General features: G+C 37.4%; 5 protein-coding genes, 1 non-coding gene and 3 pseudogenes across 11 annotated transcripts; 3 read left to right on the top strand and 6 right to left on the bottom strand.

Moving 5' to 3' along the window:
• Nucleotides 1–12,566: 12,566 nt before the first annotated feature.
• LOC121482603 (nucleosome assembly protein 1-like 1) lies at nucleotides 12,567–14,412 on the bottom strand. Its single transcript, XM_041740457.1, has 4 exons — nucleotides 14,182–14,412; nucleotides 13,855–14,130; nucleotides 13,304–13,436; nucleotides 12,567–13,186 (listed from the first exon to the last, which is right to left on the bottom strand). The coding sequence occupies exons 1-4, from the start codon at nucleotides 14,410–14,412 to the stop codon at nucleotides 12,567–12,569; spliced, it is 1,260 nt and encodes a 419-aa protein (XP_041596391.1).
• A 27,102-nt stretch (nucleotides 14,413–41,514) lies between these two features.
• On the bottom strand, nucleotides 41,515–41,622 carry LOC121483668. The gene has a single exon (XR_005985793.1). It is a non-coding gene; the product is annotated as a U6 spliceosomal RNA (small nuclear RNA).
• Nucleotides 41,623–48,056: 6,434 nt separating this feature from the next.
• Nucleotides 48,057–53,533, top strand: SERPINA7 (serpin family A member 7). Of its 2 annotated transcripts, XM_041740349.1 has the most exons (6): nucleotides 48,057–48,111; nucleotides 49,701–49,747; nucleotides 49,868–50,503; nucleotides 51,559–51,832; nucleotides 52,572–52,719; nucleotides 53,251–53,533. In XM_041740349.1, exons 3-6 carry the CDS (start codon nucleotides 49,885–49,887, stop codon nucleotides 53,452–53,454), a joined length of 1,245 nt encoding a protein of 414 aa, XP_041596283.1. In that variant the 5' UTR covers nucleotides 48,057–48,111; nucleotides 49,701–49,747; nucleotides 49,868–49,884; the 3' UTR covers nucleotides 53,455–53,533. The 2 variants fall into 2 exon arrangements, with proteins under 2 accessions (XP_041596283.1, XP_041596282.1); XM_041740348.1 differs by lacking the exon at nucleotides 49,701–49,747 and having other exon boundaries at nucleotides 48,084–48,111.
• An 8,018-nt stretch (nucleotides 53,534–61,551) lies between these two features.
• LOC121483673 lies at nucleotides 61,552–61,648 on the top strand (annotated as a pseudogene).
• Nucleotides 61,649–140,550: 78,902 nt separating this feature from the next.
• NRK (Nik related kinase) lies at nucleotides 140,551–277,282 on the bottom strand. Of its 5 annotated transcripts, XM_041740079.1 has the most exons (29): nucleotides 276,920–276,933; nucleotides 274,619–274,757; nucleotides 268,822–268,887; nucleotides 218,496–218,552; nucleotides 217,099–217,170; nucleotides 209,718–209,843; nucleotides 206,240–206,350; nucleotides 204,681–204,771; nucleotides 201,499–201,629; nucleotides 199,772–199,826; nucleotides 193,998–194,076; nucleotides 192,811–192,986; nucleotides 191,174–191,237; nucleotides 189,587–190,754; nucleotides 186,961–187,062; nucleotides 184,150–184,226; nucleotides 182,006–182,100; nucleotides 171,139–171,236; nucleotides 169,768–170,135; nucleotides 167,648–167,975; nucleotides 164,870–165,056; nucleotides 164,257–164,412; nucleotides 161,308–161,451; nucleotides 159,238–159,396; nucleotides 154,007–154,107; nucleotides 151,819–151,968; nucleotides 148,850–149,009; nucleotides 145,062–145,201; nucleotides 140,551–143,710 (listed from the first exon to the last, which is right to left on the bottom strand). In XM_041740079.1, exons 2-29 carry the CDS (start codon nucleotides 274,646–274,648, stop codon nucleotides 143,615–143,617), a joined length of 4,587 nt encoding a protein of 1,528 aa, XP_041596013.1. In that variant the 5' UTR covers nucleotides 274,649–274,757; nucleotides 276,920–276,933; the 3' UTR covers nucleotides 140,551–143,614. The 5 variants fall into 5 exon arrangements, with proteins under 5 accessions (XP_041596013.1, XP_041596010.1, XP_041596012.1 ...); XM_041740076.1 differs by lacking the exon at nucleotides 274,619–274,757 and having other exon boundaries at nucleotides 276,920–277,282; XM_041740078.1 differs by lacking the exon at nucleotides 274,619–274,757 and having other exon boundaries at nucleotides 148,850–148,985; nucleotides 276,920–277,282.
• Nucleotides 277,283–307,200: 29,918 nt separating this feature from the next.
• Nucleotides 307,201–308,641, bottom strand: LOC121483621 (annotated as a pseudogene).
• A 22,005-nt stretch (nucleotides 308,642–330,646) lies between these two features.
• On the bottom strand, nucleotides 330,647–977,367 carry IL1RAPL2 (interleukin 1 receptor accessory protein like 2). The gene is made up of 11 exons (XM_041740456.1): nucleotides 977,320–977,367; nucleotides 960,100–960,136; nucleotides 957,580–957,853; nucleotides 917,259–917,445; nucleotides 899,611–899,764; nucleotides 671,908–671,982; nucleotides 385,633–385,762; nucleotides 361,517–361,662; nucleotides 350,188–350,331; nucleotides 344,121–344,291; nucleotides 330,647–331,344 (listed from the first exon to the last, which is right to left on the bottom strand). Exons 1-11 carry the CDS (start codon nucleotides 977,365–977,367, stop codon nucleotides 330,647–330,649), a joined length of 2,064 nt encoding a protein of 687 aa, XP_041596390.1.
• LOC121483043 lies at nucleotides 633,530–635,364 on the bottom strand (annotated as a pseudogene).
• Nucleotides 935,309–936,368, top strand: LOC121483035 (testis-expressed protein 13B-like). Its single transcript, XM_041741248.1, has 3 exons — nucleotides 935,309–935,767; nucleotides 935,863–936,127; nucleotides 936,235–936,368. The coding sequence occupies exons 1-3, from the start codon at nucleotides 935,309–935,311 to the stop codon at nucleotides 936,366–936,368; spliced, it is 858 nt and encodes a 285-aa protein (XP_041597182.1).
• Nucleotides 977,368–1,153,433: the final 176,066 nt, after the last annotated feature.

Raw genomic sequence — 1,153,433 nt, 5'->3', positions numbered from 1 at the left:
TTGAAGATTCCTGATGTCCGAGGCATACCTTCATCCATTAAATCTGTGTGCTGTTGGAAGATATTACCATTTGGGACATATGCCACCACAATGGTTTACATTTTATGAGTATTAGTCATTTATATATTCTTATCTACTCGATGTCTTCATTTCTGAAAAGATTTCAACTACAGTGAAATATTTAGAAAACAAAGTGTAAATGCACATCTTTCTAAGTGAAACTTAGATGGACTGAAATTAGAGAGAATTTTAAAACAAATACACAATATGCAGGCAGAACAAGTAGGCAAATGGCATTCAAGTGTATTGTAAAAAGCAAAACTGACCGTTTAAAAAAAGCTATGAAGTGCTTCAGCTAAAATACATAATGAAATTCTGACACAGGTCAATAAATGTAAAAAGAGTTATAAACCCTAACAGGAAAAATAAAACAACTTTTACTGGCAATTTCTATTAAGATGATAATCTTAAAGTAACAGAAAAATGGCTTTGAATCCACTGAGAACACCAAATGGTGAGAGAAATACAAGTCCATTTTCATCTTTTTTTATTATAAAATCTTTTATGACTACAGGTCAAAAGTACTTGTGGCAGAAGCATAATTCTATGTAAACTACATATGTTCTGTATGTAAAAAATTTCAGAGTTGCATGAATTCCAAGGACATTTTGCCTCAGCCTCTCTATGTATTGAATCTGAGATAAAGTCTTTCTGTAACCATTGATTATCACTGAACACCACAATTAAGAAACGCAAGATTTGCTAAAAATGAAAAATTTCAATAGTAATATTGAACAAATCTTAAGATGATTTGTTCCAACTCTCTGAAATAGTAATAACAATGTTTTGCCTTCATCCAATATGGCCCTGTATTCTCTCTCCCTTAAGCGATTTGACAAGTCTTTGTATTTAATCTGAAGACAGCAAATCATGCAAGCAAAATTTTCCTCTGATGTGAGGTTGAAAATCTCCATTCAAGACTACAAGCTTCTACAAAAAAGGAATCACTTTTAGGAGTATATTGTAGTATATTAACTACAAGCCTGCTTTTAGTAACAATTCCATTGAAAAGCTGATATGTAAAGGCTTGTGGTAGTTTGTCAACAATTACAATTTTGAAAGATGTCTTCTGAGGGTAAGTACTTTGTATATGTTCCTTGTAAATTAAAATAATGTTCACAGAAAGGTTAGTGCCTGAGCCTTTTAGGGCCTAACACTTTTAGGTGGTATTGCTAATGCTGTCTGAGGAATAATAAAAAGAACAACCTCATACTTTTGAGATAAACTGATTTTCAGGATTCCTGGAAGCATAGTCTTAAACTAACCAAAATCTGATCAAGGATATCTTGGAAATGACTGGAAAGTAAGGTCAATATCTCCAAGGTCATTTAGACTACAGTGCATGTAGTGTTTTATACAGGTCTAAAATTAGGCAGAATTCTGGTGTGCTCCTTTCATTCAGGAGAAAAGCAGATTTCCTATTTAGTTGTTCTTCTGTTAGTAGCAGAGCATATTGCATGACATAATAAAGGTCAAATACTTTCTAGTCTGACTCATAGGTGGCCTCTGCATGACCTGATGAATAACTGCTATCTAGAATTACTGGTGCTTAAAGGGTGAGATATCCCAAAGAACTGTTTCTTCCTCTTCTTCTAAACCATTATCAGTTGCCTCACTTGAACTGCTTGATTTGAATTAACTGCTCCATTAGTTGATTCAGCATTACCAGAAGCAGTCTCACCCATTTGTGCCATATCAAGTGGTTTTACCGTCTCCTCAGTTTTACAGCTTGTCCTGGAGAATCTAGGTCTGATGTGTCAGTTATTCAATGTTAAAAAAAAGTGGAAGACATGAGAAAATACAGACCCAATAACATAGTCCACCAGAGATTGCCAGAGGGAAGATTATGTTCTATTTTCCATTTTGCTTTACATACTGATTTGTCATTTCATAACCACCAGCTTTCTAGATACTTGTTAGGCTTTCTTCTGCTCTTGGTATTGATGTGATCAAAGTAATATCTATATCAAGTCCAATTCTACTTTGTTTCATGGATTTCTCTTTTGTGTTTATGCTTCCTATAATTTGATAAATTGATGTCAACAATCCAGTTTCATTCTTTGGTGTATTTACTCCTCCTGAATGCAGGCTTTCATAAAATCTGAATATTTCCTTTTTGCTCTGATAAGACATTGTGCTTGGATTTGGTTTGATTGCTAAGAAGCTTTCCTTCTCTTGGCCTCACCTTTTTTTTTTTAAAGATTTTTATTTATCTATTCACGAGAGACACAGAGAGAAAGGTAGAGACATAGGCACAGGGAGAAGCAGGATCCCTGCGGGGAACTCAATGTGGGACTCAATCCCAGGACCCCAGGATCAGAACCTGAGCTAAAGGCAGACACCCAACCACTGAGCCACCCAGGGACCCCCCGGCCTCCTCTTTTATGAGTGCTTCATGTACAACTGTGATGCTAGAAATATACCCTCAGGCTCCTATGACAGTCCTGACTGCACAATCTTTGTTGTCTTTCCTGCTTAGCCTGCAGCAGCCACTTCAACAATTCACAATTTCTCACTTACTGATCTGCAGTCCTGCATAAGCAGGGATCCACAGGGAAAGCCAGGCAGTCCCTTTTGATGATTTTTTCCCCACTGTTTAGGTCTATATTGGAAGGCTTAAAAATCCATGTGCTACTTTGACATGTGGACTCAAAAGCCTAGCTGTGTGTCCTTCTGCTATTGCCCAATATTGCCCCCCAGCCAGTGGGAAGACCTGTCTAGACAGACAGGTCCCCTAAGAGCCAGATCGCTATACTCCACCCAATCCTCAGCCTAATATTTTTCACTTCCTTGTCAGATTGCAAAACTATTCAAACCAATCACATCCTCCCATAAAATTAAGGGTCACATTAACCTCTTGTTTCTACAAAGCCTGCCCTCCTCAGCCCCTGCTTATTCACTCTGTTTCCAAGTACAACTCTCAAGTGGCCTTGGGTAGACTGCCATGATTTCCTTTGGAACTGTACAACTGATTAATAAACTTCTGTTTTATTTCATCCGTCTTGTGTTTGGCCATCCCATCCCATTTAGGGTGGAGCATCTCTTTCTTACCAGTGAGGTGGAAAGCAGTAAATTAAAACTGGAGTCAGACTTCCCTGTTTCTTTGTAGATCTCTTAATTTTTTGTGGAAAACTGTGCACTTGAGATGATAATTGTAGCTATTCTGCTACTGGTTCCCCCTCTGGTGCTTGTTATTGTTCTTTCCTTTTTTATTTGTTTAATGACTGGTTGGATTACTTGGGCAAAGCCTATTACCCCTCCTCTAAAGCGTGAAACCTCTGATTTTCCACCCCAGAGAACAAAGCATAGGATTTTATATGCCTGCAATCACCCTAGGTTGACTGTTTTTGCAAGGACCACACTCAGCTGGTAAACTTCACCATTTACTGGATAAGGCACAAATTGCTCAGTAGAATGAGCCAGTTGAATTTGGGTTTCTTTGATGGGACAGTTTTGGGGTCAGTGTTTGAGATTTGTTCTCACCCCATAGGGCTCTTCTTAGCTGTCTCTTTCCCTGGTTCTCTCTGGTAAGCTACCTTTCCTACAGTTTAAATTTTAATTTGAATAATTCTACCAATTTCCTTGTATTTGCACTTAACCACAAACTCCATTATTTTTGAGGGAGCCTCAGGCTTCAACTTCTTCATAGTCTGTTGCAAATTGATTCATTTCCATTGAGAGATGCAGCACCCCTTGTTTAATGGCCTGCTTCTTCAAAGTGGGAAAAAATCTCTGAGCTACACTTGTGAAGCTGGGAATGCTGAACTTTTCAATGAATGACACTCCTGCTTTAGAACCCTGGTATTCATTGGAGGGGTGCAGTAGTTTCAGGTCTTCTTGGCTTGCCCCCGCCCCAGTGTGGAATCTCTTACTAAATTGGGGCCCCAATATTCTCAGCAGTGCTACAACCAAGGCAATCTTATATGTGGAGACTGAATGGAATATAGGAGTCCCCTACTTCTGGACTATTTTCACCTAGACTTAGTCCCAGGCAATAGGTAGTTTGGAGCAATATGAGAAAAGCTGATGCTCTGCCTTTTTGGACAGATCACTCTGGGTGTTGCGAGGAGAAGGGACCTTGCATTTTGGCTGCACCAATCTGGAGTGGGGTTTCTGTCTTGTTGACTGGGCAGGGGAAGGGAAGGTATAGGCCTTGGCTAGAATGCCATAGATTCTCACTGTGGTTTCCAAATTTTAGTGAATATTCCTGAATAAATGTTTCTTTCCATGCTGTATGCTTTCAGGACCATTTCTACATAATTTAGTTTGATTTATTTACAATTAATTTTTACTAGTTTCATTGGGGAGGAGATTCATAGAACTCCTTAAGTTATGATGCCACAAGTGGAACTTCTTGCAATATTTGTCACCTATTTATTGTTTTTGCATATTATTTATTGGAGTTCAATTTGCCAACATACAGTATAACACCCAGTGTTCCTCCTATTACATGCCCCCTACGCCCCTCACCCAGTCGCCCCATCTCCCAGTCCACCTCCCTTTCCACCACCCCTTGTTCATTTCCAAGAGTTAGGAGTGTCTCATTTTCTGTCACTGTCTCTGATTTTTCCCATGCATTTTCTCTTCATTCCCTTATAATCCATTTCAATATTTTTTATATTCCCCATATGAGTGAAACCATATGAGGATTGTCCTTCTCCAATTGACTTACTTCACTCAGCATAATACCCTACAATTCCATCCATGTCGAAGCAAATGGTGGGTATTGTCATTTCTAGTGGGTGAGTAATATTCCATTGAATACATATACCACATCTTCTTTATCCATTCATCTTTCGATGGACACTGAGGCTCCTTCCACAGTTTGGCTATTGTGGACATTGCTGCTATAAACATTGGGGTGCAGGTGTCTCAGCATTTTACTGCATCTCTATCTTTGGAGTAAATCGCCAGTAGCACAATTGCTGGGTCATAGGGTACCTCTATTTTAACTCTGAGGAACCTCCACACAGTTTTCAAGAGTGGCTGTACCAGTTCACATTCCCACCAACAGTGCCAGAGGGTTCCCTTTTCTTCATATCCTCTCCGACATTTGTTGCTTCTTATTTTGTTAATTTTCACCATTCTCACTGGTGTGAGAGGTATCTCATTCTGGTTTTGATTTGTAGTTCCCTGATGGCAAGTGATGTGGAGCATTTTATCATGTGCTTGTTGGCCATGTGTATGTCTTCTTTGGTGAAATTTCTGTTCATGTCTTTGGCCCATTTCATTATTGGATTGTTTGTTTCTTGGGTATTAAGTCTAATAAGTTCATTATAGATCTTGGATTCTGGCCCTTATCTGATATGTCATTTGCTAATATCTTCTCCCACTCTGTAGGTTGTCTTTTAGTTTTGTTGACTGTTTCTTTTGCTGTGCAGAAGCTATTTACCTTGATGAACTCCCATAACTCATTTTTGCTTTTGTTTCTCTTGCCTTCATGGATGTATCTTGCAAGAAGTTGCTGTAGCCAAGTTTAAAAAAGGTGTTGCCTGTGTTCTCCTCTAGGATTTTGATGGATTTTTGTCTCACACTTAGATCTTTCATCCTGCACTTGGCTGTCCAATTTTCCCAGCACCATTTAGTGAAGAGACTGTCCTTTTCCCAGTGGATAGTCTTTCCTGCCTTTGTCGAATATTGGTTGACCATAGAGTTGAGGGCCCATTTCTGGGTTCTCTGTTCTGTTACATTGATCTATGTGTCTGTTTTTGTGCTAGTACCACACTGTCTTGATGACCATAGCTTTGTAGTACAACCTGAAATCCAGCATTGTGATGCCCCTGGCTCTGGTTTTCTTTTTTTTTTTTTTTAATTTTTATTTATGATAGTCACACACACAGAGAGAGAGACAGAGACACAGGCAGAGGGAGAAGCAGGCTCCATGCACCGGGAACCCGACGTGGGATTCGATCCCGGATCTCCAGGATCACGCCCTGGGCCAAAGGCAGGCGCCAAACTGCTGCGCCACCCAGGGATCCCTCTGGTTTTCTTTTTCAATATTCCCCTGGATATTTGGGGTCATTTCTGATTCCACACAAATCTTAAGATGATTTGTTCCAACTCTCTGAAAAAAGTCCATGGTACTTTGATAGGGATTGCATTAAATGTGTACATTGCCCTGGGTAGCATTGACATTTTCACAGTATTAATTCTTCCAATCCATGAGCAGGGAATATTTTTCCATCTCTTTGTGTCTTCCTCAATTTCTTTCAGAAGTGTTCTATAGTTTTTAGGGTATAGATCATTTACCTCCTTAGTTAGGTTTATTCCTAGGTATCTAAATGATCCCATCAAAAATGCAGGGTTTTCACTGGATAATAAAGCAAGACCCATCTATTTGCTGTCTACAAGAGACTCATCTTAAACCTAAGGATACCTATAGCCTGAAAATGAAAGGTTGGAGAACCATTTACCAATCCAGTGGTCCTCCAAAGAAAGCTGGGGTAGCAATCCTCATAGCAGATAAATTAAAGTCTATAATGAAAACTGTAGGAAGAGATGAAAAGGGAAATTATATCATACATAAAGGGTTTATCCAACAAGAAGACCTAACAATCGTGAATATTTATGTCCCTAATGTGGGAGCTGCCAAGTATTCAATCAATTAACAACCAAAGTAAAGACATACTTAGATAATAATACGCTATTAGTAGGAGTCTTCACCACGGCACTTTCTGCAAGTGACAGATATTCTAAGCACAACATCACCAAAGAAAAAGAGCTTTAAATGATACACTGGACCAGATGGATTTCACAGATATTTACAGAACTTTGCATCCAAACACAACTGAATACATATTCTTCCCAAGTCCACATGGAACTTTCTCCAGAATAGAACACATACTGGGGCACAAATCAGGTCTCAACTGATTCCAAAAGATTGGGATTGTCCCTTGCATATTTTCAGAGGAAAATATTTGAAACTAGAACACAATCACAAGTAGAAATTTGGAAGAAACTCAAACACATGGAGTTTAAAGAGCTTCCAACTAAAAAATAAATGGGTGAACCAGGAAATTGGAGAAGAATTAAAATGATTCATGGAAACTAATGAAAATGAAGATACAACCGTTCAAAATCTTTGGGATACAGCAAAAGCAGTCCTAGGAGGGAAATACATCACAAAGCAAGCATCCCTCAGAAAGTTGGAAAAAACTGAAATATACAAGCTAACCTCACACATGAAGGAATTGGAGAAAGAACAGCAAGTAAAACCTACACCAAGCAGAAGAAGAGAGATGATAAAGATTCTAGCAGAACTCAATGAAAATAGAGACCACAAGAACTGTAGAACAGATCAACAAAACCAGGAGTTGATTCTTTGAAAGAATTAATAAGATAGATAAACCATTAGCCAGCCTTATTAAAAACAAAAGGGAAAAGACTCAAATTAATAAAATCACAAATGAAAGAGTAAAGATTACAACCAATACCAAGGAAATACAAACTATTTTAAAAAGATATTATGAGCAGCTATACGCCAATAAATACAGCCATCTAGAAGAAATGGATGCATTTCTGGAAACACAGAAATTACCAACACTGGAACAGGAAGAAATAGAAAACCTGAACTGGCCAATTACCAGTGAGTAAATTGAAGGAGTCATCAAAAACTTCCTAAGACACAAAATTCCAGGGCCAGATGGCTTCCCATAGGAATTCTATGAAACATTTATAGAAGAAATATAATACCTATTCTACTAAAGCTGTTCCGAAGGATAGAAATGGACGGAACACTTCCAAACTCATTTTGAGGCCAGCATTACTTTGATTCCAAAATAAAACAAAGAACCCACCAAAATTTGAATATAGAAGAATATAGCTGATGAACATGGATGTAAAAATTCTCAGTAAGATACTAGCCAATAGGATCCAATAGTACATTAAGACGATTATTCACCATGACCAAGTGGGATTTATGCCCGGGATGCAAGGTTGGTTCAACACTCGTAAAAAAATCATGTGATAGATCACATAAACAAGAGAAAAAACAAGAACCATATAATGCTCTCAGTAGATGCAGAGAAAGCATTTGACAAAATACAGCATCCGTTCTTGATCAAAACTCTTCTGAGTGGGGAGATAGAGGGAACATTCCTTAGAATCTTAAAACCCATCTAAAAAAGCCTACAGTGAATACCATTCTCAATGAGGAAAAACTGATAGCCTTTTACCTAAGATCAGGAACATGACAGGGATGTCCACTCTCACCTCACAACTATTCAACATAGTACTAGAAATCCTAGCCTCAGCAACCAGACAATAAAAAGAAATAAAAGGCATTCAAATGGGAAAAAATTCAAACTCTCGCTCTTCATAGATGACATGATACTGTACCTAGAAAACCCAAAAGACTCCACCCAAGATTGCTAGAACTCATGTAGCAATTCAGCAATGTGGCAGGATACCATATCCATGCACAGAAATCAGTGGCCTTTCTGTACACTAATAATAATACTGAAGAAAGAGAAATTAAGAAATCAATCCCACTTACTTCTGCATCCCAAAGCATAAGATACTTAGGAATAGCCCTAACTAAAGATTAAAGTATCTGTACCCTAAACAGTACAGAACACTTCTAAAAATTATTTGAGGAAGTCAGAAAGAGTTGTAAAAACATCCCAAAGTCATGGATTGGAAGAATAAATATTTTGAAAATGTCTATGCTACCCAGGACAATTTACAAGTTCAATGGAATCCCTATCAAAATACCATGGAGTTTCTTCAGAGAGTTGGAACAAATCATTTAAGATGTATATGGAATCAGAAAAGACCTGAGTAGCCAGAGAAATGTTGAAAAAAGAAAACCAATGATGGTGGGATCTCAATGCTGGGTTCCAAGCTGTATTACAAAGCTGTGATCATCAAAACAATATGGTACAGGCACAAAAACAGACACATAGCTCAATGGAACAGAATAGAGAAGCCAAAAATAGACACTAAATTCTATGGTCAACTAATCTTTGACAAAGCAAGAAAGAATAGCCAATGGAAAATGGACAGTGTTTTCAATAAATGGTGTTTGGAAAATTGGACAGCCACATGCAGAATAATGAAACTGGACAATTCTCTTACACCAAACACAAATATAAACTCAAAATGGTTGGAAGATCTATTTTTTTATTTTTAAAATGTTTATTTTTATTTATGATAGTCACAGAGAGAGAGAGAGAGAGAGAGAGAGAGAGGCAGAGACATAGGCAGAGGGAAAAGCAGGCTCCATGCACCGGGAGCCCAACGTGGGATTCGATCCCGGGTCTCCAGGATCGTGCCCTGGGCCAAAGGCAGGTGCTAAACCACTGCGCCACCCAGGTATCCCTGGTTGGAAGATCTAAATGTGAGGCAAGAAGCAGTCAAAATCCTAGAGGAGAACACAGGCAGCAGCCTCTCTGAGGACCCTGGCCACAGCAACTTCTTGCTAGACACATCTCCAAAGCCTAGGGAAACAAAAGTAAAAATGAACTATTGGGACTTCATCAAGATAAAGTCTTCTCCACAGCAAAGGAAACAGTCAACAAAGTAAAAGACAACCTATGGAATGGGAGAAGATATATGCAAATGAAATATCAGATAAAGGGCTAGTATCCAAGATCTATAAAGAACTTCTCAAACTCCATGCCCGAGAAATAAACAATCCAGTCATGAAATGGCCAGAAGACATGGACAGACATTTCTCCAAATAAGACAAGCAAATGGCCAACAGACACATGAAGAAATGCTCCATATCACTTGCTATCAGGGAAATACAAATCCAAACCACAATGAGATTCCACATCACACTGGTGTGAATGGCTAAAGTTAACAAGACAGGAAACAACAAATGTTGGAGAAGGTGTGGAGAAAGGGGAACCCTCTTGCACTGTTGGTGGGAATGTGAACTGGTACAGCCACTCTGGAAAACAGTGTGGAGGCTCCTCAAGAAGTTAAAAATAGAGCTACCCTACGACCCAGCAATTTTACTGCTGGGTGTTTACCCCAAAGATACTGATGCAGTGAAACCCTATGACACCTATATCTCGATGTTCACAGCAGCAATGTCCACAACAGCCAAACTGTGGAAGGTGCCTTGATGTCCTTTGACAGAGGAATGGATAAAGAAGATGTGGTATATATAGACAGTGGAATATTGCTCAGCCATCAGAGAGGACAAATACCCACCATTTGCTTCGACATGGATGGAACTGGAGGGTGAGCCTAACCTCAAAGACTAATATGACTGTAAGATAAAAGAGAGGGAAAATTAAGTCACAGACACACAGGGAAGGTCATATGAAAACGGAGGCAGATATTGGAGTTATGCTGCCACAAGCCAAGGAATTCCAGGAGTCACCAGAATCTGGAAGAGGCAAGGAATATTCTCTCCTTGACCTTCAAAGGAAATGTGGCTGTGTCCTCAACCTGATTTTACCTGAAAACAGAATTCCAGAACCAGAGAACTGCCAGTGTCAGCCCCCAGAGTGTGAGGGTATAAATTTCTGTTTTATGCCAACTATTTTATGGAATTTATTATGGCAGAAGTAGAAAACTAAGATATCCCATCCCCAATTTAATTATCCTCTAGCCATCTACACAAGACATAACCAGTATCCTAAAAAATATCTTTATTGTTCCACTACATGCCTTTCTGCATGCTACATATTTGTGCATTGCTCCATCACTTTTTACTACATATATATGTATCCATAATCTATATGTTTATTTTGTATGTTTTGAAAGTTCATATACATGGTGTCATAGTGTTTGTGCATTTCTGCAATGAACTTGTTCCCTTATTCATTATTTTGCACTGCCATAACCTAATGTTTGTCTTTCTAAAATGTCATTCTCTGTGTCCCAGGCCTTTGAGAATTCCATTCTCATTCCCAGCTCAGACCTTACAGTCTACCTGAACCAGCCTCACATCACTGAATTAATGCTGCTCCTACCATAGATGCATTCATTGCTTGAAATGAGTGGTTCACAATCATTGAAATTCAGAATCACTTGGGAGGCTTCTAAAACTATGACTGTGGCCCAGCATCAGAATTACCAATTCAGTAGGTTTCAAGTGAGGCCTGAGAATTTGCATTTCTGACAAGTTCCAAGGTGATGCTGCTGCCACTGGTCCACATCAGTGCAGTACAACCCAGCACCACTGGTCTCCAGGTAAGGTAGGTCATCCATCAGATAACTTTAAAAGAATGCAGTAGGGACAACTTCATCCTTTATATATGTTCTTTATAAGTTTTTAATTAATTGTAGGATATATAAAAGAACCTAAAACAACCAAATTGTTGAAAGTAGTTCCTTTCAGTAATAGTCAGGTGGGCCCAAACAAAAAGATACAAAGATAGATTTGAGTTGGTGTTATACATCTAAAAAATCTGAGGATTATTCATTTTAAACAAACATTTATTTTTAATGTGAACAACTGCTGTCATAATTCTGGAATATCTGAAGACATTGGAATAAAATGAATGGTGATAAAATTTCATGGACAAGTGAAAATTGGAAAATCTTGATTCCATGAAGAACAAACGCATTGTTGCTTTCTTCATTCATGTCTTCTTTGCCTCTGAACCGTAGATGAAATAAGATACAATTAAAAATTGAAATTGACTAACATGCAACAGTGACTTTCTTAGTCTAAGAATAGGCAATCCTATGTACTTCTGAGCTAACAGGAGAAATCATGTTTTCCTCTTGTAACCCAGAACCCTGGGTATCAGGGCGCTCTTGCATAATCTAATGTCTTCAATTCTGTGACATGTCAACCTCATCTGTTATTTGCCAAACACCAAAAAGGCTTATTCATTTTGTTTTGAGTACACTTTCTGTATTTAGCCATTTCTTTGATTTTAAAAGCCTGTACTCTATCCATAAAGTATACTTGTTTACCTCCCAGAATCCAAGTTCCAACATCTGGGAAAGGAGAAAGTTAAAGGAAAGGACAAAATATGTTGGACATAGATCAACTTGTGTACCAATCCAGTGATAAACAGTAATCTTTCCAGGACTATTTTCTTTCTTTTCACTGTCCCCTGAAATATAAAAATTATAACTGAACAAATGGCTAGGCATCACTCATTAAATGTGGTCCTACACACAATTCTTATGATACCTGTGTAAGTAGTCACATTCTCAAAGGAATTATCTCCTACTTCATACAGGAGGTCACATTACTATGACTAAATGATGAAGGCGCAGCTAGTGTTCATATAGGCTGCTTTAGCCACCTGTTCTGGTAACCATGTTCTAAAGAAACATTGGTCTCTGCTACCAGGGCAGACACATTTCCCACCTGTAGAAGACTTACAGCTGTAACTGGAAGGACTTGTAGCTGTGAATGAAGTACATTTCAGAATATGCTGCATTCTATACAAATATACATCATTAACATTACACTGGCTCATCGAACTACATTTTGACATAGATCTTGTGGTTTACTGAGAACGTTAAGAAGCACAACTGATGTATGTCAGGCATGGCTGGGTGATAGACAAAACTACACACACATACCTGGGTTCTTAGCAACTGCTCTCTTCTGGGTCCAGATCTTTTCCAGCCCTTTTGTCAGGTTTTTCATTTCTGATCACTTCTTTCTTTTCCTCACTTCCAGCTTCTCGGGCATCATCGTCAGCACTTTCATAGTTATAATCTCTGGCTTCATTAGTGAAGAATAACACAGACTTCGGGACCAGAACTTCACGGAAAAAATAGCCCAATTTATAATCGGTGGCAACATCCATCTCTCTGCCCTCAGGAGAATCAGGAGGATAGAAGTAGAAGAAAGAATAGCCAGGCATCTTCCTGGTGGTGGATGCAAAACTTCTGTGGACCTCACCTCTCTGCAGCTTGCTAGTTTGCACGGTGACATCTTTCTCCCCTTTCCAGTAGATCTTACACCCTGTGCTACTGATAATTTCTGGCCCTTTGGAGAAGAAGGGATCAGAATCACCTGGGTCTGATCGCAGTTGGTAGGTTTTCATCAGGACTTTGTTGAAAAAGTATTCATTTGACTTGAAGATGAATTCTATGGTGAAGCTCATTGGTTCCTCAAATCCTGAAATTTTAATTTTTACATCTTCCAGGTGCTCTAGTACAAGCTCATCACTTTTTTGGATCATCCTGCTGAGGATCTTCACATCTTAAAAAGCCATCAACCAAAAGTGAGATATACCATTTGTGTGCCCTTCTCCCACAGGCTCTCTTTCCATATCTCCACATGTGCCTTCCTGAACACCTACTTGCCACTGACATTCACCTTCTGTGGGCTCATGGATTGCATTGATGATCTCAGATCTCTTATCAAACAGAGGTTGGTAGAAGGCAGCATACTTTTTCTCTAGATCGTGAAAATCTCTGTAGAATTGAGCTTCTACTTGGGCATACTGGGCCTGAAGGTTTTTGAGAGCTTTCACCCACTGCTTAATGGCTAAAAGCAAGTGCTGAGCACCGCCTGCCTTTAAGCTGGGTGCCCCAGTGGGGGCTTCAAGGTCCTGAGGACTTGATGGCCACTCACCATGTTGGAACTTGAAGAATACACAGTCCCCATCTTCCTAGGACTCAGAGGCATCTCCCAGGGCCTCTGCTGCAGGTTCCTCTGCCTTTTGGGATGCAAGGCCCTCTGTTGGTGCCTGTCGCCCTCAGGGTGGGGTGCCCTCTACCTGGTATTCGCCCACCCAGACTTCTGCTTCCTCTCTCGGGTGCTCCTGATCCAGGACTCTTCCTGGCTCTTCCACATCTGGAGGCAACGGTCCCTCTCCACGGTCCTGGGCCTCCCGGGAGTGGCAGATGATCACGCAGGCAGCATGCGTGGGGCCGGATCAGGACATGGTCCTTATCATGGATACGGTGTAGCAGAGAATGAATCAAAACTCTGAAGAGGGACCAAAATCGAGTCATGGGGGCCTCAGGAGGCCCCGCAGCAATTTCTGCATGCTCTTGGCCTTGGCTGTTGCCTTCCTCTGGCTCAATCACTTCCTCTTCCTCCTCATTCTCTTCCTCGTTGGCCTCGCCCTCTTCTGAGTCAGACTCCTCCTCATTCCCAAACTCATACTCGAAATTTGGCGACTGGTACTCATCGACTTCCTGGTCCCCGAACTCAAAATCAAACTCCTCTTCTTCCTCTTCCTCCTCCACTTCCCCCTCATCCTCCTCTTCTAGCATCTCTACATCCCAGATCTTTTCTGCCGCTTGGGCAGCCTCCTGCCTACCCTCTTTTTCAAGAAGGGCTCTGGAAAGCCCTTCAGAAGCTAGGAAGGCTGCACTCTCCCTGACTCCATCCACCCCTTCTGAAGGTGACAGTGGGACCCTGAGGAGCCTGGGGTCCTGGCCACCTGGCATCAGACTTGGATCCTCGGTGGCAGACATGGCAGGAGGGGCCCGCGGGTCTGTGCCTCAACTGGAGCTGTGATCAGGCCGCAGCGACAACTGCGGCGAAGATGGCGCCTGTTGAAGTGACTGCCCCCAAGGGGAGGTTGTTGGCAGAAGCACATGTCAGGAGGCGGTGGAGGCGGCAGACAGGATGGCTTCAGAGGGCCCAACAGTCCATGAAGGTGCCTGTGGAAGCCCTGTCACAGCAGGCACAGAGGGGCACCCCAAGGAGCCCTCTAAGAAGATCGCGCTGAGGTGGTTGTGGACAAGGCAAGAAGGATTCCGTTGGCCTGGTGACGAGAGGTGGAACTTGGAGGAGTCAACAAAAGGCCACTTCCTCCACCATGAGCTCTAAGCTGATTTGCTGAGAAAGAATGATTGACATGGCTGGGGTCCAATGGTGAGCGAGGCCTTAGGTTACCTCTAGACCCGAGGGTACTACTATTTGAATTCTTCTTTAATCCCACAGTAGTCCCCACCCTTATATTCTACCTTTGAGACAAATCAGTGTCCAGATATGAGAGCCCTTTTTGCATGCAAATTGATTTGTTTCCCGGTTACCTCCTGGGGTTCTTTCACGCCAATAGAGACCACTCATTATTATTATTTTTAATGGATATATCAAACAGCAGCAATGGTAGAAACCTCACATAAGAGAGGGAGAGGGAATTTGGACATTTTCTCACCATTAAAACTACTTGGGAGAGAGGAGGGAAGATGGTGGAAGAGTAAGGGACCCTCGTTTCATGCGATCACTTAAAGTCAGATAGATAGCTTTCAAATCATTTTGAACAATTGTGAACTCAAGCTGTTATCTAAGAAAAGAGTTACTGCAATTCTACAAATAGAAAAGTGACCACTTTTTGCAAAGTAGTGAATCTGAGGGGATATATTGGAAGATAAACTGAGGGGGGGGGAGGGATCCTCCATATTCCAGCTACCAGTAAGTGATACAGCAGTGGAGTGCAAAATCAGAACTTTCAGAAGCTGCTCTGATGAGGGATGTTCCCACCTGAAAGGTGCTTAACTGGCACAGTGGGGCAAAATCCTATGTGGGACAGTGTGGTCTCAGGATTCCAGGGGTCACAGAAAGAACAGGGTGCCTGAGTGTTGCAGAGTCCCCAAGCATTGGAGCAGGGAAGCTGGTTGCAATCAGGGAGCATAGGCATGGGCTTTCAGCTTGGTGTTGCCATAAACAGCGAACTACCAGCAAGGTCAGGAGATCAAATTAATAAGACTGATAAACCCCTGGCCAGACTTACCAAAAAGAGAAGGGAAATGTCCCAAATTAATAAAATCATGAATGAGGGAGGGGCAAGATGGCGGAAGAGTAGGGTCCCCAAGTCACCTGTCCCCACCAAATTACCTAGATAATCTTCAAATCATCCTGAAAATCTATGAATTCAGCCTGAGATTTAAAGAGAGAACAGCTGGAATGCTACAGTGAGAAAAGTTCATGCTTCTATCAAGGTAGGAATACGGGGAAAAAAGAAATGAAACAAAAGGCATCCAAGGGGGAGTGGCCCCGCAAGGAGCCAGGCTGAGGAGCCCTGCTAAGGCCCAGGCCAGTGCCCCCAGACAGGAAAGCACCGTCCTGGAGAAGCAGGAGCTTCACCAATCTTCCTGGGCAGAAAGGCGCTCGCAGGGAGTTAGAGCAGGATCCCAGGAGGGAGGAGATGCCCTCAGGCTCCGTGGGACACTAACAGACACCTGCGCCCTGGGGAGAATGCCACACCCCGCGGCCGAGCTCCCTAAAGGGCTGTAGCGCGGACACGGTTGGACCCGGGAGCAGCTCGGAGGGGCTCGGGCAGCGGCTCCGCGGAGAGGGGTTGTGTGGCCCCGGGAGCAGCTCAGAGGCGGCTCCAGCAGAGGAAGAGGCTCCCCGCAGAGGGGGCTGCCCGACCAGGAATGGAATCCAACAGCACAGGCCCGGGAGCACAGGGCGCCGGGGACACAGCCCAGGATCAGACCTCCCCCTGGGACAGGCGGAGGCCAGAAGGGCCCAGGACAGCAAGGACGCTCCTGCCCCAACAGATCAACGGCCTCGCCCCCGGAGCATCCAGGCCACTGCAGACTGAGAGCTCCACAGTTACTGCAGGAGCTGAATCCAGGGCTCTATGGCTGGCCGCTGCCACTGTTCTTCCTCCTGGGACCTCACGGGGTAAATGATCCCCACTGAGCCTTGCACCAGACAGGGGGCAGAACAGCTCCCCCAAGTGCTAACACCTGAAAATCAGCACAACAGGCCCCTCCCCCCAGAAGACCAGCTATACGGACAAGTTCCAGGGGAAATCAAGTGACTTAAAGTATACAGAATCAGAAGATACTCCCCCGTGTTTTTTTTTTTTTTTTTGATTTCTGTTTGCTTCCCCAACCCTTTTTCTCTTTCTCTTTTTCTTCTCTTTTTTTTCTTCCTTTTTTCTTTTTTATTTTTCTCTTTTCTTTCCTTCTTTCTCTCCTCTCTTTTTCTCCTTTTCCCAATACAACTTGTTTTTGGCCACTCTGCACTGAGCAAAATGACTAGAAAGAAAACCTCACCTCAAAAGAAAGAATCAGAAACAATCCTCTCTCCCACAGAGTTACAAAATCTGGATTACAATTCAATGTCAGAAAGCCAATTCAGAAGCACTATTATAAAGCTACTGGTGGCCGAAGAAAAAATCATAAAGGACTCAAGAGACTTCATGACTGCAGAATTTAGATCCAATCAGGCAGAAATTAAAAATCAATTGAATGAGATGCAATCGAAGCTAAAAGTCCTAACGACGAGGGTTAACGAGGTGGAAGAACGAGTGAGTGACATAGAAGACAAGTTGATGGCAAAGAGGGAAACTGAGAAAAAAGAGACAAACAATTAAAAGACCAGGAGGGGGATCCCTGGGTGGTGCAGCGATTTGGCGCTCCTTTGGCACAGGGTGCGATCCTGGACACCCGGAATCGAATACCCCGTGGGGCTCCCAGTGAATGGAGCCTGCTTCTACCTCTGCCTGTGTCTCTGCCTCTCTCTCTCTCTCTCTCTCTCTCTCTCTGTGACTATAATAAATAAAAAAGTTTAAAATACCATGAGGATAGATTAAGGGAAATAAATGACAGCCTGAGGAAGAAAACCATACGTTTAATTTGGGTTCCCGAGGGCGCCAAAAGGGATAGAGGTCCAGAATATGGATTTGAACAAATCCGGGCTGAAAACTTTCCTAATCTGGGAAGGGAAACAGGCATTCAGGTCCAGGAAATAGAGAGATCACCCCCCCTAAAATCAATAAAAACCGTTAAACATATCAACATTTAATAGTGAAGCTTCCAAATTCCAAAGATAAAGGGAAGATGCTTAAAGCAGCAAGAGACAAGAAATCCATGAAATTTTATGGGGAGGAGTATTAGGGTAACAGCAGACCTCCCCACAGAGACCTGGCAGGCCAGAAAGGGCTGGCAGGATATATTCAGGGACCTAAATGAGAAGAACATGCAACCAAGAATACTTTATCCAGCAAGGCTCTCATTCAGAATGGAAGGAGAGATAAAGAGCTTCCAAGACAGGCAGGAACTGAAAGAATATGTCTCCTCCAAACCAGCTCTGCAAGAAATTTTAAGGGGGACTCTCAAAATTCCCCTTTAAGAGGAAGTCCAGAGGAACAATCCAAAAAACAAGGACTGAATAGATATCATGATGACCCTAAACTCATATCTTTCAATAGTAACTCTGAACGTGAACGGGCTGAATGACCCCATCAAAGGCGCAGGGTTTCAGACTGGATAAAAAAGCAGGACCCATCTATTTTCTGTCTACAAGAGACTCATTTAGACAGAAGGACACCTACAGCCTGAAAATAAAAGGTTGGAGAACCATTTACCATTCAAATGGTCCTCAAAAGAAAGCAGGGGTAGCCATCCTTATATCAGATAAACTAACATTTACCCCGAAGACTGTAGTGAGAGATGAAGAGGGACACTATATCATACTCAAAGGATCTATCCAACAAGAGGACTTAACAATCCTCAATATATATGCCCCGAATGTGGGAGCTGCCAAATATATCAGTCAATTAATAACCAAAGTTAAGACATACTTAGATAATAATACACTTATACTTGGTGACTTCAATCTAGTGCTTTCTACACTCGATAGGTTTTCTAAACACAACATCTCCAAAGAAACGAGAGCTTTAAATGATACACTGGACCAGATGGATTTCACAGATATCTACAGAACTTTACATCCAAACTCTACTGAATACACATTCTTCTCAAGTGCACATGGAACTTTCTCCAGAATAGACCACATACTGGGTCACAAATCGGGTCTGAACCGATACCAAAAATTGGGATCGTCCCCTGCATATTCTCAGACCATAATGCCTTGAAATTAGAACTAAATCACAACAAGAAGTTTGCAAGGACCTCAAACACGTGGAGGTTAAGGACCATCCTGCTAAAAGATGAAAGGGTCAACCAGGAAATTAAGGAAGAATTAAGAAGATTCATGGAAACTAATGAGAATGAAGATACAACTGTTCAATATCTTTGGGATGCAGCAGAAGCAGTCCTGAGGGGGAAATACATCGCAATACAAGCAACCATTCAAAAACTGGAAAGAACTCAAACAGAAAAGCTAACCTTACACCTAAAGAAGCTAGAGAAAAAAACAGCAAATGAACCCAATAACCAGCAGAAGAAGAGAGTTAAAAAAGATTTGAGCAGAACTCAATGATCGAGACCAGAAGAACTGTGGAACAGATAAACAAAACCAGGAGTTGGTTCTTTGAAAGAATTAATAAGGTAGATAAACCATTAGCCAGCCTTATTAAAAACAAAAGAGAGAAGACTCTAATAAAATCATGAATGAGAAAGGAGAGATCACTTCCAACACCAAGGAAATACAAACAATTTTAAAAACATATTATGAACAGCTATACGCCAATAAATTAGGCAATTGAGCAGAAATAGATGCATTTCTGGGAAACCACAAACTACCAAAACTGGAACAGGAAGGAATAGAAAACCAGAACAGGCCAATAACAAGGAAGGAAATTGAAGCAGTCATCAAAAATCTCCCAAGACACAAGAGTCCAGGGCCAGATGGCTTCCCAGGGGAATTCTGTCAAACGTTTAAAGAAGAAATCATACTTATTCTACTAAAGCTGTTTGGAAAGATAGAAAGAGATGGAGTACTTCCAAATTGGTTCTATGAGGCCAGCATCACCTTAATTCCACCCAGACAAAGACCCCACCAAAAAGGAGAATTATAGACCAATATCCCTGATGAACATGGATGCAAAAATTCTCAACAAGATACTAGCCAATAGGATCCAACAGTACTTTAAGAAAATTATTCACCATGACAAAGTGAGATTTATTCCTGGGACACAAGGCTGGTTCAACACTCGTAAAACCATCAATGTGATTCATCATGTCAGCAAGAGAAAAACCAAGAACCATATGATCCTCTCATTAGATGCAGAGAAAGCATTTGACAAAATACAGCATCCATTCCTGATCAAAACTCCTCAGAGTGTAGGGATAGAGGGAACATTCCTCAACATCTTAAAAGCCATCTACGCAAAGCTCACAGCAAATATCATTCTCAATGGGGAAGCACTGGGATCCTTTCCCCTAAGATCAGGAACAAGACAGGGATGTCCACTCTCACCACTGATATTCAACATAGTACTGGAAGTCCTAGCCTCAGCAATCATACAACAAAAAGACATTAAAGGCATTCAAATTGTCAAACTCTCCCTCTTCATCAATGACATGGTACTCTACATAGAAAACCCAAAGCCTCCACCCCAAGATTGCTAGAACTCAAACAGCAATTTGGCAGCATGGCAGGATACAAAATCAATGCCCAGAAGTCAGTGGCATTTCAATTCACTAACAATGAGACTGAAGAAAGAGAAATTAAGGAGTCAATCCCATTGACAATTGCACCCAAAAGCATAAGATACCTAGGAATAAACCTAACCAAAGAAGTCAAGGATCTATACCCTAAAAACTATAGAACACTTCTGAAAGAAATTGAGGAAGACACAGAGATGCAAAAATATTCCATGCTCATGGATTGGCAGAATTAATAGTGTGAAAATGTCAATGTTACCCAGGGCTATTTACACATTTAATGCAATCCCTATCAAAATACCATGGACTTTCTTCAGAGAGTTAGAATAAATTATTTTAAGATTTGTGTGCAATCAGAGAAGACCCCAAATAGACAGGGGAATTAAAAAAAAAACCATATCTGGGGGCATCACAATGCCAGATTTCAGGTTGTACTACAAAGCTCTGGTCATCAAGACAGTGTGGTACTGGCACAAAAACAGACATATAGATCAATGGAACAGAATAGAGAACCCAGAAGTGGACCCTCAACTTTATGGTCAACTAATATTCCATAAAGTAGGAAAGACTATCCACTGGAAGAAAGCCAGTCTCTTCAATAAATGGTGCTGGGAAAATTGGACATCCACATGCAGAAGAATGAAACTGGACCACTCTCTTTCACCATACACAAAGATAAACTCAAAATCCATGAAAGACCTAAATGTGAGACAAGATTCCATCAAAATCCTAGAGGAGAACACAGACCCTTTTTGAACTCAGCCACAGTAACTTCTTGCAAGATACATCCACAAAGGCAAAAGAAACAAAAGCAAAAATGAACTATTGGGACTTCATCAAGATAAGAAGCTTTTGCACAGTGAAGGATACAGTCAACAAAACTAAAAGACAACCTACAGAATGGGAGAAGATATTTGCAAATGACCTATCAGATAAAGGGCTAGTTTCCAAGATCTGTAAAGAACTTATTAAAGTCAACAACAAAGAAACAAAGAATACGATCATAAAACGGGCAAAAGACCTGAACAGAAATGTCACAGAGGAAGACATAGACATGGACAACATGCACATGGGAAAATGGTCTGCATCACTTGCCATCAGGGAAATACAAATCAAAACCACAGTGAGATACCACCTCACAGCAGTGAGACTGGGGAAAATTAACAAGGCAGGAAACCACAAATTTTGGAGAGGATGCGGAGAAAAGGGAACACTCTTACACTGCGGGTGGGAATGTGAAATGATCCAGCCACTCTGGAAAACTGTGTGGAGGTTGCTCAAAGAGTTAAAAATAGACCTGCCCTACAACCCAGCAATTGCACTGTTGGGGATTTACCCCAAAGATAGAGATGCAATGAAACGCCGGGACACCTTCACCCCGTAGTTTATAGCAGCAATGTCCACAATAGCCAAACTGTGGGAGGAGCCTTGGTTCCATTGAAAGATGAATGGATAAAGAAGATGTGGTTTATGTTTACAATGGAATATTACTCAGCCATTAGAAACGACAAATACCTACCATTTGCTTCAACGTGGATGGAACTGGAGGGTATTATGCTGAGTGAAGTAAGTCAATCGGAGAAGGACAAACATTATATGTTCTCATTCATTTGGGGAATATAAATAATAGTGAAAGGGAATATAAAGGAAGGGAGTAGAAATGTGTGGGAAATATTAGAAAGGGAGACAGAACATAAAGACTCCTAACTCTGGGAAATGAACTAGGGGTGGTGGAAGTGGAGGAAGGCAGGGGGTGGGGGTGAATGGGTGACGGGCACTGAGGGGGGCACTTGACGGGATGAGCACTGGGTGTTATTCTGTATGTTGGTAAATTGAGCACCAATAAAAATAAGTTTATTATATAAAAAAATGGACCGCAGCAAAAGGAGACTTACAGACCAATAACCCTGATGAATATGAATGCTCAAATTTTCACCAAGATACTAGCCAATTGGATCCAGCAGTACATTGAAAGGTGGGGGTTGGCGTAACTGGGTGATGTGCATTAAGGAGGGAATGTGAAGTGATGAGGATTGAGTGTCAGACTATATATTGGCAAATTGAATTTAAAATAAAAAATAATTAAAACAGAACAAAACAAAAAAGGGGACAACTGGTATCTTTGGGGATGATGAAAATGTCTTTCATATTGATTATGGGAATGTTTTCAAGAATATGTACAAGATACCTAGGAATAAACCTAACCAGGATCTGTACTCTAGAAACTACAGAACACTTATGAAAGAAATTGAGGAAGATACAAAGAAATGGAAAGACACTGCATGTTCATGGATTATAAGAACAAGTATTGTTAAAATGTCCATACTACCCAGAGCAATCTACACATTTAATGCAATTCCTGTCAAAATCTCATCAGCATTTTTCAGAAAGCTGGAACAAATAGTCCCAAAACTTGAATGAAATGAGAAAAGACCCCATATAGCCAGAGGAGTATTGAAAAAGAAAACCAATGCTGGTGGGATCTCAATGTTGGGTTCCAAGCTGTATTACAAAGCTGTGATCATCAAAACAATATGGTACAGGCACAAAAACAGACACATAGCTCAATGGAACTGAATAGAGAAGCCAAAAATAGACACTAAACTCTATGGTCGGGCAGCCCAGGTAGCTCGGTGGTTTGGCACTGCCTTCAGCCCAGGGCCTGATCCTGGAGACCCAGGATCGAGTCCCATGTCAGGCTCCCTGCATGGAGCCTGCTTCTCCCTCCACCTGTGTCTCTGTCCCTCTGTTTCTCATGAGTAAATAAATAAAATCTTAAAAAAACAAAACAAAGGAAAATAAACTCTATGGTCAACTAATCTTTCACAAAGCAAGAAAGAAAAGCCAATGGAAAATGGACAGTGTTTTCAATAAATGGTGTTGGGCAAATTGGACAGCCACATGCAGAATAATGAAACTGGACAATTCTCTTACACCATACACAAAGATAAACTGAAAATGGTTGAAAGATCTAAATGTGAGGCAAGAAGCCGTCAAAATCCTAGAGGAGAACACAGGCAGCAGCCTCTCTGAGGACCCTGGCCACAGCAACTTCTTGCTAGACACGTCTCCAAAGCCTAGGGAAACAAAAGTAAAAATGAACTATTGGGACTTCATCAAGATAAAGTCTTCTGCACAGCAAAGGAAACAATCAATAAAGTAAAAGACAACCTATGGAATGGGAGAGGATATTTGCAAATTAAATATCAGATAAAGGGCTAGTATCCAAGATCTATAAAGAACTTCTCAAACTCCATGCCCAAGAAATAAACAATCCAGTCATGAAATGGCCAGAAGACATGGACAGACATTTCTCCAAATAAGACAAGCAAATGGCCAACAGACACATGAAAAAATGCTCCACATCACTTGCTATCAGGGAAATACAAATTCAAACCACAATGAGATACCGCCTCACACCAGTCAGAAAGGCTAAAGTTAACAAGACAGGAAACAACAAACTTTTATGAGGCTTTGGAGAAAGGGGAACCCTCTTGCACTGTTGGTAGGGATGCAAGCTTGTACAGCTACTCTGAAAAACAGTGGTGGGGGTTCCTCAAAGAGTTAAATATAGAGCTACCCTATGACCCAGCAACTGCTGTACTTAATAGTATTTACCCCAAAGATACACACGTAGTGATCCGAATGGGCATCAGTGCCCCAATGTTTATAGAGTAATGTCCACAATAGCAGACTATGAAAAGAGCTCAGATGTCCATCTACAGATGAATGGATAAAGAAGATGATATCAGCTCCCAAAGCCAAAACTCAAGTATAAATAATTCTTAAAATTATGGAGAAACAGGGATCCCTGGGTGGCGCAGCGGTTTGGCGCCTGCCTTTGGCCCGGGGCGCGATCCTGGAGACCCGGGATCGAATCCCACGTCGGGCTCCCGGTGCATGGAGCCTGTTTCTCTCTCTGCCTGTCTCTGCCTCTCTCTCTCTCTCTCTGTGACTATCATGAATAAATAAATAAAATCTTAAAAAAAATAAAATAAAACAATCTAAAAAAAAATTATGGAGAAACAAAACACTGTTTCATTCTTATTTTGGAAAGTAAGTTGTTTTTTAACTGAAAATATTTTTTCGTAAAAAAAGAACAATAAATTATTTTTAGATACCATATTTAGAAAATAATTATTGATACAGTCCCTTAATCACTCCAAACAAATATCAATGATTTGTTAAAAATATTTTCTTTTTTTTATACGTATATTTTTTATTGGAGTTCGATTTGACAACATATAGTATAACACCCAGTGCTCATCCCATCAAGTGCCCCCCTCAGTGCCCGTCACCCAGTCACCCCATCTCCCCACCCACCTCCGCTTCCACTACCCCTTGTTCATTTCCCAGAGTTAGGAGTCTCTCAAGTTTTGTCACCCTCTAATTTTCCCACTCATTTTCTCTTCATTCCTATAATCCCTTTCACTATTTTTAAAAAGACATAAACAGAAATTTCACCAAAGAAGACATACACATGGCCAACAAGCACATGAGAAAATGCTCTGCATCACTTGCTATCAAGGAATATAAATCAAAACCACAATGAGATATCACCTCATACCAATGAGAATGGTGAAAATTAGCAAGATAGGAAACAACAAATGTTGGAGAAAATGTGGAGAAAGGGGAACCCTCTTACACTGTTGGTGGGAATGTGAACTGGTACAGCCACTCTGGAAAACTGTGAGGAGGTTCCCCAAAGAGTTAAAAATAGAGTTACCCTGCGACCCAGCAATTGCACTACTGGGATTTACCCCAAAGATACAGATGCAGTGAAAAGCTGAGACACCTGCATCCCAATGTTTATAGCAGCAATGTCCACAATAGCAAAACCGTGGAAGGAACCTTGGTGTCCATTGAAAGATGAATGGATAAAGAAGATGTGGTATATATTACTCAGCCATAAGAAATGATGAATACCCACCATTTGCTTCAACATGGATGCAACTGGAGGGTATTATGCTTACTGAGGTTAGTCAATAAGAGAAGGACAATCATTACATGGTTTCACTCCTACCGGGAATATCAATGATTTTAACTTTTCTCTGGTTTAAAAAGGAAGGAGCATAGTATTGTCATAAATCATTGGTTTCAATCTGGAATGAAATGTAGAAATCTTCTAATCCACCTCCTTCATAAAGACAATAAAAGTGAGTCACAATCCCAATCTGAGGTCTCAAGTTGGTTTAATAAATGTCTCCATGATGGGACCTTGTTGTGTGTCTTTCCATTTCTAGGCCTTGATTTTATCATCTATCAATTTAGAGAAATGTTACCCTAGTTACATCACAAGGGCTTTCTGAGGATCAGATAAAGTAATGGACACTTTTCAGGGTTTCCTGTGTTATACCTGTATACATTATATCAATAACATCTTTGTCCCATTCTTGAATCATTTCAGAGAAAGTTTTGATTACTGTCTTGGGTTTTCAGAATAAACCTTCTAATTGGTTTTGGGGGAATCCATTTTTTTTTCAGATATATGGGGTTTAACCACTAATTCTCTTTATGGTTGTGTTAAAAATTATGTTTGGCTTTTATTTTAAGTAGTTTAGATGCTTATATACATATATCTCAAAGATATATTTGCACTCCCATGTTCATTGTAACATTTTTCAAAATAGTCCATATATGGAAACAACCTAGGTGTCCATCGATAGGTGGATAAAGAAAATGTGGTGCACATATGTATATGTTCCATGATGGGGAGATATATGCAAAATGACCTACAAAGGCCAAAAGAACTGTATGAAGGAAGAAAAAAGCTAGTAATTGCACCTTCACAAAAATGGCTTATTAAAGTGACTTATGGACAGAAGTTTGTCTTGGGTGGCTGCAAAATGAGTTCATCTCTGTAAACTCCACCTCCTCTAAGATCTGGTTTTATAGCCTGAGTGGTTGGGAAGTAGTGCTGGAGACCACTAGGGAGGAAATGTTTGAGAAATAATTGTATACCATAGTTATATGTCAAAGCAGATCAAGGATGTTATGCCCTAAAGATATACTTAAGGGGTATTATGTGCGTTTATTTATTTTTTAAAAGATTTTTATTTATTTATTAATGAGAGTCACACAGCGATTGAGAGAGAGAGAGAGAGAGACAGAGACAGAGAGAGACAGAGACACAGGCAGAGGGAGAAGCAGGCTCCATGCGGGAAGCCCAACGTGGGACTCGATCCAAGGTCTCCAGGATCACACCCTGGGCTGAAGGCAACGCTAAACCGCTTAGCCACCAGGGCTGCCCTATTGTGTGCGTTTAGATAAAAAGAACGAATGGGGAGGGAGGGCTATGCTCAAAAAAGCCTTAAAGTCACAGAGTGTTATTCATGGTGGATTTATCCAAGATGGCATTAGTCTCATTCATACATTATATAATGGAATATTATTCAGCCATAAAAAGAAGGAAATCCTACCATTTGTGGCAACATGGTCAACCTTGGAGGGCATTATATATTTTTTATTTTAATTCCAATATAGTTAATACACAATATTATGTTAGTTTCAGGTGTGTAATATAGTAATATAGTCACTCACCAATTCTATGTATTCCTCAGTGCTCATCAAGATAAGTGTATTCTTAATCCCCTTCGCCTATTGCACCCATACTCTCATTCACCTCCCCTCTGGTAACCATCATTTGATTCTCTATAGTTAAGGGTCTATTTTTTGTTTGGTTTGTCTCTTTTATTTCCTTTGTTCATTTGTTTCATTTCTTATATATCTGTTTCTATATAAGAAAATCATATAGCATCTGTTTTTCTCTGACTGGCTTATTTCACTTAGCATTTTATTCTTTAGTTCCATCCAGGTTGTTGCAAATGGCAAGAATTCATTGTTTCTTATGGCTGAATACTTTTCAGTTGTATACATATACCACATCTTCTTTATCCATTCATTGATCAATGGACACTTGAGCTGTTCTCTATCTTGACTATTGTAAATAATGCTGTAATAAACATGAGTGTGCACGTATCCCTTTGAATTAGTGTTTTCATATTTTGGGGGAAATATCCAGTAGTGCAATTACTGGATTATAGCATAGTTCTATTTTTAATTGTTTTTAAACGTCTTTATTGAAGTTCTAGTTAGTTAACATACAGGGAAATATTAATTTCAGGTGTACAATATAGTGACTCAACACTTAACATGCGATGCCTGGTGCCCATCACATGTGCACTCCTTAATCCCCATCACCTATTTAACCCATTCCTCTACCCATATTCCTTCCGGTAACCATTAGTTTGTTCTTTATAGTTAAGAGTCTGTTTCTTGTTTTCTCTCCCTCACTTTTTCCCTTTGTTCCTTTGTTTTGCTTTTGAAATTCCACACACGAGTGAAATTACATGGTATTTGTCTTTTTCTGATTTATTTCAATTAGCATAATAATTTCTATCCATGTTGATGCAAATGGCAAGATTTCATTCTTTTTTATGGCCATGTAATATTAAATATATATATATATGCCATTTCTTCTTTATCCATCAGTCAGTAGATAATTAGGCTGTTTCCATAATGTGGCTATCATAATGCTGATATAAACATCGGTACATGTATCCCTTTGAATTAGTATTTTTTGTACTCTTTGGGCAAATATGCAGTAGTGCAATTACTGGATAATAGGGTTAGGGTTACACCATTTGCTTCAACGTGGATTGAACTGGAGGGTATTATGCTGAGTGAAATAAGTCAATCGGAGAAGGACAAACATTATATGTTCTCATTCATTTGGGGAACATAAATAATAGTGAAAGGGAATAGAAGGGAAGGGAGAAGAAATGGGTAGGAAATATCAGAAAGGGAGACAGAACGTAAAGACTCCTAACTCTGGGAAACGAACTAGTGGTGGTGGAAGGAGAGGAGGGCGGGGGGTGGGGGTGAATGGGTGACGGGCACTGAGGGGGGCACTTGACGGGATGAGCACTGGGTGTTATTCTGTATGTTGGCAAATTGAACACCAATTAAAAATAAATTTATTATAAAAATAATTTAAAAAATAAAAATTGTAAAAAAATAGGGTTAGGGTTAGGCTTTATTTTATTTTATTTTATTATTTTATTTTATTTTTTTAGGGTTAGGCTTTTGAGGAACTTCCATACTGTTTTCCATAGTGGCTGTACCAGTTTGAATTCCCAACAACAGTGCAAGAGGTTTCCTTTTCCTGCACATCCTCATCAACACCTGTTGTTTCTTGTGTTTTTCATTTTAGCTATTCTGACAGGTGTGAGATGATAATTCATTGTACTTTTGATTTGCAGTTCCCTAATGGTAAGTGATTATGAGCATCTTTTCATGGGTGTATCTGTTTACCACTGAATTTCTTCTTTGGAGAAATGTCTGTTTATGTCTTCTGCCTATTTTTAAATTTTAAATTAGATTATTTGTGGGATTTTTTGGTGCTGAGCTGTGTAAATTTTTTAATATGTTTTGGATACTAACCCTTTATCAGATATGTCATCTGTAAAATTGCTCCCACTCCTTAGGTTGCCTTTCAGTTTTGTTGATTGTCCCCTGAGTTGTGCAGAAGGCTTTATTTTGATGTAGTCCCAGTAGTTTATTTTTGCTTTTGTTTTCCTTGCCTCAGGAGACAGATCTAGGAAGAATTGGCCACAGCTGATGTCAAAGAGGTAACTGTTATGTATTCTCCTCTAGGATTTTTATGGTTCTATGTCTCACACATAGGTCTTCCATCCATTTTGGATTTATTTTTGTGTATGGCGTAAGAAAATGATCCAGTTTCATTGTTTTGCATGTAAATGTCTAGTTTTTCCAACACCATTTATTGAAGAGACTGTCTTTTCCCCATCGGATATTCTTTCCTTCTTTATCAAAGATTAATTGACCATATAGTTGTGGGTTAATTTCTGGGGTTTCTATTCTATTCTATTGATCTATGTGTCTATTTTGTGCCAGTACCATACTGTTTTGATCGCTACAGCTTTGGAATATAACTTGAAGTCGGGAGTTGTGATGCCTCCAGCTCTGACTTTCTTTTCCAAGATTGCTTTGGGTATTTGGGGGTCTTTCCTGGTCCATAAAAATGTTAGAATCTTTTGTTCTAGATCTATGATAGATATTGTTGGTATTTTGATAAGTATTGCATTAAGTGTGCATATTGCTTTGGGTAATCTAGGCGTTTTAATAATATTTCTTCTTTCAATCCATTATCATGGAATGTTTTTCTATTTCTTTGTGTCATCTTCAATTTTCTTCATTAGTGTTTTATATTTTTTAGAACACAGATCTTTCACATCATTGGTTATATTTATTCCTAGTTATTTTATTGTTTCTGGTGTGATTGTAAATGGGACTGATTCCTAAATTTTTCTTTCTGTTGTTTAATTATTGTATAGTAGTGCAACAGATTTCTATACATTGATTTTGTGTCCTGTGACTTTACTGAATTCAGGTATCAGTTCTAGCAGTTTTTTGGTGGAGTATTTGTGTTTTCTAAAGAGACTACCATGTCATTTGCAAATAGTGAAATTTTACTTCTTCCTTGACAGTGTGGATGCCTTGTATTTCTTTTTTGTCTTAGCAGGGGCTAAGACTTCCAGTGCTATGTTGAAGAAAAGTGGTGAAAGTAGACATCCCTGTCTTAATCCTGATTGTAAAGGAAAAGCTTTCAGTTTTTCATCGAGTTATGATGTTAGCTGTGGGTTTTTCATATATGACCTTTATTATGCTGAGGTGTTTCCTCTAAACCTACTTTGTTGTAAAATGAATGGGTGTTTTACTTTGTTAAATGCTTTTTTGTGTTTATTGAAATGATCATATCTCTTTTATACTTTATTTTAGTAATGTGATGCATCATGTTGATTGGTTTGCAAAAACAAGTCACCTTGCTTGCAACCTGGGAGTAACTGTCACTTGACTCTGGTGAATGATTTTTTTTTTTTTTGATGTATTGTTGGATTCAGTTTGCTAGTATTTTATTGAGAATTTTTGTATGCATGTTCACAAGGGATATTGGCCTGTAGTTCTCATTTTTCAGTGGAGTCTGTATCTGGTTTTGGTGTCAGAGTAATGCTAGTTTCAGGAAATGAGTTTGGAAGTTTTCCTTCTAATAGGTTTTGGAATAATTTGAAAAGAGTAAGTATTAACTCTTCTTTAAATGCTTGGTAGAATTAATCTGTAAAGCCATCTGGTCCTGGACTTTTGTTTGTTGGGAATTGTTTGACTACTGATTCAATTTCTGTGCTGGTCATAGGTCTAGTTTTCTTTTCTTCCTGTTTCAGTTTTGCTAGGTTATATGTTTCTAGAAATTTATTGATTTCTTCTAGGTTCTCCAAATTGTTGGCATATAGGTTTTTTAAAATAATATTTTCTTATATTTGTTTGCATTTCTCTGGTGTGGGTTATTTCTCCTCTCTTATTTGTAATTTTATTTCTTTGAGTCCTTTTTGATAAGTCTGGCTAGTGGTTTATCAATTTTATTAATTTCTTCAAAGAACCCACTCCTGGTATCTTTGCTCTATTCTACTGTTCATTTTTCACTTTCTATGTCATTTATTTCTGCTCTAATCTTTATTATTTCCTTCCTTCTGCTGGATTTAGGCTTTATTTGTTGTTTCTCTGGCTTCTTTAGGTGTAAGGTTAGGATGTTTATTTGAGGATTTTCTTCCTCCTTGAAATAAGCCTGAATTGTTATATATTTTGCTTTAGGACCATTTTGCTGCATCCCAAAGGTCTTGGAACATTGTGTTTTCATTTTCTTTTTGTGTGTGTGTTTTTTTTCATTTTCATTTGTTTCCATGCCTTTTAAAAATTTATTTTGTGATTTCCTTGTTGATCTATTCATTATTTAGTAGCACGTTGTTAAATTTACATGAATTTGTTGTTTTTCCAAAGTTTTTCTTGTTGATTTCTAGTTTCACGGTGTGGTAGTCAGAAAAGGTGCATGGTATGATTTTAATCTTTCTGTATTTTTGAGACCGGATTTCTGACCTAATATGTGATCTATTCTGGAGAATGTTTCATGTGTACTTGAAAAGAATGTGTATTCTGATGTTTCTGAATGGAATATTCTGAATATATCTGTTAAGTCCCTCTGATCTAGTGTGTCATTCAAAGCCATTGTTTCATTGTTTATTTTCTGTTTAGATGATCCATCCATTGATGTATGTAAGTGGAGTGGTAAAGTTCCCGACTATTAATTATTCTTATCAATTACTTCTTTTATGATGCTTATTAATTCTTTTATATATTTGGGTGATTCTATGTTGAGTGCATCAATATTTACAATTGTTATGTATTCTTGCTGGATTGTACCCTTTATTGTGATATAGTGTCTTTCTTTGTCTCTTATTACAGTCTTGGTTTTATTTTTTATTTTCTTTTTTCTCCTTTTTTTATTATTTATTTATTTATTTTTCTTCTTTTTAAAAATAAATTTATTTTTTATTGGTGTTCCAGGGGAGGTCAAGGGACTGACAGTATACAGAATCAGAGGATTTTATTTTATTTTTTTTGGAGTTCAGTTTGCCAACATATAGCATAACATCCAGTGTCCATCCATCAAGTGCCCTCCTCAGTGCCAATCTCACAGTCACCCCAACCACCCACCCACCTCCCTTTCCACCACCCCTTGTTCATTTCCCAGAGTTAGGTGTCTCTCAGGTTCTGTCACCCTTACTGATATTTCTCACTCATTTTCTCTCCTTTCCCTTTATTCCCTTTCACTAATTTTTATATTCCCTAAAGGAATGAGACCATATAATGTTTGTCCTTCTCTGACTGACTTACTTCACTCAGCATAATACCCTCCAGTTCCATCCACTTCGAAGCAAATGGTGGGTATTTGTCATTTCTAATGGCTGAGTAATATTGCACTGTCTATATATACCACATCTTCTTTATCCATTCCTCTGTCGAAGGACATCTAGGCTCCTTCCACAGTTTGGCTATTGTGGACATTGCTGCTGTGAACACTGAGGTACAGGTGTCCTGGGGTTTCAGTGCATCAGTATCTTTGGGGTAAACACCCAGCAGTACAATTGCTGGGTTGTAGGGCAGTTCTCTTTTTAACTCTGAGGAAGCTATCACACAGTTGTCCAGAGTGGCTGTACCAGTTCACATTGCAAGAGGGTTCCCCTTTCTCCACATCCTCTCCAACATATGGGTTTCTTATCTTGTTAATTTCCCCCATTCTCACTGGTGTGAGGTGGTATCTCATTGTGGTTTTGATTTGTATTTCCCTGATGGCAAGTGATGCGGAGCATTTTCTCATTTGCTTGTTGGCCATGTCTATGTCTTCGTCTGTGAAACTCAACAGCAAAGAAACAAACAATCCAATCATGAAATGGGCAAAAGACATGTGCAGTCTTGGTTTTAAAGTTTAGTTTGTTTGATATAACTATTGCTCTACTGGCTTTCTTTTGCATGAATGATGTTTCTCCATCCCCTCACTTTCCATCTGCAGGTGTCTTTAGGTCTAAAATGAGTCTCTTTTAGGCAGCATATTGATGGGTATTGTTTTTTAAATGTATTCTGAAATCCTATGTATTTTTTGTTTTTTTAAAAAGGTTTTATTTGTTCATAAGAGACACAGAGAGAGAGAGAGGCAGAGACATAGGCAGAGGGAGAAGCAGGCTCCATGCAGGGAGCCCAATATGGGACTCGATCCTAGGACTCCAGGATCATGCTCTGAGCCAAAGTCAGATGCTCAACCACTGAGCAACCCAGGCATCCGTATCCTATGTCTTTTGATTGGAGCATTTAGTCTATTTACATTCAAATTATTTATTGATAGTTATAGTATTTCCTTCCATGTTATTACTTGTTTTGTCATTATTACTGGAGATTTCTCTGATCCTTTCTTGTCCTTGTCACTTTTGGTCTCCCCTTTGTACTCAAAGAGTCTCCTTTAATATTTCATGCAGGGCTGGTTGAGTGGCGATATCCTCCTTTAGTTTTTGTTTGTCTGGGAAACTCTTATCTCTCCTTCTATTCTGAATGATAGTCTTGCTGGATAGAGTATTCTTGGCAGCAGATTTTCCCCATTCGGCTCTTTTGATATATCATGCCACTCCCTTCTGGCTTGCCAAGGTTCTGTTGAGAAATCTCCATCTAGCCTCATAGGTCTTCCCTTTTAAGTTAAGGAGTTCTTTTGTCTTGCTACTTTCAAGGTTTTTTTCTTTAGCACTATATTATTGCAAATTTAATTCCAATATGTCTGGGTGTTGGCCTGTTTTTTTTTTTTTTTTTTTTTTTTTTTTTTTTTTTTTTTTATGGGAGTTCTCTGTGCCTTCCGGATCCGATGTCTGTTTCCTTCCCCAGATTAGGGAGGTTTTCAGCTATTATTCCCTCAAATAAATTTTCTGCCCCCCCCCTTTTTCTCCCTCTTCTTCTTCTGGGACTCTTAAAATATGAATGTTATGTTTGATGGAGTACCTGAACTCCCTAAGATTATTCTCATGTTGCATAATTCTTCTTTGTCTACTTTGTTCAGCTTTCTTATTTTCCATTATTTTGTCTTCTAGGTCACTAATTCATTCCTCTGCTTGTTCCAACCCATTGTTCATTGCATCAAGCTGTTTCCAATCTCATTTATTGCATTCTTTGTTTCTGATTGATTCTTTTTTTTTAAATATATATTTTTTTTAATTTATGATAGTCACAGAGAGTTAGAGAGAGGCATAGACACAGGCAGAGGGAGAAACAGGCTCCATGCACCGGGAGCCTGACGTGGGATTCGATCCCGGGTCTCCAGGATCGCGCCCTGGGCCAAAGGCAGGTGCCAAACCGCTGCGCCACCCAGGGATCCCTGATTGATTCTTTTTTAAGCTCTTTTATCTCTGTGGTAAAGGTCCCACTGATGTTTTCTTTTCTCAAGCCCAGTGAGTATCCTTATGATTGTTCCTTTAAATTCTCCCTTAGTCATGTTACTCATATGTGTTTTGCCTAGACTTCTGGATGTGGCCTTATCTTATTCTTTCATTTAGGATAAATTCCTCCATCTTCACATTCTGTCCAAGTCTCTACCTTCTTCTTTGTGTTAGAAAGGCCACTTATGTGCCCTGTTCCTGAAAGTAATGGTCTTTTGAAAAAGAAATCTTGTAGTGCCCAGGGCCTGGAACCTCAGTGTGTGTCTCTAGTATGTGCTATGTGCTCTCTGCTGTTTTGTTGTGTCTTCTCTATCCTTCAGGCCAGGCATCTGCAGAGGCTATCCTTGCCAGGTATGGGCAATGTTTGGTCCCTGGTCTGAATGTGTTGAGTTTTAAGTAGTTGTGGTCTGATGTACTTGTAAGGTGGGAACTGAGGCCTTGCAGAGCTCTCTGGTTGGGTGATGTGGTAGGGGTAGGGGTTTTTCCCAGTTTTCTGGGAGAGGTACCCACCACACTGGGACTGAGGCAGACTTGCTTGAGAAGGACAGTCCCACCAGAGTGCATAGGGGTGATGAGTGGTGTAGGCAAGTTAGGTGGTCAATATCAGCTCTGTCTTGTTTCTTAAAAGTGGCTCTGTGTTTATAGCCAGGAGAGAAATGTTGATAGTCAGTTCCTTTGTCCCACAGAGTAGTCTCCATGAACACTGCTTCTCAGGGGTGTGCTCAGAGAAAAGCCAATAATCTCCCCACTGTGTGAAGAAGGCATCCTTCAAATTTCTGTTTCTACACAGTATGCCCCCATGTTATTTGTGTATATTCTCTCCAGGAGCAGTGAAGACTCTATCCCAGTCAAGCCTGCTGACCTTTAAAACTCCAGGCTTTAATTCCCAGTAATTACAGGAACTCAGAAATTCATCCCTTCTCATTTTCCAATCCAGCAACTCTGCAGAAATGTTCTTCTGTGTTTCCCTGTGTGCTTCTCTCTTTCTTGCCATTCTCTGCAATCACAGCCCCCTCCCCTCTGAAGCACTCAGGATCTGTTTTTCTCCTAAACTATGTCTCCACACTTCCTACTGTCTTTGATGAGGAGTCTTCTTTCCTTTATTTATGGAGTTTGTCCTGTCAGTCTTCAGGTTGAAATCAGATATATATAAGATGATATAATAGTTATCTAGTTGTGTTTGTGGGTTAATAATCTTGTTGTGTTTGTGGGACAAGATGAGCCTAGGGTCCTCCTACTCTTCTGCCATCTTCCTCTTCTCTGTAATATTTTTAATTTTTTGAATATGCTCCACACTATTTACCTCAGTGGTTGTGCTGGTTTGCATTCCCACCAACAGTGCAAGAATGCTGTTTTCTCCACATATTTTCAATGCTTGTTTTTTCTTTTTTTTAAAATAATTTTTATTGGTGTTCAATTTACCAACATACAGAATAACACCCAGTGCTCATCCCGACAAGTGTCCCCCTCAGTGCCCGTCACCCATTCACCCCCGCCCCCCGCCCTCCTCCCCTTCCACCACCCCTAGTTCATTTCCCAGAGTTAGGAGTCTTTATGTTCTGTCTTCCTTCCTGATATTTCCCACACATTTCTTCTCCCTTCCTTTATATTCCCTTTCACTATTATTTATATTCCACAAATGAATGAGAACATACACTGTTTGTCCTCTGATTGACTTACTTCACTCAGCATAATACCCTCCTGTTCCATCCAAGTTGAAGCAAATGGTGGGTATTTGTCATTTCTAATGGCTGAGTAATATTCCATTGTATACATAAACCACATCTTCTTTAGCCATTCATCTTTCGATGGACACCGAGGCTCCTTCCACAGTTTGGCTATTGTGGACATTGCTGCTAGAAACATCGGGGTGCAGGTGTCCCGGCGTTTCATTGCATCTGAATGTTTGGGGAAAATCCCCAACAGTGCAATTGCTGGGTCGTAGGGAAGGTCTATTTTACAGGTTTAATGCAATCCCTATCAAAATACCATGGACTTTCTTCAGAGAGTTAGAACAAATTATTTTAAGATTTGTGTGGAATCAGAAAAGACCGCGAATAGCCAGGAGAATTTTAAAAAAGAAAACCATAGCTGGGGGCATCACAATGCCAGATTTCAGGTTGTACTACAAAGCTGTGGTCATCAAGACAGTGTGGTACTGGCACAAAAACAGACACATAGATCAATGGAACAGAATAGACAACCCAGAAGTGGACCCTGAACTTTACGGTCAACTAATATTCGATAAAGGAGGAAAGACTATCCATTGGAAGAAAGACAGTCTCTTCAATAAATGGTGTTGGGAAATTTGGACATCCACATGCAGAAGAATGAAACTAGACCAGTCTCTTTCACCATACACAAAGATAAACTCAAGGTGGATGAGAGATCTAAATGTGAGACAAGATTCCATCAAAATCCTAGAGGAGAACACAGGCAACACCCTTTTTGAACATGGCCACAGTAACTTCTTGCAGGATACATCCACGAAGGCAAGAGAAATAAATGCTTCTTTTTTCTTGAAATTTTTATTTTAGCCATCTGAGAGGTGTGAGGTAATATCTCATTGTGGTTTTCATTTGCATTTCCCTGATGACGAATGACTTAGAGCATCTTTTACTCTATTGGCCATTTGGATGTCTTCTTTGGAGAAATATCTGTTCATGTCTTCTGCCCATTTTTTAAAATTTTATTTTATTTTAATGTTTTTATAATAAATTTATTTTTTAATGGTGTTCAATTTCCAACTTACAGAATAACACCCAGTGCTCATCCCGTCAAGTGCCCCCCTCAGTGCCCGTCACCCATTCACCCCCACCCCCAGCCCTCTTCCCCTTCCACCACCCTTAGTTCGTTTCCCATTGTAGGACTCTTTATGTTCTGTCTCGCTTTCTGATATTTCCCACACATTTCTTCTCCCTTCCCTTATATTCCCTTTCACTATTATTTATATTCCCCAAATGAATGAGAAGATATAATGTTTGTCCTTCTCCGATTGACTTACTTCACTCAGCATAATACCTTCCAGTTCCATCCACGTTGAAGCAAATGGTGGGTATTTGTCGTTTCTAATGGCTGAGTAATATTCCATTGTATACATAAAACACATCTTCTTTATCCATTCATCTTTCGATGGACACCGAGGCTCCTTCCACAGTTTGGCTACTGTGGACATTGCTGCTAGAAACATCGGGATGCAGGTGTCCCGGCGTTTCAACACATCTGTATCTTTGGGGTAAAACCCCAGCAGTGCAATTGCTGGGCATAGGGCAGGTCTGTGTTTAACTCCTTGAGGAACCTCCACACAGTTTTCGAGAGTGGCTGCACCAGTTCACATTCCCAGCAACAGTGTAAGAGGGTTCCCTTTTCTCTGCATCCTCTCCAACATTTGTGGTTTCCTGCCTTGTTAATTTTCCCCATTCTCACTGGTGTGAGGTGGTATCTCATTGTGGTTTTGATTTGTATTTCCCTGATGGCAAATGATGCAGAGTATTTTCTCGTGTGCATGTTGGCCATGTCCATGTCTTCCTCTGTGAGATTTCTGTTCATTTCTTTTGCCCATTTCATGATTGGATTCTTTGTTTCTTTGGTGTTGAGTTTAATAAGTTCTTTACAGAACTTGGAAACTAGCCCTTTATCTGATATGTCATTTGCAAATATCTTCTCCCATTCTGTAGGTTGTCTTTTAGTTTTGTTGACTGTATCCTTTGCTGTGCAAAAGCTTCTTATCTTGATGAAGTCCCAATAGTTCATTTTTGCTTTTGTTTCTTTTGCCTTCATGGATGTATCTTGCAAGAAGTTACTGTGGCTGAGTTCAAAAACAGTGTTGCCTGTGTTCTCCTCAAGGATTTTGATGGAATCTTGTCTCACATTTAGATCTTTCATCCATTTTGAGTTTATCTTTGTGTATGGTGAAAGAGAGTGGTCCAGTTTCATTCTTCTGCATGTGGATGTCCAATTTTCCCAGGACCATCTATTGAAGAGACTGTCTTTCTTCAAGTGGATAGTCTTTCCTCTTTTATCGAATACTAGTTGACCATAAAGTTCAGGGTCCACTTCTGGGTTCTCTATTCTGTTCCATTGATCTATGTGTCTGTTTTTGTGCCAGTACCACACTGTCTTGATGACCACAGCTTTGTAGTACAACCTGAAATCTGGCATTGTGATGCCCCCAGCTATGGTTTTCTTTTTTAAAATTCCCCTGGCTATTCGCGGTCTTTTCTGATTCCACACAAATCTTAAAATAATTTGTTCTAAGGCTCTGAAGAAAGTCCATGGTATTTTGATAGGGATTGCATTAAATGTGTAAATAGCCCTGGGTAACATTGAGATTTTCACAATATTAATTCTTCCAATCCATGAGCATGGAATATTTTTCCATCTCTTTGTGTCTTCCTCAATTTCTTTCAGAAGTGTTCTATAGTTTTTAGGGTATAGATCCTTGACCTCTTTGGTTAGGTTTATTCCTAGGTATCTTATGCTTTTGGGTGCAATTGTAAATGGGATTGACTCCTTAATTTCTCTTTCTTCAGTCTCATTGTTAGTGTTTAGAAATGCCATTGATTTCTGGGCATTGATTTTGTATCCTTCCACACTACCAAATTGCTGTATGATTTCTAGCAATCTTGGGGTGGAGGCTTTTGGGTTTTCTACGTAGAGATATCTTGTATGTTAACCCCTGATTGGACGTGTCATTTACTGATATTCTCCCACTTAGTATGTTTTCCTTTAGTGCTGTTGATTGTTTTCTTTGTTGTGTGGAAGCATTTTATTTTGATGTCGTCTCAATGGTTTATTTTTGCTTTTGATTCCCTTGCTTCAGGAGACATATTTAGATAACTGTTGCTATGACCAATGTCAGAAAAATTACTGCCAGTGTTTTCTTTTATAATTTTTATTGTTTCAGGTCCCACACTTAAATTCTTAATCCATTTTGCATTTATTTTGTGTATGGATTAAGAAAGTGGTCCATTGGGATGCCTGGGTGGCTCAGCAGTTGAGTGTCTGCCTTTGACTGGGCATGATCCCAGGTCAGGGGATGGAGTCCCTCATCCGGCTCCCTGTGGGGAGCCTGTTTCTTCCTTTGCCGGTTTCTCTGCCTCTCTCTTTGTGTCTGTCATGAATAAATGAATAAAATCTAAGAAGAAAGAAAGAAAGAAAGAAAGAAAGAAAGAAAGAAAGAAAGAAAGAAAGAAAGAAAGAAAACGAAAGAGGTCCATTTTCATTCTTTTGCATATAGATGTCAGTTTATCGCAACACCATTTATTGAACAGACTAGTTTTTTTTTTTTGCATTGATAATTCATACCTCCTTTGTTGAAGACTAATTCACCATATAACTATGTATTTATTTCTGGTTTCTCTATTCTGTTCTATTGATCAATTTTTGTGCCAGTATTATACTGTTTTGATTACTAAAACTTTGTAGCATAACTTGAAATCTGGAATCGTGATACCTTCAGCTTCATTTTTCTTTCTCCTGATTGCTTTGGATTTTCTGGGTCTTTGTGGTTCCATTCAAATTCTAGGACTGTTTGTTCTAGTCCTGTGAAAAATGCTGTTGACAGGAATTGCATTAAATCTTTAGATTGTTCTGGATAGTATGTTTTAACAATATTGGTACTTTTGATACATAAGCATGGAATATCTTTCCATTTGTTTATATCATCTTCAATTCTTTCATCAATGTTTTGTAATTTTCAGAGTACAGATCTTTCAACTCCTTGGTTAAATTTATTTCTAGGGATTTTATTATTTTTTATGGAAATGGAATTGTTTTCTTAATTTCTCCTGTTGCTTCATTATTAGTGTATAGAAATTCAACAGACCACTTTTTAAAAAAATATTTTATTTATTTATTTATAAGGACACACAGAGAGAGGCAGAGACATAGGCAGAGGGAGAAGTAGGCCCCCTGCGGGAGCCCAATGTGAGACTTGATCCCTTGACCTGGGATCATGCCCTGAGCCAAAGACAGATGCTCAACCACTGAGCCCCCCAGGGGTCCCAAATTCAACAGATTTCTGTACACTGTTTTATCCTATGACCATACTGAATTCATTTATCAGTTCTAGTAGTATAGTCATGGTGTTTTCAGGATTTGCTCTATATAGTCTTGTCATCTGTTAAGAGTGAAAGTTTTACTTCCTTTCCAATTTGGATGCCTTTTATTTCTTGTTGTCTAATTTCTGTGTCTAAGATTCCCAAGACTATGTGAAGAACTGTGATAATAATGGGCATCCTTGAGTCCTTATGGGAAGCTCACAGTTCTTCACCATTGAGTATGATGTTAACTGTGAGTTTTTCATATATTGTCTTTATTATGTTGGGGTATGTTCACTCTAAACCTACTTTATTGAGGGTTTTGTTTTTTATCGTGAATGGCTGTTGTACCTTGTCAAAAGAATTTTGCAAATCTATTGAAAATTTCTTATGATTTTTATTATTTCTCTTGTTTATGTGATGTGTTATTTTGATTGATATGCAAATATTTAACCATTCTTCCATCCTGGGAATATATCCCACTTGATTGTGGTGAATGATTTTTTAAACATATGATTGGATTCAGTTTGCCAATATTTTATTGAGGATTTTTGCATCTATGTTTATTAGAGATGTTGGCCTATAGATCTCTTTTTTGTAGTGTCTTTATCTGGTTTGGATACCAGGGTAATGTTGGCCTCACAGAATTATTTAGAAGCTTTTCTTCTTTTTTCTTATTTTTAGAATACTTTGAGAAGAATAGGTATTAAATCTTTTTAAATGTTTTGTAGAAATAATTTGTGCAACCATCTGGTCCTGGACTTTCTTGGGGGGGAGTTATGTGATTACTGATTCAATTTCTGAATATATCCGTTAAGTTAATCCAGTCCAGTGTGTCATTCAAAGACATTGTTTCATTGTTTATGTTCTGTTTAGATGATCTGTCCACTGATATAAGTGGGATATTCAAAGCTCATTCACATGTTCTATTTCTTCCTGCTTCAGTTCTGGTGGGTTACATGGTTCTAGGAATTTATCTATTTCTTCTAGGTTGCCCAATTTGTATATATTTTTTCATAATAATATTTTCAATTTTTTGCACTTCTGTGGTGTTAGTTGCTATTTCTCTTTTTTCATTAGTAATTTTATTTATTTTGATCCTGTCTCTTTTTTTTTAATGAGTCTTACTAGATGTTTACCAATTTTGTTGATCTTTCAAAGAATCAGCTCCTGGTTTCATTGATCTGTTCTATTGTTTTTCAGTTTCTATATCATTTATTTTCACTCTAATCTTTATTATTTACTGCCTTTTCCTGGGTTTTCACTTTGTGTGTTCTTTTTCTATCTCCTTCAGGTGTAAGGTTAGGTTATTTATTTGAGATTTTTCTTGCTTCTTGAGGCAGGCCTATGTTACTATATAAAATTCTCTCTTAGAACCACTTTTGCTGCATCCCAAAGATTTTGGACCATTGTGCTTTCACTTTCATGTCATCCTTGCACAGGTGCCATGCTAATCTTCTCTGTATCATTCCAATTGTTGTGTATGTGATACTAAACAGAACTATATTCATTTTCATTTATTTCCATGTACTTTTGATTTCTTGGTTGACCTATTTATTGTTGGGAGCATGTTATTTAACCTCCATGTATTTGTGCTCTTTCCAGATTTTTTCTTGGTTGATTTCTAGTTTCATAGTGTTATCATCAGAAAAGATGCATGATATGACTTTGATATTTGGGGATTTGTTAAGACATGATTTGTGGTGTAATATGTGATATATTCTGAAGAATATTCCATGTGTGCTTGAAAAGAATGTGTATTATGCTGTTTTAGGATGGAATGTTCTGAATATGTCTGTAAAATCCTTCTGGTCCAATGTGTCATTCAAATCCGATGTTTCCTTGTTGATTTTCTGTTTAGATAAACTATCTGTAGGTGTAAGTATGGTGTTAAAGTCCCCTACTATTATTGTATTATTGATTAGTTCCCTAAGTGTGTTATTAACGGTTTTATGCATTTGGGTGCTCCCATGTTTGCTGCATCAATATTTACATTGTTATATCTTCTTATTGGAATGTTTATTTTGATTGATTATATGGTGTTTTTCTTGATCTCTTGTTAGTCTTTGCTGTAGCATCTGTTTTGTCCAATGTGAAGTATTGCTACCTGAGCTTTCTTTTCCCAACCATTTGCATGATAAATCCTTTTCCATCCCCTCACTTTCAATCTGCATGTATCTTTAGGTCTAAAATGAGTCTCTTATAGGCAACATATGGATGGTTCTTGATTTTTCCATCCATTCTGTCACCTTATGTATTTTGGTTGAAACATTTAGTCAATTTACATCCAAAGAAATTGATAGGTGTGTACTTATTTCCATTTAATTACTTGTTATATGGTTTTTTTTATAGGTCTCCTATGTTCCTTTATTCTCCTGTTCTCATCTCTCACGGTTAGATTGCTTTACTTGTGATATACTTTGATTCCTTTCTCTTTATTTTTTCCATATCTAATGTTCGTTTTTTTAAAGGTTTTATTTATTTATCCATGAGAGACAGAGGGAGAGAGAGAGAGAGACAGAGAGAGAGGCAGAGACACAGGCAGAGGGAGAAGCAGGCTCCATGCAGGGAGCCTGATGTGGCACTCGATCCCAGGTCCTGAGGATCACTCCATGGACTGAAGGCAGCGCCAAACCACTGAGCCACCAGGTTGCCCTCATGCTGGTTTTTGACAACTGGTTATCATTCTGTTTATATATAATATCTTCTGCATATAGCAGTCTATATTAAGTTGGTGGTTGCCTAAGTTTGAACTCATTCTTTACTCCACCTTCCCAACACTTTAGGTATATGGTGTTATATCTTATATCCTTTTATTTTGGGAGTCCTTTTATTTCTTTAGATATGCTTTTGTGATTCCTACTTTTCCTACTCCTACTTATGGTCTTTCTTTTCCACTCAAAGAGTCTTTAACATTCTTTACAGGACTGGGGTAGTGGTCATAAATTCCTTTAACTTTTGTTAGTCTCGGAAACCCTATTTCTCCTATTCTGAGTGGTTCCCTTTCTGGATAGTGTTCTTGGCATCAGATTTTTCCCTTTCAGTGCTTTGAATATATCATGCCACATTCTTCTGACCTGCAAAGTTTCTGCTGGAAAATCTGCTGATAGACTTTTGGAGGTTCCCTTGTATGTAACCATTTTCAGTTTTCCTACTACTTTTAAAATTCACTATCACTACTTTTTGTCATTCTAATTACTATGTGTTTGGTGTGAACCTCCTTTTGTTGACTTTGTTGGGGGTCCCCCCCCCCTTGATCTGGATATCTCTTTCCTTCTCCCAGATTTGGAACATTTTCTTCTATTATTTCCTCAAATAACTTTTCTGCCCTCTTTTCTCTCTCTTCTCCTTCTAGGATCCCTATAATGCAAATGTGATTACACTTGATATTGGCCTTGAGTTCCCTAAGTCTATTTTTATTTTGTGTGATTATATTTTCTCTTACCTGCTCAGATTACTTGCTTTCCAGTATTGTGTTCTCCATGTGGCTGTTTCATTCATCTGCTTTCTCTAGCCTACTATTTATTTAATGTAATATATTTCTAATTTCACTTATTTTGTTCTTAATATCTGATTGGTTCTCTTTGATCTCATTGTTAAGGGTCTCACTGATGTCCTCCTCTTTTCTCAAATCCACTATCTTTATGATCAATGCTTTAATTTTTCTATCAGGCATATTACTTATCTCTGTTTCACTTAGGTCTCTTGCTGTGGTTTTGTACTGTTCTTTCATTTGTGAATACTCCTCTTTCTCCTCACTTTGTCTAGCTCTCCGTGTTTGTTTCTAAGTATTAGGAAAATCAGCCACATCCTCTGAACTTGAAAGTAATTGCGTTATGAGTAACAGGTCCTGTGGTTCCTTGTAGCACAATGTTCTCTGTTCATCAGAACATTATGTTTAAGGTGTGTCTTCTCTGTGTGTTGTGTACACCCTACTATTGTGTCTGAGCTGCATTTGATTTTAGTCCAGCCAACTCCAATGTCCCTCTTTGCCTGTTGTGGGCACAATGGGAAGAGTTTGGTTTCTGTGCTATTAAGGGGCCAGTCTGGAGTTGCTGTGGGGTTATAGTTGGTCAGTGCCAGGAATTAGATCACATGCCTGTCCTTAGCCCATCTGCCAGGACTGCAGATGCATCAAACTTCAGATCTTTCCCCCTGTGCTGTACATGAGAGTTTTTTGTTGGTCAGTCGGATGGCACTCAGATCAGATTCCTGCCCCCCAGATCATCTACTGGAGCTGCAGTTGGACTGATCAGAGGGCACTCTGTCTGCACTGACAGTTATAAGGTTTGGCTGCAGGCACTGGAATTGCACTGGTATATACAGTTATCTTGCCCTATCTTCAGGGCAGGAGTGGTGGCAGTCTGTGCTGATGCTGATTGAAAGGTGTGTTATGGCAAGAGCTGCTTTGGAGGCATGCCTGCCAGGTAGGGCTGTATGATGGGGCAGGTCTGCAAAAGAATGTGGGGGTAGGGTGTGCAGTGTTAGGAAAATAGGTGGAGAGTGTTTAGGTTGGTTCCTATAAGTGTCTGGCTATCAAAGCATGGGAGGAGTGTGAGAAATGGCATAGGTCAGCTGTTTTTTTCTTGGAGAAGTCTCCTAAAGGTCCCTTCCCCTCAACTCAAGTTCTGAGATAAATAATTTAATCTCCTCATATACTCGAGGCACTTTTTAAACTGCTGCTTCTGTGCTGTATCCTTGTGGTTTATTTGCTGTGCTGGCTCTTTAAGAGCAGGGGCTTGTTTTCCTATTGCCCCTTGTTCTTCTGGAGCTAAGGTGACTGATTTTTAAAGTACTTGGAGTTAATCCCTGTTGATTGTAAAAACTCACAAAGTTAAGGCCCATATTTTGGTTTTCAAAGTCAAATATCATGGAGATTCATTTTACCAGTGCAAGTCCCCCATGCCTGGGGTGCCTGGTGTGGGGACTGATCTCACTTCTCTTTGCTTGTGGTGTCCTTCCCATTTGTGGTTGGTCTCACCTGAGGGCTTGTTGCTAACCATGTCTCTGCCCCTCCTACTCTTTTCAATGTGGTCTCTTCTTTAGGATTAACTGTGGAAAGTCTTTGTGTTGTTTTCTGACTTGCACTGATGTGTCTGTTATCTTTGTGTATCCATAGGATGAGGTGAATTTAGGATTCTCGTACTCTGCCAACCTAGAATTTCTTACCTAATGGAGCTAGAATGCTAAATTAGCACTTGATCTTGTGAATTATTAAATTAAGAATAATATTTAGTTCCCAGCATTGACACGTCATATTTGTCAGTTAGTCACTGAAATAAAAATAATAAGAACTTAAGAATAGGTAAATTGAGATAACTAAAAAATACCTCAGGCTCAAAATACCCATTCAGCTCCCCTTGACTACAGAAACATTCCTTCTCTTTGTTCAATGTGGCTCCCTTTTGTGTAAATACACAGTACTTTCTTCATAAAATTTCAATTATGAGAAGGAGCCCATTTTTCTACTGCCACCACCCCACACTCATTAATGTCTCCAGACTTACAACTAGACTAAGACACCATCATTTACCCCAAAACTAGGATATAGTATCAAATATCAACTCAAAAGTAGGAGAAAAATGTTTATGCATTAAAAGATTTGTGAAACTAGAGGCACCTGGGTGGCTCAGTAGGCTGAGTATCTGACTCTTGATTTCAACTTAAGTCATGATCTCACAGTTGTCGGATCAAGCCTCACCTTGGGCTCTGCACTGGACATGGAGCCTCCTTGGGATTCTCTTTCTCCCTATCCCTCTGCCACTCTCCTCCACCTTGCATGTGTACACATTCTCTCTTAAAAAACAACTCTGAAACTGTAGAATTTTGAATTGTGAAATTTCCAAAGTAAAATTCTGTGCAAGTTGTGTGAAAATGGATTGTTATGGTGTTCATCCAAAGAGGGAGAAACTTAATTTTAGAACTGATTGAATTTATTGATATGGTTACACTTCCTAGAGATTCTATATTCAATGTGCTAGCCTCAGCAGCTTTACACAAGATTAAATTATTGTTTTAAATATAAGTTTCAAAAAAGATCTTATACATTCATAGTCAATCACTTCATCTTAGTGAGAATGTATTTCCAGAAAGTAGAACGAAACAGCAGTTAGGAATGGAGGAAGTGGAATACAGGGCCTGTGGAGACTTTAGGTAGGGGGAGAGAATCAAGACCAGTAGATGAAAGAGAAGAGAATTAATAGCTGCTGAATCCTGGTTATATGCCAGGCACTATATAGAAGCTTTCGGACAGCACCTCTACATTTCACTTGATACTACTGATATCTATATGATAACCACATGATGTGGGGATTATCATTTCACTATAGAAGTGAAGAAACTAGGTTCTAGGACTTTAAGAAACTTGCCACAAATTACATTACTACATAGGAAGGACATGATAGGATAGAACTCCAGAGCACAAAATGGGTGAGTCTGCAAGGAGAGGGCTGCCCTTCTTATGTGCCAGAAACAGATCCTGCAGTTACTACCTGCCAGCAAAGCTTAGCTGAATCAGATGCATCAGATAAAAAGCTGTATCATTGTTTGACTATGCCACCAGAGGGCACAGGTTTAGAAGTTTTCTTTCTGGATAGTCTTTTGCCTGTTTCTTCTGTAGTGACTGGCTATAGTTGAGAGAGGATATATGTGTTTATACCAGAAGTGATCATGGACTGACCACAGTCTCTGGAGATTTGATGTTTCCACTGCCTTGGAGTGGAACACATGAAACTGTGACCATCCCCTATGTGAGGTAGGCCCTTTCCTTTTAAGATGGGTGATTAGAAAGATCCTTTGGATTCAGGGCTGATATTTAGCATTTACCTCTGAAATCCGACTTTTCAGTGGGGAGTTTTTTAGTGTGGTACTTTTCACAGGAACTCTGTATGTTTGAGAAGAAACAATGTTACAGCAAAATCATCCTCTATCTAGTCATTGCCTTGCCAAAATCCCCCAGTGGTTTTTTCTTAACGACCTCAATGTGAACTGTTTTACCTGGTTTCTACGTCCCCTCATAGACTGTAATCTAGACTTCTCTCAAATTAGCCTCTATTTTCCTAATGCCCAACCTTCACTTAGCGTATGCATATCCTTAATGTCTTGAAACAGTGTCTGGAATAAGATGCTTCACATCATGCCCTGCGTATGGTAAATACTCAATAAACAAGAGTTGTTACTACTACTACTACTACTACTACTACTACTGCTGCTGCTGCTGCTGCTACCACCAGACCTAGAAACTGGCAGAGACAGGATGGAAATTAGGTCTCCTGACTGAGTCTAGTGTTTTTTGCTCCCACTGCTACTTTGTATCACACAGCTCAGTACACAGCTAAGACTGGACAGTGAAATCTTTCATTCTACTCTCCTTGTCTCCTTCTGCATCCTCTTTTATTCTTGTGACCCAGGAGATGGCACAGGGGGTTTTAGAGACCAGAGGATAGGACTGGTTTCCCCTGAGCAGACATATGTGTGCAGCATCAGAAGTCTAGAGTTGGAAGCTACTTTGACATCATCTCCTCCGTGCCAATGCACAAATAATTTGTATAGCACCTGTTAGAGAGGCCTATCCAGCCTCTGCCTTTATGCAACTTTCCCTCAAAAGATTGCCAGTCCCAACACTATTTAGTCCTGATGCATAAAACAGTCTTTATCCTTCTGCATTTTCCCATGGTCCTCATCCTGCCTGCTGAAAAGACACATTTCCTAGCATGAATCTGGGCCTTCCACCTCTGATAATTATCTTTCTCTTTTGTTATAGATGAAGGATTTGGCAGCTAAAGCAATCATTCAGAGTTCTATCCTTATCATTTTTCACTTTGTTCTTATTGGCCTTGGTTTTGTGCATAAGCTTTGAAAATATCATCCCAGGGTTAATGCTGGGGTTAATGAGTAACTAAGAGTGCTCTACTTTTGCAATACAGGGCATGTTATAAAGATGGAAAGATTTTACTTTCTGAGAGATACAAGTAACTTCTTGGACATGTGCTGTAAGTAATCTTTTTCTCTCTTTGGGAATTTTGGACATCTCTATCAGCAAGTCAAAATCCCAGATAACTGTGTGCCCCAAATTCCTAGCTCCAGAGGCCAAGGTCTAAGTGTGGTCATCTGATAATTGACCTCTTACCAGCTTCTGCAATTTTTACACAGGGAGGATTCTAATGACATGTAGAGATTGGATAAAGGTGTAAATGCAGGGGGTTGGGGTGGAAGAAATTGGAGATAGTGTGACTTGCTAGGAGCTAGTGAAGTAGTGCAGGCCATGAGCTTAGGCTGTGGCAGGAGAAAGGAGATGTTTTCAGAGACATTTAGTATGTATTACTCAGAACGCATCATGACTCAATAGATGTAGGGAATGAGAATGAAGGAAGCCCCTAGGATGGCACCCAGGCTTCTGGCGTGGGAGTCTCAGTTGATAGTGATATAGAATGAAGATGTAGGAGCAGGACTGAGAGCTAAGGAGATGTTATATTTACTTTTGGAAACTTTAAAACATCCAAATCGAAACTGAGGTATGTGTGGAACATTCTGGTGGCTATACCAGTAGACAGTTGGAAAAATGTCTGGTAATATAGGATAGTCATCTGTATTAGAGAATGTAGTTTTGTGTGGTGGCAGATGAGTTCCTAGGAATGGATGAGACTACTCAGAGGAAGGTTGGAGGACTGAGTGAGAACTCCTGTCCTGACTCCATGGATCTTTTTCTTTTGATCACTTATGTCCGTGGTCACTGGATTCCACAACCAAATTCCTTATTCCAATGCCTTTACCTTTCCAGGCTCAGAGAATACTACACTATATTTTTTGGCTTCTGTTCTAATATAATTTAAAAAAAGAACCTGAGTGTAAGAATAATAGTGTTAAGATGTCATGTAACTTAGAAATGACTCTTTAGATAATGCTGCTGCTGAAGGACATCTAAACTGCAAAAAGTTGGGGCACCTGGGTAGCTCAGTGGTTAAGTATCTGCCTTTGGCTCAGGTTGTGATCCTGGAGTCCTGGAATCAAGTCCTGCATGGGGGTCCCCTCAGGGAGCCTGCTTCTCCCTCTGCCTATGTCTTGGCCTCTCTCTGGTCTCATGAATAATAAATAAAATATTAAAAAGTAAACTGCAAAAAGTTATACTTTCATCTTTCTGTTGTTTGGAGATACTTCTGTGGCTTCTATGTGTTGCATGAATGTTTTAATTTCAGCTCATGATCTTGTACCTGGCTCCATAAACCTTCCACCTCAAGCAAACATATCTTGTGAAAATTATTCTCCTTTGTATGTTATCCAAAGGAATGTAAAGATAATTTTCTCATCTCATCTCTTGAAGATTTTCTCTTAAGAAAAATGCTAAATTAAAAAAACCCAAGATTCTAATCTACAAAAATTAACATAAGCAGAGGGAGTGATAGTTTTATCAAAGGATACCTTGCTCTCTGAAAAGCTGCTTCTTATTGAAATAAAAAGTAATTTAATTTTCATAAATGTAATTTCCTCACAAAGTTTTCATATGTTGTTATTACATTTGAAAGACTGTCCATGCCATTGATGGCCCCCACAAGCTACCTTTCCTACTCTCTGTCCCTATTAGATGTATCTTCAGTTGTTCAGAGGAGAGAAGCCTCCACACAGACTCTGGTGAGCACACCATTAAATATTTTCTATTGTTTTACTAGTCATGATGGACAATTATTATGTTTCTAAGATTTTTCATCCAGCTAAGATCCCCCAATGGTTCTCTCATCTCATTTCTTATAGATCACTTTCCTTCCAAAATGCCACTATTCCTCTATCTGGCTCTCTTGGTACTTGAGCTTCATTGTGCATCATCTATCAGATCTGAAGGCAAAGTAATCACCTGCAATTCCCCCCCAAAAAATGCCACTTTCTATAAGATGTCATCCATCAATGCTGACTTTGCATTTAACCTGTACCGGAGATTCACTGTGGAGACCCCAGATCGGAACATCTTCTTTTCCCCTGTGAGCATTTCTGCAGCTTTGGCCATGCTCTCCTTTGGGGCCTGCTACAGCACCCAAATTCAAATCCTGGAAAGCTTGGGGTTTAACCTCACAGACACCCCAATGGCAGAGATCCAGCAGGGCTTCCAGCACCTGATATGTTCACTGAATATTCCAAAGAAGGAGTTAGAATTACAAATGGGAAATACCCTCTTCATTGGGAAGCAGCTGAAGCCACTGGCACAGTTCTTGGATGATGTCAAGAGCCTCTATGCAACTGAGGTATTTTCTACCGACTTCTCCAATGTTTCTGCAGCCCAGCAGTTAATCAACAGTCATGTGGAGAAGCAAACCAAAGGGGAAGTTGTAGGCCTCATCCAAGACCTCAAACCAAACACCATCATGGTCCTGGTGAACTATATTCACTTTAAAGGTAAGGCCCTAAGATATGCATTCCTAGATCAGTGTTCCCATAATTTGATGGGATTCTCTGGGGAGCTCATAGTCTCTTCACATTGGCATGAGGTGTCCCTCATACCACAGTGACTTGATCTACTGTACATAGCTGTGTATAGTTTTGAATCTTCCAGGAGGGATACATAGCTCCGTGGATGAATCCAGAGAATTTCCAGGGAGAGGGCACTTTCAATGAGTGACAATGGTATGAACATCTTGCTCACATCTAGCTAGAGAATCATGGTTTCTAAAAGATTTTGTGAGGTTGGACGAGCTTGTGCTTGGAAGGTAAATAGACTTGGGTTTAACCTCTACTCTGACCCTCACTTGCTGTGCATTCTTGGGCATGTTACATAAATATTTCTATCATGTACAATGCACCCACTATGTGTTTAGCACCATGCTACATGTGTGGTTTGCATACATTGTCTCATCTACTCCTTACAAGGGCTCATGTTCACAGCTAATAAGTTTCAGAGCTGGCATTCCCACCCAGGTTTGTCTGATTCTAAAGCTCGTGCTTGTAACAACAAGAAACATGTGACTCTTTTCTGAAGGTGCTGTGCCCAAATGATTTCTCCTGGTTCTACAGCACATGTCAGCCATGTTTGGTGGAGGAGTGAACAATTCTTGGCCACAAACCACACACTTGTAGACGGATAAAACGGCAGAACAGATCTGTTGTCTCATTTCACCCTGTGTGTTGGATGTGCTTATACCTTTATACGGAAGAAGAAACTGTGGCTCTGATGGGTTTAGTGTAAGTATAGTGGTTTTGAACATAGATGGAACAGCAGTTGAGCATGGAGTCCAACAGTCCTGGGTGTGACTCCTGGCTCTGCCATGGGCTAGCTGGAAGAGCATGTAAAGTCACTTTCTCTCCCTGGTTCTCACTCACTTGTGAAACTGGTTAACAGCAGATACCTACCTCTGTGGTGGTCTTAATTACCAGATAAGATGACTGATGGAAAAATTTATACTGGCATTAATACTGGTTTTAAAAAAGGAACTCTTTTCTCTCTGTACTTTAAGCCCAGTGGGCAAATCCTTTTGATCCATCCAAGACAGAAGAGGGTTTCAGCTTCTCAGTGGACAAGACCACAACAGTGAAAGTGCCCATGATGCACCAGATGGAGCAATACTATCACCTGGTGGATACGGAGTTGAACTGCACAGTGCTTCAAATGGACTACAGCAAGAATGCTCTGGCACTCTTTGTCCTTCCCAAAGAGGGTCAGATTGAGTGGGTGGAAGGGGCCATGTCATCTAAAACACTGAAGAAGTGGAACCGCTTACTGCAAAAGGGGTAAACACTTTAGATGATGTGAGAAGTAGAGGGTGGGCATAATGTTACAGGCGAAACAGAGTTCAGCAGAAACCCAGAGGCAGGAGAATTACCCTGAACCACTTAACAGTTGTGTGATGACTACTAAAGTATACCTAGGTGATACTTTGTGTCAGTCCCTTTACCAGGTGCTTTACATACTTCATCATTTCATTTCATTCAAAGCACATCAACAAACCTACAAAGGATATAGTATCATAGGGATTTTTCAAGTGAAGAGTTAGGGCTAGAAAGAGAAAATGAAGTCTTCAAAGCCAGTCAGTGAGCAAATTGATGTCTTCCCAGAAGCCAACTAGAATTTAGGGGGTGGGTAGGATTTTGACATTAAGAGGTAGATAAATAGCCATATTGTCTGGGAGTGCTAAATGGAAAACCATGAAAATTTCCAAGTGCTACCAATTGTCATTCATGTTGCTGACTCCCCAACCTTGGCTAACACCCCAGAGGTGTTTCTTTTTTACTATAAATGAGACACAGCTCCCTGCTTTCAGTGCTGTCACCCACATTGGCCAAACCATAGTTCATTTATTTCAGGATAACTCCTGAGGTTCAGAAACCTTGTATTGATCTAAATATCAATGGTTGACAATACTTAGGGGAGGAGCAGAGCCCAATATAATACAATGGTGACCGACAGAGGAGGAGAATCATGAGCTTGGTGTGCTGATAGCCATGGGTTACCTCTCCTTTTCCCCTACAGGTGGATTGACTTATTTGTTCCAAAGTTTTCCATTTCTGCCACATATGACCTTGGAGCCACCATTCTGAAGATGGGCATTCAGTATGCTTTTGCTGATAATGCCAATTTTCGTGGACTCATGGGGAACAATGGTCTTAAATTTTCCAAGGTAAGTTGGTTGATTAGAGTTCCTTGAATGTATGAGTTGGAATAGCCGTTAAGGTCAATTAATTCAATTCTCTCATTTTATTAATGAGGATTCTGAAACCCAGAGAGGCAGAATGACTCCTCTTATGCCAGATTCGCTCTAGAGTCATTCTCATTACCCCCCAAAAAGTAACTGTGACAGTTAATTCAATCCTCAACTTTCATGTCCTAAAACAATTCTGATAGATAAACTTAGTATTACAATCAACTCTGGTGAGATAGAGCTCTGGAGGAGGTGGCAGGGTAAGGAAAAAGCATAAAAATGTGATTTCTGGAGGCAGAAAGCCATGGAGTAAGTGGTTCCCTGACAGCTAACTCTAAAATCACCAGAGATTCAATAACTACACTTAGCCAAATAGCCTCCATATTAAAGCACCATCAACAGTGCAATAAAGAGATAGCCCTGTCCTTTCTTTTCTTTCCCTACTTCCAAACTGTTCCAAAGACTTTTCCTGTTTGTGATCAGTACTATTTGTTCCTTCCCTCTCCGCAGGCTGCTCACAAGGCTGTGCTGCACATTGGTGAAAAGGGAACTGAAGCTCTACTTGTCCCTGAAGTCAGGTTCCTGGATCAGCCTGAAATAACTCTTCTTCACCCTATCATCCAATTTGATAGATCCTTTCTGTTGTTGATTTTGGAGAAAAGCACCAGGAGCATTCTCTTTCTAGGGAAAGTTGTGAACCCAACGGAAGTATAATTGGGAAATAGGCTGTTGGCTAATTGTATGTGCTTGTTGCAATAAGAAATAAATAAATAGTATGGCTTTATGTGATCGACATGGGCTTAGACATGCTTTCCTTTATGCAGGGATGAAGACTGGACCCTATCTAAAACTGCATTGGGTGCGAATGAGGTCTCCTATAACCAAATATTCAGATAGTCAATGAATGACTCATTACTCAAAGCACAAAAAATACCATGTCAGTGCATTCCTTTTGGTCAAAATGCCAGTCCCCCATAACACCACAAGTTAGTTAGCTCCAAGGAATTTTACTGAGTTGGCAAGTGCATCCTCTTCTGCCCTCTGGAGAATAGTTAAAATTCAGGTTAAATATTCATACTCCATTATTCTAACAGGATTCTAATAATGATTCTTGCTGGAACTGCCATTGTTCAGTTATAGAAAGGTGCTTCCAATCCAGAGCTGAGTAACTGACAACTACTGCTAGGGATCTGACATTTGTGACCTAACAAGTATGGGACAAAAGAGAAAAAGAGACAGAGATAAATTTCTCTCTCCAAACCCACCTCCCCCACACACACCAAATGTTTCCTTGTTGCTAATTTACAAACTTGGACTGGGGAAGGAAAGTCATTCATTCATGCCATATATCATAGCCCTTCATCTTCTGTATCCTAGTAAGACTCCTTTCCAAATATTGCATCGCTGTCTTACTTGCTCAAATACAAATCTCTTGGTTAGTCTGTATTTTTGTCTTGGTTCTTACTGAAATTTGATATTTCCCTATCTCCAGATTTTTCCCCTTACCTGTGTAGTCCATCCTACCCCTATTCAGCAAACTAGATTTCATCTTAGACAATATGTACTCAAAGCCCCAGTAGAATTCAGTACACATTAATGGCATGGTGAGGGCTAATGATGTAGCATCTGAAATTCTTGCCCTAAGGTGAAACTATTCAGGAGCAGGGAAATAATAACAAATGCATAAGTGCTTTCACAGATATTATGCTTCCAGGCCGAAATAAATATTTCTGTTTAGAAAAGTATGTAGCCCACATTCTGGTGTTTTCTTATTAGACCCATTTGCATGGAGATTTGCTTACTCTTGGTATAGTTTACAAATTGATTTTGTGTATAAACAATTGAAAGCTCAGAGAGGGAAAGTGACTTGTGGTACAGAAAATTTATTTCTAACATGGAGTTTAGTTTCACTGAATTCACACAGCAACTGGCTCTGATACTTATACTCTTTTGTAATCTTGGACAGGATACTTAAACCTACACCTTATTTTCCTCATTTGTAAAATTGAAACACATAATACCCGTGTCATCAGGATTTTGTGAACATTCCATGCTACAACATATGTAATGTGCTCATTACAGAGCCAGGTGCCTGATAAAAATTCTTGTAAATATTATTTGTTATTCCTATTGGTCAACATGAGACAGTGAGCTGGATCAGAACCAAAGTTGTGGTGTGGGTTTCTTGGTTTGCAGATTCATGTTACCTAGCTCTGGCCCTACTTCCAGAGGATAGAGTAAATGCCATACCAACCCCTTCCTAAACCTCCCAAGATGTGTTTAACCAGAGGTTGCTCATTTTTTTCTAGAGGGAAGTCAGGAATTACCAAGACACCATATCTCAAGTAATTTATGTATCTCATTAGAGACTAAACCTCATTCAAGTCATTCATTCTTGTGGCCCAATAATAAAAGCTACCACTATTTACCTTGTAAATCTCAGCTCTTTATAGCAAACTAGGAATAGAAGATAACTTCTTTAACATCATAAGGGTTACCCATAAAATACCTATAGGAAATATCTCAATTAATAGTGAAAGTTTTTAGCAGAATTTCTGCTAAATTGGGATCAAGACAAGAATTATCTATAGTACTGCTTCTATTTATCATTTTTCTGGAGATCTTAGACAATGAAGCAAGACAAGAAAAAGAAAGATTATAAAGGATGAGATAGAAAGGAGGAAACAAATATCTTCTCCCATTCTGTAGGTTGTCTTTTAGTTTTGTTGACTGTATCCTTTGCTGTGCAAAAGCTTCTTATCTTGATGAAGTCTCAATAGTTCATTTTTGCTTTTGTTTCTTTTGCCTTTGTAGATGTATCTTGCAAGAAGTTACTGTGGCTGAGTTCAAAAACAGTGTTGCCTGTGTTCTCCTCTAGGATTTTGATGGAATCTTGTCTCACATTTAGATCTCTCATCCATTTTGAGTTTATCTTTGTGTATGGTGAAAGAGAGTGGTCCAGTTTCATTCTTCTGCATGTGGATGTCCAATTTTCCCAACACCATCTATTGAAGAGACTGTCTTTCTTCCAATGGATAGTCTTTCCTCCTTTATCGAATATTAGTTGACCATAAAGTTCAGGGTCCACTTCTGGGTTCTCTATTCTGTTCCATTGATCTATGTGTCTGTTTTTGTGCCAGTACCACACTGTCTTGATGACCACAGCTTTGTAGTACAACCTGAAATCTGGCATTGTGATGCCCCCAGCTATGGTTTTCTTTTTTAAAATTCCCCTGGCTATTCGCGGTCTTTTCTGATTCCACACAAATCTTAAAATAATTTGTTCTAACGCTCTGAAGAAAGTCCATGGTATTTTGATAGGGATTGCATTAAACGTGTAAATTGCCCTGGGTAACATTGAGATTTTCACAATATTAATTCTGCCAATCCATGAGCATGGAATATTTTTCCATCTCCTTGTGTCTTCCTCAATTTCTTTCAGAAGTGTTCTATAGTTTTTAGGGTATAGATCCTTGACCTCTTTGGTTAGGTTTATTCCTAGGTATCTTATGCTTTTGGGTGCAATTGTAAATGGGATTGACTCCTTAATTTCTCTTTCTTCAGTCTCATTGTTAGTATATAGAAATGCCATTGATTTCTGGGCATTGATTTTGCATCCTGCCACGCTACCAAATTGCTGTATGAGTTCTAGCAATCTTGGGGTGGAGGCTTTTGGGTTTTCTATGTAGAGTATCATGTCATCAGCGAAGAGGGAGAGTTTGACTTTTTGTTTGCCAATTTGAATGCCTTTAATGTCTTTTTGTTGTCTGATTGCTGAGGCGAGGACTTCCAGTACTATGTTGAATAGCAGTGGTGAGAGTGGACATCCCTGTCTTGTTCCTGATCTTAGGGGAAAGGCTCCCAGTGCTTCCCCATTGAGAATGATATTTGCTGTGGGCTTTTCATAGATGGCTTTTAAGATGTCAGATAAAGCGCTAGTTTCCAAAATCTATAAAGAACTTATTCAACTCAACACCAAAGAAACAAACAATCCAATCATGAAATGGGCAAAAGACATGAAGAGAAATCTCACAGAGGAAGACATGGACATGGCCAACATGCACATGAGAAAATGCTCTGCATCACTTGCCATCAGGGAAATACAAATCAAAACCACAATGAGATACCACCTCACACCCGTGAGAATGGGGAAAATTAACAAGGCAGGAAACAACAAATGTTGGAGAGGATGCGGAGAAAAGGGAACCCTCTTACACTGTTGGTGGGAATGTGAACTGGTGCAGCCACTCTGGAAAACTGTGTGGAGGTTCCTCAAGGAGTTCAAAATAGACCTGCCCTATGACCCAGCAATTGCACTGTTGGGGATTTACCCCAAAGATTCAGATGCAATGAAACACCGGGACACCTGCACCCTGATGTTTCTAGCAGCAATGTCCACAATAGCCAAACTGTGGAAGGAGCCTCGGTGTCCATCGAAAGATGAATGGATAAAGAAGATGTGGTTTATGTATACAATGGAATATTACTCAGCCATTAGAAACGACAAATACCCACCATTTGCTTCAAGGTGGATGGAACTGGAGGGTATTATGCTGAGTGCAGTAAGTCAATTGGAGAAGGACAAACAGTGTATGTCCTCATTCATTTGGGGAATATAAATTATAGTGAAAGGGAATATAAAGAAGGGAGAAGAAATGTGTGGGAAATATCAGGAAGGGAGACAGAACATAAAGACTCCTAACTCTGGGAAACGAACTAGGGGTGGTGGAAGGGGAGGAGGGCGGGGGGTGGGTGTGAATGGGTGACAGGCACTGAGGGGGACACTTGACGGGAGGAGCACTGGGTGTTATTCTGTATGTTGGTAAATTGAACACCAAAAAAAATTAATTTATTAAAAAAAAGAAAGGAGGAAACAAATCTATCTACACAGACAAACAGAATCTATGGATAAAATTTTAAAACAAAAGGGTGAAAATTTATTCAAGAATGAAGTACAGGAAGATGATGTTATGGATCACATGGAATTCACTAACTTTATTTACCATTCTCTATTGTGATAGAATCACATGACTTTCCTGATATACTGTATTTCCTAGCCACCTTTGCAGTTACGTGTAGCCATAAAGCTAAGTCCTAATTGATGGAACATGAGTGTAAGTGACGTGTGACATATCCTGACCAAGACATTACCCAACTGGGTACCTCCTTTCTTTCCATGTCCTTTGATCTGGATTGCGGACTTACTTATGATCCAAGCAGACGAAGAGCTCTATGGCAGTATGGTGTAATATATGTGCTTCTTTTTAGGATAATATTTTAAATGCCAAAATAATTTAGGATTACAAAGGCCATGGCCATCAGTAATATTAAAATGTAATTATAAAAATAATCCAATTAATATTACTGATATGTGTTTTTAAAACATATTAACTAATAAGATTTTGTGACCGTTTTAGTAAATACATTACTTCCAAAGTAGTATTTCAAGATATCTGCAACACTAATAATATACTTTGAAATTATATGAATTTTACATGTGACAAGATTACAGGTATAGCTGCCACTACTTTGGTTTGTGGCCCACATTCATAAATAAATAAAATATTAGATTACAGTTGGAAGTGGAAAAAATTAAAGAGGAAGTTTTTCATAAACAAACTTGTAAATCCCCTAAGGATTTATAGATCCTTAGACTTCCTTGAAAGTTCTATGGACTCTAGGTTAAAATCTCTGCCTTGACAGAAAAATGAGATGGAAGAGACCTTGATATCTAAATACCATCATGAAGGAGAGCTGCCCATTGACCTAAGATGCTTATTCCGGATGATTAGGTGAAGAGAAGTAAACTTCTATCTTCTTCAAGAATATAATTTATTGCTGAGTCTATTTATTAAATGAGCCTGGCTATTAGTCTAATCAGGCTGCCATAACAAAATGCCACAAGCTGATTGGCTTAAACAAGAGAAATTTATTTTCTCAACAGTCTCAGTCTAGAAGTCTATGATTGAGGCACTGGAAAATTTCATTTCTAGTGAGATTTCTCTTCCTGGTTGCAGCCTCCATGCTATGTCCTCATATAGCCTTTCCTCCCGTGTGTGTGTGTGTGTGTGTGTGTGTGCACGTGTGTGTGTGTGTAGAGAGAAAGAGAGAGTGAGCTCTCAGGTGTCTCTTTTTGCAAAGATGTGTATCTTATCAGATTTGAGCCTCACTCTTATGACCTTGTCTAACCTTGATTATTTCCTCATTCCAAATATAGCCACACTGGCTTTAAGGGCTTCAACATATCAATTGGGAGGGGGCACAAGCATTCAGAACATAACACTAGCCTTATTCCATGTAATACAGAAATTGATATCACTAGTGGGGATTTTTCAGGTTATACTCTCCAGGAAGCACTTTGAAACAGATTTTATTGTACAGAATGTTTATTGGAAAGTATCTTTTGGATACATGTAACGGTTGGGCCTTTACATACCCATCTCAATTAGTCATTGGATATGGGTCAGATGTCTCTCTGCAACTAAGACTGTCTTGAAGGGGCTAAAAGATGAGGACTTTCTACTAATAAGAACCCTAGATTCTGGAACAAGTCCTTTCTTTGTTTTAAGCTTTTATTTATTTATTCATGAGATATACCATGTCAATAATGTCCACTCTTTATGCTGCTAAAATCTGCTTCTTCATTTAAGTCCAGAAAGAAGATCCTCCAGGGTTCTCCACTATCCATTCTAGATTCCTTTTCCTCTCACCTGGTCTGTGTGGACTGCAACTGTCAGAGCCCTGATAAGGGCTGGTTGCCATGCTCTTCTCTGGCCAAAGTTATTGCACGTGTCCATTTCCCACCAAAATTGGGCAGAAGAGTACCAAGAGGTACCCATGTGGATTGCTTGGGAGCCAAGCATATTCAACTTGCTCCCATGATCTAACAACATTTCTTCCTCCTGATGACCAAAGTTAATTACCCCATGCAAATGGCATAATAGAGTCTGACACCATTTTTTGATATTTGACTGCTGACATCTTCTAAATATCACCTCCATTTTTTCCCCTTGTACTCCACATCTGGGAAAGCTTATAAGAAAGTCAAGGTGCTCCTTTCTTTGGTGCCAATGGGAGGTTCAAACCATGCAAGCCTCTACCTGCACAAAGGAATTCTCATCCCCTAATCACCATAAAAACTCCAAGCCAGTTTCCTTTCCCTGATTTCTGAAGCCATTTTTGGACTAGCTCAGGTAGCTTGTCCTGCTTTCTTGAAAAAGCCTCATTATATAAGTATGAACACTCTTGGTGTGTCTGTGTGGCATCACCATTTGACTTCTGAACCCAATTTGGGGCAGGGATCCATCCTGTGTCTATAGGACGGTGACAATAGATGGTGATTCTGGCTATCCCCTGAACAAAAGAATCCTGCATGTCTAGGAAGAATTTATAACTTACAGTTCAATATGATTTTTGCTGAGTTTTGTGGCAGAAGTGTTTGCCCTTTGGTGATTATGAACTGCAATTCTACAGAGATCAGAATTGTGGGGACAGGAAGAATAAACTGCCCTCAAACTGCCTCTGAACATGAGACTACAATATCAACTCTTTGGCTTTCCATTCTGCCAGCCTTCCTTATAGATTTCAGACTTGTCAATTTCTAAAATCATGTGAGCCAATACCCAAAAATCAATCAATAAATAAATCTCATATTATTATATTTATAATATTTATATAAATAGGGGTTCTCTTTCTCTTGAGAACCCTGATAGAGGATATTCCCTGAAGTAGCTTATAGAAGTTAAAAATGTTGCTTTATTTTCTGATAAGGTTACTGAACTTTGCACTTGACCACTCTGTTTTTATATAGCACAGAAATGTATCTGGTCACAATAGGGCAAGTTCAGTCATGTATAAACTTTTCCTCTCTCTCTCTCTCTCTCTCTCTCTCTTTTGGTGAACACATAGCTAAACCCACGGCTTTCTACCACCTTTTCTCTCCTTCCCAACGCCCACAATTACTTAACTAACATAGAAGAAGGGGGGCTTAGTCATGTATTTCCTTGAATAACAGGGGAGAGACTTCTTGTATGAAGTGGTTAGTGTCTGTCCATATTAGCTTCTGCTGATGTTCTCCTTACACACTGGCTCCTGTCTATCCCTATAGACATCTGTTGAGTTGTTTCCTGTCCTGCCATGACCTTCGGTTTACAGGGATTCCTTTACGCATTGTCTTGTTGTCAATTTCAAATTCTCTTTTGACCTCTTGCTCCTCCTTCAACCTTTTAGGTGTACCCCCTCCCCCAGAGACATGAAAGCCATTCTCTTCACAATATACAAGGCTACCAGGGTTTTTATGAGGTTGTCCTCACGCATGTGCATCATAACATTTCTCAGCCATTATTGTTCTCCTGCAACAGAATCATGATGTTTGGCTTATCCACCCAGCTCTCAGATTTCCATGATGAGAATTGAGACAAAGTCCCTATAATTTTTATGGAGTTTCTTTTATCCTTTCTACCTGGGGCTCAGTCAAAACAGGTAGAAAAAGAAGGGTAAGAGTAGGGTGTGGGTTCCTTTTCAAAGGCTGGTGTATCTGCTAAGCTCTGTTACCCAGAGAGGACAGTACAGAAAAATAATTTATATACTCAGTCTGGTATCTCCTGGAATATGGGGGAAATAGTCTGTTCTGGAGAACCAAGCTTAAGGGAGTCTCTGATGTACCTTAGTGGAAGCCATGCCTGAGATTTATGGATGAAAGGACAGGGTACTTAGACAAAAATGAAGGACTTTCCAGAATAATAGACCTGACCCGAGGATGCTTGCATTATAGGTCACAGTCAATACTAATGTGTACATATGCCATAGAGAAACTGAGTTATTAGAACAGCCACTAATGATACAGAGAAGATTAGCATGGCCTCTGTGCAAGACTGACACGCAAATTCAAGAAGTGCTCCATATTTTTTTTTTTTAAAAGGACAACCACCAAGAGGGTATTTGTGTGAAGAATGCATGGCCTTCTGGGACAATAGAGTGAAAGCAACTTTGGAGTTGATGATTAGGACTTGGATCATGAAGACCAAGGCCTCCAAAGAAAGGACACAAAGGCTTTTCTGGCCTTTGGGGCAAAGGTCCTTGGTGTGAAAAAATATCCTAAGTTTAAGAATTGAGTAAGTAACCCCTTATTTAGGGGAGCCAATTTAACTTGGCTTTTTGTGGTACTCTTACAATGTTTGGAATCTGGTCTTTAGAAAATAGTTCCAAATTCCTCAACAAGCAGGGTTATTTAAGTAGTCTGAGAAAGTACTATACCATTCTAATGCAGTACTACCCGATTTGGGTGAAACATGAGTTTTTGAAAATATTTCCCAAGATTAATCTTGACTTCAAAGAGTCAAGAACAAATCAGTAAAGGAGAGAGTGGGTAAGTGGTAGTGAAAGAGGAGTAGTATAAATGAACAACAGGAGTGAACAGCATAATAAATGATACACTTTATCAAGGGTTTACTATATGCAAGGGTTGATTATTTACATATATTATTACACAGGCATTTTTTATATATTAGCTAAATTAATTTTTGTGATAACCCTATGCAAGAGTGTGACTGAGTCAGCTAGCTCTCCTGTTTTCACTTCCACAGTGAAGGGTTATTTTAGGCAAGTGACAACCCAGTGAGGGGCTACATATTTCACCCAATCTTTTGCAGCTAAATGGAGAAATGTGATTAGTTTCTGTGGTAGACTGAATAATGGCCCTGAAATTTATCTACATCCTAATCTATAGAACCTATAAATATTAATTTTGCATGGCAAAAGGGACTTTGCTGATGTGAAAAAGTTAAGAAGCTTATGATGGGGAGTTTATCCTGGATTATCCAAATGGGCTCTAAATGTAATCACAAGTGTCCCTTTAAGAGACACAGAGGGAGATTTGACCACAAGAGAAGGTGATGTGATAATGGAAGCAAGGAGAAATTTGAAGATAATATGTTGCTGGCTTTGAAGATGGAGGAAGGGGCTATGAGCCAAAGAATGCAGGGAATAACAGTCCTAAAAACTGGAAAAGGCAAGAAAATAGATTCTCTCCTACATCCTGTGGATAAAGCACAGCCCTGCTGATGCTTTTTTTTCCCCAGGAAAATTGATTTTATTTTATTTTTTTAATAATAAATATATTTTTTATTGGTGTTCAATTTACCAACATACAGAATAACACCCAGTGCTCATCCCATCAAGTGCCCCCCTCAGTTCCCGTCACCCATTCACCCCTACCCCCCACCCTCCCTCCCTTCCACCACCCCTAGTTCGGTTCCCAGAGTGAGGAGTCTTTATGTTCTGTCTCCCTTTCTGATATTTCCTACCCATTTCTTCTCCCTTCCCTTCTATTCCCTTTCACTATTATTTATATTCCCCAAATGAATGAGAACATATAATGTTCGTCCTTTTCTGATTGACTTATTTCACTTAGCATAATACCCTCCAGTTCCATCGACCTTGAAGCAAATGGTGGGTATTTGTCGTTTCTAATGACTGAGTAATATTCCATTGTATACATAAACCACATCTTCTTTAGCCATTCATCTTTCGACGGCACCGAGGCTCCTTCCACAGTTTGGCTATTGTGGACATTGCTGCTATAAACATTGGGGTGCAGGTGTCCCGACGTTTCATTGCATCTGTATCTTTGGGGTAAATCCCCAACAGTGAAATTGCTGGGTGGGAGGGCAGGTCTATTTTGAACTCTTTGAGGAACCTCCACACAGTTTTCCAGAGTGGCTTCACCAGTTCACATTCCCACCAACAGTGTAAGAGGGTTCCCTTTTCTCCGCATCCTCTCCAACATTTGTTGTTTCCTGCCTTGTTAATTTTCCCCATTCTCACGGGTGTGAGGTGGTATCTCAGTGTGGTTTTGATTTATATTTCCCTGATGACAAGTGATGCAGAGCATTTTCTCATGTGCATGTTGGCCATGTCCATGTCTTCCTCTGTGACATTTCTGTTCATATCTTTTGCCAATTTCATGATTGGATTCTTTGTTTCTTTGGTGTTGAGTTTAATAAGTTCTTTACAGAACTTGGAAACTAGCCCTTTATCTGATATGTCATTTGCAAATATCCTCTCCCATTCTGTAGGTTGTCTTTTAGTTTTGTTGACTGTATCCTTTGCTGTGCAAAAGCTTCTTATCTTGATGAAGTCTCAATAGTTCATTTTTGCTTTTGTTTCTTTTGCCTTTGTGGATGTATCTTGTAAGAAGTTACTGTGGCCAAGTTCAAAAACGGTGTTGCCTCTGTTCTCCTCTAGGATTTTGATGGAATCTTTTTTTTTTTTTATTTTGAAGGAATCTTGTCTCACATTTAGATCTTTCACCCATTTTGAGTTTATCTTTGTGTATGGTGAACTCATACAGCAATTTGGTAGCTTGGCAGGATACAAAATCAATGCCCAGAACTTAGTGGCATTTCTATACACTAACAATGAGACTGAAGAAAGAGAAATTAAGGAGTCAATCCCATTTAAAATTGCACCCAAAAGCATAAATTACCTAGGAATAAACCTAACCAAAGAGGTCAAGGATCTATACCCTAAAAACTATAGAACACTTCTGAAAGAAATTGAAGACACAAAGAGATGGAAAAATATTCCATGCTCATGGATTGGCAGAATTAATATTGTGAAAATGTCAATGTTACCCAGGGCAATTTACACGTTTAATGCAATCCCTATCAAAATACCATGGACTTTCTTCAGAGAGTTAGAACAGATTATTTTAAGATTTGTGTGGAATCAGAAAAGACCCCGAATAGCCAGGGGAATTTTAAAAAAGAAAACCATAGCTGGGGGCATCACAATGCCAGATTTCAGGTTGTACTACAAAGCTGTGGTCATGGGATCCCTGGGTGGCGCAGCGGTTTAGCGCCTGCCTTTGGCCCAGGGCGCGATCCTGGAGACCCGGGATCGAATCCCACGTCGGGCTCCCGGTGCATGGAGCCTGCTTCTCCCTCTGCCTGTGTCTCTGCCTCTCTCTCTATCTCTCTGTGACTATCATAAATAAATAAAAATTTAAAAAAAAAAAAAACAAAGCTGTGGTCATCAAGACAGTGTGGTACTGGCACAAAAACAGACACATAGATCGATGGAACAGAATAGAGAACCCAGAAGTTGACCCTGAACTTTATGGTCAACTAATATTCGATAAAGGAGGAAAGACTATCCACTGGAGAAAGCCAGTCTCTTCAATAAATGGTTCTGGGAAAATTGGACATCCACATGCAGAAGAATGAAACTAAACCACTCTCTGACACTTGGTTTTGAATCAGTAAAATTATTTTGGTTTTCTGGCCTCCAGAGCTGTAAGCAAATTAATTTCTGTTGTTTTAAGCCACTAAATTTGTGGCAATTTTTTGCAGCAGCCATAGGAAACTAATACAATTTTCACCAATGAAATATGAATAAAACGTCACCAGGACCACGTTGTATTTTGTAAAGGCCCTTGTTGCTTTAAATGTCCTGGGCCATTTACTCCATAAAAAATATATATTTTATGAATGCATTGGTATATGTATAAATATAATCCAGGTTTAATTCATTTTTGCATGCTAATTATTATTATATTTATTTTATCTTCTGATTTTAAAAGAAATTAAGTGCTTTTTTAATGAGCCCCCTAAAAGTATCATGAACCCTAGGCCCTGACAAATAGGTCAGTGATGTGTGTCACTTCTGAACCATGGAGGTTATAGAGCCAGTATTCCTTCTCTACTTTCTCTCTCTCTCTCTCTCAACAAAGGAGATAGAAGTTTATTATTATCACAAGGGAACAGCAGGCTGGACAGAAAGGGAGAGACTGTCTGCCACAAGGCAGTGGTGGAGGGCTGTAGTTAAGGAGAAAGGAAAGGACGTATGGGGACATATGGAATTTTCCTCTTTTGGTATTTATGTCTGGATGTAAGTAATCCATTGATCAGCTAAGGTTTATGGATACTTTGAGGTAGGCCACCTAATGGGTTGGTATATATTCAGCCAGGGGGTAAGGGGTCACTGTGGGCCCTTCTAGCTTACTCAGGTTTCTGTTGTTCAAGTTGGTTGCCTAAAAGCAGCATCTACATTCTGCCCTGACAGATTGACAATGACAAATTTTTGCCATTTGGACAGAGGTCTCATCTTCAGTACCTGCTTCATGCTGATAGGGGTGTAGAGATGTCCCTACCTATGGGTCAACATTGTACAGTTGGGAATTTAATAGCTGTTACAGAAAGCCAACACAGCTGTGTCTATAGTTGATAACATATGGGAGTCTCCTTGAGCAGAGAGGATCCTCTGTTGGCTTGAAGTTATGGCAGTGAAGGAGTCTCTGCATTAGTTGGGGAGGCATGGGGAAAAAACAGCAAAACATGATTAGAATAACAAGAAGGAAAAAAAGGCCAAATAAGAGTCCTTTGATAGTTGACAAAATTCCTCCTCCTGTCCAGGGGTTTGACCAGTCAGTAAAAGAAAGGAGGGGTCTTTTAGAGCACCAATTTGAGTGGGTTTCATGTCAGCTAGAAACCCAGAAATATTTTTCTGGTAATCTGGATTGCATGCACAGCATTCTGTCTTTATTATAGCACAAGTTCCACCTGTGCAGCAGTTAAAATATCTAATGCCGTTCTATTTTGTAAGACTGCCTTATGCATTTGAGTTATTTCAGTGTTAAATAATGGAATGACATTTTGAGAGTCATTTAAGGACTTAATTATGTAGCAGGCGGTGTTATCCATCATACGCTTTGAGTTGTTTAGTAAGCAATCAGGTAATTAATAAGAGGCATCTTTATGGAAACAAAAGAAAAAATATAAGTTAATGGAGCAAACTACAAACTCAGTGTCTGAGTCTTGAGTGCTGTCAGTGAGATTTTTAGAGGTCAGGCTTGAAGCATCCTCAGATGGAGTGGGGACAGGCAGTGGGAATCAGATGGGTATTTCTGGTTTATAATTCTAATGTCCCTCATGATCCTTTTCAATGGCCATTAGAACAACAGGCACGAAGATTGTCCATATGAGTTTTGTAGCAAATTCTCCGAAGTTTACCTCATGTTGTCTCTCAGATGCAGGAGTGTGTTTAGCCACAGAACAAGGTGCTGGCTGGATCTGTGGGGACAAAGGAATAAAGGGAAGGGAGCTGAGAGAAGTAAGGCAGCTATGAGTTAGCCAGTGTCAGATAAGGGTTCCAACGGAGTCCATAATGTGTGTGGATTTACCCTGAATGAGTTGCTGCTGCCTGCTGTGCCACATGTTGGGAATGGAGGCCTCATGGGAATACCATGAGAGAACAAAGGAAAAAGAGTCCTTCACCTTCACAGGTACAGACAGTTTAACCTGTTCACTCTCAGACCTTCAGACCACACCGGGGAGCTGCCCTGGCCAGATATCTTCAATTGTCTGAGAAATACTAGGGTTAGGTTGTTGAAGGGCCAAAAGGAGAAAGAAAGGTGAGAGAAGGATCCCTCCAAAGGCAAGAGGGAGAGACTGTCTACCTACTTTACTTTTTTAAAGAGAGCTCTCTCAGATCCCAGCAGCTTGCACTAAGAAAAAATACTCTGTTTTCTTTGAGTCACCATGTGAAGGAAAGTTGCCTTCTGCCAATTTCACTCTTACATTGGTGAAAAATAAACTTTTATTGTTTAAAGTCACAGAAATGTTGGGATAATTTGTAACAGTCGCTAACATTATACTGGAGTATATAGAGATTGGAATTTGGAACTGGGATTAACCCATAATAAAAATATATATGTGACTCTGGTTTAGCAGTCAAATTGTATGTAGCAAGGAAATTGAAACTGGCAACTGGAGATTTGGAAACCCAAGAATAGTGGCAAACATTGTGTGAATGTATCAGCCATGATCACTTGGAAGTCAGGACAAAGACCTACTAAGCCTGAAGCTCTAGAAGGAGAGATTGGATAATAGAATGTTGATAATGTGCATTGGTTGTTATTTGCTGTGCTTAACAAGATGTGTCAAGAAAGGATATTATTACAAGAATTATCTGGTTTGAGATTAAAGACAAAGCAATAGAAAGTCTTAGTCTTCTCAGGTGCCATAACCATATAAAGTCTCAGATCAACATGCAGCAAGGTTGGTGTCTGTTGAGTATTCTCTCTTTGACTACTTTTCTTTTTTATTTATTTATTTATTTATTTATTTATTTATTTATTGGCGAGAAAGAGGGAGACAGAGGAGAAGCAGGAGAAGGAGTAGAGGGAGAGGGACATGTAGACTGTGCTGAGCACAGAGCCTGATGTGGGGCTCGATCACATAACCCTGAAATCATGACCCAAGCCAAAATTAAGAGTTGGGTGCTCAACTGACTGAGTCACCCAGGCACCCCTTTTTGACTTCTTTTCTTGACAGATGCCTTCATACTGTGTTCTAGCATGGTCTTCCTTTGATGCATGCACATAAATTTTTCTCTCTTCTTTTTCTTCCTCCTCCTCCTCCTTCCATCTGTTCTATTAGACTAAGACTCCAGCCCTATTACTTCATTTTACCTTAGCTACTTTCTAAGAACCCTCTCTCCAAATATAATTTTGTTGGATATTAAGCCTTAAATATATGAATTTTGAAAGGAACATGATTTAATCCATAGAATTCCACCCCGTCTACCTAAAATTTATGTCTTCATGCACGCAAAATTCATTCATTCTGTCTCAACAGTTCCCAAAGTCTTAATTCATTCTAGCATCAATTCTAAAGTCTAAAGCCCCAAATCTCTCCTAAATATTATTTAAATCAGATATAAATGAGATCCAAGGTGTAATTCATCCTGAAGCAAAACTCTTCAGCTGTGACTGTGAAACCAGAAAATTTCTGTGCTTCCAAAATACAGCAGTAGGACAGGCATAGAATAGACATTTTCATTCCAAAAAGGACAAATTAGAAGGGGTTTCAAAGGGATGATGGGTCCCATGCAAGTCCAAAACCTAGTAAAACAAATGTTATTAGGTTTTTTTTTATAATAAATTTATTTTTTATTGGTGTTCACTTTGCCAACATACAGAATAACACCCAGTGCTCATCCCCTCAAGTGCCCCCTCAGTGCCCGTCACCCATTCACCCCACCCCCCACCCTCCTCCCCTTCCACCACCCCTAGTTCGTTTCCCAGAGTTAGGAGTCTCTATGTTCTGTCTCCCTTTCTGATATTTCCTAACCATTTCTTCTCCCTTCCTTTCTATTCCCTTTCACTATTATTCATATTCCCCAAATGAATGAGAACATATAATGTTTGTCCTTCTCCGACTGACTTACTTCACTCAGCATAATACCCTCCAGTTCCATCCACGTTGAAGCAAATGGTGGGTATTTGTCGTTTCTAATGGCTGAGTAATATTCCATTGTATACATAAACCACATCTTCTTTATCCATTCATCTTTCGACGGACACCGAGGCTCCTTCCACAGTTTGGCTATTGTGAACATTACTGCTATAAACATCGGGGTGCAGTAGAACAATCCACAAAAACAAGGACTGAATAGATATCATGATGACACTAAACTCATACCTGTCAGTAGTAACTCTGAATGTGAACGGGCTTAATGACCCCATCAAAAGGCGCAGGGTTTCAGACTGGATAGAAAAGCAGGACCCATCTATTTGCTGTCTACAAGAGACTCATTTTAGACAGAAGGACACCTACAGCCTGAAAATAAAAGGTTGGAGAACCATTCACCATTCAAATGGTCCTCAAAAGAAAGCAGGGGTAGCCATCCTTATATCAGATAAACTAAAATTTACCCCGAAGACTATAGTGAGAGATGAAGAGGGACACTATATCATACTTAAAGAATCTATCCAACAAGAGGACTTAACAATCCTCAATATATATGCCCCGAATGTGGGAGCTGCCATATATTTAAATCAATTAATAGCCAAAATGAAGAAATACTTAGATAATAATACACTTATACTTGGTGACTTCAATGTAGCTCTTTCTATACTTGATAGGTCTTCTAAGCACAACATCTCCAAAGAAACGAGAGCTTTAAATGATACACTGGACCAGATGGATTTCACAGATATCTACAGAACTTTACATCCAAACTCAACTGAATACACATTCTTGTCATTAGGTTTTAAGGCTCAGAAACAATCCTCTCAGGGCAGCCTGAGTGGCTCAGTGGTTTAGCGCCACCTTTGGCCCAGGGTTTGATCCTGGAGACCCGGGATTGAGTCGCGCGTTGGGCTCCCTGCATGGAGCCTGCTTCTTCCTCTGCCTGTGTCTCTGCCTCTGTGTATGTGTGTCTCTCATGAATAAATAAGCAAAATCTTAAAAAAATAAAAATCATCCTCTCAGTTCAATACTCTGTCCTCCAAGTCCACTGGGGTGGCAGCATCACCTTTGTAGTTCTAGGTGGAGGGTTGTGCTCCCACAACTCTGCTAAGTCAGGTGCCTATCCACAAGGTTCCACATAATCCTACTCCCAAGGCTTTGGGGAGAAGCCATTTTGCATGTTGAAACTGAGGCAATGGCTCTGATGATTTCTGAATCACTCTCAGGGTCATTTTTCTCTCTTCTTGAAGAATATAGCACATATTCACAACCAGATAGCTCTATTGTCCTATTCCATCAAATCCAATAAGAAGCTTTCCTTCATTTTTGTCTCATATCTATTCTAACCCCTTCAGTTTAAACTTACAATGTTTCTATTAATATAACCTCATAAACTTTTTATCTCGTGATAGTCTAGCCAAATAACCTCTTTTTTTGAAATATAGATAAGCTTAGAATTTTCCAAATCTTTAAGTTCTGGCTCCTTTTGCTTAACAATTCCTTCTTTAATTTATCTCTTCTTTTGTATCTTATGATAAGCAATCATGAAGAACCAAACCACTTTTTAAAAACTTTAATTAGAAACCTCCTCAGAAAAATATTCAGCTTAATCACTTGTAAGTTATACTTTCCACAAAACTAGAACACAATTAAGCCAAGGTCTCTCTACTTTATACCAAGGATCTCCTTTCCTCCAGTTTCCAATAATACGGTTCTCGTTTCCAGCTGAGGCTTCACTAGAATCACCCTATTGTCCATTTGTTTAAATTACACACTAAAACTCTCCTAGCTCCTACCCATTATTCAGTTCCAAAACCACTTCCACATTTTTAAGGTATTTGCTAGAGCGGTGCCCTACTTCTCAGTAAGAAAACATGTTTTAATCTGCTTGTGTTCCCATAACAAAATAACATAGATTGGGTGGTTTAACTGATAGAAATGCATTTTCTCAGTTATGTAAGTTACAGGTTCCAGATCAAGATGCAGCAGGATTGGTTTCTAATGAGTTCTCTACGCTTGGCTTATGAACAATCACTTTCTCACTCTATCTTGACATGGCCTTTCTTCAGTGCACACGTAGAGAGAGAGAGAGGGGGGAAGATAGAAGGATATCAAGTGTTAAATCTTCTTGTAAAGCCACCAATCTTATCATATTAGGACTCCATCCTATGGCCTCATTTTACCGTAAATATATCCTAAAAGCCCTATCTCCAAACACAGTCACATTGAGTGCTAGCGTTTCAACATATACATTTTGGATGGGCACACTCAATCCATAAGAATGGCCTTGCAGAATTTAAAATATTGGATTATAATGAGAAAGACTTCAGGCTGAAAAACTCTTTAAGCAAAAAGGCTCCTTAAGTTTCCTCAGAGAGCATGTCAGAATAGAAAGCTCTAAAAACCCATTCCTCCACAAAATAACTAATAAATTGTCGAAACTGGTTAGAATAAGGTTTTCCTAACTTTGGAAACTAACCAAAAGCTTATGGAAACCAGAGAAATGCTTAATCAAGAAAAACATAGCTGAGGAAGTGTTAAGATGGTGGAGGACTAGGAGGACCCTAAGCTTGACCTGTCCCTCAAACACATATAGATAATTATCATACCACTCTGAATACCCAAGAAAGTAATCTGAGGTCTGAGAGAATGAAACTACAAGTCCACAAGTAGAAAAGCAATCACCTCCTAGAAGGTAGGAGGTGCAGAGTCGATCTGCAGGAGCTATAACTATGGATACCACAGACTAGAGGGAACCATGTTTATGGAGGCTGCCACAAAGTAGTGGAGTGCAAAATCTGAAATTTTAGAAGTCTGCCACCACCAGGGTCATGCCTGGCTTAAAGGTATACGGTAGAGAAGTAGGGCAGAGAACCAGGAGTGAACAGTGTGGTCTGAGGATCCCCTGAGTTGCAGGAAGAACAGGTGGTACCAACATGTTGCACTATTCCCAGGCATAGGAGTGGGGGATCAAGCTGAAGTCAGTGAGCCTGGGTGCTGGCTCTCTGCTCCACCTTGCCATAAACTCTGAACCACTGAACAGTTGTGTGACCACTATCCTGAAACAGGACAGCAAATGGCAAAAGCATGGCCAGACCCTCCCCCAGAGGATCAACATGGGTCCAGGCCACGGGAGTCCCAAAATTTGGAGTTTTGAAACCCAATTATGTGTCCCAGACAAAAACAGCTCAGACAGGGGCAGGATGAAGGCAAGGATCTGACAGAAGCTGGGGACACAAGAGGAGTGACCAATTGCTCTTCTGTGAGGGCTTCCTGAAGAGTGGGGGGGTGCAAACTCTCAGCTCCCAGTCTAAAGAGAAGTGTGCTCCATTTTTATCCCACTTACCAGAGTTGAAAGATTTCAAGGAGCAAAACAGCACCACCTAGTGGAAGGCACAATCACTTACATGAAGACCTGCCCTCCCTGCACCCTGAAGGCACATCTCCACTAGGGCAAGTCCACCTGAAAAATCAATGCAACAAGCCCTTCCCCCAGAAGACCAGCACAAACACCTCACATACACCAAGTCTATTGATCACAGAGTGTTGCAAAGTTTAAGCTCTAGGCGAAATAGGATCTAGCTTCTTTTTCACTTTTTTTTTACTTTTTATTTTACTATTTTTCTTATTTTAAACTGTTTTTTTATTTTTTATCATTATTTTCTTAACTTTTATTTATATATATTTATATATTATTTTTATAAAAAATTTTTTGTTTTATTTATTTTTGGATCTAGCTCCTTTTAACAAGCAGACCAAAACATACCTAGGAACTAGTTCTTTTCTACTCTTTTTTTTTTTTTCCTTTTCTCTTCTGGGCAAAATAATAAGATGGAGAAACTTGCCTCAAAAGATAGAACAGGAAGCAGAATTCATGGTATTTAATCAGTAGAGATATAAGATGTCTGAAACAGATATTAAAACAGCAATTATAATTACCTTCCCCTGTGTTCATCTATCTTGTTTCTTAAATTCTACATATAAGTGAAATCTTATGGTATTTGTCTTTTTCTGACTGACTTATTTCGCTTAGCATAATGCATTTTAACTCCATCCACTTGTTGCAAATGGCAAAATTTCATTATTTTTGGTGACCAAGTAATCATTTTTTTTAATCCATTCATCAGACAGTGGACATCCGGGCTCTAAAAGAAGATATGATATAAACAGGGAGTCAAACAACAAGAGAATTTTAACCCTAGGGAACAAACTGAGGGAGAGTTTTTCAGAGAGTAGGTGGGTCAGGGGATGGGGTAATTTGGTGATACGTATTAAGGGGGGCACTTGATGTAATGGGCACTGGGTGTTATATGTAATGTAGAATAACTAAATTCTAACTCTAAAACTAATAATACACTATATATTAACTAAATTTAATTTAAATAAATTAAAAACCACTCACACAAAATAAAACAGCAATTGTATGGATACTAGCTGGGTTTGATAAAAGCATAGAAGACAATAAAGAATCTCTTACTGCAGAGATAAAAGAAATAAAAACTAGTCAGGACAAAATTAAAAATGCAATAAGTGAGACGTAAACGCAACTAGATTCTATGGCAATGAGGATGGATGAAGCAGAGGAGTGAATCAGTGATATAGAAGATAAAATAATGGAAAATAACAAAGCTGAAAAACAAAAGGAGAGAGAGGTAATGGATCAGGAAGGTAAACTTAGGGAACGCAGTGACTTATTAAAATGTAATAACATTCGTATCATAGGAGTCCCAGAAGATGAGGTGAGGGGAAAAGGGGTAGAAGATTTATTTAGGCAAATTATAGCTGAAAACTTTCTTACTCTGGGGAATGTCACAGACATCAAAATTCAAGAAGTGCAGAGAACTCCCATTAAATTCAACAAAAGCCGACCATCACCAAGGCGTATCATGGTCAAATTCACAAAATAAACAGAAAAGGAAAGAATTCTGAAAGCGTCAAGGGAAAAAAGTCCTTAAACTACAAGGGAAGATAGATTAGGTTCTCAGCAGATCTGTCCACACTTAACAGGCTAGAAGTGAGTGGCAAGATATATTAACGTGCTGAATGGGAAAAACATGCAGCTAAGAATACTTTATCCAGGAAGGCTATCATTCAGAATAGAAGGAGAAATAAACAGTTTCCAAGACAACAAAAACTAAAGGAGTTCATGACCGCTAAACCAGTACTGAAAGAAATTTTAAGGAGGACATTTTGAATGGAGGGCAAAAGACCCAAAGCAAGAAAGATTAGAAAGGACCAGAGAATATCACCAGAAACGCCAACTTAACATGTAACACAATGGCACTAAACTCATATCTTTCAATAATCACTCTGATGTAAATGCACTAAATGCTCAAATCAGAGGACATAGGGTATCAAAATGGATTAAAAAAAAAACAAGATCCATCTATATTATGCCAATAAGAGACTCATTTTAGACCTAAAGACATCTGCAGATTGAAGGTGAGGGGATGGAGAACTATTATGCTAATTAATGTCAAAAGAAAGCTGGAGTAGCCATACTTATATATATCATACAAACTAGATTTTAAAACAAAGACTGTAACAATGGATGAAGAAGTGCATTATGTCATAATTAAGGGGTCTATCCATCAAGCAACCCTAAAAATTGTAATTTATGCCCCTAACTTTGAAGTACCCAAATATGTAAACCAACAAGTAATAAACATAAAGGAGCTCATTGATAACAAGAAAATAATAGTAGGAGAAACTATTAGAACTAATAAGTTCAGCAATGTTTAGCATACAAAATCAACACACAAAAATTCAATGAACAATATGAAAGTAAACAATTTCATTTACAATAGAATCATAAAGATCAAAATATGTAGAAGTAAATTTAACCATAGAAATACAAGACCTGTATTCTGAAACTACAAAATATTGTTGAAGATAATTAAAGAAGACATAAATAAGTGGAAAGTCATCTTAGGTTCATGGAATAGAAGAATTGATATTAAGATGACATTACTCCTCATATTGATCTACAGATTCAATCAAATCTTTATCAAAATTCTAATGAACATTCTTTGCAGAAACAGAAAAGCTAATCCTAAAATTCATAAAGAAGTGCAAGGAGCCCTGAATAGCCCAAATAGTCTTAAAAAGAACAAAGTTTAGGACTTATACTTCTCAATTTCTAAACCTATGTCAAGCTACAGTAATCAAAGCAGTGCACTACGGGCATTTGTTAGATCAATGGAGTAGAATTGTGAGTCTATAAATAAAGTCATACATCTATGGTGAATTGATTTTTGACAGTGGTCTTAATGATCCCAAGACCATTCAATCAAAAATTATGATCTGTTTAAAACATGGTGCTATGGCAACTGAATATCAGCAGGCAAAAGAATAAAGTTGTACCCTTACCTGACACCACATACAAAAATTAACCCAAATAGAAAAAAATTCTAATTAACTCAAGTAGAAAAAGTCTTTGAACAAAACATTCTTATTAAGAGTCCTCATTTAAACAGCTGTATTCATTCATTTTCGCCCAATGCAACAGATTCAGGTGGCCTAAATTAAGAAAAGAGAGCAGTAAAAGGTGAGAAAGTCGAGAAATAAAGCACACTTAACTGTATATGGGGGAAAATTGAATTTGGTTGCTTTCACATGGGATTGACTGAAAGCAAATAGACAGAAAGCTTATTGAATTTTGAGGCAATTGCATTGCCAAAGAAACCACAATCTTGGTCTAAAAAAAACTTGTGACTATTTAACCTGATTCCTAAACCTGTACTATTAGGAAGAGGGCTATGGAAAATTATGTATCTACTAAGGAGGGAAATCTCCCCCAAAGCCACTTGAGATTTGTCAATGGAGAGCAATGGACTAAGGACTTCCCCACAGAAAGAAGAATCAATATCTACTCAGGGAACCTTCCCCACTATCAGGGCAGAATGTTTTCAGAGTACCTGATCAGTAAAATTTCATCATTGCTATGGGCCAGGGATTATAGCATATCTTGCATTCTTTCGTTTTCTTATTGGGAGTTTTTATTTGGCTTATTCTGTCCCTATTCCATTATTGTATATTGGCAATGTGGAGGAGGCAGATAATTTAAATTTCAGTTCAAAAGGATCTACATATGGACCTGATGAGGAGGTATGCACATCGTGTGGAGATCCTGGATTTTGAGCTGAATGTAGTAACTGGTTAGGACATTGGCCTATCTCCCTTGAGAAGGGAATGAGTGTATCATAGGAGTGAAAAGGAAGATACATACAAATTTGGGAGGCCAGAGGAGCAAACATACTTAGGTAAGTTGTCCTCCAAAAACATCTTTCCTGCCTTCCATTAGATAAATTTATTGTTGAGAAACAATTTCCAAGCCATAGACTATAGAAGTGCAGAGAACTCCCATTAAATTCAACAAAAGCCGACCATAACTAGGTGAGTTATGGTAATTTCTTTTTGCCAATACAATACGAGTGGAAGTGATCTGTATTACTACTCAATCAAGAAAATCAAGAGGCATATATAGCCTTTATATCATCTCTTTCCTCATGTTGCTAGCTCTAGCCATCTAGAGTGTGGAGGACTCATAAGACAGGAGGAGCCTGGATCACTGAATCACCATGTGGAGTAAACTACCCATATATCATGAACAACTACTTTGGTTTATTAGATGAGAGTGAAATAAACCTCTATTTGAAGGCATGGAAATATTAGGTTTTATCTGATAAATAGCATTGCCCTTATTTGGAAATGTACAATATTATCCCCAACTGTTATATATTGTTAGGGAAGCATTGCAGATGAGTTAATAAAGTCTCAGGGATTTAAGGAAATTTCCCAAAGTCCCATGGCTTTGTAGTGTTGAAACCGGGATTCTAACCCAGGCCATCTCACTCTGGAGCCTATATTCTTGGGTAGCACCTTACTTGTCTCCTGGGAAAAGATAGGAATAAGGGTAGTGCCAGCAAGATTGGTCTTTCCAAAGTTACTTTCTGGCACAGCAGAAGGCCACCCATAAGGTAAATAGAAAGCAGTAAACAAAAGCAGTTAGAAAGCTTCATCAGTTTTTGAGAAGGAGCCATGAGTTTTCAAGAAAACACTTGCAAAGTAGAGACTTGGTATCAGAGCCCCAATATCTCCATCAGAAGAGGAAAATCACAAATCATCTTGATGCATTCATTCTCTCATTTATTTAACAGACATTATTGGAGGGCCTACCATGTGCCAGCATCTGTTCCAACAAAACAAAAAATCTTCATGGAGCTTACATTCCAAGTTGGGAGAGACAGTAAACTAAATAAGTAAAATATCAAGTCTTCCATTGTGATGAGTACTAGGGAGAATAATAAAGCAGGGAACAAAGAAAGAACAACAATCCATATATGATGGTTCCTTTCTGTAGGCTGGAGAAACAAGGGTTACTCTTTCTGTTTGTATACCACACTTCCCAGAACCTGAGATGAAATGCCCCCACAAAGTCTAAGTTGATTTTTTCTCCACCTATCACTTATTTGTTTTATTTCCTTGCAAATTATTAACTTTGCAAGAGATGATTTTGCAAGGGCTTGTCTCAGTCTGTACCCCCTTTCCCTCATCCTACTGTGCCAACTATCTTATTTTCCATTTCCCTACTGCCCATTCAACAGGTCTGCTCTTTGCTGATTGTGGGCCTATGACAAGAACAACTGCCTCTGATGTTGCTCCACTTATTTCTTACCTCTTATCTCAGTATTTTTTTTTTTTTTGAGGAGCCAGACTAACACCATAAGTGTGAGTTTTGGAGGTAGAAGAACCTGAGTTTAAACCTTGATTTTACCACTCACTGGCTGTGAGAACTTTGGCAAATCACTTATTGCCTGAATATCATGAAATGGGTATAATGTTAGGGAAACAATCTCTATTGAGAATTTGGTATCAGAATGTAATTCAGTGCAATTCTTCTCAGGCAGGACATCTGAGGGCTCAGATAAACCAAGAATTAAAGTTTGAGTATACCATTAAACAATGAAGCCCAACTGCTAAGGTGTTGGTAGAAAGAAAAGGGAATATTTAATGGACAGTGGAGGAAGGAAGCCATAAATACTAAAAACTACCTCAAGAGCAGTTACAAAACTTTGTTCTTTGTTCTTAAAAATAGGTTCTTTCTTCCTAGTCATGGACTTATATCTATATATTTCAATTAATATTCATTCTCTACATCCTCAAATTGTATATAAACTATGATTATACTGGCTAAAATTAGTCTACAGGCTGAATAATATTGAATCATAGTCACAATGAATCTAGGGGAGGTATGATTATTGTTCATAGATCCTGGAGCTGGAGTTCAATGAAGTGACTGAAGAGATGTTGGAAAGTGACAGAATTTGTTTTGGGTTATACCGGAAATAATTGTATCTTGTTAGGGAGTAACATTTTTGGAAGAAAATATATGGAAAGAAGGATATGTAGATACTGGACAGCCATAAGCATAGATTCTAATAGATATATATTGCTTTTTCGGCAACCAGCATCAAATTTATCCTTCCTTATTTTCCTCCAATCTCTTTTTATTTTTTTCTCCAATTTCTTTTTAAACAACCTTTGCCCTTTATATTAAGTCTACTTAAATCAATGGCACCGCTCAGCTATACACAAAAAAGCAGGCACATTCTGACCTAAACTAGAATAATCTAATGCTCTATGGCTAGATTTTGGACCTTAATTATAGGTACAAAAACACTGAAGTCTGAAGCCTAGACAAACTGGTGTTGGTACTCAAATCAAACCAGTTATGGTACATCATTTTTGGTCACTTCTAGCCCAGTTGTCTAGCTTCTTGTTGGTTGCCTTAGCTCTTAATATCATTATAACAAACTCGATTTTGCTTAATTTTGCCTGAGTTATTTTCTACTTTTTTAAACCTTTCATAAAATTTTAGTAGAGAGGCCATATATAATAAACCAATGATGTACATGGGTACGAACACCAGAGCATGGGTTTCAATTCTGATCCCTCCACTTACTTAAACTCTTTGGGCTTCACTATTTGTGGATAGAAGATGATAAAAATGGCACGTATAAAGTTATTGTGTGGTTAAGTTCCCAAAGTTATTGTGTGGTAAGTTAGCTTTTACTATTATAAAACTGACTAAATTTTTTAAAGCAAGTATTCCTATTCTTTCAGCTTTCACTACCATATTATAAGGAGAAATCCTCTGTTGCAGGCAGCTCCTAGATGTGTGATCTCATTGTGCTGATTGGAATAACGAGTAGAGCTGCAGAACTGAAGGAGCCATAAAAGTTAGCTCAGTTTACATCAAAAAGGGGCAGAAGCTACTTCTAGGAAAAGGTAAATATTTCAAATTGATTTTCAGTTATGTTTGGCAATTGGCCTGGAGTCTTGAATATAACCTTGTGATATCACTGACCAGAGATAACAAGCTATACTGTGTATTAATTAAAATAAATCAGGTATGTAGTGATGTGAAGGGGGGGGGCTGTTCCCTTGATCTATTACTGAGAGCTTCAGCTAAAGCATTCTGTCTTGCCCCTGTTGCTCAATAACTTCTAGGCAATGTTGATCAATACTTTATCTGTGCTCCTTTCTCTATTTTTTATAATCTGGTCTTCATCACCAACACACATATAGTTAAACTTTGACCTGAATATTTCCTATAGTTCATAACATTCCCATTGGCCTGCCTCAGAGTTCGAAAGCAGTTTGTCAGTACTATTTAACTAGTGTTTACTTTGAAAACACCAAGGACCTTTAAACTCTCTCCTTTAAAGAATTATTTTGTACCATCTGGCAGCAACAAGTCTCACTCCAGACAGGGTTCAAATGCCTCTTTTCCTGGTGCTAGAGCAAGACTACTGAAAAAAAAATCTTTGTTTTAAATATAATAATTTAACTTCAAGATACATTTTTCCCTATTGCTTGTCCAATTTAAGTTCCCAGAATTTGCTAATTCTGTGGGAGCCTGGATTTACACAGCCACAAATCTCTTTCTAGGAACACAGCTCTTTTACTTCTCAAAAATGCTGTATCTGTAGGGAGAGGACTTGAAAATAAACTACATTTTGGTGTGCAGGCATACATACAAAGCACTTTATAGTAGTTGGCCCTGAGTGATGGAGGGTGGAGGTGTGAATATTGGGTATTTTAGTTTTTATTTTATACATTTAATTTTTAAAAACAAGGTATATGTGGCACTGTTACAATTATATATTTTTAAAAACTATAGATCCATCCTCCTAAAATCACTTTTTAAAGAAGTCTATAATAATAATAATAAGTCTATAATAATAATAGTCTTTATATCTAGGTATTTTATCCAGCTCAAATCCATTGGTCAATCATGATATTCATTTTCTTGCATATGTCCTTGGCTCTCTTGCCCTTCTTTCAGTTTGACACGCTTGTATTTGGGAAACTGCAACCTTGATTAAATCCAACTTTCTTCCATGCTTACACCTGAGACTCTGACCATGACTGAAGAAAAAGATGCATAATAATAAATTAATGACCAAATACTTAAAGTAACATTTTAAAAATTTCTTATTTAAATTCCAGTTAGTTAACATACAGTGTAATATTAGTTTCAAATGTACAATATAGTATTTCAACACTTCCATATATAACCCAGTGTTCTTCACATGTGCACTCCTTGATCCCCATCACCTATTTCACACATCCCCCTACCCACCTCCCCTCTGCTAACCATCAGCTTGTTCTCTACAGTTAAGAGTCTATCTTGGTTTGCCTCCCTCTTCTTTTTTCCCTTTGCTTGTTTGTTTTGTTTCTTAAATTCCACATATGAGTAAAATCATATGTTATTTCTCTTTCTCTGACTGATTTCACTTATCATAAAGTACATTTTAATGCTCTCAAATATCTTATTTGTTTCAAATTTATTAAATCTCTCATATGCCCAGTTAACTATTTGATAGCTTCATACTCAAACCTCTAATACCATCTCCCCCATCTTCTTTCTCAGCTGATGACTTTGCTTCCTATTCTGCAAAGAAATTGAAAGAATTAAAGAAGGGAATTTTTCACATACTCTTATCACTAATTCTACTCACTTAGCAGCATCTACAGCCATATACTCTAACTTTTTACTTACTACTCACATTTCTGTTAACTAACACCACATTCTTTTACTCACTTGCAAAGCAAAACTTAAAAATTAAGATTTGAAGTCTCCAATTCCAGTGCTTCCCTATTGAGAATGATATTTGCTATGGGCTTTGCCTAGATGGCTTTTAAGATGTTGAGGAATGTTCCCTCTATCCCTACACTCTGAAGAGTTTTGATCAGGAATGGATGCTGTATTTTGTCAAATGCTTTCTCTGCATCTATTGAGAGGATCATATGGTTCTTGTTTTTTCTCTTGCTGATAAGATGAATCACATTGATTGTTTTATGAGTGTTGAACCAGCCTTGTGTCACGGGAATAAATCCTACTTGGTCATGGTGAATAATCTTCTTAATGTGGCACTGGCACAAAAACAGACACATAGATCAATGGAACAGAATAGAGAATCCAGAAGTGGACCCTCAACTTTATGGTCAACTAATATTCAATAAAGCAGGAAAGACTATCCACTGGAAAAAAAGACAGTCTCTTCAACAAATTGAGCTGGGAAAATTGGACATCCACATGCAGAAGAATTAAACTAATGCACTCTCTTTCACCATACACAAAGATAAACTCAAAATCCATGAAAGACCTAAATGTGAGACAAGATTCCATCAAAATCCTAGAGGAGGACACAGGCAACACCCTTTTTTGAACTTGGCCACAGTATCTTCTTGCAAGATACATCCATGAAGGCAAGAGAAACAAAAGGAAAAATGAACTATTGGAACTTCATCAAGATAAGAAGCTTTTGCACAGCAAAAGATACAGTCAACAAAACTAAAAGACAACCTACAGAATGGGAGAAAATATTTGCAAATGACGTGTCAGATAAAGGGCTAGTTTCTGAGATGTATAAAGAACTTATTAAACTCAACAACAAAGAAACAAACAGTGCAATCATCAAATGGGAAAAAGACATGAACAGAAATTTCACCAAAGAAGACATACACGTGGCCAACAAGCACATGAGAAAATGCTCCACATCACTTGCTGTCAGGGAAATACAAATCAAAACCACAGTGAGATACCACCTCACACCAGTGAAAATGGGGGAAATTAACAAGGCAGGAAACAACAAATGTTGGATAGGATGTGGAGAAAGGGGAACCCTCTTGCACCGTTGGTGGGAATGTGAACTGGTGCAGCCTCTTTGGAAAACTATGGGAGGTTCCTCAAAGAGTTAAAAATAGATCTGCCCTACGACCCAGCAATTGCACTGCTGGGGATTTACCCAAAGATACAGATGCAGTGAAATGCTGGGACACCTGCACCCTGATGTTCATAGCAGCAATGTCCACAATAGCCAAACTGTGCAAGGAGCCTCGGTTTCCATTGAAAGATGAATAGATAAAGAAGATGTGGTTTATGTATACAATGGAATATTACTCAGCCATTAGAAATGACAAATACCCACCATTTGCTTCGACATGGATGGAACTGGAGGGTATTATGCTGAGTGAAATAAGTCAATCGGAGAAGGACAAACATTATATGGTCTCATTCATTTGGGAAATATAAAAAATAGTGAAAGGGAATAAAGGGGAAAGGAGAAAAAATGAATGGTAAATATCTGAAAGGGAGACAGAAAATGAGAGACTCCTAACTCTGGGAAACGAACTAGGTGTGGTGGAAGGGGAGGTGGGCGGGGGGTGGGGGTGACTGGATGATGTGCACTGAAGAGGGCACTTGATGGGATGAGCACTGGGTGTTATTCTATATGTTGGCAAATTGAACATCAACAAAAAATATATTTATAAAAAAAGGAAGTGCTGAATTTAATTATTTAATCCCCTGATACTATTCAGCAAAAACTTTTGTCTATGGAAATCATAGACACCATTATTTTCCTAGTAGGATAGACATTTAGAGTTTTTAATAGTATTTCCATACACAACACTATGGAAATATCTGTATTGAAAATAAACTATGCATGAATGATTTCTAAGTTTCATTACTTGTAAAGGCATTCAATATAATAATATAATATTGTATTTTAACCTTTACATAAGGCTTTTAAGGTAATCTATTTTATCCTGAGTGAAATTTTTAATAGGTTTCAGAATCTCTAATAAAGCTGCCTCTCTCATTCCTGTTATAGGTAATTTTTGTCTTCTCTCTTTCATTCCTGATCAATCTGATTAAAGCTAACTCAAAGAGCAAGCTTTTGTTTTCATTTACTCCTTTCTGCTGTTTCTTGGTTTTCTATTTCATTTTTTCTACTCTGAATTTTCTTTCTTTCTTCTTAATTTCACTTTAACTTTCTCTTACTGTTCTAGTTTCTTAAGGTAGAAGTGGAAGTCATTGATATGAGATCATATGGTTCATGAAGGGCAAGACGGTAAAAATTTTAGGATTTGTAGGCTATATATTCTCTGTTACAACTTCTCAGCTCTGCCACTGTAGTGAAAATATGGCCATAGACAATACATAAGTGAATGGATGCAGCTATATTTCAATAAAATTTTCATTTATGGAAACAGAAAGCTGGATTTTCCTATGGGCTGTAGTTTGCTTACTGCTAGTCTACAGGTTCTGTTGAGAAGATGATCATTTACATTCCTCTTAAAATAGAGTTGATGATAGGCAACTAGATTGGGTTCAACTTCCAAATCTTTGCACCCCTTCTACCACTTTGATTTTGGAAATATTTGATTTGTGAGTTTAGGCTATAGTTTCCTATATTTTGGGCTTACATTTGGATAAATCTTGCACAACCCAAAATCAGGCATTGTAGAAATATTAGTACTTCTGTGTTCTCTTTCTTCTAGTAGCTTTTCCAGTAACATCATTTGGGCAAATACTTGGGATGTGTTTATAAAATGAATTATTGGACCACACAGTTTCTTTTTGTTTCTGAGACTCATCCAGTTTGCAACATGCACTGCCAGGTCACACTGTTGTCTGAGAAATGAGTCATTTCTCCTTGTTTTGGCAAAACTTTTCTCTCCATCTATAGGAACTGTTCCTTCATTATCCTGTCACTATATCAGATACCTGCCCTCATATGTGAAATTGTCATACCTCTTTGTTCCTCCAAGAAAGGCTCATTGCTCTCTGTAATTTAGTAGATCTAGTCTTCCTATCAGTTCATTTGCTAGTTCCATGAGAAGAAATATATTTTCCATTTTTCTATTACCCTAATAAGAAACAGAATCTCCATTCTCCCACACCAACCCTTTTCTTTTACAGTTTACCAAAACTGCTCTCATAAAGGTCACTAATTACTTCTATGTTGCTAAATCTTGTTAAATGCTTAATCTTCATATTAATTGCCCTAGCAACAGCATTTGAGACAATTGATTACACATCTTTGTTAAACATATTTCCCTTCATTTCCAGGAAATGGGATTCTCATGATTGTCCTTCAGCATATTGTTAGCACTGTTCTTTCTAGTTTCTCCTGTTTTCCCTAACCTCTTAGCATTGACATTCCCCAAGGCTCAGTCTTTATTCTTCTTCTCTATCTATAGTCATTCCATTGGTTATATTCAGTCTTGTTGCTTTAAATATTATCCATATGCCGAAGACAATTAAATGTATATCTTAACCACATGTCTCACCCAAACTCCAGGTTTGTATATTCAACCACCTCTTTGATATCTCTTCTTGAATGTCTTTTATATATATCTCAACTCAACTTAACCCTCTTAATCTTCTACCTGATTCCAGGTTCCCTCAGAGACTTCCCCATCTTAGTTAATAGAAACTCCATCTTTTCCAGTCTCTTCAATAAATTGTACTGGGAAAACTGGTCAACTACACACAAAAGAATGAAACTGGATCGCTTTCTTAATCAAATACAAAAATAAACTCAAAAGGAGTTAAAGACACAAATATGAGACCTGAAACCATAAAAATCCTAGAAGAGAGCACAGGCAGTATGTCTCTGACATAAGTCATAGCAATATTTTTCTAGATATATCTTCTGAGGCAAGAGAAACAAATGCAAAATAAACAATTGGGACTACACCAAAATAAGAAGCTTCTGCACAATGAAAGAAACAGTCAAAAAAACTAAAAGGCAATCTACTGAATGGAAGAAGATATTTACAAATGACATATCCAGTAAGGAGTTAGCCTCCAAAATATATAAAGAACTTATACAGCTCAACACTCAAAAAACAAATAATCTACTTTAAAAAAGGGCAGAAAAAATGAATAGACACTTCTGCAAAGAAGACATTTAGATGATCAACAGACATATGAAAATATGCTCAGCATCAGCATCACTCATCATCAAGGAAATGCAAATCAAAACTATAATGCTATATCACCTCACACCTTTCAGAATGGCTAAAATAAAAAAACACAATAAACAACAAGTTTTGGCAAAGATGTGGAGAAAAAGGATCCCCTTTGCACTATTGATAAGAATGCGAACTGGTGCAGCCACTGTAAAGGTTCCTCAAAACATTAAATGTATAACTACACTACAATTCAGTAATCACACTACTGTTCATTTACCCAAAGAATATAAAAACACTGATTCAGAGGGATGCATGTACCTCTATGTTTATTGCAGCATTATTTATAATAACCAAATTATGGAAGCAGCCTAAGCATCCATGAGTAGATGAATGGATTAAGAAGAGGTGATTATATATATATGTGTATATATATATATATATATATATATATATATATATACATATACATATACATACATTTATATATAATATACACAATGGAATATTATTCAGCCATAAAAATAATGAAATCTTGCAATTTGCATCAAAATGGATGGATCTGGAAAGTATAACGTTAAGAGAACTAAGTGAATCAGAGAAAGACAAATGTCATATGATTTCACTCATATGTGGGATTTAAGAAACAAAACAAATGAGTAGAGGGAAAAAAAGGGAGAGGTAGACAAACTAAGAAACAGACTCTTTTTTCTAAGGTTTATTTATTTATTTATTTATTTAATTTATGATAGAGAGAAAGAGAGAGAGAGAGAAAGAGGCAGAGACACAGGAAGAGGGAGAAGCAGGCTCCATGTCGGGAGCCCGACGTGGGACTCGATCCTAGGGCTCCAGGGTCGCACCCTGGGCCAAAGGCAGGCGCTAAACCACTGAGCCACCCAGGGATCACCCCAACAGACTCTTAATGATAGAGAGCAATCTTAAGGTTACCAGAATGGAGAGGGGTTGGAGGACAGGTGAAATAGGAGGTGATGGGGATTAAGGAGTGCACTTGTCATGATGAGCACTGGGTGATATGTGGAATTGTTGAATCATTATATTGTATACCTGAAACTAATATAGCACTGTATATTAAATATACTGGAATTAAAATATAAAAATAGAAACTCCAATTGTTCAGTTGCTACAAGACAAAACCATGAAGCTCATCTTGGATCTCTTGTTTTTCATAGCCCATATCCAATCCACCAGTGAATTTTGTAGCTCTAACCTCAAAATATACCCAGAATTTAACCACTTCTCACCACCTACACAGGTCCAAAACAATTTTGTCTTCCTGTGTTACTGCATTAGCCTGCTAACTAATTCTCCTCTTTCTTCCTTTATCCATCTATCCTTCACCACACATACAAATTGTTTTCAACACAGTTTGCAGAATGTCCTTTTATCAAATAAATTAGGTCATGTAGCTATTCTGTCCAAACCTGAGAATCAGCACAGCAGGCTCCTCCCCAAGAAGACCACCTAGAAAGACAGGGGAAAAACTAGTTCTTGACCAAGCAGCGCTGGAAAGCTCCAAGGGAAGTCGAGGGATTTACAGTATATAGAACCAGAGGTTACCCCAGCTTTTCTTTCCTTTTTTTTCTTCCTTTTCCCAGGACAACTCATTTTGAGCCACTCTGCACTGAGCAAAATGACTAGAAAGAAGAACTCATCACAAAAGAAAGAATCAGAAACAGTATCTCTGCCACAGAGTTACAGAATTTGGATTACAATTCAATGTCAGAAAGCCAAATAAGAAGCACAAATATAAAGATACTGGTGGCTCAGGAAAGAAGCATAAAGGATTGATGAGACTTCATGACTGCAGAATTTAGATCTAATCAGGCCAAAACTAAAAATCAAATTAATGAGATGCAATAGAAACTGGAGGTCCTAATGATGAGGGTTAATGAGGTAGAAGTAAGAGTCAGCGACATAGAAGACAAGGTGATGGCAAGGAAAACAGCTGAGGAAAAAAGAGAAAAACAATGAAAAGATCATGAAGAAAGGTTAAGGGAAATAAATGACAGCCTCAGAAGGAAAAAAATCTACATATAATTGGGACTCAAGAGGGCGCCAAGAGTGACAGAGGACCAGAAAGCATATTTGAACAAATCATAGCTGAGAACTTCCCTAACATGGGGAGGGAAACAGGCATTCAGATCCAGGAGAGAGAGAGATTCCCCCCCTGAAATCAGTAAAAACTGTTTACCCACTCAACATTTAATAGTGAAACTTGTAAATTCCAAAGATAAAGAGAAAATCCTGAAAGCAGCAAAAGACAAGAAATCCCTGATTAAATGGGGAGAGAGAATAACAGTAGACCTCTCCGCAGAGACCTGGCAGGCCAGAAAGTGCTGGCAGGATATATCCAGGGTCCTAAATGAGAAAAAAACATGCAGCCAAGAATACTGTATCCAGCAAGTCTCTTATTCAGAATACAAGGGGTCATAAAGAGCTTCCAGGAGAGGCAGAAACTGAAAGAATATGTAACCACCAAACCAGCTCTGCAAGGAATATTAAGGGGGTCTCTGTAAAAGAAAGAGGAAGTCAAAAGGAATAATCCACAAAAACATGGACTGAATAGGTATCATGATGATACTAAATTCATATCTTTCAATAGTAACTCTGAATATGAATGGCCTAAATGATCCCATCAAAAGGCACAGGGTTTCAGACTGGATAAACAAGCAAAACCCATCTATTTGCTGTCCACAAGAGACTAATTTTAGACCTAAGGACACGTACAGCCTGAAAATGAAAGTGTGGAGAACCTTTTACCATTCCAATGGTCCTCAAAAGAAAGGAGGGGTAGCAATCCTCATATCAGATAAAGTGAAGTTAATTGCAAGGACTGTAGTAAGAAATGAAGAGGAACAGTATATCATACTTAAAGGATCTATCCAAAAGGAGGACCTAATAATCATGAATATTTATGCCCCTAATGTGGGGCCTGCCAAGTATGTCAATCCATTAATGACCAAAGTAAAGACATACTCAGATATTAACACACTAATACTGGGAGACTTCAACACTGAACTTTCTACAAATGACAGATCCTCTAAGCACAACATCTCCAAAGAAACAAGAGCTTTAAATGGTACACTGGACCAGATGGATTTCACAGATATTTACAGAACTTTACATCCAAATGCAACTGAATACACATTCTTCTCAAGTGCACATGGAACTGTCTCCAGAAGAGACCACATATTGGGTCACAAATCAAGTCTAAACTTATACCAAAAGACTGGGATTGTCCCCTGCATATTTTTCAGACCATAATTCTTTGAAACTTGAACACAATCACAAGGAGAAATTTGGAAGAAACTCAAACACGTGGAGGTTAAAGAGCATCCTGCTAAAAGATGAAAAGATCAACCAGGAAATTTCAGAAGAATTAAAAAGATTCATGGAAACTAATGAAAATGAAGATACAACCGTTCAAAATATTTGGGATACAGCAAAAGCAGTCCTGAGAGGAAAATACATCACAATACAAGGATGCCTCAAAAAATTGGAAAAAAACTCAAATATACAAGCTAACCTTCGACCTAAAGGAACTGGAGAAATAACAACAAATAAAACCTACACCAAGCCAAAGAAGAGAGTTAATAAAGATTCAAGCAGAACTCAATGAAATAGAGACCAGAAGAACTGTATAACAGAGCAACAAAACCAGGAGTTGATTCTTTGAAAGAATTAATAAGATAGATAAACCTTTAGCCAGCCTTATTAAAAACAAAAGAGAAAAGACTCAAATTAATAAAATCACAAATTTGGATCCTTGGGTTGCTCAGTGGTTTAGCACCTGCCTTCGGCCAAGGGAATAATCCTGGAGTCCCAGGATCGAGTCCCACGTCAGGCACATTGCATGAAGCCTGCCTCTCCCCCTGCCTATGTCTCTGCCTCTCTTGCTCGCTCTTTGTGTCACTCAGGAATAAATAAATAAAATATATTAAAAGAATAAAATAAAGCATAATCACAAGTGGAAAATAAAAGACTTAGATCAACCAATACCAAGGAGACACAAATGATTAAAAAACATATTATGAGCAGCTATACACCAATAAATTAGGAATGCTAAAAGAAATGGACGCATTTCTGGAAAACCACAAACTAACAAAACTGCAACAGGAAAAAATAGAAAACCTGAACAGGCCAATAAATGAGGAAGAAATTGAAGCAGTCATCAAAAACCTCCAAAGCTACAAAGTCCATGGTTCCTGGAGAGAATATATACAAATAACCTGGGGGCAGACTGTGTAGAAACAGAAATTTGAAGGATGCCTGCTTCACACAGTGGGGAGATTATTGGCTCTTCTCTGAGCATACCCCTGAGAGGCAGTGTTCATGGAGACTACTCTGTGGGAACAAAGGAACTGACTATCAACATTTCTCTCCTGGCTATAAACACAGAGCCACTTGCAAGAAACAACACAGAGCTGTTATTGACCGTCTTACTTGCCTACACCAAGCATCACCCCTATGCACTCTGGTGGGACTGTCCTTCTCAAGCAAGTCTGCCTCAGTCCCAGTGTGGTGGGTACCTCCCCCAGAAAACTGGGAAAAACCCCTACCCCTATCACATCACCCAACCAGAGAGCTCTGCAAGGCCTCAGTTCCCACTTTACAAGTACATCAGACCACAACTACTTAAAACTCAACACATTCAGACCAGGGACCAAACATTGCTCATACCTGCAGATGACTGGCCTGAAGGATAGAGAAGACACAACAAAACAGCAGAGAGCACATAGCACATACTAGAGACACACACTGAGGTTCCAGGCCCTGGGCACTACAAGATTTCTTTTTCAAAAGACCATTACTTTCAGGAACAGGGCACATAAGTGGCCTTTCTAACACAAAGAAGAAGGTAGAGACTTGGACAGAATGTGAAGATGGAGGAATTTATCCTAAATGAAAGAATAAGATAAGGCCACATCCAGAAGTCTAGGCAAAATACATATGAGTAACATGACTAAGGGAGAATTTAAAGGAACAATCATAAGGATACTCACTGGGCTTGAGAAAAGAAAACATCAGTGGGACCTTTACCACAGAGATAAAAGAGTTTAAAAAAGAATCAATCAGAAACAAAGAATGCAATAAATGAGATTGGAAGCAGCTTGATGCAATGAACAATGGGTTGGAACAAGCAGAGGAATGAATTAGTGACCTAGAAGACAAAATAATGGAAAATAAGAAAGCTGAACAAAATAGACAAAGAAGAATTATGCAACATGAGAATAATCTTAGGGAGTTCAGGTACTCCATCAAACATAACATTCATATTTTAAGAGTCCCAGAAGAAGAAGAGGGAGAAAAAGGGGGGGGCAGAAAATTTATTTGAGGGAATAATAGCTGAAAACCTCCCTAATCTGGGGAAGGAAACAGACATCGGATCCGGAAGGCACAGAGAACTCCCATCAAAAAAAAAAAAAAAAAAAAAAAAAAAAAAAACAGGCCAACACCCAGACATATTGGAATTAAATTTGCAATAATATAGTGCTAAAGAAAAAAACCTTGAAAGTAGCAAGACAAAAGAAGTCCTTAACTTAAAAGGGAAGACCTATGAGGCTAGCTGGAGATTTCTCAACAGAACCTTGGCAAGCCAGAAGGGAATGGCATGATATATCAAAAGAGCCGAATGGGGAAAATCTGCTGCCAAGAATACTCTATCCAGCAAGACTATCATTCAGAATAGAAGGAGAGATAAGAGTTTCCCAGACAAACAAAAACTAAAGGAGGATATCGCCACTCAACCAGCCCTGCATGAAATATTAAAGGAGACTCTTTGAGTACAAAGGGGAGACCAAAAGTGACAAGGACAAGAAAGGATCAGAGAAATCTCCAGAAATAATGAAAAAACAAGTAATAACATGGAAGGAAATATTATAACTATCAATAAATAATTTGAATGTAAATAGACTAAATGCTCCAATCAAAAGACATAGGATAGGGACGCCTGGGTTGCTCAGTGGTTGAGCATCTGACTTTGGCTCAGAGCATGATCCTGGAGTCCTAGGATCGAGTCCCATATTGGGCTCCCTGCATGGAGCCTGCTTCTCCCTCTGCCTATGTCTCTGCCTCTCTCTCTCTCTCTCTGTGTCTCTTATGAACAATTAAAATCTTTTTGAAAAAAACAAAAAATACATAGGATTTCAGAATACATTTAAAAAACAATACCCATCAATATGCTGCCTAAAAGAGACTCATTTTAGACCTAAAGATACCTGCTGATGGAAAGTGAGGGGATGGAGAAACATCATTCATGCAAAAGAAAGCCAGTAGAGCAATAGTTATATCAGACAAACTAAACTTTAAAACCAAGACTGCACATGTCTTTTGCCCATTTCATGATTGGATTGTTTGTTTCTTTGCTGTTGAGTTTCACAGACGAAGACATAGACATGGCCAACAAGCAAATGAGAAAATGCTCCGCATCACTTGCCATCAGGGAAATACAAATCAAAACCACAATGAGATACCACCTCACACCAGTGAGAATGGGGGAAATTAACAAGATAAGAAACCCATATGTTGGAGAGGATGTAGAGAAAGGGGAACCCTCTTGCAATGTGAACTGGTACAGCCACTCTGGACAACTGTGTGGTAGCTTCCTCAGAGTTAAAAAGAGAACTGCCCTACAACCCAGCAATTGTACTGCTGGGTGTTTTCCCCAAAGATACTGATGCACTGAAACCCCAGGACACCTGTACCTCAGTGTTCACAGCAGCAATGTCCACAATAGCCAAACTGTGGAAGGAGCCTAGATGTCCTTCGACAGAGGAATGGATAAAGAAGATGTGGTATATATAGACAGTGCAATATTACTCAGCCATTAGAAATGACAAATACCCACCATTTGCTTCGAAAATCCTTGATGAATGGAACGTGAATGGATGGAACTGGAGGGTATTATGCTGAGTGAAGTAAGTCAGTCAGAGAAGGACAAACATTATATGGTCTCATTCATTTGGGGAATATAAATAATAGTGAAAGGGAATAGAAGGGAAAGTAGAAGAAATGGGTAGGAAATATCAGAAAGGGAGACAGAACATATAGACTCCTAACTCTGGGAAACGAACTAGGGGTGGTGGAAGGGCAGGAGGGTGGGGGGTGGGGGTGAATGGTGACAGGCACTGAAGGGGGCACTTGATGGGATGAGCACTGGGTGTTATTCTGTATGTTGGCAAATTGAACACCAATAAAAAAAAAATTTATTAAAAAAATAAAAATAGGGCAGCCCCGGTGGCACAGCAGTTTAGCGCCGTCTGAAGCCCGGAGTGTGATCCTGGAGACCCAGAATCGAGTCCCATGCCCGGCTCCCTTCATGGAGCCTGCTTCTCCCTCTGTCTGTGTCTCTGCTTCTCTCCCTCTTTCTGTGTCTCTCATAAATAAAAATAAAAAATCTTTAAAGAAAGTAAAAATAAATAAAATAAAATATAAAATAAAATAAAATAAAATAAAATAAAATAAAATAAAATTCCCCTGGCTATTCGGGGTCTTTTCTGATTCCACACAAATCTTAAAATAATTTGTTCTAACTCTTTGAAGACAGTCCACGGTATTTTGATATGGATTGCATTAAATGTGTAAATAGCCCTGGGTAACATTGAGATTTTCTCAATATGAATTCTGCCAATCCATGAGCATGGAATATTGTTCCATCTCTTTGTGTCTTCCTCAATTTCTTTCAGAAGGGTTCTGTAGTTTTTAGGGTATAGATCCTTTATCTCTTTGGTTAGGTTTATTCCGAGGTATCTTATGCTTTTGGGTGCGCTTGTAAATGGGAGTGAATCCTTAATTTCTCTTCCTTCAGTCTCATTGTTAGTGTATAGAAATGCCACTGACTTCTGGGCATTGATTTTATATCCTGCCACATTGCCAAATTGCTGGATGAATTCTAGCAATCTTAGGGGGGAGTCTTTTTGGTTTTCTATGTACAGTATCATGTCTTCTGCAAAGAGGCAGAGTTTGACTTCCTCTTTGCTAATTTGCATGCCTTTAGTGTCTTTTTGTTGTATGATTGTTGAGGCTAGGACTTCCAGTACTATGTCGAATAGCAGTGGTGAGAGTGGACATCCTTGTCTTGTTCCTGATCTTAGGGGAAAGGCTCCCAGGGCTTCCCCGTTGAGAATGATATTTGCTGTAGGCTTTTCCTAGATGGCTTTTACGTGCTTGGGAATGTTCCCTCTATCCATACACTCTGAAGAGTTTTGATCAGGAATGGATGCTGTATTTTGTCAATTTTTTTTCTCTGCATCTAATGAGAGGATCATATGGTTCTTGTTTTTTCTCTTGCTGATAAGATGAATCACATTGATTGTTTTATGAGTGTTGAACCAGCCTTGTGTCCCGGGGATAAATCCTACTTGGTCATGCTGAATAATTTTCTTAATGTACTGTTGGATCCTATTGGCTAGTATCTTGTTGAGCATTTTTGCATCCATGTTCATCAGGGATATTGGTCTATAATTCTCCTTTTTGCTGGGGTCTTTGTCTGGTTTTGGAATTAAGGTGATGCTGGCCTCATAGAACGAATTTGGAAGTACCCTATCTCTGTCTATCTTTCCAAAGAGCTTTAGTAGAATAGGTATGGTTTCTTCTTTAAACGTTTGACAGAATTCCCTAGGGAAGCCATCTGGCCTTGGACTTTTGTGTCTTGGGAGGTTTTTGATGACTGCTTCAATTTCCTCTTTGGTTATTGGCCTGTTCAGTTTTTCTATTTCTTCCAGTTCCAATTTTGGTAGTTTGTGGTTTTCTAGAAATGTGTCCATTTCTTCTAGACTGCCTAATTTATTGACGTATAGCTGTTCATAATATGTTTTTAAAGTTGTTTGTATTTCCTTGGTGTTGGTAGTGATCTCTCCTTTCTCATTCATGGTTTTATTAATTTGAGTCTTCTCTCTCTTCTTTTTAATAAGGCTAGCTAATGGTTTATCTATCTTATTAATTCTTTCAAAGAACCAACTCCTGGTTTTGTTGATCTGTTCCACAGTTCTTCTGGTCTCGATTTCATTGAGTTCTGCTCGAATCTTTATTAACTCTCTTCTTCTGCTGGCTATAGGATCTATTTGCTGTTTTTTCTCTAGCTCCTCTTGGTGTAATTTTAGCTTTTGTATTTGAGTTCTTTCCAGAATGAAGGAAAAGAAAAGGACTACTAAAGTGAAAAATAAAGTTTAAAGCAAAATAGTAAAACATAAAAGGCCAGGAATCCAATGGAAGAAGGGAAAAAAAAGAAAAAAAAAAAGAAGGAGGAAAAAAGGCGGGGTACTGGGTGATGGTGGTCGTGAGAAGTTGTAGTGGAGGGGGAATGTAGTCTACCTGAGGGCTTCTAAAGGGTGATCCTCTTTTTTCTGGGTATATTAAGTTCTGTATATTAGATGATACACTGTCCCAAATTTATACAAACAAGAAATCCTTGTAGAGGGCCCCAACATTGACCACCAAAACATAAATGAGATTATAGAGTGGGGCAATATGGGAATGAAGAATCTCACAGAATGAATCAGCATGGTATACCACTTGGTTCTGGGTACATACTGGTCATGTTTTAGAAGGTATTAACTTCCACCATTGTAGAACAAAATGAGGCTGAGAAAACAAACAAACAAAACAGTACAAAGAAGACATATTTGTATATCTCCCAAAATTAAGTTGAGTATGTTGAAGGGAATATAGAAGTGGATAATATATCTATCTGGAACCTGTAAATGTAGAAATATGAAAGTCAAAAAGGAAGAATCTTACAAATGAAGAGGTGGTAAAATATTGTAGTTAAGGTGAGAATAGAGAAAGAAAATTGGAAATCTATAATTTATATAAAAACGAGTTGTACTTTTTAGAAGCAAGAACTCTTCTCTTTGTAACATTCCAGCTGTTCTCTCTTTAAATCTCAGGTCGAATTCATAAGTTTTCAGGATGATTTGAAAGTTATCTAGGTTAGTTGTTGGGGACAGTGACTTGGGGACCCTACTCCTCCTCCATCTTGCCCCGCTCCCGAGATTGAAGTAGTTAATAGCCTTCCAAAAAAGTAAGCACCAAGCCTAAATGGTTTCTCTGGTGGATCCTCCTAAACCTTGAAGGAGAAATCATACCAATTCTTCATAATCTCTTGCAGAAAATAGAGGCAGATTTAAATTAAATTTATATGATTTCATTGATTAAATTTAAGATTAATTTTAAATTATTTTATAATAATTTTTAAATAAATCTAATCATTTTAAAATAAATTTAAAATAATTTAATCATTTTAAAATAAGATTAAATTTTCTAATTTATTCCATGAACTCAGTTTAGCCCTAATATCAAAATGAAATAAAGACATTATGTGAGAGGAAGCTACAGATCAAGATCTATCACAAATATGATTCAAACATCCTTAAAAAAATCAACAAATTCATCCCAACAATATGGAGAAAGACCTATATGTCATTACCGAGTGGCATTTATTACAGGATGCAAGTCTGATTCAACAGTAATCTATCAGTATCAGTATACTCCACACCAATAGGCTTAAGAAGAGAAATCACAACTATACAATTGATGCAGAAAAAGCTTGTGACAAAATCTAATATCTATTCAAGAAAAAATTCTCAGCAAAATAAGAATAAAGAAGAAATTCCTTAACTTCATAAGTAGCATCTACTAAAAATCTATAGATAACATCATACTTAACACTGAGAAACAGGACCCTTTTACCCTAGTATTAGGAGCAAGAAAATGAAGTTCTTCCCCACCACTCCTATTCAACATCATACTAGAAGTCCTAGGAGGTAGAATAAGATAAGAAAAAGCAGTGAGAAGTACATAGACTGGGAAGGAAAAAATAAAACACTCTTAAAAATATATTGCCTATGAAGAAAATCCCATGTAATAGACAAAAAATAATGGAAGTAATGTTAGTATAGCAAGGTTACAAAAGGTTAATATCCAAAAAAAGTCAATTCCTTTCCTAAATACATGCAATGAGCAATTGGAATTAGACATTTTAAAAATATCATTTACAATAGTACAAAAGTAAAATAAAATAAATACTTAGCTGTAAGTCTGAAAAAATGTGAGGGATCTATATGTGGAAAAATATTGTTAAGATAAACTTTAAAAATGTAAGTAAATGGAGAAATAATCTGTGTTCAAGGATTAGAAGATTCAATATTACTAAGATGTCAATTCAGCATGATCCATAGATTCAATTAAATTCTCATCAAAATCTGAAGAAGTTATTTTGCAATTATTGGCAAAGTGATTCAAAAGTTTATATGGAAATAAAAAAGACATAGAAAGCCAATATAATACTGAAGAATCATAGCAACGTTGGAGAACATGAACTACCCAATTTCAAAACATACTATAAAACTACAGGCAAGACAGCACAGTATTGGCAAAAGAATAGACATGTAGATCAATGGAACTGAATAGAGAGAATAAATGAAATGAAAAATATGCTTGATGGAATGAATAGCAGGCTGGAAGAGGCAGAAGAATCAATTAATGACCTAGAAGACAAAGTTATGGTAAGAATTATGTTGAACAAAAGAGAGAAAAGAATTATGAAAATGAGAATGGACTTAGGGAACTCAGAGACTCCGTCAAACATAAAACATTCATATTTTAGGAGTCTCAGATGAAGAAGAGAGAGAAAAGGGGGAAGAAAATTCACTTGAAGAAATAATAGCTGAACAATTCTAATATGGGGAAGGAAAGACATATCCAGATCCAGGAGGCACAAAGAACCTCCATCAAAATAAACAAAAGCAGATCCACACCAAGATATGTTGTAATTAAAATGACAGAATACATGATAATGAATATTAAAAACAGAAATACAAAAGAAGACAGTTAACAGTCAAAGAAAACCCCATATGGCTATCAGTGGAATTTCACCAGAAACTTTCCAAGCCTGAAAGGAGTTGCATGATATATTCAAGGTGCTGAATGGGAAAAACCTGCCACAAAGAATAGTCTATCCAGACATTTTATAATTCAGAATAGAAAGAGAGATACGGAGTTTCCTAGACAAACAAAAACTAAAGGAGTTCATGGCCAGTAATCTAGCCCTGCAAGAAATATTAAAGGGACCACTTTGTTTGGAAAGGAGAGACCAAAATTGACAGCATGAAGGTAGAAAACAAAAAAAATCAGTAGAACTCACACAATAAAAGGATGTAAGATATGAAACCATATACCTAAAATGTGGGGAAGAGAGGAGTTTGGCTCAAACTTAAGTCACCATCAACTTAAAACAGACTGCTATATGTAGAATATGTTATATACAAATCTAATAACGACAAATCACAAACCACTAATAAATATACAAAGATAAAGAAATCCAGCAAGCCATGAAAGAAAGACATGAAAAGATCAGAGAAAATCTTCAGAAACAAATACAAAACAATAAAATAACAATAAATACATAACTATCAGGGATCCCTGGGTGGCTCAGTGGTTTAGTACCTGCCTTCAGCCCTGGGCGTGATCCTAGAGTCCCAGAATCAAGTCCTACATTGGGCCCCCTGAAAGGAGCCTACTACTCTCTCTGCCTGTGTTTTTGCACCCCACCCCTCTCTCTGTCTTTCATGAATAAATAAAATCTTTATAAAAGAAATACATAACTATCAAAAATTTCTTTAAATGTATATGGACTAAACACTCCAACCAAAAGACATAGGGTGGCAGAATGGATTAAAAAACCTAGATGTGGGCAGCCCTGGTGGCTCAGTGGTTTACCGCCGCCTTCAGCCCAGGGCCTGATCCTGGAGACCCAGGATCGAGTCCCATGTCCGGCTCCCTGCATGGAGCCTGCTTCTCCCTCTGCCTGTGCCTCTGCCTCTCTCTCTCTCTCCCTCTCTGTGTCTCTCATGAATAAATAAATAAAAATCTTAAAAAAACTCAAGACATATCTATATTCTGTCTATAAGAAACTCATTTTAGACTTAATGATATCTAAAGATTGAAAATGATATTCATTATATAAATGGGTCTCAAAAGAAAGCTGTAGTAGCAATACTTATATCAGAAAAAATAGACTATAAAACAAAGACTGTAACAAGAGATAAAGACGGACACTATATCATAATAAAGGGTCCAATCCAACAAGAGGATATAACAAATGTAAAGATGCACCCAACATGGGAGCACCCAAACATACAAAAGAATTAATAATGAACATAAAAGAATTAACTGTCATGAATTATAATGACATAATAATAGTAAGGAACTTTAATACCCCACTTGCAACAGTGGACAAATCATCTAAACAAAAAATCAAGAAGGAAAACAATGGTTTTGAATGACACATCAGACCAGATGAACTTAACATATATTCATAACATTCCATTCCATTCCTTTCCATTCCATTCCATTCCATTCCATTCCATTCCATTCCATTCCATTCCATTCCATTCCAAAAGAACACACATTCTTTTCAAGTGCATATGAAACATTCTCCAGGGACGCCTGGGTGGCTCAGTGATTGAGCGTTTGCCTTCTGCCCAGGGAGTGATCCTGGGGTCCTGGGATCTAGTCCCACATTGGGCTGCCTGCAGGGAGCCTGCTTCTTCCTCTGCCTATGTCTCTGCCTCTCTCTCTGTGTCTCTCATGATAAATAAATAAAATCTTAAAAAAAGAAACATTCTCCAGAATAGATCACATATCAGGCCACAAAACAAGCATGAGCAAATTAAAAAAGATCAAAGTCATATCTTTTCTGACCACAATGCTATGAAACTAGAAATCACAATGAGAAAAAAAATCTGTGAAGACCACAAATACATGGAGGATAAATACCATGCTACTAAACAATAAATAAGTAAACAGGAAATAAAAAAGGAATAAAAAAAAGTACATGGAAACAGATGAAAATGAAAACACATTTTTCAAATCCTTAGGGACGCAATAGCAAGGGAATTTTATAGCAATATAGGCCTACCTCAAGAAGCAAGAAACTTGTCAAATAAATACCCTTCCACCTAAAAGAGCTGGAGAAACAACATAAAAATGAATAAATCCAGCAGAAGGAAATAATAAAGATTAGAGCATAAATAAATGATATAGAAAATTTATAAAGAAAAAAAATAGAACAGAGTGATGAAACCAGGAGCTGATTCTTTGAAAAAGATCGATAAAATTGATAAACCTCTAATGAGATTTATCAAGAAAAAAATGGAATGGACTCAAATAAATAAAATCAGAAATGAGCTGTCAAGCCAAAAAATATGATTGAATTTTAAATGCATATTTCTCTGTGAAAGAAGCCAGTCTTACTAGGCTATGTAGCATGTGATTGCAGTATATGACATTCTGGAAAAGATAAAACTATAGAAAGAGTAAATATATCAATGTTATCAAGGGGAAGGGGAATTAAATAGATATAGGGTATTTTAAGGCAGTAAAACTATTTTGTATGGTAATGTAATGTTGGATATATGACATTCTGCATTTTTCAAAATTCATAGCACAAAATTTACAGCTCAGAAAGTGAGTCTTAATTTATACATATTTTAAAAATGATTTGGGAGGTCAGAGGACTCCACGAAGGAATATAGGCTATAGAAAGAGAATCTGTATTACAAATATGTGAAACAACTTTGCTTTAGAGGGCTAAGTGAGAAGGTGTTTACCTAAACAACTTTGGAAAAGACTGGAGTCTGTATGATGTAAGGCAAAGTAGACTTCATATTAGCATTGTAGTCTAGATGAGAAAATATTTTACCCATGTGGTTATGATTTAACAACCCTAAAACTACTATGCATGTGGTACTGGAATAGAACAAATAAGTAAATGATTAGAGGATGGTAGGAAATATGTTTCTCACTATTGGACTTAGAAGTTAGAGATAAGGAGAGGAAGCTAGGGATCCAAGTGGTAAAGGACTAGAGTTGGAGACATCAGTATAAACTCATATTTAGTTCAATATTGATACAGATGGTTGCATAAAATAATCTTTGTAAATATGTGCACATATACTAGTATACTCATACATATATTCTTGCTCTGTGAGTTGAGAGGGCCTAGACCAATGACACTGCAGTAGTAATGAGCATATCTCATGCCCAGAATGTAGTTTCTATTACTATTCTCAAAAAAAAAAAAAATCCAAAACTTCTTGGATCAATGGATAATTGTAGGAATGGGATGGGAAATATACGAAATGTGTCTTGAGCCTCCTAAAATGCCAGAAAGTTAAGAAGTGCTCAAAACAAGGATGTCAAGGTATGTCAAAGATATATAGGAGCCTATTGGGAGGGGGTGGGGCAAGATGGCAGAGGAATAGGGTCCCCAAGTCACCTGTCCCCACCAACTTACCTAGATAACTTTCAAATCATCCTGAAAACCTACAAATTCAGCCTGAGATTTAAAGAGAAAACAGCTGGAATGCTACAGAGAAAAGAGTTCACACTTCTAACAAGGTAGGAAGAAGGCAAAAAAATAAATAAAAAAGAATCCAGTGGGGGAGGGTCCCCCGTGAGGAGCCAGGCTAAGGCCAGGCAGTGAGAGCCTCCAGAACACAAAAGCCCAGCCCTGGAGAAGCAGGAACTTTACCAATCTTCCTGGATGGAAAGGTGATTGCAGGGAACTCGGGCAGGATTCCAGGAGGGGCCGGGGAGCCTCCAGGTTCCCGTAGTCATTAGTGGAGGAAGTGCAACCTGGGGAAGAGTGCGCCACACACTGCAGGCTGAGTGGTAAAGGGCTGAAGTGCACGCCCAGCCAGGCCTTGGGAGCAGTCCAGGCGGCGGCTCTGGGCGGAGGGCGCTGCCAGGCCCCAGGAGCGAGATTCTAGTCGCGCAGACCCCTGATCCCAGGGCGCTGGGGGCCACAGCCCAGGACCCTGCCCTCGTCTTGGGACAGGCAGAGGATGGGAGGGCACAGGACAGCGAGGACGCTCCTGCCACCGGGTGCCCCCAAGCTGTGCAGATCAGTGCTTCCCGCCCTCGGAGTATCCAGGGCAGTGTGGACTGGGAGACTGTGGTAGTTACTGCGGGAGCTGACTCCAGGGCTGGAGCTGGCCGCTGCCAGTGTTGTTGTTCCTCCTGGTGTCATCCTGTGCCTAGGATGGAGCGGGGCCACCAGGGAGCAGGGGCCTCACAGGATAAACAGCTCCCACTGAGCCATGCACCTGGCAGGGGGAGGGGCAGCGCCCCCAGGTGCACACGCCTGAGAATCAGCACAGTAGGACCCTCCCCCAGAAGACCAGCTGGAAGGATGGGAAAGAGCAAGTTCTCTAACAAGTAGTGCTGGAAAGCTCCAGGGAAGTCGAGGGATTTACAGTATATAGAACCAGAGGATACCCCTCCTTGTTTTTGTTTTTGTTTTGTGTTCTTTGGGTTTTGTTTGTTTTTTGTTTTTCCCCGTTTTTTTTCTCTTTTTTTCCTTCACTTTTCCAGTACAACTTGTTTTTAGCCATTCTGCACTGAACAAAATGACTAGAAAGAATAACTCACCACAAAAGAAAGAATCAGAAATAGTACTCTCTTCCACAGAGTTACAGAATTTGGATTACAATTTGGTGTCAGAAAGCCAATTCAGAAGTACAATTATAAAGCTACTGGAGGCTCTGGGAAAAGCATAAAGAAACCAAGAGACTTCATGACTGCAGAATTTAGATACAATCAGGCCAAAATTAAAAATCAATTAAATAAGATGCAATCCAAACTGGAGGTCCTAATGATGAGGGTTAATGAGGTAGACGAATGATTGAGTGACATAGAAGACAAGTTGATGACAAGGAAGGAAGCTGAGGAAAAAAGAGAAAAACAATTAAAAGATCATGAGGAAAGGTTAAAGGAAATAAAAGACAGCCTCAGAAGGAAAAAAAAAAAACTACGTTTAATTGGGGTTCCAGACGGCGCCAAGAGTGACAGAGGACCAGAAAGCATATTTGAACAAATCATAGCTGAGAACTTCCCTAATTTGGGGAGGGAAACAGGCATTCAGTTCCAGGAGAGAGAGAGATCCCCCACTAAAATCAATAAAAACCATTCAACACCCTGACATTTAATAGTGAAACTTGTAAATTCCAAAGATAAAGAAGATCCTTAAAGCAGCAAGAGACAAGAGATCCCTAATTTATATAGGGAGAAGTATTAGATTAACAGTAGACCACTCCACAGAGACCTGGCAGGCCAGAAAGGGCTGGCAGGATATATCCAGGGTCCTAAATGAGAAGAGCATGCAGCCAAGAATACTCTGTCCAGCAAGGCTCTCATTCAGAATAGGAGATAAAGAGCTTCCACAATAGGCAGAAACTGAAAGAATATGTGACCACCAAACCAGCTCTGCAAGAAATATTAAGGGGGATTCTGTGAATTAAAGAGGAAGTCCAAAGAAACAATCCACAAAAACAGGGACTGAATAGGTATTATGATGACACTAAATTCATATCTTTCAATAGTAACTCTGAACATGAATGAGCTTAATGATCCCATCAAAAGACACAGGGTTTCAGACTGGATAAAAAAATCAAGACCCATCTATTTGCTGTCTAAAAGAGACTCAATTTAGACCTAAGGACACCTCCATCCTGAAAATCAAAGGTTGGAGAACCATTTACCATTCAAATGATCCTCAAAAGAAAGCAGAGGTAGCAATCCTCATATCAGATAAATTTTATCCCAAAGACTGTAGTAAGAGATGAAGAGGGACACTATATCATACTTAAAGGATCTATCTAACAAGAGGACCTAACAATCATGAATATTTATGCCCCTAATGTGGGAGCTGCCAAATATATCAATCAATTAATAACCAAAGTTAAGACATACTTAGATAATAATACACATATACTGGGAGAATTCAACATGGCGCTTTCTGTAAATGACAGATATTCTAAGCACAACATCTCCGAAGAAACAAGAGCTTTAAATGGTACACTGGAACAGATGGATTTCACAGGTATTTACAGAACTTTACATCTAAACGCAACTGAATACACATTCGTCTCAAGTGCACATGGAACTTTCTCCAGAATAGACCACATACTGTGTCACAAATCAGGTCTTAATCAATACTGAAAGATTGGGATTTTCCCCTGCATAGTTTCAACCATAATGCTTTGAAACTAGAACTAAATAACAAGAAGAAATTTGGAAGAAAGTCAAACACATGGAAGTTAAAGACCATCCTGCTAAAAGATGAAAGAAGTCTATTGAAAGATCTTTCACTGACCAATGTTGAGACAATTTGAGCAAAAAAAAAAAAAACCCATAAGCAAGTTGTACTGGATTGTAACTCAAAATATAAAATTAATATCCATAATTCCAATCTGATATATGTAATGATTTAATAAATAAATACATAAGGGGAGAATAGACTGCCTATAAAGTAGAATTCCAAATATTCTATGTTGATATTCTGTCCTCAAGAAAGTGGAGCTTAATCCTTGTTCTTAACTGTGAGCTTTACAGAGTGACTTCCTTCCAGAGAGTACTGGATGGAAAGAAAAAAAGTAGTAAATTTACAACGGAGAAACCTGATGAATGCTACTTTATCCAGGTAATCAAGGGCAAAATCAACAGTGGTAAGTCAGGTTGATTGTATGAACCTTTGATATGCTGTGATAAAAGTGGCACTTTACCACTGTTGTCTTTCTTTTTTTTTTTTAAAGATTTTATTTCTCCATGTGAGACACACTAAGAGAGAGGCAGGGACATAGGAAGAGGGAGAAGGCTTCCTGTGGGGACCCCAATGAGAGACTTGATCCTGGACCCTGGGATCATGACCTCAGCCAAAAGCAGATGCTCAACCACTGAGCCACCTAGGCACCCATCTACTATCTTAAAATAAACTCATAATCCCAGTCTAATAATAAGAATATTATAAGAAAATTTTCAATTGAGAGACAATCTAGAAAATACCTGATCAATATTCATGAAAACCAAGTCATCAGAAACAAGGACATCTGAGAAACTGGCATAGCTAAGAGGAGCCCAAAGAGACATGGCAAATAAATGCAATGTGATATCCTGGATGGGATTCAGGAGCAGAAGCAAGTATTTAAGAAATAGCTAAGGAACTATGAATAAATTTTGAACTTTTCTGATAATAAGGTATCAGTATTGTTCCATTAAATATAAAGAGACTTTTGCTTATTATCTTTTCATATAGCTTGAATGGATCCAATTTACTATATATAAATGATAACTCAATAAAATTAATTTTTAAAAATAAACTTTTTCTAATAGCTTTAAGTCTACAGAGAAATGGGTACGATATGAACAAAAGGGAAGAGAGAAAGAGGCAAACCAAGAAACAGACTCTTAACTATACAGAACCAACTGATGGTAACTACAGGGGAGGGAGATGGGGGGAATGGGTGAAACAGGTGAAGGGGATTAAGGAGGGCCCTTGTGATGAGCACCAGGTATTGTATGGAAGTGTTGAATCACTATAATATACACCTGAAACTAACTTTATACCATAGGTTAACTAACTGGAATTTCAATAAAAATTTTTTAAAATAAGATATATGAAGAGACTTTTTAAATATCATTTTAGATTATAGATTCACATGCAGTTGTAATAATACAGAGAAATACTTTGTATTCTTTACCTAGTTTCCTATAGTGGCTAATATCTTGTAAAACTACAGCACAACATCACAACCAGAATATTAACAATATAGTCAAGATACAGAACAGTTCCATCACCACAAGGATAACTAGGTGAGGGAAGCGAAGGGATAGAGAACAGTGTAACTATAACAGTGTGGCTTTGTGTTGACGAAACTGCTTTGTATCTTGACTGTATCAATCTTAGTATTCTCACTGTGATATTGTAAGATACCAGAAAGTGTCACCACTGGAGGAATTTTTTTAAGATTTTATTTATTCATGATAGACACACAGAGAGAGGCAGAGACATAGGCAGAGGGAGAAGCAGGCTTCCTGTGGCGACCCAAATGAGGGACTTGATTCTGGGCCCCGGGATCACGTCCTGAACCAAAGGCAGATGTTCAACCACTGAGCCACAAAGGCACCCCCCTCCTTTTTTTTTTAACTATTGGAGGAATCTACCTTAATCCTTTTCTGTGACTTCTTTTTTCCATAGAACTTTATCAAAAATTACCATTCTATATAATTTACATATTTATTATATTTATTGTTTATTTTCTTTCCCACTAGGATGTAGTCTTAATGAGAACATGAATATTTTTCTCTTTTGTCCCTGATATTTTCCAAGTATCTATAACAGTGCCAGGTCATGTTATGAGTTCAAAAATATTCATTGAATAAGGCAAGGTAAAACTTATTTTAAAAGTATCACTTATTTATTGATAGTATATCCATCCCACCTTGAAGGGTATTTTCCTTCAAGAATTCAAATCTGAGGGACACCTGGGTGGCTCAGCGGTTGAACATTTGTCTTTGGCTCAGGGCGTGATCTCCAGGTCCAGCATCGAGTCCCACGTTGGACTCCCTGGAGGGACCATGCTTCTCCCTCTGCCCCTCTTTCTCAGTGTCACTCACTCATAAATAAATAAATAAATAAATAAATAAATAAATAAATAAATAAAATCTTTTTTAAAAGAAGAGTTCTGATCTGAACTGCATGGTGTCTCTCATATTCCTCTTGTCCTGTTGTCAATGAATTAGCACTTTAAATACTAACATAGTTCAGAGTGGGTGTCTCTATAGGCTGCTGTTCCTAGAGTCCCTCCTCTTATGGTATCTCCTTGTAAATTCCTAAGGGTGTTCTCACACATGGTCTGCACTTTGATCTAAACTTTTGCCCTTAGCTGCCAAGCACTCTGCCTTTCACAAACATTATTTGCTATCTATTTAAGAAGAAAATATGGGCATCTTTAAACCCATTACTCCCAACATTTTCAACAAGCCTCAAAATGATACATTTTCCTTCTCCCTCAAAATGTATACATTTTTCTCTTTCACATTTCCAAGGAAGCTATATTCTTGCTCAGCTCAACTTCTAGAAGCAACTTCCTCAAATTACATGGTTATGGATGTGGCAGTTTCAGGAGCAAGGTCATCCTTCCATTTTGATTCTGTCCATATCCCAATATGCAAACCCTGCAATAGCTGTACTCATATTCAGATCCTAAGTGTTCAAGAGAGTTGCCCATATTTATTGTTTCCAATTCCTTTTTTCCCATTCTCTCTTGAATCAACTCCAATCAGATTTTTGTCACCAAAATTTAACTGAAAACACTATTGTCAATGTTGTTGTGGACCTCTATATTATTAAATTCAGTGGTTTATTCCCAGTCCTTATCTTACTTGATTTATTTGTATTTGACATAATTACTTACTTCCTTCTCCTGGAGGTATTTTTTTCACCTAAATTTCAGGACATCACACATTCCTGGTTCTTTATATACCTCATGGTCATTCCTTTTTAGTCTTATTTTTGTTTCTTTTACTCATTTGAAGCTCTAAAGATTGGTGAACCCTAGGGTTCAATTCTTAGGCCATTTCTCTTTTCACTCTACACTCACCCACTATGTGACTTCACATCTTCTGGCTATATTACCATCTATAAACCTCTTCAACTGCCTACTTGAATCTTCTCATGGATATGTAAAGAAATTTCAAATTTAACACATTTGAAACCAATTTACCAATCCACCCCAAAACAAACAAGCAAGCCGATAGGTAAACACAATATAGCACATCAACAAAAACCTTACTGCACCTTTATTTTTCCTCATCTCAATTCATTTAAGTTCCTTTGACTGGCATAGAACAATAGTCATGGAATTATCTTTGACTTCTCTCTATGTTGTACTTTTAAAATCTGATTGGTCAGGAAATCTTGTTGGCTCTACCTACATACAATATCTACAACCAACTATTTCTCACTCCCTCTAATGCTACTACCCTGGGACAAGCCACCATCATCTCTCAATTTATTTTAGTAGCTTTTTACCTGTTTTTACTCTTGCTCTCCTGTAGCCTATTCTTAAAAAGTCAAAATAATCTTTTTAATACTTAAGTCAGGTCTTATATTTCTTCTGTATTAAGCCCTCTAATGACATACTCTCAGAAGGAAATTTGAAGTCCTTCAAATGGTCTACAAGATCTTAACTTTATGACTTCCTTTTATACTATTCATTGTCTCAATCAACTATGGAAATTCTTACCTTTTTGTTCCTTGAACATACTAGGCATGTTCCCACCTCAGGCCCTTTGTACAAGTTGTTTTTTCCTGTTGAAATAGATACATAGCTCAAATATTAACCAATGAGATTTACCCTGACCATCTTATTTAAAAATCCAACCAACTCTTTTTAGCATGCACAACTCCTTCTTAGCATGCTTTATTTTTTCCATAGTGTTTAATATTTATGCACAACTCCTTCTTAGCATGCTTTATTTTTTCCATAGTGTTTAATATTTTAAAATGTACTCAATTTATTTTGCTTATTTGGTGTTTGATTGTGCCAGAAAAAAAAGTCCAATGAGAACAAAGAGTTTTGTCTGTTTTGTTTACTGCTATATCACCAGCACCTGGAAGGGAGACTTGCAAATATGAGTTACTCAGGAAAAGTTGGGGAATTTTGAATCATGCTCCACTTGGACTATTTTCAAGGCTGTTCTTACCTGAACATGTGTCACACCCTGAATTCACTCATTTCTACCAGTATTATCTTGCTGCCACTGTGCAGACTCAGGTGATTGCTATTGCTGACTGACACTTTCCATCTATGAGTGCTAGTTGTTACTGTAACCATTTGAGGTAAACTTGTCCAATGTCCAATTTCATGGATTTCCTATCTATTCAGTACTCTAGACCATAATTTAGAGTTTGTCTGAGTCATTATGCACACGATCGCAGTCCACTTTAGGTATAATCATTTGTTATAATGATCTCTTGGGCTTAAACTTCTTGGAACCACAAGGAAATGAGTTTTTAATCACATCTTTGTACTGGTTTAGAAAGGTCTAGTAGTAAATATGCAAGGAACTCTTGTGCTATATACATTCAGTTTTATGCTCACAACTATTTCTTCTCCTAAGACACAAAGATGCTTCTTGGGAGTGGAGTCAAGTTGGCTTTAATCATCTTGAACTGAGTATACCTTAATGTTGTCAGAATGCCAGATTGTACCAAAACTCACTGTCCTCTAACTTCAGTCTCTGTTATATATTTGACTCATGTTGATAGACTCTATATATTCTGCCATATTGGATTCACTTTCAGGATCCTGCAAGCTCTTCTATCATATCCCCACACCGTTTGTCATACATGCCTCTGTGCAGAGCATATAAATCTTTAGTGTACAAAATCAAGTTTTTCCCTAGAAGATGAATTGCATCTAATAAGGGCCTTCATCAAAATTGGCTAGCTATGATCTAGTCAACACAGACTCAGTCTCTTTCACCTATCTGTCACGTGTGTCTAGTAAGGTGTTTATATGACAAGTGAAAATAGATTTCGTTTCATAGAGTCAGGATACATTTATTTTAGGAAGATTGTGTCCCAGGGGTATCAAAGGAAGAAGAATCTCTGAATATCTCTTCAGCTGTATCTAGGAAAATATTGTTGGGGAAAAGACACCGTAGACTTGAAGACTGGGTGGCCTTGTCTGGAAAAGCAATGTTCTGGTATAACCAGTCAGGTCTGAAGTTTGGCTGCATTCTTGGCCTTTAGTTGTCCATTTGAAAAATACTCTTATAATTAGGATTAGGATCTGCTGCCAGTGACTAACAAATTCAGTATTGCAGTGGCTTAAAAAATTTAGAAATTTATTTCATACAAAAGTCTAGAATTTCACATTTCAGGGGTTACATGGCAGCTCTAATCAGTAAAAACCTTGAGAATTGAAGCTCCTCCAGTTTACTTTCCTTTTTTTATTTCTTTATTTTACTTTTTTATTTATGATAGTCACAGAGAGAGAGAGAGAGAGAGAGAGAGAGAGGCAGAGACATAGGCAGAGGGAGAAGCAGGCTCCATGCACCGGGAGCCCGACGTGGGATTCAATCCCGGGTCTCTGGGATCGCGCCCTGGGCCAAAGGCAGGCGCCAAACCGCTGCACCACCCAGGGATCCCTCCAGTTTACTTTCCATCTTGTTGAATGAAGCCTTAATCCTTAGGTATGGAGCATCAATTGCATTCCAGGAAACAGGGCAGAGGAAAGAAAGAAAAAGGCACAAAGTGCAAACTTCAGCACTTTTATAAAGATGGTAGTTGGAAACTATCACATCACATTATACTTCCTTCTTGTTTGTCAGAACTTAATCACATTCATGAGTAGGAAGTCTCAGAAATTTATTCTTTATGCTGAGTAGCTACATTTCCAGTTAAAAATACTATTACTTGCCTGATTGAGTCTAAGGACCTGAATCAGGCTTGAGAAGAATGGATATTAGGAGCAGTCTCCACTACAATCCTTCTCAATTAAGCTACCTTTCTTTTTATTAATATTTTATTTATTTATTCATAAGAGGCAGAGACATAGACAGAAGGAGAAACAAAGGTCCCTGCAGGGAGTCTGATGGGGGACTTGATCCCAGGACCTCCGGATCATGGCCTGAGCCAAAGGCAGACGCTCAACCACTAAGCCACCCAGGTACTCTCAATTAAGCTACCTTTCTGTTCCATATATGGATAGTACAATGAGCATCTATAGGTATATGTGTGCATATGTGTGTGTGTATGTAGTAGTAGTGGCCTTTATGGGAGAGATGGTTAAAGATGAGATGGTTGTCTTGGGTTTGATTCTGCCAATTTTGCTTGAACTTAAAACTGCTCTAAAAAAATAAAGTATATTCAAAACAGAAAACAAATCCATCAACTTGAGCCAGTAGGCCTCAGATTTAAACCCTAATTCTTCCACTTACAAGCTTTATGCCCTCGGACAAATTATTTCACCTCCCTGAAGTTCAATTTCCTATTGATAAAGCAGAAATAACACAAAATATTGAGTTTACTATAATTTGAATAACAATAATACATATAAATTGCTTGAGCAAAGTATCTGACACATGTAGTAAGTTCAATAAATAGATGATTTTATTACTTTCTTTATATATATGCATGATTACTTACATAAAAACTTCCCGTATAACCATATGGAGGCTTTTCAAACAATAGCTTCAAAGTTGTTATAGTACTGTGTGTTAATTTTCAAAGAGATAATGTGGCTTTTATGAAAGGGCCCTAAAGTCAGAACTGCTGAGTTTTAACTCAAATGGACTTGGACAATTCACTTACTTTTTTTTCTTTTTTTTCTTCCTTCCTTCATTCTTTTATTCCTCCCTCCCTCTTTCTCTCTTGCCCTTTCTTCCTTCCTTCATTTTCCTTCATTTTCTTTTCTCTTTCCTTTCCTTTTTCTTTCTTTCTTTCTTTCTTTCTTTCTTTCTTTCTTTCTTCTCTTTCTTTCTTTCTTTCTTTCTTTCTTTCTTTCTTTCTTCTCTTTCTCTCTCTCTTTCTCTCTTTCTTTCTTTCTTTCTTTTTCTTTCTTTTTTTCCTTTCTCTTTCATTTTTATCTTGTAGCATCAAGAATCATAAGAGGTAATAGGAATGCATCAGGGAAAACAACATCCTGAACATCCCTGCTTTCTATGCACTGCATGATAGTAGCACCCACCTCACTTTTTTGTGACAATGAAAGTTGTATCCAGACATTGCCAAATGTCCCCTGGTGGGGGAAGATGGAAAGTTAACCTCAGTTGAAAATCACTACTTTAGGCAATAAAACAGCATTCTATAATACTAAAATTGCTGAACATTTTGTAATACTGCAATTGTTTTAAAATAATCTAATATGAAGTGAAATAATGAAACTGAATGTCACCTATATATCTCAGCCATAGGCTTTCTAATTGAGCTCACCCAGCTATTCAACATCCTGGCTTTTGAATAGTCATTTTGAACAAAGGAAGGAATAGTCCTCTATTTTTGTTATTATTTTTTGGGGAACTCAAAGGACATCATTATATTTTCATAAAATAATTGAACTAGTGGCTCACATTTCTTATACTTGAGCCTATAGCTCCACTTAGTGGCTAGTATGGTTCACAGGAAAAGCAAGAGCAGTTTCTTCCTAACTCTAGCAGGAATATAGATGCTATTTCTAAGTTCTGATTTTGTGAAAACAATCATAGTTCAGCATAACTATAATCTAAATATCAAACAGCTGTAGTTTAATCTAATACAAAGAAAAATCGTAATCCCCCTTGATAGATAATGCATTAGAGGCCTAAGCTCAAATATCCAGGTGAAGGGACTCCTTTTTCTGACATGGCCTGATTCTGCTCCAAAAACATTCGACCAAAGTAGAAGCGTCAAAGGAAAGGGAACAGCTAGTAATAGGATAAAAGAGCTTTAGAGTGAAGAGGATAATGACAGCCAGAAATGATACCCAGAGTTTATAAAAATATTTTTTGAGAAAGAGGAGTTTATTACTATTTTATTATTAAAGTAATGCATGCACAATAGAAATAATTCAGAAAATTATGGAGAATAAAAAAGATAATATATGATCTTACCTCTATAGTAATTCCTTTTAATTTTTTGGTGTGTATGTGGTTTTTATTCTATGCACAAGGTCCACGGGGCAATAATTTTTCTCTAGGAAACCAATTGATAAAATTAAACTGAAGACTACTTTTAATTATAATTGAGGAACATAGCATTCATTATTTAGTGAATTTTTTATAATTGAGAAAGTAATGTAAGGGCGTGACTAAAAATTCTAAGAGTAAAAAGAGATAGAAAATGAAAAATAGATATTTCACCCACTCGGACATTATTTTTCCTTTCACAGAAGAAATATGCGTTAAAGTTAAAAGTTTTTATAAAATAAATATAATATAAAATATAAATAATATATAGCATAAAATAATAAAAATTATGTATAATATGAATATACAAACTATTACTTTGTCATATAATATAAATATAGAAATTATATATTACTATAGTATATTATAAAATCTTTGATTATATGGAGTACATTTTTACACCTTGCATGTTCCCATTAATGTATCTGATAAACTTTATCATCTTGGCCCACATTGATAAGCTCTATTTTTGTTAATGGCATCTTTTCCGCTCTAAATTTTTTTATTCTGCTATTATACTGCTATTCAAGTATAGTTAATGTACAGTGTTCTATTAATTTCAGGTTTACAGCATAGTGATTCAACAATTCCATACATCACTCAGTGCTCATCATGACAAATGCACTCCTTATTCCCCATCACCTATTTCACACATCTACCTCCCTTCTCATAACCATCAGTTTGTTCTTTATAACTGAGAGTCTGTTTCTTGGTATCTCTCTCTTTCTCTCTCTCATTTTTTATTCTTTGTTTCTTTGTCTTGTCTCTTAAATTCCACATATCAGTGAAATCATATGATATCTGTCTTTCTCTGGCTTATTTTCCTTAGTGTTACACTCTCTAGCTGCATTCATGGAATTGAAAATGGCAAGATTTTATTCCTTTTATGGCTGAATAATATTCCATTGTAGATACATACCACTTCTTTATACATTCATTAAACAATGTACACTTGGGGTACTTACATATATTGGCTATCATAAATAATGATACCATAAACATAGGGGTCTGTTTATCCCTTTGAATTAGTGTTTTTGTATTCTTCAGGCATATATCCAGTAGTGCAATTCCTGGATCATAAAGTAGTTCTATTTTTAACTTTCTGAGGAAACTCCAAACTGTTTTCCACAGTGGCTGCACCAATTTGCACTCTCACCAATAGCGCATGAAGATAATTTTTTCTCTACAGCCTCACCAACACCTACCGATTTTTTGGGGGTTTATGATTTTGGCCATTCTGACAGATGTAAGGTGATATCTCATTGTAGTTTTGATTTGCATATCCCTGATGATGAGTGATGTTGAGCATCTTTTCATGTGTCTGTTTGCCATCTGGGTTTCTTCTTTGGAGAAATGTCTGCTCATTTATTCTGCCCATTTTTTAATTGGATTATTTGGGTTTTGGGTGTTGAGTTGTATAAGTGCTTTATATATTTTGGATACTAACCCTTTATTAGCTATATCATTCACAAATATTTTCTCCCAACCAGTTGGTTACCTTTGACGTCTGTTGATTGTTTTCTTCACTATGTGAAACTTTTTTTGATAAGTCCTGATAATTTATTTTGCTTTTATTTCCCTTGCCTCAGGAGACATATCTAGAAATATGATGCTATAGCTTATGTCAGAGATACTATTGCCTGAGTTATCTTGTAGGATTTTTGTGGTTTCAGGTCTCACAGTTAGGTCTTTAATCCATTTTTTATAATAAATTTGTTTTTTATTGGTGTTCAATTTACCAACATACAGAATAACACCCAGTGATCATCCCATCAAGTGCCCCCCTTAGTGCCCGTCACCCATTCACCCTCCCTTGCCCTCCTCCCCTTCCACCACCCCTAGTTTGTTTCCCAGAGTTAGGAGTCTTTATGTTCTGTCTCCCTTTCTGATATTTCCCACACATTTCTTCTCCCTTCCCTTATATTCCCTTTCACTATTATTTATATTCCCCAAATGAATGAGAACATATAATGTTTGTCCTTATCCGATTGACTTACTTCACTCAGCATAATACCCTCCAGTTCCATCCACGTTGAAGCATTTTGAATTTGTTTTTGTGTATAGTTTAAGAAAGTGGTCCATTTTCATTCTTTTGCATGCAGCTTACCAGTTTTCCCAACACCAGTTGCTGAAGAGACTTTTTTCCATTAGATATTCTTTCCTGCTTTGTCAAAGATTTGTTGATCATATAATTATGGATTTATTACTGTGTTTTCTATTCTGTACTATTGATCTATGTGTCTATTTTTGTGCCAGTACCATGCTATTCTGATTACCACAGCTTTGTAATATAACTTAAAGTCCAGAATTGTGATGCCTCCAGCTTTGCTTTTCTTTCTCAATATTGCTTTGGCTATTCAAGGTCTTTTATGTTTCCATACAAATTTTAGAATTGTTCATTATAGTTCTATAGTTCTATGAAAAATGCTGTAGGCATTTTGATAGGGATTGCATTAAGTGTGTAGGTTGCTTTGGGTAATATAGACATTTTAACAATATTTGTTCTTCCAATCCATGAGCATGGAATGTCTTTCCATTTCTTTGTGCTGTCTTCAATTTCTTACATCAATGTTTTATATTTTCCAGAGTATAGATCTTTCTCCTCTTTGGTTAGGTTTGCTCCTAGATATCTTCCTATTTTTGGTACAATTGTAAATGAGATTGTTTTCTTAATTTTTCCTGCTGCTGCTTCATTATTAGAGTATAGAAATGCAACAGATTTCTATACATTTATTTTGTATCCTGTGACTTTACTAAATTCATTTATCAGTACTAGTAGTTTTTTGGCGGAGTCTTTAGTGCTTTTTCCATACAGTATCATGTCATCTGCAAATAGTAAAAGTTTGACTTCTTCCTTGTGAATTTGGATTCCTTTTATTTCTTTTTGTTTTCTGATTTCTGTGGTTAGTACTATATTGAATCAGAGTGGTGAGAGTGGATATCCTTGTCTTGTTCCTCCCCTTTAGGGGAAAAGCTCTCAGTATTTCCCCATTTAGGATGATATTAGCCATGGGATTTCATGTATGGCTTTTACTATGTTGAGGTATGTCCCCTCTAAACCTACTTTGTTGAGGGCTTTTATCATGAATGGATGTTATACTTTGTCAAATGCTTTTTCTATGTATTGAAATAGTGACATGATTTTATCCTGTCTCTTATTGATGTGATGTGGTTGATTTGCCAATATTTAACCACCCTTGCAACCCAGGAACAAACCCCACTCGATTGTAGTAAATGATTTTTTAAAAGTATGTATGTATGTATGTATGTATGATTTTATTTGTTTACTCATAAGAGACACACACACAGAGAGGCAGAGACATAAGCAGAGGGATAAGCAGGCCCCATGCAGGAAGCCCAATGCGGGACTCCATCCTGGGACTCCAGGATCATGCTGTGACCCAAAGGCAGTTGTTCAACCACTGAGCCACCTGGGCATCCCTAAATTTTTTTATTTAAATTTAATTTTGTTAACATACAGTGTTTCATTAGTTTCAGGGCTAGAATTTGTGATTCATCAGTTGCATGTAACTCCCAGTTGTCATTACATCAAGTGCTCTCCTTAATGCACATTACCGAATTACCCTATCCTTCCACCCATCTCCTTTCCAGCAACCCTCAGTTTGTTTCCTATAGTTAAGAGTCTATTATGTGCCTCTCTCTCTCTATCTTGTTATTTTTCCTTCCCTTACCCTATGTTCATCTATTTTATTTCTTAAATGCCACATATAAGTGAAATCGTATGATATATGTCTTTCTCTGACTGACTTATTTCACTTAGCATAATACCCTCTAGTTCCATCCACATCATTGCAAATGGAAAGATTTCATTATTTTTGATGGCTGAATAATATTATGATGTTTATAGTAGTGATGTCTGAAATAGCAAAATATGGAAAGGGCCTAGATGTCCATAAGTAGATGAATGTATAAAGAAGATGTGATGTAATATACACAATGGTTAGTGATTTTTTAATGTATCATTGGATTAAGTTTGCTACTATTTTGTTGAGGATTTTTACATCCATGTTCATTAAAGATACTGGCCTATAGTCTCTTTTTTTGGTCATCTATTTATCTGGTTTTGGTATCAGGGTGATACTGGTTTCTTAGAATGAACTTGGAAATTTTTCTTCTATTTATTGGAATAGTTTGAGAAGAATAGATAATGAACTCATCTTTAAATATTTGGTAGAATTTGCCTATAAAGTCATCTGTTCCTGGACTTTTGTTTGTTGGGAGTGTTTAGACTACTGATTCAGTCTCCTTGCTGGTAATCAGTCTGTTAAACTTTTCTATTTCTAACTGCTTCAGTTTTGGGAGATTATATGTTTCTAGGAACTTATCCAGTATTCTAGGCTAATTTGTTGGCATATAATTTTTCATAATATTTTCTTGTAATCCTTTGTATATCTGTGGTTGTTATTGTTTTTTATCTCCTCTTTCATTTGTGATTTTATTTATTGGGGTCTTCTCTCTATATATATCTCTCTCTCTCTCTGGATGAGTCTGTCTAGAGTTTATCAATTTTGTTGATCTTTTCATAGATCCCAACTCACGGTTTCATTGATAAATTTTTAAAAAAATTTATTTATTTAATTGAGAGAGAGAGAATAAGCAGGCAGAGGGGCAGAGGGAGAGAGAGAAGCAGGGGAGACCAACTAACTGGGGAGACCAACACAGGTTTTCATTTTCATGTAATTTTTCATTTCTTGTTTCATGCATTTATTGTTTAGTAGCACATTATTTTACCTGCATGTATTTATGGTCTTTCCAGATTTTTTTGTGATTGATTTCTATTCATAGTGTTGTGGTCAGAAAAGAGGCATGGTATGACTTCAATTTTTTTTTTAAATTTGTTCAGGCTTATTTTGTGGCCTAATATGTGACCTATTCTGGAGAATGTTCCATGTGCACTTGATAACAATATGTATTCTGCTGTTTTAGGGTGGAATGTTTTGAATATATCTGTTAAATCCATCTTGTCCACGGTGTCATTCAAAGCCACTATTTCTTCATTGATTTTCATTTGGATTATCTGTTCATCATGTAAGTAGGGTATTAAGTTCCCTACTATTATTGTTTTACTATTGATTAGTTCCTTTATGTTTGTTATTTTTTTTAATTTTTTTATTTATTTGTGATAGTCAGAGAGAGAGAGAGAGAGAGAGAGAGAGAGAGAGAGGCAGAAACATAGGCAGAGGGAGAAGCAGGCTCCATGCACCGGGAGCCCGATGTGGGATTCAATCCCGGGTCTCCAGGATCGCGCCCTGGGCCAAAGGCAGGCGCCAAACCGCTGCGCCATCCAGGGATCCCTATGTTTGTTATTAATTGTTTTGTATATTTAGGTGTTCCTATGTTGCACAGACCTTTACAATTGTTATACCTGCATATTGGTTTATCTCCATTATTTTATATTGTCTTTCTTTATCTCTTTCGTTTAGGTGCACCTGGATGGCTCAGTCAGTTAAGTGGCTACATTTGGCTCAGGTCATGACCCTGGGGTCCTAGGATCCAGCCCTACATCAGGCTTCCTGCTCAGTGGGGAGTCTGCTTCTCCCTCTCCCTCTTTAGATTCCCCTTCTTGTGCTCTCTCTCTGTCTCTCACTCTCTCTCTTTCTCAAATAAATAAATAAATGAGGTCTTTAAAAAATAAAACTGGGAGGCGGGGCAAGATGGTGTAAGAGTAGGGTCCCCAAGTCACCTGTCCCCACCAAATTACCTAGATAACTTTCAAACCATCCTGAAAATCTACAAATTCGGCCTGAGATTTAAAGAGAGAACAGCTGGAATGCTACAGTGAGAAGAGTTCACGCTTCTATCAAGGTTGGAAGACGGGGGAAAAAAAGAAATAAAGAAATAAAAGACATCCAAGTGGGAGGGGCCCCGCGAGGAGCTGGGCTAAGGCCGGGCGAGTGCCCCCAGGACAGGAAAGCCCAGCCTGGAGAAGCAGGAGTTTCACCAATCTTCCCGGACAGAAAGGCACTCCAGGGAGTTAGAGGAGGATCCCAGGAGGGCAGGAATGTGCTCAGATTCCCTGGGACACTAACAGAGCATCTGCCCCCGGGGAAAGCCCCATACCCCGTGGCCTAGCTCCCTCCCTAAACGGCTGCAGCGCCCGCCGGGGAGCAGCTCAGAGACGGCTCCGGCAGAGGCAGAGGCTCCACGGGGAGGGGCCTGCGTGGCCGGGAGCGTGAATCCAACAGCACAGGCCCGGGAGCACTTTGCACCGAGGACACAGCCCAGGTTCCTGCGCTCCCCCGGGGACAGGCAGAGGCCAGGAGGGCACAGGACAGCAAGGACACTCCTGCTCTAAGCTGAGCAGATCAGCGGCCCCGCCCCCGGAGCATCCAGGCCCCTGCAGACTGAGAGCTCTGTAGTTACTGCGGGAGCTGACTCCAGGGCTCCAGAGCTGGCCGCCGCCACTGTGGTTGTTCCTCCTTGGGCCTCACAGGTTAAACAACCCCCAGGGAGCCTCACAGTGGCCTCACTGAATAAACAGCTTAAACATCTTTCACTGAGCCCTGCACCAGGCAGGAGGCTGAGCAGCTCCCCCAAGTGCTAACACCTGAAAATCAGCACAGCAGGCCCCTCCCACAGAAGACCAGCTAAACAGACAGGGGAAAAACAAATTATTGAACAAGCAGCACTGGAAAGTTCCAGGGGAAGTCAAGAGACTTACAGTATACAGAACCAGAGGACACTCCCCCTTGTTTTTTGTTTTTTTTTATTTCAGTTTGTTTCCTTCCCCCCTTTTTTCTTTTTTCTTCTCTTTTGTTTTCTTTTTTTCTTCCTTTTTTCCTTTTTTCTCTTTCTTTCCTTCTTTCTCTTCTCTCTTTTTCTCCTTTTCCCAAAACAACTTGTTTTTGGCCACTCTGCACTGAGCAAAACGACTAGAAGGAACTACTCACCTCAAAAGAAAGAATCAGAAACAGTCCTCTTTCCCACAGAGTTACAAAATTTAGATTAAAATTCAATGTCAGAAAGCCAATTCAGAAGCACTATTACAAAGCTACTGGTGGCTATGGAAAAAGCATAAAGGACTCAAGAGACTTCATGACTGCAGAATTAGATCTAATCAGGCAGAAATTAAAAATCAATTGAATGAGATGCAATCCAAACTAGAGGTCCTAACAACGAGGGTTAGCGAGGTGGAAGAGGTGGAAGAACGAGTGAATGACATAGAAGACAAGTTGATGACAAAGAGGGAAACTGAGGAAAAGAGAGACAATTAAAAGACCATGAGGATGGATTAAGGGAAATAAATGACAGCCTGAGGCAGAAAAACCTACCGTTAATTGGGGTTCCTGAGGTGCCGAAAGGGACAGAGGTCCAGAATATGTATTTGAACAAATCCTAGCTGAAAACTGTCCTAATCTGGGAAGGGAAAAAGGCATTCAGATCCAGGAAATAGAGAGATTCCCTCCTAAAATCAATAAAAACCGTTCAACACCTCGACATTTAATAATTAAGCTTGCAAACTCCAAAGATAAAGAGAAGATCTTAAAGTAGCAAGAGACAAGAAATCCCTAACTTATATGGGGAGAAGTATTAGGTTAACAGCAGACCTCTCCACAGAGACCTGGCAGGCAAGAAAGGGCTGGCAGCATACATTCAGGGTCCTAAATGAGAAAAACATGCAACCAAGAAAACTTTATTCAGCAAGGCTGTCATTCAGAATAGAAGGAGAGATAAAGAGCTTCCAATACAGGCAGGAACTGAAAGAATATGTGACCTCCAAACCAGCTCTGCAAGAAATTTTAAGGGGGACTCTCAAAATTCCCCTTTAAGAAGAAGTCCAATGGAACAATCCACAAAAACAGGGACTGAATAGATATCATGATGACCCTAAACTCATATCTTTCAATAGTAACTCTGAATGTGAACGGGCTTAATGACCGCATCAAAAGACGTAGGGTGTCAGACTGGATAAAAAAGCAGGAGTCATCTATTTGCTGTCTACAAGAGACTCATTTTAAACAGAAGGACACTGACAGCCTGAAAATAAAAGGTTGGAAAATCATTTACCATTCAAATGGTCCTCAAAAGAAAGCAGGAGTAGCCATCCTTATATCAGATAAACTAACATTTATCCTGAAGACTGTAGTGAGAGATGAAGAGGGCAACTATATCATACTTAAAGGATCTATCCAACAAGAGGACTTAACAATCATCAGTATTTATGCCCCGAATGTGGGAGCTGTCAAATATATAAATTAATAACCAAAGTTAAGACATACTTAGATAATAATACATTTATACTTGGTGACTTCAATGTAGCACTTTCTACAATCGATAGGTCTTCTAAGCACAACTCAAAAGAAACAGGAGCTTTGAATGATACACTGGACCAGATGGATGTCACAGATATCTACAGAACTTTATGTCCAAATAAAACTGAATACACATTCTTCTCGAGTGCACATGGAACTTTCTCCAGAATAGACCACATACTGGGTCACAGATCAGGTCTTAACCAATAACAAAAGATTGGGATCGTCCCCTGCATATTCTCAAACCATAATGCCTTGAAATTAGAACTAAATCACAAGAAGTTTGGAAAGACTTCAAACACGTAGAGGTTAAGGACCATCTTGCTAAAAGATGAAAGGGTCAACCAGGAAATTCAGGAAGAATTAAAAAGAATCATGGAAACTAATGAGAATGAAGATACAACCGTTCAAAATCTTTGGGATGCAGCAAAAGCAGTCCTCAGGGGGAAATACGTCGCAATACAAGCATCCATCCAAAAACTGGAAAGAACTCAAACACAAAAGCTAACTTTACACCTAAAGTAGCTAGAGAAAAAACAGCAAATAGATCCTACACCCAGCAGAAGAAGAGAGTTAATAAAGATTCGAGCAGAACTCAACGAAATCGAGACCAGAAGAACTGTGGAACAGATCAACAAAACCAGGAGTTGGTTCTTTGAAAGAATTAATAAGATAGATAAAACATTAGCCAGCCTTATTAAAAAGAAGAGAGATGAGACTCAAATTAATAAAATCATGAATAAGAAAGGAGAGATCACTACCAACACCAGGAAATACAAACGATTTAAAAACATATTATGAACAGCTCTACGCCAATAAATTAGGAAATCTAGAAGAAATGGACACATTTCTGGAAAGCCAGAAACTACAAAATTGGAACAGGAAGAAATAGAAAACCTGAACAGGTCAATAACCAAAGAGGAAATTGAAGCAGTCATCAAAAACCTCCCAAGACACAAAAGTCCAAGGCCAGATGGCTTCCCAGGGGAATTCTATCAAACGTTTAAAGAAGAAACCATACCTATTCTACTAAAACTGTTTGGAAATATAGAAACAGGTGGAGTACTTCCAAATTCATTCTATGAGGCCAGCATCACCTGAATTCCAAAACCAGACAAAGACCCCAGCAAAAAGAATTATAGACCAATATCCCTGATGAACATGGATGCAAAAATTCTCAACAAGATACTAGCCAATAGGATCCAACAGTACATTAAGATTATTCACCATAACCAGGTAGGTTTTATTCCCAGGATACAAGGGTGGTTCAACACTCATAAAACAATGAATGTGATATATCATATCAGTAAGAGAAAAAATAAGAAATATATGATCCTCTCAATAGATGCAGGGAAAGCATTTGACAAAATACAACATCCATTCCTGATCAAAACTCTTCAGAGTGTAGGGATAGAGGGAACATTCCTCACCATCTTAAAACCCATCTACGAAAAGTCCACAGCAAATATCATTCTCAATGGGGAAGCACTGGGAGCCTTTCCCCTAAGATCAGGAACAAGACAGGGATGTCCACTCTCACCACTGCTATTCAACATAGTACTGGAAGTCCTCGCCTCAGCAATCAGACAACAAAAAGACATTAAAGGCATACAAATTGGCAAACAAAAAGTCAAACTCTCCCTCTTTGCAGATGACATGATACTCTACATAGAAAACCCAAAAGCCTCCACCCCAAGATTGCTAGAACTCATACAGCAATTTGGTAGTGTGGCAGGATACAAAATCAATGCCCAGAAATCAATGGCATTTCTATACACTAACAATGAGACTGAAGAAAGAGAAATGAAGGAGTCAATCCCATTTAAAATTGCACCCAAAAGCATAAGATACCTAGGAATAAACCTAACCAAAGAGGTCAAGGATCTATACCCTAAAAACTATAGAACACTTCTGAAAGAAATTGAGGAAGACACAAAGAGATGGAAAAATATTCTATGCTCATGGATTGGCAGAATTAATATTGTGAAAAAGTCAATGTTTCCCAGGGCAATTTACACGTTTAATGCAATCCCTATCAAAATACCATGGACTTTCTTCAGAGAGTTAGAACAAATTATTTTAAGATTTGTGTGGAATCAGAAAAGACCCTGAATAGCCAGGGGAATTTTAAAAAGGAAAACCATATCTGGGGGCATCACAATGCCAGATTTCAGGTTGTACTACAAAGCTGTGTCATCAAGACAGTGTGGTACTGGCACAAAAACAGACACATAGATCAATGGAACAGAATAGAGAATCCAGAAGTGGACCCTCAACTTTATGGTCAACTAATATTCAATAAAGGAGGAAAGACTATCCACAGGAGAAAGACAGTCTCTTCACTATATAGTGCTGGGAAAATTGGATATCCACATGTAGAAGAATGAAACTAGACCACTTTCTTGCACCATACACAAAGATAAACTCAAAATGGGTGAAAGATCTAAATGTGAGACAAGATTCCACCAAAATACTAGAGGAGAACACAGGCAACACCCTTTTTGAACTCGGCCACAGTAACTTCTTGCAAGATACATCCACGAAGTTAAAAGAAACAAAAGCAAAAATGAACTATTGGGACTTCATCAAGAAGCTTTTGCACAGTGAAGGATACAGTCAACAAAACTAAAAGACAACCTACAGAATGGGAGAAGATATTTGCAAATGACATATCAGATAAAGGGCTAGTTTCCAAGATCTGTAAATAACTTATTAAACTCAACAGCAACGAAGCAAACAATCCAATCATGAAATGGGCAAAAGACATGAACGGAAATCTCACAGAGGAAGACATAGACATAGCCAACACACACATGAGAAAATGCTCTGCATCATTTGCCATCAGGGAAATACAAATCAAAAGCACAATGAGATACCACCTCACACCAGTGAGAATGGGGAAAATTAACAAGGCAGGAAACCACAAATATTGGAGATGATGTGGATAAAGGGGAACCTTCTTGCACTGTGGGTGGGAATGTGAACTGGTGCAGCCACTCTGGAAAACTGTGGAGGTTCCTCAAAAGTTAAAAAAAAAATAAATCTGCCCTATAACCCAGCAATTGCACTGCTGGGGATTTACCCCAAAGATACAGATGCGGTGAAACGCCGGGACACCTGCATCCTGATGTTTATAGCAACAATGTCCACAATAGCCAAATTGTGGATGGAGCCTCGGTGTCCATTGAAAGATGAATGGATAAAGAAGATGTGGTTTATGTATACAATGGAATATTACTCAGCCATTAGAAACAACAAATACTCACCATTTGCTTCGAGGTGGATCAACTGGAGGGTTTTTTTATTTATTTTTATATTTATTTATTTATTTATTTATTTATTTATTTATTTTTCAACTGGAGGGTTTTATGCTGAGTGAAATAAGTCAATAGGAGAAGGACAAAAATTTTATGGTCTCATTCATTTGGGGAATATAAATAATAGTGAAAGGGAATAAAGTGAAAGGAAAAAAATAAGTGGGAAATATCAGAAAGGGGGATCCCTGGGTGGCGCAGCGGTTCGGCGCCTGCCTTTGGCCCAGGGTGTGATCCTGGAGATCCGGGATCGAATCCCACATCGGGCTCCCGGTGCATGGAGCCTGCTTCTCCCTCTGCCTGTGTCTCTGCCTCTCTCTCTCTCTCTCTCTTTGACTATCATAAATAAATAATAAAAAAAAAATTAAAGAATAAAATGCTTTAAAAAAAAAAGAAATATCAGAAAGGGAGACAGAACATGGAAGACTCCTACCTCTGGGAAACTAATTAGGGGTGGTGGTAGGGGAGGGTGGTAGGGGAGGAGGGTGGGGTGTGGGGGTGACTGAGTGGCAGGCACTGAGGTGGGCACTTGACGGGATGAGCACTGGGTGTTATTTTGTATGTTGGCAAATTGAACACCAATAAAAATAAATTTATTATTAAAAATGAAACTAAAATCAAAATAGATTCTTAAAAAATCTCTTTTGTCTGATATACATATTGCCATTCTAGCTTTCTTTTGACACTGATTTGCATAATAAGTATTTCTCCATCTCCTTTCTTTCAATCTTCAGGTGACTTTGGATCTGAAATGCGTCTCTTGTAGGCAGCATATAGATGGATCTTGTATTTTTATCCATTCTGTCACCCTATGCCTTTTAATTGGAGCATTTAGTCCATTTACATAGAAAGTATTGATCAATATGTATTATACCATTTTGTTACTTGTTCTGTGGCTGTTTTTATAGTTTTTCTCTGATGCTTTCTTCTCTTTCTCTATTTCATAGTTTCCTCATTTTCTTTTGTGATTTACTTGGAGTCCTTCCTCTTTAATTTTTGCATATCTAATACTATTTTTTAATTTGTGATTATCATTAGGTTTGTATATAACATGTTCTACATATAGCAGTCTCTATTAAGTTAATGGTCACTAAAGTCACTAAATGTTGAACTCATATTTACTCATCTCCCCTCCATGTTTCAGATATTTGGTTTCATATTTTACATCCTTTCATTTTATGAATCTCTTTAGTGATTTTTACAGAATTACTTTTTACTTCTTGTGTGTGTGTGTGTTTTTTAAACTTGTGTATTCTCACTTAAGGTCTTTCCTTTCCATTCAAAGAATTCCTTTGAAATATGTCTTGTAGAACTGGTTTAGAGGTCATAAACTCCTTTCATTTAATTTTTTTTTCTGTTCGAGAACATTTTTATCTCTCCTATTCTGAGTGATGGACTTTTGGGATAGAGTATTCTTGGCTACAGATTTCTCCTTTCAGTACTTTGGATATAGTTCTCTATTTTCTTCTAGCCTGCAAAGTTTCTGCTGAAAAATCAGTTGATAATCTTACAGGGTTTCTTTTGTATGCAACTGTCTTCTTGTCTCTTGTAACCTTTAAAATTCTTTCTTTATCACTATTTTTTTGCCGTTTTAATTACTATGTGTCTTTGTGTGGACCTCCTTGGGTTAAATTTGTTGGGGGATCTCTGTACCTCCTGAATTTGGATCTCTGTTTCCCTCCCCAGATTCAGGAAGTTTTCAGCTATTAGTTCTTCAAATACATTTTATGCCCCTTCCCTTCATCCCTATAATGTGCATGTTATTATGCTTGGAGTCACTTTGTTCTCTAAGTCTATTCTTATTTTGCAGTATTTGTCTGTCACATGTTCAACTTGATTGCTTTCCAATACTTTATGTCCTCCAGGTCTCTGATATGTTCCTCTGCTTCCCCTATCCTACTGTTTATTCCAACTATTGTATTTTGAATTTCATTTATTGAGTTCTTCATCTCTGATATGTTATTTTCTATATCCTTGTTAAGGATCTCACTGATGTTTTCTACCCTTTCTCATGTCTAGTGAATAGAATATCTTTATGATTATTACTTCAAATTCTCTTTCAGGGATATTATTATTTTCTGTTTTGCTTAGATCTGATCTGCTGTGATTTTTTGGATATTTTATTCATTTATTCATGAGATACACAGAGAGAGAGAGTCAGAGATATAGGCAGAGGGAGAAGCAGGCTCCATGCAGTGAGCCCAATGTAGGACTCGGTCCTGGGACTCCAGAATCATACCCTGGGCCAAAGGCAGACACCAAACTGCTGAGCCACCCAGGCATCCCCTGATCTGCTATGAATTTGTTGTGTTCTTTTATTTGGGACAAATTCTTGTCTCCTCATTTTGTTTGCTTCTCTGTGTCTGTTTCTCTGTATTAGGAAAGTTAGCTAAAACTTTTGCTCTTGACAGTAGTGATTTCATGAAGAAAAGATCCTATAGTGCCCTGTAGTGCAGTGTCCCCTGTTCACCAGAACCTGGCACTTCAGGGGATTCTCCTATATGTGTTCTACATCCTGCTATTGTGTCCGAGTTGCTTACCCTTTCAGTCCAGACATCTGTACCGACTCTGCCTATTGTGAGCTGTGCTTATTCTTTTTGGTGTTAGTGAAACCCATGTAGGCTGGCTCTGAGGACACATGACCATAGAAGGGCTCAGGAATAGGGCTGTGGTGTTAGTAAAATTTGCACTGAGTCACTAGTTCTTGACCAGATCCCCTGAAGTTTGGTGGTGGCCCGGTGCATGGTGTGCATTAGTGGCAGTGACCAGGGGCAAGGATCTCTGCTGGGCATGGTACATGACATCTGTGTTTGCAGAGGCGGGCATGAAGCACCATGGTGGCTGGAGGTATGTGGTGGCTGAGTAGTGTGTTTGGGGCCTTAAGGAAATTTGCCCTGAGCCACTAGTCCTAAGCAGGATTCTCTGAAGTGTGGTAGCCATGGGGGCATGGCATGTGGAGGCAGTGGTTGGGTGGGATGTGCATGGCCTTAACAAAATTTGCACTAAGCCCAGGGCAAAAGCCAGCAGGCCTGGGGTGTGTGAGTCCTCAGGAGAACTTGTGGGTGGGGTGCACTACTAGCAGATTAGATAGCGAGTGTCTGTGCCCTACTGCCTCACACAGGTGGCCTTGTGTTTATGCTGGGGCAGGGGGCAGGGGAGGAAAATGGCACCTGTCAGTTCCTTTGTTCCCAGAGAAATCCCCAACATGTTCTGAAATCAGTATAAACAGTTCTCCCTCCTGTTGTGCAAACTGTCTATGTTGTCTCTCTGCAGGTTGTTGTCTCTTTAAGGCTGGAGACCTGGCTATCACTCACCCTTCTATCTCTCTCAGTGCTGAGTCAGCTGACCTTTAGAGCTCCAGCCTCCAAGTCCTGTTGATTATACAAACTCAGGGTACTCAGTCCCTTTGGTTTTCAAGTCCAGATGTTATTGAGATTTTAGTTACCTTGTATGGGTCCCTGGTGCTTTCCCTCCTCTGTGAATGCAGCCTCCCTCCCTCCAGCAAGCAGCTCCCAACCACATTTTCTGTTCTTCCAACCTCTTCTATCTGGCTTTTTCTCTACATTTAGTTGTGGAGTTTGTTCTGCCAGTCTTTGTATCACTCTCTAGTTATTTTACTGGGATATGAGTGATATATATTTGTGAATGTGGGACAAGGTGAGCTTAGGGTCCTCCTACTCTACTGTCTTCCCAAGGCTCTCTGAAATTAATTTTATCAACATATTTTATTAAACTTAATTATCCAAAATATAATCAGTACAAAACATTTGCTAATATGATATCTTCTATTCTTTCTTTCATACTACATCTTTGAAACCCAGAACGCATTCTAGAGATACAGTTCATTTCAAATCGGATGCTAAATTTTCATTGGCAATAATGATTTATATTTAGTTAGATTTCTTAAAACTGAACCCCAAATGTTGGAATGATTTGACAAAGATTTCAAAGCAGTCATGAAATACTTCAAAAATCAATTATAAATTTTCTTGAAATAAGTGAAAGATTAGAAAATCTCAGCAAAGAGATGTTATAAAAAATAACCAAAGTATAGAGCTATAAAATAGAATAATAGAATTCAAAAAAACAACAACATTCTAAATGGGTTCAAGAATGGAGTGGAGATGACAGGAATAGAATCAGTAAGTTTGAGCTCAGGTCAATAGAATTTCTCCAATCTGAACAATAGAAAGACAATAGACTAAAAAAGTAAAAATAAACAGAGTCTCAAGGACTTGTGGGAAAATAACAAGAACTAACATTTGTAGTATCAGGGTTGTAGAAGGACAAGAGAGATAAAGAGAGGAATATAAAAGAATACAAAGAAATATGACTGAAACATTTCAAATATGGTGAAAAACATAAGCCTAAAAATTCAAGAATCTGACAAAATTCAAAAATGGTAAGTCAAAGACAACTACCTAAAAACATAACATAATCAATTTTCTGAAAACAAAAGGCAAAGCAAAAATCATGAAAACATCCAGAGATAAAGAATGAATTACCTGTAGAGTTGCATCAACTACAATAAGAGAAGATTTTTCATCTAACACCATGGAGGCCAAATGGAAGTGGCACATACATTTCAAGTGCTGAAAGAAAAAACTGTCCACTTTGGATTCTATATCTTGTGAAAATATTCTTCAGAAATGAAGGTATAAATAAATCGTTCTTGGACTAAGGAAAACTAAAGAATTGATCTCTAGAAGACCTCTACCTCTAAGGTCAGTAAAAGAAGTTCTTCCAACAGAAAGTAAATGATACAAGAAAGAATATGGAGACAGAGGAAAAAAGAAAAAAAAAGAAAGAGCTGAAAGATAATAAAGTATTTCTTCCATCATGAGCTGTATAAATTGTAGTGATATTTAGATACCACTATGTAAAATGATAAGTAATTTGCATATAATCATATATAAATGATAATTGAAAGTATTATAACAGCATTTGTTAAGTTAATGATATTTTCAAATGAGGAAGGTAAAGCAACCTAAGTGGAAGTAAGATTTCCACATTTTACCTCATGTGGCCAAGGGGCTATGAAAAGTCACATAAGTATACTTAAATCTCAGCATAATCACTACAGAAATTATACAAAGAAATACACTAAAAGTTATTACAAATAAGTCAAGATGGAATCCTAAGAATATTCAAGTAACACACAGGAAAGGAAGAAGAAACAGAAAAAAGAGAATCAGATGAAACAGAAAATATAATAAAATTGCAGAATTAAGCTCTAACATATTTATAGCACTAGATGCTTACATTAGAAATAAGGGAAGGTCTCAAATCAATAACATAAGTTCCTACATCAAGGAAATAGAAAAAGAAGAGTAAAATAAATCCACAGCAAGCAGATGAAGGAGATACTAAAGATAAGAGCAAGAAAAAAAAAGCAATAAGCAATGAAATTGCAAAATGGAAAACTATAAGAAAAAATCAACAAAACAAAGACATGCTCTTCCAAAAAGAAATAAAATTGATAAACTTCTGGTAAAACAGACAAAGATAGATAGAAGACATAAATCATCACTACCAAAATTGAGGCAGGGAATATTACTAAGGACTTAGTCACTAAACTGACAAGGAAATACTATGAGCACCTTAGAAGAATTGGGCCATTCCTCAAAAACAATAAACTAATAAAAACTACTACTTAACCAAGATGAATTAAACAAACTGAATAGTCCTATAACCATTAAAGAAATTTAGTTTCTAATTTCAATACTTCCTCCCTCCTGAAAAGAAATCTTTAGGCCCAGATGGCTTGCTGCATAATTCTACCAAACACTGAATAAATTCACACTTTTGCCAATTTGCTTCCAGAAAATAGATAGGAGGCAAACGTTCCTCAAATACTTTCATGAAGTCAGTGTTATTCTCATACCAAAGCTAGATAAACATAACCGCCAAGTGAAAACTATTGACTATTTCTCATGAAATCAAATTAAAAAATATTCAGGAAAATATTTGCTAACTGAATCCAATAGTATATAAAAAGAGTCATACACTATCACAAATGGAATTTATTCCCAGTATCCAAAGTTACTTTCAGATTATTTGAAAATCAATTAATGTATTCTACCATATCAACAAATTAAGGAAAATCTTCATATAATCATATCAATTGATGCAAAGAAAAGGCATTCGACAAAATCTTATACCCTTCCATGATATAAACAATCAACAAACTAGATTAGAAGAAAATACCCTAATCGGCAACTATGAAAAAAACAAAAGCTAGCATCACACTTGTTGCTTAAGATCAAGAACAAGATAACGGTGTTCATTTTCACTGCTTCTGTGCATTATTGGATTGGAAAGTATGGCCAAAGCAATCAGGCAAGAAAAGGAAGTAAAAGGCATTCATATTGTACAGGAAGAAGTAAAACCATATCTATTCACAGAGAGCATGATCTTATACATAGAAAATCATAAAGATTCTGCAGAAACTATTACAGCAAATAAATGAATCCATCAAAGTTGCAGGACACTAGGTATACACATGAGAACAATAAATTATATAAAAGGGAAAGTTTTAAATATAACTGTCTTTATTAGGAAATAATCGTGTACATAATAAATCTAAAGGAATCTACAAATAGCTCCTAAAACTGAGTTAATTTAGCAAGGTGATAAGATACAACAAAGTCAATAAACAAAATTTAAATATATTTCCATATACTAGCAATAAACATTAGAAAACAGAATTTCAAACAACTTCACTTATAAAAATGTCAAAGAATTAAATATAGTAGTTGAGTTTGTATTATAAAAGATAAATTTTCTTGGTTGCCTTTTGTTAGATATGCTTAGCTATCTTCTGGTGAATCTTTTACTTCTCCATACATTAAAATATATTTATTTTTCTCTTTGGACTTTTTTTTGAAATATTTAGGATGAACTAAATTTCCTGTTTTTGAAATGTTAGCAGTTAGCTATTTACAATCTTAGTGCAAACATGAAAATAATTTTTTAAAATTTTTATTGGTGTTCAATTTGCCAACATATAGAATAACACCCAGTGCTCATTCCATCAAGTGCCCCCCTCAGTGCCCATCACCCAGTCACCCTCACCCCCTGACCACCTCCCTTTCTACCACCCCTTGTTCATTTCCCAGAGTTAGGAGTCTCTCAAGTTCTGTCTCCCTTTCTGATATTTCCCACTCATTTTTTCTCCTTTCCCCTTTATTACCTTTCACTATTTTTTATATTCCCCAAATGAATGAAACCGTATAATGTTTGTCCTTCTCCGATTGACTTATTTCACTTAGCATAATACCCTCCAGTTCCATCCATGTCAAAGCAAATGGTGGGTATTTGCCGTTTCTAATGGCTGAGTAATATTCCATTGTATACATATACCACATCTTCTTTATCCATTCATCTTTCGATGGACACTGAGGCTCCTTCCGCAGTTTGGCTACTGTGGACATTGCTGCTATAAACATCGGGATGCAGGTGTCCCGGAGTTTCACCACATCTGTATCTTTGGGGTAAAACCACAGCAGTGCAATTGCTGGGTTATAGGGCAGGTCTGTGTTTAACTCTTTGAGGATTCTCCACACAGTTTTCCCGAGTGGCTGCACCAGTTCACATTACCACCCACAGTGCAAGAGGGTTCCCCTTTCTCCACATCCTTTCCAACATTTGTGGTTTCCTGCCTTGTTAATTTTCCCCATTCTCACTGGTGTGAGGTGGTATCTCATTGTGGTTTTGATTTGTATTTCCCTGATGGCAAGTGATGCGGAGCATTTTCTAATGTGCTTCTTGGCCATGTCTATGTCAGAAGAATGAAACTAGACCACTCTCTTGCACCATACAAAAAGATAAACTCAAAATGGATGAAAGATCTTAATGTGAGACAAGATTCCATCAATATCCTAGAGGAGAACACAAGCAACACCCTTTTTGAACTCAGCCACAGTAACTTCTTGCAAGATACATCCAGGAAGGCAAAAGAAACAAAAGCAAACATGAACTATTGGGACTTCATCAAGATAAGAAACTTTTGCACAGCAAAGGATACAGTCCACAAAACTAAAAGACAACCTACAGAATGGTAGAAGATATTTGCAAATGACATATCAGATAAAGGGCTAGTTTCCAAGATCTGTAAATAACTTATTAAACTCAACAGCAAAGAAGCAAACAATCCAATCATATGGGCAAAAGACATGAACTGACAATAATTTTTAAATGTCTTTTGGCCTATATTCCTCTCCCCCCTTCTCTCTCTGTGTTATGGAATGAGAAATACTTATCTTTATTGTTTATATTAAGCGCCTGGCACAAGTGGGTTTTTAGCCAATTGTTATTAAATGGTTATGCAATCAATATTATGCTCGGTGGCCAATAAAGCTCAGGTGTAAAGCTTTGGAATTTGCTCATTGAGAAATTAAAAACCTAGGGACGCCTGGGTGGCTCAGCAGTTGAGCATCTGCTTTCAGCTCAGGGCGTGATACTGGAGTCCTGGGATCAAGTTCCACATTGGGCTCCCTGCATGGAGTCTGCTTCTGTCTCTGCTTATATCTCTGCCTTTGTGTGTGTGTGTGTCTCTCATGAATAAATACATAAAATTAAAAAAATTAAAACCTAGAATTTCAGGTAACATAGATATAAAAAAGGAAGTTAAGAAAAGAATTCCATTTACAATGGCATCAGAAGTAATGAAATTCTTAGGGATATATTTAACAAAATATGTGCAAGATTTATACACATAAATCTATAATATATCACTGAAAGAAATTAAAGACTGAAATTAAAAAAAAGACTGAAATAAGTAAAAAGGCAATCTGTGTTATGGAATGACGGACTTAACATTGTTAAGAGTGATACCCTCCACATTGATCTACATATTCAACACAATCTCTATGAAACAATTAGCTTCCATTTTTTTTCAGAAATTGACAATCTAATCTCAAAATGTATCCTGAACTGCAAGGGATCCAAAATAATCTTGAAAAAGAAGAGCAATGTTGGAAGAATCACACTCCTAATTTCAAGACTTAGTACAAATATGCAGTAATTAAAACAGCTTGATATTGGCATAAAGATAGATCAATAGCATGAAATTGAGAGTTCATACAAAAAACCTATATATTTATGGTCCATTGATTTTTAACATGGGAAATAAGACGATTCAGTTGAGAAAAGTGTGTTCAACATGTTTCTAGGACAACTGGATATTCAGATACAAAAAAATTAAATGAGTTAGACCTCAATCTCACACCATACACAAAAATTAACTCAAAATGGATCAAAGACCTAAATGTAAGAACTAAAACTATAGGAGCACCTGAGTGGCTCAGTGGTTGAACATCTCTTTGGTTCAGGTTGTGATCCTGGCGTCCTGGGATCAAGTCCCACATTGGGGTCCCCAGAGGGAGCCTGCTCCCTCTGCCTGTGTCTCTGCCTCTCTGTGTGTGTCTCTCATGAATAAATAAAATCTTAAAAAAGGAACTAAAACTATCAAATTCTTAAAAGAAATAATCGGGAAAAGCTTAATAGCACTAGATTTGCAATGATTTCTTGGATATGACACCAAAAGCGTAAGAAAAAAATGGTAAATTGGATTTCATCAAACTTGAAAACTTCTGTAGTACATGTGACACCAGTAATAAAATGAAAAGATTACCCATCGAATTGTAGAAAATATTTGCTAATCACATTATCTGTTAAATGACTTGAAACCAGAATATATAAAGGATTTTTCCACTTTGGGATATTATGAATAATGTTGAACATTTGTGCACACATCTTTGTGTGTATATGTTTTGACTGCTCTTGGGTATGTACTTAAGAGTGGAATTACTGGTGCATGTGGTGACTCTATGCTTAACATTTTAGGATTTTTCAAACTGTTTTCTAAAGGAGCTGCACCAATTTACATTCCCACCAAGAATGTATGAGGGTTTCAATTTCTCCACGTTATGGAAAACACTTATTGGGCTTTTTAAAAATAACAGTCATCCTAGTTTGTGTGTAAAGTAGTATTTCATTAGAGTTTTGATTTACATTTCCCTAATGTCTAATCACCACATGTCATGCTACAAAATAGATTAACCTGAAAAACATTTTGCTAATTGAAAAGATCCAATCACAAAAGACCACATATTGTATAATTCCTTTTATATATACTGTCCAGAATAGGCAAGTGTATGGAGACAGATAGCATATTAATGGTTGCCTAAGGTTGTGAAAGGGTGGACGGGTAATGGCGAGTGACTATTAAAGGGTGTGAGGTTTCCTTGGGGGGGGGGTGATAAAATGTTCTGTAATTTGTTTATGGTGATATTTGCACAATATGTAAATATAGTAAGAGCCACTGAATTGTACACTTTGAAGCAGTAAACTTTATGGTATGCAAAGTAGTAGATGATATGAGTCTGGAACTCAAAATAGTGGTTTAGAGTAGAAATAATTATTTGGGTGTTGTCAGTGGATAGATAGATGACATAAAAACGTATGAGAATAGGTGCTATCACTTAAGGAGAAATTGTAGATAAAGAGGTATAGGATACTAGAACTGAGCCCTGAGATACTACAACATTTAGAGATCAGAGATATGAGAAGAAACCAGAAGAGGAGGCAGGAAGAAATGAGACCAGTTAGCAGAACTGTATATACCACACATTAGAAGAGAATGGTATCCCAGAAGCCAAGAGAAGAAACTGCTTCAAGGAGAGAGTGATCAATTTTGCTAAACATTACTGATACATTAAATAAAAGAGGACTGGGAAGAATTGGCATTGTATTTAACCTTGTAGAGAACATTGATGACCTTGAGAAGAGCTTTTTAGCTCTCTGCATACAGTGGTGGGGATGAAAATTTGATTGGAATTAATACAAAACTGATCTGAGTAAGAGTAACTCTTACTCAATAAAATCAATTTGATATGTGGGTGGATAGAAGGGTAGTTGTTTTTATTTTCTCAGTGAACTGTGACTAGAGGTCATTAGGTGAGAATGAGAATGAGAGAGGCGATTTTGGAGAATTAAGGACAGAAGAAAAAGTATGAATTTTTAATCTTCCTAGATGTGAGTGGGCTAAGGGAATGCAGCATGTTATTGGGTGGTGTTGCCAGCCCACTGTTGGCTTTCATGCATTAAAAATGAAATCAGGGGCAGCCCGGGTGGGTTCGGCGGTTTAGCGCTACCTTCAGCCCAGAGCCTGATCCCGGGGACCCAGGATCGAGCCCAAAATCAGGCACGCTGCATGGAGTCTCCTTCTCCCACTGTCTATGTCTCTGCCTCTCTCTCTCTTTCTCTCTCTCTGTGTGTGTGTGTCTCATGAATAAATGAATAAAATCCTTAAAAAATGAGATCAGTTAGCACACTTGTGTATTTTCTATAGCCACAATTATCTGGGCTGTAGGTGTGGAAGGGATGAAGAGTTCAATTCAAAGATATTTGTGATTTTTGCCAAGCTAAAAATAGCTATAGAATTAAAGGTCCATACAAACGATTTATTATGCTGACACACCATGAAATCTTAGCTGAGTAAGAGAATGAGGACTTCTTTGGATAAGGGTGAAAGGGAGTTAAAAGATGTGGACTGTGGCCCATATAAAGTCAAACAATTTTTAGAGTCCAGTGATAGAGGGAGTCAGCTGGAAAAATTAAGTAGTGGTATGAGAATGAGACAATTGAAATTAAGATTATAAAAGAAGTATAATTATTGGTAATTATATGGTCCTATGTATATTACTGTGGAAGTAGGTGGCTGAGATACTGTGGTCAAGTTTATTTGGATAGGAAGTCATGGATTACAGTAGGAAGGACAGGATCAGCTAAGTAGGTATTAATTTTATCAAAAATTAGTAGTGTTGGAATAAATCACAGGCAAGTGCTAATTTTTTTAAGGAATGAGGAGAATGATGTGAGAGTCTATACATGACTGCGACGAGGAAGGGGTAATGGATAATATTATCTGATAGCAAGAGATTCAAAGTTATCAAGAGAAAGGAGGGAAAATGATCTAGAAGGACAATGGTTTGGAAGCTGCAACAGGGCATAAAGGAAAGTATCAGAGTATGAGGAAGGGGATTGTAGAGATCGTAGTGAGAGATGATTAGATATTTTTGGACTTCCTCATCCTAGCAACAATAGTGTCTCCTTTTTCAAAATTTTCATTTCTTTGATTGCATTAAGTTGAATTCTTTTTCATATGTAGGTAACAGGATCAACTAATTATGGTCTTAATTTGTTCTGAGTTTCTCTCCCCAAGATTAAGGAGAGTTTTTCCTTGAGCAGGTACAGAGGTTATATAGTGGGGCTTAAAGCAAAAATTTTCTCAAAATCTCTTGCTGGATTTTTTTTAAGCCTAAGGTCTTTAACATAATTATGTTAGGATACCTGGGTGGCTCGGCAGCTCAGCACCTGCCTTTGGCTCAGGACGTGATCCTGGAGTCCCGGGATGGAGTTCCACGTCAGGCTCCTGGCATGGCGCCTGCTTCTCCCTTTGCCGGTGTCTCTGCCCCCCGCCCCATGTCTATCATGAATAAATAAATAAAATATTAAAAAAACATAATTATGTTAGGTAATTCTCATGAAGGAAAGGGAAAGAAGTAATTACATTTTATTTTTATATTTTTAAAGATTTTATTAATATATTCATGAGAACCACACAGAGAGAGGCAGAGACACAGGGCAGAGCGCGAAGCAGGCTTCCTTTGGTGAGCCTGATTTGGGACTCGATCCCAGGATCCCAGAATCACGACCTTAGGCAAAGGCAGATGCTCAACCACCGAACCATCCAGGTGCCCAGTAATTACATTTTATAAGGGATGAGGAGGGAACAAAAGCACAAGAGTTTAGGGGGAAATAAAGAGATTCACCAGGAATAGGAAAGGACATAAGGAACTTAGGTTATTAAAACATCAGGGACTCATGCTTACTCAGCACCCAAGGAAGTAGTATGACCACAGTAGATATGACCCAAGGTATCTGGACTCCCTGCTTTGCCAAATATTTCAATGGCCAGACATAACACATAAGTATCAGAGTCACTGAAAGAGGATAAACGAACAACATCAAAGTTGACTAGTGTAGACAATAAACCAATGGGAGTGAAATAAGTCAATCGGAGAAGGACAAGCAGTGTATGTTCTCATTCATTTGGGGAATATAAATAATAGTGAAAGGGAATATAAAGGAAGGGAGAAGAAATGTGTGGGAAATATCAGGAAGGGAGACAGAACATAAAGACTCCTAACTCGGGGAAACGAACTAGGGGTGGTGGAAGGGGGGAGGAGGGCGGGTGTTGGAGGGGAATGGGTGACGGGCACTGAGGTGGACACTTGACGGGATGAGCACTGGGTGTTTTTCTGTATGTTGGTAAATTGAACACCAATAAAAATTAATTAAAAAAAATAATAAACCAATGGGGGTACCCCTCAATTTTCTGATCACGCAGACATTTGTATAACCTTAATGGATGAATGAAGAAAGCCCAAATAATGATTAAGATTGAATTTCCTGGTGGGATAAGAGTTGGAGTTCAAATAACCATTTTTTGTTTTCTTGTTTGTTGGTTTTGGTTTTTGCACATTCAAGTTTGTGAAGTAAAATTCACAAATACATTTTACGTTTTCAGATATAAGTGTTTTTAAGTTTTTAATTTTAATGCCAGTATAGTTAAGTGTTATATTAATTTACAGCGTACAATATAGTGATCCAACAATTGTCTACATTATTCAGTGCTCTTCATGATAAGTGTACTTTTTAATTCCCATCACCTATTTCACCCATCCCTCCCACCTACCTCCCTTCTGATAACCATCAGTTTGTTCTCTATAGTTAAGAGTTTATTTCTTGGTTTGTTTCTCTTATTTTTTCCCTCTTTTCATTTGTTTTGTTTCTTAAATTCCACATATGAGTGAAATCATATGGTAATTTTCTCTGACTTATTTCGCTCAGCATTTTACTCTGTAGCTCCATCCATGTTGTTGCAAATGGCAAGATTTCATTCTTTTCTGTGGTTGAATAATATTCCTCTCTCTCTCTCTCTCTCTCTCTCTCTCTCTGTGTGTGTGTGTGTGTGTGTGTGTATGTAACATCTTCTTTAACCTTGGTTCCATATCTTGGCTATTGTACATAATGCTGCTATAAACAGGGGTGTATGTATTCCTTTGAATTAGTGGTTTTTTGTTTATTTCTGGGGTAAAACCCAGTAGTGCAATCACTAGATTGTTGGATAGTTCTATTTTTAATGTTTTGAGGAAACTCCATACCATTTTCCACAGTGGCTGCACCAGTTTGCATTTCCACCAATAGTATAAGACAGTTCCTTTTTCTCTATATTATCACCAACACTTGTTTCTTGTGCTTTTGATTTTAGCCATTCTCACAGGTGTGAGGTAGAATCTTCATTGTAATTTTGATTTGCATTTCCTTGATGATGAATGATGTTGAACATCTTTTCATGTATCTGTTGGCCATCTGAAAGTCTTTGGAGAAATGTCTATTCATGTCTTGTCCATTTTTTTTCAAATAAAACACTTATTTTTCCAGTCTGACATATAGTATTAATTTCACTTATAGAATGAAGATTTTCCTCACTAATATAACTTGAAGTCCAGAATTGTGATGCCTCCAGCTTTGTTTTCCTTTTCAAGATTGCTATGGCTATTTGGAGTCTTTTGTGGTTCCATACAAATTTTAGGATTGTTTGTTCTAGCTCTGTGAGTGGTTTAATTCACTTTGAATTTTTTTGTATTCATTTCTGACTCTTGACTGAGATTCAGCTTTATAGTGTTGCATGCTTCCCTTTAGACTTTTGAAAAGATGGTCCCATTTGGCATATATTTTAATGGCTACCTATCCACTTGCAAGTCAGATATACTCCATCTGGTCAAAACATACCTTCAAGGAATGCCTGGAATTTGATATATCGATTTACAGGAATAGAACTTAAAATATTGGGGTCAGAAAGTATATTGACAAGCTTTGGTGATCTTTAAATATGTCTCAAGATGATATATAGTCAATCTTGTGACAAAGAATTACCTTCAAAATAAATATTTGTATAAAACAGCCAGTTGAATGGCTTGTTCTTGTTCTATTTTATGTTATTAAACAATCTTTGTCATTACTCATGATCCTTGGGTAATTACTAAGGGTAATAGTGGTCCCTAATGTGTTGCTTTTAAAGGTAATGCTATAGATGAAATAAATAAGAGGATTAAGAATACACTTACTATGATGAGCACTGAGTAATGTACAGAATTATTGAATCACTATATTGTACACCTGAAACTAATATAACACTATCTGAATTGTACTTCAATAAAAAATAAACATAAAAAATAAAAATCCAAAAAATAAACAAAACTTGAGAGGACACTTTTAATTTTAATTTCATTTTGACCTATTCTTTGTTTCATTTCAAAAATTTTTTTTTTAATTTTTATTTATTTATGATAGTCACAGAGAGATAGAGAGAGGCAGAGACACAGGCAGAGGGAGAAGCAGGCTCCATGCACCGGGAGCCCGACGTGGGATTCGATCCCGGGTCTCCAGGATCGCACCCTGGGCCAAAGGCAGGCGCCAAACCGCTGCGCCACCCAGGGATCCCTCATTTCAGATTTGTAGGGTAAAATCATTTGAAATTATCCAGTAAAGGTAATTACTCTTTGGTCACCAGACACAGATAGTACTTTGAAGAAACAAATGGATTTGTGAATTTTAAACTGTTGTAAATAAAATAGCTAAGGATAATCAAAGTAAAAAAAAAGTCCATTTCTCCTTTTCAACTCATTACTTTATGTCTTTGCTGTATGCTAAGCACCAAACAAGTCACTTTGACATATAGGGTGGCAAAGCTATTAGAGAAAGTTATTCCCCAATCTGATTTTATACTCATCTATAAAGCAGATTCTGGGCTAGCTTCTAAAAATATAAATCCATATAGAATAAATTTTCCTCCTTTGGGAACTATTTTTTAATCAGTTGAAATGGTTGTAAGCAACATGAAACATGACATATGACAATGTTTTCTGAAACATGTTTGGACTTTAATCCATTAGCTACTTTCTACTCAATTTTTGGAATTAAAGAGTAGCTATACTCAAAGGCTTTATTATCCTCAGGAACCTGAGTATCCTTATGTGAGGGCCAAAGGCCCTGTAAATAAAAAGAAGCTATTATATTGGAAATCATAATGTTGGAAAAGGTTCAGTTAACGGATTTGCAGTATTGGAGTCTATAAACCCACTGCTTCTTTAGAGAATGATAAAGTTACTAATAGCAGCTTCTACTCATGACCTACCCTGTCCCTGTGTTTTGATAAAGCATTCTTAGGAAAATGCCCTCTCTCAGCCTTGGGCTATCCACCCTGCCCATTCTAATTCCAATCTGTGATGAAATTTTTATTACTTGGATCACTGCCCCTTAAAATAGTTGAAGTCTGTGGGCTCTATATATCAAGCTGAATGAGTCAATTTGATCATAGAAGCACTTTGAATTTAGACTCTAAAAGTCTGGATGAGCTTGTCATGTCCAGGTAACCCAACTCATGAATGCCTTGCCACACATGACAAATTAGGACCATGGTCAGCTGGCCGTAATGGGAAAACTTGATAAACTTCTCTCCAGAATGTTCCTAGACAACAGAATATTCATGGGGCCATGCCTCTAATGCTTCTGTGACCTGCTGAGAAAAGTGTTATTCCTCTTCTGTTCCCAACTGAAGGACTCAACTTTCTTGACAATTTGCCATAATTATTCTGTCTTTCATTTTCAACCATCAGCCTGCACTAAACCCTTTCTTGAATGTTAAGAAACTATAAATCTATTACTCCTCTATTTGGAAAAGGTTTCTCCTCTTATTTTCCACTGGACTTCAGGACACTGGGGTGGGATGGGAAGGGATTTGACATTAAAATTTCCTTGGGTTTTACCCATGCTGTGGTGATGCTGTGTGTCTGTGCAAAGTCCCATACATTTTGAGGAAATTCTACCATTGTACCTAGAAAAATTTTAATCATATCAATGTAAACCTCCTTAGCCAGAATTCCTAATGTAATAACAATAAAAACCCCTAAAAACTTCCAATTCATACCTTATTACATGCTTTAAAGAACTGAATATTCCCCAAATGAATCCTAATTCTGAGGCATTAGACAAGCATATTTCAAATAAAGATATCATTCAATATTTTTAAAAATGTTTATTTTTAGAGGTTGAACAATAGTTCATTACAGATTTTCTGATGAAACAATTAGCAGTCTCAAAGATTATTTCAATAAATTTTAAAGCACAGATCGAATATAAATTGATTTAAATAGGTATATTTTAAAAAATAATTGGAGTATTTAAAAGATCCCATTGAATGTATGTGGCATTATTCCTAGTTTTATGAATACTATTTCAATTAAATGAGTTCTGGCAGAAAACATCTACTGATTATTTTCTCTAGAAACTGGTAGCACTAAAATATTAAAAATATTAAAAATTATGCATTCTACTGGTTTGTATGTATGTGTACATGCATGTATATGCACATGTATGATTTCTGCTTTGCCTATTTTACTATATAAATGATTACCCTTTCTTACTATTTCCTCTGAGGCTCTGAGCTCACTTCAACAGACCTGATCACTCAGAGCTTTTCTTGTCAGCCCTTTTCATACATCATTTTCTAGTTTTCAAATATTTCCAACACTGCCTTTTATTTTGGACAAAGGCTTTAGTGAAAAAACTAAAGTACACTAAAATAAAACTGTATTTTGTCCCAGTGCTACTCACAAGCTGCTAGAACTTTCATGATTTCAATCACAGGGCTAGGGGAATTGGCTGGTCAGGATTCCCCCTCCATTGCTTCAGGTGCTTGATCTACAAAGCAAGGTGTAGATATACCTTCTATTACTGTGCACTGACTATGAAATTATTGTCTCTTCACTTCGTTTCAGCTGGCAAAGGATATAAAAATTACAGATGGAATAACCTCAAAATTGGAAATATTCATTACCTATGAATCACTTTAAATATTTTCAGTCCTTTCTATTTGGCTACTCAACATTTCAATCTCCTTTCGTGATATGTACTCAGCTTCCTTTCTTTATTAACACCTCATCCTTTAAAGCTCAGTTACACATCTGTAATTTTTCCTGTTTACTTTGGGGCATCTCTGTAGATTCAGTTCACTATGGTCTCTGTTTACTAGAATAACAGCCACAAAGCACAATGGGAGTTGACTTCCTAAAATAGTTTACTGTCTTAATGCCTTAAAATAAGATTTTAAGATAAAACTTATTTTTGAATCTTAACTTTGAGTAAATATTATAAAGAAAAAAATGAATTCTTAAAAGACTTGATTCTACACACTACTTAAATGAGAAAATTTTCTGAAATTCAAACATAGCAAGCTCCATTTGCTCAGCAATGAGGTACTTGCACAAAGTACCCCATGGCTTTTTGGTGTACAAATTTATAATAATGAAGACTACTTCTAAGGAAATAATTTGACATAAATGTTTGTTTTCTCTTTAAACTACTGCATTAAAAAGTCATTCGAGTTGTAAACGCACAAGAATAAGCCAGTTTTAGGATCACATTATTGTGTCACAGTAACAGAAATGTGAATCACATTTATTTCTTTAATTCATGGATTCAAGTTCTCCTAAATTCTCATTTTGAGCTACTACACTCTTGATAGAAGTTGTTAGGAAAATCCAAATCATCATTCTTGGCACCAGAGTGTCAAGAAACAATGTGCTATCATGAAATCACACATAGTCAGCTGCTTTTGTATTTTGGTTAACCAGGTAGTTTGTAAATTAGTATCCTGCTAGTGCTTGCTTCATACTTTTGAAGCAGAACTAGAGGAATTACATTGAGGTATACTTTGCGGTAGTTCTGTTGCTTCTCTGTTGCCCCAGAACTAACCATGGTATTGAGGAAATTATGAAATTATGTTTTTCACCAGGTAGCAGGTACTATAGGTGACCAAACACCACCTATCTATGGCATCTATAATATATTGGGTGATAGCATGATTTTCACTACTCTAAATTTGATGAAAGCTGTATTTTTTCAAAATATTCTTTCTTTTTCTTTTTCTTTCTTTCTTTCTTTCTTCTTTCTTTCTTTCTTTCTTTCTTTCTTTCTTTCTTTCTTTCTTTCTTTCTTTCTTTCTTTCTTCTTTCTTTCTTTCTCCTAAACATTAAATCCCAACATGTGGACTTATCACTTTTAGATTAATTTCTGATTTTACAGTAATAGAAATAGGAAAACATAAGCATTAGCAGCCAAAGTTTTTGTTGTTACATTTTGTTCTTTTTGTTTAACAACTGACCCGGGGTGGGGGGGGGTAGAATTTTTATATAGTTTAATCTGGGATTTGGAAAATATTCAATGTTGTCTGATGGTCTCACTGTTGGCCAGATAAGAGTTTTGATAAATCAACCAATCTGTTTTGGGGGGTTAAAATTTGATGCCTACTTTAATGTATTTAAAAAAACCTCATTCTACAGTACATGTGTATAGGAGTTCAGTCCTGTATTCAGTCTTGCAAGTGTATTATTTGGTGGTTTTATTTTAAACAGCTATTGCACATTTTCAGGGGTTCTGAGGAAAATCAAGCATCTAAGACTTTCTTCCTCCTTATCAGGAGAAAACCAGCTTACTGTGGTATGAAAAAAACACAACTGGTCTCTGACTAGGGGCTTGACTGTCAAGGAACTATAAGTAAATGGGTAGCCTTTTCCCCTTTATCACTGTAGTTTTCTCCAGGCATGTAGGTTGTTCAGGCTTAGTCTGGTTTATAGCGTAGTCATTATTTTCACTTAATAATCTAAACTTTGGTTCTTTATATGACTTTGCAAATGTACATATAGTTTGTTGCTATTTTTTTTCTGAAAAACTTCACTCAGGGTCTATTATTTTGAAAGGATTTGTGATCTAACTTATTACAGGTTTCTTTACACCATGTAGTAAAATCTGAATATAGATACTGTCCAAACTGTCCAAAGAGTAATATTTGAATTCACAGTAACAAAAGTTACGAAGTTTGTGCAAAAGACATTGTACACCACTGGAGTACATAGAGCTTGCTATAGTTAATTTTATATATAAAGCTGCATTTCTCATTAGAACTATTTTGTGCTACATTAAAAGTAAAGTATCTGATTTAATTTTTCCCTAACAATAAAACTGAATGCTCATTTAATATCAGAAATATTAAGATGCAAGTTGCATATTTATGATGTTTGTAAATGTAATAAATCATTGGAACTTTTTAAACACCATAATTGTTTTGGAGCTCTTCAAGGTTTCCAAGGGTCATGAAGTAAACCCGGCTGTGGCGATTGCGCAGGGTGGAGGTAAAGAATAGCTTTAAAAAGAGAGAAAGAGATATCATCAGTAAATATTTACTACATTGTAATCTGATATTTGACAGATACAACTATAATTTCAATTATTCTACATCAACTAATTAAAATATTAAGCCATACTTTTCTTTTGGACCAGGATTTAAATGGAAGAAAAAGACTTTAAATTGGTATGGAGTCTAAATTATATATTAAAAATAATCTTCTATCATATTCTATATAATTGTACTTCACATAGTTAAAATAAAATTAGGTTTTCATTGTGGCACTCATCTGGTGACATTCTTGATTGACTTTGGCTAAGGATTATTCCTTTTGCTTTAAAAAAATCTACTAAAAAAATCTACTCAAGTTGGCTCTACTTTTTCTTTTAATATAAGGAAATGATTAAGATATTTGATGTTGTTCACCATTGTTGCTGCTGTTTAAATGGCTGCTGAAATTTTCTACTTGGTGGGATTTTTTATTTCAGTGGAATGTACTGACATCAATAGATTGACTAACCAGTTTAGAGAGGAACATGTCTTATGAGTATGGTCTGTGCCATAAAGAAAATTAAAACAGAACATGAAAATAAATAGCAGAGGCCTCCTTGTTAGGGCTAAGGCTTTCCACATCCACAATGAGTATACTTAGAAGGGTTTTGACATTGATGATGATGATAACACTAACTACCCTTGACTTAATGCATCTCATGTCTCAGGCAATCTGTGAGATGCTTACTATATACACATTATCATTAATTTTCAAAATTGTTATCAAAAGTTATTAATATTTTCATTTGGAGATGAAGGAACTAAGAATCAGGAAGATTCATCAGTCTTCCAGATTCTTACACCTCATTAGGTGGCAGAACTAGGACTGCATGCTAAATCTATCTGACCTCAAACACTGGTTCTTCCCATTATATCCCTTCATATTGCAAACCAGTACTTTTTCCTTCATGCATAATGTTTACCCTGCTTGTTCTGAAATTAATTTGAATCCTCTGCAATCTATTTAAAATGTGGATGTTTCCTAGTTTTGTCAGGATTATTTTTTCATGCTATTATTTCTCATAGTATGTAGAGACTGTAATGGTTTTATGTAATGTGTATTTTCCATTTAAACTATCTGAATTTGTTGTTAAAATCGATCACATTACATAAATAATTGACAAATTTCGATTTTATTTTTCTTTCCTGTCAAATGGGATATTACTACTGCAAAATGAAAAATTGTTTTTATCAATCAATAGTTTGCCAATTTGGGAATTATATCATAAATATATTTATGGCCAGAGGAAAAGGATTTTCTTACTTAATTTTCATTGCCTGCTTTATTTTTGCTGTAACTGTGGGATATAAACAATACCTTGTCACCTCGGGTACACAGAAATCTCAGCTTCTTAATTGACCTGCGCTTAAGTTCACTTTCCAGGACCCTTGATTGCAAAGAGCGGACTTCGATGGCCTTTTGGCCCCATCCTGTGGTTCGCTGTGTACACTCATAAGCTATAATATAAATTTAAAAATCAGAAATTTTTTTTCTATCAGTAATAGCAAATTATAACCATAGTCAACATTTGATTATTAATAAGCTCATTAATAAGCTGAGTTTAGGTAAGCATATTTTGTTTTTCCTCCTTCTATAGTTAGTCATTTGGCCATGTGCTGCTCAGCAGTGGTATTCAAGCAAGCTATTCACTGTTATAATTGTGATTATTCAAATGTTGAATAACTAGATTTTTAAAAAAGATTTTTATTTATTTATTCATGAGAGACACACGCACACACACACAGAGGCAGAGACACAGGCAGAGGGAGAAGCAGGCTCCATGCAGGGAGCCTGATGTGGGACTCCATCCTGGGACTCCAGGATCATGCCCTGAGCCAAAGGCAGACACTTAACCGCTAAGCCACCCAGGTGTCCTTGAATAATTAGATCTTAGTCTTTGTATTCCTATTCTCTAATACCACAGAAAAAGCTAAATGTTAATTCTACCCTGTTTATAGAAAGTAAAATCTACCGACAGTCATTTGTTTTACAGTCTAGTTGAGGTATAGCATTCCATAAGGGTTTGTATTTGGGCTCCAGTGACATACATTAAAAATCTGATTAACTTCAAAATTAAGACTGTTAAAAAATTATTTGCTCAGATAATAACTTTAGCAACTCTAGTGCAAGTCAATGAATGACCACATTATAAACGGAACTAAATCTAATTTGATACTGTGTCTTACTCAGGGAATTTTATTAAGATTTTAACTTTTGCACCCTGTGTCACCTACTACTTGGTAACAATAAAGATTATGACAACTGGATGTTGACAGATAGTGACTACACTTATTATGGTAAGCATTGAGTAATGTATAAAATTATAAAATCACCATGCTGTATACCTGAAACTTTACCTTTTTTTAAATAAAAACTAATATAACATTATATACCAACTATATTTCAATTTAAAAATAATGACAATTGCCTTAAAGCAGAAAACCTAATTATGCAGTCATATAGTCAGCTGGTGCTGAAAAGTATTTTCCGACACAGGGAGAAGTATTGTTGTTGAATGTTTAACTTTTAAGTAGATTTTTTATGTACTTCATTGGAAAGTAAATTTTAATAAATAAATTCAATCCTGTACTTAAAATAATATCAAGATTTTGAGTCAAACTGAAATAGTCTAGAGAACCCCAAAACAAGGCACCTTCATTCCCATGTTACATGACTAAAATCAGAATTCAGTTCTTAGACCTTCCATTTTCTTCTATTATAGAAACAATAAACTGAGTTATTATAGTTCAAAAATTTTCTTTATAATTCTCAAAAGTTCTAGAATGCTTTTGTTTAAACCAAATTTTGCCTGGCCTATTTATGTATACATTAAATATACATAAAAGGACTCATGAAAAAATTCTTAAACTTTGACAAAAGTGACTTTTTACAAGCATACTGTAGGGCATTTTGAATTCCTCAACTAAAACTTAAATAAGCATTTATGGTCTCTTGTTTCCTTTTCATTACAGTTCAAAATATTTCCGTGTATGAAATTGATCACAAAATTGTAATTATATTAAAATTTCATTTTTTTACCATTATATTTCACAATGGTATTTTTATTCAGACAAATGGCTCTCCTGGACAATGACTTTATAAATATAGTTTCAGACTGGAATTAAATACAAAGAAAGTGAGAAGAATCCATGACCTGAGTGCTGGAAATAAGTAGTAGATTTAGTCTATCTGGATTTGAATTTTTGTCACCAATGTGAATACTTCATTGAAATTGGTAGTTTGTCAACAACCACACAGAGCAAAAAATTCTAAATTTGATACTTGCTGAGTCCAAGCTCACAGTTCATATGGCATGACAAAATTCACACCTTAATTCTGAAAAACATTAATTTGCTACTTAACCTGGCAACTGAGCTAGCTTGCTTATGAAATAGGATCCAATGATTTGGAGTGGTAATGCTAAGTGATACCTGTTGTAATTGCTAAGCTTCTATATATTTGTTTGAAATTTCTAAGCAATGATATTATTATTGAAAACATTTATTATATCTCAAGGAAATGTAAATTTTATATTGGGGAAATCTGGATCTAGGTTAGTTGTAAGTAGCAAAGCAATAGTTTTTAGACAGAAAGAGAAACTGATTTCCTTAATATAAATGTTATACTATAGTCTATAGTATATTATCAAAATATCCTTAATACACAAACTAAAATATCACATTCCTATAGTGCTATAACTTATTTTATGTGGAGAGAGATGCTTTTCAAATTCTTGCAACTTAAAATAGCTTGTTTTAGGTCAGAAGTTGTCTTAAGGACAAGACCTTGCCAGATGACAGTTTTTAAAGACCGCTTTGATTCCTATGATTGTCTAGTGGCATAAATATAGAGGTTTGCTCAGTTTCCCATTTGAACTGAGTTTCCTTATTTTAATTTTTAATTAATATATTGATCACAAAAGTACCACTGTAAAGGTTAGAACAAGATTCATTATTTTCAGTTTATTTTGCCCCAGATCTGTCAATTATAAGCATTTACTTCTGTCACTTAAAATGGTTTTAAACCCTTGGGAGTTCTTCATTGCTTGAAGAAATTCAAAGAGGTTTTCAGGACAATTGTTAACACTATATGTGCAAAAGGAAAGGATTCTACAGGTGCAATGCAAAGTGCCATCATCCTGTAATGTAACAATGTCCATTAAGAAGCAGTTCTTTCAAATTGGTCTTTAAAGCTACATGGGGATCACATTTAACCATTTCATATAAAGATTTTGTTAGCTTCTGCCTCCTTAATAAACTACCTTTCTCCCTCTATCTCTCCTTCCCTCCCCTTACTTCTCCTTTCCTTTTCTCTTTTATTTACTTCATTAACCCTTTCTTCCTTTCAGGAACATTTATCCTCCATCAAGTCATTCTACTCTTCCTAATATTTGTACTGTTCATATGCATTCTGTTCCCTGTCTAGAATCACCTTTGTAGTCACCAAGCCTCAGAGATATATACAAGAGTCTCAAGTTATTCATATTTTCCAAATCAGCAATGCTGCATTCGTTAAGAAGAAAAAAATGTCCTGGCCTGATGAAGATGAAAGGCAGTTTTCTTTATGGTGCAATCTATTAGTACCTAATAGGCATTCCAGAGAGTCATATTTATCTCCTTCATAAATGAAGGACGATGAAATCTTAGTGACCCAATATGTCACATATTTAGTTTGTATTTGATTCTTCACAGGATTATCACTCTCTAAATAGAACACTATTTGCTATATGAAATAGAAATATTCTGCTCTTCTTTTATGATTATTTGGCAATCTCCTAAGATAAGGGTAAACCCCCAAAATCACTGTGAGGGAATAAAGTATTTCCAACATCTGCATAAAATCTGCAAGGAAAGGGAGTTAAAATAAAATTATAGATTATTGTGGAAAGGAATTCCTTTCCTATTTTAGTTATATTATTATTGCACATGAACAACTTGGTCAAAATTAGTCTCTTTGTGGTAGCCTTGGGAATTTATTAAGTATATGGTAAACACACACCTTATTAAGTATCCTAAATTAACCCTATATGCCTTGAGAAAATGTGATATTTCAGAAAATAGAAGTTTCTCTGAGGTCATAAAAAAGAGAAAAAATTTTGTACATACCTACTGAAGATGGTATGTCTTTCCACACTTCAAGGATCTTCTTGAAGAGCTGTTCATTTGCTTCTAGAGAAAGGGCTTCAGCATTGAAGGTGAGCATCATGCCAATTCCCAAGGAATCAGGTAAAATGATGATATTCTGTGGTATAATGATTTCCAGGGGCTGGAATTATGTTTCATAAAGATTTATATGTCCAACATTTTATTACTACTACTTTAACTGAAGCGGCTTGGCTGAGCAATAAAGACAAAAAGGGCTTCAAAGTGCAGAGAGGAAGAGAAACTTCTATTTTAATATTAAACAGCATGCTACCAACACCTGAAAACAACCTTTCCTATGTTATAAAGGCATCACTGCTCAAATAGTGTCCTTTATATTTAGGAGAAAACTTTGTTTGAAAAAAACATTTCCAACACAGATAAAATTGTTGAAATTTAACGTAATGACAGAAGAAACATTACTTCTTACAAAGTGGGACTTCAGATTCATTTCAGCACATTTAGTGAATAGTTTAGTGATGAATATGTGAATCAACTAACAAATACACAATCACTGGTTATCTATCCAATTCATTTAAATCAGAAATAGAAAAATTAACTTAAAAATAGCTTGAGCTTAAAATATTTAGAAGGGGTAACTATAATATTCATTACTACTTGAAATATAACAGTCATTCTCCCTTCACAAAAAATGTAGGATTTCTTATCCAATTTATAAGTCATAAAATATCTTCAACATACAAATTCAGAGATGTCTTAGGTGACATAACATGAAATACTAAGAAATATCTAAGAATTTTTAAAATTTTATAATGCATGAAACAATGTGACAAAATTTACTTAAACTACAGAAATTGCCACATTAATAGTATTTCTCTGAAAAAATGAGCAATTACATTCCTTTATTATTTCTCTAAATTAGCAAGTTACAAGAAGAAAAGGTCAGAAACTATACTTGCCAAACCCAGCGTACTCAGGCCAAGTGCTTCAGGCCATGTCTCAGCAACAACAATCCTTAAAACTAAAATGGGGATCCAGAGGCGAAAAGCAATTTTAATGCGTTCCCTGGGCACTTGCATGAGCAATTGAATCAGAGAAGAGATGAAAGAAGAGAGAAAAAGAAATTGCAAGAAAGAAGGCTGTCTCTCAAAAATCTGTTTAGAATAAAGCTGGACTGCTGTAAATTCAGAAAGCCCCAGAGGTAATTCTTTGCTTCTCAGATGGTTCCTGCAGTAATCAGATATTCTTTAGCACACATGGCTCCCTTGTAGCATTACAGGTTTTGTAATCTGGCACTCTTGGAAAAATATAATCTTTAATATATTCTGTTTCAGAAGACACTCCTCTCCCTTATATTAGATTCCTTTCTCTTTTAATGGGTCAGGACATTAGGGCAGTTAGCTAAAAATACTATTTTTGAATATACTTAAGGTATCCTAATTAGGTCAGAAAATAATTTTTTTAAAAAAATTGATCTCCCATTCTTGCCTCCACAATAATGAACTGATTGCTTCAAAAGGAAATAATTCTCCTTGCTTGGTAATCAAGTGGAACAGAGAGTGCAATCTTCTTGAATGATATTTCAAATCAGTATAAACTTGGACCAATACTGCAATTTTTAATACGGCACTAGCTTCAAAACAAAGGCTATCTGCTATTACATAGAAAATACGATGCAGGAAGCTATGGAACACTCAAACTGAAAGGTACTGTAAAACATATTAGTATTAATCTTAATTCATATCTCTGTGGCTTTGGCTGGGCTCAGCTCAATATTTTCTACTTTATAAACAGGGTGACTTCTATATACTCATAGGTGACAACTGATGAGTTAATTAGATTTTTAATATGACCAAAATGCTTTTTTTAGTGTTTCCACTGATAATTTGACAATTGCTCTATGTAATTTGTCAGAGATGTATGAGATAATTCTGAAAGCTATGTAAAATATCACATTACTACAGTGATTTAAAGTACATAGAAGTTTTCTCCTGGACTTTTATATAATGCTAAGCTGCTAAAATTTTAGTTGTCAACAAACTGGGGAATTAAAAAATGATGAGTCAGAGATTTGTTGCTTCAACCCTTTTTTAAAATATAATTTTCTATAAAACAAATATCACTGCTACCATAAAATTTGAGACACACTAGAATTATATTTTGTATGGTGCATGTGTATAGGGGGTATTATGTTCGAACTCTATATAAATGATGTGTATAGTATATTTACAATTATCCATATTTTAGATATTTTGCCACAGAATCATCATGTATAAGTATTTGAGAATAAAGAGTTGAGGTACATTAGCTTTTAAAGTGCTGAATCCTTTGATCAGAAAGTCTAGCTATAATTGATACTATAAGAGAACACTTTATGATAATTTGCTATATATCACAGTTAAAGTATTATCATTTGAATAAAGAAGGGGATAATGATGCTGCAATACTGGTGTAGTTTTAAAGATTCTGTTTATGTATTATGGGGTGAAGAAGGACTAAAAGCAAAGATTGTAAACTCATACATCCATTAGGACTGGTTATTATAAATACATAAAAGTGGATGGATAGGCAATGTATAGTATATATTCCATCTAAAAGGGAACAAAGATAAAAAAAAATAATAAAAGGAAGCAGGCATGAATCATTTCCAGTTGATAATGGCCAAATATTAATAAGGGCCAGATGTTATCAGATCTTTTGGTTTATCAATAGAAGTTCAGATTTTTCAGTGTAAACTATTCATTTAAAAACAAACAAAAAACACCATGCCAGACAAACAAAATCTATCTGAAGAAGAGACTCAGCTGTCTGGACTAAGAAGCCATCAATAATTTCTGCTTATCCATTACTACTTCCTGGCACTCTATATTTACCTTTTAGGTTTCAGTTCCAGTATAGATATTGATAATCATATTTTTAAATCATTAAGAGTTTTGACAGATTGTGGTGTACAATATTTCTAGGGATCTTACGTTATTTGGCAGAGTCACATCAGACATAACCTCAGATTCGGCATCAATGATGTGATATCCATCTGTTGAGCTGAAGAAAATCTTTAGTCTTTTTTCAGAACCAATAGCCAGGTCAACTGTCACTGGCTTATGACCAACTGTTGGAAACACCTGTAGATAGAAAACCAAATATGGCCAAAAGGCCAAAAATGACACTCTGACTAAAGCAAAAAATTCCCCTGCCCTTTTGTTTAATGAGTTTATAAAACCCTGGTTGATTTTTTAAGTTACATAATGTATTTAGACTATGTATTATGACTTTTGTTAGGTCTGTTACTACAATAAGAACATAATTATATTCAGGCTCTAAGTTTTGAGTTTCTCTGTGGAGGCCAAATATCCAATGATCATAAGAACATTTTATGGCCCTGCACTCTGCTTGCTGTCTTTATATTCCTTGCCTTGAGCTTCAGCAAATGAAGGAGCTCATCTGGTCTCTTAAACCGGTTCGCTGGATCAGCTGCCTGTATTTTTGCCAGTATTCGTATATAGGCTTCATAGGACATGTAGTCTCCTTCGGAGTCTGCTGATTGATCAATGCATACTTGGTAGGGAATGAAAAAGGCCAGACATGTTAACCTACCATAGACTGGATGTACTCTAGGCTCCTATGGTTCCTAGTCCAAGGAAACAAAAAGTCAAACAGGATTCATTGCCAAGTTCAGGTCACAGTAGAGGACTGGGCATCACAGGATTCACTATACTGCAGTCATGAGGTGAGATTCAACAACTGGAGGAGGACTTGGACCAGGAACTGTATATCAGGCTAGACAGACTGTTGGTACTTATCTTCTTTGTTTTCCAGCTCCATATCAGGCAGCTCTGACCAATCAGCAGACAGCCAAGAACACACCCATATCCAAATACAGACAGCTGACCCAAGGCCCAATTTAGGGAGATCAGATCAGACATGTAATTTGTGTCAGGACAGATACAGGCTGTCTATATGATAGTCTGTGCTATTTACAAAAGAACATATTTATTGTGAAAATAGACATTGAGAGGCAGGCATAATTAGTTCATCTTTATTGCACACACGTGATGCTTTGGCTGCAAAATATACCATGTAAACATATCTTGACCTAAGATACAAAAATATCACATAAATACCTTGCTGGAGTCTATCGTGATGTGTCCTTATCAGTGCTTTGTTAAAACTTGTCCATGGACCAACTAGTTCAAAGTCACATTTGCTAAAAATATAGATTCCCAGGCCCCACCCCAGACCTACTAATTTAGCCTGAGGTTGGGTCTGAGATCTAAACTTTCAACAAATGTTCCAAATGATTCTGATGTACACTCCAGATTAGGAATCACTGGACTCTATATAATGCTCCCAGTTCATTAACCTTACTGCTATGGAATAAACACAAAATAATCCTATTTACATAGAATTCTGGAGTATCATTAAAAATAATAAAGATAAAAAGTCCCCAGTTTATGAGATGAGATTAAAAAATCATTAGCAACTTAACTGTTTGGGACACCAACTGGTTACCTTAAGAGGCTGATCCATAGAAGTTCAGCTAAACCATAATAAAGGTGGAAATATTACTGGTAATCCAAATAAGCCTAACCACCATTCCTTGCAATAGTTCTGGAGAGAAATGTGTTTAGAGTTCCAGCTCGGAAGAAATATAGACCCTTCTGCCCTTTCCTCCCCAACCCCATCTATTGTAGCCCTGGTAATTAGAGCAAAGACTTGATCTCTTATTCCTCTTCCAGTAGGGCTTCCCCCTCTACCACTGTCACACCTTTCTTTACCTTCCCTCTGCTCTCCACCCCCCACTAAGAGAGAACAGAGACTTTCTCAGCTTCAAGTCATTGGGGGTGGTAGCACCCAAAACCTGCATTTGGGGCTCTAGAAGAGAAGGTCTTCATGTTGACTACAGAATTGGGACTGAGGAGCTGGTAGGGAGGTCCTCTAAAGGGAGGGGTCAAGGATTTCCCTCACACTCTCCCTTGCTGTAGTGCCTGTGAATTATCTAAAAAAGGGTTAAATGATAATTATTGACATGGTGTAGCCAAATTACATTAACTGTAGAAGAATGGTATTTATTTTTGCTACTATATTTAAAAATATTGCTGTGTTTACAGTTTCCCAAAAGAAAAACTATATGATCCAAGTTTGAAAAAGGAAACCACTTACTTTGATAGCAGTGCTTTCATCAAAGGATTTTGGTGCCCAAGCGTAAAGGTGAATTGATGATTTCAAAGCAATTGCAATATATGTTGTTTCTTCATGTTGGACTACAACGATAAAATACAAAGAAGTAACAATGCTACAGAGTTCACAAGAACACTCAAGTATTTTTATTGGTCCTTAAAAATATTATAACTATAATATAAGAGCACAGATCATATATTTTTAGTACAGCCATTTAGTTACAATTTGATGCCCCCTAAAAGGTGACAAAACTAACTATATGGTTTTATTGAGTATATGCATTAGCCTTCAAGAGCACTCTAAATTGTACACTGAAAACTACAGAACATTGTTGAAAGAAATTAAAGACCTAAATAAATGGAAAGACTTCCTTTGTTAATGGATAGGTAGACTTAGCATTGTTAAGAGGGCAAAACATGGATGGACCTAGAAGGTATTCTGCTAAGTGAAATCAACCAGACTGTGAAAGACAAATACTGTATGACTTCACTCATGTGGAATCTAAAAGACAAAACAAATGAATAAACAAACAAGACACATAATCAGACCTATAAATACAGAGATCAAACTGATAACAGCCAGAGGGAAGGCTGGTAGGGGATGGGCAAAATGGGTGAAGGGTAATTGGATGTATAGGCCTCTGGTTAGGGAATGAATAAGTCATGGAAATAAAAGCTACAACATTGGGAATATAGTTAATGCTATAGTAACTTTGTATGGTGACAGATGTTAGCTACACTTATGGTGAACACAGCATAACATACAGAGAATTTGCAGCACTATGTTCTATACCTGAAACTAATGGAATACTATGTGTCAACTATATAAAAAAAAATACAGCTGAGCCCTAGTCAGCTCGTACACTTAGGAGAAATAACAAATCACTGTTTTTTAAGCCACTAAATAAATAAATAATAAAAATGAAAATATTTTAAAAAGAGGATAGCATTATCAAAGTGATCTATGGATTCAATGCAATTGCTATTAAAATCCTCTTATGCAGAAATAGAAATGCTCATCCTAAAATTCACATGGAATTGGAAAAGGCCCCAAAAAGCTAAAAGAATCTTGAAAAAGAAAAACAAAGTTGAATGACTCATACTTCCCAAATTCAAAACTTACTACAAACTACAGTAATCAAAACAGTGTAGTACTGAGATTAGGAAAGGCATATAGGTCAACAGAGTAGAATCGGGAGTCTACAAATAAACCCATATATCAATGGTCAATGATGTCCTGACCATTCAATTGGGAAAGAATACTCTCTTCAACAAATGGCACTGGGACAACTGAATTTCCATATACAAAATAATAAGTTGAACCCCTCACCTCACACCATATACAAAATCTAACTCAGAAGGGATCAAAGACCTAAATGTAAGAGCTAAAACCATAAAACTCTGAGAAATAAATATAGAAATAAGTCTTCATGGCAATGGAGTTTTTTTATATTGTTTTATATTTGACACCAAAAGCATATGCAACAAAAGAAAAAAACAGATAAATAGGTTTCATCCAAATTAAAATTTTGGGCTATCAAAAAAACACTGTCAAGAAAGTGAAAAGACAATCTATTAAATGGGAGAAAATATTTAAAAGTCATGTATCTGATAAGGTCCTAGGATCCAGAATATATAGAATGCTTAGAACTCAACAACAAAAAGATAGATAAATAAGTAAATAAATAAATAAATAAATGCACAACATTATTAGCTGTCAGGGAAATACAAATCAAAACTACAATAACATGTCACTTCACATGCACTTGAATGCCTGGAATCAAAAGATAGACATCTATAAGTGTTGGCAAGATGAAAAATAAAGCTTCCATACTCATGGCAATGTAAAACAGTACAGCCACTTTGAGAAGCAGTCCAGCAGTACTATCCAAGAGAAAAGAAAACATGCATTCCCATGTACAGACACATATATGAAATGTTAGTAGCAGGCAAAAAGTGGAAAGAATACAAATGTAAACAATGGATGTATAAAAACTGTGTAAACAATAGGTTTATCTATACAGTGCAATACTATTCAGCAATAAAAAGTAAGTACTGATATATGTTATAAGGTTTCATTATGCATGAACCTTAAAAACGTTATACTAAATTACAGAAGACCATTACAAAGACTATAAAATATATGATTCCATTCAAACAAATTATCCAGAAGAGAAAAATATTTTAGGAAAGCAAAATATAGGGATCCCTGGGTGGCGCAGCGGTTTGGCGCCTGCCTTTGGCCCAGGGCGCGATCCTGGAGACCCAGGATCGAATCCCATATCAGGCTCCCGGTGCATGGAGCCTGCTTCTCCCTCCGCCTGTGTCTCTGCCTCTCTCTCTCTCTGTGACTATCATAAATAAATAAAAATTAAAAAAAATTATATAAAAAAAAAAAGGAAAGCAAAATATATCAGTGGTTATTTAAGACTGTGAGGAGAAAAAGATGAAGGTAAGAGGGATGGAATATGGAGTGATTGCTAATGGCAATTGGGGTTCTTTTTGGGGTAATGAAAATTAGATTATGATAATGGTTATACAAGTCTATAAACATACTAAAAACCATTGATTATATACTTCTAAATGGGTAAATTTTATGGTATATAAATTATTTCAATATAGCTGCTTTTAAAAAAAGAAAATAAGAATAAAAAGGATATGCTTTCTCTCAGACTGTCTGATTCTTATGGAGTATGTTGGCCTACTTGCTAGATTTACATTTTGTGCTAAAACCCTTCTTCCTCAGTAGGAATATTGCTTCCGTCCTTTCTAGTCAGACTTTATCATAGGCCAAATATAAGGCTTCTCTTTCTACCATTCCCCCACTTTCTTACTCATATTCTCTCTCTCTCTCTCTCTCTGGTTCTAGTTTTTTATCTTTCTCTTTTACACTGTTCCCAAGTAGGTCAAAGAAACATGATCAATAAACCCCCAACAAGCAAAGAAATTCTCTGTTAAGCAAACACTTCCTTTTAATTTTAATATATGGCAGTAATTGATGTCAGTTAATTATTTTATGTATCTTGAAAGGCTATGAAAATGTCATGCAAGTATGAGTACATGAGTGTTCCACTGTATTGAAGATGTTTTACATGTCAGTAGACAAAGGTTTCTAGTTGTTATGAGAGTTGGAGAGGGGTGGAATGGGGTCAACCAGGAAAACTCATCTTAACTAGTTCATCTACTTACCAAGAACACAGATGCGCAAGATATTATTGTAATCTCTCTCTTATTGAATTAAAAATTTACAAGTTAATAGGAGGCAGGTAGTTCTGCTATATAAACTCCTTGTTTAACATCTGGGGATCTGTTTCACCTTTGGCTACCAAATACATATAATATTATTTGGAAGAGAAGTAGTGATACATAAAACTGGAAGAAAGTAGTGCATTTATTTAATTCCTGGTTTGTCTGGGTACTCACTTCTCCCTTTAATGGTGTATGTGTATTATATACATACATATGAAAACCTATTCAGGAAGGCCCCTATATGCAGAACAGAAATGGTCAGTCAGAATAACAATATCATGCTAAAACTCATATCATGTGATTCCAGCTATCTCTTATCTATGCCACTAGTTCTGTCTGAGGGGTAATTAGTGAAAGAGAAGGAAGAAAACAAAGGCTGAGATTAGAGGATATTTGCTTCAGAAATAGAACAGAATGGGATAACATCACTTCTAGTTGTTGACAGATGAAAGCAGGATCCTGAAACCCTGGAGCTGTTACTTCATCTTGCAATGGATGGTTGTAAACAGATAGGGCATATGAAAAAATTCTACTTAGACAGAAAATATTTAGCAATTATACTCATGAATATTGACAGTGGGAGCAAGAGCCAGCAGACCACAGAAGAATTTTCTTTTGGACTCATTGCAAAGTTTCCTGGTCAGTATTAAGAAAAAAATTCTGATTTAAGAAAGTGAAAGTATTCTGTGATTCTATTTTACTGCTGTTCCAAGGAAAGATATTATAATATGAATCTCCTTGCAGGTTATTTAAGATACATCAAGAACATTTATATAGTTGGAGTTATGTAGAGGCAAGAAAAGAAGTATCAGGGACGCCTGGGTGGCTCAGCGGTTGGGTGCCTGCCTTCGGCTCAGGTGTGATCCCAGGATCTGGAATTGAGTCCTGCATCAGGCTCCCTGCAAGGAGCCTGCTTCTCCCTCTGCCTGTGTCTCTGACTCTCTCTCTCAGTCTGTGTCTCTCATGAATAAATAAATAAATCTTTTTAAAAAAGTATCAGTTCATCTGGACTAATTAGAGTGACTGAAAGGAGAAAGGTGAGAAAGTAAACCAAACTTAACTTCAAAGCTATTTAAGTCAATCAATACTTTCTCAACAACCAGGATTGTGTCATAGAAGACCTGGAAATTGTCTCAGTGAAATTCACTCATTTTTGTATAGGAAGTTACAAATAGGGACACAAAACCAAATCCAAAGGGTAAGGTGTTCTTTTTAAAGATTGGTTTTGTGTCCTTATCATATTGCAAGCTTTCCACTTCACTTCCTGTTGCATCATCTTTTGTTGGAGGCGAAAGGTTTTGAGGTGGAACAGGGGACATGCTTGGTGACTTTGGCCCAGTGAGTATCTTCTCTTTTATAGGAGTTAAAACTTGCTTCTTTGAATACTGTAGTTCATGTTCATTCTGGGTCTTTAATTCAATTAAAGACTAAAAACAATTTTTAAATAAAGTATAATTTGCAAAGCACTTTCCTTCATAAGCAAAAGCACTTTCCTTCATAAGCAAAAAACGAGATGTTTTTTAAAAAAATATAAGCTTCCTTTCCCAGTTTGGAAATTCCTAGTCTATTTTTCTTCATAATTTGCAAATTTTCTTATAGCATCTAGGACCAGAAAAAGGAAGATGAACAGGAAGGAAATATGATATCGAGAGCTGAGTACCAAAATGTGTCCTAACTGTAAGAAGCGCTATTTGATAAAACAAGTCAGGCCAGGTGTCCAGGGAATGGTTATTATTACCAAAGCAATAAATACAATGGAGGCCTGCTACTAAAACAAAAATAAAAACATATCTAATACGATTTTCTTCCTTTCCTTTGTTCAACCTTCTTCTAAAAATATATGCATATATATAATACAAATACAAATACTTTTCTTTATCTACTTTGCCTCTCACAACAATATACTTTACTAAACGAAGGAAAGCAAACTTTATATAGCTATAGTAAACATAAAATGAGACTTACGGACACTGAAGTGTTCACAGCCTGTCAACTTATCAATAGCTTTGCAGGCTTCCTCTGTCTTTAGCATTTCCTCTTGTCTCCTTTTACTTTCTGGATCATCATTCAAAATCTTGTTCCTCAGCCAGGTCAAATGATAAACCCTAAGTCTGTTCTTATGGCCTAATAGGTAAGACACAGTATTCTAATTCAGTCTTTTTTTCATATATTAGAAAAACACAACAAAGTGTTTTTGCCTTTTAAACAAATTTTATTAAAATAAAAAGTTCTTTTAGAAAAACTACACTACTAGATTCTTCCCTTCAGTGTTTATAAATATGATGGCAAAGTCCTTCTTAGTCTCTCACTTCCAAGAGATAGTCAAAATGTCTACCAGCTACCTATGTGCCTGTCTGAAGAGAAGTAAAATATTTATTTGGGACAGATTAAGATTGCCATGGCACATCAACAGAACTACCATCCATTCACTTATACTTTGGTTTTTATCTAAGTCATGATCTTTCTGGGATTCAGAGACCCAGAAGCTGCCCTTGGTTGTATGTATGAGAGGGATGTCTGACGTATTGACTGTTAGGCATTCAGGACTACTGGGAAGGGTGTCTTTGTGCTTTTTCATTCCAGCATACAAACAAAGTAACTAAAGTTTTATTTTTTTCTCAATCTAGTTTACCCTCACTGCTAATTTTTTAATTGTAAATCCCAGAAAATTCATACAATTCCTTCAGGAAAAACAGACCAATAAAGTACACATTTGTTTTCATGTGCAGTGACTTCATATTCATTTTTTACAGTTTTGTTATATGATTTATAGTCTCAACAACAGAATTCTTATGTGATTAATCTTAAATATGTCTTTACATGACAGTTTTTGAAGGAGTATTAGAATTCAGACATCTATGTCTATTTCCATTCTATTATTAAGTGGTAGAATTGCTCTAAACTATTAGGTATCTTTCTACACTGATGTTCTCAGTGTTATTTGATGCAAAAATAATCCATTTTAAGAAAAACTTAAGGATTAAAAAGGGCACATTTGAGTTAGAGAAATCTGGATAAACAGTAAATAAATCTGTTATTCAGAAGCACAGTCTCTAAGCCACCCAGATGTTTTCAAAATCTAAATTTTGTATCTGTGCACCTCTAGCAATTATAAATGAATGAAAATGAAACATGACCAAAAACATCATGAAGCTTTAGTATATCTATAGAGGGCTTTCTCCTCTAACCAAAACTTAGAGCAAAGTTAATAATTTCTAGGAAAATACATAGTCATTAATTAATGTGCCATATAGCTATGTTGAGTAATGACAATTATCATTAACATCCATTTATTTGCTCTCTTATATTCGGATATTCAGGTTCTGACCAAAACTAAGAAATTCAATTACTACACGGGAAGAAGGGAAAGATCTTAGGGTATCCATTCTTGTTAGTAATCCTATCTGTAGACCCTCATTTTTACCCAGTTATTGTCCACTTTGTTCTTTGTTGCTTCTAGCTTATTATAAGAAAGTATGTGATGGATGTGATCATCCGCACATGGGTGGGTGAAATTGTGAGTTGTAAAATTGTAGGTGGTTACTCAGAAAAGACTTGACAGATGTAAATGGTATGTTTTTTTCTTAACAAATGACCTAGAGGGCAGCCCTGGTGGCACAGCGGTTTAGCGCCGCCTGCAGCCTAGGGCCTGATCCTGGAGACCCTGGATCAGGTCCCACTTCGGGCTCTCTGCATGGTGCCTGCTTCTCTCTCTGCCTGTGTCTCTGCCTCTCTGTGTGTGTGTGTGTGTGTGTGTGTGTGTGTGTGTGTCTCTATGAATGAATAAATAAATAATTAAAAAAAACAAATGACCTAGATAAGGTGCATTACAATCAAATATCCAGACACCAAAGGAGAGTCAGAAGTTAAACTGTAAATAGATAAGAAAACACAAGTAGGAAAGTTTGATACCCCAATTTAAGGTTAAATTTAACACGCTTTCCTATGAACACTTTAACCTGAAAAGTCTTTATCCTAGTTTGGAACCTAATTAACCTACATAATTACTTAGCTAATTTTAGTTCTTAAACAAACCGGAGATAGTAATCAGCAAATTGAGTGGCTCTACAACTTGAATCTGACGAAATGGTCTTCGCTTTATCAGTTTAGTGATGTCTGCCTTTCCACTTCTGTCCATCAGATACAAATTAGATCGGGTTCCCAACAGCAAATTCACTCCTGTTTGCATATAAAAAGAAAGATGCTATATTAGCTTACATTACATTTTTATAATTGAACTTGTATTGGTACTTTTGGAATTCCAGGTACTGATCTGTGCAAAGATGACATATAATTTTAGGCTAATATTAACCTCGTATTGTATAATAATGAACCCTCTACCAACAGAACAAATTTCTCTGAAATATATTTAGATGTAGAATATAATACCTTATGGCAATATTTCTACAGTCTGGTGTCTGGTGTGGCATCTCAAAAGGAGAACTGTATAAATATCTCAACACCCCTGAACAGTGTCCCAAACTATAAAAATCAATCAACCCTTTTGAAAATAATTATTAAACATTAAGGATATCTAGTGTATATGAACAATTTAATTCAGTTGATTCCTCGTTCCTAATTATAACAAGGGGTTTTAATGCTATTAAAATAATTTTATGTAAATTGTTTTTAAATTGAATGAACCTATGTTCACACTTATATTAAAGAACTTACATTGCAAAATACCTATGAAAGTAGTTCCTACTTTTATGTATCTAAATTCATACACTCTATTATTTGTCTGCTGCTCTATTTATTCAAATATAAACACTGTTAAAAGACTAAATGAGAGGACTGAAATAGAAGATAAGGCTAAATTATAATACACTTCAAACCACTGTGGGAGTTTTCTCCCATAACCTGAGACACAGACAAAACTCAGCCAAGTAATATTAATGAAGAGCACTTCAGTGTTTTCCTTCTATTGGAGACTATTTGTGTTTCAAAGATATAAGGAGAAAAGACAAGTGTTTCTGCTTTCATTTTCCTACTATGTCCTTTACCATTTCTCTAAGTAATGGCTTGTGGCAGATTTAGGAACTGTATTTCTTCCCACAGGGGAATCAGAGAGGGAGGGGGAGGGAGGGGGAAAGTATGGTTAGTTTTCACTGTAATCTTTTATTTTTCAAAATATAGAACCACAAATTATAAAAATGAATTATTAGACATTAATTAGATCTCTGGGTAGTTGCCTGACTGAAATGATAATGAAGTAAACTTTGCTTTCTTGTTATCTGACACAATATATTAGTTTTTAGGGTAATGTGTTTTTTCTAAGTTATTCAATCCATGTAACTATAATGTTTGCTATACTGTTCCATTTTTAATTTAAAATTCTCTCCCCTGTTCAAACATACATTAAGCAAAATCTATGAAATTGCAAGGCAGAGGTTGGCATTTACTTTGAATTTCTTCCCTCCTTTCACTTATTTATTGTTTCATTTATGGTTCACATTGGCTTGAGGTAAAATATCGTCTGAACCCTACCAATGTGGTTATAATTCTTCTAGAACAAAGGATTGAAAAAAGTCTATCAAAGTTAAGACATTATCAAAGGTCATACAGATGGCTAACAGACACATGGAAAGATACTCAACATCACTCATCATCAGGGAAACGCAAATCAAAACTATGCGATACTACTTCACACCTGCCAGAATGGCTACAATTAACAACATAGGAAACAATAGATATTGGTGAGGATGCAGAGAAAGGGGAACCCTCTTGCAGTGTTGGTGGGAATGCAAATTGGTGCAGCCACTCTAGAAAACAGTGTGAAGGCTCTTCAAAAAGTTAAAAATACAACCAACCTAGGACCCAGCAATTACACTACTGGTGTAATTACCAAAAGGATACAAAAATACTGATTTAAAGGGACACATGCATGTTGATGTTTCTAGCAGCATTATCAACAACAAATTATGGAAGGAGTCCACATGTCCATCGACTGATGAATGAATAAAGAAGATGTATAATATATATTACTCACCCATCAAAAAGAATGAAGTCTTGCCATTTGCAATGTAGATGGAGCTATAGTATATTATACTAAGTGATATAAGTCAGTCAGAGAAAGACAAAAGCCATATGATTTCACTCATGTGAAATTTAAGAAACAAAACAGATGAGCATAAGGAGAAGGAAAAAAGAGAGGGAGGCAAACCATAAGAAATTTTTAAATTTTTATTTATTTATTCATGAGAGACACACACACACAGAGAGAGAGAGAGAGAGAGAGAGAGGCAGAGACATAGGCAGAGGGATAAGCAGGCCCCATATAGGGAGCCTGATGTAGGACTCCATCCCAGGACTCCAGGATCATGCCCTGAGCCAAAGGCAGGCGCTTAACCACTGAGCCACCCAGGCATCCCAAGAGATTCTCAACTATAGAAAACAAACTGAGGGTTGCCAGAGGGGTGGTCGAGGGGTGGGCTAAATGGGTGATGGGAATTAAGGAGGGCACTTATTGTGATGAGCACTGGGTGTTATATGTAAGTGATGAATCATTGCATTCTTTTCCTGAAACCAATACTACACTATATGTTAACAAACTAGAATTTAAATAAAAACTTGAAACATTAAAAAGAGACATTATACAAAAATCTTTCTCTTCGAATCCACAAGACTATTTAAAAACAAGAACATACAGAAATCTGTCTTGTAATATCTCATTGGGTATCAAATGCTACACACTACCCTAAAGTAAAAGTACTAAGCTCAAATTTTTAAGTAATTATAACCTACTTTAATTTTATGTTCTAGTCAAGTTAATTCAAATTAAAAAGAAAAACAATAAAAAGAGGAAGGAGTGCCAATCCCAACATCATACTGCACTGAGTGAAAATAAAATATATATTTTTTATTTGCTTGGTAATGGTTTGGCAATAACAAGTGTTTTACATCTATGATTTTTCACAAGTTTGCTTCATTGATAAAAATATATTCTTTAAAAAAAACAACTCCATGTTAAGAAACCAAACTTACCCCACAAAGAACCACAGCAGATCTCAGAAGTGAATTCCTTTTCATACATGTGAATTAGTGGTTTCTTACATGCAGGAGACACATATAGTGGGTTAACATTGACTTCAGAGGGTCGCTTAGGTGATTTCTCAGGTGCTTCCACTAATCCAGCATACACTGTGAAGAAGTAAGGGGAAGATGTTCAGAGAAATTACTAGTGTACACACCATAGGTGCCTGAATGTTTCCACAAATAAGACACAGCCTTAGAAAAGAGTCTTTTCCTTTATTGTATCTTATTTTTCCTGGAGGTATCATTTCTATAACTCCTAAACCATCAGATAACACAAATCATGATGGTTAAAACACATTTCTGAATATGAATGTATTTCAAATTACCATGATTAGATTGCAAAAGAAAATCCAGCTGAGGGACTCAATTACTCAATTGTAGTTTAAATTTAGGTGCCATAAGGACTCAGTGAGGAGTATATTTTTTAAAGCATGTATCCATCTGAATTTATGTTAACTGAATATCAGAATGATTCCAGTCTTTTCATAGGATGAACCAGGGGTCAAACCCTGTAATGTGTGAACAGACTTAAGCATTTGGAGATTATATTAAACATACTTACAGATGGCACTGGCAAAGTCAGCATTTGCAGCCCTCCAAAAACCATTGGAAGGAGATGAGTAGTTGGCAGAAAAACCTGATTGTGTTGATGCTTCTGATATGTCCATGCTGTCATTCTCATCATCAGGTGCTGCTGCTGCAGCGCCAGAGGCAATGGCATTTGAGGCCTCGTTTCTACCACCTGGTTCCTAAAAGAAGATTGAAAATCAATTTTAACCTTATTCAGAGATTAACTGTGAGAGAAATATAACATGCTTAGAGTACATTTGAAAAAGAGAATGCAAAGTTTGCAGCATCTGTAATTTTGCACCCTTTTAAAATCCACATTTATCAGAAGAATTCAACAATGTTATCAGAAGAGAGAGAAGTAACCTATATGAGACAATTGATGTCAGAGGAGAAATTTAAGGAGCTTAAAATCCCTAGCTGTGCAATTTGGGACCTAATATTAGTGGAATTTTTTATTATACACTAGGTACACTGCCAGTTATTTTATTTACGTATTATTGCAAATCCTTACAATAACTCAAAAAGTAAGTTTAGTTATCTCCATTTTACTTAGAAGGAAACAAAAGCTTAGCAAAGTTAAATAATTTATTCAAATCAGAGATAAGTTAGGGGAACCAGAGTTTGAAGCCAAAGTCTGATTCTAAAGCTTACGTTCGGCTATGCTGTGCTGAATAGCCACTTGAAAAAATTAAAAAGCACGAGTTGGGGGTATCAATTTTACTTTGTCACATGAAAAAGCTAATGATGGAAAACCAACCAACACAAATTCAAGGGTGTGACCATGCCTCACTGAAAATCGATTTGGCTTCCATTAAGTTACATAGAAAAAACTCAAGGTAAAAAGCTACAGAATGTGACAGATTTTATGTGGGATGCCATACCCTGTGGAAAAAAAACATACCAACTGCTTTGGTAAGCCTGTCTGTTGATAAGCATTTCTTTGTGTCTAAACAGTGACTCGGTATTGAGAGAGCTGTGCTGCCCTATCAAAGAATGTTTTTATGACCTTTCCAATCACAAAGTGTTTTATGGCAACATGTCCTTTTCAAATTAAAATAAAAGGAATATATACTATCTTTGTAGATATCAAAAACATTCCTTGCAATAACTGGAGATACTTGGGGGTGTTATGGAAACTATGATGGGAATTCTGTTTTAATGTCTTTAATTAAAATATGTAAGTAGGGAGTGAACAAGGGAGAGGAAAAGAGAGACTTTCCCACTCATACTGCTTTCCTATTGGAAATTCTTCTATAATTATTGTGTCTATCATAAACTAAGTCCTACGTTGGGCCCTGGGATTGGGTGAGTGGGTAGAGAAAAGTAATCAAGAATAGGTTACAGATAGTTGTTGCCTTTTAAGAGTTCACGATCTAGTATGACAGAAAAGCAAGTCGATGACCAAATACAATTTCACAACTACTAAAATGAAACTATAGGCAAAGTGCTTGCAAACACAGAGGGAGGAGTATAAAATTCCTTCTTGAAAAGTCAAAGATAGTACTATGAGTTGGGTCATGAGAATGACTAAGCAGGGAAGACCTGAGGGGGAAGCCTTATAGACAGAGGGAATGGCTTGCACAGGGACATGAATTCATGATAATAGCATGACATTTTGTAAGCCTTTTTGTGTGATTGGACAATGGGCTGGGAAAGTAAATGGGATGGCATGATTTTCCATCTGACTGTCGTCTCATCTCTGTTTTCAGATATCCAAATATCCCTATTTGTCAAGAATTAGTCCAAATACCACATGGTCCAGGGAATCTTCTCTGTGATCATTCCTATTGATCTAGCTTCTATGAAACTATTGGAGTATTTTTAAACCTGTTTATAGTCAGTAATGTTTTGTGAATGATAAATTCATTGCCTAACACAATACATTACTTCTATTTAAATTGTATGTGTTAATAGTTCCTCAAAAAGTTCAAATAGAATCTAACAATTCTATTCCAGCAATTCTACATCTAGGAATTCCACTCCTGGGTAGATAGCCCAAATAACTGAAAACAGGCACTCCAGGAACAGATGGTTATATACCAATGTTCACAGGAGCATTATTCATGATAGACAAAAGGTGAAAACAACCCAAGTGTCCATCAGATGAATGGATAAACAAAATGTGATATATTCATACAATGGAATATTATTCAAAATTAAAAAGGAAGGAAATTCTGATACATGCTACAACATGGATGAACCTTGAAAATATTATGCTAAGTGAAATAAGCCAGACACAAAAGGAGAAATATTGCATGATCTGCTTATATAAGGTACCTAGGCAGAAAAAAGAATAGAGATTAATTGGGACTGGTAGGAGAGATAATAGGGAGTTAATTATTTAATTGTTTGGGATGATGAAAATGCTCTAGAAATGAATAGTAATAATGGTTGTACAACATTGTGAATGAACTTAATGCCACTGAATTGTACACTTAAAATAGTCAGGATGGAAAATTCTATGTTATGTATATTTTACCACAATGACAACTTCCCAGAAAAAAAATTGTATGTGTTAAAAGCCTCTATTCCAAATGTGTGATATGAGTAATAAAGGCAAACAAAAAAATGTATTTTTGTCCCTAGGAGCAAATAGGAACCATCCAAATGAGAAGAAGTCAACATCAATAGCTATAAATTAAAATGTTTAAGGCTTGGGGATAGAAGTTAAAAACCTATTTGGAATGACTGGAAATGTGACAATATCACATGAAAAAACAAATTTACAAGGAGAAGAAGAGTTCATTCTCCTTTTCAAATGGTGCATTACCTTCTGTTGATGTTCAAAGTCCTGGGATATGGGTCTCTCCAATCCTTGACCATCTGTCTCTGAGTGATTTTCTCCTCCACTGAGTTCAAGGGCTCCACTTTCTTCATTGGCTTCACTGACTCCCTTACCTTCATTAACCTCCTTAATTCTTCTTCCATTGCCTATATTGGCTCCAAGTTCTTCAACATCTACAATGGCTGCACTGCCCCCACTGGCTACATTTCCTTCATGACTTCTATGGACTCTCTGGTTTCCAAAGCTGCTGCAGGTCTCTTCTCCACCATCACTTCCATCTTGCTTGCAGCTTCCATCTCTGCCATAGCTTCGTCTGATAACAAGATCCAATTAATTATAGAAAGCCACTGAACAAAAATACATTTGAAAGTCAGCAAATAAAACATAATTAGGATGTATCTGATACATATGTACAATCCCTAAGAATGTTTTTTCTCGATGCAAACACTACTGGTATGGTATGGACAAGAAAATTACCCTGTATCTTGCCAATCTTAAATACTGAATTAACGCCATGACCACCATCAATTCCCTGACCATACACGGATGGCAGATGGAAGGGAACTTGCTTCCTTTATTAGGAACATGTGTTACGTTAGCAGCAAAAATATGTTTTGTTTTGTTTTGTTTTTTTGCTTAAATAATAGACTACATGCATTAGCAACTTCACAGCCACATAAATGATCAAGCCCATATTTTTGGCACAACCACAACATAATTAAATAACTGTTTTTTGCAATATAATTTCTGTTAATTTTAACATGTCTTGATTTTCTGATGTGTATTGACTACTTTACTAAAGAATCCCATTGATTTTTCTATTACTACCACAAGGAAATTCAGTAATCTAGATCTCATTAAGCTAAGATAGTCATTAATTTAGTTGCGGAGAACATCAACCATACCAAATGTCACTGATTTTTTGCATACGAGACAACATATCCAGGTACCTATGATAATTCTAAAAGCCAATTTGGGGCAGCCTGGGTGGCTCAGCAGTTTAGCGCCTGGCTTTGGCCCAGGGCATGATCCTGGAGACCCGGGATCGAGTCCCACGTCGGGCTCCCTGCATGGAGCCTGCTTCTCCCTCTGCCTGTATCTCTGCCTCTCTCTCTGTCTCTCATGAATAAATAAATACAATCTTTAAAAAATAAAAAATAATAAAAGCCAGCTTGATGGTGGAGTTCCTGGTAGATTTCTTAGTTGGCAAAAAATAAAAAATGATGAATGATCTGTAGTCTGTTCTGCCATGAATATCCACCCAATAACATTTGAAAATTAACAAAAACAATATAGTTATTTCAATATGAAAAAGCAAACAATTCTCCCACTGTTAATCATTTTTCTAAAAATGTAAACATTTACTATGTTAAGTAATCTTCTTTGAAAGCAGTTCGAATGCAAACCATGAGCATATGTAAATAAGAATACACTGGCCTGTTTAGAGCAGGAGAAAGGAACTACTATATATATGTGTATGTATATATATATATATATATATATATATATATATATATATATCTCAAACAACTGGTGGCATGTCAAAAATATCACTTCACTAAATATTGCCATTTTTGGCAGCTGCTGTGTAACAAGATAAAATTGAATGGGTACTGAATTTAGTTATAGCAGTTTGCATAATTCCAAGAATAATGCTATGTTAGTAAGTTTCAGCCTAAAATTATCAAGTAAAAATCAAGGTTGCAATTCATTTTTCTCAGTAAATTTGGAGATTTTGTTTGTAAATGTCAGGGCTCCATCTTAGAGTTATTAAGTAGCACACTGTTTGTCACCTCATCTCATATACTCACTGTGGTTTTAGAGGTTAAGATGATTAAGTAGCATTAATTTTAACAGAAACTTCAACAATTGCAGTTATAAAGAACTTAATACTTGAATACTAATAAAATACAGTATACAAAAATGCAAAATTAAGTGTTTTGCATTAAAATAATTTAAAATCTATCATTAAAAATCAACCATTTACTAATATGCAAGTGAAATTTATTCACCCTCTTGGTAATTAAATTTGAAAGTAAGACAGAGGTTCAAATAGTTGTGAAATTCTAAAATATTGGTAGTATAAGTAATCCAGAAAAACCAACCTTGGCCAACAAAAAGCATCATCATGATTATTTTCTTTGTCATCAATAGCTTCACCATTGTCATTATCACCATGGTCTTCACCAACATCATTAGCCTGATCAACCTTGTTATCCAAGTCATCATTGCTATTGTCATGGTCATAGGTATCCTCATAAGCATCATTAGAATCGTCATCATCACCATCAGTATCAGCACCAGTATCATAGAGTTCAACATAATCACCATCCTCTTCAGGTGGCTGAATGACAGGTGCAGGAGGAGTCAACCAATCATTTCGGAAGATTTCAGAGAGTGCATTATAGCCTACCCATTCATTTGTCAGGTAAACGGGGGGGGATATTTTTCCTACTTTAAATCCATCTGGAACCTGTGTGCACAAGAAAGGTTAATGTAGTCTCCAGTAGCCTTTTGTTTTCTTCTAGATTGGAAAGTTTCCAAGCTGACAATATTTTAAAATATATTTTCATTTGAACTGAAGATGTTTACTCACTAAATAAAGCAACATTTTTGTGAGGATGAGATGCCAAAACCCAAACTTCAGGCTATGATCATTAATGGCCTTTCTGGATCACCCAGGGCAAAATTTACTCCCTTTTTATTACCTCTACTTTTCTGCTGAGGTGTAGACATTTGGTTTTGGTGATAAAAAGTAGAACAGATTATTCGATGCTCTACAGAAGATATAGAAATTTTTTATGTTTCATTTTATTCTCTGATATTAGGATTGACACACAGCTCTTAAAATTGATATGTTAACTTCCCAGTTCTAGTTTTGTGCATAGGTTGTCTTAAAGTAAATCAAACACTACTGAGAAACAAATGAATAGAAATCCACCTTTAAGCATGGTAAGTGTTACATAAGCAACCTTTAGGCAATCTGAAAGACATGTGTATGTGGAAAGGTAGGAATGATTACAAAAATAAAATGGAATGACCTGAAAGCACACTGCAAAAACAACTGGAAGAATGTTTATGCTATCCATATGTTTTATTTCTCTTCAAATGTTTTATTTTTATACATTGCCTTATCATCCAAGAAACTATATTGTACAAAAAGTGAACATCTAGCTTCTACTCTTTGATTTGAGATTAGTTTCTACAAAGACCTTTTTATCATTCTTCTCTGAATATATTCTGATAAAAGAATGTAATAGAAAATATTTTATGATCAATTAAATTTTCTCCACTTCAAACTTAATTTCTAGATTTCATATTCTGCATACTTACATAGCAATGGAAATCTATTTTGAAAGATTAACTAAAAAAACTAAACATTTTGACCTTGCCCTCAAGTGAAGATGAAAATATGTAAGTCTAAAAACATTTTTTAAAAACAGATAAACGTGTTAAGAGTTAAGTTGGAAACCTACATGGACATCAACCAGCAACTTCTGATCAATAGTGGAATAAGGTGGTGATGACTGGGACCTCCTCCAGGTCACAGGACTCTCTTCCTCAGAAGATGATTCTGTGGAATGACAAAAAGACATTAGTAACAGTGATTATTGCAGCCATTGCCTTCATTTTTATCACCAGTTCAATACCTTGGTATTTTTCTTGTAGCTTCTTTTCATTCGGGAAATCTCACCTAATAAATTCTCATGGGGCCAGGATCCTAGAGTCTGTTTGCAGGGGTATTGACAAGCTCAAGGTTTGTCCTGTCTGTAGATCTACACAGTTCTTCTGTTTTCAATATTAAGTGCACACTTGCTAAATATTTCTGTGTGAGACGATACTCAGTGAGATTGATAGGCAGTTTCACTTAAAAAATAATATATATCAAGAATAGGACAAGCTAGGTGGTATCACTGGCCTCTCATAGTAACCAGTAGAAAAAGAGTCCAACAGTGTATTTGAAGAAGACAATTTAGACAAAATTCTCAAGAGGAGAGTTGACCCTGTAATCTTAATCCCCCCAATTTCTATTCAATGATATATACTGAAGTATTCCAATAAGGTTAAAAAGCAAACAACTAAAAAGAAAAAAAAACTAACCCTTTTTATGAAGCCTGGAATATATCTATAGAGATGTTGTGCACTAGAACTTCCGGCAGTAATAGAAATGTTCTGTATCTGCATGTCTAATATAGTAGCCAGTAGTTGCACATGGCTAGTGAGCATTTGCAATATTGCCAGTATGCATGAAGGGTCGACATTTTAATTTTAGTTTTAATTCGGCTAGTTCCTATCACAATATACAGCTTAATTTCATAGTGTAAATATTTCCATTTAAAATGCAAATTTGGGGGGCATCTGGGTGGTTCAGTTGGTTAAGCAGTTAAGTCTGCCTATGGCTCAGGTCATGATCCTGGGTCTTGGGATAGAGCCCCTTGTCCAGTTCAGTGGGGAGTTTGCTTCTCCCTCAGTGGGGAGCAGGTCCTCCCCCTGCTCATAGTCTCTCTCTTGAGGATGCTCACTCTCTCTCTCTCAAATAAATAAAATATCTTTAAAAAATAAAACAAAATACAAATTTAGGGGCCCCTGGCGAGCTCAATTGGTAGAAAATGCAACTCTTGATCTGAGTTGTGAGTTCAAGCACCACATTGGATGTAGAGATTACTTAAAAATTAAAAAAACAATCTAAAAAACACACAAATGTATCTGGATTGGAAGTGTGGATTTTTTTTTATATTAAAATTCATGGCACAGTAAATAACACCTGTGGTTAAAATTCAGTAATACTATTTAGGCTCAAAAATCAGTAGATCTGGCTGAGGATACTTAGAAAAAGCTTCACTAAGGGGCACTTATGTCCCTGCTTATTGTTTTTGTGTGCTTGGATTTTAAAGATAAAGAGTACTATCCCTTTTTTATTTGCAACCTTGCTATATATAGCCAAAGCAGAGACACTACAACTCCAAAACTCATCTATTTGCAAACGCTGCTATCTTTTGAGTATATTATCTAGGACACATCCTACCATTTGTGTCTGCATGTTCTGGCATTGTACTTGTGCAGTTTATTATCATTCTTCAGAAAACCGTTTCTTCTCAAGTCCCTGGGTGTGTTGTTAGGTTAAGTAAGAAGTCTCGGTGGGTGTTTGAGATTTTGAGGCAAACTGTAGTAAGGTGCCCTGATAATCTCATGGGAACTTCAAATGGTCTAGGTAGCACACACAATAAAATAATAGAATTTTAGAGCTGAAAAGAACTCCACCTATTATTTACACAGAAGCAACCCCTGTTGGGCCGGCGGGATAGAGGGGGATTGGGAGGCACCAACAAAATGGCAACGGACCCTCCATCTTGTTACCCTTGACTGGGGACTTTCCCACCACCAGCAGACCGCCCAAGGACACGTCATCATGGGGAGACGGGACCTATGCAGGAAACCTGAACCGCACCTTACCCAAACCCCATATAAGGGCATAAGCAGTTATCACCCAATACAGACACAACCCCTTGCCCCTCGTCCCTTAAAAAGCTTGCATGTACTCCCTTTGGGCGCGATTTACTTGGCCCGCGACTTCCCCACTCTCACCCTCCCCTGCGGGCCACAAAACCTCGCCTGAGAGTGCGTCCCATTAAAAGCTTGCCTCGACCCACTTTTGCCTGGCCTATTTCATTTCACTACCAATTGGATTAAACCTGACAACCCCCTTCTCCCCACTGCCCCCACCAATGTTCATGACTGCTTTGGGACCTAATATAGAATTTCTTTATTTCAGAAAAGACAATATGAATAAAACTTAAATTTTTAGGTGTTTGTCCAGTATTAGTAAAATTAGTCAAATCAGAAAGGTACTGGGGTAAATATTCTTAAAGTTATATTGATTCAGATTTATTTTATTTTTTGCAAGATCATATTTCTGCATGAGAGGACACTATTAAAATAATTCTACCAGGGGCGGGGCAAGATGGCAGAGGAGTAGGGTCCCCATGTCACCTGTCCCCACCAACTTACCTAGATAACTTTCAAATCATCCTGAACACCTAAGAATTCGACCTGAGATTTAAAGAGAGAACAGCTGGAACACTACAGAGAAAAGGGTTTGAGGTTCTAACAAGGTAGGAAGGAGGAACAAAAAAGAAAAAGAAAAAAATAAAAAGAATCAAGTGGGGGAGGGGCCCTGCGAGGAGGTTGGTTAAGGCTGGGCGGCAGCCCTGACAGGGAAAATCCCAGCCCCTGAGAAGCAGAAACTGTAAAAAATCTGCACTGGATTCTTCCCAGAGGAAAGGCACTTAGCAGGGAACTCAGGCAGAATTGCAGGAGGGGCAGTGGAGCCTCCAGTTTCCTGGAGTCACTAATGGAGGAAGTGCACTCCAGGACAGAGCGCCCCACAGACTGTGAGCCGCTCTCAATAAAGGGCTGGAGCGCAGACGGCTGCGGGGTATGGAGCTTGGGGAGAAGCTGGTCGGTCAGGTGGCGGTCCGGGCAGAGGGTTCTGTCCCCTGCTGCCTTCGGGACCTGCGGCCCCGGGAGCACAATTCCAGCAGCACAGGCCCTGGATCCCAGGGCGCCGGGCAGACATACCCACTATCCTGTGCTGCCCCTGGGACAGGCAGAGGCAGGGAGGGCACAGGACAGCGATGACTGTCCTGCCGCTGGGCGCCCCCAAGCTGTGTAGATCAGCCAACCGGCACCACCCAGGACCATCTAGGCCAGTACGGACTAGGAGACTGCAGTAGTTACTGCAGAGCTGATTCCAGGGCTGGAAAGCTGGCTGCTGCCAGTGTTGTTGTTCCTCCTGGTGTCGCTGTGTGGCTGGGAGGGGCAGTGCCGCCAGGGGACCGAGGCCTCACAGGGTCAACAGCTCCCACTGAGCCCAGAACCCAGCGGGCAGCGAGGTGGGGCAGCTCCCTCAGGAGCACACACCTGAGAATCATCACAGCAGCCCCTCCCCCAGAAGACCAGCTGGAAGGATAAGGGAAGAGCAAGTTCTTGACCCAGAAGCACTAGAAAGCTCCAGGGGAAGTCGAGGGATTTATAGTATATTGACTAGAGGGTACCCCTCCTTTTTTTTCCTTCCTTTTTCCAGTCCAACCCCTTTTTATGTCAGACTGTAAATATCCAGTTTTTTTTCTCTATTCCCACCTTGCTACAATATTTTACCATGTCTTCATTTCTAAGATTCTTCCTTTTTTACTTTCATATTTATACAATTACAGGTCCTAGATATATTTTCCACTTCTAGATTATCTTCAACATACTCAACTTAATTTTGGGAAATATACAAGATATGTTTTTTGTTTTGTTTTGTTTTGTGTTTTTACTTTTTTGTGCCTCATTTTGTTCTACAATGGCAGAAGATAATACCTTCTAAAACATGACCAGTATGCACCCAGATCCAAGTGGTATACCATGCTGGTTCATTCTGTGAGATTCTTCATTCCCATTCTGCCCCCCTCTTTTATCTCATTTATGTTTTGGTGGTCAATGTTGGGGCTCTCTATAAGTATTTCTGTTTTATATAAATTTGGGACTGAGCATATTCTAACATACAGAACTTCATATACTCAGAAACAAGATGATCACCCTCTAGAACCTCTCAGGTGGACTACATTCTCCCTCCACTACAACTTTGTCACCACCTCCATCTTCCTGTTCTCCCTTTTTCTCTGCTCCTTTTTTTTCTGTTTCATTTTTTCTCCTCTTCTGTAGGATTCCTGGCCTTTTATTTTTTACTACTTTGTTTTAAAATTTGTTCTTCACTTTAGTGGCCCTTTCTTTTATTTCGTTCTGATCTTTGTTTTCAATTTCTGGTCTCTGACTTTAGCAGAATCATCTAGGGTGAAATTTACCTAGGTCATGGTTGATACTTTTGACACAGCCCGCTCATACAGCCACTCTGCACTGAGAAAAATGACTAGAAAGAAGAACTCACCACAAAAGAAAGAATCAGAAACAGTCCTGTCTACCACAGAATTACAGAATTTGGATTACAATTAGATGTCAGAAAGCAAATTCAGAAGCACAATTATAAAGATACTGGTAGCTCTGGAAAAAGCATAAAGGATTCAAGAGGCTTCATGACTGCAGAATTTAGAACTAATCAGGCAGAAATTAAAAATCAATTGAATGAGATGCAATCCAACCTAGAAGTCCTAATGACGAGGGTTAACGAGGTGGAAGAACAAGTGAGTGACATAGAAGACAAGTTGATGGCAAAGAGGGAAACTGAGTAAAAAAGAGACAAACAATTTTTTTTTTGAGACAAACAATTAAAAGACCATGAGGATAGATTAAGGGAAATAAATGACAGCCTGAGGAAGAAAAACCTAGGTTTAATTGGGGTTCCTGAGGGCTCCAAAAGGGACAGAGGTCCAGAATATGTATTTGAACAAATCATAGCTGAAAACTTTCCTAATCTGGGATGGGAAACAGGCATTCAGATCCAGGAAATAGAGAGACCCCCCCCCCAAATCAAGAAAAACCGTTCAACACCTCGACATTTAATAGTTAAGCTTGCAAATTCCACAGGACTGAAGAGACTTCATGACTACAGATTTTAGACCTAATCAGGCCAAAATTAAAAATCAATTAAATGAGATGCAATCCAAATTGGAGGACCTGACAAGAGTTAATGAGGTAGAAGAAAGAATGAGTGCCATAGAAGACAAGTTGATGGCAAGGAAGGAAGCTGAGGAAAAAAAGAGAAAAAAAAAAAGACCACGAGGAAAGGTTAAGGGAAATAAATGACAGCCTCAGAAGGAAAAATCTACATATAATTGGGATGCCAGAGGACACCAAGAGGGACGGAGGAAGAGAAAGCATATTTGAACAAATCATAGCTGAGAACTTCCCTAATTTGGGGAGGGAAACAGGCATTCAGATCCAAGAGATAGAGAGGTCCCCCGCTAAAATCAATAAAAACTGTTCAACACCTCAACATTTAATAGGGAAACTTGCAAATTCCAAAGATAACAAGAAAATCCTTAAAGCAGCAAGAGACAAGAGATCCCTAACTTATATAAGAAAAATGATTAGATTAACAGCAGACCTTTCCACAGAGAACTGTCAGGTCAGGAAAGGCTGGCACGTTATATTCAGGGTCGTAAATGAGAAAAACATGCAACCAAGAATACTTTATCCAGCAAGGCTCTCATTCAGAATAGGAGAGATAAAGAGCTTCCAAGATAGGCAGAAACTGAAAGAATATGTGACCAACAAACCAGCTCTGCAAGAAATATTAAGGGAGACTCTGTAAAAGAAAGAGGATGCCCATATAAATAACCCACAAAAACAGGGATTGAATAGGTATTATGATGGCACTAAATTAATATATTTTAATAGTAACTTTGAGCGCGAATGGGCTAAATGATGCCGTCAAAAGACGCAGGGTTTCAGACTGGATAAGAAAATCAAGACCTATCTAATTGCTGTCTACAAGAGACTCAATTTAGACCTAAGGACACCTACAGCCTGAAAATGAAAGGTTGGAGAACCATTTATCATTGAAAGCGTCCTCGAAAGAAAGCTGGGGTAGCAATCCTCATCAGATAAATTAAAGTTTATCCCAAAGACTGTAGTAAGAGATGAAGAGGGACACTATATCATACTTAAAGGATCTAGCCAACAAGAGGACCTAACAACCCTGAATATTTATGCCCCTAATGTTGGAGCGGCCAAGTATATCAATCAATTAATGACCAAAGTAAAGACATACTTAGATATTAACACGCTAATACTGGCAAACATCAACACGGAACTTTCTACAAATGACAGATCTTCTAAGCACAACATCTCCAAAGAAACAAGAGCTTTAAATGATACACTGGACCAGATGGGTTTCACAGATATTTACAGAACTTTATATCCAAATGCAACTGAATACACATTCTCAACTGCACATGGAACTGTCTCCAGAATAGACCACATATTGGGTCACAAATCAAGTCTAAACTGATACCAAAAGACTGGGATTGTCCCCTGCATATTTTCAGACCATAATGCTTTGAAACCTGAACATAATCACAAGAAGAAATTTGGAAGAAACTAAAACACGTGGAGGTTAAAGAGCATCCTGCTAAAAGATGAAAGTGTCAACCAGGAAATTTCGGAAGAATTAAAAAGATTCATGGAAATTAATGAAAATGAAGATACAACCTTTCAAAATCCTTGGGATGCAGCAAAAGCAGTCCTGAGGGGGAAATACATAACAATACAAGCATTCCTCAAAAAATTGGAAAAAACTCAAATACACAAGTTAACCTTGGACCTAAAGGAACTGGAAAAAGAAGAGCAAATAAAACCTACACCCAGAAGAAGAAGAGAGTTAATAAAGATTTGAGCAGACTTAACGAAATCGAGACCAGAAGAACTGTGGAACAGATCAACAAAACCAGGAGTTGGTTCTTTGAAATAATTAATAAGATAGATAAACCATTAGCTAGCCTTATTAAAAACAAAAGAGAAAAGACTCTAATTAATAAAATGAAAATAGAATGATAAAAGGAGATATCACAACCAATACCAAGGAAATACAAACAATTTTTAAAACATATTTTGAGCAGCTATACGCCAATAAAATAGGCAATCTAGAAGAAATGGACGCATTTCTGGAAAACCAAAAACTACCAAAACTGGAACAGGAAGAAATAGAAAACCTGAACATGCCGATAACCAGGGAGGAAATTGAAGCAGTCATCAAAAACCTCCCAAGATACAAAAGTCCAGGGCCAGACGGCTTCCCTGGGGAATTCTACCAAACGTTTAAAGAAGAAACAATGCCTATTTTACTAAAGCTGTTTTGAATGACAGAAAGGAATGGAATACTTCTAAACTCATTTTATGAGGCCAGCATCACCTTCATTCCAAAACCAGACAAAGACCCCCACCAAAAAGGAGAATTATAGACCAATATCCCTGATGAACACAGATGCAAAAATTCTCAACAAGATACTAGCCAATAGAATCAAACAGTACATTAAGAAGCTTATTCACCATGACCAAGTGAGGTTTATCCCTGGGATGCAAGGCTGGTTCAACACTTGTAAAGCAATCAATGTTATTGATCATATCTACAAGAGAAAAACCAAGAACCATATGATCCTCTCAATAGATGCAGAGAAATCATTTGACAAAATACAGCATCCATTTCTGATCAAAACTCTTCAGAGTGCAGGGATAGAAGGAACATTCCTCAGCATCTTAAAAGTCATCTATGAAAAGCCCACAGCAAATATCATTTCTATGGCAAAACACTGGGAGCATTTCCCCTAAGATTAGGAACATGACAGGGATGTCCACTCTCACCACTGCTATTCAACATAGTACTAGAAGTCCTAGCCTCAGCAATCAGGCAACAAAAAGAAATAAAGGCATTCAAATTGGCAAGGAAGAAGTCAAACTGTCCCTCTTCGCAGATGACATGATACTCTACATAGAAAACCCAAAAGCCTCCACCCCAAGATTGCTAGAACTCATATAGCAATTTGGCAATGTGGCAGTATATGAAATCAATGCCCAGAAATCAGTGGCATTTCTATACATTAACAATGAGACTGAAGAAAGAGAAATTAAGGAGTCAATCCCATTTATAATTGCATCCAAAAGCATAAGATACCTAGGAATAAACCTAGCCAAAGAGGTAAAGGATCTATACCCTGAGAACTACAGAACACTTCTGAAAGAAACTGAGGAAGACACAAAGAGATGGAAAAATATTCCATGCTCATGGATTGGAAGAAATAATACTGTGAAAATGTCAATGTTACCCAGGGCAATGTACACATTTACTGCAATCCCTATCAAAATACCATCGACTTTCTTCAGAGAGTTGTAACAAATCATCTTATGATTTGTATGGAATTAGAAAAGACTCTGAAAGCCAGGGGAATATTGAAAAAGAAAACCAGAGCCGGGGGCATCACAATGCCAGATTTCAAATTGTACTACAGGACTGTGATCATCAAGTCATTATGATACTGGCACAAAAAAAGCAGACACATAGATCAATGGAACAGAATAGAGAGCCCAGAAATGGGCCCTCAACTCTATGGTCAACTAATATTTGACAAATTAGGAAAGACTATCCACTGGAAAAAGGACAGTCTCTTCAATAAATAGTGCTGGGAAAATTGGAAAGCCACATGCAGAAGAATGAAACTAGACCACTCTCTTTCACCATACACAAAGATAAACTCAAAATGGATGAAAGATCTAAATGTGAGACAAGATTCCATCAAAATCCTAGAGGAGAACACAGGCAACACCCTTTTTGAACTCGGCCACAGTAACTTCTTGCAAGGTACATCCACAAAGGCAAAAGAAACAAAAGCAAAAATGAACTATTGGGACTTCATCAAGATAAGAAGCTTTTGCACAGCAAAGGATACAGTCAACAAAACTCAAAGACAACCTACAGAATGGGAGAAGATATTTGTAAATGACATATCAGATAAAGGGCTAGTTTCCAAGTTCTGTAAAGAACTTATTAAACTCAACACCAAAGAAACAAACAATCCAATCATGAAATGGGCGAAAGACATGAACAGAAATCTCACAGAGGAAGACATAGACATGGCCAACAAGCACATGAGAAAATGCTCTGCATCACTTGCCATAAGAGAACTACAAATCAAAAGCACAATGAGATACCACCTCACACCAGTGAGAATGGGGAAAATTTACAAGACAGGAAACAACAAATGTTGGGGAGGATGTGGAGAAAGGGGAACCCTCTTGCACTGTTGGTAGTAATGTGAACTTTTTTTAAAAGATTTTATTTATTTATTCATGAGAGACACAGAGAGAGAGGTAGAGACACAGGCAGAGGGAGAAGCAGGCACCATGCAGGGAGCCTGATGTGGGACTCGATCCTGGAACTCCAGGATCACGCCCTGGGCCGAAGGCAGACGCTCAACCACTGAGCCACCCAGGGATCCCAGTAATGTGAACTTTTATAGTCATTCTGAAAAACTGTGTGGAGCTTCCTCAAAGAGTTAAAAATAAAACTACCCTACGATCCAGCAATTGCACTGCTGGGGATTTACCCCAATGATACCGATGCAGTGAAACGCCAGGTACCCGCACCCCAATGTTTATAGCAGCAATGTCCACACTAGCCGAATTGTGAAAGGAGCCTCAGTGTCCATATCTTCTTTATCCATTCATCTTTCCATCGAAAGATGGATATATCCATACCACATCTTCTTTCGAACTAGAGGGTATTATGCTGCATGAAGTCAATCGGAGAAGGACAAACATTATATGGTCTCATTCATTCAGGGAATATAAAAAAATTGTGAAAAAGATTATAGGGGAAAGGAGAGAAAATGAGTGGGAAAATATCAGAGAGGGTGACAGAATATGACTCCTAACTCTGGTAATGAACAAGGGGTATTGGAAGGGGAGGTGGGGGGATGGGATGACTGGGTGATGGGCACCGAGGGGGTCACTTGATGGGATGAGCAGTAGGTGTTATATGTTGGCAAATTGAACTCCAATAAAAAATATACAAAAAAAAAATTCTACCATTATCTGAGTTTCCTAAGAACTATGGAGATTTTAAGTTCAGATCTTTGAAAAATATTTATTTTGATACAGTACACCTATATATCTTTTTTTATTATTAACACTTTAATAAAATCTGTGTTCTACATTTTTACAGATGACTTGAGGACTCATTCAGGCATTTTGTCCTTGCTGAACTTACTTGGATTGCATAAAAATATGCAATGCCAGATTTTATAACCTAAGGCAGAACTTTTGGCTTTATTTCAGTATTTCACAAATCTACAATTCATTTAAACTCTCAAAAGTATATCATAACCACTTTTTGAAATTAATATTACAAATTGATAAATTATTTTCTATGATTTTTATTAGTTTTTCATGTATTTTGATTAAAAACTTTGATTTGTAACATTTAGAGATATTTATGAGATACTGTATATATTTATTTTGGGGTGGTGAAATAACAAATTGATAAATAACAATAAATAATACGTGCCCACAACTACTCCATCTAATATTTGAATATTTTAAGGTCTGCTTATAAATTTTAGCCTGTTAGAAACGCTTCTCCCGGGTTCCTTTCCCATATTTTTTCCACATGGTACAGAAATTAAAGTCGGCACCCCTACCTCCCTAGACCCGTTTCTAACTACTACCCAACTTAAAGGTCATCTCCGACCATGCTATTGCCAAATTCAATGGCCTCCTGGTTTTAATTTTACATTGGCTTCTCTAATACTTGATTCATTCTTTCTCGAAATTCTTTCTTCTCTTCTGCAATACAAACAGTTAAACATTATCTCTGCGTTTTGACTGTTTAAACTTTGTGCTTTGAATCACCTGACGCCGCTGGGCAATTCTGAGGATTTTGTGAACTCCTTTGTCTGATGTCAGTGGGCTTCTGAGCTTGTTCCAAAACAGACTGCTGAGGAACACTAAATGAAAAGACATAAAAGCATATGCCATGTCCTAATATTCATAAAGGGAATGTACAGCTCAATATCAAGACCAACCAAAAATTTTAAGTATATTGGTATATATCAACTAAAAACCAGTAGAACTTAAGTAATATTTTCAAATTTCCTTTTTTTCCACAAATATGCTATTTTATCTAGAACAGAAAAACAATTTCCAATATATAAATAAAATGTTTCCATATAGTATACATTTCCTTCACATATCATATTTAATTTCAAAAATTCAACAAACTTTATTTAAGGTAATATTGATATTATTATATACTTAGTAACACAGTGATAAACATAACTTTATAGTCTATGTGTGGATTTTAACAAGATAAAAAGTTGTTATTGTTATGTCAAATACTCCTATATTATCATCCCGATTTGGCATTTGAATTTTTAATGACCTATTCCTGATTTAGATAGATGGATGGACATACAATTAGGCCACTTCATTTTTTAATTTTCAAATTCAGGGAATATTTAGAAAGCTGTTTTCGATTGGTGCTGCTAAATTTCATGTCACTTCAGAATTTCTATAGAAGGACTCTGGTTATTGATCTAGGCCTAGAACAGTCAAGAGTCTTTTCTATGACTCCAAATTTCAGGAAGACTCAAGTTTTATTTAACTTTATAAGTTCAACTATATTTAAAGTTAATATATTTGCTATTCATAAATTCAAAAATCTTTTTATAATGGGAATATTCAAATCTAGCTTAACATTAATTTTTATATATGGGATATTATTTAAGACATATTCCATGATACTAAAAAAAGATACACAAAATTAAACTGGTTTCTCCTTTTGTGGTCAGAAGGACCATGATAACTCATCACTGAATTCAGAGAAGAGAGAAATTCCTAATCTTGCTTTCTTTTTTTCCCAAGATTTCTGCACATAAGTTAAATCTAAGGACATACATATGTGGTGTCTTAAATAATAATGAGGTAGGAAAAAACAAATAAATAAAAATAAATAATAATGCGGTAGGAATATATATACTACATACTATCAACTCTTTGTAGTCTGACCATGCTGTCCAGTATCTTGAATACAGTAGGTGCTCAATAATTATTTAGTGAATGAATATAGGCTAAGGTCTCTTCATTATAATTTGGAGTTGGAAGGGGTATGATTTTCAAGGAAAATCTACGTTAAAATTTAGCTTTCAGGGGCACCTAGGTGGTACAGTCATTTAAGACTCCAACTCTTGGTTTCAACCCTGGTTGTGATCTCAAGGCTCATGAGATTGAGCCCCAAGTTGTTGGGTTCTGTGCTCAGCATGGAGTCTGCTTCAGATTCTCTTTCCCTCTCCCTCTGCCTCTCCTGCTCATGCTCAATCTCTCTCCAAATTAAATAAATCTTTAAATAAGTAAATTTAGCTTTCAAATATAGCACTTTGCATATAACATCTAAAATATGAATATGATCTTTGAAAATTACTGAAGATCACTGATATTTCAGAGATAAAAATATAGTTACTGGTATAAAATATCATTGGTATAATAATGAGCTTTAGATTTGATTTTTCCAATAGGTCATTTCAAGCTTGCCCATTCCATGGCATTAGCTTCTAAAGTTAGGAATTGTGTGTGTACCTTGTGTGTGTGTGTGTACTTTAATATGTAGTTCATGTACATGAGATACATGATGTACTACATGATAAAATGTATAATTGAAGTTACATGATATATGCGAAGTTTCACATCTTTTTATTATCAAGTACTAATTGAACACCATCAGAGAATTCATTGCCATTTCTTTTATTAAATTGTGGATCTTGTTGGCTAATTGTTAAACTAAATTACACTGAGACTGCAGTATGCCCAGATATAAAATATCTAGTTAATGCATTGCTGTAGTTAAGGTTTTAGAGGCCGATGATATCACTAATGACAATGTTTTTATTAATAGTTTAGTTTTGACTTTACACAAAAGTTGGTGTCAAATAAATGTGCTTGAATTCTCCACATGATAGTAAACTGTGAGTAATTTGAATATAGAAATCAGAGACACATACTTTGAAGAGAACTTGACACGGTGTGCACAGTCCTGATTATAAGTAGATCTCTCTTGAACCTTAAAGACAATGCGATACTTTGGTAAAAAAAAAATATATCATAAATTCTTTTCAGTTATTAATTCATGAGAAAAATTCCTTTCTTCACATAGAGATATTTTTAATAAATATCCAACTTATGAAATCTGATTTTCATAACTAGATTCTGTTCCCATAATTATAGTATAACATTAGAACTGCTTAACCATAATTTCTGATGGTATTCTTGAATTTTAGTATAATAACAGATCCTGAAAATTATATCATCAAGCACCCTAATTCTATTATTAAGGAACCTGTACCCCAGAGAGGAAAAATCACGTTTCTAAGAATTTCACATCAAGTTACACAATATCTATAATTGGAAGGTAGGTTCCCTAACTTCTAATTCAGTGTTCTTTCTCTGTTTTCATGTTATTTTTATATCAAGTCCAAATTTCTTACTCAGAATTTGAGCCCAAACTTCTTTCTCACTTACTCACCCTTTTAAGCTAACCCTAGATTTTCAAAAGTTGTAACACACACACAAACACACATGCATCATTAAAATCTTTCAAGTGTCAGAAGTGTCCCACCTTCAATAAAGTATGTTGTTTCCAATTTACAATTGGACTGTAATGTCATAACCAGTGTTCCAATACTTTTTCAGTTCTAAATGAATTAATTTGGTTTCTATTAATTATTAATTCATCAAATGCAGCAAAATACTTGAGAAAGAGCACATATAATGAGCCAGCATCCCTTAGTGAGGCAGATTTATTTTCTGCCAACATTAGTAGATAGGACCATGTAGTGTTGTCTTGCCTTATTTAGTTTCATATCATTAGGTTTCTACTTAAAATAATTCTTAGCTAACCAAAAAAATAGGTTATTCTGACATTCAACAAGGCAGTCATACTACTTTAGAAGGAAAAATTAAACATGTTATACTTTTTAAAAATCTAGCATTTTCATGCTGATAGTTACTCTATAATTTCTAGAAACTATACTAACCTCACTACATTATTTTCTATGTAATAACTTATCAAGGTTGCCTTTAAACTCCAACAGACAGATGGTAAGAAATGAAAAATGATAATTGTTCACGTTTTGTTAGTGAGTGCTTCCAAATGTAACCAGATGTTTGGCAGTATGCATGATAAATCTGACTTCTTTCACATTTGATTCAGGTAACTAGTATCATATTGACCCAGTCTAGGCCTCTTGATTCATGAAACTGATCTCAGGAACTAGTAAACTAGAGGCTAGGATTACTCAGAAAAGATAAAGGCCAAAAATAAGAAGAGCTAATGCATGATACGAATTGGCTGTATTTGGTCCAAAAAAATGGGAAGATGATTAGTAAGATTAGCATATATAAGGCAAATGATGCATTCCAAACCAATCAGATACAACTCATTATATTTCCTGCTTAAAGACACATGCTTAAGGTAATAATTATTATCTGAGGGTAGGAGTAAAGCCATAATTTAATAATGCAGAGAGGGAGACATAAGGCTTTTCGTAAGTAAATAATACAATCCAGCTTATGTTCCTTCTGCCAGTGGTTAGTATTTATAAAGCAATACTCTGTTATTCATTTCAAAGGACCATTAGTATCAAAAGTAACATATTTTAAAAGTATAATTATCCATGAAAGACATCATAGTGAACTATTCTGAAGCATCTAGAAGAGAAAAATATAGTGATCTGGGGCCCTTGTGCTGATTAAGAACAACAATGAGACTCCTGACCCACTATTAGTAAGGCAATAAGTCAACCTGGATATGAGAACTGACTTGATTATTCCTATAAGTGTTAAAAAAATACCACAGATTAAATAACCCAGATCCTTTCATAAACTACATCCCAAAACAATGCCCAAGTGTTCTGTGGGCAATATTTTTACTTAAAAGAATGACAAGACAAACTATGATTATTCAATTTGGGTATTTGGCAGCCATTTTATTTAAAATCATGAAGTTAGCCTCGCAATTCAAGGAAAAAGCAACTGACGTTATTAGCAATGATAAAACTGAGCTGTGGAGTGAAAATTAAAATTTTAAATTTATTATCTGTTGCATGCACATGACTTATCAATACTCAATCATTTTTCTGATGAAATTGGTGACCTTAACAAATGCTGTTTATTTGATGCTGTATAATGAAATGTGTAAATATTTGGAAAGATCTACATACACACTGAATCAATATTTTCCAAATGATCAATGTATGAAGATACAAAATTGTGCATGAGCAAGACATCTATTCATAGTATACAAGAGAACAATGGATTTTAATACCTCCAAATACCTAAAATTTCACTGATAGGGTTTTAAATTCCACTTATGTAGTTTTGGTGTACTAAGAATATACACAATTATCTGAAAAAGCTATGAAAATTCTCCATTCCCAACTACTTGTATGTGAGAAGCTAGCTTTTATTCATATACTTAAACCTAGAAATATGGCAACAAACTGAATGCAGGAGCAGATATGAGAATCCAGTTGTTTTCCATTAAGCAAAATGGAAAATAGTTATTTTTATTAAAATTTTGTATCTTATGTTGACATGTAACACTTTTATTTTCTTTTAAATAAATTAATAAATATTTTAACTTTTTTATTTTAATTTCTGACTCAGTAAATATTGAGTGACACAATTCACATAAACAAAAGATCTTTGGGGTCTTCGATGTTTAAGAGTGTAAAGGTAACCTAAGACCAAAAAGTTTAAGAACCACTGTTCTCAGCACTTATTAATGTCACAGCAACTCATACTGAGAAACTTACCTCTTTAGGATTTGGAATGTATGGTTGCAATGGCTCTATTTGGACTTCAGCTTGAATTGAATGAAATACTTCATCATTGTCTGATGATTCATCTTCTTTGTCCTTTGAAACAAAAAGGAAGATAGATATCTTAGTTGTTGTTAAAATGCAAATGAAAAGAGTAACTCTATCCTCACAATGTATAATTTAAAATAATAGTTTTCAAATATTAAAAATGATTTAAACCAGTAGTTGCTAATAGTTTTTGGTTGTGGATTCCCTTTAGAATCTGAAGAGATTCTAACTGCATGTAGACACACATGTCTGTATATATATATATATATATATATATATATATATATATATATATATTTAAGATTTATCTATTTATTTAGTTATTTATGATAGAGAGAGAGAGAGAAAGAGAGGCAGGCAGAGACACAGGAGGAGGGAGAAGCAGGCTCCGTGCCAGGAGCCCGACGTGGGACTCGATCCCGGGACTCCAGGATCGCACCCTGGGCCAAAGGCAGGCACCAAACCGCTGAGCCACCCAGGGATCCCCATGTCTGCATATATTTTTAAGGGGATCACTGACCACCTGCATCAATCTATTAGGCCCAGATTAAGAATCTCTGGTTTAAAGCTTAATTCAAAAAAAAATAAATAAAGCTTAATTCATAAACCCAAACTGTCACAGTTCGTAGGCAGTTTGGTCATTCTGTACCATGGAAGATCTGTAATACAGCAGTATAAATATTTCTCACTAATTGAGCTCTAGGAGTTTGGGAAAGTTTCTGTTCTCACATTTAAGCCAATCAATATTATTTCTTCAACTCAAAGAGAGTAATGAAAATGAGTTTTGTTTCCCTTGGTTAGATGAAGAATTTACATTCATCTCTAAACGCTAATACATTTTTAGATATTCAAAAAATCTATGACTTTGAGTTAGTATCAATTATTTGTTGTATCTTTTCTTTAAAAATCACATATAAATATATGAATGCCTGTACAAGATCCTGGGGTCATGGGATTGGCAACCATTATTTATTGACTTTTTCTTCCACTTTAGAATGATTTCTTAGATGTATATTTAAAACACTGAATGACAATAGCATGTGTCATGCTACCAGTGCTATGAGTCTTTTGTTTTTATTTTACTTATTTTTACATTTTTTAAATTTAAATTCAATTTGCCAGCATATAGTATAACATTCAGTGCTTATTCCATTAAGTGCCCTCCTCATTGCCTGTCACCCAGTTACCCCATCCCACCCCTCACCTCCCCTTCCACAGCCCATAGTTTGTTTCCCAGAGTTAGAGGAGTCTCTCATGGTTTGTCTCCCTCTCTAATTTTTCCCACTCAGTTCCCCAACTTGAGTCTTGCAGGGATGCATAGTGAGTCTTTTTCATAAATGCAAAACCCATTAGATTTGTTACTAGTGCTCATTGATATTGATCACTAGCATTTTAGATGCCTTAATTCCAGGCAAATATCACCATTCTAGAGTCATACCTCCATTTCTCTACATGGTTTCTTTCTCTTCCTATCTCTCCCTTTATTGGGAGTAGACATCCATTTACCCTTTTGGGCCTTTCTTTGCTTGTTGCTTTTCCCTTTTCTCAAGTTAAACGTGTTAGGGAAATAACACTCATTTAATTGGCTCAATGGACAAACCAAATAAGTCACTTATACAGACATTCAGACAAGATACATTTGTAATTACTACACTAGTTATTATTAGATAAATGGATGTTGACACCAGCGTTTAATTTAGGATTCTTTTATGTAAGTGGATGCTGTGCAGTATAAGAAAATAACTGCTCTCCTAATCCTGTTGACCTCCTTAATTTGCATATGAGGCCCACAAACTCTTCATTGTGACATTAGATCTGCCAGATTGAATTAATCAACTCCAGCCAAATTATATTCAATTATATTAGAAAACTTGAAAGAATGAAGTTTTGACTATTCCAAAATAAGATAAAGATATTAACATACTGCATTTCAAAAGAGTGCAGAGAGGAATTTGTAACCTGTGTCATGTTCTAGGGAGACACCTCATAAATTAATTATGTAAAATGGTGGAAAATTAGTAGGACAAGTCATACATATAGGAAATACAAAATTTTTTGGAAACTGCTTTTCCATTCCATTTTAACCTTGATCTAAACATCCTGAAATTTAAAAAAAAATAGTATAATTCACTTAAATAGCATAGTTCAGCATTCTATGAAAAGAAAGACTAATTAACTTAGAGGTTAGGAGAACAAAACCAAAGTTGTTTTTGTGTTTATTTTAAATGAATTATATTTGAAATTTTGAACTATGACAGTAATTTTCAAAGATACAAAATAGTAATTTTAAATATCCATATGATGTCTGTTTATTGGTTAATAATTAAAGCTCTATCTCTACAAAGATATTAAGCAATTACCTGGATCATTCAAGCAAATTTTCCATTCTCAAATTTAGTCATAATTATCTGGAAATTTTAAGACACTTTATTTGAAATATAAATTATTAAGTTAATACTCTCTCAGGCACAAGGACGGTTTCTTTCATTTGGTTTTACAAAGGGAAACTGGAGCCTGAACTAGCATGTTTTCTCTGCATATTTGGTTCAGTAAAAATATAAGAAACTCTTACATTTGCAACTTGTCTCAATTCTTCCTCATGCTGATTAAAGATATCCTCCCATCTGCGCTGGCGCCTTCGCCTGCAGGCTTCTACATCTGAGAGCTCCAAGTCTTCAGGTCTCCGTGATACCTTTGCCCGGAACCTCTTTGGTGATAGTCTTTTTGCCAATGCCTGCCTTAGACTAGACACTTTTGATTTTTTCTTCCTTGCCTGTTCTGGTTGGGAGTAAAACATGTTTGAAGACAGGTTTTCCATCAAGGTTTGCAGTGGACCAAGTGGCTTTGAGTTATGTGAGTTTGGTGCTCGAAGTAAATCTCTTGATAGTCCCTCTATCAGTTCTTGAACTGAGCCCACTGCCTGTGGGGGCTCTAGTGCCCAGGCCTGTGCCTGAGCTGACCCTTCAGTTTGCCCCTTGACTGGAATGAGTACCTGAGTATCCAAATGTAGTGGCAACAGCACATGGTGGTTCTGTGACAGGAGGGGCAGGAACACCTGAGCATGTACTCGTAATGACTCAGGTTGCTCTGCCTCAGTCTCTGCCTGTGTGGGCTCAGCAGCTTGTTCCTGTACCTCTGGCTGTTCAGGTGCCTGGTTCAGCTCCAGCTGCTGTTCAGGTACCTGGTTCTGCCTCTGGTGCTGTTCAGGGGCCTGACCCTGCCTTTGTTGTTGTTCAGGTACCTGATCTTGCCTCTGAAATTCCTCTGGCACCTGGTCCAAATCCTGTGGCTCTTCTGATGTCTGGGGCTGAGCCTGAGCCTGCTGCTCTTTTGGGACCTGGGACTGTACCTGTAGAGGCCTAGGTGCCTTAACCTGAGCCTGTAGTGGCATGAGCATCCAGGCTGCCCTCCGGAGTCGTGGAGGTGCCTTAATCTGCATCTGTAGGGGCCTAGATGCCTTAGCCTTAACCTGAGCCTGTAGTGGCATAAACACCCGAGCTGCCCCTTGAAGCCGCTGAGGTGCCTGGGCTTGCCCCTGTAGAGGCCTAGGTGCATTGTCCTGAGCCTGTAGTGGCATGAACACCCTGGCTGCTCCCTGTAGATGCTGAAGTGCCTGGACCTGTGGCTCTTCTCGATCAGGTAACCACCTTGGCTGAGAGGGTTCTCCATGCAGAACTCTAAGTGGTCTGCATCTACTGCTGGTTGGCAGTCTCAGAAGCTCATGAGTACAAGAAGGTCCTCTAGAAATAAACATACAAATGATTGCTATATAGTAAAAATTGTCAGTGGAGTGAAGCCACTCAGGGGAAATGCTTTTATTTTAAAAAATGGACATTTTCTGCAATAAAGATATTTTCAATTAATCTTTCTTGAATCATTCACATAATGTCTGCAATAGTTTTTGTATTACTAATATACTAAATATTAATTATCTAATAATCTACTTGATCATTTTATTGCCAGAAATTAAATAATCTTTGAGTAGTAATAAAAATGTATCCTCAACATTTCCACTCAAATATCTTTTGAAAATACAGAGAGCTGTTATTTGTTGTATCAGAAAGGATTAAGCTCTTCTGAGTCAAATGCAACAGTACAGAATCAACTGTCTTACATAAATTGCTAACAACAAATTATATAAATAATTTATCTAACACACCTGAATCTTCTCATGGTGTACTGTTCCTTAATAGCTTCTTCTCTTTCAAAGACCAGAGGTATTCCTTTTTATAAAAGAGATAAAAATAGATAAAAATCAGCAGGGATTAAAGTAATCTACCTTAGTGAATTTTAACCCTTTAATGCTCAGAATTTCAAATGAATTTACAAGGACAAGAAGGTAAACCTTCAAATCACACTTGGTTGGTAATATAGACAATAATCCTAGTTTCTAGGCCCACTTTTGCAGCATAGTGAAGCCATTCCATACAGACTAATTTCTCTGGGCACAAGAAAAGGAATTTAGTAATTTGGTTGCTGCAATACTAAAGAGAAATAATCAAGAAAGACAAAGGGAGAAAGGAACAAGAGAAACTCTATAGGTGGTTGTTGAGCATGGCTTAAAGGTGTGCGATCTAGTAAGGACTTTATGGCTTGGGCCCACCCTATCTTTGTTCCTTTCAATGAGGACCTTTGAAAATAAGGATCAGGATCTTTGGTCTTTCCAATGAGAAGGTAAAAATCTAAATTCTAGATTTTACATTTAAGATATTCAACATGTTCAGCTCTTCTCATTTCAGCTGTTCTGTGCTGAAATATAGAAGCTTACAAACAAGACTTTTCTTTTGATTTTCCTAAATAAAAGTGTTTAGATCAACTGTATTTACAGCTATGTAATCCCCACATAAATGTGACTTTTCCTATAGGTAACATTCTGGAAGTCTCGCAACTCTGGAAATTAGCAAATTCTCACATAGAAATGAGGTCCTCCTGTACCCATTTGAGACTGGCTAGCTTTTGTGATGTTGGGCCAGTGAATTTTCTACCATGGTTAAATAAATTAATTTCTGCTGCTTCTCACTCCAAAATAGGATACATATGGTTATGTAGATGGAAGAAACTCTACTGTAATCAATCCTGTAGCTATTCTGGGAATTACTGCTATGTTTCCAGTTTCCCCTTTTCCATTATATCACCACTCTCAACACTGCCCATGGTGTCCCAAATTAAATGTGGAACATACCATACAATATAAATTTAAAACTTCCTAAGTAGTTTACTCTGGGTTTGATGAAAATCCATCCTGTAATTTTTGGCATTAATGTATAAAAGCTAACTTTTATTTGTATAAATTAGTCCTTTTAATTACACCTTATAGTTGGAGATTAATGCATAAAACAAACTTTGTATAGCACACAGGAATTATTTCATAATAACAGTCAATAGATGGATAATTATAAATCCATTTGTTTCATTGGAGTTAATTAAAATATCAACCAACCAAAAAAGAGCAGTAAGATAAAGATTTTGTAACCTTTTATTTTATTTCTTTAGTTAGAAATTTTCTTAAAATAAAATTGGCACATCACAAAATTCTTCTAGATACTTTCAAGGTTTCTATAAATATTAACATTTGCCAGTTATAATTGGCAACAATTTATAATCATATATATGCAGACAATCAGGTAAGAGATAATTAACTGCACATGGCATATTAGTAGAAAAACTAAATATCGAAGGCCTCAGATTTTTAACTTTCAATCTAATTGTTAAATATTATTTTTCCTGCAAAAATGAATAAACTCTACTCTCATCTAAATATTCATTCCAGTAAAATGAAAGTTGACATATTCCAACCTTTTTTCTGTCTCTTTTTAATGATTCCAGTAAGATGCTTCTTCAATGACTCAACAACATGTCCTTCATTTTTTATATTTTGAACAAAAGGATGATGAAGCATGTTTGCAGAAGTAGGACGAAATAGGAAATTTTTTATCATGCACTTTTCCATAAAATTGTGGAACTTACGAGACCTAAAAGAAATGAGTCAAAGAGAAAAGAACATCTTCAGTCCTGCCCTATCTTCTCACAGCCTCACACACATGCCACTTTGCAAGTTATAGTTTTGGAAAGAGTTGCCTCTAGTTATAATTGTCTTTTCAATTGTCATATGTCCTGCAGCTTGACAATATACATTGTACAACAATACCACTCAAACCTCAGATGAGCCAGAGCCAATGGCATTTAAACAGTAGTATAAACTTCAAAGAGTTCGGAAGTATGTATACGGTAAAAAGTTAAGTGGAGTAATGGCAATGGAGTGGTTAATGTGATATATGTAGGCCATGGGACTAGATTGGTCAGCCCACAGTAGTCATACTTTGAAGCCTGACTGTTTCACTTGACTATATGCATTTTAAGCTACATAGTTGTAGATGCAATGATCTACAAAGGTGTAATGTCAATAGCACTAGGACTAACTAATCTTATAAAATGGCCCATGAAAACAGGTGTGTCCAGGAAGACTGAATCTGTGGGAAGGGTTAAATTGAATCACAAGGAAAAATGTCAGTATTCAAATCACAGCCACCACTTCTACCAGGGCAAGTAATAAATACTAATAAGCAAAAGCTTCTGACACTCAATCAAAAAGCTTCAGTGTAAAGGCTTCCCAAGTTTAGTTGGCCTGTAGCACCCTGAGAAAACAAATTCGTTTCTCTAGGTCTGTGGATGTTGAGTTTAACGGGCTGAACAATTGAGCTGTATATCACAATCGCTGACTGCCTATCTAGGCACAGTGAGAAATGTCACAAATGATTTCTATTGGTCCATGCTATTAATGGAGAAACAACTGTACATGCCATTAATTCCAGAGCAGTAATGTCATCATAATATACCATGGACCTCCCACTTAATGTATTAGTTTTTAGGATATACTGTGCAACAAAGATGTTGAAACAGGACTATGAAATTGATTAAAACTCATTTGCTACATAAAAAATGTCAAGATAATGTGTTTAGGAGATTAAATGATTCATCTTTACCATCCACTGGATTTGACTTTGGGGGCAGATTCCCGCAAAATAACAAAGAGGGCTTCCAAGGGCTGAAGGTTACACAGGGCTGTAAAGGAAAATAGATACGTTTAGAATGAATGAGAAGGGTAACAAAAAAGCACACTCCTCATTCCAGAGGGGTCTCTCAGTGTTCTTTCACATATCATGTTTAATAGACACTAAGAAATAAATAGATACAAAATTATGTAGTTACAGGAAAAGCTCATTTTAAGGCAAACAGTCCATTATATAAGATCCTCACACTTCAACATCCTGAGGTGCAGAAAATAATAAACTACACTGGATAAACATTTCAGGGATCCCTGGCTGGCGCAGCGGTTTGGTGCCTGCCTTTGGCCCAGGGTGCGATCCTGGAGACCCAGGATCGAATCCCACGTCAGGCTCCCGGTGCATGGAGCCTGCTTCTCCCTCTGCCTGTGTCTCTGCCTCTCTCTCTCTCTCTCTCTCTCTCTCTCTCTGTGACTATCATAAATAAAAAAAAATTTAAAAAAAACATTTCAAAATCTGTGATTGGTGATTTCTATCTAGAGAAGTAAACCAAAAATGGACGCAAATACTCTCCTGTATTTTTTGGTGTAGGTATCTATAGATATAAAATTGAAATATGTAATTATAGGCTTAAAGTGTCAACCAAACTAGTACCTAAACACAATAATATATAAAGAATAATTTAGCAGTCCAAGAAGATGAGAAGAATCTGTTTTGGAAACTGACAGTCCTAGGAAAAGAGGTAGATATAGTGTAACTATTAAAAACACATCCTCTAGAGTAATATAATCTGGGTTCAAATCCTAGCTCTTCCTTTATGACCTCAGGCAAATTATTTAACCTATCTGTGCTTTGGTTTCTTTATCTGAAAAAAAAAAATCAAGAATTCCTTCAAAGAGTTGCCATGAGGATTAACCTACATGTTAAACTATCTGGCACAGAATAGGCACTTAATAAACATTAACTACTTGTATTGTAAGAAAAATTTTAACTATCTGAAACTTCAAGTCCATGCCAAATTGGAGGACTTCCATTCACATTTTGAAATATACAGCTATACAAAGAAAAGTCTATTCCATTATGTGCTATATAAATTCATTACCTTATTGATCTGAGGAATTTTCTATAAGCTTTCTTACAAGCATTTAAATATATGTCTGCAGCAGCCCGGGTGGCTCAGTGGTTTAGCGCTGCCTTCAGCCCAGGGCCTGATCCTGGAGACCCGAGATCAAGTCCCATGTCGAGCTCCCTGAATGGAGCCTGCTCCCTCTGCCTGTCTCTCTCTCTCATGAATAAATAATTTTTAAAAAATCTTTTAAAAAATAAATATATGTCTGACTTCACTTATTTCCTCTTGACTTTTGGTTAAACAAAGCTGGCAGTGCAAAAAATCTCCAAAGAAGAGTCATAGTTTAAATTTATTTTTTCTTGATATATTTTTTATTTCATTGAATTTTTAATTTTAATTCCAGTATAGTTAGCATACAGTATTATATTAGTTTCAGGTGTAGAATATAGTGATTTAGCAATTCTATACATTACTCAGCACTCACCATGGTAAGTGTACTCTTTGATCTCCATCACCTATTTTACCCATCGTCCCACCTACCACCCCTCTTGTAACCATCAGTTCTCTATAGTTAAGAATCTGTTTCTTGGTCTCTCTCTCTCTCTCTCTATCTGTCTCTCTCTGTCTCTCAGCTTGTTTTGTTTCTTAAATTCCACATGGGGCAGCCCAGGTGGCTCAGCAGTTTAGCGTCACCTTCAGCCCAGGGCCTGATCCTGGAGACCCAGGATCGAGTCCCATGTCGGGCTCCCTGCGTGGAACCTGCTTCTCCCTTTGCCTGTGTCTCTGCCTCTCTTGCTCTCGCTCTGTCTCTTTGTCTCTCATGAATAAATAAAATCTTTTTTAAAAATTCCACATAGGAGTGAGATCATATGGTATTTGTCTTTCTCTGACTTATTTCACTTAGCATAATACTCTCTAGCTCCACCTATGTTGTTGCAAATGGCAAGATTTCATTCTTTTTTATGGCTGAGCAATATATATATGCCACATCTTTATCCTCTCATCTATCAATGGACACTTCCATAATTTAGCTATTGTAAATAATGCTGCAATTAACATAGAGATGCATAGATACTCTCAAATTAGTGTTTTTGTAGTTTTTTGGTAAATAGCCAATACTGCAATTACTGGATCATAGGGTCATTCTACTTTTAACTTTTTGAGGAACCTCCATACTGTTTTCCACAGGGGCTGTACCAGTTTGCATTTCTACCAATATTAGAAGAGCGTTCCTTTTTCTCCACATCTTAACACGTTTCATCTAATATTATAACTGTGTCATTCATGTAAGGACAATTTGATATTAATGACTCTTTTGAGTCATCCTTTCTTCTCCAAAATGCATTATCTAGAAAAACTACAATGCCAATCTGGCCTCTTATAATAGTAGGAAAAAACTCCCCAGGGTTATTTCTTTAGAGTGATATAAAGGCAATTGTCCAAAGGTCAAGATTCTTTCAATTACATAGGTATAAATTAATAAAGGTATAGATTTATAATTGAGGGCAGTATTATCCCCAAGCTAGAACATCAGGATCAGGGGTGCCTGGGGGGCTTAGCTGGTTAAGCATGCAACTCTTGGTTTTGGCTCAGGTCATGATCTCAGGGTCCTGAGATTTAGCCCTGCATCAGGGTCAGTACAGAGTCTGCTTGAGATTCTCTCCCTCTTCTTCCCTGTCTGCCCCTCCCCCAACTCATGTGCTTGATCTGTGTGCACACTCACTCTAGTGCTCTCTCTTATCTCTCAAATAAATAAATAAAATCTTTTAAAAAGATCAAGATCATATTTGATTATCTTCATTCCTTTACTCTGTCCAGTCACCAGATTCTGTTCTTTAAACATATTTTAAGTGAGTTTGTACAATATTAAGCAGTTTTCATTTGTTAACATTTGAGTATCACTCAGTCAACTAACAACATCCCCAAGGATCAAGAGTTAGAGCATAGACTAAGGAAAGTTTCATTAAGGGAAATGAGAAGTCCACAAAGGAATGCAGTACAGGATGGGTTCAAGAGGGTGAGTACAAGAGCTATGTCAAACAGTGGATGTTTCCTAGAGAGTCTAATCTTAGGAATGCCAATAAATGTTCCCTTTACCCCATATCTAACATGCTTAAATATTTCACCATTAGAGTCTCATTCCTTTGAAATAGCAAATCTCTTTTAAAAATACATTTCATAGAGGGTATAATACTAAGTGAAATAAGTCAGAGAAAGACAAGCACTATATGATTCACTCATATGTGGAATTTTTTTTTTCATATGTGGAATTTAAGAAAAAAAAAAAAAGAATGAACCCAAGCACTTAAAAAGGTCCTGGTATGGACTGGTAACAGGTCTTTCCTCCTCTGAGAGCCTCTACAGCTTAAGTTATTTTCCCTTTCTTTTTACTTTTCTGGGAGAGACTCACCAAAGAAAGAACTTTTGTTATCTGAACCTCAGAGACAATTATCATATAATTATCACTTTAGAGGGCCACCCCCTCTGAGATGATAAGTATCAAAACATGGAGGATTTCTGCAGTTAAATTTTTAAAAAATATTTTATTTATTCATGAGAGACACAGAGAGGCAGAGACACAGGCAGAGGGAGAAGCAGGCTCCATGTAGGGAACCTGATGTGGGACTTGATCCTGGGTCTCTAAGATCACGCTCTGGGCTGAAGGTGGCGCTAAACTGCTGAGCCACCCGTTCTGCAGCTAAATTAATGACAATTATTCCCATCCCATCCAAAGTTAATACTCCAGGCAATACAGGAGGCAGGCGAAAGGCCAATGTTTTAGTAGTGTGGCTATTTCAGGTTGCTCATAACCAAATTTGTAGTATTCCAATTACTTATTTAGGCGTGTTGGTCCTATTTTCTCTCATTGTAAATTAAAAATTTCCTGGTCCTCACACACCTTTTGTAAGAAGTTCACTATCTGTGTACTGTGTACAAAATTCCTTCTCTGTACTCCTTTTATGAGTTATCTCTTTACCCCTTTTCCCTCCCATGATTTATTTAATACTTTGGAATGACAAAGTGAAACAAAATAAAGATGACCGGGAAATACAAACCTTCAAAATGTAGAAAGCTAGTTTTTTTTTTTTTTTTAAAGGCATGCTAAGAAACATTCAGAAACAACAGAAAAATATACTACTTGATGCAGTCATGTATCCTAAATAAATATATGCATTAGTACTCATATGAAATACCATATTGCGAAGAGAGAAGAGGAAGAAGAAGGAGGAGGAGGAGGAGGAGGGAAGGAGGAAAAAAATAGGAAGAATGGGATGGGGAAGGGAGGGATGAGGAGGAGAAAGAGATAGAAAAAAGAGGAGGAGAAGCTTCTGCTTAATCTAATACAATCTAACCATGTTCACAAAAACAAATAATCAAGATATGAGGAGGAATAACATGCATCTCCCTAGTCTTATTTCAATTCTATATATGTAGTATATAGAGTTTTTTCATTGTTGATTTTTTATTCACCCAACAGAGGTACTTTGTAGTTTTGGGGGGCACTAAAAGAGAGGCAGCAACAACCTGATCTTATCTTTGATACTCTAAGGGACACCAGGGATTATTAACAATCATGTCACCACTATTTCCCTTGAAATTACTCCTATTGGGCTTGAAATACAGTACTATGATACTCCAAATTTATAAAGCTTGTTGGGTGGACATTGTACAGACAGAGCATGCAGGAACATGGGACAATATAGGATCTTCCTAGAAAAGTGGAAGCAAAGAAATTCCACCCCCATTTGCCTGTTTCCCAACAAACACTCCAGGCATTTCTCTTCTCATCCAACAGTAGTAGGAATGTATTCATTATTTATATCCAAGTTCATTTCAATTTCACATTCCTATCAGAAATCAGTGTCCTGAGAGAACAGGATGTTGACAGAACATTTAAAAGATAGAGATAAGGGAGGAACAAGAGAAATTGAACCTTCTGAGCAATTAAGGGCACTGGAGTGGCTAAAATGAGCAAGGAAGGCACCAAAGGTGAGCTCGAATGACTATAAATGGAAAAAAACCCACAAACCCCTCACTTCCCAAGGCTGAGGATTGGTTTAATTTCAATGAAACACTGGAAGATTTTCTTTTTTTAAAAAAAATTTTATTGGAGTTCAATTTGCCAACATATAGCATAACACCCAGTGCTCATCCCACCAAGTGCCCCCCTCAGTGCCCATCACCCAGTCACCCCAACCCCCCACCCACTTCCCCTTCCACAACCCCTTGTTCATTTTCCGGAGTTAGATGTCTCTCATGTTTTGTCACCCTCACTGATATTTTCACTCATTTTCTCACTGGAAGATTTTCTTAACTACCACAGTCTGAAGCAGTAGCAGTGTGTGGCTATAAATGTTCTAGAATCTAAATATGCCACCAATCACTATGTACTGGGATGTCTTTAGATTCTCATTATCAGGGCTGTCAGTACCAAATACTACTGAGGGTAAATTGAAACAACACTCAACAGCCTAAAATAATATATCATAAGTGAAAGGCACAGACTCTTTATATATACATCTGGCCATTCTGACTAGAACATTTCATAATCACTGAAAAGGCCACCATTTACAGTTTGGCAATAGTGTGGCATCTGTGTGGCCAGTACAAGCTGACTGGTACGAGTGACAAATTTATACAACATGCTTCCCAAACTTTTTAATAAATAAACATTTTTACTCACGAGGAGCCCCCTCAGCCATTTCAATGGCAGTGATTCCCACGGACCACACATCACTCTGCAAAAGAAAGAAAATGACCCCCAGAAGTCACTTAACAATGGGACACTAATAGTATTTAGAATCTCAAAACAATTTTTGGTTGGGGGAATGTCAATGTGAGATACATTTTATAGGTTTTCTACAATAAGCTTTCCTTATAGGCTGGCATTATAGGAAGATGTTATCTGAGTTTGTGATTAGACATTACTGCACTACACAATAGGATGATATGGGATAGCATTCAGGGTAAGGAAAATTCGTCTTGAAGTCTTGAATGTATTGCTATTGTTGCTTTAACTGAAATATCAAAAGTAGCTTGCTGTGAAGAAATCATATCACATAGATGTATTACCTGTGCCATCTTAGGTAAATGATTTAAATCTCTGTACCTCAGTTTCTCTCTATGTAAAATGGAGATAATAATGATATCCACCTCATAGCATGGGTATGAGTATTAAATGAAATAACATATAAAAGCACTTCAGTCAGTTCCTTGAATATAGCAAATTGAGAATATAATTACGGTTATTCAAGGAAATTAGATTTTAAGAGGCTCATATCCTCACTATTAACTGTACTTTGGTTTTTAGAATGCAGAAAGGCACATGGCTGGAAGTACACTCTCTGGCTGAATGACTCCTACACAAGTTAACTGAATTCTGAGAATCTCAGTTAATGCATTTCTTAGCTTCAAAGATTGTTGTGATGGCATAAGTTGAAACTTTCTTTCAATTTACACGGGGCTAAAAAATTAATTAATAATTAATAAATAATTAATATAAGTGAAAGTCCCTGTAATACTGCTAAAAGTTGTACAGGTAGAATGATTTTTACAGCAAGAGTAAAAGATTTTTACAGCAAGCCACTTAAAAGAACATTGTGCTTCCATAGTCTCCATAGCATATAATAGCACTAAACTATAAGCTCTCAATAGATCTGCTTGCAGATCAAGCAGAGGGCATTTAAGGGAAAGGGAAAAGAGATGAGACTTGAATTAATCAACTTCAAGTATTGAGTCCTAGGTTCCACACAACGAAAACCACAATGAATTGTTTGGATGACTTACGATGTGAAGAGTCAGTGTGGTTTTTCCAGTCTATAGCAAATGGATAGTTTTCTTTCCACATTAACTTTTTGAAATGTGTATGTAGATATATATTGTCCAAATTGCAGTTTCAGTGGAAATTTTAATAAATATCATGAATTGTTACTTAATTTGTCTATTCCACTGATTTTCAGCGGTTTGGAGGTGAACCATGACAAGGATTTTCCCCATTATCCTGAGTAACCAAATCACTATTTTTTCTTTCTAGAGCTAAGTTACTGTGGGGATTAATAATTGGCTTTACATTCATTCGCTTTTAAGTTTACAAAGTTCTCTGCCCCTGGAAGTTAAATTTCCATATAAAGCCACATAATATAATGTTTTCCCCAAGAAGTTGCAAGCAACATGAACTAGACATTCTTCCTCAAATGTAGATAATTTCCAATGGCCTACTTTGTCTACATTCTTAGAAAATATATTTATGCATGTCATCAAACCACATATATGAATAGCAGCCAGTATTTCTTGTTAGAATTTAATGTGAAAGGAGTTGCCTGCTTTTAAATCTTTTATCATTTAAAAATAAACGTTAGTCAAAAGTCCTTTCCAAACTTTGATTCCCACTATCTGAATCCTCACACTTACTCTGTAATCATAGGAACGTCTCGGATCTTCATCACAGTCAATCACCTCAGGTGCCATCCAGTATGGTGTTCCAATGAAACTATTTCTCCTCCCATTAGTTCTGCTCACCTGGGCACTCACTCCAAAATCCACTGCAAAATTCAGCATATGTCAAAATAATTAATCAGTAACAAAAAGCTCAATAAGTTATTGCTTTAACTTGGAAAGCCAATACAAAATCCACAATGGATAACAGATTTTCATTCCAGCCCAGAAAACTTTACCATGAAGTCTACTCCAGGAATACTGGGAAATAGGCTGTTGCTGCTATTTATGTTGGAAAGAGACTCAGAAGTGTTATTATAAATCTACAGTAGGTTTGGCTGAACGTTTACCATGAATATTAAAAATAAAGTTCCATCAGTGTACCCTGAACCTCTGAAGTGATAACATATGTAGTGTTTGGACCTGCCACCAAGCTGGAGGAAGACCAACACTATAAGCAACATCTAAGAAATCTAAAACCTATTCGTAGTTTATTAGGAAGCTCCGCTCATGACATTAGAAAGTCCTATTACACCAATTAAAAAAAATAGTTTTCTGCTAATATTTAGTTTAAGTTCTTCTACAGATTTTCAGAATCAGATGCAGATATTTACTGTTGTATCTATTTCTTAGTTTAGACTATAAAAGTTCAGTCTTCTATTCATCTGTGGGACACATTATATGAAAATATTTAGTATGGTATCCTCAGTAACAGACAGAAAAAAGGGCTAAAGTAGACTGGGGTTATTTAGTCCAGAAAAAATAAGATGAAAAATGAAAGTAGATGAATTTTTTTCAGGGATGAAAAATGAAGTAGATTTTCTAATTTAGAATGGTTTCCAGGAATCTAGAGGATGGAGAACAACACTGACTGAATCGTAGTTTGAAGAACTTAGGAGAAGAAATGAAAAATTAAAAAGTTAAGAGCTTAAAGTAGTCTTTAAGGAAGGACTTAAAAACAAGAGATATCTGGGACCCCTGGGTGGTTCAGTGGTTGAGCATCTGCCTTTGGCTCAGGGCATGATCCCAGGATCCAGGATCAAGTCCCATATCAGGCTCTTTGCAGGAAGCCTGCTTCCCCCTCTGCCTATGTCTCTGCCTCTCTCTATGTGTCTCATGAATAAATAAAAATAAAATAAAATAATGAAAATAAAAGATTCTTTAAAAACATGAGATATCTGTAATATGTTAAAATCATCATTGGGTATTGAACAATCTCATTATTTCGATTTTTTTAGGAGAGTACTTTAAATCAGAGCTCAGCTTTCTTACTATCCCTGAGGGCCAACTTTAAGGGCCAAGAAATACCTATGAAGTCCATGAGCTAATATATATTACATTCAGGGAAGAAAATGAAAAGGGAAGACTAGAATAAAGAGTGATGGATGGAAGAAAAAGGAAAATTAAAAGCTTGAAATTTAGATAAAATTAGAGATGAGAACTCAACAGGGGCATAATTTAACTTTTCTTTAATGACCTAAGGACCAGAATGTAAGGATTATTGATCGATTGCAATTACAATATGATCACTTTCCAGTCTCTTTCCTTTCTAGCACTCCCTGTGATGCCCTTGGGTTTGCCTTCTGCAACCTTCTTATAAATATGCTGCTTAAAAGTATACTGGAATTTAAGAAATGTTTCAAATGTATAAGAGTTGTATATGAAATAAGCCTGATTAAATTCTAACTAAAAGGTCTCTCCTACAGAATAAAGTACATAAGCTTTAGTGTAGGGACTTTGTGACAGAGTTTTCAGTGGCTCTTCATTTACTTACAATATCTCTTCTGTGTTGCAAATGGTTGAGTTGGCCAGAAACTTGACTCAAATATATGGGAGTGCTACCATATGTGAACATAGTGTGTATGTAGCTTTGTGACAGACTCTGTATCCTGACCATTTGAATGTGAGATCAAATTCCTCTTGTATATTTACACAGTGTCTTAAAATTGTGTTGCTAGCCTTATAGCTTTTAGAAACTTAATACATAATACATTTTCTTGAAATTGCTTCTTTTCTTATTTCAAGAACAATTATCCACAAGCTTCTTTCACAAATATTCAATGAAAACCTTCCAATGAATGAACAAAATCCCTGCTGTAATTATAGTTGCTTATCAGGAAAATGGGAACTATCATAAGGTCATGCTAGAGACATGGTAGCTAAGAATTGATTATCATTTAAAAATAATACAGGATTTTGGGACCCCTGGGTGGCTCAGTGGTTAAGCGCCTGCCTTTGGCTCAGGGCGTAATACTGGAGTCCCGGGATCGAGTCCCACATCGGGTTCCCTGTATGGAGCCTGCCTCTCTCTCTGCCTATGTCTCTGCCTCTCTCTGTGTGTGTCTCTCATGAATAAATAAATAAAAATCTTTTAAAAAATACATGATTAAATAACCAGTGATTCATATTCTATATCAATGAGGTTATCTGACATTGCCTAGTACTACTATTATTCATAGGGTATTATTTTAAAACTAACAATATTTATTTTAAACATTAAAGGATGCAATAAATTGTTTCCTGTGTGCCTGTGAGACAATATGTGTGTTATTTTAAAATATATTATGCCATTTTGAATCCTGGAATAGAAAGTCAGGGACTTTCTGGCCTTTTGATTTCTAATTCTAAACTTGATTTGGATATTATGGGAGTAACTGATATCAGTTCTTTATATATTTGAGGGGAAATTCCAAAGAAGCAATGTGTAGTTAAGTCATTTAAAAGTTCTTTGATATTTTTTGGTAAATATGGTTTTGTGATGTGGAAGAACTGTCTTTTTGTTTCCTTGTCCATGGCACAGAAACTTGCACATAATTAAGATGCAATTCAATTATTGCAATCAATCTAATACCTATAACTTAATAGAGAGTAAAACAATGATCAAAATGGAAGCTTTCCATTATTATTTCAGAGTTGTTTTCAACCACATGATTTCAGAGAAGCAGTTAAAGGTGCATTTTTCTCCTGCTCCATCTCCCTCCCTAAACAAATTTTCAAAGTTTGACTGGTTTTGTAAGCAAGGAAAACACAGCCTAAATACGTAGAAGATGTTGTTAGTGACATGATTAAAAAAAACAACAACACATAGTATCTTAAAAGGGTTCTTCTTCATTAAAATATCTGGGGCCTCACTTAAAGTACTATAAGAACAAACTTACCAAGTTTTACTTCAGCATTATGAGTCAGGAGCACATTCTGACCTTTGATGTCCCGGTGAATTACACGGTGTGCATGAAGATGAGCTAAACCCTGCACATAGATAGATATATAGTTATTTAAAAAGTCACATCAGTATATATATTTTCTCTTTTTCTGGTACCGTTCCTAGTATTTTTGGAAAAGCTTTTGGTAAGAAAAATGGCCCAAATTTGCATTTTCAGACAAAATTCTTTCTTTAGGCTGGAATTCCTACAACCAGTTCCCAGAAATACAACTTTTGGCTATAAGGAAAGGAAAATAAATCAGGACACCCATGAAAGGAAAAGAACACCAAAAAGTAATGTTTGTATACATTGGGCCATTTACCTTCCTTTCTAGTCTCCATATTTCCAACTAACCATAAGAGTGAAGACCTGGACATCTTAAATATCATAGCTCAGCCATTGTTTTACTCTATTCCTCATCCAACCATTTGTTTCATCCAAAATATTTTCTAGTCAACCTTGTAGGCTGAGGAATTGGGGGAATATGGAAATTCATTTTAAAGCATTTGCAATTTGTATTGGCTTACCGTGCTGGCTCCAGCCTATTCACCACTAAAACTAACCTGTGACCTGCCTAACCCCTGACCTGGCTTCAGGGAGATTGCTCTAGATAATCACTGGGGATTAATAATAGAAGTAACAGTAAAAACAGCTAATACTTATGAAATTATGAAATCGCCACTACAATCCTTCGAGGAAGATACTAATATCACCCCATATTACAGTCAAGAAAAGTGCAATCTGGAAAAATTAGGTAACTGATTCAAGCCACAAAGCTAATATATGATGAACCAGAATTTAAATTCAGTCCACAGCTTACACCCAACTATTTATACTATTAGCACAAGTGAATCCAATTAAGATGAGAGGAAGGACATTCTAACATTGTATCAGTGGTGCTATCCACTTCTGTTAATATCTTCCTCTGGTGACCCTGAGTAGTTAAGCCACAAAGAAAAATTTGATTGTGGTAGATTAAGAAGAGTTTTTTCATCCAATTTGGTATTCAAAATAAAGCAAGTTTTAAAAACAGGGCATTATTCAAACAGGGTATCTGTCTGCAAAATGGTTATGGATGGTTTGGGGTCATTCAGTAAAATGCTGACCTTTGTCTTACTTTTTTCTTAATCTCTAACGATAGTGCTACGTTATTGTTTTTTAAAGATAACTCTAAAAATCCAAATAACGTAATTAATATTCCAAATGGTTATTTCCATGATCCATGCACACAACAGTCTAACTCTGACAGCCATTAAAGGCCATGATTTAGAAGGGCCTGACTACCCATCTTGCAATGTACCTAAAGTTAAGGACATCACCTGAAAATCTGCTTTCTCTCTAAAGCCATTTGTTTTTTGTTTGTTTGTTTTTGTTTCTGTTTTTTTCTTGGTATCCTGATCCAGAAGTTATGTTCAGAATCTTAAACCATTTTATATTGGCAGGTATAAGGTACACTGCATATATTGCTTCCAGGTGTTTTAAGGCCAGAGGAGAATGACTATATGAAGAGTTACCTGAAGAATTTCTCGGCAGATATAAGCAATCCAATCTTCTTTCAAACTCTGATTTCTGGTCATTCTCACTACATCAGTGACTGAGCCTGCTGCACATAACTCCATCACCATCTGCAGGGAAGCCAGCAAAGTGTCAAGAATTAGAAAGTAATTCTCTGAAAATATCTGGAGGGTTTTAGTCCATATGACTTGTATTTATATGTGATGTTTAGAGATTAAGACATCGCAAAGGCTGGCTCAATTGTCTGGTGGAAGTCTCTAAAGGCTAGTGGAATTAAAGAGTTGGAACATATCCAAAGATCTGTAGAAGGAGGAAAAGCAGGTACTACACCAGGGATATTTAACTAGGAGGTGGAATTTGATCTAAGCCTTGAAGGATAGATAGTATTTTAACATACTGAGAAGGAAGAACATTCAGTTTATTGAAAACAGAATGATTACATGCCCTTAGAAATAAGCTTGTATGGGAGGCAAACCTGAGTGATGACCAGAGTGCAAGGAGAAAGACCATCGAGGGAACAATTTCATTGCAAGTGAAAAAGCAGGAAAGAAGGATCTCAAAGGAATTTATACATCGAAATTAAGACGAGATTTGTTTTTATTGTTGTTTTTATTTTAAATTCTAGATTATTTTTCCCTAAAATACTGGCAAACTACGATTCCAAGGGGAAAACTGTCAATTACATTCCTATAGAGAATTTTTTTTCCCAAATGATTTATTGCTAAGGAAAGTCTATTTTAAGGCTATTATTATTGATAGCATCTCATTCAGATATTACTTCACTAATAAACTCAATTTCTCAGAAAATTTATCTTTTTGCCATCAATGAATTAGGTGCCCAGCTAGTAAATTTCCTTTCCCATATGAGCTAACTAAAGGATTGGCCAATGAGAAAGAGATTAGGTATAATCAACCCAGGAAACTTTTCTTTAAGCACAGGTTTATGCGTCAAAACTGCTATATAAATATAACAAAACATGTATTTTTTTAACTGTTGGCAAGTTAATTTTTGCTGTAGAATAAGGAAACCAAAAAGATAGGCTGCAAATTATGAATATTTAAAAGTCTACCTTATTTCCTTCTGGAATACTAACATTTTCTTTTCAGGAAATCACTTTTTAAATTTATATTCATTCACAACTAATAGTATTGCATGTGTTTCACCTGAGTATGCTCTCATGAAACAAAAGAAACAGACTAACAAAACCAGTACTACAGATAAACCACAAAAGTTTAATTTTTATTAAACTATATTAACTATATTACATATATGCAAATATATTATATATACATAGCTATAAAATATCTATTTATTATATATAAAATATAAATAAATATATAAACTATTAATTATATTAAATATGGGCACAGCTGTGGTAATGGAAGAAAAGGAAGTCATTTTGAGCCACAACAAACCTGAATTAAAGCCATTCATTCAGATGCACCCTGGAAAATCTTGCTAATATTACCTGAGTCAGAAGAGCTCTAAGGAATGTAAGACATTCTCAATTATTTTCCCAGCTTTGTAAGCATGATGCCCAGCAAATACACTTTATAAATGGTAGTTATTTAGTAATTTACTTACTCCCTATTTGTTTTTATTTACATGGACAAGAAAGTGCAAATGGTCCTATAAAAACTCCTACCTCCACAAATAATTTATTTATCCTTCAGATCTCAGTTCAAGGAAAGTTTCTCAAAGAAGAGTTTCTTGTTCCCCAACTTAATTTAGATTAAGTGCCCACATAGAAGCAAGTTTTTTCCCTTCAGACCATTACCTATTCATTTGTGTGATTATTTGACTGATACCAGTCATTGAAAATGGATTGTAAGCTCTGATGGGTCAGGGACAAGTCTATTCTGTTCATTCATTTACCTCCAAAATCTAGCAGAAGGCATGGAAAATAGATGGTTTTAAATGAATATGTTAAATGATTGAATGAACTGAGTACTGATAAATGTATCCAATAAGGAGACTACTATATAGTCAAAAGGAAAAGACTTGTAAGTAAAAATATATTGAAAGACAAATTTTGTATGCCAAAAATATACCAGTTGCTGTTAAAGCTGTGTGGTAGTATTTCATAAAATGTCAACTGAATTGTCAGACAATAGAGGATATAATCAACTGGACATTTGGAAGAAAACAGGGCTAAAGAAAAGATTCGAGGTTCTCAAAGTGTAGTATCCACACCAGTAGCATCAATATCACTTGTGAAGTTGTCAAGTTCAAATTCATGGACTCACATCCCACAACAACTGAATCAGTAACTCTATGGAGCTCAGTCATCTGTGTTTTATCAGGCTTTCAGGAGATTCTGATGCATGCTAAAGTTTGAGAAAAACTATTTCAATTCAATCCCTTGTTGAAAATCTTTCTATAAAAAAAAATCTTTCTATAATGTCCTCAGTCCTGCTTCCTAAAGTCCATTATATGAAGTATAACAGTCTTTCCTTGCCAACTGAAGATTCTGAAAAGTCTGTTATTATTCTGAAAAAGCAATGCTATTCTTTGGGTTTTTAAAAAAGATTTTATTTATTTATTTGACAGAGAGTGAGAGAAGGAGAGAAGGAGAGAGAGCACAGAGGGAAAGGGAGAAGCAGACTCCCTGTTGAGGAGAGAACCTAATGTGGGGCTCTGGAGCTTGATCTCAGGACCCTGAGATTATAACCTGAGCTGAAGGCAGTTGCATAACTGACTGAGCAACCCAGGTAACCCAAAACAATGCTATTCTCGATTTGAACTGGAAATGGAATGTAGCCAGCAAGTGTACACTGACTTCATTTATGTTCTAAGTATTCCTTTCTAAATAAACTTATCCTTGATTAAAGCTCAGTTTTCTTGTTATATGACTATTTCTGCTATAGTGGGAAGCAGCAACAATTCTGGCAACTATAGTGTAAGTTATAGATACCCTTTAAAATTTACATCTCATTGATCAGTAATTTGTGATAGTATAGGCATAAATAGACTAAGAAAAGGATAAGTCAACTAACCATTTAGAAAAGAACTCCTGGGATTTATGTTTAAGCATAAATGCATATACTTAGAAAAACTTAAATGCTTTCATATGTTCATGCCAAATGCTAATTAGAATTGATATTTATCCAGTCATTATTTGTAAGTCTATTAGATAGTCTTCTTAGCCATACCTCTAATTTACTAGCAAATGTACATAAAAAGTTAAAAGCAGCAAAACTATATTTGAAAAGAAATGTTTTCAATATTCCCAGTGTTTATTTGAGCCCTCCCCTATTTTGCCCTAAAGCCTCTTGACAGGAATTTAAGTTTACTGAAATTATTCCATATTTTTCACTCTCACATCCAGGAATCAGATTATATTTTGTCATACTACTTTGAGCAGCTGAGTCCTTAAATTTTCCTGTGGACAAAATTGACATCTCAGCTTATTAAAATGTATTTCCTCAACTGAGACTTAGTCTTAGGAAATAAGATCAAGGTAATTAAATACATACCCAAAGTTGGTGCCTCTGACCAGGAGGACTCAGCTTGAAAAAAGCACCATAGAAGGACACAATGTTTTTGTGGAAAGAGTACTTCTTCAACAGGTTGAGTTCAGTCCTGAGATCCTCTTCCTCATCCTGAAGAATAAGAATAGAAAATAGACAATAAAGCCCTTAAAGCTACGCCAGTTAATGACTATGGGATCCTAAACTACAGTAGAACAAAGGAAATCCTATGGCTACCCATTGTATCACACAGCAGTTGATAATAAAATCTCAACTAGGATTGTCAGAGAATGGAGACCCCTGGTTAACCAGGAATTTGGGGGGAAAATAAAGCTTAATTGAAGATTCTTTAATTCAGTGGTTCTCAAAGTGTGATCCCTGCACCAGCAGCAATGGCCACTGTATAAAGTTCTCGTTGAATAGAATCATTACAATTTTGTTTGTTTATTTTGTAGCAGTTTTATTGAGATATAATTTATATACCATAAATTTATCATTTAAAGTATAAAATTCAATGGTTTTTAGTATATTTACAAAATTATGCAACCATCACCACAATCCATTTTAAAACATTTATATTACCCCAAAAGGAAGCCTCATACTCTAGTTATCACTCCCAAATTCTGCTACACACAAATCCCAGCTTTAATGAACCACTAATATATTTTCTATTTCTATAGACATGTCTATCTTGGGCATGTTATATAAATGAAAATCATATAGTATGTGAACTTTCGTGAATAACTTTTTTTCTAAGATTCATCCACATTATATTACATATTATTATTTTATTCATTTTCATTCACCAATTGGGTTATTTCCACCTTTTGGCTATTATGAATAATGCTACTGTGGCATTCATATCAAGTTTTTTTGTGAATATGTGTTTTTATTTATTTTTGGTATATACCTTGGAAGGAAGTTATTAGGCCAAATGTTAACTCCATATTTAACATTTTGATAAAATGCCAAATCATTTTCCACAGTGCTGCATATATTTATACTCCCAACAGCAATGATGATTCCAATTTCTCCATACCCTCACCAACACTTATTATTTTGTATTTTGTTATTATAACCATCCTAGGGGGTTTCAAGTAGTATCTCATTGTGGTTTTCCCTTGCAATTCTCTGATGGCTAATCATACTAATGATCATTAGCCATTTGTATATGATCTTCAGAGTAATGTCTAATTGAAAATCTTTGCCCCTGTTTTCTAACTGGGTTGTCTCTTTATTATTGAATTGTAAGATTTATATATTCTACATCCAAGTACTTTATAAGGTATATGATTTTCAAACATTTTCTCCCATTCTGTGGGATTATCAAAATTTCCAATTTTGGTAAAGTCTGATTTATTTATTTCTTATTTTATTTTTTATACTCTTGGTGTCATATCTAAGGATCCTTTGCCAAATCCAAGGTCATAAAGATTTATCCCAATGTTTTCTCCTAAGCATTTTATAGTTTTAGTCTCACATTTAGGCATTTGATAATTTTGAGTTAATTTTCATATAAATTAGGGGTGCAAGTTAATTCTTTTACATATGGATATCGAGTTGTCTCAGCATTATTTGTCGAAAAGACTATTTTTCTTCATGAATTGTCTTTGCACCCTTGTCAAAAATCCACCATTGATATACAGAAATAGTCCTTTCCACTGATTGGTATCTCTGTCCTTATGCCTGTACCACACTGACTTGATTGGTTTGTGACTCATTGTATTTTAAAGGTACTGGTTTGATCTTTGCTAATCTTTTATAAAAATATGCTTAAAGTCATTTATACATACATGTATAAATACATAATGTATTTATATATATAAATTATAAATAAAATGTATTTATATATGAAGTAAAATATGTAAATGCTGTACACTCACTGAATATTTTCTTCTATTAGTAGTAACAGTTGAGTGTATATTCCTCTAAACATTTTTATTCCTCCAGAATATATATATCTCACTATTCTGCAACTTGCATGTCTTATTCAATACCTAAAATGCATGTTTCTATATCAATAAACATAAATGTACTTCCTTTACATGGATGCATAGAATTGCACAGAATAAAGATATGCATGTGCCACTCAGGGGACAGATCAGGGCTAAAGGTACTGTTGTTGTTGAGGATTACCTCTATAGTGATAATTGAAGCTATCTTTTTGGATGGGATTGCCAAGGTATAATACATAATTTCAAGAGATATTTTTAGTAGAAGACAGTATGATGTCATGAGAAAAGAGCATCTAGGGGTGCCTGGGCTCAGTCATTTAAGCATCTGACTCTTGATTTTGGCTCAGGTCATGATCTCAGGTTCCACCTAGCGTGGAGCCTGCTTACAATTCTCTCTCTACTCCTCCCCTCTGCCTCCTTCCCTCATCCCCCTCTCTCTCTCTCTCAAAAAAAAAGGGGGGGGACATCTACACTGGGCATTAGTATACCTGGGTTTTATCACTAATAGCTAAAGGTTGGAAATTCACTTAATCTTCCCAAGGTTGAATTTATCTTCAGAAATCTGATGGACATTGGCAGCCATTACCATCTCCATGGAAAATTAGTGGAATCAAATAGGACAATTTATTTAAAGTTCTTTGAAGTCCTTGAAAGAAGAATGTTATAAATGCAAGGTATTATCATACAGTATCTTTGTTACTTGACCTTCTCATTTGCATTAGAGTGTTATCAGAATTATACACCTTTCTCCACTTTTTACCCCAACCTACAAACATCAGCAACTTTTGTTTCTATCATTATTTGTTATAGTGGAGTGAAATAGGAAGCTATTCTCTCTCCCTAAGACTCAGCTCTACCCTTGTACCATGACAACCAAGTAGTTCCCATATGTTCCATAATCTATCTGTAACTATTCTTAGCCAATCGATAAAAAGCTCTTTGCTTCTCAATAATTTAAAAATCATCACACTTGGGCAGCCCCAGTGGCACAGCGGTTTAGCGCCACCTGCAGCCCAGGATGTGATCCTGGAGACCTGGGATGGAGTCCCACGTTGGGCTCCCTGCATGGAGCCTGCCTCTGCCTGTGTCTCTGTCTCTGTCTCTCTCTCATGAATAAATAAGTAAAATCTTTAAAAAAAATCATCACACTTTATGTGTATACAGGTGCAATGCATTGGATAAAATATCTTAAAATGTTAACTTAAGAAAAGTAAGTTAAATTGTTGGGAATTTCCAATAAGCATATAATTTCTTTATGCATTTAGATATCATATCCTTAACTTAAATGAACTTACATACAAGGAACTAACATTCACATATATGAATGACATAATCATTGATGAACACAGGATAGTGCATAATGAAGTTGAGGGTGATGTGAAATGACTCAGGAAGTGATTACACTTGACAAATGGATTTACCACCTGGGTCCTTTGAATTCCTACTTGCTTTAAATTTCAATTGATAATAATAAAAAAGTTCACCTAATACATCTATAAAAGTTCAATTTATATAATCTTTTTAAGAGTACTCTTACTGTACAAAGTAAATATGTTGTAGTATGTAAAGAAAAGATTATTTGACCGAAAAGTATAAGTATTTTTTTAATTAAATTTTTAAATTTGAGTATAGTTGACATACAGTGTTACATTAGTTTCAGGTGTGTAACAGAGTGATTTAACTTCTCTATACATTATGCTATACTAACCACAAGTGTAGGTACCACCTGTCACCATATAATGCTATTATTTTACCATTGACTATGTTCTCTATGCTGCACCTTTCAACCATGTGACTAATTCACTACATTACCTGAAGCCTGTATCTCCCACTCCCCTTCATCTATTTTACCCAACTCCTCACTTCCCCCACTCTGGCAACCATCACTTAGTTCTCTGTATTTATAGATCTGATTTTTTTAAAAGATTTTATTTATTTATTCATGAGACACACACACACACACACACACAGAGAGAGACACAGAGAGAGACAGAGAGAGAGAGAGAGAGAGAGAGAGAGAGAGAGAGAGATGCAGAGACGCAGGCAGAGGGAGAAGCAGGCTCCACGCAGGGAGCCCGACATGGGACTCGATTCCAGGTCTCCAGGATCACACCCTGGGCTGCAGGCGGCGCTAAACCGCTGTGCCACTGGGGCTGCCCTATAGATCTGATTCTGCTGTTTGTTAATTCATTGGCTTTTTTAGATTGCACATGAGTGGAATCATATGGTATTTGTCTTTCTCAGTCTGACTTATTTTATCCTAGTAAAGTGGCTAAAGTTAAGAACACAAGAAATAACAAATGTTGGAAAGGATATGGAGAAAAAGGAACTCTCATGCACTGTTGGCAGGAATGTAAATTGGTATAGCCAATGTGGAAAATGGTATGGAGGTTCCTCAAATAACTAAAAATAGAAAAGAAGACATTTTAATTAAAAATAGTTGAGTTCCTGTCCTGAAATCCAGGTAAAAAAGATACCTTTGACTTCTCTGGGGCAATGAATCAGAAAAGGGCCAACCAGCCCTTGATGAAAAGTATCAAGGAGTTAACCTATATCTTTAGTTCTCCTCAGAATTTCCTTTAATTACCTTGACTTGATGACCCTGGGTGTTAAGGAAAATACATTTTTTAGCTGAAATTAATAGATAGCTGAATATATCTAGTCAGCTTTCATTTTCTTTCTTAGCTTATTTTCTGAAACCCAGTAGAAAAGATAGGCATTTTTAAAATATTTAGCTACAGTGTGATTAGACTTTAAAAATAGTTATGAAATAAATATAAGGCAATGTACTAGGTTCTGAAATATCCCCAAATATTCATAATATATCTTGTAAAAAGTTTGAAATATCAGAGAAATGACTAGCAGCTGCAGAACATTTGTTAACGTTTCCCTGGGATTTTCCAGTAGATTTACCCATAAATATTCAACAACTAGAAAAGAAATCTAGACACCTATTTGTATTTAGGGGAAGGAGACAGGGCATGGTTTCTCCAGCTGGAAATCCAATGACAGGTTCTTTCTTTGTATTTATTGTGTAACAAAGGCAGAAATAAATAAAACAATCAACTTGTAGCATGAGAATTATATAGAAGTTCAAGTTCCAACCTCATCCCAGCATCCTAAGGAAACTCAGCTAATAAGCTCCCTTTGAATTCCCTTAACCTGTTTTCCACAAAGCTAAAAGCTGATCCTTGTGACTTTCATTCTTGCCATGTAGGACCACTGAACTTTCTGCTTTCCCTCTGATGTGGCTTTCCTTTGAAATGGTAACATCATCTGTCATCATATAGAAAAAACCTTGGGAGCTAGCAGTTCTGTACGTACATGGACACTCTCAGTTCCTAGCAAGGCACCATGGTTATGTTTAAAGGAATATGAATTCACAAAGGGTGCAAGAAATAGGAATGAGTTGATGATGTGAGGATAAGAACACAAAGTACATGTAAAAGAGAAGCAAGGGCCAAACTGAGTCCTTTAACTTGTTTCATAGCTTAATTATCAAATAGCTTTTTTTTTTCTGAGTTAGAAAGTTCATGTCCCCAAGCAAAAGTAGGAGAATAGCTGGGCTCCAGACAGCTATGCAGTTGCATTTGATCATATTTTTTGCCCTGTTTATAAGTAGGTCAAATATTCTGGTGCCATTTTACCTATAAGGAATCTGAGGCCAAAAGAGGTAAGACCAGTTTTCCAAGTATTTCTTAGCAATTTAGTGATAGACTTGGGATTTAAACTCATGTGTCTGGACTTCCATATTATTGCTATTTCCATAAATCCCTGACTCAAAGAGATGTGTGTACAAGTCACAAAATTCTTATCCCAAGGGATTCAGGATGATTTAGAGATACTAACTGGATGATCAGCTAACAGTTATTTTTCTTACTAAAATATATAATCAGAGAGTTCTAAGTTACCAATTAGAAAAAATTTTAAGAGTGAGTTTCCCACATAAATACAAACTCCCCCAAAAACAATAAACCAAGATCAGATATGTTTGAAAAGCATTAGTGTGTTTGCCATTCTCAATTAACAGGAAGTTGAGCTTGTGAAAAACACATAAGTACATTATATCCATCAGGCCAAGTGGGTAATTTAAAACTCTCACACACATCCCAGTAACATGATGCTATAGCATTTCCTGGCTCAGGGCCAGTTGATCCCAGAGTAGCCTGAACATCCTACTTTTCGTCAAAAATAAGCAGCTCAAGGATACCACAACTTCCTTTATAATTTCACCCAGTTCTAGAACCAAAATATGTTTCCCCGTGGAAAGAATACCAGAGAGGTTTGGGGAAAGATCTTTAAAGGGACTTATTAACAGAAATGTTTGATGAGACCAAAATTAGTCAAAGATTATATTTTTTATTCCTTAGCCTCTTGCAGCTTCTTGATCTACCAAACCATGTTATTAATCAGCACTCTTTCACTTGGATATGCTTTGTGTCCTGAGATACATTGTAAATAAAACAGGAGCCAGGTACTTATTAGATGAATCATGAAGCTGTTTACCAATACCTTTCTAATATAAATACAAAAGTTTTCTGAATGTGATTGTGTTAATGGAAAAAGTTATTTTAAATCCTGAGATAATATTTATTAAGGCACAAAGGTTTAAAATATTTGAATACCAGATAGCTGAGGAGAAAGGTAAGAAAAAAGATATCAATTAATTATATTGATAAGAGCAGGAATTCTGCCCTTAGGCTCACAGAATATTTTGATAGATCACCGACATCTACCAAAAAAGAATTTTCTTTGTCTGATCTTATTCTAGAGCCAGAAAATTATTAGAGTCATAGAGACTGCTTTGTAAGACAGTTAAAAAGCTTCAAGTAGAAAGGATCTTCACACTCCGTTATCTAATCAAGTACTATGCCAGATGTGTGAAGACTTAGCTTGGATAGTCTGTGGTTTTCTGTCTGCTATTGTTCTTACAATTAAAAAAGGATAGTCTTCCTTTAGCTCATATACAATAACAATGTTGTTAGAATCACAATGGGGGAATAGCCAGTCAGTCTGGAATACCATGTGAAAGGTGTAAAAAAGACCTTGTGCAGGCCAATTCAAGGAAAATTTTTCTCTTGGTTTTATCTCTTTTGTTACTACTCAGCTAGAGGATATATGCTATGCTATGCTCTGTGGATATAATCAATATATATCTATGCTCTGTGGATATAATCAATTCTTCACCTGCTGTCAACACTTACCTGTTCAGGGAACCATTTCTTCTAGCTCCTGCTTTATGACAGATGTTAGTGTTCAAGTACAATGATTGAATCTATGTGAATGAATGTGTTAAAAGATAATATGTTATCACTTCCAGGCAAGAATATTTTAGCGATGTCCCTCTAAAGATAAAGATATAAAGGGTTAGTTTAAAGTTGAAAATTAAAGGAAAGACAGCTTGAGACCTAGAGGGGACTTTCAGTACTCACACTGTATCTCCATCCAACAGACTTTTGATATTTATTCACTCTCACTCTCTTTCCTATTTCAGGTAAAGGGGTCTGCAAAATCAAGAACAAAATGTTATTAGATCCACTGGTACACTCGGAGAATGATTTATTTTTAAATATTTTGTGTTCTTTTGGCACTAAGTGGAAGAGTAACATAATATTATTCCTCTCTCAATTTTCACTAATAATTTTACTTCAAAAAATCAAATTCTTATATATACAGAAACTTGGCACTAAATTCATAGTAACAGATTTAACTGCCATGTTAATGGGAACATTACCATTTGATGTTAGGAAAGTGCTATTTCTCCTTATAAAACAAGGTAATTGAAACTATCTATGGGTTGAACATGCTTTTTAAATATTTCAAAAGTTAGAGTACCTAAAAGGTAAATTAAATATATGTAAAAGATTTTTCAAGTCAAAAGAAGGAAATAATTATTTTAGAAAGGCACACTCAAAAAGTACTAGGCTGATTATTTGGAAGACATGGTTTGTAGGGCAAAATAAATCCACAAAACCTCAAAATTCCTTGAAATTCACATTGGTTTTCAACATTTGACATTTACTGGCAAAATAAAAACCATAAAACTCCTTAAACAGTTTCAGCAATTCACTCCCTGCACAAATTGGAAAAGAACAGTTTATGGCATTGACAACAGTTCAGTGAATATGTATAGTTTTTCCGTCATAAATTTGAGAATTTTTCTTTAGGGTATAGTGAAGTGAAAATTATTTTATCTTTGCTATGTTCATGCTAATATTATCTTGAAAAGTGAGTCACTCATGCTAAAGAAAAAAGACAGAAATCAGTGCTTAACAAATTCTATGACAATATGTTATGAACCATGACACAACTTTACAAATGTTAGCAGGAACAATGTCAATTAAACTGTCCCTCTTCCTCATCTGTCAGAAAATGCCTGAAAAATGTGCATCTATGACAAGTTCTTTCCTTCTACCTGTCATTGAGAATCTAATGGCCTCAATTCTCAAAAGGAAAGGTTGGTCATGGAGAAATATATGATGGAAACAGGAGAATGAACACAGTATTAGAGGAAATCTCCTCTTTGCTATCCCTAGAAACAGATAACTAGAAATAGACAGGAATATAGATATTTTCTTCATTCTTAAAGAATGCCAAAATATGTAGACCTTTCACTGTGAGTGAAACATTTTATGTGTAAAAACAATAAATCAATAATTAAAAATATGATACTAATGGATAGAAATATTAATTGATAAATATAAAAATCCAGATTAACACAATTATAATTTTGTATACTAATGATTAAAACACAACTATTTTCCGAGCTGTTTATCCCAACACCATACACAGTCCATTAAATGAACAGAATATGGACAAGATATATTACCTTACGAGCATTCATTACTTTAACAGCTGTAAATGCACCAGTTTTTTCATGGAGTCCCTGAAACACAGGATAGTAACAAACATTAAATGCTATCTATACAATCAAGAAGCACGCATTGATAGGAGAACAGATACATACACATATATATACACACATATATATATGCATATACATATATACATACACATATATGTACACAATGGAATATTATTCACCCATGAAAAGAAGGAAATCTTGTCATTTACAACATGGGGAGCTAGAGAGTATAATGCTAAGTGAAATATGTCAGAGAAAGACAAATACCATATGTTTTCACTCATGTGGAATTTTAAAAAATATTTTATTTATTTATTCATGAGAGACATAGAGGCAGTGACGTAGGCAGAGGGAGAAGCAGGCACCCTGTGCGGAGCCTGATGTAGGACTCGACCCCAGGACCCTGGGATCACGCCCTGAGCCAAAGTCAGACGCTCAACCACTGAGCCACCCAGGCGCCCCCACTTATATGTGGAATTTAAGATACAAAACAAATGAGAAAAGGAAATAAAAAAGACAAATAAAAAAACAGACTCTTAACTGTAGAGAACAAACTGATGATTACTAAAAAGGAGTGGTGTGGATGGGTGAAACAGGTAAAGTAGATTAAAACTACACTTATCTTGATGAGCACTGAGTAATGTATAGAATTGTGGAGTCACTATATTGTACACCTGAAACTAATATAAAATATGTGTTTACTATACTGGAATTAAAATTTTTAAATAATAAATAATTAAATAAGGTCAAACATCATAGCCTATTATGGAAAATAGCATATTACATATAGAAGAAATATCAGGTATTCTATAGAGAACAGAAATATTATGTTATCAGTTTTTTATTTTATTTTATTTTATTTTATTTTATTTTATTTTATTTTATTTTATTTTATTTTATTTTAAAAGATATATCCATTTTAAAGAGAGTGAGTGCAAGCAGGGTGAGAGGGAGAGGAAGAGGGAGAGAGAATCTTAAGCAGGCTCTCCACAGAGCACGAGCCTCATGCAGGTCTTGATCTCATGACCCAAGGGATCATAACCTGGGGTGAAATCATGAGTCCAGTTCTCTCTTTTTAAAAATATTTTATTTATTTATTCATGGGAGACAGAGAGAGAGAGAGAGAGAGAGAGAGAGAGAGAGAGAGAGAGAGAGGCAGAGACACAGGCAGAGGGAGAAGCAGGCCCCATGTAGGGTCCTGGGTCTCTAGGATCAGGCCCTGGGCTGAAGGCAGTGCTAAACCACGGAGCCACCCGGGCTGCCCATGAGTCCAGTTCTTAATGAACTGAGCCACTCAGGTGCCCCTAAATTATGAATATTTTAAAAGAAACTCCAACTAGCTCACTTGAAAAATCAAGCAAGTTTATGGAGTAGTTTTGCTTTTTTGTGTTTGTATTAAAATAGTGGACATAATTGGCCATTTGAAGACACTGTTTTCTTAGCATCTTTAGTCTAGATATACATGGTACCAGAGCATCTATATGAAAAGTAAAAATTTCAGATTGAAGATAGGGAAAAAGGAGGTGCTAATACTCAACATTTTTTCAACTGATTATGTAGCATTATGCAGATATATCTTTCCACTGGACCCCTCTTATACATTAAATAAGTTTTGCCATAATGATCACAGGTAAGAGTGATACATAAGTAATCCAATGACCTGTAAAGTGTTTAGTATGCTCTCAGTCATGAGAACAATGATATTTATGAAAGGAAAAAGTTCTAAAAGATTCTTTTTAAAAAGATTTTATTTATTTATTTATTTATTTATTTATTTATTTATTTATTTATTTAAGAGAGAGAGAGAGAGAGTAAGACCAGGGTGAGGAGCAGAGGGGCAGTACTCTGCCCTGATCATGGAGCCCCATGCCAGGCTGGATCTCACCACACTGAGGTCATGACTTGAGCCTAAATCAATTGCAGGACACTTAATCAACTGAGCCACGCAGGTGTCCCTGAAAGATTCTTATTGGAAACATTATGAGTTCCAAAAATTTAGTCTTATCCTAAATGAAAGTACAAGTTATAAACTTATAATTTTCAAAAATGGACACAGAGGTTAGGAATCAGAGCTCTCATTTTGTGGCTGGTGCCTTTTAAAATATTTCAACTTGTAGGGGCACCTGGATGGCGCAATTAGGCATCTGACTCTTGATTTTGGCTCAGGTCATGATCTCAGGGTCATGATACCAAGCCCTGTGTCCAGCTCTGTGCTCAGTGCAGTCTGCTTGAGATTCCCTCTCTCCCTCTCCCTCTGCCTGTCCCCCCACTCACTCACTCTCTTTCTGTGTAAATAAAATCTTAAAAAAATATTTCAACTTGTAGTCATAGAAAAAATTCACTTTTGTATTTATATGAGTAAGACTTCAACTTAAAATATAATGCCTTATCTAGCACAAGATTTGATTTGGGTGCTGTAGTGAGTGTAGGCAGTGTCTCCTAAAAATTTAGATTAACCCATAACTACAGAATGTAATTTTAATTGAAAATAACGTCTTTGCACATGTAGTCCAGTTAAATGAGGATTATAGTCAATTATAGTGGCCAATGATTGCTGTCTAGGTAACAGAAAGGAGAGGGAGATTTGAACACAGAGACACAGACACACAGAGGGAGGAGAGTCATGTGAAGACAGAAGAAACTGAAATGATGGAGCTATAAACCAAGGGATTCTAAGGATTGCTAGCAATCACTAGAAGCTAGGAAGAAGGAAGAAAGGAATCTTCCTTAGAGTCTTCAGGGGGAGAATGACCCTGCAGACTTCTAGTCTTGAGAACTGTAAGTGAATACATTTCTGTTGTTTTAGGTATTTAATACGTGGATTTGTTGCCACAGCTGTAGGAAATACAGGGGTATTCAAACAAAAGGACTGTCATTAGTCACAGCTCTCATGTGAAAGACAGCAACAGTTTTTACTTATAGAATGATCAAATGAGGAATGGTGTCTCTGAATAGTATTAATATCTTGGTGTAACCTGTAAGTGAGTGATGCAAAAGATCAACTGATTTCAGAAATGTAATCCTTAAGTATATTACTTATTTGTTGTCAAATCTCTTTTTATAAAGCATCCACTTTGAAGTATATGAATGCTATTTTGAGATGATTCCTACAAGTTCTCTCATCAAAATAAAGCCAATTCATCAAAGAAAATCAAAAGGAAAAGAACTCTCTACCATTACCACTAATGTTACATGGTACACAAGCATGTCAACACTTCTCTATTTTTTCCCACTGATAAGACTGATAGGTTTTTATCCCATACATTTAAGGTTACTTCAATCCTATTGAGCATGCCACTGTTTGTAAATGGGGCCATGTGTCAGAAATGGATTAGAAAACTTTTCAGTAACTAAAGTAGCTCTAGAAATGCTGCCACCTTTACTTAACCACAGTTCTTGAAAAATAATTAAGCATTAAATAATTATACTGGTTAGATGGTTGCAGCATTGATGGGAAGTGGCATGGGTTGCTGTTTTTAGTTTATGGAGTCAAGCCTGAAAGAGTTAGGTCAAGATGTTTTGTGTTGAATTGTGTCCTCCAAAAAAAAATGTTGAAGTTCTAACCACTGGTACCTGTAAATTCACCCTTTTTGGAAATACGGTTTTTGTAGATGTAATCAAGTTAAGCTGAAGTCATCCTAGATTAGGGTTGTCCCTAAAACCAATGACTAGTGTCCTTCTAAGAGGAGGGAAATGTGGACATAGATACCCAGGGAGAATGCCATACGAGGACATAGGCAGAAATTGATGTGTATCTCAGTCAAGGAACAATTAGGATTTTTGGCAATCACCCACAGCTGGAATAGGCAAGAAAGACTTTGTCCCTAGAGACTTCAGAGGACGAATGGCTCTGCTGATACCTTGATTTCAGAATTCTAGTCTCCAGACTTGTGAGGGAACAGTTTTTTTTTCTTTTAAACCATCCAGTTTGTGGTAATTTGTTACATCAGCCCTAGGAAATTGGTACACATAGAAGGATAGCAATCAAGCTAAGGGAATAGGCTAGACTTGGTATAGGGTTCAGAAACTACGAATTAATGTATAACGAAATGTCTAAAATCAGGTGAGTGGTTTTGGGTGGAGCATGATAGCTACCAAAAACTAGAATTTTTTAGAGAAAGGAAAATTTATAGGTTATTGACTTATCAGAAAAAAAAGAATTTAATATTTTAGATATTGACCTCTTATCAGATAGATGGTTTGCAAATATTTTCTTCCATTCTATACAATGCCTTTTTATTTTGTTGAGGATTTCTTTTGCTGTACAGAACTTTTAGTTTGATGTAGTCTCATTTATTTTTTGCTTTTGTTGCTTATGCTTTTGGTGTCATATCCAAAAGAGCATTGCCAAGACTAATGTCAAGAAATCTTTCCACCTATGTTTTATTCTAGGATTTTTAGTTTCAGGTTATGTAAATCTTTAACATAGTTTGAGTTCATTTTTGTGAGTGATATGAGATAGGGGTCCAATTTCATTCTTCTTCATGTGAATATGTTGGAGACTCCCAAATTAATTTGCATCTCTGGGAGAAAATATACATTAATATTTTTATTTATTTAGCTCTTATCAAGGCTTATAAATTATTGTTTTCCTAATCATTTATATAAGCATTTTTAAGTCAAAATTTTCTCATATCTGTATGCACAGATATAACATGTTGAAAACTGGTTCTCACACATCCTTTAAAGAAGTTAAAAATGGGGATGCCTGGGGCGCTCAGCAGTTGAGCATCTGCCTTTGGTTCAGGGCATGATCCCAAGTCCGGGAATCGAGTCCTACATCTGGCTCCCTGCCAGGAGCATGCTTCTCCCTCTGTCTGTGTCTCTGCCTCTCTCTGTGTCTCTCATGAATAAATTTTTAAAATCTTAAAAAAAGAAGTTAAAAATATTTCCTTAGTTGATTCTAAGAGGATATTTATAGTCCAAACTCCTATTCTGTGCTACACAAACATTTGGCTTATTAGAAAAGATCTTATCCATATGTTGTCTCATATGACCGGTGGTTAGTAAGCCACAGAGTTTTTAAAAGGCAAGGCTAGAATACACAGTTATCAATCTCATAACACACATTTAGTGAGATAACTGAAAGGTGCCACCAAAGGGCAGAGAACAGAGATAATCAACTTGGTTTTTATTACCTGTGGTTTATTCTCTCACTTGAAAGTTACATAAACATATTTTGTCAAACAAAGTATCCTACTGTGGGGTTTGGTAAATATGTTCACTGTGTCTGTAGAGGAAATAAACTCCAGATCTTGAAACCATATACTGGATTAATATGCCTAACCATTATTCAAGCTTTTATAGATTTCTGGTATATCCATATAATAAATAAATGGAAAATTGCTGCCTGTTAACCTAGAATTTTTGAGAGTTCCTTGACTTAAAGTTTTTACTTCAAATAATTTTAGACTTAGAGAATAGTTTCAAAGATCATACATCACAAAGATCTATTTATCTTCCACTCAACTTCTTCTAATGTTAATATCTTATATGACTACAGTACAATTGTCAAAACTAAGAATTAACATTGATACAATACTCTTAACTACATTGTAGTCCTTATTCAGATTTCCCCAGTTTTTTCACTAATGTCATTTTGTAAAACCCAGACTGGAATACTGCATTCCATTTAACTGTCATATTTCCTTAGGCCCTTCTGATCTGTGACAGTTCCTTAGTCTTCTTTCTTGTTTTTTATTATCTTGACAAAATACTGGTCAAGTATTTTGTAGAATATACTTAACTTTGGATTTGTCTGATGTTTTCTCATAATTAGACTCAGGTTATGGGTTTGAGGAAAAAAATGTCACAAAGGTGAAGTGCCCTTCTCACCATGTCATGTCAGGAGTACATGGTATAACAATGACTGATCACCAGTGATGTTAACCTTGAGTACTTGGTTAAAGTGATGTCTGCAAAGTTTCTCCACTGTATAGTCATAATTTTTCCCTTTCTTACTCTATTCATTAGAAGTGATTGATATTGGTTTTGAAAAGGGATAACATTATTCTCCAGCATTATCTAGAGAACCTAGAAGTCATCTTAAGATAAACTAATTGCTCAGTGGTGCCATCTTGTGGATCATGGGCCGTATAGAAGTTGTTTTGTGATCTCAACTGAAGGCCATGTTGTCATAGATTGTCTCCCTCAATGAGATGTTGAACCCAAACCAGCAAATCCAATTTATAGGATATGCCTTTTCTCAATTACAATATATGCTTTATAAGAAATTAATTTAAAACACCATTTGTTGAAAACACACAGGGAGAATGCTTAAAAAAAAGTTTGGTTTTGCATTCTAGACTGTTAAATAGCCTCACAGTTCTCACTGGTCTTTGTGAATATTATACAGTAAAATAACAAGGAAAGCCTTAAACTATAAATGTGTTTTTTCTACTATCAGTAATACCCCTAGTATCATGCAGGAGTCACCAGTTGCACTGGATTAACAAAGATCCCTGAAACAGAGTTGGCATGCAAAAAATGACTTTTTAATTCTCAAGCATCACATAACAAGTAGAAGAAAATTCTCCTAGCTTTCATTCCTATTATAATAAAAGAAACTGCTGCTTAAGTTTATTTTGTAAGTTCACAAGCCCTCTCATATTTGAGTAACATAAGATGATATGTAGTAACAATAATTTTTAGCCATTCTTGATGGGACGCTCAAACCTACTGACATCTGGAATCAAGTATCTCTATCTTCACTTCAGGCAGCTCTTTGTCTTGTCAGCAAGCTCATTTAACTTATTCAAGTTTAATTATTAATAGATGCATCTCATATAGTATGATTTTAGGGGCACCAGAAGGTCAAGTACTCAAAAACACCCCCTCCATCCTATCACCTGTCATAAAGTACAAAAATCATTCGTTATGTCCTAAATTTTATTAAGGTAACAAAACTTCCTGATTATTGAAATGTCAGCTGGGATAAATACATACTGAGTTATTATTTGTCATTAACACTTTAGCATGAGTTATGTGATCAGATTAGATAACTGCAAGAATGGCAATGAACAGTTAAGTACTGATGGAAGTAGAAGGTGGAGAAAGGAAAGGATTAGAATCTGAAGAGTTCCAAGAAAGGCTGTCCGTTAGCTAGAATGAATGAAGGTAGCAGGTGTCTGGAATGGAAAGCAAAGTAAAGGTGAGTGAGAAGGAATACTCAAAGTGCAAAGTCACAATTTTATTAGAGGAATTTACAGTTTTTAAGATGTCTACACCTGAAACAAAGAATAAAACCAAATGCAAAGACTAGTGACTACATGAATTCCTGGGGGTGAAATATAGTTTAAGGGGTTCAAGAGAATGAATATGTGATGCCATGTGAAGGTCTTAAATAAAATCCTTAAAAAATCTCTGAATAATTTATGTTCTTACAACTATTTTCAAGGGCTATGCTTTAAAATATAGTAATTGGGGAAAATGTGTATTCTTTTTCCAGAACCATTTGAAATATCCAGGAGACAACATTAATTCCTCAATGTGTTGATTTCAATTTAGCAAGAATTTGCGTTCTTATGTAATTCATTTAGATAATTAAATAAGCGGCTTCCCCCAGGCAAAACAGTGTATTAATGTTCTATTGTTCTGCAATGGCTCCAAGCTGAACATTAGCATTCTGGGTCTGTCCTATGAATAGAAAATGTGACATGTTCCTGAATTTAGAATACTGGTCACATAAAAAAAAAGTTGTTAAAATGTATGTACCTGCTTTAAACAAAAATCAATGCAAGAATATCTTGATATACATAACAAAAAATGAAGGGGTGGTCATAAAAGAATCCTCTAGTTTGCAAATTAGACTTGTACTAGTTTTCATTAAACACCAAACTTCTCAAATTTATTTTGGGAAAATCAAATTACTATATTTCAGATTACTTCCAATTTGGGGGAATATCTCAAAAGTAATAAAGCCAGTCAACTTGTACTTTGGGGATCCAGAATCAAACTCTAAGTTACCTAATTGTTGCAGAAGAAAATTATAAATAGTATCCTGGTCACTTAAGACAGCTGTGCTGACTTCTAACTGATCAACTAGTCTACCATACTTCCTTTTGGCGCACATCATCTTAAGATCTCCACTTTTTGTTTTATAGGTTTGTCCTATTCAGATGGAAATATTCATTATTTCTCTTAGCAAATCTAGGAGATAGATATAGTCATGGAAGGGAGAGTAGAGAGAGAGGTAGTGGTAAAGCAGGGAATAGGTGATGAGCCCTAGGTAGGACTCAGTCTTCTCAAATCCTTTATAAATACAGAACCACACTGACAATACAAGAGTAAGTTAGTTACATACAGATAATGATAATGAAAAAATACATGAAAATAATAAAATCTAGTTATGAAGCACATAGTTTTATAAAGGATTTAGTTACTCAATAAAATCAAGTGAAACATCAAAGTTCTTTTTTAAAAGATGTTATTATTCATGAGAGACACACAGAGGCAGAGACATAGGCAGAGGCAGAAGCAGGCTCCCCACAAGGAGCCCGAAGCAGGGCTTGATCCCGGACTCCAGGATCACGCCCTGAGTGGAAGGCAGATGCTCAACCACTGAGCCACCCAGGCATCCCAAAACATCAAAGTTCTTGAAAGCTTGGAATCTTTCCTTTTATTTTGGTTTCTCTAGTGTCTATCATAATACCTGGTACATAAGACCATTTTAACAAACAAGAGTTGAGTGAATGATGAATAGAGTAACTGAAAAAGCTTCCTGGAAGAGGCAGAATGTCAAATGGGCCATAAAGATTGAATAGCATTTTAACAAATTCTGAAGGGTAGGTAGGGTTGACCCAATGAGTGACACATCATAAACAAAGGCTATGAGACTATGTTGAGTATGAAGGCACAGCCACTAAAGAAGAAAAGAAAAGGAAAAAGTGGGAGTGGCCATAAAAAGAGAGATGAAAAGGAAAGAATGCAAGAGTGCACCTGTTTTTGTCATGCTCGAAACTTCAGTGTACAAATTTTTTTTAATTAATTATTATTGGTGTTCAATTTACCAACATACAGAAAAACACCCAGTGCTCATCCCGTTAAGTGTCCACCTCAGTGCCCGTCACCCATTCCCCTCCAACACCCGCCCTCCTCCCCCCTTCCACCACCCCTAGTTCGTTTCCCCGAGTTAGGAGTCTTTATGTTCTGTCTCCCTTCCTGATATTTCCCACACATTTCTTCTCCCTTCCTTTATATTCCCTTTCACTATTATTTATATTCCCCAAATGAATGAAAACATACACTGCTTGTCCTTCTCCGATTGACTTATTTCACTCAGCATAATACCCTCCTCACAGAGGAAGACATGGACATGGCCAACATGCACATGAGAAAATGCTCTGCATCACTTGCCATCAGGGAAATACAAATCAAAACCACAATGAGATACCACCTCACACCAGTGAGAATGGGGAAAATTTACAAGGCAGGAAACAACAAATGTTGGAGAGGATGCGGAGAAAAGGGAACCCTCTTACACTGTTGGTGGGAATGTGAACTGGTGCAGCCACTCTGGAAAACTGTGTGGAGGTTCCTCAAAGAGTTAAAAATAGACCTGCCCTACGACCCAGCAATTGCACTGTTGGGGATTTACCCCAAAGATTCAGATGCAATGAAACGTCGGGACACCTGCACCCCAATGTTTCTAGCAGCAATGTCCACAATAGCCAAACAGTGTACAAATTTTTAAAAATAAAATCTTGTTGAAAATGAAACAGAAGTCATCATGGAATAATAAACCATTAGTTGTTTAATATTTTATGACTGGCTTCTGTTAGTTAATAGTCTGAATACAAAGCTCAGAGTGGTTAAGGCACTGAGAAACCAGTACTGAATTGCAGTAATGATCAATTTCTTGGGGATTACACATTTTAAACCATAACAAATGATATAAAATAGCAGTTGTAACAGCTGTGTTGGAAAAATCCATCATTCTGTGGCAGTTAATTACTATGTTTTTCCCCAGAAAGAATACAAGACAGTCCTTGATGGCCTTGTAATTTTGATTAGGCTGAAAACTTTATTTTTAATCATGTAATTAAGGAAACTGTTGTGGAAAGACTGTCAACTATTCAGCACTTCCTACATTGTCCTTTCAGTTATTTGCTTTGCCTTCTGTTGGCAGATCTAAACCACATAATCCCCAGGGCATTCTTTCTTTCTTTTCAATTGGTTTTGTGGTGGCGGAAGGCCACAAGGCACTCACTACACTCATGTCCATTTAGTAACCTTGTTTTTTATTCACACAGTTTTGTCCTTCTAGTCATTTGGTTGAATGCCAGCTTTCTCCGAACAAACAAACTAAGTGATGCTTCAAGGCCACCAAGAGTGCAGCCATAAACAGCATCTGGGAGTACTTTGTGCTGTGCTGTGCTGGGGAGGGATGAGACAATATGGCTAACAGGATAGTTTATGTCAGCGTTGTGTTTGCAGAAAAATAAAGACATGAGGCTGGAGATGACTTTCAAGATTAGCAAGTCCATGTTCATGCCTCTAAGCAGGACCTTTACTTAACCAATGGTTGAAATGAGAAGTAATGGTGGTTTAATTATTATTTGAAAGTCTTTTCATTTTGTTTCATTTTTTAGTCTTAATCATCACCAGTAAGCTCAACAACCCCAAAGGGATATATAGATTTGTAACAGTTAGGCTTTGGAGGTGTGGCTGAGATTGGAGAGAATCTAGTACAGACTGGTTGTAGTGATGAGTGGGTAGAGTTGGGAACATATAAGGGAACATGTCAGTCATCCTTCAGCTAACACCTTATCCATCAGTAATATTTATTTATTTCTAAAGGTTGTCAAAGGAAGAGATGCCACCTGTTCGTGGAGCTCCTTAAAGGAATTCCACAGACTTCAAATTTAGATTTGCTTTAAAAGTTTTAGGAAACTCACAAATGCATAGCTGTTTGATAAGTACTATTTGATAACTGACAAGATTAAAACTCACATTTTGTATAACTCACACAAGCCTAATATAGTGCTAGGCCACCAAAATCATGCTCATTATATTTGATTTAGGGATAATAGTCATTTAGCTGATAAAGAGAACAGAAGAGAGTTTCTGATTTGATATTTGCATGAGCACCCCATTATCACAAAAGTTTTGATACAGCCAAGTGTATCAAAGTTGGAAAATTCATTTTGGGTGTGACTTTCTCCATTTGGAGATAATTCAGAATAAGCAGCAGCAAATATTTCTGGCTTTGAGCATAAAAGCCTAGAGTTAAATAAATACTATTTTAACCTTGGCACTTCAGGATTGAAACCTTCTGTAATCAAGCTTCTACAACTTTCAGGGCAAACACTGCAATTCAGGGGTCAAGGGCATAGGAACTACTCTTCCTTCAAGAATAGTAACAAAGAGATTGCTGCTGGACTTTATATGTATTGTTTATGACACAGTCGTGACTTTTAGGTCACTATGAAGAAATATCATATCTTTGTAAATATAGGAATAAATTTGCATTCAAATTTCTTCAGTAACATAAATGAAATTTACATTATGATTTAGTACATCATAATCCTGAGGCTTCAGAAGTTCCTTTTATCTAATTATAGTTGACCCTTAAACAACACAAGTTTGAACTGCACAGGTTTACTTATATGCATATTTTTTCAATAAATATATAAATTTATAATACTAACAAATATAGTACAGTACTGTAAATGTATTTTCTCTTCCTTATGATTTCAACATTTTGTTTTCTCTAGCTTCCTTTATTATATACGATACAGTGTAATATAGTATAAGACATATAACATATACATATACATAATATACATATATATATATAACTTACAAAATATGTGTTAATCAACTGTCTATATTATCAGTAAGGCTGTCAGGCATAGTAGACTATCAGTAATTATGTTTTTATGAAGTCAAAATTTATACATGGATTTTTGATCATGTGGGGTGTGTGCCCCTAACCCCCACCTTGTTCAAGGGTCAATTCTAATCTATTTACCTACGCATCTCCACTATTAGACTGGCAACTCTCTAAAGGAATATTTTTCTATATATCTCTAGAGTCTAGCACAATACCTAGCAATAACCAGCACTTAGCAAGTATGATTTGAACTAAACCAAATCAGTCTCCGTATGGAGCTCTAAATAGGGAGGAGATGGATGGGCAAAGGTGTTTATATGTATATATGTGTGTGATGGTAGGAAACACAAAGATAGTTTTTATGCCAGGTTACATGGGAAAAGAGTGAGAAGGAGCCCAAAGTCCAATGTGCCCCATGATACACTGGAGTTTCCTGACAAAGACTGTAAAATGCTTCACTGTAGCAGAGTACTCCAGGAACTCAAAGGCCATTATTTGGCCACAGGTTAATTTAATTTTCCTGACCCTATAATCATCTTTGTGGTTCCACTGTGAAGCCACTCAAAATTCCTCAGAGCTCTCTTTAGTCACGGAGCCTCAAGGGAGAAGATACGAGCTGTTCGAGGTCACGGCATGAACCTACAAAAGTAATAAAATTGCCAGATCTCTTGCCAAATTGGTACAAGTTTGGGTTGTCAGGCGACATTACCTAATTGTTATCCATACTTCCTCTAACCCGGGGCTACTATTCCCAAAGTTTCTTCACCAAATATCTGCTGTTTATACCCCCTGTGGTTATGTCAACTGTGAGGACATGAGATGGTGAGAGCTCCAAGTTCCTCACCTCTTTTTTTTCTTAGCAAACCCCCAAAATACCCAAAACTTGGCTAAATGGAGCCAAAGCATACGTACTGAAACAGAAATTTTGTAGTTTACCAAAAGCATAATCCAACAGAATAATGTTTTTCTTCATCCAGAAATATGGGACAGTCATGGTCATGCTTATTAGAACTATGAAAGGAGTCGGAAGATGGCCTTCATGGTTTCAGTGGCTTTGTAGCTTAGAAACTGCCCTGTAATTTGAGGCAGTTATGTGTGCTTATATAGCAGCTTCAACTGATTTTTATTACCCTTGCTATTACTCCTGCAGGTAAAAATAGGTCAAAATATGTAGTAACATCATTTGTAAATGAAACTTCTCTCTATTGCGTTACAGCATTCAAACAGTGAATTGCACAAAATGGAAAATAAAGTGCAGTGTTCTTGGCTGCAGGATCCATACACCATTTGCTGGAAATAAATGAATAGGTACTAATAGGCAAGTAAAGAAAGACCTCAATGCACTGCTATGTGAAACACACATCACTGTCTACAAGTATAAAAGTACAAAAGTACTGAGGGTCAGTGCTAGAGATGGGTGATACTATAAAAACTTCATTGCTGGTCACAAGTTCAAGTTTATATTTTTAAATATTTTTATTTATTTATTCATGATAGACAGAGAGAGAAAAAGAGAGAGAGAGGCAGAGACACAGGCAGAGGGAGAAGCAGGCTCCATGCCGGGAGCCCAACGTGGGACTCGATCCCGGGTCTCCAGGATTGCGCCCTGGGCCAAAGGCAGGTGCTAAACCGCTGAGCCATCCAGGGATCCCCACAAGTTCAAGTTTAAAGTCACAGTCTGAAATGTGCTCTGCTAATGAAGGTACACAGAAACTGTGTGACTAGGGTCCATACTATGTCAAACACTCTAAAAACATTCCCAATGTTTTATAGAGTAAAATCATCATCTAGTGAAAGATGAGGCTCCATGTGGAGAGCCTCCTCCCATAATATTCTTTTCTCTCTTTCTGAAGGATCATACACTACAAAAATAAAAGGGAACTTAGCTATCAAAAGCCACCTTTGCATCAAGATTTTTTTCCTTTCAGTTTTCATTTTCTCCCATTGTCATGGTATGCTTTCTGTCTTTAAAGTTTTTCTGGGCTTGACCATGGGGGTAGTGTGTGAGCACATGGGCAAAGGCAAATAATTTAACCTTCTATAAGCAAATAGGTTTCAGCACACAGAAGATAATGCTTCATTACAATTTAACACAGATTGCTTTCTTTATGCAATGCATGAATCAGTTAACACTCATGCAAAATGAATTCCATCTGTTCGGACAGATGTAAGCTGCAGTGTTTCCAATTCTATCGAACAGCACAACTAGTTGCAAGAAAATCACTGAGACAGATGGGTGATGGGGAAGGAGAGGGACTCAACCAAAAGAAGCAGCTTTACTTCAAAATCTACCCAATCAAGACAGGATTCTCAAATCTCCCAGGTTTATCACAGAGGGACAAACACAACAGCCCTTAGCATGAAGCTAAGGTGATGAGGATGTTGATGCCTTACAGGAAAAAAGTCCCTATAAACAGAACTGTCTCCACAATCTATGGCAGTGATTAGCGGTTCTCAAAGGCACCTTAGGAGCATCTGCATTTGACTGGGCTGCAACTAAAACTTGGGGAAGTGCCATGGAGGAGGGAAAATGGAAAAGAAAGTAGCAGTGGGAAAAGTAAGAGAAAAGGCATGTGGTATAAAAGATTGCAAAAGCAGATGAAGAGAAAAATGGCTTCCATTGAAGATAGGCTGAGAAACACCAATAACCCTTATGGTCTAATCAACTTTATAAGGCACAGATGTAAAGAAAATAAAGGATATCTTCAATCAATATCAATGTGGTAATTTACCCCTAAATCCTAGGCCCTGCCAGCCTCAAAAAAATTGGAGACTCCTCATTCTAGCATTCTAAAAGTTTAGAATTTTAAGAAGTATTTACTAAATCGCTGGACACCAGGGAAGACATTATAAAAACTAGTTTCTAGTTTTAAAGAACTTTTAATATAGTGATAAAGATACACAAACTCCCACAATACAGGAGACAATGTGGCAATTTTCATAATAAGGGTACAAATGAAAAGTTGCAAGATCCTTGAAAGTATTAGAATTGCATTTAAGATTTTCCTATTGAAAATATTTCACAAATCCAGGCCAGTATTCCCCCTAAATCAATGAGATTCTATGTATTTGACTATTTTCAAATTCTTAGCTTATATTTGAATTTATATATAACAGTTACATTTTCTTAGGTCAGAGGTTCTGTGTGGTTTCATATTGATTGCAATATCACATGTTACTGTTACAATCATAAGCTTCAGGAGGGATCCATGAATAAATCCAATGGAGCCAACTGGTAATAATTGGAGAATATAAAGAAAACAACTGGTATAATAGAATGAATGATTTTTTTATGTTTTAATTTCTATTTGTAATAGAAGAAAGAATTTTATTATAAAAATTTCTGTGAATTCAAATGCTGGTACAAATGCATTGTTTAAATATTACCTTAACCGACTGAGTATTTACCTGACAATGTTTTTTTTTTTTTTTTTTTTTTTTTTTTTTTTTACCTGACAATGTTGAGACATATTACATACTAAAAATACGTTTGATGAGATTTATTTTCAGGATGGGATTGTATAAATCAGGAACTGGAACCCAATGATTAGTCTGGAATTAAGCCACTATGTTTAGGTGGCCTATCTATAACCTTAACTAGCCCCACATGACTAATCATTAGATCTTTCAAAAACCATACATCCATACCTGGCTTAAAATCAGGGCTTGGAGTCCAGAGAAGATACTTCACCCATACGTGACTTGGACAAGAGAGCATCTGTAAAATGTAGCTTTAAGAGTCACTTTCCCTTTTTGAAAAGATTAAACAATTATATTATGCTTCATTAATTTAGCAGAACTTTTAGGAAGGCCAATCTAAATTATTTCAAAATCTAAATTGAAGTAACTTCAATATATTGATCCAGATTGCCTAATAGATAACCTTGGAGAATCTACTTTAATGATTAGGTAAGAATGATTTTCAATGAATTCATCAACACTATACCAAGGTATAATTTTTCACTATTGTCCATTGCATACAAGGAAAAAAACCCTAATTGAATGTCTGTTTGCAAAGTATTGTGCTAGGAAGTGTGTGACAGAAAATCTAGTACTGCCAAAGGACTTGAAAAAATTGTTCTTCTCAATACATTAAATAATCTTCTTACTACTGTTTATTATATTCATTTATTTTCGACAACACATTTTTTTCTAATCAACCAAGTATTTATGAATTATTATGCAATAGGTTTATTTATTATTATTTGATATGCATGTAAGTTTCAAAATACACTTCCTATTCAATTGAAAGTATTATTGGATTGGATAAATATCTGATTCAATACATTTTTAGTATGTTAAAATATTTATTGCTGTATGAATTATGTACATATACATGCAGCCGATTTCTAAATACATGAAAATTTTGTTGTTGCTTTCTAAATTGCACTGAATTTTGACCAGAGAGTATTTCTGTAGAATACTGATTTTTTAGTTTCTAAGGTTTTCTTTCTAGTCAAGCATATGATCAATTTTTCAAAATGTCTCTTAAATGCTGGGAAAGAATGTTTATTCTCTAATAGCTGGTTGCAGAATTCTACATATTTCTATGAAATCAAGCTTGCTAATTACAGTTTTACTAATTTTTTGTCAACTAGATCTGTAAAATTCTGAGGCATCAAAGACTATTATTGTGATTGTGGATGGATCACTATCTCCTTGTAATTTTATCAGTTTAGCTTCACTTACTTTTAGGATATATTTTTTGCTGCATTTACATATACTTCTATATGCATATATCAAAAATGCATATACTAAAATTTTATCATTATGCAATAAACTTCCAATTTTAATTTCATCATTTTGCAATAAACTTTTTATCAATAATAAAATATAAACTTAAGCCAAGAAAAATATTCATTTGGGACTTCATAACAGAAATTAAAACATGAAAAAACCTGTTGACTTTTATCACTTTTTGACATAATATTTTTTGACAGCTATGCCACCTAGAGTATTCCCTAGGCTAAGCAGTGTTCTTTGGGCCAAACTTTGAAAAGATAACTGACTGAACTGGTTTTTCCCTGAATTGACTGACAAATGACTGTGTGTTTTTTTTTTTTAAGATTTTATTTATTTATTCATTAGAGACACAGAAAGAAAGAGAGGCAGAGACACTGGCAGAGGGAGAAGCAGGCTCCATGCAGTAAGCCTGACATGGGATTCAATCCCAGGTCTCCAGGACCAGGCCCTGGGCTGAAGGCAGCGCTAAACCGCTGAGCCACCCGGGCTGCCCAACAGATTACTGTGTTAACAGAATCTAAATGAGGAAAAGATCATCTTGCCATAGCAATGACTACAAGGTGCAAGACTAGTATCTTTTTCCTTAATTAGTCTTTGACAAATACAGAAACAGAGCTAGAGGGCTACATAGAAAGGTAACAAAGGCTGATGATCTATTTCTTTATACCAATTGTATCTATTAACATACAAAATCCAACACCTTTCAGCCTCAAATTACAATATTTACATAAATAGTAGCTCAGTAGCCTTTACCATTTGTGTGAATTTAAATGCATCCCTTAGAATATAAGAAATAGTGAAAGGGATTATGGGGGAAAGGAGGGAAAATGAGTGGGAAAAATTAAAGAGGGTGACAAAACATGAGAGACTCCTAAATCTGGGAAATGAATAAAGGGTAGTGGAAGGGGAGGCGGGTGGGGGGATGGGGTGAGTAGGTGACAGGCACTGAGGAGGGCACTTGACAGGATGAGCACTGGGTGTTATATCATATGTTGGCAAATCGAATTAAAAATATATATAAAAAAGTAAATGCATCCTTTAACAGCTGCTGAAACACACTGCAAAGTTTCCAATCCAGCAAGACAATTCTAAAAAACAAAATCCACTATCTCTCTTAGCAGACACCTGAGCCTCCATCAAACCAAAGTTCTCTGGTTCCAAGGGTGTTCACTGCTGTTTTGGTCTGTGAGTCACATCAATGAGTTAATTTAGAAGCTGCTCTTATTTATCATACACTATAACTTTATTCCATTGTGAACTATGAGAAGTCAGAAAATTCCTATATATTTACAGGACAGGACCTGCAAGAGTGTGAGCTCAGGGGCCTCCTTAGAAGGATACTGTACCTGCAAAAATTAAGCTTTGTCTCCAAGGAACACTGCTACCTTCTACTACCTCTCCTCTCACTCTCCCCTATTTACCACTCCAGGTGTGGGCTTTGAGAGATAGATTGTTTTATAATTGTCTTGCTGAAATGGAATCCCTGCAATATATTTCAGCAGCTATTAAAGAGTGCAACAAGCATTTAAATGCAGGAGAGATTCACAGATTACAATAAATATTTAAGGCAATCTTGAAGGGGAAAAAATCTCCCAAGAGGAGCCTGAGGGGAAGCTGTGTAAAACAGAGAAGACCCATTTACGTTGACTGGGTAAAGTTGGGTGGTAGTATTGATAGGGTGATTAGATGTAGGCCTTCTTCAAGGCCAAATTGAGGGCAAGGGGATGGAGAGACGGTGACAAAGACTAAGGGGGAGTTAGTGGAGAGGAGAAAAAGGAGAACAGAATAAAGAAGAGGAGGATGAGGAGGAAGAATGGAGGAAGAGGAAAAGGACAGGAGGAGGAAGAGAAGGAAAAGAGGAGGGAAGGGGAGGGGAAAGATCAACTTTCCTCTGAGAGTGGGCAAAGTCTGCAGCCAAAGCAATTTATTTTAGTAGTTCTTTTTGCCTAGTATCTGTAACATTTACTAGCTACTCAGCAAAATTCAGATACCCTAAATGATCTAGTTTCATTTCCCTGAATTAATACTGGCCTGACAAAGCCACATGTTACAGAAAACCAAATAGAAACTAGCTTTTCTATGCCAACAAGTTTAAGTACAAACTGCACCAATAAGATTATTCAGGTATTGAGAACCATGCATATGTGTGCATGTGCATGTGTATAATTTAATAGATATATATTCATTAACTTTTGGATAGCTTGATGAGTCTTTACCACCAGCTAAGATAAATGGTGATTCTTATATAAAGATCTGATTTCTTCTTCTACTTGGTATATTTAAGAGTTTCAGAGTTTTTCCACTAATATTTACTTTATTCCTTTTAATTGTAAAAGGTTTAGAAACTTCCAGCTCAAATAAGATTTTTCTAGTAAATAAGGTGAATGAATTTGCAGAATTGGCCAGTTAATGACTGGGCAGTGGCCCATAGATGCGTGACATTGAATGACCATGGATAAAGGAAAATTTAGATTGTCCTCATGCAAAAAATGACTCAAATTGATTAAACAAGTTGTTCTCCTGGGTTAATGCCCAAATTGACTCCAATGGCAAAAGCTTCTGAGAAATGCTTTGGCATAAGCTTTGCTAATACTGTTTTCAGATACGATCATAAATGGTGACCAACCCCCCCCCAAAAAAAAAAAAAACAGTCTGAGAAATGTAAAGATAAGAACTGGAAGTCTCTTAAATAGAATTCTGAATTTTTAGGCTCTTTCTTCCATTGAAAAAGTAATAGCAAAAACAAACAAACAAACAAACCCACAGACTCTTATAAAGAGACTCCATATAAGTCAATTTGAGCATTATCTTTTAAAGAGAAGAACACTCTTTTATAAGGAATAACCGAAATAACTAAAGTGATGGCAAGTGAATCCAGAAAAGTTTAGAGATACTAAGGTGGTTGAGCTGAGTGAAGAGAAGTTTCAATGATATCATGGAAGACTGTGTTCAAATATACAGGGCATGGATGCTGCTCTGACTACAGGAAACTGATAAAAAGGAAAGTGGCTTTAATTAAAGCAGGAAAGATTTTGATTAACATCAGCAAAAACTATGACAATTAGAATGATAACACAGGGGAATAGGTTACTTTCTTCCCACAGAGACTTTTACAAACTCTGTGTGTGTGTTACTATCTAACCTAAAAGTTTGAAGTTTGGCCAGTCTAAATAAAGGATGTCAGAACTCTCTATTTCCTGATAGTAACAGTATTCAATAATACAACTGCTGTTTCTGTTGTGTTTTGTTTTTTATTTTCTTTTACTTTTTTGTGACTTCAGCATCCTTAGAATCACCACTAGTGTTTTCATAGTAACTTTTCTTCTTGCCTTGCAGGAAATGTAATCAATAGGGTACAAAAGCTTAGGCTCAGGTTTCATAAAAATCATATAAATTATGTATCATACCATCCCATAGCTTAACTATTATTCCTTGTTCACCATTTATACAATATTGGTTGTTTTTCCCAGGCCTATTCTGCAGGATAAATGGAATATAATCTCTTCTGCTACTTCTTAATTTTTTAATGACTAACTCTTAATTCTCAAACCAGCCATTCACCACTTAGATGACTTAAAGACAGTTAAAGTATGGATTTGTAATACTATGTGGTGCCCCTCTTATACAAATATATTATCCACAGGAAACAAATTTATTCAACTTGCTTAGATGCATTAAGAGCACAAATAAGTACAAGCCCCTCCATCCTGGTTTTAACATCTGCCACTAATTGTGTTCATTGTAAATGTTGACTTAGGAAAGTTAAAGCCACAAACACACCCATGTTAAAATCAAGTTTTTCTATGTATAGTTTGTTTGTACATCAAATGATCCATATCATAGTACAAAAATATTCAGTAATCTATTGTTATTCTTTAAAATAAATCTCAGAGGAAAATTATAAGAAAACCACTTCAGAGAGACTAGAAAATATATTTCTTCTTCATTTTGGAGATGAGTGACAATTTTCCTTTTATTATTATTATTTGTTTTTAAAAATGTCTTATGCTTCTACTTAATTTGTATAGAATAATTATCTGGCTGATTCTTTTTGCTGCTTTGTAATTTTAGTGGCTAACTAATATGAAATTCTTCATGCATTTGATAGAAGGGAGTCAATGGTTCCATTTATATATAACCTTATTCTAAACTAGCTCATGGGTAATCAATTTCACAGTTAAGGTTGAACTATAGTAGATAATAATTTACTGTAATGAAAACCCAAGTATAATTATTTTCAAAGTTAGAAACCATTCACTTTTTCTTCCTTGATGACGAAATTATTTCAGTAACTATTTTACTCCACATAAGGATGCTTTGTATCTTTAAAAAAAACATTTTATTTATTTATAAGAGAGAGAGAGAGAGAGAGAGAGAGAGAGAAAGGCAGAGGGAGAAGCAAGCTCCATGCAGGGAGCCTGATGTGGGACTCGATCCCGGGACTCCAGGGTCAAACCCTGGGCTGAAGGCAGGCGCTAAACTGCTGAGCCACCCAGGGATCCCTGGATGCTTTGTATCTTATCTTCATTTCATTTAGTGTGAAACTCAAATATCTAAATCAAATTAATGGCAGGCATCAAAAAAGCTTTGATAATTAGATGAAAATAACTTTAATGAACTCTTACATTTATATTTATGATCAAATGATTGTTGACAAGAGTGTCAAGACAATTATGCAGAACAAATAAGACTTTTTAACAAATGGTGTTGAAACAACCTGCAGAAGAATGAAGTTGTACCTCTCCCTCATACCATATACAAAAAGTAACTTGAAATGGATGACTTACGTAAATGTAAGAGCTAAAACTATAAAGCTCTTAGGAAAAATATGGGTAAATCTTTGTAACATTGGGTTAGCTAATGTTTTCTTAGAACTAAGGAAATATAGATAAACTGGATTTTATCAAAATGAAATGAAAAGAAAACCCACATAATAAAAAAAATATTTGTAAATCATATATCTGATCAAGAAGTTGTATTAGCAAAGGATTTTAAATAGACATCTACTCAATGGAATTACACAAATGGTCAATAAGCACATAAGAATACACTCAACATTATTAGTCATTAGGGAAATGTAAATTAAAACCACAATGAGATATCATTCTATATCCATAAGGATGGCTATAATTATTTTTAATGGAAAAGAATATTGAAAAGGGTGGAAAGAAATCAGAACTTTCATCTCTGTTAATGAGAACATAAAATGGTGCAGTCACTGTGGAAAGCAGTCTTAGAGTTCCTCAAAAAGTCACATGCAGTTACCATATAACCCAGCAACCCCATCCCAAGGTATATACCCACTAGGATTGAAGACATATATCCATGCAAAAACTTGAACATGAATCATCACAGCAACATTATTCATAATAGCCAAAATCATTAAACAATCTAAATGCCCCTCCAAACTAAAGAATGAATAAACAAAACGTGGTATGTCCATACAATGATCTATTATTCACCCATAAAAATGATGCATTGATATATATTACAATATGATGAACCATAAAAGTAGTACCATTATTTGTATTTAAAAATGTCTTATACCTCTATTTAATTTGTATTCGATAATCATCTGGCTAAGTGAAAGCAGCTAGTCACCCAAGGTCATATATTATGTGATTCCATTTATTTGAAATTTCCAGAATATGCAAATATTCTGAGACAGTACGTTAATGGTTGCCAGAGGCTGGAGAGAGGCAGAGTGTGGAATGATTGTTAATGTTTACAGGGTTTATTTTGTGGGTCACAAAAATGTTCTGGAATCAGATAGTGATTTTGGTTGCACCAATTTATAAATATACTAAAACCCCCCAAAGTACACACTTTTAAAGGATAAATGTTATGTGAGGTTTATCTCAATAAAGCTTTTACTTAAAAATGAAAATAAATTAAATAATGACTGTGGGAACATTATGAATTTTCTCTAGTATTTACAGAACAATTTGACAAAAGACAGAGCTTAATTAGTTATGTATTAGAGGAACACATTAATACATGGTTAATCTCTTTGGACAATGAAGCAAGCTCTGTTATGGTAGAAAGAGTATGTTGGTTTTTGAATTTTAGCTTTTTACCATTACCTATGTGACCAATCATTAGGCAAGTTATTTGACCTCTCTGAGTCTTTTCCTCATCTGTAAAATAGGAATGATGCTAATGTTCTCACAGGAATGTTATAGGGATTAAAAGAACATACATGAAAGAAGTAGCACAGTGCCTAACACATAGAAATCACTAAAAGAATATAAAATCATACAACAAATTTATTCAATGCAAGGTGCTGGGCTTAAGCTTCAAAAACAAATTAAGTCTAGGACTTCACCTTCAAGAGGTTCAGTGTCAACTAGGCTATTGAAAATTACCATCAACAAGTTTTATTATTCTTTACAAGCCTTCTGTGTGGCAAGGTATCCCCAACTACCCATATTGTGCCCTCAGAAAGTTTCTGCACCCTCCCACCCTCCCACATCAAATAAGTGATTATAGGAACATAAAATACGGTAGTGCAAAGAATTCTACTTATGCATGTGGCTGTTAAGTGAACAGTATAAAGCAGTTATCTCTCATTGGGGATATCTGTAATATATTTTTCAAAAGTATTTTCCAATAGAACCCTAGGTCTTTGTATTCTGTTGAGTAACACATTCCAGTGTGTTTCTAAGATATACGCAGTCTTCTCAGTTGCTGCTGTTCTCTCAGTTCAAGCTAGATATTATCTTAATCTTAATTTAATCTTCTTATATCTTAACTCATAACCCTTGTTGGGTTATGAATCACTAAAACCATGGTGACACTATCTAGTCTATATACAATTATTCACAAATCACTGACATAAAAGCACTCTAACTTATCACTGGAGAATCTTATCTGGTAGGTATCATTCAGAGACTCCTTTATAGGTTGAAGACAACAAAGTTCAACCAGAGAGCATGGTTTGTTTTGGATCCTATTATTTCTTTTTCAAAATCATCATCTTACCAAGTTTACTATTTTTTGTAGGTATATTCATGCATGGGAAAGGAAACCCAGGTCTCTCAGACATAATCAGATTCTATTACCACACATTCAATATTGCTCAATGAATTACTCTTTCACATTCTATACTGATGCAATCAATTTTTCCCATTTCTCTAATTTAAAGAGACCTATGTGAGCAAGCAATTACAGGAGAGCAAGTCAATAAAATATTCACAAAATAATAACTACTTATCTTAGAGGCAATGTTTACTCTTCTAAGATAAATATACATCTCTTACACTGAGAATAACTTAGTTGACTTTCCTCTTCCTCTACTGGCTCCAAAAAACAATTCCCAGAAATTAAAGAAAGTAAAAACAACCCTAAAAACTATATAACTGATAATAGCTTGTTTTTACACTGGTCAAAATGTCTTGGGTCAATGAGATTCTGATTTCGGCAACCTGATACATCACTTCACCCAGGTGGCTCCATCTTGACCCAGACACTGCCATAGGCGAACAGATGTTTCTCAAATTTCACATGACATTATCCATCCCACCTGTTTTTGTGACAGATGATTTACTTTCTGACACTTAAACAAATCTCCCTAACCGCTCCTTTTACCCTCCTTCCAAATCAGGTCACCTCAATAGAGAATTGCCTGAGCTTAATGAGATTCTAGTCCAACCCCTTAGGCCTGTAGAGGCAAAAACAACCTCCAGAAAGGGAAAGAAAGCTTACTGGTGTCACTGGAAGAGGGGTGTACCCTCAAGGTGTGGCTGAGGCTAAAATTCTGTTTCTAGGATCTCAGTCTCAGGGCTTTTCTTTAACTATATAATTTTGTCTCGATAGAATTTTGGGTATCTATCCATCCATCCATCCACATATCTTTGGGATTCCTCCTTTTCTAACAACACGAAGAAAAACAATGAACATGGCACACTTTTTTTAGTCAGGTTAATTGAACGATAACTTTTACATAATTTTACGTTAGTAAAATTTACCTATTTTAGTGTATATTTTATTAGTTTTTTTTATTTTATTAGTTTTGAAAAACAGATGCAGTCGTGTAAGCACCACCATAATCAAAATATAGAATAGTCTCAATATCCCAGAAAATCCCTTCAGGTAGTTTTTTATACTTACTATACTGACAGTGCTGGTAATGGACTTACCAGTTAATAGAAAGTTCTCTTTGACTAAATGTTTAGCTTAATTGTGAAGGAACCAAAAAACAATCTTGATCCCATTTTTGCTGGAAAGCTTTCTAAAGTGCGAGAGTCCATTTGCTCCCTTATTAAGTAGAGAAGAGACAGGCAGGAGATATAGGTTAATTTACTTGATCAATTAGGGTTCCTCAGGTGACAAACCTGTGAGGGATTCTAAAATCAAAGAAAGGAAAGGTAGGAAAAAGAAAGGAAGGGAGGAAGGGAAAAAGGAAGGAAGGGGGCAACAATGAGGGAAAGGAAATCACAGAGGAAATTTTACTTATTCATATATTTTGCGGAGTCAGTCCTGAAGGTTAATATAGACAGAGGATTTGTGAAACCCTACTGAACGTGTGCCCACTTGCCAGAAAACGCCTTTATTTTTTTAAATTTTTTTTTCAGAAAACGCCTTTAAATAGCTTTTTAAGTTAGTTTTGTTATTTCCTTCATTGTCCTACAAGTTATGTAACAAAATCCCCAGTAAACTAAAGCTTTCTTTGATTGGGCTGAACCAACAGAATTATGGTTACAAAAAAAATTAGTTTTCTTTCCTTTAAATATATAGGTCTCTTCAAATTGATATAAATGCCATCATAGTTTTGGGTGGGGTGTGTTTTTATTTTTCATTTTCTTTTTTTTTTATTTTGGCCTTGGATTCCAAAAATCCAGATTTTTATTATTCAATTGAACTTATTTTCTTTTCCTAGATTATTGGGATAATTATCTTTAATTGATTTCTGATCTCTCACCTAAATCTTAATGCATATTAACATTTTAAATGACCTCAAATCCCCTGACAAAAGACAAGGTTTAATTTACAAATTATTTACATTTGGTTGTTTGGTAGCTGGCTAAAGAGTAATGTGCAATAAGAATCTGTACCAATCTTTTGCTACTTAACTGAAAGCCCATATTTTAAGAGGGGTGTGACACTAATCAAAGATTTTAGAGCAATATTACTTTCTTAATAGCATATTAGAGCAATAAAAATAATGATTGCTTAGGGCACCCGTGTGGCTCAGTCAGTTAAGCATCTGCCTTTGGTTCAGGTCAGGATCCCAGGGTCCTGGGGTCAGTCCTGAATTGGGCTTCCTGCTCCGTGGGGAGCCTGCTTCTCCCCTCCCCCTCCCCACCCCCAACCCTTGTTCCCTCTACCTGCTGCTTCCCCTGCTTGTGCTCACATGCTCTCTCTCTCTCTCTCTTTCAAATAAATAAATAAAATCTTTAAAAAATAATAAAAATAATGATTACTTTAAAAAGGAAATGAATCCATCTCAATTTCCTTAATATGCTGATTAGTGTGTTGCCACTACCCCATGACCAAGAGCCATTAGACTCAAATAACTAATAAAAACAATAAAAATAAATCATTTTAGATGGCTATGTACTAGATTCTATTCTAAGAATTGTTATATATATAAACTCAGTTAATCCTCACTACTGCCCTATGGGATAGGATTATTATTATACCCACTGTACAGATGAGAAAATTGAGAGATCATATGTCCAGGATCACATGTGACTGAGCCAAGATATAAATCCAGAAAATTTAGATTCCATGTTTTTAATGATTATACAATACTGCCTTTCACTATTTGTTGAGTCAAATAATTTTCTTAATTGAACTGCAGCAACCCACTTACTGATTAAACTTACTTGATTTATCATGTTTGAAATAGCCCCATCTTGTGGATAGTTAAGTTTAGACACTGCTGTATCTAAGAAAATCAGACCCTTTTATTTCTATAAGTGGTACTGATACTGAGGTCCCTATTTCTGTCCCTAAATAGTCAGTGGTCCAATGTCACTAGTATCCTTAGCCTGCTATATTATTTTTTTCTACTTTACTGAAAGTGGAATGGCCTACAAACATAACAAATATTGATGATGTTCTCTTCTGCTATTACATCCATGAAGGTTCTTAAATAACTGACATGCACATTGGTAATATCGATGTCATACCATAACATTCAAATGTCAAGTATCCAGATGTTTAGCATCTTATGTACATGAGCAATAACTCTATGACATAATGGACTAAAATGAGATTTTTTTCATGGCATTCCAGAAGCATTAGTGTTACTTTATTACAGACTGTTTACATACCACTGAAAATCAAGTAGCGAAAGTGAAGAATAAACATAATCCCAGAATTTGGAATTACTTTAAGAACAAGAATTCCAGCGAGAGTTGTTAGGTACTTAGGCACTTCCTCAGCAGAACTTTCTCATAAATTTATTGGTTTTCAAATTTGTTGTAAGCAACTATTAATGTATCTAAATCATATTTAGATCAATTTTCATACAGTACAAGCTGTCTAAAAGATTTCTCCTTAATTAAAGAAATGATTACAGAAAATAGATTAGTAGAAGAATCAACAAAAATGTTACTACCTTGAATTTTCCTTTCGAGTGTAATTGATAAACATAAAACTTGAAAATGTGGTAAAAATTACACTTAATCTTAGCCAAAAGGCCAAGAAGCGATAAAAGTGGTAAAAAATAGATAAAATTATTTTCATGGCTCATATGGCTCACAGGTAAGCTATAACTATTGTTTATTAATAGGTATAGGGTGCCTGCTCATCCTAATTTATTAAATTTGCCATTCCTTTAATGTCAAGTACATTAGAATGGTGTTAAAAAGTGAGGAATAGGGACGCTTGGGTGGCTCAGCGGTTGAGCACCTGCCTTTGGCTCAGGGCGTGATCCTGGAGTCCTGGGATGGAGTCCCACATCGGGCTCCCTGCATGGAGCCTGTTTCTCCCTGTCTATGTCTCTGCCTCTGTGTGTGTGTGTATCTCTCATGAATAAATAAATAAAATCTTTTTAAAAAGTGAGGCATAAAAAAATGTGTGGCATGAGTTGATACCTCAATTACATATGTTCTCTTCCACAAAAACCATAATATCTATAGTTGTTTAGTGGATTTGTTGTTATCTTCTTTCTGTCAAAGTCAGAGCACATAAGAAAATATTACTGCCTCAAAAAAAGTGAGGCATGAATATCTTCTAGTGACAATGATTTTCCTTCATTCTTTTGTTTTATAAGTTAAAAGTCATCATTCAGAAGATATTCAGCTGAGGAAATAATCAATTATGTATGCTACAAATGCAGACTTATCTTCCAGCTACAGGAGATGAAATGTTGTGAGGATAAAAGTTCCAGAAATTCCCCCGCCCCCCATCTTCTCAATCAGAATAATTTCAATAGGTCTCTTCCTCCTCTCCCTCAACCCTCACTGTCATTTGTAGCCCTTTTTATAGTATCTATTACAATATGCACTGTATTACAATGATTTTTGAATTCTCCTCTAGTTCAATTATAAAGATATCTATCCTCCTCCTCCCAACCCTACTTTTGACTCCTTTCCTCAGAATTCTCTACTTCCATTTTACCACTTGGTATTGTTTTCTCCATGAATCAAAACTCTTGTTTTTATCCTTGTTATTAAATCAGATCATAGAGATGCCAACCTCAGGCTCTTTCCCCTTCTCTTCCCTCTGTTCCACAGCTTATGTATTATTACCACACATACAGCTCATGACTGATTCTATCAGGAAGACAAACAGTATTCCTCCAGGTTACCAGGATAATTCCATGCTTATACCTATTAATTTAAATTCTCAAGTGTAGATTCCTTTGTCCTCAAAGGGGGTAACTAACTCTACAAAGCACTTCTTAATTACCAGTCACTGTGTCTTGTGAAGTAAATATTACCATCCTTAATTTTACAGATGAGGAAACCTAAGGCTCAGATAGGTTAAGTAATTTGCTTAACATCACCCAGAAGGGGGCAGAGTTAGGGTTAAAACCCACGTCTGAGTGACTCCAAAGCTCATTCTTTGTGCAATATACTATGCAGCTCCCCAAAGCAATCCAGGCTTTATTTATTTTAAAGTAAGAATAAGGAGCACTAATACAACTCAAGATTCCCTTGTAAATACTGAAACTCAACCTAAAGAGAGCAGAACATTTATCATCTGACATGTGCACTTATAATGTTATATACCAGACCATAACGAACCTGGGTTTAGTCAACTTGGGTGCAGGTTAAAAGAAATGTAGGTGAAGTGTACTAGACTATAAAAAGTTTGGTGCTTCCTGAGACTCAAATGATTTTCATCTGAAGCCCATTAAGCAAACACAAAATTATATTCATGTGGCTTGCAGATGTTAGTGTTTCCTCAGTTTCTTACTAGGAATATATTGAACGTAGGCTGCGTCTTGAGGCTGTGTGTGTCTTGAATGAAATAACCAGCCATATAGTTAATCAAGAGTTAATTTAGTCAAACAACTGGTTTGACAAAGTTTCTTTTCATTATTAAGTTTATTGACCAAGTTAACTGGAGTAGACCAATCTGGCAGCAAAACAATGAAAGCCCTCAAATCATCTACAAAGTATCTCACTCTAAATCCTACCAGGAGAGGGGATCATACAGCTCTTTCCATAACAACTACAATTTATGTCCTTTCTGAGAAATATTGTCCAGGTTTTCAGATCTGCAAGTTCTGCAGAAACATTTAATAAATTGTAAGCCATCATCTTGGAGAAATTTACTGCAGAATGCTGTTACAGTACTCCAAACCATGGCACTAACCTGCCACCACTAACTTGCCAAGAAAGAATTTTGTGAAGACAGCCCCAAAATGCTACTCAACTGTATATTAAGATGTAAGGAACAAATTGCTTAAGTTTCCAATTCACTAACAGGACACATATGCAAAGCAAGGAAAAGTAACTAATTCTATAATCAAAACCAGGACTACATGTATTTCTAAATTTTTAGGGATTTGTGGTGTGGGAGTAAAGGAGTCAGGAGACTTGCTTTTATCAATGCCTAAGGACATGCTTTCATAGTTTATAGTTTATTTTTATTATGAAAGAGAGTCTTAAATATCTTCTTCAAGTCTATATCCTCTGAGAACTTAATGTGGAAGATAATGTATATAATTTTATTCCCCGGGCAGCCAGGGTGGCTCAGAGGTTTAGCACCACCTTCAGTCCAGGGCGTGATCCTGGAAACCTGGGATTGAGTCCCATGTCAGGCTCCCTGCAGAGAGCCTGCTTCTCCCTCTGCCTGTGTCTCTGCCCTCATGAATAAACAAATAAAATTTAAAAAAAGACTAAAGAGTCATTTCAAGGATGGCTGCCACACAGCACTGAACTGGTAGGAACTGGTAAACCAGAGAAAGAAAAAATTCGTTTCATTACTTGGTTGATAGATTTAGTTCACAAGGGGGTAATATGGTATTAAAATTTGTTTTAAATCGCTATATTCTCACCTTCCTTTGCCATCGAGACTGTTAAGATCTTGGGGGGGGGGTCTGGGGAATTTGAGCATACTTCCAGTAAATCCATACTGACTAGATTTTTAATTCCATTATGTTTTCTTCCAAGACTTCAGTCTTGGCTTCTGGGCTTCCCTTAAGAAAGTGGTCCCTACTCATGCCACTTCAGCTGACATTCTTAATTGAAAACACTGGTGCTGCTTTAGGAATTGATGCTAACCTTAGGGTGGGAGAGAAGTAAGAAAGAGAGCTCATGCACTTGGCTTGGTTTAAATCCTGCTGCTTAAATTTGCTACGTGCTTTACTCCCTCTTTTACGTGGCCACATATAAAAAAGAAAAAAAAAAGTCGAAGATTTAAGTCTGAACAAAGATGATCCAAGAGCAGAAGAAAGAAAACCATATTTTTTTTTGTTTTTTGTTTTTTGTTTTTTTGTTTTTTTTTTTTTAGAAAACCACATTTTTAAAGGGAATATAATCTATTAATTAATGCTAGTCAGGACATCTGGACAAATGTGCTTTATCAATATCTGGAAAGAAAGATAAAATTCATAGAATTCTTGATTACCGATGTCCTAAAACTTTTTATGACCAAGACCAGAACTTTCACTATTTCGCCATTTTTCAGTTAACTTAAAACAGTCAAATCTACGTAACCATTTTCCCTAATCCCTCTATCCCACCCTCAGCCTAGACCCTGAGCTTGCATTTTCAGCATATTGAAAGGTTCTAACAGTATTTTTCTTTCTCCCAAGAGTCAGTTCTCCCATCAGCAAGAGGACTTTGAGTAGGACCCACAACTCTGGCTGAGATTCAGGTGGGAAAACAGAAAATGGCATTTGCAAAAGGATTGCAAGTGTTGTTTCTCCATCAGTCTAACATAGTTTACTTTTTTTCTCTGAATTGACAAACAATTGCTTTGCATATGTGTGCACGTGTGTTTTCTTCACTGAATAGGCCAAATCAATCAGCTGTTTAATACTGTGTAACCTAAATTGTAGGATTAAGTCCCTCCAGGCTTTCTCCTTTTGTTGCTTTGCATTTAAATGAGCCAGGGTCAGTTGTGGGTCATTCTGAACAAGAGATACTTGAGCCTGTAAGAGTGAGAGAAGCAGGCTCCCTTCATCAAGGGCAATTGGATAACTCTGGCAAAGTGTTATTTTGCCTTCATCTCCAGCCCTCCTTCCACTGGCCCCTCCAATGTTGCCCTTAAGGCTCTCCTCTTACATAGGTGCTACATCTGGGTTTGCTCTCCTTGGGAAAAACTCCCCAGGTTACAAAAGCCTCCCTCTTCCGGTTCTCACAGCCATCAAAAATAATTTACCTGACTTGTGCCTCATTTCCCTTGGGATGAAGGTGAGCCCTAATCTCATCTGTGGTAAAGTGTTAATTAGTGATTTAATGCATTACTTAATTGATAATATTCATGTGAACAGGTGATTTCTGGTAAGAGGTCCAGAGGAATGGCTCTCTAATAATGGGAATTTCAAGGAATGTGGCAGGTTTGTCTGTAGGCTGTATTTTTGGTTCAGGATATCTTTCCTGCATATCACTCCATCACAAATCTCTACTTTCCCAGCACATATACTTAATTTTTTCCACTTCTGAGAAAAAGTAAATCCTCTTTGAGGTTTCTAGCATACATCTAGAATCTCAGTTTCACATAGGCAGTGGTTCCCAGTCAGAATCTCTTAGAGTGAATCTTGAGTGTTTACTTTTTTTCAGATCATTCCACCAGAGGATTTTGATATGCACTCCTGCTTAGGAACCATGGAAATATAGAAATAACACCATTCTGCTCCATCAGAAGGCAGCAGGTCGAGGCCTGATATTGCCTCTGCTTACAATGTTGCTTAAATACAGTTTCTCAATTCATGTCAAATTATGGATTTCTCTGGAAAGAATGCAACATTAACATCCATGAGTATATATTCTTTCATGTGTTCTCTCTCACTGCCTTTCATCTTTCTGCATATCTAATATCAGTAGTTATTTAATCTGCTTGTAAGCAGGTCATGTAAGGAACTATACAGTGAAGCATTTTAAGGAGAGGCAGGCAAGGGCAAGGCCTTTACTTGATTTCAGTCTTTCAACTGTTGCCATCTAATATACTTGGGACAAGTTACCCAAATTTTACATCATAATACAAAGCACATGGAAATAAGCATAGTGGAAAAGTGATTTTAGAAAGTCAACTAATACGTTTCCTTTACAATTCTCCAGATTCTGTCCAAAAAAAACCAGAGAGATTCAGCAGAAAATGTCACTGCCATACTTAGAACTGGTAATATCTAAAAAAAAAAAAAAAAGAACTTATCAAAGGAAAGAGATGGGAAGGGGGATGATATGAACTGCAGACAGAGGTTTCATTTTTCAGAGGCTGGAGTAACTAAATCCTGATTTATGAAATATTTTTCTCCTTGTGTTTTGATGACCACTAACAGGCCTCTTTTTTATGTTTTAAGTTTTTATTCAAATTCTAGTTAGTTAACATATAGTGTAATATTAGTTTCAGGAGTAGAATTTAGATTCATCATTACATATAACACCCAGTGCTCACCACAAGTGCCTTCCTTAGGGCCCATCATCTATCTAGCCCACCCCCTACCCACCTCCCCTCCAGCAACCCTCAATTTGTTCTCTACAGTTAAGAGTCTGTTTTATGGTTTGCCTCTTTCTTTTTTCCCCCAAGTTCATCCGTTTCATTTCTTAAATTCCACATATGAGTGAAATCATGTTATTCATCTTTCTGACTTTTCACTTAGCATAATACCCTCTAGTTCCATCCACATTATTGCAAATGGTAAGATTTCATTCTTTTTTATGGATGAGTAATAGTCCATTATATATACTCCATTTTCTTTATCCATTCATCAGTCAATAGACATTTAGACTCTTCTGTAATTTGACTATTCCAACAGGCCTCTTTAGTGTGAATTTAAAAATATCCTTTACTCATAGCTGTCACTCATAAGAGTCTTGAGGTATATTTGAATCATCATTTCTGGTTTCATAAACATTATTGTTTCATTGGTATGACAATATCTATTACTATAAATTTGAATTATCACCATTTTAATTATGCACAAATGAGAGGGAAAAAATAGATATTTTATCTTTGGTTCCTCAGGAAGAAGTAGGATACTTAGGGGATGACCACCTCAAAGTTAGAGTATAGTTAATATCTGGAAAGCCTTGAACAACTGAGTGTGAGTTAACAAGCGATAGGAACATGGTACTTTTATACCAAAGTGAGGCTTTACACCTCTAGTTATTTGACCTTAATTAAGCAAGTCACTTCTCTCTCAGAGCTTGAGTTTTGTCATCTGTAGATAATACTAGCTCAAGGGAATCCCTTCATCTCTGTCCTGCAGTAGAGTTTAATTCTTCGTAATTTGCCTCCACTTTCTAAGTTGTGAATATTAACATAAACTTTATATTAAAGAAAGGCATTCCTCCACCAATCCCCCCCCCTCTCAGTAGTAAAAAGATTTTTAAAATATTTTCAGTACTGATGACAGGCTTTTTGCATGTTCTTTCAAGGAGATAATAACAGCTACACTGTATAGTAGGTTTTATTGTCCTCATTATTTTTGTGAAACTGAGGCTCAGAAATTTCAAGTGACCCACCTCCTGGTCATTTACCTTATAAAGTTAAACTCAAATCTGTGTGATACCAAAATGCATGCTTCCAGTGTGGCATGGCAGGGGACTAGGCAGACTTGCTTATAGAAGGATGGAAGCTGCATATTTTAAACTTGTGTCAAAATAAGTTCCTATATATTAATTTTTAGCCCATATGACTTTTTAGCTGACTACTTAGAATCTATTCCATGAACCTAAACCAATATCTCCCTGGCCAGGGCTCTCACTAAAGGAGTTAATCTTTTGAATAGTGTCTCCTGGCTAGTTTTCTGAGGGAAGAGCTTTCTCCCTTGAAATTGTATAGCACAATATCAATAGCATGTCTGATTTATTTCTGTTCTGGTTGGTTCCAAAACCTATATCATGCATCAGACATTTTCCTGATAAAAGATTTTACATAAAATTTATTCTTAAAAATAAAAGCGACCCCTCAGTGAGAAAATTTAATTGAATCCTCCTTAAATATTTACTATTCAGAACAGGCACTTCATGAACAGGCACTTCATGAATGGCTATTCATTTCTTATGTAGCTTCTAATGTTACCCATAAAATGTACTATGTAATTTGGCTTTGTCAATTGACTGAAATGATAATTCTCTAATTCTTTCTGTCTTCATCAGAAAGGCTTTCTGAGATTGACTAGAGGAAAACAATAATGCTACCAAAACTGGAAGTGTTGTATTCACTGGAACCTCATCATAAACACTCCCTGGGGGTCTGGTGGATCCACCTTACAGGTTCTCACAGATCCAAGGATATCATGTAGAAATTGTACTTAACAATCTTCTTGTAGTTTTACATAGCATAGTTAAAGGTGAGGGCTTTGTGTGGAAGAGAGTACTGGTTTCAAACCTGGTTTAGCCACTTACTGCATGACTTTAGACAAGTCAATTTCTCTATGCCTCAATTTCATATACAAAATGAGAATTACATTTATATCTTATGGGATTTCCACGAAGATCAAAAGAGTTAATGCCTGTAAAGAATACAGAATGGAGTCCGGTATATAGTAAACTCTTAATATTAATTTGAATTGTTATTGGCTAGAATTAATGACTTATTTTGTATCTCTATTTTATAATGTATGGCTTTCTCCACTTCTTATTTAGGAACTACTTTTTCCTGAAGCTCTAGAAAAAGTTGATAATGGTAGAAGTTCCAGAAAGTAAAATCCCTGAGAAAGCTGGAAGATAATGACATTGTTTCAGGCTCTATTTCCCTCTCTACTGGGACTCTTGGCAAATTCAGAGAGGGCATAACTAACAATGACATATCAACTGGAGGCATTCAGTATATTGCTGCTTTTTGGGAGATCTTCACAAAATTTCCAGAAGCATTAATCCCTGGAGACTATCAGTTGTTCTTGAAGAAACATTATTTATAAAAGGGAGAGAATAGATGGTACATTCTCTGAGCCATCCTAAGGGAATTAGGAGCAGACTGATATGATGGCTGGATTTAAACAGTTCCAGTGGCAGTCTGCCTCTATTTTGCATTGTAAATCAGTCATGCACCATATATCCTTCCTTAAGGTAAACCTCCCAGTACCACAGGCCAAATGAATGATTTAACTCACAACTCACAAAGGAAATGGACCACATGTAACAGGGCTCTAAATAATGCAAATGTCTTTCTGTGAGGAGTAGATTGTAGATTGTAGCCAGTGATAGCCTGGCCTGTGAAACAGAAGAACATAAGGTCTTTCACCAAAAAACAAAGCAAAACAAAAAAATCATTGATTGCTATTGATTGCAATCACACTAAGGTTCTTGGACCCATATTAGTCATGATAAAACTGGAGAGTGACTAATCAAGTCAGCAGCCCAGAGCCCTTCCACTTTTAGAGTAAGAAAAAAAAAGTGATCTTGATTTTTCTTCTCTAGTCCAGGGGACTGAGCAGGCAAAATGATCTTCTTGGCCGGTGAAAAAGAAAACTCCCCTTTCCCCTACTCTGCCCCTCAGTAAGGAGAGAATTACTCACTTGAACTCAGTGGCTGCTACAAGTACAAGCAAAGCAGTTTTACTATAGAGCTTTGAAAGCAGCACCAAACATTTGCCAGAAGCAGGCAGGAGTGGTAGCTGTTTTAAGCCTAGAAGATCACCTCCTCCCCACCCCTTGAAAACTTCTTAGATAGGATGAACTGGCATTCTCTGCCATACCACATCAGTTAGGAGAGACAATCTTCCTCTTATTTCTTAACACAGGGTTGGAGAGTAGCAGATCTGTGACCCAGGTAAAGTTGGTTCTAGAGTTGTAAGATTAAAGGACAAGTCCAGTTAAATTTGAATTTCAAATAAACAAGTAATTTTTTAGTATAAGTATATACTTTTGGGACACACCAACACATAAAAAAATGTGTTCTTTGTCAAAACTCAAATTTAACTGGGCATCTTGTATTTTTATTTGTGCAATCTGGCAACCCTAGTTCTAAGGTCTCTCTTACCTTTCTATTTCTTTTTTTTTTTTTACCTTTTATTTCTCTCCCATTCTTCTTTCCATTTCCCCTATTCACCTACCTGATTATGAAGTGCCCTGGAATATAAGAATCAAATAAACCCACAAAATATCGAATTAAACATCAAAATTTGATTCAGCAGAATGCTACTATAGGGAACATTTAAAAAGCCTTGCCCTTATAGCCTTTCTAGAATGAAAAGTTTGACTGGGGCCAAGTGAAGTTGTTTGGATTCACGTCTCCTTCTGCAGGTTTTAATGCAAATGGGGGATAAATTGCATCTTTAAAGACTCAAAAGGCTTTTGCTTCTATATAAACCTGAGATACTTCCTTAGGCACTGAATCTCTGTTACCTTAAGGGCACTATAATTCTCTACCAAGTGCATAATGATATATAAAGTTTGGGTAAATGGCAAGGTAATTCACAGCACCAACAGAACTCAAAAGAAGTATTTATAAAGGAGTTGAGAGCACATAATCATATATACCAGTTGCTATAGAGAGGCAGATCTTTGCCTACTTAAAAAAATACAAGTTCTCCTCATCTTTATAGTGTAAAGAAGGCTTTACAACTCAGCCTCAATAGAATCATAAACATTTTGGTAATTTCTTTCAAATAACCAGTCAATTAATTCTGCCTTTATATTTTTGGAGGGGGTTTGGTTGTGGTGAAGAAATTAGTCAAACCAATTTTCACTTTGTCCTGACTGGAGTGAACACAGACAACGCCCCCCCATCAATATGATATATCTTTCTGTTTTCTGCTTCTCTTAAATTAGTTTGCACCTTTCTAGTCACATCTATTAGTTCCACCCTTAGTGCAGTGAGAAGATACAACTAACTCTTACTCATTATAATATGTTGCTCAAGTGTTAAAAGACATAAAGCAAGCATATATGTATAATGTCCTAGACTGATGGAAGTTTCCTAGGACACAGGACTAGAAAAGTACCCAACAAGCCGAGATGAGTTGATCAGTGTGTGTGTGTATGTGTGTGTATGCATATGTATTTATATATGTATGCATGTATTTATGGGTGTGTGTGTGTGTGTGAGTGTGTATGTGTATATAACCTGCAAAATCCATATTACTGAAACTTTTAGAGTTTAACATTATGGGGCATTTTTTTTGAAATTTACTAAAATTTAAGGTAGTTAAAAAACCCATTACAGCAACTGGCAAGCGTGGGTAGAAGGCTAAGAGAAGCAAGGACATTTGTAGACTCTTATTTATGTGTTTTTCTTTCTAACGGCTGCCAATCTTCCAAGTCAGGAAATATTTGCACATGTTCTAGACATCTTCCTGAAGGTATGAGGCTCTCTTGAAACAGTCCTTATACTTGGCCATGCCAACAACACTACAGCAAACTACAGTACCCTGAGAAAAAATATACTCTTTCAAACTTCCTAAATGACTCATTCAGCAGAAAGTAATAAAAAAAAAGTAAGGCTAATATTTCCATCCTTTGGAAATATTTATCTCTACACAGTGCCACCTTTTTTTATAGTCAGGGTAGAAAGTAACTTAGGTGGTATAATTTTGAAAGGCCAACCTGTCTCCAGCATTGGCTTAGCAGGGTGTCATTAGTCAATTCTTTCTATCAAGGCACATCTGCAGAGAGTGCCTGTTAAAATATGTCATTTGGGAGAGGGTCACTTTTGTACACATCTTTTTAGTCCCACAAGAAATTATGCCAAGCATTCATATGTGTTCTGCTAGTTCCAAAGATATTACATAGGTGATTAAAAGAGATTTTCTGGAGACATCTAATTTTTTCATATCTACTTGTATAATGACAACACTGATAATAAATGGAGAAAATTAGTATAGGCAATACTTACATCTAAACTGAAAAGTTTTGCTTGTCCTATATCCCTGATGTCCTTGTGCTTACTATGTGCGCGGCAATTTAGTAGGTACTCTGGAGGTACAGCCGAAATTAAAATGTCCCAGTTATCCCCTGAAGAAATTTGCAAACTGGTTTCAAAGACTAATAAATTCTTAAGCATTCACTCCAGGACTTGTAGCTGGTTTTCTACTATCATTACAACACTTTATTTTGTGACAAGGTAGGAGGAACTTGGAAGCTTGCAAAATTCTTGTAGAGGTTAACCAGAGGAAAGCTCAAGATGTAAGTTCTGTTGAAACTTATATGCCCATTTGATGGGACAATATATGGAAAATTTTACTTACACAGCACACCTGGCATATGCATTGCCTCATCTCAATTCTAAATCTGCCTCCATCTACCTGCTCAATCTCTTCTTCTCCCAGCCTCTAACCTTTCAAGCTATAGCCACTTAGCTCCTACATGTAATTTATTCCAGCCTAGACTGGGAGAAATTCTATTCTTATAAAACATACAAAGGTAACCTAAATTATATACATAAATTATCATAGAGTTTACATATTATATATAAACATAATAAATAATATAATTTATAAATCTATATACAATTTTCACCCATGTTCCTACCCTAAATTATATCTATGTATCTATCTAGTTTTTATCTATGTTCTTTGAAATGCATTTGTTAGAAAATACACAAAACCTTTAAAATTTGTTAATTTTTAATATCCCTACCAATTAGAAACCAATCATCCACAAAGGAGATGCTGAGGTTCTGTTTCTTCTTTGAGAGGCACTAACTTTCAATTATCCTTTGTTGTCTCCCTCTTCCCTGGGACTTCAAGTAGGAGCAGAAATTGAGTCAAGAAGCCAGTGGCCCTGGAGACAGGCCTCTGGCTCATTAGAAAAGAGTAAAGAAGCAATTGCAAGCAAGCTCTGCCTTCCTAGGGCTTTCAGTAATCTGAGTAGGAATTTAGTCATGAGCTTCAAGTGTCCTTCAAAGCCCATCTGATTTGTTCCTGTCCACTTCAGAAATTCTAAATCCCAGAAAAATTTCCTCAGACTTCAGTGTGTCTTAGTGCTTGTCATGAAGGAAACAAATAGGCTAAGGGATGCATCATGAACAATCTTCATAACTGACCTCAGTTCACAAGGTTCCTGCATACGTCTATACTTGGGCAGATATTTTTTTCAACCAGCTGATCTAGTTGAATGGTTTTTGACTCTGGCTTGTATATGTGGAGCTGAATATAAGAAAGTAGAGGTAAAAGCACAAACCTAAGAGCCAGGCACATTATGTTTGACTCCTGACTTTGCAGCTTTATTTGCTTTGTGAACTTGCTCGGGAACTCAAGTGCTTGGATCCTCAATTTCCTCATTTATGAGATGGGAAGATGATGATAATAATGGTGCCCATGTCATAAACCTCTTATGAAATATAAACAATAGAATGCAAATTAAGCACCAAGAACAATGTAATTGTAATTCAATTAATTGTCACTCACTTTGAGGATATTAAGCTCATCATCTCTAAAGTGACTAACACTTCATTCCCTGTCTTCTTTCTTCCTCATCCAATTTGTATACCAACTAATTTTATTTAATTTTTTTTCTCAGAACCAAGAAAAACTATCCTTCTATGGGAACTCTTAAACTTGTCTTTTTTGAATATGGTGGTGTTTATGTTTTGTTTTGTTTTGTTTCTCTTCAGAGTTAATGATTTATACAAAATGTTACTGGCAGTGCTTAGAATATAATCAATCTTCTTTTCCCTCGGGGAACCCTGAATAATCCAACCTCCTTTCCCTATTTATAAAGGGACTCTGCCTATAAATGACATACCTAAAAGGAGCTTTCCTATTTTTCCAACACAAATTATACATAAACCACCTCTATATCATTATTTCTCCAACTGAAATGACACACAATTTATACCTCATTTTTTCTCTCTTTCTCCATGCTCTGATGGAAGAGGAATTTGTTATAACCTGAGTGTAGCTGAGCAGGGAAAAAGAAGACTGCAGGTTAAAAAGCTACTTATATATTCTGATATTTTTTTTTATATTTTAGCACAATTTTACTCACAGGCCTCTTTGTAAGAACCTGCCTTCAGTATAACCCCAGCAACATAAAAATGTAAGAGGATCCACTGTATCTTTAACACCTTCAGAGAGCTATCATGACACCTTCATTTCTAGCATCACACAAAACTACCTCAACACAAATACACAAATATGGTAGGATGTTGGAAATTCCTAAAACCAAGTTAGGACTCTTTATTATTCAAGAATTAGAACTGCCTAAATGCTGTTTTCTAAAGTGTCTGTTTCATAAAATATAGTGGAGACCTAGCTAACTAGTTTTTAGTGCTCAGCTACTAGAAGATCAAGGAAAGCAAGAACTCTTGATTCTTTAGCCACCTTTACTGAATTCACTGAGAATCTGACCACAATCCTATCTATTTATCTATACATAATTTATATTCTATATAATTTATATATACACACAAAGATATAGCATATATGCAATATATTTGTGTAAATATGTTTACATGTATAAAAATATATGTATATGCAAAATAAAACAAAACTGAAGTTTTAGTGTATTAGACACAGAGTACATTAATGTTTCTAGCACTGCTCTCACTCACTCCCATCTCTCTTTAAAATGATTTATATAGGGCACCTGGTTGGCGCAGTTGGTTAAGTGTCTGACTCTTGGTTTCCGCTCAGGTTGTGATCTCAGGGTCGTGAGATAGAGCCCTGTGTGGGGCTCCACAGCTCAGGCAGCTCAGGTCGTGATCTCAGTGTCATGAGATTGAGCCCTTCATGGGGCTGTGCGCTTAGCATGGAGTTTGGTTAAGATTGTATCTCCTTCTTCCTCTACCTCTCTCACTCATGGTCTTGCCCTCTCTCCCTGAAATAAATAAATAAAACCTTTAAAAAAACATTTTTTAAAGATTTAATTTATTTTTTCATGAGAGACAGAGGCGGGGGGCACAGACACAGGCAGAGGGAGAGCAGGCTCCATGCAGGAAGCCCGATGTGGGACTCGATCCTGGGACCCCGGGATCACACCCCAAGCCAAAGGCAAACGCTCAACCACTGAACTACCCAGGCATCCCTAAAAAATGGTTTATAAAACCTTGTCTACATAAATTTTCCTAGGACTGATATAGTAAAAGGAGCTTTAAGTGTATAAAATGAGCATCAATTGTGTAATTTTGTATATCCACTTTTAAGTAACTGTATTATTCCCTCCCACAGAGATTTATACTTCTATTTTATAAAAATTTTTATAATTGGGATGCTTTTATCTGATTGACCAAAGACACCATGCTATAGTTTACTAGTCTTGGACCTTGTTTAGAAATAAATATTTGTCTCCATACATTTGAATTTGTCTTTTCTATCCCTAGAACAACTTCATAAAATCAAGTTAATTAGAAATCAGTAATATGAGATCATAATTTTTTTACATTACCACAATAGTATTTGAATTTCTCTCCATGTATATCTATGAATTTATTAAACAGATTACAGTAGTTGTGAAAAAAATTGTGGCCTCCTAAGAGCACAAATCCCACATATAACATTTACTTTCACCTTTTGGTCCTATCATGCTACTGCTTCTCCTCCTCAAGATTTATCAGGAGGCAGAAGTATATATTATGTTATAACACAAAAAGGAAAAGACAAACCTACAATTCAGAACCTAGGTTATGGAGAGATGTCATGGTCAAGATAGAAATATTCCATTTTTTCCCCAAGGCTTTTAAGCCTCAGTACCTTGCACTAATTTGGTACCCTGAGTCTCACCCTGAGTTTTTTTTTCACCCTGAGTTTTTTTTTTGAGTTTCAATTTACTTAGCCTATATTAGTTCTTTTCACTCTCATTGCAAATATTCAACCTCAGTTCTCTTACTGAAGAAAAAACTTGTTTCTGAGTTCAAGTAGAAGCTTCATTATACTTTCTACATTCAGGGGGAAAAACAAAACAAAACAAAAAAAATTGACATCCCTATTTCCTCCCTGCTTTTGCCCAATCTCACCCTACCACTCCCTTTCCTTCCTGTTACATATCATTCCCTCCTCATATGTAGAGGCCACAATTATAGGGAAAATAATCTCCTTCCTTATGTCCACTAAAACCAAATCAATAAGAGCAACCCCTCAAATGTTTTCTGATAATTCCAACTAACACCTAGTGACTAACAGAGTGCTTGGACATAGTAGGGCACTTGATGAAAATTTTTTTATTTATTATGGAAAATTTTAAACATTCAAAGCAATGTTTTTATTTAAGGGATAAATTTAATATTTCCTATGTAGAGCAGCAGGAGGGTTACTTAAAAAAGTCAATTCCCACTTTTGAGGCACACAAATTATCACAAGGATGCAATGCCACAAGAAAAAGGCAGTACCAAGAGGTTTCTGGACTTATGGTACTCCACTAGGAAGGAACCACAACCTAGTAATCCTTTACTCTCAAGTCAGCTTCAGCTTCAGCTCCTGCTTCTGAGGCTTGCAATGTATAATAAAATGCACAGTGTTATGCACTTTATGGGCTCTCAAGCAATATTTGTTGGCTGACTTAATTGAGCTATATTTGCAAAAATGGCAAGGATGTGAGGAAACTTTCCTACCTAAAAAGAAAGCATTCACAGTGCTAGACATTTGGTAGGCAAATAAACAGTATAATTTCAGCCTAAAAGGAAAAATACTCAAACCCCTATCCAATAGGCCTAGTGGCTAGGCAACCCAAATGTCAGCACCATGTTTCTGAAACTTAATTTAAAATATCATAAATTGTATGTCATCAACTTTGAGGACATTTCTTTCCTGCCTTTCTGTTCCCATTCCCTGCTCCAACTTCAAATCCAGAAAATGTAATTAATAAACCTAAATCTCACCTGTCTGGTGAGATTTCCAAGTAAAAGCAATGTGTCAAGCAATGATTAAAAAAAAAATCTGAGAGTGATACATTTGACAGAGTTTTGAAAAGAAATTTACATATTCAACAGTGTAGTCAGGAATTTCCTTGTGATTGCAATGCCACACTTTCCTATGTGACTTAATCTGCTGACTCCTCTACTATCTCTCATGGATAAATGCTTACTTATGTCCAGAGCATATTTTTTAAGTGTTAGAACAATAAGTTATTTGGAGCAGTCTCTTCCTTCTACTAGCATTAATTTCAATACTATTAGGTGTCATGCACATGTGACAATTAAGCTTTAAACCCAATTATAGAGGTTTACCCTATTTCAGGATAATTTTTCCTTTGCCTTTTAAAAAATGGTTGCCTTAAACCTTTTCTTACTGCCTTTTCTCCCTCACCACTTTCAAATGGCAACAAGGAAATAGATGATTGAGATTAAGGGTACAGTCAAGACTTCATGAAGGACAAAGAAAAATGGTTCATTTTGAAGATTCAGTTATTTGTCTTACCCTACCAGTATTCTGATGAATGAAACATTAGTTAACTAACATATAGTGAAATATACAAACTTCCCAATACATCTGCTACCCAGTTTTATCTTTTATTTTTAAAATATTTTATTTATTTATTCATGAGAGACACACAGAGAGAGAGAGAGGTAGATACATAGGCAGAGGGATAGGCTCCCTACAGGAAGCCTGCTGTGGGACTTGATCCCAGGACCCCAGGATCACAACTCGAGCCAAAGGCAGATGCTCAACCACTGAGCCACCCTGGTGCCCTACCCAGTTTTATATTTGCATTGGGTATTACAGTAATTACTGAGCTATAATATGAGGTCTTTGTATCAAGTGGTAGAGGAAAGAATAGAAAAACGTGATTACAATAATTTTATTTGGTGAAATGAGGAACTACTTAACTAACAACCAATAAACAACTTCGATTTTGCAAGATGGTGAAGGGGATGTAAGACAGTTACAAGTATGCTGATAACAGTAAGAATAAGAATAGTTTACATTTTTTTGAGTTCTAGGCACTCTGCTGGGTGTACTTTCAGAGAGCTGTATGAAACCCTGGAGATTACCTTGTTTAACACATTTATTTTTACAGTTGAGGAAGTTAGCCCAGAAAAGTCAAGTTACATGTATAGTGTCACCCACTACGCTACCCTAAAGGGTCTTGGTCTCCTTAATATTTCATAAAATAACTATGGTCTCTCTGTGTACATTGTTTTTTGGGAAATTGTTTATTTTTCTAATAGTACCTTTAAAAAATAAGTTCCAACCTACTTTCTTTTTACTAATATGTCCTCACCTGTGAAAATCCTAAATATTCCTTTACTTCGAGTGACAACTCTTAAGCTATGAAAGAGACTAGCAGCTAAAGGTGAAAAGGAAACTACATTTATGACTCTACTGGGGGGAAGAAGAACAGTACTTTCTCCTGAAAAAAGAAATAAAAATAAAATCCACAATTTTAAGCGAGATTTGTACTGGCAGGAGGTGGGAGAGAGTAGAAAGATAGGCATCTAATTAGAAGAAAAGGCAGGAAAGTAAAAGTATTACAATGTGAAGTGTGCAACTCAGCCTTCATTTCAATGTGCACAGACCTCAGCAGACAGCTGGAAACCTGCCAGAGAACAGGGCCTTGGAAACAAGCTGGAAGACATTGGAGAGACCTTAACCAAAACAAACACCAGCAGGGGATGTGGTTGGCAGCACTGAAAAAGCAAAGGACTCTATGAGTCACTCTGACATTAATTTTGAATGGTATCATGCTTCCATTTTGTTGTATGGGGTATTTTTACAGAATTTGGTACTAATACATACATATGCATGTATATATTTAATTTATATCCACAAATATGTATGTACTCTACCTAAATAATATAACATTACAAACATTAGAAATACAGATTAGAAAAACTATGGAATGGGAAATTACATAATAATGTAATTCTAAACATTTAATTTACCCTTTATCACTGCATAATTCTTAACATAGCCATAATCAGGGTATACATATAATAATATGGAATACTTTGCTTAACATATTAAATATACTTCTATTGTACTAGATATCTTCATAAACATTGCTTTTCAGAGCAATTACATTGACTGAGTAGGTATTTACTTCATCATATTTTTTACTATTTAGGATTTTTCTGAATTTGTCTTTTACAAATAATAGCAACAGCAATACATTGTTTTTAAAGCTTATCAAATAAATAAAAAATAAAACTTATCAAATCATGTAAGTATTATTAGTTACATTTTATAAAGAAGGAAATGTATACTCAGAGGTTAAGTGACTTGTTCAAGGTCACAGCTAATTAATGTCCCAGTAAGTACTGAATCAGGTCTGCCTGGTTCCAAAAGAGGCCCTCTTTTCACCACAATATTCTAGCTTTCTGCTAAAATAAATCTTCATCCATTTTCTACATTTTCGGTGTTTTTCATAGATTTCTAAAAATGGGATTATTATACTATAAAACCCATACTATGTACACTTAATAAAATATAAATAATGCTTTTATAAAAGCATTTTCTACATACTCAAGATTGTTTTCCATGAAGGAGGTATTGATCTACAGTAACACCATCCCAAGACATTATACATAAGGAAATTAATTTGAGGTAGAAAAAAAGAAGTCACATCAATGAGTGACAAAGAAAGATACGTCTAATGTAAGTAAAGCATCTGCAATCATCTACCTTCTGTAATACAGAGGTTTCTGCCTTGAAGATCTGATGGTGGAAAGTATTCTCTATCTCTGGATCTGAATAGGCACATATAAAATTCTTAGGAATTACAAATGTGTACAGGATCTAGCAAATGGTAGATGCTTCATGAAGATTCAGGTAAAGGAATTGACATGGACTTCTGGCTTCTGAGAAGAAAGTGGAGAGCTGGAAAGAGTGCCATCCCTATGCTGGCGACAAGAAAAAGCTGAATAATCTACAAAATCATAACTTTTATTAAACCCAGAGAGAAGCCTCAAGACAATCAACTAGTCTGATGTCTGAAGAAAGATAAGCATCTGCAAGGAGAGATGGAACATGAGCACAGGCTAACTTGTGGCTGCAGAGGAAAGGCAAGGTCATCATAGAAGATAGTATAAAGACTTCAGCTAAATTTTAATGAACTGCTAAAGGCCAAGTATGAAAAAAAAAAATAAAAAAAAAAAATAAAGGCCAAGTATGGGCTATCTTAAGAGTACAATACCCAAAAAAAAAAAAAAAAAAAAAAAAAAAAGAGTACAATACCCTTGGGAGCCATAGATATAAGAGGAATTTATACATATGCACAGGCTTTTCTCCATAGATTTATGGTACTGACCTAGTAGAGAGCAGAAACCTTTACAGTAGGAAAAGCATGAAACCATGTCTAATTCCTTTCTCCTTAAGGAATAGCAGCCCTAAACTTTAAGGGAAAAGCAGCAAACTATTCCCCTCAGGGTATAGATGATGATCTACTGCAGCTGGGGAAATGCAAATAATAATAATAATAATAATAATAATAATAATAATAATAATAATAAGTCCTCTACTTCTGGTGAGGGGCAGGAATTAAGAAGAATCCTACAACTAGCAGAGGGAAAGAATAACTAAGAAAGTCCCACTTCCATGACCCAGAGGCACAGGATCTGCCTAAAGTTGAGGTTGAATCAAGAAAACAGAGAACTTCCTGTCCCACACCAGAAAGAAAACAGAAAACTCTTCCCTGTCCCAGGCTAAGGAGCTAACTTAATAAGAAGCAATACCGCATATCATTAGGGAGACTCAGGAGCATGAAGAGAGAATCTCTTTGAGGCACAGATGCACAGGGAAGGTTCTAAATCTGAGGGTAGAGCAGGAACATGGAGAACCCCACCAACCATGCTAAGCACATTGTAACAGAAGAACTTGACGCTGGTGATTAACTGGGATAACCATAGCAACAATATAATCCAAACATAGCTCATTTTATTAGATTGACTCAACCTCCTATATTAATGACATAGCAGGACAATTATGCCCATTTCAAAGTGTAAATTCTATTTACTTCAATCTCTACTGTTCTATAAGCCATGTCTGGCATTCAAAAAAAAAAAAAAAAAAGATTCTGGGAAACAGATAAGAAAAAAGAAAAAAAAATCTAACTCTCAAGAGACAAAGCAATCAATGTAACCAGCCTTAGAAATGACTTGGATATCCAAAGTATGAGACATAAAATTTAACATGACTATAATTCATATGTTTTAGTGAAACATATGGAAAACATGCATGAACAAATGGAGATTTCAGCAAAGATGTTAACTATAAAAATAGTCAAGTGAAAATGCTAGAAATGAAAAACTGTAAAAGAGCTAAAAAATGCCCTTGACACTCTCATCAGTTGGCTCCAAAAAGCTGAGAAAGGAATCAGTAAAACTGAAGATACGAAAAAATGGATCCAAAGTGAAACACAAAGAGAAAAGAGAATAAAAGCAAATAAACATATGAACATATATACGCAACACACACATAAGAGACAAAGTAGAGCATCCAAGAGCTGTGAGTTAATATCAAATGGCCTATCAAATATAAATTTGGTTTCCCACTACGAGAAGAGAACAAAGCAAAAAAAAAAATTGAAGAGATAAAGGTCAAAAACTGCCCCCCAAAATAAAATATGTCAAAATACATATCCAAGAAGTTCAGAGAACCCCAAGGATGATAAATAGCCCACCAAACACACACACACATACACACAAAAAGCCCTAGACATCTCATATTTGAACTGCAAAAAAAACAAATTTAAAGAGAAAAGTCCTAAAACCTGTGAGAAGAAAAATACAAAGGGACAAAGATGGGAATGACAATAGACTTCAAAAACTATGTGAGCCAGAAGACAATAGAGTAGTATCTTCAAAGTGCTGAAAGAAAAATAAACCATCAATATAAAATTCTATATTTAGTGTAAATGTATTTTAAAAATGAAGATAAAATGAGGGATTTTCATACAAATCAAGACAGAGAATTCATTACCAGGAGCCCTGCACTACAAGAAACATCACAGAAAATTCTTCAGGCTTTAGAAGCATAGAAACTTGGATATGCCCAAAGAAATGAAAATTCCAGAAATGGCTCAAATGAATAAAAATGTTTTTTCTTGGGCAGACCCGGTGGCTCGGCGGCTTAGTGCCACCTTCAGTCCAGGGCCTGATCCTGGAGACCCAGGATCGAGTCCTGCATTGGGCTCCCTGCATGGAGCCTGCTTCTGTCTCTGTGTCTCTCATGAATAAATAAACAAAATTTTTTAAAAATTTTTTCTTCTTTTTAGTTGCTCTAAAAGATAATTAAATAAAAAGTAATAGTATTGAGTAAGGGAACAAAGTAGGAGTATTATGGATTTATATCACACATAAAGGGAAAATATATAACAACTATAACCATTTTACACAAGCTGGGACACCACACAGTGAAATATTACTTGAAGAATATTACTTGAAGGTATACTGTGTATTTTTAAGATGTATGTTGGAAAAATATTGATTCTGGTGATAGTTACATGACTAAATGACTACATGAGTAGTCCAAACTCATAGAATTTCATACTTAAAATGGCAAATTTTACCAATTGTAAACTATACCTCAACAAACCCTAGTTAAAAAAAAGAGAAGTACCATGCACAACTCACCTTTTATCTTCTTGCCTTTTCTTCTTTTTATGGCATCACAGTTCTGATGACTGATGATGAGAAACCATCCTTTTGTGTTATCTAAACTTACCTTTGCTTTTTAACTCATATGACTGATGTTTTTATTACTAAAACCTGGTGGTGGAGAGAGCTGTATTCCTTCAAATAAACACACACACACACAAACATACACACACGTATACAACCCTCAGGAATTAAAGTGGGTATGGAGTTACAGAGATTGTAAATATACATACCACAAAGAAGGAAGAAGAACTATGTATATAGGTGTAGGTATCTATGCATGTGGTGGCAAAATTCACCTAGATCACACAATTGTTAACTAATCATTCAGTTTGAGATACAAGTGATGTAACATAAACAATATATTTGTGTTTATATTACATCACTGTCTATAGCTTATTGATTCTGTTAAAAGGTAAAATCAAAATGATTTTTAAAAAGTTTGTCATGAATACTGGCATTATCTCTGTTCCCTACACACTCACAGGTTCTTTCTGCTTTAAGGAACCTTCCCCAATGCTATGTTTACTACTCAGCTTTGACAATATAAGTACTTTTGTGCAGATTTTAAAGATCTCCCCCACCCCAACATGGGTATATGATTTTTTTTTAAATCCCCTTCTATGCAGATGTAACCTAAAGGTACAAGGCTTGGCAAGCAGAAGGCAACCTTCTCTGAACTAGAGAGAAGCCCCTTCCACTGGACCTATACCAGGACACCTCTATTCAACCCATATGTAGAGGACCTGTGGTCAGTCTACAGTAAGGATCAGATTAAGGACAGATATTTGGTTTTTGAGGGATAGGCTTGGGGTAAAGGAACACTGCATTTGTACAGAACCTCATAAAAGATTGAGAAAATGTCTAATCCCTGTATTAAAGAGTAGAGGAAGGTGATAAAGGTGACAGGGACATTAGAGTAACCCGATCTCCAAGTCAGCCCTTAACAGTTTCTCTGCTTTACCTAGAATGCATTAGCATCATCCTCAATAACCACACCAGGGATATATTACAACTGCAAATATAGTTATTTGTGTGCTTACATGTATAATATATGTGCCTCTCCCAATCATTCCCACACACATACACACATTTAATCACTTACATATTTCTAGACCATAAGCCCTGGAAGAGCAGGGATCATCTGTTTTGGTCATCACTTTACCTCCAGAGATGATGACAGTGTTTGGAACATATTTTGTTTAATAAATAATCATTAAATAAATACAGAGTTATATTATTTGGCTAACTCTGTCACACACATGTGCACACACATGCACACAGTATGATGTAGAATATTGTGGAAATGTTGATTTTTGTAATGTTCATTTTAAATTTGAATGAAATTTGAATGGTATGAATGTATAACATAAAATGAATGATATTTTTATTTGGGTACATCTTATTTGAATTAATTCCATTTTCTGTTGATGATTTTATTCATTTTCTGCTAATAATTTTTAGATCTTATGTTTGGAGTGTTGGTTCACTACAGATTCCTAATCTATTTCTTTTGTAATAATTCTCACAGATATCATTGAGCTATCTTAATTTGATTCATCTCTCAAAGTAAAATGCTTTTTTCATTATTTGCTCTGCAGTGTAGGGTTTTCACTTGCAATCATTGTTGTTATTAGAAAAATGAAGAACCAATGCATACTCTAACTCTACTTACCAAATAGATCCTGCCATAAGTACCAAGGCCAATGGTTTTATCCAATGAGAATATTCCAGTTGGATCCTACAAAAATGTAGAACAAAAACTGTCAATCTTCTTGGAAAAAATAGGCAAGCATTTAACTACCTAAAATGGTATTTCCAAAGTGCCTTGCTTCCTTAGAATTTCCATGGGAGGAACCTAGTGTCATTTAACAAAAGATTAAACGTCACAATTTTCCTGGGCAGAGTATAGTCATTTATGGAAAAGAAACAATGACACGAATATTAAGCAGTTGTATAACAAATTATCACAAACCCGTAAAATGAATACAATTATGTCTAGTTGGCACATATTCATAATACAATTAGAACAATTCTTAAAATATAAATAAATTTATCGGGGATCCCTGAGTGGCTCAGCGGTTTAGCGCCTGCCTTTGGCCCAGGGCGTGATCTTGGAGTCCCGGGATCGAATCCCACATCGGGCTCCCTGCATGAAGCCTGCTTCTCCCTCTGCCTGTGTCTTTGCCTCTCTCTCTCTCTGTGTCTCTCATAAATAAATAAATAAATAAATAAATAAATAAATAAATAAAATCTTAAAAAAAGGAAATTTATCTACTTGCAATTGATATACTTTTAATATTAATTTTTTGAGTACTAACCAGACAGGCAGAAAGTTTAGCATACAGCAATGATGAGTAGATATTAGGTACAAAATCTGGACAGTTTATTTACATAATAGTAATTCTTGAGAAAGGATATCACCTCTAAATATGAATAACAGAAGATGTGGTACAATAGCATATTATCCAGCCATGACGAAAATGAGATCTTGCCATTTGCAACAACATGGATGGACCCAGAGAATATCATGCTAAATGAAAAAAATCAGATAGAGAAAATACCATATATCACTCATATGTAGAACTTAAGAAACAAAAATGAACAACAAAAAAAGAAGCAAACAACAAAACAGATTTAAATAGAGAACAAACTGATGGTTATCAGAGGAGTGGTATGTGTGTGGGGGGGTCGGTGAAGTAGAGGAAGGGGATTAAGAGTAACTTATTGTGATGAGCACTGAGTAATATATAAGATTGTTGAATCCATATTGTACACCTGAAACTAACATAACACTGTATGCTAATTATACTTCAATAAAATAAATAAAGAAATAAATATCTTTAGTGCCCCCCAAAAGAATATGTATGGTGCCTCAAATCAAAATGTCTATAAAATCAAATTTTCTTTAAAAATTAAGAAACATATGTAAATAACAAAGCAAGAGCATGGCATTAAACAAGTGCAGTTTAATTTTTACTAGACAGTTGGAGGATTTTTAAATTTATTTTAAGTTAATTTTTACATCAGCTGAATACCTTTTCATGGCACAATTTCCCAATGATATTTTCTGTCTTAGGCCTGAGAACGGCATCATAGGAGGCAAAATAAACGTATTTATGGACAGATTCCTAAGATTTCCAAATTCATTCTTAAACATTGCCTCCTAACCTTTACTATGGATATCCCTTGCTTGTTCACCACAAAACAAGGTTTCTTGAATTTTATCACTACTTAATTTTTTTAGTCTAGCAGCTTATTTTGCTATATTAGCAAAACCAAAATGAGGTATGAGTAGATGCCAGTTTATACACAAAATGCTAGGCTCATTAGTACATCCTTAGAGATTCACATGCCTTATATAGAAAGCACATTTTATAAACATAAACTTTGTTTAACCTTATTTGAAAATATTTTTATCACTGTGACAAATGTGAGCTAAACAGAAACACTATTGAGGATATGCAATGTATATGAATAAACTTATAGACTTCTTAAAACTGTCTCAGTATTTGTGTGATCTGACAAAACTGTCACAGGAAAATGACACAGGCCTGGGATTACTTCAGTCAATAAGTATTCAACTGGACAGAGGAAGCTGGAGGTTTAGCCCCAGCTCTGCCATTAATTAACTATATGACTCTGGATAAGTCATTTACTCTTTCTGGGACTTAGTTTTCACACATATAAAATGAAGTTTTTGTGTTAGGTAATTTCCTAGCTTTCAAAATCTATAGGAAAAAAATCAGATTCAAATGTTTTAAAATTCCAATTGGATTTGATACGACCACCATTAGAAAAAACAGCAGCCTACTTCCTTAAAGTCATCATAAAAATCGATGTCACAAAATGCAGTCTATTATTATAATCAAATAGTTCAGGGAACATACTCCCAATGAAAACATAAAACTTATTTAAAATAATAATTTTGAGAATTTAACAGAAGTAAAAATAGATTATTATAGTGGCCTTGATAGTAAGCATATCATTGTTATTATAACTCATTGAAAAAATTATGGGAGAAAAGTTAGCCAACAAAGAAGTTGCTAAGGTTTGGCTTAAAAACTTTATCACTTTAGCATATTTATTTGAAGGATATTATTAAGGGATTTATACTAGACATTTTTAATTCTGGAGGAACAACCTCTGGCCATCTGTCAAAAGAATCAAATATGTTAGCTGATTCCTATTGGTAAGCTATTCTTTGTTATAATTAAGGCTAAATTTTAGCTGAAAAAATACCACATATTAGGGAATTACTATATTACCTGAACAACTATTTCTGAATCTTTGAGCACAAAAGTCCTAAATGTCTTTAAGCCTTTTTTCCACCTTCAAAACATAATACTTACTTATATTTGAACTCAGATATCTAATTACTAAAAACAACAACAACAACCAAACAACAACAACAACAACAAAATCCACCAAAGAAATGGACAGGGATAATAAAATACCCATAGAATTCTTGGAGGCCTAATTTTGTCTGCATTCATGTTGTTTGGAAACATTTTCCTGTTCATAAATGACCAAAACATTCTAATTCTCCTCATGGTCACATTTAAAAAAAGAATGTCATTAAAAAATTTCTTCTGTCCTTAAAGACAGCTCAACTTAGTATTCACTATACTAAGAGCACTTTCTTCCTTAGTTTTTATGCAATATTTTTGCTCCCAATATCCACACTAGAATCTTTCAAGATTAAATGACTGTCAAACTGGGAAAAAAGTGGGGAGTAGAACTGCCCTAATTATTAGTAAGGTAATATTACTCAATTTCTTATATCACATTTTCCACTGAATGATAAAGTTTATTCTGGGCTCCCAAGGAAGGAGATATTGAAAAGGAACTGGAACCTTTTTTTTTTTTTTTTGTATCTGTGAAATTAAAAAGTCCATGTAAGAAGGGTTTCCATAATCACTTGGTCCCTCTCCTCTGCCCTGTCACTCTGAGATAGGAAAACCAGCAGAGGAAAGGTCTTTATAGCTATGACTGCTACAATAATTCGGAAATTATTTGGCAGTTTCATATGCTTTGGTGTTCTGTTTGGTTAAAAAACGGTTAGTAAATAAGAGACCCTAATTTGTGAAAGTTTTTCTCGAAAGAAATTTAGAAAATTCTAAGTCTCGACAAATACCCACCATTTGCTTCAACGTGGATGGAACTGGAGGGTATTATGCTGAGTGAAATAAGTCAATCGGAGAAGGACAAACAGTGTATGTTCTCATTCATTTGGGGAATATAAATAATAATGAAAGGGAATATAAAGGAAGGGAAAAGAAATGTTGGGAAATATCAGGAAGGGAGACAGAACATAAAGACTCCTAACTCTGGGAAATGAACTAGGGGTGGTGGAAGGGGAGGAGGGCGGGTGTTGGAGGGGAATGGGTGACGGGCACTGAGGCGGACACTTGACGGGATGAGAACTGGGTGTTTTTCTGTATGTTGGTAAATTGAACACCAATAAAAATTAATTTAAAAAAATTCTAAGTCTCAAGACATTTTTGAAACATAAAATGCCAGGCAAACACTTTATACTTCGTGATATACTCTGGATCTATAAAATATCTCCTGCAATTTAAACATCTTTGTCTGGTTGTTCCCTGAAACCCACAATTTTTAGGATTTGTTTCCATCTCATGAATTCAAGGAGAGGGGGAAATAATGAGCATCTTGATGGACAATTTTATTAAGGATAGGTGGTGAGGGTAACAGGAAGAAAAAGAACCACTAGAAGGCAGTGTTTACTGGTCATGGAGGAGACTCAAAAGCAGAGGCTGATAACAGAACCAAATATAGCAGAAATTAGGAACAAAAGGTAACTGATAAATGGTCAATATGGAGAGCAATAAATTTCAGATTTAGGGCAGTAAAGAAAGAGAACTAGGGAACTCAAGCCATTAGTCAGACAGCTAAGGGAAGGGAAAAGACTGCAAGGTACCTAGAATGAACAGTAGAGGCATTTCTTATTTTGTTTTAAATATTAGAAATAGAGATTTTATGAAAAATTTATGAAAAGAAAACTTGAAAATGACATATAGAACACATTAAGTGAGAGAGTGAGTTTCAGAGATAGTTGGGAGAATGGGCTTCACATTTCAAGTGGAAAATTTAGAAAGGAAAATCTCTTCCTCAAGACAAGTGTTTCTCAACCTATGGACCATAGAGAGTCTCCTTACTTGAGGATCATTTGGGAAATCTTGTTTAAAATACAGTTTACTCGGGGGTGCCTGTCTGGCTTAGTTGGAGCAGCATGTAACTCTCAATCTTGGGGCTGTAAGTTAAAGCCCCACGTTGGGTGTAGAGATTACTTAAGAATAAAAAAAATTCTGAATAAAATAAAATACACATTCCTAGTCACTATCATGGAATTATGAAATCAGAATTTCTGAGGATGGATCCCAGGATTGCGAAATGATTCTTGTGCACTAATATAAAACCCACTGCTCTAGAAATTGGGGGGGGGGGGAAAGGCTGAGAAATAGATTGAAATACAATGTAATACTAAGATGATGCTTGAAATACATAATGGAAGACATGCTGAAAGTTTCAATACTTATGGACTAGAAGGTAAAACTGCTTCAAAGCAGGAGGCTAAGGTACTTGGTAAAGTGGAAAGGTTCTCATGACTGAGTGTGGAAAGCAGGCTTAGTCTGGATGGTGGAATACTGGGAGAGCTGACAGTTATATTTAAATATAAACCTAATGTAATTCAAATATAGTTTTTGGATCATGTGCTATTTCAGATCACCTCTGCCACTACTGTCCCCCAGCCCTGTCTAATCCTAACCCCAATATAGATTAGGACTACACATGGCAGTGTCAAATACCAAGGCCACACAGCCATGAGGAATGTCATTACCATACTGGGCACAGAAGGCAAAAGGGACTATCATAGTGAAAGACATGCCAGATTTGGAGATGAAGAAATAGTTTCCAGTCCCAAGGATTGAGTGACATAGGCATACTAGGAGAAAAAAATTAGTATGTGTATATATATATATATATATATATATATATATAGAGAGAGAGAGAGAGAGAGAGAGAGAGAGAGAGAGACAGACACCCACACCCATGAATTTCTAGAAGACAAGGTGAAAATAATATATACATGTGTGTGTGCATACACACACAGAGATATACATAAAGACATAAGGGTTTGCAATTGTCTTTTCAAAAAGGAAGTACAAGCCACAAATCTCTGTACTTTCTTTTTTGTCACCTATAGGAAGTATTTATTCAATGGAAATCAGAAAAACATTACAGCAATATATTAATTAAATATAGCTGACTTGTCATTCCCTGGTTACTATGTTGGCTTTCTTATCTTATGTCTCTGACTTTAGGGGCATTATGCAAAAAAACAAAACAAAACAAAAAAAACAGTTAAACAATTTTCCTCCCCTGCTACTTCCCCAGCTTTCACTCTTGCTTACTATTATATTTAGGATAATAATCATAAGAGATCTCACCATAATAAGCAGGTTTCTTTGCTTTATCATCTATGCATCAAAATGTAAACTTCCAAACAGCTAGCTTCGATGTCTTTTGACCTCTTCATTTACTTTGACTTCTTCAGAAACTCAGGAAATAAGTCAAATGCAAAGAAATCTCAAATCATAAAAATATATGTCAGTGACCAAAGCAATGTGAACTTTTTGCATCTCAAAATTTGACAGTAAGGGATGCTAAAGGGAGTAATAATCTTCGAGATATCTTAGGGCTTATATCTGGGTGTTTGGGGAGAGGGGAGAATTGGGCATAATTTGCTCAAATATGCATAGTTTGCTAATGGTGAAGACCTCCACTTTGATACCCTGCATAATGGAAATTCAGAAATTGTTCAAAGCTGAGGACTTTATGAGAGTTTCATGAAGTTTTGTTTTCTCCTTATTCCTACATTAAAAACCAACCTCATCTTTCTCCCCTCCACACTCCCACCAAACCCCAGAAAACTAATATACCACTGAACTGCAATGTAAAGATTGCAGCCTTTTCCCTTATCTCCTCAGCTCTCACCAAGTTCTTATGTCCCAGGGCCATGACCAGGTCACTTAGTCTGTGCCATTCCCACCCATCCCCTTTTTTTTGTGGCAATAAAACATTTTCCCCCTTGGTTTGGAATTCCCTGCTCTATCATTTCTATAAGGTCTCTACTATTCCTCTCTGTAGTCAATTTTAGGGGGAAAAAGGGTTATTTTAGTTTGCTTATTTGTGGTTCCATATTTCAAATAAATGCCCTTCTTTGCTTCCTTTCTCTTTTCTCCAAACTACAAAGAGATTATTGGAGGAGGGTAACATTTTATTCATTGGTCTTACACTTTTATTTGAGAGTAAATCAAGTCAAAATAAGGAGATTCTATTCAGAAAGGAAACCACCAATTGAGGCCTCCACATCCCAGAAATCTGACATAGGCAAGGTGAATAAAAGATTCAGTTTTTAAATATTTTATAAATTTATTTCATAAAGTTGTATCACTAACAATGCCAATATATGTAATTGAACATGTCAATATTGAGGTTCCTTTTTTTTTTAAGGCTGAGAACAATTTGTTAAAATGTTATTCACGTGAATCACTTCTTCCTCCACACCATTCTAGTGTGAAATCATATAGATGAGGTTCGAGGAATGCCCCATTTTTGATAGGGACAGGTGTCTGCCATCATGAAGAATACAATCTTTAGATGCCAAATATGTATAAAATTAAAGCACCGCGACTTTGAATAGTCGTATAACCTCAAGGTTAATATTTAGCTTTTCCCAAAGCAAGCAGGCCACTGCCCTGAACTACAGTTGCCTGGTGATCATTCCCTCATGGTGCATGCTTATTCCCTTTCCGAGAGTCTAGGGGCCCTTTGCACTCAAGAGAGGGTGCAAGTGAAATGCCAATCTAAAAAGGGAACTTAAAGGACAGAGTTGGGTGGGATCCAATACCTGCCAGAAACGAGATGCCAACTAAATAGACGGCACTGCTAAAATAATAAGTCTACTAATAACGACAGCGATAATAGCTCACCAATTAATTATAATTCTGGAGGAAAGCTGGCCATTCGGAAAAAGGAGAATCTACAAACGAAAACCATGAGAAAAAAACTAAATCTGGTCAGTTAGTGAGCACAATATTTTCTTTTTTAAATTGGGGTATGCAGAATTCACTTCTTCCTGGAGCGGCGTCGAATGTTTTCGCTCCTGCAGTGCTAAATCCGGAAACAGTGCCCTGGCAGAATAAGGTTTTAGAGAGCGCCATTACAAAGAGAGAGAAGTGAGACTGCAACGCTTTAATTTTTCTAGCCTGTTGTCACTCTGAGGTAAAGGTCACTCTGCGAGTGGGCATCTCCTTTGGCAAAAGAAGCAAACGACAGGGCGGCGGGGTGGCAGGGCAGAGCGCTCTCGGGAAACCACGCGTCGTCGTGCTTTTTGGTCTCTCCTCGAGCCCCCGCCAAGAACAGGTACCAGAGCACCGCTAGACAAAACGGGCCACATTTAGAAATTGCCCCATAGTTTAGGGCCCGCACCACCCCACTGCCACGTCTTCTCTCTACCCCAACTCTGTCCCTTTGCCTTTTCGTGAGTTTGGCACGGCCCGGGCGCCTGGGTGGTGGTGGTGGAGGGGGGGCGCACCTTGTCCGCAAACCGGGTCCCGGGGTCCTTTCCCGCACCCGCGGCCCCGTCAAAGTCCAGTCCTAACCCAGCTTGCGGATGTCCGTCTCCTACCCCAGTGCTCAGAATCTGCAGAAGAGAGCACTTCGGAGGCGATGCGTCCTCTACTCACCGGCAAGTGGCCCAGATCTGTGACTTCCTTGTCCCTCCAACCCCCAGGTCCCGCCATGGCTTCGAGCCGATCAAAAGCGGGCGACTGAGTTAGGAACGCTCGGGAAGTCTGAGGTGGAATCGGACAAGAAGTTGAAAAGGGAGAGGAGGAGGGAGAGACGGGGAAAGGAATAGGGGATAGGGGCTTGTGACTTGGGAGATAGAGGAGGGGAAAGTGGAGGGAAAAGAGGAGTGAAGTCGGAGTTTGAGAGGCGGGAAAGCAAGTTTGGCTAAGGCGAGAGAGGAGCCTGAGCGTCAGTCCTTGAGACCAAGAAGTTCAGAGGGGTGCTCCACCGGCGACAGCGCAGTGTCCGTCCCGGCAGGGTGCGCCTCTTTCAGGGTGGGGAGGGGGGCGGTACAAGGAGGTGGCCCCCCCGGGAGCAGCTCGAAGAGGATTGGTGCAGCGTCACGTCGCCAGGTGGGCAGCCGCGCGGCGGGGAGGCGGGCTGGGGGGGGGGCACTGGCCGAGGGAGGTGCTGAAGGACTATAACGGTTTTGGAGACTGCCCCTCGCGGCCTCCCCCGCCTGCACGCCCCCTCCCACATCCACCGCTGGGCCCGCCGCCCCCGCCGCCCCCGCCCCCGCTGGCTAGTGTTCCACAGGAAACTTTTTCGAGGCAGCTGCCAGCCCCGGAAAACCGGTCCTGCTCCGCGCCGCTCCCAGTCTGGGCCTCACAGCTCTGCCACAATCCAAACAGCCCGCGCCCTCATCTCTCCCTGAAACACTTGTGACTTTTCTAGTTGTCTTTTTTCTCTTTCGGCTCCTCTGAGTTTATTGCTTCATTTATTCAAACACCCATCAAGTTAGAAAAGGAAATGACTTGACACTGGGTTAGGGATCCCATATAGGCAACCCCTGTGCGGTTGGGGAGAGAGCACCAAGTGCGCCCCAGGGCTACCACAGTCCAGCCTTTGAAGCCACTGGATGAAGGCAGTGCGGCATGGACGCGGCCGCTGCGAAGTCCCCTCGAGGCGGGCCACATCTTTTCTTGCCCCGAGCTAGTTGGTACCAGGCCAGGGCTGCTCAGTCAGAACCGCACCTGTTCACAGGTGCTGGGAGTTAAGAGAGACCGATTGAGTCTCTGAAGCCCCAGCTAATCCGGTTCCTACGTTTGCAGTTTGCTGCATTCAAAGAGCACACAGAAAGTTCCTGGAAATTTCCCAATCTCCAGCACTCGGCCGGGTTTCATTCATTCGCTCATTCGTTGCTAAATGTTTCTGGGCGCCCAGGCTCTTCGCCTCGGTTTTCCCCACAACGCGCAGGGGATCTGACATACGTTTTAAAAGAATCTGACAACGGGATTTAGCCTTAAGAAGCAAGGCGCCTCTTGAAGAGTTTATGGGAAAGGGTTTCGGTGCGTAAAACTAACCGCATTCTAAGCTCTTGCACTGCAAAGAGCACTTTAGAAAAATGTCCCGGAGCTGCTTACTTTCCCTGGAGTTTAAGACTGCGTTTGCGCACCGGCACTCTGGGGTTGGAACAGTAATGTGGGGGGTTTGTTTCCTGTTTCTTTTTTAATTAAATTTCTACCTCCTTTAGGAAGATTTACATGAATAATTCTTCCTACTGACCTGAAACGCACCATTTTGACATACACTTCTAACTTTTGTCATTATTCTTTTATATTGGTGGATTTTGTTTCTTTCGTGTCTTTTTCAAGTTCCGAGTTTGACCTCTTTACATCCCTTAACCTCCGAGCCTCAGTGAGCTCTGTAATGGCCACAGCCTGTCTGAATAACCGGCTTTCCCTAAATAAATTCTCTGTTAACGGGTGCGGAGAAAACCAGCTACCCCCCCGAAAGAAACTCGGATGTTCTGGATCGAATTTTCATGTTAATTCAAATATGATGTGAACCATACAGAAACTGCATTTTCCAAGAATCCAAATCTTACAACTACACCGTACAAAATCTTGCCCTTCTAAAACACAGTTTTAAGAATTCCTTGGTGATTAGAAAAACTATTTTAGTTGTTGCTAAATATGAGCCCAAAAGCAGCAATTTATGCCTACAGATGGCAGGTGAGCTAGTTAATAGAAAGTTACACTTTTGTATACATATCTACTTTTCAGTAATCAAATACGGAGTTAAGAAATGTGACATTTAAAGGAACTCTGAAGAAAATCCTTGCTAAAGGGAAGAAGTGTTCATAAGTTAAGACTTTTTTCTTTCTTTCTTGACAACGCGGTTTGCTGATGGTAGGGAGTGGGTAAATGCCCCATGGCCCCTGATGGCAGAGACTGTTTTAGCCTGTCTAAAGAGACAAGTCCAGACTAGGCAAAAGAATCCAGGCCACATCATTGGGATCTCTAGTTGCAAGGCTCCTTGGGAGGCTAACAGCTTCAAAACTCCATAGGGATTAGCCACATCTCAGGGCAGGACCCCCATGTAGGGGGGCGCTGAATCTAGGTATTTGACCAGAACATGACAGAGAACCTATATATTTTTTAAGCTATTATTATTTTCAAGGAAAAATGAGGCATGGAAGAGCATGGAAACTTTGCCTTGTAGGCCAGCATTATAGGGATTTTTGTGGCCAGCTTGGGGAAGGTCAGCCTAGTTAACAGACCAGAAAGCAAATAGGTGGCCCCTAAGCAGGAGGCTTAACCTTGAGAGGAACCTTGAAATAAGGCACTTGTTTTCCAACTCCAGGTCTTCGTTTCTCCTGACTCTATAACCATCACTTCCCCTTCCCCTTTCAAAATGTTATTTTTTTTCTCCTTTCTTTCTTGACCTCAAACTGCATAAAAGCAGACATAGTCCATTCAGGGTCTAGGAACTTGTCAGGTTGCGTTTTACCCAGAAATAATTTAGCTAACAACACGATCCATAGGCCCCATATTTATTACAGCTCTTTCTCCTCCAATCCATTCTGTTAATCTTAAGGCCCTGAGAGCTTTGTAACTTTTGATTGTTAGTATTTTTTAATAGCTAAAATGTATTGAATGCTTGCCATTTGTTCTGGACTAAGTGTTTTCTATATACTATCTCATTTAATTTTGTTGACTATTCTTCCATTTTTTTAATTATCTCCATTTCATTGGCAAGGAAATTGAGACACAGAGAGATGAAGTAACTTTTCTAAAGCTTCACAGCTAGAAATTGGAGGAGGCTGGCTTCCAACTTAGGCCCTCTGACTCCAGAGCCCACTTGTCAATGACTGCAAGGCCGGTGCATATTTTGAGGCTGTGTGAAGAGGAGCCAAATTCAAAAAAGCCTCAGGGTAAATGAGATCAGATGACATTAGCTAGACCCTTGAGCTCTCCAGTTCCCCTTTCCCCCTTTCAGCCTTCAAGGCCTCCTAACAGAAATAACAAGGGCTTTTATAAAAATAAATGGAATTCAGATATAGCCCAAGAGTACCTAGTGACCTGCCTGAGCTGAGATTACCAAGTGGGTCACCTCACAGGGAAAAATCATGGATTTCAAGCTTAGGAAACTTCCAGAGGAAAAAAAGTTCCCAGTGATTTTCAATGCTTGGAAAAATATTAAAATCCATACCTATTCCTTCAAGAGGGTTTTTTTGGCTGAGAACAAACTCTATTCAGTGGTCTTGAAGGAGGCTGTGTTTGTGAGCAATCGTGCTTAACAGACCTGAGGTGCTAAATGGCAAGGTTATAGCCAGTTAGTTTAGTTGCTAGGTGTACTATAGACCTGGTGCCAAGGGTATGTTGCTTGATCCCCCAGAGGATCAGTGTGCATCTCTACATTCTTTAGCCCTTGATAACACCTCCTCTCTGACCAACCAGTGATGCATTTTGGGAAAAACAACTCCAAAATCAATACTTCATTTTTGTATACAAATAAGTGCATATTCATTTTTTTCATGTAAATCACTAGTCACCATGATCTGCAGAAAGTATATTTCAAGAACATGTGTGTATTATAAATTATATAGACTGAAAAGATTCTAGGTTGTATCCTTTTTTATTTATGCATTGATAATCAACAATACAGATGTTAATAGACACTTTAAAAATGAATCTCATAGAATGCTTTATTAACCATTTATTAGAGATTTAAACATACAGAAAGGTCTGTCATTTATTGTTTTTTCTCTACTCAGACAACTCATGTATGAAAATGAATATCTTGCCAATTTTTGTTAAGACAAGGTTGCTATCTATAATTATTGGTCTCGGATGGGACTAGTGAAATAAGGTTATTACAGCAATCTTCTTGAGAAAATACTTTCAAATACTTGTAATTGCAAGCACTGAAGATCCAACATCTCCCAGTATACTTGTGAAAGGCTAGGGCATCATATCTGAAAGATTCCTAGGAAGTGCATGTTGAGGGAGGAAACTTCTTTGGGAATCACTGGGTTAATGGACCTTCTTACAGTTTTCTTTCTTTTTTATGGAGACACCTCTGCAACTGTAGGATTTCTGCCACAATCCCCAACACTCTTATGAACACTCCTTTTGATTTTTCCTATGTGCCACTCCTCTGGGGACAAAGCAACAGGCCACCTGATGTTTCTCAGGCTAAAGGTCATGTAATATGCCTTCTGACCATAGTTTGCAAAGCTTCTGTCACTTGTTATGGAATGCTCTTAAGCTCGGCATGATTTGAGCTATGCTTGTTTCTAAAATGAGGCCCAGAAATCTGATCCTAACTTAACATGGGTCTTGTTGCTATTGAAAACTGGAATGCTACTCTAAAAAATACAATTGTTTTATAAAGAGAACTTAAACAAGGAAATTAAACCCAAAACTCAGATAAATTTCTGAAGTTGGTCATGGGGCTTCCTTTTGTTTTTGTCTTTTCCCTCTTGGAGTCCCTGTCATTCTCGTCCTAGAATTCCCAATCTAGAAACTTCAGGCTAGCCATTCTCACTCATTCAGAACAAACTCACACAAGAGCACATTTACTTTGATACTAACGAAATTTATGGTTCAGGACACCTCACTTGCACTTCCAAGGGCATAGAAATGGCCCTAATAATCCTGTATTGATGACTTTATATTCCTTTTTGAAGTGGGTTCCTCAAATTATAAAAGCTTCAGATCCAACAAAACTTGTTTCTGGCCCCAAATGCATAATGTATAATGAACATAGTTGAAGTTGTGTGTGTGTGTGTGTGTGTGTGTGTGTGTAATGTCCATATCACAGAGACTTGACAAAGAATTGTGACTAGCAATTCACAACTAGAAAGTGTATATTTTGAAAAGAGAGAAAACTCAAAGAAGGAAAAGAGGAATAACACTGAACTTTAAGAAATTATCCTTATACGCTGGAAGTAATGCATCACATAAGCAGATTTGGTATCCCTTTGATAGAGAATAAAAAGGAAAGAGGAAACAAAGAATATCTTTATGAAAGTATGTTACAGATTGATGATAGGAACTAGATGGGCTATATTTTCCTAAATCTCAGTTACAATAGTGCCACTGGGGCAGAAAGTAATAATGATAGAGACCATATTCTTAATGTTTTAATATTACTATATACAAAAATTTATAAAGTTAATATACACCCATCTTAATCAGTCAAAACATTTAAAGATGAATGCAGAAAAGGGTAACAGTATCTACCTTCTCCATCCAATCACACACTACTACCACCACCACTCATTCCTTCAACATGTTAACAATTTGGTGTATATCCTTCTCTAACATTCTCCAGGACCATAAACTTTATGGAAACACATGTGCATACATACACACACACACACACACACACACACACACACAGCTCTTTCCTCATTCTTTTGTTTTCTACTATTTGTTTAAACAAAACTGGGATTATACCAATATCCACAACTTTACAATTTAACAACATGTATCAGTGATATCTTCCCAGGTGAAATATGTAGATATAACTCATTCTAAAATTATTCCCTTAATTTTTTTCTCTAAAAGAAAAAGCAGAGTCTAAAAAAAGAAAAAGCAGAGTCTAATAAGTTCTTGAAATGCCAAGCTGACAATTTCATTTATTAGAAGATAATAAAAACAATGAAAAACCTGCTACTGTTGATTTAATAATCTGAGGATTAGAGAAAAGCTAGTTGGGGAACTGGAAATTACAGTTATTTATTTTTGGAATATGTATCTATACATTTCAAAAAGTGTGCTTCTTTTCATGGTTCAATTTTGTAGAAAACAACACATATGCACACACACAGAATCAAGAATGTTCTGAGAGAACTCTAGTTCAACAAAAATTTATTGCGATATACTACATAAAGTTTGAAGAGGTGAGAGCTGCTAAAATACAGATTGATAGAAAGTACACAGCTGTTGCACTTCAGGGCAAACCTCCAGGCTCAGAAAAATGACAGACTTAAAATAAAAATAAACTAATACACTAAATAATTTAAACTAGTAAACTAAAACAGAACCCATCATATGTGATTGTGGTGGTCTTTGGAACATCATAGAAGCACCACAAGTTTGAAAAAGGGCAAAATTCCTATTTTCGAGGCAGGACAAAAAGATGATAGATTCCAGAAACTATAAACAGTAAACTTAATATTGGTTCTGGGGCAATTCTCACAGAATAGTATATAGAGAAGTCCAAGGAGATGCTTCCTGGGAACAAGCAGGCATACATTAATAATGAGCCATGACAAACCAGCTCCTGTTCTATATTGAATGGTGTAATAATATCAAGCCTTCAATGTACCCCCTAACGAACCAGGCATCTTGTTAACAAGACTGTGTCATCTCCTTCCAGAATGAAACTGGGCTGGCCCTGTATGGCTAATGGGATACAGAGGACATGATAACGCATGGCTTATATAGCTAGGTTACAAAATACACTAAAACTTCTAGCTAGTTCTCTCAGATTGCTTGATATATGATGAGCCATTTGCCAAGCTTTGAGGACAATGAAGCAGCCCCGTGATGAGACTACGTGGAGGAGAACTGAGTCAGACTTGTGGTCAACAGCCAATATCATCTTGCCAATCATGTGATAAGCCACTTTGAAAGTGGATTTCCTAACCTCAATCAAACCTTCAGATGATAGCAATCTCAGGCAACATCTAACTGAAGCTTCATAACAGACTCTGAGCTAAGCTACTTTCAAATTCCTAACCCGTATAAAATATGAGAGATAAGAAAAGATACTTGTTTTAAGCCACTGCCTTTTGGGATAAATTGTTACAAATCGATAAATGACTAATGATATGATTTTCTCAACAAGTAGACCAGGATGCTATATAGCCACTATATTTTTTTATTTCTACAAAGGACCTTATAATATCCCCTCAGACAAAATAGAAAAATATGGCATGGATAAAGTGCAGATAGGCATATTCATGACCAGTGCAACAAAACAGTTGACTAATGAATCAATAGCAAATTGAAATGAACATTTTTAACAGGCTGAGCATGATCAAATGTATATAACTGTAGTGCTGTCCAATAGAACTTTCTGTGGTGGTGAAAAGTTCTGTATCCACAGTGTCCAATATGATAGCATAAGCAACCTGTGGCTGAGTACTTGAAACCTGGCTACTACAACTCAGGAACTGAATTAAATGTATTTAATTTTAATTAAGGTTAATTTAAATGTATATAGACCCATGTGGCTAGTGGTCACTGTATTAACAGTAAAACTCTCTCTAATTTAAGAAATTAAGTTTGTTAAAATTTAGATGAAAAGAATAAACAGACTCTTAAAGATAGAAATTCTAGAAGGAATGTAGTACAGATTTTCTGTCCTTGGCCTGGTGTTTAACTTATTAATCAATGTTTTAGGTGACAATATGAAAGACATACATGCAACTTTTGTTGGTGAACTCAAAGTGGGAAGAATTATTTAAAATAGGTTAACAGCATTTTTCCTAGTTCTGGCACTTCAAGATCAGAGCAGGAGGGAGTAGAGCTAGGGAAGTGTTTGGGCTGAGACATAAGGTAGTCTTTAGGGCTAGTTCAAAGGAAAGGTCCCAAGGCCAGAACAGGGTGAGGAGATAAGCAATAAATTGGGCATAGATTTGGGAGGCAGTGAAGCAGACAGACAGAGAAGATAAAGCTGGACATGATACTGGAGCTGACAGGAATGATGAATAAGCAGAGGGTTAGAAAAGGGAGGCAGGGGGAAGACTGAAATGGAGCCAAGGATAGGCACAAATGAGAGCCAGTTCTTGCTGGCTTTGAGCTGCCTTGCTCTTCCTTCTGTTTTTGCTTATGGAATTTTGCATTCTCCTTGGGCATGGGCTAGAACATTAAAGTATCAGGTCCATTCTGTAGAGAATCATACTGTGCAAGAGCCTAGAAATATTGGCCTAAGCCAATCAGATGATATTTAACAGATGTAAGTATAAAACTTTGTAAGTTTTTAAAAAACAAGCAATCAATTCCATAAGCACAAGAAGAAACTTAACATTAAAAGGTAACATTAATCTGGTATTGCAGTGAAACCAGAATGACTAGTGGAATATCTAAATAAAAACCAATTTTTAAATTGCACCCCATATCTGATAAAGGCATCTGAAGAGGTGTGGTTATTTTGGCGTATTATATTTTAAACAAATCAAATATTCTCCAAACTCGGGAAAGTAGAATAGTGAATAATTTAGAAATCATGATATTTGGAAAGGTTGAGGGACTGATGATGTATAATTTTTTGAGGACAAGGTTTATGGAAATGGAATAGCTATCTTCACATATTTTTAACAGGAAGCCATAAAGAAGAAGGACCAATGGATAGAGGTTCTAAAAAGGTAAGACTAATAGTAATCTAAAGGTGAACATTCTACCAATCATCACTGTAAATAATTAGCTGCTTTAGGGATGCCTGAGTGGCTCAGTGGTTGAGCATCTGCTATTGTCTCAGGTAGTAATCCCAGGGTCCTGGGATCGAGTCCCACATCAGGCTCCCTGCAGGGAGTCTGCTTCTCTCTCTGCTTTTGTCTCTGCCTCTCTCTGTGTCCCTCATGAATGGATAAATAAAATCTTTTTGAAAAAAATGAAAAACAATAATTAGTTGCTTTATAAATGAGAGAGGTCTCTCTAACGGGAAATATTTCAAGCCGAAACTAGATGATCATCTTCCCCGGATTTGTACAAAGAACTCATGGATTAGAAAATAGATTGAACTACAGCAACTCTAAATCCTTTCCAATTATGAGAAACTGTACAACTACTATTCTTTTCTTCTATGTGTTGTGGTCTCTGGCTATTTACACAGAAGACATTGCTATTCTGTTTCCAACTTAGGGACATGTACTATCCTTAAGTCACACCCATGAAACTACATTTTATATAAAGTCACAGAACAAATGCTACACTTGGGTAGAACCCAAAAACATAACTAGCTATTTTTATATGTGGAGCAAGTGCCAAGCAATGCAAACACTGCCACCACTCCTTCCCTCTCCTTTTAACCCCATCCGGATCCTAAGCATTACCAAGCAAAGTGCATTCTCATCACAATCTGCAAGTAACTACTTCTATCTTTTCTGCTTTTCTCTTTGTGGTGTTGGAACAATAAAGAAGGTCTTTCAGGGTAGGTAGTGTGTGTGTGTATGTGTGTGTGTGTGTGTGTGTGTGTGTGTGTGTTGCAGAGGTAGTTATCATCTCGGGGAATATGGAACATAAGTTATAGAATATATTCAATTTTTCTTCTTATAGTGCTTCCAAGGGAAATCTATGAAAGAGAGTGGTGCTTGCTCTACATGATATACATTTTTCACCAAGGAGGATGCTGAAAGCATAATAATGGTATTCATTAAGATATTTTCCATTTATTGGATGTCTAAAAGATTACAATAGTCATACATACTTGCTCTAAAAAGTTAAATTACAAAGTAGCATGTAAAGGAGAAGCTAGTAATTGCCTCTCCCTCCACTTCATAACATTGCGATAATGTTAACAGTTTTAATCTCTTTGTATCTTTATATTTACTCATGTAAATACATGGAAACATACCCAGACATAATATATTTTCCTCTTTTTAAAATAAGATAGATTATACTATACAAATTGCTTTACTTAATATGTTATAGATATCAAAACATATAAATGTAACTTCCTGTTTTAAGAACTGAGGAAAGGGGATCCCTGGGTGGCACAGCGGTTTAGCACCTGCCTTCGGGCTCCCAGTGTGTGGAGCCTGCTTCTCCCTCTGCCTGTGTCTCTGCCTCTCTCTCTCTGTGTGACTATCATAAATAAATAAAAAAAATTAAAAAATTTAAAAAAAAGAACTGTGAGAAAAGACTGATGCGTTTGATCAGATAAAAACTAAAGCATTTAATGGATCTAGAAAAATATTTGCAACACATATGACCAACAAATGGTTAATAACACTAATAAGCAAGGAGCTCCTACAAACTGATAGAGAAAAAGAAATTCTCCAGTGGAAAATGGGAAAAAGCTATGAATAGGCAATTCACAGAGGAAGATATGCAAGTAACTCATAAGTATATGAAAACTTAAAGAAAAAAAAAGAAAACTTACTCAACTTCATAGTAATCAAGAAAAAGTAAAAGAAATAAAAAGCATATTTCACTAAATTATTAAAGTAATAGAAACCTAATGATAAAAGCAGGGTAAAAATAAGACCATGTAGAGTTATATAAAGAAAAGTGTTGTGATGAGTACTAATATATGGAAGTGTCAAATCACCATATTGTACACCTGAAGCTAATATTACACTGTACATTAACTAACTGGAATTTCAGTAAAAACTTTAAAAAATAAAAAAATAAAAAAACACTTATTCTCCCCCAAAGAAAGACATAACAGTACCACCTTCACCTGCAGTATCACTTCCCATGAGTTAACCATATTTACCACACAATTCTCCATGCTCTTACAACCATAAATAAGCCCATAACAAAGTTTTTAAAAATAAAAGTGGGAACTCCTAAATATAATAACTTTTAACCTGCTTTTTGCATTTAACAATTTTTATGGACATCTTCCTGGTCAATGTGCAAAGATCCAACAAATTGTTTTAAATGACTACATATTATTTCGTAGGATATCAAAATTTATTCAACCTGTTGGTGGACTCTCAAGTAGTTTCCAGATTTTATTTCTTTATAAAAAATTCTTCAAAAATATCATAGATATATCCTATGTGCTGATGCCTTAGATTATCTAGTATAGATCTCCAAAACTGAAACCTCTGTCTCAAAGGGTATGTGCATTTTAAATATTTAATAGCTGTTGCAACATTAATTTCCAAATGTTTGGTAGCAAACACATTCCCAGCAGCAGTTTACAAGGGTTCTCATATTTCCACACATTTGCTCCAATAGATGATGCCAATGATTTTTTTCCTCTATCTTTTTTGTTTTTTAAAATAGCAATGGATATTTATGCAGCTTGGTTCATAAAGAACTATAATCCTACCAGTGTTTACACAGATCAACAATTTTTCAGATTTTAAAAGAAATACAATACATGGATATATACCTCATATGCAATGAAAGGTGTATGTTTTTCAACTCTATGTGACTGAATTATTCTACAGGCTCTTGGATTTTTTTTTAGTTAAGATTTTACAATTTTACAGATGTTTTAGGTTCATAGCAAAATTGAGAGAAAGTTACACATATTTCCCAGACATACCCAGTCCTCACACATGCATAGTCTCCCTCATTATCAACATTCCCCACTAAAGTGGTACATTTGTTATAACTAATGAACCCAAATTGACACATCATAATTGCCCAAAGTCCATAGTTTACATTGGGATTCTTTGTTGGTGCTGTACATTTTATGGGTTTGGGCAAATATGTAATGGGATGTATCCATCATCATGGTATTACATAGAGTATTTTTGCTGCCTTAAATATCTTCTATAGTCCACCCATCCTCCCTCCAAACCACCCCACAACCACTAATCTTTTTACTGTCTACAAAATTTTAACTTTTCAGCATGACATGTGATTGGAATTATCTGGTATTCAGTCTTCATAGATTGGCTTTTTTTCACTTAGTAACGTGCATTTAAGATTCTCCTATGTCTTTTCATAGCTTGATAGACCATTTATTTTTAGTGCTGAATAATATTCCATTGTCTGGAGAGACCACAGTTTATTTATTCATTTACCTACTGAAGGAAATCTTGGTTGCTTCCAAGTTTTAGAAATTATAAATGAAGTTGCTTTAAACATCTGTGTGAAGATTTTTGTATAGACATAAGTTTTTAACTCATTTGAGTAAATAACAAAGTGTATGATTGCTGGATAGTGTGATCAGAGTATGTTTAATTTTGTAATAAACCACCAAACTGTTTTACAAGGTGACTGTACCATTTTGCATTCCCACCAGCAGTGAATGGATATTCCTGTTGCTCTATATCCTCACTAGCATTTGGTGTCAACGTTCCGGATTTTGGCTAATAGGTATGCAGTGATAGCTCAATGTTTTAATTTACATTTATTTGATGACATATAATGTGGATCATCTTCTTTTTAAAAAAGATTTATTTATTTATTTTGAGAGAGAGAAAGTGAGCAGGGGGAGGGACAGAGAGAGAGGGAAAGGGAGAGAGAGAATCTCAAGCAGACTCCCTGCTGAGCATGGAGCCCAAAATGTGGCTTGATTACACAACCCTAAGATCATGCCCTGAGCTGAAATCAAGAGTTGGGCGCTCAACTGGCTGAGTCACACAGATGCCCAAAAGGTCATCTTCTTATAAGCTTATTTGCCATCAGTGTACCTCTTTAGGTTAGATGTCCATTAAAGTCTTTGGTTCACTTTTTAATTAGGTTGCTAATTATTGAGTTTTAAGTGTTTCTTGTATGTTTTGGATAATAGTTCTTTTTTCTCAAGTTTTTATTTCTTTAAATTACAGTTAGTTAACATAAAATGTGATATTAGTTTCAAGTGTAGAATTTACTGATTCAACATTTACATGCAACCTCCAGTGCTCACCACAAGTGCCTCCTTAACCTCCATCATCGATTTAACCCATCCTTGCACCCACCTCCCCTCTGATAACCATCAGTGTGTTCTCTATAGTTAAGAGCCTGTTTCTTTGTTTTCCTCTTTTTCACCCCATGTTCATTTGTTTTTTTTCTTAAATTCCACATGAGTAAAATCATATGGTGTTTGTCTTTCTCTGTCTGACTGATTTCACTTAGCATAATACTCTCTAGCTCCATCCGTGTCATTGCAAATGGCAATATCTCATTCTTTTTATGGCTGAGTAATATTCCAATATTCTACTTCTTCTTTATCCATTCATCAGTGGGTGGACATTTGGGCTCTTTCCATAAGTTGACTATTGTTGATAATGCTGTTATAAAAATTGGGCTTCATGTGCCCCTTGAAATTAGTATTCCTCTTGGATAATAGTTCTTTATCAGATGTGTTTTTATAAATATTTTCTCCCATTCTGTGACTTATCCTCTCATTCTCTTAGCATTGTCATTTACAGAATTTTTTAATTTTAATGAAGTCCAATTTATCAATTATTTATTTCATAGATTCTGCCTTTGGTCTTGTATCTAAAAAATCATCACCACTCCCAAGATCTTCTGGATATTCCTTTATGTTGTCTTCTAGAAGTGTTAGAGTTTTGCATTTTATATGTAGGTCTGATCTATTTTGAGTTACTTTTTTGTAACAGATATAAAGTTTTTATCTAGATTTATTTTTTTGTATATGGAGGTCCAGTTATTCCAACACTATTTGTTGAAATGACTATATTTGCTCCATTGTAGTGCTTTTGCTCCTTTATCAAAGATCAGTTAACTATATTTATGTAGGTCTATTTTCAGCTTTATATTCTGTTCCTTTGATTTATTTGTTTGCTTTTTCACTAATATCAGACTGCCTTAATTACTTTAGCTTTATATTATATCTCATAATCTGGCAGTGTCAGTCCTCCAATTTTGTTCCTCTCCTTCAATACTAGGCTGGTTATTTTGTTTTGTTTTGTTTTGCTTTGCTTTTCCATGTAAATTTTAGTTTGTCAATGTTTACAAAATATCCAACTAGGATTTTTGACTGGGATTGCATTGAATCTGTAGGTCAAGTTGGAAAGAACTGACCTCTTAACAATATTGAGTCTTCTTGTCAATGAACATGGCATATCTCTCCATTTATTAGTTATTTTTTATTTTATTCATCAGATTTATGTAGTTTTCCTAATGTAGATCTTGTGCATATTTTGTTAGATTTATACCTAAGTATTTCATTTTGGAAGGTCCTAATGCAAGTTATATTGTTTTAAATTTCAAATTCTCCTTGTTTATTGCTGGTATATAGGAAAGCAATTAACTTTTTAAAAGAAGATTTCATTTATTTAGAGGGAGAACAGGAGGAGAGTAAGAGAGAGAAGCTAATTCCCTGCTGAGCAGAGAGCCTGATGCAGGGCTCAATCCCAGGACTCTGAGATCATGACTTTTGCTGAAGGCAGATGCTTAATAGGCTGAGCCACCCAGGCACCCCTGCAATTGACTTTTGTATATTAACCATGTGTCCCACATCTTGACTATAATAACTTATTATTTCCAGGAGTTTTTCTGTTGATTATTTCAGAATTTTGACTTAGACGATCATTTCATCTGCAAACAAAGACAGTTTTATTTTTTCCTTTTTAATCTATATACCCCTTACTTCTTTTTCTTGTCTTATTGCAATAGCTAGGACTTCTAGTATTATGTTGAAAGTGAGTAGTAAGAGGGGACATCCTTGACTTGTCCTGATTTTCATGGGAAAGCTTCTAGTTTCTCACCATAAAGTATAATGTTAGCTATAGTTTTTTTGTAGATACTGTTTTTAAATTTTTTTAATTTAAATTCAATTTGCCAACATATATTATAACACCCAGGGTTCATCCCATCAACTGCCCTCCTTAGTACCTGTCACCCAGTTACCCCATCCCCCACCCATCTCCCCTTCTGCAATCCTTTGTTTGTTTCCCAGAGTTAGGAGTCTCTCATGGTTTGTCTCCCTCTCTAATTTTCCCCACTAAGTTCCCTTCCTTTCCCTTTTAATATCTTTCACTATGTCTTGATTCCCCATATGAGTGAAACCATATGATGATTGTCTTTCTCCAATTGATTTATTTCACTCAACCTAATACCCTCCAGTTCTTTCCATGTTAAAGCAAATGGTGGATATTCTTCCTTTCTGATGGCTAAGTAATATTCCATTGTATATATACACCACATCTTCTTTATCCATTCACCTGTTGAAGGACATCGTGGTTTTTGTATATATTACTTATCAAATTAAGGAAGTTCCCATCTATTTATAGTTTACTGAGAGTTTTTATCATGGATGGGTATTGAATTTTGTCGATTTGTTAAGTATGGTGATAACTTTTTAAATACTTTTTCTCCAACTATTAATATTTTCATGTGTTTCTTCTTTTTTTGTCCCCCGCCATCCAGCTTAGTTGCAACAGAATGGTTAGAGTGGGCTGGAGTTGGATATTTCACTTTCCTTAGGTCATTTAAGGTCTGATTATACTCTGACAGGTTACAGTCTGATTAACCTGTTCCCAGGGTGAGCCTTGTTAAGAAAAAAACAGAATACTTTGGTGTATCTCAAAGTGGTTCCTTTACCTATCCCCCTGATGGAAGCACAAGCAGATTTTACCCCAATTTTTACGGTGAAAAACCAGCTCAAGTTCTTGGAAGTAAGTTTCACAATATCATGGGGTCCCGCTACAACTGGATACCACTGAAGTGCTTAACTTTCAGATTTTCTCACTGTGCCTCCGACAACTCTTCATTTAAAGTTTGGGTTTTCCTATCTTGGCACTGGTACCCACAGCAGTTTCTGCTTGTGAGTCTCTGTTTTTATAAACTGCAACTATTTTTTACCTGTGTGTCTCCCCAATATTGGGGGCAGCAATTGCCCTATGCCTTCCACTCTCTTATGGATTCAAGAAGAGTTGTTGAGTTTTTAGTCTGTTCAGCTTTTTACTTGTTAGGAGAGAGTGGCTGCTTCCAAGCTCCTTACATATGGAACATTGTATTAAATCTATTGATCTTTTTTTTTTTTTTTTTTTTTTAAATTTTTTTTTTTTCTTATTTATTTATGATAGTCACAGAGAGAGAAAGAGAGGCAGAGACACAAGCAGAGGGAGAAGCAGGCTCCATGCACCGGGAGCCCGATGTGGGATTCGATCCCGGGTCTCCAGGATCGCGCCCTGGGCCAAAGGCAGGCGCCAAACCGCTGCGCCACCCAGGGATCCCTCTATTGATCTTTTTATTTCAAGAGTATAAATTCATGGAAGGGGATGATAATGATGGGAAAACGTGTTTAAATATAGTGAAGTATTATATTGAGGCCTATCACTCATTTAACATGCAGAATTCTTGGTTTCAGCTTGCTTCTTAGTGTCTGACATTATCTTATCTGGTAGGTTGATAAAAAGTCTTTCAACTACCCTGAAACATTTCAACATTTAGTTGCAAATGTTCCAACTAAAATTTAGAGCCAATATGTTTGCATACCATCTGACCAAAATAGTATGATAATCATTTAATTAAGGATTTAGGCTATCAATGTAGTAGTATGCTTGTATGGAGACCATTGTGGTGATTAGAAACTTAATTTTATTTCTTTAGGAATTCTCTGCTTTTTTCCTAAGTTACCTGATTTGTTAGTATATAATTGTTGATAGTAATCTGTTATCACACTATATAATTCTATGGTGTCTGTTGTATTGTTTTCTATTTCTCATTTGGTATTTGAGTCTTTTCTCCTTTTTTAGTTAATGTAGTTAATGCCTTGCCAGTTTGTTTGTTTGTTTGGAAAAACTGATTATTACTACCAATGTTATGTTATTGTTTGTTTTGGAGCTCCATTTTATTTGTTTCTGATTTTTCTTTGTTATTTCCTTCCCCTACTAAATTTCAGTTAATTATCTTCTTTTTCTAATTCCTCCGGGTGTGATGTTAAGTCATCTATTTAAACTTTTTTTTCTTAATACAAGCACTTATAGCATAAAATTCATTCTAACATCTGCTTTTGCTGCATCCCATAGGTTTTGGAGTATTGTTTTTGTTTTGGGACATAGTTTGATTTGCCGTTTGATTTCTCATCTGGCCCATTTCTTGTGCAATGATGAATTGTTTAATATTTGCATATTAAATATTTAATATTTACATTATAGATTTTTCCACCTTTGTTTTATTGTTGATCTTCATTTTTAAATTTAATTTATTTTTTGTATACTTTTTTATTGGAGTTAGATTTGCCAATATATAGCATAACACCCAGGGCTCATCCCGTCAAGTGCCCCCCTCAGTGCCCCTCACCCAGTCACCCCATCCCCCACCCACCTCCCTTTCCACTACCCCTTGTTCATTTCCCAGAGTTAGGAGTCTCTCATGTTCTGTCACCCTAACTGATATTTCCCACTCATTTTCTCTCCTTTCCCCTTTATTCCTTTTCACTATTTTTTATATTCCCCAAATGAATGAGACCATATAATGTTTGCTGAGTGATCTTCAGTTTTATACCATTGTGGTTGGAAAATGTACTTGGTATGATTTCAGTCTTCTTAAATTTATAATACTTGTTATTTTTTAATGTGATTTAACCAGGGGATTCTTCTGTATGAACTTGGCAAAAATGTATATTCTATTTTTCTTGAATGGAATATTTTATATATATCTTTTAAAACCATGTATTCTGAAGTATGCTTCAAGTAAAAAATTTTTTTTTTGTTGATTCTGCATCTGGATAATGAAATTTGTTGAAAGTCAAAAACTAATAAATTTTAAGAAGTTAAGAGACAAAAAAATCTTACATGGTTATATATGTCAATTATTTCTAAATAAAACTGGGAAAAATAAAAATAAATTTAAAAAAGATCATGATGCTTAACTTAAGGTAAGAGAAAGGATAGCAAATATTGAATGGTTTTCCAGATTTTACCTTAGGGCTCCTTGGCCAGATATCTTAGTTAACAGCATCAGAACTGCCACCTGGGGCTCTTTCATACAGCCCACACAACCCAGTATTTTATCTTAGACCCTTGTAATAGCTTTGATTTTTTGAATGCTGAAAACATAACAGGCACAATACTAATGTTTAACATGTATTATTTCTTATTCATATGTATTATTTCATATAAATTATATGAAGATACTATTAATATCCTCACTTTTTGGATAAGAAAATTGGGGTTCACAGAGGATAAGTAATTTTCTAAAGGCATAGTAAGGACTTAGACTTGTTTTGTGAAACTTTAAAGCTTCTATGGTCTATGGCAGGGGTCAGCAAATTTTTAAAAAATATTTTATTTATTTTTTCATCAGAGGCACACACACAGAGAGAGAGAGAGGCAGAGACACAGGCACAGAAAGAAGCAGGCTCCATGCAGGGAGCCTGATGTGGGACTTGATCCCAGGACTCCAGGAAGATGCCCTGGGGTGAAGGCAGGCACTAAACCGCTAACCCACCCAGGTATCCCCTAATTTTTTTTATATATAAACAGTCATATAGTAAATAGTTTTGGCTTTGAGTCCATACAGTCTCTCTTGCCACTATTTCATTCTACCATTGTAGAATGAAAGCAGCCATAAGTAATATGTAACCAAATGAGCATGACTGTGTTCCATCAAACTTTATTTACAGACACTGAAATTTGAATGCCCCATAATTTTTATGTGTCATGAAATACTGTTTTCCTTTTGATTTTTTCAACCATTTAAAAATGCAAAAACCATTCTTAGCTCATGGATCATACAAAAAAAAGTGGTGGTCTAGATTTGGTTTCTGGAGCCATAGTTTGCTGATGCTTAATCTATAACATCTCAAAGTTTGCAAAGCCTGGAAATCACATAATTGAAAGATTTCATCAACCACTCTACTTTCTCTTAATAGCTCAATATGGGTCAGTCATGCATGCACACATCTAAGCCTTTTTTGGATATGTTTATCTATTCAGTACCATATATGTACTATTTTTTTCTGGCACAAAGTAATCCTTTCCTAAGGATCTAGTCAAGTATTCTAGCATTCACTGAACAAGTCTGTATTTATTGGATTCTTCTATTTTTTTAACCTGGCTCTTCTTTATTTCACATACCATGCCAAATACTTGCCCACCATGCCAGCATTTGTTCTATAACGTATTCATTCTCCAACAGCTTAGGGGCATCTTCTACACAAGAGTTAATGACTCATAAAAATAAAAATACGTAATTTTTAAAACATTAATAGTGATTGAAGGATTCTACTCTTGACAATGATTTCAACAATAGACAGCCTTACTAAAAAGCTCTTAGACATTGTGGTACACTGCAAGAAATGTCCCTTTCCTCCCTAATCCCTTTAAACATTACTCTTATGCACTGTAACCCTCAATACTGAGTTAATGAGATCCATGACAGTAAATGTCTTGCTCACCAGTGCCTAGCACAGTGGCTTATCACGTAGTAGGTATTCACTTGTTAAATGACCGAATTATTAAGCTTCTCAGGTTAGGAAAATGTACATACCCATCAGATCATAGACTAATAATTTTGATAAGTCATAGCATAAGATAGTCTCTTTAAAAGGACTCATGGGTCCCCCAAATGATATAAGATCAGAGATTTTCTGAAGTTTTGGGTGGGAGAAAAACAGGAGTTTTGAAAGCTTTTGCTTTTGTCAGAGGAGTCTTTGATAGGCTAGAAAACTATTTAAGAATGGTACTGCCTCATCTCTCACAACTTTTGGTGATTGGTGGAGTGGAGGATCTCCCAAGCTATTCTATATACTGAAAATCAACATTTGGGACAGAGTTATCTAGTGAGAAGAACCAGAGTTATTTCTCCCTTCCTGTGGGTTTTTGATTTATGTTTGGTATGGTCTATTATATGAATAGATGTGAGGGGAAAAGTTAAAAAGATAAAAATTGTAGATGTGGTTTCCATGCAGACCTGTTAGATTTTGCTGTGCTCTAGAACTTTAGATCCCAAAACTTAAAATACATTCAAAGCCTATGTCTTACTAGTGGTGGTAGTTCAGAAGTTTTGGTCACCCTAGAAAAATTTCCAAAGGAAAATAAAAGTAAGAGTGGAATGACAGATGATTATTTTAGTGTGCAAAATAAGATAGCTATCTACCTTATCTTTAGGCACTGATGGACCAAGTCAAGTAGGAAAAGGTCATGGAATATTTGACTTTCTTTCAAAGAAGTAGGATTCATTCATCCATTTAAGGAGTACCTATTATGTGTCAAATAAGGAAACAAAAAAATCCTGTCTTTTGACAAGTGACAGGAAAATAATAGGATATGAGAAAGAGAATAATAATAAGGGTACTGTCCTTATATAAGGTAGTCATATAAGACTTCAATGAAGAGGTGACATTTAGCTGGGAATGCTACCTCCTGTTTATGATTCATGGCTCATTTTGTCCTAGGTCCAACTGTTATATTAGGGTGGGGAGAAGCTTTCCTAAATAATTTTTTCTACTAAAGGAATAATCTCTAGACATTTAAAAGCATTTTCTAAGGTTTTGTGTTAGAAAATCCATGTTCTTGTCATTATACCATGATGCTACCCAGCAAAGGGAGTTAATTCAGCAAGAATGCTAATTACTTGCTACAATTTTTGAGGAGGTTCTGTACTAATACGTTAGGAATATTATTTTACTTAATCTACAATTAGTTCCTGCATGAAATACATTCTATATATGAAGAAATCAAGGCCTTAGGTGGCTTAGGCAACTTGCTCAAGTCACATGACTAGTCAGTTATGGATACTCACTTTCACTGTGATAATTTTCAAGAGTTGATCTACTTTTCAAGATCTATGACTGAACTAGTTTGATGTTCCAAAAGTGGTTCTATTTTAAGGTCATGTTGAAGGGAATGCTAATTATTCAGTTGGGTTCTCACATTTCTTCAGTCCAGGTCCAACGTCTCTGGGATAAAAATTCACTTTTGTGAATTTCCACATTGTTCTTCATGCATCCCCTCCACTCACCTAGGGTGGTGGTGCTTAACCCATAATATATAGACTCCTAAATAATCTGGTGTGTTCTCTGCATTTTCATTTCCTCATGATGTGTTCTGAGAGAGGGAGCTGCTAAATTCAACAGAAAATTATGGATAAAGCTAAATATGATGTTTTCTTTCCCTGAGGATGGTTGCATTTTAATAATACTAACAGTTAACATGTATTGCCAACCTACTCTATTCCTGGCACTGTTTTAAATTTGTTATCTTATTTAATTTATATGATAATTCAGTAAGGTATTATTATTATTATTACTATTACTGTCACCCTCATTTTATAAATTTGGGAAAATGGGCAGAGGGATTGAACAACTTACCCAGGGCCCACAGCTAACACGTGGTACAGATGTATTTAGACTGTATAAATTTTTAGATGTATAAATCTGACTGAAACTCAAGCCTGTATCCTTTACCAATACTACAGTGCCTCAAGCCAAAAGGATAAAGCAATAACTGAAATTTAGATATCTCCAAGCTGTGTGAAGGAGGTATTTAGGGGGTGATGAGAAAGAGGGAAGGAGACAGAGGGTGGCTTCATGATATCTCCATAATCACACCATAAATTAGGCTGCCTGTTCCATTCACTACCCATAATGATGAGGAATAGCTCTTTTAAGCACAGTGTCTCTCAATGGGTGAAAGTGTGATTTTTAAAAATCCTTTCTATGAGTGATCCAAGCTGTTTCTATTGCTAAATCATACTCTTAGAGGAAAGGGAAAAGAGGAAATTTGTATCTAGAGTATTGCTAGTATATGTCCAGAGCTGTTTAAATCTGTATTCTGCTTGATACTAACCTTTGATTTGTTAGCATTCTTTGAAAGTGAATAAACATTGCACCAATAGTGCAAAAGAATTCAAAAGTCTACTAAAGTCTACTTTTCTCGATTTTACCCACTTCAACCGTCATTCCATAATCATTTTGCAGGAGAATGAAACAGTACCAATTTCCAGAGGAATATATTAAATTCTGAATTTCACAGTAGAGTCATGAATTTTGGGATCTTAAAATATGTTGGTCTTGCATCTTTCAAAAGATGGGCTTTTTCTCCCCATAGATCTAATGACAGAAAGAATGTTGCTAATATATTTGCCATTAATATCCTTACTTTGGGAGACCGTAATTTTAATGACTCTTATTTCTTATTTTTCTCGAACTCCTGAGTTTATCTCAATGAATTCTTCCAAAAAGAAATTTCACAAGATCTCTTCTCCCCTTTCCCCAATTATTCCTAATTGGATGAGGAGAGTTGGAAAAGGAGGGCCTTGATTCTTTAATCATTGTACTCTCTGTTGCCTTAATCCCCTTAGCCAAATGTGAGCTCCAAGTCTCATTCACACCATTAATTAGTCACTTGGAAGACTTTGTGATGCTTTATTTAAAAATATCACCCTTTTGATGTATGGAAGTATTGAATCACTATATTGTACACCTGAAACTACTATAACACTATGCTAAATGGAATTTATATAAAAACATAAAAAATAAAAAATTAAGAAATATGATCCATTTAATTTGTGCAAAGTATCATTTCTCAGCACTGTTACCAGGTTTCTCAGGATGGCCATATATATCTTTTCGTCACCAGATTAGTCTCCATGCTCAAAGTCTCTTCCACAATATCATGACATTATTTTTCAAGTAACACTGGTCATTGAAAGTTTTCTGTTTACTTTGATATATATTCACACAGTGAATTTTCCTTCGGGGAAATTTTCAACCAAATTAGCACAGGCCCATCTGGCTACCAAATTCCTTTTTATTTATTTATTTATTTATTTATTTATTTATTTATTACGACAAGATTTGGCTTCTTTTGCTCTATGCCTTTGGCTTGGACACAATCTCACCTATGCAAATGAAGACTCCAAGTAATGAGAGCTTTTTTGAATGGGAGGGGTAAATATTTCTCAAATATTAAGTTTAATGTTATGCATATTAAGTTTAGTTTTATAAACTAAATTTAAAATTTTAAGAAATATTATTTCAGTGTTTTAAAAATATCTTTAAAATGAACTCATTTGTTATAAGAAGAAACCCTCAAGCTTATCAACACAAATATTGTTTTATTTCTAAAGGAAAAAAATACTTTTAGATTCATTTAATGCAGCATTACTCTGATATACAGCTGTTTGCTATCATGCATGTTATAAACTTTCACTGTCATTGAAGAGCAAAGTGGAATATTATGTAATGTATGTATTGCTATTAGATCAGTACAAACTAAGTTGCAATGCAAAGAAATGCATCCTAATTATATGTCTTTGTTTTTCTCTAGGCATAGTTTGGAATATATTATCCTGGTGTCCAAATGTTTTCTGCAGAAATCCTGATTGAAAAAATGTCATTCTATTCATCTGTATTTTCAACTTGAATTAAGTCTTTTAATATATTTTTTCTCCTTTTTATTTGGTTGTTTTGTTTGCTGCCAGTGTTACGGTCTACATAAACTATTTTGTCACTTGGCTGTCAGGAGTCTGATGACAGCAATTTAATGATGACAGCAATTTAACGGGTTCTAACCACCATCATATCTGGGTACTTACACATGGTTAGCTATCTGGCCTTAGAAGGAGAAATGAGAGGCTTGGCTTTATATTATATGTCACTGGGGACACCTTTTTAAGGATGAATTGCTTTGTGCAAATGATTAGTTATTATGTGTTTGCTACCTTTTGGTTAACACCCTGCTCCTCTTGGGCAAATAAGTTGCCTTAATTCTCTTTCTGATTGATTCCTCCTTGATTCAATATCTTTTCCCCTTATGAAGAAATAGTATCATTATTATTTATGTATTTTACAAATAGAAATTTGTGACATTTTTTCAGTTAGGTAAGTCCAATAATAGGGAGATCAATACTTGAAAGGGTTGGAGTGGGTATATAGATGGGCAAAAGTAGAAAAGGAAAAACATTGCTCCAATATTTGGTGATATTAGGTCTGGTCTCTGACTCAAGAAACTGTCCACTTCTAGTTCCTTCCTCCTAGACACTCCTTTTGCCATTCTTTCTCTGCAAGGACCAAAATATGTGTTGCTTATGTGTGATGTTGGGGATAGGAGGTGGGAAATGAGTATTATCAGAAGATGTATTATTTCTCTCCCACCCATCCTAATTAGTATTACATTTATAAGTTCTTGCCTAATACAATGTTTATAACTCCATTGTATTATTATATTTGTTTTATAGTGTAGTTTATCAACTTTAAAATGACCCTGTTTCTCTGCAATTTGTACATACACTATATGTAGGATTCTATAGTGTGAGTTGAAAATTACTGAAATCTCATTATCACCATCACCTCCGCTCTAGTCAGCATGTACCAGTGCCTGAAAATTACAACATAGAGTATCCTTTCTAACCTTGGAATAAGTCTTTGTTGAAATCTCCTTCTAAAATGTGTATGCCTGGGTTGAGGCACCTGGGTGACTCACTCAGTTAAGTGTCCAACTCCATATTTTGGCTCAGGTCATAATCTTAGGGTAATGGGATCAAGCTTCATGTCGGGATCCACACTCAGCAGGGAGTCTACTTGAGATTGTCTCCCTCTCCCTCTCTCTCTGCCCCTTACCCTCTCTCTCTCTCTCTCTCTCTCTCTCCCTCCCTCTCTCAAATAAATAAATTTATAAAATAAATGTATACTGCGTATACCTGGGGTTATTAGATCATTATGAGCCTTTAATTTCTTAGCTTATATAAATTTATTATATATCCAGCAGAAAACAAGCTACTAAGGGAGTAAGACAAAGGATAAAAAAATTTAAATAGGAATAAATGCGATAAGGAAATACCTTGAATGTTTCTGGAGATTGAGGGCCAAGTTGGGAAGCCAGGTTGGAGAAACCAACAATATGGCCTATTGATTCCAATTAAAAGCACACACAAATGGCCTAAACCTACTTGCATGGCAGCATAGTGCATTAAACATTGCCAGTCTCAATGGTTTCCATATTGTTGTTGTTTCTGATGCTATTTGTTCTTTTTTTTTTTTTTTCTTAACCTTGTTTCCTACACCACCTCCTTTTTTGCACCTTGCAAACAATGTCGGAGGTCTTTCTTTCTTAGTCTCTCTCATAAAAAATAATAAAATAAAATAAAATAAAATAAAATAAAATAAAATAAAATAAATAAAAAACCTCACTTGTTGGGACGAGCACTGGGTGATATACTATATGTTGGCAAATCAAACTTCAATAAAATAAAATAAAATATCAAGATAAAAAAAGACTCATTTGGATTCTCTTTTTTAAAGATTTTATTTATTTATTCGTGAGAGACAGAGAGAGAGAGAGGCAGAGACACAAGCAGAAGGAGAAGCAGGAAGCCTGACATGGGACTCCATCCCAGATCTCCAGGATCACACCCTGGGCCAATGTCGGCACTAAACTACTGAGCCACCCAGGCTGCCCCTGGATTCTCTTTTGAAGGTCATTTGAATCTATTAAATTCTTTATCCCCCAAATGGTTTTTAACTTTGAATAGAGATATAAGATTGGAACTTGTTTACTGATAGGATAAGATATTTAGATAAAAACTGAAAAAAAGTACTTTACTTTTTTTTTAAAGCTGCCATTTTGCAATTTTTAAAGCATTCAAGGAGTGAGAGTGAATTTTCCTAATTTTCTCTGTTCCTCTCAAACAAGAGAAATTCTATCTGTCTGCTATGTTTTAACTCACTGAAGGGAAAAGCTATAGGAGACTTTAACTATCTCTGCTCAAAGGTTAACATCTTTCCTCCAATTAATTTATAATAATTAGGGCTACATTGTAGTTTCCAGTTTCTCACCTTTCAGGTCACGGTGATCTCCTTCCCAAGCCTCTTGGGTGACACTTTTAATGGTAGTTAAGGAATGAAAGTAAGGGGTCAAAAAGAGAAAGGAAGCAAGTTGAGACAAGGAGTGTTAACTGGGATGAATACTTTTCACAGGAAATGAAAGGTTGTATAACAAAAAGAGACAAGGATATGGGCATTCCAGAAATGTCTAAAGGATTTTATATTCAGATTTGAGTTTGTTGTCGGGAATATTAACACCTGCCTCATGAGGTCAATGTGGGAATTAAAAGAGATATAAAAGCATTAAAAGATATAAAAGATAGATTAAAAGCATTTTATAATAAAGAATCACACAAATGTCATTTTGAAAGTCAATCTGCCAGTCTTCCCACCTTTATCCTCCAGGCCAGCCCTTCCTCTGGAAAGAAGCCCTAAAAACTGTATGAATCTTTCTTCTTTGACTAAGAATCTCTTAGTGTGAGCAATGGTCCTTGAGTCAGGCTATTTTGGGTTTGATTCTGAATTCTGTCACTTTCTAGCTATGCATTTTCATTGGACCAGCCTCTTAACTTCCATGGGCCATGATTTCTTCTCTTTTAAAACAAAAAATAATAATATTTACTTACACAAGTATTGAGAGAACTAATAATATGTGAAAAACTTATACACAGTAGGTACTCTATAAATGATAAGTTCTTCCCCACTGGTGACCATTAAAAACATGAAGAAAATTTTGTCAAAGTCAAACTTCTATTTTGTCTTAACTTATTGAATCCCAACTTTTCAAAATGGCAAAATCTCCTAAGTACCTTCTTCTGCATTTTTTAGTTTGCTTAAGGTGATAATTACAAAAGCAGGTAAATTTACATTGGAAGTGGAAAGATCAGGCTGCAGCATTGCTCAGTCCTCCTTGTGGGTCTTTTATGCAACTGCACACTTGTTGGAAAAAGCTGACCTTCATAGAGAGAGGCCCATGTTCTTTGGTTAAGGTTATGGGAACAGCTGTGCACTCCTGTGAAAAGCCTCCAAATACATGCATTGGCACTTCTGATAACCTTTTCCCAGCATGTTGACATTTCTGTTGGCTTTGAATAGTGCTTGATATTTTAATATGTTTAGGCAAAGTTAGTAGGCCATGTCTTAGTGAAGCGGGACTTAGCTACAATAGAGCCTGGTGGTTTCCAACTGTGGACCTTAATATAAGAATTATCTTCCAAGGTTTGCTTTTATAATGCTTGACAAGCACATAAACTTACTGATATCAACCTCATCTGTCATTATAATTCGCAAATGAGGTCTTTGTGTCTCAGTTATATTCTTGCTTTTCAAACTAGGCATTATCTTCCAAGTATTCCATATGCTCTAGATTTCTTTTGTCTTTTAAAACACTTATGGAAGCTCTGCCAGAATTAAGAGACGATCAAAATTCTATTACAAACATGGTTTTATTACTGATGTAGACCAAAGGATAAAGAACATATCATAGAACTTACAGCCAAAGCTGAGACTTTGTACACTGCAGCCCCAGTTATAAACATTTTTTGTGATGCTTATAAACATTAGTGACTTACATGTCCACCCAGCTTTTAAACATAAATGTGAGAGCCTCTGCAAAGCAAATAAGGGGAGGTAGTGAACTTAACATGCAGGAGTACATAGATTGACTTTAGAGATTTTTTAGTGTTTCCCCTTTAAAATATCCCAAGGAATTCATGGAGACTCTTATTCCCTAGAAAAGGATCTCCCCAAGTTTAACCAGACCCAATGAATCATTTGGGCCCCAGGTTATATTCAGCAGGCACAAAAATAGACAAATTTCAGGTTGTGACTGGATTTAATATGGAGATAAAAGGAACATAAGTAAATTTGGTCCATTTTCTTTCTTTGTATTACACAGACATGATCTGTTCTCTACTCTCATAGGAGGGTCATGCAGAGGGAGAAAAAAGTGGAAGGGAGATAAAGCATGAGAAAAGTAGAAAAAAATAAGAAAGAGAATAGAGAAAATATCAAGATAAAAATATGCAGGGTGTCACAGCGGGAATTGGGCAGTAGGAGGAAATGAAAGTTGGAACCAGGAACTCCAAGAGACCAGAGTGGTCTTAAGGGTCAATGTGGCAAAGAGTTAGCTTAGCAAAGGTTCTGGGAATATGAGCTCACTAGAGAACTAGTATTCTACTTTCTTTGTGAAAACCAATTTAAATTCCTAGTTTGGGTTTTTTTTTGTTATGAAAGTGTCTCCAACTTGATACAGGACAAGACTCACTTATTAAAATCATTTTCTTTTCTTATTCCAAGTATCTGTTCAGCTGAGTTTATTGAAACAACCATTTGGATAATTAAGGTCGTAGTTATTTCAGTGTTGGACATTATTTCCTTCAGTATTGCAATTACCTATGCAAATTATCAATGTGTCAACTAAAATGTTTTAACCACTTTAGGAAGAATAAACTCCACACCCCAAAAACATTGTGGTGATTAACCATCACTGAATCTTTGGAGGAGAAAAGTCATATATGTTACCCTTAAGAAATTTATAATCTAGCTGGTTTTCTCCAAGAAGTTTAGCAGCTGGTAGAATCTTCTCAATTAGTTCTTATTGGCTAGTTTATACCATAATAACATGCCAAAATCATAATGCTTAAAAATGGCTGACATTTGAGTAAGATCACACACTCTTCTACATGAAAGCTTGATTCCTATTAAATAAGATTGTGTAGAATATATGGAAAACGAGAAATACTTGTCCTCATACAGATTGGAAGATTAATATTATTGACACTTTTTGAGCAGGGTTTTTCATCCACTATCTTTTTTCTTTTTTCCACCTAACCTAACTTGTTTGTAAATGAAAAAGTTGGGCAGCCCCTGTGGTGCAGCGGTTTAGAGCTGCCTGCAGCCTGGGGTGTGATCCTGGAGACCAGGGATCCAGTCCCATGTCAGGCTCCCTCTGCATGGAGTCTGCTTCTCCCTCTGCCTGTGTCTCTGCCTCTCTCTCTCTCTCTGTGTGTGTGTGTCTCTATGTATAAATAAATAAAATCTTTAAAAAAATAAAAATAAATGAAAAAGTTATTTAATAGGGACTGAACCTTGAAGTCTTTATCTTTTTAATGGGGATAATATCATTTACATTATAGGGTACTTATGAGAATTAATGGGATAAATTGTATGTAGTAGAAACCATATATTGCTTCCAAATATTCTGTAGCACCCTCTACTTCTTTATTTTTTTCAATTCCTCAAAAATTTATTTATAGAAACAGATGTATACAAAGGGAACATTAGACAAAAACAAAGAGAAAAGTTTGGAATGCCAACGACACCGGAGAATCTCACTTGCACTTTACATTTCTTCACGTGGAACTAGCACCATTTTAGTTCAAAAACCACAGAACTATAATTGCTTCTAATATATAAAATATCTTATAAAGATTATTTGACTATCTAGTAACAAAGTTCTTCCAAAAACTTATTTAAAAATAGAATTTACGGTTTAAAAATTGATCCAATTCTACAGCTTGTCAAAGGGAATGAGCCATAATTAGTTTTTTTGGAAGAAAGTGCCTGAATTCAGCTTCTGGCTTCCTTCTAACCATCAAGCAGGTACAGTATATTGAGTATTACATAGGAATAAGAGCACATCTAAAACTGGTCTTAGAAAATATTTTCCTAAACTATAAAAATACTAAATGGAATACAAAAATTTCAGCATATACAGCAAACAGACTACAGCAGACAAATATTTAAAACATACCAAAAACTATCTTCTACTGTAATCATCATGAACATCAAATATTATTCTAGTAATTTTTCTATGATTCATTCTGATTCAATGTTTATTTCCCCTTAAGGTTTGTTCTAACACCAGATACAGACCAAATTCGGTGTTTCTCGCAGAAGTTACTGGAGGCACCACTGAGTAATTCTTTGTATTCACCTGGTTCTCAAAGTGCTGAAAATGCAAATGTAGTAGGGCCTGTTTTTTGAGATCAGGGGTCGGCAAACTTAGGCCCTGTGAACACAGGCACACTTATTTGTTTACATGTTGTCTATGGTTGCTTTCACCTTACAAGAGCAGAGTTGAATAGTTACAACTGTCTGTGGCCTTTGGGTCCCCAGAGTCTAAAATCTTTATGGCCCTGTACAGAAAAAAATTTGCCAACCCCTATTTTAGATAAATAATTTCAGGAAATGTTTCACTGAACAGGGACAAGGTAAAATTGCCCCAGATGAAGAAAATTTTAGCTGATGTTTGCTGGTTCCATCGTAGAGTACCATGGCAGATTGAAATAATACACATGTGGATTCGCAATTTTCGGTATGGAAATACTATTCTGGTATCGTAAACAAAGTCTGGCTGTGATAAAAGTACCTTCCTCTCTCTGTGAACTGGCCATTATGTGCCAAGTAACTCACGTACCCAATTATAGCAACGTACTTACTGTTCAACCCAAACATCTACGTGGCTCAAACATGATTTCTAGCCTTTATAGCTCAATAATCTTATTCCCTTGGCAAAGGACAGAACTAGAAGCAGACCCTTCCCGTCCCTCTGTATTGGCATAGATTCTATAAGCACCGCACTGCATACTTTTTAGAATCCTTCCCTGTGACACACATCATAATAATTAGTACTACTGCTACTCCCCAGGGCCACACACATGTCCCTCCTGACAAAGCGGACTAAGTTTTCGAGGGGGCACATAGGCTTGGAAGAATGCTTGTGGTGATCCTGGCAAAAAGAGGTGTGGAATGTGACATCAACACCATTATAAAGAATCCGGACAGAATGCTCACTGGGCTTTTCTCTGTCTTGCCAGAGCTCAAAGATCAACCTGGCTGCAAACCTTGGGAATCGGGCTTCCATAAGGCCCAGGGCACTGAGAACTGGTGACAGGGTGATATGCGCAGAGTAGAGGGCAAAGACTTCCTCTTTCCTGCCTTCTGCGGTGCGCTGCATCCCGCTGATGGTCTGGTTCAGGATGGGGTGGGCGCCCAGAAGTGCGTAGCCCAGATACAGTTTCTTCTCCCGCCTCTCTCTCGTCCTCTATCTGATGCGTCTTGATCACCTTGAAGTGCTCCATGTCAATGCAGCCATTCCTAGTGCAAGGGAAGCTGACGTTGTGGCAAAAGTGGCAGAGCATGGAGTCTGTGGGGTTAGCAGCTCGAAGCTGCTTGGTGGGCACGTCCACGGTCCTGGCCATGTCTTCGTAGGTCCTCTCCAGCTGGCTGTTTTTCAAACGCAAGAGGTATTGCCGACGCTGCTCCTTTTCTAGATACTGGTTTCTCACTGGACACTAGCAGTTTCCGGAGCAGAACAGGGTACTTGGCTGGTGCCTGAAATGAATCTTCTTCCAGTCAAAATCTGGGAGGAAGCCATAAAGCAAGGCTAGCCCACTTTGTAGTGTCCGGCTTTTCCCCGTGGTCTCCAAGTAAAGCTGGTCTGTGACCAGTCATTCGGCAGGAGTTTGTGTTTTTTTAGATAGATGTCCCTCAGCAGCTGGCCATTCTGCAAATGCTGCACGACTCCTGTCTGCGTGAGCTCTCCCATCTCACACAGTAGGTGATTGGGTTAAAGAGGCAGGGAGTGTAGAGGGCTTTCGAAAGAGGCTCCGGATCCTTTTGACATGTGACTAACGAACGCTTCCAGTTTAGGGTGATATGGTTTCCTGTTGGACACCCAGAGTGCAGTCAATTTCTGGTTGCTTCGTTTTGGGAATGACATACAGCGGGTATCTGTCCCCGTGTCGAATGAACACATGCACTGAGATCAGCTTAAAATGATGTGGGGTGTGACCTTCCATGCTGCGCTCAGCCACACTGGGAATGTTGCAGTACAAAAGAGCTTCGTAAATGGGGTTCATCACGGGGGGTTTGGTCACTGGGTCAGCCATGATTCTCTTTCCACTCTTGCTACTCACTCCATTCTTAGCTGTGGACACTGGGGTCGGGTGGAAGAATTGCAGGCTGAGGCTGATGAAGGCCAGCAGCGCAGCCAGGGCCAGCAGCAGCAAGAAGTGATTGCAGAAAAGCATTATTATTTGTTCTATTTTCTCTTCATGGTTTCACCTCCAATCGGAAACCAATCCTTGTAAGTGTGGGAAATGCCACGTTTGGTGACTCTGGTCTCAGGGTCCCCATTAAAGTGTACAGAATTTAGGGTTTTAAACATGACCACAACGGCCTGGAGGCTGCGGGGTCAGGGATCTCGGGAGCTGGAGCTCCCCCTCTACTCCTTTAATAGTAGAATGATTGGTTTTATTTTGCTACATGGTCACCTAGAATAAAGAGTTCATTTCCTGGATTCGTTTGATCTGGATGTGGCCATGAAATGAAGTTCTGACCAAATGGATCAGACTGGAGAACAAGGAACTGGCAGGAACAAGGGACAATCTTCAGCTAACTGCCAGCAAAGAACCAAATCCTGCCAAGTAACATACATGTAATCTTGGAGGTGGATTTGTCCCCAGACAAGTCTTCACATAGAACACAAGCTTAACCAACACCTTGAGCGTAGACTTATAACCAAGCCATGCCCAGATTTCTGAACTACAGAACTGTGAGTTGTTTTATAGCTGCTAAACGTTGGGCTAAGTTATTATCCAACAATAGGTAATTGATACAGTGATAAATGTAAGAGTGGAATGTGGAAAAGAGTGGAATTCCAGAAAGTGTTCTTAAATACAGAGAGTGTGCCCTTCTCCTGCTCCTTCTTCTTGATAACTAGAATAAGGATATATTGGCTGAAACCCTAGCAGCTATTTTGAACCATAAATTGATAATAGAGCAAAGCAACAAGTAAAAGGGAATGTGGATTCCTGAGAGTATCATGTATAATACTACTCTGGATCACTTGCACTTTCTTATACAACAGACAGATCAATGTCAGCTTTTTGTTTACTTTATTTATTTTTTGTTCATTTTTGTTTATTTTGATTTTTCTGTCACATAAAGACAAAGCTAGTCCTAACGAATGATTGTGTCTGACACTACTCTTAATATCTGATAAATATTTAAGAAATACTAGAGTTTTTTTTCTGTGCATCAGAAAAAATAAAATTCTTAGGACAAAATTTAACCAAGAAGATGAAAGACCTGTACACTGAAAACTATAAGGCATTAATGAAAGAAACTGAAGATGCAAATACATGGAAAGATATCCCATGCTCATGGATTAGAAGATTTAATATTATTAAAACGTCCATGCTACCCAAAGCAATCTACAGATTCTGTACAATCCTTAGAATCATAAGATTTGTATAGAACCACCAAAAACCCAGTATAACTAAAGCAATCTTGAGAGAGAACAAAGCTGGAAGTATCACACTACCAAATCACACTACTGCCATACTATCAAATTTCAAATCACACTACAAAGCTCTAGCTATTGTCATAAAAACAGACATGATGGATAAATGAAAAAGAATAGGGAGCCCAGAAATAAACCCATGCATATACAATTAATTTATGACAAAGGAGTAACAAACATACAATGAGGAAAGGACAATATTTTCAATAAATGGTGTTGGGAAAACTGAACAACCATATACAAAAGAACAGGACTACTATCTTACAAAAAAATTAACTCAAAATGGTTTGAAGACTTGAATATAAGACCTTACACCATAAAAACCTAGAAGAAAACATATCTTGGGAATAATTTTTTGGATCTAACACCAAAAGCAAAGGGAAAAAAAGGAAAACTATAATGGAACTACATCAAACTAAAAAGTTTCTTCACAGTGAAACAAGCCAGCAACAAAATAAAAAAGTAACCTGCTAAATGGGAGAAAATATTTGCAAATTTTATATCTGATAATGTATGATACCCCAAAAAAATATGAAGAACTCATTCAACTCAATAGTAAAAACAAAACACACACATCTCAATTCAAAAATGGGCAGAATAGAATGTGAAGGTGGTCTGACTGCAACATCTGTCCTCACTTTGACTTCCAGGGTTGATTTGGCTGATCTAGCTGGCTAGGCAGATGTCCCCTTCCTTACTCACCACTCCACGTGTGTCTCTCCCAAAGCTGCACACTTGGACAAAGAGGATGACTTTCCCTGATTAAAGGAGGATCATTATTCCGTCAAGGGTATACGAGGAGCTGCATTTTCTGTTAGAACCTCCAAATGAGTTCTCAAAATTGGGCAGAATATTTGAATAGGCATTTTTCCAAAAAAGACTCTCAGAGGAACAAGTATATGAAAATATGATAATTACTAATTATAAGGGAAATGCAAATCACAACAGTGAGATATCACCTCACACCCGTTAGAATGGCTATTGTCAGAAGGACAAGAACTAGCAAGTGTTGGCAAAGGTGTGGGGAAAAAGAATGCTTGAGCATTGATGGTGGAAATATAAATTGGTGCAGCCACTATGGAAAACAGGATGGATGTTCCTCCAAATATTAAGAAGAGAACTACTATATTATCCAGCAATTCCAATTCTGGGTATTTGAAAATGAAAACACTAACTCAAGAAGATATAGCGCACCCCTATGTTTATTGCAGTATTATTTATAGTAGCTAAGATATGGAAATAATATAAATGTCCGTTGATAGATAAATAGATAAGGAAAATGTGGGATAACAAAAGATAAGATACCTAGGAATAAACTTAATCAAATAGGTGAAGACCTCTACTCTGAAAGCTATGAAACACTAAAGAAACTGAAGGCAACACAAAAAATGTAAAGACATTCCATGCTCATGGATTGGAATAAAAATATTGTTAAAATGTCTATACCACACAAAGCAACATGTGCATTTAATGCAATCTCTATCAAAATACCTATAGCATTTTTTTTTACAGAACTAGAACAATCCTAAAATTTATGTGTGGAGGTATCACAATTGTGGACTTCATGTTATATTATAAAACTGTGGTAATCAAAACCGTATGGTACTAGCACAAAAATAGACACAGATCAATAGAACAGACTAGAAATTCCATAAATAAACCCTCAATTATATGATCAATTAATCTTCAACAAAGTAGGAAAGAATATACAATGGAAAAAAGACAGTCTCTTCAATAAATGGTGTTGAGAAACTGGTCAGCTACATGCAAAAGAATGAAACTGGACTACTTTCATATATAATACAGAAAAATAAACTCAAAATGGTTTAAAGACCTTAATGTGAGACATGAGACCATAAAAATCCTAGAAGAGAGCAGTCCGTAATGTCTTCAACATCACCAGTAGCAACATTTTCTAGATATCCCAAGGCAAGGGATTTAAATAAAAGGAAAAATAAAAAATAATAAATAAACTGTTGGGACTATATCAATATAAGAAGCTTTCTGTAAATATATATATATATATAATTTTATATATATTAGAGTTTTTGTATTCTTTGGGTAAATACGCAGTAGTGCAATTTCTGGATCATAAGGTAGATAAATTTTTAACTTTTTGAGGAACCTCCATACTGTCTTCACAGTGGCTTAAGTATGATGCAGATTAAGCAGTGCACTTGTCATGATGAGCACAGATTATATGGAAGTGTTGAGAACACTCATTCAAAGGGATATATGCACTCCTGTGTTTATTGCATTGTTATTCACAATAGCCAAATTTTGGAAGCAACCCAAGTGGCCATCAATAGATGAATGGACAAAGTAGATATGGTACACACACACTCACACACACACTGGAGTATTATTCACCATAAAATGAATGAAATCTTGTTATCTACAACAACATGGGTGGAGCCAGAGAGTATAATACTAAGTAAATCAGTCAGAGAAAGATCAGTACTATATGATTTCACTCCCATGTGGAATTTAAGAAACAAAACTAGCAAAAGAAAGAGAGACAGACAGAGAGAGAGAGAGAGAAAGAGAGAGAGAGGGAGTGAGAGAAGGAGAGAAACCAAGAAACAGAGTCTTAACTATGGAGAATAAACTGATGGATACCAGAGGGGATGGGATGGTGGAGATGAGTGAAATAAGTGACGGGGATTAAGGAGTGCATTTGTCATGATGAACACTGGGTGATGTATGGAAGTGTTGAATCACTATATCACACACCTGAAACTAATACAGCACTGTATGTTAACTCTATTGGAATTTTAAAAATGTGGCATATATACACAATGGAATATTATTCAGCCATAAGAAATGAAATCTTGCCATTTGCAGCAACATGAATGGACCTTGAGGGCATTATACTAAGTGAAGTAAGACAGACAAAGAGAAATTCCATGTCGTTTCACTTTTATGTGGAATCTGAGTACAAATTTTAAAAAAGCTTAGTTTATAATTTATTCACTAGTTGACCATTAGTGTTATCATTTGCAAATTATACAATATATGTATTTAAGGACAAAATGGTGCTCAACATTTGGTCCCTCTTATGGATCTTATGCTGCTTTTGGCTGTGGGGCTGAACTGTGGGGATAATTAATTTTGGCAAATGTTTGCTGGCCTAGTTTTCTGGAAGTAAGAAATTGTCATATAATCTGGTCCCAGGTTCATATTAATTTCTCTATGCTTCTCATCCAGCTGCTTTGGCTTGCCAGAGACTTCTCAATGCTAGAATTTTCATACAAAGCTCTTTGCTCTCCACCCCACCCAAGCAGCTTTGTTCCCTCAGGGGTGTGATCAGATTTGAAATCATTGGAAAATTATTGTAGCTCTAATTGACAATAAAGAAATCCTGAGCTGGCCCCAGCGTTTAACAGGCTCAGATATTTTATAAAAATGAGATTTTGACAGAGCAAATAGAATCTATAGGCTTTAATGTTAATGAAGAAATATATTTTTCATAGAGGATAAAGATGTCCTAATTTGTCATCATGAAATATGAGTGTGGTTTTCTTTCCTTTTCTAGTTGTGTTACTACATCTGGTTGTACACTTTATGAACTTACCTTTGACTATTTGGATTAAGGATATATATATATATATATATATATATATATATATATATATATATATATATCCTTATATATATCCATATATATGGAATATATATCTATGTATACATATATTTATATCAATTTCTCTCTATATATATATATATCAATATCCATCTAGCTATCTACCTATACATCCAGAATGAGGTTAACATACTTTTTCTAAAAAGCATGATATTTATGACTTATTGATGATCATGGTTTTAACTGATGGTGCTGTATACAGATTTCAATGTTCTACATGAGGTCAAGCAAAGTTTCCACTACTTAATGAGATAGTCTGCCAAAGTGGACTTACAATGTATCTTCTCTCCTTGTCTTATATTGTTGTAAATTATATCTTATTCATACTCACTAGGATGGCCATTATTTAAAAAAGAAAGTATTTTTTTAAAAACAGAAAATATAAGATGTTGGTAAGGATGTGAAGAAATTGGAACTCTCATATATTGCTGGTAGGAATGTAAAGCAACGTCGTTGCAGAAAACAGTTTAGATGTTCCTCAAAGAGTTATTCACAGAATTACCATATGACCTAGCAATTTCAAAAGTTATATACTCCTAGGTATATATCTCAAAGAATTGAAAAAAAGGTGTTCAAAAATGTCTGGTACTTAAATGGGCACAATAAATAAATGTTCACAATAACCCAAAGGTGGAAAAAACCCAAATGCCAATCAACTGATGAGTGGATAAACAAATGTAGTATATCCATATAATGGAATATTATTCAGCCATAAAAATTGAAGTACTGACACACAACATTGATGTATCTCAAAAATGTGATATGAAGTGAAATATGCTAGACACAAAAGATCACATATTGAATTATTTGATTTTTAATGAAATATTCAGAATTGTCAAATGCATACAGACTGGAAGAAGACTGCTTCCTGATTTGCTCCTTGCCAAGGACTGGGGAGAGGAGAAAGAAGGAGTGACTGCTTAATGGGTACAGTGTTTTCTTTTGGTATGATGAGAATGTTTTGAAACTAGATAGAGATGTTGGTCACATAGAATTCTAAATATAGTAAATGACACCGAATTGTACATTTTAAGCAGTTAATTTTAGGTTACATGAATTTCACTCTTTAAAAATGTAAAAAGAAAGTTCTATCATTGGTTTTTCAAGGAACTCTACTGAATTCTTTAAAAGGAGGTAGGCAGTTACCATTCATGTTGCTTTTGTGGAAATGTGCATTTCTATAGTGAAGTTTGCACTCTAACATGAATTGGGTTTAGAGGCAGAAGATACAGCAAAAAACTTCATTGAAGTGTAGATATTTATTTTTATAAAGCAGTTTTAGCCATTTGTCAGCCCTATTTTCAGGTTAAAAGGCTTCTTAAGGTCACCTGGATTAATATAATCCCTAATTATAAATTTTATGGATGTCATAGATTACAACCATTGAAAATCAATGGATCTGGGATCCCTGGGTGGCGCAGCGGTTTGGCGCCTGCCTTTGGCCCAGGGCGTGATCCTGGAGACCCGGGATCGAATCCCACGTCGGGCTCCCGGTGCATGGAGCTTGCTTCTCCCTCCGCCTGTGTCTCTGCCTCTCTCTCTCTCTCTCTGTGACTATCATAAATAAATAAAAAATTAAAAAAAAAGAAAATCAATGGATCTAATTGAAATACTAACTTTATTTTGTTTACCTTGTCACATGTTATGGCCCAATATCAATACTCTGCTCTTCTCCAGGCACCCATATTATTTCACTTCTTGATCTCTAGGCTTTGCTATACTTTTTGCTTGGTATGTCCTTCTTCCATTTGGTCACCTAGCAAACTTCTACTCTTCTTTCAAGACTTAATTCAAAGTGTTATTTCCTTAAGAAGACTTAGTTTCTCCTTCCTTTGTTCCATCTAATATCTTGTACATACTCCTATTAATGCACTTAGGATACTTAATTATAATTATATGCTTGTATTTCTATTTTCTCTGCTGGCTTAAGAACAAAAACTATCTATTCTGCTTTCTGCCTTAAAAGTGCAGGGCCTGTGAGAACACATAAAGGTATGTTGAGACACTTAATTATACAAAAGACAGTATAATGTTGGTTTTCTTGGAGGCATGTGAAAAGACCCTTAGAAATCTGGTGATATCTGAGCATGATTTCAGCTCCATAGAATTCTTTTTGAGAATTTTATCCCTAGGGAATCCTGTCTCAAAGCCTCAATCATCTATCTCCTCCTAAGATATAATGTCTGCTGTTTTGTTCCCAGTTTCTCCAGTTGAGAAAGGTTCCTGATTATTTGTGCTGGCAAGAGTATTTCCTGTAGATGCTCTTAATGTAAAATACAGCATTCTGAGATCATGGGATCTACACTGAAGAACTTTTTTCTACTTGTATCTGCTGCCATGGCTCAATTGTTCTAAAGACTTGGACACTTTTTAGTGACCTGATTTTCTCTAAAAAAAGACAACTCCCTCATCCCTAGAGCACTTGAAGGTCTCTAGAAGTTTTAGCAAGGCAGACGAGTCCGCCAACCTCAGCACTCTGCCAGTTTCCATCCTGTACATGTTTTTAACCCTCAGGGTAGAGTGAATGCCTGGAGATATTCTTTCATAACATTTGTTTGGCAAGAAAAATAGAAAAAAAATGATAGCAGCCAAGGGTCACAGTTTCCACATTCTGCAAGAATATCTTGAAGCATAATATGCTTTTATTTTTGCAAAGTAAAAAAGCTCATAGTTTTGTGACAACTCCTCATATTATCTCTTTGTTTTGTTTTGTTTTGTTCCTGGGATAGGACTATCACAGCTATAATTCTAAATTGCTTACATTCTTTGCATTTTTGTCTTACTTGAAAATGTTATATTTCCAACCTTTTGCCTTCCTATGTATCCTTCTTCCTATGTTCATTTTTAACTTCTAGAGGAGGCATTCTTAATTTTGGGACCACTGATGGGCTTCTGGAAATATAGGGAGCCTCTCACATTGTGTGCTGTGCAAAATTATATGTATAAATTATATATAAATTATATATAATATGTATATATATATATATTTGTATATGTGTGCTTTTTTTCTGGGGAATAAGATCCATAAATTTTACCATATTATCAACATGGTCCATGAGCCAAAAGTTAAAAATATGATTCTGAACATGAACCATCATTGTATGGTTGTAAACCTAGACAAAACTGTTTTAAGAGACTTCTTCAAAGAACAACATAAGGGTCTCTAGTCCAAAAGGAAGTTGGTTTTTTTTTTCCTCAAGGGAAGCTATCTTTCTTTGGGGAGTTCTCATGAATTGAGACTAAAATATTCTGGATTATAAAACTGATTTTGTGATTGCACTCTCACACCTTGAAATTGAGTCTCCTTATTTAAGCTGCTGGAACTTGCAGACTACTAGCTGAGCTGTTAGAAGTCACATAAAAACCACCAGTTGTAACTCCTAAAGGAGAAACAGCAAAGGAACTGTTGCTGGACTTATAAATCTTTTTCAAATATTTGAGGTCCAGTTGTTATTTGTAGGTTGCTGGAGAAAATGTTCCAGAATATTAATATCAGAGAATTTATATGTGTAAACCTGTGTACATTTCTTTATCAATCTGCATTTATTCAGCACTCTAAGATGATTTACACTCTTCCAGTCCTTGAAAACCCTGAGGACAGAGCGTTACACATACTCCCAATTATTTATGCATAAAAATATGAGGTTTGGCCATTGGACCCACTGACATAGCTAAACATTTTTGGCCTTCTCACAAGGTAAAGAGTGGAGATGTGGCGGTTTGTGGACTTACATTCCATAGTCTGCATTGGTCTGTGGGGGAAGTGAAGAGTGGGGAGAAAAAGGGCTCCTTCAATTTCTTAGGTTACTCTCTCAGAATTAGGGTTTCATCCATTGAGGTACAGCATCATAATTGGGATATTTTCAGGTTTTGTCAGCTTGGAGCTTTCATTTCTGCTCTTAAGTTATTCCCTTCCCCAATACTATTTCCTATGCATATGTTTGGTTTGGCGACTGGATGGGGAGGGGGAGTTTTTACAGATGAAGTGCTTGTATTTCACACTAGGTACATTTTATTTTTTATTTAACATCACAAAGTGGGGGCCATGATTTATACTTTATATGCACAATGCTCCGTATATACTAGATACTAATATCTACTGATTGATTTTAATTTTCATGTTAACTAATGATTTCTGACCTTCAATGACTTAAAATAATATCTCTAACTCCTAGAGATGGGGTTTTAAATTTTCATTTAAAAGTATAAATCCAATGAAGAGAGTTCATTAGGCAAATGTGGCTTTGAACACCTAAACTCAGTCATCCTGTTCTTAGTTTTGGTCAACTTGGTTTGGATTTGCTTAGACTGGACAAGAATATAAGCTTCTAGGACTTAGTTTTAAGACTGATGATCCTTCTAATAAGTACATTAAACACACACCACACACAGGAATCCAGTTTCCAAAATTGTTCTACATGTTAAGGTCAGCGTTGTTCAGTTCAAGTCAGTTTGGTGGTTTGCAAGGAAGTTTTGTAGAAGGGCAAGTCAGATAAACTATTCTTTCAACCAGGCCTTCTTTTCTAGTTTATTGGATATCTGTGAAAATTTAAGCTCTATAAGGGTGTGATATTTGTACTTGTTTTCTTCACTTCAGCAAGAATTTATTGAATAATACCTATATGCCTAACAAAGTGGTAAATCCTCTGAAAATACAAAGAAATTTTTAATACAGAGTAGTATTTATCTTCCACGAATTCAGAATTATTTAAAAAGGTGAAATGATTAGATACAAAAATATTGCATACTAAAACACCCAGCCCAAGAAGAGTAAAGTTTGTTATCTTTCTGGGTCTGTTACTAATTTGCTGGGTTAGCTCAGACAAGTCACTTTATTTGGAGGCATTATCATTTCCTCATTTGGAAAACTGTGGATTACATAAAATTAGAGATTGAAACTATGATATTGATATATTTACAAATTCAGAGGAAACAAGAGACAAAGTGTAGGCTATAATAGCCACAGAAAGAGTCAGGAAAAGATAGGTTAGAACTCAGCCTTGGGAAAAAAAATAAAAGAATTCAGCCTTGAAGTATCAGTACCATTTAACTTTGTGGAGGGAATGACTGGGAAAATTTCAGGAAGAAGTACAGTACATACAAAGTCATGGGGTAAAATAGAAATCTGAAATAGCTAGGATGTCTTCAATAGTGGAGAATATATTTTGGCAAAGAGGAAAAAATAATATCACCAGAAAGGAGTTCAGGTTGTAGGGAGGTACAAAATGTCAGAAAAGAGATTTGGACCCCATTCAAGAGGAGTCATATATAAAGTGTGTGCGTTTGTATCTGTGTGAATATAGTGTATGTATCATGCTGACACACAGTGAACTTCATACATGGCTCAACAATTGTGTGTGTGTGTGTGTGTGTCTGTCAGTCTGTGTGCCTTTGTGTGTGTGGTATGAAAAGAGAAAGGAATAGAGGGGAGGAGAAGGGGGGAGCAGCAAATAAAAATGGAAGAGATTAGTCTGGCAATAGTAGATTAGATAGTAGTGTTCAGTGTGGATTCAAAGACAAATCAGCTAGACGTGTATTTCAGCTATCTGAGCGTATCTGAGCATAATCATAGATTCAAGTTGGAAATATTCTCAGATAACAATTATTTTAACCCCAGACTTAAAGTAAAAATCCTTTCTGCATTCTTCCAGTCTTTGACACTTTGCAGTGACAGTTTACTGTTTTGCAAGACAGCCCATTTTGTTTGTGGGTATTTTGCATCCTTAGACAGATCTTTCTGATCCTGAGCCTAAATTTGCCTCCTCATGAGCTCTACTCATTATCTGGTTCTCCCCTTGGGGCTACACTGAATATGTCTAATTTTGTCTCCACATGACATTTTGGCTAAATTTTCTTTCTTTCAGGAAATACACTTCCAGTTTTTTCAATCTTCCCTCCATAGCATGATTTCAGAAACTTTACCATCTGGACTATCTTCTTCTGAAATCTTTCTAGACTGGTAAAGTTCCTATTAGAATGTGGGTGCCCAGAAATGAAGGCAGCCTACCAGATGTGGTCTGACTAGTGCTGAGTTCCTCCCTTGAACTGGGCATTCTATTTGTATAGTGCTCTATTCTAAGACTGTATTTGCTTTCTAAGTAGCTACATCATATTATTGACTCATTTCAACTTGTGACTGCCTAAAAGCCACAACTACACAATGGCTTGTTGACCTGGTGAACTTCCTATTTATTGTTTTGTCCTTTAAAACCTGTTAAGATCTTCGTGAGTAGAAAATCCAAGTGACTTGACAGGTTAAAAAAAAAAAACTTCTTTCTAAAAAATGTCTAGGGTTGTTATTATTTGGGAGGCGAAGGAGTGTTGAGATACATCACAATTCACTAACTCAAGAATAGTGGGAGGATCTATTTACTGAATGAGCAAGAAGACTGAATTACTTTTCAATTTGAAAAATAATGATATTTGAAAAAAATAGTATTGGAATAAAGACCATGATGATATTTTCAAGGAAAGGATGTGCTCATCTAGCTTCAATGAATAGATATAACTAGTCATTAACAGCACCCTTCCTTACATACATTTAATCGTTAAAATCCTTTAAAATAGTCTCAGTAATGCTCAAAGTTGGGCATTAATTTGCTGAGCCAACTTTTCCCCCTATACACCAGGGAAGAAAATACAAGTAACAGTTAAAACTTTTATGGTACTTACTATATGCAAGGTTCTCTTCCAAGAATTTTACAAGCTTATTTAAACTTCTCAACAATCCTATAAAGTGGACACTACTGTTATCACTACCACCTCATCTCTATTTTACCACTGAGGAAACTGGGGTGTTGAGAATTTAAATAACTTCCCCCAAGTGAAATAGCCAGTAAACTCAAATACAGAATTTGAATCCAGATGGTCTGGCTCCAAAGTTGATGCTTATTATGCTTCTCATATCCAAACACTCATTTCAAATGGAATAGTAAAATCCAGATAATATCTTACAGTATCTAGAAAATGTCCTCAAATTGTTTGGGCTATGAAGACCAAATTTAATAGTAAGTTAGGCTTCCATCATTCAGACTAATATATCTTCTGTCTTACAAGTGGTGGTGGTGGTGGTGGTGGAAGTTTCACAATTGATTCTGGTTCTTTTGCATATGTAGTGTATTTGATTAAACATTTTAGGATTTCACAGGTGTTTGAAAATATTTAAAGTTGTATGAATTGGAAAGGCATTGGCTGCCCTCCACCTGCAAAGGATAGATAAATACCTTAAGAATCCAGTCCATGAATTGCTGAGGAGATGATTGGGATACTGGAAAGAGAGATCAATCAGGAATCTTGGATTCTAGCTTTGGCCGTGTCACCAATAAGTTCTCTGGTTTTTGGTAAGTCACTCAACCTTTCTGAGTCTCAGTTTCCTCATCTTTAAATTAAGAAAATTAGATGATCTCTCAAGACCCATCCAATTGGAGCATTCCATGTTTTTAGAGATTAGAGGAAATCAACAGTAGAGAAATAGAGTTTAAAATGCTATGAATAGAGAGAAAAAGTTTAGCCTTGGCTTTGAGATTTTTATTCATTGTGGGATATAAATGAAATTGAAAAGCAAAAAGAGAGATCAATGACCTCATCCTCTACATTGTGACTCAGAACTGGGTTTGCTCACATTTAAGGAAAGGAAAGGGAAAGGGAGGGGAGGGAAGGAAGGGAAAGGAAGGGAAAAGAAAAGGGCAAGAAAAAGAAAGGCAAGGAAAAAGGAAAAAAAACCACAAATTTTTCATCCCAATAGAGCTAATTTCATGTGAATTGGCATCAATGCAAAATAAATTAGATGAGTAGTTTACAATATATCTCCCATAATTATCTGGCTTGTCTTGAAAAATTGAGCTTTTTAGACAAATTTTACTGCCTTCTCTATGGCTTTGTGGTTCCATCATGCTTAAGGAAAAATGCTGACAGCTTGTTTTCTGTTTCCACTGGCAGCATTACTGTTTTTAAATTGAAATAATAAATAGTTGGGTATGGTGCAACAGTTGAACTCTGAATTCTATACTGATATTCTCTATTTCTCTTTAATGCACACATTTTAATTTCCAGGTAGTTGAAATCTACCTGGTCATCATGTGTTAATTGTAATCAGTGGACAATTAAATGGATTTTGATCTTAAGACTTGAAAATTATATGTCTTGATTTAGGCTTTTCTTCATTATATAGGCATACTCTTGAAAAGTCCAGGGAACTCTGAGAAAATTACTCTTAGATTTTTCTACTTGGGGAAACCCAGGTGTGCAGAATATTTTCCTAATATTTTTATCCTTCCCTTTCAAAGCATTTGAGAACAGTTGATTTTTCTTTTCTCCATACACATTGCCAAAGACAGTATTAGAGACCTGGAAAGACCCACTTTGATCTGAAGGTAGTTTTGCTTGCCATGAGCTTATGCAATTGAGCACTACCTGATAATCAAAACCAAGTCCCCAAATCTGAGCTTAGTTCTTTGATGCCTTATTTGAGTCTTTGGGGGTAAAACTTAAAACTTTATATCTTTATCTGTCAAATGAATTGATCCAAGTCACAAACAACACTATATTCAGTGATTTTTAACCACAGCGGAAGATGGAATAATCACAAAAGGCTGTCATTTGTGTTAAATAATGTGTATATTAGCAAAATTATTAATAAGTCAAGCTTACTGATGTTGGATTCTTGGCTTGGGGTTCACCCAACTCCCTCTCTTATCTTCAGCATATTCCCAGAATATTCTCTGTGCCCAGTGCCTTCACAAATGCCAGAATTGTCCCTCCTGCCTCTGCTTACTTGTACCTCATCTATCCATCAATTGCCTCATAATTGTATGCTTTTGTACTTCATGTCACTTGAACAAGTCACTTACATTCTGGGCCTCAGTTTTCCAATAAGTAAAATAAAGGGATTGAAATAGATCACCTTGAAGGCCCCATCCAGTTCTAATATTAGAATACCTGAATTAGTGTTTAGTAAATGTGCTTTGCTTCCTGATAGAGAAATTTGGTGGAATCATAAGGGCCAGACTGTGGTAACACCCTGGAAAGATCATGATTTCACTTATTTAAAATTATTTTAGAAGATTAATTAGAGGCATTTCAGAGAATTCTTCATTAATTTTGTTTTCTTTCCAATCGTACTCCATGAATGGCTATTTTATTTATGCTGATAGTCAACTCTCTCCATTGCTTTCCAGAGACCAAATATGATTTCATAAACAGAAGAAAAGATTTTATATGTATCCTTTTGGATTTAACTCCTTACTCATTCAGTTGAGCTCAGATCTTAGGAAATAATATGTCTGAGAAGTTTCTTCAGCAAATTCTCCTAGCCACGTTTCCCCAGATAATTCATTATGATCAAATCTTCCAAAATACTGTCTTACTCTGAAAGCAATCGCTTCTCACAAGTGCTATTCATGGATGTCTTCTTAATGTAAATTTTTAAAATCTGCTCTTTTAAAAAAAGATTTATTTATTTATTCATGAGAGACACACATGCAGAGGCAGAGACAGGCATAGGGAGAAGCAGGCTCCCTGCAGTGACCCCGATGTGAGACTGTCCTGGGACCCCAGGATCACGCCTGAGGTCGAAGGCTCACACCCTGAGCCACCCAGGCGTCCCTAAAAATCTGCTCTTAAAACACAATCTAGTGATATTATCAATAAATTGTCTAATCAACTTTTGGGCATTTTAAATTTCTATAACATAAAAACAGCTTGATTTTACTCAGGTTAAGGAAAAAGACAAACCATGTTGAATTTTTTTTTCTTTTGGCTTCTCCTTATTTTAAAACAAAGAACAAAATGACAAATCCAAATTTGAGACATCTGGATGTTTCCTATCATGTGGCTTAAACATCTGTATTTTTTCACTTCTGATCCAGATGCTTTGGTCTTATGTAAACCTAGCTAAAGTGAATGAGAATATCAAGCAATCATCTGGGGACTTTGATTAACATGGACAGCAAATCTGAGTAATCCATGTTCTGAGAGTCCTGTTTTTTGTCTAGTTCTGAACACATTAGTAATGAGGTCAAAGTTACTGTAGGTTTGTTCCTTGTATGGGCCAGTTAGCTCTGATCTGTTCCATGGCCACAGAATGCACCTCTAGCTTCAGCCAGCTGTCTGGAAAATGAGTGTCCTTGGTCCTACAGGCAGTCACGCAAGAAACTGAACAGTCAATTTCTACCACTTGGAAAGTAAAATAAAAATGCATTTCCCACAGATAGTGGGTCAGCAGTGTCATTTTTACAAAAAATATTTATAACAGTAACTCTTACGTAGTGCTTATTTTGTGTCAGACATTCTTCTAAACACTTTACATACATTATATTGTTCACAACTACTACATATATGCATATATATACATACTATATATACACACACATATATAGTTATATATATATATATATATATATATATATATATAACAACTATACATATATAGTTGTTATACCCATTTCACAGGTGAGAAAATAGAGGCATAGAAGGTTAAGTAATTTGCCCAAGATGAAAATGAATGAAAATGAATATCATTCTAATTTTTTTCTGTTTATTTTGCATATCTCCTTTGTCAAGAAGTCTGGGAATACTCACAATGTATTGGCTGTATAGAAAATATGTCAGAGAGGAAAGAAATTTGGATATTTCTGCATCCTGAATTCATTGGTGGAACTGCTACTGTGGCACATCCTGTGCTCAGTAAAAGATATTAATCTAATCCCTATTATTCTACCCAATATGATAATTATAGGCATAAAAGTACCCTTTGCAAAAAAGAGAGGCAGTGTTTTTTGTTGGCAGTAAGTCAGTATGTAAAGTACATATTTACAAAAAAATCTATGTGGTTAGGAGCAATGAACTCCATTGGGTGGTTTCATAGAACTAAAATTGTCTGGATGCTCTAAGGAAGAATGATTTGTTTGACTGGCAAAATGCTTAAGAAACTTTGATCTCCAACCACAAATTGACTTAGGATCCTAAATTCCTAGACCTAGACAGGACATAAAGAGATAATCTAATTCATCTTTTATTTTAAAATGAAAATAATAAACAAAACTGCTTGCTGAAAGAAACAAATGACAAAATATCTCTCATATTTTTTGAGGAATCTGGGAATTAAAGCCTCACAGATGCTCCCAAATTCATTTGTCCTGTTAACCAATACATGTGATGTGAGCACCTACTCTGTGACCAGCACTGTCTTGGATAATTGAACTATGGCAAGGAATTATACGTGGCCACTGGTCTTCAGAAACTCTATGTATTCTGGTATTTTCTGCTTCTGATGGTAAAAGTTCTCCTTCCTAAGACTTTCCTATTCTTTTATTTCATCTTCTGGCATTGTGGAAAAGAATTACTCAACATCTTACTAATTGAAACTGTTCATTTGTTCATTAAATTCCATTTCATTTTCCTTCTGAGCATCTAGACTATATTCCCTCACACTTTAACGTGAGTGGATTTTATGGGCTATTTTGTGCCGACCTCCAAGCCCTCTTCTTTTAGCAATCTACTGGCTGAATGGAGAGAACTCTTTGGACCTAGATGACATCAAAGAAACAAAAAGAGCTTATCTCTGAATGATTGTGGAGCACAGCCTCTTCCATGAGTCCCTCCAATCCTCATTAGATTGTGATATGAGCAGGCAGTGAATTTTATTGTGTTAGGCTGTAGGGATTAGAGTGTTGTCCTTTAACAACAGTTATCAACTCTCCCTGATACAATGTCCTTTTGTAAAAATTTTCCTCATAATTTTAAAGATGGTAACCATTCCACATTCAATTTTGGTAAAAATTTGGCTCTTTGGGCTCAAGCTTTACATGGTTGTTCATTCTTTATTGTTCTTCCCTGGGCCACTCCATGTGCTTCCTCCCACCACTCCAACAACAAACTGCAACATATCCCTCTGTGTTCTTTGTAAACCTTGTCCAGTTTCTCTAGTGACAAACACCCTCAATCCCTGCCTTTTGGAATTCTCTCTGATTGAACCATCTCAATGCCTTTATTTTCATATCATAATTCTTTATTTTCAGATCATAATTCTTTACTCCAAAGTGGAGTGAAGAACTTAAATAGCATCAGTAGATAGATCAGACTCAAAGAACTAAACTCCATCAATTCCTTCTTTGAGAATTTGAGATTATATGTAGTGGAGTGAATGTAATTATTCATTTCTAAATCAGCTTTGCAGCAGTACTTTGTCTTTTCTGATCATTATTCTCCTGCAAACACTTCAGCAGTTGTTCCAGTAGCAAATACACTTATCATTGTGTTGTCTTTATTCTTGTCTTTATGGTGTCAGGACACTCAATTAAGAACATAAGTTATGGGCAGCCCCGGTGGCTTAGCGGCTTAGCGCCACCTTCTGCCTGGGTTGTAATCCTGGAGGCCAGGGATCGAATCCCACATTGGGCTCCCTGCATGGAGTCTGCTTCTCCCTCTGCCTGTGTCTCTGCCTCTCTGTGTGTCTCTCATGAATAAATAAATAAAATCTTAAAAAGAAAGTAAGTTAAATACCTTTGGTGCAACTAACTTTCATGATCCTTGAAGTCTTTATTGACTTTTAAAATTTTCAACTTTTCACATCACCACATCCTGCCTATTCCTCTTTCTTCTCAGATTTTCCCTCTCTGAGAGTATCCAGTTCACCACTCTCCATCTTTCATCACCTCATATGTGGACTATGACAGTAGCATCCCAACTGGTCTTCCTGCCACGTTTCTCTTCCCCTATTTATTTTTTCCTGCATTTGCTACAACATGAATGTTCTAGCACCTCTCCTATGCTTATTTCTGATTATGCCTTCACACAGATTTCTGTTCTTGCTAGCCAAATAGAATTGTTATCAGCTAAACAGGACTTGCTTATTTTCTCCTGAATCTTCACATGTGTTATTCTCTGCACTTAGGAAACTGCCTTTCTTCACTACTGTTCTTTCTATTCCAAACTCATTTCTTGCTCAGTTTGGGACTGGATCATCCTATCTCACTTATCTATTCTGCATGTAAAATATTAATTTCCCTACACTGGAATGTGTTTTGCAAATACCCCTTTCTTTGTGCATATATGTGTACACTATTTGAAAACAGGGACTTCAAGTTTTTAAAAATGTATCTATTATACTTTATGTAATGGGCAGTATACAGTGGGCACTCAATTAATATTCATGATTGACTTTAGTACTATCTGGAGAAAATATGATTGATCAAACAGCAGTGAATATTTGAGAAGACAAGTTTAGATGCGTGCAGGTGATTTTATAAGTTCTGATCTCACAGTAATTAAATAGAATCCTGAATAATCTTAAATTGCTTATGACTGATTTCAGTTCTAAAAAAGGTAAGTTTTATATGAAGAGGTTTGAAGCTAATGCTTATTGTTCATTAGCCCCATACATTCATCAGAGAGCCTTAATATTCAACACTGTAACCTCCTATCAGAGATCTTAGAACAAAAATGCATGAGTAATAGAGAAATTTGAGCCAGACAATTTTCAACATGAAATTCTCTCCCAGAAAAGAGCAACAACAATTGCAAGTGTTCAATCTTAACTGGTCACTATGGAATTATGTTCTGCCTTAACTTCACTCTGGTTTTATCAGTTCACTACCTCACATTAGGAAATTAATTCAAGGAGCATAAAGATTTATATGTACAATTTTAAGGGTATTTCCCATGGTCATTTAATTTTCTAGAAAACACTTGGTGAAAACCAAATAATTTATTTAAAAATAAAATGCCAAAGTGCAATAAATGCTTGAAATCAGTGGTTCTATACTCTTGTAAGCCCTTCAATTACTAAGTGGGTCATAGAGTCTCCTTTTTTTGCCAGAATTTGCTTCTTTCTCACACCTGCTATTTTTCAACTTGTTACAAAAGTAATCCATAGGAAATTAATAATTTCCATGCCCTCTTGAAACTCCTCTATAAACTTCTCTTTCATAACTAAACTGTTACTCCTCTCACTGCAATTTGTTTCCTACTTTTAAGCCCTGCAATATTAGCTACCAATACTCAAAGTATCAAACTTTCACATGATACTACCTTAGGGTCAAGCCTTACCATAAGCCCACAGGTTTCTTTGTACCCATTTTTTTTTAATGAGAGTGATTGAAAGCCAAATGGATTTGGATCTAATTTCATCAAGGCTTTGAGGGGGTGAGGAGACATACCTTCTTCCTTCTTTTTAGGAACCGTCCAGCTACTTTTCAGAATCTCCATAGTTAGATTGGAGTTCACAGATTACCAAACCTGACAGATTTTATATTTTGTCAAATTAAAACTATGTACATGTTGACTTTCTCCTGAGCACTGTTTATTCTTAATGCAGCTTTCGCTTCCTATGTATCTATTGCTTTTGTGAATTTCTCATTTGTCTCAAAATTTGTGACATTTTCAGAATTTTTCTTATCTTAAAATAGCCTCAATTTTTAAAAGCATGTATACTGTTGATGGATGAGCTAAATAAATTTGCTAAGAACATATAGGAACTAATTGCACTAGTATATTTCTAAATTTTCAAATTCATTTTAGTGAAAAATTGAGAAGAAAGTTTTTCTTACTGTGAAAAGTAGTGGAAGAATATATTATGTTCTAGACTAAATGCTTATTATACCCTATGGGCTATATCTTTAAAAAATCTCAGATGAAAATCAAATTTTGAATTGCCATCTAGAAATAAATTTTTATAGATAGTGTACACATTGGTTCCTGAAAATGGTAGAAAAGGTTTCTTGTCAAGTTCCCCAGCACAAGTGTGAATGCTCTGTTTTTGAGTACTTACTGGTAGTGAAAGGACACATTGTGGCCAGCCAACTCAAATTGCTACCCACGTTTAATCATTGTAAATAAAGGAAGCAGAGAGACCCATGTCATATTTTCAGAACTGGCATGCTCAATACAGAACTATTAGTTTAAAAATACCACTGAACATTCTATTTGAATTAATCTAAGCTTCTGTGAAAAACAAAATAATAAAAAGTACAATTGGTCACTTAAACAGGTATACTACTCATTTCATGCAGGTTATTAACTTAGTAATTACACATATCATTAAAGAACAATGAAGAGTATATACAACTTTATAACACTTGGAAAACAGTTTGGAATTGATAAATCTCCATTTCGAAATACCTGTATATTTTTTTACAGATGCAAAATCACCTTTCTCCGTGGAAACAATACATCTATGAAACACCTATACATGTTGAACAGGACTTTTCAAAGGAGCAGCAACTAATTGTCCCACTATGAAATGAACATGTATCACAGCTAAGCTTTTACATATGGTTGGTGCACAATGCATTTTCTGAGCAGCTGGATATAGAAAAGTGATGGAGAAACAAGTTCTTTAAACAAAACCCATGGATCACAGGGAATCAATAATGTAAAGAGGTTGAAAGAAATAATGAAAACATTATTTAATATTTTGTATACATTTGAGTTTCACATTTATAAGGGCTGGGCAAATTCTTCATTTTTACACACGGTGTACATCAGTCCTTATTTATATTTGTCCAAAAACATGATTTATGAACCATTTGCAAGGTGCCAGAATCAACCTTGATTAAAAATTGGTCCTCACAGGCGTCTTCGTGGAGAACACACCAAAACTGAGTGGAAAGAACACAAAGTAATAATCCACAATAAACACTAGAATAAGGTCACGATCCTTACAGCAAATTAATAATATTTTAGATCATTCAAAGGGATTTTTCTGGTGTGGTACAGCCACAGTCATAATGTGAGGGTGGCGAAGTTTAGTCTATAAAATAGACTCTTAGAAGCACCAGGGATAGAGATACTTCTGCAGGAACTTTGCGCACATGGCCAAGCAGATATTATATGTCTACAGAATAGTCTGTTTCACAACTACATTTCAGATGAGAATCACTGCAATTGGTGCTCTACCACTAGTAAACTTGAATCATTTTGCAATTCATTTTTTAAAAATATTTTTATTTATTTATGATAGTCACAGAGAGAGAGAGAGAGAGAGGCAGAGACATAGGCAGAGGGAGAAGCAGGCTCCATGCACCGGGAGCCCAACGTGGGATTCGATCCAGGTCTCCAGGATCGTGCCCTGGGCCAAAGGCAGGCGTTAAACCTCTGTGCCACCCAGGGATCCCTCATTTTGCATTTCATCTGTAGGTATTGTTGTTTTCTATCTTTTCTACTGCTGACACTTGCAGTCAATATTTATTTAAATTCAAACTCCAGTGATGCTGTAAAAAAAGTAGGAAGATGCTCACATCTTTGTATAAAGCAGGACAAGAGATCATTTGGAAAAACATCCAAAATGTGAATTATTAGCAAACAATAAAATGTGTATCTTAAAACGTCTTTTCAAATTTGTAAAACTTTTGAAGTAGGCTAGAAAGCCCTAAGAGTTCTTTAAAATCACCTTCAAAGAACTAGCAGACTATTTATTTGCTTAAGAAATGCATATTGTTTGCCTACCTACCAGTTTATCTAGAGAAGATGTGCTTCCCTATACAACTATAAGCTGTCATTATGAGCTGTTGATTTAGTCTAGAGAAGTTGTCCATTATGTTGAAAAAGTTCCAAACAGTTTAGTCACATTTTTAAACTGATCTTCTTCTACAATCTTCTAAATGGGGTGCTTCAACACTTCTTTCTTGATAATTCCCGATTTTTCAGTTATTCTATAGAAGTTCTCTCTTCCCCTTAAACATGGTTCAGAATTTTCAAACTCAATTAAAGTCTTCAAGTTTTCTTTATTACAAATACTATGTAAATATTGAAATGTTTATAAATATGGGGAAGATACCTCATCTACTAAGTTTGCAGTCCAAACGGTATCATAAAAATCTACTCTAAAACAAGAGGGTTTTTAAATTTTTATTTTCAGGAAGAAATCAAAACTATACATTGAAAAAGGTACTATACTACAAAAGCAGGTTCTTCTTTCCCTCCCTCCCCCTATTTTGGAAATGTAAACAAAAATTTTAAGTAAAAAACGGATTCTGTGCCTTCTACTTCGAACAATTTTTCAGCACCTCAGTGTTATTATGTGTACTTTATGCTTGGCAAAGCAGAAACTCTGTATGCTCCATAGCTGTTCAGAGGACTTCAGAGTTTTCACTACCAAATATCACTGGTGAAGCTAAGCTCTTTGGATGATAAAGGTAGCAGGGAACTGTTCCTATGAGATGCCTGGGTATCTTTCAGGGAATTATTAAGGGGTAGCTGTCCATTGAGTAGTGTCAGAGGCAGGTTGCAGTAAGTGTGGTGGTTGCCTAAGGAAGGTACCGGCAAGGTGGTGGTTGGCATCTTGTGTTTATAACCTCTGCAACAGTGTCTCATTTGCATTGAATCTGAATGGTGGAAATCAGGGAGATCAGCTTGAGATGACACCAGAGAGGCAGGGGTACTGGTCATGGCAATAGAGGGTATAGGCTGGAGTTCTCCAAAGAGTCCTTGTTCTGCAGAGTCCAGAACATGGCACCGAGAAAGCATTTCTTTTTTCTTGATGGGCATTTCATATACTAATTGCTTCCAAAACTTAGAATTTAATTTGCTGCTCTTGGGTCCCTTCCACTTGATCAAGGACAGAAGTTTGATGCTGCGCTTTAGTGATTCCACTTCCACGCAATTCATCTTTCCTTTTAATTCTGTACACTCAATCAAAATCACTTTGATTTCTCCACTGACTAGCATGTTATGGAGTTTGCTTTCCAATTCAAAAATACTCCATCCTCGTCTGAGAGTATAGTCTGGAGTTAGCACGATAATAAGTCTTCTGCTTTGCTCAACGCATCTTGTGAGATCTTCAACATATGCTACAAATCACAGAAAGAGAGAAAGAGTAAAACAAAGACATTTCCAGTCTTTAAAGAGTTAGGTTTGCACTTTAATATAACAAAAAGCCAGTCTTTCACTAAGGTACATCACATTTTCTTTTCTTGTGTTGCATATTCATAAAGTCCATCTCCTTAAAAAGAACAATGAAAAAAATCCCTCCACTTATACTTTTTCTTTCCACTCATCATTACTTACAGTGTTCTGATGACTAATACAAAACTCTAACTTTTTCAGAGTTTAGGTGTATTTCAGCTATTTTTTATTTAATCATTTAACTCAAGGCAGGCTTGCAGGTTAGTACTCTAAGGGAACAAGTAATGATTGGATTGATGAAAAGAGAAATGGAGCTGTTTAATAAATGAAGGGTCACTGTATTTATGGGTTTGCTTTGGTTTTCCCCCTAGTTTTAAACTACTAAGCAATCAGGGGGTATATGGATATGAACAACTTCAAAAATATTTGTGATGGAAATAGTGGAAAATCTCTTCTAGAATCATAGCTCATTTCTCAGAATACCTCTTCTTATTTGCAATCTTAGGTTCTCCATTTTGCCCTTGAACTGAGAGATAGGGAAGTGGTGTGTATGTGCCCATGAGTTTAATTTGAACCAGCTGCTCTTTGTTCCAGGGAAGAGAAAAGGGTGAAGTTAGAGGTGGGGGATGGCGTGGAATGAACAGTAAAGTGGGAGTCTATCAGTTGAGAAGTCTCTGCCTTACTTTGTGGAGCAATTCTGAGAGTGTGGTGATTATGTCATAGTTCTTTCATGGTGGAAAAACACTCAACTAACTCTAGATTTATTTATTCTGTGGAATAATCTTTTTGCAATCATGCTTCCCCAAGTCTTATCCGCCAAAAAGGGAAACACACACATGTGTTAACAAATGGGGACTTGGACACAGGTGCGGCAACAGAGAGCTGTCTTTACTAAGTAGAGCACAAGGCCTTGTCTCATGTACAATGCCCTCTAGCAGAAGCAGTGCTTACAGAAGCATAGCAACATTTGTCACTGCAAATTTGCCCAAGGTTACAGACTGCTTTCAAGGAGTCACGTCCAGTACATAGTGTGGGGCCACCAAACAGTCCCATACAAGCCACTTGAAAAGAGAAACTTCTTTTACAGATGCATATTTTACAGGTCTCTCTCTTTTCCAGGATTTTATTTTCACCAGCAGGCAGCAAGAACACTCTCACAAGTGAAAATGAGGAAACTTCCTACACACCCAAGAGAGAAACAAAAAAAACTTTTGAAAAGAGATACATAGAATGTCCCATTTAACAATTTGTGGTTACTATCGTTTAGGTTTTTAATTAATACATTTTAGGACTTTTTCATGCAGTAGTTACAATGACTATTAGTAAGGCAACTTCTAAGGGGAAACGGAACTTCTTAAGAATTGAAAGAGATTATGTATTCAGGGAAAAATCAGCATTGAAATCTATAAAAAATAAAAGTAAATAAAATCAGTAAAAACAACTACAAGAAACAAAGAAAAATGAAAACACCACATAAGCATCAATGGGGGAAGTTATCACTCTGTAATTATCACTTAGAGAACTGGTGAAACAGAATGGAAGGAAAGGTAGAAAGTTTCAATAGAGTGGAAAAATTTTATCCCAATGTATCAACAGCTCTGACTCTTCATTTTCTTCCTTTCTCTCTGCTCCCAAAAAGAAAGAAGTTATGTGAGAAGCTTCATCATTAGAGGTAGGATCTGTAAGATACAGTAAAATAAACTATCATGCATTTTCCCGTTATTATTTTCACCTTCCCTCCACACAAAGCAAAGCAAAACAGAACAAAACCCAAACCCAGAATTATGGCATAAGTGCAGGAGTCCATGAAAATACAGTTTTCCAGGTAAATTATGAGTTAATTATTAATTTTACAGAGGAATTCTTTACAAAATAATTTACCAATGGGTTATTTCAAGTAGTATTCTTCCCTTCATTAATTGCAGCTTTTCATTTAATTTTTAAAAATGATCTGTACAAATCTTGTCAGGAGCACATATGTCACATAAACTATGCCTCTATGAGCCACACTTTTTCTGTTTGAGATGTAGTCTAATTTACTTTTTAACTGTATTTTAAAAAACAAAATATATGTCTCTCTATACATATCTCTATTTAAAGAAAAAAATCATAGCCCAGGTGTCCACAGTCTTGAGAGAAACTATACACATACATACCAATTAATTTGATTGGGATTTCTGGGCTCTGGCTTTTGCTATCTTCTTTCCTGAATGGGGAAGGGAACAGGGTACAATTTTTCCTCCCATTTGTATGGTTCTCCTCCTTCATCTGTCTATTCTATTTTGCCATTTGACAGCTAAGCCAAATGCAACATTTAGGGTTTGGGAGGCTTCTTAGAAATTCATTAGACAGAATTTGCATTTGGTCCCAGAAGGAATGATTGTCAGGACAGATCCCACTATGCTCAGCTGCACAGGGTGTGGGTGTTGAAGGGAGCCTTGGATAGAGGGAGTGGTCCCTGTCTCCTGCATACTACACTGGCTGTGCTTATCCTGGCAAAGCCTAGTGGAGAGTTGAGGCAACCATCCAGATAATTCCGGCTGAAAACCTGCCGTGGAAGAAAAAAAGGTCTGAATTATCCTGGTTTGCCCTATATATACATTAATCATATGCACTGGAGTCAGTCAGTACATCAAAATTTTCCCTGGGTAGACACGGACCAAGTGTCCCAAAGAAAACATGAGCCATTTGGTTGGGCCCTGAATTTCGTGTTCCATTTCACTTGGTGAAAAACCAAGTGGAAGTTTTCAGATGTGGAGCCCACATTTCACTTCTTGGGATGGTGATCAGTGGCTGGGCAGCAACCTCAATGTTTGAAAGCAGCTGGGGAGGTGCCTCTAAGAGCTGCCTGGCTCTAAGGAAAAGAAGGAGAGACTGTGCACTAGCTTCCGTATTCTGGCTCTCTCTCTGTTTTTCTATGTTTTTCTGCCCCCTCACCTCCTACTCCTCTCTACCTCTCTCTTTGTTTTTCTGTCTTCTCTCCCCTTCTTGTCCTTTTATCTTCCCTTTTGCTTTCTTGCTCACTCTTTCTGCCTTTCCCTCTCTTGCTGTCCCTTCCTCTTTCATCTGTCTCCCTTTTCCCCCATTGCTTCCTCCCTTTTTAGGTATTTATTTTATGTTTTTTATCTTTGAGAAAAAAAAAACAGTACTTAGCCATCATGGAAAATATAAGTAAACTAACAAGAGACCAAACAGGTAGAGTTAATATTTTTTACTTGCTAATCTTTAGCCAGGGAGTTGTTGCTGGCTTCCATGCAGCAAGTGCCCCAAATAATTTCTTTCTTACCCCCAGGTTGCATGTCTGCATTCAATGACTGTAAACTAGTGCCTGATCCATTAAGAACATGTCCTGTTTTCGTATGGTCTGTGAGCAAGGAATAATTTTTTTAAGGGTTGTGAAAAAAAGAATATGATGCAACAGAGACCATATATGACCCACAAAGCCAAAAATATTTACTATCTGGACCTTTACAGAGAAAGTTTGCTGCCCTTGAGTTAGAGACCAATCAGGGTGTTTAGGTTTGGAAAAGTTCCAAATAAACTAAGCAGAAACAGGTATCATGTTAAGACATTGCTGGTCTATAGCTAGTGTAGTCTCTGACAGGCAGTGGTGTTTGCCATGGTAGAGCTGTGGTTTTGTGGGGGACATTTTAGAAACCTTCAGAATCCATTTTAAAAAGCTTGTTACCATGAAGAGATAATAAGGAAACTTTAAAAAAAATCCCTAAATCCACAGAACACATGAATATTCATTAAATCTTGCTTTGACTTATTCAGGCAAATTTAGCAACTGAGTACCAGGAATCCCTGAAAAGGCTCTTTTTTTCCACATTAAAAATATAAAATATCCCTTAAATAAAAGGTCATTAAGTTATTTCTTTGCAGATTTTGGTTTGGAGTAACTTCTAATGACAGAAAAGACCAGAGGCCTGGTTCTGATAGCATTCTGATTCTCTAGACAAGGCTGTGAAACCATGCCAAATTATCAGACACAAAATAAAGCCAATTACATTTAATCTACTTGTGATCTTCACAATTGGTAAAGAAAAAAATCCCCTTGAACATAGTTTTAGTAGGGGTGCTTGAGTTGGTATAAATTCATTTTTTACATTTTAAGTACAACTGCAAAGAATCTTTTTTCTTTTGCCTATACTGGCAGTTGACAGAGATTGGGAAATATCCTAGAAAGGAAATGCATTGTCACTAGGCCCTCTTTGGGATGTGTGCATATTAGAGAATGAAGAAAGTTCTAGCCAATAGGAGACAAGGAAGGTGACTACCTAAACTATCAAAAGGAAAGAAAATTCAATTAAAAAATTTCTTTCAGGGACAGTTGTATTTTTTTTTTAAAGATTTTATTTATTTATTCATGAGAGACACAGAAAGAGAGGCAGAGACACAGGCAGAGGGAGAAGCAGGCTCCATGCAGGAAGCCCGATGTGGGACTCGATCCTCGGTCTCCAGGATCACACCCCAGGCTGAAGGCAGCACTAAACCGCTAAGCCACCAGGGCTGCCCAGGGGCAGTTGTATAAACCAAAATTACAGTGCATTTAGAAAAGTAGAAAAGCATCTACAAATGTGACATGAAAACAGGATGCTTATTACAAACCAAAAAAGTAAACTGAAGAAAGAAATAAAGCAATAAAATAGAAGCAAGAAGAATGGCAGCCCCAAGAAATTGCTCTAATAGGATGTATGTACTTTCTCAAAAGAACTCAGTACTCTTCTAAATCTCAGGAACTGAATCTGCTACAGATATAGGCAGAAGGAGAAGGGAGAAAAAAAAACTATATATTCAGAAACTTTCATGAGATCTTGCTACTGCCTACTAGCCATCTGATTTATCAAGCTAATCAATTAGCTACTTGTAAATTATCTTATGTCAGGGTCATTGTTAGGGATAGTTGGCATATTTTTAAAAAGTTAAAAAACAAATAGCCTGTAGGCAAAGACATAGTTTACTTTTTTTCTAGGTTCAAACAATAGTAGTTTGATATTCTTATACCCACAGCTATGTACATCCACTATCAGTTAAATAGATCATTAGGGTCAGACAGGTTTCATTAACACAGCTACTACTTCATTGATTTTTGGTCACAATTAGCTAACTGATAGCTATTAACGGTGGTATTTATAAAAACTATCGATTAATATATCAATATGTAAAATCAAGATTTAATTTCGAAATTGAAATTAGAAATGAAAAAAGAAGAAATTAGAAATGGGCTCCTTCTAATTGACTGAGACAGGTCCTTTTCTATTACTGGTATGGAGAAATCAGCAAAAATAATATAGGTTTATATGTACCAGAGAAAAATGTATCATTCAGCACTATATATATTTGGGAGAAATTATTAGCCCTCTGGTATAACTAAACACTTATAGTGAGATACTTTATAATGTAGTCTCACTGAAAATACTATATGCACTTTATTTTTTTTAAGATTTTATTTATTTATTCATAGAGTCAGAGAGAGAGAGAGAGAGAGAGAGAGAGAGAGAGCCAGAGACACAGGCAGAAGGAGAAGCAGGCACCATGCAGAGAGCCTGATGTGGGACTCGATCCAAGGTCTCCAGGATCACACCCTGGGCTGCAGGCGGTGCTAAACCGCTGCGCCACCGGGGCTGCCCTATATGCACTTTAAATAATGATGCTTAATATTAATCTATTGAAAGAGTTATACAGGTTGACAACCTGACTCTTGATCTTGGATGATATTACTAAAGGTTTGGGTCTTGATTCTGCTTCTGGAGATATAAAATTCTGCCTGTGTTGTTTGCCACAAAGATTGGGGCAATAAAATTTTTATTTAACTAGGTTTATGTGTGGGAAGGAGGAAATTTCTAAATCACACAGTGTGTCATATTACTTATCCTACAAAAACTTTCTCTGTCCCTTACCTCTCCAAGCCCATGGCTTGATAAGTTATAGATAGTTCATGGGGCTAAATTTTTGGTAGGAGTTTTGTCCTCTGTTGACTAATGTTAAGGATCCAAATTAATTCTTGTTGATAGGTTGATCAATGGTTAACATGGATTGCTGGGATCTTGTAAGTATCACAAACTATATTTACTCACAGTTTTGACTTTGAAGACTATATTTCTAGTATTGAATCCTTTACTTTTGCTATTACACTTTACTGTGGGTGAGTGGAGAAGCATGAGAGTATGCAGAATCTACTCTAGAATATTGTCCACATCTCTAAATTCCTTCTCATCTTTCCTCACCTCTTTGTTGAGAGTAGAGGTAAGTAATGAAACACATTCAGAGAAAATTGAAAGGAAGATAATGTGCAAAGTAGCAAAAAAGTCTGCAAAATGTTCTTTCCCTTCTCTTTTCTCCCATAATCTCATGCCCTAGAAACTTGTAGATTGAACTAATTTCAATCAGTGCAATCTCAGACAAGACAACTTGCTCCTTATATTTTTTCTGTGGCTCCTTTGTACTTAAAGACAGTTTTATCCTGGTCTTCTGGTGCGTGCGTGTGTGTGTGTGTGTGTGTGTGTGTGTGTGTGTGTGTGTTTTAAGGAGCCTGTTCTTTGTGCTACTCAAGCAATAGATTTCTCAATTGAAATTCTACACAGTTCTTTCTTGACCTCAAACTTTCATGAGAAACCTCAGTCTGTTGACCTCAGTACATTTGGGGACATATTTGGGTACAGTTCCCTTTCTCTTGACTCTAACATGAATGGCATAGTGGGCATATCTAATTTTATTCCATGTGAGTAAATTGCACACAATGTGCTAAATTTCCATGGTTCTGCATGTCACCTCTGCCTCACGCTTTTTAGGTCACAGACATAAGATTTTATTACTCCCCAAGGAAAAGTTACTTGAATAGTATCCAATATGTCCAGCTATTAGAGGAACTATTGGCAATGAGTACTTCCAGATCCATGTACAAAAATATTTTTTGCATGCCTCACTTAGAAGTGACTAGGGATCATCTGACACCAGATGTATTCTCCACTCATTTGTCATTCCATTGTCAGCACAATCACATGGCTAGCACTTAGCATTAAAAAACTGAAGATTAGAATAGTGAGGAAATGCAAGAATGTAATCAGACATTATCATTTTCCCTGTAATTACTGAAGGAGTTATAGGATTCTGGAGTTTCATTCACTCAATTACTCCTTCAATAATACTGATACTTGAGGCCAAATTCATAAATAAAGCTTCAACAGACATAGCTGAGCAAATATATGTATGATAATATCTTTAATTTACTAATGTCTTCTCTAGTGTAATAATGCATGAATAACTCACTTAGAGATCCCCACAGTCTTTCTATGCATTGAAAGGAAAATTGAGATAAATGCTTTGGAAGAATTCTTTTTCTTTTCAAAGTCCACTTAGATATTTATAGATTTTTCTAAAGCTTCAGACAGAACTGGCTCAATTTACAATTGTTAATAAATCTTGCATATGAATTTTTAAGTAACTTGATTGCTTTCTCTTAAAGGCAAACAACAGCTACAGGATTGGGTTATTTCTACTTATAATGCTATTTTCTCCATCTGATCAGTAGCCCTCATTCTAACTCAATAACCTTTTATATTTTTATATTTTTTAATTCCTGCAGAAACACTGAGATAAGATGGGCTAGAGAACCTAAATGGTCCTCATCCAAAAATGTCCCCAATCTCAGGATCTCAATTGCACAGCTGGGTTCTATTGGTCACATGTCAGCTTCAGAGCACATCTGTTCATTCCTCAAGGATCCACTAGGCCCCATGAACACAATGTGCTCTGTGTACAGTACTTTATACCACAAAACCCAGCAGCTGCAAGAGTGAGAAAATCTCTACTTCTCAAGTTTGTGTCTCTAGGCAGTTTGAGTAGGGTGTTTTCTATCTGGCTTTCTTTTGGTTGCCTGTCAGTTCTGACATTCAGATGCCTGTTGGCAACAAAGTTGCTTTTGCTATTCTCAGGACAGATGTTTCTAGCCTGGGAAGAGACAAACCAAATTTTTACTGGAAAGTAGGAATTCTTGCCACATTCAGGCACCAAACCTGAGAAAACATAAGGAAGATCCTGGCCACAGGCTCAAGGATGGAAAGGTAGGCCGATGCCAGGAAAATAATGTCCAGATCAGAAGACTTTTAGTTTTAGCCTTTAGGAAAAATATTTGTGTCAAATCTCCCCATCTCTGTTGGTTCATGATGGCCAAAGGACATCCCTAGTAGGGGCAGTACAGACACCACCTTATCTTGGAAAGTGGCATCTTTCTATTGAAGCTTTGTGAGAACTCTTGGTCATATGAGGAAGAAAAAGACTGAAACAGAGACAGAGATGGAGAGAAGGTGGGGGGAGTCCCATTTATGTACTTTTGAGACTGTATGCATTGGAAAGGTTTGTGTGTTAATGAGATTGCGTTGGAATGCCATGAGAGTGGTGCAAAAGAAACTGAAGGTACATCAAATGTGAAGACATTAAACATTAATGGATTAATGTCATAGACCTCATTAATTTGATTCATAGAAAATTATTGTTGTAGATCAAGGATGATATTATGAAGTCTGCTTCTGCTTTTACAATCCTCAAAGGCCTCATTGCTAGTTTTTGGAGGAAGGAGTAGTCTTGGGTCAACATATTTTAAATGAGATGTGAGGGACAAACATTGTATATAATATTGTAACTAGTTTTTCCCCCCAGGAATGTGTCTATATTTATATAGCATAACTTGTTAAATTTGTACCAATAGCTGCAAATACAGACCACAGAAGCTTCTTTAATAACACACATACACAAGTCCAAAATGTTCTACTCTGTCATTCATGTGTAAACCAAGTATATTATTCATATACTTCATCGACTTCCTGAATGCATGCTAAAAATGCCAAGGAAAAACTCGTTAATCGTGACATGGTGATTGCTCAGCCAGCTCTGAAATGTTGATGGAAAAAGAAAAATTGTCAAAGGGCCTTTTTAAGAACTTCTGCAGTTTGCACTCGCAAATCGGAATTCAGAGAACATGAATTTCCTCATTCAGGAAGGAAGGATTAAAATCAAACACCCTCCAGTGGTTGCATCTAAAAACTGCATAGTTGTCCCAAATGGTTTACTTGTAAAAGGAGTCTTCCTGTGCACCACTGAGTACCCAGGATCCAAGTCCCTGCTCAGTCTGATGGCTGTATAATCTCAAAAAAATTAAAATGATCTTCTGTGGACTATAAAATCTCTGCTATCCTAATGACTTCTTGGGTGTTTCTATGTTAAGTTCTTTAAATGTCAGGGTATACTAGGTGACAACTTCATATCATCTCTTATTCAGTGTATTGCAGTCTTCAACTCAAATCTTGTAGCTTTGAGCTAGGAAATATGGCTTATATAAAAGCCTCACACTCTGTGGTCAAGGAGGATGTTCAGACATGTCTATGATACACCAAAACAACTGATGAATTTCAATCAATTTAGCTGAAAAACTAGCTAACTCAAAGAAGTATAAAATATTTTTACCACCTGTTAAGATAGATTGACACTGGGTGTTGATTCAGATGACCTGCCAAGAGTCACCAAAATAGACTATATGGGAGCAATAAGAAGACATAATTTTGGGATGCATCTTTTCACTCTCATGCTGTCTGCCTCTGACTCTCACCTATGCACAATAGCTTCTTCTTGACATAATAAGCAAGTGTCACCTACTGTCTTTGGTAAAGTGGCTCTCCTGTGCTCCATGTTGTCCCCATTTCCCTTACTGATATGCACAATGCTGAAGCAACATTTTCCAGTTCAGAAGAAAGATAATCAATGTTGAAATATTCAGACATGAAGACTAATGTTTTTCAGTCAATTGGTGGAGTTGATAAAGACTGTCTATTGTGATGCTAACAATTTTGGAATGCAAAAGACCAGCACCACACTGAGTCCTATTGAAGATGACTTAACATAGAATAAAAATTCTACTTTGGTAATGATATTGCTTTAATACAATTTAGGATATTATCACTCTAAAAATTGATTTTATAGAATTTCTACATTTAAAAAGATGCTCTTGGCAAAATATAAAAAAATAAACAGTAATCTAATAAATTAAGCAAAAAATAGTAAAGAAATGTTTTTTTCCACATCAATGTTTAACCCCTTATAGGTATTCTTTCTAATATCAACAAAATTAAAGCAATATACTCATTAGCCTGTTTTAAGGACTGAAACTATTCCTATGAATTCCTCACATTTTTTTTTCTTTCAGCAGAAAGCTCATTTTTAGCTTTCACATTTGTCTTGTTAAAGAAAAATGCCTTTTAGATGTTGTCATGGAAAATTTAAACCCTTACTTATTTCATTCTCATTATTTCCTTCTATCTTAGGCACTGTCCAAACAAAATCAATGAGCACCTATGAAACATCCAATGAGCTCAAGTTTTATGTTAGATGATGATACAATCCCTGCCTTCATGGAGCTTACAATCTTGGCAACTAGATAAGATATAAATAGATGGAAAACTATATAAAGTAACAAAAGAATGTAAACTATCACAGGAGTAAAAAAGTTTATAGGGATAGAGAAATTTTTATGGAATTTTACAGAGGCAGTGAAATGGAGAAGAGTAAGTAAGATTTGTAAGGGTATAAAAGTTTAGGATGAACAAAAGCATTACAAGGACACACAACACATATCAAAGACACAGAGTAGCTAGAGTGAAAGTTCCAAATAAGGGAAATGGTAAGAGACAAGTTTAGGAGACCAATCTGAGATATTCCCAGACTACAGAAGTATTTAGCTGGGAGTTATGGATTTTATCCTACAGGAAATGGTGAACAATTTAAGACTGAATTGAGAGTGATTATGCTGAGTGAAATAAGTCAATCAAGGACAAACATTATATGGTCTCATTCATTTGGGGAATATAAAAAATAGTGAAAGGGAATAAAGGGGAAAGGAGAAAAAAATGAGTGGGAAATATCAGAAAGGGAAACAGAACATGAGAGACTCCTAACTCTGGGAAACGAACTAGGGGTGGTGAAAGGGGAGGTGGGCGGGGGGTGGGGGTGACTGGGTGATGGGCACTGAGGGGGGCACTTGATGGGATGAGCACTGGGTGTTATTTTGTATGTTGGCAAATTGAACACCAATAAAAAAATAAATTTATAAAAAAAATGAATGGGGGAGTGACATGATCAAGGATAGATAAATAGATAGATAGATGATAGATAGATATAGATATCGATATCGATATATTTATGGAAATAGATGTATGAGAAGAAAAATAAGGAAAGCAGAGAGTAATTGACATTGTAGTAATGAGGTGATTAGGGCCTACATTAAAATGGGAGAACAGAGAATGGAAAAGATGCAATGGATGCTGGATTTGGGAGAGAGATACAGAAGAATCAAAGATGACTCAGAGGTATCAGTAGGTTACTTGGGGTTCAATCAATGTAGAAGTGGTATCTCAAGTCATAAAGATGAAGGGAATTATAGAAAGAATAGAGTGGAAAACCATTGAAAAGAGTTTGGGCAATTATTACATTTGTGTTGCAGGGAAGTAACGGGTCAATAAATATTGTCTTTTTTGTTCCTTTCTATGTACATGTAAGTGTGCATATTCATGTGCACACAGAAACAGACACATACAAATGCTGAGAAAATATATAAGCAACCAAAATTCAAGTGTTTCAAATTGTTTTCTGTCAGTTTAGAGGCCTTAGTGGAGTGAGAACCAGAGTCGAATAGATCTAGGTTCTAATCCTCGCCCTAACATTTGCCAGCTATCTGATCTTGGACTTCTTGAACTTTCTAATCTGTGAGGTGAAGATAATAGTATCTGCTCTCTTTCTATATAGGGTTATTATAAAGATGAAATGAAATTATGTGAAAATATTTTATGTACTGTGAAGCATGGAAAATATAAGTTTTTTAATTTTGTTATCACATGTGTACAAATTGCCATATTTTGGTTTGTAGTCACATTTTAACTTCCACCTCTCAAGGATATTAACATAGACTCATATGCAAACTAATTCTAGCACTTTTATTTTCCTTCAATGGCATTTTAAACTGTTTGAGGGCAGGGGTCATATTTTAGGCTTTCCTGTATTCCCCTTACACTTTAGCCTGTAGGGCACTCTGAACAGTAACAGGAACTAAATATATGTTTTTTTACTTGAACCAGAATTTATTTTAAATGCTCAAATATAGTTTTCAATATGTAGCAAAAAGTAACATTCAAGCCCACATAGTCCAGAGCTTCTTTAAAATAATTTAAATACACAGTGAAAGTGCTATACCCAATGGCCTCACACACCTTTTTTATGTGGATTTTTTTCTATAAATCTGGATATGAGTAACAAGGCGTATTTTCAGTTATTAGTGACAATGAATGTAGGTATAAGTAGAAGCACAATGACAGAAGACCAGCTTTGGAACTGAAATGCACTGAAAAGACTTTGACATGAAGAGTTTTTTTTTTTTTTTTGAAGAGTTTTTTTTTTAAAGGATTATTATGTTCTCAGAACACCAAGGCAATAATATAATAATAAAAAAATACCTTTAAGGCACAATTTAAAAACCATATCTAAAATGTGAGAGTTCCTTTTAAAAAATTAGAGTACTATAAATTCAGAACATAGGCATCGTGGAGAAATTTGAATTCAATAAAATCTCCTGTGAGAAACAACTATCTAAATACTGGGCTTTGATGTTTGAAGCCTCCACGTAACTTCACAAAAGAAATAAAACTTTTTAAATATAAAATTTGAAAGTACTTACTTCCACTTGGAATCAGGTCTCTTTCTGGGATGAAGAGTTTATATCCATAGTGTTTTTCCAGGACATCTGGCAGTATTTCAAGAGCAAACTGCTCTTCTTCAGGATTGTCACAGTCTAAAGTGTCTTGGTCCACTTTTGTGTAAGACAGATAGGCATCATATTCCTTGTTGTCTTAAATATAAAGAACAACAAGTGGGTTTTATGTATTAGTAAGTTCTCTTTAAGTACTAAAAATCTATAACCACTAAAGGCTGACCTAAGCACTATAATTAATGTCATTAATAACTAGAAAAAATAGGGATCCCTGGGTGGCGCAGTGGTTTGGCGCCTGCCTTTGGCCCAGGGCGCGATCCTGGAGACCTGGGATCGAATCCCACGTCAGGCTCCCGGTGCATGGAGCCTGCTTCTCCCTCTGCCTGTGTCTCTGCCTCTCTCTCTCTCTCTGTGACTATCATAAATAAATAAAAATTAAAAAAAAAGAAAAAAAATAACTAGAAAAAATAAACCACATGCCATGTTATAAGAAATCTAGCACATTTCAATATAACCTAGTCATATGATATGAGCTGAAACCATTATGGTAATGGGAAACCTATAGTCAGGACAGAATAAAAAAGAGTTATTATTTGTGGCTCCTGGTGACTATACATATTTGTGATATTCAGTGATGTGTAAATGATTAGCTCAGTGTGTTTGAATGCAGGATTAAATAGACCAAAGTCATGGATTTGAACTTTTTCTGTGCCAGTTGGCTTGGCTCTGTTACTTGGTCACAGACTATACCTCGTTTGCACAAATATGTGCAAGAGATCCAAGAGGGGCTGGCCCCTAGAGTGTGGAAGATCAAAATAATCCAGCCTCACTCCTGGAGACACTACTCACAACACATGCCATAATTCCCGTTGGTTACTATCATTATCTTCATATACAAAAAGTAGTTATTACCAAATATTAGAGACAGCAGCTGGGTTTTATACAAGTGCACTGTCTGTTATTTTTGTTCAATCCATGCCCAACTAATTTGACACAAGCTTCCAAAAGGACCCTTTGTTTCGAAATATACATTCTTCCATTATTGCCAAATTAGGTTTTCCCTTCACACATTTAGTCAGCACAGTTAACTGTGCTCTGAGAAAGTATTTTTTTCCTCCTTCATTATACTGGCTCAGAGCCAACCTCTCCTAAGAGAAAATGTAAAATGTTTATATATTTTTCCCTAAACATTATTAATGAATATGGCTACTCAAGCTATTACTCCCCATTGGTTTTAGAAAGGCCACATTGGAAAAGTTATAGTGGTTTTCAAAATTCCCTTATTTATAGAAAATTATTTTTTTAGGATTTCATTTATTTATTCATGAGACACAGCAAGAGAGAGGCAGAGACATAGGCAGAGAGAGAAGCAGGCTCCATTCAGGGAGCCTGATGTGGGACTTGATCCTGTGACTCCAGGATCCACCCTAGGCCAAAGGCAGGTACTAAACTGCTGAGCCACCCAGGAGTCCCAAGAAAATTCCTTTTAAAGTTAAATGTAATGAGCATAGACTTAAGTGGAACTGTTACTATTTATTAAAACTTGTTACTTGAAAATAATAATTTTAAAGGATAAGCACACATTTCAGGATTTGTTTCTAAACCACATCGATATTTTTCATTAAAGCGGACCTGATTAGAATATAGCTAAAACATGACCAAAAGGTAATTTACAGAATGAAGCAGCCACTCATCTCTGCCATTAATGATTTAGTTCTACCTCCTAAAGGAGGAATAAATGATAGGCATATGAAGAGATATAAATACCTTAGGGTAGAAATACGTGGGACCCTCTGACTATCTAGATATATCCGAGGCAGGATTATATTGTTCTAATTCTAGTAAGATTCCAGTCTTCACCACCCCCACATGAAAGGAACTCTGGTTATTTATGTTATGATGGTGCCTGAAGCCAAGAGGCTTTTCTTTAGCATGTCCTCTGGCTGGAAAAGGCTTCCATCAGCCTTGGTTGGGTTACTTGATTGCCAAGAAGCAGATGCACATGACGGACTGCCCTGGATAGTGGGGATCATTTGGCTTACAAATGGGGCGCATTCCACTCCTATGCATAAAACACCACTCAGAAGTGAGGATGTTCATAAGCAATGCTAATGTAAGAAACTCCTGGTAATGCTAGCACCTCTGCCCCTGTTCCAATCAAGCTCAGGATACACCTGCAAGCCCTTGACTTTCTCCAGATATAATTACTCACTTGGGACTTAGAGCTGCTGATGATACACAGCTGGAAGAATAAAATAGGCCAAAGGACAGATCCATTCTTATGAACAAAATGTATTTCATCGTTCTTAATGGATGGTGCTGCCGCCTCAAATTCCATAATGTCAGATTAGACCCTTGTTTCCTCTGATTTTTATAATTTTTCTACCTCATAAACCTCCCTGAATTCAACTACTTTTTAATACATTCAACAATGATTTGTTGAGCATCTACTATGAGCCAGCCATCCACAATGACTACCTGAGTCCTTCACTCATCTGACCAGGCCTTTATACTCTTGCCTCCATTGCTTATCCTGACTAAGACTATTTGCCCTCCAACCATGCCTAAGCTCACATATTCCCGGTCCTTACTTGCTTCACCTATACCCTAATAGAGGTGATGCTACAGACTCTTCTAGAAAAATAGTGCTTTATTAGCATATCCCAAATCAAGTTACAACAAAGAACATAGATGTCTTTGATATGTGTTAAGGCCCAACACGTCTGGATTATAATTTTTACCTAACATTCTAGAAGTATATCATTCTTTGGAAAATTATTGCTTCTGATTTTAGCCATGTCCCTTTAAGATGAACTAGCGATAAAGAGCTTATGGTGGCTGGACAGAACCAGGAAGAGTGCTCTCAAAGCCACCATGCCAGATGTCCCAGAAGCTCTAGGATGCCAGCAGTTTAAAAAATGCACTTCAGCCTTATATAGACAGCCAAGAAAACCTCATGAATAGTCACAGCTGTTGCGCACAGAGAGGAGCAAGATAGAAGAGCAAAATCAACAACATGATGCATATAAGGTTAACAAACGAGGCCTAAAAATTGTTTTAAAACCGAATGGCAATTCAGCAATACCACTTTGTTAAGCAAGGCTACTGAGCCTTTCTCAGTGTTAAATCATGCTAAGCTCATCTAAGGAACCAGAAAATAGAGTCAATGCAGATGGCAAAGCACTATAAGAAAGCGGGCTTGCACAGCAATCATCATAGGTATGTTCCCAATGAAGAGAGATGTTATGAGGAAGGGAAACAAACTGTTTGTGGAAGAATTTTCCTGTTGTCACACCCATCCTTCCCAGTTTTTAAAGCTGATTTTAATCCCATTCACCACCAGGAAGCCATTCCTATTTACAACCCAGTTCTTCTAGGGCTATGCTAACCACGGTGCTAAATCCTTAGCTTTTAAAGTGCAAAGACTGTAACTTCGTTGATTATTATACCCCTAGTGCCTAAGATAGTGTGTGTGTGTATACCCAGATGAAGAATATAAGTAAATATATCATACATAATGCCTGCCGCAGAGTAGACACTTAAAAAATATTTAATGACTGAACAACTCAAAGGTCAAATAAATGAAGCAATCATTGGTGGATTAAAATGAAATGAATTATATAAAAAACAGCTAAGTTTGTTGGATTGACTTTGTTTTATAGAAAATACAGCATTCTTATAAGAACTTTCAGAAAATGTTACTATAGATATTAATCAAAGAGAAAACATGAACAAATAGTATAAGTATAAATCTAAGTTGTGTCTATGAGATGCCAAAATATTTAAATAAAGAAATGAAAAATTTGAAACTTATCTAGCTGATATTTAGCATCATGAAACCAAGTGCATCTTTTCTTTTAAAGATTTTGTTTATTTATTCATGAGAAACACAAAGAGAGCCAGGCAGAGGGAGAAGCAGGCTCCATGCAGTGAGCCCAATGTAGGACTCCATCCCGGGACTCCAGGATCATGCCCTGAGCGGAAGGCAGATGCTTAGCCGCTGAGCCATCCAGGCATCCTGAAACCAAGTATTTTTGTTTGTTTTTGTTTTCCGAAACCAAGTATTTTTTTCGAAACCAAGTGTTTTTAAAAGAGCTTTAATATTCATTTATTCATCCTCACCACATACCTGCTGACTTTTTAGTATTCCATTAAGCTAGTACAGGTTGTGTATTTAAGATCTAAGTTTCCATGTAGAAATAAAAATTATTTGAATTCTCCTTCCCAATGAAAACCCCTGAAGTCTCTTCCCTCCACATTACATTTTCTCCCTAAAACAACTGGTTTGGAATCAATAAATAAAACTCTCTAATCAAAATGCCCTAGATTATTTGTCACCTTTGACCATATGGACCACGTTAGAGATGTAGATGCAAGATGGAATATTTTACCCCTGAAATGTCCTATGATGCTAGCATGAATTTAATCTTACAAATATGTACTACAATTGGTCAATTAACCTGGATTATTGGGTATGGGTGATGAAGGTAATTAATTATTGCAGATTAATTTAATAAATTGTATCATCAAATAAAATAAAATAAATTGTATCATCACCTACAGAGAGTATTGACAAATTACTGATAATCACGACTCAAAACAAATTAATCACAGGAACCTCCCTTTTATGTTCTTTCATTTAGACAATATATGCATCTTTCACATTCCCAATTGGATAATTTAGCTACTTGTTGGCACCTGGGAATCAGTGACTTTTTCCTCAGTAGCATATGTCATATTGTCATTTTACATGTGCAGGTAAGAAGTCAGATTTCTCTATATTAATTGTTGTATATGGAAACTAAGGGTAATTGACCACACTTTCATATATATTGTTGGAGTGTATAATTATGGTTGGAACAGGCCCTAATCTCTCATTTTGAAACTATGTCTGAATAAGGGTTTGTAATACTTTTAAATGGGTTGCTATAATAATTAGGTAAATTAGAGCATGCATATGTGTTCACCAAACACCATTTCCCTAATTTACTATGAAAACATAAAACTCAAAACCCACTCATATTATTATTTACATAATAGAAACCATAGGACTGAAATCAAAGATTCCTCTTTTTTTTTTTTTTACATTCACTACTCTGCCCTTCTTCTATCATTATAAAAATGAACAAAATCATGAACCCTTCTGCTTTGAGGTAAGACCATAATCTATTTCAATATAATGAAAACTAGAATCCAAATCTACCTTTTAATGACTTACAAATGGACTTCTTTTGAATCTTGGCTTACCTCAGGCATTTCACACACTTATTTCCAAGACTTACAGTAGTTTGTGGGTGAGAACTTTATGTATATGGAGTTACATGTCATGATTTCTTATTGGTATTAATTTGAAATATGGTAATTTATTCTCTTGAAAAATTAAATCATTTTTGAATGTTCAAAAAAACAAAGCTCAATACAATGCTTTATTGATATTTCATTCCAAAGATTTCCAAGGGCCCTAGATGGCAAACATAAGAAAATTATAACCTACATTCTGAATTTCTATCCTTTAAGGTCATTTTTGAGAATGGGCTCTACAATCATCCAAAAGATGTGGATCCAGATGTACTGTGAGTTTTAAAAAGAGAATCTTCATAGCTCTTATTCTGTTTCCTAAATGATTTGTTTGTTTTTTCAATGCTGGGAATGGCTAAAAATGATCTGTACCGAAATTTGAATTTTCTGAAGGAAAATAATGGAATTGATTCTTAACTTCTTAGTAGTTCCTGATCAACTCATGTTTCCTTGTTAAACTGTTTGGAAACAATGTCAAACATTACAAAAATAAAGTAGTTTCAAAGAACATCCATATATTCCTTACCCAGATTCTCCTGTTAAGATTTTCTTCCCTTTGTCCTTTTTCTTGATAAATACATATTTTTTTCTGAACTATTTGAGTGGTAACTTGCTTTAGTGATAGCCATGTAATTCTAAATATTTCATCATGTATTGCCTAAGAATGGGGATATTCTCTTACATAATCACAAATCCATGCCTTTTAATTTAATTTAAACAATAGAAGATAGCTTACCATTGGTAGTTTCATCACCTCCAAAATGCTGTCGGTAGAAGAGCATCAGTTCAATATTGTAGCATTTGTAGATGATCACAAGCAGTACAAGGAAGAGGAAGATTGCTCCCAAGCCTCCTGCAAGTTCAATTTTGTAGATTAAATCTGGAACCAACAAAATAAACAGGATAGGGTAATTAAATCAGCAATACTTGGGATCTCTCCATGTTTCTAGTCTGTAAGATGTAAAATCCATTCTGCTTTTCTTTCCAAAATATTCTTGCTTAATGCGGTAAGTAGCTTTGTTCTCAACACATTTGTGTAAATCAAATTTTCATAAAATTAACTCATTTCTAAAGATCTGAATACTTTTACTATTGAAAGTGGTAAGTCTATCTGAAAAAGAATAGTCACTTCCAATTTGTTTTGAGCACATCTAGATTTCACATATATACTTCTGTTTTAAGTATATCTAAGGAAACTGTTAGAATGGACTTTTTCTGGGTCTAGGGCCAATGTTTTGTTGTTTCTGTTCAATAATCTTATTGGCTTAGCAAGATTACCATCTAGTACTTCTTAGGCCACAGCCCTATTCTTCTACATGAGAAGAACATCATAAAATTGTTCTCAGAATCAAATAAAATTGAATGAGCTTGTAAGATTTAACTGTTTCATTTAACCCTAGGAAAATAATCCAAAAGAAAGTAACCTAGGGAAATTAGCTTATCCATTTCCCCTACTTATTTGAATAAATGACTATAATATGTATATGATATAATATCCCCAGTGGGACTAAAAGAGAATGAGAAATCCAGGCTAATCACTTGGACTATTCAGCTAACATTAGGCTAATGATAGTAGCCCTGGACTGTTCCAGTGGGGCTCCCCTAGAATTTTAATAGCTGGAACAATTAATACATAATGGAAGGAGACATAATGTATCCTAGAAGTAAGGCATAGTGACTTACCTGTAGCTTAATTAATGATATTAAAAAATCTAAGGTAAGTGATATGGAGCATTTTCTCATGTCCTTGTTGGCCATGTCTACTCAGCCATTAGAAAGGACAAATACCCACCATTTGCTTCAACGTGGATGGAACTGGAGGGTATTATGCTGTGTGAAGCAAGTCAATCGGAGAAGGACAAACATTATATGGTCTCATTCGTTTGGGGAATATAAAAAAATAGTGAAAGGGAATAAAGGGAAAAGGAGAGAAAATGAGTAGGAAATATCAGAGAGGGTGACAGAACATGAGAGACACCTAACTCTGGGAGACGAACAAGGGGCAGTGTAAGGGGAGGTGGGCAGCAGGTGGTGTGACCGGGTGACGGGCACTGAGGGGGGCATTTGATGGGATGAGCACTGGGTGATATGCTATATGTTAGCAAACTGAACTACAATAAAATAATTTTAAAAATTGTAGATAAAAAGAAATATTCCTTTTCTTGTATAAAAAGCTAAGACAACAACTCCCATAGCTAGATAAATGAGATAAATGGTTAGCTATATAATCTAGCTGGTCAAATATGGTTTGGTTATGCTAACAAAACAAGCACGAACATGTTCAATGTGATTTCTTTCTTTCTTTTTTGCTTTTTTTGGGGGGGGGAGGGGAATGGGCACTTAGTGAAAGGCAAAATGCTTTACCAACTATCTGCTCATTTTGGTCATTAAGATTTATCACCAAAGAAATTTCTAGGATCTCTTTCTCCGAGGACTGTAAGCCTCACAAAGAAGCAAACAGAAATTGTGTCTGTTTTCCCTCTCATCCTTCCTTAAATAGTTCTTGGCAGTTATTGATAATTGACAACCAACTGTAATTAGTAACCAATATAAATTTTGAATAAATGGATCAATTGGTTAAGCAAAAAAAAAAAAAAATCTAAGGTATATCATCAAAAGAGAGTATAGTACCATGGAATTTAGAGAAATGGGAAGTCAGAGGAGAATTTAGAATGTGGATATCTAGAGGAGAAATGCTGAATCTGAAAGACACAAGACCAGAGATATATTTTTCCCTGTGAAATAGGAATATTTATTCATCTCAACATAATATAGATAAAATTACCTAAATGTTAGCTAACCCTCCTTAATCTAATTCCATAATTATGAACTGACTTTTTAAAATGACCAATTCTGTTTACCATGTAGCTAGAAACTGGAAAAGAGAGTGACAGTCTAGTTTGTACATCAGTTGTTTATGAGTTTGGTTGACATCAATCAGCCTCCCTGGATGGGTTAATTCTGGGGCACTGTCAAAATCAAATCTCTGACCATGACAGACTACCACTCTTGTAGGTCTCTTGACAACCAAATTGTCCACCTTTCCCTGGGGATGTCCCTTGTCTTTACATAGTCTTATTGCTTAAGAGAAAATAGGCTCAATATGACAATTAAGATTAAGGAAAAAATAAACATATAATATGTTATGTACTACATATAATAAATATTACCTATATACTACATAGTATACATACTACTACATTTATATAATAGACGCTACAAGTAATATATATTATACATAAAAATTTCAACCAGTCTATTAATCTATTTTCTAAATAATCCTTTAGGGCAAGAGTCCTATAGGGCAAATTTATAGATGAAGAATCTGAGACTCAGTAGTTTAATTCACTTACTCAAGATCATACACCTAAGAAGTAGCCAAGATGGGACTTGAGCCTAGATATTCTTAATTCAAATTCAAGACTTTTTATTACACTACAGTTTTATAAGCTTCAGCCTGGAAATTGACAACATAAAGCCCTCTCCCTTTTGCTCCATAGGACTGTTGGTAATGCTTAATGAGAACATGTGACTTACAGTGAATTTTGGCTCCTTCTGCCCTTTTAATTCCAAGGAAATGACCTAAAGTACAATTCACCAGACAGAATCAAAGGACTGAGTAGGTCTCAGGCACTTCATTAGAGGATATACTGAAGAATTCTATAGCTATTCCAGAGAGAAAAGAGGGGCTCCCTGGAGTCCAGCATATGAAGAAAAAGTTTTAGATTTCATGGGGAGAGAGGGAATTTGGTCTTGGAAAGGAGGTGGAGTGAGAGAAGTAATGGTAGAAGTCAGAGACAGCATGCCCAATCAGGAAAGTCACTGAGTGGAAATGTAAGAAGCATAAATAAATGACACTCTTTTTGAATAAGGAGAGAGGGGGAATGATGGAAACAGGAAGTGAGTGGGGCTTCTTTGGAGGACAAAATATGTTAATAAGGAATATCATGAGGAGACCCATAATGAGTAGGGATATAAAACTGGAATCTATCTCTGTGCTGCCTGCTGTGAGAGATAGTCATTTTGAAGATTAAGCTACAAAATTTCAGGTAAAAAAAAAATCCTACCACAAATTAACTCTACCTTCTTCCTTCTATATAGAAAGCAGCTCCCCAGGAGCCACTGCCTCCTTACATAGGGGTGTTAAGGCAGGCTTGGTTATGAGAGCTGTGTGGGACTACAATATCAAAATCTTTGCTTGTTTTCTCACCATATTACATCATTTATGTATTCTTAACAGCCAATGTTAAATTGACAGAGCAATATGACTTTTTGTTCCTTTAGAAACTGACTTTTCTTTGATCTTAGGACATTGATAGACTTGATTCAAAATGTTTTTCCTGCTGTAAAATGTTCATTTTATGTTATAAATATTTTGGACTCTTTCCATATATTTCTGTCTCTGTCTCTCTCTCTGGTCAGAATAGACTTCAACTGCTTTCAAAGTCACCAAATGGGAAGTTTTTTCAGCAATCTGTATGCTATTTACAGAGTAGAGTTGCTATTAGGTAGATGGAAAACTTCATCAGTAGGAACAATTTGTGCTCCCAAATAGCAGACATCTTTTTCAGCAGTAAATTTATGGAAGAAAATCATGGTGTAAAAAGTACCTTTGTGGTTTGGGGGTCCATTTTATAAAAATGTCTTTGAAAGATATTACCTAATGATGGATGTTTACATTGAAAACTGTGTACCTAGTCCCTGAGACTCAACCAGTATTCTTTCATTCAGCCCAGGCAGATACATTTAAAAAGAAACATGCATCCTATAATCAGAGGGCAGAATTGCCATCACCCAGATGACACCTGGCTTTTCTTTTGTCTTCTGTTTTCAACTGCCATTTTCCATCTCAGCAGGATCTATACTTCTAGGGCCACTTCCTGAGAAGGTGAAAGTCATTTTATTTGTATTGTGTCTTCACATCACAAAGATAGCTATATCCCAAACAGCAAATATTTATGGGATTGTAACTTTTTGTAGACACCCAACGTACTGTGTAGTTCGTTTTAACCTTCTTAGTTTGAACCCAACTATTTCTTCACTTTGAACATGAAGATAAGACATTATAGAATGAAGCAAGTAGCAGCTGAAGCCAAGGGACTAGAGAGAAGGAAGTCTATGAATGTTTTGAGCTAGCTCATAAGTTGGGAAGCAGGTTAGGAGATCCCACCTGAGGGTTTCCTATACAGACTGGGAGTTCGAGGGTGGGGCAGTAGCACTGGGAAAGAACAGAAAGATTCACTGATAAAATCTGTTTGTGGAAAAGGCAATATATGCAGAGAAGAGACAATACCAGAATTTCTTTAGCATAAATTCAGTCTTGGTTCACACACAACACACACAGACTCATACACACACACACACACACACACAGAATGGACTTCTTACTAAAATATCAGTTGTAATTGTTGATAATGGTCATCAGGGAGTGAGCAAGTGGTAGGTGCAGGCAGAAGACGCAGAGGTAAGGGATGTCTTGTTCTGAGAAAGCCTGACCCTGTTAATTGGATATATTAGACATAAGTTATCATCTTATGAAGGGCCTTTTCACTGTATGAAAGGATTCATAAAATGCTTCTTCTCTTTAATTATCACTTAGGGCATTTTCAATATTTGACAAATATTTTCAATATTTGACTCATTTCCAGGTGGAAACACTGCAGCCACTGACGCCAGGCTATGTTGTGATAAAGTTTGAAAGGTTCAACTCCAAAGGAAATATCTGAAGTTTTGCAAGACGAACCAGAGTTCAGTCTGATTAAAAATGTTGGAGCAGAGCCATAAAGCTTCTTTGGAGCTCTACCATATTGTTGAGAGCTCCTAAGGAAAATGGAATAAGGGAAGATGAACTGCTCCCTTTTGCAAAGCATAATGAAAAAAATTAACTGCTACCTAAAACAGAAAATGCATACTGGTATACCATGGACCCCCCCACACACACACACACATGAAGGTTCTGCTGTTCTATATAATGTTGCAAAAAATGAATACTAATATTTTATTTAGTTAGTTAGTTTTGAATACTAATATTTAAAAATCAAAAGATTTCATACCCAGTCTTTCAACTTCACTTGAAAACTCAGAAGTTCTCATATCCCTGGGTTTACATTTCTGCAAGCATGGCAATAATCTTCTAGAAAAGAGTAGTGACTACCTTTTTAATGAGGCATGTTTTCTCTAGCCTGTGTTTTTTTTTTCTTCTAATATCCAGCCTCTTAAAAAAAAAAAAAAAGTTCACTATCTGCTGGCCCCTGAGGTATTTAAATTTTCAACTTCCAATTCAGAAAGTGAATTTCTTTAAAAAGAAATGCATTTAGATAGCCCAGGGCAGACACTAGTCAAAAGAAAAATCACAGATAAATCCTGTCTTTACCAATCCCTGTTATCTATCCCTAACTTATTGCTCTGTCTCTCTAGGAGAAGCATTTTCACCATACAAATATTTTTAAGCACTTACTATATGTTCTATGTACTAAGGATACAGCAGTAAATAAGACAGAAAAAGTCCCTGTTCTCATGGAGTTTATATTCTAGTTGGGGAGTGGAGGGGCAGAGATATGAAGAAAACAAATTTGTAATGAGATATCAAATAGTAATAAATATAACAAGTAGAAATAGAGCCAAGTAAGAGGAAAAAAAGAAAGTGATGGGTAGTTCAATGAATGATTAGATCAAGAAAATACCGCATGCATATATATATAATCAAATATTATTTCACATTAAAAGAAGGAAATCCCGTCATTTACTACAACATGGATGAAACTGGAGGGCATTATGTGAAGTAAAGGAAGCCAGAGAGAAAAAAGTAAATATTATCCTGCATGGTATGATTTGTATGTTTATCTTTATCTAAAAAAAAACCTAAAAGTTCATTTTTGCTTTTGTTTCTCTTGCCTTCATAGATGTATCTTGCAAGAAGTTACTGTGGCCAAGTTCAAAAAGGGTGTTGCCTGTGTTCTCCTCTAGGATTTTGATGGAATCTTGTCTCACATTTAGATCGTTAATCCATTTTGAGTTTATCTTTGTGTATGGTGCAAGAGAGTGATCTAGTCTCATTCTTCTTCATGTGGATGTCCAGTTTTGCCAGCACCATTTATTGAAGAGACTGTCTTTTTTTCCAGTGAATAGTCTTTCCTGCTTTGTAGAATATTAGTTGAACATAAAGTTGAGGGTCCATTTCTGGAATCTCTATTCTGTTCCATTGATCTATGTGTCTGTTTTTGTGCCAGTACCACACTGTCTTAACGACCACAGCTATTGGGACTTCATCAAGATAAGAAGCTTTTGCACAGCAAAAGAAACAGTCAACAAACTAAAAGACAACCTACAGAATGGGAGAAGATATTTATAAATGATGTATCAGATAAAGGGCTAGTATCCAAGATCTATAAAGAACTTATTCAACTCAACACCAAAGAAACAAACAATCCAATCATGAAATGGGCAAAAGACATGAACAGAAATCTCACAGAGGAAGACATAGACATGGCCAAGAAGCACATGAGAAAATGCTCCACATCACTTGCCATCAGGCAAATACAAATCAAAACCACAATGAGATACCACCTCCCACCAGTGAGAATGGGGAAAATTAACAAGGCAGGAAACAATAAATGTTGGAAAGGATATGGAGAAAAGAGAACCCTCTTACACTGTTGGTGGGAATGTGAACTGGTGCAGCCACTCTGGAAAACTGTGTGGAGTTTCCTCAAAGAGTTAAAAATAGATCTGCCCTATGACCCAGCAATTGCACTGTTGGGGATTTACCCCAAAGATACAGATGCAGTGAAATTCTGGGACACCTGCACCCCAATGTTTATAGCAGCAATGTCTACAATAGCCAAACTGTGAAAGGAGACTCGGTGTCCATCGAAAGATGAATGGATAAAGAAGATGTGGTCTATGCATACAATGGAATATTACTCAGCCATTAGAAATGACAAATACCCACCATTTGCTTCAACGTGGATGGATCTGGAGAGTATTATGCTGAGTGAAATAAGTCAGTCGGAGAAGGACAAACATTATATGGTCTCATTCTTTTGGGGAATATAAAAAATAGTGAAAGGGAATAAAGGAGAAAGGAGAAAAAATGAGTGGGAAATATCAGAAAGGAAGACAGAACATGAGAGACTCCTAACTCTGGGAAACGAACTAGGGGTGGTGGAAGGGGAGGTGGGTCGGGGGTGGGGGTGACTGGGTGACAGGCACTGAGGGGGGCACTTGATGGGATGAGCACTGGGTGTTATTCTGTATGTTGGCAAATTGAACACCAATAAAAAATAAATTTATCAAAAAAAACTGAAGTCATAGAAAAAGAGAGTAGGAAAATGGTTGTTAGGGGCTGAGAGTATGGAGGAAATAGGGAGAAGTTGGTAAGAGGGTACAAACTTTCAGTTGTAAGATGAATTGAATCGTGTTGAGGATCTAATGCGTAACATGGTGACTATACTTGATAACATTGTATTGTATAAATGAAATATGCTAAGAGGGCAGAACTTAACATGTTCTCACCTAAATAAATAAATAAATAAATAAACAAGCAAATAAATATTTTAAAAAAGAAGAAGGTAAATATTTGAGGTAATGGATATGTTAATTAACTCAATGGAGGGAATTCTTTCACAATGTATACATATATCAAAACATCACGTTGTATACTTTTAAATATCTTATGATTTTGTCAATTTTACCTCAATAAAGCTAAAAATGTTTAAACAAAGAGAGTGCAGATACCTTTATACCTTGTTCATCACAAAGAGAAGACAGAGAAACTGAAGCAATCCCTGCCCCCAGATTTGGCCATTAAGGAGATGAAATGGACCTGGCACACTGATTTGAACTGTATTACAATTTTTAAATTCTAACAAAACAAAATAAGGCAAAAATAAGAAACAAAGAAAGTGATGGTAGTATTATTTTATATAGTGTCAACAGGGAAAGCTATTGAGGTAATATATATATATATATATATCACATATCATATATCATAACATGCAATATATTAATTATATAATATATATTATTAATTATATCAATTATTATTGATTATATATTTTATATAATATATTATCATATATAATATATTAAAATATATTATATAAAATGATATATAAAAATTAAATATATAAAATATATGATATATGATTACATAATAATACACATTATTATATATTAATATATTGATTGTGTATTAATTATATATTAATATATTCTATATCAATATATTATATAATATATTTTTGAGTAGGTAATATTTAAGGAGAAACCTATATGAAGAGTGAGTGACTCATAGGAACAGCCAGGGGTGCGGGGGGAGTGGGATGGGAGAATGTTCCAGGTCCAGGAATTAGCAAGTGCAAAGACCATCAGCCAGGATAATGCTTGGTGAGCAAAAGAAATAGAAGGGAAGCTAGTGTGTGTGTGATATTTGAGACAGATACATAGGTTGTAGTAGAAAATGAGATCAGAAATTACAAAGATTATGTCATGCATTGTAGGCCATGGCATAGATTTGGGATTTCATTGTAAGTGTAACAGAGGGTTCTATAATCGGAGGGTTCTGATTAGAGGAATATGATCTGGCTTACATATTACAAAGATTATTCTGGCTAATGTGATGAGAAGACCATAAGGAGACAAGAAAGAAGCAGGGGGACCAGTTAGGAGGCCATTGCAGTGAGCCAAGCAATTGATGCTGGCGGCTCATACTAGAGTGGTAGCAGTGAAGATGGAGAAAGTCATCAGAGTCTGATATTTTGAGAAAGTAGAGCCATGGGATTTGCTGGTGGACTAGACTTACTCCCAGTATTTTGGCCTGAGCAACTGGAAGGATAGTGATGGAGATGGAGAAGGAAACTGGAGGCTTGGGTTTATAGTAAGGAGAAATCAGAATTCTTTTTGGGACAAGGGAAGCTTGATATGCTTCCTAGATATGTCTACTGGTGGAGTTTTGGAGTAGTTTCTGAATAGGCAGGAATACAACTCTGGAGTCTAAGCAAGCTACAGATACAAATTTGAGAGTTTCAGCATTTACATAGGTAAGCAAAACCATGAGATGGAGATGGAGTGAAATCATGTAGGAGGTAATTGAGAAGAGGGGACCTGAACTCTGGGAACTCTAATACTTGGAAGTGAAAAAGATGAGAATATTCTCAGTTATTCATACTTTAGACACATTTCCTTGCAGAAGCCATAGGAGGTGGCAGTTTTACTGTGTTTTGTTTTCTACTGTCAGCTTATTAGAAATTTTAAGGGCTGCTAGTGGTTGCTTTCCTTATTAAAGAGAAATGGATTTATTTTTAAACTCAAATAAGGCTGTTTCTATCTCTGCAGATTGAATGATAGGAAATCCCACCACCACCATTATTTTTCCTCATAGCGGTAACACTATGTATTTGTTGTGTAATTTTTTTGTTTAATGTTTGTCTTTCTTTGCACTCTCACTATGCTGAAGACTATAAGCCCCACACAGGTTTCAGGATGTCTATCTTATTCATCACCCTATTTACCAGTACTTAGCACAATACTTGCTATATATAATCTTCAAGAATAAAAGATAACTTTATTTATTCATTAACCAGATGGTTCTAAGTATCTATTAGTGGTTAGACATTGCCCAAGTTGCTGAGGATACAGAGGTGTTGCAGATCCTGGCTTGGATGATCTCTAAGCCTAAAATAAGACTAGAATGAACAGGAACAAAGTGATCTTTGCCTTGATGTATCTGGACATGATCAATGTCTGCCTTTTAACATAGGTGGACTGTGTGTTGCCTAGTGCACAGAAGTTATTCAAGTTCTGCATAATAATGAACACTGAATGTGGCATATATTCCACACTAAATCATTTTCATTTGAGCCTCAAAGTGTCTCTACAATGCAGATATTATTATCCCTGTTTTACAGATGAGAAAACTGAGGTTCAGGATGTTTCATCTGACAAGTTAGTCTTACTGAACCAAGTAGTTGAATCAGTGGCTGAACCAGACTCCCTTCAACCAGGGTCAACTGACTTCACTTTCCACATTAGACTCCTTTATACTTACAAACTCTATTACCTTAAGATGGAATCAAGTCCAATTGAGTAACAAATGGTACTAGAGAGATAAAAGCATTATTCTCAGAATAATCACATTTTCTTGCTTCTCCTAGAACTGCTGGTAAAGGTCAAGTATTAGGGTTGGCTGGAAAATAGAAATTCCATCTTGGTCAGGAGGTACAACTAGTGACCCTGTTGACTAAATCTGTTCTATTGCTCTATAGCTTAGACAACAAGAACACTGACTGAGAACATTTGTTCTGTTACATTTACATAAACCTTTTCCAGATGCACACATACAGAAATATTTAGCTTTTTGCAGTAATCAAGAGTTGTGGCAGGGTAAGAGCCAATCTCAGAAGCTGTTCTAGCTGCCGGGATTGTTGCTCCTATATTTGCTTTTATCTCCTTTATCTGTAAATTTAGTTTCTTTTCTTTGTCCATTACCTACAATTTCCACCCTATCTGGAACCAAATTTACAGAGGGATTTCCATAAATGCCAAATTATTTTAAAGGTTATGCACCTGCCAGACGCCTCTTAACACTAGGTCATTATCATGAAATATTGTTTACAATCTTTATTATAACAATTATAAGAATATTATGATAGTCTTAATTATTTTTATTTATATTTTAGTCAGGGAATTAAAAAGTGGCTTTGCTTCTTATACAATAACAAAATCTTTAGTTTTTCATTTAAGCAATATAAGATGGTGAAGTACAGAGAAAAATTTGAATGTCAATACCTATCAAATTTAATGTAACTCTTATAACCCAGGTACATTTTATCTCACCGAATTTAACACATAACAACGTTTCATTTTATTTATCTACTTCCTAATGGGTAGAAGATTATAGGCATTTTATGCTAAAATCCATAGCAAAAGAGATATTTTTCCTTAAAAAGACAAAATGCTCAATAGAAGTTCATGCTAAATGATAAAATAAGGCTAAGAAGCATATTTAACTTCAATAGTTACTTGGTAGCTAAACAAACTATAGTAATAGTTATAAAAATAAATACCCTTTTTACGCAGCAGAACACTGGCATGTTTCCGTCCATTTCGGTTTTCCACATGGCAGGTATAATTTGCCAGGTCAGCCTCCACCACTGAATCAAAGATGAGTGCCAATTCAACTTCTTTTTCTCCAAGATGCTCTTTCAGGAGCCTGAAATAAAGACAGTACTCTTAGTTGAATTGGTTTGATGTGGGAAGAGAGCAGCCATGCAAAAATTGCAGATGATTATGTAGCTGACAAGGTCTCCAGTGGGCATGGAGAATCTTGAGTGGCTTTTATGTATGGAACCTTCAACAAGAAAACACAAAAATTTACTCTTGATGTGAAGATTAGATGGAAAAGGATAGAAGTGAGGAATTCACTCAGAAAAAAGAAATATTACCATGCCAGTAGGCTTTGATAAATGAAGCTGACATGATTTGTGTGGCAAAAGGGAGGAAACATTGGGCTCCATGTTCTAAGCTGAATTTATGAAGACAGATTAGGCTTTTGCACCATGCCATGAAGGGAAAAAAATCAATAGATGTAGTGTTTGTATTAGAGGTTAGAGTTTTGACAACAGAGGGTCAAAAGGTAAAGAAATGAGCCTTGAAAATGGTTGCCTTATAAGAAGTAAACTGAAAGTGGTTAGTGTATTTCTATCCCCAAATATCCATGAGAAGTCTATTCTTTACTTTCCTCCTGCATTTGTCCAATGAAGGCATACGCTCTGTGCCCTAACCTGCCAATGATGCTAGTCCTCTGTCATGGCCTTGCCTTTTCCAGACACTGCTCCCTGTTTGTCTTTCTCCTTTCTCCCATCACAGGGAAAACCCTGTCCTATGTGACATTTTCTCATAGTCCTGCTTTTTGCTTTCTCAAGTGAAGTTGCAAAGGGTCGTGGATGGTCAGGAATAGGTGTTCTTTACAGAGGAAATGAGTTGCCAGGAACCTATCCTAGGAGTGTGCTTCCTGTTTCTTCAGAGTTAAATTCTCACCAATGGACAGCTGACTCCTGACTGAGGTGAAAGTGTGTATCCTGCTGACTTTTCTGTCTCCTGCTTTTTAAAAAAGATATGTATGTATGTATGTATGCATGTATGTATGTATGTGTGTATGTATGTATATACGTATGTATTTAACTGACTGAGCCATCCAGGCACCCCTGGGATGAGGTTCTTAAACACATGTGTAGCAAGATAGAAATTTGGAGCACTGGAGTTAATTCTCATATCCTTTTTGGACACCTGATTATGAATGCAGAGAAGAACCCTCTGATTTACTGGCATTTAGCTTAAAGTTGGAAAAGACAGCTATGCTCAGAGAAATTTGGGTTCTAAGTATAGGCCTCCAATTTACAAGTTCGAGCTGGATCTTTACAAAGTCATTAAGTCAATGGTGCCTTAATATAACTCAGCTTTAAGTTGGGAAAAATACCTACCCTACTTAACTTTGTTGTGAGGGTAAAATGGGTTAAAGTAATTTAAAAGGTAAATAGCGCTGTACACATTCAAAGGAATGTAACTAAACATCAACATTTCATTATCAAATTTAGATTGTTTACATTTTGTCTCCTACAAAAATATATTTTTAAAGATTTTATTTATTTATTTGTGAGAGGCACAGAGAGAGAGAGAAAGAGAGGTAGAGACATAGGCGGAGGGAGATGCAAGCTCCATGCTGGAAGCCCGATGTGAGATGAGACTCGATCCCCGGACTCCGGGATCATGCCCGGAGCCAAAGGTAGATGCTCAACCGATGAGCCACCCAGGCGTCCCTACAAAAATATTAAATTGATATTTGTTGATATTTAAAATTCAGTCGGCCCAATCTCTTCTGGTTCCACTTTGAGAGAAAAAAGGCTTAAAGTTGGGTTGGTGGAGCAGAGTTCCTAGAATCTGAGAGTCTCCCACAGTGAAATCTGAAGCCCAGATTATATTCCAAAATACACATGCTTTTAAAAAGCTCTGTTTCTGAACCCTCCCAATGATACACATATCTGGGAGTTGATAATACTGGCATTTGTAACTTGAGTAAGTCTCTTGCCCTTTACATTAATGTACCATTGCTGAACTAGACAAATGTAAGAATTTTCTTAACCACATTCTATTGGTAGTCTTTCTATTAACTTTCTTCTTCCTGGATAAAGTTAAAATTTTCCTCTCTCAACATATACCTAACCAAGGAAAAATGGGAATTTGCTGTCTTCAGGGTTTATATTGAATTTTACTTTCTCCATTTTCTCCCTGTTATGGGTAAATCCCACTACACTCAATTATTTTAGTTCTGTGTAACCTGCAATGGAAGAAGCCCCTTTAGTACCAGAAGCTGCTTAAACACCACAAATTAAGTTTGATTTAAAGCTTCATGTACAGGGCAGCCACAGCCTCTGCCAAGCATGAAGCAGAAAGCTGATCCTGTCCTTCCAGACCAAGCCTTTCCCCTCTTAATTTCTAATGCAGTTTCCAAAAACAGCTCCTCACAGGCTGCAGAAAGAATCTGAAGGGAGGAATTGAAAAATGATCCTTCGTCCATCTATTAATATATATGAGGTGTCTTCATTATCACTCTTGAAAATCTAGAAGTGACTTGCTTTATGGGAATTAGAGTCAGCTGATGTTTTTATCCACAAATCACTTAGTAGAGCAATCATAATTTCCTAGCAAATACTGATATATGCATGTATATAACAACCTAACAATGATTCTTTGTCAATCCTCTACTAAGTGCCTGGCTCTGGGCTAGACATTTGGTGTAAGATAAATATAAACATTAAAACCAGGTTCCTGGGGTGCCTGGGTGGCTCAGTCAGTTAAGTGTCTGACTCTTGATTTTGGTTCAGTTTTTTTTTTTTTTTTGCCTTCTCCGTTGTATAGTTTAAAAGCTTTATTTCCCCCCCACACGAGCAGATAAGTTTCCTATTCATTCAGCTGGAAGTTTCCTTCCCATTGTTAGTTCCCTTTAATGTGGACTAGGTCGTTGTTGGGGAACTTGCTCTGTCCTAGGGAAAGGGGGAGATTTCAGAGACACACACTGAGCTAATCACACGCAGAGGCAAGGATCTGACCGGCAGCTGCTGAAAGAGTCTTGAGGTCAAGGTGTGTGTTCAGCTAGGGGCCTGGGCAGGTCGGGGCGCTGGCCTCCCCTCACCTGCTGCAGGTGCCACCAGGCCCCTCTTTGCAGATGTGCAAGGGTCTGAACCCTCAGATCTCAGGGTCATGAGGTTGAGCCCTGCATTGGGATCTGTGCTGGGAGTGGAGCTTGCTTAAGATTTTCTCTCTCCCTCTCCTTTTCCTCTGCCCTTTGTCCCATTTGTGTATGTGCACATGCATGCCCTCTCTCTCTCTCTCTTTAAAAAAATACCAGGTCCCTGCTCCCAGTAAGCAGTAAAATTTAAACAAGAGACAAGATCTACAAGTTGAAAAAATATAGACATAATGAAGTGAAGAAGAGTGGTACAGCCATGCTTACAAAGAGGTTTCAAAGAAGGGAGAGACTATTTTGACTACATTAAAAAGTAAAAGCTTGAGAAAAATCTTCCTAGACAAAAGGAATAAAGAAGTGTTTTTTTGGATGGAAGACAGAAACAGGTTTTGGCAGAATATATGAAAGAAAGACACCAAAGAGACTGGTTTTGGAATGGAGGATACAAATGAGGGGATCCTGGGATATACTTCAAATAACTTCAGAAGCATTTTATTCTACGGATTAACATCGAAGGTAAGTTATATGCAACAGCAAACACTGGAAAAATAAAAAAATAGTAAGTTCAGGTGACAGAAATCACCACCTTCAAAAATTTTATTTAGTCAAGACCTATTCTTAAAAACTAATACTAAAAAGAGTTTGGAAGTTGTCACTCATCCTTACAATAAGAAAAACAGCTGAAGAAAATTAAAATTAACAATTCTTAGATCCATCAGAGAGTTGAGGTCACAGGGCAAACTCTCACCCTGAAACTTGAGATGGAGGCAAATACTGAGAATCACAATATAGTGGGAACAGAAAACAAGGACCAAGAGCCAGTACAGGTAGAAACAAACTATAACTGATAAGTCACTATAGGGCCACTACACACAAGTCTGAGAGTTTAAAAACTCCATGAAATCTAATCTTTGGGATACCCACATTTTCAAGAGGTTTGTTTCTAGGAGCCCTACCAGGATCTTAGGGGAAGATCACAGAAAATTTTCCCTATGTTTCTGTCAGGGGAATTTAAAAAAGCAACTATCCTGAAATGAGCCCAGAGCATTCCCTTCTTAACAAAGGCCTCCCCCAAAGGGAAACTCTTTTATCAGAGCCTAAACTACTTGAATTTTACCAAACCTAGCCTACCTGAGGGAAATGAAATACAATACCCAACTCCAGCCCCCCTCAAACTTTCTTGTCTCACTTAAAAAAAATGAGGAAAGCTGAGAAGCAGTTGTGAAGGTCATAGCTCTGAGGCACAGGCTCACTAAAAGACTGAGACTTTATCATAGGATTATAGAATGCTTACCACCACAGCAATCAGGCTCCTGTATAACAAGGGCTTTCAGCTGAAAGAACTGCAAAGCTCAGACCCTATTTAAGAAGCAGTCTCTAGGAAAACACAAAGAAAACAGTAGAGACATAAACAAGTATATTATAGGATATCTTATCCTCTTACACCTACAACTATAGCTAATAGTAAGCACAGCCTAACAACACAAACATAAAATCTCACTCTGAAAGTCTGTTTACCTCAGTTCCTTTTATCTGATATATAATGTGGGCTTGCAATAACAGAATTACCAAAAACATGTTAAAAAGAAAAAATAAGAAAGAATAACCACCCCAAGCCCCTCCCAAACAAAACCCAAAGAACACAGTCTAAAGAGACAAAGCACACATCAGAACTATATTCAGAAATGGCAGAGATTTTGAAATGATCAGATTAGGAATGCAAAATAACTATGTTTAATATGTTAAGGGATCCATGAGAAAAGTGAACAATATATATCAACAGATGGGTAATGTAACCAGAGAGATGGAAACTCTAAGAATCAAAAGAAAATACTAGAAATAAAAACACAATAAGAGTAATAGAAATAAAGAATGCTTTTCATGGGCTCATCAGTGATGACAGAGCTGAAGAAATTGTGATCTTGAAGATACATCGATAGAAATCTCCTAAACTAAAATGTAAAGAGAAAAAGATATGAAAAATGGAATAAAATATGGAACTCTTAAAGGATAATTACAAAAATAATAAGATACATATAATGGAAATACCAAAATGAGAAGAAAGAGAGAAAGGAACAATTAGAAATTTTTAAAGTATTAGAGCTGATAATTTTCCAAAATTAATGAAAGACTCCAAACCACAGATTTCAGGAAGCTCAGAGGATACTAAGCAGAATGAATACTAAAAAATGCACACCTTGATATATCATATTGTAACTGCAGAAAATCAGAACAAAGAGAAAATCTTGAAGTGATGCAGAGGAAATATAAGTACCTATACAAGAACAAGAATACAAAATATATTAGACTTATCTTTAGAAGCCATGCAAGCAAGAATAGTGGAGTTAAATATTTGAAGTGTTGAAAAAAATGACCACCAACCTAAAATACTGTATCCATTTAAATTATTCATCAAAAGTGAAGGAGAAATACAGTTTCTCAGACCAATAAAAATGAGGGAACTTGTTGCCAGTAAACCTGTCTTACAAGCAGCTTAAAAGTTTTTCATAAAAAATGAAAATGATATAGGTCAGAAATTTGGATCTATAAAATGAAAAAAAAGTGTTAGAGAAGAAATGAATGAAGATAAAATATTTTATTTTTTCTATTCATAATTTATCTAGCATGTAACTGTTTAGAACAACAATAGCAATAATAGCAGTTATAAGAAAAACAAGTTCTGAGGAACTATTACACAGCACAGTGACTATAGTTAACAATATGGTATTGCATATATGAAAGTTGCTGAGAGTAGATCTTAGACATTCTTATCACATTTATTTTTTCTAAAGATTTTATTTATTTATTCATGAGACACACACACACACACACACACACAGAGAGAGAGAGAGAGAGAGAGAGAGGCAGAGACATAGGCAGAGGGAGAAGCAGTCTCCATGCAGGGACCCCGATGTGGGACTCAATCCTGGGACTCCAGAATCATGCCCTGGGCCGAAGGCAGGCGCTAAACCACTGAGTCACACAGGGATCCCTCTCATCGCATTTAAAACAAGAGTTAATTATATTAATTGTGTGAGCTGATGGATGTATTAATTACCTTGATCTTGATAATCATTCTACAAGGTATATATTATCACATTGTACACTTTAAATATATACAATTATATTTATGAATCATTCTTAATAAAGTTAGAAATTTGAAACACAATAGCATCAATGTATTTGGTGATTATAATTTGTGTGTAAGTGAAATTAATTACTGTTATAAGGTACCTACACTACCTGTGAAGCAGTATAGTATTATTTAAAAGTGAACTTAGATTAGTTGTAAATGTATATTGTAAAGTGTAGGACTACCAGTAAATTTTTTAAGAGTACAATTGATATGCTAAGAGAGAAGAGATAATAAAAGCACATAAAGTGCTCAGTGAAACCAGAGAAGCCACTAAAAGGAAATTAAGAAAACAATTCCATCCATTGGCAACAAAAATAATAAAATACATGGGAATAAACTTAAACACAGAAGTGAATGATGTGTATAGTGAAAATTATAAAATGTTGATGAAAGAAATTAAAGAAAACAGATAAATGGAAATACGTCCTGTATTCATATATTGGAAGAATTAAGATCGTTAAACTGTCTACACCACCCAAAGTGATCTACAGATTCAGTGTAATGCCTATTAAAATTCCAATAGCGTTTTTTTACAGAAATAGTAAAAATATACTAAAATATATGGAACCACAAATGACCTCAAATAGCCAATTTAATCTTGAACAAGGAGAGCAAAGATGGAGGTATCACACTTCCTGATTTCAAATTATATCACAAAGCAACAGTTATCGAAACAGTATGGCTTAGTATAAAAACAGACATACAGACAGAACTGTATAGACACCAGAAATAAATCTACAATCTATGATCAATAGATCTTCCAAAAACATGTCAAAAATACACAATGGGGAAAGGATAGTCTCTTCAATAAGTAGTATTGGGAAAACTTTATATCCACATACATAAGAATAAAATTGGACCCTTATCTCACATCAGATACAAAAGTCCAGCCAAAAAGGATTAAATACTTAAACATAAGATCAAAATCATAAAACTACTAGCAGAAAACATAGGGAAAAACTTTCTGACATTGGCCTAGGCAATGATTTTTCGTATATGATACCAAAAGCACAGGAAAACAAACAAAAACAAACAAACAACAAACAGACAAAAAAGAAAGACAAGTGGGATTGCAACAAACTATAAAGTTTCTAAAATACCATGTGATCTCACTTACATGTGGAATCTAAAAAAATAAAAACCCCACAAGCTCATAGATACAAAGATCACATTGATAGAGAGGCAGGGGGTTGAGGGGTGGGCAAAATGGGTGAAGGAAATTAAAAGGTACAAATGTCCAATTACAAAATAGATAAGTGATGGGGATGTAATGTACAACATGGCAAGTATATTTAATAATACTGTGTTACATATTTGAAAGTTGCTAATAGATTAAATCTTAAAGTTGCTCATTAGAAGAAACACATATCTGTAACTATGTATGGTGACAAATGTAGCTAGACTTATTGTGGTGCTCATTTTGCAATATGTACAAAAATAAAATCATTATGTTGTACACCTAAAACTAATATAATGTATGTCAATTATATTCTATCAAAAAAGAGTGGTTAAGGGTGCCTGGGTGGCTCAGTTGGTTAAGCATTTGACTTGATTTTGGCTCAGGTCATGATCTTACGGTTGTGAGATAGAGCCCTGTGTTGGGCTATGCAGTGGGTATGGAGCCTGTTTAAGATTCTTTTTCTCCCTCTTTTTTTTCCTCTCCCCATTCCTCTCTCTGGAAAAAAAAAAGTGTGGAAAGGTAACTTAGGGAATAGGAGTAAAGATTTGCAAACCATATATCTGATAATGAGTTAAAACATATAAGGAACCCTTACAACACAATATAAAAACAAAACAAAACAAATAACCCAAATAACCTTATTAAAAATGGGCAAAGGACCTGAATAAATATTTCTCCAAAAAAGTCATATAAATGGCCAATGGGTATATAAAAGTTGTTCAACTTCACTATCATCAGGAAAATGCAAATCAAAATCACAATGATATATCATCTCCCACTTGTTAGATTGCCTATTATCAGGAAGACAAAAAATAAAAATTGTTGACCAGGATATGGATAAAAGAGAACCCTGTACACTGTTGGTTGGAATATAAACTGGTGCAGCTGCTATTGACAACAATCGAGATATTCCTCAAAAAATTAAAAATATAACTACAATATGATCTAGCAATCCCACTTCTGGGTATAAATGCAAAGGAAATGAAATCAGGATCTCAGATATTTTCACTCTCATGTTCATTGCGGCATTATATAATAGCCAAAATATGGAAACAACCTGTGTCCATCAATAGATGAATGGTTTTAAAACATGTGGTTTATATATACAATAGAGTATTATTCAGTCTTAAAAAATAAGGAAAAGTTGTCATTTGCAACAACATAAAGGAACCTGAAGAATAATATGCAAAGTGAAATAGTCAGTGAATTAAATATACTTTATGATATTATGTCACTTATATGTGGAATATAAAAACACCAAACTCATAGTAACAGAATAGAATAATGGTTACCAGGACCTGGAGGAAGAAATGGAGAGATGCTGGTCATTCAGTTATATAATGAATAGTTCTAGAGACCTAACGTATAGCATGATGAGTATAGTTAGTAATAAGTGTACTGTATACTTGAAATTTGCTAGGAGAGTAAATTGCAAGTGTTTTCACCATGCGCACACACAAAATTGTAACTATGTATGGCGGTGAATAGATTAATTAGTTTGATTATAGTTTAGCTTGATTTGCAACGTATACATATACCAAAACATTATATTATATACCCTAAGTATACACAATTTTTATACTCATACTTCAATGAATCTGGACATTTTTTTAAAATCTAGCATGAAATAAAGTGAAGAGTTTTGATTCCCCTAAATTAACATAAAATAAAACATCTAATCCCAATCACCATTCATCTTAAATTGAATTGAGTCTGCTTGTGATGTCTAGGTATACTGCAGTTTCTGAGTTATTATTATGAGTATGAGTAACCATTGTCCAGGAATGAGGATTGAGAATATCAAGAATAGGAGTATGTTTTATAAAAAAAAACCTCTTAAACAAAATATTTCTTTTAATGTCATCTTCAGTACCTATTAAAGACTTAGTGATCAGAATCAAGCCTATAGTCTGACAAAATCAGATTTATTGACGAATGCATGGAGGATGGGAAACTTCAGAGTAACTGTGGATCATTCCTCAATTGAATGTAGGAAGAAAGCATTTTTTGTAATGTTTGGATTTCCACTAAAAGATTCTGAGTAGAGTCTAGGAAAGCCCTGATAAATTCTGGATTGGTTGGGACTTTTAAGGCAGGATTGGGGGAAGGGAAGATTGACCAGGGGTTGAGAACTGTCAGGAGGCAAGGATGACTTAGCAATTGGGTATTTCCAGTAATATATGAAAATAGCAAAGCAGGTCTAGGGCATCACTGGTAAGAAAGCAGTAGTCACTTAAATGAGGTGGGGTCGTTATGGCATTTTACAATTGCTGCATGATCTTGGGAGAAACAGTGCTTTCTGTTAACTTCGAAGCTGGCTTTATCTGTCTGTCCTCCCAGGCTGATTAATAGTAGGGCTGCTTATTCTTAGTCCAGACTGATTTTCATTCTTTCAGTCCTGGACAAGTTTTGATTCTACATCCTAAATATGGAGTACAACAAAACATTCTGTGCAACTGGGGATTCTTGCTAGTTATGTTTTGATGAATTCAGTCTAGCTCTACTGGAACTGTAAACAAACTGCCCAGGACCATCTTTTCCTCAGTCTCTAAACCAATTTTTTTATTTTGTCAAATAAACTGATACTATTTATCTCAGATGACTATCATGAAGATCCCAGTGTAATTTAGGATGCCAAAATGCTTTTGCAATCTACTGTGTAGTAAATAAAACATGAAGACAAATTATTAGTATTTATTATTATCATTATTATTTGCTAATTGTAGATTCTTGTCTAGAGTAGCTTATAGGACATTATATTTGAGACTGGGCATCTGGAGTATGCTCAGTAAAAGAAGAGATATAACAAATATGTCTTAGGTAGGCTTTAAATATTTTATGCATAGGTCAAGGCTAAGATCCACTGTGGAATTAGAACTGTGAATAGTAGAGTTATCATTCCTCTAAAATTCATCCTTCAGATAACTGGCAATTAAGACTACTCATAGGTAAAACTATGCTGCTTATGAAGTTTACTTTTCCACTGAAGCCTCCTCATGACTTACAAAATCTACATCCACATATACATCATAAGATAAGAAACTTACTTAAATCAAAAGCAAAGTGATTGATCACTGTTCTTTCTTCTAATGAGACAAGATAAGAATGGGGGAAGAGATGGGATTTGTTTGTGTGTGTGTGTGTGTGTGTGTGTGTGTGTGTGTGTGTGTGTGTGTGTGTTAGCTCAATGTAAGGAAGGCCGGAGCAGACGGGGTGCTTCAAGGCACTAAAAAAGTATGGTGGGAAGTTACCAAAATGGAGCACATTATTTTGCCTTGGGCTGCATGAGACTTCAATAGTTTATATTTGGGGGACAAACTACATATTAACAGCTCCATATTTTTAGTTGATTAGTTATTAGAAGGTTATTTGGGATCTTTATATGTAGGCACGCTTTATTTTAAGAATAAAGTCTTTTCATACATGTACCACATTCCCTTCTTTGTTAAGAACATTTTACTCATTCAAGGAGAGGGTGTTATGATACAGAAATGAAAACAGAAGGTCAGAAAGTGGTGGAAGTAGGAGTGAAGAAACCAAAACTAAAACCAAACAAAACCCATATACAACTGGTAGCCTTTAAGGAATTTAAAGTAAATAAAATTATTTTCATTTTTAAGAAGCTTGTTTGAAAAACCTTAAGATCAATCGAATATGTTTTCCAGCGCAAGAATTATGAAACACTTGGTAAATGTTTTGTGGTATTGCCAAAGGGAAAAAAAATTAGATATTTATAGGAAGATTTGTAAAGTGAGATTTATAATAAAAAAATTACTCTCCATTGGGCAAAAGCAATTGCAATGAAATTCATGCAATCTCCTTTGACAATCAGATCCAATTCATAATCCTGCAGGCAAGCGTAGAAACTATTTTTGTTGTTTAATAGGACGAGTTCAATTTCTCTGACATTTTTTATTAGCACTGTGCAATACATACCTCACTAGAAAGCTATTTTATTTTTTAATTTTTAAGACTCTGGTAAGATTAATTAAAAGGAAATCATCTACATGGAGCTGGATTGGCCTTTTGAGAATGCTCACACCCACCAAAGACTATACTCCTTTTTATCTCTTATGCTATTTTGCAAACTCTTCCCATTAGCTTTAACAGAGGGTCAGAAATTAGGATGTTCTTTCCTAATGATGATTTCCATTGGGTCTCCTCCCAATGATTACTTGACTTCTCTGAGTAGACATGGTAGAGCCTATAGAGAGCAGCTTGTTGCAATGACTTAAAACTGGTAGATAAAACTAACCAAACTTGCACAATTGCAGCTTATGCTACTACACGTACCAAATTCCTTTTAACATCCCTGCAGATGACATCTTCTGGGGTCATTGTAAAATCTGGGATGCAGTTGTATGAAATAGACTGGCAGTTGTGAATGTATACTACATTTGGGTTCAGATTTCCTTAAGGCTGTCTCTTAGCAACATAAGAGAATTGGGAGGCCTATGCCAATTTCTGCTAAAGGGACATAAAGGAGAATCTGTATGCACAGAGTGGAGTCTGAGTGCTTTGACAATAGGCTGCAAGTCAGGAGATGCAAGGAGCCACTGTGGTCAAAGTAACCCAGAGAGAAAAAAAAAAGTAACCCAGAGAGCAGACAAATGATAACTCTAAAACCCTCCACAGGATTTGGTCAAATATGCTAGTTAAGCTTGCAGAGGGACTGCTTTGTACATAAGTTGAACATACTGTAGTCTGAGTTACATTATTTCATCAAGCCATTGGTAAATATCCAAGGTTTTTCCCTAGGTAGATTTTTTTTTTCAAAGTTCTCTATTCCTCAGGGACAATAGTAAGAAAAAAAAGTTGCAACACATACTTCTAGGATCAAGCTGATGCTCAGGAAATTGAGAACCTAGGCAGTGTGGTCAGTCCTCCTGCCAGACACAATGTCTCTATGGCAGGTTCTTCACAAGTCAACTGCTTGAGAGCAATTTATTAACATCCACACTTCTCAGATCTATGGTGCAGTGAACTTCTGACATGCACACACAACATTAGAGCTATGATTCAATTAAAATATGAAGCAAATACAATATCCTGAGGGAAAGCCATGCATCCATAAGAAAACTTTGTTTCCAGAAATGCTTTTGAGAGGAATCCTCAACTTAACATTTCAGCATTCTACCATCAGAACTGGTTTCCTTGGAGAAAAAGTGTGGGCTATGAAAGAATGCAGATCTCTTGGTTGAACTAATGATATTATTAGCATTTTTTAAAAGATTTTACGCATTTATTCATGAGAGATACACACAGAGAGAGAGAGAGAGAGAGGAGAGAGAGAGAGAGAGAGAGAGAGAGAGAGAGAGAGAGAGACAAGTAGAGGGAGAAGCAGGTTCCATGCAAGGAGCCCGATGTAGGACTCGATCCCAGGTCCCCAGATCACACCCTGGGCTGCAGGCGGCGCCAAACCGCTGCACCACCGGGGCGGCCCCTAGCATTTAAAAAAATTATTTATTTATTTATTTATTTATTTATTTATTTATTTATTTATTTATGAGAGACAGAGAGAGAGAGAGAGAGGCAGAGACAGGCAGAGGAAGAAGCAGGCTCCATGCAGGGAGCCTGATGTGGGACTCGATGCCGGGTCTCCAGGATCATGCCCGGGGCTGAAGGCAGCGCTAAACCGCTGAGCCACCCAGGCTACCCCTATTATTAGCATTTTTTAATGAAACTATCAAGTTTGTTACAGTCTGCCATGCTGTTTAAAAATCTTATATGCGGGGATCCCTGGGTGGCTCAGCCTTTGGCCCAGGGCGCGATCCTGGATTCCCGGGATCAAGTCCCACGGCGGGCTCCCAGCATGGAGCCTGCTTCTCCCTCCTCCTGTGTCTCTGCCTCTCTCAATCTCTCTCTCTATGTCTATAATAAATAAATAAATAAATAAATAAATAAATAAATAAATAAATAAGTCAGTCTTAAAAAAAAAAAAAAAAACATGTGCTTTCTTTCAAGGACATTGGCTTTGAAGGCTAGAGGACAGAATCTAGTAATTAACTCCCGTGTTAGCATAAATGACCATATCCTGAAGGAATTCCTGCACCCACACAAGCTCTCAAATAGATCAGGATCATATAATTAATATTACAAAATTGCTGACTATGTATTTATCTTGGTTAGGGATCCTTGCCTCTTTGCTTACACTTCTTGAAGATATCTTTAGTTAGCTAGCAGGGTTTTGAAAATTTTTCAAAAGAAGCTCCACGTTACTTAACTCCATTGCAAACATAGATATGTACCCTTTTATGGGGAGAGTTGGGAAGAGTGGAGAAAGAGAATATAACACAATCAAATAAACAATGGCATTTTGCAAGTCCTGAAAGGTAGACTTCCTACGGTACTATCTGGTTGGTTCATTTGCATCTAATAAAGCAGCTTGGATTAGACTGAACTGTTTCATATTGTATGCTTTGTCTCTCACCATTCTAATCATTTGCTGGTAGAGAGCAGCAATAGCGCCTAACTTTTCTTTTATAAAATGGTATAAACAGTTTGGAATATAGTTTGGCAGACTCTTAAAAAGTTAAATAGCCCTGAAGAAAAAAAAAAAAGAAGAGTAGGTAAAAACTAATGAAATTTGAATAAAATATGGACTTTAGTTAATGATAATATGTCAATTTTGGTTCATTATGTAATAAATATAACACAGTAACTTAAGATGTTAATAACAAGGAAAGCTGGGTATAGGGTATGTAGGAACTCTCTATACTATCTGCTATGGACTCAATGTTTGTAGCCCTTTTCACTAGCAAACATTCATATGCTGAAATTTTAACTTTTAATATGATAGTGTTAAAAGTTGGGGCTTTGGGGAAGGTGATTAGGTCATGAGAGAGGAGCCCTAATGAATGGGATTAGTGCCCTTACAAAAGAAACTCTGAGAGTTTTCTCACCTTTCCATCATGTGAGGACATGTGAGGGTATAGTGAGAAGATGATCATCTATGAATGAGGAAGTAGGCTCTCATCAGACATTAAATCTGCTGGTATCTTGATCTTGAACTTTCCAGTCTCCAGAACCAGAAGAAATAAATATTTGTTGTTTAAGCTACCTCGTCTATAGAATTTTTGTTATAGCAGCCCAAGCACACTAAAATCTCACCTTCACATTTTTTTCTGAAAATCTAAAGTTATTCTAAAAAAATTGTTCTTAAAATAGAGCTAAAAAATGAACTAATAAAGAAGGTACATCTACTATGTATTTCAGGCACTTCATGTTTTGGTATTTACTCAAGAAAAAGGAAATATATGGGCACGAAAAGATGCATAAGTGAATGTTCATAGCAGCTTTATCTGGAGTAGCCCTTAAACTGGAAATAATCCAAATATCTATCAACAAATGACCAGATGTTTATATCCATATAATGGAATACTACGGGGGGGGAGGGGCAAGATGGCGGAGGAGTAGGGTCTCCAGGTCACCTGTCCTCAGCAAATTACCTAGAAAACCATCCAATCATCCTGAAAACCTACGAATTCGGCCTGAGATTTAAAGAGAGACCAGCTGGAACGCTACAGTGAGAAGAGTTCGCGCTTCTATCAAGGTAGGAAGACGGGGAAAAAGAAATAAAGACACAAAAGGCCTCCAAGGGGGAGGGGCCCCGCGAGGAGCCGGGCTGAGGCCGGGGCGAGTGTCCCCAGGACAGGAGAGCCCCGTCCCGGAGGAGCAGGAGCTGCACCAACCTTCCCCGCGGAAAGGGGCTCCCCGGGTATTGGAGCAGGATCCCCAGAAAGGCGGGGACGCCCTCGGGCTCCCTGGGACAGTAACAGAGGAACCGCGCCCCGGGAGATGCGCCGAGCTCCCTAAGGGCTGCAGCGCTCGGCGGGACCCGGAGCAGCTCGGAGGGGCTCGGGCGGCGGCTCCGCGGAGGGGGCTGCGCGGCTCCGGGAACAGCTCAGCGGCGGCGGCTCGGGCGGAGGAAGAAGCTCCGCGCGGAGGGGGCTGCGCGGCTCCGGGAACAGCTCGGAGGGGCTCGGGCGGCGGCTCCGCGGAGGGGGCTGCGCGGCTCCGGGAACAGCTCAGCGGCGGCGGCTCGTGCAGAGGAAGAAGCTCCGCGCGGAGGGGGCTGCGCGGCTCCGGGAACAGCTCGGAGAGGCTCGGGCGGCGGCTCCGCGGAGGGGGCTGCACCGCCGGGAGCGCGAATCCAACAGCGCAGGCCCCGGAGCACAGGGCGCCGGGACACAGCCCAGGATCCGGCCTCCCCCGGGACAGGCAGAGGCCGGGAGGGCCCAGGACAGTAAGGACGCTCCTGCCTGGAACTGAGCAGATCAGCGGCCCCGCCCCGGAGCCCCCAGGCCCTGCAGAAGGAGAGCCCCGGAGCTACTGCGGGGGCTGGATCCAGGGTCCCAGAGCTGCCCCCGCCACTGTGGCTTCCTCCCGGGGCCTCACGGGGTCAACAACCCCCACCGAGCCCTGCACCAGGCAGGGGCAGAGCAGCTCCCCCAAGTGCCAACACCTGAGAATCAGCACAGCAGGCCCCTCCCCCAGAAGACCAGCGAGACGGACCAGTTCCAAGGGAAGTCAAGGGACTTAAACTACACAGAATCGGAAGATACTCCCCCGTGGTTTTTTTTGTTTTTTGTTTTTTTGTTTTTGTTTTTGTTTTTTTTTGTTTTGTTTTGTTTTGTTTTGTTTTGTGCTTTTTTTTTCTCTCTTTCTTCTTGATTTCTGATTGCTTCCCCCACCCCCCCTTTTTTCTTTTTTCTCCTTTCTTTCTTTTTCTTTCTTTTTCTTCTCTTTTTCCCCTATTTTTTTCTTCTTTCTCTTTTTTCTTTTTCTCTTTTCTTTCCTTCTCTCTCTTTTTCTCCTTTTCCCAATACAACTTGTTTTTGGCCACTCTGCACTGAGCAAAATGACTAGAAGGAAAACCCCTCAAAAAAAAGAATCAGAAACAGCCCACTCTCCCACAGAGTTACAAAATATGGATTACAATTCAATGTCAGAAAGCCAATTCAGAAGCACTATTTTACAGCTACTGGTGGCTCTAGAAAAAACCATAAAGGACTCAAGAGACTTCATGACTGCAGAATTTAGATCTAATCAGGCAGAAATTAAAAACCAATTAAATGAGATGCAATCCAAGCTAGAAGTCCTAACGACGAGGCTTGACGAGGTGGAAGAACGAGTGAGTGACATAGAAGACAAGTTGATGGCAAAGAGGGAAACTGAGGAAAAAAGAGACAGGCAATTAAAAGACCATGAGGATAGATTAAGGGAAATAAATGATAGCCTGAGGAAGAAAAACCTACGTTTAATTGGGGTTCCCGAGGGCGCGGAAAGGGACAGAGGGCCAGAATATGTATTTGAACAAATCCTAGCTGAAAACTTTCCGAATCTGGGAAGGGAAACAGGCATTCAGATCCAGGAAATAGAGAGATCCCCCCCTAAAATCAACAAAAACCGTTCAACACCTCGACATTTAATAGTGAAGCTTGCAAATTCCAAAGATAAGGAGAAGATCCTTAAAGCAGCAAGAGAAAAAAAGTCCCTGACTTTTATGGGGAGGAATATTAGGGTAACAGCAGACCTCTCCACAGAGACCTGGCAGGCCAGAAAGGGCTGGCAGGATATATTCAGGGTCCTAAATGAAAAGAACATGCAACCAAGAATACTTTACCCCGCAAGGCTTTCATTCAAAATGGAAGGAGAGATAAAGAGCTTCCAAGACAGGCAGGAACTGAAAGAATATGTAACCTCCAAACCAGCTCTGCAAGAAATTTTAAGGGGGACTCTTAAAATTCCCCTTTAAGAAGAAGTTCAGTGGAACAATCCACAAAAACAAGGACTGAATAGATATGATGACACTAAACTCATATCTATCAATAGTAACTCTGAATGTGAACGGGCTTAATGACCCCATCAAAAGGCGCAGGGTTTCAGACTGGATAAAAAAGCAGGACCCATCTATTTGCTGTCTACAAGAGACTCATTTTAGACAGAAGGACACCTACAACCTGAAAATAAAAGGTTGGAGAACCATTTACCATTCAAATGGTCCTCAAAAGAAAGCAGGGGTTGCCATCCTTATATCAGATAAATTAAAATTTACCCCGAAGACTATAGTGAGAGATGAAGAGGGACACTATCTCATACTCAAAGGATCTATCCAACAAGAGGACTTAACACTCCTCAATATATATGCCCCGAATGTGGGAGCTGCCAAATATTTAAACCAATTAATAACCAAACTCAAGAAATACCTTGATAATAATACACTTATACTTGGTGACTTCAATCTAGCTCTTTCTACCCTGGATAGGTCTTCTAAGCACAATATCTCCAAAGAAACGAGAGCTTTAAATGATACACTGGACCAGATGGATTTCACAGATATCTACAGAACTTTACATCCAAACTCAACTGAATACACATTCTTCTCAAGTGCACATGGAACTTTCTCCAGAATAGACCACATACTGGGTCACAAATCGGGTCTGAACCGATACCAAAAGATCGGGATAGTCCCCTGTATATTCTCAGACCATAATGCCTTGAAATTAGAACTTAATCACAACAAGAAATATGGAAGGACCACAAACACGTGGAGGTTAAGGACCATCCTGCTAAAAGATGAAAAGGTCAACCGGGAAATTAAGGAAGAATTAAAAAGATTCATGGAAACTAATGAAAATGAAGATACAACCGTTCAAAATCTTTGGGATGCAGCAAAAGCAGTCCTGAGGGGGAAATACATCGCAATACAAGCATACATTCAAAAACTGGAAAGATCTCAAATTCAAAAGCTCACCTTACACATAAAGGAACTAGAGAAAAAGCAACAAATAGACCCCACCCCCAGCAGAAGAAGAGAGTTAATTAAAATTCGAGCAGAACTCAATGATATCGAGACCAAAAGAACTGTGGAACAGATCAACAGAACCAGGAGTTGGTTCTTTGAAAGAATTAATAAGATAGATAAACCATTAGCCAACCTTATTAAAAAGAAGAGAGAGAAGACTCAAATTAATAAAATCATGAATGAGAAAGGGGACATCACTACCAACACCAAGGAAATACAAACGATTTTAAAAACATATTATGAACAGCTGTATGCCAATAAATTAGGAAATCTAGAAGAAATGGACGCATTCCTGGAAAGCCACAAACTACCAAAACTGGAGCAGGAAGAAATAGAAAACCTGAACAGGCCAATAACCAGGGAGGAAATTGAAGCAGTCATCAAAAACCTCCCAAGACACAAGAGTCCAGGGCCAGATGGCTTCCCAGGGGAATTCTATCAAACGTTTAAAGAAGAAATCATACCTATTCTACTAAAGCTGTTTGGAAAGATAGAAAGAGATGGAGTACTTCCAAATTCGTTCTATGAGGCCAGCATCACCTTAATTCCGAAACCAGACAAAGACCCCACCAAAAAGGAGAATTACAGACCAATATCCCTGATGAACATGGATGCAAAAATTCTCAACAAGATACTAGCCAATAGGATCCAACAACACATTAAGAAAATTATTCACCATGACCAAGTAGGATTTATCCCTGGGACACAAGGCTGGTTCAACACTCGTAAAACCATCAATGTGATTCATCATATCAGCAAGAGAAAAACCAAGAACCATATGATCCTCTCATTAGATGCAGAGAAAGCATTTGACAAAATACAGCATCCATTCCTGATCAAAACCCTTCAGAGTGTTGGGATAGAGGGAACTTTCCTCGACATCTTAAAAGCCATCTACGAAAAGCCCACAGCAAATATCATTCTCAATGGGGAAGCACTGGGAGCCTTTCCCCTAAGATCAGGAACAAGACAGGGATGTCCACTCTCACCACTGCTGTTCAACATAGTTCTGGAAGTCCTCGCCTCAGCAATCAGACAACAAAAAGACATTAAAGGCATTCAAATTGGCAAAGAAGAAGTCAAACTCTCCCTCTTCGCCGATGACATGATACTCTACATAGAAAACCCAAAAGCCTCCACCCCCAGATTGCTAGAACTCATACAGCAATTTGGTAGCGTGGCAGGATACAAAATCAATGCCCAGAAATCAATGGCATTTCTATACACTAACAATGAGACTGAAGAAAGAGAAATTAAGGAGTCAATCCCATTTACAATTGCACCCAAAAGCATAAGATACCTAGGAATAAACCTAACCAAAGAGGTAAAAGATCTATACCCTAAAAACTATAGAACACTTCTGAAAGAAATTGAGGAAGACACAAAGAGATGGAAAAATATTCCATGCTCATGGATTGGCAGAATTAATATTGTAAAAATGTCAATGTTACCCAGGGCAATTTATACGTTTAATGCAATCCCTATCAAAATACCATGGACTTTCTTCAGAGAGTTAGAACAAATTATTTTAAGATTTGTGTGGAATCAGAAAAGACCCCGAATAGCCAGGGGAATTTTAAAAAAGAAAACCTTAGCTGGGGGCATCACAATGCCAGATTTCAGGTTGTATTACAAAGCTGTGGTCATCAAGACAGTGTGGTACTGGCACAAAAACAGACACATAGATCAATGGAACAGAATAGAGAACCCAGAAGTGGACCCTGAAATGTACGGCCATCTAATATTCGATAAAGGAGGAAAGACTATCCATTGGAAGAAAGACAGTCTCTTCAATAAATGGTGCTGGGAAAATTGGACATCCACATGCAGAAGAATGAAACTGGACCACTCTCTTTCACCATACACAAAGATAAACTCAAAATGGATGAGAGATCTAAATGTGAGACAAGATTCCATCAAAATCCTAGAGGAGAACACAGGCAACACCCTTTTTGAACTTGGCCACAGTAACTTCTTGCAAGATACATCCACGAAGGCAAAAGAAACAAAAGCAAAAATGAACTATTGGGACTTCATCAAGATAAGAAGCTTTTGCACAGCAAAGGATACAGTCAACAAAACTAAAAGACAACCTACAGAATGGGAGAAGATATTTGCAAATGACATATCAGATAAAGGGCTAGTTTCCAAAATCTATAAAGAACTTATTAAACTCAACACCAAAGAAACAAACAATCCAATCATGAAATGGGCAAAAGACATGAAGAGAAATCTCACAGAGGAAGACATGGACATGGCCAACATGCACATGAGAAAATGCTCTGCATCACTTGCCATCAGGGAAATACAAATCAAAACCACAATGAGATACCACCTCACACCAGTGAGAATGGGGAAAATTAACAAGGCAGGAAACAACAAATGTTGGAGAGGATGCGGAGAAAAGGGAACCCTCTTACACTCTTGGTGGGAATGTGAACTGGTGCAGCCACTCTGGAAAACTGTGTGGAGGTTCCTCAAAGAGTTAAAAATAGACCTGCCCTACGACCCAGCAATTGCACTGCTGGGGATTTACCCCAAAGATTCAGATGCAATGAAACGTCGGGACACCTGCACCCCGATGTTTCTATCAGCAATGGCCACAATAGCCAAACTGTGGAAGGAGCCTCGGTGTCCATCGAAAGATGAATGGATAAAGAAGATGTGGTTTATGTATACAATGGAATATTACTCAGCAATTAGAAACGACAAATACCCACCATTTGCTTCAACGTGGATGGAACTGGAGGGTATTATGCTGAGTGAAATAAGTCAATCGGAGAAGGACAAACAGTGTATGTTCTCATTCATTTGGGGAATATGAATAATAGTGAAAGGGAATATAAAGGAAGGGAAAAGAAATGTTGGGAAATATCATGAAGGGAGACAGAACATAAAGACTCCTAACTCGGGGAAACGAACTAGGGGTGGTGGAAGGGGAGGAGGGCGGGTGTTGGAGGGGAATGGGTGACGGGCACTGAGGTGGACACTTGACGGGATGAGCACTGGGTGTTTTTCTGTATGTTGGAAAATTAAACACCAATAAAAAAAAAAAAAAATGGAATACTACTTGGCAATAAAAAGCATGAACTAGTGTTGCCTCTAACAATATGGATGAATCTCAAAATAATTGTGTTAGATGAAATAATCCAGACCAAAAAAGCACATACTGCATTATTATATTTATATAAAATTCTAGAAAATGCAAATAGATTTATAGTGACATATCAGTGTTGTGGAAGTAGGGGAGGGGGAGGGATTACAAAGGAGAAACTTGTGGGTGATTTTTATGTTTATTATTTTGACAATGGTGATAGTCTCATAGGTATATACATATATCAGCCCCCACAGATTGTTTTAAATTGTGTGCTGTTTACGGTATGTCAATTGTACCCCCATTAAATTTGCTTATTTAGAAAAATCCAGTCAGGCAGGCATACACAGGAAAAGAGAGATAATTATCTTAGGCTCATATAACTACTACCGTTGATCATTAAACATAGCTCTGAGCTTTTTTGGTAGTAGAAATTTTGCTACTATGCACCATTGTACCTACCACTTGTCCTTTGGGAATCAATTTCTTTTTTAAAGAAGAGTAACCCTTAAAGTCTTTTATAAGAAAGTACATTAAGAATAATTCTAAACACATATCTTCTAAAATAATTTAAAATGAATTCAGTTTCATTAATTTCATAAACCTTAACTTGAAATTGGCTAATAAAGTATTAATAATTAAGCAACTTAAACTTTAAATGGGAATTAATAGCTAAGAATTATTTATAAATAATATATTATTTTTCTGAACATCTCTTCTGTGCCAGGCAATTGATTGGAATTTTTTAACATTATTGAGATATAATTCACATACAATTTATCCATTTAAACTGTACAATTCACGGTTTTTTACTATATTCACAGATATGTGCAACCATTGCCACAGTCAATTTTGTAACATTTGCATCACCTCAAAAAGAAGCTTCAGATTGCTTAATGGGCACAGGGTTTTGTTTTGGAACAAAACAAATTTTCTGGAACTAGATAGTGGTTGTAGTTGCACAACATTGTGAATGAACTAAATGTCACTAATTTGTACGCTTTAAAATAGTGCATTTTATGTTATATTGTTTCCACTTCGCTAAAAAGAAATCACCCATACACTTTAGGTATTTATCCCTATCCCTCCATCCCCACCAGCCCTAAGCAACCACTAACCTACTTTCTGTCTTTACAGACTTTCGTATTCTAGACATTTCATATAAATGAAAGCATATAATATGTAGTTTTTTTCCCACTAGCTTCTTTCACTGAATATGTTTTCAAGGTTCATCCATGTTCTAGTGCATATCAATACTTTACTTATTCCGTTTTATAGGTGAATAATATTTCTCTGTATGAATATACCACATTTTAATCATCCATTCATCAGTTGATAGACATTTAGGTTGTTTCTACATTTTTTCTGTTATGAATAATGCTGCAATGAACATTTGCATACAAGTTTTTGTGCGGATGTATGCTTTGATTTTTCTTGATTATATACCTAGGATGGGAACTGCTAATAATTATACATTTAATGATTTGAGGAACTGCCAGACTGTGGCTGGCAGTGGCTGCACCATTTTACACTCCCACCAGAAATGTATGAGGCTTCTAATATCTCCACATCCTAGCTAACACTTGTTAAAATCTTTTCAAAATAGCCAGCCTAGTGAGTATAAAGTGTTATTCCAGAGTTATAATTTGCATTTCCCTGATGACAAATGACTAATTCAGACACCTTTCATGTACTTTTATTCCTAGAAGTAAGTTCACTATTTTTCATAGGCTTTCAGAAGGTTAATGGATCCTTAAAGTTATGATCCTCTAGAATGGAGTTATTGGGTGCACACATGAAGACAAACTGTCATGGTAGTTTTAATAAATTATATTTAATCATAGAAAATAATATAATGTGTACTTGTTTCTTTGTCACTGCTATGTCATCAATAAAAGTGAAAGAATGCATTTTAACATGAGTTGCCCTCATGTTAAAAGACAATACTGGATTGTCTTCCACTAGAAGATTCTTAATGGGGGTGGACATAGAAGGGTTCCAACTCCTATTGGAATACAAAATGTACATTATATATCACCATCTCTGAAATCAAAGGGCAACCCCATAGCCTGAGTGGGCTATGAAAAATTACCTATCCCTTATATGTACAAATTATATTGTATTAAATAGGATTAGAAAACCAATATATGTCTATGTGCCAGGGAGGAATCTGCGACAGGAGAGTGAAAAGATGTCTAGGGTGGTGCCAAAGTGAAAGACACTTTTAGGATGAGCAGTTGGTACTGGGAAAAATAAACACTATTCAACAAGAGTCAACAGTTGTTTTGGCGAGTAGCAGCTTACTACTGTCACTGTAGCTTTACACCTATGACATATGGAAGTTGTCTGTTCCTAGGGAGTAAATAAGCATTTGCCCAGTGGTCTGATGAGTAACCTACAGTTTAGATATTTGCTATGTCTGGATGGAGTAACAGTGGACTAAGCTTTGGAAACTCAAAGGAATTTGCTTAAGCAGATTTGAGAAGGTCATTACACTCCATGATATATTCTTAGAACCTAAGAAAACCTCCTTATATTGGAAGCTTACACATTTTCATTTCTTAGAGCAGTCATCAGCTTCACTCTTCCCACTAGATTGGCTTTTAGAAAATGGAATGATTTGGAGTTGCAATTAAAGTCCCAGGCAGAAGCTCTTCTAGGATGTTCCATTGCTTAACCGCAAAGAGAGCAAAGAAAAATAAGTAATTCAAGTTCTGTACCTTATTTCACCTTCTCTAATGTGACCTGCCAGTTCTTCAATAAACTTCTCGCCTTTCATCCAGTAGATCATTGGTCCGGACTCTCCGCTAAATCCAAAGAATGCTTTGCAAGGGATGTTCAGAGGCTTACCTGAGAATGACAGAGAAAAGGAATTGAATAAATGGCGCCTGGAAGACAGAAAAGGACTGTTTAACATCCAAAGGAAAGCTCCCATGACCCATTTTCAAACCTTCCAATCATCTTATCGCTGCACTTAAGAAAAAATTTAGTCACACGTGCTTCTGGGAAATTTAAAATTTAAGATATAATCAAAAATGAAAAAGTACTGCCAGGAACTAACAAGAAGAAATCAAATGGAAAGAATTCTCCCCGGGGCAGCCCGGGTGGCTCAGTAGTTTAGCGCCACCTTCAGCCCAGGGCGTGATCCTGGAGACCTGGGATCGAGTCCCACCTCAGGCTCCCTGCGTGGAGCCTGCTTCTTCCTCTGCCTGTGTCTCTGTCTCTCTCACTCTGTGTCTCTCATGAATAAGTAAATAAAATCTTTTAAAAAAGGAAAGAATTCTCCTTTTCTTTTTTGAGGGTATTAATTACTGCTTACTTGGATTTGCCTTTGAAGTTAACATTAATCAAAAGTATGTTATTTTTTTATTGGTGAGAAAATAATAATAGACTATTCACTATTTTTAAGATTGCATAGGGAAATTTTTTATTCTGATTGTCATTCTAAGAAAAATTGTATAATGCAAATCAAAGGAAGAATTTTTTAATTAAAAATTTATAAAAAGTAAATGCAGGGAAAACAGTCTAAACATGCCTTTTATATTCTTGGAGCTATTTATAGTATTTAAACAATTCTAGGCAATACTGAAGCATTTTTATTATTCATCTTTGTGGTTATAGCTAAAAACTTTATTTTAATTACAAAGTTATCATCAAATATATAAGCAGTTTTTTTGTTGACATTGATTTTCTTTTCTTGCAAGGTAGATTAATAAGGGAATAATAGTATAAAAACAGTCTAGACAATTCTGACAAAGGAATCCCTGATTCATAAATCATAATGTAGCATACCATTTTCTCTCTAACATGCAATTTTTGCCCTCACTGGAGCACCAGATAAAGAAATTTCAAAAATCTTTTTTCCTTATATAGTACCTGGTGAATTTGTTCCCATAATCACACTAAGCTGTAGACAAATTCTCCATTCAATTCTTAAGTTGATCCAAAACTTCTGTGTTCTAAGAACCATTACTTTCTGGTTATTTAATTGACATAAATAATGGATTGGATCAGATGGATTTCTTTGAGGACCATTTTCACGAAGAAACAATTTTAATGGGAGTTAGGTTCTACATTAAGACAAAGTGGAAGTTAAAAGAACCTCATAGACATGTAGGTGATGGATGATAGGCTGGACTTAGTCATAATAAGTGACATATATTGATCTTTCTACAGTGCAAATTTATATCGCATTAAAAATGACATGCTGTGAAAAAAAAATGACATGCTGTGGATCTTTGTGATCATTCAATTGTGTCAAAACCTTTGGTATCAATAGTCTGTAATATATGTCTAACACAAATCTGAAACAAGATTATTCATTGCTTCTTTGAACATATGCTCTGTGATATGTTTATGTAAGAATGAGAGATAGCCTGCTAGGGTGGAATGCGCACAGGAGATTTAGATCCTGGTTTTGGATCTATCATGAAAAAAGCTGTGGGCAGATTACCTAATTTTTTATAAAGTAACTCTTATACATGGAATAAAGATGGTAATATTTGGGAAGCTCAGATAAAACAGTGTTTACAAAAGTACTTGGTGAATTCAAAAGTCCCATCCAAAAAAAAAAAACAAAAACAAAACAAAAAACAAACAAACAAAAAAACCCCACACATACAACAACAACAAAACAAAGCAAAAAAAAAAAAAAAACCCAAACCCACAAAAATCCCAACCAAATTTAGGATGGTGGTATTCTCCTTCTGAAGCTTGGTCTTGAAGGAGCTAATTTTGAAGCATAATCTGATGTGGATAATGGGATAGATTAAGTGTTAATTTTGGTTTTGCCATTTTCATGTTCTTTTTAAATTTATGAACTCCTATGTGGTAATAGCCTTCTCTTATCAATGCTCTATAAATATTTCCTGGATTCTAAAATACGTGTGATTTATCCAAGCAGGCGCTGTGTTCTCCAAACCTGAACACAGGGTCTTTTCTATACCTTACTGCTCTTCATTTCCATGAAATTGAAGGCAATAAGGGACATCAAACCATATGGTAGAAAATCCAGAGACTGTGATAAAGTTTATTATAAATAATCCCAGTTGCTAAAACTACCAGTATATACATCTATACACATAAATTCTGGTTGTCATTCTTTTGGGCTATGTTGCAGAATATATCAAATAAAATGCCATTTAGTAATTCCTAGCATGTGGGTGTTAAGGTCTGGTTTGATTTTAATGGAGAAAGACAATTACAGCAATGTATAAAAAGGGACTTTCTTGAGGTGGTCTAACAAAAATGACAGATTCTGCCCTTTCTTTGGCACTATACAATGGGTACTGGCCATAACAGCAATTTCTTTTGGAAATGTTTTCACACTCCCATCAGACATGTTCTTGTTAAATAAATGCAAGAGATAAATATTTCAGTGATATAATTTTAATGCAAATGTTGAATGAATATCATGAATATTCTTTTGTCAATGGCTAAAACAGTAAAACGATCTAACCACCATATGTAATACTCTGAAGAGAGCACTCTGAGGAGAGAGTATGCAATACTCTGATTAGCTTTTGTGTCAGATAGTGAGACTCAATGTGTGCAAGGGTATGGGCATCTCCTCTTCCAAAAATGTGTGTGAGGGATCTCTGCATTGATTAAGCAAATAACCTGAAATGGAACCAATTCAGACCTTTCTAAAATATGGCTCATGTGCATGTGCAAACTCCCATCTACAGTTTGCATCTGTTTGCTACTGTATTGTCATGCCACTGGACATATTCAAAGTCATTCCCATAGTACTGTATACCCTACTAGTAGAGATGACCAGCTCAAATTTGTTTCTAAAGGGGATAGTAAAAAAATAATAAAGGGGATAGTACAGTAGACTGAAGACTATAAAAATAAGAACTTCAGTTTCTCAGTTTTTGTGCTATTCACAAAAGAATTGTGAATTCCTTTTATATAATAATCCTTTTATGATTACTCTGTATTACTAACAATTTAAATAATCCTTTTATGATTACTCTGTATTACTAACAATTTATCACTTTCTTAAATCTAGACAGGCAACAAATAATATGTTCAAACAAAGAAATGTACAAGAGTGTTCCTAGCAGCTATTTTTTAAGCTTTTATTTATTCATGAGAGACAGAGAGACAACGACACAGGCAGAGGGAGAAGCAGACTCCTCGCAGGGAGACCCATGTGGAACTTGATGTTGGGACTCTAGGATCACACCCAGAGCCAAAGGCAGATGCTCAACTGCTGAGCCACCCAGGCCTTCCAGTCCTAGCAGCTTTATTTGCAATAGACAAAAACTGGAAATAGATCAAAAGTTCACCTATAGGTGAAGGAAACTCTGGTACATTTATACAACAAAATATTAATTGAATGTGAAAAGGAGTAAGCACTGATACAACCACTCATCCACTGATGGACACTTAGGTTGTTTCCATATCCTGACTATTTTAAACAATGCTTCGATAAACATGAGGGTACAGATACTTTTTCCAAGTAGTGTTTTTTTTTTAATACCCAGAGGTGGAATTGCAGGATTATATAGTTCTATTTTTCAATTTTTTTGAGAGGAATATCCATAGTATTTTCCATCATGGCTGCATCAATTTACATTCCCACCAACAGTGCACAATTTCCCTTTTTTCCATATGCCTGTCAACATTTATTTGTCTTTTTAATTTTAGCCATTCTAACAGGTGTAAGGTGATATCTCATTATGGTTTGATTTTCATTTCCCTGATGATTAGTGATGTTGAGCACCTTTCCATGTGTCTTTTGGCCATCTGGAAGTCTCCTTAGGAAAATTGTCTATTCAGGTCCTCTGCCCACTTTTTGATCAGATGATGATGATGACTTGGTGTTGTTATGTAAGTTCTTTATACATTCTGGATATTAAACTCTTATTGAATACATCATTTACAAATATCTTCCCCCATTCAGTAGGTTGCTTTTTTGTTTTGTTGACCTTTTTTGCTTGTTATTTTGATGATATTTGTATTTCCTTTTGTTTCCCTTGCCTTAGGGGACATAATCTAGAAAAAATGTTGCTATGGCCAATGTGAAACAACTTACTGCCTGTACTGTTTTCTAGAATTTTATGATTTCGGGCCTCACATTTAGGTCTTTAATCTATTTTGAGTTTACCTCTGTGTATGGTGTTAAAAGGTGGTCCAGTTTCATTCTTTTGCATGCAGCTGGTCAGCTTTCCTAGCACTATTTATTGAGAAGACTTTTTCGCATTATATATATTTTGCCCCCTTTGTCATAGATTTATTGACCATATAATTGTGGGTCTATTTCTGAGCTCTCTATTCTGTTCTTTTGATCTACCTTTCATTTTTGTGCCTTTCTATTGTTTTTATTACTGCAGCTTTGTAGTATATCTTGAAATCTGGAATTGTGATACCTCCATGTTTGTTTTTCTTTCTCAAGATTGCTTTGGCTATTCAGGGTCTTTCATGGTTCCATACAAATTTTAGTATTATTTGTTCTAATTTTGTGAAAAATACTATCGGTATTTTTAAAGTGATTGTATGGAATCTGTAGATTGCTTTGGATAATATGGATATTTTAAAAATATTAATTCATTTAATCCATGAGCATGGAATATCTCTCCATTCTTTGTGTCATCTTCAATTTTTTTCATCAGTGTTTTACAGGTTTTAGAGTACAAGTATTTCACCTCTTTGGTTTAAGTTTATTCCTAGATATTTTATTCTTTTGGTTGGAATTGTAAATAGTGTTGTTTTCTTAATTTCTCTTTCTGTTACTTCGTTGTTAGTGTGTAGAAATGCTACCAACTTCTGAGTATTAATTTGTATCCTGCAACTTTACTGAATTCATATATTACTTCTCATAATTTTTTGGTGGAAAAAAAATTTTTTTTGGTGGAATCTTTAGGATTTTCCATGTATAGCATCCTATTGTCTGCAAATAGTGGCAATATAGCTTCTTCTTTAAAAATATAGATATCTGTTATTTTTTTCTTAGCTTGTCTGATTTCTGTGATAGTTCTGTGATAGTATTACATTGATTGATTTGCAAATGTTGGACCATACTTTCAATACTATGTTGAATAAAAGTGGTGAGAAGAGAGATTGTTGTCTTGTTCCTGATCTTAAAGGGAAAACTTTCAGTTTTTCACCGAGTATGATGCTAACTGTGGGTTTTCATACATGGCCTTTATTATGTTGAGGTATCTTCCTTTTATCCCCATTTTCTTGAGAGTTTTTATCATGTATGTATGTTGTACTTTGTCAAATGCTCATTCTGCAACTATTGAGATGAGCATATGATTTTTATCCTTCACTCTATTGATGTAGTATATCACATTGATTGATTTGCAAATGTTGGACCATACTTGAATCTCCAGAATCAATCCCATTTCATTATTTTGAAGGATCCTTTTAGTAAATTATATGTTGTTTTCTCATATTTTGTTAAGGATTTTGCTAATATTTGTTCAGGGATTTTTGCATGTTTTTAAATCAGGAATATCGACCTATAGTTTTGTGTAGTTTTTGTGGCATCTTTGTCTGGTTTTGACATCAGGGTAATGCTGGCCTTGTAGAACACATTTGAAATCTTACCTTACTCTCCTATTTTTGGAATAGTTTGCAGAGAATAGTTATTAAGTCTTCTTTAGATGTTTGGTAAAATTCCCAGTGAATCCATCCAGCCCTCCTCTGTCATGGTAATTTTTTGTCCTCTGTTTTGGTAATTTTTTGATTACTGATTTAATTCTATTAGGTGCAGTAAGTCTGCTCAGATTATTTATTTTTTCTTGATTCAGTTTTGGAAGATTGCGTATTTCTAAGAATTTAACCATTTCTTCAATTGTTGTTCATTTTTTTGGCCTATAATTTTTCATACTATCCTCTTATAATCCATTGTATTTCTGTGCTGTTTATGGTTACATGTCCTATGTCATTTCTGATTTCATTTACTAAGTCATTTCTTTTGTTTTCTTAATGAGTCTGGCTAAGGTGTTATCAATTTTGTTTACCTTTTCAAGGAACCAGCTTTTAGTTTCATTGATTTTTTTTTTAGTCTATGTCATTTATTTCTGCTCTGATCTTTATTATTTCCTTCCTTCTATTCACCTTTCACCTTGGGCTTTGTTCTTCTGTTTCCAGTTCCTTTAGGGGTGAGTTTTAGATTCTTTATTTGAGCTTTTTCTTTTTTTTAAAGATTTTATTTATTCATTGACGAGAGACACATAGAGAGAGGCAGAGGGAGAAGCAGGCTTCCCAAGGGGAGCCCATTGCAGGACTCAGTCCCAGGACCCTGAGATCACGACCTGAGCCAAAGGCAAACACTCAACCACTGAGTCATCCAGGTGGCCCTGTTTCTTGAGGTAGACCTGTTATTGCTATATAATTCCCTCTCAGAACTGCTTTTGTTTCATCCCAAAGATTTTGGACACTTGTGTTTCCATTTTGTCTCCAGCATTTTTTAAATTTCTCCTTTCATTGTTTCATTGACACACTGGTTATTGAGTATCATGCTGTGTATTCTCCAAGTGTTTGGGTATTTTTCCAGTTTTTTTCTTTTTTAAAATTTTTTAAAGATTTTTAATATATTCATGAGAGACACAGAGGGAGAGAGAGAGAGAGGCAGAGACACAGGCAGAGGGAGAAGCAGGCTCCACGCACGGATGGGACTCAATCCCAGGACCCCCGGATCATGCCCTGAGCCAAAGGCAGACACTCAACCGCTGAGCCACCCAGGTGTCCCTGAAGGAGGCTTTTTAAAAAGGAATTGTATGCATGGTCAAGACGGACTGAGATTGGGAGAAGTGAGTTTTACAACTACACTGGTATAACATTGAGATTTGGCTCTTCTCTCTGTTAAAATGACAAGGTTTTCTTCCATTGGTAGTCTACTCTTGATAAGAGATTGTGAACAGAGAAGAAAAGACAATGTTTTATTTTTTCTTTACCTGCACAGTACACCAAGGTTTTCATATTTGTTTTTATCTGGTCTTTACCTACATAAGAAACTGAAAACTTCTCAATATTAAGGAGCTACATTTTGGTGACAACTCCATAACCTCCTGTGGAATCTCCTAGAGCCACATTGGTGAAACAGATACTAGAGTTTTAAGTTTTGTAATTATCCATGAACCTTTGTAGGTACATGCCTTGAAACCTTCTGATATAGGTTGGTTGGTTGGTTGGTTGGTTGGTTGGTTGGTTGGTTTGGCTGGATGGTTGGCTGGCTGTTTGCTTGTTCATGCATTAGTTCAATGATTTTCAACAGATTCCTAGAAAGTCAAACCCTAGAGTCTCCTGACAAATATATGTAGTTTACCTGCTATATGAAGTCACATGAGAAGCATTGTCAAACAAATAATAATAAGCCCTCTTAGATTATATTGGGTGCAAGAATGCTGTCGGTGTTCCAAAAATGAAATGGCAGCAAAAGCAGTCCTGAGAGGGAAATATATCGCAATACAAGCATCCCTCAAAAAACTGGAAAAAACTCAAATACAAAAGCTAACCTTGCACCTAAAGGAACTGGAGAAAGAACAGCAAATAAAACCTACACCAAGCTGAAGAAGAGAGATGATAAAGATTCGAGCAGAACTCAATGAAATAGAGACAAGAAGAACTTTAGAACAGATCAACAAAACCAGGAGTTGGTTCTTTGAAAGAATTAATAAGATAGATAAGCCATTAGTCAGTCTTATTAAAAACAAAAGAGAAAAGACTCTAATAAAATCTTGAATGAAAAAGGAGAGATCACAACTAATACCAAGGAAATACAAACGATTTTAAAAAAATATTATGAACAGCTATACACTAATAAATTAGGCAATCTAGAAGAAATGGATGCATTTCTGGAAAACCACAAACTACCAAAACTGGAAGAAGAAGAAATAGAAAACCTGAACAGGCGGATAACCAGGGAGGAAACTGAAGCAGTCATCAAAAACCTCCCAAGACACAAAAGTCCAGGGCCAGATGGCTTCCCAGGGGAATTCTATCAAACATTTAAAGAAGAAACAATACTTATTCTACTAAAGCTGTTCCGATAGATAAAAAGAGGTGGAATACTTCCAAACTCGTTCTGAGGCCAGCATCACCTTAATTCCAAAACCAGACAAAGAACCCACCAAAAAGGAGACTTCTAGACCAAGATCCCTGATGAACACAAATGCAAAAGTTCTCAACAAGATACTAGCCAATAGGATCCAACAGTACATTAAGAAGATTATTCCAACATGACCAAGTGGGATTTATCCCTGGGATGCAAGGCTGGTTCAACACTAGTAAAACAATCAACATGATAGATCATATCAACAAGAGAAAAATCAAGAACCATATGATCCTCTCAATAGATGCAGAGAAAGCATTTGACAAAATACAACATCGAATCCTGATCAAAACTCTTCAGAGTGTAGGGATAGAGGGAACATTCCTCAGCATCTTAAAAGCCATCTATGAAAAGCCCACAGCAAATATCACTCTGAATGGGGAAACACTGGGAGCCTTTCCCCTAAAATCAAGAACACGACAGGATGTCCACTCTCACTTCTGCTATTCAACATAGTACTAGAAGTCCTAACCTCATCAATCAGGCAACAAAAAGAAATAAAATGCATTCAAATTGGCAAAGAAGAAGTCAAACTCTCCCTCTTCACAGATGACATGATACTGTACATAGGAAACCAAAAAGACTCCACCCTAAGATTGATAGAACTCATACAGCAATTTGGCAGTGTAGCAGGATACAAAATCAATGCCAAAAATAAGTGGCACTTCTATACACTAAAAATGAGACTGAAGAAACAGAAATTAAGGAGTCAATCCCATTGACAACTGCACCCAAAGCAGAAGATACCTAGGAATAAATCTAACCAAAGAGGTAAAGGATTTATACCCTAAAAACTACAGAACACTTCTGAAAGAAATTGAGGAAGACACAAAGAGATGGAAAAATATTCCATGCTCATGGATTGGAAGAATTAATACTATGAAAATGTCAATGCTACCCAGGGCAACGTACACATTTAATGCAATCCCTGTCAAAAAGCATGGACTTTTTTCAGACAGTTGGAACAAATCATGTTAAGATTAGTGTGGAATCAGAAGAGACCCCGAGTAGCCAGGGGAATATTAAAACAAAAACAGAGCCGGGGGCATCACAATGCCGGATTTCAAGTTGTACTACAATCTGTGATCATCAACACAGTATGGTACTGGCACAGAAACAGACACAGATCAATGTAACAGAATAGAGAATCCAGAAATGGCCCCTGAACTCTATGGTCAAATAATATTTGACAAGTCAGGAAAGACTATCCACTGGAAGAAGGACAGTCTCTTCAATCAATGGTGCTGGGAAAATTTGACAGCCACATGCAGAAGAATGAAACTAGACCATTCTCTTACACCATACACAAAGATAAACTCAAAATGGAGGAAAGATCTAAATGTGAGACAAGAATCCATAGAGGAGAACACAGGCAACACCGTTTTTGAACTTGGCCACAGTGACTTCTTGCAAGGTACATCCACGATGGCAAGGGCAACAAAAGCAAAAATGAATTATTGGGACTTCATCAAGATAGAAAGCTTCTGCACAGCAAAAGAAACAGTCAAAACTAAAAGACAACCTACAGAATGGGAGAAAATATTTGCAAATGACATATCAGATAAAGGGGCTAGTATCCAAGATCTATAAAGAACTTCTTAAACTCAACAGCAAAGCAACAATCCAATCATGAAATGGGCCAAAGACATGAACAGAAATTTCACAGAGGAAGACATAGACATGGCCAACAAGCACATGAGAAAATGCTCCACATCACTTGCCATCAGGGGAACTACAAATCAAAACCACAATGAGATACCACCTCACACCAATGAGAATGGTGAAAACTAATAAGACGGGAAAAAACAAATGTTGGAGAGGATGTGGAGAAAGGGGAACCCTGTTGCACTTTTGGTGGGAATGTGAACTGATGCAGCCACTCTGGAAAACTGTGCGGAGGTTCCACAAAGAGTTACAAATAGAACTGCCTTACGACCCAGTTACAGTGTTGGGGATTTACCCCCAAGATAGAGATGCAGTGAAACGCTGGAACACTTGCCCCCCAATGTTTATAGCATCAATGTCCACAAGAGCCAAACTGTGGAAGGAGCCTCGGTGTCCATCGAAAGATGAATGGATAAAGAAGATGTGGTCTATGTATACAATGGAATATTACTCAGCCATTAGAAACGACAAATACCCACCATTTGCTTCGATGTGGATAGAACTAGAGGGTATTATGCTGAGTGAAATGAGTCATTTGGAGAAGGACAAACATTATATGTCTCATTCATTTGGGGAATATAAAAAATTGTGGACGGGAATAAAGGGTAAAGGAGACAAAATGAGTGGGAAATATCAGGGAGGGAGACAGAACATGAGAGACTCCTAACTCTGGGGAATGAATAAGGGGCGGTGGAAGGGGAGGTGGGCAGGGGGATGGGGTGATTTTGTGGTGGGCACTGAGGGGGGCACTTGACAGGATGAACACTGGGTGATATGCTATATGCTGGCAAATTGAACTCCAATAAAAAATTAAAAAAAAAAAAACGATTGAAATTCCTAAAGTTGTAACATGTCCTGGTACAGTGCCATCATTCGACATTTAAAATGTTAATATGCTGTGTGATAAAAAAAAAAATAATCAAATTTTCTTCTCAACTGCATTATAATGAACTCTCATTGGGTCTTTAACCATGTCCACTGTTGGCCGTGCTGTCATTTGCAGGTTTTGTTCTGACGCTCTTACAAAAATATGGTCTAGGGCAGCCCCGGTGGCACAGCGGTTTAGCGCCGCCTGCAGCCCAGGGCATGATCCTGGAGACCCTGGATCGAGTCCCACGTCAGGCTCTCTGTATGTTGCCTGCTTCTCCCTCTACCTGTGTCTCTGCCTCTCTCTCTCTCTGTCTCTAGGAATAAATAAATAAAATCTTAAAAAAATATGGTCTAGCTTTCAGTTTTTTTTTTTTTTTTTTGTGTGTGTGTGTGTGTGACTTATTTCTAGCTTCATACTGTTGTTATTATAATAGATGCATGGTATGATTCTAATCTTCTTAAATTTTTTGAGGCTTGTTTTTGGCCTAATATGTAATCTATTCCAGAGAATTTCCTATGTGCAATTTTAAAGAATTTGTATTCTGTTGTTTCTGGATGGAATGTTCTATATATATGTTATATCCATCAGGTCAAATATGTCATCACATGACACTGTTTCCACTTTGATTTTTTTGCCTGGATGATCATTCCATTGATGTTTGTGGGCATTAAAGTCGCCTACTACTATTATATAACTATCAATTTCTCTCAGTATGTCAATTAGTAAGTGCTTTCTGTGTTTAGGAGTTCCAATGTTGCATGTGTAGTTATTTACAATTGTTATATCCTCTTGTTGGATGATCCCTTTATCATTATGTAATGCCATTTTTTGTCTCGTGGCACAGATTTTGTTTTAAAGTCCTTTTTATCTGAAGTAATTACCACTACCCCAGCTTTTCTGTTTGTCTTCATTTGCATGCTAAAGGCTTTTCCATCCCTTCACTTTAAGACTGTATGTGTCTTTAGGTTTGAGGTAAGTCTCATTTAGGCAGCATATAGATAGCCCTTTTTTTTTGTTTTTATCCATTCTGTCACCCTTTGTATTTGATTGAAGCATTCAGCCATTTAATTTATTAATAATTATGTACTTATTATCATCTTGTTATTGGTTTTCTACTTGTTTTTGAAGTTCTTCTGTGTTCCATTCTTATTCTTTTGCTCTCTTTCTTGGTGATTAATGGGTTTCTATGGTTTTGTTTGGCTTTCCTTTTTTTTTTTTAAATTTTGTGTATTTATCATAAGCTTTGGATTTGTGGTAACCATGTGGTTCATACATAGCATCCTAAATAAATATCAGTCTCTATTAATTTGATCGTTATTTGAATTCAATCACATTCTTAAAAAAAAGAAAAATAAATTCCTATTTTTAAATTCTTCTCCGTGTTTTTTGTAGAAGTTTTCATACTTTACATCTTTTTATTCATCATTTTCTTAAGTCTACTTATGTCCATTTTTCCACTTAAAAGAGTACATTTAATATTTCCTTTTAAAAAAAAAATTATTGGGACGCCTGAATGGCTCAGCGATTGGGCGCCTGACTTTGGCTCAGGGTGTGATCCCAGGATCTGGGATCAAGTCCGGCATCAAGCTCCCCACAGAGAGCCTGCTTCTCTCTCTGTCTGTGTCTCTACCTCTCTCTCTGTGTCTCAAATGAATAATATTCTCGTGAATAATAAATTTTAAAAAAAGTTTTAATTTCAATTCCAGTTAGTTAACATACAGTGTAACAGTAGTTTCAGGTGTATAATTTAGTGATTCACTACTAAAATACAACACCCTGTGCTCATCACAAGTGCCCTCCTTAATCCTCATAAATTATTTAACACAATATCCCACCCAACTCCCCTCTGGTAACCATCAGTTTGTTCTCTATAGTTAAGAGTGTGTTTCTTGATTTGTCTCTCTTTGTTCCCCCATGATCATTTGTTTTGCTTCATAAGTTCAACATATGGGGGGAATTAATATGATATGTGCCCTTTATCTGACTCACTTACTTTGCTTAGAATTATACTCTCTAACTCCATCCATATCATTGTAAATGGCAAGATTTCATTTTTTATGACTAATATTACATTGTGTGTGTATATATATATATAACAAACAAACATGTTTGTATGTTTCTAGGAATATATCCATTTCTTCCAGGTTGTTCAATTTGTTGGCATATATTTTTCACAATATTCTCTTATAATATTTTGCATTTCTGCTGTGTAAGCTATCTTCTCTTATTTGTGATTTTATTTGTCCTTTCTTTTTGATAAACTTGGCTAGGGATTTATCGATTTTATTAATTTTTTTTTTCAAAGAAACAGCTCCTGGTTTCATTGATATATTGTATTTTTTAAACATTTATTTCTGCTCTAATCTTTAGTATTTCTTTCCTTTTGCTGGCTTTAAGCTTCACTTGCTATTCTTTTTCTAGCTCCTCTAGGTGTAGGATGAGATTTGGGATTTTTCTTGCTTCTTAAGGTAGGCCTATATTGCTATATACTTCCCTCTTAGGACGGCTTTTGTTGCTTACCAAAGGTTTTGGACCACTGTGCTTTCATTTTTATTAGTTGCTATGTATTTTTTATTTCTTTTGGGATCCTGGTTGACTCATTCATTCTTTAGTAGCATGCTGTTTAACCTCCATGTATTCGTGGCTTTGCAAATTTTTTCTTGTAGTTTACTTCAAGTTTCATAGCATTGTGTCAGAAAATATGCATGGTATGATCTCAATCTTTTTGAACTTTTTGAGGCCTTGTGACCTTGTATGTGATCTATTCTGGAGAATGTTCCATGTGCACTTGAAAAAGAATATGGATACTGCTGTTTTAGGATGGAATGTTGTGAATATATCTGTTAAGTCCATCTGGTACACTGTGTCATTCATGCCATTGTTTCCTTATTTTCTGCTTAGATAATCTGTCCATTGACATAAGTGGGGGTGTTAAAGTCTACTAGTATTTTTTTACTATTATCAATGAATGAGTTCCTTTATGTTTGTTATCAATTGTTTTAATTTTGGGTGCTCCTAGGTTGGGTGCAAAATATTTACAATTGTTAGATCTTCCTATTGGATTTTTTCCTTTGTTATTATAGTGTTATATATACTATATATTATTGTATAGTTATTATATGATAAATGTTTCTCCATACATTCACTTCCAATCTTTCAATCTGCAAATGTCTTAGGTCTAAATTGAGTCTCCTGTAAGCAGCATATAGATGGGTCTTGTTTTTTTAATCCATTCTGACACCTTATGTCTTTTGATGGGAGCATTTAATCCATTTATATTCAGAGTAATTCTTGATAGGTATGTACTTAGTGCCATTTTATTACTTGTTTTGTTGTTGTTTCTGGAGATTTTCTCTGTTCCTTTATTATCTTTTTCACTTTTGATCTTACCTTTTCACTAAAATAATCCTCTTTAATATTTCTTGTAGGAATGGTTTAGTGTTCACAAACCTCTTTAGTTTTTCTTTGTCTGGGAAACTTTTTAACTCTCCTTCTATTCTGAATGCTACCCTTGCTGGATGGAGTACTCTTGGCTGCAGATTTTTCTCATTCAGCAATTTGAATATATCATGCCACTTTCTTCTTGTTTGCCACATTTCTGTTGTGAAATCTCCAACTAGTCTTATGGTTCTTCCCTTGTAAGTTAAGGATTTCTTTTGATTTGCTGCTTTTAAGAATTTTCTGTGATCACTGTATTTCATACATTTAATTTTAAGATGTCTTGGTGTTGGCTTGTTTTTATGGATTCTGATGGGAGTTCTCTGTGCCTCAAGGACCTGAATATCTGCTTCCTTCCCCAGATTAGGGAAATTTTCAGCTATTATTTCCTCAAATAAATTTTCTGTCCCTTTTTCTCTCTCTTATTCTTCTGAGACTCCTATAATATGAATGTTATTATGTTTGATGGAGTCACTGAGTTCCCTAAGTGTATTCTTGTTTTCCATAATTCTTTCTCTCTTTTGTTCAGATACATTATTTTCTTTCTTTTTTTTTTCTTTTTTTTTTTTAATTAATTTTTATTGGTGTTCAATTTACCAACATACAGAAAAACACCCAGTGCTCATCCCATCAAGTGTCCACCTCAGTGCCGGTCACCCATTCCCCTCCAACACCCGCCCTCCTCCCCTTCCACCACCCCTAGTTCGTTTCCCAGAGTTAGGAGTCTTTATGTTCTGTCTCCCTTCCTGATATTTCCCAACATTTCTTCTCCCTTCCTTTATATTCCCTTTCACTATTATTCATATTCCCCAAATGAATGAGAACATACACTGTTTGTCCTTCTCCGATTGACTTATTTCACTCAGCATAATACCCTCCAGTTCCATCCACGTTGAAGCAAATGGTGGGTATTTGTCGTTTCTAATTGCTGAGTAATATTCCATTGTATATATAAACCACATCTTCTTTATCCATTCATCTTTCGATGGACACCAAGGCTCCTTCCACAGTTTGGCTATTGTGGCCATTGCTGATAGAAACATCGGGGTGCAGGTGTCCCAGCGTTTCATTGCATCTGAATCTTTGGGGTAAATTCCCAACAGTGCAATTGCTGGGTCGTAGGGCAGGTATACTTTTAACTCTTTGAGGAACCTCCACACAGTTTTCCAGAGTGGCTGCACCAGTTCACATTCCCACCAACAGTGTAAGAGGGTTCCCTTTTCTCCGCATCCTCTCCAACATTTGTTGTTTCCTGCCTTGTTAATGTTCCCCATTCTCACTGGTGTGAGGTGGTATCTCATTGTGGTTTTGATTTGTATTTCCCTGATGGCAAGTGATGCAGAGCATTTTCTCATGTGCATGTTGGCCATGTCCATGTCTTCCTCTGTGAGGTTTCTCTTCATGTCTTTTGCCCATTTCATGATTGGATTGTTTGTTTCTTTGGTGTTGAGTTTAATAAGTTCTTTACAGAACTTGGAAACTAGCCCTTTATCTGAAATGCCATTTGCAAATATCTTCTCCCATTCTGTAGGTTGTCTTTTAGTTTTGTTGACTGTATCCTTTGCTGTGCAAAAGCTTCTTATCTTGATGAAGTCCCAATAGTTCATTTTCCTTTTGTTTCTTTTGCCTTTGTGGATGTATCTTGCAAGAGGTTACTGTGGCCGAGTTCAAAGAGGGTGTTGCCTGTGTTCTCTTCTATGATTTTGATGGACTCTTGTCTCACATTTAGATCTCTCATCCATTTTGAGTTTATCTTTGTGTATGGTGAAAGAGAGTGGTCCAGTTTCATTCTTCTGCATGTGGATGTCCAATTTTCCCAGCACCATTTATTGAAGAGACTGTCTTTCTTCCAATGGATAGTCTTTCCTCCTTTATCGAATATTAGATGACCATACATTTCAGGGTCCACTTCTGGGTTCTCTATTCTGTTCCATTGATCTATGTGTCTGTTTTTGTGCCAGTACCACACTGTCTTGATGACCACAGCTTTGTAGTACAACCTGAAATCTGGCATTGTGATGCCCCAAGCTATGGTTTTCTTTTTTAAAATTCCCCTGGCTATTCGGGGTCTTTTCTGATTCCACACAAATCTTAAAATAATTTGTTCTAACTCTCTGAAGAAAGTCCATGGTATTTCGATAGGGATTGCATTAAATGTATAAATTGCCCTGGGTAACATTGACATTTTTACAATATTAATTCTGCCAATCCATGAGTATGGAATATTTTTCCATCTCTTTGTGTCTTCCTCAATTTCTTTCAGAAGTGTTCTATAGTTTTTAGGGTAGAGATCCCTTACCTCTTTGCTTAGGTTTATTCCTAGGTATCTTATGCTTTTGGGTGCAATTGTAAATGGGATTGACTCCTTAATTTCTCTTTCTTCAGTCTCATTGTTAGTGTATAGAAATGCCATTGATTTCTGGGCATTGATTTTGTATCCTGCCACGCTACCAAATTGCTGTATGAGTTCTAGCAATCTTGGGGTGGAGGCTTTTGGGTTTTCTATGTAGAGTATCATGTCATCGGCGAAGAGGGAGAGTTTGACTTCTTCTTTGCCAATTGGAATGCCTTTAATGTCTTTTTGTTGTCTGATTGCTGAGGCGAGGACTTCCAGAACTATGTTGAACAGCAGTGGTGAGAGTGGACATCCCTGTCTTGTTCCTGATCTTAGGGGAAAGGCTCCCAGTGCTTCCCCATTGAGAATGATATTTGCTGTGGGCTTTTCGTAGATGGCCTTTAAGATGTCGAGGAAAGTTCCCTCTATCCCAACACTCTGAAGTGTTTTGATCAGGAATGGATGCTGTATTTTGTCAAATGCTTTCTCTGCATCTAATGAGAGTATCATATGGTTCTTGGTTTTTCTCTTGCTGATATGATGAATCACATTGATGGTTTTACGAGTGTTGAACCAGGCTTGTGTCCCAGGGATAAATCCTACTTGGTCATGGTGAATAATTTTCTTAATGTGTTGTTGGATCCTATTGGCTAGTATCTTGTTGAGAATTTTTGCATCCATGTTCATCAGGGATATTGGTCTGTAATTCTCCTTTTTGGTGGGGTCTTTGTCTGGTTTCGGAATTAAGGTGATGCTGGCCTCGTAGAACGAATTTGGAAGTACTCCATCTCTTTCTATCTTTCCAAACAGTTTTAGTAGAATAGGTATGATTTCTTCTTTAAACGTTTGATAGAATTCCCCTGGGAAGCCATCTGGCCCTGGACTCTTGTGTCTTGGGAGGTTTTTGATGACTGCTTCAATTTCCTCCCTGGTTATTGGCCTGTTCAGGTTTTCTATTGCTTCCTGCTCCAGTTTTGGTAGTTTGTGGCTTTCCAGGAATGCGTCCATTTCTTCTAGATTGCCTAATTTATTGGCGTATAGCTGTTCATAATATGTTTTTAAAATCGTTTGTATTTCCTTGGTGTTGGTAGTGATCTCTCCTTTCTCATTCATGATTTTATTAATTTGAGTCTTCTCTCTCTTCTTTTTAATAAGGTTGGCTAATGGTTTATCTATCTTATTAATTCTTTCAAAGAACCAGCTCCTGGTTCTGTTGATCTGTTCCACAGTTCTTTTGGTCTCGATATCATTGAGTTCTGCTCGAATTTTAATTAGCTGTCTTCTTCTGCTGGGGGTGGGGTTGCTTTTTCTCTAGTTCCTTTATGTGTAAGGTGAGCTTTTGAATTTGAGATCTTTCCAGTTTTTGAATGGATGCTTGTATTGCGATGTATTTCCCCCTCAGGACTGCTTTTGCTGCATCCCAAAGATTTTGAACGGTTGTATCTTCATTCTCATTAGTTTCCATGAATCTTTTTAATTCTTCCTTAATTTCCCGGTTGACCTTTTCATCTTTTAGCAGGATGGTCCTTAACCTCCACGTGTTTGTGATCCTTCCAAACTTCTTGTTGTGATTGAGTTCTAATTTCAAGGCATTATGGTCGGAGAATATACAGGGGACTATCCCGATCTTTTGGTATCGGTTCAGACCCGATTTGTGACCCAGTATGTGGTCTATTGTGGAGAAAGTTCCATGTGCACTTGAGACGAATGTGTATTCAGTTGAGTTTGGATGTAAAGTTCTGTAGATATCTGTGAAATCCATCTGGTCCAGTGTATCATTTAAAGCTCTCGTTTCTTTGGAGATGTTGTGCTTAGAAGACCTATCCAGGGTAGAAAGAGCTAGATTGAAGTCACCAAGTATAAGTGTATTATTATCAAAGTATTTCTTCAGTTTGGTTATTAATTGGTTTAAATATTTGGCAGCTCCCACATTCGGGGCATATATATTGAGGATTGTTAAGTCCTCTTGTTGGATAGATCCTTTGAGTATGAGATAATGTCCCTCTTCATCTCTCACTATAGTCTTTGGCGTAAATTTTAATTTATCTGATATAAGGATGGCAACCCCTGCTTTCTTTTGAGGACCATTTGAATGGTAAATGGTTCTCCAACCTTTTATTTTCAGGCTGTAGGTGTCCTTCTGTCTAAAATGAGTCTCTTGTAGACAGCAAATAGATGGGTCCTGCTTTTTTATCCAGTCTGAAACCCTGTGCCTTTTGATGGGGTCATTAAGCCCGTTCACATTCAGAGTTACTATTGATAGATATGAGTTTAGTGTCATCATATCTATTCAGTCCTTGTTTTTGTGGATTGTTCCACTGAACTTCTTCTTAAAGGGGAATTTTAAGAGTCCCCCTTAAATTTTCTTGCAGACCTGGTTTGGAGGTTACATATTCTTTCAGTTCCTGCCTGTCTTGGAAGCTCTTTATCTCTCCTTCCATTTTGAATGAAAGCCTTGCTGGATATAGTATTCTTGGTTGCATGTTCTTTTCATTTAGGACCCTGAATATATCCTGCCAGCCCTTTCTGGCCTGCCAGGTCTCTGTGGAGAGGTCTGCTGTTACCCTAATATTCCTCCCCATAAAAGTCAGGGACTTTTTTTCTCTTGCTGCTTTAAGGATCTTCTCCTTATCTTTGGAATTTGCAAGCTTCACTATTAAACGTCGAGGTGTTGAACGGTTTTTGTTGATTTTAGGGGGGGATCTCTCTATTTCCTGGATCTGAATGCCTGTTTCCCTTCCCAGATTAGGAAAGTTTTCAGCTAGGATTTGTTCAAATACATATTCTGGCCCTCTGTCCCTTTCTGCGCCCTCAGGAACCCCAATTAAACGTAGGTTTTTCTTCCTCAGGCTATTTATTTCCCTTAATCTATCCTCATGATCTTTTAATTGCTTGTCTCTTTTTTCCTCAGTTTCCCTCTTTGCCATCAACTTGTCTTCTATGTCACTCACTCGTTCTTCCACCTCGTTAAGCCTCGTCGTTAGGACTTCTAGCTTGTATTGCATCTCATTTAATTGATTTTTAATTTCTGCCTGTTTGGATCTAAATTCTGCAGTCATGAAGTCTCTTGAGTCCTTTATGGTTTTTTCTAGAGCCACCAGTAGCTGTAAAATAGTGCTTCTGAATTGGCTTTCTGACATTGAATTGTAATCCAGATTTTGTAACTCTGTGGGAGAGAGGGCTGTTTCTGATTCTTTTTTTTGAGTTGAGGTTTTCCTTCTAGTCATTTTGCTCAGTGCAGAGTGGCCAAAAACAAGTTGTATTGGGAAAAGGAGAAAAAGAGAGAGAAGGAAAGAAAAGAGAAAAAGAAAAAAGAGAAAGAAGCAAAAAAGGGGAAAAAGAGAAGAAGAAGAAAAAGAAAAAGAAAGAAAGGAGAAAAAAGAAAAAAAAGGGTGGGGTGGGGGAAGCAATCCGTAATCAAGAAGAAAGAAAAAAAAAGCACAAAACAAAACAAAACAAAAAAAAACAAAAAAAAAAAAAACAAAAACAAAAAAACAAAAAACAAAAAACACGGGGGAGTATCTTCCGATTCTGTGTCCTTTAAGTCCCTTGACTTCCCTTGGAACTGGTCCGTCTCCTTGGTCTTCTGGGGGAGGGGCCTGCTGTGCTGATTCTCAGGTGTTAGCACCTGGGGGAGCTGCTCTGCCCCTGCCTGGTGCAGGGCTCGGTGGGGGTTGTTCACCCCGTGAGGCCCCGGGAGGAAGCCACAGTGGCGGGGGCAGCTCTGGGACCCTGGAGTCAGCTCCCGCAGTAGCTCCGGGGCTCTCCGTCTGCAGGGCCTGGGGGCTCCCGGGCGGGGCCGCTGATCTGCTCAGCTCCAGGCAGGAGGGTCCTTGCGGTCCTGGGCCCTCCCGGCCTCTGCCTGTCCCTGGGGGAGGCCGGATCCTGGGCTGTGTCCCGGCGCCCTGTGCTCCGCGGCCTGCGCTGTTGGATTCGCTCCCGCCCTGCAGCCCCCTCCGCGGAGCCGCCGCCCGAGCCCCTCCGAGCTGTTCCCGGAGCCGCGCCGCCCCCTCCGCGCGGAGCTTCTTCCTCCGCCCGGAGCTTCTTCCTCCGCCCGAGCCGCCGCCGCCGAGCTGCTCCCGGAGCCGTGCAGCCCCCTCCGCGGAGCCGCCGCCCGAGCCCCTCCGAGCTGCTCCGGGTCCCGCCGAGCGCTGCAGCCCTTAGGGAGCTCGGCGCATCTCCCGGGCCGCAGTTCCTCTGTTACTGTCCCCGGGAGCCTGAGGGCATCCCCGCCTTTCTGGGGATCCTGCTCCAATTCCCCGGGAGGCCTTTCCGCCCGGGAAGGTCGGTGCAGCTCCTGCTCCTCCGGGACGGGGCTCTCCTGTCCTGGGGACACTCGCCCCGGCCTCAGCCCGGCTCCTCGCGGGGCCCCTCCCCCTTGGAGGCCTTTTGTTCCTTTATTTCTTTTTTCCCGTCTTCCTACCTTGATAGAAGCGCGAACTCTTCTCACTGTAGCGTTCCAGCTGGTCTCTCTTTAAATCTCAGGCCGAATTCGTAGATTTTCAGGATGATTGGATGGTTTTCTAGGGAATTTGTTGGGGACAGGTGATTTGGAGACCCTACTCTGCCGCCATCTTGCCCCTCCCCCCCAGATACATTATTTTCCATTAATTTGTTTTCTACATCACTTATTCTTTCCTCTGTTTCTTTCAGCCTTGTGTTCATTGCATTGAGCCTGTTTCCAATTTCAGTCATTGCATTTTTCATTTCTCTTTTTTACTCTTTTATCCATGATGTAATGGTCTCCCTAAAGTCTCCCATTCTTTTCCCAATCCCATCTAGTATCCTTGTGATTGTTGCTTTAAATTCTCCATTAGGCATGTTACTTATATCTCTTTTGCTTAGATCTCTGGCCATAACCTTATATTATTCTTTTATTTGAGATGAACTCTTCTATCTTGGCATTTTGTCTAAGTCTTGCCCTTCTCTGTGTTAGAAAAGTCTTATGTTTCCTGCTCCTGAGAGTAATGGCTTTATGAAGAAAAGGTCATATAGTGTCCAAGACTTGACACTTCAGGAAGTGTCTCCAGTGTATGTTGTGTGTGCTCTGTTGTTATGTGTTGGCTGCTCTATCCTTCAGGACAGTCATTTGTAGAGGGTCTCCTTGCTCACAGTGGGTGGTGTTTGGTCCTTGGCCAGAATGTGGCAAGTTTTAACTAGGTGTGCTCTGTTTTGCTTTTTAAGTGAGAACTGATACTACTTTCACTAGAACTAAAGCCCTGCAGAACACTCTGGTCAGTAGATGTGGTGTGGGCAAGGGTTTCTGCTGGTCTGGGGAAGGGTACTGATGTGTTGGGATGGAAGTAAGCTTGACAAAGGAGGGCATTCCTGCCAAAACACAAAGGTGTTGAAGTTGATGTAAGCAGGTTAGGCACCCACTGTGGGCACAGTGTTACTTCACAGTGGCTCAATATTTATGCTGAGGATTGCAGGAGGGAGATGGTGCCAGCCAGCTCCTGTATCCCTGGAGCTGCCTTGGTGCCAGCCATCAAGCACCAAGGCCACCAAGATGCCTTGGTGCCAGCCAGTTGCCTGTATCCCTTGATGAATGCTGCCTCTCAGGGAAGCACTCTGAGAAGTGTGAATAATTTCTCCCATGTGTGTCTGAGGTGTTTTTTCTTTCTTCTTTTTTTTTTTTTCAGATCACTGTTTCCATACTGTCTGCCTCCAGGTTGTTTGCTTTCTCTCTAAGAGCAGGATGGTGTACTCTGGGCTTTTTTCTGCCCAAGCCTGACTAATAAAACTCCAGGCTTTCAGGATATGGTGTGGGCAGGGGCCTGCAATGGTCTTCTAGGGGAGAAACCTGCCACGTTGGGACTGAGACAAGCTTGATTGAGAAGGGCAGTCCTGCCAGAGCACAAGGGTGTGGGACTTCATGTAAGGAAGTAAGGCAGCCTGTGTTGGGGTTGAGCTGCTTTCTGCAAGTGGCTCTATGTTTATGCTGACGGGTGGGGAGGAAAATGGTGCCAGGTATCTCCTTTGTACCTGGAGAGGCGTCTCTGAACACTGTCTCTCAAGGACACTGTCCAAGAAGAGTAAATAATCTCCCTACTGTATGCCCTAGGTGTTTTTTTAATAATAAATTTATTTTTTATTGGTGTTCAATTTGCCAACATACAGAATAACACCCAGCGCTCATCCTGTCAAGTTCCCCCTCAGTGCCCGCCACCCAGTCACCCCCACACCCCCGCCCTCCTCTCCTTCTACCACCCCTAGTTCGTTTCACCCTAGGTGTTTTGAAAATCGCTGTGTCTGTGCTATCTGCCCCTGTATTACTTTCCTGCCTTCTCTCCAGGAACAGTCCAGTGTCCTCAAGGCTCTATCCCAGCCAACCTGACCAACCCTTAAAACTCCATTCTTTAAGCCCCACTGATTACAAGAACTCATGAAATTCAACCCCTCTCATTTTCTGAGCTAATAGCTATGGGAAAATGTTCTCCTGCTGTGCTCCCATGTGTGCTCCTCTCTCTCTTGCCTTACTCCACAATCATGGTTCCCTACCCTCCACAGCACTTGCTAGTCTTTTTCTCCTCCAAGCTATGTCTCCACACTTCCTATCTTCTTCAATGATGCTTCTTCTCTCCCTTTAGCTGTGAAGATCATTCTGTCTGTCTTCAGGTGGATTTCTGGGATACATAAAATGTTTTGATAGTTATCTAGTTGTATTTATGCATGAGATGAGCCTAGGGTCTACCAACTACTCTGCCATTTAATCTCCCCTATCATATTTAAAATTTCTTATAAGTCTGGTTTAGTGGAAGTAAACTCCTCTGTTTGTTTGTTTGTTTGTTTGTTTGGGAAATGATTGCTCCTTCAAATATGAATGACAAACTTTCCAGGTAGCAAGTTCTTGGTTGCAGTTTTTTTTTTCCTTTGAACAGTGAATATATCATGCCATTTTCTTCTGGCCTGAAAAATTTCTGCTGAAAAATCTCTGCTGAAAAATCAGTTATCAACTGATAGGTTTTCCCTTGTAGGTAACTTTTTAATTTTTTTCTTGCTACTTTTAAGACATCTTTGAACTTTGACATTTTATTATTATATGTCTTGTTGTGGACCTCTATGGGTTCATATTCTTTGGAGTTCCCTGGGCTTTTTGTACTTGAATGTCTATTTCTCTCCCTAGGTTAGGAAATATTTCAGCTATTATTTCTTGAAATACATTTTCTATCACTTTCTCTCTCTTCTTCTTTTGGGAGCCCTAAAATGCAATTGTTTGTTAATTTGATATTGTCCAAGAAATCCCTTAAACTATCTTCATTTTTAAAAATTCATTTTTCTTTTTTCTGTTCAGTGTGGGTGCTTTCTATTACCCTGTCTTCTAGATCACTAATATATTCTGCATCCACCAATCTGTTGTTGATTCCCTCTATTTAGTGTGTTTTTATTTCAGTTTTTATATTCTTCAACTCTGATTGGTTCTTTTTTATATTTTCTATCTCAGTGAAGGCCTCACTGAGTTATTCTACTTTTATCTTCAGCCCAGTGAATATCTTTACAATAATTACTTTCAATGCTTTATCAGGCACATTGCCCATTTATGTTTCATTTAGGCTTTTTTTAGGGGGGTGGGGCTTATCTAGTTCTTTTTTTGGAACATATTCCTCTGTTTCCCTGTTTTCCTTGACTTTCTCTGTTTCTGTGGATTAGGCAAAACAGCTACTTCTAAACTGGAAAGAATGATCCTTTGTATAGTCTTCTCTTATATAGACTGTGTGTACTTGGTGATTTCCGCTGGCTGGATAGAGCTGTGGCTGGCATGGATGGGGGCCTTGAGGCTTTTCACATAACAGTTGCCCTGTAAACACAGGTAATGTTGAAGTGGATGCAGGCTGGGGTATCTGGAGTTCTATGCACTGAGGGCACCCTATCAGGATAGATAAAGCTGAAATGAGTGCAAACTGGTATGTCTCAGGTTCTCTGTTCAGGAGGTATCTTGGCAGGGTGGTTGGAGCTGACATAGTATGCAGGTTGGAAGTTCTTCCCATAGAGGGTGCCCTGGCAGGATAGCTGAACCTAATGTGGGTGCAAGCTAGGTATACTGTGAGCTCCACACACAGAGGACACATTGGTAGGATAGCTGGAGTTGAAGTGGATGTAAACTGGGGTATTCCTAGACTCTGTGTATAGAGGATGACCTAAAGGGGTGGCTAGAGCCAAGATGGGGTATAGGTTTGGAGGCCTTCTGATGCTCTATACTGTGGGCATCCTGGCAGGATGACTAAAGCTAGAATGGGCATGGTTTGGTGTGGTCCTTGGGCTCTCCACACAATATTTACCTTCATGGAACAGCTGAAGCCTACTTGGGTATAAGCCAGGGTGCCCCAGGACTCCCAAACTGGTGGGACAGCTGAAGCTGAATTGGGTGCAAGCTGGGGTGTCCCAAGTTGTTCAACACAGTGGGTTCCCTGCCTGGGTAACTGGAACCAAGGCTGGCAGGGCAGGAGTTTTCCAGGGCATTTCACACAGTGGGGATGCCCTAGTGGAGTGGGTGAAACCAATGCAGGAATAGGCTTGGGGTTCCTAGGGCATTCCACAAGGAGACAATTTGGCAGGGTGGCTGGACCTAAAGCAGATATCAGCCAAGGGTTTCCAAAGTTCTCTGCATGTGGGGTGCCCTCACAAGCTATCTGAAGCCAAAGTGGTGTGGGTCTGGAGCATTCTAGGGTGTTTTGCCTGTGTTACCCTGGCAAAAACGTTTGATATTTTAATTATGTATCTTGGTGTGGGTATTTTTAAGTTTCTCTTATTTGGATACTTTGGGCTTCCTGGACCTGGATGTCTATTTCCTTCCCCAGATTAGGGATGTTTTTAGCCATTATTTCTTCAAATAAATTTTCTGGCTTTTCTGTCTTCTCCTTCTGGAATCCTTATAACATAAATGTTAATCCACTTGATATTACCCCCTAAGTCCCAAAAGCTATCTTCACTTTTTTCCACTTTTTGCTTCTTTTTTTTGCTGATTTGATTGGGTGAATTCTACTGTCTTGTGTTCAAGTGCACTGATCCTTTCTTCTGTTTCATCTAATCTGTTATTAAACCCCTGTATTCTATTTTTCAGTGTGGTTATTGTATTCTTCAGCTCTGTGACTTATGTTTGGCACTTTCTTATAGTTTCCATCTTTTTTGTTGAAGTTCTCACTGTACTCATCCATTCTTTTCTTGAGTTTGGAGGGCATGTCTATTATGGCCATTACTTTGAACTCTTTGTCAGATAAACTATTTATTTCCACTTCATTAAGGTTTTTTTGAGGGGTGGGAAATGGGGGAGGTTTTACCTTGTTCTTTTGTTTAGAACATTTTCCTCCATTTCTTCATTTTATTTGATCCTCTGTGTTGGTTTCTATACATTAGATAAAATAACCACCTCTCCTAGATTTTAAGTAGTAGTCTTGTGTAGGACATGAACCTTGTTGTTCAACTCTGCTCCAGTTCTTCTCTGTCTCTCAAACCTTTGTGATTATCCAAATAGCCTATTACATTTTAATAGCTCCCAGTAGTTGAGGGTGTATAATCCCTACAAAAGAGGATTTCAGTCAGTCCCTGGATTCAGGCCGATTGGAAGCCAGATTCTCAGGCAGCAGTTTTTAAAGTATGCAAATATGTATACAGTCCTGTGTGGCTGCAAACATAAGCCCTGATGGCCTGCAGACCAGGTGAGCTGGAGGTATCGCCTAGTGACGCCTAGTCACAAAAATTGGGGCTCCAGACAAGCATATAAGCTTCTTTCTGGGAGACACCAGTGAGATGGAGCAAAGTAGAGTGCAAATATGGTATCCCCGAGCCTATGTTCCCTGAGAGTACCTACACAGGTGCCTTGGTAAATGCCAAATCTAAAGCTTACTTCTTAGGCTTTAGTTCCAGTACAAGCAAATAGGCCTCTTTCCCAGACAGACTGAGGGTTTGTTTTAATTTGCTGTCTTTACAGTGCCCTGGGGGTAGTAGTCTGAGAAGAAGTGTTTTGTTTTTTTTTTTTTAAATTGTTACAGTCCAATGGGGCCCAGGAACATAAAGCCTCTGGCTTCTGGAATTAAGTGAAAAAGGGCATTCTCTGGGTGGCAGCTGAAAAAACCAGGGCACCAGACACATAAACCAGGGTATAAGATGTGTAAAAGTATTTGGGAGATACTGGTGCTCTGGAGCACAGCAGGAGAGCTCAGAGATGCTTCCCACTGAGAAAAGCAGGAAAAAGATGGTGCCTGATAGATTTAGCAAGGCAGAAGGAGAATGGAAACAATACCCACTAGCCCTATCCCTAGAGTACTCTGACTGTCCCCTGACGCACCAGCTGGTGCTTTAAGATTAACAAATTAATCTCTTTAACATACGTCTGAGGGATCCCTGGGTGGCGCAGCGGTTTGGCGTCTGCCTTTGGCCCAGGGCGCGATCCTGGAGACCCAGGATCGAATCCCACGTCAGGCTCCCGGTGCATGGAGCCTGCTTCTCCCTCTGCCTGTGTCTCTGCCTCTCTCTCTCTCTCTCTCTGTGACTATCATAAATAAATAAAAATTAAAAAAAAATTAAAAAAAAACCCATACGTCTGAGTGCTTTGTAAATAACTATTTCTGTGCTGGGCCTTGGGGTGAGTGAGTTGATGCATGTACCCTTTAATAGATGTTCAGTTCACTATAGCCCTTTGGGGCTTGGGGACATGAGCCCCATTGGTTTTCAAAGCCAGATGTGTAAAGGCTCATCTCTTTGTTGCAGGTATTAAAAAACTGGTGGTAACCAATGTAGTGGATAAACCCTTTTCTCCTCAGGGAAAAGCTCCAGGCTTGTGAATTCTCTCTTGATTGTAAATTGCTGCACCTCGTGGTGCAGTTTATGGTGAGATTGTGTCTTAGCCTGTCCTACATGCTACCATGTGGCCTTTTTCTTGTTTGCCCAATGTGAAGAAATTTCTCAGGTAATTTTCAGGTCTTTTACAGAGGAAATTATATCATATGTAGCTATAGATTTGGTATCTCCATGATGAGTTCAGTTCCTTCCTACATCATCATCTTGAACTGCTTCCTCATATGAGCTTTATTTGTAACAGCTCCAAACTGAAATTTCTACCAACAAATGGATGGTTAGTGATACATACTGCAACATTAATAAACCTCAAAGGCACTATGCTGAGTGAAGGAAGCCAGACACAAAAGACTACATATTGTATAGTTCCATTTATGTGAACATTCTAGAAAACACATGACTATAGAAACAGAAAGTAGATCAGTAGTTACTTATGGTTGGGGCCAGGTATTGCCTGAATATCTGGAGGGGCAAACTCTTGGGGGAATGATGGAAATATTTAAAGCTACATTGTAGTGAGGGCTACAGGAATGTATACATTTACTAAAAGCCGGAATGGCACCCTTACTTGGGTAAATTGTATGCTATGTAAACCACAGCTCAACAAAGCTGTTAAAGGTTAAAAAAATCCATATCTCAGGAAATTTACATCTGGGAAGAGACAGATAAAGGACAATTCACAAAACAAATTAAATATAATGTAAGTTGTATACAGGTTCTATGAGCTCTTAAAGTTTGGGGTTTTTTTCAAAGCTAAAGTCATCACCTTAATCATTGAATGGTCTATGCATAAATTTCATATAGCTCAAAGAGATTATGTTTTCCATTTCAAACCCACACACTTGCACAGAGATAACTTTAAAAGAACCTGAAACTGGCTTTACCTAATGTGAGAGAATTGCAGGTATGTATGGAAAGATAAAATCTAATTTTGGCCACATATCTTTTTTCAAACTTATTTATTTAAATTTAATTAGTCAACATCTAGTGCATCATTAGTTTCAGATGTACAGTTCAGTTATTCATAGGTAACGTAAAACACCCAGTGCTCGTTACATCATGTGTTCTCCTTAATGTCCATCACCCAGTTATCCCATTCCCCCCAACTACCTCCTGTCCAGCAACCCTCTTTGCTTCCTAGAGTTAAGAGTTGGCCACACATCTTAACTCCCCCTCTCCTGGGATTTTTCTAAGAATTTCTCAAGGGTAAAAATTTTATTTTTAATTTCTGTATCTAGCTCCACCACGCCAATCTTTTGATGGACTTTTGATTTTAAAAAGGCCATATCCTTGCCACATAGTTGTTTTATACTCTTGGCTTTTCTTAGACATTTTTCAATGAACTCATTTTGCCTCCTATAAATTGTCCCAGTATCTCTTGTTCTTGGCATATATTTTTTTCCATTTGTGCCAATGGAAGCCCACTAGTGGTGGTTAATTTTCTTGTGAGGTTTGTAATTTCATTACTGTGTCTTTATCTACAACAGGGATTGTTTTTTGTGGGAGTCCTGGGTGCTGAGGGCTGTGAAGGCATTCCCTCAGAGTGGTTCCAAGTTTGCCTCTGCCAAGGCCTAACAAGTTTCACTGGTTTGGAACCAGTTTTTCTGTCAATTTGTTAGCTTGGGGCTTTGTACCACATGTGGGTTGTGAGAATTTAGAGTCTGCACCCATGATTGGTACAAGTTTAGTGTTCTGATTTCTTTTGAGTATCTCTTTTCATTCATGGCCCTGGACAGAGTGTGAATTTCCTGGCTGCTTTTCGGGACCAATGAGCAGTTTTCTCATCCCCATTTCATTGATTTTTAGGCCTCACAGACCACTGAGGCTTCTATATTTTTGCTTGGATCTCAGTTCTAGCTCTACATTTTAAGTAAATTTGTGGCTCTATGGTGTAACTCTAGGCCCAAGCCCTTATACTCCTAATGTCACTATTTGTTTCTGATACTTCTAGGAAGTATTTAGCTTCAGTTTATGCTTCCTTCTCTGGGTTTGATTTTTCTTTTCATTCTTGAAGTCTGGGAATCTCCCTTACTTACAAGCTGGGCTACTCATGTACAATCTTTGTTTTATTTTATCCAGCATTTCTTTGTGTTTAGAACAAGAGGTGAGTCTTTACCATAGTAATTCAGTCTATATTCAGTCTAGTTAATATTAACTAGGTATCTAAAGTTCCATGGCAGAAATCTGTAAGTGAAGGGATGGAGAAGCATTTATCATGCAAAGGAATGTAAAAAGAAAGCTGGGGTAGCAATACTTATATCAGACAAATAGACCTTAATAAAAGACTCTAACAAGAGACAAAGAAAGGCAGTATATAATAATAAAAGGGACAATCCAACAATAAGATATAACTATTGTAAATATTCATGTACCCAACATGGGACCACCCAAATACCCAAAGAAATTAATAAAACATAAAGGGAGTAATCAATTGATAGTAATACAGTGATATTAGAGGACTTTAGCACACCATGTATATCAATGGAAAGATCATCCAAACAGAAAATCAACAGGGAAACAGTGGCTTCAAATGACACATTGGGCGAAATGGATCGAACAAAATATTCAGAACATTCCATCCTAAAACAGCAAAATACACATTCTATTCAAGTGCGCATGGAACATTCTCTAAAATAGATCGCATATGAGGCCACAAGAGAAGTCTCAACAAATTAGAAAAGATCCAAGTCAATCCATGGATCTTTTCTGACCATAATACTGTGCAACTAGAAGTCAACCACAAGAAAAAAAAAAACCTGGATAGACCACAATACATGTAAGTTAAATAGCATGCCACTAAACAATGGATGGGTCAAATAAAAAATCAAGAGGAAATTAAAAAAAATACAATGAGACAAATGAAAGTGAAAACACATCAGTCCAAAATCGTTGGGATGCAGCAAAAACAGTTCTAAGAGGGAAGTTTATTATAATACAAGTCTACCTCAAGAAGCAAGAAAAATATCAAGTAACCAACCTAACCTTACATAAAGAAACTAGAAAAAAAACCAAACAAACAACAAACTAAAAACAAAAATGGCAGAAGGAAGGAAATAATAAAAATTTGAGTCAAAGTAAATTAAGTCGAAACAAAACAAAAAAACAGAAGATGGCGGAGGAGTAGGGTCTCCAGGTCACCTGTCCTCAGCAAATTACCTAGAAAACCATCCAATCATCCTGAAAACCTACGAATTCGGCCTGAGATTTAAAGAGAGACCAGCTGGAACGCTACAGTGAGAAGAGTTCGCGCTTCTATCAAGGTAGGAAGACGGGAAAAAAAGAAATAAAGACACAAAAGGCCTCCAAGGGGGAGGGGCCCCGCGAGGAGCCGGGCTGAGGCCGGGGCGAGTGTCCCCAGGACAGGAGAGCCCCGTCCCGGAGGAGCAGGAGCTGCACCGACCTTCCCCGCGGAAAGGGGCTCCCCGGGAATTGGAGCAGGATCCCCAGAAAGGCGGGGATGCCCTCGGGCTCCCTGGGACAGTAACAGAGGAACTGCGCCCCGGAGAGTGCGCCGAGCTCCCTAAGGGCTGCAGCGCTCGGCGGGACCCGGAGCAGCTCGGAGGGGCTCGGGCGGCGGCTCCGCGGAGGGGGCTGCGGGGCTCCGGGAACAGCTCAGCGGCGGCGGCTCGGGCGGAGGAAGAAGCTCCGCGCGGAGGGGGCTGCGCGGCTCCGGGAACAGCTCGGAGGGGCTCGGGCGGCGGCTCCGCGGAGGGGGCTGCGCGGCTCCGGGAACAGCTCAGCGGCGGCGGCTCGCGCAGAGGAAGAAGCTCCGCGCGGAGGGGGCTGCGCGGCTCTGGGAACAGCTCGGAGAGGCTCGGGCGGCGGCTCCGCGGAGGGGGCTGCACCGCCGGGAGCGCGAATCCAACAGTGCAGGCCCCGGAGCACAGGGCGCCGGGACACAGCCCAGGATCCGGCCTCCCCCGGGACAGGCAGAGGCCGGGAGGGCCCAGGACAGCAAGGACGCTCCTGCCTGGAACTGAGCAGATCAGCGGCCCCGCCCCGGAGCCCCCAGGCCCTGCAGAAGGAGAGCCCCGGAGCTACTGCGGGGGCTGGATCCAGGGTCCCAGAGCTGCCCCCGCCACTGTGGCTTCCTCCCGGGGCCTCACGGGGTGAACAACCCCCACCGAGCCCTGCACCAGGCAGGGGCAGAGCAGCTCCCCCAAGTGCCAACACCTGAGAATCAGCACAGCAGGCCCCTCCCCCAGAAGACCAGCGAGACGGACCAGTTCCAAGGGAAGTCAAGGGACTTAAACTACACAGAATCGGAAGATACTCCCCGTGGTTTTTTTTGTTTTTTGTTTTTTTGTTTTTATTTTTGTTTTTTTTTTGTTTTGTTTTGTTTTGTTTTGTTTTGTGCTTTTTTTTTCTCTCTTTCTTCTTGATTTCTGATTGCTTCCCCCACCCCCCCTTTTTTCTTTTTTCTCCTTTCTTTCTTTTTCTTTCTTTTTCTTCTCTTTTTCCCCTATTTTTTCTTCTTTCTCTTTTTTCTTTTTCTCTTTTCTTTCCTTCTCTCTCTTTTTCTCCTTTTCCCAATACAACTTGTTTTTGGCCACTCTGCACTGAGCAAAATGACTAGAAGGAAAACCCCTCAAAAAAAAGAATCAGAAACAGCCCACTCTCCCACAGAGTTACAAAATATGGATTACAATTCAATGTCAGAAAGCCAATTCAGAAGCACTATTTTACAGCTACTGGTGGCTCTAGAAAAAACCATAAAGGACTCAAGAGACTTCATGACTGCAGAATTTAGATCTAATCAGGCAGAAATAAAAAATCAATTAAATGAGATGCAATCCAAGCTAGAAGTCCTAACGACGAGGCTTGACGAGGTGGAAGAACGAGTGAGTGACATAGAAGACAAGTTGATGGCAAAGAGGGAAACTGAGGAAAAAAGAGACAGGCAATTAAAAGACCATGAGGATAGATTAAGGGAAATAAATGATAGCCTGAGGAAGAAAAACCTACGTTTAATTGGGGTTCCCGAGGGCGCGGAAAGGGACAGAGGGCCAGAATATGTATTTGAACAAATCCTAGCTGAAAACTTTCCGAATCTGGGAAGGGAAACAGGCATTCAGATCCAGGAAATAGAGAGATCCCCCCCTAAAAGCAACAAAAACCATTCAACACTTCGACATTTAATAGTGAAGCTTGCAAATTCCAAAGATAAGGAGAAGATCCTTAAAGCAGCAAGAGAAAAAAAGTCCCTGACTTTTATGGGGAGGAATATTAGGGTAACAGCAGACCTCTCCACAGAGACCTGGCAGGCCAGAAAGGGCTGGCAGGATATATTCAGGGTCCTAAATGAAAAGAACATGCAACCAAGAATACTTTACCCCGCAAGGCTTTCATTCAAAATGGAAGGAGAGATAAAGAGCTTCCAAGACAGGCAGGAACTGAAAGAATATGTAACCTCCAAACCAGCTCTGCAAGAAATTTTAAGGGGGACTCTTAAAATTCCCCTTTAAGAAGAAGTTCAGTGGAACAATCCACAAAAACAAGAACTGAATAGATATGATGACACTAAACTCCTATCTATCAATAGTAACTCTGAATGTGAACGGGCTTAATGACCCCGTCAAAAGGCGCAGGGTTTCAGACTGGATAAAAAAGCAGGACCCATCTATTTGCTGTCTACAAGAGACTCATTTTAGACAGAAGGACACCTACAACCTGAAAATAAAAGGTTGGAGAACCATTTACCATTCAAATGGTCCTCAAAAGAAAGCAGGGGTTGCCATCCTTATATCAGATAAATTAAAATTTACCCCGAAGACTATAGTGAGAGATGAAGAGGGACACTATCTCATACTCAAAGGATCTATCCAACAAGAGGACTTAACACTCCTCAATATATATGCCCCGAATCTGGGAGCTGCCAAATATTTAAACCAATTAATAACCAAACTCAAGAAATACCTTGATAATAATACACTTATACTTGGTGACTTCAATCTAGCTCTTTCTACCCTGGATAGGTCTTCTAAGCACAATATCTCCAAAGAAACGAGAGCTTTAAATGATACACTGGACCAGATGGATTTCACAGATATCTACAGAACTTTACATCCAAACTCAACTGAATACACATTCTTCTCAAGTGCACATGGAACTTTCTCCAGAATAGACCACATACTGGGTCACAAATCGGGTCTGAACCGATACCAAAAGATCGGGATAGTCCCCTGTATATTCTCAGACCATAATGCCTTGAAATTAGAACTTAATCACAACAAGAAATATGGAAGGACCACAAACACGTGGAGGTTAAGGACCATCCTGCTAAAAGATGAAAAGGTCAACCAGGAAATTAAGGAAGAATTAAAAAGATTCATGGAAACTAATGAAAATGAAGATACAACCGTACAAAATCTTTGGGATGCAGCAAAAGCAGTCCTGAGGGGGAAATACATCGCAATACAAGCATACATTCAAAAACTGGAAAGATCTCAAATTCAAAAGCTCACCTTACACATAAAGGAACTAGAGAAAAAGCAACAAATAGACCCCACCCCCAGCAGAAGAAGAGAGTTAATTAAAATTCGAGCAGAACTCAATGATATCGAGACCAAAAGAACTGTGGAACAGATCAACAGAACCAGGAGTTGGTTCTTTGAAAGAATTAATAAGATAGATAAACCATTAGCCAACCTTATTAAAAAGAAGAGAGAGAAGACTCAAATTAATAAAATCATGAATGAGAAAGGGGACATCACTACCAACACCAAGGAAATACAAACGATTTTAAAAACATATTATGAACAGCTGTATGCCAATAAATTAGGAAATCTAGAAGAAATGGACGCATTCCTGGAAAGCCACAAACTACCAAAACTGGAGCAGGAAGAAATAGAAAACCTGAACAGGCCAATAACCAGGGAGGAAATTGAAGCAGTCATCAAAAACCTCCCAAGACACAAGAGTCCAGGGCCAGATGGCTTCCCAGGGGAATTCTATCAAACGTTTAAAGAAGAAATCATACCTATTCTACTAAAGCTTTTTGGAAAGATAGAAAGAGATGGAGTACTTCCAAATTCGTTCTATGAGGCCAGCATCACCTTAATTCCGAAACCAGACAAAGACCCCACCAAAAAGGAGAATTACAGACCAATATCCCTGATGAACATGGATGCAAAAATTCTCAACAAGATACTAGCCAATAGGATCCAACAACACATTAAGAAAATTATTCACCATGACCAAGTAGGATTTATCCCTGGGACACAAGGCTGGTTCAACACTCGTAAAACCATCAATGTGATTCATCATATCAGCAAGAGAAAAACCAAGAACCATATGATACTCTCATTAGATGCAGAGAAAGCATTTGACAAAATACAGCATCCATTCCTGATCAAAACCCTTCAGAGTGTTGGGATAGAGGGAACTTTCCTCGACATCTTAAAAGCCATCTACGAAAAGCCCACAGCAAATATCATTCTCAATGGGGAAGCACTGGGAGCCTTTCCCCTAAGATCAGGAACAAGACAGGGATGTCCACTCTCACCACTGCTGTTCAACATAGTTCTGGAAGTCCTCGCCTCAGCAATCAGACAACAAAAAGACATTAAAGGCATTCAAATTGGCAAAGAAGAAGTCAAACTCTCCCTCTTCGCCGATGACATGATACTCTACATAGAAAACCCAAAAGCCTCCACCCCCAGATTGCTAGAACTCATACAGCAATTTGGTAGCGTGGCAGGATACAAAATCAACGCCCAGAAATCAATGGCATTTCTATACACTAACAATGAGACTGAAGAAAGAGAAATTAAGGAGTCAATCCCATTTACAATTGCACCCAAAAGCATAAGATACCTAGGAATAAACCTAACCAAACAGGTAAAAGATCTATACCCTAAAAACTATAGAACACTTCTGAAAGAAATTGAGGAAGACACAAAGAGATGGAAAAATATTCCATGCTCATGGATTGGCAGAATTAATATTGTAAAAATGTCAATGTTACCCAGGGCAATTTATACGTTTAATGCAATCCCTATCAAAATACCATGGACTTTCTTCAGAGAGTTAGAACAAATTATCTTAAGATTTGTGTGGAATCAGAAAAGACCCCGAATAGCCAGGGGAATTTTAAAAAAGAAAACCTTAGCTGGGGGCATCACAATGCCAGATTTCAGGTTGTATTACAAAGCTGTGGTCATCAAGACAGTGTGGTACTGGCACAAAAACAGACACATAGATCAATGGAACAGAATAGAGAACCCAGAAGTGGACCCTGAAATGTACGGCCATCTAATATTCGATAAAGGAGGAAAGACTATCCATTGGAAGAAAGACAGTCTCTTCAATAAATGGTGCTGGGAAAATTGGACATCCACATGCAGAAGAATGAAACTGGACCACTCCCTTGCACCATACACAAAGATAAACTCTAAATGGATGAGAGATCTAAATGTGAGACAAGATTCCATCAAAATCCTAGAGGAGAACACAGGCAACACCCTTTTTGAACTTGGCCACAGTAACTTCTTGCAAGATACATCCACGAAGGCAAAAGAAACAAAAGCAAAAATGAACTATTGGGACTTCATCAAGATAAGAAGCTTTTGCACAGCAAAGGATACAGTCAACAAAACTAAAAGACAACCTACAGAATGGGAGAAGATATTTGCAAATGACATATCAGATAAAGGGCTAGTTTCCAAAATCTATAAAGAACTTATTAAACTCAACACCAAAGAAACAAACAATCCAATCATGAAATGGGCAAAAGACATGAAGAGAAATCTCACAGAGGAAGACATGGACATGGCCAACATGCACATGAGAAAATGCTCTGCATCACTTGCCATCAGGGAAATACAAATCAAAACCACAATGAGATACCACCTCACACCAGTGAGAATGGGGAAAATTAACAAGGCAGGAAACAACAAATGTTGGAGAGGATGCGGAGAAAAGGGAACCCTCTTACACTGTTGGTGGGAATGTGAACTGGTGCAGCCACTCTGGAAAACTGTGTGGAGGTTCCTCAAAGAGTTAAAAATAGACCTGCCCTACGACCCAGCAATTGCACTGTTGGGGATTTACCCCAAAGATTCAGATGCAATGAAACGTCGGGACACCTGCACCCCGATGTTTCTATCAGCAATGGCCACAATAGCCAAACTGTGGAAGGAGCCTCGGTGTCCATCGAAAGATGAATGGATAAAGAAGATGTGGTTTATGTATACAATGGAATATTACTCAGCAATTAGAAACGACAAATACCCACCATTTGCTTCAACGTGGATGGAACTGGAGGGTATTATGCTGAGTGAAATAAGTCAATCGGAGAAGGACAAACAGTGTATGTTCTCATTCATTTGGGGAATATGAATAATAGTGAAAGGGAATATAAAGGAAGGGAAAAGAAATGTTGGGAAATATCAGGAAGGGAGACAGAACATAAAGACTCCTAACTCGGGGAAACGAACTAGGGGTGGTGGAAGGGGAGGAGGGCGGGTGTTGGAGGGGAATGGGTGACGGGCACTGAGGTGGACACTTGACGGGATGAGCACTGGGTGTTTTTCTGTATGTTGGTAAATTAAACACCAATAAAAAAAAAAAAAGAAAAAAACAAAAACAAAAACAAAAACAAAACAAAAAGAAATCCCAACAACAATAGAACAGATCAATAAAACTGAGAGCTGATTCTTTTAAAAGATAAAAAAAAATGATAGATATTTAGCCAGACTCATCAAAGAAAGAGAGAGAGAGAGAGAGAGAGAGAGAACTCAAATAAACAAAATCAGAGATGGAGAAAAAATAACAGCCAACACCAAAATAAATCACAGAAGATTAAAAGAAAGTACTATGAAAAATTATGCCAACAAATTGGACAACCTAGAAGAAATGCATACATTCCTAGAATCTTATAACCACCAAAAATTGAATCAGAAAGAAATAGAAAATCGAACAGAGTGATAACCAGCAATGAAGCTGAATCAGTAATTAATAAAAAAAAAAAAAAAAAACTCCCAACAAACAAAAGTCTGGGACCAAACGGCTTCATAGGCAAATTCTACCAAACATTTAAAGAGAAGTTAAAACCTATTTTTCTCAATCTATTCCAAAGAACAGAAGAGAAAGGAAAACTTCCAAATTCATTCTAAGGCCTGCATTGTCCTGATACAAAAAAGCAGGTAAAGACATCACACAAAAAGTGATCTACAGGCCAGTCTATCCTGTGAACAGAGATGCAAAAATGCTCATCGAATATTGAATCCAACAATATGTTTAAAAAAATCATTCACTATGATCAAGTGGGATTTATCCCCAGGGTGGTGGGGATCCCTGGGTGGCGCAGCAGTTTAGCGCCTTCCTTTGGCCCAGGGCGCGATCCTGGAGACCCGGGATCGAATCCCACATCGGGCTCCTGGTGCATGGAGCCTGCTTCTCCCTCTGCCTGTGTTTCTGCCTCTCTCTCTCTCTGTGACTATCATACATAAATAAATAAAAAATTTAAAAAAAAAGAATTCTTATTCCCAGGGTGGTTCAATATTCCCAAATCAATCAATATGATATATCACATCAACAAGATAAAGGATAAAAGCCATATGATTATTTCACTAGATGCAGAAAAAGCATTTGATAAAGTACAAAATCCATTTGTGATAAAAACTCTCAACAAAGTAGGTTTAGAAGGAACATACGTCAACATAATAAAGGCCATATATGAAAAACCCACAGTTGACATCATAGCCAATGGTGAAAAGTTGAGAGATTTTTTCTGTTAAGGTTAGAAATAAGACAAGGATGTACACTCCCACCACTTTTATTCAACATAGTACTCGAAGTCCTAGCCATAGCATTCAGACAAGAAAAAGGAAAAAGATATCCAAATGGGTAAGCAAGAAGTAAAACTTTTACTATTTGCAGATGACATGGCACTATATATAGCAAATCCTAAAGACTGCACCAAATAACTACTAGAACTGAAAAATGAATTAAGTAAGGTCACAGGCTACAAATCAAGGTATGGAAATCTGTTGCATTTCTATACACTAATACTGAAGTAACAAAAACAGAAAATAAGAAAACAATCCCACTTGCAATTGCACCAAAAATAATAAAATACTTAGGAATAAACTTAATGCAGGAGGTGAAAGACCTGAACTCTGAAAAGTATAAGACATTGATGAAGAAATTGAAGATGACACAAAGAAATGAAAAGATATTCCATGCTCATGGACTGGAAGAATAAAAGTTGTTAAAATGTCCACATCACTGAAAGCAATCTACAGATTTAATGCAATCCCTATCAAAATACCAATAGCATTTTTTTTTACAGAACTAGAACAAATAATTCTAAAATTTGTATGGAAGCACAAAAGACCCTGAATGGCCAAAATAATCCTGAAAAAGAAAAACAAAGCTGGGGTTATCACAATTTCAGATTTCAATTATACTACAAAGCTGTAGCAATCAATACAGTATGTGAATGACACACAAAAAAAAGGACACATAGATCAATAGAACAGAATAGAAAAGCCAGAAATAGACCCACAGTTAATCTTCAACAAAGGAGGCAAAAATATGGATGCAATGGGAAAAAGACAGTCTCTTGAGTAAATGGTGTTGAGAAAACTGGACAGCAACATGAAAAAGAATGAAACTGAATGAATTTCTTACATCACACACACACAAATGAATTCAAAATGGATTAAAGACTTAAACTTGAGACCTAAAATTATAAAAAATACTAGAAGAGAAAACAGGCAGTAATGTCTCAGGCATCGGCTATAACATTTTTCTAATATTTTTTGAGGTGAGAGAAACAAAAGCTAAAATAAACTATTGGGACTACATCCAAAATAAAAGCTTCTGCACAACAATGGAAACAATCAACAAACTAAAAGACAACCTACTGATTGGGAGAAGATATTTGCAAATGGCATATCCAATAAAGGGTTAGTATCCAAAATATTTTTTTTTAATTTACAGAAATCCACACCTAAAACTCCCAAATAATCTGATTAAAGATTGGGCAGAAGACACGAACAGACATTTTTCTAAAGAATACATATAGATAACCAACAGACACTTGAAAAGATGCTCAACATCATTCACCATTAGGGAGATGCAACTCAAAACTACAATGAGATATCACTTCACACTTGTCATAATGGCTAAAATCAACAACACAAGAAACAACAAGTGTAGGTGAGTATGTGGAGGAAGAGGAACCCTCCTGCATTGGTGGTGTGAATGCAAACTGGTGCAGCCACTGTGGAAACAATATGGAGGTTCCTCAAGATGTTAAAAATAGAACTACCCCATGATCCAATATTTGCACTACTGGATATTTATCCAAAAAATTTAAAAAAATGGAGCTTGATCCTGGGACTCTGGGACCATAACCTAAGCCAAAGGTAGATGCATAACTGACTGAGCCATCCAGCTGCACCCTTCCAGAGTGATTTTATGCACCTTTCTCCCCATTTTTTCCCTAAAGAAGAAATCCCTCTAATAATTTTCTAAATTAAATGAGAACAACCACTGAAATTAATTTTAAATTATAGTCAAGAACAAACTATTATGAAGCTAAAGGGAGAAAGAAAGAATGTATTTCTTTTAATAAGATCCAAAGGGAGATAAAAAGCCAATAAGGCAGAGACATAGGTTAATTGTCCCAGATGGTGGAAACTGCAGCATATTGGTTTTTCTACCCCCACCCCCAATCACCATCAAAAGAGTAAGATTTCATGAGAGAAAGAAGTGCGTACCAAAGCTAATTGATCAGGAAAGGAAGAAGAATGGAAAATTGTCTATGAGTACTCTTAGATTAATTATTTGGAAATGGTTAAAAATGTGTGTGTGTGTGTGTGTGTGTGTGAGAGAGAGAGAGAGAGAGAGAGAAGAAAGAAAAGGGCAGGGGGATTCAAACTTTCTACTGTTTCTTGTTTTATAATGCATGTAAAGCCATGAAATCTTTTTAGGGGTGGTGAGGAACATGCCAATAGTTGCTTACCTATGCTATAGACAGATAGTACAGCAGTAGGCCTCAAAAATGAAGCATAGCACTGTTACCATGATTAAAATATGCACAGTGGGGTTGCATTAGTCTATGATTGACTCATAGGGTAAGTGGAGCAAAGTCCACTGGAGAATGAATTTTTTAGAGTTATGGGAATTACAAGCTGTCTCATCAAGTAGCTTTAATCCCAATAGAAGTTTCTGTTACTGAATTTCATTAAGCGTGAATAAGTGGAACTTCTTATGTGATTGTATATCATCCCCATAAACCTTATTTACTTTCTCCTCTCTTCTTAGAAGAGGTTTGGTTGGCTCAATGTCTAATGATACTACTTTTCTCAGTCATATTTTTCATTCAAGGACACCAGGTGTGGGTAAGGCAGGAACATGTTATGGAAAGTATACTGAGGTCAGGACACTGAAATTATAGCCTCAGCCATTCCACTAAGTTGCTGTGATTTTTTGGGACAAATTCATTATCCCAAATAGCCTCAGTTTCTTCCTCTAAAAATAGAGTCAGCTAAGAGAATTTCTAAAGATTCTTTCAGGTCTGACATTCTCATATTTCAAGTAGCTGGCCTAGAATAGTGAGTGTTAGGATTTTCCAGGTGGAGAAGAATTGTTTCACTTGGATACCTAGACCTAGAAAGAGTACCAGTCAGTTCTCTAAAAGGGAGAGGATGTGAGTACTTCTGCTTCAGGTAGGTTTTAGCTTTAGCTCCAAAGTCCCTTGGTTCTGTTGTTTTGTGTCTGAATCAGCCTGGCCACTCACTGTGCCTGGAGTCCTAGTTCTTTTGTATTCCCTATTCCTCTATTTATTGCAGAGTGGGCTTCCTGCCTGTGAACCCTACCTTGCCTTGAACCCTAGTTCCTCTCTACCCCACTGTCCCCTGGCTGCTTCTATTGGCTCCACTTATTTTTGCTTATGGTCCTGCTTCCCTTGATCCAGGGCTTTCCATATCTCAGCTTGACAAAGGGATTTTAAAAAGCACCCTATGGGAAAAGACAAAGACCTTGGATATTAACTCACTACACAAGTCCAATTCATACTTAGCAAACTAAGATGACGAAGAGTTGAAGAGTTGAAGTAAGCAAATACTCTGTCTGTGTATTCAAGAATACATATAGTTGCTAAAGAATCCATTTGGATTTAATTAATAGTTCAAAATTAAATGTACATGATTCTCTATATTTTGTTAAGTGAAAGAAAAAAAAGACAACCTTTATAAATCCTTTAAGATTAAATGACTTTATTTTTTAAAAATTTCCCCTATTGATCCAGAAACCTATGTTTGTAGATTATTCAACCTGTGGAATCATACCAACTAAAAATGATTTAAATCTATATGAGATTCATACTTAAAGTTTTTATTTTAATTTCTTTCAAAAGTTATTTACTTGATTTCAAACTATATGAAATTAGGTTTTAAGGTTTATAAAGTTAGATCTATTTTAGCTGCCAGACAAGAGAACTAGTAAAAATACACACAGGATAACCATAACTTCCTCTAAACATGGTCATCTTTGTCATTTGAGAACCTCTGATTGGAAACAGAAATCTTTTTCACTTTCTCTCCTTCTGCATCATCAAAAGTACTTGTGAACCCCTTATGATAAGATCACAACTTCTGGTACAAGGAATGATATGCTAGTCAAATCCTACTGTACCAGTTTGGAGGAGAAATGCATCAATATAAACATGACAATTCTTAGTGTATCTGAAGACTGATCCAGGTATTATATGGTGACTAATAAAAATATTAGCATGTTTTCTGAGCATAATAGTGTGGTTTAAAAATGTGGCTGTGGAAAGCTTTAAAAATCTTTTGAAAAAGAAATAGAAAAAAAATGTGGTTGTGGCTTTAACATAGGTGCCATTCACTTTGATAAGTCTTGTTGGCTGTTTGTAGTCTGTGACTAGAAATATTTAAAATAATCTCACAAATATCCTTTAATCCTTCAGAAAATGGAAGCATCAAGTTTAATGCCTCATTGAGAAAATTAAATCCAAAGTTATCAGATTACAGATCAAATTCGTGCAACATTATTGATCTTCTGAAGTCCCATAAGGGTTCTTTTGGACTACTAAATTCTTTTGACTACAAATCCCCCTTGTCTTGCCATTCATTATATTCTACTTTGCTGCCTATTTGATTGGCATGCCTTTACCTGCCTCCTTTGCCCACTTAAAAGCCTCATCCTTCAAGGTCTAGCTCAAATGTCACCTACACCACAAAGCAGCCCTGACTACCCTATGAATATACTGATTTCTCTCTTTTCTATGACACTAATTTGCATATCTTCATAGGGAGTTAAACACTTACTTTAGTATAATATAATAAAAATTATAACAAAAATAAGCTAAGTGCTTATTATATTCTAAGTTAGTCCTCACTCATGGAAATCCAATAAATAAGGTATTATTATTCTCATTTTTATTAATTATTATTCACACTTTACAAATGAGCCAACAGAAGCAAGAAATTAAACATCTTGCCCAGAGCCACAAACATCCTAAATGGCAGAGATGTAACTAGACAGCTTGACTTCACAGCTAAAGATCCTAACCACAGATATTTATCTCATCTTCCCAATTAAATGTTATAGTCTTTAAAGGTAGAAACCATATCTTATATTTTGCTTTCATTTCCCTAGAGAGTCTAGCATAGTTCAAGGCACATAGTGTGCTCAATTATATTTGCTTGATTCTCAAAAGCTTAGATCAAATTTCCTAATTTTTCTTATTTTTATTTTATTTTTTAAAAATATTTTTTATATAAATAAAATATATATTGCACATATTATTATGTGCAAGCTGGGGGAGGGGCAGGGAGAGAGGGAAAGAGAATCTCAAGCAGACTCCATGCTGAGTGCAGAGCCCAATGTGGGCCTCAATCCCACGACGCTGAGATCATGACCTGAGCTGAAATCAAGAGCCAGATACTTAACTGACTAAGCCACCCAGTTTCCCCAAAGCTTTCTTATTTTTAAATTGTTTTTCTCCTGTGGCATTAAATGTATCTTTGTAAGCCACCACAAATTCATTCTGAAATAAAGTAGAACAAAAATAATAAATGAATGCCCTGCGGTTCATGTTTTTCCTTTCTTTCTCCAATTCTCTTAAATAGGGAGAAGAGAGTAAAGAAAATGATAGAGGAAGAGATATTGGAGCACCTGCATGACTCAGTTGGTTAAGTGTCCAACTCTCAACTTTGGCTCAGGTCATGATCTCAGGATTGTGAGATTGAGGCTTGTGTCAGGCTCTGTGCTGAATGTGGAGCCTGCTTAAGAGTCTCTCTCTCTCCGGCAGCCCCAGTGGCCCAGCGGTTTAGCACTGCCTTCAGCCCGGGGTGTGATACTGGAGACCTGGGATCGAGTCCCACGTCAGGCTCCCTGCATGGAGCCTGCTTCTCCCTTTTCCTGTGTCTCTGCCCCTCTCTCTCTCTCTTTCTGTGTGTATGTGTGTGTGTGTGTGTGTGTGTGTGTGTGTGTCTGTCTGTCATGAATAAATAAATAAAATCTTTTTTTTAAAAAAAAAGAGTCTTTCTCTCCCTCTCCCTCTGCCACACCCCTATTCTCTCTCTATTGATCCAACATGATCCTTGCCTTTGAAAAGCTCCATCAAGACAGAGTCAACAATGGTTATATACCTGGTGCAAATCAGCCAGAGTTCTGTATTCAGGTAATACAAAAAAGAGAGGGTTACCATTACTTCTCAACTTCTTGCTTGAGGTTTGGTTTGTATCAAACTGTTCTTTCTCTCCCCATGTTCATAAATTCCAGAAGAGGAAAGAGAGTAAGTTCAATGGATCAAGAAAAAGAGAGCAGAACACTCGTATTCTATTTATTTAATAAGTTCAAATAAGTTTTCTATACCTTAAAAACAGAAGGACACATGAACAACAAAAATAAAGGATTTTGAAGCTAATTATTATAGTTAGCAATAAAATAATACACAAAGAAGTTACCTTATATTTATGCCTTTGCTGAAAGACATGATGATTAAAAGAAACATATCTATTGTTGCTCACAACGAAAGTCATAAGCCAAGTTCTGAGTCTTATGCCAGAAACAGTGTGAAATCAAATACTGAAAGTTGAAGAAGTGTGCTTTGGGGATCTTGTACATCTTCCACTATTTATCCCCATTCCTTGAGCCATGTATGATTCACAGATCTGGGTTCTTTATTCCTCCTGCAACTCTGTGAAAACCATCCTGCTAGGGATAAATTCTCCACCTATCATTCCTCTCCCCTTCCCTGTTGGTATCCTGTATGGCTCCTAATCACTCAGCCTTACTAGATTAAACACCTCTTTCTCACTGTATCTTTTCCCTACTAACTCTTTGTATCTTCCATGGTGAAACAATTAGCTAATTTTATAAAATAATTCTTGATCATTCACTAATATGGGATAAAGCTAAAGGGAGTTCTTCAAAGTCTTCCATGTAATGTGCACTTTTCTTTGAAAACTAATGTATTATTTCTCAAAATTTATCAAAGAGCAGGCCAATATAATATTTGCTTCATACAGCAGAGCTTTTGAAAATTCTTCTCTACTCACCTGTTGATGCCAAGTTCTCAAAGCATATGCTCACAATCTTTCTTCTCTCTCTTTTAAAATTCTTTCCCCAATACCCAGGGAACCCTCCTGTCTCAATCATCCCCATTCCTTCTGTCCTTTGTATCTAGCTCTTATCTTCCATGAGTTGTTTCCTGTCCTTTCCTTTATAAAGGCTCTAGAAAGCTGTGATTTTTTCAGTATAAAAATAACAAATGCTTATAAAATTCAGTAGTGCACAAATTTAAAAAAATCCCTTATTCTCCCAGTACTGCTACACACTGCAGCCTCCTGTTTATCCTGTAAGTAGGCTTCTAGAAATAATGATCTTCATGTATTTTAAATTTTTTATGTACTTTTAGTTTTTATGGTCTCTCTTCCACAAGTATGCCACTTCATTTCAGCAAGCATATAACGAATGTTTACTATGGAAGGTCTTTTCCTAAGTATTGAAGGGATAGTAGTCTCTGCCTTCAAAGATTTCACAGTGTCACCAAGAACTCTTTATCAAAGATAATTTTATGGCATTTCTTAGATTGGTAGTCTCATATCACTTATTTCTGTTCAGTCTTCTGAACATTCTCAAGTTTCCCGTGCCAGAACTGTATCTTATGCTGCCCCATATTTCCCACAGTGTGAATATTATGGAAGCGGCAGATCAGGAGTGACCTTGTTGGAAAAAATCTCAATGCCAATTGTTCCTGTTACATAACTCCTCTGTATTTGACTAGAGCTAACTGGGACCTCTCAACATCCTTCTAACCTGGCACATTCCCTATACCCCTTTTCCACCTAGTCCCTATGGGCAAGATCTGATTGTAAACAATCTCTTTCCCTTGCAGCTCTCAAGTAACACTCAAAGGTGATTTTCATTAACTATTCAACTCAGAAAATAAAGGAATGCATCTTTCCCAATGCATTTTGGTAGGAAACTGGCCAGTGTGATGTATATCTTACATATTTGGACTGGCCCTCTGCCATACCAACATTCATGACCATGTGATGGAAGAGGTAGCCTATTTATTTGCACAGAGGCAAGTAAGTTTTGATGAGGAAAGATGTTTAATTTGCTAGCCAGAAGTGGGCTAGGAAGGCAGCCTAGTAAACAGAAGAAACAGGGCTATATCTTTTGGAAGAAATACTCAAATTGACAATGGCAAATAGCTTCTGCAACTAGCAATACAGGTAGTTATAGAAAAGACCCAATACTCTTGTTTTCTCTATTCTTTGTATTTATCAGAACCACACGATGAAAACATCAGTTTTCTGCATATGATTTTCCGGAGAATATTAAACATTGAGCTCCTTGAGGATAAAGTAGCTAGAACGGTATTAGACACCCAGCAGGTTTGAATTGATTTTCTAACTAGAATATCCCTAGTTTAAGAATAGATGCGATTACATACAGAAAATGAAGGTATGCTTGTTTTAATTAAATCTGTTTCATTTATGTTCTTTTCCTCTTAAGAGGTTGTGCTCTATACCACAGTTTAGTTTTCACTGCTATTACTTTTAAATATCTGAACCAACCACACATCTAGGCCTTCCTTTAGTGGTTTCTTTCCAATTGTACTTCCTCTTATTTCTTTATTCTTAATAGTTTCCTTTTTAACTAAAAATGGCTAGTCTTAGCTCTATGAAATTCTGTGAATAATTTCCTTTCTGTGTTTTCATTTATATTGTTACCTTGAATATATTTATAGACACGAGGTAGGTCCCCACTAGACTAGCATTTTATAGTTAGCAGCTTCATTCTCTCCATGAGTTTTTCCTTAGAACATTCTTGTTTTCTCTTTTTCCACTTTACATTTCATATTTTCTTCTGTTTATGTCCACTTTTCCTACATATATTACAAGATGTATATGTATCATTCCAGTTGTTATATTTTCAAGGTCAAAATTATCGGAACATAATTACCCATGGCTATTTACAAAGAAGGGACAAGGAAAACAGAATTTATTGAAATACATAAATAGTACAATATCACATATTGTGTATTAGTTTGAATTATTCTTCATAGTATTTTTCTCCCAAAGACAGCTAAAGGAGCCAAACTGACTTGGCTGTTAATTCCATTCTCTGTCTCTTCACTAAATAAGGAAGGAAGAAGCAATACAGTAACTTGGCAGGTAAAAGGAAGACAAATAAAGCATTCAAATGATAAAACTAATTCCTGAAGAGTTGTCAGTTATGTATATTTTTTCTCTTTGGCCTAGACATACATACACACACTTACTCTCACACACATATACACTAGATATTGTTATTTATTGTGATCAATATCTATCTATCTATGAATGACATGGCAACTTTTCCCTGAATTAGTTACATCTGTCTCTGCCACATTCCCTTTACACTGTATATGCACATGAGTGTATATGTACGTCAAAAATTATCTCAAGCAGGACCTATTAACCAAAGTAATACATCTGCTATGCATATAGCTCTGTGGATAGCCTGAAGGGAGGGCAAGAGAGAAAATATTAGAAAATAGCTCAATAGGAAATGTGTTCTTAAAATTTTGCACTTAATTATATGGCATATATTAAAGCTCTAACATTAAAAACGCTGATAATTTAGAACAAGTATTGTTAAAGCCAGGAACAAATTGTATAGATAAGATTTGGGAAGGATACTTATCGTATCAAAACTCTAAAAAGGAAAAAGATTTCAAGTTCTTTAAAACAATTATTTTCACATAAATAATTTGCTATCTGCCAACCATTCTTGTCTATTTGCTAAGGTTCCACTGGCAAATGAGGTCAGTCTAGGTGTGGAAAAATTACTATGAAAGGAAGATAAGAGGAAGGAAAATAAGGGATTCAAAACATTATAATATATATAACTCAGACATCTTGAGTTCTTGAGTGATGTATAATTGTTAGCCATATATTTTTTCTTACCCAAATATTTTTAACAACTCAATGAAAAAGTTATATATATTTTCAAAAGTTGATTTGGTTATTTTTTAAACCTAAAACTTATCTGTAGTCTACACTAAATAATCTAAAAATCAGCCTACTGATGTGTATGAGACTTGCACATATGATTTGTCTGGCATGTACTACATTCTGCTCTACTATAGTTGTGTATACTGTTGATCTCTCTTAATAAGGTTCTTGGTAGGTCCCATAATTAACCTCTCTGTAACCCCTGTGAAGCTTAGCACAGTGTTTTGCACTTAGTATGCTTTCAGTAAATGCTATATCAATTAGCTAAATTAGCTTCCAAAAATACCTCACTTAGGCAATGCTTCAACACTATGCTTAAGTACTTCATGTACTTTAAAGTAATATATCTACATATCTTTAAAATGCATCTTATAATTCAAATTCTTCACTGTTTCTAAATTGCTCGTTCACCCAACTTAATCTGAGAAGGAAGTCCATGCCGTTTATCTTTACACAGAAAAGTCAGACACACATTTCATACCCACAAGAGTTTTCTAAAGGATGTACAGAGAAAAGTAGATGCCGTTATTTAGCAACAACATTTGCATATCTGTCTTCAAGAGATTCACAATATATGGAATTAGAAGGGAACTTTGAGATCATCATGTCTCACCTTTTAACTCTGTAGAAATGGAGGGCACAAAGTTTTAAATAACTTATCTAAGAACACATACTAACTGTTGGCAGAACTTGCAATGCGATCCAAGTATGCTGCCCCTAAGTTTAATGCTCTTTCCAATATAGTAGCTACCTCTCTCTGGTCCTTACGCTGAGACCATTGTCATATTCTCCAAACAATTTTTTTTACTTCAATGCTTTACCCCTTCCAATTTGTCTTATAGATTTTTGCTATGTTTCTGTTCCCTAAGTATAGATTCATTCATGGCAGTACTCTCCTTCAAAATCTTAAACAGCTCTCATAATTAAATAATTCAAGTGATTCTCAATAAGGAGCAATATTGCCTTACAAGGGGATATTTGGCAATATCTGGAGACATTTTTGGTTGTCACAACTGGAGGAGGGAGAGTTATTGGTATCTAGTGGGTAGAGGTCAGGCATGTTGCTAAACATGCTGCAAAGCACTGAACAGTCCCTCCCATAGCAAAGAACTATGTGGTCCTGAATGTCAATAGTGTGGAGGTCAAGGAACCCTGTTCTAGAATTAGGGAACTTTCATCTCCTGATCTTGACTTTCTTTTCTAACTTTATTTTCCACTCCCTCTGGTACTTAAAACATTTAGACTACTTTTTATTTCTTGTATGTGTTCCATACTTTTCCATTGCCATGATTTTCCTTAACTTTGAATGGTTTTCCTCATCTTCCCATATTCTTCCTACTTCTTACAGACTAAATTATATGTGACTTTCTCCATAAAAATCTTCCCCGATCCTTACAACCAGATCATCTTTTTCTCAAGTCTCATAGAAATTTATATGTAGGCTACTTAAAATATATATACATAATTTTGGGAAAGCCTGACTGTTAGACTATGAAGCAGCTATTAGAAAAAGTATATTAAGTTTGGAGTCCAAAGACTTATAACTCCATCATTTATTAGGTGTGTTTAACCCTGAACATGCAATTTAATCTTACCAGGCATCATATTTTTCATCATTGAAATAGGATAAATAATGTCTAATTCCTAAAGAAAGTGAAGGGAGGAAGGAAAATTAATATGCATGAAAATGCTTTGTAAGTTTTAAAGCACTATGCCAGTGTGAGGGATTGTTATTTTTACTGCAAGGGGAGCAAGCTCTTGAAAGGCAGGTAAGGCTTCCATGTAATCTTGTGTAAGGAATAAGAAATCCCATTGACCGTACTGCAAATTTTCTGGCTGACCTTCTTTGAAGGCAGGGCATATGCTTAAGTCTACTTTATTTTTTCCCATAAAGACTACAGTGTGTTCTTTATGCCTTGTATCTACCTAGTGTGGTGGTAAGGAAAACACTTCCTTCCTCTGGAGAAGAAAGAGAACAGGTGAGTGCACCAGCCAATTATTCACAACAGGATTGCCAGGAGCAACAAGAGACCTGCAAAACAGTTTTCTGCAGTCAAATACATCCAGTTCATAAAGAATGTCATAATTTACTTCCAGTTCCTTGCAAGGGCATTTTTGGAAGTGTTATCCTTGTGATTTTATAATCCCCAGGATGCAAGTATCCTTTGGTAGCCAAAGTTTGGGAATAAAATACATGACAACTAGTAAGAAAAAAACCTGACTTAGGGTTTTTATTCTTGGATAATTATTTGTCATATTTGTGGGGGTCTGGCTGGCTATATTTTGTATGTAACACTAATACCTATGGAAATTAGGGCTGGATAAGAGGCCCTGGAGCTTAAGATTATAACTATACAGATGTTTCACACTAGAGGTCACTCTTGCAATCTAAGAACAAAATTCTGAAAATAAGAAAACACAGCAAAACAAAACAAAAAGCAAACACCCATCAACAACACCACTACAATACAAACCCAATATCAATGTAAAAAGTAAGGATACAGTTTTTCATTTGAAATCTGTGAGGATGCTCTTAAAATGCTCAAATGAATTGGTAATGGAATGGGCAGTTGTTATTGAGTGTAGGAGAGTTAAAAAATAACAGTTGTTCTACCTGGCAGGCAAGCAGATAAACAGCCTGTTCTTCCAGGACTTGGGATATAAACCCACAGCTGCACTGGATTGATCAGCTTGATACAGATCTAACTAGACTGAAATGACATACCCATTTTAAACTGAGTTGTTGGTAAGAGGAATTGTAGAAATTCAATGCAGCAATATAGTAAAGAAGAAATACTCTGTGCCAAACTGTTTTAAGAGCAGTTTTTACTGTGAAAAAAAAAAACAGATGTCAAATGTCTAAATGAGTGGATTAGAATCCTGTAAGTTGTCTCAAGGTCTAGGCACATACTTGTACATAATAGACTACAATGTGTTTTATGATTTAAAGGTTCAAACTCTTCTCTTGCATCTCCATACCCTTCATCCCTCCTGCAAATTTAATTGGCCTGCATGATACCTGCAATTCCATCTATCATTCCTTCTTCAAGTTAATGCATTTTACTTTCAGGTGTCCCTTATTAAAATCCAAAAACTCCTGGGAGAAAAAGAGGGGTAACAGATAAAGTTATTCTCATCATTCAAACCTCAATTCACTTTTAAGGTAGATCCTCATTAGGGTACCTGACAGGAAAGCCCAAAGGCAAACAAGATATGTAGCCCAGAAGGAAATGTTAATGTGGTTCAGAGGAGGGGGAAGGCAGGCATGGGTGGTAAACATGGGGCATCACTGGGGAGCATTTGAGGACAGGTAGCATTGAAAAAACAATGGAATAATAAGGATTTCAAATTTTATCAAGCTATTAATATTTTTAAAAATTTAAAACCTTTCAATCTTCAAATTGAATCAACATCATGGAGACATCTTTTTCATTTTTCTCTATGACAGAATAAAATAGTTAATGTTATTAAATAGATTCTGATAAACAAGTTTTAGACTGGTAGTAAATCTGATGAATACTGAAGAAGTAAGTTTGATATCTGTGACATATTTTCTTTCTTAATAGTGTGTTTAAAACAAAAACAAAACCATAGAAATGGGTTTTGGTCTCAAAACCTAGAATGTTTTGTTACCAAAGCACATTAGCCAAATGTCACCATAAAGCCCCACTGAGAGTTAAGCACTTTTCAAGAACTTCAACCTCTAGTGCTTGGGACAATAGTAGGCAGTTATACTGGAATGAGGGAAATCAAATTATAGGATTTGAGTCCAGAAGAGTAGGTAACTCAGAGAAATTCTTTATACAATTTACATTTCTGAAGAAAATTGAATGATGTGTAAAGATTTGTCTAAACATGGAGAATAATGTGGTTACATGACTCAATTTCCTCAGTAATTCAATGCCAAAATAGCCCACTCCTGCCTCAGTTTCAGATTTAGCACCCTGCCAGATTTGTCCAGGAAATTGCCTTTCAGAACTTAATTTTCTCTGAATATACTGATGGAGCCAAAAGCCGTGCAGAAAAAGTAACTTTTACTGAACAATTTAGCTCACTCTAATTTATATTGCTGTTTTTACTGTACTCTATAGCTTTAAGAGAATTTACCTTTTCTTATTAACACCATCCACTTCCACAATGAATGAAAAGTGGGAGAAAAATGCCAGAAAGAAAAACTGTAGGCAAACCAAAATGAAAAGAAACAACACAGAATATATATAGATAAAAGATACTACTTAGAGAAATTCAGTGGCTGATGGAAGATATTTGAAAGAAGTAACCTCCTATTTTACCTTACCTAGAAAGTAAAAATTGATGGCTAATAATCTGTTCTCTGCAACATGAGCTGCTTATGATCTTGAAACTCAAAAAGTCTTAAGCAGTGACCTAGAGAAAAGGATTTTAAAAACCCCAACAAGTTTATGCTCAGTACGTTTTATCCAAAACCATGTTAAAAATAAGTAAGCCTCTCTAAGAAATGTATCTCATTTCATATTATGACCCTTGAGAAGGTCACAGGGAAAGCAGAGGTTGTCCAAGACTAGAAGAGAATCGATTCCAAACCTCATCCCACAGAGAATGTGGAAGATGAAGCAAGAGCCATGGTAGGTTAAGCTAATCAAATAATGGGAAATGTACTGGAGGGAAAACATTTGTGGTCAGACCCAAGATTATTTGATCATTTTTAAACCTATGACACAGAATAAATAACAACTTATCTATATAATTCATTTTAACTTCACTAGAATGTATGATCTCTGAAGGCAAGAATATTTGTCTTTGATTTTCATTGCTGTTTTCAGAGCCTAGAATAATAATTGACATATAGTAGGTCCTCAACAAGTATTCGCTGAAACAACGTACGACTAAAGTGCATCTTTTTAATCTGTTATATATATATATTACAAGGATACAAAATTGCAAATAGAGAATTAGGTATAAAACTGCATATATTCTTTAAATGAAAAAATAAACCAGTTTATATCACCAAAAATGTAGCCTAGTGACATTTGTAGAAAGTGACAAGTTACTGGAAAAGTCATACTTGGCTGTTTAAGAGTCATTCATGCTGCATGTACTCTTCTCCCTCAAACATCTGTGGTAGGAATCACATCCTGATGGTCTAACCTGAATCTCTGGAAGCATGAGGAAAAAAACCATTGGCTTATATAACTGTTGTTCATGCAGTGATTCTGTAAAAAGGGCCTCCAGAACCTAGTGCAACAATGTCAAAAATTCCCTGAGTTACCACTTTTATTTTTAGTATGCATTTTTTGAAAAATATTTAATGACAAAATATTTATTAATTCACTAATGCTTTAAAATAAACTGACATTCATCACAACATTTGTACACAACTCAAAAACATCATATACACAGACACGCACATACATAAGATGTAATATTCATTCAGTTTTCAGGTGTCATGTGTGTATATGGCTTCAAAAGATCTTGCAATATCTTTTTTTTTTAAGATTTTACTTATCTACTCCACTAGGAGGGGCAGAGGGAGAGAGAGAGAGAGAATCCAAGCAGATTCCATGCTGACCATGTCGCTCAACACAAGGCTCTATCTCACGACCCTGAGATATAACCTGAGCTGAAATCAAGAGTTGGCTGCTTAACCAACTGAGCCACCCAGATGCCCCAAGACCTTGAAGTTTCTACACCAATTCTGATCTGGATGTTGAGTACATTAGGACTGTCCACTCATCTCATACATGGATGGGGTTTGGAATTCATGTTTTCATACATAGATAATACATACATATCAAGGAGACATACCCATTTCTCTTTTTACATTTTGCCCTATAAACTTCTAATAGTAATACCATTTAGTACTTATTGAACACTTATGCTGGTTAGATTTCCTGCAAGGGAAGCTCGCCAGGTTTAGCTGTAAGCCTCATGGAAATAATATGGATATATAAGACGTGACAGTCTGTGCTCGGAGGCATAGAGATTTTCAGTGTGAAAGCTTACTTTGTGTCTGACATGTTTTTCCTGAAAATATGATAAATTTTTGTTTCTTTATTACCTCTCTTATCTATGGAATCATAAAATACTGTTAGAGTAACTATCTACTGGGAATGAGACCAAAAGCTAAAATGTAGCTTTTTACACAGAAATTCAAAGTTAGAGTATTTAAAAGCAGTATTTTGATAACCTTAAGAACACCACTATCTGCACCACTAACTTTGTAGTTTTAATGATGCTATGTAGGGAAATACGTATACAGTTGCTAAGGAAACTAGCTACATGATACGATAGTTCTTAAGAAATAAGGTTTACCTTCTTCAATTTTGGGTGTCATTTTCTTCATTTACTAATGATTTCTAAGGAGAAAGAGAGGGAAAACAATCCCTTTTCCAGAGAAAGAAGCCATTAAAAGACCCTTCTTCCTTTGTAAACCACAACTCCTCAGATTAATCTTAGTCAACTCAGCATTTTATATCTACTGTCCTATTGGCATGATTACTAAAAGATGGCTTTATTTGGATCTGCACTTTTGTTACTAGCTTCTCTATTGAGTCTCCCATTATGTGGCTTGGAATGTGTTAGTGTTGCTATACCAGTTATATGAAATCCCAAGAGTAAGAGTAAACACGGGCACCTGTTCCAGGTAAAAAAAAAAAAAAAAAAGTAAGTGGGGAAATATTTCCACTAATTTGGGACCTCAGGAAGGGGTGAGGTAAAAGCAAGGACATGGCAACATGTGAGCAACATAGTCCAGCCAAGAGAAAAGATCAGAGGTTCAGGAGTCTTGTGTTCTAATTCAAGCTAGGGACATCAGACAAATCCTTTAATCCTTCTGGGTTAAAGGAAGGTAATGTTTCTTCCTGTGCTAAGGGTAAGTGATAATGTTTACTTAACTTCATGTGAGGATTAAATACATTTTATCTCCCTCACACTCCACATTCAATTAATCATCAAATTTTGATGGTTTGACCTACTAAATATATTTGAACCTCTCACTTCCTTTTCATCTGTTTTATAGTAACTTGAAGTCTTCTTCACTTCTCACCTGGATTACTTTAACTGCCTCCTAACTAGTGATGATTTTTAAAAGGCAACAAATAGGGACGCCTGGGTGGTTCAGTGGTTGGGCATCTGCCTTCAGCTCAGGGCATGATCCCAGCTCCGGGATTGAGTGCCACATGGGGCTCCCTGTGAGGAGCCGGCTTCTCCCTCTGCCTGTGTCTATGCCTCTCTCTGTGTATTTCTTATGAATAAATAAAATCATAAATAAATAAATGGCAACAAATTTTTATAGTTCAACCCATTAAGAGATAAATTCTATTTCCCTACCCCTGAATGTGGGCTGTCTTTGTGGCTTGCTTTGACCATCAGAATGTGGACATTGTGCACATTCTGAGCAAGGACTCAGGAAGCCTTGTAGCTTTTGCTTTTATTTAATCTCTTGCTGTTCTAAGGTTGCCATGTACACTAGTTTCCTATTGCTGCTGTAACAAATACCCACAAATTTAGTGGCTTACAATAACACAGATTTATCACATAGTTTTGGAAGTCAGAAGTCCAAAATCAGTTTCACTGAATTAAAATCAAGGTGTCAGCACATCTGGTTCCTTCTAGAGGATTGGAGGAAGAATCTGTTTCCTTGTGTTTTCCAACTTCTATAGAACACCTGCATTCCTTGGCACATGACCTCTTTATCCAGCTTCAAAGCCAGAAGTGTAGGGTATTTCATTTTCTCTCCATCTCTCTCACTTCTACTTCTGTCATTATAATTTCCTTCTCTGACTCTGATCCTCTTGCCTCTGTCTTATAAGAACCCTTGTGATTAGATTTGGCACACCTGGGTAATTCAGGGTACTGTCTCAAGAACAATATCTTTCAATCTCAAGATCCTTAACTTAATCATATCTGCAACATCTTTTCTGCCATGTAAGGTAATATATTCACAGGTTCTGGGGATTGGGACATGGGCACTGTGGGGGGACATTATACCCACCATACTATGAAAAAAAAGTATGGGCTATCCTTTTTATCCTTATATTTAAAAGAAACACAGGGATAGAGAGGCCCAGGAAATAGCTAGCACAAATGATCAGACATGCAGGCCCCAGAAGATACCTACAGAACAGCTGAGGTGAGGACAGCTCAAATTGCTGATATGCAGAATCTTAAGGAAATAAGTAGCCCACTAAGTTCTGAGAGTTCTTTTTTTCAGACAATGGATACACCAGTCTTACTGGATCCAGGCTTACTACCTAACTCCTTCCCATACTGCTGTTGGAGTGACCTTTCTGAAGTGCAATTCTTACTTAAAACTTTATTATTATTATTATTATTATCATTATTATTTTGGCCTTCAGGATAGCCAAAGTCACTTTGCATGGTATTCAAGACTCTCCCCAATTTCACCCTTGCCCATATATTCAACATTTTTTTTCCTTCAGTGTTTATATTTTTTTGAAATACGTGTTCCTGCTTCAGCAAACTGAAAGTTACTGCTAGTGCATATTGCTTTATAATTGTCTAAATACATGTCCATTTCCCTCCTTAGACTGGCAACTTGAAGCTATGGGTGTTGCTCACTTATATATGGTAGGGGAAAAAAAAAGTTTTCCTTGACCATCTTAGGGTCCTCGCTGAGTCTGAAAATTAAACCGACAAAGGCAGAGTAACAGAAGAAAAGAATACAAATTTATTTAAGTGACATGTTATATACTTCTTAAGAAAATGAAGATACAGAGATTCAAGCAGGGCTGAGTATTTCATGCTAGGTTTGATTAAAAGTGGGAAGATGTGTAGAAAAATGATAGGTTAATGAGTATGAGGTAAGTGTACTGAATGGGAAATTTTTAGCAAGGCCTGATTGTTTGGATTCTTCTAGAAGTCCTTATGTTTCCAGAAATAAGGATGTTCCTTCCAGGTATAGGGAGGGCACCTCTCACATGAAGGTTTTGTGACCTGTTTCAGGAGAGAAAGGCAAATGGGAGGATGTCAGAGTGATTTTCCTGCTTCTGCTATTTTCTCAAGCCCCTCCAATCTAAAATAGTCAATATGCCAAGGTGCTATATTTGGGGTTAGCATGTTCTGAAGCCCATAATTTTGCATTTGCAGCACTTAGCACAGCATCTGGAATATAACAGTACTCAATAATTATTCTTCAAATGAACCAGTGGAAGAATGAAAGATCTTTTGGTTTTCATGAATATCAAATTTTGGAGGATTTTTTTGTGCATTCTGTAGATCATAAGACACAATTTAGTAAAATCTAGAGGAGATTCTCCAAATAATAAGCTCATACCTCAGTGGCCTAGTTACCAGAACTTGTTAGTTGTATAATAATAGACATTATTTTATTTCTCTGTGTCTCAGTTTTTTCATGTGTAAAATGGGTATAATATTAGGGCCTACTTTACAGAGTTTTGGGGAGTAAATGAATTAATGCATGTAAAATGCTTAGAAGCATGTATGGCACAGAGTTAGTGCTATATAAGTACTAACAATCATTATGATGATTGTAGTGGTGGTAGTGAATGTTAACCCCAAAGTCTATGAGAGTGTATGAACTCAATTAAATATTATCTGGAGCAATAATGTCAGGAATATAATTTGCAATATTTTAAAAAAATAATTAAAGAAAGTATTTTACAACAAAACAAATCTCAACTATTTTTACATGTGGAAAATATTGTGTTTCAGTGGAAACCTACATTTCAGTGGAAAATTTGTGGCCTGTTTTATTCTAGCCCTGTTCATTTTCTTTTTTTTTACCTTTTCTTGAGAGAGATTGTGCAAGGGAGTGAGGGGGAAGGATAAAGGGAGAGGAAGAGAGAGAATCTTAAGCAGGCTTTACACCCAGTGCAGAACCCAGTGTAGGATTCCATCTCATGACCCTGAGATTATATAATCTGAGCCAAAATCAAGAGTCAGATGCATAACCTATGGATTCACCCAGGTGCCCCCCTATTCATTTTCTTTGAGCTATTTTGTAACTGTTTGTAAATTATAAATTCTATTTTCCTGGGAGAAGTATAATTGATTTTCTTCACTTTCATGGAAAAAACAATTTTGTCTCTATTTATAATTCATGTAAATACTATTTTTTGTTTTTCTTTGTTTTTAACATTTAATTAATTGATTTAGTTTTTATTTAAATTTCAGTTAACATGCAATGTAATGTTATTTTTTTTAGGTTTTTACTTAAATTTGAATGAGTTAACATACAGTATAACACTAGTTTCAGGTACACAGTACAACAATTCAACACTTACATACAACACATGATGCTCATCACAACAATTATGCTCCTTAATCCCAATCATCTATTTAATCCATTCTCCCACGCACCTCCCCTCTGGTTACCATCAATTTGTTCTCTATAGTTGAGTATATTTATTGATTTGCCTCTCTCTTTTTCCCCCTTTGACTATTTGTTTTATTTCTTATATAACATTGAAATCATGTGATATTTGTTTTCCTCTGGCTGACTTATTTCCCTTAGTATAATAATTTAGCTCCATCCATGTCATTGCAAATGGCAAGATATCATTTTTTATGCCTGAATAATATTCCATTCTCTCTCTCTCTCAGAAGATACTTATATAGTTATGTATATATATCTTCTGTATCCTTTCATCAGTGGATGGACACTTCGGCTGTTCCCATAATTTGGCTATTGGAGATAATGCTGCTGTAAATACAGGGGTTCATGTATCCCCTTGAATTGGTATTTTGTATTCTTTGGATAAATACACAATAGTGGAATTGCTGGATTCTATGGTGTTCTACTTTAAACTTTTGGAAGAACTTCCATACTATTTTCCAGAGTGGCTGCTGCACCAGTTTGCATTCCCTCCAACAGTGCACAGCGTTCCTTTTTCTTCATAGCCTTATCAACACTTGTTGTTTCTTGTGTTGTTGGTTTTAGCCATTCTAAAAGGTGTCAGGTTATATCCCATTTTGATTTTCATTTGCATTTCCCTGATGATGAGTGATGTTGAGTAACTTTTCATGTGTCTATTGGCCACCTGAATGTCTTCTTTGGAAAAATGTATCTTTGCATCTTCTGCCCCTTTTAAAATTGGATTACTAGTTTTTTGAGTATTGAGTTTTATAAGTTCTTTATATATTTTGTATACTAAATATCTAATATCTTTCCCATTCTGTGGGTTGACTTAATTTTCTTGATTGTTTCCTTCACTGTGCAGAAGGTTTTTTTTTTTTTGATGAAGACACAATAGTTGATTTATACTTCTTCCCTTGCCTCGGGAGACATATCTAGAAAGACAGGGCTATAGCATATGTCACAGAGATCACTGACTGTGTTCTCTTCTAGAATTTTTATGGTTTCAGGTCTCACATTTAGGTCTATATTCCATTTTGAATATATTTTTGTGTATGGTATAAAAAAGTGGTCCAGTTTCATTCTTTTGCATGTTGCTGACCAGTTTTCCCAACAACTTTTGTTGAAGACACTATATATTTTTTCCATTTGGTATTCTTTCCTTCTTTGTTGAAGATTAACTGACCATACGGTTGTGGGTTCATTTCTGGGTTTGCTATTCTAGTCTATTGATCTCTGTCTATTTTTGTGCCAGTGCCATACTGTTTTGATTACTACAGTTATGCAATATAACTTGAAGTCCAGAATTATGATATACTTTATTCTATACATATTTGGGCTCTATTTGTCTTTTCTTTTAAACAGATTATAACATCTGTTTGGCTCCTTCATTTTGTAAGACCAAAAATCTTTAGTACATGTTCATTTTATTTTTTTTTTATTTTTTTTTTTAGTACATGTTCATTTTAAATCGATGTAAGAGTCATGATTTTTACCTTTTTCTGAAAATTATCTTTTAAATTTTAGCCCAGGCATGTGTTCTCTTGACTCCCAGAGATGAATCCAAAGAGTCAGTAGAACTATGCTGACTGTGTTTTTCTAATTTCAGGTTTGCTCTCCAATTTTGTTTTAGGTTTGTTTACAGCCAATAAATTATTCTCCACTGAGAATTTGGTTTTACAGTTTGACCATTTGTTGATCTTTGTAAATGGACTGTTATAGAAATATATTCTTTGTTATGGTGAAAGATAACAGAGAGTATATTTTCTTAGCCTTTTTGATTGGGAATTTGGTCTTATGGTTTGATCACTTGCTAATCCCTAAACTGATTAATAGTTGAACCAACTGGTCCAATAGGAATCAAGAGAACTTGTGTCTGCTGGATGAGAGGCAACAGAAAGTCTGGTTTGTTAATATATTCTGATTGTGTGCCTGTCAATTTTGAACTCAAGTCAGTTAAGTATTCTTACCCACTGAGCGGAGGAGAGCTCTTTGATATAGACAAGCTCTTTGATATATGCTTCTGTGTTAACTTGAGCCATGGCTGAAATTTTAGAATGGAAGTTACAAGGGCTCTCTGTGTGAGAGTGTGCAATGGACTGTATTGTATACCCCTTAAGTACATATGCTGATGCCCTAATCACCAATGAGCCTAAAGATAGGGTCTTTAGGATACAAGGTTAAATGAGGTCATAAGGATGGGGCCCTAATCTGATAGAACTGTGGCCTTATAAGAAGAGGAAGAGAAAGATCTTTATTTCTCCGCTGATTTTGTCTTCATACAATCAATTCCTAGATTTAAAATTACAATACAACAAAATATAACTTATGAGTAATTTTTAAAGGATCCCTGGAAAAGCACATAGATTTGTTTTTCATAAAAAGTAAGGTTATAGAAGTAATTAGGTTTATTTGATATGTTACTGTTTATGAGTTTCATGGGGAGAGTTTTCAAATCAGAAAAGATGCTTGACATTCCTAAGTTAAATTTGTGTGGGTAAAATATTATTAGTATAAATATTTCAGAAATTGTATACAGTGTGGGACATTCAAAGAGATTTGTCAAAGCCTTTCCTGTCCATAATATGTTTCTATTTATCAGAGTCCTGGCAGTGCTTTGGCTGATATTAGATAGTGGTATAGTGTTATCAGTCATAATTTCAGTTATTTAAAAAATGTTAACTTTGTCATGACTTTGATTTTTTAATTCGAATCTAGCATCTTTTAGGCTAGTGGTTTTCCAATGAAGATTCATTTCACTTACTTATGGAAATTTTTTTAGTATTTATTAATGTACTAAAGATTTTATTTAATTATTCATGAGAGACACAGAGAGAGAGAGAGAGGCAGAGATATAGGCAGAGGGAGAAGCAGGCTCCCTGTGAGGAGCCTGATGTGGGACTTGATCCCAGGACCCTGGGATCACAACCTGAACCAAAGGCAGACACTCAACCACTGAGCCACCTGGGTGCCCCAGAAGATTTTTTATTTTTTTCTTTTTATTTATTTTATTTATTTTTAAATGTTTTTAAATTTAATTTTATTTTTTATTGGAGTTCAATTTGCCAACATATAGCATAAAACCCAGTGCTCATCCCGTCAAGTGCCCTCCTCAGTGCCTGCCATCCAGTCACCCCATACCCCTACCCACCTCCCTTTCCACTACATCTTGTTCGTTTCCCAGAGTTAGGTGTCTCTCATGTTCTGTCACCCTCACTGATATTTTCACTCATTTTCTTTCCATTCCCCTTTATTCCCTTTCGCTATTTTTCATATTCCCCAAATGAATGAGACCATATAATGGTCTTTCTCCGATTGACTTATTTCACTCAGCATAATACCCTCCAGTTCCATCTATGTAGAAGCAAATGGTGGGTATTTGTTGTTTCTAATGACTGAGTAATATTCCATTGTATACATAGACCACATCTTCTTTATCCATTCCTCTTTCGATGGACATCGAGGCTCCTTCCACAGTTTGGATATTGTGGACATTGCTGCTAGAAACATTGGGGTGCAGGTGTTCTGGCGATTCACTGCATCTCTATCTTTGGGATAAATCCCCAGCAGTGCAATTGCTGGGTCGTAGGGCAGTTCTATTTTGAACTCTTTGAGGAACCTCCACACAGTTTTCCAGAGTGGCTGCACCAGTTCACATTCCCACCAACAGTGCAAGAGGGTTCCCCTTTTTCCACATCCTCTCCAACATTTGTTGTTTCCTGCCTTGTTAATTTTCCCCATTCTCACTGGTGTGAGTGGTATCTCATTGTGGTTGATTTGTAGTTCTCTGATGGCCAGTTGATGTGGTGCATTTTCTCATGTGCTTGTTGGCCATGTCTATGTGACATTTCTGTTCATGTCTTTTGCCCATTTCAGGATTGGATTGTTTGTTTCTTTGCTGTTGAGTTTAATAAGTTCTTTATAGATCTTGGATACTAGCCCTTTATTTGATAGGACATTTGCAAATATCTTTTCCCATTCTGTAGGTTGTCTTTTAGTTTTGTTGACTGCTTCTTTTACTGTGCAAAAGCTTTTTATCTTGATGAAGACCCAATAATTCATTTTTGCTTTTGTTTCCCTTGAGTTTATGGATGTCTCTTGCAAGAAGTTGTTGTGACCAGGTTCAAAAAGCCTGTGTTCTCCTCTAGGATTCTGAGGGATTCTTGTCTCACATTTAGATCTCTAATCCATTTGAGTTTAGCTTTCTGTATGGTGTAAGAGAATGGTTTGGTTCATTCTTCTGCATGTGACTGTCCAATTTTCCCAGCACCATTTATTGAAGAGACTGTCTTTTTTACAGTGGATGGTTTTCCTTTGTTGAACATTACTTGACCATAGAGTTGAGGGCCCATTTCTGGTTTCTCCATTCTGTTCCATTGATCTATGTGTCTGTTTTTGTGACAGTACCACACTGTCTTGATGACCAGAGCCTTGTAGTACAACCTGAAATCTGGCATTGTGATGCCCCCAGCTATGGTTTTCTTTTTTAATATTCCCCTGGCTATTCGGGGTCTCTTCTGATTCACACTAATCTTAAGATGATTTGTTCCAACTGTCTGAAGAAAGTCCATGGTATTTTGATAGGGATTGCGTTAAATGTGTAAATTACTCTGGGTAGCATTGACATTTTCACAATATTAGTTCTTCCAATCCATGAGCATGGAATATTTTTCCATCTCTTTGTGTCTTCCTCAATTTCTTTCAGAAGTATTCTATAGTTTTTAGGGTATAGATCCTTTACCTCTTTGGTTAGGTTTATTCCTAGGTATCTTATGCTTTTGGGTGCAATTGTCAATGGGATTGACTCCTTAATTTCTCTTTTTTCAGTCTCATTGTTAGTGTACAGAAATGCCACTGATTCCTAGGCATTGATTTTGTATCCTGCCACACTGCCGAATTGCTGTATGAGTTCTGGCAATCTTGGGGTGGAGACTTTTGGGTTTTCTAGATACAGGATCATGTCATCTGTGAAGAGGGAGAGTTTGACTTCTTTGCCAATTTGAATGCCTTTTAATTTTTTTAAGGATTTATTTATTTATTTATTTATTTATTTATTTATTTAGGAGAGAGAGAGAGAGAGAAAGACAGAGACAGAGGCAGAGACACAGGCAGAGGAAGAAGCAAGCTCCATGCCAGGAGCCCGATTCGGGACACGATTCCGGGGCTCCAGGACCTCGCCCTAGGCCAAAGGCAGGCGCCAAACCGCCGAGCCACCCAGGGATCCCCTGAATGCCTTTTATTTTATTTATTTATTTATTTATTTATTTATTTATTTATTTATTTATTTATTTTTGTTGCCTGATTGATGAGGCTAGGACTTCCAGTACTATGTTGAATAGCAGAGGTGAGAGTAGACATCCTGTTGTGTTCCTGATCTTAGGGGAAAGGCTCCCAGTGCTTCCCCATTGAGAATGATATTTGCTGTGGGCTTTTCGTAAGTGGCTTTTAAGATGCTGAGGAATGTTTCCTCTATCCCTACACTCTGACGAGTTTTGATCAGGAATGGATGCTGTATTTTGTCAAATGCTTTCTCTGCATCTATTGAAAGGATCATATGGTTCTTGTTTTTTCTCTTGTTGATATGATTGATGTATCACGTTGATTGTTTTATGAGTATTGAACCAGCCTTGCAACCCAGGGATAAATCCCACTTGGTCATGGTGGAATAATCTTCTTAATGTACTGTTGGATCCTATTGGCTAGTATTTTGTTGAGAATTTTCGCATCTGTGTTCATCAGGGATATTGGTCTATAATTCTCCTTTTTGGTAGGGTCTTTGTCTGATTTTGGAGCCATCGCCTGAGCCACCACCTGGGCTGCTCCTGAGGCCCATGGTGTGGGGGGGCGCTCTCCTCCTGGGGTGAAGTTCCTCTGTTAGTGCCCCAGGAAGCCTGAGGGCATCCCCGCCCCTCCTGGGATCCTGCTGGAGTTCCCTGCGAGCGCCTTTCTGTTCGGGAAAATTGGTAAAGTTTCTGCTTCTCCTGGACAGGGCTCTCCTGTCCTGGGGGCACTAGCCACCTGGCCTTAGCTGGCTCCTCGCGCGGCCCCTCCCCTTTGGATGCTTTTTTATTTCCTTATTTTTCCCCCGTCTTCCTACCTTGATAGAAGCACGAACTCTTCTCACTGTACCATTCCAGCTGTTCTCTCTTTAAATCTCAGGCCGAATTCGTAGGTTTTCGGGATGATTTGAATGTTATCTAGGTAAATTGGTGGGGACAGGTGACTTGGGGACCCTACTCTTCTGCCATCTTGCCCCGACCCCCCAGAAATTTTTTTAATATAGAGATGTTTAGAATGTACTCCATATCGAATCATTTACTTGATATGAATATATTCTTGGTTTATTCTTACTATATGCTTAGAATATTCACTGTGTATTCTGTCAGGATTATTATATGTTATATTTTAAGATTCTTTTCTCAGTAAAAAATTATATTAATCCATTTCAAAAAATTATATATAATGTTCACTTTTTTGAGAATAGGGTTAATTTAACTATTATATTTGTAATTATTTTGTCTAAAACATTTTTTGGACAGATTACCTTGTTTTGCCTATCAAAAAAATAACTAAATTCTTTTGTTACTTGCATTATTCTTGTAATGAAATAAGTTCAGATCTTTCACTTTTGAAAGTTATCTACATTAAATTAACCACAACCATTTTAAGTGTTTTGTCATGTATAGATTTTTTTAGACTGAACTATAGTTGACATATTATATTAGTTTCAAGTATACCATATGGTGATTTGACAACTACATACAATGCAAAATGCTAACCACAATAAGTGTAGTTAATATTTGTCACTATACAAAGTTATTACAATATTATTGAATATATTCCCTACGCTATACTTTATATACTTGTGAATTATTTATTTTATAACTGGAAATTTATACTACCTCTTAATCCCCTTCACCTATTTCACCATCCTTCCTTCTCTCCCCTCTGGCAACCACTGTTTTTTGTCTATATTATGACTCTGTTTGTTCTTGTTGTTTGATTTGTTTTGTTTTATAGATTTGATGTTTCTGTTTGTTTTACTATGATGCTTCCATGAAAGTACTTGCAATCAGCATCAGGCCTGTATGCTTCTTCTTCAACAAAGAGAAACTGTCTCAGAGACCAAAAGAAAAAGGCTATGGCAAGTACTTTTGGGTACAGGCTTCTGCTAGCACAAGATCCTATAGAACAAGAATTAATTATATAAGACTAAGTGAAATGATGTGAAATTTTAAAATAATATTCTTGATAGTTCAATATTTTATTTTCTGGTTTCATAAGAAAGTGTTTTCTTTCCTCCTAAGCTATCTATGACTTACAACAATTTAGTAGACTCTACTTTTGTTTTTTTTTAGGATTTTATTTATTTATCCATGAGAGATAGAGACACAGGCAGAGGGAGAAGCAGGCTCCATGCAAGGAGCCCAATGTGGGACTCGATCCCGGGTCTCCAGGATCAGGCCCTGGGCTGAAGGTGGTGCTAAACCGCTCAGCCACCCGGGATGCCCAGTAGACTCTACTTTTGTAAACTCAAATGAAAAGTTTTTAAATGATTTTATTCTTACCTTACCCATTCACAATTTGGAGGCTCTACTAAATATTATTATTATTATTATTATTATTATTATTATTATTATAATATCAATGTAGTTATTTGCATAGGTTCAATAAGAATCTGTTCTCCTTTTACTAGGACATAATTGAAAATATTGGTTATACAACTAAAGACTTGCCTAAGATGTTATATTTGAGATTTATGCTTATTTAATACAAGTGATCAGGTACTTTTAAAGAAGTATGGTTGACTTTGGGACACCTGGGTGGCTCAGTGGTTGAGCGTCTGCCTTTGGCTCAGGGCATGATCCTGGAGTCCCGGGATCGAGTCCCATGTCGGGCTCCCTGCGAGGAGCCTGCTTCTTCCTCTGCTTCTCCCTCTGCCTGTGTTTCTGCCTCTCTGTCTCTCTCTGAGTCTCTCATGAATAAATAAATAAAATATTAAAAAAAGAAGTATGGGTGTCTTTATAAAGCTAAAGCTTATCCCTTTTGGGATAACTGGCCTGCACCCTGGCTTCCAGCATTCTTAGACTTACAACTGAGTAAGAAAGATTGCTTTCTGGTAGGCCAGGAACCTAGCATATTTTAAAGACCTCAAGAAGAGAGGAAATCACCTAAAAGTATAGGTACTACAGGTAAAATCTGGCTTGCTTCCTAATCTTAGGACTGCAAATAATGAGAGGCTTATAAAAGTCCAATCTGATATTCCTCACGAAAATTTCTATCAAAGCAAACTTCAGAAGACCATATGGCAAATTAACACACTTGCTGCACCTATGTAAATAATCACGTCAAATCTAATGAGACAGATCATATTTTGTGATGAAGATAATCTTTTTTTGAGATGGCTTTTGATCAAAGGAGGGTGGAATTGTACTTTAAAAATCAGGCCTGTATGATAGAAATTTAATTGACTCCCCACGTCACTCGAGAAAAAGTTTTGTCTCCATTTGCAATTCATTTCAACGTTCTTTTATTCTATAAAAGTGTTTGCTCTTTTAACTTTTCTTTGATCCAGTTATAATACCTGCTTGGTATATTCATATCATATTAATAAAACAAAACTTTAACCCATGTGTATTTTTATATCTGTATGTAAGTTATTATTTTACTTTGTTATATTTTAACAGTATATTATTTTTGACTACCTTTTTGGGTTTATATCATAGATCTGATATGTTCTATGAGAGAACTTTGTAATTTAAGAAAAACTATTCATAAAAAGAAGTGCTCTCATATATAATCCTGGTGACAACCTAAATAGCTTTTAGTGTCATTTCAGTTACATAGTCTATTCTATATCCATTTTCCACCATGATTCCATATAGCAAACAAGTCTAGAGGGAATCATAAGCTATAGAGAGTAACTAAGTCATGACTTTGGCTATCACATGCTACTAAAATAAGACTTTTGGGGGAGCCATTTTTTGACATATTTGTAGGATGTGATTTATCCCCTTACCAAATCACATTTCATCTTCTTCATTTATGCCCCATTTCCTCTTTCCGTGGTTGTGTATACATATTTTAAAACTAATATTTCTGCTTGTTAGCTTAGAGCAAATTATCTTATTTTCTATTTTAGTTATATGCAACATAAATAAACTTTCATTACCTTCTAGTTTGCAAAAGAAGACTTAAAATAGTTATTGAGGGATGCCTGCATGGCTCAGCGTTTGAGCATCTGCCTTTGGCCCAGGGCATGATCCTGGAGACCCAGGATCAAGTCCCACATCAGGCTCCCTGTATGGAGCCTGCTTCTCCCTCTGCCTATATCTCTGCCTCTCTCTCTGTGTGTCTCTCATGAATAAATAAATACTAAATAATAAAATAGTTATTGGTATTTGATAAGACTGAATATCTCAAGTCCCTCTGCATGGATTGTGTGTGTGTGTGTGTGTGTGTGTGTGTGTGTGAAGTATTGGAAACTCTTGATTTTACTCTTGTCACTATGGCTATTATCCTATTGATTCCTAGCACGAGCTATTCAGAAGACAGGAAAAAACAAGAAATCAAAGGTAGTTGATTCCATAACCTGAAGGGCAGTTACCAACTCTAGGTCTTCATATAAAACTTCTAGTAAGCCTATTGTTCATCTAGTACCCATGTATCATGATAGTACTAAATATTACATATTAAAATGTCTATGTAGCATTTGGCTTTTTTATTTTATTTTTTTAAGTTAAAGTGTATTTTTATTTATTATTTATTTATTTATTTATAAATTTATTTTTTATTGGTTTTCAATTTGTCAACATATAGAATAACACCCAGTGCTCATTCCATCAAGTGCCCCCCTCAGTGCCCGTCACCCAGTCACCCTCACCCCCCGCCCACCTCCCCTTCCACCACCCCTAGTTCATTTCCCAGTGTAAGGAGTCTCTCGTGTTCTGTCTCCCCTTCTGATATTTCCCATTTTTCTCCTTTCCCCTTTATTTCCTTTCACTATTTTTTATATTCCCCAAGTGAATGAGACCATATAATGTTTGTCCTTCTCCGATTGACTTATTTCACTCAGAGATTTGTTTCACCTTAGACCCTGCAATATGGTGCCAAGCAGAATCTAAGGTGAAACAAGTCTCCCAAGAATTGTAGCAGTATTTTTTTTTGCCAGTTTTTATTTTTTTGTTTTTGAGTTTTCTTTTTTTATATATAAATTTATTTTTATTGGTTTTCAATTTGCCAACATATAGAATAACACCCAGTGCTCATCCTGTCAAGTGCCCACCTCAGTGCCCGTCATCCAGTCACCCCCACCCCCTGCCCACCTCCCCTTCCACCATCCCTAGTTCGTTTCCCAGAGTTAGGAGTCTTTCCTGTTCTGTCTCCCTTTCTGATATTTCCCACTCATTTTTCTCCTTTCCCCTTTATTCCCTTTCACTATTTTTTTATATTCCCCAAATGAATGAGACCATATAATGTTTGTCCTTCTCTGATTGACTTATTTCACTCAGCATAATACCCTCCAGTTCCATCCACGTTGAAGCAAATGCTGGGTGTTTGTCATTTGTAGCAGTAATTTTTAAAAGATCCCTTCAGTGATGTAGATGTTCAAATGACAGAAATTCCTTTTGGCCAAAGTGGTAGTCTTTTGGTGCAAGGGAATGCTTTTCTTCTACATTGCTTTAGTTGGCTCCATCTTGCTAGCCTCTGAGAAGTTCCTAAGTGGATTCTAGTGAGCCTAATACTATCAAAGAAAATAATTTTTTGTGGTCTTTTGTCTCTTTGTAATCTGTTCTGATCACCTATGGAGACTCTAAACAGATCTCCTGCCTTACAACTGACCAATAAAAGAGCAATTATATCTGAGAAAATGTTTATCACCACCAACAGCCTATATCAAACTACCATGAGATGATGGAATTTACTGCAAAGTAGTAGTTTAGCCTGGCCCATGGTGTTTCCATGATCTTGAAAAGGCTCATTACCTTTTACCAACGGGGAAGGGTACTCAAGTGAACATGATTTTTTTTTATTTCAAAAAAAATTGCTTGATTAGACTTCTGTTTTGGGGAAGATGGAACAGATATACTTTTCCCTTTTCATTCTGCTAAGTACAACTTAAGCTCTGGATATTATACATAAAACAAACAAAAGAATACTATTAAAAGGCGGGGAGAGGAAGACAGGCTAGGGATCTCAGGATGCAAGGAATGACATGATGGTGAGTTTTCTGGGTTTTCTTTCTGTCTCACATATTCCAGATTTGTTGCTCAACAAGCCAGCAACCTAGAAATGTCAACAGGCACAAACAAAAAAGTCCAACAAAGACTTGCTTTCTCTAGCTAAAGGACAAGGAAAAGGGAAGCTTGGGAAAATAGAAAACTTTTAGACAATAATCACCCTACTCTAGCCAAACACCACAAAAAAGTATGCCACCACTTCTACACATGCCAGCAAAAGCTGACAGGAGAGTCTAGTCATCTACTCTCAGGATGCTATAACAAGGTATCTTAAAACCCTTATCAGGCTGGTATCAAGGAAGGTCAAATAGGAAGCCAAGACTTTCATCCCCATCAGCTGTAACACAGATCACCCTCCTCCCTTCCCTTTGTGGGGTCAGTGGAGATCATGTGGGGAGTCTGGACTTCTACCCTCACCCAGCTGTAATGAGGCACATCTCCACCTTTCTACTGAGTTGCCGTAAGATGAAGCATTTCACCACTGCTAAGTGATAATGCAGTCATTCACACCATGGCATCAATGGAGAACATGGGAGAATCTGGAACCCCCATCCATTCAGCAGTAGTGAGGAGATCCTCATTTTGAGTGTCATTGGAAGCTGAGTAGTGAACCTAGACTTCTATCTTTACCAGGCAATTATGAGGTAATGACCACCCCCCCCCCATTTTCCCGGGACTGAGGCCTGCAATGGTTCCATGCTCAGCACAAAAGTCTCCTAAAGTTTCTCTCTCCCTCTCTCTCTGCCCCTCTATCTCTCTATCTCTCAAATAAATAAATAAATCTTTAACAAAGAAATGAAAAGATAGCCAGCTATCTGGCTAAAAGATGGCCATCCAGACAGAAAGGTTTAAATAAGAACATAATAGAAAAAAAAATCCAGATTTAAATTGGAAACTACTAGTTATAGCAAAAACTAGGCAAATCTCAACTAAATGAATAAAGACAATAGATATCAATACTAAGATGTTAGAGATGTTAGAGTTAATAGACAATGGTTTAAACAGCCATGATAAAAAAGGCTTCAACAAACTATTATGAACACACTTGAATCAAATGAAAAAATAGGAAGATTTACCAAAGACTAGTGTCAGCAAATAATTAGAAGGTATAAAGAAGAACAAATGGAAATTTTAGAACTAAAAAAATACAGTAACCAAAAAGGAAATCCAGTGGTCAGCCTCAACAGTAGAGTAGAGGGGACAGAGGAAAGAATCAGTTAAATGGAAAAGAACAATAAAAATAACCAATTATGAAGAACACAGAAAAGAGATTAGAAAAATTTAACAGAGCTCGTAAGACCTGTGGGACTAAAACAAATGATGTAATATTTATTCATTGGAGAAGAGAGGAAAATGAGGATAGGACAGAAAAAGTACTCAAAGAAACAGTGGCTGAAAAACATCTCACAAATGGCATATGACATAAACTTACAGATTCAAGAAGCTGAATGAACTCCAAACAGGATAAACATTAAAAAAGGAAATCCATACCAAGACACATTATATTTAAACTTCTGAAAAACACAAAGATAAAATTTTGAAGAGCAAAATGATACGTTACTTATTAGATTAAATTTACAATTCTTATTCAATCTATTGTTGAAAATTCTATCTGGGGCAATAGGGTAGAAAAAGAAATAAATGCCATGCAGATTGGAGAGAAAAAAGTAAAACGGGCCCTATATGTAAGATGACAGGATGTCTATGTCAAAAATCCCAAGTAACCTATAAAAATAAAATCCCCCTAAGCTTATAAATTCAGCAAGGTTTTAAGATATAACAATAGAAGAATCAAATGTATTTCAGAAAAAAGAATCAATTGCATTTCTATAAGCTATCATGAAACCATGGATATCAAAATTAGAAATACAAAAGCAAAAATTAAAAAACCAAATAAATAAAAATACAATGTCATTTATAATCATCAGAAAAGTAAATGCTTAAGTGTAAATCTAACAAATCATGTATAATTATGTGCTAAAAACTACAGAACACTGATGAGACAAATCTAAAAAGAGGATATGAATAAATGGAGAAACACATTCATTGTATTAATAGATTGTTAGATTCAACATAGAAATGATGTCAGTTCTTCACAAATCGATAGATCTGCATAAATGAAGAAACACACTGTGTTAATAGATTGTTAGATTCAATATGGTAAAGATGTCAGTTCTTCACAAACTGATATGAGTTTTAATTCATTTTTACGAAGTTCCAGCAAGACTTTTTGAATGTGTATACAAGATTATTCTAAATTTATATGAAAGGCAAAGGATCTAGAAAAACTAAAGCAATACTGAAAAAATACCCAAACCAAAGGGAGAGAAATTTTTGTCTATGAGATCTCAAGACTTATTGTATATTTACAGTCATCAAGGCTGTGTGGTACTAATGGAGAAATAAACATACAGATCAACAGAACAGGAAGCCTAGAAATAGACTGACACAAACATGCCCAACTGATTTCTTACAAAAATGTAAAAGCAAGCCAATGGAGGAAAATAGCCATTTCAACAAATGGTGCTGAAATAATGGGATATCCTTAAGCAAAAATAACAAATCTTGAAATAAATTTCACAATTTAGAAAATAAAATTAACACTCCAAAACTAAATAATCCGTGAAAAAATGAGCAGAAAACATTAACAGACATTTCTCCAAAGAAGATATACAAATAGCCAACAGACACATGAAAAAATGCTCAACATCACTTGGCATCAGGGAAATACAAATCAAAACTATGATGAGATACCACCTCATACCAATCAGAATGGCTAAAATTAACAAGTCAGGAGAAAACAGATGTTGGCAAGGATGAGGAGAAAGGGGAATCCTTTGACTCTGGTGGTGGGAATACAAGCTGGTACAGTCACTCTAGAAAACAGTATGGAGGGTCTTCAAAAAGTTAAAAATAGAGCTATCCTACTACCCAGCAATTGCACTACTAGGTATTTATCCAAAGTATAAAAACATGGTGATTTGAAGTGATTAAACTGTACCCAAATGTTTATAGAAGCAATTTCAATAGCCAAAATATGGAAAGAACCCAGATATCATTGGTAGATGAAAGAATAAAGAAGATACGGTATATATGCAATGGAATATTACCTAGCCATCAAAAAAAAAAAAAGAAATCTTACCATTTACAACAATAAGGATAGAATTTGAAGGTATCATGCCAAGGAAAATAAGTCAATCAGAGAAAGACAATTATCATTTTAATTCACTCATATGTGGAATTTAAGAAACAAAATATGATCATAGGGGAATGGAGGGGAAAATAAAATAAGACAAAATCAGAGCAAGAGACAAATCATAAAAGACTCAACTCTAGTAAACATACTGAGGGTTGCTGGAGGGGGGTGGGTGGGAGAATGGAATAACTAACTGGGTGATAGGCATTAAGGAAGGCAACTTGATTTAATGAGCACTGGGTGTTATATGCAACTGATGGATTACTAAACTGTACCTCTGATACTATTAATACACTATATGTTAATTGAATTTAAATAAAAAAATAAGTAAAATAGATTAAGAATTTACATGTAAAATGTAAAAACTATAAAACTTTTTGGGAAAAAATCATAGGGGAAAATCTTTGGAATCTAGGGTCATGCAAAGAGTTCTTACACTTGACATCAAAAGCACAGTCCAGAAAAGGAAAAATGGACAATTTAGACTTCATCAAAATTAAAATTTTTTCACTGTGAAATACCATGTTAAAAGGATGAAAAGTTGGGATCCCTGGGTGGCGCAGCAGTTTAGCGCCTGCCTTTGGCCCAGGGCCTGATCCTGGAGACCCAGGATCGAATCCCACGTCGGGCTCCCAGTGCATGGAGCCTGCTTCTCCCTCTGCCTGTGTCTCTGCCTCTCTCTCTCTCTCTGTGACTATCATAAATAAAAAAATTAAAAAATAAAAATAAAAAAATAAAAGGATGAAAAGCTGTCAACAAATTATATCCATCAAATTATCAGTCTGAGTAAGACTCTTAGTGACCTTGGTAAGGACTGAAAAAACAAAACATCTGTAAGAATAAAAGATATTATATTACTAGGTATGGAAGTCGTATATGGCCACCATCCAGAGTGGGAGAAATATGTACAAACCACATATCTGACAAAGAAATGGTATCAAATCAAACAAATAATAATAATATCCAGAATACTATCTAGTAATTGAAATAGTATCCAAAATTGTCCAGTGAGAAAACCAAACAATAAATTAGAAAATGAGCAAAAAACATGAAGAGACATTTTACCAGAGAATGTACAGATGACCAATAAACACTTAAAAATAGGGAGGAGGGGCAATATGGCGGAAGAGTAGGGTCCCCAAGTCACCTGTCCCCACCAAATTACCTAAATAACTTTCAAATCATCCTGAAAATCTACAAATTCGGCCTGAGGTTTAAAGAGAGAACACCTGGAACGCTACAGTGAGAAGAGTTCGTGCTTCTATCAAGGTAGGAAGACGGGAAAAAAGAAGTAAAGAAACAAAAGGCCTCCGAGGGGGAGGGGCCCCACGAGGAGCCGGGCTAAGGCCGGGGCGAGTGACCCTAGGACAGGATAGCCCCGTCCCGGAGAAGCAGGAGCTGCACCAAGCTTCCCGGGCGGAAAGGGGCTCGCAGGGAGTTAGAGCAGGACCCAGGAGGGCGGGGATGCCCTCGGGCTCCCTGGGACACTAACAGGGACCTGTGCCCCTGGGAGACTGCGCAGAGCTCCCTAAAGGGCTGCAGCGCACAGGGCAGGACCCGGGAGCAGCTCGGATGGGCTCGGGCAGCGGCTCTGCAGAGGGGGCTGCGGCCGGGAGCAGCTCTGAGGGGGTCAGGCAGAGGCTCCGCGGACGGGGCTGCACAGCGGGGAGCATGAATCCAACAGCGCAGGCCCGGGAGCACAGGGTGCCAGGGACACAGCCCAGGATCCGGCCTCCCCCCGGGACAGGCAGAGGCCAGGAGGGTCCAGGACAGCAAGGACGCTCCTGCCCCAAGCTGAGCAGATCAGCGGCCCCGCCCCCTGAGCATCCAGGCCCCTGCAGGCTGAGAGCTCTGTAGTTACTGCAGGAGCTGAATCCAGGGCTCCAGAGCTGGCCGCCTCCACTGTGGTTGTTCCTCCTGGGGCCTCACAGGGTAAACAACCCCATTGAGCCTCACAGTGGTCTCACCGGATAAATAGGATAAACATGACTCACTGAGCCCTGCACCAGGCAGGGGGCAGAGCAGCTACACCAAGTGCTAACACCTGAAAATCAGCACAACAGGCTCCTCCCGCAGAAGACCAGCTAGACGGAAAAGTTCCAGGGGAAGTCAAGGGACTTAAAGTATACGGAATCAGAAGATACTCCCCACTCCTCCGTGTTTTTTTTTTCTTTTTGATTTCTGTTTGCTTCCCCCAACCTTTTTTTCTTTCTCTTTTTCTTCTCTCTTTTTTCTTCTTTTCTCCCTTTTTTCTTTTTTCTTTTTCTCTTTTCTTTCCTTCTTTCTCTCCTCTCTTTTTCTCCTTTTCCCAATACAACTTGTTTTTGGCCACTCTGCACTGAGCAAAATGACTAGAAGGAAAACCTCACCTCAAAAGAAAGAATCAGAAACAGTCCTCTCTCCCACAGAGGTACAAAATTTGGATTACAATTCAATGTCAGAAAGCCAATTCAGAAGCACTATTATAAAACTACTGGTGGCTCTAGAAAAAAGCATAAAGGACTCAAGAGACTTCATGACTGCAGAATTTAGATCTAATCAGGCAGAAATTAAAAATCAATTGAATGGGATGCAATCCAAACTAGAAGTCCTAACGAGGAGGGTTAACAAGGTGGAAGAACGAGTGAGTGGCATAGAAGACAAGTTGATGGCAAAGAGGGAAACTGAGGAAAAAAGAGACAAACAATTAAAAGACCATGAGGATAGATTAAGGGAAGTAAATGACAGCCTGAGGAAGAAAAACCTGCGTTTAATTGGGGTTCCCACAGGCACCAAAATGGACAGAGGGCCAGAATATGTATTTGAACAAATCATAGCTGAAAACTTTCCTAATCTGGGAAGGGAAACAGGCATTCAGATCCAGGAAATAGAGAGATCCCCCCCTAAAATCAATAAAAACCATTCAACACCTCGACATTTAATAGTGAAGCTTGCAAATTCCAAAGATAAAGAGAAGATCCTTAAAGCAGCAAGAGACAAGAAATCCATGAAATTTTAAAGGGGAGGAGTATTAGGGTAACAGCAGACCTCTCCACAGAGACCTGGCAGGCCAGAAAGGGCTGGCAGGATATATTCAGGGTCCTAAATGAGAAAAACATGCAACCAAGAATACTTTATACAGCAAGGCTCTCATTCAGAATGGAAGGAGAGATAAAGAGAATCCAAGACAGGCAGGAACGGAAAGAATATGTGACTTCCAAACCAGCTCTGCAAGAAATTTTAAGGGGGACTCTTAAAACTCCCCTTTAAGAAGAAGTCCAGTGGAACAATCCACAAAAACAAGGACTGAATAGATATCATGATGACACTAAACTCATATCTTTTAATAGTAACTCTGAACGTGAACGGGCTTAATGACCCCATCAAAAGGTGCAGGGTTTCAGACTGGATAAAAAAGCAGGACCCATCTATTTGCTGTCTACAAGAGACTCATTTTAGACAGAAGGACACCTATAGCCTCAAAATAATAGGTTGGGGAACCATTTACCATTCAAATGGTCCTCAAAAGAAAGCAGGGGTAGCCATCCTTATATCAGATAAACTAAAATTTACCCTGATCACTGTAGTGAGAAATGAAGAGGGACACAATATCATACTCAAAGGATCTATCCAACAAGAGGACTTAAAAATCCTCAATATATATGCCCCGAATGTGGGAGCTGCCAAATATATCAATCAATAACCAAAGTTAAGACATACTTAGATAATAATACACTTATACTTGATGACTTCAATCTAGCCTTTCTACATTCAATAGTTCTTCTAAGCACAACATCTCCAAAGAAACAAGAGCTTTAAATGATACACTGGACCAGAAGGATTTCACAGATATCTACAGAACTTTACATGCAAACTCAACTGAATACACATTCTTCTCAAGTGCACATGGAACTTTCTCCAGAATAGACCACATACTGGGTCACAAATGAGGTCTGAACTGATACCAAAAGATTGGGATCGTCCCCTGCATATTCTCAGACCATAATGCCATGAAATTAGAACGAAATCACAAGAAGAAGTTAGGAAGGACTTCAAACACGTGGAGGGTAAGGACCATCCTGCTAAAAGATGAAAGAAAGGGTCAACCAGGAAATTAAGGAAGAATTAAAAAGATTCATGGAAACTAATGAGAATGAAGATACAACCTTTCAAAATCTTTGGGATGCAGCAAAAGCAGTCCTGAGGGGGAAATACATAGCAATAGAAGCATCCATCCAAAAACTGGAAAGAACTCAAATACAAAAGCTAACCTTACACCTAAAGCAGCTAGAAAAAAACAGCAAATAGATCCTACACCCAGCAGAAGAAGAGAGTTAATAAAGATTTGAGCAGAACTCAACGAAATCGAGACCAGAAGAACTGTGGAACAGATCAACAAAACCAGGAGTTGGTTCTTTGAAAGAATTAATAAGATAAATAAACCATTAGCCAGCCTTATTAAAAAGAAGAGAGAGAAGACTCAAATTAATAAAATCATGAATGAGAAAGGAGAGATCACTACCAACACCAAGGAAATACAAACGATTTTAAAAACATATTATGAACAGCTATACGCCAATAAATTGGGCAATCTAGAAGAAATGGCCGTTTTTCTGGAAAGTCACAAACTACCAAAAGTGGAACAGGAAGAAACAGAAAACCTGAAGAGGCCAATAACCAGGGAGGAAATTGAAGCAGTCCTCAAAAACCTCCCAAGACACAAAAGTCCAGGGCCAGATGGCTTCCCAGGGGAATTATATCAAACATTTAAAGAAGAAACCATACCTATTCTACTAAAGCTGTTTGGAAAGATAGAAAGAGATGGAGTACTTCCAAATTCATTCTATGAGGCCAGCATCACGTTAATTCCAAAACCAGACAAAGACCCCACCAAAAAGGAGAATTATAGACCAATATCCCTGAAGAACATGGAAGCAAAAATTCTCAACAAGATACTAACCAATAGGATCCAACAGTGCATTAAGAAAATTATTCAGGGGATCCCTGGGTGGCGCAGCGTTTTGGCGCCTGCCTTTGGCCCAGGGCACGATCCTGGAGACCCAGGATCAAATCCCACGTCGGGCTCCTGGTGCATGGAGCCTGCTTCTCCCTCTGCCTGTGTCACTGCCTCTCTCTCTCTCTCTCTCTCTCTCTCTCTGTGACTATCATAAATAAATAGTTTTTTTTTTAAAAAAAAAGAAAGAAAATTATTCACCATGACAAAGTAGGATTTATTCTTGGGACACAAGGCTGGTTCAAGACTCATAAAACAACCAATGTGATTCATCATATCAGCAAGAGAAAAACCAAGAACCATATGATACTCTCATTAGATGCAGAGAAAGCATTTGACAAAATACAGCATCCAATCCTGATCAAAACTCTTCAGAGTGTAGGGATAGAGGGAACATTCCTCATTATCTTAAAGGCCATCTATGAAAAGCCCACAGCAAATATCATTCTCAATGGGGAAGCACTGGGAGACTTTCCCCTAAGATCAGGAACAAGACAGGGATGCCCACTCTCACCACTGCTATTCAACATAGTCCTGGAAGTCCTAGCCTCAGCAATCAGACAACAAAAAGACATTAAAGGCATTCAAATTGGCAAAGCAGAAGTCAAACTCTCCCTCTTCGCCGATGACATGATACTCTACATAGAAAACCCAAAAGCCTCCACCCCTAGATTGCTAGAACTCATACAGCAATTTGGCAGTGTGGCAGGATACAAAATCAATGCCCAGAAGTCAGTGGCATTTGTCTACACTAACAAGGAGACTCTAGAAAGAGAAAATAAGGAGTCAATCCCATTTACAATTGCACCCAAAAGCATAAGATACCTTGGAATAAACCTAACTAGGAGGTAAAGGATCTATACCCTAAAAACTATAGAACACTTCTGAAAGAAATGGAGGAAGACACGAAGAGATGGAAAAATATTCCATGCTCATGGATTGGTAGAATTAATATTGTGAAAATGTCAATGTTACTGAGGGGAATTTACACGTTTAATGCAATCCCTATCAAAATACCATGGACTTTTTTCAGAGAGTTAGAACAAATTATTTTAAGATTTGTGTGGAATCAGAAAAGACCCCGAATAGCCAGGGGAATTTTAAAAAAGGAAAACATATCTGGGGGAATCACAACCCCAGATTTCAGTTTGTGCTCCAAAGCTGTGGTCATCAAGACAGTGTGGTACTGGCACAAAAACAGACACATAGATCAATGGAACAGAATAGAGAGCCCATAAATGGACCCTGAACTTTATGGTCAACTAATATTCAATAAAGGAGGAAAGACTATCCACTGGAAGAAAGACAGTCTCTTCAATAAATGGTGCTGGGAAAATTGGACATCCACATGCAGTCGAATGAAACTAGACCACTCTCTTTCACCAGACACAAAGATAAACTCAAAATGGATAAAAGATCTAAATGTGAGACAAGATTCCGTCAAAATCCTAGAGGAGAACACAGGCAACACCCGTTTTGAACTCGGCCACAGTAACTTCTTGCAAGATACATCCACGAAAGCAAAAGAAACAAAAGCAAAAATGAACTATTGGGACTTCATCAAGATAAGAAGCTTTTGCACAGCAAAGGATACAGTCAACAAAACTAAAAGACAACCTACAGAATGGGAGAAGATATTTGCAAATGACATATCAGATAAAGGGCTAGTTTCCAAGATCTATAAAGAACTTCTTAAACTCAACACCAAAGAAACAAACAATCCAATCATGAGATGGGCAAAAGACATGAAGAGAAATCTCACAGAGGAAGACATAGACATAGCCAACACGCACATGAGAAAATGCTCTGAATCACTTGCCATCAGGGAAATACAAATCAAAACAAAAATGAGATACCAGTGAGAATGGGGAAAATTAACAAGGCAGGAAACCACAAATGTTGGAGAGGATGGGGATAAAGGGGAACCGTCTTACACTGTTGGTGGGAATGTGAACTGGTGCAGCCACTCTGGAAAACTGTGTGGAGGTTCCTCAAAGAGTTAAAAATAGGCCTGCCCTACGACCCAGCAATTGTACTGTGGGGGATTTACCCCAAAGACACAGATGCAATGAAACGCCGGGACACCTGCACCCCGATGTTTCTAGCAGCAATGTCCACAATAGCCAAACTGTGGAAGGAGCCTCGGTGTCCATCGAAAGATGAATGGATAAAGAAGATGTGGTTTATGTATACAATGGAATATTACTCAGCCATTAGAAATGACAAATGCCCACCATTTGCTTCAACGTGGATGGAACTGGAGGGTATTATGCTGAGTGAAATAAGTCAATCGGAGAAGGACAAACATTATACGTTCTCATTCATTTGGGGAATATAAATAATAGTGAAAGGGAATAGAAGGGAAAGGAGAAGAAATGGGTAGGAAATATCAGAAAGGGAGACAGAACATAAAGACTCCTTCCTAAAAAAAAAAAAAAAAAAAAAAAAAAAAAAAAAAAAAAAAAAAAAAAAAAGACTCCTTCCTAACTCTGGGAAATGAACTAGGGGTGGTGGAAGGGGAGGAGGGCCCGGGGTGGGGGTGAATGGGTGACGGGCACTGAGGGGGGCAATTGACGGGATGAGCACTGGGTGTTATTCTATATGTTGGAAAATTGAACACCAATACAAAATAAATTTATTATTAAAAAATAAAAAATAAACACTTAAAAATATGTTTAAAGGCATCCCTGGTTGGCTCAGCAGTTTAGCACCTGCCTTCAGCCTGGGGTATGATCCTGATGACCTGGGATCGAGTCACACATTGGGCTCCCTGCATGGAGCCTGCTTCTCCCTCTGCCTGTGTCTCTGCTTCTCTCTGTGTGTGTGTCTCTTATGAATAAATAAATAAATAAATAAATAAATAAATAAATAAATAAATAAATTTTTAAAAATGCGTTTAACATCATTTGGAAAATTCTATTTCAGCAAGTTGAAAGCACTGATCATGGGTCACCATAACAAAATTAATAATAATGAAAATCTTTGAAATATTGTGAGAATTACCAAAATGTGACACTGAGACATAAAGTGAGCCAATGGAGTTGGAAAAATGGTGAGATAAATTGCTTGATGAAGAGTTGGCAAAAAGCTTTTGCTAAAAAGCAGTATCTGCAAAGCATAATAAAGAGCAGGGAAATACAATGAGGTATGCTTGTATTTCTTACAACTGCACGTGGATTCATGATTATCTTAAATTTAAAAGAGTAACTAGAAATAAGTGGTTTTGGGGTAAAAAAGAAAAAAGCAGCAAAACAATGACAGTATGGTGCTTATCTTTTTTCTTTCAAGAAGTGAAATCTGAAGTATTTGCCTATGGGAACCAAGGTTCGTTTTTGAATGGGACAAGCCAGGCTTTTCTCTACATAGCTGATACAAAATGTTTGTCTCCTTCCTGTCCTTCAGTAATAATGAGTACATGTGCAGAAGACTAAGAAAACTGGAGCAATGGAATCCAGAAGGAGACCTGAATGAGTCTTTAGTGATGCAGGAAATATATTTTTTGCTTGTTTGTATAAGGTTAAGGACCCCATTTTTTTCATCCTAAGGTATGTCAAAATGTCTGTCATTCACAAAAATAAATAACTTTATTTAGACACTAATGTTGAAAACGTTAAATCACAAAGAAATAAACTAATTGTGAGGTGGAATATAAAATAGTGTTAGATAATTTTAAAGCTATTTGAATTGGATCATAAAACTAAGTGGTTTTTATTGTTTCAGCTTGTAAGTTGGGGTAAGTTCATAAACTATTCTATATTTTGCACACTATCTTTGATCAAAGAAGCAAAAATCCATTTTGAAAAAACTACAAGAAGGATAAAAGTAAATTCAATAAACATATACTCAGCTAGTGAATTAATATTTTATTTTAGTAACTCAGTAAATAATTAACATTGAAATTAATCTCTTCTAATCTGTCAAAAAAAAAGAAAATATCTTGTTTGTCCTTTTCATAAAACCAAGTAATGTGGGATCCCTGGGTGGCGCAGTGGTTTAGCGCCTGCCTTTGGCCCGGGGAGCGATCCTGGAGACCCAGGATCAAATGCCACGTCAGGCTCCCGGTGCATGGAGCCTGCTTCTCCCTCTGCCTGTGTCTCTGCCTCTCTCTCTCTCTCTCTGTGACTATCATAAATAAATAAAAAAAAATTAAACAAAACAACCAAGTAATGCTAAATAGTATTCCAGTGGATGTAATTTTTAAAAGTTAAGTATTTTAGAAGTTCATCCATACAAATATAACAGCTTTGCTCTTATAGTTTGGATTTATTCTCTCAAATGATACGATAAAAGAAATACATCATACCATCATGTTAAGGAGGCTACACTTGTACACACACATAATAAGGGCTCATTACATTTCTTTTTATCTAAAGCTTAGTTCTTTGTGTTATAACCATTCAGGACAAGGGTCCAAGTATGAAAAATCCATTCTGCTTTTAATAAGAGATAAGATAAAAAGTATATGATTATTGCAATAGATGCAGAAAAGGCATTTGACAAAGTACAACATCCATTCATGATAAAAGCCTTCAACAAAGTAGATTTAGAGTGAACATACATCAACACAATAAAGGCCATATATGAAAACCCTACAGCTAGTATCACACTCAATGGGGAAACCCTGAGAGCTTTCCCCCTAAGTTCAGGAAGAAGACAAGGATGTCCACTCTTGCTACTTTTATTCAACATAGTACTAGAAGTCCTAGCCTCAGCAATCAGACAACAAAAAGCAATAAAAGGCATCATGTCAATCGGAGAAGGACAAACATTATATGGTTTCACTCATATGAGGAATATAAAAAATAGTGAAAGGGATTGTAGGGGAAAGGAGAGAAAATGAGTGGGAAAAATCAGAGAGGGTAACAGAACATGAGAGACTCCTAACTCTGGGAAATGAACAAGGGGTAGTGGAAGGGGAGGTCGGCAGGGGGTTGGAATGACTGGGTGACGGGCACTGAGGGGGGCACTTGAAGAGATGAGCACTGGGTGTTATACTATATGTTGACAAATCGAACTCCAATTTAAAAAATATACAAAAAAGGCATCCAAATCAGTAAGGAAGAAACAAAACTTTCATTATTTGCAGATGACATAATATTCTATTTAGAAAACCCTAAAGACTCCACCAAAAAAAACTATAGCTGTAGTCGTCACAGGATACAAAATCAAAGTGCAGATCTTTTGCATTTCTATAAACTAATAATGAAGTAGGAAAAGAAAAAATTAAGGAAAAATAATAAATTCCAATTACATTTGCACCAAAAATAATAAGATATCTAGCAATAAACATTACCTGTACTCTGAAAACTATAAAATACTGATGAAAGAAATTGAAGATGAAACAAAGAAATGGACATTCCATGTTCATGTACTAGAAGAAAGAACAAATATTGTTAAAATGTTTATACTAGCCAAAGCAATCTGCAGATTTAGTGCAACTCCTATCAAAATACCAATAGCATTTTTCACAGACCTAGAAAAAACGATCCTAAAATTGATACGGAACCACAAAAGACCCCAAATTGCCAAAGCAATTTTGGAAAAGAAAGCAAAACTGGAGGCATCACAAATCTGAACCTCATGTTATATATTACAAAGCTATAGTAATCAAAACATTATGGTACTGGCACAAAAATAGATACATAGATCAATAGAACAGAACAGAAAACCCAGAAATAAACCTACAATTATATAGTCAATATTTTACAAAGCATGAAAGAATACCCAATGGGAAAAAAATGTCTTCAACAAACTTCTCAGAAGACTGGTCAGCTACATGCAAAATAATAAAACTCGACTACTTTTTTTACACCATATACAAAACTAAATTCAACGTGGATTAAAGACCTAAATGTGAGACATGAAACCATAAAAATCCTAGAAGAGAATGCGGATAATAATGTATCTGACATTGGTCTTAGTGACATTTTTCTAGGTATCTCTCCTAAGGCAAGGGAAATAATAAGACTTGCTTCTTCACAGTGAAGAAAACAATCAAGAAAACTAAAAGACAACCTATGGAATGGGAGGAGATATTTGCAAATGGCATATCCAGTAAAGGGTTAGTATCCGAGGTGGACACTTGACGGGATGAGCACTGGGTGTTTTTCTGTATGTTGGTAAATTAAACACCAATAAAAGTTAACCAAAATATATAAAGAAGTTATAAGACTCAGCACAACAGGGATCCCTGGGTGGCGCAGCGATTTGGCGCCTGCCTTTGGCCCAGGGCGCGATCCTGGAGACCCGGGATCGAATCCCACGTCAGGCTCTCGGTGCATGGAGCCTGCTTCTCCCTCTGCCTGTATCTCTGCCTCTCTCTCTCTCTCTCTGTGACTATCATAAATAAATAAAAATTAAAAAAAAGACTCAGCACAACAAAAAAATGAATAATCCAATTGCAAAACGGGCAAGTCATGAAGAGACATTTTTCCAAAGAAGACATTCAGATGGTCAAACAGACACATGAAAAGATGCTCAACATCAATCTTCGTCAGGGAAATACAAATCAAAACTATAATGAGATATCACCTCACACCTGTCAGAAGAGCTAAAATTAAAAATCATAAGAAAAAAACCCCAAAAGAAACAACAAGCATTGGCACGGATATGGATAAAAAGGAACCCTCTTGCACTGTTGGTAGGAATGCATACTGATGTAGCCTCTATGGAAAACAGTATGAACGTTCCTCAAGACGTTAAAAATATAACTATCCTATGAACTAGTGATTGCCCTACTGTGTATTTACTGAAAAATACCAAAATACTAATTCATTTGGATACATGCACTCCTATATTTATAGGAGTATTATTTACACTAGCCAAATTATGGAAGTAGCCCGTGTCCATCGATAGATAAATGGATAAAGAAGATGTCATATATATATAATTGAATATTACTCAGCCATATAAAGAATTGTATCTTGACATTTGCAACAACATGGATGGTGCCTAAAAGTATTATGCTAAGTGAAATAAATCAGTGAGAGAAAAACAAATACCATATTAATTCATTCATATGTGGAATTTAAGAAACAAAACAAAGGAGCATAGGGAAAGAAAACAAAGAGGCAAACTAAGAAATAGACTCTTAATAACAGAGGTCAAACTGATGGTTACCATAGGGGAGGTGGGTGAGGGGATGGATAAAATAGGTGATAGGGATTGAAGAGTACATTTCTCATGAAGAGCTTTGAGTGTTTTATGGAATTGTTGAATCACTATATTATACATATTAAAGTAATATAATACAGTATGTGAACTATACTAGAATTAAAATAAAATACATTTAATCAGACTCAAGGAAAATTTGTAATACATTTGTAGATGATAGACTAATAACAAATTAAGGACAGATAAGAATATATAGGAATGTCTTTAACTTTTTGAGGTTGACATCATGGAGAGCATCATCCTACCACAACCATATATATTTTGATGGTCTTGCCAAGAATAGTATAATTGAGACAGAAAGAGGGTGACAGCAAGAGAAAGAGGGAGGGAGAATGCAAGAGAGAGCACAAACAGTTGCAGTGGCAAGGGTAATAGTAAATTTTCTAAGGCCTGTAAGTATGATAAGGAAATTGACTCTATGTGCAAAAGTAAAACAAAACAAAACTAGAGCTGTTTTAAAGGTTCAGAATATTAATGGAAAGTTATGTATAATGTATTTGTAATCCACGAGTCTGGGGCAAGTCAGAAGTAGAACAAACAACATTCTGAACAGTAAGTTGTTGCTTTCTTTAAAACAAAGAATGCGCTGCTCCTACAGCTAAATCCAAAATTTTTGGTTTTAGAGACTGAGGAATCCACAAAATCCTTAGCAAAACTTGTCAACTATACACTCTATGAAAGGAAAGGGAAAAATCAAAACCTCATGAGCAAAGGGTATTGCCATGAAGGCCAGTAAAGTCCAGGGTACCACTTATTAACAGGGACCCAAAGAAATAATGGGTCGGGTCATATGGTCTCCACCTTGCAAGAAAACAACAACAACAAAAAAGATAAGGCATGTATTCAAAGAAAAAAAATGAGATAACCACTGGCAATATACTCTTTGCAGATACATATCTATATCTTTGTCATTTTGGGTCTCCTGGAACACCTGATAAACTGGCTTGCACAAAACATGTGCTCAATAAATATGTTTTGTCTTTTCTCTTCTGCTGAATAATAGTAGAAAAATAGGATATCATATGAAGATTTGCTATTAAGGTATGATGATTCTTTTTTTAAATCTAACTCTCCATCCCAAAACAAAGACACAAATAATGGACACATGGTAATGTAGAACTCACTTGTTCCTTTCTTCTCTTACTACCTGCTCTCCTCCACAATGACAAAAAGATAAAAAATGAAGACAAAAAATTAAAGGCATAGGTCAACCTCCTAATGTTTCAACTCAGATAAAAACTGATAATTGCAAAGATGAAATTTTCTGTCAGATGTGCAATGTTGACACCAATGATCTAATTCTTTAATCAACAAAATATTGTTAGAAGAATTAAAATCAGAAAAGAATAGTGATCTCATTGCTGCACATTCTGTCCATTTCAGTTTTTCAAAGAGCCAGGTTTATGAATGAAATGGTAAATAAATTCTATCCATCAAAAATATATTCTATTTTCTACCCTAACATTGAAATAATAGACAGTTGCAAAATAAGATGAGTTTATTCATAACATATTTTGCAGCCAAATATGTCCACTGGAACATGAGAAGAGCAACATTGTTTGGACAATATAAAGCCCAACAATCCAAAAGTTACAAAATAACTGGCAATAAAGAAGATAGCTTAGAATTAGAAGATAAAAGCTTATTTTCTACTTAAAGAATATATATATGTGTATATATATAAATAAATATATACGTATATATAAAATTATGGCACAGAATGGGTTGGAATGAGATGGGATAGAATGTAGCATGGTAGGAAAGATGGGGTGTCCCATGAATTTGTACTATGACAGACTAAATATTGGTGCTTAGTGCTTGAGTCCTGGCTTTGAGCCCAAGATATATTTTTATCTTCAGGACAGAAAAGTAATACTTGGACACTTGTTGGAAGTGAATCACTGGCTCAACAGAACAGGAGTATGATATAATGTTACTTTCCTTATGTTGGGCTTACAGCAGCAGTAACATTAATGTTACTTTCCTTATGTTGGGCTTTTTTACATGCAATAAAAATTTCTAATGAAAAGTCATCCTGTATGGTCCTACTGAAGAAGCTTCACTCTCAGAACCACATGAGGATTTTCTACCATTTCAGTTGTTTCTAAAGTTTCTTGAAAAGAACCAGATTTGAGACTTCTTCCAAGGCAAGCCACTTATAAACTTCTCCCTGAATTAATATAGACATAGTCCATATTAATATTGAATATTAAGTATGACTTTCATTCAAAATATCAAAGAAAATCTTCTCTTCATTTCCAGTTTAAACCTTCATGTCTCACAGGCTAAGGCGAGTGAGACATGAAGCATGATTAAAGCAGGTGAAAGAAAAGTGGAATTTGAGCCTATGAAGTATTGACCTAGAGAGGAAATAAATGGCATAAAAGAAAATTTACATGTGCTTCTCTGTTTTGTTAGAGTAGAGGAGACCTAATTTCTGTTTTCCACTGGCCTCTAGAAATATTGATAAGAGTTTATAGTACTTCACAAGATTTTTCTGGATTGAAGATTTTAGAAGATCTCACCATTCAGTTTCAACCATCACCTCAAAGGTTAAAAAACAACAAACTCAGCCAAGTCACTGGAATCTCCAGGGCTTGCTTTTAACACTTCTGTGGTCTCTTTCTTATTCCTGGATCAAGCTGGGCACATGTGAAGGTTGTTACTTGTACCACTCCAATTCTCTAGCATAAGGAGTGTGTGCACACAATATTTGTGTGTATACATACACATAGTTACAAAATAAAGCCTCAAAAGTCAATTTATAAAGGATACCGATATTCAGCCTCCTGATTTATTCCCACAAATAATATGCACAAGCAAACACACATATACATGAAATACTCTAGATGGTCCTGTTCTTTAAAATATTTAATCCCAGAGAGGAAGTAGTATATATGTTGAGAAATTCTGAAGACCTATTTTTTGTATATATTTTTATTGGAGTTCAATTTGCCAACATATAGCATAACATCCAGTGCTCCCCTCAGTGCCCATCACCCAGTCACCCCATCCCCCCACCCACCTCCCCTTCCACTACCCCTTGTTTCCCAGAGTTAGGAGTCTCTCATGTTCTGTCACCCTCTCTGATATTTCCCACTCATTTTGTCTCCTTTCCCCTATAATCCCTTTCACTATTTTTTATATTCCCCGAATGAATGAGATCATGTAATGTTTGTCCTTCTCCAATTGACTTACTCCACTCAACATAATACCCTCCAGTTCCATCCATGTTGAAGCAAATGGTGGGTATTCGTTGTTTCTAATGGCTGAGTAATATTCCATTGTATATATAGACCACATCTTCTTTATCCAATCTTCTTTCGATGGACACCGAGGCTTCTTCCACAATTTGGCTATTCTGAACATTGCTGCTAGAAACATTGGGGTGCAGGTGTCTCGGTCTTTCACTACATCTGTATCTTTGGGGTAAATCCTCAGCAGTGCAATTGCTGGGTCGTAGGGTAGCTCTATTTTTAACTCTTTGAGGATTCTCCACACAGTTTTCCAGAGTGGCTGTACCAGTTCACATTCCCACCAACAGTGCAAGAGGGCTCCCCTTTCTCCACATCCTTTCCAACATTTGTTTCCTTTCTTGTTAATTTTCACCATTCTCACTGGTGTGAAGTGGTATCTCATTGTGGTTTTTATTTATATTTCCCTGATGACAAATGATGCAGAGCATTTTGTCAGGTGTTTGTTGGCCATTGCAGACATATCTTTAAGATAAAATTCATATGAATAATACTTGTTCAAAAGTGAGAAAGGGAACACATTATTTTCTCTTTCTTTCCAAGTTTTTTTAATTGCTCTACTTCAAAGAGAATAAAAATCATGACTGTCTACCTCATTTAAAGAAAAAACTTCTCAGCAAATGGAAGGAAGGAAGGAAGAAAGGAAGGAAGGAAGGAAGGAAGGAAGGAAGGAAGGAAGGAAGGAAAGAAGGAAGAGAAAATGATGCCTAAAATGTCATTGTTAGATATGGTGTGAATCTCTGCTTGGATTCATAAACTCACTAAGTTTTAAAAATGTTCCATTTTATACTGCATCTTCAATGTTCAATTACTTTGCCAAGAAATGAGTAAAGGCTCTGCATTTGAGCATCACAAATTATTTCTATTATTCTGTTGTTACATTCTCATGTACTTTTTTTACTGCCAGGTATAAGGAAGAAGGGGAATCTAAGTGGCAACAAAAAAACCCTGAAGTCCAAAAGGAGAGCATTTCCTAGGGCCCCCAAAGATATTCTTTCGCCATTCCAGTATGACATGATACTACTCATTTTAGCACCATGTTGGAATTGTGTCTTTTGGTTTGTCTGGCTTTTGGATTTTTTTTACTGACATTTATTACATTGTCCTTTCTAAGTGAGCATTTACTATTTTTCCCATCTCTATTGTGAGCAGAGGTAATATTTTCCCTTTCTCTTTTACCTCTCATAGATCACAGCATGGTATTAGGTATATAGTAGATGCTCAATAAAAACCTATTAATGAAATGATAATATACATACCATTGGTGTCACAGGTTACATCTTCACCAGATACTGATCACCTTTCCTCTGCTTCCTTTCTCCCTCTTTCCTTTCCTCTACTTTCCTTCCCTTTCCTTTCTTGCTTAAGGTATTATATTTATTGTGGGCCTACTATGTATCTTGCATTATACTGGCATGAAAATTAGTATACGTGACAGATTTTCCTTTCAATGAACTTACAGTTTAATCAGGAAAATAATATTTACATGAGGAACTATTGAGATTGAGGTGCCTGGGTGGCACAGTTAAGCATCCAACTCTTGGTTTTGGCTCAGGTGGTGATCTCAGGGTCATGAGATCGAGCCCAGAGTCAGGCTCTGCACTCAGTATAGAGTCTGTTTGAGACTCTCCTTCTCCTTCTGTCCCTCCTGCCTCTGCACACTCTCTTGCTCTCTCTCTTTCTCTCTCTCTCTCTCTCAAAAAAAAAAGATAAATCTTTAAAAAAAAAACTATTAAGATTTAGTTCCTTCATAAATGTTAAGATAATAGGTATTATGAAATCAGAAAGGGGGACATTATAAGGTTTCATTTAGTTAAATGAGGTCTCTTAAAGGAGAAGCTATTAGAAATAAGCTCTGGGATGCCTGGGAGGCTCAGTGGTTGAGCGTCTGCCTTAGGCTCAGGTCGTGATCCCTGAGGTCACGGGATCGAGTCCTGCATAGGGCTCCCTTCAGGGAGCCTGCTCTTCTTCTGCCTGTGTCTCTTTCTGTGTGTCTCTCATGAATAAATAAATAAAATCTTAAAAAAAGGAAATGAGCTCTGGAACAAGAATATATTCCCCACAGTGTTCTTTCAAATACTAAGTTGGCTAATGAATGAAGGCTTAACACAATGTCTTAAACATGGTAAATAATCAACAAGTAGTACATATAATGACAAATATGATGATAGGAAAAAGCGGATTGGATAGAAGGATAGGCTTGCAATTTTTAAGTAGTAGAAAGCATCTAAGAAAACAGTAGATTTTAGTAAAAGTATGGCATGATAGGAACAGTAACAATAAAATAGAGGACTTGTGAAGAATAAAAATAACAGAGAGGAAGGCCCATGTCAAGATTGAGGAGGACTCTGAGTATCAGTCTGATGCATTAAGATTTATTTTTCCATAGGCAGTGAGGAGTCCTTGGCATTTGATGGATTCTTATTGCAGTGTAATGGTTCTTTAGACCCAGACAGGCATACCATGTACCTATTTCCCTCAACAGGACTCAGCGCAAAAAAAAGATTTAGACAACCAAATGAAAGTTTTTATCTAAAGTTCTATTAAGGGGATTGACAGTTTCTTTCTGATTCCAGCGTCTTATTCCTTGACTAAGAATGATTGAGCCAAATGGTTATTTTGATGTAGACATGACTTCAAAGACATACATTCATTCAGTGAAGGCCAAGTGAGAAGATTATGGACTATACTGAAATTGTTATTGTATGGAATCACATTCTCCCATACATTCTGAAATCATAAAACAATAATTAGCTATTAAATTGGCCTCAAATAATGTGGCAAATGTGCAAAGCCTCTGAATGCTCTCAAAGGTCTGTTCAGGAGAGTGAACACAAAACTGAAAAGTGGGAGAATTAGCATAAGGATAAAATAAATGGTTGAAAAAGAGAGGAAGAACAGTGGGGCAGAGTCACAATTTTCAATTATTTAAGAGAGTAAAACAGTCATACAATAAACTTCCATAATGGAAAATAACTCAGAAATTGAAACTTCATTAAGTGGAAATGTAATGCAAAAAAACACATTGTAAAACTAGCACCTTACTGGACATGTTGCAAATAAGGATACAGGCTTGATAGAATCCTAGAATTTAAGAAAAGTCTTGAGAAATCCCTTTGCCCATATTCCTGATCTAACCTCACCTCAATCATCTCAAACAAGAGAGACTCTATCCTGTTTGAAACCAAATTGTAAAAAAACAGCCCAGAGGTAAATTCATAACGTCCATAGTGATGTGTTCTGATGTTTGACAGTCTTCACTGCCAGTAATTTCTTTCTTAAACTTTCTCATTCTATAGTGTCATTTCCTGTGGCTCCGCCCTCACTGCAGATGGGAAGCATCTGGTCCTTAATGACTGCCCTTCAGGTCCTAGAAGATCATTACTAAATCACCTCTTAGCCAGCTTTTCTATGGGCTGAACAATCTCAATTCCCTTTGGTTTTCTCTTCTTCAGTTTATTTTCCTGCTGTTTATCATTTCTTCTCTGGGATAGCTTTATAATAAGAAAAACAATCTTGCTGTATTTCATGCCAAATAATCATGCAATTAAAGCTCTAACTTTAAAAAGAGAGCATATATCCGCCTAGGCTTCTAAGGCCAAGAATATTTTTAAAATTAGCTTTTTTTCCCCTTTTCTCGATGACAAATGCCAGTGGAAAATCTTACTTAACCTAAAAAAAAACAAAAACAAAAACAAAAAACAAACAAACAAAAACAACAGTATTTCTCTAAGGAGTTGAACTGTGCAGAAGAATTATTTTTGCTGTGGACAGAAATCAACCTTTTTTTCTGTCTTCATGGGTAAATCATGTAGTTACATAAAAGGAAAAATTACTCAAAATGCCACTCACATAGGAAGCTCTACCAACTTGGGCAAGGGTTATATTCCTGAACTCAACTCTGATCATACCTTTCCTGGTTCTCCTCAGTAACCGAAATAAAGCTGATGATGGAGGAAAATCTCCAGGCCTTCAAAAGATAAAGTAACACTTTTCCCAAAACTTAGGGGAAAAATACTGTCAGAGGGTTGAGAAAGTCATAATCAATTTTAAAATATAGTAACTCAACCCCGATTCACCCCTGCAATTCAGATGAAAGCTTTATGAGTTGTTTTGAAGGAAATATAATTTACCAACCTCATTGTACATTATGCCATTTATAAAGTCTTTTTTTAAGTATTTTATTTATTTATTCATGAAAGACACACACACGGGGGAGGGGAGAGAAAAAGAGAGAGAGAGAGAGAGAGAGAGAGAGGCAGAGACACAGGCAGAGGGAGAAGCAGGCTCCATGCAGGGAGCCCGATGTGGGACTTGATCCCGGGACTTCAGGATCACACCCTGGGCCAAAGGCATGTGCCAAACCGCTGAGCCACCCAGAGATCCCCTATTTATAAAGTTTCGATGGTTTGTCTCTTCACTTGGAAGTTGAGCCCCTATGCCCCTGCTAGAATTAGGCATGAGTCTCATAGTAAAGAGGGTAATATTGATTATCATGTGAACTTTTAAGTTAAATTCTGTCATCTAGGCACTGAGAACCTTGTGAATCTGTAATATAGACTGGGTATTGTGCAAATGTGCTGTTATTTAGAGAAGAGTTGTCAAGGAATTCCATTCAGGGTAACATGCTATCTTTTTTTTATGTGCAGTGCAATATTATTATTTCTACAAAGAGAAGATTTGAGGAAAATGCCATAATTTTTTTTTAAATGCCATATTTTTAACAGATATCAGGCCTTTCCTCCAAGGCCTATCAGGATGACTTAGTAAAAAACCGAAGAATATGAGTCCCAATAACATTGGTCACAAAGGAACAAAAACACATAGGGAGCTTTGGCCTTACCTTATAATAGAATAATAGCTGGAACTCAGCTACTCTTTGAGAGTGCTATTTCCCTCCATCATCATGTAGTGCTCCTCCAAAAGTCCCTGTAAACCAGTGGCCCTCAAGGGCAATTTTGCCCCCCAGGGACCTTGGCAATGTCTGGAGTAATTTTAGGTTGTCATAACTAGGGGATTGTAGGGCTACTGACATCCAGTGGATTGAGGCCACGGCTGTTGCTAAATGTCCTACAGTACACAAGATGAGCCCACATAACAAAGAATTATCCATCCAAAAATGTCAAGAGTGCTAAGGTTAAGAAATCCTTGCTTAGCCTAAAGAATGTCCTTTGGATAGAGGGAACATTCCTCAACATCTTAAAAGCCATCTACGAAAAGCCCACAGCAAATATCATTCTCAATGGGGAAACACTGGGAGCCTTTCCCTTAAGATCAGGAACAAGACAGGGATGTCCACTCTCACCACTGCTATTCAACATAGTACTAGAAGTCCTAGCCTCAGCAATCAGACAACAAAAAGAAATAAAAGGCATTCAAACTGGCAAAGAAGTCAAACTCTCCCTCTTTGCAGATGACATGATACTCTACATAGAAAACCCAAAAGAGAATGTAAAAAATAGTGAAAGAGAATAAAGGGGAAAGGAGAAAAAATGAGTGGGAAATATCCTAAAGGGAGACAGAACATGAGAGACTCCTAACTCTGGGAAACGAACTAGGGGTGGTAGAAAGGGAGGTGGGCGCGTGGTGGGGTGACTGGGTGACGGGCATTGAGGGGGGCACTTGATGGGATGAGCACTGGGTGTTATTCTATATGTTGGCAAATTGAAAACCAATAAAAAATAAATTTATATAAAAAAAAGAATGCCCTTTGACTGACACCACTATCTAGAGGAGGACAGTTCTTGTTGTAGTCTGAACTTTGTGTCAAAGTCTGCTTTTCTCAGGATGTTGTTTTTCTTCTAATGTGTTGCACACTAAACCCTTATTTGTCTCCTCCTTACTTTCTGAAATATGGGAAGACCTGAGAAGACTCAAGATATTTTTCCTCGCTTCCTTGGGAAGACTGTCCAACTTCTACCACTAAAGGCTGTGTACTTCCTGCTGCCTGTTCTCCAATTTTAGTCTTGTGGGAAGTTTCAGTGTGAGCATATACCCTTTGTCTTATGAGATGACTGGAATGTTCCTCTCAAGTTCAGAGAGAGCCAAGCTGCCCTGCCCCACTCCTTGAACACTTCCATTTCTACCCACAGGTAGGTTTTCTACACACCCTTTCCCCTGATTTTTCACTTCTACTTCATTGTAGCTTCTGGCTACACTTGTGTGCACTTAACTCAAATATTTGTTGGGAAGTTTTCTACATAGTGATTTAAGTCTGGCTAATATGTTTTCAAGTTCATAATGACTATAATTTAGTACTGGAAGCAATATGAGTCATTCTGGTTAATCAAACACTCTGGTTAACTAAAAGTCATTAGAGATACCATGCCAGAATCACTGACTGTTTTAGTAAGGAATTGGAAAGAAACCAAATATATTAAACACAAACTCTAGTGAACATCGTTTAATCTGTACTTGATAATTTAAATGACTCATTAGGATCTTTTATTGTCTTAGGGTGATTATTAGAATCCTCTGTCACTTTGTCTTATTTTGCTTGACTGATGCTGGGTAGAAGAATCCGTTTAATTAAGGAATTGTGTGGAAAAGAATTGGGCCCTCAGTATTATTGGCTGACTAAGGCAAAGGAATGGAGGCTGCTCCATTGTGGAAATCTGTTGCCTACATATTGACAAGTCTTTAATTCTAGAAACATAGAAAACATAAGAAGTAGAGAGCTTAAAAAAAAAAAAAAAGGTATGCTACCCTCAGTTGCATATTGGATCTCTCAGTTATAATTTCCAATTATCATCTCCCAGTAACCCAGAAAGTGGTACTTTTGCAATTTAAAAGGCTTTAATCCTAGCTTTAAATAACCCCCTGACTTTACTCACCCAAGGCTGTCACTAGGTATATTGTTATTCTGCTGTGCCTTTACCCCAAGGCTCTGAGACCACACTGGTACTTGGGGATTGACTGTACTAGAATCCTGGCCCTGTTATGCTTTCCCTGACCCTTTCTGTGGTTTCACAGGAATTCTCAACACTCAAACAAGTACACAAACTTGGTGATCAACTTGCCTGTGCCTTTTGCCAAAGGAGGATCACAATTTTGTTTTGTTGCCCTGGAAAATAGAATATAATAGCTCTGTTCCAAGTATGTTAAACCCCTAACAGCTCTCCTCTCACAGCAAATACTACAATATCATAAAGATGCATTCTGGGGGGTCCGAATTTTCCCTCCTCCTTTTTCTTTCTTCTGGCAGAGCACTTCATTGCTCTACATAGTCCCTGCAGTGTCACAGACCTGGTGAAACAGTTAAAGATAATAAACATAGCCCTATCTGCAAGTGTGATTATTAATTTGCAATTTAGAACTTGAAAATCACTTTCTTGCTTCATTTATATCTTTACTTTCTGTTGTTTTCTTGTCCACTACCAGCCTGAAATAACCTGCAAAAGGAAAGCTAGACAAATTCCAAGAATTTTAGGCCACAGGCAGAATTTCCAGAAAGTCAGAACCCTATATTGAACATTTTCTACCTCTCATCATGTCTACTAGAAAAGAAAAAAAAGTACAATTCTAAGTACCAGAAACATTCTTGAATCCCCTCTGTGGATTACTTTTTTCCTAATGAGAAAGTGCTATCATTCATTTACAAAGCTGCTGCATAAGATCTGCCATTAGTAAGAAAGTTCTTTACTCATTAATCTGAATAAATGCATCAAGTGCTTACCATGTGATGGAGATTTTACATATATTATCAAGATTCTTCCCAGCAACACTGCAAATAGTAATATGAACCTCATTTTATGGATATGGCAACAGGGTCAGAGAACTTAAGTGAAGTTTATGTTCTTTTTCTAATACTATGCTATGGTTACTGAAGCATTGGACTGTTCACCAGGTCTAGATTATGAATAAGTCATTTGTCAAGTAAGCTGACAGAGTTGTTGGATATGCTAGTTCAGGTCCTTTGAGAGGCAGAAGCCCTGGCAGGATTAGACATGAAAGAGATTAATTTTGGGGGTGGGACAACCTGTGAGGGAAAACGGGGAGGAAGAGAAAGGAGGCCAGGAGATTCAATAGATTGTGATGCAGTTCTTACCCTTGTGGAGAAAAGAGGGAAGAAATAAGTGTTAGTTAAGAGGTTTAAATTGCAGAGCAATTCTAAAAAAGTTTCAGCAAAGCCAATGGGGAATTTTTGCTAAAGTCATCCATCAAAGGAATCCTGTATCTCCCAGGCCTGCCATTGTGTTCTGGCCATGGCTCAGTCATTGGCTGGGGCTATGACGAGTGTGGTCTCTAAAGCAGTGGTATATGCAGAGCACAGCAGCTAAGGCTCTGTCAGTTATGCTCTCCCATATAGTGGGAGAACTGAGAAGTAGATTTTCATTGCTATCATGGGTATATACTCTGGACTAAATTCAGGGGTCTACTCAAGGCCTTTGACCTAGTTAGGAAAGTTTGTTTACCCATATTTTACTAACCAAATTCTTTTGAGGGTAGAGGCTCTGTCTTACTATTTTTTTGTATCTTTCACAACACCTGATAGGCACGAAATAGGTGCTTGGTTATTGGTATGGATTGAATATCACTTAGCTAGCAGTAGTCTTCCCTATTGCAAAGTAATAAAAATGATTTGATAACACTTTGCAAAAATGGGATGATAAATTCCTTAAAAGGCTCCTAAAATTACTAGCCCTACAAAAGCAAAGCAGACGAACACTGGTAATTACAATTATAACCATTACGACTAAGAGTGGTAATTATAATCCATTGCCCTTCCTAATCTAGACCCTCCTCACAGAATGAAAAGCCTCAGGATTTGAACTATTATTTTTTTTAAAGATTTTGTTTATTTATTCATTAGAGAGAGAAAGAGAGAGGCAGAGACACACACAGGCAGAGGGAGAAGCAGGCTCCATTCACCGGGAGCCCGATGTGGGATTCGATCCCGGGTCTCCAAGATCGCGCCCTGGGCCAAAGGCAGGCGCTAAACCGCTGCGCCACCCAGGGATGCCAGGATTTGAACTATTAGACAAAGACCCCCAAATCACTGATAAGTCAACACACACACAGAGAGACACACACATATGTACTCACACTCACCCTTCTACGCATTGCTGTAGTATAATTTTAACTTCATATAATATAATAGTGCCTTCATTCTGGAGTGTAAAACAGCTCTAAACACACAGAACTTCTTTATCCCCTAGGGTCATCTCTAAATCTAGGAGAAGAGCTTAGGGAATCTCCTGGTTATCCAGGGTGGAATCAAGTCTATGTCATGGGCAAGACAAGAAGAAGAAATAGGAGGCAGAAATAAGGCATCTGAGACAGTTGAGGCAAAGAAGGGCAAGAGAGCGAACAAAAGAGAAGAAACAAAAGTAAATGTGAACTTTTGCTGAAGATAGTAGCTCAGCTGTAATAATGATCTTGGGGGTTGACCAGGGAGGTCATGCTACAGATTACTGCTGCCAGTGACTGCAGACACAAGAGCTCAGTTCGTTAAGTAATTAACCTGAATAAACACAAGCCATAATATTAGCTGCCATGTGGGATGCCTGGGTGGCTCAGCGGTTAAGTGCTTGCCTTCAGCTTAGGGCGTGATCCTGGAGTCCTGGGATCGAGTCCCACATCAAGCTTCCTGCATGGAGCCTGCTTCTCCCTCTGCCTCTCTCTCTCTCTCTGTGTCTCCCATTAATAAATAAACAAAATTAAAAAAAATATATTAGCTGCCATATGTTGAACATTCATGTGCCAGGCTCTGTGCTAACCATGTTACCTGTTATCTCAAATAATTATTTTAATACAACCTTGCAAAGTAGATATTAATATAATCCAATTTTCAGATGAAGCAGTGAAATTTTCTAAGATAATTGCCTTGTGGAAGGTCACATAGCTAATAGGTGGCAGAGCTTAAGGGGGAACCTAGTTCTTTTAGATGCATTTACCTTCTATACTACTTTGCTTCGTCACCTATCAAGACCATCTAGACTATCAAGACTTTATAATATGTTGGGAGGGGCAAGATGGCGGAGGAGTAGGGTCTCCAAGTCACCTGTACTCAACAAATTACCTAGAAAACCATCCAATCATCCTGAAAATCTACGAATTCGGCCTGAGATTTAAAGAGAGACCAGCTGGAACGCTACAGTGAGAAGAGTTCGCGCTTCTATCAAGGTAGGAAGACGGAAAAAAAGAAATAAAGGAACAAAAGGCCTCCAAGGGGGAGGGGCCCCGCGAGGAGCCGGGCTGAGGCCGGGGCGAGTGTCCCCAGGACAGGAGAGCCCCGTCCCGGAGGAGCAGGAGCTGCACCAACCTTCCCCGTGGAAAGGGGCTCCCCGGGAATTGGAGCAGGATCCCCAGAAAGGCGGGGATGCCCTCGGGCTCCCTGGGACAGTAACAGAGGAACTGCGCCCCGGAGATGTGCCGAGCTCCCTAAGGGCTGCAGCGCTCGGCGGGACCCGGAGCAGCTCGGAGGGGCTCGGGCGGCGGCTCCGCGGAGGGGGCTGCGCGGCTCCGGGAACAGCTCGGACGGCGGCGGCTCGGGCAGAGGAAGAAGCTCCGCGGAGGGGGCTGCGCGGCTCCGGGAACAGCTCGGAGGGGCTCGGGCGGCGGCTCCGCGGAGGGGGCTGCGGGGCTCCGGGAACAGCTCGGAGGGGCTCGGGCGGCGGCTCCGCGGAGGGGGCTGCGGGGCTCCGGGAACAGCTCGGAGGGGCTCGGGCGGCGGCTCCGCGGAGGGGGCTGCGGGGCGGGAGCGCGAATCCAACAGCGCAGGCCCCGGAGCACAGGGCGCCGGGACACAGCCCAGGATCCGGCCTCCCCTGGGACAGGCAGAGGCCGGGAGGGCCCAGGACAGCGAGGATGCTCCTGCCTGGAAGTGAGCAGATCAGCGGCCCCGCCCGGGAGCCCCCAGGCCCTGCAGACGGAGAGCCCCGGAGCTACTGCGGGAGCTGACTCCAGGGTCCCAGAGCTGCCCCCGCCACTGTGGCTTCCTCCCGGGGCCTCACGGGGTGAACAACCCCCACCGAGCCCTGCACCAGGCAGGGGCAGAGCAGCTCCCCCAAGTGCTAACACCTGAGAATCAGCACAGCAGGCCCCTCCCCCAGAAGACCAAGGAGACGGACCAGTTCCAAGGGAAGTCAAGGGACTTAAAGTATACAGAATCGGAAGATACTCCCCCGTGTTTTTTTGTTTTTGTTTTTGTTTTGTTTTGTGCTTTTTTTTTCTCTCTTTCTTCTTGATTTCTGATTGCTTCCCCCACACCCCCCTTTTTTTTCTTTTTTCTCCTTTCTTTCTTTTTCTTCTCTTTTTCCCCCTTTTTTTCTTCTTTCTCTTTTTTCTTTTTCTCTTTTCTTTCCTTCTCTCTCTTTTTCTCCTTTTCCCAATACAACTTGTTTTTGGCCACTCTGCACTGAGCAAAATGACTAGAAGGAAAACCTCACCTCAAAAAAAAAGAATCAGAAACAGCCCACTCTCCCACAGAGTTACAAAATATGGATTACAATTCAATGTCAGAAAGCCAATTCAGAAGCACTATTTTACAGCTACTGGTGGCTCTAGAAAACACCATAAAGGATTCAAGAGACTTCATGACTGCAGAATTTAGATCCAATCAGGCAGAAATTAAAAATCAATTAAATGAGATGCAATCCAAGCTAGAAGTCCTAACGACGAGGCTTAACGAGGTGGAAGAACGAGTGAGTGACATAGAAGACAAGTTGATGGCAAAGAAGGAAACTGAGGAAAAAAGAGACAAGCAATTAAAAGATCATGAGGATAGATTAAGGGAAATAAATGACAGCCTGAGGAAGAAAAACCTACGTTTAATTGGGGTTCCTGAGGGCGCCGAAAGAGACAGAGGTCCAGAATATGTATTTGAACAAATCCTAGCTGAAAAATTTCCTAATCTGGGAAGGGAAACAGGCATTCAGATCCAGGAAATAGAGAGATCCCCCCCTAAAATCAACAAAAACCGTTCAACACCTCGACATGTAATAGTGAAGCTTGCAAATTCCAAAGATAAGGAGAAGATCCTTAAAGCAGCAAGAGAAAAAAAGTCCCTGACTTTTATGGGGAGGAATATTAGGGTAACAGCAGACCTCTCCACAGAGACCTGGCAGGCCAGAAAGGGCTGGCAGGATATATTCAGGGTCCTAAATGAAAAGAACATGCAACCAAGAATACTTTACCCAGCAAGGCTTTCATTCAAAATGGAAGGAGAGATAAAGAGCTTTCAAGACAGGCAGGAACTGAAAGAATATGTAACCTCCAAACCAGCTCTGCAAGAAATTTTAAGGGGGACTCTTAAAATTCCCCTTTAAGAAGAAGTTCAGTGGAACAATCCACAAAAACAAGGACTGAATAGATATGATGACGCTAAACTCATACCTATCAATAGTAACTCTGAACGTGAACGGGCTTAATGACCCCATCAAAAGGCGCAGGGTTTCAGACTGGATAAAAAAGCGGGAACCATCTATTTGCTGTCTACAAGAGACTCATTTTAGACAGAAGGACACCTACAACCTGAAAATAAAAGGTTGGAGAACCATTTACCATTCAAATGGTCCTCAAAAGAAAGCAGGGGTTGCCATCCTTATATCAGATAAATTAAAATTTACCCCAAAGACTATAGTGAGAGATGAAGAGGGACACTATCTCATACTTAAAGGATCTATCCAACAAGAGGACTTAACAATCCTCAATATATATGCCCCGAATGTGGGAGCTGCCAAATATTTAAACCAATTAATAACCAAACTGAAGAAATACCTTGATAATAATACACTTATACTTGGTGACTTCAATCTAGCTCTTTCTACCCTGGATAGGTCTTCTAAGCACAACATCTCCAAAGAAACGAGAGCTTTAAATGATACACTGGACCAGATGGATTTCACAGATATCTACAGAACTTTACATCCAAACTCAACTGAATACACATTCTTCTCAACTGCACATGGAACTTTCTCCAGAATAGACCACATACTGGGTCACAAATCGGGTCTGAACTGATACCAAAAGATCGGGATAGTCCGCTGTATATTCTCAGACCATAATGCCTTGAAATTAGAACTTAATCACAACAAGAAGTTTGGAAGGACCACAAACACATGGAGGTTAAGGACCATCCTGCTAAAAGATGAAAGGGTCGGGATCCCTGGGTGGCGCAGCGGTTTGGCGCCTGCCTTTGGCCCAGGGCGCGATCCTGGAGACCCGGGATCGAATCCCACGTCGGGCTCCCGGTGCATGGAGCCTGCTTCTCCCTCTGCCTGTGTCTCTGCTTCTCTCTCTCTCTCTGTGACTATCATAAATAAATAAAAATTTAAAAAAAAAAAAGATGAAAGGGTCAACCAGGAAATTAAGGAAGAATTAAAAAGATTCATGGAAACTAATGAGAATGAAGATATAACCGTTCAAAATCTTTGGGATGCAGCAAAAGCAGTCCTGAGGGGGAAATACATCGCAATACAAGCATTCATTCAAAAACTGGAAAGATCTCAAATTCAAAAGCTCACCTTACACATAAAGGAACTAGAGAAAAAGCAACAAATAGACCCCACCCCCAGCAGAAGAAGACAGTTAATTAAAATTCGAGCAGAACTCAATGATATCGAGACCAAAAGAACTGTGGAACAGATCAACAGAACCAGGAGTTGGTTCTTTGAAAGAATTAATAAGATAGATAAACCATTAGCCAACCTTATTAAAAAGAAGAGAGAGAAGACTCAAATTAATAAAATCATGAATGAGAAAGGGGACATCACTACCAACACCAAGGAAATACAAACGATTTTAAAAACATATTATGAACAGCTGTACGCCAATAAATTAGGAAATCTAGAAGAAATGGACGCATTCCTGGAAAGCCACAAACTACCAAAACTGGAGCAGGAAGAAATAGAAAACCTGAAGAGGCCAATAACCAGGGAGGAAATTGAAGCAGTCCTCAAAAACCTCCCAAGACACAAGAGTCCAGGGCCAGATGGCTTCCCAGGGGAATTCTATCAAACGTTTAAAGAAGAAATCATACCTATTCTACTAAAGCTGTTTGGAAAGATAGAAAGAGATGGAGTACTTCCAAATTCGTTCTACGAGGCCAGCATCACCTTAATTCCGAAACCAGACAAAGACCCCACCAAAAAGGAGAATTACAGACCAATATCCCTGATGAACATGGATGCAAAAATTCTCAACAAGATACTAGCCAATAGGATGCAACAACACATTAAGAAAATTATCCACCATGACCAAGTAGGATTTATCCCTGGGTCACAAGGCTGGTTCAACACTCGTAAAACCATCAATGTGATTCATCATATCAGCAAGAGAAAAACCAAGAACCATATGATACTCTCATTAGATGCAGAGAAAGCATTTGACAAAATACAGCATCCATTCCTGATCAAAACCCTTCAGAGTGTTGGGATAGAGGGAACTTTCCTCGACATCTTAAAAGCCATTTACGAAAAGCCCACAGCAAATATCATTCTCAATGAGGAAGCACTGGGAGCCTTTCCCCTAAGATCAGGAACAAGACAGGGATGTCCACTCTCACCACTGCTGTTCAACATAGTTCTGGAAGTCCTCGCCTCAGCAATCAGACAACAAAAAGACATTAAAGGCATTCCAATTGGCAAAGAAGAAGTCAAACTCTCCCTCTTCGCCGATGACATGATACTCTACATAGAAAACCCAAAAGCCTCCACCCCAAGATTGCTAGAACTCATACAGCAATTTGGTAGCGTGGCAAGATTCAAAATCAATGCCCAGAAATCAATGGCATTTCTATACACTAACAATGAGACTGAGGAAAGAGAAATTAAGGAGTCAATCCCATTTACAATTGCACCCAAAAGCATAAGATACCTAGGAATAAACCTAACCAAAGAGGTAAAAGATCTATACCCTAAAAACTATAGAACACTTCTGAAAGAAATTGAGGAAGACACAAAGAGATGGAAAAATATTCCATGCTCATGGATTGGAAGAATTAATATTGTGAAAATGTCAATGTTACCCAGGGCAATTTATACGTTTAATGCAATCCCTATCAAAATACCATGGACTTTCTTCAGAGAGTTAGAACAAATTATTTTAAGATTTCTGTGGAATCAGAAAAGACCCCGAATAGCCAGGGGAATTTTAAAAAAGAAAACCATAGCTGGGGGCATCACAATGCCAGATTTCAGGTTGTACTACAAAGCTGTGGTCATCAAGACAGTGTGGTACTGGCACAAAAACAGACACATAGATCAATGGAACAGAATAGAGAACCCAGAAGTGGACCCTGAATTGTACGGTCATCTAATATTCGATAAAGGAGGAAAGACTATCCATTGGAAGAAAGACAGTCTCTTCAATAAATGGTGCTGGGAAAATTGGACATCCACATGCAGAAGAATGAAACTGGACCACTCTCTTTCACCATACACAAAGATAAACTCAAAATGGATGAAAGATCTAAATGTGAGACAAGATTCCATTAAAATCCTAGAGGAGAACACAGGCAACACCCTCTTTGAACTTGGCCACAGTAACTTCTTGCAAGATACATCCACAAAGGCAAAAGAAACAAAAGCAAAATGAACTTTTGGGACTTCATCAAGATAAGAAGCTTTTGCACAGCAAAGGATACGGTCAACAAAACTCAAAGACAACCTACAGAATGGGAGAAGATATTTGCAAATGACATATCAGATAAAGGGCTAGTGTCCAAGCTGTATAAAGAACTTATTAAACTCAACACCAAAGAAACAAACAATCCAATCATGAAATGGGCAAAAGACATGAAGAGAAATCTCACAGAGGAAGACATGGACATGGCCAACATGCACATGAGAAAATGCTCTGCATCACTTGCCATCAGGGAACTACAAATCAAAACCACAATGAGATACCACCTCACACCAGTGAGAATGGGGAAAATTAACAAGGCAGGAAACAACAAATGTTGGAGAGGATGTGGAGAAAAGGGAACCCTCTTACACTCTTGGTGGGAATGTGAACTGGTGCAGCCACTCTGGAAAACGGTGTGGAGGTTCCTCAAAGAGTTAAAAATAGACCTGCCCTACGACCCAGCAATTGCACTGTTGGGGATTTACCCCAAAGATTCAGAGGCAATGAAGCGTCGGGACACCTGCACCCTGATGTTTCTATCAGCAATGGCCACAATAGCCAAACTGTGGAAGGAGCCTCGGTGTCCATCAAAAGATGAATGGATAAAGAAGATGTGGTCTATGTATACAATGGAATATTACTCAGCAATTAGAAACGACAAATACCCACCATTTGCTTCAACGTGGATGGAACTGGAGGGTATTATGCTGAGTGAAATAAGTCAATCGGAGAAGGACAAACAGTGTATGTTCTCATTCATTTGGGGAATATAAATAATAGTGAAAGGGAATATAAAGGAAGGGAAAAGAAATGTTGGGAAATATCAGGAAGGGAGACAGAACATAAAGACTCCTAACTCTGGGAAATGAACTAGGGGTGGTGGAAGGGGAGGAGGGCGGGTGTTGGAGGGGAATGGGTGACGGGCACTGAGGTGGACACTTGACGGGATGAGCACTGGGTGTTTTTCTGTATGTTGGTAAACTGAACACCAATAAAAGTTAATAATAAAAAAAAAGACTTTATAATATGTTGTATTTGAGACTGTGGGATTATAACTAAGATTATTCATTGTTTCTGCTATCAAAGACCACAGATTTTACCATCTGATTAAAGAATTTACACTCAACCTCTCGAAACAAACATACAAAAGCAAACCAGGATTCCAAAATGACATAAGTATATTGGGAGAAGGAAATCATTATGGCAGGTTGGAGACTGGGTGAGTCCATCAGGCAGAGCTTCCTGAAGATTTGGCAACTTTGAGCTACACAATTAGAGAATAAAACACATCACCCTTAGATGTTTAGGACAGAAATTTGCTATCTTTTTATAAGAACAAATGATGCAGGACTTGCTGCAGCGTGCCTGGAAAAGTAGTGCTGAAAATGAAGACATTAGTCCAGAGACCTTATTTCTGAAACAAGAGGTATGATGGAAAAACTTACTTGAATATATATTGTACCATAAGACAACATTGTCAATATAAGCCATATGGGTCATCATCACAAAGTGTTACCACTGGGTGGGATCAAATCACCAGCACAAATGACACCCTCTTGAGCAGTTTCAGCCAAGATGCCAAAGGCTGACCGGGCATAAAAGGTGGCAGATGGACAGTGCCGAAGAGGAGCTTGCCCAGCTGCTGACACTGTATAAAACTTTGTCTGGCTGTGAAACTTCTGAAACAGAGCAAGTAAAATTCTAAGACCATCAACCTGAAACTAATTTTCTTGCAAAGAAGCAAAGGACCAGAAATGAGACCCATGGTGGGTGCACATTTTAACTGATTTCGGTCAACCTGTGGTATTGTTTCTGCCCCTCTCCTAGTCCTTTATGTGGATTTGGCCCATCTCTGTAACATACTAAAGGGGAACACTCAGAAGCCCAAATACAGGCAACAGCACTCTGCTGTCTCTATCGTCTTACTCTCTTACTTGCTAAGTTCAACCAGATGTCCTTTTTCCTGACTCTTAGACCCTAATGCCTCTACACTCTGGCTGTGAATGCTTGCCTTAGGCCTTTCTTGATTTGTACAATGCATTCAGGCTTATTTATCTAATTTATTTACCTTAGGTGTCTGTATACAGTTTTTAACTTTTAACTTTGTACATACCATCAGAATCTGATGCTGCAGCTGTGGGTGAGAAACAGTCCTGCTACCCACCCCAGCCCTGTAAGGCCCACACTAGTTATGCCAGCTTGTCTGGAATTCTTGCCAAGATGGGAGATGGGACACCTGACATAGAAGAATGTTTCTCCATTGAAAAGACAGTTATAAAATCCAGAAGTCGTACTGGTTGCATGTTCAGGCCTCTGAAGGCCCAAAGGGAGATTATGGGAGACAGAGCCTTGTCAGTCAAAATGATTAATTCTAAGGTATGAAAGCAGGTTGGGTTTCAAGCAGAGAAAGTGATGGCAGCATGCCCACCGAGGCAGTAGTGATACAGTGGAAAGAAAACTGGCCTAGGTGTTAGGAGAACCGGGTGTTAGCCAAAATCAACTACAAATTGTTGTGTGAGCTTGGGTCAGTCATGTACCTTCTCTGGGCCTTGTGTTTTGTTTTATCTAATAAAGAAACTACCTAATTAAGTGACTTCCTGAGTCAATTCTGCATTCGTAGTCTAGGAATAATTGACTGCCTAACAGGCAAATAAAGAGGGCATACATGACTCTGTGGACATCTGGAAGCCTGATTTCCAATGGGGCAGCTTTACTGGGAAATAAAAACAATAAATTTCAAAGCTGAATAAGAGAGATCAGAAATTGGACATTGGCTGTGTATTGTGGGTCCAGGGAAAGGGGTTATACCTGATGAGTAGTAATTCATTTGGAGCAAAGACTTCTAGTGGAGTTAAAGTTCAATAATAGGATTTTAAATGAAGTTGGAATGTAAGTGAGAATGATGTTTAAGTAGTGATGTTTACGAAACACTGAAGGGACTCAACTGATGTCCAATGCCTTCTCTGCTATTCTACCATGACATTGTAATCCCCACATTCTTTGTATCTATTAGAAAGAACATATATTACATACTAGGGAAGTATTGCACATAAAACTAGAATTGTTCATTTACACCTGAGTACAAATTACTTTCTTCAGATTAGCCAAGCACCTAGCAGGGCTCTGAGGCCATGGGATGCATGATAGGTAAATGTTGATGGGAGGAGGGGTGGCAGTGGGAGTGAGGTCAGAAGTCAGCATAGGAAAGGGGGGAAAACGGTCCAGAATATGGGGGGCTATTTAGAAGTAGAGATCTGGTAACACATTGTACCTTTCTTCCCTAGTAGGGATCCCTAGGCAGTCAGTGGATATTGTAAGGATATATAGACCTTGAAAAAGTCTTGTGGCATTAGAGAGGGAACAATACACAGGAGGGTCAGAAAGTGAAGGCAGAGGCACAAGCTTTGTAAATATCAGTTATAGACACACAAACAAACATAGAAGATTCAAACCTTTCTCCTGAGGTCCATACCCATGTATTCAGTTACACACTGGACATCCACATCTGGGTGTCCCACCAAGCACCTCAAAGCCAAAACGTGATCACAATAGAAGACATCTCTGGTATCCATATTCTGTATTCTCCTGTGTTCTCCATCTTGGTTGATAGGACCATCTTATTTTTTTTTAAGATTTTATTCATTTTTTAAGATTTTATTTATTTATTCACAAAAGACACACACAGAGAGAAAGAGGCAAAGACACAGGCAGAGGGAAAAGCAGGCTCCATGCAGGGAGCCTGACGTGGGACTCGATCCCGGGTCTCCAGGATCAGGCCCTGGGCTGAGGGTGGTGCTGAACTGCTGAGTCACCGGGGCTGCCCAATGGGACGATCTTCTAATTACCTTGTTATCCAAGTCAGAAATACAGAATTCCTTCCAGAATCTTTCCTTTTCCTCATTGTGCTATCTCTCTTTCAACCACCACTTAGCTCTTAGATCCAAGATTATGTTTTTAAGGAATTCAAATATTTTCACCCCCTTTCCATTCTCTCTGTCATTGCTTTCATTCAAGTTCACCTTGCTTACTGTTTGGATTACTGCATTGGATTGGCTCCTAAATCAGTCTGCCTATATCCAGCCTTCTCCCATGATAATGCTGTAAGATCCTCCATAATGCTGAGAGTAATCTAAGATTTCTAATGATGGGACACCTTTGCATGTCACCACTGGCTTCCAGTTACCTACAGAATAAACAACAAACTCCATTACATGGCTTATAAGGCATGGATTGTAATCTGTCTACCTCTCTACTCTTGTTATCCATCACTTTTCTATATGTTCCTTTCATTCTAACTTAAATTATTTATCTTTTATGGAACTTGCAATGCTAATTCATATCCACGTGCCTTTGAATATGCAAACTCCTCCATCCCTCACCCATTTTGAACTAGCTAACTTCTTAACCTTTAAGACTTAGTTCAGACATCACATCCTCATGAAAGCCTGGATCTCTACCCCTTTTGCCTATCTCTCCAATAGGTGAGGTATGCTTCCACTGGGTTCTCATAGAATTTTATGTTTAGCTCTGCCATAGTCTTTGTCATGGTGTCAAGATTTCCTAGCTATTTTTCTGGTCTCTCTACTAGATTGTGAGCTCCTCAGACAAAGATTATATCTTAATCATCTCCATATTCCAACCTAGTAGAATGCCTGGCATAGATTAGGTGCTCAGTAAATGTTCAAAGAATCAACGAATGAACTCAAGAAATTTATTTTAAATTGTTGGATAGCATACTTTTACCACCAAAACAAACTTTCAAATGCAAATTAAAGATTTTTGTGGATAGACTTATCTACTCATATCTATTTCCTATTGGCCTCACATCCATATAGTCTGGCTAAATTACAAACCCTGAGATGCTAGCCTAGACTTCTCCAGTCTTAAGTATTTTGAGACTGAATCTAGCTACTTCACGCTTAATTTTCATGAGTTTTCCTTTTATTTTCAATATTGTATTTACTCAGCCATCAATGCTCTTTATAAAGAACTACCCAATTTGGACTCCCACAGTGCTTACACTGGCATTGTTGCACCTGTCAATCAGTTCCAGCCATTAACAGATTAGTTGGGAAGCCCAAGAGCCTGGGTTTAAGGGAGGGGAAAAACACAAATGGCCAAACCTGTTTCGCTGTCTTAGTATCTTTTACTGAAAAGGCTTTGTGTACCTTAATGTCCAATCCTTACATTACTTTTTAAAAACTTTTGAAATGGTTTAGTGCTTTTAGGCAAATAGCTTGTTAGTCTATCCTAGACATTTGTGCACAATGAAAGCAAACACTATCAGCAGTTTAATCTCCAAACACAAAAAAATCTGGCCTATATGATCCTCTTATAACTGGGCCTCAATGGATGTCGGTATTTTGAGCCTACTGCAACATTATTTGTAGTTACTGCATAAGAAAAAATGACTGAAATAGCAAGAAGATTCCTGTCATGGCTAGTATGGTGGGAGAAGGAAGAGGGGACACTGGGAGGAGGTGTTTTACTGTAAGTCTGTGGCTGGTCCATGTTGCTATTAGCCACACCTGAGCAGCTAGGCCACTAAAAGTTTTCTGAAAATTCTTTTTCTAATTTCAAAATTTTGTTTAATTTAAGGATAGTTGACACACAATGCTACATTAGTTTTAGGTATACAACATCGTGATTCAACAACTCTTAACATTATGTGATGCTCACTACAAGTGTAGCTACCATAGTGACAGATGGTAGTAAATTTATTTTTTCAGGTGAGTTCTTGGCCCTAATTCAAATCCCCAACATAAACCTGAGTGAATTTAGATATGAATTGTATCAACAGTAACAAATACTAAAAGCTCCTCCTTTATATTTCATAAAACATAAGTAATTCATAGAGCCTTCAGCCAGATACAAACATGATAGATATGGATAAATAGATATGGCTTTGGCTTTTCAAAGATTCTCTTTGGAGCTTTAGCAGACATAAGTGATGGTAAAGGGCAGGCTTGAAGTTTGACATGACCTGACTGGCTATAATAAGAAACCAATGACCCCATAGTGGACCATGAAAAATTGTATGCCTGTCACTTCTGCCAATAGGCATTAAGTCTTAGGTCTTTTATTTTTTAAAATATTTTATTTATTTCAGAAGAAAAGTCTACTTAGCACCATACATGTGTGTATAAATTCACTGCTACCAAAACTGAAATACTTCATTTTTAATAAGATTTAACTCAATTGCAATTCAATTTCCTCCAACAGTTTTAATTATTTAAACTTATATTCCTCTCTTTTTCTTTTCCCTTGAAGAGCCATATTTGAAATAGTGGTTCATTTCAAATGCTTTTGTATTGATTAGAATTATGCTTCTTCCATAACAATAAAGGAGTTTCTGAAGCAGGAAACTTTCCCAGGTATAAGAGAATACTGTCAGTATTACAGGGCTAATGAATCTGTAGGTAACCTGAGGATCATAGGGTAGAATTTTCAGGGTGAATGATTGCTCTTTCTCTTGTTCGGAATGACAAACTAGAATGTATGGCTGTCTCTTTTATCCTTCAAACTGTCCTTAGTAAGCATGTTTTCTTTTATTAAAAACCTCTTTGCCCAAACAGCAAGGAAAACAACACCAAATAAACAATTAAACCAAACAGAACAAAAACAAGAACCTTTAAAAAATCTTAAGGGGAACAAAGCCCGTATGCCTTCCAAGTACTGCCAAACCCAGTATTTTATTTACCTGAAGTCCTTCCTTATGTCTAATCATATTCTTTCTTGCTTTAATTTATGGTTATTTCCAAATGCTAAGAAAAAGTGAGAGGCAAATTTAGAAGGCAAACTATTCAAACTGAGTCTTTTCTATAGTGTGTCTGAGTGTGCAAATGAATGGATATGGATGCAATGGCAAATAACCTAATACTAAGAACAGGCAATTGGCATTCAGAATTTCTTCAGATTCTCAATATCATTCAAGGACAGAAGGATGCGATGAAGTGTGTCTGATCAGATTGAGGGAGTCATTTTAGAATTTCCTCTTTATAAAATTTAAATTTAGCTTTCAATTTCCTAGAGTGACTATTCCAGATGGGCCAAGTGGTTCAGATAAAATAGAAACTGACCTACAATCAGTCTCTCCCTTCAAGGGAAAGAGAAATAGAGCTTTTATTATTATTATTATTTCTAAGTGTCTCTGCACTGAGGTGAGATATATGCACTTTCCTTTTCATGTGAAAAAAGGTGCAAGAATGAAGTCTGAAACAAGACAAGTGATATATATGCAGAGACAAGATTTTCTTCCCAGTAGGCAGAAAGATCTAATAAGCTGTTCCTTCCTTCCCTCTTCTTCTAGCTCCTCTCCACCTCTCCTTTCTGTTTTCTCACCATCCCAACCCTGTTAGAAGGAAAGCTACCTATTTAGACTATAATTTGGAATATACAGCCCTCATCTTCTACTACCCAGTAGCTCAGAGTTAGATTTAGAGCCATTTTATATACCACCCCCCCCTTAAAGTTTCAGCTCAGTGACCTTGATGTCAGACAATGAGGATGAAGCCAGGGTGGTGAGTTGCAGCTGTTGCCTGTAACGTGATCCCTTAAGGGGAATGCCTGGCCCCTTGTGCAGGCTCCTATAAATGCAACAGTACAAAGTCAAAACTCATCTCAAATATCATCTCTTTGGGAGCCTTCCCTGCACTCGACCCCTGTCTCCTTATCCAGGGCTCCAGTGTTTCACAGTTTTTACTTCTATCACAGCATTCACCATGCTACACAATACACAGAGGTGATTTCTCTGCCTCCTCCCTAGGCTGTGAGACATTTGCAGATGCAAACTCTTGTCTTTTAACTCTGTATCTTCTATGCCTACCATAAAGTCTGGCACATAACAGACTTTCAATTAATGTTTGCTGAATAAATGTCAGGTCCACTCTAACAAGGTCTGTATCTGAGGGTCACCAAGAGCAGTGTAAATTTATTCTCTGTTTCCAACATTTCTATGAAAATTCAACTACCACAGAGTTAACATTCTATGTTATTATCTATTACTTTGACACTTTCAATCTATTAATTTCTTATAATTCCTAATAAGTTTTATTTAATATTTAACATTAATTTCCCATTTTATCATATATTTATGAATAAAGGTTTATATAAAATATACCAGGTATAATTAATTAGTGATTATGCTTAGCTTAGTAAGAATTTAACTGAATCAGACATGAGGAAGTCACATTTTGATACGATCAAACTAATAAATGTCTCTTCTTTCTAAATTGAACCTTTCCCTTCTTAATATTACCCTTCCTTTCTCTGCCACATTCCTGTTCCATAAATTATGCCCCTTCTCTCCCTCACTATTGGCTATTACTTTTCAACCAACAATAGGTTCTGTCCTCCCCATCTTAAAAGAAACTTCTCTTGACTCTTCTGTCATCTCGCGCTACCCGCCCTTACTGTTTACCTTCCTTTTCTGACCCTTCTAAACTGTAGACAGAATAAGTTGATACCTATAACCTCCGTTATCTTACCACCTACTCATTCCACAATCATTCTCACATTTGTCCTCTTCTTCCCAATCAGTCTTTGCTATTTCACTCCTATTTTTATTACTCTGCTGAAACCTCTCTCTCAAAGAGGACCATAAATTCGATGGAAGATCTTAGAGATTAAGAACATAGGCTTCAGAATTTAACAGATTTGGGTTTAAGTCCAGGCTGTACTTCTTAACTAGCTATGAGACCTTGATCAAGTTTCTCAGCCTTTCCAAACTTCATTTTTTTAATAATAAATTTATTTTTATTGGCCTTCAATTTGCCAACATACAGAAAACACCCAGTGCTCATCCCGTCAAGTGCCCCCCTCAGTGCCCATCACCCATTCACCCCACCCCCCGCCCTGCCCTCCTCCCCTTCCACCACCCCTAGTTCATTTCCCAGAGTTAGGAAGGAGTCTTTATGTTCTGTCTCCATTTCTGATATTTCCTACCCATTTCTTCTCCCTTCCCTTCTATTCCCTTTCACTATTATTTATATTCCCCAAATGAATGAAAACATATAATGTTTGTCCTTCTCTGATTGACTTATTTCACTCAGCATAATACCCTCCAGTTCCATCCACGTTGAAGCAAATGGTGGGTATTTGTCATTTCTAATGGCTGAGTAATATTCCATTGTATACATAAACCACATCTTCTTTATCCATTCATCTTTCGATGGACACCAAGGCTCCGTCTACAGTTTGGCTGTTGTGGACATTGCTGCTATAAACATCGGGGTGCAGGTGTCCTGGCGTTTCATTGCATCAGTATCTTTGGGGTAAATCCCCAACAGTGCAATTGCTGGGTCGTAGGGCAGGTCTATTTTTAACTCTTTGAGGAACCTCCACACAGTTTTCCAGAGTGGCTGCACCATTTCACTTTCCAAACTTCAGTTGCCTTTTTTAAAAGGCGAGAAAATAACAGCCCCTACCTTACAATGGATCAAGTGGGACAATTCCTGTAAAATGCTTGAACACAGCATCTGGAGCACAAAAAGTGATTAAGAAGCAATAACAATTTAATCTACTATAAATCCTTATTTTCTTCAATTCTGATAGCATTTGACACGAGGGACTAAAAACTGCCTTTTAACATCCTGATCTTCCATGATATCCATCACAATGAAAACCTCTGATTTTCCTCTTACCAATCTAACTGCTTTTATTTCCATCCACATTGCTGATAGCTCTTCCTCTTCCTACCCCATCAGTATGACTATGTCCTAAGTTTCTGTTCTTGATCTATTCTTTTTCTTTATTAATCTCTCCCTCAATGAAGATGAAAATACAGATCCTGAATCAGGAGTGAGGTTATTCCAAGTTCACAGCCACACTCATCACTCATCATCTTCCCTTCTAAACTCGCCTTCCTCCTGATTTGGCTCCTTATGCCACTAGCACCATATATTTGGCTTTGCTGCAGCTAAACTGTACCTTTACAACCTGTAAATTTACAACCCCCTAAGCATGCCCCACACACTTTCTGATCTCTACAGCTTTGCTTGTATTGCTTATTTATTAAAATCCAACTCATTCCTCAGACTTTCTTAAATATTATTTGTTCTGTGAAATGTTTCCTATCAACATGGGTTCTGAAATAATAATTCCAGTTCTACTACTTTTTAGGCACGTGATCATGGGAAAGTTACTAAATATCTTAGCTTCAATTTATTCATTCAGAACATCATAATAATTATGGATGCTAACTGATCAAGCTGGAAGAGGATTAAATTAAATTAAAAAATTCATACAAAGTGCTCTGCACATCATTTCATGTATGATAACCCGATAGACACTAGTAGTTCTTGTTGTTTTTGTTTCTGTTGCTACTACCACTACTACTAGTAGTAGTAGTATCATATCTTCACTTGGAACTCCAGAGCATTTGAATTCTGCCTCTTTCATTGAACTTTTCTAATTACAACTTTTGTTGGTGCTATTTATCTACATAGTTGACACCTGTCATTAACCCCGTTCCAACTATTAGAATATGAGAACAAGAATCATGTCCTCCTTATTTTATTATGTAAGAGCTCAATATGTTTTTGTTGAATTTAAGTAAATTGAATCATATTTTCTGCTGGTCCCTTTTGGCATTTTTCTTTGTCACCTTCTCTTTTATTCAGTTCCAAAGGGAGCAGTAATGATTAGTGTAAGAATGTAAGGCATTTCATTGTAATATTTTCCTTCAATCTTTGAATAGATTCTGGCTTTCCTTTGTTTCATCTCTCATGGCAAATTGTTTGCTTAGGGAAAGTGTTGACTAGGGGTAAGTGGACATAGGGCTTAGCCTTGGAGTTAATGGGAGAAATTTTCCTGATTATAAGGAAGGGAAAGTCTATCTTTCCTTTCTGTACTTTGTTCAGACACTATCATTTATACTCTCTTTTCAAACAAGGAAAGTTGGCCAATATTATTTATTGATTTATTTTGGTGTATATACCCATCGGCTTTGAAAAGATTATAAGGAGGGTGGAAGATGCATTCACAATTCTAAAAAGAACTCAGTTTAGCTCTGTAATCTCTTTCCTGAGTTATCATACAGAATCCTAAAAGACAAATAAAAAGAAAGTAAAAACTATCCCTATTGGAAGTATCATTAGAGTCAAATTTAGGCAAGATATGAAACAAAGGCATTTTCCATATGTCCAAGTACTTCCCCCTGGTCCTTGTATGTAACTCCTTGGTGGCCCTCTTCAGGTGCTGGGCACCAAATGTTTTCTCCCTAGAGTTGAATGCAAAACCAAGTATCCATCTCTCATTCACACTCAGATATAAAAAACGAAAAACAGTTTAGGGAGTTTCAGTGTGTGTGTATATATATTACATTTTAAACACTAATCAAAACTTTCAGTCTAAAAGATGTCAATTTGATGGTTAGATCTTAACATTAGTCATGAGGCACCTGGGTGGATCAGTCCATTAAGCACCCAACTCTTGATTTGGCTCAGCTCACGATCTCAGTGTGATGATATGGAGTCCAACATTGGCTCCAAACTGGGCATGGAGCCTGCTTAAGATTCTCTCTCCCCACTTCCCTCTGCCACCCTCCACCACTCATGCTCTAAATAAATAAATAAATAAATAAATAAATAACTCTATAGGTGAAAGTGGTGGTAGAAATTTTGAGGGAATAAATAAGCTTTCCTAGGGCTTTTGAATTTACATCACATAGGTCACCTCCTCTGCCTACATATAATACCCCATCTTAGCAAACTTGCTGTCAAATTGGTCTAAGGCTCCATAACAAAAATCATTAATTTTTCCCTTTCATTTGGAAAGTTGAAGACTCAAAGCAAACAGTTGTTCCTGTGTTAACAGCCTCTGAAGATCAAATAAAAGGGGAAACCAGTATAAACTCAACTAAGTTGATAACTAGGGGGTCACTCAGGGTTTATCATATCTTCCTAGGGAAAAACGAAGGCAAAAAAAAATTATCGACAAACATCTTAAGTAAGGACTTATAAATTTATGAAGGTGTTCATTCTCTCTTAGTTCCATTATGTGCTGCATAAAGATCTAGCTGACTTGATTATTGTGGCCCCCTTTATCTATAGGCCTCTTGCATTAAATGCCTATCTGACAGTAAAATAATATATATATATATATTTAGCAAAGAATTAAATAGCAAAAATGGCAGGAGAGAAGCAGCATTAAAAGGTTCAACCGATTTGATCTATCTTCATATTTGGCCTGTAGCCCATATTTCTCTTTTCTCTCTGAGAGGTGAGAGAAGATTTCCTGACTGGAAATAAAATGAAATGAATGAATGTGTTGATGGTACAACATCACACTTGAGCACTAAGAGACTGTTTCTGTGCCAAATTCCTTTCTTCAAGGCAGCAAGGAAGAGAAACTTAGTTTTGTGTAAAAATTGCACAACCGGGTGTGGTTGAAACTCCTCTCAGTGAGAACTGGCAAGTGTGATTACATCTGTCTGGGACCATGGCTTTCCCAACTGAGAAAGTTAACCATTTGGATTTGTTATATTTGGAATCATGTCCTCAATAATGACAAGTTTTACACAAGTTAGATTATATGGCCTCAGTGAAGGCACATCATAATGGAAGGGTGGAAGAGCCCACTGCCTATTAGAACTCAAGTATTCAAACTCTTTTCTATTCAGCAGAAACAAAACTGAGCTAACATATTGCTTACAATTTGGAATTATTTCCTAAAAGTGAGATGTCTGTTTTGGGGCAAAACAGAAGAATGATCGTTGCCATGAATTGTTATGGAAAATTTATTCCAACTCCCTCTTCTACTACCTTCAATAAAAAATAACAATTTTGACTTTTCACTCGAGACTGTTAATAAGTCTTATTAAATACTGATAGAATAGGAATATTAAAAATCTATGGTTTCTCAAGCAGACCAAATTATGAGTTCTTGTGTTAATGTCAAATTCTGTCAGTTGTTGAAAGCCAAAATGTCTCATTTCCAGAAACATATGGAAACTAAGAGGAATGATTCATTCACTACATTTAACTAAAAAGGATTTATTGACCGTTTGCTCAACATCCAGCCCTAGATGTGGTCGAGAATGCAAAAGTATATGGCAGGGTCTTTAACAGGAAGTTCATGAAGTCCACACCTGAACATCCTGAAGGCCACCGATTTCTATAGTTCAGTGTGGCTGTCAGCAAAGTTAAGCCATCATAAGTTTAGACAGGTTTAAGGCACAAGAATCAAAAAAGGAGGGCAGCCCAGCGGTTTAGCGCCACCTTCAGCCCAGGGTGTGATCCTGGAGACCCAGGATTGAGTCCCACATCGGGCTCCCTGCATGGAGCCTGCTTCTCCCTCTGCCTGTGTCTCTGTCTCTCTCTCTCTCTCTGTATCTCATGAATGAATAAATAAAACCTTTAAAAATAAAAAAGGAAAGATGGAGGAATAATAGAAGACCTGGGAGAGTATGGAAAGACAGAAGAAAGATTGTGTTGTGCGAGACTGAAAAAAAAAAAAAACGTACAAAAGATGAGGAGGTGAGGGGTTAGTTAAGAAGAGGGAAGACACACTGGGGACCTAAACTTTAGGCTGCCTCCCCTCTTTAACATCCACACCAACTTTAAAAGTATTTTATTCCTGAAATCAAAAGCCAAGATCCATAGGTGGAAGGCAGCTGAAAGAAGGGCAAATAATAGGGGCCTCTGGCATGCTTGAATCGTTTCATCTACCTATTACAATGCCAAAGCCTTAGACATCCCTAAAGCTTGCATTGAGAATGAATCTTGCCTTCCCACTGCATTAAGATACTTAGGCTTGAATAGTGCTGGACCATCTTGCCTCTTATTAGGGAAGCTAAATTTCCAGTCAAAAAGTGACTAGGCTATTATATTGCCCCTGGAGAAACAGGTCTGGGTTTGTTGGCTTATTCATTCCTGAAATTGGATTCCGGATGCTGGAGAAAGGAGAGGCTGTTTTCCAAGGAAATTAGAGACTGTGTCAGGGCAGCTTGTCCTCACCATTCTTCTCCATTTTCTGTGAAGAAGGATCAGATGGGATGATGGATAGGGGTGATGTTCATGGCTTTGAATATGCGTTGTCTGAATTCTCAGCATTTAGGGCTATTCAGTTTTAACCTTTTGGCTAGACTACACATTTCACCAGATGTGCCAGAAGCACTGACTAAATTTCTCTTTACTTCTCTGGCACCTCCTATTTGCCAGAATATTTTCCCTCAGATACAAATGTGTTCTATTTAAAAAGATGCTGTGGACACATTTCAAAGTATAGTTATGGAATACAGTGTTTCCCCCCCATCACAATTAAATTTTTGTATAAAAAGGGCTATGCAAGTTCTCTGGGCTGGTTTTTTGGAGATACACATTTCCTTTAAAGAATTCTTACCCCATAACTGGATAAGATCCTTGCATAAAATCCTCCTTCGTCTCCATTCTTCTATTTCTGATGATATAGGCAAGAGTCTCATGCTATCATATAGTCACAGAATCTCAGCCAGAGAGAACTAGAGACCATTCAGTTACCCTCATCACTTAAGGAGTGAGGAGGGGCACATAGGTGGTGGTTCAGTCGGTTAAGCATTCAACTCTATTTTGGCTCAGGTCATGATCTCAGGGTCGTGAGATCAAGCCCTGCATTGGGCTCCACGCTGGGTGTGCATCCTGCTTGAGATTCTCTCTCTCTCTCTCTCTCTCTCTCTCTCTCCCTCCCCTGACCACTTCCAGCTCTCTCTCTCTCTGACAGAAAGAAAGAAAGAAAGAAAGAAAGAAAGAAAGAAAGAAAGAAAGAAAAGAAAGAAAGAAGTGAGGAACTCAAAACCCATAGAGGAAATAGGATTTGCCCATATCACACAGCAATTTATGGTAGAGCTGGGACCTTTGACTCAGACAAGAGTGAAAAATAGCAGCATAAGAAATTTAGTATTTAATATTTCTGTTTTCCTTTCTTAGGCAACTTAGTCTCCAGGTTTTTCAATTTATTGACATTTATTTTACTTAATGCTTACTTTACAGTTTTCTTTCTTTTTTTCTCCTAAACCGCAAATGAATAGTAAATTTCCCATTTTGGTTAAAACCTTTAAGGGAAAAAAAAAAACCTTTAAGGACAGTTGCTGAATTTTCCATAATGTTGTTTTCCACAGTGCCTTTCACAGTTCTTACACATAACTTGTTTGATAAATAGATGGAGGAGCAGCACAATTTAGTTAAAACGAGCTCTGAATTTGAAGCCAGACTTAGTTTTCATCTCAGCACTGATGCATACTCCCTATAGGGCCTTGAGTAAATTGTTTTCTATATTGGAGTCTTAATTCTGTATCTATAAAACAGAACTATTAACGGTATTTACCTCATTGTGGTGTTGTGATAATTGAGGTAATTCATATAGAGTGCTTGGCAGGGTAGCTGTACTACTAAATACTCAATAAATGGTGGTCACTCATATTACTTAGTGGAGGTGAGGGTGAATATTTGAAAGTAAGAGAGGGCCACTCTCAACAGGGCAGTCTCAGGGAAGAGTTTAAACAAAGGGTCAAGAGAGGAAATTGAACAGTTTCCCAGCATGCCCTTGAGTTAGAGTTTGGATTACCTTTTTAATTTTTGTTTAAATGTTGGCTTAAAGCCAATCCCTAAGATATTCTGAAATTGTCAGAACTAAAAGGAGCTTTAGAGATCACTTTGTTCAAATGCGTCATAGTATAGAGTTGGAAAGTGAGGCTGAGAGATAAACTAAATTCACCTTGGTCACAAATCTTGAGGTGGAACCGTGCTTTGAGTTTTTAAGGATTTCTTTCCAATACATTTTCTATATAATACCTCCTTCTACAAGGCACATCAGATTTCAAACACTGGCACAAAAATATACTCCAAAGCCATATCACATGATTTGAGCATTACGAAACATTTTGAATTAGCCATGCCTCTGTTCTCCTTCTTTAGCATGAATAATAAAATGGATGATAACATAATTTGGGGGTAAGCTTGGAGATTTAATTCCTAAAGGTTATGTATAGGATAGGTTGTGTGTGTGGGTGTATCAAACCTTCCTGCATATACTCTCAGTGAATGAAATATACAGAAAAGAAAAAGAGAAAGTTTGTCAAATAGAAGACTGAAAGTAAGTTTACCAAGTCAAAAGCAAACTGCTGGGATCCCTGGGTGGCGCAGCGGTTTGGCGCCTGCCTTTGGCCCAGGGCGCGATCCTGGAGATCCGGGATCGAATCCCACGTCGGGCTTCCCTGCATGGAGCCTGCTTCTCCCTCTGCCTGTGTCTCTGCCTCTCTCTCTCTCTCTGTGACTATCATAAAAAAAAAAAAAAAAAGCAAACTGCTGTGGCAAGCTGGGCTTTATGGGGTGGGAGAGTAGCACCTTCGAGTATTCTCTTTCTTTAGGGAAAGGAAATCTGGAGTGGAAACTGAATGGGAAAATGTGGGTTTTTAGCTCCTGACTTTTTCTGTGAAGTGGTTAATCTCATCTTCTGTTTCTTAGCCATGTCAGTGCAACAGTCATATGAACAAATTGTACCATTTCAAAGGAACACAGGGAAAAAAAATAAGAATCAAGCAGCAGGCTGAAGCATCCTAAAACAAAATTCAAGAAATGTTTTTATAAGTTGGCCAGTTCAGAATCAAGGAGACATGGCAGCAGGGAGACTATGGCTCTTAGCCTACTGATTAGTCTTGCTAAAGCCTGGGCCTTTTTCCCCAACACGATGCAGGAAAAGAAAAATTATCTTTGAATGGAAAAACTGTGCATCATTTAGATCAGACCTTTCCACTATATCTGATACTAGTCTTTCACTGTTTTTGAGCCGTTTTATAACTCTGTGAACTATAGAAAACTGATAGCAATGCAAAATAATTCTTACCCCTAGACACGTAAATTCTATCCACTGAATGTTCAATGGTTTCCCCCTTACACTTTGAAAAAAAAAAAAAACAATTTGCCTCCATTTGTACACCCATTTCAATATTCCTGATCTACAAATATAGCTCTCTTTTTTCTTTTTTTGAAACCATTGTGTAACATCTCAACCATTTCCTCATTAATGAGTTAAAGTCTTTAGCATTTGTTCATTTTCATATCTGGATGAAAGTCATGATTTTATATGTTTTGGTAAAATTACCTTTTAACAATAGTCATGACAAGGTTATAAAAATACCCTATCCCTTGGTTATCTAGACAACTTATGCAGCAGATAACATATTTCAAAAACTAGGAAGGCTTTGGCTAATAATTCAGACCCTCCAGATGTGGTTACTGGCCAGTCTTGATTTCCTCATGCTTGGTGGACTAGTCTCTGTTGAATTACACAGTAAGCAAGCTGTCTTTTCAGTTTTGAAATGGGCAGTGAGACAAACGCACTGTAGCATCAAAGCAGCTCTCCAAGGACATTTGCAAAAGGTGCAAAAGGCCCAGTGAGTAGCAGGAACACACTTCTCCTCTTCCTATCCCACCCCCTCCATCCACAGACATAAAAGCTCCAGAAAAATAAAGGATTATGCTGACACAGTCTTGCCTGAACAGAAAAAAAGTAAACTTTCACAGAGATACTATAGGCAAGGATTTCAGCAACTTAGGTGCCATTCCTGAACCAGCCATATGTAGAATGACTGAGAAGAGCTGACTTTGTGAAGTAAAGTAGCTTCCTTAATAATTGAATGGGATTCTGGGACACATGCTCAGCTCACACCTTGGGCCTATTCACACCCTAGCCAAAAAATGATGTGATAAAACAGTTTTCATCGGGGTTCAGGGATAGATTTGATTTCAAATCGTGATCAGCACAACTTCTTGTCATCAAGAGAACAATTTTCTGACTTTCCAAGGGTTTTAAGTAATAAAATCATTTCTTAAAGAACAGAAAGAGAACTCCAGGTTGAAGGTAGATGGGAGGTGGGGGGTAAGGAGTAATGCGGTAAGTGTGGGCCAGGTGGGGCTGGGAAATTGGGAAATATGTTAGTATTTGCAGCTCAAATGTCAATTCCTAGACTTCATTACATATTTATTTTCTGGCTTACAGAAGCATTTACTGACAGAGTACTGCATTCAGTTTCAGGAAATAAAGATCCTGCCTTTCTGCCAGTGGTTAAAGTGTGATATTAGGGTAGTCACTTAGCTTCTATGGAGTTTTGATTTTTTACTTGTAAACTAGAGTTATAAGTGTAAAATGGATAATGTTTGTTCTGAATTGGAAAAAAAAAACCTTTAAAAGAGTATGCTAGAAGATGATGCTTAAATGTTACTATGCATGATATAACAAGTTTATTTAAATAAAGCAATAAATGTTAGTCTAACCCAAAATATAGTCTTAATTTAGAAAATTAAGATTTTTCTAAAAAGGTATGTGAGGGCCTACTAAAGAAAGAAAGCCTGGGGTGCCTGGGTGGCTCAGTTGGTCAAGCCTCTGCCTTCATCTCAGGTCTTCATCTCTGGTCATGATCCCAGGGTCCTGGGACAGAGCCCTGCATTGGGCTCCCTGATTAGTGGGGAGCCTACATCTCCCTCTCTCTGACACTCCCTCTGCTTGTGCTCTCTCACTCTCTCTTTCTTTAAAATAAATAAATAAATAAAATATTTTTAAAAAGAAAGGAAGACTTTTAAACTATGGAACAGTCTTGCTCTTCAATTCCATTAAAAGCAATAATAGATGACTAAAAAGACAGTTTCTGAGATGAATTAAAAAGCTGTTGCCCTTTTATTATTTTGTTTTCTTGTCACTGGTACTGTACATTCCTGGGCCAAACCTCAGACTTACTGAGTGAGAATCTTTAGTGAAAGGGAGAGCAGGAGTCTGCATTCTGTACAATTTCTCCAAGTGTTTCTGATGCACACTGAAATTTGACAACTGATAGGCTTAGAAGACAGGAGTGATTGTAAGGACAGGTAGAGAATAATACCTCAATGTATTTTAAATGACTAGTGTGGAGAAATTTTCAATTTTTGTATATTTATTTAAAAACCTGGTAAAAAAATTTTACCTCTCAAGCACACTTGCCACTGATCATGTTTGTATTTTAAATCTTCCCCCAAAACCAAGGAGTCTGAAATTTCCATTCATCATACATAGAAGTAAAGGGTAGTCTGAAAATCACCATCACATTTACTTTCCCCTTTTTCCCCATTGCTCTGGGCTGGAGAGGGAGTTCTGGGTATGTCAGCGTAAGTTCCATCTGGGACCACTCCGAACTCAAGATAATAGATTTAATGAGCTCGAAATGGGTTGTTGACCTTCTTCCAACTCATTAATGCCTTTCAGCAATTCTCCTCATTTCTCACTCTGTCAGCTTCTTTCTAAACACACCTTCTTGTGGCAGTTCACTGACAAAGAGATGTGTGTGCACCTCAAAAATTCAACGCACCCTTTTTCAAAGGCTAATCTGCCCCCCCCAAAAAAAAGCAAGGTTTGAGAGGATTGCATTGCATCTCTGTTTTTTTTTCTTATGTCAGGTTGCTCCTATTCTGAAATGAATAATAGCTTTGAGAGCCTATAAGTCTAATATCTTCACTAATACATGCTTAACCTACCTGTCTTTAGACCAGCGAAGAATATTCCAGCTAAGGTTATTAACAGAATTTAAATACAGTACTCCTAAAACAATGTGCTATAATTCAAATTAACAAGCATTGGGAGAGATTCTGACACACTGAACTTATTTTTCTGAGTTATGCTGCAGTGAAGAATATTTGAATGGCTCTCTAAACATCTGTAGGTAGTTTTTAGAAATCTGAAGTGATGTTTGAATCTGCAAGGACAATTATTTCTGCTTTTTTCTAACTATTCCAACTCACCCTGAGTTCTCTTCTTTGTATGTACTTAGAGGCAGTTCCACAGTGAATAGTAGTTTATTATTTTCTAATTGCTATATTGAGGGACTCTATTTTCTATTTTTTAAAAGATTTTTAAAATTTATTTGTTCATGAGAGACAAAGAGAGAAAGAGAGGCAGAGACACAGGCAGAGGGAGAAGCAGGCTCCATGCAGGGAGCCTGACGTGGGACTTGATCCCAGGACTCCAGGATCACGCCCTGAGGTGAAGGTGGCAAAAAAACGCTGAGCCACCAAGCTGCCCAATATATTGGGGAATTTTAAACTCTCAACTGTCCAGCCTATAGACACTTGAGGGCAGTAATCTACTTCTCCAAATAATCTGCTTCTCCTCTATCCCCCCAAACCCCTAGTACACAGTGGATAATTGGGAACGGTTTGTTGATTGATTTGAGGAAAATATGCTCCAAATCATAATGTGTTCAGTAGTTACAAGATGAGATGCAATTTTTAAGTTGCTGTTAAGCAAGTGAGTCTGGAGATGTCAGCATACCTACTGAAATTAAATACACATAATAGGTCTAATCTTGTGGCCATATCCACGCAGAATTCACTGCTCTGTGCTTCCACAAAATGTATTTAGCACTTTTTTGATCATGCTTTGTAATATAGTTCCACTCAGATCTTTCACATCTATTTGACTATGAATTTCTTAAAAAAAAAAAAACTATTTGGGGATCCCTGGGTGGCTCAGAGGTTTAGTGCCTGCCTTTGGTCCAGGGCACCATCCTGGAGTCCCGGGATCGAGTCCCACGTCAGTCTCCTGGCATGGAGCCTGCTTCTCCCGCCTCCTCATTCTCTCTCTCTCTCTCTCTCTCTCTCTCTCTCTCTGTCTGTCTATCATAAATAAATAAATATTTAAAAAAATAAATAAAAATTTAAAAAACTATTTATTTACTTGGGGGGTGGGGAGCACAAGAGGAAGACAGAGAATCTCAAACCTGCTGAGCATGAAGCCTGACTTGACTTGGGGGTCAGTCTAACAACCAGAGATCATGACATGAGCAAAATCAAGAGTCGGATGCTTAAATAACCAAGCCACCCAGGCACCCCTTGACTATGAACTTCCTGAAGATACAAGTTATGCTTACTAATCTTTAATATCTCCAGGACCTAGCACAGAGATTGGCACAAAGTGGACTATCAATTAGTATTTTGTGATACGTATGTATGCATGTGTTATGTATGATTCAAGATTAGAACTCTTCATTATTTTCAAAAGGTAAGAATGCAAATGGTTTCCTAGGCCCCTTCAGATTATAATACTATGGTTCCATATAAGTACTACAGAAATTGAAGTTAGCAACATTCAAACAAGACAACTATGTCTAAATATAACAAAATATAAACAAGTTTTTATGATTTGTATATGAAGGTTCACTTTGTGACGATATAGAAGAGACTTACTCTCTTTCATATTAAAAATAAAGTTATCATTTATTATCTACTGCATGTTTGGAATTGCAGCAGGTGTTTTTATATACATTAAGTATCTTATTTAATTGTCACAACCACCCTTCTAAGTATCATTAGTCCTATGTTTCAAATGAGAAAACTGAAGCTCAAAGAGGTTACCTTATTTATTCAAAGTCACACAGAAAATTAGTGGCAGAGATATCCATGGAAATTATCCTTGGTTGTGAATTCATGCCATGTCAGTGTGACTAACTTTGTGATTTGATGTTACCACTATTGGCAAAGTGGGCTGGCAAATGGCTAGCTAGTAGATAGGTTCAAACATTTCAGTATATAGGTTCCAGCCCCATATCTAGAGGTGAATGATTCTTGTGCAAATTACTTTGAATACAATTTCTTTCCACTCTTGTATATAGGCGATCTCTGATTAGAAAGGATATCTGGGGAAGATTAGAGGGCAAAAACTAGGCACAAAAGGGCAACTTGAAGTGTGAGTTGTAGATGCAGGTAATGCATAAGTGGAGGTATTAATGGGAAGGATTTACTACTATTTATGGACTGATTGTATGTTTGTATAAAAGCCTCAAGTGAGTTATAAGATCAACTGGTGGGGTTTCTTGCTGCATCTTTTGAGCTACCTCCTTTCAAGATACCTCTCCAAACATTGACTATGACTCTGCAACATTGCACCACGTAGTCCCAGTGGCATGATCAGTTTAGGACAATCACTTAGCATGATACAGCCCCCAAATACCTTTCCAACTTCATTTAGAGCCACTCTTGTTCCTTCTCACTCTTCTCTAACCATGCTAGCCTCCTTTTAGGTCTTTGACCAGGTCAAGCTCTTTCCCTCTTCAGGGCCTTTAATCTGTTAAGTCCTTCCTGGAATGCTCTTTCCACACATTTTCATTGGCTAACTCCAATACTCCTTGAGTCTCAGTTTAAATTCTTTCCATGGAAAGACCTTTCCAAAGGTACGCATTGACCCAATTGGAATATATTCTTCTTACTATTCTTTCTTTCTGCACTCTATTCTTTTCATTCATAACCTCTTACTATTAGTCGTGATATGTTTATTTTTGTGTTTGTTTAATGTCTATCTTTAAAACTGAACTCTAAGCTCCACAAAGGCAGGGGCCATATCTGTTTTTTTTAATCATCAACTATATTCTCAACAGATGATACCATGATTCATTTATGAAATGTACTCAATAAATGTTTGTTGAATAAATGAGTAAGTCATCATAACTTATGGAAGGATCTTCATGTATTGATCAGAGACAGTAGAATCTACTTAGATTCATCTAATCTGCAAGTGTCCAAATGAAACTTGGTCCTAGAACTGGAAGAAACTGCCCTTCTGTTGTTGTTTATTAGATTAAATCTGAAGTATCAGGCCCACATTTAAAAATTTGAAAAACTGATGAGTACTCCACAAAGGTAGTAGAAGTAGAACTAATCAAGCTACTGCTATATCAAATACTATACTAGGTGTGTGTGTGTGTGTGTGTGTGTGTGCATGTGTGTAAAATAAATTATATTTAACACAGGTAGAATAGTGCTTAACTAATAATATTAAATAAGAATTACTGTTACTTTAATCTCACAAAATCTCTTTTGATAGTAACCATTTCTCCCATTTTAGAGTTCACATAGTAGGGAGTCAGTGTTTGAACCCAGATCTATATAATTCCAAAGAAAAGGGGATAGGTTTTAAGACAAACTCACATGAAAAACAGATGTGGAAACTATGGGTTTTCTTGAAAAGAGCCTAGGGGTGGGGGCTGTCACAGATGGTTGGGCAATGGTAGCTGTATTTTAAGATGTAAACAACTGTCATATAGAAAGGATTAAGCTTATTCAATATTACTCAAGTAAGTAAAAGTAGTAGTGATGGTTTGGGTTATAACCAACACAGTGACTTTTTTAAAACTAAAACTCAGCACCCTTCAACAATGGAAAGGCTGCTTTTATAGGGTGCAAGTTCCTTGTCACTGGACACATTAAAAGAAAGTCTAAATTACCATCTAGGCAGCCCCGGTGGCGCAGCGGTTTAGCGCCGCCTGCAGCCCAGGACATAATCCTGGAGACCCTGGATCCATGCAGGGAGCCTGACGTGGGACTCAATCCCGGGTCTCCAGGATCACACCCTAGGCTGAAGATGGTGCTAAACCGCTAGGCCACCTGGGCTGCCCTACTATGAGCATCTTAATTGATCTGCCTGCTTCTATGGTTGGCCTTCAAATCTGGGAAGATCATGAGGCAGTTCTGTGAAGGTGAGACAGCCCTTGAATGGGTTAAAAGCTGGAGGCCATCAGCTGATATACTTCCCGGCATTGGGGCAAGGAGTCCCTTGTTGAAGGGAAGTCTGAAGAGTGCAATTCTATGTTCATCACAATAAATATCCTAATTGAAAGCCCATTCGGGGTTGATTCCAAGATATAAATGGGTAACTCTCTAACATTTCCTTACTATTATATAACATTTATATTTTACAAATGTTATGCCATAATTTGAATTTTCTCAATGGCTCTGTAACATACACATTTCTCCCAATTTTTCACAAAAGGAAAATGGATTGCAGGGGATGTGACTCAAGGTCACACAGGTAATAACTGGTGAAAAGGGGACCTAAAAGCTTTGGCTTTAAAGTCTCACATTCTTCCTACTATGCTTCACTATTTCCCTAACCACAGAGTTTAGTTGAGCAGAAAACTTCATTTCCAACCATGCTTCTCAGCTGAGGCCTCTCATACTCTTTTTTTTTTCTCTATTTATTCTTTCTGCGTAGGTGTGTGTGTGTGTGTGTGAGCATGTGTGTGAGCATGTGTGTATGTGATTATTTATTATTACTAGAAGTGTGGGTAAAATTGACACATATTAAGGAAAGGCAATCTTCAAAGTAATCAGGTTAATGCCTTCTTGGAGAGGTTTGCCTGGTTAATAGTAATTTTCAATGATATCTATTTAAAAATCAGTTGTTCTTCATGAAAATTACCTAATGATAATGTTCTAAGTAGGTGTTTATCCATGGGAAAGTGGTTGAGATGGAATCTAATCCCTATTAGATAATCCATTAAAGACAGCTTTAAAATGGCTTTGTGTGCTAAGCACATGCTGAAGACAAACTTCCATATTCACCAACCCTTTGTTATTCACATACAGTAGGTAAAATTCCTAAGTAAGCTTCAGAGAACTTTCTCAGTGTCAAAGCCCAAAGACTTGCCAGCTGATTTGAGAGTGTGGTCAAACCTTGTTAATTAGTGAACCTGTCAGCCTGTCAGAAGAATTATGTGGAGTTGCAGGTAATAGCTCATTAGCAAGAAATAGCTATTGTTAATTATGACAAGGTCAGGAAAGTAGTGTCTTTCCAAATTTGAGAGGATATTAAAAATAAGGAAAATGTCTTAGACTTGAATAAAACTCCAGATCAAATACAGGAAAGCATGGCTGAAAAAGGGAGCTTGATGGTCTTCTATTAGTTATATGATGCTCTGGGCCCAAAGAAGCTAGTCCTGAGAATGGGGTAACTGCTTCTTGAGGTGGTCAATGGCCACTCAGGGTCTTGTTCGCTGGCCCCTATCATCCTCTTATTTTCAGAGGAGTATCATCTTGACTGCTTCATTAAGAGCTAAAGTATTCTAGAGTCATTTTTTAGGTATAATTGTTTTGTAGAGTTAGCCATTCAGTGTATTTTAAAAAATTTATTGGCTGCCTGCCTAAAATGGGGGAGGAAAAAAGAGAGGAGTTTAAAAGAGATGATGAGAAAGTCCTAAAGACACACATTTGAAGATAATAAAAGCTACTCTTTAATAAGTGTTTGCTATTCCAGGAACTGTATCAAGTATTTTAGATATATTATCTATTTTAATCCTCACAACAGTCTTGGAAAGTAGATAATAAAACTATCCCCATTTTACATATGAGAAACCAGAAACAGAGAGTTTAGGTAATTTGTCCAGGGTCACATAGTATGTGGCAGTGCCACTGAGACCCAAGTATAAGTAACTCCTTAGTCCATGCCCTTAATAATTCTTAAAATAAGAACAATAGTAATTATTTAATAAGTATCCAATTATTATTTTTGTTAATTGTAATACTACTACTTGTTGACATAATAATTTACTGGGTAGGACTAAAAATATGAATCTTAAAAATTAGTAAATTGATAAATTAGATTTGGTCAAATGTAAAAAAATTAAGATTTTATTTATTCATTTATGAGAGACACAGAGAGAGAGGCAGAGACACAAGCAAAGGGAGAAACAGGCTTCGCCAGGGGAGCCTTGATGTGTGACTGAATCCCGGGACCAAGCAGAAGGCAGATGCTCAACCGCTGAGCCACTCAGATGCCCTAAAAGTAAAAATTTTTACTCTTCAAAAGCTACTATTAAAAAATGAAAAGGCAAGCCATAGGCCAGGATAAAATATTTGCAACACTTATATCTGACAAGGGACTGCCAGTATATATAAAGAATTCCTTCAACTCAATAACAAAGAGGCAAACCACCGAATAACAATATGCAAAAGATTTGTACAGATATTTCACACAAAAGATATGGGAATGACTACTAAGTGCATAAAAAGAAGCTCAACATTAATCGTCAGATAAATGTAAATTAAAACCACAATGAGAAACCAGTTCATATCTATTATAATCATTAAAATTTAAGATACTGATATTACCAAATATTGGTAAGGAAGTAGAGTAATTGAAATTTTCCACAACTGCTGGTGGAATTGCAAAATGGTACAACTATTTTTAAAAATAATTTTATTGTTTCTTACCAAGGTAAATATTTATCTATCACATTACCTAGCAATTCCACTCTTAGGTATTTACCCAAAATAAATAAATAAATCCACAGAAGGAATTACATATGAAAGTCCAAAGCAGCACAATTTATCATAACCAAAAAACAGAAAAAAGTCAAATGCCCGTATGCTGTTGAACTCATAAATCTGTATTACATTCACACAATAATAATATAAAAAAGATGCTGACACACACAAAAAACACGGGTAGAGTTCATAGACCTTATGATAAGCAAAAGCAGTCAAAAGCCAATGAGTAATATACAAGTCAAAACTACAATGAGATACCATCTCACACCTATCAGAATAGCTAAAATGAACAACGCAGAAAACAACAGGTGTTGGTGAGGATGTGGAGAAAGGGGAAGCCTCTTGCACTGTTGTTGGAAATGCAAACTGGTGCAGCCATTCTGGAAAATAGGATGGAGTTTCCTCAAAAAGTTAAAAATAGAACTACCCTATCATACAGCAATTGCACTACTAGGTATTTACCCGAAGAATACAAAAATATTAATTCAAGTGACACATGAATTCCAATGTTCATAGCAGCATTATTTACACTAGCCAAATTATGGAAACAGTCTAAATGTCCATTGACTGATGAATGGATAAAAAAAGAGTTGGTATGTATATACAATGTAGTATTAGCCATAAAAAAGTACGAAATCTTGCTATTTGCAGTGTCATGGATGGAACTAGAGAGTATTGTGCTGAGTGAAATAAGTCAATCAGAGAAAGACAAATACCATATGATTTCACTCATATGTGGAATCTAAGAAACAAAACAAATGATCAGAGGAAAAAAGAGAGAGAAAGAAACCAAGAAACAGACTCTTAATTATAGAGAACAAACTGACAGAGGGGAGGTGGGTGGGAAGAAGGGTTAAATTGGTGATGGAGAATATGGAGTGCACTTGTGTTGAATCACTAAATTGTACACTTGAATCTAATATTACACTGTTTGTTAACTAACTGGAATTTAAATAAAAACTTAAAAACATATACACTGACCAAAAGAAAATTTGGCTCAGTAAAATGTCAACAAAATAAGCCACCACTGCTCAGATGGTGTTCAAAAATCAGTCTTGTATCCTTATAACCAAATCCAACCCAACAGCTAGAGAAGTAACTGTCTTAAGTGGATATGCAAAAGCACCTATTCTTGTCTGTACTCCCATGTATTGTGACTTCATTTTTCCCACTGGGAGCTGTTATCAAAAGCAGCCAAGGCAGGCAGAAATTTCTCCTGTAGGCCATTGCATAGGATATACAATGTCTCCTCTAATGTCCATTTTATTTCCTAAAGAACTCATAGGTCCCCTGAAGTTGGAGATACCAGTGTCTCTCTAAGTATGAATCCGAAGGCATTCCATAATCAGTTCCCTCCTGTCCCTCTGAAGATAACTACTACTAGATCAAAGAATGTTGCAAAGGGCTCTGATGTTCTATTAGGCTAATGATCTAATATCCATACACAATGTTATTTATTTTATTCTGTACCTAGAGGCTGAACATTGGATTTCTGACTATCCTGGTTCGTGATGAACCCTCTAATTCTATGAGAGGGTGCTCTTAGAATCTAAACATAGAGTTTATTAATCCTCCTGGCAATATCTGAACACAGGCCTCAAAGTTCGCTTTGTTTCTTTCATTGAATATTGAAGCACAGTCACAAATATCCTATCATTTTCAAAATTTGAGATACAAATTAAGCTTCAGTTATGGTCCTAATTTCAAGCTCATAGTCCTTAAAGAATAAAAGAAACCCTGAGTAAAGGCATATCAGAGTTCAGTGGGGTTGATCAATAGAATGCCATTGCTCTTTCTCCTTTTGACTTGCAAAAGCAACTGAATAGAATTCCCATTATTCCATGGAGTATGATGTGTAAGACCATGGAAAATACTGTCTGAAAAATCAAAGAAACATTGGAAAAATGTTTCATTTCTGTATTGTGCTTTTTCACATTAGTGATTGTTCCCATGATATATTTAGTGGCACTTTGACAGCAAAACATTTGGGGGTTGAAGGAAAACTACCATATAGTTTAAAAATAAAAAATCCGTATGTTTCCAGAATTTTCAAACATTCTGTATTTAGTCATGTCCTTGAGAGCTGGGTTATTCTACTTTAGTTGAGTAAACCTGGAATTCAGGTAGCTACCATCACATGGTGGTATAGATATGGGTTACAAACTAATTCTTTCTCCTCACTTCCCTCCAGACATGAATCACTAAGATAAGCAATGGGTAACCATATCTCATTATCCTTTTCTTTCTATATATATATTCTGTAATAAAAATAACTATGAATCCAATGGCTAGATGACATGAATCTATCAAAGTAAAAACTATAAGCAAAATGCCTGAAGTAAAAAGATTACCTTCCACAATAAAATAGACTGTTATTAATCCTAATAAGCTTAATCAGATCATACTAACCCCTCAATCTAATTAGAACTCATTTGGAACCATTTCAGCTTTGAAAAGTTGCCCTAGGTCTTGGCCTGAGCACAAGTGCTGTTTGCCTCCTGCTTGATCTGTTGGATCTGATTGAGGTTGCAGGCATCAAGGCTTGGCATGAAGCTGGTCACTTTAAGCACTGAAACCGCTTAATCACTTGCTAACTATAATTACTCTCTGCTAAGACCTTATCTATTCCTGACTCACAGGCTGTTCTCACTTTAGTTTGAACTGGTATTCTTCTCGGACAGAGGATAGAGAGAACATTACCCTATTCAGGTTCCATGTTTTAAAGAAGGAAAAGCTAAAACTTTACAAAGACAGTAATATATACAATGACTGTTCCTATATCAGGAAGAATGTTCCTTTAGGGGAACTCTTATTATTATCCCTAGCTCTCTCTTGCTCTCCCTCTTTCTGGTATTTAAAAAAAATACTGTGGCAAAGTACGCATAACATAAAATTTACCATTTTAACCATTTCAAGTCTGTAATTAAGTGGTATTAACTACATGCACAATGCTGTACAATTTTATCACCATCATCTATTTTTGGGACTTTTTCATCCTAAACTAAATCTCTTTTAATGAATAAGAATGTTAATATTGATCACTTTGCTTAAAAACCTCCTAATCTCTGCCAAAGTTATTTGCTGTCCACAATTAACTGTTTTTTTTTCTTTTTTTTAAATTAATTTTTATTGGTGTTCAATTTACCAACATACAGAAAACATATAAAGACTCCTAACTTGGGGAATTAACTGTTTTTTTAAAAAGAGTTGTTCATGAGGCCCTCTACACCCTCCTACCTTTTTTTCTTATAGAACTTTATAAATACTTTGAACATACAGACCCAAACCAATTTGAAGCAGTTGCTCAGAATAGCAGTTAACTCACATAAAGATTGTGGCACAAAGGGTGTGATATTCTTTCATGATACAGAGGATGAGGTTTCAGAACAGATCATAGAGAGGAGTTGAGTTTCTCCCTACTGAACTCTGCCTTTATTTCAGGAAGTTGCCAGTGCCTAATTCATGGTGAATCATCAGGCTAGAATAGTAGGTATAGCAGTTTGGATTTTCTTAGACACAGACAAATTAAGAAAAAAAAAAAAACTAGCATGGTCCACACTATATGCTCCCTAATATTATCTCTAAATAATATTTTAAAATATTATATATTTAAAATATTTTTAATGGGATCCCTGGGTGGCGCAGCGGTTTGGCGCCTGCCTTTGGCCCGGGGCGCTATCCTGGAGACCCGGGATCGAATCCCACGTCGGGCTCCCGGTGCATGGAGCCTGCTTCTCCCTCTGCCTGTGTCTCTGCCTCTCTCTCTCTCTGTGTGACTATTATGAATAAATAAATAAAATATTTAAAAAAAATAAAAAAATAAAATATTTTTAATATAATAAAGTAGTTGTAATCAGTAATTAAGTAATCATACAATTTCACATAGAACAAGTGTGGAAAAAATAGAAGATCATGAAATTTTCTTACATTTGCTTTGGTTATTCTACTTTTATTAACAGGTTGTTGCAGTAATTTTTAAAATAATTCTAGCCTTATCTATCTCAGATTAATCAGTTTTTAAACAATTACATTTCAAAGTTGAAATGTCCATTAACACTTTCTTGCTCTGTCCTAAAAGAAACACTTGTCAGAAACATGATTTTGTTTTTTTGAAATATGAATTCTCTAGCCTTTTTGCTTTCTGTCTGCTAAAATAATTCATTTCTGTTTAGCCTCCAATTTGAATTTTTTTAAATATTTTATTTATTTATTCATGACAGACAGACAGACAGACACACACACACACACACATAGGCAGAGACAAAGGCAGAGGGAGAAGCAGGCTCCATGCAGGGAGCGTGACATGGGACTCAATCCTTGGTCTCCAGGATCCCTCCCTGGGCTGAAGGCAGCACTAAACCGCTGAGCCACTGGGGCTGCCCCACTTTGAATTTCTACTTTATTTGCCCACTTACTCTATCCTCCATTCTCACTTTTTAAACTGTCTTTCAAACTAGAGGCATGTCTGCCTTACTTGTATCAAAAAATTCTCTGAGGACTGCTAACTTTGGTAAATGAAAAATCTTTATTTCATATTTTAAAGCCTGATTACTTAAAGGAGCCATTATATACCATTTTGCAAAAAAGACAACCTTTGCTTAAGCAAAATTACATGGGAAAATATCCATACCCAATATATTTGATTTGTTTATTTTATACTTTAACTTGTTCTTAAAAGCATATATGACCAAAATAATACAAATACAAATTTAATAAACATAATAAATTTATCGTCCTGATTCTATGGGTCATAGTATGCTCCTAAAATTAGCCATATCCTATCATTGCTTCACAGCTTAACAGTCCCTTATGTAGCTTCATCTGACTCATCCAGTTTACAAAGGTCTCTTCTTTCCCTGAATTCCTACAGCAGTTACATAGGCTCTTTCCCCTTCTGCCAAGACAGCTGATCATATTTTTCCCCTGTTCAAAAGCCTGTAATAGGTCTACCCTGCCTTGAGAATAATTGCAAAAATTTTAACAGAGTAATTAAAATCCTTTATATACCTGGCTCTGATCTTCTCTTGCCTCAAAACTTTCATTTCTTTTTATATTGGCATGTTTCTTCTAGCTGGAATAGTGTGTTTCCTTTTTATTGCCTATTAAATGCCTATGAATCTTTTAACAGATGGTCAAGAGTAACTTCTCATATGGAAAGTTCTCTGAATCTCATAGGCTAAAGTGCCATATTATAAAGTGTTCATATTTAAACGAGTGAGGTACTGGTATAGGAACAGAAAAATATATGAATAAAACAACAGAGCCTCAAAACAGACCCATATATACCACAGAATTTAGTGTACGGTAAAGGAGGCATTTCAAATAAATAATGCTGGAACAATTGGCTCTTTGTTTGGAAAGACAAAACAAAAAAATATCCATACCACACAGCATTAAATAAAGCCAAATTGATTCTTTAATGAACCATAAATACCATTATAAAACATAGAAGTCAATAAAGGAGATTTTGTATGTTTTTTAGGGAAGCATCTTAAAAAATGTAAACAGATGAAATGCTTCAATAAAATAATTGCTACATTTAACTTCACCAAATTAAAATGTCTCTATGAAAAAATATTCTAAACAAATTCAAATAAAAATCAGTCACCTAGGTATAATTATTTGAATTATTTACAACATATAAGACAAAATATTAATGTACAGAATGCATAAAGAACTCCTAAAATTCAATTAAAAAGGAACAAACTCCCCAACAGAAATATGGATGAAAATATGAAAACGTTGCTGAATAAAAAATACAAATGTTCAATAAACATATCAAAAGATGCTCATTCCCTTGGGATCCCTGGGTGGCGCAGCGGTTTAGCGCCTGCCTTTGGCCCAGGGCGCGATCCTGGAGACCCGGGATCAAATCCCACGTCGGGCTCCCGGTGCATGGAGCCTGCTTCTCCCTCTGCCTGTGTCTCTGCCTCTCTCTCTCTCTCTCTCTCTCTCTCTGTGTGTGTGTGTGACTATCATGAATAAATAAATAAAATTTAAAAAAAAAAAAAAAAAGATGCTCATTCCCAAAAAGGAAATATGGAAATTCGTTCTTAACTATAATTACTTTAACTGTAAATAAACTAAATGCTCCAATCAAAATACATAGGGTAGACCAATGAATAATCAATAAAAAAGACCTATCTATATGCTGCCTACAAGAGTCTTCACATCTAAAGACAAACACAGTCTGAAAGTTAAGAGATAGAAAAAGATATAGGGTGCAAATGGAAATGAAAGGAAAGCTAAAGTAGCAATATTCATATCAGATGAAATAGACTGTAAAACAAAAACTGTAACAAAAGACAAAGAAGGGCATTACACAATGACCAAAAAATCTATCCAAGGAGAGAATATAACATTTGTAAATATCTGTGCACCCAACATAAGAGCACCTTAATATATAAAATGAATATTAGGAGACAGAAAGGGAGAAACTGACAGTAATACAAAAATAGTAGGGTACTTTAATACCCCACTTACATCAATGAATAGATGATTCAGACAGAAAGAACAATAAGGAAACACTGGCCATAAATGACACATTGAACTAGGTGGAGTTAATAGATATGTACAGGGGATGCCTGGGTGGCTCAGCAGTTGAGCATCTGCCTTTGATTCAGGGCCTGATCTCAGGATGAAGGATCGAGTCCCACATTGGGCTCCCCTCTGCCTATGTGTCTGCCTCTCTCTCTTTATGTCTCTCATGAATAAATAAATAAAATCTTTTAAAAATAGATATGTATGGAATATTTTATTCCCGAGGTGCAGAATACTTCTTTTCAAGTGCATATGGAACACTCTCTGGGATAGATCACATGTTAGGACACAAAACAAATCTCAATAAGATCTAGAAGACTGAAATCATATCACATATCTTTCCTGACCACAGCAATATGAAACTGGAAATCAACTGCAAGAAGAAAACTGAAAAAAGCACAAACACATGAAGACTAAACAGCATGCTACTGAACAGCAAACAGGTCAATGAAGAAATCAAAGAGGAAATTGCAAAATACCTCAAGACAATGTAAAAGCAAACGCAACTTCCGAAATCTATGAGATGCAGAAAAAAGTAGTTCTAAGAGGGAAGTTCTTGGTGATACAGGACCACTTCAAGAAACAAACAAAAAATCCCAAATAAACATTTAACTTTACACGTAAGTGAACTAGAAAAAGTAGAAACAATGAGTCCAAAGTTAGTAGAAGGAAGGAAATAATAATGATCAGCGTGAAAATAAATGGAGACTAAAAAGACAATAGAAAAGATCAATGAAACTAAAAGCTGGTTCTTTGAAAGAATAAACAAAGTAAAAAACTTCTAGCCAGACTTATCAAGAAAAAAGAGAAGATTCAACTAAATAAAATTAGAAATGAAAGAGAAGTATAACTGACATCACAGAAATACAAAGGATCACAAGAGACTACTAAGAACAAGTAATGAAATTGAACTGGTAATCAAAAAACTCCCAAAATACAGAGCTCCAGGACCAAACAGCTTCACAGGTGAATTCTATCAAACATTTAAGATGAGTTAGTACCTATCCTTTTCAAATTATTACACAAAAACTAAAGAGGAAAGAGTACTTCTAAACTCATTTTACAAGGCCAGTATTACCCCGACACCAAAGCCAGATAGAGACAGCACAAAAGAAAAGAAAAAAAAGAAAAAGAAAAGAAAGAAGAAAATAGAAAAGAAAGAAAAGAAAATTATAGTCCAATATACCTAGTGAACATAGATGCAAAAATTATCAACAAAATATTAGCAAACTGAGATATAGTTTTTACCATTAGATTAGCAAATAATGAATTTGTTTGATGATACCATGAAATCCAGTAAACCTCTCAGTATCTAAACTAGAAAAAAAAGTGTGTGTGTGTATAAAAACGTTCATCACAGTGCTCTTTGTAATAGTAATCATTTGAAGATCCTAAATGAATATCAATAGAAGGACTAAGTGAATAAATTGCAGTATATTAATACTATGGAACATTATGCAGTAATTAACAAAGATGAGGTCCTGATAAGGCATAGTGTTGAAAGAAGCAAACCTGCAGATATTTTTGTACAGGAGAATGACAATTTCATGAAAAAAAAAGAACAAGAAAGAAAAATAATACTATATATTTTTATCAATACATATCTATGTATGAAAATGCTAAGAAAACGTTCTAGCTCGGAGGGGCTCGGGCGGCGTCTCCGCGGAGGTGGCTGCGGGGCGGGAGGCGAATCCAACAGCGCAGGCTCTGGAGCACAGGGCGCCGGGACACAGCCCAGGATCCGGCCTCCCCCGGGATAGGCAGAGGCGGGGAGGGCCCAGGACAGCCAGGACGCTCCTGCCTGGAACTGAGCAGATCAGTGGCCCCGCCCCGGAGCCCCCAGGCCCGGCAGACGGAGAGCCCCGGAGCTACTACGGGAGCTGACTCCAGGGTCCCAGAGCTGCCCCCGCCACTGTGGCTTCCCCCCGGGACCTCACGGGGTGAACAACCCCCACTGAGCCCTGCACCAGGGAGGGGGCAGAGCAGCTCCCTCAAGTGCTAACACCTGAGAATCAGCACAGCAGGCCCCTCCCCCAGAAGACCAAGGAGACGGACCAGTTTCAAGGGAAGACAAGGGACTTAAAGTATACAGAATCGGAAGATACTCCCCGTGTTTTTTTTTTTTTTTTTTTTTTTTTTGGTGTTGTTTTGTTTTGTGCTTTTTTTTCTTTCTTTCTTCTTGATTTCTGATTGCTTCCCCCACCCCACCCCCCCTTTTTTTTCTTTTTTCTCCTCTTTCTTTCTTTCTTTTCATCTCTTTCCCCCCCCTTTTTTTTTCTTCTTTCTCTTTTTTCTTTTTCTCTTTTCTTTCCTTCTCTCTCTTTTTCTCCTTTTCCCAATACAACTTGTTTTTGGCCACTCTGCACTGAGCAAAATGACTAGAAGGAAAACCTCACCTCAAAAAAAAGAATCAGAAACAGCCCTCTCTCCCACAGAGTTACAAAATATGGATTACAATTCAATGTCAGAAAGCCAATTCAGAAGCACTATTTTACAGCTACTGGTGGCTCTAGAAAAAACCATAAAGGACTCAAGAGACTTCATGACTGCAGAATTTAGATCCAATCAGGCAGAAATTAAAAATCAATTAAATGAGATGTAATCCAAGCTAGAAGTCCTAACGATGAGGCTTGACGAGGTGGAAGAACGAGTGAGTGACATAGAACACAAGTTGATGGCAAAGAGGGAAACTGAGGAAAAAAGAGACAGGCAATTAAAAGACCATGAGGATAGATTAAGGGAAATAAGTGACAGCCTGAGGAAGAAAAACCTACGTTTAATTGGGGTTCCCGAGGGCGCCAAAAGGGACAGAGGGCCAGAATATGTATTTGAACAAATCCTAGCTGAAAACTTTCCTAATCTGGGAAGGGAAACAGGCATTCAGATCCAGGAAATAGAGAGATCCCCCCCTAAAATCAACAAAAACCGTTCAACACCTCGACATTTAATAGTGAAGCTTGCAAATTCCAAAGATAAGGAGAAGATCCTTAAAGCAGCAAGAGAAAAAAAAGTCCCTGACTTTTATGGGGAGGAATATTAGGGTAACAGCAGACCTCTCCACAGAGACCTGGCAGGCCAGAAAGGGCTGGCAGGATATATTCAGGGTCCTAAATGAAAAGAACATGCAACCAAGAATACTTTATCCAGCAAGGCTTTCATTCAAAATGGAAGGAGAGATAAAGAGCTTCCAAGACAGGCAGGAACTGAAAGAATATGTGACCTCCAAACCAGCTCTGCAAGAAATTTTAAGGGGGACTCTTAAAATTCCCCTTTAAGAAGAAGTTCAGTGGAACAATCCACAAAAACAAGGACTGAATAGATATGATGACACTAAACTCATATCTATCAATAGTAACTCTGAAAGTGAAGGGGCTTAATGACCCCATCAAAAGGCGCAGGGTTTCAGACTGGATAAAAAAGCAGGACCCATCTATTTGCTGTCTACAAGAGACTCATTTTAGACAGAAGGACACCTACAACCTGAAAATAAAAGGTTGGAGAACCATTTAGCATTCAAATGGTCCTCAAAAGAAAGCAGGGGTTGCCATCCTTATATCAGATAAATTAAAATTTACCCCGAAGACTGTAGTGAGAGATGAAGAGGGACACTATCTCATACTCAAAGGATCTATCCAACAAGAGGACTTAACAATCCTCAATATATATGCCCCGAATGTGGGAGCTGCCAAATATTTAAACCAATTAATAACCAAACTGAAGAAATACTTTGATAATAATACACTTATACTTGGTGACTTCAATCTAGCTTTTCCTACCCTCGATAGGTCTTCTAAGCACAACATCTCCAAAGAAATGAGAGCTTTAAATGATACACTGGACCAGATGGATTTCACAGATATCTACAGAACTTTACATCCAAACTCAACTGAATACACATTCTTCTCAACTGCACATGGAACTTTCTCCAGAATAGACCACATACTGGGTCACAAATCGGGTCTGAACCGATACCAAAAGATCGGGATAGTCCGCTGTATATTCTCAGACCATAATGCCTTGAAATTAGAACTTAATCACAACAAGAAGTTTGGAAGGACCACAAACACGTGGAGGTTAAGGACCATCCTGCTAAAAGATGAAAAGGTCAACCAGGAAATTAAGGAAGAATTGAGAAGATTCATGGAAACTAATGAGAATGAAGATACAACCGTTCAAAATCTTTGGGACGCAGCAAAAGCAGTCCTGAGGGGGAAATACATCCCAATACAAGCATCCATTCAAAAACTGGAAAGATCTCAAATTCAAAAGCTCACCTTACACATAAAGGAACTAGAGAAAAAGCAACAAATAGACCCCACCCCCAGCAGAAGAAGACAGTTAATTAAAATTCGAGCAGAACTCAATGATATCGAGACCAAAAGACTGTGGAACAGATCAACAGAACCAGGAGTTGGTTCTTTGAAAGAATTAATAAGATAGATAAACCATTAACCAACCTTATTAAAAAGAAGAGAGAGAAGACTCAAATTAATAAAAATCATGAATGAGAAAGGAGAGATCACTACCAACACCAAGGAAATAGAAACCATTTTAAAAACATATTATGAACAGCTGTACGCCAATAAATTAGGAAATCTAGAAGAAATGGACGCATTCCTGGAAAGCCACAAACTACCAAAACTGGAGCAGGAAGAAATAGAAAACCTGAACAGGCCAATAACCAGGGAGGAAATTGAAGCAGTCCTCAAAAACCTCCCAAGACACAAGAGTCCAGGGCCAGATGGCTTCCCAGGGAAATTCTATCAAACGTTTAAAGAAGAAATCATACCTATTCTACTAAAGCTGTTTGGAAAGATAGAAAGAGATGGAGTACTTCCAAATTCGTTCTATGAGGCCAGCATCACCTTAATTCCGAAACCAGACAAAGACCCCACCAAAAAGGAGAATTACAGACCAATATCCCTGATGAACATGGATGCAAAAATTCTCAACAAGATACTAGCCAATAGGATCCAACAACACATTAAGAAAATTATTCACCATGACCAAGTAGGATTTATCCCTGGGTCACAAGGCTGGTTCAACACTTGTAAAACCATCAATGTGATTCATCATATCAGCAAGAGAAAAACCAAGAACCATATGATACTCTCATTAGATGCAGAGAAAGCATTTGACAAAATACAGCATCCATTCCTGATCAAAACCGTTCAGAGTGTTGGGATAGAGGGAACTTTCCTCCACATCTTAAAAGCCATTTACGAAAAGCCCACAGCAAATATCATTCTCAATGGGGAAGCACTGGGAGCCTTTCCCCTAAGATCAGGAACAAGACAGGGATGTCCACTCTCACCACTGCTGTTCAACATAGTTCTGGAAGTCCTCGCCTCAGCAATCAGACAACAAAAAGACATTAAAGGCATTCCAATTGGCAAAGAAGAAGTCAAACTCTCCCTCTTCGCCGATGACATGATACTCTACATAGAAAACCCAAAAGCCTCCACCCCAAGATTGCTAGAACTCATAAAGCAATTTGGTAGCGTGGCAGGATACAAAATCAATGCCCAGAAATCAATGGCATTTCTATACACTAACAATGAGACTGAAGAAAGAGAAATTAAGGAGTCAATCCCATTTACAATTGCACCCAAAAGCATTAGATACCTAGGAATAAACCTAACCAAAGAGGTAAGAGATCTATACCCTAAAAACTATAGAACACTTCTGAAAGAAATTGAGGAAGACACAAAGAGATGGAAAAATATTCCATGCTCATGGATTGGCAGAATTAATATTGTAAAAATGTCAATGTTACCCAGGGCAATTTACACGTTTAATGCAATCCCTATCGAAATACCATGGACTTTCTTCAGAGAGTTAGAACAAATTATTTTAAGATTTGTGTGGAATCAGAAAAGACCCCGAATAGCCAGGGGAATTTTAAAAAAGAAAACCATAGCTGGGGGCATCACAATGCCAGATTTCAGGTTGTACTACAAAGCTGTGGTCATCAAGACAGTGTGGTACTGGCACAAAAACAGACACATAGATCAATGGAACAGAATAGAGAACCCAGAAGTGGACCCTGAAATATGGTCATCTAATATTCGATAAAGGAGGAAAGACTATCCATTGGAAGAAAGACAGTCTCTTCAATAAATGGTGCTGGGAAAATTGGACATCCACATGCAGAAGAATGAAACTGGACCACTCTCTTTCACCATACACAAAGATAAACTCAAAATGGATGAGAGATCTAAATGTGAGACAAGAGTCCATCAAAATCATAGAAGAGAACACAGGCAACACCCTCTTTGAACTCGGCCACAGTAACTTCTTGCAAGATACATCCACAAAGGCAAAAGAAACAAAAGCAAAAATGAACTATTGGGACTTCATCAAGATAAGAAGCTTTTGCACAGCAAAGGATACAGTCAACAAAACTAAAAGACAACCTACAGAATGGGAGAAGATATTTGCAAATGACATATCAGATAAAGGGCTAGTTTCCAAGCTGTATAAAGAACTTATTAAACTCAACAGCAAAGAAACAAACAATCCAATCATGAAATGGGCAAAAGACATGAAGAGAAATCTCACAGAGGAAGACATGGACATGGCCAACATGCACATGAGAAAATGCTCTGCATCACTTGCCATCAGGGAAATACAAATCAAAACCACAATGAGATACCACCTCACACCAGTGAGAATGGGGAAAATTAACAAGGCAGGAAACCACAAATGTTGGAGAGGATGCGGAGAAAAGGGAACCCTCTTACACTCTTGGTGGGAATGTGAACTGGTGAAGCCACTCTGGAAAACTGTGTGGAGGTTCCTCAAAGAGTTAAAAATAGACCTGCCCTACGACCCAGCAATTGCACTGTTGGGGATTTACCCCAAAGATTCAGATGCAATGAAACGTCGGGACACCTGCACCCCGATGTTTCTATCAGCAATGGCCACAATAGCCAAACTGTGGAAGGAGCCTCGGTGTCCATCAAAAGATGAATGGATAAAGAAGATGTGGTTTATGTATACAATGGAATATTACTCAGCAATTAGAAACGACAAATACCCACCATTTGCTTCAACGTGGATGGAACTGGAGGGTATTATGCTGAGTGAAATAAGTCAATCGGAGAAGGACAAACAGTGTATGTTCTCATTCATTTGGGGAATATGAATAATAGTGAAAGGGAATATAAAGGAAGGGAAAAGAAATGTTGGGAAATATCAGGAAGGGAGACAGAACATAAAGACTCCTAACTTGGGGAAACGAACTAGGGGTGGTGGAAGGGGAGGAGGGCGAGTGTTGGAGGGGAATGGGTGACGGGCACTGAGGTGCACACTTGACAGTATGAGCACTGGGTGTTTTTCTGTATGTTGGTAAATTGAACACCAATAAAAATTAATTAAAAAAAAAAAGAAAACGTTCTGATTTAAGGGGATGCTAACCTTACCTATAATATACTTATGTGCTACTTACATAATTGAGAATTAAAAATAGAGTAAGAAATAAGGATGCCTGGGTGGCTCCATGGTTGAGCATCTGCCTTTGGCTTAGGGCATGGTCCCGGGGTGCTGGGATTGAGTCCCACATCGGGCTACTTATAGGGAGTCTGCTTCTCCCTCTGCCTATGTCTCTGCTCTCTGTCTCTCAAGGATAAATAAGTAAAATCTTTTTTAAAAAATTTAAAAATAAAAAGTAAGAAATAGGTTTTTTATATTTAAATATTCACTATAAATTGTTTTTTTTTCTTTTTTTTTTTTTTTTTGCAAGCCTAAAAGGCTATTTCCCACTCTTACAGTTTGTAACAAATTATTGAAAGGAGGAGTTATACAAAAAAACATGAATCTATACCCTTTAATTCATTTAGCTTCCCCAACAATAAGCACCAGGATTAGGGAAAGTTGAATGAGACCAAGTCATACAAGTACAAAACTGGTTCCTGGCTTTATCTTTAAAAATATTTTTATTCATTATGGATTTTTACATTGATTTTTCTTTTAAAAATATTACATTAAATATTATTTACCTTGATTATTGATCTTTTTGGTACTCCTCTACCTTTTGCATCCAAGGCAAGTGCCTCACTTGTCTCTCCATAGTGCAAAAGTTGTGTAACAATACTGTGAATCTAGTATTATTACATTCATTTTACAGGTGAGGAAGCTGGTCCAAGGAAACATAGCTAGTCAGCAGGTAAATATAGAGCTAGGATTCAAACTCAGAACCTTAGACTCAATACTCATGTGTACCCACTCAAAGTTTTTATACAATTTTATTCTGTTTTATTCATTAGTTCAGTGGACCTATGCTAATTCCCAATGACAATGTGCTTTATATATCTCCCATGTAGCTGTGTTTCACACCCTATTTAGCAATTTAGTTTTAGCCTTGGCACACTATTCATGGGAGCACTATGTACTTTATATTGCTTACCATCTGTCAGAGAGATATGGAAAAAAGTTTTGCCAGAAATAGGATATGAATTTTGTGGTACCAAAGTGGTCAAACCCATATTCTTTAAGAGAAAAATCATAAAGCTATGTAGAGTTGAAGGTAGATGTATTGGTTCCAACTTATTTTGATAAAAGGGTCTTTGAAAGGTAAATCACTGATTGTTCATAACTTTCATAACTATTTTGGGAAATAACTAATGAACATGTGTTTATTAAACACTCAGCTCCCATCTCTGGTTCTCAGTCAGCAGCACTAGAACCACCACAGGGGAATTTGGCAATATTTAAGTATGTATTTTGGTAGTTCAAACAAGTTCAAAGGATTAATTTTGACATATTCTCAACAAATAAGACATTGTATCTCTGGAAGTGGTGGGGAGAGAAGATTTGGGGAGTCAGGAAAGACTTCATAGAAGAGGTTAATTGCATGCAAATCTTTGGCGTATTTGAATATGGAAAGAAAGGCATTCTAGGCAAAGGGAAGAACTTGAGCAATTAACAAAAACATTCATATGTATCAACTACTCACTAAGTGCCAGGAACTGTTATAAGTGTTTCATAGTTTTAACTCACTTATTCCTTATAGTAATGTTATGTGATTAGGTTAAGATGATAGGGAACACTGACGGTCAGACTAAAAGGCTTGGAAATGACACTTACTGTATGTCTATATTGGATAGCTTCAATATTATGCTCATTAACACATATTAAGTATTCTGAGAAATTCCAAAGGTAAAATGCCTCTTCCATGTTGTTTAATACAGACTCTCACAAACTTATTTGATGGAAAAAATATTTTTATTGCTAAACTTTTGTCTACATCAGCGTTCCAAATGAACATGCTCTAGGAAACTTTATACATAATGGGGAATTACATTGGTTGCACAGGCAATGGAAAGGTAGATATAAATCTAAAACATAATTTGAAGTTTTAGCCATCAAAGAAAGTGTTTCCCTTTACCAAATCATAAAATGCTCTGTGTTATTGGTTTGGCTATACAATGACAAAGAAGTAACACAATGCATCCAAGATTTGTTCAACTGAACTGTACCTAATTAATTAATCTACCTCAGCATGATTTTTTTTACTTGATGACTTGATAAGTCATTTTATATTTCATCTGTAGGAGTAAGTAAACCAAAATGAATAGTATATACCATATTTAAAAAGAAGAAGAAGAAAACAAAGCTTGTCCTCCAAGGTGGTAAAATGAACTATAAAGGTAAAATAAACAAAACAGTGTGGTCTTAGTATAAAAAGTATCAGTGGATCAGAATAGATAACCCAGAGACCTATCAAAGCATATTTAATATTTTATTTATGTTAAAGGTGGCAAAATAAATCAGTAAGATATGGTCTTAAAAGTTATTTTATTAATGATTATAAAGTTATATCATTTAAATATATAGAAATCAAAAAGTCAGATTCAAACCCTACACGTTATACTGAAATAAATTCCAAATGGCTTGGAAATGCTAAACGAAGAAAGGAACACATAGAAAACTAAAAAGAAAATAGGTGACTATCAAATTATGGTCAAAGGTGTAACTTTATGAGCATAAAATCAATAGGAAAACAAAAAGAAAAGTTTAAATATTTTATACTTTTATTAAAACTATCAACTGTGAAATTATCTCATTAAAGTTGAAAACAAAAAAATGAGGGGAATCAACAAAACAAATTTGGTTTATTGAATAGTCTAATGAACTATGCAGAGTTTGGGAAAGATTAAGGAAAGAAAAGAAAAGGCACAAATAATTTTTTTATAAATAAGAAAGGAGATCTTGTTATAGATAAGGTAGCCATCAAAAGATAAAAACATTATCAGCAAGTTTAAGTCAGTAAATTTGAAAACTTAGGTAAAATGGAAAAATGTATAGAAAAATATACCTTCAATAAATTGATTCAAGAAGAAATACAGGACTACCACTGTAGTTCATGACTGAGTAACAGGGCCAAATTTAACTTCTTGCCTTAAATAAGGAGATGACTGGACAAAATATATAAAATGACAGTTTTCACACATTAGACAAGAGACAGAGCAGAGTAGTGATCTCTGACAGGAGAAGCAAAATGAGGTGAGCCTCATGATGGTCTCAGCTTCCTTGAGAAGCTGAAGAGGCTTGAAGAGGGTTTTCAGGCCGCAAAACAGGGAAAGGGAATCTCAACAGAGACCAGTAGTATCTTTGAGGTAAGGAGACAGAATTTAGGATTTTAGGAGGCCAGGGCATCTATAATTTATGGTTTAAATACTAGAGAGGACATACAGAATTGTGGAAATCTTCAGAGGGGTACTCTGAAGTCCTTGGCTGAGCATGAGGGTACAATTGATTCCAAGTAACAACTGCATTCTGGAACAAAATCCAACAATATTTAAATGAATATAAAAACTCTAACACTTAAAAACACAAAATTCACAATGGCCAGCATTAAAGGAAGCAGAAAAATATGACCATAACCAGAAGAAAATCAATCAGTATAAAAATATCAAAAAACAAAGCAAATTACTGAATTAAAAACACAAACAGTATACTTGTCATATAAATATTCTCAATATGTTTAAAAGCATAGAACATGAATGTGATAGAAGCACCTGGGTGGCTCTGTAGTTGAGCGTCTGCCTTTGGTTCAGGGCGTGATCCCCGGGTTCCGGGGTTGAGTCCCGCATCAGGTTCCCCATGGGGAGCCTGCTTCTCCCTCTGCCTGTCTCTGCCTTTCTGTGTCTTTCATGAACAAATAAATAAAGTATTTTTAAAAAAGAACATGAACATGATAAAGAGAGGAACAGAAGATATATAAAAAGATATAAGTATAATTTCTAGAAATTAAAACTACAATATCTGAAATGAAAAATAAACTGATAAGATTAAACAGCCAATTAAACACTACAAAAGAAAAAAATTGTGACTTAAAATGAAACATATATAGAGAAAAGTCTGGAAAAGGTGAATAGGTGGGTGGAATGATAAAAAATATTCTACATACATTTAATTGGAGTGTCATAAGAGAAAGGAATGAGGAACAAAAAAAATGAAAAAGACTAAAATTTTTCAATATTTGATGATAACTATATTATTGAACATTAGTGATCAAGAGACACTCAAAGGAAGACAGAAGGAAATACATCTTTTCTAAAAAGTATTCAAGCCAGAATATAATAGAACATAATATTTAAAAGGCTGATATAGTGGTGCCTGGTTGGCTCAGTTGGTTATGCCTCAGCCCCGGGTCCTGGGATCAAGCCTCACATGGGACTCCTTGCTTAGCTGGGAGCCTGCTTCTCCCTCTCCCTCTGCCTGCCAGGTTCTTTCTCTCTCTCTCTCTCTCTCTCTCTCTCTGCCAAATAAATAAGTAAATAAATAAAAGAATCTTTTTAAAAATAAGACTGAAATAGACTGTCAACCTAGAATTTTATAGTAAGCAACCAGTAAATATTTGGGTAAATGTAGAGAATTTTATTTTCTCCTATGAAATTGCTTTCAGAGGTATTTGACATTATAAAGCTTAAAACAAAACCAACAACATATTGTGGTGTTCATATAAAATGTATGACAATACTAATGTAAAGGTCAATGAGTAGATAACTGTTGGAAGTTTCTTACAATTTATGTAAAGTGGTATTATTTAAGACTCTAATAAATTAAATGATTCTATTGGTATCTCTAAGGCAACCACTCTAAACAAAAAAGAATAGAGAGCTAAAAAGCCAGTGGTAGAAATGGAATGGAATTAAAAGAATACTCAAATCTAAATAAGGCAGAAAGGAGCAACTCAGGAAAAGAAAAAGATCAGTAAGATGGTAGACTTAACTACAACCATAATCACATTAGTGTAAATAAAGGAAACATGTCAATTGAAAAATGTAGATTGTCAAACTTGAGAAAAAAAAAAGGAAGACACAGCTATGTAGTGTCCTCAAGAAATATTCTTTTTTAAAAAAGATTTTAATTTATTTATTCATGAGAGACAGAGAGAGAGAGAGAGAGAGAGAGAGAGGCAGAGACACAGGCAGAGGGAGAAGCAGGCTCCATGCAGGGAGCCCAAAGTGGGACTGGATCCCAGAGCCTCTGGGATCACATCCTGGGCTGAAGGTGGCACTAAACCGCTGATCTACCCAGGCTGCCCAAGAAACATTCTTTAATGAAAAGAATGAAAGAAATAAACAGCTTAAAAGTAAAATGACAGAAAAGGATATACAATAAAACCTAATTAAAAGAAAGTTGGAATGGCTTTATTAATATCATACAAACTAAATGTCAGAGCAAGTCATATTATTGGAGGTAAAGGAGGACATTTCATGGTGATAAAATAATTAATTTATAAAGACAAGAACTTAACAACCCTAAACCCTTATTCATCAAATAATAGAACTATAAAACACACAAAGCAAAAATAGAACTAAAAGAGGAAATATATAAATTCACTATTATAAAGATTTCACAATCATCTCTCAACTTTCAGAACAAGTAGTTGGAAAATCAGAAATGATTTAGAAGACCTGAACAACATAGTTAACTAACTTGACTTAATTGATATCAAGGCAGACACTTAACCAACTGAGCCACCCAAGTGCCCCAACAACACAGTTCTTACTATGAACTCAATGTTTATATCCCCCCTCAATTCATGTGTTTAAGTATTTTTTAAAGATTTTATTTATTTATCGATGAGAGACACACAGAGAGAGAGAGAGAGAGGGAGGCAGAGACACAGGCAGAGGGAGAAGCAGGCTCCATGCAGAGAGCCTGACATGGGACGCAATCCCGGGTCTCCAGGATCACGCCCTGAGCTGAAGGCAGAGCTAAACCACTGAGCCACCAGAGCTGCCCACAATGTGTTTAAGTTTTAAACCCCAATATGATGATGTTTTGAGCTGATACCTTAGAGAGGTAATTAGGTATAGATAAGGTCATGAGGGTGGGGCCCTATGATGGGATTAGTGTCCTTATAAGAGGAAGAGAGACGTATTCATTCTCTCTCTCTCTCTCTCTCTCTCTCTCTCTCTCTCTCTCTCTCTCCTTACAACACAGAGAAAAGGCAATCATCTTCAAGCCAAATATCCTACCAGGAACCTACTCAGATAGTACGTTGATATTTGACTTTTCAGCCTTCAGAACTAGAAGAAATAAATGTCTGTTGTTTAAGCCATCCAGTCTATGGTAGTTTGTTACAGCAGCCTGAGCTGACTGAGTAATTACTAAATAATACATAAGCCAAAGAAAAAAATCAAAAGAGAAATTAGAAAACATATTGACTTGAATAAAAACAAAAAGTATTAAAATTGTGTGATGCAGCAGAAGTAGCAATTGGAGGAAACTGTATACATTAAATGTTTATATTAATTAAGTAGAAAGTTTGTAAATCAATGATTTAAGCTTGAGAAATTGGTAAAAGGAGAAACTAAACCCAAACTAAGCACAAGGAATTAAATAAAAAAGAAAATATAAATTAAATAAAAATACATAAAAAAATTTAAAAAGGTAATTATATAGGTCTTTTCAAAGAAAAGATGGATGCAACTCCTAAAACTCTGGATAAGTTGATCACAAAAAAAGGGACACCTGGGTGGCTCAGTTGGTTGGACATCTGAGTCTTGGTTTGGCTCAGGATATGATCTCCACCAGGGAGAATGGTGAAAATTAACAAGACAGGAAACAACAAATGTTGGAGAGGATGTGGAGAAAGGGGAATCCTCTTGCACTGTTGGTGGGAATGTGAACTGGTACAGCCACTCTGGAAAACTGTGTAGAGTTTGCTCCAAGAGTTCAAAATAGAACTGCCCTATGACCCAGCAATTGCACTACTGGGGATTTACCCCAAAGATACAGATGCAGTGGAAAACTGAGACACCTACACCCCAATGTTTATAGCAGCTATGTCCACAATAGCCAAACTGTGGAAGGAGCCTCTATGTCCATCGAAAGATGAATGGATAAAGAAGATGTGGTCTATACATCTTCTATACAACAATGGAATATTACTCAGCCATTAGAAACGACAAATTCCCACCATTTGCTTCGACGTGGATGCAACTGGAGGGTATTATGCTGAGTGAAATAAGTCAATTGGAGAAGGACAAACATTATATGGTTTTATTCATTCGGGAAATATAAGAAATAGTGAAAGGGACTAAAGGGGAAAGGAGAGAAAATGAGTGGGAAATATCAGAGAGGGTGACAGAACATAAGAGACACCTAACTCTGGGAAACAAAGAAGGGGTAGTGGAAGGGCAGGTGGGCGGGGGTATGGGGTGACTGGGTGATGGGCACTGAGGGGGGCACTTGACGGGATGGGCACTGGGTATTGTACTATATGTCGGCAAATTGAACTCCAATTAAAAAATATACAAAAAAAAAAAAAAAAAAAGGACATGATCTCATGGGTCAAAGGATCAAGCCCTACATCTGGCTCCACACTAAGGGGAAGTCTGTTTGGATATTCTCTCCCTCCACTCCCCACACTCACACACACTCTCTCCCTCTCAAATAAATAAATAAATCTTCAAAAAAAAAAAAAAGAAAGAAGACACGAATTATTTATATCAGGTCTGAAAGAGAAGACATTGCTAATATCCAACAGGCATTAAACAGATATTAAGAGAATATTATAAACAACTTTATCCTAATGAATGCAATAACTTAGATGAAATAGTAAAATCCCTTGAAAAATAAAAACTAAAAAAGCTTACTCTGAAGAAATAAATAACCTGAGTATTCCTACATCAACTAAAGAAATTCAATTCTAGATAAAACCTTCCCAAAAAAGAAAGGAAACTTCAAACTCAGTCCCACTGATTAATCATTCCTAATACTTAAAGAACAAAGAGCACCAATTATGTACAATTTTTTCCAGAAAATAGAGGAGAAAGAAAAACTTCCCAACTAACTTTATGAGGTTTGTATCACTGAATTCCAAAGCTGGAGAAATACATCACAAGAAATACAACTGGCTTATTATCAGCCATATATTTTTGACAAAAATTAACAAATTGAATAAAAAAATATTAAAATGACTACACTTCACTAACCAAGTAAGGTCTATAATATGCAGTGCTATTGTAACACTGTGAAAATCAACAAATAATTCACTATATAAGCAGATCAAAATAGGAAAAAAATTACAATCATGTCAATATATGCACAAAGGCATTTGACAAAATGTAATATCTTCATGGTAAAAATATCTCAACATAGTAGGGAACTTCCTCATCCTGATAATTGGCATCTATGGAAAATCTACAGTTAATATCATACTTAATAGAAAAAGGCTGAAGCCCTTTTGTCAAAGGGGCCCAATGTGGGACTTGATCCCAGGACCCTGGAATCATGATCTGAGCTGAAGGCAAATGCTTAACCGACTGAGCCACCCAGGCACCTGAAAGAGAGAATCTTAAGCAGACTCCACACCCAGTGCATATTCATTATGTTAGTGAAAAATTGATGCAGCTTAAATATCCAAGAAGAATGGAATTATTAAATAAATTATGGCATATCCAACTGGTTAAAAAAAGTCATAAACCATAATATAATTTGCTAGTTAAGGGGTTCTTGGGTGGCTCTGTCAGTTAAGCATCTGCCTTTGGCTCAGGTCATGATCTCAAGGTCCTGGGATGGAACTCTGAGTTGGGCTGTCTGCTCAGTGGGGAGTCAGCTTCTCCCTTTCCCTCTGTGCATGCTCTCTCACTTTCTCAAATAAATAAATAAATAAATAATATTTTAAAAAAGAAAAAGAAAATGAGTGATGCTATCAATTTGCTAGTGAAGAATGTTTACCTACATGAGGAATATTCATAATAAAATATGAAATAAAAGACCAAGAAACTGACTCTTAACTGCAGAGAACAAACTGTTTGCCAGAGGGAAGTAGATGAGGAGTTAGGTGAAATAGATGATGAGGATTAAGATTGCACTTGTTGTGATGAGTGCTGGGTGTTGTATAGAATTGCTTAATCACTATATTGTATACCTGAAATTAATATAACACTGTATGTTAACTAATTGGAATTTAAATAAAAACTTTAAAAAAGAGGAATTAGAAAATTAAATTATGCATTTAGATATCAAGTTCATAATCTCTCTATGTTTATAATTATATATTAAAATGATCAGAAATACACTGAAATATTAACAGCCATTATCTTCAAATAGTAGTATTATAGGTGACTATTTTCTCCTTTATCATTCTTATACTTTTCAAATTTTCTATAATGAATGCTTGTAATTTGTACAATCAGCAAATAAGCATTTGTCAACATTTTTTTAAAGTACAGAAAGAAAGCAAAATTTTAATGTTACTTTTTGGCTATGGAAAGAGAAATTGCATGAACATAGCAGTGCCATCAAACCCAGATTATTTTGTGCATTTAATCCTTTTTGTAGTTCATCTACAGCAGGTTGTACATTCTAGATTCTAGGTCAAATCTTTGCTTCTAGGTTCCCTGTACTATGTCAGTTGGTGTGTATCCTGGGACTTCCAAGAACTTTGTATATTAGGCTGAACAAAATCTAAGCTGAGTCCACAGAAAGAAAAAAAATATCTCAGAATGCATTTCCAAACCAAATGTTAATGATTTAGGATTATCTCTCCCACCTCTCCCCTTTTAATTTATGTTATCCTTCCCTCTCCTGCTTAGCAGCATGAAAATTTAAGATATTTTCTAATTTATTTAAAATTTCCATTAAATGCTTTAAGTTACACAAAATTGGTCTCATGAGGCCTAGGAAAATTCATTCTAAAGCAATCAGAAGAACTGTCAAAGCCTTATCCCTTAAAGGTTATCCTAGGGTTACTTCTCTGCCTTACTCTGTGAACAGCCTTTCCTGGAGAAGCTTCAAGGTCTTGGTTTGATAATTGGTTTGACAAATTTGTTTGCTTGCCCTCTTCCACAACTTTTATGTACTTATGTTGTAAAATTTGCTGCTAGTTCTTCTGTTTCAGAAATCATGCTATTTCCTATTGTCGCCAAAGGTCTGACATTAGCAAAATCCCCAGTTGTACCTATGGTAGAAGTCAAGGTGATTGTCCTGGGCCCCTTGTTAGGGGAAATGGGGGATACATACTATCGGCACCTATACAGTTATTCAGCAGGTGGACACAAGGGAAGTAAGTAGCCTTTGACAGAGTATGCAAAAAAATACATGAAGTTCTTGGAGTTGTCCTCACACCAGCACTAAGACATAAATATTGCCCAGAAATATCCTTTTCCAATTTTATTTCTCTATATATAAATGATTCTGCTTATTTAAAAGTTCTTTTCCAGGGCACCTGGGTGGCTCAGTCAGTTAAGTGTTCAACTCTTGATTACAGCTCAGGTCATGATCTCAGGGTCATGAGGTTGAGCCCCATGTCAGGCTCTGTGCTCAGCAGAATCTGCTTGAGATTCTCCTACTCTGCCCCTCTACCTGCCCATGCTCAATAAATAAATAAATAAATATATAAATAAAATATCTTAAAGATTCTTTTCCATTTGGTTTATTTTAGGCTTATTTCACTGGGTATAAATATAGGACATCTATATTTGGAGTAGGAAAGCATATTGGACTTGTCATCAGTGCTCCAATGAAATGCCTTAATAGTAGTACATATTTATCTGACACATATCTAATGAAAATGGACTGCAAAGATAATTTTACCTGAATAATTTACTTGCAGCAAATAAGTTGTAAAAGCAATCTGTGCTACAACATTTCAAAGAGAGGGAGCAGTACAGGTCTTATTCATTGGTGTTTATAGTAAGGCAAAAGAATAAGACTTGGGCTTCAAGGACTATCTTGGTTTCTTGGTTATCAACATAATAGTCTGTGGAGACACTGCAACCATTCCACATAATTTATCTTTGGCTCAGGAAGGGTGTCCAATATTTTGATTTGTAGCATTTTTACCAACCTGTTGATGTTCTGAGGCAGTATGGACAATTGTATAATAACAATGTCATTGAATAGAGTCAGAATTGAGAAGTGACTTTCATATCTTTATGCTTATGTGATCTTGAGTAAATTAATGTTCCTCTTTGAGCTTTAGTTCCTTATCTGTTATGGAGTATTAATATTATATCGATTTTTTTGTGATAAGTGCAATAATAAAAAAGCAGCATCTGGCTCATAGTAAATTCTCAATGCTTATTAGTAATAGTGGTAGTATAAATAGAAGTAGTAGTAGTAGAGTTGTTATTTTTTATTTTTAGCCTTCTATTTCAGTGATTATTAAATACAAATTACTGGATGCCATGGTGGAGGCCAGTTTTCTAAAGTTTCCCTGAAGGAAAAAAAGAAAAGTAAATGCGATTGGTTATCTTTTGTTTTAGTACATACGCTGCCAAAGAGAGCACTGGTTATCTTTTGTTTTAAGTTTAAGATATTTTTAAAAGGTTTAGCCATGGTTATATTTAAACTTTTGCCTTCATCATGTGAATTTATTTTAGGGGTTTAAAAATCAGGATAGCGTTTGAATTTTTCCTGAAAGTGAAACTAAACCCATTAGCATGACAAGACAAACATGAAAAGTTAGTTAGAGGGAAAAATTACTCCATTTTAGCATTCATATTCCTGAATGCCAAGTGTAAATGTAACTACACAGTAAAACTTTTATCCTCAGTAGAAAGCTCATCCACAATATTTTCAACTCAAGAGTCAGGAACATTGGCAAATACTGAGAGGCTACTTCTAACATTATTCCTGAGGGGAGAGGGCTAGATACCATAGTAGCTGGAATTTTTATCCAGTGGAATTCAATTCCTGAAGAAGCAGAAAGCCTCAATATAAATTGTATCTCAATTATAAGACAACCCCACAACATGGACCTTGAAGGCAACACAAATCCATTGTTTTATTCACTTATTCAATAAATATTTATTGATCACATAGCACTAGAAAGGAATTAAAGCAAGAGTCCCTTTACATGGACTTTAGAAATCAATAATAATTTTCAATATCTCCTCTTAACTATAGGAACAGTATGAATTTGTCTGATAAATATTAGGACTAGTGTTTGGCTTCTGCTCCTTTTGTGATTATATGTGGTGTACTTTCAAGGGGCCAACAGCTTTGAAGGCATGTCACCCTACACGGAGTTCCAATAACACTTGTATCAGAACTGCCTTGGTTTTGTCTCCTTACTTTTGGAGATTTAGAATTCTAGATGGCTAAACTAAAATAGAAATATTTCTTTTGCAGTGAGGCAGACTGTATTACTTTTTAGAAAGTTCTCAGATGCTGTGACTTAAAGTGGATCAAATCACAATTTAAGGTACTTGTAGGAAAAATGAAACATGTAAATATTAAAATCAAGCCCTGAAATCATGGTCTATGTCTTATACAACCTCTATGTTTGACATATTACTTAACCCTGAACAAAGGAGGTGACTCCTTCCTTGAAAAAATATAGTTTGTTTAGGCCCTACCTCCAGTGTGAGAAAATCATATATGTTTATTGATCTATAAGCATGTTTATGGAAGTTGATCAAAAGAACTTATAGCCTTTCTACTGTATAGATTATTATAAAGTAAACCTTGTACAAAGAAAGTGAAATTTTTCCTACAGCTGAAAACATCTTGAACTCTTCAAGGCTCACATAACATCAGAGCAATGGAAACCATTTTTTTTTTTTCTGTGTCCTATGTCTTACCACAGAATGGAAAAAGAGATTGGGGTTTGATCAGGGGAGTGGAAGAGTGTGGTCAGTGGAGGGGAAACTATTATATTCTGGCACTTAAACTTCTTCATTATAGGGTTTTGAGTGGGGGTGGTTGGAGGGTGCATACATGCTTTCTCATAAATCAGTGTCATCTGGAAAATGTGCCCTCATTTTTGGCTGATGAGAGATACAGCTAATGTTTTAAAAATCAATTAAATCAATCACAACAATATGTACCTAGTGCCTACTATGGCAAGAAAAGGGAAACAGAAAAGATAGACTGTCTCTGATACAACTTAGTCAAGGTGATAAAATATACATGGATTGTGGTAAAGCATGATTCACTATGTTAGTGCCATCAACATTTAGCATGGGGGCAAACATGTGACTTGCGAGTTATTGGGAAGAAATTATCTGGCTCTACCTTTTACAAATAACTCCATCAATCGATAGTCAATGAGAATACCTCAGTAAGTTTTAGGCACCTTTTTTTTTGGGGGGGGGTGAATATTTCTAGAAGTAGCTTTCCACTAATGTCACACAATCCCATTTAAAAAAAGGTAGTGGGAGTTTTCACTCTTCAGCTCCATTATCAATGAAATCCTCTGGCCATAGTAGGCTATAGGATTAAATTTTGTTAAATAAATTATTTTTTGCAGTTGCCTTCTCGAAAAGAATTAATCACATAGCTGGTTTATATTACTCATTGCAATACTATGATGGCATCTGTGGCATTGCTGCAGTTTTCCCCAGTAAGTCTAACACTGACATGAAAGTAAGGTCATGTAGGTGCTGCACATAAGTGTTCTATCACATAACCAAGTCTCAGTGCCCTAACCGAACATAAGTTCCTCAAAGGAAGTGAAAGTGCTAAGCCTTCTGAATACCTCCAAAGTGACTTCTACCAAAATCTGTGTGTAAAGCATGCGCATATTACACACTGCTGACCTACTGACCTATCAGAATTTTGACATATATATTCATGAGGCTTAGGCTGATTCCTCATCTACTTCTGTATCTTTAATTTTAACTTTGTGCCAATGGATGATCTGGTTAATGTCTACAAGAGTCAGGGGATTTTTTAATAAATTGTATCTATTAGCATATTGCATAGCATGCCTTTTCTGACCACATATCCAGCAATGTATACTGCTACAGTCTCAAAATTGTACCATCTGGCACAGAGAAGAAAGAGCTCAGGTTTCTCCCAAGTGTACTTAGCACTACTATTTTACTTCTCTAAACACAGCATTAACATAGAGCTGATTGCACATTCAAGTACCATTATGGACAGCAAAGGGACCATTCAACACTTCACACACTCTCTTGCTATCTAGCCTCCCTCTGGACTTTTCAGTGCGATTCCTGCTTTTCGGAAAAAGAAATTAAAACATGTTACTCTTAGTTGATTCTACTACGGGAAGACAGCTCTGAGAAAGAAAGCATCATGAGCTTTGACTCATTCTCAGACATGTGATTATCATCCAAAGTGTAAATGTCAACTCTTTTTAGATTAGCCTGGCTAAAAATGACCTTTGGGACTGGAAGATGGGATTGCTGTATACAGATCTTGCTTGGCCTGGTAGCTTGCAGCACCACTGGGCCTTTCCTATATCTTCTCTCTTCTCTGCAGACTTCTTTCCCTTTGCATAATAAACACACTCAGGTCTTTCTCATTCTTTTTTTTTTTTTAATTTTTTTTTTTTAATTTTTATTTATGATAGTCACAGAGAGAGAGAGAGAGAGAGAGAGAGGCAGAGACACAGGCGGAGGGAGAAGCAGACTCCATGCACCGGGAGCCTGATGTGGGACTCGATCCCGGGTCTCCAGGATCACGCCCCGGGCCAAAAGCAGGCGCCAAACCGCTGCGCCACCCAGGGATCCCAGGTCTTTCTCATTCTTAAGAAACATTCCCTTAATTTAAGAATCCCTCTAGTTATTGCCTTGCCCAATCTTTTACAGAAAAATTATTTGAAAGATTGGCTCATATTCATTATTTCTTTTCCCTAATTCTCAGTCACTGCTTTCACTAAGGCCAGCAGTGACCTCCATATTTACAAACCTAATGAATAATCTTCTGCCATATTACTTCATTACATCATATCTCTTAGGTATTTGACATTCTCTCTTAAAATTTCATTTTCTGTTGGCTTTCATGATACTATCCTGGATTTTTTTCTCCTTAACCATTGGCAAATCCTTTTCAGTGTCCTTCATGGTCTTCTCGTTCTTCTTCATGTGATTCCTCTGCAATTGTTTAAATACTGGTATTACCCCCGGTGCTCATCTTTGGCTTCTTCTGTTCTTACTCTATAGAATTCTTTGGAATGATTTGTTCCAAACTATGGCCTAAATTTCTAGTTATATCTGGTGATTTCCAAGTCTGTATCTCAGAACACTTAATTGTATTCCAGATTCATTTTTCAATTTTCTAAGTAATATTTCCACCTGGATATCTCACAGGCATGTCATATTCAACATGTACAAAGTCAAATCCATTTTGTTTCCTTGAAATTTTCCTCCTAGTTTTATGGTGCCACCATGCATGTGATTTTGTAAGTCAGAAATCTGTAAGTCATCACAAATTCTTCCTTTTTCTTACTACTAATATCTATTCACCATTCACAAAATCATGTTGCTCCTGTCTTGGTAACACTAGCATTGGTTTCTTTCAATTTCCTTCAAACTTTATTCTTTACCACCTAAACTGAGGTATATTTCTTGCCCAGCTAACATTACTTCTTAATTGATTTCCTTCCAATTCCAATTCATCTGTCACATTGACATCAGAGTAGATGACATCAGTCCACTGACTTAAAAACCTTCTGTGTTTCCTACTGCTTTCAGGATAAAGGTTAAACCGTTTAGCTAAGTACACAAAACTTCACGACCTTTATCTCTTCCACTAGCTTCATTCCTATCACTTCTGTACATAGGCATTTTTCTCCATTCATATCAAAATGTTTAATTCCCTCAAATAAATCACATTAATGCAATCTGAATAACATTTTAATGTACTAGATGTTAGCAAACATTTTGTAAAGAATCAGATAGTAAATAATTCACAGTTTGCCAGTCATACAGCTTCTGTGCAACAACTTTACCAATGCAGTGTGAAAATGGCCACAAACAATTCATAAGCTAAATGAATGGGCATAACTAGATGCTATAAGAAAACTTTATAAAAATAGGGGCTGGTTTGATTTGATCCCTGGGTCATAGTTTGCTTGTGTTTGAACAGTATGACCATAGTATATAAAGAAATCTTGTCTTGAATATTTTTGTAAAGCTTAAATCTAATTTTGATTTTTTTTGTATCAATTAGGATTTTCAAATGTTAGGTTTACTTAAGATACACTGTACTCATGACACTATGTAAAAGTCATTAACTTCAGAAAGATATAGGACCAAAGAGTACTTAATTTCTATTCATGAATTAACTTCATGGTCATCATAAAGACTTAAGCTTTCCTAAGCAGTCTGTAAGTCTGTATTTTCTCTTGGAAAATATATAAAATTCTAAGAATTATTTGCTTCATAATATTTGACAAATTCACTTATCCTTGTGGTGTATTTTCATTTTTCCTAATGCTAAAGTTTCTTGTAGATCCTTTCCTGTATTTCTAAGTGTTTGTGCTTGCAGAGAAGGGAGAAATCCAGAATCTGATAAATGCTGGCTATGTCAGGAAAACACTGATGTCATCAAATACATCATTATACCTTTGACCTATTATACCATTGGGCATGCGGACTGAGTGTCCCTACTCTGAAGGAAACTGAAGGTAAAAATCCTTGGGGTGTCTTTATTTCTAGATATGGAGGTAAAATTTTGAAAATTTGATTTTGGGAGCACCTGGGTGGCATAGTCAGTTAAATGTCTGACTCTTGGTTTCAGCTCAGATCATGATTTCAGGGTCATGAGACTGAGTCACACATTCGGCTCCACATTAAGTGCAGAGTCTGCTTAAAGACTCCCTCTCCCTCTCCTTCTGCCCCTTTTCCCTACCACACACACTCTCTCAAATACATAATAAATAAATAAATAAATAAATAAATAAATAAATAAATAAATAAATCTTTTAAAAAAAGGAAATCTGATTTTGAAGTTTGATCTAGTGACTGATCATTAAGGAAGGACTTGATAATTTCCCCTGAAGTAGAAGGAAAAAAAATAGAGTCAAACCCAGGGTTTACTCCTATACATAAGTAGAATGGGTGGTTATCTATGGATTAGTTTTTGTGAGCCTCCCCTAAATCTCCCTTATCATAATTTCGAATACCAAAAGTACTGTTGATCTTTTCCCATAGTGACCCCCTTTCCAGAGGGAAATTTGATTAGTTTAGTGTGCTAATTATTCTAAGCAACATTTGTTTTTGTTTTTTTTTCTAAGCAACATTTGAATTAAGGCAATGTTTTTAAAGAATAAGTCATGTAAAAATAAATTGTTATCAAGAAGAAGTAACATATTAAGCAATTACTACCCATTGCAACCATACTATGAGATTATTGTCTTTGATTCTGTGGATGAGACTGAAATGAGATACTGGAATCACAAGAGAGAAAGAACTCTTCATAGATCCTTCATAACATGGATCAATCATATTAGTCCTGAGCTACTTACATGTAGAAGAACATGTGAGGAGAAAAAGAAATTCAATGCTGTTTTAGACAATGGGTATTTAGGATTCTTTGTTATACCAGCACAACCTTCTATATCATAACTAATTTGAATAATTTATTAACATCATCATTTACCAATATTCAAGGGATATAGTTTATGTTTCAGGCTACTAAAATAAATTATAGAGAATTTAGGAACTTGGCTACGAGATACTTTTTAAAGAAAGATTTATTTATTTATTTGAGAGAGAGAATATGTGAGCAAGTGCAAGTGGGGGGAGGGGCAGAGGGAGAGAATCTCAAGCAGAGTTCCTGCTCAGTGAAGAGCCCTAATGAGGGGTTTGATCTCATAACCTATGAGATCATGACCTGAGCCAAAATCACAAGTTGAACACTTAACCCACTGAGCCACCCAGGTGCCCCTGAGATAATTTTAAGATTTTATTAAATATTTATGAGCCCTGCCAGTCATATGTATATATTGAGGAAGCATGGATAGTTGTGTATAAACTGAGCCAAGTCTCTTCTTTCTGGGTCTCAGCTTCCTCAACCATGAGAGAGGTATTTGAACCACATGATTTCTAAGGCTCTTTCCATTTACAAAGGTTATGATACTAAGATTCTACAGGCTCTACTGCATTTTTGCTCATGAGTGATCTGGTAAGATCAATCAAGGAAAGGGAATAGGATTTTGAACATGGTGAGAGAAAAGTCACATTTAAGCTTGAATTATGGCTGCAAGAAATTAACTCCTAAGTGCTTTCAAAACTCTAGTGATGATATCTAACATCTGCATCATCAAAAGTGATCCATTGTATTCAGAAAAATCTACTTCTACTTTGACAGATGGACATTCTTGTTTCTAAAGTGGTGTCAAAGAAAACTACCCTCTCCAATTCCTACAGATTCTCTACTTTTTTTTTTCCTTTCATAGGTGATATCTGAAGTGCACTTTAGCTCAATAGGGCAAGGTTATCTCCAAATGAATGGCACTGTGTTAACTGCCATGTTCTTCTTCCCTACTTCTATTCATAGCCATCCCTTTTCATGCCAAATATTTTCCTTCCTGATGCAAAGCATGCATAATGGAGGGAAAAAGTGCTTACCTGCTTAAAATTGGGAGGTAGAATTGCTGAACTCAATATTTCTTCAAACTCTCAATCTGTGATTAATCTCTCATTACTACACTTAAAGAGAATATGACACTGACTCATTTCAGAAAACCTACCAAGCCCAAAATGATTTAATCTGAGAATGGCCATAGAACGTTTCTCATTTAGCTGTACAAATAGTGCTGGCCCAAGGAGAGCAAGTTTTGACAGGTAAAAAACTCTGAGGAAGATCTACTTAAATGACAATATACTGGTCATTCCTACAGAAAGAGTGTATCTGTAAGTCAGGATAGATTGGTTATGCCACAACAATCATGCACATATCTATCTTAAACCCCAAGAAAGGTTTATTTCTTATTTAGGTTTCATGTGTAATGTAGGTTGGTGGGGTGGAGGCTCTGTCCATGGTAATCACTCAAGGAGGACATATCTTGAAATGTACTTCCACAATCACCAAAGAAAGATAATTTTAAGACTTAAGCAGAGCACTGGGAATTTAATATTTATACCAAAAAGATGACACATGTCACTTCTGCTCACATTTCAATGGCCAAAGCAAATGATATAGCCACAACTAATTTCAAGTGGGCAAGAGAGTACAATCCTATCATATGGCTGTAAGGAGAGATGAAATATTTGTGAGTTTTATTGACTACCACAGAGTAAAAGACTGAAAATCATGAGACAACATTTCTGGTTTTAGATATGTCACCTATAGCATTTAAACTCAATGAGCTTTATAATCTTCCACACTGGTTTGCTGTGAGGATCAAATAAGTAATAGAAACTGAAAATTATAAACCATTAATCAACTGTAATTTTTAATTACCCATACTTTTATTATGAATTCTTTTCATCTAAAAATAGGGACATGGATGTCTCTTATGTAGACAGAGTGTTAACAGCAAAGATTTAGCAATTAATTGCTGTTCATAAAAAGTACATACACATGATTTCCTTAAAGTCATGTGTTTGACTCTTCATAAAAAAAAAAGAAAATGCTAGAACACCTGGGTGGCTCAGTTGGTTGAGCATCTGACTCGGTTTTGGCTCAGGTCATGATCTCAGGTCATGATCTCAGGGTCATGAGATAGAGCCCCACATCAGGCTTTGAGACCAGTGTAGAGTATCCTTGAAATTCTCTCCCTCTCCCTTCGCCACAACCTCCTCCCCCCCCCACTCTCTCTCTCAAATGAATAAAACAAAAGCTTTTAAAAAATGAAAATGGTGTCAGTGTAGTTCTAGGGTGAGTAACATATTCCAGAGATCAGGGTCTGTGTTGAGAGATGGCTAGATGCAATGCCAGTTGTTTTGTGCATTTAACAATGGTCATGGCCATTCTCACATTCAAATAACTTGTTTTTTAAAGCCAGGATTCCATGCGATACAGTAATGGGAAGTATTAATTCAATGAATTGCTGCAGTTAAAATTGGCCTTAATTGAAATTCACCCAGTTGATGTTTCCTAGACTGGCATGCATAAGGAAACAGATACAGATTTTAACAAGGTAGTAATCCCAAATTCCATTTTTGCATCTCTGAAGGAATCAAATAACTCAGTCTTTTAAATATGTTAAGCTTTAATGATGCTTAAAATGTTGTTACAATTCATATCAGTCACATACTATGCCAGAACAGCCTAAGCTGGGTTTTATGACACCACCCATTTTGTATCACCTCTACCAGGGATACTTTGAGGTACCTCAAAAGATATCATAATATTCTAATAAGATGCTTAAATAAAGGGATTTTAACTGTCTTCTGATTTTTCTTTTTTTTTAAATAACAGCTTTATTGAGATATAACTCACATATATGATTTTCTTTTTAATAAATCTATGCTATATGGCACATTCAGAAGAACCAGAGAATGTCACAAAATCAAAGTTAGGGTGATAGGGAATATTGGTTGAAAAAAGAAGGGGGCAGTAACTCATTATTCATTTTCTTGAGTAATACTGTTCCTTCCAAGAAGACAGCAATAACATAAATGATGTGGTGACTGCTGTATTTATGGCTATTTTTATTTTTGTCTTCCTCTGTTTCCCTGTGTCTCTGACTCTCTCTTTCTCCCTCTCTCTCTCTCTCTCTCACACACACACACACACATACACACACACACACACAGTTTTGACAGTTTTATTATCTTCTATTTATTTATTTTTATTTTTTATTATCTTCTATTTAAATTATGTTAATATGCACTGGGGCCTGATAGTAGAGGGTACCCTTTGTAAAATCTAATGCATGAGTGAAATTACTAACGAGAAGTGACTCCGTGAAGGCAATTCTCTGGATCTTCTTTTCTTTTTTAGGATTGCACCTTCCTTTAAAGAAAACTCTCCACAAATCCCTGGATAAATGCCACAGTCTATAGATATTTAGCAAATACTCCCTGGGAAAAAAAGCATGAGACTTCTAGTGCATCAATAATGTCATATTTAACAGACTGTAAAGCTTTCCAGGCTAAGAAAATCCAAGACAAATTGACAAACGAGATTTTTATATTTCAGTCTGCCAGATTCACTCACAAATAATGGTATGGCAGAAGATACTAAATATTTCAGAATGACATAATCCACTGCAATAGAATTAATTATTCAAATGTAAATGAACTCTTAAGAAGAAAGGGAAAGATGACCCATTACTCAGAGATCTATCTATTTCTTTGGTAAGATGCTATTTCATTTACCTGGAGGTCCTCTGGTTCTCTTGTACTCATGGCATAATTCTCCACTGGGGGTCTTCCTCATCTCTAATCATTAAAATAAATTATTCTGATTTTCTGCTAGAACCATGGCTTAAATATGTTACTGTTAGTATATGAATGGCTACGAATGTTCCCCACCTGTGTGTCAGAGTATGGAGAATGCTCATGCCTTTCATGGTCCAGGGCCCTCAAATGTAAGCTACTTTCCTCATAAAGCTACAGCTTTAGCCTTGAGAGAGTGTACTGCTCTGGTTTCATGCTTAGAGAAGTGTTTCATTCATTGCTTTACATTTCTCTATTTACACCACTACCCTCCATCTCCTCCTTTATCTTGGAAAGCTAGTATGTTCCAAGTTCTGCCTCTTATGTGCATTTATTACCTAACAGAAGCTGGACTTAAAGGTTCCACTTGAGAAAAATACTTTCATAATTGAAATAAGCCATTTTCTCCCCTTCTCTAATTTTTATCTCCATTTCTAGAACCATCTGAGTTAGATAGTTTTAATTATTTGTTCTGCCCTTTTCCTCAGTGTATCTACTCAGCCAGATCAATAGAACAATAGTTCCTCTGGGAATATCTGCAGCAGAATAGAAGGACATTTGCAGAATGGATACTCAGAGATATCATTTAAGATAGATCCCTACCTTCAGGCTGGTATCTAAATTATTTCGATCTCAGGATTATCCTTTCTCCCCTTGAAGATCTTCATAATTTCCAGTCGGTTGTTTTGTTTTAATCTGTTTCCCTAGAATGGTTAAAACTATCTTCCTTATATCCCACTGAAATGTTTGTACTATGATTTTATCCCTCTTCCTCATTTACTCTTCTTCATAGATCGAAATAAAAGGTTTAAATATCCTCTAAAATATCCTTCTTAGATTTCCAAACATTATTTTGGCCACTTTTCAAGCCACAGCTTCTCAGGCTATATGGGTTTTCAGATGTCCTTAGTGTGTTGTGTTCTAGGTTTCTCAAACTGCTTTGCAAATGTTTTGTCAAGAGTTTATCTGAGGTAAGAGGGAGTGCAGTGGCTATTGAAAAAAAGAAAAGGTGAATAAAGAGAGCTGACAACTTGGGAAGCCATATATTTTTGTAGCAGTGCCATTCACCCATTAGTCACCATCAGAAACCTGGTCATCAACTCTACTCCTTCCTCTCCTTCATGCTACATATATAATCATTTACAGAGCCCAGTCATTTCTACTCCTATCTCTGAAGCCAAACCCTTTCTTTACTCCTCTTCCACTATCTCTTCCTAACTCCCACCCTCCCACATACAAATATACCCTATATACTACTCAAGAGCTACCAGTCAGAAGTATGAATGAATCACTGTGACAGCTTCTTAACCAGTTCCCCTACTTCCCCTATTTTCAGTATTGCCATCCAATTCATCTTTCAGACAATACCACAAAACTAGATTCCTAAAATGTAAATATTAATATTATTTTTCCTGTTTAAAATGGTCAAAGGGCACAATTACTTCAGGATGAAGTCTATTTTAGTTTTAAATATAATAATGGGAGGCTCTACATGAGCATGCTCTAGGTTATCTCTTTGGCTTTAATAACTAGCATTTCTCCATTCATACCATTCATACCATTTGTCACCTCCCCTAAGTTGCACTGGGTTATTTGTGCTTCCTTTAATACACCGCACACTTTTGTGCCTCTGTGACTTTTCATTTGTCGTTTCTCTCTGTGTAGAATATTTTTCTGTCACACCTCTGCTTTTAAATTGCTTAAAAACTATAATCTCTCTGGAACAATCTCCAATCTCCCAGGTATAGCATTTTACATGCTCTTTTAACTCCTGTCTCATAATATTTCTACAATTTATATCTGTATCTCCATTATTAGATTGAGAGGGGCTGCATCTTATGAACTTTGTTTTTTTTTCAATGTATAGTACAGTGTCTACTATAGAGTTAGTGCTCTACAGAATTTTTAGGGAAGGTGGATAGATGAAAATATTTTGAGAATTGGGATGTCTGGGTGGCTCAGTGGTTGAGTGTCTGCCTTTGGCTCAGGGCGTGATCCTGGGATCCAGGATCAAGTCCCACATTTGGCTCCTTGCAGGGAGCCTGCTTTCCCTCTGCCTGTGTCTTTGCCTCTCTCTGTGTATGTCTCTCATGAAATAAATAAATTAAAAATCTTAAAAAAGAAAATATTTTGGGTATCAAGAGAGGAAGTTGTGACAGATAGGTGGTCAAACTGGAGCATGTCCCACAGTTTGTACCCTGGCTGGCTTATGGCCAGTTGGGAGGTAGGAAAGTTAAGTTGTTGAAGTTCTTAACACAGTCAAAAGGCATGGATACTCTTCCAGGTTATCAAAAAACTACGGTCCAGTTTTCCAATTTTGGCTGATTAGGAAAGAATGTGGAAGCCAGGCTCCCCTGGCTGAGGTAGCTAGGTAGCAAAAAGCAGAAATGTAAAGCTGCTTAAAAACTTAGGACAAGAAGCACAATGAAAGAGATGTCTACATGCACGTACCGATTTGGGAGGCCCTACTTCCTGTCTCACTGTTCACAAGTGACCTGTCCTCTGGAGCTAAATACTAGACTTTAGCTAATACTATAGCTAAAGACTATACTAGGTGCCAGCTCTTTCTGGGTTGCTGCCATTAAGAATGTACATATTTTAGTCATGGAGTTGGCACTGGTTTTATTTTTCTGAGGAGACTTCTGTAAACAATGCACTTTGTTTTGTTTTCCTTTTGTCTGGCCTCCAACCATACTGGCTCCTCTTCCCACTATTCCCATGTGAATCACTCCAAGCCAAGTTAGGATGGCAGCTCTCAGATCCTGAGGCTGACATGACACTCTAAAAATCTTCACCAGCCAAATTACTCTCCATAGATTGCTTACTCTCCATAATTACATTTTCTCCTGACTACCCTATAGCCTTTCCTCCTTCTTATTTCTTTGACCCATTTCCTTTCCTTGCTGACAGCAGGTGGTCAGTGTTGTTTTGGAAAGAGAACCTGGAATCAATTCAATCCAAAGCAACAAAAACTGTGCTTCAATTAACTATTACTTGCCAAATACAGACTTTTACAAGAGATTAAGCTTTTAAATATTGATAGCCTACAATAATGTAAGCTTTTTAATATTGATAGCCTACAACCCAGCCTACAGCCATGGCTGAAGGTGAAGATGTAATGTAGGAAAAGTGGTTTAGAGACAACAATAATTAAGTTTTGCAATTATACTACCTTAGTCCATCAAGAGTCAACTTGATTCTTCTGTACTTTGTTTATAAGTTGATATTAAAATTCCTGGAAGATGTTGACCTGGAAGATATATGATTAAAATGGCACTGTACCCTTGGGACGCCTGGGTGGCTCAGCGGTTGAGCATCTGCCTTCAGCTCAGGGCATGGTTCTGGGATCCGGGAATCAAGTCCCACATCGGGCTCCTTGCGGGGAGCCTGCTTCTCCCTCTGGCTGTTTCTCTGCCTCTGTGTGTGTGTGTCTCATGAATAAATAAGTAAAATCTTTTAAAATAAATAAATAAATAAATAAATAAATAAATAAATAAATAAATAAAATGGCAGTGTACCCAAACCCATTTTACAGATAGGCTACTGGCAAGAGGAGATGTCGTAGAAGTAGTCTACCTTAGTCCCTTATAGCAAAACTGTAAAATACATAACAGAATAGAATTTCTGTTTCTAGGTCCTTAAAGCTTCTGTATTTGCAATAATCTCCTCAAAATCAGCTTTACTCATAATTTATTTATATGTAACTTCCTGTTCTAATTTCGTTTTTAACAGAGATGAGTAGTAAACCCAACCCTGGCTCTACAGGGCCAAAGGTAAATTTCAATGGTTTCTCTGGTCCCCTGAGTGTATTCTGAAAAAGACCATATTTTCCTTTTAAAATGCCAATTTTCCGAACCGCTAACAAATACACAAACACCTAGTATTCAAGGATGTGCACTGTATCCTAGAAAGTTTTGAGGAGACAATAGCCACTGAAATAGCATTTTATAGGTAAACAAATGGAGGTTTGCAAGTGTTACCTGAAGAATACAAGTGATGGAGCTAACTGACCTCCCATGCTGGGCCCTCTCTAAGTTTCCTTTTCTTGGGAGCCACCTAAAACACTGTTAAAAATATAACTGGCAAGTCTCTTTGCTGCTTTGTTTGTTTGCCTAATACTTATCAAAAATCAAAGCCTTGAGTGTATGTAGGAAGAGAAGGGGAGGGAAGAGAAAGGCAAGACAAGGCAAAGCAGGCATGGAGTGAGAGGCAGCCAGGCTGATTGTCCAGAATAATGAATGGGTGAGCTGGCTCCATTCCACAAGTGATTTGATCACATCCTGGCTTCTCCAAACCACACAAAGGCTACGGCACAAGACAGGCAGCGTTCCATTTGTCTTTCTTTGCTAACACTGCCCATCAGCCTATCATTCTGACATTCCCAAAGTATTACTACTGTACTATTAGAAAGGGAAAGGTTGGCAGGCAAGGCATATCTACAGTTATTTCATTAAAGCTGAGTGTTAAAATGTGCTTCTGAAGGATAAAAAAATCCAGTTATCAAACAACTACAAGCTAGTCCTCAAATACTCAATGGGTCTTAAATTTCTCTTCATATATTTGCTAAGTTTACTTTCATTGATTTTCTGGAGCACCTGATTCAATGACAGTAGCAGTTATAGAAGATGATGCATTGCTCAAGGGCTATTTCACATATAAACACAAGGACTTGGTGAGAAACTAGACATGTCAATTCTTCAAACTTCTAAGAATCCATCTCACGGTGTGGAATAGGTTGAGGATGAAGATGCCATTAAATGTTTCTTAAGCCACTGTCAGTCCTCTGGCTCTCCAAACCTATTAAGTTGTTATCTTGCTATCTCTTCCTCTTTCTCACTTTGTCTCTATGTATTTCTCCCTGGATGCCCTTGTACTCCTCTTTTTCCTCTCTGGAAACAGCATGGTATATTAGAAACAGCCTGGACCTTGTGACAGACTGACTCAATTTATAATTGTGTCCTTTTGGCTGTGAGATCTGTAGCCACTCTGTACCTCAATTTTCTCATCTGCAAAATAAATGTGCTTGTAACTACCTCACAGTTTTGTTGAAAGGATTAAATGAGATTATATGCAGAAAATAGCTTAGATATAGAAAATACTTGAATATTAGTCAGCTTATTCTCCCTTCACTTTCTAAGCTTTCGACTCCCTTGCTCTGCTACTTTTTGCATAGTCCGATTGGTGCCTGCGGGGCTAATGAGACAAGTGTGCACATCGTTCTACCTTTACACAGAATCTAAATGCCAAGTATCTCAGTGATCCCAAGCATGGAATTTGGTGCCACACTGCTTGAGTTCAAAGCCTAACTCTGACTCTTACTACCTATTTCTTTGGGCAAGTTATTTAACTTCTCTAAGGCCCAATTTCCCTATTTATAAAACAAGAATAATAATGGTCCCTCCTCATAGGATTTAGATGAAGATGGAATGAGTTAATTCATGTAGCTGGCACTACATAAAATGAACATATAAAATGTGTTCAATAAATGTGCACTGTTAAAAATCAAATATTGCCTTCTCAGAGAGGCTTTCTCTGGCTACCCTGTTTAAAATTGTGGCCACTAAAAAAATAAAAAATAAAATAAAATAAAATAACTGTTGCTATTACTCTTACTCTCTTTTACCTTATCCTGCTTCATTTTTATTCTTAACAATTACCACCGTGTGACAGAATATATATTTATCTGCTCATGTATTTGTTTATTTTTTGTCGTTCTCCCTCTACTACTAGAATATTATCTCCATGAAACTAAGCTCTTTATTTTCTTTAATCCCCAAGACCTAGAATAGTGCTAGAACATAGTAAACACTAAACAAACATTTATTGGCTGGATGAATGAATTCTACCTAAAGCATTTCACTGAGAGGAGAATCTCAGCTCTTTTATGATAAGGGGTGGGGGGATCACATCATGAGTGTGGGAACATTCCTATTGTCTACTGATCCTCTTTCTAGAAAGAGTATTCTGAAAGCTAAACTAAGCCCTCTTGGTGACTAGAACAGTTGAATATTTCTCTTTAGTGTAGGCATAAACTCCTGCTTATCTGGCAGCCTGGCTATGAGGCTTGTAAGTAAGTTCCCTAAGATACATCATATTATGAGGCTCTTTTTAAAAAATAATTCTGCTTCTTTAAATTTTCCTTCCAGGTCATAAAAGATTTTTGAGTGGTTTACCACCTTAATAGAGTAACCGTGGATATCAAATCCCACCTCTTCCTTTTTACTAGTACAGCACCAAAGCAGATATGACAGGTGAATGAGAGTCACAGCAACTTATACAGTTGCTTATATAGCAACTATGTATAGTGAGAATGGGGAACAAGAGGGCTTCAAGCCAAGTGCCTCCAGGCAGCTCCATTGACTATGTCTACTTGTAAATCATAGGAGCAGTAAAATGCTACTCATAGTCAGCTTGTTTTCTACTCTTAACTTTGAGATTTTTCTCTTGATTTTGCAACTGAATAGGTATTACCCATTTAGTAAGAATCTTTCTCCTCTGGTAATATGAAGCCCTGCATTGTCCCTAAAACTTCCCTTCTGTTTATTTCTGCATAACACTATTATTTTTAAGTAATATATTAAAGCTAAGGTCAAGAGAGGATTGCAGATTAGACATTAGCACAGGAAAAGCCAGGCTGCTATGCAGTGGCAAAATGAACCAGAAGCACTCTACCTACTAAATTATGAGAGGAAATAGCTCTGAGCTCTAGCATTACTCATATATGCTTTATATGCATGACCTTCAAATGGCAGTAATGAATATCACTTTTCCTGTTGATAAATACTGATTCCTCTGTGCTGGTGGGAATCTCAAGTCCATTTGGATTTGAACTACCAGCTGTGACTTATTAAAAGGCTACATGCCCCTCAGCATGTATGGCTGCTTGGCTAACTCCTGTTCATACAACCTACCAATTCTAGGCCCGGGATTTCAAAGCAAATATGGATCAAAAAAGATTTCAGACAGCACTTCTTCACTTTAGATATGACTCCCAAGGTGAAACTAAATCTTAATGGCTTCTGAAGGTGAGCTGTGAGGAAAATTTACTTGTGCCACAACCTTACTAAGAGTTAGCAACCGTATCTCAGAAAGCATATGGTATGAGGGTATGCCATCCCTCTGAGTACTGTAATACCCCTAAACTATTCTAAGAGTTCATGCTGTGGATCATTTTATAAGTAGGACATTCTACTACCAGCATTTTTCTGGAGAATAACATTTCTTTATAGGGGTTAAGACTGACCTAGTTTAGGGTTAATGAATTATCTGGCTCAAAGTGAATTATGATAAGCTCAATTCCATGATGTCATAGATCAGAATTGTAAACAAAAAGCAGCCTACTTAGGTCAAGCCTGAGAGGAAATAAAGCTGTGGGGACCTAAGAAGTATCTGCTAATGAAAACTAGGCAGCTCACCTATGGACTCTATTTCTCCTTTCTAGTTCAGCTTCTCTTATAGGATTTCATGGAGGATAAGTTTATGATGGTATCTTTGCATTACTTTCATTGTTGTTGGCTTTGTGATTTCAATATAAGATGATAAGAAGAGGGAAAAGAAACAATAGGTAAAATGTCCATAAATGAGAGGCAAAAAATGTCCTCTTTTTTACATGTTATCAAAATGACATTCAGGGGGAAAAAAACCTGTTTCCCTTCATAGAGTAGAATCGAGAATACAGTGTTATAGAATTGAATAATAGGCAGTGTACTGCATCAAAGGCATGATCTTCAGGAAGCATTGTGAAGTCAGCAAAGTTTACCTTCATACATGCAGAGTGATTTTCACCTTTTTCCTTCTCTGAAGTCCATATACCATCTTTCCTGTCCGAGCTTGACTCCTGCTCTTTTCCTATCAAAATTTGCTCTATTTCATTCCCACTCAGTTGTAGATGACTGTAAAGGTGTGGCATGAAAAGCTATTTCCATTATTTCAATGGAAATACAAAAGCTATTTCCATTATTTCTTTTTTTCAATAATGGAAATAGCTTTCTAAGAATCCACCTTTTCCAGGAACTCTTTTTGTAAAGAATAAAGAACTTAAGTGAAAGGAGACATCTCTGAGACGAAAGTCCAAGGACCCATGCAGAAGTTGAAGAAGACCGTGATGCATACATGGACCACAAGTGGGTGTAAGTATATTCTCAGCTCCTTTGAAATTCTACCATGGAGTATATCGTTAAGCTGGCCTGGCTCAGAACAAGAGTCTTCATGTAAATTCTTAACGAAGCTTCCATCTTTAAACATGTGGTAGAGATCTCAACTTGAGTCTTGTTATGCCCATTAGTAGAGTTCAGGAAAGTCAGGACAATTAACAGTAAACTAGTAGAGTTAATCTGCTTGAGAGCTAAAGGAAGAGGGAGAATTTTGTCAATGCTTTGCAAGGGTTCTTGAGGAAATAAAGGGAAATGGAGAGGCCAACCTGGTGCCTAGTTCCCCATCCAGTCTCAAGGATTGGAATCTGAGCCCCATGGAGAGCAAGACTTAAGATAGAAGCCAAAGATGCCATTTTTACAATAGCAATAGGAAAAGAGAGTGACACAAGCCATAGTGCTTCAGTGCCCAGGTGAAAGTGCTAGACTGGGGGTAGAATAACATTCTTTCCATTTTATCCAGAGTAGAGCTCGCACAGTGAGGCCTGATAAGACCCTAAGTGTTATTTTGGATTTTCTCAAGGTTCGCTACTTTGGAGAACACAAGAGATTACTCTAAACAAAATATCATGGTCCCACAAAAGGGCATGACAGCAATGACAACATTAAAGTGACATTTTCAAGTGTCTTCTTGAAAAACAGACATCAGCAAAAAGCCTAAAGTGGATGAATATGAAAATACCATTTGTAAGTACAGGTGTGACACCTCTGGTGATTTTCCTATATAACTGAGTGACACTTTGGGGGAGATAATTAAGGAATTCTGAAATAGGCAAGTGGAAATCATAAGGTATTATATTGGCATTATTACAGTTCATATGACCTCATTTGTAACTACTAGCTGGAGAGGTCTGAGGTATTCACATTGCATATACAAAGATGGCTCTACTGACTTAGAACTTTTCAGGTGTGTATACGAGACTTTTTTCTTTTTTTCAATAATGGAAATAGCTTTCTAAGAATCCACAACCTCTTAATGGATCTCCCTTTTGGTCAAGAGTATACATCTGTGTCACAGCTATTCTGGAGAAAAAGAGTAAAGCTAACTGGCCCTTATAAGAATCAAACCCATGGCCTTGACCTCATTATTACATTCTAGCCATCTGAATTAACTGGCCATAATCCTGGTAAATATTTTCCTTTTGAACTCTAGCAATGTGATAAAGACAAATTGGGTTATGAGTAAAAATTGGAAGACTCTTTGAGTCAATGGCTTTAGGCTTAGAAGAGGCAATGTGAAATAAAGACAAACATCTGCTCTGAGCAGGGATTAAAAACTGTACCAAGAGATAAAGTGGAACCTACACCCAGGGAATGAAAAAAAACATGTAACAAAACTTGAGGTAAACAGCTTTAATTAAAACACAGACTTCCTAAATCCATTTTCTATGATTATTTGCTATTATTCTTAGGAGCTTATTAAGCAGTAGCATATGTCACTAATACACAAATCTTATTACACATGTAAAATGTATTCAGTACATAGAAGAAGACCATGATTAAAACATTTCTGCAAGATACTGCTAACTACTTCCTCCTTGATTTGAAAGGAGATTTTAACTTTAGATTTCTGAAAGTGCATAAAGTTTGAGTCAAATCTTGAATCATTTTCTGGGAAACTGAAACCAAACTGAGGTTGTCCTTTTTATTCAGATGGAAAAATATTCATTGAGTTTTAATATGTGCACAGTATTCAAAACAAAAAAATAATTTTTAAATCCAGTTGGCCTTTGTTTTAAAGAATAAAGAGGGCAAAAATTTGAGTGTGGAGTGAGTGGAGGGACTCATTCCCTTTGACCAATCTAGAAGCTGCTTTACCTAGACAACATTCTGAAATGAAGGTAGTAGAGAAGGAAGGTTGTGAAATATGTGTTTTCTACTGTAAGACACTTTCTATTTAAAGCCAATGCCTAAGTAGTGCTTATCATGGGCCAAGCATACTAAATAGTTTGTATATGTTAACTTGCTACCACAACCCTGCAAGACATGTACTCCTGTATCCCCATTTTACAGTACAAGAAACTGAGACAAAAAAAGGTATATGTGTGTGTGTGTGTGTATACATATATATAATGGAATACTATTCAGCCATAAAAAGAGTGAGATCCTGCCTTTTGCAGTGACATGGATGGAGTTAGAGGAGTATAATGCTAAGAGAAATAATACAGAAGAAAGACAAATACCATATGATTTCACTCATATGTGGAATGTTAGAAACAAAACAAACAAGCAAAAGGGAAGCAAAGAGAGAGACAAACCAAGAAACAGACTGTTAAGTATAGAGAACTGATGGGGGATGGGTTAAATAGATGATGGGAATTAAGGAATGCACTTTTGATGAGCACCAGGGGTTGTATGGAAGTATTGAATCACTATATTGTACACTTGAAACTAATATTACACTACATGTTAACTAACTAGAATTTAAATAAAGCCTTAAAAAGAAGAGGTGACAAGCCCTGCCCAAGTCACCATACAGTAAGTGGTAGAACAGGGATTTGACTCCAGGAAGTTAGATCCCAGAGTCTATATTCTTAATTACCATACCATGCTGCCTCTTAGTATAGGTGATGGAAGTATTTGCGGTGTGAATCTTTAAATATTCAGAACTACTTTACCAGTTTGAATGAGCAAATAACTTTAATAAGTACAAATATTAAAGAAAAGATAAAACATACCGAAGAGTGTTATTCATGCCTTTCTTCTTCCGAGACAAGTAAATAAAAGACAGTGCAGATTATCTGCAAGTCAATAGTTTTATAGAGTGCACAGCAATGTCTTATGAAAGAATAACATTTTTACAGTGTCATGAACTATTCAAAGCTATATCAACTGCCAAGTAGAACCTTTTATTGCAGGGTTGGAGGGAAGACTACTCTTCCAAACTCTTATTCAGAGTTTCAATAACATGAAGATAGGCAATTGTTAGCATTTGGAGTTGTGCTCCAGGATGAAATTTGGAAGGGGGCTCTTTCTATAGGTCCCCTTCTAGTCATAGCATGAAAACTGCAAAGGAACGGTGTAATTTGTTGTTACCCAAATTAATGGTACCCAAAAGGCATAATTTTTTAATTAACAGAGACATAAGTGTCAAGAAACAGTTTCTATTTCCCATAAAGCTGCTAACATTTGTATTTACTCAAAAATATGTAGATTCCTGGTATTTCTTTTCGGATCTGGCAGAATATAATATTTGTGTCAAAGAAATATTACTACTTATGGGATCTCCAGGAAACAAATTTTGCTGGCTAGGATTACATTGTATTATTCCAGTGTCTGTCTTTATTTCATTTAATAGGCTTTGGGGCAATGGTCTCTCATCTCTTTGGAAATATGACAGCTCACCACTAACAGCAATGCTAGGGAACATGAGGATTGTTAACAGATGGATCCAAATTAGAACATCTGCTGGACGGCTCTCTAAATCTTCTCTAAGCCACAGCACATAGTAGGATATGATTTGTCTAAACTGCTAAGAAGACTTTCAACTTCAAACAACCATACAATAAATAAATATATTCCCATGTAAGAGATAAAAAGGAAATTTTATATAGCTCTACGTTTTGTGGCAATATGGCATAAAGGTCATCTGAAGCTGACTACACTGTTGTATATTTTTCTGTTTCTCTAAAGAATGATTTAGTAGTAAAGAGATTCTTGCTGCTTCATGTTTCATTGTTATTACCTCGTTTATTATTTTTTATACATTTATTTTTTATTGGTGTTCAATTTGTCAACATATAGAATAACACCCAGGGTTCATCCCATCAAGTGTCCCCCTCAGTGCCCGTCACCCAGTCACCCCCACCCCCTGCCCACCTCCCTTTCTACCACCCCTAGTTCGTTTTCCAGATTTAGGAGTCTCTCATGTTCTGTCTCCCTTTCTGATATTTCCCACTTATTTTTTCTCCTTTCCCCTTTATTCCCTTTCACTATTTTTTATATTCCCCAAATGAATGAGACCATATAATGTTTGTCCTTCTCCGATTGACTTATTTCACTCAGCATAATACCCTCCAGTTCCATCCACATCGAAGCAAATGGTGGGTATTTGTCGTTTCTAATGGCTGAGTAATATTCCATTGTATACATAGACCACATCTTCCTAATCCATTAATCTTTCGATGAACACTGAGGCTCTGTCCATAGTTTGGCTATTGTGGACATTGCTGCTAGAAACATCGGGGTGCAGGTGTCTCGGCGTTTCATTGCATCTGTATCTTTGGGATAAATGCCCAGCAGGGCAATTGCTGGGTCGTAGGGCAGATCTATTTTTAACTCTTTGAGGAACCTCCACACAGTTGTCCAGAGTGGCTGCACCAGTTCACATCTCCACCAACAGTGCAAGAAGGTTCCCCTTTCTCCACATCTTCTCCAACATTGGTTGTTTCCTGCCTTGTTAATTTTCCCCATTCTCACTGGTGTGAGGTGGTATCTCATTGTGGTTTTGATTTGAATTTCCCTCATGGCAAGTGATGCACAGCATTTTCTCATGTGCTTGTTGGCCATGTCTATGTCTTCCTCTGTGAAATTTCTGTTCATGTCTTTTGCCCATTTCATGATTGGATTGTTTGTTTCTTTGGTGTTGAGTTTAAGAAGTTCTTTATAGATCTTGGAAACTAGCCCTTTTTCTGATACGTCATTTGCAAATATCTTCTCCCATTCTGTAGGTTGTCTTTTAGTTTTGTTGACTGTTTCTTTTGCTGTGCAAAAGCTTCTTATCTTGATGAAGTCCCAATAGTTCATTTTTGCTTTGGTTTCTTTTGTCTTCGTGGATGTATCTTGCAAGAAGTTACTGTGGCCAAGTTCAAAAAGGGTGTTGCCTGTGTTCTCCTCTAGGATTTTGATGGAATCTTGTCTCACATTTAGATCTTTCATCCATTTTGAGTTTATCTTTGTGTATGGTGTAAGAGAGTAGGTCTAGCTTTATGGTCAACTAATATTCGACAAAGGAGGAAAGACTATCCACTGGAAAAAGGACAGTCTCTTCAGTAAATGGTGCTGGGAAAATTGGACATCCACATGCAGAAGAATGAAACTATTAAATTAATTTATTTTCCCTATTTGTTTCCATAATATTTTGTTAGAAAAGTATTTCAGATATGATTTTAATGTCTATAAGAGCCGAGTGAATCCTCCATTAAATGTTTATAATGTGATGAACAAAATAAAAACCAAAGAAAAGATTGAACCTTTTCTGGGAAATGCTAATTACCAGGCCAGTCACATATGTGTTCTCAAGTTTACACAACATTTGAGACTAAAATTCTTTGCATACCATAGTGCTTAGAAATAAAGTTTATTATGCAAACAATGCAATGAGGGGTCTAAGGATATGTAATGATTCAGATACAACTTGGATGAGAGGATGATACTGGGGAGGGATGATGGTGTTAGGGATGCTATGATAGTTTTGGAGGCAGATAGTGTTATTTTTATCAAGAATCTCAAGAGAAAATGCAGCTTGGCTTAAAGCCTTAAGAGATAGAGTTTTGTGTTCTAATTTCATTTCTTGATTACTGGATGACCTTGAAAAAATGTCTTATATATTGGCTCTCAGCTACTCTGTGTGTGTGGGGGGGAACCTACTAAACAGTGGTCCTATCGAGTAGCTATGGATATGTCATTATGATAGATTACTTTTTTTAAAAAAGGCATCACAAACGTGCAGAAAAAGCCTGACAAAACAATTTCAGATAGACCAAGGACACAAGCAATTACATAAAACTTCTTGTAATGTCCCCCTATAGCATGACAAAATATAACAGTGTGAACACAATAGTCATTAATTTCATTAGTTCTTTTATGCAAGGCACAATCCTAAATTGGAGTGGGATATATGGTGGATAATGCCTCTGGTTTAAAGAAGTAAACACTAAATGACTAATATAATCTTAGCCTGTTTGATCACGTCTTTGCAAAGGCCTCTGAAGTCTAAATGATTTTACTGATCACTGACTACTGAACGGACATAATGCAAATGAGAAATGAATTAAATAAGACCTGCATTTCAAGTTCACAAAGTTATGGGGCTTGCTCTTTAAAAGAGGAAAAAAAAAAGTCTTGTTCTCCATCTGGAACTCCCAATCTTTTAGACAAAAGAATAACTCATAAATGTTTAGGTACCTACTAAAGACAACTGACTATACCTCTAATTTAAAGCTTTAATCTCAAAACCTTTTCTCCAAAGCTAAAGCTTCAATGTAACATCATAACATGGTATGGATTGGGGAGGGCAGGGAAAGGGAAGTATGAAAACAAAATACTAAAAGGCATTTAAAGTTTACCTATATTTTAACTAATAAGGAACTGTTACTGTCTGAAATACCCTTTGATCAACCTGGGACTGTCAAGGGACCAGATTTCATGCTAAGCCATAGAGGAAAGCCATCTCTGAATTATGCCTATGAGTATTCAAAAGGGATCCTTGGGAATTCTGCTTCTAACCATGAAAGAATAACCGGTACTGGATTTACTCTTTTACCATAAACAACTAGGAAATTGGACAAAAGATATAGAGTAACTGTTTTCAAATATTTCGACAGCAAGCCACATGGGGCTTTGATCCCTCAGAGAAGGGGAAATAAGCAAGGTGACCCTGACAGTTACCCTGGCTTTCTGCCTGGGAGAATTTTAAACTGCAAAGTAGGGCAGAAAAAAAAAAAACAAGCAGGGAGAGCATGGTACTCTCGCTGAGTTGAGGAAATAGCGGTTGAGGTTTGAGAAGGCTGATGTGATTGGGATTTGCAAAACAGAGTGCTAAAGAAATTGGCACTAGTCAGAGAAATAACTTTTCAAATCTGCATGGGCTCCTCTTGAATCTTTGTCATAATATTAAGCTACACATGAATAGGGTAAAACTAAGGGTCTAATCAAAGAACTACCAGGGAACTGTAAGCAAAACAATTCCCAAAACATACACAGGGATATGAAATGCTTGAGTTCTGATAATCCAAAATGTATGTAGAAACCTCATTGAATGTCTAAGACAATGAGTAGAGAATGCAGAAGGGTCTAGCTTTACAGTTAAATGTCATACACAAGTTGGAAAAATCAGCCAATAGAAACAGACCCAGAAATGATATAGACAATAGAATTATCATAAAAATACCCTAAAACAGTTATTGTTGAATATTACAGAGATGAAGGAAAAGATGAACATAGCGAAGATAGAAATGGAAACATAAAGAAGTAGATACAACTAGACCAAAAAAATTCGCTGGATGGGCTTCATGGAAGATTAAACATTGCAGAAGTAAAGTACAATAAATTTACAGATTAAACCATAAAAACTGCCACAACTGAAGGACATTGAGAGAAAAAAGCTAAAAAAAATTAGAGAGATCCCCAGTGACATATGAAACAATATCACACAATCTAATATATGTGTAATTATCCATTAAGTGGAAGAGCAGAAAAACGATGGGAAGAAATATTAGCTGAAAGTTTTCCAAATTAGTTTAAAAATATCAAACACAAATTTGATAAGGTCCGTCAATCCTATGTAGAATCAACACAGAGAATACTACTCTGAGACATATAATTAAATTGCTGAAACCTGCAACAATAAGAACATTTTAAAGCAGCCAAAGGAATTCTAAAAAAGGTTCCTTACCCTCAAAGGGCATTATTTTTTTAGAATCCTTGGTTAAAATTTAAATACTCTTTTTTTTTTTCAGCTTTACTGAGATACAATTGATATAAAGCATGTGTAAGTTTAAGGTATACAACATGTTGATTTGACACACAAATATTGCAAATTGATTATAATCATAGAATTAGCTAATACCTACATCAGATAGCATTAACAATCATTTATTTTTTTGTGGTGAGAACATTTAAAATCTACTCTTTTAACAACATTCAAGTATATAATACAGCATTAACTGTAATCATGTATATTAGATTCCCCCCAAAACATAAATATTGTTGAAGAGAGGATACATTATATAATTCAAACTCTTCTGTGGAGTTGTTTCAGGATTAATTTGGAATAGGACATCTGATGGAGGACAGAGCTCTGAGGCAATAGGACATAGGTTAAATAAATGTGAATGAGTTAAAAAAAAAATGTGAATGAGTTAAAAAAAAAATGTGAATGAGTTCTAGTATGTGGGGCAACCCCAAGTGATGTGTTTCTAAGAGGGGAGATAAAAAGATATAGCATATAAATTTTATCTACTTTGAAATTTAGATTCAGAATGGTTGTGGCCTCTGACTAAGGATCCCAGCTGGGGCACTCAGTGTTGAAGATAAAAGCTTTTCAAAATTAAAAAAAGACCTATAAAGCATTTCAGAGTTAAATTTCTTTTTTTTAAATATTTTAATTATTCATTCATGAGAGACACACAAAGAGAGGCAGAGACATAAGCAGAGGGAGAAGCAGGCTCTGTGTGGGAAGCCTGATGTGGCACTCAATCCCAGGACCCCGGGATTATGATCTGAGCCAAAAAGGCAGATAGATGCTCAACAACTGAGCCACCAAGGTGCCCCAAAGAGTTGAATTTCTACGATCAGTCCTGTTGAGCTAGCCTATTTTCCCTTAAGCACTAAGCCTAAGATTTCCAAGTCCTGCCCCAAGTGACTAGTGGTACCCTGGGTTATGTAATATAAACCATATATTTGGAGTAGCTACAGGTGTGCAAGATTGGGAAAGCAAAAAACAACGATTTTTTTTACATTTATTTCTTATTGGTGTTCAATTTACCAACATACAGAATAACACCCAGTGCTCATCCCGTCAAGTGCCCCCTCGGTGCCCGTCACCCATTCACCCCCACCCCCACCCTCCTCCCCTTCCACTACCCCTAGTTCGTTTCCCAGAGTTAGGAGTCTTTATGTTCTGTCTCCCTTCCTGATATTTCCCACACATTTCTTCTCCCTTCCCTTATATTCCCTTTCACTATTATTTATATTCCCCAAATGAATGAGAACATACAATGCTTGTCCTTCGATGGACTTACTTCACTCAGCATAATACCCTCCAGTTCTTGAAATGCTTTGTTTAGGAAAACAAATTATACACAAATATTGATTAACTAACCTCCATATTTACATCCCCATTTAAATCACCTACCGTAATTTAAAAATAAATATAAATACTAGAGATAGGGCAACCCGGGGAGCTCAGCGGTTTAGCGCCACCTTCAGCCCAGGGCGGGATCCTGGAGACCTGGGATCGAGTCCCACATCAGGCTCCCTGAATGAAGCCTGCTTCTCCCTCTGCCTGTGTCTCTGCCTATGTCTCTGTCTCTGTGTCTCTCATGAATAAATAAATAAATAAAATATTTTAAAAAATACTAGAGATAAATTTTACCTAGTTTTATTATTTGAACACAATTATTTGAACACTGATTATTAATCATCTTGACTAAATTGGAGCTTTCTTTCATATACTATTAGGAAAATATGTAACTTTTAAAAAGCCACAGACGTTGGTTCAGCCCAGTCTAAGTCATTAGTAGCCATGGAGCTAAAATTTCTTTTAGCTACTTTCTCCTTTTGCCAGTTTTAGTTGTCCTAGTGAGATTTCCTCTTGGTTTGCTTGTAAACACGAACTTGTTGAGGTAGTTTCTATAGCCTGATATATTTGGTTCTCTGCTTCAAGGTCCCTGCCAATTAATCACAAAAAAACTCCTAAAACATGTGGTTATTCATAATCTTCTGGGCCAATGTTTTCCTATAATTATCTTTTTTCCTGGCCTTTTAACCAGCCCACAATGATTTCTTAAGTAAACACAATATGAGTGAGAGATTCTTTTCCACACAATAGCTTAAAAAATCACCTAGTCACTAAGCTCTGCCACAGAGTCTAGGAATCTCTACCAGGAAATTTTAAAACTGTTTCTTAGGAGTGAAGGCTATTTTTCATTACCATGAATTTTTCAGAAAACAATTTGCCAGATATCAAAAATTATGACATAAATTTGCAAATAAAACCAACTAGTGTATGAAGACTCCTTCACCCAATTTAAACTTAACAGAAAATATTTTCGTGTTTTTTTTTAAATTATCAATTTGTTCAAACTAAAAAAAATATTCCAGGGATCCCTGGGTGGTGCAGCGGTTTAGCGCCTGCCTTTGGCCCAGGGCGCGATCCTGGAGACTCTGGATCGAATCCCACGTCGGGCTCCGGGTGCATGGAGCCTGCTTCTCCCTCTGCCTATGTCTCTGCCTCTCTCTCTCTCTGTGTGACTATCATAAATAAATAAAACTTTTAAAAAATATTCCAATATGTAGTTTAAACATTAGAAACTTTTCAAACATTGGACAATTACATATCAGCATTAAGTATTATAGACATGTACCAGTTAGTATAACATTTGCTGTATCAGTAAATTAAAAAATCTTAATGTCTTAACACAATAGAAGTGTATTTCTCGCTTATTCAGAGACCCAGGCTCTGTCACCTTCAACATGAGTTCTAAAGCTACTTTGGGATTCAACATCATACCCGAAGATGGAGGAATTGAGAGAGGACAGAATTGCATGGGACGTTTTTATATGCCAGGCCTGTAAGTAACTTAAATTATTTCCATTCACACGTCAGTGGCCAGAAATTCAGTCGAAGGCCACATTTAAGTTAAGGAAGGCTGTGGAGTGTATCCTAGCAATGTGTCAAGGAAGAAAAAGAAATGAGTTCAATGAGCAATTAGACTATCACTGCCACAGGTATAATCTTGTGGAAAATGGAGGATGGCATTGGTCACCAAGAAATACTTGTCACAGGTTTAAGAATATCACTTAACAAATATTTACTGAATCCCTACTATCACTAGGCACTATATTAAGCATCAGAATTAAAGAATAACTAGAATAACTTACTACCCTTCATATGTTCATAGTACAGTGAAGGAAAACACACATAAACTGACTTTTGCCATTCAGGATAGGTAAATACAGGAAATCAAAGATCTTATCTCTAAAAGAAATTCTTCTCATTTACCATTTGCCCACCCTTTAGCTCAGGAGAGATTATATTCTTTTTACTGGATATTAATGGAGTGTGAACTGAGTAATTAGGTTGGAGAGAATTCATAACTTTTATCTCTTCATTGATGTATTGTAGACACTTTTATTTGCAGCCAAGAAGTTACACACACTTTTTGGAGCTAAATTCTTGCTTATTTAACATTCACTAAACATTCTGCTTTATGTGCCTTACCAACATTTTTAAGTGAATGGAAGGATAAATGTTTTTGCCACTGAGTAGATTTTTTTTTTTTTTTTGCAGGTCTGCTGTTTTGGGGGATATGAAGGTGGCTGGGGGTGGGTAATTGTTTCACAGAAATGTTCAGAGGTGAAAGGAAACAATTCAATAATATTAAAAAATTGCTCTGGGCATCCCGGGGGGCTCAGCGGTTCAACGCAGCCTTCAGCCTGGGGCGTGGTCCTGGAGACCCTGGATCGAGTCCCACGACAGGGTCCCTGCGTGGAGCCTGCTTCTCCCTCTACCTGTGTCTCTGCCTCTCTCTATGTGTCTCTCATGAATAAATAGGTAAATAATCTTTTTTAAAAGTTGCTTTTATCAAAAATGGAACATATGAAATTCTTAAAGTCAAAAGCTTCTTTTACCTACATCATAAAAAATATGGCATCCTTTGGATAAATACCTAATAGTGCAATTGTTGGGTGTTAGGATAGTTGTATTTTTAACTTTTGAGGAACCTCCATACTGTTTTAAAAGGGTAATAGGCATTAAGGAGGGCACTTGTGATAAGCAATGGGTGTTAATATGTAAGTGATAAAGCACTATTCCCGAAACTAATAATGCACTATATGTTAACTAATTTGAGTTTAAATAGAATCTTGGAGAAAAAAATAAGGTATCTATGAAGACTGGGTACCAATTTTCTTTTTGAAAATGCATTGCTTCTGATTGATTTTTTTTTTTTTTGGAAAGTGCATTGATTCTTCTCCATCCCATTTGCATAAGTGATGCTAATAAAATATTCTTTAAAATAACCATGTTCAGAGACATAATGGAATCCTGAAATTTTGAGGAAAATGTTATTTAGGGCAACTTTTCCAATTCTTTTTAAAACTAGCATTGGGTTATGGGGAAAATATTAGACTGGGTGTCAGGAGAAAAAATTGTCGTCCTGTTCTAACACTGTTCACTACATAAACGTGGATAGCATGTCACTTATTTTCACTTGGCTTCACTTTAGTCTCTGAATGTATAAATTATATTGAATAATGTCAATTTTAAATACATATATATTACATGTAATATATGTATATATAAAATCCTATAATTATAAAACATAATAATACTATATATATACAGATAGTATTATGTTTTTAGTATTATTATAGTATTATACCTATATGCACTTGTGTACATGTGTGTATATGAAGTGCAGCATGAGGGTTTTCTAGAATGCAGATGCTGCTTTATTCTTTTAGCATAAAATTTATTACAAAAGTGATATAAGTTTAATATATAGAATATAGCTAAGCCAAATAAAAATTACTTGTGATCCCACTAAGTAGAGATGACCACTCTTTATGGTATAAGTTCCTAGACTTTTTGTCCTTTGGTAAATACTACTTAGAATCTTTGACACTCCTAATATGCCATAGGCATACACCTACATATTTAAAGTACATCCCATTTTGAGAAATGGTTTACAAGCAACCAGGGGAGCATTTTTTCCATTATTGGCATTAGAGGCATCAGCTATTTTCAGTCTTTCAGACCCCATAAGCTTGCAACAAAAATAAAGGAAACATTCTGATGACTTCAAGGTAAGGAACAGAGAATGTATGGATAGGGCTATAAATAATATTAAAGCTAGTGAAATGACTTGGATGGGACAGAAAGATTTATTTTCTAGTTTATCTGAACACTCTTGTGAGATAGACAATGGAATACAGCCTTAGTATTCAATTATATCCCTTTTTATTGAGTCAGGGGATGTTTAAATTTATAGAGCTCTTTGAAAGTCAGCATTTTTAATAAGTGGCACTGAGAAAAGATTATACTGAGGGAGATCCAGGTAGCAATATAGTAGAACATGAGACATGAGGGAATTTATAACGGTTGAGCTAATTGAGGTGGATGACACTCAGGAAGGTGGACTCCAGTGAATGATCTGCTCATGTTCCTGAATGCTGCCTATTCCCTTGTCTCTCCCTCTTTATCAATGACAATTTCAGAGTTCTCAGATCCTATCTTCTAGAATTGAGTCGCAATATAAAAGCTATTCGTTTGTGTAGCAGTGCCATTCTCAGACCCAAAAATCATTCCTTACAAGAAATATATGTTACTATAAAAACAGACAAGTCTCACAGACTTTGGAACCCAGGAAGAAGCCATATTTTGGGGGGATATGTAGAAAAGCAATAAAAAACTAAATGGAAAATGGAACCTATGAAAACATTGAATAAAGAAGAAGGCTGTCTAGATCCTAAGATTTGGAATTAAGAGATTATATTCTATTTAGGTCCTGGTCCATGAGGATATGTGAGCTGCAAGAGTAAAGATATGCTACAGATTGGGTTCTCTGGAAGTATATGCAGAAATGGAGTTTATTAAGGCATGCTGGGTGTTCATTATGGATCAACACCTATTGAAAGGAGGGGAAAGATGTAGGATTCAAGAAAAACTGCCATGCAGGACAATCCCACAGGAAACTGGAATATAAATGGCTCATCAGCTCATCTCATATTGGACTCAGATGATTGGGACTCTACATTCCTGATGTAATTAGTTATTAGATAGGAAAGGTATGCTCCTAGCAAAATGTGCTATTTGTTGCTGTGACAAACCCTGAAGCAGGTGACAATGGGAGGCTGTTGGCTCACACACAACATAAAGATAAATCAAGTCTTTCCTTTAAGGACAGTCTGGGCAATAAAACTCTCTGTACACCACAGAAATGGAGTGAGATGGAAAAGAGTTACATAAAATGAAGGTCAAGGTTTCTGTTAGCCCTAAAACCTTGTTTTAAAAATAATAACACATCTGAATCTGCTGGGTCGTAGGGCAGGTCTATTTTTAACTCTTTGAGGAACCTCCACACAGTTTTCCAGAGTGGCTGCACCAGTTCACATTCCCACCAACAGTGTAAGAGGGTTCCCTTTTCTCCGCATCCTCTCCAACATTTGTTGTTTCCTGCCTTGTTAATTTTCCCCATTCTCACTGGTGTGAGGTGATATCTCATTGTGGTTTTGATTTGTATTTCCCTGATGGCAAGTGATGCAGAGCATTTTCTCATGTGCTTGTTGGCCATGTCCATATCTTCCTCTGTGAGATTTCTCTTCATGTCTTTTGCCCATTTCATGATTGGATTGTTTGTTTCTTTGGTGTTGAGTTTAATAAGTTCTTTATAGATTTTGGAAACTAGCCCTTTATCTGATATGTCATTTGCAAATATCTTCTCCCATTCTGTAGGTTGTCTTTTAGTTTTGTTGACTGTATCCTTTGCTGTGCAAAAGCTTCTTATCTTGATGAAGTCCCAATAGTTCATTTTTGCTTTTGTTTCTTTTGCCTTCGTGGATGTATCTTGCAAGAAGTTACTGTGGCCAAGTTCAAAAAGGGATTCAGATGCAATGAAACGTCGGGACACCTGCACCCCGATGTTTCTATCAGCAATGGCCACAATAGCCAAACTGTGGAAGGAGCCTCGGTGTCCATCGAAAGATGAATGGATAAAGAAGATGTGGTTTATGTATACAATGGAATATTACTCAGCAATTAGAAACGACAAATACCCACCATTTGCTTCAACGTGGATGGAACTGGAGGGTATTATGCTGAGTGAAATAAGTCAATCGGAGAAGGACAAACAGTGTATGTTCTCATTCATTTGGGGAATATGAATAATAGTGAAAGGGAATATAAAGGAAGGGAAAAGAAATGTTGGGAAATATCAGGAAGGGAGACAGAACATAAAGACTCCTAACTCGGGGAAACGAACTAGGGGTGGTGGAAGGGGAGGAGGGCGGGTGTTGGAGGGGAATGGGTGACGGGCACTGAGGTGGACACTTGACGGGATGAGCACTGGGTGTTTTTCTGTATGTTGGTAAATTAAACACCAATAAAAGTTAATAAATATTAAAAAAAAAATTAAAAAAAAATAATAACACATATAATAATAGACTTGGGTCATTTAAAAAAGCTCAGTCCTTGTTATTGAGAAAGAAGTTAACCACTATATTACAGAGAAGGAGATTCCAGTCATTGCTATTAATTTGACCTATGACTAATTAGCAATACACACATACACGCACACACAATACACCAATACACATCTATGAATGTCATAAAATAAATAATAAAATACTTCATACCAAGGTTTGTAAGATAATGTACTAACTGCATGTTCTTCATATGTAGAAAAAGCCAAATCCAAAGCACTGAGTTTATTCTATACCAAAGATGAAGGACTCTGGTTAAATTTTTGGTTGATCTTTCTATCCCAAAATACTTATGGACAGTAAAAAGAGGAAGTCCACTTAAAATCCATATGTTTAATGGATGGAGCCAAAGAATATTATGCTAAGTGAAATAAGTCTGTCGGAGAAAGACAAATGCTATATGATTTCATTCATATGTGCAATTTAAAAAATAAAACAAATGGACAAAAGGAAATAAAAGAGAAAATTAGGCAAACCAAAAAACAGAATCTTAGATATAGAGAACAAAATGATGGTTACAAGAGGAGAGGTGGGCAGGGGGATGGGTTAAGTAGGTGATAAGGATTAAAGATGCATTTGTGAAGAGCACAAGGCATTGTATGGAAGCGTTGAATCACTATATTCTACACTTGACACTAATATTAATCTGTATACTAACTAACTGGAATTTGAATAAAAACTTTAAAAAATAAAACCCAAGGCAGGCCAGAAAGGGCTGGCAGGATATATTCAGGGTCCTAAATGAGAAAAACATGCAGCCAAGAATACTTTATCCAGCAAGGCTCTCATTTAGAGTAGAAGGAGAGATAAAGAGCTTCGAAGACAGGCAGGAACTGAAAGAATATGTGACCATCAAACCAGCTCTGCAAGAAATTTTAAGGGGCACTCTTAAAATTCCCCCTTAAAAAGAAGTCCAATGGAACAATGCACAAAAACAGGAACTGAATAGGTATCATGATGACACTAAACTCATATCTTTCAATAGTAATTTTGAAAGTGAATGGGCTTAATGACCCCATCAAAAGGCGCAGGGTTTCAGACTGGATAAAAAAGCAGGACCCATCTATTTGCTGTCTACAAGAGACTCATTTAAGACATAAGGAGACCTACACCCTGAAAATAAAAGGTTGTAGAACCATCTACCATTCAAATAGCCCTCAAAAGAAAGCAGGGGTAGCCATCCTTATATCAGATAAACTAAAATTTATTCCGAAGAATGTAGTGAGACATGAAGAAGGACACTATATCACACTTAAAGGATCTATCCAACAAGAGGACTTAACAATCATCAATATATATGCCCCGAATGTGGGAGCTGCCAAATATATCAATCAATTAATAACCAAAGTTAAGACATACTTAGATAATAATACACTTATACTTGGTGACTTCAATCTAGCACTTTCTATGCTCGATAGGTCTCCAAAACACAACATCTCCAAAGAAAAGAGAGCTTAAAATGATACACTGGACCAGATGGATTTCACAGATATCTACAGAACTTTACATCCAAACACAACTTAATACACTTTCTTCTCAAGCGCACATGGAACTTCCTCCAGAAAAGACCACATACTGGGTCACAAATGAGGTCTGAACTGATACCAAAATATTGGGATCGTCCCCTGCATATTCTCAGACCACAATGCCTTGAAATTAGAATGAAAGCACAAGAAGTTAGGAAGGACTTCAAACACGTGGAGGTTAAGGACCATCCTGCTAAAAGATGAAAGGGTCAACCAAGAAATTAAGGAAGAATTAAAAAGATTCATGGAAACTAATGAGAATGAAGATAAAACTGTTCAAAATCTTTGGGATGCAGCAAAAGCAGTCCTGAGGGGGAAATACATCGCAATACAAGCATCCATCCAAAAACTGGAAAGAACTCAAATACAAAAGCTAACCTTGCACCTAAAGGAGCTAGAGAAAAAAAAACAAATAGATCCTATACCCAGCAGAAGAAGAGAGTTAATAAAAACTCGATCAGAACTCAGTGAAATAGAGACCAGAAGAACTGTGGAACAGATTAACAAAACCAGGAGTTGGTTTTTGAAAGAATTAATAAGACAGATAAACCATTAGCCAGCCTTATTAAAAATAAGAGAGAGAAGATTAATTAATAAAATTAATAAAATCATGAATGACAAAGGAGAGATCACTACCAACACCAAGGAAATAGAAACCATTTTAAAAACATGTTATGAACTAGGCTATACTCCAATGAATTAGGCAATCTAGAAGAAATGGACACATTTCTGGAAAGCCACAAACTACCAAAACTGGAACAGGAAGAAATAGAAAACCTGAACAGGCCAATAACCAGGGAGGAAATTGAAGCAATCATCAAAAACCTCCCAAGACACAAAAGTCCAGGGCCAGATGGCTTCCCTGGGGAATTCTATCAAACTATTAAAGAAACCATACCTATTCTACTAAAGCTGTTTGGAAAGATAGAAAGAGATGGAGTACTTCAAAGTTCATTCTATGAGGCCAGCATCACCTTAATTCCAAAACCAGACAAAGACCCCACCAAAAAGGAGAACTCTAGACCAATATCCCTGATGAACATGGATGCAAAAATTCTCAACAAGATACTAGTCAATAGGATACAATAGTACATTAAGAAAATTTTTCACCATGACCAAGTAGGATTTATCCCTGATATGCAAGGCTGGTTCAACACTCGTAAAACAATCAATGTGATTCATCATGTAAGCAAGAGAAAAAACAAGAACCATTTGATCCTTTCAATAGATGCAGAGAAAGCATTGAACAAAATACAGCATCCATTCTTGATCAAAACTCTCAGAGTGTAGGGATAGAGGGAACATTAATCAACATCTTAAAAGCCATCAACGAAAAGCTCACAGCAAATATCATTCTCAACGGGGAACAAGATAGGGATGTCCACTCTCACCACTGCTATTCAACATAGTATAGAAGTCCTAGCCTCAGCAATCAGACGACAGAAAGATATTAAAGGCATTCAAATTGTCAAAGAAGAAGTCAATCTCTCCCTCTTCACCGATGACATGATACTCTATGTAGAAAACCCAAAAGCCTCCACCCCAAGATTGCTAGAACTCATACAGCAATTTGGCAGTGTGGCAGGATACAAAATCAATGCCCAGAAGTCAGTGGCATTTCTATACACTAATATTGAGACTGAAGAAAGAAATTAAGGACTCAATCCCATTTACAATTGTACCCCAAAGCATAAGATACCTAGGAATAAACCTAACCAAAGAGGTAAAGGATCTATACCCTAAAAACTACACAAAAACAAAAAAATAATAATAAAAACTACACAACACTTCTGAAAGAAATGGAGGAAGACACAAAGAGATGGAAAAATATTCCATGCTCATGGATTGGAAGAATTAATATTGTGAAAATATCAACGTTACCCAGGGTAATTTACACGTTTAATGCAATCCCTATCAAAATACCATGGACTTTCTTCAGAGAGTTGGAACAAATTATTTTAAGATTTGTGTGGAATCAGAAAAGACCCCAAATAGCCAGGAGAATTTTTAAAAAGAAAACCATAGCTGGGGGCCTCACAATGCCAGATTTCAGGTTGTACTCCAAAGCTGTGGTCATCAATACAGTGTGGTGCTGGCACTAATACAGACACATAGATCAATGGAACAGAATAGAGAATCCAGAAGTGGACTCTCAACTTTATGGGCAACTAATATTCAACAAAGGAGAAAAGACTACCCACTGGAAGAAAGACAGTCTCTTCAATAAATGGTGCTGGGAAAATCTGGACATCCACATGCAGAAGAATGAAACTGGACCACTCTCTTGCACCATACACAAAGATAACCTCAAAATGGATAAAAGAGCTAAATGTGAGACAAGATTCCATCCAAATCCTAGAGGAGAACACAGGCAACACCCTTTTTGAACTTGGCCACAGTAACTCCTTGCAAGATACATCCACGAAGGCAAAAGAAACAAAAGCAGAAATGAACTATTGGGACTTCATCAAGATAAGCTTTTGCACAGCAAAGGATACAGTCAACAAAACTAAAAGACAACCTACAGAATGGGAGAAGATATTTGCAAATGACGTGTCCGATAAAGGGCTAGTTTCCAAGATGTATAAAGAACTTATTAAACTCAACAGCAAAGAAACACACAATCCAATCATGAAGTGGGCAAAAGACATGAACAGAAATCTCACAGAGGAAGACATAGACATGGCCAACAAGCACATGAGAAAATGCTGTGCATCACTTGCCATCAGGGAAATACAAATCAAAACCACAATGAGATACCACCTCACGCCAGTGAAAATGGGGGAAATTAGCAAGGCAGGAAACCACAAATGTTGGAGAGGATGTGGAGTAAAGGGAACCCTCTTGGACTGTTGGTGGGGATGTGAACTGGTGCAGCCACTCTGGACAACTGTGTGGAGGTTCCTCAAAGAGTTAAAAATATACCTGCCCTACGACCCAGCAATTGCACTGCTGGGGATTTACCCCAAAGATACAGATGCAGTGAAACGCCAGGACACCTGCACCCCGATGTTTATAGCAGCAATGTCCACAATAGCCAAACTGTGGAAGGAGCCTCAGTGTCCATCGAAAGATGAATGGATAAAGAAGATGTGGTCTATGTATACAATAGAATATTACTCAGCCATTAGAAATGACAAATACCCACCATTTGCTTCGATGTGGATGGAACTGGAGCGTATTATGCTGAGTGAAATAAGTCAATCGGAGAAGGACAAACATTATATGGTCTCATTCATTTGGGGAATATAAAAAATAGTGAAAGGGAATAAAGGGGAAAGGAGAAAAATAAGTGGGAAATATCAGAAAGGGAGACAGAACATGACAGACTTCTAACTCTGGGAAATGAACTAGGGGTGGTGGAAGGGGAGGTGGGCAGGGGGTGGGGGTGACTGGGTGGCGCACACTGAGGTGAGCACTTGATGGGATGAGCACTGGGTGTTATGCTGTATCTTGACAAATTGAACACCAATAAAGAATACATTTATTTCAAAAATAAAAAAAATAAAAATAAAAGAATGAAAAAAAAAATAAAACCCATATATTTAGAATACATTTGGAGGGTAATGATCCAATACAGTGAAGTGGGCAAAAAAATCATAATAATTACCATTTATTTACCATTTACTATGTATTGAAAATTTTTAAGCCCTTTACATAAATTATCCTACATAACTCACATAAAAACTCATGAAGTAGCTATTATAATCTACATTTTAGAGATGAAGAAACAGATTGGAGATCATATAGTAAATGATAGTGTGGATTCTTAGCTAGACAACTTATCTCCGTACTCTATATTCTTATCACCCTAAACTGCTATGCCATAAAAAGGAATTTGATTGTTCTATATGACTCCAAGAAATAAAATAACAAAACTTCACAAGGATCTAAACAAATTGCTCACTGTCTAATTTTTCAAAAGTACTTTACAACACTTTCCATTTTGTTCTAATTATACTGGCTTGGAGCAAGTAAAGTTCTTTTCACCTCAGGACCTTTGCCAATGCTGTTTATTTACTCTGCCTGAAATGCTGTTTTCCCTTACTCTTTACCTGGCTAATCATTTTGTCACTTCTTCAAGTAAGCTTTTCCTGACTTCCTCTCCCTTAGAACAGTTTTTCCTGTTACATGCTTTCATGGTTCTCTTGACTAATTCAAGGCACATATAAATTTTTCAAAATATATTGGTTTTCTTGTTTACTGTATGTCTTCCCACAGTAAATATGATTTTCTTGACAGCAAGAATCATATTTGTTCTATTCACGATATTGTTTTATGCTATTTAGTGCTTAGCATATTACATGCATGCTTACATGCTGGTTGGCTGGATAGCTGTATGCCTAAATGAAAAATTGTCACTAATGTATGGAAACTAAAGGAAGACAGAACTAAACTATAGTGAAACAGGCTATCCTGGAAGGTACTAAACTTCTTTCCATTAAAGATGATCAAGTAAAAGATATACAGACACAATAACAGAATTTGATAGATTATTTAAGAGCCCAAATTGTTACATCTTTGATTGCAAGCACTTTGACTTTCCTACTCCTCCCATCAAGAGATAGAGTCTATTTCTCCACCCCTTGAAACTAGGCTTGGTCATATGATTTGCTTTTGCAATGGGACATTAAGAAACGTTGATAGAAGTAGAGACTCACAAAATATGTGCACACTGAAACTTCTCCTGTCTTGAATCATGATCCCCCACCATTTGGAGTTTGCATTAACTTTGAAAATGAGAAAACGTAGCTCGGCAGTTGAGCATCTGCCTTCAGCTCAGGGCATGATCCCAGTCTGGGAGCGAGTCCCGCATCAGGCTCCTTGCAAGGAGTCTGCTTCTCCCTCTGTCTATGTCTCTGCCTCTCTCTGTGTCTCTCATGAATAAATAAATATTAAAAATAAAGAAAGAAAATGAGAAACCAGATGGAGAGAGACACAACCAACAGCTGGTAGTAACCACTGGACATACAAGTGAGGTCATATTAGACCATTGCTAGATGGCAAAGCCACCAGATGACTGTAGCCATACGAGTAAACCCAGGTGAAACCAGGAAAAACCTGCTTAGCTAAGTTTTGTCCAAATTGGTGACCTACAGAATCACAAGTAAACATATATGTATATAATGGCTGTTTAAAACTAAATTTTGAGAGGGTTAGTTAGACAGTAAGAGATAACTGAATCGGGGGAGTATAGAATATTTTTCAGTAACAGAGGTGTTTATTAGATGACTTTAAATGGCCTCAATATCAAAAATCTATAATCGTACTTAATGTCTTTTTTAAATATTTAAATGGCCTTTGAAAGAGCAAATGGGGCCTTTGTATTAGAAATGCACCATAGAGGCTATTCATCTGTTTGTTTAGATTTACTGTACATGCCATAATTAAAGAAGCATTTCAGCATTTCATTTGTACTTAAAGCTCACATAATTTTTTATTATTCATGAGAGACACAAAAAGAAGCAGAGACATAAGCAGAGGCAGAAATAGGCTCCATGCAGGGAGCCCAATGTGGGACTCGATCCCAGGACCCCAGGATCCTGCCCTGAGCCGAAGGCAAACACTTAACCGCTGAGCCACCCAGGCGTCCCAAGCTCACATAATTTTTTTTTTATTTATGATAGTCACAGAGAGAGAGAGAGAGAGAGAGAGAGAGAGAGAGAGAGAGGCAGAGACATAGGCAGAGGGAGAAGCAGGCTCCATGCACCGGGAGCCCGATGTGGGATTCGATCCCGGGTCTCCAGGATCGCGCCCTGGGCCAAAGGCAGGCGCCAAACCGCTGCGCCACCCAGGGATCCCCCCAAGCTCACATAATTTTAAATGCATTCTCTAAATGCTTCCTAGGAAGCAAAATAACATTTAGCTGAAATCTGTCTCATGGCTTGTTCTATGTCTCCACAGAATGCAGGAGGTATAATTCATCCATTTAAGACAGATGGAATAGGTATTGCTTTGAATTGTTTGAATATTGTGCACAAGAAACTGGAGAAGAAAATTAACTGCCATATGCTGCCTCATTCAAAGTATCAGATGGTTAATAATAAAACAGAAAAAATAAAATCATTTACAGCCATTTTAGGACCATATGCTCAACTTCACTGAGAATAATCAACTATAATATATTTCAGAAAATAGAAGTGGAGAGAATATAATTCTACTCCTTATATTTGGTGTTAGATTCCAAATCATTTCAAAATCTCTTAGATATTTTTGTATGTATTTTTTATTGGAGTTCGATTTGCCAACATATAGCATAACACCCAGTGCTCATCCTGTCAAGTGCCCCCGTCAGTGCCCGTCACCCAGTCACCCCATCCCTCTGCCCACCTCCCCTTCCACTACCCCTTGTTTATTTCCCAGAGTTATGTGTCTCTCATGTTCTGTCACCCTCTCTGATATTTCCCACTTATTTTCAGAAATGTAGTTTGTACCTACAGGTAACAGGACCTCTGATAAAGATGAATTCAATTACTTATGAAGTATGTTTTTCCTCTTTCTTGCCATAACTCAAGTTTCTTCTTCAAAGGTCAGGCTCCAAGTGCACAGTTTTCAGAACATTTTAAAAAATATTTTATTTATTCATGAGAGATACACAGATAGAGGCAGAGGTATAGGTAGAGGAAGAGTAGGCTCCCTGCAGGGAGCCTGATGTGGGACTTGATTCCACGACCCTGGAATCATGGCCTGAGCCAAAGGCAGACGCTCAACCACTGAGCCACCCAGGCATCCATCAGGACATTCTTGCTGATACAACACAATACATGCAAATTCCTCCTTCCTGTTGTACACACCCAATTCTATACTTGTCCTGTGTGTGTGTGTGTGTGTGTGTATCAGTAGATAGTGAATATTATTTTTTAAGATTTTATTTATTTATTCATAAGAGACACACAGAGAAAGAGAGAGGGAGAGACACAGGCAGAGGGAGAAGCAAGCTCCATGCAAGGATCCTGATGTGAGACTTGATCCCGGGACTCTGAGATCATGCCCTGAGCCAAAAGCAGACACTCAACCACTGAGCCACTCAGGCATCCCTGAATATTATTAATTTTATAAAAACTCACCATAGGGTTCCTTGAGGTAGCAGGAACACCTAGTATCATCTTTCTTATTTTCCCTCCTCCCCCTCTCCATCTCATTCATCTTACTGTATTGTTTTTGTTTATTTGCATGTCTGTTTTCCTAACTAAATATTAAATACCTTTGGGATAGGTGAATTATGAGACTTGGAACACTGGATTTAAAAAATGGCACATTTTAATTCTACTTCTATATGGTCCCTAGAATAGTCAAATTCATAAAAACAGAAAATAGGGTGGTGGTTGCTAGGGTTTGGGGGAAGGAAGAATGGGGAGCTAGTGTTTAATGGATACAGAGTGTCAGTTTAGGAAGATGGAGTTCAGGAAATGGATGGTAGTTATGGCTGCACAACAACGTGAATGTGCTGAATGCCACTGAAATATACACTTAAAATGATGAAGATGATACATTTCATGTTATGTTTATTTTACCATAATAATTTTTTTAGGAAAAAATATAAAACAATCTAATAGATACCACCACCACCACCAAAAATAGCACATATTAGAGTCTCAAGAAATTACTTGAATAAATGAGTGAATCAATTTAAAATACTGTTAACTAGAGCTTTAAAGTTACATTCAACAAATATTCTGTGAAAAGCAAGGTACTATACATCCATTTATTCATTGGGACTCATGGGATTCTTTGTTTATTTCTTTAGTTAATTCTATGTTTAGTAAGCAGAGAGACAATGCATAAGATGCAAGTTCTGGCTTTGGTAAGTAAGGTAATTGGCAAATTTTCTCTCCAAAAAGCAACTGTAATGATGGGAAAATTGACAAAAATAACCACTTAAGCAATCTGGAAATTGGCTAAAGTCATGTAAGAATCTGAATATAATTTATTCATGAAAAACTGATGATGTTTGGGTAAGAAAAGTGGTGATCTTAGTGGGGCTTCTCTCTGCCTTACTGCCTTTTCTCTCCCCTGCCCCTTCTAACCAAGGCAAAGATTCTATCAGCAGGCAGCAGACCATGAGAAATGGCAACTTCTCTGCTGCCATCAATGCGATTTGGAAAGGTGAACATTGGAAAAACTCATGCCCAACAGTGTTGTCAGTGGAAGTGATCATTTTGGAGGCAGGTGAGTGAGAAGGACCAACAGCTCTATTAACTCAAGGCTGCATTCATGTTTGGTACACACATAGCCCTGAAAAAAAAAATCAACACGTATAGCATCACTTTATGTTCCAAAAGTGTCACTCCTCATGGGATAACCTATAGGATGCTAGAAACTTCAGGAATTATTTACTTCACCACCACCATTTTTATAGATGAGGAGGTTAAGATCTGGTCGAGAAACATAAGGGGTTGGGGGGGTGGGGAACAGGAGAGTAAGAGCCCAGAAAAGGACTGGCAGGTCCTGGACAGGGCACTGGAGCTTCTGGGAAGTAGGATGGAGGCGCTGGCTGGGTAAGTGGCTCTGTTAAAGAGCTTGGAAGAAAACTATGTTCAAAATGAGGAGAAGGTCTGGGGGAGGAGTTGCAGCCATGAGTGCTAGCCCAAGCTAGATACACACCTCTAGCTAACCCTGAGGCTGCAAACATGTACGTGCTTATTAAGAGTAAATTCTGATAAGATGTGAAAGGGCCCCAAGAAAAGTAAAATTTGCATAGTTTAGAGTTTGAGTGTTCTTCCTTACACATACATAAGCCCATCAGCAAAGGCTTATCGGTTTGAGGGGCTTAGGGATAACCTATGACAGACAAATCACTGGTTAACAACTAAGTTATGTGACCCAGGAGCAACTTCTATGAATATAGACTTAAAGTAAGAAAAGGAAGAAAAACTTGACAGTCATTTCATAGGCTACAAACAGTGGGCATGACAGATTTCATAGAATTAGTTTAGGCAAGTCACTAAACAAAGAGAAAATAGCAACTATAATAAGCCACAGTGGTGGTGAGGAGGTCAAAATCCAGAGATGCAACACTGTTATCTAAAATGCTCAAATAAAATCTACAAAACATGTAAAGAAACATGAAATCATGATTTATACACAGTTTAAAAAAATCAGTCAATAAAACTGTCCTTTACATGAAAAGGTATTCAACATCACCAATCATCAGGAAACTGTAAATCAAAGCCATGATGAAATATTGCTTCATACCTGTTAGAATGGCTATTATCAAAAAGATAAGGAGTAATAAGTGTTGGCAAGGATGTGGAGAAAAGGGATCCTTATGTACTGTTGGTGGAAATGTAAACTGGTACAACCACTATGGAAAATGATATGAAGGCTTTTCAAAAAATTAAAAATAGAACTATAATATGATCTAGCAATTCCATTTCTGGGCATTTATCCAAAGGATATTAAAACATTAACTCAATAAGATATCTGCACTCCCATGTTGATTGCAGCATTATTTATAATAGCCAAGATGTGAAAACAACTATAGTGTTCATTGATGGATGAATGGATTAAAAACTGTGCCATAAATATATATAACGGAATATTATTCAGCCATAATAAAGGCTATCCTGCCATTTGCAATAACATGGAGGGAACTTTGGGGCATTGTGCTAAATGAAAAGTCAAGTAGGTCCAATGGAAAAAGACAAATACCATACCATATGATCTCACATACATGTGGAATCTAAAACAAACAAAAATTCACAGATGTAGAGAAAAGATTGGTGGATGCCAGAAGTAGGGGTAGACAGTTGGCAAAATGGGTGAAAGTGATCAAAAGTTACAAACTTCCAGTTGTAAAATAAATAAGTCTTGAGAAAAGAATATACAGCATAGTGACCATATTTAATATATATGTCAGAGAAGTTCAAAAAGTTCCAAGTAAGATAAACACAAAGGAATCTATACCTAGATATATCATAAACAAACCACTAAAAGTCAAAAACAAAGGCAAAGTCTTGAAAGCAACAAGAGAAAAAAATAATCACATATAGGAGGACCATTAATATGATTACTGCAGACTTCATAACAATGAAGGCTAGAATGATATATTTAAAATGCTGAAAAAAATATCAACAAAGGATTCCAATTCCAAAATGAAGGCTAGGAATTGGGCAAGATGGTAGAGTAGGAGAATCCTTTTTTTTTTTTAAATAAATTAATTACCTGAGCTCACCTTGTCCCATGGACATCCCAAGATAATAGCTCTATTTACAAAACTAATTCTGAAAACAATCTGAGGACTGAGGGCGGAGTTAATCACAGAGAGAAGGTCCCATCAAAAAGCTTAGGAAAGATGGAGATACGGTTGGGTCCTAAACACCTGGTGGGACTAACCACAAGCAGGAGGGACACCACAAGCATAGAGAAACAAAAGGATTAGATAGCAGCCACCCCCAGCGCTGAGGACCTACACTGGGAAGACAAGTCCTCATAATATCTGGCTATGAAGCCAGTGAGGTTTAACTTCAGGAGCTTTAAAAATCAGTGGGCTTAATGTTAGGAAAGCCATAGGGTTATAAGAAATAAATCCCTACCCTTACAGAACTAGCGTAATAAATAACTTGGCCTGAAACAGCATGGAAGCAGTAGTTTGAAAATCGCCTGAGGTATAACTGAGTGATATTTGTTGACTAATCTTAGAACATGTGCTGGAGTGTAGGGGATCTTCAGGAAATTTCTCTGGGAATGAAAAGGCTTGTGGACATCATTTCTCTTCCCCTTCCCCAGCCTAGATAGCTGGATGCTTGCAGGAGCCAGTGCTAACAATCTCCATCTACCTTTCTAGCACTGCATCCACCACTTGGCATTCTGCTACAGACTTGCTCCATTCAACCCATCTGCTTCAGCAGGAATCCCTCCAAAACAGCTCCTACCCCATCATGCCCTGCAGGCAGCCCAACCAAGAATTGGTACCACTCCAAAGTGACTCCTTCCCTGGGGAGAAGGGAGATAATCCTATACATCAACACACCCACAGTTTCAGTAGCCTAGCCTCTTAGATGGCTGTGGAGGGAGCAAGCCCTGCCCTTCAGTGTATCTGTAGCTGAGGCAGAAAGACTAATTGCAGACATCTAGGCTGACTATTGCACCCATCCACCAACAGGCCTGCAATAGCCACATATAGAGCACTTAACAATGCAGGGACCAAAGCCTGACCAGTGTATCTACAGCAGACAAAGTGAATCACTTTAGCAAATTGGGCTGAAGGAAGTTGCAACCCAGCCACAACATTAGGGCACATGTCACCAATATACGGGACACCCCTGGAGCGCCTGGTTCTGGTAACCAGGGAGAATTGTGTTACAGTATACCACAAGACCTATTCTACACAAGGGCACTATCTTCAAAACTAGAAAATGTAGCTGACTTACTTAATACATAGAAACAAAGAGTTAGACAAAATAAGGACAGAGAAAAATGTGTCCCAAATGAAAAGCAAACAAATAAAACAAAAATCACAGCAAAAAAGCTGAATGAAACAGAGATAAGCAATATGCCTGATTAAAAAATTATAAGTAATAGTCATAAAAATACTCACTGGACTTGAGAAAAGAGTGGTTGATCTCAGTGAGAACATTAATAAAGAGAGACAATATTTTAAAAAAACAGAGCTGAATATTCAATAACTGAAACACAAATATGCTACAAGAAATTAACAGCATATTAAACGAAGCAGAAGAACAGATTAGGAAGACAAGGTAGTGGAAAACAACCAAGCAGAATAGCAAAAATAAAAAAAGGAACAGTGAAAAAATGAGAATAGGTTAAGGGAACTCAGTGACATCATCAAGTGTAATAAAATTCACATTATAGGGAGCCCAGAAGAAGAGATAAAGAGGCAGAAAATTTATTTGAAGAAGTAATAGCTGAAAATTTCTGTAATCTGGAAAAGGAAACATTCCTATCTAGGCAACATAGAAGGCACCAAACAAGATGAACCCAAGGAGGTGCACACCAAGACATGTAAAATCATTCAAATGGCAAAACAATAATGATAGATAATTAAAGAAACAAAAGAAAATAACACATTTATATGGAAGGGACACCCTATAGGACTATAAGCTGATTTTCAGCAGAAACTTTGAGACCAGAAGACAGTAACATAATACATTTAGAGTGGTGAAAGGAGAAAACCTATACCTCTACCTGACAAAGTTGTCATTCTGCATAGAGCTAGAACTAAAGTTTTCCAGACAAACAAAAGTTAAAGGAGTTCATTATCACTAAACTGGCCTTATAAGAAATGTTAAAGGGAATTTTTTGAGTAGAGAGAAAAGGCCACAACTAAAAGTAAGAAAGTTATGAAAGTTAAAGTTTTGTAAATAAAAGCAAACATATTGTAAAGGTAGTAGATTAATCATTTATAAAGCCAATATTGTTAAAACACAAAAGTAGTAAAGTCAATTATATCCACAAAAGTTAGTCAAGGGCTAAACAAAAATATGTAAAATATGACATCACATACATAAAATTTGGAGGGGAGGAAAATTTGTGCTTTTAGAATGTGTTTAAACCTAAGCTATCATCGACTTAATATAGACTGTTACACACATAACATGTTATATAAGAACTCAATTATAACCCAAAATAAAAAACCTATAGTAGATACGCAAAAAATAAAGAGAAAAAAATCCAAGAAAAACACTAGAGAAAGCCATCAAACCAAAAGGGAAGACAGCAAGAGAAGAAGAAAGGAACAGAGAGCTACAAAAAACAACCAGAAAATGATTAACAAATGGCAATACTTACATATCAATAATTACTTTAAATCTAATTAGACTAAATCTAAAAAGAACATAAACACACAGAAGCTAAACAACATGCTACTAAACAACAAATGGGTCAGCCAATAAAACAAAGAGTAAAATAAAAAGTTCAGAAACAAATTAAAATAAAAACACAATGGTCTAAGATCTTTCAGATAGAGCAAAAGCAGTTCTAAGAAGTTTCTAGCAATACAGGCCTACTTCAAGAAACAAGAAAACTTTCAAGTAAATAAACTAATGTTATACCTAATGAAGCTGGAAAAAGAGGAACAAACAAGGCTCAAAACTAGTAAAGAGAAGGATATAATAAATATTAGAGCAGAAATAAAATAGAAACTAAAGAACAATAGAAAAGATCAATGAAACCAGGAGCTGGTTCCTTGAAAAGATAAAATTGATAAATATTTGGCCAGACTTATGAAGAATAAAAGAGAGGACTCAAATAGAAATAGAAACAAGGTAGGAGAAATAACAACTGGAGCCACAGAAATGCAAAGAATTACAAGAGAATATTATGAAAAAATTATATGCAAATTGGACAACCTATAAGAAATGGATAATTTCTAGAAATATACAATCATCCAAACTAATTCAGAAACAAATAGAAAATTTGAACAGACTAATAACCAGCAAAGAAATTAAATCAGTAATAAAAAATCTTCCAAAAGACAAAAGTCCAGGGCCAGATGGCTACACAAACAAATTCTACCAACCACTTAAAGAAGGCTTAATACCTATTCTTCACAAATTATTCCAAAAAATAAAAGAGGAAGTAAAATTTCCAAATTCATTTTATGAGGTCTGCATTACACTGATAGAAAAACTATATAAAGGCACTACAAAAAAGACAACTACAGGCCAATATCTCTGATGAACATAGATGCAAAAGTCCTCAATAAAATATGAGCATACCAAAGCCAACAATACATTAAAAAAATCAATTGCCACAATCAAGTGGAATTTATTGCCAGGATACAAGGGTGATTCAATATTTCCAAATCAATGTGATACAGCACATCAACAAGAGAAAGGATAAAAACCATATGATTATTTCTATTGAGGCAAAAAAACATATGATAAAGTATAAAATCCATTCATGATAAAAACTTTCAACAAAGTGTGTGTAGAGGGATCATACACCGACATAATAAAGAATACATATGAAAAATCCACAAGTAACTTCATACTGAATCAGGAAAATTGAGAGTTTCACCTCTAAGATCTGGAACAAGATAAGTATACCCACTCTCACCACTTCTAGTATTCTCAACATAGTATTAGAACCCTGTTTGCAGCAATCAGACAAGATAAATAAAAGACATCCAAATTGGTAAGCAAGAAATAAAACTCACTATTTACAGATGACTTAATACTGTATTTAAAAATTCTAAAGTCTCTACCAAAAAAAAAAAAAACTATTACAACTAATAAATGAATTCAGTAAAGTTACAGGATACAGGTATCTGTTGCATTTCTATACATGAATAACAAATTATCAGGGAGAGAAATTAAGAAAACAATCCCATTTATGCCTGCACCAAGAAGAATAAAATAAGTAGGAATAAATTTAATTGAAGAGGTAAAAGACTCTGAGAACTATGACTTTGTTGAAATTTAAAATGACACAAACAAATGGAAAGATACTCCATGCTCATAAGTTGTAGAAATTAATATTACTAAAATGTCCATACTACCCAAGGCAATCTGCAGATTTGATGAAGTCCCTATTTCAAAAGTATTTTTCACAGAACTAGAACAAATAATCCTAAAATTTGTATGAAATCACAAAAGACCCAAAAGCCAAAGCAATATTGAGAAAGAACAAAGTTGGAGGTATCTCAATCCCAGAATTTGAGATATACTACAAAGCTTTCGCAAAAAAAAATGGCATGCTGCTGGCACAAAAAAAAAAAAAAAAGACACATAAAACAAGGGATGAGGTTAGAGAGCCCACAAATAAACCCACACCTATATGTTTAAATATTCTATCGCAAAGGAGGCAAAAATATACAATGGGGAAAAGAGTATTTTCAATAAATGATGTTGGGAAAACTGGAGAGCTACATGCAAAAAATTAAACTGGAGCACTTTCTTACACCATACATAGAAATAAACTAAAAATGGATTAAATACCTAAATGTGAGACCTTAAAGTATAAAATCCCTAGAAGAAAACATAGATAGTAATCTCTTGGGCATCAGCCATAGCACCATATTTATGGATATACCTTCTAAGAAAAACAAAAGCAAAACTAAACTAAAATAAAAAGATTTACACAGCAGAAGAAACTACCAACAAAAGAAAAAGGCAACCTAACGAACGGGAGAAGATATATACAGATGATATATTCAAGAAGAGGTTAATACCCAGTATATCTAAAGAATTTATACAGCTTATTCACACACACACACACACACACACACACGCACACACAAAACAAGCAATCTGATCAAAAGTGGACAGAAGACCTGAATAGATATTTTTCCAAAGAATATATACAGATGGACAGCAGACACATGAAAAGATCTTCAACATCATTAATCATTAGGGAAATGCAAATCGAAATCACAATGAGACATCACCTCACACCTGTCAGAATGGCTAGTATCAAAAGTATCATACACAGCAAGTGTTAGCAAGGATGTAGAGAAAAAGTAAATTTCATGCATCATTGGTGGGAATATAAATTGGTGCAGCCACTGTGGAAAACTGTATGGGGTTTCCTCAAAAAATAAAAAATACAAGTATCATATAATCTAGGAATTCCACTATTGGGTATTTACCCAAAGAAAACAAAACCACTATAAACACTAATCTAAAAGATATATGTACATGATATTTATTGCAGCATTATTTACAATAGCCAAGATATGGAAGCAACTCAAGTGTCCACCAGTAGATGGATGAATAAAGAAGATGTGGTATATAAACACATACACACACACACACACACACACACACACACACACACACACACTGGAATATCACTCAGCCATAAAAAGAATGGGATCTTGCCATTTGCAACAACATGGAAGGTCCTAGATGGCATTATGCTAAGTGAAATAAGTCATAAAGAAAGACAAATACCATATGATTTCACTTACATATGGAATCTAAAAAACAAAACAAATGAACAAAGAAAAAACAGACTGTGAAATACAGAGAAAAAACTGGTTTTAGCCTGAGGAGAGGTGACTGGGTGAGTGAATGGGTGAAATGGATAAGATCAAGAGTACACTTACTTGGGGTGCCTGTGTGGACAGTACAGTTGAGTATCTGACTTTCGGTTTCAGCTCAGGTCATGATCTCAGGGTCCTGAGATCAAGCCCCGCATAGGGATTTGTGCACAGTGCAGTGTCTGCTTAAAATTCACTCTACCTGGGGACGGTGGAGGAGTAGGGACCTCAACTCCCCTGGACCCACGAAATTACCTAGATTACTTCCAAATAATCCTGAAAACCTACGAATTCTACCTGAGATTTAGATAGAACAGCTAGAACTGCTACAAAGACAAGGGTTTTCACTTCTAACAAAGTAGGAAGGTGGAAAAACAAAAAAGAATCAAGCGGGGGAGGGGCCCTGCGAGGAGCCCAGCTAAGGCCAGGTGGTGAAAGCCTCCGGGACAGGAGGGCCCAGGCCCCGAGAAGCAGGAATTTTAAAAATCTGGGCCGGGTTCTTCCCAGACTGAAAGGTGCTTAGCAGGGAAATTGGGCAGAATCACAGGAGGGGCAGTGGAGCCTCCAGTGTCCCAGAGTCACTTATAGAAGAAGTGCTGCCCCGGGGAAGAGCGCACCACACACTGAAGGCTGATCTCGGTAAAGGGCTGGAACACGCACCCAGCGGGGCCTCAGGAGAAGCGGGTGGGCAGGCAGGGGGTCCAGGAGGAGGGGTCTGTGCCCTGCTACTTTTGGGAGGCACAGCCCCGGGAGCCTAATTCCAACAGCACAGGCCCCGGATACCCGGGCACTGGGTGGACACAGCCCATGATCCTGCACTTGCCCCGGGACAGGCAGAGGCGGAGACGGGACAGGAAATCAACAGGACATCCTGCCTCTGAGCGCCCCCAAGCTGGGAAGATCAGCATACCCATGCCGCCGGGAAGCATCTAGGCCAGTGTGTACTGGGAGACTGCGGTAGCTACTGCAGGAGCTGACTCCAGGGCTGGAGACCTGGCCGCCACCAGTGCTGATCCTCCTTGTTTCACCCTGTGCCTGGGAGAGGTGGGGCTGCCAGGGAACAGAGGACTCACAGGGACAACAGCTCGCTCTGAGCCCAGCAACTGGAAGGGGGCGGGGCAGGTCCCCCAGGTACACATACCTAAGAATCAGCACAGCAGGCCCCTCCCCCAGAAGACCAACTGGAAGGACAGGGGAAGAACAAGTTCTTAACCAAGCAGCACTGGAACGCTCCAGGGGAAGTTGAGGGATTTACAGTATACAGAACCAGAGGGTACCCCTCTTTTTTTTTGCTTCCTTTTTCCAGTACAACTCATTTTTATATCAGACAGTTAATTTCCAATTTTTTTCCTTTTCCCACCTTAACTACTATATTTTACCAGCTCTTCATTTTTAAGTTTCTCCCTTTTCAACTTTCATATTTAAACAATTACAGGTCCTAGATATATTCTCCACATCTAGATTCCCTTCAACATACTCAATTTTAGGAGATATAAAAGATATGTATTTTTTGTTTTGTTTTGTGTTTTTTGTTTTCTATGTCTCATTTTGTTCTACAATGGTAGAAGTTAATACCTTAGAAAACATGACAGGTGTGCACCCAGAACCAAGTGGTATACCGTGCTGGTTCATTCTGTGAGATTCCCCATTCCCAATCTGCCCCTCTCTTTTATGTCATTTATGCTTTGATGGTCAATGTTGGGGCCCTCTACAAGTTTTTCTGGTTTATATAAATTTGGGGTGAGCATCTTCTAGCATGCAGAACTTAATATACTCAAACAAGAGGATCACCCTCTAGAACCCCTCAGGTAGACTACATTCACCCTCTACTACAACATCGTAACCACCACCATCTCTCAGTAAACCCCCCCTTTTTTTTCTTTCCTCTCCTTTTTTTTTTCTTTTTACTTTTTCTTTTCTTTTTTCCCCTCTCTTATTCTTCTTTAGGATTCCTGGCCATTTATTTTTTACTACTTTTTTTAAGATTGTACTTATTTATTCATGAGACACACACACACAGAGAGAGAGAGAGAGGCAGAGACACAGGCAGAGGGAGAAGCAGGTTCCATGATGCAGGGAATCCAATGTGGTATTCGATCCCAGGACTCCAGAATCTCACCCTGGGTTGAAGGCAGGTGCTAAACCACTGAGCCACCCAGGGATCCCCATGTTTTAAAATTTGTTTTTCACTTTAGTGGTACTTTTGTTTATTTCCTTCCATCTTGGTTTTCAATTTCTGGTCTCTGACTTTAGCAGAATCATCTGGGGGAAATCTACTTAGGTCGTGGTTGATATTCTTGATGCAGCCCACTCATACAGCCACTCTGCACTGAGCCAAGTGACTAGAAAGAATAACTCACCACAAAAGAAAGAATCAGAAACAGTACTCTCTGCCACAGAGTTACAGAATTTGGATTACAATTCGATGTATGAAAGCCAATTCAGAAGCATAAATAGAAAGCTACTGGTGGCTCTGGAAAAAAAAAAGCATAAAGCATTCAAGAGACTTCATGACTGCAGAATTTAGATCTAATCAGACCGAAATTAAAAATCAATTAACTGAGATGCAATCCAAACTGGAGGTCCTAATGACAAGGGTTAATGAGGTAGAAGAAAGAGTGAGGGACATAGAAGACAAGTTGATGACAAGGAAAGAGGCTGAGAAAAAAGAGAAAAACAATTAAAAGACCATGAGGGTAATTAATGACAACCTCAGAAGGAAAAATCGATGTATAATTGAGGTTCCAGAGGGTGTCGAGGGGGCCAGATGGTCAAAAAGCATATTTGAACAAATCATAGCTGAAAACTTCCCTAAATTGGGGAGGGAAACCGGCTTTCAGATCCAGGAGTTAGAGAGGTCCCTCCCTAAAATCAATAAAACCCATTCAACACCTCAACATTTAATAGTGAAACTTACAAATTTCAAAGATAAAGAGAAAGTCCTTAAAGCAGAAAGACACAAGAGATCCCTAAGTTTTATGGGGAGAAATATTAGATTAGCAGCAGACCTCTCCACAGAGACCTGGCAGGCCAGAAAGGGCTGGCAGGATGTATTCAGGGTCCTAAATGAGAAGAACATGCAGCCAAGAATACTTTATCCAGCAAGGCTTTCACTCAGAATAGAAGGAGAGATAAAGAGCTTCCAAGATAGGCAGAAACTGCAAGAATATGTGACCACCAAACCAGCAATTCAAGAAATATTAAGGGAGACTCTGTAAAAGAAAAAGGATGCTCAAAGAAATAATCCACAAAATCAGGGACTGAATAGGTATTATGATGACAATGAATTCGTATCTTTCTATAGTAACTCTGAATGTGAATGGGCTAAATGATCCCATTTATCAAAATGGGATCAAAACATGCAGGGTTTCAGACAGGATAAAAAAGCAAGACCCATCTATCTGCTGTCTACAAGAGACTCATTTTAGACCTAAGGCCACCTACATCCTGAAAATGAAAGAGTGGAGAACCATTTACCATTCAAATGGTCCTCAAAAGAAAGCAGGGGTAGCCATCCTCCTATAAGATAAATTAAAGTTTATACCAAAGACTGTAGTAAGAAGTGAAGAGGGACACTATATCATACTTAAAGGATCTGTCCAACAAGAGGACCTAACAATCATGAATATTTATGCCCCGAATGTGGGAGCTGCCAAGTATATCAATCAATTAATAACCAAAGTTAAGACATACTTAGATAATAATACAGTAATACTGGGAGACTTCAACACAGTGCTTTCTGCAAATAACAGAATTTCTAAGCACAACATATCCAAGGAAACAAGAGCTTGAAATGATACTCTGCACCTGATGGATTTCACAGATATTTATAAAACCTTACATCCAAAAGCGACTGAATACACATTCTTCTCAAGTGTTCATGGAACTTTCTCCAGAATAAACCACATACTGGGTCTGAACTGATACCAAAATATTGGGATCGTCCCCTGCATATTTTCAGACAATACTGCTTTGAAACTTGAACCCAATCACAAGAAGAAATTTGGAACAAATTCAAACATGTGAAGGTTAAAGAGCATCTAGCTAAAAGATGAAAGGGTCATCCAGGAAATTAGAGAACAATTAAAAAGATTCATGGAAAATAATGGGAATGAAGATACAACCATTTAAAATATTTGAGATACAGCAAAAGCAGTCTTGAGAGGGAAATATATTGCAATATAAACATCGCTCAAAAAATTGGAAAAAAATTCAAATACACAAGCTAACCTTGCACTTAAAGGAACTGGTAAAGAAGAGCAAATAAAACCTACACCAAGCAGAAGAAGAGAGTTCATAAAGACTTGAGCAGAACTCAATGAAATAGAGACCAGAAGAACTGTGGAACAGATCAACAATACCAGGAGTTGGATCTTTGAAATAATTAATAAGATATATAAGCCAATAGCCAGACTTGTTAAAAAGAAGAGAGAGAAGACTCAAATTAATAAAATCATGAATGAAAAAGGAGAGATCACAACCAATACCAAGGAATTACAAATGATTTTAAAAACATACTATGAACAGCTATATGCCAATAAATTAGGCAATCTAGAAGAAATGGATGCATTTCTGGAAAAACACAAATTATCAAAAGTGGAAAAGGAAGAAATAGAAACCTGAACAGGCTGATAACTAGGGAGGAAATTGAAACAGTCATCAAAAACCTCCAAAGACACAAAAGTCCAGGCCAAATGGCTACCAAGGAGAATTCTACCAAACGTTTAAAGAAGAAACAATACCTATTCTACTAAAGCTGTTCGGAAAGATAGAAAAGGTTGGAATACTTCCAAACTTGTTCTATGAGGCCAGCATCACCTTAATTCCAAAGTCAGACAAAGACCCCACCAAAAAGGAGAATTCTAGACCAATATCCCTGATGAACATGGATGCAAAAATTCTCAACAAGATACTAGCCAATAGGATACAATAGTACATTAAGAAGATTATTCACCATGGCCAAGTGGGATTTATCCCCGTGATATAAGGCTGGTTCAACACTTGTAAAGCAATCAACATGATAGATCATATCAACAAGAGATAACACAAGAACCATATGATCCTGTCAATAGATGCAGAAAAAGCATTTGACAAAAGACAGTATCCATTCCTGATCAAAACTCTTCAGAGTGTAGGGATAGAGGCAACATTCCTTAGCATCTTAAAAGCCATCTATGAAAAGCCCACAGCAAATATCATTCTGAATGGGGAAACACTGGGAGCTTTTCCCCTAAGATCGGGAACATGACAGAGATGTCCACTTTCACTATTGCTATTCAACATAGTACTAGAAGTCCTAGCCTCAGCAATCAGACAGCAAAAAGAAATAAAAGGCATTCAAATTGGCAAAGAAGTCAAACTATCCCTCTTCACAGATGCCATGATACTGTACGTAAAAAAAAACAAAAGACTCCACCCCAAGATTGCTAGAACTCATACAGCAATTTGGCAGTGTGGCAGGATAGAAAATCAATGCCCAGAAGTCAGTGGCATTTCTACACACTAACCATGAAACTGAAAAAAAAAAAAAAAGAAATTAATGAGTCAGTCCCATTTACAATTGCACCAAAAATCCTAAGATACCTAGGAATAAACCTAGCCAAAGAGGTAAAGGATATATACTCTAAAAACTACAGAACATTTCTGAAAGAAGTTGAGGAAGACACAAAGAGATGGAAAAATATTCCATGCTCAAGAATTGGAAGAATTAATACTGTGAAAAATGTCAGTGCAATGCAACCCTGGGGTAATGTACACATTTAATGCAATCTCTATCAAAATACCATGGACTTTCTTCAGAGAGTTGGAACAAATCATCTTAAGATTTGTGTGGAATCAGAAAAGACCCCGAATAGTCAGGGGAATACTGAAAAAGAAAACCAGATCCGGGGGCATCACAATGCTGGATTTCGGGTTGTACTACAAAGCTGCGATCATCAAGACAGTGTGGTACTGGCCCAAAAAGAATAAATCAATGGAACAGAATAGAAAATCCAGAAATGGGCCCTCAACTAATGGTCAACTAATTTTAAACAAAGCAGGAAAGACTATCCACTGGAAAAAGGACAGTCTCTTCAATCTATGGTGCTGGGAAAATTGGATAGCCATGTGCAGAAGAATGACACTAGACCATTCTCTTACATCAGACACAAAGATAAACTCAAAATGGATGAAAGATCTAAATATGAGGCAGGAATCCTTCAAAATCCTAGAGGAGAACACAGGCAACACCCGTTTTGAACTTGCCACAGCAACTTCTTGCAAGATACATCTATGAAGGCAAGGGAAACAAAAACAAAATGAACTATTGGGACTTCATTAAGATAAAATCTTCTGCACAGCAAAAGAAACAATCAACGAAACTAAAAGACAACCTACAGAATGGAAGAAGATATTTGCAAATGACATATCAGGTAAAGGGCTAGTATCCAAGATCTATAGAAAAGTTTTTAAACTCAACAGCAAAGAAACAATCCAATCATGAAATGTTCGAAAGATATGAACAGAAATTTCAACAAAGAAGACATGCACATGGCCAAGAAGCACATGTAAACATGCTCCACATCACTTGCCATCAGGGAAATACAGATCAAAACCATAATGAGATACCACCTCACACCAGTGAGAATGGTGAAAATTAACAAGACAGGAAACAGCAAATGTTGGAGAGGATGTGGAGAAAGGTGAACCCTCTTGCACTGTTGGTGGGAATGTGAACTGGTACAGCCACTCTGCGAAACTGTGTGGAGGTTCCTCAAAGAGTTAAAAATAAAACTTCCCTATGACCCAGCAGTTGCACTGCTGGGGATTTACCCCAAAGATACAGATGCAGCGAAAAACAGAAACACCTGCACCCCAATGTTTATAGCAACAATGTCCACAATAGCCAAACTGTGGAAGGAGCCTCGGTGTCCACTGAAAGATGAATGGATAAAGAAGATGTGGTCTATGTATACAATGGAATATTACTCAGCCATTAGAAATGACGAATACCCACCATTTGCTTCAATGTGAATGGAACTAGAAGGTATTATGCTGGGTGAAGTAAGTCAGTAAGAAAAAGACAAACATTTTATTGTCTCATTCATTTGGGAAATATAAAAATTCTAAAAGGTATTTTAGGGGAAAAGATAGAAAATGAGTGGGAAATATCAGTGAGAGTGTTAGAACACGAGAGACACCTAACTCTGGGAAACAAAGAAGCGGTGGTGGAAAGGGAGTTGGATGGGTAGTTGGGGTAACTGTGTGACGGGCACTGAGGGGGGCACTTGACGGGATGAGCACTGGGTGTTATGCTATATGTTGACAAATCAAACTCCAATAAAAGAATATATACAAAAAATATCCACATATGAATAAGATAATAAAAATATGAAAAAGGTGTTTAATACTATTTGTAATCAAGATTATACAAAATAAAACTACCATGAGATACCACTGCATACACCAGAAAGTTTAAAAATGTGACAAAGAATTACAATGCCAAGATCACACAATCACTTTGAAAAAAATTGGTGGTTCTTTTCAAAGTTGAACATGCAGTTACCATAATATCTATTTATTCCCACTCATAGGTAGATATCCAGGAGAAATGAGTCCATATGTTTACCAGAGCCTTTAACAAGAATATTGATATTAGCTTTATTTACAGAAGCCAAAACATGGCAATAACCCAAATTCCCATTAACAAGAGAATGGATAAACACATTTTGGTACAATCATTCAATGAAATCTTTCAGCAGTAAGAATAAATTCCTAATCCAATGATAATATAAATCCATCCCCAAAACATATTGACACAACATACCTTTGCTTGTCCACCTCTGGACTAAAAGTCATCCAACTATACTCCAGTAAAACTGACACCCCAAACAGTTTCCCAGATAAGCCCAGCATGTCCATGTGTTTGCACACTTTCTTCCCTTTACCTGGCAAATTCTTCTATCCTGTTCATCTCATCTCCAGGGGATACCAGAACTGTAGGAGCCATGTCATTGACCCAAGTTTATCCATGCATGTCAGTCTGCATCTAACCTATACTGCCACTCCTTCAAGTGGTGAAACTTCTTTCTCTTACTAAATCTTTAGTTCCTTGAAGTCAGGGGCTCTGTGCTCATACCAAATACTTGGCATATTAACAAAATGTAGGTATTTAATAAACTTCTGTTCATTAAAAAAATGAGCAATAGGGTGCATACTGTTAGAATCAATTACATGAAGTTCAAAAACTTGCCAATCAAATATATGGTAACAGACTACACACTAGCATTGCAGAGTATAAACTGGAAGTGGAAATGAAATAATTTTCTGGGGTGATAGTTTTTATATATTGATGTGCTAATTACATAGGTACATTTATATGTAAAATTTCACTGAGCTGGATAAAAATCAAAACAGAAAATCAGTAGTGCTTCTATATATGATAACAAAAAAAACAAAAAGAAAATAAAGAAAACCCTCAGGACTGCTTTTGCTGCATCCCAAAGATTTTGAACGGTTGTATCTTCATTCTCATTAGTTTCCATGAATCTTTTTAATTCTTCCTTAATTTCCTGGTTGACCTTTTCATCTTTTAGCAGGATGGTCCTTAACCTCCACGTGTTTGTGGTCCTTCCATACTTCTTGTTGTGATTAAGTTCTAATTTCAAGGCATTATGACAGTAGCATCACGGTAATATACACATAAAGATGCTTTATCTTTCTTTTTATAATGTATTTGTTTTTAAGCACATCCCTAAATAAAAATTTTGATCTGTTTGAAAAAAAAAAGAAAATAAAGAAAACAATTTCACTTACAGTAAAATAAAAAATAATAAAATACTTAGGAATAAACTTAACCAAGGAGGCAAAAGACTTGTATGCTGAAAAGTAAATATGTTGCTGAAAGAAATTAAAGACACAAATAGAAGACTTAATATTGTTAATACATCAGTAAAACTCAAAGCCAACTACAGCTTTAATAAAATCCCTATCAAAAATCACAATGATTTTTTTTTTTTGCATAAGTAGGAAAACCCATCCTAAAATCTACATGGAATCTCAACAGATCCTGAATAGCCAAAACAATCTTGAAAAAGAATAAAGCTTGAGGCCTTGCATTTCCTGATTTCAAAGGTTACTACAAAGCTTTACCAATCAAAACAGTGTTGTTCTAGTATTAAGAGAGACATTTAAACCAACGGAATAGAAGAGAGAGCCCAGAGATAAATCTTTTCATATAGAATCAAATAATATTTGATAAAGGGGTCAAGGCAATTCAATGGGGGAAAAGATAGTCTTCTGAACAAATAGTATTGGGAAAATTGGATACCCACATGCAAAAGAATGACATTGGACCCTTAACTTACACCATATACAAAAATGAATTCAAAGTGGGTCAAAAAATCTAAACATAAGAAAGAAACCTATAAAATCCTTAAGAAGAAAATGTAGGGGGAAAGTTTTATGACATTGCATGCAGTCATGATTTCGTGGGTATAGCGCCAAATGCACAGGCAACAGAGAAAAAAAAAATAAAATGGACTTCATCAAAATTAACAACTTTTGTGTATCAAAGGACATCACCAACAGAGTAAAAAGGCAATCTAGAGAATGAGAGAAAATATTTACAAACCATATGTCTGATTAGGGATTAGTATCCAGAATATATAAAGAACTCCTACGACTCAACAACAAATGAAAAATAAACAACTTGTAAATATAGATGGCCAACAGGAACATGAAAAGATGCTCAACGTCAGTCATCATCAGGGAAATACAAATCAAAACTACAATGAGGTAGCACCTCACATCTGCCAGTATGGCTAAAATCAGCAGTACAAGAAACAACAGGTGCTGGCAAGGATGTGGAGAAAGGGGAACCATCTTGCACTGTTGGTGGGAATACAAACTTGTGCAGCCACCATGGAAAACAGTATGCAGGTTCCTTAAAATGTTAAAAATAAAACTACCCTATGATCCAGCAATTCAACTTTATATATTTACCCAAAGAATATAAAAATACTAATTTAAAGGGATACATGCAACCTGATGTTTACAGTAGTGTTCAGTAGCATTATCTACAATAGCCAAATTATGGAAACAGCCCAAATGTTGACTGACTGAAAATGTATACAGAAGATATCATATATATAATATTATAGTATATTATAGTATAGTATATATAGTATATTATAGTATAATATAGTATATTATAATATATATATATTATTCAGCCATAGAAAGAATAAAATCCTGCCATTTACAATGATGTGGATGGAGTTAGAAAGCATTATGCTAAGTGAAATAAGCCAGTGAGAGAAAGACAAATACCATATGATATCACTCATATGTGAAACTAAGACACAAAACAAACAATCACAGGGAGAAAGAAGGAGAGAGGCAAACCAAGAAATAGACTTTTAAGTACAAACTGATGATTACCAGAGGGGAGGTTGGTAGGGATGGGTGAAATATGTGTTGGGGATTAAGGATTGCGTTTGTTGTGATGAGCACAAGATGATGTATGGAAGTGTTGAATCACTATATTGTACACCTGAAACTAATATTACACAGTATGTTAATTAGTATTTAATTTAAATAACAACTTAAAAAGATAAACAACTTGATTTAAAAATGGGCAAAGGAGTTGGGTAGAAATTTCTTCAAAGAAAATATACAAGTGGGCAATAAACACATGAAAAGATGTTCAATATCACTAATTGTTAGAGAAATGTAAATCAAAACTATAATGAGATACCATTTTGTATATATTTAGTATTACTATTATTAAATAAATGTGTTGGTAAGGATGTGAAGTAATTGGAACCTTTGCATTGCTGGTGGGAATGTAAAATGGTGTGGTTGCTATGGAAAATGATATAGAAGGTCCTCAAAAAAATTAAATATATAAGTACCATATGATTCAGTAATTCTACCTTTGGATACATATACTCAAAAGAATTGAAAACAGAAACTCGAATAGATATTTGCACATCAATATTCCTTAAAGCATTATGTATAATAGCCAAAAAGCAGATGCAACCCAGGTGTCCATCTAAAGATACGTAGATAAGCAAAATGAGATATATCCACACAATGGACTATTTTTCAGTCTTAAAAAGAAAGGAAATTCTGATAACATGCTGCAACATGGATGGATTTTGAAGACACTATGCTAAATGAAATAAGCCATGCATAAAAGAATATTTTTTTTATGATTCCACTTACACAAGATACCTAAAATAGTCAATTTTGTAGAGACAGAAATTAGAATGGTGGCTGCCAATGGCTTGGAGTAGGCAGGAATGGGGAGCTTTGCTTAATACATATGCACTTTCAGTTTGAGAGCATTAAAAAATTCTGGTGATGGTTGAACAAAAATTTGAGTATTCTAAATGTCCTGAACTGAACACTAAAACATGGTTGAACTGCAATAAAAATAATTTACTGAGTTGTACACTTAAGATTGGCACATGTCAAAATGGACAGCATCAGATTAAAAAGTCTATGAGTCCATGTTAATAGTAATGAAAGAGGATAGAGATCTTTTTTATGTAGAAATATCAATTGATATACATGCAGAAGTTAGAAATCATCAGTTATCAACCACCACTGCCATCACTGATTCAGGAAAGAATTATCAAAAAAAGGTTTTATTGAACAGAGTATTCACATTGTCTCAAGGTATCATCCAACAGATTATTAATTAATTATAAAGGATAAAAGATGCCTTTACAGTGGATTAATCTGTCAGATAATCCCTCAAGCAAATGATCAAAGGTAGAATAACCAATAGTGGGACAAAGATAAGTCATGTGCCTCTGTAAGTTAGGCACAAAGAAGTACACAAGGATCATTCCAGTAGCATTTTGGTCAAAAATGTATAACATGAATCTAATCATGAGGAAACAATCAGACAAATTCAAATAGAAGGTAATTCTACACTACAATTGGTCTAGTTGCTTCAAAAATGTCAATGTCATGAACTCAATTAGAAATAAATTTAAATTTTACAAAGGTCAGGCAACTGTTCTAGATTAAACGAGAAAGGCATGATCAATAAATGATATGCATAATCTTTAATTGGATTCTGGATCAGGAAAATACTCTAAAGAACATTATTGGAATAACTGGAGAAATTTGAATGTAGAATATGTATTAGATATAGAATTATATCAACATTAAATTTCCTATGATAATTGTATTCTAGTTATGTATGAGAAGATCCTTATTTTTATAAGACAAATGCTAAATTATTCACAGGTGAAGTATCATATCTGGAACTTATTTCCAAATGGTTTAGAAAAAATACATACATACATACTTAGGCATATGTACATCCATAGAGATGATACAAAGATGGCACAATGTTAACAATTTGGTAAATCCACATAAAGCATATATGGATATTGATTGTAATTTCAACGCAATATTTCTGTGCATTTGAAATTTTTCCAAATAAATAAATTCATGAAAAATAAAATAAATATCTAAAAAAAGATATTCACCCTCTCTCCTTAAAGGCATCTGAAATACTAAGGCTGAAGCTGCTATATTTGAAAGAAAGAAATGAATAGCTGGATGGCTGAATAAATAGTCAGGGTTGGATGCCCTAAATTCTAGTCCAGGTTCTGTCATTAACTCATCATTTCACTTGGGTTTCCTCATGGGTCAAATAGGGGGTGATAATACCTCCTTGCCATGACTGCTTTATAGGACTGTTGTGAGGATTAAATGAGATAACAGATGGGAAAGTACACTGACAAGGGGAAAAGTTCTATTCAAATTTAGAATACTCTTACTGTTATTGCCATCCTACATTGTCCACTATCAAATTTATTTCTGGACACTAATAACTACTGATTTGCACATTTTCAAAGGTGTGCATTAACCCCTTTCCTTTTGAGATCCTTGTATCCTATGACAAGGGTATTCCCTGAAATGATTGATAGTCCTTGCAGGCTATCATTAGCACTCAATGAGACCACTGGCGTCCAAGAGGATTCTGCCACATGTCTGTTTTCTGGGCAGCAGTTCCACATATTTTCCATTTGAGTCAGTGGTAGGAGTTCTGGTTAAATCAAGTGCAACCAGAGAAGATGGTGGGCAGAAAGGAGGCTGATAGAAGGAAAGAGGAAGGAAAGGCAGTAGGGTCATAAAGAGACTACTTGATACATTTCAAGGGAGAGAACCAGAAAGTCCTGACTGTTATATACAGATATCTACCTCCTTGGTGTGTTGTGATTTTTCACAAGAATAACCACTTACCACTGCTCACCAATTTGTCATGTGGTTAGTGGTGAAAAGACGATCCAAAAGCCAATGTTTCATTCACATTATTTGGAAATATGCAAATTAGTTATTTTTCAATAATCATTACATGGGGCAGGATTCATTTTTTTCTTAATTATCAATTCAAAATCCTTAGCATATAAATTGTGCTACAGTTAATCTAAGGGTAAATCTTATTTTTTTAAAGATTTTATTTATTTTTTCATGAGAGACACAGAGAGAGTCAGAGAAGGACACACACATACATACTCATATTCATTATATGTCCTCTTTTGCTTGTAGACTTTGGAAAGAAAGACACATTTGTGAGTTATCATCCACAACTGGCCATTATTTACTTGGTGGAGACTTTGATCAACATGGGAACATAAATAGTAGACATCTGGAAATACAGGTTCATTCAACTGTAATATCTTATGAATGAAGGCTACGGATCAATCTTCTTTAAATTATATCTGCTATGATTCATTTATTCAATTCTTACAACTGACTCTAAAACCTGGTCTCTTGGCTTGTGGTTAGCAGCTTTTTGTCAAATTCTCATTAAGAAGATAACCAAGTTAGATCAAGAAGCAGCACATTAGACTTTGGCCAGGGCAGACTCTCTTCCTGGCCTTTGTGATTTTAGGAAATTAAAATGAAAATGTTCTTAGCTTGCTCATCTATAAAACGGACCAATTAGTTCTAGCTTAATCTTAGTGTTATGATGATGATCAAACCCAGGAATGCATTTAAGGTGATCCATACTATCAAATGTGAACATTATTACTTTACATTAAACTTTGACATATGTGAAATACATGTCCCCTGCCCAGAGAGCACAAGACCAGAAAAAGCAAAAGACAACACAAAGACAATTTAGTGTATTTTTCACTTATGACTAAGTCAACAGCCAGGATGTCAAATAGCACTCCTAAAATCTCTGTGTAGCCAAGTTGTAAAGATTTTTAAAAAGTATAGAGCCTGGCAAAGAGCACCTGCCAAAATGCCAGAGTCCCTTTCTCCTGGCAGCATTAATGGAACCTGTAATAGCAAAGAGTGACAGCATTCCTGTCAATAACTACCATCATGAGAATAAGAGCTGCACAGTGCTTGTCTAGGCATGATGGAACCCATGCTATTTCTAAATGTGAAGCTTTGTCCAAGATTAAATATTTGCACCAAGATTTAATCTCTAATATTTGAGAGAACACAATCAAGGAAGAATGGATTGAGGGAAATGCTGATGAAAGATGTTGTTAAATAATTAGGTACATTTTCCATGTGGTGAAGAATTTTGAGGGGTCTGATCTTTCCAATAGCATTATTTTGGCCTGAGTTCCCCCAGAGAATGATGGAATTAAATAATATATTTCTTGAAAACAACAGGCAAAGCCTCAAATGGACAACACACTAATCACATCTGATCAAATTCAAGAAAATTTCATATCCCTAGCATGCAGAAAATTATGAAATATTTTATTAAATATTTATTTAATGATTTATTAAAATTATTAAATATTTCATCAATTTTCCAAAATGATGAAAGAACTTCTAAAAGCTAGACAAGGAGAAGTAAAGATATTATAAATGGAAAAAGGTGGGAAAAGATTGAGGCTAGTTGTTACTATGGATTATTTTAGAACTTCTGATGCTAGAGTTGATATAGTAACTATTTTAATCATTACTTACTGACATAATTCATTTTAACTATGGGATTAAGATAGCTCTAGGTATATATTGCAACTTCCATCTATGAATCTGAAAGTATCTAACAAATATTAACTACCACAGTTCATGAGAAATCAATGATGTTTGCTGATGGGGAAAGACTTATTAACTTGCCTATAGATTCAGGATGCCATGGGAAGGGTAACCTGTATGAATTTACAAAAAAAAAAAAAGAGGAGTTTAATTTCACTCCATTGTTTTCTCTCTTGATGGATTCAGAAGGGGCAGGAAGGAGGGATAAAGAGCAGCAAAGAGGAGTTTTCTCTTTTTTGTATATTTTTTATTAGAGTTCGATATGCCAACATATAGCGTAACACCCAGTGTTCATCCCGTCAAGTGCCCCCCTCAGTGCCCATCACCCAGTCACCCCAACCCTCCACTCACCTCCCTTTCCACCAACCCTTGTTCTTTTCCCAGAGTTTGGTGTCTCTCATGTTCTGTCACCCTCACTACCTCTGTATTTCAGAGAGAAGAACTGAGCAAACTCAATAAAACTGCATAGAGCAATTAAATGACTAGGCAGTTCACAAGGATGCACTGAGAACATATACCCATATCTGTGTCAGTCACTGATATGAAAAGTAGTAGAAGCCACTATCTCTACCTTTCAAGAAGTCTATAATCTCTTAAAATACATTAATTCCTACTGTTAATTTTGTCAGATGTTTCTATCATACTGTGGTTACAAAAGAAAATGTCCTTATATTTTTAGACATGCATGATGAAGTATTTAGGGGTGAAATATCACGTATTTACAATTAGCTTAAAATAAATTTGGAAAAACGCAGAGGCAGAAAATCATAAAAAGGTCTAAATGACAACTTCTGAAAGACACTTTTTGTGGGGCTTCAATTCTTCATAGTAGCTGAAGGTAAGGGAGTTTTGCCTTATATTTCATCACGTCTTCGTCTGATTGATATATGTCTTATTCTAAGATGGTTTTACAGACATTCAAACAATTTACAAAGTCAAATAAATTTAAAATAATAGTTGAAATGTAATGAGGAATCACAACATGGAAAGTCTACTCTTATGCGAGGTGGGCCCCAAAGTGAACTTTAAGCTGTCTGGAGCAACATGGATGAAATATTCATCCATTTATCTGGAAAAAAATAAACTGGTTACCTATAAAAAAAATGATACTTTACAGCAAATATTTACTCAGCACTTGCCATATGTGTCAGGCATAGTTTTAAGCACTTTTCAGGTTCACTGAATTTACCAAAGGGGCTACTTTATTCTCATTTTACCGGTGAGGAAACTGAGGGTCATAGAGGTTAAGTGATTTGCCAAAGACCACACAGCCAGGAAGTGACAGAGTTAGGATTTAACCCTAGCTAGTCCTGACTAGAAAACTCAGATTTTATTCTCTAATGAATACTCTTTTCTTTGTAAGCACAACTATTCCCAATAATAAGACCAGAGAGAAATGTATGTTTCATGATTTTTCTAGAGCAAATAATGAATAACGTTCTCAAAATCTTTACTGTAAACACAAAACAAGTTTCATCAGGCTTGCCATAATGATTTATAAATATCCTATCTAGTATTTGCAGCAAATGCGTTTGTAGGTGCTTAGAAACGATGTGCTTTAAGTGGCTTAAACACACCTTCCTCCATCTGATAACATTGTTAACCTGTTAAGAATAATTACACCCTCTTTTTTCAGAGAAATCTGATTCATTACATATTCTGAATATTGGAGCCCAAATCTCTGATATGTTAAAAGTGGCAAGGCTCATTTAGACTTGATATATACATATTCTATATAGGATTATGTATGGCAGTCTTTGAATGTTGTGATAGATTAAATAATGAAGTCAAATGGGAAATGATGGCTGACTAGACTGACTGTTAAATTCAGTTATGCTAGCATGCTGTAAATTTGGTCTTGAACAAATCAGCCAAGTACCCCACCAACTGCCTACTTCTATCTCCTTTCTTCTTATTATTTCTCATTCATCCTCTAAGTGGGGCCTTTAAGTCCAGAACTTCGGCCTAAAGGATAGCTCAATGATGAATGTGCAATAAAAGTGATAAGCAGGGCGTGGCTATTTTCTCAAAATCTAGAATTATCTGATTATGTAAGATGCAAAATTGAGATGAGCTGCCATTAAATTACAACATTACAGTACTTCAAAGTCTGGGTTTATTAACTTCAGAAAGGACTAGTCATTCATATAACTGAACTTGGAAGGAAGCCGGGGAAACAGGTGGCTTATTACTAGACCCATTAAACAAGAAATTTATGCATTACATATCTATCTTGAGGCAATTAGGCTGATCATTTTTTAACTTTTATGGCTTCATTGAAAACTCCTGGCAATAAAGTAATTATAAAATAAGTATCCTAGCATTTATCGATGATATCAAAGGCAATAGATGTCCCATACATTAGAAGTAAGATGAACCCTTATCCACTTCTTCCCTGAAAAATTCAGTACTTCCAAGGCGAATTCATTGTTCTGAAAGATATGTAAATATAAGAGGCCTACTGTATAAATGGCGAGTAAGATGGATGAGACAATTTGTTTTGATTGCCAAATCATTTTTTTAATATTTTATTTATTTATTCATGAGGCACACACACACACACACACACACACAGAGGTAGAGACACAGGCAGAGGGAGAAGCAGGCTCCATGCAGGGAGCCCGATGTGGGACTCGATCTCGGGACTCCAGGATCACAACCTGGGCCGAAGGCAGGCACTAAACTGCTGAGCCACCCAGGGATCCCTGGTTGCCAAATCATTGTTGATTTTAAACAAGCTCTAGTTACCTGCTGAATTTTTATTATTTAAAAACAGAGTTGCTAACATGGATTTGAACACAAATATGTAAGCTCTGTGTAAAACATGCTATGAGCATTACTTTACTTAATGTTCATAACCCAAAAAACTAAGACCATTATCTCTATTGCATGGATGTGAAAACTGAGACTAAGAGAGGGTACATAAGTGATTCAAGGTCATGCAGCTAGAAAATGCTGGAACCAGTATTACATTTCAAATAGCCTAACTCTAAACTTACTACCATGCTATACCATTTGTGGCAGCATAATACCAAAGCATTTGGAGGATAAAGGCAAAATATTTCATAATCATCTAAATACCCATGTTATAAATCAAATTTTTAATGGTATGTTGTGGCAGACTGAACAGAATCACTAATGAAAATATTAGTAAGATTCCTAAATTTGGTCAAAGGTCAGGCATCAGAATATGGGAAAAAAAGTACCCCATTCCAGAGAATAGGAGACTGGTCAACAGAGAACCAGATTCTAAGACCTGCTGTTTTCTAGCCAAGCAGTGCCAGATCAAGCACATGATTGAGTTTCAAGTGGAAAGAATTTGGTAGGAGTCCAAGTTTGATAGGAGGTAAGTAAGTTTCAGTGATCCAGTTATTGACAACCACTAGGGATTAAGTGTACTAAACAAGAAATTGATTACTGGGAAGCATTGAGATACCAAGGACAGTACAGGACCAGCAGGTGAATGAACTAGATCAATGGTTCTTAACTTTACCTTTATATTAGAACTACCTACTCCAGAACAACTAAATCAGAATCTCTTGGAGTGAGCTCAAGACATTTGTACTTTTTAAAGCCTTCAACTGACTATAATATCATACAAGTTTCAGAACCATTGAACTAAGTACCAAGTCATGGAGTAATTAGAATTTTTTATATTTCCCTATGTAGAAACATAAAGTATCCCAGAAGGTGAGGTGGGACTGAGTATACAGGTATGTAATTACTGATCTCAACACTAAATGTTAGAGTGATGTACACAGGCAAATATGTCATGTTATTCTTTTTCAAATAATGCCAAATGCCCAGATGGTTCCAAATATGATTGCTGTATGGTTCTGAATATCCAGATGCTTGACATCATGTAGAAAATTTATTTTAATGACTAAATGAAGTCTATTTTTTACATAATGTGTTGATATGCAAAAGTACTAACTTATATAGACATGGGATTTATCATTATGATTCAGATATATTATGTGTCAAATCACCTCTTTCAAATCAAATAATTCCATATAGCAAAACTTGATAACTGCCTCCAAACTTGTCATAGTCACAGAAGAAAGTTACAACTTTTGAAACTAAAGGTTTTAATTCAATTAAAATTCATTGATGGCCATGTACTGAATTGCTTAATTTAATATATATTAGGAATGTACGATATTAAGACTATGATAATGGCTATGTCAAGAGTTATTGAGAGAATCAACTGAAATAATATATGAGAAAGTGCTGATAAATAGGAAATGCTGGAAAATGTTAAAAATTAAAATTGATTTAATGAAATTTCCACAAACCATTTAGGCATCCTATGAGCAAATAGGCTATAGTTATCCATACAACTACTACTAAGTAACATCTTATGTTACTTGGTGATAAGGATGATTTACATCACTAAGGCACACATAGCTTCATGATTTGCAACTAAACATCAGATGACTGTTTTATTTTCTTTAAATGTCCTGGTGTCATATGATTTAAGTTAAAGAATAAGTCACAGTATATTTGCTCCTCTCTAGTCCTATTTTATTGTTCTTGTCTTCCAAATCCCCATGTGAGTCTCTAACCCATTTAATGTAGCTAGAAAAACCCACTTGGCCTCAACCTGAGTTTCTTCATTGTCAGAAATAGCTATAAGAAAGGAACTATCTGGGGGGATCCCTGGGTGGCTCAGCGGTTTAGCGCCTGCCTTTGGGCCAGGGTGCGATCCTGGAGTCCCGGGATCAAGTTCCATGTCGGGCTCCCTCCATGGAGCCTGCTTCTCCCTCCTCCTGTGTCTCTGCCTCTCTCTGTGTGTGTGTCTATCATAAATGAATAAATAAATCTTTAAAAAAAAAAAGAAAGGGGGATCCCTGGGTGGCGCAGCGGTTTGGCGCCTGCCTTTGGCCCAGGGCGCGATCCTGGAGACCCAGGATCGAATCCCACATCAGGCTCCCGGTGCATGGAGCCTGCTTCCCCCTCTGCCTATGTCTCTGCCTCTCTCTCTCTCTCTCTCTGTGACTATCATAAATAAATAAAAATCAAAAAATAAATAAATAAAAAATAAATAAATAAATAAAAAGAAAGGAACTATCTAACTAATACCTTGAGAACAACTGAACTTAATCTAAGAGAGTCTAAGCAGTTAGTTTTAGCAAGCACAACATTATAGCCTAATCCTTCATTTGTGAGTTTCCCTTCAATTCATTTGTGCTCCCACAATTACCTTTGAACTCACTGTTTTCACACTTAAAGTTCTGCATGGCTCTGTATTAAATACCTGCAGGTGTTTGAGTAATTTAAGGAAATGAATAGGCCATAAACTGTTGCTCTGAGAAGAAAAAACAATATGGCACAATTTTAAGTTTTAAAAGGTAAAATCCAGTCTTAGGTATGCTGTGGTAAAATTAGATTAGGAAGAATTTTAAGAATTTGGTGATACTTCTCTTATGAAGCTGATAAACTCAAAAGAGTCATTTTTATAAATCAAATTTGACAAGTGATTAATCTATAGTAAATACTCATTAAAATGGGAAAACAATTTTGAAAACTATATTAAAATATAACTGAAAAGTAGTACTTGAAAATCACCTGAGTGTGAGCATACCAAAATGCAAATGATGACCCCCAACTCATTGACAAATGAGGTATAAGCAAGATAGGTACAAAGAAATATTTTTCTGGTTCAAAGTGATGAAAAGGTAAATAGAATGATCCGTTCCAGGTACCTAATTCTTGTAGTACTAAAGGGTCCTTGACTAAATGCTTTAGAACTCATGCAGTTCTTCTCAGAAAGGGAGAGAGAGCAATCATCACGTAGCATATAATAATAGGAACTTAGGCGGGCAGACTGGTTAGATAGATCAGTCATCAAAAACAAAAAAAAAAACTGCTACTATTGTGTGAGGATACTTTGTACCTTCTGTTTAATGTTTTTAGACAATTATTAACTAATCAACTTCTGAATAGGTACCAAATAGGTATGAATTTTAAAAAGAACAAGATAGAATGAGGTTTTCTAGAATGTGTTTAAAGTGAAAACTAGGCTTCTGCAGTCAGATAGATATTGAAAAAACCTCAGTTTAAAATAAAAGTGAAACAAATTTAATCAATTCAGGCCTTCTCTAAAGTCTTAATAAACATTTTTTTTAAGAAGAGCACCAGAGCAAGTGGAGTGGAAGAGCAAAGGAGGAGAGAGAGAATCTTAAACAGGCTCCATACCTAGTGTGGAGCCCAATTTGAGCTGGATCTCATCCTGAGATCATGACCTGAGCTGAAATTAAGACTCAGAGGCTCCCAGGCATTGTTAATTGAAAACCAAAACCTACTTTCACATTCAGTCTAGACATTGAGACCAAAACCATACCTTACTGTCTATATTAACATGACTCTGCTATTTCATTATCTTTATAAGCATTTATTTACTCTTCCAAGACTGTCTTGTCCAAGTAAATAGTTTCTTCACTATAGGAAATACCTGAAAGACTCAACCAACTCTTCAATGGAAAGTATTCAACAGACAGTTTGAGTCCTAAGGTTCTTTGAATCCTCCCCTCAAAATCCTCATCTTGCTGTTCCTTCCAGTCCTGTACTGTTGTATCATTCATGGTTCTTGGTCAATTCTACTCAAACCCCCACATTTGTAATTCCCACTATAATCAAAATTTCTAATACTTAATAAATTCACCTTCCTGACTCTAAGACACAGTCAAAAGCTTTGTGAAGGTATCTAAGAAATAAAGCCAGCTTTGTTTTATTCACAAGTTCTGTTGGTAACATCTGTGGAGACTTCATGAGAGAATCATTATAAAGATGGTATAGGGCATGTTACTTTCTAAATTTACTTAACCTCCCTTCCCAATAAATGCTTGTAGGTACATGTACGTGAATTTGTATTTATGTGTATATGTGTATGTGTGTATGTGACATCACATACATTTACACATTTTGAGAAAGGCTAATATAGTGAAAAGGATCTTGGATTAAGATCAGGAAATCTGTTCTTGCTTCTATTTTTGGGAGTAACTCTCTCTCCTTATTTGAGGCCTTAACTTTCCTAACCTATGAATAGGGTTATAGGATTGGATGATCTCTGAAGATATGGCAGATTAATAAACTTTTTTTCTATCAGTGCACTCATGGCAAAAGATGTACAAATGTCTGAGTTGTGACATAAGTAGGGAAGGTTATAGATTATAAACAATTCCTAGCATACTAACCTTTTTCTCCAATTCAAGAATTAATATAGAAATGTAAGCCAGTTACCATAAGGCTATACTTGAATCTATTTACAGGTTTTATTGGTAACCAACTACTTGAAATAAGTCACTAGTAAATAGTAACCTGGAGGTTGAAAACAACAGATCTGAAACACCTTTGGCTCTATGGCTATAATTTCTTCAAGGAGTGTTGGGAAAAGCTACACCAATCCTAGAGAAAGCAAATTTCTTTTCTTTTAATAAATTTCACAATTGATTTTCCAAAGCAAGATATACCATGCAGCTATCTATTGGAATCACAGCTAAAAAATAAAATTAAATTCATACAATACCTACTCAATTCCAACAGATACTCTGGAAGTCATGATGACTGTTAATTGGAACTTTGTAAACTCGTTTCTCATAGTATCTTTCTTCTGGACCAGGGGCTGAATGCCTTCTCATTTGTAGAGCACATTAAAATGATGCTAATTATACCATCTTACATTTGTATTGTACTTTATATTTTGCTTACATTATTACTGAATCCATACAATAATCCTGAGATGCAGGTAAGGGGGGTGGTTATTTTCCTATTTCCTATTCAGAGATAGGAAAATAATTTTGTACAAGTAACTTGCTTAAAGGGGTGCCTGGTTGGCTTAGTCAGTTAGGCATCCAACTCTTGATTTCAGTTCAGGTCCAGATCTCTGGGTCATGAAAGAGTCCCATGTCAGGCTCTTTGCTCAGTGAGGAGTCCACTCGAGATTCTCTCTCTCACCCTCTGCCCTTCCCTCTGCTCTCACTTCCTCTCAATCTCTAAAATTAATTTTAAAAAATTTTTAATAAAAGAAATAATTTCCTTAAGTTTACACAGTAGAAGACCCAGGATTCCACCACAAATTTTTCAGATTTCAATTCTTTCTTTTCTCTTCCCTTAAAATTTCTTCATTATCACCACTTACCAAAGACTTATTATATCTAGTGGCCTCTTCATTTGTTTTTTCTTCTTTCATTTGTTCATTCTTTCTCCATCCTTTCATTCACTCAACAGATATTCATTGCTTATTTCTTTCTCTTGATTTTCTACCTTATTCAATATTCATCACTTTCTGTTTGCTCTCAGTTCTTTCCTACTGTATCTGTCCCCTTCTTTGGCTTTATTTTCCCTCAGACCCCCTATAGTTTGTTCCCCTAAACTCTGACCTCAACATTATTCCATTTTCTCTCTTTGCTGTGCCCTTTGGCAATTTCATATTACTTTAAGGCTCCAATTATTATTATATTTGTATGAATGATACCTAAATCTCTCTTTCTACTATGAGAGAAGTACATATAAATTATATGAAATCTTGAATAAAGTAGCACTCACATCAAGAATTTATTTTGTTTTTAAGGGATGATAAAGTGGGAATCAGAAATTTCCTGGTTAGTAGGTAACTTTTATTGGGGCCTTAATGTGTGGAGTAGGATTTGAATATGCAGAAATGGTAGAAAAAGTTTTCCAATAGAGGGAATAGGATGGACGAAAAACACATTGGTGGAAACAACAGACCATGCATGGGAAACAGCAAGCATTTCAGTTTGCATTATAAAATAAATAAATGCTGTAGTCATGATGTTTGCTGAGAATTGGAGGGGGAGGGTCTTATGTGATAGCCATGGGGATTTTGATTGTATTCAAACTAAAGTACTAGCAGGATTGCCAGGTTGAGGGATCCCTTGGTGGCGCAGCGGTTTGGCGCCTGCCTTTGGCCCAGGGCGCGATCCTGGAGACCCGGGATCGAATCCCACGTCAGGCTCCCGGTGCATGGAGCCTGCTTCTCCCTCTGCCTGTGTCTCTGCCTCTCTCTCTATCTCTCTGTGACTATCATAAATAAATAAAAAAAAAATTAAAAAAAAAAAAAAGGATTGCCAGGTTGAAACACCTAGGAGGGAGATGCATACATGAATTAGGAATTAGGTAGAAAATTCATCACACGTTTACAGTATTATGCCTGGATATTATTTACTCACCTGGATATTATTTACTTTCTTGAGAGAATGATCCTATTAATTACCATCTCATTCTCAGCACTTAGTATGACATCCTGGTGTCAATAAAGGAATAAATAATGCCTACTTAATAACTGGCAAATTTCCCTTCAAAACACTCCTTTATTTCTATGACTTTATAAATCATATTTCTTGTGCCTAGAGGAAAGAACTCTAGTCTGAAAATCTGGAGCCCAATTTCAAATGATCTACTAATACCATCCTAACTAGTCCTGCTGTATCCCCTCTATGCCTGAACTCCTGTCCAAACCTGTAACCTGTGTTAGGTACCTTTCCTCTGAAATATTTCAGGCTCTCTGCACATTCTATTACACCAATACTTACTATGTACTTTTTACCTACTTCTCTGTGTCTTCTACTAGACAGTGAGATACTTCTAGAAAACAACTGTGTATTTTATATTTCTTTTCCCAAGTGTTTATCTAACATATAGTAGACACTAAAAATATCATCCAGCGAATGTAGAACTGATGGTTTCAAAAGCTGTTTTAAATATCACTGCTCAATCTTGAATTTACTACATTCATTATTTCCTATATGCATGCCACTCTAATTAGTATAGTGTAATATCAAATGGATTCTGTTCTGAAATAGCTTTTCATCTACTAGGGGAGATGTGTCCTGTACAAATACACACACACACACACACACACACACACACACAGTATACATATACAAATACACAAGCTATAAAAGTCAACTAAACAATTTCCAAGCAGGTGCTTTCACTGCCCCCTAAATCTTTCATTGGAGCCAGATGTTTGACATCCTGAATACTCAACACCTAGATGATTTCTAACTTCCCCTCCAGATGTCATGCCATTTTGTAATTATGTGCTCTCTCCTGTGTTCTAGAGCTACTGTCAAAATCAACTCTGAATAGCTTGATATGACTTTTGAAAACAATGCAGTAACTTCAGAATGATGGGTTAAATGAAAAATACCTGTCTAGTGCAAGAAGGATAGAGTTCTTTCTTGCCAAGACACTACTGCACAGGGTTACTTGCTATCTAAATAAACAATATGCACTCAATAAAAACATGGTCTGGCTGGGGAAAACCATCGCAACCAGAGGTCTCCAGACCTATAATCACATATTCAAAAGAAAATGTTTGAGCCTCCATATTATTTATTCATATTCATTCCCCCCATTCATCCCTTGACTTGTAGGCATTGGACTTCTCTCAGAAATACAGTCTTATACATCGCAAACTTCTAAACCTTACTGGCAATCCTTCAACTTCTATAGGAATAGATTTTCTGTGAATCCAAGTATAGCTCAGAATCTTCTATTGTCACATAAACTAAAACAAACCACGAGGAAAGAGGTGTAATTCTCACAGGTTTATGATATTTTCTCATTTACTTTTATCAGATAAGCTAGATCCATTATCCATTTCCTTGCTGCCAAGTCACAAAACATATATCAAGGGATTTGCATCATATCTGTTCCACTCTATTCCTCCTGCTTACAAGTTCCTAGTTTTCTTTCCCACCACATCCCTAACAGGAATATCTAGCCATTCAAGACAGTCTCATGTAATAATCTAAACAAGTCTTTTCTTCCCTCTCTCCTGCTTTAACTGTTCTAAGGTTAGTTCAGATCCTTCAGACTCACTGAAGATCCTCTTGATCACTCAAACCTCCAGTGAGCTCCCAAAACACGTATCATCTACTGCATTCCAGTCATGCTTCATCTTGCTAATCTTTGACCTGAGAGTTGGATAAATTTTTTAAGGCCTAAATGTATAAGATAGAAATCACTCTAATATCCTCACTGATCTTCCTCTTCAGTGGTGAAGCTGGCAAATGAGCATGCAAAAAGATGCTGGAGTAGTCCAATGTAAACAGAGATTTCTAATATGGGGTCTGAAACACTATGAACTTCCTGACATTACATGCACAATTTTCAGCTTCTGGACATTATTTTCCCTGCAGAATTTGTGTGATTTTTCATGATATTCTCAAAATGATCTGTGATTACCAAATATTTGAGAACTATTGGTGTGTTTTTTTTAAAGAACTATTGGGGTGTCTGTCTCCTGGCTTTATCAGGAAAATATTGGTCTGTGGTTCTGTCTTCAGTTGAAAGTGTTGGGCCGGCGGGATCAAGGGGGATTGGGAGGCACCAACAAAATGGCGGCAGCCCCTCCACCTTGTTGCCCCCACCTCAGAACTTTCCCACCACCAGCAGACCACACACCCGAGGACACATCAAGGGGAGAAAGGATCTATGTAGGAAACCTGAACCATACTTTACTCAGACCCCATATAAGGGCATAAGCAGTTATTGCCCCATACTGATTTCACCAGTAATATGCCCTAATACCTATCATCCCATACAGACACACAACCCCTTACTCCTCCCCCCTTAAAAATCCCACTTGCACTCCCCGGCCCATGACTTCCTTGCTCTCTCCCTTCCCTAGGGGCTGCGGAACCTCATCCAAGAACCTGTCCCATTAAAAGCCTGTTCACCAACTTTTGCCTGGCCTCTCTATTTCATTTCACTACCAATCGGATTAAGCCTGACAGAAAGAATTTTGCAATCAGTAAACATATCCTCTCTGACTTCCAGGACAGTGAAGGAGGAAATGGCTATAAACCCATGGATGTTCTGAAAAGAAAATAACTCTGTGTTCAAAGCCTTATTATTATGATTAGCATGTCTTTTTTCCTGACATGTTCATAGCACTGGGCAATTTATAAAGCTCTTCTTATACACTCCTTTCATTCCCATCTTAACTCTGTTTTTTCTCCCACTTCTCCTCGACCTTGATTTGATTGATTTGCTCTAGCAGGATCTGCCCTGGAGGCTGACAAAGGTTAATGTTTTAAACAAGTTAAAGAAAGCAGAATCTTTGTTTACAGTGGTTTACTGGTGCATTTGGTCCTTAAGGAACTTGGTAAGGTAAAAGCTCTGAAGCAAAACTTCTATTAACCCTTTCCTTCCTTTTTGTGACTACCCCCATCCCACTGTACATCAGTAGTTTCTCCTGAAAAGCTTTCTTTTATTCCCTCTTTTATTCTTGGACCACCTTGTGTACTTCTAGGATATTTCTGCTCATATTTCTTAGCTACACTTGGCATAGTGGGTTACAATGTTTTAGTATTTTTCCACATATAAGATTTTTTTTGTTTTGTTTTGTTTTTTGTTTTTGTTTTTGTTTGTTTGTTTGTTTGTTTTATTAACTTTTATTGGTGTTCAATTTACCAACATACAGAAAAACACCCAGTGCTCATCCCGTCAAGTGTCCACCTCAGTGCCCATCACCCATTCCCCTCCAACACCCGCCCTCCTCCCCTTCCACCACCCCTAGTTCATTTCCCAGAGTTAGGAGTCTTTATGTTCTGTCTCCCTTCCTGATATTTCCCAACATTTCTTTTCCCTTCCTTTATATTCCCTTTCACTATTATTCATATTCCCCAAATGAATGAGAACATACACTGTTTGTCCTTCTCCGATTGACTTATTTCACTCAGCATAATACCCTCCAGTTCCATCCACGTTGAAGCAAATGGTGGGTATTTGTCGTTTCTAATTGCTGAGTAATATTCCATTGTATACATAAACCACATCTTCTTTATCCATTCATCTTTTGAAGGACACCAAGGCTCCTTCCACAGTTTGGCTATTGTGGCCATTGCTGATAGAAACATCGGGGTGCAGGTGTCCCGACGTTTCATTGCATCTGAATCTTTGGGGTAAATCCCCAACAGTGCAATTGCTGGGTCGTAGGGCAGGTCTATTTTTAACTCTTTGAGGAACCTCCACACAGTTTTCCAGAGTGGCTGCACCAATTCACATTCCCACCAACAGTGTAAGAGGGTTCCCTTTTCTCCGCATCCTCTCCAACATTTGTTGTTTCCTGCCTTGTTAATTTTCCCCATTCTCACTGTATAAGATTTTTAATAATTGTGCTCTGGTAGGAGTCTTTCCTCTTATTTGGTAAATAAATAAAGGCACAGAAGGATATGGCAACTTGCTAAAGATTCAGCAGGGTTGAAAACAAAATTCTTGTTGTTCCACATGCCTCCACACTACACTAAATCACACTGTTCTCCTGTACTGGATAAATTAAGCACTGTGATTCCAATGGTTATTGTCTGTAAATATCAAACCCTTGTGCATTCTTGGTGTGACTGTAAACTGGTATAGCCACTATGGAAAACGATATGGAGGTTCCTCAAAAAAATTAAAAATGGAACTACCATATGATCCAACAATCCAAAGGAAATGAAATAATTGTCTTGAAATATTTATACTTGCATATTCATAGCAGCATTACTCACATAAGCTAACATATGGAAACCACCTAAGTATCTATGGATGGATGAATGGATAAAAATGTGGTAGGTATATTCATTAATACAAAAAATATAATTAAGTTTTAAAAACAAGGAAAACCTGCCATTTGTGACAACATAGATAAACCTGGAGGTTATCTATCTAAGTGAAATAAGCCAGAGTCAGAAAGACAAATATTGCATGTAACTACTTATATTGGGAACTTAAAAAAAAAGTCAAACTCATAGAAACATAGAAACAGTCAAAAAGAGGTTGCTGGGGCTAGGGGTAGGGAAATAAGGAGACTTTGGTAAAAAGCACAAAATTTCAATTATAAGATATATAAGGGGGGGGGAGGGGCAAGATGGCGGCAGAGTAGGGTCTCCAAGTCACCAGTCCTCAACAAATTACCTAGATAACCTTCAAATCATCCTGAAAATCTACGAATTTGGCCTGAGATTTAAAGAGAGACCAGCTGGAACGCTACAGTGAGAAGAGTTCGCGCTTCTATCAAGGTAGGAAGACGGGGAAAAAGAAATAAAGACACAAAAGGCCTCCAAGGGGGAGGGGCCCCGCGAGGAGCCGGGCTGAGGCCGGGGCGAGTGTCCCCAGGACAGGAGAGCCCCGTCCCGGAGAAGCAGGAGCTGCACCAACCTTCCCCGCCGAAAGGGGCTCGCAGGGAGTTAGAGCAGGACCCAGGAGGGCGGGGATGCCCTCAGGCTCCCTGGGACACTAACAGACACCTGCGCCCCGCCCCGGGGAGAGTGCGCCAAGCTCCCTAAGGGCTGCAGCGCACACGGCGGGACCTGGAGCAGCTACTCTGATCACTCCATATGAGGTAGTCTCCATATGAGGTAGTCTCCTCCAGTGAGTTTAATATCAAATTATCTTGTTCTTTTCCTTCATAGAAGTTATCAGGATCTGTGAACAACTTATATATTTGTTTGCTTACCAATATTTATCTCTTTCCCCAACTAAAATGTAAGCACCATGAGGGCAGGAAGTTTGTTGGTCTTGTTTTCTGTTAAATCCTATACCTGGAATTTTTCCTGACACATAGCAAGTGTTCAATAAATATATGATGATTGAATGAATAAATCCCTATTCTATGGATTAAAAATAAGTTGAGCTACTGAGGCGAAATTAGTTGCCTAATATCAGTCTTCTTTGTGACACATCTAGGACCATATCCCTTGTTTCCTAATGCTTAGAGAAATTTCCTTTGCTTAATAGAACGTAATTTGTTAATTACTGGTTTGTAGATCTACTGTGATTTAGTTGGATTTTACTAATCGATATTTTCTCCCACTGCTTTAAGAATGAGTCTGTAAACACTGGTACTTGATCAAGGAATAAATCTTCCAGTGTTGGACACAAAAAAGGAATGGAAAAGCTCACATTTCTTCTTTTTATAACTTGGCAGTAAAGAAATGCTTTCCCTTTTTTCTTTTCTGCCAGCTCCTGAGGGACCTTCTGTGGGTGGCTCTACAACTATTCTTTCCAATTTCTGAAGCCTAAGAGCATCTACTGAGGAACTGTTTTTCAGAGCTAGCAAACATCAGCTACTTGAAGTAAGCCTAATGAAATGCAAGTAGCAGTGTGGAGCAGGGTGAAATTCAAACACAGGTTTGCATTAATTTTCTTATTTTAGCTTTTTCATTTGAGTATAGTTGACATACAATGTTACATTCGTATCAGGTATACAACACAATTATTCACCATCACAGGTCTGCAATAATTTTGATGAAAGAGAAGCAGCTTGATGATTAAAGCTAAGTGATGTGAATAACATAGCCCATCTATGGTATACGGCTGCCATTAGCTTTGTTAGTATTTCAGAAGTTGTTTATCTTGGCAATATAGTCTCTGAAAAGGACTCTGATGTTGAAAGCAGTCCCAAGTATTTGTTTTTTTTTTTAATTTTTTTTTAAATTTTTATTTATTTATGATAGTCACAGAGAGAAAGAGAGGCAGAGGCATAGGCAGAGAGAGAAGCAGGCTCCATGCACCGGGAGCCTGATGTGGGATTCGATCCTGGGTCTCCAGGATCGCGCCCTGGGCCAAAGGCAGGCGCCAAACCGCTGCGCCACCCAGGGATCCCAGTCCCAAGTATTTGAATGAAATCTAACTGTGGGCATAGTACTGTCAAGGTTGCTATATGGGTCTAGAAGAAATGAAAAGAAATACCCTTCTCCTATACTCAGGGGGATTCTGGGTCTCAACTTCCTTAGGGAAAAATAATGAAAGTTAGATTTATAGAGGATTAGTGGCTGTTTCAGACAGCAATACATTGCAGTAGAACAGAGATTTTCAAAAGCCATTCTGTAGAGCCCCAGGGGATTTATGGCAGTGGTTGGACCCCAATTGGATTGGGACTTCATTAGGGTCATCATTTCCTTCACTAAAGCTGATTCCTCTCAATATGTTTTCATATTGGACTTCAGCTTTAAATTGCTTTTGGAGAAATTGTTCCACTACTAAAAGGGGAATACCACTGAAATAGATAATGACTCTTAACATATTAAGATTCCGGGGAGGGGCAAGATGGCGGAGGAGTAGGGTCTCCAGGTCACCGGTCCTCAGCAAATTACCTAGAAAACCATCCAATCATCCTGAAAACCTACGAATTCAGCCTGAGATTTAAAGAGAGACCAGCTGGAACGCTGCAGTGAGAAGAGTTCGCGCTTCTATCAAGGTAGGAAGACGGGGAAAAAGAAATAAAGGAACAAAAGGCCTCCAAGGGGGAGGGGCCCCGCGAGGAGCCGGGCTGAGGCCGGGGCGAGTGTCCCCAGGACAGGAGAGCCCCGGCCCGGAGGAGCAGGAGCTGCACCAACCTTCCCCGCGGAAAGGGGCTCCCCGGGAATTGGAGCAGGATCCCCAGAAAGGCGGGGATGCCCTCGGGCTCCCGGGGACAGTAACAGAGGAACTGCGCCCCGGAGAGTGCGCCGAGCTCCCTAAGGGCTGCAGCGCTCGGCGGGACCCGGAGCAGCTCGGAGGGGCTCGGGCGGCGGCTCCGCGGAGGGGGCTGCGCGGCTCCGGGAACAGCTCAGCGGCGGCGGCTCGCGCAGAGGAAGAAGCTCCGCGCGGAGGGGGCTGCGCGGCTCCGGGAACAGCTCGGAGGGGCTCGGGCGGCGGCTCCGCGGAGGGGGCTGCGCGGCTCCGGGAACAGCTCAGCGGCGGCGGCTCGCGCAGAGGAAGAAGCTCCGCGCGGAGGGGGCTGCGCGGCTCCGGGAACAGCTCGGAGAGGCTCGGGCGGCGGCTCCGCGGAGGGGGCTGCACCGCCGGGAGCGCGAATCCAACAGCGCAGGCCCCGGAGCACAGGGCGCCGGGACACAGCCCAGGATCCGGCCTCCCCCGGGACAGGCAGAGGCCGGGAGGGCCCAGGACAGCAAGGACGCTCCTGCCTGGAACTGAGCAGATCAGTGGCCCCGCCCCGGAGCCCCCAGGCCCTGCAGAAGGAGAGCCCCGGAGCTACTGCGGGGGCTGGATCCAGGGTCCCAGAGCTGCCCCCGCCACTGTGGCTTCCTCCCGGGGCCTCACGGGGTCAACAACCCCCACCGAGCCCTGCACCAGGCAGGGGCAGAGCAGCTCCCCCAAGTGCCAACACCTGAGAATCAGCACAGCAGGCCCCTCCCCCAGAAGACCAGCGAGACGGACCAGTTCCAAGGGAAGTCAAGGGACTTAAACTACACAGAATCGGAAGATACTCCCCCGTGGTTTTTTTTTTGTTTTTTGTTTTTTTGTTTTTGTTTTTGTTTTTTTTTTTTGTTTTTTTTTTTTTGTTTTGTTTTGTGCTTTTTTTTCTCTCTTTCTTCTTGATTTCTGATTGCTTCCCCCACCCCCCCTTTTTTCTTTTTTCTCCTTTCTTTCTTTTTCTTTCTTTTTCTTCTCTTTTTCCCCTATTTTTTTCTTCTTTCTCTTTTTTCTTTTTCTCTTTTCGTTCCTTCTCTCTCTTTTTCTCCTTTTCCCAATACAACTTGTTTTTGGCCACTCTGCACTGAGCAAAATGACTAGAAGGAAAACCCCTCAAAAAAAAGAATCAGAAACAGCCCACTCTCCCACAGAGTTACAAAATATGGATTACAATTCAATGTCAGAAAGCCAATTCAGAAGCACTATTTTACAGCTACTGGTGGCTCTAGAAAAAACCATAAAGGACTCAAGAGACTTCATGACTGCAGAATTTAGATCTAATCAGGCAGAAATTAAAAATCAATTAAATGAGATGCAATCTAAGCTAGAAGTCCTAACGACGAGGCTTGACGAGGTGGAAGAACGAGTGAGTGACATAGAAGACAAGTTGATGGCAAAGAGGGAAACTGAGGAAAAAAGAGACAGGCAATTAAAAGACCATGAGGATAGATTAAGGGAAATAAATGATAGCCTGAGGAAGAAAAACCTACGTTTAATTGGGGTTCCCGAGGGCGCGGAAAGGGACAGAGGGCCAGAATATGTATTTGAACAAATCCTAGCTGAAAACTTTCCGAATCTGGGAAGGGAAACAGGCATTCAGATCCAGGAAATAGAGAGATCCCCCCCTAAAATCAACAAAAACCGTTCAACACCTCGACATTTAATAGTGAAGCTTGCAAATTCCAAAGATAAGGAGAAGATCCTTAAAGCAGCAAGAGAAAAAAAGTCCCTGACTTTTATGGGGAGGAATATTAGGGTAACAGCAGACCTCTCCACAGAGACCTGGCAGGCCAGAAAGGGCTGGCAGGATATATTCAGGGTCCTAAATGAAAAGAACATGCAACCAAGAATACTTTACCCCGCAAGGCTTTCATTCAAAATGGAAGGAGAGATAAAGAGCTTCCAAGACAGGCAGGAACTGAAAGAATATGTAACCTCCAAACCAGCTCTGCAAGAAATTTTAAGGGGGACTCTTAAAATTCCCCTTTAAGAAGAAGTTCAGTGGAACAATCCACAAAAACAAGGACTGAATAGATATGATGACACTAAACTCATATCTATCAATAGTAACTCTGAATGTGAACGGGCTTAATGACCCCATCAAAAGGCGCAGGGTTTCAGACTGGATAAAAAAGCAGGACCCATCTATTTGCTGTCTACAAGAGACTCATTTTAGACAGAAGGACACCTACAACCTGAAAATAAAAGGTTGGAGAACCATTTACCATTCAAATGGTCCTCAAAAGAAAGCAGGGGTTGCCATCCTTATATCAGATAAATTAAAATTTACCCCGAAGACTATGGTGAGAGATGAAGAGGGACACTATCTCATACTCAAAGGATCTATCCAACAAGAGGACTTAACAATCCTCAATATATATGCCCCGAATGTGGCAGCTGCCAAATATTTAAACCAATTAATAACCAAACTCAAGAAATACCTTGATAATAATACACTTATACTTGGTGACTTCAATCTAGCTCTTTCTACCCTGGATAGGTCTTCTAAGCACAACATCTCCAAAGAAACGAGAGCTTTAAATGATACACTGGACCAGATGGATTTCACAGATATCTACAGAACTTTACATCCAAACTCAACTGAATACACATTCTTCTCAAGTGCACATGGAACTTTCTCCAGAATAGACCACATACTGGGTCACAAATCGGGTCTGAACCGATACCAAAAGATCGGGATAGTCCCCTGTATATTCTCAGACCATAATGCCTTGAAATTAGAACTTAATCACAACAAGAAATATGGAAGGACCACAAACACGTGGAGGTTAAGGACCATCCTGCTAAAAGATGAAAAGGTCAACCAGGAAATTAAGGAAGAATTAAAAAGATTCATGGAAACTAATGAAAATGAAGATACAACCGTTCAAAATCTTTGGGATGCAGCAAAAGCAGTCCTGAGGGGGAAATACATCGCAATACAAGCATACATTCAAAAACTGGAAAGATCTCAAATTCAAAAGCTCACCTTACACATAAAGGAACTAGAGAAAAAGCAACAAATAGACCCCACCCCCAGCAGAAGAAGAGAGTTAATTAAAATTCGAGCAGAACTCAATGATATCGAGACCAAAAGAACTGTGGAACAGATCAACAGAACCAGGAGTTGGTTCTTTGAAAGAATTAATAAGATAGATAAACCATTAGCCAACCTTATTAAAAAGAAGAGAGAGAAGACTCAAATTAATAAAATCATGAATGAGAAAGGGGACATCACTACCAACACCAAGGAAATACAAACGATTTTAAAAACATATTATGAACAGCTGTATGCCAATAAATTAGGAAATCTAGAAGAAATGGACGCATTCCTAGAAAGCCACAAACTACCAAAACTGGAGCAGGAAGAAATAGAAAACCTGAACAGGCCAATAACCAGGGAGGAAATTGAAGCAGTCATCAAAAACCTCCCAAGACACAAGAGTCCAGGGCCAGATGGCTTCCCAGGGGAATTCTATCAAACGTTTAAAGAAGAAATCATACCTATTCTACTAAAGCTGTTTGGAAAGATAGAAAGAGATGGAGTACTTCCAAATTCGTTCTATGAGGCCAGCATCACCTTAATTCCGAAACCAGACAAAGACCCCACCAAAAAGGAGAATTACAGACCAATATCCCTGATGAACATGGATGCAAAAATTCTCAACAAGATACTAGCCAATAGGATCCAACAACACATTAAGAAAATTATTCACCATGACCAAGTAGGATTTATCCCTGGGACACAAGGCTGGTTCAACACTCGTAAAACCATCAATGTGATTCATCATATCAGCAAGAGAAAAACCAAGAACCATATGATACTCTCATTAGATGCAGAGAAAGCATTTGACAAAATACAGCATCCATTCCTGATCAAAACCCTTCAGAGTGTTGGGATAGAGGGAACTTTCCTCGACATCTTAAAAGCCATCTACGAAAAGCCCACAGCAAATATCATTCTCAATGGGGAAGCACTGGGAGCCTTTCCCCTAAGATCAGGAACAAGACAGGGATGTCCACTCTCACCACTGCTGTTCAACATAGTTCTGGAAGTCCTCGCCTCAGCAATCAGACAACAAAAAGACATTAAAGGCATTCAAATTGGCAAAGAAGAAGTCAAACTCTCCCTCTTCGCCGATGACATGATACTCTACATAGAAAACCCAAAAGCCTCCACCCCCAGATTGCTAGAACTCATACAGCAATTTGGTAGCGTGGCAGGATACAAAATCAATGCCCAGAAATCAATGGCATTTCTATACACTAACAATGAGACTGAAGAAAGAGAAATTAAGGAGTCAATCCCATTTACAATTGCACCCAAAAGCATAAGATACCTAGGAATAAACCTAACCAAAGAGGTAAAAGATCTATACCCTAAAAACTATAGAACACTTCTGAAAGAAATTGAGGAAGACACAAAGAGATGGAAAAATATTCCATGCTCATGGATTGGCAGAATTAATATTGTAAAAATGTCAATGTTACCCAGGGCAATTTATACGTTTAATGCAATCCCTATCAAAATACCATGGACTTTCTTCAGAGAGTTAGAACAAATTATTTTTAGATTTGTGTGGAATCAGAAAAGACCCCGAATAGCCAGGGGAATTTTAAAAAAGAAAACCTTAGCTGGGGGCATCACAATGCCAGATTTCAGGTTGTATTACAAAGCTGTGGTCATCAAGACAGTGTGGTACTGGCACAAAAACAGACACATAGATCAATGGAACAGAATAGAGAACCCAGAAGTGGACCCTGAAATGTACGGCCATCTAATATTCGATAAAGGAGGAAAGACTATCCATTGGAAGAAAGACAGTCTCTTCAATAAATGGTGCTGGGAAAATTGGACATCCACATGCAGAAGAATGAAACTGGACCACTCTCTTTCACCATACACAAAGATAAACTCAAAATGGATGAGAGATCTAAATGTGAGACAAGATTCCATCAAAATCCTAGAGGAGAACACAGGCAACACCCTTTTTGAACTTGGCCACAGTAACTTCTTGCAAGATACATCCACGAAGGCAAAAGAAACAAAAGCAAAAATGAACTATTGGGACTTCATCAAGATAAGAAGCTTTTGCACAGCAAAGGATACAGTCAACAAAACTAAAAGACAACCTACAGAATGGGAGAAGATATTTGCAAATGACATATCAGATAAAGGGCTAGTTTCCAAAATCTATAAAGAACTTATTAAACTCAACACCAAAGAAACAAACAATCCAATCATGAAATGGGCAAAAGACATGAAGAGAAATCTCACAGAGGAAGACATGGACATGGCCAACATGCACATGAGAAAATGCTCTGCATCACTTGCCATCAGGGAAATACAAATCAAAACCACAATGAGATACCACCTCACACCAGTGAGAATGGGGAAAATTAACAAGGCAGGAAACAACAAATGTTGGAGAGGATGCGGAGAAAAGGGAACCCTCTTACACTGTTGGTGGGAATGTGAACTGGTGCAGCCACTCTGGAAAACTGTGTGGAGGTTCCTCAAAGAGTTAAAAATAGACCTGCCCTACGACCCAGCAATTGCACTGTTGGGGATTTACCCCAAAGATTCAGATGCAATGAAACGTCGGGACACCTGCACCCCGATGTTTCTATCAGCAATGGCCACAATAGCCAAACTGTGGAAGGAGCCTCGGTGTCCATCGAAAGATGAATGGATAAAGAAGATGTGGTTTATGTATACAATGGAATATTACTCAGCAATTAGAAACGACAAATACCCACCATTTGCTTCAACGTGGATGGAACTGGAGGGTATTATGCTGAGTGAAATAAGTCAATCGGAGAAGGACAAACAGTGTATGTTCTCATTCATTTGGGGAATATGAATAATAGTGAAAGGGAATATAAAGGAAGGGAAAAGAAATGTTGGGAAATATCAGGAAGGGAGACAGAACATAAAGACTCCTAACTCGGGGAAACGAACTAGGGGTGGTGGAAGGGGAGGAGGGCGGGTGTTGGAGGGGAATGGGTGACGGGCACTGAGGTGGACACTTGACGGGATGAGCACTGGGTGTTTTTCTGTATGTTGGTAAATTAAACACCAATAAAAGTTAAAAAAAAAAAAAAAAAAAAAAAAACATATTAAGATTCCAATACCACCATTTTTATTTGATACCCTGTGTTTCTCTTAAGTATGTGCTAAATGGTTTTTCAACATTAACATTAAAACGAATTAAGATTAAATTTGTAATTAAAATTTTTAGAAATTGAGATAATTACAAATCCTTAAGAATGTTTCCAGACTAGGTTTGATAAATGCAACACTATTAAACCCATTTGTGAAATGGATCTACAGTCTGTCCATACATAGCAAAATTCCTATTCCAGATGAACTCAAATATTAGTACAACTTTAGTTATTATATTTTTCATTTCCTCCACACCATCATGATGTGCACAGTCTTTTAAATCAGATATTCCCATTGTGTGTGTATGACTGGGAAGAAGGGAAAGTGAAGGAGTAATAAGATAGACATCCCTATTTTAATCCTTGCTTTGAAAAAAAAGTCTCATGATACCTTATTTTGACCTTCTAAGTATTGTATATTTTAATTTGATAGCCATTCCACTTCTTTTCTACAGTTCATTGAGGCTGTAAGCAAGAAAAGATGTACAATGGCATGCCCTGAAAATTATGCATTGTTGAAAAGGTCAAGATAGTGGATTCAAATGTTGTTATTTGTAATTTACAGAACATATGAGGCATTCAAATTCAAATAATTCATCCTCTTGACAGATAGAGTAAGAACAACCTAAAATGATACAACATGAATCCATTTGATAAACAGGCAAATGAAATAAAATATAGCCAGAGCCCAATCTCTTTCTTGATTTCCTAAGATGATACTCCATTTACTTATTCTTCCATAGGCACTAGAAACCCATGAGGTTGCCTGGAAAACAAGTTACATTTCCTTCAAACATTAACTTAAGAAATGTTGAAAGAAGGAGAATTTGAGAGTAGATTACATTTTGTTATACAAAGAGATAGTAGGAATCTATTATAAAAAAGCACTGGCAGACTTGGGAAAACTGTACCTTAGGTATCATGCCCCAATTACCTGTATGACCTTAAAATGTCACTTTAATTCTCTGGGCTTGAGTTTACCCATGTGAAAAATAATGTAATCAGACCAGAAGTTCTCTTAGGATCCTCTTAGCTCTAATATTGTGATCTCTCATGTGATGTTGTGATTTATAATCCAAATCTCTTTCCACACTTTTCTACAGTAGTAGACTGTCTCCAAAAAATGCCACCAAAAATTACATAGTTTCTTTTTTGAAACTAGGAATTGATTTCTCTTCCCCTTGAATTTGGGTTTGTCTTGTGACATATTTGGACCAATAGAATATGGTGAAAGTGATGCCCATTTTAGGCCTAGTTTTTATTTTATTTATCTTTTTTAAAATTTTTATTTATTTATGATAGTCACACACACACACACACACAGAGAGAGAGCGAGAGAGAGAGAGAGAGAGAGGCAGAGACATAGGCAGAGGGAGAAGCAGGCTCCATGAACCGGGAGCCCGACGTGGGATTCAATTCCGGGTCTCCAGGATCGCGCCCTGGGCCAAACCACTGCGCCACCCAGGGATCCAAACTTTTATTTTACTTATCTTTTTTTAATTTTTATTTATTTATGATAGTCACACACACACACAGAGAGAGAGAGGCAGAGACATAGTAGGCCTAGTTTTTAAAAGACCTAATACCTTCTCCCTGTCCTAGAAAAGAGTTGCTAAGTAAAGAAGCTTGGACTAAAAAAATGAATAATAAATACAGTGTGGAAAGAGAAAAGCCACGTGGACACGAAATGAGGTGCTTTTGACAAAGTTCAGCACCAAGGCCCAAGAAATGTCAGTGAAGTCATGATGAGATTCCATGCTCAGCAAAGATCTCAACTAAATTCAACTTCATGAATGATCACAGTTGAAATAATGTGCAGCATCAGAACCACTGAGAATCCCACAGCATCATAAGAAATAATAAATACTTTTTTAAGACACTAAATTTTAAGGTTGTTATAGAGTTATAGATAATTGAAATGCCCACTTCAGTGAATGATATCTCTATTCATTCAAACGTTCAAATCAGAAACCTGGCAAACTTTCATTACACTATCCTCTTTCTTACCATCCCATATCCAATCCATTGGTAAGTCCACTAGATGCAAGCTCTTGAAGACAGATACCAGACTTGCTTGCTCATTACTGAATCTCTAGCACTTTAACACAGCGTTTGAGGCATAGTAGGTTAATTTAAGTGATGTTACCTCCACCAACACCTTTAGTCTTAGCCACCTTCATATTTTGCATGAAATACTACAATATCTTTTTAACTAAAAGAAGCTCTATGGGAGTGCCTGGGTAGTCAATTGGTACCTGACTCTTGATTTCGGCTCAGGTCATGATCTCAGGGTTGTGGGATAGAGCCCTGTTCTGGGCTCTATACTCAGCAGAGTCTGCTTGTCCCTCTGCACCACCCCAATGAATAAATAAAATCTTTTAAAAATAAAATAAATAAAATAAGCTGGGTGAAAGCTATTTAGGAACCCTGTGCTATTTTTACATTTCTGTAAGTCTAAAATTATTTCAAAATAAAAAGTTAAAAAATATATGTTTTATGTATATTGCATCTTGAGACTTTTTTGATTCTTGAGGTTCTGCATGGTGTGAAAATTCCTCACCTTTTTTTTTTTAATTAATTTTTATTGGTGTTCAATTTACCAACATACAGAACAACACCCAGTGCTCATCCCATCAAGTGTCCACCTCAGTGCCCGTCACCCATTCCCCTCCAACACCCGCCCTCCTCCCCTTCCACCACCCCTAGTTCGCTTCCCCGAGTTAGGAGTCTTTATGTTCTGTCTCCCTTCCTGATATTTCCCAACATTTCTTTTCCCTTCCTTTATATTCCCTTTCACTATTATTCATATTCCCCAAATGAATGAGAACATACACTGTTTGTCCTCACCTTTATGATGTCACTTCATGTCATCCATACTTCTGTTTCCACAGATTGCAATTTTCTAGCTACATTCCATTTAGGTCTCAAGTGCTTTCAACCTTTTCCCTTTTATAGGACCATAACATATGCAATTCCCTTTGCATGAAACATTCTCCTCAATTTTTGCATGCTGCTTCCTTCTCATTCTTTAAGTCTCCACTTCTAAACTTGCTGACACCATGCATCTCTACCCATCCACAATCTAATTGATGTTCTCTCATATAATTTTCGTCTTCCTATTCATAACATTTAATCACAATTTTTAATTTTACATTCATGCAAAATTGGCTAATTTATTTAAGCTCTGTCTCCCCCCCAAAAAAATAAGCTCTGTCTCCCTTTTTAGGCAATAATCACCATGAGGAAAACTGTATCTATGTTATATCCACAATGTTTAGAACAGTGCCTATACATCATTAGCACTCAATAACACTTTGTTGAATAAGTCAAATCTAACAAAACTTCACTTTAATTACCTATTTGTATTTAGAGCTAATAAAAATCTATGCAAATTAGAATACATTGGCAAAGGCCATGTTTGTGGACATGAAATAGCCCCTTAAGTAAGGAAGGGGAAGTGAAAGGTTATTTTATGGCTCTAGAAAGAACAAAAACAAAAACCATCCCACAAGGCCATACTGACATTAAAAGGACCTAGGGATCACAACAAAAATGAATACTACACTTTTATTTATGGGACCATAGCACATGTATTTATTTAGCACCTTTTGACCATCTATTGTCTGAACTTATTGTCCACACTGACTATACATGGCATCTACACTGCCCTATACAAGATGCTAGAAGGAAGACCCAGGTTGCATCATATGTTTAGACTAAAAGAAATACCAGTGATAATATGGCAATACACAATCCCACTACTTCAAAGCAATAATCTAGAAACCTGGTTTACAATTATCTGTAATCCATCTATAACAATAGATGTGTGTAAGCTATTTTTTCTTCACTTCCCAAGTTACTCCTTTTCTCCACAATTTTTTAGGCTAAGAAAGAAACATAACCCTGAAGTTACACTTGTTTACCATACCACTTCTATCCTGTGTATGTATACCCTTAAGATTAAATTGGTCAAGGGTGTCTGGGTAGCTTAGTTGGTTAAGTGTCTGCCTTTGACTCAGGTCATGATCCCGGTCCTGGGATCAAGTCCAGAGTTGGGTTCCCTGTTCAGTGGGGATTCTGCTTCTCCCTCTGCCTCTGCCCCTCCTCCTGCTCATGCTCTCTTTCTAATAAATAAATAAGTAAATAAATAAATCTTTAAAATAAGATTAAATTGGTCCAATTTTGCCCTCCTTGGTGCTATGTTATAATGAAAGATTTTTATTCAATTTTTTTTTTCAATTTTTTATCTATAAGGCGATATTGTTCCCTAAATACAAACTCTATAAACACACCAGTGTCTCAGAATTTTCCCGATGATGAGGTAGTATTTCTGTCAAGGGAGACAGCAGAAATGAGTAAGCCCTTATGGCCTTAAGAGATGGAGGAAAGGGCAGCCCTGGTGGCTCAGCGGTTTAACGCCACCTTTAGCCTGGGTTGTGATCCTGGAGACCTGGGATCAAGTCCCTGTGTGGAGCCTGCTTCTCTCTCTCTCTCTCTCTCTCTCTCTCTCTGTGTCTCTCATTAGTAAATAATAAAATCTTTTTAAAAAAAGAGGGAGGGGAAAATACTTCAAATAAGGCCCAATTTTGTTTTTGTTTTTGTTTTTTCCTTTGTGGCATCTTTATTTTTCTATCTGGTACACAAACAAAGTGAACATGGTCAGAAAAATCAGCTGCACGGAAACACTTAAGCCAATCGTAAAACAGAGGGCACAAGGACATGGATGGGCAGGGGTGGCAATTCCAGACCGGCTTCCCCCAAAGGGCTTGTGCTCCAAGCCCGCAACCAGAGGGTGCTCTGGGAAAGACTGTGCAGCGCATCTCTGGTGAGGAGAGACAAGAAGGACCGGTTACAACAGGGACTGCAGTCGAGCATGAGTTTATTGGCTTCTGGCCTCACGCTCCTGCTTGATGAAATTGATTAGCCGGTTCGTGGAAGAGTCGTGAGAGGTGACTGGGCTACTGCCATCAAGTTCAGGCTCAATTTTCTTGGCCAGCTGCTTTCTCAGCTCCACCTCCCACTGGTCAAAGCTGTTGATGTCCCAGATGACACCCTGAATGAAGATCTTGTGCTCGTACATGGCAATCAAGGCTCCCAGAATGAATGGCGTGAGCTTGGTGAACATAATAGAGTTTGTTGGGCTATTTCCTTCAAAGACCTTGTGTGGCAACAGCTTCTCAAAGTCCTCTGGACTCTTTCCTGCAGCCTGCAGCTCCTTCTGGGCCTCCTCTGTTGACTTCCCCTTCATCAGGGCCTCAGTTTGGGCCAAAAAGTTGGCCAGGAGGATCTTGTGATGCAGACCCTTCCTTATCGGGTGCTGAGTCTGGACTGGGATGAGGAAGTCACAGGGTATCATCTTGGTGCTTTGGTGGATGAACTGATAGAAGGCATGCTGGCCATTGGTTCCTGGCTCCCCCACACACACAATGGGGCTGTCTGGTGGTCCACAGGAGTGCCAGACTTGGTGATGTACTTCCAGTTGGACTCCATGTCACCCTGCTGAAAGTAGGCAGCAAAGCGGTGCAGGTACTGGTCTTGGGGCAGCATGGCCTGCGTCTCACACCCAAAGCAGTTGATGTACCAGATGTCCAGCAGAGCCAGCAGGACAGGGGCGTTCTTCTCCAAGGGCATCATACGGAAGTGCTGGTCCATCCAGTGAGCCCGAGAGCAGCTGCTCAAAGTAGTCAAATCCCACTTGCAGTGCAATGGAGAGTCCAATGGCTGACCACAGTGAGTAGCATCCTCCCACCCAATCCCAGAACTCCAACATGTTTTGAAGGTCAATCCCAAACTCCTTCACTTTGGTCGTGTTGGTAGACAGGGCGACAAAGTGCTTCACGACTGCAGAAGGATCCTTGGCCTACAGGAGAAACCACTCCTTCGCCATCTCCGCATTTGTAATGGTCTCCTGGGTGGTAAAGGTCTTGGAGGCAATGATGAACAGAGAGGACTCAGGGTTCAGGGTGGCCAGGGTTTTGGAAATGTGGGTCCCGTCGATGTTGGAGACAAACCAGACCTGGGGTCCTCCTGAAGAGTACGGCTTAAGGGCTTCAGTCACCATAAGGGGCCCCAGGTCAGAGCCGCCAAGGCCGATGTTAATGACGTCCGTGATAGGCTTGCCCAAGTACCCATTCCACTCACCGCTGCAGACGTGCTGGCAGAAAGACTTCATCTTCTCCAGGACCTTGTTGACCTCTGGCATCACATCCTTGCCATCCACCAGAATGTGTGTATTTGACCAGTTGCGCAAGGCCACATGCAGCACCGCCCAATCCTCCATGAAGTTGATCTTCTCGCCATTGAACATACGCTCCCGGGGAAGCCTCCACACCCCTGGACTTGGCCAGGTCCACCAGCATCTGCATCACAGTGTCGGTCACAAGGTTCTTGGAATAATCCACCAGAATATGCCCATGGTTGATGTTCAGGTTCAAGCTGAAGCAGTTGAAGAGTTCCTTGTCCCCCTCAAAAAGGTGGCGCAGGTTGAGGTCAGAGCCCTGCTCGCGATGCCCCTTCTGCAGCTTCTGGCACTGCGGGCTCTGGGTGAGTGCGGCCATGGTGAGGGCAGCGGGGTGCACAGGCTCCGACGGGCTCGCAGGAGGAAGAGCATAAGGCCCAATTTTGAAAGAGGTTTCATATATACCCGAGGATTTTTCTCTGTGTACCTGGTAAACTAGATTTGTAAATTCAGAACTGAGGACACAGCTTATTTTCAGATAAGATTTTTCTTATATGCACAAGACCTGCCTATGTGCTTGTCTATTAGTATATCTTTCTAGAAGCCACCAATAATATGAAAACTCAAATGTCAAAGCTTCCAAACATTCATATTTTAGTACAGCAATTTTCTCACTTTGAAACTGAAAATTTTATTTCTCATCCAGATTTCACTGTCATGTTGATATCACTGTAAGTAAGTGTGGTGTTATAAATTGAATTGTGTACCCCAAAAGCTATATTCCTAATGCCTGGTACTTGTGAATATGATCTTATTTGGAAATCAGGTCTTTGCAGAGTTGAGACAAGGTTACACTGAAGTAAAATGAAATCTATATTCCAATCACTATTGCCCTTATAAGAAGAGGAAAATTTAGAGGCAGAAAAAGACACAGACAGGGAGAGAATGGCATGGGATGGCAGTGACAGAGATTGGAATGACACATCTACAAGCCAAGGATCACAAAGAATTATAGGCAACTGCGAGAAGCTATAAAAGAAATGTGGAACAGATTCACCCTCAGAGTCTTCAGAAGGAACCAACACTGTGGACATTTTGATTTCAGACTTCTAGTCTCTGGGACTGTGAGACAATAAATTTCTGTTGTTTTAAGTCACCCCATTTGTGGCACTTTGTTATAGTACACCCAGGAAATTGTATATGTAGTAAGGCTAAGGGTTAGTGTGTCATAATGAAATATGTAGTAGATCTACATAGGCTTGCACCTCTTATTTTTGTAGTATATAGAGAAACATTATTAGGTTTTTAGACTCTGTCAAAACCACTATGTACTTTCATTATTCAATATGGAAGTTAATTTCTTTTTTCTCTTACTTGGAAAACTGCAACTTCTGGCTTATCAAGACTGAAGAGAGTTAATATACTTCAAATACTACATAATGTAGTTGCCTTTCACTGCTTAAAGTAGTCCAATTAATTCAATGGGAATTATTTTAAAAACCCAGTATTTAAAAACACTATCACATTCTCTATGGAGACATACAAATAGACTAAGCAATTAAAATGACTGCATTTAAAAATTCTGATCCTTTCATTATGGACTGCTAATCCTGGATTTACGAGATGGCTCTGATTTATGGGCTTGAGAAGTAAATGATCCAGAATGTTCCTAGAGAGAGAAGAAAAAGAATATGGTGGAAAAGTTATGTTTTTCCATATTTCTGCTTTATACTAGTAATGAGATCTCAAGGTTGCTATTATTTATGGTTTTGGTGCTTCTATATAATTTAAATTGCTCTCACTGTTTGCAAATTCCGAGAAAATGTGCATTTCTTGACCAAAGAGAGCGTTAGTGAAAACAAAACCATTAGCTACTGAAGAGGAAATCAAAAGTTTAAAGCTGTTCCCTCACCAATGCCACAAGTAGATAAAAGGGGCCTTAAATCAGGTATTTGTTGTCATGCAGACAAAAATTTTAAAATATGCTTAGTTAACTGAATTTATACTTTTTAAAAAAACCGACTGAATTTGGTCAAAGTGGTTTGTGTGGGTTGATTGTATCTAAAACTTGTCAAGAGTTTTAAATTGGTAGTTAGCCCTGGAAACCTAGACATTATTAAGCCTATTTTCTCAAAGGCAGAAAATGAATGGTGTAGTTATCATTGACCGTGGAATAAATGATTATGGGGCTCTTTCATGCAGCAATTCCTGTGAAAAAGGTTTGGGGATTTAGCTGACTACAAGTTTCAATTACTGTCCAACAGTGTGATGTGGCTGCTGAATAAGCTCCACAATCTCAAGCTACATTTATAATAATAATGAGACCTTCTACAAGCATGCTGCTTTACATTATGAAAAGGGATTTTATACGCATGATTTCATTTTATATAGTGACCAGATTGTAAGAAGTCAGTATCCTGATATCTATGAGAGGCCATAATTGGCATATGGTTTCATATTTTAAGATATAGACTAACATCATTATAGTATATCCAGAAGAGGACAGCCATAATAGTGTAAAGTTCCTATAAAAAGTTAATACAAATTGGAAATGTTTATCTTAAGGAAGATAAGATGCTGGGGGGATCTGGTACTTTATTCAAATATTTGAGTGGCTTAATGGAAGAAAAATAAATGTACTCTCTTACTATAAGAGGGAGATCATGGTTTAGCATAAAGAACATTTTAGTGACTAGAATCATAAAATAATTGAACAAGTTGCTTTGTGCATATAGTGAGTTCTCCATTGTCATCAAACTTCTTTCAGATAATCATCTTTTAAGGATACTTCCAGAGGTATCCCAACATTGGGTAGGAATAGATGACTGTTGTGGGGACCATCAATGTTCACCCATATCCATGTGTTCCTCTACATTCTTCAGCCTCCCTTGAAGATAGGTTGACCATTACCTGAACTCTAGACAATAAAATGCATTTGCAAGTAGTATACACTACTTTCTGTTCTGGTAACTAAAAAGACATCTTGTGACATCTCCCTCTCTGTCTCTATTTCCTTCTCCCTTGCTCTCATTCTCACTCTCATTCTCTCTTCCTCTCCTCCAATAGATAATTGCAGAGGATCCAACAAAAGGCTCTGAAAGGTCACTAGGGGATAGTAAAGCCGTTTTCATAGAAAGTCACCTGAGCACCCAATCATACTTCAAGTTAGCAAAAATTAAAGGTTTTTTTTAATTTTAAGTCACTGCAATTTTGCGTTAATTTGTTGTATTTGCTGGAGTTACTTATCCTTAGTAATATAAGCCATGAGATTTCCTCCAATTTTAAGATTCTGTAAGTATTGATAGCATGAATAAAACCACAAGGTTGTCTTCTAAAGTAAAATTGAATTTAGGAAGTATACAAAAATTAATGTGAAGGCTGAAGTGAGGGATGTTGGCAGGCCATCTGAAATTTATTATCTCATAAATTCACTCACTTGTTTATTTATTCATTCATATATACACATATACATACATAGAATATTCACTGACCATCCAGCACTATGTTAATTTCTGGGAAAGAAATGTTAACAAATATCTAAGAGTCAAGTTCACAGTCTATTAAAGAAAGGCAGTCGACAAATTAAGGTATAATTAAAAGCTATACATGCCAGGATAGAAAATTTCATAATAAATTTTTTATAAGGCATTTTTTAAGAAAATGAGACATAACTTCTTCCAGGAATTATGGATCTAGAATCAATAAAGATATCAATAGGAACTAATGCTAAACCCATTATTGCAATAAAAAATGTCAGGTGGCTGGAGGTGGGGAAGGGCATGAGTTTCTGCATAAATAAAAGTAAGAAAAATAGTTTTATATAGCTGGACTAAAGGATGCAAGGACAGGATAGGACTGGAGACATAGCTGGTAGCCAGTAATCAAGGAAAAATGGTGTTTTCTTTCTTTGATAGGTAATAAAAAGTTACTGAAGTGATTTAATCAGGAGTGATATATAATATTTACATTTTTTTTTTTACTGGTTATAGTGATTAGAATTGATTGGAGGTGAGCGACTTAAAGCAAAGAGATCAATTTGGAATCCATTATAATACTTGTCCCAGTGAGAAATACAGGACCCTGATCTGAAGCTGTTGAAGCAATGATACAGAAGATTTGAAGTAGGAAGAACTCTAAACACTGTTGGCATGATATGCAAGATGATAGAGAGAAGTGTATTCAAGTCTTCCAAAAGTTTCTGACTTGAAAAATCTGTTAAGACACTTCTCACCAACTGTCCTGTAAACTTTTGTTGTAGTAACAGATAACATGTAACCTACCTTCTTAACAAATCTTTAAAGGTACAGTACAGTATTGTTAATTATATGTCCACTGTCAAATAGCAGATCTCTGAAACTTTTTCATATTGCATGAGTGAAACTCTGTACGCTTGGAACATGAACTTCCCATATCCTCTTTCCCCCAGCCCCTGGAAACCAACATTCCACTTTTTGCTTCTACGAGTTTGGCTACTTTTGATACCTCATATAAGGGTAATCATGCAGTATTTGTCTTTCTAGGACTGATTGATGTCACTTGGCATAATGTCCTCAAGTTTCATCCATAGTGTAGCATAGAACAGGATTTATATTGTTTCTTTTTCTTCCACATTTTTATTTAAAACCAAGTTAGTTAATGTATAGAGTGTAGTATTGGTTTCAGGAGTAGAATTTAGTGATTCATCACTTACATATAACCCCAGTGCTCATCACAATCGGTGTCCTCCTTAATTCCCATCACCCTTTTAGGATATTCCCCTATGCACCACCCCTTCAGCAACCCTCAGTTTGTTGTCTATAATTAAGAGTCTCTTGGAGCACCTGGGTGGCTCAGTCAGTTAAGCATCTCCCTTTGGCAAAGGTCATGATCCAGGGTCCTGAGGTCAAGCCCTGTGTTGGGCTACCTGCTCCATGGAGAGCCTGCTCCTCTTCTCTCTCTCTCTCTCTCTCTCTCTCTCTCTCTCTCTCTCTCCCACTCTCTCTCCTTGTGCTATCTCCCAAATAAATAAATAAAATCTTTTTAAAAAGAGTCTCTTATGGTTTGTTTGCCTTTCTATTTTTTATCTTATTTTTCCTTCACCTCCCCTATGTTCATCTGCTTTGTTTCTTAAATTTCACATAAGAGTGAAATCATATGGTATTTGACTTTTTCTGACTGACGTATTTCACTTAGCATAATATCCTCTTGTTCCATCCACATGATTGCAAATGGCAAGGTGTCATTCATTTTGATGGTTAGTAATATTACATTATATATAAATCACCTTCTTAATCCATTCATCAGTCAATGGACATTTGGGCCCTTTTCATAATTTGGCTATTATTGACAGAGCTACTATAAACATTGGGGTGCATGTGCCCCTTCAGATAACTATTTTTGTATCCTCTGGATAAATACCTAGTAGTAAAATTGCTGGGTCAAAGGATTAGTTCTATTTTTAACTTTTTGAGGAACCTCCATACTGTTTTCCAGAATGGTTCTACCAGTTTGCATCCCCATCAACAATGTAAGAGCACTCCCCATTCTCCATATCCTCACCAACATCTGTTGTTTCCTAAGTTGTTAATTTTATCCATTATGACAGGTATGAGGTGGTATCTCATTGTGGATCTGATTTTTATTTCTTTGATGATGAGTGATGGACATTTTTTCATGTTTCTGTTAGTCATTTACATGTCTTATTTGGAGAAATGTCTCTTAATGTCTTCTCATTTTTTTTAACTGATTATTTTTGGAGTGTTGAATTTGAAAGATTCTTTATATATTTTTAATCCTAGCCATTTAATTCATTTGGAATATATTCTCTAATTTTGTAGGTTGTCTTTTAGTTATATGGATTGCTTCCTTTGCTGTGCAGAAGCTTTTTATCTTGATGAAGTCCTAATACTTCATTTTTGTTTTTGTTTCCCTTCCTGCCAGAGACATGTCTAGTAAGAAGTTGCTATGGCCGAGTTCAAAGGGGATGCTGCTCTTATTTTCTTCTAGGATTTTGTTGGCTTCCTGTCTCACATTTAGGTCGTTTAACGATTTTAACATTACTTTTATGTATGGTGTAAGAAAGTGGTCCAGTTTCATTCTTTTGCTTGTGGCTGTCCAGTTTTCCAAACACCATTTGTTGACTAGACTATCTTTTTTTTCCCACTGGATATTCTTTCCTGCTTTGTGAATGATGAGTTGACCATAGAGATAAGGGTTTATTTCTAGGTTCTCAATTCTGATCCATTGATAAATTTATCTGTTCTTGTGCCAGTTACACACTGTCAGGATTAGAGCTTTGTAGTGAAGCTTGAAGTCTGGAATTGTGATGCCTCTTGTTTTACTTCTCTTTTTCAACATTACTTTGGTTATTCAGGGTCTTTTCCAGTTCCTTTCAAAACTTAGAATAGTTTGTTCTAGCTCTGTGAAAAATGCTGGTGTTATTTTGGTGGGGATTGCACTGAATGTGTAGATTTCTTTGGATAGTACAGATATTTAAACAAAATTTGTCCTTTTTTAAAAAAAATATTTTATTTATGTATTCATGAAAGACACACACACATACACACACACACAAAGGCAGAGACACAGGCAGAAGAAGAAGAAGCAGGATCCATGCAGGGAGCTTGCTGTGGGACTTGATCCCAGGACCCCAGGATCACGCCCTGAGCCAAAGGGAGACACTCAACCGCTGAGCCACCCAGGCGTCTCTGAAGGAGATGTTTTGAAAAGGAATTGTATGCATGGTCAAGATGGACTGAAATTGGGAGAAGTGAGTTTTACAAGCACACTTGTGTAACATTGAGATTTGGCTCTTCTCTCTGTTAAAATGACAAGGTTTTCTTGCATTGGCTGTCTACTCTTGATAAGTGATTGTGAACAAAGAAGAAAAGACAATGTTTTTGTTTTGTTTTGTTCTGTTTTGTTTTGTTTATTGGGGTGTTTTTTGTTTTGTTTTGTTTTGTTTTTGATTTTTTTTTTTTACTTTACCTGCCCAGAACAGCAAGGTTTTTATATTTGTTTTCATCCAGTCTTACCTACATAAGAGAATGAAAACTTCTCAGTATTAAAGGAGATACATTTTGGTGACAACTCTATAACCTCTTGTAGAATCTCCTAGAGTCACCTTGGCAAAACAGATACTGAGGTTTCAGTTTTGTAATGATCCGTGATCCTTTGTAGGCATGTGCCTTGAAACCTTCTGAGATGTTGGTTGGTTGGTTGGTTGGTTGGTTGGTTGGTTGGTTGATTGGTTGGTTGGTTTGGCTGGCTGGCTGGCTGACTGGCTAGCTGTTTGCTTGTTCGTTCATTAGTTCATTGATTTTCAACAGATTTCCAGAAAGTCAAACACTAAATAATCTCTAGGCTAATATATGTAGCTTACCTGCTATGTGAAGTAACATGAGAAGAATTGTCAAAAAAATAATAATAAGCCTACTTAGATTATTTTGGGTGCATGAATGCTGTTGGTATTCCAAAAACGAAATGAAATTCCTAAAGTTGAAACATGTCCTGGTACAGTGCCATCACTTGACATTTGAATTAAAATGCTGTGTGTTACAAAAAATAATCAAATTTTCTTCTCAACTGCATTATAATGAACTGTCATTGGGTTTTTAACTATGTCCATTTTTGACTGCCCTGTTCTTTACAGGTGGTATTCTGATGCTCTTGCAAAAATATGGTCCAGGTTCTCGGAAGACTCTTGAAAAGGACTTTTTTGGTAAATTTTTTATTGGAGTTCGATTTGCCAACATATAGCATAACACCCAGTGCTCATACCATCAAGTGCTCCCCTCAGTGTCTGTCACTCAGTCACCTCATCCCCCCACCAACCTCCACTTCCTCTACCACTTGTTCGTTTCCCAGATTTAGGAGTCTCATGTTCTGTCACCCTCTCTGATTTTTCCCACTCGTTTTCTCTCCTTTACCAAATAATCCCTTTCATTATTTTTTTATATTCCCCATGTATGAGTGAGACCATATGTTTGTCCTTCTCTGATTGACTTACTTCACTTAGCATAATACCCTCCAGTTCCATCCATGTTGAAAAAATGGCGGCTATTCATTGTTTCTAATGGCTGAGTAATATTCCATTGTATACATATTTACCACATCTTCTTTATACATTCATCTTTTGATGGACAGTGAGGCTTCTTCCACAGTTTGGCTATTGTGGGCATTGCTGCTACAAACATTGGGATGCAGGTGTCTTAGCTGTTCAATGCATCTATATCTTTGGGGTAAATCCCAAGTAGTGCAATTAATGGGTCGTAGAGTAGCTCTATTTTTAACTCTTTGAGAACCTCCACACAGTTTTCTAGAGTGGCTTCACCAGTTCATATTCCCACCAACAGTGCAAGAGGGTTCTCCTTTCTCCACATCTTCTCCAACATTTGTTGTTTCCTGCCTTGTTAATTTTCCCCATTCTCACTGGTGTGAGGTGGTATCTCATTATGGTTTTGATTTGTATTTCCCTGATGGCAAGTGATGCAGAGCATTTTCTCATGTGCTTGTTGGCCATGTATATGTCATTCTCTGTGAAATTTCTGTTCATGTCTTTTGCCCATTTCATGATTGGATTGTTTGTTTCTTTGTTGTTGAATTAATAAGTTATTTATAAATCTTGGATACCAGCCCTTTATCTGACATGTCATTTGCAAATATTCTCTCCCATTTTGTAGGTTGTCTTTTAGTTTTGTTGACTGTTTCTTTTGCTGTGCAAAAGCTTCTTATCTTGATGAAGTCCCAATAGTTCATTTTTGCTTTTGTTTCCCTTGCCTTCAAAGATGTATCTTGCAAGAAGTTGCTGTGGCCAAGTTCAAAAAGGGTGTTGCCTGTGTTCTCCTCTAGGATTTTGGTAGATTCTTTTCTCACATTTAGATCTTTCATCTATTTTGAGTTTATCTTTGTGTATGGTGTAAGATAATGGTCTAGTTTCATTCTTCTGCCCATGGCTGTCCAATTTTCCCAGCACCATTTATTGAAGAGACTGTCTTTTTTTCCAGTGGATAGTCTTTCCTGCTGTGTCAAATATTAGTTGATCATACAGTTCAGGGCCCATTTCTGGGTTCTCTATTCTCTTCCATTGATCTATGTGTCTGTTCTTGTGCCAGTACCATACTGTCTTGATGATCACAGCTCTTTAGTACAGCTTGAAATCTGGCATTGTGATGCCCCCGGCTCTGGTTTTCTTTTTCAATATTTCTCTGGCTATTCGAGGTCTTTTCTGATTCCACAAAAATCTTAATATGATTTGTTCCAACTGTCTGAAGAGAGTCCATGGTATTTTGATAGGGATTGCATTAAATGTGTACGTTGCCCTGGATAGCATTGACATTTTCACTGTATTAATTTTTCCAATCCATGAGCATGGAATATTGTTCCATCTCTCTGTGTCTTCTTCAATTTATTTCAGAAGTGTTCTGTGGTTTTTAGGGTATAGATCCTTTACCCTTTTGGTTAGGTTTATTCCTAGGTATCTTATGCTTTTGGGTGTAATTGTAAATGGGATTGACTCCTTAATTTCTCTTTCTTCAGTCTCATTGATAGTGTATAGAAACACCACTGATTTCTGGGCATTGATTTTTGCATCCTGCCATGTTTCTGAATTGCTGTATGAGTTCTAGGAATTTTGGGGTGGAGTCTTTTAGGTTTTCCACGTACAGTATCATGTTGTCTGTGAAGAGGGAGACTTGGACTTCTTCTTTGCCAATTTGAATGCCTTTTATTTCTTTTTGTTGCCTGATTGCTGAGGCTAAGACTTTACTACTATGTTGAATAGCAGTGGTGAGAGTGCACATCCATATCGTGCTCCTGATCATAGGGGAAAGGATCTCAGTTTTTCCCCATTAAGAATGATCTTTGTTGTGGGATTTTGTAGATGGCTTTTAATATGCTGACGAATATTCCCTCTATCCCTACACTCTTGTGTTTTTTTGTCAAATGCTTTCTCTGCATCTATTGAGAAGATGATATGCTTCTTGTTTTACTATTGTTGATGTGATCTATCATGTTAATTGTTATGAGTGTTGAGCCAGCCTTGGATCCCACTTGGTCATGGTCAATAAACTTCTTTATGTGCTGTGCATCATATTGGCTAGTATCTTGTTGACAATTTTTGCATCTGTATTCATCATGGATATTGGTCTATAATTCTCCTTTTTCATTGGGTCTTTGTCTGGTTTTGGAATTAAGGTGATGCTGGCCTCATAAAACCCATTTAGAAATATTCCATCCCTTTCTATCCTTCAGAACGGCGCTAGTAGAATAAGTATTATTTCTTCTTTAAAAATTTGGAGTTTTTTTCCTTTTTTTTTTTCTTTAAACATTTGATAGAATTCCCCTAGGAAGACATCTGGCCCTGGACTTTTGTGTCTTGGGAGGGTTTGATGACTTCTTTCATTTCCTTCGTGGTTATTGGCCTGTTCAGATTTTCTATTTCTTCCTGTTTAATTTTAGTAATTTGTGGTTTTCTGAAAATGCATCCATTTCTTCTAGGTTTCCTAATTGCTTGGCATATAGCTGCTCGTAATACGTTTTTAAAATCTTTTGTGATATCTCCTCTTTCATTCATGTTTTTATTAATTTGAGTCTTTTTTCTTTTTAATAAGGCTGGCTAGGGGTTTATCTATATTATTAATTCTTTCAAAGAACCAACAACTGCTTTTGTTTATCTGTTCTGCAGTTCTTCTGGTCTCTATTTCATTGAGTTCTGCTTGAGTCTATTATATCTCTTCTTGTTTGGTGTATGTTTTATTTGCTGTTCTTTCCCCAGTTCCTTTAGGTTATGAGGTTAGCTCTTGTGTTTAAGGTTTTTCCTTTTTTTTTGAGGGACGCTTGAATTGTGATGTATTTCCCTCTAAGACTGCTTTTGCTGTATCCCAAGGATTTTGAACAGTTGTATCTTCATTCTCATTAGTTTCCATGAATATTTGTAATTCTCTAATTTCCTGGTTGACCCATTCATCTTTTAGCAGGATGCTCTTTAACTGCCACGTGTTCGAATTTCTTCCAAATTTCTTCTTGTGATTGAGTTCTAATTTCAAAGCATCATGGTCTGAAAATATGCAAGGGATAATCCCAATCTTTTGGTATCAGTTGAGACCTGATTTGTGATCCAGTATGTGGTGTGATTTGGAGAAAGTTCCATGTGCACCTGTGAATAATGTGTATTCAGTTGAGTTTGGATGTAAAGTTCTGTAACTATCTGTGAAATCCATCAGCTTCAGTGTATCATTTAAGGCTCTTGTTTCCTTGGAGATGCTTAGAAGCATCTGTCATTTGCAGAAAGTGCCATGTTGAAGTCTCCTACTATTAGTATATTATTATCTATGTTTTTACTCTGATTATTAATTGATTGATATACATGGAAGATCCCACATTAGGGGCATAGATATTCATGATTGTTAGGTCTTCTTGTTGGATAGATCCTTTTAGTATGATATAATGTCCCTCTTCATCTCTTACTACAGTCTTGGGATAAACTTTAATTTCTCTGATATGAAGATTGGTACCCCAGCTTTCTTTTGAGGACCATTTGAATGGTAAATGTTTCCCCAAACTTTCATTTTCAGGCTAGAGGTGTCCTTAGGTGTAAAATGAGTCTGTTGTAGACAGCAAATAGATAGGTCTTGCTTTTTTATCCAGTCGAAAACCCTGTATCTTTTGATGGGATCATTTAGCCCATTCACATTCAGAGTAACTATTGAACAATACAAATTTAGTGTCATCGTAATACCTATTCAGTCCCTGTTTTAAGGATTATTTCTTTGGGTTTCCTCTTTCTTTTACAGAGACCCCCTTAATATTTCTTGCAGAGCTGGTTTGGTGGTCACATATTCTTTCAGTTTCTGCCTATCTTGGAAGCTCTTTATCTCTCCTTCTGTTCTGAATGAGAGCCTTGCTGGATAAAGTATTCTTGGATGCATGTTCTCACTTTTTTAAACGATTTTATTTATTTATTCATGAGACACACACACACACACACACACACACACAGAGAGAGAGAGAGAGAGAGAGAGAGAGAGGCAGAGACACAGGCAGAGGGAGAAGCAAGCTCTATGCTGGGAGCCTGACATGGGACTCGATCCTGGGTCTCCAGGATCAGGCCCTGGACTGAAGGCAGCGCTAAAACCACTGAGTCACTCAGGCTGCCCTGTTCTTCTCACTTTTACCCTGAATATATCCTGCCAGTCCTTTTTGGCCTGCCAGATCTCTGTGGAGAGGTATGCTGTTCTTATATTTTGCCCCTTATAATTTAAGAAGCTCTTGTCTCTTGCTACTTCAAGGATTTTCTCTTTATCTTTGGAATTTACAAGTTTCACTATTAAATATTGAGGTGTTGAACGGTTTTTACTGATTTGGGAGGGACCTTTCTATCTCCTGGATTTAAATGCCTGTTTCCCTCCCCAAATTAAGGTAGTTCCCAGCTATGATTTGTTCAAATATGCTTTCTGACCCTCCAGCCCTCTTGGCGCCCTCTGGACTCCCAATTATACGTGGATTTTTTCCTTCGGAGGCTCTCATTTATTTCCATTAACCTGTCCTCATAGTCTTTTGTTTCTCTTTTTTTCTCAGCTTCCTTCCGTGGCATCAACTTGTCTTCTATGTCACTCACTCTTTCTTTCACCTCATTAACCCTTGTTATTTGGACCTCCAGCTTGGATTGCATCTCATTGAACTGATTTTTAATTTTGGCCTGAGTTGATCTAAATTCTGGAGTCATGAAGTCTCTTCAATCCTTTATGCTTTTTTCCAGAGCCTTCAGTAGCTTTATAATTGTGTTTCTGAATTGGCTTTCTGATCAAATTGTAATTCACTTTCTGTAACTCTCTGGCAGAGAGTACGGTTTCTGATTCTTTCCTTTGTGGTTATTTCTTCCTTCTAGTCATTTTTATGAGTGCAGAGTGGCCGTATGAGCGAGGTGAGTCAAGAATATTAACCACAACCTAAGTAAATCTCACCCTATATGACTCTGATGAGGCCAGAGACCAGAAAAATGAAAACAAAGGTGAGAACAAAATAAAAGAAAAGGACCAGAAAAATGTAAAACAAATTTCAAAATAAAATATAAAAAATAAAAGGCCAAGAATCCCAAAGAAGATGGAAAAAAGGAAGAGAAAAAAACAAAAGTAAAGAGGAAAAGAAAAAGAAAAAAAGGAGAAGAGAAAAGGGGGACACTGGGAAATGATGCTGGTGAAGAAGTTGTAGTGGAGAAAGAATGTAGTCTACCTGAGGGGTCCTAAAGGGTGACCCCCTTGATTCTGATTGTATTAAATTCTGTATGTTACAAGAAGCTTATTCCAAAATTTATATAAACCAGCAATACTTGTAGAAAGCCCCAACACTGACCACCAAAACATAAATGAGATAAAAGGTGGGGGAAGCAGAATGGGAATGAAGAGAGAATATAATCTTGCAGAATGAAGTAGCATGGTATACCACTTGGTTCTGGGTGCATGCTGGTCATGTTTTAGAAGGTATTAACTTCTGCCATTGTAGAACAAAATGAGACAGAGAAAACAAAACAAAACAAAACAAAAAACACAAAGCAAAACAAAAAGAATCTCATATATCTCCCAAAAGTAAATTGAGTATGTTGAAGGTAATCCAGAAGTGGAAAATACATCTAAGACATGTAATTGTAGAAATATGAAAGTCAATAAGGGAGAAACTTAAAAGTGAAGAGCCGATAAAATATTGTAGTTAAGGTGCAAAAAAGGAAAAAATATTGGAAATTTTTAGTTGGATATAAAAATGAGTTGTACTGGAAATAGGGGGAAAAGGGGGGGATACCCTCTAGTTCTATATAATATAAATCCCTGGACTTCCCCTGGAGCTTTCCACCACTGCTTGTTCAAGAACTTGCTCTTCCCCTCTCCTTCCAGTCGGTTTTCTTGGGGAGGGGCCTGCTGTGCTGATTCCCAGGTGTGTGTACCTGGGGGAGATGCCCCATCCCACTGCCAGGTGCTAGGCTCAGTAGGAGCTTTTTACCCTGTGAGGCCTCAGATCCTGGTGGCCTCTCCCCTCCCAGACACAGGGTGAAACAAGGATGAACAACACTGGCTGTGGCCCAGTCTCCAGCTCTGGAGTCAGCTCCCCACAGTAACTAATGCAGTCTCCCAGTCCGCACTGGCCTAGATGCTCCCAAGGCAGCACGAGTGCGCTAATCTGTACAGCTTGCGGGCGCCTGGTGGCAGGAGAGTCCTCACTGTCCTGTGCCCTCCTTGCCTCCACCTGTCCCAGGGGGAGCGCAGGAATGCCGGCTGTCTGCCCAGTGCCCTGGGATCCAAGGCCTGTGCTGCTGGAATCATACTCCCAGGGCGTGGCTCCCGAAGACAGCAGGGTGCAGACCCCTCCATCCCAAGCCACTTCGCCTGACCGACTGGCTTCTCCCAATGCCCTGCCAGTTGCGCTCCAGCCCTTTTCCGAGATCGGCTCACAGTTTGTGGCGTGTTTCCCCCCAGGCGCGCTTCCTCTATTGGTGACTCCAGAAAACTGGAGGTTTCACTGCCTCTCCTGTGATTCTGCCCAATTTCCCTGCTGAGCACTTTTCCATCCAGGATGAATCTGGTGTGGATTTTTAAAGTTCCTGCTTCTCCATGGCTGGGCTTTCCTGTCCGGAGGCTCCTGTCCTGCTTTAGCCTGGGTCCTCACAATGTCCCTCCCCTACATGATTCCTTTTTATTTTATTTTTTTCCTCCTTTCTGCCTTGCTAGATGTGAAAACCCTTCTTTCTGTAGCGTTCTGACTGTTCTCTCTTTAAATCTCAGGTCGAATTCGTAGGTGTTCAGGATGATTTGGAAGTTATCAGGTAAACTTGTGGGACCAGGTGAGTTTAGGACCCCTACTCCTTTGCTATCTTGCCACAAAAAGGCCAAAATTTGTTCTTTTACTCCATGACCATGGAATGTTTTCTCATTTCTTTGTGTCTTCAATTTCTTTCGTAAGTTTTATCTAGTTTTCAGCCTACAGATCTTTTACCTCTTTGGATAGGTTTATTCACAGTTAACATATAGTTTTTGGTTCGATTGTAAATGGAATCTGCTCTTTCTGCTGCTTCATTATTGGTTTATATACATGCAACAGACTTCCATACCTTGATTTTATATCCCAAGACTTTGTTGATTTCATATATTGGTTTTAGCAATTTTTGGATTGAATGTGTTGGGTTTCCTACAGAATATCAGTTGCCTGCGATGCGTGAAGTTTGACCTCTTTCTTGTCAATTTTTGTTGTCTGATTTCTGAGGCAATGACTTATAGTACTATGTTGAACAACAGTGTAGAGAGAGGACATTGTTGTCTTCTTCCTAACCTTAGGGGAAAATCTCTCAGTTTTTCCCCATTGAGGATGATAGTAACTAAGGGTCTTTCATATATGGCCTTTTTGGTGTTGAGTTGCATTTCTTTGATCTCTACTTTCTTGAGGATCTTTATCAAGAAAGGATACTGTATTTTGGAAAATGCCTTGTTTGCATCTATTGAGAGGATCATATGGTTCTTATCCTTTCTTTTATTAATGTGGTATATCATATTTATTGATTTGCAGATATTGATCCATGATTGCAGCCCATAAATGAATTCCACTTGATTGTGGTGAGTAATTCTTTTAATGTACTATTGGATTTGATCTTGCTGAACATTTTTTCATTCATGTTCATTAGGGGGATCCCTGGGTGGCGCAGCGGTTTGGCGCCTGCCTTTGGCCCAGGGCGCGATCCTGGAGACCCGGGATCGAATCCCACATCAGGCTCCCGGTGCATGGAGCCTGCTTCTCCCCCTGCCTGTGTCTCTGCCTCTCTCTCTCTCTCTGTGACTATCATAAATAAATAAAAATTTTAAAAAAAATAAGTAGGTATGCTTTAGTTTGTTAAAATAAGCTTTGTTAAAAAAAAATCCTGGTCAAAAAAGGAAAAAAAGGGAAAGGAACAACAACAACAACAAAAAAAAAAACCCAGACAAACGAAAAATTATATGCCCAATTACAAAGGAAAAAAAAAATAAGAAGGAGACTAATCCACAAAAAGAGAAAGGGAAATGGAAAAAAAAAAAAAAAAAAAAACTATGATCGGTAGACTCGGTGTGTGTCAGAGGCTTGTGCTGGTCTGCTGGGGTAGAGGTCCACTGGACTGGCTCTCAGATCTGTCCTAGTAAAAGATGAACCTGCAAGACATGGTGGGGGCAGGGTGGGGGTTGGTGTAAGCAGCTCCAGCCTCCAGGGTGGGGGTGCGGCGTTGCTCACTGATCTCACTAAGCTGGTGGGTGGGTGGGGAAACGACATCCCCCCACTCTCTCATCCTTGGAGAAGGAAGCTTGCATCCACTGCTGCTCAGAAAGACCTCAGAGAAAAGTAAACAATTAACCCTCTCCTCTTGTATTCCAGGCTTCCATCAGATTGGTGCCCCCATTCTGTTTATGCCTGGGCTGTCTGCACTCTCAGTGCCACAGTTCTACAGTGTTTTATCTCTGGCACAAAGCAGGATTCAAAATTCCAAATCTTTAAAGGACCCCACAGGAAATGGCCTGCTCCTTTCTTCCACAGAAGAGCCTTGCCAAACTCTCTGGTGCCATTTAGTCCCCCAAAATGAGTCCCATGGCCATGCATGTCCTTGGAGTTTATGGTGAAGCACAGTAAAATGCAGTGGACACCTCTGTTATCTGCCAATAAACACCCACTCAATGGCACCAATTGGGTCTTTTGTCCTTGAGTACCTTGAAGAAGTAATACACCTCTTCCAAATGTACTCCAGAAAGGAGAATGTTCTTGCCTAGAGTAACTCAGGGAATCCCTATATCATGCTGTCTGTTCCCAGGCCTCTGCCCTTCTCCCCAGGACCACTGCCACACAAGCCCAATTCAAGTGTGGTGGATGCCACTGACTTCCAATACCTCAGAATTTGAGCTCTTCTACTTGCAAAAACTTGCAATAGTCAGTTCCTCTTGACTCTTCAGTCAGTGCTTCTGGGGAAGTGTTTTCCTCTTGTGTGAACCATACTCGTTTCTCTCTCTCTCCCCCTTTCTCTTTTTCTCTGATTTCTTTGCAGAAAGGGTTCCCTCCCCTCTGAGGCACCACAGCTTTCCTCTCCCCCAATTCACGTCTTCTCATTTCTTACCTTCCATGTCCCTCTAATTGTTCAGATTGTTCTTTTAATCAGATTGATTTCCTAGGTATTCAAAATAATCTGTGTTCAATCTAGCTGTCTTCAAATGACAAGACAAGCCCAAGGCCCCCCTACTACCCCACCATCTTAACTCCCTTATGTCAGTCTCTTAAAGGCTGAATAATATTCTATTGTATATACACCACATTTTCTTTATCCACTTATACCCATCAATGGACTTTTAGATCGTTTCCGTACTTTGGCTACTGTGAATAATGCTGCAATGAACAAAGGAGTGCAAATATTTTTTTAGAGATACTGATTACAGGATCAAGTGGCAACTCTATCTTTAATTTTTTTTCAGGAACATTCATATTGTTTCTCATAGCAGCTACAACATTTTACACTTCCATTAACTGCGTATAATGGTTACAATTTGTCTACATTCTCAACAGCACTTATTTTCTGGTTTCTTTTTGTTTGTTTTTGTTTTAATAATGTACATTGTAACAGGTGTGAGGAGTTATCCCAATGGGGTTTTTATTTGCATTCACTTGATGATTAGTGTATCTATTCATAAACCTATTGACTACTGATATGTCTTCTTTGGAGAAATATCTATTCGATTTTGCCAATTTAAAAAATCAGATTTTTGGACTTTTTGTTATTGAGTTGTAAGAGTTCCTTATCCATTTTTTATATTAATCCCTTATCAGAAATATGGTTTGCAAATACTTTTCCCATTCTGTAATTTTCCTCTTTACTCTATTAATTTTTTCCTCTGCTGTCCAGAAATATTTTAGGTTGTTATGTCCCACCTGTCTATTTATTTACTTTTATTGTCTGTCCTTCAGTATCACATCTAAGAAATTATTGCCAAGACCAATGTCATGATGCTTTCCCCGCATGTTTTTGGTAGGAGTTTTTGGCCTTACACTTAATATTTTAATCAATTTTGAGTTGTTTTTAGTGTGTGGCATAGAGAAAGAGTCTGATTTCACTTTTTTTGCATATGGGTATCCAGTTTTTCCAACACATTTGTTGAAGAGACAATCTTTTCCCTATTGAGAGGAATTAGCACCTTTTGGAAAAGTTTATTTCTGGATCTCTCTTCCATTGTTCTACACATATATCCTCATGCCACTACAATGTTATTTTGATTGATTATCTTTGTAATATGTTTTAAAGTCAGGAAGTATGAAGTAGCTACTTTGTTCTTCTAAATTTTTTTAAAATTTTTTATTTATTTATGATAGTCACAGAGAAAGAGAGAGAGAGAGAGAGGCAGAGACACAGGCAGAGGGAGAAGCAGGCTCCATGCACCAGGAGCCCCATGTGGGATTCGATACCGGGTCTCCAGGATCGCGCCCTGGGCCAAAGGCAAGCGCCAAACCACTGCGCCACCCAGGGATCCCCATTGTTCTTCTACCTCAAGATTATTTTGGCTATTCAGGGTACTCTGTAGTTCTGTATGAATATTAAACCTGCTTTTTGGGGTAATGGTGGTTCAGTTGGTAGAGATTCAGACTCTTGGTTCTGGTATATTAGGGTTGTGGGATTGAGCCTTGCATTGAGCTCTTTGTTCAGCATAGAATCTGCTTGACCCTCTCCCACTCCCTCTGATTCTCTACCTTCCTCTACAAATAAATAAATAAAATATTTTAAAGAATAAAACTGTTTTTAAAATATTTCTGAGGAAAAAATGCTATTCGAATTTCGATAGGAATTTTATTGAATCTGTATGTAGATTTATTTAGGAAGGGGGGACATTTTAACAATATTAAGTATTCTGATCCATGAACATAAGATATCTTTCAATTTATTTGTGTCTTCTTTAATTTTTTCAAAAATATTTTATAGTTTTCAGTATGCAAGTCTTTCAACTCCTCAATCAAATTTATTCTTAAATATTTTATTCTTTTTAGTGCTATTGTAAATGGGATCATTTCTTAATTTCCTTTTTGGATGGCTCATTGCAAGTTAATAAAATGCAACTGATTTTTGTATGTTGATTTGTATGCTGCAACTTTGATGAATTCATTTACTAGTTAAGAGGTTTTTGCTTTGTGAAACCCTTAGGATTTTCTGTATATAAGATAATGTCATCAATAAACAAATAAACTTCTTCCTTTCTGAATAGGATGTCTTTAATTTCTTGTCCTTAAGTAATTTATCTGGCTAGGATTTTCATTACTATATTGAATAGAAATGACAAGAGTCGTTATCCTAGCCCTATTCCTGAACTGAGAGGGAAACTTTCTCTTTTTCATTGTTGAGTGCAATGTTAGCCGTAGGCTTTTATATATGGCCACGGCCATTATTATGTTGAGGTAATTTTATTCTTCTCTTTTAAGGTTATTTATATATTTATTTGAAAGAGGGAGAGAGAGAGAGAGAAAGAGAGAGAGAGAGAGAGAGAGAGAGAGAGAGAGAGAACAAGCTGGGGGAGGCAGAGAAAGAGGGAGAAGCAGATTCCCCCTGAGCAGGGAGCCTGATGAGGGACTCAATTCCAGGACCCTGAGATCATGGCCTGAACTGAAGGGCAGCCACTTAACTGACTGAGCCACTCAGGCACGCCAGAGGTAATTTTCTTCTAGTCCTAGTTTTTTCAGTGTTTTTATTATAAAAAGTTGAATGAATATTGTAATTATCTTTCCTGCATCTACTGAGATGATCACATGCTGTTTATCTTTTATTCTGTTAATGTGGTTTATCACATTGATTGATTTCTATATATTAAACCATCCTCTCACCCTAGGGATAAATCACACTTGGTCATGGTGTATGATTCTTTTAATGTGCTGTTGAATTTGGTTTGCTAGTAATCTGTTGAAGAGTCTTATATCTATATCCATCACGGATATAGGCCTACAAATTTGTTTTCTTGTAGCATCCTTGTCTAGCTTTTCAAAAAGATTTTATTTATTTATTCAAGAGAGACACACAGAGAGAGGCAGAGATACAGGCAGTGGGAGAATCAGGCTCCTCATAGGGAGCCTGAGGCAGGACTTGATCCCTGGACCCCAGGATCACACCCTGAGCCAAAGGCAGACGCTCAACCACTGAGCCACCCAGGCACCCCTTGTCTAGCTTTGTTATCAGGATAGGTTGGCCTCATAAAATAAGTTTGGAGGTATTCTTTCCTGTTCAAATGTTTGGAAGAGTTTGAAAGATCAACATTAATTTTTCTTTACATTTTTGATAGAATTCTCCAGTAAGATCATTTACTCCTGGGCTTTTCTTTGTTGGAAGATTTTTGGTTATTGCTTTAATTTCCTTACTAGTTAGAGGTCTGTTAAGATTTTCTGTTTCTTTATAATTCAGTCTTGATAAGTTGCATGTTTCCAGGAGTGTACCAATTCTTTTTAGGTTATCCAGTTTGTTAGTGTATAATAGTTCATAGTGGTCTCTTATAATTCTTTTTTATTTCTGTGGGATCAGCTGTAATATTTTCTCTTTCATTTCTGACTTTACTCATTTGAAATACTATGTGTTTTTTTTAGTCTACATAAAGTTTGTCAATTTTGCTGATAAAAAACCTGCTAGTTGTGTTGATTTTTTCTATCATTTTTCTATTCTCTATTTCATTGATTTCTTGTCCAATCTCTGTAATTTCCTTTTTTCCCTGCTAACTTGGCCTTAGTTTATTCTTTCACTAGTTCTTTAACCTGTACAGGTAGGTTTCTGTATTTGAAGTATTTTTTCTTTTTAGTGTAGGTATTTATTACCATAAACTTCCCTCAGTTCTGCTTTTGATGCATCCTGTAAGTTTTAGTATGTTGTATTTTAACTTTTGGTTTTCTCAAGATATTTTCAATTTGCCCTTTTGATTTCTTCTTTGATCCACTGGTTGTTCAAGACTATGTTATTTGATGTTCACATACCTGTGAAATTTCCAGTTTTTCTTCTGCTATTTGTTTCTGGTTTCATTCCATTGTGGTCAGAAATGATACTTGGTATACTATCAATACCTTTACATTTGTTAACACTTGTTTTATGACTTAACATGTGATTTATCCTGGTAAATGTTCCGTGTGTGTGTGCTTCAGAAGGATGTATATTATGCTAATGTTGTGTGGAATGTACTGTATATGTCTGTTAGATATATTGGTCTACAGTGTTGTTGAAGTTTTTTATTTCCATGTTGATCTTCTGTCTGGATGTTCTATCCATTATTGAAAGTAGGGTATTAAAGCCCACTACCAATTGTGTTGCTATTTATTTCTCCCTCTAGTTCTGTCAATGATTGCTTTATATATATGGGTGTCCTGATGTTTGGTGCAAATATATTTATAGTTGTTATATATTCCTAGTTATTTGAGCTTTTTACCATTATGTGATGTGTTTCTTTGTCTCTTGTGACAGATTTTTTTTTTTTTACTTGAAGTCCATTTTGTCTGACATATGTATGGCCACCCCTGCTCTCTTCTAGTTAACATGTGCATGGACATTTTTTCTCCATCTTTTTGCCTTCCACCCCTGTGTGTCCTTATACCAAAAATGAGTGTCCTAAACAGTGTGTACTTATCTCTCAGGTTTTGGATTTGGTTTGTTTTGGTTCTTATCTATTAAGCCAGAGCATTTTTTTGATTAGAGACTTTAATACATTTTGAATTAAAGTAATTACTGATGGTGTATACTTAACTATTGTCATTTTGTTAATTGTTTTCTATCTGTCTTATAGCTTTTCTTCTCCTTTCTTTTGCTGCTGTCTTCCTTTGTGTTTTGTTAATTTTCTTTTGTCATGACATGCTTTGAGTCCTCTCTAATTTTTGTGTATCTACTACAGGTATTTTCTTTGTGGTTACAATGGGGATGACATAAAACATCTTGTAGTTATCACAATCTATATTAGCTGATAATAACTTAACTACAATTGCATACAAAAACTATTTTTATTCCCCCAACTTTGTAACATTGTGTTATTGATGCCGCCAATTACATCTTTTTATATTGTGATACATTACTTATTTCATAGTTATATTTATTTTTTCTACTTTTGTCTTTTAACTTCTATACCATAATTTAAATTATTTATGCACAACCATTTCAATATTGTAGTATTATGTATTCGTCTATTTATTAATTTTTATAAGTGAACTTTATACTTTCAGAGGTTTTCATGTTGCTGCCTAGTATCCTTTCATTTTAATTTGAAAAACTTCTTTTAGCATTTCTTATAAGGTAGGTCTGATGGTAATTATCTCATTCAGCTTTTGTCTATCTGAGAAAGTCTATTTTTCCTTTATTTTTGAAGGGCAGTTTTGCTGAACCTAGTACCTTTGGTTGGCAGGGTTTTTGTGTGTGTTTGTTTGTTTTGCTTTAAGCACTTTAAATATATCATTCCATTTTCTTCTGGCCTGCAGAATTTCTGCTGAGAAATTCATTTATAATCTTGTGGGGGCTTCCTTGTATATAATGAATCATTTTTCTCTTGCTGCGTTCGAAATTCATTCTCTATTTTTGACTTTTGGCAATTTACTTATAGTTTATCATGGTATGGACTTCTTTGTATTCATCCTAATTGTAATCTTCAGGGCTTTCTGAATCTGGATATCCACCACCTTTCCCAGATTTGGGGATTTTTCTCTCATTATTCAAAGTAACTCTCTGTCCCTTTTTCTCTTTCTTCCCCTTCTGAGACTCCTATAATCTGTATATTGGCCCGCCTATTGGTGGCCCCTATGTCTCTTAATTTCTTCACTTTTCTGTTTTTTTTTTTTCTTTTGCTCCTTTGACTGGATAATTTCAAATGATGGTCTTGAGTTCACTGATTCTTTCTTCTGTTTGGTCAAATCTGCTGTGGAACTTCTGTAACAAATTTTTCAATTCAGTTACTGTGTTCTTCAGCTCCAAAAACTTGTTTGTTTTTTTTTAAATTCTCTACCCCTTTGTAAATATTTTCACTTTGTCTATGCATAATTTTCCTGCACTCACTGAACATCTACATGATTGCTATCTTTAATTTTTGTCAGGTAGTTCACATATCTCCGTCTCCATAGGTTTGGTTTTGAGAGATTTATTTGTTCCTTCAATGGTCTCCCCCCTATTTGTTTGTGTGCCTTGAAAATTTGTGCTATTAACCATGCATTTTAAAACGCAGCCACCTCTCCCACTCTTTACACAAAGGCTTCATACAGGAAAATACCTTCATTAGTCAGCCTGGCTAGAGACTCTGGGGTCCTCTTAAACATTCCTTGCAGATGCATCTTCTCCATAATTTTCCAATTAGAGAGGCTTTCTGGTTTCTTTTGAGGGGCTTGTAGTATTTGCTCCCTCCAGTGTCTGTCTGCAATACTCCAGATTCTTCTGTCCTGCCTCAAGGTGCTGAGCTCTTTTGTTTTTTTTTTGTGGGCCCTTGGACATCTCATACATGCTGGTTCCCCATTAGTACTCTAAGTCAGGAGACACAGAAACCAGTCCATTGCACAGTTCCCCCAAAATCCAGAATCTTAAATGTATATTCCACTCTTCTCTTTCCTTTCCAAGTGAGAAGTTGCAAGGTGGGCTTTTCCTACCATTTTCAAGCTCTTCCAGCTTGGAGGAGGAGCTGACATGGTTAAAATGCAACAGTTTTTCTTACCCCTTCAGTGCAACCATTCTTTGCTTTGAGCTTGCTTATGGTACTGTGAATTCTTATCCGATTTTTGGAATTCTCATAAAGGTTTTTTTTTTTTTTGACTGTTTATTGTTGTGAAGTAAATGTTTCTGTAGAGGGATAAGGTCTGGTGCTTCCTAGTCTATCATCTTACTGATGTTACTTCTTATATTATTTATCTCAATCACCTCAGCTAAATTCCAATCTCCAGAGTGCCATGTCTGCATTTTAGTCATTTGTGTATCTCCACAGGATCTTACATACAGTTGGTTTTCAATAAATATCTTAGTGATTGGATGACTCCTATCAATAGTCATAGTGAAGAATAAGAGGCCCTTCTTAAAACTTTCATTAAATAAGAATAGGCATTCCTCTTTACAAAATAAATGAAAGCATACACTTCTACCTTCTTTAAGAAAGGCCTACACATTAGGCAGATCTTAATTCTCATGATTTAATAGTGTGAACATTTAAATTTTTTCTTTATGGTTCAAATTTCTACCATCCTCTTCTTCCTCACTACAACCAATTAAGGAAGCAGTTAGGGACAGAAATCAGAAGCAGATATTGAGAAGAAAGAAGATAATTAGGTTGAGAACTAGTAGAGAAAACACAATATTTTTAAGAATGAGGAGGTGTCCATTGCACATTGAATTGTGTGCCAGGTAAGGTGTAGCAAATACTTTGTTCAGTGGTGCCAGATGGTGTAAAATGGTCTTGAGAAGGAAGAGGCACTAAGGAAGATGTGGAAGATGTAGAATTATGTAATTATAAGAAGACATTTAATTAAATAACTGAGATGAGCTTTAACAGAATGGTAAGGTTGACAGATTCAGTAAGAAAAGGGAACTAAAGGAGGCATAGTGTAACAAATGGCCTATATAAACTTTTTCAAGAAATTAGGTGTGAGTAGGAAAAAAGAGAAATGGAATAGTGTATTTTGAAGAGAAAGCAGGGTAAGAAAAGTATTTTTTATTATGTATATTCAATTAGAATGGGGGTTTAAATTTAGTGTATTTGCTATAGGACAAAATTTGAAAATGCAGTTGTAAGGAGTGATAATTCAAGGTTAGCAAAACATATGAGAATGGGTGAAATCAAAAGTAAGAGTAGACAATCTAAATTTGGAAAGAGATAATGGTACCTCTTCTTCCTAGAATAGAGAAAAGCAAAAAAGAAAGGATAAAAATGAAGACACATTTTGAAATAGAATGGAAGAAAATTGAGGCATTTCATGTTTAAAAGTCTTGGTCTTTTCTTTTTTAAGATTTATTTCTTTAGGATTTTATTTATTTATGAAAGAGAGGTGAGCAGGAGTAGGAGCAGAGGGAGTGGGACAAGCAGACTCTGCACTGAGCACAGAGCCTGAAGTGGGGCTTGATCCCACAATGCTGAGGTCATGACCTGAACCAAAATCAAGAGTCAGATGCTTAAGTGGCTGAGCCACTCAGGCACTCCTTATTTATTTATTTATTTATTTATTTATTTATTTATTTATTTATTTAAGAGAGAGAGAGAAAGCACTAGCAGGAGAGAGTCAGAGGGAGAGGGAGAGAATTTCCAGGAGACTCCACAATGAGCATGGAGCCTGATATGGGTCTCAATCCCAGGTCCCAGAGATCATGACTGGAGCAGAAATCAAGAGTCAGATGCTTAACCCAATGAGCCCCAGTCTTGGTTTATTTCTTTAGTGACTTCAGATGTGACACTGGTTTCCAGATTTATAGAATAAAATAAGTTGCACCAAGATTCCTTCTGCTGGAATAAAGACCACTGAAGTGGAGATGGAACGCTGGTAAGAATAGATTAAATACAAGAAAACATTCCATTTGAAGAAGACAAATGGAAAATGACTAATAGATGTATTCATTGATGTATACAGTCATAATGGAAGGGAAGTAGAAGGTTTAAAGAAACCAATAATCTAGTGGAATAATAGAACCATGAACTTGCCTTTCACAAATTAGAAGTTCCATTTTTATTGAACTATTTTTACACATTATATGAAGGAATGCTCTCTCTCTCTCTCTCTCTCTCTCTCTCTCTCTCTCTCTCTCTTTCCTACTGAAAATGTTGACGTGTACCCACTCCTATTGCTACCTTATTTGTTCTTTTGCATATCCTCTTTAAGAATTCTTTGTACATCAGAAGAATGCAAAAACTAAAATCCCTAGAATCAACAAGTAGAACTAGGGAGTAAAGGCAAGCACAGTGTACCAATCTGCAGAGTTTAAGAGCTACGAGTTTAATATACTAAGTGGCCAGTATTGAGAGTATCTGTTACTAAATTAATAAGCTAATTACTAGGCTAGAGAAAAGAAGCAGATACACAGCTAGAGGTGAGTATATAGACCATTCCTGTTGCACATTCCTACATATATAAAAGCAGAGCCAACAGTAATTCTGAGCTAATAAAGGTCAGGCTGATAATTATTTATTACTGATACAGCAGATTCCTCACTAGTACGTTCATTTAAACTGCCTATGGGTGTTACAAAGAATTTTAATACCACACATGTCAATAGTTAATAATGGCTCATCCTATTTTATAGAAGTTTAAAGAAATTAATTAAATGGTACCTGAAATAAAAGCTTTGAGTCCTTGGAGAAGTATATTGCATAAATACAGTATATCGCCATTAAAATTAACCCTTGTTTTTCTGCAATTCTCTTCTCCGAAGTACTTTCATTTTCCCGTAATTGATGTAAGGGGGCTTTCAAACTGAGTATTGACCAAAATTCCCTCTCCTTATTAGGAAGGTCTCACACCACACATTCACATTCTTTTTTTCCTTTGCTGACTTATCACCACAATCAACTTTGAGATATAAAATGGTTGTCAGCTCACCAAGTTAAAATCTTATCAAACACCTTAATTATACTATCATTGTATTTTAACTCTCAACGTATTTGTAGCTAAGGAAATTAGACTATCAGAAGTAGACCCTCAGTGGTCCAGAGTGCCTGTTCTTGAAAACAAGTATCTAAAGCATATGCAAAATTTCAATATAAAGAATTTCCTGGTTTTATGCTATATTTGTAAACATAACCAAGGTATATTTTTGGATATAATGTATACACTATTAATTCAATTTTCAAAATTTAGTTATTGGCGAACACTATAGTATTTCTATCAGAACTGGTCTTAGGCCACATTTGCCCTCTACATTTTTAGGGAGGTTCCTTTCTCACACAAGAAGTCTTAAACTGCTCCTAATTGCCAAATGTGTCCTCTCCATCACCCAAAGCCACAGTTCTTTCCAATTTTCTTTTTTGAGGACTTTGCCCACAGTGGCAATACATTTGAGAAAGTCAAGCATAAACTCTTACAGGTCTAATGTCACTGCCTTTGATCTTTCATTATCCATTCATTGTCTGATTTCTGATGTACTCTCAGCCTTTGACTTTCCCATCTTACTAGAAACCCAAGATTCGTGTGTTCTCTGACCTGACCCTTTTGCTGACCACCTTGCTGATACTTCTGCTAGCTCTAAGCTCCTAAGCTTCAGGTTGCTCCCTTGTCTCTACAGTATCAGCTCTGTTTTACAAATCTCTGAGATTTTCCTCTAGATCTCTTGCCTGACCCTCATTTTGTGTTAACCCTGATCTACTGTTGCAATCATGATAACACAGATATATTTAGAATAAAGGTTGTAAAGGAAGGGGTAAGTTTTCTGGTGTTCTCTAAATCATAGCAATATATATGCCTATTAACAAGACCAGATATTTACATACCACTCCTGATATCTCTCAGTAATTTGTGGAAAGAATTATTTCTAAAGAAGCAAAAGGTCTTCCAAAGTTTAAGCCATATCTATAATAAAGCATAGAGAATAATTAAGGGCATTATCTAAGTGATGCAAAACTACCCTTCCACTTCAGTTATGAAAACACTAAAAGTGGTTTATGTATGAACTAGCCAGATGACATTTCTCTCAATTTTCTATAAGTACACCTGTAATATAAAATCCATTTTTATTTGTATAAAATAATATAATCCATTTGAGTTGGAAGGGGTGTCTAAATTACTCTGTTTTTCCCTCAGTTCATGTTGAATGTTTAACCATAGTCAGGATGTGTAGCTTTATTTTTTCCCTCTTCAGATATTTAAAAAGCATCCTTTATCCACTGACTAAAATAGATTAGAAGACAGAACTGCTGAAAAGTACTATCAAGGTGACGGTGTTGATATGAATACAAACAGAGCATACTGTTGGAGAATAATGTCCTCATTTGACATATTTCCTAATAAATTCCAAAAGCCAAGAGTTCCATAATCTGTTTTTAGTTTCTAATCTATCCTTCCCATCCTTGAATGACACGTGAATTTCTTAATATCTGTTCAGATGCTGGGGTACATGCAACTTTCTGACCATTTAAGTGTACATCCCTCAAGAAACTTTTCTGTATGGCCTTGCACTTCATAGCTAGTTTTCAGGTATATCTGCAGCTTTTGAATTAGTTTGCCATTTGAAAAAGTGTTTTAGCCTGAGTTATAAAAGTAAAAAACAAAATTAAAATAATGCTCTCTTGCTCATTTTTATTTTCACACTGAACCAACTCACACTGAATATGCTTTTAACTCTTCATATAGAATCATTCACTTTCTGTCCAAAAATCTATTTTTAATAAAGGGAACAGAAGTAAACCCCCAACAAGAAGACAGAGTAAACAATAGTATTAACATTAATGAGTATTATGGGTAAGTTTAAGAGTGCCAGCTTAGGCCTCACTACTTATACACTTCTCTGAGCCCAATTGCCTCGTTTAAAAAATGGGCCATAGATATTTATCCAAAGAAGATATGCAAATGGCAAATAAGCACACAAAAAGATGTTTAGTATCATTAGCCATTAGGGAAGTGCAAATCAAAAGCATAATGAGTTGCCACTACATATACTCATTGAGATAAATACTATTTTAAAAAAGTAGAAAATAACAAGTATTGGTGAGGATGTGAAGAGATTGGAATGCTTGTGCATTTCTGCTGGGAATGTAAAATGGTGCAGTTGCTTCAGCAAAAAATCTGGCAGTTCTCCAAAGGTTAAATATGGAGTGACCATATAACCCAACAATTCTACTCTAGGTATGTACCCCAAAATGGCAACATATGTTCACGTGAAAATTTATACACTGTGTATAGCAGCATTTTTTAAAAGATTTTATTTATTTATTCATGAGACACACGGAGAGAGAGAGAGAGAGAGAGAGAGATTGGCAGAGACATAGGCAGAGGGAGAAGCAGGCTCCATGCAGGGAGCCTGATGTGGGACTCGATCCCAGGTCTCCAGGATCATGCCCTGGACTGAAGGCGGCCCTAAACCACTGAGCCACTCGGGCTCCCCAGCAGCATTATTTATAATAGCTGAATAGTGGAAACAACCAAAATGTCTTTCAACTGATGAATGGATAAGTAAAATGTGATATATCCATATGATAGAATATTATTTGGCAATAAAAAGGGAAGTACTGAGACAAGCTATATATTTTAATCTTGAGAACAATATTGTAAGTGTGAGAAGCCAATCACAAAAAGAACACATGTTGTACGATTTCATTTATATGAAATGTCCAGAATAGGCAAACCTATAAATATAGAAAACTGATTAATGGTTGCCTGGAGCTGTGGTGTGAGTGGAGGTGGAGCACTGGGAAGTAACTACTAATGTGTATGGAGTTTCTTTAGGGGATGATGCAATGTTCTGAAATTTATTGTGGTGATGGTTGCATGACTATGAATGTATTAGAAACCACTGAAATGTATCATTTAAGTAGGTCAGTTGTATAGTATATGAACAATATCTTATTAATGCTTTTTAAAAATGGGACAAATAGTTTCATCTATCTCAGAGTTATTGGGAAGATTAAATGAGATAATCCATTAAAATATTTAGTACAGTGTCTAGCATCTGTCAAACAATCAATAAATGATAGTTTTACTACTACTACTAACAATAAGAGTAGTAGTAGTAGTAATAGTAGTATGGGAGCTATTATTAAATGATATTATAAGTATTATTATCATACTACTAATATTATTATTAGAAGTAGTAGACCTTGACTTGACGGGATGAGCACTGGGTGTTTTTTTGTATGTTGGTAAATTGAACACCAATAAAAATTAATTTATTAAAAAAAAAGAAGTAGTAGACCTATGATTAAATAAAACTAAATATTATTATAACAACTATTACTAGAAGATATAATAGTAATACTAAATATTATAATAACTACTATTAGTTGTAGAGTATTATTAAATAACTATTCGTTATAGTTAAATATATATTTAATAATAGATTATATATAATATTTAATAATATATTTAAGTATATAATATGGTTATTTTATTAAAATGTCTATATTAGAATGATAGCTTTTTTGAAGATCTAATACGAGGCCTAGATAATCTTTTGTTTTACACAGTGATCCTATTTTATTTATTTTATTTTACTTTATTTTTAAACATTTATTTAAATTCAATTAATTAACTTATAGTGTATTATTTGTTTCAGAGGTAGAGTTCAGTGATTCATCAGTCTTATATAACAGTGCTCCTTACATCATGTGTCCTCCTTAAAGTCCATCACCTAGTTACCTCATCCTTCACCCCCCTCCCCTGAGCCCTAGATAATCTTACCATATTTGAAATTCCATAATAAAAATAACACAACTTTGGAATCAAACGAATCAGATCAAAATTTAATTTCTGCCACTTATTAAATATGTAGCCTCAAGAAAGTTATTTTATCTGCTGGAAGCTGAATTTCCTAATTTGCAAAATATTTCAACAATACCTATTACTACTTTGGATTCTTATGAAGAATAAATAAAACAGTGTATATATAAATGCATACTGCAGTGCCTAATACATAGTGAATTTTCAAACAACTTTGTTTCCATATGTGTAAAATCATGATATTGGCATTAACAAAGTATAATGAAATACTTTCAAGCTTATATTAAATCTCAATGGGACATAAACTTTGGCAATGCCCCCAAACAGCAATATATGTATAGAGGTCTGGTCAACCATCATGTTATTCCTAAAATGTTCATAATCAACTTATCACGTTACAGACAAATCTTTAGTAAACTATTAACTTTTTTCTTTTTACTCCTTTTTTTCTTTTTACTCTTAAGTGTCTCAGAACAAGTACAATTAAGTTATAGAAACTAAGACAATATAAGCAAACCAGTTTCAGTTTCAACTGCTAATGCGGTAGCCAAGTTGTAGGGAAACGCTTGACATAGATTTTCCAAAGTTGTAAATAATGCACGTGTTGTACATTTTGGGTAATACAGTTTGGATGGCCCATGCTGAGTTCATGCATGTTATCCTACATAAAATATATCTTTAGGAAACAGCTCATTAACCCTAGAATGTCTACAAGGGAGAGTAAATGCTGTCATGAACCAGCTTCAACTACACGTGCGAAAAATGCTAAATGAACTTCCTTTGCAAAGTCTTCACTTACTCTAAATAAAGTTTTCAAGGAGTTATTTGAAGCTAACGGGTAGGAGGTGTATACAAAAACACAAACAATTCAAAGAAATCCCTTGCTACCACCAGGATATCCACAATGCAATACCAAATTGTGATTCAAGCTAATGAAATTATCACGTATTACTATTTATAGTGATAGTAATTCTAGCGTGACATTTTTTAAAAAAATATTTTTTTTATATTTATTCATGAGAGGCACACAGAGAGAGGCAGAGACATAGGCAGAGGGAGAAGCAGTCTCCTTACAGGGAGCCAGATGCGGGACTCGACCCTAGGATCCTGGGATCACGCCCTGGGCTGAAGGCAAATGCTCAAACACTGAGCCACCCAGGTGCCCCTAGGTTGACATTTTCACTCAATTGGTTCATGACTAGTTTTGGATTATTTATTCTGTGACAACTTTAGAAAGAGTTGACTCAGTTTGCTAAACTGAAGAGATACAAGGTTATAATAAATTTCCATGTTTAGGGGCACCTAGGTGGCTCATGGTAGGTTAAGTGTCTGTCTTTAGCTCAGGTCATGATCCCAGGGTCCTGGGGTCCAGCCCCACATTGGGCTCCCTGCTCAGCCAGAAGTCTGCTTCTCCCTCTATTTCTGCCCCTCCCCTTACTCTTCCTCTCTTTCTCTCTTTCACTGTCTCTCAAATAAATGAATAACATTTTTTTTAAAATTTCCATTTTTAGTATTGCCATATTGAAGCAAATGGTGGATAATTTATTATTTCAAAATGTTATACCTTTTGTAATTTTTAATTATTTTCACATAAATTTAGTACTTGAGTAAGGTTACAGAATTATATCATTATATTGTGTAAAAGTCAGAGTGCAGAACTGTTAATTTATGAGGTATTCTCACAAAAAATAGCCACTCTCCCTTTTCATAGTTATCATATTGCACTGTAATTCTGCTTACACATCTGTCTTCCCCGGTAGACTGAGAATATCTTAAGGCCAAGGACCTCATTTTATTTACCTCTATATCCCCAGAATCTAACACAGTGTTTGGCATCTGTTAACACAAAAACTGTTTCTATATAAATGAAGTTTTAAAAAGATATATTTGGTTGAACAGTTTATTTTCTATTTTAAGGCTCTAATTCATTACTTATTTTTGCCTTGTAGTCCTGAGTATTGCATTAAATATTATATTTTGCTTTATTGTTTTGTAGAATCTTTTGCAGTGGTCTCTTAGGAGACCTAATATAATTTTCAGTAGAAACTGATATGCTGGTGAAATCAATTTCTGATGAAGGTTAACACTCCTTTACACACAGAGAAAGTTTGAGCCAGTAGCACATAACACGGTCATGAAATATGAATTTGAATAGCTTATAAAAATAAAATACATTCTGAATGAGAATAGAAGAGAAATAAAAAGAATCTTTCATAATGGATCAGATTCATCTAGAAATGACTATCTGGCTTTTTGAAGCATCTGAAGTATTCAATTAGCTTGGACTATTCCACTAGCCTGAGATTTTGGATATGCTTTAGGCCCCCAAACCTTCATCTTGACTCTTTGACACAAAAGGAGAAAGTAAACAGTGTTTATATTTATTTTCTGCATAAGACTGATTTCTAAGTCTTAGAAAATTTCCAAAAAAAATTATCATCATCAATGAGAACAGGTTACATTTCCAAATTTATCCTCAATTGAAATTAGATGTCAGATTTCAAATCTTTTCTTCCACATTTATTCATGGCTTTTTTAAAGCTTCTAGGTGCCTGTTACAATTTATAAAACATGCCTTTGGGTTCTATTTTTAAAAAAGTGTCCAAATAAGGGTCTACATAGCATTTCAATTAGGACACATGTTGCTATAATGTTTCAATACTTTGGTATTAAAGTGTAATATGAATTAATATACTGTAATCCAGTGTTATTTTGTCTTAAAAAATGAAAATGTATTTATTTTCAACTGCCAAAATAAAGAGCTCAGCGCAGATATAGTAAAAGTTTTTTTTTAAATAAAATTCAATCTAAATTTATCTTCACATTAAGAAAATAAATGGAAGGTAATAAGACCAAATAAGAATTTTTGTGTGTTTTGTACATTGTTTTTGTCTTTATATTTCATACATTACCACAGGCAACTTTAGCTGAATAGGCTTGCTTTGTGAGAGCAGTAGTTTTCTTATTATTTTGTTAACAATGTGTTTATCATTTCAAAATGTATGGTTATTTGGTTAAGATTAATCTTCTTTCAGCATTACAATGTGAACACAATCTAACAACAACCAGTCATCACGATGTCAGCAAAAACTTTGTAAATTTCTATAATATTGTGGATGACTAATGAATTACACTATAGAAAAGAGAAAGCCAAGATGTTTATTTTCCTCTAGAGACACAACAAAATATCTGCACTAATGCCAACCCATGCACAAAAAATATTCATTTCTACTGAAAAATTTCACTTACTGGATTGCCTTTACAAATATGCAGAACTGTGAACTAAGTATAACCCTCAAACAAAAACATAAATAATTTTTCCAGACCATGTTTTCTGAAACTATCCTGAAGTTAGTAGTCAAGCATTTCCCACAATATTTTTCATTTTGCACAAAATGCTTGCATAGGATTCTATTCCGTCGGGAAAGTGGAAGTTACAATGTTTTAGAGGAAATTGATGGGTTTTTTTTTTAGGTATCTATTGTTGTTTAACATCTACATAACTTAGTGGCTAATGACAATTTTATTTTGCTCATAACTTTTTTTGGGTTAGAAATATAACATTTTACCTTAACGGTTTGTGCCTGAACTACACGGCATAAGCCAGGGCAGCTGGGGATAAAGGATCCAATTCCAACATGGCTTCTCCACTTATCAGCTTGGTGTTCATTGACCTCTTTATTTTTTCAAATGGTGTCCCATCCTCTAGGGCCTCTCCATGTGCCTTGAGCTTCTCATAGCATGGTAGTTTCAGAGAAGACCAGGAGTCCTGAAGAGAAGCTGCAAGGTTTCTTTTGACCAGGCCTCCAAAATCCCAGAATATCATTTCTATAATACTCTATTGATCAATCATTTCCTAAGGCCATCTTGGATTCAAGGAGAGGGGGATGATAAACTATGTTTAAATGGTAAGAGAAGGAAAAAAAATCTGTGGCTAACTTTAATCTAATAGAATATTGCCTCAAATTTTAGGTACTGAGATTTGGGAAACCTGAACTTGTTAATGTGCTTAGCCATTGGAATTGGATTGTTGTATTCTTTGGTAGTTCTAATTTGTTCTAATTTGAGGATGTCTAAAGCTGAATTTGCTCAATGAACTCAAAAAAATTAAGAAAAATAATTTCTAGAAGTTTTCATGATCTTACTGAATTTTGAAAGTTTTCCAGAAATAGACAGGGATGTCCAATCACTCAATTATATTTCTCTCCTTTTTGCACTTGGGGTTTCTAAATGTTCTGAATACAGAACTCCCACTGATACTGAGAAGCTCTCTGACATTTACAGTGCTCTAACATCACCTTATTATTGAAGCATCAGAGTAAGTTACAAAATGACTCCCAGTTGTGAATAAATGGTGTTAAATAAATATGTGGAAGAATTAAAATCACCTAATTAACCATTACATGTTCTTTCAAGTGCCAAAGATCTGGTTTAACTGATTTTGTTTTCCTTTATTTGAATTACATGGTTTCTTTAGCATTTCAGAGAAACTCCTTCTGGAATGAAAAATGAGTAGGTCTCAATCTTTCTGTTAATAAAGTTGTCTCCAAACTGTGTCACAAACTAAAAACTAAAAAGTTCAGCCTTGCACCTAATGTAGATTATTTTAGTAATTATTTTATTTAGTAAATAATTACCAATAATTTAGTAAATTATTTTAGTAATTTTATAGGGTGGTGTTGGTGGTGGGTTATTTTGGCATATATACCTGTGTTGAAATACATATTCATACCAAGCACACATCTTAGTAATGTCCTAAATATGACATACAAACTCTGCACCCAGTAAATCTGAGTGAAATGTACTCCCTGTAGTGATCTTTCTCCTTGCTTTAGAATAGTACTCCTCTAACATTTTGGTTAAAGCTTGACTAATAGCAGAGATGAATGAAGAAGTACTCACCCATGGACCACAAACACAAAATTTGAGGTAGTTGTGTAAATTTTGCTTTCAACTTCTTAATATATAAGTTTTCATATAAAAATGATTTACCCACTTAAATCTTCATGAAAACTAATGATATAAGATCATCTTATGGTTCATGTAACCCCTGGCAAACCACAAAGTACAACTTGAGGTATTTTTATCCCGGTATTGATGGAAAGTAGTCAGCAAAAATTACTGAGGGTATGTGTCAGGGCATCTAGATTTGTATATAACAAAATGTGGGATCCCTGGGTGGCGCAGCGGTTTGGCGCCTGCCTTTGGCCCGGGGCGCGATCTTGGAGACCTGGGATCGAATCCCACATCGGGCTCCCGGTGCATGGAGCCTGCTTCTCCCTCTGCCTGTGTCTCTGCCTCTCTCTTTCTCTCTCTGTAACTATCATAAATAAATAAATTTAAAAAAAAAACAAAAACAAAATGTAATGACTCTACAAAATAATACAAGTGGTGGGGGAAGAAACATAGTCGAATATGTCAACATTAGCTACAAAATAGTCATGATTTCCACAATCTATTCTTAACATGTTTCCTTTCTTTTTTTGTTTGTTTTAAAATACTTAATTTTGGTACTCATACTGGTAGGCTGTATTAACTACAATGTGCTGTATTTCTTTTTGGAAAGATGAACAAGTTCTTAGGAATGTAACTCCCACCCATTCTTAAGATAGAAATAAGCTTCTAACAATCCAAATTGTATTGGAATGATCAAATGTTGAATAAAACACCTTCCAAAGTGGGTGAAATATTGGGGACAATTCATTTTCCCTAGCTATATAATTGGTAGTTACCACTATGATCATAGGTTTCAATAAATCATATACCCCAAATCAACCCAATACATTTCCAACATATTATTCACTTGTCTTGTTTAGAATTAAAGAAATTCTGAGAATTGAAGAACAGAATGAAACCCAAGGTAGATAAAAGCTCACAAATGTTAAAGTACATGGTTTAAAGTAAAGGCCATGGTGTGAAAGAGATGTTAACAGGCTTCTGAGTCTCAAGCTTATAGTTCTTGAAATACAAGTATTATTACTGGTAGGGGACTCAAAAGTAAGGCTCAACACCTTGTATCCTTATTTGAGTCTGTAAACAAACAGCACCAACAAATCATCTTGTTACTTTTACCAACATTATATGATTCATAAATATTCAGGATCTCAAACTAAAAACAAGTTTTAAAGAACTCTGGATTGTGCCACTGGAAATAATATTATCAAATCATTTTAAGGGTTGTACTGAAGGGATCTTTTCTTTTTAAAAGTGTTGTTTTCCAGGAGTTAATGTTACCTAAATAAAAATTTTGGCTGACAAGCATGAAATGTCTTTTGTACCAATCACCAATGCATAACATCTCTGAATCTATCAATCACAGATTTAAAAGGCTCTGTCCTATAGCACACTTAATACCTAGTGTAAGCAATTAGTATTACAATTCCTTGATGCAATACAAACTCATTTCCTTAAACTGCTAATGTACTGAACTTCAGGGTTAAAAATGAGCAGACAAAAATTGATTTGCATGCAATAACAGTGGCAATAAACCTTTCCTGGTTCATGCAATCTTCCCCATCTGTTAACAGAGAAGGAGTTTAGGATCTATTATTCCCAGAAGGGCACTTACCCAGCTGGACATCTATAACACTTGGCTGATTCTCCATGGGGAACAATGGCTTGGGAGGCTTGTCTGTGAGTAAAGCTAGAAGAGAAAATTAAAGAAGGTAATGGAAAAATTGAGATAAATTGCAGGATAAGAAAAATCCTATTGTGAATGATATTTAGTGTTTGTAGACTTGATGGTGTGTAAACATTTATTAGACAGTGTTTTTACTTGAATTGTTACTCTATCCATACAATATCCATTTCCCAGCACATTTAAAGCACAATTGGGTCACTGTAAATAGACCATTTCAACATCTACACTTTCAAGCAAGATCAAACAAATGGACTATTTTGACTGATTTTTATAAGGCTGTAAGTACAAAGAAATACAGATTTTAAAAGTATAATCAGATAAGCATTAAGTCTCCATATGTACTTTGTGGTGCTAAATAATATTAATAAAATACAACCCTAATAGACATTTCTGGTGGATTGAACCTTCTACACCTCTGAATCATGCCCTATTCTCCACTCAGCCTCTGAAACAATATAATAAAAACACTTGTACCTTCATTAGGATAATGATTAAAAATATTGATTGAGCATCTTATTTTCCACCAAATGCTGTGATAAGTGCTAAGGGAGAAGGAAATAAAGTCTTTATATTTACCCTCAATTTACAATCTAGGACTGTGAACACAGAACTAGCACAGCAAACTAAAGAGATAATAGAACAAAGACTACAATCTAGTGAAAAATTGTAGCATTTGAGACATGAGACTATATATGGCAAATAAATGGAGAAAGCAGAAGCCAATATTGGCTGGAAGAGTTGGGGAAAGTTTTATGAAGGAAATGGGTCTCCACATAGACCTTAAGAAATGGAAGAGATTTTAAAGAGAGTAAGAAAGAATAAATGAAGGAAAGATGAACACAAACCAAGGAAGAGAGGTAGAATATAAAGCATAATATTACTAGAAGAAAATGATCTGATAAAAAGGAGCTGGGTGGGATAGGGTAAAGAGCAAGTTGCTCATGACATAGAGGGATTAGAAATGAAAATAGGATGGAGCTCAATTCTGGAGGATGCTAAGAAACATGCAGAGGAATTTGGACATGATGTAGTAGACTACAAGACCACTGTAGCTTATTGGAACAACAGCAACAAAAGACTCAAGGGAAGTGCTATCTAAAGATGATTGGCTTCCTATATAGGATAGTTTAGAGGAGAACAAAACAGCTAAGAGGATGCAATAATAATGCAGTAGTGCAGGGTGTGGACAGGGAAGGATGAAGAGTCATTACTGGTGGAGTTTGGAGAAATTTTAAAAAAGGAAAATTTGAGAGGCACCCAGAAAAAGGAAATGAGATCACTTGGTGCACAGATACAAAATAGTTTATGACAAACCTTGCACTGAGCTATTATTTATGGCCTGAATTCCTTTTAACTGTTCCCATATTTATGCCTTGCTCCAACTGTCTAATTAGATTCTTGCCTATTAATGGGAAATTATTTATATGTCTTTGTAATTCACAGGAGACATGGAATAAAGCTGGGCATATAAGAGGTCATTATTAAACCATCATTAACTGACTGGCATAGGAATTCTGTGCTGACATGACAGTAGCTTATCTCATAATTATTAGGCTTTTTAGAAGAGACAAAAGAACACCTAAAGGAACTGGAGAATAAACAGCAAATAAGATCTACACCCAGCAGAAGAAGAGAGTTAATAAAGACTCGAGCAGAACTCCAAGAAATAGAGACTAGAAAAACTGTGGAACAGATCAACAAAACTGGGAGTTGGTTCTTTGAAAGAATTAATAAGATAGATAAACCATTAGCCAGCCTTATTTAAAAAAAAAGAGAGAAAAGACTCAAATTAATAAAATCATGAATGAAAAAGGAGAGATCACCAACAATACCAAGGAAATACAACTGATTTTAAATATATATTATGAGCAACTATGTGCCACTAAATTAGGCAATCTAGAAGAAATGGACACGTTTCTGGAAAACCACAAACTACCAAAAGTGGAACAGGAAGAAAGAGAAAACCTGAACAGGCTGATAACGAGGGAGGAAATTGAAGCAGTCATCAAAAACCTCCCAAGACACAAAAGTCCAGGGCCAGTTGGCTTCCCAGGAGAATTCTATCAAACATTTAAAGAAGAAACAATATGCATTCTACTAAAGCTGTTTGGAAAATTAGAAAGAGGTGGAATACTTCCACACTCGTTCTATGAGGCCAGCATCACCTTAATTCCAAAACCAAAGACCACACCAAAAAGGAGAATTCTAGACCAATATCCCTGATGAACACAGATGCAAAAATTCTCAACAAGATACTAGCCAATAGGATCCTTCAGTACATTAAGAAGATTATTCACCATGGCCAAGTGGGATTTTCCCCGGGACTCAAGGCTGGTTCAACACTCATAAAGCAATCAATGTGATAGATCATATCAACAAGAGAAATGATCCTCTCAATAGATGCAGAGAAAGCATTTGACAAAATACAGCATCCATTCCTGATCACAACTCTTCAGAGTGCAGGGATAGAGGGAACTTTCCTCTAGCATCTTAAAAGCCATCTACGAAAAGCCCACAGCAAATATCATTCTCAATGGGGAAACACTGGGAGCCTTTCCCCTAAGATCAGGAACAAGACAGGGATGTCCACTCTCACCACTGCTATTCAACATAGTACTAGAAGTCCTAGCCTCAGCAATCAGACAACAAAAGGAAATAAAAGGATTTCAAACTGGCAAGGAAGAAGTCCAACTCTCTCTCTTCACAGATGACATGATACTGTACCTAGAAAACCCAAAAGCCTCCACCCCAAGATCACTAGAACTCATACAGAAATTGACAGTGTGGCAGAATACAAAATCAATGCCCAGAAATCAGTGGCATTTCTTTTTTTTTTTTTTTTTAGATTTTATTTACTTATTCGAGAGAGACACAGAGAGACAGAGAGGCAGAGACACAGGCAGAGGGAGAAGCAGGCTCCATGCAGGGAGCCTGATGTGGGACTCGATCCCAGGACTCCAGCATCACTCCCTGGGCTAAAGGCAGGCGCTAAACCACTGAGCCACCCTGGGACCCCCTGGTGGCATTTCTATTAGCTAACAATGAGACTTAAAGAGAAATTCAGGAGTCAATCCCATTTACAATTACACCCAAAAGTATAAGATACCTAGGAATAAACCTGACCAAAGAGGTAAAGGATCTATTCCCTAAAAACTACAGAATCCTTCTGAAAGAAATTGAGGAAGACACAAAGAGATGGAGAAATATCCAATGCTCATGGATTGGAAGAATTAATCCTGTGAAAATGTCAATGCTACCCAGGGCAACTCACACATTTGATGCAATCCCTCCCAAAATACTATGGACTTTCTTCAGAGAGATGGAAAAAATCATCTTAAGATTTGTGTGGAATCAGAAAAGACCCCAAATAACCAGGGGAATATTAAAAGAGAAAACCACAGCTGGGGGCATCACAATGCCAGATTTCAGGTTGTAATACAAAGCTGTGATCGTCAACACAGTGTGGTACTGGCCCAAAAATAGACACATAGATCAATGGAACAGAATAGAGAATCCAGAAATGGGCCCTTTACTTTATGGTCAACTAATATTGAACAAAGCAGGAAAGACTATCCACTGGCAAAAGGACAATCTCTTCAATAAATGGTGCTGGGAAAATTGGACAGCCAGCCATGGGCAGAAGAATGAAACTAGACCATTCTCTTACACCATACACAAAGATAACCTCAAAATGGATGAAAGATCTAAATGTGAGACAAGAATCCATCAAAATCCTAGAGAAGAACACAGGCAACACTCTTTTTGAACTTGGCCACAGCAACTTCTGGCAAGATACATCTCTGAAGGCAAGGGAAAGAAAAGCAAAAATTAACTACTGGGACCTAATCAAGATTAAAAGCTTCTGCACAGCAAAAAAAAAAAAAACAAAAAAAAAAAAAAAAAAAAACAGTCACACAACTAAAAGACAACCTACAGAATGGGAGAAGATATTTGCAAATGACATATCAGATAAAGGGTTAGTATCCAAGATCTATAAAGAACTTATTAAACTCAACACCAAAGAAACAAACAATCCAATCATGAAATGGGCAAAAGACATGAACAGAAATTTCACGAAAGACATAGACATGGCCAACAAGCACATGAGAAAATGCTCTGCATCACTTGCCATCAGGGAAATACAAATCAAAACCGCAATGAGATACCACCTCAAACCAGTGAGAATTGTGAAAATTTACAAGACAGGAAACAATAAATGTCGGAGAGGATGTGGAGAAAGGGGAACCCTTTGGTTTGCACTGTTGGTGGGAATGTGAACTGGTACAGCCACTCTGGAAAACTGTGTGGAGGTTCCTCAAGAGTTAAAAATAGATCTGCCCTATGACCCAGCAATTGCACTGCTGGGGATTTACCCCAAAGAATAAGATGCAGTGAAAAACTGAGACACCTACCCCCCAATGTTTCTAGCAGCAATGTCCACAATAGCCAAACTGTGAAAAGAACCTCGGTGTCCATCGAAAGATGAATGGATAAAGAAGATGTGGTTTATGTATACAATGGAATATTACTCTTCCATTAGAAATGTCAAATACCCGCCATTTGCTTCAACGTGAATGGAACTGGAAGGTATTATGCTGAGTGAAATAAGTCAATCAGAGAAGGAGAAACATTATATGATCTCATTCATTTGGGGAGTACAAAAAATAGTGGAAGGGAGTAAAGGGGAAAGTAGAGAAAATGAGTGAAAATATCAGTTTGGGAGACAGAGCATGAGAGACACATAACTCTGGGAAATGAACAAGCGGTAGTGGAAAGGTAGGTGGGTGGGAGGTTGGGGTGATTGGGTGACAGGCACAGAGGGGGGCACTTGACAGGATGAGCACTGGGTGATATGCTATACATTGGCAAATTGAACTCCAATAAAAAAAGAAGAGACAAAGAAATAAAAGTTGATCAGATAACAAGAGTAGAGAAATATATAAATTTGGTTGGATGCCCAAAATAGTTGTTGATAACAAACAAATGCACTTAGAAAAGAGCTTTCTGTTAAGTCAACCTTATCTTTCTGATATCCAAAATGCTTGAAATGGTAAAATTTTAGTGAATTTTTCTTATTTTTCCAACAAATTTTTACTTATGGACTACAATACATCTTGTCCTTATAGAATCAAATGTATTTTTCTAACTTGGCACAAAAATAGAGACACAGATCAATAGAACAGTACAGAAAACCCAGAAATAAACCCACATCTATATGATGAATTAATCTTCAACAAAGCAGGAAAGAATACACAAGGAAAAAGATAGTCTCTTCAACACATGGTGTTGGGAAAACTGAACAACAACATGCAAAAGAATGAAACTGGACCATTTTCTTATCCTGTACACAAAAATGAAATAAAAATGGAAGAAAACCTAAATATGCAAGAAACCATCAAAATTCTAAAGTAGAACACAGGTAGTAACCTTTGTGACATCAGCCATGGCAACTTCTTACTAGATATGTCTCCTGAGGCAAGGGAAACAAAAACAAAAATAAACTATTGGGACTTCATCAAAATAAAAAAGGCTTCTGCACAGCAAAGGTAATAATCAAGAAGGGGATCCCTGGATGGCTCAGCGGTTTAGCGCCTGCCTTCAGCCCAGGGCATGATCCTGGAGTCCTGGGATCAAGTCCCACATCGGGCTCCCTGCATGGAACCTGCTTCTCCCACTGCCTGTGTCTCTGCCTCTCTCTCTCTCTCTCTCTCTCTCATAAATAAATAAAATCTTTTTTAAAAAGGAAATAATAAAGAAAATTAAAAGGCAACCTATAGAATGGGAAAATAGATTTGTAAATGACATATCTGATAAAACTTTACTATCTAAAATAAATAAAGAACTTATAAAATTCAACACCCCCTGGAGTACTTGGGTGACTCATTAGTTGAGTATCTGCTTTTGGCTCAGGTCATGATCCCGGGTTCCTGGGTTCAAGTCCTGCATCTGGTTCCCTTCAGGGAGGCTGCTTCTCCCTCTGCCTATGTCTCTGCCTCTTCTCTCTGTGTCTCTCATGAATAAATAAATAAAATCTTTAAAAAAACCTCAACACCTCATAAATGAATAACCCAATTAAAAATGGGCAGAAGACATGAATAGACATTTTTCCAAAGAACACATAAAGGTGGCCAACAGACATTTTAAAAGATTATCAACACCACTCATCATCAGGCAAATACAAATCAAAACTATAATGAGATATCACCTCACAAATCAGAATGGCTAAAATGAAGAATACAAGAAACCACAGGTGCTGGTGAGGATGTGGAGAAATGGAAACCCTCCTGCACTGTTGATGGGAATGCAAACTGGTGCAGTCACTGGAAAACAGTACGGAGTTTAAAAGTAGAACAACCACAAAAAAAAAAAAAAAAGTAGAACAACCACAGGCAACTGCTCAGAGGAGCATGAGACTTTTGATTTTGGGATTGTGTGTTGGAGCCCCACGCTGGATGGAGAGATTACTTAAACAAATAAACTTAAAAAAGCAAAAGAACTACCATATGTTCCAGAAATTGCACTACTAGGTATTTACTCAAAGGATACAAAAATACTAATTCAAAGGGTTAAATATACCCCACTGTTTACTCCAGCATTATCTACAATAGCCAAACTATGGAAACAGCCTAAGTGTCTATCAACTGATGAATGGATACACATACAGAGTGAAATATTACTCGGCTATTAGAAGAGTGAAATCTTGCCATTTTCAATGACATAGAGGGTGCTAGAGAATATTATGACATGCAAAATAAGTCAGTCAGAGAAAGACAAATTCCGTATGATTTCACTCATATGTGGAACTTAAGAAACAAAACAAATGAACAAAGGGGAAAAGAGAGAGAGAGAAGTAAACTAAGAAACAGACTCTTAATTATAGAGAACAAACTGATGGCTACCAGAAAGGAGGTGAGTGTGGGAATGGGTAAAGTAAATGATGAGGATTAAGGAATGCACTTGCTGTTATGAACTGATTTGGGCATAATGTGGACAAACATACAAATACAATATCTTTAGTTTTCATTTCCTAAATATTTCAGTTACCCTTAATAATCTGATATTAAAATATTATTTGGAACAAAGGATATACTTTAAGCAAAACTTAAATATCTGAATTTAAAATCCCAGTCATAACAGGTGTTTGATGTTGTTATTGTTTGTAATAGCAAAATACTGCAAACAATCAAAATATCCATCAGTAGGACAGCAGTAGTTAAATAATATGGTACCTCCACATAATGATATACCAAAATGCAGCTATTTAAGATAATTGGGTAAATCTGTATATCTGCTATACAAAGATCTCCACGATATACTGTTCAGCAGTGTGCACAGCATACTTTCTTTTGTGTAAAAAGAAAACTATATGTATATGTATGTAATCAATGTATATACACATACAAAAATATTTAAGTATGGAATATTTCTGAATGGATACATGTAAAACTGATAACAGCTATATCCTCTGAAGAGAGGAAATGAGTGGCTAAAGAATGGAGGGGATAAGGACAGCATAGTTGGGCAGAGAAAAATTTAATTTTCACTGTACACTTTTTCTACCCTTTGAACAATATGCATAGACAAAACATGAATAAAATTAAAATTAAATAAAATCCAGTTACCCACATTTTATTTATTAAAATAATTTCTATTTCTTTGTAGAATTATTCTCAATTTGCTTTAAACATCCAGATTATAGACAATTAGCCTGCTGGAAACTCTTCTTACTCTTATTTTCAGCTCTATATTGTCTCCAAATGAATTGCTTAGAATGTGATAGGTGGGAAGCAATGTAAGTAATATATTTCATGCTCAAAGATGAATAACTTGTCCAATTCTTATCAGGATATGAATTTGTGGGGACTTTGTTTTTCCTCATCCTTACCTCCTGCCATGGACAACAGATATATTTATCCTGACTTCATTATCATATGTCAATTACTGAAGTGACATTTATTAATAGAAATGATAATTTTAATTGTCCTATATTTATAGGCGGTTCATAATTTTCAAAGTGCTTTCAAAAGTATTAGCTCATGTGATCTACACAATGACCTTGGAAAGTAAGGAAGATAGTTACAATTATGGCCAATTTAGAGATGAAGCTAAATGAAGCTTACGCTGTCTCATTTGGTGCCCCCTTGTGACCAAAAGCCCCCATTTGCAGAACTGCAAGAAGACACAAAGTTGTAGGCAGAAGACAGGTACAAATGCTCAATAGTGAATGGTTTTAGCCTCTTTGACTACACACTAACCTAAGGTTCCTAGGGCAATAGGAGTGGCTTTGTGGCAAACAGCCAACAGAGACATGATTCCTATATGTCATTCCACACATAGACATTTTTTTCTACTCCCATGAATGAAATGGGATGAATTTATACTTAAACGCTAACACATCCCAATGGGATACATGGGTGTGGAGCCTCATTAAATTCCAATATCATGTCTAGGCCTGGGAATTGCCAAGAAGTGCAGGACATTGGTAATGACAGAACAGCAACTGCAGTTCATCTGGATCCTGACCACCAGCTCAGAGACAAATCTATCAGCACCCAGCATAATTCTAGCATTTCCAGATTAGCTAGAGAACATGCTGCCATGGGCAGACACATTCATTTCTTTCTTCTTTTTAAAAATCTCATCTGAGAGACTCCTAACTCTCGGAAACGGACTAGGGGTAATAGAAAGGGAGGTAGGCGGGGTGTGGGGGTGACTGGGTGACGGGCACTGACGGGGGCACTTGATGAGATGAGCACTGGGTGTTATTCTATATGTTGGCAAATTGAGCACCAATAAAAAAATAAATTAAAAAAAGTAACTGTGAATTTCAGATGATATTTTTTTTGCCAGCTTTATTTTTTTCTTTTATAAATTTATTTTTTATTGGTGCTCAATTTGCCAACATATAGAATAACACCCAGTGCTCATCCCATCAAGTGCCCCCCTCAGTGCCCTTCACCCATTCATCCCCACCCCCTGCCCACCTCCCTTTCCACCACCCCTAGTTCGTTTCCCAGAGTTAGGAGTCTCTCATGTTCTGTCTCCCTTTCTGATATTTCCCACTCATTTTTTCTCCTTTCCCCTTTATTCCCTTTCACTATTTTTTATATCCCCCAAATGAATGAGACCATATAATGTTTGTCCTTCTCCGATTGACTTATTTTACTCAGCATAATACCCTCCAGTTCCGTCCATGTTGAAGCAAATGGTGGGTGTTTGTCATTTCTAATGGCTGAGTAATATTCCATTGTATACATAAACCACATCTTCTTTATCCATTCATCTTTCGATGGACACCAAGGTTCCTTCCACAGTTTGGCTATTGTGGACATTGCTTAAATTCACAGTTACTGTTTGAGAAATGAAGGGGGATAACTGTCAATACTGGACCCCTAAACAACAGAGTGAAGATTTATAATTTTATTTAAAAACTTATCCTGGACTTCTATAGGGACTAATTTTGGGGTTTACATTATCTTTAAATTCACTGCTCAGGCTTGTTTTGATTGAAAGAATGAGAGCAAGCAATACAATTTGGTGCTAATGTTTCAGTCCACAATGCCTCTCTTGCATTTCCCTCTGTAGCTGCTTATGTTTAATTATCCTTAAATATAATTGATCTACTGAGTATACCATGACAGTAGTCTTAATGTGCAACTGAAACTATTACTAATTCTGCCTGCTTCTTTCTAAAGCTAGGCTTTCTGTGTTTGACACTAACTTTCCTGAGAAGAACTAGCTCTCTCTTCTCTATTATAGGTAAAGGTTGTGTCCACCCATACAAACCAATTGATTTGACCGAAATGATTGGTCCGTTTTGGTGAACATAGTATAAAAAATCAGTAGAATTAGTTGTTTGACTGAGTAAATCAGTTTATTTGGCTATATTGCCTAAATATTACATACTGTTACAAGCTTCATTGTCCTCTTTCATTGTTAAATTTCTGTTTAATTAGACTTGCCAGAAAACCTATTGGGAGGGAGTAGGAGAGCTATATGTAAAGGACACTAACTGTATGAACACACTAGGATCATAGAGTGACTCATTAGTTTCTATGAATGGAGCCATAATGGAATGTGTATGTTAAGGTTAATGAAATGGATTTCTCCAAATCCATTCAATACACCAACATTTAAATCACTTTCCATAGTCACTATTTTCACCACAACATTTAACCATTGAAAATCTACCAGTGTTTCCTATATTTACAAGAGGATAAAATCTGAAACTGTCAGCTAGATTTAAAGAATGCCACAATATAACCTTTAAAAAAAACCTTCCTGCCTTTTTACCCACTCTTCTACTTTATCAATGCAAGGGTCAAGTTATTTGACCTCATTTGTCCCTTAACACATCTCATTAATTTCCAACTCTGCATCTTGGCTTAGACACTTTCCCTAAGCTTAAAAACAAATAATAATAGTTACCACAGTTATCATTAATTTGGCATCTATTGTGTGGCAAGTATAGTTCTAAGGCATTTTATATTTTACAAATAAAGAAAGCAGCTTTGGACTAGAGATCTGAAGTGAGTTTTTTCTGATTTCACCATGCCCACAATACTTCTATAAAAACTTTACCCTGTTTTTTTTGTTGTTGTTTTGTTTTGTTTTGTTTTGTTTTTTTGCCATCGCAAGTCCTATCTAACTTCTTTTTTTTTTTTTTTCCTATCTAACTTCTAAAAGCCAGTCTTACATTCTCCAGAAAATCGCCCTGAAAAAAAGCCCAAACTAACCTTTACTCTCTCTGGTTTGACTAAAAATGAAATCCTAAAGCATACTGTTTCTTTGAACCACTCATTTGGTTCAGAGTATACACTATTTTGACTACATATTAAACCTCACTTTACATGGGTATGTCTAGTCTCCCTCACTAGATTTTTAAGCTCCTGGAAGACAAGTATCATATTTCATATAACTCAGCAATTAAGATAGTGCCTGACACTATGGAACAAATAAGCACAATCTCAAAATTAACTTTCTTATGATATTCTTTCTCTAAAAACAGGTGCTTCTCATGGGTTTTTTATTACAAGGAACAGAAACAAATTTTTGCAAATTTAAGCAAAAAGACAATTTATCAGAAGGATATCTCAAGGATGGACAGGATGTCTGAGGAACGAAGTTTAGGGCTAGAAAAGGAACCAGGCCTGGTCTCATTACACAGGAAAAAAGGACTACACAACAATTTCTTCTTGATCCCATCATTAAATTGAATTTTCTCCAACTAGTTTTATGTCTCTTTTTGTTTTGCATCGTTGTGTTGTGTCTTGTTCTTTGTTCTTGTGTCATTTTGATCTAGATTCAAAATTCCGGGAAAGAGAGGTTAAATGGACAAGTTTTTTTTAATATTTTTTAAATTTTTATTTATTTATGATAGTCACACACACACACAGAGAGAGAGAGAGAGAGAGAGAGAGAGAGGCAGAGACACAGGCAGAGGGAGAAGCAGGCTCCATGCACTGGAAGCCCCACGTGGGATTCTATTCCAGGCCTCCAGGATCGCGCCCTGGGCCAAAGGCAGGTGCTAAACTGCTGTGCCACCCAGGGATTCCCCCCCCCCTTTTTTTTAAATTTCCTTTATCTATTTCATCCATCGCCCAGCCCCTCTCCTCTGGCAATCACCAGTTTGTTCCCTGTATTTAAGAGGTTGTTTGTTTTGGTTTTTTTTTAGAGTCCATATATAAGTGAAATCAGATGGCATGTCTTTCTTTGACTTGTTTCATTTAGTATAATACCTTCTAGTTTCATCCATGTTGTCACAAATGGCAACAATCTCATTCTTTTGTATTCCTGAGTAATAATGGAATATATATAATTATACATTAATATTAATATAATATATAATATATGGAATATATAATTATATATCTAACATATCTTCTTTATCCATTCACCTATCAATGGATACTTGGATTGCATCCATATCATTGCTATTATAAACAATGCTTTAATAAACATAGGGATGCATATATCTTTTCAAATTGATATTTTTGTTTTATTTGAGTAAAGATCCAGTAGTGGAATTATTAGATCATATGGTATTTCTATTTTTAATTTTTTGAGAAAACTTCATATTGTTTTCCAGGGTTTCACTAATTTACATTCCCACCAATGGTGTAAAGGGTTACCTTTTCTCTACACTCTCATCAATATTTGTTATCTCTTGCTTTTTCAATACTAGTCATTCTGACTAATGTGAGGTGATACTGTGGTTTTGATTTCCAGTTCCTTGATGATTAGTGATGTTAAGCATCTTGTCATTTGTCTCTTGGCCATCTGTATGTCTTTGGAAAAACGTCTATTCACATCCTCTGCCCATTTTTTAATCATATAGTCTGTTTGTTGTTGTTGTTTTGGTGTTGAATTCTAGAAGTTCTTTATATATTTTGTATATTAACTTATTATTGCCTATATCATTTGCAAATACCTTCTCCCACTCATTAGGGTGTTTTTTTGTTTTGTTTTGTTGATGATTTCTTTTGCTGTGAAATAAGCTTTTGCTTTGTTTGTCTGTTTGTTTCCATTGCCTGAGGAGACACACCCATAAATATTTTGCTAGGGATGAAGTCTAAGAGATTACTGCCTTTATTTTCTTTTAGGAGTGTTAATATGATTTCAAGTTTTACATTTAGTTCTTTAATCCAATTTATGTGTATTTTTGTGTGTAGTATAAGAAAGTAGTCCAGTTTTATTCTTTTCCATGTAACTGTCCAGTTTTCCCAAAATCATTTATTGAATAGACTGTCTTTTCATCATCTTGCATTCTTGCCTCCTCTGTCATAGATGAATTGGTCATATATGTGATGGTATACTTCTGGGCTCTCCATTCTGTTCCATTGATCTATGTTTATATTTTTGTGCAAATATTATACTGCTTGGACTACTCTAGCTTTGTAGTATAGATTTAAATCTTGGATTATGGAACTTCTAGCCTTGTTATTCTTTCTCAAGGTTGCTTCAACTATCCAGGGTCTTTTGTGGTTCCATACAAATTTTAGGATTTTTTTTTTTTTGGTTCTGTGGAAAATGATTTTGGTATTTTGATAGGGATTGCATTGAATCTGTAGATTACTTTGGGTAATGTGGACATTTTAACAATATTAATTCTCCCAATCCATAAGAATGGTATATCTTTCCATTCATTTGTGTCATGTTTAATTTCTTTCATCAGTGTCTTATAGTTTGCAGAGCACAAGTCTTTCACCTCCTTGGTTAAGTTTATTCCTAAGCATTTAATTATTTTTGGTGCAAGTGTTAATGTGATTGTTTTCATAATTTCTCTTTCGGCTATTTTGTTAATAGTATATAGAAATGCAACAGATTTCTGTACATTATTTTGTATCCTGCAACTTTATTAAATTTATTTATTAGTTCTAACAGTTCTCTAAGGAATTTTTAGGGTTTTCTATATATAGGATCTTGTCATCTGCAAAAAGTGACAGTTTTACTTTTTCCTTACCAATCTGGATGTCTTTATTTCTTTTTCTTGTCTGATTGCTGCAGCTAGGACTTCCAGTACTGTGCTGAATAAAAGCGGTAAGAGCAAACATACTTCTGTTGTTCCTGATCTTAGGGGAAAAGCTTTCAGGTTTTCACCACTGAATATGATATTAGCTATAGGTTTTTCATATATAATCTCTGTCATGTTGACCTCTAAACCCCTTTATTAAGAGTTTTCATCATAAGTGAATGTTGTACTTTATCAAATGCTTTTTCTGCAACTATTGAGATGATCATATGGTTTTTCTCCTTCCTCTTGTTAATATGATGAATGACACTGACCAATTTGTGAATATTGAACCACTCTTGTATGCCTAGAATAACTATCACTGCATCATGGTGAATAACCCATTTAATATATGTTTAATTTGATTTGCTAATATTTTGTTGAGAATTTTTGCCTATATGTTCAGAGATATATAGGCCTGTAGTTTTATTTCTTCATAGTGCCTTTGTCTGGTTTTGATATCAGGGTAATGCTGGGCTATGGATGAATTTGGAAAATGTCCTTCTTCTTCTATGTTTTGGAGTAGTTTAAGAAAAGGTATTAACTCTTCTTTAAATGTTTAGTGGAATTCACCTGTGAAGCCATCTGGTCCCAGACTTTTGTTTGTTGGGAATTTTTTTGATTACTGATGTAATTTCATTAATAATAATTAGACATTTCAAATTTTCTATATCTTCTTGATTCAGTTTTGGAAGATAGTATGTTTCTAGGAATTTACTCATTTTTTTCTAGGTTGTCCTATTTGTTGGCATATAATTTTTCATAATATTGTCTTATAATTCTTTGTATTTCTGTGGTGTCAAGTCTGAATAGGTAAGTTTTGAGCTGCAGCCCTAGCCAAGACTGCATGTACACCTTGGGGAAAAGAATTCCTTAAAGCAGGATTTCTCAACATCAGCACTATTAATTTTCATTACCAGAAAGTTGTCTGTTGCTTGTCACTCTCTTGTGCATTATAGGATGTTTAGCAGTGTCCCTGGCCTTTACTCACTACAAGCACTAGCATCTTCTCCAAGTTGTAACAACCAAAAATGTCTCCAGACATTGGCAAATACGCCTGGGGAGAAAAATCTCCCATGATTAAGAACACTGCCTTGCAGGAAACTTAGGTTGCCTGGCATTCTCGGGAATTAAGGATCTTGCGAGAAAAGACTTGGGAGTAGTCTTCATATGGGAAACAAAATTGAGGCCCTAACTAAGTAAATTAGATATAGGGAGAATCAGGGATATTGTTAATATCTTTAAAGGCTTCCTGTAATCATGAAGGGAGATTAGCTAAGCCTCGTTAGTCCACTAGTTTCGAGATTTCATAAATTGAACACAGAATGAATCCAGAAATTGCTGATCTCTGGAAACATGATAAGCACTATTAATCTTTGGAAAGAAATACCTCTTTCTGAATTAACTACATAGACTTCCTAATTCTCAATTATGACAAACACATTTTATTGGCCACTTAATGGATCTAAAGTCACATGTAAGTATTTTATTTCTAAGGTTACTAGGCTGAGGGCAGCCTGGGTGGCTCAGCGGTTTAGCGCCGCCTTCAGTCCAAGGCCTGATCGCGGAGACCCGGGATAGAGTCCCACATCGGGCTCCCTGCATGGAGCCTGCTTCTCTCTCTGCCTGTGTCTCTGCTTCTCTCTGTGTGTGTCTCTCATGAATAAATAAATAAAATCTTAAAAAAAATAAGATTACTAGGCTGAAAGTCCCCTAATTTAGATGATGATACAGGAAAAACACAATAAACATGATTATTTAATTTCATTTTTAGTCCTCCAAACCTTAGCTCAAATAGGACCAGTGTTGGATATAACGTGTGTGAAGCTTCACTTTTTTGCATACCCTACTTTGGTCTTTCAAGAATTTTATTTACATTCAATTAATTAACATATAGTGTATTACTTGTTTCAGGGGTACTGTTCAGTGATTCATCAGTTATATATAACACCCAGTGCTTATTACATCACATACCCTCCTTAATGTCCATCACCCAGTTACCCCATCCACCCCCTCCAGCAATCCTCAGTTTGTTTCCTATGGTTGATACTCTTATGATTTGTCTCCTTCTCTAATTTCATCTTGTTTTATTTTTCCTTCTCTTTCCCTATGATCCTCTGTTTTGTTTCTTAAATTCCACATATGAGTGAAATAATATGATAATTGTTTTTCTCTGAGTGACTTATTTTGCTTAGCATAATACCCTCTGGTTCCGTCCACATCATTGCAAATGGCAAGATTTAATTTTTTAATATCTGAGTAATATTCCATTGTGTGTGTGTGTGTGTGTGTGTGTGTGTGTATTCTCACATCTTCCTTATACATTCATCTGTCAATGAACATCTGGGCTCTTTCCATAGTTTGGCTATTGTGGACATTGTCACTATAAATATTAGGATGCAGGTGCCCTACTTTGAAGAAGTTTCTTCTCCTGCCTTTTACGCACCAGGAATTGTGTCTCTAATCAAAACTTGCTGCAAAGTAGTCTCTGCAATTTAAACTTTAGTAAAAACTTATGATATCTGAACCTCCTCTCCTAAGGCTAATTACTTTTGAAGGATTGTCTCTAAATGTGAAATGATAGGTTTTATTCTTTAGTATGGGTTTAAACAGCAGATGCATATTCAGCCCCAGGATTCTTCCCCGAACTCTTGTCTTCACATTGTTATTGGCCAACAAACAGGGTGGCCTTCAGTAGAAGCTGATGAAGACAAAGTTATTTTCCTGAAGATCCTACGACCATTATTATGATTGACTCCTTGACTTCTTAATGACCTTAGGAAAGAGAACCCAAGCATATTTTAAATTTAAAAAATGCATTAATGTCCATTAAAAATCATGTCTGGTTTTAATTTCAGCCTGTTCTTACCTCCACCAACTAAGCATTAAAGCCAGTTAATTTTTATAAATATTTTCTCTCCCAAAATTCTAAAATTCCCTGTTTTATTTAAAACAGAAGTGAGTAGACTGACACATATTCTTTATTAACATCCAGGGAGAATATGTATTCTCTATGTGTTTCAGCTCTAATAGAAAGGCTGTGATGGATTCAGGTAAAAAATAAAGCCAGTGATTCCCAGATTCATTTGGGTATTTGTTTTCAAACCATTGGTGGTTCAACTTTCAGGTATTTTAATTTGCATCTCCCATACCTCCCTACCCCTCCCTATTTAAGGAATAATTTCCTTAAGTAATTCACTATTGCTGATGGTGATAGCTCATGTTCCTCATGTATGTATTTGAAAGAAAATTATGGAGAACCACAGAGTCAAAAAGATAGGAGGTAATGTTTATAGGATTTTATTGCTTTCTTTAAAAAACACATTCTGGTTGCATTAAAAATATTAAATATAATTAATATCATTTAAAGCCACTGCAAATACTTGACTTATTTAACATAGAAATTAAAGTTTTAAATTCTTCAAATGAATAAGTTATCCTTTAACAGTCAGATGCTAAGTTTCCAGGGAAATTCTGGGTAACCTACTTGGCCATTGCCCCTGCACAGCTTACGGTTCTTCTAGTAATCACTCTGGGCATCTGGCTCAGCGCCTATGTCCTGCTTTGCAATTCAGTGGATGTGCCTTCAGGGTGGTGAATAGCCAGGGCTGCTGTGAAGTTGCCCTGAGGTGCCCTTTCATCCATATTCCATATTACTTCCACTAATATTTGAGTTTTGAGCAATGCATGAACTTTGGGAAAACTTGAGCATAAAGGCAGAGCAATTTCTTCTCAATGCCATTTGACACAGGGCCCTTCTCTGGAGAAAAGAATGTTTATTCAGCACAAATCTGCCCAGACATAAAACAACTCCTTCAAACTTGAAAAGAAAACAACCTTGGGGCAAATGGAAACTTAAACAGAGATTTGAAGGTATGATTTTTTTTTCCTTCACAGAGCATGCTTTTTCTTCACTCTTGCCTTTTCCCTCTCAAGTAGGATTTTGCCTCCTCTCTCTAAAGTAGTACTCCCTGGACCCTTATATTGTATATGTCCAACACATTCCAAATATGGTTATTATCCAAGAAATTATACAAGAGGGTATACTTCTTGGTTCCACACAGAACATAGGTAGTAGTTAGCCCTAAAATAAATATGAGAGGTGGAACATAGAAAATAGACCAATTTTAAAGTTTTCTTTCTGGCTTTATTGAGATATATTTGACATATAACATTGTTTAAGTTTAAGGTGTACAACTTTAATTTGACATACTTATATACTGCAATATTATTATGACCACAGTGTTAACTAACATGTACATCATATCACATAATTACTATTTCTACTATGGAATTTTATACCAACATCTACCCATTTCCCCTGCTCTCCAGCCTCTGATAACCACCGTTCTACTCTGTTTCTATGAGTTTGGCTTTTTAATATTCTATGTTTAAGTGAGATCATACAATATTTGTCTTTCTCTGACTTATTTCACTTAGCATAATGTCTTCAAGGTCCATTTGTGTTGTCACAAATGTCAGGATTTCCTTCCTTCTCATGGCTGAATAATTTTCCATTGTGTATGTGTATATGTGTGTGTACATGCCACATCTTTATGAGATAGATCAATTTTTACCTTGCATGAAAATCCTCATTTGGTTCTGTGGTTACTGATCTGTTTGATCCTAGAAATTTGGCCCAGATAGTGATACCTACTAATATAATAAGATAACTCAAGAATGGTTAATTTCAGAGGTAGACAAGCTCTTATTGTCTAATTCATGTAGCTATTTTGACAGATGAAGTAACTTAAAGGTAGAAATGGAAGGGGTTTGCTGAACCTCTTACTGCAAATTAGTGACAAAGCAGAAGACTAAAACCCCCTTTCCTGAATTACAGTTCAGTATTCTTGCTACTGCATCATGAATGAAACTGATTATCTATTCATTCCATGCCAAGCTTTTACATTCATTCCCTTCATTAAATCTTTACAAAAATGTATAAGGTAGTTCCTTATATTATCAACATTTGGTAGATAAAAAAATCGAGGCTCAGTGAGATTAAGTGATTTGCCTAAAATCATATTGCTTTTATAAATACAAAAAGACCAAGATTCAACAAAAGTCTACTTGACTCTTGAGTCTGAACTCATAGCCACTATTCCATCTTATCACCTCTCCTCCTTGGTTTTGTTTCCATATAAGCACCACCAAAAGAAAATAGATATTTAGTTAATGTAGTTTTGGAATTAATTGATTGAATACCTTGGGTTGTATCTACACAATTCTATAAATCAATGAGTGGGATGAAAATCCAACCTCAGATTATTTGGTGTCAATTATTCTTTCAATCAGTTAACAAACATTTATAAGTTCTTCTATTAAAGAAATGTACTTTACTAAACAATGTATGCTTCTGTGCTGGGGTTAGCATGTACAAATTCGTACAAGTACAAATTTGAAGAATATACTGAGTCAAGTCAAAAGAGTTATTCTAGTACAAGAGATAGACATAGACAGATGTCTGTAGTAAATGACAGAAAGTGGTGAATACCTCTTTTCATTTTTATTGTTGTTACAAGTTATCACAAACTTAGTAGCTTAAATCAACACATTTATTAGTATCTTATAGTTTGAGAGTTTAGAAGTTTAATGTGGGTCTTACTGGACTAGAATTAAGGTGTTGACAGGGCTGAGTCCTTTTCTGAGTTCCTAGGGGGAGAATTTAACCTCTCCATTTCCAGCTTCTAAAGGCTGCCTACATTCATTGTTGCTAGACCTCCATCCGTCTTCAAAGTCAGAAATGGCAGGTTGAGTCATTTTCACATCTCTTCAACCTTCTCTTCTCCCTCACTCTTCCACTTTTAATGACCCCTTGTGGCTCCTTTGGGTTTGCCTGTATAATTCAGGATAATTGCTCTATTTTAAAGTTAGGTAATTAGCTACCACAATTCCATTTGGAACTTTAATTTACCTTTGCTATATAACCTAACATACTCCTAAAAGATCAAAACGTGAACATCTTTAGGAGGCCCTTAATCTGCCTACTAAAATGTCACAAAAGGTAATCAAATAAAATACAAATGGAATGTAAAGTGGAATGTGACATATTGGTTGTCATATGGAACAATAGCATACAATGCATGTGCTTATTTTTTTAAAGATGTTATTTATTTATTCATGAGAGACACAGAAAGAGAGAGTCACAGGCAGAGGGAGGAGAAGCAGGCTCCATGCAAGGAGCCTGATGTGGGACTCGATCCAGGGAATCTGGGATCAGGCCCTGGGCTGAAGGCAGGTGCCAAACCGCTGAGTCACCAAGGGACCCCAAGATTGGGCTGATATTGATATTTTTCTTTTCAGCTTAATGACATTTATTTATCACTATTGAACTCATTAGGCATCCATGGCCTATTAACACATTTTGTAATGCAAAGTAAGAAGTAAAAACAAAATATCACTTAAGCAATGTTAACTGTTTGGATGTGCTAATCGCCCCCAGTGAAAACCACAACTACAGATGTTAAATTAGCAACTGCTTTAGAATCAAAAGTTTCATGATGAGAATAATTTTCTAATTCACAGTAACCTTTTGATGCACATTGAACATGATGTGATATTTAGAACTCATGAAGAAACTGTCCTAAGTAGTGAGCCATCATAACATAAAAAAAAAAAACTTAGTTTTGAGGTCTAAAGTGGAAAATAGAGCTGGTATCAATTACAAGATATTATCGTTTTACCCTCCTTAATGTCACCTTTGAATTTCCAGATAATATTTCATTATGAGTAACCCATTTGTTTCTATGAGAGAAAGTCGAACATATGGTCATCAAAAAATCTATAAATTGCAATGTTGTTTTTACTTTGCAGATGAGGAAACAGGTTCAGGGAAGTTAAATTACTCACCTAATGATACACAGCTACAACAAGCCAGAACCAAGATTTAAACTCCCGTTCCCTGACTCCTATTCTATAGTCTCCTAGTCTCATTTAATCCTCACAACATTCCTATAAGGTGAATACTGCTATTGTTCCTGTTTTATTGTTGAGGAAATTAAGGTTCAGAGACATTGGGTAACTTGACCAAGTCATCCAGCTAGCAAAAAATGGCAGAACTGTTAACCAGATCTATGTCTGACTTTATTTTTTTAAAGATTTTATTTTATTTATGAGAGAGAGAGAGAGAGAGAGAGAGAGAGAGAGGCAAAGGGAGAAGCAGGCTCCATGCAGGGAGCCCGACGTGGGACTCGATCCCGGGTCTCCAGGATCAAGCCTTGGGCTGAAGGCAGGCACTGAACTGCTGAGCCACCCAGGGATCCCCGTCTATCTGACTTTAAAGCCAGGATATTTTCCTCTGAATTTGTCCAGGATAAATATGTAATAGCATTTCAAATGAACTCAATCCTACTAGAATAATATCTGAAAGTAAAGTCATTTTGCTTTATTTTCATCACTGAAGTCAGAACCTAATACTAGGAAATCTTGATTAATTTCCCACATGATGGCAGCCTTCTGGGAGATTTCGAAGCTTGTTCCTGTCTTTGTATATTTGAGCACTAAATTAATTAATCAAATATAAGTTGATGACCTATAATGTTGAAATTGATTTTCAAATGAAGCCAATTACGATTGTTCACAGTTCCAAGGAGAAAATATAAGCTAGGTGATTTCAAGATGCAATTATCAAATGCGGAAGAACCAAAGAAAAGAGAAAAATCAATCGAATTTACAAAGCACTATCTCCTTTTAATTATTATCTCATTAAGTCCAACTGGGAGGCTAGTAGAACAAGGATTGTTGTCTCCAGAAACTGAAATATAAAAATCTCAGAAATTTCAAAGTAGAATCCACATCTCCTAAGACAGAATGCCTTGCCTTTTTAAATCAATCTAATAAATCTTCCCTCTGTAAAATTTTAAAGATGGCTCCATATATTCTGATAGGATAAACATTTCCTCAGCTTAGTTAGTTAATTAATTAAGTTAATCTCCTGATGTATTTTCGTCAAGAGATTGAGCCCAATGCTCCTAAGGAGAATGTGCATCTCTGAGTAAGCAGACTTTGAAAACAATAAGGCAGGCTAATGCTTTGATGGGGTAGTCGCTACAGTTTTCTCTCTAATGGTTTAAATGTAGCAGCTTCCAAGTGTGGTCTAATTCACACTTGAATTAGGGTCTGCATATCTCCTTCTTCACCCCCAAATCCCTTGATCTGGTTTAATGCTTCCCTACAGAACATTCCAGTACAGATGGAAACCCTGGTGCTCAAGGCTGCTCTGGCCTTATGCCACATTGAACTGGTGCCATTGGATGTTTCCAAAGCAAACGCACACTTTCTCTAATACTGTCTTTAGTCACGAAGTGGTTGGGTCATTTATGAGAGAACAAAAGGCTTTTCAGGAAACTCTCTTCTGTGGGGGTGATTACCTAGGGTTATAAACTAGTAAAAACACTGCAGATAGATCTTGCATGAGGTGACTGTCTACTGCTCTGATTTTAGTCTGACTAGTTATTTGTCTGACCAAAACCTATGGCTCTAGGATCTTTGTCTATGAGCTGATACCCCATCAATGCTTTAGCCTTGACAGCTGGGACTCACAGCATATAGCCATTTAGTCTCAAAGAGCCCAAAAGAAGAAAAAGGCACTACCCAGCTCTTGAGGGAGGAGTCTTAGTTTGGGGGATAGCAAAAGCTTCTCATTTTGCCTGTCTTATGTGTATCCAGATTTTGGAAATGTCTGTGATGCTCATCAGCTTTGGGCTGATGTCACCCTAATTCAGAGCAGATGCCTGCTTATATGTTATGAAAAGCCTCTTCCAACTCTCAAAAACATCTGCCACTCCCTATCTAGGTCACAAACCCCATAATATTGCTGTTGAGACCATAGGCTCTGGGTTAAGAATACCTGAGTTTTAATCTGGCTTTGCAACTTAATGTTTGACCTTGATCATGTTTCTTAACCCACTAGGATTCCATTTCCTTAACATGTAACTGTGGATGGTAATAGTACCCACTCTTTCAGATAGTTATGAGGATTAAATAAGATCATGTTTCTAAAGTGTGAAGTAGAGAACTGGCTCAGAGTTATCAATAAATGATAGCAATTATTATTTTGCCAATTAAATAGAACATTGAGCTGTATCTACCCCTAGGGAGGGAATCCAATGTAAGTTATGACTCAGAACAGGTATGACAAAGAATAGAAGGTTGAAAGGGTGGGGATACTAATGGGAAGAGGTGGGAGTAGGGTAGAGACAGAATATCAGAATCACCAAAGCAAGTTTCATTTCAAAAATTCAATTTTTCAATACCTTGAGACATCATACTACTTGTGTATAGAGATCCATATCTAAAAGTCACATGGCCAGTTTCTGCCTTGATAAGGGGATTGCATTTTCCTCTACAAGCTTAAAAATATATATAATAATGTATAAGGAAATGGATGAGCTGGCAAGTGTGTTTCAATAGTATCTATCTGGATAATACACTGAGCTTAAGTCAGTGATTTTATTGACTTCCCTAGCCCCTGCAAAACCAAAAGGAAATTAAGCTTGTTGGATGTAAATTAAGCTGTAAATTTTGCTGCAATGCAGATAGACAAATTATTAGCAGAATAATAGAAGCCACTTCATCAGCTTAATGAAATGTCTTCCTTAGAATGGACAGAAAAAAGGCAGCTCAGACTCCATGTGGTATATTGTTTGAGCCCTGGGTTAAAATCTAAGACACCTGAGTTCTAATCCTGATTCCACTAATAATTTACTGTATTACCTTGGACAATTCAGTTAACTTTTATGTTGGTTAGTTTCCACATCTTCAAAATGGGGATAACTGTCATATGTAGTAGTATGAGAATTAAGTAAGAAATATAAAAATCCTATGAAGTTAAAAAATACTCTAAAAATACAACCTATAATGTGGAAAACGTCCTCCTAAAGTTACAACTTCGAACAATGCATCCAAGAAATATAGCTATCATATGTCACTCTTAGAGGCCCCTGAGCAAGAAACCTATAAGACCATTTTGGTTGCTTGTTCAGTGTTTTAAAAAGCTTTGCCACCATGGCATTCTAGTTTATGTCTAGTGCAAATTTATCTAACTGCAATGAAAGGCTACATTTACTGAAAAAAGGGAGGAGAATCATCAACTACTTCCAGAGAACATAATATATAACACTTACATGGCACTTATTGTAAGTCAGAAACTGTTCTAATGACTTAATAGATATTAATTCATTTAGTACTTACAACAACTCTGTGTATGGTGTACCTATCATTATCTTCATTTTACAGATAAATAAATGAGGCATCGAGAAATTAGGTGACCTGTCTGAGGCTACACAGCAAGTAAGAAACAGAGCTGAGTTCTAAATTTAGGCAGTCTAGTTCCAGAGTCCTTGTTAAGGAGAAGATTAACAGATTTCTGATCAATTTGCATAATTTCAACATGCATTTAGTCCTACAAAATCATAATTAGAAATCTTCTAGTCCTCATAACACATGAATCCCCTCTAAAGAGTCCCTAGCATTCAGGCTTGGCTTGATAACTTTTTTTGCAATAGGCTCGCTACCTCACAAGGTTGATCACTTCAATTTTTAAAAAAGATTTTATTTATTTATTCATGACACCCCCCCCCACACACACACACAGAAAGGCAGAGACACAAACAGAGGGAGAAGCAGGCTCCATACAGGTCTCCAGGATCACGCCCTGGGCTGAAGGTGGCGTTAAACCGCTGAGCCACCCAGGCTGCCCAAATCACTTCAATTTTTAATAAATACTAAGAATGCATTCCTTACATTTGTTAAAATTTGTTTCTTTTGCATGAATTTTCTCTTGGTCCTATTTCGGCTCTTTGGAATAACACAAAATAAACCAAAACGTCTTCTATATGCCAACTCCTAAAATGTTTGTAGACAGATTTCTTGATCTTTTTCACCTCTTACCCTTCTGAAAATCATCCCCTTTCCAAGCTAAGTACTCCCAGTTCCTTCAATTGTCCATTGTTTTTTAGGTGATACGTATTTCAAAACCTTTTACCATTCTAGACATCCTTTTTGGGGCACAATCTAGTCTGTCAATAGGCCTCTTAAATATGGCACAATAATTGAACACACAATTACAGATGTTCCATTGTAAAGTGCAATGGAACCAATACTTCTATTTTTTTGGACCCTACCTTCCTGTGATACAGACTGAGACTGAATTAGCATTTTTGGCAAACTAGTCACTCTTCTTGTGCTCTTAGCCAAATAAAATCCCAAGGCTGTACTTTTGCAGTTGGATTTTTGGACCTGAATGAAAAACTTTACATTTTTTTCTGATTAAATGTCATCTGGTTAGTTTCAACCCATCATTCCAAACTACTGAGATCTTTTTGAATAAGAATTATGTCTTCCAAAGAATTAACTGTTCCTCCCAACTTCCTCTCATCTGCAAATATGATAAGTATAATTTATATGTCATCTAAGTCACTGATAAAAAATGCAGAACAGGACAGCACCCTGAGAGAGTGCTCTCTGGTGGTCAAGATAACTGGTTCATTAATCAATACTTCTGAAGTACAGTGCCTGCTGAATGCCCAAAGTTCCCCACCAATCCATATTTTTATGGCTTTGCCTTATGCTCTGGGTCATTCTTACTCAAACTGGACCTGCTAAATAATTTGTAGAGTCCAGTGCAAAATGAATACATGGGTCCCACATATCCTTTCATTCAAAAGATACTAAGAATTTCAAGATAGTAACATCAGATCATTAAACAAAGTGTGGGGCCCTTCTAAGCATGGGGCCCTGTATGACTATATAGGAAACATGACCATAAAGCCAGCTCTGTCCTCAGGTTCTCCTGTCACAAAGACTGCTACCTATTCTGCAAAATCTGTCTTTTCTTTTATTTATTTATTTATTTATTTATTTATTTATTTATTTATTTATTCATTCATTCATTCATTCGAATGAATGACACAGAGAAAGGGGCAGAAAAAAAGGCTCCTCGCATGGAGCCCGCCAATGATCGACTTGATCCTCAGATCCCGGTATCACGTGTTGAGCCAAAGGCGGACACTCAACTGCTGAGCCACCCAGATGTCTCTTTCTTTGCTTCTTTCTGAACATGTACCTAAACTACATGTGCCAACCTCCGTTGCAGTTATGTGTGACCATGAGTCTGAGTTCTAGTCAGTGCAATGTAAATGGAAGTGATACAAATCACTTCCAGGCCTGGTTCATAAAAATGTCCCACATAGTTTTTTCATACTGTATTCTCTTCTACCAGCTTTATACAAATGACAATAGAGACCCTGGAAGTTAAATGCTAAAATGGTAAAAATCTCAAGAATAAAGGAGCCTAGGTCCTTTAAAAATTCTTTTTTAGGACTTCGAGCAAAGAAATAAATTTCTACTATGGTTGAACCATTATATATCTTTTGGTTTGCTTTTTACTAATACTAGTGTCATTCCAGGTAAGACATTACCTGATTATCAGGATTATGTAGAGGGCTAATTGAAAATCTGATTCCTGGGTCCTTCTACTATAGAACACAATCCAGTAGGTCTGAGTGTGAATCTATATTTTTAAGAAGTCCTTTACAATCCTATAGTTGATTCTGATGCTAAGGCAAGTTTTATTTCTACTTTTTCTTATCACAATGTCCCTTGCCTTATGTTCAGTTTTCTCCTGGTTTTTGTTTCCCAGTGACATTTACCTCATACCTCTAATTACTCTGCTCCATGGAATATAGTTTTGATGTCTGGAGCTCCAGCAGCCATCTTGTAATTTGGGAGTAGAAGTTCTATGTAAAATATGGAGGAGCAGAAAGATAGTTGAAGCCTAGATCCCTGATGACTTCTTGCAACTTCCATATCACCCTGGACTAACTTCTGCTTCTTATTGCTTGAGAGAATAAGTGCTTATGTGTTTGAAAAAAAACTATTAAGTAGGGTTTTCATTATATGGAGTAGAATCTAATCCTAACCCAAAGGGAATTATGTTGGAATATGATGCTCTTTCAGAGTCGCTGATAAAAATATCCTTATGCAGATGGTCTCTGTCTTCATATAAAGCCAAGTCTTCCCTGAATAACTTGTCCAAGCAATTGAGTGGCATGTTGAAAGCAATGAACATCAATACTTTATTTCACTAGGATATTAAACCAGATTGTATTTCTCTTTGGTCATCAAAAAATAGCTCATATAAGGCTAGCTCATACACTATTAATGTGTTAAAAATCTCAGAGACAATATCCTGTGTTTGATATTTTTCAATGAATAAATATTCACTTTATACCAGCTTGCTATGGTCTGAATGCTTGTGTCCTCTTAAAATTCATATGTTGAAACCTAATGTCCAATGTGATAATATTAGGAGGTGGGGCATTTGGGACATGCTTAGGTTATGACAGTGGAACCCTCATGAATGGGATGAGTGCCCTTATAAAGTAGTCATCAGAGAGTTCCCTTGCCCCTTCTACCATGTGAGATTACAGTAAGAAGACATCTGCCAATGCTTCCTCATCCTTTCCAGACACCCAAACTTCCAGTGCCTTAACTTAGACCTCTCAAACTCCAAGTATTATAAGAAATAAATGTCTGTTGTTTAGAAGCTACCAAATATTTTATTTTATTTTATTTTTGTTTTATTTTATTTTAGTTATAGCAGCCCAAACAGACTAAGACACAGCTCATGCCCTTCCTAATCTGATGAAAAGAAAATATGCATGCTTTTCTATTGCACTATTGGTAAGAATGTAAATTGGCACAACCACTGTAGAAAATAGTATGAAAGTTCTTCAAAAAATTAAAAATAAAAATACCATATGATCAAATAATTCCACTACTGGGTCTTTTCCCCAAGAAAACAAAAACATTAATTCAAAAAGAAGGGATCCCTGGGTGGCGCAGCGGTTTGGCGCCTGCCTTTGGCCCAGGGCGCGATCCTGGAGACCCGGGATCGAATCCCACGTCGGGCTCCCGGTGCATGGAGCCTGCTTCTCCCTCTGCCTATGTCTCTGCCTATCTCTCTCTCTCCCTCTGTGTGACTATCATAAATAAATAAAAAATTTAAAAAAAAATAAAATGAAACATTAAAAAAAAAACAAAAAGAAACATATACCCCCTATGTTTAGTGCAGCATTATTTACAATAGCCAAGATATGGAAGCAATCTAAGTTGCTATTAATAGATGAATGAATAAAGAAGATGTCACACACACACACACACACACACACTGGAGTATCATGCATCCATAAAAAGGATGAGCTCTTGCTATTTGCAACAACATGGATGGATGTAGAGGGTATTCTGCTAAGTGAAATAAGTAAGACTGAGAAAGATAATTATCATATATTTTCACTCATATGTGAAATCTAAAAAAAGAAAAACAAAAAAAATGAATAAACAAACAAAAAGCAGAAACAGAGCTATAAATACAGGGAACAATTTGATGGTTGCCAGAGGGAAGGGGGTGGGGAGATGGGCAAAATGTGTAAGTGGGAAATATAGGCTTCCAGTTTTGGAATGAATAAATCACGATAATAAAAGGTGCAGCATATGGAATACAATCAATGGTGTTGTAATAGCATTGTATGGTGACAGATGGTAGCTACACTTGTGGTGAGCATAACATAACATTATAGATATATTGAATCACTATGTCGTACACCTGAAACTAATGTAACAGTTTGTGTCAAATATACTAAAAAATTTGAAAGAAAATAAGTGCGCTTTTGAGAAGCAATATGACTGAGGTACCCTGTTTGGTTCAAGGTGATTTAACAAAACATGTATCAGAAAGGTTCGATCTTTCATTATCCAGAAAGGTTCAATCTTTCATAATCCTATAATCCTTTCTTTTTCATCTATTAAAAAGTAAAGAAAGAGTGACAAATGAAGCAGGATCCTATTATCCGCCTATAAGGGACAGTTGGAGTTTTGCATATAAATGAAAGCTATCATTCTTGTCATCCTTAACTTGGAGCTCTAAACACTATGTCTGCAGCCAATTAATATTCCATGACCAATCAGAGCATTCATGTAGATTGTTCTTCCACCTTAAAACATAATTCCAATGCCAAAATTTATGAGCTACAGAAGATAGAGCAGTTTAAACTTGTGATTTTCAACCAACTTGAGTCAATATATTATTCATTTATGCTAAAAGCATGTATTTTCCAAAAATATTTTTATTGAATATGTCTTGACAATGAAAAGCAGCTGAATAAAAGGCCTAAATTATTTGATATTAGGCAAACTGTAATGTCACCAAGGAGTCCAACCTCCAAAAGGTCAACTTCCTAAGGACCATACTCATGGCTGGGGACTTACAGAATTCTGACTTCTGATTCAGGAGACAAAGTCTTCACTTGACTGGTTGACTTAGACCATCAATTCTGGCTTATAGTGGTGCTACCTCTATCCCTTGCAAATCCTTGGAATATGCCGATTTGGATGGCCTAGGAAGATATATGTGCAGCATCAATAATGTCAGGGATAAAGTATGCCATTCAGAATGCTCAAGGGATCTTATGCTCTTAAAAGATAGAAAAGCTAGAGAACATAGAAAAGCAGTCATAAGCAGCTTGAAAACTAAACTGAGTCAGAGATGTATTTTCTTAAAAACCCATTGTCCTTGAACAAAGTGAGAAAGCCCCTTCCACAGAAAAGGGAGGTCAATCTTCCCACTCTGAAATGTTGACAGCACTTTCCTTGCTGAGCTTGCAATCTACTAAGTAGGAGTTTGGTTTATTTCCTTACTCCTTAAATTTGCAAATATATCCATGGGTGTTCACCTCTGGCTATCCAGGATTAGCTTAAAATTCCAGTAGGGTGCACCCTGATGTTTATAGCAGCAATGTCCATAATAGCCAAACTGTGGAAGGAGCCTCGGTGTCCATCAAAAGATGAATGGATAAAGAAGATGTGGTTTATGTATACAATGGAATATTACTCAGCCATTAGAAATGATAAATACCAACCATTTGCTTCAACGTGGATGGAACTGGAGGGTATTATGCTGAGTGAAATAAGTCAATTGGAAAAGGACAAACATTATATGGTCTCATTCATTTGGGGAATATAAAAAATAGTGAAAGTGAATAAGGGGGAAAGGAGAAAAAATGAGTGAGAAATATCAGAAAGGGAGACAGAACATGAGAGACTCCTAACTCTGGGAAACTAACTAGGGGTGGTGGAAGGGGAGGTAGGCAGAGGGTGGGGGTGACTGGGTGGTGGGCACTGAGGGGGGCACTTAACGGGATGAGCACTGGGTGTTATTCTGTATGTTGGAAAATTGAACACCAATAAAAAATAAATTTATAAAAAAAATTCCAGTAGGTACAGTAGTTCTTATCAGGATGGATTGATTAGTTGCCTACAAATATAATGTCCATCTCTAAAAAAGGTTGAATTTTTAGAATATTAATATCTTTGCACATGTAACACCTTTAACATAAAAGCAAGTCTATCTTTAAGTAATAACAGAGGAAAATAAATCAACAATAGTCTACAACTAATAATCTATTTCAGAAGTAAGAGACAGCTCTCAAATTCCATAATTACTCACTTCCATGACTCGATGGTATAAAATTAGAATGTGTCTTTCCATTCAAAGAGATTTCTGATGCTAAGTTTACTTGCTCAGAAAAAAATCCATTTATACAATCAATTTCAAAAAGGGAAAACACGGATGTCTCTCAGGACTGAAGCTTGAAAAAGAAGTGAATGCTATGTTGTTTTCTTTCTAGATGGGAGGAGAAATGAAGACTATGGAATTAGATAAGTGACAGCTCACAGTATCTGGTAAAGGGTTTTTCTTTAATGTCAAGAAGTCAATACAATAGTAGTTAAAGGTTTACTAACCAGACATGGATAAAAAAAAATCCCAGCTTCACTACTTATTATCAATATGAGCTTATAAAATGATGTAACCACTTTGTGCCTCAGTTTCTCCATAAGTAAGTGAGAATAACAGATTTTTTCTTACAGGATTTTTGTAAGGATTAAATGAGATAATATACATAAAATAGATGGTAAGCCCTTGATAAATTGTAGCTCATGTGATTTTGATTATTACCACAGTCTTATTCTGTTAATCCAATTTATAATCTTTACAAAATTCAAATAGGAATGCCCAAACATTGGTGCCATACTTGAAATGAAGATACCTATATAAGAAGGTATTTACTGATAACTGTTATGTGGCTGACGTGCTGGACACTGTAAAGAAACAGAAGATTTTACAGCCCTTGCCTTCAAGGATTATACAGTCAAATTTGGAGATGTAAAAGAGTTTTGGCAGAATGCTATAAATGGTCTCAAGCAGAAGCTAGAAATGCTTAATATATAATGGGTGAGACATGCATGCAGAACTAAAGTCGGAGGACAAATACTAAGATCATGTTGAAAGTAAATTATTTATAGATTTTATTCTTATAAACAATATTTATTTGAGAGAGGGGTGAAGGAGGGAGACAGAGAGCACAGGGGAAGAGGCAGAGGGAGAGGAAGACAGAAAACTGTAGTTGAGGCAAATCTTCTCAATATGGTCATTTCTCTGTACACTTAAGGGACAAATAAAATTTAAGACTTATGTCCTAGAAGGAATTTTCTTTGACTCATTATTCTCCCTACTGACCACATGCTTTCCATGCATTCTAGGGTGGTCACATGTGCACGCATGTGTGTGTGTGCATTTGTATGTGTATAAGAAAGCGAGATATTAAGTATGTAGTCAATCCCCTATTTTTATATAAATGGTTACCCAAAGAGGTAAAATGACGTTTCCTACAGTCAAATACCTGTTTATTAGCAAAAACAATTAGAACACTGAGTTGGAACTAGCTAGTACCTCTTCGGGTTCTGTAAGGACTATCAAATCAATAACCCAGTTCCTTCAAAGGAAGCCAAAAGTTTATTTATGTTTATGAGCAGGGCACACATTTTTTTTTAAGATTTGTTATTTATTTGAGAGAAAGAGAGAAAGAGAGAGAGACAACACACAAGTGGAGGGAGGGGGAGAGAGAAAAATCCGAGCTAACTTCATGCTGAGCATTGAGTCTAAAGGGGGCCTGACACAGGGCTCGATCCCAGGACCCATGAGATCATGACCTGAGCCAAAACCAGGACTCGGACACTCAACCAACTGAGTCACCCAGGTGTCCCAGCAGGGCACATATATTCAACATTCTTTGCCTGCACCCACTTTCTCACTTCTCACTGTCCATTGAATGGATGGTACATCAAGTGTTCAATAGATGCTAATCTAGGTAAAGGGAAAACATTATAGCTTAGTTCAACAATGGTGAAAAAAAAATCCATGGACTTGCTTATTCCATACAGGGTAAATGTATTGTTGCTAAACAAAAAGGCACCTGGGTGTCTCAGTGGTTGAGCATCTGTCTTTGGCTTAGGTCATGATTCTGGGGTCCTGGGATCGAGTCCCACAGCAGGCTCCCTGCGGGAACCCTGCTTCTCACTCTGCCTATGTCTCTGCCTCTCTCTGTGTGTCTCTTATGAATAAATTAATAAATAATCTTTAAAAAGGAAAAAGCTAGTGATCCTCTCTGCTATCCCAAACATATCAAATTTTCTTATCTATTGTTAAATCAAATAATTACATTTTACAGAGGAAACCATTCAGCCAAGTGGATTACTCCATGAATACAAGGTAGGGATTTCATGAGACACAATACTGAGTCTGCCTTTCTAACACCTACTAGAAGGAAGAGAAAATGGAAATCAGGCCACAGATGGCATATTAGGAGAGTGCTCTAGGGATCTGAACCAAAGACGAGTAGTGTGGATTGACTGAGTTGAGCAAAAGGCCATGTAGGCACAAGAATTCAACCTCTTAATTCTGATGCAGGTCTTGGAAAAGAGGAGGGTGGGAAAAAAGTGGGGGAATGCATTGATGCTAAAACAACTGGGCTGTCTCCCTCAGAGGACCTGATTTGATGAATTGCCAGGTAGAAAGAGAATTCTTAGATTTGCCTCTGAGAACAATCATTCTGACCTTAACTTTTTCAGGAGTATTTTAAAATACTATTCCTTGAAAGTCCTAAACATAACAAATAGCTAAATTCAAGAAGACAATTTTTCTCTCTTCACACAATGGCAAAGTATAATTAAAACCAGGCTCTGATTTCAAGAGCCTACTTGAATAAATAAGGCCAAAATGCAGTGCTGTTTATGTATAAATTCCAAGAATTTCTCATTTTAACTAAAATGACACAGGGAATGCAAATCCATAGCTTCAGCAAATTTTCTCTTTCAGATTATTTTGCAATTTCATGAAATGGGCTTCAGTGGCATTTTGAAAAAATAGGAAGGGGGCTGCAACTGGAATGGAATAAAGAAACTATTACATAACCCCACGTGAGATATTAATCTCCATCAAGATGGCCATTATTCATTTATTATTAGGAAACAAGGCTTTACACAGCTCCTTAATAATCCAACTTTTGATAGGACTAAGCAGCCCAGTAATGAGATAATTCGGGGACTATCCCCAGGCAGGAGGAATCAATAATACTCCATGAAAGATCTGTTTGGGGTAGCAGGGAGGGAGGGCTATGCAAACCATGAGTACAGCTAAAGGTGGATATTTTCCAATTTCCTGTTTGTTTAAGAACCAAAGGAGCAACATCCCTAACAGGATATTTTCTTCTTATGGGGCTTCCCTTTATAAATTACACACACACACTTACACATATTCACACACATTTTTACACATTCAACACACATACGCCTAGATATTGTTTCCTTCTGTGTCTTGCTTTAAGCATTCACACACTTGCCTTCAGTTATCTTTAGTCTCCTTTCTTGCTACTATGCTATACCATTATTGCTTACTTCATTCCTATTATAATGGATTTATGACAGTATAGTATTGTTCTCCATAATGAAAGGAATTATTTATGAAGAAAGATTCAGTAATTTTCTTAAATATAAATTGCTTAAGAGAATCTAAATGCTTTACACATTTTTTAAATGCTTTATATTTAGACAGCCTGAACCTTCAAGGGTAAAAAAAAGCAGGCTGAAATTAATTCACACAGATATGTATGGATTTGTGCTCAGTTTTTTTTAGGGCCTAACATACTCAATTTGGAAGTGGCATTAACCCTTTTAAGACACTAGGGTAACATTTAGTAAAATAGAAATTCTCATTCAGATAGATTTTGCTAATTAAAAGACTTAAAGAAAAGTGTCTATGAGGAAAAAATCATTAACACTAGTTTCTCCTTGCCTCAGTCTCTAATAATCTCCTTCTATTCAGTGAAGTTGAAGGGGACTCTGTTCTGCTAAAAGGCATTAAGGACATCTGACACTACAGAAAAAAAATTCTATAAAGTATGGAGTGGGTCCATTTGGAAAACTTGAAGCCCTGGAAATTTTCCTTGAATGTCAGAAGCATCCAACAATAGAGTGCTGCGTATGTGCCAGGCACAGTCCTGAATGGGCACTTTGCATATATTATTTCTTGTAATCTTGTAAACCCCACACATTTCAACCTCTATATAATAAAGGATATAAATATACATACGGAAACTATCAAAAACAGAACATAGATTTAAAGCCATGTCTGTCTGATTCAAATGCTTGTGTTCCTTTGATATTCTCTCAAGTGACAAACTGAAATGACCTATTTTAACTGTATTGCCCTTGAATGTACAACATGGCATTATTCTGGATAAATGGATGAATCAGTGCCTGGTATTTGGTCTGTGTTGATAAGTGATAGAATTTTAGCACACATCTGTATAAAAGCTCATGATGTGCTGAATACAGATGGTCTTCTAAGAGAAGGCTTTTTGTTTTTTGTTTTTGTTTGTTTTTTTTTTTTTTAATGAAGAAGGAAGCGACGAGGGAAATTCTTCTTGCCTGTCAGTAACTAAATAATATCAGATGTTTTGGTCTGTTTAGCATTATAATATTCTAGTCACAGATACTGTCATTTCTTTTCAGGGTAAGGAAAGAGGAAGAGATACAACAAGCTCATTATATAGCTTGCTAGCCTCCACTGCTTGGAAAAATTCCCATATGAACAGCATATTATTATTTATGCACTTATGTGATTAATACACCACACTTGAGAGATGCAATGTAAAAATATGCCTGGAAGGAAACAATGAAGAGAGGGAGGGAAGAAAGGGAAGAGAAAAGATGTAAAGAACAAAGGGAGTTATGTAGGATGGGAGGAAAATGACATTAGAGCATCAGCATCCTTTATTTAGAAGGAAATGGTAAGATTCTTCAGATTGGAGATATTTTTGTGTACTTTCTTAAATGAAAATGACTGTTCTTAAAACATGTTTGTGGTCACCTAGAAAGCCTCATATAGAGAAATATTACCTGCTTCCCATGTACTGTGGCAGAAGAAACACAAGGAACTGAGTCTGGTGGATTTGTGGGTACTGAAGACAGAACTTTGCCTGTTAACCATTTTGTCAAAATAGATGCTGAAAAAATATGATTCAACCAATCTGATAGATGGAATTTTAAGTTAGTATAGCCAATATAACTGAAGTAAAGAATCATATTAGTAAATTGGAGATATTCACACTTAGATTAGTATAATTGTTTTGCCAACCAAATTTTCTTTATGGTAATTTAATGAGTGTATATTTCCTATTACATATATTTGTGAATTTGGATACTTTGATTTGTATCATAATCCTATCTAGAATAGCCAAGACAATTAGAAAAAGAAACTTAGGGGACATTTGTAATAGTTTTAGTTTTTTAAAAAGAAAACATATGCCCATGTATACATGTCCCAAACACTCATTCTATTTATGTAGGATTTTCTCTAGTTTCTACATGAAGGGTTGTCAAATAGATTTAAATAGATTAAATAGATTATCTATTATTATAGCAACCTTTTTCCTCTCTTCAAGACATTTTGTATTATTATCCTTTATGTCTTGCTCACATACCCAAGCCAGAAAGACAAAATCTTGAATATTGCACTGCTGCTAGAAGACAAACACAGAGGTATGGATGATTATATAAAGGGAAAAGAAGCTGATCTTTAAGGGGGAACCAAAAAGTTTGGAAAAATAATATATATTTAAAATAAATATTTCATGCCTTCTGCCCATTTCTTGACAGCATTATTTGTTTTTTGGGGGTATTAAGCTTGACAAGTTCTTTATAGATCTTGGGTACATTACTCAGCCATCAGAAAGATGAAATCTTACTATTTACATAGACCTGGATGGAACTGGAGAAGCAAAATAAGTCAGTCAGAGAAGGACAATTATCATATGATTTCATTCATATGAGGAATAAAATAAACAGTGCAAAGGATCATAGGGGAAGAGAGGAAAAGATGAAATGGGAAGAAACCAGTGAGGGAGACAAACCATGAGAGACTCTTAAGTATGGGAAAGAAACAGGATTGCTGGAGGGGAGATGGATGGGGGGATGGAGAAACTTAGTGATGGCCATTAAGGAGGGCACTTGACGTGATGAGCACTGTGTGTTATATGCAACTGATGAATTACTGAACTCTACATCTGAAACTAGTGATGTTCTATATGTTGGCTAATTGAATTTAAATTAAAAAATAAAAACGAAAATAGGTAAATATTTCAGAACCCAAACACAGAAAGTATACAGTCTAAGTAGATTAAGAGAATAAAAATTGCATATACATATTAGTTTCTTATAAAAAATAAATATTCTACTATAATATAGCCTAGCAATTTCAGTTTTGGGCATTTATACCATAGTAATAAAAACTGGGATCAAGTCCCGCATTGGGTTCCCCGCAGGGAGCCTGCTTCTCCCTCTGCCTATGTCTCTGCCTCTCTCTCTGTGTCTCTCATGAATAAATAAATAAAATCTTAAAAAAACTTATTTCACATAAAAACTTGTACACAAATGTTTATAGCAGCTTTATTCATAACAGCCCAAAACAGAAAGAGCCCAAGTGTCCTTCGATAGATGAGTGGTTAAACAAACTGGTACATCTGTAACATAGAATACCATTCAGTAATAAAAAGAATGAATTTGTGATACATGCATCAACTTGGATGGATCTCAAAATTATTCTGAGAGAAAAAAGAGCCACCCCAGAGGGTGACATATTATATGATTCAATTGATGTAACATTTTTGAAATAAAATTTTTGAAATAGGGAACAAGAAGAAGACTGACGTACTTAAAAGGAGAAACATATGGTAATGGAATTATTCAGTATCTTAACTGTGGTGGTTCCACAAGCTCACAAGTATAATAAAATTGCACAGAACCACACATATGCAAAAAAGTACAAATAAAATTGGGAAATCTAAATAAAATTGGTGGACTATATCAATGTCAATATCCCTTCTGTGATACTGTACTATAGTTTTACAAGAGGTCTCAACTGGAGTACACTGGATATAGAGCACATGGGATCTCTGTATTATTTCTTATAGGTACACATGAATCTGTGTAATTTCAAAATACAACAGGTAATTTTTTAAAGCTGCTGGAGGAGGCTAAGGTGGTTGAAATCTAACTGAAAACAACAGGGATCACAGGTTGCCTAGATGTATTCCAATCTATATGCCAGAAAAAAATAATAAATATACAGTATTTTAATATTATGTTATGGTATCCTAAATAACTCTTACTTTTTAAGTATTTGTTTCTCCTCTGCTGACTTGGCACTGTAATCTCAGTTTAGATAAATTACTGGAGGATCAGCAGATATATATTGTGGAGGGAGGGAGATCATGAAATGCACAACACAGAATGTATGAGTGTTCTTTCCTTGCCGTAGACAAAGGGAACTGACAGAATCTAAAAGGAAAATGGGACTTATTATTATGACTCTGCATAAAGCTGTATCTTTATTTCTGGTAGATTGGCTATTTACAGGTCAATTGTTAAGTTATACATAGACTGCAAAAAGTCAGTTTGATTAGATTATTTGGACGTACAAAATCAATAGGATACAAATTTTGGCTAGATCATCCAATTTGCTTTACTGATTAAATAAAACTTAACAAGTGGCTTAGACTGGATTCACTGTCAATGATCAGAAAGCATGAACAGAACTCAGATGACTCATTTGGCACGGAGCATACACAGCCTAAATTATTTTGGAACTATGAACCTAGAACTCCTCATGTAGCCAGTTTTGAAAATGAGGGAAAGTGGCTAAAGTCAAAGGGACTTTAACCCACACCATTAGCTAATATTTACCAAGTGTTTACCTTTGTCTAAGATGTGGAAGATTCTGTGTGTGCTTATGTCTTAGACATAAGACACTAGATAGATGAGAGTTCATAAAAAACAAGTATGGAGAGTGGGTTGAAAGGATCCTTAAAACATACTTGGGCTATTTCTCAATTTTACTTTCCAATGGAGGTAGGGTGTATTGAATATTTCAGTGTTCCTCCTGAAAAGCAGATATCAACCTTTTTTTAAGATTTTTAATTTTTATTTATTCATGAGAGACACAGAGACACAGGCAGAGGGAAAAACAGGATCCACATGGGTAGCCCGCTGTGGGACTCGATCTCGGGTCTCCAGGACCATGCTGCGGGCTGAAGGCAGCGCTAAACCGCTGAGCCTCCCGAGCCGCCCTGAAGGTGGCTGTTATAAGCTAATAGTACTTGTCATACTTCAAGTGAATATGTATAACTCTGCCAAAAATAAAGGTAAAACTTTTTAAAAAGAACAGTTTCTAAATTCCTCCCTCAAAATTACATTACTATTTTCACTAGAATTCCATTGAGTTTATAAATTATTTAGAGAGAAATTGCTTCTTTATAATGCTGAATATTTCTTTCTAGAAAGATGGTTAGGATTTTTTTTAATCCTCAGAGTTGTATCATTTTCTTGTTGTGGGTCCTGTGCATTTTCTGTCATTTGTATCAAGGCATTTAATAGTACCTTTTGCTAGTATGAAGATGTATTTTTCCATTATGTAGCTATTGCTAATAGATTTTTTAAAGTGCTCTATATTTTCTGTAACTTGCCATCTTACTACTGCATACTTCTCTTCTAGTATTTTTTCAACTGATTGTCTTCAGTAATTATCACTGTATATCACAATCTTCCTTCCCAGTGCACAGGACTCATTTGTTTTCAACTATTCTAATGCATTGGTTTCAACTTGTTGAGTACAGTTTTAATCATGGAGTGAGTAGCTGTATTGCTCTCAAGTGGAATAAAATGACTTCTAGTGTTTCCCAATGTGAATATTATTTTCTATTGATTTCAGACAGAAATTTAACCATCTATTTATTCTCTTTCTAGTATTTCCCCTGTCTAAATACTTCTTCGATACTTTAGCACTAGTATTTATTTATCTGACTGTTTTCCTCCCTACAATGTGTTTTTTTTTTGATGGTACAGATGAGTGTCTGATTTTATCCCAGAACTGAGAATAATGACTGGCTCTACAAATTGTTGAATGAACATAACAATCAATGATGGACAGGTCATCTCTAGATAGTCAGGTGCTTCTTCGTCTCTTTTAGCCTATGAAAAGCATTAGTATTTGTCATAATCTTAAACCACTTTTGCATTTAGGGACTACACATTACTTCATTGTGGTGTACTAATTCTATTTCCCTGTATTTTATTTTAAATGTCTGCATCTGTGCTTATGAGTATGAACTGTAGGCTTGTTATGGGTTATCTTTGTCACCTTTGGTTTCACGATGTTAGCCATATGAAAATAATTAAAATATTACATGCATTTACTCTATAACAGTTTTAAAGTAATATGAATTAGCTGCTAAGTTAAGAGCATTTGCCAAGAAAGTACTCTGCCTCCTGGTGCTTCAACTTCTTCAGTCATTAGTGTTCTATTATGTTTCATTGTTCTTTGTTATTCAAGATGTGAAGGAGCATGCTTTAATGTTAAAAAGTTAAAACTGTACTGATTTTTCTATCATGTGACCTATAGAATCAGCTTGTTGTATTTCATATATAATGATTAGAGTTGAATTACAGTTCTAATTAACTTGGGAAGATTTATATCTCAAAAACAGTGGCTTTCCATTTAGGAAGGGAATATCTGCATTTACTAGATCACTTATTTTTTTCCTAGAGCTTTATAGTTTCCCACCTATGAATCTTATGTTGTTGTTAGGAATTTTGTAATTCTTCTTTTTGTTGAGAATAGGTTCTTTTTACTGTTTTATTCTTTAATATACTATTGATAATATATAAGAAAGCATTGATTTTGCTCTAGTACTTTTGTATCTAAACCTCATGTTGAAATCTTTACTGATGCTAGTAATTTTTTCTTGAGTTCAAAGACAATTTCTTGTTTGCCAATAACTATACCTATGTCTTTCCATTATAATATTTATGTATATTATTCTTCCCTGTCTTATTGCATTAGTTAGACTCTCCATTACAAGATTAAAAAGCAAAAATGCTCAGAGCAAATTAATCATATTTCTAACATTGGAAGAAATGACTATAATATTTTATATAAAATATTTGCTTTTGGTGTATGCTAACCATTATCAACTTAACAAAGTTTCCTTCTACTGCTAGTTTGTCAAGAGTTATTGTTTACTTGTTTTTAATCAAGAGTGATGATTGGAATCCGAGGGAGGGAGGGGGCAAGATGGCGGAAGAGTAAGGTCACCAAGTCACCTGTCCCCACCAAATTACCTAGATAACTTTCAAATCATCCTGAAAACCTATGAATTCGGCCTGAGATTTAAAGAGAGAACAGCTGGAATGCTACAGTGAGAAGAGTTAGTGCTTCTATCAAGGTAGGAAGAAGGGGAAAAAAGAAATAAAGAAACAAAAGGCATCCAAGGGGGAGGGGCCCTGCGAGGATCCCGGGGAAGGCCGGGGCGAGTGCCCCCAGGACAGGAAAACCCCCTCCCAGAGAAGCAGGAGCTTCACGAACCTTCCCTGATGGAAAGGCCTCACAGGGAGTTGGAGCAGGATCCCAGGAAAGTGTGGATGTCCTCAGGCTCCCAGGGGCACTAACAGAGGAACTGCGCACTGGGGAGAGCATCCCACACACCATGAGCCTATCTTCCTAAAGGGCTGCAGTGCACGCCCTGCAGGCCCCCAGAACAGCTCTGGCAGCGGCTCCAGTGGCTGCTCCACTCGGGGGCAGCAGCGTGGCCTCAGGAGCGTGATTACAGCGGTGCAGGCCCCAGAGCCCAGGGTTCTGGGGGACACAGCCTAGGATCTGGCAATCCCCCCTGGACAGGCGGAGGTTCCGAGGACACAGGACAGCCAGGACGCTCCTGCCGCTGGGCGGCCAGGAGCTGTGCAGATCAGCTGCCCCCGCCCCTGAAGCATCCAGGGCCCTGCAGACTGGGAGCTGCGGTAGTTACTGCGGAGCTGACTCCAGGACTGGAGAGCTGGCTGCTGCCACTGTGGTTGTTCCTCCTGGGGCCTCACAGGATAAACACGATAAACAACTCCCACTGAGCTGTGCACCAGGCAGGGGGCTGAGCAGCTCCCCCAGGTGCTCACACCTGAGAATCAGCACAGCAGGCCCTTCCCAAGAAGACCAGCTAGAAGGACAGGGGAAAAGCAAATTATTGACCAAGCATCACTGGAAAGTTTCAGGGGAAGTTGAGGGATTTACAGTATATAGAATCAGAGGATACTCCCCCTTGTTTTTTGTTTTCTGTTTGCTTCCCCTCCCTTCCCTTCTTTTTTCTTTTCCTTTTCTTTTCTTTTATTTTTTCTCTTCTCTCTTTTACTCCTTTTCCCAATACAACTTGCTTTTGGCCACTCTGCACTGAGCAAAATGACTAGAAGGAAAAACTCACCTCAAAAGAAAGATTCCTAAACAGTCCTCTCTCCCACAGAGTTACAAAACTTGGATTACAATTCGATGTCAGAAAGCCAATTCAGAAGCACTATTTTAAAGCTCCTGAGGCTCTAGAAAAAAAGCATTAAGGATTCAAGAGACTTCATGACTGCAGAATTTAGATCTAATCAGGCAGAAATTAAAAATCCCCTTTAAGAAGAACTCCAAAGGAACAATCCACAAAAACAGGGACTGAATAGGTATCAATATGACACTAAACTCCTATTTTTCAATAGTAACTCTGAATGTGAATGGGCTTAATGACCCCATCAAAAGGCGCAGGGTTTCAGACTGAATAAAAAAAGCAGGACCCATCTATTTGCTGTCTACAAGAGAGGTATTTTAGACAAAAGGACACCTACAGCCTGAAAATAAAAGGTTGGAGAACCATTTACCATTCAAATAGTCCTCAAAAGAAAGCAGAGGGGTAGCCATCCTTATATCAGATAAACTAAAATTAATCCTGAAGACTGTATGAGAGATTAAGAGGGACACTATATCATACTTAAAGGATCTATCCAAGAAGAGGACTTAAGAATCCTCAATATTTATGCCCTGAATGTGGGAGCTGCCAAGTATATCAATCAATTAATAACCAAAGTTAAGACATACTTAGATAAAAATACACGTATACTTGGTGAATTCAATCTAGTGCTTTCTATACTCGATAGGTCTTCTAAGCACAACGTCTCCAAAGAAACGAGAGCTTTAAATGATACACTGGACCAGATGGATTTCACAGATATCTACACAACTTTACATACCAGCGCAACTGAATATACATTCTTCTCAAGTGCACATGGAACTTTCTCCAGAATAGACCACATACTGGGTCACAAATTAGGTCTTAACCAATACCAAAGGATTGGGATCGTCCCCTGCATATTCTCAGACCACAATGCTTTGAAATTAGAACTAAATCACAACAAAAAGTTTGGAAGGACTTCAAACACGTGGAGGTTAAGGACCATCCTGCTAAAAGATGAAAGGGTCAACCAGGAATTAAAGAAGAATTAAAAAGATTCATGGAAACTAATGAGAATGAAGATAAAACTGTTCAAAATCTTGGGGATACAGCAAAAGCAGTCCCCAGAGGGAAATACATCGCAATACAAGCATCCATTCAAAAACTGGAAAGAACCTAATACAAAAGCTAAACCTGCACCTAAAGGAGCTGGAGAAAAAAACAGCAAATGGATCCTACACCCATCAGAAGAAGAGAGTTAATAAATACTCGAGCAGAACTCAATGAAATAGAGACCAGAAGAACTGTGGAACAGATTAACAAAACCAGGAGTTGGTTCTTTGAAAGAATTAATAAGATAGGTAAACCATTAGCCAGCCTTATTAAAAGAAGAGAGAAAACACTCAAATTATTAAAATCATGAATGAGAAAGGAGAGGTCACCAACAATATCAAGGAAATAAAACAATTTTAAATACATATTATGAGCAGCTATACACCAATAAATTAGGCAACCTAGAAGAAATGGACGCATTTCTGGAGAACCACAAACTACCAAAACTGGAAAAGGAAGAAATAGAATACCTGAACAGGCCAATAAATAGGGAGGAAATGGAAGCAGTCATCAAAAACCACCCAAGACACAAAAGTCCAGGGCCAGGTGGCTTCCCAGGAGAATTCTATCAAACGTTTAAAGAAGAAACCATACGTATTCTACTAAAGCTGTTTGGAAAGATAGAAAGAGATGGAATACTTCCAAACGTGTTCTATGAAGCCAGCATCACCTTTAATTCCAGAGAAAGACCCCACCAAAAAGAATTCTAGACCAATATCCCTGATGAACATGGATGCAAAACTTCTCAACAAGATACTAGCCAATAGGATACAACAATACATTGAGAAGATTATTCACCATGACCAAGTGGGGTTTATCCCCGGGATGCAAGGCTGGTTCAACACTCGCAAACCAATCAACATGATAGATCATATCAGCAAGGGAAAACACAATCACCATATGATCCTCTCAATAGGTGCAGAGAAAGCATTTGACAAAATACAGCATCCATTCCTAATCAAAAGTCTTCAGAGTGTAGGAATAGAGCGAACATTCCTCAGCATCTTAAAAGCCATCTACAAAACGCCCACAGCAAATATCATTCTCAAAGGGGAAACACTGGGAGCCTTTCCACTAAGATCAGGAACAAGACAAGGATGTCCACTCTCACCACCGCTATTCAATATAGTACTAGAAGTCCTAGCCTCAGTAATCAGGCAAGAAAAAGAAATAAAAGGCATTCAAATTGGCAAAGAAGTAGTCCAACTCTCCCTGTTCGCAGATGACATGATACTGTACATACAAAACCCAAAAGACTCCACCCCAGGATTGCTAGAACTCATGCAGCAATTTAGCAGAGTGGTAAGATACAAAATCAATGCTCAGAAGTCAGTGCCATTTCTATACACTAACAATGAGACTGAAGAAAGAGAAATTAAGTAGTCAACCCCATTTACAATTGCACCCAAAAGCATAAGATACCTAGGAATAAACCCAACCAAAGAGGTAAAGGATCTATACCCCAAATACTACAGAACATTTCTGAAAGAAATTGAGGAAGATACAAAGAGATGGAAAAATATTCCATGGTCATGCATTGGAAGAATTAATATTGTGACAATGTCAATGCTACCAAGGGCAACTTACACGTTCTGTGCAATCCCTATCAAAATACCGTGGACTTTCTTCAGAGAGTTGGAACAAATCATCTTAAGATTTTTGTGGAATCAAAGAAGACCCCGAATAGCCTGGGGAATATTAAAAAAGAAAACCATAGCTGGAGGCATCACGATGCCAGATTTCACGTTGTACTACAAACCTGTGGTCATCAAGACAGTGTGGTTCTGGCAAAAAAACAGACATGTAGATCAATGGAACAGAATAGAGAGTTCAGAAGTGGACGCTCAACTTTATGGTTAACTAATATTCGACAAAGGAGGAAAAACTATCCACTGGAAAAAAGACAGTCTCTTCACTAAATGGTGCTGAGAAAATTGGACATCCACATGCAGAAGAATGAAACTGGAACATTCTCCTACACCATACACAAAGATAAACTCAAAATGGGAAATTAAATGTGAGACAAGATTCCATCAAAATCCTAGCAGAGAACACAGGTAACACCCTTTTTGAACTTGGCCACAGTAACTTCTTGCAAGATACTTCCATAAACGCAAGGAAACAAAAGCAAAAATGAATTATTAGGACTTCATGAAGATAAAAAAGTTTAGCACAGCAAAAGAAACAACCATCAAAACTAAAAGACAACCTACAGAATGGGAGAAAATATTTGCAAATGACCTATCAGATAAAGGACTAGGATCCAAGGTCTATAAAGAACTTATTAAACTCAACAGCAAGGAAAAAATCAATTCCATCATGAAATGGGCAAAATACATGAACAGAAATCTCACAGAGGAATTCATAGACAGGGCCAACAAGCACATGAGAAAATGCTCCGCATCACTGGCCATCAGGGAAATACAAATCAAAACCACAATGAGATACCACCTCACACCAGTGAGAATGGGCAAAATTAATAAGGCAGAAAAAAAAATTAACAAGGCAGGAAACTACAAATGTTGGAGAGGTTGCAGAGAAAGGGAACCCTCCTGCACTGTTGGCGGGGATGTGAACTGGTGCAGCCACTCTGGAAAACTGTGTGGAGCTTCCTCAAAGAGTTAAAAGTAGACCTTCTCTACGACCCAGCAATTGCACTGTTGGGGATTTACCCCAAAGATACAGATGCAATGAAACGCCGGGACACCTGCACCCCGATGTTTATAGCAGCAATGTCCATAATAGCCAAACTGTGGAAGGAGCCTCGGTGTCCAACGAAAGATGAATGGATAAAGAAGATGTCATTTATGTATACAATGGAATATTACTCAGACATTAGAAAAGACAAATACCCACCATTTGCTTCGACGTGGATGGAACTGGAGGTATTATGCTGAGTGAAATAAGTTAATTGGAGAAGGACAAACATTATATGGTCTCATTCATTTGGGGAATATAAAAAATAGTGAAAGGGAATAAAGGGGAAAGGAGAAAAAATGAGTGGGAAATATCAGAAAGGGAAACAGAACATGAGAGACTCCTAAATCTAGGAAACAAACTAGGGGTGGTGGAAGGGGAGGTGGGCGGGGGTGGGGGTGACTGGGTGACGGGCACTGAGGGGGGCACTTGACGGGATGAGCACTGGGTGTTATTCTACATGTTGGGAAATTGAACATCAATAAAAATAAATTTATAAAAATAAATACATAAAAAAGTAGATGTTGTCTGTATACAATGGAATATTACTCAGCCATTAGAAATGACAAATACCCACCATTTGCTTTGACGTGGATAGAACTGGAGGTATTATGCTGAATGAAATAAGTCAGTCAGAGAAGGACAAACATTATATGGTCTCATTCTTTTGGGGAATATAAAACATAGTGAAAGGGTATAAAGGGGGAAGGAGACAAATGAGTGGGAAATATCAGAAAGGGAGACAGAACACGAGACACTCCTAACTCTGGGAAATGAATGAGGAGTGGTGGAAGTGGAGGTGGGCTGGGGGTGGGGGTGACTGGGTGACGGGCACTGAGGGGGGCACTTGATGGGATGAGCACTGGGTGTTATTCTATATGTTGGCAAATTGAACTCCAATTATATAATATATGTAAAAAATTTTTAAAAAGAGTGATCATTGAATTTTAGCAAATGCATTTTTGCCCATATTGAAATGTCATGAGTTCTACCTCCTTTGATCTATTTACATAGTGAATTACATTAATGGATTTCTTTGTGTTGAGTCACCCTTCCATTAATAATAGTTTTGTGTGCCCAGAGCTGTGTTAAACACAGTGATTAGATGAATACACATTTAAGACTTGTATATTCTTGATGAATTGGACTTTTTTATCATGAAATTTATTATTAACAGTAATGTTTAGCGCATTCTCAATGTAACTATTAATATGGTTGCATTTAATTCTACCATCTTGCAGTTTGCTTTTTACTTGTCGCATCTCATTTGTGTCTCTGTTAATTCTCTTCTGCTTCTTGGTCCCATAAAATATTTTGTAGTATTCCATTTTATTGTTTCTGTGATTTCCTGTGTGTACATGTATATGTAGATATCAGCCTTTTAAGTGCTTTCTACAATGTTCAACTTATGTTTTTGCAGTGAATGTGCATTATGCCTCATCTTACTATCCTTGTCAAGTCATTTCAAATCCTTGTTTTATAAGTTTTTTAAAATACTTTCAAAATGGTAATAAAATATTCAATTGTTGTGCTAAGGTTATTAAAGTCTAAAATTCAACACCAAATCTGTCATCATTCTCATTTTTTATTCTTCAGTGGAATGAACAATTAGAACATACAAGTTACACGCAGCACAGAGTTGAATCTGGAAAAATTGTGAGAATTAACATCATTATTTATAATACTGAGAATCTACAAAACAATAAATACTTCTTTTAATATCTATTAGATATAAGTGTAAAATGAAACAGTTCCTGATCTCCCAGGAGCAACGGAAACAAAATTCAATAAAAGTAGAAAAACTATTTCAGAAACATCAACAAAGCTAGGTCTTCCCCACAAGGAAGCTTTTATGATTGTCTTAGCACACAAAAAGTCAAAATAACATTTGTTATAGGGAATGATAATTGCTGGAACGTTCTCTGCACAGGAATTTATTGGGGCTTTCATAAGCAGTGTTCCTAAACCATCAGTTAGTTGTACAACTTTATTCACTAGTTTGGTCAGGGAGATGCACATCACCTCTGAGACTTTCTTGAGACCAAAATCTATGACTTCTGCTAACTGTATTCTGTTTTTCATCTTATTATTTTAAAAAGTAAGTTTAAAAAATCAATAGCCTCAAAAATCAGAAAAGGTTTCGATTTGGTTCTAAATTGGCCAAAATTGCAGGGGTTTCTTCTTTTGTACATGAACTGTTTTTCCAACCTTTATTTTAATGTACACATCAAATTTAGAGCATCACAAGATGACCTAAAATTATTTCAAAGGTGTTATTTAGCAAAACAGGAAAAACTCAACACTGGAGATTTTGCCAGAGATGAAGCAACTTTTAAGTATTTCCTACATCAAAAGGTACAATTGAAAAACGCCACCCCAGGAAGCATCTAAAAGTATTTTTAAGTGTTTTTTTTAAAAGCCACATGACTATATCTGGATTAGTAATTATATACTGGAGGACTTTTCACAGGGAATCAGGAGACAATCTCTATAAATTCATGATAATAAATGGGGGAAAACTCTACCCATCCCTCTGTTGCATGTAGTTAATAGGTAATTCACCAAATATTTTTGTGTCTTTCATTGAATATACACACAAAGGCAGTATTAAATTGGACTGGGTGACGTGGGTGCCTGCAGACAATATGTATGCAAAAGTGGTTTTAACCTCTCTTTATAGATATTATGCTTACACACACACCTCATCTTTTCACAGATGTTATTATGGATAGACTAATCTGAGAAACAAGAATGTTTATGTAATCAAAGCACAGATGTTCAGAGGAAACAGTGGAAATGCAGGCATGCCTAAAGCCAAGGGGAATCACTAAAAAGGCTTAAAGGGATTTAAAACACTGCTTTTTCTTTTTATTACTCTTTTTAACACTTTAATATCTGCATCATACACTACTGAGTGCCTTACCAGGTGCCAGAAATAATGAAGGCACTTTTGTATTCATTCTCATTCAACTGTCACGGTCCTGTAAAATAGTTATTATTATCCCCATATGGCACGTAAGAAAACTTAAAGAAAGGTACATCTGAAAATCTCCTTGTGAAGTGATAATTCTGAGTATGGACCATCAGATAAGCCCATGGGAGAAAGGAGAGAGAAGAAGGGATATAGATGTTTAAAAGCCATTTATACAAAGATATCTTGTAATTTTGATTTGTATTTTCCTGATGATCAGCAATGTAGAACATTTTTTTCATGTGTCTGTTGGCCATTCGTATGTCTTCTTTGGAAAAATGTCTATGTCTTCTGCACATTTTTAATTGGATTATTTGTTTCTTGCATGTTGACTTTTATAAGTTCTTTATATATTTTGGATACTTTTTATCACATATGTCATTCGCAAATATCTTCCTCCATTCCATAGGTTGCCTCTTAATATCAGAATGGTTAAAATGAACAACACAAGAAACAACAGGTGTTGGCAAGGATATGGAGAAAGGGGAACCCTTTTGCACTGTTGGTGGGAATGCAAACTGGTACTACCACTCTGGAAAACAGTATGGAAGTTCCTCAAAAAGTTAAAAATGTAAATACCCTACAAACCAGTAATTGCTCTACTGGGTATTTACCCAAAGAATACAAAAATAGAATTCAAATGTATACTTGTACCCCAATGTTTATGGCAGCATTATCTATAATAGCCAAATTATGGAAACAGTCTAAGTGTTCGTTGACTTGGATACAGAAATATGGTGTATATATACAATGGAATGGATACAGAAGATATGCTGAGATTATTACTCAGCCATTGAAAAAGAATGAAATATTGTCATTTGGAATGACATGGATGGAGCTAGAGGGTATTATGCTCAGCAAAATAAGTCAGTCAGAGAAAGACAAATACCATCTGATTTTACTCACATGTGGAATTTAAGAAACAAATGAGCAAAGGGAGGAAAAAAAAGAGGGAAGCAAACCAAGGAACAGACTCTTAACTATAAAGGACAAACTGATGGCTACCAGAGGGAAAGTGGATGGGAGGAGTTAAATAAGTGATGGGGATTAAGAAGTGCACTTGTGATGAGCACCCAGTACTATACGAAAGTGTTAAATCACTGTGTTGTATACCTGAAACTAATATCATATTGTATGTTAACTACCTGTAATGTAAATAAAAACTTTTAAAAATATTGCATTAAATTTGTAAATATATACAATTTAGCAATAAAAACATCAAATAACCATCATTTATCATCATACTCCATACAGTCACAAATCATAAATAAAGCAACTTTATTTGGTTAAGCTAAAAAATATAAAAGCCATTTATACAAAGAGTACAATTTCTGTTTCATTCCCTTACTTCAATTTGAACAAAATATAAGACAGTAAAAATTAAATGCTGGATTTTACAGCATAAACTAGAGGTTCTGTAGAAGTTCTGAGAAGGAAGAGATCCATGAATAACCAGAGGTTTCTTGAAGGAGGTAGGATTTGAGCTAGGCCTAGGAGAAAAGGGAAGACATTCTGGGCAAGAGAACACACTGTGAAAGGACACAGAATATAAATGAGTAATGTCACTAATTAATCCATCTCATTAAAAAAAAATACCAACAGTGACTACTGTAATTCTAACAAAAAAGTACAAAAAAAAAAAAAAACAGATTTAGGATTGAGCTGTGGCCTCCATCATTTATGTCTGTGTGTCCTTGACAGTTTGTTAAATTTCCTCATCTGTAAAATGGGAATAGCAATGTCTATCCTGCTGTCCTCATAAGCTTGTGAAAATCAAATTCATAAATGTGTATGAAAGTGTTCTGTAAATACAAAATTTTACTCAAATATAAGAGATTATTATTGCAAATTATACATATTATTAAAGTTGATTTTCTTCACAAACTTCCATTTTTGGAAATTTCCTTGAAATACACACTGAAAACTTCAATACAAATAATGTTACTTCTTCCTCTCAAAGTTCTTCACTGTATTATTTATAAAGTTTTCCATAAGGACAACCAAGGATCTGAGGCTAGCCTTTACACAAGTAAAGTCTAAACTTATTATTGGTTTCATGGATTTAATTGGTTACTGATAGGCTGTTAGATTGAATTAGAAAACATGCAAATAGGTTTAAATTGTCAATTCAATGAAAACACTACATATGAAGTGCTTATATGTTATGATCTACCCTTTGAAGTGAATACTCATTGTCTTTCTTTAAAGAGAAAGAACCCAGCATATGACCCTATGACACCAAAACAGTCTGGGCATAGAGCTTTTGCTGTACATTATTAGGGAGCTCAGATGGGGAAATACTACAAAGGCAGGGGTGTTGATAATGGAAATGTAGGCATAGCTCTAGGTGTGCTTTTGTCAGAGCTGAGAACTATAATCATAACTAGTTCATACCATTTGGGGTCATTAAAGGTCAAAGATGGCTTTTAAATATGCTGTCAAGTTTGGGAATAATAGGGAGTTAACATTTGTGGATAGCAACAGAGGGCAATACTGAAGAGATTAAGCAAAGTTTGTGCCTTATGATTTTGTTTACCTGGGTCTATTGTCAGAAGACTGCACATTGTTAAACCCCAGGTATTCAAGAACTCAATTCATAATAATGAGCCTATTTTTGTAGTTCTTATTTATGAATGCTATAGGTCAAATACTTTGTGTGGAAAGCAGTAATAGTATTAAAAGTATACTTAAAATGTCCAAGTCAGCAGGGATCAACCAAGGTACTACTATATATACCACACGCAAGGGAACTCACTTCTGGGTGCCCTATTATCTCCTTGTACTTGATGAGGCACCAACCAAAGCCTCTACAGAAACACTTATCAAAAGTATGATTAAGTTGGGGGCACCTGAGTGGCTCAGTTGGTTTAAACATCTGACTCTTGATTTTGGCTTAGGTCATGATCTCAGGGTCCTAAGATTGAGCCTCACATCAGGCTCTGTGCTAGCTATGGGACTTGCATAAGATTCTCCCTCTTTTTCTGTCTCCTCCTACCCCACTCTAAAAATATGGATAACTTCACATGCTTATACAATCAACTTCACACACACACACACACACACACACACACACACACACACACACCCCTCAGATCTAGAATAGAATGGAGGCCAAGACCTGTAATTAAGATCCAGCTTTCAGCACATACGTCAGTCAGGAACATGTCTCTAGGAACCTGTTGTGTCTTAGTTTGACATTCATAAACTAAGTATATCTCAGTATATCTTAGTTTAAGTCTGTTGGTATGAGAAAATGGCTTGAATCTTGTGACCATGATACATATAAACCGGCATGCTTTAGGAGGACTAGGTTTATTCAATATTGGAAATATTGAGAATTCTCTTCAGAGGCTTAAGTGAATACTTTATTATCCAGCCCTATAGACAGATAATCCCATCTCTTATAAGGTAATTTCTCAAATTATCTTTCTTATCCATTTACAGACTTTAGCTATTGACATTCAAATAGCACTAAGAGCCATACAATAATGCAATATAGTAGTTATACTAAAGGTTACAATATGGGCAAAACCTTGTATTTTCTCCTCCACAGTCATATTTATTAAGTAAGATTATAAACTATTCTTCGCTGACGAATAGATCAAGTAGAAAATAATACTCAATTGATATCAAATCCTAAAAAGATTTGCAGTACTCAATTTAAATCTGAAATATACCAGACTCCCAATAAGACTGCCTAAGGAATACAAGAGTGCCTAAGGTAACAGTAGCCCTACAGTCTACTGTAATTACCAATACTTCACATTATGCACAATTAATAAAATTTAATCTGATGAAATATTCCATAACCAGTTTTTAGGGAAATTGGTGCTTCTGAACAAAACTGTTTCTTTAGCTCTTTTATTTTAAAACTATACCACTGTTAGTGATATTTTACCATAGGAGTACGTTTGGCCTCAGTTTTACAAACTACTTAAGTTGGTGTTAGTGACATACAGATTTTGCCAAGCATTCAAAACTACAAAATTATTTCATATCAAAGCAATGTAGCCTTCAGCTTTTGCATCTTTGAATGGTGAGCAACATTACTTTAAATGACATCTTTTTGTCAGAGTTGTGTGGGCTAAAGGCAGAATTAATCCATTTGTGTGAATTGTGGCTTCACTATTGAAAGATTATAAAAATATATTGTGCTGCACTTAAGCCTAAAACTATTAATATAGTTAAAATATGCTATCTTTTTACCAGAAAAACTAGCAAGGGCTTAAAATGCTATCATCAATCATAGCTAATTCACTAAATATACAATTGAAGCAGCAATAGAAGAAAGAAAACACTCTTGGGTAGATCATCTGTCACTAAGTCAAACACCTCCATTTTTCATTGGACGAAGTGATGAAAGACTTTCAAGGTCTATAGTATAGATAATTCAAAATTGAATTCCTTTTCCAAGGGGACAACCATTCATGTGCTGTCATTTTGGGGGATGTTTTCTGGTTTAGTATATGAATTTATTTGAAAGGTAAATCTCCATGACTTTTTTTCTACACGAGTCTGTATGTTTCAATTTTGCTGTGAAAAATATTCACCTAGGCAGTCCTCTCCTTGTTTCTGCAATTAGAAATAATTATTAAAATGGAAACATACCTGAGAACTCCTGTTCCTAAAGACCCAAATTATCTTTTAAACTAGGTTTAATTTAGTAGTTTGGCCAAGGTCACCAGATATTTTCCATTATGCATGTTAATCTTAAATTTCAACTTCCTATCCTGTTTTCATTGATATTTTCTGTTTTCATTGGGCTTGGCTCCTTTCCAGACCCACATAACACTACTTTACACCAGGACAATTATCCATCCCATGCAGTATGTTTATCTTTGACCAAGAAATATTTTATAAGAGAAGATGGTTCTTGTTCCCTATGAAATAAAATATAAAATGCTAAGTAGACCTCAGAGCTACCCCAATGTCTCCTTCATATCATTTCCCTTCTAACCTTCTTCCCCATTTTTCTTATTCAACAAAAGTTTTATTGCTGGGGGAAGGGTCTTGGGCACTTTTGGCTGAGCAACTGTACTGGTATTAATAGAGATCACATTGCAGTCAAAGTAAAAATTCCAAAACCAAACATTCATGCAATCAACAATTACGACTTGTGGCTCAGAAACACAGGATCTAATCAGAATCTGAAGTAAAGTAGATGTAGCACAAAGGAAGTGAAGTCATAAACATACAGGAACTGGACCAATAGTCAGTAAAGATGACAGAGGAGGTAGAGTTCAAGCTTACAAATGGCAATAGACAGAAAGGTGGGTCACTAACTGACAAGAGAGAGAGCACTATATGGCTTCTCATTTTCTTCATAAACCTGGACCTGCATAACTTCCTTATTACCAGTTATTCAATTTCTGTTTGGGTTTTTTAGGACTAATGGAGAAGAGGATGCCAATATCCTACAATTGAACCACTCTGACGTGGTAAAGGACTTCATTTTAAGTAAAGCCACTTTTGTTGCAGTTCACCACAAACCAGCCCATATGACAGGGACAAAAGCTGCAGTGATATCAGCTTAGTATAAAGAATGAGCACAAAAAGGGATTCTATGGTTACATAATTCATTTCTTTCCAGCACAGCACTTTTCTCTAATGCACACAGATACACAATCCCTAACTCACCTCCTATAGTCACCCCAGAGTTTTCAATATTTACCTGTTTGGGTTAATAAGTTTTGTCTTCTACCTCTTTTCTCTAATTCCGATTCGATATTCCTTTCCTCCTTAGATGGAACTGGCTGCTTCAGGATATTGTGATTTATGTCATTTCAATCTTTCCTTCATTTCTAGCTAAAGTTTCTCCTTAATCCCTGGCATATACCCCTTATCTGGTGTTTATTAACCAAATCAGTATTTCTCAAGTCATCCAACTCTGGGCCATTGCTCAAATTTCATTTACTTTTAGACATTTCCCTAGTTGGACTGTTTGAAGGAAGGTGGACAATGCTTAAAATTAAGGGGTAAGGAGTAGAATACCTGAAAGAACAAAAAGCTGATGATATTTAAACACTGAATCACAGCCATTTTATTTTGATGAGATGCAAATATTTAGTCTTGTTCTGGCTATTAGTTTTGTTTTTTTAATTTATTTTTTATTTTTTTATTTAAAGATGTATTTATTTAAGAGAGAGGGAGAGAGTGCAGACACATGAGTAGGGGGAGGGGCAGGGAGAGAGGGAGAGGGAGAAGAGCAGACTCCTTATTGAGTGTGAGGCCTGACTTGGGGCTCAATCTCGCAACCCTGAGATCATGACCTGAGCCGAAATCAAGAGTTGGATGCTTAACCGACTGAGCCACCCAAGAGCTCCAGGACCTTTCTTTGCTCTATTTAGTCCAGCCTTCCCACCTATCTCTATTTTATTTCAATTACATATGAGCAAGCTATTAGCCCCCCCAGCTCTGCATAAGCCCAGATGTCTGCCACCAAGACTGACATCACTTTGGATACCATTGGCTGCATTTTTTTAAAAAATTAGAGTTCAATTTGCCAACATAAAGCAAAACACCAGGTGCTCATCCCATCGAGTGCCCCAGTCAATGCCCATCACCCAGTCACCCCCACCCCCTGCCCACCTCTTTTCCACCAATCCTTGATCGTTTCCCAGAGTTAGGAGTCTCTCATGTTCTGTCTCCCTCTCTGATATTTCCCACTCATTTTTTCTCCTTTCCCCTTTATTCCCTTTCACTATTTTTTATATTCCCCAAACGAATGAGACCATATAATGTTTGTCCTTCGCGGATTGACTCATTTCACTCAGCATAATACCCTCCAGTTCCATCCACGTTGAAGCAAATGGTGGGTATTTGTCGTTTCTAATGGCTGAGTAATATTCCATTGTATGCATAGACCACATCTTCTTTATCCATTCATCTTTTGATGGACACTGAAGCTCCTTTCACAGTGTGGCTATTGTGGATATTGCTGCTATAAACATTGGGGTGCAGATATCCCGGTATTTCATTGCATCTGTATCTTTGAGGTAAATCCCGAGCAGTGCAATTGCTGAGTCGTAGGGCAGATCTATTTTTAACTCTTTGAGGAACCTCCACACAGTTTTCCAGAGTGGCTGCACCAGTTCACATTCCCACCAAGACTGCAGGAGGGTTCCCCTTTCTCCACATCCTCCCCAGCATTTGTTGTTTCCTGTCTTGTTAATTTTCCCCATTCTCACTGGTGTGAGGTGGTATCTCATTGTGGTCTTGATTTCTATTTCCCTGATGGCAAGGGATGCAAAAGCATTTTCTCATGTGCTTGTTGGCCATGTCTATGACTTCCTCTGTGAGATTTCTGTTCATGTATTTTGCCCATTTCATGATTGCATTGTTTGTTTCCTTGCTGTTGACTTTAATAGGTTCTTTATAAATCTTGGATACTAGCCCTTTATCTGATAGGACATTTGCAAATATCTTCTCCCATTCTGTAGGTTGTCTTTTAGTTTTGTTGACTGTTTCTCTTGCTGTGCAAAAGCTTCTTATCTTGATGAAGTCCCAACAGTTCATTTTTGCTTTTGTTTCTCTTGCCTTCATGTATGTATCTTGCAAGAAGTTACTGTGGACAAGTTCAAAAAGGGTGTTGCCTGTGTTCTCCTCTAGGATTTTGATAGAATCTTGTCTGACATTTATATCTTTCCTCCATTTTGAGTTTATCTTTATGTATGGTGTAAGAAAATGGTCCAGGTTCATTCTTCTGCATATGGATGTCCAAATTTCCCAGCACCATTTATTGAAGAGACTGTCTTTTTTCCACTTTCCAGTGGATAGTCTTTCCTCCTTTGTCGAATATTAGTTGACCATAAAGTTGAGGGTCCACTTCTGGATTCTCTATTCTGTTCCATTGATCTATGTGTCTGTTTTTGTGCAAGTACCACTCTGTCTTGATGACCACAGCTTTGTAGTACAACCTGAAATATGGCATTGTGATGCCCCCAGCTATGGTTTTATTTTTTAATATTCCCCAGGCTATTCAGGGTCTTCTTTGATTCCACACAAATCTTAAGATGATTTGTTCCAACTCTCTGATAAAAGTCCATGGTATTTTGATAGGGATTGCACAGAACGTGTAAGTTGCCCTTGGTAGCATTGACATTGTCACAATATTAATTCTTCCAATGCATGACCATGGAATATTTTTCCATCTCTTTGTGTCTTCCTCAATTTCTTTCAGAAATGTTCTGTAGTTTTTAGGGTATAGATCCTTTACCTGTTTGGTTAGGTTTATTCCTAGGTATCTTATGCTTTTGGGTGCAATTGTAAATGGGATTGACTCCTTAATTTCTCTTTCTTCAGTCTCATTGTTAGTGTATAGAAATGCCACTGACTTCTGAACATTGATTTTGTATCCTACCACTCTACTAAATTGTTGTATGAGTTCTAGCAATCCTGGGGTGGAGTCTTTTGGGTTTTCTAGGTACAGTATCATGTCATCTGTGAAGAGGGAGAGTTGGACTTCTTTGTCAATTTGAATGCCTTTTATTTCTGTTTCCTGTCTGACTGCTGAGGCTAGGACATCTAGTATTATATTGAATAGCAGTGGTGAGAGTGGACATCCCTGTCGTGTTCCTGATCTTTGGGAAAAGGCTCCCAGTGTTTCTCCATTGAGAATGATATTTGCTGTGGGCTTTTTTAGATGGCTTTTAAGAAGTTGAGGAATGTTCCCTCTATTCCTACACTCTGAAGAGTTTTGATCAGGAATGGATGCTGTATTTTGTCAAATGCTTTCTCTGCACCTATTGAGAGGATCATATGGTTCTTGTGTTTTCCCTTGCTGATATGACCTATCACATTGATTGCTTTGCGAGTGTTGAACCAGCCTTGCAACCCGGGGATAAATCCTACTTGGTCAGGGTGAATAATTTCTTAATGTATTGTTCCATTGTATTGGCTGGTATCTTGTTGAGAATTTTTGCATCCATGTTCATCAGGGATATTGATCTATAATTCTCCTTTGTAGTGAGGTCTTTGTCTGGTTTTGGAATTAAGGTGATGCTGGCCTCATAGAACGAGTTTGGAAGTATTCCACCTCTCTTTCTATCTTTTCTGAACGAAAAAGCTTTAGTGGAATAGGTATGGTTTAGTAGAATAGGTATGGAAAAGCTTTAGCTTTCTACAGCTTTAGTAGAATAGGTATGGTTTCTTCTTTAAACGTTTGATAGAATTCCCCTGGGAAGCCATCTGGCCCTGGACTTTTGTGTCTTGGGTGGTTTTTGATGACTGTTTCCATTTCCTCCCTAGTTATTGGCTTGTTCCAGTTTTCTATTTCTTTCTGTTCCAGTTTCGGTACTTTGTGGTTTTCCAGAAATGCGTCCATTTCTTCTAGGTTGCCTAATTTATTGGCATAAGGCTTCTCATATTAAGTTTTTTAAGATCGTTTGTATTTCCTTGGTATTGTTGGTGATGGCTCCTTTCTCATTCATGATTAAATTAATTTGAGTATTTACTCTCTTCTTTTAATAAGGCTGGCTCTTGGTTTATCTATCTTATTAATTCTTTCAAACACCCAACTCCTGGTTTTGTTAATCTGTTCCACACTTCTTCTCGTCTCTGTTTCATTGAGTTCTGCTCGAGTATTTATTAACTCTCTTCTTCTGCTGGGTGTAGGATCTATTTGCTGTTTTTTTCTCCAGGCTTTTTAGGTGCAAGTTTAGCTTTTGTATTTGAGTTCTTTCCAGTTTTTGGATGGATGCTTGTATTGCGATGTATTTGCCCATCAGGACTGCTTTTGCTGTATCCCAAATGTTTTGAATGGTTGTATCTTCATTCTCATTAGTTTTCATGAATCTTTTTAATTTTTCTCTAATTTCCTGGTTGACCCTTTCATCTTTTAGCAGGATGGTCCTTTACCTCTACGCGTTTGAAATCCTTCCAAACTTCTTCTTGTGATTTAGTTCTAATTTCAAAGCATTATGGTCTGAAAATATGCAGGGGACAATCCCAATCTTTTGGTATTGGTTAAGACCTAATTTGTGACCCAGTATGTGGTCTATTCTGGAGAAAGTTCCATGTGCACTTGAGAAGAATGTATATTCAGTTGCGTTGTGATGTAAAGTTCTGTAAATATCTGTGAAATCCATCTGGTCCAGTGTATCATTTAAAGTTCTTGTTTCTTTGGAGATGTTGTGGTTAGAAGACCTGTCGATTGTCGAAAGCACTACATTCAAGTCACCAAGTATAAGTGTATTATTATCTAAGTATGTCTTAATTTTTGGTAATTAATTGATTGATATACTTGGCAGCTCCCACATTCGGGGCATAAATATTCATGATTGTTAGGCCCTCTTCTTGGATAGATCCTTTAAGTATGATATAGTGTCCCTCTTCATCTCTTACTACAGTCTTCGGGATAAACTTTAGTTTATCTGATATAAGGATGGCTACTCCTGCTTTCTTTTGAGGACCATTTGAATGGTAAATGGTTCTCCAACCTTTTATTTTCAGGCTGTAGGTGTCCTTATGTCTAAAATCAGTCTCCTGTAGACAGCAAATAGACGGGTCTTTCTTTTTTATCTAGTCTGAAACCCTGTGCCTTTGGATGGGGTCTTTAAGCCCATTCACATTCAGAGTTACTATTGAAAGATATGAACTTAGTGTCATCATGATACTTATTCAGTCCCTGTTTTTGTCGATTGTTCCCTTGGGTTTCTCTTTCTTTTACAGAGTACCCCTTAGTATTTCTTGCAGAGCCGGCTTGGTGGTCACATATTCTTTCAGTTTCCGCCTATCTTGGAAGCTCTTTATCTCTCCTTCTATTCTCAGTGAGAGTCTTGCTGGATAAAGTATTCTTGGCTGCATGTTCTTCTCATTTAGGACCCTGAATATATCCTGCCAGCCCTTTCTGGTCTGCCAGGTCTCTGTGGAGAAGTCTGCTGTGAATCTAATATTTCTTCCCATAAAAGTTAGAGATTTCTTGTCTCTTGCTGCTTTAAGGATCTTCTCTTTATCTTTGGAATTTGTAAGCTTCACTATTAAATGTTGATGTGTTGAGCAGTTTTTATTGATTTTAGGGGGCGATCTCTCTATTTCCTCATCTGAATGCCTGTTTCCCTTCCCAATTTAGGGAAGTTCTCAGCTATTATTTGCTTAAATACATATTCTGGACCTCTGTCCCTTTCGGCGCCCTCGGGTACCCCAATTAAACGTAGATTTTTCCTTCTGAGGCTGTCATTTATTTCCCTTAACCTATTGTCATGATCTTTTAATTGTTTTTCTCTTTTTTCCTCAGTTTCCCTCTTTGCCATCAACTTGTCTCTTATGTCCCTGACTCGTTCTTCTGCCTCATTATCTTCCATCGTTAGGACCTCCATTTTGGATTGCATCTCATTTAATTGATTTTTAATTTCTGTCTGATTAGATCTAAATCCTGCAGTCATGAAGTCTCTTAAATCCTTTATGTTTTTTTTTTCTAGAGCCACCAGTTGCTTTAAAATAGTGCTTCTAAATTTGCTTTCTGACATCGAATTGTAATCCAAATTTTGTAACTCCGTGGGAGAGAGGACTGTTTCTGATTCTTTCTTTTGAGGTGAGTTTTTCCTTCTAGTCATTTTGCTCAGTGCAGAGTGTCCAAAAGCAAGTTGTACTGGGAAAAGGAGAAAAAGAGAGAAGATAAAAAAGAAAAGAAAAGAAAAGAAAAAGAAAGAAGAGAAAAAAAGGTGGGGGAAGCAAACAGAAAACAAAAAACAAGGGGGAATAGCCTCTGATTTTATATACTGTAAATCCCTCAACTTCCCCTGGAACTTTCCAGTGATGCTTGGTCAATAACTTGCTTTTCCCCTGTCCTTCTAGCTGGTCTTCTGGGGGAGTGGCCTGCTGTGCTGATTCTCAGGTGTGAGCACCTGGGGGAGCTGCTCAGCCCCCTGCCTGCTGCACAGCTCAGTGGGAGTTGTTTATCGTGTTTAACCTGTGAGGCCCCAGGAGGAACAACAACAGTGGCGGCAGCCAGCTCTCCAGCCCTGGAGTCCGCTCTGGTAGTAACTACTGCAGCTCTCAGTCTGCAAGGGCCTGGATGCTTTGGGGGCGGGGGCAGCCGATCTGCACATCTCTGGGCCACCCAGAGGTAGTAGTGTCCTCACTGTCCTGGGCCCTCCGGGCCTCTTCCTGTCCAGGGGGAGCGCCAGATCTTGGGCTGTGTCCCCAGCGCCCTGGGCTCCAGGGCCGCACAGTCCCCTCCACGCAGAACTGCTGCCCAAGCCCCTCTGAGCTGCTCCCGGGTCCAGCCGTGCGCAGGCTGCAGCACTTTAGGGAGCTCGGCCGCTGGGTGTGGTGCACTCTCCCCTGGGGTGCAGTTCCTCTGTTAGTGTCCCTGGGAGCCTGAGGGCATCCAGGCCCCTCCTGGGATCCTGCTCCACCTCCCTGCGAGGCCTTTCTGTCAGGGAAGGTTCGTGAAGCTCCTGCTTCTCCAGGACAGGGCTTTCCTATCCTGGGGGCACTCGCCGGAGGCCTTAGCTCGGCTCCTCATGGGGCCCCTCCCCCTTGGATGCTTTTTTATTTCTTTATTATTTTTTTTCCGTCTTCGCACCTTGATAGAAGCGCAAACTCTTCTCACTGTAGCATTCCAGCTGTTCTCTCTTTAAATCTCAGACTGAATTCGTAGGTTTTCAGGATGATTTGAAAGTTATCTAGGTAATTTGGTGGGGACACGTGCCTTGGGGACCCTACTCTTCAGTCATCCTGCCCCCTCCCCTGGCTATTAGTTTTGATGTGTTCTCTTTCTCAGGTTTAAATAATTTCCCTGGTGGCTTTAGTATCTTCTCTGATACTGTATTATCCATATTATACTTTTAATCTCTAATACTACATTTTAATCAAACCATTAATTTATTTAAGTGTCATGCTGAAAACAAAACCGTCTTCCTCTATCCACATCATCCAAGTTGAAGGTTAATGGATGTAACTAAACATTCAGCCTCTCAACTATTTTTTTAACCCACTACAACATTTTGTTTTATTGCTGTTCTTCTCAAGGAAGATTCTGATTGGAGTGCTTTTAAATAGAGTTGATCAGTGATACTGGGATTTGGTGGATATAACCCAAGATTGGGCATTCCTGGCACCTGCCTTTAGATAGGGTAAACATCCTATCATAGTTTTAGTAATTCTTGTGTTTACATTTCATCTGATTTTGACAGAGGCAAAAAGTAAAGTACAATTAAGATATGTCTTATGCACTTGTGATGTGTACCTTGAAATATTTTTCAAACCTGACATGAAAATGAAAATAAATATAGGTAAAATATTCCAATTAAGTCAGAATGTTGATAGGGTCATTTTGGAAAGAGTTGCAACACTAATATATTTTGAAGTCCTTTATTACTTTTACTGAGATCTGATATACATGATTTTATATGATTAATGTACAAACACTCACTATACTATTTGTAGTATGGCTTGAAAGTCTGGTTTAACTGTTTTTGATATCAATACAAATAAAAAGTGAAGTTTGTAATAAATTCTGTGGTGTTTGAAATCTCTCAATTCCTGCACACATTGACCTCATTCTAGGAAAGCCTAACATGTAAATTAGCTTTAAAAAATAAATGAGTGGTGCCTGGGTGGCTTGATAAGTTAATCATCTGACCAGTGATTTTGGCTCAGGTCGTGATCTCATGGGTCGTGAGATGGAGCCCCATGTGGAGATCCATGCTCAGGATGGAGTCGGCTTGAGAGTCTCTCTCCCTCTCTCTTTCTCTCTCTCTCCCTCTCTCCCCAATCCCTGTTCTCTCTCTCTTTCTCAAATAAATCTTTAAAAAAACAATCAATAATGAATTTTTGCTTTAAACATTTTGTACTGTACAAAAGGAATCTGTTAGACAGCTTTTAAAAAGCAATTTACATGCATAGTTACTCAGCTCTCAGAAAGTGACAATAAAAATAATGTGTGTAAAAAATAAAATAAAATAAAATAATGTGTGTATAATAATGCTGCCCTAGTTTCAGAATTTTGATGTCAGAAAGTTATCAATTAAATTATTTATTTTAAGAAGTGACGATTTCAAGGTGCTGTTTTTCATTTCAATTATGATTTCCTTTCCTGATCTGAGTATATTCAATATTGGGAAGGGGTGATATATATCTCTATATATTAATCTATAGCACCAACTAGACTGTGTCATACTCTTACACAGTCTACAAAATAAAATTTGAAAAGCTAAACAAATATACTTCAGTTTCAGAAACGCATAGAAGGCTGCTTTAGCTCTATTCTCTCTACAGGGGCTCCTTTACACACTGGCCAATCCTTAGACTCCAACTCACTGAGATGCAATACTTAACACAAGACTTCTGTGATCTGCTCAAATGAAAATGACCCTACCAGAAGAAACACGTGTATATATTAGTATCATTTGAATTTTTGTGTGAATTGGTTCTTCAGAACATATGAAAGCTGAGAGAACTGAGGAGAGACTGGATGCCTAGAGGAGTGTTGCTAATAAGATAAAAGAAGTGTTAGTGCTGAATTCAAACTTCACATTTTTTTTTTTACATTTTCTTTTTTGTTGTTACTTTTTTTAAGGTTTTAAATTCCACTTAGTTAACGTACAGTGTAATAATAGTTTCAGGTGGACAATACAGTGATTCAGCAATTCTATACATTACACAGCATTCATTAAGATGAATGTACTCTTTAATCCTCATCACCTCTTTCACCCATCTCCCAAACCCTCCCCTCTGGTAACTATCAGTTTGTTGTCTATAAGAGTCTGTTTCTTGCTTTCTCTCTTTCTCTTGTTTTTTTTTTTTTTTTCCTTTTGCTCCTTTGTTTTGTTTCTTAAATTCCATACATGAATGAAATGTTATGGTATTTGTCTTCCTCTGACTGACTTATTTTGCTTAGCATAAGACCCTTTAGCTCCATCCACATCATTACAAATGGCAAGATTTCATTCTCTTTGATGGCTGAGTAATATTCCATTATATGCCATTTCTTTACCCATTCATTAGTTGATGGATATTTGGGCTCTTTCCTTAATTTGTCTATTGTGGATAATGCTCCTATAAATGTCAGTATCCCTTCAAATACGTATTTTTGAATCCTTTGGGTTATACCTAGTAGTACAATTGCTGGATCATAGGGTAGTTCTATTTTTAACTTTTTGAGGAACCTGCATACTGTTTCCCAGAATCGCTGCACCAGTTTGCATTCCCACAAACAATGTAAGAGGGTTCCCCTTTCTTGGGATCCTTGCCAACAACTCTTGTTTCTTGTGTTAATTTTATCCATTCTGAATGCTGTGAGGTGATATCTCATTGTAGTTTTGATTTGTTTCCCTGACGATGTGTAATGTTAAGCATCTTTTCGTGTGTCTGTTGGCCATGTGGATGTCTTCTTTGGGAAAAACGTGTATTCATGTCTTCTGTCCATTTTTTAATTGGATTGTTCATTTTTGAGTGTTAAGTTTTATTTTTTTGAGTGTTATGTTTTATAAGTTCTTTATATAATTTGGATAAAAAACTTTTATCAGATATATCATTCGCAAATATCTTCTTCTATTCTGGAGGTGGCCTTTAAGTTTTGTTGATTATCTCCTTCTCTGTGCAGAAGCACTTTGTTTTGATATAGTCCCAATTGTTTATTTTTGCGTTTGTTTCCCTTGCCGCAGGAGACATATATAGAAAGAAGTTGCTATGGCTGATGTCAAATACTTTACTGCCTGTGTTCTCCTCTAGGATTCTTATGGTTTCTGGTCTCACATTTAGGTCTTTACTCCATTTTGCATTTATTTTTATGTATGGTATATGAAAGTGGACAAGTTTCATTCTTTTGCATGTGGCTGTCCAGTTTCCCCAACACCATTTATTGAAGAGACTGTCTTTTTCACCTTGGATATTCTTTCCTGCTTTCTCAAAAAGTAATTGATAATAGAATTCTGGGTTCATTTCTGGGTTTTTTATACTGCTTCATGGATACAAGTGTCTATTTTTTGTGCCATTACCATACTATTTTGATTACTACAGCCTTATAATATAATTTGAAGTCCTGAATTGTTTGTGGTATAGTGGTAAGCACAGCTATCTTCCAAACCTCACTTACTTTTTAAATCTTGGCTATAAGAATTAATGTATAATAATAATCTTTTTAACATTTTTGCATGTAGAGTTCCATGAGTTTTAACACATGCATAGACTGTTTTCCCACCACCGTAAACAGGATACAAAACTTGCTGAAGTCCATGTGGGCTGTTTCCAGTTTGGGGTAATTATGAATTATGAATTATGAATAGTACTATAAATACTCATTGTACAGATTTTTTGTGCAAACACACATTATCCTTTTAAGATTACTGGATCATATGGGAAGCATATGTTTAACTTCATAAGAACCTGCTATTTTCCACCATGGCTGAACCATCTTCCATTCCTATCAGGACTATATGAAATTTCCAATTGCTCCACATCCCTCTCAACACTTGGTATTGTCGGTACTTTTTTAATATTAGCCATATTAATAGGCATGTAATGATTGCATAGTGTGATTTAAGTTTATAACACCCTGATAAGTAATAATGTTTAATATATTTTCCTGTGTCTATTTGTTATTTGTAGATCTCCTTTGGTTAAGTGTCCATTCAACCTATTTTTGTTTTCCTCATTATTGAGTTCTGAGCATTCTTCATATATTTTGGATTCAAATAGTTTATTACATATATGATTTGCAAATACTTGCTCCCACTCTGTGACTCTTCTTTTCCTTATTTTAGTAGTGTTTTTTTATGTAGCAAACTTAAGTTTTGAAAAAGTCCATTTTTTTATTTTATGGATGATGCTTTTGGTGCCATATCCATAACTTTAATATTTTATGGTCTTCCATGTACTTGTATACAAAAGGTAGAATGAAAGTATCAAAAGATTAAGTCAAAATACTTGCGATTCTGTCCCAGCTACACAACTGTAATCTTTGGTAAATCACTACATTTCTCTGAGTCTCCAATTATTTCTCTCTAAAATGGGGATAATAATCTCTGGACTATCTCCATCAGCTTTATATTCTCAGAGGCTACACTGCAGACATTTAGCAGAAACTCAGTAAATTATGTAAATATGTAATTGCAAGAATCAATTAGGCTCTTGTAAGTAAATTAGAAAGTATTATTAGATGTAAGGTATTATTGTTAGGGAACCAAAGATAAACATATATTTATAGATGTTTAATGCTTAAAGGGATATTAGATTACATATCTATGGTACCTTATATTCATCCTATCCAATTTCCTAATTTTGTAAATGTAGCAACGAATAGAAGCATTTAATTAATTTAGGTTGGTTTATTCAGCTGCAATAAAATAAACTAGGGATCCCAAACACATGAGCAGTAGTTTTAATAAGCTAAGAGAAATGGGACCAGCCAAATAAATAGTTGATGATTTTTCAATTCTCACTAGATATAAATATAGTCATTGTAGGAAAAAAAAAACACGTTGATAGTCACTATATTGTGCTCAGTGATAAGCATGTGTGTCGGTTTTATAACTAAACATGGCTAGACTAGAATATTAAAACCTGAACTATGTGGAAGTAATAAAAAGGATAATATAAGTATCTTCTATATCAAGGAGCAAACCATTTATTAAAAAACAAGAATAGTTTTGTATATTAAAATTCAAGTTGATATAATGATTTCTGCTTAGGCATGGTTTATAACATTACAAGTATTAGTTTCTTATCTGTCATCAACACACATACACAAAAATCAATTACATCTACTGTCAGATAATTGTTTGGATAGATAAAATAACTTGATGAGAAATTAATCTGGGTTAAAACCAACAAATTGGTCCTTTGATTTTTAGCAATGGGCTTCCTGGATGTGGCAAGTAGCTTCCAAAAGGCCTGGCTGACATTTTATAATTGGTGGGTTTGTCTTGAACTCTGAATGTTCCCCCATTCCACTCTCCAAATAACCTTGAAAAATAGAAGAAAATATACACTGTTTTTCTAGGAAATCTTGGGATAAGTCTTTAAGGAGTCTCTAGTATTTTTATGAGTTTCTTTTCCAGAAAACTAAATTCAAAGTGTCAAACAAATGCAAAAGAAAAAAGTAGCTTAGTGATAGTGCTTAATCAAATACTAAGAAAACTTTTCCCAACTTCCCTACCTGTATTCCCATACCCAGCCACAGGGCAGATTTTATGAGTGCTCAATTGCCTATAGATGCAATGATTTCAGGGACAGTAAGAAGGTAGGCTATATCACCAATACCTCTCCCATGTAACTGAAGAATATTCAAAATTGCTCAAATAGATAATTTCTTAGACTCTAAATGCATTCCCCTGGGAAAGGAAACAAATTGAACCCTGTCAGTCATCATTAACACTTTAAAGTAAATGAGCTCTCTAAATCTTTACTAGATGTTGTGATCTTCCAGAGGGAGAGGCTGAGTAACTGGGAAGGCTAATGAGCACCAGATATGATAGTTACGGTGGGAACATTCGTGGCTGAGAAAAGTATAGAAAATGCAGACTGAGAACACATAATTTTTTTTGCCCAAATTTGCTGGGGGCTAGTTCTGCCCACCTAAACCTTGGAGCATGAGGGTTCTTGGTCTGGTAAATTGAGCCTGTCAATAAGCAATTTACAAGCTTGGTCAAATTTTGGCCAGAGCATGTCCAAAAACCATCTGGATCTGATTTCCTACAATATACTCAAAACTCTGAACACAGATTTCTTAACCTCAGATTCCTTTATAAGAGCCTCTCTGCACTAACATTTCTTTTGCACTGTCTCTTCTCTCCCTGTAATATGCACATGAGTTCCCGGTCTTTCATTTTCCTACATTCACTTATAAACTCTCCCTACTTCCTGTGTATTTTCAGTAAATGCCAAGACTAGAGAATACCTAGAGAAGATAGGTTCTTATCTGTCTCAAATACAGACATCAGAACTATAATGATGGGGAAAAAAAAGAACTATAAAGATGGGAAATGTGTTTTTTTCTGCAAATGGCTCTTCCTAGAGTCTCTAACAAATGCCTTCTCTTTGCCTAAGGCTGTTGATAGTTTTGTTTTGTTTTGTTTTGTTTTGTTTTTAAGCAGAGAGAAGAGATTTTCCATGGTTTAAGAGAAGCAAGTTGGTTAAAAATAAAACGTCAGATCCTGTCATGGAGCTTTGGAAATATCAGAAGTCAGATAATGAATCCCAGGGCCTAACATGGGACTGTAGAAAAAGCTTGAAAAACATGGTATGTCTGTGAGAGACATTTTGGTGCTGAAACACATGTATTAAATATAAAGGGATGCTAGTATCCATCTAATTTATTTTGACAGTTGAGCCTCTATCAAATTTGCTAGGTAAAAAGCTTGGGGTCTGATGGAGATGACCTCTCAGATCACATACCACTAGAAAAGCCCCATTTACCAGGCTGTCATATCCTAGAAATTTTAGGACAAGCTACCTAGTAGGACTGCATTAGTCCTCTGCACTTAGTTTTTAATCCTATTCAAATTGAGTTTCTGTTCAACACTTCTTTGTAACCAATCCTACCAACAGTAAAATACTGACCACCACTCAGTAGTCAGATATACTCATATTACACATGAGTTTTACATGCCTGGATAAAATTGAAAATCCCATGAAAACTGTTTTGTTTTTGTTAAATGGTAATTTTCTTCGAATTTTACTAAACAAGTTCTATTACAATAGCCAGCATATAATATAACAAGTTTGCTGAGTCAGTACTATGCTATGCAAGTGAGTCTATTTAATGCTATACACTATCTTGTATTTGGTAAGCAAGGACTTTGATTATGAAGCCAATTAATCCTTTAAGAGTATTAACCCAAATTGATCAAAAGTGCTATTTTAAAGAATACTCTATAGTTTATCACTTCTTGGAGTTTGGCTAAGATCAAGTGTAAAGACTATGCTATAGTTTACAAATATCTGACCTAAAACCAGACTATAAGTATCTTCAGTTCCAAACTGCCAATATCAGATTTTTTTTAAAGATTTTATTTATTTACTCATGAGAGAGAGAGAGAGAGAGAGAGGCAGAGACACAGGCAGAGGGATAATCAGGCTCCATGCAGGGAGCCTGACATGGGACTCGATCCCGGGTCTCCCGGATCACACACTGGGCTGAAGATGGCGCTAAACCACTGAGCCACCCAGGCTGCCCCAATATCAGTTTTTATAGTTTCAAATATACTTTAATTAATTAACTATTTGCAGAAGTTTTTAGTATACTAATGATATCATAATATTAACATTGACATTCTAATGAGAAATGATTCTGTATTAACTTTTCAAGTGTTTCTGGAGTGATTTCAGGATATAACATGATAAACTAGGCAGAGCCCATGAATTTAAAATACTTATTATCTAAGATGAAAACAATGACAACTATTCAAAATATACTATGGAATTCTTTTGGGCAAGGCTTATAATTACTTTAAGATATAGCAGAATAAAAAGAAAAGGTATAGTAGAAGTAATATTATGTACTCCCAAATAGAATAACCACAAATAACAAAAACACCACATAGCAAGGCTAATTTATTAAGGGATAACATGTAAGTTTAATCTCACATGACAACTCTGTCAGTTGATAACAAATCACTAAGATTTTTGAGATGTTGTGGTCATATATATACTCAGAAGGAAAGAGTACCATAAATGTTTGGCAGTGTCTGCCATGGTATCAGAAATGGAAATGGCAGCACAAATGCCAGGTGTGTTCCATCCTTGCTCTATCAAAATGGTCTTACTCAATCCTGTTGCCCCATACTATTGTCATAGAAGGGTTCAAAATTATCAATGTGAGTCATACAGAAAACATAAGCAAGAGAATGTTTTGGCTAACTGAAGACTGGGCTTAATTAATCCAGGATGATTTTCTGGAGAAAATGGTCATGGGTATTCTTTTTTTAAAATATTTTATTTATTCATGAGAGACACAGAAAGAGAGGCAGAGACATAGGCAAAGGGAGAAGCAGGCTCCTCTCAGGGAGCCCAATGTGGGGCTCAATCCCCAGGCCCCGAGATCATGCCCTGAGCTGAAGGCAGATGCTCAACCACTGAGCCACCCAGGTATCCCTGGTCATGAGTATTCTTTATTTTGTGTACACAACTCAAGGAAATTTGTTCTCCACCTTATTTCATATTTACAATAGTAAATGGAAATGTGCTTCATTACCATAGTTGACCAATAGGTGCTCCTTAGATATAAACTTCAAACCAGCTCCAAAATAAAATTCTGAGACTAGAAGTACTGTTTCTAGGAAGAGTTAATCCTTTAGGCCAGGGCTCAGGACCTGAAAACTATGCTTACTTCTTGTGGCCCATGGATGAAATCCAGCTTTAGGCTTTTTGCCTTGTAAATAAAGTTTTACTGGAACACTTTCACTCCTATTTGTTTAAATTTTGTCTATGGATGCTTTCATGCTACAAGGGCATAGTTGACTTACCCATTAAAGATAGCTGATGGTCAACTTGCTTTGTTTGTTTAAAGGCAGATTCTTGAGCCAACACCAAATCCAGTGAATTACACTTTCTTTGGTAAGGGACTAAAATTTTGCATTTTATCAAGCATAGCAGTTTATTGTGAAGCATATTAAATTTTGAAAAGCATTGTTTTGTGTCACCAGATTCTGTAGGTCTAGTCTCTAAATCAAATCTCTTGACAATGAGTGATGCCTATAGTATCTTTTACCTGACAGATTGATTGGATATATTCATGGTGTCCCTAGAGATAAATAACAGAAATTCCATATGTTTTTCTCCTGAATATTCAGCATTCTGTCCATGTTGAGGTTCAGCTACAACTCATTTATAAATTAAAGCTCATTTTCACAGTTTTTGGTCAATATGCTAATTCACGTCATCCCATTTTCATTTAGAATGTGCCACTAGATCATGTGCCAAATGGTGAACAACTTCTGTGATAAAAAGTAAGATTTAGGGTAAGATTCTGGGAAATTTTTTTTAGATTTTATTTATTTATTTATTTATTTATTTATTTATTTATTTATTTAAGACACAGAGAGAAAGAGAGAGAGAGAGGTAGAGACACAGGCAGAGGGAGAGGCAGGCTCCATGCAGGGAGCCTGATGTGGGACTTGATCCCGGGACTCCAGGATCACGCCCTGGGCCAAAGGCAGGCACTAAACTGCTGAGCCCCCCAGGAATCCAGATTCTGAGATTTTTAGTCTAATCTGATTTTTACATTCCAAAGCCTTCTTCATTAAGCCTAGTATGGCTTCTGTTTCATATCAAGATATTTCTAGGTATTCTTGAGCTTCTGTCTTTGGGACAGAACATGTCTCTAATCTAGCAGATTGCCTCCAGGGATAGGAAAATCACAGGCTTTTCAGATTTATGGGGGGGAAAACCTAGCACATTCTACCTAATTTCCAAGTCTCTCAACCAGATCTGAATTCTCAAGGCAACCGAACTTTATACACTAATTTTACATAAATCACAGTGATCTTGGGAGTAAGAAAGTAAATGAAGGCTAAGCCTGAATGGCTAGTTCTCTAAGAGGAACACTACATCCATGAAATGTCCAAATCACAAGACTATACAAATGTACCACAGATTTAGTAATTAAATCTTGGAAAATCATGTCTGCTTTCATTCTCAATTATGTATGTCAAAATTATAAATATTATTGGTTGCTATCATTTGCCAAATATAAAAATAAGATGAGTGAAGCTCCTTTTCTTTGCAGAGGTGAATGAAAGGAGCAGCAGATCAAGATGAAGGTGGAGTCAAATAACACCTAGAAATTCAGAAAAAGTCTCAGACAGAGCTGACTACTGCTGTCAGGAACTCTTTGTGGGAAATCGCTTCTGAGATTATCAAAGCAAATGGCATTTAGACAAAGTAAATCTAAGTTAGCAAAGTGATGATTCAGAAATTAAAACAAATCTGAAAGTTAGTGAAATTTAGTTTCAACAGAGAAAGGCAAAGCTACCGTATTTATTTGTTTGTATCCCTGGAGTCTGGAACCAGGGAGTTTTTAAAACTCAAATAAATTTTAGACCACTAGTACCTATATGTAGGAAACTTTAAGCCTTCGAAAATCCTTGACAGTTCAATTTATTTAGTGTATCAAACATTTTACAGTTTTTTGGTTTAGATATTATTATCCCCTTCATTTTGATACTCCAATAGTCCTTTTTGAAAAGAGAGAAACCTAGATGTTGCTATATGATTCAATTTTACTTTCTGTTGTAACATTAAAATTTGTTAATTATTCTTATTTTCTTTTCAATTTTTAATTTACTTCTTTGAATTTATGTATACTAAAGGCATACATTGCAATATTTTAAACCAGAATCCTTATTGGAATATTCCAAATCTACATCTTCTTATGATGACGTTGTATATATATATTATTTTAGATACTTTCAATAGTGACTGAATTAGAAACTCAGTAACAGATTTACTAAATAACCCTTCCTGTTACTGATAGAGGTCAGCAGTTAGTCATTAGTCTTAAACTATAATCTAAATCTCACCTAAACGGGGTGCCTGAGTGGCTCAGTCAGTTAAGCATGTGACTTCAGCTCAGTAATAATCCCAGGGTCTTGGGATGGAGCCCCATCTTTCTCCTCCTTACTCATGCTCTCTCTTTCTCTCTTAAATAAATAAATAAATAAATAAATAAATAAATAAATAAATAAAATCTTTGAAAAAAATCTCACCTAAACATGTCATCCTCACAAATGTAGTTCTCAAAATGTTAAAGATATGAAGATACTTTCTTCCTAGGAAGACAGTCATTTTGGATTCTACCTCTTCTAATGACACCAATAAGCCTTCAAGTTTGATCTAATTTGATTAAACAATACTTACTGAATGTCTGGTATAAGAGAAGGAGTGGTGCCAGGATCTGCAAATCAGCAAACCATATATGTGGTACATGCAGATGCTGCATTTAAAACATGACTCCAGAAAGTTTAGAGACATGACACTTACTAGGAAGGATAAGCAAGCAGAAGTGATATATCCTAAAGTAAATAAAATACTTGAGGTGGCTCCACTTGGGAAAAATCCCTCCCAGGGCCTAGTTATATAAACCCCCTAATGGACGCATGCCTGACTCAGAGGCAGAGACAACAGCTGCTCCAAGTCATGGGGTGTTAGAGAGTCTCAGAACAGGTGGGAGGATGCAAGAATCAGGAGAGAGGGAAACAGCTAGTGCTAGCAGCAGGAGGCCTGACAAGGAGCCTGTACAAGCCCTGCCCCTCCCCAACCCAGCATGAAGAAGAATAGAACCCAGCCCAGGGACAGTAACCAATACAACATGATCCAATTAAAATGCCTTACGAGGCCCAGCCAGCCAAATTTCCAAAGGGCTCTGTGGCACCCAATTGGGAATTTGCTGCTTGTGACAAAAAATAACATGGTATATGGTGTTGCTATAAGTATAGTATATATATATAAAGAAAACCAGCTTTGGACCCACTACTTTGTGCATAAGAAATGAAAACAAAAGGGTATCCCTTCCTTATATTTCTTCCTTTCAAAATAAATTATTCTTGTAAACTTCATTTCAAATCATTAAAGTGTAATTGAGGTTATCAAGACTTTTCTAAAAACACCAAGAACCAGGATGGCATGTCTGCACATTGAAGAATGGGGGAAGGAATAATAGTAACTGCTTTATCCATCTCTTTTCTTACTCATACAATCAGCAAGTGTTTAATTGTCAATCCTGCACCAAAGATTGTATAAGGTGCTGGAAATACAGTGTAGAGCAAAAAGAGACACAGTCCCAGTACTCATGGATACCACAAACGAGGGGAGGAGACTATAAAGAAGCAAATATATATATATATATATATATATATATATATATATATATATATATATATATATATATATAATCACAAATTACCAAAAAAAAGTGCCTGAGATGCCTGGGTGGCTCAGCGGTTGGGCATCTGCCTTAGGCTCAGGGCGTGATCCCAGAGTTCTGGGATCAGGTCCCACATCTGCCAGTATTGTTGTTCCTCTTTGTTTCACCTTCTGCCTGGGAGGGGCAGGGCCACCAGGGAACAGAGGCCTCATTGGGTAAACAGCTCCCACTGAGCCTGGCACCCGGCAGGGGTGAGAGGCATCTCCCACAGGTACATACACCTGAAAATCAGTACAGCAGGCCCCTCCCCCAGAAGACCAGCTGGAAGGATAGGGGAAGAACAAGTTCTTGAACAAGCAGTGCTGGAAAGCTCCAGAGGAAGTCCAGGGATTTATACTATATAGAACTAGAGGGTACCCCTCCTTATCCCCCCTTTTTTCCAGAACAACTCGTTTTTATATCAGACTAAAAATTTCCAATATTTTTTTTCTCTTTTCCCACCTTAACTACAATATTTTACCAGCTCTTCATTTTTAAGTTTCTCCCTTATTGGCTTTCATATTTCTACTATTACATGTCTTAGATATATTTTCCACTTATAGATTCCCTTCAACATACTCAATTTACTTTTGGGAGATATATGATATACTTTTTTTGTTTTGTTTTGTGTTTTTGTTTTCTCTGCCTCATTTTGTTCTGCAATGGCAGGAGTTAATACCTTCTAAAACATGACCAGCATGCACCCAGAACCAAGTGGTATACTGTGCTAGTTCATTCTGTGAGATTATATTCTCTCTTCATTTCCATTCTGCCCCCCTCTTTTATCTCATTTATGTTTTGGTGGTCAATTTTGGGGTTCTCTACAAGTATTTCTGGTTTATATAAATTTGGGACTGAGTATCTTCTAACATACAGAACTTAATACACTCAGAACCAAGAGGATCACCCTCTAGGACCCCTCAGGTAGACTAGATTCTCCCTCCACTACAACTTCGTCACCAACACCATCTCCAAGTCTCCTCCCTTTTTTCTTTTTTCTCTTTTTACTTTTTTTTCTCTTCTTTTTTTCTCCTTTATTTTCTTCTTTGGAAATGTTGGCCTTTTATTTTTTACTACTTTGTTTTAAAATTTTTTTTTCACTTTAAAGTCCTTTTATTTTGTTCTGATCCTTGTTTTTAATTTCTGGTCTCTGACCTCGTCAGAATCATCTAGGCTGAAATTTACTTAGGGCATGGTTGATATTCTTGATTCAGCCCACTCATACAGTCACTCTACACTGAGCAAAATGACTAGAAGGAAGAACTCACCACAAAATAAAGAAACAGAAACAGTATTCTCTACCACAGAGTTACAGAATTTGGATTACAGTTCAATGTCAGAAAGCCAATTCAGAAGCACAATTAAAAAGCTACTAGTGGCTCTGGAAAAAAGAATAAAGGGTTGAAGAGACTTCATGACTGCATAATTTAGATCTACTCAGGCTGAAATTAAAAATCAATTAAATGAGATGCAATCCAAACTGGAGGTCCTAATGATGAGGGTTAATGAGGTGGAAGAAAGAGTGAGTGACATAGAAGACAAGTTGATGACAAGGAAGGAAGCTGAGTAAAAAAGAGAAAAACAATTAACAGATCATGAGGATAGGTTAAGGGAAATAAATGACAGCCTCAGAAGGCAAAATCTACGTGTAATTGGGGGTTCAGAGGGCACTGAGAGGGCCAGAGGGCCAGAAAGCATATATGAACAAATCATAGCTGAGAACTTCTCTAATTTGGGGAAGGAAACAGGCATTCAGATCCAGGAGATAGAGAGGCTCCCCCCTCCCCAAATAAAAAAAAATCAACACCTCAACATTTAATAATGAAACTTGCAAATTTCAAAGATAAACAGAAAATCCTTAAAGCGGTGAGAGACAAGAGATTCCTAACTTATATGGGGAGAAATATTAGATTCACAGCAGACCTCTCCACAGAGACCTGGCAGGCCAGAAAGGGCTGGCAGGATATATTAAGGTCCTAAATGAGAAGAACATGCAGCCAAGAATACTTTACCCAGCAAGGCTCTCATTCAGAATAGAAATAGAGATAAAGAGCTTCCAAGATAGGCAGAAACTGAAAGAATATGTGACCACCAAGCCGGCTCTGCAAGAAATACTAAGGGGGACTCTGTAAAAGAAAGAGGAAGTCCAAGGGAACAATCGACAAAAACAGGGACTGAATAGGTATCATGATGACACTAAATTCATACCTTTCAGTAGTAACTCTGAATGTGAATGGGCTTAAAGACCCCATCCAAAGGCACAGGGTTTCAGACTAGATAAAAAAGAAAGACCCGTCTATTTGCTGTCTACAGGAGACTGATTTTAGACCTAAGGACACCTACAGCCTGAAAATAAAAGGTTGGAGAACCATTTACCATTCAAATGGTCCTCAAAAGAAAGCAGGAGTAGCCATCCTTATATCAGATAAACTAAAGTTTATCCCGAAGACTGTAGTAAGAGATGAAGAGGGACACTATATCATACTTAAAGGATCTATCCAAGAAGAGGACCTAACAATCATGAATATTTATGCCCCGAATGTGGGAGCTGCCAAGTATATCAATCAATTAATTACCAAAAATTAAGACATACTTAGATAATAATACACTTATACTTGGTGACTTGAATGTAGTGCTTTCGACAATCGACAGGTCTTCTAACCACAACATCTCCAAAGAAACAAGAACTTTAAATGATACACTGGACCAGATGGATTTCACAGATATTTACAGAACTTTACATCACAACACAACTGAATATACATTCTTCTCAAGTGCACATGGAACTTTCTCCAGAATAGACCACATACTGGGTCACAAATTAGGTCTTAACCAATACCAAAAGATTGGGATTGTCCCCTGCATATTTCCATACCACAGTGCTTTGAAACTAAAACTCAATCACAAGAAGAAATTTGGAGGAAACTCAAGCATGTGGAGGTTAAAGAGCATGCTGCTAAAAGATGAAAGTGTCAACCAGGAAATTAGAGAATAATTACAAAGATTCATGAAAACTAATGAGAATGAAGATACAGCCGTTCAAAGTTTTTGGGATATAGCAAAAGTAGTCCTAAGAGGGAAATACATTTCCCTAAGAGGGAAATACCCAAATACACAAGCTAACCTCGTGCCTAAAGAAACTGGAGACAAGAACAGCATATGAAACCTACACCAAGCAGAGGAAGAGAGATAATAAAGTTTTGAGCAATCTTCAATGAAATAAAGATCAGAAGAACTGTAGAACAGATCAACAAATCTAGGAGTTGGTTCTTTGAATTAATAAGATAGATAAACCATTACCCACTCAATACATGTTTAATTTGTGTTTGCTATATGCAGGTAGTCTTCTAGCCCTGAGAATATATATAATAGGCAAGAAAACAGTCAATCATCCCTGCCCTCATGAATCTGGCATTCTTCTAGAAGGGAGACAGGTAATAAACAAACAAACAAAAAAAAACAGGGAGAATAATAAGATAATTACAGCTCTTGATATGTGCTATGGCAGAAATAGATAAATGCTTTTATAGAGAATAACTGGGAGAGGGGGCCCATTTAATTACTTTAATTTCCTGCCCCATTCTACAGGGGCCCCCTAGTTAACAGCTAATCTTTATTTTAATCACGTACAATGGGGCTTGTATTTAGTCAGGTTTATGTTACTGTTTTCATCTCTATTGTGGTTCTTAGCATTTTTTATTGAAATTAGCTAAATTAAACATGGAAAGTTCTTGGTGGTGTCAGAATAAGCAGATGGACATTCACTCTGCTTTCTCATTCTCCAACATAAAAAATGCATCTTTAAAAATTATGTTGTACATCCTAAACATATACAATTTTTGTCAATCATGCCTCCATAAAGCTGGGGGCAAAAAAGGGAAAAAAAATTAAAACTTCACTTCAGTCTTAAAAAGACCTTGTGAGGCTCATTGAAGATTGGAGGAGGCATGGTCAGTACACGCTCAGCTCCCCTTTTCCTTATGATGGGCCTGTACACACAAACCAGCAAATGAAAGGAAGAAGATACCAGGGGTTGTTTCCTTGAATCAAAAAAGAAAGTTACTGTCATTTTATTTCGAACTGGCTGGATTCTAGCCATAGAAATTGGCTTCAGAAAAAAAAAAAAAAAACAGTGGCTGCATTACTTAAAATTCCTGGGAGAAATGCCCCCATCATCCTTAATTATACCCTCTCTTTTTCCTATCTCTTCAATTTCCCTTTTCCTAACTCCTCTCCACTCTGATCTTCTTTATTACTGTCCCTTTCTCTTCCCCTGCCTATCTTTGCCTTAAGTCATCAGGTCATTTACATGGAGGTGACATCTACCTTTCTAGTTGCATTCAGTAAAAAGAAATTTGTGAGCTCTCACCCAGGTAATCTCCTTTATTCAGCTCACACCACTTCATGGTTAGTCAGTGTTGTTCTCAGTTAGGGTCTGGTTTGTGACCACCTCTCCTCTCCAAGGTGAGATTTAGACTTCCTTTTCTAGGTTGGCTTCATTCTGGAACTGTGGACCATGTTTTATTATCAGGACAGACTCATAGCTGCCCTAGATTTCTTTTTAGTCTGACCGCACCCTGGTGGGTCAGCTGGACCCAGAGTAAACAATCTGTCCCTCAACCTCAGCTGACTGTTTGGAAGAGGACCCTTGGGATACTCCTGGGTGGTGTTTATAGGATCATGAAGCATGACAGAGCTGAGAACTGAGGTAGGCAAGAGATAAGCATACTGAGAAGGAAGACATAGTGAGAAGAAAAGGCTTGTCAGTTACACACTCAGTCCCTTTGTTCACTATTTAGCTTCCATGCAGGTTCCCTCCACCCCACCTCAGCTTAGTTTCAATGTAAATCCTCTTTATCATTCCACTTCCTACCCCAATTGTGTACTATTCTTATTCCCCATAGTATGATTATCTTGGCACAGGCTTCCCAGGCTTGTCTTTTTTTCTTAAAGAAATTCAGGACAAGTAGATGGGGCTCCTTCTTTCCAGGAGGAGTCTGAGGCTGGAGTTAAATCCAGTTGTAACCTTGATAGCTCTGAGGAGGTTAGTGGGGCTTTTCAGTCAAAATTCTCAAACTTCCCAATACTGATTGAGTTGGTGCTGTCGTTAATGTGAGAAATCTTGATCTTAGATACTCAGCCAAGATTTAAGTTCTTATTGTAAGTCATTGCTGAGAAAACATTAAAATAAAGCTTAGCTGCTAGGTAGGGGGCATAGACCTATGGATATTTTTGCTTTATCAATATAAATGTACTTTGCATTGTAATTTAGTTTGTTGATACACACAGTCCTTAGTCCTTCAGACAGAATTATCTAAGCAAGACAAGGTGTCCTTGATGGGCCAACTACATGTCTGACTATGGAGTATTCATTATGAGGTTGCTGGGAACACGCTATTAGGGAGAAGTTTCTAGGGCTTGGGTTTAACAGAACTTTCTCCAATTAGAATCAACCAACAATGGAATGGATTGCCTTGTGTCACTGAATGATGATGAAGAAACCCCCCCCCCCCCCCATGTAGGATCAGCCCTAATCCAGAGGCAGCCCATCCAGGTGCCTTCCTGAAGTTTTAGCAACAAAAAGCATTCTGTTTGTGATAAGAAAACCATTTCCTCCCACTCCCTGATTGGAATGTCCCTGAATAGGCTCATGTTGACCTGAGAAATCGATAACCTGAATGTTATGCGACTCCCGCGGTTCTTTTGTCTTTAAGCGGTTTTTTTCTTTTGCCTTTAAAAGATACCTGTAATTGCTAATCGGGGCTCTCTTCCTCCTCGGAGGCGGAGAGCCCGTTTGCACAAATGTTCAATAAACCCTCTTGCTTGTTGCATCTGCCTGTCTGGGGTCTGAGTCTCTGGGGCGTCCACCGGGACACGTTGGCACCCGTGAGCCAGGGTCCAACATTTGGGGGCTCATCCGGGATCCGAGACGCCCCAGGCTCAATCCTAAGACCGGTAGGAGGTAAGACCGAGCTCGCTAAATGTCATATCTGTCTCGTCCGTTTGTCTGACTGGCCGGGTCTGTATTGTGCCGGGTCTGTATTGTGCCTACAGGACGCTGTACTCTGTATTCTGTATTTGGACCAGTGGGGGAGGCAGACGTGCCCTGAGACCCCTGGTCCCCCTCCAGAGTCGGACTCCGGAGTGGTCTGGAAGAGGAACGGAGCCCCGGCACTCCCTCCTCTTCGGGGAGGGTCGTTGTTCGCGACGGCTCCCATCTGAACCTGCCGCGCCAGTCCTGTCATTCGTGTGCGTCTGTTTGTTCTGTATCTTTCTGGTCCCGCTCCGGAGTCGGACTCCGGAGTGGTCTGGAAGAGGGAGGGAGCCCGGCACTCCCTCCTCTTCGGGGAGGGTAGTTGTTGGCAACCGCTCCCATCTGAATCTGTTGCTCCAATCCTGTCATCTGTGTGCATCTGTTTGTTCTGTGTCTTTCTTCCTGTCCTCCTCCTCCCCGCTCACCTCTTTTCTACACCCGCGGGGCAAACTGTAACCACCCCTTTAAGCCTCACTCTAGATCACTAGAAAGAAGTCGCCAGCCGGGCACACAACCTTTCGGTCGAAGTCAAAAGACGAAAATGGGTCACCTTCTGCTCCTCAGAGTGGCCGGCTTTCAACGTCGGGTGGCCCAGGAACGGAACTTTTAATATTGATATTATCTTGCAGGTGAAGGCCCTGGTCTTTCAGGGCACCCTGATCAGCTCCTGCAGACTCTCCTCACTACGGAGGAGAGACAGCGCGTCTACAGAAAAACGTCCCCGGGGCGGATGGGAGGCCGACCCAGCTGCCTAATGAAATTGAGGATGTTTTCCCCTTGGTTCACCCGACCTGGGACTACGACACTGCTGCTGGTAGGGAGCGGCTCCGTCTCTATCGCCAGGTACTCCTAGCGGGTCTCAAAGGGGCAGGGTGACGCCACACCAATTTGGCAAAGTTACGTGCTATAGTGCAGGGAAAAGATGAGATGCCGGCAGGTTTTCGGGAAAGATTAATGGAAGGCTACTGTATGTATACTTAAAGAGAGAGAGAGAGAGGAAACGCAATAAAGAACTGACTGGGATAGTGGCTACCATAGTACAGGGCTCAGGGCAGAGTAAGTCAGGACAGAGTAAGGACCTGGGAGACCAAAGAAAACCACGGGTTGAACGAGACCAGTGTGCCTACTGCAAGGAAAAAGGACATTGGGCTAAAGATTGTCCAAAGAAGGGCCAAACGCAGGGACCTAAGAAGAAGCCCATTCCCGTTCTGTCCCTAGAGTATGAAGATTAGGGGTGTCAGGGCCAGGAGCCCCCCGCCCCCGCCGAGCCTCAGATAACCCTTAATGTGGGGGGCCAACCAGAGACCTTCCTGGTTGCTACGGGAGCTCAACATTCAGGTTTAACTGAGGCAGAAGGACCCTTGACTTCTATCTAAAAGAATGGCATTCTTTTGCCTAAAGTTAAGCTCTCAAAGCCAGCCTATTTTTGCCTTTAAATGGAAAGATCCTGAGATGGGATTCTCAGGACAACTCACTTGGACAAGGCTACCACAGGGATTCAAAAACTCCCCCACCTTGTTCAACGAAGCCTTGCACCAGGATTTGGCAGACTTCCAAGTTGGCCATCCGGACCTCATTCTCCTGCAGTACATGGATGATTTGCTCATAGCGGCTAAGACAGAACAGGATTGTGTAAAAGGTATCGGGGCCCTGCTCGAGAGACTGGGAGGACTGGGGTATAGGGCCTCCACCAAAAAGGCCCAAATAGGCCAGAGACGAGTGACCTATCTGGGATATCTCCTGGAAGGAGGACAGAGGTGGCTGACAGAGGGCCGCAAAAAGGCTGTAGCCCTGATCCCAGCACCCACTAATGCCAGAGGGCTACGAGAGTTCCTCCGCAGTGCCGGGTTCTGCCGCCTCTGGGTACCCGGGTTTGCAGAGCTGGCGGCTCCCCTATATCCTCTCACGAATTCCAACACCTCCTACCACTGGGGAAAGGAGCAACAATTGGCTTTTGACAAAATAAAAAAGGGCCTTATTGACCGCCCCTGCCCTGAGCCTCCCAGATGTAACCAAGCCATTTGCGCTATATGCTGATGAACGCCGAGGAATAGCCAAAGGGGTCCTAACTCAGAAACTGGGAAACTGCCTCCTCCTGGAAAAGGCCCGTGGCATACTTTTCAAAAAAATTAGACAGCGTGGCTGCAGGATGGCCCCCATGTCTCCGAATAATAGCCGCTGTGGCAGTCCTGGTAAAAGATTCAGATAAATTGGCCTTCAGCCAACCCCTCACTGTGGTGGCCCCCCACGCCATAGAGACAGTCATCCGCCAGCCCCCTGATCGATGGCTCTCAAACGCTCGGGTCACCCATTATCAGGCCATGTTACTGAATTCCGAGCGGATACAGTTTGGAACGGCTACATCCCTAAACCCGGCCACCTTGCTTCCAGAAACCAAGTCCCCCTCCCTGGTAATGCATGATTGCCACCAGATCCTAGCCGAGGTCCATGGCACCAGAGGGGACTTGACGGACCAGCCTTTGCCAGATGCTGAAGCAACCTGGTACACCGAGGGGAGTAGCTTTCTACGAAATGGTGAACGTAAAGCCGGGGCGGCCGTGGTAGATAATTAACTGTCCGGGGCATCAGCGAGGCAACGACCCAGTAGCAGAGGGGAACAGGATGGCCGATGAAACAGCACGAGCCGCTGCACTAGGCCCACAGGAGGATGGACAGAAGCCTTCCCCACCAAACGAGACAGGTGGTTGTCAAGAAAATCCTAGAAGAAATTTTCCCCTGGTTTGGACTGCCCAAGGTAATAGGGTCGGACAACGGCCCCGCCTTCGTCTCCCAGGTAAATCAGTTGGTGGCCAGATTACTGGGGGTAAATTAAAAATTACATTGTGCATACAGACCCCAGAGCTCAGGGCAGGTAGAAAGAATGAATAGAACAATTAAAGAGACCCTAACCAAATTGACATTGGAGACTGGCACTAGAGACTGGGTCCAACTCCTCCCTATGGTTCTGTTCCGAGTCCGGAACACTCCCGCGCGCTATGGGCTAACTCCTTACGAGATTCTCTATGGAGGTCCCCCACCAGTAACGGACTTACTAGATTCTGCTATTGACCCTCTTGCTTACACTCCCGGTTTACAGGACAGGCTAAAGGCGCTCCAGATTATCCAGCGCCAGATCTGGAAACCCCTTGCAGCTGTTTACCGCCCCGGAGACACAACCTGTTCCAGATCTGTGACTCTGTCTACCTCAGGAGACATCAGTCCAGGACCCTTGAGCCCTGCTGGAAGGGCCCATACACTGTACTACTAACCACCCCAACCGCCCTAAGAGTAGACGGTGTTGCTGCTTGGGTCCACGCCTCACACGTCAAGCGCACCCCATCAATGAGCACCGCTGACGCCAGCCAGGACGGACCGGGCAAGCCACTCCAATGGAAGCTCCACCGCACCCAAAACCCGCTCAAGATAAGACTTTCAAAAATTGTTCAATGACAGTTGTTATATTCCTACCTCTCCTAGCGCTCTTCACCCCCGCCAAAGTTAACCCTCATGCCCCCAAAAGGTTAACCTGGCAGGTACTAACGTCTGGGGGTGACGAGGTCTGGTCCATAACTAAGACTGCTCCCGTGGGAACCTGGTGGCCTAACCTATATCCTGACTTATGTAAGCTAACCATAGGGGCCCCCAGCCCATGGGACCTAGAGGGATACTTCGACACCTCTAGGGCCCCCAACCGAGAAAGCCCCTGTGGAGGGGGGGGAACACTTCTATTGTAAAAATTGGGGGTGCGAGACTACGGGAGACACAGGATGGGAGGCCCTCCTCCTCCTGGGATTACATCACTGTCAAGGCTAACTATACTCACCTGGGGTTACCAGGAACTCTGCAATACTACCACCCCGATTTTAGGAACTGACTCTTACTTGGTGCCCCAGCCGGGAACTTGGTGGGCATGCAACAAAGGCCTCACCCCCTGTGTGTCAGCTAAGGTTCTAAATAGCTCAAACGACTTCTGTGTCATGGTGCAGATCATACCCAGGGTGTTCTATCACCCTGCTGAAACTCTAGAAAATCAGTATGATGAACATCCCACCCGTTTTCGGCGCGAACCTGTCTCCCTAACCCTAGCCGTTATGTTGGGACTAGGGGTCGCTACTGGGGTGGGTACTGGCGCAGCTGCTCTGATCCAGGGCTCACGACGTTCTATAGAACTCCAGGCAGCTGTAGATGAGGATCTACGGGCACTAGAGCAGTCTGTTTCTAAGTTAGAACAGTCCCTCACCTCACTTTCAGAAGAAGTACTTCAAAACAGGAGAGGCTTGGATTTACTATTCCTGAAAGAGGGAGGACTGTGTGCGGCCCTAGGAGAAGAATGCTGTTTCTATGCAGGCCATTCTGGAGTCATCAGGGACTCCATGGCCAAACTCAGGGATAGGTTAAATAAAAGACAAAGGGACCAGGAGGCCCAGCAGGGCTGGTTTGAAAGCTGGTTTAACCAGTCTCCCTGGATGACCACCCTAATCTCTACCATTATGGGCCCTCTAGTTATCCTGCTCCTGCTGCTAACTTTCGGCCCCTGCATCGTCAACCGGCTGCTCCAGTTCGTCCGAGAAAGATTGTCTATTACCCAAGCTCTGGTATTAACTCAACAATGTCCGGCCCTCCAAACTGAAAAAATAAATGTTCCCTAAGATTTTAAGGTTAAAATCAGCCCAAACAAAGAGGAGGAAATGAAGAACCACCCCACCCCCCCAGTAAGTAGGATCAGCCCTAATCCAGAGGCAGCCCATCCAGGTGCCTTCCTGAAGTTTTAGCAACAAAAAGCATTCTGTTTGTGATAAGAAAACCATTTCCCCCCACTCCCTGATTGGAATGTCCCTGAATAGGCTCATGTTGACCTGAGAAATCGATAACCTGAATGCTATGCGACTCCCGCAGTTCTTTTGTCTTTAAGCGGGTTTTTTTTCTTTTGCCTTTAAAAGATACCTGTAATTGCTAATGGGGCTCTCTTCCTCCTCGGAGGCGGAGAGCCCATTTGCACAAACGTTCAATAAACCCTCTTGCTTGTTGCATCTGCCTGTCTGGGGTCTGAGTCTCTGGGGCGTCCACCGGGACACATTGGCACCCGTGAGCCAGGGTCCAACAATGACACATGTTAAGGATTTTGTAGAGGAGTCTACATTGGATAAAGAGTTAGACTAAATCAGTAGTTCTAATATACTACATGGACCAATTAAATTAAAAGTACCCAGCAAGCCTGCTTATGATGTAGGTTCTCAGGTCACATTTCAGATCTCCTGAATTAAAATCTCTGAGTGGAATCCAAGATTACATTTTCAAAAAGTGCTTGTAGTTAGTTTATAGTGTGAAGATAGGTTTGAGAATAAATTAATCACATGACTCCAAAAATCTTCCAGATTCAATTTTCCTTTTATTTTTTATACTTAAAATAAAGCAAAGAACCTGGGTTAATTTTTTTTCAAATCAAACCTACTTTTTTTAATATGAAGGAGACTGTGAAGAACTGGGTCACATATAGTATCACTTATCAGTAACAAATATGCATTTGTAACAATTCCTTTCACAAATGGTCTTGCTTTACAACAAGGGACAAATTTAAAAAATAACCCTGCAGATGATATTTCTTATGAATTCCAATGTATAGTCCATAAAAAAGTGACGAGATGAAGAAATGTCTGATGAAAGGAGATGTGACTGATTTTAAAACTACTTGATTTCATTTACTGAATTACATATTATCCATCGGTTTGGAGTTGCCTCTGGGTTAAATTTGCTGATGCTGCATTCTAGCAGCTTTGTAGACCAAGCTGTCAGCAAAAGAATATATATAATCATTGGCACAAATTTCCTATGATACTTGCATTGCTCTCTGGGTTTGAAATAAATATAGCACTTTTTTCTTTACATCTGTTGCCTTCTCATGCGGATGTGTTTGTGATCCTCTGCCCAAAATATAGTAGCATTCAAGTCTATTTCTGGAAAACAATGAACAACATTCCCACTCTCAGTTGAGTAGAGTTCTGGCTTTTAAGAAGGCTTATGGAAAGGGTTCCCTGAGTGACTCAGCAGTTTAGTGCCTGCTTTCCACCTAGGGCATGATCCTGGAGTCCCAGGATCAAGTCCCACATCAGGCTCCCTTGCACGGAGTCTGCTTCTCCCTCTGCCTGTGTCTCTACCTCTCTCTCTTCATGTCTCTCAAGAATAAATAAATAAGGGATCCCTGGGTGGCGCAGCGGTTTGGCGCCTGCCTTTGGCCCAGGGCGCGATCCTGGAGACCCGGGATCGAATCCCACATCGCGCTCCCGGTGCATGGAGCCTGCTTCTCCCTCTGCCTGTGTCTCTGCCTCTCTCTCTCTCTCTGTGACTATCATAAATGAATAAAAAATTAAAAAAAAGAATAAATAAATAAAATCTTTAAAAAAAGGCTTATGGAAATAGATGTGGAATCCTTGATACATATAGAATGAAAGCAAATACTCAAAGTAACTGTATATGATGACTGTAAAATGCTTATTACATTGATTGATATTTCTATCATAAGCCCATCATACTCTTAGAAAATCAGGAAAATCTAAATAAAAACCAATAATAACAAATGGTTATCACTGTCATATTTCTAAAATAATAGTGGATTGATAATACCAGCCAAACCCCATGAAACCAAATAACTATGACAGTGGAATTTTCCTTTATGATAAAATAGATTTTAAAGATTTGACTAATGGACCACTTGTTTCAGGATGAATTTTAACAAAACAATATCCCTGAGCAATCACACATTGATGTCCATTTACCAGTTGCTATAATGGAATTTGCCATGTGTTACTCCAAATTTTTAAAGCACTCACATATAGAATCAATTTATTTTTGTGGTTGTACCTAGGCGATATACTTCTCTGGGGATTCTGTATTTTTACTTCCAATGCAATGACTATAGAGATTAAAGAATCTGCTAATGTCAGCAAAACCAGCCAGAGGTGCTACTGGGGATGATGAAGCATATAATCTTTCATGAGCTTTTGTCAGTTATGATCCAGCCACTTTCAAAGTTCCTCACTTTATCACATTACCAAATAACTTGAGAGTAAGAGTAATTAAGATATTTTCTGCTCTTGACTTCTGTAATAATAAGGTAAATGACAAGTGAGCAAGTTACCATGTGTTTTTTTTTAATATTTTATTTATTTATTCATGAGAGACACAAAGAGAGACGCAGAGACATAGGGAGAGGGAGAAGCAGACTCCATGCAGGAAGCCCAATGTGGGACTTGATCCCTGAACTCCAGGATCACGCCCTGAGCCAAAGGCAGACGCTCAACTGTTGAGCCACCCAGGCATCCCCATGTATTATTTTAAATAATAAGTCCCCATGTGCATTTTGGGATTGGAATAGATTCGAACCAATTTTCTCCACCTCCTATATCTACCATACAATAATGATGGAAAGTGTGAACAAATAGCAGATCAAAATTCAACTGTGTTTAATATAATTGCAAATTTGAGTATTACTACATAGAAATTCCATGAAGATTAGTCAGGTATTATTCTGACAGAAGTATAAAACAAAACATGCAATTAATCAGAATATCCCTTAATAAATCATAAGTGTTGATATTATGCTTTAGGTAGTATAACATCACCTGTGGTTAATTTTGCTTCGTTTATCTACACACATCTATGATGAATGCTTACAGAATCTACCATAAGAACAGGCAATGGTGATGGCAGTCAATAAGGACAGACACAAGGTATGGGAACTGACAAATTAAAGAAGGACTGGGACTGAGGTGGGGAGAAATTTAACCATGAAGAGGAGAATTTGAACTTGGCACTTGGCACCAAACTACAAAATTTAATAATTATTCATATTTTTAACATCATTCAAATTTATTTTTGCTTTTGATAATATCAAAGGGTCTATTATAACCATCTCATTCTCTTTCAAGATGTGGCTACTGGACCACTTGTTTCAGGATGGATTTTAAGAAAACAATATCCCTGAGCAAACACACATTATTTTTTTTCTTTTTTTTAATAAATTTATTTTTTATTGGTGTTCAATTTACCAACATACAGAATAACACCCAGTGCTCATCCCGTCAAGAGCCCCCCTCAGTGCCTGTCACCCATTCACCCCCATGCCCCGCCCTCCTCCCCTTCCACCATCCCTAGTTCGGCAAACACACATTATAAATGTCCACTTACAAATTGTTATAATGGAAATTGCCATGTGTTTTTTTTCCCCAAGGGGGCATATTTGCTTTATGGCTTACATTGCATATTCAAATGCAATAAACCCCATTTTAAAAACATAGGAACATAAAAGCCTCTGGGCAAGTTCCATATTATTTTTAAATTTCTATTGGCTAATGAAAGAATTTCCACTATAGAACTGGAGATATCTAGAAATGTACATGATGAATTTTTTGCATGCAGGATACCTGGAACATTATTATATTCTACCTCATGGCACATTTGAACAGTCTTAAATCAAATGTTTGTATATGAATAATGATTATTGTTACATTTGCAAAAACCTTAATCAACTTCTCTGCATATGTACAGTTGGGTCCCCAAATGTTAATTATATAAAATCTAAAGGAAGAATGGTATCTAGCTGCACCTGTGTTCATTTCTTCAAAGGGAGATTTGGCATTTTTAGTCTTCCTTCCATAACTCACGTTGCTATTTACAAAGGCCAGTGTTATATGATGCTAAAGACCATGGGCCGACACTATTCATATGATACTTGAATTCAAATTTATGATGTAAAGTTAAATAAATTCCAGTTTTACACACATAAAATTAGGAGACTTTAGGTAAAATATTTTATTTTTTTCCTTGAGAATTTATTTTTCACTAGATTTTTTTGGGTAAATATGATTTATTTTTAGAGTAGTTTTGGGGAAAATTTGAGTTGAGAGTAGAATTTGTATATACTTCTTCAGTTCTCCCTTCATATATAGTTTGTTATTAATTCTTTGTATCAATATGGTACATTTATTATAACTGATGAGCCAATACTGGTAGATTATTATTTTTTTAAAGATTTTATCCATTTATTTGAGAGAGTGAGGAAGAGAGAGAGAGAGAATGAAAGAATGAATGAGTGGGGGGAGGGGCAGGGGAGAGGGAGAAGCAGACTACCTACTGAGCACAGAGCCAAACAAGAGGCTCTATCCCAGGACCCTGACATGATGACCTGAGTTGAAGTCAGACTCAGTTTAACCTACTGAGCCACCCAGGTGCCCTTTGATAGATTATTATTAACCAAAGTTCTTTTTTTAAAGATTTTACTTATTTATTTGAGAGAGAGATACAGGTAGTGACAGATATAGTGAGAGAGAGCACAAATAGGGAGGAGTGGAAGAAGCAGACTTCCCACTAAGCAGGTAGCCTGATGGGGGACTTGATTCCAGGACCTTGGGATCATGACCTGAGCCAAAGGCAGATGCTTAACCGACTGAGCCACCCAGTGGTTCCCAAAGTTCTTATTTTACATTTTTTAGGGTATTTGTAATAATCATTCTTTGAGTCATTGATTCATTCATTTTTTTCACTCAACCATGTGTTGAACACTAACTATATATGGGACATTGTCCTTGGCCATAGAGTTACATAAATCAGTAGGATAAAGTTCCACTTCTTTTGGAGTTCACATTAAAGTTGAAGAGATGAGAGACACCTGGGTGGCTTAGTGGTTGAGCATCTGCCTTTGGCTCAGGGCATGATCCTGGGTCCTGTGATCGAGTCCTACATCAGGCTCACCTCAGGGAGCCTGCTTCTCCCTCTGCCTATGTCTCTGCCTTTCTCTCTGTGTCTCTCATGAATAAATAAATAAATAAATAAATAAATAAATAAATAAATAAATCTTTTTAAAAGCTGAAGAGATGATAGATAAATAACTGTGCTGAGAGATAAATGAAAAGGGCCACAAGTGGGCAGAGGAGAGAGGTATTCATTCTGCTTGGGGAGGAGACTCAGAAAAAGACTTAACTGAGAAGATACTATTAGAGTGATACCTTGACAAATGAACAGCACTTTACTAAGCAGAAAATGAGGGGAAGGGTATTCTAGGCCGAAGAAACTCTGGAAAAGAGGCATAAGAGTACAGGTCATGTTCTTGGTGACCTGTGGACTGAACAAGTGGGAGGGTAGACAAGGAAGGTACTAAAAAGGTAGGGTGAGGTGATGATTACTGCTATTTATGTATGCAGGTGGTCTTTTCTACTAGACTATAAACCTCTTGAGGTTAAGATCCAGGTCTCATCCTTTCATCTTTTCACGTACTCATTCAATAAACGTCTTCTGAGTATCCCTTACAAGACAAAGACTAAAGAACATAGCATTACTGAGGAATTGACCTTGCCTTGAAGGAACTCATATTATGGTGATAGAAAAAAATGTAAAACCAAATAATTGCAGTCCATGTGATGAATGCTAACCAAATGAATACTACTTCTTGCAGGGTTCCTAATAATCTTGTAGAGATTTCATACAAATCTAATTTCCTGTTTGGTAGAAAAGGCAGTGCTTCAAAATTTTGTGTTTTATAAAATCTTCCCCACTCCCTCTCAATTTCCTAACACAGATACTTCTTGTTGATCCTGAATGAAATTAACTTCTGAAGAAAGGACAAAGTGTTATAATTTACAAAACTTGGGACGCCTGGGTGGCTCAGGGCATGATCCTGGAGTTCCAGGATGGAGTTCCACATCGGGTTTCCTGCATGGAGCCTGTTTCTCCCTCTGCCTGTGTCTCTGCCTCTCTGTGTCTCTCATGAATAAATAAATAAAATCTTTAAAAAAAACTGAACTACATTGGCAAGACATAGGGGACAAATTATGAAGAAATACTGCGGTCTTGGTGTCATGTCAGGAAACTGAAAGAAATGGAGTTATTAAAGAACCAGCTTTGATGCTCTGCATTGTTTTTAATGTTACCTTTTGGGCTGGGATTACATTAGCCAAAGATCTGCTTCTTTAACCTTGTCAGTCTCTTTCTCTTCACAATGAGAAGCAAATGAGACTGAGGCAAAGGTGGGATGAGAGAAGAGCCCTTATCTATTCTTTTTAATACAGGAGGGCTATGAAAAGGACGGTGCTTTAAGGAGCTGGTTTAATAAATGTAGGGTATTTAGAGGGCTGGTGGTAGAAAAATAGTAGTCATAGTATTAATAGTATAAAGCAATACAAATAATAGCTTACATTAATTGTGAGCATTATGTCAAAATACTTTATCTGCATTACTTTCTATCTTCACAACAATTCTGTGTGAAGATAGAAATATCTTCCCTATGCAGATACAGATATGGAATTACAGAAAGATTGGGTGACATGCCAAGACCACATGGCTAGTAAGTGGTGAAAAGAGTTTGAACTCAGGCAGTCTTATTTGACATACTGTGATTGAAAAAAAGTACAGAGGCAGAGATGGGAGCACTTAGGGTGTTGTAATAAAGTTTTAATTGATATGTGTGTATGGGTAGAGAGGAAGGTGGTGGCAAAAGAGATTTATCTGAGGCAAACAATGCCAAGTATCATATAATAGAACTTTTCTGGTTATGCCTTATTGAGTCATATCTTGTAATAATTACACATTCCCATTCTTTAAAACTGTCTTAAGTCTGATTATCCCTACCTATTTATATCTAACAAATACAAGCCTAAAGGTTTTAGTTTGCCTTTGCTTTTTGAATCTGAAATGAGTAGATTAATCTTGATTTTAAAAGCATCAGATTCTCAGTATTATTTTTCAAATATCAAATTAGGATGCTCTTATTAATGGCAGGAGATTGGTACTGATAACGCTTTCTTCAGAATTAATTCAATGACTTCAAAAAGAGCATCCTTAATCATTGTCTAAAATATAGAGAGGTTATGCCATAGGAAAACACAAAAACAAAATCCAGAAAAACAACTTTTCGAACATAAGCAATTTTTTATGTTGCTCTTTTACAACATTTCCATTTAAATGCAGATTGTAATGTGCTACTAAGTACAAGGTAGACTTTTTGGGCTATTAAAATGCTAATGAGAAGGTTAACTTTAAGTCAGAAACTATTGTTGGAAAGGTACAAAAGTAGTAAAATTTACTTTAAGGTCATTTTAAAAAGGCTAAGCTTAAACTCATTTTGTCAGTGAAAAAAAAAGAAAGGAAGCAAAGAGCAGTTGTACTTGTTTATAGCAATACTGCAGAACATTACACCGAGGGACATATTATTTCATTTGGTGTTGCAAAAACAGTCTCAAGTAGACATACATCTCTGGACAACTTCACTTAGAGTACTAATAGTGAATTGACAGACTGTGCAAATATTTGTTACCACTGCTCCTACTCTCCTAAATATGATGAATTGCACAAGGCCCTAATACAGTAATTGCGGGATGCCTGTGGATATATTTGGGGCCTCTTGAATCTCCTAAAAACTTTATCTTCTCCAGTATTCAATTTCTTATTTTAGGTAAAAAAAAAATTGTGACTCATGCCCTACTGCTCATCACAATGGCTTGTAAAGTCTCTCCCACACCCTCAGTGTATTTACCCAAGACTACCAGGTCTCAAAAAGCGCCTGTGGATAGTATCACAAGTGACATATTTAATTGTTGAAATGACCAATGGGTACTGGGATAAGAGGAGAGGGAGAGACTAAACATTAGGAAACCAAAAGAAACCAATGGATGGTAGAAATGTTTTTTTAATTGATCCATTTGTGTTCTGATTTGCTACTATATGAAAAGTTTTACTAAAATATCCCCAGTGTTGTTTTTTATTTTCTCCACCACTCCTGGTCCATTCCATGGTGCTATCCACTGTGGAAATAGAAATGTATGCCTTAGAGAAGGTAGGTCGGAATGAGTCATTGGCAAATAGTTTTGTGAAATTTGTATAAGAAGAAAGAAGAATTGAAGAAGAAGAAAGAAGAAACTTAAAAAGAACTTCTTTAAAAACTTCCTTTAAGGAGAAATGTCTTTGGAAATACAAGTGTTTTTAAAAGGCAATGTACTATATCTGCCTACTGTGCTATTTATTCACAATGATTTGAAGATAAAACCTAAGATTACAAGAAAATCTATTTAAAATTTGACTTTAAAACTACTCAAATTCTTCTCTTCTTTCTCTTCCTTCCCCTCTTCCTCCATCTCTTCCTATTACTATTACCACTGTAAGGCTGTTATATGTATGTAGTACATTACAGTTGACAAAGTGCTTGCATAGACATTACCTCATGTGATCATTCTACATTCATTTAATAAATATTTACTGAACATCTACACCTTGCCTGGCTTTAAGTATACAGTGGTTTAAAATGTATAATGAGCTTATCATTTTTGAAGAGAATTTTTAAAATAAGCAGATAAATTTATCATTACAACTTATAAAAACAGCCTTTATGAAAAATTTCAGGGTGCTATGAATGGTGAACACAGTAGACTTATTTTATGCTGGGAAGCCAAAGAAAGTTTCTCTAAGTGGACCTGAGCTGAAATGGAAAGATGAGAAGCTTTCAGTCAGATGAAGAGCAAGATGAAGAATTTTCCGGGCCCACCAAACAACATGTGCAAAGGCCCAAAAAGAGGCCTGGCCCATTAGAATGGAAGAGTAGAAGAGGCAAAAGATAAACCTAGATGGGTACCAGATGCCAAATTTGCAGGATCTTATAAGTTTAAGTTGAAGAATTTGATATATATTCTAAATACTATTTTACATTCTAAATACTAATTTGACATATATTTTAAATAGTGAGAAATTAGTAAAGGGTTTTAAAAGGGGATATTAGAGTATCCTATTAACTTTTTATCAGTGCTAATAGACATATAATGTGGCTCATGTAAGTAATTTAAAATTTTCTAGTAGCCACATTAAAAAAGTAAAATAAAACACTTTAAATGTAGGAAATCATTAATGAGATATTTCATATTTTTATACTATGTCTTCAAAATCCAGTGCAATTTTTCCCATACAGTATACCTCATTTCAGACCAGCCACATTCTAAGTGCTCATTTGCCACATTTGGCCTGTAGCTACTCTACTAGATAATGCTGGTCTATAAAGTTCACTCTGATTGCTGTATAAAGAATAGATTAGAAAAAATGGGTGAAAGCAAGTATATTAGTTTTCTATGGCTACTGTTACAAATTACCACTAATTTAGTGGCTTAAAGCAATGCAAATTTATTATCTTATAGTTCTATAGATCAGAATTCCAACACAGATTTTGATGAGCTAAAATAAGATGTAGGGTTGCATTCTTTTTGGAGGTTCTCAGGGATGATCTATTATCTTGTCTTTCCCAGCTTCTTAAAGACACCTGCATGCTTTGGCTCATATTCCCATTGTTCCACCTTGAAAGCCAGCAATACTGGGCTGTGTCTCTCTCATGCTGCCATCTTTTTTGTTCTCTTCTGCTTTTTCTTCCTTATATAAGGACACTTGTGATTACAATGGGCCCACCTGGATAGTCCAATATAATTTCTCCATCTCAAGGTCAGCTGATTAGCAACCTTAATTCCATCTGCAACCTTAACTCCCCCATTACTATGTAACCAAACATATTAACATGCTCTAGGGATTAGGGTTTGGACATCTTTTGCGGGGAGAAGGGGGTTGCTATTCTATCTACTGCAGCAAGAAACCATGCTATCCACATTAAAGCAATGTTTTAAAACAACAATGAATTCACCATTTTATAGAAACTATATGACAAAAGTGAATAAAATATGGAAAAGCACAAAGAAGATTTTAACAAATACTACTACACAAAACCTTACCATTTGTAACATTTTTATCAACATTTATTAAACATCATTCCAGCCACCTACATACAAATAGAAAGATGGAGAAAGAAATATACTTTTACAAAAATAGAATCATATTATATATTCTATTTTGGATTAAAAGTATTACATTGAATAATTTTACTTGAACTTCAAATATATTTTCTTCACCATAATAAATATTAATTCCTAAAATATTTCTCTGATGTTTAAAAAGTCTATAAAAATATTGAGCTTTGACACATTACACATTTAGGTTTCATTTTCAACTCTATATAATGGCATCTGATACTTATATTCTAGAAAAAAAAAGGAGAACCTAAAGCTAAGAGAGCATAAGTGACTTGCCCAAAATCAGAGTAATTAGTCTTCTCTTCCTTAGCAGGTTCTTTTTCCATGTTCCATAATTATTATTTCATTCCTTCTCTTTTCACCTCAAACCTTATATACCTGATCATCTGCACCTCTGGATCCTAGGTTGATGACCTTGTAGCAGTACTTCATTAAGAAAATGGGAGCAATCAAACAGAAATTCCCAAATATGAATGCTCAGAATCTTCCTTCATTCCTATGGCTTTGGATAAAAAGCTTCTCCTACTTCATTTTTTTTAAAGATTTTATTTATTTATCCATAAGAGACACACAGAGAGAGAGGCACAGACACAGGCAGAGGGAGAAGCAGGCTCCATGCAGGGAGCCCGACGTGGGACTCTATCCTGGGTCTCAGGCCGAAGGCGATGCTAAACCGCTGAGCCACCCAGGCTTTTCGCTCTTCCTACTTTAAAGGCCAACATCTCCTTTGTGCAATGGATACTACACTTTTTACCTCTTTGTAAACTTTGCTTTTACAATTATACCCTTTCTCTCCTCAGGCAAAAATATTTCGCTATTGGTTTATTTCCAGCAACAAACATCAAACTCTAGTATCTCTGATCTTCATACAAATAAAACAAAAACCCTCCCTTGACTTAATATGCCCCTTTAGCTACAGCTTCCTATCTCCACTCCTTTATAGAAAAACTTCTTGAGATAGTTGTGTAGAATAACTGGCTTCATTTCATAACTCCACATTCTTTCCTCAGTCAACACTAATTGGGCTTCCTTTACCACCACTCAGTGATCTCCATACTGCAACTCTTGATAGCCATCTCTTAGTTCTTACCCTAAATTATCTTCTCAGATATATTTGACATAGTTTACTACTCCTCTCACACTTGAAGTGCTTTCTTTTGGCTTCCCTCATACTCCACTGACCAATCTTTCTCTTTACTAACTTCTTCTATGTTTAAATTCTAAATATTCAAGTGTCTAATTCTCCTTTAAATTCCTCAAACATGCTAAGCTTATTTTTGCTCTGGGCTTTTGCATACTATCAGTCTGTAATATTTCCTTCACTCATCTTCTTGTGGCTGGCTCCTTTGTGGCATTCAGATCTTGGCCTTTTCTTACATATGATACACTTCTCCCTATCACTCTCTACCACATCACATATGTTTTCTCTGAATGGCACTTTCCACTAGCTGATATTTTGTGTTTGTTTTTTATCCATTTTATGTCTCTTACCCAAAAAAATATAATCTCTATAAGAGCAGGGACCTTTTTCATCATTCTTATATCACTTGCTCTTGAAAAAATGTCTTCAACATAGCAGAGTCTCAAAAAATAATTGTTAATTATATAGAATTTTGATTTTTTAAAGATTTATTTATTGGGTGTTTATAGCAGCAATGTCCACAATAGTCAAACCATGGAAGGAGTCTCGATGTCCTTCAACAGATGAACGGATAACGAAGATGTGGTGTATATGTACAATGTAATATTACTCAGCCACTAGAAAGGACAAATACCCACCATTTGCTTTGACGTGGATGGAACTGGAGGGTGTTATGCTGAGTGAAGTAAGTCAATTGGAGAAGGACAATCATCATATGGTTTCACTCATATGGGGAATATAAGAAATAGTAAAAGGGATTATAAGGGAAAGGAGGGAAAATGAGTGGGAAAAATTATAGATGGTGACAAAACATGAGAGACTCCTAACTCTGGGAAACAAACAAAGGGTAGTGGAAGGGGAGGCAGTGGGAGGGATGGGGTAACTGGGTGACAGACACTGAGGAGGGCACTTGATGGGATGAGCACTGGGTGTTATACTATGTTGGCAAATCAAAGTTCGATTAAAAAGTAAAAATAAATAAAAAGATTTATTTATTGGGGCACCTGGGTAGCTTAGTGGTTGAGCATCTGCCTTTGGCTCAGGTCATGATGCTAGGGTCCTGGGATTGAGTCCCACAGCAGGCTCCCTGTGGGAATCCTGCTTCTCCTTCAGCCTGTCTCTGTCCCTCTCTGTGTGTCTTTCATGAAGAGAGCAAGTGTGTGAGCAGTGGAAGGGGTAGAGGAAGAGAGAAGGAATCTCAAGCAGACTCACCTCTGAGCATGGAGCCTGATGTGGGGCTGAATCTCACAACCCTGATATCATGCCCCAAATCAAGAGCTGGACTCAACCAACTGAGCCACCCAGGCACCCCTAAATATATAGAATTTTTAAAGAATATCTAATTTACAGCATCTTCAAGGCCAATGGTAATTCATCTTGAATTTTACATATGCTTTAAATGATTTAATTATACACAAAAATTAATTTACTGATTTAGAAGAGGTACTCAAAATATACTTATGAAAAAGTTAATAAAAGTAAAGATTAATGTCTTGCTTGACATTTCAAACTATATGCTTGTGAACATACCTAAACATTTCAAAAGAGAGAGAGATTTGGCAAATAAACTAAGTACCAGTCATAATAAAAATTCAGCATCAGTCTGTGATTTAGAATAATCTGTGGTAACATTGTATTTTACAGATAGTAGCATAAAGGCCTAGAGGAAAAAATAATTTGTCCAAGCTCATATAGCAAGTAAGTGGTAGAGGTATATCTAAAACTTAGCCTACATCACTACTAACTTTCAGACCAAGTTCCAAGTAAATGCTAGTCTATGTGATAAAGAGGCCCTATCTTATTTTATGCTTGAAAATCCCTTAAGTTCTCATATAATTATGGGATATTAATGCGAGATTTTTAATGTTAGTTGCCTGAATTATTTCTTTTTCGAGAGCAATCCGAATTTATATCACCATTAATCTTATGTTACTAAATCAAATCAATGTGAAACCAAGGGTTAAAAAAAGGAAGAGTATTTGAATGTTCAGTGTTTCACCACTGTGAAATTTCAAAAATCTAAGTATACACATCTACGAATACTAACCTCAATACAACAAGTTGTAATTACACTTATGTGAACCTCACATCACTTATCAAAAGCAAATATATCTGTACCTGTGTCTGTATATCACTATGCATGAGAACAAAGTATATTCACTACTGGCTTAGAATGTTTTTGAAACATATACAAAAAAATTTGCTTATATGGGGAATATATGTTTGTTCATGGAATTTTTTATCAGTTTGGGTTAGAAACCCTAGTCAGATAACACAGCATCAGAGCTAGAAACTGATCCTGGATTGTATAATTGTTGAACCATTTGAATATAAATATAAAAAATAGAGAATCAGGAGATCATGTCACCCTACTAACCACTGAATCTGCTCCCTTTCTCGGATTTTCCCCCTCCCCTGTCCCTGAAGAGAAAAGAAATTAAAACAAAAAGAGATAGAAAAATTCAGGGAAGAAAAATAGCACAATTGTACAGGGATAATAAATTACATATGGGATAACAAATTACATATTAGAAATTATCTACAACAAAAACAACATGGTGGTGAGAAAAGAGGTAAAGACATGTCAAAGCATTATTCTAATCTAGTTGATCTGTAAGGATTACCCTGAGAAATGAGGACATGGTTAACATCAACAGGGAAAATCACCTCAACAAGTCTCATGCTCTGATATATAAGGATGAAGTTTACAGTCTGATCTTTTTTTTTTTTTTTTCTGGTTCTTCATCATGAGGTGGTTCATATCTCTGTGTTTGGAGGAACCATGAGGCAGGATTTAAAATTCCCTCCTCTCTTATCTTCTGAATCTAATGTCTAAGACTAATCGAGTGAGAGATACAAGGATCAATCAATGAATAAATCTTTGCTGAACATTGATTTTATAACTATCACTGTGTGAGTCACATTGGGAGAGAGAAGCATATGACTATGTACCTATCTGTAGGACGTGTACCATCTAAAACATCGCATGCAAATGCTAAATTAAGCAGCAATATATTTTTGTTTCCTAAAGAAAACTTAGTCAGCAAATTATTCCATTAACAAAGGAAAGAACAAAGACAGCAGTAGGATTGCAAAAACTTTATAGCCTTTTAAAGGTGTACAGAAATTGGTTAAGGCCAGAGCATGGGGAAAGTCTCAAATAATGCAGGCTGAGGGGTAGCCCAAACCTTATCACATAAGATCCTTCTGGGAATTTGATCCTGAACCATTCCCCAGACATCTGAAGGTCACAGACATGAGTCCCAAATATTCCTCAAGACATTAGCATTAAATCAACATGACAAACACATGATGAATGTGACATGTACTCCATGTGAATTATCTAATGCTGTTGTTTTCGTTTTGGTTCTTTATTCAGATTCTATTTCCATGAGCTTCTCTATAAACCATAAGCACCTGCAACCAAATTGCAGAAGTAAATCTCATAAAACAGCTTCCCTGAGACTAGGTTCAAGATGTTAACACAAGAGTTTTTATTTTTATTTTATATAATGGTTGGGTTGGTCTTTTATTTTTTTTAAAAAATAATATTTCAAAATGTCATTTATTTGGTGAGCAAGCTTCAGGAAAATGGCACTGTTGACTCTCTTTAATAAACTGTGCATTTGTACTTGTTCTTTGAAGGCATTTAGAAAGCTAGATGTTACATTAACCTCTAACCATTTCACTAAATCCCCTACTGTAAAAAAGGGGGGGGCATTCTCCTCACCTAGTTGAGCAGGTACTTTGAAATACAGAGTTCAACTGAAGAATTTAGAACCTTCTAATCATTACATGACTAGGTAAAGTTGGCTGTTATAACAAACCAGGGAAATAAAAATAAACTCACATAAGTCATGCAGTTCACACAATGCTTCCATTCTTCCTACTGTGTTGCAATATACTTTAGTGGATGAAGTCTCTCCTTTAACATGTGCAGGATTTTCAATATTTGCAAAGCTTTGAGTGGAACAGGTAATAAGAGAAAGATAAATAAAATAAGCTAGAAATATGAACAGCTTGAGCCTCTGTTATGAGTTCATAAATGCCTTAAATTAGGAAGAATTACAGTGGGATTTAGAGCTATTGGGATATATTTGCATTTTGAGCTGGTCTTTTTACAATTAAGTAAAACAATTTACTGACTTATTCTTTTGTAGGAAACAAAGGCATATTGTTACCTATTGTAATCTGTTAGCATAAAATATTTTGAATGCACCATAATGTGGGCACATGGAGTTTGAGACATATGTTCAGAACTGTAATCCATACAAGATTTTAATTTTAATCAAAGCCAAAGCAGCCCATGACTCAGGTCATCATCTGTCTTCCAGCAACAAAGACAATGTAGATATTCTCAGGGTTTTGTTTCATCTTATTTTTATCATATAAAAGTATAGTTGTTATGATGGAAACAAATTATATGAACAAAAAGAGATCTAAGATAAGTTAATTCAGGGAATAGCTATAATAAATCATTCTTATAACCCAGCCACTCCTGTCTTTTTTAACATCTTCATACCTGCCTTGAAAACAGACCAGGAAAGTTAAATTTCCTTGTTACCCTTATCTTGCTGAAAGTCTAACTAGTATTCAAAGTTGAGAAGTATGTTTATAGACACTCTGGCTCACAATCATTAATATTTCAAAATAAGTATATATCATAGCAGAGTGGTATGTCCCTTTTGACAAATTCTTATAATTTGATGACAATTCCTAGAGATTGTATTGCTTTGGATGAAATAACTAAAGATGTCAAAAAGATTCTCAATGGATATTAGGTTATTTTTAAGTTTTATTTTCATTTTTGCAAGTTTTGTTGACTGCTTCTTTATGAGATCTTAGAGCAAGAGTCTCTGATGTGAATGCCTCAGTGAATTAAGTAGTCAATTAATTAAATGTTAATACATTAAACAATTATATAACATTGTTTAATTTTAGGAGCGTTTTTTCAAATGTCAGTTCAGAAAGCATAGATTTTTTTTCAAGCACCTAAACTCTGCTACTTACTTACCTTTAGGATACTTAAAAATACATCTGATTAGCAGAATCAGCTTATTGTGTCCTTTCCAAGAAGAAAAGTTTTAACTAGGTTTTAGACAATTCCAGGACTTAGGGTGAATAACTGGAATTCTATGTACTTGACCAAAACAATTCTTTAAAAAAAATTCATGATAAGTTGCTAATTGTTCTAGCTGTGGAGTTATCCATTACTTGTTAGTTGCATCACAATGGAAATCCTAAACCTCTGGGAGGCCTGGTTCTGGATTGCCTCACAATTGGAAGCAAATTTACCTGGCCATACTGAAAAATGTGGATGAGTTGTTCTTCTTGCAAACCTCTGCTTTTCACATTACCTATACAGTACCTAGATGTTTGACGGGATGAGCACTGGGTATCATACTATATGTTGGCAAATCGAACTTCAATAAAAAATATACATTTAAAACAACAATACCTAGATGTTCAATAACAATAACGAATAATCACAGAGAAATTTTTGTTGCATTAATTTAATGCTGAATGCATTCTACAATATCCAGACTTTGTATTCCTAATCTTATGTTGAGGCTGCATTTTCTATGAAAATGAAATGCATCATTTGCAAGCTGCTTAAGGACTATGACTGTCAACCAATCCAGACTAGTCTTTTTTGGAAATTAAAATATGCTTATTGTTAATAGCTATGGATATCATCTTCCTGAGCTTCATAATGCTCAAGACCATGTTATATTCATATTTTAGTCTTCAGTTCCTATCTGCACATTGGCTGCTCCATAATATACATTTAATATATTCTTATTGAATGAGTAAAGTACTGATTGATAAATGTAGTGAAAAGACAAGTGAGCTAAAAAAAAGACAAACCAACTTAGTGAAATAATTGCCATGATACAACCAATAAAATGGTCAATGAGATTTTCTTTTAATTTTTCCAAATTACTGCTTGTGTATGATCAGGAAGAGCATTAATATCAAAGTATTTCCCTTCATCTATTCCAAATATGGGTTTGTATCTGGTTTCATGGCTTAATATATGTTGGAAATTCAGTATAAATAGAGCATTGGGCTATGAATATTTAGGAGGGATTCAGAAGACAATTATTACAATCACTTAAACCAAAAGCCATGTGTGGAACTATTATAAAAATAAAAGGTAGGACAATATTTGAGCCATTAGAATGAGTATATGAATAGTACAAATCAGTGCTATAAAAATGGAAAGGTTACTGCATCTAGACAGAAGTAATCATGGAGTAATCTCGGAGGACATAAGATTTGAACTACACCTGAATAATAAGATTTGAATTGGTGGAAAGGAGTGGTGGTTAGAACACAACTAGAGAATGGGTAAGTTCCCTGTTGCTTTCAGGATAAAAACAAAAGTTTCTTAAATTGGCCTATAAGATGCTAAATAATTTAGCACCTGATTACTTATCTAACCTCATCTCTTCCTGTTGGTGCCTCTGATCAAGCTTCACAGAGTACTGTTTGTATTTTCTGGAACATTTTCTTTTGTGTTTTACCCAGGTAATGCCAAATGATCTTTCAGATATCAATTCAAGTATCACTTTCTTCTAGATTAGGAAAACCTCTCATCCTGCCCTGTTATTAGCTCTTTTTTAAAAAGATTTTATTTACTTATTCATGAGACACAGAGAGAGAGAGAGAGAGAGAGAGAGAGAGAGAGAGAGAGGCAGAAACTCAGGCAGAGGGAGAAGCAGGCTCCATGCAGGGAGCCCAACGTGGGACTGGATCCCAGGTTTCCAGGATCAGGCCCTGGGCTGAAGGTGGCGCTAAACCGCTGAGCCACCCGGGCTGCCCCTGTTATTAGATCTTATAGCACTAGGTACCTCTCATTAATGACTCTTATCACAGTTGTAATTTTACATGCATTTATATGACTATATATCTGCCTCCTCCACTGGATTATTAGTTCTAGAAGAGTAGGGATCATCCTTATTTTAATTTACCATTATATCCACAGTGCCTAACAATGCTTGACACATAATAGGTGCTCATAAATACATAAATAGAATAATTAAAATAGGGTCTGATTAATTAATGTTTTAACAGTGTTCTACCAAATCTGGCTATACTGGAGCATCGTATATTCACTTATCCAACAAATATATATTAAATTTGTACTATACACTTGAATTGATACCAGGTATAAAGATACTTCCTGCCTGTGATCTAGTCAATATAGGTGAAACAGATAAAAATAACAGACAATTACAATATAGGGTGATCAGTCCTGTGATAGAAGTATAGTACTTTTGGAGGATTAAGAGATGTCTAAAAAGGATACGGATGGTAAGGGAAAAGACTGCCTGGTAGGTATGGGCAATATTTAAATGGAATTTTTATCTTTATTCTGCTTATAATAACAAATACAAAAAGTAACCATAAAGTGGCAATAGTATATAGTAACAGAATGTCTTCTAATATTTATAGAATTTTTTTAAAAAGAGGAATAAAAAATGGTTCAAAAAATTAGAAACCAGATCATTGATAGTACCAATGAAAGAAAGAAAATGAGTTAGAAGGATGTTTACCAGCCTCCTATTCTTGTGGGCCTTTTGAGGGGATTTCTGAAAATTATACAAATTAACTCATCTCTTTTTTTATAAATTTATTTTTTATTGGTGTTCAATTTGCCAACATATAGAATAACACCCAGTGCTCATCCCATTAAGTGCCCCACTCAGTGCCCGTCACCCAGTCACCCCCACCCCCCCACCCACCTCCCCTTCCACCACCCCTAGTTTGTTTCCCAGAGTTAGGAGTCTCTCATGTTCTGTGTCCCTTTCTGATACTTCCCACTTATTTTTAAATTAACTCATCTCTTTTCTGAATTTTTATTCAGTATGGATTATGAACTACAATGAGCATCTGTTCCACAGATAAAACCTTGCCTCCAGATTTAGACAAGAACCCATTGTCTAAATATAGCATTACCAGGGATATTCTCAAGGAGGAGGTAGAGGTCAAGATGTTCTATGTGTAAGCTTTCAAGTCAACAAGTATGGCTTGAGTTTCTACTGTTTCCCCTGCACTGTGTTAGGCACTATGGAGAAGAAAGAAGACCAGTCTTGCCCTAGAGAAAGATTAATGTACTCTTTATAACAAGCTGGCATTCTAATTTACCTTCCAGTTGCTGCAGCAAGGCATTGAAAAGGAAACAGCTTTTTTTCTTATATATATAATGTATTTCATTCACAGACAACTATTAGAACTTTTTTTTTAAAGATTTATTTATTTATTCATGATAGACAGACAGAGAGAGGCAGAGACAGAAACAGGCTCCATGCCGGGAGCCCGACGCGGGAATTGATCACTGAACTCCAGGATCGCGCCCTGGGCCAAAGGCAGGCGCTAAACCGCTGAGCCACCCAGGGATCCCCCTAGAACTTTTAAAAGCAAACATGGAAGGGTTAAAAACTAAACATCCAAATCTTTCTAAAGCACATTGGTTTGGTTCCAAGGCATTTACTAAAATTAGCCACAGAGTCTTACTTTGAAATAAATATAGTAAATTACTACTTTGGAAATTGGGCTCATGGGCATCTCTGCTTCTATCTCAAATGGTCATTCCTAATTACATACATAAAAAAATCAAATATATCTTTAGATCAGATTTTTCTCTGAGGACAAAAATAATTATCCTGCTTTAACCTATGTATAATACTCCCTCTTTTACTGTGAAGCTACTTATATCTTTCAGCAAATGAAAAGTCAACAAAGTCAAAATAAAGTCTATTGGAACAGGCAAGTTACTCTGATGCATTTTAAAATCACCATCAAAAAGCTTCTCTGAAGCCCTTCCCAGAATAAGAAGGCATGCAACAAAGGATACTTTCTACTGAAAGAAGGAATGGGGGATGAAAATGGAAAGTTCCCAAGGTTGGAGGATTTGGAAAGGGGCCTGGCAGGAATACTAAGAAATAAAATGGTATATGTGTCAAGTATCTATAGCATATTGGAATACAACCCTCAAAGCCAATCCAGTTCTACTTACCACAGCTCAAAGAGAAGGCAAAAAGGAAGCCAGGGCCAGTATAATTATTTAGTATTTTTCTGAGTTTAAAAGATATAGTCACAACTTAGCCTCTCCTGTCTCAGAAAGAGGAACTTTTGGACATGGATGAGATCTCATCAGAAGACTGAATATTGGAAAAAAAGAAGAGAGGTGAGGATGGAAAATTGTGGGGAAACTAACAAAGTGGGAGAGAGAAGAGGTATCAAAAGAACAGGTTTTAATTCATTTAACAAATATTTATTAGGCCTTGTATACTAGGGATGAAAAAGATTGCCCATTCACTTGGAAAGTTCTCAATTTAGGTGGAAGAGGCAAATACGTTTACAGATAATAACAGCACAGTATTCTAAGTTAATACCGCTCCTGTGCCCTGGACTTTATCTCCTCACATATCCTCTTAGACCTTATTCCATCAAGTTCCCCCTCTCCCTACTTTATCTTCAGGCTTTCCTTCTTGGTTTTTCCTTTCTGATTGTAAATATATACAATTCTTTCACTTAATAAAGAAAACTATACTGATATATATATATATATATACACACTGATATAGGATATATATATATATATAGGATATATATATATATATACATAATCTAGCTGTCACTTTCTCTCTCCTTCCTTCCTTTCATAAACAAGTTACATTTAAAATATCCACTTAATCTATTCTAATTAACTCCTCAATTCGCAGCTGTCTTCTGCTCTAAAAACTTTTCTAAAACTGCTATTACTAAGTACATCAGTGACTCCATAAATGAAAAATATAATTAATTAGTTTTTATCTTACTTGACCTTTATATGGTATTTGACACTGTTGCTCTCATTGAAATACTATTCTCTTGTTCTGGCTCTCTTACTCCTCCTAGTCATTCCTCAGTCTTCTTTGAAGGCCTCCTTTAAATATTGTTATTCTCCAAAACTTCATTTTTGGTCTTCTTAAACTCTAAATGTTTTTCTGGGTTATTTAAACCATTTGGACAATGACCACTACCACCTAGTGCACTGCTGACTCCAAAATATTTATCTGTAGCCCATGATCCCTCTCCGATCTCTCTGAAAGTTCAGAAACAAGTGTCCAACTTTTTAACAAAACATTGACACCTAGTACCCTAAGGTAGCCTCAACTCAATGTATCAAAAAAATAAAAAGAACAAAATAGCAAAGCACTATTTCCTCCAAATCCTGACTACCATTTTTACTTAGTGTGCGAGAGCCGTGACTCTACTCCCTCTGATTTATCCTGTACATTCAAATGGTGACATAAATAAATCAATCCTAACTCCTTAAAAACTCATATATCTATCTTTTCATTTTAGATTTTTTATTTTTTATTTTATTTTTTAAAATTTATTTTTTTAAGTAAATTTATTTTTTATTGGTGTTCAATTTGCCAACATACAGAGAAACACCCAGTGCTCATCCCGTGAAGTGCCCCCATCAGTGCCCGTCACCCATTCACACCCACCCCCCGCCCTCCTCCCCTTCCACCACCCCTAGTTCGTTTCCCAGAGTTAGGAGTCTTTATGTTCTGTCTCCCTTTCTGAAATTTCCCACATATTTCTTCTCCTTTCCCTTATATTCCCTTTCACTATTATTTATATTCCCATATGAATGAGAACATAAAATGTTTGTCCTTCTCCGATTGACTTATTTCACTCAGCATAATACCCTCCAGTTCCATCCACATTGAAGCAAATGGTGGGTATTTGTCATTTCTAATGGCTGAGTAATAATCCATTGTATACATAAACCACATCTTCTTTATCCATTCATCATTAATGGACACCTAGGCTCCTTCCACAGTTTGGCTATTGTGGACATTGCTGCTAGAAATATCGGAGTTCAGGTGGCCCAGTGTTTCATTGCATCTGAATCTTTGGGGTAAATCCCCAACAGTGCAATTGCTGGGTCGTAGGGCAGGTCTATTTTTAACTCTTTGAGGAACCTTCACACGGTTTTCCAGAGTGGCTGCACCATTTCACATTGCCACCAACAGTGTAAGAGGGTTCCCTTTTCTCCACATCCTCTCCAACATTTGTGGTTTCCTGCCTTGTTAATTTTCCCCATTCTCACTGGTGTGAGGTGGTATCTCATTGTGGTTTTGATTTGTAATTCCCTGATAGCAAGTGATACGGAGCATTTTCTCATGTGCGTGTTGGCCATGTCTATGTCTTCCTCTGTGAGATTTCTCTTCATGCCTTTTGCCCATTTCATGATTGGATTGTTTGTTTCTTTGGTGTTGAGTTTAATGAGTTCTTTATAGATCTTGGAAACTAGCCCTTTATCTGATATGTCATTTGCAAATATCTTCTCCCATTCTGTAGGTGGTCTTTTAGTTTTCTTGACTGTATCCTTTGCTGTGCAAAAGTTTCTTATCTTGATGAAGTCCCAATAGTTCATTTTTGCTTTTGTTTCTTTTGCCTTCGTGGATGTATCTTGCAAGAAGTTACTGTGGCTGAGTTCAAAAAGGGTGTTGCCTGTGTTCTCCTCTAGGATTTTGATGAAATCTTGTCTGACATTTATATCTTTTCTCCATTTTGAGTTTATCTTTGTGTATGGTGTAAGAGAGTGGTCTAGTTTCATTCTTCTGCATGTGGATGTCCAATTTTCCCAGCAACATTTATTGAAGAGACTGTCTTTCCTCCAATGGATAGTCTTTCCTCCTTCATCGAATATTAGTTGACCAGAAAGTTCAGGGTCCACTTCTGGGCTCTCTATTCTGTTCCACTGATTTATGTGTCTGTTTTTGTGCCAGTACCACACTGTCTTGATGACCACAGCTTTGTAGTACAACCTGAAATACGGCACTGTGATGCCCCAGCTCTGGTTTTCTTTTTTAAAATTCCCCTGGCTATTCGGGGTCTTTTCTGATTCCACACAAATCTTAAAATAATTTGTTCCAACTCTCTGAAGAAACTCCATGGTATTTTGATAGGGATTGCATTAAATGTGTAAATTGCCCTGGGTAACAATGACATTTTCACAATATTAATTCTGCCAATCCATGAGCATGGAATATTTTTCCATCTCTTTGTGTCTTCCTCAATATCTTTCAGAAGTGTTCTATAGTTTTTAGGGTATAGATCCTTTACCTCTTTGGTTAGGTTTATTCCTAGGTATCTTATGCTTTTGGGTGCAATTGTCAATGGGATTGAGTCCTTAATTTCTCTTTCTTCAGTCTCCTTGTTAGTGTACAGAATGCAACTGACTTCTGGGCATTGATTTTGTATCCTGCCACGCTACCAAATTGCTGTATGAGTTCTAGCAATCTTGGGGTGGAGGCTTTTGGGTTTTCTATGTAGAGTATCATGTCATCGGCAAAGAGGTAGAGTTTGACTTCTTCTTTGCCAATTTGAGTGCTTTTAATGTCTTTTTGTTGTCTGATTGCTGAGGCGAGGACTTCCACTACTATGTTGAATAGCAGTGGTGAGAATGGACATCCCTGTCTTGTTCCTGATCTTAGGGGAAAGGCTCCCAGTGCTTCCACATTGAGAATGATATTTGCGTTGGGATTTTCGTAGATGGCTTTTAAGATGTTGAGGAATGTTCCCTCTATGCCTACACTCTGATGAGTTTTGATCAGGAATGGATACTGTCTTTTGTCAAATGCTTTTTCTGCATCAAATGAGAGGATCATATGGTTCTTGGTTTTTTTCTTGCTGATATGATGAATCAAATTGAGTGTTTTACCAGTGTTGAAACAGCCTTGTGTCCCGGGGATAACTCCTACTTGGTCATGGAGAATAATTTTCTTAATGTATTGTTGGATCCTATTGGCTAGTAACTTGTTGAGAATTTTTCAAACAATGTTCATCAGGGATATTGGTCTATAATTCTCCTTTTTGGTGGGGTCTTTGTCTGGTTTTGGAATTAAGGTGATGCTGGCCTCTAGAACAAATTTGGAAGTACTCCATCTCTTTCTATCTTTCCAAACAGAATTAGTAGAATAGGTATGGTTTCTTCTTTAAACGTTTGATAGAATTCCCCTGGGAAGCCCTGGCCTTTTGTCTCATGGGAGGTTTTTGATGACTGCTTCAATTTCCTCCCTGGTTATGGGCCTGTTCAACTTTTCTATTTCTTCCTGTTCCAATGTTGGTAGTTTGTGGCTTTCCAGGAATGTGTCCATTTCTTCTAGATTGCCTAATTTTTTGGCGTATACCTGTTCATAATATGTTTTTAAAATGGTTTGTATTTCCTTGGTGTTGGTAGTGATCTCTCCTTTCTCATTAATGATTCTATTAATTTGAGTCTTCACTCTCCTCTTTTTAATAAGGCTGGCTAATGGTTTATCTATCTTATTAATTCTTTCAAAGAACCAACTCATGGTTTTGTTGGTCTGTTCCAGTTCTTCTCGTCTCAATTTTGTTGAGTTCTGCTCGAATCTTTATTAACTCTCTTCTTCTGCTGAATGTAGGATTTATTTGCTGTTTTTTCTCTAGCTCCTTTAGGTGTAAGGTTAGCTTTTGTACTTGAGTTCTTTCCAGTTTTTGAATGGATGCTTGTATTGCGATGTATTTCCACCTCAGGATTGCTTTTGCTGTACCCCAAAGATTTTGAACGGTTGTATCTTCATTCACATTAGTTTCCATGAATCTGTTTAATTCTTCCTTAATTTCCTGGTTGACCCTTTCATCTTTTAGCAGGATGGTCCTTAACCTCCACGTGTTTGAAGTCCTTCCAAACTTCTTGTTGTGATTTATTTCTAATTTCAAGGCATTGTGGTCTGAGAATATGCAGGGGACGATCCCAATCATTTGGTATCGGTTCAGACCTGATTTGTGACCCAGTATGTGGTCTATTCTGGAGAAAGTTCCATGTGCACTTGAGAAGAATGTATATTCAGTTGAGTTTGGATGTAAAGTTCTGTAGATATCTGTGAAATCCATCTGGTCCAGTGTATCATTTAAAGCTCTCATTTTTTTTTTTGAAATGTTGTGTTTAGAAGACATATCGAGTGTAGAAAACGCTAGATTGAAGTCACCAACTATAAGTGTATTATTATCTAAGTATTTCTTCACTTTGCTTATTAATTGATTGATATATCTGGCAGCTCCCACATTCGGGGCTTATATATTGAGGATTGTTAAGTCCTCTTGTTGGATAGATCTTTTAAGTATGAGATAGTGTCCCTCTTCATCTCTCACCGTAGTCTTCGGAGTAAATTTTAGTTTATCTGATATAAGGATGGCTACCCCTGCTTTCTTTTGAGGACCATTTGAATGGTAAATGGTTCTCCAACCTTTTATTTTCAGGCTGTAGGTGTCCTTCTGTCAAAAATGAGTCTCTTGTAGACAGCAAATAGATGGGTCCTGCTTTTTTATCCAGTCTGAAACCCTGTGCCTTTTGATGGGGTCATTAAGCCCGTTCACGTTCAGAATTACTATTGACAGATATGAGTTTAGTGTCATCATGATATCTATTCAGTCCTTGTTTTTGTGGTTTGTTCCACTGAACTTCTTCTTAAAGGGGAATTTTAAGAGTCCCCCTTAAAATTTCTTGCAGAGCTGGTTTGGAGGACACATATTCTTTCAGTTCCTGCCTGTCTTGGAAGTTCTTTATCTCTCCTTCCATTTTGAATGAGATCCTTGTTGGATAAAGTATGGTTGCATGTTCTTCTCATTTAGGACCCTGAATATATCCTGCCAGCCCTTTCTGGCCTGCCAGGTCTCTGTGGAGAGGTCTGCGGTTACCCTAATACTCCTCCCCATAAAAGTGGGATTTCCTGTCTCTTGCTGCTTTAAGGATCTTCTCTTTATCTTTGGCATTTGCAAGCTTAACTCTTAAATGTCGAGGTGTTGAACGGTTTTTATTGATTTAAGGGGGGGAAATCTCTCTATTTCCTGGATCGGAATGCCTGTTTCCTTTCCCAGATTAGGAAAGTTTTCAGCTATGATTTGTTCAAATACATATTCTGGCCCTCTGTCCCTTTTGGCGCCCTCGGGAACCCCAATTAAACGTAGGTTTTTCTTCCTCAGGTGGTCGTTTATTTCCCTTAATCTATCTTCATGGTCTTTTAATTGTTTTTCTCTTCTTTCCTGAGTTTCCCTGTTTGCCAACAACTTGTGTTCTATGTCACTCACTCTTTCTTCCACCTCGGTAACCCTCATCGTCAGGACTTTTAGTTTGGATTGCATCTCATTCAATTGATTTTTAATTTCTGCCTGATTAGATCTAAATTCTGCAATCACGAAGTCTCTTGCTTTTTTATGCTTTTTTCTCGAGCCACCGGTAGCTTTATAATAGTGCTTCTGAATTGGCTTTCTGACATTGAATTGTTCTCCAGATTTTGAAACTCTGTGGGAGAGAGGACTGTTTCTGATTCTTTCTTTTGAGGTGAGGTTTTCCTTCTAGTCATTTTGCTCAGTGCAGAGTGGCCAAAAACAAGTTGTATTGGGAAAAGGAGAAAAAGAGAGGAGAGAAAGAAGGAAAGAAAAGAAAAAGGAAAAAAGAAAAAAGGAAGAAAAAAGAAAAAGGAGAAAAGGAAAAAAGAAAAAAGGAAGAAAAAAAAAGAGAAGAAAAAGAAAGAAAGGAAAAAAGGGGTGGGGTAGCAAACAGAAATCAAAAAGCAAAAAAACAAAAACAAAAACAAAAACCACCGGGGAGTATCTTCTGTTTCTGTATACTTTAAGTCCCTTGACTTCCCCTGGAACTTTTCGTCTAGTTGTTCTTCTGGGGAGGGGCCTGTTGTGCTGATTTTCAGGTGTTAGCACTTGGGGGAGCTGCTTTGCCCCCTGCCTGGTGCAAGGCTCAGTGGGGGTTGTTTACCCCGTGAGGCCCCAGGAGGAACAACCACAGTGGCGGCGGCCAGCTCTGGAGCCCTGGACTTAGCTCCCGCAGTAACTGCGGAGTTCTGTCTGCAGGGGCCTGGATGCTCCAGGGACGGGGCACTGATCTGCTCAGCTTGGGGCAGGAGTGTCCTTGCTGTCCTGGGCCCTCCTGGCCTCTGCCTGTCCCCGGACAGACAGAGGAGGGAGAGACAGACAGGGGAGGCCAGATCCTGGGCTGTGTCCCCGGCACCCTGTGCTCCTGTGCTGTTGGATTCACGCTCCCGGCCCAGAAGCCCCCTCTCCGCGGAGCCGCCGAGCCTCTCCAAGCTGCTCCCGGGTCAATGCGAGTGCACTGCAGCCCTTTAACGAGCTCAGTGCACTCTCTCTGGTGGGCAGTTGCTCAGTTAGTGTCCCAGGGAGCCTGAGGGCATCCCCGCCCTCCTGGGATCCTGCTCTAACTCCCTGCGAGGCCTTTCTGCCTGGGAAGATTGGTGAAGCTCCTGTTTCTCTGGGACGGGGCTTTCCTGTCCTGGTGGCACTCGCCCCAGCCTTAGCCCGGCTCCTCACGGGGCCCCTCCCCCTTGGAGGCCTTTTGTTTCTTTAATTCTTCCCCTCCCCCTTCCTACCTTGATAGAAGCGCGAACTCTTCTCACTGTAGCATTCCAACTGTTCTCTCTTTAAATCTCAGGCCGAATTCCGAGATTTTCAGGATGATTTGAAGTTTATATAGGTAATTTGGTGGGGACAGGTGATTTGGGGACCCTACTCGTCCACCATCTTGCCCCTCCTCCTCATTTTGGATTTTTTAAATGTTACACTAACTGGTCCTGTTTACCTTCAGTTTTACACCCTTCTATTCTATCTTCTGAATAAATATCAGTATGACCTTTCTAAAATGCATATCCTACTGGGTCACTTGCCTTCTTCAAGCATCTCAAAGATTCCTCATTGCCTGCAGCAGTGCCCCTTAAGCTTTCATGTGCATAAGAATACCCTAGAAGATCTGTTAAAACCCAGAGAGTTAGGCCCAAACTCCAGGGTTTCTGACTTAGCCATCAGAGTTTGGACCTCATAATTTGCATTTCTAACAATTTTCCAGGTTAATCTGAATGCACTTTGAGCAGAATTTAGGGCTTTGCTGTGCAGGAAGGGAAGGGAAAAGGAACAGTAGTCTAGGATGACAGCTGAATTTCTGTTATCGGAATTTTAAGAAATTGGGTGGGTGGTGGTATAGTTGATGTGTTTTTTGACTAGTGTTGTTGAGGTCTGGAGCCAATGGCCAAGAAAGAAATCTTGTGGCATCTTTGGTGCATAAAAGTAGTTTTATTAAAACACAGGGATAGGACTAGTGGGCAAAAAGAACTGCTGCTGCTTGCTGTCCCAGGATAGACAGAAGCAACTGATTATATACTTTGTGGTTGGGGGAAGTAAAGGTAAAGGAATTCCAAAAGGATTTTCATATGCTAAAGAATACTAACAGGATACTCACAGGTCTTGCTATTGTCAAACCAAGGCTATTTCTCCCTCTAGCAAGGCATTAACATTAAGACAGTTTGAACTTCCTGGAGGAGCCTTATGGTAGGCCTGCCTCAAGTATTTGTCAATGGGTTATAGTTTATAATAAAAAGACATTTAATTTTATTTACATTTCCTTCTGCCCTTGTTTCCCACATTATTACCACTGAGAAGGAAGATATAAGGACTCAGTTTGGAAGGTGGCATTAAACATGATTTATTCAACTTTGGAAATATGTTCAAGTGTTTTTTTCCTTTTTTAAAAAGATTTTATTTATTTATTCATGAGAAACACAGAGAGAGAGGCAGAGACACAGGCAGAGGGAGAGGGAGAAGCAGGCTCCATGCAGGGAGCCTGACGCGGGATTCGATCCCCAGTCTCCAGGATCATGCCCTGGGTTGAACGTGGTGCTAAACTGCTGGGCCACCAGGGCTGCCCTCAAGTTTTTTTTTTTTTCCAACTGCATCTCTATTACCATACCTTTACTTGTCTTGAACCAATCCTAGGTTCTAGCCATCTTTACTATTTATATGTCACCGAAGATACACCATGTTTCTCATCCAATGATCTATGTGTCAAGAATTCCTTTGCCTCTCACATTTCTTTCTTATGAATATCCTACTTGTCTGTCACAAACCAACTTATGCATCTCTTCCTCATTTATTTATTTTTTATCACTTCCTCATTTAAATCTTCTTTTCAGCCTCTACTTTCCTGTTCTAAATGAACTTAAGCTGTGCAAAAAGATTTTTATTTCAGTATAATCTTAATAGTTTAATTTTGCTTTTATTTCCTTTGCCAAAGGAAATATATCTAGAAAATATTTCTATAGCTGATGAGATTACTACATAAGTGGTATATGTGTATATATATACATACATATATATGTATGTCAGCCATAAAAAAGAATGAAATCTAGCCATTTGGGACAACACAGATGGATCTAGAGGGTAAAAGTTAAGTGAAATAAGTCAGTCAGAGAAAAACAAATACCATATGATTTCACTTATATGTGGAATTTAAGAAACAAAACAAAGACACAGAGAAAATAGAGACAAAAAACAGACTCTTAAATACAGAGAACAAACTGATGGTTGCCAGAGAGGAGTGAGGGAGAATGAGTGAAATATGTGAAAGGGATGAAGAGCACACTGATCATGAGGAGTACTGAGTAATGTATAAGATTATTGAATCACTATATTGTACACCTGAAACTAATATAACACTGTATGTTAACTATACTGGATTTAAAAAATAAATAATTTTTTAAAAAATGAGCTTAAGAGAGAGGGAGACAGACTATAAGAGACTCTAAACTACAGGAAACAAACTGAGGGTTGATGGAGGGGATGTGGGCAGGGAATGGGCTAAATGAGTGATGAGTATTAGGAAGAGCACTTGTGATGAGTACCAGGTGTTGTATGTAAGTTATGAATCACTAAATTCTACTCCTGAAACCAATACTGCACTATATGTTAACTAGAATTTAAATAAAAGTTTAAACTAAATAAATAGCTTTCTGTCCTTAATAAAAATGTGTTTAAGAATATCTCATTTTCAAAAAATATAACTTTTTCTTTATGATGATTACATGAAGATGTGTATAAGAATACTTTCAGTCCCGGAGTAGGATGACTGACTAGAGAAGTGGTTTCTAGTTTCTTCTAATACCAAGATAGGAGTGGTTAAAGAAAACCCATACATTTGTGAATGGCATAGAAAATACATATCACCATATACAGTAATCCTAATTTCATATAGTCAAAGTAGGTAACATTAAATTAATAGAGTCTCTATACTGCATAGCTTGTAAACAAGAAAATTTACTGCATTATTAGGTACTTACTGTATGTACTCTGCTAGACTCTAGAAGTTACAGTCTGGTTATAGAGACAAAATTAACATATATCAAATAATTAGAGAGCAATTAAATATTAAAATGTTTGCTATAATCATAATAGGGTAATTAGAAAATGTAGAACTGAGCATCAACTAAAATTATAGAGAAGACTTCATAGAGGATTCAGAGATTGAACTGAATATTGGAGGGTGGTAACAATTTAGATAGATGGAGAGGAGGAGTAAGAACATTGTGTGTCAGGGCAATAACAAGAGCAAAATCTTGGAGGCAAGAATGAACATAACTTGTATAGAACACAATGAGAAAATAGCTTGACCAGAATAGAATGTTAGGGACAGTGAAACTAAAGACTAGATTTGTGCTTAAGGGTCAACATTTGGAAGATCATGAAAACAATGCAGAGGAATTTGGCCTTGATATGGTAAGCAATAGGGATTCTTTATAGGTTCCTGAATTGAAGAAGTAGAGTTTTAATAAAGTAAGTCTATAAATAGTAATTAAATAGATTAAAGGAAGAGGAAGACTACAGAAGGGAGACTAGTTACAAGACATAATGAGGGCCTGAACTAAAATAATGCCATTGGACTAGCAAAGAAGGCTGATACTCTTGAGAATTTGAGAAGGAAGAGAGGATAGTTCAGTTCTTTGTGCATTTTGGAATGATGAGAGATTGGATGATTAAAATAATTTCCCAGTACCAAGAAATCAAGAAGGAGCTAGATCACAACATTTAGAGCTCCGAAAAGATCAGATCTCCAAATACAGGTAATTTGAAATAAACACAATTCTAAATTACAAAATATGTTTTAGCAAATGCAAAAAGTTTTTTTTTTTCTCATGGTTAATTCTATGCTTCAAAAATATTCATCAAAGAGTGCCTGGGTGGCTCAGTCAGTTAAGCATCTGTTTAAGGCTCAGGTCATGATCCCAGAGTCAACCCTCCCCTCCTCAGTCATCAGTATCACCACAGGGCTTCCTGCTTAGTGGGGAGTCTGCTTTTCCTTCTCCCTCTGCCTGCTGCTCCCTCCCCCACTTGTGCTCTCTGTTAAATAAATAAATAAAATCTTTTTGAAAAAGTATTCATCAAGATTTATAGATTTCTCTGCCTTGTTAATGCCATAAGCACATGCTTTATCTGCTCATTAAGCAACCCAGCAAAGCTAGTAAAATTAGGTAACGAACCTCTCATGGTGGTTCAGAGCATACAAAAACCATTTTACGAGTATCATCTCATTTGATCAAAAGTTACTGTAAACTTGCTTACACTCATTTTATTGGAAAGCACAACATTATTAAACAAATTGTTAAAGACCTTTTGATCAAGGATAGATTATTTTAATTATCTCAGCCTCGGTTTCCTTATCCATGAAATAGATACATTAATAATGCTCTCAGAGCATAGTTGCAAAAGTTAAATAATATGTAATATGTCTAAGTGTCTAGCACTAGAGTCTAGTGTTGAGTGAGTTTGTATGTATATATTACATATATGTGTATATATGTGTTATTGTCTCAATTTTATATATATTTTATATATAATAAATTATATATATTTATATACAATAACAACAAATATATATGTTGTCATTGTCTCAATTTGTATTGTTGTCAAACATAGTCTATATATTCACAGTCAACAATGTTTATTGAATCAACTCAATAAATATTCAGGATTTATTAAATCCTGACATTTTAATGAGATCACCAGATTCTTAGAAAATTCCTTTTAATTATACCCTAATTCTAATTATTTTTCAATAAGTATCCCAATTTTAAAATGGGTGCCAAAAATAACCAAGGACATAAAGAAAATAGCCAACAGAAATGCACTAAGATTTGTTAACTTGAATAAAGGGCCTATTTAAGATTCTACATGGTTTCATTGAAGTCAAAGTCTGGAGGAAACACACACACACTCACTCATCAACCCTTCAGCACAATGATGGGAATACTAAAAATATACATATATCTCCATACATGAATTTGAGAACATTGCACATTGCCATGGCTGATTTATGAGGCCCTTTCACTAAGAGGGATAAATGTATTATTAGGACTACTGAGAATAAGGCTCATAACTCAAATATATGCTATTTGTATTGTACCTTTAAAAATATGTCACTGTCAAAGTTCCTCATCTTCTCCTGGGATATGTGGCATGCTGCACAATGTCTTAAATGTGCAAAATACTTGACATACATTTTGGTGACAATTCAGTAATTCAAGTACTGGTGAAGTACCAGGTGATTATACCAAGTCCAGAGCTCTACTTATTTTTCATCAACTGAGGACAAGATCAGAGGACACCATTTATGTATGTATGTACAAATGTATGTATTTGGTTTTTTTTGTTTATTTATTTTGTTTCCTAAGAGGAAAGAGTAACACAAGATTTTTTCTGTACAACCTCTGCTTCCAATGAATGTTTCAAACTAGCTCTGTGAACTGTTGCTGATGAGAAGCCCCAAATAGGCAAGAAAATAAAACTTCAGTGGCTTCTGATTATGCATCTTAAGTATTCAGAGTAAGTAGCCAACAGAACCTAGCTAACCTTTATCATTCTAATCTTTAGACACAGTCAGTCATCTTTATGTCTAATGGCCTGGTTTTATAGAATAGCATATTTTATTTTATTTTTTTTAAATTTTTTTTATTTATTTATGATAGTCACAGAGAGAGAGAGAGAGAGAGAGAGAGGCAGAGACACAGGCAGAGGGAGAAGCAGAGGGAGAAGCAGGCTCCATGCCCCAGGAGCCCGACGTGGGATTCGATCCTGGGTCTCCAGGATTGCGCCCTGGGCCAAAGGCAGGCGCCAAACCGCTGCGCCACCCAGGGATCCCGAATAGCATATTTTAAATGAATCAAAGTTATACTAAAGGACTAAGACTCCTTGGATATCATTAATTTCTTGGAGTACTCTATGACATGATTATTATTCACTCTGGAGTTTCATAAATAATTGAAGCCTACTACATTGGCTAAAATAAATGAACTTAATATCACAAGCTAGTTTCCTCATGTGTAAAAAATAGATAATAATTACCTCACCTTACCTACCTTACAAAGCTCCCCCACCACCACGAGTCCAAGGATTAAATGAAGAAAATGTCTGTAATAGTGTTGTGTATGCTATAATTTAGTAAAACATTATTGTGAGATTGGTGATAGTGATTCCAGCTCTTTATTTTATCATATATTTTCTTTATTTATTGATTTTAAAAATTTATTTATTTATTTTTTGCCATTGGGTCTCTTACCATACTTACCTGAAGGAAGCCATCTGGAATGCATATTTACAAAGTTATCTTTTCACTCTGGATATACCAGAGGCAAAACTCATACCATGGATAGTGTAACTATCTGTGAACATATTTCCCTCACACAGAATAGCAAAGAATGAAATTTGGTTAAGTAAGGTCTTGGGATTTGGCTTCCTATTACTAATAAATTAGCTTTCCCTAAGCATGTTAAGGGACTACAAGATAGTGGGGAATACTATTTTATAAAGTAATGTCTCTGTACAGAGCCTAAAAAAATCATAGAAAACTCTTAACTAAGATCAAAAGGATGATGGTTGCTGTAATACTCATTCATATTTTAAATAAATTCCCCCAAATATAAGTTTTCATAGGGCATTTAACTTTCATTTATTGAACCAATTATACATTGGGTACTCTGCTAGATGATGGCACAATTTCTGATGTATAGGCATACTCCTTACATCTGGGATTCAACAATATAGATGTTTCTGTATTGTAGGAATGTCAACTTGTTAATGGGGAGAAATTCATGATTGGTGAAAGGAAGGATGTAGAAAATGGTGGGATTTGAGGCAAGGCCCATATCACAATGAACTTGGTGGTGGAGACCCACTGAAGTATTTTATGTAGTGGAGTGTTGTGATTAGATTTACGATTTATGGGGGTGCCTGAGTGGCTCAGTCAGTTAAGCATCTGTCTTTGATTCAGGTCATGGTCTCAGGGTCCTGTGATTGAGCCCCACATTGGGCTCCCTGCTCTGAGGAAAGCCTGCTTCTTGCTCTTCTCCCCATTTGTCCTCCCTGCTCTCTCTCACTCTCTCACTACCTCTCTCTCTCTTTCTCGCTCTCAAAAAAATAAATGAATAAATGAATAAATAAATAAATAAATAAATAAATAAAATCCTTTAAAAAAGATTTGCAATTTAGGAAGACCATGGTGTCATCTTCCTTTTTCTCTGAAAGTCTGATGATTAGAGGGGCACAAAAAGAGGAAGGGAACATGGAAACATTATGAAATACATTTTTTGACTGAAAGATGAGTAAGAGATTATTATTTTTTAAGGGACCCTTGAAAGAAGAACATTAATCAATATGATTGAAGAGACTCTGAGCTATCTGTGTCTCACAGAACATTTCCATAGGCTAGGAGGAGGGTGGGGAGAGGGACAAGGAAGGGTGGGGTGGCAGGGTTGAGACAAGTCTCCATATTGTCCCCAGTTGAATAGACCATATAATGCAATTGCCTGTTGTCCCAGCATAATTATTAGTAGTAACCTTTTTCATTCTCAAAAGTTTTCTAGTTTGGATGATAAATTATATAGGCACCCTACCTAAAGGTAGGCTCTACTAATAAAATATTCGTTCATCACCTTGGAAATCATTTTAAAAGGAACAATGTTGGAGATCCTAGCTGCTGTTCTAGACAGAGCAAGGTAAAACACCCTCTATATTTTCCCTAGAAGAATAGAAATTCCCCAAAAGGGAAAACATTGACTGTCTAATGGAATATTTATTTAACCCATTGCTGACCAATCTCTAGTTTCTACCCCAAAAATATTGAGCAGAATTACCCAGAGGAAACTCCTCTAACACATTCACAGTTCCTGAATTGTACTTGACTAACAACTATACATGATCCAGTTCCAGTCACCTCAACAGTAACATCTGGTAATTAAAAGAGAAACTCAGGGGATCCTGGGTGGCTCAGTCGGTTGAGTGTCCAACTCTTCATTTCAGCCTTGGTCATAATCTCAGGGTTGTGGGATTGGGTCAGGCTCTGCACTTAGCACCAAGCCTGCTTGTCCCTCTCCCTGAGAGAGAGAGACTCAAATGGTTTGTCTTTAAAGTAATATGGCAATTTAATGCCTATGCCCAGATACTGGCTATAGAATAAAGTGAGGAAACCAATAAATGACAGTATTGAAAAAAATTAAAAAGAGTTCTCTGCAAACTGAATCAGTAAGTGACAACTGGTGATTGACACTAAAATTATACTTTAATTCCAAAGATAAATAGACTCAATCTGTTGATCCACTTTATATCAAAGAAATTTAAAATTATGAATAAAATATTCTATAAATTGTCAGTAATAAAAAATAGTACTATCAATGAGTGGTATATCTTAGAATCCAAACTAGGAATGGAGTAGGAAGCCACAAAATTATCTCCTACCAAAACGAAGCAGGAGGAAAATCATTACCATGTTCATATTTTAAAAACACATTAAAATTAAAACATAATAATCTATGCTGATAATATACCATGCTAAGAATTTCTTTGAAGAAATTCTTTTTCCAGTGGATAGTCTTTCCTGCTTTGTCGAATATTAGTTGACCATAGAGTTGAGGGCCCATTTCTGGGTACTCTATTCTGTTCCATTGATCAATGTGTCTGTTTTTCTGCCACAACCACACTGCCCTGATGATCACAGCTTTGTAGTACAACTTGAAATCTGGCATTGTGATGCCCCCAGCTATGGTTTTCTTTTTCAATAGCCCCCTGGCTATTCGGGGTCTTTTCTGATTCCACACAAATCTTACGATGGTTTGTTCCAACTCTCTGAAGAATGTCCATGGTATTTTGATAGGGATTGCATTGAATATGTAAATTGCCTTGAGTAGCATAGACATTTTCACAGTATTGATTATTCCACTCTATGAGCGAGGAATATTTTTCCATCTCTGTGTCGTCCTCAATTTCTTTCAGAAGCGTTCTCTAGTTGTTAGGGTATAAATCCTTTACCTCTTTGGTTAGTTTTATTCCTAAGTATCTTATGCTTTTGGGTACCATTGTAAATGGGACTGACTCCTTAATTTTCCTTTTTTTTTAGTCTCATTGTTAGTGTATAGAAATGCCACTGACATCTGGGCATTGATTTTGTATCCTGCCACATTGCCGAATTGCTTTATGAGTTCTAGTAATCTTGGGGTGGAGTCTTTTGGGTTTTCGATGTAGAGTATCATGCCATCTGTGAAGAGGGAGAGTTGGACTTCTTCTTTGCCAATTTGAATGCCTTTTATTTCTTTTTGTTATCTGATTGCTGAGGCTAGGACTTCTAGTACTATGTTGAATAGCAGTGGTGAGAGTGGACATCCCTGTCATGGTCCTGATCTTAGGTGAAAGGCTTTCAGTTTTCCCCCATTGAGAATGATATTTGCTGTGGGCTTTTCATAGATGGCTTTTAAGATAATGAGGAATGTTCCCTTTATCCCTATGCTCTGAAGAGTTTTGATCAGGAATTGATGGACTATCCACTGGAAAAAGGACAGTCTTGTCAATAAATGGTGCTGGGAAAATGGGACAGCCACGTGCAGAAGAATCAAACTAGACCATTCTCTTACACCATACACAAAAATAAACTCAAAATGGATGAAAGATCGAAATGGGACACAAGATTCCATCAAAATCCTAGAGGAGAACACAGGCAACACCCATTTTGAACTTGGCCACAGCAACTTCTTGCAAGATACATCTATAAAGGCAAGAGAAACAAAAGCAAAAATGATCTATTGGGACTTAATCAAGATAAGAAGCTTCTGTACAGCAAAAGAAACAGTCCACAAAACTAAAAGACAACCCACCGAATGGGAGAAGATATTTGAAAATGCCATATCAGATAAAAGGCTGGTATCCAAGATCTATAAAGAATTTATTAAACTCAACAGCAAAGAAACAAACAATCCAATCATGAAATGGGCAAAATCCATGAACAGAAATTTCACCAAAGAAGACACAGACATGGCCAACCAGTCCATGATAAAATGTTCTGCATCACTTGCCATCAGGGAAATACAAATCCAAACCACAATGAGATACCATCTCAAACCAGTGAGAATGGTGAAAATTAATGAGACAGGAAACAACAAATGTTGTAGAGGATGTGGAGTAAGGGGAAACGTTCCTCTTGCACTGTTGATGGGAATGTGAACTGGTGCAGCCACTCTGGAAAACTGTGTGGAGCTTCCTCAAAGAGTTAAGAATAGAACTACTCTACAATTCAGCCATTGCACTGTTGGGGATTTACCCCAAAGATTCAGATGCAATGAAACGCCAGGACACCTGCACCCCGATGTTTCTAGCAGCAATGTCTACAATAGCCAAACTGTGTAAGGAGCCTAAGTGTCCACTGAAAGATGAATGGATAAAGAAGATGTGGTCTATATACACAATGGAATATTACTCAGCCATTAGAAATGATGAATAGCCATTATTTGCTTCGACATGGATGGAACTAGAGGGTATTATGCTGAGTGAAGTCAGCCAATTGGAGAAGGACAATCATCATTGTATGATGTGTTGTATCTTTCACTCGTATGGGAATATAAAAATAGTGAAAGGGGTTATAGGGGAAAGGAGAGAAAATTAGTGGGAAAAATCAGAGAGGGTGACAAAAGATGAGAGACTCCTAACTCTGGGAAACGAACAAGGGGTAGTGGAAGGGGAGGTGGAAGGGGTATGGAGTCACTGAGTGATGGTCACTGAGGAGGGCATTTGACAGGATGAGCACTGGGTGTTATACTCTATGTTGGCAAATCAAAAAATATATAACAAATATACAAAAAACATAAAACCTAGCTCAGAAAAAGGAATTTCTTTGCAGTAAATTATTTATAATCATAAATACAAGCTTACAACTCAAGTTGCAAATTTCAGTTGACTTTAATAAGGAACTAATACCCAAATATTAGTACCCCTTTTATATAATAAGACACAAAGCAAGTCAAGACAAAATGATAACAAGATACAATCATGATGTATTAAATAAAGCTAAATTGTTGGTAAGAGAGATACTCTACACAAAAGCCTCTGATAAATCTAGACACAAGAAACTTCAGACTCTGTCCTAATTAGAGGGTGATTTCAAGAGCAAAATAGTCATTGGCTGAGACATTGAGAGATGTAAGCCTTCCACTATTTTCAGTGGTAAATTAGACCATTACTGAATTGGCCTCTTCATTGGGTTAGTTATTGCTCTCTCTCTTTTTCTTTTTCAGTGATCAAACTGACTTGTTCTTATAACTTGAAGAATTTAAGCTGGAAATTAAAAAGACCTCTCAACTAATATGCATAAAGTTGCCAATGGTTCTTACAATGTTTCCAGAAAATCTGTGGTCACAACAAATTATTTTCTTTTAATGGTATTGAGTCATTATCAGTGAAAAGAACTTTGATGTTTTGATACAAAACTTCTTGTGGTATTTTTCAGTATGAGTATGTACATTCTAAATGCTTTGTTTAGGCAGGCAAAACTGTGGCAGCTGACATGGCCAGAGTTACTATTTAAGCTTTTATAGAATAGCTTATTTTCATCAATTACCCATTTAGTAAAAACTCAAAGCATAATATAAGCCAATCACTTTTTGGTTCTTAAATTAAGCTAAATTCTTTAGAAGTTGAAAAGGTTTTATTTTTTTAAATGTCCTATGAATGCCAAGTTCTTTATTCCCTAATTTGCAAACAGATCTTTATTAAATTAAATGTTATGATGAAATAATTACAAACTGTAACTATATGTTTCACTTACAGTGCAGTTTTATGTTTCATAGTAAGGGAGTCGTCCTGATTACTATGACTAGATAAACAAAACAGAACTGTCTACTCATAGCCATTAAGTTAGTTACATTTCTATAGAAAATGTATACAGTATGATGATCGATATGCAGGTGACAAGCATGACACCTAGGTACACAATTTCTGATCACATGTCCAAAATAGCAACAAAACAAATACTCTTTGTAATGCATTTGGAGTCATGATCTACCTTCATAAATGGCCTCAGAAAACTGAGGTAGAGAGGTAAAGCACTTTCATTAAGGTCCCATAATAGCATAGTGGCAGAACCAAGTTGAGAACTCATGTCTCCTAAATCTTACTGTCATTATTATGATCATATAGGCAGGATCAAATTTAGTAGTACTAGAAAAATGTTGTAATGTATTATGCTATGGTAAGATTGTATATGTTATCTCTTACTTTCAAATGATCATTTCTCTCTATATTTTGGGTATAGAACTCTTCTATGAGAATATCTATGAGTTTGCGCATGTATATATATTTCAACAAAAATAAATTAATAAAACATATTTTGAATTTTCTAGGTGATTATCTCATAACTGAGTATTCCACATGGCTTAAATGACAACTTTTATATATTTTTTAAATAATTATATTGGCACCAATTAGTACTCTATATAAGTATATACATATAAATATATACAAATGATGCCTTCATGTCAAATGTGAACCAAAGGACATCATGGTGCACTTAATAATCCAATTTAAAAAAGTGGTAGGTAATTAAAGCATCCCACAGCATGTAGTAACCCAGCCACGTACAACTCAAAAGAACCTGAACTTATCAGTTAATATGTAGTCATATTTCATGCAGTGACTTTATTTCAATAAAATTTGGTTAATTAACATGACTTTTAAATTATCAGTGTTGCAGTTTTATATATATATTCCACTTGTAATTCTGTTTTTGAAAAATGTTATACATTCAAGGATTTAAAACTAATTCAATATCTGTCCATAATTTTATAAAATGTATAGTAAACATAACTTTAGAGCACAACAGAGGTCCATAGGAATTTTTCTTCCTTTAAAGGCCTAATGTGTTAACAGCTTTCCTTCCTGAATGGGACTACATTCTATTGTGGTTTATGTTTGTGGAGAGGAGTCTGAGAAAGTAAGGAAATTTCTTAACTGGGAACAAGTTAAATCGGAGGTTAAATCTTATTGCAATGCTAACATCATGAGGAAAGGTAAAGTAGGCAATGTCTACATGTTGTAAGCCTTTGCTCCTTATAGGTTCTCATCAATTAATTCTCTTGGCTTCCACTATCATCTTTCTTCATACGGTCTTCTGCCTCCAGAGTGTGGTTCTGTCTTCACATTTGAGATTCAATTCCATATTTCATCTGCTTAATGGATCTTTCTACTTGGATATTTTACTATCAATTCAGGCTCAGAATGTCAAAAAACAAATTAAGCGCTTGTTCTCCAAATTTTGTATCTCTTTAGATTAAAAAAATAATAAGCCCTATCAATGATACAATCATTCTCTTTTTCACTCAAATCTGACACTTGCCAGTTACTTCTTTCTCTAAAATAACTATGGCATTCATACACTTCTTTCAGCTCTCATTGCTACAGCTTCAGTTTACACCTTTATCTACTCACTTCTACATTTTTTTATTTTTTTAAAGATTTTATTTATTTATTTGTTTATTTTACTTACTTATTTGAGAGAGAGGGTGAGAGAGAGAGCACAAGCAGGGCCGAGGGAGAGGGAGAAGCAGACTCCCTGCTGAGCAGGGAGCCCAACATGTGACTCGATCGCAGGACCCTGGGATCATGACCTGAGCAGAAGGCAGACCCTTACCCAACTGAGACACCCAGGCACCCCTAGATTATTTTAAACAATCATTTAATTATGGTACTATGTACTATGTTGAAAGTACTATCCTGATTATTATAAACTCGAGCACTGGAAACTGGCTGCCTGGGTTTAAATCTCTCTTAAATAAGTTTTGTTCCTTATTATCTGTTTTTTTCATAATTATTTAAATAAGTATTCCTTTTATTTAATTTTTTTGGAAATATATGTGTGTGTGTGTGTGTGTGTGTGTGTATTTATTTGGGTTCAATTTGCAAACATACAGAATAACACCCAATGCTCATCCCATCAAGTGCCCCCCTCAGTGCCCTTCACCCAGTCACCCCCACCCCCTGCCCACCTCCCTTTCCACCACCCCTTGTTCGTTTCCCAGAGTTAGGAGTCTCTCATTTTCTGTCTCCCTCTCTGATATTTCCCACTCATTTTCTCTCCTTTCCCCTTTATTCCCTTTCACTATTTTTTATATTCCCCAAATAAATGAGACCATATAATGTTTGTCCTTCGATTGACTTATTTTACTCAGCATAATACCCTCCAGTTCCATCCATGTCGAAGCAAATGGTGGGTATTTGTCATTTCTAATGGCTCAGTAATATTCCATTGTATACATAAATCACATCTTCGTTATCCATTCATCTTTCGATGGACACCGAGGGTGCTTCCACAGTTTGGCTATTGTGGACATTGCTGCTATAAACATCAGGGTGCAGGTGTCCCAGCATTTCCCAGCATCTGTATCCTTGGGGTAAATCCCCAGCAGGGCAATTGCTGGGTCGTAGGGCAGATCTACTTTTAACTCTTTGAGGAACGTCCACACAGTTTTCCAGAGTGGCTGCATCAGTTCACATTCCCACCAACAGTGCAAGAGGTTTCCCCTTTCTCCACATCCTCTGTTGTTTCCTGCCTTAATTGTCCCCATTCTCACTGGTGTGAGGTGGTATCTCATTGTGGTTTGGATTTGTATTTCCCTGATGGCAAGTGATGCAGAGCATTTTCTCATGTGCTTGTTGGCCATGTCTATGTCTTCCTCTGTGAGATTTCTGTTCATGTCTTTTGCCCATTTCATGATTGGATTGTTTGTTTCTTTGCTGTTGAGTTACTCAGCCATTAGAAATGACAAATACACTCAGCATAGTACACTCAGCATAGTTAGGAATCAAACTAGGAGGGAATAACAGAAAAGCATGCGTGTAAAAGTCAGATAGATCTTGGTTCAACTTCCAAATCTAATATCCCTGGCTGTGTAACCTTGAGTAAATCACTCATCAACTCTATGTTTACTTCCTCATTTGTAAATTAAGGATAATAACTACCAATAAGGTAGTATTGAAGTAATCCTTGTAAATAGACTTCTATGCACAATAGGGACTCAACAAATAGAGATGCATGAGTAAAGTCTCTGACCCCTGATTTGTACATAAGTAAATTATAACTGTTATGATTATTCGTCCTCTTTTTCCTCTGTGCCTGTCATATTTATTTTAACTCTGAAGGATGAAGTGGAACTGAAGGATTTTCAGTACAGCTTTAGAAAAGGATATGGTGAGCCATACTGCCAAGTCAATAAAGAAGCCAATCAATACAAAAGAGACATTTTTATGTTAGCTGTCTGTAAGTTTGTAATTGCACTTTCATTCATCTTCTAACTAGTGTTTTCTCTCTTTGACTAGAACAGGTCAATATTAAAATCAGGCCTAGGGAAATACCATTGTGGACATTATGAACTTAAGACAGCATAATTATATTTCTTTACTTTGGATGGAGAGAGCTATGGAACAGGGAGTCATCAGACTGGATTGAAATATTGGCTCTGCCATAAGCTGCTTCTGCCAACTTGGCCAATTCCTTGCCCCTCTTTGGGCCTCAGTTTCCTCATCTTTTCTCACAGGAAGAAACCACAAGTCATACCCTCATTTCAAGCACATGTATTATTTTTTTAAATTACCTTTGATCTATCAAACTCCGAAGTTCTCTCTGACCACAACTTCCTATCTGTCTACTCTCCTTATTCCCCATTTTTCCTAAGCCAGTGAATATATTTCATTGCTTCTCAATAGTTTAAGCAACAAGGGAATGTTTTATTTTTCCTCCATGTTCTCCCAAGCTTTAAAAAACATCTCCTAGATCAACTGCATTTATGATAAAACTCACTTTTCCCATTTCTATTCATCAAAGACATATATAGCTGCCAATCAGTTTCCCATTGGAAACTGCCAGTTTCCCACTGGCTATCAGCATGAGATAGCCAGTATTACCAAAATGAGTTGATATAATTTCAGGCAAAAGCAAAGATACTTGACATTTTAGTCAAATTGTGTAATTTATCACAAGTAAATGAATGCTTTGTTAGGCTCTTTCCAAATATTGAAAATGAATTATAAATTCTCATTATTACTTTCATAGATTCCCCCTGGGGAGAGAGTGTGGGCAGAAATTTCAGGCTAGGAATCACTGGTATAATAAAAAAAAATACTAGATTCTAATAAATGACACAGAATCTCAGAGCCTCAGTTTTAACTTTCCACTGAAAGAGAGAACAGTATCTGATATATTACCTTGTAGCTACCATTTTTTGGAGTATGTCTTATGTCAATTATATTGTTAAATGCTTTATATACCCAATATTATGTAAAACCTATAGTCATCTAATGATGTAGTTGTTATTAACATTTCACAAATAAGAAAACAGGCACAAGAAGCCAAGTGACTTTCAAGATTATGCCACTTGTAAATGGCAGAACTGAGATATAAATCCAGGTTTGCTTGAGTCCAAAGCAATTTTCTTAATAGCTCTGTCATACTCTCACCTCCTAGATATTGGTGATATCAAAACATTTTGCAGATTAAGCATCATACAAATATAATTCCCCTGTAATTAGCATTTGCAGGGGAATACCATTCCTATGACCCCCACTCCATGCACTAGTCCACCATCTCCCTTTTAAGCTTTATTGTCTACTAATCCAATATATACCTAATAACTACTTCAAAAATTTAAAAAAAAAACCTTCAAAGGTTGATTTTCTGTCATGTTTACTTTGTCAATGACAAATCCTGAGTAATATCGAGGATGGAGAAGGTCCACAAAAGAAGCTGGGTAGTTTCCAAGACCTTTATTCTTGCCTATCAAAGCTTAATCCTTCAAGGCCACTTCCCCTGTGAAGCTATTAATGATATCAACCATTGCTATGACAGCTCCTTCCTTTGAAACTATGTTGTTTTGTTTGTAGCTCTCTTTTTAAAATTATTGATATCTTTCTGCTTTTTCTCATTTTTTTTTTCTGTAACAGCTTCATGCCACACACACACACACACACACACACACACACACACACACACACTATAAACCTCTTGGGGATACTAATTGTCTTACTCACTGAAATGGACCATACTGTGGTTGGAAGGAATCACAGAGATCATCAAATCCAGCCATAACACAAGAAGTGAATCTCTAAATCACATAAATAGTATGTGGAAGAACTGGGATTAGGAGGCAAATCTCCTGACTATAATCAGTGGGCTGCCTTTTGAGTTTGTACTCCCAAAAGGCCTACTGTGATATTTTGTATATAGTAGCCACTCAAGGAATATTTGTTGAATAGAAAAAGAAAATCGGGCAGAATAGTATTTCTGAGAAGCTGGTGTATTTTTTGTACTTTATTAAATGTTAAGTTATATGTTCCTAGTTTATGAACATTTTACAAGGAATAAGAGGTAATGGCTGAGACTTAATATTTACTTGGATTAAAAAATATATTTCATTAAATGTTTTATAGTTCAGATAAAAAATCTTTTAAAAGCATTTTTCCCATTCCCTGTTTTCATTTTAACTAAATGTATTCTGTCAAAGTTGTTCATTTATTCTGTTATCACAACACATGTTCCAAAATTCTGGATATCGAGCAGCATAGAATGCTTTCCTCCAAATGCATTTTATCACATTCTATCACCATATCATTTTCCTTACATGATTGTATTAGCAAAAAGAAGCCTATAACCCAACAAAATATTGAATTCTAATCTGTACCTCTTCCATCTGTCAAGAGTCCCCAAATTCCAAGTTTTAAAATACAAGAAAAAGACATAATTAAAATATAGCATTCTTTATAAAATGAAAATGGTGATTCTGCCTTCTCTCAAATCTTTGCCCTCTCAATTTCCATATACAATATTTTAAACCTCGAGAATCTCCCTATACCTAAAACCTCAAAGATCAGTAGTCTAATCAACATCAGCCTCCTCTCTTATTTACTCTCCCTTGCTTCTCTGAAATGCGGACTGTTTTTTTTCCAAACAGCAGTTTACAGTTGAAAAAAATAGTGGGTTTTTTTTTGGAAATAAATTAGAGTGGCCATGCCACTGCATCTATATGGTGTAGATAAGTTTATATCTGTGTACTTTGGAAAGACTGCTTTTCAGTTTTTTTCTGAGAGCAAACTAGTCTCAATATAGATAAATATTATTTTAATATACAGTTTGCTTTTGTCAGATTTCCTTACTTCTTATCAAGTTGTTTCTCTGTAAGGAAAACTTTGTGGTCTTCAAAATTTGTCCATAGTCTTCAAATGTGAGCTTAGGTCACACTTCAGGTGTCCCAGAAAGGCAATATATGTTCTCAGTGTGGAATTCTTCTGATGGAGAGAGTCATTTCAGTTGGCCTACACACACAACCTGGTGCTAGTCTGGAGGCCTCCCTGTTTATATTGAACATCTAACTGGCATTTCATTTCCTGTGTACCCAATCTAATAATCTTTTATTTTTATGTGGGTAAACCTGGTCTTAATTACAAAGGAAAATATGTGTGAACAGGAATTTGTCCTATACATTTTTTTATATGCAATAGTGTCTAGCATAGTACTGGATACAGAGTAAGCCTTCATAAATACCTATAAAACTGAACTGATACATTTTTCCCAATTGGCATAACGGTCAGATATCAAGAAAAAGATTACATGAACAATCGGTCATTCCAGTATGTTTAACAAATCCATGCATTGAGAAATATTTCTCAGTATTTTCTCTCTCTCTCTCTTTCACACACAGATACACACACACACACACACACACACACACACACCACTTAAATGTCCTAGGTGGGGATGGGGCCTTGTTAAAATAAATTATGAAATATCTATATAGTAAACTATTATGCAGTAATTTAACATGATGATCATATCAATATGTGCTGAAATGAAATCATCTCAAAGACATATTGTGAAGATAAGGAAACACAAGGTATACAATTTTATGTCACATTTACCCCCATCTGTGTAAAAAGAAAGTAAAGGATATACAGATATAAGATACATCTAAGCTTGTATAGTTATAGAAATTTGGGGAACATTTAGACAAAAATTTCTTAAGAGTGATTGCCTCTCAGAAACAAGACTGATGATAGAGGGCAGAAGACAGAATACGTTTTTTACTTGCAATGTTATACTGCTTGAACATTTTATCTATATATATATTCATTTCTTAATGAAAATATTCAAAATTTTAATGTTTATGTATCAAACAACTAATGACATAGTTGATCTGGCATTGCTGTTCACTGTTTAACAATCAACATATAGGTTGTTCAACAAGATAAAACTACTGCAATTCTACTAAAAGTTCTCTATAGTTTGATGTTCTAAAACAGAACATTTAGAACTAAGACAATCTCTTTGATCAATAACTAGTTTCCTTTGTATGTATCTACTACTATTATGCTGATATGACTTTGAGAAAATGGCTAAAATGCTTATATTTTTAATATGTAGATTAGGAACATCTCAGGGGCTCTTTTTTAATGTAGTGATAATTTCTGATAAAAGAGTCTAAGGATTTATCTTCTACCATGAAGAAAAAAAAAATCTCAGGTAATTTGAGAAATGCTGAGTAGCAAACTTAAAAGTACCAGAGTAAGGTGGCTGCCATTTTTCAGCTGATCAAAGCCAGAGCAGCAGAAAAAAGGATTTTCTTCAGTAAAGATTGAAAAATAGGTTAATATAAAATTTTCGTGACTGGAGACAAATTTCATATTTCCTAAAGGAGGGAGAGGGAACAATCTTGCCAGGAGGAAGAGAAAATCTCTCAAAGTAAACATGTAAAACATGACTTGGGGGAGTGCTTGGCCTAATGTGTGAATACTCTCTATCAATGGTCCACAAAGAGCAAGTTAAGGCTACATGTAGAGCCTTAAACTTGCCAGGACCAGCCAGCCTCAATTAGTATACTGTCTGTATGAGCTTGGGCAATTTGACATCTGAGTAGCAGCATAAGAACTTTTAGGTTTTTTTTACCCTAGCGTTGAGGCCTGGTTTGTAAGTCATCTAAACTTCCCTGCCTAGTCCCCATGTGACTGAAATCTTCCTAGAAAGCTGGGTGGGGTTAAAGGCATAAACTGGAATGTCAGAACAGAGCCAAGCTACACAGCCCACATACAGATCTTGTCCAGTTAAGAAGTAATTATTAAGTGCTTACTGTACTAGATGTTGTGGAGGGAGGGAAACCACAAAAGTAAAGGTTATGAGTCTTGGTTTCAAAAAGATTATGAAACAATTGGCAAGACAAGACTTGTGCACATGAAGGAAAGATAAAAGCCATTATGTAACCAAATGTTATATTATAAAGAACAGATTATTAACATTATAATTCAAATCATGGGTGATAAACTTCTACAAACTAAGCTAGCTTCTAACATCTCATAAAAGAGGGCAGATGTCAGTTATCTCAAAAGCAAACAATGTGGCAATAAATAGCTTACATATTTCCTTTCAACAGGTTGACTAATTCCCAAAATGCCAATTTTGAGTAATTGAAGGGGATCAAGATATACCACCCCAATATATGCTACTTTAGCATATTGATTATTTTCAGCTGAGGCAACTGAGAAACAGCAGACACAGGATGAGCTCTCTGCCCTCCCCCTTCCTTATAAAAGGGAAATTTATATACCCTTTGTAAAGATCTCCCCCTGCTCTTCCATACCAAGAAGAAGAGAATGATTCTTATCACCAGAGCAAATTGAGTCTATCTAATAAACCTTACTATACAACCTTCCTAGTCACCTTTTCTTCCCCCTTACTGCCTCTAGGGACACAAAACTTTTTCCTCTAATCACTTCTCCATAATATATCTCCCTTTATGAAATGGTATATAAGCCTTCAGGTCTTTGGGTTTTTGCTTCTTTTCTGTGAAGCCCCAACTAATATAAAATATCAACAAAATGTGTATGCCTCTTTTCCTGTAAATCTTTTGTCAGTTTAATTTGCAAGTCCCAGTGACTTAATATAAGGGGATAGAGAAAGTTTTTCCTCTTCTACATAATGAATGATGACTTTTGACTTTCTTTTGGCTTTTGTAAAAGATGAGAAATATAGCAAGTACCAGTTTTTCTTTAGGCCATTTGGAACAAACCTAATTGCCCTTTGGGACTCTGACCCTATCAGGATGGAGTTTTTAGGCAGTATTCCCTGAATGACTTCTTAGACCTTCTCTCACTAAACATTATGATACTGATTGATATAGTAAGATGAGTTGTTAGGAATCTTACCACTATAAATTAAATTAATTAAAAAATGTTAAATAGTTAACTTGATAGTGAATTAATGAGATCCTTAAAATATGGTGAAGTATTTAAAGGTAAAGACTGTACCAAAACTATGTACAACAGGTAGAATGCAATGAAAGGTTTATGCAATTGTTTGAATGTTTCAACACTACGAACTCTAACAAGAGCAACAAATACTGGCTCTAATTAAATCTCAAGGAAACTAATTTGTTATTAAAATGGGATTTAGTTTTTATACTATATATTTTTTCTCTTATGGGTGCTAATATCTGGAATGTTAGCATATAATAGCACCTTCAGAGGAGTCCCTCAATATGATAAAAGGCCTGAAAACCATACTATCAATATTAAGATCCATTAAAGAGCTGAGGTTTGACTGAGGAAAGAATATGAGAGCATTCTCTTTAGATATTAAAAGAATTGATGTATAGAAAAGGAAATAAATTTATTCTCTCTGTCCACCAAAGAGCAGAACTAAATCTAATGGGTAAAAGTTGTAGGGGCACAAATTTAAACTTATTAAAAGAAAGCCTTTTTAATAACTAAGCAAAAAGTCAGGTTGTGACTTGTTGGACAGGTTGGACTTGTTGTTGGAGACATTCAGATATACCTTTAGAAACTCTTGACAGTGATGTTATAGAGAAAACTTCAGCACAGAAGACATGAAAAAGAAGAAATTTATGTGAAGCTTCAAGATTTAGGGTACAGCCTAAATTTAATAACAAACTATTATGCATTCCTCAGCCATATCCATTTCCTGAATAACCATCTCAGATATGACTGAATGAAAATCATAAAAACTTTTAAATATCCTAGTCCATATTAGACCATTTCAACCCTAATTACTAGTTTATTAGACAAAAAAAATACAACGGCATATTTGAACATATTTTCCATGTCAAACACTGAAGCAAAATGTGTTTTAGCCCATCTCTCAATTTACTAGAAAACTAACTTGAACTTTCATTCCATGAGTAGTCTGTCTTCATGCACTGAAATAAAGAAAAACAATATATATTGGTGTATAATCATTACTATACCTACCTACTTATCTGAGAGAATTGACTGGAAGAATGTGGACCAAATATTAATTGTGGCTGACTATGGATGATGGATCTGCAAATGGCTATGATATTTTGTTGCTTATTTTTATCTTCTAATTTTCCTAGAGTAAACATATATTTACTACAAAATAATCAGGGTTTCTAAATGTACATGCTACAGGAGCCAGCCTGAAAATATAAATGAATAGGCCAAAGGTGTAAGAACAATAAGGAGGAGACAATAGATTGTACAACCTGAAGAATACTCTTTTAAAAGGAGGTGGCTGCTACTGAACTCTAGCCATGACAGCCATAAAAGAATTGAAGACAATCTGGAAATACAGATCTTTATTGATTTTTATATGTTTAAATATTGGCAACTAAAGTAAATTTTGAGAAAAAAAAACCTCAGAGGTCAAACGAAATAGATATGTGGGCCGGTATCTGGTTAGTTTACCACTTCTGAAATGAATAAATATTTGACAAATATAAACAATAAAAATCATCAGCTCATCATTCAATAGCCAGTGTCACAGAGAACACTCAAAGACCTGCAATAAGACTTAAATTTGGGGCACCTGGGTGGCTCAGTGGTTGAATGTCTGCCTTTGGCTCAAGTTGTGATCCCAGGGTCCTGGCATCCAATCCCACATCAGGATCCCCTCAGGGAGCCTGCCTCTCCCTGTGCCTGTCTCTGCCTGTCTCTGTGTCTCTCATGAATAAATAAACTAAAAATCTTTAAAATAAGACCTAAATTTGCATTGAGAAAATACAGTGATGGAGTATGATCAACACAAACATTCTGAGCAATTAGGAATGGGTTAATTCCTATTAACCTGAGATTGGCATGTCCAACAGAGAGGAAACAATAGGAAGTTCTTCAGTAATTTGTTTTCATAGGGAGACTTGGCATGTCTTGGAAAAGTAGTAGAGTTAAAAGAGAAGTCACATAGGCTAGAATCCAAGAATAAGGGAGACAAGTTCAAGCTCCAGGTATGTGTTCATTAGATGAAGAGTTGATTGCCCAAGGGTAGCATCATAAATAAGAGGGCAAACAAAAAGTGAAGAATAATGGATGGATACCATCTGACTTTTGGGAAGTAATTCCTGTAAAGAAAATTATTATTCCAACCGCAAAGTCATATATTGGAGACTTACTCATATTCAGATTTAGATTCTTCACATCATCTAAGCTAAATAATTATGTTTACCAATTGAATTATGTTACACTCTTCTGTAAATTCTCTCTGGTGTTAAAGGTATAAAATTGGAAAACAAAGTCATTTGCTAATAAAATCTTACTCCATAAGCATTCGTTTATTTTGACTTTTCAAAAGAAATGTATAAGTGCTTTTTTTCTTTTTATTGAAAAGTCAAAGTAATAGTCATCATCCAAATGATGTCACTTTTTTAACAGCCAGACATGGTATATTTCCAGAAAAAGCCTTTAGTCATTTACAATAAATGATTAATACTGAATAGCAGAGGTCAGTCTTGGCTACCTCTGGCTGCTGAGTTTCTTCACTGAGATTATGTGCCAGCAGCTTACAACTGTCCTTATGAGCAGTGACACTGCAGTCAAGCCAATTTGGGTTTGAATCCGAGTTGGTGCTAGTGACTTACTGTGGGCAAGTCAACTAACACCATTGTCTTTTAGTTGTCTTATGTATAAAGTGAGAAGGAGAATAATAGTGTCTACTAAGTTTGCTGAGGGGATCAAAATGGTGCCTGGCAGTCTACATATAATGGCAATGATGTTTTTCCTTATCCCTACCTGTACAAAAACCGATTCAAAAACAAAAAACCCTGACTGACTCAATTTTCAATTTTCATTTCCCTGAGGTCATGTTCTCCACTCAGAGTGGGTTAATAGCATGCCAATGTGTGTGCATGCATATTCAAAAAGCCATTAAAAGTTAATGTTAATGATGGAATTGTATGCCAGGTCTGTGGAAAGACATTTAAGCTCAAGGAGGTCTTTTGTTGTCCCTCAAGGCGTTTCTTTTTTTTTTTTTTTAATTAATTTTTATTGGTGTTCAATTTACCAACATACAGAGAAACACCCAGTGCTCATCCCGTTAAGTGTCCGCCTCAGTGCCCGTCACCCATTCCCCTCCACCCCCCGCCCTCCTCCCCTTCCACCACACCTAGTTCGTTTCCCAGAGTTAGGAGTCTTTATGTTCTGTCTCCCTTCCTGATATTTCCCAACATTTCTTTTCCCTTCCTTTATATTCCCTTTCACTATTTTTTATATTCCCCAAATGAATGAGAACATACACTGTTTGTCCTTCTCCGATTGACTTATTTCACTCAGCATAATACCCTCCAGTTCCATCCACGTTGAAGCAAATGGTGGGTATTTGTCGTTTCTAATTGCTGAGTAATATTCCATTGTATACATAAACCACATCTTCTTTACCCATTCATCTTTCGATGGACACCGAGGCTCCTTCCACAGTTTGGCTATTGTGGACATTGCTGCTAGAAACATCGGGGCCTCAAGGCGTTTCTGATCATATATGCCTATTTGGCCTATAAATTGGGTTGGGCCTATGGAAATAATTAACAATCATGCTGAAACAATTATGATGATGATTATACTAATAAACTTATTACAACTTATAATGTTATTATTGGTAATAATAACAGTGGATTTTTGACATTGAGCACTTATTATTATCGATAAGACGTTGCACTAAAGACTTTACATGGATGGTCTTATTTAATGTTCACAGTAACTAACCTCATGAGGTTGATACAGCTAAGAACTCCAAATGAGAAAACTAAACTTCAGCAAGTATAAGAGACATCCTCAAAATGATATATCTAGGGTCACAGGCTTGGGTTATAAATGAGATTACTCTATTCTCAAAACTTATGATCTTTATAGATCACACTTTATAGATAAGAAAACTCAATGAAAAGTACAATAGACTAGGAGTCAGAAAAACTGGCCTTTGATCCCAATTCTGCCTTACTATCTACCCACATGACCTTGGACAAATTAGTTAATTTTTCTGAGCTTCATTTTTCCTAACTATAAAAATGAAATAATAACAGTGAAGGATTCTTATAAGAACTAAACACAGTAAATGCCAAGTAGTATTATTGTTAATATCATTATTGTATTGATTACCTTCTTTTCAGAGGGTCTCAGGATTATGAGCAGAGGAATCACCCCAGTTGGGAAGGGTTGAAGATGGAGACAGGAAAAATGTTGATTATTCTTAATATGCATGGAGTTGAAACCATGTGAAAGGTTGTTGATTTTCTTAACACTATCTCTGATATCAGTTTGATTTCTAATGATTTACTGATGGAAAAGTTCTGGTTAATTGAAATTCACAATACTCTGGATATTGATTAATCAAGAGTTTACTAGTGAAAGTGATCAGAATATGCCATTCTCAGACCTGCCATAAGGATTACTTTGAGCTGAAGGCAACTAAAAAACAGAAGACACAGAACTCTCTGACCTCTCCCTTTTTGCCTAAAAGAAAAGTATACATTTCCATTGTGAAAATGTCCTCCTTCCGCTCCCCCATACCAGGAGAGAAGGACACTAATCACAGGAGATGGAAAGACAATATCAAGATGAGCTTGCATAAATAAATCTTAGTAAAAATAACAAATATCTTCTATTAGATTCCTTATATATTTACCTTCCCACAATTTACTACCCCTAAAAGCCCAAATCCCTTTTCCTTTTTCTTGTCACTTCTCCACAATGTACTACCCATTGTTAAAGTGGTACATAAGCTCTCAAGCCTAACCATTTCTTTGGGTTTTCACTTCTTTTCTGTGAAATTTCCATGTGCATGTAAAATAAACCTTTTCTCCTATTAATCGGTCTTTTGCTAACTTTCAGGGTTAGAACAAACAAATCATTCAATTTGTTCATTTCTGAACAATTCACATAAATTATAAGAGCAATAATCAACGCTCTTATTGTTATAAATGCAAAGATATCCCATGCCTACTCCTTCCTGCTTAAGAGATAACAATTACTGCGATTATGACTAATAATCTATGCTCAATATTAAAAGGGCAATTTTTGTTCCCATAAGCATTCCATTGAAAATAAATGGACAAAACTATTATTTAAATAACAAATAGTTAAACAACAAATAGTTTATTTAAATAACAAAACTATTATAATGATAATTATAATACTTAGAGCTAACAATTACTGAATATTTACTATTTTCCAGACACCTAATGGTATTAAATACTATTAGATGCTAACAATAACAATAATAGCTACCTCTATGAAATACTTTCTGCCATGTACCATTCCAAATACATTAAATGTATTATTTTATATAATTGCCCCCTACTATCTTTGAAGTTGGTATGAGCTGATTTATATTTTATAGGCAGAGAAAGCAAGGGTAAGTAACTCTTTCAAGGTCATACAGCTTGAATGGTGAAGTCAGGATTTAAACCCAGGCCTTCCTGAGTTCCAAAACTATGGTCTTATCAACTATACATATGGCCACCTATTAATCTAAACAAGCATTAATTTTATACTCTGTATATTGTGGCTAACAGTGCCAAATGTGTTTAATTCCAGGCTATTTATTCCTTCAATAAATATTTATTTAGAGCCTAGCATAAGCAAGGCAATGATGCTGGGATTATACTGGTGAAGGTATCCTTGATTCCTCCTCCCTTTCCTTCACCTACATTGTCCATCCATTGTCAAGAACTGTTTGGTTTGATATAGGATTATACATGGGAGAGATGTGAGCACTAACTTACACTAGATCAGGGAAGATTTCTTTAAGCATGGGCACAGAAGCTTGTCACAATTCCCACTATTGAGACTAATATGTCTTTTGGCACCATCCTCCACTATGTATACTGGGTTATCATTCAGATAGGTTACAGAAAAGTTAAACAGTATTCTCATCATTTGGTTTCAGTTTGTTCTAAATTGAATAAATCCAAATGGTCTGAGCAGGAAAAACCCTTGTACACAAGAGGAATGAGCCAGGCTTGAGGCAAAACCTATAAAAAATAATCACCAGTGCTGATGCTTTGTTCACCTTTTACAAAAAAAAATAATCCATTTAGGTTGAGTCTGTTGAAAACAAAAAATAGAAGAAAAGCTTCCTGACTTACAGATTATTTTGTTGAAGAATTCAGATATTATGATGAATACAAACAGGCTGAGGATTAGAGTCCAATTTGTGCAATATGAAGTATCTGTGACTGATGACATCTCCATTGTTCTGGATGTTGAAAAATGAATCAATAAACTGGAAGTTCAAAAATGTCTTTTCAATAAATAAAATCACCCACAAAAAACTGGATTGACTTTTGAATGGTTTAAGTAAAATATTTGGTTTCAGTGTGAAGCTATCACTCTTACTACAGCTTCCTGTAAACTTCACTTTGAGTTCAATCCCTAAAACACACACACACACACACACACACACACACATACGCACACACACAGAAAGGCCTAGGCATCATAGGTCACTTAAAGAGTTTTACAATTTTTATTACCTAAAATGCAGCATAATACCTATTTGACAGTTATATTTTACTTTTATGAAACTATAGGTTACCTCCTAATTTCAACCTGGTAGGGCAGGAATATTTTATAGGGGTGTGTGCAAGTACCCAAAATGCAAGGTTATAAGCAATCAGTACTAGTATGATCCTAGAATCCATACATTGTAGAGGGTTGTGCTACAGTTTAAACTGTAAACATGCACTGCAATTCTTATCCTTGGCCCCTTAAGAAAAACTAGCTTAATCATGTCAAATATTTAGGAACAGTCTATAGTATATATGGTACTATAAAACGGTATTACAACATAAAAGATTTCTATAACTTTCATAAAATTATAGTCAAATAAAGGAAATAAAACTGGAATAAAAGTCTCAATTGTGTAAGAGGAAGATCAGTATTAAACTTTCATTCATACAGCATGCCTATATTGAGTGCCTACTGCATGCCAGAGCCAAGAGCTAGAATACAATGGTGAGTATAATACATATGATCCCTGACCTCTTGGTTCATATAATCTAAGAAGAAAGGAAATCAATTAAACAAGCAATTATAATACAATGTGCTAAGTGTTAGGGAAAGGGAAAGGTACTTAGGGAATCCAGGAAGGTTTCCTAAAGGAAGTGTTCTAGGCAGTATATAAATAGTATATGTGAGAGTCCACAGAGGTGAGAGGTTCTGCCAACAAGAGTGAAAGAGTGAGAAAAATGCATTCAAGGAGTTGAAAGTTCTATAAGGCTGAAGGAAAATGTGCAAACAGGAGTAGCAAAAGATGACTGGAGAAGTACACAATGATACTACATAAAGAAGAGGAGGGGCAAGATGGGGGAAGAGTAGAGTCCCCAAATCACCTGTCCCCAACAAATTACCTAGATAACCTTCAAATCATCCTGAAAATATACGAATTCGGCCTGAGATTTAAAGAGAGACCAGCTGGAATGCTACAGTGAGAAGAGTTCACCCTTCTATCAAGGTAGGAAGACGGGGGGAAAAAGAAATAAAGAAACAAAAGGCATCCAAGGGGGAGGAGCCCCGAGAGGAGCCGGGCTAAGGCCGGGGCGAGTGCCCCCAGGACAGGAGAGCTCCGCCCAGAGAAGCAGGCACTTCACCAATCTTCCCGGGGGGAAAGGCGCCCGCAGGGAGTTAGAGCAGGACCCCAGGAGGGCGGGGATGCCCTCAGGCTCCCTGGGACACTAACAGACACCTGCAGCGCACCCAGGAGGGTGCACCGAGCTCCCTAAGGGCTGCAGCGCACACACATTGACCCGGGAACAGATCTGAGGGGCTCGGGCGCGGCTCTGCTCTGTGCGGCTCCTGGAGCAGCTCGGCAGCGGCGGCTCGGGCAGAGGAAGAGGCTATGAGCTGAGGGGGCTGCGCAGCCGGGAGCAGCTCCGAGGGGCTCAGGCGGCGGCTCCACAGAGAGGCAGCTGCGCGGCTGGGAACGCGAATCCAACAGCACAGGCCCGGGAGCACAGGGCGCCGGGACACAGCCCAAGATCCGGCCTCCCCCTGGGACAGGCAGAGGACGGGAGGGCCCAGGACAGCAAGGACACTCCTGCCCCGAGCTGAGCAGATCAGCGGCCCTGCCCCGGAGCCTCCAGGCCCTGCAGACAGAGAGCTCCGGAGTAACTGCAAGAGCTGAGTGGAGGTTTCCAGAGCTGCCCACGCCACTGTGGCTGTTCATCCTGGAGCCTCACGGGGTAAACAACCCCCATTGAGCCCTGCACCAGGCAGGGGGCAGAGCAGCTCCCCCAAGTGCTAACACCTGAAAATCAGCACAACAGGTCCATCCCCAAGAAGACCAGCTAGACGGACCAGTTCCAGGGGAAGTCAAGAGACTTAAGGTATACAGAATCAGAAGATACTCCCCGTGTTTTTTGTTTTTGTTTTTGTTTTTTCTTTTTGATTTCTGATTGCTTCCCCAACCCCTTTCTTTTCACCTTTCTTTCTTTTTCTTTCTCTTTTTCTTCTCTTTTTCCTTTTATTCTTCTTTTTTTTTTCTTTTTCTCTTTTCTTTCCTTCTCTATCTCTCCTTTTCCCAATACAACTTGTTTTTGGCCACTCTGCACTCAGCAAAATGACTAGAAGGAAAACCTCACCTCAAAAGAAAGAATCAGAAACAGTCCTGTCTCCCACAGAGGTACAAAATCTGGATTACAATTCAATGTCAGAAAGCCAATTCAGAAGCACTATTATACAGCTACTGGTGGCTCTAGAATAAAGCATAAAGGACTCAAGAGACTTCATGACTGCAGAATTTGGATCCAATCAGGCAGAAATTAAAAATCAATTGAATGGGATGCAATCCAAACTAGAAGTCCTAACGATGAGGGTTAACGAGGTGGAAGAACGAGTGAGTGACATAGAAGACAAGTTGATGGCAGTGGAGGAAACTGAGGAAAAAAGAGACAAACAATTAAAACACCATGAAGACAGATTAAGGGAAATAAACGACAAGCGAAGGAAGAAAAACCTACGTTTAATTGGGGTTCCCGAGGGCGCCAAAAGGGACAGAGGGCCAGAATATGTATTTGAACAAATCCTAGCAGAAACCTTTCCTAATCTGGGAAGGGAAACAGGCATTCAGATCCAGGAAATAGAGAGATTACCCCCCTAAAGTCAATAAAAATGGTTCAACACCTCGACATTTAATAGTGAAGCTTGCAAATTCCAAAGATAAAGAGAAGATCCTTAAAGCAGCAAGAGACAAGAAATCCCGGACTTTTATGGGGAGGAGTATTAGGGTAACCGCAGACCTCTCCACAGAGACCGGGCAGGCCAGAAAGGGCTGGCAGGATATATTCAGGGTCCTAAATGAGAAGAACATGCAACCAAGAATTCTTTATCCAGCAAGGCTCTCATTCAGAATGGAAGGAGAGATAAAGAGCTTCCAAGACAGGCAGGAACTGAAAGAATATGTGTCCTCCAAACCAGCTCTGCAAGAAATTTTAAGGGGGACTCTTAAAATTCCCCTTTAAGAAGAAGTTCAGTGGAACAATCCACAAAAACAAGGACTGAATAGATATCATGATGACACTAAACTCATATCTGTCAATTGTAACTCTGAACGTGAACGGGCTTAATGACCCCATCAAAAGGCACAGGGTTTCAGACTGGATAAAAAAGCAGGACCCATCTATTTGATGTCTACAAGAGATTCATTTTTGACAGAAGGACACCTACAGCCTGAAAATAAAAGGTTGGAGAACCATTTACCATTCAAATGGTCCTCAAAAGAAAGCAGGGGTAGCCATCCTTATATCAGATAAACTAAAATTTACTCCGAAGACTACGGTGAGAGATGAAGAGGGACACTATCTCATACTTAAAGGATCTATCCAACAAGAGGACTTAACAATCCTCAATATATATGCCCCGAATGTGGGAGCTGCCAAATATTTAAACCAATTAATAACCAAAGTGAAGAAATACTTTGATAATAATACACTTATACTTGGTGACTTCAATCTAGTGCTTTACCCTCAATAGGTCTTCTAAGCACAACATCTCCAAAGAAACGAGAGCTTTAAATGATACACTGGACCAGATGGATTTCACAGATATCTACAGAACTTTACATCCAAACTCAACTGAATACACATTCTTCTCAAGTGCACATGGAACTTTCTCCAGGATAGACCACATACTAGGTCACAAATCGGGTCTGAACCGATACCAAAAGATTGGGATAGTCCCCTGCATATTCTCAGACCATAATGCCTTGAATTAGAACTAAATCACAACAAGAAGTTTGGAAGGACCTCAAACACATGGAGGTTAAGGACCATCCTGCTAAAAGATGAAAGGGTCAACCAGGAAATTAAGGAAGAATTAAACAGATTCATGGAAACTAATGCGAATGAAGATACAAACGTTCAAAATCTTTGGGATGCAGCAAAAGCAGTCCTGAGGGGGAAATACATCGCAATAGAAGCATCCATTCAAAAACTGGAAAGAACTCAAATTCAAAAGCTAACCTTACACCTAAAGGAGCTAGAGAAAAAACAGCAAATGGACCCTACGCCCAACAGAAGAAGAGAGTTAATTAAAATTCGAGCAGAACTCAACGAAATCAAGACCAGAGAACTCTGGAACAGATCAACAGAACCAGGAGTTGGTTCTTTGAAAGAATTAATAAGATAGATAAACCATTAGCCAACCTTATTAAAAACAAGAGAGAGAAGACTCAAATTAATAAAATCATGAATGAGAAAGGAGAGATCACTACCAACACCAAGGAAATACAAACGATTCTAAAAACATATTATGAACAGCTATACGTCAATAAATTAGTCAGTCTAGAAGAAATGGACACATTTCTAGAAAACCATAAACTACCAAAATTGGAACTGGAAGAAATAGAAAAACTGAACAAGCCAATAACCAGGGAGGAAATTGAAGCATTCATCAAAAACCTCCCAAGAAACAAAAGTTCAAGGCCAGATGGCTTCCCTAGGGAATTCTATCAAACGTTTAAAGAAGAAACCATACCTAATCTACTAAAGCTCTTTGGAAAGATAGACAGAGATGGAGTACTTCCAAATTCGTTCTATGAGGCCAGCATCACCTTAATTCCAAAACCAGACAAAACCCCACCAAAAAGGAGAATTACAGACCAATACCCCTGATGAACATGGATGCAAAAATTCTGAACAAGATACTAGACAATAGGATCCAACAGTATATTAAGAAGATTATTCACCATAACCAAGTAGGATTTATTCCTGGGATGCAAGGCTGGTTCAACACTCATAAAACAATCGATGTGATTCATCATATCAGCAAGAGAAAAACCAAGAACCATATGATCCTCTCATTAGATGCAGAGAAAGCATTTGACAAAATACAGCATCCATTCCTGATCAAAACTCTTCAGAGTGTAGGGATAGTGGGAACTTTCCTCGACATCTTAAAAGCCATCTACGAAAAGCCCACAGCAAATATCATTCTCAATGGGGAAGCACTGGGAGCCTTTCCCCTAAGATCAGGAACAAGACAGGGATGTCCACTCTCACCGCTGCTATTCAACATAGTAGTGGACATCCTAGCCTCAGCAATCAGACAACAAAAAGACATTAAAGGCATTCAAATTGGCAAAGAAGAAGTCAAACTCTCCCTCTTCGCCGATGACATGATACTCTACATAGAAAACCCAAAAGCCTCCACCCCAAGATTGCTAGAACTCATACAGCAATTTGGTAGCATGGCAGGATACAAAATCAATGCCCAGAAATCAATGGCATTTCTATACACTAACAGTGAGACTGAAGAAAGAGAAATTAAGGAGTCAATCTCATTTAGAATTGCACCCAAAAGCATAAGATACCTAGGAATAAACCTAACCAAAGAGATACAGAAAAACACCCAGTGCTCATCCCGTCAAGTGTCCACCTCAGTGCCCGTCACCCATTCCCCTCCAACACCCGCCCTCCTCCCCTTCCACCACCCCTAGTTCGTTTCCCCGAGTTAGGAGTCTTTATGTTCTGTCTCCCTTCCTGATATTTCCCAACATTTCTTTTCCCTTCCTTTATATTCCCTTTCACTATTATTCATATTCCCCAAATGAATGAGAACATACACTGTTTGTCCTTCTCCGATTGACTTATTTCACTCAGCATAATACCCTCCAGTTCCATCCACGTTGAAGCAAATGGTGGGTATTTGTCGTTTCTAATTGCTGAGTAATATTCCATTGTATACATAAACCACATCTTCTTTATCCATTCATCTTTCGATGGACAAATTAAACACCAATAAAAGTTAATTAAAAAAAAAAACAAAAAAAAACAAATGTAATAAAAAGAATAAAAAAAAAAAGAGATAAAGGATCTATACCCTAAAAACTATAGATCATTTCTGAAAGAAATTGAGGAAGACACAAAGAGATGGAAAAATATTCCATGCTCATGCATTGGAAGAATTAATATTGTGAAAATGTCAATGTTACTCAGGGCAATTACACGTTTAATGCAATCCCTATCAAAATACATGGACTTTCTTCAGAGAGTTAGAACAAATTATTTTAAGATTTGTTTGGAATCAGAAAAGACCCCAAATAGCCAGGGGAATTTTAAAAAAGGAAACCATATCTGGGGGCATCACAATGCCAGATTTCAGGTTGTACTACAAAGCTGTGGTCATCAAGACAGTGTGGTACTGGCACAAAAACAGACACATAGATCAATGGAACAGAATAGAGAATCCAGAAGTGGACCCTCAATTTTATGGTCAACTAATATTCGATAAAGGAGGAGAGACTATCCATTGGAAGAAAGACAGTCCCTTCAATAAATGTTGCTGGGAAAATTGGACATCCACATGCAGAAGAATGAAACTAGACCACTGTCTTGCACCATACACAAAGATAAACGCAAAATGGATGAAAGATCTCAACGTGAAACAAGATTCCATCAAAATCCTAGAGGAGAACACAGGCAACAGCCTTTTTGAACTCGGCCACAGTAACTTCTTGCAAGATACATCCACGAAGGCAAAAGAAACAAAAGCAAAAATGAACTTTTGGGACTTCATCAAGATAAGAAGCTTTTGCACAGCAAAGGATACAGTCAACAAAACTAAAAGACAACCTACAGAATGGGAGAAGATATTGGCAAATGACATATCAGATAAAGGGCTAGTTTCCAAAATCTATAAAGAACTTATTAAACTCAAAACCAAGGAAACAAACAATCCAATCCTGAAATGGGCAAAATACATGAACAGAAATCTCACAGAGGAAGACATAGACATGACCAACATGCACATGAGAAAATGCTCTGCATCCCTTGCCACCCGGGAAATACAAATCAAAACCACAATGAGATACCACCTCACACCAGTGAGAATGGAGAAAATTAACAAGGCAGGAAACAACAAATGTTGGAGAGGATGCAGAGAAAAGGGAACCCTTTACACTGTTGGTGGGAATGTGAACTGGTGCAGCCCCTCTGGAAAACTGTGTGGAGGTTCCTCAAGGAGTTAAAAATAGACCTGCGCTACGACCCAGCAATTGCACTGTTGCACCCAAAGTTTCAGATGCAATGAAACGACGGGACACCTGCACCCCAATGTTTATAGCAGCAATGTCCACAATAGCCAAACTGTGGAAGGAGCCTCGGTGTGTATGGATAGATGAATGGATAAAGAAGATGTGGTTTATGTATACAATGGAATATTACTCAGCCATTAAAAACGACAAATACCCACCATTTGCTTCAACGTGGATGGAACTGGAGGGTATTATGCTGAGTGAAGTAAGTCAATCGGATAAGGACAAACAGTGTATGTTCTCATTCATTTGGGGAATATAAATAATAGTGAAAGGGAATATAAGGGAAGGGAGAAGAAATGTGTGGGAAATATCAGAAAGGGAGACAGAACATAAAGACTTCTAACTCTGGGAAATGAACTAGGGGTGGTGGAAGGGGAGGTGGGCCGGGGGAGGGGGTGAATGGGTGACGGGCACTGAGGGGGACACTTGACGGGATGAGCACTGGGTGTTATTCTGTATGTTGGTAAATTGAACACCAATAAGAAATTAATTTATTTAAAAAATGATACTACGTATCTTACATAACATGTTGAACTTTCTAGATTTTATCTTGGAGGGTATGGAAAACCGCTGAAGGAATTTACAAGGAAAAGTACAAGCCTTTATAAAATTGGCTGTGAATTAAAGAGTGGATTGCAGGTAGAATAAGGAAACACAGAATGATCTGTGCAGTAGTCCAGTTAAGAATTAAAGCAAAAGAAAAAAAAAGAATTAATGCAGACAAATACAAGATGAACTTTGGAGATAATGATGACAGTGCTTCATGATTAATTAGACATTGGTATAGACAGTGGTAAGGGATGACTTCTAAGTTTCCAGCTTGAGCAATTGTGTAGATGGTGATGCCATTTACTGAAATGGAGAACATATTGGGAGGTATAAGCAACAGCTGATGACAGCCTGGGCAAGATATGATATGTTGATAAATGGTAGAAATTTATGGGAGCACAGAAAAGGGAAGGATGCCTTTTCACATTAAATTTTTGTAACAGAGGCAGTACTTGAAATCGGTGGGATCTGGGGAGGATAGTTAAGTTAGTTAAAGAATGCAAGCCACACATTTTAGGAATGGCACATAATCACGAGTGGTTAAAACACAGGGTTTTTTTTTTTTTTTTTTTTTGAGGGCAGCCTGGAAAAATCTGCAAAGGCATACTGGGATTTAAATACAAAGGGCTTTCAATGTCATGATAAAGAGTTGAGGCTAATGTCTGGTTTTGCAGTCCAGAATTGCCACTATTAGTATGGCCTTAAATAAGTCATTTAATCCTTCTTTCTTCAATTTTCTCATTTATGAAATGAGTGGTTCCCAGACTTATAGATTGCATGGATCAGTAAAAGTTTTTAAAGGGGCAGGCACAAAGCAACAAAGGGTTGCTGACATCATTTTGCCAAGTATAAACATTAAAACAACAAACAAATAAAAAGCCACCATCTATTGTTACCATCATTTCATTAAATAAAGAATATTTCAAAACAAAAATTAAGTAGGGCGTATATTGTGATGATATGCAACTGATAAATTATTGAATATTACATCTGAAACTAATGATGTGCTATATGTTGGCTAATTAAATTTAAAATAAATAAATAAAAATTAGCAAGATAAGTCTTGCTAAGATGTAGAGTTTTACCAGAAAAAAAAATTCAAGGTAACTTCAAGGAATTTTCGAGATAGATACATTTCATTTTAAGGAGTGGTTACTTCACTCTATTTTTTTCATTCCACTGAGGATTGGTGCAAACTGCTGGCGCTGGTTCAGAGACCAGAGATTGGCAACCACTGAGTTATAACCCAGGATTCCTTCCAATGCTGACATTCTAGAATTTCTATGATTCCTACGCATTTATTCATCAAGCAATAGGGAGCTATTATTGAGGGATTGGGGGAAGTGAAATGATACTATCAAAGTTATGTTTTAGGAAGTCATTATGGGAGGTCTTGGAAGAGGAAAAGTAAGCAGTCCAATTATGTGGCTAATATCAATGTCAAGACGTGAGCTAACAAAGGCACAAACCAGGGTACTGACAGTGGCAAGGGGAAAATGCAATGTGTTCAATGCCCCAGATTCTAGTAGAGCTGACAGTGTGCTATTTAAGTCAGACCTTAATTGGAAGGGATGGCTACTTTCACCAAAGCCTTACTTTACCTTAGAAGGTTCATTGTACCATTCTTTTGTGTAGGATATTTTTCAGGAAGTCGACTTAAAAAAATTTTTTTTCTGGCTCAATGTATTTACACCACAATTTAGAATGTCTATGGGAGGAAGATAGTATATTATTCTAGTGTGTTGAAGTAACCAAAGAATCAATTGCTTGAATGAATCATGCAGAGGAAGCATATGCTAATGAGTTGCTTAAAAATCAGTGCTTGGAGAGGTCACAAATGAAAAACAGTCCTATCATGCCATAAAATCAAAGCCACAGTACTCAAACAAAAAATCAGAGAAAATAGTCCTTTTTATGTCGTTATTTTTGCCCCATCCTTTCCCAAAGAAAATTATAAAATAGAGTGGGTCATCATGTGAAATTTGATTGAAAAGCTCCTGTTCTCAAACATTATTGAGTTAAATTCCCATAATTCTATGCTTGTGGGATCTGCTAGATTGAGGATTTAGAGGGGAAAAAAGTGTTTAAAACCACATGATATTCCACAGACATTGCTTTGTTTTATTTTATCTTGTTCAAAGAGGAAAACCATAGAACCACTGTAGACACTGCAAGGCTTATTAGACCTAGAAGGCACTGGGGTCTAAGTAACAAAATCGGAAATTAGAATTGCTAATTAGGTCACTATGTGGAATGTTTATCCTTTAATTTAGACGAGCTTGGTACAAAGATTTCAAACCAGAATGCTGTGAACCACTAAGTATCACAAAATGGGTTACACATGGCTGAGATATTGATCTCAGCCCTCAGGTAGTCAGAGCCTCCTTCATTTGCTCTAGTTTGATGAACAAATATTTATTACTTTCAATATGCACCGTGGCATGAAAAATTTGGCAGCCTTTTTTTTCAGGCATGGAGAATTTTATTTTATATTGTAGTACACTGTGGATATTTGGCTCAACATCCCCCCCAAATTGCTATTCCTTCTCATCAATCCTTGGCACTTGAAATAGAAGGCTCTTCTGTGCCCTGTTCTTAATCTGTTGCAACTTTACAGAGCAAAAAGCAATTACAGTCCTTTCTCTGAATTACACCTCAACAACTCACTATCCAACTCAGAAGTTACTCCTTTCCCTAATTACCAGTAGAACCAGATGTGACCTAAGCAACATCTAATGGGCAGTATTAGGCATACAATTTAAAATGCTGGAGGTCTAATTTTTATTACATTTATCAAAGGAAAGGCTCTTGAACAGAATTGAGTTACCTGTATTGCCTATTTTACTATAGATATGCAGGCAAAATGATGTGGCTAGTTGTAAGGTGTCTAATATTCCTCTTTCCAGGCTCTCAGACCTAGTGTGAAGGTATATGCTGCTGAACGCTTGAATGCAGATGACTGCTACCAGTCCAAGCTGAAAGGGGAACTGACTTCCAATCCCTATCCTCCAGAAACCATAGCAGATGGTGTCAAATCCATCATTGGCTTAAACACATGGCCTATTATAAGGGACCTTGTTGATGATGTCTTCACAGTTACAGAGGAAGAAATTAAGGTGAGGCTCTGATAGGAAAATATGAAAGAATGGAGCAACTTCTTAGGCCAAAGAGTCTTCTCCTGTTATAAGTAGCAACTTATTCACTGGGGACTTGGCTAGGTGACTTCATGATGTGTGGGAGGGTGTCCCAGATTTATTAAAACAACCCTCTCAACAGTAGAAGCAGAGTTAGGATGGGGAAAAAAGCCCTGCCCTTCATTGGCAAGCATATACATATGGCCAATTTGGCAGCCTTTATGGAACACTGAGATAGGGCCTAGAGGTTAGTTAACTCTTGCTTATGCTAACACTTCTCACATGGGAGTCTTTACGAGAGTAGTAATAATAATAGTTTATACTTATATGGTGTTTGCCATTGTGCCAGGCAGTGCTCTTAAGTATGTTTTAATCCACCTAATCCCACAACAACCCTATGAAGTAGTATTCTTATTAGTATTCTTATTTTACAGATGGAAGAAAATGGAGACATTAAGTTTAAGATAACTGAGTAATTGGCAGAGCTAGGATTCTAACCTAAGATGTCTGGTTCCAGAACTGTCATTTCAGTTGCCTTTTATACAAAAATTTAAAAGGAAAGCCTCTGGTGGGAGGCTACTAAGTCTAGCACTAGGAATTGACAGATAAAGGCTGAAAGTCCAAAGCAAGGACCAATAAGTTGTTAGTCCAGTGATACATTAAAGATTAGAACTGTCCGTCACAGAGTTGTAGTTCCAAAATGAAGGTCAAAAACAAGGAACCTCAAGAAACCAAAAGGGGAGTCCAAGATGAAGCCTAAAGTTGCCAGATGAAACCAGAGTCAAACTAATGAAGAGTAACATTTTTATGAATGGTAGAATGGCAGATAGTTTTCATGGCAATTTTTAAACCAAAGAATGCTTAGAGTAGTGTTTCTCATCAGGCTGCAATGTTGCCCACGCCCCACCCAGAGGACACGTGGCATGTCTGAGACAGTTTTGTATGCATAGCTTTAAGGTGGGGTGTGTGATATTGGTATCCAGTGGGTAAAAGGCAGGGATGCTACTAAATATCCTATAATGTATAGGACAGCTTCCTCTTACTCCAACCAAGAATTATACAGCCCAAAATGTCAAAGGTGTCATTACTGAGAAACTTGGGCCTTGGTGATTTCTGTTTGACCAGGCAGCCCCTACAGGCAATGTTGGCCAAGGGTGATGATGATGATGACAATGGTGATACTGATGCTATTGTTGCTGCAGTTGATGATAATGTTGAAATATGAGTTAAAATACCACAACAAGATAATAAAAGCAGCAACTACCATTTTTGAATGTGTACCAAATATTGTGAAAAATTCTTTATTACCTTGCTTAATCTTCAAAGAAAACCTATGAAATAATTGCTATTATTAGTTCAACTACATGTTTGTGGAAAATGAGGCTCAGAAAAGTTAAGTGCCTTGCCTAGGATCAAATAACTAGTAAGTGACCCAATCATGATTTGTATCCAAGTCTGTCTGGCCCCAGACACCACTATACTCTAAACTCTACGGTGTATGTCCAATTGGCTAAAAGTTAAAACTTAATATAAGAGTCAGGAGCCAGAATTGGACACAAGATAAACCCCTTTCAGATCCTTGGGGGAGAGAGGTACTGGAGGGGGGTGCTATGAAGAGTTAGAGGGAAAAATATAAGCACGTGTGTATGCTATATTCACATCCCTTCTGGAGATGGCAGCCAACAGTCTTTCTCACCAAGAACAACCTATGTATTATCTATGTTAAAAGTGAAAAAGGCTGTTTAAAGTGAAAAATGCTGTTTAAAATTGTCCCGTTCAATAATGCTACCTAGACAAAAATAGCTACATTTACTATCCTTTTCGATGCTAAATTATTATACAATGAAGCCCTTTCTTTAAAAAAAAAATACTTTTAAACTAGAACAGGCCTCCTCTACACTTAAGCTGCTTATACCCAGAAGCCAGGCTACATCTTGGAAATACAATAACCCCATTCAGTCAAAGCCAGGTCTACCCCAGTTAGCTTGTGACACTGACATTAGTTCTATCCCCCCAAACCAGCATGATAAAGGTCTGATATTCTTCAGGATTTTTAAGTCAGATTCTATTTTCCTGCAGCCACAAATTAAAGCCTCAGCCAGTACAACATCTACTTCCTTATTTGGCCGAAGCCCCTCTGGTGACAATGAAAATGAAGGCACTTTTTTTCTGATAGATTTTATAGCTTATTCATAAGCAGAGCTTTTGTTTCTTTGTGGGTTATACTAGTACAGAGAAGTGGATATCTGAGTACTCCAGTAGTTTTCCTTTTATTTCTATAACAAAAAATATATCACTGCTCATAGAAATCAAAAGTGAAATACCTGGAGTTCATACACTGCATTGTATGTTCAGAGTTCTCAATATTATTCAACTCAATTCATTATGTTTCATTTTATTTTCCAGGGATGTGGAATCATTGACACCGGGGTTATGGGAATTATTAAACTGCATTTTCTAAAACAATCAGAGTTTATTAGGCCTAAGTGAGAGGCAGCTTGTTCAAAAGACTTTTGGCTTTATACTCAGTGGCTTCTGCTTATAATAAAGCTGTGTGAGCGTGTGTGTGTGTGTGTGTGTGTGTGTGTGTGTGTGTGTGTGTTTTAACTTTGTAATGCTTCATACTTAAGTGACACAGAGTTTAAGAAAATATGAAAGTAGGCTTCAGAGATATTATACTTATTAGGTACACTCCTTGCCTTAATGGTCCAGATAATAACCTCCTATCTAGAGCCTGGCACAAAAGAGACAACAGTTATGCCCTTAGCTTCCAGTGCCTTATTATACTGCTTGTGTAATTTTCATATTGTTCCCTAGAATATAAATATGGACAAACAGCCTAAATCTATTCCTGTGCTTAGGATATGACTACCATGGACTTGATTGAGGGTTAAGGGAGTAGGCAAATTAAATTTCTAATAACTTCCTGAGGATACATTCTGTGATATATCCGAGGGCATGAAAAGGAGATGGAGGAACAAGAAACTGGAGCAATAAGGAATAACACAGTGTTTAGTGAATTGCCTAAAATGACATCCACGATCATGTTTAGAGCAAGATCATTCCAATTGGAAAATACTGACTTGAAGTCCATTTCACTATGCTATAAAGTCCTTCAAATTAAAAAAAAATAGGGAAATGGGCAAGATGGTGGAGGAGTAGGGTCCCCAAGTCACCTGTCCCACTAACTTACCTAGATAACTTTCAAATCATCCTGAAAACCGACAAATTTGACCTGAGACTTAAAGAGAGAAGACCTGGCATGCTACAGAGAAAAGATTTTGCGTTTCTACCGAGTACAACTTGTTTTTAGCCACTTTGCACTGAGAAAAAGGACTTGAAGGAAGTCTCACCACAAAAGAAAGAAACAGAAACAGTACTCTCTACCACATAGTTACAGAATTTGGATAATTTAATCTCAGAAAGCTAATTCAGAAGCACAAGTATAAAGCTACTGGTGGCTCTGGAAAAAAATCATAAAGGATTCAAGAGACTTCATGACTGCAGAACTTAGATCTAATCAGGCCAAAATTAAAAATCAATTAATTGAGATGCAATCCAAACTGGAGGTCCTAATGATGAGGGTTAATGAGGTAGAAAAAAAAGTGAGCGACATAGAAGACAAGCTGATGACAAGGAAGGAAGCTGAGGAAAAAAGAGAAAAACAATTAAGAGACCATGAGGAAAGGTTAAGGTAAATAAATGACAGCCTCAGGAGGAAAAAATCTATGTATAATTGGGGGTCCAGAGGGCACTGAGAGGGGCAGAGGGCCAGAAAGCATATTTGAACAAATAATAGCTAAGAACTTCCCTACCTTGGGGAGGGAAACAGGTATTCAGATCCACGAAATAGAGAGATGCCCCCCTAAAATCAATAAAAACCGTTCAACACCTCGACATTTAATAGTGAAACTTGCAAATTCCAAAGATAAAGAGAAGACCCTTAAAGCAGCAAGAGACAAGAGATCCCTAACTTATATGGGGAGAAATATAAGATTAATAGCAGACCTCTCCACAGAGACCTGGCAGGCCAGAAAGGGCTGGCAGGATATATTCAGGGTCCTAAATGAGAAGAACCTGAAGCCAAAATACTTTATCTAGTAAGGCTCTCATTCAGAAAAGAAGGAGAGATAAAGAGCTTCCAAGATAGGCAGGAACTGAAAGAATATGTGACCTCCAAACCAGCTCTACAAGAAATATTAAGGGAGACTCTGTAAAAGAAAGAGGAGGTCCAAGGAAACAATCCACAAAAACAGGGACTGAATAGGAATTATGATGACACTAAATTCATATCTTTCAATAGTAACTCTGAACATGAATAGAATTAATGATCCCATCAAAAGACACATGGATTCAGACTGGATAAAAAAGCAAGACCCACCTATCTGCTGTCTACAAGAGACTCATTTTAGACCTATGGACACCTACCACCTGAAAATGAAAGGGTGGAGAACCATTTACCATTCAAATGGTCCTCAAAAGAAAGCAGGGGTAGCCATCCTCATATCAGACAAATTAAAGTTTATCCCAAAGACTGTAGTAAGACATGAAGAGGGACACTATATCACACTTAAAGGATCTATCCAACAAGAAGACCTAATAATCATGAATATTTATGCCCCTAATGTGGGAGCTGCCAAGTATATCAATCAACTAACAGCCAAAGTTAAGACATACTTAGATAATAATACATTAACACTGGGAGACTTCAACACAGACTTTCTGCAAATGACAGATCTTCTAAACACAACATATCCACGGACCAGAAGGATTTCACAGATATTTACTGAACTTTCACCCAAATGCAGCTGAATACACATTCTTCTCAAGTGCACATGGAACTGTCTCCAGAATAGACCACATACGAGGTCACAAATCAGGTATCAATGGATACCAAAAGATTGGGATTGTCCCCTGCATATTTTCATACCATAATGCTTTGAAACTAGAACTCAATCAGAAAAAGAAAAGTGGAAGAAACTCAAACACGTGGAGGTTAAAGAGCATCCTGCTAAAATATGAAAGGCTCAAACAGGAAATTAGAGAAGAATTACAAAGATTCATGGAAACTAAGGAGAATGAAGATACAATTGTTCAAAATCTTTGGAGCAGCAAAAGCAGTCCTAAGAGGGAAATACATCACAATACAAGCATCCCTCAAAAAATTGGAAAAACTCAAATACACAAGCTAACCTCACACCTCAAGGAACTGGAGAAAGAATAGCAAATAAAACCTACACCAAGAAGAATAAGAGAGCTCATAAAGATTCGAGCAGAACTCAATGAAATAGAGACCAGAAGAACTGTGGAACAGATCACAAAACTAGGAGTTGGTTCTTTGAAAAAATTAGTAAGATAGATAAAACATTACACAGCCTTATTAAAAACAAAAGAGAAAAGACTATAATTAATAAAATCATGAGTGAAAAAGGAGAGATCATAACCAATACCAAGGAAATAAAAACGATTTTAAAAACATATTATGAGCAGCTCTACGCCAATAAATTAGGCAATCTAGAAGAAATGGACGCATTCCTGGAAAGCCACAAACTACCAAAACTGGAACAGGAAGAAATAGAATACCTGAACAGGCCAATAACCAGGGAGGAAATTGAAGGAGTCATCAAAAACCTCCCAAGACACAAAAGTCCAGGGCCAGATGGCTTCCCAGGGGAATTCTATCAAACGTTTAAAGAAGAAACCATATACCTATTCTACTAAAGCTGTTTGGAAAGATAGAAAGAGATGGAGTACTTCCAAATTCATTCCATGAGGCCAGCATCACCTTAATTCCAAAACCAGACAAAGACCCCACCAAAAAGGAGAATTATAGACCAATTTCCCTGATGAACACAGATAAAAAATTCTCAACAAGATACTAACCAATAGGATCCCACAGTATATTAAGAAGATCATTCACCATGAACAAGTGGAATTTATCCCCAGAATGCAAGGTGGGTTCATCACTCGAAAAACAATCAACGTGATGGATCACATCAACAAGAGAAAAAATAAGAACCATAAGATCCTCTCAATAGATGCAGAGAAAGCATTTGACAAAGTACAGCATCCTTTCCTTATCAAAACTCTTCAGAGTGTAGGGATAGAGGGACAATTCCTCAGCATCTTGAAAGGCATGTATGAAAAGCCCACAGCAAATATCATTCTCAGTGGGGAAAAACTAAAAGCCTTTCACCTAAAAGCCGGAACATGACAGGGATGTCCTCTCTCATCACTACTATTCAACATAGTACTAGAAGTCCTAGCCTAGGCAATAGGACAACAAAAGGAAATAAAAGGAATTCAAATCGGCATAGAAGAAGTCAAACTCTTCCTCTTCGCAGATGACATGATACTGTACCTAGAAAACCAAAAGACTCTGTCCCAAGATTGCTAGAATTCATACAGCAATTCAGCAGTGTGGCAGCATACAAAATCAATGCCCAGAAGTCAGTGGCATTTCTATACACTTACAATGATACTGAAGAGAGAGAAATTATGGTGCCAATTACACTTTCAATTGCACCCAAAACCATAAGATACCTAGGAATAACCTAACCAAAGAGGCAAAGGATATATACCCTTAAAACTACAGAACTTCTGAAAGAAGTTAAGGAAGACACAAGAGATGGAAAAATATTCCATGGTCATGGATTGGAAGAATTAATATTGTGAAAATGTCAATGGTTCCCCGGGGCAATTTACATTCAGTGCAATCCCTAACAAAGTACCATGGACTTTCTTCAAAGAGTTGGAAAAAATCATCTTAAGATTTGTGTGGAATCAGAAAAGACCCTGAACAACCAGGAGAATATCGAAAAAGAAAACCAATGCCAGGGGCATCAAAATGCCAGATTTCAGGTTGTACTACAAAGCTGTGGTCATCAAGACAGTGTGGTACTGACACAAAAACAGACATATAGATCAATGGTATAGAAAAGAGAATCCGGAACTGGACCCTCAACTTTATGGTCAACTAATATTCGACAATGCAGGAAAGACTATCCCCTGGAAAAAGGACAGTCTCTTCAATAAATGGTGCTGGGAAAATTGGACAGCCACGGGCAGAAGCATGAAACTAGATCATTCTCTTACACCATACACAAACATAAACTCAAAAGACAAGAATCCTTCAAAATCCTAGAGGGGCAGAGGAGGGGCAAGGTGGCGGAAGAGTAGGGTCCCCAAATCACCTGTCCCCAACAACTTACCTAGATAACCTTCAAATCATCCTAAAAATCTACAAATTCGGCCTGAGATTTAAAGAGAGAACAGCTGAAACACTACAGTGAGAAGAGTTCCTGCTTCTATCAAGGTAGGAAGACGGGGAAAAAGAAAAAGAAACAAAAGGCATCCAAGGGGGAGGGGCCCCGCGAGGAGCCGGGCTAAGGCCGGGGCAAGTGTCCCCAGGACAGGAGAGCTCCGTCCTAGAGAAGCAGGATCTGCACCAACCGTCCCGGGCGGAAAGGCACCCGCAGGGAGTTGGAGCAGGACCCAGGAGGGCGGGGATGCCCTCAGGCTCCCTGGGACACTAACAGACACCTGCAGCGCACCCAGGAGGGTGCACCGAGCTCCCTAAGGGCTGCAGCGCGCATGGCGGGACCCGGGAGCAGATCGGAGGGGCTGGGGTGGCGGCGACTCCGGCAGAGGAAGAGGCTCCATGCGGAGGGGGCTGCACGGCTCCGGGAGCAGCTTGGAGGGGCTCTGGCGGCGGCTGCGCGGAGAGGCGGCTACGCGGGGGGGCGGGGGGGAGCGCGAATCCAACAGCTCAGACCGGGAGCACAGGGCGCCGGGAAACAGCCCAGGATCTGGCCTCCGCCTGGGACAGGCAGAGGCCGGGAGGGCCCAGGCCAGCAAGGACGCTCCTGCCCCGAGCTGAGCAGATCAGTGGCCCCGCCCCGGAGCCTCCAGGCCCTGCAGGCTGAGAGCTCTGTAGTTCCTGCGGGGGCTGAATCCAGGTATCCAGAGCTGCCGTAGCCACTCTGGCTGTTCCTCCTGGGGCCTCACGGGGTAAACAACCCCCACTGACGCCTGCACCAGGCAGGGGGCATTGCAGCTCCCGCAAGTGCTAACACCTGAAAATCAGCACAGCAGGCCCCTCTCCCAGAAGACCAGATAGACGGACAAGTTCCAGGGGAAGTCCAGGGACGTACAGTATACAGAATCAGAAGATACTCCCCCGTGGTTTTTTTTCTTTTTGTTTATTTTTTCTTTTTGATTTATGATTACTTCCCCCACCCTTTTTTCACCTTTCTTTTTCTTCTCTTTATTCCTTTTTTTTCTTCCTTTTTTCTTTTTCTGTTTTCTTCCCTTCTCTCTCTTTTTCTCCTTTTCCCAATACAACTTGTTTTTGGCCACTCTGCACTCAGCAAAATGACTAGAAGGAAAACCTCACCTCAAAAGAAAGAATCAGAAACAATCCTCTCTCCCACAGAGTTTCAAATTCTGGATTACATACAATTTAATGTCAGAAAGCCAATTAAGAAGCACTATTATACAGTTACTGGTGGCTGTAGAAAAAAGCATAAAGGACTCAAGAGACGTCATGACTGCAGAATTTAGATCCAATCAGGCAGAAATTAAAAATCAATTGAATGAGATGCAATCCAAACTAGAAGTCCTAACGATGAGGGTTAACAAGGTGGAAGAACGAGTGAGTGACATAGAAGACAAGCTGATGGCAGTGGAGGAAACTGAGGAAAAAAGACAGACAATTAAAAGACCATGAAGACAGACTAAGGGAGATAAACGACAACCTGAGGAAGAAAAAACTACGTTTAATTGGGGTTCCCGAGGGCGCCAAAAGGGACAGAGGGCCTGAATATGTATTTGAACAAATCATAGCTGAAAACTTTCCTAATCTGGGAAGGGAAACAGGCATTCAGATCCAGGAAATAGATCCCCCCCTAAAGTCAATAAAAACTGTTCAACACCTCGACATTTAATAGTGAAGCTTGCAAATTCCAAAGATAAGGCGAACATCCTTAAAGCAGCAAGAGACAAGAAACCCCTGACTTTAATGGGGAGGAATATTAGGGTAACAGCAGACCTCTCCACAGAGACCTGGCAGGCCAGAAAGGGCTGGCAGGATATATTCAGGGTCCTAAATGAGAAGAACATGCAACCAAGAATACTTTATACAGCAAGGCTCTCATTCAAAATGGAAGGAGAGATAAAGAACTTCCAAGACAGGCAGGAACTGAAAGAATATGTGTCCTCCAAACCAGCTCTGCAAGAAATTTTAAGGGGGACTCTTAAAATTCCCCTTTAAGAAGAAGTTCAGTGGAACAATCCACAAAAACAAGGACTGAATAGATATCATGATGACACTAAACTCATATCTGTCAATAGTAATTCTGAACGTGAACGGGCTTAATGACCCCATCAAAAGGCACAGGGTTTCAGACTGGATAAAAAAGCAGGACCCATCTATTTGATGTCTACAAGAGACTCATTTTTGACAGAAGGACACCTACAGCCTGAAAATAAAAGGTTGGAGAACCATTTACCATTCAAATGGTCCTCAAAAGAAAGCAGGGGTAGCCATCCTTATATCAGATAAACTAAAATTTACTCCGAAGACTACGGTGAGAGATGAAGAGGGACACTATCTCATACTTAAAGGATCTATCCAACAAGAGGACTTAACAATCCTCAATATATATGCCCCGAATGTGGGAGCTGCCAAATATTTAAACCAATTAATAACCAAAGTGAAGAAATACTTAGATAATAATACACTTATACTTGGTGACTTCAATCTAGTGCTTTACCCTCGACAGGTCTTCTAAGCACAACATCTCCAAAGAAACGAGAGCTTTAAATGATACACTGGACCAGATGGATTTCACAGATATCTACAGAACTTTACATCCAAACTCAACTGAATACACATTCTTCTCAAGTGCACATGGAACTTGAAAAGACTTGAAAGAACATTCTTTCTCCAGAATAGACCACATACTGGGTCACAAATCGGGTCTGAACCGATACCAAAAGATTGGGATCATCTCCTGCATATTCTCAGACCATAATGCCTTGAAATTAGAACTAAGTCACAACAAGAAGTTTGGAAGGACCTCAAACACGTGGAGGTTAAGGACCATCCTGCTAAAAGATGAAAGGGTCAACCAGAAAAATAAGGAAGAATTAAAAATATTCATGGAAACTCATGAGAATGAAGATACAACCATTCAAAATCTCTGGGATGCAGCAAAAGCAGTCCTGAGGGGGAAATACATCGCAATACAAGCATCCATTCAGAAACTGGAAAGAACTCAAATACAAAACCTAACCTTACAGATAAAGGAGCTAGAAAAAAACAGCAAATGGACCCCACGCCCAGTAAAAGAAGAGAGTTAATTAAAATTCGAGCAGAACTCAACAAAATCAAGACCAGAAGAACTGTGGAGCAGATCAACAGAACTAGGAGCTGGTTCTTTGAAAGAATTAATAAGATAGATAAACCATAAGCCAACCTTATTAAAAAGAAGAGAGAGAAGACTCAAATTAATAAAATCATGAATGAGAAAGGAGAGATCACTACCAACACCAAGGAAATAGAAACGATTCTAAAAACATATTATGAACAGCTATACGCCAAAAAATTAGGCAATCTAGAAGAAATGGACACATTCCTGGAAAGCCACAAACTACCAAAACTGGAACAGGAAGAAATAGAATACCTGAACAGGCAAATAACCAGGGAGGAAATTGAAGGAGTCCTCAAAAACCTCCCAAGACACAAAAGTCCAGGACCAGATGGCTTCCCAGGGGAATTCTATCAAACGTTTAAAGAAGAAATCATACCTATGCTACTAAAGCTGTTTGGAAAGATAGAAGAGATGGAGTACTTCCAAATTCGTTCTATGAGGCCAGCATCATCTTAATTCCAAAACAAGACAAAGACCCCACCAAAAAGGAGAATTAAAGACCAATATCCCTGATGAACATGGATGCAAAATTCTCAACAAGATACTAGCCAATAGGATCCAACAATACATTAAGAATATTATTCAGCATGACGAAGTAGGATTTATCCCCGGGACACAAGGCTGGTTCAACACTCATAAAACAATCAATGTGATTCATCATATCAGCAAGAGAAAAACCAAGAACCATGTGATCCTCTCATTAGATGCAGAGAAAGCATTTGACAAAATACAGCATCCATTCCTGATCAATACTCTTCAGAGTGTAGGGATAGAGAGAACTTTCTTCGACGTCTTAAAAGCCATCTCCGCAAAGCCCACAGCAAATATCATTCTCAATGGGGAAGCACTGGGAGCCTTTCCCCTAAGATCAGGAACAAGACAGGGATTTCCACTCTCACTGCTGCTATTCAACATAGTAGTGGACGTCCTAGCCTCAGCAATCAGACAACAAAAAGACATTAAAGGCATTCAAATTGGCAAAGAAGAAATCAAACTCTCCCTCTTCGCCGATGACATGATACTCTACATAGAAAACCCAAAAGCCTCCACCCCAAGATTGCTAGAACTCATACAGCAATTTGGTAGCGTGGCAGGATACAAAATCAATGCCCAGAAATCAATGGCATTTCTATACACTAACAATGAGACTGAAGAAAGAGAAATTAAGGAGTCAATCCCATTTACAATTACACCCAACAGCATAAGATACCTAGGAATAAACCTAACCAAAGAGGTAAAGGATCAATACACTGAGAACTACAGAACACTTCTGAAAGAAATTGAGGAAGACACAAAGAGATGGAAAAATATTCCATGCTCATGGATTGGAAGAATTAATATTGTGAAAATGTCAATGTTACCCAGGGCAATTTACATGTTTAATGCAATCCCTATCAAAATACCATGGACTTTCTTCAGAGAGTTGGAACAAATTATTTTAAGATTTGTGTGGAATCAGAAAAGATCCCTAACAAGCAGGGGAATTTTAAAAAAGGAAACCATATATGGGGGCATCACAATGCCAGATTTCAAGTTGGACTACAAAGCTGTGGTCATCAAGACAGTGTGGTGCTGGCCAAAAACAGACACATAGATCAATGGAACAGAATAGAGAACCCAAAAGTGGACCCTGAACTTTATGGTCAACTAATATTCGATAAAGGAGGAAAGACTATCCATTGGAAGAAAGACAGTCTCTTCAATAAATGGTGCTGGGAAATTGGTCATCCACATGCAGATGAATGAAACTAGACCACTCTCTTGTACCATACATAAAGATAACCTCAAAATGGATGAAAGATCTAAATGTGAGACAAGAGTACATCAAAATCCTAGAGGAGAACACAGGCAACACCCTTTTTGAACTCGGCCACAGTAACTTCTTGCAAGATACATCCACGAAGGCAAAAGAAACAAAAGCAAAAATGAAGTATTGGGACTTCATCAAGATAAGAAGCTTTTGCACAGCAAAGGATACAGTCAACAAGACTAAAAGACAACTTACAGAATGGGAGAAGATATTTGCAAATGAAGTATCAAATAAAGGGCTAGTTTCCAAGATCTATAAAGAACTTCTTAAACTCAACACCAAAGAAACACAGAATCCAATCATGAAATGGGCAAAAGCCATGAAGATAAATCTCACAGAGGGAGACATAGACATGGCCAACATGCACATGAGAAAATGCTCTGCATCACTTGCAATCCGGGAAATACAAATCAAAACCACAATGAGATACCACCTCACACCAGTGAGAATAGGGAAAATTAACCACAAATGTTGGAGAGGATGCAGAGAAAAGGGAACCCTCTAACACTGTTGGTGGGAATGTGAACTGGTGCAGCCACTCTGGAAAACTGTATGGAGGTTCCGCAAAGAGTTAAAAATAGACGTGCCCTATGACCCAGCAATTGCACTGTTGGGGATTTACCCCAAAGATTCAGATGCAATGAAACGATGGGACACCTGCACCCCGATGTTTCTAGCAGCAATGTCCACAATAGCCAAACTATGGAAGGAGCCTCGGTGTCCTTCAAAAAATGAATGGATAAAGAAGATGTGGTTTATGTGTACAAGGGAATATTACTCAGCCATTAGAAACGACAAATACCCACCGTTTGCTTCTACGTGGATGGAACTGGAGGGTAGTATGCTGAGTGAAGTAAGTCAATCGGAGAAGGACAGTGTATGGTCTCATTAATTTGGGGAATATAAATAATAGTGAAAGGGAATATAAGTGAAGGGAGAAGAAATGTGTGGGAAATATCAGCAAGGGAGACAGAACATAAAGACTCCTAATTCTGGGAAACGAACTAGGGGTGATGGAAGGGGAGGAGGTCAGGGGATGGGGGTGACTGGGTGATGGGCACTGAGGGGGACACTTGGCGGGATCAGCACTGGGTGTTATTCTGTATGTTGCTAAAGTGAACACCAATAAAAAATATTTTATTAAAAAAAATCCTAGAGGAGAACACAGGCAACACTCTTTTTGATCTTGGCCACAGCAACTTCTTACAAGATACACATATGAAGGCAAGGGAAACAAAAACAAAAATGATCTATTGGGACTTAATGAAGATAAAAAACTTCTGCACAGCAGAAGAAACAGTGAACAAAATTAAAAGACAACCTACAGAATGGGAGAAAATATTTGCAAATAACATAGCAGATAAAGGGCTAGTATCCAAGATCTATAAAGAACTTATTAAACTCAACAGCAAAGAAACTATCCAATGATGACGTGGGCAAAAAGGACATGAACAGAAATTTCACCAAAGAAGGCACAGACATGGCCAACAAGCACATGAGAAAATGCTCTGTATCACTTGCCATCAAGGAAATACAAATCAAAAGCACAATGAGATACCACCTCACACCAGTGAGAATGGGGAAAATTAACAAGGCAGGAAACCACAAATGTTGGAGAGGATGTGGAGAAAAGGGTACCCTTTTACACTGTTGGTGGGAATGTGAACTGGTGCAGCCACTTTGGAAAACTGTGTGGAGGCTCCTCAAAGAGTTAAAAATAGATCTGCCCTACGACTGTGCAATTGCACTTTTGGGGATTATTATGCTGAGTGAAATAAGTCAATCGGAGAAGGACAAACAGTGTATGGTCTCATTCATTTGGGGAATATAAAAATAGTGAAAGGGAATAAAGGGGAAAGGAGAGAAATTAGTCAGAAATGTCAGTGAGTGTGACAGAACATGAGAGACACCTAACTCTAGGAAATGCACAAGGGGTGGTGGAAAGGGAAGTGGGCAGGTATTTGGGGTAACTGGGTGATGGGCCCTGAGGGGAGCACTTGATGGGATGACCACTGGGTGTTACTCTATATGTTGGCAAATCCAACATAAACATATATAAAACAATATACATAAAACAATATACAAAAAAAATTTTTTAAATCTCTTCTAGATTTAGATGGATATTTACTTTCCTTCAAAGTATGTAAGTATCAGAAAGATTACCAGGTCTCAGAGGGCTTGATGTTAAAAATATCTCAGTATGTGACATAGAAATGCATTATATGTTACGTCTACGAAAATCCTGCGCTTAACTAATAAATAAAATAGCCCTTATCCTTATATCAACTAATCTCTCCCGTGATTCCTCACACAGTGAGCTTCTCTAGTATAATTCTTTGTTTATATTGTTTTTGGAAAATGAAAGAGTAGAAAGTAGATAACTGAGTGTCTGGTAAGTTATTTTTAAATGGAGTTTGATAAAAGACATTGACTTATTATATCCATCTAAAAATTTATAAATTATTCCCCAGAATTACATGTCTCTAGACATATTGCTCATCTTGATATTGTAAAATAAATGAAAACCAGTTCTCATTTTTATATTTACTGAGAGGTTGTATCTTTTAAATCTTTGGTATATGGGTCAGTAAACAAGATATTCAGTTTTGCAATATTTGATGAAGCAAGACAATCAATTCTACCTCTAGAAGAAAGCCACCTTTGAGAATTATACACATTTGTACCAAAACATATCCACTAATTTTCAGATTTATATTTCACTGCATTCTATTTAAGCTCAGTGCCATTCATGGATAAAATTGTAAGGTATATGAAGATTGTCTTTGAAAGCCTGCTTCACATTCCTCCCTTGTCCAAGCATCCAAGGCTCTCAGGATATCCTGCTTTCTCTTTCAATAAACCTTCTGGAGAGCAAAGAGGACAGTGTATACATACAGGACAGTAGAAAAATCTGGGCTTCAGATATCACCCTTCCTAATCAGTGCAACTCTCTAGTAAATTCAAGTGTATTTTTCCTATGAGTGGACTCTACTAGATTAAATTGGTGACGTTAGAACTTCAGAGTAGGTGATCGGTGTGAGGAGTGGGAGGCTTGAGTTTCTGTTCCAGTCCCAAATAATGATAACAGCTTACATTTATGGGGTGATTATTATATGGTAGACATTGTTCTCTGCACTTTACATGGATTAACTCAATCCTCAAAATACAGATATGAGGTCAACAACTTTATGAGCTATGTATCATTATTATCCCAATTTATAGACAAGAAAGCTGAGGCACAGGGAGTTTAAGTTACTTGCCTAAGATCAAAGAGCTATTAAATTGCTCAGCAGAAAATCAAACCTAGGCAGTCTGTGTCTAGAGCCTATGCTCTAAGTCATTACACTTTACTTTTGTTTTATTATATTTCTTAATTTACAAAGTAACACAGTCATTGCAGAAAAATTTGACAATAACTAAAAGCAAAACAAAGAAAAGTAGTTATTTATTTCTGAACCCATCAGCAGAAATAACCATTGCTAAATTTTAAGAATATATGTATCTTTTCAAACACACACACATACACGCACACACACACACACACACACCTTTTGCAGAAACAAAATTAAACTGTAGTATCACTTTATTAAAAAAATACCCTTTGACTTAATGTCTTGATTTATAGGTGTCCTCACTAGAGAAAAAATACCCAATTGTGGAGTAATAATGACATGCATGGATATACACCCACCAAATAGTTATTTACAATGGCCCAAATTGGAAAGAATTCAAATGCCCATTATGGTACATTTATTCAATGGCCCATTATATTGCCATTGAAATCATTATTATGAGAATTTTACAACAGTTTTGGAAATGCTTATAATATTAAATTTTAAAAAACAGCATACAAAATTGTAAGGACAGTGTGATTACAAGTATGTAAGCTTTATGAATAAGTTTTAAAAAAGAGTAAAATGAAAGATACCAAAATGCTAATAGAAATTGTGTAAGAATAGTGGTAATAGGGTAAATCTTTTCAAATCAATTCCATATTTTATAAGTATTTGCAATACAGTTTTCTAATTAGCGATTTCCCATTTTAAAGACATAAAAAAGACTCCAAAGAACACATTACCTACATATAAAGCTAGCCTTGCCTTGTTTGATGTTAAGTCAGAAATTTACTACCTAATGATTTTCTGAAGATAAATACGTCTCCCAACAACTAATGACTTTTCAACTTAGCTCAACCAACCTTTCTGTTTTAGAGGATTCCTCATTTTTTTTTTTTTTAGCAGAATAGCTATGTCAGATCTATTGCCTAGGTTTCAGTACATAGCCAATTGCTGTACCTTCCTATTTTTCTTTTAAGATAAAACATGATACATGAGACTTTTGAAAGACAGAAATGAAGTCTTCCTTACCATGGAGCCAGAATTTTCTAAATGTATCCCACAAAGCAATACAGTGTCAAACCAAATTGCCAGGATCTCCTGACAGAAAAGTTCAATTTAATTGCAACATGCTTCTGCTTGTTTCTTTTTAAATAAATCAATAAATGATCTGCTGTTCCTTAATTGAGATTAAATAAATGAGAAACAGGTTTAACTTTATTAAAGAACTGATATTTTCACATTTTGTCCCAGAAAGTTATATCCTGTCTGTTTTAACCATTGGTTCAGTTTCATAAATATAGCTGGCTTGTCTGGTTCACTGATGGTTAAAACAGAATGGACTGAGTCTCCTCTAAGGTTAAATTTCTCAGGCTATTCTACTCTGCCCTATGAAGCTGGGTCGGTGATCTTTCTCTATTCTCAATAAAAGCCTTTAAGGACAATTATATTGGATGTGGCTAAAAGCATCAGCAGAATTTTCTTGTGAGAAGTTGTAAAGAAAATGTATACAGAAAAATCACAGGTGATGATGGAAAAGAAAAAGATCATATAATTAAAAATGTTTGTGATAAAATATAGTCCTCTCTAAGAAATTACCGAATTACTGAAATATGTTCTTTGCTTGCAAGATGGAAATAATAATTCTTAACATTTGTTACATGGTTGGTGGGAGATCTCATAAAGTTATGTGATAAAGTTGTTGGTTTACACACAAAGCAGTAAAGTAGTATATTATTTACAAGTCAGTTGGATACTAAAGCTTAATTTAAAATGCCAGTTAATTAAGGGTTAGTTCAAGTAATTTTAGAGATGACTTTCCTCTTTTGTCTTCCTTTGCTTTCACTTGAAATATCTGTATAAATGACAGGGTAGGTAAATAATCATGCAAATTTTTAAAAATCCTGTGTAATTACTTTCAAAAAACAATCCTCAGTAAATGATAAAACAAAGCACACAAAGAGTGAATGTGCCAGTGTTTAAGAGGGAATTAGAGTAACTGACATTTGCTGAAGCAGGGGAATTCTTACAATATAGTCTTCATCTAGGTTGGGAAAGAATAAGGGATTGCAAGCATGTACAAGCATGTACAAGCACTTACAAATTTCTGGTAAGAATGGGGTTATAATCTAAAGAAAATACACGAACATCTACAAATTCTTCAGAGTATAAGCAAGTCTACATTGAAGTATCTGGTTACAATGTGTAGACATGCCACATGCCTGATTTCTCTACCTCCAATCAGTTACTTTGATAAGAAATAAGATAGATATAGTTAAATAAAAGTCATTTTATGTCATGCAGCAATTATATCAGCCACTGGGAATATGTGAGTGAATAAAAGAGACAAAAATCCATGCTTACATTCTAGTGACAGAAGATAGACAATAAACAATAAGCAAAACTAATAAGCAAATTTCATAGAATGTTAGAAAGTAATAAATGCTATGTATAAAAGGAAAACCTAGATCAGGTAAGGTGGATGGAGAGTGTAACGAGGTGGGAATGGAGCAGGGGCAAGATGCATACTAAACATGCAGGTCTCCTTGAGAAGGTGACATTGGATCAGACCTGAATGAGATAAGGAAGCGAAACATGCATATAACAAGGTGGAAGAACCTAACAACAGGCAGGGGAAACACCCCAGCAGGCTGAGGTGTGCTCCATGTATTCAAGGAATAGCAAAGCAGCCAGTCTGGCTGAGTGAAGGGAATGAAATAGGAGAATGAATCACAGAGGTGTCAGTATACTAGATGCATATGGTCTTATCAGCCCTTAGAGGGACTTGTTTTTATTCTTAAGTAAAGCAGGGAGATCAGGGAGGAGGCTTTTGCAGTAAATCAGGCAAGAGATAATGTTGGTTCAGATCAACAGTGAAAGCAGTGAAGAGTCCTTAGATACTAGAAATATTTTGAAGTTAGAGACAAGATAACCTTCTGATGGATCTGTTGTGCTATTAAAGGAGAATGAGTCAATGATGGCTCAAAGATTTCTGATCTGGCTAACTGGAAGGATGAAGTTTCTATCAATTGAGATTGGGAAGGCTGTAGGTTTTAGGGAGATACCAGGAATTCAGTTTTGGAAATGTTATATTTGAGGTACTTATTAAATTTCCATTTACAGATGTGGAGCTGGCAGTTGGACCAATACAAAGATATTAATTTGAGAGTATTCAGGATATAGAAATTACTTAAAGGAATAAGTATAGACAGAAAAGAAAGACAAGTCCAAGGATTAAGCCTGAGGCTCTGTGATATAAGGTGTTGTGGTGTACCTCTTCCCCCCACTCTAGTTGTATGTATGTTGGGGTGAGGTTAGAGAGGGAGTGAGTGTTAGGGGGAGTGTACTCTGGCAATGAGGAGTTTTTGTTATTGTCATTGTTTAGAATTATTGTCACATGATGATAATAAAATACACACCAATGTTTAGCTGGACTTAATAATTGTTTATATGTCTGTACAGACAATGCACTTCTTTATTGACTGAACCCAGAGTTGGCTGCTTCTACATTGCCATTGAATATGGGTTTTGTACATCTAGTTTAAAATCTGAGGTAATTAAGCAACCACACTTTTACTATGGGTGTATTCTCCACCAGTTTTGCATCTGGTTGCTATGTACCTTAGTCTCTCTTTGTTCTAATTAGAAGCCTACCTAACCAGGCTCAACTTTGAAATTCTGAATAGGCAAGTGGTTTCTGAGATGGCATATATGCCCTGTGCCAAGCTTCTCTTTAGCCTAAGAATAACACTGGATTATAATTTTAAAAATTAGGGCTTTTAGTATTTTTATATTTTGGGGTACATGCACCCCTATGTTTATAGCAATATTATTTACAATTGCCAAACTATGGCCATTGTAGCTTAAGTGTCTATCAACAGATGAATGGATAAAGAAGATGTGGTATATATGCAATGGAATATTATTTATCAATAAAAAGAATAAAATCTGGCTATCACAAAAGCATGGATGGAGATAGAGGGCATAATGCTAAGTTAAATAAGTCAGTCATAGAAGACAAATATCATATAATTTCACTCACATGTGAAATTTAAGAAGCAAAACAAGCACAGAAAAAAGAGAAATCGTGAAATAGACCCTTAACTATAGAAAACAAACTGATAGTTATCAGAAGGGAGGTGGGAGGGGATGGGTTAAATAGGTGATGGGGATTAAGGAGTACAGTTGTAGTGATGAGCACTTGGCGATATATGGAACTGATGCATCACTATATTTTTTTAAATATTTTATTTATTTATTCATGAGACAGACAGAGAGAGAGAGGCAGAGACACAAGCAGTGGGAGAAACAGGCTCCATGCAGGGAGCCTGACGTGGGACTCGATCCCGAGACTCCAGGATCACACCCTGGGCTGAAGGCAGCGCTAAACCACTGAGCTACTGGGGCTGCCCTGCAACACTATATTGTATACCACAAACTAATATAACATTATATGTTAACTATACTAGAATTTAAAAATAAATATATATGTAAATAGAGTTTTTAAGAAATAAAAAAATAGGTCCCTAGATGTCTTGGGCAATTAAGCATCTGCCTTCCACTTGGATAATGATCCTGGAGTCCTGGGATTGAGCCCCACATGGGCTCCCTGTTCATTGGGGAGTCTGCTTCTCCCTCTGCCTCCCTCCCAACACCACTGGTGTTCTCTCACACTCACTCTCTCTCCCTCTCAAATAAATAAAATCTTTTAAAAATAAATAAAAAGTAGGGCTTTTGATTTAATGACCTTTCACTTTGATGTTTTTCTTTAAAATGTTTTCCTCTTATCCTTATACACATACTTACCATATTATGTCCCCAACTCTTCCTCACCATCTCCCCACCTTTAGTTTCTTTCCAAATGCTCCATACACAATGAATTAAAGTATTCTGAAAATACATGTGGTGAGAGTTTCAACAGCTAAAATATGAGACCATCTATTAATTTGGAGGCTTTATTGATAAATGATTCTCTATATGTTTTGAGGAACTTCTAGATTTTCTAATAAGGAATCTACATGGCAGATGCCAGAGTAGAACGTCCCAGAGAAACCATCAAAAACAATATTAGCCTTCTGCTAGTCAAACAACTAGAACCTGTCCTGGCAGTGATGAGCTAAATACTAGTTCAACCTCCCATTGGGGGTATCATGTCAAACAGTTTGCTGTGCTGCTAGTTTAAATGAACATGTAGTTAAACTGATTCAGATAATTAGTTGTAAGCAGAGTTGGAGGCAGTGAAAGATGCTGAAGAAGAGGGGAAAAAAAACAATGGAAAAGGTCATCCTTCAGAAGCCTCTTTTCAAATGCAGTATTGCTGAGCCCAGTTAGAATAGGCCAGTTGCAATTTGTCTCCCCTTGGCTTCAGAAGAGCACCAGCCTGTCTGCAACTCTATGATGATGTAACTGCAAGCACCTTAAAAAATGACAGAGTACCACAAGCTTTGGGGAGGAGAGCATGGTGTAAGAGTTATAGACAGAAGAAGTATAATCAGTATCTGTGCCTAGACAGAAGTCTGGGCTCCAATGAACAACATTGAATCTTTAGATTCAGCTAGAGGAAATCCATCAAAAAGAGTTTAGGAATAGCCTCTGTTTGTTGTACTATTCTAGGTGCTGTGACTGATAAAGACATAAGGCATAGTTTCTCTCTCCAAGCTTTTTGCAGAATGATCTCTTCATCAGCAAGGTACCTGAGTACCTCTGGCTACAATTCTAGCAAGGTACCTGAGTACCTCTGGCTACAATTCTAGCACTAATATGAACAAAGGCAAGCACTCCATTATAATTTATCCTATGCTAGTAGAGAGTAAAGACAATGAGAACATCATAACTGGGCTTTTTATTGATAAATAATATTCCATTGCATATATACCACGTCTTCTTTATCCATTCATCTATTGATAGACACTTAAGCTACAATAGCCATAGTTTGGCAATTGTAAATAATATTGCTATAAACATAGGGGTGCATGTACCCCAAAATATAAAAATACTAAAAGCCCTAATTTTTAAAATTATAATCCAGTGTTATTCTTAGGCTAAAGAGAAGCTTGGCACAGGGCATATATGCCATCTCAGAAACCACTTGCCTATTCAGAATTTCAAAGTTGAGCCTGGTTAGGTAGGCTTCTAATTAGAACAAAGAGAGACTAATGTACATAGCAACCAGATGCAAAACTGGTGGGGAATACACCCATAGTAAAAGTGTGGTTGCTTAATTACCTCAGATTTTAAACTAGATGTACAAAACCCATATTCAATGGCAATGTAGAAGCAGCCAACTCTGGGTTCAGTCAATAAAGAAGTGCATTGTCTGTACAGACATATAAACAATTCAAAGTAATTGTCATAAAGATACACACTGGACTTGAGAAAAGAATGGAGGATCTCAGTGAGACTTTCAACAGAGACAGAAAATATAAAAGTGAATGAGTCAAATGAAGAACTCAATAACTGAAATTTTAACAAATACACAAGGAGTCAATAGTAGTTAAGAAGAGGCAGAACAGATTAGTGAACTAGAAGACAGAGTAATGGAAAGCTACTAAACTGAACAGCAAAAGGAAAAAAAATAATAATTGAGAATAGGTTAAGGGAACTCAGCAACATTGTCGAGTATAATAATATTTGCATTATAAAGTTCCCAGAAGAGAAGAGAGAGAAAAAAGGAGGCAGAAGAGTTATTTGAAGAAATAATAACTACAAATTATCTAATCTGGGGAAACCAGCAGACATCCACATCTAGGAGGCATAGAAAGCTCCTCAAAAAATGAACCCAAGGAGTGAGGTTTCTATTGTCTATTGTTAGAAATGTTTTTTTTTTCTTGCTGTTTTTAAAATTCTCTCTTTATCACTACTTTAGCTGTTTTAATTATTATGTGTTTTAGTGTGGACCTCCTTGGATAAAGAAGATGTGATACACACACACACACACACACACACACACACACACACACACTGAAATATTAGCCATAAAAAGAATGAAATCTTGCCATCTGCAACAACATGGATGGATCTAGAAAGTATAATGCTAAGCACAATAAGCCAGTCAGAGAAAGACAAATACCATATGATTTTTCTCATTGTGGAATTTAAGAAACAAAACAGAGAAAGAAAGAAAAAAAAGATACAAATAATAAAACAGACACTTAAAAATAGAGAAAAAACTGGTGGTTACCAGAGGGAAGGTGAGTGGGGGAATGGGTGAAAGGTGAAGGGGATTACAAGTACAATTATTATGATGAGCACTGAGTAATTTATAGAATTGTTGAATCACTAAATTGTATACCTGAAATTAATATAACACTGTATATTAATTATACTGGAATTATAAAAACAAATAAATAATTTAAAAAATACAAGCCTGCCTCAAGAAGCAAGAAAAATCACAAATAAACAACCTAACCTTATACATAAAGGAGCTAGCAAAAGAGGAATAAACAAAACTCAAATCCAGTACAAGAAAGAAAATAAGTAAGATTCAACAGAAATAAATGAAATGGAGACTAAAACAACAATAGAAAAGATCAATGAAACCAGGAGCTGGTTCTTTTTTTTTTTTTTTTTAAATTTTATTTATTTATGATAGTCACAGAGAGAGAGAGAGAGAGGCAGAGACACAGGCAGAGAGGGAGAAGCAAGCTCCGTGCAACAAGAGCCGACGTGGGATTCGATCCCAGGTCTCCAGGATCGCGCCCTGGGCCAAAGTCAGGCGCTAAACCACTGCGCCACCCAGGGATCCCCAGGAGCTGGTTCTTTGAAAAGATCAACAAAGTTGATAATCTCTTAGCCAGACTAATCAAAAAAGAAGAAAGAAGAATCAAATAAGTAAACTGAGAAATGAAAGAGGAGAAATAACAATAGACACCATAGAAATAAAAAGGATTATAAAAGAACATTACAAAAATTATATACAAACAAATACAACAACCTAGAAAGAATGGATAAATTCCTAAAAACAAATAATCTTCCAAAACAGAATCAGGAAGAAATAGAAAAAAATAGAAAATTTGAGCAAATCAATGAAATTGAATCAGAAATTAAAAAAAAAAAAACTCCCAAAAAACAAACTTCCAGGATGACAAGGCTTCATAGGTGAATTCTACCAAATGTTTAACGAAGGGTTAAAACACTTGTTCTTCTTAAAGTTTTCTAAAGAAATAGAAGAAGGAAAGCTTCCAAATCCATTCTATGATGCCAGTACTACCTGATACCAAAACCAGATAAAGATACTATAAAGAAAGAAAACTGCAGACCAATACAATATCTCTGATGAACATAAATGTAAAAATCCTCAAAAAATATTAAAAAGCTGAATCCAACAATATATTAAAAAAAACATTCACCATTATTAAATGGGCTTTAGTCCTAGGATGCAAGGGTGTTTTAATATTCAAAAATCAATCAACATGATAAATCACATTAACAAAAGAAAATAAAAACCTCATGATCATTTCAATAGATGCATAAAAAGCATTTGACATAGTACAACATCTATTCATGATAAAAGTTCTCAAAAAAGTAGGTTTAAAAAGAACATACTTCAACATAATAAAGGCCATATATGAAAAATCCATAGCTAATATCATACTCAATGGTGACAAACAGAAAGCTAATCCTCTAAGATCAGAAACAAGACAAGGATGTCCACTCTTACTGATTTTATTCCACCTAGTACTGGAAGTCCTAGTCACAGCAATCAGACAAGAAAAAGAAGTAAAATTCATCCAGATTGGCAAGGAAGAAATAAAACTTTCACTATTTGTAGATGACATATTACATATAGCAAACTGTAAGGAATCTACCAGAAAACTGCTAGAACTGATAAACACATTCAGTAAAGTCACAGGATAGAAAATAAATATAAAGAAGAAATCTATTGCACTTCTATATACTAATAATAAAGTAGCAAAAAGAGAAATTAAAAAAGTTGCATTTATAATTGCACCAAAAAGGAAAAAAAAAATACCTAGGAATAAACTTAATCAAGGAGGTGAAAGATCTATACTCAAAAACCTACAGAATTGATGAAAGAAATTAAATATGATACAAACAAATGGAAAGATATTTCATGCTCATGGACCACTATTGTTAAAATGTCCATATTACCCAAAGCATTCTATAGATTTAATTCAACTTCTATCAAAATACTAATAGCATTTTTCAGAGAATTAGAATATCCCTAATATTTGTATGGAAGCACAAAAGACCTGGAGTAGCCAAAACAATCTTGAAATTAAAGAAAAAGGTGAAGGTATCACAATCCCAGATTTCAAGATACACTACAAAACTGTAGCAATCAAAACAGTGTGGTACTGGCACAAAAATAGACAACTACATCAATGGAAAAGAACAGAGTCCAGAAATAAACTCATGCTTTATGGTCAATCTATGAAAAATAAGACAACAATATGCAATGAGAAAAAGTATTTCCAACAAATGGTGCTGGCAAATGGTAGCTGGACAGCTACATGTGAATGAATGAAACTGGACCTCTTACACCATACACAAAAATAAACTCAAAATGGATTAAAGGCATAAATGTGATACCTGAAGCCATAAAATTCCTAGAAGAAAATATAGGCAGTAATTGCTTTGACATTGGCTGTAGAAACATTTTTCTAGATATGCCTCCTCTGGCAAGGGAAACAAAAGCAAAATTAAACTATTGGGACTATACCAAAATAAAAAGCTTCTGCACAGTGACGGAAATCATTGACAAAACAAAAAGGCAATCTACTGAATGGGAGAAGATATTTACAAATTATATACCCATTAAGGGGTTAATATCCAAAATATATAAAGAAATTATAGAACTCAATACACACACACACACACACACACACACACACACACACAACACAAATAATCCAAATAAAAATTGGCAGAATAACTGAATAGACATTTTTCCAAATAACACATCTGGATGGTCAATAGACACATGAAAAGATGCTCAGCATCGCAAATCATCAAGGAAGTGCAAATTAAAATCACAATGAGATATCACTTTACACCTGTGAATTGGCTAAAATAAAAAAAAAATAGAGAGAAATAACAAGTGTTGGGGAGGGTGTAGGGAAAAAGGTATCCTCATGCACTGTTGATGGGAACGCAAATAATATTTTATAGTACACTTTAAGAAAGCTTTCATATAAAATAGTAGTCATGTTTTCTCTAATAAACTATTTCTCAAGTTTTGTTGCATGTTTTTGCCATATGAAGGACAGTGCACATGTGTGCACATATTTGAGTGGTGAAAAAGACAGAGGTTCATCCTAGAAAAGACTAATACTAATTTATATGCCAGGAACTCAAATCAATACATGCAAGATTTCATGAGTGGTACACACAAAGTGTTTTTAGTAGGAGACAGACTGCTCCCAGCAGCAGAATCCAGAGAAAGCACCTTTAAGTAGAGAACATTTAAAAAGCAAATAAAACAGTAAAAGATGAAAAAAAAGAGACAATGGCAAAATAAAGAATCAAAGGCAGAATCAGCACAAGCAAAGACAGGTAGGCAAAAGGAGCAATGCATATTCAAAGAATCACCATAGCAATCCAAATAAATTCTAGTACAAGTTTCCTGTGTGGGATACGCAGCAAATGCAGACTGAGCTCAGTGGTTTTCAAACATTTATATGCATGTACATTACTTGGGGGATGGCTTATTAAAAATGAAGATTTCTGGACCTGCCTTCAGAAATTCTACTTTATCGGTCTGAGGTACCACTAAGGAATTGAGAAGTTTGATAGACACCTGCAAGGGATGCTGATGCATGTTGTCAGAGTTCACTTTAAGTTAGGAAGTGATATCATGGTAGGAGTCACTATCGGATTTCTTTAAATTTCAAATTTCCTTAATGACATTAAGATATTTTATTATAAGTAATTCCACTGAACTATACCTCTTTTAGAATAGATATATTTTGTAAAGCAAGTTATGCCTGTAATTCTAACTGGAATTAATTATGTCAAATGAAACAGGAGAAAAACATCAAGTAAGAGTGCTTTAAAACTTTATATATAAACAGGATGGCTAAATTTTTTTTTCAATCCATTAGTGTCATTAGGAAAGTCACAAATGACTCTTTTTCCTCAGAGTTTGGATAAATTAGGAAACCACCTGCTGTTGTGTTTACAAAAATTAGCTATTCAATTCACTGTCTGGGAGAGCTTTGGTTACTTTGGTTTGAATGTTCATGGGAATGAAATCTGAAATGTTGCCACATATGTCATTTGGATAACATCATATATTTATCAGATGGAATATATAAGCTTCCAGCATTAGATAATCTCAGTTCACAGATATATTTCAACGTATAAGCATGAGGCATAGGTAAATTTTTGCCATAAAAAAGAAGGCTTGAAAGCCAGAAACCAACTCAAGGAAAAAAAATGGGAAGTAGGATTTTTCTAGGCATAAAAATAAAGTAAATATATTCCAGGCATAGCCACCAGTATGAGGGAACACACAAACCACAAAATGTTTTGGATGTTTTAAGAAATGAATAGAACACTGGTTTCATTAGAAAAGCAGGTTGAGGTCATATGTTGTAAAAGGCCTTGAATAATAATTATAATATAAGCTAGAACCTACATAATGATTACTCTGTGCCAGGCACTATTCTTAAACCCTTTATATATATATTAACTTATGTAATTATCACAGCAAGCCTTTGACATAGGTACTATTATTAATTCCATTTTACAAGGAGATAGAGCTATTGGGGTATCAGGAAAGGGTTTCAAGCATTATCAGATTTGTATGTGAGAAAGATGTTTATGGCTTCAATGAAGAAGATGGCTTAGAAAGGAGATGGACTAGAGGCAGAAGATTAGGAAAGATACTAGTATAATAATTCAGACAAGATTTAAAAAATCTGAATTAGGACAAATGAAATGGAAAAAAGGAACAAATTCAAGACAGAGATCTGAGGCAAAATGACCATTCTAAGTAGACATTTGGATTTCAGGTTTAGAGGGAGCAGTGAAAGAAGGACTACTAATTATAACTTTCAGGTCTCACTTAGGTATATAGGTAGATGGTAGTGAAATTTAACAGGACCAGAAATGTAGAAGGAAGCATACTTTACAAATAAGATAATAAATTTCATTTTGGATGCCTTGTATTGTGATACCAATAGTATTCCAGAGGTAAATATAAAATAGACATTTAGCTGTCCAGATGTAGCAGTAGAAAAGATACCTGAGAAGGAAACAGATCTGATTATCAACAGCATTTTCACTTTTTATCTTTGGCCTTTTGGAATTCCTGCCTTTATAACTGCTGGCTGATTTATTAGTAAGAATCATGTTTGTGTGAAAGGAGGGTAGGATTCTTTGAGAGTGTAAGATGTTAGCACATAAACGTAGCTTAAAAATATACCAAAGGTTAGGGCCAGCATGTCTTGGATTGCCTGGCCCTAACTGCCACATGTTATGGCAGAAGGGATCCAACAAATTCTACATGGAGAACTAGGAAGTATCTGAATAAGGAATTCATGTGCCAGATTAGTATTTATCAAGCTTTAATGCACAAAAATCACCTTAAGAATCTTGTTGAAATGCAGATTCAGATTGCATAGGTTTGGTGTGAGACATAAAACTCTACATTTATATCAAACTCCTAGGAAATGCCAACACTGGTAGTCCATGAACCATACTTTGAGTAGCACCAATCTGATAAGTGTTGCCCAACAGAATATGAGCTACATATGTAATGCAAAATCTTCTAGTAGCCACATTAAAAAAATAAAAAGAAAAAAAGTAAAAAGAAATGTGTAATAAATTTATTTAACCCAATATATCCAAATAATATAATTTCAATATATATAATATCACAATATTAATGATTAATGTGATAATATCACAATATTAATATCACTTTTGTACTAGTATTTCAAATTCATTGTACAGTTTACATTCACGGTTCATCTATTTCAATTTGGAGTAGCTGCATTTCAAGTACTTAAAACCCACATATGAAGTATAGGCCAGGCCAGGGCTCAGTTCCAAATTAGGTGTCATGAAGCTATGATCAACAACCTGAAATAATTCCTATGAAATAGATTTCAGTTTTTCACAATGAATTTGAGAAATTTCATCCTACTCTATAGCCACTTGCTCTCTTAATTTTCTTTTTTTAAAGATTTATTTATTTATTTATTTTAGAGAGAGCATGAGCAAAGGAAGGGGCAGAGGGAGAGGGAGAGAATATCAAGAATACTCCCTGCTGATCACCGAGCCCAACTCAGGGCTCAATCTCAGGACCCTGAGATTATGACCTGAGCTGAAATCAAGAGTTGGACTCAACTAACTGAGCCAACCCAGGCACCCCTGCTCTCTTAATTTTCAATGTAAGGTTAAACAGTTGCCTACTTCAGACAATGTTCACTTTCAATTTCCATGTAGCTACCAAAAAATGAACAGATAGGATAACCACCAGAATAGGTGTCTGGAGATATAAATTCAGGCCAAAGAGAGTCTGCTCCCACTTACTTGCTTGTTACTTGAGCCACACAGTTTCCCATCTGGTAAAATATGGGGAAGGTGGATCAGATGATCTCTAAGGTTCCTCCTAGTAGTCATGATATATAAACTGTATCTAATGCTATGCATAATTAGCATATTATAATCACAAGTCAACAGTTGAAGGAGTAAATGAGCATAAGCCAACAATTCTAGACTGAGTCATTTTAACAATATATCAGTTCTATTGATTAATGAGATTTGAATGAGAATCTGTACCCAAATATTTTCTAAAGATTAAATCTATAGTCAATCAACAAAGAAAAATAGCCTTTTCTATGGCAGCAGTGACCTGCCAGGAATAGAGCTTTGATAAACACCACCCCAATAATTCAATAATAATTAGCTGTCTCAACCTTCAACTGAATTCTATAGGGTTTTGCTGCTTTTCACATTTTTGGGAAGGCCAGACATAAGAAAGCAGATACAAACCAAGAAGGAACAGAAGAAATTAGTATACTTATTACACTCACTCTCATGGCAAAACCATAACAAGTTAAAATATCTTCTCTTATACAAGTTGGTAAAATTTTACTGAATAAGGATATTAGGATGGGTTAGAGCCATGAAAATTAAGCTACTCAACTAAAATGTAATCAGAACAGCTGAAATCATACAAAGTAAAGCATAATTCTACTTTAAAATGGTGAGGTTCCACAAACTTTTTCTTCCAAAAAAGGTTGATTTTTTTGAAATGATAATGACTTTTTTTTTGAGAGTATAGGGCAATCTGAGGACTGTTACAACTTCCTCTTAGAGTCAGAAAAAAATTTTGACAAAAGGAGCAGATAAACTAATATTTATATTAAATTAAATCCTGTGCCCCCAGACAGTATTTCTTTCATAATTGTAATATTGATACCTTATTTTTTATTGTCTTAATTTAAGAACGTTCCACTTTACAACTTATCCCTTGCCTTTGCTGGAGTCTGAAAAGATATCATAATGGAAAGAAGCTTATAATTACATGATAGTACAGGATTCATTGGTAAGTCACCTACAACAGAAGATTGATTTTTAGAGATATGAATAATTAAAAACATAGATGAGAAAGTATGCTTTCCCAAAGTCTGCCCATTTAAATGTACAATCCCCACATATATAAAGAATATGATCTGCCAGGGCAGCTGTGTGGCTCAGTGGTTGAGTGTCTGCCTTCGACTCAGGGCATGATCCTGGGGTCCTGGGATTGAGTTCTGCATCAGGCTCCCTGCAGGGAGTCTGCTTCTCCCTCTGCTTATATCTCTGTCTCTTTCTCTGTGTCTTTAATGAATAAATTAATAAAATCTTTAAATAAAAAAAGAAGATGATCTGCCACCAAAGTGCTCACTATAGGGAATACATCTTTTCAGTAGCTTCTCTATTCTATCTACATGCTGTTTCTAAGGTCAGGCTTCTCACCTATTTCCTTAAACAAACTCTTTCCATGACATTCATCTCAATGGTAACAAAGTCTATATCCTCTGAAAAGAAGCCCTCCCACCAGCCCCTGTAGACTTCCTATTTAGTTCGCTTTCCTGGTAAAACAGCAATAAGCACACAGATTTAAAAAGGGAATCTCATACATAATTTATCCAGACAATTCATTAGCAGGACCCTACTGCTAGAACTTAAATAATCAATGTTGCTAAGATCCAGTCACATTTTCCTTGATACTTCTTCAGAAAGAACCATGACTCAGTCAAGCACATGAATGCAGTGTCAGCATGGATGCCGGAGAATTTATATTGCATAGCATTAGGGATACCGTAAGACTGAACATCAAGGAAAACTGGATCATGGGCAGAGTGACCAGATCCTTCTTTTGAAGCTCTTGGAAAGGAAGAATAGTATTGCTTGGTCATGTATTGTAATGGCCATGAGAATGCACCTCACAGACCTACAACTATAGGAAATGTAATTGACCGAGGACCCTAGCTACTATGTGCTGAAATCCATCACCACACTGGTGTTGAGACTATGTGTCCCATAGGCTTCTCCCAAGCACTGACTGGGCATGACAGGGATACAAAGGCAGGCCCATTCATGGGAGACAGAAAACACTTTGTTAGCTGAAATTGGATTGAGGACTCACTGATGGCCTTGTCAAACCTTCCTTAGACCTCTGGACAGCCTAGCACTTTTCCACCCAACCTTCTTTTCATTTCCCTTGCACCATGAATGAATGAATGAATGAATGAATGAATACAATAAAATAATCACTCAACTTTGGTTAAGTTCTCAAAAAATACAGAATTGTCTTTTCTTATTTACACAGACTTTGCTAGGACAAAATTGGAGACCTTGCTATTTTACAGAAAAAAGTATTTCATTTATGTACTCATTTAAGAAAAGTGTATAAAGGGATCCCTGGGTGGCTCAGTGGTTTAGCGCCTGCCTTTAGCCCAGGGTGCAATCCTGGAGACCCAGGATCGAGTCCCGCGTCGCGCTCCTGGCATGGAGTCTGCCTCTCTCTCTCTATGTCTATCATTAATAAATAAATAAAATCTTAAAAAACAAAAAGTGTATAAAGAAGACCTAAATAAATAGAGAGGTATTGATGTCCATAGATTGAGGATTCAATGTTAAGACCACAGTTATCCTCCACTTTATCTATAAATTCAACATAATTTCTATCAAAATATCAGTAGGCTTTATTTGAAGAGAAACTACTAAATTAATTCTAAAATTTATATAGAGAGATGCCTGGGTGGCTCAGTGGTTAAGCATCTGCCGTCAGCTCAGGTTATGGTCCTGGGGTCCTGGGATTGAGGCCCACATTGGGGTCCCCAGAGGGATCCTGCTTCTCCTTCTGCCTGTGTTTCTGCCTCTCTCTGTGTATCTCTCATAAATAAATAAGTAAAATCTTTAAAAAATAAAAATAAAAAAATTTGTATGGAAAGGCAAAGGACCTAGAACAGTCAGAACAATCAGAAAAATCAGATGACTTACATTTTCTTAAGGATAGATATATAGAATAGAATCAATGAAACAAAAACTCATATTTATGGTTAATAAACTTCTAACAAAAGTGAAAGGCATTTAAGTGGGGAAAGTGTAATCTTTTTAAAAAAAGATTGTACTGGGCCAATGCAAAAAGATTAGATCATACCATACACAAATGTATACTCAAAATGGACCCTAGACTTGAAGGTAAAGTATCTAAAACTATAAAACTCTTAGAGGAAAACACTGGAGTAAATCTTCATAATTTTGAGTTAGGCAAAGATTTCTTAGATACGACACCAAAAGCACTAGAGACAAAATAAAAAATAAGCCAATTGGACTTCATCAAAAGTTTTATAGTCAGGGAGCCTGGGTGGCTCAGTCAGTTAAGCATCCAACTCTTGGTTTCGGCTCAGGTCATAATCTCATGGGTAGTGAGATGAAGCTTCACGTCCGGCTTTGCACTCAGTGGGGACTCTACCTGAAGATTCTCTCCCTCTGCCCCTCCCCTCACTTGTACTCTTTCTCTTTCTCTAAAATAAAGAAATTTTCAAAATATTTTATAGTCAACAGCGCTGTAATAATGTTCTATGGTGACAGATGGGAACTGCCTTTATTTTTTTTTAAATTTTTTTTTTATTTATTTATGATAGTCATACAGAGAGAGAGAGAGAGGCAGAGACATAGGCAGAGGGAGAAGCAGGCTCCATGCACCGGGAGCCCGATGTGGGATTCGATCCCGGGTCTCCAGGATCGCGCCCTGGGCCAAAGGCAGGCGCCAAACCGCTGCACCACCCAGGGATCCCGGGAACTGCCTTTATAATGGCAAACACTGAGTAATGTATAGAATTGATCAATCAATATGTTGCACACCTGAAAATAATGTAATATTTTATGTCAATCCTAATTCAATACTAAATAAAAAAGTTCTGCCTCAAAGGTCACCACTGACAAAATGAAGACAAGTCACAGACCCGGAGAAAATAACTTGCAAATCGTATATCTGATAAAGAACATTTATCCATAATCTACAACAATCTGTTAAAATTCAGAGAATAAAATGTTAATCCAATAAAAATGGGCAAAGATCTGAACAGACATTTCTCCAAAAAAGATATACAAATGGTCAATAACCACATAAAAAAGATACTCCACATCATTTAGTCATTGCATACTTAAAATGGGTAAAATTTATAGTATTTAAATTATATCATTATAGGGGTATTGAGAATATGTATTAAAGATCAATTTAAAAGAAATGTAGGGATGTTAAACTGGGTTAGACTCACCCTTTCCCATAATTTGTTTATGAGGAAGATGATTTATAAAGATGGATCTGTCACATGAGTTAAATGACATTTTTCATTGGACATCCGAAGTAAAGTGGTCAGGGATAGCAACATTTTAAATATCAGCAAAAATCATTTTTGTCACCTTCATAGCTATTTTTATGTACACATGCACACAAAGAATGATGTGGTGAAAAAAAATAAAAAAGACACACTAGGTGTGAATTCTGAAACTTAGAATCATATCCTGGCTTTATTACTTGCTAACAGTAAAGTCTGGGGCTTTCTGAGGATTAGTTTTTCATCTGCAACCAAGGAAACAATAGAAAAATGTATGTGACATTGTTTTTCAAACAGAAATTGCAATATAAATTAAAGGGATGTTTTTATTAGTGGTGATAGAGTAGATACAATGTGCATATAAAAACTATGCTAAAGAGCAGAAAATGATCTGAGAAAAATGTAGATAACATACTATGGCATTTTGGAGGAGGAAAATATTCTTTCTGGCCTGACTGAGCAGAAAAGTTACATGGAGATGCTGACATTTAAAATTGGACCACAAAGGATATTTCCATTTGAGCAAGTAGAGAAGAGATAAAAGAATCCAATCAGAAAAGCAGGAGAAATATGGGCCACCATGAGCATGTAAAATATATCCATTTACTTGAAGCACAGTTTTCTTATTTCCTTACCCCTTCTTATACTTGAAAGATTTCTTCTCTCTGGATTCCATTTCTAATTACACATTGCAATTTTCACCTCCTGTTTGCTATTCTCGGACTCAGTACTTTACCTAGCACCCATACTCATCTACCCACAATCAGATGTGACATGTGATCTGGCCTGACACTTTGCTTATGTCTTCCACTTGGCAATGTTCCAACCTTGTATAATATTACAATCTTTGGGTTGTGATTATCATATATTCCCTAGATCGTAAACCTGAGGTACATAATTTTGTTTTTCCTTTGTTACAGTTCCTATACACAATACCTCCTCAATATTATTTGCTGAATTGAAGTGAATTCACTGAATATTTATTAAGGGCTTATTCCCTGCTCAAAATCATGGTAGACAGAATATATAGCACAGGACTTGATACCTGTCCTCAAGTTGTTTACAACTTAGCCTGAAGGTTCTAAGCTTCATGTGAAATAATTTGATAAATGATAGGAAAGGAAACGTAATTAATTTAGCACTGATGATTGTCTGTCATAGCTAATATCTAACAAGGACAGTAAAACACACCAGACGTAACTTCTTCCCATTGCCCAAAAAGTTACAGCCAGCCAGTTGCAGGAGAGTGGAGACACAGGTAGGCAAATATGATAAAGAGAGCAGCAGATGCTTCCTCAATAGTAAATTTAAATACAAACACAGTAACAAAATCTGTTTGAAATATACATTGGTTATTGGTTTAAAACAAAACTGCACAAAAATTACGTTTTAAATGAAAATTGAGCCATCTCCTATCTCATCTTAATAAACACTACACTTGAGGGGCACCTGGGTGGCTAAGTCAGTTAAGTGTCTGCCTACAGCTCAGTTCATAATCTCGGGATCATAGGCTTGAGTATGGAGTCAGGCTCCTCCATGCTCAGCAGGGAGCCTGCTTCTCCCTCTCCCTCTCTCCCTCCCCCCAACCATGGTATTTCTCAATCTGTCTCAAAAAATAATCTTTAAAAAGAAAAACACCACATTTGAATTATTTGGTTCTGTGAAGAGACATGAGTACAATTCTTTCAAAAATAAGTACCTAGGTCACTTCTTGCCAATGCATATTATCTGGCAAACCAGTTGTTCTTAATGACATTTGGGTCATGGACCTCCCTTGTTGAAAGCTGGTAAATGTTTCCCAGGAAAAATGCACAATCATACAAATTTTTGCATGACATTTTATATGATTTTTAGACATGCCTCCAAAGTTCATTCATGGATATTATGGTAGGCAGAATTCTAAGATGGCCTTTAAGAATCCTGAGCCCTGGTATACACACCTTGTGTTGTCACCCCCTTTGTGAATATGATAGGATACCACTTTCATTATTAGCTTATGATATGTTACAAAGATGAAGGAATTTTGCAGATGAGATTAAGGTCCCTAATCAGTTGACTTTGTTAACAAAAAGGGAGGTGATCCTGGTTAAGCCTGACCTAATTAGGTGAAACCTTAAAATACTGGGAAAGTCAGAGAAATTCTAAGCATTAGTAGATGCTCTCCTGATGGCCTAAAAGAAAGCAAATAATTATTTTAGGAACTGCCTATTCAGAGGGCTATGAAACTAGGACATGAGGACAGCCTTTAGAAACTGGGAATGACCCCCCCCCAGGTGACAGTAAAAATGAAAATAGAGACTTCTATACTATAACCACAAGGAATATAATTTAGCCAACATGAATAAGCTTGGAAGAGGACCCCAAGCTTCAGATGATAATACAGCCCACACATCAACGTGATTTTAGCCTTGTGACACTCTGATCAGAGAAACCAGTTATACTGTGTTTGGACTTCTGACTTACAGAAACTGGGAGAAAAAATCGGTGGCTTAAAAGCCATTAAATTTGTGGTTGCTTGTTATGTAGCAATAGAAAATTAATACAAATATAAATTAAGAATCTGTGGCCAAAAGAGATAATATGGATCACCCAGACAATATTCCATAGCTGTTGTGATGTTCAGAGGTCAGATGGTGGCATAAGGATCAGTAATTACAGACATCTCATAAAAGCTTTGATTATTCTTTAAGTCTAAGCTTTACCAAGGGAGCTCCACTACACAATTCCTCAGGTATATTTTATTTAATAAACTCAAAAGATTTATTTTTGTACCCCAAATCATTCTTCGTTAAATACACAGAGTTGTCCAGTAGATTTTTTTTTACTTTTGTTCCCAGCCCTGTGGACTGATATGGCTGCAAAATCTCCTCCAATCATGGTTCCCAAAGGTTTGAAATTCATGTTATTACTAGTCTGAGTTTCTGTGTTGGTTACTTAAGAATTTCTTATACTGGACAGCTCTTGTAGCAACCTCAGCTGATGCATGAAACTTGTGTGGATATCCCAATGCAAATGTTGGTAACCTTATGTCCAGATTTATTTTTCTTCTCTCCCATGTTTACATCAAAACATATTTGCCTACCATCCCACTCTCATAGATTCCTGGCAAATGAGAGGTGTTAATCAAATAAGTATTTATAGAAAGACCTACCACATACAAGATAAAGTCAACATTCTCTGTGGACAAAGCCAGCTTCATGGGTCTGTGATCTATGCAGTTGCACAGGGCTCTGTATGGAGAAGGGCCCTGTGCTTGGTTTAATGCTCTGATTTTGCTGTCTTGAAATGCTGAATAATTTTTTAACAAGGGGACCTGCATTTTCATTTTTCACTAGGCCCTACAAATTCTGTAGCTGATCCTGCTGTGGCAATATAATATAAAGCAGTATATAACTGGACTATAAGGATAGTGAGCTATCTGCATGCTAGTCTTGGTTCTGTCACTAAATGACTGTGATCTCAAGCAACTTAATTCTCCCTCTCTGATCCTTAGTTTTCTCTTGTATTAATTGAGAGGAAAAGACAGTGTAGCATTTCCCAAACTTGCCCAATAATGAGAATCACTAGGGGTGATTGTTATGACTACAAAGCACAAGTTCTGAGTGTAAACTTCTAATAATTTTTGTCAACTTCCTCCCATCCTAATGTCTCCAACACCCCAATGCTGATGTCCCATTCCCATCCCATAGCCACAGGAGATGTCACATCTCCTGGGGTTGGGGAACATGAGATTGGTGGGTAAACATGAGGAGGTTTTATGGATAAGGCTGTATCTGAGCTGGACCTTGAGGAATAGATCAAGATTTCCCAGGCAGACATGGAGGGAAAGACTTTCCAGAGACCAAGGACTTTTCTGTGCAAAGCCAGAGGTGGTACACAGGTAGGGAGCATGGTCTTACAGGTCAGGAGGACAGGCCAGAGCCTGATTTTAACTGCTTCTTCCCATGGCCCCCAGCCATCTTGTGTGTCAGTGTGAACTTCATATACACTCACACATACAATATGTATATATTTTTATTCATATCTATATCTGTACACACACACATACAGACATATTATATATGTATACACACATATCTGTATCTTCCTACATTTCAGATCAACTTTCCATTTTTGAGAACATTAGCTATTCTAGTATTTCATTAATGGAAATGCAAGCTGTGCCTTTTTTGCTTGCATTCTTTTCCATAACATCTTTAATAAGCTGTTTATTTAATAATAAACTGTCATCCAAGAGTTCTGAGTCTCACAAGATCAAGCTCCTATGTGCTTGTGTATGTATTAGTATATACAGTGTTATTTCCACTACATGTGCACCTCATTTATAATATCCTGGCATTTTACACATTTTAGAACATCTGCATATTTTTGTATAAGCAGCAGTAAAATCACAAATAGTAAACTACTGATTATATTTTATTTGACTGACATACAGACTACCATAAAGCAAAATAGGGAATAAAAAATCACTAGCAAGAAAGCAAGCATGAGAGCACTCTTTTTTAATCCCCCAATGGTTCATAATTGCATGGAACTTTTCAGAATCGTCTTGCTTCTTTCATGAACACATTCCCATCACAATGCGTGAAAACAACCATGTCAATGCCAATAATTCCAAAGTTATGATGCTCACGCCCTTGAGCTCAATTTCCTAGAACCACTGCCTAATGCTTCATACCAGGCACAATTCGGATGCCTGACTTTGTAAATGAGGGCACCGACATTTAATACATTGGGAGTTTTGTGCTATCTTGGATCATTTCATGCAATTTGACAAGCTACCAGCTTTGTGAGTGACCTTGCTGTGGTATTAGAGGGAGCTAAGCTTACAGATTCTTACTCTCTCACTGATAGCAGAGTAAGTTGCAGGTCAATCTGGGATCTTTGTCAGGTTGAAACCTAAACATCAATAGATATAGAAAGAACAGCTCATCTCAAAGCTCCTTTTCTGGGCTGTGGGAAAGCTGGTGCAGCGGCACAGTATCTAAGCTCTGCGGAGGCCGTATTAAGTGTGACAGCAACAGCTGGAGTCACTAGAACTGGCAGAACATTGAAAGAAACAGGCCTGTTAGAGAAAGGAGAAAAAAGATATAATTTAAGATGTTAAATAATGTATCACTGGGTTGCTGGTGAGCATAAAAATCCTACCAGCTTGAGTTGAGTTTCATATTGCATTGAAGGTTATGATTGCCTTTGGACATCTCAACTCATCATGTCACATTTCTCCTTACAAACATAATATATAGCAGCACTTGGGAAAGCCAATGTATCTCATGTTCTGCTTGATGGATAACAACAGTGGGACAAAGAGAAATTTGCTTATTCAATAAATAACTCTAAAGCAGAGAGAAACCCCTGAGGTTGGCATTCAAGACTTTCTGCTTAGCTTACCCTGTCATACTATACCTCACTCTGTTGCTCCCTTCCACGAACAAGCCATGAATCCTTTCAACACACACTATATTCTTTCTGTGTCTTCACTCTAGTCTCATTTCTGCTTGGAATAACCCTCTCTCAACTACTTCCAACTTAAAACAATAGATTTCTTACATTTTCCTTTGAGAGCTATGTCAGGTTCCATCTCTTCCAAAAAGCCTTCTCTGACTTAACAAATGCCACAGACGTCTTCCTTCTCTTTAACTCTATAGTGCTTATTAGCTGTACCACATAGCCTGGTCCCTGCTTCTACACAATCTTGTGTGGTTCTCTAATATAATTAACTCCCAGAGGTCAGAGACTTATATCCCTCCCCTATAGTACCTAAAAGTGCTCATCACATAGTAATTCATAAAATGCTTACTGTTTCAGTTGAATCCCAACTGTAATACGACCTGTGTGACTCTAAGCATGTTGTTTAACTTTACTAAACTCTAGTTTCCTCACCTGTGAAATGGGAAAATAGCAGCTACCTCACAGAATAAGTTCAGTCTTGTTTTCAGTTTCATTTCTGCCACTGAAGTTATAGTAATACTTTTAGTTCTTAGGGGAAAAAAGAAAAAAGGAAAGGCTACTTCAGAGAAACCTTAGTTTTTGCTCAGTAAAGAATGCTGTTGAAGACAAACCCAAATCCCTCAGTTGAATGGCCAACAAACATGATTTTTTATTTTATTTATTTTATTTATTTATTTATATATATATATATATTTTTTTTTATGATAGTCACAGAGAGAGAGAGAGAGAGAGAGGCAGAGACACAGGCGGAGGGAGAAGCAGGCTCCATGCACCGGGAGCCCGATGTGGGATTCGATCCCGGGTCTCCAGGATCGCGCCCTGGGCCAAAGGCAGGCGCCAAACCGCTGCGCCACCCAGGGATCCTGATTTTTTATTTTAAATAAGGGACTGAAAATACAGTTTTCACCCTTTTTGTCCCCTTTCTCACCAAATCTTATCCTAAAAGGCCCTATGCAGATGTAAGACATCATTGAGGCTCATTCATATTCTACATGTGGGCACATGACTGGTGCTGAAAATAAGAAACATAGCTTTAGGTAGTATTTGTGGAATTGGTTTAAAACTAACAGTAATCATAATTATAATAATAACACCAACAACAATAAAAATTTCTGACATTTCCTAAGTACTTATTAAATGTCAGGCGCTGTTCTAAATACTTTGTGTAGATTAACCATTTTTCCCTCATCTAAACCCTATGAGATAGGTATTAAGGATATTATCATATTATAGATGAAGAAGCCAAGGGAGGCACAGAAAGGTTAGGCAAATTTCCTAAAATAACACAGTGAGTAAAAAGTGAAATCAGGGTTTGAACCCAGGTCTGTCTGACTCAACAACCTGTGTTTCTACTCTTTGTATCATATTGAGTCTCCAATAGCAGGAAAGAAAGAAAAGGAAAGGAAACCTAATAGCTAAAGTTTTCCAAATAAATATGGTTACAAGGTGGATTGGCTATTTATTTGTTGGTTGTTTGGTTTTTAATTTAAATGAATGGTACCAGAAACCTGGATGTTATCCTTACCTATTTTTTTCTCCCTGACCTCTCACATCCAATCACTTATGAGGTCCTATTGATTCTACTTCCCTAATATCACTCAAATCCATATATCCTCTCCTTCCCCACAATCGACACCTTAGTTTAGACATTATCATCATCTTTCTTCTCTTAACTGGTCTCTTCATTCCAGTCTTTCCCACATTTAGTCCAGAAGTCAGGTAGAGCGATTTTTCTAAAATGCAAACCTGATGATCTCACACCATGCCTAAAACCCTTAGTGGCTTGTGAATGCCTTAATAATAAATATCTAAACTTCTTAACCTGGCTCATATCATAAAAGATACTCCATAACTTGGATATGTTTACCGCTCCAGTCTAGCCTCTTATAATAAGATGCTTCCCCCACATGTGGATTGCAATTAATTACAATTCTTCAAAAAAGCCGTGGTCTCTCTGAAATCATAAGACATACAGAGAAAATACTGTGCCCTGCGCTGAAGGGATACAAGAAGCTGCTGAAGGCTCTAAGAAAAACTACTTCAGAAGCTCAGAGTAGAAAGAGTGAAAACCCTGTGAAAATGGATAAACATAATCATCACCTTTTTCATATTTAAAAACCACATCAAAAAACCAGTTTGAACTACTAGTGACTGCCCTTTATAGAGGAATTTAATGCTAGCAATTAAATCCTTACTAAATATTTAAACCCCAGAAGGATTTTTTTCTTATTTTCCCAAGTCAACAAACAGATATTTGTAAATATTAAAATTGTAAGTTGCTGAGTTTTATTTCAAAGAGTTTTTTTTAACAAACAGCCTAGTTTTACTTTGAAAAATCACTATGAGATAGGCAAGGTAAAATGAGATAATCAGATGAAAAAGGGTAAATAACTAGCCTAAAGTCACCAAGCTAATTACTAGTGAAGCCCAGATTAGAGCCTCTAGTGATTTTTAATCCAGCTATCTCAGATTTGGCTTTATAGACAAGGTACTTTTTACCTAAAAGAAAAAAAAATACTGGATATCTACACCCCTGAGTTATGGATTAAAATTGAATGTTTAAATCAATGACCACTTTCCCCCAATGTTTCTAGTGCTTCTGATTCCTGGAGATTCAAGAGTCACTTAACAGTAGAAGATGAATTGTGCCATTAGGCAATTAATACAAAAATGAGTTTAATTTGGCATTAAACAGCTCCTTTGGTTTTTACCCGTTGTCACTCCCATTAGCCTCTGCCTCCTAATAACATGCCCAAACATTTTGAATACAGATGAAGTTGACTTTCTCTCTTATGACTGTTTCCTCCTTATGCGTTGCTTTGATTTTGTCTTCATCAAGTTCAAGTTCTCAGTTTACAGGATTTGTAACATACAGTAACCAATTCTCTTCTCCCTTATGGTAGAAAGCTTACATATTTAAATACTCTAATTTCCTGATTCTCTTTTTTTCCTGCCTGGTTTCATCAGTAACTATTTTTGCAATGTCTTTATAATAACCAAATTGCCTACATATCTTTGTTTCATATTTCTGGTTAAAGCCAGATAACTAATGAGTACACAGTCCTGGCCATCATTTGTTTCATGCCCTTTTTCTTTGATTAATAAGCTGATTTTTCTGATGGCCCATCACTAGCTATATTTTTTTAATACCTTTGTTATTGGACCAGGTCAATTTTCTGAGCATTATGTTTCTCACCAGCCTCATAAAATAGCATACAGTCAAAAATGGATGTACAACAGAAAGCAAATTAGTAGTTGCTAGGGACTAGGGGAAGACGGGGGGATGGAAAGTGCTTAATGGCTATGGAATTTCCTTTTGAGAGAATAGAAAAAAATGTTTTAGAACTAGATAGATGTAATGGTTGCACCAAATTGTGACTGTTCTAATGGTCACTGAATTATGCATTTAAAAATGGTCAATTTTATGTTAAATGAATTTCACCTCAATTTTTTAAAAGTGAATAAAATTACATGCCCACATGGTTCTTATATTCTAGTGAGAAAAAGGCAGACAATAAATAAAACAAGATAGTAAACTATGTCCTATATTAGAAAGTGCTAAGTCCTCCCCACAAAAATTAAGTAAGGTTGTACTGAAGGAGGATGTGGTTTTAAATAGGGTGGTCAAATAAAACCTCACTGAAAGATGACATATAAGTAAAGTCTTGAAAATGTAAGGGAGCTGCCCACATAGGTATAAGGTGGAAGAGCACTCCAGGCTAAGGAAATATCAAGTGCAAAGGCCCTGAGGTTTCAAAGGCATCTGGAAAAATGTTCAAAATTGCTTTTGCTTGACTTTAAGGCCAACTGCAGGGCTAAGAAAACATCACCATATTCTAGCAGAGTAGAAGGGCTCAGCACCTGAGGTCCAGTCATTTTCTGTTTAATGGCCAGGCTCTTTGGCTTTCCAAAGCTGCACAGAATAAGGAATACTCTGGACTAACATTTATCATTGAGACCTTCTATTTCTAGAAGTAAATGGAAGCACACATACTTTTGGTTCAAATTTCAATAGTCATTTTGGTCATTGGCCGCTTTCAACAAGTCAAAGCATCTTAATAGAAAAGCTAAATAACTCTAAGGGAATTCAAGGGGAGGCAAGAAAATTTTATTATGATTGTCTGTCTTCTACTAAATTCTTTGTGTTCCAACAAGTAGATTCATTTGACAATTTAAAAAATGCAGTCTTTCTGCTCCCCATTTTCTCCTTCTCTTCAAGGAACTGATACTCTTCCCTAGAGAACTAGACTAAGAAAGCCACTGAAATGTCACAAACATTAGATACTTTTGTACTCCATCCTCACCTGTTCATCCTATCCTGACCCCAGTTGCATCAGGCTATATTAAAAAACGTTCTTCTGTACCTACAATTAAAGCATACAACAGTGTGTGGCTTCAATTTGCTTACTGACCTTATCCTGGCTTCATCTTCACTTACCCTTAATTCCCTTTTTCCCTATTTCTGCATATTTTATGTATTTTCATAAGCTGGATCCTACTTTTTGGGGAATAAGGTGGGATATATAAAATAATAGAAAGGAGAAAATGGTAAATGACCTAATCGGTTAGAAGACAATAGCAGACTGACAAAAATACACCTGCCTATAACTTGCAGTGTGACCTGAAACAGTCTGGTTGAGGCTCTTTGGTCTTCTCTGTTCTCATCAACATAAATAAATATTCATATGGATATATAGAAAACAGAGAACCTTTTTCAAAGCCTAGAGTGTGTGAAACTAATCACCGTCTTTGGAAATATCAAGATCCACTAGAAAATAAGTTCATTCTCAAATATCACCAATATTAGTGATTTTTTTCAAATAAATAAGAGCAAATTATGTAGATCCTGGTAATAGAAAAAGCCACTAGGCTTTTTTTTAGGAGACACAGCATCAGAGGTAACAGTCCACTTTGTTATAGTTAAATACATTTGTTGTGGCATTTACTTTATTCTTCACCTAAAATCTAATTTGGATTCTGAAACCTTTCAAAGAGATGTAGTTCATACAAGATTATAATTCATTGTATTTAGAAAACTAGCTAACAGGGCATTTTAAATAAAGAAAGGAACAATGTCCTACATAGGTTTTGATTAGAATTTACTTGAGCCCAAATCCCCATCTGTAAATGAATTGTTGCATAATCCTTGTTGAAGCCTTAAGAACAAAGGGTTATGCATTGCCAAAGGGTTTTCTAAAGCAATCTTTCTTTTTTTAAATTACTCTTTATTGGATTTCAATTTGCCAACATATAGGATAACACCCAGGGCTCATCCCATCAAGTGCCCCACTCAGTGCCCTTCACCCAGTCACTCCAACCCCCCATCCACCTCCCTTTCCACCACACTTTATTTCCCAGAGTTAGGAGTCTCTCATGTTCTGTCTCCTTCTCTGATATTTCCCACTCATTTTCTCTCCTTTCCCCTTTATTCCTAAAGCAATCTTTCTTTAATGAAAAGCATAGCATTGAAAATGTGAATGTTTGGATCTCCCCATCCCTCTACTCCCCTACTCTTTAACACCCTGCATGAATTTACCTAAACTTTGATGTACAATATAGCATTTATGTTATTAAACTGCTGACTAAATCAGCTGCCTTCACAAGTTCTGAACAAAATCTGTAAAAATCACCACAAAAGAAAGATTATTGAGGCTTTTGAGGGAGATAATTCCAAGAATTTATTAAATGTCAAATTTTAAAAAGAATAGCCAAGTATAATGTAATGCCATTGGTAAGTACGTCTAGTTGTCCCTTGCATAACATGGAAAAATAAAAAAAATATGAAAAAAAGTGTAACAGTGAGATGCACCACTCCGGGAGCTTAGCTACCTGACTATATGCAAATACTTTTACCAAGATCAATCATTAGATCACTATAATTTTTCTCTGCTTTCTTTCAGAAGAAATGGGGCTACAAGATGAAAAGAACCAAGTCCCAATGTGCTGCTAAAATTATTCTGAGCCCCCAAATCATTTCTAATCTCCTGGGTTCCAAGTTCATTGATCAGGAATGCCTATGGCACCACTTAACTATTTTATTTGTTAAAATCTCACATATGACTTATGTAACTTTTAGAAGTTCCAGGCAAGGTTTCTGAAACCCTCTTCCAGGGAAGGTTTAACCTAAGGCAATTCACCATAGGCTAGTCTAAGAGGCAGCAAAAAGAGAAGAATTGAGCTATTCTGTTCCCAGAATTGATTAGGTAATTGGTCAGAATGGGGACTTGAACAACTTTATGCTAAACTTTTAGAATGCCTGCTGCATGATTCGGACAATATGAAAATATTTGTATGAACATGTATTCCAAAGTCAAGTAGTTTAATGGGCACATTGGTCTCTCACAATCTTAATTTTCCATTATTTTATACTTTTGTTCATTCAATTGATAATAAACTGTGGTTTGAACCTAGGAAAACTATATTTGGCATACAGGGGGAAAACAAAGCTCCTAAGTTGCCTTTTATCTTAACTATTTACTATGTATATATAAAATTCTGAGAATGTATGTACAATTCTTAAGGTCCTGAACATACTTTTAAATATTCAAATATTTCATATTAATTCCTGAGCCTTCCTCATATGTAATGCTATACAATTTCAGGAAATGTAATGCCAACTATCTCTGTATCCAAACAGACTTCCCATCAAAGAACAAAGACTAGTTTGTGTCAAGGAACAATGAAAAGCCATAAGTTATCTGATAATATCACTTAAGGTTGGAAATTAAGGTCTTTTTCCATAATGGAACTACTTTGAGCCGTTGACACTACCTCTATAACATAGAATTCATAGTCATCTTTAACTGACTCCTTAAAGTCTCTAGATACTAAATGAGATGATATACACTTACAATAAAAGAGAATTGGATGCATCTCATTGCTTCAACTGAATTGTGGATTTCATTTTCTAGTGTCATATTCTTGCCTGTTCTTTGCAACTAGGGTCACGTTATCTTGTCCTAATCTGAAATAATGCATTTGTTTCACACTCTGCCCAGGTAGTAAGGGAATACTAAGGTTCAGATGGTCATTTTGTAAAGAGAATGTTCAAATAATGTATAAAAGAGGTCACTTACCCCCAACCACCACCACTAATAGAAGAGACACTTGAATTGGTAACCCTGTTGCCCAATTTCCTTATGAGCAGTGTCACACAAATGAACTTATCACACACACATATTGTCTCTAAATATGCATATATAAACATGCACACATTGTACTAGTGAATCATCCTGAATCATCAAGCAATACATATATTCATGTATGTGAATTTTCTAGATAAAGCCTTGGAATTGAAAGCTATCTGAAATATAATTTTACACTTTCCTGCCTTTGGAAACTATATTTGCTGATTAATACTTAATATTTAATGATTTTTTATGTGCATTATCATTAAGAAATGCAATTGCTATGCTGTGTTACAGCGATATTCTTAGAGTTTTGCTTAACACAACACGGTCTCAGAAGACTATCAATCTTTAGTTCTCTTGTGCCTGTTTTTCACAGCTTTTCTATTTCCCATCTAGCTCTCAGTTTATGAACTGTCCCTTTTTGATGCTGCCTGTATACTTTACTTGGAGTTGCCTCCTAATTCTTATTTTTTACATTTTAAATATTATAATGTTGCATTGGGTCACAATGTCTATAAAGTATACATACAAATATAAATTTTATACATATATACTTAAATATATATATAAACATATATATAATCATGCACGAAGGATGAGAGTAGAAAAATAAAAATATACTATTTGAAAGTTCTTGTGTTTTATAAGAAGTAGAAAATTAACTAAGTGTACTGGAATAAAATAAAGACATATGCTATAATCCCTAAAGAAATACCTAAAACAAATGTAAAGAAATATAATTGAATGGCCAAAAAATAAATTAAAATGTCCTACTAAAAAATACTTGACACAGAATGCCCACACAGAAGAAGGCATGAAAGGAGGAAGAGAACAAAAACCAGATGGGACAAATAGAAAATATATATCAAATTAAGGCATAGACTTAGGAATATCAGTAAGTATGTTAAATGTAAAGAGAGTAAAATAAACATATATATAAAGGGAAGTAAATAGATATATATCATAAAATATGTCCCAATAGATTTGAAAATTTGAAATATTAAAAATATATTCTTTGAACATAAAATTAAATTAGAAATGATAACAATATGATATCTTAAAAAGCCCTAATATTTGAAAATTATACAATACATTTCCATGGTATTAACCAAAGAAGAAATCACAATAATAACAGAAAAATATTTTTGGACAGAATAATGATAAAAATACAGTATGTAAAAAATTTGTGGGACTTGGCTAACATTTATTAGAGGAAATGTTATTTAAATGCTTATGCTAAAAAATGTTTAAAATCAACTTTCTAAATTTGTACCTTAGGAAGCTAGAAAAAGACAAGAAAATGAAATCTAAAGTAAGTAGAAGAAAGGACAAAATAAAGAGAATAGGAGAAATAAACATATTGAAGGTAGAAAAACAATAAAGCACAAAAGTTGACTATCTGAAAAGATAACTAAAATTGATAAACTTCTAGAGAGACTGATGAAAAAAATTATTTAATTACTAATACCAGAAAGAAAAAGAGGATAGCATTACAGATATAAAAAAGATAAGGCTATATTATAAGCAACTTTATGCCAGCTCAAAAACTTAGATAAAATAGACAAATTAAAAAACACAGTTACCAAAGCTGAAAATATGAAAAATCTGAATAGCCCTAGATCTGTCATATAAATTCAAGTCCAAAAATTAAAAATACATTTACAAGAGAAGGTCTATGATTAGTCACTGGGGAAATATAAATTAAAACCATTATAAGATTCTACCTCTTACCCACTTGAATAAAAAAGAATGAAAGAATGACAAAGACAGAGAATACCAAATGAGGGAAGGATATAGAGTTATTGAAATTCTCACACAATGCTGGTGAGAAATAAAATGATACAATTATTTTGGCAAAATATTTGACAGTTTATTTTAAAGTTCAAATATGACTTTGTTTTTTGTTTTGTTTTGGTTTGTTTTTTTGTGTGTGTCTGTTTGTTTTTGTTTTTGTTTTTTTAGGGAGAGAGGGAGAGAGAGACAGGCACAGACACAGGCAGAGGGAGGAGCAGGCTCCACGCAGGGATCCCGGGTCTTCAGGATCAGGCCCCGGGCCGAAGGCAGCACCAAACCACAGAGCCGCCCAGGCTGCCCTTGCATCTATTCTTTGAACCAGCAATTCTACTACTAGGTATTTACCAAAGAAGAATGAAAATCTCCATGAAAAATTTGTACAAGAATGTTCACAGCTTTATTCATAGTTGCTCAAAAATAGAAACAACACGGGGATCGCTGGATGGCTCAGTGGTTTAGTGCCTACCTTCCGACCAGGGTGTGATACTAGAGACCCAGGATCAAGTCCCACATTGGGCTCCCTGCATAGAGCTTGCTTCTCTCTCTGCCTATGTCTCTGACTCCCTCTCTCTGTGTGTGTGTGTGTCTCTCATGAATAAATAAATAAAATCTTTTTTTTTTTTAATTATTTATTTATTTATGATAGTCACACAGAGAGACAGAGAGAGAGAGGCAGAGACATAGGCAGAGGGAGAAGCAGGCTCCATGCACCGGGAGCCCGACGTGGGATTCGATCCCGGGTCTCCAGGATCGCGCCCTGGGCTAAAGGCAGGCGCTAAACCGCTGCGCCACCCAGGGATCCCAATAAATAAAATCTTAAAAAAAAATAGAAACAACACAAACATCCAACACCAGAAGAATGGATCCTCAGTAGTAAAGGAGAATGAACTGCTGATACACCATGGACAAATCTCTCAAATATAAAACACTAACTAGTGCTTCTATTTAGAGGAAGTTCTAGAAGTGACAAAAATAATCTCTGGTAAAAATAAAATAAAATAAAATAAAATAAAATAAAATAAAATAAAATAAAATAAAATAAAATAAAATAAAAAACTTAGAACACTGAGTACTCCAACAAAGAAGAGAGAGATTTACTTGGAAGGGACACGGGAGAAATTTCTAGGTTGATTGAAATGGTCTAAATCTTGACAGGAGTGTGGATAACACGGCTGTATCCAATGGACAAAATTCACTGAACTGTACACTTAATTGGTCTATACTTTAGAAATTTCCAAACTCAAGGAACTCAAAGTCTTAAAAATTGTTCCAGATTAAAGATAACTAAATAGATATGACTAAACGCAACATGTGCTCCTGAATTTGGTTCTGTATTAGGGAAAAAAAAAAAAAACATGATTAAGGCAAATACCCAAATTTGAATATAGACTGCTAATTAGGCAAAAGTAATGTATCAGTGTTAAATTTCCTGACTTTGAAAACTGTACCTTGGTGTCTGTAAGAGAATACTCTTGTTCTTAACAAATATACACTGGAATATATATGATTAAGGGGGCATGATATCTCCAATTCTCAAACTGTCCAGAAGAAATATATACATACATAATGTTATAATTATATATGATAATATAATATCTATATTATAAATTAGATATCTATAATATAGAGATATATCTCCAACTATATAGATAGAGATGTTAGAGATGTCAAGAATTAAAAAGTAAATAAGGCAAGAAAATGTGCATCTGTGTAAAAAAATTCATTCTGTTAAAAGGTATATGGGAGTTCACTATACCATGCTTGAAACTTTACAACTCTACACCAGGTATTTACATTTTTGAAGGGTTAAGAATTGAACCTGCGGGGGCATCTGGGTAGCTCAGTGGTTGAGTGTGTGCCTTCGGCTCATATCATGATCCCAGCTCAGGTCATGATCCCAAGGTCCTGGGATTGAGTCTCACATGGGGCTCCCCGCGGGGAGCCTGTTTCTCCCTCTGCCTATGTCTCTGTCTCTCATGAATAAATAAATAAAATCTTTTTAAAAAGTATTAAACCTGTGTAATCATAAGGAATGTCATCTAACTGCTCAAGTAAGAAAAGGAAAAATATTCAAAATTTTAAAAAGTTGGATTTAAAAAGTTATTTCCCCATCAGTCTTAGTAAATACAATGATAGTATGAAAAAATAACATTCCTCTGCCCCAAGCAGATGTCCCTTGCAGGTCTTCCATTTAATTTTGTATCCTAGGCCTTTATAAATTATCTCTAAATGTTATAAATAAAATTATTTACCCCAGTGTGGAATATCAGCCATAATAAAGGAGCAATTAATTATCCAGCAATAGTAGCTTGCACTTTGAGTTTTCTCATAAATGCAGTACCTTCAAAATAGATTTGGGAAGAATTTTCATTTAGGAGGGAATACAAAGCATTTGAAAGAGCAGTGAAGAAATGCCAAGTGGGAATTTTGACTTTTTTTTCTTTATTGAAAGAGAGAAAGAAAGAGAGAGAAGAGGAAGGAGGAAGGGAAGAAGGGAGGAAGGAGGAAGGGAAGAAGGGAGGAAGGAAAGGGGAAAATAAAAATAAAGGGACAGAGATAATTTTTAAATGAAAGCTGTGACTAGTCATGCTTAAGGCATAGGGTGTATTTTAAAAAATAGATCTAGGGGATTCCTGGGTGGCTCAGAGGTTTGGCGCCTGCCTTTGGCCCAGGGCATGATCCTGGAGTCCCTGGATCGAGTCCCATGTCGGGCTCCTTGCATTGGAACGTGCTTCTCCGTCTGCCTGTGTCTCTGCCTTTCTCTCTCTCTCTCTCTCTCTCTCTCTCTCTCTCTCTCTCTCTAATGAATAAATAAATAAAATCTTTAAAAAAATAGATCTAATATGTACATGACAATGGTAGGAACTGTACCCAGTTCTTACATAAGATAGGGACTTTAGGGGGATCCCTGGGTGGCGCAGCGGTTTGGCGCCTGCCTTTGGCCCAGGGCGCGATCCTGGAGACCCGGGATCGAGTCCCACGTCGGGCTCCCGGTGCATGGAGCCTGCTTCTCCCTCTGCCTGTGTCTCTGCCTCTCTCTCTCTCTGTGACTATCATAGATAAATAAAAAAAAATTTAAAAAAAAAAAAAAAAAGATAGGGACTTTATCTGCATTGTATCTTATCTTCCCGCAAACAAAAACAAGAAGTCTCTTTGATGTCCATATCCTCCTTCAGCTATTTCTTTATTTCTCCTGCATAGCAAAATTTCTCAAAAGGGTTGTTTACACTCATTTTCTCCCTTTTCTCATTTCTCAGTCTGTCTTCAAGTCATTCTTGTTAGGATTTTGTCCCTATCATCACATTAAAAATAATTTTTGTTAAGGTGTCCAATGAGGTCATTATGTTTGTTGCCATAATAATGATTTATTCCTAGTCCTCAACTTACTCAGTCTCCGCAGCATTTGCCAGAGATGATCATTCCATTAAACTCAAAACAGTACCTTCTCTCAGCTTCTGCAACACCCATACTCTTTGGCCACTCTTTCTCACTCTCTTTTGCCGACTCTTCTACGCAGTCTGGAAATGCTGAAGTTCTTTATACCTCAGGTGTATGTTTATGAATGTTTATACATATTTTTTCTTCTCTAGCTAAGACGACTTTCTAGGTGCTATTTATATAGTGATGGCCCTTGAAATTACAACTCCCGTACTGAATTCTCCCCATATTCATGACATATATCCAATTACATATTTTACTTCTGCATTTAAATGTCTAAAAGATATTTTCAATTTATCATATCACAAACTTAACTATTTATTCAATTTCCAGCCTGAATCCTCCAACCTGTTTTCCCCCACTCCCAGTTTTCTCCGCTTTAGTAAATGATATTACCATCCCACCCAGTTAATTAAGCAAGGAATCTAAGAGTCACCCTGTAATACCATCTTTTCTTCATCCCCCATATTTAATCTATTAACAAGTTCTGTCCATTTTCCCTACAGATTATATCCCAAATCTATCTACTTCTCTCTGTTTCCACTGCCATCAGTGATTCTAATCAACTAACATCTTTCTTTTTATTTTACACCAATATTTTATTTATTTATAAATGTACACATTGTTTTATTATCAGTAACATATGAAACAAGCAATTTATCAAAAAGCAAGTATCCAAGTTTATAGTAAGGGCAACTGACATTTCCTGGGGCACTTCCCTCACAGGGGTTACAAGCTTTCCTGATCCTGTCAACCTTAGAAGGGGGACAAAAGCCAGCACTCCCATGTTATACATCATAAAGCTGAGATGCAGGAGAGGGAGGGTGGCAGTAAAGGGTCCTTCTTTAGGAGGTGGTGTTACTGTCATGCTGGGCATGTAAGAGTTCTTGCTGTAGATTTTAAGAATGTGTGTCCAAGTAAATGAGAGGAGCAATCTATTAACTGAAGAATCACCTAATTTACATAGTTCTTTGAGCAAACAATTCTTGGCCAAATGTAAGAGAAGCCATGTCATTTAGTGTGAGCAAACGAGTCAACTCTTAATCATCCCACCATTAATTAAACTTTAAAAATGAAAGATTAACTAACATTACTGGGGTGATAATGGATAGCTTGGAAAGGTTTAAAGTGCTCCCACATGAGGTCTGGGATGTACAATGGATTGACACTGGAGATCACCATATATGAAGGATCAAGCAGGGGTTGGTTCTGAAGGTGCTGTAAGAATATCCTCTCATTATCTGTATATGCTCCTTTCATTTCACTAAGATGACTCCTTTAAAGGTTACCAGTGTCTGGGGGTTCCTCAGATTCTCATGTTCTAGTCATCATCCTTTCTGCCAGAAATCTAACTCCTGTAAGTGTGGGGAAAAGGCTGCAATTAAATACACTGATTTGGGAAGTCCTGGGGATTTTGTGTGGAAAATGGGTACACAGTATAACTGCTAGCTAAGAAGGCATTCATAAAACTGGACAGTGATGTGTTTAGCATTTTGAAGAAAGGATCTCTACATGGGTATTTCTGAGAGCCACATAGGACTGTATGCTCCAGAACGTGTGGAACACCAGTTCTGTCTGTGGGAGTGGTGAGGAACTGCACACTGAACAAGATGTTGAGTCTTCTTTGGCCAAGTTTAAGTATTTCACTCCTGTGCTGTCATGGTTAAACTTCGCTGCAGTTAGGGACAATTCAGAGATAGATGCTTCCTGGCTTATGGTGAATCCGTGGATCCTCTTTCCAACCTCATACTCCAGTGCCCTCTCACAGGCTGTGTTACCCTTCCTCCTCCCTGCTCTGGGCTGGTATGGCTGCTTAGCTTCCTCAGGAAGTCTGACACCCTCTTGACGCAACACTGCATGGCTTGTCACCAGCCTCAACTATCATCTCTTGAAGAAACTGTTATAATAGCTTCCTAATCAGTCTTCCTGACGCCACTTTTACCATCCATTTTCTAAGGGCAGTCAGTGTGATCATTTTAAAGTGTAAGGCAGATCATGTCACACCTCTGCTTAAAGTTTTCTGATGGCTTTCCGTTATGCTTAGAATAACATTCTAAATCCCTATGCTACTGAAAAGACTCCATATGATCTAGTCCTTGACTACTTCTCTATTTTCTCCCATCTGTGCTGCTATAACAAAATACCAAAGACTGAATGACATAAATAACCGAAATTTATTTCTCACAGTTCTGGAGGCCAGAAATTCCAAGAAAAAGGCACTAGCAGATTCAGTGTCTCGTGAAGTCCCACTTCCTAGTACATAGGCAACCATCTTTTCACCGTTTCCTCACATGGCAGAAAGGACTAGGAAGTTCTTTGGTTTCTCTTATAAGGATGCTAATCCCATTCATGAGGGCTCCACCCAAATGACCTAATCACTTCCCAAAGGCCCTCCAAATACCATCATATTGGCATTAAGTGTTAACATATAAATGGGAGGGGGCATAAACATTAAGTCCATAGCACTCTCTGACCTCATGTTCTACTATTCAGCTTCTTGCTCTCTATGGCCCAGCCATACTGGCATTCATTCTTTTTTTCCAAGGAGCAAAGCACGTTCTGATCTCAGGAATTTCAGAGTAGCGGCATTGGTCTGATATGCTTTACCTCCCCAGATCTCTCATTTTCTTATAGAATTCTGATCAAACGTTGCCTCTCCAGAGAGACCTTTCCTGTTATTCTTCCTCCTTTTGCCCTATTTTATTTTTATTTTAGCATTTATTACTGTCTTACTATAACACATTCTATTTGCTTATTGTTTGTCTCCAATGTCATAATAACAAGTCCATGGAAGTATATAGTTTTGTTTAATGCTGTATCCCCAGTAAGAACCTAATAAATATTTGCTGGGTGAATGAAATTCATATAGTAATAACCTAGGATTAAATGTTAGAAAAGACCTCAAGTTAACTAGACTAGTCTCTTATTTTTATAGGATCAATACTTTAAGCCAAAAGAACCAGAGATATCAAATGGTATGTTAAAGGTGACAGAATTTCTAGTAACAGAGCCAAAACTAGTGTTAAGGTCTTCTGATTCCTGGAGCAGTGCTCTTTCTTTTGGTCTATTCTCTCTCAAGCACTGAGAAAAATATTGGGAAAATACTTTGCTGAACTGTACAATGTCATTGTGCTTAAATAAAAAAGAACGATACTAAACTGTGGCATGAATTCACATTTTTCCTTTTCTTTAAAAGATTTTATTTATTCATGAGGCACACACAGAGAGAGAGAGAGAGAGAGAGAGAGAGAGAGAGAGAGAGGCAGAGACATAGGTAGAGGGAGAAGCAGGCTCCCTGTGGGGAGCCCGATGTGAGACTCGATCAGGACTCCAGGATCACGCCCTGAGCCAAAGGCAGATGTTCAACCGCTCAACCGGTGGGCCACCCAGGCATCCTGAATTCAGATTTTTCTTGAGAGAGAGAGAGAGAGAGAGAGAGCGCACATGTGTGCAAACCAGAGGTGGAGAGGGCAGAGAGAGAATCCAAAACATACTCCATATCCGGTGTAGAGCCTGACACAGGGCTCACTTCTCACAATCCTGAAAACATGACCTGAGCTGAAATGAAGAGTTGGACACTTAACCAACTGAGCCACCCTGGTGCTCCATGACTTCAGTACTTTTATTTATTCAGGAGCTGTTGTTTAGTGATCATCTACCATATACAAGACACTGCTTCCACTGTAGAGGTGAAAAAGAAGTGACTCTCGCTTTCAAGAGTTTTTTTTTTTTTAATCTAGAAAAGGGAATTAACCCAATTTATATAATGCAAGACAAAATGTGATAAGTTTCACATGAGTGGCAAAATATATTGTGTGGATCCAGAGGAGAAACTAAGTATGCACAGCAAATTCAGGATTATAAAAGGCCTGAAAGAAGAGATAATATTTGTCATGGACCTTAAAGAACAAGAAGGACAAGTAAATGGGGAACAGCATGAACAAAAGTTATGGGGGGAAAAACACATGTCTTCTGTTAAAAAAACAAGTAGTACAGTTAAGATAATCCCTGGGGTCTCTGTTGTGCTATAGTTATAAATAAAGTCAGAAGGATAGTCTGGAGCAAGAATATGAAAGGCGTTGCATGTCTTATTAAACCTGGAGTTTGGTCTTCATTTCCTAGGTGATCAGCCAGAAAGTGCTGAATGAATATTAAATAAATGAATGAATGGCCACTTTTTTTTTCTTTTGGAAGGGGAATGATATAATGCAAGCAGTGCTTAAGAAAGATTGATCTGGCAGCTGGGTATACGATGGATTGGTAGTGTGATACTGAAGACATACAGATCAGTTTAGGTGGTAAGAAACAGACTGGGCAAGAGGTAATGAGGTCCTGAACAAAAGAGTGGTGAAGGGGCTTGTCAATTAATGTTCAAATCAACCATGTAGACTTTGACAATAATAATTTACATGGATGAAAAAAAGATCTAATTCAGTGTTATTTTCTAGATCAGACAGTTTCAAACTTTTTTCTCCCACAAGCCACAGTAATAAATATATTTTATGGCATGATTTAATGCACATGTGTGCACACACACATAATTGGTATAAAATTTCACAAAATGCTTTCTTTTATCATCTGTAATTTTATTCTATTTCCTATTTCAGTTAAAAAAAACACCAATCACAATCTTCAACACTCATTTATAACCTAATAATGGGTCATAGTCCATAGTTTGAAAAACGCTTCCCTAGATTTAGTCCTAGATATTTAGATGTCACTAATTCACATATAACCCAACCTATGGAGTCACTTTACCTACCCACTTATCAAGAGTTAATCATTTTGACCTAAAGCAAATAATGTAAAGCATAGAGAAATTAAGTCTTTAGAAATCTATTTCAAGTGCTTTCATGTGAAAAGACACTCACCTACCTCACATCAGACCAATTCAATAACCTCAGGTCTAGTCACTCTGCCACCAAAATCACCTGCCAGAAGAATCTAACTAGACATTCCATGGTTCCCTACTGCCTAGTCCAAAAAGCCTAATCTATATGCCTTAGCTTTTAAGGTCCTCCATAATTTATCTCCACCCTTCCTATCCACCTTCGCTTCCTACAACTCCTCATGTTTAAGTTAGATTGATTAATCCCACAAACACATATGGCTTGTTCCATCTTCTATAGTGTGCTCATTTTGTAGCCTTTGCCTTGAATGCCCTCCCCCTAATTCTCCACCAATCACATAACTGTCTACTCTAGCCCATCTACCTCTTGAATATCTTCTGCTAATTATTCTGCTTCACACTGAAACACTTCAACACACACACACACACACACACACACACACAGATAATTCAACCACAGGTTGTTTAACTTTACCATAGAATGTTTTCTAATTATTTCAACTGTATTAGATGTATCTCCATAACCTGAGATAACACGATTAATGGAAAGAGCTCAAACTTTGGAGCCAAACAGACCTAAATTTGAATCCTGAATCTGCCATTTATTAATTATGTCTCCTTTGGCAAACTGCTTCTCTAAACCTTAATCTGCATATCCATTAAGTAAAAATTATAGTACCTATTCACAAAGTTATTTGGAGCATTACATGAGATAACATGTGTAAAAGATCTAGCAAAGGGCCTGATATGAGCTCAATGATGATTTTCTGCTATGTGATTTTTCCCCCTGAAAACAGGTGTCATGTCTTAAACAGCATCTAACATAGATAGGGTTGTGTACATAATGAGCACTTAGTAGAATCTGTACATTTGTTGCTCAATCAATTCACTCTTCTCCACTATCATTATATATAAAAAAATAACATTTCCCCAGTCATTATAGCCAACTAAGAATGAAGCAAGAAATAAAGGTAAGCCATCTACTTTTTCATTTGACTTACTTTTGTTAAAAATGAACAGTGGGAGGCTCCCAAAGATGTTTTGAGAAATAAGCCCAGCAGATAGACATTGAAAAAGCAATGCTTTCCCCTGATCACCTTTTATGTTGCTATGACTCTTCCTTGTAGTTTCCTTTGTTGTGCCTTCCCATACAGATTAAATTGCACCAGATGACTCAAAACAGATGTGTCAATTATGTGGCTGTGATCTTTGTTAGAAAATCTTCGCATCTGTGTTGGGTGAGAAGCCTCATCATATTAAAAAACATAGTCATTCTAATGCAGTCCTATTATTTCATGGAATAGTCTCATTTCTGAAATTACTCCAGTTATTACTAAGCTCAAGGTTTCTGATACAAGTCTACAAAAATTTCCCTTTCCTTTGGCTCTAGGAAAGCAGAGCTCTGGCAAACAGAAAGTGCAAGATCATGAGGAATTTGTCCACTGAACTGTGGGAAATGATGACAGATCCAGGAATAACGTGCCTCATTGTTTTCCACAAAGGACAGGTAAAGGAAATAACACATCACTTATATCCAAAAACATGTTTTTCATTACATTATGATCTATTGTTGCACATTGCTTTTGCTCAACTCTCTAGTTTTAGTTTTATTATAAACAGTTCAATCACTACAACATAAACATTCTAAGTGAACTTCTTACATGGCTCAATTGTATCTGTTACTGTTGAGGCTGAATGTCAGAGCTGAAGAGTTGGTAGAGTTTGAGGTACTAAGTTCAGTCAAAAGGGTACTAAGTTCAGTCAAAACTGAAGGTTTACATTACTTTGTCTAATAATTATATTTAGAAATCTAAAGATTACCTAAACCAAGGTGCCAAGGTTCTCTTTAAAGAAGTGAAACTATATGGTTTACATAAACGTAAAATGTAATGGTTTTAAAATATATTAAAATATGTTTAACAACAATCATAAGATAAATCAAATAAACATACAATTACATAAAATGTTTCTCCTATCTTCTGGGCAAAAAGCAATGTTCAAATGCAATGAACAAAAAGCAATGTTCCCCAAAATGTTTGGGGAAAAATTGTGTTGACAAGGATTTGGGAATCACATATTCTCAGCCACTATTGGTGTCAGTATGTATAAGTACAAAATTTCCAGTAGTGTAATTGTTAGGTATGTGTTAATATAACTCGTGATTTTATCAGTATTATTATGAAAATAGTTTTGAACTTGCATGGATCTTATGAAAGGGTCATGGAGTTCCTAGGAGTCCTTGGGCCATACTTTGAGAACCATTATTACATGTAATAGAATATTTATGGAAAGATATCCAAGAAACTGGAAAACATGAGTGTATCTAGGTAAGAGGTTAGAGATAGAAGGGGGATTTTTTTAGTGTACACATATTTGTAGTTTGGATTATTTTGACTGTGTATAAGTATTACATATTTTAAAATAAATAAAAACTAATGGGTATTCTGTTTCCTTAATGAAGTTAAGTGATTTCACCAGTGCTTCTTAACAAAATAAAAGACCTATGTTTGAGAATTCTGACTTCTACCCCTGAACACTTTGTGATCATTCATAAATGCCACAAGTCCATCATGTAAGCTTGAAACATATTATGATTCAGTTGGACACAGACCTCCATGCTAAAGTTTCATTCTTGCTTCCCTTGACTTTCTGTCAGATAGTTAATGAAGAGTAAATAAATATTTAAAGGTAGTAGGCAGGTGTTTTGTTATTGGAAAAAATATACATCTAATATATCTGTTCTGTAAGACTCTCATTTCTTTTTTTTAAAGCACAAAGTATCACACAAAGGTCCCAGTGAACTCAGTTCTCAAACATCCTGTTCCATGTAAGAGGCTTTGACAAGTAGCAATTCAGCACAAAATAAAATAATTCATTACATTTCAAAATGGTTTTGATTTTGATCAAGCCTAGAGGATGTTTTAAATAGGCAAAAACTGTCTTTATGAGAGGCTAAGGGCCCAGCTGTAGATCTCATCTGAAGGCCCTTCAGAGCCATGTGTCCCGGTACTTGACCCACTTTTGCCTTAGCAAAAACAGAAATGTTCCTAATAGAACAGTAAAGTTCAATGAACTTGGATGGTTCCCTTACAGGAAAATCCAACTCCATCAAGTGTTAGTAAGGCATCTGGTTATGCAGTATTCACTTCTCTAGTGTAAGGGTACTCAACTTTAATCAAATTTGAGCAAGAGATCTGTAACCTTCTGACATATTCAATACTGGAACTTCAATGATCTAGGACTTTGGCATAACCATCAACTAAATCACCTAAGGAGAAAACGAGGAAGTTATTCACTTGACATCCTTTCTTTTCCCCCTTCCCAATTTGCTACCAACAAGTCCTATAATAATAAAAAAAAAATTTTCCCCACTTAAAAATCTTTCTATGGCAATCAACCATCTACAAGATAAAATCTGAGCTCCAGGATTTAGCACAGTATCCATTAACCCTGAATCATCTGGCCCTTGCCCATCTCTAGCCCTTCTCCAGCGTGTCCACTTGAAAAATCATAACCTATATTTCAAAACAATGCTGAGATGTTTCAGTTCTCTGAAGCATTTCTAGATAACTTTTGCTTTTGTCTAGTGGACTTTTATTCATCACTGAAATTTCATTATCAAAAGTCACTTCCTTTGCAAAGACTTCTTCCACCATCCCCACTTCCATCCAAGATGAATTCTGGGTTTCCATATTTTGTACATGATTCTACTATAGCATTAAACATGCTGTATTGTCATTGTTGATATAGCTCATTTCTCTGTTAGACCATGGATGCCTTAAAAGCAGAGATCAATGTTTATTTATTTTAGGATTTTAGCACCTAAGGGAATGCCTAGCACACAACAAGCTCTTAAGTACATAAAGGAATGAAGGACTACTCTCAAGGACAAGCACCTGGAGATGCATTGTAGCACAGTGAAAGAAACAGATTTGAGGATCTGTTTTTCTATCTACATTCCTCAATGATCTCATGGACTTGCTTCTTATTTATATACTGCCCACTCCCAAATGTTTTTCTCCGAGGTGGACTTCTCCCTTAAGCTCACATACTCAACTGCTCATCTAATATCTCCACTTGGATATCTGTCAAAGAGACATTTCAGATGTAACATGTACAAAACTAAACTCGTGATTCTTAATCTTCCCCATCTTGATAATCAGAAACTCTAATTTTTTAGTCACACGGGCCAAGAAATCTGGAACTATTTGTAACTTGTCTCTTTCTCTCATTCTTTGCATTCAATATATCAAAAAAAAAACTGTTGGATCCACCTTGAAAACATAACCACAATTCTATCACATTAAATTACCTTTGTTGCTAACATTGTAGCTCAAGCCATCATCACCTTCCCTTTGTACTACAGCAATCACCTCTTAAATGGCCTCTTTGTTCCAGTCTTTGCCCCTTTACTCTGTGTCCCACCCAGGATCCAGAATGGCCTGGTAAAATATACTGAACCATGTCAAGCCTCTGTTTAAAATCCTCCAATGGCTTTTCATCAGAGTAAATGCCCAAATCTTTACAATCACCTACACAGCCCTACATTACCTGACCGTGCCACCATCACCTCCCTGACCTCATCTCCTAATTCCCCCTCCACTGCTCACTCTGCTTCAGTCTCCTTGTTGTTCCTTGAAATCTAAAGGCTTCCACCCAGTGCCTTGGCATTTGCTACCCACCCCCCACCCTCCGACCAGAAAAATGGTCTCTGAGATGTCAGCATGGCTAACTCCTTCACTTCTGTCAGGTCTCTATTCAAATACCACTTTATCACTTAGGCCTTCTCTGACCATTCTGTAAAGTATAGTCAAAACTTCCTATTTTTCCCCATAGCACATCTCCCCCCCTCCCGCTTTCTGTCTCATGTGCACATGCACACACAATGCTCATTTATCTTGTCTATCTTCTTATCTTCTCCAACTAGAATACACACTCCATGAAGGTAGTTGGGTTTTTTTAGCTACTGTTAAATCTTTATTTTCTAGAACAATATTTAGAGTATAATAGATATTCAGTAAATATTTGTTGATTAAATGGACAATGACCTCCAACAAGTCACTTTACCCCTCTATAGATTCTCTTGATCTCTAGTAAAAGGAGAGGTTTAGATTAAGACCTCATCCAGTTTCATCATTCCATAAACTTATAACTTACTCTTCATTTGAATCCTCTGAGGGCCTCCTTAGCACATTATCAGGAACATTACATATTCAGTAAATACTTGTTAAATGGTCTATGATTTGAGATTATAAAGACCTGCATTTTTTAATGGCCATTCTGTGCTAGGCAGAATTTATTCTACATTATCTCCTTTTAATCCTCACAATAATCCTAGAGGAATATATTATTATCCCCACTTTACAGAGAAGCCATGTGCCTTGTCTAGGTTCATATAGCTGGCAAGAGTGTGGGACAAGAATATAAACCCTGGTCTGTATGGCAAGTCCTGAAACCATTCAGATAAACTACCCTTGACCTATGAAGGTTAAAAATGACATTTTTAACAAAAATAAAAGAGAGTACCAACACAAATGATAATGTAATTTCTACGGGAATGATAAACTGACTTCCTGTAAATAAAGTCCCATTATTTTGTGGCCCCCACAGATTATCTTTCCTAGAATCCCCTCTTAAGAATACTACCACTACCATGACCCCAGGAAGCATACTAAAGCAAGCATGATGCAGTCAGCACTTTTCCCTACTCTATGTAATTACTCATATATAGCCTTAAGGTTAGGATATAAAAATTTTAATTTAAAGTTAAAAGAGGTAGGGGGATGGCTTTCCCCCAGTATCTCTAGTGACAAAAAGTAGATAGATGGCTGCCTGGGAGCAGGGGTAAAGGAGATTAACTGAAACTTTTCAGGGGTAATAAAGTTGATTTAAAAATAAATGTACGTAAGAAAAATCTATTTTGAAGTAATTTAAATAAAACATTTGTAAACAACAACAACAACAAAAAAAAAACAAGTGCTGCCTTAAGCAAAGTTGAGGAATTAAATGGGAGTATATGGAAAAATATTAGAAAATGCTTTTGTAATTTACAGTATTAAATAGCAAACTACTCAATTTATTTAAAGCAAGATTTAATTTACTCATTTCATTTACACAGCACTTTATAGGAGCCTATTGTACCTTGCAAAGGGATAAGAACACTGATGGTCTGCCAGAGACTGAGAAATCTGTCCGTACATTAGGAATTCCCTCTCTATTCACAGGCAAGGAATATACAGCCAGTTTGCTTATTTTCCTAAGGGGAGGATGGAGATGAGGAAGGGGTAAAAACGTTGTTTTTCTTTTGTCTTTGAAAATTTAATGTCTAGTGGATAGGTTGGAAAAATGAGTATATAACAAATCGAAAATAATCCAGGTCTCTCCAAGAGAGAGATCTCTCTCTCTTCTTGGGCCTCCCATTCCCACCCACTCTGCCCAGAGTTCCCCACCTCTGCCCAATCTCTAGAAGATCTCATCTCTGGGCTTCCATAGCACGCTTCACAGACTTTTATCAAGATATTTAGCCCATTGTTGCACTAACTGTTGGAACTTACAGGCTAGTTTAGTGAGAGGATTATTTTTTAACAAATGGATTTATAAAGTTATATTTTCCATTACTCAACTAAGGTATTGTTTTTATTTCATAGGTTGTTTGAACTCTCTAGCTCCGATACATTATTACAAACTGTTTTATTCCATCATTGTCTTACCATGTCTCAAATCTTTTCTGTTCTTGAGCTGATTTCACCTGCTCACATATATATGGGGATTTTTTCCTCCTTTGCTACTTAGTAAGTAGATTAGTGATAGTAATAGTAGCAGCACTGGTAGTACTATTATTAGTAGGACCGGTCATAAGAGTGGTAACTCATAATCATAATGACAATAGCAATAACAGAAATAGCTGTCATTTACTCTGTTATCTCAAATTCTCCCAACAACCCTGTAAGACAAAGGTAAGCAAACATATGTAGAAACAGAGGCTCAGCAAAGTTCAGTAACTTGCCCAGGGTCACTCTGAGTTAGTGGCAAAGAAATGAATTTAAACCAAATCTTTCTTACTAAATCCAATACTCTTTCTACTCTGCCATAATTACCTTGAGGAGGGGAGGCTGCTAGAGTAATTCCTCAGCTCTGCTTCCTGATCTGTCCCTGCTAATAGATTTTAATGCTCACAAAGTAGTTCATGAGGTGATTTTGCAGTACATATCATCTCTGAAGAAGGATGCATGTTTTGAGGATCGAAAAAAACCTCTGGATTAGAAAACTGACTTATGAACCAACCAAAAGGAGACAAATATGGAGTCTGCCAAGGTTAGTTTAAAATTGTCTTCTTTTATCATAAATTCTGAGAGTTATTGAAGAATATAAGGTAATGGTTTCTGGAAAATGTCAAAAATCCCATATACTTCCACAGTTTTGCTTGAATGACTTTTATCAACCAGATCAGCAGAACTCTCTGAAGGCTTTACATTAATTTGACTTAAATATTTCAATTATAATGAAGACATAGATTAAATTTGGCATAAAAATGCTTCTAAGGCCAGACATGGGACTCAGTTAGAAAGGCAGTGTGGAGTGGTAGAAATTGGTGGAAAGCAGGACTGTACCAAGAAAAGCTCCAGCTTAGTTATTCCCAAACTATCTTTGGGGCACATAAATTAACCTCTCCGAGTTCTGCTACCTCATCTACAGAATGAGGTTATAAGATTGTATGCTCTTCAAAGTCCCTTTCAAGTTCTCATCGACTCTTGGAGCTACTTCTTGTTTGCAAATGTTATTGGGTAAATCCGAAGTCTATGTAGCTAGAATCCGAAGTGAGTAGAAATTCATTGATTAAAGTTTTAAAAGGCTCAGGGAACTGGAGAATATTTGGTTACAGGACAGGGTAAATACATGTCTCTTGAAGAAGTGCTAAGAAAACGACATTGGCTATCTCTCCAGCATCTTTCTTCCTAGCTCTCCCCATTTCTAGACTTACACAGGCCAGTTTTCAATGAGGCACACCTGCATGCCCCCAACAATCAATGCAGCAGCAACTAGCATAGATAGTGCCTTTGCAGAGACAAGAGATTCAGAAAAAAATCTTAACTTGAGTTAAAATGAGGAACTACAAGAACAGGGGTGCAAACCAGACAGCACAAGGTAAGGAAAGCCTTCTGGGCTCTAATAGGCATAGGTGAAGGAGCAGAGTTTATGTACGTTTGTGAGGGACTTCAGTTGGGAAACAGGTACCCAATGGTGAGAAGCTGGACCTTATTTATCAGTAAGGAAAACTCCTAACTTTCCATGGTACATCTTCCCAAATATTCCAAGAATATGGGCTATTCTCCCTGACATTCAAGGCCCTCCAATAATCAAGTCTACTTTGTATCTAACTCTACCCTCCTGTGCTCTCTAACAGTCTCCTGGATTCACTTGGTCATTAAGCTTGAGAATGCATGAATTATAAGTTGAGGAATCAGAGAGAATAGCTTTCAAATACCAACTCAATCTCTTATTTGCTGTGTGACCTTGGGCAAGTTACTTAAGCTTGCTGAGTCTTGATTTCCTCATGAGTAAAACGGTTAACACCTATTCCACAGGCTTTTAAGTTATCATGCAATGAGATGATAAAATTATACTTATAGGAGTTATCATTTACAGTGAATTGATTATGTACCAGGCTCTATGCTCCTTTCATTGTACTGCTCTCAGGGACTCATCCTCCTGTTGGGAGTAGTCTTCAAACTAAGATTTTAAAACAAGGTATCCAGTGGGTATGAAGGCAGCTGCTAGTCTAGGTAGGCAGTCGGCTTCAGAATAACCAGCGAGCTCATACATAAGTTTTATTTCAATAACCTTGGGTGGAAGGAATGATAACCAGAAAGCAATGGGTACCTTAACAGCAGGTTGTATGTGTGCACCAGAAATCAAATAAAAGGGCCCTTGCAACAATCCAACTTAGCAGGCTTTTATTCAAATTTGAAGAGATCTAGCAGAAAGTTTGCATATCTCAATTTTCTCTTCCTTTTTCTTTGGTTTTAAAGGCTTAGGAAAATGGAAGAACTTCAAAAAGAAATTTAGAGTCACTTTTCCCAAAGTGTGGGACTGGAATGGGGAAAGACTGAGCATACCTGTTGGATGGCCTTAGGAAAGTCATGTAACTTCTTGAATCTGAGTTTCTTTATCCATTAATTGAGGCCTGTTCTTTTTAGAGCTATGATAATGATTAGAAATAAATGTATTTAAAGTGATTAATATTTGGTGCATGGCATATATAATAAAAAGTAACTATTTAGTATGTCATTAGTTATATTCCTCTAGCACTGAGAGATTCAAATGTCAGTTAAATGTGGGATGTCATCTCCACATATCAGCAAAAATATAGGTACAAACATCATGCATGATATTTAACAATTTGATGAGGCTTGGGAAAACTATGACAAGTAGCTTTCTTACACTCATAGTCCTCTAGAGAAAATATGTAATATAAGGCCTAGGAGGGATGCCTGGGTGGCTCAGCGGTTGAGTGTCTGTCATTGGCTCAGGGCATGATGCCACAATCCCAGGATCAAGTCCCACATCAGGCTTCCTGCATGGAGCCTGCTTTTCCCTCTGCCTCTGTCTCTGCCTGTCTCTCTGAGTCTCTCATGAATAAACAAATAAAATATTTTTTAAAAGGCCTAGAAGCTGCAGTTTGCATTTATCTCCTATAATAATATCAGTTGCCCCACAGAATTTAATACTTCATTGTATCCTACCCCACATAGCATGCAGACAGCTCCAAAATTTGTATTTATATTCCAGACTTCTCTCTGAATGCCAGGCTCATATATCCAACTGCCTACTCTGCATCTCCTCTAGGATGTCCAATGGGTATCTCAAATAAAACATAGCCCAAACAGAATCTGAATCTTGCCACAAAATCTTGCCTCCCTTAGTCTTCCCCATTTTAGTAAATAGCACTACTATCTACTCTGTTACTAAAACCAAAAATCTAGGAATCATCATGAAAAAGTACAATCATTTCTATCTCTAAAATATCTCTTGAATCTGCCCACATATTTCTATCTCTATTACTACCACTCTAGTTCAAGCCACCATCATTTTTCTTTGAGATATTACAATAGCCTCCTAACTTGTCTCTCTGCCTCCTTCCATCTGTTCTCCCTGGACCATCCAGGGGAAGACTTTTTTTCATGTAAGAAGGAATGTGACAGTTTCCTATTGAAAATTGATCAATGATGTCCTCCTGCTCTTAGGATAAAGACCAAAACCTTCTAAGGTACTGTGTTATCTGGCTCTTGTCTACCTTCCAAATCTCATTTGCCTCACTCTCCCCACTACTTCCTATAATCTAGCCACATTGCTCTTTCTGTTCCCTAAGCTTGCAAGGATCTTTGGCACCTCATGGCCAAAAATCTATTTTCTCTGAAATATTTTTTGTACACTCTTCACCTAGATGGCTTTTTTCTTAACCTTCAGGATCCAGTGTGACTGTTATTTTGCTTCAAGCAGACTTTTCCCCAATGATCCAAGATAAAGTAAGGATCTACCTACTTTTCAGTCTGTTGTTTTTCTTTTTATCAACTTCTGCATTTATTAATTATATATTTATCCATGTGTTTAATCTCTGTTTTCCCTACCCCTCACTACAACTAATAAGCTCAACCATGTCTCTTAAAATAAAAGTTAACTTATTAACTCTTGTAACCCCTAGAATAGAGTTCACCTCTATTCATCCAGCACAATGAGTATTTGATGAATAAGAAGATAATATCAAATATACTAATTGTGGATCCAAGGTTGATAATCACAAAATTAAATAAATAATCGTTCACTTATCCTAAAATGTTCTTTTCACCTTTTACTTCATATGTTAGACAGGAGGTACACTAATTAGTATCATGAAGATAAATTTACTAGTAAAAAATATGAGGATATAGGGGCACCTGGTGGCTCAGTCAGTTAAGTATCTGACTCTAGATTTTGGATCAGCTCTGTACTGGGTGTGGAGCCTGCTTAAGATTCTCCCTCTACCTCTGTTCCTCCCCCTCCCTCTCTAAAAAAATGAAGATATAGATACTACCAGGTGTTTGATCTTAGGAGCAAGGGGGTTTAGGTGATTAAATTATTATTTTAAAAGGCTTTGATCAGGAAAAAATGGAAGTCCAATGGTTTCTCATGTAACTTTCATGCCAGAGTTTATAGTGAAGCTGTGATGTCCTGAGCATACAAATTGGGCAAACAAGTCAGGGTATCCTGACCCCATATCCTCTGAGCATAATTATTACTGCCTTTTTAATCTCATTTTCCCAGAATACACTGGAGAGAGTCATCAGACACTGTAGGTGAGCTCTGATGCAAAGGATTCAAAATACACAAAATACTTAAATTCACTCATTCAACAAATATATTAAGTGACTACTATATGCCAGGCACATAAGGGGGGTGGGGTGTTTTTCCTAACCAGTCAGACAGAATCAAAGCAACATGCCCCAGAAAGGAATCAACTTTCCCTGGCTGCCGACCTATGTATATGCAGCTTATCACTTAGGCTGCTGTATCTGGTGCTTCCCAGTTGCCCCTCAGGATCCCCACTGGAACACAGTGCCAAATCATGAAGAGATTTCCAGCTATATAAAGTACACTCAGTACCAAGAAATGATTTATAGACTTGAACTGATGAAATATTTTCCTATTTGACAGCCAAAGGAGACAATTTAACTGTCTTTATAAGCCACCAGTGATGAATCATAATGACACAAGGAATTGCTGGACAGGAAAAGGCCACTCTCCTTAACATTCTTGTCCTCAGGACTCATTTCCACCTCAGCTTTGTCTCAGCAGCCTTTGCTCTTGGTTCACACATCATTCAGATGTCTCACTGGCTGCAAAAGCTCATTTTTACGGACAACAATATTTGCTCTGATCACCTTAATTGACGAATTATTCCACATGATTGCATATCCTTGAATGAAACAGTTTGGCCTCTAATACCTATGTTTGTAGCCTTTTGCTTGAGTTTGTCATAGACCCTGGTTAACTTCCTACTTTAAAAAAAAAAACTTCATCACCTGTAAATAAAGCACCCTATTAAAAATAGCAATTTGTCTTAAACCATTTGTTAGACTGCTTTCTTGTGGTAAAATGGCTGTGAGGTCATCTTTGCAAGCTTTCCAGTCTTAATAATAATGATAAAAATGATGCTAATCACAATAATTAATATCATTTTTGAATGCCTAATATCTCCCAGATACCATTCTAAGTGCTTTTCGTATATTTTCTCCACTGAACACAGTAACATCTCCCCATTTTGCATGGGGAAGAAAACTGAAGTTCAGAAGAATAAAATTTTTTAAAGTCACACAGCTACTATCATACTAAGGATTTGAATCATGTTTTTCTGACTCTGAAGCAAAGTCCAAGGGGGCCAATCAAGTTTTCAGTTTTCCACGGGTCTTCTTTAAGAATTAAATGCTTGATTTAGCTCAAATTTCTTAGAAACAGCTTCCTCCATTTTTCTCAGCAAAAGGTCTTATCCATCTCCACATAACAAAATTTGTTATAGTCAAATCAGAGTATAGTACTATGAACAACGTATAGTTCTATAAGCATTTGCTAGCAGAAGGGGCTCAGGCTTTGATAAAACCATTACCACCTCTTGAACCTTCATTGCAGTGCTATCACTTAGTTACAGTAAAACACTGAGAAAAATTATTTATCTGAACTTCAACTTCAACAGTAAAGTGGGGCTAAAATGACAATACCTCACAGGATTTTGAGATGCTTAAATGAGATAATATATGTGAAAACATAGTGCCTAGCTCCTAGCTCCATAATTATATGTTGTATCTAAATGTTAGCGTAAACCTTTGTATGGGAAACAACAGAATGCGGAGGGCATTAATCTATTTGGTGAGACAAAACCTACACCAAGTACTTCAAGATAATTAATTATAAATTAGTGTCAGTGTGGTGAAAACTTTTGCAAAATTGCCAAGGGAATTTAGAAGAAAGAAACAGGTAACCATAAATGAGATTAATCTGTGAAGGCTTCATGGAAGAAGTACCGAAGTACAAATGTGGCTTGGCAAAGAGGAATGAAAGAACGTGAAGCAGGCAAGTAAGCAGGAAGGAAAGGAACGTTTTAGCCCCAATTTACCAATGTAGAAGTTGAAATTCAGGGAAGTTAAGTAATTTTTCTCAGCGACATTTCTTGAGCATTATTGTGTACAGGAGCCATGCAGGTGTTTTGTAGCTGGTTGCTTTTAAGAGCAAGGTTTTGGAACAAATGTTAGTTTGAATCCTAACTCCACCACTTACTATCTATGTGATCACAGACAAGTAACTTATCCCCTCTGAGCCTCCCTTTCTACCCTTATAAAATAGAAGAAATATCTCCAAACTTCCAAGGTTGTTGTGAACTTTGTCTGATGGTACACTACAATACCTGACCCAATAAATGGTTGTCCTCTGAGCATCTGATCCATTCTGTTAGATCTGGTTCATGGCTAATCTCTCACCATACCAAGCTCCTAGTTTTCATCCTCTAGAAGGGTGGCTCGATAAAATGTTCTTAGCTTGCTCAAACCACTGCTTTCAGGATGGGGAAGAACAAGGTAGCTGACTGAGACTTTCACAAAGGAACATAATGGACCTCAGAAAAATCTGTGCCCAGGAATCTCAGAGGTCTTTACACCTAGGAGTCACACCACAATTCCTTCCCAAGAACCCCTTCCCTCACCCCTAATTCAAGTCAGAAGAGTCAGCCAAGGAGTCAACGATCACCTCAGGTGATGGAAGAGAGCCACTTGAGCGGAACTGACCTGAAATTGGGCACGTTTACCATATCCTGCTGCCATGTGCTCTAACTTGCTCACCCTCATCTCTCCAAGCAGGTCTCCTGCACACCTACTTATGAAGCAAACCCACAGGAATGAATGTTCTCACAGTCCAGGGAAATTTGCAGAGAAGAAAGACCAGCTTTCTGCTGATGGGACAGTGAATAGTATTTGTTCATCTCTCTATAAGGCATAGAAACATGCAAACATTTCCCTAGGACAGAGACTGGAGATCTCTTTGAGCTTGTCTGTCATTAACAGATAGCCCTATGTCATAGGTTGAAGCAGGGGGGAGAGCAATAGGGGGTAAAAAGGAAGTACAATACAATAGTGGCAGAAGAGGAAGGGGTAAAAAACACTCCTTAAACTGATACTCAAGGCCCTCCCTCCTTCCACCTAATTCTAAGCAGGATTTTTTTTTTCTTCCTAGTCACCCAAGGTCATGAGTAGAGTTGACCCTGTTTCTAGAGGGAGAAAACAGCCACCTGCAGGGTATGAATTGTGACACTCTGGGAAAGGCACTGCAAAGCTGCCAGAAATTCCCACCATTAGTCATGCCTATGATTTACAGAATTGAAATATCTATTAAATTGCAAATATGTTAGCTGTAAAGGGAAGCATTGGGGGCCATTATTGGTCAGGAATTCTTCATTGTATTGAGGTACTAGATGAGCTCCAGCAGAAAATAAGAATCTGAGGAGATGGGCTACCGAAAAGACAGGACATGAGAACATTTGAAAGAATCAGAAAAGGGACAAAGATGTCATTCTCAGTGGGCTGGGCAGGCTACGAAAGGCCAGGGTCACCCAGGCAGGGAAAGGGAGTCCTCAGAGGAAAGGCAAAGGAGCTGCTACAAGCTGGTTTTGGTCATGAGATTTTTGTACCTGCGACTGTGCAAAAGAACAGTCAATTATGAAATGCACAGTCAGTCATGTGAAAGTTTCCTTAATGTGGCCAAGAGCTACTGAGTGCTGAGGGCTTTCCTCATTAAGTCATATGGAAGGTATAAATGAGATACATTCTCAAATGATAATCAGGACACAGACATTCAGATCATGCTAACTGGATGCTCAGAACACGAAGGAGAGAGAACATATGCTAATGACTTGTTCCCCTCAGTGCTTCACACTGCACTACTTCGGGGCAGCTGCAAGGTGGGTGCTTCATCCCCAGGGCTTTTCATTTATCTGTAACATTTGAAATGAACTTGCTTCATCACCTAAATTGCTCTTCTCTGTAAGGTGATCAATTTGTCAATACCCCTCCTGTAGTACTGCATCCATAAATTGTGCCCTTCACTCTCTGCTAGAATCGACCAGTCAGCTGGATGGTGTGATTAGGATGGCTTCTGAGTGCTGTTCTCCAGGCCACTTGTATTTTTTTTCCCACTCACTGCTGGAGATGAAAATAGTGGAGCCAAGTCTGAGCCAGCCACACAATCACTCACTTGTTGAAAAGCACTACTGAACCAAACTCTTTAAAGTAAAGGCCACAGAAAGGCAGCCCCCAAACTGAATTTAGCATATAGGCATGTTTTATTTATTTAGTCCACTACAGTGATGAACAAACCAGATATTTCTACATAAAAATCCAAACTCCTATGATCTCTTCAAAAATTAGAGAGCCTAGTAGGATTGGATCCTTAATTTTACATGATAACAAGCTAGGGCTGAGTCAGGGATTCTAATACTCTCCAACTTGCCTCTCTGTGTTGCTTCGCGCACCCATTCAGGTACATGACTTGCCTAGCTTCCAGAAGCATCTGACTATTGATTAGGGCATTGCCCTTTTGCTGGCTTGGATTCAACCATCAGCAGTAAATGCTTTTCCTTTTATAGAAGTAACAGAATCTCAGCTATTTCTTCTTTAAGCCAAAATGATGGATTGGCAAATGAACGTTTTATATAATAGGTTATTTCAGGGATCTTTAGACCTGAGCTCTGAAGTCGCCAATTTGGAGTCCTCCTGTGGATGCATTTCCTCTTTTTCTGGCCCAGAAGCCAGGAATAAGGGACTATAGACAGAGTAACAATGGGATATGATAGAAAAAGCATTATATTAGGAATCAGAAGATGCAAGTTCTAGTCGTGGCCAAGCCATTCACCATCTGCCACCCCAGGAAAAATGGTTTAAACTCTCTGAGGCACAGTTTACTCTGGGACAGGGGAAGGTTATGTTATGTTATCACACAAGTTTAGGAAATGTCCTAAACTATATTTCATCCTCCTTTTGGAAAACCTTAATACATATTAGAATATGATATGCACTAAGATGTGCTGAAATGCCTTGCAAAAAAAGAAATCTGTTTAACTTTGACCTAGCAGATAAACACATTGCCACAAAAACCTCTCTGTCCCCCTCCTCTCTTCTCCTTTCTCTCTTCCAGAAATAACTACTAACATCTCTTAGATTTGGAGCTCCACAGAACAAATTTTGGAAGCACTGTTTGAAACACTATTTGTTATACTGAAAAGAAATTAAAATTTTCACAGATTCCAAAGAGAACATAATTCTGTCTCTACCTGTCTGCTTTCAGAACCACATTAAGAAACTTACATCCTATGTTCCTTGTTGCACAGAATAGGCACCGATTTATGTGTGACTGCTCTTTACCAATGGAATCAACATTGTTTCAAAAAAAAAAAAAAAAAAAAAAAAAAAAAAAAAAAAACATTGTTTAGCTAGACTGTTCTCCATTACTTCACTTCAACTAGCTTGAAATAATTATGATAACTACAGTGAACCTCACTAATCCATTTTTTCTCAATATGGATTTCCATATTAATAGGGCCATTTGGTACCAAAATATGAAGCTTGGCAAATTCCATCTTCTGCACATTCTTGCTTTTTTTGACACCACGCTTTTTTTGTTTCTCTCTTGCCACCATCCTAAGCTCAGATTTAATTCTGTGTCCCATTTCTACTAATCTGATCTAAGATGCCCACTGAGAGCTATAAGGACTAGGTTCCAAAATATTAAGTGTATCCTTTTTAATGGTATCCAAATTCCTATAGGAAATTATTGAAGAACAAATAGTTAATGTCCAGAAAGGACATGATAGTGGAATAATGAGCATTATGAACAATATTTTGACATATTTTTTCAATGTATGTAATATGTATTTGGTGAATGAAATTATATGGTTTGTGCTTATTAGTGGGTAAAAAGTTATATTTGAGAGTCAGAAAGACCTAGATTGGTATCCATGCTCTGCCAATTACAAAACATGTGACCTAAGGCACATCACTTCACCTAAATTTTCTTTCTCAATAAAATGGGGACAGTAACAGCATTCACCCTCATACGATTGTTCTGAGGATTAAATGAGAAAATGAATGAAAAACACAAAGCACAATGTCTGCCACACGGAGAGCTCTCAATAGATATTAGCTCTCTGAGTGCCCCTATTATGATTATTACATAGTTCTGTTATATTACCATTATTCAGTCAGAATATTAATTCTGTTTCTTCCTCCAATTTGCCACCATATTTCCACCTTCCACTATTTTTCCTAATCCCACTTTCACCCCAATGTCTAAGCATTAACAGTAGGGGCATAAAGAAACAAAGAGCCAGGGCCAGGAAAAGCCTGATTTCAAGCCTAATGTGAAATTGCTTCCTCTGTGTGTAAATAGCAGCCATACATCAGAGGAAGGTTGTTCTAATAAGCTATGCAGTCTCAATGACACGTACAACAATGCACTACAGTTAGTTATAACTTGGCAAAGTGAAATTAAAAGCACTTACTGAAGGCATGCATTTGAGCATCTTCACCAAAAACCGATCCCAATTTCCACTCTGTAATTTTACCAAGCTTTGTGTGTCCAGATTGTGTTGCTACTATTGCTTAATAATAACCTAGCAGCAAATCCTTGAAACATATCCGTAGAATAAACTTCTCTTTCTAGCCATGGCATTTAGACACAAACAGATTAAGAGATTAACCTAACATGTGAAGAGTCCCAAATCTGGAACTCTAGAGCTGTTTACAATGATCAGAAGGATGGATATTATTTGTATATTCACCAAAGAACAGGTTAGTGTTTTTTCTAAGTAGCCAAGTACATTTTCTAAAAAGCAGAATAAAATCATGCATTTGTGAATGATTTGCTAGGTGAATGGTGAATTATCTTCCAATACAATTAATTAGTGTCAGCTTCCTGCTTGTATTCATTTTGGGAAGCCCCTATAATTTGACTGCCTTTGACCTTCTCAAGGCAGACAGTCTCCTCTAATTCCCAGAGAACTTATTACATTATTTTTTCTACTCTCCCACTCCTCTTCTTCCGTTATCACCTGTTCTATATTCTCACTATCATATAATCAGCACTCCCTTTTCTTCTTACCACTTCAACTAGCCCTCTGCACAAAATTCAATGTGAGAATAAAGGGAGAATTTCTCTAAAATAACAAAGATCCACCTACAATATGCTATGGGAAATAAAACTGTTAGTTGTTGGCATCTTTGACAAATGACCTAAACACACTAATGTACACGTCTATTTGTTGTTAAACACTTTCCTATTCATCTGAACCCTCCGAAAGAATAAAAAGAAATGTCCACAATATTATACAAATCTGCAATAATTTATATATTAAAAGTATTCCAGAAAAGTTGCATTTAATTCAAATCCTATTTTAATGCAGTAGGAAACCTGGCTATTTAAAGAAATCCTCTGACAAATTCTTTTATATGGAAAAAATAATTTCATAAGATCAATGGTTACCTTCTAATTCATCAGTTTTGAATATCTGGATCTTTTTATAGCTGATCTATTTAAAGCAAGTAGCACCTACACACTTACAAAAACTGCTTGTTTTACTGAAAGAATATTTCTCAAATATATAAATTTAAAAAAGAATGGTCAGAAAGTAACCTCTTAAAATTTTGATTATCTTTTAAGGTTTGCATGCTTGCAATATACAATTTTAAAGAACTATCTACATAATTTTGTAATTAACCAATCCTATTAATTTTATGTTGAAATACCTATGCCATGCCTGTGTATTGCTAAACTGAAAACAAGTATGAGTGGGTTACTTTTTAAAAAATTTTTTAAAAAGATTTTTTTATTCATGAAAGACACACAGAGAGAGGCAGAGACACAGGCAGAGGGAGAAGCAGGCTCCATGCAGGGATCCTGCCATGGGACTCGATCTGGGATTCTCCAGGATCACGCCCTGGGCCGAAGGCAGACGCCAAACCACTGAGCCACCCAGGGATTCCCAAGAGTGGGTTACTTTTTAAATAATCTCAGCCTTATATTTTGAATCACAAGAGGATAAGCTGTTTGCTTAGCAATTCCAAACATAAAAAGCACAATATAACTTATATAAAAATTAAAAATAAATTTTCACAGAGCAACATCTTAAACCTCTATACCAGGAGGCCATTTTGTTTCTACATCAAGCATAATATTTGAAGTATGTTAATAAATACATAAACTTGGTATCTTATATGAATGATGACAACTGACCCAAAGACAATTGTTAACTATTTTTTCTCCAGCATGTGATACATACTCAGTATATTTTTCCTCAAACGATAAATGAAAAATTACTGTTTCAGTAGGTGAGGCTGCTTCATCCCCATATTCTCTTGACAGATTTCCCTTGGTGACCAAGGAGTCATATTTTCATGACAGCTCTTAGGAAGTTAGGTAAAACAATTGTGGGCCTATGAAAATGAGTTTGGTGTGTGTATGTGAACTAACATGCTCACAAGAAAATCAAACCCGTGAGTGACTTCTTTAGCATTAATCTCTCAGCTATTGTTTCTCAAAGCATAATCCTTGGAAGACATACAAGAGAATTACCTGGACAAAAAAGCAAGTTCCCATTTTTACTAATGTATTGAACTAGAATCTGGAGGAGGGAGACGGAACCTGTATTTAAAGAACCTCATCTTTATCCCACCTGGGTCCCTCCACATGATTCTGATGTGCATTAAAGTTTGAAAACCTCTGGGAGGTAGAGTTGAAGTGAAATTTTAAATCCATAGTTTAACTATACTAAAAGTTTAGGGCAAGTGAATTAACACCTTATAAAATACCCAACAGAAGTAGTGCTAGCTCTGTTTTTCCAGAATCTAAAAAGAAACTAAAAAAGTAAATGTGTTGTCACCATAACCCATTAGATGGAAGCATAAAAGAGGTTTAGTGTAAACTCTACTCTGATCCAATTTAAGACCCAAACCCAATACTATAATGCCACAGATGTTCGTAAATAATTCCCAATGGAAGTGTTCCGCAAACAACTGATACAGATTGTGTGACTGTAGTCAAAATGATGATACTGCAAGGATTTGTGCATGGTCAGATCACTTATTAATGATATATAATGGCCTGGTTGATTCTTATCCTTGAATGATACAGGAAGTCTACTTCACATTGATGAAACTAGAAATCAACCAAAGGCAGATCTTTCCTATTTGAGTTTGTCCCTTTAGGGTAGTTATTATGAAACCTCATAGAGGAAAGGATATGCAAATCTAATCAAAAGGATAATTCAAACCTCCACAGAAATTACTCTACAAATTCAGACTAAGTAGAACTGTCATATATTAGGATATAAAATGAACTAAAGCATATGTATATTAGTTTCTAATTAAATATTTTTTAAATATTTATTTATGGGGCATCTAAGTGGCTCAGTCATTTAAGTGTCTGCCTTTGGCTCAGGTCATGATCACAGAGTCCTGGAATTAAGTCCCATGTTGGGCTCCTTGCTGAGCAGGAAGCCTGCTTCTCCCTCTTCCACTCCCCTTGCTAGTGTTCTCTCTCTCTCTCTCTCTCTCTCTCTCTCTCTCTCTCTCTCTCCCTCTCTCAAATAAATAAATAAATAAATAAAAATCTTTAAAACATATATATTTATTTATCTGACAGAGAGAGAAAGGGAGAGAAAATGTGCAGTGGGGAAGGGCAGAGGGAAAGGGGGAGACAAACTTAAGCAGATTCCATGCTGAGTTCAGAGCCTGATATAGGGCTCAATCTTACAAATCTGAGGTCATGACCTGACCCAAAACCAAGAGTTGGACTTTTAACTAACTGTTCCACCCAGGTGCCCCTCTAATAAAATATTTTGTATTCCTTGTGTTAACATTCAGAATTTTGAAAAAAGCCAGAGTAAACTTCTGAGTCTCAAGGATCAAAAACTTAATTAAATATGAGTTACAGCAATGAACTTACTCAACAAGTGTCATTATTAGTAAATGGATCTGTATTCCTAACATTAGTGTGAATATGTTATAATTAACCAACTAGCTGATGTGAACATTACATAGTTAAACAGGTAATGCCCAAGAGCATCAGCCATAAATTAATTAATTAATGCAATCTATATTACAATTGTCTGGATAATGTCAAATTTTACTATGGCTCAGGTTTTAGCCACAATACAAACGTTACAAACGTGTGTGAACACTTACACACACACACACACACACACATCTAACATATATATAAAGAAGAAAAAATTAGGCAAGGTTTGCTCAGGAACAATAGCAGGTAGACTTTTGTCATGAAGTTTTTTAGGATGCATCACACTCATCATCAGGGATAACTTTCATGGTATTAGGTTCTGTCATATGTCCCTAAAAATTACTTTCTAACATTCTCCACAAGATAAGAATATCCTGAGTTTCTCTCTTCCATTTGGTGTCAGTAGAATTACTAGTTTATACTTTACTTTTGCTTCAGATTTAAAATACACACATACACACTATTTGTTTGGAGTTGCTCCATTTAAGAATCACTAGAGGCACACAATAACATCAGTCATTTATGAGCAATTTTGTATAAATGATATTCTGGATGCAGTCCAAAAGGATGTCATTCCAAAAGCCTGACTGAATCTCAGTCTGAAGCAGGCAGGCATTACCTACAAGGATATTCTACATATGGGTTAAGTCAACATTCTGAAGTGGTTCCAGAATATCTTTTCTGAGATGCTTAGTAACAGTCAATGATATCTTGAAGAGTAAAGAACCTTTCATAAAGGCAGAGAACAGATATGCAGCAATTAGGCTCATATTCCCTAAATCAAATGCCCATATTCTACATATAGTTTATCAGTACAACGTATTAAAAGTAAGCTTTCCAACCATTGATTTGCAGCCAATTCTAAATTCACTGCAAGTTCATTCTTTGTTTTGGAAACAACTTCTTCCCATACCAAATTATACTTAAAATTTCATTTGCCATAATTTGGTGGAACCAATTCTTACCTGTAACTTTCAATTCAGTTGTTCGTCTTACAAGTTTTCCTTCAAACTTAAGTTCACAAGTATAATTTCCTCCGTCTTCTTCTTGAACTTCTTGGATTAGAAGAGTGTTTCCTTTCTGTATTATTATACTTCTCCACATTTTTGGCTTGCATTCCTGCATAGAAAATATTTACAAGTAAGCAAAAAATTAAACTTCTCATCAAGTCTTGGTACTGGCAAGTTAGTACTTTCACTTTGTTTGTACTCCTCTTTAACTTTCATAATATATACCTAAAGTTAAGTCAATGATCAGAAAAAAAAAATCACAAATGCGTCTTAGTGTGTAAAATTAAAACATCACAACTATTAGCCTAAGACCTACTTTAGAGGCCTGATCCCAAGTGCAGAAAGTCTTTATAGAGATATTTTGCAAAAAAAAATGGAAAAGCATACAAACTCCCCAAAGGGCAAAAGAGGTAGAGTGGAATCTTAAAAATTGCTAAATACCATTATAAAGTCCTGTTTTTGTTTTTGTTTTCTAGTTGACAGGGATATTTTCAAAGAGTCCTAAGAGAATAGTGTTCATTTAGCAACATAGTATACTACAAGGGAGCCTTAGGCATTATTAAAAATTTATTATAGGATTTTATGTTGTCAATGTAGTTTACAATGGTTTTATTAATCATTTCTTATAGTTGAAAACTAATGCTAATATTCCAGAGTCTCCCTCTTCATAATCAAGAGATCCATTTGGGTGGGTGGGGATGAGGGCAAAGGGTCTAGAAAATTAGGTTTAATCAGTTCTCTAGAAATATAGCTAGGTAAAATAAGTACACATTTTGTTCTAGTAATGAAATACAGCAGTTACCCACTTATTTTCTGAATTCAGTGATATATGACCAGATTATATTATTTGGGTTTGGAAGACAATTTTTCTATACTCCTGATGGGAATATGAGAGAGTCTCACTCCTCGGATTGGACTTCTCTAGAAAAGATTGATTAACACTTTTTCAGAGAGTGACAAGGACACAGCAATAACCAAGTATGTAGGAATATTCAGCCAAGTGGCTTTGCCTTTTGTGAATTTTCTCAGACTACTTTTTAGATATGGTTCCAGTTTGTCTACCACTCATCTCAAATGTTCAGCCAAAGTGGTGGCCAAAAGCTATAAAAACATCAAGAGAAGGTACAGGGGACAGCTGTGAGGTGGTGCTGAATAATCAAGGAAAAAAATACTTTATCATCTAAACTCTGAATCTGTCATTCAAGGCAATTGTGATGACAATGATGTAAATAATTGTTAAGAGAACTTTTCTCTTTTCCCAACATCTCTACTATTCCTCCCCCCCCCCCCGCCCCGCCACTCCTGCTCACCACACATTCGCACAAAGGTGGAATCAGAGCTGACTCTCACAGCTCTGCAGACTTGTGTACATGGATGCACACACGTGTGTGTAAAATGACTTGAAAAAATGAATATTCATTTAGTAGTTTCTTGTAACAGATTTTTTCTTTTGTGATAAGCAGGGGTTTTGGCAACAAAACACAAAAACTGGCACTTAGGTTCACAGGTATGATATTTAAGAGATATGCTTGCTTTATGTCCAATAAGACTACCTACACACATTGTCAGAGAATAAATAAAAGTAATACTATATAGAGGATCTAGATATAAGGCTGCTTCACTCCCTAGGGTCTTTCCAAAGAACAGTTAAGGGGCTGTCTGAAATTATATTACATAGCACGTCTGGCAAGGTTATCACCTATGTGAGATTGGCTTCTGAATTAAACCTTGGGATATAAGGTTTCTGGGAAAATGAAGAAGAAAGTCTGAACAAAAAGAAAAAAAAATAGTCCAGCTGCCACTATCATTATACAATAATAATCCACAATTATTTTCGCATTGCTTCAAACTCTGATAGCCTCAGATTTCTAAAGAATCATTCTGAAGGTTATTAAACAAAAATATGGTCCCTCTGGGCATTTTGAGAGGAAAGGAAAATGAAAACTGAGCTGCTTCACTTTCACATAGTAGTGGTGGGGGTGGGCAAATGAGCCCACACACCCATTGTATTCAAAGACAAATGACATTGTTTTCTAATGTCATATTTGGGGCGAGTCCATATGCAATTAGCTCTAACGATTTTCATTTTCCCTGCACACTGCTTTGATTTCTTTTTTTCCCTGGGAAGTAAAATCTAAAGAATAGGAGTTAGAAAATAACCTCTGATGAAGAACAGCCTGGAATCTTAACACATTCTTTGGGCTAGATCAACTGCTTTCCAAGTTGCCATGTAGCCTTATAAAAGATTATTTGTACCCAATAGGGTTTTTTAAAGATTTTATTTATTTATTCATGTGAGACACACAGAGAGAAGCAGAGACATAGGCAGAGGGAGAAGCAGGCTCCCCACAAGGAGAACAATGTGGGACTCGATCCTGGACCTTGGGATCACATCCTGCACCAAAGGCAGAGACACTCAACCGCTGAGTCACCCAGGTGTCCCGTACCCAATAGGATTTTGTGAATTTTATAAAAAACTGTGGCATAGTAAAATGTCATTGTCAGGCCATCCCCACCCTTCTGGAGAGACAATGTAGTATAGATGAAAAGGCGAACTGTTGTCAGAGCAAGACAGCTCAAGGTCAAAATCTGGGATTCACCCAAGTTCTGTGATCTTGGGCAAATTTGTTTAAGTTCTTTTTTTTTTTTTTTAATTTTTTTTATTTATTTATGATAGTCACAGAGAGAGAGAGAGAGAGAGGCAGAGACACAGGCAGAGGGAGAAGCAGGCTCCATGCACCGGGAGCCCGATGTGGGATTCGATCCCGGGTCTCCAGGATCGCGCCCTGGGCCAAAGGCAGGCGCTAAACCGCTGCGCCACCCAGGGATCCCTGTTTAAGTTCTTTAGGTATCAGATTTTTACTCTGCATATGAGGATAACATATACTACCATGTAAGCAGCCAGAGCCCAGAGGCTTGCAGAGTTTATTCATTACACTCTGATTGAGCAGCACTATATATGGTGGTCATCCAGCACAGTGAATGCTTTCCATTCCAAAACTTTCACATTCTTGGATTATGTCTCCTCCAAACCTCCAACTCACTTTGGTGAAAACTGGTGCTAATGGACTAATCAGGTGAAAACCAATCTCAACTAATTGGTTAACCATGCCCAGGAACATAATACTTTAACCACTGAAAATGTATAGCTCTTACGAGGCCACTCCAACACTAATCCTAGCAGGTGGGTAGAGGAACTATACTTTGTTCAGAACAGGCTTATAGACAACCATCCTGCCCCCACCAAACCATCCTCTACAAAATTATCTCACTGGCTAGCCTTCACATATCTGGATACCTATATCAAACCTCAGAAGTCTACCACGTTTTTTACTCCACTATTTGCAGCATCTCTCCCTTAAACTACAGCTGCCAGGCTTACTACAGTCATTGTTTCTCTCCTGTCCTCAATCTTCCTATGACCGCTTTTCTTCTGAACAGGTCATATCACATTGCTCCACACCCATTTAATTTTGACAGCCTGTTAGGCAAAGAAATTTGAGACATGTAAATCACGTCTCAAAATGGTTGTTTATCTGAGACAAGGAAAAACCATCAAAGCCTCAAAAATGAGCAGGCCCCTAATATTGGTTCTCTGAGATCATTAACATAAACTTGATCAACTTGAAGGTTTTGCTGAGGGCCAGCCTTGCTGAAGGTACCTAAGTTCAACAAACAGCTCCAGTTCATGGGCTGGCTGAGCCCTCAGAGCAGTTTGTTGTAGGACATCCTTGTTCAGTCAAAATCATGTCAATCCTTAAAGTCCAGCTTCCTTCCCTCCCTGCCAGCTTTCTTGAGTGGCATGTGTCCCTTGCCAGTATTTACTAGGTTGGGAGCCCAGGATGTTCAATAGAAAGATCTGTTGAAAGACAGGAAACAACAAGTGTTGGAGAGGATGTGGAGAAAGGGGATCCCTCTTGCACTGTTGGTGGGAATGTGAACTGGTAAAGCCACTCTGGAATACTGTGTGGAGGTGCCTCAAAGATTTAAAAATAGAGCTACCCTATGACCCAGCAATTGCACTGCTGGGGATTTACCCCAAAGATACAGATGCAGTGAAACTGCAGGACACCTGTACCCCAACGTTTATAACAGCAATGTCCACAGTAGCCAAACTGTGGAAGGAACCTCAGTGTCCATCGAAAGATGAATGGATAAAGAAGAAGTGGTCTATGTATACAGTGGAATATTACTCAGCCATTAGAAATTACAAATACCCACCATTTGCTCCAACGTGGATGGGACTGGAGGGTATTATGCTGAGTGAAATAAGTCAATCAGAGAAGGACAAACATTATATGGTCTCATTCATTTGGGGAATATAAAAAATAGTGAAAGGGAATAAAGGAGAAAGGAGACAAAATGAGTGAAAGTATCAGTGAGGGTACAGAAAATGAGAGACTCCTAACTCTGGGAAATAAACAAGGGGTAGTGGAAAGGGAGGTGGGTGGGGAGATGGGGTGACTGGGTGACGGGCACTGAGGGGGGACTTGATGGGATGAGCACTGGGTGTTATGCTATATGTTGGCAAATCAAACTCAAAGAAAAAAATATACAAAAAATATTTTTCCAAAAGTTATTGGAAAAATAATTAGATCTCTGAGTCATACCATGTTTAATAAAAGTTCCAGATGAATTATAAGGAGGTAATTTCATCTACTAAAATAATATTTTAGGAAAGACCATTTTTAAATCCTGTCACTCATAACAATGATTTAAGTTTCCAAAATTAAGAGCTTTATATTGATTTATCTTGCTATACATTCTGACAGTTTTCATAATGGGAGAAGAAAGTCACTGGAGATTTTATACTACCACAGCCCAAATGACCAACACTTTTTTGCTAAAAAGTAGTCTGGCAAAATTCTTAGAGATTTTGAATCCCTTTGGTAATGATATTACTGTGTACCTTCTTTTGTAACCATAAAATTGCATTTCATCCTTAAACTTTTAATCTGTTAACTAGAATTTTCAAAGATATTTTTATACAAAAGGGATGGGCTGTGAAACCCATGAAGGCTTCAGTTTAGTGTGCCTTAAAACTGGTGAGTTACACAAGATTTAAGTCCCATTTATCCTTGTTTTTATTCCTAGATATGGTATTAGAAGTCAAAGAGGGGTTCTTTACTATTGGTAAATTACAAAGATGATGGGTTAATGTGAGAGGAATGGTGATTTGAAATATATAAGCACCTGTCTTTGATCGAGGGATGTGGATTCTGGTTACCATTCCACCATTAATGTGGATAAGTAATTGTATGTCACTGGACCTCTGTTTCCTCACATATAAAATAGATGTAATATAGTCTGCCATATATCCCATACATCTTATAAAAATTTAATGACTAAGTCCTTACTTGATATTTGCTGCTACTGTAAAAAGGAAAATGTTATCCTTTTTACCTGTAAAATTTGATGTGTTTTGGCAAATGTATGCAACAAAATTGAGATTATAGAATGTTTCTATCATTCCCAAGTTCCTCCATGTCACTTTGTAATCAATTCCCTCTTCTTAGCCCCAGTCCTTGGTAAAAACTCATCTGTTTTCTGTTCTTATTGTTTTGCGGAATGTTATATAAATGGAATAGTATGATATATAGCTTTCTGTTCCTGTCTCTTTTCACTAAGTATAATTCATTTGAGATTTGTCTATGTTGTGGTATATATCAATAGTTCATTTCTTTCACTAGTAAGTAGTAGTCCAGTATTCTACTGTAGAAATATATCACTGTTTAGCCATGCCATTCACTATTTTTAAAAATTTTATTTATTTATGAGACAGAGAGAGAGAGAGAGGGAGAGAGAGAGAACACAAGCAGGGTAGAGGCAGAAGCAGACTCCCCACTGAGCAGGGAGCCTGACATGGGGTTCAATCCCAGGACCCCAGGATCGTGACCTGAGCCAAAGGCAGATGTTTAATCAACTGAGCCACCCAGGCATCCCTAGCCATTTATTGTTGAAGAGCATTTGGGATGCTTCTAGTTTTGGGCAATTAGGAATAAAGGTCTTATAAGTTGAGTTTTGACTATACAATTTATTGATTTATCAAAATAATCCATTTTGTCAATTTTTATAATCTTATTTTGATGTGTATGCTTTTCTCAAACTTAACAGGAGTTTGCTGTTGATCTTTACTAAATTGTTCTAAGAATCCAGGCTTAGGAGGGGCTTTCGGTATATCTTTAATAATATTCAAGGGATTAAAAACAGATCAAAACAAAAAAAAAAAATAAAAAAAAAAAAAACAGATCAAAACAAATTAAAGCCTCTTAAGCAATGTCTCTTTCTAAAGGCTGAGTATCTTTTTCATATCCACTCAAATGATCTTTGAGAAATGCACATCTGATTGTAGGATGCCACTATTTAAAGCAATCCATTGATTCCATGAAACCATTTGGTCAGTAGCTCCTTTCTTTTGAGTGTTTACAGAGCCTGACACTGTTTCAAGCATATTCATTTATTACCTAATTTAATTCATAGAACAGAATTACAGGTAATACAGTGAGTTAGATTATACAGTTGCAGACCTGGGATTTGAACCCTGCCCATATGTAGGCTCTTTAGCATCTGGTCTCTGCCTACTTACTGCCACTGTCAATGACACAACTATTCAGAATTTTTTTGCTTACTCCATGTGATTACACAGCTGAGTGCTTCACATGTTGATCTCTCTGTCCTACATGTCTTACCTGCCAAACTTTTATATACTGTTTAAAACTAGGCTCAGGGGAGTAGGGGGCAAGATGGCGGAAGAGTAGGGTCCCCAAGTCACCTGTCCCCACCAAATTACTAAGATAACTTTCAAATCATCCTGAAAACCTATGAATTTGGCCTGAGATTTAAAGAGAGAACAGCTGGAAGCCTATAGTGAGAAGATTTTGTGCTTCTATCAAGGTAGGAAGACAGAAAAAATAATAATAAACAAATAAAAAAGCATGCAAGGGGGAGGGCCCCCCACAAGGACCCAGGCTAAGGCCGGGGCGAGATCCCCCAGGACAGGAAAGCCCCATCCCGGAGAAACGGAGATTCACCAATCTTCCCAGAGGGAACGGTGCTCGCAGGGAGTTGGAGCAGGACCCCAGGAGGGGCAGGGATGCCCTCAGGCTCCCAGGGGCACTAACAGAGGAACTGCGCCCCAGGGAGAGTGTGCCATACCCCGCGGCCCAGCTCCCTAAAGGGCTGCAGGGCGCGCCAGTCTGGGCCCGGGAGGAGCTCAGAGGCGGGTCGGGCAGAGGGGGCTCTATGGCCCGGGAGCGTGATTGCAGTGGCACAGGTCCCGGAGCCCAGGGTGCTGGGCGACACAGCCCAAGATCTGGTGCTCCTCCCCTGGCAGGCAGAGGACGGGAGGACACAGAAAAGCAAGGATGCTCCTGCCACGGAGCGGCCCAGAGCTGTGCAGATAGGCGGCCCCCGCCCCCCCGAGCATCCAGGCCCCTGCGGACTGGGAGCTATGGTAGTTACTGCGGAGCTGACCCAGGGCTAGAGAGCTGGCCACAGCCACTGTTGTTGTTCCTCCTGGGGCCTCACAGGATAAACAACACCCACTGAGCCTTGCACCAGGCAGGGGGTTGAGCAGCTCCCCCAGGTGCACACACCTGAGAATCAGCACAGCAGGCCCCTCCCCCAGAAGACCAGTTAGAAGGACAGGGGAAAAGCAAGTTATTCACCAAGCAGCACTGGAAACTTCCAGGGGAAGTCGAGGGATTTACAGTATATAGAATCAGAGAATACTCCCCTTATCTTTTGTTTTCTGTTTGCTTCCCAACCCCCCTTTCTTTCTTTCTTTTTTCATCTTCTTTTTTATTTTTTCTCTTCTCTCTTTTTCTCCTTTTCCAGTATAACTTGTTTTTGGCCACTCTGCACTGAGCAAAATGACTAGAAGGAAAAACTCACCGCAAAAGAATCAGAAACAGTCCTCTCTCCCACAGAGTTGCAAAATTTGGCTTACAATTCGATGTCAGAAAGCCAATTCAGAAGCACAATTATAAAGCTACTGGTGGCTCTAAAAAAGCATAAAGGATTCAATAGACTTCATGACTGCAGAATTTAGATCTAATCAGGCAGAAATTAAAAATCAATTAAATGAAATGCAATCCAAACTAGAGGTCCTAACGATGAAGGTTAATGAGGAAGATGAAAGAGTGACATAGAAGAAAAGTTGACGGCAAGAAGCTGAGGAAAAAAGATAAAAACAATTAAAGGACCGTGAGGAAAGGTTAAGGGAAATAAATGACAGCCTAAGAAGGAAAAATCTAAGTTTAATTGGAGTTCCAAAGGGCGCCGAAAGGGACAGAGGTCCAGAATATGTATTTGAACAAATCCTAGCTGAAAACTTTCCTAACCTGGGAAGAGAAACAGGCATTTAGATACAGGAAATAGAGAGATCCCCCCTAAAATCAATAAAAACCGCTCAAAACCTGATATTTAATAGTGAAACTTGCAAATTCCAAAGATAAAGAGAAGATCCTTAAAGCAGCAAGAGACAAGAAATCTCTAAATTTTATGGGGAGAAATATTAGGATAACAGCAGACCTCTCCACAGAGACCTGGCAGGCCAGAAAGGGCTGGCAGGATATATTCAGGGTCCTAAATGAGAAGAACATTCAGCCAAGAATACTTTATCCAGCAAGCCTCTCATTCAGACTAGAAGGAGAGAAAAAGAGCTTCCAAAATAGGCAGAAACTGAAAGAATATGTGACCACCCAGCCGGCTCTGCAAGAAATAATAAGGGGGACTCTGTAAAAAGAAAGAGAATGTCCAAGGGAACAATCGATAAAAACAGGGACTGAATAGGTATCATGATGACACTAAATTCATATCTTTCAATAACTCTGAATATGAATGGGCTTAATGACCCGAAAAAAAGGTGCAGGGTTTCAGACTGGATAAAAAAGCAGGACCCATCTATTTGATGTCTACAAGAGACTCATTTTAGACAGAAAGACACCTACAGCCTGAAATGAAAGGGTGAAGAACCATTTAGCATTCAAACTATCCTCAAAAGAAAGCAGGGGTAGCCATCCTTATATCGGATGAATTAAAGTTTATCCCGAGGACTGTAGTAAGAGATGAAAAGGGACACTATATCATACATAAAGGATCTATACAAGAAGAGGACCTAACAATCATCAAAATATATGCCCCGAATGTGGGAGCTGCCAAGTATATCAATCAATTAATAACCAAAGTTAAGACATACTTAGATAATAATACACTTATACTTGGTGACTTGAATGTAGCACTTTCTACACTCGACAGATCTTCTAAGCACAACATCTCAGAGAGACAAGAGCTTTAAATGACACACTGGACCAGATGGATTTCACAGATATTTACAGAACTTTACATCCCAACGCAACTGAATACACATTCTTCTGAAGTGAACGTGGAACTTTTTCCAGAATAGACCACATACTGGGTCACAAATCAGGTCTTAACCAATACCAAAAGATTGGGATCGTCCCCTGCATATATTCAGACCATAATGCTTTGAAATTAGAACTAAATCACAAGAAGAAGTTTGGAAGGATTTCAAACACGTGGAGGTTAAAGACCATCCTGCTAAAAGATAAAAGGGTCAACCAGAAAATTAGAGAACAATTGAAAAGATTCATGAAAACTAATGAGAATAAAGATACAACCATTCAAAATCTTTGGGATGCAGCAAAAGCAGTCCTAAGGGGGAAATTCATCGCAATACAAGCATCCATCCAAAAACTGGAAAGAACTCAAATACAAAAGCTCACCTTACACCTAAAGGAGCTAGAGAAAATACAGCAAATAGATCCTACACCAAGCAGAAGAAGAGAGTTAATAAACATTTGAGCAGAACTCAACGAAATCGAGACCAGAAGAACTCTGGAACAGATCAACAAAACCAGGAGTTGGTTCTTTGAAAGGATTAATAAGATAGATAAACCATTAGCCAGCCTTATTAAAAAGAAGAGAGAGAAGACTCAAATTAATAGAATCATGAATGAGAAAGGAGAGATCACTACCAACACCTAGGAAATACAAACGATTTTAAAAACATATTATGAATAGCTATACACCAATAAATTGGGCAATCTAGAAGAAATGGACGCATTCCTGGAAAGCCACAAACTACCAAAACTCAACAGGAAGAAATAGAAAACCTGAACAGGCAAATAACCAGGGAGGAAATTGAAGCAGTCATCAAAAACCTCCCATGACAAAAAAGTCCAGGGGCAGATGGCTTCCCAGGGAAATTCTATCAAACATTTAAAGAAACCATACCTATTCTCCTAAAGATGTTTGGAAAGATAGAAAGAGATGGAGTACTTCCAAATTCATTCCATGAAGCCAGCATCACCTTAATTCCAAAACCAGACAAAGACCGCACCAAAAAGGAGAATTACAGACCAATATTCCTGATGAACATGGATGCAAAAATTCTCAACAAGATACTAGCCAATAGGATCCAACAACACATTAAGAAAATTATTCACCATGACCAATTAGGATTTATCCCCTGGACACAAGGCTGGTTCAACACTCATAAAACACTCAATGTGATTATTAATATCAGCAAGAGAAAAACCAAGAACCATATGATCCTCTCATTAGATGCAGAGAAAGCATTTGACAAAATACAGCATCCATTCCTGATCAAAACTCTTCAGAGTGTAGGGATAGAGGGAACATTCCTCAACATCTTAAAAGCCATCTACAAAAAGCCCACAGCAAATATCATTCTCAATGGGGAAACACTGGGAGCCTTTCCCTTAAGATCAGGAACAAGACAGGGATGTGCACTCTCACCACTGCTATTCAACATAGTACTGGAAGTCCTCGCCTCAGCAATCAGACAACAAAAGGACATTAAAGGCATTCAAGTTGGCAAAGAGGAAGTCAAACTCTCCCTCTTCGCCAATGACAGGATACTCTACACAGAAAACCCAAAAGCCTCCACGCCAAGATTGCTAGAACTCATACAGCAATTTGGTAGCATGCCAGATTACAAAATCAATGCCCAGAAATCAATGGCATTTCTATTCACTAACAATGAGACTCAAGAGAAATTAAGGAGTCAATCCCATTTACAATTGCAGCCAAAAGCATAAGATACTTAGGAATAAACCTAACCAAAGAGGTAAAGGGTCTATACCCTATAAACTACAGAACATTTCTGAAAGAAATTGAGGAAGACACAAAGAGATGGAAAAATATTCCATACTCATGGATTGGCAGAATTAATATTGTAAAAATGTCAATGTTACCCAGGGCAATCTACACGTTTAATGCAATCCCTGTGAAAATACCATGGACTTCCTTCAGAGAGTTGGAACAAATTATTTTAAGATTTATGTGAAATCAGAAAAGACCACGAATAGCCAGGGGAATTTTAAAAAAGAAAACCATAGCTGGGGGCATCCCAATGCCAGATTTCAGGTTGTACTACAAAGCTGTGGTCATCAAGACAGTGTGGTACTGGCACAAAAACAGACACATAGATCAATGGAACAGAATAGAGAATCCAGAAGTGGACCCTCAACTTTATGGTCAACTAATATTCGATAAAGTAGGGAAGACTATCCATTGGAAGAAAGACAGTCTTTTCAATAAATGGTGCTGGGAAAATTGGACATCCACATGCAGAAGAATAAAACTAGAGCATTCTCTTGCTCCATACACAAAGATAAACCCAAAATGGATAAAAGATCTAAATGTGAGGCAAGATTCCAACAAAATCCTAGAGGAGAACACAGGCAACACCCTTTTTGAACTCGGCCACAGTAACTTCTTGCAAGATACATCCATGAAGGCAAAAGAAACAAAAGCAAAAATGAACTATTGGGACTTCATCAAGATAAAAAGCTTTTGCACAGCATAGGATACAGTCAACAAAACTAAAAGACAACCTACAGAATGGGAGAAGATATTTGCAAATGACGTATCAGATAAAGGGCTAGTTTCCAAGATCTATAAAGAACTTCTTAAACTCAACACCAAAGAAACACACAATCCAATCATGAAATGGGCAAAAGACATGAAGAGAAATCTCACAGAGGGAGACATAGACATGGCCAACATGCACATGAGAAAATGTTCTGCATCACTTACCATCCGGGAAATACAAATCAAAACCACAATGAGATACCGCCTCACACCAGTGAGAATGGGGAAAATTAACAAGGCAGGAAACCACAAATGTTGGAGAGGATGCGGAGAAAAGGGAACCCTCTTACACTGTTGGTGGGAATGTGAACTGGTGCAGCCACTCTGGAAAACTCTGTGGAGGTTCCTCAGAGAGTTAAAAATAGACCTGCCCTACGACCCAGCAATTGCACTTTTGGGGATGTACCCCAAAGATACAGATGCAATGAAACGCCAGGACACCTGCACCCCGATGTGTATAGCAGCAATGTCCACAATAGCCAAACTGTGGAAAGAGCTTCAGTGTCCATCAAAAGATGAATGGATAAAGATGTGGTTTATGTATACAATGGAATATTACTCAGCCATTAGAAACGACAAATACCCACCATTTGCTTCAACGTGGATGGAACTAAAGCGTATTATGCTGAGTGAAGTTAGTCATTCGGTGAAGGACAAACATTGTATGTTCTCATTCATTTTGGGAATATAAATAATAGTCAAAGGGAATAGAAGGGAAGGGAGAAGAAGTGTTTGGGAAATATCAGAAAGGGAGACAGAACATAAAGACTCCTTACTCTGGGAAACGAACTAGGGGTGGTAGAAGGGGAGGAGCGCGGGTGGTAGGGATGACTGGGTGAGAGGCACTGAGGGGGGCACTTGACGGGATGAGCACTGGGTGTTATTCTGTATGTTGGTAAATTGACCACCAATAAAAAATAAATTTATTATTAAAAAAACAAAAAAAATAAAGCTCTTGTTTTTTGGAGATGTTGTGCTTAGAATATCTGTCATTTGCAGAAAGTGCCATGTTGAAGTCTCCCAGTATTAGTATGTTATCTAAGTATGCCTTTACTTTGGTTATTAATTGATTTATATACTTGGCAACTCCCACATTAAGAGCATAAATATTCACGATTGTAAGGTTCTCTTGTTGGATAAATCCTTTAAGTATGACATAGTGTCCCTCTTCATCTCTTATTACAGTCTTAGGGATAAACTTTAATTTATCTGATATGAGGATGGCTACCCCTGCTTTCTTTTGAGGCCCATTTGAATGGTAAATTGTTCTTCACCCTTTGATTTTCAGGCGGTAGGTGTCCTTAGGTCTAAAATGAGTTTCTTAGGCAGCCCTGGTGGCTCAGTTATTTAGTGCCACCTTCATCCCTGGGTGTGATCCTGAAGACTGGGGATCGAGTCCACGTCAGGCTCCCTGCATGGAGCCTGCGTCTCCCTCTGCCTGTGTCTCTGCCTCTCTCTCTCTCTCTCTCTCTGTGTGTGTGTGTGTCTCTCATGAATAAATAAATAAAAATAATAATAAATAAATAAATAAATGAAATGAGTCTCTTGTAGACAGCAAGTATATGGTTTTGCTTGTTTATCTAGTCTGAAACCCTGCATCTTTTGATCGGATCTTTTAGCCCATTCATGTTCAGAGTTAGTCTTGAAAGATAAGAATTTAGTGTCATCATAGTATCTATTCAGTCTCTGTTTTTGTGGATTATTTCCTTGGATTTCTCTTTCTTTTACAGAGTCCCCCTTAGTATTTCTTGTAGAGCTGATTTGGTGGTCACATATTCTTTCAGTTTCTGCCTATCTTGAAGCTCTTTATCTCTCCTTCTATTCTGAATGAGAGCCTCGCTGGATAAAGTATTCTTGGCTGCATGTTCTTCTCATTTAGGACCCTGAATATATACTGCCAGCCCTTCTGGCCTGCCAGGTCTCTGTGGAGACGTCTTCTGTTAATCTAATATTTCTCCCCATATAAGCTAGGGATCTCTTATCTCTTGCCCCTTTAAGGATTTTCGCTTTATCTTTGGGATCTGCAAGTTTCACTATTAAATGTTGAGGTGTTGGGGATCCCTGGGTGGCGCAATGGTTTGTTGCCTGCCTTTGGCCCAGGGCGCGATCTCAGAGACCCGGGATCGAATCCCACATAGGGCTCCCGGTGCATGGAGCCTGCTTCTCCCTCTGCCTGTGTCTCTGCCTCTCTCTCTCTCTCTCTCTGTGACTATCATAAATAAATAAAAATTAAAAAAAATAAATGTTGAGGTGTTGAACGGTTTTTATTGATTTTAGGTGGGACCGTCTCCTGGATCTGAATGCCTGTTTTGCTCCCAAAATTAGCGAAGTTCTCAGCTATGTTTTGTTCAAATATGCTTTCTGGCCCTCTGGCACTCTCGGCACCCTCTGGAACCCCAATTATACGTAGATTTTTCTTTCTGAGGCTGTCATTTATTTCCCTCAACCTTTCCTCATTGTCTTTTGTTTTTATCTTTTTTCCTCAGCTTCCTTCCTTGTCATCAACTTGTCTTTTATGTCACTCACTTTGTTCTTCTACCTCATTAACCCTCGTGGTTAGGACCTCCAGTTTGGATTGCAACTCATTTAATTGATTTTTAGTTTTGGCCTGATTAGATTTAAATTCTGCAGTCATGAAGTCTCTTGAATCCTTTATGCTTTTTTTCCAGAGTCACCATTAGCTTTATAATTGTGCTTCTGAATTGGCTCTTTGCCATCGCATTGTAATTCAAATTCTGTAACTCTGTGGCAGAGAGCACTGTTTCTGATTGTTTCTTTTGTGGCAAGTTCTTCTTTCTAGTGTTTTTGCTTAGTGCAGAGTGGTATGAGCGGGCTGCGTCAAGAATATCAACCACATGGGACCCCTGGGTGGCGCAGCGGTTTAGCGCCTGCCTTTGGCCCAGGGCACGATCCGGGAGACCCGGGATCGAATCCCACATGAGGCTCCCGGTGCATGGAGCCTGCTTCTCCCTCTGCCTATCTCTCTCTCTCTCTCTCTCTCTCTCTCTCTCTCTCTGTGACTATCATAAATAAATAAATTAATTAATTAAAAAAAAGAAAAAAAAAAGAATATCAACCACAAACTAAGTATATTTCATGTAGATGATTCTGCGAGGTCAGAGACCAGAAATTTAAAACCAAGATGAGAATGAAATAAACAAAAGGACCACTAAAGTGAAAAACAAATTTTAAAACAAAGTAGTAAAAAATAAAAGGCCAGGAATCCCAAAGAAGAAGAAAAATAAAAAAAGAAAAGAAAAAGAAAAAAGAAAAAAAGGAGAGGAAAAAAAGGGGTTATTGGGAGATGGTGGTGGTGAAGAAGTTGTAGTAGAGGGAGAATGTAGTCTACCCAAGGGGTTCTAGAGGGTGATCTTCTTGTTTCTTAGTATATTACGTTCTGTATATTAGAAGATGCTCAGTCCCAAATTTATATAAACCAGAAGTACTTGCAGAGGGCCCAAACATTGAACACCAAAACATAAATGAGATAAAAGAGGGGGGCAGAATGGGACTGAGGAATCTAACAAAATGAACTAGCACAGTATACCACTTGGTTCTGGGTGCATACTGGCCATGTTTTAGAACGTATTAACTTCCACCATTGTAGAACAAAATGAGGCCGAGAAAACAAAAAAACACAAAACAAAACAAAAATATCTGTATATCTCCCTCAATTAAGTTGAGTATGTTGAATGGAATCTAGAAGTGGAAAGTATATCTAGGACCTGTAGCTGTAGAAATATGAAAGTCAAAAAGGAAGAATCTTAAAAATGAAGAGGTGGTAAATTATTGTAGTTACGGTGGGAAAAGAGGAAAAAAAATGGAAATTTACCTTCTGATACAAAAGCGAGTTGTACTGGAACAAGGAAGAAAAAAAAAGGAGGGGTACCCTCTAGTTCTATATACTGTAAATCCCTCGACTTCCCCTGGAGCTTTCCAGTGCTGCTTGGTCAAGAACTTGCTCTTCCCTGGTTCTTCCAGCTGGTCTTCTGGGGGAAGGGCCTGCTGTACTGATTCCTAGGTGTGTGCACCTGGGGGAGCTGCCCCACCCCCTGCCAGGTGCCAAGCTCCTTAGGAGCTGTTTATCCTATGAGGCCCCTGTTCCCTGGTGGCCCCACCTCTCCCAGGCATAGGGTGAAACAAGGAGGGCAAACAACAATGGTGGCATCCAGATTTGCAGCTCTGGAGTCAGCTCCCTGCAGTAACTCCTGCAGTCTCCCAGTCCACACTGGCCTGGATGCTCCGGGGGCGGGAGGGGGGGTGCTGATCTTTACAGCTCTGGGGGCACCTGGAAGCAGGGGAGTCCTTACTGTCCTGGGCCCTCCCCACCTCTGCCTGTCCCGGGGGTGGGGTGGGAAAGGATCCTGGGCTGTGTCCGCAGGCACCCTGGGATCCAGGGCCTGTGCTGCTTGAATCGTGCTCCAGGGGTCTCGGCTCCTGAAGGCAGCAGGGCACAGCCCCCTCTGTCCAGAGCCGCCCACCGACCAATCGACTTCTCCCGAGGCCCCAATGGATGGGTGCTCCAGTCCTTTACCATGCTCAGCCCACCATGTGTGGTGCTCTCCCCCGGGGGGCACTTCCTCCATTAGTGACTCCCGGAGACTGGAGGCATGTGTCAACTACCATCGCTTAGAGTTGGCAGAGGGTACAGTTAGTTATCTTATAGAACCATGGGGCCCCAGGCTAGCAGGGGGAATGTCACAGCTAGAACATTGTGTGGTTACTTCTCTGCTTTTTCTAGATCTAATCTCTGTCCTGTCTGACCTAATCTATTCCCAGGGAATCTGAAGACTTCTGATTCTATCTCTTGGATTTGCCCTCTGACTTCTGCTTAAGTTTTTAATGGGTGCTAGCAGGAAACCAGAAGGCAGGAGTTAAGAAGGGTTAGGGTATTTTTCCCACTCAATCTTTCTTTATCTGCCACAGTTCATATGTTCTTTTAAGGCCACAGCTTTTGTCAGGCCCATTCCATTACTGCCAGGTTCCAGTGACACTGCTCTTTCTCATTGCCACTGTAGGCCCAGGAGTAGTAATTTACAGCTTCCTCCTTTGTTGGGAAGTAGTACTTGTAATAATGGGCCTTTGCTCCTAACAGTAAATAATTTTTCTATGTCCCTCGAATACTTTCTTTCATGTGTTACTGAAATCTTTACTCTTCTTCCCACTTGCTCTCGTAAGTTTGAGAGGGGGAGTTTTTAATTATTTTTGTAGTTGGATAATATGGGATTGCTTGTGACATCTGCTGATGGAAGTCCATTAAAACCAGTAATATGGGATGCCTGGGTGGCTCAGCAGTTTAGATCCTGCCTTTGGCCCAGGGTGTGATCCTGGAGTCCTGGGATCAAGTCCCACATCGGGCTCCCTGCATGGAGCCTGCTTCTCCCTCTGCCTGTGTCTCTGCCTCTCTCTCTCTCTCTCTCTCTCTCTCTCTCTCTCTGTGTGTGTGTGTGTGTGTGTGTGTCTCATGAATAAACAAATTAAAAAACCTTTAAAAAATAAAAAAAACAGTAATATACAGAAATCATAGCTCTGAATTATTTAAATGTGGATCTGTTCATTTTTCTCAATGAAATATTTAATACCAAAAACTAGAAATAAAATTTCTCCCTTTTTCTATCCCCAAGCCAGCTATTGACTTAAGATTAAGAAAAAAAAGAAAAGTAATTGACACCATGCTGAGTTACCTTGTACCACACAACATCAGGCTCCTGATCGGACTTTTTAAAGTCATCCATGTCTGGACAGGAGATCTCCTTTCTTTTAGTGACTTCGGATTTTTCTAAATAGCGTATCCTACTATTGTAGCACAGGCCTGATTCATTCTCTGCAACAGTCAAGGACATTGACACCTTCATGCAATATGTCGAGTTTCTGTAGGAACAGAGAAATAGCAAAATGGCTTTACTGGGTGTTTAAAACTTTATTTGTGCTCTCTATATTTCAATAATGTTTACCTTTCCATTTGGACCTTGCCTAGAAATAAGAAACAACATCAAAACAACACAGAACAGTTTTCCATTTCAACAGACAGGAAGATAGAAAACAAAATGCTAATGAGATCATCTCTGACCATAATGTAGCTACATAGCTACATAGAACAGCTGTACTCATCTTCTAAACTATAAGACACTTCAAACTTCTTTCCCAGTGGTAAATATTGCCACATTAAAGATTTGATAGTGAAAACTTATGAGAAATTCTGTAATTAGAGCTATGGTTATTTCTGCCCTACATAGATATAGTCAACTGATCTTTGACAAAGAAGCAAAGGCAACACAATGGAACAAAGAATGTCTTTTCAATGGATGGTACTGGGATGCCTGGATGGCTTACTGGTTAAGCATCTGTCTCTTGGTTTCAACTTAGGTCATGATCTCAGAGTCCTGAGACAGAGTCCCATGTTGGGCTCTGTTCTCAATAGGGCATCTACTTGAGATTATCTTCTTCTCACTCTCCCTCTACCCTCTCTCTCCTATCATATAAATAAATAAATCTTCTAAAAATAAAATAAAATAATAAAAAGTAAAAATAAACAAATGGTACTGGGACAACTGGGCATCCAAACAAAAAAAATTAATCTAGACACAGATCTTTACACCTATTATGAAAAATAATTTCAAATTGGATCATAGAACTAAATATAAAATGCAAAACCATAAAAATTTTAGAAAATAACACAGGAGAAAACCTAGATGACCCTGGATATGGCAATGATTTTTTAATTAAAACATCATGGACATGATCTATGAAAAAAATAACTTAAAGTTAATAAAATTAAAAACTTCTGCTCTACAAAAGTCAATGTCAGGAGAATTAGAAAACAAGACACAGACAGAGAAAATATTAATAGATGACACATCTAATAAAGGACTATTATCCAAAATATATAAAGAATTCTTAAAACTCAACAATAAGAAAATGAAAAAAAATTAAAATAGGTCAAAGACCTTAACAGAAATTTCATCAAAGAAGATAAGACTTACAAATGGCAAATAGATATTGGAAAAGATGTATATCATATGTTACCAGGGAAATGCAAATGAAAACAAACATGAGCAAATGAAAACAAACTGCACACCTATTAGAATGGCCAAAATCCAGGGCAGCCCAGGTGGTTTAGCGGTTTAGTGCTGCCTTCAGCCCAGGGCCTGATCCTGGGGTCCTGGGATTGAGTCCCACGTCAGGCTCCCTGTATGTGTCTCTCCCTGCATGTTTCTCCCTCTGTCTGTATCTCTGCCTCTCTCTCTCTCTCTCTCTCTCTCTCTCTCTCTCTCTGTGTGTGTGTCTCATAAGTAAATTAAAAAAAAAATCTTTAAAAAAAAATGGCCAAAATCCGGAACACTGACAATACCAAATGCTAGTGACGATGTAGTGAAACAGGAACTCTCATTCATTGCTAATGGGAATGCAAAATCGTACAGCCACTTGGAAGATGGTTTGGCAGTTTTTTAACAAAACCAAATATACCCTTACCGTAAAATCTAGCATTTGTGTTCTTTGGTATCTACCCAAAAGAGGGGAAAAATTATGTCCACACAAAAGCCTACACACAGATGTTTATAGAAGTTTTGTTCATAATTGCCAAAATTTGGAAGCAACCATGATATCCCTTAGTAGATGAATATGTAAATAAATTATGGTATATCCACACAATGGAATATTGTTAAATGCTAAAAATAAATAAGCTTCCAAGCCATGAAAAGATATGGAGGAAACTTAAATGCATATTACTAAGTAAAGGAAGCCAACTGAAAAAGGCACATACTGTAGGATCCAACTATATAATATTTTGAAAAGGCAAAATTATGGAGACACTAAAAATATCAGTGGTTGCCAAGGGTTGGGAGGAAGGAGGAATAGGTGAAACATAGAGGATTTTAAGGGCAGTGAAAATACTCTTTATGATACTCTAATGATGGATACATGCCATTATACATTTGTCCAAATCTATAGAATGTACAGCAGGAATAAACCACAGTGAAATCTATGGACTTTAAAAAAAAAAGAAATCTATGGACTTTAGGTGAAAATGATGTGTCAGTGTTGGTTAATCAATTATAGCAAATGTTCATTCTGGCAGTGGATGCTGATAATGGGCTATGCATGTGAGGGGGCAGGAGGTATATGGGGAACTTCTGTACCTTCCTCTCAAATTTTGCTGTGAATCAAACATCTCTAAAAAATTAAAGCCTTAATAAAAGAGCAGGAGGCCCAAAGCTCTGATCAGTTTCTTAGTATTATCATTTTATGAAGAGCTACAGCCTTTTAGATACATTCAAATGACATTTATTGAACATCTACTATGTGCCATGCTGCTTGTATATATGGTAAAGCAGATATAAACTTAATACAATCATAAAAAATATCTGTGCTATGTAAATAATGCTGCAATAAAAATAAAAACAAAACAAATGAACAAAAGGGGAAAAAAGAGACAAACCAAAAAACATACTCTTAACTATAGAGAACAAATGGGAAGTTTGGGTTGGAGGGAAGTTGGGTGGGAGGATGGATGAAATTGGGTGGGAGGATGGATGAAATTGGTGAAGGAAATTAAGAGTATACTTATATTGATGAGCACTGAGTAATATATAGAATTATTGAATCACTATATTGTACACTTGGAAGTAATATAACACTAAATATAACACTGGATGTTAATGATATCCGAATTCAAATTTTGAAAAAAGGGACTTGCCCCATGGGGGAGACCTCAAAAAAAAAAAAAACAACAACAAAAATATCTGTGCTATGGTAAGTTGGGGAAACATAGGATCTTTTTAAAAATCTTACTTTTGCCCTTTTTGGTCTACAAGATAATAATAATCTTATCTAGAGTTGTAAATAGTTTAGGGTTTTTTTTTACTTTTTTATTATTTTAACAAAAATTGTCATCATTCATAGATGATATCTCTAGTCTATAAGAATGTCACTATAATAGGTTGGAGTTTATGTACATTTTTTTTCCATTAGGCAGAAACTTGATTAATAAACAAACAAGGATTTATTGAAGGTATAAACAGATAATACTGTTCTCTCCTGCTGACATGAACATGCAGCCTTTGGCATGGCACTAATTATCTCCAACCCAGGATTATTCAAAAATAATCTCTTTATTGTTCATGATGCATTCAGAAAAAAGGTTAACTCACAGACTTGAACTGAACTGGACCTGAGTAGCTCACTGCTTGAGAATATGGCCTCTGAAGAAAAAGAATTTTGGGTTCAAATCCCAGCTCTCTTATACCCTAACTATGGATCTCTGGACAGGTCACTGAGCTTCATTTTTCCATATGTAAAATGAAATTAAAGAAGGGTTATCTATAAACGGGTATTACATTACCCAAGTGTTAAGAATTGTAAGAGTTGAGGATCTGTGATTTTTCCATACTTGCAAGCTAATAAATCGGGCTACCATTTTCACGGGTATTGGTAGAAGACAAGAGACTACTGGGTTGGAAACAGTAGACAGTTAATTATTCACAGCAATGAAGGCAGCCAAAGTATCAGCATCTGTGATACTTCCCTAACAATTCCTATAGGACAATACAAAGAGGGCCAGATTACACCTGCACAAGCAGTGGGTTGCATTAAAGGAGAAGAATCCCAAGTTTAGCAAACACAAATCTTTTATAATGGGTCATAAGCATGCCTGCCCTTTGCTCCAAAGGGAGCCACTATCTATATTTTCCAAGGCTGTAAGCAAACCTGCCCTTTGCTCTGGTGAAAGACACTATTTTCCAGCTTTTGTGATTGTTCTCTCTATATACATATCCCTGAAAAAGTAATCTGGGAAAAGGGATAGTGAGTGCCTCTGCTCATAAAACATGCAGAAATCCAAGAGACCAACAGAGAACTGTCTTCCAACAATGAGGTAGTTAATTTAAAACATTTAGCACAGTACCTGGCTCATGGTAAGTGATTAATAAAAATCAACCATTTTTAATATCATCACCATTATTAATACATTATCTACTGACTCCCAAACCAAACTGTAATTTAAATGAATATATTTTGGGTTTTGTTGTTATTTAAAAAGAAAGCAGCCAATGAACCAGATTACAATAGAAATTATATATATATTCTAAAATCGACTTGCTTAAGACATAGTTTTATCATCAAAATATCACGCATCCTGAATTCAAAACAAAGCATAATTTATTTGGGGTTGAGCATTTAAGTCAGAAACCTACTCAAGAAAAAAATTGTATATATATGATAATCCCTTCATAGATAATGGAGAATTATGGATCTTTCCAGCAGCAAGTTCAAGTAACCATTCTTAAAGAAAGTAATTGCAATCTGCCACCTATGGGTACAAATAGCTAGTTAAAACTCTGTCTGCCAATGACTGAGATGTGGTAAAGGTAAGGGAATAATCAAGATAAATTCAAAACATTCCTTGCCATGACCATCATCCCCACCATGGTATGAGTGACCCCTGCTTTATTGTTTGGTTGAAGACAATTTTAAGAGAGTGAATCTGTGGGGTGCCTGGGTGGTTCTGTTGGTTAAGTACCTGCCTTCAGCTCTGGTCATGATCCCAGGGTCCTGAGATCAAGCCCTGCATCAGGCTCCCTGCTTGGTGGGGAGTCTGCTTCTCCCTCTCCCTCTACCACTCCCCCTGCTTGTGCTGTCTCTCTCTCTATCTCTCTCTCTCTTCCTCTCAAATAAATAAGTAAATAAATAAATAAAATCTTTTTAAAAAGAGAGTCAATCTGCTTCACATCGTATCATAACCAAAATGCTCTTCAGAAATCTACGGAGAACCCTGTTGTTTCTGTTAAAAACAAAAAACCCTCCTCCAGAAAGTCTTCCTCAACCAATTTCACTAATACCTATTTCTTACTTCTTCACTGCTTCTTATTTAGATCACACTGATGTTTTTATATTGGGCAATATGTTGTTTTGTAATTATTCTTTTAGTATTTACAAAGGTTTTGCTTTATTGCCTGAGTTACATTTCAAACTCTACAAAAGCAGTTTTCTTTATATATGGTTATCTTCCTCCCGATACAGTAGATGCCAAAGTATTCTCCTTGTCTTTGTGTTGGAATTATATGTTATCTGTCTTAGCAAATAAGCTGTCATACCCTATGACTCCAAGATTTGCTTTTTGATTCCTGCCTACTCACTATATCTGTCACTGTCAAAGATCTTGAAAGACTTTTCAACATTCAAAATATCTGCATGCTGCTCTAACATCACTCTATGGCCCACTATCCTTTGGCTTCTGCTCCATCATTCTATTGAATTTCTATCACTAATCTCATTAAGGATATCTTATTAGACAAATCTAATGACCTCTTGTTCACCCTCGTCCTATCTGACCTCTGTGCATTATTTTAAACTTGAAACTTTCCTTCAACTTTCTTGATCTCTTCTTACTACTAAGATTCCTCTCTTATGATTGCCTACTTCTCTGATCATTCCTTGTTACTATATTACTGTCTTTTCTTCTTCACCCTATTTCCAAAAATGTTTCCCATCTTCCCCCAGGCCTCATGATTCCTTACTCTGTTTTGTTTGTGTTCTCTTCTCCCTTCAACATTCATCTCCAGCACTATGTGTTCTAGCACTAAATTTCAACCACAAACTAAGTGCTGAAGGCATCCAAGTCTATAATATTTTTCCAGTTCTGTCCTCTCTCCTAAGACCTAGCCAAGTATATCCATACAATTGTCATGAAGGCACTTGTTAGTCCCAAACTGAGGTTATTATTTCTTCCCTACAATCTATTCTTCTTCATATAATACCTATTAAGATTAGAGGCATCACTAACCACACCATCTCGTTTCTCAAGTCAGATGCCTCAAAATCATCCTCCACCCCACTTCCTCATACTTATTCCCTATATACAATTGGTTAAGAAGTTGTGCTAATTCTGCTTCAAAATTCTTTCTTTATTTGCTATCTATCCTAAATCCTGCCACAGGACTGTTACCCTGTTTTGCATGCAAGATCAAATTAGCATCCTAACAGGTTTCTCTGTCTTCATTTTTATCCCTTCTCCAATCCTTTGTCCAAAAGAAATGACTTACTAGCAGGAGAAGAGATGACAGAGTAGAAGGACCCCTAGTTGTGTTCATGTCTTGCCCCATGAACACAACTAGATAACTATCAAATCATTTTGAATACTCCAGAAATCAACTGGAATATTTATAAGACAAACTCCACAACTAAAAAGAGAGAAGAAGCCACAGTGAAGAAAGTAGAAAATGCAGATACATGGTTTAGGGGAGAAATAGATTGCAGCAGCTATTTCTGAGAGGGAAATTTTAGAGAGGAGGGAGCTGTGGTCACAGAAAAGGGTGAGGGTAGATCACACAGGGAAACTCACAAGAACATTTCCCTAAAACCACTGGCTGGAAAAAACAAGAGGTGCTGATTTTTGTGAGTTCTTGCAACCAGCAAGGCTTAAAGCCTGTAGTTTTAAAGGTCAGTGGGCTTGGCTAGGATAGATCTGAGAGGACACTGCTTAGCTCCTGGAGAGAAGGCAGGATAATAACCTGGGGGTGGGCAGCGTGGAAACAATACTCTAAAAATTGCCTGAGACACAGTGAAGGAGATATGTGCTCTTTTTGGAGCACATCTCTGAGAGGCAGGGTGCATGGAGATGCCTCTTTAGGGACAAAGGAACTGGCTGGTGCCATTTCCCTCCCCAGCCTCTCAGCATAAACACTGAGCCACCTGCAGAAAGCAGCACAGCACCAACACCAACTATCTAACTTGCTTACAGCAACCCCACCGCCTTACACTCAGGGGAATTGCTCTCCTCAGTCAAGCTTGCCTCAGTCCTGGTGCAGCAGGCTCCTTCCCCAGAAGACCAGCAGAAACTCAAGCTCACACCACACCTCCTTCCCAGAGAGTTCTGCAGGGCTTCAGTTCTAGTGGAAGTAGTGTCAGGCCTCATTTAACAAGCAAATCAGAGCACACCTAGTTAAAACTCACCATATTCTGGCCAAGGACTAAACACTGCCAAGTACAGGCAAGAAGAGCCTCTGTATATTTCTTGTCTGAAGGAAAGCAGCCAGAATACAATAGCAGAGCACAGGCAGTATACATTGGGAAACAAACCCTGATGAGCCAGGCCCTGGGCATTACATGAGCTCTTCTTCATAAAGCCATTACTCTCAGATGCAGGAAACATAACTAGCTTTTCTAACACAGAGAAGACAAAGTCTTAGACAAAATGCCATGACAGAGAAATTCATCCCAAATGAAAGAAGAAGATAAGGCCACAGACAGAGATCTAAGTAAAATAGCTATAAGTATCATGCCTGGTGGAGAATTTAAAGCAACAATTATAAGGATACTTGCTGGACTTGAGAAAAGAGTGGAAGACATCAGGGAGACCATTACCACAGAGATAAAAGGGTTAACAGAAATCAGAGGTGAATTTATTTTTTTATTTACATTCAATTTGCCAACATATCGTGTAACACCCAGTGCTCATCCCATCAAGTGCCCTCCTTAATGCCCATCACCCATTCACCCTATCACCCCAGCCCCTCCCCTTCTGCAACCTTTTGTTTGTTTCCCAGAGTTAGGAGTCTTTTTTGGTTTGTCTTCCTCTCTAATTTTTCCCCACTCAGTTTCCCTCCTTTCCCTTATAGTCCCTTTCTTATATCTCTTATATTCCATATAAGAGTGAAACCATATGATGGTTGTCTTTCTCCAATTGACTTATTATAGATGAAATATATAATAGCTGAGATTGGAAATAGGCTTGCCTCAATGAACAGTATAATGGAAGAAGCAGAGGGACAAACCAGTGGTATAAAAGATAAAATAATGGAAAATAAGAAAGTCAAAAAAAAGAGAGAAAGAAGTATTATGGAACATGAGAATAGACTTAGGCAACTCAGTGACTCCATCAAACACAGTAACATTCGTGTCATAAGAGTACCAGAAGAAGAGAGAAAAAGGAGCAGAAAATTTATTGAGGAAATAGTAGCTGAAAACTTCCCTAGCCTGGGGAAGGAAACAGATATCCACATTCGGGATGCACAGAGAACTCCCATCAAAATCAACAAAAGCAAGCCAACACCAAGACACATTGGAATTAAATTTATGAAATACAGTGATCAAGAAAAATTCTTAAAAGCAGCAAGACAAAATAAATCCTTGACTTACAAAGGAGATTTCTGAACAAAAATGTGGCAAACAAGAAGAGAGTGGCATAATATATTCAAATTGCTGAATGGGAAAAATCTGCAATCAGGAGTACTTTCTAGCAAAGCTATCATTCAGAATAGAAGGAGAGATGAAGAGATTCCTAGACAAAAACTAAAGGAGTATGTGAACAGTAAACCATTCCTGCAAGAAATATTAAAGGAGACTCTTTGGGTGGAAAGGTAAGACCAAAAGTGACAAAGACATGAAAGGAGCAGAGAAAATCTCCAGAAACAACAAAATAATAAAATGGTACAAAATACATACCTATCAGTAGTGACTCTGAAAATGGATTGAATTCTCCAATCAAAAGACATAGAGTATTAGAATGGGTTAAAAAAACAAAAAACAAAAAACAAGACCCATCTATATGCTGCCTACAAGAGGCTCATTTTAGACTTAATGATACTTGCATATTTATTTTTTAAATTTTTTATTGGAGTTCAATTTGCCAACACATAGCATAACACCCAGTGCTCATCCCGCCAAGTGCCCCACTCTGCCCATCACCCAGTCACCACAACTCCCCGCCCACCTCCCTTTCCACTACCCCTTGTTTGTTTCCCAGAGTTAGGTGTCTCATATTTTGTCATCCTCACTGATATTTTCACTAATTTTCTCTCCTTTCCATTTATTCCCTTTCACTAATTTTTATATTCCCTAATATATGACACCGTATAATATTTGTGCTTTTCCGATTGACTTATTTCACTCAGCATACTACCCTCCAGTTCCATCCACATTGAAGCAAATGGTGGGTATTTATTGTTTCTAATGGCTGACTAATATTCCATTGTATACATAGACCACATCTTCTTTATGCATTCATCTTTCGACGGACACTGAGGCTCCTTCCACAGTTTGGCTATTGTGGACATTGCTGCTAGAAACATCGGGGTGCAGGTGTTCTGGTGATTCACTGCATCTGTATCTTTGGGGTAAATCCCCAGCAGTGCGATTGCTGGATCGTAGGGCAGATCTATTTTTAACTCTTTGAGGAACCTCCACACAGTTTTCCAGAGTGGCTGTACCAGTTCACATTCCCACCAACAGTGCAAGAGGGTTCCCCTTTCTCCACATCATCTACAACATTTGTTTTTTCCTGTCTTGTTAATGTTCACCACTCTCACTGGTGTGAGGTGGTATCTCATTGTGGTTTTGATTTGAATTTCCCTCATGGCCAGTGATACGGAGCTTTTACTCATGTGCATGTTGGCCTTGTCTATGTCTTCCTCTGTGAGATTTCTGTTCATGTCTTTTGCTCACTTAATGATTGAATTGTTTGTTTCTTTGCTGTTGAGTTTAATAAGTTCTTTATAGATCTTGGACACTAGCCCTTTATCTGAGAGGTCATTGCAAATATCTTCTCCCATTCTGCAGGTTGTCTTTTAGTTTTGTTGACTGTTTCTTTTGCTGTGCAGAAGCTTCTTCTCTTGATGAAGTCCCAATAATTCATTTTTGCTTTTGTTTCTCTTGCCTTCATGGATGTATCTTGCAAAAAGTTGCTGTGGCCAAGTTCAAAAAGAGTGTTGCCTGTGTTCTCATATAGGATTTTGATGGAATCTTGTCTCACATTTAGATCTTTCATCCATTTTTTTAAATTTTTTTTATTTATTTATGATAGTCACACAGAGAGAGAGAGAGACAGAGACAGAGAGAGACAGAGACAGAGACATAGGCAGAGGGAGAATCAGGCTCCATGCACCGGGAGCCCGACGTGGGATTCAATCCCGGGTCTCCAGGATCGCACCCTGGGCCAAAGGCAGGCACCAAACCGCTGCGCCACCCAGGGATCCCTCTTTCATCCATTTTGAGTTTATCTTTGTGTATGGTGTAAGAGAATGGACTAGTTTCATTCTTCTGCATGTGGATGTCCAATTTCCCAGCACCATTTACTGAAGACACTGTCTTTTGTCCAGTGGATAGTCTTTCCTGTTTTGTTGAATATTAGTTGACCATAAAGTTGAGGGTCCACTTCTGGATTCTCTATTCTGTTCCATTGATATATGTGTCTGTTTTTGTACCAGTACCACACTGTCTTGATGACCACAGCTTTGTAGTACAGCCTGAAATCTGGCATTGTGATGCCCCCAGCTCTGGTTTTCTTTTTAATATTCCCCTCGCTATTTGGGGTCTTTTCTGATGATACTTGCAGATTTAAAGTAAAGGGATGCAGAAATATTTATCATACAAGTGGATATCAAAAGAAAGCTGGAGTGGCAAAACTTATACTGGAAAAAAAACAGACTTTAAAATGAAGACTTTAACAAAAGATGAAGGGGATGTCTGGGTGGCTCAGTCCAGACATCTGTGTGTGTGTGTGTGTGTGTGTGTGTGTGTGTGTGTGTGTCTCATGAATAAATAAATAAAATCTTAAAAAAAGAGAAATGAAGAAGCACACTATATCATAATAAAGGGCACAATCCAACAAGAAGATCTAACAATTGTAAATATTTATGCACCCAACATGAGAGCACCCAAATATGTAAAACAACCAATAACAATCATAAAAGGAACTAGTCGATAATAATTCAATAATAGTAAGGGTTTTTGACACCCGACTTACATGAATGGACAGATTAAACAGAAAACCTACAAGAAAACAATGGCTTTGAATGACACACTGGAATAGATGCATTTAACAGATATATTTAGAATATTCCATCATAAAAGAGCAGAATATACATTCTTTTCAAGTGCACATGGGACTTAATCCAGAATACACACATATTAGGTTAGGCCTCAACAAAAAGACTGAGATCATGCTGTGCATAATTTCTGACCACAGTGCTATGAAACTTAAGTTAACCACAAGAAAAACATTTTGAAAGACCAAAATTCCTGGAGGTTAAACAACATGCTACTAAACAATGGGATCAACCAGGAAATCAAAGGAGAAATTTAAAAAAATACATGGAAAGAAATGGAAATGAAAACACAATGGTCCAAAAACTTTGGGATGCAGCAAAAGTATTCCGAAGAGGGAAGTTTATAGCAACACATACCTACTTCAAGAAGAAAGAAAAATCTTAAATATGCATGCTAACATTATACCTGAAGGAGCTACAGCAGAAGGAAGGAAATAGTAAAGATTATAACACATAATACTTATAATAAAATACTATATAATAAATATATATCTTATTAAAATAAAAATATGACAGTAAAGCAGAAATAAATTATATACAAACTTTAAAAAAGGAACAGATCAATGAAACAAGGAGCTGGTCCTGTGGAAAAAAATCAATAAAACTGATAAAAATCTAGAACGACATAAAAAAGAAAAGACACTGAGGAGGGCACATGATGGGATGAGCACTGGGTGTTATACTATATGTTGTCAAATTGAACTTCAATAAAAAAAATAAAGTAAAAAAAAAAAAAAGAAAAAGAAAAAAGGCCCAAACAAATAAAATCACAAATGATAGAGAAAAAAATAATATCTAACAGCACAGAAATACAATTATAAGAAAATATTGTGAAAAATGATATGCCAACAAATTAAACAAACTGAAAGAAATGGATAAATTCCTAGAAATATAAACTACCAAAATTGAAAGAAATAGAAAACTTGAACAGACTGAAAAACAGCAAATAAATTGAATCAGTCATAAAAAATCTCTTAATAATGAAAGGCCAGGGGCAGGTGGCTTCACAGGAGAATTCTTCCAAACATTTCAAGAAGAGTTAATATGTATACTTCTCAAACTATTCCAAAAAATAGAAAAAGAAGGAAAACTTACATATTTATACTATGAGGCCAGCATTACCCTGATACCTAAACCAGATAAAGATTTTAGTATAAAAGATAACTATAGATCAATATCTCTAATGAACATGGATGCAAAAATTCTCAGTAAAATACCAGCAAACCAAATCCAAAGTTCATTAAAAGAATCATTCACCACGATCAAGTGAGATTTATTCCTGGGCTGCAAGAGTGGTTTAATATTTGCAAATCAATCTGATATACCACATTAACAAAAGAAATGATAAGGACCATATGATCCTCTCAATAGATGCAGAAAATGCCTATGACAAAGTACAACATCCATTCATGATAAAAACTCTCAGCAAAGTAGGTTTACAGGAAACATACCTCAATAAAATAAAGGCCATATGCAAAAAAAGAAACAAAAAACCCACAGCTAATATCCTCAATGGGAAAAAAACTGAGAGCTTTTACCCTAAGGTCAGGTACAAGATGTCCACTCTCACCACTGTTATTTAAGATAGTACTGCAAATTCTAGCCACAGTAGTCAGACAACAAAAAGAAATTAAATGCATACAATTCAGCAAAGAAGTCAAACTTCCACCATTTGCAGATAACATGATCCTCTATATAGAAAACCCAAAAGATTCTTCCAAAAAATTACTAGAACTGATACACGAATTCAGTAAAGTCGCAGGATACAAACAACATACAGAAATTTGTTGCATCTCTCTACACCAATAATGAAGTAACAGAGAAATTAAGGAATCAATCCCATTTACAATTATACCAAAATCCGCATGATATCTAAGAATAAACTTAACCAAAGAGAAGAAAGACTGGTACTCTGAAAACTATAAAACGCTGATGAAAGAAATTGAAAAGGATACAAAGATATGGAAAAGCATTCCATTCTCATGGATGGAATAATAAGCATTGTTAAAATGTCTGTATTACCCAAAGCAATCTACACATTTAATGCAATTCCTACCAAAATACCAACAGCATTTTTCACAGAGCTAGTACAATCCTAAAATATGTTTGGAACCACAATAGACCCCAAATAGCCAAAGCAACCCTGAAAAAGAAAAGCAGGGGCAGCCCGGGTGGCTCAGCAGTTTAGCACTGCCTTCAGCCTGGGGCCTGATCCTGGAGACCTGGGATGGAGTCCCACGTCGGGCTCCCTGTGTGGAGCCTGCTTCTCCCTCTGTCTGTGTCTCTGCTTCTCTGTGTGTGTGTGTCTCTCATGAATAAATAAATAAAATCTTTAAAAAAAAAAAAAAGAAAAGCAAACCTGGAGGCATCTCAATCCTAGACTCCAAGTTATATTACAAAGTTATATTGATGGGACACCTGGATGGCTCAATCAATTAAGCATTTGGCTCAGGTCATGATCCTAGGATACAGGAGTAGAGTCCTACAAAGGGCTCCCTGCTCAGCATGGAGTCCACTTCACCCTCTGACCACCCCCTGCCCCCGCTCCTGTGCATGTACTCTCGAGCTCTGTCTCTTGCAAAAATAAATTTGAAAACTCAACGCTGTATGGATGAAAACAGTATGGTACTGGCACAAAATAGATACATACATCAAGAGAACAGAATAGAAAACCCAGAAATGAACCCACAACTACATGGTCAATTAATTTTCAACAAAGCAGGAAAGAATATTCAATGGGGAAAAAAAGACAGTCTCTCCCATAAAGGGTATTGGGAAAACCGGACACCATGCAAAAGAATGAAACTTGCCCACTTTCTTACACCAGATGCAAAACTAAATTCAAAATAATTAAAGACCTAAATCTGAAACAGGAAACCATTAAAAATCCTACAGGAGAACACAGCACTAACCACTTTGACATCGGCCACAGCAACTTCTTACAAGATAGGTCTCCTGAGGCAAGGGAAACAAAAGCAAAAATAAACTATTAGGACTTCATAAAAATAAAAAGTTCCTGCACAGCAAAGGAAACAATCAACAAAACTAAAAGATAACCTTTGGAATGGGAGAAGATATTTGCAAATGACATATCTGATAAAGGGTTATTATCCAAAATCTATAAAGATCTTATCAAACTCAAAAAATGAATAATCCAATTTAAAAAATAAGCAGTAGACATCACTCATCATCAGGGAAATACAGATCAAAACTACACACCTGTCAGAATGGCTGAAATCATCAACACAAGAAACGAAAGGTGTTGGCAAGGATGTGGAGAAAAAGGAACCCTCTAGCACTACTGGTGGGAATGCAAACTGGTGCAGCCAACACTGGAAAACAGTATGGAGGTTCCTCCAAAAGTTAAAAATAGAACCACCCTATGATTCAGCAATTATACCACTAGATATTTCCCCCCAAAAAAACCCCCACAAAAATACTAATTCAGAGGGATACATGCACCATGATGTTTATAGCAGCATTATCTACAATAGTCAAATTAGGGAAATAGCCCAAATGTCCATGGACTGATGAATGTATAAACAATCTGTGATACACACACACATACACACACACACACACAGGGATATTAGCCATAAAAATAATGAAATCTTGTCATTTCCAATGACATGAATAGAGCTAGAAATTATTTTACTAAGCAAAAATAGAGAAAGACAAATACCATGTAATTTCACTCATACATGGAATTTAAGAAACAAAACAAATAATCATGGGGGAGAGAGAGAGAGACACCAAGAGATGAACTCTTAACTATGGGGAACAAACTAATGGTTACAAGAAGGGAGGTAGGTAGGGCGACAGGTTAAATAGGTGCTGGAGATTAAGGAGTGCATTTGTGATGAGCACTGGGTGTTGTATGGAAGTATGGAATCACTATATTGTATACCTGAAACTAATATTACACTGTAGGTTCATGAACTGGAATTTAAAGAACAACTTTAAAAAATGAAAATCTTCTAAAAGAATTTATAAGCAGAAGTGGAATAATGATAGCATACAGATACAAGTGATCACAACCTGAAGTCCAGGTTTACAGTGCTATAGAAGGAATAAAAAAAGGGTAAGAAATGTTCTGAGGCCAGAAGCATAGAAGGCAAAGGAGCAATCAGGTCAACTATAAAGCTATCAGTGAGAGTGGAGAGTTGTCAGAGAACTGTCCTCAGCACCCTGTCCTTATTGCTATCTTCTCCCTGGGTTATTTCAACCACAACTTAAAACCCAACTTCCACTTTTCAATATTATGTCTCCAGCCCTAATGTCTGTCCTAGTACTAGACTCATATATCTAACTGCCTGTGGGGATATCTCTCTTAGGATGCCCTAGAGGTATCTCAATATCAGTATGTCTACAGGTGAACTCCCTCTCAAACAGCTTCTTTTTCATTCTCCATCTAAGTCTATAGCATCACTATCTACTAGTGTCCTGTATCAGAAACCTGGGAATTACCTTACTCATTTTCTCATCCCTGCCCCTAACATTTCTATGAATTCTATCAACCAAAGAGCTCTCTACACTGTTCTCTCCACTCTAACTTCCACTGCCTTAGTTTACATATGGAATTATTGTGACATATCCTTAATGTGTCTCCCTGACTCCAGTATCTCCCCTCTTTCCTTGCCATTTCAATTTCTACATTTATCTCCTGAATGATCTTTCAGAAGTCACTGCAGGGGCAGCCTGGGTGGCTCAGCGGTTTAGTGCCACCTTCCGCCCAGGGTGTGATCCTAGAGACCGGGGATAGAGTCCCATGTCAGGTTCCCTGAATGGAACCTGCTTCTCCCTCTCTCTGCTTCTCTCTCTCTCTCTCTCATGAATAAATAAATAAAATCATAAAAAGAAGTCACTGCAGAACAAGCCAAAACATGAACCCTTTCCATTTAAGACTAATAAATAAAACACATAAATTGAAATGGAAAAAAATAACAGTTTAAAAAGAGAGCTAAAACAATAGGATTTAAACCTCTGGGATTTATCCATCTTCTTAAGTAATATTTTGATGCCAGGTACATTATTTTTTTCTATCTGATGCAAGACACTTAGAGAAGAAATGTTAATCTATTTCAATGTGAGTTCACAAAACAAAACGTAATTCTCAAATAATAAATAATGAATTTCTGATTTTTTCAAAGGGAAAAATAAATTAAAACCCAAAATGAGTGTATCTACATGGCCAGTCCCTTCAGTGAATAAATAATAGCACAGAAAAGAGAATAAAGAGAACTAAATTAGAAAGGTAGACTAAAGGAAATTCTAATATTAGGCCAAGGAGTGTGTCACAGGAAGCCATCAAATATTTTTAAGCTTGAAAGTAGCATGATCATAGGAAACAGGAGTTAGAAAGAGATTAAAGTTAGGGAGATTATTTAGGAGGCAATGCAGGCATTCTGTAAATGGGACTGGATATCAAAAGAAGTTTCTGAGACAGTAGCAACAAGACTTGGGGATCAATTTGCTATGTTATTAAAGGCAAGTGCTGTTGACGATTTTGAAGTTTCTAAACCGAACATAGGAATATAGGGGGAAAATCATTTCTTGGGGGGAAGGGTGAACATTTGGATTTCGGATATCTTTGGGATATGAAAGAAATTGACTCTAAAACAGGAGTTGTTAAACTACAGGCCAAATCCTGCCAGTTGCCTGTTTTTATACATAAAGTTTTACTGGAATATAGCCAATCTTATTTCTTTTTTTTTAAATTTTAATTAATTAATTTTTTTAGATTTATTTATTTATTGATGAGAGACACAGAGACACAGGCAGAGGGAGAAGCAGGCTCCATGCAGGAAACCTGACGTGGGACTCAATTCCCGGTATCCAGGATCACATCCTGGGCTGAAGGAGGCGCTAAACCGCTGAGCCTCCCGCGCTGTCCAATCTTATTTCTTCAAGTATTTTTTTAAATTTATTTATGATAGTCACAGAGAGAGAGAGAGAGAGAGAGGCAGAGACACAGGGAGAGGGAGAAGCAGGCTCCATGCACTGGGAGCCCGATGTGGGACTCGATCCCGGGTCTCCAGGATCGTGCCCTGGGCCAAAGGCAGGCGCCAAACCGCTGCGCCACCCAAGGATCCCCTCTTCAAGTATTTTTAATGCATGTTTTATGCTACAAGTAGTTGGGATAGAGATCTTTTGCTTACAAAGCTTCAAATAATTAGTACCTGGCCCTTTACAAAAAAAAATATATGAATATATATATATATTCATGCTGACCTTTGTATTCTAGTTCAGGAATGGCTGGAACAGGAGATAGATACAGAATCTTCCTGGTGGGGAGGGAGCTTTTCCCCCCATTCTAGAACATTCCACCGTAGGAGGGGAGGGGCCCCTGCTGTGGGACAAACCATTATGGTGCGGGGGGAGAGTGGAGAATGAAACTTTTTATACTTGATTACGAGTGTTTCACATTCTCAGTTCTTTCTTTCCTGACCCCTCCTGTTTCTTCACCCACGTCGAGGACTCAAAATTGTAGCAAGTTCCCTTATGTCCTGGGGAGGAGATGGAGGACCTTCCTCATGCATTCCTTCCCACCCCCACTGTCTCTGGAAGTTGGAACACTCCCAGGGTAAAAGCCTTGAGGGTTGGCCTGGAGACTTCCTTTCTTCGGAGCACCTCGAGGGAGAGAGGTACGCTTTCTCTTCTGGTACTGGTATGGTAGGCGGGCGCCATACGTCTGCACCTCCTCTAACCACAGCTAGAAAGGCGAGGTCTGGTGAGAAATGTACTAGGGCAGGGCAAGCCAGTCAGGGGTCTTTGTGAGGGGGGCGGAGGGGGGCGGGGTGGGCCTATCCGAAGGGAAGAGATCAAGTGGGGAGGGTCTAAAGCGGAGGGGCGGGGGCAACTGGTTGATTCACTCCACAGGGCCAGCCAAACCCCTAAGGCCTTCAGTCATCATGGCCTTGAAACCCGAGGACCCTAGTGGTGGTTTCCAGCACGACAAGGTGGTAGCTTTCATCAATGAGAAGATGGCCGGGCACACGAAAGGCCCCGAGTTCTACCTCGAAAATCTATCCCTGTCCTGGGAGGAGGTGGAGAACAAGCTCAGGACCATCCTAGAGGACAGCGCAGTGTCCAGCGAGGCTAAAAACGCCTGTGCCTGGAGCAGCCTGGCCCTGGGCGTGCGCTTTGCCCATAAGCAGGGCCAGTTACAGGGGCGCAGGGTACACTGGCTCCAGGACTTCGCCAAACTGCATAAGTCCGCCACACAGGCCTTGGCCTCAGACCTAAAGGAGCTCACAGCACAGCAAGATATGGAGCGCCAAGAGGCAGCCTTTCAGCTGCGGCAGACACAAGCCAACCTGGTGGAGATGCAGAAGGAACGGGACCTCCTGAGGTGGAAGCTCCTCCGGGCTGTAAGATTACCTCACCTTGGTCCCCTGCCCCATCTACCTGCCCCGCCCCCTTATTACCCCCAGAATGGGTCTCAACCCTGCCCACTTCTCTCCAGGAGCTGGGGTCTCCGTGGGAGCGGGAGCAGAGGGTCCAGGTCACAGAGGAGCCAGGCCTGACCACTGCCAGTGGGGCTGGGACAGAAGGAGCAGGTGAGGAGGAAGAGGAGGCGGGGGCTGCTGCTACTTCTGCTACAACTGCTGACACCATAAGAAGAGGAAGAGGACGACAGAAGGACTCAGAAGGGTCAGAGGTCACAAAGAAACTGGGTAGAGGCCCCACACACATTTTTGGAGCTGAGGAGCAGAAAAATTACACCACTGGTGGGCAGAGGGAGGGAGATCTCAGGTCAATAGAAACAGCCATGTTTTATTTCTCTGGGACCATGAAGCGGGGGTCCAGAGTCACACCATCGCCCCTTCCTGTCCAGCTCCCTGCCTCATTCACATACTCCTACTCACGCCCCTCATCCCCCTTCCCACCTACACCCACACCATCCCCACCAGCAGCAACGTTCACAGCAGGAGCTCCATCTCCAACATCTCCCCACTGGAAGCCCTCTGAAGTTAGTGTGTGGTCTGATGCAGGGTCCCAGGGAACAGAAACTCAAGAATCCCAAAGAGACAGGCGAAACTCTGAACCCTATCAGCAGAGAAGACTTCCCATATTTCGCAGGCCTGGGGATTGGGACTGTCCTTGGTGTAAAGCTGTGAATTTTTCACGGAGGGAAATCTGCTTCCACTGTGGGAGGGGAATTTGGCTGCAAAGCCCTCAGTGAATTCAGAAATGTGAAATAGAACATAAATATATCCCAGTGGGAAATCAATTTTCAGAGGGAGGGGAAGGGTGAGGGAGGGTGGGCAGATGGGGCAAGGGGGTTATGAAAGAGGTGGAAAAGTGGGTTGGGAGGTGGGGTACGGCATGGCGGCTGGGGAGGGTATATAGATTGGGTGGTTGGAGGCAGGAGTAAAACATAGAGACTTACTTTGATTACCCCCTTTGTGTTCCAGAGCATTAGCATTCCACACCCCAGAAGCACCTTAGCTTCTTAGTATGTGTCTCCTTCCCCAACGCTAGTATCTGCTGGACCTGAGCAGCCATGTATATGACAAGGCTAGGCTGTATATGATTGGAGCAGGAGTGGACGTTTGACCTATCCTGGGCCAAACAGGTTCTCACTCTAGAGAATCTGAACAGAGAGGCAGATTCCATAGGTTGATGCTGGGGAAGGATACAGTGGGCCCTTTGGAGTTGGGGCCAAGGCCAGAATCATAGGTGCTGAGACCTGACTCTGGATGTGAGGGAGCATAACCATGTGCTTTACAGAGGCCAGATGTCTTTTAGAGGATGCCAGTATGAAGTCCCAGGGAGTATACAAGCACAGAGAAGCTTGCAGGAGTTGATCCTGCAACCTCAGAGAGAGAGAGGGTGGTGTAACAACTTTTCCTGCAATTGTGCTATATGAAAATGCACTCTGTACAGATCCCTTTTTCTGTAAGCTAACTTGAGTGGGTTCCTGTTCTGGGAAACCAGATTATTTCCAAGTTAGAAATTGGAAAGAATAGTTGCAAACCACAGACCATCAAAGAAAATGTCAGAACTGGCTGGGGAGGTATGTCAGGGAGTGATGGGAGGTGGGGATTCCTGCATCCCAAGAGTCTCCAGGAACTGGACAGGAAACTTGTTCATGTTCTGATCAAGTTGTATCGCAAGAAACAATCAAAACAGGCCTGAGGTTAACCACAGGCTTACAGCCCAGCAGAGATTTGCCACCCCAAGGGAATCTCTCAGGGCTGTGTACAGAGGACACCAGCATCAGCTGCAGGCAAGGATGGCTAAGGCTGTTCAGCCCAATGATTGAAGAATCCTCCCAGTACCCAGTTGGCAGAGCTGGGTACAGTCAGATCTGAACAGGGAACTCATGCCGCTGCCAAGGAGGTGAGTCAGCACTGATGGTGCCCAGAGGGTTTACTGGTTTAGACCACTGACCAAACAATGTTGCCATCCTGAGGGATTCTCTCCCCCAATCCATCACCAGGATAATAGTGGGAGAAGAATCTGGCCACAAAGCCCTCAGTGAATTCAGAAATGTGGAACAGAATATATTCCAGTGGAAATCAATTTCCAGAGGGAGGGGGTAAACCAAGAAAGGGGGAGGGGAAGGATTGTCTGTGTCTCCCCTCTAATGACTATACGCTGTATTGAGCATGGCTAAATGTATGGTTTAGCCCACAGGTGGAAGGTTGGTAAGGGGTCACACCACCTGTACCACACAGACAACTGGAGGAGCCTTGGATTTTATCTGGGTCCTGTGGACCTAGAACCTGAAGCTGTCATGAGCCTAGTACATCTCTGCAACATCTGGACATGACTTTGAGTTGTCTCATTTGGGAACAGATACAATTATTTTCAAGATTTGGGGCCAAATCCCTAGGTAGTTATTAAAGGGCCTATATTTGTCAGAAATGTCCTTGGGCTTGTTTAAATTTCTCTAGGGCAGGATTTCACAACCTCGGTACTCTTGATACTTTGGGTTGGATACTTATGTATTTCAAGGTACTGTTCTATGCATTTAGGATGTTTGGTAGAATCACTAGCCTCCACACCAGATGGCAATAGCACCTACTCCTCCATTGTGACAACCAGAAATGTCTCCAGATACTATAACATGTCCACTGGAGGGCAAAATCACCCCTGCTTGGGGACCATGTAAGCTATAAGGTCCTTGGGAGTAGTAAGAACAGGGTAAAGAGAGTTATAAGGAGAGCACACTCAGCAGTGCCCAGGGCTGCAGGAGGCCCTAAGGAGGAGAAAAAGGTAGATTTTTGAGCAGATATGGGGAGAGGCAGAAACCAAACTGCAAGGACCAGGGAGTAGGTGGGAAGCAAAGAAGTACAGTCAATACGGGAGGATCTTCAAGGACTCCTGGCTGTGAAAGGAAGGCGTGGGGTAGGATACATTGCTGAGAGATACAAGGTTCTTTTTTTATTTTATTTAATTATTCATGAGAGATACACAGAGAAGCAGGCTGTCCATGGGGTGCCCGATGTGGGAATCGAACCCAGGACCCCAGGATCACGCCCTGAGCCAAAGGCAGACCCTCAACCACTGAGCCACCCAGGTGCCCCCAAGGTTGTTTTGAATAATGGGAGAACTTGAACCATGGAGGAGACAGCTGAAGAAAGCTTGAAAACACAAGAAATATGTAAAAGAATTGAATAGATACTGTGTACTGTTTTGGAGGCATGTCCATTATACTATTCAATGAAAAAATTGTTTTTATGAAACAAAACCCGCAAAGTTCTCTAAGTGTACATACGTATGATATGCATATTATAGATTTATGTATGCCTTCTGTTATAGATTGGCGTTTCAAAAAGTACAGAAAAAGTCTGGAAAAGCTTTTTTTTTTCTTTTCAGAAAAAAAGGAATAGGATGGGGCAGTAGGTGGAGAGCTTCTATTTTATATACTTTTGTGTTGCGAAAATAAATGTTCATAGATATACCAAAAAAAAGAAATGGAAGTGAATTTGCTGGCTTCAGTGGGTTTGTAAAGGCCACCTCTTCTTTTGGGACAGGAAAAGAGAAGAGACACTGATCTGTGAAACAAAAAGATGGGAAACAAAGAGGGTTCCCTCATTTGTCCCTTAGACAAGGCACCTGAGAATGAAGACAGGTGGGGGCTTCTGGGCAGTGGCATATTTAGGTATATGGTATATTTATGGGGATGTGGGAAGGAAGGGGAGAGGAAAGAATCATCAAGCTGTACATAGGATCCACTTAGTATAGGACCCAACTGAAAGAACCAAAGGGGAAGGCAATGGGGAACCTAGGAGGGCCACTGGAAAGGAAGGTGAGTAGTTCTAGGAGGGGCACCAGAGACAAATCTGTGATGTTACAATTTGTTTTCATAACTAATTTTTTTCAAGAAAAGATTTCAGTCTGTTTGGATTTTGAGTTTATGTTTGGTAGGATTCAGAAAAAAATTTTGATATTTTCATAATTTCATGTCTTACAGTTTAAAAGTTTTTTCTCTATATGTCAAGAGGAAAGGATTTAATAAATTAAAATTGATTTCATTTTTATCACTAAATATCAACAAACCCAACAAAGGTGATCTGACTTGGCCTTTGAGCCTTTGGGATAGCATGTTTAGTGGGTAGCTAAAGAGTAAGACAGCTTTAAAAATGATGGTGCTGGAAAAAATACCCAGCTCTAATTGTCAAGGGAAGAGGATGAAACTTTCACAGGAGCCAATGTCTTAGTCAAAACCAGTGATTTTTACCTCTATAAAATTGCTAATGATGCTCTCTGAGCTTGCATTTGAGGTAATGGCAAGCAAAGTTGTGAAAGGGAAAGACCAGGGAAGGTACCTCTGACCTCCCTGTTTCTAATAACCTATCCACACTCTGGGAAGTCAAACTTGGCTACACCTTTCTCTAAAATAATGGAAAGTAGGAGGGCGGGGCAATATGGCTGAAGAGTAGGGTCCCACTTGTCCCCACCAAATTACCTAGATAACCTTCAAATCATCCTTAAAATCTATGAATTTGGCCTGAGATTTAAAGAGAGAACAGCTGGAATGATGCTTCTATCAAGGTAGGAAGAGGGGGAAAAAAGAAATAAACAAAAGGCATCCAAGGGGGAGGGGCCCTGTGAGGAGCCAGACTAAGGCAGGGGTGAGTGCCCCAGGACAGGAAAGCCCCGCTTAGAGAAGGAGGACCTTCACCAATCTTCCCGGACAGAAGGGGGATCACAGGGAGTTAGAGCAGGATCCCAGGAGGGCGGGGATGCCCTCAGGCTCCCTAGGACACTAACAGACACCTGCGCCAGGGGGAGAGTGTGCCACATCCCACGGCCGAGCTCCTAAAGGGCTGCAGCGCATGCACAGCTGGACCCAGGAGCAGCTTGGAGGTGGCTCAGGAAGCGGCTCCTCGGGGAGGGGGCTGCGGGCCCGGAGCGCGAATCCAACAGCGCAGTCCCGGAGGTACAGGGCGCCGGGGACACAGCCCAAGATACGGCGTTCCCCCCAGGACAGGCAGAGGCCAGGAGGGCACAGGACGGCAAGGACGCTCCTGCCCCAAGCTGAGCAGATCAGCAGACCCACCACGGAGCATCCAGGCCCTGCAGACGGAGAGCTCCGTAGTTACTGTGGGAGCTGACCCAGGGCTGGAGAGTTCGCCGCAGCCACTGTTGCTGTTCCTCTTGGGGCTTCACGGGATAAACAACCCCCACTGAGCCTCACAGTGGCCTCACCAGATAAACAGCTTAAACATCTTTCACTGAGCCCTTGTACCAGGCAGGAGGCTGAGCAACTCCCCTAAATGCTCACACTTGAAAATCAGCACAGCAGGCCCTTCCCCCAGAAGACCAGCTAGACTGAGAGGGGAAAAATAAATTATTGACCAAGCAGCACTGGAAAATTCGAGGGGAAGTCAAGGGATTTATAGGATACAGAATCAGAGGATACTACCCCTTGTTTTTGTTTTTTGATTTCGGTTTGCTCCCCCCCCCATTTTTTTTCCTTTTTCTTGTCTAGCCTTTTTTTTCTCTTTTCTTTTTTTCTTTTGTTCTTTTTCTTTCTTTCTCTTCTCTCTTTTTCTCCTATTCACAATACAACTTGTTTTTGGCCACTCTGCACTGAGATAAATGACTAGAAGGAAAACCTCACCTCAAAAGAAAGAATCAGAAACAGTCCTCTCTCCCACAGAGTTACAAAATTTGGATTACAATTCAATGTCAGAAAGCCAATTCAGAAGCACTATTATAAAGCTACCGGTGGCTCGAGAAAAAAACATAAAGGACTCAAGAGACTTCATGACTGCAGAATTTAGATCTAATCAGGAAGAAATTAAAAATCAATTAAATGAGATGCAATCCAAACTAGAGGTCCTTTTTTTTTTTTTTTTTAACTAGAGGTCCTAATGACAAGGGTTAATGAGGTGGAAGAACGAGTGAGTGAATTAGAAGACAAGTTGATGGCAAACAGGGAAACTGAGGAAAAAAGAGAAAAACAAATGATCATGAGGATAGACTCAGGGAAATAAGTGACAGCCTGAGGAAGAAAAATCTATGTTTAATTGGGGTTCCTGAGGGCGCCCAAAGGGAGAGAGGTCCAGGATATGTATTTGAACAAATCATAGCTGAAAACTTTCCTAATCTGGGAAGGGAAACAGGCTTTCAGATCAGGAAATAGAGAGATACCCCCCTAAAATCAATAAAAACCGTACAACATCTCGACATTTAATAGTGAAACTTGCAAATTCCAAAGATAAAGAGAAAATCCCTAAAGCAGCAAGAGACAAATCCCTAATATATGGGGAGGAATATCAGATTAACAGAAGACCTCTTCACAGAGACCTGGCAGCCAGAAAGGACTGGCAGGATATATTCAGGGTCCTAAATGAGAAAAACATGCAACCAAGAATACTTTATCCACCAAGACTCTCATTCAGAATGGAAGGAGAGATAAAGAGCTTCCAAGACAGGCAGGAACTGAAAGAATATGTGACCACCGAACCAGCTCTGCAAGTAATTTGAAGGGGGACTCTTAAAATTCCCCTTTAAGAAGAAGTCCAAAGTAACAATCCACAAAAACAGGAACTGAATAGGTATCATGATGACACTAAACTCCTATCTTTCAATAGTAACTCTCAATGTGAACGGGCTTAATGACCCCATCAAAAGGGACAGGGATTCAGACTGGATAAAAGAGCAGGACCCATCTATTTGCTGTCTACAAGGGATGCAATTTAGACATAAGGACACCTACAGCCTGAAAATAAAAGGTTGGAGAACCATTTACCATTCAAATGGTCCACAAAAGAAAGCAGGGGTAGCCATCTTTATATCAGAGAACCTAAAATTTATCCCGAAGACTGTAGTGAGAGATGAAGAGGGACACCATATCATATTTAAAGGATCTATCCAAGAAGAGGACTTAATAATCATCAATATATATGCCCCTAATGTGGGAGCTGCCAAATATATCAACTAATAACCAAAGTTAAGACATACTTATATAATTATACACTTATACATGGTGACCTCAATCTAGCGCTTTCTACACTCGATAGGTCTTCTAAGCACAACATCTCGAACAAGAGCTTTAAATGATACACTGGACCAGATGGATTTCACAGATGTCTACAGAACTTAACGTCCAAACAAAATGAATACACATTCTTCTCAAGTGCACGTGGAACCTTCTCCAGAATAGACCACATATGGGTAACAAATCAGGTCTTAACTGATACCAAAAGAATGGGATTGTCCCCGGCGTATTCTCAGACCATAATGCCTTGAAATTACAACTAAGTCACAACAAGAAGTTTGGAAGGACTTCTAACACGTGGACGTTAAGGACCATCCTGATGAAAGATGAAAGGGTCAACCAGAAATTAAGGAAGAATTAAAAAGATTCATGGAAACTAATGAGAATGAAGGTACAACCGTTCAAAATCTTTGGGATGCAGCAAAAGCAGTCCTGAGGGGGAAATACATAGCAATACAAGCATCCATTCAAAAACTGGAAAGAACTCAAATACAAAAGCTAACCTTACACCTAAAGGAGCTAGAGAAAAAACAGCAAATAGATCATACACCCAGCAGAAGAAGAGAGTTAATAATGATTCGAGCAGAACTCAACGAAATCGAGACCAGAAGAACTGGAACAGATCAAAAAAACCAGGAGTTGGTTCTTTGAAAGGATTAATAAGATAGATAAACCATTAGCTAGCCTTATTAAAAAGAAGAGAGAGAAGACTCAGTAAAATCATGAATGAGAAAGGAGAGATCACTACCAACACCAAGGAAATACAAACGATTTTAAAAACATTATGAACAGCTGTACGCCAATAAATTAGGCAATCTAGAAGAAATGGACCCATTCCTGGAAAGCCACAAACTACCAAAACTGGAGCAGGAAGAAATAGAAAACCTGAACAGGCCAATAACCAGGGAGGAAATTGAAGCAGTCATCAAAAACCTCCCAGGAGACAAAAGTCCAGGGCCAGATGGCTTCCCAGGGGAATTCTATCAAACGTTTAAAGAAGAAACCATACCTATTCTACTAAAGCTGTTTGGAAAGAGAGAAAGAGATGGAGTACTTCCAAATTCGTTCTATGAAGCCAGCATCACCTTAATTCAAAAACAAGACGAAGACCCCACCAAAAGGAAGAATTATAAACCAATATCCCTGATGAACATGGTTGCAAAAATTCTCAACAAGATACTAGCCAAAAGGATACAACAGTACATTAAGATTATTCACCATAACCAAGTAGGATTTATCCCTGGAATGCAAGGCTGGTTCAACACTTGAAAAACAATGTGATTCATCATATCGGCAAGAGAAAAACCAAGAACCCTATGATCCTTTCAATAGATGCAGAGAAAGCATTTGACAAAATACAGCATCCATTCCTGATCAAAACTCTTCAGAGTGTAGGGATAGAGGGAACATTCCTCAACATCTTAAAAGCCATCTACAAAAAGCCCACAGCAAATATCATTCTCAATGGGGAAGCACTGGGAGCCTTTCCCCTAAGATCAGGAACAAAACAGAGATATCCACTCTCACCACTGCCATTCAACATAGTACTAGAATTCCTAACCTCAGCAATCAGACAACAAAAAGTCATTAAAGGCATTCAAATTGGCAAAGAAGAAGTCAATCTCTCCCTCTTCGCCGATGACACGATTCTCTACATAGAAAACCCAATAGACTCCACCCCAAGACTGCTAGAACTCACACAGCAATTTGGCAGTGTGGCAGGATGCAAAATCAATGCCCAGAAGTCAGTGGCATTTCTATACACTAACAAAGAGACTGAAGAAAGAGAAATTAAGGAGTCAATCCCATTTACAATTGCACCCAAAAGCATAAGATACCTAGGAATAAACCTAACCAAAGAGGTAAAGGGACTATACCCCAAAAACTACAGAACACTTCTGAAAGAAATTGAGGAAGACACAAAGAGATGGAAAAAATAGTCCATGCTCATGGATTGGCAGAATTAATATTGTGAAAATATCAATGTTACCCAGGGCAATTCATACGTTTAATGCAATCCCTATCGAAATACCATGGACTTTCTTCAGAGAGTTGGAACAAATTATTTTAAGACATGTGTGGAATCAGAAAAGACCCCGAATAGCCAGGGGAATTTTTAAAAAGAAAACCATAGCTGGGGGCATCACAATGCCAGATTTCAGGTTGTACTACAAAGCTGTGGTCATCAAGACAGTGTGGTACTGGCAGAAAAACAGACACATAGAACAATGGAACAGAATAGAGAACCCAGAAGTGGACCCTCAACTTTATGGTCAACTAATATTCAATAAAGGAGGAAAGACTATCCATAGGAAGACAGTCTCTGCAATAAATGGTACTGGGAAAATTGGACATCCACATGCAGGAGAATGAAACTAGACCACTCTCTTGCACCATACACAAAGAAAACCTCAAAATGGATGAAAGATCTAAATGTGAGACAAGAGTCCATCAAAATCCTAGAGTAGAACACAGGCAACGCCCTTTTTGAACTCGGCCACAGTAACTTCTTTCAAGATACATCCACGAAGGCAAAATAAACAACAGCAAAAATGAACTATTGGGACTTCATCAAGATAAGAAGCTTTTGTACATCAAAGGATACAGTCAACAAAACTAAAAGACAACCTACAGAATGGGAAAAGATATTTGCAAATGACGTATCAGATAAAGGGCTAGTTTCCAAGATCTATAAAGAACTTATTAAACTCAACACCAAAGAAACAAACAATCCAATCATGAAATGGGCAAAAGACATGAAGAGAAATCTCACAGAGGAAGACATGGACATGGCCAACAAGCACATGAGAAAATGCTCTGCATCACTTGCCATCAGGGAAATACAAATCAAAACCACAATGAGATACCACCTCACACCAGTGAGAATGGGGAAAATTAACAAGGCAGGAAACAACAAATGTTGGAGAGGATGCGGAGAAAACAGAACCCTCTTACACTGTTGGTGGGAATGTGAACTGGTGCAGCCACTCTGGAAAACTGTGTGGACGTTCCTCAAAGAGTTAAAAATAGACCTGCCCTATGACCCAGCAATTGCACTGTTGGGTATTTACCTCAAAGATTCAGATGCAATGAAACGCCGGGACACCTGCACCCCGATGTGTACAGCAGCAATGTCCACAATAGCCAAACTGTGGAAGGAGCCTCGGTGTCCATCGAAAGATGAATGGATAAAGAAGATGTGGTTTATGTATACAATGGAATATTACTCAGCCATTAGAAATGACAAATACCCACCATTTGCTTCAACGTGGATGGAACTAAAGGGTATTATGCTGAGTGAAGTAAGTCAATCGGAGAAGGACAAACAGTGTATGTTCTCATTCATTTGGGGAATATAAATAATAGTGAAAGGGAATAGAAGGGAAAGGAGAAGAAATGTGTGGGAAGTATCAGAAAGGGAGACAGAACATAAAGACTCCTAACTCTGGGAAACGAACTAGGGGTGGTGGAAGGGCAGGAGGGCGGGGGGTAGGGGTGTGAATGGGTGATGGGCACTGAGGGGTCACTTGACGGGATGAGCACTGGGTGTTATTCTGTATGTTGGTAAATTGAACCCCTATAAAAATAAATTTATTTTTTAAAAAAAGAATTTTCTGGTAGTTGTATTGTGTAAGAGATATTGAACATGAAAGTAATATAAAAAGCTGATCATAAATGTTGCTGGGCATAAATTGGCTTCCCACTAATGTTTTTCAAAGGACTAAATGCCTATATATTCAAACTTTTAAACTTGTTTTGTTGCTGTACTCTTTCCCTAGATACAGTTATATGCTGAACCACATGGAATAGTGTCTTTTTTACCTGTTTGACTGCAGTTTGTATACATGTCCTAATTCCTGTTTTAATCTGTTAGAAGGCAGGAGGCCTGTCATTCATTTTTGCCTTTTTTGGTACCTTTCACAGAGTAGATGCTCAAGGTTCCTCCATCTCTTATTTTTTGGTAGAAAACAACTTTTAAGCATGTCTGCATAATATTTAGAAACATAAGTGATCAAGGGTTTCAAACTGTAAGGTAATCTGGTGTTACCTCTGTAAATTTCTGCTTTAACTTGATCCTCACTTATCATAAACTAAGAATCTCTATTTCACTGTCCTCTGTTGTCCATCTTTAATCAACATAATCTCATGCTCATCACCAGATATTTTACACCTTGGAAACTGAAAACAGAATCACAGAACTTTATACAGGCAAGAATTAAGCGTATCTCATTTGTTGTAATATAAATATGCCTATGAAGAACAGTAAAAATAGGTGATAAAAGAAAATATAGTAAAAAAAAAAAACCAACCTGATTATGTGCATGAATTACATATACCTGAGTCCAAGTTTCAACTGCACTATTTAATAGCTATGTATCACTGAACAGGATCTTTGAATCTCTGAGCACCAGTTTTATCATCTTCAATAGTAAGACTGACCTCACAGGGTTACTGAGGATTATCACAGTGTTTGCCATATGATAAAGGCTAAAAAGTCAGCACTGGTAATAATAGTGGTATTGGTAGTAAAAATAGAAATAAGAGATAATGTGCTGACCACTTACTCTCTGTCAGCTTTGGTGCTAACTGCTCATCAGCATTCTCTGAGTTAGACACTATTATCCTTGTTCCTCTTCAGGTGTTCTCTCAGTTAAGAGCTCCATGTTTTACTCAGTTGCTTAAGTCAAAAACATAGGTGTCCTCCTTTATTCAACTATTTTATTTTTCACATCCAGTGCATCAGTACATCCTGTCAGCTCATCCTTCAGTACATATCTTGGTTCCATTCACTTATCCTCCTTAGCTACCATCCCAATCCAAGCTTACCATCACATATCTCCTCTCAACTGATAAAACTGCTTTCTAACTTGGTCTTCTTGCTTGTCTCTCTACAATCCATTCTCACTGAGGCAGCTAGAGTGATCTTTTAAAAATGTAAATCTGATCACATTATTCCCCAGCTTAAAATAAACAATCTATAACATTCTCCATTTGCTTCTGATTACTAATAAAAATCAACTTCTTGGGGCACCTGGGTGGCTCAGTGGTTGAGCGTCTGCCTTCGGCTCAGGGCATGATCCTGGGGTCCTGGGATCAAATCCCACATCAGGCTCCCTGTGAGGAGCCTTCTTCCTCTACCTATTTTTCTGCCTCTCTCCGTGTGTGTGTCTCATGAATAAATAAATAAAATGTTTAAAACAAATCAAGTTCTTATTCCAGCCCACAATATGCAACAGGATCTGACCTGGCCTCTCCAGCCTCATCCAATACCATTTTCCCTCAGTTCACTGTACTCTACTCAGACTGGCCTTTTTTAGTTTCCTTGAATATAACAAGCCTGCTCCTGTTTCATAACCTTTGCACTTACTGTTCACTCTGCTGTGCACAAGCACACTGTTCCCACTGATGTTCACAAGGCTTGTTCCTTCGTGCCATGCAGGTCACAACTTTTAAGTTCCTTCCTCTGGGAGGCCCTTCTTGACCACTTAACCAAAAATGGCCTTCTGGTCACTCTTGTAACATGATCCTTTTTTATTCTCACTCTAAGTACTACCCAGCACAGTTTTGTGAATGTATTTATATGTTTCCCCCACTCTTGAAGGTAAGTTCCAGGAAAGTAGGAACTTTAATATGTCTTGCCTTGTTCAATGCTATATGCCAAACACCTACTGCAAGTGTTCAAAATATCTTAAGTTGAATACACAAATTTTCATTTTCCAGGTGAGGAAATCAAGGCACAGGTCGCATAACTAAAATATGCCATTACTCCCTACGGTAATGTTGGAGTCAAAACCTAGTAATTCAGAGTTTGTAAACTGTGAGTCTACTGGTTAAATCTGAGTAGGGACTTTTGAGACAGGAGCCCAGAAAATTAAAGTATTTGGGAAATTTCATAAAAATATACAGATTTCAGGTTTTTCTTCAAAAAATTCAAAAGATATGGAAAGATTTGGCCTATATTCCTATTTGGTAACACTAATTTGGATGTCAGGTGGCTGCCTGACTTTAACTGAAACATAGCTCACTCATTCAATAATCATTTGTTGAGCATTTACTATGTGCTGTACACTGTTCTAGGCTCTTGAGCTATATTAGTGAGCATAAAAGATAGAGATCTCTGTCCTTCAGGAGCTTTCATCCTAGCATAAGGATATAGAAAATAAACAATAAATATAATGGGTAAATTATATATATCATAAAAGTTGATGTGGAAAAAATAAGAGCAGGTAGGAGGTATCAGTACAGAGGATGTGGACTGAGTGGAAGAGAAGATTATATATAAGTAAAATAGTCAAGGGAGATGCATTGATAAGATTGAAATAGAGGAAATTGTACAACTGAAGTAAATGAGGGAGTTAATCATGTAGCTATAGGAGAATAAAGCATTCTAGACAGAGGTAAGAGTCAATGCAAAAACCGTAAAGCTGGAGTTTGCCCGAGAGTATACCTGTTTGAGAAACAGTAAGGTAAGAGGACCTTGTATGCCCTAGTAAGATCTTGGCTTTAATTTCAAATGAAATAGGATCCCATCAGAAGGTCCTGTGTAGAAGAAAAATATATGTGACTACTGGTATTAAGAATAGATTGGGGGCAGCCCAGGTGGCTTAGCAGTTTAGCACCAACTTTAGCCCAGGGCCTGATCCTGGAGACCTGGTATTGAGTCCCTTGTCAGGCTCCCTGCATGGAGCCTGCTTCTCCCTCTGCCTGTGTCTCTGTCTCTCTCTCTCTCTCTCTCTCTCTCTCTCTCTCTCATGAATAAATAAATAAAATATTTTTAAAAAAGAATAGATTGAAGGGAAGAGCACCTGGGTGGTTCAGTGGTTGAGCGTCTGCCTTTGGCTCAGGTCATGATCCTGGGGTCCTGGAATCAAGTCCCACATTAGTCTCCCCGCAGGGAGTCTGCTTCTCCTTCTGCCTATGCCTCTGCCGCTCTGTGTGTCTCTCATGAATAAATAAATAAGATCTTAAAAAAAAGAATAGATTGAGGGGAGACATATAGAAAAACAGAGAAACTGATTAGAAGTCATTGTAACAACAGAGATAAAAGATAGTGGCTTGGACCAGAGTGGTAGCAGTGGTATGGAGGGCACAGTCTCTGCAATCCCCAAAGTTTGAGGGCGTTAAAACCCTATGGGATAACCTCTTGATCAATGGGATGTGGGAGCTGAGAGATAAATTCTCAATTTCTCTTCCTAGGTCAACTATCTCAAAATAATCTCCCTCTTCCTTTGCCTCACTTCCCTTTTCCTTCACTCTTGTGTCTCTGGGATTATATTCCCTAATACATGTTAGTTTTTGCCTCAGGCTTTGTTTTCTAGGAACCTGTGGTAAGACAGGAGGGAGATCAGAAGTGCAATCTGCAACATTAAGTAGTTTTGACACCACACAGAGATGCTGAAAAGTCTACCTGACTGTATTTTAGGAGAGAGATCTGGGCCAGAAGGTATACATGTTGGAGCTATCAGTGTACAGATGGTATGTAAAATTGTAAGGCTGTATAAACAAATCATGGAATGAGTAAGTATGGACAGAGATGGAAAAAACTAAGGACCAAGCCCCAGGGTCCCCTAACATTAAGGGGGACTATGAGGAACCAGCAAAGGAACTTAAGAAAGAGTAACTGATAGAGTAGAAGGAAAACTAGAATAGTGTGATTCTCTGGAAGTCAGGTAAATAACATATATCAAAAAGAAGGGTGTGATCAACTGTGCCAAGTGCACTGATTAAGTAAAAGTAGGAGTGACATTGACCTGACCATTGGATTTAGCATCATTGAGGAACTAGAGACTTTAATAAGAGCAATTTTGGTGCAGTAGTGAAAGCAAAATTCTAATTGAGATTTTCTAAAAATTCTAACAGAAAATTAGTGGAGAGGAGCTCAAGACTCTGAGAACAGACAGCAGTTTTTTAAAGTAGTTTTGCTGCAAATGGAAGTGAGGAAATGGGCAGTGGCTGGCAGGGGAAGTGGACCTGAGAAGACATTTTTTAGATGGCATAAATATCAACCTATGTGTATGCTGATAGAAATTATCCAGTAGAAATAGAAAATTCCACAACATAGGGAGAAATGCTCAGGTGATTTCCTTGGGTAGGCAAATATGGATAGAATCTAGTGACAAGTGAAGTGATTGGCCTTACATAGCAGCAAAACTAGTCCATCAATGATAAAAGACTTGAAGAGTATGCAGAGTATGCAGGTACAGATGCCAATCATTGGGTGAATATAGTGGAAATTCTCTCCTAATTGCTTCAATATTTTTCAGTATAATGGGAAGCAAGGGGAAGAGGTGTTTGAAATTGGAGGAAAGCAATGTAAAATAGTCATCTAGGAGGATGAGAGACTGAATAGAATAGGAATACACAGTAAAACTATTTGTCAATATTAGTGGCCTGTTTGAGGTTTATGATAATGAATTTAAAGTGAGACTAGTCAAAGTTATATTTCCTTTCAGTCAAGATCAGCTGCAGGGATGCAGGTAAAAGCATAGATGGAGAGTTGGTTTAAATAGTACTGTGGTTTTCACAAGTAAGATGAAGGGAGAATGGGTCAAGGAAATCAAGAGGGTATATATAGGAGTGATTATAATGACTGATCATGAAACTTCAACTATGCTAGGTGGGAAAAGAGCAAAGGACAGTGAAAAAATTGTGGGATCAATGAGCTGAAGCTCTGGAGGGTCTCTAGATGACTGGAATTTGTGTATAGGTGAGCTAGAGGTAGTGGCAAGACTAGAAACATGAAAATGAGATTACTGAGAAGATTGCTATAGCCCTTCAACACTCTAAAATGTTTCAGATGGCCTGTCACAATCATGGCATTACCTACTTTTTGCCCCTGAAAAGATTCTAAATTTGCAACTCCTGCAACAAATTAAAATCTTGATATGAGTAAAATAATCATAAAACAGAAAGTCCCTGAAGTTTGTATAATGACACAAGGATGAATATATACATATATGAATACCAGTGTTCACTAGCTCATCAATGATTATTTGAAATCAATTATCATATTATGATTATCAAGTATAACCCGTTCTTAGAAAGCACAGAATCTGTTGACTATACTATAAACATCTGCTCCCCTCCAGTAAACAAACTAAATGGGATTCAAATTACATAGGTATTGTACAATAAAGTGGCTTATCTTTCTGAGCATTACATAGATAATATATAACAGTATGGAAATACTTCTAAATATCAGCATATCTAATTAACTTTTAATGAAATTAAAGTAAATTACAAATGCTACTACTTTGCTATTTCATTACCTATAATTTTATGAATAAATAGATCATCAAGTTTTAGAGATTGAAATATTAATCTTTTCACATTATATATGTGTTCCTTTATGCATACTTGCTACAAAAAATAAGTTAAACCAGGGACTTTCACTTATATCCAAAAACAGGGAAAAGATGACTAGTTGCATCACATATTAGCTTATGCAGACCAGAGAAGGCATAGTCACTTTCTCAAGACTCTGTTATACAGTCTTGAACTTTTCTGAGTTCAGTTAATTCTATAATATCTAGATTCTCATTTTTCCTATTAGAAACTATCTTCTCTCCTGAAAATTGGTACCTAAGCAAGCTACACATTGACACTTAACTTTTCAATTCCAATATATTGGAATTAAATTATGAGAAATGCTCACTGATAATCTCTTGGTAATTGTGATGGGGAGTAGGGTAGGAGGGTGAAAGGTGGTAAAACATATTTCTTAATGTCTTAGGTAGACTGAGACAATTACTTTCTTTTCTAAGGACACAGATTTCCTTGCAACATGGCATAAAGCAAATCCCATTGTACATGCTCAGTGAACATTTGTTGACTAACATACAGAACTTGTTTACTATATACTACATAGGCACTTACATATCAGGATCATTTAAGGACCATTAAAATTAGGTAAAATTACTGTACATTTGTATTTATTTATTTTCTTTTTCACTATGGAACATTTCAAACATACACAAAAATAAAAACAATATAATGAATGCTCATATACTCATACAGATTCAATACTTAGCAACATGCTACAATTCTTATTTCAAATATCTGTACTGCCTCAACTTTTCTGATGATGCTGTTTTGTTGGAGTAGTAATCACTAAAATGAGATGAATAGCAAGGTAAATGTCATGCCTCTGGGCTAGATAAATACACTAAGAAACCCTTTAGAAAGAGTTTGTGAGACATACAGATTTTGAGAACCGCATTTATTTCAACGATTACTAAAGGCCAAAAATAGTTGGATTATGTTCCCATTTAAGAAGGGGGTTCCTTGTCCTGTTTACTTTGATGGAGAGGTAAATAGTCATAATGGTTTTTGAACCTATAACTGGTTCACTTCACTTGGCTATTGCGATCCCGAAACACTCAGGTTTCTACAGATGTTTGATAATACTTAATCATTTCACTGCCTATGAATAAAATTCAGGATTATATCAATATATTTGTCTTCATCCATAGCTTAAGTCATTCCTTGTTCCAAGTTGTTGACAAAGTGATATGTGGGATTTTTGTCAAATTAAGATTACTCTCATCATTTTTATCCTACTAGTGCCTCCGCTGAAAAGATTCAAGTTGCAAGGTGGGGGGGAGACAGTAATTCTTAGATTGGCACTGCCTCTCAAAATATGACTCACTTCTCCAACATTTCTCTATTACTATAATCCTTTGCTAACATGCTGAGAAATTTAACTAATCACTCTTGAAACTGGCCAAAGAAAAAACACAAAAATGAGTGATTGGCTACAAAAAGATCACAAACGGTAATTTTTTTGCTATTTTTTAAAATGGGTGGATAATATTACTAAATATGTCATATCTGTATTTTAGAACACACTGAAATCAATAGACCAATTTTTAACGAGGTCAATATTGCAGAGAAAAAAAAATCATGCATAATTATCTTAAAGTGGTGTCAAATTGGGGATGTTAGGTAGATGCAGACATTGTCAAATTCAGAGCCTTTTTCACTGTAAAAGTCACTCTCCTGGCAATGGCATAAAATTACCTATATGGACTGAAATTTTCACTTGGCACATATTTGGATTCAGTGGTCAGTACTAGACCTGAAAAACATATTTATTATACACATCCAGATGCTAGCTAGATCACTTGTGTCATTCTGGAAGAGATTTCTCTATCTCTGATTTGACAAAAGACTGTTGCTTCCTTCAGAACAGTGGTTCCCAAGGCTTTTATTTTCCTCACCAAGGTACACATGAGGTAAGATATTCAAAAGTTTTACTCACCTCGTCAGTTCCAATCACTCTTTAAGATCTATTGCATGAATAAAAGATCTACCGCATGAACAAAACCTCTGCTGAATGAGATATCATCCTTTTTCTCTTCTACTGATCTGCATGTGAGTTGAGAACCACTGACTTAGACGATATCTATAATAGACAATCTGATATATACTTGAAGGAGAGGGCCACCTATGGGAAACTACAGGAAAGGGTTTCAGAAGCACTGGGAAATCCCACTTGTGCTTTGTTTAAAAAGCAAATAGGCTGTCAACTGAGAAGGCCTAGAAGCAATCACACCACAGTAGCAATGAACATACTTAGGGCATAAATCTTTGTTTCTAATTAAATTCTCCATTAAAAGGAATTAGGGTCCTTAGAAAAATGGCTGCAGAAAGACTAGGACTAGAGCAGGAAATATAAGATAAGTCTGGAGCATCCTATAGTGCTAATTTTAGCACTGAAAAAGTTCATTTCTTATAAAGAAATGCTCAAAAGACATACACACACACATACATACACACACAATAATGAGATTATGTCAAAGGGATAGCTATGCCAACTGAAAGAACTCCCAATGGACAAAGGTAGAAGAATTTAAGCCAAAAAATAAAGTAGCATTGGATTATTACCTAATGTATAATATAAATATCCATGAGTTCATACTGATTAAATAAGTAGAAGTAAAAAGACAAATATTCCATAAAGAAGAATTATAAGTAATTTTATGTAGCTACTCTGCCCTTGATGAGGTGGATAATAACTCCCCACTCCTTAATTATGAGCTGTGAGTAACTACTTTCTTCCAAAGAGGAGAGTATGAAAAAAGAGGGGAAAAAAGTAACTTTACTAGGGAGAAAGACAAATACTACCTCAAGCCAGGTGATCAAGGTCAATATCAAAAATGATAAGGCATATTGATACTTTGTACCCTTGATATGATATAATGAGAATATTTTACATCTGTGGTCTTCCCCCAAAAAACACATTACTTATATCTAACCAAGAAATAAGTAACAGATAAATTGCAACTGAGGGATTCTACAAAATATCTGAACAGTACTATTCAAACTGTCAAGGCCTGGGCGGCCTGAGTGGCTAGGTGGTTTGGCGCTGCCTTCAGCCCAGGGCCTGATCCCGGGTCAGGTCCGCATCAGGCTCCCTACATAGAGCCTGCTTCTCCCTCTACCTGGATATCTCTCTCTCTCTCTCTCTCTCTCTCTCTCTCTCTCTCTCTCTCTCTGTGTGTGTGTGTGTGTGTGTGTGTGTGTGTGTCTCATGAATAAATAGAATCTTAAAAAAAAAAAACCTGTCAAGGTCATAAGAAATAAGTAAAGTAGGAAAAACTCCCACAGCCAAAAGGAGTTTAAGGAGACCTAACAACTAAATGTAATGTGGGATCCAAAATAGGATCCTAGAATAGCAAAAAGACATTAAGGAAAATCTAAGGAACTCTGAATAAGCATGGACTTTAGTCAATAATAATGTATCACTATTAGTTCATTAATTGTAACAAATGTTCCATAATCAGGTAAGGTATTAATAATAGGGGAAATGAGTGTAGTAACTTACTGTAATATCTTTGTAATAATTATGTAAGTCTAAAACTTGTGAAATTTATAAATTTATATACAAGCAAATAGAAGGGTACTTGGAAACAAAATACATGCACATAAATGGGAAAATAATTGACTAAATTGTGACATTATAGACTATTAAGCAACACAGATCATATACTTAAAAGGATGAGTGAGCTCTCTATTGACTTGGAAAGATTCCCACTATGTATTTTTAGTGAGAAAAGAAACTGCAGAGAAATATATAACTCTTATTTTGTAAAATAATGAGGAGAAAATCCCCATATACATCTAGATAGATAGATAGATAGATAGATAGATAGATAGATAGATGATAAATAGATAGATAGATATCCTTCAAAGAATAGAGAGAAGGTATGCAAGGATACACACTGGATTATTAACATTCCTTGAAGTACGATAATGGGTTAGAAAAGAGGAGTAGCAATTCTGGGGATATAAACAGGACAGGGAAAGTAAGCAATAATTAATTTGATAATTCATTATCAGTATAGAACATCTATACAGTGAATTGATGCTTTACAAATAAAATTTTAAATCTGTGAAAAAAAACAAAACAAAACAAAAAAGCAGATGGATCAGAAGGAGGAAAAGAGATCTGTTTTAGATTGACAGGATTGAATGAGCACAGAGGGTGGAGAGGAGGTAAGCAGGAAAAGGGTAGCAGCACCCAAAAGAATACAGTGGCCATCACTGAAGTTGAATTAACATCCTTTTCTCAATTGTGCTACAGGATGCCCAAGTACATGAAAATATTGACATCACTAAGGATGTGATGAGAATGATTGCTATTTCTGCCAATATCCTAGAGTTTTTGCCCACCACAAACAGAAACTATGCTCACCAGTTGCTTTCCCAACACCCCCCCCCTCAAAACACACAGATACAAAACACATTTGATGCTTAGAGCATCAAGATTATTTATACACTGTCTTGTTCTCCTGGCCTTTTGAACAATGAGGCCTCACCATGGGCTTCAAAGTGTTTTTGATAAAGAGGTGACTTAGCTTCGGCATCAAAGTCCATAGGAGACAAAAATAGGAAGGGTCTGCATTTCCAAGAAGTTAAAATCAAATAATAGAGTGTAGGTCCCTGGTGAGCAAGATCAGAGACTCCCAAAATGGTAGAATTGAAAATGATGTAAAGGTCATTTCAGCTATCTACTTCAATACCTAATGCAGTCTCTATCTGAGATTCTAGATTCTAGATCCTAGCACCAGGGCACAAGGGGAAGGGAGGACATACTGTGGAATCTCTACAGATCAAGGAGATTGCTTCTTGCAAAAATGAATTGTATCTGTGATATATTCCCCACAAAGCACCTAGGAACTCATGATGACAGTGTGTTTACAGGGCTCCATGTTGAGTATTTAGATACAGTGGACTCAAGGTCATATTGGAAATTATGTGAAAAATTTCAACAGCAGTCAATTTGCTAAGAGATCTCCCAGCAGCACCTGAAGCTATTTTCCATCAACAAAAAAGGAGACACCTTGGCCTAAATGATACTTTAGGCCATTTTCATAGTCAGGTATTAAGATCATTGAGCCAACCGGCTCTATGAAAAAACAACTGTTCATATAAGACCCTAAGGTAGGGGTGGAGTCAAGGAAGAAATGGATCAAAACTTTTCTAAATTATATGAGTATATACAGTAAATGGAAGTCCCATTTTATGAAAATTTGGTAAGAATCCACTCTGTAGTTCCAGTAAATAATTAGAATTTAATTTACTGAAGCTCCACATACACTGCAACTATATTTCAAGAAAATGTCCATTGTATAACATGAGCAACACCTCTATATACTCCAGGCCCAATGAAAAAACTACTAGCTATGGTAGTGAGTAATATTTTCATGTAGCACTCACCTTAAAACACAAGTGTAGAATCCACTGTCTTGTGCCTCTGCTGAGTGAAACCATATTGAATCTTCTTCTTTGCTCATCCTGACCTCTGAAAAGATGATGGGCTCTTCTAAATCACCTTTATTTTTGTACCACATAAGCCTGAGCCCAGTGCTCTGGGCCATGCTATAGTTGGTGCGAATATAACTGTAGAAAAGGGCGCATTTCACTCGTACTGGTTCACCTGCCAAAGCCATGTATGTCTTGAGATCCACTGACCAGTCAATGCAGCCATCCACTGAAAGAAAACCAGATTGGGTATGAAATGCAGTGAGTATCATTAATACTAATGATAAGCACAATAATCACTGCCAACATGTTACTGAGGACTTACTGTGAGCCAGGCTTCACGGAATTTGCATGTCAAGTGCTTTACATAGATTATTTTAATCTTCCTACTTCTCCTTTGATATAGACCAGCATCCTTCTTAGACCTGCCAATCTTCCTACTGCTCCTTTGAGATAGACCAGCATCCTTCAAGACCTGCCAATAGGATCCCTATTCTAGCTCTGTGCTTCTGTGGAATTTTCAGTCCTCTACAGTGACCTTCTACTTGCAGTTGACTGGATCCTTCAAAGAGCTTCATCCAGCACTGGTGCTTATGTGGTTGTCCTGGGGCCCCATCAATAGGTCGCAATTCTGGCAGACTAGTCTGGCAAATGGATTACTCCTGCTAGTCATGTGGTATTTCCTTCACAGGATTGTGTGAGATTGGATAGCTAGGATGACACTGACATAGATTTTAGGGGACTCAAGGTGTTTGGACAGGAGTCCCACAAAAGAAATACTTCCAGGGGACCCTTGTACAGCCTAGGAGCAGCCTTTAGATTCATTTATGATTTTTATTTTACAGACAAGAAAACTGAGACTCAAAGAAGTTCAGTGACTTTGTCCAAGGTCACACAGCTAAGAAGTGGTAGAAAACCAGTCTCTGATTCTACAGACTGTGTTCTTAACCCCTACCCTATACTGACTCTGCTTATAATTGTGACAGGAACGATTGTGTTATTTATTTGCCTTCAGGAAAAGTTGGAAGCAGCAGGCACCTAAAGTGATTATTTGCTATTATCTAAATGTCTGTTTTCCATGGTATGAACTATTAATAGATATTTAATCACAGTTTGATTTCTTTTTATACCCTAAGGCCTCCCTTGCTGCTCAGCTGATATTTGCTCATGGGAATATATTATATTAATGTCAGTTTTAATCAAATAATATTAGGTGGGTAAATCTACCATTAAAGAAAGACATATACAGTAGACTCCCTCCTTCCCAGAATGGTTGGAAATGACATTGGCTAATTTAATATACGAGTCAGCACAATTACCATAGATATTCTACCTCCAATTATTTAATTTCAAAGAATTTCAATCAAATTATGCAACATCCCTTTATATTACTTGATTACTCTTTATAAAAAACCCTTTCATAAACGTATAAACACTGCCATTTTAAAATTATGTGTTTCACTTAGAATTTTGTAAACTGATCTTCTTCTTGTAGATTTTGAGAACTCCTCAGCCCAGTGTGTTTATCTCTTAACCTCAGTTGACAGGAAGCTCAGGGCTAAATACAATACTCAAGTGCAATAATATCTTTTTCTTTTTTTATAAATTTATTTTTTATTGGTGTTCAATTTGCCAACATATAGAATAACACCCAGTGCTCATTCCATCAAGTGCCCCCCTCAGTGCCCGTCACCCAGTCACCCCCACCTCCGCCCACCTCCCCTTTCACTATTTTATTATTATATTTTATTCCCTTGCACTATTTTTTATATTCCCCAAATGAATGAGACCATATAATGTCAATCGGAGAAGGACAAACATTATCTTTTTCTTTTTATGTTTTATTTATTTTAGAGAGAGTGTGTGCAGGTGCAAGGGAGAGGGGCAGAGAGGGAGTGTGCACAGGCACATAGTAGGGGGGCGGGAGGGGGGGCAGAGGTAGAGGGAGAGAGATAAAAAGAACCTTAAGCAGACTCCATGCTGAGTGCAGAGCCAACTCTGGGCTGATCTCATGACCCTGAGATCAGGACCTGAGCCTAAACCAAAATTGGGACGGTTAACCAACTTGGCCTCTCAGGTGTCCCCAAATGCAATAACTACCTTACCTCAAGATACTGCTTCCTCTATTCAAGGGTTCTTGACCAGGGTTCAAAGTCACACAGGGGGAGGGTGCCTGGATAGGCTTAAAGGTTGCTGTGCCTATTTGCATAGTAATACTTTTCTGGGGAGATGTTCCACAGCTATTTAACAGATCACTAAAAGGGTCTCCAACCCAAGAAAATTTTTGAATTCTGTTTCTTCTGATCTCTCTTTCTGACTTCATTTTTTATTGCCATGCTACATATGGACTTTTGTTATAAGCTGCTTCAAATCCTCTTATGTATATATTCATTGGAAAACAAATTAATAACCAAATAAATCATTCTAAATTTATATGAAGGGCATTTGAACTTTCTTTGAGGATTCAGAAGGTACCAGATTCACCACTATGGATTTTGATGACCATTTTCCACTGTTGAAGCAAGAAGGCACAACTGGATTAGATTAAATATGTACTTAAGACTAGCAAGCTCTTGCAGAGCTTTATTATTCACTCCCTGGTATTAGTTGTTTACCTGTCATGTGTCACTCTCCTAAGTGTCAATAATAGATGGGGGGGAATCTGCATTAGCTCAACTTTCTGGGTCATGCTAAATTATGGTAATCCTCTCTGGATTAAATGTAATTTTAATATTTATTGCTTTATAATCTTTAATGAATTTGATACTATTCCTTTCAATGGATTGCCTGTGACACTGTTCCCAGGCATTAACAAATACAAAAACCTGAGGATAATTTAAAAAGATTCTTAAATAGTCTAGTTTATTCCCCTAATACTACGATGCACAGCAAATGTTTTTGAATTAACAAATTTGGCTTAGCAAAGTAGCTTCAACCTCTATAATTACTTACTTTAAAAAAAACCCTTTTGGAATGTTTTTTTTCCAATTTGTTCCCTAAATCCCTTTAGTTGCTTCCTTTAAATGATCTGTTGTACAATCTCGCTTTTACAGTATTAACAGTCTGGTTTGGCCCATTAGTAACAGGACATAGTTGGTATTGAAGATAATCAAAATATCTGCTCCTGAGACACAATGATCATGCTCAAAGGCAGTTGAAGACATTTAACTGCATTCACAATTAGCTTTATCATACAGACCTTGAGAGTATACTGAGAATTCATTTCCTTCTAAGTACTACTACTTGAGCAAAATGTATTTGATTTAATAGATTCATAATTCCTTTTTCTCTGTTCCCTTGTTTAGCTAGTAAAAAGGAAGTATTTAGTTAAAAGGTGGTCAATAGGCAGAAAACAGATCTGCAGTAATGAGGAAAACAATTTCTGTATGTTATCTCCTTTATTCTTTTCCTTTAGTATTCACAATACAGAGTTACAATATAAGGTATTTCAAGAAACCAGAGGGAGTCTTCCTCAAAAGTAGACAAAGGGGGGCAGCCCGGGTAGCTCAGCAGTTTAGCCCCACCTTCAGCCCAGGGCCTGATCCTGGGGGCCCGGGATTGAGTCCCTTGTCATGCTCCCTGCATGGAGCCTGCTTCTCCCTCTGCTTGTGTCTCTGCCTCTCTCAATCTCTGTCTCCCATGAATAAATAAATAAAATCTTTAAAAAAAGGTAGGCAAAGGGTATGATACCAAGGATCTATGAAGGCCCATCTGCCACCAAATATTTTGCCACACTGATGTTTCATGAGTAGAAATCCATTCCTATGAGTTAAGGCATTGTATTCTTATATCAAGAGAGTATTGGACCCTACTAGATCTCAACATAATAGTATGACTTGTTTCTCTTAGATTGCTATTCCTAGGGAAATAAGCCAAGAGCAGGGCAAGAGGGGAGAGAATATGATATAGCACAGCCATTTTTTAGATTTGGGAACGGTGAAGCAACTAAGAAGGATGTACTATATTAAGAGACCTGGGAAGTCAGGTGGCAAGGCAGCATGAAGGAACTGAAACTGTGAGGTTAAAGGAGAAGCATCAAAAGGTGTGAGAGGGTCACAAAAAGGCACGAAGAGGAGAAGGGTCACATAGAATTCAATTAGCCAAGGTCATTGCAGGAATCAAAGATGGTGCCACCAGAAGTCATCAGTGCAAGTCATGTTTCTATCATGAGAATGAGTTTGCAATAATATGCCTCACTTTCAGGGCCCCTCACATGTTGACACTCTATACATATTTGGCAAATAGGGATCTGTCATGCAGCTGACAAAGGTGCAGACTATGGCCAGGTTGGGGACTTAGCGGAACTGAGTAGCACACAGAGGAAGCCAACCTGCAAGCTTAATCTCATCAGCACAAGTCTATAATCCAGAGTGTTCAGGCCCATTCTGTTTACAACTCCAGTCAAACCTGTTTAAGTTGGCCCTGACAGGGTTCCTGAGAAAAGCAGTTTCTGGACAGACCAGCTTCTCCCACAGGTGAGTTGAGAACTGGGTTTCATTGACCATCCCCAAGTATAAATAGAGGCACTACAAGAAAAAAAAAAAAAAAACAGTTTTCCCTCCCAAACAGTGAAATTCTACATATGGATTGAAACTTGCTACAGCATCAGCTCATCAAAAGTATAAGTGCTTTATCTGATACGTCATTTGCAAATATCTTCTCCCATTCTGTAGGTTGTCTTTTAGTTTTGTTGACTGTATCCTTTGCTGTGCAAAAGCTTCTTATCTTGATGAAGTCCCAATAGTTCATTTTTGCTTTTGTTTCTTTTGCCTTTGTGCATGTATCTTGCAAGAAGTTACTGTGGCCGAGTTCAAAAAGGGTGTTGCCTGTGTTCTCTTCTATGATTTTGATGGACTCTTGTCTCACATTTAGATCTCTCATCCATTTTGAGTTTATCTTTGTGTATGGTGAAAGAGAGTGGTCCAGTTTCATTCTTCTGCATGTGGATGTCCAATTTTCCCAACACCATTTATTGAAGAGACTGTCTTTCTTCCAATGGATAGTCTTTCCTCCTTTATCGAATATTAGATGACCATACATTTCAGGGTCCACTTCTGGGTTTTCTATTCTGTTCCATTGATCTATGTGTCTGTTTTTGTGCCAGTACCACACTGTCTTGATGACCACAGCTTTGTAGTACAACCTGAACTCTGGCATTGTGATGCCCCCAGCTATGGTTTTCTTTTTTAAAATTCCCCTGGCTATTCCGTGTATGTTCTCATTCATTTGGGGAATATAAATAATAGTGAAAGGAATATAAAGGAAGGAAAAAGAAATGTTGGGAAATATCAGGAAGGGAGACAGAACATAAAGACTCCTAACTCTGGGAAACGAACCAGGGGTGGTGGAAGGGGAGGAGGGCGGGTGTTGGAGGGGAATGGGTGACGGGCACTGAGGCGGACACTTGACGGGATGAGCACTGGGTGTTTTTCTGTATGTTGGTAAATTGAACACCAATAAAAATTAATTTAAAAAAAAGTATAAGTGAGTGCTGCCTGTTCTCTGCTTCTTAATAACTCTATATGGTTATAAATATTCCTGCCATTCCATTAGAAAATACCTCCTATTTCTAAATTATCCATTTTCTGTTCACTCATAAGTCTTATGAATAGCTTGAGTATTCAAGAATCAATTAAATACTTGATTTGCTATTGTATTTATACAATATTTAAAAACTATTTCTTTAGATTCTCATCTCTACTACCTTGATTTACATTTCTGTAAGGCTCACAAAGTTATTACTCTCGGTTTAGTCTTTTTGGCAGAAATGCTTTAATATCTGAGCTATCCAAAACAATTATAATGGAGCAAAAAAAAAAAGCTACTTCTTTAAAACCTAGGTCATAGGGCGCATAGGTGGCTCAGTCACTTAAGCCTCCAAGTCTTGGTTTCTGCTCAGGTCATGATCTCAGGATCCTGGGATGGAGCCCCAGGTCAGGCACCCTGCTCAGTGGGGAGTCTGCTGCTCTGCCTCTCTCTGGCCCTCCTCCCAGCTTGAGCGTGCTTTCTCTCTAAAATAAATAAAAATAAATATTTAAAATTTGTTTTAAAAAACCCAGGTCTCTATTTTAATCATTTTCATTCCAATCTGCCAAACAGATGTTTTTAGGGGTCCCAACATGAAGATTCAAATAGAAAAAAAAAGAGATGATGTTTATGAGCACATAAGGGACATACCAGTGTCCATGCAATTTATTTTGCCAAGAGGAGATTCCTAGGGGTAAAATCTAATACAATCCCATGAGAAGTGCCTTGGGTGACAAAAGAAAACCTATTTAGCCTCTTTATAGAAAAGCCTTGGTTTTCTCCTCAATACAACCAGGAGAGGGAAACATACTACACCTACCTGCTGTGAAAACGAAGCTCTGAGAAAAGTTTATAAATTACTAAAAGAGGATAAGATGTTGTTATCAACAATAATTAGATTATTTTAGAAAAAAAGTATTGTGTACAGTAATTTTTATTGGGGGTAGGATACGTAACTATGTGTAGAATTGCCAATTCTGGATTTTTTCCCCCAAATTAGAAATCTGTTTAGGTAAAATGGCTAATTAGCATAGGAGAAAATATGCAAGCTGCAGATATCTTAATGACATTCATTACAACTTAAGCCTCAGATGTACATTTGTTACTAGCTTATTATGTGTTTGTGATTAATAAATTCATTTGTTAAATGTTTTCCAAATGTTTTCCAATTTGTTTGACAAATTCATTTGTCATTTGTTTTCCTTTTTGCCAACTATATCCATTTCATTTTTACAGCCAGCTCTCCTGTTTGTGATCAACAGGGCAATTGTTGGGGGCAATTCATCAAATTACCACTAGAGGGGGAGCTGTCCAAGTTTTTTGTGTAGCACTTAACATTTCCCCACCTAAACTCTAGAACTAAAAAAACTGCTATCTGCCAACCACTGGTTGTTGGGGAGGGATCACAGCACACCTGGGGATGCACCACTGTGGGTGACAGAGGGAGCCAAAAGTTGAGCATGCAGCTGAGTTCTTCCTCAACCTGGGTAATCAGGTTAGACACAGCAGGTGGATGACCCTGCACATAAAGGTGCAACAGCAGCTACTGGCATTCATTGAGCCTTAGTACAGAACAGCTGGGTACTGTGATAGGTGCTTTGCATGTATTTTTCTCATTTTACTATCCTGTTAACTCTGGGACCTAGGGACTCTTATCATTCCCATTTTACTAAGGAGGAAAAAAAAAAAAAACCTCAGTTCAAATGACTTGCTCAAGGTCATGCAAGTTGTGGTGGTAGTGTGGATCCCAACACAGGTGAGTTTGACTCCAGAACTTATGTTCTTACATGCTGTGTGTTTTACATATTGCCTCCTATACTCCCATACCAGCTCATGAGCCATTAAAATATTAAAATTTGCTTGATGCTATCAAAATTGTTGTATGTATTCCAAAGAGCACATGCCTGTCCAGTACAGTAGACCTTTCTAGCTGAATGATAATGTACCCCCAAATAATAACCATTGTGGGAATAATAACCATAAAATAATGTATGCCAATTATTTATCTATAAATTACACACAGTACTTATAGAGTAATGAATTCTTAATAATTTGTGTATTTTATTTAACCTCTGAAGATCAGATCTAAAACTAGGATCGATTTTATCTGACCCATACTGATTTAAAATTAAATATCTAGGGATGATCAACCAATCCCTAAAATCATAATCTAGGAATAGAGTTGTGTTTATCTTTTTTAATATTTTATTTATTTCTTTTAGAGAGAGGGGAGAGGTTGAGCAGGAGTGAGGGGAGGAGCAGAGGGAGAAGCAGACTCCTCCATGATCATGGAGCCTAATGGGAGGCTCGATCCCAGGACCCTCGGATCATGACCTAAGCTGAGGGCAGATGCTTAATCGACTGAGCCACCCAAGTGCTCAGTCGATTAAGTTGAGTTGAGTTTATCTTAACATTTGTATTTATGTATTATACATACATGTATATCTTAACATTTGATATACATTTAATGTATATCTTAACATTTGTATTTAACATTTAATGTATATCTTATGTACATCTTATGTATATCTTATGTACATTTATGTACATAATGTATATCTTATATACATCTTATGTATATCTTATGTACATTTAATGTATATCTTATGTACATCTAATAATAATAATGTATATCTAATGTACATCTTAATGTAACATTAACATTTAATGTATATCTTAACATTTGTATTTATGTGTTATAATTTTCAACACAGTGTTCTTATTTTTATTTCTAACATTTTAACACAGGAGTTAAATGCTTTCTATTTCTCTCTCAGCTCCCCCAAACATGGACCTAAAAACAAGTTTCTTTGCATTTATACTCATCATGGTGAACACTTATCTGCCTCAAGTGGGCAGCTCCAAACACAAGAAGTGAAGGTCTCCAAGAAGTAAATGGCCTGTGCCCTTTCTGCTGGACGCAAGCCTCCTTGCCTCCAGCCTGGGAATATGGACAGAGCTGTCTCATTATTTTTTAAATAAAGTTCTGTCAGTAGAAAAAAATATTTAAAAAACTTTCATCTGTGCATCAGTATCTATCAATAGAGAAAACATCCCCCACCCCAGCTCTATATATACAATGAATGATTATCGCTTCAAGTTTTAAAAAGCATTTCTATACTTTTTATGAATTGGATTATATGCTTTCCTTTCACACTTTTACCCCCTGCCATTTGTCAATAGGGAAGTTCTGCCTAAATGAAGTCTTTCATCTCATTTCAACCTAGTTATTATGCTTAATAATGGGCTGGCAACCATCTTCATTTCCCTTTCATTACAGGATCTGTGCTATGCTTTGTCAAGATCATTCCTTAGATCTTTACCCGACAAATGAGCCTCAATTACGTTCTGGAGGTGAAGCCACATGAAACACTACAACCAACTCCTCCACTCCTGATTACCTGAGGCCTCATAAGAGCTTCCTTGGGAATTCATTACTAGCCAGGAGCCCTTCTCAGATGCACTGATGTTAATTTGATGGCTGCAGCAGCAAATGAGCCTGTGGGATACAGGATATAAGAACTCCCTGCCAATCCCTCTAGCAGGCTTTCTGCTGCCCCCTCAAATCCAGGATGCTTGGCAGTAAGTTTATCTTCCATGCCAAATCTGCTCCACCTCCCATGTTCACAGCCATCCACATCAAATTCTTTGGAAAACATCCCTGAATCTTGCCTTTCCCTTCCCAATGACCTCCTCCTGCTCCTCCCAAAAAGACAGTAAAGCTCATTGCTTCTGAAAAATTATTGAAATTCTTCCCCCACTCTCCATCCTCATAGATGTGAAAGTCCAGATCCTTCTATCTTGTTCGGACTATTGTGATTCCCTTCTAAAATGATTTTCCAACTTTCCCATTCCAATCTGTTCTTGAAACTGCTACTAAAGTGATCTTTCTGAAGTATATGACCATCCTTTCACTGCTCAAAACCTGCAGTGGCTCCAGGTGTGCAAATTCCTAAGCCTAGCTCCCCTGGCTCATTCTAGACACCTGTCTTTTCTGCCCCTCCCCATAGTTCTTCGCACATCCCATACTTCAATACTCACCTGTCCTGAACATACCATTCACTTCTTTTGCTCTTCCTCCAGTATACCCTTTGCCTCTGTGCCTATCTATTGAGATCCTAATCCTCCAAGATGCAGCTTCAAATGCCACTTCTTCTCTGAAAACAGACTTCATTGCTCCATGTGAATCCATCTCTCACCACGTGTTTGTCTACATATCTCCTCGGTTAGATGGGCGTCTCATTTACTTTCTATTGCTAGGACCAATGTATTGAACATACTAGTCCAATGTATTGAACATAGTAGGCACTCATTAAATCTTTATGGGATGAAACCATGTGGGTTTTTTCCCCCAAATTCACTAATAATCAAAAGTTGTATTTATCAAAGACTTTAGGATTGCCCCTGCTGCTACCCACCACAGAAAGCAGTGATGTGTCCAAATTCTGATAGGAATGTCAGGAGAGGGAGGAGGGGCAAGATGGCAGAAGTGTAGGGTCCCCAAGTCACCTGTCCCCACCAAATTACCTAGATAAACTTCAAATCATCCTGAAAATCTACGAAATCGGCCTGAGATATAAAGAGAGAACACCTGGAATGCGACAGTGAGAAGAGTTCATGCTTCTATCAAGGTAGGAAGATGGGGGGGGGGGATAAAGAAACAAAAGGCATCCAAGGGGGAGGGGTCCCGCGAGGAGCCGGGCTAAGGCCGGGGCGAGTGCCCCCAGGACAGGAAAGCACCGTCCAGGAGAAGCAGGAGCTTCACCAATCTTCCCGGGCGGAAAGGCACTTGCAGGGAGTTAGAGCAGGATCCCAGGAGGAGCGGGGATGCCCCCAGGCTCCCTGGGACACTAACAGACACCTGCACCCCGGGGAGAGCGCACCGAGCTCCCTAAAGGGCTGCAGCGTGCACGGCTGGACCCAGGGCTCCATGGAGAGGAGGGCTGCCCGGCCGGAGCCAAATCCAACAGCGCAGGCCCGGGAGCACAGGGCGCCGGGACACAGCCCAGGATCCGGCCTCCCCCCTCGGGACAGGCAGAGGCCCGGAGGGCCCAGGACAGCAAGGACGCTCCTGCACCAAGCTGAGCATCCAGGCCCCTGCAGACTGAGATCTCTGTAGTTACTGCGGGAGCTGAATCCAGGGCTCCAGAGCTGGCCGCCTCCACTGCACTTGTTCCTCCTGGGGCCTCACAGGGTAAACAACCCGCACTGAGCCTCACAGTGGACTCACAGGATAAACAGCTTAAATATCTTTCCCTGAGCAGCTCCCACAAGTGCTAACACCTGAAAATCAGCACAACAGGCCCCTCCCCCAGAAGACCAGTTAGACTGACAAGTTCCAGGGGAAGTCAAGGGATTTAAGTATACAGAATCAGAAGATACTCCCCCATGGTTTTTTTGTTTTTGTTTTTGTTTTTTGTTTTATGTTGTTGTTGTTGTTGTTGTTGTTTTTTGATTTTTGATTTCTGTTTGCTTCCCCCACCCTTTTTTTCCTTTCTTTTTCTTTCTCTTTTTCTTCTCTTATTTTTCTTTTTTTTCTTCCTTTTTTCTTTTTTCTTTTTCTCTTTTCTTTCCTTCTTTCTCTCTTCTCTTTATCTCCTTTTCCCAATACAACTTGTTTTTGGCCACGCTGCACTGGCAAAATGACTAGAAGGAAAACCTCACCTCAAAAGAAAGAATCAGAAACAGTCCTCTCTCCCACAGAGTTACAAAATCTGGATTACAATTCAATGTCAGAAAGCCAATTCAGAGGCACTATTATAAAGCTACTGGTGGCTCTAGAAAAAAGCATAAAGGACTCAAGAGACTGCATGACTGCAGAATTTAGATCCAATCAGGCAGAAATTAAAAATCAATTGAATGAGATGCAATCCAAACTAGAAGTCCTCATGACGAGGGTTAACGAGGTGGAAGAATGAGTGAGTGACATAGAAGACAAGTTGATGGCAAACAGGGAAACTGAGGAAAAAAGAGACAAGCAATTAAAAGACCATGAAGATAGACTAAGGAAAATAAACGTCAGCCTGAGGAAGAAAAACCTACGTTTAATTGGAGTTCCTGAGGGCGGCGAAAGGGACAGAGGTCCAGAATAAGTATTTGAACAAATCATAGCTGAAAACTTTCCTAATATGGGAAGGGAAACAGGCATTCAGATCCAGGAGATAGAGAGATGGCCCCTAAAATCAATAAAAACCGTTCAACACCTCGACATTTAATAGTGAAGCTTGCAAATTCCAAAGATAAAGAGAAGATCCATAAAGCAGCAAAAGACAAGAAATCCCTGACTTATGGGGAGGAATATTAGGGTAACAGCAGAGCTCTCCACAGAGACCTGGCAGGCCAGAAAGGGCTGGCAGGATATATTCAGGGTCCTAAATGAGATAAACATGCAACCAAGAATACTTTATCCAGCAAGGCTCTCATTCAGAATGGAAGGAGAGATAAAGAGCTTCCAAGACAGGCAGGAACTGAAAGAATATGTGACCTCCAAACCGGCTCTGCAAGAAATTTTAAGGGGGACTCTTAAAATTCCACTTTAAGAACAAGTCCAGTGGAACAATCCACAAAAACAAGGACTGAATAGATATCATGATGACACTAAACTCATACCTTTCAATAGTAACTCTGAATGTGAACAGGTTTAATGACCCCATCAAAAGGCGCAGGGTTTCAGACTGGATAAAAAAGCAGGACCCATCTATTTGCTGTCTACAAGAGACTCATTTGAGACATAAGGACACCTACAGCCTGAAAATAAAAGGTTGGAGAACCATTTACCATTCTAATGGTCCTCAAAAGAAAGCAGGGGTAGCCATCCTCATATCAGATAAACTAACATTTATCCCGAAGACTGTAGTGAGAGATGAAGAGGGACACTATATCATACTTAAAGGATCTATCCAAGAAGAGGACTTAACAATCCTCAATATATATGCCCTGAATGTGGGAGCTGCCAAATATATAAATCAATTAATAACCAAAGTTAAGACATACTTAGATAATAATACACTTATACTTGGTGACTTCAATCTAGCGCTCGATAGGTATTCTAAATTTTTTAATTTTTTTTTAATTTTTTATTTATTTATGATAGTTATAGAGAGAGAGAGAGAGAGAGGCAGAGACACAGCCGGAGGGAGAAGCAGGCTCCATGTACCGGGAGCCTGATGTGGGATTCGATCCCGGGTCTCCAGGATCGCTCCCTGGGCCAAAGGCAGGCGCCAAACCGCTGTGCCACCCAGGGATCCCCTCGATAGGTATTCTAAATACAACATCTCCAAAGAAACGAGAGCTTTATTTTTTTTTTTTTTTTTTTGAAACGAGAGCTTTAAATGATACACTGGACCAGATGGATTTCACAGATATCTGCAGAACTTTACATGCAAACTCAACTGAATACACATTCTTCTCAAGTGAACATGAAACTTTCTCCAGAATAGACCACGTACTGGGTCACAAATTGGGTCTCAACTGATACCAAAAGATTGGGATCATCCCCTGCATATTCTCAGACCATAATGCCTTGAAATTAGAACTAAGTCACAACAAGAAGTTTGGAAGGATTTCAAACACGTGGAGGTTAAGAACCATCCTGCTAAAAGATGAAGAGTCAACCAGGAAATTAAGTAAGAATTGAAAAGATTCATGGAAACTATGAGAATGAAGATACAACCATTCAGAATCTTTGGGATGCAGCAAAAGCAGTCCTGAGGGGGAAATACATAGCAATACAAGCATCCATTCAAAGACTGGAAAGAACTCAAATACAAAAGCTAGCCTTCCATCTAAAGGAGCTGGAGAAAAAGCAGCAAATAGATCCTACACCCAGCAGAAAAAGAGAGTTAATAAAGATTCGAGCAGAACTCAACGAAATCGAGACCAGAAGAACTGTGGAACAGATCAACAGAACCAGGAGTTGGTTCTTTGAAAGAATTAATAAGATAGATAAACCATTAGCCAACCTTATTGAAAAGAAGAGAGAGAAGACTCAAATTAATAAAATCATGAATGAGAAAGGAGACATCACTACCAACACCAAGGAAATGCAAACGATTTTAAAAACATATTATGAACAGCTCTACGCCAATAAATTAGGCAATCTAGAAGAAATGGACACATTCCTGGAAAGCCACAAACTACCAAAACTGGAACAGGAAGAAATAGAAAACCTGAACAGGCCAATAACCAGGGAGGAAATTGAAGCAGTCATCAAAAACCTCCCAGGAGACAAAAGTCCAGGGCCAGATGGCTTCCCAGGGGAATTCTATCAAACGTTTAAAGAAGAATCCATACGTATTCTACTAAAGCTGTTTGGAAAGATAGAAAGAGATGGAGTACGTCCAAATTCGTTCTATGAGGCCAGCATCACCTTAATTCCAAAACCAGACAAAGACCCCAGCAAAAGGGAGAATATAGACCAATATCCCTGAAGAACATGGATGCAAAAATTCTCAACAAGATATTAGCCAATAGGACCCAAAAGTACATTAAGAAAATTATTCACCATGAGCAAGTAGGATTTATCCCAGGGACACAAGGCTGGTTCAACACTCATAAAACAATCAATGTGATTCATCATATCAGCAAGAGAAAAACCAAGAACCATATGATCCTCTCATTAGATGCAGAGAAAGCATTTGACAAAATACAGCATCCATTCCCGATCAAAACTCTTCAGAGTGTAGGGATAGAGGGAACATTCCTCAGCATCTTAAAAGCCATCTACGAAAAGCCCACAGCAAATATCATTCTCAATAGGGAAGCACTGGGAGCCTTTCCCCTAAGATCAGGAACAAGACAGGGATGTCCACTCTCACCACTGCTATTCAACATAGTACTAGAAGTCCTAGCCTCAGCAATCAGTCAATAAAAAGACATTAAAGGCATTCGAATTGGCAAAGAAGAAGTCAAACTCTTCCTCTTTGCCGATGACAGGATACTCTACATAGAAAACCCAAAAGCCTCTGCCCCAAGATTGCTAGAACTCATACAACAATTTGGCAGCGTGGGAGGATAAAAAACCAATGCCCAGGAGTCAGTGGCATTTCTATACACTAACAATGAGACTGAAGAAAGAGAAATTAAGGAGTCAATCCCATTTACAATTGCACCCAAAAGCATAAGATACCTAGGAATAAACCTAACCAAAGAGGTAAAGGATCTATACCCTAAAAACTATAGAACACTTCTGAAAGAAATTGAGGAAGACACAAAGAGATGGAAAAATAGTCCATGCTCATGGATTGGCAGAATTAATATTGTGAAAATCTCAATGTTACCCAAGGTAATTTACACGTTTAATGCAATCCCTATGAAAATAGCATGGATCTTCTTCAGAGTGTTAGAACAAATTATTTTAAGATATGTGTGGGATCAGAAAAGACCCCGAATAGCCAGGGGAATTTTTAAAAAGAAAACCATAGCTGGGGGCCTCACAATGCCAGATTTCAGGTTGTACTACAAAGCTGTGGTCATCAAGACAGTGTGGTACTGGCACAAAAACAGACACATATATTAATGGAACAGAATAGAGAATCCAGAAGTGGACCCTCAACTTTATGGTCAACTAATATTCGATAAAGGACGAAAGACTGTCCACTGGAAGAAAGACAGTCTCTGAAATAAATGGTACTGGGAAAATTGGACATCCACATGCAGGACAATGAAACTAGACCACTCTCTTTCACCATACACAAAGATAACCTCAAAATGGATGAAGGATCTAAATGTGAGACAAGATTCCATCAAAATCCTAGAGGAGAACACAGGCAACACCGTTTTTGAACTCGGCCACAGTATCTCCTTGCAAGATACATCCATGAAGGCAAAAGAAACAAAAGCAAACCTTAACTATTGGGACTTCATCAAGATAAGAAGCTTTTGCACAGCAAAGGATACAGTCAACAAAGCTAAAAGACAACCTACAGAATGGGAGAAGATACTTGCAAATGACGTATCAGATAAAGGGCTAGTTTCCAAGATCTATAAAGAACTTATTCAACTCAACACCAAAGAAACAAACAATCCAATCATGAAATGGGCAAAAGACATGAACAGAAATCTCACAGTGGAAGACATAGACATGGCCAACACGCACATGAGAAAATGCTCTGCATCACTTGCCATCAGGGAACTACAAATCAAAACCACAATGAGATACCACCTCACACCAGTGAGAATGGGGAAAATTAACAAGGTAGGAAACCACAAATGTTGGAGAGGATGCGGAGAATAGGGAATCCTCTTACACTGTTGGTGGGAATGTGAACTGGTGCAGCCACTCTGGAAAACTCTGTGGATGTTCCCCAAAGAGTTTAAAATAGACCTGCCCTATGACCCTGCAATTGCACTGCTGGAGATTTACCCCAAAGATTCAGATGCAATGAAACGCTGGGACACCTGCACCCCGATGTTTCTAGCAGCAATGTCCACAATAGCCAAACTGTGGAAGGAGCCTTGGTGTCCACCGAGAGATGAATGGATAAAGAAGATGTGGTTTATGTATACAATGGAATATTTCTTAGCCATTAGAAATGACAAATACCCACCATTTGCTTCAACGTGGATGGAACTGGAGGGTATTATGCTGAGTGAAATAAGTCAATCGGAAAAGGACATGCATTATATGTTCTCATTCATTTGGGGAATATAAATAATAGTGAAAGGGAATAAAAGGGAAGGGAGAAGAAATGGGTAGGAAATATCAGAAAGGGAGACAGAACATAAAGACTCCTAACTCTGGGAAACGAACTAGGGGTGGTCGAAGGGGAGGAGGGCGGGTGGTGGGGGTGAATGTGTGATGGGCACTGACGGGGGCACTTGACGGGATGAACACTGGGTGTTATTCTGTATGTTGGCAAATTGAACACCAATAAAAAATAAATTTATTATTAAAAAAAAGGAATGTCAGGAGACAGTCTCCAATGTCCAAAATGTGTTGACAAGAACAAATGACTGCCACCTTTCCATTAGCCAGCATCACTAGCAACAGGAATAACAAGCTCTATGCCAAATTCCTGCTCCAGAATTCATAATTCCTTGGTAAGTCAGCTAAAATCGCCAAGTCTACCACCCAAGCTCTTCCAAATTAGGCTATACCCTGTCAAAATGCGTGGCTGTTGACAGGCTGATCTCCTCCTCCTAGTCCTACCCTAGCCTTCCTTGTAAGGGAACAGCAGGCCCTTACCCATTCAGCTCTTTCCTGTCTGTGCCCTCATACCATTTCTCCCACCTTCCACACCTTCCCAACCAAATTTTAGTCATGCTCTGAGTTTGTTTTACCTAGGTGTCAAGCTGGGAGTGGCATCCTGGTTTTCCTGCCATATTGATTGGCACATTAGTCAATGTCACTCTGCTCATGGAATTTCTTCCCTTTTTCATTTCTTCGCTCTAGCGCCTCCTGGACCAGACACTTAGTAGGTCTTACTGAATGTGTTTTTCTATATTCTCATTCCATGATATCTTGCACAATTTAGTGCTAGTAGAGTGAACTTCTTGGTTAATTAATTTTTACATTAGCTGGAGGTTAACCTTTGGATTGTTGAAAATCTTTTCTAAGACATCCAAATCCACTTTCTATTTTAGTAAGTAAAGAATCATGATGAGACTGAAATCTTTCTGAATTGACTGAGGATTTGTCAGGCCCTTGGGGCTGTCACCCTACACCCGTCATTTCTGAAAAGTTATTGAAACAATAACTTTGGGCAATATAAGAAAAGGGCATAATAGAGTGAAGTGATCAATCCTGGGTTCTCAGTCCACCTCTAGATTTCAGAAAACCTGGGTTCTGCCTCTGCCTCTTTAAAAAGCTTTACATGACATCTGAGAAAGTCCGTTTCTACTCTGAGAAGAAATGGAGGCATTACACTAGACAAGCTCTGACCAAGCAGATTATCTGATGGTGAGGTCTTTGGTCAAGAAGACAATCTGCATATGTGCTAAACTGGAAAATCTCCCCCTGGCAATCTTTTTGATTGTTTCCCTTCATTTCAAAACCACAGAGAACAAAAGAGAATAATACAAATTCCCATGATTTTTACCATCCAAATTTAATAATGTTAACTTTTTCCCTATTTGCTTTCAGTAGCTTTGTTTTATTAAAGAAATAAAGTATTGATGATATAGCTAATGTCCCCTTTAACCACCATACACAGTCCCATCCTTACCTCAAATCCCTGTCTGGACATAACCACTATTCCTTCCAACTTTTAGGTTCTTGCACACATAAATGGGTAGGCTGAAGAAAAGTTACTGTGATGACTAAAAGTTTGTCTTACAACAGAGAGTAGAGGTGGGAATAAAAGCCAGTGAACTGAGGGTTCTTGTGATGCGAGTTCCAGTCAACTAAGGTCTAAAAGAGCATGGTTAGAAGTGTGCAAAAACCCCATAGATGCGCACACTGCAACTCTCACACGCAAAGCCCTAGTGCAGGCAAATCTGAGTCTACAAGCATTTTCTGCCCAAAGTTAGTCGCTTCCATGCCATGTACTGCCACACAGATTTCAGGACGAGACTTCTTTTTTTTTTAATTTTTATTTATTTATGATAGTCATACAGAGAGAGAGAGAGGCAGAGACACAGGCAGAGGGAGAAGCAGGCTCCATGCACCGGGAGCCCGACGTGGGATTCGATCCGGGGTCTCCAGGATCGCGCCCTGGGCCAAAGGCAGGCGCCAAACCGCTGCACCACCCAGGGATCCCCAGGACGAGACTTCTGACACTGTCGAAGTTCTCCTCCATTATGGGAGGGTTCTGATTCATGGCAGAGACACAACTGCTACTCATCAAATAGCAAGGTTCTAAAAGTTACAAGCAGAGCCCACATCTTCAATTCTACACTTGGCTGCCCCTATTGCAAATCAAATTCCGTGTCAACTAGGAAACGGAGACTCCAAAGTAAGTGCTGTTTAGGGCTTACTCATCTTCTTTAGATAACTTATTTCCTTCTCCATTTCCAAGTTTAGCACATCATTCAACTATCATAAACCCCTCATTCCTGTGGAGCTAACTAAATAATGGAATCCCTCTGCAGGCTCCATCAGGAGGCTGTGAGGATTAAATATATCAGTGCGTTTCAAGTGCTTAGATCAGTGCCTGGCACACAGACAATACTCAGCAAGTCTTTTCTATTACTATTTGGACTACTACTACTATTCCTATTAACTACATATCTAGCTTATTCTTCTACTGTACTTCCCAAGCATTTACATGCGACAATACACATTATTTCAATAAAAACTGTCTTTTATATCATCTTTATATTAAACCTAATGTAATTTAGGTTATATTAAATTGATTTTTTTCAATTTTGGAGCAGAGGTAAGTCATATTACCTATAAATTTCATTTCAGGACAGTGAAGGGCCATTATGAAATATTTCCACATGATATATGTGTTTTCATATTAATTACATATGATAGTATAGAGTAATATGTGTACACTTATATATGGTGCATGCTATATTATAAAAACTGTTACAATATTAAAGATTGCATATATTTATATTTTATAAATTACATATAAATGTACAGACTGCATATCATACTTGTAGTTTATAAATCTGCAAATTTTATATAACATTTATCTTATATTTATGTAACCATAATGTATACTTATAGAATAAAATAGTTATAACTAAATGTATTTATAATTGTAAGTTGACTATAACTGAATCATGAAATTTCTGTTTTTATAAATCAAAAGGTTAAATACTGACAATTTAATGATTCATCCTAATATATGTCTTATATAAAATATCATATATTTAAATAAACATTTATCAGATAAAGTTGTAACTATCCTACAAAAGAAGAGTAGGGCTAAATAAAGTTGAGACTTCCGTGTTAGTCGGTCAATATTTATTTTTATTATTTGTCAACACAAATTGGTCTGTGCTAGGGCCCTTCCGGTAATTTATAAAACCAGCAGAGCTTCTCCTAGCTTCCAGGCCTTTGCAATGGCTGTGCCCTATGTCTAGTACATCGTTCCCTCAGATACCTACTCAGCAAACTGGCTGCCAACATCTTTCATGTATCTGTTTAAATCAGTTGGGGGTCCCGGGAGCAATTACTGGTTCCAGGACTGGCCAAAGGGAAGGGTGGTTTGATAATCGCCGCCCATTCACATCAGCTCCAGGAGCATCTGCCAGACCCTGAATACTTTCCTTCCTTACCCCATACCCCAAGCGCATCTGATCCCCATCCACTCGTAACGTGTACATGGTCCGCACTGTGAATGCCAGGCTCATCCAGATCCGTGACTAGCAAAGGCGAGAAAGGAAGGGGGAAGCAGTTTCTCCCCTCGGCTGCCCCCAGCGGTAGCTCTGCCTGGTTCCCCCGCCTTTCCGGCTCCTCTTCTCCTGGCCTGGGGGCGACCGCAGCCCTGGGGCACCTGGAGTGCGGGTCGGCTCATGTGGCCTCGAGGAGGAAATGTCCACGACACTGGCCTGGTGGAGCGCCTCTCCTTAGCGACCTCTAGAAGGTAGCACGTCCTGGGGAGAGTTTGCAGAGGAAGGCTGTGGGCTGAGGGGACGCGGGCCGGGAAGCCAGTTCCTGGGCTGGGGGTGGGGAGACGGATCCCCGCGTGCAGCATAAGTACCTGTTGCAGGGATGAGGTCAAGACGTTGCTCAAGGGGGCGCCATCCATTGCGGAACTGGCCCTGGCCCTCCGCACCAGGGAAATGGCCCCGTTCAGACCACTGCCTGCATAGGGTCTGCATCTGCATCGCGTTAGCGCCATAGGAACAATTTCACTAGCCCGGGTGCTGGCCTCGCCGCCTCCTGTCTCGGAAGTGGGTATGGTTATAGGACGTTCTGTAATGTTACTATGTGCAGCTAGGTTAACATTAAAGAACTAATATATGTCCCTGGGCCCAGGTACTGACTGTCCCCGTGGTAAAGGGGGCATAATTATAGCATACCCATAATATTGTCTGTAGTTAAATGACTATTATAATGTTATAATATTAGTTAACCAGGAAGCACCACAAGGAAGACTTGTGCTATGCTTTGCCTTTCACTGGGGATACGTTAATTGGGGATAATCATTGTCCTCCATTATTTGTGCTTACGTTATTATTGATTATAGTATTTATTTCACCTTTATCGTATCCATTATTATAAAGTGATTGTATCATTAATCATTATTATAATGGATACCACAATTGTATTGTTATTATGTATGCCACAATTGTATTATTTATTGCAAATGCTATAGTAAGTATAATACAATTAAATAATTTACTAATAAAAATAATACTAAATTAATTCTATACTGCTAAGAAAACCTTTTCATCTGATCAGAATCAGGATAACTAAGGTAAAACATTAATGCAGTTAATTGCATTATTATATATTTTTTTATTTTTTTTTATTTTTTTTAATTCTTTTATTTTTTTTATTTTTTTAAATTAATTTTTATTGGTGTTCAATTTACCAACATACAGAAAAACACCCAGTGCTCATCCCGTCAAGTGTCCACCTCAGTGCCCGTCACTGGAGGGTATTATGCTGAGTGAAATAAGTCAATCGGAGAAGGACAAGCAGTGTATGTTCTCATTCATTTGGGGAATATAAATAATAATGAAAGGCATTATTATATATTTTTAAAAACTACAGTAACTACCATTCTTAATAATGCTGGTGTGGGATTTTTCCCCTCCTCAAAATAGCATAATTATATCACATTAATTAATGTTGCTATTAATGTTGTTATTATTATTGTTAACGTTAATAATGTTAATGTTGTTATTATTATTACCAATGTTATTTTAGCATCTACCCTAATAATGGGTATCATTATAAGAATAATGGTGTTATCTCATGCCGCCTCTGAAATGGAGGTGATTTTAGAATATTGACAATTACATTACATTGATATTATAATCTAATTACTGCCACTCCTGAAAATCTTGGCATGCATCTATAAAATGAACATATTTATGAAGCATCACTGACACTGTTATTTGTGTTTATATTAGTACTATAGTTGCAATTAATGCTGTTAGGAATGAATGTTTCTTGTAAACTAGGGAGAAATTCACACCTCAGAAGGTTTTTATCAGATTTAAATGAGTTAAGACTTGGAACACAGTAGTAATGATGATAATATTAATAATAGGAGAATTTCTTGACTCCTTACTGTGTATCACATGCTGCTTAAGTGTTTTATATGCATTAATCAATCTCCACAATAACCATGTAGGCAATATAGGTATTATAGACATCCCCAGATAACATTTGAACAAACTGAGATTTGGAAAGTTTAAATGTCCTGCCTGATGTTCCACAGCCAGCTTGTTTCTGGGTTCTATTCTCTTAACCACTGCTTAGATATTCATGGAAATAATTATCACATATAACTAATATTTTATCCAAGTTACTATCTTATTATTATTATGTATCAGAAAATAATGAGGGTTTCTTTCTTTTTCATCTTAAATGGTCATAGGCACAGGCAGTGGCTGCTGTTAGAGGTGCTGATGTTTGGGTGGGGTGACCAGAGTTGGAGTGGGGGGGAGTTGAATCTATCCCTACTAATGCCGTCAGGAGACACATTTGAAGTAACCCAGGTCGAAAGCATCTGGTGAAGTGTTGGTGCACAATAAATGATTCTAAAAGTTTGGTTAGGGGATCCCTGGGTGGCGCAGTGGTTTAGCGCCTGCCTTTGGCCCAGGGCGCGATCCTGGAGACCCGGGATCGAATCCCACGTCGGGCTCCCAGTGCATGGAGCCTGCTTCTCCCTCTGCCTATGTCTCTGCCTCTCTCTCTCCCTCTCTCTGTGACTATCATAAATAAATAAAAATAAAAAAAATTTAAAAATAAAAAAATAAAAGTTTGGTTAATCCTTCATTATGGTGCTTAGCATCCTAGTAGCCCAGGTAAAAAGAGTAAGGAAATTTTAAAAAGGAAAAATGCAAAGAAAGATACTATTCTTGATGCTCAGTTAACGAGTGCTCTTTTTCTCTCTCCATTTGTGACACCACTGTCTCCACCATTATCCACCTACAGTGAGTTCCCTGGTCAAGGGAAGATACCTCATATCAATAGCCTGTTGTTTAGAGCTGTTTATACAGCTAGTATTTGACATCACACCATGTGCAAGGCTTGCAGCCTGCATGTGTCCAATATATACTCGGATAAGATCCATCTCAATGGATAAGGCCTGGAAGACTAGAGTCAATGGAGTAAGGGAAGTAAAGACAAGAAAGATGATGACGACTATGTGAACGCAGCATGGAAAGAAGGAACAAAGGAGATTTGTTACTGGGATAGGGGTTTCTCAGCCCTTCAGAATAAGGAATGGGAAGCAAGGGTTCCCACTAGGAGTTGTGGGAGGTTGAAAATGAGATGTAAAGATAGAATGGGGTGGAAGTCTGTTTATTTTTTTTTTCTTTTACAAAGTAATATTTTATTTATTTCTTTTTTTGTATAATTTTTATTGGAGTTCAATTTGACAAATATAGTATAACACCCAGTGCTCATCCCGTCAAGTGCTCCCCTCAGTGCCCATCACCCAGTCACCCCAACCCCCCACACACTTCCCTTTCTACCAACCCTTGTTCATTTCCCAGAGTTAGGAGTCTCTCATGCTCTGTCACCCTATCTGATATTTCCCATTCATTTTCTCTCCCTTCCCCTTTATTCCCTTTCACTATTTTTTATATTCCCCAAATGAATGAGACCATATAATATTTGTCCTTCTCCGATTGACTTACTTCACTCAGCATAATACCCTCCAGTTCCATCCACATTGAAGCAAATGGTGGGTATTTGTCGTTTCTAATGTCTGAGTAATATTCCATTGTGTATATAGACCACATCTTCTTTATCCATTCATCTTTCGATGGACACCGAGGCTCCTTCCACAGTTTAGCTATTGTGGATATTGCTGCTATAAACACTGGGGTGCAGGTGTCCTGCCCTTTCACTGCATTTGTATCTCTAGGGTAAATCCTCAGCAGTGCAATTGCTGGGTCGTAGGGCAGTTCTATTTTGAACTCTTTGAGGAACCTCCACACAGTTGTCCAGAGTGGCTGTACCAGTTCACATTCCCACCAACAGTGCAAGAGGGTTCCCCTTTCTCCACATCCTCTAAAACATTTGTGGTTTCCTGTCTTGTTAATGTTCACCATTCTTAGTGGTGTGACATGGTATCTCATTGTGGTTTTGGTTTGTATTTCCCTGATGGCAACTGACGCAGAGCATTTTCTCATGTGTTTGTTGGCCATGTGTATGTCTTCTTTGGTGAAATTTCCGTTTGTGTCTTTTGCCCCTTTCATGATTGGATTGTTTGTTTCTTTGCTGTTGAGTTTAGTAAGTTCTTTATAGATCTTGGATACTAGTCCTTTATCTGATACGTCATTTGCAAATATCTTCTCCCATTCTGAAGGTTGCCTTTTAGTTTTGATGACTGTTTCTTTTGCTGTGTAGAAGTTTTTATCTTAAGTCCAAATAATTCATTTTTGCTTTTGTCTCCCTTGCCTTCATAGATGTATCTTGCAAGAAGTTGCTGTGGCCAAGTTCAAAAAGGGTGTTGCCTGTGTTCTCCTCTAGGATTTTGATGGAATCTTGTCTCACATTTAGATCTTTCATCCATTTTGACTTTATCTTTGTGTCTGGTAAAAGAGAATGGTCTAGTTTCATTCTTCTGCATGTAGCTGTCCAAAATTCCGAGAACCATTTATTGAAGAGACTTTCCTTTCTCTAGTGGATAGTCTTTCCTGCTTTGTCGAATATTAGTTGACCATAGAGTTGAGGGCCCATTTCTGGGTTCTCCATTCTGTTCCATTGATCTATGTGTCTCTCTTTGTGCCAGTACCATATTGTCTTGGTCACAGCTTTGTAGTACAACTTGAAATCTGGCATTGTGATGCCCCTGATTCTGGTTTTCTTTTTCAGTGTTTCCCTGGCTATTCGGGATCTTGTCTGACTCCACACAAATCTTAAGATGATTTGTTCCAACTCTCTGAAGAAAGTCCATGGTATTTTGATAGGGATTGCATTGAATATGTAAATTGCCCTGGGTAGCATTGACATTTTCACAATATCAATTATTCCAATCCATGAGCATGGAGTAGTTTTCCATCTCTTTGTGTCTTCCTCATTTTCTTTCAGAAGTGTTCTCTAGGTTTTAGGGAATAGATCCTTTACCTCTTTGGTTAAGTTTATTCCTAGGTATCTTATGCTTTTGGGGTGCAATTTTAAATGGAATTGACTCTTTAATTTCTCTTTCGTCAGTTTCATTTTTAGTGTATGGAAATGCCACTGACTTCTGGGCATTGATTTTTTTATACTACCACATTGCCGAATTATTGTATGAGTTCTAGCAATCTTGGGGTGGAGTCTTTTGGGTTTCCTATGCACAGTATCATGTCATCTGGGAAGAGGGAGAGTTTGACTTCTTCTTTGCCAATTTGAATGCCTTTTATTTCTTTTTGTTATCTGATTGCTGAGGCTAGGACTTCTACTACAATGTTGAATAGCAGTGATGAGAATGGACATCCCTGTCGTGTTCCTGATCTTAGAGGAAAGGCTCCCAGTGTTTCCCCATTAAGAATGATATTTGCCCCCCCCCAAAAAAAAGAATGATATTTGCTGTGGGCTTTTCGTAGATGGCTTTTAAGATGCTGTGGAATGTTCCCTCTATCCCTACACTCTGAAGAGTTTTGATCAGGAATGGATGCTGTATTTTGTCAAATGCTTTCTCTGCATCTATTGAGAGGATCATATGGTTCTTGTGTTTTCTCTTGTTGATATGATCTATCACATTGATTGCTTTATGAGTGTTGAACCAGCCTTGCATCCTGGGGATTAATCCCACTTGTTCATGGTGAATAATCTTCTTAATGTTTTGTTGGATCATATTGGCTAGTATCTTGTTGAGAATTTTTGCATCTGTGTTCATCAGGGATATCGGTCTATAATTCTCCTTTTTGGTGGGTTCTTTGTTTTATGAATTAAGGTGATGCTGGTCTCATAAAAGAGTTTGGAAGTATTCCATTCCTTTCTATCCTATGGAACAGCTTTAGTAGAATAGGTATTGTTTCTTCTTTAAATGTTTGATAGAATTCCCCTGGGAAGCCATCTGGCCCTGGATATTTGTGTCTTGGGAGGTTTTTGATGACTGCTTCATTTTCCTCCCTGGTTATTGGCCTGTTCGGGTTTTCTATTTCTTCCTGTTTCAGTTTTGGTAGTTTGTGGTTTTCCAGAAATGCATCCATTTCTTCTAGATTGCCTAATTTCTTAGTGTATAGCTGCTCATAATATGTTTTTAAAATGGTTTGTATTTCCTTGGTATTGGTTGTGATCTCTCCTTTTTTTCATTTATAATTTTATTAATTTGAGTCTTTGTTGTTTTTAATAAGGCTGGCCAATGGTTTATCTATCTTATTAATTGTTTCAAAGAACCAATTCCTGGTTTTTGTTGATCTGTTCTACAGTTATTCCGGTCTCTATTTCATTTTGTTCTGCTCGAATCTTTATGAACTGTCTTCTGCTGGGTGTCGGATTTATTTACTCTTCTTTCTCCAGTTCCTTTTAGGTGTGAGGTTAGCTTGTGTATTTGAGTTTTTTCCAATTTTTTGAGGGATGATTTTATTGTGATTTATTTCCCTCTTAAGACTGCTTTTGCCATATCCCAAAGATTTTTTTTTAAATTTTTATTTATTTATGATAGTCATAGAGAGAGAGAGAGAGAGGCAGAGACACAGGCGGAGGGAGAAGCAGGCTCCATGCACCGGGAGCCCGATGTGGGATTCGATCCCGGGTCTCCAGGATCGCGCCCTGGGCCAAAGGCAGGCGCCAAACCGCTGCGCCACCCAGGGATCCCTATCCCAAAGATTTTGAACAGTTTTATCTTCATTCTCATTAGTTTCCATGAATCTTTTTAATTCTTCTCTAATTTCCTGTTTGAGCCTTTTATTATTTACCAGGATGCTCTTTATTTAATTTTTTTAAGATTTTCGTTATTTATTCATGAAAGAAAGAGAGAGAGAGAGAGAGAGAGAGAGAAAGGTTAGAGACACAGGCAGAGGGAGAACCAGGCTGCATGCAGGGAGCCCAACGTGGGACTCAATCCCAGGTCTCCAGGGTCACACCCTGGGACAAAGACAGTGCTAAACTGCTGAGCCACCTGGGCTGCCCAGCAGGATCTCTTTAACCTCCATTCATTTGAATTTCTTCTGAATTTCTTCTTCTGATTGAGTTCAAGTTTCAAAGCATTATGGTCTGAAAATATTCAGGGGACAATTCCAATCTTTTGGTATTGGTTGAGACCTGATTTGTGACCCAGTATGTCGTCTATTCTGGAGAAAGTTCCATGTGCACTTGAGAAGAATGTGTATTCATTTGCGTTGGGATGAAAACTTTGTAAATATCTGTGAGATCCTTCTGGTCCAGTGTATCATTTAAAGCTCTTATTTCTTTGTAGATGTTGTGCTTAGAATATCTGTCATTTGCAGAAATTGCCGTGTTGAAGTCTCCCAGTATCAGTGTATTATTATCTATGTCTTTACTTTGGTTATTAACTGATTGATATACTTGGCAGCTCCCACGTTAGGACCATAAATATTCATGATTGTTAGGTCCTCTTGTTGGATAGATCCTTTAAGTATGATACAGTGTCCCTTTTCATCTCTTACTACAGTCTTGGGATAACTTTAATTTATCTGATATGAGGATTGCTACCCCTGCTATCTTTTGAGGACCATTTGAAATAAATGGTCCTCCACCCTTTCATTTTTAGGCTGTAGGTGTCCTTAAGTCTAAAATGAGTCTCTTGTAGACAGCAAATAGATGGGTCTTGCTTTTTTATCCAGTCTGAAACCCTACGCCTTTTGATGGAATCATTCAGTCCATTCACGTTCAGAGTTACTCTTGAAAGATATGATTTTTGTGTCATCATAATACCTATTCAGTCTCTGTTTTTGTGGATTATTTGGGTGTCCTATTTCTTTTAAAGTGTCCTCCATTAATATTTCTTGCAGAGCTGGTTTGGTGGTCACACATTCTTTCAGTTTCTGCCTATCTTGAAATTCTTTAACTCTCCTTCTATTCTGAATGAGAGCCTTGCTGGATAAAGTATTCTTGGCTGCAGGTTCTTCTCATTTATTAGCCTGAATATATCCTGCCAGCCCTTTCTGGCCTGCCAGGTCTCTGTGGAGAGGTCTGCTGTTAATCTAATATTTCTCCCCATATCAGTTAGGGATCTCTTGTCTCTTGCTGCTTTAAAGATTTTCTCTTTATCTTTGGAATCTGCAAGTTTCACTATTAAATATCGAGGTGTTGAATGGTTTTTATTGATTTTAGCAGGGGACCTCTCTATCTCCTGGATCTGAATGCCTGTTTCCCTCCCCAAATTAGGGAAATTCTCAGCTATGATTTGTTCAAAGATGCTTTCTGGCCGCCTGGCCATCTTGGCCCCCTCTGGAACCCCAATTAAATGTAGATTTTTCCTTCTGAGACTGTCATTTATTTCCCTCAACCTTTCCTCATGGTCTTTTAATTGTTTTTCTCTTTTTTCCTCAGCTTCCTTCCTTGTCATCAACTTGTCTTTTATGTCACTAACTTTTTTCTTCTACCTCATTAACCCTCATCATTAGGACCTCCAGTTTGGATTGCAACTCATTTAATTGATTTTTAATTTTGGCCCAATTAGATCTAAATTCTGCAGTCATCAAGTCTCTTGAATCCTTTATGCTTCCTTCCAGAGCCAGGAGTAGCTTTATTTTATTTTATTTTATTTTTTTTTAAATTTTTTTTATTTTATTTATTTATGATAGGCACACAGTGAGAGAGAGAGAGAGGCAGAGACACAGGCAGAGGGAGAAGCAGGCTCCATGCACCGGGAGCCTGACGTGGGATTCGATCCCGGGTCTCCAGGATCGCGCCCTGGGCCAAAGGCAGGCGCCAAACCGCTGCGCCACCCAGGGATCCCCAGGAGTAGCTTTATAATTGTGCTTCTGAATTGGCTTTCTGCCATCGCATTGTAATCCAAATTTTGTAAGTCTGTGGGAGAGAGCACTGTTCCTGATTGTTTCTTTTGTGGTGAGTTCTTCTTTCTAGTGTTTTTGCTTAGTGCAGAGTGGCTGTATGAGTGGGCTGCATCAAGAATCATCCACAACCTAGGTAAATTTCACCCTAGATGATTCTGCCGAAGCCAGAGACCAGAATTTGAAAACCAAAATCAAAAGGAAATAAACAAAAGGACCACTAAAGTGAAAAGCAAATTTTAAAGCAAAGTAGTAAAAAAATAAAAGCTCAGGAGTCGTACAGAAGAAGAGAAAAAAAGAAAAACAAAGAAAAAGGAGGGGAAAAAAGGGCGGGTATTGGGAGATGGTGGTGGTGAAGAAGTTGTAGTGGAGGTAAAATGTAATCTATCAAGGGGTTCTATCGAGGGTGATCCTCTTATATCTGAGTATATTAAGTTCTGTATATTAGAAGATGCTCAGTCCCAAATTTATATAAACCAGAAATACTTGTAGAGGGCCTCAACTTTGGCCACCAAAACATAAATGAGATAAAAGAGGGGGCAGAATGGGAATGAGGAATCTCACAGAATGAACCAGCATGGTATACCAGTTGGTTCTGGGTGCATACTGGTCATGTTTTAGAAAGTAGTAACTGCCGTCATTGTAGAACAAAATGAGGCCAAGAAAACACACACACACACACACACACACACACACACAACATATCTTGTATATCTCCCAAAATTAATTTGAGTATGTTGAAGGGAATCTAGAAGTGGAAGTATATCTAGGACCTGTAATTGTAGAGATATGAAAGTAAAAAAGGAAGAATCTTAAAAATGAAGAGGTGGTAAATTATTGTAGTTAAGGTGGGAAAAGAGAAAAAAACCCTGGAAATTTAGGGTCTGATATAAAAACGAGTTGTACTGGAAAAAGGAAGGAAAACAAGGAGAGGTACCCACTGGTTCTATATACTGTAAATCCCTCTACTTCCCCTGGAGCTTTCCAGTGCTGCTTGGTCAAGAACGTGTTCTTCCCCATCCTTCCAGCTGGTCTTCTGGGGGAGAGGCCTGCTGTGCTGATTCTCAGGTGTGTGCACCTGGGGAGCTGCCCCGCCCCCTGCCAGGTGCTGGGCTCAGTGGGAGCTGTTTACCCCATGAGGCCACTGTTCCTTGGCAGCCCTGCTCCATCCCAGGCAAAGGGTGACAGAAGGAGGGACAACAACACTGGCCATGGCCAGCTCTGCAGCCCTGGAGTCAGTTCCCTCCAGTAACTCCTGCAGTCTCCCAGTCTGCACTGGGTAGGAGGTGTTGATCTGCCCAGCTTGGGGGTGCCCAGAGGCAGGAGAGTCCTCGCTTTGCTGTGCCCTCCCGGCTTCCACCTGTTCCAGGGGGAGCACAGGATCCTGGGCTGTGTCCTCCGGTGCCCTGGGATCCAGTGCCTGTGCTGCTGGAATCACGCTCCCGGAGCCGGGCCTCGTGAAGGCAGCAGGGCGCCGCCCCCTCTGCCTAGAGCCACCGCCTGACCCACCGGCTTCTCCCGAGGCCCCGCCAGGTGCACACTCCAGCCCTTTACTGAGATCACGGGTGGTGTGTGGCACGCTCTCCCCTGGGGCAGCACTTCCTCTACTAGTGATTCCAGGAGACTGAAGGCTCCACTGCCCCTCCTGTGATTCTGCCCGAATTCCCTGCTGAGCGCCTTTCGACCGGGAAGAATCCGATGCGGATTTTAAAAGTTCCTGCTTCTCCAGGGCTGGGCTTTCCTGTCCTGGAGGCTTTCGCAACCCCCTTAGCCCAGCTCCTCCCCCACTTGCTTCTTTTTTGTTTCTGCCTTCCTTCCTTGTTAAAAGCAAAAACTCTTCTCTCTGTAGCATTCCAGCTGTTCTCTTTAAATCTCAGGTTGAATTCATAGGTTTTCAGGATGATTCAAAAGTTATCTAGGTAAGTTAGTGCGGACAGGTGACTTGGGGACCCTATTCCTCTGCCATCTTGCCCCACCCCTTGGAAGTCAGTTTAATAAGCAGTTAAAACCCCAAGTACACCACACCAGCACCAATCTGCACACTAGTAGAAGGCTGGTTGAAAGATCTCTAGTGTAAAACAGAGAGAGGATGGCTTACCTGGGCATGCTTATCTATAAAGGCCAGGCCACAGTTCCTTGTCGATGATTATTTTTCTACCAATGAGGTTGGGCATTTTGCAGAATCTTTGAGAATAACACAGCCCAGACTGCCACAGTGAGGACCATTGGAACAAGGAGACCCAGATTCCACCAAACCATGGAGCCCACCAATCCATGGAGGCCTGACCATTCCCTTCCCCTCCTACGAGGCCCATGGAAAACCAAAGTTAAATACCAGACACCCTATTTTCCTGCTGGCCTTTGCTTTGCTCCTGGCTTTGTCCCAAACCACTCTTGAGCAAGTCTGCAGTTGTTAACCACCATATCTCTAAGTAATTCAGTGTGACTTAGACATGGCTGAGCCTGGCTATCAGTATGTTCCTGCCACATAAGTCTCACCATGCAATTCCAGAGGGGTAAGTAATGCCTCTATTTAGGGAGGCTGGGAGGTCGGAGGGATCCTTTTACACTCTGTTTAGGAGACTTGGGGATGGGGGAATCTTAAGTCCCAAAACTCCTAGAGTCCTCCTGACCCATTTCTCCTTCCTTCCATTCTCACTTCTAGTCATTGTAGCTCAATTTCTGGGGCCCATCTACTTCACTAGATGATAAATTGTTAAGAGATAACACTTGCCAGGGGATGCCCGCCATCTTTTCCCCATACCCATCTCTGGAACCAAAACAAGTTCCTGGACCCTGCTTTGCCTGAAGGTATGGGGTAGCTCTCTGGGGCCTGATGTTCCTGGTGAAATACAAAGTCCCTGTCACTTCACCCCCTAAATACTCTTGTAGCAGACAGAAATCCTACAGAGACCCACCAAAGATGCCCTGTCCTCATCCCTAGATCTTGTGAATATGATGAAATACCACCTCTGTGATAATGCTGTTCTATGACACAGTTGGCCATAAAATAGGGAGATTATTCAAGTGGATCTTACCTAATCATATGAGTTCTGGGGAACAGAGAACTTTCTCCAGCTGCAGAAGAAAATGCAGAGAAATTTGAATGCAGAAATCCTGGCTTTGAAGATGGGGGGCACTTAAAAAGGAATACAAGGACCTCAAGGTACAGAGATTGGCCCCTGGCCAACAGCTAGCAGGGTAGTGGGCACTTTGGCCTTCCAATACCCTGAATGAACATGGAAAGATTCTTCCCTAGAGCCTCCATCTGGGATGCCTGCAAGGCTGACACTTGACTTTGGCCTTGTGGGACCTTAAGCAGAAAACTCAGGTGAGAGGTGAGTCCACCTGGACTTCTGACCTACCAAATGGTGAGCTAATAAATTGGTATTGTTTTAAGCTGCTGAATTTGTGGTAATCTAATATAACTAATGGAAAATTAATATAACTTCTTAATCACCCTTTCCTTTTCCTTTCTCAGATTATTAGGACCCTAAGAAGGCCTCACCCATTAGTTCCTCTCCTTTTTCATCCAGGAGGATGACTGGTTTTGTCCATAAGGCAATGTTCCCCTGGCTTTTGCCCTTCCTCACTTTGCCCTGCTCAAACTCTTTGACCTCAAGCCTTCCCCACATGCATTTTGTCTGCCAAATTTCCCCCAACTGTTCTCCCAAGACTGTCAAACACAGCTGATTCTCTCTTTGTCCCAGGTCAGCCCGGCCTTCTGGTGCCAATGCTTGGTAGACTACAGGGTGTCCTCGTCAAGAAATGCATTGTGCTGACTGTCTACAGGGTCTTTGAGGGCTGTAGCTATGCAGTTCTCAAAAATGTAGTATGATGTACTTCTGTTTGAGTTTAGAGAGATAGGGTCTCCTGGAAAGGGTGTGACAGTCTGTAAAAGTGCCCCCTCCTAAGGTGTTTCTACAGCCTCAAGGACTGCTCTCTTTGACCTCCAGCTGTCCCTGGTCCATCTGCCTCTTTTCTAGTCCCTTTTCTCTTACCAGTCTCTTCCTAGGATAGAGGAAGACAGGAATTGTGAGAGAAAGTTCTGTGCCCCTTCTACCTCCTGGTACTGACCTGCCTCTTTTGCCCAGCCTCCTGCTCCAAAGCCAGTGATGCATGATGCCTGTGGGTAGATGTCCACGTGAACCACCCCATCAACTAAACAATGCCACATGATTCAGCTGCCTATCCACGAGGTCTGGGAAATGTGACAAGATTCTAATGGATCCCACCTGTCAGCTTCACAGCTGACTACAGATTCCCCAATGACTTACTCCATTTCCAAAGATGGTCATCTTCCCTTATATCCTCAACAATGGGGTGCATTGTATACTTAGTAGTATAATTGCTGGGTCATAGGCTAGTTCTGTTTTAAAGTTTTAAACTTTTTGAGGAACCTCCACACTGTTTTACAGAGTGGCTGCACCAAGTTGCATTCCCACCAACACTGTAACAGTGTTTCCCTTTCTCCGCATCCTTGCCAATATCTGTCATTTCCTGACTTGTTAATTTTAGCTGTTCTGTCTGGTGTGAGGTGATATCTCATCATGGTTTTGATGTATATTTCCATGATGATGAGTGATGTTGAGCATGTTTTCATGTGTCTATTAGCCATTTGTATGTCTTCCTTGAAGAAATATCTGTTCATGTCTTCTGCTTATTTCTCGACTGAATTTTTTTTTATTTTCTTGGGTATTGAGCTTGAGAAGTTCTTTATATATTTTAGATACTAACCCTTTATATAATATGTCATTTACAAATATCTTTTCCCATTCTGTAGGCTGCCTTTTAGTTTTTTGATTGTCCCCTTTGCAATGCAGAAGCTTTTTTCCTGATGAAATTCCAATTGTTCATTAAATCCTCCTGTCACTTTTATCTCAGTACTGCTGGCTCAAAGATCCCCCCACAAATATGAGCTTAACATCACCCCCTACCTGTTGCCTTGCTAAACATGGGACTGCAAGCCCAAGTCCCAGGCATATGCTTAATGACGTGTGACCTTCTGTCCAGTGTCTGGACTTCTCCAAACCCCACTCTAAACCAAAAACAAACAAACAAAAAATACACACAAAACAAACAAAAAAACCCACAAAAACCAAAAAACCAAAACCAAAAATAAAGGACCCTCACAAAGGCTAGGTCTTCTCAGACCCTTTGCACTATTCTTTGCCTAATTCCAACAAATTCTCAAATAGAATGAGATACTATAAAAGCCTGGAAAAAATTATTTATAGCATGGGATTAAGGATTTGGGCCTTGGAACTAGGTCTAGTTATCACCTCTGCAACTCCCTATTTGTGTTTCCTTAGGGAAGTCATTTCAACATCTGTGCGTTTCAGTTTCCATATCAGCAAAACAGGGTTAATATCTGGGTCTACTTCATAAAGTCACTGTGAGAATTTGGTGATAAATACATGTCAGGCATTTAGAACACATGGTATTTAATACTTAATAAGCTCTCAGTTAGTATTAGTTATTATTAATAATATAGTTAATACAATTTACAACTTTAGCAGTTATAATTCTTATCTGTAATGCAATTTATGATATTAGAAATAATGTTTAATATTAGGAATGCCAACTTATGTTATTAGAAATAATGTTTAATATCAGTTGTATTAATTCAGTTCACATTGGCAACCATAATTTAACTCATTATCCTGATAATCTCCCCTTAAGATGTTATAAATACTTTAATATACTTGTTTGTAATTTTTTTTGCTATTACCGTATTTGCACACTGCTTTGCAGATGACAAATACAAAAGATTAAGAAAACTCCTTTTGTTATATATTTCTTTGGTTGGAGTCATTACTAGCAAGATGCATGGACACTTTTTGTAACAGGGCAGAAACTGCATGTGGCTGCATATATTTTCTCCTTTATGTCATTGACATCAATATTATGAGACAGCTGGGAGAGGGGACCTGAAGCAGATACCTCATTGGAGTCTGCTGACTTTCAAAGTTGTAACATATAAAGCCTATTGCTCTTCCTGTCCATACCCAGGGACCAGCTCAATTTGTAGGAGGAATAAGCAAACCATCCCCGCCACCACCACCACTGCCATCCACCAGGTCTTGTTTACTCTGAAAGGGAATTAAAAGACTTCCCAACCAAAGGGATTTACCTGGGTTTGCCTCCTTTGTGTCACCTTTTAGAGTCTCTGGGAGTCATGCAGTTTTTCTGAATTAGAATGTCTTACTCCCTAGGACGAGTACAAACCTCCTAGCAGAGATATTATATGTGAGCATATATTCCTTTATCTGATTAATCCGTTACTCTCTGGAGGGAAGGATCTTTTATTATACCCTTGCTACATGTCAGATATCATGTCAGGTGACTATTGTGGTTAATTTTATGTGTCAACTTAAATGGGCCACGGAGTGCCCAGATGTTTGGTCAAACATTATTCTGAGTGGGTCTATTAAGGGTTTTCTGGATGAGATTAACATTTGAATCAGTAGACTGAGCAAAACATATTGTCCTCCTTCATGGGGGTGGACCTCATCCAATCAGTTGAAGGCCCAAATAAAACAAAGACTTTCCCTTGAGTAAGAGATAATTTCCTTCTGCCTGGCTGCTTCGAGCTGGGACATTGGCTTTTTTCCTGCCTTTGGACTCAAACTGAAACATCAGCTCTTCTTAGGCCAAGCCTGCCAGCAATTGGACTGGAACTTATACCATCAGTAATCTTGGATCTCCAGCTTGCTTACTGCTGATCTTGGGACTTGTCAGGCTCTGTAACTGCATGAGCCAATTCCTTATAATAAATCTCTATATATATAGGGATCAATGGATGGATGGATAGAGAGATATTCTCTGGAGAACTCTGAGTAATACAGTGACTTATGTACATTAGCTCATTTAATCCTCACCAAAAACCCCAGCAAATAAAAATGATTAATCCAACATTATAGATGACTACACTTAACAGAAGTTAATTAGTACTGCCTAAACTTTTTCATGTCATCATACACATACAACATAATAAAATATATTTGCTTATTGGGATAAAATGACAAGGTTTCTAGAAGCTCAAAATTACTAGTCACCCCAGACTTTACTGACCACCCAAGAGCTGAGGATTTAATGTGTTGGCACCCCTATAGTCTATCTATGGAACACTGGTTGGGAAACTTGGAGTTAGATTGCTTGTCCATGGTCATATGTTAGAGAAGCAGAAAAGGAAAAAATGTCAAGAATTTAGAAAATGTCAATAAACAAACATACCTATGTTTTTTGTGTTTTTTTTTTTACTTTAAATCCAATTAGCCAACATATAGTACATCATTAGTTTCAGATGTAGTTTTCAGTAATTCCTCAGTTGAGTATAACACCTAGTGCTCATCACGTCATGTGCCCTCCTTAATGCCCGTCACCCAGTTACCCCATCCCCCTACCGACCTCCCCTTTAGCAACCCTCAGTTTGTTTCCCAGGGTTGAGTCTCCCATGGTTTGTCTCCCCCTACCTATGCTTGAATGCAGGATCTGCTATTGATTATGGTTGTATGACTCTAGGCAATTAGGATAACCTATCTGTGCCTTAGTTTCCCCATATATAAAATGGGGATTATAACAGTACCTTTCTCCTGAGTCATTAAAATGTGAAATGTAAACTATATAAAGGACCCAACAGAGATCTTGGTACCTAGTAAAAACTCTATACATTGAAATACCACTACTAATAAAATAATAATAAAGTAGCAAAACATTGCCCTGACTCCAAAATACATGTTCTTTCACTACTTTTCCTGAAGACATACTTCCCCAGCTTTACAGTTTTGTAATGAAGCTGTCCCACTTCTATCGCAGGCAAGGCTCTTCCAGAAGCTGCTATGTTGGTATGTGTATATGGGTCAAGAGGATGGGGTAGGTTGGTACCATGCTCTCTCAGTTCTGTCTGCCACCCTTCCAAAGCAGTTTTCACAGAATTGTGTTTGTCCTCTCCTGTTAAAGTGACTAACAAGTAGACTGAATCAACTAAATCAACTAGGTAGTTTTTTGCCGCCATTCACAACTGCCTTAGAGTTTGGTGTTGCAGCTGGAGCAAATCTATAAGAAGCAGGTATAAAGAAGGAAGAATAAAACTAACCAAATAAAGGTAATGTTTATCTTCTGAAAATTTTGTTTCAGCCTATATAGCTCATTCACAGAGTTAGGAAATCATTCCTTAGAAATAGACCCATTGTGGGGGCCCAGCAAAATTGTTGGTCATAAAATGATAAATACTCCCACCTTTTCATCAAAGAGTGCTGGGCCAACCCTTCCTGCCACCTCATTATCTCTGAATGTCAGAGTTCGAACAACTATCTCACTGCTCCAGTCAGTGATCTGGGACTCCTTGATTGTATGTTCAGAAAAGAGATGAGAGAAGTTGGAGCATTAAGCCCAGCTTGCCTAGTTATCTGGTTGAAGAAAGGCAAGATCAAATCCCACAGAGTGGTAATGATGACAAAGAGAAGAGGATAGAAATAAGGTAATGATTCACAATAAGGCTTGTAACATTTGATGGCATTTTAAAAATGGTCTTGCAGTGAGTTTGGACTAAGTCTTAACTATAGAAGAGTTGCCAATCAAATAGAAGATTCCTCCCCACTCTCCATGAAAAGTATCATCAAGAAGGCTCCTCTTATGTAACTGTACAGTCTCAAATCTAAGTCAGCCTGTCTCCATTTCTGTAAAGCAGAGATGTTCTTACTGTTCTATCAGTCATCCCAGTTCATATGCTTTCTGGTTAATTTGGAATCTGGCAAATTCTTGAAATCATTTCTCCAAATGTCTAGAGTGAGCAGAATGGAGCAAAGCTAGCTCCATGATTAAGAGGCCTTTCCACTTATTTTTTCCCTTTGCGATTTGCTAGGACTTCACTTTTGGGATAGGGGATTTTGATTATTTTCCCAAGGCTTAAAGTGATAATAAGGGCAAAAATTCCTGGCATTTGAAGACAGAGCTAAGCCTGCATAATTTCCCCCAATAGCGAAATAGAAAGGACCATCTGAAAGCCCTTAGCCCCTGCCTCTTCCAGGTATAAGAGGCTAAATGGAGCTTGGTGGGTTTAGATATTAATTTTTTTTTCTGGTAGGGGAAGTCATTTTATTTCTCCATTTCTTTATTTTACTTATTATTTATTCATTCATTCATTCACAAGCGTTTATTGAGCCCCTGTGTCAGGAAACAGAATAATCCCTGGGACAACACTGTCAAGTCACACATGGTCCTTGCTCTCAGGAGGATTACAGTCTAGTGGGAATATTAAATAAACCGTTATGGTGATAATGATAATTATAAGCAACATAAGTGTTTACCATGTACCAGGAACTAATCTAAGCATTTTACATGTATTAACTCATTTAATCCTCACCACAACCCCTTGAGGTAGGTTTTAGTATTATTTCCTGATTGTGTAGGCAAAGATACTGAGGGTTAGGTAACCTGCCCAAATCCCTAAATCCTTACAATGCTGGTAAGTATGAGAGCCAACATTCAAATCCAAGGAGACTGATCCTAAGGCAATGCTTTTTGTTTTGTTTTGTTTTTTGTTTTGTTTTTATTGACGTTCGATTTTCCAACATAGTATAACACCCAGTGCTCATCCCTTCAAGTGCCCTCCTCAGTGCCCGTCACCCAGTTTCCCTATCTCCCTGCCCGTCCCCTCTTCTGCAACCCTTTGTTCATTTCCCAGAGTTAGGAGTCTCTTATGGCTTTTCTCCCTCTCTAATTTTTCCCACTAATTTTCCCTCCTTTCCCTTATAATCCACTTCACTATTTCTTATACTCCCCGTATGAATGAAACCATATGATGATTGTCCTCTAATTGACCTACTTCACTCAGCATAATACCCTCCAGTTCCAGTTCCATCCACATCAAAGCAAATGGTGGGTATTTGTCCTTTCTAATGGCTGAGGAATATTCCATTGTATATATAGACCACATCTTTATCCATTCATCTGTTGAAGGACATCTAGGCACTTTCCACAGTTTAGCTATTGTGGACATTGCTGCTATAAACGTTGGGGTGCAGGTGTCTTGGTCTTTCACTGAATCTGTATCTTTGGGTTAAATCCCCAGCAGTGCAATTGCTGGGTCATAGGGCAGATCTATTTTTAACTGTTTGAGGAACCTCCACACAGTTTTGCAGAGTGGCTGCACCAGTTCACATTCCTACCAACAGTGCAAGAGGGTTCCCCTTTCTCCACATCAACAACAACATTTGTTGTTTCCTGTCTTGTTAATTTTCCCCATTCTCACTGGTGTGAGGTGGTATCTCATTGTGGTTTTGATTTGTATTTCCCTGATGGCCAGTGATGCGGAGCATTTTCTCATGTGTTTGTTGCTAAGGCCGTGCTTTTAACCATTAAGCATCCTGCCTCTTCAATATGATACCATAGAGGAAAGAGATGTCATGGAAATTGCTAAGCCAGATTGGGAGGTTAAGGAGGGGCTTTGCAAAGGAGGTGACTATTGAATTAAATTTTAAAGAACGAGGAGCCAATAGCTAGATGAATACAGAGGAAAGGGCATCCCAAGCACAGGAAACCACACATGTGAGGTCATAGAGGCCTGAAACAATGTGACATGTTTAGGAAATTACAAGTAGTTCCATATGGCTGGAGCATATGGGTAAATGTCAGGTGATTCTAGCAGGGTGAATAAGAGATCACAAAGAGGCTTTGTAGAATAAGCTCAGAAGTTTGAAAATTATCCTGAAAGTTATATGTAGCCATTGAAAGATCTTTAGAATAGTTTTTACAACAATCATTCTGGTTGTAGTATGGAATAAAGACTGGGGGTTGGGGGAGTCAAGACTGGGAGCATAGAGATCATTTTATGGAATATTACCATACTTCAGGTAAAAAAAGATATGAAGATGAACCAAACTGATAGAAAAGAGAATGGATGAATATAAGCAATACAAAACAGGCAGAAGGATTGGCATTGAATAATGAGGGAAAGGGAGGAGTTAGTGGCTCCCCAGTTTCTGCTTGGTTGACAGTAATACCAAGCTCACAAATTCTACAGCACAATGGGTGGTACCCAATAAATGTTATATAATAAATGAAGAATATATAAATCAAAGAATCAATGAATAGCCAGTGTTAGATATTTAGGTAGTATAAGGCATCATTGCCTGGATGTAGAGACTGAAGGAAAAAAGGAAGTCACGAGTGGTCCTCACCTCAAAAAAAAAAAGAATCAGAAACAGCCCTCTCTCCCACAGAGTTACAAAATCTGGATTACAATTCAATGTCAGAAAGCCAATTCAGAAGCACTATTATACAGCTACTGGTGGCTCTAGAAAAAACCATAAAGGACTCAAGAGACTTCATGACTGCAGAATTTAGATCCAATCAGGCAGAAATTAAAAATCAATTAAATGAGATGCAATCCAAGCTAGAAGTCCTAATGACGAGGCTTAACGAGGTGGAAGAACAACTGAGTGACATAGAAGACAAGTTGATGGCAAAGAGGGAAACTGAGGAAAAAAGAGACAGGCAATTAAAAGACCATGAGGATAGATTAAGGGAAATAAATGACAGCCTGAGGAAGAAAAAACTACGTTTAATTGGGGTTCCCGAAGGCGCCGAAAGAGACAGAGGGCCAGAATATGTATTTGAACAAATCCTAGCTGAAAACTTTCTGAATCTGGAAAGGGAAACAGGCATTCATATCCAGGAAATAGAGAGATCCCCCCCTAAAATCAAGAAAAACCGTTCAACACCTCGACATTTAATAGTGAAGCTTGCAAATTCCAAAGATAAGGAGAAGATCCTTAAAGCAGCAAGAGAAAAAAAAATCCCTGACTTTTATGGGGAGGAATATTAGGGTAACAGCAGACCTCTCCACAGAGACCTGGCAGGCCAGAAAGGGCTGGCAGGATATATTCAGGGTCCTAAATGAGAAGAACATGCAACCAAGAACACTTTATCCAGCAAGGCTCTCATTAAAAATGGAAGGAGAGATAAAGAGCTTCCAAGACAGGCATGAACTGAAAGAATATGTAACCTCCAAACCAGCTCTGCAAGAAATTTTAAGGGGGACTCTTAAAATTCCCCTTAAGAAGAGGTTCAGTGGAACAATCCACAAAAACAAGGACTGAATAGATATGATGACACTAAACTCATATATGTCAATAGTAACTCTGAACGTGAACGGGCTTAATGACCCCATCAAAAGGCACAGGGTTTCAGACTGGATAAAAAAGCAGGACCCATCTATTTGCTGTCTACAAGAGACTCATTTTAGACAGAAGGACACCTACAACCTGAAAATAAAAGGTTGGAGAACCATTTACCATTCAAATGGTCCTCAAAAGAAAGCAGGGGTAGCCATCCTCATATCAGATAAATTAAAATTTACCCCGAAGACTATAGTGAGAGATGAAGAGGGACACTATCTCATACTCAAAGGATCTATCCAACAAGAGGACTTAACAATCCTCAATATATATGCCTTGAATGTGGGAGCTGCCAAATATTTAATCCAATTAATAACCAAACTGAAGAAATACTTTTATAATAATACACTTATACTTGGTGACTTCAATCTAGCTCTTTCTATACTAGATAGGTCTTCTAAGCACAACATATCCAAAGAAACGAGAGCTTTAAATGATACACTGGACCAGATGGATTTCACAGATATCTACAGAACTTTACATCCAAACTCAACTGAATACATATTCTTCTCAAGTGCACATGGAACTTTCTCCAGAATAGACCACATACTGGGTCACAAATCGGGTCTGAACCGATACCAAAGGATCAGGATAGTCCCCTGTATATTCTCAGACCATAATGCCTAGAAATTAGAACTTAATCACAACAAGAAGTTTGGAAGGACCACAAACACGTGGAGGTTAAGGACCATCCTGCTAAAAGAAGAAAAGGTCATTCAGGAAATTAAGGAAGAATTAAAAAGATTCATGGAAACTAATGAGAATGAAGGTACAACCGTTCAAAATCTTTGGGATGCAGCAAAAGCAGTCCTGAGGGGGAAATACATCGCAATACAAGCATCCATTCAATAACTGGAAAGAACTCAAATTCAAAAGCTTACCTTACACATAAAGGAACTAGAGAAAAAGCAACAAATGGACCCCACCCCCAGCAGAAGAAGACAGTTAATTAAAATTCGAGCAGAACTAAATGAAATCGACCAAAAGAACTGTGGAACAGATCAACAGAACCAGGAGTTGGTTTTTTGAAAGAATTAATAAGATAGATAAACCATTAGCCAACCTTATTAAAAAGAAGAGAGAGAAGACTCAAATTAATAAAATCATGAATGAGAAAGGAGACATCACTACCAACACCAAGGAAATACAAACGATTTTAAAAACATATTATGAACAGCTCTACGCCAATAAATTAGGCAATCTAGAAGAAATGGACGCATTCCTGGAAAGCCAGAAACTACCAAAACTGGAGCAGGAAGAAATAGAAAACCTGAACAGGCCAATAACCAGGGAGGAAATTGAAGCAGTCATCAAAAACCTCCCAAGACACAAGAGTCCAGGGCCAGATGGCTTCCCAGGGGAATTCTATCAAACGTTTAAAGAAGAAATCATACCTATTCTACTAAAGCTGTTTGGAAAGACAGAAAGAGATGGAGTACTTCCAAATTCGTTCTATGAGGCCAGCATCACCTTAATTCCGAAACCAGACAAAGACCCCATCAAAAAGGAGAATTACAGACCAATATCCCTGATGAACATGGATGCAAAAATTCTCAACAAGATACTAGTCAATAGGGTCCAACAACACATTAAGAAAATTATTCGCCATGACCAAGTAGGATTTATTCCCGGGACACAAGGCTGGTTCAACACTCGTAAAACCATCAGTGTGATTCATCATATCAGCAAGAGAAAAACCAAGAACCATATGATCCTCTCATTAGATGCAGAGAAAGCATTTGACAAAATACAGCATCCATTCCTGATCAAAACCCTTCAGAGTGTTGGGATAGAGGGAATTTTCCTCGACATCTTAAAAGCCATTTACGAAAAGCCCACAGCAAATATCATTCTCAATGGGGAAGCACTGGGAGCCTTTCCCCTAAGATCAGGAACAGGACAGGGATGTCCACTCTCACCACTGCTGTTCAACATGGTACTGGAAGTCCTCGCCTCAGCAATCAGACAACAAGAAGACATTAAAGGCATTCGAATTGGCAAAGAAGTCAAACTCTCCCTCTTCGCCAATGACATGATACTCTACATAGAAAACCCCAAAGCCTCCACCCCAAGATTGCTAGAACTCATACAGCTATTTGGTAGCGTGGCAGGATACAAAATCAATGCCCAGAAATCAATGGCATTTCTCTACACTAACAATGAGACTGAAGAAAGAGAAATTAAGGAGTCCATCCCATTTACAATTGCACCCAAAAGCATAAGATACCTAGGAATGAACCTAACCAAAGAGGTAAAAGATCTACACCCTAAAAACTATAGAACACTTCTGAAAGAAATTGAGGAAGACACAAAGAGATGGAAAAATATTCCATGCTCATGGATTGGCAGAATTAATATTGTAAAAATGTCAATGTTACCCAGGGCAATGTACACGTTTAATGCAATCCCTATGAAAATAGCATGGATCTTCTTCAGAGAGTTAGAACAAATTATTTTAAGATTTGTGTGGAATCAGAAAAGACCCTGAATAGCCAGGGGAATTTTAAAAAGAAAACCATAGCTGGGGGCATCACAATGCCAGATTTCAGTTTGTACTACAAAGCTGTGGTCATCAAGACAGTGTGGTAGTGGCACAAAAACAGACACATAGATCAATGGAACAGAATAGAGAACCCAGAAGCGGACCCTGAAATGTATGGTCATCTAATATTCGATAAAGGAGGAAAGACTATCCATTGGAAGGAAGACAGTCTCTTCAATAAATGGTGTTGGGAAAATTGGACATCCACATGCAGAAGAATGAAACTGGACCACTCTCTTTCACCATACACAAAGATAAACTCAAAATGGATGAGAGATCTAAATGTGAGACAAGAGTCCATCAAAATCCTAGAGGAGAACACAGGCAACACCCTCTTTGAACTCGGCCACAGTAACTTCTTGCAAGATACATCCACAAAGGCAAAAGAAACAAAAGCAAAATTGAACTATTGGGACTTCATCAAGATAAGAAGCTTTTGCACAGCAAAGGATACAGTCAACAAAACTAAAAGACAACCTACAGAATGGGAGAAGATATTTGCAAATGACATATCAGATAAAGGGCTAGTTTCCAAAATCTATAAAGAACTTATTACACTCAACACCAAAGAAACAAACAATCCAATCATGAAATGGGCAAAAGACATGAAGAGAAATCTCACAGAGGAAGACATGGACATGGCCAACATGCACATGAGAAAATGCTCTGTATCACTTGCCATCAGGGAAATACAAATCAAAACCACAATGAGATACCACCTCACACCAGTGAGAAAGGGGAAAATTAACAAGGCAGGAAACAACAAATGTTGGAGAGGATGCGGAGAAAAGGGAACCCTCTTACACTGTTGGTGGGAATGTGAACAGGTGCAGCCACTCTGGAAAACTGTGTGGAGGTTCCTCAAAGAGTTAAAAATAGACCTGCCCTACGACTCAGCAATTGCACTGTTGGGGATTTACCCCAAAGATTCAGATGCAATGAAACGTCGGGACACCTGCACCCCGATGTTTCTATCAGCAATGGCCACAACAGCCAAACTGTGGAAGGAGCCTCGGTGTCCATCGAAAGATGAATGGATAAAGAAGATGTGGTTTATGTATACAATGGAATATTACTCAGCAATTAGAAACGACAAATACCCACCATTTGCTTCAACGTGGATGGAACTGGAGGGTATTATGCGGAGTGAACTAAGTCAATCGGAGAAGGACAAACAGTGTATGTTCTCATTCATTTGGGGAATATGAATAATAGTGAAAGGGAATATAAAGGAAGGGAAAAGAAATGTTGGGAAATATCAGGAAGGGAGACAGAACATAAAGACTCCTAACTTTGGGAAACGAACTAGGGGTGGTGGAAGGGGAGGAGGGTGGGTGTTGGAGGGGAATAGGTGACAGGCACTGAGGTGGACACTTGACGGGATGAGCACTGGGTGTTTTTTTGTATGTTGGTAAATTGAACACCAATAAAAATTAATTAAAAAAATAAAAAAATGAAATAAAATATATATCATTCTAATTCCATTCTCACATTTTTCTCTTAAGTGGTAGCACTCCCCCTAAACTGCAAGTCATCCCTAGATGTGGTGTAAACACATTTATAAAATTCCATCATGTTGTATAACAAAATAATATGAAAGAATGCATCCAGGATGCCAGGACAATTTTCATAGCTGCTTGCTTTGGGATGTGGAGTGAATACAGGGACCGATGAGACATTGAAACAATAAGCTCAGTCAGAGTAATCCATGAGAAACCTAGAGCTGAATCACACACTTGTAAGTGGACTGCAAAGAGAGTTCAATAGTTCTATGGTTCCTTGCTTTCAATTTTGTGGGAGAGGGAGAGCACAGGTGACAGAAGTTGGTAAAAGCATTCTTTGGACTTTACATAATGGCAAATGTTCAAAGCAGCATGAGCCTCAGGTTGACTTACTAGGTGAGGCCCCAACAGATAATGTTCTGAGAAATTAAACATTTTCTGAGAAAGTAAACATTTTCATTACAAACAATAACAACAAGTATATTGGCTCTTTAAACCAGGTCTATGTAATCATTAACTGAATAACCTTTAAGCAAGTCACTTAATCCATGTAGTTTGTTTCCTCTCATGAAAAATGGATTATTAGACCATATCACCTTCTATCTTAGCATTGTTTTTGGAGGTAGTGTCATATGGGATGAAAATGGGAGTTGAGGACAGCAAAAGATATATTCCAGTAAAGTGTGTGGACAGGCATACAGGGATTCTGACCTGTATCAAACACATCTTCCATCACTGAAACTTTATGAATCAAAAACATTATTTCTTAATGAACAATATAAGTGCTCTAATGAGTAACATTTTATGAATTCACCCAGCAAGTGGGAGAGATTTTTGTTGTTATTGTTAAAATATTAATTTTGATGTAATTGTAAGACATACTTCAGGTTATTATTTATCTTTAGGGTGGATGAGTTTTAGTTTCCTTCTTAAAAAACAATTTTTGTTTGAGAGGTCAGAATATGGACCCTTTGGGGGTTATTATCAAATAGTTTTAAAAGGAGTAGAACCATGGAGATGCTAATGGGGTTTCATCCACAGTAAGTACCTTTTTGACATTTTACTTCCGAAGTCTAGGCAAGGCTCTTGATAATGCATCTCAGTCTTAATGTATCCAAAATTGAATTCTTGATTCTCCTCTTTCCTTCATGTGGTCCTCATCACTTATTTTCTCTCAATACAGGGCAATCCCATTCATTTCCACTCAGGCACAAAACCTAAGGGTTATTCTTGGCTCCTCTATTTCTACCATACCCCACATCTAATCCATCATTCAGTTCTTCAAAATGTATTCTAAATTCCATTATCTCCTCCTTTGCTACCTTAATAGTCAAAACTATCATCATCTCTTACTGGGACAACTGCAAGAGCCTGTACAATTGCCTGCCTTTGGCTACATAGTGAAATAGGTAAAGCAGATTTTCAGGAGGTGGTTTGAATAGGAAAAATAACTCTAGAATGAGAGTCAGATACTATGGGCCTGATTCCATCTCTTCCATTAACTACTGTGCAAACTAGGGCAAGTCCCTTCCCCTTTCTATAATACAAAGGAGTTTCCTTCTCAGCATTGTGTTTCCCTACCTTTGCTTGCCCTCATCACCTTGATTTTGAATACTCTGGCATGCTATCCACTGGCTGTCTGGAGGAACTCTCCTTTCACAGCACCCAAATACTCTAGGCTGGTGGCTGTGGGAGAGGGAGTTCTAGTATTTACAGCACTTACTATGTACCAGGAACTACACTAGGCACTTTACATATATTATATTGTCTAAGCTTCTTCACAACTCTACGCAATGAGTATTATTTAATTCTGATTTTGGAGATGAAACTAAGTTCAAAAGACATTAAACACCATACCCAATTTATAGAGCTAGTAAGAGTTAGACTAAGCTTTTCCAAGCTGTCTATAGGAGGGAATATCTTTCCATTCTCTAGAGACTGAAGATTAGTAGGATGTTTTGACTATAAAGGTCCAGAGTGGAGGTGGGGAAAATGTCACCTGCTGCCATTATTCCCTTTCAGACTGAGAAACTGAGCAAGTTAGAAATCCCATCTCTTCCCAAATATTTCTTTTTTAAAAAAGATTTATTTATTCGAGAGAGAGAGAGAGAGAGAGAGAGAGAGAGAGAAAGGCAGAGACACAGGAGGAGGGAGAAGCAGGCTCCATGCCGGGAGCCCGACGTGGGACTTGATTCCGGGACTCCAGGATCGCGCCCTGGGCCAAAGGCAGGTGCTAAACCACTGAACCACCCAGGGATCCCCTCTTCCCAAATATTTCTACTATAGCTCTTTTTCTGACTCTTCTACTACCAAAAGAGAGAGAAATGGAAAGATGAAAGGAAGTGAAAGAAAATGAAAGTGAAAGGAAGTGACAGAAAATGGGAGAATGAGATAGGACAGTAGTTAGGCTTGTCCTGTACCAAATCCCTTCAAGAATCTTTTTTTTCTTTAGAAATAAATGAATCTGCACTAACTTGATGGTGATAGGCTGAAAGGTTCTGCATCTCATAAATTTCCAAATGGGTCTTCTGGAAACATATTTCTTTTACACAAAAAAAACATTAAAATAATAGGAGGGGATTTTTAAGTTTCAAAATTGGGTGGTAGAAGAGCCATTTGGTGACAGACATGCGAAGTACTTTGGACAAAATGCTGCTCTTCACTCCACATAGAGAGCTGTTTACTCTATTTCTTGCAAGCCTTGCTATGATTTCTGACATTTGGCTTAACCCAATACCAGAGGGCAGGTGATTATTTTGCCTTCATCATAAAATCATAGACTTTGAATTAGAAGAGACCTTAAAGTTCATGTAGTCCAAGCCTCTCATTGATTTTACAGGTGGGAGAAAAAGAGACCCAGGAAAGTTAAGTACCTTGCCTAAATTCTCACAACACTTAATGGGCAGACCTGGCATTAGAATTCAGGGCTCTAAAATTTTAGCCATAACAGAGAAATGCCTCTAACAATTTCCTCTAATGGGAAGTACTGTGAAATACATCAAATCTTATCAATATAAGTTGTACCAATCATCAATTTAAGGTAACATTTATATGTATGCTTGTAGAAACTGGCATCAGAATATGAAATATATTGGTATTTGAAAAAGAGTCTCACGGTCAAATTAATACCTTTTTTATAGAGATACTCCATTACCTGGTTGCTTTATAACATTAGGATCATAAAGCCAACTGTATTTTTCAGGCAATAGCAAGTCTCTTCCGAGATGAGTAGCCATATAGTTCCCTTGAATAAAACATATTTTGAAAATGAAAAGAAATGAGCCAAATTTTAAATAGTTTACAAAATTAAGCCAACAACATCTGTCATTTGTGCAAATACATTCACTTTGTGGAGTGTTGCTAAAAATGCAAATGGAGTTAAACCTATGTTAGCTATGAAGCAGAGCCCACACCATAGCCAGAAATGTTAGAATAAAATCAACCAACATATACCAAGCACCTACTGAAATATAAAATATATGATCTCATTCAATAAACATCATTGGAAGAAGAAAAGAGACTATGAAGAAGAGATATTAAAAGTCTCTGATAGCCTTTCAAAAACCTTATCAAATTTCCTGCCATCTAAAAAAATAAAATAAAAAAAATAATTAAAAAAAATTAAAAAATTAAAAAAAAAATTTTCCTGCCATAATGCTTCTTACATCTGCATCCATCTCACCAGTTCTGTTCCCACTACCATCCTATTGAAAGCCTTCATTAACTCACATCTGAACTCTATTACTACCTCCTGTCCAGTCCTCCTCTCTCCAGTCTCTCCTCTCACTAATCTATCCTGCACACAGCTGCCAGATTCATGTTCCTGAAATGCCAATTTTATCAAGTCTCTATCCATTTTCTACAGGATACATTTTATGTTTCTCTCCATGGTATTCAAGCCTCCCTACAAGCAGAGCCCGGTCTACATTTCCAACTTTATTTTTCCTACAATAGCATTCTAGTTCAGCCAAGCCTACTGTCACCAAACTTGTTTTTTTTTAAGGACTTGGTATCTTTTTAAGATTTATTTATTTTAGAGAGTGAGAGAGAGGGAGAGGGGAAGGAACAGAAGGAGAGGGAAAGAGAGAATTTCAAGCAGACTCCACACTGAGTGCAGAGCCCAATTCAGGGCTTCATCTCCTGACCCTGAGATCATGACCTGAGCCAAAACCAAGAGTCAGACGCTTAACCCACTGAACTACCTAGGTGCCACTCACCTAACTTTTTTTCTTACCTTTTCATCGCAAGCTTCTATTCCCATAGTCCCCCAATCTTAAATGCTTCCCCTAGTTTTTTTTTTTATTGAAATAAATTCTAAATTCTATCTCCTTCATAAGGCTTTCCCTGAGTACCCCAACCAGCAAAACGAGTTTGCTCCCCTGACTCCAAACTATTCTGTTGGCACTTATTTTAACTCTAGTTTATTATGGGTGTATTCCTCTTGCCTAACCTCAGCAAACAGGTTATCGGGATATGAAATCTTAAAAGACACAAGGGGGTAAGCACCATGGAAGGCAGGAGACCGGAAGGTTATTGTACTCTTGTAGCCAAGAGATAATGATGCCTGAAAAATATTCAGGCCCTGGGAAAACAAAGGATTTAATGGTGAGATACATTACAAAAGAAGGGTCAACAGGATTTGATGATTAAGGATATAAGGAATCAGAAGAATGAATAACAAATGAATTTTGAGGCTGAATCACACCATTACATTTAAAAAGGGATAGTCAAACTGGTTTGGTTAAACAGGTAATGAATTTGTTCTTAGGCTAATTGAGCTCATGGCAGGTATAGTAGATGGTTAAAAAGAAAAGAGCTTGTAAAAATCATAAGGCTGGTGATACAGGTTTGAGAGAAAGCTTAGATAGAGGTAGTATTTGGAGTCATGATAACAAATGCATTTATAAAGAAAAAAAATGAAGGAAGAAGGAGAACAGAAGGAGGAACAAGAGCAGGGGATCCAGTGAAAGACACAGGAGCAATAGAAAGAGTTAAATAAAGAGTTTGAACACAATAAGGAAGAAAACAAAACTAAAACCATAACAACCTTTATTCTGATCTCAAAATTCCAAATTTGGGGACCAAAACTATCAGCATAAGATGTAGGATGCCCTGAGTAGTAAGGCAATGGAGACAATGGGTGTTTGGCACTGAGATTAAGAGAGGAAAAAAATGGGACAGAAACTAAAGGGCACAGAAGGACAAACCAATAATTTTGGTGCAATAGGACTCTACCATATCATATGCAGACATCAGTGAGTTGAATAGTTTAGCAGTTAAGAGTATGGATATTAAGTTCAGGCTAATGGAGTTTGTATTCTCGGTCTGCCACTTTGAACCCAGGCAAAATTGAGCAATTTTTTAACCCCCTTGTGATTCACTTTCTTCATATATAAATAGGGAGAAATGAAAATAGTATCCCCTTGATCGTTGTCAGAATTAAGTAAATTAATATAGTAAGCTAATATAGGTCATGTGATTGGAATATAAAACATGTTCAACAAATGTTAGCTGTATTATGATGGTGTTTATCATTAGTACACAACCCAGTTCATATTTTGGCCCTTTGCAGACATACCTGAACATTTGCCCATAAGGACTCCAAGTTGGAATAATTATTCTAAACCCTGGTGTTAATGCATGTTGAAAGAGGACTAACATATACATGTCAAGTTGTCTCAGAGTTCAGCTGAGCTAAATAAAGAAAATAATTAACTGATTAAATTACATTTGTCATGTTCAGAAACTGAAAAGTTTTCTATCTAGGCTTTAAAATGCCCTTGAATAGGACCCTATGAATAGTCAAAATTTGCATATAATCACCAACATGTATGATGATTTAAATGAATTACAGGGCACATAAAATGCCTCATTTAATTTGACTACAGGATTTAGTAAACAGTAAATGAAGCACTTGTTGCTATGCAGTGGCTCCTCAGAATAATGCTGTATCGCATAACAAAAATGTTCCTTGTTATTTTTATGGACCATAGGGCACATTCAGTGAACTATGAATAGGATGATAGTCAACTATTAGAAAATTCTCTTTTATAAGATGAATTGTCAGCAATATATACCTGAAAAAGCCATTTTTATAGGAGTGAAATTTTTTCATGTCATCATATAGCTCATTATCTAATATATTAAAATAACATAGGCTGTGGGTACTATCCCAAATTTATTATTTGTGTTTATCATCCTATCCCCACTCCCAATAGTCAGTAAGATAGAGGAAGTAGAATTTTCCTTCTAGTTGAATTTTCTCCTGTTCACTGTGATAAATCTGCAAATCTTTAAAAAACCTACATCGTAAATGTGTTCATAGAATGGACACCATTTTGATTATTGTAATCTCAATATCTCTTTCTCTCTCTGTCCTTACCTCTCTCTCTCTCTCCCCCTCTACTAGAATAGAATCTGAATTAGCTAGATCACAATTATATAACAATTAAGAGAACTCTCAACTCATGATTTGAATACTCTTCTTAGAAAAGGGAATGGCAAGTCACATGGAGGAAAAAAACACAATAGTAATTTCATTAAAAATATTTCTAATGAATGAAGAACTTAGTGCAATTCAGCTCAATCTCCTAAACCATCTACATCTCCATATATAACTATGAACATCATTCACTGATTGTCAAAGCAGTGGTCCAGAAACACTGGGGACCATAGTTACACAACAAACTTGTTCAAGGACACTCTAAGTGTTCCCATCATTATAGGAAAGTTTATTTTAACTTGATCAACTTTTCATTAACATAGGAAAGTAGACACTCATTAACTTAGGGAAGTAGACACAATTCAGGAAGTTTTTCACAATGTGAAATCAAAAGCAAACTTTTAAAGAGTGACACATAATTGAAATAATCTCTTTAGAAATACAGATACTATATACTTTTCCCCACAGAAAAAGTTATTTTCTCTGTTTCTCCACAAATACAGGATATTCCTATCACTTGATTCATTTGCCATTTCCTCACTTTCCAAGACAGGTCAAGGAAGTAGTGGGGCAAATTATTTAAGCTCTATTTGTCACCTGTGGTGATTTACCTCGACATTTGGTTGCAATATTAGTAATACAAGTGTTGTTTCTAAGTGCATAACCAAAGGGTAATTTATTAAGATCCATGACAGATTGTGTGCCAGACCCTGAGCAGTTATAGATGAACCAACCAACAACAGAAGCACTCCATGAAAGACAAACCACTTAGTTCTGTCCCTTAAGGCTGAAGCAGCCTGAAAACTGTCAGCCTAGACCAGTCTGAGACAGACAGTAGATCTACTTTCTACTGAGACAGCTGTTCATTTACTCAAAGGAATGAAGATGTTTAACAAGACTGAGAAGTAAAGAAATGTCAAAAAGAATGCACTGTGTAGAGAGAGAAAGACACCTGGGGGCCCTTTAAACAAGCAGTTTCTAGTGTCAGTGAAATATTTGAACAAGTGGATTTTTCACCCTAGTGGAAATAGATTAAGCTGGGGCCTAACTTGCACCTCAGAACCCTAGAGTTAGAAGGTGTGCCACCTTGTTATCACCCTGCCCCTCTGGCAGACAAAATTAAATGTTGAACTCGGACTCAATTACCGAAGAGTACCCGGAATCAAGTCCTGATAGTACAGTGTATCTTTTGTTAACAGCATTTGGATATTTTAGTGCTCAGTTACTTGAGTAGTGTTTGGTTTAATTGTGTTTTGGTGTTATTTCCCGGCTCGGCTGATGATTCTATATTAATGTTAAACTAATCTGATATCTGAGTATCTTCATTTCATATATTTAACTGTGATGAAGTAAAGGGAAATAGTACAAAAGCCTAGATTTTGAAAGGAACATGTGTTAACTGATGAAAATTTAAATTCAGGGATCCCTGGGTGGCTCAGCGGTTTGGCGCCTGCCTTCGGTCCAGGCGTGATCCTGGAGTCTGGGGATCGAGTCCCACATTGGGTTCCCTGCATGGAGCCTGCTTCTCCCTCTGCCTCTCTCTCTCTGTGTCTATCATGAATAAATAAATAAAATCTTAAAAAAAAAGAAAATTTAAATTCATGTAAATCTAGTCTCCCCTTTCACTTCATCCAGATACCATAGGATAACCTTTCTATGAAGAACAATGTGTTATTATCATTATTAATTAAAATTTAAACTGATTTTTAAAAAAACAATTATTTAAATGCATATTTGTCTTATGACTAACCATTTGCACAGTGCATTCATAGGCATGTCCTCATTTGATCACCACATTATGAAATAGGTATTATTACTCTTTATTCCCATTTTACAGATGAGGAAACTATGGCACTGAATGGGCACAGAATAGTTAAGCAATGTACTCAAGGTTATATACCTAGTAAGTGGCAGCAGTAGGACTGCAACCAGATGTTAAGTCCACTGCTTTTTCTCCCTCATTTCTGCTACTTTTTACATATTTTTGCAGATCTTTCACTTAAGGACTGTCATTATGTTCCTTTTTCCTGGACTTCAGATCACTCAAGTGAAATTTCAGTCTATGGATATCATACATACAGATATACCTTAAATATATATTTAGCATTTAAAGAGAAGATGCCAGAAATTCTCCCCATCAAAAAAAAAAAAAAAAAAAAGCTAAGATAAGTACTTCAGACTAAAAGAGCAGCTTGGCTTTTGTCCTTAAAAGACATGTTTGGCATTTTAAAAGAGATTCCATAGATTCTCCCTACAAAAAAATCAATGCTAAGGCTTCAGACTAATATAGCAGCATGGTTTGCCATCTGTAAAAGTTTCAGTCTCAGTCTCTAAGAAGTTGGCTTCGGCTGCTGTCATCTTCTCATCCCTTATGAATGTACTGTTTTTTTTTTTTTTCTGCCTCAAAAACAGAGCCAAAGACTGCACATCCAGTGACCTAGGAGAATTTCCTTGCTAATATGGAAACGTTCTTCTAAGAATGTCTTAGATCCAGGGGCAAACTTGAACTTATTTGTGGATGTTAAAATGGCAACTTAGAATTCCCTTTAAGAGAAAACTAAAAATACTATCTTCACTACCCTCACGTGTGCCTATGAGAGATTGTATCTCTACTTCCTTTGCACTAAAACAAATTTCGTAGATTTCAATAAAATATTGAGTAAATTTAACAAGAAAATATAGGCTTCATCAGATAACACATTCGCAGCATACTATTTGCAAAATACAAATAGTACATTTTCAAATGAATTCCTTTGGATACTGTCAACCCAATACTGCTGTTCAGGTATGAAATAAAAATTAGGACGTTACATTGGCCATCAAAATTATAATTTGTACAGATTCCTGAGAATATAGAATTTGTGTTAGAGCTTGTAGGTCTATTTCCTAATTAGCTTCAGCCATATGTAGAGAAAAAATATTTTCCTAAGAGAAGGCTATTTTACCACTTTAAATAGGATGGTTTGTAATGCAAATGTTAATATATCATTGATTTTGATAAGCAGGAAAAAATAAAACAATTACCTCATTACATTTTAATAATGTAATACCCTGTTATGAATACTTTGAAGGCAGGAAAAAGGCAACTTGTTTTAATAATTAGGTTTGTTTACTCTAAGGATTTGGAGGGCAACAGTGGCAATGCCATCCTCCTCCCACCTTCATAAGAGAACATACTATATATTAGTGTTTCTATAAAAGTCTGAAGTCTTAATATTAAAAGTGAATTAGCAATTCTGCTCATAGGTATATACTGTTTAAAAAAAAAAAGAAGGAAAAAACAACAGTTCCAAAATGGAGTCAGTGTGCTGAGCCCCACATCAGCAAAACAAGACTTAATACCTAACCCTATTGCAATTTCAGCCTCACCCAGGAATGTAACTACTAACTAGTCAATCTGGAATTAACTGGTCAGCATTAGTGAGGTAATCTGCCTGAAATACCCCCCACTTCCCCCAAAGGAAGGTGACTTTGCCTGAAACAACCCACTTTTCACTAGAATAACTTCCTTGCCCTGCTGCCTTTTGCCTATAAAAGTCTTCCATTTTCTACAGCTCATCAGAGCTCCTTTCTATTTGCTAGACAGAATGATGCCTAATTTATGAATAGTTAAATAAAGCCAATTAGATCTTTAATTTAGTCAGTTGGATTTTTTTAACAATACCCACTATAAATAAAAACATATGTGCATGCAAAAATTTGTTCATGACTTTTCATAGTAGCATTCATAATAGCTTAAAAGTGAAACAACTGAAACACCGATTAACAGACAAATGGATAAACAAAATGTGATATAGCCATACAATGGAATATTATCATAAAAAGGAATAAAGTTCTGACACATGCTAAAACATGGCTGACCTTTGAAAGCATGATGCTAAATGAAAGAAGGCACAAAAGTCCACATATTATGATTCCACTTATATGAAATGTGCAGAATAGGGACAAAAACAGAAAGTAGACTAGTGTTTGCCAGGGGTAGTTGACCAGATGGGGTAGGGTGTGGCTGTGAAAGGGTCTGGGGATTTTGGGGGGCTGGTGAAAATGTTCTAAAATTGATTGTGGTAGTGGTTGCAGAACTCTATGAATACACTAAAGACCATGGAATTGTATACTTTAAATGACTCTTGTGTATTATGTGAAGTATATCTCAATAAAGCTGATATATATATATATATATATATATATATATATATATATATATATATATTTAAGGAAGTACAGTTGAAGTCAGGAACAAGAGCTTCTGAAATACAAAATACAAATGTAAGATCTATATGATCGAGATAAGAGAATTTGGAAAACACTAGGCTGCTCAGATAGAAAGAATAGGTGGGGCTGAAATCTTCTCCCACCCTCTAATAGACCAGGGCTGCAGGATACTTTCTCAGGCTTTCTAAGACTTTCTCAAAAGAGCAAAAACAGGAGGTAGAGGCTCTGTGAAGGCCTAGTGTACAAATTCAGAGCCAGAAGAATATGGCATAAGATCAATATGAAAGGGAACAGAACCCTTTTGGACCAGCTGGGATGAAAGGTAGAACAGAATATATCTACTTTTCAGGCAGGGGCAGAACAGGGTTAATTTTTCACATAGCCCAAAATGGGTTTCTTAGGAGTGAGAGCTACTGTATAGTCTTAGCAGCAAAGGAGCTGGCTCTGGCATCAGTATAGGCTGGATAACTATGATAAGCCTGGGTCCCCAAAAGAAATGACCATACTTCCACAGGGACAAAGACAGGGACACCCTATACCTCTCAAAGACTGGGAAGAAGATTAAAAGGAGGCAACCATGCTGGAAATGTCTGGTGAATATGTCTAATATTACTTTGAAATCCAAGTCTGCAAAGCTATTGCAGCAGCTGGGTAATTTTGAATCTAAGAAAGGAAGACCCTAACTAATGCTATTCTTTGTAAATAATCCCCATTCTGACAGTTCCTTGCCAACATGCCTTCTGTGTACTGAACTACTGCAGGAAAATCTGAGGGTTTTAGGGATCAAAACTAACAGAGGAAGGCTGAAGAAGGAAAGTGCAGAGCCCTGCCTTTGACTGAATGTGGTCCAAATAATATTTTTCATTTGATATGTGCAAAATAGATAATAATGCATCTCATCACTAAAATAGGATTCGTAAAGCAGCTTTATATGTACTATCTCAGTTTAATATCCAAAACACTGACCGCTATTAAAAATATTTAAGAGATACTCTGTCTTCTGGGGGCTAGATTGGTAATAGAAAAGGAGAAATTAGGATTCACTTGACCAAAGATTTGCTGATCTTTACTCTCCAAAATAAGAATTGGGTTCAAAAAACATTTACTGAACACCCTTCTCAGCCAGGTCCTTTATCAGTTGTTGGGGGCAAGGAACATAATAAAAAATGCAAGAACCTTGCATTTAGAGAAGGTAAGTGTTATGATGGGGGTGGGTATAGTGTGCTTTAGAAGCAAGAGGTTTCTGCCCAACTTGGACTGGTGGAGAGGGTATATCGATGTAGCCAGTGAAAGAATCTCTAAGCAAAGTCTTGAGAGATGTATAGAAATCATTCATTCATTCATTCATTCATTCATTCATTAAACCATACAATTTTAGCAGCTGCTATCTATCAGGCTCTGTGGTAGATGCTGGCAATGAGCAGTTAGCCAAAGGATAAGAAAAAGAATGCTCCTGGTACAGGGAACACTGTGAAGAAAAACAAAGACAGGGAGTTCATCAAACCACTTGGGGTGCATAGGTAAAATAGAAACAACTCTGCAGGACTAGAAAGCAAAGTGAGAAGATAGTACATGACAGTGAGAGATAGAAAATAGATTCTAGGGCCACGTCCTAAAGGATCTTAACTATACTAAGGAGCCAAAATATTATACTGTAAACAGTGGGAACCATTACAGTTTAATAGGACATGTGAGTTTTAAAAAGATCACCCTGGGGCACCAGGGTGGCTCAGTTGGTTAAGTGTCTGACTTTGGCTCAGGTCATGATATCAGGGTCCCGAGATGGAGCCCCACATCAGGCTCCATGCTCAGCAGGGACTCTGTTTCTCTCTTTCTCTCTCTCTCTCCCCTTTCTCTCTCTCTCCCTTAAATAAATAAATAAATAAATAAATAAATAAATAAATAAATAAAATCTTTTTCAAAGTCAAATAAAAATACCATCTGGCTAGAGAGCAGATGATGAATTTGAGGGATAGACACTGGGAAAGCTGCTGAAAAAAAGAACTTGCATAAGGACAGTAGCATGAGGAGACAGACTATACCCTTCATGGAAGATCCCATGTACTGGCTCTTGACTTCGCTCTTAGCACCCCAACTCATCTGTCTCAGGCCCCACCCCTTAGAGGCTGACTAATAATAAGGCTAACCTCTAACAACCTAATTAGTATATAGGAGTTAATGAGTGACACTGGTTTTTTTTTTAATTAATTTTTATTGGTGTTCAATTTACCAACATACAGAAAAACACCCAGTGCTCATCCCGTCAAGTGTCCACCTCAGTGCCCGTCACCCATTCCCCTCCAACACCCGCCCTCCTCCCCCCTTCCACCACCCCTAGTTCGTTTCCCCGAGTTAGGAGTCTTTATGTTCTGTCTCCCTTCCTGATATTTCCCACACATTTCTTCTCCCTTCCTTTATATTCCCTTTCACTATTATTTATATTCCCCAAATGAATGAGAACATACACTGTTTGTCCTTCTCCAATTGACTTATTTCACTCAGCATAATACCCTCCAGTTCCATCCACGTTGAAGCAAATGGTGGGTATTTGTCGTTTCTTATTGAGTGACACTGGTTTAATGCACAGCCTTCCCAAGATTTACATTTGAAGTAAGAGTTTGAACTGTCTGTGATTCAGAGGGAAAAGAAAGAACAAACTCTCCCAATATATTGATGGTAAATCTGTCCTAGCTCAGAATCTTCCAATATTGATGGTAAAACTGCTCATTTCTCTATTATAGGTAGTTGGAAGGAAGAACTTAGACAAGTAAAAAAATAACCCAAAGAAAGTGTTGCTACCAATAAAGCATTGGTGTAAGTGGTTGCTTCCATGAAGGGGAGAAGGAAAGATAGGAGCACAGGAAAGATGGGCAGGAGCAAATAAGGGAGGCAAAGAAATGGACGGAAGGCAATAGACTCATACACCCTCCACATCCATCTGTGGAAAGGAGACTCTGGCTGCAATCTTTTGAGTCTAGGAGGTATACCAAGACCACTAAGCATTTAATGTTCTGAATAAAATGATCTCTATGTGAGAAAATAGAGAAGTCCCATATACCGGGGAATGTCTTTTGAAAGTCAGATTTAAACAACCTTCACTGAAGCTGCAAAGCGGCTATTTCCTCCCCTTCTCCTCACACATGTGCTTAATTATGGGATAAACACAGATCTATGAAGGGCCTCTTCAGCTAGGAGTGAAAGATGAAATGAGCCCAGGTGAATGAAGCTGGAAAAATGAATGGGACAAAACAGTAGTCCTATTTAAGTGATAAGGAAATGATGAGACACCTGGGAAATTAAAAAAAAACCAGTAAATCAAATAGTACATAAGAATAAAGGTAGTTTACTGCAAAGTCCCCTTCAAGTGCAATTTATGTTAGTGAAAGTGTTGTGCACATATAGGACTATTGGGATATAGATGAAGGCTAAGGAGAAAATCTGTATGTCAAAATTTTTCAGTGATTAGCTAAACTCTTTTTTTTTTCAAGGTTGGGGAAAAGAACACATCTAAGAGAAAAAGAAAGCAACTTCAGGGAAAAAAGAATTTGTTCTTCCTCTCGTAAACTCAATAATGAAAGCAGTCCTTTCTCTTATTTTGTGTGATGTGCCGGGTTGTAAAACAACCGGTATTTGAGCTTGCATTTGACAGTGTAATAAATGCAATTATAATCATTTGCATATTAAAGGCATTATTATTACTTCATGGCAAATATTTCCAACAAGATGGAATTGAAAAGAATCCCTCCTCCCAAGCAGTCTACACATGCTTTTGTAGGATTTGACATAATCTGAAATCATGCTGTGTCAAACTGTCAATTGCAGGAATTCTCCAAAACTACCACAAATCTTGCTCTAATCTCTTTTAAGACTCATTTGATGCTACATAATTGAAAATAACCATTGGTTGTGATGTGTTAATTTTATGCAAGGAAAATAATAGAGTACCGATGTTATACTTTCAGCCAACTACTTTTGGGGGAAAACTGTACTGAATTTTTAGTCTCTATGACAGCTCAACTTAGGCTACATAACTTTTAATTATGTCATTTTGGGGCCCTATTTAAAACAAAATATCCTGAAATATGGCATCCAAAATGATGAGATCTGAGGTTTCCTTTCTCTGAGACATATTAACCTGCCTTAGGAACTACACATAAAAAATTGCGACCTAATTTGCCTTGAGTTTCAAACTTTACATGGGAAAAGGATACATCCACCCCCATAACCTATGACACCATCATTTACCCTTACTTGCCACCTCTTAAATGACCTATAAAGATAAACCTCATACAAAGCCTTGCAACTCAAAGCCTTCTTTTTAAAAAAAAAGGTTTATTTATTCACGAGAGACACACAGAGAGGCAGAGACAGAGGCAGAGGGAGAAGCAGGCTCCCTGCGGGGAGCCTGATGTGGGACTCCATCCTGGGACGCCAGGACACCTAGGTGGCTCAGAGGTTGACCGTCTGTCGGCTCAGGGCGTGATCCCGGGGATTCAGTAATTCAGTAAAATTACATATAGTCTGTAGCTTAAAATCTAAATGAAAGTGAAAATTTAATGGAATATAAATTTGTAACAGCTAAAGCTTTCCCTTAAAGAAAACATTATTGATTTTAAAGAACTTACTAATGAAAAAGAATGGTATTCATTTGGACTTGGCCAGAGACAAATCATAGATTCATTTATAAGAGTAAATTAAGACATGGATAGATCCCAGGGAAGGGGCTTTGCCTTCGGACTGAGTCACTTCTTCAGATTGGGTCACTTCCCTGCAACCTTTTTTTTTTTTGGGGGGGGGGGAGGCCAATTAGACTGGAGGACTTTCTATTTATTATTTGAACCTCATGATTTCTGATGTTCCTCCACACCACTTGCACCTTTTTTTTTTCCCACATACCCACATACACGTTTCACACCCCTAACATTAATTTATTCCACCGTTGGCTTTCTTTAAATTCTTTCCTCTGATGAACGTAATTTTATATTACAACTCCATATTTGCATTTGCTACTACTGAACATATGGAATTGCTCCTTTAATCCTCCAAAGTTTACATCTAAGCTTAAAAACAAATTCATAAAGCCTTCTTAGGGTGTTACCGTGTACATACTCATTTGCACTTTGGGATAGGCTACTCTATGAGTATTGTATCAATTGGGTTTGCATTTGACTTTGAGTAGTAACAGAAGACCCAACCTCAGTGCCTGAAACAAATGGGTGGCTTATTTTTCCTCTCACATAATGAAAAGGCCAGAGACAAGCAGTCCAGGGCTGGTACCAGCAGCCCAGGTCCTTCACAATGTCATCGACATTCCAGGTTCATTATATCCTTGTATTTTTTCCCTGACACTTGATTTTTATGTTTGTGTCTTGGCACTTCATGGTCCCAGGATGGCTGCTCCACCTCCAGCATAATAATATCTTCATTCTAGTCCAGAAGGGAAGAAAAATAGGAAGAGGTGGTGTCTAATCTCAGCATAGGGGCTGTTCAGTAGAATTTTGTCATACAACTACCAAAGTTGCAAGTGAATCTGAAAAGGCAGGTTGCTTCCAACAACAAAATTGGGGTGCTGGAGAAAGGTAAAAAAGAGAATAACTATTGAGATTTTATTAGCATTTTCTGCTCCAGCGTTCTTCAGTCATTTTGAATGTGACCACACTCTATTCCCTAATTAAATTATAAATCCTCCAAAGTCAGAGGACATTAATTAATTTTATTTCTTTTGGGTCTCCCTCCTCCCCTTAGCATACCTGTACCATTCCATGTCTGATGGTAATTGAATGAACCAAGTAGGCAGTTCTACCACACGTTCTTTACTACCACCTAGCTAGATGACATTTGTCTGTGTGAATATGAGTTTAGTTCATAAAAGAGCAAAGCAATATGTATCACTTTTAGACAGCTGTATTCACATTAGATGGTGATTTGGCTCATTTTCCCTACCAAATAAATTTCAGCCACTAAGCATATGAGACTCTCCACAACCTAGTCTCTCCCCATCAACCTCTCTAGCTTTATATCCCACTGGTCCCTTTCATATTTCATTCTTTCTCAAACTGAACTCCACATTGTTTTGAATTCAATATATATATGAATTATTTTGTCTAATATGATGAACTGAACAACAAAGAAACAAATAAGCAATCGCAAGAAGAACAAAACCCTAGCACTTGAATTTGTTCTTTTGCACACAGAGTCCTCTTACCATATTCAAAATCCAGATTCTTCAATGTCTTCCATAAAATTTTTCTTGATTAGATGAGATGAAGTAAGCATGTGAGTATTGGGACAGAGGATAGGATGAAGTGTTATGCCCCTATAGTTCCTTTCCAACCTCACCCCTTGTGTATAGTAAGGGTTCTTCTCAGCATTTTAAGCAAGGTTATACACAAAAAATTATTAATATTAGCAAGAAAGAATTGTATTTATAATACTCTAACATCAATAATCTAAATAATATTTAACCTTATCTCTAGAGATGTCTAAAAGTCCAGCATAGATCCAAGAAGGATAGTCTAACAGGCTTCTACCATATGGGCCACTAGCATGATGGAGCCAGGCTTCTGGGGAGAGCGTGAAGTTGTGGAAAGGAGAGGGGGAAGCTTTCAAGTACTTATTTGAGGCTGATTTTCTATGGACTACAAAGTTAAGAGATGCTGTATACTATCCTATAGATGCTAACAGTATTCATAGTTAGCTCCTGCTGAAAATGTACTATTTCTATAATAGAATGTGCCTTTCAGACATGCTGGTGCATAACAACAGGGTTACATAGGTTAAAAACTTGGCATATAGTAGGTACCCAAGAAATGGCAGCCACCCTTTCCATTTCTTACTCTAACTTTCCATAGCAACTTGCCTATACCTCTTAATGATATCCACTTCCTACTTTTTTGTAGTAATCTTTTATTGGATTATAAACACCTCAAGGGCAGGGAATGCCTAATTTAACCTCACAAATGTCACAAGGCCTTCTAACTATGCCTCAAAAATGGTAGATGCTCCATTGTTTAATGAAAGAATGAAAAAATAAGCTAATGGAGGGTATTATGCTAAGTGAAATAAGTCAATCAGAGAAGGACAAACATTATATGGTTTCACTCATACAGGGAATATAAAAAATAGTGAAAGGGATTATAAGGGAAAGGAGATAAAATGAGTGGGAAAAATCAGAGATGGTGACATAACATGAGAGATTCCTAACTCTGGGAAATGAACAAGGGTAGTGGAAGGGGAGATAGGCAGGGGGATGGGGTGACTGGGTGATGGGCACTGAGGGGAGCACTTGATGGGATGAGCATTGGGTGTTATACTATATGTTGGCAAATCGAACTCCAATACAAAAAAATACAAAACATAACAAATAAAAAAAAAGAAAAGAAAAGAAAGAATAAACTAAATCCTAATGGGCAAATATAACAAAATAACATCTGAACCATCTAAATGAATTTTCTTGCTGGTCAGTGGAGGCATTTGGAAAGGGTGTAGGGAAAGACTTAATACTAGTGGCTGTCATCTGCACAGGCAGTCATCCTTTAATTCCATAAGCACTTACTGAGAAGAACAGCACCAATTATCTTTGCCCATGAGGACATTGTATTTTGAGCAAGGTACAAATACAGGTTTTAAATAGAAAAGTCACAGAAAACAATGCAAGTGAACATCTTTTCGATATCAAGATGTGTGTATCCCTTCAAGTATTATGGGCAGTATAACAATAGAGTTTTATATTTGATTAGTACTTAATGCCTATCAAAAACTTTCTCATCCCCTATCTCCTGGAAACATACAGTAGAGAAAAGACAAATAATTATCCTTTCACAAAATGTAACATCCCTTTACTACTCTGTTTATATACTGGAAGTATACTCAACAACAGTTTGGTAATACCTTGACATCAAAGCAATGGACCAACACAAATTAGGAATTGGGCCTAAACATGAAAAAAATAGGGAAGATAACCTGTAAATCCACCAGATACCTGTAGTGAAAAATATCAGACCAATCAACCCAAAGTAAAAGAACAAATTTTCAATCACTTTGATTTAAATATAGGCTAGATTTATCTTCCAGTGAAAACCATCACAGATGTACATTTGAAATTTCCAGAAGCATTAAATATACACCTATTTGTGGCTTTTGTTTCTTGCTTTGTCACTTAGAATCACTCGTGTTTTCACCCACTCTCACAAAATTTTTTTTTTGTGGTCACTCTGTCACTCAACTCTCTAGAGGCCTCCTACCAATTGATAAGTCAAATTCCTGCCCACTGCTTTAGAACAGTACAGCTCCATAGAACTTTCTGTGGTGGTAGAAATGTTCTGTATCTCTATCTAATAGAATAGTGGCTAGTCATATGTTGCTACTGAGCATTAGTAAGGTAGCTAGTGTGACTAAGGAACTGAAATTTTAATTAATTTACATTTTAAACAGACCCATGTAGTTAATGGCTATTGTACTGGATAGCACAACTCTAGAGTGTGTGGAAAGACAGGACTTTCTTACAGTGCTAACTAGTCTCTCTACCTGCCTCAGGCCATCTGGTATTCTTTCTCCATTCATCAAGTTCTACTATTTTAAGTCTTCATTTTTTCACTAGAAAGGACACAATGACTCAGATATCACATTCCTAATTTGGCTTACTTGGCAGGGCAGGAGAGGGCTCACAGTGGGTGTGGAGGCCGAGAAAAATTTTTTTTTTTTTTTTTATGATAGTCACAGAGAGAAAGAGAGAGGCAGAGACATAGGCAGAGGGAGAAGCAGGCTCCATGCACCAGGAGCCCGACGTGGGATTCGATCCCGGGTCTCCAGGATCGCGCCCTGGGCCAAGGGCAGGCGCTAAACCGCTGCGCCACCCAAGGATCCCGAGGCCGAGAAAATTAAGGCCATTCCACTTTGAGTTTAGCGTTATCACAAGTGCAGCCATCCCAGGCCCCTGTGAATAAGAGCTGAACTTTACCTTACTTCAGTTACAGGAAGAAAACAGCTTGCAGCTTAACGTCCTAGAAAGCCCCATATTAGAATGAGAACAGAGTTCAATGCCCTTGAAAGCCCCATATCAGAATGTAAACAGAACTTGAGAAATTCCTCCACCCCTTCTGAAGATCCCCTAGACCAGCCTATAAAAACTAAGCTGAAAAAAAACAAAAACAGGGGATCCCTGGGTGGCGCAGCGGTTTGGCGCCTGCCTTTGGCCCAGGGCGCGATCCTGGAGTCCCGGGATCGAGTCCCACATTGGGCTCCCGGTGCATGGGGCCTGCTTCTCCCTCTGCCTGTGTCTCTGCCTCTCTCTCTCTCTCTGTGACTATCATAAATAAATAAAAATTAAAAAAAAAACATAAAAAACAAACAAACAAACAAACAAAAAAAAAAACTAAGCTGAAACCCACCTCGGGGTCCAAGTCCCTGCTCCGCTGTGTCGGGTATACTTGGACCCAAGCTCCAGCTTGTAAATAAACCCTCATGTGTTTGCATCTGTGTCGGCTCCTTGGTGGTTTCTTGGATTCGCAATCTTGGGCACAACATGGGGAGACAACTCTATCCAACATGTATTTATACAGCTTTATCTCTGCCCAACATCTCTCTAAGCCAGAGCATAAGAAAACCTAGCAGGAAATTCTAATTTGGTTCTATTGCCCTCTCACGCATATCCTTCTGAAGAACAACCCCCCCCCCCCCCCCCCCCCCCCGTGAGTAGGACCAGGCCTAACCCAGAGGCAGCCCATCCAGGCGCCTTCCTAGAATTTAAGCAACAAAAACGTTCTGTTTTTCCGAGATAAGAAAACCATTCCCCCCCCCCCCGCCACGCCCTGACTGGAAAGTCCCTGAACATGTTCGTGTTGACCTTCAAAGAAATCAATCATGTCATAACCCGAATGCTATGCTACTCCCGCGGATTTTTGCCTTTAAAAGATGCCTGTAATTGCTAATCGGGGCTCTCTGCCACCTCTGAGGCGGAGAGCCCGTTTGCGCAAACGTTCAATAAACCCTCTTGCTAGTTGCATCTGCCTGTCTGGGGTCTGAGTCTCTGGGGCGTCCACCGGGACACGTTGGCACCCGTGAGCCAGGGTCCAACACTTCCCCATTTTACAAAGCTAACTTAGAAGTTGACTCTTTCAGAAAATGTCCCCACATTTATCCTGCCCATTCTCTATTCCTATTCCACTAATCTCTTGCTACTCTATTTTAGTATACAATGCACAAGTCAGTGATGCAAGGGTGGGGGTGCAGTTAGAAGAAAATGGGAGTTTGTTGTTACAACCTACTGTCAACTAAAATATTGAGATAACACTGTAATTTTCTGATGATGGCTTCAGTTCTACAATGACATGAATACATACACCATGAGCAAATTATGATAACACTATTTAAGGTCAATTAGTGAATATAAATAAATACCATATTTAAGCACAGCCTCCTTAACTGTGTAACTCACTACAGTCATCCAAGTGCTCATTTATCCATAGCATTTGTACATTGCATATAGCAGGTGACAGAAAATACAGATCATATTCACATATGCCTATATGGAGCATATTTACTGCACCCATTTGCAACTTCCCAGGAAGGAGGCTTTAGAAAAAAACAGTCAATAAGGATCAAAGAAGGCTAAATGAGTACTAGGGAAAATATAATGCAAGCCTGGGACTTCTAACAGTTGTTGGCTATAGAAAAATCTATATCACCTTCTGAAGTCAGCTAGATCAATGTGAATAAACACTACCCGGATGAAATCTCCTTTCAGTAAGAAAGCATTCAACTGCATGCATATTCAGGTGCAATGAATAATCATCTTGTTAACACTTGAATACATTCAAAAATGCATAAAGTCACAAAATACTATCCTCCCTAATGCTCATGGTTAGTCTTAATTCTATGCTTTATTCAACATATATGGATTCCATTAAAGTTGATGATACCACCTTCTAGGCCCTCTGTGGAACTCTTCTCTCCCAGATTTCACTGTAGTGGCAATCCCAAGAACGTGCTATAAAGTGTGGAGTTAGTTCGAAATCCACAGCTTGAAATTTTAAAACCTTTGCTTAAGGTTTCAATACAGCAGAAAAACAACCAGTAATTAAAAATCCTAAACCCCTTCTGAAACAGTGTGCAGAGAAAGTAGTCTTTAGAAGAATCTGGCTATCTGCATAACATATTTCTTTATGGAAGACTATGAAAGGTAAATATTTCCTGTGCTTCCTCTGAAATCCCTAAACTAGATCCTTAACAAATTATCAACTCAATCATTTTGATATTATAAAATCATAAAATAATTTTTGAGCATTTATTGCCCATCATTGTGTAGTTACTAAGGATTAAAGATATGATTTAAGATACAGCTCATATCTTCAAGGACCTTACAATTTAATTCTCCACTCAAGTTCTATTATCATGTATTAGTAATGCCAAAAATATTTATTTAGCAATTATCTGTACTATGCAAAATGAAGCTTTCCATATCATGCAGCCTACAAATGGATAATGAAATGCTTGAATGGCATAAAGATTTGCTTTTGAAATTCTTTTATTTGAATCTACATAAACAACCAACTAATTTACTGTTTTGCCAGCCTTTGAAAAAAAAAAAAAAAGAAACTCACTAAAAGTAACATGTTTATAGAACTCTACAAGCACACCAAATCATTTAATAGATGCTCTAACTACTAAACCACCAGCAACCAACTATAGCAGTTAAACTGGGAACTACTGAAATGAAAAGCACCAGGAGGACTTTTCTCGTGCTAGTGTAACCCACAGTGTGTGGCAAATCTTATTTATTAACTAAGTTAAATAGTAACTGCCATTTCTTGGAAATGTTTGTGTTACCCAGAAGATGGCATGGACAAATAGCACCAATAGTACCAAGTGGGGGTTCCGTTTTTTAGGTTTTTTAGCTCTGAATCCAAGTAAGATATGACCTTTCCAAAGTAGCCCTCCTCCTTTTTTCTTCCCCATCTTGGTCCCAACCAGAAGAACAACTCCAGTAGACAGACTGAAGAGATAACAAACTCCAGTTAGAGATGCAGGGGTATACAATTTCACAATAATTTCTAGGATTATAGACCAAAGATTAAGTATTAAAATGAAGGGTCTTACAAGAAAAAAAAAAAAGGCAGAGATCAGACTCAGTGGGAAAGGCACAAATATAGGGCACATATAAGAAGATCTGTAGTTGGCCAGGACTAGTACTAATCCTTTCTGAAGAATAAATGGAGGCTGATATTAGAATTCATTGTATAGATTTGTAAAATGATATAGTTCTCATTACAGACTGTGGGTCCTCATAATTATCAACTTTTTCTTTCATCGGTCATAAAGTTTCTCCCGGCCCTCAGATAAAGAGCCCCTGTGGATAGTATTAAACATCTTATACAGTGAACACTAACTACTTAGCTATTTGAATCACAATATTGATACCACAGGTGGGAAAAACTAAGTAAAGCAGCTGCTCTTGAATAATTCTGTCTGTAAGCACCCTGAAGAGAGGGACACCATCTTATTCCTCATTATATCTCTAGAACATAGCAAGAAATTAATAAATATTTGTTGAATGAATGAATGTGCAACACATTACACTAGTTCAATGATGTGGGGTGGGGGATGAAACCCCGTAGTACAGCTGTATCTACATGAAACTACTTTTTCTAAAATTTTGATTTAATTGACCAGAAATTTCATTCAAGCTGTTGGCCAATTCTATCAGAAAAGAGGTTAAATTGAAATTGCTCACTGGATTGATTAGGTAATTAACTAATATGAATGAATAGACTTTGGATTATTCTGGCATCACAGATAAATGTTTACAGTTAATAAAAGCAGTCTGTGGCATCAGAAATCACCCAAGCTAAAGAACTCAATCAGAAAATGGAATTAAATGAAGTCCAAGATTAGCAAGACAATTTTACAAACACTAAGCTCTAATATATCTTACAGAAATAGAAAAGCAGTAGAATGTGTCATTTCTGGTAAGAATACAGCTACAGGTCTTTCTATGACGGTGCAGTATAAATAAATAATATAATTTGGAATAACTTGATTGTTGGTCCTGAGAGAAAATTTATATGAAAGACACTTGGGGTGTACACACACACACACACACACACATGCTCATACACATGCACAAGTAGAATCTATTATTTAAAATCCTAAAATTAAGAGCAGATACATTGAGATGGCTATTTGTATAAATCTTGTTTTCACTATACAGAAAATATTAAAGTCAAATTGTCTTAAGTTACAAATACATTTAGATCTATTTATATATTGCTATTTGACATAAGCTAAGAATAGGGGGAAAAGAAAAAATGCTAAAGTGTTAGCAACCATGGTCTATTGAAGATCAATAAAAATAATATTAAATATCTCTCCAAAATCATGAAAATTAGTGGGAAAATAGAATTTGATTCAAAGATTCTACTTACACATAATATTTCTAGTAATGTGTTTACTGGACAAAGTGAAGTCTATCTCTAGTATTTTGATAGATATTTAGATAAATACAGATATCTTTAGATTTATGAATATGTTGATATTTATAAGAAAAGAAACAATGGTGGTGATTCTGAGGCTCAACTGCTACCAGTGAAATAGGGAGAGCAATGTAACTTTGTAGAAACATTTATTGAACAAACTTCAATCCCACAAGGAACTCTAGACATAGCATGCTTTTACTGATTCAAGTTGCCTCCATTCAAGCAGCACTTTTTACTCTTTGCTTTTTTCCACATCAATTTCAATTAAGTTTCACCTCTGAAAACCCGAGGAACTACAAATTGTGCTCTTCTCCCCCTAGCAAGTTTGCCTAAAATTTCTTCGTTCTGTTTTAATCACAATACAGGGAATACAGGAAACAGCATGACCTCTTCTTAGTATATATTTGGAGAGTTTAATTCTTTCATGTATATCCCTAGCAAGAATCCTTTTCTAGATTTCCTTATGGGAAAATTTTTTATGAAAAAAAGTCATCAGTTTGGGAAAGGAAGTAGAGTGGGAAGCCAGCCAGGCACATCGTCCTCTTTTCTTGGCCATCTTCCTATTGCAGCTGGCTATTCGAAGGCTGGGCAGTCTGCAAAAATATCATGCTGGAATGGTTAAATTTGTGCTTGTGTTTTCAGCCTGGAAGCCATTTTTTTTAAAGAACTCTGGATTCTACATTGATTATTATTATTATGAGGACCCTTACCAACTTAGAAATGCTGGAAATTATCTTAATTGAAACTTCTTGAGAAGAGGCAACCCACCCACCATTTTGACTGAAGTGTAAAAAGGCTAATGGCATTTGACAGTATTCTGGTTGGATTTCCAACTGTGATTTTTCTTTGATTAAAATAAATAAGTGGTGGAGCACCAACTTTGTCACCTGAGCCTTGTTAAAACTGACATTTGCAAAGCAACTATGCTAATATGACATTTTCCTTTTTTTCTTGGTACTTTGGTATGATCTGACAATGAACCAAGAGGACTTTCCTTGAAACCTTTAGTATTTGACCAAGTGCCACCTATACACCATTTGCTTTCAAACTGCTGTCATTTTCTTGCTGCCTTGCCATGAATTAAAGGAATAGACTGCATTAAAACTTCAGCAAATTCCTCATTCCCTAACTGTAACACAGACCATAGACTGCTTTAAAAGAAATGCACAGTCCTTTTTTTTTAAAAAAAAAAAAGATTTTATTTATGAGAGAGAGAGAGAGAGAGAGAGCACAAGCAGGGGGAGAGGGAGAAACAGGTTGGGGTCATGACCTAAGCCAAAGGCAGACACTTGACCGACTAAGCCACCCAGGTGCCTCTGCTATGTCCTTTTAGTAACAAAGACTACTATGGCTATGGTGAAGCAAATTGCTTTTTAGCATGCCTACCTACTTGGGCTTTCCTTTATCCCTAACCCATGGAGATGAGAAATAATCTAGCAAAGCAGAGATGTCCACTCTTAAACTACCATGGGCTTCTTTCTGTTAGCTTTCCTTTTTCTACTCCTGAAACTTAAACAAACAAATAAAACTCCTATAACACTACTAACACTATAAGTGTACTTTGAAAGGCTAACTTATTTTTTGTGTGATGGTCAGGAAATAAATACCTGCTGAACTTAAGGAAATATTATATTATCATCTGATTGGAAGAATGAAACTAATTTATAGGAGAGGTCAGCAAATTATGGCCATTGGGACAAATCTGACCTGCTTCTTGTTTTTGTAATAGCTTGTAAGCTAAAAATGATTTTTACAGCTTAATTCAAAATTATTTTTAAAATCAAGAGTGAAAATATTTCATGACATATGAAAATTCAAAATTCTGCATCCATATCCATAGTCATTTGGGTTTATATATATGTATATACACACTATATATATATATATATATATATATATGTGTGTGTGTGTGTGTGTGTATATAATGCAGATGTATATATACATGTATACATGTATATTTATACATGTATAAATATATGTATATATTTATATATAATATAGTATATATACGTTGTATATATACATAATATGGCTGTTACATGTATATTACATATTATATATGGCAGTTTCCATGCTAAAATAGCAGTTGAATAATTGTGATAGAGACTATATGACCCACAAAACCTAAGATGTTTACTACCTAGACCTTTGCAGAATAAAAGATTCCTAAACTTTGTCTAGAGTCATATTTAATAAGAGGAAAAACAGTTATAATTGTTGAACTCTTTCCTCTTACATAAAACAGTAAAAATATATTTCTCAAACAGTTCAGCCAAGATATAATTGAGGATACCCTTTGAAAATGAAAACAACCAGCCAATAAGGACAATCAAAACTCCAAGCAGAATAGGGTTTGATTCCAGCTCTGTCACTAATTCTCTGAATTTAGTCATACTATCTTCCCTTTCTCACCTTTCTTTTCATATCTTTCAAACTAGAAGTTTGAATAAAATGATTTGTCTCATCATTTTCAAATCTAGGAATCTAAGATTTTCTTCTCTTTTTTAATTTCTTATTTACATTACAAAAAGATCATTCACTTTACTAAAGGAGTCACTATGGGTTTCTATATCTAGTTAGCTCTTGCTTCTAAGTACTTGAGTTTTTGTGTAAGATGTCATTCCTTAACAAATACTTGACTAATAAAATTTAAGTGGTCAGCTGTTGGAGCTGTTAGAAAAAAATAATGGCAGTAACTCTCTCATGATCATAAAAGTCAATGTGAAAATGAAATCTACGTAATATAAATTAGATTTACATATGAATTTTCTGGAATATATCTATTGTATAACATACTATTTGACTACAATTAAACCCATGTTTATGCTAAACTCACATTCTGTCTTGGTCCATGGACTAAGGCATACTGTTGTATAAGACTTTTCTTCCTCAAGTCCAGTCTGTGGACCAGCAATATTTGTATCCCCTGGGAGCTTGTTAGAAATGCAGAAAGTCAGGCCCCACCCTAGACCTTATGAATCAGCATCTACAGTTTAACAAAATCCCTAGGTAATTCCTATGCATAATAAAGTTTGAGAAGCACTGTTGTAGGACAGTACTTCCCAAACAGTGAGCTGTTATACATCAGAATCACTTGCAAGTACTAAGTAAATTTGTGGATTGCTTAACCCAGACTCTAGACCTATTGAATCTGAATTTCTATTGTAAGGTTTAAAAATCGTTTTTTTTTTAAAGCACTCTAGGTGATTATTATGCATAATAATATTTGAGGAGCACTGAAATAAAAAAATGGTTAGGAATGTGATTTTGTTTAAAGGACCATTCCTAGTTCTCTCACTTAATAGCCCTGTGATATAATGTTACTTAGGAAATGTGAGATTCAATGTAGTCATTGGTAAAATAGAGTTAACAAAAATTCCTACCTTGTATGGTTTTGTGAAGATTCAACTAGAGAATGAATGTGTCTAGCATATAGTATGCATTCAATAAGCATTAGTTATTATCAGGATTATCATTACCAACACCACTAACATCATCATCAACATCAGGAGCAGTGAAAAGTTAAGCTCAATATGTAGGTGAGGTGAGAAGAGATCATGTGGGATTTTGTTTTCATACTAATTAACTTGTATTTTAATCTGCACATATTGGAGTACCATTGAAGGGTTTTAAACAGAGGAATTACTCAAGTTTCAATGAACTTGCCTTGATGGATGGAAATAAACCAAAAGGATCACCTAGTTCTCGTGATGTTTGGTTGCATACAAAGAACTCTAATCCTAGACCTCCTCAATATGTAGTTTAGATAACAGTTGATCTGGGGCTCAAAGATACCTCTAGGTAACTCAGAGATATATCCTCAACAATTCCAGAGTTACCTGAGATTTGGAACAACCTCTAGATCTAAAAGTCTTTCTATTCTGTCAGTAAATCAATCACACTGGCTAAAAGTCAGCAAAGAGATGAAAAAAAAATCAAAGGTCTAGGAGGAAGTCATAACTTCATCGATACAAAAATGCACAGAACTAAGCAACTTCATAGAAGAGATATACTTTAAAGCAGCTTTAGAAAAGAATTAAATGTCTGGCAGAAATTACAGTACAAAGAAAATTTAAAGGCTCTGAGATTCTTCTATCCTTCTGTGGTCTAGACTTACAGCTCTAACACTTCTACTCCATCATTGCTAAATTATAACTGATGTTGCTCTGTGAATGCACCTTTTTTTTTTTTTACTGTGGTTAATATTAGACAAAATCCATGTATGTCCTTAAGGAGCTTACAATTCATTTATAGAACTAAGACCTAAATATAAGAAATCACTAGAGGGCAATGGAAGACAGACTAGAAACAAGTGCTAGAAGAGGTGGTTTTAATCAGGGCAATAGCAGTAAGAGATGTGGAACTTGGAAAATATATAGAATCTGAAGCAGAAGTAAAAACAGGGTGGGTCAGCAACATTATCAAATGTTGGAGGCAGGAAATACTGTAGGAATGGATGAATAAATTATGATTTATTCACACCTTACAACACTATAAACTAAATTAGAAACTAATGAGTTAAATGCATCATACCAGCTTACTTGAAGGGATTTCCAAGATGACCAGTAAATGATGATGCAAACAAGCATAGTCTCACTTGCATAAAACAGAAAATCTCCCATGTGTGTGCTTATGTGTATAGAAAATTACATAATAATATACACAAGGTTGTTAATATTGGTTTGAGGGTAGTGGTAGATAGGTGGTTCTGATAGAGGGTGTAGTAAATTGTAATAGGAAGAGAGAAGAATAAGAAAAATACATAACATTTACAGGCCATGTTTTCAGCAAGTGCTTTTAAAAAAAAAAGAAGTGCCTAACGGTGAGCAATAATGGTCTTGAAGCAAAGATATACTTCACCAAGACCTGGCTGAAAGAAGTCCAGGGACACAGAAAGGAGAATGAAGAATTCTATTAGGTACTTTGCTTACCCACTGTTTAATGGTTAGTACAAGTTTCTTAAACAGAAGGAATTAGAGATGGATAGCAAACTCCTTTGAATATTTAGATTTTTTAAAAGATTTTATTTATTTTTGAAAAAGAGAGAGAGCAAGCAAGAGATAGCACAAGGAGGAGGGGGGAGGGGCAGAGGGAGAAGTAGACTCCCAGCTGAGCAGGGAGCCTGATGTGGGGCTCAATTCCAGGACCATGGGATCATGACCTGAGCTGAAGGCCGAGGCTTAACCAACTAAGCCATCCAAGTGGCCCTGTTTTAATTTAGTTTATGTAAATATGCACACCAAAGCATAATGCAATTTCATTTTAAAAGTCTGTTTTTGTACTATATGTACATATATAGTATATATATATACATATATATACACATACGCTTATATAGTATATATATATAACATTTCCTATATCTCTAAGTGGAAAGAAGTCTAGGACATTCGACTGGATATCTGTGAAAGCAGTACACTCTGAAAATTGGCTGTTTTCTATTTACAGTTGTTGTTTATTTTACATTTTTCAATAAAAAATGTTTTTATTTGTCTAGAAGCATGTTTGTTTGAGTTTTCCTTGCAGTATCCCTAGGACCTATCATAGCTAGTAAGACACCAAAGGATGTTCTCTATAAAGTCTTTGGTTCAATACAACATATTTGTCAAAACTGAAATTTATTATAAAAACCTGAAGGGATCCATACTGTTTTCCACAGTGGTTGCACCAATTTACATTCCCATTAACAATGCACAAGGGTTTCTTTTTCTCTTCATCCTTGCCAACACTTGTCATGTCTTTTTTTTATTCTAGTCATTCTGACAGGTGTAAGGTGATATTTCATTGTGGTTTTGACTTGCATTTCCCTGGTGATTAGTGATTCTGAGCATCTTGTGACTTTTGGCTATCTGTATGTCTTCTTTGGAAAAATGTCTTTTCAGGTCCTCTGCCCAAATTTTAATGGTATTATTATTTTGGGGAGTGTTGACTTATATAAATTCTTTATATATTTTGGATGTAAGCCCCTTATAGAATATTTCTAATATTCTACTACTGGGTATTTACCCAAAGAAAATAAAAACACAAATTCAGAAAGATATATTCACCCCTATGTTTTTTGAAGCATTACTTACAGTAGCAAGATATGGAGGTAACCCAAGTGTCCATTGATAGATGATGGATAAAGATGATTCCATGCAATGGAATATTATTCAGCCATAAAAAGGATGAGATTTTGCCATTTGCAAAAACATGGATGGAGCTAGAGGGTATTCTGCTAAGTGAAATAAGTCAGATACAGAGAAATATATGATTTCATTTATATGTGGAATCTAAGAAACAAAATGAATGGATAAGCAAACAAAAAACAGAATTGGACCTGTAAGTTCAGAGAACAAACTGATGGTTGCCAGAGAGGAGAGGGGAAGAGGGATAGTGAAAGGTGAAGGGAAGTAGGAGATACAGGCTTCCAGTAATGGGATGAATAAGTCATAGGGATAAAAAGTAAAGCACTGGAAATATAGTAAATGGTATTGTAATAGCTTTGCATGGTGACAGATTATAGATATATATGTGGTGAGCAGATAGCATAATGAATAGAGATGTTAAATCACTGTGTTGTATACCTGAAACTAATGTAACATTATATGTCAGCTATACTAAAACAAACAAACAAAAACCCAAAACACTGAAGGAATTGGTCTGTTAGCTTTTTTCCATTTTTTGTTTAAGGATTTCTAAATAGTTACACAAAGATATCTATCACTGATTCTCATGACCCAGTTATGTTACTTTGGACAAGTTACCCTATTCTTTCAAGTGTATCATTGTCCTAGTCTAATGTGGCTAGAAGCTCAAAAGATCTATTTCTTTTAATCCTAAAAATCTATTGTCCTACAAAATCACCATACAACTTACACTCATGCTCAAACTAGACACGATAGTCCTCGGTCACATGAGTTATTTAGGATATAATATAGATACCTACCCATAAAACAAAATAAATAAGCCGTAATAAATATACTGAACAAATATTTGGTCTACAGTCATTGGAGAAGTAGTTAGCAATACAGTTCTTCCTTTGCTAGGATGAAAAAATTTGTCTGTGAGGCTCTCAGCCTTTCAAATATCAAAACAATTGATTGGGAAAAAACCTATTTGTTTCTTACTGCTTTATAGCTTCACTGATTACCCCGTACTTATCAGATATCTTACTCAAATGCATCTAGCAATTAAATTCCTTTCCTTGTTTGCTTTTTTGGAAATCTGAATAGCACTTGTGTAAACACTAGTGGAAAATCATCAAAGCCAAATGTTTTCCAGAAATAAAAAAGGAAGCAAAGATGAAGCTTCAGCTAATGCTCATAGTTTTTTGCTATACTGCAATTAATTTCCAACTCTTAAGAACATTTCTGGGAAAAATATCAAAGGTCATGGAGAGGAGGGTTATCCTCATTATTATATGTGGTGATGCCCTTTTGTCAGAGGCTTGCAGCAATACCTGACCAACTTGGGAAAAAAACCTGAACCTTTGGTATATTGCCTTGTTGTATTTGTTGCTAAGGAAATGTTCCCTGGTATTCGGAGAATATTAATACAGCTGACACCTACATCATGACATAAACCTTTCCTGCCTAGTCATCTGTAATGAGAACTAGGATAAAGAGAATGGTTTCCACAATTAAAATTTCTGGCCCAATTCAGAGGTATTTCAGAGGCATATTAATTCACTTTGGCACACCTGCTATACTTAACTTCAACCTCTAAGAAAAATAATTTCACCTCTTTAGCAAATGGCTAAATGGGGAACTTATTTAATCCTTAGCAAAAACCACTAAGAAAAATAATCTCTTTAGCTAATGGCTAAAAGAGGAGCTTCTTTAATCCTTAGCAGAAAAAAAATGGCATTACAATAATACTACATAGATAGCACTAGCTTGGAGCTATAACAATTCAGAAAGGAACCTTGATGAAGTTTGCTTTTCAATATATGTGGGGAGAAAAAAAGGAACACATAAACCAATGAATGGTAGTCATAAGCTTATACCCAATGTCAACTATGCAGGCATGTTTGCCAACATGATACCATATCCACGTTCTCATAATCAAAAAATTGAGAAGTGATTCCCTCTAGAGAGGGGGTAGATCAGGGAGGAAATTGTGGATGTAACCTCTATTCTCCAAATGGCTTCTTCTAATTGAATCCTTGCTTGAAATTTCTCAGAAACTAGCTAGTACATATTGGTATAGAGTTACCTGCTAGGTCAATAGGTGAATCTGTCAGTCCCATTTGATGTCATAAAATATGTGAAGTATTTTCATGTGGAAGAGAAAGTAAACTTATTCTGTGTGGCTATAGAGATTTGACTAGGACAATTATGGGGAGGCAGGATTTGAGTCGATATTAAAGAAGAACTTTTTAACAATGGAATAGACTGCCTACAAAAATAGCATGCTCTCTGTCACTGCAGCAGGGTATTGTCAAAGGATTTCTTATACTGGATGGGAATTAGAACTCCATAGTTTCTAAGGCCCCTTCTAATTCTGAAATTATATTCCTAGGCCTATGTTTATTCTTCTTGAGAGAACTAATTTTAAGTACTTTGTAAATACCTACTGGAAAAAAAATTAATAAATTATTATTACCTATTTCTGTAATGCAATCAAAGAACATCTGCTTGGAAACAGTTTTTGTATGTTTAGTTGGAACTTCGGTACCTGAGTTAAATAAAATTTCATTCACTCAAAAGTGTTTTGTTATTTTGGCGGACCTTCCTCCCATATAACCACCATTTGGCCAGAATTAGCAAAGAGTTAGCACGTGACTTTGAGAAAAATGGATGAACACTGAAAAAACTTGCAGAATTAGAATGATTAAATCATTTTTAAAACATTAAGCTTTTCCAAATAGGCAAGCTTTAGTGCCTTGTTATACATTCCACACACATTTCTTAAGAACCTTCTGTAAGCCAGCCACTGTGCTAAGCTCTGGAAATAGATACAAAGGAAAATAAAACAGACACAACCCCTTCTCTCTTAGAATTTATGATATGAACCAATGTAACTTTAGTGAAGAGGTGTATTTGTATTTACAAACAGTATCCCTTCTTCTAAAGGCCTAGAACTCAATAAGAGCTGGAAAAGAAAGTAACCCAAACTATAAGTCATTGGAACAAGAAATGTTCAGACTATCTATAGATAAATATATGATTGTGTAAGGCTCAGGGTATATTAAAATTCCTTCTCTAAATAAAAATAAGACAACAAATAAAAAAATAAAGCAAAATGATACATTTAGGAATCATAAAAACATGCTATGAATATTTTATTCAAATTTTACATACTTGTAACTGTGACTACCTTAATAAAAAATCAAGTCTTTTGAAGCAGGTGAACAAAGTCAAAGGGAAATTCAAAAAGGAGAAAAACAATTAGGCACATCTTCTTCTAACAAAATAGGTTTTAAAATATGATAATATAGGGATCCCTGGGTGGCGCAGCGGTTTGGCGCCTGCCTTTGGCCCAGGGCGCGATCCTGGAGACCCGGGATCGAATCCCACATCAGGCTCCCGGTGCATGGAGCCTGCTTCTCCCTCCGCCTGTGTCTCTGCCTCTCTCTCTCTCTCTGTGACTATCATAAATAAATAAAAAATTAAAAAAAAATAAAAAAAAAAATAAAATATGATAATATAAATAAGCCTATAATTAGGCATAGGCAGTATTTATTTAAAATAAATATCATATAATCTTGACAATGCAACTTTATAATTTGAGATCTATGGATGATGGGCTTCACAAGTCTATAAATCCCCCGAAAATGCATGTAAAAACCAGTGTGCATGTGCATTTTTTTCTTGTGGGGAAATTTCACAGTTTTCTCCAGATCCTCAAAAGTGGCCTATGACCCCATTCTACCTCCCCTACCCACTCACTACAAAATTTTAAAAATCACAGTTTTAAAGGTAACATGGTGAGTGATACCAGAAAGGCAGAATGGGCTATTGGCAGCATAAAGGCTTTGTAGTACAGGGAGGAATAATGACTAGTTAAGCACTTAAGCAGGGTGCCAGGGCTGTTATGAGCCAATTTACAAATGACAGGAATTCCAGGTTGTGCCTTAAAAAAAGTTGAAATTGTCCTAATGATGCTACATTTAGATGCACAATTAATAGAAGTGATGTTGATGAGAATTTGCTATATACAAAAGGAACCATAAAAGATTATAGCACTGAACCAAGCCAGGTTTGAGGTTACTTAGCTCTAAATCATCTTGGAGAGGCCCAGGAACAGATATGTTTGATTAGTTAGGAGGGTCTTTGTTTAAAAGCCTGTAGGTTTTCAGTACCATAGAGGGAGATAAAACTAGAACTTTGATATATGTAGCCCTATCTCAGGGTCACTTGAAAGAAAAATCCTAGTTCACGGACATATCAGCAAATATAGCTTTGAATGTTTAAATATGTATTTAAATATTCCTCTTCCTTAATAAAATAAAATAAAATAAAATAAAATAAAATAAAATAAAATAAAATAAAATAAAATAAAATTATAGTCAATCCTCCTCCATACTGCCATAGCCATTACCACCCACAAAGAAATCCCATTTAGTATTCTCTTTGTTCTGAAAGCTCTGGCAGATTCATGGTTCTAATTCACCACCTAAATCTCAGGTAATCTATCTACCAATTATTCCCATGAATCATTGATCATATAGAAAGAAGATATGTTTCATCCATTATCTTTCCAGTTGTGGGGAATATGTGCACCTGCTTATAATTTGTGGCTTGCATTTGATGACCGGTTGGGGTAAGAACATGGAATAGATCTGAGCTAACTGGTTCAAACAAAGACTGAATCTTTAACTATAATGCCATCCTAACATAGGGGTCCCACTAAACTATGCTACTTGGATATTGTCCCAATGTGAAAATGAATCCTTAAATATCACAAGAATAAAGTGTTCTCAAACCTCTCCCCCTATCTTCCTTTCTCCAGTTCATTCTCTTGTTTTTATCCTTGTTTTTTTTTTGTTGTTTGTTTTGCTTTGTTTTGTTTTGTTTTGTTTTAGCAATTGTTGTTTTTCTCCACCAGAATATAAGTACTTAGGTAAAAGTGTCTTGGCAGAATCTAAACCTGTATTCTCTCCACAGCACTATAATCAAGTACTATATTGATTTGGGTAAAACAAAAGGAAAATTTTCAAAGTGAATAGCTAACATGAACATGATTTCATTGAAGTGAGTATCTATGTTCCATTCATTTCATTTCGTTCATCAGGATGCATTTAAGTATAAAGTTTGGACTTTCAGGAAAGGATCATAAATATTTATATTTGAACCAACATGCAAATTAAAGACTAATTGATGGGTCCTTTGCATTGTACAGAACAGATAACAGGTTTATTTGTTTATTGCCTGCCTTCCCCCAACCATAATGTTAGCTTTATGAGAACACAGACTTTGGGTTTTTTCACTAACACATCCCCTGAACCTCAAACAATGTCAGGAACCTATGAGATACTTGGCAAATGTTTCCTGACTGCAGAAATGAATGAATGTGATTCCTGCTTCTCGTAGACATACTCAAATATGTTTTCTAGGAAATTCAATTTGGATTTTACTTATAAGTAATATCCCATATATAATGTGACATTTTTCACATTGGCAAATTAGGTTCTCTGATTTGATTAAGAGGTGACTATGCCAGGGTCACATTTCCCCAGACAGCAATGGGTATTTGCCTGATTATTATATTTTTATAATTCTCTAGCCTCTTGTGTGAGTTAGTCTGATTCACTCCATGGATACTGCCTGTCCCTGGTTATGGCTCAGATTTTATTTAAGAAACTTTTACTGATGTATATTTTAAACCTCAGTTTTTCAAGCAGCCTCTATTATATTACATTAATGTCATTTCTTTCTTTTTTCCCCTCCAAACCCAAAGAGGAAACATTTAAAAATCCCCTCCAGTAAGTTGAGACTTTGACTATAGCAAATCCTCTCATGAGAACTTGAATTGTTTGTTCAAAACAAAACAGAAAACCTGATTTTCTAAAGGTCACCCTAGTTCCAAGGGTTACCAATCCTCTTTGTGCAGTTCCAACATCAACAAAAAAAATGCATGTACTCATGAAATAGAGACACTCCAGGGACCACAAATTAAATAGACTATCACAAGGTAAACTGGATGCAAACAGATGGATAAATGCTGTATCTTCAGCTGCACTGTTCAGTGGGGTTTCCTTTAGCCAATTTGAATGTCTCTGAGGATGAGAGCCTTTACACCTGACACATCTGTGTTCCAGATCCCCTGCCTTTAAAATGTTATTAGAAACAACCTACCTTCTGAATGTTATTAGAAACAACCACATTAAGATGGTGGCAATAAAGACAATGAGGCATGCACAAGAGAAGCAAAATAAATGAAATTGATTAGTATTATGAATATTGGTTCCTCATTCACATGTCTCTCATGTCAATTACATAGATACTATATTTGAGGCCCCAAATAGGAACCCCCTTGCTTTTATTAAATAACAATAACTATGAAGAAAAAGACGAGTGCCTCTATTTTGTTAAACACTACTGCTTTCTAATGCCACTTGAATTTATGGAACAATTTTTTTAAACCTCCAATACAATCTACTGAAATTTATTCAGAACATAAAAATAGCAGCTTAAAAAACTGTTTAATGGAAAACCTTATGCTCCATTTTACTCAATGTAATGGAAAACCACTCATGGCCCAGTACAAATGAAGACAAAATGTGCATAACCATCAGCCCTATTAAAATGAGCAGTAGCAGAATGTATCATTTTGAGGTCAGCTGTCATTCTGTTTGAATGGGTCCCTTAAGAGATCACAGAGCAGATGGAAAAGGCCAGTATGACACGGCCAACAAGCACATGAGAAAATGCTCCACATCACTTGCCATCAGGGAAATAAAAATCAAAACCACAGTGAGATACCACGTCACGCCAGTGAGAATGGGGAAAATTAACAAGACAGGAAACAACAAATGTTGGAGAGGATGTAGAAAGGGGAACCCTCTGGCACTGTTGGTGGGAATGTGAACTGGTGCAGCCACTCTGCAAAACTGTGTGGAGGTTCCTTAAAGAATCAAAAATAGAACTGCCCTACAACCCAGCAATTGCACTACTGGGGATTTACCCCAAAGATACAAATGCAGTGAAATGCCGAGACACCTGCACCCCAATGTTCATAGCAGCAAAGTCCACAATAGCCAAACTGTGGAAGGAGCCTCGGTGTCCATCAAAAGGTGAATGGATAAAGAAGATGTGGTCTATGTATACAATGGAATATTACTCAGCCATTAGAAACGACAAATACCCATCATTTGCTTCAATGTGGATGGAACTGGAGGGTATTATGCTGAGTGAAGTAAGTCAGTTGGAGAAGGACAAACATTATACGGTCTCATTCATTCAGGGAATATAAAAAATAGTGAAAGGGATTATAGGGGGAAAGAGAGAAAATGAGAGGGAAAAATCAGAGAGGGTGACAGAACATGAGAGACTCCAAACTCTGGGAAATGAACAGGGTGTACTGGAAGGGGAGGTGGGTGGGGGGATGGGGTGACTGTGTGACGGGCACTGAGAGGAGCACTTCACGGGAGGAGCTCTGGGTGCTATACTATATGTTGGCAAATCAAACTCCAATAAAAAATATACAAAAAAAGAAAGAAAAGGCCAGTATGACATGACTCTCTGCTTTAATTATAGCATTACCAAGACAGTATATGGACTTTGCATGTACTGGATAATTTTTATTCAGTGAATTTATTTGCACATAAATTCTGTGATTTGCCTCATTTGGTTTTACGTTACCTTCAATATTTATATTTCACTTTAATTGAATCATTTTTATCTATGGATTAATAGGTCTGGCTGTTCTAACGATTACAGCTGACACTTGTTGAAGCCCATATAAAAAAGGTGTGAAATTTGGATTTATGTCTTATTCAAGATCCCTCAATTTAGAACACTATTGCAGCTCTGCACACAGACCTCATTCCCACAATTAGAGAGAAGGGTCTTAATGCATCAGGCATTTGATATCTCCTAAGATCCAAGAGAGAGTACCTATCTTTTGCTTTCAATAAGCTGATTGGTCTGCCAGATGGTAAAATGCACAGCAGGAGGGAAAAAAACATGAAGAGAACTCAATCAGTTTTGTGGGAAACACATCACTTTACAACCCATTCCAAAGTCAAATCCATGGGAGCTACTGATCTAATTTATTAAAAAAGAAGTCAGAGCTCTAAGGCTGTACTGCAAATCTGTCAAATGCAACTCTGCATGGACACAGTATGCATCACTGGAAAATAATTTAAAACTTCTGCAGACATAGAGGAGTATAGTCTAAGTGCTAAATTTAGGTGACAGCACAGATAAAACAGGAGGTGAAATACTGCTCAAAGAAAGCAGCTCTTGACTTGGTCAAAGCCAGAATTTAGATCCACAGTCCACAATATATCAGCAGCTGTAATTTAACTGGATTCCCAGAAGAGCAATAAAAGGGTAGCTCGGGAAGAGGGCAGTAACATCACATACACCAGCTTCAGCTTCCACTCCAAAATGCTGGATCTTACTCTTACTCCTGGCTACAAGGCAGACTTAATTTGAATTCAAATAAATATTAAGGCAAAGAGACAAATAGGTAATGCTCCAATCACGAATATTTAAAGGCTATTTCATTTATCTGAAAGAATTAGAATAACCCAACAAGAGAGTATTTCTTCTCTTTCACCTACATAGACACAAATATTTCTTGAGGTTATCTAATGCCTTTCTCCCTATGTCAGGACTTGAAATCTATATCTATCTATCATCTATCTATCTATCTATCTATCTATCTATCTATCTATAGAGAGATATACTATGAAGACTTTACTGGTTAAAATGAATTTCACTTGTTCTTCACAAAGAAGCTACTTTGCAGCCTACATTTTACAAATTAATGATGACTGGTTCAGAATCATCAGTTAAGCACTGAAGGCCATAGTAGTTAAGAAGAGCAGAGCTTTGGGTCTTAGACTGTCAGTGTTTGAGTCTTGCTCAATCACTTACTATAGCTGTGTGACCTTGCACATATCACTTACCTTTTTGTGCCTTAGTTTTCCTGTCAGTAAAAAGTGGAATAGTAAAATCTGCTTTATAGGGTTGTTGTGAAGATGAAATAACAATGTAGGTAATATGCTTGACAAGAGCTCCATAAATGTAGCTGTTTTAATTACTGTAGTAATTTAATTTACTATAGTCATCATTATCATCACAATAATGGCTGCATCAATGCATTAGTCAATTTGTCTGCAGTACCCAATGAACTCTTTCAACTTAAGCAGCATTGCTCACACCTATACATTCTTTGTCACCACCTTTTCCCCACTCCCAACACTGCCTAGTTGGACACACATGCTGGAAATGAGCTAATTTATTGACTGGCAAAAGACCATCCAATTCTCTTAAGAAACAGAACAAAGAGAAACAAAGACTAAATAGGTCAGAAGTTTTTGGGCACTGGAAGTATAAGGTCAAAAACATTTGAAGGCAGAATAGGTGCAATGACAACCTAAAGCCCCAGGTGAGCAGGAGTTATGGGGAAGTCGAAATTAAGAACCAGATGGAGGAAGCCATTATGCAGAAGGCAGGATGGCTGAAAGAAGCAGAGATGACAGATTGTGTGGCTACAGAAAACAAGAGATGGATAGATGAGCTGCCTGACAGTTTCTAATTCCCAGTGAGGTAAGGTTATATGAGAGTTCCTTTACCCTTAAAATGCATTTTCCTTTACTCAGCTGAGCTTGTAAGGGTTTCTGTTCCTTGTAATCAAATAACCTCTAAGACACAAAATGATATACTTCAATTTGTATCGAAATCCTTCTTGTTTGCTTCCTCATTTCTTTCAAACTTGACGTAAGTTCTTTCTCACATGAGACATAGGTGTACAAGTTGATTTACTGAACTGTGTAAAACACAACAGAACCCTGCTATGACAGAGCTTGTATCTAAATCCTTGGCTATCTCACAGGTCAAAGTGGATCCTATGAGATGTAACAACTGTACTGAGCTTGCTTCCTCTGTAAGACTAACGCCCATAAGGCCTGTCCCCAAGTCACTGGCTTTGCTACCAGTAAGTCACTTATAAAAGCAAGCATTTAAAATTTATATAGTTGTAGATAACAAGGAAAAAGCAGAAACACCCATCCATTTTATTTTTTGCATCTCATTTTTATTAGGGTTCGGTGCATTTGTAGAGGCCGCATTGAGGTAATAGGCTTGAGCAATGGAAACTTTTAAAAAATATTTTATTTGTTTATTTGACAGAGAGAGAGCATGTGCGCACAAGGCAGGCAGAGGGAGAGGGAGAAGCAGGCTTCCAGCTGAGCAAGTTGCCTGATGCAGGACTCGATCCCTAGGATCAGGACCTGAGCCAAAGGCAGACATTCAACCACTGAGCCACCCAGGAGCTTCAGAGCAATGGAAACTTGAGCAAGGCAAAAGGGCCCACAGTGACCACTGAGCTGAATGCAAACAGGTTCATTAAGTGACAAACATCAACATAGCCATAGGCTCTGACCAATTGCAACTAGGCACAGTTCCTAAGATTACCAGAAAGGGGACAATTCCATATATCCCATATGCCCTCACTCCACCCTATAACTGTGGCCCCTCACCACCACCTTGTCACAGACAGTGTTTCCTTTTCTGTCCTGCCCACTGCTCCATTGCAGAGTATTAAATAAACTTCTACCTCTTTTGTTCTACCTCAGATAAATTCATTCACCATCTTCAGTGCTGGCCCTCATCCAATTGGGATGCCCCCAAATCTGGTGGACTCCCCACCTGATTGGAGTACCCCACAATAAATTTTTGAAGTATTACACATGATGGACACTTTTTAATATGTATATACATCTCTGCTCATAGGTGAATACCTGTCTCTGTGTAAGCTTCCCCAAACAGGAATATTCATCTTTCATTTAAATGCCAAATCAGAGAAATGAAAAACAATATATTTCAGAAGAACAATAGAAATTGCATTTAGGTCCATGGAGATTTTAGGCTTTTGTAGTGTGGTTTTCTTTTTCTTTTCTTTCCTTTTCTTCTTCGCTTTCTCTTCTTTTCCTTTCTTTTCTTTATTTGGCTAATTTGGCATTCCTAAACTAACAGAGCTATAGTAGCTAAAAGGCTGGGTTGCTCGACCATTCAAGTGAGCCACCTTTGTGGAGCAAAGTTATTCCTAATACAAACTGGTTTCAATTTACTTGCACATTTGTGAATGGAGTTAAAAGTGCTAGTGGGTGTTACCAGCTGCCATTGAGACAAGAAAACGGGACAGTAGCTGCCTAGGGCTTTTCTCTTCTATCATCTCACCAGCCCCAATGCCAGGCGTCTGCACTTTGCACTATTACTTTCCTCCAGCTATAGGGGCTGAAGGCTCCGACCTTTGGTGATAACACACAATAACTCATGTGGTGACTTTTTGTTTCTGGATCACCAAAGGCCTCATTTAAATTGTTGGATAATGCCACCTCAAATATTTTATTGAATCAATCACAGTATCCATAGATTTTGTTCTCTACAATGAGGTAGAAACTTAGTTACTTTCAGCAACTATGTTTGAATTTCCATTTGAATATTTGCTGAGGTTTACGGATCCAATATTGAATTTAAGGCTGTCAGGCATCAACTAATAGAGACAGTTTAAAAGTGGGGTTTATTTCTGTCTTTACTCTGCACAGTTCTGCAAGGTAGAAAGTGGGTCACTTACTTCATGTGCTTAAATTATGTTAATGCTCTCAAGAAAAAACTTTAAACTTCAGCTTGTTTATCTAGTAGTGTGGCTGGGTTACTCTTCATCAATCCCTCTTGGGAGCAGCCTAAGCATTGGAATGAATGGTGCAAAACCTAGGTCCATTCAGTCCTGTGTTGACAGCCTGTGTCAACTATGGAAAGGTAACTTGTTCTTTTTAGGGTCAACACCATTAAAATCAAGATGGTAGGAAAACAACTTCTAGAGACTCTCCTGTAAAAAACTAACCCCAAAACAAAATATCACAATCTCTCTTCTTTTTTTTAAAGATTTTATTTATTTATTCATGAGAGACAGAGAGGGAGGAAGAGACACAGGCAGAGGGAGAAGCAGGCTCCATGCAGGGAACCTGACGTGGGACTTGATCCCAGGTTTCCAGGATCACACCCTGGGCTGAAGGCGGCGCTAAACCACTGAGCCACCCAGGCTGCCCCACATTCTCTCTTCTATACCAGTCTCCCCACCGTACCCCTAATCAAACCTATTGATTTCCCACAAACAACTGGACAATCGGTCTGGACTCTCAGATACTGAATTTTCACATTTGCACTAAAATTTATAGGAAAAAGTACCATATTCTTCAAAAAATAAGCTCTTACTTTCAAGTCACAAAATGTTCTAAATAGTGATTTTGATGTATAAGGTACACCAGAGAAACACAGAAATGAATCATGATAGTAATAAGTTCACCAAACTAGAAGATCTAAAATATTTGCAAATGATTGTTTTAAAAAGATGCCATTATATTGGATCACCCTCTAGGGAAAAACTTAATTTTTTACAGGGAATTTTCTGCAATATCTTGGCAATTATTTTCTGGACCTAGGTGAAATTTAAGTTGTCGTACAGGCACATTTGTCAGCAATGTTAAGTCATCCAAGAAGAACCAAGGCCCCAGGTAGAAGATGTTTTATGACCCTGGGGTGCCTGGGTGGCTCACTTGGTTGGTTGAATGGCCAACTCTTGATTTTGGCTCAGGTCGTGATTTCAGGGTCCTGGGATTGAGCCCTGTATCTGGCTCCACCTTCCGCAGGGAGTCTGCTTGAGGATTCTCTCTCTTCCTCTGCCTCTCCTTCCACTTGTGTTCTCTCTCTCTCAAATAAATAAGTAAATCTTTTTTAAAAAGACGTTTTTTATTGAAGTTCAATTTGCCAATGTATAGTATAATATCCAGAGCTCTTCAATAAAAAAAGATATTTTACGACCCTGAATCCCTACCAAAATTAGTTCTATAATGGAATAAGTGTTTTTGGCAATTTTTTTCAATTTTCAAAAGTATATTTAAATAAAAAATGGACACTTCATACTTCAGTCACCTCAAGTATTAATATGTAAGTCTGCTGCTCTGTGAAGGAGCCACAGAAATTTTTGCAGTCTCAGAATTTCATCCTTGGTTCCTGGTCTTATTTCTCAGCTTCTTCCATACCCATTCACCTCCTGGCTAATTTCATTGTTAAGTATGAGTACTGTGGCTGCCAGACCATATAAGCCTAGGACAAGAAGTAGAGAAGGAACAATTCTGGCCTTTCTCCATCCCTCACCACTCTTGCCTAAAGGAGGAAGGAATACCTGCTTGGCAAGATTGAAAGAAGGGACTGGGCAGGTATGAATCATTCACTTCTGAGTTTCCAGTCTTTCTTCATTCCCAGCTAAATCTTTAGGAAAACTTTGGGGAACAGTTTTGCCTTGAGGGAAAAGACTGTGGCTGTCCAGTTCTGCCTGTCACTGCCTGGTTGGGTAAGTGTAATTCAAGGTATAGGTATAGGAAAGTATTTGCAATAATTAGTATCAGATTTAAATCAACTTTATTAATAATGAGATTGACATTTTGATATCCATTTTCCTAACTCAAAGAGTGGAATATAGAATATAGAACTCAGAATATGGAGAGGAGAATGACTTTTCGTCCTAAAAACCCAACAATAAATACTCTTATTAATCCCATTTTCTGGAGGAAGCAATGGATGTAGGCTAAGAGAAGTATGTGCCTCAAATAAGGTAAGTAATAAACGGTAGCAATAGGGCTTGAATCTAAGTCTCTTTCATTCTAAAGCCTTCACTCTTCCCATACTGTACTTTTTTTTTTAGGTTTTACTTTTTTAAGATTTTATTTATTTATTCATGAGAGACAGAGAGAGAGAGAGAGAGAGAGGCAGAGATACAGGCAGAGGGAGAAGCAGGCTCCATGCAGGGAGCCTGACGTGGGACTAGATCCTGGGTCCCCAGGATCAGGCCCTGGGCTGAAGGCAGCCCTAAACAGCTGAGCCACCTGGGCTGCCCCCATACTGTACTTTGAATTAGTTGCATTCATGTGCCTTACAATTATTATGAATAATCAGTAAACAATCCTCAAATCTGAAGTCAGGATATAAAGAAGGAAACAAGCAACAACAACAAATGGAAAAATTGGTTAGTTTTCACTTTTATATATAAGCTACAATATGTTGAGTATCAGAGAGGATTCAGGGAAGGTAGACGCAGATTGAAAGAGAAGTGGTAAGGATAACAAAAGCATAGCTAGAATTCAAAGCAAGATGCCAATTGGTGGAGGCAGAATGATCCACTGGGAGAAGGCCTGTTGTGAGGCAGAGTAAATGGGAATATATTTCTGGAAAACTAGCAACACAGAGAGCCTCATTTTGTTACACATAAGCTCTTGGTTAACATATTTATGAATTTAGCTAGATTCTCTCACCTCCAAATCTCTTTGCTCATGCAACAAACACACACGCTTGGTCCTATAAGACCTCATCATGCAATTATTTATGGTAGAGAAAGTGAGGAGAGAGGGTAGGAGAACGTCATTCCCACTCAGCATAAGCGACAGAGAGGAAAGCCCAATAGTAGCACTCCCTCTGCCTATGTCTCTGATTCTCTCTGTGTGTCTCTCATTAATAAATAAATAAAATTTAAAAAAAGATTTGGTGCCAATAAATAAATAAATAAATAAATAAATAATTTTATGTCATCCCTGTATAAATTCAGCCATCCCCCCCCTTTTTAAAGATTTTACTTATTTATTCATGAAAGATACACACACACACAGAGAAAGGCCGGGACACAGGAAGAAGGAGAAGTAGGCTCCATGCAGAGAGCCTAATGAGGGACTGGATCCTGGGACTCCAGGATCATACCCTGGGCCTGAGGCAGGTGTTAAACCGCTGAGCCACCCAGGATCCCCTACCATTTGCCCTTGTATCAATTGCAACAGAAGCCAGGTTTTCTGCTAAAATGCTTGCTTTTGGTTACCAGAAGTGAGATCTCTGCAGACTGTCTTTTTCTTTTATTTATCTGTTAGGCCTACCCATCTTTTAAAAGCCACTTCTAATATAGGCCTGAGACCAATAGGGCCCTTTAACTGATAATACAATTGCTTTAGAGGAACATGCATAATTTCCTCAAAGAATAACTTGCTGCCCTCAAGGGCATCTAGAAAGCTACAAGCAGAATTAATCTATTTTAGCAATCTGTTTCTTTTGTAGCAACTTTGGATGCAGAGGATTCCTGCATCTGCAATGGTGTAGAGTGAGGATATGGGACTTGAGTCAGAAAAATTTCAGGCTGACTCAAATTTGGAAATGTAAGTTGATATGTATTCAGTGAGCTTGTGCTTTTGACTAAGACTATACACCTTAAATTTCCCAAAATGGAGTACTCAAATACCTTTCTTTAAAAAAAAAAAAGATTTATTTATTTGTTTTGGAGAGATTGAGAGCGAGAGTGCACAAGCGAGAACAAACACTGTGGGTAGGGGCAGAGGTAGAGGGAGAGAAAACCTTAAGCAGACTTAGTGCTGAGCAGGGAGCCGGATGTGGGGTTTGATCTCATGACCCTGAGATCACGACCTGAGCTGAAACCAAGAGTCAGAAGCTTAACAGATGAGCCACCCAAGCGCCCCTCCCCCAAATACCTTTCTGTTCACTTTCTCATATAATGTTTTTAGGTGAGGCATTTTAATTAGTGCAGAGTATAGTGTAAATCCAGTTCCAGAGTCTTCTTTCTCTTTTTGACTTATAAAAACCCTACTTGAATTTCATGGGTTCAGAAAACCCATGAAAAGATCCATCAAAATTTAGCTAAATTTCTGTACATATTTGCATATTTGTGTATGTATGATCTTTTTGGCAAAAAAAAGCAGAAAAAAAAGAGCATTTAGTCAATCAAAATTCTTTAAGCAAGGCTCTGTGGCAACAAAGAAATTTGGAAAGTCCCCCAGTGACAGCAATATAGTCACTTTAAACAAAATTAATGGTTTTCCTAGAGGCAAGTGTTCCTGTAGTTAAATTGTCTACAGACTAATTTAACTTGTCCCAAGCTTCTGGGTAATAGAATTTCTTATGCTTCAGAAAAGGGTATCCTTTCAATGCAGTGGATATAGACAGTAAGATTTGGGGCCAGAATCACTAAAATTTAAACAGTGCCATTTGGCAGACTGAGTTGGTTCATTGGCCTGGGAGGTGGCTCAGTAAAATACATAAGATGCCAGAGCTGGAAAGCTCTAGATAATTTTGATCAAAAATGAATTCTTCCTATAATAATTAAATAGCATCACTGTCTTAATTTCTTTCTTTTCATGCACAGGAGCATGAAAAATGAGACCAGCCATTAATTTATGTCATCTAGAGAGATTCAGAAAGAATGCATTTGCTACCTACCATATAATTTCCTTCCTTCATTCTCAGTTTCAAAACAACAATAGCCAAAAATAAAATAAAATGCCCAAGAAAACTTTCTAAGTTAATTAAAAGTCAGAAATACTTTGCTGAAGACTGTCGTTGCTGCATGGGTACTCATTAAAATGCCTCAGAACAACCGGTGCTAATATCATTAGTAGATCAAGGCACTTGAAGCATTCTTCAAGGCAGATAATTAACTTATCTGGAAGAATTGTTGTCATTGCATGCTCTTTCCTGCAAATGGACAATATTACATGACTCTTGGGGTTGATATGAAACTAAGTCAATAAAGTAAAAGGGATTCTGCAGATCTGGTTTCTTAATCAGGACACAGTGTATAGGCAAGAACTAGCCACCCTTTCCTTTTGTCTTCTAGACTTCAAGATTCCAGGTATTTTCAGCACCTCTTTCCTGCAAATGGACAATATTAAATGACTCTTGGGGTTGATATGAAACTAAGTCAATAAAGTAAAAGGGATTCTGCAGACCTGGTTTCTTAATCCGGACACAGTGTATAGGCAAGAACTAGCCACCCTTTCCTTTTGTCTTCTAGACTTCAAGCTTCCAGGTATTTTCAGCACCGTTAACATTGATTTCCTCTGATTTCCTCAGGGGGAAGTTGCTGCTAACTGTAAGAGAAAAGAGGCCACTATACCATCTGCAACCTAGACCTCCCTGATACAATTTTACTTTAGAAAGGTTGTTTCCAACAAATAGGAAAAAATGCGATAAATGTCGTCAATCACTTCTTATTAAAACTACCACTACCATCAAGAGTAAAGGGATGATTAAAAAATATTTAAACTTCTGCAATTCTTGTTACACTCTAAAATAACTTTAAGTATAAATATTATCCATTTTTGTCAACCCTTTCCCATAAATTGATGTAATTAGATGTAGCACAGGAATATGTAAGAAAACACTTTAAACCTTCATAAAAAAAAAAAAAAAGACAACAAATCACCCAGCATTTTTACCTTCCAGGTGGCAATTTGCATTCAAAAAGTGTCTTTCACCTGTTTCCTTAAGTCAGGGTAGTGAGTGTTGCCTTCATTTGTTTCTAAAGCAAAGTTTCATTTGAGCCATTCGGCCTTGCAGCCAGTCCCTGCCAAATGCAATTTACTCAGGATCTGCTGAGTCTGTGGACTGGGGCTAGAGATGTTTATCATGAAAGGGGTTCAGTGTGTGACTATTGTATTCATACTCTACTGGAAATGTTGCTGCTGACTTCAGAAGTAACCTCAGAGAATACTAGATTCTTCCGGATCTAAATGCTGGCATATCCAAAATTATCAGAAGAATCTGTGGCAGAAACTGCAAGTTGCCTCCCCCAAGTCCATTGCCTTTTTTCCTTATTAACAGAAACATTTCTCAGCCTCCCATGCAGATAGGAGTGAACAATAATTTGTAAGCACCAGTTGTTGTGAAAAGCTTCTGGAAAAGCTCTTAAGAAGGCTGACTTGGCTGGATATAATGGAAGGAATCCTGAAATGAGACTCAGGAGACAAGATATTTAGTATAGATTTGGTTACTAATTTGCTGTGTGAACTTGGGGAGTCACTTTCCGTCTGCCTGCTCCATTTTCTCACATGTAGAATTGATGTAGGAAAGAGGTTAGGGTTCGAAGCTGGGGGTCAAGAAAGAAGTCTTGAACCGCCTTTGAGGCAAAAAAAAAAAAAAAAAAAAAAGCAAAGCTAGTTTTATTGGAGCACAGAGGACAGGACCCGCAGGGCAGAAGAGTTGCCCTGGGGTTGTGATGGGTGACCAAATATATGCTTTCAAGTGGGGAGGAGGTTAGGGATAGCGGTAAGGAATTCTGGAAGCTAGGTTTCCAGAACCTTTTGGGGGCTAGCTATTGTTGGGAAAAGGTCATTTATTACCATCTAATTAAACCTTAGTCATGAGAGCCTTTGGATGTATATAGGTGGGCCACATGCTTGGGGGATGATTGCCAACATATATCTTGGGGGATTTAGAGATAAGGGAATTTTCTAAAGGAACTTTTAAAAAAGATTTTATTTATTTATTCACGAGAGACACAGAGGCAGCGACACAAGAAGAGGGAGAAGCAGGCTCCATGCAGGGAGCCCAATGTGGGACTCCATCCAGGGCCTCCAGGATCACGCCCTGGGCTGCAGGTAGCACCAAACCATTGTGCCACCGGGGCTGCCCCTAAAGGAACTTTTAATTTTTTTTTTTTTATGTATGATAGTCACAGAGAGAGAGAGAGAGAGGCAGAGAGAGAAGCAGGCTCCATGCACCAGGAGCCCAACGTGGGACCCGATCCCGGGTCTCCAGGATCACGCCCTGGGCCAAAGGCAGGCGCCAAACCGCTGACGCCACCCAGGGATCCCCCCCTAAAGGAACTTTTAAATGTTAAAGTAGAATTACAGAATCCTGGGGGTAGGACTAAGATTGCCTTTTGCCTTTAGCAAAGTATAAACATTGAAGCAGTTGAGTCTGTAGAGGAATGTCCTTTTGCCTGTTTCAAGGACTTGTCAATGTGCTGCCCTGGGCTCGTGCTTTGTCCTCAGCTAGCCCTGTGTTCCCCCATCACTTAGACAAAAGAGATTTTTAGAATGTGGTTCAAGATGGTGGTATAGGAATATCCTGAACTCATCCCGTTTCATGAATAGAACAAATTCACAATAAAATATGGAATAATTTCCTCTGAAGAAGACGTGAAAACAGGTTGAATAGAGCCTCTACAACAAAGGATAAAAAGACAGCATTGAAAGAGATGGAAAAGGTAAAGAAAGTTCTCACAAGTAGTTGAGTCCCTAGAGGAATGTCACTCTGCCTGTTTCAAGGACTTGTCAATGGGCTGTAGGTAGTAAGAAAATTTAATAATTTCTCTTCCCCTTTGTTTCCCACATCACAGATCCTTTCCAAATGTAGGATTCTATGCTTCCTCTCCCAGTTGCCAAGTCCCCAGGTGGTAAAAACAGAGGCATAAAATGGGTGTGTGTAATTCGTAAGAATTTCCTGTTTCTTTACCCACCAGTAAATTAAAAACCACTCAGTATTAGTTTATACTGTTTAGTTTTACACTGATAGGTAACTTAGAGTATATTAACTTGCTTTTAATAGCTTTATTGAGATGTAATTTACATACCATGAATCTCACATGACGTGTGTGATTTAGTGCTTTTTATTGTACAGATGTACCTCGTTTTGCACTTCACTTTGTTGTGCTTCACAGACATTGCGTTATTTTTTTTTAATAAATTGAAGGTATGTGGCAACCCTGCATGGAGGAAGTCTGTCAGTATTTTCCAACAGCATTTGCTCATTTTGTATCTCTGTGACACATTTTGGTAATTCTTGCAATATTTTAAACTTTTTCACTACTATTATATTTGTTATGGCAATCTGTAATCTGATTACAATTTGCTGAAAGCTTACGTGGTAGCATAGAGTTTTCTAGCAATAAAGTATTTTTAATTAAGGTATGTAGATTGTTTTTTAGACATAATGCTATTGCACACTTAATCGACTACAGTACAGTGTAAACATAACTTTTATATACACTGGGAAAACAAAAAACTCATTTGACTTGCTCTATTGCAATATTCACTTTACTGTGAACTGAACCCACAATATCTCCGAGATATACCTATATTCATAGACTTGTGCATCCATCACCACTATCTAATTTTAGAATATTTTCATCACCCAAAAATGTAACCCCATACCTATTGGCAGTCACACCCCATTCCCTCCTTTTCCCAGCCTCTGACAACCACAAATCTACTTTCTGTCTCTTTGGATTGATTTGCCTCTTTTAGCTATTTCTCATCAAATAGAATCAATACAATGTGTGGTCTTTTGTGACTGTCTTCTTTCATTTATTATAATGTTTCCAAGGTTCACTTGTCCTATAGCTTGAATCAAAAAATTTTATTCTACTTTATGTCTAAGTAATATTTCATGGGATGGATATACTACATTTGCTTATCCATTCATCAGATGATGGAAATATGGGTAGTTTCTAATTTTTGGCTATTATGAATGATGCTGCTATGAACATTTATGTAAATTCATTTTAACAGTTATCTGCTTACATGCCAGGTATTGTGCTTAATAAATAAGAGAGACACAGCTTCTGTCTTTATAGAATTTATCTTACACCATACACAAAGATAAAATCAAAATGGATGAAAGATCTAAATGTGAGACAAGATTCCATCAAAATTCTAGAGGAGAACACAGGCAACACCCTTTTTGAACTTGGCCACAGTAACTTCTTGCAAGATACATCCATGAAAGCAAGAGAAACAAAAACAAAAATGAACTATTGGGACTTCATCAAGATAAGAAGCTTTTGCACAGCCAACGAAACAGTCAACAAAACTAAAAGACAACCTGCAGAATGGGAGAAGATATTTGCAAATGACATATCAGATAAAGGTCCAAGATCTATAAAGAACTTATTAAACTCAACAGCAAAGAAACAATCCAATCATGAAATGGGCAAAAGACATGAACAGAAATCTCACAGAGGAAGACATAGACAAAGCCAACACGCACATGAGGAAATGCCATCAGGGAACTACAAATCAAAACCACAATGAGATACCACCTCACACCAGTGAAAATGGGGGAAATTAACAAGGCAGGAAACCACAAATGTTGGAGAGGATGTGGTAAAAGGGGAACCCTCTTGCACTGTTGGTGGGAATGTGAACTGGTGCAGCCACTCTGGGAAACTGTGTGGAGGTTCCTCAAAGAGTTAAAAATAGATCTGCCCTACGACCCAGCAATTGCACTTTTGGGGATTTACCCCAAAGATACAGATGCAATGAAACGCCGGGACACCTGCACCTTGGTGTTTCTTTTTTTTTTTTTTAAAGATTTTTTTAAATTTATTTATTCTTGATAGATAGAAGGAGAGACAGAGCCAGAGACACAGGCAGAGACACAGGCAGAGGGAGAAGCAGGCTCCATGCACCGGGAGCCCGACGTGGGATTCGATCCCGGGTCCCCAGGATCGCGCCCTGGGCCAAAGGCAGGCGCCAAACCGCTGCTCCACCCAGGGATCCCCACCTTGATGTTTCTAGCAGCAATGTCCACAATAACTAAACTGTGGAAGGAGCCTCGGTGTCCATCGAAAGATGAATGGATAAAGAAGATGTGGTTTATGTATACAATGGAATATACATGATGTTTCTAGCAGCAATGTCCACAAAAACTAAACTGTGGAAGGAGCCTCGGTGTCCATCGAAAGATGAATGGATAAAGAAGATGTGGTTTATGTATACAATGGAATATTACTCAGCCATTAGAAACGACAAATACCCACCATTTGCTTTGTCGTGGATGGAACTGGAGGGTATTATGCTAAGTGAAATAAGTCAATTGGAGAAGGACAAACATTATATGTTCTCATTCATTTGGGGAATATAAAAATTAGTGAAAGGGAATAAAGGGGAAAGGAGATAAAATGAGTGGGAAATATCAGAGAGGGAGACAGAACATGAGAGACTTCTAACTCTGGGAAACAAACAAGGGGTGGTGGAAAGGGAGGTGGGCGAGGGGTGGGGGTGACTGGGTGACAGGCACTGAGGGGGGCACTTGGTGGGATGAGCACTGGGTGTTATGCTATATGTTGGCAAATTTAACTCCAATAAAAAAATAAAATAAAATAAAGAATTTATAGTATAATCTGGAGGAATAAAACTGAAAAAGTAAAGAAATGGGTGCTGAATAGGAAAAAGGGAAAGTGCAGGATTCTATGGAATACAAAATAGGTAGACTAACCCAGGCTTGAGTCAAGGGTTAGGCATGAAATTCTTCCTAGCAGAAGTGACATGGAATAATATCATTTATATTTGTGAAAGGTCACTCAGGCAAATGGATTTGGGGTTGAGGGAACAGTATATATGCTGGATTTTGTTAAAAGAATGTTTCAGTGTTCTAGCACAGACACAGTTGAGGCTTAGAATAAGGTTGTGGTAGAGAAGATTAAGAGACTTTAACATAGACAATATATATTTTGGTTTAAAAACTAACAGAACTTGCTGACGGATTAGATTGGGAAGGGAAGGAAAAGAATACTGTCAAGGGTCATATCTAGGTTTCTGACTTAAACAAATGGGTAAATAGTCTTACCCTTTACTGGAATAGAGAAGAATGGAGTAGTGGCAGAATGGGTTTCAGAGAGGAGGTTAGTCAATAAATTCATCTTGTGACATATTGAGTTTAAGATGCTTGTGGAATATGGGTATCCAGATTCAGACATTGCCAAGGTAATTGGCTATGTGGGTCTGAGCCCAGAAGAGCTGGGCTAACGATAAATAGATCTGGGTCATATTTATGTATAGATAGTAATTGAAGCCTAGGGAGGGTAGACTGGTAAGAAGAAAAGAGGGTCCAGATTGAGGTTTGAGGAGATATAATTTTTAGATAATAGAGGAAGGCCTCAAAAAAAAAGATTGAGAAAGATCAATTACAGAAGAAATCAGGAGAGCATATCACAGAAACCCAAGGAAAACACTCTATTAAGGACAGAGTGGTCAACTCTGGAGAAAACTGATGAAAAGTCACATAAAATGAGGATCTAGAAGTGACCATTGGATTCACTGACAACAAGGTCAGTAATAAACTTAGCAAGAGACAAGTTTAGTGACATGGTAGGGGATGAGATAATGGGAAGTTTGTTATGGCATTCTGTCTCCCTAAATATTCTCAAATAGAATTATTTCACTAAAAGCAGAGACCCTTGTGTCTTCTGCTAAATTAATGAAAGAATGAAAAACTGGATAATTCTTGAAGCCAGCTGCTTTCCTCTTTTTTAGTTCATTTAATATTCCCAGGAACACAGTTAAATGATTCATCCAGGGTCACTTAACTGGTCAATAGCAAAGCCCTGACTCAAACCTAAATTTTCCAACTTGTAAGTCTTGTGCTTTTCCCAAAGCCCCACAACTGCATTCCTTTTTATATCCTTCTCAAGGTACCCACTAAGAGTAAGTACTCCATAAATGCTTTGTGAATGGTTTTCTTATTAAGATACTGTGTTAAATGTAAGATAAATAATGAAATTTTACAACTAGTCCTAAAATAGGCATTTTAACACCATCTGGTCTTTAACATTCTGTATACTGAATAGCTAAGTGATAAAGAGAAGGAGATAAATGGTGGCAAATAATGCCTGTAGTGGGAAATGCTTACTGAGAAAAGAAACGGCATTACTGTTAGTCTATATCCTCTTAGACTGGATAGTCCTTGAGGGCAGAGGATGCTTCTCATGCATCTCTTCTGTGGCTAGCACAGTGCTTGGCCCAGAGGGAAGGCATGATAAATGTTTACTAAATCACATGTTATAGTGTAAGGAAACAAGTTACAATTTTCTGATCTTTCCTCCCATATAAGAACTATTACCATTTACTATTATGCCAGACACTATTCTGAGTCATTTATTTGTTTACTTATTTATTTATTAAAGATTTTATTTATTTATTCATGAGAGACACAGAGAAAGGCAGAGACATAGGCAGATGGAGAAGCTGGCTCCCTATGGGGAGCCAAATGCCAGACTCAGTCCCTGGACCCCAAGATCATGCCCTGAGCCAAAAGCAGATGCTCAGTCACTGAGCCACCCAGCTGTCCCCTGAGCCATTTATTCATATAATCTCAGTATTTCCAAAAACCTTAGGTTGTGGGTACTATGATTAGCCACATTTTATAGATAGGGTAACTGCAGCTCAAGAAGGGACTCCTCCATGGCTGCAAAACTAGCAGATGGAAGAGCCAGGCTTCAAATGCAGGTAGAATGATTCCAGAGGCCAAAGTTTTAACCAGGAATTCTTTCTCTCATCTGAATTTGGTTCTTCTGTCACATTCCTTCTACTTTTCTTTTTTTTAAAGATTTTATTTATTTATTCATGAGAGATACAGAGAGAGAGAGAGAGAGGTAGAGATATAGACAGAAGGAGAAGCAGGCTCCATGCAGGGAGAGTGATGTGGGACTCAATCCCGAGACTCTAAGATCACACCCTGAGCGGAAGGCAGGTGCTCAACCGCTGAGCCACCCACGCATCCCTCCTTCTACTTTTCTACATGACAGCTCCACTGATAAATGAACTAGTGACAAATGATTCCATTACCTTTTTTTGCCCTTATTCTATGTAATCTTATATTTCCAAATTTAATGAAAGTCATATACAAATATTTTTAAAGAGCAAATGATGGAGCTGTCATGCTTTGAGGTCCCTGAAATCCACAAATAAGAGGCTGCTTACTCGTTGTATCTGCATCGGTCAAACTTCAGTGAGCTCATTCCACCTAGTTGTCTTTATTCTGAGTCTTTTTGATCACTTCTCTTCCCCAAATGTGCTATGAATTTATTTTGAGGACTATAAAGCTAAGGATAGGTTTTCAGACTGAGGAAACCTGAGATTCTACTTTGCTCAGGCCATTTCTCTCCTCCTTAATTAGAAGCAGAGTGGGAGGCCACCCAAATATATGCAATTGTCACATATGTACCATTAGTTTCAAGGTTCTGAAAGTACAAGGAGCCTTTAATATTTGCAGCCCTGTTTGGAAAGCAAACTTTCTTAGGAGAGGTTACATTTGAAAACCACTGAGACAAGGGAGGAAATAACATGGTTGTGTCAAGGAAAACTGAACCAGGAGTCAGGAACCCTATTTCTGGCCTTAGCTCTATTACTAGAAACTATAACCTTGAGCAAGTAACTCTCCCGTTCTGATTTTAGTTTCTTTCTTTGTATTCAGACTAAGCTAATGAGCCCAAATGGCAGTGAATTAAGTAAAAAAATACACTATATGGCATACTCTTATAGCACAGATAAAGCCCAAGCATCCCTCACAGCTGAAGGTGAGCACCTTGGTGTAGTGGAGAGAGCAAAGGCTTTGAAAAGAAACATGGGGATTAATTACACACCCCTGGCTGTATGATCGTGAACGAATCACTTCATCTCTCTGATCTTCAAACTTCTTACATATAAAAAGGGAATAATAATAGTACCTACCTCACAAAATTATTGTAAAAATTCAACAATATAAGCCATATGGGGAATCTAGCACACTGCATTACACATAGTAAGCATTCAATAAAGCTTTAATATAATTATTATTAGTAGTCATATCTTTATTTGATTCTAATTCCCAAGTCCATTTCCATTCCAGAGCGTCATATCCTTATATATAGGATGGGTATGATAATTTATGTACTTGCCATCTAACAGGGCTAACATGAAGATAATATGGAATTCATCCATTCTATCACCTAACAAATAATTATTGAATACTCTGCAACACCCAGCAGATACAGCTGTGAACAAGACAGGCAAAATGCTTGCTTTCATGGAACTTTGAATACAGTTGGGGAAAACATAAAATAAATATAAATGAGGAATTAAGATAATTTCAAGTAGTAACAAGTGCTAAAGAGTGGCAAGATCCATTCATGCCTTGAGTAAGAAATGTAAATCCCTTTGTACAGTTTCTGTTGCATAGTCAACCCTCAATAGCATTCAGTTTTTATTATTATATTTATTTCCTTGCATATTTGTCTCCAACTCAACCACAAGAATAGACTGTGTTTGTTTGATTAATTAAGGCAAACTAAGGCATGCACATTCTCACATGCATTCACACATACAAATGCATATATGTAGGTGCATGCTCATAACCAGAAATTACATAGTGAAATTTTAGAACATGAAAAACATGGCAAGATCCAACAAACTTCCAAGAAGTAAAAATTATTTATAAAGATGTGAGAATTATATATGTATCAAATTCATTAGCAACACTGGAGTAATATAACAAAACATGAGGAAATCTGCTATAAAATAAATACCAAGTCATATATAATAGGAATCTCATATCAGGTAAATGTTACTCATAAATATTTTAATTGTTTCACTATATGAAATATTATATATTGCTGTAGTTGAAAAATTTTGCTAAATAAGATCTATCCACATTTGTGTCCACTGTCCATCCAGCTGTATTTACTGGTTTCAAAATCAATTTGTTCCTTACTTTCCATTCTTATCTTTTTAAATTTGATTTTTAGATCTTATATTACTGCTGCCTACACACACACACACACACACACACACACACACACGCACTACCACCATCACCAACAACAACCTCTGCTATAAAGCTCCCTCACTGGGTTTTTTATAATTTTTTAAAAGATTTTATTTATTTATTCACAAGAGACACAGAGAGAGAGGAAGAGACACAGGCAGAGGGAGAAGCAGGCTCCTCGAGGGGAGCCCAATATGGGACTCAATCCCAGGACTCTGGGACCATGCCCTGAGCCGAAGGCAGATGCTCAACCATTGAGCCACCCAGGCATCCCTAAAGGGACATGTTTAACCAACTGGGCCACCCAAGCACCCCTCAGTTAAAAACATGTATTGAATGCCAACCCCATGCTTGGCACTGTTCTAGGCACCAAACCATATAATTGTATCTTAAAATGATATCTATCTAGATACCACCAGATCTATATCTTCATCATCTTCTATTCTGTATTATTGCAATAGCCTATTAGTTGGTCTCTCTCCTACCCTTGCCCTCCTACTGTTTATTTTCCATCCAGAAATTAAATTGATACTTCTAAAACATATAAGTCATATTGCTCCTCTATTCAAATTGATCCACTTGGTCTCCATGTAATTTAGGAGGAAATCTACAGACCTGGCCGTGGCTATCACCCACATAATCTGGCCACCCCTCCTCAAATTACTCACTCTGAGCTCACCTCCTTCTACTCCCAGCCTCACTCCACTCCATTCACTCACACTACTCAGCCACACTAATTTCTTGTTGTATGCTTCTCCTATATCTGGGCATTTATACTAGTCTTCCCTCCAAAATACAGATAGTTCTACCCTCATGTCTTTACTCAGATGTCCCCTTGTCAGTGAGGCCTTTCTTGACACCCTTATTTAAAATCATAACACACACACAGACACACACATACACACATTCACCGCCACTACCATTGCCATAGTGCATTCATTACTCTCCCATACTGCTTTTCATCATCTGTTATATAATAGAGTTTACTGTTTATTTTCTTACTGTCCATTCAAACCTAGTAGAAAATCAGCTTTAAGAGGGCAATGATTTTTATCTGTATTATACAATATAATATCTCCCCTAGAACAGTGCCTGGCACATAGTAGGCTCTCAATAAATATTTATTGAATGAATGAAGTAGTGATCAAGGATCCTGCTGTCATGAATATTATATTCTGGTAAGGGGAGACAGACTCTAAACAAATAAACTAGAACCTATAAGAGTGATAAGTGCTATGCAAAGAATTTAAACAGGCTGATGGGTAGGTAGTGCCCAGGTGGTTATTTCAGAGTTGGTGGCCCAGAAGGCCATACTGGTGAGACAAAATGACAAGGAACAAAGCCATATGAAGATCAGAGATAAGACTGTTCCAGGCAGAGAAAATACCTTTATGCAAAGGTTGTAAGGCAGGACACTTTTATGTGATTTCAGTAACAGCAAGCAGCAGGCAAGCACAGCTGAGGTTCAGTGAGAAAAGGGTGGGGAGTGGTAGGATACTAGATCTAAGAGGGAGGATGTGTCAGATCATATAAGCCTCTATAGATCAGGGAAAGGAGTTTGGGCTATATTCTTAGTGTGAAGGGGAGCCACTGAAAGCTTTTAAATAAGAAGATACCTTGATAGGATTTATGTTATAAGATTATACTTGCTGTACTGCTGAGAATGAATTTGGGCAAAAGGTGAAAGTGACTTGGATTATAGTAGCAGTGAAGACAGTTAAAAGTAGAGAAGGGGGGGAGGGGCAAGATGGCGGAGGAGTAGGGTCTCCAGGTCACCTGTCCTCAGCAAATTACCTAGAAAACCATCCAATCATCCTGAAAACCTACGAATTCGGCCTGAGATTTAAAGAGAGACCAGCTGGAACGCTACAGTGAGAAGAGTTCGCGCTTCTATCAAGGTAGGAAGACGGGGAAAAAGAAATAAAGACACAAAAGGCCTCCAAGGGGGAGGGGCCCCGCGAGGAGCCGGGCTGAGGCCGGGGCGAGTGTCCCCAGGACAGGAGAGCCCCGTCCCGGAGGAGCAGGAGCTGCACCGACCTTCCCCGCGGAAAGGGGCTCCCCGGGAATTGGAGCAGGATCCCCAGAAAGGCGGGGATGCCCTCGGGCTCCCTGGGACAGTAACAGAGGAACTGCGCCCCGGGAGATGCGCCGAGCTCCCTAAGGGCTGCAGCGCTCGGCGGGACCCGGAGCAGCTCGGAGGGGCTCGGGCGGCGGCTCCGCGGAGGGGGCTGCGCGGCTCCGGGAACAGCTCAGCGGCGGCGGCTTGGGCGGAGGAAGAAGCTCCGCGGAGGGGGCGGCGCGGCTCCGGGAGCAGCTCGGGGTGACTCGGCCTGCGGCTCCGCGGAGGGGGCTGCGGGGCTCCGGGAACAGCTCGGAGGGGCTCGGGCGGCGGCTCCGCGGAGGGGGCTGCGCGGCTCCGGGAACAGCTCAGCGGCGGCGGCTCGCGCAGAGGAAGAAGCTCCGCGCGGAGGGGGCTGCGCGGCTCCGGGAACAGCTCGGAGGGGCTCGGGCGGCGGCTCCGCAGAGGGGGCTGCGCGGCTCCGGGAACAGCTCAGCGGCGGCGGCTCGCGCAGAGGAAGAAGCTCCGCGCGGAGGGGGCTGCGCGGCTCCGGGAACAGCTCGGAGAGGCTCGGGCGGCGGCTCCGCGGAGGGGGCTGCACCGCCGGGAGCGCGAATCCAACAGCGCAGGCCCCGGAGCACAGGGCGCCGGGACACAGCCCAGGATCCGGCCTCCCCCGGGACAGGCAGAGGCCGGGAGGGCCCAGGACAGCAAGGACGCTCCTGCCTGGAACTGAGCAGATCAGCGGCCCCGCCCCGGAGCCCCCAGGCCCTGCAGAAGGAGAGCCCCGGAGCTACTGCGGGGGCTGGATCCAGGGTCCCAGAGCTGCCCCCGCCACTGTGGCTTCCTCCCGGGGCCTCACGGGGTCAACAACCCCCACCGAGCCCTGCACCAGGCAGGGGCAGAGCAGCTCCCCCAAGTGCCAACACCTGAGAATCAGCACAGCAGGCCCCTCCCCCAGAAGACCAGCGAGACGGACCAGTTCCAAGGGAAGTCAAGGGACTCAAACTACACAGAATCGGAAGATACTCCCCCGTGGTTTTTTTTGTTTTTTGTTTTTTTGTTTTTGTTTTTGTTTTTTTTGTTTTTTTTGTTTTGTTTTGTTTTGTGCTTTTTTTTTTCTCTCTTTCTTCTTGATTTCTGATTGCTTCCCCCACCCCCCCTTTTTTCTTTTTTCTCCTTTCTTTCTTTTTCTTTCTTTTTCTTCTCTTTTTCCCCTATTTTTTTCTTCTTTCTCTTTTTTCTTTTTCTCTTTTCTTTCCTTCTCTCTCTTTTTCTCCCTTTCCCAATACAACTTGTTTTTGGCCACTCTGCACTGAGCAAAATGACTAGAAGGAAAACCCCTCAAAAAAAAGAATCAGAAACAGCCCACTCTCCCACAGAGTTACAAAATATGGATTACAATTCAATGTCAGAAAGCCAATTCAGAAGCACTATTTTACAGCTACTGGTGGCTCTAGAAAAAACCATAAAGGACTCAAGAGACTTCATGACTGCAGAATTTAGATCTAATCAGGCAGAAATTAAAAATCAATTAAATGAGATGCAATCCAAGCTAGAAGTCCTAACGACGAGGCTTGACGAGGTGGAAGAACGAGTGAGTGACATAGAAGACAAGTTGATGGCAAAGAGGGAAACTGAGGAAAAAAGAGACAGGCAATTAAAAGACCATGAGGATAGATTAAGGGAAATAAATGATAGCCTGAGGAAGAAAAACCTACGTTTAATTGGGGTTCCCAAGGGCGCCGAAAGAGACAGAGGGCCAGAATATGTATTTGAACAAATCCTAGCTGAAAACTTTCCGAATCTGGGAAGGGAAACAGGCATTCAGATCCAGGAAATAGAGAGATCCCCCCCTAAAATCAACAAAAACCGTTCAACACCTCGACATTTAATAGTGAAGCTTGCAAATTCCAAAGATAAGGAGAAGATCCTTAAAGCAGCAAGAGAAAAAAAGTCCCTGACTTTTATGGGGAGGAATATTAGGGTAACAGCAGACCTCTCCACAGAGACCTGGCAGGCCAGAAAGGGCTGGCAGGATATATTCAGGGTCCTAAATGAAAAGAACATGCAACCAAGAATACTTTACCCCGCAAGGCTTTCATTCAAAATGGAAGGAGAGATAAAGAGCTTCCAAGACAGGCAGGAACTGAAAGAATATGTAACCTCCAAACCAGCTCTGCAAGAAATTTTAAGGGGGACTCTTAAAATTCCCCTTTAAGAAGAAGTTCAGTGGAACAATCCACAAAAACAAGGACTGAATAGATATGATGACACTAAACTCATATCTATCAATAGTAACTCTCAATGTGAACGGGCTTAATGACCCCATCAAAAGGCACAGGGTTTCAGACTGGATAAAAAAGCAGGACCCATCTATTTGCTGTCTACAAGAGACTCATTTTAGACAGAAGGACACCTACAACCTGAAAATAAAAGGTTGGAGAACCATTTACCATTCAAATGGTCCTCAAAAGAAAGCAGGGGTTGCCATCCTTATATCAGATAAATTAAAATTTACCCCGAAGACTATAGTGAGAGATGAAGAGGGACACTATCTCATACTCAAAGGATCTATCCAACAAGAGGACTTAACACTCCTCAATATATATGCCCCGAATGTGGGAGCTGCCAAATATTTAAACCAATTAATAACCAAACTCAAGAAATACCTTGATAATAATACACTTATACTTGGTGACTTCAATCTAGCTCTTTCTACCCTGGATAGGTCTTCTAAGCACAATATCTCCAAAGAAACGAGAGCTTTAAATGATACACTGGACCAGATGGATTTCACAGATATCTACAGAACTTTACATCCAAACTCAACTGAATACACATTCTTCTCAAGTGCACATGGAACTTTCTCCAGAATAGACCACATACTGGGTCACAAATCGGGTCTGAACCGATACCAAAAGATCGGGATAGTCCCCTGTATATTCTCAGACCATAATGCCTTGAAATTAGAACTTAATCACAACAAGAAATATGGAAGGACCACAAACACGTGGAGGTTAAGGACCATCCTGCTAAAAGATGAAAAGGTCAACCAGGAAATTAAGGAAGAATTAAAAAGATTCATGGAAACTAATGAAAATGAAGATACAACCGTTCAAAATCTTTGGGATGCAGCAAAAGCAGTCCTGAGGGGGAAATACATCGCAATACAAGCATACATTCAAAAACTGGAAAGATCTCAAATTCAAAAGCTCACCTTACACATAAAGGAACTAGAGAAAAAGCAACAAATAGACCCCACCCCCAGCAGAAGAAGAGAGTTAATTAAAATTCGAGCAGAACTCAATGATATCGAGACCAAAAGAACTGTGGAACAGATCAACAGAACCAGGAGTTGGTTCTTTGAAAGAATTAATAAGATAGATAAACCATTAGCCAACCTTATTAAAAAGAAGAGAGAGAAGACTCAAATTAATAAAATCATGAATGAGAAAGGGGACATCACTACCAACACCAAGGAAATACAAACGATTTTAAAAACATATTATGAACAGCTGTATGCCAATAAATTAGGAAATCTAGAAGAAATGGACGCATTCCTGGAAAGCCACAAACTACCAAAACTGGAGCAGGAAGAAATAGAAAACCTGAACAGGCCAATAACCAGGGAGGAAATTGAAGCAGTCCTCAAAAACCTCCCAAGACACAAGAGTCCAGGGCCAGATGGCTTCCCAGGGGAATTCTATCAAACGTTTAAAGAAGAAATCATACCTATTCTACTAAAGCTGTTTGGAAAGATAGAAAGAGATGGAGTACTTCCAAATTCGTTCTATGAGGCCAGCATCACCTTAATTCCGAAACCAGACAAAGACCCCACCAAAAAGGAGAATTACAGACCAATATCCCTGATGAACATGGATGCAAAAATTCTCAACAAGATACTAGCCAATAGGATCCAACAACACATTAAGAAAATTATTCACCATGACCAAGTAGGATTTATCCCTGGGACACAAGGCTGGTTCAACACTCGTAAAACCATCAATGTGATTCATCATATCAGCAAGAGAAAAACCAAGAACCATATGATACTCTCATTAGATGCAGAGAAAGCATTTGACAAAATACAGCATCCATTCCTGATCAAAACCCTTCAGAGTGTTGGGATAGAGGGAACTTTCCTCGACATCTTAAAAGCCATCTACGAAAAGCCCACAGCAAATATCATTCTCAATGGGGAAGCACTGGGAGCCTTTCCCCTAAGATCAGGAACAAGACAGGGATGTCCACTCTCACCACTGCTGTTCAACATAGTTCTGGAAGTCCTCGCCTCAGCAATCAGACAACAAAAAGACATTAAAGGCATTCAAATTGGCAAAGAAGAAGTCAAACTCTCCCTCTTCGCCGATGACATGATACTCTACATAGAAAACCCAAAAGCCTCCACCCCCAGATTGCTAGAACTCATACAGCAATTTGGTAGCGTGGCAGGATACAAAATCAATGCCCAGAAATCAATGGCATTTCTATACACTAACAATGAGACTGAAGAAAGAGAAATTAAGGAGTCAATCCCATTTACAATTGCACCCAAAAGCATAAGATACCTAGGAATAAACCTAACCAAAGAGGTAAAAGATCTATACCCTAAAAACTATAGAACACTTCTGAAAGAAATTGAGGAAGACACAAAGAGATGGAAAAAGATTCCATGCTCATGGATTGGCAGAATTAATATTGTAAAAATGTCAATGTTACCCAGGGCAATTTATACGTTTAATGCAATCCCTATCAAAATACCATGGACTTTCTTCAGAGAGTTAGAACAAATTATTTTAAGATTTGTGTGGAATCAGAAAAGACCCCGAATAGCCAGGGGAATTTTAAAAAAGAAAACCTTAGCTGGGGGCATCACAATGCCAGATTTCAGGTTGTATTACAAAGCTGTGGTCATCAAGACAGTGTGGTACTGGCACAAAAACAGACACATAGATCAATGGAACAGAATAGAGAACCCAGAAGTGGACCCTGAAATGTACGGCCATCTAATATTCGATAAAGGAGGAAAGACTATCCATTGGAAGAAAGACAGTCTCTTCAATAAATGGTGCTGGGAAAATTGGACATCCACATGCAGAAGAATGAAACTGGACCACTCTCTTTCACCATACACAAAGATAAACTCAAAATGGATGAGAGATCTAAATGTGAGACAAGATTCCATCAAAATCCTAGAGGAGAACACAGGCAACACCCTTTTTGAACTTGGCCACAGTAACTTCTTGCAAGATACATCCACGAAGGCAAAAGAAACAAAAGCAAAAATGAACTATTGGGACTTCATCAAGATAAGAAGCTTTTGCACAGCAAAGGATACAGTCAACAAAACTAAAAGACAACCTACAGAATGGGAGAAGATATTTGCAAATGACATATCAGATAAAGGGCTAGTTTCCAAAATCTATAAAGAACTTATTAAACTCAACACCAAAGAAACAAACAATCCAATCATGAAATGGGCAAAAGACATGAAGAGAAATCTCACAGAGGAAGACATGGACATGGCCAACATGCACATGAGAAAATGCTCTGCATCACTTGCCATCAGGGAAATACAAATCAAAACCACAATGAGATACCACCTCACACCAGTGAGAATGGGGAAAATTAACAAGGCAGGAAACAACAAATGTTGGAGAGGATGCGGAGAAAAGGGAACCCTCTTACACTGTTGGTGGGAATGTGAACTGGTGCAGCCACTCTGGAAAACTGTGTGGAGGTTCCTCAAAGAGTTAAAAATAGACCTGCCCTACGACCCAGCAATTGCACTGCTGGAGATTTACCCCAAAGATTCAGATGCAATGAAACGTCGGGACACCTGCACCCCGATGTTTCTATCAGCAATGGCCACAATAGCCAAACTGTGGAAGGAGCCTCGGTGTCCATCGAAAGATGAATGGATAAAGAAGATGTGGTTTATGTATACAATGGAATATTACTCAGCAATTAGAAACGACAAATACCCACCATTTGCTTCAACGTGGATGGAACTGGAGGGTATTATGCTGAGTGAAATAAGTCAATCGGAGAAGGACAAGCAGTGTATGTTCTCATTCATTTGGGGAATATGAATAATAGTGAAAGGGAATATAAAGGAAGGGAAAAGAAATGTTGGGAAATATCAGGAAGGGAGACAGAACATAAAGACTCCTAACTCGGGGAAACGAACTAGGGGTGGTGGAAGGGGAGGAGGGCGGGTGTTGGAGGGGAATGGGTGACGGGCACTGAGGTGGACACTTGACGGGATGAGCACTGGGTGTTTTTCTGTATGTTGGTAAATTAAACACCAATAAAAGTTAATTAAAAAAAAAAAGTAGAGAAGGGGATTTGGGCTTTATTTGGGGGGTAATAATAAGAACTAACATTCACTCAATGATACCTCTATCTCAGATGCTGCTCTACACATTTTACATGGATTAATGTATCTAATCCTCATGACTACCTTATGAGATCCATATTGTCATTATCTCCATTTTACAGATTTGGATACAGAAACAGAGATTTTAGTAACCTTGGTTCCATGATTCAAACTTAGGCCATGTGACTCCAGAGCCTGTGTTCCTAACAACAACAGTACCCTGTCTTGTAGAGTAGAAAAAGAACATGATTAGGTCCTTTGAATCATCTACCTCCCCTTCCCTAACCATGCCACTTAAGTAGTAATGCCTAATTTTCTTCAGGTATGCTAGATAAAAGGTCAAAATCACTAAGGCTGTTGGAATGGCACAGTCCTTACCAGTGCTAGAGGGAGAAACAACTATTGTCACACACATCTGTGCTCAGATAACCACAATACATTTACATATGCAGTATATTGATTATGCAAATATCTGAATATGCCTCAGATTATAGATGTTTAATATCACAAATATAACAAGTAGATACTAGTGAGAATTTAATGTGCAGATGGAGTCACAATGACCCTGCCTCCTGCAATGTTATGTAAAATATACCAGAAAGATTCTATGTGCCACTTATTATAAAATGGGACTAATCATTAAAATGCAGCATCCTCGGGCATAAAGGTGTACGTGCTAGTCAACTAGCATTTGGAACCTGTCTGACATAGATGCTAGGTAAACTCTTGTGATTACTTTAGGCTTTTCTTGCCCTTTCTGATATGAAAAGGCCTTGGTTTTTAAACTTGACTTATCTAAGTTTAATGAGGTAAGGCCAAGTAAACTCTGTCTAGATTTAAAACCTAACCTTCTGGGAGCCCACTGAAGCTTAGGTCTGTATTGAAGGCATTTTTACTATTAAGCCAATTAATCATATGCCCATAGGGAAGAGAAAGGGGCAGTTACTCATTCTCTAAGTTAAGTATGATTATACTTTATTGAGTTATGAAAACTGTGAGCACATTTAGGCTGGGATCATTGTATCAAATATAAGTAATGTCCCTGTCTATGTGACATATACATAGGAAGGCCCACAGAACTAAGAATAAATTGGCGCCAGTGAATGCTCTTTAAATGCACATTTAAGGAAAGTGGAATTGGCATTCAGCCATTCTTATAGGAGTGCTAGTACCTCAGCAAATCAAACTTCACAAAATCCTATATCTGAAAAGATCTGCTCTGGACCCTCGGCCTTCCAATTGATGATTCTTATACCATCCAGAATAAAGAGAAACCTATTCACTTGTTGAAGTTCTCCAGCCACCCTTTTTCAATCTTTCTGATATTTTTTTTAACACTAGGCAATCCTGAAGTCTTTTCTATTAGGAATACCTCTCTGCCAGAGAATTTGGTCTATCATTACCCCCCCCACACACACACACACAAGCATTTATTAATGACCAAAAGAGCCTATTCTTGATCACTATTATCAGCCAGTCTTCAGGCCATGTTCCAATGAGGACTACTTCTCACCAGGTAAAACAAGCATCCAGGAAGTTGAGATTGCACCTGGGTGACAAGCTGCCTCTACTGAGACGTGTTTTCTGATACTCTAGACCACAAACTGGGGTAACCTAGACCTCTCACTGCATCCTGAGAAGGAATCTCTTTATTCATTATTTACTTATATCCTTAGCCTTTATGGTATACAGAAGGCCATAGAGACCTTTCAGGATGTTTCCTGACTTTAGTTTGAATAGGGTTGTGGATTGGGGTTGTGGAAAAATCCGGCTACACAAGGTATACTCTTGTAGCCCTTAAAAAATGTAATTAATGAATTATGCGTGTGATTCTGTTTAATGCTGGCCTCCCTTTTCAGACTCTAAGTTCTCTCAGGGACCACAGTGTTCTTGTAAATAGCTTTAAACCTTGTGCATTGGACAATGCCTGGCATAGAACATTTGCTCACTAAATGTTTGCTGAATATTGAAAAACTGAGAGCAATGCACAGAGAACAAAGTTGGCTTCATCATACCCTTGCCTACACATGTGGAGAGAACCTTTTCCCACACTACTTTGCCATTGTATTAGCATTATCTTGGAAACAACTTTTCCCAAGTTACACCTTCACCATGTTAAACTTATCCCACAGTTTTCTGCCATAACATTATTTTCTGCTAGTCATTCATTCCAGTCACATCAAAAGAACACAAACCATAATTGAAAATGGACAACTTCCCAAATCAAACACAACTCTGACCCAAATCAGGAGAGGAATAAACAGTAATTCATTATGGTACCTTAATTAATTATCACACAGATTACTTATTGATTTTCTTGTATTCAGTCTGATGCTTCATGAGGCACACTTTTTTTCAAACAAAATGTGGACAGAATAAGGAAGGCCTGCAGATCAAAATATATCTAAATATTTGGGAACAAAATTCAGAGATTTTCCTAGGAGTTGTTTCAAATTGTGCCTGATGCCAAAGATTCAGATGCAATGAAACGCTGAGACACCTGCACCCCGATGTTTATAGCAGCAATGTCCACAATAGCCAGACTGTGGAAGGAGCCTTGGTGTCCATCGAAAGATGAATGGATAAAGAAGGTGTGGTTTATGTATACAATGGAATATTACTCAGCCATTAGAAATGACAAATACCCACCATTTGCTTCAACGTGGATGGAACTGGAGGGTATTATGCTGAGTGAAGTAAGTCAATCGGAGAAGGACAAACAGTGTATGTTCTCATTCATTTGGGGAATATAAATAATAGTGAAAGGGAATATAAAGGAAGGGAGAAGAAATGTGTGGGAAATATCAGGAAGGGAGACAGAACATAAAGACTCCTAACTCTGGGAAACTAACTAGGGGTGGTGGAAGGGGAGGAGGGTGGGGGGTGGGGGTGACTGGGTGACGGGCACTGAGGTGGGCACTTGAAGGGATGAGCACTGGGTGTTATTCTGTATGTTGGTAAATTGAACACCAATAAAAAATAAATTTATTATAAAAAAACAAATTGTGCCTGATGGACACCTTGTTAAATACTTGAAAATATATTTCCTTTACTTAAGTGACTAATTTTCTGTGGTTCCGAGGCAAGACAAAAAACATTTCAAAATGAAAGATGCCCCAATGGGATTTTTCCTGGTAGGTTATGAACAGTAGTAGGGTCAAGTGAGCAATCCAGCCAGAACCAGAGAGGAGATGCATGAGATAATAAAGCAGCAAACTGATTAAGTAGGCAGACCTAGTTATAAAAATCCTAAGAAAATAAAAATGAAGGAAATATAAGCTGTGCTTCATCAAGAAAACAGAGAATAAAAAAGAGACAGAAAAACTGAAAATAAGGATTGAGGGAAGGAGAGAAGAAGGAAATTGGAGGAGCTAGTAAAGAATAAAGATTCTATAAGAGATAAACGGGGGATCCCTGGGTGGCGCAGCGGTTTGGCGCCTGCCTCCTGGAGACCCGGGATCGAATCCCACGTCAGGCTCTCGGTGCATGGAGCCTGCTTCTCCCTCTGCCTGTGTCTCTGGCTCTGTCTCTGCCTGTGTCTCTGTCTCTGTCTCTCCTTCTATCTCTCAAGAATAAATAAATAAAATCTTAAAAAAAAAAAAAGAGAGAGATAAACGGCAGCATCACATAATGAGGAAGGAGATGACGTTAAAAATCAGAATTGTCCAGCTTTAAGAAGGACACTTTGCCTCTCAGGGCCTTAGTGAAGGTGTAGATACTCCTAGTATATGCTATTGTAGAAATATGTTTCACATATCTTTCTGGAATGAGATTTGTGTTCCATTCTTAGAGAAAGTGAGAGGGACAAAATGAAGATACTAGAACACCTTTTCCCTATATGATGGGCACATTTCCCAGCCTTGTTCCCCACAGTTTCAGACACAAAGTAGTTGCATATCTCAAAGACAGCTTAGACAAGGAGATTTTGTAGGAGAATTACCAATGTTAAAATTCTGTGCCAGATAATTTAGTCAAATTTCTTATATTTCTATCAAGGCAGTTTGTGTGAAGGGCAGGGGAATAATAAAGTTACGATTAAGTGGTCAGAGTTAGGGAAGAGGAAAGAAGGAGGGGGAAAGATCATTGAGAATTCAGAGAAACATAAAATGAGATATTTTCTGATTATGGTTGATTACTGCTACACAAGAAACAGCGTGTGCATGTCAAACTTTCAAACTTGAACAGTGTATGCAACTAAATAACTTGGCTTTTTGTGTCATCTTAAGTGGAGGAATTTTATAAAGTGTAAGCAAACAAGTATGCAATTCCAGATGAAACTGAATGCTGCTTAACCATGAGGCTGAACTTTCATCTCAGTTGACCTTAGAGGTGTATTAGGATAGATATATAAATATATCCAAATAGCATATATCTTGCAAGTAATGTAAGTATATATCTCCTACTGCCTCTCCCAGAAATGGGATATTCTTGTTTGTTTCTTTTATGTAGGAAGAAAAAAGGTCCACACAGACTCTGGACCTGAGTCAATATCCTGAGGGGGACCTGGCATCTTTAAGTTATTATAGCTTGTGAATGACTGGTTGGATAGATTGAAGTGTCATGGAGACACCTGACAAAGTTAGGGCAGGTGGCAGATTTTTGTATTGTTTGTATATTTATTTATTATTTTATGACTTATAACAGGTTTTAATTTTTTCTCAAACACCTTTTGGGATTAAAATATCAATGTTTTCAACATTCATCCACATCATAGTATGCGTGAGGTATTTTATTCCTTTTTATGGCTCAATAATACTTTATTGTACTGATATATTTTCCCCCATTCCTCACTTAATGGATATTTGGCTGATTCCCAAATTTTGACTACTATGAGAAATGTTGCTATGTACATTCATGTATGAGTGTTTGCATGGACATATGTTTTTATTTCTTTTGGGTATATATCTAAAAGCACAATTACTGGGTTATATGATAACTCTAAGTACAGCTTTTTGAGGAAATGATGAACTATTTGCTGTAATGCCTGTACCATTTTACATTCCCATCTACAATACATTAGGTTTCTAGTTTCTACATATCCTCACGAACATTCATTTTTGTTCCTTTTTATTTGTAAATTATGGCCATTCTAAATGATGTGAAGTAGTGTCCCATAGTAATTTTGATTTGCATTTCCCTAATGATGGATAATATTACACATCTTTTCATGTGCTTATTGGCCATTTGTATAACCTCTTTGGAGAAATGTCTATTCATATACTTTGCCCTTTTAAAATTTGTATTGTTAACCTTTTTATGGTTGATTTAAAGAGTTTTTTTTTTTATGATAGTCATACAGAGAGAGAGAGAGAGGCAGAGACACAGGCAGAGGGAGAAGCAGGCTCCATGCACCGAGAGCCCGATGTGGGATTTGACCCCGGGTCTCCAGGATCGCGCCCTGGGCCAAAGGCAGGCGCCAAACCGCTGTGCCACCCAGGGATCCCCTAAAGAGTTTTTAATATATTCTAAATATATGATTATAAATTTTTCTCAAAGTATTTGGGTTGTCTTCATTTTCTTGATAATGTCCTATGATGCACAAAAGTTCATTTTGATGAAGTCTAATTTATCTAGCTTTTCTTTGGTTGCTTCTTCTTTAAGTGTAATATCTATGAAACAATTGCCTAATCCAAGGTCACAAAGATTTACACCTGTGTTTCCTTCTAAGAGTTTTATGGTTTTAGCTCATATATATGTATATATCTGTGATCAATTTTGAGTTAGATTTTTGTATGTGGTATGATCTAGGGGTCTGAGTTCATCCTTTCACATGTGGATATCCAGTTTTTACAGCACCATTTGTTGAAAAGACTATTCATTCCCCATTGAACAGTTTTGGCACCCTTGTTAAAAATCAACTGACCATAGATATATGGGATTTTTTTCTGGATTTTCAATTTTATTCTATTGAATTTTATGTCTATACAGTACCACATTATCTTATTTACTGTAGCTTTGTAATATTAATAAAATAAAGAAGGGGAAGCCCATGATCATCTCAATAGATATAGAAAAAGTATTTGACAAAACCAAACATGTTTTCATTATAAAAACACCCCCCCACACAAAATAAGAATACAAAGTAAGTTCCTTAACATGATAAAGGTTCCTAAACATGATAAAGTTCCTTAACATGATAAAAACCCAGAGTTAGAAGCATACTTAATGATGAAAGACTGAAAGTTTTCCCCTGAAGATCTGGAACAAGACAAGAATGTCTACTCTTTCTACTTCTATTCAACATTGTACTGAAGGTACAGGGTAATAGGCAGGGCAATTAGGCAAAAATGAAATAAAAAGAATACAAACTGGAAAAGAAATAAAACTACCCATTTCTAGATGATATAACCTTGTATATTGAAATCCCTCATGAATACACTAAAAATCTGTTTGAGATAACACATGAATTCAGCAAGGTGTTGCAAGATAACAAGATCAATCTACAAAAATATAGAATAGCAATGAACCATCCGAAAATGAAATTAAGAAAACAATGCCAATGATAACATCATAAAGAATATTTAAATTTAATCAAGGAAGTGCAAGATTTATACACTGAATGCAATGAAACATTTCTTAAACAAATTAAAGAAGATCTAAATAAATGGAAAGACATACTGTATTTATGGATTGAAAGACTTAATGTTAAAATGGCAATATTCCCACAAAGTGACCTACAGGTTCAATATAATCACTATCAAAATTCCAACTACCTTTTTGTTTTTGCACAAATGGATAGGCTAATTTAAAAATTCATATGGAATTACCAGGGACTCTGAATAACCAAAATAATTTTGAAATCGATGATCAAAGTTGGAAGAATCACACTCCTGATTTCAAAACGTACTACGAAGCTAACATAGGGATAGACACATAGATCAATGGAATAGAATTGAGAATCTGGGAAAAGAAAAACATACATTTATGATCAATGATTTCAACTAGGGTGCCATTGTCATTCAGTGGATAAAAATAGTCTTTTCAGTATATATATATATATATATATATATATATATATATATATATATATATATAAAGATTTTATTTATTTATTCATGAGAGACACACAGAGAGAGGCAGAGACTTAAGCAGAGGAAGAAGCAGGCTCGCTGCAGGGAGCCTGATGTGGGACTCGATCCCAGGATTCCAAGATCATGCCCTGAGATGCTCAACCACTGAGCCATTCAGGCATCCCTATATTCTTATATATACATGTTGTGTGTGTGACAGATGGATTGTACAAAAATATTTTATTTGATCTATCAAGTTATTAAGATGCTCATTCTTGAGGGTGCCTCAGGGACTTAAGATCAAGCCCCATGTTGGGCCTAATGTTTGCTTAAAAAATGAGTTGGTTGGCAAAATATGTGACTGAAGCAAACCAAAATTTTTAAGTTTTTAAAAAAAGACACTTAATTCTTTGGTCTTCAGAAACACTGAGGAGGAAAAGAAAGCAATACATCATGATAGGTCCTTTACATTACTTGCAAGATAAATGCTATTACCTCATTTTATAGATAAAAATACTGAATCTCAAAAAGTCTAAGCATTTTTCTATTAGAAAATGTATAGGTCACACAACTTGGAAGTGGCATATCCTGAATTTCAATCTGTATGTATGACCTCATAATGCAAGATGTTTCCATTGCACCAAGCAGGATAATAAGACTTTATTTTTTTATCACACTTGAGGGAATGGCTTAGCACCAGTATGCATTCCCATTAACAGTGCATGAAGATTCATTTTACTCAACATCCTTGCCAACATTTCTTGTTTCTTGTGTTTTTTATGTTAGCCATTCTGACAGGTATGAGGTCATATCTCATTGTAGATTTGATTTGCATTTCCCTGATGATGAGTGATGTTGAGCACCTTTTCATGTGTCTGTTGGCCATCTTTATGTTGAAGAGGCTCATTTTAAAAGCAAATGGCCCCAGGAGGAATTGTCAACTCTTATTTAATACTTAAAATGGAATTCCTTGAATAGACCATTTAGAATGAAGTCCATTGTGAGTAAAGATGTGTGTGTGTGTGTGTGTGTGTGTGTGCATGTGATTGTGTTTATTAGCCCTAGGGCACAAAAGAGGAGGTAAGTGGAACAGTGGAATGGACAAACTGTCAAGCTTTGGTCACTTTACATTTTTCCCAGTGTGGGCCTAGATCAGGTTTCGAGGAATAAACAAAGTTTCATGTTTGAGGGCTGTTGTTACTGACCTTTTATTTTTTTAATCTCCGGGCAAGCCCTTCTTTAATCTATATATGAGAACATGTATCATTTTATAGTACATCAAAATTGCAGGGCAAACAATGGAAAATAAAAGCATGGGTACTAGAGGGAGGTTGACTAGAGTTTATATGTATTAGCTGTGCAACCTTTGGCAAGTTGATTGACTTCTCTCTACCTCTGTATAGTAAAGAATTTAAATTTGCGTAAAACAGAGGTCTGGCCTTTTACCTCAGCTCCTAGAAGATAATCTTTGTTTGAGGGCATTGGACTGGCTAGATCATAACAATGTAATTTAGAGTATGGGCACAGGTCACATAGTATCAGCTAATCTAGAAACTGAAATCAGCCATGTGGGCAATTGATCAGTCATATCTATTTAATAGAATTTCAATAAATACCAAACCCCGAGGCTTAAGTGAGCCTCCCTTGTTGACAATACTCCATGAATACTGTCACACTTTAACGCTAGGAGGGTAATGTGTCCTGAATCCACACAGATAATACAAGTTCCACATCTGGTATTTCTGGTGTCTGCTGTGGGTGCTTCTCCTTTCATTTTAACTTGTACTCTTTCTCTGTAATCAACTATAACTGTGAATATGGTAGCTTTCAGTAAATTTTGTGAGCCCTTCTAGTGAACCATCTTATATGAGGGTGGTTTGGGGTACCACCCAAATTTGCAGTTGGTGTCAAAAGTGAGGGTGGTCTTGAGGACTGTGCCTTCTAACTTTGTATTTCACTCCTATCTTTTTGCAGCGTCAGTTTACTCACATCTAAAATGGGGATAATATTTACTTACTTATTTGAAGACTAATTGTGAGGATGAGTCAAAATAAAACATTAAAATGGCCTAGAATTCAGTGCATTTCTCAATAAAAGGTAAGTATTATTATGGAGCACATATTATAATCACATCATCAATAAGCTTTTTTTGTATGGCTTATGAAATATGTATGTTGCCTCTTTCACACATATACAGCCTTAATTCTTCACAATAATTCTTGGAAATAAAAAAATAATATATTTATTATGGATGAGAAAACAGAGAGCTAATTAAGTGACTTCATTCATTCAGTAGAGAAATGTTGAGTGTTTACCTCATGTGAGACATTGTGCTGAGTGTTGGAGATGTAATGGGTTATAAGGAAGAAATGACAGTAGCACTTATGGTGTTTACTCTCTAGTGTGAGACACAAACATTAAACACATAAATGTCAAAATATAGAATTAAAAGTTTTATAATGACTATGGAAAAACAGAAGAATATATGGTTAAATATAACAATAAGTAACAGTGGTAGGACTTGAGCCAAGATTTTTGAAGACTAGTGTTCTGTCTAATGCACTATATGGCCCAAGATAGGTCAAGGAGGGTAACCAACAATCATTGATTCTTTCGGACTAAGCAGTTTCCCTTGACAGGATTTTCAGTGCTAAATTTGGAACAATCCTGGGCAAACCAGAATGATTGGTCACCCTAATTTCTAGTGTCCAGTAATTTGGTTTTTCCTATTCTATGGTCGAATCCTATACGTGTGCAGTTTGTCAGAGATCATGCCTAGTGAATTAGCAACAGAATAGGATCAGAGGGTAGATGACCCAAAAATTGTCAACATCAAAGACCACTCATGGGAGAATTACTGCTAGGGGCACTTTTGAAAGCATGGTTTCTTTGCAGTGAACTCCGGGACATCTCTGGTGAATGGCTGCTCCAGTTGAAGAAAGCTAGAGCCTAGTCAGGAAACAGATGCAAGAGTATGCACTTCAGGTTAGTTTCAGAAGGTATGGCTCTTACTTAGGCTTTTATCAAAGTAAAAGTTTTTATCTTAAAATCACCTGCATTTCCAAAAGTAGCTAATTTATATAAGTAACACACAAATGCAGCTGGAGAGCAAAACAGACCTTTCAACCAGCAAAGGCAATTGCCACTAAAACAGAGCTCAACAGTTCCCCTACGTATCTAGGACCAGCTGGATACTGAGCTCTTATGGTTCATATTAAAGAAAACAAAAGAATTTTTATACTCAGAGAGCCAGAATCATGCATGGCTAATTAGGAAAGGATTTGAAACCAGTAAGATCCCAGAGTGTATCCAGGAGACAGTAGTGATTTTGGAAGTGAGATAGAAACAAAAGCGTAGCAGCAAATATTTCAGGACATAGTCTTAGGGTTGGAAGAACTCTCATACCTGAGACAAAGCCAATTCTTCTCATCTGAAGGTTTTCCCAATTTTTATATTGTCCACCAATTGATTTAGCCCAGGAAAATTACATAGATTTGTATTTACTAGGCTCTAGGAGAAGTCAGGGTAATTTCAGGAACCTGCCTTGCCTGTATTCATAGACCTTTTAAGGAAAGTGCCCTGAGGGAGTTCTTTCTCACATAAATTGCTATAACTTGTGTTGAGTGAAACCAATTGGGCTATCCTGGCCACAAATGATTGGGCCAGGAATTGGTACGTGGACAGAGATGGAAGGTGGGGAATATTTACATCATTTTCACTATATCAACTTAGCTTTGGGCGGCCTGCACCTCATCAAGGAGAATGAGAGGTCTAGAGGTTATCCATTTGGGTGCTCAACTAAGGCAAACTGTCCACTCCAGTCTGACAGTTAATTATTCCTCCTTTTTCCTTCTCATCTTCTTTCCCTTACCTCACCTACACTCTTCTGTCTCTCTACTTTTTTAATAAGACAGAATGCAACAAAATCTGATAATGAACTATAAATAGTTAAGAGATAACAAACATTAATGAGTCTTTCAAAATGCTTTCTGGGATATTAATTCTTATTGCTTTTCCTAAAACTGAGAAGGCAGTATAGAATAGCAGTGGTTAAGAGATTGGACCCTTGGAATTAAACAAACAAGAGTGAGTCCTCTACTCACTGTGGTACCTTAGACATGTCATTTAATCTTTCTAAAGCCTCAATCTCATCATCTGTAAAAGTGAGGATTAAATGAAGTACTAGATATAAAATGCTTGAAGAACATCTGGAGCACAATAAAACAGTGTACTCAACACTAGCTATTGTTTTAATTGTTACATTATGATTCCTCCTACTGCTATTACTACTCATAATAACACTCTTGACAGATAGCAAGGGTCTGATAAATCCCTCAGAACAGGTACGTTTTGCAGAAGTCAGTCTGCGATGGAAAAGAAAACGGGAAGGGGAGTTCAGGCTTGTCTGGTGCATTGCACTAGAAAATAGGGGGCTAGGGTGAAGCCCACTGGGTATATTAAGGGCTGGGCAGGATTGGAGGAAGAAAAGCAAGCAGAAGAATAATGGGGACCCTCTTTGCCTACCTTACAATTAAGTTTATCTTTACACTTGTTGGAAATTTTTGCACATTCATTTTTATAGGTTTGTTCTTTTTTTTTTTTTTCACTAAGCTAAAAAAGGTTTTGGAGTTCAGGATGGAAGTAACAAGGGACATTTAAACATCCTCAAATGAAGTGGTGTCTAATTGTCCATGTAGAAAGAATATCATGGCTGAAAATAGGTTGGAGGAATACAGAACACTCCTTCCTTTTGAGGAAGAAAACACTAGTAATCTACTTAAATGAAAATCAATTTTAGTGGCTCCTTTATTACACCCTTATAGTCTGCAAAGTTCCATCCTTTTCAGGCTGCAGAGTGAATGGTATGTAATTCTATACCAATGATAAATCTTCCCTTAGAAGAAAAGTGAAGGTTTTAACTTTTTAACAAGAATTATTTCCCTAGACTCTTTATCCGGTATTCAAACTGTTTAATTTGTAAGGCCATATCCCTGATTTGCAAAAACTTTAAGTGACACTAATCAGGCTCAAGTATTTTCATTATTAATATACAACAATGCTAATCTAGTGTGACTTGACTCTTGAGCCATAGTATTAAGGTTTTTCTTCACCTTAAAGCAGTATTTAAGATCAGCAATAAAAATTAACATTTTTGTATTATCTACTTACTTTATTGATGTTACACTCATTGAAGATTAACTGGCACTAATAAATTTGTCTCTACTTAAAAATACACATTTAGTTCTGATGTTTTCAGACTTCTAATCCCAACATCACATGTAAAGTAGCACTAAAAGTGAAATTTATAGTAGGAAAAAACAAAGCAATTAAGTAAACTAAAAGACATCATAAGCTATAGCCTTCTCTAGGTTTTGATCTTTCTAGATTTATTACTGTAATAAGTCCTCATTAATGTGGACCTCATGAAAACCCAAGTTTGGAGATCATTTGAATGCAGGCTGGGCTTAAATCGACCTTGCATTATCAATGAAGGAAGGCTTTGCTAAGCAAATTAATGGTATAAACAGGAATGCTGGAGGAATATTCAAACTACTTAATAGACCAAACTGTGCTTTCAAATACTTTAATTCCATCCCATTATTACAGTGATTACAATTACAAATGAATCTTATCTTTCATTAAAACAGGCCCAGCATGATTCTTATTCATCATCAACTACCCAGCACTCCTTTTCACATATTCTACTGTTTAGATTCACCACCAGTTCAGACCAGTTTTTCCCATAATTAGCCTGAATTAACAGTAGCGAATTATTAACCATTTGGATTGATGTTATGATTTACACAGTATCCTTTTCTGGAAGAGCTTCATAAACATTCCTACATTAACATTTAACAACTCCCTTTAAACAGACTGACATTTCCAGTAGATCTTAGAGAAACAATCGTGCAAAGGGGTGTGTCACAGGCATGCATTTCAAATGCGTTACAAAAAATACATTATTCCAATCAAACTGTGATACGGTTCATAAACCACATAGTCAGAAGTGCCTGCATTTCTTTCAGAATTAAGAAAATGGAGAATTAAGAATACAAAAGCAACCCCAGTGCTGATTCTCAAGGAAATCTCTTTGCAATATTTTCTTTCCTCAAATGTTACATGACAGCATGTAATTGGGGGTGATGTTAAGTGGGAGAGATGGCTCAGTAAAAAAATTAGATATCTCATGAAATCTACCCTAAAGTCAGGACAATCCCAGTACGTCAAAGAAACTGTCTCGTTTGCAGGTGGGTGACTCTAAAAAAACACTTCAGGTTGGTGGATCAATATATACTAGGTATGCAAGTGGAGTTTCTAATTAATTATTACAAGAATCCTCTAAGAAGAATTGTCATTATCCTGTTTGGACAAAGTAAACACCTGAAGCACACAGAATTTAGGGAGCTGCCCCCTGTCTTTGAGGGTGTTGCAGAGTTGCATCAGAACTTAGGTCACCAGCATCTGCATTCTCTGACTGGCGGTGGTGATGATTGAACTACTGGCAGTTGCTACTGTTAATAGGAGTGAAAATGGCAGGAGCAGCAGTAGCAGTTGCTACTGCATACCTCCTATTGGGTTCTACATACTTAATACACACTTTTCACTGAATCCTCACTATATAAGGGAGGTATTATTATTGCCCACCATTTCATAGATGAAAAAAAAACTGAGATAAAAAGAGGTTGGGTGACCTTCTTAAGGTCACACAGAAACTAAACATTGGAATTGGAACTTGACCTATACTCTGACTACAAATCCTAGGCATTAATGAGTTAATCTACAGCAAACCAAGTTGCTCCCTGCCTTTAGCCTTATACTTATTGTGCAGTTCAGGAGATTTCCTTGTCTCCTTTGAGGGTAAATCTCAATTATCTTAACTGACTAGAATTCTGGCCACAAGGACCAATGTGTATGCTTAATTTTAATCTGTTTCATAACCCATGACAATAATCCCAACTATAGGTAGGTAATCATCATCCAAAGCCATACTGGGTAGTGAAGATTTAGAATATTTTTCCATACTACAGAAAGTTTTATTGGACACAAAGAAAAACAAATCACATTGCTTTATATATACATATGTATGTGAATACATAAAAAGAGAACTGGAAAAATACAAATGAAACCACTAAGGATGAGAGAGAGACTAAGGAGGACCTTCATATTTTGTTCTTTTTAAAAATGATTTTATTTATTTATTCATGAGAGACACAGAGAGAGAGAGAGAGAGAGACAGAGAGAGACAGAGAGAGAGAGGTAGAGACATAGGCAGAGGGAGAAGCAGGTTCCCTGTAGGGAGCCCAATGTGGGACTAGCTCCCAGAACCCCAGGATCACAACCTGAGCCAAAGGCAGATGCTCAATCACTGAACCATCCAGGTGCACCCTTCATGTTTTGTTCTGTATGCTTTCACATTGCTTAAAAGGTGAGTATATTCATTATGACTTTTGAAATCTAAGAAAATACAATAATTCTTTTTAAAATAAGGTAATTTGGGGAAAAAAGATTGTTTTCAATCTTTCTGGTGTCCTTCCTGGTAGAGGATATTTACCTAAGAGTTTTGCTTGGCTATTTCCTTGGTGTCTGGCACACAGCAGCACTGATGCCAAGTTAAGTATTAATTAGGAAAAAAAGGCTCGGCTGGGACCAGGGGCAGAGCAATGGTTTTTTTCTTTTCCCCAGATAATAAGGAGCCTTTAAGAGATACTATTCTCCAAGTAGCAAAACAGTCCCTTTGGCCTAGCCCTGCCCAGGAGATTCCCAAGCCAAATTTAGATGAACTCTTGAAATATCGGGCAATAAGCATGTCAAGAAAATCATGCCATCCTATGCCCAGCAAAAGACATGAAGGTCGATTCCTTCATCACCCAGACAAGGGGCCAAGGAGCAGGGGCTAGCCATGCTGACTTGTTTGATACCTTAGGAAGAATGTCCTGAAATATTCCATGGCTTCTCACTAAAAAGGCTGATGAAGTAAAGTGAGAAACACAAAATCAATCTCAATAAGAACAACAGCTTCTATTAAAGGAGAAAAGTTGATAATGAAGGGGCTCTGATAATTCAACTCCTGTTGGAAAAAAAAAGATTACCCCACAGCCCTCAAACCTCCTCCATTTCCTAACCACCACCCCTAGCTTGATCTTTCTTGGGCCATTTTCCCTAGGAAGAAGTTCTCCTAACCTTCTGCTATCTTGAAGGGACAGGTCAAAGAGGAGCGACTTGACTAATAGCACAAAGGCTCAGTAGTGATTACCAGAATGAAATTTTCCAGAAAACTTTTCTTCTGATCTTTACAAATTTTAAAAGGTAATAAAACCAGATACAGCATCAACAATCTCAAAATGAAAGCATTAAAGTGCATAGGGAAAATTTCTTGCATCTTATCATCCATTTTACATGTTTTGAGGCATCCCAATTATTGGGAATTTAAAGAAGAATATAGAAGTGCCTGGCTGCCTCAGTCTGTAGAGCATGCCACTCCTGATCTCAGAGTCATGAGTTCGAGCCCCATGTTAGGTGTAGAGTGTACTTAAAAAAAAATTGGATATGTCAATTATTCTCAATAAAACTGAAAAAAGATCTTTAAAAAAGAAAATAATGCACTGCCTCTTTAGAACTATGGTATAATTGAATGTTAGTCGAACACTGCCTCTGGCTCAGTCTATCACTGAGCAAGATGTTATCTGACAACACCTAATGAAAGTTGACAAATTAATTTCTGATAGGTAAGAGAACTCAGCTGTCCACCACAGAGCACTACATTTGTTCTAACTGATGCTTACTCATAGATCTCAGGAGGTAGGTAGGAACAAATAATTACTTTGAAGAATAAAAGAAAAGTCATGAGCTTCCTGTCACCATGGCCCTTAATAGTATGTTAATACTGGTAGAGACCTTGAAGAGATCATCTAAAGCAAACCCATCCATTTTAGAGATGAAGAAATTGAGGCTTTGATATGGGAGAGAGTATAGAGACCATTAGTCTCAGAACTAGAAGTTAGAAACTCGGGTCTTCTTATTACTCTCTGGTCTATTTTATTATTAAAGACAGGTCAGCACAGCACCATGGATTAACAAACACAGAAAAGTGAATTTATGGACTAGATTCTGAAGTTCTGGTTGCTAAATTTTGTAATAACAGGTCATTCTATTGATATTATTTGAGTCCATTTTAAGGTCATCAAGAAGACTGGGTTTGTTGTTTATTATCATTATTTGTAAAAATGCAAGAAGTGAAGACTACAATTATAAGTTTTAACAATAGTAGCAATCATTCACATACTAAAATATATTTGATTGTGTCATATTTTCCCTCCCCTTCCCCCAGAATAAAGTTTCACTGGAGAGCCTATTCCTTAGCTCTTCATTTTGTTTTAGGAGAATTTGAGAGTAAAGTCACTTCATATACTCCTTAATATTCACAAACTAAATCCAGGTATCTTCTCCCACTCTGGTTAATGTCATAAGTAAGTTACCACCATAGTTATTTCATATTGTCTATAGAACTTTGATATATAATTGACCTAAGAATAATAAATACATTTCTATGGGGTATTATTTTAATATCTTTTTATTTATGATAAAAGATTATTGGTATGATTTTGAATAAGCTAAGAACCTCTCTTTGCCTTTATCCTCAAAATGGAGGTGGTGATAATAGCATCTACCTTATAGAGTTGATACAAAAATACTAAGTGAATTATGGACACTAAGGAGGATACTTGATGGGATGAGCACTGGGTGTTATATTATGTGTTGGCAAATTGAATTTAAATAAAAAATAAAAATAATTCAGTGAATTAATATTCTAAAGTACTTGGAACAGTTCTTGGCAAATAATATTTGCTAAATAAATCTGTTCCACAATAAAGCACCTGCATGACATCAAACTCCAGACTAAATTTAAACATCTGGGGCAGGAGATTTTCAATGTTAGTTTTACATCAGAATGTCTAATGGAGCATTTAAAAATGCAAGTGCTCAGGCCCTACTCCAGATCTACTAAATCTGAACTTCCAGTGGAGAGAAAATTTGAGTGAAGTTACTGTATGTTTGTGTATGTGTGCATGTGTGTGTGTGAGTGTGTGTGTGTTTTAAAGTTTCATAGATACCCTCCATTAAGAACCATTGGTCTAGACACTAGTGACTATGAGAGGTGATTTCTAACTTTTTTTCTGAAAGCTGAAATCTTAACTTAGAGAACTAACACTTCTTTTTAATTCATTAGCACCGACTAATCCTTCCAATTGATCCCAAGTGCAAAATTCTTTTATTTTCCCAAGTGCAAAATTCTTGAAGCACATACTTATATGGCTTCTGGTCCAGAATATGGTTGAAATATGGTTTATATTTAAAGAGATTGCACAGTAACTCAGCATTTCAAACAGGAATGTGGGAAGGGGGAATTTTGGCATGTCATTTAAAATTCTACTGCCTTCTCTGTCTTAGTTTTAAAGCAAAGTTCACTGTAATATTCCTTGTGCTACTTTTTCTACCCTGCCCTAATTTGCCTTATTGGTACTGACACATATTTATAGAAAGCCAATTAAATATGTGTGTTGAGAGGGAAAAGGAATGCCATGGTAACAAATGAAAGACTACCCACCATCAAAATACAAGTTATATGTGTATATAGACTTGAGAGTTCATAAGCCCTTCCCATAAGCCACATTGGTATTTCTTAAATCCATTTTGGTCCTTGTTGAGTTTTACAGTCCTGAGACACTAGTTAAAAATACATTTCCATGGGGCTGGTTAGTCTAGGCATTTATGTAACTGATAAAATCCAATTGCTCTGCCTCTTACAACCATCATATTTGTCAGTCAAAATGTCAGCAGCTGAGGACACATTTGGGTTTAGTTGGTATCACAGTTGATGCTAGTAGGTTTTGCTTCAGGAAAGTGTGACTCAGGAAATCAAGTATAATTTTGGATATAAAATAGTTAAAAATTAATAGGCAACGAGGGTTGGATATGGTAAGCAGGCAGGATCGCTTGGGAAACTAATGAAGACGTGTTCTGGGACAGGAACAAAGGCAACTGCTTTGCTGAAGTACTAGGGAGAAACAAAGAGAATTCTGACAGTGGGGAAAGAAAGGAAAATTTTGGCATCAATGTTTCAAAACAGAGCGCATTTCAGGTCTCTGTGTCAGTGCATTTCAGCCTGCCGCCCATTCAAAATCTTCACACCTCCCTTCCTGTATTCCCCATCTCTCCCACCACCAGTAACTTGCAATGTTCAGTTAATTCTAACTTTCCTTTTACACACTGTGTAAAAGCAGTACTAATCTGAAAACCACCTCAGGGAACTTACCTCCAGAGTTGGAAAGCAAGGAAGAGGGAGTAGAAGAAAGACACACAAACATAGATAAACTCCCAAACATCCAGGTATCCTGTCATGGTTGCCAAATTTAATACAACTTCTGCCTAAGGCAGTACCTTCAGTGCAGTAGGTCTTAATCACTGCAACTTGTAAAACAACAATTAAATTAAAATAAAGTACAGTAAAAATGCACACACACACACACACACACGTCTTTAAACAACTATGGCTATACAACTTTACCACCAGCATTTTCCATAAAAAGGATAACTTTTATATATTTGAACACTGAGGCTTTTGCAATGTCCTTAATATTTCTCAGTTCTAGCTCTTCTCCAAGACTGACAGTAGTAGGTTACTCTCTTAACACCATACTTCCAGTCTTTGATTTTTCTCAAAATAGTTTCAGTTCTGACTCCCTGCTCCTCCACACCTTGCCCTACTTCTTACCCCGGCAGGGAGCAGAAAGGGATGCCTAACCAGAGTGTGAAACCAGTGCCTTTTAGGATGAAATGCCAATAAGAGAAATTTAGGAGTCTGAAAGAAATAAATTAATATAAACCATCACCTAAACAGGAGATTAGGAATGAAATCACCCAGGAGACCTTTTTATAACTGCTAGTTTTCATCAAACTCCATTAGAGAAGCTCTGTTACAGGTCAAGATAGAAATCAAACAGTATTGTCTCTGTGTGGATATCATTTGAACTCTCAAATCCTTTCCTTTCTGGTTGACCTTTCTAATTATTTAAATTTGACATGATGCTCATCAGGGGCTAGGCATTCCATTACCATCAGGTTTTGGTTTTATTTTTTTCAATCAAATATAATTACTATATTGAACTGCCTATTTCATCTTCATAGCGTTGTTTCCAGAAAACTGGAATAGTTTAGCATAAAACATGTAATCCTCTAAATCATGTCAAAAAAAAATGCTTTCTTCACATGGTCAGTAGGTATTAGAAACTCAACAGGTTTTGATTTTTGATTTTGACTCAAAGGTTCCCTTTGACTCAAAGGTTCCCTTCCCAGGTTTGACCAAAGGTTCCCTTTGACTCAAAGGGAACTGGCTGACAGGTGACTGACGGCACAATTCCCACCTATTTTATGGTTACTCAGACTGAGTGGCTCCAAACCTTTTTCCGGAGGGTTGAAGCAGAACACTGTTCAACACTTTTCATGAAATAAATTGAAGGTCTCTCAGCATTTAGTTTTAATGATCTTGGTAAGTATATAATGAAGATAAACATAGCTCCTTGATTAGATGCTTTGGCACAGAGATCAAAGATGGAAACATGAAATCCTCAAAGACTAGCACTTAGTTTTGCTTGCAAAAACGCCTAACTCCTATGCTGCTGATAGAAGCAAGAGCCTATTATCATTGTTTAGTATGGGGTGTATCATCAACATTGTAGCTGATGTTAAACCAGATTCTCCTCCTTTAATCAATGATAAAGCAGAAACAAACTCTTCCAACATAAGGAGCACTTCCAGTACCTTAGTTTTTGGTCAATCAACAGATTGTCACAAAGCATGTCCCTACCATGCATATTCGCGTTTACTTCTGAAGCAGACAACTGTTAATAATTATCTGACAATAATTTACAAACATTTTTGCTCCTGGTTGTCAGGATTTCACTTCGAAATAAAATGGATTTGATCCTACTCCTGCATTTTTAAGCTTTGAAGTAGTTAGGAAGAAAACTGCTTGTGTGATTACCCTCATTAAAATATTTGGCTTTAAATCCCTGGGTGGCGCAGCGGTTTGGTGCCTGGCTTTGGCCCAGGGCGCGATCCTGGAGACCCGGGATCGAATCCCACGTCGGGCTCCCGGTGCATGGAGCCTGCTTCTCCCTCTGCCTATGTCTCTGCCTCTCTCTCTCTCTCTCTCTCTCTCTCTCTCTCTCTCTGTATGACTACATAAATAAATAATTAAAAAAAAAATAAATAAAGGACCAAAAAAAAAAATTTGGCTTTCATCATGGAAACTGACATGGCAGCTCCCTCACTTGCTGTTGAGTTATGTTCATACTTAAGGAAAAACTATTTGTTTAGTATGTCAACTCTTCCCTTCTGTGGGCATACCTTCTTCATTTTGTCAATGTCATCATCTAAATTGAGTTAATTGTAAGATATATACATTTTTCCCCTGGAGCAAAGGGAAAAAATTTTACAAAATAGCTCTACTTTTGTTTCATAAGCTTACTTTGTTTCCAATATATTCAGTCAACAAATTGCTATGTGTGTCTAACTATGGAAGACATTTGTTATAAAAAAGATTTAGACAATTTTCTCTCATTGACAGCAAAGGGAGGAAAAGGGAGAAGTAACTTTCTAGATAAACATTCAGATAATATGCTCTTCCATCTTGGCTAAAATTTGAGGGATCTAACTTAAGATAACTACAAAACTGGCCCTGAAAGAGCAAGCTATTAATAAAAAATAACTTCTGCTTCCTGTTTCATTGTTTAGTTCATTAGTAATTTATGAAGCATCTACTATGTATTGGATTCTGTGTTTCATGCTAGAGATGCAGTGATGAAAAGCCCCAGTTCCTTCCTCATAATAAAGATCTTATGATTCACTGTAAGGGAAAGCTGCTGGATGGAGGTAGCTAAGCTGTGACTTCCCATTGGAAATAAGCCAGAGGAGATAATTGAGTAGCAATTGTTCTTAGAAGGTAAGGGATCTCAGTATCATTTACAGAGTTGGCTGGGAAACTGTGTAATCATGGTAGCAACAACTTCAATTATGTCTGCTAACGCCTATGTTCATCACATATAAAGTATCTGTGTCTTAGCCAAACCTACATATGTCACTGTTTGTACAATTTACTCTTTACTAAACAGTGCAGTAAAATCCAAGTGATCACATCAGTGCACACATTTGGCCAGGCCAAAAAATTCACTTGCTCGACTTAACTTAGTTTTACTAGTAAAAACTTCATTAACTAGTATGCTTTGTGAATGGGATATTATCTAACCAAAAGTTGAGAAGAAAGCATTTTTGTTGTTTTTAACCCTTGTTGAAAATTATGTTTAAATGCTCAAGGCAAATTTTCAACTCAAGTGAGTGAAATCTAGTACAAAGATTTGAGTTTTTACTGGCAATGATGATCATTCGGGACTTCATGATCATCACTGTGCATATCAGAACTCACTATTCAGAGCAGGAAATGGAAAATTAGAATGTCTAAGACTATGGCTTGAGATATTTAATTAAATATTTAAAAATACTTCCTATAAGCCATTTTTTTTTTTCCTATAAGCCATTTTTAAAATGAATTCCTGATACTACCTTGCTTGGGGTTTAGCATCTTCCTCAAATTAAACGAATCATCCATCCTCCTCACTATCACCATCATAATGTATTCTGGCTAATTTAATGTTTTACTAGAGTCTGCTAAAATACTAACTAGTTGCTTAAACTTTGGCAAATAACAAGAAAACATACATATACCCTAAGATCTAAAATGAGTTTCATGTTGTGCTAGCTTCGGCAGCACATATAATAAAATGAGTTTCATGTTATTTACAGAGGAGGAAGCAGGTCCAGGGTAAGTGAAAGTGACTTAGCTAAGGTGACACAATAAATCTTAGAGCTGAGACCCATATTCAGATTTCCTCTTTCAGAGTTTAGGACTTGATCTATGTACCCATTCCTAATGATGAGTTATTTAGGGTTATGTTTTCTTTTCTCTCAAATAAAAGGATTAGTCTTGATGATCCTGTTTCTCCTACCCCTAAATTTCTTCATTTCTTCAAATCAAGACTGCAATTACCATATCTGCTTTAGAGAATTTGTTTTTTTAACCAGTTCAGAGGTGTGGGTTTTATAATGATCAAGTACATTTTTGGATTTTACATAGTACCTAAAATTACACAATGCAACACAGGGTGCTAAATATTGTCAGAAGACTCCTTTTATCTCAGAGATGCATTGAAATTGAACTTTGAAAGACCATCACTGCTCTGTCTTATAGCTGAGGTTCTTTGATTGAAATGCAAATCTACTTTTTTTTCAAGAATGCTCTATTAGTGCCAAGAAAAATTCCAGTATATGGAGGTGAGAATATATGCTTCCTTAATATGACATTTTATTATTTTTAGTTGGAACTCTTTAAGTCAGAAATAATACAGATAGGAAAATTACTGATTTGGCTGTGATGCTCAGGAAGAAACCTGTCATTTTTCTTTCAAGATTAAAATAACTGAGGTGTTTGCTAATTTATCTTCTGAATGTTTTCTGAGGGACACAAAGAATAGATATTTAAATTACAGGAAAATGTTGCTTTTTAAATTTAAAAGCTTCCCCTTTCACCTTTGAAAAAAGAAAAGGGGGCCTAATTGAATGCAGCAGTGTATTAAGGCATTTTGGTTGCTCTTTCCCTGCCCAACTACGAGAGTACACTTTTAATACAGCATTTTCAAATAGGCAAACCCACTGGGCTTTTTCAATAAAAGACTGGCATGATCTAGTGAGACTGAGTACTTTTACCACAAAATTTTTGAAGTTGTAACTTTGGCATTTCTAAAGGATAGGGATTTGCATTTGACTGTATATTAAATCCACATATGAATTCAGTTCCTTTTTTTAGGTACTCACCTTTTTAGTCTTTAATATAAATTTATAAAATAGCAAAGGGTAAGGTTAGAAGCAATTGTGCTTAGCTGCTACACACAGATATGTATCTTTGCATTTCTCATTTTATTTTTACCATTGTCAAAACATTCACTGTACAATGCCAAAAGTAATAAGAATCAAAGTTATCCTATTATAACATTGAGAGGACTAACAGGTGTCATGTATACTATATAGGTCAAGCTGTGTACTATCAGACATTGACTCTATAAAATTGATATTATATGTCTGACATGATTTCACCACTAAAATATTCATATTTTATCACTTCTTGGCCTTTTGGTTAAGATTAAGTATAAATATTCACATTTATATAACAATAAGCATAAGGGTTATAATGAGGACATGGTAATGGGTTTGTGATGATTTCAGAGATGGTATTCAAGGAACAGTCATATTTTTCACTCAAATTTTTGTTTATAATGTGAAATTTATGAATCAAAATGATAAATTCAGTCAATATCTTCTTTAAGATATTGTACCTATTTCTTTTTAGCCGTATCTACATTGATAGGTAGATAATTCAGGCTAAAAAGATATCTAGGTTAGGACCTGAGTTATCTAGATCAGTACTCTCCAAGAGACTCTATGATGATAGGCATGTTCCGTATATGTGCTGTTCAATATGATGGCCAGGCCACATGTGTCTAATGAGCACATGAGATGTGGCTAATATGACTAAAGAACTGAGATTTTAAATTAGTTTCAATGAACTCAAATTTAAATGTAAATAGCCATATGTGGCTACTGACTACCATCTTTAACAGCACAGATTTAGATTTTTTTCGATAGAAAAATATCAACTAATCATGGCCTATTGTGTTTAAGGCCAGGGAGGAGACTTGGTTGGAATCTAGATTCAGTTTTTCGAGATATGAATCTTGGACTCCATTTGTCACTAACTGTGGGTATTTGGGCAAATTATGTAACTTCTATGAACTTCAGGCTCCCCATTTAAAATCTAAGGACAATAATAATAGTCATACCATGTTGGGTTATTCTGAAGATTTAATGAGATAATGTAAATGAAACCCTAGAACAATACCTGGCATAGAGTATGTACTCAAAACAGTGATTGTTATTATTATTTAATCAACTCCAAAACTTCAACTAATTTTGGTTTATATAGATAGTTTTAATGTCAGCAGAGGGGTTTCAATGTGTGGCAACTAAAAAAGGGTGAAACTGGAAAAGAATAAAAGTTCAGGCACATGAGAAAACAATTCAACTTTTTTTTCTCCCTATGACATTCTATGCCAGTGTGGAAAATTGGAAAGTAACTTCTTATCATGGAAGTATAAGAACTTTTGATAAACAGCTGAAATCCAAGACATTTTGAGACCTCTGAGAGAAGAAAGAGTTTTCATATGCTGTGGTGAGAGGGGCTCTGAAAATATAGCAAACCAGGGGAAAAAAGAATTTTAAGTAATTCTTTTAGGAAGCTCTACCAGAAACTTAGTCACTTCCTTTATTTTTCTAGCAGTACAACCAGGTTCATGAAATGGTCTTTTGCTGACCAAGAGTTCCATGCCAGAGAACAGTATGGCACAGACCCTTAGTTTTCCTCCAGTATGCCCCTTTGTTTTGAGATAACAGAATTCCATATTCTTAGCTGAGCTTATGGTCACACAGCATAAAGAGTATTTCCCAGTCATCCTTGCACCTACCTGTGGTTAGCAGACTAATTCCCAGCCAATGAGATAAAAGTAGAAGTAGAAGTATGCAAATTCTTAGAAATGTCCTTAAAGGAAGGAGCTTTCCCTCTTCTTCCCTTTCCTCCTTGTTGGGTAGAATATAGACATGATGGGTGGAGGAAGCCCTCTTTGAACACAAGGTATCTTTCCCAATAAAGGCCAGCCATGAAAGATCTGTAAGATCAAAGCGCTAGACCATAGTCCTGCTGTGTAATTCTGCACTTGAATGTATGAAAGAAAGAACCTATCTTGTTTAAGCCACTTTTCTTTTTTTTTTAATTTTTTTTTTTTATTTTTGATAGTCATACAGAGAGAGAGAGAGAGAGAGAGAGAGAGGCAGAGACACAGGCAGAGGGAGAAGCAGGCTCCATGCACCGGGAGCCCGATGTGGGATTCGATCCCGGGTCTCCAGGATCGCGCCCTGGGCCAAAGGCAGGCGCCAAACCGCTGCGCCACCCAGGGATCCCTAAGCCACTTTTCTTTACAGTTTTCTATCACTTGTGCCCAAACCTAATTCTAATCATAGGTGGTTTAGCATAGACTGCATAAACATCTCTTTCCAGTGAACAAGAGTTCCAAGGTAGACTTGCTTCAAGTTTACCACAAATAGAGGGCACTCAAATGAGAATTTAGTGTACTTGTTTTTAAAATATTTTATTTATTTATTTGAGAGAGAGAAAGGCTCCCTGATGAGCAGGGAGCCTGATGCAGGGCTCGATCCCAGGACTCTGGGATCATGATCTGAGCCAAAGACAGACACTGAACCAACTGATCCACCCAGGCGCCCTTAGAATTTACTGTACTTTGAAACTCATCCATTACAGGATTCAGAGGACTAGTCAAAAATCAAAGAAGCTGCTAAAGGACACATAAAGATGGCCTATCAATAAAATGCAGAACTGTGAATATCATGGAAAATGTAGCACCATCTATAGCATCTATCTGTTGGATAGCAATAAAAATGGAAAATGGAAAGCTACATTTTTAAGCATACTTAAGTCTTCCTTCTAAAAAGCTTTCTTGGGATGCCTGGGTGGCTCAGTTGGTTAAGTATCTGACTCTTGGTTTTGGCCCAGGTCATGATCTCATGGTCATGACCTCGGGTCCTGAGATGGAGCCCAGCATCAGGCTTCATGCTCAGCATGGAGTCTGCTTGAAATTCTTTTTCCAAAATAAATAAATAAAATCTTTAAAAATATAAAACTTTCTTTACCCTTAGATGAGATATTTAATCTCATCATGCTGCATCTATGGACAGAAACAGGAATTTTTTTCCAGCCACTTGATGATAGTTAACCTTTGATGAAGACTATCTGCTATAGAAAAATTGTTATTGGGCAAACAATGCAAGTACTTGCTGGCAGAGTGGGAAAGCAAAGCAGCCAAAGGTCTCCCAACAATTTTATCCTATTAGAAATAAAAAAGATTCCTTATAGCTATTCTTTGAAGGATCAATCAGTATTGTATTTTAGGGAGAAAAAGATCATTAATCAGAACCATTATTAGGGGCAGCCTGGGTGGCTCAGTGGTTTAGTGCTGCCTTCGGCCCAGGGCCTGATCCTGGAGACCCAGGATCGAGTCCCACGTCAGGCTCCCTGCATGGAGCCTGTGTCTCTGCCTCTCTCTCTCTCTCTCTCTCTCATTCTCTCTCTCTCTGTGTTTCTCATGAATAAATAAAATAAAAAAGATTAAAAGATTAAAAATCATCATTAGGACAAGTCAGTGGTTTTAAAATTGAACAACTATTTGGTTTATTATTTTTAAGAATTAAGAACTTTTACTGTTTTGGGGCAAAATACTCCCACCAGTCTATAAAAAGAAATCAATAGTTTTCCCCAAATTAATACTGGATTCATTATTCAGAGTGCAGGGAGTACTTAATTTTCAAGAGTCATGTGTGGGTATTGACATTTCAACTATATAGATGTAACTTTATTTACTGTAGTAAAAGCATATTAATGTTGATTTATTTAAACACTTCAGTGGAGTGGCAGTTCAGTTTAATCAAATACCAACCTAGTTGGGTTATGTTTGATTTAAAAGTTTCAAAAAACTGCTATAAGATTTGTTAAAGGCTGAATTTAGAAAAGTTATAATCATTAAAAATTTACATTATGTGCTGAGTCTATACTGAGTTTAGTGGCAAATTTCCAAGCAGTAGACCTTTTAAAAGACTAATTGTCTGTGACTATGTAATTCCCTAGGTGCTGAGCAGACCTTGCCATTGACTTGCAAATATCAAGTTAGAACACTGCCCAGAGCATAGACACTAAAAAAATGCCTAAAATATACGAGAAGGGGGGGTGGGGGTAGGAAAGAAAGAGTATTGCTATATGTTTGCATCTTTCTTTCTTTCTTTCTTTCTTTCTTTCTTTCTTTCTTTCTTTCTTTTTTTTTCTTTCTTCTCTTTCTTTCTCCTCTTTCCAAACTCTACATCCTACAATTGTCAGAGTGCTGTCTAAAATTATAAAGTTTTGTAAGGTATGTCATCATGCTCAGTAATTCACTCCTAACAACTTTTTTCCGTATGTGCCATATATTACAAGTACAAGATGCCACACATCTACAAACCATGAAAAAAATGTGATTATTGAGAGAGAAGGAGTATCCACATAGTTTAATTTTTCAGTATTCTTAGACAGTGTTGCATCCTATAGGTAAGGGCATGGTAAGGTTTTATTGAGGGGAGGGAGCAGGAAGAAGTTCACACTGTAAAAGAGGATTTTGAAATGAAATGTAAAACAAATGCTTGTTTTCATCAAGGGTAATACAAATTTCCTATGATTTTGACATTGTTCTCTAGTTTTCAGTTTGGTTGATAGCAGCATTAGGTCTCTAAACCTGTGGTGCTTAATAGGGTAGCCATTAGCCTAATAACATATGGCTTTTTTGAACTTGAAATGTGGCTAGTGTAACCAAGTTACGTCATTTTTAATTTTAAATAATTTTTATTGATTTAAATTGCCACATGTTGCTAGTAATTACTGTATTAGACAGTGAAGATTTAGCAGCTTCATCAAATTCAATTTTGTTTTGTCTTTAAGACTACTTCATAGGTGGTGATGCAAAGATAACCTCCTCTAAACCTATAGTGTTCAATTTGGCAGCCATTAGCCACATGTGGCTATTGAGCACATCAAATGGGCTTAGTCCAAATTAAGATACACTGTAAGTGCAATACTAGGTTTCTAAGTATCATTGTAACAAAGAAGAATGTACTATATCTCATCAATAATCTTTTATATTGATTACTTGGTAAAGTTATGATTTTTGATAATACATTGTGCTAAATAAGTTATTAAATTTCATTTCACCAGTTTTATTTTCCTATTTTTTTTAATTTGGCTACCAAAAATTTTTAATTACATATGTAACTCACATTATATTTCTGAACATAGATGCTCTAAATAAATCAGGCCAGTGATTTAGTTCATTAAGCATGAAAATACACTAACAGTAAAAAAACAACCAAACAAACAAAAAAAAAACCACTTAAGTAGCACTACAAGATTTTGGAATACTTTGATTACTCCATTGTTAGATGAATTCTTTCCTTAGCCTGTGCTTTATGACACGTCATAAACACCTCATTAATATCTTATGGGAAACTAACTTGTCTCCTCACAGCTGTATTGCCTCTCCTTCCACTTACTCTACCTAGACTGTCATAATGGATAAACTTCCTGGTGTGCTGTCTCTATTCCTCTTCCTCCTTCCTCAATGTCTCCTTACCTCCTCATTTCTGCATTTGCATTGGTCTAAATAGTGGTCTGTGAAGTTGTTTCTGAAGCAGATCTTTCAAGCTATTGAGTGACACCCACCTTTTTTTTTTTTTTAAGAAAGGGAGAGGGAGTGGGGCAAGCAGGCAGAGGGATAGAGAATCTTAAGCAGGCTCCATGCCCAGTGCCGAGCCCCACAAGGGACTCGATCTCACAACTCTGAGATCATGACCTGAGCCAAAATCAAGAGTCAAGGGTCTGATGCTTAACCATCTGAGCTACCCAGGCACCTCTGAATCACCATTCTTTAATTGGGTTTGCTGTATACCTGCCATCTCTTTTTCTCTCTTCTTTTTTCCTTCAATCTGTTGACTTCCAGAAAGAAAATGTCTTTTTCTCAGATTAAACATGTTTTAGGCATGAATCAACACTCCAGATTACCTATGATTGCCATCCAATCTTTGTTGGTGATAGAAGCTGACAGTTGTTTTTCAGTTAGCGTCTTTATTTTCTGTCATATTGTCTCTTTTCCCAAAGTATGATGACTGAATCAGGAGAGTATATGGCCACCTCACAAATCCTAAAGTGCTAAGTCTGAAAAAAAAATTAGGCTAAAGCTGGCACTTTTAAATAAGAGAAGCCTTGTTAGCATAGAAGACAAGCAGATAAGGAGGCATTCACACTTAATTACTTCTAAAACCTTTTCTCTAGAGCATAGGAATCCTACATCATTAGCAGCTGGACTGAAACCATAACACCCAAGCTAATATCAAGAATTATCAACCAAAAGGAAATATTTCATGGAAGTGAATTCCACTTCTTGCAAAAAAATGAATAAAGAGATTAATTACTTAAAAGCAATTTTCTGTTTTTATTGGCTGAAACAGCATACTGATTTTACAGAGTAAAATGGCATGCCAAACATACATAGAAGGTTAAAAATTATTGGAGATCTGAAAGAAAAAGGAAGTCTGAAGGAAATGCAAGTTACCAAAATTGTGATATTTTGATATAATAATAAATGGTGTCTATTAAATATGTATCATCTTCCAATCCCAAATTAAAATATTCAAATGAAGTTCTACCTTCAAAAAACCCCTCTGTACATAGGGAACATGCAACTCCCTGCACATAGTGAGAAGTGAATGCCACCAGAAACATTTCCCAATCCCCTTGCTCCATTGCTATCTATTAGCCACCATTCCCTCATATACATGTGCACACAAGCAATGCCCCTCCCCCACAACTGTACCTTCTTTAAATAATATAGAATGAAGGAGCCCATTAAGGTATAGCTATTTCGGGATCCCTGGGTGGCGCAGCGGTTTGGCGCCTGCCTTTGGCCCAGGGCGCGATCCTGGAGACCCGGGATCGAATCCCACATCGGGCTCCCGGTGCATGGAGCCTGCTTCTCCCTCCGCCTGTGTCTCTGCCTCTCTCTCTCTCTGTGACTATCATAAATAAATAAATTAATTAATTTTAAAAAAAAAAAGGTATAGCTATTTCCTGGGAGGAGAATTTCATTAAAGAGATCTCAACCCTTACCACTTAAATTATGTTTTAAGTTCCAATTCTTTTTTTAAAATATTTTATTTATTTATTCATGAGAAACAGAGAAAGAGAGAGAGGCAGAGAAACAAGCAGAGGGAGAAGTAGGCTCCATGAAGGGAGCCTGACATGGGTCTCTATCCCAGGTCTCCAGGAGCACGCTCTGGGCTGAAGGTGGCGCTAAACCACTGAGCCACTCGGGCTGCCCTTAAGTTCCAATTTTCTAGCAGAGACCATTGCCCAAACTGGGTGAAAATCTAGACAGTTACTTTTTTAAAAATTGAGGTATAATTATATACATTATAGTAATAAAGCTCTCAATGTGTTAATTCATTCTTCTCCCAAGTTTGGTGAACATCTTTATGACCATTACTTTGAACTCTTTATTAGGTAAATAACTTATCTCCATTTCATTAGGTTTTTTTTTTTCTTCCCTGAGGTTTTATCTTATTCTCTCTCTCTCTCTTTTTTTGGAATATACTCCTTTTCCCCCTCATTTTGCTTGACTCTCTGTATTCTTTATATGTATTAGGCAAAATGGCCAATACATAGTGTTGAAATTGTGGCCTTGTGTAAGAGATGAAACTTATCTTTCAACCTTGCTCTGGCTCTTAGTTGTCTATCAGACCTTTGTGATTGTCTAAGCAGCCTGATTTATTCTTGATAGTTCTCAGTTGTTGAGGGTATGCCAAGACCTGTCAGTGCTCCAATGGCAGGGATTTCACTCAGCACCTAGTTTCAGGCTGATTGGAAGCAAGACTCTCAGGCAGCAGCATTTAAAGTATGCTGGTGTATGCAGTCCTCTTAGGCCACACTCATAAACTGCTAGCCTCCAGACGAAGTGATATGGACAACAGTCATAAAAAATCAGGACTTCAGACAAGTGTATATAAGTTCCTTTTTTGGAGTTACCATTAAGCTATAGCAAGGCCAAGGGAGAATGCAAAGATAGCATCCAATCTACATTCCCTTGACAGTACCTCCCCAGCTTCTAGATCTATAGCAAACCTGAAGATTGCCCCTCAGGTTAAAGCTCTGGGACAAGCAAATAGGTGTTTTTCACAGAAAGACTGGGGGTGTGTTTCAGTCTGCTATCTGTATAGAGCCTTGTGGGTGGTAGTCTGCTAAGAGCTATATATCTGATTTTTAAAGTGCTGTGGGAACCAGAAGCACAAGCCCAACTGGTCACCAGAATCATGTGATCAAGAAGAATCCCCTTTTTGGATTGTGCACACCCACCTGCTTTAGCAGGGCCAAGGGAGAGTATAGGGCTGGAGGGTGCTTACTGGTGCTATGAAGGTAGAGGAAGAGTGCAAAAATGGACCAGCCAGTACCTCTACCCAGGGAGAATCCAAAAGGTCCTTAACCCTCTTTCAGATGGTTTAAAATTAGTAAATGAATCTCCTTCGCATAGAGGCTCTGTGCTTAGCACAGAGTCTGCTTGAGATTCTTTCCCTCTCCCTCTGCCCCTCCCACCCCATGCTCGCTCTTTCTCTCTCTCTCTCAAATAAGTAAATAAATCTTTTTTTTAAAAATAAATCTCCTTCACATACAGCCCAGAGCCTTTTTAAACTGCAGCTTTTATGCTAGTTTCTGGGGCAAGTGAGTCTGTGCATGAACCCTTTTAAGAGAAGTATCTCAGTTCCCTACAGTCCCTTCAGTCTCCTGGACAAGAGCCCTGTTTGTTTTCAAAGCCATACATTTTTGGGGATCATCTCTCCATTGTAGGTCCCAGGGGCTGAAATGCCTGATGTGGGGCACAAATCCCTTACTCCTCAGGGAGAAACTCTGGATTTCTGAGATCCCTCCCAACTGTGCATTGCCACACTAGGAAAGTTGGCTTATTGTTTGTTTGTTTGTTTGTTTGTTTAAAAAATTTTATTTATTTATTCATGAGAGACACAGAGAGACAGAGGCAGAGACATAGGCAGAGAGAGAAACAGGCTCCATGCAGGGAGCCCGATGTGGGACCCAATCCTGGGACTCTGGGATCACACCCTCAGCCGAAGACAGATGCTCAACCACTGAGCCACCCCAGCGTCCCAAAAGTTAGGGTTTTTTTTGTTGTTTTTTTGTTAAAGATTTTATTTTTATTTATTTATTCATGACTCAGGGAACCTAACGTGGGACTCCATCCTGGGTCTCCAGGATCACGCCCTGGGCTGAAGGTGGTGCTAAACTGCCAAGCCACCAGGGCTGCCCCAAAAGTTACGTTTTTAATGGGACTAAGTCTCTGCTTCTCCAACTTTATCTATTTGTGGCCTTTTTACCCTTTGCTGTGAAGGAGCTATTGAGCTAGTTTTCAGGTCTTTTTTAGAGGGACTTGATCATTTATAGTTATAGATTCAGTGTGTCTGTAGGAGGGGTGAATACAAGATCTTCCTATTCTACCATCTTGGACTACCCTCTAGACAGCTATCTTTTGTTAGATATGGGAGGGCAATATAGGCCTGGATATGGGATACTTCCTACCATGTGAAAGGAACCACACCAGGAATCTTTAGATATCCATGAGTGAAGGGAGAAGGCAGGATGAGAATTATCATGTGAAAGGATTTGATGTGATAAATGGGAGGAAGGGAGAAGAGTATGGGAGATAAAGAAATGCCCCTGGGACAAGTTGCTCGTGTTCGCCCTTTTACGATGTTTGGCACCAAAAAGAAAAAAAAAAGGTTTTAATTCTTATGAGGGTAAACAGTGTAAGCAGTGTAAGAGAATGGACAATGAAAGATGGATGGCATCTAACAGAGAATTAACTAATAAGAATACAGAAAGAAATAACACTGTACTCAAACCCACCAGTAAAAAAAGACTTACATGGCATTTTGGTAGTCACCAACCTGTTATATTTAATATTATAACAGAGGTTTTTGGTGAATCAAGTATAATTTATATATTGTTGGAATGCACTAGATACAATGCAGGGATTGGGCAAAGACAGGAATGAGAAACAAAGGATTAGTACTTGGATTCACCAACAGGCAAGAAACAGGTTCAGTCTGGAATTTTAGAGTTACTGCTAGTGATGCCTATAAGAACTGATAACTAGAGTTTTTAAGTAAACGCTAAGAACCAAATAAAGAGAGGGACATAAAAGTTGTAACTCAAGGAGAAATTAAATACCAGGAAATCCTGGGCGATGGGGTGAGGGTCAGTAGTGGGACATAAAAAATTCTATCCTTGGTCAGACTATATACTATTCATGGTAGCTTTCTATTTTTGGTTGTCTCAAGACATATTTACTCTCCATGTATTTTTCAGAAGAAGCACATATATGAAAGTCATGCAATATCTAAAGTAAAATCAGCTCTACATCTGTAGCAGGGAGTACATTTACCTATCTGAATTCTAACAACAGTAGTAAGCTACCCTCATGAGTAATTTGAGCCTGTCAAATACTAGCGAGTCTTTAAGGGTTTGGAAGTCTTAACATTGCTTCTTCTTTTTTTTTTTTTTTTTAATTTTTATTTATTTATGATAGTCACAGAGAGAGAGAGAGAGAGGCAGAGACACAGGCAGAGGGAGAAGCAGGCTCCATGCACCGAGAGCCCGACATGGGATTCGATCCCGGGTCTCCAGGATCGCGCCCTGGGCCAAAGGCAGGCGCCAAACCGCTGCGCCACCCAGGGATCCCACATTGCTTCTTCTTAAGTAGTATCTAATTTAATGAAGGAGTGAGGCTCTTGAGATAAGTATTCAAGCTTTTCATAGGCATCAAATTTTCCAAATAGAAGACATCGAAGGTTATTTAGTCAAAATACCTTTTTCAAAAATTAATTTTTTAATCTAAGTAATAAATGCACATACTTAAAAAAGGCAACTGGTACTACTGGGCTCATAATGAAAAGAACAGTCCCTTGCATCATCCTCTTTAAAAGCAAACTACATGTTCAATTCTTTGTTACTTTTTTTCTGGTGTTAACCAATACATATCTAAATTATACGCTTATACCATTATTTCAACATTTTTTCAGCTTTAAATACTATTGGCTGACTTCATATTATAAGCTGAGAACTAAGCATTTCTAAGTGCCCTCCTCACCCAATGCATACACCACATTTAGTAAAATTGGTTCAGTGTTTACAGTATTATGACACTATAACATTATTTATAGCTGAGCTATATGATTTATACCTTATTATGATTTGTTATAATTAGTTTATTATGATTACCTTTCCTTGTATGACTTTTCATTTTTCTGCTCTTCATTAATTGGTTTATTCCTTTCATGTCCTTAGTTTTCTATGTACCAATAATTAACTCATCCCCAAATTCTCTAAAGAATCAAAAACCTCCTCTGAATGCACAGAGATATCAGTATGCTATCAGTTTTATGTTCTTCTTGGAGATATCCCTCCTAGAGATCTCTGTCCTGCTCCAATGTGTGCTTCGAAGTAAAAACCTGGTTCCCAGTTTCTTGGAGCTGAGTGTGGAAAAGGTATTGGAGCCTTTACTGTTCAATATGCAGAGCTTCTCTCATTGACCCTGTTTTCATTATAGAAGCATCTCCTCTGTTCTCAGCTGGGTCTGAGTACAGAGCCTGAGTGGTTTAGCTTCTCCAGAAAGTAAGCCTCCAGTCTTCAACTAGAATGGGAATGGCAGAGGCAGCTGTCTGAGAGGACAGGATGGGAAAGGAATCTGTGGCAGGGGTCTAATTCCTTGCTTTAAAGACATTTCATCAGGCTGCATTTTTTTTTCAGTTCCATTTTACAGCCCTGCCTAAAGAAATATTTAATATTTCTAGTTTTTAAAGAGTTTTATCAGGATGCCTGGGTGGCTCAGCAGTTGAGAGTCTGCCTTTGGCTGAGGGCGTGATCCCAGTCCGGGAATCGCGTCCCGCATCAGGCTCCCTGTGGGAGCCCTTCTGCCTTCTGCCTATGTCTCTGCCTCTCTCTCTGTGTCTCTCATGGATAAATAAATAAAATATCCAAAAAAAAAATAAAGAATGTTATTGCCTCTTGCCTCCCCGCTTTCCTTCTCCACAGACCTAAGTTCCACTTACCCAAGGTCTGCTAAGTTGATGTAACACTTGTCCATCTGCTTTCCAATTTCCAAATTTTTGTTGCCATCTCTGGTGTGCTGTCATTTTCTAGCCAATTGTGGTGGGCCTTTTCTTTTTTAAATTTATTTATTAATTAGAGACACACACACAGAGAGAGAGGCAGAGACACAGGCAGAGGGAGAAGAAGTCCCCATGCAAGGAGCCTGATGTGGGACTTGATCCCAGGACTCCAGGATCACACCCTGAGCCAAGGCAGGTGCTTAACCGCTGAGCCACCCAGGCATCCCATGTGGTGTGTTTTTATTTAGGTAAATTATAACTTTTTTATTTCTTTGCCATCATTTTACTGGGGTTGGAAGATGGAAGAGAAATATCCTTGTTGTTAATTCACCATGTTAATAAACTCATTTTAAATATGATTAGTAGATCTAAGTCCACAACATTTTCAAATGATAGGACCAAGTCTAGAGAGAACCCAGAACTCCTAAGTCTTGGTCCTGTATACTTTCCACTTATCCCATCAATTCCATCAAATACAAAGACTACTATCTTCTTACTTTATTGACATTCTAGCATGTATTTGGAGCTTTTTTAAAAAAGATTTTATTGGGCAGCCCAGGTAGCTCAGTGGTTTAACATTGCCTTCAGCCCAGGGTGTGATCCTGGAGACCCGGGATCAAGTCCCACGTCAGGCTCCCTGAATGGAGCCTGCTTCTCCTTCTGCCTGTGTCTCTGCCTCTCTCTCTCTCTCTCTCTCTCTCTCTCTCTCTCTCTCTCTTTGTGTGTGTGTGTCTCATGACAGAGAGAGAGAGATCACACAGACAGGGGAAGCAATAGAGGGAGGGGCAGAAACAGAGGGAACAGCAGACTCCTTGCTGAGCAAGGAGCCGGATGCGGAGCTCGAACCCAGAACCTGGAGACCATGACCTGAGCCGAAGGCAGATGCTTCACCAATTGAGCCACCAAGGCACCCCTAGAGCTTTCTTTTTACCAAGTACTTTGAGCACTAGTTTTTTTTTAAAGATTTTATTTAGGGGATCCCTGGGTGGCGCAGCGGTTTGGCGCCTGCCTTTGGCCCAGGGCACGATCCTGGAGACCCGGGATCGAATCCCACGTCGGGCTCCCGGTGCATGGAGCCTGCTTCTCCCTCTGCCTGTGTCTCTGCCTCTCTCTCTATCTCTCTGTGACTATCATAAATAAATAAAAAAAATAAAGATTTTATTTATTTATTCATGAGACAGAGAGAGAGAGAGAGAGAGAGAGAGCCCGATGTGGGACTCGATCCCGCAACCCCAGGATCAGGCCCTGGGCTGAAGGCGGCACTAAACCGCTGAGCCACATGGGTTGCCCTGAGCACTAGGTTTAATGCATTTGAGAGGCCTGCATATTGCAGGTTGGCTCTTTTCTCTAAGAGTGATATCTTTTGCCAATTTTTAAACAGTATGCAGTCCTAGGTCTGTTGAGGAATATATAATTAAACTACTGTAGTTGATATTCATAAAATTAGGCTCAATAACCCCAGAATAGTAGATCTTGTTACTACATAGACTTGGCAACTTCAAAGAGATTATAACTCTTTGCTGGTAGTTGGTAAATTGTGCCTCCTTTCAGGACAAAAAGGACAATCTAAACATAAAGCAGGCAAACTTCCATTGGGTAGTTTAATAAGTTCATGACAATTGGTTCTGTTCTACTGGAACTTGTAAGATGTAGTGGTAAACTCATATGCCTACTAAAGAACTAGAAAATGCCTGATACTCTCCTAAGAATAAACTGACCATGACTCTGTTTTTGCATTATAAGACGCTTGGAAGAAATTGGGCTATGATATCAAAGCAATAACTGGGTAGAAAAGGGATTGGTAGAAGGTAAAAGGACTTATTTCACTGCAGCCATGAGAAGGCAGTAAAAGAGGGGTGCCTGGCTGGCTTAGTCAGTAAAGCATGTGACTCTTGATCTCATGGTTATAAGTTCAAGCCCTGCATTGGATAAAGAAACTAACTAAAAATAAAATCTTTTAAAAAAGAAGGTAGTAAAAGAGAGATACTGGAAGAAGAAATTGAGAATTGGATATGACTTGCCTTCCTTGCCTAAACAAAAGGTTTCAGGACAGTTCTTTCCAACCAGTGTTTTGAAGAACACTGTTTTGCCAAGAATGGATTCTAGGTAAGCCAACATATTAACTCCCTCCATCCTTGGGCTGGTTAAGCAGAGTCTAAAGCAGCTAGAATTTGTGGCTAGTCTCCTCTGATATCCAGTGAGCCACAGACATATTTTCCTTTCCTATATGTGCTCTGATGTGAAAACAAGTTGGTTATCATTGTCTTTAAAAGATCAGGGGATTATTATAGGCAAAGGCTGACCTCGAACCCATTTATAGGTATATTGGGAAGTACAGGAACTGTCATCCCCATTAAGGACACAGAAGACAGAGAACTAGTGTTCTTTGCTGCTGTGCAAGGTTGCAGTTGAGGATATCACTGATTTTGCCTAATTGCCATTTGTTTTATTGCATAGAGTTGGTTTGCCTTTATTAGTAAAAATTCCATTTAAAGGACTTTCCAATCCATATGTTTATTCTAATATTTCCATTGCACCCTCTCTGGTTTCTTTGTGTGTAAGTTCATTATTGTTAATTACAGCCTCTTTGTACCATTTACTAAACTAAATCAATATTTTATCTTGCTAATGTTTACACAATTGGAGAGATGTGCAGATCTTTAGACTTCTTCTTAAGCCAAGTTATGTGTATTTTGTTCCTTTAATCATCACTATAAATTATTCCCTCTCAGTCCTTAAACCAAGGAAAGCCCATTTTCCTCAGCCTATTGAAAAATGACATTTTTCCCCTTGGTATGACATCATAGCTTATAGGCATTGATCCTACTTATATTCCCTTTCTGTCTCCTTTAATCTGCTACTTTAGTTAAGCAAGAAGTGGATTCAGGACACATTTCAAAGAAAACATTCCTGTGGGGACACAGAATACAGATAGAAGGCAGAGCTGTAAAGAAGGAGCTAGAAATTAATGCAAAATGTAGATAATCTTCCAGCAGGACCAGGAGAGAGGGAATTAGAGGTTCAGTCACTAATCATGTACCTAGAAAGAGATTCTATAGCCACTATGCTCTTTCACCAAAGTGATATGATGAGATTCCAAATACCATGCATGCTTCCTTTGCCCCAGTTCCCTGCAGTTCAAAATTTAAAAGTCAGGGAGAAAAAGGAGAACAAGTAAAGGAGAGTGGGAATGACTGGACAGTAAGCTAGGAACAAAAGAACAGAAGAGTATAATGTCAAGTAATCCAGGTGAAACAGTTGTCCAAGAAGACATGATTAACTGGATCCTATTGAGATATTGAATAATATGAAGACAGAGAAGTTATCATTGTATTTTTCCAACATGGTGGTCATTGGTGACTTTAACAAGAGCTATTTCAGTTGATTGAGATGGATAGAGGCCAGATCAGAATTAATTGAATAGCAGAAGTGTGTGCACGAGGCTATAGGTGTGCCCAGGCCAGAGAAAGGTTTGGGCAATTCGTAAAAGATCAAGGACATTTTATAAAAACGGAAAACCTGTGACTAATTTATCTTTCTCATGGTCATGCTTTTGAATATTTTACTTAATAGTTTTTTTTTTTTTACTGTATTCTTAACAACCATTATGACAGCATAACACTTGGAGAATTGGACTTAAGGGGAAGGAGTGTTCCCCTTGTTCCACCCCTACCTATGTTCAAAAGCCGATTAGAGGTTTGGAAATGGAATCAATGAATGTAAAAATCTCAAGAAATTTTTCCATGAAAGGGAGTAGAGAAATGGGGCAGTAGCTTAGGGAAAAGTGAAGGTTGAAGAGTTTCATTTACTTATTTAAGACAGGAGGGAGTAGAGCATATTGGAATGTCATTGGATATGTTCCAGTAAAAAGAGAAATTGAGGCAATGGGATCCAGAATACATAAGGCAGGGCTGGCCTTTGATAGGTGCTTAAATTCTTCAGTCATTGTAATATAAGGAAAGAAGAGCATGAATATGGATTCAAAGATAATTATCCTTTAGGGACCTCTGAGGTAGATTTCAGTAAAATAATAAATGTGAAGCCCATGGCCTATTGACTGGTACATGGAAGGTACATGATGAATATTGCTTCCCCTGCCCACTGCTCATTGTGTCATCTCACACTCATAACCATCCAGTCCACACTCTAGTCTAGCATCACTGGCCCCCTCTAATTATCTAATCTTTTCTCTTTCTCTTTGCTGACAAGAATTTTCCATTCTGTTGAGGCCCATTACCCACCCTCCCCTATCAGCCCCACTACCTTGCTCATTCCTCCCCCACAAATCACTATCACACAGTGTTTCAATTTTCCTTTAACCTTTGTCAAGTAACATCACTGTCTTCCCTCTCATTTCTTTCTCTTCCCTTCCAATCCAACTATCAATTTCGACATTCACGTAATGAACATCATCCCATAAAGTTCCCACTCAGCCTTCTTAGGTTATACTTATACATTTCCTGTTCCACTTACTAATTTTTCCTACTCCTTTTGTCTTCTAGGGAATTCTAAAGCAATATCCACCAGCAAAGTTGTGCATATTAATACCCACAAAAGAATCATTCCATCCTCTAGATTTCTGTGTTTCCCAGAAGCATATACGAAGTTAACTAATGAGTTAAGAGAGTTTCTCCATTATCTCTGACAAGTCTCTATGTTGAAGACACAATATAGTTATTCTTTTCCCCCAGCTTTATTGAGACATAATTGACACATAACATTGTATAAGTTTAAGATATACAATATGGTGATTTGATACATGTGTATATCATGAAATGCTTACCACAATAAGGTTAGCTAACACATCCTTCATCTCTCACAAGTACCCCTTTCTTGTTGTTATGGTGAGAACATTAAAGCTCTACACTCATAGCAACTTTTAAGCATACAGCACAATATTGTTAACTATAGTGTCTATGCTGCACTTTAGATCCCTGGAACTTATCTTGTAACTAAAAGTTTGTACCCAACATCTCCCCATTTCCCCCACCCCTCAGTCCCTAGCAACCACCATTCTACCCTCTGTTGCTATGAATTTGATATTTTTAGATTCCACATATAAATGAGATCATATAGTATTTTTCTTTCTCTGTCACTTAGTGTAATGTCCTCAAGGTCCAACTGTGTTGCCACAAATGACAAGATTTCATTCTTTTTTGTGGCTGAATAATATTCCATTATAAACATTATATAATCTATATTATCTATCTATCTATCTATCTATCTATCTATCTATCATCTATCTATCTATCTAAATTTCCTTTATCCATGGATCCTTTTATGGGAACATAGGTTGTTTCAATATTTGGTTATTGTGAATAATGCTGCAATGAATAAGGGTATGCAGATATCTCTTTGAGATAGTGATTAGTAATTTCATTTTCTTTAGATATATAACCAGAAGTAGAATTGCTGGTTAATACAGTAGTTCTATTTTTAATTTTGTGTGGAAACTTCATAAAGTTTTCCACAGTGATTGTACCAATTTACATTCCTGCCAACAGTGCACAAGGGTCCTCTTTTTTTCCACACCCTTGCCAGCACTTGTTATCTCATATCTTTTTTATAACAGCCTTTCTAAAATGTATGAGGTGATATCTCACTGTGATTTTGATTTGTTCTTCCCTGATTAGTGATGCTGATTACCTTTTCACGTACTTGTTAGCCATTTAAAATGGAGTAATTCTGAATAAAAGTTCTCATAATTTAGATATCTATCGGTCTTCTTTTTTCCCCTTGTATTGTATATTGTTACCATGCTCAGCTGTAATAGCTCTAAAAGTACTATCATGGCCAATTTTTATAAATAAGTCTTAAAATCAAATTCATGCCATAAAAGTATTATTGTCTGTCACATTAGTGAGATTTTAGAAATCCTTCAACATGTGGGTTCTTGACACCAATCAGCCCTTCATTTGGCCTAGGATATCAAGGCATATACTAGATAGCAGGCAAATATTCCCAATAAACTTTATATAGAAACAAAATCTTTTATTTAGTTTTCCAAAGGAAAATGTCTCTGGCATTTTCTTTTGATTCAGTAAGTGGTGCAGTAAAACATCTCACTAGTGCTTTTTTCTAAATGTGCTATTTCTTTAGTTTGTGTGCATATGCATATGCTATGGATAGTAGTTGTTCGTTTTGGAAACTTAAAAATACCTGGATTGTTTCATAAGAGAGAGAAGCCAGGACTAGTATGAGTAACTTATATTAGTATTTCTGTCTTGATGCTAACTAGCTATGCAATCTTGGCTAATTAGCTTAAATTTTCTATGCTTTCATTTCTTAGAATCTTACTGAAGGTATTTGGCTTGGATCCATGGTTGTCCATGTCCTAGGGTATTTCAGGGACTCATCTTGTGGGCTTCTAAGACTGGAAAAGGGCATTGAGCAAACCAGGGGACTGGAGCTACAAACCCCTTAGTTAGGTAAAGTGTCTCTCTTATAGATGTTAGACAAATTCCTTTTAACTATTTTTGGTTTTGTCACATTGTCAAAAGAATATATAGATGCTTCATGGTCTTCCATGGAAGCTATGGTTGGTGGGAGGAGCTGTATAAAATATATGAGCAGTTGGATTCAGAAATGACAGACTCATATACAAAAAAAGGGAAACTACATTACTCTATTAAAACATCATAGTAATACCTCATAATATCTGTTCAGTGGAACATGATAAACATTGTATTAAAGAGAATGAAGCACTCAGTAAATGTGAGTATAAGATGGAAAAAGTAAGATTGAATTCAGTTTTCTCATGAAATAAAAGCCATAAATTGTTCCTAGCATAATATCTTTATACATAAAAATATATTAAACACAAATGGAGTTGTATGATTTTTTTCTCCCTTTGATCACTAAATGAGATAATATAAAAACACTCTGGATTTTTTAAAAAAGATTTTATTTATTTATTCATGAGGGACACAGAAAGAGAGAGAGAAAGGCAGAGACACAGGCAGAGTGAGAAGCAGGCTTCATGCAGAGAGCCTGATGCGGGACTCAATCCCGGGACCCCAGGATCATGCCCTGGGCCAAAGGCAGGTGCTAAACCACTGAGCCACCCAGGGATCCCCTAGATTATTTTATTTTAATGAACATTATATCCGTGAGACATAAATATATATTAGGTAAATTATGCCCCCCCCACCCCACATTGTGGTATCTTTTAGAGCCATTACTTTGCTGATGTGAATTTAGAATCTGTTCTTGGTAGATTCTGGTTTAGTGTTTCCCAAGTTTGTTTTAACATGATTTCTGAAGGGGATGAGGTGTGCTAGGGAGTGCAGTTTTTAATAAAGAACTTATCATTATGGTAGTATTATAATTATTAACTTGAAAATTCATATAAAAACTACTATAGCAAAATAGGGCTTCAGCAAAAACATAGAATGATTGACTTCATAAATCTAAAATACAAACCCAAGTATTAAGATATTGAAAACAGGTCTTTTTTAAAATAAATTTATTTTTTATTGGTGTTCAATTTGCCAACATATAGAATAACACCCAGTGCTCATCCCATCAAGTGCCCCCCTCTTGAACAACTCTATTTCAAGACAGCAAATCTGGGGCACCTATGTGGCTGAGTTGGTTAAGCATCTAACTCTTGGTTTCAGCTCAGGTTGTGATCTCAGGGTCATGAGATCAAGCTCTACAACAGGCTCCGTGCTCAGTGTGGAGTCCGCTTGAGATTCACTCTCTCTTCCTCTACCCTCCAACCCCAGCATTTTCTCTCTCTCAAATAAATAAATAAATCTTAAAAAAAAGACAGCAAATCTGACCAAGTACAATAATGCAAAATAAGTAAAATCTGAATACATGAATATCATATACTAATCATGCCCCTAGGAGTGCTTATATTTTCTCTCACATATTTATTTTTTTATTTTTATTTTTTTTAAGATTTTATTTATTTATTCATGAGAGGCACACACAGAGAGAGGCAGAGACATAGACAGAAGGAGAAGCAGACACCCTGAAGGGAGCCTTATGTGAGACTTGATCCCTGGACCCTGGGATCACGACCTGAGCCAAAGGCAGACTCAACCACTGAGCCACCCAGGTGCCCCTTTCTCTCACATATTTAAATTGAATGCACCCTAGTTCTCCGGCTTTCTGGGCTAATTCTTTCCTTAAATATTTAATGAAAATAACTCAAATCTCTATTTTATATAATTACAGGAAGTCCACACTATTCTTAATATTTCCTTATATTTTCCTAGTCATTGTTATTAACTTTAATTCAGAATTCCACCATTTGGCTCAATTCCTTATCTACTTCTGCCATCTTGGCATTATTATTACAGATAGCTCTTCTCTCTCTGCACTGATTCACTCCATGTATAGATATAAACCACTCTGCATGACTCCTAACGTACCAATAACACAGTGCTTTTGCAAGTAACTGACTTTTACTAAAGTTAGTTTAATGGAGGGGGATTACTGCACAGAGTAGGTAACAACTTATAAAAATTGACTGTCAAATACCAATTCATACCATTGTTATGTTTCATTACTGGCCAGCTGTCATGATTTTGGAGCCCATTCTCCCATTGACTGTTTTCCAGAGATTCCTGTTCTTTACTCTGTCTCTTTGGCTGTCTGGTAGAAAATTCAAAATGCTGTTCTCATATTGAGAAGAGCAATTTAGCTACTATTTGTTTCAATCTCTACCCTCAGTTTAGGGTCTTTTCTTCATAACCAAAAGGTTCGTTAATGCATAGCCACCAGATGCCCCTAAACAACACTGTTTTCTTTCATAAAATACCCATTGCCAAATATTAAAGTATATTGTGGCTATTAATGGATTCCTGAAAGTGAAAGGGGAGGGACTATAAGAAATAATGACAACTATTATGAATGACTTTGCCTTGTAAGGAATTTAGGAACACCCTTATGCAATGTTTTTATTATTTTCTTTTGCAGTAACATAATCTAATAAGTTTAATAGTATCGTCAAAGTGATACTTTGGATTTTTTTTAAAAGATATATATATATATATATATGCCATATTTGGCAAACAGAGAGCTTGTAAGCACAAGCACACAGAGGGATAGAGAGAGGAAGAAGCATACTCCTCGCTGAGCAGGGAGCCCGACATTGGACTTGATCATGACCTGAGCTGCAGGTAGATGTTCAACCACCGAGCCACCCAAGTGCTCCCAAGGTGACCCTTCTCTGCTTTAAGAAATCAAATCAAGTTCATAGCCCTTATACTAAAAAAAAAAAAAAAAAAAAGGAACAGGGGAGAGGCATATTACAGTATTGCTGAGCTAATAGGGGGAAAAAGTGAACTAACTTTCAACATTAATCCTATGGGCTTTTAAGATTATTTTGATATTAAAGAGCAGGCCAGAAATATGCTCAAGTCAAAGTTAAAGTCTGGTCAGCTTACTGCTTAAGGAAAATATAGCAGCCTGGCTATTCAGAGGACAGAGGAAGTGATTTCCCCTTGGGATGCTTTCCAAAAAAGTGGTCCTGACAACACAGTAGAGCAATAATTAGAGTTATAAGTTTTCAAATAAAATCATATTAAAGGGGGCACCTGGTGGCTCAGTGTTGAGCATCTGCCTCTGGCTCAGGTTGTTTTCCTGGGGTCCTCAGATAAAGTCCTGCATTGGGCTCCCTGTAGGGAGCCTGCTTCTCCCTCTGCCTATATCTTTGCTTCTCTCTGTGTCTCTTTTGAATAAATAAATAAAATGTAAATAAATCACATTAAAGGATTCACTTGTCCTAAGTAAGAAAATATGTTTTGAGACTCCTCTCTTTTATTCCTCAATCCTACTTAAAGACAAGAAAACTGAAGAGTGTGTGAAACTAATAGTCCTAAGTGGGAACAAACCAAGATATCTCAAAAGAGTTTTTGTCCATATCCCCTACATAACACAGTGGAAAACATTGCAAGTTCATTTTCAAGTGTTACCACAGGGAAAAAAATGGTTGGAAAGAGAAAAAGCCTTACTTTATATCAACAGGCATAGAAAATGCATTTCCGTACAAAAAAAATCATCACTGCTACTAAAGAAAAGCAAAGGATAAGTATGAAAAACAACATAGCAACTCCACTAACAAATCATAAGTTGGAAAGAAGTTAACAAAAAGGCAATAACTAATGAAAATATCTTGCCAAATTTATAACTGCTCCATCTCTGTCAACATCAATATGCTGTCTCCTTTTACTGAACACCACCCAACACACCTCCCAGCAGCTATATGTTATAGGGAAATTGGACAGAGAGTTGTAAAAGCTTGCAGTAATGATTCTTCTTTTTTCTTTCACTTGTAGAATTACACCCCTTCTGCTCAACCAGTGAATCTTTCAGAAACCACCATTTGCCCCCAACAACAACAAAGCAGCACATCCAATTTTGTCTTTGTTATCACTACTAGTTCCTCACCTATTTCTGAACCCCTAACAAAAGAGCCTCTAAATCATAATTTGATTCTCACAACATCATTTTCTCTTTATTTAATACTGTTCTAGTCCACATTCAGAATTTTGTGCTATTATTTCACAGCATGGATCATACACTACTATCTTCTCTTGTGTTACTTTAAACAGTGTACAAGTTTATATCTGTCTGCACTTTATATCTGAGTAAACTCAGGGGATGAACTTCTGAAAAAGAAAGTATCACATATATATCATCTAAAGATAAACCTGGAAGATGAAAAGGACTACTTCTAGTTCCAGATTAAAAGGAGAATTTGACTTCAAGTATCCCTGTATTGCTCATTGCCAATATGCTTCAATGCAAAAGTACATGATGGGCAGAAAGCTATCTGCTTGGGAAAAGTGCTAAATGAGAATTTGAATTTGACACAAGGGGCTATTCTCATTAACTGAGCTGTTAGATACAGGACTTTCATTAAAACAAGACAAATATTCTTCTTTTGGTTGTAAAATATTCTGTCTCTGAATCATATTTTAAAGAAGTATAATAGTTGCCAAATGCATGAAGATATTCATTGCACAGTTTCAATTGTGAGATACATACAACTCTTCAAGTATGTTTTTTATTTTCAACATAAAGCCACTGTCCTTGAAAATATTTCAGAAAATAATCATTGAAATATGAAAAATCACTTCTGAACAATGAAGATTGTAACTAGTAAATTAATTCAAACAGTGCTACCCTTTTGAAATAAACAAATACTTACAAAAACCACTTGCCAAAAAAACAAACAAACAAAAAAAAAAAAAACAAAAACCACTTGCCCCTGATAAAGTGAAAACATAGTGATGTTGCCAAGATTTCTTATTCATTGCCTGTTTTACTTTTTTATTCTTCTTAACATTTTATTGACTACTTGAAGCAATGAACCTAGAATTAGAAGAAATTTTTCTCTCTCTAGGGATCTCTGTGTTTAATATTATCTCCCAAATCTTTCTGATATTCTTCAGAATCCAAATTTGACAAAAATTAATGGAGTAAAGCTATTTGGGAGACCATTTCTAGAGCTGCTGGTACATTCTTCAACAAGTATGTATTGAGATGCTATTTTGCATTGGACACTGTTCTATGTACTGGAGATTCAGCAGTGAACAAGCCAACAAGGTCCCCGCAATTTTAAAAGTTAGATTCTAGCAAAATAGGCAGACAATAAACAAGATAAGAATAATTGCATGATATAATTTCAGGTAGTGATAATTGCTATAGAGTTAAATAAAGCAAGTTAAGGTCCTGGAACATTAAGGTACAATTTGAGATAGGGTGATCAGGGAAGACACCAATAAGACATTTGACCAGAATAAAGAATGTGAGAGAATATTCCAAAGTTTCAGAAACCTGAAACTGAATTCCTTTTTTTCATCTAACATTTACTAAACATTTATCATGGATCAAGTCAGACCTAGGGGCAAGTGATAAAAGAAAATAACTAAAATCTAGGTTCCTAACTTCAAAGGGCTTACAATTAACTGGAGCACTAGACACAAAGCTCAAGGACTCTAGTGCTTATATTGGGATTGGCTCTATAAAGAATCACAGTGTTAGCCTAACAAAATTATAAAACAGGGAAAGGTTGTGTTAGGTCACACACATTCTTATCTCCTTTCTATGTCTATTTCCCTCTCATTTCATGCCCTATATTTTTCATTTTCATGTACACGTATGTACCTCAGCTTATAGCTGATATCAAGAGGTATTGAGTGGCCTTAGAATCCACCAATCTTAAACTGTAAAAATCCATCTGAAGGCATTTCAGATTTTAGACCTTTTCTGAATCCTTCTCCACAGGGGAAAATCCACTCTCCCACTAACCATTTCCTTTACAGGATGGAACTGGGTGATGCTGCCCTCTCAAAGCAGATATTTGACTTTCAAATACAGACTTCCATAAATTCCAAAGGGGTCACTGGAATGGGAGAAGAGGTTTCTACATCTCAGTAGGCTGATGGCTGCAGCTTTCAGTGTCTTTCACATCCTATTTAACATGCAGTCTCTTATGCCATCTACCTGTGGGGTTAGCACCTATTAATGAGCCCAGAGCTGAAAGCTGAGGAGACTGGGCTATACATAAAAAGACTCTTCTTATTTCCAGTAACATGGAGTGTGGAGTGGGACATCACTTAAGTTTTAAATTTCTTCTGCTTCTTGAAAAAGCACTCCATTAAGAGAGAGAGGAAGGATGCATCTATAAGTCATTTAGCACACATTACTGTGAACTCTTTAGAAAAGAGGCACAAAGTAAAATAGCAATATCTTCAGAAATTAAAGATTATAATCCAGTTATTTTATCTTGTATCATAGTGAGGATAAGTAAACTGCTTAGAAGAAGTCATATTTCTTAAATTCCCCTATTTCTCCATGTACCGAGTCCTTATCTATCCAAGAATTTCAGTAACCCTGGACTATACAGATTTCAAATCTCTATGTTAAATATGTGCATATATGTGTATATGTGTGTGTACATATACACATACATATATATGGTACTATGCATCCAAGTATATATTTATATTGGAATTAAAAGTAAATACTATATATGTATATAGTTATATTTAGTATTTACTTTTAATTCCAATATAATTAACATGGAGTGTTATATTAGTTTCACATGTACAATATAGTGGTTCAACAATTCTATACATTATTCAGTGCTCATCATGACAAGTGTACTCTTAATTCCCTTCACTTATTTCACCCATCCCCCCACCGACCTCCCTTCTGGCAACCACCAGTTTGTTCTCGATATTTAAGAGTCTATAACTTTGTCTCTTTTTCCTTGTTAATTTGTTTTGTTTCTTAAATCCCATATATTTTGTTTAAATATATATTATAAAGTTCCTCATGAGAAAAGAGAAAATCTTGTGAAGGATAAAAATAATTGACATATAGAATGCTCAGAAATGTGCATTAGGGAGTACCTCCATTCACTTGTAACTTTGTACAATTGTATGGCTAATGTTAATGCTCACATCCTAACTGTACTGACTAACCAAGGTCAAGGGCCATGCATGTTTTGGTTGCTGTTATGTATCTCTAGCTCTACTGTCTTTCTGTCGTATGACAAATAGACGCTTAAGTATTATTTACTACTTGAATAAATGGGGAAAAAAGAAGGAAGGAATTGAGGAAAGTAGGAGGCTCAGGTTGGGTTATCATAGGCAAATGCCCACTTACTGTCTTGGACAGTCTAGTTTTAGTCATGACCACAATCATCCAAAGAACAAGTAAACTTAACAGAATGAGAGTTGTGGCAAATGAAAATAGATGGAATCTGCCTTAAATATCTAAGCCTCCTGAAACAATCTCCTGAGAATCTCCCTCCCTAAATAGTGAGTACCAGTGGCAGAGATGCCCCACCCAGTGAAACAGAGATGTCCTCAGTTCCCTAGCTAGCTCATATGTATACAAAGCCCCACAGTCAACATACACTCCCAGCATCATACCCAAGAAGGGGCTTTCCCTCCATTCTCAGATTGCTTTTGATTTTTTTTTAACTTGATTTTCTGGGGATAAAACTGTTAAGGGAACTTTTTCAGTGTACTTTTCCGTAGCCCCCAGAGTCTCTTAGATGGCCCTGGAGCCACAGCACTCTAGAATTAACATCCATAGTCCTGCAGAGGAAATATGCACTAAAGAAATTGAAATGACATTTGTGTTAGAGCCTCTGACCTTGCATTACAATTGAACACAAACCAGAACTTTGACTTGAGTACATCTCAAGAGATTTGTGGAATGTTCATGTAAGTTATCTGGAAATAATTCAAGTCTACCTCCCCAAGTTAGATCTGACAATGAGATTAAAACTGAAGAGAAATGGGACATCAACTTATTTTGCAGGGTGGCTTTACCTTAGAAATCTGCTGACACTGTCCAATAACCATAATAAATGATGCGAAAAAGATGGATATGCTAAGGCAGGGATGGATCAGCGTTAAAATGAATGTCTAGTCACCTTAATTTAGCATGAACTCCTCACTCCCGTATATCTAATCTACATTATATAAGTAGCACCATCTCTTTTTGTCTCTTCTCTGTCCACCTCACTGAGTCACTGCCCAAGTCCAGCAGCAATGTAGGTTTTCCCCAAACACTAGCCAATGCTGAGGCATTTCTCCCCTCTTGTAATTATTTGGTGGACAGGGAAATTCCTAGGAGTAACAACAAAACCTAAAGTCTAATGAGATCCTATGTATAGATACTATACTAAACAATAATAGTAGCCATTAATATTCACTGAATGTATACCGCATGTGAGGTACTATGCTATTTTACCTCCTTGCCTTCTCATAGCCCTATATAGTGAGTATTAATATTATTAATCCTCATTTCAAAGATTTCAGATCAAACTGCCACCATTAGGTAAAGACATAAGACTGTCATTCACGATAACTCCCTGTCCATCCTGCCCAGAATTCTGTCACAGGGATAACAACAACAACAACAACAACAACAACAACAATAACAACAGCAGCAGCAGCACTGGGCTAAATGCTTGATTTCATTATTTTGTTTAAACTTCACAATTGGTCAGCCTGGGTGGCTCAGTGTTTTAGCGCCACCTTCAACCCAGGGCCTGATCCTGGAGACCTGGGATAGAGTCCCACATCCAGCTCCCTGCATGGAGCCTGCTTCTCCTTCTGCCTCTCTCTCTCAATCTCTCTCTCTCTCTCTCATAAATAAATAAAATATTAAAAAAATAAAATAAACTTCACAATAACACAATGAGCTAGGCAGTATTATTATTTCCATTTTATAGAGAAGGAATCTGAGATTTAATTAAGTTAAGAAACTGCCCGAGGTCCCATATTAAGTGGGGAAGGCATAATTTTAACAATCAGGTTTCTCTGGCTTCAAAATCTGGGCCTTTCTCCCTACTCTTCAGGGTCTCCTGCGATTCCTCCTGGTCTGCTACATTTAAGAGGTAAACCAAAAATTCTTCATGTGATTTTCATAAATGAGTTAAAGGGATTTTTAAATTCAAAGTATGTTTTAATCATAACCCAAAATTGTTTTCCTTAACTATTAACAGTTAAGATCTGCAATTACTTTTGATGGAGTCCCTGAACATTAGAATAAGGTCAGAGGAAAATTGTTGCCAGTACTTTTTCTAGCTCAATTTTTCAAAAAAAAAAATCAGAGCTTTTACTATTTTTGTGTAGCTCTTTTGGGGGAATTCCCAAGAGTATTTTTAGCAAGCAATAAGATGTTCCTTTGTTATTCTTTAACTATTTATTATGTTTCAAGATGAGAGCATTACTGATTTTGAGGATTGGATATTTCTCTCATAACAGATGGTCTTTTGTTCATGTCTTGATTCCCCTGACTTTCTAATTGCTAATGTATGTGTAACTACTAATTATACCTTAAGTAGTAACCTCACTTCATAAGAAGACACTTTTTGCTGTTTTTATAGAGCTGGTGTTTCAACTTTTATAGCTTTCCCCATGAACTAGATTCCAGACATGACATAGGACTTCAGACAATGAATGAAGGCATAGTTCTCTTCATATTTCTTTGAACAAAAGAAAAATATCTAGAGTGACAGTAAAGGACAGAACAAAAAAATTAATTCTATAAGAAAGGAAAAGATGCTGGGACGCCTGGGTGGCTCAGCAGTTGGGCGTCTGTCTGCCTTTGGCTCAGGGTGTGATCCTGGAGTTCCAGGATTGAGTCTGGCATTGGGATCCCAGTGGGGAGCCTGCTTCTCCCTCTGCCTATGTCTCTGCCTTCTCTCTGTGTCTCTCATGAATAGATAAATAAAATATTTCTAAAAAAGAAAGGAAAAGATGCTACTGAAGAATAAAATCTTATTCTACCCAAGGCTACCCAATTCCATACTTGAATACTCTCCCTGCATGCCTGCCTGGTGACCAACCAGGCTTATACATAACTAAAAACAGTGAACTATAAAGTGGTTGGCCTAGTGCTTGGGCACATTATAAAAAAGCCCTCAAGAAATGGTAACAATTTTGATTAAAATGATTGGCTATTTCTCAGATGGCCATAGCAACACCTGGCATTTCTTGGCTACCTCGCTCTGAGAAGCCCCAATTTCCTTCCAGGTTACTCCCTCTGTTTAAATTCATTGGTCATAGAGAATGCAGGAGACCAATATCTTGATGTTTGTTGGAAAGAGAAGAAATGGGACTTGAGTAAGTTACTAGGAATAAAAAGTGAGTCAGTGCAGAAACTCAAAATAGCACTCAATATTCTTGACTTCTAGTCTTGTTTCTTTTGTATTTTTCCATAAATGGAGGTTTAAATCATCTAAGCAGGCAGAGGACTTTTGCATACATGCATTATTTTATTTAAATGTTTACATAATATTATTAGATATTATTATTGTTGTTGTTGTTAGCCCCGGTTTTTAAATGACAAAACTGAGGCTCAGAGAGGTTATGTAACTTTTATCCAAGATTACATAGCTAGAAAATATAAGAGCAGGGATTCTAATTCAAGTGTCTCTGACCTCAGTACCCCAGATTTTAAACAATGCTGCCTCTACAATGTGATACATGTGGTTACAAAATAAGCATCAGTTAGTTTAGAAGCATGAAACTGCAGTCTAAAGAAGAATGTAGATGCTGAAAACATTAATTATAATACATCATCAATATTGCTCAAAATAAGGCATATGCAAATGGCTGTGGAAGTAAAAAAGAAGGCAAAACAAGGAAGGCTTCACAGGATATATTTTTGAGCTGAGGTTGAGGAAAAGGTAAGAGGAGGGCATTCTCAACAGAGAGAAAGCCACATGCAAAGAGAAAGGAACACAAAAGAACATGGAGTATTCATTTATAGCTGCAGTGGAAAAAGCAAAAGGGTAAGGATTAGGAAATGATCAGGCTGGACAGGTCAAAACATGAAGTGCTTTGTTCCTCTTGGGAAGTGTGCACATTTAAAAGTAATCTGAAAGACTAATTTTCATGAATGGTCTATGTCCCCATCAAAATAATATGTATTTTAGCCCTTGCAGTCAATTTAAATTACTTTTTAAGGAATGATACTGGAAATGGAAAGCTTCAACCCAAAGAATTAGTTTGATGGTGGGGATTTCAGACTCCTCATGGAGGGAGGGTTGTTACTTTGGGCTAAGAGGCTTCTCCTGGCAACTTTTCATGCTGCTTTCAGTAGCTTGCCTAAAAGCAGATGAGGGTCAGCTTTTTTACTTGCATTGCCAAGTAGTCATTCTTTAACTGGAGCATAGAAGAGCTCAGGTTTCAGACATGTTTTCTGTCTTAGTCACTTTTTTCTAAGCTTCCTACTACTGTAAGCTATTTTCCTTGTATATCTCTTTTCCATTTCATCTATTTTTTAAAAAAAATCATTGCTAGATATGTCTCTGCTCCCTTTCTCATAGTCTATACCCTGTTCTGTTCTATTCACTTAGCTCTTACCCCCTCTCCACTGAGTATTATGCTATTAGAACAACCTTTCTAGTTTCTCCTCTTTTTTAGTTAATACTGTAATTGCATACTGAAATCGTGTGTGTGTGTGTGTGTGTGTGTGTGTGTGTGTGTGTGTTGTTTGGTTCTTAAGAGCTAGAGTCCTTGATATTTTTAAAAGCTATTCACTTTCAAAGAAAAATTCAGACACTTAAAAGTGTGATTCAAGTGCTCTATTATTTTCCTTTTGTTTTAAGGGACCATTACCCCTTTCTCTTATAAACAAAATCTGGTTTATTTGCAAAAGTATTTTAAATAATTAAAACTATAGTTTCTTCTCACTTAATAAACGTGCCTTTTTTTCTGATGTGATGTGAGTTTCCCATTTCTTTACCAGCATTCTTTCTACATCCCCTATAGAACCCAAACTTTGAAGACACAATTGGAGGAATATAATTACAAGTAATTGTAGGGAAGAGAAAATTTCCTCTTACCATCCTAGGTTCTCTGGAGGGGACTAAGATCTAACCCAATATAAGACAGGTTAACAGGAGAAAATCATACAAAGTGTATTTAATATTTTTATATGCATGTGGGAGTCTTTAAAAGAAAAATGATGACTCAAAGAAGACATTAAGCCCAAAGCTTATATACTTTTTGAAACAAAGAACAATAAATTCTGGGGATGTGGCAAGACAAAGAAGCTTGAACTAGAGGCAATAAATTGTGGGATGGGGAGTAGGAAACAAATAGGCTAACCTAATGAAAAATAAGGGATACTCCAGAAGGTTTATTTTTACACGTCCACTTTGGCATTGACTTTCAGTCTTCAGTGATAAGAATGCTCTCCTAGGAAGTCTGGGAAGATGGCTGAGGAGGAGGACCCTAAGCTTATCTCCTCCCACAGATACAAATAGAAAACACATCAGTGTAAATAATCCAGAAAATGACCTGAAGATTGGCAGAACAAACTCCACAACCGAAGGTAGAGGAGAGACCATGTCAAAGGTAAGAAATGTAGAGACTCAGTTGGGGAGTGAAACAGAGCATTGCTGTCAGTGGTCAGGAGACACTGGTAGCATGGAAAAGGGTGAGAAACAGACTGTTACACCGGGAAACTCATACAGGGAAGATGAATGCCTATAATATTTGGCTTTAAAAGCTAGAAGAGTCAAATTTCATGAGTTCTTAAAAACAGTGGGACTTAAAGCCTGGAACTTTAAAAATAAGTGGGCTTGGCTCTGGGAGACATTGGAGGGCATTAGGGAGCTGAGGCCCCACCATTAGAGAGATGGCAGACAAACAGTTCATGGAGACAACAAGGTAGATGTAGCAATTTTAAAAATGCACATGAGAGGGAGAGTGATTTACACATCTCAGAGTGTGTTCCAGAGAGGCTGGAATCACAGGGAGACGTCTTCAGGAACAAAGGAGCAGGGATGCACCATTTCCCTCCTTTATTTCTCAGCACAAATACATGTCCACCTGTGGTAACCAGCATAGTGCCAAAACTTGCTACCTAACTTGCTTAAACCAATCCCTATCCCCTTACACCTCAACAGATACTCCCTTCACAATCACACTTGCCTCAGTCCCAGTGCTGTGAGGCTCTTTCCCCAGAAGCCCAGCAGAAATCTCACCAGCACCACATTTTCCAACTTGCAACTTTTTCAGGGCCTTGGTTCTGGTATTGGTGGTGGCAAGTCTCATTTTGCAAGCAGACCAGCACACAACCTGTTAAAATGTGTCCAACCCAGGCCATGGCCAAACACTCCTCATAACAGTCAAAGAGAACCTCTGAAGACGACTGTACTGAAAGAAAAAGCAGTCATGATGCAATTACATGGCATAGGCAACACACATAGGAAACAATCCCTTGAAGTTCCAGGTCCTGGAGGTCAGGGGGTATTGCACTGCAGGGCATTACAGTACCTCTTTGTCATAAGGTCATTACCTTCAACAGAAAAAGTCTTAGCTGACTTCCCTAACACATGGAACAAGACACAGAGAGTTAGACAAAATGAGGAGCTAGAGAAATATGTTTCAAATGAAAGAACAAGAAAAACACTGCATCAAGAGACCTAAATGAAATGAATATAAGTAAAGGTATGATAGAGAATTTAAAGTAATGGTCATAAAGATACTCACAGAACTTGAGGAAAGAGTGGAGAACATCAGTGATTCACTTAAAAAAGATATTAAGGAAAAGAACTAATCAGAGATGAAAACACAATAAATGAAATTAAAAACACACATGGTAAACAGTGGGTTAGAGGAAGCAGAGGAATGAATTAATAAACTGTAAGACAGAGTAATGGAAAGAAATCAAGAAATCAAATGAGAGAAAAAACAATTATATAATGGCATAAATTCATATCTATCAATAATTACTTTGAATGTAAATGGACTAAATGCTCCAATCAAAATACATAAAGTGACAGAGTAGATAAAAAGTATGACCCAACTATATACTGCCTATAAGAGACTCATTTCAGACCTAAAGATACTTGCAGATTGAAAGTGAAAGGATGGAGAAACATTTATCATGCATATGGGGGTTTAAAAAAAAGCCAGGGCAGCAAACTTGCATCAGACAAAATTGACTATAAAATGTGACAAGATAAAATGAGGCACTATAGAATAATAAATGGGTCAATCCAACAAGAAGATACAGCAATTGTAAAAATTTATGCATGCAACATGGGAACATCCAAATGCATAAAGTAGTTAACAACAAATATTAACTAAGTTATGGTAACACAATAACAATTGTGGAATTTAACACCCCACTTAAATAGATGGACAGATCATCCAAACAAAATCAACAACATCCAAAATCAATGAGGAAACAGTGGCTTTGATTGACACATTGAGGCAGATGGATTTAACAGATATTTAGAACATTCCATCCTAAAACAGCAGAATACACATTCTTGTCAAGTGCTCACAGAACCTTCTGTAGAATAAATCACAGATTGAGCCACAAAACAAGGCTCAAAAATTAAAAAATATCAAAAGCATAACATGTATTTTTTTCTGACCACAACATGAAAAACTAGAAATCAACCAAAATAAAAATATCTGGAAAGATAATAAATATATGGAGGTTAAATAGCATGCTACTAAACAACAAATGGGCCAATCAAGAAATAGAAAAAGAAGGGGCACCTGGGTGGCTCACTTGGCTGAGCACCTGATTCTTGATTTCAGGGTGATGAGTTGAGCCCTGTGTTGGGCTCTGTACTGGGTGTGGAGCTTGCCTAATTCTCTCTCTCCCTTTCTCTCTACCCCTTTCCCATAACTAACTAACTAACTAACTAACTAACTAAATAAATAAATAAATAAATAAATAAGTAAGTAAATAAAGTACTTGGAAATGAATGAAAATGAAAACTCAATGGTCTAAAATCTTGGGATGTAGCAAAAGTAGTTTGTTTTATTTTGTTTTGTTTTGCAAAAGTAGTTTTAAGAGGGAAGTTTATAGCAATACAGGCCTACCTCAAGAAGCAATAAAAAAAAACTCAAATAAAAAAAACATAAACTTACGTGTAAATGAGCTAGAAAAAGAACAACAAACAAGACCTAAATCCAGTAGAAGGAGGTAATTAATATCAGAGCAGAAATAAAGGACATCAAAACTAAAATAAATGAATAAAAAAAATCAGTACAACAGATCAATGAAACCATCGCAAGTTCTTGAAGAGATCAATCAAACTGATAAATCTCTGGCCAGACTCATCGAAAGAAAGAAAGAAGGAAAAGACCTAAATGAACAAAGTCACAAATGAAAAAGAAGAAAAACATCCAACACCACTGAAATATAACAAATTCTAAAAGAATATTTGGAAAATTATATGTTGAAAAATGGAACAACCTAGAATAAATGGATAAATTCCTAGAAACATATAATCTATGAAAATTAAAGCAAGAAGAAATAGAAGATTTGAACAGACCAATTACCAGAAATTATATTGAATCAGTAATCAAGAACTCCCAACAAAGAAAAGTCCAGGAATAGACAGCTTCACAGGTGAATTCTACCAAACATTTAAAAAAGAGTTAATGTCTATTCTCAATCTATTCCAGAAAGAATAGAAGAAGAAAGAAAACTTCCATATTCATTCTATGAGGCAGATTTACCCTGATACCAAAACCAGATAAAGACTCCACTAAAAAAGATAACTATAGGCCAATGTCTCTGATGAATATAGATGCAAATATTGTAAACAAAATGCTAGCAAACTGAATCCAATCATACATTTAAAAAATCATTCACCATGATCAAGCAATATTTACGCCTTGGATGCAAGGGTGGTTCAATACTCAAAAATCAATCAACGTAATCCATCATATCAACAAGAGAAAGGACAAAAATCATATGATCATTTCAATAGATGCAGGACGAGCATTTGACAAAATACAACATCCATTCATGATAAAAAAAAAAAAAAACCCTAAACAAAGTAGGGTTAGAGGGAACATACCTCAATATAATAAAGGCCATATATGAAAAAACTGAGAGGGTTTTTCCCCAAGGTCAGGAACAAGACAAGGATGTCTAATCTCACTACTTTTATTCAACATAGTACTGGAAGTTCTAGCCACAGCAATTAGATAACCAAAAGAAATAAAAGAATCCAAATCAGTAAGGAAGAAGTAAAATTTTAAGTATTTGCAGACAACATGATACTATATATAAAAAGCCCTAAAGACTACACCAAAAACTACTAGAATTAATAAATGCATTCAGTAAATTTGCAGAATACAAAATCAACATCGAGAAATTGGTTGCATTTTTATACACTAATAATGAAGTAACAGAAAGAGAAATTAAGAAAACAATTCCATTTACAATTACACCAAAAATAATAAAATACCTGAGAGTAAACTTAATCAAATAGTTAAAAGACCTAAACTCTGAAAACTATAAAACATTGATGAAAGAACTATAAAACATTGATGAAAGAAATTGATAATGACACAATGGAGATATTCCATGCTTATGGATTAGAGGAACAAATATTCTTAAAATGTCTATACTACTCAAAACGATCTACAGATTTAATGCAATCCTTATCAAAATACCAACATTTTTCACAGAACTAGAACAAATAATACTACAATTTATATGGAACCAGAAAAGACCCAAATAGCCAAAGCAATATTGAAAAAGAAAAACAAAATCAGAGACATAACAATTTCAGACTTCAAGTTATATTACAAAGCTATAGTAATCAAACACTATGATACTGGCACAAAAACAGACATACAAGATCTATGGAACAGAATAGAAAACCCAGAAATGAACCCACAACTATATGGTCAATCTTTGTTAAAGGGGGAAAGAATATGCAATGGGGAAAAACAGTCTTTAACAAATGGTGTTAGGAAGACAGGACAGTTACATGGAAAAGAATGAAACTGGACTACTTTCTTATACCATACACAAAAATAAACTTAAAATGGACGAATGACCTAAATGTGAGTTCTGAAACCATAAAAATCCTAGAAGAGAGCACAGGCAGAATTTTTTTTTTTATATTGGCCATAGTAACATTTTTCTAGTTATGTCTCCTGAGGCAAGGGAAATAAAAGCAAAAATAAGCTATTGGAACTACATCAAAATAAAAATTTCTGCATAGTAAAGGAAACAGTAAAGCTAAAAGGCAATCTATGTAATGGGAGAAGATATTTCCAAATGACATAACTGATAAAAGGTTAGTATTCAAAATCTATAAGGAAATTATAAAGCTTAATACCCAAAAAACAAATAATCCAGTTAAAATGTGTAGATGGCATGAACAGACATTTCTCCCAAGAAGACATCCACGTGGCCAATATCACTTATCATCAGGGAAATACAAATAAAAACTACAATGAGAAATCACCTCATATCTGTCAGAATGGCTAAAATCAAAGGAAATAACAAGTGTTGACAAGGATGTCGATATAAAGGAACCCTCGTGCATTGTTGGTGGGAATGCAAACTGGTATGGCCACTCTGGAAAACAGTATGGAGGCTCCTCAAAATATTAAAAATAAAACAACCCTCCAATCAAGTAATCATGCTGCTGGATCTTTACCTATAAAATACAAAAACTAAGTCAGAAGGATATGTGCACCCCTGTGTTTATAGCAGCATTATTTATAATAGCCAATATATGGAAGTAGCCCAAGTGTCCATTGATAGGTGAATGCTAAAAAATAATTGGTATATACAGACAATGGAATATTATTTAGCCATAAAAAGAATGAAATCTTGCCATTTGCAAGAACATAGATGGAACTAGAGATTATAATGCTACATGAAATAAGTCAGAGAAACACAAATATCATATGATTTCACCCATATGTGGAATTTAAGAAACAAAACAATTGAGCAAAGGAAAAGAGGACAGAGACAAACCAAGAAAGACTCTTAACTATAGAGAACACACCAATGGTTACCAGAGGGGAGGTGGATAGCAGGATGGGTGAAATAGGAGATGGGATTAAAAAGTACACTTATGATTAGCATTGAGTAATGTATAGAATTGTGAATCACTATATTGTCTACCTGAAACTAATAGAACACTGTATGTTAATGATAGTGAAAAAAATAAAATATGCAGTAAAAACAAAGAATGTTCTTCTCTCCCTGGTATAGGGAAGCTACTTTCCATATGGTTAATTTTATGGCCTGCTTTTAGGTAGAAAGGGGGAAGCCAGAGAGCGCTTCCTGAATCTGCTGTTTCTCAAGCCCCTTCAGCTCAAAATATTCAGTTTGTCAAAGTAGCATATTTTGGAATGCTATGTTCAAAAACCCTTCGAAATTAACATCCCAGTCACGTCAGTTCAAGTGACTGAACACCTACTCTATGCCTAGTGCATATTATGCTAGATTTATTGAATTATACTATAGGAGTCAAGACAGCTCTGTCCTGTATACCAGTGGCTTACAATTTAACTGAGGAAATAAAACAAATACATAGAACAGTTTTTAATTAAAGCAAAATCTACGGAGACATTGATTATGTGCCATAAGATAAATGGAAGAAAGAGATCAGTATGGTAGTAGAGTTATCCTGGAAAAAAATTATGGAGGTAAAGCTTGATTATGTGCCATAAGATAAATGGAAGAAAGAGATCAGTATGGTAGTAGAGTTATCCTGGAAAAAAATTATGGAGGTAAAGCTTGGATAATGAAGAGGATTTTTGTAGGCATAAAGGCAAGAAAATCTGTCTTCTAAAGGGAGGAAATGAAGAAGTAGATGACTTCCTTACAGAGAGGGAGAGTCATTAGGATAGAAAGCTGGATTGTACTCTCCAGAATCCTCTGTCTAGTTTCCTCACCATACCAGCAAAGGAGGACTCAGGTTTTCTTTCCACAATCTAAGATGTTACTAGTCTACAGTCTGGTTGATATGCCTCTATCTATGGTGGGCAGGAAGTATAGAGACCTTACTGGGTGGAAGGAGTCTGTTTCTACTTCTCAAAGGCCTCTCTTAATGTAGATCCCTTACAGCATTCCTTAGTACTCATGGAACTGTATCAGAACTACTGCTCCCTCCCACTGTGATAATCAGCCCTAAAGATACAACTCTTTGATGCTGCTGTGCTGCTGGCCTAGCTAGGAACACAAAAGGAATTGAACTAAAGCCAGAAATCTCACTCAAGGTCTCTAGTAACAGTGATTCTTAATATTTCCTGAGGTCATGGAGTTGTCTGAGACTCTGATAGAAGCCACAGGAGCTTTCACATACATTCTCTCTCCTCTTTGTTCAGTTATAGCTTACAAATAATATCCCACTGAATTCTTTCCCATGAAGTTACATTTGGGTAATTGATGGAGATAAAGCAAATATCCAGATCTCTACCTCAGTGTTCTCAAACAAGTGTGCATCACAGTCACTTGGAGAGCATAATCAAAATGAGTATTTCTTGGCCTACTTCCATGCATTTTTAGCATGTGCTCGAGGTTATTTGGATGAAAGAAGTTCCTGAACCACACTTTTAGCGACACCCCTCCACAGTCATCTAACCCAACTGAATCCTTTTGACTTGGCACATTGCTCAATGGGTTTTCCTATCAGAGCTCAAATCAACAACTAACTTCCTTCTTACAAAAGATGTGAGTAGGGCAAGGACAAGGAACCAAATAAATTACATGAAAAAAATGTTTAAAAAATTGTATTATTGCTTAACATGGGTACTCCAAACTATACTGACTTTGTTGAAATCCTATGGAACCACACAAATATTGTGTTCATTCTTTGTTCGAGTGTGTATGTGTGTGTGTGTGTGTGTGTGCATGGTACACATACATGCAAAAACTAACCTTGCTTCCCTGACAAAAGGACTATAAATTGGGCATACAGTTGGTACTAAAATACATAGCATTAGTGGACCTGCAAGATGAGCATCAATTAATTTTCAGGAACTCACTTACTGCTTTAAGTAAGGGGCATATGAGTATAACCTCTTGGCTGGGAACCTAGAAAGCCCTGACACCTTCATTGTGGACAAATTACTGTGTATACTTCCTTGCCATAGAACTGAATTTCATTTCACTGACTGGTATGGAAACATTCCTATTTTCTCCCACTTCTTTTAAGGGATGATTTATGCATCCCAGGAAAAAAAGAAGGCAGGGATATCATAAGATATATCTTCCTTGCTTTGATGCCCAGATTCAGATACCATTATTTTTACCCTGTATAAATCCCTGAAAAGTCTGTGCCATCCTGAAGCATCATATATCCTATAGACATTCAGATGGTTATCTTATAAAAGTGTAGACAAGATAAAACTTGAGGTGTTAAAAAACAAAAACAAAACTGAACCATCGTCTTTAGAATCCTCCTAAAGGTGGTATGAATAAAATGTCTTCAAATGATCCCTCCTATGATTAAACTGGGTTTCCATAGGAATATTTCCTTTTTTTAAATTTAAGAGCTATTGCCTTTTTTAAGGTATACTTCTTTAAGGGAATCTGAAGTTACTTTGTTTTGCCATAAGAATTAATTGTCGGATTATGATACAGTAACAGTAAATACTACTGCTAATATTAATAGTAATGCCACCATAATTTCACTTCTAGGTATCTACCCAGGAGATGAGAAAACATATGTCCACACAAAGATTTGAACACAAATATTCATAGAACTATTATTCATAATAGCCAAAAAGTGGAAACAAACTCATACGCCCATCAACTGATTAATGAATAGAAATGTGGTATATCCACACAATGGAATATTATTCAGGCATAAAAAGGAATTAAGTACTGATTCATGCTACAACACAGATATTTCAACATGAAACTTGAAAAATTATCTTGATAAATGAAAGAAGCCAGTCACAAAAGACCACATTTTATATAATTCCACTTATATGAATTGTCCAGAATAGTCAAATCCATAGAGACAGAAAGTAGATTATTTGGTTGCCTGGAGATGGTTATGATGAAAATGTTCTAAATTGGATTGTGGTGACAATTGATAAACTTTTAAAATTTATTAAAATTCATTTAAATGTACAATTAAGTTAGGTGATTTTTATGATGTATAAGTTATATCTCAGTAAATTTGTTCTTTACAAAAGCAATTTAAAAAGCAAGGGGGAAAAGTGAAAAGAGTACTTTTCAGAGATACTTCATAAAAGGAGAATCCTGGGGGAGCCATAATAAACACTGAGAATTAAATAAAATATTAATGCCATTTTCCATTTATTGAACACTTACTATGGCGCCAGGCACTTCACTAATTACTTTACATATATTATCTCTTGAATTTCACAGCAACAGTATGAAGTTGAATTATTGTACCACCTTCACATATGAGGAGGCAGGTTTATAGAGTTTGAGTAAATTATCCAAAGTCACACAACTAGTAAAGGGAAGAACCAAGATTTGGAGACAAAGCTCAAGTCCCTAGCCATATGTTGTGTTTTTCAAGTAAATTTCTAACCCTTAACTCCCATTCAAGACCTTCCTATCAAGTTCCTAAGATTGTTACCTCCCCAGTTCCCTCCCCTGCCAATGTTTCACTCATCTCACCAGGAGAGTGACTTATCCTCAGACTCTCCTTACTTCTACTATTGGGCTGTAATGTGAGAAATTTTTAAAAAATAATTTAAGTTCTATAATCAAAAATTGCTTTAGAACTTGAACTTATCTAATATCATAAACCCTTGTTAATTCTGAATTTTCCAGCATTCCAGAATTCTCTAATTATTTTTGTTAATTTCTTTTTAGTTCACCTTTCCTCTAGCACAGGCAATGCAGCAAATGACAAACAACAGGCCTAGAGTCTTTGGTAAACCCATTTGTTGAGGACCCTCAGAAACATTCATAGAAACATAAGAATGGACAAATCAGAGATGAGGCAGCACAAATGTCTTTTGCTGAGCATTACTATCTAAAGATTCTTTGTTCTGGAATGCTATTAAGATGGGGGAAATGGCCAATTACTACAGTGACATTCTCTCTCTTCTATTAAACCTTCTAATATAAATATTGTAATATGGCAGATACTTCCCTTGTGGATCTAACTAGCAAACTTAAAAGTGTGGTAAAATAGAAACAAATGATGATAAAAAGTAAAACTGTATTAAGATATATATCATATATATATATCATGCATGCAAATGAAACACTCCAAGTCCACCCCAGAATGAGAGTTAAACTCTTGTAGGCATAAGATTATAAGTTATAATAATTATAATAAGTAATAAAATTGGTTGAAATGCACACACTGCCAAGGTGCCAAGTGCTATTTTAGGAAAAACTTCTATTTGTACTACATCGGACTGGCATTTCTAGGTTAACAGAATGTACCCTAACTTTCTCAGAAGCCATTCAAATATGCAATTCAAAAAAAATATGCAATTAATTATTTACTCTTGGGACTCACCAGCTCTTAAAATAGTGTGACTAAAAAACATAACCAAAAATATCTCTACAGAAAAGATGACAAGAATCATTGCTAGATAACACCAGTCCCTTGTACACAAAAGATAAATGATTAAATATTACTATGCACAGTTAATTTAAAAGGTAAAATAAAAACATGAATTAAAATTATGCATAGGTTATTTCCAGAGTGTATAGATCTCAAGGCTAAGCTTATTTAAGGTAGTTGGTAGAGACTTGGAAGAGGATGGTAAGGATCTGCACATACTTGGGGGGAAACACTCCATTAAAAGCACAGTGTTGAAAGGTCACACATGGCAAAACAGTATTACTTTTTTTTTTTTTTTTAATTTTTTTTTTAAATTTTTTTTTATTTATTTATGATAGTCACACAGAGAGAGAGAGAGGCAGAGATACAGGCAGAGGGAGAAGCAGGCTCCATGCACCAGGAGCCCGACGTGGGATTCGATCCCGGGTCTCCAGGATCGCGCCCTGGGCCAAAGGCAGGCGCCAAACCGCTGCGCCACCCAGGGATCCCGCAAAACAGTATTACTAAGAGATAAAAACTATTTTAATCACATTAGTTCTCTAATTGAAAATGTCTTTGAGTCAAAGAATATCAAGTACCTTCTCATTAGTCAGAGCTCTGCCACTCTCTTTTGTAATCGTAGACAAGTTGCTTTGTCTCTTTCACTCTTTGTTGTGTTTGCTGAAGGTCCTTATAGTTTTGAAAGTCTATGACAATGTTTTTGACATCTTTGTGCTGTCTGTACCAACCTTCACTTCCCAAAGCCAAAGAATGAGATCAGAATTATTGATCCATTTGTCTCATAAACATTGTTACTTGCCTCTAGGGCAGGCCCACCTGAGACAAAACTGTTTAATAGGCTATTTACCTTTTTCTATGTAGCATCCATACTGTGGGCCCTTTTCCTGGACTAGAGGTCTAGGACCCTCATTGTTGTTCTTCTTTCCTTTAAAAATATGGGCTCAGATACTTCATGTACCCTAAGTTGCCAATGATTAGTGACAATTTGATGAATGGTGTAGGATGATTATGCCAGAGACTAAGGTCTCACACTAACAGAATAACATTTAGACAGTGGAATTTTATCTTCTAGTTGAAATAGGTATGAGTGAAAGAAGGAGAGGAAATGTTGAGCCTTTCTGATACCTGAAGTTGTACCCTTTATGAGTTACCAATTCCACATATTCTGGATGAGCATGGTGTTCCTTAAGACCAAACTTTCAAGCTTTGTTTAGTTCATTAAATATCCCTTTATTTGATGACCCATAGACTGCATACCCCATCCACGACCATCTTCAAATGCATACTACATGTTGGGGAAAAAAGACTCAGAAGAGAAAACATGCCTGGCTCAGTGCAGATGAACTCCAAACATAGAGAGGATAGTTGGAGAAGTCATGATAGTTCAGTATAAACAGAATAATACTATAATTTGTAAACACTGAAGAAACAATACCCTAAAATCCATGTGGAAACAGGAAAGATGTTTCTCTCTTTTATTAAAATGTGTAATTGTCATTTTGAAGCAGTAGTATTGCCTTTATTAATCAGTTTACCATTAGTGAGTTCATCATTAATGAGTCACCAAACTATAGTGTTCATGGTACTAAAAAAAAAAAAAAAAAAAAAAAAACTTCTGACTTTTTCTACTTTGCCTTTGTAGTTTCTTGCCATGGACTATTCTCTTCTTGACATTTCTCATTTACTCCAAGTGTCTAGATCATTTCTGATCTCATCACTAAATCTTTGCAGCATATCTACATTATCAGCTCACATTCCCACTGTGACTCTAACACAATTACCTATATTCAAAAGTAAATTTCACGGAAAACATGATTATGTAGTAATTCAATGTCCCACTTTCCTTAAAGGGAAGGAGGAGAGCTCCAGTGTGCTTGGTACTGTGCTTAGTATGAATCGTTTTTACCTTTGGCACTGGTGGATATTGTGACTAGAAATTTTAGCATTAGAAGAGACCTTACAAGATTGCTAGGCCCTACCGTCATCCAATTTAAGTCCTAAATACTGTTCATGTTACTAAAATTTAAATTAGGACAGAATCTCCTTCTTTAGCATAAGCAGTAGGTATATGCCAAGATTTAACTAAATAGTGGTAGATATATTTGGCCTATGGAATACTAATCAGACATCGTGCTGGAAAAGCAGTGCTGATCTCTGTCAGACGACCTAGGTGGAGCTTAGTTCTGGACAAGTCACACTATCTGGGCCACAGTTTCTCCATTTATAAAATGAAATTGTAGGACTATATACATCAGCATTCTAAAATTGTTCCTATTCTTTTTAATGTTTCCCAATGTTTAAAGAACAGTTCAATTCAAAAAATAACTGAGTACTTCTCATTCATCAGTTCTGCTATTTTCTTTTGCAAGTGAAGACAAGTCACTTCACTTCTTTCAGTTCCAGTATGCCCCTCATCCTGTTATACCTGTTTCAGCATCTAGCCAAGCCTTTCACTGATGGGAGTTGAGGATACAAGTTGCTGGCAGGAATAAAAGACAGTTATGAGAGGCAAGCACAGATGGGGGAATAAGAAAGGCTAAAAAAAAAAAAAAAAAAAGCTAGATTTTTTTTTCTTGGCAGAGAGCCCCCTTGGGGAAAGGCTCATAATTGCAAAAATTCCGTTTTTACAATTGACCAGGTACCGCTTTTAAATTTTTTAACTTTTTATTTAAATTGCACTTAGTTAAAATACAGTATAATATTATTTTTAGACATACAATTTAGTGGTTTAACACTTCCATGATATCTGGTGCTTATCACAACAAGTGTGCTCCTTAATATCCATCACCTATCTAGCCCATCCTCCCACCAACAGAACCTCTAGTAACCATCACTTTGTTCTCTATAGTTAAGAGTCTGTTTCTTGGTTTGCCTCTCCCCCCCCCAACTCCTCCATGTTCATTTGTATTGTTTCTTACATTCCACATGAGTGAAATCATATGGTATTTGTCTTTCTCTGACTGACTTATTTCACTTAGCATGATACTCTCTAGCTCCAACCATGTCACTGCAAATAGCAAAATTGCATTCTTCTTTAGGGTTGAATAATATATATATATATAATTCAAAATTGCATTCTTCTTATGGTTGAATAATACATATATATATAATTATAATATATATTTATATATATAATTCACATCTTCTTTATCCATTCATCAGTTGATGAACACTTGGGTTATTTCTATTATTTACTATTATAGATAATGCTGCTATAAACATCAGGGATAAACATCAGGGTGCATATATTCTTTTGAATTAGTATTTTTTATATTCTTTGGATAAATACCTAGTAGTGCAATTGCTGGATCATAAAATGGTTTTATTTTTAACTTTTGGAGGAATCTGCACATTTAATGCAATTTCAATCAAAATACCAACAGCATTTTTCACTGAGATAAAACAAAGAATCCTAAAATTTCTATGGAGCCAAAAGATCCCAAATAGCCAAAGCAACCTTAAAAAAGAAAAGTGAAGCTGGAGGCATCATAATTCCAGACTTAAGTTATATTACAAAGTTGTAGTGATCAAAACAGTATGGTCTACTGGCCCCCAAACAGATACATAGATAAATGGAACAGAATAGAAAACCTAGAAATAAACCCACAACTACATAGTCAATTATTCTTCAACAAAGCAGGAAAGAATATGTGATGGTAAAGTCTCTTAAATAAATGGTATTGGGAAAACTAGACAGCAACATGCAAAAGAATGAAATTGGACCACTCTATTACACCATACACAAAAATAGATCCAAAAGGGATGAATGGCCTAAATGTGAGACATGAAACCATTAAAATCCTAGAGGAGAACATAGGCAGGAACCTCTGTGACATCAGCTATAGCAACTTCTCACTATATATGGCTCCTGAGGCAAGAGTAAACTATCAGGATTCATCAAAATATGAAACTTCTGTACAGTGAAGGAATCAACAAAACTAAAAGGCAACCTATGGGATGGGAGAAGATATTTGCAAATGACGTATCTGATAAAGGGTTAGTATCCAAAATCTATAAAGAACTTATAAAACTCAATATCCAAAAAACAAATAGTTCAGTTAAAAATGGGCAGAAGACATGAATAGACATTTCTCCAAAGAAGACATCCAGATGGCCAATAGACACATGAAAAGATGTTCAACATCACTCATCATCAGGGAAATACAAATCAAAACTACAGTGAGATATCACCTGACACCAATCAGAATGGTTAAAATCAACAATACAAGAAGCAACAGGTGTCAGCAAGGCTGTGGAGAAAAGGCAACCCTCTTATCCGGTTGGTAGAAATGCAAACTGGGGCAGCCACTCTGGAAAACAGTATGAAGATTCCTCAAAAAGACCAGGAAAGGCTTTTAGAACCTCTGGTAGTTTGAAAATTAATATCTGTGAGCCCTGGCTCTGAGCTATTCACTATAGGTCTTACAAATCTATCCTCTTCTGAGAAAGACTGACAAGTGCTTATAGTTATCCTGCCTATATGGTGGTAAAAATAATGGTGGTAGTATGACACAACTGGGTCCCAACAGTGACACAATCTCGAAATGTGTTCTTGGTTCATTTTTGGAGACAGTAGCTCTCAGGGTTCTATGTGAGCTGTGAGCTGAATTTCTTAATAATAATAACTGGCTTGGAATCTTGTGAGTATAAAATATTATTGCTTAAATGCATAGAAGAATTGCCTGAGACTTACCATTTCATTTATTCAGTAGATCTCACAATTATAGAGCTAATCATTTTTTAAAGATTTTATTTATTTATTCATGAGATACACAGAAAGAGAGAGAGGCAGAGACACAGGCAGAGGGAGAAGCAGGCTCCATGCAGGAAGCCTGATGTGGGACTCCATCCCGGGACTCCAGGATCATGCCCTGGTCTGAAGGCAGGCGCTGAACCGCTGAGCCACCCAGGGATCCCTAGAGCTAATCATTTATATCTTCCTTGAAATGTAAGGCCTACCCAGGTGTCCTGAAAAAGTTGCACTCAAGGAACTGAGGTTGCTTTAATTTAATTAAACATATGCTTTAATTCAGCAGGAAGTATTCAGTATTATTTTTTCTACAAATTAGTAGTATATTTTATATCTGTATATGAGGATTTAAATTGTTTTCTCTCCAGATGATGTGAATTCCCATGAGATGTTTCTTCCCAGGCTCTCATAAAGGCTCACATAAAGTCATAAAAAGTCTTATTCCAAACATATATTTTTCTTACCCTTCCCTTCTGCAGTAGTTCTGGTCAAAGTTCATAAAGTAAGAGTGACGCAAATACCCACCAGGAGGGACAAAAAAACACCCAATACTGCTTCTCAGAAAGAGCAGGATTAATTACAGCTGATAATTGCATTCACAAATGATGATAATACATCATATAATCTCATTAAATTCTGAAGCAGCATGGTTCTTAGAGAGACAAAACACAGCAAAACTCCACATTAGGTAAAGATAAAAATCCCTTATGTACTTGAATTCTCAGAATAAATTTCTTTTAGTTGCCTTGCCCCTTATCTATACAAAATGTAAGAAAGACTCCATAGCTATGAAAATCAGAAATCACTCCCTTTAGGGAAACTGTTCCTACCAAAATGCTGCTCATTATTTAAAGGGAATAATATTGTAGTCCACGAATTTTTAGAGAAATGACAGGGAACTGGCCTAGGAGACCTAAGTCTAAAAAGGCTAAAAATCATCCCTTCTATTATCTAAGTTCATATAATTTTAACAAAGCCACCTGAGGATACAGAGATGATTAGATGTTATTTTTTAATCAAGAGTTCAAAGCATCATAGTGAGGACTAACATGTACAAAACTTGGATTAGATAGTGACTAGAAAGTTGGAATTAGTAGGCCTCTAATGATAAGCAGATGAGGAAAGAAGACACACACAAGACACACAAGAAGAAATATAGGCTGAACAAAGCTTCAACCACTCCCTATCCAAGCACATTATTTTAACCCACTCTTCATGATATATATCCTGCTTATTCATTCATCCTTGGAAATCCAGGCAGCTCTCCTTTTCTGATGATTTAGAGCATTAAATCCACCTCATCAGGAGATGTGTATACTGAAAATAGATATCAAAATATCTAAGTGGAATAGTGAATGGGCAGTCTTTTCTGGTGATAGATGATCTAAAACTCTAAAAGTCTCTCTTTTTTTGTTAAAATAAAAATTGGTTTATAATATCATAAAAGCTTCAGGAATATAACATTGTAATTTGACTCTATATATACTACAAAGTGGCCATCACTAAAAGTCTAGTTACTACTATTTGGCAAACAATTGACCCTATTTACCCATTTTGTTCATCTCCCATTCCAAAACCCTTCTCCTCTGGTAACCATTAATCTATTCTCTGTATCTATGAGTTTTTTTTTAATTTTTTATTTATTTATGATAGTCACAGAGAGAGAGAAAGAGAGAGAGAGAGGCAAAGACACAGGCAGAGGGAGAAGCAGGCTCCATGCACCAGGAGCCTGATGTGGGATTCGATCCCAGGTCTCCTGGATCGCGCCCTGGGCCAAAGGCAAGCGCCAAACCACTGCGCCACCCAGGGATCCCTATGAGTTTGTTTTTATATTGTTTTCTATATTCTTTTTTTTTAGATTCCATATATGAGTAAAATCATACAGTATTTGTTATTCTCTGACTTATTTACTTAGCACAATACCCTTAAGGTCCATTCATGTTTTTGCAAGTGGACAGATTTCATTCTTCTGTGTAGTTGAGTGATATTCCATTGTGTGCATGTATGCGTGTGTATCACATCCTTTTTATCCATTCATCTATTGATAGACACTTGTAGGTTATTTCCATATATTGGTTATTGCAAATAATGCTGCAATAAACATAGGGTGCTTATGTCTTTTTTAATTAAAATTTTTGTATTCTTCAGATAAATACCTAGAAGTGAAGTAGCTGGATCATATTATTCCTAATTTTTAAAAGTTTTTATGTAAAATCCAGTTAAATACAGTGTGATATTATTTTCAGGTGGGCAATTTAGTGATTCAACATTTACATAGAATAATTCCTGGTGCTCATTAGACCACATGCACTCCTAATTCCCATCACCTATTTAACCCACTCGCCCACCTACTTCCCCTCTGGTAACCATCAGTTTATTCTCTATAGTTAAGTCTGTTTCTTGGTTTGCTTCTCTCTCTTTTCCCCCTATGCTCATTTGTTTTTTGTTTCTTAAATTACACATATATGTGAAATCATATGGTATTTTTCTTTCTATGACTCATTTCACTTAGTATAACACTCTCCAGCTCCATCCATACTGTTGCAAATGGCAAGATTTCATTCTTAATGGCTGAGTAATATTACATTGTATACATACCATGTCTTTATCCATTCATCAGTCATATGTCTAATTTTCTGAGGAATATACATACTATTTTCCATAGTGGCAGCACTAATTTACATTCCCACCAACAGTATATAAGGGTTCTTTTTTCCTCATATCCTCTCACATACTAGTTATTTTTTGTCTTTTGATAATAGCCATTCTAATAGCTATGAGGTGATATCTCATTGTGGTTTTTATTTGCATTTCTCTAGTAATTAGTGATGCTGAACAACTTTTCGTGTGATTGTTGGCCATCTGGATGTCTCCTGAGGAAAAATGTCTATGCAAATCCTCTGCCCATTTTTAATTGAGTTGTTCTTTATTGTTGAGTTATATATATATTCTTTATGTATTGTATATTAATCTTATGGTTTCAGGTCTTATATCCATGTCTTTAATTCATTTGAGTTAATTTCTGTGTATGGTTTAAGATAGTGGTCTAATTTTATTCTTTTGTATGTGGTTTTCCAGTTTTCCCAGTGCCATTCATTAAAAAGACTGTCCTTTTTCCATTGTATGTTCTTGTTTTTTTTTTTTTTTTGCTGTAAATTAATTGCCTATATATGTGCAGGTTGATTTATGGGCTTTCAATTCTGTTCCATTGTGCTGTGTGTGCATTTTCATGACAATTCTATACTATTTTAATTAATAAAGCTCTGCAGCATAGTTTGAAATTAGACAATGATATCTCCTCCAGCCTTTTCTTTCTCAAGATCATTTTGGGTATTTGAGATGTTTTACGGTTCCATTTTAAGATTATTTGTTCTATTTAGAAAAATACCATTGGGATTTTGATAAGAATTGCAGTGATTCTGCAGATTGCCTTGGGTAGTATAAACATTTTAACAATGTTAATTCTTCTAATTCATGAACACAGAATATCTTTTGATTCATTTGTGTCTTCGTTTTCTTTTATCAGTGTCTTATAGTTTTCAGTGTACAGGTATTTCTTTAAATATTTATTTATTTATTTTAGATAGAGAGGGAGAGAGAGCACTTAGCAGGGAGGGGCAGAGGGAGAGGGAGAGAGGGAAGCTTCAAGCAGATTCCTATTGAGCATACAGCACATGGCAGGGCTTGATCCCAGGACCCTGAGATCATGACCTGAGCTGAAAGAGTTGGCCACTTCACCAACTGCACCAGTCAGGCACCCTTCATTTCTTTTTTTTTTTTTTTTTTTTTAAGATTTATTGATTTATTTTAGAAAGAGAGTGAGAGCACACATGCGCATGCATTGGGAGGGGCAGACCTCCCCAAGCAGACTTCCACTGAGTGCAGAGCCCCATGCAGCAATGGATCCCACAACCCATGATATCATGAACTGAGCTGAAGCCAAGGGTCAGACACCCAACCAACTGAGCCACCCAGGTGTCCCTACAGGTCTTTCATTTCTTTGGTTAAACTTATTCCTAGGTATTTTATTATTTTTAATACAATTGTAAATGGGATTGCTTTCTTAAGAATTTCTTTCATAATAGTTTATTATCATTGTATGGAAATGGAATAATTTTCTGTATACTGAATTTTGTGTCCTACAGATTTGTTCTATTTGTTTATTCATCCAACAGGGTTTTTCTGGTGAAGTCTTTAGGATTTTTTATATATACTACCATGTCATCTTCAAACAGTGACAGTTATACTTCTTTTTTATTTGGATGCCTTTTATTTCTTTCTCTTGCTCTCTTTCTGTGGTTAAGACTTCCAATACTATGTTGAATAAAAGTGGCAAGAGTGGGCATCCTTCTCTTGTTCCTTTTCTTAGAAGAAAAGCTTTGAGCTTTTTACCACAGAGTATGATGTTGTGTCATTTTATTATGAGCTGTGTATTTTATTATGTTGAGGAACATTCCTGATATACCCACTTTATTATAAATTTTTATCATAAATAGATGTTGAATTTGGTCAAATGCTTTTTTTCTGCATCTATTGAGATCATATGATATTTATCTCTCATACTCTTAATGCAGTCTATCACATTGATTTCAAATGTTGAATTATTCTTGCATCTTTGGAATAAATCCCACTTGATCATGGTGTATGATCCTTTTAATGTATTGTTAAATTTTGTTTGTCACTATTTTGAGGATTTGGGCATTTATGTCATCAGAGATATGGGCTTGTGATTTTCTCCTTCCTTCCTTCCCTCCTTCCCTCTCTTCCTCTCCATCTTCCTCTCCCTCTCTGTCTCCCTCTCTGTCTCCTTCTCCTCTCTCTCCCCTCTCCTTTCCTTTCCTCCCACTTTCCTTCTTTCTTTTCTTTCTTTCCTTCCTTCCTCCCTCTCTTTCTTTCTCTTTTCTTTTTTTTTCTCTTTCTTTTCTTCTTTGCTTTCTTGCTTTCCTGGTGTCCTTGACTGGTAATGGTATCTGGGTGATGCTAGCCTCATAAAATAAATTTGGAAGCATTCCTACGTCTTCGATTTTTTGAACTTTCAAAAGGATAACTATTAAATCTTTGAATAGTTGGTAGAATTCACCAGTAAAACCATTTGGTCCTGGATTTTCATTTATTGGGAGGTTTTTGATTACTGATTCATATTAGAAATCCATCTACTCAGATGTTCTATTTTGTCATGATTCAGTCTTGGAAGAATTGCATGTTTCTAGAAATGTATCTCTTTCCTCTAGGTTGTCCAATTTGTTGGTGTATAATTGCTTGTGGTAATTTCTTATGATTATTTTATTTCTGTGGTATCAGCCATAACTTTTCTTCCATTTCTGATTTTATTTGAGCCCTCCCTTTTTCTTAGTGAGTCTAACTAATAGTTTGTCAATTTTGTTTATCTTCGTGAAGAATCAGATTTTAGTTTCATTGATCATTTCTATTGTCTTTTTAATCTCTATTTCATTTATTCTGCTTTGATCTTTATTATTTCCTTTCCTTCTACTAACTTGGGCTTCATTTGTTCTTCTTTTCCTAGCTCCATTAGGTGTAAAGTTAGATTGTTTATTTTAGATTTTATTTTGTATTTCTTGAGGTAGACCTGTATTGGTATATAATTCTTAGAATCACTTTTTTTTCTTTTTTTATTGGAGTTCAATTTGCCAACATATAGCATAGAATCACTTTTACTTCATTCCGTGTGTTTTGGTATATCATATTTCCATTTTAATTTGTCTCTAGATATTTTTTAAATTTCTTTCTTGATTTCTTCAATGCCCCACTGGTTGTTCAGTAACATGTTATTTAATCTTCACATTTGTGTGGTTTTAACAATTTTCTTCTTGTAGTTGATTTCTGATGTCATACCACCAGGATCAGAAAAGACTCTTAATATGTTTAATCTTCTTGTATTTACTGAGATTTATTTTGTGGCCTAACATGTGATATATCCTGGAGAATGTTCTATGTGCACTTGAGAAGAATGTGTATTTTGTTATTTTTGGATGGAATACTCTGTATATATATCTATTAAGTCCATCTGGTCTAATGTGCCTTTTATGGCCAATATATCCTTATTGATTTTCTGTCTGGATAATTTAATAATAATGTAAGCTGGATATTAAATTCCCCCACTATTATGGTATTGCTGTCAATTTCTTCTCTTAGCTCTGTTAATAATTACTGTATATATTTTGGTGATACTATATTGGGTACATATATATTTATAAATATTATATAGTCTTGATGGATTGACCCCTTTATCATTATATAATGCCCTTCTTTGTCTTTGTTTTAAAGTCTATTTTGTCTAATATAAGTATAGCTACATCAGCTTCCTTTTAATTCTCATTTGCATGCAACATCTTTCTGTATGGCCTCACTTTCAGCCTGTGTCCTTAGATCTAGAGTGAGTTTCTTATAGGCAGCATAAAGATGTGGATTTTTTAACATTTATTCACCCACTCTATGTCTTTTGATTGGAGAACTTGGTTGACTTACATTAAATTAATTATTAATAATTATGTACTTAGTGCTATTTTGTTAATTGTCTCTGGCTGCTATTGTAGCTCCTCTCTATTCTTTTCTTTCTCTCTCCCCTGAGAGAGATTTAATGGCTTTCTTTAGTATTATGTTTAGATTCCTTTATTTCTTTTATTCTTTTATGTCTTTTGTGCATTTCCTATAAATTTTGCTGTGTGGTTACCGTTAGGTCTGCATATAATGTCATATAAAAGTCCCCAATATATATATATATATATATATATATATATAAACAAATTAGAATGAGATCTCAAAAATGATACCCACCATTGTGTTCATTACTAGAGATTCCCAACATTTAGAAATCCCACTGATCACATTCTTCTGTCCAGATTAATATCATTGTCTTAACTCATTTCTTTATCAATCTCAGTGATTCTTCAGGATACCAAATTTTTAGAACTCTTATATACCATCTCAATAAAACATTATAAATGAAATGACATTATGATGGTGTTTACAGAACTAGATCATTTGAAACTGTGAGTCTTTTAAATATTATAAAACATATTTTCTTTGTCATTACTTTTTAATAGTACTCAAATTTAAAGGGCTTGAATTCATAGAATCTCTTCAGAAATATTTTCCTTTTCCTATAATATTGATACATAATAATTTTGGTGTGTGTGGGTGTGTTAAGGGGGTTGGGGTAATGGCTACTGACATTTTTCACTGTAGGAAGGTAAATATTATATGTAAACAATGCAAATGTTACCATGTTCAGAATGAAATTTAAGGTTTTCTTTCCCAGAGAGTCCATGGACCATTGTTTACAAGATTTAAAACATTTAGTTCCTGTGACTTCAAAAAGGATTCAAAGACCTCATTTCCCAAATCAAGGAGAAATTTCAAAATATGTAAGGCACAACTTCTAGATCACAAAAGATGTTATTAAGGTGGAGTTTGCGTTTGCCTATCATTCAGAAAACCAAAATTGTAAAATGGATGGGCTTTTGAGGCATCTAATGTAGGTTAGCTCTTCTTTTCACTCTCTTCCTTTGTCAGGCTTATCTTAATTTTACACTCAAATTTGTTCTGTGGTATTTTCTTGTCTCCCTGTAAACCTGATGTTTTATTCTGTGAATAGATCTCCCTTTGTCCTCCCATGCTTTTTGCATATAGCAGTTCAGACACAGAAGGCCTCTTTAGCTCCTATAATTGTTATTAGTGGATGACAGGCGGAACCCTTAGGACCCTATTGAAGGACCTCTAATGCTTTGCATTTCTATTCTGTGCTGTTTCCTGCTTGCACTCATTCAATTTCACACAGCTCTTGCTGCTATCTTTCCAAATTCGTTCTTCAGAAACTCATCACTTTTATTTTTACCCGCTTTGGTTTCACTTTGGTCCCCATCACCAACCTCACTAGATTCTGATTTCTATTCACTTCAGAGTACCCTCACTTTTCATGCAATCTTTTTTTTTTCACATCATCTTTCACTCTTTTGATATGCAAACCTGAGCCTGTGAATTGCTTCTGCTTTCCTTCTCCCGAGTTTACCTGTGTAATAAGAAAGCCCTTTACCCTTGTCACGTTGCTTGGTGTATCCATTTATTAAGATTTCCTATTTAGAACTATTATTTCCTGGGATGCCTGGGTGGCTCAATGGTTGAGCATCTGCCTTTGGCTCAGGGCGTGATCTCAGTCCGGGGATCCTGTACCGCATCAGGCTCCCTGTGAGGAGCCTACTTCTCCCTCTGCCTATGTCTCTGCCTCTCTCTCTGTGTCTCATGGAGAGTAAATAAAATATTTTTTTAAAGAACTATTATTTCCAAACTTCACTTTAAAAGATGCCAAATTTCCCCATGAAGTTCATGCTACTTGATGGGATGAGCACTGGGTGTTATACTATATGTTGGCAAATTGAATTTAAATTTTAAAATGTTTAAAAAATAGAATAAAATAAAGTTCATGCTATTAAGATTCAACATTCTCCAAAAGACTTTGCTTTGGTTTTTCCTCTTCAGAAGCAGTTATTTAACTGCTCTTGCATCTATTTAATTTGGGCTTTAAGTTTCATCTTCACTCTTCACGTTAGAACAATTTTGTCTAGAAAGCCTTAAACAGAAATAAGACAATCATACCTTAATGATGAAACAGAATAAGCCTCCTGAAGCCCAGCTTTCTCATCTCTATCTGTTTATTGTTCAGTGAGTAAAGAACTTGGTTTCTTTGCAAATGATTACATAGAGTAACTATTGTGAAGGGTCTAAAGAGAATGTGCTGTCTGTAGAGTAGACCAGAGATGGGATGTCCAGAATTCTGGAGACTAGATACATTTACCTAAGTAGTACAGGTATTCTGTGCATATCACAGCAGAAGGCAATGTTAGGAAGTCTAATCAGATAAGCAGTTGACACCAGGAAGACCCAATGTTATATAACATAGGACATCTCAACAGGTGAGTAGGGCCAGTTTTTAAGGTAATTTGGAGCAACAGGTTATACACGTGGTATGGGACAAAAAATGGAAACACGGTTATTTAAATTTGAATATTAGGTAAGGACTTGGTCACAAGGAACAAGCAAAAGTGGATGAAGGCATATTTGCTGCTGGGCTAAGGGCTCCAATAGGTCTTTCTATGTCCTCCGATTAGGGGCCAGATTGATCTTTAGGTGTTGGAGCAATGCTGGGGATTAAAATGACCTACCCATGGAGAGCAAAGACAGGGAGGCAGCAAACTATACTTGTCATTATACCTGGAGTTCAATAGCAACAGATTTTTGTGATTAATAACTAAGAGTTAATTATAATTAACCTGTAGTTCTCTGGACTTTGTATAGCAACTGGAACTAATGTAATTATTGTCAGCAACAGATGCCATTTTATTATTTTTTTATTATTTTTATTTCTTTGTTTTTTTTTTAACAGATGCCATTTTAATGTAATCTTTAAAATTTGAGTGTTTAAATACCAGAGATTAGGCTTTTTTGAAAGTATATTAAAAGCTTTCTTTTTTTTTTTTTAATTTTTTTTTTTTATTATTTATTTATGATAGTCACAGAGAGAGAGAGAGAGGCAGAGACACAGGCAGAGGGAGAAGCAGGCTCCATGCACCGGGAGCCCGATGTGGGATTCGATCCCGGGTCTCCAGGATCGCGCCCTGGGCCAAAGGCAGGCGCCGAACCGCTGCGCCACCCAGGGATCCCTATTAAAAGCTTTCTTAATACAAATTTGATTTTATTTTGTACTTCAGTAGATGTAGTTATTGATTAGGTGATAATGTTTCTTTAGAAAAGAGCCAGAGTTAATAAAGGAATAATCATATCATTTTTAAACATTAAAAATTAAGAACATTTATACCAACAATCAGCTGGAGACTGATGATGGTATGTATAATCAGTGTTTTTGGATTCCCAGAACAGTCTTAGGTAAGGACCATCTTAGCAGAGGGCAAATATGTCTCAAGCCCCCAGTGCCAGCCAAAAGATCTCCAGCTTGTACCTATTTTTATGCTGCCCCAAGTTTCCAATAGTAGTTATTTTCAGTTGAATTACTGATATCAAGTGATCAAAAAAAATTCTTCAGCTATAAATGGGAAGTAGACTTATTATAATTCCATAGTAATTACAGGTGGAGTTTTTTTGGAACTTATGCTGGGTTAATAAAATTATCTGCAGAGAGGAAACTTTAAAAAATATTCATAAGCACTTTTCTAATAAAATATATTCTCTATGAAAAGGATATCAAAATAAAATATACCAATATATGATCTGATAGGAAGTGAATATACAATAGGTTTTGAGGACATGAAACAGGAAAAAAGTACTGAGAAAGGATGGAAGATCTATAAAAGAACACAGATACTTAAGGAAATGAGAGACAACTGAGAAACATGACCAAATAGTGTCTGGGAAGGAATAAAGAAATGTTATGACTAAGAGGGATAATGTTGAAATGGAAGATTATATGACAGAAAACTAAGTAAGAAATTGGAAAGACCAGACATGAAATTCAACATTTGCCTTACACATAGGGAAAAAATATCATTTGGCATTATCACAATCATAGGCCAGATGTATGCTAGAATTAAGGCAAGCTTGAAGGAAATTTTCTAGGCCAGACTAAGTAAACATCATGCAACATTTTTAAAAAGCAAGGAACAAGTAGCTTTCTATCACCTTAGCTATTGAATGCATTTAAGTTCCTTCATTCATTTCCAGACTATTGTTGAAGAAAATCATACAAATGTGTGGATTGACCTCATGTTAAATGCATGGCCACAAATCTCAAATGATACACAGTATTGCCCAGAGATATTCCTGCACTTCCCTAGTATGTTAATTTTGCACTTAAAAAAATACTGCACACCTTTTCCACTCTCTTCAGAATCAACTGCAATAGCTCATTTCTCTGCCCCTTACCCCTCCACACTTTTCCACCTCAAATACACATAATGTCAGTTGATGATATTGTCACATTCTCAGACTTCTAATATTACAATGGATCATGTATCCCTGTTCCTATTAAAAAGGTCCATTAGATTTATCAAAACATACCTTATTTTAATAAAACAAACACAAGAAAATTTCCCCTTACAACCATATCTTTCTCCAGATATTGTCCATTTCTTTGCTTCCCCTCAAGGCAAATCTTGAAAAAGTTGTCATACTTCCTGTCTCCACTTCCTCACCCACATTCTCTCCTCATCCCAGCCCAATGGGGCTTCTGCCATCACTTTGCCAAGGTTGTTTAAGTCAAAGTATCCAATGACCTTTATGTTACCAAGTAGAACAATAACTTCTCAGTATTCACTTATCTGGTTTCTTATCAGCATATAACACAGATGACTATTCCCTCCTTCTGATATAGAACACTTTCTATAGTTGTCTTCTGTGTTTCCACTCCTTTTTTCCCCCTTCTAATTCACTAGAAATTCCTTCTTTATCCTTTTTGCTAGGTTCTTCTTTTTTGCTCAACCTTCTTATGATGTTATGTCCTAGGACCTTGTCCTTGGAACCTCATCTGTTTTCTATAGACTATCACTAGGCAATGCCATCTATTCCCACAGGTGGTATTTACATCTATATGCTTATGAATCCTAAATGTATATCCCCAGTTCTGATTTCTCCCCACAATTTAGAGTCTTATATTCAATTGCCTACTTAACTCATCAACTTGAATATACAACAAATATCTCAAATTTAAGATCTCCAAAACAGAATGCTTTTCCACTCCTAACAAGAAACTGTCTCTAAAAAAAAAAAAAAAGAAACTGTCTCTGCTCTCCATCTTCATCTCATTAAATGGTACCACCATATACACAATTGCTAAAAACCCAAGGATTTGTTTTTGGGAATTCTCTTCCCCCTCATTATCTGAACCCAATCTGTAAGAAAATAAAATCAACGCTATCTACCAAAATTTTCATAAATCTTACCCTTTCCAACTACCTCCACTATTATCACCTAGTCCAGGTCATCATTATCTTTTTTTTTCTAATTGTTGCAAGAACTTTAAAATTAGGTATCCTGCTTGCAGTATTGTCTTCCTCCAACCCTTCCTCCATACAACAGCCACAGTGATCTTCAGAAATCCAGAAATAATGTCACCATTTTGCTTGAAACCTTCTAGGTCAGTATTGTCCAGTAGAAATATAATATGAGACACAAATATGAGCCATATATGTAACTTTCAATTTTATAGTTGCTACTTTTTATTTTATTTTATTTATTTGAAAGAGCAAGTGAGAGAGAGAAAGCACAAGCAGGGGGAAAGGCAGAGAGAGAGAGAGAGAGAAAGAGAGAGAGAGAGAAGCAGGCTCCTGCTGAACAAGGAGCCTGATGCAGGGCTTGATTCCAGGACCCTGGGATCATGACCTGAGCCAAAGGCATACGCTTAACTGACTGAGCCACCCAGGTACCCCTAGTTGATATTTTTTAAAAAGTATAGAGAAATGTGAAATTACTGTTAATATATTTTGTTTAATCAAAAATATCTAAAATGTTATCCTTTTCAACATGTAGTTCATATAAAACTACTAATGAGATAATTTCATATTCTATTTTTCACACTAAGTCCCATAAATCTAATGTGTAATTTACCCTTAGTGCGTCTCAATTTGAACTAGCCACACATTTTAAGTGCTCAGTAGCCACATGTGGGTAGTGCCTACTGGTAAAGTTCTAGGGAAGTTTCTTCACACTTAGAGTCCAATCCTGAATTCTCTGAGTTCACAAAACTACACATGAATTGACTCCTGTCTACCTCATCTCTATCCACTCTTTCTTTTTGCTCACTATATTGTTGCCCACTATAATCTAGCCATAGTGCCCTGTTTCTCCAATTTGCCAAGTTTTCCCTATCTTAAGTCTCTTACTTTTACTGTTATATCTTCCTGGGATTTTCTTCCTCCAATACTTACCTGACTGGCTTCTTACAATCATGGCTCAGCGTAAATGTGACCTCCTATCTAATGAAAAAAAAATCTGTCTATTTAATTGTCAATATTTATTAGTACATGGCATTTGATCACTTATGATTTTGTTGTCCTTCTCCTCACACTAGGTATAAGCTCCTTGACCACAAAAAAAAAAAAAAATCATCTGTCTTATTTGCTACTGTCTTCCTAGGGCCTAGAACAGTGTCTGGCATATGTACTAGACACTCAATAAATATTTGTTGAATGATTTAATACATTCATTCAAGGCATGGCATTCTCTTTATATCTAATTCTTTGTTATCTACTTAAGAGACAAGCCAACAGACTTTGCCATGACTACATGCTAGCACGCATGCTAGAATCAAAGAAGTGATCAATTAATGTGAAGGATAGTAACCATTTTCAGTCTATCCATGGCTATTTCCACTTACCTTTTAAGTTTCAGCTTCAGTATCGCCTCCTCAGAGAAGAACTTCCCGATTCTCTATTTTCCCTATACTGCTTGTACCCTTCTACCTAGCATATCTTCCTTTATGTTACTCATCATACCTTGTTATTTGTTACATACTTACAGATTATATTCTCTATGAGGGCAGAGATTGTGTTGGTTTTTTTTAATCTCATTATCCAGTACTGTGTCTAGCATGGAGCAAGAGTTTTTAAAATGTTTGCTGGATTTAGAATTAAACTGAACTGGCTCAAACAGACATTGAGGATAGTAAGTCGGAACCTCAATATAAATTTTCTTATTGAGTGAATCTGAGTTTTGATTGTGTAAGAAAATTAAACTGTCATGTTTGTGGAATGACTTTATAATAGGAGAAAAAATAAAAAATAAGACTTTGTATTGCTCTGGTAGCATTAACTTCCCCTTCTTTTATTAACCTTACTTAAAAATCTGATGTTCAGACATTTCATTTCAGAAAATCTGAGAAAGTTCAAGCCACTAAAATAGCCATATATATGAGTGGTTTGGTAGGTTTGTCTTTACTTAAAATAGTACCTTGTTTAGAACTCTGTAGGTTGCTAAAGAAATGGTAAAATGGTGACACCCATTCAGGAAGAGAGATAAGAGGGATCAAAGCTAGCTTATAGGTGGCAAAGAGGATAATCCTCTATCACATGAAGGATTGATCTCTTTCAGTATGAAAGGAGACTAACTCTGACAGATGTCAACACATAGAAAAGTAGCACTTTCTGCTTCTATCAGAAAGACAAATTGGAGCAAGTGTCTTTAGTTCTTAAGACTATTTGAACCCCATGGCCCAGGTGGCAGAAACTACAACTAGAAGGCAACTCAATTCAGCCTCATAGCCAGGCCTTTACTTTACCTTTTCTTGACCATTGGCTGATTTATTAGTTACAGTAAGCACGTTTTATGAAACAGACCAATGTGTCTGAGTATAACATAGTAACTCTAGGCACAGGTAATCTTATGCCACATAAGACACAGGTTCTACTCTCACAAGATAAGTCTGCACTATTTTATTTTGACCAGCAGGATTTATCATTAATATGTCACTTTAACAAACATTTATTGATCACCTGCTATGTACTAGACACTTTTCTAGGCACTGAGGATACAGTAGTGAGCTAAACAGATAAAGTTCTTGCCCTCAAGGAACTTATATTCTAGTGGATGGAGACAAAGAGTAGCTAGATAAACCAACAGTTATGTTAACATAATATAAAGGCTACAAAGACAAGTGAAGCAAGGAAGAGAACAGAGTTAAGGTAAGCATAGGGGTGATTATTATTGATAGATGGGCAAGGAAGGCCTGCCTGAAGAGGTGTCTTTTAAGCAGAGACCTGAGTACAATGGAGAAGCAAGCTGAGGAAATAGCTGGGGCAGGGTGTTTTAGAAGAAATGGAAGCTTTTCTATTGATGTTTTGCTCAAAGCTTATCCTTGTCCTAGTGTATTAAGCACTGGCATAACAGAGATGAGAATCCATGGGTTTTTCCTCAAGGAGATCACAGTCATTTTCTTAGGGATAGATTTGGGCTCTGATACCCTTTTCTCATGTCCTTCTGGCTAAAATTCTTAGAAGCACCTGGCTAGGCACCTTCTATCAATTCCACTGTGCATCTTCAAAGCCCCATCTCAGTCTCCTCAGAGTAGATGCCTTTATTCTGGATCCTTGGCCTGATAATGGGTTGGATATGCTCTACCCATTTGGACTATGTGACAGTTATTTTGAGGGTTAAATTTTGCTCTTGTTTGTTTTATATTTTTGGGTGGAGTATAATTTCTAAGAAGTCTAATGTCCAGATCTTAAGTATATAGTTCAATGAGGTTTTTCAAATGTATAAGCCTGCGTATTCCACATCTCAATTAAGTTAAATGATCTTTCCACCACCTCAGAAAGTTTCTTCATAGCCTTTCTAGTCAATCCCTCTCCAGAGGTAACCACTGCTCTAATTTTTTTTTAACTGCAGCTTAGTTTTGGCTATTTTTGAACTTTATGTAAATGGAATCATATAGTATTGTAATACTCTCCTTTACCTGGCTTCATTTAGTCATCACTATGTATATGAAATTCATTCATGTTGTGTGTATTAGCAATTCATTTCTTTTAACCGTTGAGTGGTATTCTATTGTATGAATATACTTAATTTGTTCACCTATTGATAGAAATTTGGATTATTTACAATTTTTGGCTATTAGGAATAATGTAGCTATAAATATTTGTGACAAAGTCTTCCTGTGGACATCTTTTTATTTCTCTAGGGTAATTATTTAGGAATGGAATTGGATCATAGGGTATAAAAGGATCAATAATTTTAATGTATATTAAATTTTAACTCTGAAGCCAGACTATTTATTGGTAATGGTATGAACCCTCTTATAGGTGCTAACTGTCTTGATTCTGGCTGATAAAAACATTGTATTAAGACAAAAGCATACTGGTCTTGTGTAATATTTCTGGACTCTGCTTAAATTCACATCTTGGCTCTATTATTTAAAATTTGTGAGGCCTTGGGTGTACTATATAATGACCCTGGACCTTGGATTTCTTATATGTAAAATGTACTTGTTTCTAGGGTTGTGTATTGAGGATTCAATGAGATATTCTTTACAAAAGTAGTACAGTCCTGCACACTTCATGAAATTTCAGTAAATATTGACTAGGGGATTGGAGGGATTTAAGTCCTATCTGCACTTCCCTGAATGCTTCAGTGACTATAACATCAAAATGAAAGGCAATCATACTTTAAAAGGTATACAGTTAAATCACAACAAAAGACTAAATTCTGAGTTAATAGGAAGCAGAATTTAAGGTAAATGATCCCCTTAAATAATAATGTACAAACAAGTATTGATTAGTTGTTCACCGTTACTCTTCAGACAAACTTTGTCTTAAGCAACATTGTATTTCCTTGTTAAATAATATTGGCTTATATACATAAGCCTCATATACTCTCACTTCCTTGTGAGTAAACTGTTGACATTCACAGGGGGTGCCAATAATAATAGCTGAACCTGCAAAATATATTTTTTAAATATTTTATTTATTTATTCATGAGAGACACACAGGGAGAGGCAGAGACACAAGCAGAGGGAGAAGCTGGCTCCTCACAGGGAGCTGGATGTGGGACTCAATTCCTGGACTGGGATCATGTCCTGAGCTGAAAGCAGATGCTCAACCACTGAGCCACCCAGGCATTCCTGAACTTGCAAAATACTAATGGCAAAATCAATTTAAAAACTTCATTAGAAATAATTAATGTCAGACTCATGCATAAAGATGCTGAAGCCATAAGAAACATTTTAGGACTTGGAAATTACTAATTTATATATGCTTTACTTATCCACTGCAATAAAATCAGTTTCCTGACTCCCTCTGGTAAATACAGTTTTGGTCAGCTTGCATTAGACAACGAAAACACAAACGTGTAAGTATCAGGGGGAACTTTCCTTTCAAGTGATTCTGCTCAGTTTACAATGTCAAGGTTCTCAGCTGTTTCATGTAATAATTGCAGCAAATACCAGGGCCACAATTCAAAACAGGTGACAATGACCTTTGAATTCACTTTCAAAGGAAACTGTAATCACTGATGTAGCTGTGAACTCTATCCCAAGAGAAACTGAAAATCTAAAATTAAGTTTCTCCTATTCTTCCACAAGCCAAATTATTGAACAATATGGCTTGAGCTAGGTGTGGCCCTATTGTTGGTATAACCTTAACTTTATTTTAAAGGGAAAATGAGAAGTTGTTTGGTTTTTGTGGCCTTTTACATTCTTTGAAAAATCTCAAATATTCATATTGAGTAGAGAAAACCCAAAGTGAAACATTAAATTCCTGATTTTCTCTAATGACATTGCTGATGATATGAGAAGTCAGGATTCTACCTCTAACAAAGCCATGAGGACTGTGTTGCAGGCTGATAGTCTTATTTGTTGACATCCTCAAAGAGATAGGAAAATTGCCCCATGCATCTTGGTAGCCCTCTAACTACATTATGCAGCTATAATCTATAGATATGTGTTAGAAATCACTATGTTCTTCAGCCATTATATCCTAGCAAATATCCTCAACTCCTGTAAACT

Source organism: Vulpes lagopus, chromosome X (genome assembly GCF_018345385.1).
Source record: "Vulpes lagopus strain Blue_001 chromosome X, ASM1834538v1, whole genome shotgun sequence".
NCBI classification, from domain to species: domain Eukaryota; kingdom Metazoa; phylum Chordata; class Mammalia; order Carnivora; family Canidae; genus Vulpes; species Vulpes lagopus.
This window is presented reverse-complemented; position numbering and strand designations above follow the sequence as displayed.

Excerpts from the sequence above, each read along its gene's own strand:
- LOC121482603 (XM_041740457.1), bottom strand. The coding sequence starts at position 14,412 with ATGTCTGCCACCGAGGATCCAAGTCTGATGCCAGGTGGCCAGGACCCC. Across the intron at positions 14,131-14,181 it reads AAGAGGAGGATGAGGGGGAA|GAAGTCGATGAGTACCAGTC; the intron begins GTGGAGGAGGAA and ends TTCGGGGACCAG. Across the intron at positions 13,187-13,303 it reads AATCCATGAGCCCACAGAAG|ATGTGAAGATCCTCAGCAGG; the intron begins GTGAATGTCAGT and ends TGGCTTTTTAAG.
- SERPINA7 (XM_041740348.1), top strand. Across the intron at positions 50,504-51,558 it reads GAACTATATTCACTTTAAAG|CCCAGTGGGCAAATCCTTTT; the intron begins GTAAGGCCCTAA and ends CTGTACTTTAAG. Across the intron at positions 52,720-53,250 it reads ATGGTCTTAAATTTTCCAAG|GCTGCTCACAAGGCTGTGCT; the intron begins GTAAGTTGGTTG and ends CCCTCTCCGCAG.
- NRK (XM_041740076.1), bottom strand. The coding sequence starts at position 276,976 with ATGGCGGGACCTGGGGGTTGGAGGGACAAGGAAGTCACAGATCTGGGC. Across the intron at positions 204,772-206,239 it reads TCTGCCGAGAAATTCTTCAG|GGTTTAGCTCATCTTCATGC; the intron begins GTAACTCTTCAT and ends ATCTATGTGCAG. Across the intron at positions 165,057-167,647 it reads ACTTTGAACATCAACAGAAG|GAACCAGGTGGTAGAAACGA; the intron begins GTAATGCACCAT and ends ATCTTCTTTTAG.
- LOC121483035 (XM_041741248.1), top strand. The coding sequence starts at position 935,309 with ATGGCCTTGAAACCCGAGGACCCTAGTGGTGGTTTCCAGCACGACAAG. Across the intron at positions 935,768-935,862 it reads GGTGGAAGCTCCTCCGGGCT|GAGCTGGGGTCTCCGTGGGA; the intron begins GTAAGATTACCT and ends ACTTCTCTCCAG. Across the intron at positions 936,128-936,234 it reads GCAGAAAAATTACACCACTG|CTCCCTGCCTCATTCACATA; the intron begins GTGGGCAGAGGG and ends CTTCCTGTCCAG.
- IL1RAPL2 (XM_041740456.1), bottom strand. The coding sequence starts at position 977,367 with ATGTACACGTTACGAGTGGATGGGGATCAGATGCGCTTGGGGTATGGG. Across the intron at positions 899,765-917,258 it reads CTGATGTTGTGTGGTACAAG|GAATGCAAGCCAAAAATGTG; the intron begins GTAACTCAGCAT and ends TTTTCTATGCAG. Across the intron at positions 350,332-361,516 it reads TGTTCTGCTGCGTAAAAAGG|ATTTAATCTACAAAATTGAA; the intron begins GTATTTATTTTT and ends TGTTGGTTCCAG.